The 1,134,565-nt window shown below is 45.1% G+C and overlaps 90 protein-coding genes, 3 long non-coding RNA genes and 1 other non-coding gene across 187 annotated transcripts in view; 49 read left to right on the forward strand and 45 right to left on the reverse strand.

Moving 5' to 3' along the window:
- Positions 1–2,734: 2,734 nt before the first annotated feature.
- Positions 2,735–11,524, reverse strand: LOC120947725 (solute carrier family 35 member C2). The gene is made up of 6 exons (XM_040363333.2): positions 10,836–11,524; positions 9,896–10,756; positions 9,741–9,813; positions 9,416–9,668; positions 9,171–9,346; positions 2,735–4,406 (listed from the first exon to the last, which is right to left on the reverse strand). The coding sequence occupies exons 2-6, from the start codon at positions 10,444–10,446 to the stop codon at positions 3,909–3,911; spliced, it is 1,551 nt and encodes a 516-aa protein (XP_040219267.2). The 5' UTR covers positions 10,447–10,756; positions 10,836–11,524; the 3' UTR covers positions 2,735–3,908.
- Positions 7,542–9,159, forward strand: LOC120947727 (translin). The gene is made up of 4 exons (XM_040363335.2): positions 7,542–8,067; positions 8,152–8,452; positions 8,535–8,614; positions 8,696–9,159. The coding sequence occupies exons 1-4, from the start codon at positions 7,996–7,998 to the stop codon at positions 8,996–8,998; spliced, it is 756 nt and encodes a 251-aa protein (XP_040219269.2). The 5' UTR covers positions 7,542–7,995; the 3' UTR covers positions 8,999–9,159.
- Positions 11,525–11,595: 71 nt separating the features above from the next.
- LOC120947728 (biogenesis of lysosome-related organelles complex 1 subunit 4) lies at positions 11,596–12,670 on the reverse strand. Its single transcript, XM_040363336.2, has 2 exons — positions 12,431–12,670; positions 11,596–12,358 (listed from the first exon to the last, which is right to left on the reverse strand). The coding sequence occupies exons 1-2, from the start codon at positions 12,491–12,493 to the stop codon at positions 11,867–11,869; spliced, it is 555 nt and encodes a 184-aa protein (XP_040219270.1). The 5' UTR covers positions 12,494–12,670; the 3' UTR covers positions 11,596–11,866.
- Positions 12,671–12,822: 152 nt separating this feature from the next.
- LOC120947726 (ubiquitin carboxyl-terminal hydrolase isozyme L5) lies at positions 12,823–14,228 on the reverse strand. Its single transcript, XM_040363334.2, has 3 exons — positions 13,987–14,228; positions 13,823–13,886; positions 12,823–13,729 (listed from the first exon to the last, which is right to left on the reverse strand). The coding sequence occupies exons 1-3, from the start codon at positions 14,060–14,062 to the stop codon at positions 12,901–12,903; spliced, it is 969 nt and encodes a 322-aa protein (XP_040219268.1). The 5' UTR covers positions 14,063–14,228; the 3' UTR covers positions 12,823–12,900.
- A 433-nt stretch (positions 14,229–14,661) lies between these two features.
- LOC120953331 (mucin-19) lies at positions 14,662–25,874 on the forward strand. The gene is made up of 4 exons (XM_049607983.1): positions 14,662–15,876; positions 15,940–22,702; positions 22,769–22,927; positions 23,925–25,874. Exons 1-4 carry the CDS (start codon positions 15,722–15,724, stop codon positions 24,462–24,464), a joined length of 7,617 nt encoding a protein of 2,538 aa, XP_049463940.1. The 5' UTR covers positions 14,662–15,721; the 3' UTR covers positions 24,465–25,874.
- A 1,067-nt stretch (positions 25,875–26,941) lies between these two features.
- On the reverse strand, positions 26,942–28,804 carry LOC120953327 (queuine tRNA-ribosyltransferase accessory subunit 2). The gene is made up of 3 exons (XM_040373158.2): positions 28,532–28,804; positions 27,480–28,438; positions 26,942–27,400 (listed from the first exon to the last, which is right to left on the reverse strand). The coding sequence occupies exons 1-3, from the start codon at positions 28,706–28,708 to the stop codon at positions 27,178–27,180; spliced, it is 1,359 nt and encodes a 452-aa protein (XP_040229092.2). The 5' UTR covers positions 28,709–28,804; the 3' UTR covers positions 26,942–27,177.
- Positions 28,805–29,966: 1,162 nt separating this feature from the next.
- On the forward strand, positions 29,967–30,258 carry LOC125906922 (uncharacterized). Its single transcript, XR_007452256.1, has 2 exons — positions 29,967–30,033; positions 30,106–30,258. It is a non-coding gene; the product is annotated as an uncharacterized LOC125906922 (long non-coding RNA).
- Positions 30,259–30,605: 347 nt separating this feature from the next.
- Positions 30,606–33,328, reverse strand: LOC120953330 (syntaxin-7). Its single transcript, XM_040373160.2, has 6 exons — positions 32,808–33,328; positions 32,438–32,555; positions 32,301–32,370; positions 31,629–32,046; positions 31,405–31,560; positions 30,606–31,311 (listed from the first exon to the last, which is right to left on the reverse strand). The coding sequence occupies exons 2-6, from the start codon at positions 32,553–32,555 to the stop codon at positions 31,222–31,224; spliced, it is 852 nt and encodes a 283-aa protein (XP_040229094.1). The 5' UTR covers positions 32,808–33,328; the 3' UTR covers positions 30,606–31,221.
- Positions 33,329–33,475: 147 nt separating this feature from the next.
- Positions 33,476–35,523, reverse strand: LOC120953329 (nedd8-activating enzyme E1 regulatory subunit). The gene is made up of 3 exons (XM_040373159.2): positions 35,298–35,523; positions 34,403–35,207; positions 33,476–34,328 (listed from the first exon to the last, which is right to left on the reverse strand). Exons 1-3 carry the CDS (start codon positions 35,363–35,365, stop codon positions 33,630–33,632), a joined length of 1,572 nt encoding a protein of 523 aa, XP_040229093.2. The 5' UTR covers positions 35,366–35,523; the 3' UTR covers positions 33,476–33,629.
- Positions 35,524–37,743: 2,220 nt separating this feature from the next.
- LOC125906413 (uncharacterized) lies at positions 37,744–39,970 on the forward strand. Of its 2 annotated transcripts, XM_049605090.1 has the most exons (3): positions 37,744–38,336; positions 38,401–38,472; positions 38,543–39,970. In XM_049605090.1, exon 3 carries the CDS (start codon positions 38,562–38,564, stop codon positions 39,594–39,596), a length of 1,035 nt encoding a protein of 344 aa, XP_049461047.1. In that variant the 5' UTR covers positions 37,744–38,336; positions 38,401–38,472; positions 38,543–38,561; the 3' UTR covers positions 39,597–39,970. The 2 variants fall into 2 exon arrangements, with proteins under 2 accessions (XP_049461047.1, XP_049461046.1); XM_049605089.1 differs by having other exon boundaries at positions 37,744–38,472.
- Positions 39,971–40,897: 927 nt separating this feature from the next.
- On the reverse strand, positions 40,898–43,256 carry LOC125906414 (uncharacterized). The gene is made up of 3 exons (XM_049605091.1): positions 42,532–43,256; positions 42,396–42,467; positions 40,898–42,325 (listed from the first exon to the last, which is right to left on the reverse strand). The coding sequence occupies exon 3, from the start codon at positions 42,304–42,306 to the stop codon at positions 41,272–41,274; it is 1,035 nt and encodes a 344-aa protein (XP_049461048.1). The 5' UTR covers positions 42,307–42,325; positions 42,396–42,467; positions 42,532–43,256; the 3' UTR covers positions 40,898–41,271.
- Positions 43,257–43,420: 164 nt separating this feature from the next.
- On the forward strand, positions 43,421–48,310 carry LOC120949121 (transcription factor 25). The gene is made up of 5 exons (XM_040366157.2): positions 43,421–44,307; positions 44,530–45,002; positions 45,341–46,390; positions 46,464–46,616; positions 46,698–48,310. Exons 1-5 carry the CDS (start codon positions 44,143–44,145, stop codon positions 47,107–47,109), a joined length of 2,253 nt encoding a protein of 750 aa, XP_040222091.1. The 5' UTR covers positions 43,421–44,142; the 3' UTR covers positions 47,110–48,310.
- Positions 48,311–68,897: 20,587 nt separating this feature from the next.
- Positions 68,898–94,805, forward strand: LOC125906695 (homeobox protein 5-like). Its single transcript, XM_049606579.1, has 3 exons — positions 68,898–69,096; positions 86,948–87,699; positions 94,555–94,805. The coding sequence occupies exons 1-3, from the start codon at positions 69,020–69,022 to the stop codon at positions 94,803–94,805; spliced, it is 1,080 nt and encodes a 359-aa protein (XP_049462536.1). The 5' UTR covers positions 68,898–69,019.
- Positions 94,806–101,580: 6,775 nt separating this feature from the next.
- Positions 101,581–113,719, forward strand: LOC120948472 (uncharacterized). The gene is given in 8 exon segments (XM_049611158.1): positions 101,581–101,657; positions 102,990–103,320; positions 103,403–104,323; positions 104,393–105,449; positions 105,524–105,942; positions 105,944–107,450; positions 108,705–108,945; positions 109,019–113,719. Coding segments are annotated over 8 exon segments (4,746 nt in total). The 3' UTR covers positions 109,212–113,719.
- A 353-nt stretch (positions 113,720–114,072) lies between these two features.
- Positions 114,073–114,966, forward strand: LOC120948475 (protein lethal(2)essential for life-like). Its single transcript, XM_040364843.2, has one exon. The coding sequence runs from the start codon at positions 114,253–114,255 to the stop codon at positions 114,871–114,873; it is 621 nt and encodes a 206-aa protein (XP_040220777.2). The 5' UTR covers positions 114,073–114,252; the 3' UTR covers positions 114,874–114,966.
- Positions 114,967–117,186: 2,220 nt separating this feature from the next.
- LOC120948476 (protein lethal(2)essential for life-like) lies at positions 117,187–118,062 on the reverse strand. Its single transcript, XM_040364844.2, has one exon. The coding sequence runs from the start codon at positions 117,890–117,892 to the stop codon at positions 117,272–117,274; it is 621 nt and encodes a 206-aa protein (XP_040220778.2). The 5' UTR covers positions 117,893–118,062; the 3' UTR covers positions 117,187–117,271.
- Positions 118,063–119,880: 1,818 nt separating this feature from the next.
- On the forward strand, positions 119,881–128,637 carry LOC120948473 (splicing factor 3B subunit 3). Of its 3 annotated transcripts, XM_040364839.2 has the most exons (15): positions 119,883–120,027; positions 120,189–120,522; positions 120,933–122,108; positions 122,841–123,148; positions 123,344–125,392; positions 125,589–125,638; positions 125,852–125,976; positions 126,200–126,284; positions 126,529–126,578; positions 127,013–127,075; positions 127,324–127,388; positions 127,602–127,656; positions 127,929–127,983; positions 128,214–128,281; positions 128,502–128,637. In XM_040364839.2, the coding sequence occupies exons 2-5, from the start codon at positions 120,297–120,299 to the stop codon at positions 125,285–125,287; spliced, it is 3,654 nt and encodes a 1,217-aa protein (XP_040220773.1). In that variant the 5' UTR covers positions 119,883–120,027; positions 120,189–120,296; the 3' UTR covers positions 125,288–125,392; positions 125,589–125,638; positions 125,852–125,976; positions 126,200–126,284; positions 126,529–126,578; positions 127,013–127,075; positions 127,324–127,388; positions 127,602–127,656; positions 127,929–127,983; positions 128,214–128,281; positions 128,502–128,637. The 3 variants fall into 3 exon arrangements, with proteins under 3 accessions (XP_040220775.1, XP_040220773.1, XP_040220774.1); XM_040364840.2 differs by lacking the exon at positions 120,189–120,522; XM_040364841.2 differs by lacking the exons at positions 123,344–125,392; positions 125,589–125,638; positions 125,852–125,976; ... (6 more) ...; positions 128,214–128,281; positions 128,502–128,637 and adding an exon at positions 122,534–122,619 and having other exon boundaries at positions 119,881–120,027; positions 122,841–122,953.
- An 810-nt stretch (positions 128,638–129,447) lies between these two features.
- Positions 129,448–133,460, reverse strand: LOC120948477 (transmembrane protein 11 homolog, mitochondrial). Of its 3 annotated transcripts, none has more exons than XM_040364846.2 (5): positions 133,264–133,457; positions 131,728–132,178; positions 131,315–131,535; positions 131,121–131,236; positions 129,448–131,057 (listed from the first exon to the last, which is right to left on the reverse strand). In XM_040364846.2, exons 2-5 carry the CDS (start codon positions 131,769–131,771, stop codon positions 130,890–130,892), a joined length of 549 nt encoding a protein of 182 aa, XP_040220780.1. In that variant the 5' UTR covers positions 131,772–132,178; positions 133,264–133,457; the 3' UTR covers positions 129,448–130,889. The 3 variants fall into 3 exon arrangements, with proteins under 3 accessions (XP_040220780.1, XP_040220781.1, XP_040220783.1); XM_040364847.2 differs by lacking the exon at positions 133,264–133,457 and adding an exon at positions 132,987–133,235; XM_040364849.2 differs by lacking the exon at positions 131,728–132,178 and having other exon boundaries at positions 133,264–133,460.
- Positions 133,461–135,030: 1,570 nt separating this feature from the next.
- Positions 135,031–138,572, forward strand: LOC120948474 (rab5 GDP/GTP exchange factor). The gene is made up of 5 exons (XM_040364842.2): positions 135,031–135,663; positions 135,889–136,113; positions 136,191–136,924; positions 137,000–137,242; positions 137,317–138,572. Exons 1-5 carry the CDS (start codon positions 135,504–135,506, stop codon positions 138,379–138,381), a joined length of 2,427 nt encoding a protein of 808 aa, XP_040220776.2. The 5' UTR covers positions 135,031–135,503; the 3' UTR covers positions 138,382–138,572.
- Positions 138,573–138,899: 327 nt separating this feature from the next.
- LOC120948479 (peptidoglycan-recognition protein SB2) lies at positions 138,900–144,664 on the forward strand. Of its 4 annotated transcripts, none has more exons than XM_040364855.2 (4): positions 138,900–139,141; positions 143,334–143,609; positions 143,672–144,010; positions 144,089–144,664. In XM_040364855.2, exons 1-4 carry the CDS (start codon positions 139,129–139,131, stop codon positions 144,301–144,303), a joined length of 843 nt encoding a protein of 280 aa, XP_040220789.2. In that variant the 5' UTR covers positions 138,900–139,128; the 3' UTR covers positions 144,304–144,664. The 4 variants fall into 4 exon arrangements, with proteins under 4 accessions (XP_040220789.2, XP_040220787.2, XP_040220786.2 ...); XM_040364853.2 differs by lacking the exon at positions 138,900–139,141 and adding an exon at positions 139,245–140,705; XM_040364852.2 differs by lacking the exon at positions 138,900–139,141 and adding an exon at positions 140,723–141,137.
- Positions 144,353–156,189, reverse strand: LOC120948478 (clavesin-1). The gene is made up of 4 exons (XM_040364850.2): positions 155,673–156,189; positions 145,830–146,319; positions 145,445–145,755; positions 144,353–145,364 (listed from the first exon to the last, which is right to left on the reverse strand). Exons 2-4 carry the CDS (start codon positions 146,257–146,259, stop codon positions 145,092–145,094), a joined length of 1,014 nt encoding a protein of 337 aa, XP_040220784.1. The 5' UTR covers positions 146,260–146,319; positions 155,673–156,189; the 3' UTR covers positions 144,353–145,091.
- Positions 156,190–160,204: 4,015 nt separating this feature from the next.
- On the forward strand, positions 160,205–160,276 carry Trnae-uuc (transfer RNA glutamic acid (anticodon UUC)). The gene has a single exon. It is a non-coding gene; the product is annotated as a tRNA-Glu (tRNA).
- Positions 160,277–162,527: 2,251 nt separating this feature from the next.
- LOC120950496 (transcriptional repressor CTCFL-like) lies at positions 162,528–168,923 on the reverse strand. Of its 3 annotated transcripts, none has more exons than XM_040368578.2 (5): positions 168,818–168,923; positions 164,922–165,938; positions 163,813–164,853; positions 163,621–163,742; positions 162,528–163,546 (listed from the first exon to the last, which is right to left on the reverse strand). In XM_040368578.2, exons 2-5 carry the CDS (start codon positions 165,898–165,900, stop codon positions 163,493–163,495), a joined length of 2,196 nt encoding a protein of 731 aa, XP_040224512.2. In that variant the 5' UTR covers positions 165,901–165,938; positions 168,818–168,923; the 3' UTR covers positions 162,528–163,492. The 3 variants fall into 3 exon arrangements, with proteins under 3 accessions (XP_040224512.2, XP_040224514.2, XP_040224515.2); XM_040368580.2 differs by lacking the exon at positions 168,818–168,923 and adding an exon at positions 166,032–166,075; XM_040368581.2 differs by lacking the exon at positions 168,818–168,923 and having other exon boundaries at positions 163,621–163,739; positions 164,922–166,096.
- A 329-nt stretch (positions 168,924–169,252) lies between these two features.
- Positions 169,253–187,072, reverse strand: LOC120949020 (motile sperm domain-containing protein 2-like). 10 transcript variants are annotated; one of them, XM_040365951.2, is made up of 9 exons: positions 186,952–187,072; positions 181,736–181,983; positions 179,591–179,740; positions 179,138–179,479; positions 178,846–179,066; positions 171,147–171,228; positions 170,433–170,545; positions 170,153–170,353; positions 169,253–170,077 (listed from the first exon to the last, which is right to left on the reverse strand). In XM_040365951.2, the coding sequence occupies exons 2-9, from the start codon at positions 181,833–181,835 to the stop codon at positions 169,685–169,687; spliced, it is 1,602 nt and encodes a 533-aa protein (XP_040221885.1). In that variant the 5' UTR covers positions 181,836–181,983; positions 186,952–187,072; the 3' UTR covers positions 169,253–169,684. The 10 variants fall into 10 exon arrangements, with proteins under 10 accessions (XP_040221885.1, XP_040221884.1, XP_040221883.1 ...); XM_040365950.2 differs by having other exon boundaries at positions 181,736–182,184; XM_040365949.2 differs by having other exon boundaries at positions 186,915–187,072.
- Positions 187,073–187,428: 356 nt separating this feature from the next.
- Positions 187,429–192,194, forward strand: LOC120953226 (xenotropic and polytropic retrovirus receptor 1). 2 transcript variants are annotated; one of them, XM_040372993.2, is made up of 6 exons: positions 187,429–187,831; positions 188,647–188,800; positions 188,883–190,294; positions 190,604–190,846; positions 190,931–191,064; positions 191,222–192,194. In XM_040372993.2, the coding sequence occupies exons 1-6, from the start codon at positions 187,763–187,765 to the stop codon at positions 191,238–191,240; spliced, it is 2,031 nt and encodes a 676-aa protein (XP_040228927.1). In that variant the 5' UTR covers positions 187,429–187,762; the 3' UTR covers positions 191,241–192,194. The 2 variants fall into 2 exon arrangements, with proteins under 2 accessions (XP_040228927.1, XP_040228926.2); XM_040372992.2 differs by having other exon boundaries at positions 187,430–187,831; positions 191,881–192,194.
- A 318-nt stretch (positions 192,195–192,512) lies between these two features.
- On the forward strand, positions 192,513–194,173 carry LOC120953228 (mitochondrial-processing peptidase subunit beta-like). The gene has a single exon (XM_040372996.2). It carries the CDS (start codon positions 192,640–192,642, stop codon positions 194,056–194,058), a length of 1,419 nt encoding a protein of 472 aa, XP_040228930.2. The 5' UTR covers positions 192,513–192,639; the 3' UTR covers positions 194,059–194,173.
- Positions 194,174–194,347: 174 nt separating this feature from the next.
- On the forward strand, positions 194,348–196,196 carry LOC120953230 (26S proteasome non-ATPase regulatory subunit 4). 2 transcript variants are annotated; one of them, XM_040372999.2, is made up of 2 exons: positions 194,348–194,501; positions 194,565–196,196. In XM_040372999.2, exon 2 carries the CDS (start codon positions 194,661–194,663, stop codon positions 195,903–195,905), a length of 1,245 nt encoding a protein of 414 aa, XP_040228933.1. In that variant the 5' UTR covers positions 194,348–194,501; positions 194,565–194,660; the 3' UTR covers positions 195,906–196,196. The 2 variants fall into 2 exon arrangements, with proteins under 2 accessions (XP_040228933.1, XP_040228932.1); XM_040372998.2 differs by having other exon boundaries at positions 194,348–194,496.
- An 80-nt stretch (positions 196,197–196,276) lies between these two features.
- LOC120953227 (microspherule protein 1) lies at positions 196,277–198,303 on the reverse strand. Its single transcript, XM_040372995.2, has 3 exons — positions 198,100–198,303; positions 196,605–197,985; positions 196,277–196,520 (listed from the first exon to the last, which is right to left on the reverse strand). The coding sequence occupies exons 1-3, from the start codon at positions 198,192–198,194 to the stop codon at positions 196,428–196,430; spliced, it is 1,569 nt and encodes a 522-aa protein (XP_040228929.1). The 5' UTR covers positions 198,195–198,303; the 3' UTR covers positions 196,277–196,427.
- A 1,674-nt stretch (positions 198,304–199,977) lies between these two features.
- On the forward strand, positions 199,978–201,787 carry LOC120953229 (probable trafficking protein particle complex subunit 13 homolog). Its single transcript, XM_040372997.2, has 4 exons — positions 199,978–200,150; positions 200,228–200,615; positions 200,687–201,128; positions 201,205–201,787. The coding sequence occupies exons 1-4, from the start codon at positions 200,114–200,116 to the stop codon at positions 201,625–201,627; spliced, it is 1,290 nt and encodes a 429-aa protein (XP_040228931.1). The 5' UTR covers positions 199,978–200,113; the 3' UTR covers positions 201,628–201,787.
- On the reverse strand, positions 201,709–237,514 carry LOC120953232 (RING-box protein 2). Its single transcript, XM_040373000.2, has 2 exons — positions 237,266–237,514; positions 201,709–202,101 (listed from the first exon to the last, which is right to left on the reverse strand). Exons 1-2 carry the CDS (start codon positions 237,411–237,413, stop codon positions 201,920–201,922), a joined length of 330 nt encoding a protein of 109 aa, XP_040228934.1. The 5' UTR covers positions 237,414–237,514; the 3' UTR covers positions 201,709–201,919.
- On the forward strand, positions 220,830–236,367 carry LOC120953225 (facilitated trehalose transporter Tret1). Of its 3 annotated transcripts, XM_040372989.2 has the most exons (8): positions 220,830–221,613; positions 225,376–225,762; positions 225,830–226,135; positions 226,213–226,446; positions 232,354–232,479; positions 233,295–233,466; positions 233,535–234,434; positions 234,524–236,367. In XM_040372989.2, the coding sequence occupies exons 1-8, from the start codon at positions 221,503–221,505 to the stop codon at positions 234,709–234,711; spliced, it is 2,424 nt and encodes an 807-aa protein (XP_040228923.2). In that variant the 5' UTR covers positions 220,830–221,502; the 3' UTR covers positions 234,712–236,367. The 3 variants fall into 3 exon arrangements, with proteins under 3 accessions (XP_040228923.2, XP_040228925.2, XP_040228924.2); XM_040372991.2 differs by lacking the exons at positions 220,830–221,613; positions 225,376–225,762; positions 225,830–226,135; positions 226,213–226,446 and adding exons at positions 228,658–228,825; positions 231,867–232,122; XM_040372990.2 differs by lacking the exons at positions 220,830–221,613; positions 225,376–225,762; positions 225,830–226,135; positions 226,213–226,446 and adding exons at positions 228,658–228,825; positions 231,907–232,122.
- Positions 237,515–238,783: 1,269 nt separating the features above from the next.
- Positions 238,784–424,838, reverse strand: LOC120953224 (protein grainyhead). Of its 6 annotated transcripts, XM_049607580.1 has the most exons (20): positions 424,318–424,835; positions 423,735–424,186; positions 423,241–423,671; positions 390,089–390,540; positions 387,262–389,021; positions 303,754–303,799; positions 303,208–303,306; positions 289,153–289,257; positions 287,298–287,410; positions 286,422–286,952; positions 281,198–281,360; positions 275,166–275,277; positions 273,132–273,226; positions 264,898–264,954; positions 260,210–260,308; positions 245,960–246,139; positions 245,717–245,868; positions 245,324–245,525; positions 243,698–243,762; positions 238,784–243,021 (listed from the first exon to the last, which is right to left on the reverse strand). In XM_049607580.1, the coding sequence occupies exons 5-20, from the start codon at positions 388,839–388,841 to the stop codon at positions 242,895–242,897; spliced, it is 3,726 nt and encodes a 1,241-aa protein (XP_049463537.1). In that variant the 5' UTR covers positions 388,842–389,021; positions 390,089–390,540; positions 423,241–423,671; positions 423,735–424,186; positions 424,318–424,835; the 3' UTR covers positions 238,784–242,894. The 6 variants fall into 6 exon arrangements, with proteins under 6 accessions (XP_049463537.1, XP_049463539.1, XP_049463538.1 ...); XM_049607582.1 differs by having other exon boundaries at positions 245,324–245,522; positions 423,735–424,838; XM_049607581.1 differs by lacking the exon at positions 423,735–424,186.
- On the forward strand, positions 306,181–570,645 carry LOC125906856 (uncharacterized). 2 transcript variants are annotated; one of them, XR_007452176.1, is made up of 2 exons: positions 306,181–306,190; positions 565,385–570,645. It is a non-coding gene; the product is annotated as an uncharacterized LOC125906856 (long non-coding RNA). The 2 variants fall into 2 exon arrangements; XR_007452175.1 differs by lacking the exon at positions 306,181–306,190 and adding an exon at positions 329,106–329,116.
- LOC120950076 (protein prune homolog 2) lies at positions 443,043–448,817 on the reverse strand. The gene is made up of 4 exons (XM_040367822.2): positions 448,078–448,817; positions 445,979–447,598; positions 445,791–445,901; positions 443,043–445,726 (listed from the first exon to the last, which is right to left on the reverse strand). The coding sequence occupies exons 1-4, from the start codon at positions 448,080–448,082 to the stop codon at positions 445,612–445,614; spliced, it is 1,851 nt and encodes a 616-aa protein (XP_040223756.2). The 5' UTR covers positions 448,083–448,817; the 3' UTR covers positions 443,043–445,611.
- Positions 449,206–451,102, reverse strand: LOC120950077 (uncharacterized). Its single transcript, XM_040367823.2, has 2 exons — positions 450,989–451,102; positions 449,206–450,875 (listed from the first exon to the last, which is right to left on the reverse strand). The coding sequence occupies exon 2, from the start codon at positions 450,823–450,825 to the stop codon at positions 449,611–449,613; it is 1,215 nt and encodes a 404-aa protein (XP_040223757.2). The 5' UTR covers positions 450,826–450,875; positions 450,989–451,102; the 3' UTR covers positions 449,206–449,610.
- LOC120950074 (uncharacterized) lies at positions 451,556–460,691 on the forward strand. Of its 3 annotated transcripts, none has more exons than XM_040367817.2 (7): positions 451,556–451,872; positions 453,279–453,686; positions 456,015–456,163; positions 456,234–456,327; positions 456,414–456,828; positions 456,933–457,078; positions 457,152–460,691. In XM_040367817.2, exons 2-7 carry the CDS (start codon positions 453,539–453,541, stop codon positions 459,155–459,157), a joined length of 2,958 nt encoding a protein of 985 aa, XP_040223751.2. In that variant the 5' UTR covers positions 451,556–451,872; positions 453,279–453,538; the 3' UTR covers positions 459,158–460,691. The 3 variants fall into 3 exon arrangements, with proteins under 3 accessions (XP_040223751.2, XP_040223752.2, XP_040223754.2); XM_040367818.2 differs by lacking the exon at positions 451,556–451,872 and adding an exon at positions 451,989–452,155; XM_040367820.2 differs by lacking the exon at positions 451,556–451,872 and adding an exon at positions 452,172–452,627.
- LOC120950075 (telomere zinc finger-associated protein-like) lies at positions 460,763–463,119 on the reverse strand. Its single transcript, XM_040367821.2, has 3 exons — positions 461,519–463,119; positions 461,098–461,451; positions 460,763–461,027 (listed from the first exon to the last, which is right to left on the reverse strand). The coding sequence occupies exons 1-3, from the start codon at positions 462,929–462,931 to the stop codon at positions 460,890–460,892; spliced, it is 1,905 nt and encodes a 634-aa protein (XP_040223755.2). The 5' UTR covers positions 462,932–463,119; the 3' UTR covers positions 460,763–460,889.
- LOC120950078 (casein kinase II subunit alpha) lies at positions 463,545–466,125 on the forward strand. Its single transcript, XM_049607592.1, has one exon. The coding sequence runs from the start codon at positions 463,754–463,756 to the stop codon at positions 464,783–464,785; it is 1,032 nt and encodes a 343-aa protein (XP_049463549.1). The 5' UTR covers positions 463,545–463,753; the 3' UTR covers positions 464,786–466,125.
- On the reverse strand, positions 468,465–471,305 carry LOC120950079 (zinc finger protein 865-like). Its single transcript, XM_040367825.2, has 3 exons — positions 471,188–471,305; positions 469,908–470,757; positions 468,465–469,818 (listed from the first exon to the last, which is right to left on the reverse strand). The coding sequence occupies exons 2-3, from the start codon at positions 470,514–470,516 to the stop codon at positions 469,480–469,482; spliced, it is 948 nt and encodes a 315-aa protein (XP_040223759.1). The 5' UTR covers positions 470,517–470,757; positions 471,188–471,305; the 3' UTR covers positions 468,465–469,479.
- LOC120951427 (uncharacterized) lies at positions 471,532–473,796 on the reverse strand. Its single transcript, XM_040370133.2, has 6 exons — positions 473,675–473,796; positions 473,144–473,604; positions 472,884–473,069; positions 472,089–472,807; positions 471,850–472,024; positions 471,532–471,774 (listed from the first exon to the last, which is right to left on the reverse strand). The coding sequence occupies exons 2-6, from the start codon at positions 473,582–473,584 to the stop codon at positions 471,652–471,654; spliced, it is 1,644 nt and encodes a 547-aa protein (XP_040226067.2). The 5' UTR covers positions 473,585–473,604; positions 473,675–473,796; the 3' UTR covers positions 471,532–471,651.
- On the reverse strand, positions 474,062–476,355 carry LOC120951428 (uncharacterized). The gene is made up of 7 exons (XM_049607591.1): positions 476,287–476,355; positions 476,065–476,216; positions 475,728–476,004; positions 475,497–475,648; positions 475,258–475,434; positions 474,434–475,182; positions 474,062–474,367 (listed from the first exon to the last, which is right to left on the reverse strand). Exons 3-7 carry the CDS (start codon positions 475,987–475,989, stop codon positions 474,130–474,132), a joined length of 1,578 nt encoding a protein of 525 aa, XP_049463548.1. The 5' UTR covers positions 475,990–476,004; positions 476,065–476,216; positions 476,287–476,355; the 3' UTR covers positions 474,062–474,129.
- On the reverse strand, positions 477,024–479,637 carry LOC120951788 (uncharacterized). 2 transcript variants are annotated; one of them, XM_049607590.1, is made up of 8 exons: positions 479,471–479,637; positions 479,108–479,376; positions 478,884–479,032; positions 478,613–478,807; positions 478,075–478,539; positions 477,590–477,936; positions 477,337–477,526; positions 477,024–477,253 (listed from the first exon to the last, which is right to left on the reverse strand). In XM_049607590.1, exons 2-8 carry the CDS (start codon positions 479,370–479,372, stop codon positions 477,113–477,115), a joined length of 1,752 nt encoding a protein of 583 aa, XP_049463547.1. In that variant the 5' UTR covers positions 479,373–479,376; positions 479,471–479,637; the 3' UTR covers positions 477,024–477,112. The 2 variants fall into 2 exon arrangements, with proteins under 2 accessions (XP_049463547.1, XP_040226645.2); XM_040370711.2 differs by having other exon boundaries at positions 477,590–478,539.
- Positions 480,099–482,546, reverse strand: LOC120950390 (uncharacterized). Its single transcript, XM_040368377.2, has 7 exons — positions 482,434–482,546; positions 482,075–482,362; positions 481,829–481,998; positions 481,574–481,759; positions 480,755–481,512; positions 480,499–480,691; positions 480,099–480,419 (listed from the first exon to the last, which is right to left on the reverse strand). The coding sequence occupies exons 2-7, from the start codon at positions 482,340–482,342 to the stop codon at positions 480,252–480,254; spliced, it is 1,743 nt and encodes a 580-aa protein (XP_040224311.2). The 5' UTR covers positions 482,343–482,362; positions 482,434–482,546; the 3' UTR covers positions 480,099–480,251.
- Positions 482,682–487,051, reverse strand: LOC120950389 (gamma-tubulin complex component 2 homolog). Of its 2 annotated transcripts, XM_040368376.2 has the most exons (7): positions 486,713–487,051; positions 486,420–486,569; positions 484,238–486,350; positions 484,023–484,166; positions 483,518–483,610; positions 482,986–483,137; positions 482,682–482,901 (listed from the first exon to the last, which is right to left on the reverse strand). In XM_040368376.2, exons 1-7 carry the CDS (start codon positions 486,766–486,768, stop codon positions 482,859–482,861), a joined length of 2,751 nt encoding a protein of 916 aa, XP_040224310.2. In that variant the 5' UTR covers positions 486,769–487,051; the 3' UTR covers positions 482,682–482,858. The 2 variants fall into 2 exon arrangements, with proteins under 2 accessions (XP_040224310.2, XP_049463545.1); XM_049607588.1 differs by lacking the exon at positions 483,518–483,610 and having other exon boundaries at positions 486,713–487,047.
- On the forward strand, positions 492,785–495,714 carry LOC120948026 (aspartate--tRNA ligase, cytoplasmic). The gene is made up of 5 exons (XM_040363996.2): positions 492,785–492,956; positions 493,403–493,528; positions 493,766–494,510; positions 494,595–494,829; positions 494,912–495,714. The coding sequence occupies exons 2-5, from the start codon at positions 493,424–493,426 to the stop codon at positions 495,456–495,458; spliced, it is 1,632 nt and encodes a 543-aa protein (XP_040219930.2). The 5' UTR covers positions 492,785–492,956; positions 493,403–493,423; the 3' UTR covers positions 495,459–495,714.
- Positions 496,191–511,898, forward strand: LOC120948028 (WD repeat, SAM and U-box domain-containing protein 1-like). Its single transcript, XM_040363998.2, has 8 exons — positions 496,191–496,700; positions 498,054–498,168; positions 510,106–510,305; positions 510,373–510,494; positions 510,558–510,647; positions 510,731–510,968; positions 511,065–511,396; positions 511,503–511,898. Exons 1-8 carry the CDS (start codon positions 496,597–496,599, stop codon positions 511,685–511,687), a joined length of 1,386 nt encoding a protein of 461 aa, XP_040219932.2. The 5' UTR covers positions 496,191–496,596; the 3' UTR covers positions 511,688–511,898.
- LOC120948027 (anaphase-promoting complex subunit 5) lies at positions 498,175–500,991 on the reverse strand. Its single transcript, XM_040363997.2, has one exon. The coding sequence runs from the start codon at positions 500,496–500,498 to the stop codon at positions 498,201–498,203; it is 2,298 nt and encodes a 765-aa protein (XP_040219931.2). The 5' UTR covers positions 500,499–500,991; the 3' UTR covers positions 498,175–498,200.
- LOC120948029 (uncharacterized) lies at positions 511,926–513,750 on the reverse strand. Its single transcript, XR_005750907.2, has 2 exons — positions 513,490–513,750; positions 511,926–513,329 (listed from the first exon to the last, which is right to left on the reverse strand). It is a non-coding gene; the product is annotated as an uncharacterized LOC120948029 (long non-coding RNA).
- LOC120953550 (coiled-coil-helix-coiled-coil-helix domain-containing protein 2-like) lies at positions 518,498–519,165 on the forward strand. Its single transcript, XM_040373604.2, has one exon. It carries the CDS (start codon positions 518,610–518,612, stop codon positions 519,102–519,104), a length of 495 nt encoding a protein of 164 aa, XP_040229538.2. The 5' UTR covers positions 518,498–518,609; the 3' UTR covers positions 519,105–519,165.
- On the forward strand, positions 519,803–522,174 carry LOC120949917 (probable 3-hydroxyisobutyrate dehydrogenase, mitochondrial). Its single transcript, XM_040367521.2, has 3 exons — positions 519,803–520,184; positions 521,109–521,348; positions 521,429–522,174. The coding sequence occupies exons 1-3, from the start codon at positions 520,017–520,019 to the stop codon at positions 522,011–522,013; spliced, it is 993 nt and encodes a 330-aa protein (XP_040223455.1). The 5' UTR covers positions 519,803–520,016; the 3' UTR covers positions 522,014–522,174.
- Positions 522,328–523,758, reverse strand: LOC120949918 (programmed cell death protein 2). The gene is made up of 5 exons (XM_040367522.2): positions 523,511–523,758; positions 523,344–523,447; positions 523,197–523,278; positions 522,881–523,111; positions 522,328–522,814 (listed from the first exon to the last, which is right to left on the reverse strand). Exons 1-5 carry the CDS (start codon positions 523,688–523,690, stop codon positions 522,356–522,358), a joined length of 1,056 nt encoding a protein of 351 aa, XP_040223456.2. The 5' UTR covers positions 523,691–523,758; the 3' UTR covers positions 522,328–522,355.
- LOC120953852 (uncharacterized) lies at positions 525,453–570,645 on the forward strand. 4 transcript variants are annotated; one of them, XM_040374166.2, is made up of 11 exons: positions 525,453–528,408; positions 530,126–530,166; positions 550,214–552,354; positions 552,610–552,936; positions 556,402–556,491; positions 557,521–557,568; positions 557,670–557,779; positions 557,872–558,006; positions 558,079–558,880; positions 558,955–559,159; positions 559,258–570,645. In XM_040374166.2, the coding sequence occupies exons 3-11, from the start codon at positions 552,036–552,038 to the stop codon at positions 560,903–560,905; spliced, it is 3,684 nt and encodes a 1,227-aa protein (XP_040230100.2). In that variant the 5' UTR covers positions 525,453–528,408; positions 530,126–530,166; positions 550,214–552,035; the 3' UTR covers positions 560,906–570,645. The 4 variants fall into 4 exon arrangements, with proteins under 4 accessions (XP_040230100.2, XP_049463543.1, XP_049463544.1 ...); XM_049607586.1 differs by lacking the exon at positions 530,126–530,166; XM_049607587.1 differs by lacking the exon at positions 556,402–556,491 and having other exon boundaries at positions 525,454–528,408.
- LOC120948389 (vacuolar protein sorting-associated protein 51 homolog) lies at positions 570,634–573,333 on the reverse strand. Its single transcript, XM_040364653.2, has 3 exons — positions 573,178–573,333; positions 570,986–573,090; positions 570,634–570,899 (listed from the first exon to the last, which is right to left on the reverse strand). Exons 1-3 carry the CDS (start codon positions 573,256–573,258, stop codon positions 570,791–570,793), a joined length of 2,295 nt encoding a protein of 764 aa, XP_040220587.2. The 5' UTR covers positions 573,259–573,333; the 3' UTR covers positions 570,634–570,790.
- A 1,399-nt stretch (positions 573,334–574,732) lies between these two features.
- LOC120949798 (uncharacterized) lies at positions 574,733–590,663 on the forward strand. Of its 6 annotated transcripts, XM_049607595.1 has the most exons (6): positions 578,419–578,561; positions 578,640–578,773; positions 585,419–585,823; positions 589,427–589,501; positions 589,588–589,841; positions 589,918–590,663. In XM_049607595.1, exons 3-6 carry the CDS (start codon positions 585,671–585,673, stop codon positions 590,111–590,113), a joined length of 678 nt encoding a protein of 225 aa, XP_049463552.1. In that variant the 5' UTR covers positions 578,419–578,561; positions 578,640–578,773; positions 585,419–585,670; the 3' UTR covers positions 590,114–590,663. The 6 variants fall into 6 exon arrangements, with proteins under 6 accessions (XP_040223252.2, XP_049463554.1, XP_049463553.1 ...); XM_040367318.2 differs by lacking the exons at positions 578,419–578,561; positions 578,640–578,773 and adding an exon at positions 574,733–574,896; XM_049607597.1 differs by lacking the exons at positions 578,419–578,561; positions 578,640–578,773 and adding an exon at positions 574,733–574,831.
- Positions 590,664–592,225: 1,562 nt separating this feature from the next.
- On the reverse strand, positions 592,226–698,760 carry LOC120952542 (cell surface glycoprotein 1). Its single transcript, XM_040371929.2, has 4 exons — positions 698,756–698,760; positions 595,452–595,547; positions 594,192–594,323; positions 592,226–593,982 (listed from the first exon to the last, which is right to left on the reverse strand). The coding sequence occupies exons 2-4, from the start codon at positions 595,524–595,526 to the stop codon at positions 592,504–592,506; spliced, it is 1,686 nt and encodes a 561-aa protein (XP_040227863.2). The 5' UTR covers positions 595,527–595,547; positions 698,756–698,760; the 3' UTR covers positions 592,226–592,503.
- LOC120961374 (chymotrypsin BII-like) lies at positions 599,204–602,756 on the forward strand. The gene is made up of 2 exons (XM_040385085.2): positions 599,204–599,897; positions 602,698–602,756. The coding sequence occupies exons 1-2, from the start codon at positions 599,204–599,206 to the stop codon at positions 602,754–602,756; spliced, it is 753 nt and encodes a 250-aa protein (XP_040241019.2).
- Positions 612,940–625,499, reverse strand: LOC120952029 (uncharacterized). Of its 3 annotated transcripts, none has more exons than XM_040371096.2 (7): positions 625,387–625,499; positions 623,827–624,087; positions 620,673–620,813; positions 616,885–617,032; positions 616,587–616,813; positions 613,938–614,137; positions 612,940–613,872 (listed from the first exon to the last, which is right to left on the reverse strand). In XM_040371096.2, the coding sequence occupies exons 2-7, from the start codon at positions 623,948–623,950 to the stop codon at positions 613,612–613,614; spliced, it is 1,101 nt and encodes a 366-aa protein (XP_040227030.2). In that variant the 5' UTR covers positions 623,951–624,087; positions 625,387–625,499; the 3' UTR covers positions 612,940–613,611. The 3 variants fall into 3 exon arrangements, with proteins under 3 accessions (XP_040227030.2, XP_040227029.2, XP_040227031.2); XM_040371095.2 differs by having other exon boundaries at positions 616,518–616,813; XM_040371097.2 differs by having other exon boundaries at positions 616,737–616,813; positions 625,387–625,497.
- On the reverse strand, positions 632,444–637,698 carry LOC120953003 (uncharacterized). Its single transcript, XM_040372648.2, has 3 exons — positions 636,921–637,698; positions 633,717–634,054; positions 632,444–633,644 (listed from the first exon to the last, which is right to left on the reverse strand). The coding sequence occupies exons 2-3, from the start codon at positions 633,853–633,855 to the stop codon at positions 633,088–633,090; spliced, it is 696 nt and encodes a 231-aa protein (XP_040228582.2). The 5' UTR covers positions 633,856–634,054; positions 636,921–637,698; the 3' UTR covers positions 632,444–633,087.
- LOC125908416 (brachyurin-like) lies at positions 650,365–651,186 on the reverse strand. The gene has a single exon (XM_049611159.1). It carries the CDS (start codon positions 651,184–651,186, stop codon positions 650,365–650,367), a length of 822 nt encoding a protein of 273 aa, XP_049467116.1.
- Positions 652,319–653,218, reverse strand: LOC125908417 (brachyurin-like). The gene has a single exon (XM_049611160.1). It carries the CDS (start codon positions 653,216–653,218, stop codon positions 652,319–652,321), a length of 900 nt encoding a protein of 299 aa, XP_049467117.1.
- On the reverse strand, positions 653,660–654,523 carry LOC120961376 (brachyurin-like). The gene has a single exon (XM_040385086.2). The coding sequence runs from the start codon at positions 654,521–654,523 to the stop codon at positions 653,660–653,662; it is 864 nt and encodes a 287-aa protein (XP_040241020.2).
- Positions 677,368–744,882, forward strand: LOC120953553 (protein encore). Of its 7 annotated transcripts, none has more exons than XM_040373607.2 (13): positions 677,368–678,197; positions 718,123–718,883; positions 732,097–733,974; positions 734,303–734,464; positions 734,636–734,838; positions 736,279–736,500; positions 736,581–736,972; positions 737,044–737,171; positions 737,239–737,796; positions 737,872–738,256; positions 739,155–741,382; positions 741,480–741,573; positions 742,596–744,882. In XM_040373607.2, the coding sequence occupies exons 2-13, from the start codon at positions 718,407–718,409 to the stop codon at positions 742,670–742,672; spliced, it is 6,804 nt and encodes a 2,267-aa protein (XP_040229541.2). In that variant the 5' UTR covers positions 677,368–678,197; positions 718,123–718,406; the 3' UTR covers positions 742,673–744,882. The 7 variants fall into 7 exon arrangements, with proteins under 7 accessions (XP_040229541.2, XP_049463536.1, XP_049463535.1 ...); XM_049607578.1 differs by having other exon boundaries at positions 677,369–678,197; positions 736,297–736,500; XM_049607577.1 differs by having other exon boundaries at positions 677,371–678,197; positions 734,312–734,464.
- On the forward strand, positions 700,853–747,605 carry LOC125906855 (uncharacterized). The gene is made up of 2 exons (XM_049607593.1): positions 700,853–700,865; positions 745,961–747,605. Exon 2 carries the CDS (start codon positions 746,832–746,834, stop codon positions 747,531–747,533), a length of 702 nt encoding a protein of 233 aa, XP_049463550.1. The 5' UTR covers positions 700,853–700,865; positions 745,961–746,831; the 3' UTR covers positions 747,534–747,605.
- Positions 747,606–775,385: 27,780 nt separating this feature from the next.
- On the forward strand, positions 775,386–892,119 carry LOC120961697 (glutamate-gated chloride channel). Of its 18 annotated transcripts, none has more exons than XM_040385652.2 (18): positions 775,386–775,584; positions 777,174–778,753; positions 821,926–821,948; positions 853,860–854,729; positions 855,652–855,666; positions 856,074–856,162; positions 857,435–857,521; positions 858,539–858,603; positions 858,738–858,958; positions 859,034–859,116; positions 859,224–859,364; positions 861,492–861,566; positions 862,879–863,031; positions 867,261–867,475; positions 873,568–873,618; positions 876,580–876,903; positions 883,035–883,145; positions 883,797–892,119. In XM_040385652.2, the coding sequence occupies exons 4-18, from the start codon at positions 853,870–853,872 to the stop codon at positions 883,941–883,943; spliced, it is 2,637 nt and encodes an 878-aa protein (XP_040241586.2). In that variant the 5' UTR covers positions 775,386–775,584; positions 777,174–778,753; positions 821,926–821,948; positions 853,860–853,869; the 3' UTR covers positions 883,944–892,119. The 18 variants fall into 18 exon arrangements, with proteins under 18 accessions (XP_040241586.2, XP_040241589.2, XP_040241584.2 ...); XM_040385655.2 differs by lacking the exon at positions 775,386–775,584 and adding an exon at positions 775,608–776,018; XM_040385650.2 differs by lacking the exon at positions 775,386–775,584 and adding an exon at positions 775,608–776,014.
- LOC120961700 (collagenase-like) lies at positions 848,614–849,556 on the reverse strand. Its single transcript, XM_040385681.2, has one exon. The coding sequence runs from the start codon at positions 849,498–849,500 to the stop codon at positions 848,694–848,696; it is 807 nt and encodes a 268-aa protein (XP_040241615.2). The 5' UTR covers positions 849,501–849,556; the 3' UTR covers positions 848,614–848,693.
- An 885-nt stretch (positions 892,120–893,004) lies between the features above and the next one.
- LOC120951054 (facilitated trehalose transporter Tret1-like) lies at positions 893,005–900,029 on the reverse strand. The gene is made up of 3 exons (XM_040369560.2): positions 899,109–900,029; positions 897,214–897,372; positions 893,005–894,752 (listed from the first exon to the last, which is right to left on the reverse strand). Exons 2-3 carry the CDS (start codon positions 897,295–897,297, stop codon positions 893,319–893,321), a joined length of 1,518 nt encoding a protein of 505 aa, XP_040225494.2. The 5' UTR covers positions 897,298–897,372; positions 899,109–900,029; the 3' UTR covers positions 893,005–893,318.
- A 22,633-nt stretch (positions 900,030–922,662) lies between these two features.
- LOC120950986 (uncharacterized) lies at positions 922,663–942,046 on the forward strand. The gene is made up of 7 exons (XM_040369439.2): positions 922,663–923,806; positions 936,743–937,330; positions 938,856–939,201; positions 939,383–939,510; positions 939,816–939,875; positions 940,020–940,126; positions 940,204–942,046. Exons 2-7 carry the CDS (start codon positions 936,782–936,784, stop codon positions 941,651–941,653), a joined length of 2,640 nt encoding a protein of 879 aa, XP_040225373.2. The 5' UTR covers positions 922,663–923,806; positions 936,743–936,781; the 3' UTR covers positions 941,654–942,046.
- A 3,228-nt stretch (positions 942,047–945,274) lies between these two features.
- On the forward strand, positions 945,275–946,324 carry LOC120951062 (zinc finger protein 706-like). The gene is made up of 2 exons (XM_040369572.2): positions 945,275–945,408; positions 945,718–946,324. The coding sequence occupies exon 2, from the start codon at positions 945,721–945,723 to the stop codon at positions 945,955–945,957; it is 237 nt and encodes a 78-aa protein (XP_040225506.1). The 5' UTR covers positions 945,275–945,408; positions 945,718–945,720; the 3' UTR covers positions 945,958–946,324.
- Positions 946,325–946,378: 54 nt separating this feature from the next.
- LOC120951063 (zinc finger protein 706-like) lies at positions 946,379–947,207 on the reverse strand. The gene is made up of 2 exons (XM_040369573.2): positions 947,093–947,207; positions 946,379–947,011 (listed from the first exon to the last, which is right to left on the reverse strand). Exon 2 carries the CDS (start codon positions 947,003–947,005, stop codon positions 946,772–946,774), a length of 234 nt encoding a protein of 77 aa, XP_040225507.1. The 5' UTR covers positions 947,006–947,011; positions 947,093–947,207; the 3' UTR covers positions 946,379–946,771.
- A 422-nt stretch (positions 947,208–947,629) lies between these two features.
- On the forward strand, positions 947,630–948,487 carry LOC120951867 (mediator of RNA polymerase II transcription subunit 20). The gene has a single exon (XM_040370847.2). It carries the CDS (start codon positions 947,766–947,768, stop codon positions 948,420–948,422), a length of 657 nt encoding a protein of 218 aa, XP_040226781.2. The 5' UTR covers positions 947,630–947,765; the 3' UTR covers positions 948,423–948,487.
- Positions 948,452–949,611, reverse strand: LOC120951866 (CDAN1-interacting nuclease 1). Its single transcript, XM_040370846.2, has 2 exons — positions 949,253–949,611; positions 948,452–949,171 (listed from the first exon to the last, which is right to left on the reverse strand). Exons 1-2 carry the CDS (start codon positions 949,462–949,464, stop codon positions 948,490–948,492), a joined length of 894 nt encoding a protein of 297 aa, XP_040226780.2. The 5' UTR covers positions 949,465–949,611; the 3' UTR covers positions 948,452–948,489.
- A 485-nt stretch (positions 949,612–950,096) lies between these two features.
- LOC120952245 (serine-rich adhesin for platelets) lies at positions 950,097–974,156 on the forward strand. Of its 4 annotated transcripts, none has more exons than XM_040371474.2 (9): positions 950,097–950,266; positions 958,461–958,909; positions 962,234–962,445; positions 966,035–966,142; positions 966,504–966,622; positions 966,690–969,707; positions 970,472–970,729; positions 971,295–971,432; positions 971,920–974,156. In XM_040371474.2, the coding sequence occupies exons 2-9, from the start codon at positions 958,863–958,865 to the stop codon at positions 972,334–972,336; spliced, it is 4,317 nt and encodes a 1,438-aa protein (XP_040227408.2). In that variant the 5' UTR covers positions 950,097–950,266; positions 958,461–958,862; the 3' UTR covers positions 972,337–974,156. The 4 variants fall into 4 exon arrangements, with proteins under 4 accessions (XP_040227408.2, XP_040227411.2, XP_040227410.2 ...); XM_040371475.2 differs by lacking the exon at positions 950,097–950,266 and adding an exon at positions 950,324–950,593; XM_040371477.2 differs by lacking the exon at positions 970,472–970,729.
- A 101-nt stretch (positions 974,157–974,257) lies between these two features.
- Positions 974,258–977,473, reverse strand: LOC120952246 (nucleobindin-2). 3 transcript variants are annotated; one of them, XM_040371479.2, is made up of 5 exons: positions 977,369–977,473; positions 976,828–977,066; positions 976,644–976,748; positions 975,658–976,542; positions 974,258–975,593 (listed from the first exon to the last, which is right to left on the reverse strand). In XM_040371479.2, the coding sequence occupies exons 2-5, from the start codon at positions 976,969–976,971 to the stop codon at positions 974,862–974,864; spliced, it is 1,866 nt and encodes a 621-aa protein (XP_040227413.2). In that variant the 5' UTR covers positions 976,972–977,066; positions 977,369–977,473; the 3' UTR covers positions 974,258–974,861. The 3 variants fall into 3 exon arrangements, with proteins under 3 accessions (XP_040227413.2, XP_040227415.2, XP_040227414.2); XM_040371481.2 differs by having other exon boundaries at positions 976,828–977,053; positions 977,369–977,453; XM_040371480.2 differs by having other exon boundaries at positions 977,373–977,446.
- Positions 977,474–977,540: 67 nt separating this feature from the next.
- LOC120952247 (ADP-ribosylation factor GTPase-activating protein 3) lies at positions 977,541–981,121 on the forward strand. The gene is made up of 7 exons (XM_040371482.2): positions 977,541–978,047; positions 978,230–978,421; positions 978,517–978,648; positions 979,020–979,178; positions 979,365–980,148; positions 980,228–980,548; positions 980,637–981,121. Exons 1-7 carry the CDS (start codon positions 977,970–977,972, stop codon positions 980,798–980,800), a joined length of 1,830 nt encoding a protein of 609 aa, XP_040227416.2. The 5' UTR covers positions 977,541–977,969; the 3' UTR covers positions 980,801–981,121.
- A 1,639-nt stretch (positions 981,122–982,760) lies between these two features.
- On the forward strand, positions 982,761–985,260 carry LOC120952248 (WAG22 antigen). Of its 2 annotated transcripts, none has more exons than XM_040371485.2 (3): positions 982,761–982,988; positions 984,393–984,455; positions 984,538–985,260. In XM_040371485.2, the coding sequence occupies exons 1-3, from the start codon at positions 982,870–982,872 to the stop codon at positions 984,869–984,871; spliced, it is 516 nt and encodes a 171-aa protein (XP_040227419.2). In that variant the 5' UTR covers positions 982,761–982,869; the 3' UTR covers positions 984,872–985,260. The 2 variants fall into 2 exon arrangements, with proteins under 2 accessions (XP_040227419.2, XP_040227418.2); XM_040371484.2 differs by lacking the exon at positions 982,761–982,988 and adding an exon at positions 983,463–983,981.
- Positions 985,261–987,082: 1,822 nt separating this feature from the next.
- LOC120951176 (uncharacterized) lies at positions 987,083–988,187 on the forward strand. The gene is made up of 2 exons (XM_040369727.2): positions 987,083–987,512; positions 987,617–988,187. Exons 1-2 carry the CDS (start codon positions 987,280–987,282, stop codon positions 987,783–987,785), a joined length of 402 nt encoding a protein of 133 aa, XP_040225661.2. The 5' UTR covers positions 987,083–987,279; the 3' UTR covers positions 987,786–988,187.
- Positions 988,188–989,303: 1,116 nt separating this feature from the next.
- LOC120951175 (pupal cuticle protein 36-like) lies at positions 989,304–991,981 on the forward strand. The gene is made up of 4 exons (XM_040369726.2): positions 989,304–989,530; positions 990,752–990,914; positions 991,424–991,616; positions 991,694–991,981. The coding sequence occupies exons 1-4, from the start codon at positions 989,458–989,460 to the stop codon at positions 991,835–991,837; spliced, it is 573 nt and encodes a 190-aa protein (XP_040225660.2). The 5' UTR covers positions 989,304–989,457; the 3' UTR covers positions 991,838–991,981.
- A 3,502-nt stretch (positions 991,982–995,483) lies between these two features.
- Positions 995,484–996,933, forward strand: LOC120952620 (uncharacterized). 2 transcript variants are annotated; one of them, XM_040372039.2, is made up of 3 exons: positions 995,484–995,818; positions 995,907–996,092; positions 996,179–996,933. In XM_040372039.2, exons 1-3 carry the CDS (start codon positions 995,734–995,736, stop codon positions 996,781–996,783), a joined length of 876 nt encoding a protein of 291 aa, XP_040227973.2. In that variant the 5' UTR covers positions 995,484–995,733; the 3' UTR covers positions 996,784–996,933. The 2 variants fall into 2 exon arrangements, with proteins under 2 accessions (XP_040227973.2, XP_040227974.2); XM_040372040.2 differs by having other exon boundaries at positions 996,197–996,933.
- Positions 996,934–998,563: 1,630 nt separating this feature from the next.
- Positions 998,564–1,000,921, forward strand: LOC120949444 (bromodomain-containing protein DDB_G0280777-like). Of its 2 annotated transcripts, XM_049611239.1 has the most exons (4): positions 998,564–998,788; positions 998,860–998,946; positions 999,202–999,584; positions 999,654–1,000,921. In XM_049611239.1, exons 1-4 carry the CDS (start codon positions 998,707–998,709, stop codon positions 1,000,077–1,000,079), a joined length of 978 nt encoding a protein of 325 aa, XP_049467196.1. In that variant the 5' UTR covers positions 998,564–998,706; the 3' UTR covers positions 1,000,080–1,000,921. The 2 variants fall into 2 exon arrangements, with proteins under 2 accessions (XP_049467196.1, XP_040222685.2); XM_040366751.2 differs by having other exon boundaries at positions 998,567–998,788; positions 999,202–1,000,921.
- Positions 1,000,922–1,004,440: 3,519 nt separating this feature from the next.
- On the forward strand, positions 1,004,441–1,007,219 carry LOC120961377 (adenylate cyclase, terminal-differentiation specific-like). The gene is made up of 4 exons (XM_040385087.2): positions 1,004,441–1,004,853; positions 1,004,931–1,005,014; positions 1,005,223–1,006,455; positions 1,006,518–1,007,219. Exons 1-4 carry the CDS (start codon positions 1,004,775–1,004,777, stop codon positions 1,006,562–1,006,564), a joined length of 1,443 nt encoding a protein of 480 aa, XP_040241021.2. The 5' UTR covers positions 1,004,441–1,004,774; the 3' UTR covers positions 1,006,565–1,007,219.
- An 842-nt stretch (positions 1,007,220–1,008,061) lies between these two features.
- LOC120952356 (uncharacterized) lies at positions 1,008,062–1,011,019 on the reverse strand. 4 transcript variants are annotated; one of them, XM_040371636.2, is made up of 6 exons: positions 1,010,694–1,011,019; positions 1,010,297–1,010,314; positions 1,009,975–1,009,986; positions 1,008,908–1,009,003; positions 1,008,362–1,008,671; positions 1,008,062–1,008,270 (listed from the first exon to the last, which is right to left on the reverse strand). In XM_040371636.2, exons 1-6 carry the CDS (start codon positions 1,010,785–1,010,787, stop codon positions 1,008,261–1,008,263), a joined length of 540 nt encoding a protein of 179 aa, XP_040227570.1. In that variant the 5' UTR covers positions 1,010,788–1,011,019; the 3' UTR covers positions 1,008,062–1,008,260. The 4 variants fall into 4 exon arrangements, with proteins under 4 accessions (XP_040227570.1, XP_049462054.1, XP_049462055.1 ...); XM_049606097.1 differs by lacking the exon at positions 1,009,975–1,009,986 and having other exon boundaries at positions 1,010,694–1,011,018; XM_049606098.1 differs by lacking the exons at positions 1,009,975–1,009,986; positions 1,010,297–1,010,314 and having other exon boundaries at positions 1,010,694–1,011,017.
- A 4,475-nt stretch (positions 1,011,020–1,015,494) lies between these two features.
- Positions 1,015,495–1,016,717, forward strand: LOC120950418 (28S ribosomal protein S15, mitochondrial). Its single transcript, XM_040368416.2, has 3 exons — positions 1,015,495–1,015,944; positions 1,016,020–1,016,215; positions 1,016,292–1,016,717. Exons 1-3 carry the CDS (start codon positions 1,015,599–1,015,601, stop codon positions 1,016,584–1,016,586), a joined length of 837 nt encoding a protein of 278 aa, XP_040224350.2. The 5' UTR covers positions 1,015,495–1,015,598; the 3' UTR covers positions 1,016,587–1,016,717.
- On the reverse strand, positions 1,016,648–1,019,086 carry LOC120950417 (SH3 domain-containing protein Dlish). 2 transcript variants are annotated; one of them, XM_049605631.1, is made up of 4 exons: positions 1,018,988–1,019,086; positions 1,018,607–1,018,823; positions 1,017,282–1,018,399; positions 1,016,648–1,017,212 (listed from the first exon to the last, which is right to left on the reverse strand). In XM_049605631.1, exons 2-4 carry the CDS (start codon positions 1,018,653–1,018,655, stop codon positions 1,017,048–1,017,050), a joined length of 1,332 nt encoding a protein of 443 aa, XP_049461588.1. In that variant the 5' UTR covers positions 1,018,656–1,018,823; positions 1,018,988–1,019,086; the 3' UTR covers positions 1,016,648–1,017,047. The 2 variants fall into 2 exon arrangements, with proteins under 2 accessions (XP_049461588.1, XP_040224349.2); XM_040368415.2 differs by lacking the exon at positions 1,018,988–1,019,086 and having other exon boundaries at positions 1,018,607–1,018,977.
- A 3,104-nt stretch (positions 1,019,087–1,022,190) lies between these two features.
- LOC120950670 (protein FAM13A) lies at positions 1,022,191–1,059,799 on the forward strand. Of its 4 annotated transcripts, none has more exons than XM_040368897.2 (4): positions 1,022,191–1,022,601; positions 1,041,588–1,044,275; positions 1,053,753–1,055,894; positions 1,057,933–1,059,799. In XM_040368897.2, the coding sequence occupies exons 3-4, from the start codon at positions 1,053,759–1,053,761 to the stop codon at positions 1,058,668–1,058,670; spliced, it is 2,874 nt and encodes a 957-aa protein (XP_040224831.2). In that variant the 5' UTR covers positions 1,022,191–1,022,601; positions 1,041,588–1,044,275; positions 1,053,753–1,053,758; the 3' UTR covers positions 1,058,671–1,059,799. The 4 variants fall into 4 exon arrangements, with proteins under 4 accessions (XP_040224831.2, XP_040224830.2, XP_040224829.2 ...); XM_040368896.2 differs by lacking the exon at positions 1,022,191–1,022,601 and adding an exon at positions 1,032,153–1,032,516; XM_040368895.2 differs by lacking the exons at positions 1,022,191–1,022,601; positions 1,041,588–1,044,275 and adding an exon at positions 1,050,009–1,050,424.
- Positions 1,059,800–1,060,734: 935 nt separating this feature from the next.
- LOC120950674 (acireductone dioxygenase) lies at positions 1,060,735–1,063,007 on the reverse strand. The gene is made up of 4 exons (XM_040368912.2): positions 1,062,426–1,063,007; positions 1,062,151–1,062,356; positions 1,061,969–1,062,065; positions 1,060,735–1,061,905 (listed from the first exon to the last, which is right to left on the reverse strand). Exons 1-4 carry the CDS (start codon positions 1,062,546–1,062,548, stop codon positions 1,061,780–1,061,782), a joined length of 552 nt encoding a protein of 183 aa, XP_040224846.2. The 5' UTR covers positions 1,062,549–1,063,007; the 3' UTR covers positions 1,060,735–1,061,779.
- A 980-nt stretch (positions 1,063,008–1,063,987) lies between these two features.
- On the forward strand, positions 1,063,988–1,074,980 carry LOC120950671 (mastermind-like protein 2). Of its 11 annotated transcripts, none has more exons than XM_040368903.2 (9): positions 1,063,988–1,064,088; positions 1,065,990–1,066,991; positions 1,067,081–1,067,291; positions 1,067,466–1,067,567; positions 1,068,551–1,068,655; positions 1,068,738–1,068,972; positions 1,069,174–1,070,058; positions 1,070,137–1,070,253; positions 1,070,338–1,074,980. In XM_040368903.2, the coding sequence occupies exons 2-9, from the start codon at positions 1,066,147–1,066,149 to the stop codon at positions 1,070,475–1,070,477; spliced, it is 2,640 nt and encodes an 879-aa protein (XP_040224837.2). In that variant the 5' UTR covers positions 1,063,988–1,064,088; positions 1,065,990–1,066,146; the 3' UTR covers positions 1,070,478–1,074,980. The 11 variants fall into 11 exon arrangements, with proteins under 11 accessions (XP_040224837.2, XP_040224833.2, XP_049462613.1 ...); XM_040368899.2 differs by lacking the exon at positions 1,063,988–1,064,088 and adding an exon at positions 1,064,102–1,064,247; XM_049606656.1 differs by lacking the exon at positions 1,063,988–1,064,088 and adding an exon at positions 1,064,103–1,064,292.
- Positions 1,074,981–1,075,064: 84 nt separating this feature from the next.
- LOC120950677 (uncharacterized) lies at positions 1,075,065–1,076,006 on the forward strand. 2 transcript variants are annotated; one of them, XM_040368916.2, is made up of 3 exons: positions 1,075,065–1,075,478; positions 1,075,559–1,075,736; positions 1,075,818–1,076,006. In XM_040368916.2, the coding sequence occupies exons 1-3, from the start codon at positions 1,075,371–1,075,373 to the stop codon at positions 1,075,859–1,075,861; spliced, it is 330 nt and encodes a 109-aa protein (XP_040224850.2). In that variant the 5' UTR covers positions 1,075,065–1,075,370; the 3' UTR covers positions 1,075,862–1,076,006. The 2 variants fall into 2 exon arrangements, with proteins under 2 accessions (XP_040224850.2, XP_040224849.2); XM_040368915.2 differs by having other exon boundaries at positions 1,075,559–1,076,006.
- On the reverse strand, positions 1,075,992–1,076,932 carry LOC120950675 (NADH dehydrogenase [ubiquinone] 1 alpha subcomplex subunit 5). The gene is made up of 4 exons (XM_040368913.2): positions 1,076,843–1,076,932; positions 1,076,725–1,076,767; positions 1,076,426–1,076,587; positions 1,075,992–1,076,344 (listed from the first exon to the last, which is right to left on the reverse strand). Exons 2-4 carry the CDS (start codon positions 1,076,743–1,076,745, stop codon positions 1,076,156–1,076,158), a joined length of 372 nt encoding a protein of 123 aa, XP_040224847.1. The 5' UTR covers positions 1,076,746–1,076,767; positions 1,076,843–1,076,932; the 3' UTR covers positions 1,075,992–1,076,155.
- An 83-nt stretch (positions 1,076,933–1,077,015) lies between these two features.
- Positions 1,077,016–1,087,025, forward strand: LOC120950672 (F-box only protein 33). The gene is made up of 8 exons (XM_040368908.2): positions 1,077,016–1,078,348; positions 1,078,509–1,078,664; positions 1,078,741–1,078,848; positions 1,078,924–1,079,035; positions 1,079,125–1,079,517; positions 1,079,597–1,079,674; positions 1,079,745–1,079,978; positions 1,080,061–1,087,025. The coding sequence occupies exons 1-8, from the start codon at positions 1,077,930–1,077,932 to the stop codon at positions 1,080,199–1,080,201; spliced, it is 1,641 nt and encodes a 546-aa protein (XP_040224842.1). The 5' UTR covers positions 1,077,016–1,077,929; the 3' UTR covers positions 1,080,202–1,087,025.
- Positions 1,087,026–1,087,075: 50 nt separating this feature from the next.
- On the reverse strand, positions 1,087,076–1,089,239 carry LOC120950676 (tax1-binding protein 3 homolog). Its single transcript, XM_040368914.2, has 3 exons — positions 1,088,997–1,089,239; positions 1,088,502–1,088,630; positions 1,087,076–1,088,429 (listed from the first exon to the last, which is right to left on the reverse strand). Exons 1-3 carry the CDS (start codon positions 1,089,048–1,089,050, stop codon positions 1,088,241–1,088,243), a joined length of 372 nt encoding a protein of 123 aa, XP_040224848.1. The 5' UTR covers positions 1,089,051–1,089,239; the 3' UTR covers positions 1,087,076–1,088,240.
- Positions 1,089,240–1,089,448: 209 nt separating this feature from the next.
- On the forward strand, positions 1,089,449–1,091,370 carry LOC120950673 (cytochrome c oxidase assembly protein COX18, mitochondrial). Its single transcript, XM_040368910.2, has 5 exons — positions 1,089,449–1,089,559; positions 1,090,055–1,090,511; positions 1,090,576–1,090,851; positions 1,090,919–1,091,029; positions 1,091,103–1,091,370. Exons 2-5 carry the CDS (start codon positions 1,090,065–1,090,067, stop codon positions 1,091,322–1,091,324), a joined length of 1,056 nt encoding a protein of 351 aa, XP_040224844.2. The 5' UTR covers positions 1,089,449–1,089,559; positions 1,090,055–1,090,064; the 3' UTR covers positions 1,091,325–1,091,370.
- A 4-nt stretch (positions 1,091,371–1,091,374) lies between these two features.
- LOC120950669 (uncharacterized) lies at positions 1,091,375–1,097,330 on the reverse strand. Its single transcript, XM_040368894.2, has 5 exons — positions 1,096,993–1,097,330; positions 1,092,180–1,095,738; positions 1,091,928–1,092,107; positions 1,091,694–1,091,857; positions 1,091,375–1,091,627 (listed from the first exon to the last, which is right to left on the reverse strand). The coding sequence occupies exons 1-4, from the start codon at positions 1,097,080–1,097,082 to the stop codon at positions 1,091,715–1,091,717; spliced, it is 3,972 nt and encodes a 1,323-aa protein (XP_040224828.2). The 5' UTR covers positions 1,097,083–1,097,330; the 3' UTR covers positions 1,091,375–1,091,627; positions 1,091,694–1,091,714.
- A 4,050-nt stretch (positions 1,097,331–1,101,380) lies between these two features.
- Positions 1,101,381–1,112,705, forward strand: LOC120952972 (uncharacterized). The gene is made up of 3 exons (XM_040372583.2): positions 1,101,381–1,101,918; positions 1,103,724–1,103,813; positions 1,111,545–1,112,705. Exons 2-3 carry the CDS (start codon positions 1,103,770–1,103,772, stop codon positions 1,112,371–1,112,373), a joined length of 873 nt encoding a protein of 290 aa, XP_040228517.2. The 5' UTR covers positions 1,101,381–1,101,918; positions 1,103,724–1,103,769; the 3' UTR covers positions 1,112,374–1,112,705.
- Positions 1,112,706–1,134,458: 21,753 nt separating this feature from the next.
- The window catches only part of LOC120952971 (arginine kinase), an 8,542-nt gene continuing 8,435 nt past the window's right edge, over positions 1,134,459–1,134,565 (forward strand). Inside the window, exon 1 of one of the 2 annotated variants that reach the window (XM_040372582.2) lies at positions 1,134,459–1,134,565. This exon is cut by the window's right edge and continues 4 nt beyond it. The gene's annotated coding sequence lies outside the window, so the exon portion shown is untranslated. The other variant, XM_040372581.2, reaches the window with a different exon arrangement.

Below are 1,134,565 nucleotides of genomic sequence, written 5' to 3' on the forward strand. Positions count from 1 at the left end.
GCTCGAACAGCTGTCACTTTACCAAAACCTTCCATTCGAACGACTGAACATTGCAAAACATCTTAAACATTCAATATATCTTGATCAATTTCACAACATTTGTTAAAGATGATTTTAGTGTTGTCGCCATTTTGTTTGCAACGAAGAGGAACAAGACTCTCGCAAACTAAATCAAAATCGATGGAAAATATATGCACTAGTTGTGTAGGCATCAAATCGACAGTTTTCCAACCCCATCCGATATTGTGTCGTAGAAAATTTTCATATTTTTTTTAAATCAACTATATATTATTCTTTCCAGCACTAACTTGTGCTCTTTAATTTTGTTTTTTTTTGTTGGAATCATATTCAATAAACAAATCATTACATTAAACAAAAACACATTCAATATATCAGCTAAGATCCAGGATCGGAGAAATGTGTCCGATAGGACGATATTAGTGCGAAACGAGCGAAACAAATCGAATATGAACACAGACAGGTTTACGACAAAAAAAAACAAAACAAAAAACTTTACAATAAGTGGTAATTAAATGGATAAGCATTAGCAGAAGAAAACAAAACTGAAAGCAAAAGAGTCTAATCAAATTCGCCGCAAAAGAAGAAGAAGAAGAAGAAGAAGAAGAAGAAAAAAAGAAGAAGAAGAAGAAGAAGAAGAAGAAGAAGAAGAAGAAAAGAAGAAGAAGAAGAAGAAGAAGAAGAAGAAGAAGAAGAAGAAGAAGAAGAAGAAGAAGAAGAAGAAGAAGAAGAAGAAGAAGAAGAAAAAGCAACAAAACTACTTGTGTAGCAAAATATCCCGGGTGTGTATGTATGTGTGTGTTTTATGTAATTTACACATTAAGCAAAGGAAACGAATTTCCCTTCTTACTGTGTGCATTCGAATATAATGCAAAACAGAGAGAGAAAAAAATACAATGACATAAAATAGAACAAGCAAATGAAAGAGAAAGGTCACAACTTAAGAGAAAAAAGCTGTGCATTAAATCACATTGATCGTACGTCTTTCCACGATACAAAACCAAAAAAAAAAAAAAAACAACAAATCCTTCGATGTGTTAAAAGCTAATTAGAAAATGAAAAAAAAACCAACAACAAAACATTAGCAGCATGAAAAAGGTAAGAAGAACGTGGCGATAATTTATGAACAAAAGGACTGAAACACAAACATATTTGCAGCACACTAAAACAGGCTAGAAAAAAGGGGAAACGAAATCACGAATTTTGCGCTGTTTGCTTGGATCGGTTTTCAAATCTTCTCACCATGCTTCTTCTTCTTCTTGTGTCACGAGCTACTCATACGAGCTCTCAAACTAAACTAAAGCCAGCCGGTCTGGCTAGAGAATGATAATCGCACTATGGCTGTCCTTTTGTCATTTTTTGCACCCTTTTTTTCATCAACTCCATACGTTTTGTTTTTTTTTCACCTAAATAAGGACGATTGAAGTCTATAATGAGGTGGAAAATTGGAGAGGGAAACGTTGAACTACTTTCCCTCCGTCCATGGTTAGAACAAATGTTACCACACCAATAAGAAGACAGTTGCTGTGTCAGAAGGGGAAAATGGCAAAAATAAAAACCCACTCCACCACTCGGGGTTGGAATCTAATAGTCGTTGAACTCCCATTTGCATGCCAGATAAGTGTTGTAGTCATAAGCGTAGAAGAAATTAAAAAAAAAACACACACACACACAAATTAATACGATGTGAGGAAAAAAAGCGAAAACATTATCGAATCGACTGTACCAATGAAAAGGAAAGAGAAAGAAAACAAAGCATTAGAAACGATCGGCAAACATGAAACGAATCACACAAGAAAAAAGTTGTAATAAGAATAGAAAAATAAAAAAAAAACATCACACAAAAATATGAAAATGGAAAGGAACAAAAAACTTTGGCAAGAATCGTCTTGTTACGACAAAAGCATGCAAAGACTAGGGGAAAAGCGAAACCTAGCTTTAAAGAGTAGTAGTTTGAGCTGGAGCAACGTGTGTATCTGTTACCATTGGTAGGTTATATATCGCCCATATGTGGTATGTTGTGTGTAAGAGGTGTGTGAAATGAGTGTTTATCGCGCCTTCCCTGCCCCCCTCCCCCTGGCCAGTTCGTTCCCATTCCCTTCCACTTTCCCCCCAACCAATATACGACGGATAGCAAAAATGTTAATGTCACACCCCGAAAACAGAAAGGTAATAAAAGGTGAAACAGAAAGTGAAAATGAAACAACAAACCAATTCAGACTGTTGGCAAGAGGATCAAACGCTTCTAACACAAATGAAGCGCAATGAAAAGAATGGAGAAAACCATACAAGTGTTGGAATGGAATAAAAAACATGAGAAGAAGCAAAATCAAACAGATGGTGAGGTGGTAAACAGATGTGAAGTGATGAAGAAGGTAGCAGTGATTAGAGGGGGGGGGGGGGAAACACTGAATCAAGCTAAATGAATATCATCATAAATATGAAACGCGGTGAAAAGAAACTTTCATGAAGTAACGGAGTAAATGGAAATACTGGGGAAAAACTAGACATACACATATATAGGTATATAAATCCAAGTAAGAGCAAAACAAAACAAAACAAAACCAATCCGGATGAGTGTTATGCAAAAAGCGAAAAACAAAACCAAAAAAAAAAGAAAGAAAGAAAGAAAATGGAATAAAACAGAAAAACAAATGAATCTAACTCCGAACAAATGGATGTATCGGACGCAATAAAAGTATAACAAAAAAAACCGTTATTGTTGTGAATGATTTTTTTTTATTATTTTTCTTTTCACTTCACATTGGTGTAGATACACACACACACACACACACAGACACAAGGATATAAGTTTTATGATTTGCTCTACTGGTGGTAAATTAGATTAGCTCTTTCTCGACCACCTCTGTGTGGCGTGTGGTTATAATTCCTTGTATTTAGTATTCGTTTAAAACAAAAATCAACAAATGCAATAAGCTCTGATAAAACCGTTTTTTTTTTTTGGAAAATGTTCCCCCATTTCGTTGAGTTCCCTCCTATTGATTGCTTGTTAAGTGTTTAATTATCTTTGTGTTTTTTCAGTTTCGACCACCAGTAGGAGGTAAGTGGTGTACGTAAAAAATTAAGGTACGTTTTATTTTTCGTACCGGCAAACTTAATTCCTTCTCTACAGTAATAAAAATCCGGCGGGGGATTGACTGCGTTGACCGCTGACTATGTTCCACTCACTCAGGTGCCCTCACTGGAGGTTCTCGGTACTTCTGGTAAAAGGTTGAAAGGGAATTGATAACTGGCTTGGAATAGTGTTTGAATTTGCTAGTCGATCGTCTCACACAGACATCACGTAGGTATCAGAGTGTAAAGGGGTAAGTAGTAGTAGTAGTAGTAGTACACAAACTATACCGTAAGCGGCAAACCCCTTCCCCCACAATGCGCATCAGTCATTCGGTAAGCCGCTTATGTGCTAACTCACACACTCCTTATACTAACTAAGCTTTGCTAATTTTAAATTCAGTCTAATTTAAACACAAACAAAGAAAAGGACAAAAAAAACATACATCACATACATTTGCTTAATCCACAAAATAGTGCCCACGCCCCGCTTAAGCGTTGATAATAAAACAAACCCCCAATAATAATAAAAAACAACCTGTTTAAAATCGGCTTCTTACACACATCGACATGTATATGGCATGGAAATGTGAATACTTGTTTTTGCGGAAATGCATGGTAGCTTCAAAATTAAGTAATAATGGTACACTATACAATTCAAGTGACTGGAATAATGTCTGCTACACGGAAAGCAGCAGAGCGCCCTGAAGCAGCATTACGCTTACGCAAAACTACAACAAATAACAACTTAAAAATGCTCTATCCAACAACCAATACCCTTACACCCCCAATCCCTTCTTTTCCCTTCCTTGGAATGACTATCGCTCGCGGCGCTTAAGTATGTCGAACAGCACGTCCTGCGTACCGTTCTCCTCCTGCTCGCTGTCGTCCGACAGGTAGTTCCGGTTCTCCACCACCAGATGGTCCGAGTCGTCCGCGTCGCGTGCCTCGTTCACCAGCAGCGGTCGGTACTGGCCACCCTTGAACCGTACTCCAGCTGCACTACCACCACCACCACCACCACCAACACTGCCCCCGGTGCCACCATTGCCGAACTTGAGGCTACCGTTTTTGCCTACCAATCCACCACCGGATGGGCGCATGTCATCGTCCTCGTCGTCGTGGTCCTCGAGGTAGCCACCGGTGGATTTGTCTAGCGAGGAGAGCGCCGATTTGGTCGTTTCATCCCGGTAGGTTAGGAATTTGTGCACCACGTGGCAGCAGATACCGCCCAGACACATGACCAGCCCGAGTACATTGACCGTGCTGAGATGTTCGTCGTTCAACTCCACCGCGAGTATCAGTTGGCAAATTTCCTTGGAATTAAAAAAAATGCAAAAAAAAAACAATTTAATTATTTGCTTTGGCTTTACTAACAGGACCTCCTTTCATTCCAATTGTGGACCAGATTCTAAACCACCATAAATTGCCTATTATGCTACGAATGAGATTGGCATTTTAGAAAAACGCGACATTTTGAAGTTTTAATTTGAAATAGGGTAATTGTACCTGTTTTCGGCAAGGTAACTAAAAACGTGTAATGCAAAAACGCGTTGAAAATTGTCCCAACACATATTTTTTAAATAGAGATATACTCGCCGGTCTGGTGGTACAGTCGTCAACTCGTACGACGTAACAACATGCCCGTCATGGGTTCAAGCCCCGAATAGATCGTGCCCCCATACGTAGGACTGACTATCCTGCTATGGTAACAATAAGTCACTGAAAGCCAAGCTCACTCCACTAGTGGGTACTGGCAGGCCTTGACCGACAGCGGTTGTTGTGCCAAAGAAGAAGAAGATACTCACTTGGTATTCATATGCGAGGTTTGAAATAATTTCCTTGCACATTTTTCAAAATATTAAACAAAATGTGCAGAGTTTGACATTTTCGGTTGATTTGTTATCGGCCAATTTCGGCTGTTTTCGATATTAAGAGAACCAGAAAAGTAAACCAATTAAAGTGTGGTTTTTATGAGAGATTCTATGGTTGCAGAATTTATTCTAGCCCGTTTAGAATTTAAAAATCATGAAAAACAAGTAATTATTCACTTTAAATGCTGCCGAAAATAGGTACACGATAAATGTTGATTTTTGACAGATGAATGCTTTGGGCTCCTGCCGAAACTTGGAATAATAACACACTTTTGATTTTGCTGAATATTGATTTAAATCGTCGACACATAAAACAACATTTCTTGTATCAAATAACACTAATTTAACTATAAACAATCCAATAACTTTAGAGAAAAATAATAATTTGTAAGTCAGTGGTAGCCGTACTCCATAGCCATCAGACTGTCTCTTTTCTTCAATGCCTACTACAGTCAGTCCAAAAAGTATTCGTCTAGCTGAATATTTCACAGAAAAAGGCGAATTATGGCCGCAATACGTATGGGGCGATAAAAGTAATGATGAGATTTGATAAAGGGACCATTCAATACACACGTTTTGCTAAAAAAATAAGCAAATAGCAATCAAAGTACATAAAAAACTAAAAAAAAGTCGTTTGATGGGCGCGCAAAAAGTATTCGTCCATCTAGCTTTTTAATTATCTACACTGGACAAACACTACGTAGACGTGAATTAAATTTATTATTATCAATCTGCTGGTGACTTCCTTCTAAATTAATGCATTTTTAGTTGTTTCAATTGCACTTTCAGCGGTCAGAGAGGTACTAAAGGCGGGGGAGTTAAATGATTGAAGCTTGATGACGAAAATCGTATCTTTAACTTATGCATAACCTATCCTACCCATTTTTAAAGGTTACAAAATATGTGGTAGGCCTCGTTCCTTCATTTGATAAGAGTTTGGCCATTTTTCTGACACTAATTGTGTGACAAACTGCCATGTAAGCAGCCATATTTGGCGGTTAATCTAACGATAGAAGCGGTTTAATGTCCAAAAAATCAAACTTTACCCAGGAATAAGTGCATTTTGTGATGGCCAATAAGATCAGGAAAAGAGATGGGTCACATTTAGTTGACGGGTCATGCTGCATTTCATCGTAGCTGGTCATGTAATAGCTTGAATGAGTGAGTTGTTACAATCATGTTTTGTTTGAATAATACCATACACAAAAAGGTACCAAATCTGTTAAGGTGCATCAAATAATTCAGGAATTTATTTCAAATTAGGCTCTACTAACATATTAAAACATGTTTAAATCGCCAAGGTCATACGGCCGACGTCTACCATAGCGAAAACAGTCTACTAAGATGCAACATCAAAATCTCGTGTAACGGTAGCATCATGAAGTCATGATACTAGGGCTCAGTGAGGTAAGGTGAGCTAGAAAAATTATTCAAAATGATAAGAGACGAGATGGTGAAACATATTAATGCAGTTTTTAAGTACTTTGAGTCCCAGTTCTGAGAAATTTTACTTAAAATGTATCACATGTTTCAAGAACAGTCGAGCTGGAGAACATACAGGGCATTGTCATTTGCCCGAAACTCCAAACCAGCTGAAACCAAACTGATGAAAATGATTTAATAGACTCTCAATATGATATCAGATGCCTTTTTTTCAATGGAACTTGCCCACGCAGTCCGGAAATGCAATATTTCTACCAGAGAATAATGGGAACAAGTCTTGTAGGATGAGTGTATCAAAAATACGCCTTTTTAAAGGTTCAAATGAGTTCTTGCGTTGTGCAAGTAGTCACCAATAGTCATAAATGCAATAAGAAACAAGATCAGGACATTTTTTGATTCCATAACGTTTGTTTTCATACGCATATTACGCCAAAAGCCTGATAGACGAATACTTTTTACGCACCAATCAAATAACTTTTTTTAATTTTTCAATAATTTAGTTGCTATTGCACTATTTTAATGCTTATTTTTAGCAGTACGTGTGTATTGATAGTCCCTTTATCAAACCCCATGATTACTTTTACCTCCCCTTGCCTATTACGGCCATAATTCGCCTGTTCCTGTAAAATATTCAGCTAGACGAATACTTTTTGGACTGATTGTATGTTTGCAACTCACATCAAAGAGACTGTAAAAACTGCCAGCAAAATTACCAACATGGGCAACATAAAATCAATAATTTAAGTGCTTTTCAACACCAATCTTACGATAGTGAGAGTTTAGAACTGTTTTAAACAGTTTTGTCTACCTATTTCCATTGATTAAAGCATTTTCCGACCCGTATTCGCGTTGCCGAAAATAGGAGAACAGCCTGCCGTAAATAGGAACAAAAACAGTGTTTGAATTTTCAGGAATATCTCCCAAAAAATACAATTAAATCGGCAAATAAAACATAGCACAACATGAAACGATGGTTTATCGTCCAAAATAATGTCACTATCATGAACAATAATAAAAATTGTAAGTTTACCAGCATTTTTTTGTGAAACTGCTGCACTAACCTGCCCAATACGAATACAGTTACGCTAAAGGAATTTTAAAGATTAAATCAAATTTTAATAAGGGCAAAATAAGGGCAGGCAAAAGCGAACGGTTTCCAACGTATGTCGTCGCGTAAAAAGAGAGAGACGAGCGATTCAGGCAAGATTAGGGAAACTTTACTCCGGAAAATCGGGTTTGCAAAGAAAGCAAAATAGAATAGAAGAACAAATAATAAGATGGTTGGACACCAAATATGCTAGTTCCGGCAATTAAACAAAAAAAATATAAATTATACCCCAATATTTGGCAATTGCTAGAATGCAGTGCACACTTTTGTGAGACTCACTGTAAATACCGCTTCGCTCACACCTTGTGTCAAGTCACCTTGGGTTTGTAGCGCACTGTCAAAATAACAACGCTGCACCGGCGTACGAACATACACACGCAAAACACACCGCCAACCAACAAAACACGTCTGTTTTGCGCTCAAACGCAGTTTACAACGCATTGTTTTCCTTGCAAACAAAAAGAAAACCCACCCAACACAATGCAGAACAACGTAAAGAACATATTCGACAGCTTCAACGATTATCTCGTGAAGGAGCAGGAGCTGCGTACGGTAAGTGTGGAGTGCGGGGGGAAACAGCTGCCAACAACCGGCCAGTCAGCAGACAACTCTTAACCCTCCCTCTTCAAATGCCAGGAAATACGTGACATCGTCCGGGACATAGATCAGGCAGCGAAGGAAGCGGCCATCGCGCTGCAAGTCATCCACAGCAGCATCGCCGACGTGTCGGCGGCCTGCGCGAAGGCGCGCACCTTCTTCGATACCTGTCGCGAAGGGTACGCAAAGCTGGCCGCACTCATCCCAGCCGGACAGTACTACCGGTACCATGACCACTGGCACTACATGACGCAGCGCATTGTGTTTCTGATCGCACTGACGATTTATCTCGAGAAAGGATTCCTCGTCACGCGCGATACGGCGGCAGACATTTTGGGCTGTAAGTGTGGTCTAACCAATCTTTTAGAAGCAAATTTAGACACTGTTGTTAAATCGGTTATGTATGTGCTCTCTTGTTCCAGTGTCCGTCAGTCAGCAGCAAGGATTCCATCTGGACATCGAAGACTATCTGGTTGGCATTTTGCAGCTCGCCTCGGAGTTGGTAAGTAATCCTATAAAAAACCGTTTTCGTACCCTAGATTGGCTTTACAAGTACAACGAACGAACTTCTATCCGCTTTCAGAGCCGCTATGCCGTCAACTCGGTTATACTGGGTGACTACGAAAAGCCGCTGACGATTTCCAAGTTTGTCGCCGATCTCAACTCGGGCTTCCGGCTGCTGAATCTCAAGAACGATTCGCTGCGCAAACGCTTCGACGCACTGAAGTACGATGTGAAGAAGATAGAGGAAATCGTGTACGACATCAGCATACGGGGTTTGCGGACCGAAGCGACTGGTGCTGCTGCTGTTGGTGGTGCAGCAGCCGCAGAAGCACCATCCGCTCCCACAGCCGAACCAGCGGCAGCGGAGGAAAAACAAGCATAAAGTGACACAATTAGCGCGCGTTTCCTTTTGGAGGCAACGCGATGAATTATTTCATCATTTCCAACAGTTCTTTTGCATTTGAGTTTTTGTTGGCACTGTACTAACCGGATTTACCTTATGAAATAAATGGATTTTTCTACAATAATATAATAGAACAGATTTGGGTACCTACCTTAAATATGCCCGCAACGGACAGGGTCAGACTAGAGGTGTTGGTGAGGACCATAAACTCGCTCACCTCCATCGCGAACGCTATGAACGCTCCGATGGAAATTTTCGCCCACATATCGACCACCACGGCCGACGGTAGCTGCTGCACCAGGTCGTAACCTTCGAGAAGCTTTCGTCCTGCGAAAAAAAAGGACGGGAAAATTCAAAAGCCCTGCTAAGCCACTCTAAAGCCCGGTTGAGCCATACCTTCAAATCCGATGGTAAACGGCAGTACGGACAGTATCATCCATGGCTGCATGTGGAATATCATATCGATCGGGTTGTGCAGACCGAGCTTCGACTTTTGCATGATCAGCTGCGCAAACGTCCAACGGATGCCACTCGATAGGGAGGCAAACAGCAGGAAGGAAAAGCCGAGCGCATCGAACTGGGTCGATTTGTAGGTGAACATGAACAGTCCGCCGGAGATCATGACGACAATGGCCCCAAGCGACCAGCTCTGTTTGATAATGTGCAAAAATTCAATCGATTAGTATATCAAGGGGAAGGGAGTATCTATTTTTTGTCTTACCTTCTTCTCCAACTTCAGCAGTATGGCAAATATCAATATGAAGACGATCGTTGTGGATTTGGTCATTGTGTACCTTGAAAGGGAATGAAAAAAACCAAATTAATCTCTTGCCTTCATGACTCATTGCCCCTTCTATCCCAGCCCCCCAAACTTACAGTGATATTTTGACCAGCTCGAGACCCCAGTTCGAGAAGCTAATATCGATCCCGCTGGCCAATCCGGTGGGCAGTATCTTGCGCACCGACGTCCGCCAGTCGAGCAGGATGCGCGGTTTGCGCGTCACACAACGCAGCACGGCGCGCACGGCCGCCGCCAGCAGCAGCTTGATTACCAGATGGTACAGTACCACGAACAGCGGTAGCTTAAAGTGCTGCAGCAGATGCCGCTGGTAAAAGGTGAGCCCGATCGAGAGGGAAAAGTAGCAAACGATCAGCACGAGCGTTACGACGATCCGGTTCGTGAAGGCGTGCTTCTTGCGCGTATCGCCCCCGCCACCGTCCGCGTAACTTTTACTGCCCCCGGCGGTCGTGGTGACGATGTACTGGTTGTGGTGGCCATAGCTGGCGTGCAGACTGTTGTTGCTTTGGTGGTACTGACCGTGGTCCGATCGTCTGTTGGTTTCGAGCTCTATTTCTTCCTCCAGCCCGCCGCCGGCTCCTTCCTGATCCGTCGTTTGCTTCACTCGTTCATACTTGATGTTGACCATCTTTCTTTGCTATGGTTCTAGTACGCCTGGTACTGGGACCCGTTTACTAACTTTTAAGGGCAGAATGTGACTCGTCCGATGGCACAGAAAATACTCCAAACTGGATTTTGCTGCTGAAAGCTGTACTAACCCTATAGGAATCTACCTGGAATCTGCACGCGCCTCGGGCGTAGAAGGTAAATCCAATTCACTGGCATTAAATGCATTCGAAAGCTTGCAGAAAGCTATCACATAAGTCTGCGCGAGGGGTAAGATGATTGTGCCGTGTTCCAAAGCGTACTGTGCGTGTGTTGTTCTTGTTTGAACGTTCCTATGGAAACGAAGGAAAAAGGTCAACTCGGTTAGCATTCGTCCCCACACACGCAGCCTCGCGCAATCGGGGTACGTACGTAATACTTGCCACGTTTGCCTCAACGTTCACCGGGCAGCATGCAGCGGTCTTTTCACCCCCCGGTATCTATCGGCAATTTGCAACATATGGTAGCGCTTGGGCAAGTGTGCTGGATGTTGTTGACCAGTTGTTCATACCGGAAGCACGGCGACGATATATACACGATAGCGAACCGCGCGCGCACCACTCGCTGGTTGTGTGTTGAATTCTAATCCCGTTCCGTCCAACCTGTCTTATCACGGTCTTATCGCGCCTATCGCATGCACCGCTCACACCCCTGCACACTAATTACCCATCTGGATTGCCACCACCTCACTCCACTCGCTCACAGGTTCGACGACGACGCATTCGCTAGTGTACGGGTTTTCGGGGTACGGAACACACCACCAGCCTGCGCAACAATTTGTACCACCACAACACCACTACTGCTGCTGCTGCTGGAATGTGTGGTAAATACAGCTTCGTTGCTTCGTCGTTTCTTTACTGCGACTTTACAGTAACAAACGATTTTCAACTGGTGTTTGCACTGCTCGGAATGTTGTTGTGTTGTGTTGTGCGTGGATGAACGACTGTGCATGTGTCGTTGTCGTCGGTGTGTGATAGCAATTTTCCCACCGCTCTTCCCTCACGGCCTACGACGGCGCACGGTTAGAAAATAGCAACCTCCAGCAGAGCGTGCTGACGTTTGACAATCTGTCAAACGCGAAAACCAAAAGGAGAGAGGGAGAGAGAAAATAAAAAAAAATCGACGCAACAAATTAGATTTCCAGTGATCCAGTAAAGAACATTTTATTGTAGTATTATGGCCCCAAATATAAATACGAGTATATATTGCTGCTTTTTCTAAAAAGGGCACAGATCATTATTATATCGTTCCTTTGCTTCACAATCATTCCATTGCGGATTTAAATATTTTGTAATATAATTTCTGAACATCATTCTGTTCGCACACTTAAACCAGGCTTATTGCAATCCATTCATTGTCTTCTTTGCATGATTTTCAGTCCGTACAGTGGAAATCCATTCCATTCACTTTTCCGGCGTACCAGTATCACAGTCTTCACCGGAGGATACCGGTTCCTCTTTGCTTCCCTCCTTCTCCGCCATCGGCTTCTGTTCTGGCCCGTTTGGTCGAAAGTACTGTTCCGTCTTAAACACGGCGACCGGTTCGTACAGTCCGTTCGCATTCCGGTTCGTCAACCGTTCGGTGGGCTTCGGTTTGCCGAAAATGTTGAGCGACTTGAGCAGCACGTTGATCGTTTTGTCCGGAATGTCTAGCTCTTCCTCCGCAATCTGCACCTGCTTCTCGACCGCGTCCAGGTTCCGACCGACCATTCCGACGAACTGCTCGAGCTTGTCGATCCGATCGCACAGCACGTCCAGCTCTGGCCGGAGGGCCAACAGCTGCGGCACGTTCTGCGTGAGCGCCACGCTCGATTCGGCCTTTACCAGCTCGAGCAGATTTTCAAACTCCTCCAGCCGCAGCATCATCCGGTCGATGCCGACAGAGATTGGCTTAAGCTGAAAAGAAAACGGGTCGAGAGTGTTTATTGCGTTTCGCTTGGAAATTCTGGAAGTGGTCATGCTAGCTACCTCCTGATCCAGATTGGAAGCTTTAAAGTAGCCGGAGTAATCCTGGGCCAGTTCTTCGGCCATCTTCGGTTTACTGTTTAGTGGTTCTCCCTGCCACTTGGTTTAATGTTCATATTTCCGAAAAGAAACGATTATTATCAACGCTTCCCAACGCGCTGCAGGACACGTTATCAGTATCAGTTGTGTTTTTGTGGTGGATTTGTTTTCACGAAAGGTTTTTTTTTGCGTTTGTTTTGCCTTTTTGACAGCCGTTTTGTGGTTACAGCGGGGAGTTGACGACTTTTAGCTTCGATCAACTGCAAAAAGACAGAAAAGCAACGGATCCGCACAACACCGGAATGAGTCGTCGAATATTTCGCTTCAGAAATGAAACAAAAAAGGAAACACTTGCCTTGCTTTATAACAACCGTTTGTAGCAAATCGTTTATTACGAAATGAAAATGCATTACGAAGGAAAGAATGGAACCATTTTATGATTGCTTCGATTTGGCCGCCTCCCGCTCCAGTGCCCGCTGCTTCGCCTTCTCGTACAGCGGCATCAGCTGCCCGTTCTCGGCCAGCGCCTTCAGCAGCTCCACGATGAACGGCAGATAGTTGTGCTTGCGGCGAACGTTTTCCGTCCTGTATTGCTTCCGTTTCGCCGCCTCGTCCTCGATCAGCACGCGCAGATGATTGATCTTGTCCTGCTTCGCGTCCGTCTCCATCTCCGACTCGTCGCCCTGCAGCAGCTGATCGATCTGCTGCTGGTAGATCAGCTGCCGGTCCGACACGATGGCCATCAGGTTGAAATGGATCTCGCCCTTGCTGTACTTCAGCATTCGCTTCTCGATGATGGGTCGCACCACCTGCAGCCAATCCTGTCCCGGCCCGACCGCACCGTGGTCGATCGGACCCTCCTTCAGCCCGTCCAGCTCGTACAGCCGACCGTCCACCGGCACGTACCCGACGAAGTGGAACACGTCCTCCTTGCCCGAGCTCTTGTTGTCCAGCTCGAACAGCGTTTGCCGGGCGAACGAGTTGTGCACCGTGCGGATCTGGCTGGCATTGCTCAGCGCCAGGCCCTTGTTGTACGCGTCGAAGGTGCAGGCAAACTCCTTAAAATCTGTCAGCGTGCTACCGAGCTTTATGTCCGGATGGGTTGCGTTCAGCAGAATGCTCAGGATGGCCTGTGTAGCGCACGCGTTGTTGATGACCTGCTTCGCGAAGAAGATCTTCTCCAGCCGGCTGTCCTGCACGATCGATCCGGCCGGTTCGTCGTCCTTTACCCACTTGAAGAGAAACACCAGCCCGTGCACTGGTCTGCAAATAAGCGAGAAAGTGTACGAAAAGAGAAATTATCAATGAATTTCAACGAAGCCGAAACAGAGCCGGAATTAGGGGTCGGGCGCTTACTCGAGATCCTTGAAACTGTTCTCATCCAAACTCCACAGCTCTTCCACCTGAACACCGTCCACGCCTGCGGGGTGTTGGGAACGAAATGTTTCATTAAAATTCAAATACCATCTTGCCAATGTTTTTTTTTTCAGCCGGATTTTGTTTGACCACTAATTACCTACCGAACTCTTTGATAAGCTCTGTGAATACGCCGGGATCACTCTCGATCAGGCACCATTCTCCCGCACTGTCTGCCATCGGAAATTGCTAGCTGTGTGGAGTGTTTAAGCAGCTTAAAACGAGTGCCGGTGTTGCCGGATCGAAACAGAAGATAATGCTGGACTTGCGAATTTATTTGAGATCAGAAATAAAACCGTACCAAGGACGCTTTTGCTACGCAATCTGATTTGCCATTTTTTGACACATGACAATCCCTGCGCACCATGGTCGACCGCTGGAATTCATCGCCGAGGTGGACATCCGGCAGCGCATTTTAGGAAAAAAATCAAAGTGGGTATAAGGACTAGGTGGGCTTATAGGTTTGGCGGGAAGGCCATATTGGACGAACGAATGACAGGAGGGGATTCGATTGTGATACGTAGTTTTTCACCCACACTACGACACTTCATCCAAAATAGCCATTGCAATTCACACGCATACATCAACAAATGATCGAATCCCCTCCTGTCATTTCGTTTTCATTTTTCTACAGTACGGCTGTCAATTTGTTCGGGATAAGCCCACCTGTATAATAAACCCACTTTGAAAAAAATCATGAAAAGTAAAACCACAACCGTACAATCTTCGAATAAATATAATTTTAATTTATGCAAGTGCTCAAACTTAATGGATTTTAGTATCATTTTATCAATTTTTATACAAAAATAAACATTCCTTCCTCTGTGCTGGCAACACTGGCCAACAATGGCGTCGCTGACAGTTCGTTTCAGATGTCAAAGTTCTGCGCGTCGGGAATGTGTCCCGCTTCAGCAGCGTCTACACTCCTCCGCAAGAGCTGACGCGAGCACAACGCGAGAATCTGTGCAACTTCTCGGCTGGAAGCAGTCGCTACCGCTGCCTCGCACCGTGCGCTAGAACGGGACACAACATCCACTGCATCTTCTCACCATTTACCCCCCTCGTACGGCAGCGGTGTAAACGCTCCCTAAGCCTCGCATGCCAAATTCGATAGCGAATTTCCCCTTCGGGTATCATTTTTGTGATGCTTCCTCTCTTCCGAGGTTCTAGACAATTTGCTAATAATACCCGTGAACGCAAAAGTTTCCTTGTTCGTGCTATTTGCCTCCTGCCAAGTGATATTCTGCCGCGAAGTGAAGCCCCGAGTGTGAGGCGAAAATAAGGAAACCGGGCCCCGGGTGTGCTACCGTGTGCGTGCGTGCGTGCGAAAGGGAAGTAGGGTGATGAAAATCGAACCCACTCGCAACACCGTGCCGCAGCAGCGTTGATGATGCGTTGGTCTGGCGTTGGTTGTTGGTTTTGAGGTTTCTTGTTCTTTTTCCTCTCCGCTCCATCCACCCTGTGTACTGCTGTTGTGTGTGTGTGTGTGCGCGCGCTGTGAAAAGTGCGATTTTCAATGGTGGAAGTCGCGGCGGCAGTCGCTGACGACGGTATCAAAGAGTGCGCTGCGAAGTGGCAATTGTTCGGTGCGCGTTCGCTGCTGTGACGCCTACATGCCGCAAAACGGCCAGCATCGCATCGTTCCGGTCGCGCTTCGCATTGGGCAGCTAGGCGCGGGCTGCTACTGTTGGTGCCACTGCTGCCGTTGCTGTCAGTTGGGGATTTGGTAAGGAAAGCACACGGCACAACACCGGCCGCATATTTTCCGCAGCAGCAGCAGCACCGGGGACCGTTTGTAGGATTGTAAGCGGAAGGGGGAATTGCGACCCCTGCGGGAGGATGGTCGTTTCGAAGGAAGGCAAGCGCCGGCGTAAGGTGACCGCCATCGCACAAGCAGCCGGTGGGGGCAGCTCCAATCCATCCTCCGGCAGTGGCACCAATGGGCCGAATGTAGCGCCCGAGCGGGATCTTTCGCCACCGGAAATCCCGAAACGGTGGGTGCAATTGTGCTTCATTCGCCATGCCAGTTGTTAATGTTTTTCGTTCTCCTGTTTCAGTCCGAAGGTACATGCACAGCGAAAGTTTGCCCAGGGCCAAGGTACGGCCTCCTCGTCCTATCTTAGCTACTCGTCTGCCCCACCAACAACGCCCGGCAAAGACGGGCCGAATCGGGCAACGCACTCCGGCGCCGGCAATGGCACCACGCCGACCGGTCCCGGCAGCGGTACCGGAGGGGACGCCACTGCACAGGTTCCGGAACTGCTGCCCAACATGCGCCCCAGCACGGACGATTTTCTTACGTTCCTGTGCTTCCGCGGCACGCCGGTACTGCCGCCGGAGTTGGACTTTTTCAACAAATCAAGCACCACTGCCGCCGGAAACAGTGGCACAACCAGTGGCGCAAGATCATCAGCCACAGCGGGTGGCTCCGGCAGCTCCAAACTAAAGGGCTCTCCCCAACCGAAACCGGCCGTAGCGTCCACGAACGAAACGGCCGCATCCGCCAGCAATCCTGCTACGAGCTCTTCCAAGCCGGCCCAAGGCGCCAAACAAACGCCAGCAACGCAAGTGAAAGCCACTACACAGGAATCAACCGGCCAGGACAAGGCAACTGTAGCACCCGCTGCTACATCGTACATGCCGTTTGCGGTGCGCAAAAGGGCCGAGCAACATCCGGCCCCGGCCGAGTCACGAACCGATCGAAAGCGTACGCAGGATAAGATGCAAGCGCTGCGCAAAAAGTACCACGATCAGCGCGTTGCTAAGCTGCGTGCGACGGGCCAGGGCCAGAGGCAGAGTGGCCGCGGGACGGTGGCAATATCGACACGCTCTTCGGCCGTTCCTTCGAAAGCTGGACCGAAAGAGGAAGAGGAAGATGTGGTAGAGGAGGAGGAGGAGGAGGAGGAAGAGGAAGGCGATGAAGACGAAGACGAGGCAAGTTCGGACAATGAAGAAAAGGAGGACGAGCAAGAAGGCAAGCCGGGCAAAAAGGGCGAAAAGGAAGAGCCAAACGTTGGCAGACGGAAAAGTGGGCTCCGGAGCGGGGCGGCATCGCATGCATCCAGTCCGGCGGTCGAGAGCGGGAAAGGATCGCCGGCCAAAATTCCGCGCAATACGAAGCGTGATTCATCGAAAGGTGGCCCAGATCCGGAGACAGGCAAAGATTCACCGGCAAAATCGATTGAAAGTAAAGCTGGTGGTAAGGGGACGAAGACAGCAACTACTCCACCTGCTACGCCTACTGAGGACGCTTCTAGGCAGAGTGTAACGCGTACAGCCGCAGCAGCAGCCGCCGCTAATTCGAAGAAAACGGCCAAAGAAACGCCGAAAAGTTCACCCACACAGCAGCCCGCGGCGACGGTCGCTCCCGATACGGAGGGAAAAGAGATGCGTACGACACGGCTGTCCGCTCTGCGCAATCCACCCCCTGTGGCAACTAAAGCAACGCCCGAAAAGTCGCCTGCTGCGACGAAACCGGCAAAGGAGAAGCAGCAGCAGCAGAAGCAGCCGGATCGTGTGGACTTTTCTTCCGACGATGACGAGCCGCTGTCGCGGACCACTCGCACCGAGAAACGTGCGTCGGACAGGGCGGTTAGGACTTCCCCCGAGGCGGGCAAAACGACGCGTTCCGGTAGGAGCCGCAAGTCGGAACCGGCCGCCACACTGGACAAGGATCCGGACGAAATGCCGGACAAGAAGACGCGCCGTTCGGAGTCGGTCGTCAGCCGGCGGTCGGATATAAGCTCCCGCAAGTCCGAGATGCGTGAAGTGCTGCCGAAAAAGGCGGAAGAAGCTACAAAACCGCAACCGGCCCAGCGAGGACGGAAGCGGAAGGAACCGGTCGCCCAAACGCAGCAACCCGCCGTCAAGTCGACCAAAGAGGAAGAGGCCCCGCACAGCGAACCGAAGGTGGAAGGTGCGACGGATGCGACGGAGCGAAAGCAGCCGGCGACGGTCGGGCGAAAGAAGCGCGAAACGCCAGCGCCGGATGCAGCCGGACGCGACGGTACGCTTTCCCCGGAAGTGGAGGAGAAAAAACCGAAAACGGCCTCCTCGACGCCGGTCGAATCGCTCAGCACGTCGCGCCCGTCGCGCAAAACGAAGGAAGCGGCCACGCTGTACATGGAGCTGATCGGGCGAAAGCTCAACCACGACGACAAATCAGACGACGATGCGTCCTCGCTGGACAGTCTCGAGCTGCCGAACGTACGTAAGATGGAGCGGATGGAGAACGAGCTGAAGGCGAATGCGGGCAAGACGCGGGACGCTAGACAGTCGGCGGCTAAGGCGAAAAGGAAAGCGGGAGCCGCAGCCGCCCGGTCGGTGGACGAGGACGAGGTGGAAAAGGAAACGGGCGGCGATGAGACGAAGGTAATCGAAAAAAGCTTTAGCGATTCGGACGAAGAGCCGTTGGCGAGCAAGTTTCAGCGCAAGCAGCAGCAGGCGCGCCGACAGACGGCCAAAGCAAAAGCGGGAGCACCGGCCAAACAAACCGCCGGGCGCAAGAATGCGAAGAAAGCGAACGTATCGGATGAGGGTAAATCCACCGAGGAGGTTTGCTCGCCCGACAAAAAGGACGGCGGAGAAAGGAAGTCGGCCAAGGTCGAGGAACCGCCGGTGCAGCGGCAACAAGCGGCCACAAAAAAGGGTTCGCTGGTCGGAGCGGCAGCGGCAGCCGCCAGCATAAACTCCCCGACTGGGACAATGAAACAAAACGGTACTACGGTAGCGAATGTTGCCCCGGGCACCGGGGGGAGTAGTACCGTTGCACGCACTCCCACCAAGCTGAATGCGAAAGGTGGTGGGACCACCAGCAGTCCACTCGAATCGCCGGCCCTGTCGTCAGATCATCTGAAAAGTCCCACCACCTCGGAGGGACAGAATTTGTCGCGGCTGAACAAATCGATGGACAATACGCAGCTGTCGACCACGGTCGAGCCGGCCGAAAGCCCCATCAAGATCCCGCAGATGCTCAACATACCGACCGTCGTGCCGAGCAGCTACCAAACGTCGTCCTTTCTGCACCACGCGTCGCCGGTGACGTCACCGACGCAAGCACTCCACCAACAGCAAACTCCCTTTACCCGTGCCATAAAGCCGTCGCTTGGGACGGCGACGAACGCTGCCGGGCCGGGGGCGAACAATGCTTCTTCCACCGATGCTTACCACCACCCTTTAGCGAACGCGTCCAGCCAACCGACCGACCACGGTAGCATGCCTTTCAACCGCTCTGGCACGACGAATGCGGCGGCAAACGCAGCCACCGCCGGTCAATCCACCTCCGCCACCCCCAAGGCAGACTTTACCCTTCCGCTGGACGATGCGGACTTTCTGAAAGCGTTCGAGAAGTGCGCCTCGGGCGAGCCGATCGGGGCGGATAAGCCGCCCGCCCACTCGTCCCTGCTCGGCAACCTGCTGCCGAGCAAGGAGGAGTCGGAAAAGATTTTCGGCATCGCTAGCGTCAGCCTGGCGCAGAGTTCCGGCCCGCTCGACACCAAGTGCACGCTGGGGAAGTGTGGCTCGGTACACAAACCGCCGCTGGGGCCGCCCGTGCTGACGGAGTCGCTGCTCGGTGGCAATCTGTCGCCGCGCGATCGCCGCAAGGCGAAGGTGAACATGACGCACGAGCAGATACAGAAGTGGATCTACGAATCGTCCTGGTCGCCGATCGAGGACGACCTGAAGGATGACGAGCTGGAGCTGCTGGAGCCGGGCGCCCGTACACCGCCGCCCCCGGTGACGGGTGCTGCGGCGGCTTCTACTGCTTCCGCACCGGCCGGGACCACCGCGCAAGCGTCCACTACGACGACGTCCGGCTCGGGTTGGGCAGGAATGATGGCTTCCACGTCAACGCCGATCAGCACGCCCGCCCACGGCAACGGTCGGGGCAAGGAAGAGCAGAATCGTACCCCTACGAGCGCTCCAGTTGTTTCTCCTCTCGCCGCAACTACTGTGGTGGGGGAGAAAAAGGACACGACACCGTTCCAGGGACAGAAGCAATCGGCCGCCCCATCCGCTCAGGAGGTAAAACCGGCCGGCAACGATAAAGAAAGCACTCCGGCAAAGACGCAAAGCAGTGAGGCACAATCGGGCAAGGAAGGGGGAGGACCATCGGCGTCCACTCCAACCGTCAAGCCGAAGGAACCGAGAAAATCCAAAGCAGAAACACCCGCAACACCGACGACAACGCAGACTGCACCGCGTGCCACCGCCACCACACCAACCACGACGACGTCGGGCGAACGGAAGCCAATCTACCGGAATGCAACGGGACGAACGCCCGTCTACAAGCAGGACGCAATGGCCGCCAAGCAATCACCGGCGGCACAGACGACCACCAGCCCAGCAGCTGGCCAAAGCGTACCGACAACATCGCCTTCCACGAAGCCAGCGGCCGGTCAAGGTCCCTCCGGTGGTGCCCCGGGAGCAGCAGCATCCGCACAGAGCGGCAGCAACAAGTTCGGCGCCTTCTCGCCCGTCAACGAAACGAGTGTGTACTCGTTCGACAAGGAGGAAGACTTTATGCCGGTGGCGACACCGTTCCGCCGGCAGCACGGACCAGCTACCGGGGCAGGCGGTCGGCGGGAGTCGTGCAATTCGTCCGCCCGCGATGAACCAACTACCAAGCGTGATGCAACGCCCGTGGCGGACGAGAAAGCGGCTTTTCAGAAACCACCCGCCATAGCGAGCAAAGCAAACAACGCGGGAGGATCCAGTTCAGCTCCCGCCACTGCCGAGGAGAAAGCGAAAGCAACCGAAGAGGACGCAGATCGGAAAGACGAGGACAAACCATTGACGGTGAAGCAGGAAGCGAGCGATACCGAGGCGGACGGTGGTGCTGGTGGTAGTGGTGCCGGTGGACAGACGTTTTACATTCCACTACAGGGTCCGACCGCGGGTGGCAGTACGGCAGGCGGCAGTACCGGTGGAAAATCATCCGATCAGCTCATCCAGGGCGTCGCGGTCAAGCTCGGAACGGAGGGGCCCGATGGGCCGAACCAGCGCGTTATAATGCACGCCAAGCTGGTGACGAAGGCTGAGATGGGCTCCAATCCCACCACGCTGCCCGACTCGATGAACGTGCAGGAGCTGGTCAAGAGCCTAACGGCGCAGGGTGGTGCGGCAGCAGCCCTCGGCAAGGAGGGGCTGGCGAAGCTGCTCCCCATGGGGCTGCTCCAGTCGCGGCTCAAGTCACCGACGGCAGATGCCCCAGCGCCCTCAACCGATGCACGCACACCGACGCTCGAGGATCGGGCCAGTGCCGAACCGATGTCCCGCGGTTTGTCGCGCATCGCCTCCAACTCGTCCCTCTCGTCCCAGCGCTCGAAGCCGACGGGCGGCAAAAGCAACGCCAAGGGCGGAACCGGCGCTGGCCGGGGCAGTGTGGAAACGGTACCGCCACCCCAGCCAGACAACAACACGGTGTTCCCGCGCCGGGACGATCCAGCCCAGATGGTGGAGGCGCCGGTGTTCAAGCCGACCGAAAAGGAGTTCCACGATCCAATGGAGTACATCGAGCGAATCGCACCGATCGCGTCCCGGTTCGGCATCTGCCGCATCGTGCCGCCGGCCAGCTTCAAGCCGGAGTGCCGCATCGCGGATGATATGCGCTTCATGGCGTACAACCAGTACGTGCACAAGATGCTGCACCGGTGGGGCCCGAGCGCGAAGGAGTACGCCGCCATCAAGAAGTATCTGGCGACGCAGAGCATCAATCTGCAGGCGCCGCCGGTGATCGGCGGCATGGAGGTGGACCTGCCCCGGCTGTACCACACCGTGCAGGAGCTCGGCGGGCTGAAGGAGGTGATCGAGAAGAAGAAGTGGGCCCGCGTGTCGGAGGACATGTGCATCCCGAAGGCGGCGCACGATCGCGTCTCGAAGCTGGACGACATCTACTGCAAGTATCTGCTGCCGTACGATACGCTGTCGCCGGCCGAGCGCCAGAAGCTGTTCGACGAGGTGGAGGCGGACTGGGCCAAGCGGGAGGCGAAGGCGCGCCGCAACGCGGACAAGGGCGTCGGGTCGGAGATCCGCAACAGCGGCGACTCGGACGAAGACGACTCGAACGACGACGAGGAGGAGGAGGACGAGGACGAGTGCTCGATGGAGTGCATCGTGAAGGGGCGCAGCATGCCGCTGAACCAGTTCTTTCGCATCGCGCGCAACACCATGTCGCTGTGGTTCCGGAACAGCGAACCGACGGTGGCGGAAATCGAGGCCGAGTACTGGCGCCACGTGGCGGTGCGCGACAGCCACGTGTGCGTGCACTCGGGCTCGATCGACTCGAGCGCGTTCGGGTACGGGTTCCCCAGCCCGAAGGTGAAGGGTTCGTCGTGCGCCAAGCACCCGTGGAACCTGAAGGTGCTGACGAACAACAGCGGCTCGATACTGCGCTCGCTCGGCCCGGTGATGGGCATCACGATACCGACGCTGCACGTCGGCATGCTGTTCAGTGCGTGCTGCTGGTATCGCGATCCGCACGGCCTGCCCTGGATCGAATATCTGCACACGGGCGCGAACAAGATCTGGTACGGCGTGCCGGACGATCAAAACGCCAACTTCCGCGCAGCACTGACCGTGCTGGTGCCGACGCACTGCCAGAACAAGACGATCTGGCTGCCGTGCGATACGGCGATGGTGCCGCCGCACATGCTGACGGACCGGAGCGTGTCGCTGTGCCGCACGGAGCAGCAGCCGGGCCAGTTTGTGGTGGTGTTTCCGCGCGCGTACACCTCGAGCCTTTGCACCGGGTACGCGGTGTCGGAGAGCGTGTACTTCGCTACGAACAGTTGGCTCGACACGGCCAAGGAAGATTTTAGGGTAGGTAGAGGATAGACACATGTGGGTTTGAAGTGTAATAAATGATTAATTTTATGTTTTTAATAGGACATACAGGAAAGTTGCGAACCGACCATGTTCTCGGTGGAGCAGCTGCTATTTGCAATCGCGAACGATCAGCGCAGCAACCATGATACGCTTGTGCAGGCGTACCCAATGATAGTCGATATCTACGAAAAGGAGAAACTACATCGACAAACGCTAAAGGTAAGGTTTCAGACGTATTCAGTGGGCATAGGGCGATTCAGGAGTAAGGAGAGAAGTCTCTGAAGTCAGTTTTGTGATTTCATGTCAATAACGAATCGTGTTGGGTAAATCTGATTCAGATTCATGAATCTGAATGAATCTTTCAAATAATTCAATGAATCTGAATCTCGGTTGGAAAGATTCATGAATCTCAAAGCTTCATGAATCTTCAAAAATTCATAATTCTTGAAAAAATCATGTTTCTCGAAAAATTCATGAATCTCGAAAGATTCATGAGTCATGTGAGATTCCTTGGAATATTAATTTTTTTTTTAATATTTAGAGATTCATTGAACTGATTCAGATTCATGAATCAGAAAGAATATTTCAAATAATTCAATGAATCTGAATCTCGGTTGGAAAGATTCATGAATATCAAAGATTAACGAATCTCGAAAGATTTATGATTCTCGAAAGATTCATGATTCTCGAAAGATTCATGATTCTAAAAAGATTCATGATTCTCGAAAGATTCATTAATCTCAAAAGATTCATGAGTCATGCGAGATTCCTTGTACATTCTTGAATATTTAGAGATTCATTAGGTAAATCTGATTCAGATTCATGAATCAGAAAGAATATTTCAAATAATTCAATGAATCTGAATCTCGGTTGGAAAGATCCATGAATCTCAAAGATTCATGATTCTCAAAAGATACAGATACATAATTCTCAAAAGATTCATGATTCTTGAAAAATTCATGAATCTCGAAAGATTAATGATTCTCGAAAGATTCATGATTCTCGGAAAATTGATGAATCATAGGAAAATGATGATCTCTTCTATAAAGATGAAATGTCGTGAATTATTGAAAATTCGTGAATCTTTATATATTAATGAATCTTTGAAGATTCGATTTGAAATACGAATCACTCATCACTTAACCAACGCATTTATACTAACCACATCCTCTCTCTCTCTCTCCAAACACTCTAACTCATCACCTTCCCCCTCCAGGAGCAAGGCGTAACCAAATCGGAACGCATCGAGTCGAAGAAGAAGAGCGCCTCGCTCGATGAGTTGGAGTGCGAGCGGTGCCGGGCGAACCTCTACCTTTCGCTGGTGAAGGTAAAGGTGACCCGGTCGGACGACGACGACGAGGAAGGGGACGAAGACAATACGACGGTGGACGAGGAGGAGCGCATCTACTGTCTGAAGCACGCGGTAAAGCATCTAGCCGATGGTGGCCTGCAGACCAAGCACTGTCGGCTGGCGTACACCTACTCGCTGGATGACATCGAGGAGCTGCTGAAGAAGCTGCAGGACCGGATCGCCAACAAAAAGTCCACGAAATCAAGTGCCGGTAGCAGTGCTGGTGGTGGTGGCGGAGGAGCAGGAAGTGGAAGTGGTGGAGGAGGTGGTGGAGGTGGTGGGGGCGGTGGTAGTGGTCGTGGGAAGTCTTCCCTGCATCTAGCGTCCACCTCGTCCCAGTCGTCATCGTCCTATCAAGCGCCCAGTCACAGCAAGTACGCTGGCATGGCAACGATGCTAAAGTAAGAGAGTGCAGACCACTGCTTAGAGCAGTGGTGACTAGATTTAAAACGTTTCCAGAACCGTGCGTGGTAAGTTTAAGGGGCCCTAACAAGCACCCAAAAACACTAACCCTTATTGTATTTACAAAATATTTTGATGAAAGTGTGGACGCCATTTTATGGAAGGCATGATGGCGTATGCGAGGAAAGAGGTTTCTACTTTAGGGCTTTTATTTTATGCAATTTAACCATAGATCGGGGCATATCAAGGCTCGCCTCCGTTCGTGTAGGATAGCGGTACTAGCGCACGATGGGAAATCACGATGTAAAGAGAACGGTGAGCAAGAATCAAGCTCAATACGCTTGGCCAGTTTGCATCCCACATTTAATTTAGGTACAGTATTTTACAGACAGTTTGTTGCCGCCTACTGTCGCCGTCCCTATTCCTTTTTTATTCCTTTTTAAGGGCTTCACTTTAACGCGACAGTATTACCACGTTCTTATCCATATTGTATCCGCATGGGCGCTCACATGAATAAGGTAGAGTGTGTGCCCCGGACAGCTAGCGGCAATAGAAATGCAATCTCAAATCTTTCCCGTACCTTGTACGATAGGGGGACGAAAATCATGCAATCATGAATTACCACGGGCATTGTTTGTGCATTAGTTTACACCGCGTGCAGTAATAGTAGTTAGTTTAAGCTTTTCGAATTATAAGGAACACATCCCTTGCTTTACAACACACTCGCCTAGAGAACAGATTACATGCATAGATAGTGCATCGTTTTGCGCGTCTCCCGAGAGCAGACTAGGAGCAACAGGATGTGCGACTTTCTTCCTTCGCTGTGCCGCTGTTGTAGTGTTTTAGTGTACCCACAATCCGGCTACTAGTAGGTGTGCAATATGCCTACATTCCTTTTGGAGATGCTTGATCCTTCCCGCCACCATTACTCTGTCCACAGCGCTTAGAATAGTTATTGTTAAGAGAAGACAAATAATCGCAACCATTCAACACCTAATGCCAAATGTGCGCTCCGATATGATTGGAGGCATAACACGCGATGTATGTGTGTTTGTGGGTGTGTGTGTGTGTGTGGGGAATGCTAATAATGTGTGAAGGAGGAAGGTAGTTCCTAGCGTGGACGATAATTAGTTAAGACAGGGAACTTATCGCCCACGATCAATCGCCCGATCGCATGCTAATGCAAACCCCTCGTATATATCCCCATTGATGGCTGTTGAGAGAAGATAGAAAGAGGAAATGAAAATCAGTGTTAAAGATGTGTATTTCCACCCTGCCGCTGGTGGGTGCACGTACGGTATGTGAGTGTGTATTAGATGCACCTGTGCACATTTTCCTTCTTCAGCAATTTAATCCATATCGCGCTTCAGCAAGAATCGAACAGGACATTGTGGAACATGTGGAAGCCATCAATTAACGCGCCATTATTGCTTTTGTACGTACGATGCAGAAGAAAACATTTGCTCTAGCCTAGCCATGTATCATCATCTGTTGCGTGTTTAAAGTTAAGTTTTTCTAACCGATAACCACGCTCTACGCCCCGCCACTCCACAACAATATAATTCTTTCTAAGTGTAATTTATGTGTAGATGTGCATATATTCGTGTACATGTGTGTGTGTGTGTGTGTGTGTGTATGTATGTATATAATTGTACTTGTAGTGTATATGTACGCATCCTTGCATGTGCGTGAAGGAAGCGGGGGAAGTAATGCAATCGTGTGAGTATGAGAAAACGGCGCAATACCAGACTAGTCGGAATAGATTAACAATTATTGGAACGGAACAGAGAAAAAGAGGCAACATCACCATGGGGCAACTAGGGTGTAGTTAGGCAGGTAATTTATAACGGAAAGATGCGTTAAATACGAAGCGACAAAGCAGCAGAAATAAGAAGGAAAAGAGAAAAAAATAATTGCGCAACATAAAAGAAAAGATGGAAACGCATGTGAGGTTGAATGGTGCAAACTGCTTTAGAAAACAAACAACAATATGGATAATGTAACACAGTGAGAATGAGCGAATTAGTGATACATTTATACACACACAGCATGCATACATAAATACATACATATACAACTACCACCAGCGGAAAATAGTGGACAAAAAAAACGGAAATCCTTTAATCATCGGTACGGCGAACGAAAGATGTTGTAGCAATGAGAAAAGAAAACCAGTCGCGGGGATAAAAATTAACGCATTAAGACAGAATTTAGAGTTTATCAATGGGAAACAAGCGAAACAAAGCAAGAGAGAAGAATAGGGCAACCGGGAGAGAGGGAGAGTGTAAGTTAAAAGAGGATTTATTTACTACTAACGACTTCCCGCACCTCTCCTTCGTGTGAGCTGAAATCCGCTTATCTGTTAGGAGGTCGTCGATTCGAGTCGATGCAAATCGTTTAGGGTTTAACCTGCAGGCGGCATACATTACATAGTGGATGCTATCGAGGAGACTACACACACACAGACACGTATAAAAGAGTTCAATATATGTTTAGAGATAGATATTCCCTAAAAGAAATGTGTGGTTTTGTTTATTTGTTGTTAATTTACTTTCTCCTAATCGAAAGAAAAGGATTGGATACGCAAAATGTGGCGAGAAGGAGCTATTTTTCTCCCTCTCTCACTGTGAAGTTTATGCTTACTCATTGCCCTTCATACGGTACGGTTAATGTATCCACTATCAACGAGAGCAATACAGTAGGCATTGGAGTGTTTCTAAGCACGCTGTTTCTTGTTCTGTTTTTCTCCCAAATCCTCCATCGGTTCCATCAGTTCTGCCTTTTGCGCTGCCGGCATTGGCAGTTTTTCTTCCTTCGGCGGTTCGTACGGTGGCAGCGACTTCTGGCCGGCGAGATGGTTCCTCAACGCAGGTAAGCTGTCGTTAGCAACGTGGTGCCGTATCGCTTTGAAATACTCCACGTAGTGGTGTAGATTGTGCCTGAAACGAGTGATAAAAAGAGCTCGCGGTAAGTTCGTTCCTTTTCTTTAAGTAAAACGCGACTTCGATAGCGCCATACATCATAAGCAGAATCGGGCCCAGCATTTCGCGCGTATTGTGCAGATGGTGCACGTAGGCGCGGGAATGTTTCTGACACGTGTAGCACTTGCAGCCGGGCAGTAGCGGTCCAAAATCTTCCGCCCATCGCGCATCGGTCGTATCCAGCTCGGTCACGTGCTCCTGCTCCGTCGAGGTAACGTCGAACGAAAACACCAACGCACGATGCTCCTGGGCAGCTTTCAGGTAAACGTAGCTCGTGTCAAACACGTCCACACCGGCGGCAACCATCTCCAGCACCAGGGCTGGATCGTACGAACCGAAGCAGAGGCGGACCTTCGCCTCCGGCAGCTGCTTGCAAACGTTGGCCACGATGCCCAGCGCCGCTGACCCATCCATCCGTGCCACCGACGGGCCGTGCATGTGCAATCCCTCGATTAAGTATCCTGCAAACGCGTCATCGGATTGGCGCAGAAATGCAACCGACTGTTCGCGCAGCTTCTCGTTGTAGCCACCGACGACGGGACCGATCAGGCAGGATGATTGCAGTGCGTCCGACTTCCTGTGCCATTCTAAGCACTGCTCGACAAACTTTTCCGTTCGGTCGAGTGACTTTTGGTCGCGCTTTTTCGAACTGCTCGCGTCTGTATCGCCATCGTACAGCGGGACGTACGCGTCGGGCCGGAACGTTTCCACCAGCGTCATGTACTGCTCTAGGGTAATGTTTCTCCTACCGTTGCGCGTGTAGATAGGCAACGAGTCCTTCTCTGGCAGTCCCGGTATGGGCGGTTCGCTTGGATCGCGCACGAACAGCAGCGTGGCACAGTTGCTTTGCGCGATAAATTCGGCGATCGTTATGCGGCTTGCTTTGATCGCTTCCTGCATGTGCAGCGTGTTGGAGATGCTCAGATGCAGAAAGCAGGACGGGTCACCGGAAACGTGCTGCATGGCCTCCTTGCTTAGGTGAGGAATGCTGCCACCCTGCCAAAGGAAAACACAACACGCGCGTACGCACACACGCACACGAGAGCATGAACGAAAATTGGCTTTGCGTTTTGCGCTTCTTTCACTTACCTTGGTGTGGAAAATAAAGGCCGGCGTTTGCAGGGACAGATTCGGCAGGCGGTCCAGGCCCCCGAGGACACCCAACCGGCCGGAGCATTTCGTAACGGTGCTTAGCGTAAATTTCATCCTGTAAACGTAAACAACGTGCGTGCGAGTTTTGTTTTCCTCCCGGCTTTGGTTGTGCATGGGGTCAGGCGCGAGCTTTGACAGCCAACCGAATTAACCCTTGAAGTGGCATGGCAATGCGTTTGAATGAATCCGTTTGTTCAAATCAATTTTCGTGCATCATTTGCAGAGCTGTTTCTCTTTTATGAAGAAACGTATTAAAGAATTACTCAAGACAAATTGTGTGAGAAGAACATGTACCATTTATTGATTAGCTTTGCATCATCTCTCCCTAAAGAGTTACAAATGTATGGCTTTAAAAATAATTATAAAAGCTCTGAAAGAAACAAAAGAGACATACTCGTCCCGCACACGCCTGGTATCTGCTATTTGCTTTGGATTTTATGTTCCTATATGCTGTCGGTTTCTTACATACGTTTCTTTTCGGTTAACGTACCCCGTCTTCTTGCTCCGTTCTTCAATCGAATGGTATCACAGTCGAAAATGTACGTTACTTTCAACTTGTGGGCTAAATATTCGTTCACATTGCTTAATGTATTCTCTCGCCCGTCAGCATGGGTAGGAGTATAGGATGGATAGGAAACGATTTCACTTTAACGTAGTTTGTATTCATTCTTCCTTCCTTTTTCTATTCGCCATTTCTCCAAATTCTATCATTTTTTTATTGTGTGATTAAAAAAGGCTAATTAAAACTCCCAAAACTACGAAATACACGGTGTAATACTACTAAAATACATCTGCCTAGAACAGTAGTAGCAGTAGTCAATGGATCGCGGTTTGATGCCGGCTGGCCGAAGAGTAATAGCGGCGGATTTAAGTGTTATAATAGCAGGCAGCAAACTAGGCATGGGCAAAACGATTCTTTTCACCGAACGCGAACGAACTAGTTCGCTCACCAAAAAGAACCGAACGTGAACGACGATTCTTTCGTTCTTTTTTTCATGGGGTTTTTATTCACAAAGAACATTCGTTATTTTTTTCATTTACCCACCATAGACGCATACTGTAGCCAAAGAAGTACTCATTCTGCGGTTGAAACCAATCATTTAAAAACATTAAATAAATCAGCCCATCTGCTGTCTGGTCAACACAATCTATCGCAAAACCGACCAAAAACTAGCATGTAAAAAACTAATACGAGCAAAAATGTCTCCAGCATATATTGTACCCTATGTCTTATACACACTCAAGGATTCTATAAAAAAAAACTACTTAAACATGGATAAACATGATGAGCGCAATCAATTCAGTTCAGTTCATTCGCGAACAATGACTAATGCGTTTGAACGGGCTCGATCTATTGAATTGTATAGGTATAATTTACACACCAACAGAACACAGATCGAACACCAGTTCGAACGCGTTCGATGAATTCAGTTGTGTAGGTACGATTTCCACACCAACAGAACACAGATCGAACACCAGTTCGAACGCGTTCGGTGAATTCAGTTGTGTAGGTACGATTTATACACCAACAGAACACAGATCGAACACCAGTTCGAACGCGTTCGATGAATTCAGTTGTGTAGGTACGATTTACACACCAACAGAACACAGATCGAACACCAGTTCGAACGCGTTCGATAAATTCAGTCGTATAGATACGATTTCCACACCAACAGCACACGTATCGAACACTGCTGGACAAATTCGACGGCGTTCGAGGAATTGAGTTGTATGGGTACGATTTCAACACCAACAGGGTACATTTTGATCTCTGACGACCCGTTCGCACGGTGCGAGAAAGAGCGAGAAAGCAATATGATTTTGCACGTTTCATTACCACATTTATGTGTGCCGTCAAACACTGACGGAACGTTCGAACGCGTTCGGTGTAGTCAGTTTCTTCCAAAAGTCCTGGTCGTTCTTTTTGTTAAGAATCTCGTTCGTTCGTTCACTTTACCGAACTGTTCGAACGGTGCGATTCTCGTTCATTTTACACATGCCTACAGCAAACTAAAGATACACTAGAACTATATATATATTTCAAATAAAGCATCCAATACAACGGAAAGTTCTCGCACATCATAGAGAGAGAACCACAGCATAATATCATTATCATTAATTCGCGGCCAGCGTGTGTTTGTAAGCCACGTTCACATTCACCGTGTATCTTATTGTTGGTATTTGAATTATCAGCCTGATTCACAATGTAATCCAAATCGTACCCTTGCCCTATCCGTCAAATGGAATGCATTTTTTGTTGTTGTTGTGTGTGGATGGATTGCGCCTCTCTAACCAAGATTCTATTACGGGTGCTAGTCGTACACAAATCAGTGGGAGCTAACCGGCAACCAGTGCTAGGTGCGCGTGTGCTACTGCCAATGGATGCACAATGCACCACGTGGTTTTGTAAAGCACAAAAGATAATTTAAATAATTTAAACACAAACGCGTAAACGCATTGCACATTGCACTCTTCTTCTACTGGCTTTGGATTGTGTGACGTCCTTCGTATCGATTTTTGTTTTCCTTCCGGTCCGGTGTAAACATTTCTGTTCTAGATATTTATATAACATAGATTCTCTCGCCTTTTCAACTTATTTTTCCTTTTTTTCTTTTTACTGCAGCGCACTAGTGCTTCAGAACGATGATGAGAATGATGAATGCTAATATTGCGGCTGCTATCAGCGCAAGAATCAGCTTCTTCTTGCGAGCTTTGTTCTGTAAATGATGGAAGAGAGAGAGAGAGAGACAGAGAAAGCAAGAAAGTGATGTGAGACCTTTTTGTGTATCTTTCACGACAAAGCTACTTGCCTGATAATGGCTGGCCTGTTTAAGCTGCTGTACACCTTCCGATACGAACACGCTCGTCTGCTCGACGGACGCTTCGATCGAGTCCACCTGGTGGCTCTGTTCGTACACGAGTGCACCGAGCTTCTTGTAAATTTCATTTACACTAACAATATTCTCCTGCAAAAAGACAAGACGAGTTAACTAACGCTATTCGGATCGAATTGCTCTTTCCCTCCACTGATTACCTCCAGCTCGCGGATGGTCCGTTCCTGGTCTTCCAGCGCTTGCAGATCGATTTCTTCCTGCATTTGCTCCTGCGTCTGTCCCCGGGACCCGGTAATGAAGTTATCCTCAAACATCGACGAACCGCCGCCACTGTTCGAGGTGTTGTTGTAGTTCGAGCCCATGCTCGAGTGGTGCGAGCCGGGCGGTTTGTTGATCGCCATCGCGGCCCCGCTCGCCTGCCGCGCCTGCCGGACGGCATTCTTCTCCAGATCGACCGTTTTCCGCTGGACCGCTTGGAACGCGTTCAGGGCGGTGGAAAACTCGTCCACCAGCCGGTCCCGCTGGATCTTTAGGTGACGTTCCTTGCAGTTTACCAGATCGTTCAGCTGGTTGGTCGTGTCGTTTATCAGCTGCTGTGTGTAGGATCGTATCTGATGGCTAAAACGAGAGGACAGCAATGGATGAAACAAAAATCAATTGTTAGGCATTTCAAAACAAAGTCGAAAAAAGGTTTTAAAAAATCGCATGCAAATTGGAAGTGGAATTGCGTATCAAAATCTCGTGTAAACGAGTAAAACACGACTATTCAAAGCCTGTTTTTGAAATTTCTCGCTTTGTTTGTCGACCTTTAGATAAGATACGGCAAAAGGCGAGATGCCGCAATGACTTTACAACTAAACTAACACACTTACAGCTGTTGTTTAAGCTCGGGCGAATCCTGTGCCGTGCCGAACTGGTTGACCATACGCTGCATAGACGACACTACAAAGAAAAAAGCAGAAGGATTAGTTACCGAACTGCCAACAAGACCTTTTTCACGCGTACGTACCATTTTGCAGGATCTTCTGGATGCTGGCCACCACAATTTGGGCCGTTTTCTGAAAGTCCGCCTCGTTGGTGATGTTCGAATTGCCCGTGGCATTATTGTCGAATGAAGCGTAACTCATCTGGAAGCAGTTAAATCGCGTTAAGGTTGGCACCTAGCAGTCTGCGGCAATGGGTTTCTTCCTACTGAAGCAAACACCACCAAGGTACGGAGGCCTTAGGCGAATGTCAATAATGTTGTTACATTCGCCGCAGACATAGCCGCGATAATTCGATTATGGCAAGGGAACGCGCGTCACCAGGGGAAGGTCGTGTACGTGAATCACGCCCGATAAGCTTCCCCCCACAGCCAGCGAAGTACTCGCTTTGCTTACCTTTTCCACCTGTCGTTGTGTTGCTATTTTCGGTGTCTATTGCTACAACGTTGACGGGATTCCGGGAGCTGCTTTCGGGAGTTGGTAACAATCTGCTCCCGCAATCTCTGGATGGATTTTCAATATCTGGCGATTGCTTCTCAGTAAGTTGGATTGTTGAACGCAAAATATGCTGGCACCGAGTCGCTACACTGCTGGGATCGAATTTCATGCACCAGCCACACACTGAGTCATTCTGTTGGTTCTGTGCCCAAGTGAAAGCTGCAGCTGGTTTTGCTGAGCCACTGCGGGAAGAAGGTCTATTCTTTTGCACAACGTCAACAATGCCCCTGCTTGTTGTTCGTTTTGGGAAAACAATTATGGAGTGCTTTTCTCTCTTATCAGTTGGCTGATTATGCGTATCGAACCCTTTATGGGATGAAAAATTCACGATTGCGACGAAATAACAACACAAAAATTCCTTCCGCCTACTTTTGGGTCGATTCGATTTCGTGGGGGGGCAGCGCAACTTTCTGCAAATACATCCACGATGACAGTAGGAAATGTCAAACCGAACGCGTTTAGGTCGGATCGTCGAGGACTTCCATTTTGAATTTGCCGTTCTTGCATTGCTGTTCCGCTTTTCTATTTCAGCTTGAGAAAACTGTAATTTATCATTCAAACGCGTGTCAGATTCTACAAAATAAGGATATTATTTCAGTGTTTCAGTATTCTAATATTAAAAGGGACCATCCGCCGCGCACATACATGCTGCCTGCGTGGTGGTTGTGTGGGTGTTTGTTGAGTTTTGAAATTAATCACGAAAACTAGCGCTAACAGCAATTATAACTTATAGGTTTCCGTCTGCGACGTCGAGCCGTCGTAGATGAACGTATTGTCGAACGGTCGGTACTGTCTGGTGACGAGCTTGATCAGCTCGTGCGCAATGCAGCCGCCCAGGTACGCCGAAATGCTGTGTATTTCCGCCCCACCGTACCGGCAGATCTCGTACGCCAGATCATCGCTCAGCGGCGTACCGATGCCCCAATCGCTGAGCATCTTCGCCGCGATGCTTTTCATGCCGGTCGTGTCCGACTCGGGGTCGCTCTCGCCCGGCAGACAGCCATAGTCCGCCTGAAACCGGTCCAGCGCGCGCAGCACGATGTAGTGGCCCATCAGCGAGTTGGGCTGCTCCAGCACGCTCGCAATGTGCGAGCTCCGATGGTAGCCCTTGTCGAACTCGTCCGTTATCTTCGTCCCGCGCACGACGGCAATGTTGGCCGCCTCGCGACAGAACAGCCGCACATCCTTGTCGGTGATGAGATCGTTCGGTTTGTTCAGCTCTTTCAGCAGCTGGCGGGCACGCCGGAACACAATCTCGGCATCGTGCGCCGCCTGATTGCGGTACACCGTTTGCAGGCTGATGTACGAGTTCGTGTCGGCCGTCATATCGGGCAGCACGCCCGGCACCGGCAGCAGCCCGTTCCCTTCGTTATCCACAAAGTCTTTCAGCGCACGTGCCATGATCCAAAATGCATTGCTCTGGACGAACAGAAGGAAGGATGAACATTATTTTCCAATTTCTGCTTCAAACCGTCCACCCTACAAATGCTTACCTCGGTGTTGACGTTGACGCAGCGATCGTCTTGCAGTATCTCCCGCACGGCGGCCGACGGTTTGCCACCGCCAAAGCTGGAGTTGACCGCTTTAATCGCCTCCTCAAAGTTCTCCTGCTCACCGTCCATCTTCGAGCGGATCAGCTCCCGCACCTCCGACTTTTCGCGATAGCTGGCCGGATACTGGCCGTCGTGCGCGTCGACCCACTCCTGCAGCACCTTGTACAGCACCACCAGCCACGGCACCTTGTTCGTGATCTGCGCCTCCGCCATGTGCTTCTTCAGCTCCTCGAACGGGTGCTCCAGCCGCAGATCCGTCTGCTTGTTGTCCGGGTGCGTTTCGACGATGCAATGTTCGCGCAGCTGCAGCCTAGCAACGCCATAGAACCCTACCGACCGGGCCACGATCAGCGGTATGTTTTGGTCCCACAGCACGTTGGACAGGCGCATGATCGTACGCTCGCTGATCGAGGTCGCGACCACCACGTCGAAGCTGCGGAAGAAATCCGGCTGCCCGTCGATCAGCTGTTCCACGTGCTCGTCCACGTAGTCGCCGTTCACGTCCGGGTTCAACTCCTGCAGCAGCTGCATGCACCGTTTCGCCCTCGGCTGGCCGACCGAGTCGAGATCGAGGAAAAAGTTACACCCAACGTCTTCCTCCGTGACGGGCCGATGGTCCACAATGGTAAAGCCGCCGATGCCGGGCAGCACGATGCCCTTCAGTATCTCGGTGCCGAGCGCTGTAGCGTTGATCAGGCAGATCTGCGCATTTTCTAGCACCGTTTGACCATGCTCGCCCCAAAGCCTGGAAAGGACTCGCAGCAACAGTACGCTCAGAATCAGTCGTCGCGTAGGAACGGGAAAGGCAAACCGCGGAGCCGTTCGGAATGCTTACCTGATTTGCCGATCATATTTGCGGCTTTTGTCCGACAGTTCGGGAGATTTCGGTGCCGGCGAAGACATGGTAATGTTGGTTTGTAATGCTTTTCTCCCCGAAAAAAGAACGACGCAGCGGCGGTCTGAGAAAGATTGGAGGAATTCTGAAGAATTTTGCAAACAGAACCGGTATTTGCTTTTCTTCTTTTGCAAAATTCTGCTTTTCGCAGAGGGGCGCTTTGACAGTTCTGTCACAATAAACAAACCTGGTGAAAAGGCTATGCAAATGGTGATGTTTGACGAACGCCGATTTTCAATGGGAAACGTGCAGAAAATGAACAAAATTGTGATATAAAAAAGAAAAAAAAAGCCTTCAAAAGCTTGATTCATTTGACCTGTCTTAAATTCCACCTAAAATTCGCCTTTAAATTTTCCTGTTTGAGCTTGCGCGAGAAGAAAAGCTCCACACAATTTGACAGCCCGAGCCCGAGCTTTTGGGCCCCTATCGGCAGTGTGGCCAGATTATTTTGGCGGTTTTCGGTAAGCGCCTCAAAATTTTATCGGTAGTTTTCGGTAGGTTAAAACTGGAAACTTAAAAGAAGTAAAAGCGAAAGAAGTTTTAAGCGGGATGGGGGGGGGGGGGGGATGCTAATGCACAAAATGAAAGTTCCATCTCACGAGGATACACGACCCAAGCGCCACAGATTAAGCTTAAACGACTGGAAAATTGAATATCCATAGGAAAAAAATTAAAGCTCCACAGCTTCATTGGTTTGATCAATAGATGGCGTATTAAAACTGATTATTATATTGCTATCCTTTTCTTGTAATGTGTTTCGACAAGTTTCATCTTATCATGACCTATATAGTCTTCTAACTTTCTGAGCAAAAATCTATATGAATGGTCGTGTGGTCAGATACGTGGGTATTGTTATGGGCCAACCTGATGATCCCGTAGATCGCTACCGAGGACACTCATCGGGCGTAGATCGAAGTGTGTGTGCGATCTATCGGGAGGTCAGCGAACGCGCGCTCGGCACGATGCGTGAGTGCCGATCGAGGAGAAAGATATGGCGCGCGCTTGAGAAAAGTCGTGGAACAAAGTGGTAGCAAATCGTTTACGAGTTATTAATAATAAACAAGGACTTTCCAATCCCATCGTTTTGAAGGAAGTAACGCGTTAACGTTTCTTAGCGTTCTTTCGAAAGAAAACGAAAATATAACAGGTATCAACACCAACGGCCATTACTCAAATCTCACTTGCTTCAGTGCTGGTGGTTTCCATTGGAGTTTAGTATTTAAACAATCGTATCGCCGTTCTAGTTCTAGCGATGCATACCCTACCAGCATTAAACGGCTTTGAAGGCATTCAGAAGGCATTTAAGGCCTTAGTCGCCTTAGAAGGCGAATAAAGATTTCAACCGAAACTTTCACGGCTGTAACGGGTTCTCTTCGAAATCTTTCAACTTTTTGATTCAAGGAGAACAGATAGCTTGCCGTCATCTTAGCTTGTTTATATACTGAATTTGCACCTGTACTAATGTAGCTGCCAAATAGAGCAGTGACAACGCTTTTGGTTCCGAACCGAGAAAGCGTGTGTTCAAATCCTGATTTTTATGATCTTTTTTCTGCGTTTATTTCTTTTTACATTAATTTTTTCTTACTATAATTACTTTAAACAAAATTTATGTGAAGCGAAATTAAAATAATACCTTTTTAAAAAACATAATAATTACACTATGTTCACCGTTCATTATCAGGATGGGAGAAATATGTATCTCATTTTTCCTTTTATTAGAGTTATCGAAATGAGTTTGATATATTAACACCTTTCAATGAGTTGGTCTTTAACAACCGAATAATGTAGACCATCTTTAATAAAGTGAAATAGCTCAGAGCTTAACGCATGAGAACATAACACGTAAATCGTGCTATCGAATCTCACGTTCATATCTGGGAACACTACAACAGTGCAGTGCTGAAGACGCTTGTAAGGTTTTCTTTTGACAGTTGCAATTTCAAATTTCAAATTAAAAGCGAAATTTTTCATTGACATATTTCAAAGGCATTTAATTACTGCTAAATGCACTGCTGATCGCCTTCAATTCGCCGGCGAATACAAGGCGATTAGAAGGCATTTAACGGAAATTTGCGGGTAGGGTAACTTCAATGCGAAACCATACAACAGTACAGAGGAAATGATAAAGCTCTCCTCCAAGCGATGAAGCTCAACTGGTTGGGGTATCCCACCAACAGAGAGCACCACCAGCTTTTTCGCCATTTTTAGAATGCTTGAGTCGTTTGCCGTCTGCTAAATGAAGTCTTTCTATATTCCGTTTAGGTAGAGAACTTGAGTCGTTTAGAAGCCGTTTAGTGGTCGTTTAGTGGATTTGTGGCACTTGGGAACCGCAGACAGCGAGCTTCAAATTCAAATTTAAATGATTTTCTTTGATGAGCAATTCTCGGAATCCACGCAACTGACATTTTCTACTTACAGGGTTTTCCAGTGGTTCTGATAACTTTGAGATGCTTAACGGACTCTATCGCACGGGAAGTGATACTTTTGGCGCGTTAGCGATAAATCTGTAACTTTACTGAACTCTATGTGACGGGAAGTAGATTCTTTGGCACCTTTTTTGGACAAGTCATTTGGGTGCCGTTTGCCAGCTGGGTTTTCGTATACATGAGGTGGTTGAAGTATTGCTATTTTCAATAATACACATCAATATAAAATTTGCACTATATATGGCTATACACATTTATTAAAATTATGATCAAAGCATGATATGTTTTGTAAATTATCGAGTGATGTTATTTTACTTCAATTTATGTTGCTTTGTTATGGAAGAGTAATAACATTCAAGTCAACTAGCGTTTATAAACATTCGCGAGTGAAATCATCTGCTGTCAATTCGAATGGGTGGGAAACAACTACAACAACAATTTTCCACAACCAAACGCATTCCGAAAATATCGCTTCAAAAAAGGTTTCATGCTGTCGTGGCTGTGCTGTGCACCAAAACATAATAGTGCTAATTCGTGAATCTTATTGCACACAGTATGTATTTAAGCCCATAACACTTGAAGTAGTTGTAATTATTTACGTGTTCCGAATGTTACAGGTGTTTCAATATAACCGAAATCATTGGATGCTGTTTGTGAAGATCGATTGTGTCATCATTTTACAAGCAAAAGTAAGTCATTGCATATCCAATGCCTAAGAGCGCTTTGTCCTCTAATGACTTTCTTATATATACTATACAGCTCAAATATTATAACAGACATGGAGCCCAATACAAGTGCAGCTACACGACGTGTTGTAAAAACCACATCCGATAGCGACAGGAAGCGGGTCATAACGGCGTATGAAAATGGCTCAGCTCCATCAGCAATAAGCCAAATGCTTAATATAAAGAGACCAACGGTGTATGGAATCATAAATAAATACAATGCAACTTGGCAAATCGCTGCAGCTAAGCGTGGTGGCACATGTAAAAAAAAGTTGTCGCAGGATGCGGTAGAAAGCATTCGAGCCTGGATCGACGAAGATTGTGCGATCACGCTGAAGTCACTGGCACAGAAAGTATTTGAACGACACGGTGTACACGTTAGCATCTCAACTATAGCCAGGGAAGTAAAGGGCTTCAACTACTCCTTTAAAATGCTGCAAAAAATACCTGAAAGGCGCAACACAACTGCTACGATCGAGGAACGTACCACATACGCCAGAAACTTCTACCAAATAACAAGGGCATTTCCTGTAAGCGGATTAATATATTTGGACGAAGTGGGATTCAACGTGAGCATGCGGACAAGCAAGGGCAGATCTCAGAAAGGAACGCCAGCAGTAACCGTGGTTCCTCAAATTAGAACTAGAAATATATCGATAGTATGTGCAATGAATTCGAATGGGATCGTACATTACGTCACCCACAACCAACCTGTAAACAGAGAGCTATTTACCAATTTTATTTATGAGCTTAAAGATATATTGCGATCCAAAAACATTAATAGAAGCTATTTAATAATGGACAACGTTGCTTTCCACAAGAGCCAGTCCGTGCAGGAAGCTATAGGAACCGTTATAGACAAACCTCTCTATCTACCCCCATATTCTCCCTTTTTAAACCCCATAGAGAATATGTTTAGCAAGTGGAAGAATTATGTAAAAAGATCTAACTGCACTAATCACGACCAACTAATGGAAGCTATATGCAACGGAGCAAATTATGTTACCGCAGAAGATTGCGAAGGGTTTATAAACAACATGTGGAACTACATGTCACGCTGTTTAAGCGGTGAAGAAATATTAGATTAGATGTATCTTTATTCTTTGATAGCTCCTTTGATAGAATTCAATAGTTTTATTCAATAGTTTAGATAGATGAGATTAATTAGTAGTAGTTAAGTCGATTAACACTTCAATGGAAAACCGTACTCCAAGAATTTTTCCTCAAAATGTGCTGTGCAGTTTCCTCAACAGTTATTACGTTTTTTTTTTTCATTAGTTAAGTTCTTCATCTTTAGATGGAAAAACGATACTCAAAGAGTTCCTTGAAAACGTGCTGTGCAGTTTTCTCATCATTAATTACTTTTTTTAGTCAGTAGTAAATATCTTGATTGTTAGATGGAAAACAATACTCAAAGAGTTCCTTGAATAAAATACAATGCAATTTTCGAACGTTTCTTAAATCAGTTTGTTTTAGTTCTGAAAGAAAAACTAAGCTGTTTGCTTTCTTAAACCAGCTTTTATTTACGGCAAAACCCTGCCAGTATATGCCATCGTCAAGAGGCCCGGATCGCCATACAACACATCATGCTCCCGATTCATTCTTCTACTCAACACTTTCTGTTCAAACATACCGCTAAAGATGACCCTAAGTAGCACTCGTGTCCGTAGTAGTGATGGGAGAATTCTATAAAAGCCTGGTTCAATTCCGAATGACTTCGCCAGAGACGAAAGCGCCTTAGAAAAGTTGGTGCAAAACTCCAGACTATGAATCAACCGAAGCCGCTTTTTCGGGATTAGCAAGACGAAAATCATGACGATATCGAATACTAAGACAGCGTGCTTTGAAGTGCTTTTAAATCGTCAGAGCCATTCGGAGTAAAGACAGCACCAGCTTGTGCGCGAAAGTTGAATGTGTTAAAAAATATAATAAAGAATAATAAAAAATTATACTGAAGAATATCATAAAACGTAGTTCGACCGAAGAAAATAGGCAAATCCACTTGTACGGCACGCTGTCTTAGTATTCGATATCGTCATGATTTTCGTCTTGCTAATCCCGAAAAAGCGGCTTCGGTTGATTCATAGTCTGGAGTTTTGCACCAACTTTTCTAAGGCGCTTTCGTCTCTGGCGAAGTCATTCGGAATTGAACCAGGCTTTTATAGAATTCTCCCATCACTACTACGGACACGAGTGCTACTTAGGGTCATCTTTAGCGGTATGTTTGAACAGAAAGTGTTGAGTAGAAGAATGAATCGGGAGCATGATGTGTTGTATGGCGATCCGGGCCTCTTGACGATGGCATATACTGGCAGGGTTTTGCCGTAAATAAAAGCTGGTTTAAGAAAGCAAACAGCTTAGTTTTTCTTTCAGAACTAAAACAAACTGATTTAAGAAACGTTCGAAAATTGCATTGTATTTTATTCAAGGAACTCTTTGAGTATTGTTTTCCATCTAACAATCAAGATATTTACTACTGACTAAAAAAAGTAATTAATGATGAGAAAACTGCACAGCACGTTTTCAAGGAACTCTTTGAGTATCGTTTTTCCATCTAAAGATGAAGAACTTAACTAATGAAAAAAAAAAACGTAATAACTGTTGAGGAAACTGCACAGCACATTTTGAGGAAAAATTCTTGGAGTACGGTTTTCCATTGAAGTGTTAATCGACTTAACTACTACTAATTAATCTCATCTATCTAAACTATTGAATAAAACTATTGAATTCTATCAAAGGAGCTATCAAAGAATAAAGATACATCTAATCTAATATTTCTTCACCGCTTAAACAGCGTGACATGTAGTTCCACATGTTGTTTATAAACCCTTCGCAATCTTCTGCGGTAACATAATTTGCTCCGTTGCATATAGCTTCCATTAGTTGGTCGTGATTAGTGCAGTTAGATCTTTTTACATAATTCTTCCACTTGCTAAACATATTCTCTATGGGGTTTAAAAAGGGAGAATATGGGGGTAGATAGAGAGGTTTGTCTATAACGGTTCCTATAGCTTCCTGCACGGACTGGCTCTTGTGGAAAGCAACGTTGTCCATTATTAAATAGCTTCTATTAATGTTTTTGGATCGCAATATATCTTTAAGCTCATAAATAAAATTGGTAAATAGCTCTCTGTTTACAGGTTGGTTGTGGGTGACGTAATGTACGATCCCATTCGAATTCATTGCACATACTATCGATATATTTCTAGTTCTAATTTGAGGAACCACGGTTACTGCTGGCGTTCCTTTCTGAGATCTGCCCTTGCTTGTCCGCATGCTCACGTTGAATCCCACTTCGTCCAAATATATTAATCCGCTTACAGGAAATGCCCTTGTTATTTGGTAGAAGTTTCTGGCGTATGTGGTACGTTCCTCGATCGTAGCAGTTGTGTTGCGCCTTTCAGGTATTTTTTGCAGCATTTTAAAGGAGTAGTTGAAGCCCTTTACTTCCCTGGCTATAGTTGAGATGCTAACGTGTACACCGTGTCGTTCAAATACTTTCTGTGCCAGTGACTTCAGCGTGATCGCACAATCTTCGTCGATCCAGGCTCGAATGCTTTCTACCGCATCCTGCGACAACTTTTTTTTACATGTGCCACCACGCTTAGCTGCAGCGATTTGCCAAGTTGCATTGTATTTATTTATGATTCCATACACCGTTGGTCTCTTTATATTAAGCATTTGGCTTATTGCTGATGGAGCTGAGCCATTTTCATACGCCGTTATGACCCGCTTCCTGTCGCTATCGGATGTGGTTTTTACAACACGTCGTGTAGCTGCACTTGTATTGGGCTCCATGTCTGTTATAATATTTGAGCTGTATAGTATATATAAGAAAGTCATTAGAGGACAAAGCGCTCTTAGGCATTGGATATGCAATGACTTACTTTTGCTTGTAAAATGATGACACAATCGATCTTCACAAACAGCATCCAATGATTTCGGTTATATTGAAACACCTGTAACATTCGGAACACGTAAATAATTACAACTACTTCAAGTGTTATGGGCTTAAATACATACTGTGTGCAATAAGATTCACGAATTAGCACTATTATGTTTTGGTGCACAGCACAGCCACGACAGCATGAAACCTTTTTTGAAGCGATATTTTCGGAATGCGTTTGGTTGTGGAAAATTGTTGTTGTAGTTGTTTCCCACCCATTCGAATTGACAGCAGATGATTTCACTCGCGAATGTTTATAAACGCTAGTTGACTTGAATGTTATTACTCTTCCATAACAAAGCAACATAAATTGAAGTAAAATAACATCACTCGATAATTTACAAAACATATCATGCTTTGATCATAATTTTAATAAATGTGTATAGCCATATATAGTGCAAATTTTATATTGATGTGTATTATTGAAAATAGCAATACTTCAACCACCTCATGTATACGAAAACCCAGCTGGCAAACGGCACCCAAATGACTTGTCCAAAAAAGGTGCCAAAGAATCTACTTCCCGTCACATAGAGTTCAGTAAAGTTACAGATTTATCGCTAACGCGCCAAAAGTATCACTTCCCGTGCGATAGAGTCCGTTAAGCATCTCAAAGTTATCAGAACCACTGGAAAACCCTGTATTATGAACATTAAATTTTAACGGATAAAAATAAAAAGTGCCTGGCAAACAAACGTGCATCAGCGCGATAAGTAACAAATGAGGTTAGCAATCCTTGAAACAGCATCCCAAGCTTAAACGACTGAAAAATCAAATATCTGTCATTTTCGGTAGGATAAATGGAAAATCGGTAGTTTTAGGGCGGTCATCTGTGAACCGGTAGGCATATAAAAAATCGGTAGGAATACAGTTAAATCGGTATTTCTGGTCACTCTGCCTATCGGGACGGAAACAATCACAGACACAGTTCCCAGACTGCGCAGTCAAATTTCGGGAAGTGGAAAGGATTGTGCAAAAAAAAAAAGAAGTCATCTCCGAGCCTCTCCCGACCGCTAGTGCGCCTGTTTTCCGCCACACATCGATCGCAAAGACGCATTATTTGTTGGTGCGTATTTGCGTTCACGGCAGCGACAGGTTTTTTTTATTATTGTCGGTTCGAATAAACCCACATACTCGCCCTTCGGTGTTGGTCAGCTTCCCTTTGCCAATGCTCTAGCAGAAGAAGTTAGTGTGCGTGTGCGTGCGTGCGTGTATGGTGGCGGATGCAAAACAAATCGCCCAGCAGAGCGGCGCCGTGTTGTGATACGAACACGCGTAATTATTGAATCGTACATTTGTAATCGTAATCGCGGCCCTTGTTCGTCGTATGTGTTTGTTGTTGGTGGTGCTCTAGTGTGTACGTGTGGTACCCAAACAGCCGCTGACGTCGGCATCATCTGGGCAGGCGAGTGAAAGCGCAACAAAGCGCCACCGTGTGTTTGGTTTCCTACGGGAGCTGCGCTTCCGAACCAATCGAAAGCAATTTCCGGATTTAGGGCAACTTTCCTCGCCCATTCCCCCTCCCCGTAGTGAGTGCAAAAAGTGTGCAGCGTGTCAGTCCGTGCTGCATCCCCGTCAGCATCGTAGTGTGCATTGCGTATCGTGGGCCCATCATCTCCCATCCCCCACGTTTCCACACATTTTTCGCTGTATTGTGCGACCGCGTGTTGCATGTTGACGACGGCAACATGTCCTACCGAATACTGCGCAAGCTGCAGGGGAACGAGCTGGAGATAAAGGAACAGATCGATGAGGTGTCGGACGGTGGCGATGCCGATTACGACACCAACAGCACCAGCAGCCAGAACCGCAATAACAGCAAGAAGCAGCTCAACATCAATCGATACGATCTGGTACGAGAGTGGGGGGGGGGATGGCTCCGCAAACATCGGAAAAAGGGCTTTGCCCTGATGGCTGCGTCGTTTGGGCACGTTACGTGAATGGTATTTTAATCGCAATTTTCCCGTTTTCATGCAAACCTCCGAAATGCATCTTTAATTGACGCACCTTCCACGGCAACATCATCCCGCCCTCCTCTGCCAACATTGCTCGTTCGTCACACACGCACGCACCAGCTGAACCAGCAACAGTCGCTGTCCGAGAGCGAGGTAAAGGAGGACGACAACGATGAGACGGAAAAGGATGCGGCCGACGGCCCGGTAAGCGTACATCTGGCCGAGGCGAAGAAGCGCAAGAAGAAGAAGAAGAAGAAGACGGGCAAGTACATCTCCAGCTCGGCGCGCCGCAGCAGCGAGGACAATGCCGACATCGAGGACGATTTTACGCGCACGGTCAAGGAGGTGGACAAGCTGTTCGGCAACTTTCCGCGCGACTCGACCGCCGATCACCCTCACCACCACCACCATCATCATCCGCCGCATCACCATCACCATCATCAGGATGGTGGCGGTGGTGGGCCGGGTGAAGGTAAGGCGGGCGGAGCCGGTGCTGTTACCGCAAAATCGTTGCTGAACGTGCAGCATAAAAATCTGAACCCGCAGTACGAGATGAAGCGCATGTTCGGCAGCAAGGTCGTCGGCGATCAACAGTGAGTATGCTTGGGAGCGGAGAAAGGGGGTAGTGGCAGTGTAGTAGGCGATGTTGCGATGTTTGTTTGAAAGGTGCTTGGCAACACTGCTACAGCTGGGGGGCTCCGCCGGTGCAACAGGCTGTTGTTTTGTTGCTATTTTAACCCTTCGCTGTCGGGAAGGGGGTCGATTGCACAACCGATGGCAACAGCTGTTGGTTTGTTTGTTTTTTTTTTTTGTTTTGTAACGATTTTTTTTTGGAATATGTTTTGGATGAGTGAATTGCATAGGAATGAAAAAATACCATCTGTTGGTTTGCAATTTCTAATAAAGATGCTCTTCATCCCGCTCGTTGCAGAAACAAGCGACGCAATGCACGTGGTGCGTCCCGGCTGCAAAAGTCGACCTACCTGGTCAACCCGAAGGAATCGTGGCCCCCGGTCGGCAAGTCGGGCATCTACATGAACCTGGTGCAGGCGCCGGAACCGGGCACGTCGACGTCCGCCGCCGGGCCGAAGGCCATCTTCGACAAGAACGTCATCTACTTTGCGTTCGAGCACAGCCCCTCGTACCGGCAGGTGCAGCAGAAGTTCCTCGACGCGGTCGAGAGCATGGACTCGGAGAACATCATACGCATCATCAACCAGTACCCGTACCACGTGGACTCGCTCATACAGCTGAGCGAGCTGTGCAAGATGACGGACGATCACGCGATGGCGTCGGAGCTGATCGAGCACGCGCTGCTCGCCCTCGAGTCGTCCTTTCACACGATGTTCAGCCTGACGCAGGGCAACTGCCGGCTGGACTACCGGCGGCAGGAGAATCGGGCCCTCTTCATCGCGCTCTTCAAGCACGGGCAGCATCTGGAGTCGCGGGCCTGCTCGCGGACCGCGCTCGAGGTCGCCAAGCTGATACTGTCGTTCGATCCGGTGAACGACCCGCTGGCCATGATCCTGATCGTCGACTACTACGCGATCCGGGCGAAGCAGTACGAGTGGCTGGTGACGCTGTACGAGGAGTGGGACGCAACGAACAATCTGTCCCAGCTGCCGAACATGGCCTACTCGTACGCGATGGCGCTGTTCCATCTGAAGCGCACCGAGGCGGCCGATAAGGCACTGCAGTACGCGCTGCTCATGTTCCCGGGCGTGCTGCGCCCGCTGATGGATGAGCTGTCGATACAGGCGGACAGCCGGGTGGCCGGGCACAACTACTTCGGGCCGGGCGCGTACAACAAAGCGCTGGTGGCGCTGCAGCAGCTGATGTCGCTGTACGTGTGCCGCTCGAAGCTGGTGTGGCGCGATGCGGAACTGTTGCCGTGGCTGGAGCGGAACGTGAACGCGGTGCTGGATCGGGTCGATGCCAAAGAGGACGTGGTGGCCGAGTACGCTACCAAGCGGAGTCAAAGGTACGAGGGGAACGGCGGTTGAACGGTGTTCTTTATCAGTATTACAATAAATGTATAAATTCTCGTTTCAAAGGTATTCCAATCCGCCCCGGCAAGTGCTGCGTCATATTGTGCTGTCGGATTTCAAGGAAAAGGTACCGCTGGCACAGTTTATCAAAAAGGAAACCGACCCGATGCTGATGTACGATCCGCTGCCACCGCTCGACTCCATCAACATCTACTCCCGGTTCGTGCGGAATGGGCTGCTGTGTTACTACTCAGCAGAAGATACTGAAATACGCTCCTTTTGTCCATTTTGCTTTTCCAGACCCACGCTGACAACAAACGCGCAGCGACTTCCGAATGACCCGCTCCATCTTTTCTTTCAATCGTTGCTTCCTAATTTTAACGCTCAAGCCCAACCTGCTGCTCCACCGGCTGCTGCCGCCGCCGCCGCTGCTGTTGCTGCTGCTCCGCCTCAGCAGGCAAATGTTGCTGCTGCTGCAGCGGCCGCCGCCGCTGCCGCTGCTGCTGCTGCCGGTGGCGAGGGTGCGGGTGGCGCTGCCGGTGCCGACCGGGACAATGGAAGCATGGCGACGTACAGCAGCACGCTGGTCACGATCGTGGAAGCGATGCGCGAGTTCCTTTCCGGCATCCGTGCGCTCGAGCGACCGAACGACGCAGACGTGGACGAAGCAGAGAGCACCGAGGAGGACGAACCGAACGACTTTCTGATGTAAATCGACACGCCTGGAGAACAGCCAACTTTCTACTACTGCTACTACCAGTCCTCCTACTTCGCTGCTGCCCCCAATAACCGCCTCCCTCCCCCAATGTTGGAGCGCTTGGAAAAGAACTGCTGAAATGCTAAAATCTACTACTTATCCATATATCTACACAATACACATACAATATGGCGCTGTGGAAATGGCAACGGCCGATAAAGTTAGTCATTAGTGAATAGTTTCATACACTGCTGCCCTCTTTCGGTTTAGGTGTGCGCCGCGTGCCTGTGAGTGTTTGTTTGTTTGTTAATTTGTTTTGTGTCGGAGATGATCCCTGTTCGATTGTGTTTTTTGAAGGAATCGAAAACCCCACATCATTATATACACAAACACACCCACCAACAGCCGGTACCGATAGGATCGCGTTTATCATGTGTGTATGGTCTAGTTTTGTAAGTGCTTACAGCATAGTACAGTGCGCGTACTTTACACTTTACTTTTCCGAATCGACATTATTAGCATGCCTTGCATCAGAGCTCATGTAATACGACGTTAATGGACGGATAATATGTATGTATTTGCTATCGCTATCGTTTGTTGTTGTTTCGAGCGTGAGCGTAATTATCGATGTCGCCGTTGTCGGAAGATTCATTTTAAAAAGTAAGCAAAGGATTCGCTTTTCGACAACTTCTAAAGTAAAGTAAGGCCCATTTCGGTGAAGGGAATTAAAATTACGTCTCAAACCCGTTTCTTTGTTAAGCAGTGCCACTTAAATATCTATAAATTGGCCGATGTCGATGTCACTACTTTGTTATGAAGATTCAGCCTTTTATTGTCTGAATTATCGTTATTAGAATACTATTTTTTTGGTCGTGCACTACTAGCAACAAGTTCAGATGTTGTTTGTTGCATTTAACCTTTAACCTTTTTGGAGCGATTGATTAGAACAACAACCAAAACAAAACAGAACTTGCAAAAAAAAAAGTACTAACGGCTGCGAGAAAATGAATACGCCCATCTTTTTGTACGCTTAACGCTTATTATCCTAACGAAAGTGGAATTATTTCCAAAAAAGAAGAAAGAAAGAATATAATTCAAGTGTCACCGAAGACGAATGTTTTGCGCCAGAAGAAAGAGGGTTCAAGTTCAAGGTGCGTATGTTAACCACCGGAAAATGAACTATTGAAAAATAAATCGTATTTTCTTCAAGCAAGAAGTGTGTATGTGTGTGTGTGTGTGTTTAAAATTTTGATTAACAACAATTCGCCTGTGAGAAGTTTAGAAATATATTCAAATTGAGTCTGCTCGTCAAACGTGTAAAAGAAAGAAGAAGAAAAAGAACTATATTTATATAAAAGCTTCATTCAACGTAATTATTATACATAAATGCAATTGCAGTATAAAACAAAGAAACATTTGTACTTCGTTGTACTTATGGTGTGTTATTAAAATCAAACCAATAAAAATGGTAAAAATTGACTAACAAAAAAAATGCAGAACATTCACGAGAATAGCTAAACCTGTATCAACCACCACATTAGCAGTGGAATTTGACAACAAACTTTTTCTTAACAAAAAAAAAACAGCAAGGACTGCATGAGTGAAGAGAAGAGAAAAATAAAGAGATTAATAGAACGCAGCAACAACAACAAATATATCGAAGGAGAAGAAATTATGCATTAACCAAATGAGAAAAAGAGAGCTGTTTACCAAACAAGCAGCATGAATCACACAAGCCAGTGTGTACGAATGGTGATAGTAGCAGTACGGTGATAACGGTTCGGGCTCGTGCTCCATTTTTATTCACATCATTTTAATAAAGCAAATAAAGTTAGGATTGAACAACAAACAACAGAGCGAAAGTGTTTTTCATTATTTTCTTTCCATCGGTGAATTTCTTTCTACATGTTTTTGTATTAGGAAAAATGGTTATTGCAAGCGAACTATACATGTTAAATAATATATTTAAATTCTCTCTATTCACTTTCTTTCTATTGTTTCTATTATATTATCTTATAAAATACATCTACATGGCTATATAACATACAATCTAGAAAAATCGACTTCCAAAATCGAGTTCAAATCGTCTAACTTCTCAATAGAGGTCTGCATGGAAAAAAATAAATGAAAAGTCAACGATAAATTCAATATGGATCAGCAACTATTTTAAATTATCTCTCCAGCAGAGGGAAACCAAACCATAAATGACATAAAAATAAAACAAACTCGAATACATTTGCAGCACCGATTGAAAGTGCAAACGTTCAATTATGCAGAAAAATGTTGCATTAAAGTGATGCATCAATGAGCTTTCCACGCCATAATTAACTCACCTTCAATGATGGGGCTCAGCAACGCAAACGGAGTACGTGTGCATGTGTGGTTTGTGTGTGTGTGTGCGCGGTATGCAGGGAGGACACGAATAAAAGCACGAAAATAAAACTTCACGTGAGATAATCTGTGAAAACATAATTACATATTCATGGGAAGCGAAAGTTGCCGACTAAAAGACGCAAGCAAGGGGCAACATTATTATCATCATCATCATCATCATCATGCCGCGCAGTCCCGTGTTGCCCGCGATTGATTGAATGCCCCGAGGGTACCCGACGGTTTGTCCCTGCAGTTCTTTCGCCACCATCGTCACCGTTAACATCACCATCATCATCATCATCAGCTTGATTGCGGATGGCAGTGGTGGTGGCATCATCGTTCGGGATCATGATTAAACAAACATTCCATTAATTCGCTTCCCTCCCTCTCGTATCTCATTAGCCCTGCTGGGGGTTACGGTACGGGGCCACCACGAGCTGCAGCCACGAACTGACCCCCGCCACGTGAGGAAACAGCTAGGGGTAGGAGAGAGCTTATGGAACGATTAAATGTTTGTCAAACGCTTACACTCTAAAGTGAGCAAATGTTGCTTTCCGTACCAACCAAAGGATAACCGTGGGAAAACAGCGAACGAACGAAACGTCGTCACCCAAACGAAGGAAAAGCTCGTAGTAATGGTATAATCCAAGCAGGCGGGCGGTGAGCTGGTGAGGCCAGCGTGTGCCAAAGTGTTGCGAGGTCGGTGGTGGTTGGAGCATTTGTTTGACAGTAATGATGGCACTTAATTTAAAGCACCAGCGGGAGGGATGGTATGGGCGGTATATGTGTGTGTGTGTGTGTATAGTGGGCGAGAATTAAGTGTTAACGTGGGGGGGGGGGGGGGAATGGAGGTGCATATAGAATGAGCTACAAAGCGGCAACAATTATGTTACAACAAGCGAGAAAACAAGCACGAAAAACGAGAGCGACAAAAGAATGAAGCGTTTAATACGTAAGTAAATCTCGTATGAATAGCTAAGCAGTGGAAATGATACAATCATTTGAAAATGCGAGCCCGGTGGTAAGCAAAGGCTTATGAGTATCTTTTATTAAGCTGTTTAAGTTCACCGAAAGCTTTGAAAGGTTAAAGAACAATTTAGAGGAAGGACAATAGCTAACCAACTCGCTCGCCACCCTCGCATGAACGTGGAAAAATTCAAATGAAGAGAACAAGTTTCCTTTTCTTCCTTCTTGTGATACTTTTCCACTACGAACCGTTCGTTGCCGTAGGCAACATTAGGCGCTGTATGTGTGGCTGAGTGTGTGTGTGCATGTTAGTAGAGCATGAAGCTGGCGGATGTGTAAAGGAAACCCCGTTTGCTAGTCGTCCTTGACATTATGCAAACGAGCGCCATCCTGTCGGGTGTTGAAAATGCATCCATAATCTGACTATTACCTTGGTGCATCGGCAGCGGCGTGCTCGTGCAAGCAAAGTTTGTTTGTTTTGCCTTACTCTTCCTCCCTCTCGAGCTACGGAAAGGCCAAAGGTGGTAATGGTGCGTCGTTAGCAACAGACGCGTTCAATTAAATGTCTCTCTATGCAAATCGTTTTACCGCGCAAAAGTATCTTTACTTCCCTGTGAATGCATTGCACGATGATGGATGGAAGATGGAAAAATAATAATACAGATCTGTTTTTAATCAGTGATGAGATTAGCAGTTGAATGTACTTTCTCTTCACGATTGCTATCTTGCATTGAACTTATCTTCTATAAAAAGTTTGAAATCAAGATCTTGATGGAATTACAATTAATCAAACGAATTAGAGTAGAATTTCAAAGATTAGAAACGCAGAATACTTTTTCACAGGCCAACGAAACGTAAGTAGCCTCAATTGATTTAGTTTTTAATTTGTAAAGCCCTAAAACAGCGATGTCAAACTCATTTGACCACGCGGGCCAAAAAGGCTACTGTAAATAGTAGCACGGGCCGCAGCCTAGTTTTTGTATGATATTACAGGCGGTCCCCGAGATACACGGTACCTCTTATACGCGGATTCGGAGATACGCGGTTTTCAAAATTTGACAGTTCTTTGAGCAAATTGTACTGATTTGACACATCCATTGTGAAATACCAAATAATTTCCGTATTGATCGAATGTAAAATACCATTTACAAAGGTTTAAAACTGTTTAATTCATTAGAAACATATCAAATAATTCATTTGGTGGCTAAAACCACCCCCTACTTGCAAAATTGCACGAAAATTAGTGATATTTTGGCTGGAAATCACGAGATTCGACTTACGCGGAAATTCGAGATACGCGGTATTTTGCGGCCGTTTTCGGTCCCCATTAACCGTGTATCTCGGGGACCGCCTGTAATTGATACAAGAGGGGCGGTCCCATTGTACAGTCGTCAACTCGAACGACTCAATAACATGCCCGTCATGGGTTCAAGTCTAGAATGAACCGTCTCCCCGTAACAAGGATTGACTTTATTTATCCGGCTCCGAGGTAATGAATTAAGTCTTGAGAAAGCCTGTAAAGGCCGGCATATCCTCGTAAGACGTTACGCCAAATAGGAGAAGAAGAATTGATACAAGAATCAAATCGTTACCTGTTATTATCATTTTATTATTGGATAACAGCTACGTTAGAATAGTTTAAACTTTGATGTGAATAAAGAAAAAAAAGTGTAGCATATTATTTTCAATTGGCCATAGCCCTCTAATACTTCCAAAACTTGCATAGCTCGGTGTCTACTAACAAGATTTAATACGCAAAAATAATGGCAAAAACAGCCCATGACGAGCTTTGCTGACTTGATCCAATATGGAACTGTAAATTTTGTGTTGATATTGGTGTCATTTTGGTTATCAATACTTTTGAGCTGGAATTGATTGTAAACAGCATTTACGTACGTTAGAAACAGTGAATTCTTAGTTTTGATGTTATCTAAGACTCATTAATTACTAAATATAAGTTTGTCCAGTCCAGTCCGGACTTCCGGACAAATCTTCATTTGACAGCCGGGGAGTGCAAGGTGTCACACAAGTAATAACCTTAGTAACCGTTACTCCCTTCATACCAATCTCAAAAGAAATCCTGATTCATTATGGCGACAAAAATCAGAGTCATTAGCCCACCTGTCTAGTGAGTATCTACTTACTTACTTACTTATTCGGCGCTACAACCACTTTGCGATCTTGGCCTGCCTCAGGACCGCTCACGGTCTCGCGCCTTCGTCTGCCAGTCCGTTATCCCGGCCTTAATGGCGGACGCCTCCACGCCATCTTGCCACCTCAATTTGGGCCTATCACGACTCCACTGTCCTTGTGCACGGCCTAAAAAGACTTTACGGGCTGGGTCGTCCGTTTCCATATGAGCAACATGTCCAGCCCACCGGAACCTGGCGAGCTTTACACGCTGTACGACAGTGAGGTCGCCGTACATGTCGTATAGCTCGTCATTATAGCGGCTCCTCCATTGTCCTTCCACACATACGGGGCCAATTATCCTTCTGAGCATCTTCCTCTCGAACGCGGCTAAGAGGGTTTCGTCAGATTTGGACAGTGTCCATGTCTCAGAGGCGTATGTGAGTACTGGTACTATATAGGTACTATATAGTCCCATAGGTACTTCGTCCGTCGCGACAGGTTCTTTGAGCTGGACTGCTTTTTCAGGCTGTAGAATGACCGGTTGGCAGCCAGCATCCTTGCGCGCAACTCAGCTTCCATGCTGTTGTCGTTGCTGACCTTTGACCCAAGATAGGTGAATTCTGGGACGACTTCAAACGTACGTTCACCTATCTGTACATCACGCCTACGTAAATTCTGATTATTTATTGGTAGGCCCGCTGATGTTGCCACCATCAGTTTGGTCTTTGCCTCGTTTATCTGCAATCCGAGGTTCTCTGCCGCCTGCTCGATCCCTTGGTAGGCTTCTGCTACCTTGCTAGTGAGTATCTAGTCTCCTCATAAAAAGCTTGAAATTGTTTCTAACATTCTATCAAAAGTATCACGTGTTTTTGCTGGCTGACACCTGATTATAGCTGATTTCCAAACGTTTTGCAGAAGTACAATGTTCTAAGCTGCACTCATAACTCTAAACAGGGGTTTGACCTTTCCCAAAAAGTGTAAGAGTTTGCGTATTTGATTCCTGTTGGTCGATCGATTTGGTTAGGATGTCTTACCAAGTATTTTACAAACAGAAATTGCTCGTTTGAATTACCAAATATCTTGATTGATTGCTTAAAAAAAAAACAAAAAAGGTAAGGGTAATATACTTTCGAACATTCACGATTCTGTATGAGTTTGAAGCTAAAATTCGAGTTGTTTCTTTAAAGAATTGTTCATCAAATATTTGTTGCTTTTTTTACAATTTTTTTCACCATTCTACTTAAATTGGCCACAATTTAATACTCATTTTCATAAAATTAAATATTTTTGGTTATTCTTCTATAACTCAAACAGTTTTTGTAATTCTAATCCTTTTTATGCATACAATTTACCTTGACAATTAGTAGAAAACCCTGTGAAGTTGAACATCTCTTCATATTTCAGGTATCCGGAATGGACTGACATGTACTGTAGAAGTCGGAATGGTTCTTCAAATAAATTCTGGCTCAAGCGGTCGTGGGCCACACCCAAAGACCTGGCAGGCCACCAGTTTGACGTCTCTACTCTAAAGGGTCAATCACGTGTCTAGAAAGTCATTCGCCAAACAAACTAAGGTATACTTTTGCATATCAAGTATAATGCACAGGGACTTTGTCTTAGTACTCTCTACATACAGTCAGTCCAAAAAGTATTCGTCTAGCTGAATATTTTGCAGGAAAAGGCGAATTATGGCCGCAATAGGCAAGGGGTGGTAAAAGTAATCATGGGGTTTGATGAAGGGACTATCAATGCACACGTACTGCTAAAAATACGCATTAAAATAGTGCAATAGCAACTAAATTATTTGAAAAACTAAAAAAAGTTATTTGATTGGTGTGCAAAAAGTATTCGTCTATCAGGCTTTTGGCGTAATATGCGTATGAAAACAAACGTTATGGAATCAAAAAATGTCCTGATCTTGTTTCTTATTGCATTTATGACTATTGGTGACTACTTGCACAACGCAAGAACTCATTTGAACCTTTAAAAAGGCGTATTTTTGATACACTCATCCTACAAGACTTGTTCCCATTATTCTCTGGTAGAAATATTGCATTTCCGGACTGCGTGGCCAAGTTCCATTGAAAAAAAGGCATCTGATATCATATTGAGAGTCTACTAAATCATTTTCATCAGTATGGTTTCAGCTGGTTTGGAGTTTCGGGCAAATGACAATGCCCTGTATGTTCTCCAGCTCGACTGTTCTTGAAACATGTGATACATTTTAAGTAAAATTTCTCAGAACTGGGACTCAAAGTACTTAAAAACTGCATTAATATGTTTCACCATCTCGTCTCTTATCATTTTGAATAATTTTTCTAGCTCACCTTACCTCACTGAGCCCTAGTATCATGACTTCATGATGCTACCGTTACACGAGATTTTGATGTTGCATCTTAGTAGACTGTTTTCGCTATGGTAGACGTCGGCCGTATGACCTTGGCGATTTAAACATGTTTTAATATGTTAGTAGAGCCTAATTTGAAATAAATTCCTGAATTATTTGATGCACCTTAACAGATTTGGTCCCTTTTTGTGTATGGTATTATTCAAACAAAACATGATTGTAACAACTCACTCATTCAAGCTATTACATGACCAGCTACGATGAAATGCAGCATGACCCGTCAACTAAATGTGACCCATCTCTTTTCCTGATCTTATTGGCCATCATAAAATGCACTTATTCCTGGGTAAGGTTTGATTTTTTGGACATTAAACCGCTTCTATCGTTAGATTAACCAAATATGGCTGCTTACATGGCAGTTTGTCACACAATTAGTATCAGAAAAATGGCCAAACTCTGATCAAATGAAGGAACGAGGCCTACCACATATTTTGTAACCTTCAAAAATGGGTAGGATAGGTTATGCATAAGTTAAAGATACGATTTTCGTCATCATGCTTCAATCATTTAACTCCCCCGCCTTTAGTGCCTCTCTGACCGCTTGAAGTGCAATTGAAACAACAGAAATGCATTAATTTAGAAGGAAGTCACCAGCAGATTGATAATAATAAATTTAATTCACGTCTACGTAGTGTTTGTCCAGTGTAGATAATTAAAAAGCTAGATGGACGAATACTTTTTGCGCGCCCATCAAACGACTTTTTTTAGTTTTTTATGTACTTTGGTTGCTATTGCACTATTTAAATGCTTATTTTTTTAGCAAAACGTGTGTATTGATTGTCCCTTTATCAAACCTCATCATTACTTTCATCGCCCCATACGTAATGCGGCCATAATTCGCCTTTTTCTGTGAAATATTCAGCTAGACGAATACTTTTTGGACTGACTGTATATTTAAGCCGACAATACCTATTTGCTAAAATATATTTGATCACTAGTTCTTAAATCGAGCTTAGTAAGAAGCCTAATGAAATAAAGCTCACGCCCGGATATGACATTGGCTGGCGATAATTTCAATTATCATCCACTTTCTACCGTTGTTTTTTTTTGCCATGAAGAAAGGCTCAGTGTAAATGAACTCCTCCTTAATACTCAATTGACTGTGCGATATTACAAACAATATCATCAAAAGCGCATCAAAGCGGCCCTTTATTTGTCTTCTACTTTCGCTCCAACTCCAAGACAACCATTGGAGCGTGGTGGTGGCTGGCACCCGATACGCCAGCGCTCATCACAAAGCTCATCAAATGTCGACCGGCGCTCGGTTCTCGGCGTACGCCCATTTTCGTACGCGTAGCGCCGGGAAAAGTAACCCCGCCACGGGTTCGCCGAAAATGTAACTGCCGAAAATGAGCTGAACGTTGCCTCCGGGTGGGGCCTGTGTTTGGGGACGTGTCTTTCACGCGCCTCCAAACATTGCGTCGCCCGCACCTTGGATGGCCACGGTGCTGGCTGTCGTAAAAATCATCGCTCGATTGGAAGCCCGTTAAACCGAGGAGGGGTGCTCAACCAACTGGACACGACGGTATGGCAGTGGGCGCAAGCAAAATCGCCCCATCGCCCCCGTGTTTCACCCCCTTTTCCAGTTGCGCCGGACACCACCCGGCGGGTATGAAGATGAGAGAAGAATCGCTCGAAATTGGTTTTATTTGATCAATTTAAATTTGAAATTAATTTCAACTTACTTACCCGCGCGCGTTCGTTCGGAAAGAAAGCCGTGTCTGCTGTCGGTCGCGGTGCGTCTCATGCCCGTTGTCCGGATCCTCCCCAGTTGCCGGTCCACCACTGACTGAGCTCCACGGTGCTTCCGGGTGGGTTGGTTGGACTACCGGAGATTAGATTTTTTTTCATCATTCCCTCCTACCGTTTTCATAATTTACGTTGCGTTTGAGTATGGCGCGTATTTATGCAAAAGAAAAGACAGCCCATCCCAGCGCGAACGGGCCCGCCCGGAAAGGTCGTTCGTCCGGCTACTGCGATAGGAATCGCAGAAAGGAAGGAAAGTTAGACCAACACGTAAACGGAGAGAGCGCGTATGCAGACTGCGCGGGAGCGACAGACGCGGTGCAAGTGAACCCAAATCAAAGCATACTACGATGATTCACATTACACCTTAGATACACCTAGAGATTGGCTGGCAGGAGGGGATATAAATTATTTTTCGTTTTTTCCTTTTAAACCACCTCCTGCTCTTCCTCCTCCCCTTCTCACATTGCTTTGAAGAAAAACGTGAAATTGTTCCCCAAAATGGATTCCCGGCAGTGCGAGGAGAACACTCCGTCCGCGCCACGCCACGCGTCTCCGTTTGGTACCGCCGGACGTGGTTTGAATTCAATTAATTTTCTATTTTAAGCCGCTTCTGCCGGCTTGCGTGACAGGGTCAGGGTGATGGGCGTGCGCGGTGTGGCAGGCGAACGAAACGAGAACGCCCCGCGGTTGCGTTTATCGTTATGAGGTACGCATCATTCAACATCAGCGCGAGACGCACGACCATCAACATTATTATCATCAGAAATGTGTGCCGAGAATCGAGCTGGTTCTTCTGCCTTCCCGCCGTTGTTGCTCATTTTTTACCCTCTCTCGTCAAATGACAAGTGTTTTCGAATGTAACTTAAAATGGGACAGCAGCAAGGTACTAAGTAAGGGGGTGGCACATTTACGAGGGAAATGAAATCGTGCGAATAACATCGTGAGAGAAAGGGGCACGAACAGGCGGGAAGGATATCAACCTGATGGTGATGCGCTGGTTTTAGTAAGCATCGGTAAGGGTGGTCATTATGTTGGCCTTATTTATGGGATTCTAAAGACACGCGTAGGAATGTAAATTGGTTTTACGAGTTGAAGCGTTTAATTGATCGGAGGGAGCGATTTTTTTATAGCCGGTCGATGAGTGAAACGTGCATGCATTTCATTTTTCTTTTTTATACTTAAAGTTGTTTGATTGTACTGCGTAATTACGTTTGAGTCTTGTAAACTAAAAACAGAAAGAATTGACATAAATGTAGTTCACATAAAATGTGTTAATTTGTTACTAGAAGTATCGTTTGCTATAATACAAACTTTACCTCCTTTGAAAATTCTCCAGTCAAGTATTTATAAGGGAAACTAACCTCTTAGTGGTACACAATTAGTGACATCAAAAATGCTCACAGAGGGCGCTTTAATCAGCAAAACGATAACTAGTGAACTGTTTGGCTGTGGTTGTTTAAATTATGAACTCTGCATTGAAAAAATATGTATTATTCACTTAGGAATCAGTAACATTAAATCTGTAAAACAACAAACCTATCTCACTCAAAGTTTGCATGCTTCCATCGAAAGTTAAAGACGCATGTATCCTTCTCAGATAAAAAAAGGCAAAATTCCCCCCACCCCCTACCCCATTGTTTACACCCGACAAAAACCCCCAAAACACCAACCCAAACTTGTTATCGTTCATTCTTCATCACAGCCGCCAGCATGCCGCGCAAAAGGAACGAAAACGAATCGATCAAAGCGCTCCAACTTTCATCGACGAAAACACGCTCCCGGACCGCAGACAGCAACCACCCACCGCTCCCAGCTCGAACCTGCCTCTCCCCCTCCCCCCCTGAGCCAACTAGGCAACCGCACAGCACAATGACAGTTGGGCGATGAGAGGACCACCTCAACAGCTCATCAATTAACTGACAGGCAAGCCAAGAACGAAAACAACAGCGGACAGCCCTTTACGGAACCGGCTACAGCTCACGCACCTTCACCTTGCTCATTTCTCATTCTCTGCTGAGCGAGTTGAGCGGATGAGAAGCGTTTCAATACACTCTCTCTCTCACACACTCACACACATGCAACTCTCTCACGCTTGCTGCGTTGTTTGGCATTGGAAGAGCAAAATGAAGGGGAAGTTGTTAGTGTTGTTCTACACCCTCCTCACCAAGCTCCTGCTCTCTGTTTCGTACGCCCACCTTCGGAGCGGTGAGTTAGTAGTTCGATGCCTGGACTCAATCAGGCTGTCCGGGAGCATTGCACTACGTCCGATGCGAAAGAGAGCGTAATAGAGAGAGAGAGTGAGCGAGAGAGCGTTCTCAGCACATCCTCGCGATTCGGGATCATGCGGTCGGTCGCTCGGCTCGTGCTAGTGTGTCTCAGACAGCGAGTAACCTTCCGTCGTTGCGGTACACTGCAACCGTGCTGCTGTGCTAGGGTCTGTTTTTTGCTCGAGTGTTGGCGATTTTTTGCTGCCCCCCTTTTTATCCCACAACCACACCGTCGTATCCCTGTCTCTCGCTCCTTCTCTCGTTGTTAGAGGGAAAGTTTGACAAGATTTTTCACCGCACGCCACCTTACGCAGCGGCTGCTGCGTGTACGCTCGAGGTGGGTGCAAAGATGTGTAGGGAAAATCCATGTTTCGTGCTGTGGTTAACAGGCTTATTCGTTTTTTTTGTTGCTTTGATTTTGTGCGTGAAAACAGTGCAGTGCCGTGAGTGAAAACGGTGAAACCACTAATCCTTCAGTGAACGCCTTTCGTCTCCATCCGTGGGCTAACGAACCCCATCAACGGGCAAATGAATGTGTCTCGTTCCAACGGCGCTGCTAAGGATGGGCAGCATTGTAAAGTGTGCAACTGTGTACGTGTGCGTGTGTGTGTGTGCGACTTTTATACACAGTGCGTTCGGGTCCGTTGACAGTTTGATAATAAAGTGATAAAATATTGTCCGTTGCCCCACCTTCGGGCGGAAAGGCGCAGAAGACAAGCATAGACGGACCGTCTGCGGTTGTTGCGTTCTAAAGTTGCGTGCGTGCTGGTTGGCAAAATAAAAGGAAGCAAAACACAAACCAGTGAAAAAAGGGTGAGGCACCACGGGCAAACAACAACAACAACACAGCAGCTGAAAAAAATCCACACGCAGCTCAACAAACTTTGCAACGAGCGACCACTCCGTGTGAAGCTTTTTATCCCCGTGTGTACGCATGTACTGGTGCTGCGGTGTGTGTGTGTGTGTGTATGTGTGTGTCTGTACGTGGATAAGTGCAGAGCGGAGTGTAGTCTTTTTTCGATTTCAAGGTGTGCCTGGGCACGGTTTTTAGACCGAGCAGCAATAAAGCAGCAATAATTATGGGCTGTTTCCAGTGACACGAAAAAATATTATGTTTAGTAAAATGTATCATAACGTTACTATCTCGAAGGATTTATTACTTATTTCTTTTCATAAGAAATTATGAAAACACTGCGTACACACGTTCAAACGTTACTGAATCTGTAAAACTCACAACACATTGGAAGTGATATTTTGTTGGTAGCCGATTTGACCGAAGAAGTCGACACTGCCCGAATCGGAGTTGCTGGAAAATACCAAAGGTGAACGCCACTCGCGCGCTCAGTGAGCAGGCGAGCAGTAAAATGGCTTAATAAATTATACACTTCCTCCTCCCAGCCAGGGAAAAACGGGCTTCGAAACAGCACTTTTGCGGGGCAATGGAGACGCCTGGTGTCTGCTTTGTACCGCGCTGCGAATGGGAAGTGGTGTACCAGACCACGCTGGTGCTGTACTTTGGGGGTGAAAATCTTATCATACCTTTAGCTCTTTGTACAATTGAAATAGTGTTACAAATGAAAAATATCATTCGCTTCCCGACGACACACAATCATTACAAATGCTTGCCAGGTAATGGGACGATAAACGGTGGCTCATATTTGAACGCCCACTTGGCATTGGTTTTGGTGGGGGTTTTGTTTCACAAAGTTACTGAACGCCCTTGTCTAGGGAGAAGAGCAGGGCAGCGTGTGTAAGGGCAAGCCCTTTCGGCCATCCAACCTTCCAAATCCACCGAGTCCACGCGCACTAGGGAGCAAAAATCCATCAAAAAGCAGTTGATTTACCGCCGATTTATCGTTTCACTCTAATGAAAGAGAGAGAGAGCAAGCGAGAGAGATAAACCGAAAGGAAGATTGAGAGAGTCAGTACGGGAGAGTTCTTTGCCTGTAAAACTCTCATCACTCTCATCTCACCGTTCGGCTGTGCTCAATCTTTCGGGACCGGTTTTTTTGCGCGACACGATGAGAAAAAGTCCGACTCCTTCAGACTCGTAAATTCAATACACTGCGAGAAATTGAGGAGTGGATGAGTATGGCGAAGTTTTGGGTGTGCGATATCGCTTTTCGCTTTTTCGACCGTTTTTCTCTTCTAGTTTAAGTGACAGCTTAGATAGATACTTTTGCTCTCTCCAGCAGAAGCAAGCCGATATGTGTTCCTTGTGCGGCTGTGTGTGTGTGTGTGTGCGTGTGTCTCTATGTGTGGGTGCGAGAGGCTTACAAGACAGCTGATGGGCTTCGGAGACAAACAGCGCCATCGTTTCGCACACCCAGGGAAAACCAGCCAAACGGTACGGATTATTTATTGCCCCCAGCTTGATACGGCTACTCCCGCTGGCTCGGGAGGTGTTCGGTTCCCCGTTTGCTTTACCCCTTCGTTTGTGTACGAGAATATTGTACGGTTTTGTTGTTCGGTTTTGGTGGTAGTGTAATGAGAGTTGAATGAATTTCGCCAACCGCCCTCTTATCCCACGCGATTCTCTCGGCTCCCTTTCCCTCTGGGGTTGTTGCTGCAGCACTACGACTCGCTTGCCGGTATCGACAAAAGAGCAAAAGGTCGACTGTAGGTGGCGTGATAGGAGGGACGGAGGACGACGAATGACGAGGGATGTTTGATGGAGCGGTATAATTGGATATGATAATGCAATGCAGAAACTATCGTATGGCTCAAAGTTTGTTTGCTGCTCAAGTTTCGAGACTGTGATATTAATTAGATCACCCAGTTTCGGCAAGGAGTAGAAAATTGAGTGGCTACAGTTTGGAGTAACTTTCGAACGTACTGCACGAATTGAACGATGATAGTTGGGTTTATGAAAATGGATTCTTTTGTAAAATGTTTTGACAACATGAGCATACTGAGTAACTTGATTGCTATGAACTTTATTTATGTAATACAAGTCTCATAGTCGTTTAAACAGATTTCGATGGGGACGCCTAGTACTTTGTAGAGAGGGGAGACGTCTCCATGTTTTATGTGCTTCTATCGCATAAATAATAGACCCTTTTTAATTTTATTCGAATGGTATGTTAACAGCATATACATGTTACCAATTGGAATTGTGATTGTGCTTTGGTTAGGTTTAAAAAATGCCAAAATTCCAAATGCCTCAATCAAATTATTTCAATTCATGGAGGCGCCCAGTATTCGGTAACAAAATGTACTGATAGCACACTTTGGAATTAATTTGGTATTAGTATATTTAATAATTATAATTTTGTGTATGATACTTTGAAAATATCATGATATTATATATATGCATAAAAAATGTTGTTTTACAACTTTTTATTAATATAAAAACATGAAAAGGACTTTACAACACTTAAAGACCAATATAATCCTATTTTATCTTGTTTATTAATATCATTCATTAAATCATTTCAATAAAAATGCAATTGTCGAATTGAAATAATATAATTTTCTTTGGTAATACCATTTATATCATAATAGTAGTAAAGATAGGCCAAGCTTGCAATTTTTAATCAATCAATCAACCACTGCATAGTGATCAGAATTTTATCATAAAAGTACGTGCTACGAAAAAAATTGAGACAATCGATACAATAATTATTTTGCAAATTTGTTCCCGATTGAACCCGTATCGCTTCACACTCAGGAAATTTCACACAGTCCCGCACAAATTGGCAGCTAACTAGCGCTTGTTTTTTCTCTTCAATCTACTTCCCACCACCCAAGGAATGGACTTATATCGTGAGCAATAAGCAAAACCATACACCGGTAAACCCCGGTGCTACCGCCTAGCTCTAGTTGATTGGCTTTCATCTGCTGTGCCGATCCGTTCGATTTAGTACGAATATGAAATGTTTGCCTGCGCTTGCCATTGTACCATGTTTTTGTTGGCCAGCTTATCAATGAAATCACCAGAGCTTCGTTCGGTTTTAACTTTGCAGGTTGGCACGATGCAACGCTTCACATGCTTTTGTTGTGACTTTGTATTGGCTTGGCCGCCGTGTGTTCTGCCTGTTTTATTTGGCACATCAGCTCAGAAGGTGAATATTGCTGTTGTTGTTGTTGTTGTTTTTTTTTCATTCGTTTGCACACTTTTTCCACGTGCTGGTATAGGAGTTTACCATCCAATTCCCCACTATTGAGACACAAACGACCGAAAAATCCAATCTCCATTGCCAAAACGAACCAAAATAGTCGACAAAAAAACCAAACCACCCAACAACCAACCCACTATCTCCGTGAAGTAAGAGTTGCAGTTGCTGACAAAAAGTGCGCGAAACAGATAACAAAAAAAGAAAAACAAACGCACAAAAATGAAAAACAGCAAACTCAGCTACAAACATTGCCGTGTCGGTGTGGAAAACAACGGCGCGTAAGCGTAGCGCTGGGCCGGGCGTACGGCTAAAATTAGAAACGGCGTGCACGCTGGGCTTGTTTGCCTATTAATACGAATCCGCAAAAACCCAGCGAAACAATGAACTATTGCAATGATCGAGGAAACGAGTGATGGAAAGGAGGGGGGGGGGTGAACTCCCGCTGCCAAAAAAAAAATCGGCCGCTTGTACTATTACGGTACAATGAATGAAAAGAGTTGGAAATGGTACAAGAGGCCAAAAGACACATGATGATGCGAGAAAGAGTTATTATGATGTGCGCAACGTTTCATGCGAAGTGGAACGATAAAATCGCACCTTTAATGTACCCATGTGTGTATATGTGTTTGTGTGTTTGTGCTAGGTAAATATTTGTATGAAACTCTAACCGGCATGGTGACAGACACTAGCGTAATTGGTTTAATGCACCGGACAGATGTTTGCAAAACGTTTGATGAATTTTTGGTGTTTTTCTTCACTTAAACGATTAAAAATCGATCGAATGGTTGAATGACGAATGGCAAATCAAATATTTTATTTCACAATGTAAAGAAATGTCTCGTATAGTTATAAAATTCAGTCTCTTTTAATATCAAAAGTATAACTTAATTTTTCTAGCAACATTCTTTTGTGCAAAAACGAACATTTCTTTCACTCTCTCTCTCTCCAAATTTCCAAATCCAAATTTAACGCATTGAATTGCATTTTAAGCCCAACCCACCCAGCCTCGGCACCCTGCAGGCATAGCACATCCACTGCATTGTTAGGGATGCGTCTTCGCAATGCATAAATTGAGCTAAATTATGCACCTGAATCGGGCTCCAGGAGTTCTAGGACGATCGGTCCTATTGCGAAACGGTGCACCAGCTCAAACATTTGTCCTCTGTGTGGCTTCCAATTTTACCTGCACCTGCACAACCCTTTTCCCCTACTTTCCCCTTTCCCCATTCAAGAATGCGGGAGTCCAAGCCCTACTGCGCGGGAAGAAAACTTTCCACAGAAAGGGAAGAGGAGGGTCTCATAATTGAGCCCTGGGCGAGCTGCTAGAAACTTTTCATCGATTTGTGCTGCAAAGAAGCGAGTGCATATTGTGTTAAAGGGAGGAGCGCGGTGGTTCACAGGAATCATGGGATCATGAATATGTATTACGCTGCCTGTTAACGATAATTGAATTCATTTTCTCGTTGGAACGGCGTGCCCACCGTTGCCTTCTCTACGAAGAGAGAGGGGTAGAGTATGTTTGAAGAGGGATTTAAGTTCCCCGGAAACGAAACGAACGAAGGGTGGTACACTCCCGAAAGGAATGGAAAGAAAAAGTGTGGCCATTTAAATCGACTCATCGTGCAACCTTTTATCACCTGACCATCAAGCGTACCATGAAGCGGGGTGCGATTAAATGCGGTTTCCTCCATATGGTGGGCAGCGATATTGTATCATTATTCATAACGACTCCATCGTCTTGTTTTTTTTTAGTGTTGTTTGCTAGGGCAAACAGGTACCCGTCCACGGCTTTTGGGCCGATTATCTCCCCGGGTTTGATAAGCACACATTCGGGGGTGGTTTATTACGGTCACACACAGGGACACACACGCACACTCACACATGCATATATGCATATAAATTTCCCATAATGCTAGAAGCTGCTCTTGTCGCTTTCTTATCTACGCTGAGCTGTATTTATATGAACACACACACACATATGATACTGTCCCGCCTAAATCGAAAGGTCACGCGGTCGGTTCATGCAAGAGCGAAGGTTTATAAACCCTTCGGGGCGTTCGATCTACCCCTTTTTCCGACCCCTCACTCTGAATCCGTGAACGCATGGTGCACACGATCGATGAAGCGAACGATGAAGCGTGTCCGTTAATGGTCCGCACGGTCCCAGTGGGATCCGATGCCCGCGGTGGAATTGATGGATGAAATTTTCGGTTGAATTTTCATGCGGAAAGAGACCAAAAAAGGAGGGCAGGGATGGGATTGATGGGAAAGACGCGTGGCGGAGGACACAAAGCATATTTGCGTACAGGATATATTGCCATTTATTGAACTCTTAGCGTTCAAGACAGGGTACAGTGGGCGAGGGTAAATGGGACGAGCTCGTGCAAGCTTTTCTTGAGATTTATCTTTCCATTCCCGTACCGGTACCGATTTGTGAGGGATGAGGACGACCAAGGGGAGGGCGGGCTAGGGAGTGCGAAACGTAATGAAGAGTCGAGACCGAGAAAATCCCATTTTATTGGAGCTATTTCGCAAGTATCAGGGTCGCGAGAGTCGATGGAATGTGACAGGGAGCGAGTGCGGCAAGAAGGGATAGAAATCGAAGCCATGACGTCATTGTTAAACGATGCCTTGCGAATGGAATGGTTTGAATTGCGTCACTGCTTCGGGTGGGAGTTTGGCTCCTAGAAGAATTTAGGGATGGTAACTTAGAATGTTGTTGGAAACTGGCCATTTATATTCATTTTAGTTTTGTTCTACTATATATATTAGTTTTGTCATTTTTTTAACAACTTGCACTTGCCCATAAGCATAGCTTTTTCCTGAAAAGCATTACTGAATTGTTACCGTAACCAGTTTTTCTGACAGTAACTGACAGAGGGTGGCAGTAAAATAAAAATCTTCACCAAACTGCCACTTGAAGTTTTCCTCGACAACTTAAACAGACCACCGCCAGCCACTCATCTTCACTCCCCTTCAATCCAGCAACCACCATCATCAGGTCCGACCCCAGTGCACCATCGGCAATCGGCAATTACTGTCAACACGTCTCCGGCTTAAAGCTGCAGGCGATCGGAACCGAGAGAAAGAGCGAGAAAAAAAACCCACTAGCTCGGCCTTTTGCCCCGCTGCTAGTGCTCCTGCACCCAAAACCGTGCCAATAAATGTCTCAATCACTCTCGCGTCCAACAACGCGCCGGCAGTGTTTGCGGAACGGTTCGCGGAAACTTCAGTTGTCCACCACCGTTTGCCGCCACCTTGGATAGCGTCCTCCTGCTGTCTGTGTGTATGTGTGTGTTTGTGTGTATTACAAAACTTTACCAAAGAAGGAAGGTGATAATTCCTTTCGGCTGCGAAAGTGCCAATAGCACATGTGTCCAAGTCTCACCGCCCAAAACGGACGAAGGAAATAAGGAAGAAAAGAAAAGTGGAAGCCGAAGACTACAAACATGGGGATCGAATGCCCTAGCGCCAACCGGGGGAAAGCAGTAACACAAATAACAGGGAAAACGCTTGGGAATTCAATTCCGGAAAATCCCCTTTTCTTTTGGGAGAGTAGAGAAACGGGAGGGGGGGGGGTGGTAGGGTCGAGCTGCTGTTCCATTCTTTTCTGCCAAGAGAGCGGAAAGACATGATTTGACCGGATAGATAAGACATAAAAAATAAATATTACCTTCTGGTGTTGTTTGCGGGAGGGTGGGTGGTTGTTCGAGGGGATTCAACAGACAGGCAGGAAGTACATCGGAAGCTGAAGAGAAAAGTCCGCGCAGAAAAGATGCGAAAAGGAAGAAGAAGCGTACAATCACGGGAGGATGTACTTCTTGCCTACCACCGGGAAGTCGGGAAGTGGGAGAAGAAAAAAAAACGAAGCAAACCAGCAAACGCTTCGACCGCATAACCGAGGATGCCTCTTTTCTACGACCCTATCAACTTCCGCTCCGGTTCTCTTCAGTCCAGCTTTTCTTTTTTTTTTGTTCGCTCTTACTCGATCGGTCGCTGCAGTTAAGAGCCGGGTGCAGTTTTTGCAAGAAGGGAGGAGATGAAATGCGGAAGCGGAAAAGAAACAACGGTAAGACCGGCTCCAGCTAGAGCTGGACGGGAGTGGGGTGGAGTAATAATTGAAACCGGGAAGTAACCACCGGCAAACACGGGGGAACAGTCGGAAGTTGTTGGTGTGAGGGACGGGGGGTGGTGCCTTCCCATCGTTACATTTTGCTTCCCGTCAATGTCGATATCATCAACAGGAGTGGCGCACTTTCCCCCCCGCAACGTTCGTTTTTACTTTCCCCCGCCGGAAGTGCTTGGAAAGGATGACGATGATGATGGGGAAAGGAAATTTTTATGGCATTTTTACTCTTAGCCTTTTTTTTTTTGGGATGCAGCGAAGCGGGGCAATGAAGCGGGGCAGTATAAAGGACAGGAAAAGAGGTTATGGTTTAAGCTACCGGTGCAGTACCGGTCGGTTACTTCCTGTTGTTGTTGTTGTTGTTGTTCGCGTCATCTAAGCAGTGCACACTGGGGAAGGAGCGAACCAATGCTTTGTGGCTGCTTTGATGTGAGATTTACTGCGATTGTTTAAATCAGCTGCAACTCCGTTTTCATGACCCCGTATGTGTCTGTGTACGTGTGTGAGTGTTGCTGGAGTGTTTCCAAAACCATCCCGCCGCCCAACGTGGAACGTGGATCAAAGCAATCTTGGCGCTGTGCGGTTCCAACAAATCAGCCAGCGCCCCACCGCTGCGGTTGGACATCGAAACGCGGTTTATGGTTTTGTTTTATTACGCTTTTCCTAACCGTAAGTGTTTCTTTCTTCCGTTTTTTTTGTTTTTTTGGGCAGATCAAAAAGTACTCCACTTCATGCTAGAACCGATGAAAAGTGGAAAGTGTTTCGTCTGATCAGAAGCATCCAGTCACAAGCGTGAAGATGCAAATGACACGAATGCATGGTGTTAGTGTGTAGTGTGTAACCTTGTCGCCAACAAAGATCCAAAGCAGTGCAAGTGACCCATTTTCACACCGTTTCATCGAACACTTTCAATCATGCAGTAATGCAGCTCTCCCTTCGAAGCAGAGTAGTCATCGAGGGTGAAAAGATGAACGAAACAATCGTGGTGCCGTGACCAGGATCACATCCAGTGGCAGTATAAAAGAAGGCAAAAGTTTCCAACGATGAGCGCAAACCCTCAGCATACGAAATTGGTGGAAAAGCACAGTGTAAAGCCTGTAGGTTAATGGAAGAGTAAAGCCAAACCCCGTGGCTTTGGAAAAAAAACCAAAAACGGATAGTTGTGAAACGGTCCGCCTTTCATTCGTGGTCGTGTTTAAATTATTATTTTTTCGTTTTATTTTACCATTACTCGCCCACCCCTCCTATGGGGGTGTTTTGTTCTGCCGCTTCGGACCAGAAAAAGTTACTGTGCGCGCATCAAACCCATGAACCATGGAACGGAAACGTATTAAGTGTTGAAAAAAGCGGCCAAACTTTTTTGGGGTGCGGCAAACAGCTGGAAATCCTCTCGTTTTGTGCTGTGTTAGTGTAATTCCCACGGTGTGTGAGTGTGTGGGTATGTGTTTGTACGCGGTGTGCAGTGCTTCATAATGGTGTGTGAGTGCCGTTATACATAAGTGTCCGTGGCTGTGTGTGTGTGTGATTTGGTGCGCATTATTTTATTCATATTTATTCCATCGTATTGTGCCGTATTGCGAGTGTCAATGTACGAGCGTTTCGACGGCCGCCGGTTGTTGGTGCAGTGGGCGGTTGCTGTGTAAAATTTATATCCCCCCCCCACCCAACCCCTTCCGCTCCCCTCTCTCCTGGCTGTCACACGACGGGCACAGCGGTGATAGCGTGCAGCAGTGGCAAGCCGGGTGGAATTGGTTGAAGGAGCTGCGCTACGACTAAGCACGGGATTATGGCCGATCTTCAGGCGACGGTCGAGTTCGCGGTCGAGTTGTACAAGTTCTACAATGTGGATCTGTTTCAGCGCGGGTAAGTCGGACGGAAAATCCGTGTTTTATGCGTACGCTTTTCGCTTAGGATTAGGTGCGAAGGCGTTTATTTATTTTGGTGCACAATTGTGGGGTACCGTTAGTGGAGGAGGGAAGGATATGATTTGTTTCGGTTGACGGTACACATAGAGCAAATGTAGGTCGTCTGTGTTTGCAAACGTTATTGAAATTGGAGAGTGATATTTTAAATTTGTTATTGAGTATTCATGTGGTTCAGGGTGCATTCGAGTTATTTGGTCGTATTTAGAATTATAAAATATCTGATACGATATATGGCATCGCACAGAAGGTGGTGCCGTGACCAGGATCATCACTAGCCGGTTTGGGGTCTGGCCTGATTAAATATTCTATAAAGCTATTTTTGATTGTTTTAAGCCTCTATTCAATACGAAGAAGCAATATGACCTTGTTTTTTTCAATAAATGTAAACCTTGGGATTGCATCAATTTGAATCAACTGAAATTTTGAAATCTTTATCAACCTAATAATGCTCTTTAATATTTAAAATCATTAGAATTATACCAGAGAACCATTTCATATACTATTGGTTGGCGTCAAGGTTGTATGAAAGCTTTTCTTACTAGCACAGCACGCTGTTTCTTACCCAGTTCTCACAACTCATATAGTTTCCCTTGAGATGTTTGATTTTCTTCGCACCGTCACCAATCATCATGCAGGCGGTTCGAGCACGAGATACAGGCGTATTGATTTTCTCACACCAAATTGGAACGCCATTTTGTTAATCCCAGGCTGAAACATTCCCAACCAAAGGCAGCGCTAAAGGACTGCTAACGCCCGACCACTGGCGCTTTGAGAAGCGCAATCAAAGTAGGCAGACGAACACACGCCAGCGGTAAAAGCAAGGGCGCTGTAACTTCGTTTCCAATCGATTGCCATTTCGCCCGACGGCAATATCTAATTACAATTAAATTCCTTTGCCAACAGTGCGATGAGTGATGGGTTTAAGGGCCTCTGGGGAGGAACGCGCCATTGGGGAAGGTGGCATTTTAATGAAGCGAATGCATAATAGATACCAGCAGCAGCAGCAGCAGCTTCTTCCTACCCTGGGTTGTGTTGAGTTGAGGGATCGTTCGGTTGTGCTGCCCTTTTTCTCGTACAAAACGGCGACTACGGTACGGTGTACTTTCCATGCGAGTATAAAACAATACGCCATCGGAAAACACATTATACAAAAAAACCATCACAACATGGAACATGACGTTTCTGTGCGTGCGCGTTTGTGTGTGGCTATTAGGGTACCATGGAGCATCGCATATTCTAAAATGACAGACCATTAGGTTGGCAAATGAATGTCTTCTCGATTCTCGCGCTTCCTGTCTCTCCCTATCTAATGGCTTAAAGCAAGAAGGAAGGAAATTTAAACCCAACAGCATGACATTTCGTCATCCCCTGCAGCGTGAGCTTGCCTTACGTTTCACCCCCTCCACCCTTAAGTAGCCTTAATTCGGCTTTGATTTATCGAGAATCGACGACCATCAATCAGCGTCTGGCCAGGATCGGCCTGTACCGTGGATGCGTGGAGCGGTGTTCAATTGCAAAACAAGCCGAAAGCTGCTTGCGCGAACACTGGTGCGTACTTGGCCGTCTGCCACAAAGCCCCACCGATGGCACTGATATGGAGACGAGCTGGCCAGCTGAACTTTGACATTTTCCGGTCGTTGTACTGTGGCTGGTTGAGCTTGTGAAAGTGTTTGCATGGCATGAGAAATGAAGAGGGGTAGAGTGAGGGAGGGTGATATGGTAAATATTTGATCCAACAGCAAAGATAGACGGAGAGAGCGAATGAAACCATCAACTTGACATTTTCCATTCCTGCCGCTTGCCGGGCAAATCGGTTCGATCTGTTTGATTGCAGTGTGTGTGCGTGATTATGTTTTACTCTCTGGCTGTTGGAGCATATGATGAAAGGGAGGCACATTTTTAAATATGTAAATTTACGCTTATGATAGAATGAACAGACAGAAAAACAGACAGTAAGGGGAAAAAGCATAATTTATGTTATACAAATAGTTCTTTATACTATTTTTACTATTTTATACTATATTCTATTTGTACTATAACAATAGTAGATTTATTGTTATATTTCGCTCAGAGGTCCGTCACTAAGGCCTAACAAATATAAGCTTAAGGCCGGGGTACATTGTCCGTACTCGCTAGTGTAATTTCGATTTTCACTAGCGTATCTGGCGGCGGCTGACCGAAGCATTTTGCCAAACAATTTGGGGATGCTCCAGAAAATACGTAATTTTTCTATGTTTTTTACTTTAACTGGACTGGGAAAGCTTTGTAATTGATACATAAATATGTTGTGCAAGTATTACAGCCGTTTTCGCATCGAAAAACGGCGAAAAAACTAATTAATTTTGAGATCCGGCACGACCATTCCCCCGACGACCAAAAAAAGCTTCCACCAGCCGCCACCAGATGCGCTAGTGAAAATCGAAATTACACCTGCGAGTACGGTCAATGTAGCCCGGCCTTAACAAATATAAGCTTAAGGCCGGGGTACATTGTCCGTACTCGCACGCGTAATTTTGATTTTCACTAGCGCATCTGGCGGCGGCTGACCGAAGCATTTTGCCAATGAATTTAAAGCCGCTTCAGAAAATATGTTATTTTTCCATGTTTGTTACTCAAATCGGACGTGAAAAGTTTTGTAAAAGGTAGATACATTATCTGCACGCATTGCATCCATTTTTGGATGCACGGCACGACCATTCCCTCGATGACCAAAAAAAGCTTCCACCAGCCGCCGCCAGATGCGCTAGTGAATATCGAAATTACACTAGCGAATACGAATCATGTACCCCGGCCTTTATAAACTAATCCATCATACTAAAGGCCGGGCTACATTGATCGTACTCGCAAGCGTAATTTTGATTTTCACTAGCGCATCTGGCGGCGGCTGGTGGAAGCTTTTTTTAGTCATCGAGGGAATGGTCGTGCCGGATCTCAAAATTAAGTAGTTTTTCCATCGTTTTTTGTCATGAAAATGGATGCAATGCGTGCAAGACATGTGCATCTACCTTTTACAAAACTTTTCTCGTCCAAATTAAGTTAAAAACATGGAAAAAATACATATTTTCTGAAGCGGCTCTAAATTGTTTGGAAAAATGCTTCGGTCAGCCGCCGCCAGGTGCGCTAGTGAAAATCAAAATTACACCAGAGAGTACGATCAATGTAGCCCGGCCTTAACACGGGACAGGGCTTACGAACACAGGCGCATTACATGGAGGTGTTACAAATCGAAATATGTGTATGAAGATATATTAGTAAAAAGAATTATAATAGCGATTAAATGATCTCAACGCACGAAAAAATTGATCGTTTTGGCCATACGCAGTAACGTGAGTTGGTATGTGCAGAGGTGGATGGGAACTTAGGCGACGACTAGAGACATAGAAGAAGACATCAATAAAATATAGATTATAGTAAATATGGTATAGAAAAATTTAAATCTAAATATGTAATAAAAATAAAAGACATATATAGCACTAAAATTATAGCATACTGATAAAAGACACACCAAATATCATCCAAAAAAGAAAAAGAAATCTATGTATGCCTATAGAAAAACAGACCATTGGAATTGTAAGATAATTTTTGTAAACGTACCATGTACAACATCATCTAAGATGTATGGGCATAACATATAAGAAGACCGCGCTTTGGGTCCATTTGCTTTGTAACACTTTCGCCCTTTAACGACTCCCTAAACACAAACTGACACATGCATGCACAGCTAAATATCTCTCCCTTGTGTGAACATTGTATTGCACGCACGCCCACAATCCGTCAGAAATCAATAATCATTCCTGCATTTGCAAATGTCAAACACACGGCCCTTGCACGGTTTGTTTGACTGAAAACAAAACTTCCCGTGCTCGTTTGTGTTTGTCCTTGATGACACATCTCCACCGATTGTTTCCGCACGATTCTACGCAACCGTTTTAGCAAGCATCCCGGACACAGAACGCACACACAACTCCTCCGAAAGATTAAACCCAATTTTCAAACCTATTGAACTGAATCAATATCGCGTGCAACCTCCTCTTCCACCTCCCTTTGCCCCACGGATGGAGCGGAACGTGGGTCACGTGAGCCACCAAGTCAACAAAGTCACGAAATTTGTGTGTGCCGACTTTTCCTGTCGAGGACGAGCGGGCCGACGGGGGTTGCGTTTCGTTCAGCGATTTTCCGCCCGCATTTCAAATTGGACATTGGCTGTGGTTGGTTCGCGTGATCGCATAACTTTTTGCGATAAGTGAGGTAGAAACGACGACGACGACGATGCAAACGAAAAAATAAAAATAAAATAAAGGGCTAACCACGTTGCTCATCCTTTTCATCACGGTTTCCTTCCGGCTGACGAAGGGGTAAAGGAAGGACAGAAGGAAGGAAGGAAGGAAGGAGTGTTATCGGATTGGGATGGTCGTTTTTGTTCCTGCCGCGTCCAATGCTCACTTTCCTCGCTATATGAATTGAAATGTTCCACTGCTGGACTGCGTTGCCGTGTGAAAAGTGTCCCATTCTAGGCAGCAATGGTCCTACGGCGCTACTTGCTGGAATGCTAGCAAAGGATTATGTTTTCCGTTGCAAGAGGGGAAGCGTCGGGTTACCCGGGGGGAGTCTCTTTCGAGCTAGCTGCCTTTCAAATGTATAATGAATCACCTGCTTGTCCTACGGTCGGTACTGGATTGTATCGTTCCAGTTTTTCTCTTTTTTTATTTCCTTTCCCCATACCGTTGCTCACACTCCTCCACAGCGACGAGTTACGACATGGCCGCACGGATCGTGCAGGGAAGTGGCGCACCGTCCGGACGCGCTTGCAGGGAAAGTTTTTCTCATTAAAATTTATTTGTTTATGTTCAAGTGTAATCGGGTTGAGAGGTTTGCTGCTGCCCATGGTTTCGGTTTCGATTGCAGGCAAACTAGTTTATTGCGTTGGGTGCGGATGGGCGTGTAAGACAGCCGTGGTGGCGTGCTTTGGTCGTCACTGTAGATAAACTCGAGAAAGTACGCAAACGCAACACAAGTTCGTCTCGATGGCTTGATTAGTGGAATATTTATCTTTCAGGAATTATAACAAGTCATTGTGGGCTGAGAATTGTTAGAGTGTTTAAAATATTTCTTGACAGCAACATGGCCTTGCGCTGCTTTAATGAAAATGTAATATTTCTTCCTAACCAAATTAATCATGGTGGAAGGTTTGCACCTGTCACCCTATCGAAGAAATGAAAAGGAATACTTAAGTGAAAAATATTTGTTAAAAATCTTTTTTTCTCAAGGTTGGTGTGGAAACGAGTTCCCGTAGAACGAATTGACAAGTAGCCAAGTTCGACAAGTTCATTACAGACAGTTTGACTTCTGAAAGCCCTTTTCGATTCAAATTTTGTATGTATTTTGAAACGTATTTAATTTTTGGTCTAGCATTTTTTCTCACATTTTCCTCAACTCTTCCATTAATTTTGCCAGTTGCAATTGATAAAAGCATCTACTTTAGTACATCATTATGGAAATGTGGATGGGAGAACATGTATCTTACACGGGCTTTCTACTGTCAAATGAAATCCAAGATGGCCAAACCGATTTCGGCTAATATTTGATCTCGTTCCTCCTGCATGATCTGTGATGCATTTTTTCATTAGCTTCATTTACAACATCTACATTCCTTATCTACAGGCTCGATCATTGAATCACGATATTTGAAAAAAATCCCAATTTTTGTTTTAAATCATTCTTCAAAAAAATGCTTTTACACATTTAGGGAAAAGGCATGAGAAAAAAATAATTGGGAAATACAGTCAACTCTCTCTCTTATTTGAGAGGCGTCAATTTGAGACGGTGAAATAAGAGGGATTTTCAAATTACAGTGGTTGAAGGTGAATGACAAGTCCATACAAACTAGAAAGAGACAGAAAATTTAGTAAATAGCCTTGACTGCTGCTATAGGAAACTGCGAACACGATTGCAGATTTGAGCATGTATCATTTTGTAGTAAGTTTGGAGATAGTTTCGGTCCCCATGTAGTATATTCGGTTTTAGATACTGTGTAGGATTGCGCCCTACACTAGATTACCTTAAACTCGCGATTCGAGTTTCAAAGGGAGCAAAAATCAGCACGATACCAAATACACCTGAGAGCGCTGACAAGTGTCAAGTAAGAGCTACCCGCCAAGGACTCTGTACAAGATTTGCCAGCTGGGTGATTTGAAGATATAGAACAATAAATTCTGACTCCACAATCTGTGCTGTTAACTGAATTCTGCATGTATTTCTTGGGGTAGTTATGACAAAGTGCTGTGTTCCGTTAGCGATGTTTACCTTTTGGGGTTTGTACGCTGGCTTAATTTCCCCTCTTTCCGTGAACATACAAATGTTTCCTTATGATTAGCCAATACACCACCCTTTGACCCCATAGTTTGCATAATTAACTATGTGGATGGCGCTACTCTGAAGTGTGGAATAGTTGTGTTATTGCTTCGAGATGGCGCTGCTCTTGGTTTTACGGCTTACTTCGCGTATACAACAAATTGCCTACATTTGGCGCATTTAAATCCTAAACAGATACCTAATCTGATGAGTGTGCATACGGTACAACTGATCAACGCTTACCATCGCGGTAGGTCAGTGTTTTGCTGACATGTATCGATTTAGAATAATACTTTGTTCGAAGCAGACTTTTCGACACTAGATCGTCCAGGCGATGTTAGAAATCCGGAAGGGGTTTCTCTTACTGGAAACGTTGGAGCTTAGAAGCCTTACCTTGGGAAGGGGGACATAACTAAACTCTTGAAATAATTTGGAAGGCGAAGTTTTTGGGTAGCGTAACGTCCCATCTTGACAGTCCGAACGAATCTGTTCTGTCGCGATCGGAATTGGTTTTGTTTATACTCAATAGATGTTATGGGTTTGATACATCTGGTTTTTGAATGTGTTTTTGTGCCAATTAAAGGTGCAATTTATACATTGCAGCGAGGTGAGGTGTCTGTCATTATGTGCGTATGCTGTGCTTTTAGCATTTTTACGAAGGTTCTGGAAAGTTTAAACTGTTCCAGCCAAAGAACGGTGCATTCGTCGATCTTTGCCTACACTGCGCTTTTAGCGATAAGTTGCTATGCGTTCTTTGTTATTCCACTTTGCTGCAGTAACGCTTGAATTGCTTATGTTGCGCGTTTCGGTTGTTTTCGATAAGTGTGTCTCACTGGTTTTTTCTATAAGCGGTATGGTCTGGGTATGTTGCTATGGTGTGGATTGATTTGCTGATGTAATATAATGAATGTGTTGCAATAGTGTGGTTTGACTTTCCGAAGTGTGTGTTACAATGTGTGTATAGCTGGTAGTGTGTATTATAATAAGTTCTGCATAGCAGATAGGCTACAATTTAATAACCATGGCATACACAAATAAGAGGGATACAGATTCACAGGATTTCCAAATTAGAGGGACAAAACTGTACTGAAAATGATGGGACTATGAAAAATGTTCAAATAACAGAGGGTTTTCAAATTCAAACAGAGGCCTCAAATAAGAGAGAGTTTACTGTAACATCATTGAAAACCCTGTAAAATTCCTAAGCCATTGTAAATTTAAGTCTATCGCTATTTCAACTTAGCTTTTTTGGCTAGTTGAAAATTAGTCTGGTTCTACAATCCATTCGAGATACTTTTTTCTAATCCATAACTGTACTGTTTAGCCTATCTCTATCCTAAACGGGTTTGATTTTCTTTCCCTAATCTTGTTTTAAGTCAAGATCTAATTTTCTTTGATTTATTTTTTCTTATGCTTGAGCCATGAGCTAACCGAACCTTGACCCTTGGATAGGTATTGCTATTAATTGCAATTTCCTTGCTTTAGCATCAGAAAAGAAGAATCAGAAATAACTTCTACCATTTCGAAGACCATTATTCCACAGACAACATTAAGTAAAAACTGGTGTTTTTGTAACTGGTTTATTTAAAACATTCGCCATAGAAGCTTGTCTATTGTTGTACCGTTTTAATTAACCTTTTGTGTGGTAAACATCACCACTTTAGCTGTCGTTATTCATCGGTTAAAATCAGGAAGCGACTTTAAAACTAGCTTTTCAATCGACTTTCAGCGTATTCACCTTCATTATTCGCCCACCGAACAAAAACCACCACGTTTCAGCGAAACACGACCGGCACGTGATGCAAATGAATGGTTGATGCTTCCCGACAGTTCCCCCCCCCCCCTCCCTTTCTCCCGCCACACGAGCAAGGTGGCGAGGGCACACGCACAAGTAGCAAAAGAATCCCATCTATACGGCTACGTCACTACACGGCGCTCCTGGTGGGCGAAAAGGGGAGGCGACCTGAAGATGGACTGGATGGCGGTGAAACGGCGAAACAATATTGCGCCGTGATGTCCCAATTACCCGTTCAAGCTTTTTCGCGAAAACCGGGAGCTCATTTAAAGTTAATGCAAAGTCACGCTCTACAGGGCCGCTACATTTTTCATTTTCCCCACGAACCACGCTTCCCTCCTTTCCGCCCGGTCTTTTAAACCCCCAACAAGCCCCGCCTGACAAGACTTTCGCTGCCGTAGTCGTAGTGTCACGGTGCTTTTTGTTCCTTTTTTTTGCTTTCCCATTCGCTTATTTCGCGATCCCTTTCAGGCAGGGCGCACGGTGCCATTGTACGCGCCGCTTAAGTTTGCTTGATGCTTGCCTTCCAGTTTTGTTTTTTGTTTTTGGTTTTGTTTCTGATTTTGGTTACTGTTTTCATCGAAGCCATTAGCTATAGCCCGGCCGAGCGAAGGGACCGGCCGTGCCAAAGAAAGGGACGAAGATTACCGGCCTGAAATGTGTGTTCAGGAGTTTGTTCAGCGACAGTCGAGTAAAGAGCAATGTAAGAAAATAATCCGGTACCCGGTGTGTTTCCTTCCCACCCCCCGGGGGGTGGATTTTGGAGCGATTCAGTTTTATTTCTAGCAATCTGTAAGTTTGCTTATTTATCACGGTGTAAATTTGATAGTCGAGAAATAACGCAGTTCCGTCCGAAATGTTTAACAATTTATCATAGAACAGCGCTATTCAACCAGTTCAGCATCAACCCTTTCAGTTGATTTCTGCTTTTCAGCTCCCTTACGTGTCAAGGTGTCTGCAGCGAACGATTTATCATCCAATGTGATGTCTTTGTTTTTTTTGTCAATAAAGTTTTACATCGCTCATTCCCTTCGCTTTTCCCGAATATAGTCATCCTGTGCAACCAACAAAAAAGCATACCAAAAACATTCCAACTTTTCTCTATCGCCTTTCCAATCTTCCCGTTTTTTGCGACTTCCTGCTTGGTGTAAGGGTGTTGCGTGTTACGGGTCCCGCTCTCGACCCCTCGATTCTCGATACAGACGGCCTTGTTTCGGGTCAGTCCGCCTCAACGGCAAACCCTGTTCGCCTAATTTTACTTTTGCACTTTTCATGACACACTTACACACACACACACGTACACGCGCGCACTCCAAAAGGGACCGACGAAATCTTAAGCAACCGACAAAACCCCAACTGAGATTGGATAGGTTTTGTAATCACGCCACTGCCTGGCGAAAGGAATCGGAGGGTAGAAGCCCAAGGCAAGGATATTGAAAGGCTTAAATGGCGTCGCTCGGTTGCGAATGCTGCTGCAAGCGTAGAAAGAAGAAAAAGGGCACGGTTAGGTAGGGTGGAAGCTTTCCCCGTAGGATGTGAAGGCGAATGTAAAGAAGATCGACCTCATTCATGTTTCATATTTGTAACCCATTGTAATGGGATGTTGTCCACGCGTGGTAGGGAAAGTGGGGAGGCAGTGCGGGGATGATTGGAGATACAACTACTACTAATACGGCACAAGCAATCGGTGGATGGAACCGGTGGGATGGCAATGGGAAGTACAGCCCTGGCAGAGCAGCAAGGGCAACGCTTCTGTTGACATGTGCCTTCTTGGCACTCGTTGGCACGCGCGTACTGGCGCTGTGCCTACGGGTTGGTGTGGGTGTAGTGGGAAAGTCTTTGTGGAAAGAATTTGCTTGAGATGTTCATTTTCCAGCTTCATTCTGGAGCATCGAGTTGGATGGAAATGTTTCTAGAAATGAAGGAATACTTTTGCTTTTTGCGTGCCACCAAGCATTTTTCCTTAAAAACTAGGTATACTGAGTCGAATTTCATATAGACCAATCGATATTTCCCATTGTTTTGAATTGTTTCAAAATTGAGCAGAATATTATAATTTTTTAATCCAACCAAATAAGCTCTCAAAAATCATGCGAACAATCAACCGAGAAAATATTTACACCACCGTGTAGCTGAGAAAACGTGAAATTTTTTGTGGGGTTAGTTGAAAAAAACTTTCTTTTTGTCACTGAAAAATTCAATTTCAAAAAAGTTACAACTTTTGGGGCAAAAGAGCCATCTCTATTTGGGGCAAGTGTGCCACCATCTTTCATAGGCTCGAGCTGTCAAAAATGTAAACATTGTTGTAGCGTTCAGCGGTATGGTGCGCTATTGTGAGCGGATTCCACGCCAGAAAAACAGAACAGTAACAAACCATATTGCGATACAGTTTGTAATGAAAAGGGGTTCATTGGTGACTCAAGACATGTAGGAATACATACACTAGTGGTACAAACGTAATAATTTCCAACTATCTAAGAAATACGGTTATTTTAACCAGGTGGCCGTATTGCCCCATACGAGTGGCACTCTTGCCCCATAGCCCAAAAAACAACGTCTTTTTGGGCCCTTTTTAAAACGCTTCAAAAACTGTTTTGTTTGCACTTTTTTCAAGCGAAACTCATTTGTAAGTGAAGAAATAGATGTAAAATGGTTATGAGAATTAAATCAGCTTTTGAAAAACACGTTTTAGTTGAAATGCTTAAGGTGGCACACTTGCCCCAAATTCCGCTACATGTACATTATGTTAAGGCCGGGGGACACTGTCCGTACTCGCTAGTGTAATTTTGATTTTCACTAACGCATCTGGCGGCGGCTGACCGAAGCATTTTGCCAAACAATTCGGAGGCGCTTCAAAAAATATGTTATTTTTGCATGGTTTTTACTTAAACTGGAATGGAAAAGGTTTGAAATAGATAGATAAATATGTTGTGCAAGTATTTCAGCCATTTTCGCCTAAAAAAATTGTAGAAAAACTACTTTAATTTGAGATCCTTGGTCTCGTAGTACAGTCGTCAACTCGTAGGACTTAACAATATGCCCGTCATAGGTTCAATCCTCAAACAGACCGTGCCGCCATACGTAGGACTGACTATCCTGCTATGGGGGGGAATCAATTAGTCACTGAAAGCCAAGCCCACAAGTGGGTAAAGGCAGGCCTTGACCAACATCGGTTGTTGAGCCAAAGAAGAAGAATTTGAGATCCAGCACAACCAATCCCTGGATGACCAAAACAAGCTTCTACCAGCCGCCGCTAGATGCGCTAGTAAAAATCAAAATTACACTAACGAGTACGGACAGTATCCCCCGGCCTTTATGGTATTCTGAGGCATATTGACTTTACAATTGGAAAAGCGAATCTTTGCCGATGTTCTCAATTGTAATTTGTAGCTCTTACAATCATTTTCGTCATGATTTATGATGCCTTGATCCACTCTCAACACTTTTCACCTAACGTCAAGCTTTGCCAACCAATGTTCAACCGCGTCAGCCTAAAAGTAAATATTTCCTACGTGCAAAAATCCACCATCGAGCGCAGGGGCACCATGTCAGTCCGTCACTTTGTCATCAGCGCACCGTGGGCGTGTTGGCGGTGGCCTGTCCCTTTGCCACGGTACGGTTTGTGAAATGAAAATGCTTGTGTGCCGTTCGTCCGTCTGTTCGGTTCGTTCACACACCGTACCACATGGTCGAATTGCAACGGGGTCATACAAGCGCGACCATGCACAAAGCATTCCGTTAGGGGGGGGGGGGGGGGGGGGGGCGTATGCCATTGTGTGTTTGTGTGCCGACCGGAATGTTGACGACATCTTCAAGAATGATGCAGGCAGGCAGCGTACCATCCACACAATCCACCAATGCCGCGCCAGCTGCCTCGCCCTGGAGGATGGATTGTCTCTGGGACGCCTCCCTCCCCTCCATTGCACAGAAGAATTCGTAACAGCAATCGAGTAATTTCGAGGAAAACTATCGCAATGGGTGTGAGTGGGAAAAACATGTCAACAATGCAAAAACCTACATACAATGCAACGCCTTCATTTGGGGGTGGAGGCGGGCAGGCAGGCAGAGAGCAAGGGAAGTTTTCATTTTTCATTGTGCTCGGGCACGGCGGTACGGCGCTTCGGTCAAGACGTGTTGTTTGTTGTTGTTGAGGAGGAGTGTGTGAGGTTAAAAAAAAGGAAATATTTTTGTTATCATTGTTGTTCGAATTCAGCATCCATTCCAGTTCTGCCCCTTTCTCCACCCATTTCTTAATTTTTTCTTCTGCTTACATGAGCACGATTTGAACGAACTGATAACAGGGACATCTCCGGATATGAGAAGCCACCAACAACACACACACACACGCGCGCAGCGCACACTTCGAAGCGAACCAGTTCGAAAGGAATGCTTTTGCGTCCTCCATTTCCGGGGTAACGGAAATGAACGTAGTATTGGAAGTTTTACAATAGCGAATATAAAATCATACCATTGTGTATGGGGTGGGTGCGAACAAAAAAAAAGAAAGTTTCAACAAGAATTGTGACACGTAAGCTATACTTTTATGCCAATTCCCATGCCAACGTTCGAGTTTGACCTAGAAAGTGTTGTTTGGGTGAAAGGATGTTCATTTGTGTTTCTGTCTTTCTTAACGTATTGGTATAATTAATTCGCTGTTAGGTTTGAATATACTTTTCCCGCTTTTGACAGCAAGAATGAACAGTGTTTCTTCCCGGTTTAAAGCAGAAAAACTAGGTCATATGGTTGAAGATCGTCGTACATCGTGCAAAGGAATGAAACAGCACCACCGAATCACGACCAAACCAACCCTATTCCTGCTTTGTTCATATATCATGCCATTGTTTATAACTTTCCCCGTTCTTTTTGTTTCAGTCCGTGCGAACCGTTCTTTACAAGCGCTCTTTTTACGAGTCAATTCACCGAAAGGTGGAGCGTTGCATTACAAAAATTACAATCCCACAACACAACACACAGCTCGTTGCCCTTTCCAAAGCAGGCACACCTACACACATTATTGTGGGGCAGGTCAGGGGTGAGTCATCTAGGCCTTTGGCGTGCCTTCACGTCGACGACCTGTCCCAATGTTGTGGTACGCGTCCGCGACAATCATCCGTCACCGGGAGGACATTAATTTCACAGCACGACCGACCGGGGGAAAACATGTGGAAAAGACACATATCCACCGAGTGTGTGCGTGTGTGTGTGTGTGTGTGTATGTGTGTGTAATGAGAGAAAGGAAGAGGGGGTCTCATTTTCCATTCCACCTTTAATGGTAACTGATTGCTCCAGCCAACAATCGGCACCTTGCTGGGAGCATCCTTCGGCATTTGTGGAGCTGAGGGGATCGTTGGGGGGATGGTTTTTGATGGAGGTTTTCGATAGTGTGAGCCGGCAGGGGTGGAAAATTTACGACCGACAGCTGCCACGGTACAACAAGTGGCAGCACCTGCTGCCCGTGTCTGCTGTTGTTGGTGCGAGTTGCAGTCGGGTGCGTGAGCAGAGCTCATTTATATTACGGTTAGTGGGTGCGGGTAATGCTATGCCCCTGTAAAACCGACGAGCATCGTCTTGGTCGCTGGGTGATGGCGAGACTGGCGAGCGTACAACCCTCCCACAACGGTAAAGTTCATCTTGGCCACTTACACACGACTTCTTGCACGACGCTCGACTTTCTTTTCCGTTGACGGTGGCGTGCCTTGTCGGTCGGCGTGCCCTGGTAAAAACGCTAACCCACAAACCTGTGGGTGGGAAGTTCGAGATTGTGGTGGGGTTGGAAAATCAAATGTAAATTTGTCTACCTGACGCTGGTTTTCTGTACCTCGAGTGGGGCACTCCAAGTGTTGAAGCTAGTAGAAGCTAGGGGGTTCAAAGCACGGATAATGGTATTGTTGCATGTTTGTTAAAGATTCAAACTGATTCTCCAACAGCGACTTGTTGAAGTTTATCTATTGATACAGAGTTTTAGTTAAGTTTTAGGTGGAGTATTTTTTTTTATCCTGTTACCGGATTTTCAGGGTTCTTTTATTGCGTTTCTTTTTTCCACTTTTTTACTATATTTTAAAATTTTTGGAACTCATTCCACGGTTTGAAGGACTTTAAACTGTTTTTTTATTGATTCAGATTGGTCTCAAGATGTGTTGATCGTTTCCCTTATATTTTTGAATGCTTTATTGGCAACGTTCAAGCATCTTTTTAAACAAAAGCTCCAAACATATTTGGGGTCCGCTCAATAATTTGTGAAACGAAACCAAAACCCATGTATTAAAAAAAAGTATCCAAAAAACCTTATGAAAGCAACAAACTGTCCATCAATCGCAGGACAAATTCAAACAATTTTGGAAAAAAAACTCAAAACCTTTGAGAAAGTGTTATAAAGTCACGAAAAACTCTATAGAACTTTAAATTTTATACACCAAACAAAAAGACATTGATATGTTTTAGTATATCAACTTGACAGCCCCGTCTGAAGCTTGCCTCGCGTGACAGGGCAAGTTTTCACACAGTTTATTCTGATTGAATTTTAAATTCGCCGCTCGCCACTGCACACCACCATCTCCGTCGATTGATTCCACCGGCAAACCGTTCCATCAAAAAGTATGTAATAACGATTAGGAAACTTGCACACCGCCGGGTCGATTCCAACGAGCGGAAAATTATCCACACGCTCGAGCAGGAAATGAATTTTTGTCACCCATCCCAATGCCCAATGCCGCCCATTGCCAACATTGCTTTACATTTTCGGAAAACTCAACCCCCTCTCCCCCCAAAAAAATAGAATGAAAAATCCATCCCACTTTGTGACAATTGAGTGCTTTCCTGGCAAGGGTTCATTGGGTGAAGAAGCTAAGGGACTTGGGAAAGGAAAACTTTCGATGCAGGAAAATGGAGAAAAGTCTCATTCCGGGAACCTCCGCATGCTCGTTCCTGCTCTGCGGAAAAGTTGCACCAAAATGCCGAAAATCCGTTCTCACTCTGTGTGTGTGTGTGAGGATCGTTTGAGGTCCATCAGCCCCGATCGGTGGCGGTTGCTCGCTTCTTGAAGGATGCTCGAATGGTTCTAGTGGAATTGAGGTCGTTAAGCTTTTAGCTCACACACACACACACACACACACACACACACACACACACAAGGAAAAAAGCACACATGCACATAGAAACAGAGAAAAGAATTCCTTTAGGTTTTGGGTGCTTCGCAAAAACAGAGGTATGGCGGATTTGCTTTGCTCCTTCCCTAGTGGTGTGTATCCTTTTCGCTGTCACGCGTTCGCTTCACGCTGCATCGGATCTGAGATGACAATTTTCTTTCACCCGCTGGGATGTCTTTCAACTTCTTCTCGAGCTGCTAGTGAAGCGACTGAGCAGCAGCACCATATAAAGCTAGCGATTTAAGCAGACGAGCGAATGACAACGACCGAACGGGAAAATAGTTTCGTACGGTTTGGGCGGTTTTTGCTGTTTTATTCTTTTACAAAGCGGAAAGTGACTAAATCAAGTGGTGGAAGCGAAAACTTTACTATTTACTTTGTGAGGTTTTGAAAGGAAAACGCCCTGGAGAGTCGAAAGGCAAACGTTTGGGCAAAGCGAGTTTAAAATTACTAACGCACACAGGTTTTGGCCGGGCGTCATTTAGCGTTATTTGGACTTTTGGTATCATTTTAGATAGTAAATGATGTATTCTAACAACAAAAATCAGCCTTTGTCATAAAAAGCTTTCAATTTAACACGTCTTCCTATCAAAAGCATTACAGCTCGGAAGCAAATAAAACTCTACCCACATCCGCAACCACGGCCACGTGTACACGCCTTTACCGGCTCCAACGGAATGGACCAACCATTTCCGGGGATTAGTTTCGAAATCGTTCATTTAATTAGATTATGGCACGAACAAGCAAAAAAAAAAAACGAGGGCTCCAGCTAAAGCGATGGAAATGATTTTTACTCCCCCGAGACCAGAGCGACTAACCGGTCCGGCGTGAGCGAAATTCCGGGAACCTTTTTGCGGCGTTGTACGCTCTGCCTCTGCCCAACAAATGGGACCTGGTTGAAACTCCCAGTGCGAGCTTCTTAACGCTGTTCCAGCCGGGCGAATGGGGACGCGTCGTTGTGCTTCGATACGGAAGGTGCACGAATGGTGGTAATCTCGTAGCCACTTTCCCCAGACAGCACCAAATCTCTGCAGCAGGTGGCCAATGTTTAAAATATTGAAATCATTAATTTCAAATCGTTCTCCTGGGCGGCGGGGCTGCTATGAATTGGGTTCGAAATGGTTTTACTGCAATCGGAAGTTGGGTAAACATCGTTCGACTCCTTTTTTTGGGTCGGTAAAGGCATCTTTATGTGCTCCAAAAATGAACTTACACTGTTCTCCTACACTCACAATTAATGCTATTAGGGTACAATTTTACCCTTTTCGTAAATAAAATTGCGCCACATGGTCACCAGTGCAGTGCTGTGCGTCACACATTTATAATCGCTTACGGAAAGCGCTCACCGTTGGAAGCCGAAAGGCAACCAGCTTTTTGAAACCAGACGAACCCACACCGGCACACGCACCAGCACAGCAGTTGGCCGCAAAAGTTCGACCAAGTGACGGCATGGGACTGACAGTTTGAGCCACTTCTGATGCCTTTTAATCCGGATGGTCCGAAAATCTGCATGCACCGGATGGACGATGGTTGGGGGTTCGGCCTGGCAACGAACGAACGAGGTCATAAAACCATTATTTTGTCGCTCGGCCAGCACACATTGTACTATGTGTGTGTGTGCACAGTACGATCTGGTGTTGGGGTGGGAGGTTTTGTTGCTGTTTTTCCTCTCGCTTTTCGAAAAGTCTTTGGCATCCGCTGCACTAACCCAAACTGTCACTCACTAGCACTGGTGTGGTGTTTCTTTCGCTCTGCCACTCCCTTTTCGCCAGCATGCTGTGCTGGTGTGTTGACTGTTGGCAAGGGCAAGTGCTTGTATGGTTTGTTGTGAATTGCCGGATAATACTACACAGCACCGGATGTGCAAATGGGCCACAAATCCATCGTATCGGCTAGTGGATCGATATCAAATGGTCAACAAAAAGGAGACTAATCTGTATGAGTGGCTACTACAACTAGTGTTATGTATTTATTCGGGAGAAACTGTGGCTAAGTAGGCCGTATTGTTTAAACGTGTTTGGTAAATAGTGATATCGATTTGAAAATTCGAATCAATAGCAGTAATTTTCAAGTGGAAGAATATTTAACGCCTAAATGTAGGCTCTTTGCAATGCTAATCGGTTTAAACAAAACCAACTGTAGTTATATTTGACTCTCGTTTACAGCTCTTGAACGAATTACTAAAAAAAATATTCTGGTAGCCTTTACGCTAACGATTTTCATAAAATGCAGCTTGTTAGTGCTTTCTTTGTTCTTTAAGTAATTTTAAAAATACACTATGGGCAACATCGTCAATCCTTCAAGGCAACACCGTCAAATATGGGTTAATCCTTTTCAGAAGCCTTGTAGGAGCTTCTGAAAGTGTTCAAGTTTAACAATTGAGCACAATTTAAACAACGACTTGGAATGGTGAAAAGTCTCCAACAGACAACGACAAATCACGATAACTCAAGATAAGTAACGTTTCCTTTTTGTTTCTTTTTCCCCTTCTGCAACAGATTATATCAAGTGCGATGCTCGCTGCGCGTCTCCCCCCGGCTTCCGGTGCAGGTCGAAACCTGTCTGCCCGATGCGACGACGGCCGGCATTCCCTCGGTGCAGTCGGTGCTGAGCCAGAATGGCTGTGGAAGCAACAGCCACAACTCGAACAACTCCAATAGCAACAACAACAACAACAACAACAGCAACTGCAACACCATCAACAATGGCACCAGCAACGGAAGTGTTGGGGCGGGCTCGAACACCAGTGGCATTGTGAGCGGTGCCGGAACCGCCGGAAGCGGTTCCCTGCCGAGCAGCAACACGGGCAGTGTCGGTGGCGGTCTGGTCGCCATCGGTGCCTCGACTGGCAATGGGAACGCACCGTCGGTCGGGTCGGCTAGCACGACTGGCCGGCCGGATGTGGGACCGTGCCTCTCGTCGACGGCAAGCAGTGGCGTGATCGGCGGTGGCTCGATGTCCTCCATGCCGAGCAGCAGCTCGATGCCGACGCCCAACTCGGCCATCACCACCGGCTCCTCCATTGCACCGGGCAGTGCGCCGGGACCCGGCTGCTCGAATGGATCGAGCGGTGCTGGTGGTGGTGGAGGGGGAGGTGGTAGCAGCGGTAACTCTCCGACGGCCAGCTCGGACAGTCGGTCCGGTGCGACCATCATCGACGACACTGGGGCGTCTCGTGTCTTTCAGATCCTGTACCGGAACGAGGAGGTGTCGTTGCGTGACGTTATCATGTTCCGGGCACATCTGCTAGGTAATTAATGCTTTGGCTAATATTGTCCACCATTGTCCGTGTGCTGCGTCGGTTGTTGTGTGGTACACCCTGACTGCCGGGTTTGTGGAACAACGTGTGCAGGGGAAGAGCAAGGTGCACAGAGTGCTGATATATTATTTACTTTTCAATATCATGTGTCCGTTTCTAATCAGCAAAGTAGACATGGAGAGGCGTCTACAATGGATTACTGAAGTGGGGTTCCCACTAAGAACATAATCGCTTTTAAGCCTTTGAATGTGTTTTACTCTTTGTGAGCAGTGAGTATTCTGGCAATGTGTTTTGAGCGAAATGAATTCGAGGACCTTAGTTTTGTATTCTTGGTGTATAGTTTAGAGACAAGTTTTTGCTTGATTGTGTAAGCAACAGCTACTAGTACATCAGATATTACTTACAGGGTTATGATGCACCTTTAAGGGGTTTGAACTATTTTGAAAATTTATGGAAATACGGTGTAATTTTTATCAAGGCTTAAATAGGCTTTTATTAATGTTTCAAGAGCATTAGTTATAAGAGTTATATTATTTATCCACTCTATAATGAGCGAACGGAAACAGTTTCAGATACGTTCAATTTTGCTGATCGTTTCACAAAGAAGAAATTTGAAAACATTAAAATGCATATAATTTCAAATTTTCAAATCTATTGATATTGCTGGGCAATGGAGTATTTTCCAAGCGCTGTGTATGAGACCCATTTTGAACCAATGTTTTGATGAATCATTTTTTATTTTATGGCTATATTGCCCCGTATTGAACATGATTGAATTACTAATAATTAAAATCCTTAGTCCCTTATGTTAATTTAACCACAAATTCCTATATATCTTACCTTTACTGCGTTGTGAGGACAAATGTGTCAGAATTTATGCTATTCCAAAAGCATCTAAGCGCGTTGTTAGTATCTCCTATTTTCCATTAATAACACGATGAACATTTGCCCCATTATGACTCTATTTGAATTTCTGCTCGAACTCAGCACAGAGTGAGACATTGCTACCGTGCGCGCATCACATAAGAAGTGGCCTGAAACCCTTCTCCGCGTATATAACGCGTGACATTCTAACGGCGCAAACCATTAAGGGAAAGCGCAATGGCGTCGTGAACAAAGCTGCACCGTAATGTTTGGCCCCAGTGCAGAGACGGAATGTCCCGGGAACCGTTCCCCGAAGTGGATTGCCGCTCCACACGTGTGTGTGTGTGTATGGGAGCTTGTGGTGATAACGATGGTACACGGGGATGATGACGAGTAACGACCCGGGTCGCTCCGGAGAGGCTTTTTCCCCCTTTTCTTTTTTCCATCCGTATTCGATGTGCCGTGGAGCCGCCCGGTCGTTAGGTATGCAAACCCCATTAGCTCGTAAATTGTAGTCTCACATTCATTCTACCCGGTCCACACGGCGCTCGTAAATGCCAAATCGCACACACTTACCCACACACAGCCACTCACATGGAGCTTGTTTTCCGGACGGTTCCGCCGGTTCCCGTAACGTGGATATTATCATGCCCCCGACCCTTTGCCACACGGCAAGCGTGCGACCAGCACGAGCATGTCGTGAGGTTGCATGAATGAATGCCCGGAACATGCGCACATTTGATTTCAATTGCTACAACCGTCGGTTGGACGCGGTGTGCCTGCCATCCTTCCCAACAGCTACTCGCTGGCCCTTCAACGGGCGTAAGGGTGACACGCAAGACCGTGTGTGGCAGACGGAGGAATATGTGGCAGACGCTGAGAGCACTGTCTGTGCATAATTTCTGGGCTTTTGGCCAACGCGATGGAACCCGCCCGTAACGCGGCAACATATTTGCTTGCTGGTGTGGGAAAGAAACAAGGCCCAGCTAAACTAAACAAAAAAAAAGGTCGATACTCTTCGCTCCTCTCCGCAGCGTAGTATTGCGGCCCGATTTCGGCGTTGTTTGCGCCATCCTATGCTCAAGCAGCTACCGTACCGAGGTTCTGCTTCAGGGAGTGTCTCGGGCACTCCAGCGGACGGCCCGGATATACCCGGATTTGGATTGCAAGCGATAGCATTAGATAGTTTTCGGGCATCGTCCAATGGCGATGACTTCGACTGGGTGGGATAACAGAAAAACCCAAGAAAAAAAAACGGACAAAGCAAGAAGTAAAACTGGGTCGTCGAGTGTGCGAGTCTCGCTAACATTATTACCCATCACACCACCAAGTCCAGTACAGGGCACCGAGTGGCCAGGGCATTCGTCTCTTGCCGCCTTTTGGGTGGCGTTTCGATCGATCGATAACTGTGCTTACGCCTCGACACGCCATGTGTGGCACGTCATTGTGTGTGTGTGTGTGGATGCCGCCTGCGTTGACTGCACCGGCATTAGTTCGAGCGTGTTCGTGCTCGAACTGCATGGCCAGCCCGGATGGTTTCAGGTTGTTTTTTTTTTTGGGTAAATTTGTGTATGTATGTGTGGAGTGAATCGATTTTGGCAGCGATTCCTTGTTTTTCTTCGACCCGGGTCCCGTTCACGCAGCAATTCCGTTGGACCGTTTGAAAATGAACTGTAAAGTAGCAATTGATGGCACGCAAACGTTTGGGGGGTTTTGGTGCTTTTTGCTTTCCCTATGCACGTATACATTAGCAGGTGGGGCGGTACGACTATGGGAGGAAAAATCGGAAACTCAAGACCCATTTCGATGGCTCCAACGGGACGACGCCATGGTTCGTTTTTTTTCGGTGCCGATACCGTCAGTAACGTTCAGAGCTGGAGCGGGAGTTGCAAATTGCACATGCATGATTTTTCGATATCGATTGCATATTTCATGTTAAACAAATGGTTGATATGTTGTATGGAATTGTGTTTCTTTTCTGGTGGTATTAGTATGACACTATATTCTCATTCAAAGCAGCAACACCGTGTCTTGTCAAGTTGTCTGAAGCAGAGGGTACTTACATGGCAACTTATACATTGCCCTTACTCATAAATCTTGTTGTTTGGCATGGTAAGGTTCTTACTGTTATTATTTTTCGAATTTCACTTACAATGTTACAAAAACTGCCTTCTTTTCATTATCGCCTATTTTCAAACCCGATTCAACCGATGCAAGCAAACGCAAAGATGAAAACAACCCACCATCGCCTACACTGTAATAAATTAGTTAAAAGTGTTCGTAATGAAAACATCGTTAAGCGAAAGGACCTTTCCACCTGTCCTGTGACCGAGTGCCCTACCGGCACACGCTTTTTACCACGCTCAGGTGTCCATTCGCATGAAGCTAAATTGTACGCCAACCCAAACCCCAGCCGGATGCTGCACGTATCGGATGAACTTTCAATAAAAACGGATCAGATTACTGACCGGGGTGAGTGGCGACGGCGGAAGGGAACAGGGCCACCCACCACAGCGACCGTCCACTTGGCACTAAAACAAGTTTCCTCTCGCCGTCGCATCCCAGCGTTCCGAGAAAAAGGGGTGTGGGTAGCGCGTTTTGCAAACTACTCGAATTAAAAGCACACTCATAAAACGTGATAATGTCCACTTGTTTCCTCGGTTGGTTCGTTTACCCTCCACCCCAGCCGTGTAGACACTTACACGTGTGCACGTACAAACAAAAAAAAACGCCAATCCGACCCACGATCAAATACATCCTTTCGTCAGGCAACCGACCAAAGGGGATCCCACCAAAGACAGAAACAAAAATCCTTTCATTTCAGCCTTCCCCCGCTTGATGTGAGGTGCGAGTGTGGGTGCGAGTTTACAGTTCCCATCGCGGTACGTCCCCTTTTTGAACGTCATGCTCAGGAGAGAACGATTTTCTCGGTGATCGGTCGGAAAAATGGCAAATCGATCGTTCACAGGCGACTACACAGCGCCCGAGTGGGCCACCCGAGACTGCCAGTCTCCCATTCTCCCTCTTGGGGAAGGGAACTCGAGCGCCATTAGATGCCAACTGCAGTGCTGCGAGTGCTTTTTAATAGTACTTAATCGCTACTTCAGCCCGGGTCGGGTCGGTCGATGGGTAGACGGTCCTTTGTGGGCCGCCGGTCGAGCTCGCTCGCTTGCTCGCGTACCGGCGTCCGGTATCTTTTACGCTGAAGTACCGCGGCAAGTCCTTACGCTGATCGATTGAAAGCAATACGGCGTGATGTGGAGTAGTGGCGGTATGGCAGCGTACTTTTTTGCTCTATTGTTTTACTCAACTGTTCACACTCTGTAGCCGGCTGGCAGTTTAATATATTTTGTTTTATTGTTCTGTTGAAACGAAGGGTGAGATTTATGGACTAGAATCGGCTGAAGAAGATTGAATTGGGCGTTTAAAATACAAGCTGTGCACATCGTAGAACAGTTCTTTACGTAAAGTGGCAGTAAATATTCGATAGAAGCGCCTGAATGTATGCAAAACACGTGCAAACTGTTCTACGATTTGAAATGAGGAAAATGTTTCTGGAATCAAAATAAATACTATACTAATTTTTTATGCTTTTTCCGAAATTATTTCAATGCATATACTATTCATAATCTATATGCACATATTATTTGTCCAAATAACCAGACCCTGATTTTTTTTAGTACTAACCAATGCTTTCATAGTATTAACAAATACCTGCTTTTAATAAATTCGGTATTCGATCTTCACATACTTCTTAGCCTGTATGGCAAACCATCCTTTGCATAGAACCACACCCGATTCTCGAGGAGAAGCGTCATACAACACTAATTCCCTGAATTTTACCAAACCACACTCATACATACATGCAAATTCCTCCTACTGCTGCCGCCAGCCAAATCCCTCTCTATAGATGTTTGAAACTCAACCACCGACCGCGCGCGCAATCTTAGCAGCTTAGGTGACTCGACCCAGCAGCATAATGGCAAACGTACTAATCGGTGTAGTGGAGGGGGGGCTCTCGAAACGAAGCGAGCTCGTCGTTTGGCAGACAACACGTGACCTAGCAACCCCTTTCTGTTGAAGAGTGGTGTTGTGTTCTGCGATGCCAATGATTTGTTTATGTCCGATGGTTTCTACTTCTGCCGTCTAGAGGTTTGTACGCTCGGGCGCTGTAGGAAGCTTAAACTCTCCGTGCAAGATGTTCGATTGTTTTGCACACCGCACAATACACACTAAATCGTATTTTAATTAACGTACTTCTACAAATGATGTGCAAGGACTAGAAGTATTAAAGCCAAGCTGTAGAAGTTGGGAAATGTTCATGATAAGTGTACCTCTAGAGCGGTCGGTTAGAACAATGCAGCAGAACAATAAATGGCAAAGGAGAGTATAGAGATCGTTAAAGAGTCTAGGAATAATATGTAATTCAAAGGTGTGTTTAGTAAAAGTTTAACAAAACTAAAAAATATCGAATAAATCCTACTAATTGTTAAAACAATTGCATACATCTAGGCGTTGAGGATAACTGTGATACATAAAACCTTCTTATTTTTCAAAGGCTCAATTAATTTATTTTTTATGTATTTATTTAAATCGTCAAAAAGGACACACAATTGACGATTACATTAGGGATAATATCCAAGAAATGTATTGGCAACAAGTGTATAAGCTCTTTAGCAGATATGAGGCAAAACTGAAGGACAACGCTATTGATCGGTCCAGACACTAAGAGGAAAAAATAAACAACACAAACTATCTTATTATTACTGCAACCGGTCTACTAATCGTCGGCTTCCCAAGTCCGCCAATCTCCGTCTATAATGAAATTAGTCGCCCGGCGCTTCGTGTGTCCTTCGATCTATCAGATTAGTTTAATGTGCTATATTAAAACATTACTCCGGCCCTCGTTACGCAGCCCTCGTGTGGCGGCTGGCTTGTGAACCCGAACGTCCCTAATTGACCCGTTCTACCGATTATCATCGAAAAATTATGATGTCTAGGAAAAACACCCGCACCGGAAAATCCCCCCCCCCCCCCTGGTGGACGATATAAAAGGAAAGAGAAGGGCTTTAAGCTGCTTCTTGGGAGAGGCTAGCAACGGCTTTAGACACTTTGCCGGGATGGGAGTGAGCTGGGAGGGCGTATAAATCAGTTTAAAATCTCGTAAGAGTTTTCCTCTCCCCACACTATCATGTGCCATGTGTGCTTGGGTGCTAAATTTCACACAACGACTCTCGCCCAACCACACAGACGTACCTTTTTTCACCCGATTCTTGCCGTGTGCTAGCTGAACGTACTCAGGTCGTCCAACACTTCCAGCCATTTTATGCTAATGTAATTGCCGTGCTGCCTAATTCAGCGTAAAAATGTCAACGAATAAATCACCCGGCACACCGACCAGCGATGGTGTCGGTCGTGTTTCGGTATTACGTTCCACGCGTAAAAGGTTCTACCATTGGCACAGCTACTGCTGCTGCTGCTGGTGCTGGTAGGTGTGAAGTGATGCTTATTGATCGCTAAAGCCTCTAACAACCATGCGGCAGTGGTGATGGTGGCGATGGTGGTGGTCAAAGGGTTTTAACTGAACATTCGTGGCCTCTAACCAATCACGGATGTGGCTTCGATTGTTGTTGAGGTTAGGTTTAAAGATCCGCTGGACCGTACACATGCGTTAGTGGGTTGACCGATTTCGGTCCAATTCAATCACATGCCCACTCGGAAATCGATTGGTTGCTTTGGGAAAGGTTAGAGCCATTCATTTCCGGTGCTGTGGTGGTGCGTTTCCTGAATTATTCCGTACGAGCGCAAACGGCCAACGATGGTGACGTTCGGGCCAAAAGTTGTGCGGATTGTAAATATTTGCTTGTAGTGCGATCACACGACACCGTGTGAGGGCTTCGTTTCAAACGAAGCTTTACAAGAGCTCGTTCCTTAGAGGCAAAGTTTTTACGTACATCTAACGCGTTTGTTGTATATTTGCAGTTGACAGTCGCCACCTGAAGGAGTCGATCGAGCGTGCTGAGTTCTCGCTCAACCTCGAGCTGTGGTTCGGCGAGCAGACGAACGGGAACGTCCTGACGCTGGCCTCGACGCGCACCCTGCAGCTGAACTTTCATCCTGGTCGGGGGCTACACTACCATCTGCCGGTGCTGTTCGACTACTTCCATCTGGCTGCCGTCAGTGTCGGGATTCATGCGAGCCTGGTTGCCCTTCATCAGCCTTACATCAAGTAAGTAGCGAATGGTAGAGGGGAAGCACACGAGTGGCACCGAACGAACAACGAAAGTTGGTGAACTTTTATAATAAAAAGGTCAAATAAGCAGGAGGCGTATGTGTAAAGAAATGCATTGTACCATAAAGTACGACCAGCTTAGCCTTTATCGCTTTTAAATCGTTTTTCATGCTTTAAAAACAAGCTTCGGTATCCTTTTTCAGTAAGTGTAAACATGTTCAGTTTTTCATCGAACCTGATTCATTGATTGAATAAAAGTCATTTTGTTTAGCAAATTGCATACATTTGTTGCGCGAATTGCATACATTCCTGTTAAAATTTGTGTGAGCGCCCAAATGTATGCAATTACCTAACATCTGCGTAAGCTTTTATTTCCTTTCCGATTGTGTACTTCTTTTTGCATATATTCTTTCTGGGAAAAAAAGATAACAGAAATTTAAACAATCTATTGTATTGTATTGTATTGTATTGTAATTCCTCACTGACAAATCCTCGACCTGGTGCTGTGCGAAATGACAAACAGCAATATACAAAATCATCGCAAACCCCCATTTACTCATCTCTTTATTGTGATGCCATAAATCCTACGCTAGCAGTAAATTTAAAGTAAACGCAACACACATCACACGGCCAATTAAAACCAACGAGCTTGTTTCGATTGGATAAACAACCCATCAAATTTATTGCATCAATTCACGCACAATCACACTCACACTCACACATCCATCCATTTGTTGCATTGACTGAGGCTTGCGTGTGTGTGTGTGTGAGGTGACGATTGTTTCCATATAAGTCATAAATCCCGCTGGGCTGGTGATATTTTTACACTTTATTTCTCTTTAAACGAACGCCTCCATTAGCAGCAGAGTTGCAAATTAATTGCTTCCTGCGGTTAAGGCAGGCAAGCAAGCCGGGTTGCAAAAAAAAAGGATTCCTTCGCCGCTTTTACGACCTCCTGAAAGCTATAAAGGAATGGCAATTTTATCGCAATATAAACATTTGATTTCTGGAGTCAATCGGGCTCATCATCATGGATGGGCAAGGACGATGATACTGCTGCTGCTGCTGCTGCCAATAGTTGCACACATGGCTAGCCCTAGCCCGTCAAACAGTGTGAGCGAGAGGCGAACGAAGCCTCACAAACGCTCATCCTCTTTCAGCCAAGCCGTGTCGCCGTGGAAACAATGTATGCCCGCATGTGAAACGAGAAAGACGAATGGTAAATATTTACCCACGGAGGAAACTAGTTTTCCCCGGACGGAGAGTCATGTTGGTTTTAGGTGCCGGCGACGGAGCGATATTGAAGCTGATGGGCTTGAAAATCAATCATCGTGTCAGAAGGCCGGTACCTTTACCGGCGCTGCTCGGATCGAATTTTGGGACAAAAACTAACTCAGCCCCAGCCACTGAGCGTTCTTGCTCTGATGATCCTTCATTTCGTAATCGTTTACCGAACGGTTATCCCGGTATTTGCAATCGTAGTGCCCATTATTAGACCGATATGATTGCCTGTTCTTGGGTACAGTTTTGCGCCCTAGCTGTCGACACGGTGACGACGATCTGGCCTGGTCTGTTTACCTTATCAAACGAGCTCATGTGGATGTTGGTGTGTTTATTTCAAACGGCTCTTGTTTTTTTGCACCCAATTCGCACGTGTCAGAGAAAGCTGCGTCTAAAAATAACGACGTCGTAAAAAAAAATCAGGGCAGAGGCTTTACGTCGTTTGCAGTTTTTCCTCTCTGCCCACTTCTGGCGTGCGACGGTAATGAGTGACGGGTGAGGAGGCGGTGGCATATGTCCACAATTTGCTTGTCCATAGGTTAACCACTTAATGGCGACAGGAAGTCCGTCCCCTTGCGACGGACACACACGAGCCCGGGTCGACCCTTCCCGTTGCTCCCGTTGCCAAACAAATGGCCGCATGGACAGGGCCGTGTGCGTATTTGCTTGTCATTTGCCAAACAAACCGGGCATGCATGCAAACGAGAGCGAGCTGGAACAGTACTCGAAGCCAGACCCTAATCGCTCGTGTGTATGGTCCACCTTATGGAAGGGTGGAAATTGGTGCAAAGTTTACCATCATACACCAAAGACCACCAACACGTACGTGTACCGTACGTAGTCGAAGGAGGGTTTTTTTTTGTTCGTTCAACCCAGAGGCCGATCCATTTTCGTCCTTCCGTGCTAATCAAATCTAATCACACTCAATCTGTGTTTAGGATTCCGGCGCGCTTTATGGCTGATGAGGGCAGAAGCGCCCATACGTATAACGGAAGAGCAAGAACAGCAAGCGAACAAGTCGACGAGGTGAAATTGGTTTATTAGAATGGTTGTTTTTTGTGTGTGTGTGTTTGTCTGTTCTGCCACTCGTTCCCCTTTTTGGGGCATTTATGTTAACGTTAATGTGTTGACTGTACTGTCAGATGCTCAAGAATCGTTGTTTGGAGGCCAACATTACATACCCTTGTTCTCGTTTCTTCCCACCGCTGGATGATTCTTAATGAACTGGAACAGTGTGTAATGAGATTTAGTACTTGCTCTCTGCTTCTCACAGCTCATTAGAGGTTTTTTGTATTTTACGCTTCAGTGACAATGTCACTTTTCTTACTTGTCAAACCGAATCATGGTGGTGCTAGCGATACTTGAAGGGTATTATGTGATTATTATTTATGTCTTGCTTGATACCATCTCGTCGGCTGCCGATAGAGTTGTATCGTAGATTCAAAACGCCTGAAGGTATGCAACAATTATTTTCATTTATTTTTTATTTTTTTGTATTATTAGTATAGCTATATACATTGTAAAAAAAATGTTTCAAGTAGATTTTTTTTTGTGAGAATAAACCATTTTAGAAGTCATTGAAAAATTCATACACGTCATCGAAAAAACATCGAATAATTATATTTGAATACATTTAGGCGCTTTTACTCGTTTTGGGATATACTACGGGATATACTACTGATTGCCATTACATTCACAGTTCCATTATCGATGAGAGTTTAGTATAGGTCCAAGGACCAGTATGTGTTCAGGATCGGTCAAAGAAATGGTATAGGTTCGGGTTCAATTCCATGACCGGTAATGGCTCAGAATTAGTTTCGCTTGATAAGACCTTTGGATTTAAGGGGGACCTGGAAATGACGTTCCATACCCCAATAAACGGACCAAATTAACTCGCTATAGAAAACGATAAAAATTCATTCATTTGATTGCAATGAATTCACTATTATTGCTTACTAATAAAAGCATCTCGTTAAAGCAACAGTGCGTGCAATAATGTAAACCGTGATTTGAACCGTGCCACATTGAATGCCATTGGCAACGCTCGAAAGTTATTTAATGATGAGCATGCAGCGTTAACCCGAGGGACGAGGTTGAAACGTTTCTAATCTAATGTACCAGCTGGGCCCCGGGACGCAATAACAAAAGCGGAAACAACTAGACACCCCGGCTAATGATAACTTTACCCCGGTTACGCTGTGATCCTTCCGCCTGTATGAGCACAACAAACTGCAACTGACGATAATGACAGACTGTATGACATTATCAACATCATCATCATCATCACCACCGCCACCATCATCATCACTAACAGCAGCAATGTAGCGCAGACGGCGACATCCTTTTGAGTGAGCTTTCGTCCCATCATCTTGTCGTCCGGGATAAACAAGGTCAGGCAGGTTCTATTTTTTTTACTTTTTGTCACGTCCAACGAACCGTCCTCTTTACGCTGCCAACCGAACGTTGCCAGTGATGCGTGTCTTTATTGCATTTTTATTACGATTACGCTCTCGTGACCCCGTGCGTTTCCGCGCAACGCTCGGATAGTGACGAGTCGCGAAAGCAGAGAACGAGCGGAAACGCCCAACGTCCTCTATGCCATACTTTCGCTGTACACCGCGACTTTATGGTCGCTTTATCGAGGTAACCATTCGATCGTAGTAGGTGCGAAAAAAGGCGCGAATCAGCAAAGTGCCAGCGCGGAATACCGTCCCAATGCCCGTCACTTCCGCTCTCGGGGCATTATTTTGGACATTAAAATGTAATAAATCTTTCGCTCAACCACGTTTGCTTCTTATGACACACGTGAATATGTGTGTGTTTGTGTGCGTATGAGCACGTGTTTATCCTTGTCTCTACTGTCCAGGCTGAGAAAGATTTCGGTTGTTGTTGGTCAGCTAAGAAATCAGTCACTCGAGGTCTATTTGATAGACGTATCGCGCCTGTTTCCTGTGCTGTTTCCGTGAACCGATTATGGTGAGAATGAATTGGGTAATAAATGACACGATCGTTCGCACGAGGCATATCAACGATACATTCATCATCTAGGCCGAAACATAAGAAAGTGCTTGCGATGTGAGGATTTCAATCAACGAAAATTACCCGCAAACCTATGCAAGGCTGTTGGCTAACTATTTGTCGGTAATTTAGCGAAGCTATAGGATTGTTAGCATTACCATGGGCTGTTTAATCAACATTGATATTTCACGAACTTGCTTAATATGGCTTCAGAGAAATAACTTTAGTAAAGTAATTCAAAGTAAAGTGAGCAATAAAATATAATTTTGTTTAATTGCTAATTTCCCATCCACCAGTCCAATTAAAATCGCTTTATAGTACCGAACAAAACGATTATAGTTCTTCGGCAAGATTGCTAAACACTTACTGGCGCTTGGTTTAAATTATCCTTCCGCATTAAGGCCTCTAAAAGCACTATGAAGTGTGCTTAATGCAGACTTCATTACAGAACGAAAGTGTATTTATGTTCGTGAGGCATCGGGCTGTGCTGGTGCTTGAGACGCACTTTCAACGACAAAAGGGATTCGAAAGCTAGCTGGAAGGATTATGGCAACATCTTTCCTCGCATTTTAATCCCTTTCAAAGCCGAGTGTACAGCTAGGGTACGGCAGGAAGGAACATGGACCACGATTAAATTGTTCTTCTGCAAGGAAGGATGCAAAATCGCTACCATTTGGCTGCGCTGCTGTATTGCTGGCCGAATAGAGTGTGTGTATGCGTTGAATGTAAAGCTCCCGCAGAAGATATGTAAACTAATTTGAAATTACTTAGTTTGTGGAGTACCACTTAAGAACTTATTTCCACATTTATTAAATGATAAACACAATGATTATTAATGATGATAAACACAACGCTTTTACTAAAAGCGATTAAGCGAATGTATTGCCTATTTGTAAGCGCTCATATTCTGCCTTTAATTGTCGTTTTGTAAAAATATCACTCTTTTAAAATGTATTGTTCTGCACTCCAATTGTATGTTTTCGCACAAAAATGCCATTATCAAGCAAACATCAAACAGTGAGCACATTTATGTCTCTTCCTTGTGATTCTCCTCTTGAAACAAATGGGCCTTTTTTCGGCGCAATTGTTTTTTTTTCTCGAGGGATGATCAAATCCCCCAACGGCCAACGTGCTGGCCCATTCAACCAAGCTGCTGACCTACATTTCCTACCCAAACATGAAGCAGCACCGCAAAACGCAAAAATGAATTACCATCGCAGCGAAAGATAAATGTGCATGCCAACCGTACGTACGACAAACGCGACCAACGCGTTGTCGATGCCATTGCGTACGCGTGGAAAATTGCCAACGCACAGAAGCGCACAGAGCGAGACTTGTCCGGCGCTTCTTTGCACCCTCACTCCCCGTCCCCGTTTGCTCATTATTATTGTCCATTAGATACAGACGCTACGATTTGCCTATTGTCCCCAAAAACGAGACTATCACCGAATGTACAATTCCGGCACGCCGTAACGCGCAGCAAGACATGACAAATGATCTTGCCACGGTTCGGTGTTGGGCAAATCGGTCTCCCTGTGTCCCTATTAGACCGTGAGAATAGTGAATACGCATATTCGCTGGTCCCATTATGTGTGCACGGTACACGGTAATGGCGATGCAGTGAACGATCAATTCCATTCGTCGGCCCGAGTCGCTACACTATCGATCGATGGCCGATTCGTGCGTACAGGTTCTCTTTTGGTTTATTGTTCCACCAAACAGATTCATAAATACATTATTGTTTTGTACAATGGATATGGTTGATTCACCGAACACAGAACACAGGGAAAAAAACGAATTGCTGCATAATTGATTGATATTGTTAATAGCGATCTGAGATAATCAACACGATGATGAAAGGCTTGATTTAATCAAACGGCTTGCTGCGTTCGTTCGTGCTGTCAGCACAGTAATGATGCAATGTGATCTCATATATAAATAATCCACGCGAGAGTGAACCATGATCTGTATGCTGGTGCTGTGTTGCTATTTTTTAATGAAATATTATTATTTATCTGATTGGCAGCCTAATGGGAAGCGCCTAAAGTTATGCATAATTTAATTGTTTGTTCTAATTCCTAGTTCAGAAAAACGTAGCCATTTTCAAAAAAATCATTAAAAACAGTGTCATTAAAAACGAAAACAATATTTGCGTTACATTCGTTGGTTTTTCTTCTATAAACAAATACGTTAAATGATCGGCTTTTTTATTAGTTTGTAAGGATGTTGAAGCATCGCTAAAAGAGCCAAACCAAATTTGTACCTGTAGCGTAATCATTTTTGCCAATTCATCTACTTTTCATTTGTTTCTTTTCCTTTCTTCTCTTTCATTCATCGTGCTTGCATCCATCCATGTAAACTATTGGTAAAACATCAAACAAAACACGATCCGGACTAATTTGTTACATGCCGTTGCCCATTGAAATTGTCATACAACAAAACATAAACAAACGCACCATCACATTAAAAATGGTATTATGTTGCTGGATTTGATCCAAACGGTGCATGTCGATGTGTTCCATCCGAATCCTCAACCCAAATCTTACACCATACCGTAAATGATGGGGCATGTGTGTTTGACAAACAGGAAAAGCATTTTCCATTATGTACAAAGCTGGTAAGGTTTCCCTCTGAACTGTGACACCTACCCTTGTTGTTGTTGTTGTTGACGTTGTTTTTTTTTCATACCTATTGTTTGCATTACCCTTCACTTCTTCCTCGTCGATGTTTGACTAACGAGACTGTTGAACCCCTTGTTTCCATTTGCTGCAAATTGTCTATTCCTACAGTGACTTCAGTCTTCCTACCTTTGTTTTGTGTTCAAGGCACTTTCAATTGTGTCCAATTTTTCAACATTTATCACAACTCTCTTGTTCATGTTCTTGTTCTTACACAATTAAGCATATCAACCACTTTTATTCATTGCTAGTTTGTTACAATTTGTTATCCAGTGAACGCCTCCATCTTTCAATTATGAGAATGAAACACATTTGTTAAAATTCCTCAAATGATGCATGAACTACCCCAATGGACTATTGTTTGAAGCTTAAATAATGTATCTAGCTCAACGGCAAAGCTATTATGTTATGCAGATTGCATACCTTTAGGCGCTTTATCTTTCAGACGATCGCATGGCATGCAATCCACGAAACGCCTACAGGTATGCTATTTGCATTACAAATTATGTTTGCATTGTTGGAGTTTAAACCCTTTCCACAACGTTTTGGTAGCTTGCTGAGGAACGTTAGTTATTCCTGTAGTGATTCCGGTAAATTCCTATCGCTCGAATACTCCAATCACAAAAAATAATATTCACAATTGTCCGCTTTAAAATCACCAAACTTAAGATAGGCAGCAAGGAAACAGTATTTTTAGCCTCTTGCTTGTCTGAACACATCTTGCGTAGTTACAAATTTGTCTGATAAAGTTGCAATCCAACGTGACAGCCCATCAAATTGTTGCGCGGAAGACGAAACGGGATCCCTGCCCGTTTTGCAACTTATCTTCGTTCCGTCAAAAGTCTAGCACGCGATGTCCAAAAATGTAATTTCAACGAATTGTGAAGATGGTCTAATAGCACCAGTGCTTCTTAGTATTCCTTAACTTCGCTGCTATCTGTTTGTCTTTAGCTCGATCGATTCGTCCACTCGTTACTATCTACTGCTTCTGTTCGTTTGTTTTCGCTATCTCACTTACCCACTCTTTTGAATCTCTTCTTCGCGTCTTCCGATTTCCCCTTTGTCACCGATTTCGTTTGCTTTTACTACCACCCTGTCCACCCCGTTTTCTTCTCCCAAAATGTTCACTGTATACCCTTCCTTGTGTGTTGTACGCTGTAACGCATTCCCCTTTAAGCCCCATTTTTGTCGTTTGCTTCACCTTCCAGTGCACCCAAAACGACGAAACCGTGGATGAGCAGCTCGAAGCTAAACTGCCGCGGCGGCAACTCGCCCGGCCCGCTGGAGGCCATCTTCTTCGGGCCGCAGGTCGGCAGCGGTGCCAAATGTGGCGGTGGGTCGGCCGGCCGGCTACTGCACGCTCGGAACGTTCACAAAGAAATCTGTGCCTTGCTGCTGGGGGCGCTGGAATCGCTCCGCCTGTCGCTGCAGGAGTTCTGCACCGTACTGCCCCACCAGTGGACAGCGCTGACCGGCTCGACGCCCCTGTCCAATCTCGACACCGAGCAAAGACTGAGGAAGCTGTCCGATTCGGCAAAGGTAGGCAAAGGTCCCGCAGGATCACAAAAACCATATTTTAGAGATCCGTAACCGTCCAATTTTCCGATTGTTTTACTTGCAGCTCCTAGACACTGAGGATGATCTGGCCGCACGGGCCAACTCGGACATTGCGCAGCTTTGCGCCGAGTGTATACTGTACTGGCGGCGGGTACTATCGGCTGCCACGCAGCCGGCCGTACATGGACTGCTGGCAAAGAAGCACCATACGCTGCGTGTGCGACGCTTTGCCGAAGGGTTCTTCGTGATCGATAACCCCAGACATTTGGCCAGTGGATGTTACGATTCGAACTACCAGAACTACGTCTCGATCTGCGAGATGGCTCGACGGTCGCGCTATCTGTCCTCCTTGCCGCCGCTGCCCGTGCACTGTACACCGCTCGACGGGGACGCCAACTCGTTGCCGCTCATCTTTGAGGATCGTTACACCGACGCGAACGAGTACGGCAAGCGCAGATCGGGCAGTGAGCCTCACCTCAACGGGACCGGTGCGCTGGCATCCGCCAGCAGTACCGGAACGCTGGTGAAACCCGCCAAGCAGCATCACCACCCGAACAAGATCGCCCCGATCGTGACCAACACCAGCAAAGAATGCTCCTGTGGCATCGCGACCTGCTACGTCGAGCCAGTGCCCAAGATTTGTGGCAGCTACATGGGCATCATGACGCCCCGGTATGCGCTCGGGGGCGATATTCTGCAGGCGAGCCTTACCATCACACCGGCCGCTGCTGCCTCCCAGAACGGGCTCTGTCCCAAGGCACTGTCGCGCCACTCCGTCTCGACGCTGCTCGATCCTGTCCCGCTGGCGGAGGTGTGCCCGTGGGATCAGCAGTTCAAGGGCATCTACACCGAGCGCGGCCCGTCGAGTGGTCTGGCCGGTGGTACCCTTCCGACGCGTCACAGCAAATCGCTCGATCAGCTAGAAATACAACCGAACGCTAACTCGGCATCGCTACCGCGGCAACATCTACACGGTACGGCAACGGTGACCAACTACAATGGTTACGGGACGCAACAACACCAACAACAACCACCACAGCAACATCTTCAACAGCAGCAGCAACAGGTAGGACCTCCACTTCATCATCAGCCGCAGCAACGGCAACCGATGATGTACCAACATCCCGGACAGCAAACCCAGCAACAGCTGGCTGGCGGCATAGCGCTACTTCAGACACTTCCCAAGTCGAAACCCAAGAACCCGGTCCAGGCGGAAGATCTGCTGAAGAACATCAACGAGTTTCGCGAGAAGTACAAGAACCCGGGCGATCCGCGCAAGATGATCCATGCCGGTGGTACCGCCACCCACAACCCTACCTACGATCTGCAGCAAGACGCACTCGGCATGTCGGCGCTGCTGAACGGGTACGCCAAACCCACCACCACCGGTGACTATCGGCACGAGCTGAAGCAGTCGCAGCAGGGGATGCACAACGCGCCCCACCACAACAACCACCGTGACCAGGGCCATGGGGGTGGTCCGATCGGTTCCACGCCGGCGGGCAGCTACTACAACTCGCTGCCCAAGGGCGCCGGCATGGGAGCGCCCCGGAGTTCCTTCCCGCCGGTACGTAGCAAAAAGCAGCAACAGTCCAGCTCCACCTCGCTACCCACCAAGTCGGCCTCGAACACGATCCCACGCAGCAACTCGTCCCAGCAGCTGCGCCAAAGCACCCAGAACGGTGCCCAATCGGGTGGGGCCGGCGGTACGGTGAACAGTGCCACCCTGCCGCACCGTTCGGTGGAGTTTTCCCGCATTCGTGTGGCCGACTTTAAGCAGCTCGTGCACGGGCAGCAGCAGCGACGGAGCACTTCCAACGGTAGCACGCACAAGATTGGTGGCCCTGGCAGCGGCAGTGCGGGGACGAATGTGGGACGAGATTCGAGCAGCTCGGCTACGAGTCCGGAAATTACCCCGCGCACACGCAACAAGCAGCGCCGGCTGCTTTCGTCCGCCAGCGTCCCGTTTCAGTTGGAAAATCTGGAGCTCGAACCGGTGGGCGATGCGGTGCCGGGTGTCGCCGGCGTTGTGACCGGAGCGGGCGGGTTTAGCGAGAGTCTTCCGAATCTTGCACCTCCGCCGGCCGCTTTCGCTAGCGATTCACCGCCCGGTCCGGTAGGGGGCGCTACCTTCCTGCTTAGAAGGCGCCACTCAAGCAGCGAGTCCACCTCTTCGCTCAGTGAGCAGTCCGGGTGGGTTTCGAGCCGTCGCAGCACGGGACCCTCCAGCCCGGACACGTTGCGCAACGATCAGCGCGTGGTGAACGGGGAGCAGCTGCGCAAGCGCTTGCTGAAGCTGTTGAACGAGCAGCCTCGCTTGGTCGCGAATCGCAAGAACAGCACACCGTCCTCGACGACCGAGTTCTTCGCGCGCAGCAATCAGAGCTCGATGAAGTCCAAGTCGAGCTACGCGCCGGGCGATATGATCCGCGGCGCTTCGGTGCAGACGGAAAACTGGAACAACCTCGAGAAGGAGTGGAACGATACGCGAGCCCGTGCGCTAACCAGCGCGGCAAGCGGTCCGTACGGGATGGTCAGTGGAAAGCGTGCTCCCGAGCCGGCGGAAACGACGGCCCGGGAAGGTATCAGCACGGCCGACATAAAGCCACCGCGGCGCACGAACAAGAAGGAAAAATCCAAATCCGACTTCGATCTTGCCCACATCTCGGACTACGTGTTCGATGATTTGCGACTGCTGCCGCCACAACAGTTCCGGGACGTACCGCCGCCGCCGGATGAGTTCCGCGATCCTCCCTCGTTCGTGGACGACGGTTCGAGCAAGCGCGCTAAGGATGGAGCGAAAAAGCAAGCTGCACCCGTGCTGCCTCCTCCCTCCAACATTCCTTCCCAGCCCGAGCGTCAGAAGATTGCGAAAGAGGAGCAAAAGCAGCAGCCTGTGCCACCGATCCCGCAACAACAGACACAACAGCGCCAACAGATCCAGTATTACGCCACGCTGCCGAAAAGCCATCCGCCGGTACCGATGACTCCGCTGTCCGTCATATTTCAGCCGCAGATCATTACGGCACCTCAGCCCCAGCAACACTATGCCACTCCCCAGGCTCTAATGCAGCAGCAGCAGCAGCAGCAGCAACAGCAGCAGCATCATTACAGCAAACCACTGAACAATCAGGCCTACATGGGACCGGGCTCGACGCAGCCCACACCAAAGCCCAAGTGCGAGGTACAGGCGATCGATAACCCACTCTACCACATCTACGAGGTGGTAAAGACGCCCCGTCCCGTCATGAAATCGCAAAGCTCGAACGAACTGGCCGCCATTGCAAAGTGTGCCGAAACGCTGAACAACGCGAACGCCTCCAACCTGTGCACCGTGGCCGTGGCAACGCAGATGCAGCAGGCCCACCAAGCACCGATCCTACACAACGGCAAGGCACAGTACGGACAGGCGACGATGGCGTCCACGGTCGAGCGGAAAGCGTCGGTACGCGAAACACCGCCAACACAACCGCAACCGACCGTTGAGCCGACCGTCGGGACCGTCGGGTCGGTACGGCGCAAGGTACCCGAGCCCGACGACGACCTGGACGAGGAGAGCCCGGACCGCAAGCGGGTCGATCCGCCGATGCAGCTGCTCGAGTTCGAAAAGTGCCGCGAAGAGTTCCGGAAGCAGATCAACTACTCCGGCTCGATCTATTCCGATTTCCAGAAGATGGCATCGGAGATGCCGTACTTTCACATCGCGGACGAGTTTCGCGCCTTCTCGCCGGCAGGGCTGCATCTGGTGATCTGTGTGCACGGGCTGGACGGTAACTCGGCTGATTTGAGGCTGGTGCGCACCTACCTGGAGCTCGGGCTGCCCGGTACGCATCTGGAGTTTCTGATGTCGGAACGGAACCAGGGCGATACGTTCTCCGACTTCGACACGATGACCGATCGGCTGGTGGCGGAGGTCCTGTACCACATCGAAACATATCAGCTCAACCCGAGCCGCATCTCGTTCGTGGCCCACTCGCTTGGCACTATCATAGTGCGGTCGGCGCTGGCACGCCCCCAGATGCGGCCGCTGCTGTCCCGGCTGCACACGTTCCTGTCACTGTCCGGGCCACATCTCGGCACGCTGTACAACTCGAGCGGGCTGGTCAATATGGGTGAGTGGTGGGAGACGTTCGTTTTATGTATCTGCAGCAGTGACTTGAGGCGAAAGAACTCCGCAGGAGCGAAAGCCTCTCTAAACCATACTAACAACAACATCTGCAGCAGTGATGGGAAAAATGAAGATTTCGTCGGAATCGATTTCGGCTAGCTCCGAAGTTTTCTGGAATCGATTCCGGATTCCGGAGTAGGTCCGAAATCAGTTTCCGGAATCGATTCCGGAATCGGCTCCGGAATTGGTTCCTGAATCAGCTCCGGAATTGGTTCCGGAATCAGCTTCGGAATTGGTTCCGGAATCGGCTCCGGAATTGGTTCCGTAATCGACTCCGGAATCGGCTTCGGAATCGAAATTTGCTTCGGAATCGGAATCGGAATTTGCTTCGGAATCGGAATCGGAATCGGCTCCGGATACAGAAGCAGCTCCGGATACAGAAGCAGCTCCGGAATCAAAATCAGCTCCGGAATCGGAATCGGTTCCGGAATCGGCTCCGGAATCAAAATCGGCTCCGACATGGTAATTGACTCCGAAATCAGAATTTGCTTCGAAACGGAGTCGGTTTCGGCATCTTCATAGGAGTAGGCGTTTGGGTCCAATAATGTTACGTGTTGCTAGCGGCAAAGAATCAAAATTTACTTGTAAATGATCTATTCACATGGAGATTCCCGGACTTATTTCGCTTCCCACGCTTCTTATTTCAATTCAAAAACTAATTCTCATTCCGGGGCTAACTCCATTTCTGGAGTCAAGCCTGATTCCGTTATCGGAGCAAATTGCGATTCCCAGGTCGATTCTGATTTCGGAGACGATTCTGATTCCAGAGCCGATTTCGATCCTGGAATCGATTCCGGAGCCGAATCCGGAATTGATTCCGGAGTCGTCTCCGTAATCGGCTCCGGATTCAACTCCAAAATCGGCTCCGGAACCAACTCCGGAATTGGCTCCGAATTCAACTCCGGAATCGGCTCCACAACTAACTCCGGAATCGGCTCCGGAACTAACTCCGGAATCGGCTTCGGAATCGGCTCCGGAATTGATTCCGAACATGGAATCGGAATCGGGTAGGTTCGATTCCGAGCTCCCACCACTAATCTGCAGCTAGATCACGTATCCATTTCACTAGCGACATCTAGTGGGAAATTTGTGTGCCGCTGTAAAACAACTCGTGCATATTGAGTAGTACATTGTATTGTAGCGTAACTATTCGCAGTTCATGGGCCAAATTTATATTTTATGTTTTCCCTATTCGCAGGTATGTGGTTTATGCAAAAGTGGAAAAAGTCCGGCTCGCTGCTGCAGCTGTGCTTGCGCGATGCAGCCGATCCACGCCAAAGCTTCCTCTATCGGTTGAGCCAGCGAAGCACGCTGCACCACTTCAAGAACGTGCTGCTCTGCGGATCGTCCCAGGATCGGTACGTGCCACCGCATTCGGCCCGTCTAGAGCTATGCAAGGCGGCCGTCCGTGATCAGTCGAACCTTGGGATCGTCTATCGGTAAGAAAAGCACGTTCGCTTGAACGGAACCCATCCGACTAAACTTAACCTACGTGCGTTCGGTACTTTGCAGTGAAATGGTGCACAACATCATTGCACCGATGCTGGCCAGACAGGATCTAACGCTCGCCCGGTTCGATGTGCACCATGCGCTACCACACACGGCCAATGCGCTGATCGGTCGGGCGGCTCACATAGCCGTGCTCGATTCGGAGCTGTTCATCGAGAAGTTCCTGCTGGTGGCGGGTTTGAAGTATTTCAGCTAGCCACTGAACGTAAGCAGCCGATGACGAAACGGAACATCCGTTCGAAGGGGATAAAGGATAGTAGGGGACTTGAAACAAGAGACACAAATTACAATTTTACGACACGAATGGCAGTAACGTACAGTTCATTCGTTGAACTCTGCGAATGACAAAGGAACGAAATCATTTTTACCCAACATAAAACAAAACAAGGTGTTAGGATGTGTAAGAACGTGAAATGGTGTGTGAACATTTAACAAAACTACTTTTTTAATTACTCGGTACTCGGCAGTCAAAATATAGCTTAAGTTAAGTATGTCGTAAGTGAAACGCAAGATACGAAACGACAAAAGGGATTAAGCAGCAAAACTTACGGGCAGCAACACAAAAGCAAAACACACCTGAGAACGATTTAAAAATCAATCAACAGGGTTAGAATAGCGCTGCAACGATGCAACGGGTTAATGTTACACGAAGTAAACTGTTGAACTTGATTACTCAGTACATAAGAAGAGTCTGCAGAAGCGAAAAAAAAACGGATTATAAAATGTTTAAAATGCAGCCAATACAAATCATTCTTTATCACTGCCGCCAAATCGTTTCGAAGGAAAGGGAACACTCATTCCCTGCATTGAGTACAGGCCAAATGATGGTGTGAAGTTTTATATTGCAAAGTGCATTTCTTTTCTTTAAGGTTTATTTTCTGTTATTAAATTTGTGTGTTTTATGAATGGACCAGTGTGAACAAATTGAACAACAGATCAAAACCAATCAACCATACAAATCTACGATTAGAGATAAGTGGTGTCTATCAGTGGCATATACAGTGTGTGTGTTTAGAAACGGAAATCAAATTAAAATAACAAAACAAAAATGAAAGTAAAATCAAACGTAGCACAAAAGGAAGAAGATAGGAACAAAGGCAAAAATCATCTTTCTCCATTACTTATTACCGTCTTTCTCTGTCCTACCAACTGATTCCCTGTTTGCTCTTTCCCTCTTAAACCCCTCTCTCATACAAAAACTCTGACACAACAATGCGGAACACATGCGAAAATTGAGACTGAATTAGTTTCGATACTTAAACGATACTGCTTTCTTTAGCTGATTCCTTCGCATTAAGACAGTTTCAGGATGGCAGGCCGAGCCCTTAGGGAGCGCGATGAACTTTTTACTTTAGATAGATGAACGTAGTAAAGTGTTTTAAAGATATTAAAGTATAGCGCTCTCCTCAAACAATGAATTAAAGCAGGATGGTGCAAAATTGACAAAAAATAACTTGCTATTAGCCATACTTCGGAACGATATTTCAAAACGGAAGATAATGTGTATGTTCAGCAAATAGGCAAGTACGATTGTGGTGGGTAACATTAAGCAAAAAAAAAAACACGTAATCAAACACTTGCACTAGGTTAGATTAATATCATCGAGTACAGGGACATACTGAAAGACACACACTATCTTTACTTTACACGAAAAAAGAGGGAAAGAAATTAAAAGTTGAATGATGGAGAATGGAGCATAGTTATAAGATAGAAATTTGTATGTTTTTTTCGAATATTTTTATATTTGTATGTTTGTTTTTATTTTTCTAAATCAGCGGGTATTGGATCTAGATAACTGCTATAAACATAACAAAGATGGACAACACTACCACAACACTAGTTTGTTAAGCAGTTTGCCTAACTTTGCCACTCCAATCGGCTGCACTATGAACTTCAATCAAAAGCAGCCTGCGAGGTATGCAATGTGCACGACATGAGGATAAGCATTGCTTTGCACATCAAATCTTCAATCAATTTGAGTTGCTGCTTACTTGTCTTTTTGAAACGCAACATCAGACGGTTTTTCTTGCATTGTGTTCATCGTACTGCGTAAACGTAATCGGAGAAATATTAAAAGAAAAGAAAAACGGAAAAGCCCCGAAAGAATCCCAAACATGCTGAGATGGAATACTTTTTAAATAGATGGCTGTAAACTCTCACGTATGTAGGTGTATCGTTTTTAGTTATTGCCAGTTTTGTATATTGTCATGATATAGATGAAATAGTCAATTATACGATAATTAGTGTGCAGAAGGAGTAATGCAAAAAGCCATACCGAACGAAAGACATGATTGATGCAATGAAAGGAAGCGATTTGTGATCTGTATGAAAATGGTAAAGGAAAGTTTAAAGGAAAAGTCTGTTTCTTTTTCTTTCTTTTGTTTAGAACGCTACTGTGTACTACTTTCGTGGTATTTTGTATAAGCGTAGAATACACATAAACACCAATTTCATACCAAAAATAAACCATAAAAGAAAATAATGGCGCAGCAGATATACGAATGAGTAAGGAAAAGGAAAGTTGATAAACGTTGGTTAGCATAAGGGAAAATAATTTGAAAAGAAAATGATTAACCCAAAACAAATTCACAAACGGATTTGGGTTATTGTACGGATGAAACTGAAAGTAGAAAATGTAAGAGTAGCTGAATGGGAAATGGTAAGAATATTAAAAGCTATAGTATAATTGTTTTCGACAGGATTGCAAACCAAAGGAATAGTGACCAAAGATGATAGAATGAACCAACAACAACAAAATATTAACAAACGCACAGAAACACAAACTCCTAACACGAAAAGGTTGCAAGCCATGTTAAACGATGGGTTTCGAGAACGATTGCTGGGAGAGGATGAAGGAGGGAGGAGGTGCGAGGAATGAGGGGGAACTTTTCAATCAAGATAAGATAGCTACCCCCTTCTACCACCCTGTTAAAGGACGTTGATGTGTTGGAAATGATGGAATTGTTATTGTTCGTGTGAAAGACCTGGACAGAAATTGACTCTATTGCTCGGTTCGGCTACCACGCATGTATACCGCATGCGTTTCCCATTTATATTTTCTATCACCTATGTACTGTTGAGCGTTTACAAAAAGAAAACTGTTGGAATCATATAGTGCGTGTTGATTAATAGTGATTTGATAGCGGATTGTTCTTAAGCATTAAAGCAATGCTGGAAGCTATTCTATGCAATACTCCCAATAGGATTGAATTATTTGAAAATCCTGAAATGCAAACCTGCCGAGTGGTAGTCTTGTTAGATGAACCTAATAAGCTAGTTTCGTTAAATAACGCTACATGCCATGCGGTTTGCATATCTTTAGGCGTGAAATAGCGTATAAAGATCTGTACAGCCGTTGGCATGGTTACAACGCTAGCAAGGCTGTACAGCCGTTAGTAAGGCTGTTGTTTCTCTTCTGCCTCAGGCCTACTTACACTTGGCTATGATTGCCCGACTTTCCTGTTTCAGTTCCACTCACAATTTCAGGATCATGCAAGTTATGACCCACTATCCCTTCCATTTTAATTGTGCCGTGACACATCCAAACAAATTGACGGTCAATACATTTCAGGAATGTTACAATGCATGGATCTAGCTGGGGATTTGAAACGCAATAACAGTGATGTGATCTGAACATGGGCGATAAGGGCAATCCAGGTTACGGTTAAGCGGAAGTGATGATTAGTCTATTTGCGGTTGGTATTGAGCATGAGCATTGAGACCAGTTGCGAGCACAAAACGATGGTTGAAAAATAAACAAAAAAGTATAAATATAAATGCAGCGGCAGTGATGGTGGGATATGCAGTATAGTGAAGGAATATTTAACAAAATAAAAGAAAACACAATCCTCCATACACAGTAACGAAGCTAACCATGATATTATAAAATCAAGTTTTATGAAGCTAAACAACCACAATAGATGAGAGAAAAAAGGAAAACCTATAATCAAACAAATAGAGCGTAAAACCAAATAGAACTCACAACCTATTTAACGTAACGGAACTAAACTAAAAGAAATGTGACCCACTAACCACACTCAGTAGCAAAATGGAAAAATATAGTTAACTAGAAGAAAACCAGATGAAGCGAATGAAATAACATTTATAAAACGCGAAAAGACACAAATGAGAAAACGAAAATACACAAACGAAGGGTGGGTTGTACAATTGTTCTTAAGTTGGGAAAGTACATTTAAAGAATCGTAAACACATAAAACCCAAGATAAAACAAACTCATTACACACTAAACAGAAAACAAATGACATAGATAAAAGTTACATTAACCATCGTAGAAAAATGCAGTAAGGTATCGACAAAAATTTGATTGAAAATTATTTAGGTTTTTCAAAATCGTAACGTTATTGAACCTGTTTATTGTTTATTGTTCTACCAAACCTGGAATTAAAAGCTTACATAGGTAAATGGAACACCAAGACAAACAAAACCAAAAACACCCAGGAAAGTCCTTTAGTTCAGCGATAATAAAGAAACAAAAATCGGAGAGCTTGTAACTAATCAAATCAAACAGGACTGCACCAAAAAAAAAGAGCGTGGGAATTGGCAAAGAAAAACGAGCAACAGAATGCAGCGATGGGCGAAGCATGGCAAAAGTATGAAGCTGCTAGATTTCATTTATCATACAGGTAGATGCGAACCTTGTGTTAAGACAAATGAGACAAAAATAAAACTTTATTCAAAAAAGTACCATGTGTCAATGCGTAAAATAGGTTATTTTTGAGAAAAACCGATGACATTAGTGATAGTAACAGTAGAAGCAAAGGCATGATTTTAGAATCTTTTCATTAATTAGTTTTCATCAACACAGTAGCTTCAGAGAAAAAAAGAACATTCTACAATTTACCAGCAATTTCTAGCAATTTCGATTTACAACAAACTCACCACTTTCGACCTCTGAGTCACCCTGTAGCCCATCGCTCAACTCACCATTCATCGCGATGAACTCATCTGCTCACACTCGCTCGCTCTTTCTGGGCAGTTCGAGAACTCTCCGGCCTGTTCGAGAGAGAAACGCTCTCAAGTATATAATCGGCGGCGAGAGCGTGCAGTGTCATCAGTTTGAATACAACAAAGCGCCAAAGCTAATCTAACTGCCAAAGCGAATCACAAAAGCGTATCCTTGCGACTCTCGTCAAAAGAAAAGTCGAACTCTGTCGAACCAAGTGAAAGTGGAATTCATCGTACTGCTGCGTGTTTCTTGTTGAGCGATTCGAGCAAAAATGTCGATCGTACCGATTTTCTTCCGCAACTGGTGGGACGACGAATGGGACCGTCCGCTGTGGAACTCCCGCCTGCTGGACCAACACTTCGGTGGCGGTGTGACCGCGGATGACCTTCTGAACGCTATGGCTTCGGTGGGCGATCGTCGACTGCAGCCGCGCCATCATCATCACCATCTGAACCACCGATACAGCCGTCCATGGCACAGCTCGTGTTTGGCCACGAAAAAGGACAGCGGATCGACGGTGAACGTTACGGGAGACAAGTTCCAGATTAACCTCGATGTGCAGCAGTTCTCGCCGGAGGAGATCTCGGTGAAGTACGTGGACAAATCGATCGTGGTGGAGGGCAAGCACGAGGAGAAGCAGGACGAGCATGGCTACATCTCGCGCCACTTTGTGCGTCGGTACGTGCTTCCCGATGGCCACAATGAGAGCGATATTGTGTCGTCGCTGTCGTCGGATGGCATTCTGACGATTACGTGTCCGCGCAAGGAGCTGGAACAGAAGAAACCGGAGCGTGCCATTCCAATCACCCACACTGGCCAACCGGCGAAGAAGCTGGCGGCCGCTGGGGACGCTGAGCCGGCCAAGAAGAATGGAGAGAAGATGGAATCATAAGCTGATCTCAACATTGCCATTTTATTTTATTTCATCGTTAAGCGTTAAGTTATTCGTCGTGTGATTAATAAAGTATTATGTTCGTTTCTTAAATATGTTTGAGCATTTTTACTGTAGGATTATTCAAAGCATCCGAAATCCGCTATAAGCTGGAACGAACTGCGGCTTGTCAGTTGACGGTATAAACTACATTTAATGATAATCTGTTTTTTTTTATTCTTATTTCGTTATAAAGAAAAACTTCTTGAGATTTCAAGCAATTACATATCAAGCAATAATAGGAAATATATTTTTTTCATCATGTTCATAATACTTTAGCAAAAGTGTAAAAACAGGGTTGTTTAAACAAGCATTTTAAAGAAACTATGTTTTTTAAATTTTTAATCAATGATTCTCAAACTTAGAAAACATAAAATAAATCGTAAAATGCTGGAAATGTTCGTGTTTCCTTAGAACACTTTTTTCCTTTTAGTGTGTATGCCTTGATTAATTATTTGGAGTACTGTCCCGATGTCACCACTTGCTCTTTTTTTCACTTATAACTTTAGATAATGATGATGATGATGATAATGGTTCTACGCTCTCCCCTCACAGGTTCGAGAAGAACAAAATTTCTTTAGAGATTATGATATATTATCATATTTATATAAAAATACAGTTTCTTTTCTACAACTTATCATAAAACATAAACTTGGTTTGCTATATTCTTCACCTATATTAATTAGAAGTGAATAAATGACGATGTATGGCTTTTACAATGCCTTTTTTATTGATGCATTATAAACGATCACTGAAGTATATCGAGCTAGTGATGTGCAGGGCGACTCCGCACCTATATGGTTGGAGCCATCCGTAAGCGACCCACAGTCGTTCGTCGTTAAAAGTAAGTTCAAGGCTTGACCCGAATTCGTAACACCAATGGACAAACGGTGTCGCTTATGCTTTCATGCACCTAGAGATCCTAGAGTTTAACAAATTCGTTACATCCAATGGACAAATTCGGTTCCGACTTAAATCTAACGCACCCGCTGTACCTGCGGGTCGGAATCGATTACAACAGATTCACGTGTAACTGTGAGTCGAGTCGTAAGAAGAAGCGTTTAACCCCCCTCTACATCGTACACCAAATGCATTTCGTTGGGTAAGTGCTGACTCACAATACTGGTCATTGACCTAAGCAAGCGGTGCGAGTAAATTTAACCTGCACTTTCTCGAGCAGTTCGACGGCTGCTTTGTAGTGTAAGACGTGTTCTATTGTATTTCATTTTAGTCTCGACTATTATACATGTGTTAAAAGACCTAAGAAATTGAATGAAAAAAAAAATATTTATTTATTTGAAAGAAATTTAATTCAAGACGGCCCAAAACGTATGCTCAGTCAAACGCAAAAAACTTATTTGGCACTACATAGGGGAAGACAGATAAAGACGGACACGTTAATGAAAATGGTAAAATTTGGGGATATAGAAATACAACGATCATGGAAATGTACATACTTTATCTTAAATTCGTGTTTTATCAGAAAATGTGTTGATACTTTTAATTTTTTATCCACTTTTATGTTTTTTTTCCTGACTGAAAAACATGTTTTTTCGTAAAATTTTACAATCAGGTAAGACGAACACTTGACATAGGAATGATGAGACAGCATGAAGGATAAGATGGACACTTGTAGAAAACGTTGGATATTGAAAAGGTTTATGATATATTAACATATCGCATTGCTTTCCACGTCCTGGTACATACATAAACCAATTCTTAGCCAATGACAACGACGGTTCATTCAGCCGTGAATTTAGGAATTGTAAGCTTGCAACATATCGTTGAATGCAGAATCTAAGACATTTTTTTAAATATCGGGCACTAACAGCAGACAGCTTCTCCAGCTTACAGAACAAAGAACAGTCTAGAACTTCCCTTTAGGAAATTAAACCACGGAAAGTCCGGGAACCCCAGCATTTTTAAGGAACATGTTAATAGGTGAAGTCATTTTTTCCATTCTAGATTGAACTTTTTGATACCTGTAATGTGTTGTTTTACTTTCAGTTTAGATGCTGTAATGTTGAACTATTCGAAAATTGCATTTTTCATGCATTTATGAGAAGTGTCCATCTTTACCTACTTTCTCCTAATTCTAAGAAAAGGATGCTTTAATGGTCGAGAAATTTTATTCTACCAAAGAACAAAAAGAGGTAAATATCAATGAAGTTAAAGTAGTATTTACATTTTTTTTTCAAACCTAATATTTCAACATTTTTATTTATTTTATATATTTTCGGATCCTCTACTTAGCAAACATTAATTCACGTCAAATTGTTTTGGATGTATAACTTAATTTATTATTCTTAACGAGTAATTATGCATAGTACAGGTAATGCTTTCTTTGATAAATGCAGACTTATGATTCCATCTTCTCTCCATTCTTCTTGGCCGGCTCAGCGTCCCCAGCGGCCGCCAGCTTCTTCGCCGGCTGGCCAGTGTGGGTGATTGGAATGGCGCGCTCCGGTTTCTTCTGTTCCAGCTCCTTGCGCGGACACGTAATCGTCAGAATGCCATCCGACGACAGCGACGACACAATATCGCTCTCATTGTGGCCATCGGGAAGCACGTACCGACGCACAAAGTGGCGCGAGATGTAGCCATGCTCGTCCTGCTTCTCCTCGTGCTTGCCCTCCACCACGATCGATTTGTCCACGTACTTCACCGAGATCTCCTCCGGCGAGAACTGCTGCACATCGAGGTTAATCTGAAACTTGTCTCCCGTAACGTTCACCGTCGATCCGCTGTCCTTTTTCGTGGCCAAACAGGAGCTGTGCCATGGACGGCTGTATCGGTGGTTCAGATGGTGATGATGATGGCGCGGCTGCAGTCGACGATCGCCCACCGAAGCCATAGCGTTCAGAAGGTCATCCGCGGTCACACCGCCACCGAAGTGTTGGTCCAGCAGACGGGAGTTCCACAGCGGACGGTCCCATTCGTCGTCCCACCAGTTGCGGAAGAAAATCGGTACGATCGACATTTTTGCTCTAATTGCTCAACAAGGAACACACAGTACGATGAATTTCACTTTCACTTGGTTCGATAGAGTTCGACTTTTCTTTTGACGAAAGTCGCAAGGATACGCTTTTGTGATTCGCTTTGGCAGTTGGATTGGCTTTGGCGCTTTGTTGTATTCAAACTGATGACACTGCACGCTCTCGCCGCCGTTTATATACTTGAGAGCGTTTCTCTCTCGAACAGGCCGGAGAGTTCTCGAACTGCCCAGAAAGAGCGAGCGAGTGTGAGCAGATGAGTTCATCGCGATGAATGGTGAGTTGAGCGATGGGCTACAGGGTGACTCAGAGGTCGAAAGTGGTGAGTTTGTTGTAAGTCGAAATTTCTAGAAGAATCTAGAAAAATGAAGAAAATTCTTGAAAAATCTTGATAATAAATCATTTGCAGTTTTTAATTTAACAAGATGCTTGACAAATTCTGGTGCACCTACAATGTGAGGTCTAAAATTGTTGCTGTGTTTATTTCGATTTGGGAACGGATTATTTAGTTTTGCCATAATTTCGGATTTGTGAAAGGCGAAGATTCGCCAAACATTTTAGGTTATCGAACCATCTCTTTGGAAATACAAATAAAAATCGAATTATTTTTTTAAGATACAGTAGAATGCTGATTGTCCAGCTCATCTCGGGACCGGACGGTAGCCGGTTAATCGATTTACACGAATAATGGTCAAAGAAAATTATTACAAATACAGTGGAGCACCGTTTATCCGTGTACCTTTTATCCGGGTGTCCGTTAATCTGTGCTGTTGAGAAATGAATTGGTAGTCAGCCTAAGGCCGAAAATACACGGACCGAAAATTTGCGGCCGCCTGCTGTCATACCCATGTACAAAGTGTCAACGGCAACTTTTCCGAACTGCCATATCCATACAATTTTCAGCAAGCTGAATTCCACGGCCGTAAAATTCCGGTCCGTGTATTTTCGGCCTAGGGGCCGTGTCTGTGCTTCATCGCATGCGATTTTATCGCCCAGCATGTGCGATAAAAAACGCTTTTTCGTATAATATTGCGATTATGTGGAGGATTTTAATAATATAACGATTATGAAAAATTAAGTTGAGATTGTTCCTACAAAACACCACACATTTAGTTTGACAGATTAAATCGGATTTCGGACAGATTAAATTTGTTTGATTCCGTTGTACGACGAAATCACACGTCCGACGTTATCTGTCAAATCTCAGATAAAGTTTTGAAAGGTTTTCCGATAGAATTGCATCCGATGGAGCACAGACACGGGCTTAAGTGTATTGTATGAACTTATTTTGATGTTGGATGATGCTTGGAAGTCAGCCTAATATGTAATTGGACATATGTGAAGCAATGGGACTTAGGCACTGGTCTAATCTTGTTGCGCGCAACATTGTTGCAGACAAAATGTATGGATTTTGACAGCTAGCGCAACTTTGTTGCATGCCAAATTCAATCCAATTTGATTTTTGTCTGGCAACATTTTCTATTTACCTTGGTCATGGTAATCGGGTGTATGAAATGACACAGCAGCAGCGTGCGTTTTGTTGACATCCGCTAAATTTGGATTTTAAGCATTTATAATACATTTTTTGGTGTATATTTTGTTTTTTCAACACTTCATTCAATAAGTGAATGATGAAAAATAAACTCTGAGCTGTTAATTGGCAATTTTTTTACGCTAAACAATGTCAAAGCGAAATGTTGCCAGCAACATTCATAGACCACCTCAGCGATATGTTGCCGAGCAACAATGTTGCGCGCAACAAGATTAGACCGCTGCCTTAGTATTCAGTTGTTGTTCAATTAATTAAAATTAGCGGAACATAATTAAAAATTTATCATTCTACAGTAACGATGATTTGAAAATATTCAACATAACCGTGGTGAGAAGTTGCTGTGTCAAGTTCAAACGTCAACCGCCGGTCGATTGCGTTACCTGCCCTTTTCTAATTTCAACATTTGATTTTCACCACCTTCTCTCAATTCGGCCATTTTCTCTCCTACTTCCTGCCGACGCGGACGAAAATTTCAGGGCGCTTGCCCTTTTCGGTATCGCTCGCTGTTGGCTAGTTAAAATGTAGTTCAAGTGATTACACTATTCGCACCTGAATAAAACTCTCTGCGTGGTAAGTATTGCTGAATGACCACAAGCGTAATTTTTGTGGGATAAAATGCGCTTTCCGAACCCTCCGAAACTAGAGCCAGATGGTGGTGTGATGCGGGGCACCATAACCTCAAAGTAGTCTCGTATGTAAAAATGCCTTCTTTCGACCCTCCCTTTTTGCAGGAGTTGCCTTCCGTGCTGCGCGCAATAAATATTAACGTAGCGAAGTTTCGCTCAGAGACAGAGAGATAGAAATTGTTGGATAGTTGGAAATAAGGGACCCTCCCGGAGATGTATCTGTACAACTTCATTCTGCAACGTGCTACGGGCATCACGCACGCGGTGCACGGAAGCTTCGCCGGCACCAAGTTGCAGGAAATTTTGCTTGCCAAGGGCAAAGGCCTGGAGCTGGTTCGTCCGGATCCAAACACGGGCAAAGTGCACACGCTGCTGCAGACGGAAGTGTTTGGCGTGGTGCGTTCGCTCATGTCCTTCCGGCTGACGGGCGGGTCGAAAGGTAGGTTAGATTCTTCTTCTCCCTTTTTTTCTCGTTCTGTCGTTCGCTCCGAAGCGCCGACTAGATCACAGACGCACGCATCTTATCGAGACGGTTTCAAAGCTTCGATCGTGCTTTTGGGGTATAAATGTGAGGTTATGTGTGCACCGCTGTAGGAGGTTAGGTATGGCGTATCTTGCTTCGGGTGCACGTTGGAAGGTCGGAACCGGCCTGTAGTAGTGTGCAAGAAAACTTATTTTACGCCTATAGCAAGCTTAAAACGGACGCAAGTCGCTTTTGAGGATTTGTTTCAATCGTACCTTGAATTGAAATTTGCGCTCACACCATCTTGTTGCACTCTCCATTTTTGACACTCCTCCAGATCGATGATTCGCATCTTAACCTTTGTTTCCCTTCGACTCCTCCCCCAGATTATGCCGTAATTGGTTCGGATTCGGGTCGCATCGTGATCCTCGAGTACAACCCGGCAAAGAATCAGCTCGAAAAGGTTCACCAGGAGACTTTCGGCAAATCGGGATGTCGGCGTATCGTGCCCGGCCAATATCTGGCCATCGATCCCAAGGGTCGTGCCGTGATGATCGGAGCGGTCGAGAAGCAAAAGCTGGTCTACATTTTGAACCGCGATTCCGAGGCCCGGCTCACCATCTCCTCGCCGCTGGAAGCGCACAAATCGAACACCCTCACCTACCACATGGTGGGTGTGGACGTTGGCTTCGAGAATCCCATGTTCGCCTGCCTGGAGATCGACTACGAGGAAGCGGACACCGATCCAACCGGTGAGGCGGCCACCAAGACGCAGCAAACGCTCACCTTCTACGAGCTGGATCTGGGTCTGAACCATGTGGTGCGCAAGTACTCGGAACCGCTGGAGGAGCACGCCAACTTCCTCATCTCCGTCCCGGGAGGGAACGATGGGCCGTCGGGCGTGTTGATCTGCTCGGAAAACTATCTGACGTACAAGAATCTGGGCGACCAGCACGACATTCGCTGTCCGATTCCGCGCCGCCGTAACGATCTGGACGATCCGGAGCGTGGCATGATCTTCATCTGCTCCGCCACGCACCGTACCAAGTCGATGTACTTCTTCCTGGTGCAGACGGAGCAGGGCGACATCTTCAAGGTGACGCTCGAAACCGACGATGATGTGGTGTCGGAAATTAAGTTGAAATACTTCGACACGGTTCCGCCTGCGACGGCCATGTGCGTGCTGAAGACGGGCTTTCTGTTCGTGGCGTGCGAATTCGGCAACCATTATCTGTACCAGATCGCACATTTGGGCGATGACGATGATGAGCCCGAGTTCAGTTCGGCCATGCCGCTCGAGGAGGGCGATACGTTCTTCTTCGCCCCGAGACAGCTGAAGAATCTGGTGATGGTGGACGACATTCCGTCGTACGCACCGATCCTTGGCTGTCAGGTGGCGGACTTGGCGAACGAGGACACACCGCAACTGTACCTGGCTTGTGGCCGGGGTCCACGGTCATCGATACGTGTGCTTCGCCACGGGCTGGAAGTGTCGGAGATGGCCGTATCGGAGCTGCCCGGTAACCCGAACGCTGTGTGGACCGTCAAGAAGAGAATTGATGGTAAGTGGCGGTTGCACGTTTGCAATAACATTTGTTCTTCGTACTTTTGTGATGCTTAGTAGGCTGAAAAGAGGGCATGAAGACGTGTGCATCGACGTGTCGATTTCTATAAATCAAATGCAGTTTAATGTTGCTTCACGACACATTCATGCTCTCTTTTCTCGCTCATAGATTTTACCTATTAAGTAAAGTAATATCAGATAATAATTCCAAAAGCTGGTGTTCGTCGATAAGATTCTTACAAGCAACCTAAAGGCGAGGCATCTCCTTCGAATTTTCCTTAGAAATAATTATTCTTTTCAACTGCTATTATTACATTACCATTGGCAGGATGTGTTTGCCAAGCCCTTAGGTTGCCTGTATACATTTTCCAAACCATGAGTAGAAATTGCAATCACAAACACCAGTTTTCCTCTCATTTGCAGGCATTGTGTGAGAGAGAGAGAAGTGTGTGTTGGAAAAGTGATCAAGTGACACAAACACACTCTCTAGAAAGACCGTTGGCCAGTAGGTAAGAAAAGCGATGATTTAATGATAGGAACTATTCTCACGTTACTACAACCGTACCAAATGAAAGTTTGAAGAACAGTTAGGCAACATTTTTACTCCCTAGCACGATTAAAACCCGTGCCCCCCTTCATACATACGCAGTATGTGTGTGTGTGTTCTAGTTTGGATGAATTTGTACTGAAAGATCCGGGTGGATTGTTGTGTGTTTTTGCATTCTTGCAGACGAGTTCGATGCGTACATCATCGTGTCGTTCGTGAATGCTACGCTTGTGCTGAGCATTGGCGACACGGTCGAGGAAGTGACGGACAGTGGCTTCCTCGGCACGACACCGACACTCTGCTGCAGTGCGCTCGGCGATGACGCTCTGGTGCAGGTCTACCCGGACGGCATCCGGCACATCCGGGCGGATAAGCGTGTGAACGAATGGAAGGCGCCGGGCAAGAAGACAATCATGAAGTGTGCGGTCAACCAGCGGCAGGTCGTGATTGCCCTTTCCGGCGGCGAGCTCGTGTACTTCGAAATGGATCCGGTAAGAATCGTTATTTTATATTGGAAAATAATTCACTGGAAATGCTTTTTATGATGATCTAATTGAACCTGAATTGTTTTGAAGAATCAAAATTCAATGTGTCCTGCAGTGCTGATTTATGTTGCAAGCATTATCCAAAACACATGCTTTTGAGTATCTTTCCATCATTAATCAATGGTTTGTTTCTCCTTCCAGACCGGCCAACTGAACGAGTACACGGAGCGTAAGAAAATGCCGAGCGAAGTCATGTGTATGGCGCTCGGATCGGTCCCGAGCGGCGAACAGCGGTCGTGGTTTTTAGCCGTCGGTTTGGCCGATAACACCGTACGCATCATATCGCTCGATCCAACCGATTGTCTGTCGCCCCGCTCCATGCAGGCACTGCCCTCGGCAGCCGAGTCGCTGTGCATTGTGGAAATGGGCACGGTGGAAACATCCTCCGAAGACGACGGAGTCACCATCACGACCGGCTGCATCTATCTGAACATTGGACTGACGAACGGTGTGCTGCTGCGGACCGTGCTCGACCCCGTGTCCGGCGATCTGGCCGACACCCGCACGCGCTACCTCGGTTCCCGGCCGGTCAAGCTGTTCCGCATTCAGATGCAGGGCTCGGAAGCCGTCCTGGCCATGTCGAGCCGGTCCTGGCTGAGCTACTACTACCAGAACCGGTTCCACCTGACGCCGCTGTCGTACGAAACGCTCGAGTACGCGTCCGGCTTTTCCAGCGAGCAGTGCTCGGAAGGTATCGTGGCCATCTCGACGAACACGCTGCGCATTCTGGCCCTCGAAAAGCTCGGCGCCGTGTTCAACCAGATCACCTTCCCGCTGGAGTACACCCCGAAACGGTTCGCCATCCATCAGGAGACGGGCAAGCTGATCATTAGCGAAACCGACCACAACGCGTACACGGAGGAAACGAAAACCGTGCGCAAGAAGCAGATGGCGGACGAGATGCGTGAGGCGGCGGGTGAGGATGAGCAGGAGCTGGCGAACGAGATGGCGGACGCGTTCATCAACGAGGTGCTGCCGGAGGATGTGTTCTCCTCGCCGAAGGCGGGCACGGGCATGTGGGCGTCGCAGATTCGCGTGATGGATCCGATCAACGGCCACACGTACTCGAAGGTACAGCTGGCGCAGAACGAGGCGGTCCTGTCGCTCGCCCTCGTGCGGTTCGCCGTCGACCAGAAGTGGTACGTGGTGGCGGGCGTCGCGAAAGACCTGCAGATAAACCCCAAAATCAGCGGCGGCGGCTTTATCGACGTGTACAAGGTCGACAGCCAGACGCACCAGCTCGAGCACATGCATCGCACGGAGATCGACGACGCGCCGGGAGCGCTGTGCCCGTTCCAGGGCCGGCTGCTGGCCGGCATCGGCAAGGTGCTGCGCATCTACGACCTCGGCAAGAAGAAGCTGCTGCGCAAGTGCGAAAACAAACACATTCCCAACCAGATCGTGAACATACAGGGCATGGGGCAGCGTGTGTACGTGTCGGACGTGCAGGAGTCGGTGTACTGCATCAAGTACAAGCGGGCCGAGAACCAGCTGATCATCTTCGCCGACGACACGCACCCGCGCTGGATCACGTCGGCCAGCCTGCTCGATTACGATACGGTCGCGACCGGCGACAAGTTCGGCAACATTGCGATCCTCCGCCTGCCCCATTCCGTGTCGGACGATGTGGACGAGGATCCGACCGGAAACAAGGCGCTGTGGGACCGTGGTCTGCTGAACGGAGCGTCCCAGAAGGCGGAAAACATCTGCACCTTCCATCTGGGCGAGATCGTGATGTCGCTGCAGAAGGCAACGCTCATTCCGGGCGGCTCGGAATCGCTCATCTATGCCACGATGAGCGGTACGGTCGGGGCGCTGGTGCCGTTCACCAGCCGGGAGGACTATGACTTTTTCCAGCATCTGGAAATGCACATGCGAAACGAAAATCCGCCACTGTGTGGGCGCGACCATCTGAGCTACCGCAGCTACTACTACCCGGTGAAGAACGTGATGGACGGGGATCTGTGCGAACAGTTTACCTCGCTCGATCCGGCCAAGCAGAAAAGCATCGCCTCGGACCTGGGCCGCACGCCCAGCGAGGTGGCGAAGAAGCTGGAGGACATTCGCACACGGTACGCGTTCTAGACCAGCGCAGGGAGAGGGATCGGAGTGGGGCTTCATTGTCACATTTCCGTTTTTGTTCCTCAATTTTCTGTGTTGGCGTGCGATGGTGCAGATTTCTCTATTAAGGTAAGCATCGAAATTTGCCTTTTTAATTAAATGCGATTTTATATGATGAATTTACTAATCATGACCTTTGGACACCAATGAATATGTCTTTGATTATGTCTACGTACCTTACTGAAGCCATACCAAACAAGCCATAATTAATAAATAATCTGTTTATGGCGTTTAGTTAATAGTGTTTTTTTATGTCTGCTTTCAGATCATTCCGGATCGTTTGGCGAGCGTATTTATCTCTAGAAAACTAAGATGGTAAGTGTTGGAATTACTTAGAAATTACCGTGCATGTATCTCGGGTTATCCGGAATGATGATCGGGGAAAAAGACCTTTGGACACATAAGAAACAATTTTGGTTAGAATATTCCTTGTATAGACACTGAGCGCTTCATTCTAACAAGTTATTTAATTCATTGCTTGTTTTGCTTTCGCTAATTTGTATTCATTTCTTGAATCTCTATTTATAGTGAAAGTGTTTCATTTCTCAACTATATTCGCCATAACGTGTTCGGGTGTGTGCGGTTCTGCAGTATTGATCCCACCAACATGGCGTTTTTTGTATAAACCGACTGATCCAATTTTACATTAAGTGGTAAGTTTTTTACAATTTAAATACTGTTCCTTGGTATTATTTGAGTTCAATCATTGAAGAAAATGAAATGATGATCCTACATGATAGCAAGATAGACTAATGAATTACATTGATCGAAACTAATGTACAACTGACTATTTAAAAACAACAGTTGTTACAAATGGCCCGAAAACTTGTGTGTTACTAAAACATGTTCAATTCTTTCTTCCTGGTGTCATTGCAGCTCCCTATATCTATCCGATCCGTTGGTGTCCGCGGTGGTGGTTGGAGCGTCATGTAAACATCACCCCATCTTAACTGCTCTCATGGTATGTATTTTTCATTCTTTTTTTAACATCACTGAACAATTATTGAAACGCTTTGATTCTTTAACGTGATGGTTGAATTTAATATACTCGGACTCCTTAATATGCTCAAAGGAGAGATGAAAATAACTTTTTCTGCTGATAATTCGAAGAAAAACAAACGTTTCAATATGCAATCGATGTGCTCTTTCCCTAATTTATTTGATTGCAAAAGATTTAATTCTCGTTTTAATACCTTTTCTCCTAGGTTTACACTTATCCTCGATGCAAACCGGTTCTCATGCTCTGTACGAAATGGTTAGTATACAGTACTTCAACATAAGACTTGTCTATGCTTCTACAGTAGGTGACGGCTAACTGAAAGGGGTTAAATTTGTGAGAAAAATCCACATTTTCTATGAATTTCTCTTGGTAACATTCCGGATGTTTCATGTTTTGACATTTATATGTTTTTCAACTGTGAATCACTCCAGTTAGCGAACTTTTTGTTTAAAAAAAACTCCAGTAAAACACGTCCAGAGTTAGCGGTCACCTACTGTACTAAGAAGCTTCCACCTAATCCCCAACATAATGATGATTCAGATTAAGTCATGACCTTTGGACACCTCAAAGAACAAATCTTTGGTTACTTCATAAGATCGTACTGACCGCAAAATAAACATATTCCGAACTAATTGTGTTTTTTTCGCATTATAGTCTAATCATGATGTTATTTTTATATCTTTCTGTAGTGCATGTACAACATGAGTCGTGAATCAATAAGGCTGCGCAGCTGCACAGGAGTCCTTCTGAAGGTGTGTATTATCAATGGTTAATGATTAATTCACTACAAGCAATATAAATTAGTTAACCCCACCTGCTCTGCCCCCTTCAACATCAAACATAATGATGATTCAGATGAAATTATGACCTTTGGACACCTCAAAGAATAAATCTTTGGTTACCTCATAAAATCGTACTGAAAAAATACCCCTTAGTCCTTAGTTGGTGCCATATTATAACATAAAAATTAATACCTAAATTCCTTTTGATAATATTTCAGATTGGACGCAATACTTTCCCTGAGCAACGCATAAGTAACAGACGTAAAACATCAACTTTCAATAGGTGAGTTTCATTGGATAAGTAAATAACATTCTGTTGTAAAAACTAGTGTAACTTTTCATATGATGATTTTTACTGCAAGATAGACAATGAATTTTCCATTGATTATTTTAATTCAACTGAACTTTTTCTGTTGAAACTATATTTTGCACTATTATATGCAGCTCTGTGACTAATATACGGTTTATTCTCTTCTATTTTCTATGACGACACAAGAACCAGAATCTTCTACAATTTGAGGCACACAATTTCTTCTCGTAATCAATTAATGGTAAGTGTTTTTTTTTTTTGTACAAAATGTAAAATGAAAACTTTCTGTTGACGTTTCTTCATTTAATGGAATTGTAAACAATTATCAGTCAACGGAAAAGAAATTATTTAACATGATGTTCATTTAATATACGCTAATACAGCCAATTTTATGCTCTGGCGATAGGATGATTATGCATTATTATCTACTGATTCATTCGAAAAATCAACATTGATTGTTGTAATTCGTTAAACTATTACTAAATACAAACTTTCATTTCTCTTATTTCACAGTATTGCATGATGATCTTCTAACATCGTCTCTCCTAGATGAAGCGACCAATTTGAGGTAAGTCTTTTTTTCTATTTCACCTTCATCGTCGATCATAAAACAAAGAACGTTAGGTCAAAGAAACAAATTCATATGATGCTTTGTTTAATATACGCTAATATAGCCATTAAAAAATGGCGAATGATTAAGCAATTTTTAATACTGATGATATACTGTAACTTATGTTTTATGTTAGTTGTAAAGGCATTTCCAATAACAATGTTATTTTTATCTTTTCCATTAAACAGATACACCTTTCCCTCCCCTCGAATGGCAAGAGATCTTGGTTACCTTCCAACAACATCCAGCCAAATTGGTAAGTTTTCCTGATCTTTAAGTGAAATCCAAGTACCCAAACCCCCAAACTCAGCCCTTTTCTCAAATGATGAAAACAATTAAGTTCGGACTAATGAACTCTTGTAATGATATTTCTATTTAAACTGAATTTCTTTGGATAGTTTGGAGCTTGCTCTCAACCACAAATGGAATAGAAGTTACTGATTCTTAATTTTATTTCTTTCATTTTCATGTTGCAGGTCAGTCAGCAATCGAAGCCTGTGAGCCTAACAAATATAGATGGAGTTCAATGTAGTTTTTATCTGTAAACCAATAAATAAAAATAAATAACTTTGCACTGCAGGCGTGATATAATGTCGTGGTGTGACATATTAATGTTATGCGTTGATTTTTCATTTGAATTTGAGTTGAGAAAAAAACAGACACTATGTAATTTTCGTATAAATAAGCAAGAAAAGGATAACAAACTGAGCATTATTCATTTCTTTTTTTTTTATTGAAAACTAAACTTTTGAACCATATTTTTCTGTTTCGATAACTTAGTTATTTCACAGCTGAATAACAGTATGCAACAACATTTCTTATTTCTCGTCTCTCTGTTTTTACACCTTCATTCAGCATTCTGCATATACAGTATTTACTGAGTTGCCGCGTGCACGAAACTAGCCCTCGTCACGTTCTCTGTATTACTTTCTTTGCTTAACGGCTACGTATGTTTCCCTTTTGAAAATATTCTTCACCCCGTTCGTTGTTCTCAGGTGATGAGAAAGATTGCGCTCTTCTGGGGAAGCTAGACAAACTATAATTCTTTTATGATTATCCAATACTTGTTGTCAGACGATCTATGGTGATTGCTTGCAAATTATTTACCTTTGCTAATTAATTTCGCATTTTTTTAATTTTGAGTCGTTGTAAAGTGTAAAGAAGGAGCATAATCTTAACGCGTGATAGAATTTAAAATTCATTCATACAACCAGTGGTTTTGTTCGTCCGTGTTCGACAGAACTTTGTATATCCAGAACATTGTTTGCATCATCTAACAAGCCTTAGAGACTTGACTTAGTTTAAGCATCACCATTTGGCCAGCAAATTGAAGTAAAACACTGCTCCCCCCCAAGCCACATGTCAACTCGTTCTTTACGCTCGATTAACCATACACATGCTTGTAGCTGAAATCAACGACGATTCGTTCCGTTTAGTTTTATTCGCATCAATTCTCTATCCATGAGCAACCTCCATTCAGAGCAAAATATTAGCTCAAAATAAAGAAACTCATGTTATCTTTTTATTTCCCCTTTTCCTCTTTTCACTATCAGCTTTCCGCCAAACACTACACAACATTTCGGTGCACACGACGCAGCCGTCTCACGATGTGCGTGTGGTGTGGGGTAAATTGTCGTTTGAAATACTACTATTTGGCTCCTTATCTTCTTAAATGCAGCTAAAATTGCTTTTCTCGCTTTATAAGTTCTCTTTTCTTATTCATCCTCCTCATCATGCCCCCTCTGCCGCCCTCTGTCTCTATCGTCTCGCACGTGTTAGAGGGTGTGAGCCACCTAATCAGCCTTTTCTATTCGATTTTCTTCACCCCCCCACCTCCACAGTAGCCGTTTCAATAGTCTAAAAAAGCGTCTTTTTTCCTTCTCCAGTCTCGCCCATAGAACGTACTTTTGACCCCATCCCGCCGCCGCCCCATCTCTTACAATAGGATTTACGAAACAGGTTTTAAATAGACACAGTTCGAGATGTAACGAAGAATCCATAGAAAATAAAAGCGCATTAAAACAAAAAGAAAACAGACCTAGAATAAAACGCCAAAATGTGTCTATCTCTGCCCTAACGTGTTGCTTTCCGGCTTGTGTTAATAGAAACAAATGCAAACAATTTCTTCAATCCCATATCTTCGCGCCTTTTCATGATGTCCGTCCTTTTTTCTCCCCCTAGTACAAGTGGTTGTGTAGCATGGATGCGATCTTTGATCATGACATCCTAGGATCCTTTGGCAAGCTATCGTTGATATCGCCTGAGCGTCCCACTATTACACTACTAAACAAAACCCACACACCATGCACACACCCAGACCCCGACCGAAAGCGACATCAAGTGCAGCACGATATACATATAATATCAGTCACAATTAGAGCGCGGAAAATTCATGCTCTTCACCAACAATTTCTACAACAATGTTGCGTTGTGATTTGCGCTTTTGAGCACTCCAACACTTCAACCATCGGCAACAACACAGCGCCTTGCATCTCTTATTACATGTAACATTCCGACGGTTTCGGAAGGTAAGGATATACTAACACCTAATCTAACAGATAAAAAGGTGGTGCTGCACACGTGCGCTTCTCGCTTGGCTGATTACAGTTTGATCGTTTCCGCTTCATCGCCACTCACCCCACCACCCCACCACCGTGTGTGTGTTTTGCAGTTCAGTGGCAGTGTGGTTGTTTTGTTTTGCTCCGCCAGCACACGTTTAACGTTTCTTTTTGCCAACATCTTTTCGATCGGAAGCGGTTAGTAGTGTAACAACGAGCCCAAGGGCAGGGGAATATGCAACGCACGCCACCAACACCACCACTACCACTAACGTTGCGTTCGATTTGAATCCTTCCTTCGCTCTCCTATTTCAATGCTCTATAAATGGTCCAGACGCAGACGGACGCCGCCAGCGTAGTCACTATTCGGTGGCTGTACGTGGCGAGCCGATTGCCCTTGTGCACCAGCACTACCGGCGAGGATGCTCCTTCCGGGACGGGGATTTTCATGAGGTTTCGCTGCTTACGCTCCACCTGTGCGGGACAAAGAGATTTAAAAGATCGTTGCAATGGCAATGTAGCGTCTACTGAACTCACCTGATACTCGACGCACGGATCGCAGGTCCAGCAGATGGCGTACAGGCTTGTGCAGAACATCGATACGGCGCAAAAGGAAGCACTGTAGATTGTGAGCTTTTCCCGCCAGATGAGACCTGAAGCCCAGAACACAAACCAGAACATTGGGTTAACACTGGCCACAAAAGCGCTTCCGAGCTTGAACCACTACTCACTGATTGCTATCGATGCGGTCCCGCTAATCAGGGCGGTTTTGTGCAGACAGTTGCCGACCGCAATCCATCGTTCCGTTTCCTCGCCGAGCCGCGTCGGCTCGATGACGATGAAGCGCACCTTATCGAACAGTGCTTTGTTGAGGTCGGACTGGAACATTTCGTGTGCATTTTCACCTTCGTACACCTCCCGGATCACGCGAACGGTGGGCGATATCAGCTCGCTGCAAAGGGGAAGGTAAGCATTAAATGTTGGAGTGTTAAATTGGATAAAACAAACTGCATAGCAGTTGCTAAATAATACATTTTTAGCATGTAAATAATGGATTAAAATTAACACCAAACCCTTAATGTGTTACTGAAAATGTTGCATTTCCCGTACTACGCTTAGATGGTGAACAATAATAGCCACTCACTCGATGGGACTTAACCGTTTCGGTTCGACCGAAAGCTCGGACATGTTACGCTGGCACTAACACGTCGGCTCGCTGTGGTACTTTACTCTTGTATTGAGCTGAGCGTTTCCTTATTTTCCAACCGGCTAAAGTTACAGGCTTCTGTACACTTTCCGCTCAGCTCCTTCTAATGAACCTGGCAAGGAAGCCACCACTCGACGCTGTTGTAGAAGGATTTTATGAATGAACTGCACACTGTCGGCACGGTTTGCTGTTGCAGCACTGCGCTATGCCACTGGCAAACTCCTCCGCGGATCGGTCACTACTCCGCACACCGTCTGCTGGCCGTCTTCGACCTTCTCCGTGTTTCCGTGTTGAGCTGCAGAGCTGCACGCGCAAGAGGTGGTGGTGGGTGATGTTGGTTTGCGTTTTGCTTTCGGTGGGTTAGTGCACTAACAAATTAGGTCAAGTTCTGAGTAACGGATCCGTGCAGTGTTTTTGTTTTTTGGGGTTGGGGGCATTCCACGTTCAAGGGTGATGAGACGGCGACGAGACACACATACGATGGCCGATGGTTTGGTGTGGTTTGGCATGCAAAAGGTGAGAAAAAGAGGAACAAAACAATTGCGGTTAGTATGGAGTATTTATGAATGAAAGTTAAGCTGGTGGATGGCTTCCCACAATACAATCATAATAAATAGTAAATCGATTTTCGTAAATCAATGACCATTTCGCAACAGCGCGAAATTAGAAACTTATATCGATTAGAATTCACCCTACTTAAGGGACTTAAGGGACTTTTTATCAATTAAAGGAAAAAGGCAAAATGTGAGATTATTTAAATTAAAATAAAGAGAACTTAAGCATAGCACCACTTCTCACAAATTGCATCTCACCAAAATGAAGACATTATTCGCTGGACCGATGCCGGCATGGGCGAAAATAGAGCTTAAAAATAGAACCGCATGCAGGTACGGCGCGTAACAAATGAACCAATAAAAATAGAATCCTTCGGTAATTGACAATAATAGAAATTAAAATTGGTTCGTCCTTTTGGAACCATTCACTTGCGCTTTTTCTCACATCGCCGTGCTAGTTCCACCAACAAATGTAATCGTTATTAAAAACGGGAGAGCCAATGGTTGCATCTCAAGTTCAAGGTCAATCTTCTCATCTGCACAGATGGTTAGGGAGGAGCAGGGGGGGGGGGGAATCAGTGTCCGTATTAACTGGAAACACGGCCTGTGACCCGGAGCTGGTTACGTGTTTTTCTTGCGTACTTTCTTCTGCATTTCCTTCGATAAACGATTTATCTACAAATATGCAGAGTAAATATGAGTACGGGAAGGTGCCACCACTGAGCTCGTCGGAACGGTCTTTCTTCTCCGTAGATCGGTTATGTAAAGGAGGTAGCATTCCCGAGAAAGAAACAGTCCCACACAGGCAAGTCCTCTAGCGGAAGGGAAACGACGGGAAGTAGTGTTGAAACCGGAACGGAACGTTCACCCGGCAAAAGACTCGGTTCGCCCGCGGGCTGGCGATTGCACGCACATTTACCTTTCACTGCCACTGCTGCTCTCGGTTTCACTGGACATTTTCTATGCATGCACTAGCGTTTTGTCGGCCGGATTGCACACGGTGAACGTTGTTTCAGTCGGATTCTGCACGTATTCTTCCCCTCCCCGTGCTTTTCGAGCGACTAGAATAATCCGAGATATTTTTTATCACACTCTTTCTCGCCCGCTGTCAGTTGAAGTCAGCTGTCAGAACCAAGGTGGATTGAAGATACCAGGTGGTGTAAAAGGGCCTTTGGTGGGTCGCCATAGATGAGGGACTTTACGTCATTGTAAAACCGTTAACCATTGGTTTCCGCACACAAAGCATACTAAATAGAACAGATTTATTTGTTATTACATGCTTTTTTATATGATTATTGATGTTGTCGAAAAATGAGATATAGTAACAAAAGAGTAGATGATTTATTTCGTCACGAAATTTAAAATCATATGATCATGAGTTCTATTCTCACTTAAATCGTCCATGTGTCTCGTAGATACAGGGTTTCCCACGATAGATTGGTTGGTTCCCACGATTTATTGGTGCGTTCCCACGATTTTTTGGTCATTTCCCATAATTTTTTGGTAGCAACCCACGATTTATTGGTCGGTTCCCAAATATTATTGGTCGGTTCCCAAATATTATTGGTCGTTTCCCAAATATTATTGGTCGGTTCCCAAATATAATATAATATAATACCGACCAATAATATTTGGGAAACGACCAATAATATTTGGGAACCGACCAATAATATTTGGGAACCGACCAATAAATCGTGGGTTGCTACCAAAAAATTATGGGAAATGACCAAAAAATCGTGGGAACGCACCAATAAATCGTGGGAACCAACCAATCTATCGTGGGAAACCCTGTAATGAGGAATAAATGTTAAAATAGGAAATATAAATGATTTCTTAGTTTTTATCCTCAAACATGTCAAAAACACAATGAATTATACAATAAATTCACGAAATGCTACGCCAAATGCCAAATTTAATGTTAAATAAGAACTCGCAAAGCTCAAAATATATTTTTAAAGTCAATTTAATCGAAAAAAAATGTGGTAAAAAAATTAAATGAGCCAATTAAAAAAATGTAAACAAAGTTTGAATCTTGGGGACCTTACGTCAAGTGACAAATTATCAAAATGCTCTAGATTCCACCACCTGATCTCCTAAATGTACCTTGGTGGCCGCCAAAAAGCTCGCCTTGCCTTGCGGACAGAGTGACCAGAAAAACCGATATAGACACGTAGGGTTTGAAGGAAAAATCTTATTTTTTTATCATTGAACTTAACCTATAAAACTCAGCCAAATAATCTAATCAATCTAAATCATCCAGCGGAAATCTAATGACAGTACATACGATAAAATCGTATCCAATGGAGCACTGCAGCGGCCCTAAGCGGCCCCGAGAAAAATAACTTGCAACCACTGAGAAGAAAATGTGCATCTTAGTCCTTCTTTGGCTTAGAATTCCTAGTACAATTTTCAGATCGACTCTTCAGAAAGACTTTCATTTGTGTAACCGCTGAACCAAATCTAATCCATGTCCTAATCCATATCCTAGATAAAGGATGCATATTCTCGTGAGATGGAACTTTCGTTTTGCGCATTAGCACCCCGCTCCTCCCGGTTAACACTTCTTTTTAACTGAGTTTCGTATTATAAGCTACTGAAAACTAAAGATAAAATGTTGGTGCTCCTACCGAAATCTGCCAAAATAATCTGGCCACACTGGGTGCGGGAATTCCTGCTTGACAGTTTCGCACAACAATAACAAGTCATAGCAAACAGTGGATTGGTACGGGCAGCATTCCAGAAAAGAGCAACCCGACAAAAATCCTCCCATATGGCCTCCCGTGGCCTTCCGTAATTGCTTTGCGGGATGGTGTGTTACGTTTGAGTGCTTCCGGCTCCCCAGTGCAGGAAGTGTGCCCCATTGCCAGACAGTCCCGCGCTCTACCAACCAAACCCCCAGTGCAAACGTACACAGTCCATCATCGTCCCGGGATCAGCACGCCCCTGCCGTAGCGCGGAACCCGTTTCAGCATAATTACATCGTCAATCGGGTGGCATTCCACCGCCGAACGACGACGTGTTGTGCAATCGACTCGAGCCGTTTCCAACCCGCCTAACCGGTGATGTGATGTGGCACCGTTTTTCGGAACACTCCACTTCGTCGCTTTAGTTGTGCACATACACCCCCAGCATCCACAGTACCACAGGGAAGATCGCACGATGGATAAGGTGGAAAAGATATTCTCCATCAAAACGCCCCGCATCAAGCAGAAGGATCTGAAGTGCCGCAACGGGTGCGGATTTTATGGCAACGCGCAATGGAACGGCCTGTGCTCGAAGTGTTATCGCGAGCGGTCCCTCAAGGAACGGCATACGAAGCGTAAGTGTAGGCGGTGGAGGAGGAGAAAAAGGAAGGCGGCTGGAGATTGCAGCCGACCGCGGTTCCACGGAAGGCGGTTATCGGGGGAAAGCGCACATGCAGAAGCTTGTACTACGCTTATACGCGTGTGTGTGTGTGTTTGCATGCTCCGGAAGAGCATGCGATAGAGGGGGAGTTTGACGATGAGTGTATGGCACATTATCTTGTTTTTTTTTCTTTCTGCAGCATTTCGACTGTCCAAGAGTGATCAGCAGCAAAAGTCCGGCGCGGATCAGGCGTCCGCTTCCCATAGTCAGTCGGTGCCACAACAACAACAACAACAACAGCAACACTCCCACCAACAGCAATCGTTGCACTCGAAATTGATCCCGAAGCTATCGGGTGAGCGGGACGAGAAGAAGAAAAAGTTGAATTTGATAGACTTTATTAAAAAATCGACCCCCGGGAGAGGTAATTTATGCGTTACATAAGTCCCAGTTGCATATGCTATTCTAAACGGCCGAATGCCCCCCCCCCCCCCTTTCCAGATTCGGAAAAATCGCGCCATCACAGCAGGCAACCGATCGAGAAGCTCGAGCAGGAGTACGTGGACGCGCTGAAGGCGCTCAAGATCGAGGAGGCGGCCAAACAGGAGCTGAAATACTTCATACACATGCTCGACCAGCAGATACGCAAAAAGTATGCGACGGTCAGCGTGGACGAGCTGTCCGAGCTGGTGCAGAACGGGTACAGCAAGTTCCGCGACTATATGCATATGGAAAACTCTAAGTTTGCCGGCGCGACGGAGGAAATGCGCGAGCAGGTGCTCGACTTTTTCGAGCGCTGCATCATGACGAAGAACCACAAGTATCTGTTCTCGCCGCCGTCCACCGACGATGAGGACAACGATTCGTACATTCACAAGCGCATCCGGCAGCTGAACTGGATCACGGCCGAGCATCTGATGTGCAGCATCGACGAGGTGAACTCGGAGGTGCGGGAGCTCGCGTACACCGCCATCACCGAGCTGGCATCGGTGGATTCGTTCCTGTCGCCGCAGGAAAAGCTCGACTGCATCGTGCGCTGCTGCCGGCACATCTTTAGCTTCCTGAAGAAATCGGTGCAAGGGCCGGCCAGTGCGGATGACTTTCTGCCGGCGCTGATCTTCGTGGTGCTGAAATCGAACCCGGTGCGGCTGCACAGCAATATTAACTTTATTACGCGGTTCAGCAACGCTTCGCGGCTGATGAGCGGCGAGGGCGGTTACTGTTTCACCAATTTGGTACGTTTTCGCTGGGAGGGAAGTGTGGCTTATTGCTCAATGTGTGTCCATTTGTTTGCCATTCCATTCTTGCAGTGTTGTGCAATTTCGTTCATCGAGAACATTTCGGCCGAGTCGCTCTCGTTGACGCAGGCCGAGTTCGATAGTTTCATGTCGGGCGAGCACGAGGGCACGTCGGCGTGGGAAAGTGCACTGATCGCATGCGAAAGCTTGCACCAGATATCGGAAAACATGAAGGTGATGAAAACGATTGCGGCGAAGAAGGAAGTGCTGTATAGCGGAATCATTTCGCTCAACGAAGAGATTGACAGTTTTGGGGTAAGCAACGTTTTAGTATGATTTTCCCTTTCCCACATCCATTTCGTAAACAAACGAATTCTTCCATGTTGTAGCAAGAGATTCGACAAACGGTAGCGGAGGTGCTTGACCGCACGCCGCTCGTGCTATTGCCCTGCAAAACGCCGGCTCGCGTTGTGGCCATGCGACAGCAGTATCTGTCGTCCTCGGTCGGAGCCGGCTACGTTGACCCTGACTCGGTACAGCCCGCGCTCGGTGGCGGCCATTTTACCTCAAACTTGGTAGCAGCCAACAAAACGGTCAACATTGAAGCTGCCAGCAGCAAACCAAAGACGGTGGTGGTCGGTTCCGCATCCAACCATCAGCCTCCGGCGTCCGGTACGTCCGGTAGCAGCGCGGCCGGCGAGGTAGAACAGCTGGTGCAAAGTCTGTCCAACACGCTGACGACGCCGCTGGTGTCGGTCGATGCGGGGCCGCCGGAAACGGTCGCCCCGTCGTCACCGTTCTACGGTACGATGAGTGCGAGCAATTCGGCCGACCTGCTGTCGGCCTCGCCCTCGTTCGACTACAACAACATCTTCGATGCGCAATCGCTGGACGGGCTGGCCACGCCGGACGATCTGGCGACGGATTTCATCCGCGGCATACGCAACATCAACTACGACTTTGACTTTTCCGACCACAGCGGCGAGAACAGCACGGCGGAAGACTTTGACCCACGGGCCACGTTTAAACCGGTCCCGGCCGTACCGACGGAGCCGACGAAACCGCCCATCACACCGTTCGATCTGGAAGAGTTTGATCCGCTGCTGCAAAAGGACGGGGCCGGGTCGACTGGTCAGCGTCCGGCAGAACCATTGCTACCGCTACCGTTACAGCCATCGACGGTAGTGGCGAGTGGGGGTGCCGGTACCGGCGGTGGCAGTCTGCTGGATGATTCTCCCGGCTCACTGATGCTGGAGTCGCCGCTGAAACCGACCGTCGCCGACTTCCACGGGTTATCGCTGCACGGGTGCAACATTCCGACGATAACGTGCGCGACCGGCGTTCTACATCCTCCACCGGCTGGCGGTGGTGGTGGGAGCGGTGGGAGTGGACAGAATGGGCCAAAGGCTACGTCGAGCGGTCGGAACGCTAACAATGACACTAGCTTAATCTAGACCGGTGCAAACGAAAGGGGACGTTGGCGTTGATAGTGACTTGTTATTGTATATTGTTTGCAGCAGTGCGGAAGCACAGTGGACGGTTAAGATAAAAATGGAACAAAAATTGTTTGTTATTTGTTTAGTACAAGAAGAAGAATAAGAAGAAGAAAAAGAAATAAACACACTTATTTGCTAATTCAATCGAACTTTGCCCTAGCATCGGAATTCTTTACGAATGTAATGTCCGTATCGTATAAATGTAAAAAAAAACTTCCCTTAGTCATATAAATACGCCCATCAGTGTTGCACGCGTAACTTAATACCAACTGCGCAAACGTGTGCCGTAATCTCAAGTAGCCGGGAGAGAGTGAGGGAGAGTGAATGCAAAAAAAAAACAGGAAAAAGGTTAAGAAAAATCTAAACAATCGAAACAACAAGCTTGATTCGTTCCGTTCGATGGGTGCAAAACAGCACGATCAGCAAAAACCGCATCAAATGCATTTAAAAAAAGAAAACCAATGCTCAGTTGACTCGGAGAGACCGAACGAGCATCAGACGTCGATTGAGCGATTCTTGAGGTTCCGTTCAACCGTTCGCTCGTGTGATGTGCTGTTAAAATGTTATCATAGTTCTGTAAAACAACTGTTGCGGGTTACACGTAAACCCATAGATTACTATAAATGGAAGTTCCAGCTCTTGGTCTCGCCTGACCAGAGCTAGTGCGATATCGCAACCTTGGAAAAAGGGCAAAAAAACACGAAAATGTCGAGTTCTGGTAATACTTGATAAAATATTTCGATTAGCCGTTATGTTTTTGTAGCGAATAAGAAAATCTTCTGTTATTAAGTAGTAATTAGTGTTTAAAGTAAAATTGCTGCCGGCCAATCCTTTAGCAAGGCAGAGTACCCTCCAGTACATTCATGACCCACATTGTACGGTTTTGGCCATGAATCATGCTTACACGCAAGCTCATTCACCAGCAAAATTCTCCCTCGATCCGCAAAAGGCGCGCGAAAATGCTTATCAGTGGGTGAGGAAAGGTGGCCATCCACGCGACATTGTAGTTCGGATGCGCTTTTTACCTGTTGCAATTTTTTCCCCCGTCCAACCGGTCCTGTACGTGCGTGACGTTGCTAGAACCTTCAAGACACACAGGCTGGGCTCTACACGCGCCACTTACGGGGAGTGTATGTGTGAGTGGAGCAACTGCCCTTATCTTATCAGCCGTGAGTGCATTGAGTGAAAGGGAAGAGCACAGGAGCAAGGTGGGTTTGAAGATGTCCGAATGCATCCGTGATGCAGCCTCGACTCTCTGTTTACCCCCGACGTGATCGCGCCCGTTGATCCGCAGGTACTGGCGGCGGCGGCGGCAGCTGCGGCGGTCTGTGCCTGTTCGTACCTGTTTGAATATTTTGCCCCGTGCTAGCGACTGCTCTCGATCCAGTGTGTAACGATTCGTCTTCCAGCGCGCAGCAAGCGGCCTCGATCACGCCACACCGTTCATCCGTTCAGTTCTATCAGTGAAATACCACCCGCCCTCTCTACTATCTAGCAAGCCCAGGAGTGTTGCCATTAAACTGCCACGCGTACGTGCACCCCGTCACAAAGTGTCTGACCCGTGGCGGAAAGTTCAAAGTGAATCAATAATTAATCGTCAAAACATAAAGGAACGACCAAAAAAAGAACCTTTGCTACCGTGATTAGCACACGATTCTTCTAAGTGAAAACGAATCTCTTCCCTTATCGCTGAAACGCCGACGCGTCTACCCGAAACGGCCGTTTCACCGAAAAAGCCTATGAAGTTGTGCGGCACGTGGCGATCGCGCTCCATCGCACTTTCCATCCAGCAATCGCAGTGTGCAGACGGGTGTGCTGAGGTCTGAGGAGTCGGCTCCGGCGGCGACAGCTAAGTCTGGCTGGTGCATCTCGTCTGTCCCGGCGGGCCACCATCCCCACCCGTGGTAGTCGGTGTCTGGAGCGCATCGCGGCACGAGCATGCGCAAGGAGCAGCTGGCCTACGCAGATGACAATTTTGCACCGCTGGCGTAGGGTGCCAACGCGGGAACCTCCTTAGGTAGGCGGCCTACTGCGCTTCCCTAACACCCGTTCGACGCTGCTTTTCCAACCAACCACCTAGTGCCGACGATTACTAGACCAACGCAAGAGTGTCAATCCATCTCGAACCGAATCGACGCTGCTTTCCCGATTCGAATCTTCAATTTCTCCGCCTCCTCTATGGGCTAAGGGTTTGCGGGCCAGCGAAGGCACCGCTGCAGGCTCCCGACATCCTTATATTGTTGCCAACCTTCCACCCCCCCAGCCAGCAATGTATCAGGCCGGTAAGTATCACGCAGTGTGTTTCCATCCAGCCGGAAGTGTGCGAGTGCATGATCGCTGTTGACATAATGATATGAAGATCGTGCTCGTTTTGGAAGAAAAACAAAAGGAAAGAGAGAAAGGGACACACACACAGTGAGGACAATTCCGTTGAGAGAAATGATAAGATAGCGCCCTAAATACTGCATCCCAGGTCGGGTCGGTGTCCAGCCGCTGCACAAGGTCCACAAGTTCCCGTACAAAACCATTCGAAGTGTGCAGTGCGCAGTGGTGCAAAGTTTGGAAAGACGAACACCCAGAGACTGTTTTGTAGATTGTGAAACGCGTTGTGAAAACTGAAGAAATTGGACACCATAAAACCAGGGACAGTTCTAGTGCAATCGATGGTCACTATGCGGATATGAGTCAAGTTGTTACCTATGTGGTGTCCTACGGTAAGGAGGTGAACTACTGCAACTAGAGGCCGTTACTATGGAGATAGTCGTAGTGAACTAAGGCGGTATCGTATGATGCATGATGAGGGGGCAAATAGTAGAATAGAGCCTGACGATGGGATGTTTGTTTGCCCTTCGTCCAGACTGTTTGGTTGACGTCAGTGGACGATATTGAACGAGAGGATTACCGTCTGTGTTGCTCTCCAAGTTACATTCTTGACATACGGCCTTGAGGGGCAATTGTCTTACTGAAGAATTCGCAGAATACCAAGTACTACTATGTTTCGTTTTTAATGCAAACAGCGCTCATTAGCCGCTCATTAGTATATTTCTTGAGACGTTTTGAAATTTCAGGATGTATTCGGAGGTCTCCTTATTTCATCACCTTGCCTTTCCATCAGTGATCTTGTGTGCCAACTTGTAAGAAGGAACGATCCCAAGTAGGCAAATTTGCTCATTCAACCAAAGTTGGTTAAACAGCATCGAACTTCCGCTAGCCGCTTAAATAGCGCTTAACCAGCCTCCCCATGGCCATATTGAAGGGGATTAATATTCTGCATTTCGTTACAATAAACAACACGACTTGTGTGGTTTATTTGCATATATTAGTGGTGTGGAGCGCACCCACGACTCCAATCCCACTCTGGCCGAATCCGAACCACTAGTTCCGCCCGGAGTTGGAGTCGTCCGAAGTTGGAGTCATTCGGAGTCCACCAGATCGATCGGAGTCAACAGAAGCCGCCGGGTGCAATGGGCTTGTGATCAGACATTTCATTTCGTTGTGTTTTTTTGTCTTTCACTATGCGCGTGCACTTCGTATTTGTTTGGAAGGCCGACTCCGCTGAATTCGGACGACTTAGACTCCAACTGATTCCGGACGACTCCGAACGACCCCAAACGACTCCGAACGACCCCAAACGACTCCGAAAAAGTCCGGGCGACTCCGGACGACTCCGGAAGACTCCGGGCGATTCCGAACGATTCTGGATAATGCTGGGCGGACCTACCTTCCCGAGTCGATTCCAAAATTATAGGAGTCAGATCGGAGTCGACTCCAGTTTTTGCCAACTTTACTCATCACTAGTTTAAATAGTTTGCATTTAAATTCACAATCACTCCACGGAACGTTCTTAACCTTAGCCTTTCCATCATCAATCCAAATTCCATCATCAATCATGATCTTTGTAGTAAACAGCCACGAAGTTCTAAAAATGATAAACGCGAGATTATTAAAAAGCGTCGAACTTCTTAAAAGTACCGTTTTATCTCTTAATCAGCCACAAAATATGATATTGGAACATTGTTTCGTGAAACAGCCCCAAATCAGCCACAGAGTTATGTTGCTGGCAATTTGGCTATGGTTACTGAGGACCGTTTTCTGTATCTCTCTAGCCCGACTGTCTACTGGCTTTTTAGTAATTCGCTACACTCCGTCCCAGGAGGTTGCACGATCGGTACATGGTTCAGTGATCAGCAATAGCGAAGGGAAACAGATTAAGTGAATTTTGCTCCAAAGATTAACCGTGACGGTTTATAAACAATCAATCGATCGACTCGTCAACACTCACGGATCACGGGGGCCACATTAGCTGGGCAACCTGTTACGAACATAACCAGCTAGTGCTAGGCACGCCGATAAGAGCAATCGATCTTTATGCTCCATCTGGCGCACGGGGATGTCTCTAGAACGATTTACAAGCACCTCCCCGTCTCGCAAGCTTACACCCAATGCATTTACTGCACTTCAACACCACTTGGACGCGTGCTGCTGTCAAACACCAGTTGTACCATACAAAGAAAGTAACCAACAAACCTAGAATCCTCTTGCACGGAAGCCTTTCGCGATTGCATTATCATGTTGCCCAGACTCACCCGCTTGTTCGCTCGCTCGCTCGCTGCTTATCGACTGCAGCGATCGATGTTTACAAGCAGCCGATGACTGTGGGGCCTACATTAGCCAGCTCTCTGATACGGGGCCGGCTTTAGCATTTCCGCGGCACTGCTAGCGCGCCCGGTCGGGCTTAATCCGCACCATGCTGATCGTACTGAACAGTCGATTTTTCGCGAGCTTCATCGAGCGACGGTTGCAGACGCTCGTGGAGTCCTTCACCGACGAGCAGGACGCGCAGCCGACCGTACCCGTACCCTTCCTAGAACGAGCCGGCGCTAAGTGTTTCACCCTTATGCTCTCCACAGCGCGCACCGTTGCGGCGTCGAGCTCGAGCCGGCTGCACTCCCCCGTTGCCTGGAGCCGCAAGTCCGTGCAGGAGGGCTACTACGATCTCGAGGCGGGCGAAACGGAACGAACGCCCCTGCTGTACGTGCGCGACAATGGACGCTACCGGGCGAAGAGCCTGCACCGTGCCAACGATCCGAACCGGGTGCATCCGGTCGCGCTGGGGCTGATGGTGGCGCTGCTCGTCTTCCTGCTGATCGGTGTCGTGATCGGCGTCTATCTGCTGCTGCTGACGGGTAAGTGTGCTTCACACCACTGCACAAGCCTTCCGTACCTAAAGCTCCCCCGAATTCCTCAGTTCAACGGCCCTGGCCCGTATCGCATCCGTTCTTTTTGGTCGAGCGACCCGCCTGGTGGCAGTATCCGGTGGCGCTCGAGGCGGCCACTCTCGACCGGCTCGCCGTTACGAACGTGATCGTGCTGCACACCGACTCGGAGGATTGTCTGGATCAGGAGCGCTGTGTGCGCTACCTGCAAAACACCGAGCGGAGCTGCTGGGCGGCACGGCGTGATCACATCCCGTACAACTTCTTGATCGGCGGGGACGGTGTGACGTACGAGGCGCGCGGCTGGAAGAGTCAGCACGGGTTCGTCGATCTGCCCGGCCGCAACACAACGCTTGTGGTGGGCATGATCGGTAAGAGACGGTTTTGCAGAAATGTAAAAAAAAAGAAATTGTCCTAAATTGCTGTTTGTTCTCCAACCCTCTCTCCAGGCAACTTCACCGACCGTCAACCGGCGGAAGTACAGTACGCCGAGCTGAAGGCATTCATCACCGAGTCGATCCGGCGGCTTAGCCTCTCGCCCCAGTACCGCCTGCACGGAGCGGTCAATGCAACGCGACCCTCGCGAGACGGTACAATCGCGCTGTACAGTCAGCTGGAGCGATGGCCACACTGGAAGGGGTTCGTCGCTCGCGACCAACCCTGATCATCGTTTGCGCCATTTTCGAACACCGCGGAAGTACACTGCGCTGCGCTTTCTGTGGGACATATTTTATTAGGCCAAAAAGCTGTGTAGAGGTTTTCCTTGTACCCGATAGGCTCACAAGTACATCTCCGTGTCGTTCTTGCCATATACATATATATTCTGAGCATCTTCCTTTGTTTTGTGAGTGTGTGGTCCCACTAAAATCAACCTAAGTCCGCGGGTATGGGCCCGTTCGGGTAGCTCTAAAAGTATTACACTGTGCCTAATGCTAGACGCCATTCTGTGGCGTGCCTTATACGTTTCGTGGCCAGAAAGCGCACTCGAATACACACTCGAAAAACTTCACTCACTTAAGGAAAAAGTAGGGAAATTAACAAAACATGGGGGCGATAAGAAAAACACTGTGAAAATAGTATAAAAAACCAACGAAACGATAAAAAGAAAAAAAGAGGGAAATACACAAAAAAACGAAGTTTAACAGCTACCAATATATGAAGTACGCGTTTAAAGTCTAAACCCTGTCAGCTTAATTACACAATCATCTTAAACCTGCCGAGAGCGTGGATTCCGCCGATCTGACGGACACTCCTCCCTGCTCCACTTCACGATAGGGGTTAGATGTTATCACACAAACACACCACTCACACATACATACATGCATCCTCTATACACTACGCTTTTAGTACTAGTGCTGTACTAAAAACAAAATCTCTATCTCGCAGGTTCGCCGCCTGCGGTTGTTTCTCTTTCCCTCTCTCTCTCGCTCTATCTCTATCTCTTTTTGGTGACTAATCCACCTCGAGCTTGCGGAAGCTGCCGGTGATCGTTTCCATCCCGAGCGAGCTGTTGCTGTTGTTGTTCCGATCGGTACCGTTCCGCGAGACGATGCCCCGATCGCTGAGGATGCGCATGTTGGCCGAGGACAGCACCAGGTTCCGCTTGGCCGCCAGCTCCATCTTCCACAGCTCGATCATCTCCGCCATCGGCATCGTGCCGCCGAGCTCCTTCGGCAGACAGGCCGGATCGACCTTCCGACACAGGTCCGGCACGGTGACGTGCACCTGTGGGGTTTTTGACGTGACATTGTGACATTAGCAAAGACAAAAGATCGATCCCGTCCGGTTCCCCCGCCTAAACGTACCTGTAGCCGTTCCTTCATCTTTTTGCTAACCATCGATTTGGCGCCCTCGATGATGTACTTCACCGTGGACGGGACGTTCACCAGATGGACCTCCTTGTTGCGCATCGGGATCGACTGTTCGCCCCACTTCATGATGCGCAGGAAGTCGGTCGGGTTCCAGCAGGCCACGTGCGCGGTCGAGATGCCCTTGAAGTCGCCAATGTGCACCAGCCCGCAGATCTGGTTCTCCGGGTCCTCCATCAGCGTTTCGTACGTGATGAAGTGCAACCGCGCCATGTCGGAGCTGTTGTGTTCGGCCGGATTGAAGTGATCTGCAATCATGCGAAAAAGGGGAAGGTTTTCAACGTGTTTCGCAAGCCGAACCCATGCAGGAGCAGGAGCTTACTTGCGAATCCAACAATCACCCGACGGCCGTGCTTGTCCCGGATGGGCGACGGGAAGATGTAGCCACCGTTCAGCAGCTTCAGCACGCTCGGCGACATAAAGTCGAGCGTGTGGATCAGATGCGTGAACACCTTGCGGAAGTTCAGATACTTCAGTATCATCTGCTGCGCCATCGGTACGCTAAACTTTTTCGTGCGCAGAAAGCGCAACAGAAACAGATCGTCCGTGCGCACGCCCTCGACGTCGCCGTTCTTCTGCAGCCAGTCGCGCAGCTGCTCGAGCGACTGCTCGCGGATCGCCTTGTCCTCGCGCAGCTCCTTGCGGGCGATCTTCATGACCGCGTCCGTCACGCCGGTGTCCTGGAAGAAGTCACCCTTCAGCTTCTCGTTGCTGGTCCACGGGAAGTTCAGTATCACGCGTGTGGTCGTCATCGTGTTAGCTTTGGTTTTTGCTCTGGGGGCGGTTGTGGAATTGGGCTACTTGTGGATGATCTGTGGGAGAACGTGGGACAAATGAGGACAAGAATTGAAAGTTGAAATTAGTACAAAGATTCGAACAGAAGGATAATAAAACCACCACCAAAGCAATCACTGGATCGTCAAGGTCACCATTTTGTGACAGCAAGTTCCCGTCCAAAGTTCTCCAAAGCATTGTGCGATCATTCGCATAGTCTCCAATGTATTGTTACACCCAAAATTCTGACTAGTCATTGTCACCTGCCAACTATTTTTTGCGTTCTAAGGTCAAAGTGGTATCTTAAGGGTCGATCACCGATCACCGACAAAACATAAAAAAAAAACCTGAAACCACCTTCCACCGTCGAAGTGCAAACAGGTGAAATCGTTTCGTCACGGCTGACGACAATTTATGCAAATGATCCAACCGCGTAAGGCAGCATTTTTGAGGGCGATTTTTTCATCCTCTTCAATCCCGCACTTAAACGGCTCTCAGAGCGTCCGGGAATGAGGTTCGTTCTAGCCGGTTGATGGATGATGGACTCGTGCCCAACCGGCCCAACCCCATATGGCACAGGAATCGGGCACGATCTGATCTTTTGAACCATCGCTGTGACAGGGAATTGCGTTCATTTGCACAGCACTTTTTAATCGTTGCGCCGAGTAATTGATGCCGCTTGTTGGCGACGTTGGCTCAACGTTGTTTGCTCAGCGCAAGCACAACACGCCCAGCCCGCGGGTCCCATCGGCGAGTGGAAGGGTTGATAATTCACGCCGAATTCAAAAACCGGAAAAGTGGTTTCTTGAACAACCGGGAAGAGCTACGATAATGCATAATGTGTAGACACACATATGTGTGTGTGTGTTTTTGTATGCTTTGGTGATGAAGATCACATCATCATCAGAAGCTCTGTTCGTCATTCTCACGGTAATAAAACAATAAAAGAATGTGCTTGAAACTACAAGATGAATGGAATGCATTGTAAAGGAACTTGAAAGTGTACTACAGATGACATATTGATGTTTTATAACATCATTAAATTGTTCTACAGCTATTAAAATTTAATAAAACCAATACAAGATGATAGAATCCCCCCGAATTACACGGAAGAAATTCCAAAGCATCAGCTGCTCCAAAAATCGGAATTAAAGCTTCCAATGCATCTCCTCTTTGAGTGACAAGCAGAATCAACATTCTCAAACACTTTAAAAAGTAAGGCGTTGTTTTCGTGTGTAGCAGAGATACTAAAAATGCGTCCCTGAAGATCGATCTGATGCTGTCATTTGTATTTCCCATTTGCCATTTTGGTAGAATGTTTGACAATAAAACAAAGTAGCCAAATGAAACAAATACCAGCTCACAAGCACACACACGTTGCTACCGTGTTGTGCTGGTCGCTAATAAGAACCTGCTTTCCGTTCGATAAGGCACCGCTTACTTCGACGCAATGACCTCGCTTTCCCATTAGTGGAAATTCAACAACAACAACAAAAACGAACCCGGATCGTTAGTTTATCCTCTCAGTGAGGCAACACGGCCGGAACCATTCTTTCCGAGTTCGAAAGTTACCGAAAGCTCCACAAAGCTCGCGTCTCGTACGAGTGTTCCAAGTAGCAGCGGTAACCAATAGCAATCCCGCTCACTCACCTCATTTGATAAGCAACGAAGGGGTCGTTAAAGCGCCCTCGTCGGAGGCCCCGGGGCTGGTGTTAAATGGACACAGTTAATGGAATTCCTCATTTGCAGATAATTAAACGAAGAGACAAACCGAACGGGCTGCACATTCTGCGGGGCGATAACGAGTTAGGGGAATGTGTTGGTAGCAGCATTAGCTGGCCATCCCATCGTGTAATGGTTTGATACTTTTCGGTCGTTAGGTTGAACTTCTTCGACCGATACATAATGGTGGCGGTGGGAATATCACACAAGAACTACAACCAATTTCACTGTTTGACTCAATGTCACAAATGAATCCCCCCCTAAAAGGGTCAAGGTTTGTGAACTCTTCAACTCTCCGATAGTGCACAAATCGCAAAACGTTTGTTTCTCATCGGAGTTCCAAAAATGTACACCTCATCTTCACATATTCCAAACACTGACAGCACATGGTTTCTTCCCTCCCCCAGAAAATAAACGTCTAAAAGGCTTGCGTTCCCATTACTCAACCGCGTGCGTACAACGCATGCGCAAGCGTGGGGTTGGTAACAGTCAGTTTAAAATTTGACTTTTGACTTCTCCCTGCGGCGCACTGCTTCCAAGCATGGCACAGACTCCTTCCAGCGCCCACCGTTGAAGGTGTAGATGGGATGCAGGGCACACTCACAAAAAAAAACGATCTTTTCCAAAAACGAAACGGCTACTCAGCCCACCATGAACATTGAAAGGACTCACAAGCGGTAAAAGACGCAAAAAAGGTTCAACTTAGAAATTAACCTTCTTTGATTGCGGGCATGAATGAGTGAGCTTTTTTTAAGCTGTAACGAATTATTCGCTCAACCGCTCAAGGAACAATCCGCGACAAGCGACAAGCGATGCCTTAACATTGCCGCCACCATCGCCGCCGCCATCTGTCAGTTCACAATTTAATGATCATGCCCAGGCGTGGGGTTGAATGGCGCGCCAGGATGACACACTTTCGTCACTTTTCCACATTAATGCTCGAAATGAACTTAACACACATTGCGGTGTGTACAGCTGTGGCTGCTGGGCACGATGTACTGTAGAGTCTGTAGAGAACCAAGTGCTAAGACGCCAGCAGATGTACGCAATCGGGCACACTTTTTGTTGTATTTAATCCTTAGTTTTTTGTTGTTGTTGCTGCTGTTGCTGTCTCGCACCAATTGCAATGAGATGCGTAGATTGTGCCGTACGAGTGCTGCCACGCACAGAAATACGTTACATAATAATCACTTTGGTCGGATCGTGTGCGTCGGTGAAATGGAGACCCCCTTCCCCATCTACAGACTCACGTGCGGCAGACAACGGTTAATCTGCGCAGTGACTGGCTGCTGCGGGAAGATAAAAATGTAGCGAAAGTGTTTCAATGCCAGCTGTGCGCGGGTTGAGGGGAAGATGTGCTGACTCATTAAAGGGATCTGTAGGACAGTGGGTCAGCATGATGGAGCTGCAAGTGTAAGTGTGTAACTGACCTACGCATGCGCGTCCTTTGCATGACCAGTTGCAACAAAATGGGCCGAGTAAATGATGAACTATAATGACGATTGAGGAGTTTGAGTAGGACGGAAACCTTTTTTGAAAAAATAAATAATATTCCATAATTGCTTGAAGATGGTTAAATGAGTGGTATGATGAAAAAGAATACTTATTTTTTCTGTTTGAAATCGATTAACTATGTTGGTTCTTTCTTGAAAACAAATTACCATTTATTCTGTAGACATGGTGGTGATTACAAGTATCTTCTTCTTATTAGCGTGATGCTGTACAGAGTTGTGAAACTTATTAAGTACCATACAGCCGGATAGTTAATCCTTGCTACGGTGGAACATTCCATACGAGACATCATGCCACAACGGACATGTTGTTAAGTATTACGAGTTAACGACTACTGTACCACAGATCTGCCGTCATTATCATTACTAGTATAGTATCGTCAAAAACCTTCACACTGAGTCATCAAGCTGTTCATTATCTGTGATATATTCGGCTGGTAATGGAAAGATTTAACAGAACAATAACAGTTTCAAAGACATTTTTCAATCGCACAACTAATGTAAAACGCATAGCAAACACTAGTAGGTATCACGATGAGGCATTAAAATGTAGGAAGTAAAAAAACAAACAAACAAACAATATAATACAGTTCAAACTAACCAACCAACCAAACAAACAACAAAACAAATCACACATAGATTAAATATCTTAAATAAAAGTTATATCAATTTCCAGATGTTAATAGCCGGTCTCGTAGTACAGTCGTCAACTCGAACGACTTAACAACATGCCCGTCATGTGTTCAAGCCCCGAATGGACCACCCTGCCCCATAGGTAGGAATGACTATCCTGCTATCGTTAAAAACAATAAATAACTGAAAGCCAAAGCAAACACTAGTCGTTCAGGCAGGCGTGTCATGACCGACAACGGTGCCAAAGAAGAAGAAGTTAACAGCAAATGTTTAAACATAATAAACAAATAATTGTAATTAAGAAAATGTTAAGTCAATCAACTGCAAAGCTTTCAAATATTTATGGCACAATGAACGATTTAACTGAAAACTGAAGCGAACAATGAGAAGAGAAATGTAAAAACACAAAAAACGGATTAAAAATCAATTTACACATGGATGTCACATTAATAACACATTGATGACGCAACTCATTAAATTAGCCTTTAAAAAGGAATTAGGCCATAATAAACTAAAACCACACCAACGAAATTGCTCCCAATAAAACCTTACCCAAAAACAATTCATTAACGCCGAACGAGAAAAGTGTGTTAAAGTAATCAAATCATCCAAATTGCCCAATCAGTTTTGCACATACACGGGACGCTTCATCGCTTCCACGCGTGTGTGATTAACGATTAACGCGGCGTTTGACCCCATGTGTTGGGGGCTGTGAGGTTGCATTTTACACTAACGCACTGCCCTGGCTAATGTAACCGTCGAGCCAGGGGTGAAAAATCAGCTGTTCGCTTCATTAATCATATTTACCAATCGCTTACCAATCGCAGCAAGCTAACGTCAACGTTGGCGGAAAGGTAGTACTGCGGGTTGATTGTTGCCAGTGTTTGGGAAGAAGTGTAACGACGCCCGATAAGGGATCAGGGGTGCCGTAGCAGTGTTGCAGTGTTGTGTGGTGTGCCAATTTATGCTGGCTTAAGATCGTCTCTCGACGATCGTCACGGCTAAACGACGGGGTGTGATGGCTTTTGTTGGCATGATTAGGCACCAGCTGAGAGTCAGATATAGTACACGTGCGTCTTAAGAGTGTTGTGCGTGGTGGTGGCGATCAGATCGAACAGGCGAGATAATAACAGGCAGGGTAAAAGGGCCGTCGAAATTATGTATCATGTCATGGTATAATTATTAGTGAAATGGGATCACACGCATGAACCCACAGTTTGGTAGGAAAGGCATCCGGTATTATGACTGATTGGTAGGGTAATGGCAATGATTGGAGGTTTCTTTTGGTGATTATGTTAACAAAATTGAAATATACCGAATGAAATTGAAAGAATGCATTTTAATAAATATTAACTTTGACTAATTCAAACTAAAATTGCTCTCAATCCTCTGTTGAAGACAAAGAAACGTATCAAAATATAAGATCAATTCCCATAAATTATCAACAGCTGGCTAACCAATAATTGAGCAACAGCACTAATCGGAATTGGACAATAAATAATACACGATGGGGTTTAGCTCAAATTCAAAATCCAAAAAAATCATTTGAAATCCTTGACTTTTAAAGCATGATGCTTCATCTGGGCCCTTTTAACAGACGACTAGACACATAAAACTCTCCCCATACGGCTCCTTCACATGTGCATTCTCACCTACGGAGCCCTTACTGCTGACCCTTCCGAACCGGATCATCTTTCGCACCAAGGCTAGTATCAGCTACTAAAAAGCGTTCGTTTCTGTGTACGTGTCTGTGTTTATTGTACCTTGTTCCCATCAATATTCAAGGTTACAATTTCGTCATTCCCAACGAACAACCAAACCAAACCGGAGCGCTATCGATGTGGAACGAAAGATGCATTTCGGTGAGCCCGGATCCACCGGATGATGCAAGGGCCTGATTTCCTTGTCCAACTTGTGGTGGGTGAGGATTAACGAGGCCCAGCATCGATCTGCCATTTGTTTTCGTTCACAAACAGACTGGTGGAGCTTTGAAAGTGTGTTCCAACACACACATACACATACACACACACACACACACACATGCGCGAGTGAGCCTGACGTGTTGATTTGAGGTTTGAATGCAGCATGGACCAGACACAACACACGCACCAGGTGATGGAAACCCGTTCCAGACTCATTAACGATCGAGAGCATTAGTCGTGACGTTTTATTCTTTTGATATCAGTAAAACTTTGGAGCAAGCAATTCGCACGCAAAAGCTTTTCCTTCATGCTTCCCAAACACCCAAATTCTTACGCGATTGCTTTCAGACGAACTTAAAAAGCCGAAAATGTAGAGAAACTAAAGCAAAAATACTAAAACAGCGATCGAAAGTAAATTATGTCCACATTCAACGTTCGAAACGAAAAGAAAAGGAAAATGAAATGCAAAGAAGACGGGAAAACTGCGACACGCAACGAAACTATCCGCGGTCCTCGGGGGACGACAGCATTAACATTGACATTGAAAGTGAAGAGACGCAGCAAAAGCGCCGTCCATGTTAATGACCTCGTGAAGAGAGGAATTTGCGAATAAAAGCGAACTGACAGATTTAAATATGGCCATCTGCTTAAGATTGGCTCAAGATTGACCTGGGACTTTTGGGTGTTTTGTGCGTGTTTTTTTGGCATCGAGGGAAGATCCTTCCTGCTGTTGCTGAAGCTGCGTAGAAGTTCTCGGGTGGAAATCCTTTTGCTAATCAGTTTGGTTTGGTTTATGGATATTTAATTAATGCGCATGAAATAGGACACTCCACTCGGATGGTGTTAATTAGTAGATTCGTTAGCAATGTGTTTGTTGGTATGGCAGAAGGCCTCTTTTTTCCAGTACATTCCATTTTTAACTAAAATGATTGTAAATACTAAACTTTAAGCCATCCATTTAATGAGAAATTGTCTACCTTAGCAGAACGTAAATCATTCAAGCAGCCCACATCGAAAAGAAATTCCTCCTATAAGAGATAGCTATGTCAATAATTGGTCATTTTCTCATGATTTTTACAACACGAAAGGATGTTTAAAAATGCCAAAAATCTCAACACAAAGCCAAGCTACGTATTTAATACGAATTCATTCCAACTAAACCCACACGTGTGCTAACATCCTTTGGTTGCAACTCCGGCAAAATGAATGCTCTGCCGTATCCAATTGGTTCCTCTCGACTGGTTGGACACCTAATGTCTTCATCAATCATGCCCGTGCTTTCCCCGCAGCGGTTACGAGCCGTGTGCAGCGGGTGACACGCAAGCCACCAGCATTCGCTTGCCACGTTTGACGCAATAGAATCAACGGCACATTGCGCATCAGCAACTGAAGCGCATCATTTACGCTTCGGCTCTCGGTTGACGTAAAATGCGACGAGTACGTCGACAGCCGGTTTATCAGCCGGTAGAGTTTGTGCGACATTGGTGACACTGGCAAGGTGACTTGCGAGGATGAAAAGCAAACTTTCGTGTAGTTTGGTGTTTGGCGGGACCGGTTTGATTATTTTTACACCAAACTTCCGATGTGAAGGTGGATGTGCCCGGGGGATGTGTGCGGGGGGGGGAGGAGAATTCATAATTCCGGCAAAGGAACAGAACAGTTCCTGCTTGCCCGAACTAGTTTCGTTCTTTGTAGCTATCGGTGCCATTGAACGCGGTGTGTTTTTGAGGAGATTTCATGTTTTTTTTTCAAGAGGATTAGTGCATTTGTGAGATGCATTTCATTTCTTTGGTTGTATTGCACCTCTTCGGATTGGAACGTTTAGAAAACGATAGAAACTTCCACAAACAAGATCATATTCAAACACAAAGTGACCTTTTATAATCAATCAAACACTTCCAACTAGTATACTCATCCATCCACGAGTGATCTATTACAGGGTAAAACAATTTATCACTAAATGCCAGCTCGCTGCTTTTGCGTCTTACAGCGTACAACGAACGAAACAGCAAAGATTGCACTTTGTTTCAATGCATCTCCCCATGGATTGCACTCCTTTAGCTTGTTGCACTGCGGTTAGACATAAAATGAATCGCTTCCCTTTCTATCGTGCCTAGCAACAGCGACATCAAACGTTGAAAAAATAATAAAAATAATAAACCAGTCCGATCTGGCTTCAGTGTTCGCATTTTAATTTTGAATCTCACGCTTAACACAGCTCGCCTACTACTAGAGCTTCAACTCCTCCAACACCGGAACACGGCCAAAGCGCGCAGCATTCTAACGGCGATGTCACAAAGCGCGGAGTTATCTGTTAAACGGCGATGATTTCCGCATCGCCACGGCGCGTCAAAAAGCTCGGCGTGTTTGTGTATATTTTATTCCGCTACCTGAAGGCTATCCGATCCGATTATACCGGCTCTTACGGGGAGCACGGCTCTTACATGGCGAGCGTAAGTGCGAGTAAGGGGCAGGAAAAGACGTCCCCCCATAGCGCGACTGTTCTATGCGTTTGCGCCACACAGGGCAAGGAAGTTGATGGTCGTTCTAACTGGAAGGACAGTACGGTGCGAAAAGCTCCACACAACGAGGCACGAATTGACCAGTAAAGTGATATCGTCAACAAACGCGTGTGAGAAAACGGTTACGGATTGTTACGATTGTAGCCACGAAGCGTCGCTTTTGCTACAGTTCGAGGCGGAACGCAAATTTTAGAAGCAAACAAAACGAGTTTATTCGTTCATCCGCTTATCTGCCTTATTATCTCGCTGTAGGGAAGCCCTATCGAAAAACGGGGGGGTATTCCTTTAAAAATAGCTCAAAAACTAGTTTTTCTTTAACGCTTCCTTTGTGCCACCCTGCGATTCGTTTCGCTGGGTGAGGTTTGTAGGGAGCCTAATTAATATACGCACATTCCCCAGGCGCACGGATTGCCTAACCCTTCAAGCTAAAGGGTGTAAGTGTGTGTGTGTGTGTGTGAGGAAGGAGGGGGATTATTTATGAACCCTTTACCCTTTACATCGCTCCGTCTCAACACACTCGCGCACAAACGATCCATACATAATTCAGCTTCATCATCAAACGCATCGATCGAAAACCAAACGGCCTGAGCGGCTGTGGCTGCGGAAAGTTAAACCTTCGGCTGGTAAGCGGGAAAGCATTTGTAGCGTTTTTCCCCTTCCAAAGGTGGCGTTAACAGCATCGCGCAGTAGGTCGGTCCATACCGTCCAATCGTACCGTGCTAATGCGGCATGCGGCTCGATTCGATTCGTGCTGGGCAGGCTGGGTTGGGTTGCTGGCGGAATGGGTCTGTGTGTGGAAATTCTTGCAATTGCAGACACCACTGGTGGCGCGTCCTTACATAATCGGGCATTTGGTGTGTGTACAAAAAAAAGAGGGAACAAGAAGGCATATTTGCACATCGAGGGGAGAGATGTAGATTGAAATGTAACACGCCGTCGAGAAGGTTCGTCGCTTGCCGCTTGCTACTGAGCTTCCTTCTACGTAGAAGCGTTGAAGTCTTTCGTTCCCGCATTGGCGCTTATGGTTCCCGATTGCTTATTTTTTCAGCCTCAATTAAACTTTTTTTATCGTTTTGCTTACCTTTGGTGAGTGGGCGTTGTGCGTGTGACCGCTCGGGAAATGTTGGTTAAAATGGCGCTTTTACATTAACACTATAGAAATACTATTTTATTTGTTGTTGTCTCTTAAATCCACCAAACTTTTCTTTTATTTCACGCTGGAAAGACCGTTCTAAGCCTAAGGGTCTTTCTAAATTTCACTTTCACCTTCTCTACACTGCTTCTTTATTTATTTTTTTTTTTACAAAAAGTCCACAAATCCGGGATAGTCCTGTTGATTACTGTAGCAGCAAAATCCGTTACCGCTTCACACTTGGCACCACCAACACACCGCGTACCGAGAACCGCTCGCTACTGGTAGAGACCACCGAGCACACGCGCACACACCGGCTGAAGCTTCGAATCAGACTGACGGTGGGATTCATCCACTTGACGACGGCACACTATCTCTCGATCCAGGTAGGCGCGCGCGCTCGCTGGTTCGGGTCCGACTTGCGCGGTTACTACGTGCGCGTGGGGTGGTGGATTAGTACCGATTGGCCTGGCCTGGTGATGATCATGATGTTGATGATGATGACAACAGTCAGCCTGTCTGCCTTCCCCTACCATCCCCTACCAATCATTACAAGCATCAGTGGGGCCAGCATAACGTTTGGTGGTGCGTTTCTCAACCCTCCCGAGCGTGTTCCCGAGCGTTTACGCGCGAAGAACAACGGTCCGAACGGAGAGTGAGAGTTGTTGAAGCGCGTGGTGGTGGCAACGCGTGGGGCAGAGCAACACGCTAGGAAGTGCGTTCTACTTCTTCTGCAAGCGACGAAACTTAACGCGCCGAAAAATTACAACAGCTGCTGTGCTGGAGCTGTGCAGGGTGATGAAAGTAAACAACGCGTTGCAGGTGATGGGGAGGGTCGAGACGGTCCGAGCCGTGTATCGATGTTGATATGTTGATTTTGGAATGTTTCGGGTTGCGCGGGTGGAAGAAAATGAGGCAAATTAGGAGGGGAGAGGGAGTTTGGGGAAGGTGGAAACAGTTTACAATACACATCAGCAAAGCAGCAACGCTGTTGTGTATAGATCCGAAGATGATAAAATTAGGAGAGGTGTAACATAACGAACAATTTAAAGGTAAATGCTGCAAACTTGCTTTATAAAAAAAACATACACTTTGAGAATTTTGAAGATTTTTCATCCATTGTGAAATTATCTCAATTGCTTTAATTTATATCTATACAAAAAAGTAATTTATAGTTTTCGATATTTCATGACAACAAATACTATTCATGAGTAATTAGCCATCTAATTCAGATTTTTTTTCAATCGAACAGACTTATTTAGACATTCATCCAAGTTGTTAGTAAGCTTAATTAGTTACCCAGGTAACCACTAACAGACTTCGAGGTCGGCTTAAAGTCTGGTAAGGCTATATACAACTACGTACACCAATTTACGTGTTGCCGCGTGAAGTAAACGTTTGATCTGTACGTGAAATGGCCATCGCAATTTGAACCAGAGAGATAAAAAGGAGATGCTAATGCTTCCATGTGTTCCCTTTTTATAATATAACATGTGTCTATAAAAAATAACGAGGTAATTTATCATTTCAGCTCTCAAAACATGGTAGAAAGAAGACGTCCCACATCGGAAAGCCGTACCACTGTGGTCAGAACCGTAAATCAGTGTTTTAATATTGAAGAATAGTGCCATTCCCATAGTGCTCCCCTTGCTTCTCCTGCTAGACGGTACGCTAACGAAAACTGAACTTATTGTTTACGATTGTCCACCTGGCGGTAAACAAAGTTCTAATCCTATACCTAATCGTAAAACACTAATAACAATTGATTAACGCAACGAAGGATGCAAATTAAAATAGTCCTGCTTTCCAAGGATTTCAAGCCAAGCATACGACATCTCACCACATTCGAAGTCATCTGCGAAGGCCAGTTTTAAATTTAATGTTGATAATTTAAATTTAATACTTAATGTTGATATTATTAACGATCAATAAAATAAACTTTTAATAATATTACAGTGGCGCCGTTTATCCGGGTTTCTCGGGACTTGACCTCGCCCGGATATGCGAATAACACGGATAATGAGTCAAATGATATATTTTATCAACAATTCCTGATTAACTTTTGGTAAAATTATCTTATCTTTTGATAAAAATAACCCTGTTTATAATAACTTTATGTTTTTCTCAAAGAATATTTGAAATTTGCCTTGAATCAACGTGTCTTTTGTTATGACAATGTGCACTTTTAATCGCTTTTTCAAATATCCTCCTCATAACGCAATGTCACCTTTGTATGGAACTGTCATTTCTCAACAGCACGAATAAACGGACAGCCGGATAAAAGGTACCCGGATAAACGGCGCTCCATTGTAGTTATAAAAATATATTAAAATCCTTTTCTTCCTATAAAAATTGCTTCTTATAATATTAATATCCTTTGCTTGCTATTAACATATCCCGAAAAGAAAATTTCCCATAAAAAATATCCTAAGCATGCTATAATTATACCCACCATAATTTAACCACAAAGTTTGCTAAGGACTGCTTTACGACTGATATACGTCGAGCTAGCCGACGTCGTATATCTTTCCTTATATCGGTCTGTTGTCCAGTTTTGGTTACCTGGGTAGCTAACTTAACTGTTTAAGTAGACTGGTTTTGAACGAGTTTTATTAGTATTTGTTTTCCGGTGTGCCAATTTACTATTCCGAATATGCCAAATTGAACCAAAATTGAAGAAATGATGGACATAAAACATACATGACATTTGAATTTTATCGTCATTTGAATAATAAGTAAAGGAAGATTCTAGTTCAAAGCTCAATTTACGTAAATGTTTATGTTACCTTCATGCGTCATAGGAAAGTTTCTGATCGACCATCCGAGCTGTCCATGTGCATGTTAAAAAAAACAACACAACTATACCTTTTTAATAAACACGCGAGCTCATCCGGCACCAATTTTAGTGTGACCCACGGGTCAACGCGTGTCCAATCGACGTATCCGTCTCAAATTAAGCTCCAATAATCGATGGTAGTGCATTAAATGCACGTAGCACGCTACCGTGGGGAAGGAATTTTCCTATTCCGTTGAATCAGGTACAATTTTTTAGTGACTTAGTTGACGTCCCCTTCTGCTCAGGATGCACCGAGCACCGAAAGCACCGATGAAGCAATTCTAGGTAGCGCTCCCCGTGGAGAAAATAACCAGTTTCCCCAGCCTCCGCACGCTTGCAGTCATCACGATGCAGTGCTCTGGTGTTGGTTGGTGGTGTTTATTTCTTACAACTTCCATTCCATTCCTCCCGGTGCCTGTTAGCCACACTACCACCATCCATCGGGTTTTCCATCCGTCGACCTGAATGTGGGAAGCTGGCGTATAGCAGCGTGCCAGATCGTTCTACGGATGTTTTGCCCAGGCAACCAGCCAACGTCCCAGCTGACCAGCGAGCGAAAGTTGCATAACGAACGAGTTTTCGATAGTGTCTTTCCCTACTACTCCCGCCGAGTTGTTTTTCATGTGCGATTGCGCCCACCATGCTTTTTCCCGCCATGCGATGCAGATGTTCTACACTGCACTACGGCGTGGCTGTACAACGCGCCATGGGATTGGAAAACGAAACGGAATATATTTCGTGTTTGCTGACGCGTTTATGCGGTTGCTCAACATTGCTTAAGGAACTGCACTCCCCCCCCCCCCCCTTTCGGTGGTGTGTCGACGGCTGTACACTAGTGATTTGAGTGGGTAAATTAAACCAAATTGCGTTGCCCTAAGAAAGGAACCACGGTTTGCGTTTTTTAGATTTTTTCTGTATGCGTTGAACGCAAGTTGGGCGCGATTAACGCTTTCTCTGTGCGCCACAAACGTTGCGTATACTTCAAGTGGTCCAAGAACAGAAACAGCCTGAAGGAAAAAACAAACAAACCCCAACACATCGGGGTGAAGGATTGGAAAATCATTTAAATGTGACCAAATCAACACACTGCCGTACTACACACCCTGAGGAAAGCTCACCAGAGATAGCGGATTGCCGAACTGCCGGCTGAACTGGTGTATGTCGGTCACCTCCCCGTTCGTCCGTTTTGATTTTCCTCACATACATTGGAAACAGTATCGTGTGTTGGGGCAATGCGATGTCGATGTATGCAATTGGCCACAACACCGTATCGAATCACAGCACCCCGAAAACAAAACAATCCAAGCAATCAGGCAACAACGGCTGAACGAATGGTGGAATTGTAGATGGGTGATTTGTAGTAGGGGAGGAAGTTGCTTTGTGTTCGATTGATGTGTAATAATTAGAACATCTTTTCTACCTACAAACGGCGTCATGGTAAGAGGATACACCATGCCCACGGGGTGGGGGTCTGTGATTGCCAAATGGAGTTCATGTTACTTGCTTGTGCGTACTTTATTGGTAAACGATTGGTGAGCGGGTTTGTTGTGCATCATTGTAATGCGCTTCAGAAACAAAGGGTTTAACACGTGTGGTTGGTTTGATGCGAAACACTAAAAGCAATTCAAACACCAAGGAGATGTACTCCCATATGGTCTAGTGGCTAGGATATCTGGCTTTCACCCAGAAGGCCCGGGTTCGATTCCCGGTATGGGAAAGAGGGAGTTTACTTTTATATAAATTAGTAACAAGTGTAACTTTTACATTGATAAGAATAACAAAACTACTAAAAGAAGTTAGTTATAAAATTAGTAGTTTAGAAGTTACTTATAAAATAAATTAAAAAAACTACAACGAGAGTTTTTTAAATGATAATTTTAAATATTTCTAGAAGAATTATCATTTCAGGTCTGTTAGTAAAAATGAGAACCATAGGGCATTAAGTCACTGATTCCAGTTCTCTTATCTAACATCTTTATCCATCTTAGTACTAATTTAATATTACAGGCATTGCCCGATATACGCTATTAATGTGGACCGGAGGCAATAGCGTATTTCGAATATTAGCGTAAGCCGAATTTCGTGGTTCTCAGTCAAATTAAAGCTAGTTTTCGTATAATTTTGCTTGAATTGGTAGGTTTTAGCCACTAAATTAGTTATTTGATCTGATTTCAACTGAACATTAGAATTTTGCACATTTTGAAATGGTTTTTAAATTTCGACAAAAAGGGAATTTATTTTTCATTTGACATTCGTTATGTCAAATTAGTATAATTTTCTCAAAGAATTGTCAAATTTAGAAAATAGCGTACAGCGAAATCGCGTATATAGAGTATGGCGTGTATCGGGGAATACCTGTACAACGTTTATGTGAACTTAAGCTGAAGCCTTTCTTCCCGAATCACAAAAAATAATATAAAACGTGAAAGAGCACATATTTCAAGGCTATTACAGCATGGGAATTAATTTAAAAAACAAGCTTTTAAAAAAAACGAGAGCCTTCCACGCGTCATGCCATAATGTGTGATGATCACAACCGATCCACAAAAGTGTTTTTCGCAAAAGATAAATAATCAATCTAAATTCCACGATAATAAATAAAGCCGAGAGCAGTGAACATCGCACCAAAGAACAAAGAGAGGGAGAAAAAACGTTACTTAATTACTGTGCGAATATTATCTGGTCCAAGAAGCTTCGGTATAGCCTCATGAATTATACAATGAAAGAATACACCCAGACCAAATCCGACATCTCTGGGCTTCTTCTAATGGACATCTCTGGTCGGAGCGCCGTGGCGTGGCTGCTTATTTTGCTTCCGCAAATGCAAAACAACATCACGCCAGCAGACGAGGATAATGGTTTTGCGAAGCGATTGGTCCAAAATTAGACCGCCTCACTTTCGACACATGTAGAAAGCGTTAAGGACAGATTGTCACCAATCTCGTACATCCCAATTCTTAAATGTTAAAAATGCTTGAATGGCTGTGATGAGACCTTTACACCGATAAAAATGGCTTGTTCTTGCCCATTCAACAAACTTGTCATCAAATGTTATTGAAAATGGTAATCTCAGTTTGATGAATAGTTTGTTAGCGTTGAGATCTCATCCTATTGCCCAAGAGAGGCTAATAACCTGTGGTCAAAAGAAGCACACCGATATAAAAGAGCACAATGCTCCACGGACGTTCCAAACGACGTCGCTATCCATATAATGCGTTCAAAGATGCGGGTCAAAGTGAAGGTAATGTTTGACGACCACGACCGACGACCACACGATTGTAGATCGATGTAATCGCCATCATTTGCTTTGTTTGGTCGCTGAGCAGTCTGTAACAGCTCTGATGGTACCTTTTTTTGGGCTGCAACTGGGCTTTCGCTTTCGCGGGGCGCATAAATTGATCGCGTGCGCTGCTTCGAAGCCCCGCCACGATCATCAGTCACGCGATCAATGATCGTCATCGTCAACGTCTTTCAGTGGCTAACCATGTAAAGGGCGTTTAAGTTGGCTTTAAAGCGATATGAGGCATGACTAACGAAAACAACGAATTTCGACGGTGACCGAACATGCATTCGAAGAAGGCAAGGGGTGGGTTTGTTTAATATGTAAAGGCTCGTCATTGTGAGCGTCGGTAAATTAAAAAGTGACACAGAAATTATTGAGCAACAAACAACGGTCAATTGATAACCAATTAGGGGGCTTTTGATTATGTACAACTTTCCGAAACAGGGGTATAATGGATGTAAAAGATTAGTTTTAAAGGAGTTTAAATTGAAATCGCTACCAACGGTTTCAGTTAACACGTTATTGTGTGTGTCCAATTTGGTGCGAATAAGGGTTAATAATGTGTATTTTCTTTCCGCCAACTTCTGCTAGTTGATATTTTCTACAGAATCGTGAAAGAAGAGAGTTAATGGCGAAAGTAACATGTATCAAATCAAATCAAATCAAATCAAATCTAGTCAGTTACTTAGGTGTTGTATGGTAGTTAATATTTTATTTCGCCTTAATGTATACTTACTAAACAATCGCTTTAAACCCTAAAACTCATATACTAGAGGATAGTGATAAGCTACTAGCGGTGAGGACGAAATAGAAACATTACAGCATTCTATCTAGCTTCTCTCGCTTCGATTACAAAGGTGTAAGTTTACCCTTTTCCTATTCCATGGTATTCAGTATGGCGGGTGGATAGTGTCATTGGATGTCTTAAGTTAAAAGTGATACCCTTAAGAAAAACTATCGACACCTATCACTTTGAAATTTGGATTGTTCCAAAAGAGAGTATTGAAATTTTGTGCTGCCTTGATTTTACTGTAACAACGGGCGCCGCTAGTGCATCGTGTTGTTCATAGCATTTACCTAAGTCACGGGTTTCTGCTTAAGAGGGAAACTATACAGTAAGAAGTTCAAGAATAGACAAGTACCGCATGCGTATTCACATTCAAGTGTAAGTAAAAAATCCTTCGCCTTTGCGTTTACATAGACCTTTCTTCGGAGTACCTTACTCCGATTGATAATACAACACAATAACAAAAACATCCCAAAATTGGAACAAAGCTGTGATTGAAGGTGAAAAACAAATTCGAATAAATATGCATATTCGCGCGTACACTAACGGAAAATGGATGCCCTTTCTTGCCTAAGTGCGGAGAGTGGCGCAAAAAAGAAGGGGGAAAAAGAACAGCTCTTCTATCACATAACGTGAGATACAGAATTGGGAAAGCAAACAGCTATTTGATGTACAAAAGATAAAGTAAAACCTTTCTCAAACTTACATACCAAACCGGGGGGCGACATTAGCGTCAACGAAACCGAGAACGTTAATGCGCATACGACTGCAGCTAAGGTGCTTGGAGTTGGATTTGGGTTGCATCATCGCTGCAGAAATGATATCACGGCACCGCTCGGAATCTACGGCAGCCATTCGGAGAATTAATTCAGCAGCGTTATTGTTGCTTTGGTGTCTAAATCTTCGTCATCATCGTCCTGCAAACAAAAGGTAGGTTAGTACTGCAAAGAGAAAAGCAAACAAACAAACACCCATCTCAGCCCACACTCACATCGAATCCGAAGCAGTTGCTCATGTTTTTCTCCAGCTCGGCCTGGCTTATGGTAACATCATAGCGCGATCGCTTTGTATCTTCAAACGTTGACATCATCATTTCCGCTTCCTGCAAATCTACTGAACAAAAGAAAGGAATCGTATTAGATCCCAACTCCACCGAGCGTTGCAACGAATGTACGAAACACACCTTCCGTGGAGAGGATAAACTCATCCCCCGAGTCGGCACCCTGATGCTCGATTGCTATCTCGTGCTTTTCGTCCTCCGGTTCCCCGGTCACCATCACCAGATTTATTCCGTCTATATCGAGCGACTCCGCCGGTTCTTTTTTCGCACTCCGCAGCGCGCGCGTTGTCGTGGTCGCCGTCCTCGTGGCCGTTCTCGCCCTGGAAGTCGACGGAGGTGTAGCGACGGCGGGTGGAGACGTTGCCTTTCGCTTCGGTGCGCCCCGCTTCTTGCGCGACTTCTCCATGCCGGCCGCTTTGCTATCTTTGTCCTGCAGCTGTATCACCTCCAGCACCACGTACTGGCCGTCCCCGTCCTCGACCGTTACGACGTCGCTCGTACCCAACGGTCCCGCTGCCAGCTCGTCGTCCTCGTCCTCTTCATCCTCCTCCGTATCGTCGCCCTCGTATTCATCTTCCTCATCCTCCTCGTCCTCCTCCCCTTCGTAGTCTTCCTCGCCCTTGTAGATCTCCTCCTCGAACGTGATCTGCACCTTCTTCTGCCGGCCCTCGCGCAGCGCCTCCATCTCCTTGCTCACCGTCGACTCGGGATCGTGCATTGCCATGTGCCGGATCAGGTTGCCCTTATGCCGGAACGGGCGCTTGCAGGTGGGACAGATGTGCGTCTTCGCTTTCGGCGTGGGCGCCACGTAGTCCGGATTGTGGTAGTAGTTCATGTGCCGCTTCAGCAGCTGCTTCTGGCGGAACGTTTGGGCGCACTGGTCACACTTGTACGGTTTCTGGTCCGTGTGCAGCAGCAGATGCGATTCCAGATGGCGCATCGAGATCGAAGCGTACGGACAGTACTCGCACCGGTAGCACTTCTCGCCCTCGTGCGTTTTCGCGTGCATCTTGTAGCTGTACCGGTCGGGGAACGTGCTGTCGCACCGCTTGCACTTGATCGGCTTGTCCGCGGTGTGCAGATTCTGCACGTGAATGCGCAGATCCGTCTTGCGGCCACAGGTCGTCGGGCAGAGTTTGCATTGAAAAACGGGCTTGTTGCCAACTGGAAAAGGAACGTTTAAGGAAATGTCAGTAAAAAGAGTCGCCAAAAACCGCTTCACCTCTCCTCACCTTGGTGTATCATCTTGTGAGCCTTCAGCGAGTTGGACTGCGTAAACCGTGCAAAGCAAACGTCACAGGAGTAAGGCTTCTCGCCGGTATGGATACGCATGTGCCGCGTCAGCTTGAACTTGTCCGGCGACGCGTACGTACAGTGCGGACACTGGAACGGTTTCTCGCCCGTGTGCGTGCGGATGTGGCGCTTCAGCTTGCTCAGCTCCACGCTCGCGTAATCGCACTCCGTGCACTTGTGCGGCCGTTCGTGCGTGTGCCGATAGCGGATGTGCCGGATCAGCTCGCCCGAGGTCGTGAAGCAGTTGTCGCAGTGTTTGCACCGGTGCGGTTTCGTGCCCGTGTGCGTGTTGACGTGGTTCTGCAGCGAGGCCAGCGTTTTGAAGCCCCGCTCGCACACCACACACTTGTGCGGCCGGTCCTCGGAGTGCGTTTTGAGGTGGCGCGACAGCAGAAACAGCTTGTTGCTGGTGTAGTTGCAGTAATTGCACATGTACGTCGAGCCCGTGCTCTGCTGGGTGCGCTTACCGCGCGTTTGCGTCTTTTTCGCCGGCTCCTGCTCTTCCTGCACGATGTAGTCCGGATCTTCGAAATCGTAGATCTCGTTATCCTTACTGTCGCCCTGGCTCGGCTCATCATTTAGGACGAGCGTCGACTTGTCCGCATCGTTCATGATCAGTACGTAGCTGACACCTTCCTCCGATTTGTCCGGCTCGTCTGTTAGCCCCTCGAATTCTGTTTGACCTGCATCCACCGCCGTCAGCTCCGCGTCCTCGTTGGCTTGGAAGTAGTAGTTGCCCTTCTGGTCCACGAAATAGCACCCGCCTTCGTCGTCGTCCTCCAGGCCTGCCGATATCAGCTCCACGTCCTCCATGTCTAGCTTTTCCTGCTTCGCTTCCTTTATCGGCGCCGGAACAGAGTCTTGCTGCGCTGCCCTTTTCTTGGTGTTTGGTTCCTGTTTGATGCGTTTCGAACTCATTGTAGTGTTGCGTTATCTGCCTCGCTTGGCCGGATTGACTGTAACGAAACAATGCAAGATGCACCGAGCTGAAGAATACAACACTCACTGTTCCAGCTTTTGAGAAGGAAAATATATAGAAAACAATCTACATTTGCAAGAACGCACAACAAAATTTTCGCCTTTGCGATTCCCAACAAATGTTGACAGAACGTAAACGAATGCTTGTAACCAAGGTGGATTAAACTATCAGGTGGTGGATAAGGGCCTTTGGGGGAGTCGCCATAGTTGAGAACTTTACGTCATTTTAAAACCGTTAACAATTGGTTTCCGCACACAAAGTATAGCAAAAAGAATATATTTTGTAATATCCTGGAGATTTGACCCCTGATAAGACCATAGTGCCCAATATGCCGGATCAGAATATGACCATCACCGTGACAACTGTGCGATAAGAGGAATGTCAAAATAAAGATCATTCGTTTACGGATCGTTGTACTGACAACACCTTCAGCCTTCTGTTAATTCTTCTGCCTTGCTATTTTGTGCCTTTTATAAGTTCAACGTTTAGTTCAAATTAGTACAATTCGAGGTTTTACATCTCAGAAGTGGGATACGTCTTATCGCCTGCACCTGTTTTTCTATCCAATCCAGCACGGCACAAGATTGTGTATCGAAGAGTTTGTTTGTTTGTGTGTGAGATGACGCTACCATCTGCCATTGCAATGCGCAAAAACGAGAAGCTTCTGTGTGTGCTTGCCGGTATAGGCAGCAAATTCGATGTTTAGGCAACGATTTGCCTCATGGCTAGACCAGATTACGCCAGATTCACCAGCCACAACGATATCGATCCCTGCAACCCCAAAGACACCAGCCATCAAGCACTTGCATTTAGTGTGGCCGCCATCTTGTTCATCTTGCACGACAATGACGACACCGCCATTTAGTATGAATACGGCCGCTGGTTATTCTTTCATCATCGCTCATACTTCGAATACTGGAAAAGCTTCGCGCATCACTTCTGTTATTGCATGTGCACCGCACGCCGTGTTGTCATCGCCTCCGATTCATCGTGTGTATTGCCTTCCGCCTTTTTATGGATTGACCCCGCTACCACCCTCTACCGCCGCGTCATGTTCGAGTGCTGTGGCATCGGTTGTAGCCTACTGAGCTGTTGAACAACAATCATTGTGGTGTCGTTCAGTATTCAGGTTCATCCTGATCGACATTGTCCTTATGCTTGGCTGTAACTTCTGTAAACGTCAGCAAGACTTCTGGAGGAGATGCCGATCAGCAGCAGCAGTACTTACACCCACTATGAGATTGATTCAACCGCACGCATCACATGACGACATTATTCAGGATCAGTTCTTTTCGATATCAGCATCGTCCTCATGCTTGGCTGTAACTTCCGTAAACTTCAGCAAGACTTCCGGAGGAGATGTTGGTCAGAAAAGCAGCTGTGATTGAAATTGACACCCACCTTGAAATTGACCCAACTTTACGCATCATATGACGACATCATTCCGGATCAACACCTTTCGATATCATCATCGTCCTTATGCTTGGCTGTAACTTCCGTAAACTTCAGCAAGACTTCCGGAGGAGATGTTGGTCAGAAAAGCAGTTGTGATTGAAAGTATGTGAGTTATTCTCATGCCAGCTCTGTTCAAAAAGTATTGAAGATTTCTACAGTAAAGCCGCTCAAATTGAGGTCAATTTGTTTGTCAGGATAGCCGAGCTGTAATATCCTGGAGATTTGACCCCTGATAAGACCATAGTGCCCAATATGCCGGATCAGAATATGACCATCACCGTGACAACTGTGCGATAAGAGGAATGTCAAAATAAAGATCATTCGTTTACGGATCGTTGTACTGACAACACCTTCAGCCTTCTGTTAATTCTTCTGCCTTGCTATTTTGTGCCTTTTATAAGTTCAACGTTTAGTTCAAATTAGTACAATTCGAGGTTTTACAATTTCTTGATTACTATGTGCATTTTTGTATGTCTATTGATTTTATCGAAAAAATGAAATATATTAACAAAAGATTTGAAGATTTGTTTAGTCCCGAAATTTAAAATTATATAAATAAGAGTTCTAATCTCACTTAAATTGTCTATGTGTATCGTAGATAATGAGGAATAAACGTGAACATTGGAAAAATAAATGATTTCTTAGTTTTTATCTTCAAACATGTCGAAAAACAAAGAATTATACAATAAATTCACGTAATAACACTAAATAACACATTTCGATCGATATTTTAATGTTAAATATGAATTTGCAAAGCACAAAATATACTTTAAAAGTATATTTAAACGAAAAATGTGGTAGATAAGTTATTTGAACAAAACAAATAAATGTAAACAACGTTTGAATCCTGGGGACCTTACGTCAAGTGCTCTAGATCCCACCTCTTGATCTCATTAATGCACCTTGGCTTGTAACGCGTATCGGGTCATCCGTACCAACGACCCGATCCGATTATTCGTGACCGCCCAAAAGTAATCAAATGCTTTTTTCTCTTTTATCTCCCGTCACACGGAAAAAAGCATAACCAAGCAAATTGAATCGCCATTTTGGAAGGAAAAATTAGCTCCCGATGCATCCTGATCGAAATGAGCGCATGGAAAATCGTCCCTTTTGGTCGTTTCCAGCACAGCATCACGATTTTGCCGCACTCGGGGCTTTGTTTACATTCTTCCTTCCGAATTATCACGACTAGATGGAGCTTGGGTTCCCGGAGCAAAATTCCTATTTCTATCACCGTCGGCGCTGCTGCGACGACACCGCGCCGCTTGGCGTCGAAGCTATTTGATCAATATTTTTCCACCAACAGCCAACGTACTGCTCGGTTCTGCCTCGCGCTTTTTTGTGGTTCGTACCACCGCACCTATGTTTCCGTACTTTAACAACATTCAGAATGTGTTTTACCTGTACAAAATGGTTAAAACTCTTAAAAGTTCCGCAAAACAGCGACACTTCGGCCGCTTCACCTTTCGCACTGAGTTCGAGTTGTTGTGGTTGCGGGAAAGACGCTGTTCGAGCAGTTTTTGCTCGCAGCTGCGCTGAATGCCTGTTTACACGAAGCGCCAGGTGCATTTATTTTTAGACAAATAGTGAGAATGATTTATTAATATTAAATTAATACGTAATGCGTTGCTTAAACATTGTGTTTATGAATTATTGAGCGTATTTTATAACGGATTGTTTTTTTTTAAATTTAGTTTGCTCAGATAAACTTGCGGTACAGTGTGGCGAAATAACGTTTCTGAAGGGAAAAATGTCCGTTGAGATTCAAATCAGTTGCAAATTTAACTCAACTTACTTTTATATTCCATATGTTTCGGCAGTTAATAAAAGAACGGGTTTTCTTGCAAATATGTTTATTCTCAACACGACGGTTTTGTACCGTTCATAGCCGTGCGGCAAAGAGATGGCGATTAAACACAACAAATTGGGTATTCTACCATTAACTAACGAATAATTTACTTCATAAAATAACCCTACCGTAGGAGACGCAAGACAACATATTCCACCCGTAGCAAAGAACAAAAGAACCTAACGGTTTACAATTACCAAACTAAAATACAAACGAAACTGAGCGAAGTGAAGGGCTTTAAGGAAGCCCGGTTTTACCCCGAATGAAATGACGTTTTTGCTTTGTTTTTAGTGCACATACTGAACAATACATAAAGAAGAACGCACGAAACACGAAAGCTAACCCGGGAATGAAGGAGCTGATATCGGAGGCTCGAAAACGGTGCTGGGATGGGATTGTGTTGTTACCCCTCCCCCCTTTCAATGGTTTCTTTCGGCCGTGGTGCAATACTCCGAAGCATGACTCTTAATCTCTATCTTCAGTATGTACACGATGGCTAACGCGAGCAGCACGAACAGCACGCAGGTAATCCACTGGAACCGATGATTTCGCTTCACCTGCACCTCCAGCCGGTGCGTAGTTTCGTTCAGGTGCGAAATCGTTTGCTGCAGCAGCGACATCTGCTTGTCTGCACCCATGCCCATCATGCTACTGCCGCCGAACGAGCCGCTCATCACACCGTACTGGTCCGGGCCGGCGATCACGTTGCCGGCGCCGCCGAACATCGATTCGAGACCGCTCTCGTCACAGTTCGCCGGCAGTGCGCACTTCAGACGATGCTGCTCTACCGAGGAGCTCTTGGCCGAGATTTTCTAAAAACCGGGACACAAAAAAGGAACTTATAAGAAACAGTGCCATCAATACACGTGCAATTTAGAGGCGCTCACCTTCCACAGTTCGGTTAAATCCTGCGGGTTGGTGGAAATTTCATCCGTCAGTCCGATACACATCACCAGAAACTTTTCTCTATTGATTGTGTGCATCTGTTGGCCCTGCTGTAGCATTACGTTGATGTTCACGCTTGCTGAGGGCGGCAGAACGCCGGTACTGGGACGTACACGGAACTTTTCCGGCGCGGTCGTTTTCACCTGCAATGAAAATTTGAAGAAAAAAAATCAATGATTTGCTGCTCATTGGGCGACAGAGATAATTCAAATTAGCATTTACCTTGTAGGACACATCTTTCGTGTCGACATTGGTGATTTCGACCGTACCGACCAGATCATTGCCCAATCGCGAGAACGTAATGGTGTTTTGTGGCTTTATCCGTAACATTTCTCCTGCAATCGAAACACAATAACATAACAATCAGCACCTGTATCAGAGCGAAGGGTTGTAGATAAAGCCGACCGGATGAAGCATCTAGCGATAGAAGCATAATCGTGACGCAAAAGTGCCGTTTGAACAGCGTGTTGAAGCAAGTAGGTATATCTCCCGGGAACAATGATAACTTTGAGTTTTAATGCAATTAAAATGGCATATTTTCGTACTAATCAGAGTCCTTGAATAACTTTTAAGAAATGTGCAAAATCTTAAATTGCATTACATTTAACGATTTTTTTTCTACAATTACATAATTCCGGACAGTTGTAGCCTTTAAATAACTTTAAATAATGCATGCGGAGACATGCAGGCGAGTGCGCGCTCGTTGTGTTACCATAGAGATGGAATTTGAGGATGAATTTTAAATTAATAAAATCGATTTTCTGCCAAACTGGACCCTCTTTTTACACCTTGTTGCCACCCTCCGGCCGCCCGTGTGTCACAATAAATTTCCTTTTTGAGCAGAAGCCAAAAAAGCTATTAACCAAGTATGTTAGGCACTAACTCCCCTCTCCTCGTGCGCCGCCCCCTTCCCCATCCTTTCTCACTCAGTCTTACCTTCGCTGGACTCTGGCTGAAAAGTGGTACTTGGTTTGTCCAGCATTGGGGACTCTGGTGGGCTAAGGTTGGCAAAGTGAACCTGTGAGGGTGGAAAATGAAACAGAGAAGAGACAGAAACATTCATTAAAACGGGGGAAGAAGCTGTTAAAGAAGCGATGGTAAAATGTTTAGAAACTGTGTTTGTTTCGCTTTTATACGCGATGACAAATGAACGGAAGTGCTAGGAAATGACCGTACTCAACACAAAATTTGGCTGGCTCTCTGCAGCGCACCCCCGGTCGTCTTTTGTGTTGCTCCAAATCCGGTAAAGTTTGATGCAACTGTACCGGCGTGCTAGCTGGCTGTCCTGGGGAGCTAGCTTTTTCTCTGCTCTTATCCCGGGAATAATGCTCCAAGAAGGGAGGTGTTAAAATTCACTATTACAGTTTTATAAATAGCTTCAATCTACAAGCTACGGTCGCTTCTGCCAGGGATGATTCGACTGTCCGCCAAACGGCTGGGTTTTAGGTGTTAGCGTACAATTGTCGGGAGGGTTGAAATAGAACTTATTAGCTAATAATCATTCGCAACCGCAATTCAGTTGATGGTGGGGCGCTCGACTGCAAACGGAGACCCGCGGGAGCACTTATCGTGAATGGACAAGGTCACAAACAATAAATCACAACTCCGCACAGCGAGCGATTGTACGAGCACTTGTTGCAATACTGCTAATTTCGTCTGTAATTTGAGCAAAAACGTACACACTCCGGTGGTATTCCAGTGGCCACCGCAACGCAGGAAGATAGTTTTTTCTTCTCTCTCACAGCCTACTACTGTGTTCGTTCGTGCGGCATTGAAAACCAGCGCCTCCTCTTTCGCGAAGCTATCGATTGATTTGAACACCGCACAGACAACACACTGGGGTTGCTGCTATGCGGAAAGACAGCGGAAAGCGGCGCAGTAGATGTATAATTGATCCGGCACGCACTGTCCCACTTTGCGGGAAATCCTTTTTCACCTGATCCTTAGCTGGTCGAACGGTTTTGAGCAGTTTCACGCCGCGTTTCACCCCGAGCAAGTGAGCTTCGTTCGTGTGGGCTGTTTGTATCTGTTCCGCAGGAATTCCAACTCAGTTGCAGTTGCGTCCCGAAAGCCGCTCCCGTACAACATTGCGAGGGTTTTTGACGTTCGAATATCGCTGCATCTCGCTCATTTACTCTACCCTTCCTTTACTTGCCGACAGTGCTCGTTTCAGAGTGAGCTTGTGTGCCGCCCTCTTCTCCCCGTCACACTACACATCTAACACTTCGTCCACCTTTGTCCATACGCCTTTTGTTGTGTTGGTGACAATTTACACGCATCACGTATCGAAGTGTGTAGGTTCTCGCTCGTTGTGACATGCCATCTCTTTCGCGCATATCGACGCGTGTAAAAACGTAAACAAGCCAGCCAGCAAGACTAAATTTATCATCCATTTTATCGCAATTTTTTTAAACTATTTACATCGGAATCGATTACAGTTTAGTATTAATTTAATTAAATTGACGTGTAAGGGCCGTAACAAAGCTGCGCAACGCGTAGGATCTCAATTCAAAGAGGCACACGCAACAATCAGCGCGAAGGAAAGGCCTGGATGAAACCAGATAACACATCCGGCAGCTGGTAAGTTTGTTAAGAAATGCTTGATCTTCAGCATTACATCAACAAGGCGTGGTATTTGTCATCTTGCAGATCATCATTTTGCCACAAATGCACGCCCTCATGCACCTAAATGCATATCGATGGACAATTGAATACATCGATAGTATGATTTAATGAACAACCGTAGTATACGCGCCAATATGTTCCGTAAGTACAGTAAGCCTTCGGTCTATGAAGTGTAAAGTGTTATAAAGATATGTGTACTTGTTTGTTTACATGTTTGCCTCATCGTTGGGTGGACTGTTTTCGTACGAACGTTCGAGTACAAACCTTGGTTCCGGAAAGACATACAGAACCTATTACCGCTAACTGGGTGTGTTTTACTGGAGTTTTTTCAAACAAGAAGTTCACTAACTGGAGTGCTTCTCAGTTGAAAAACATATAAATGTCAAAACATGAAACATCCCGAATCTTACGAAGAGAAATTCGCAGCAAATGTGGATTTTTCTCACAAATTTAACCTTTCAGTAAGCGGTCACCTACCTACGGTTTGATATGTATTGAAATATCACATATTACTTTCATACATGAAGTGGAGTATGATCACCGACAAACCGACGTGACACTTCGAACAAAAAGAGCTTCAAAAGTTGTCTCCTTATTTCAAATGAAAATACGTTAAACACTAGCGCCATCTCTATAATGATTCGCTTACTACACTGACACAGAGTAGGAACTGCCAAAGCCCCTTTTTGTTTTTCTCTGCAAATTCCAATGCGCATTGTTTTATTTACTTCTTACATCTTTTGCATTGATTTGGAAACTTATAAAATTATTTTCCTTGGTGTTTTGTCCTATAATTCTCACAAAATTTTGCCTCAAACTTCCTTAGCAATTTGTATTTAGAAAAGTTGTTTACATCGAAGCAGCAGTGAACAGAGCTTACTTTGACAGAAGTGATCGCCTCACTGGTAAATGACAGTACCAAAGTCTATATCAAAGTGTATGAATATCAGGTGGTCCCATACAAATTGACAACTAATTTCGAAATAAAAAAAATCTCATTTTGACAGAATGGGTGAAGTGAATTTCCATAGGAACCGTTCGCTTTGTTCTTAGCAACACATACGTAGTACACATTGGTGTCCTCATCGACGGCATTATTTTGATCCAAAAATGGATTTTAATTAGTTCAGATTTGGTTTAGCTTACAGTAACATATATTTTGAGTGTTTTTTAAGGTATTTCAGTGCAAATAACGAAGATTCTAAGATTGTTTGTGTGTAAGGCAAGTCGTCAGAAAGCTTGTTTGGGGAAATGTTTTCACCCATGCTGTCAAAAAGTGACGTTCAACTTTTGCTATGAAAAACAGGCTATGAGACCACCTGATCTTCATATACTTTGGTCTATATAATACAGAGGTCGAGTCGTCCAGAACATTTGATCAAAAAGCGTGGGAAAGTTTTGACAGCTGGATGAAAAAGCTTCAATAGTTTCATCGTAGCATACATTGAGGTTTTAGTTGTTGTGCATGCAGTGGTCTGAAAGCATTTTCGGCCATTTTTACATCGTTTGTTTGTAATATTGTACTTTTAAAGTTGACATATATCAAGAAAAGATAGAATTATAGTACAATTATTGATTACAACAAGATCAGTGCCCGAAATTACGACGAAATCTTGTGCAGCTCAAGAGGGTCAAAGCTAAGAGGCAAGATTTCTGATTGTGCTCATTTTTAAGTGATGAATTACTGAAAAAACTATTCCATGCCACGTTCATGAGAAGGAAATGTATAGTTACACTAGGTTTTGTGCAGAAAAAGCACAATTAGCCCTAAACAGTGTATGGTTGTTTGGAATCGTTTGTGAGCGCTTTTTCATCTAACTGTCAAAAATGAGCTTTCAAAATGGTGGACAAAAATCGAGCTATGCATCGACCTCTGTATTATATGGACTTTGGACAGTACTTTCGTGTGGGACACCTTTGTAATGCCAGTGTCACGTCGGTTTGTCGGTGGTATGATGATCATGCATGAAACATGTTCAACTTATTTTTACTTTTTGAGTTCCACCTACCCCTACGCTTGTTTAATATAGCTTCGTAACTATCAAACGGCAAGGCACGCAAATGGCCTCGTCAGAACTGGCATGAAATTATTAAATTAGTAAAAGCACCGTTAAAAGTTCAATACATGCTTTCCCCGATTCCCTCAACGCCAAGACCCTCAAATGAAGACTGTACATAAAAAGCCACCAGTGGATCAGCTGATGCGATAGCGGAACATATATGAGCAAGTGAGACGGCGGAGCGTCGATGATAATGCTAATGAGGGGTGGGGGGGTGTATTTATTTTTTTGGCCATTTAATTTTGCCCACCAACACAATCGCACACCAGCGCGAGCTTATTAGCTGCAATCTTGAATTCCCAAAAACCCTCACTCGAAACGTCAAAAACCATCACAAATACTTACAAAAAGCATCGCCAGCGAGGGAAAATCGCACCGATTTGGAGCGTTGGCGAGCTCGTAAAAACCTGTGTTTGGCTTGCCGGTTTTTGACAACGTCCGAAAAGCTCACAGAAAGCATCAATATTTGAATTTACCGTTCACGAATGCATTGAATTTGTGTGCAACCATATTACCCCTATTCTGTAACTAATTTGAATTGAAATTAACATGGGAATGAATTTGCTGCAATTGGCCGATCGATTGGTAACCGTCTAACAATCAACAGAGTCGTAAACCGCAACGTTGCCAAATCGGGCCAACGAACTTTCCTCACTGTTTGTCACAACATGCAATATGGGCGTATAAAAAAAGAACAGACAATAACCACATTCAAAAACAAATGCTAGCGTTTTGCTTCTTTTTCAACAGCCACCACTAACTCCTCGAGGTCGAGAGGAATGCTTTCCCCACTTCGCTTCAAAAACCGGTTTCATTTGTTGGTCACGAAAATATTTGCAGTCCAATGTGCAGCCTTCGGCTTGCAACAAACCAAGCCCTCCCTTCCGCATCTTTTCGCATCATGTACAAGACGGCACACACAACGTGTCTTATTATTGGGTGCGATGTACTTACGATGCGGGTCAACAACAAAACGCGTACGCTGTACGTGCAGAATCTTAACCGTAGAAAGGGAAAGGTGAGCCTCGTCTTGAAGCCTTGCCTTTGTAGCTGAAACCTGAACCTTGCGTAATGTTGCGTACGATCCGTACTGAAGTTGCGTTGGGTCTATAATGATCACCCGGAAAGAAACCGATGCGTGTGATTGTAATTGCAATCGTCTAAATCAACTCTCCGCTTCGCATGGCGTATTAGTAACAGATTTCGAGGTACACGTAGAGTAGGATGATTAATATGTTATTAAATGCATACTATAATGAAGTAATTACCCGAGCCATCGCACGTTGAAACCGTTGGGCGCAGTTTTTCCAAGGAAATGGAGGTAACTTGGAGGTGCTCCTCTGTCGTACTTGCCTTACCGCGAAACACTAAACACCTGTCCCAACAGCACAGCAACTAGTTTTAATTTTACTTTCTGTGCGCTCTTCAGCTCAAACTTTTGAATCTGCCCACGTGCACGCACCACTAAATACAACAAGGTTCCTTCCCTTGTCACAGCTGATTGGAATTGACTCGAACTGGATGTTACGTGAAAGTCGTCAGCTGCTGGTAGGTATGATGATCGATTTGGCTTTGGATGACTGACGACGCTTACACCCGTTGGTTGGCACTTTTTTGGAGGGGTTTTGATTTTTAGAGCGATGAAACCGTTCTATATCGTGTCCTGTGCTGCACCGCCCGACCGTAAAACCAATCAATATTTATTTTGGGAAATTGGAAAATAGTAAAAGATGGCACAGCGGGCACGCTGCTGTCCTTACACCGCTGCACCGTCGGAGCTACTGTCTTATCAAGGCAGGAGAGGGGAACTTAGTTTCGACTATTAGCCTCGAATCGATACGAAGGCTACAAGCCGGGAGTGGGTGAGCTATATATCGTTAAAAAGAGCACACCTTCCCAAAGGGCCCTGGGACACACCACTTTCAAGAACGTTCTACCCTGTGTTTTTTCCTCTTCTTTTAATCGATTCGCGACGCGGCACGTCACACACGCCGGGAACTGGACGGCACGTGGTGAAGATGTTTGGATGATACACCACTGTTCGATAGGAAGGAAGGTACTCCTCCTCAACCGGGCGGAATTGCTTTGCTGCTGGTTCGATTCGTATCTGTGCCCGCGTTGCCCCGGGTGAACTTTGTTTAACGATGCGCACCTACTGTGTGTATGTGTGTACACACTGAAATTGCAACGCCAGGCACAAAAAGCTGAACGCAAGGCAACCGCGATGACGATTTTTAGGTCAGCAGAAGTCTACCGAGAAGGGAGATACACACACACACACGCGCACGCTTACAACAACAACAAGAAGTAAAACGAACAACCGAAATTTCCTTCGCACCCCGGTTAAAACTGCATCCCTTGCAGTCGCGCGTGTCTGTCGCGATCAACGGCCGGTAAATTACTAAACTCCACTCCGCAAGTATCACTTTCAAAGCGAGTGACGCTTCTGTGACTCTCTTTTCAGTTTCTTTTGCTCGCACACACGTACCACTTGACTGCCCCTGCCTTCTTGGCTCGCTGGAGCGTTTTCGCGGTTCAACCCAACTGCCGCCGCGGGGAAGGGTAGCGCGCACAGGGATGGCAGGGAAATATGGGGTGAGCTAGAGGGTTGTTAAATAAATTGTTTTACCGGCTCACGTTGCGGAGTTTGGCGGAGAGCGAGCGCCCGAACGGAATAGCGAGACAGTAGTGGCAAGTTGCGAGAAAGGGGTGGGGATTTGTTTTATATACCTCACCATCTACACATGCTGCCCCACACCGGTACTTAGCTACCGAGGGGAGGGTAGGAGGGTTAAGGTTCGAAGCGCTCTGAGCATAATATGACCGACCCGAGCTGTGGCCGTTCGTGCCAGTGTTTTTCTTCCGTGACGTGAATGCCGCTGCGTCGTGGGTAGAAATTAATGGTAGCAGCGCGCTGTTTAGGACAAGTGTAGTAAATGCACTTGAAAAGGCCATTACATCTAGTTATGTTTTCATTCATACCGTTTGGTCGGAATAGATAATTAACATTAAACTATTGTACATTGAACGTTTATGTTTGTCTGCTACGTTTTAATCGGGTTCCTAAGCTCTCAATAAGTATTTACTAGAGTTTTTTATACTCTACAGATTTAAATCATTTCGCAATTTATCAGCTGGGAGTTATTGGGTTTAAAGTGAAAAATACCTAACATGTAAGTATTAGCTTTTTTAAAATTCTATTATTAATGTAACTGGAATAAACAAACTCCTATCTACACATGGCCGGTGTAGAAGCCGTCACTCATCGTGTTACAGCCGGTAGAATACTGCAAACAGTAGAAGCGTCTACTGAACAAGGGACAAGCTTTGGAGCTGCCGGTGGGAAAATACAAGAATAGAAAGGAATCAATACAGTTGACGCCATCGTTCGATGCAAAGGTTAACTAATAAACTTTCACCATCAATTACACCATATGTCCGCAGGATGACATGCACGGTGGAGGGGGTTTAGTATCCTTTAAAATCGATGTGTAATATTCCTCTTTACATGCACTTTTTTCGAGTTGTTTGCAAAGTTCTGATTACTGTTCAAAACTGTTGATTACATATAATTTATAGCTCCCATCCAGTAAATGGTTCATGCATTTTAGAAATTATGAAACCAGCCCAACGTGGATCGGTCTAGCAGTATTATTTCCTGGGCGCATAACGCTTCTCCCTAGTGCATTAGTAGATTCCCAAAGCTTTCAGCACAAAAGGAGCTTTTAGCGGTTTGATTTATGAAAATATTCCACACCCAAGCGATTACGCTTATATGTGCCTGAACAGTTCTGTACGGAGTTTTGTGTTCAAGCTTTAAACTTTTCTTTTTTTGTTTTTATCTTTAATAAATAATCTTACTCAGTAAACAAAACTTAGTAGTAACAACGAAACTAGATAAGCGGAGGATGATGAACAGTAAAAGCCAAAAGGACCCAGTCCAGCCTTACCTTTTTCGAGAGGATGCCATTCTGAATACCGTTCTGCGTTAACGGTAACTCCATGGATTTCCGCCTTTCCGGCACGAACTGAAACACGTAATCGTCCTTGCCGCCCCAGCTCCGCGGCATGTTGTCGTCATCGATGTACTCGCGAATGTTTTTACTGCTGATGTTCCGTAACCGGTCGACGGCTTTGGCGGGCAGGAGCTTTTTGATGATTTGGAAGGTGGCTGAAAAGGCACCAACAAACAACACGTTAACACATTGTGGCACATTTGAACAATTGAAGCGTTGCAATTACCGTTCAATATCCATGGAAGATCGTAGATGAGAATGTAGTTCAGAGAGCAGGGATAGTAGTTTTTGAACGTGTTGATAATGTACTTCGTGTAGTCCATGTCGACGTTGCTGAGTCCGGCATCGGTCAGATCGAACACGATCGTCACCAGATCGTCGTTCGCTTCGCGAATGATTCGCTCGATCCAGTACAGGAAGCACTTTTTCAGGTCGTCCAGGTTGCGGGTCCCCCGCACGTACAGCTTCGATCTGAAGATGAACACGGTCTTGCCGTCGACGTCGCGTCCTCGGGGATACATTAACCCGTCGTTAATGTATTCCATGCGAATGTTATCTTCACGAATTTCTACAGCAGATGTTGACCAAACAAAAAAAAAACGGAACAACACAATTAGTATCTTTGTTGGCGGCAAGATGTTGCTTGACATTGGAGCACACGACTCCACGCGTAACGTACCATTGATGCCGGAGCTTTTTCTCCACTCCAACGTTTCCCAGAGCTGCTTCAACGATTCCTTCATGTTGAGGTCATTGTTCTCCAGGAACTTGGTCAACCAGCCGTCGCCTTCGAAAACCCACCTCATATCATGCTCGTGGAAGCCACCCGCTGCAGTGGGAAGGAAGAGACGGACAGAGATAAACGGAGAGGTTAGCAACCGTGTGTTACTTAAAAATTCAAATGAGTCAAATAACTATTCAAACTATCGGTGTGAGCAAAAAAAAAGCACACACAAAACCAGTCCGACCTGAGGGCGTTCGTTGGAAGGCATGCGACTTTTATCGGAGGCGGTGGATACGCCTTGAACTAGAGAGGGAGAGATCGTTTGAATTCTTTCAGGGGCCGTTTCAGGGTCTCTGGGGTCGTTGGGAAAAGTTTGAATGAAAGTTTACGATGAATGAGCTGCAGCACAACGTTGAATGAGGAAGTTGCACAATTAAGCTGAACAAAGCTAACAAACTTTGTCAACCATCGAGCTGGTAGAGTCGATGATAAAAGAATATCAAATATCCTCCAATACAATCATCCTTCAAAACATGGTCACACAAAAGAAGCATCGGCAGCCCTTTTGGGAACGCTAAGAGTGAAACCAATGTCATCCAGCCAGCTGGGAGTTGGACGCACATCTTATCTAACGCGTCTCTCTTCGCGCTCGGCAAAAGACCTTGAACGTCATTCCCACGAACAAGATGTCACGACGTCATCGAGAGTGGACTGAGATCTCAGCCAAAGCCAATTTCCCTCGAGCGTGTAATGTGCGCGCGCGGACGGGCACTGTCCGATGTGCGGCCGTGTGTCACAAGACGATGCGGGTAACGCGGTGGGGGGGCGTTCGTCACGGTCCGTTAGAGAGACGCTGGCACAGTCCGGGACTGGGTCTTGGGGCGACCTTGGGCCCAAAAGCGGTATCTTTTCTATTCACGCTGGACCGGTGAAAGGGGAAACGGCGGCACTGTGCCCGCTATGCTGTGATGAGGCATTACAGTGTGGCATTAATTTGCAACACAGCGTGGCTAGTGATGTGCTAATGCCGGCCAGTATGTTTGTGTGTGGCAAGACGCCACTAAGCGAGATGCACTCACCACCAAAGCCAGAGGAAATAAAACGTTTATGATGTTCCTCCAATTACGGTAAAGAGCAAAAGTGGTACTCGGTATGGCCAATGTTTGGGGAAAGGATGGGGTAATGTTGGGAGGTTTTTTTTATGGATCACTTAGTTAACGTAAGCCCTGTAATAATTAAACATGTGGCAATTTAAATGCCATCTAAGTTGAAGGGCTTTTATGCTACCATACGTTAATACAAAATTTAGAATAAAAAGTTTCTTCACGATTATTTTTCTCACAGAAAATACATTTAACCAGAAATTAGGTCGTAAGCTGAGAGCTGAATTAAACATATCGCTTTATTCCTAATTAAAATCTAAGCTTTATTCCTAATTAAATCTAAAATTTAATTAATCTTAAAATTGTTAAATCGAACAATATCTGCAACAGGTGAGGCTCGAGGTTCGACACCCGCTGAGAAAAAAGAGCATAATACATACACATACACACCACCCCGCCAACAAACCGTCTGATGAGTTATTAGCAATTTGATAACGCCACCCGGGAGGGTAAATAGTGCAACAAGTTTGCAGTGTGGTTACCGACAACAGGACGCCTGTCTATGTGTATGCATATATGTAAATGATGAGCGTTTTAATTGAATCCTGGTGGGAATTGTGGCCTTTGTATTTAATGTACAGATACCTGTTGATTAAAAAGTAATTGCCCTTTTTGCTCCTAAAATTAGACTAATAATCAGCTGTCACGAGAGCAGCGCCAAACGTCACAATGACTTTAAAAAAAGCCACCAAGGGACAACCATGAAAACAACCTATCGGCTTCGCCTTTGAGTGATTATTTTCTTGTCTAACCACCGGGAAAGATAACGGCTCTTGGACATTGCTGAGTCACTGGCTATGACCTTGCAGGCTCAATTCCGTGCCCTTTTAGCCAAAGAGTGAAAGATAGATTGGGCGCAAGAAGCACCTACCAGACTGTCCCCCGCATTGTTTTGCGGTATACTTAAGGCCTACTTAGCATCTCCCGGTAACGTTACCTGGAACTTTCGCTGCATCTCTTTCTAGCTTCTCCTTGAACAGCTGCCGCAGTTCGGCCACCTGGGCCGGTGTTGGGTTTAGGAATTCTGGAAGCGGCATTTTCTATCGGACGGTCTTCTGTATCTTTTGTAACACACACACACACTGACACTAATAAAGGCACTAATACGCAAAAGGGCGGATCAGCTGAGGTGTATGTAGAACGGTCGACAAAACTACACTTAAACTAACAACTTTTGGCACCAGACTGAAAGCGTAGGAAGGATGGTGTAAGTACTATCACTGAAACAACACTCGGTTTGCGTTAACTTCGATCTTTCGTAGCCACACTTGCGCTGTCACTGTACACGTTACCACGCGTCCACGTTGATGCCCTTCCACACCACCAAGACGCACTCATCGGGTGTAACGACGATTGCTTCCAGCACCACACGTTACTTGTTGAACACTTCGATTCGGGGCAGGGACAAAAAAACAACACAAAAATGGTTTACTTTCGATTATTGTACACCTTTTCCGGTTTATTCGGGTCTGATTGAGAGCACCACAGTAACCGCACAGTAACGTTAGTAACGGGTTGGAACGCTGGATGCTGGATGGAGGAATGCTGGCTCGGATTTAACATACACACCACACCACAGGTTAGTATCGCTCTGCAGTTACTATTGTATAATTTCACACGAGTTTTCACAATCAACCGAAGGTCGCTTGGGTCGGTGATTTTTACTCCCGATTTTTTTTTTCGATTCTCTCTGCTTCCAAGCTAATAGTGATTTCGTAATCGCCAACGCGCCACTAATGTTCCCTGACGTCGGATCAAATTGGAAATCAATCGCAACCACTATACGCGTGGCCGCCGTCGATCAAACACACATGTACATATGTGTTGTGTGTGTGTTTTTTTTCTTCGTCCGGTTCGGTTCGTTTCTCAGTTCTTCTTTTTTTGCGCCGGTGTGTGTACGTGTTAGCTACTTTGCCTTCAAACGCAGGCAACCGGATGATCGGCTGGATCGCTAATAATGATCACTCGCGCTTGCGTTTTGGTGTGTTATTTCCACAGGAACTGGTTTTACCTTTCGGGATTTGGTTGGCAGCTGGGTACGGGCACGGAAGGCAGCAGAACACACACTTTACGTCGATGGCCGACTAATCTTTGTTTCGTCAATGGCTATCCGATATCGGATGGTCACGAGAGCGAAAGACGGTGTAACACCAGCTGGCGTTACCTTGACGACAGTGAAAAACCACGCAACCGGGCCAGCAGCAGCGTTGACACACAACAACCCTGTCGTACACTCAAGCCTGTTGTTATCAGCACTGTCGTCGTGTACGCGGGTGTGTGTGTGTGGCACGTGCGAATTTTCACACGCCAAACGGTGCTAAACAGCTGCTCCTTCGTGCGCCGCACCGCCGGGATTGCGGAATTTGGGAAGGAACGATCTCGTTCCCTTGCTTTCCGTTGCTGATGGTAGCGCGCACGTGTGGCAACGAACTGCAGCAGCAGCAGCAGCGCGAGAGGCGACCGGCGAATCGACACAAGCAGACAAATGCAGCACCCGAACGCGACCAGACGCGCTCCGAAAACAGACTGGCGTGGCGTGAGATCGCCGTACGAGCTTAGGTCAGCCACCGGCTGCCGTGTGTTGTTCCTTCGTTTCTTTTTTTGGTTTTTGGAGGGAAACCGTTCACCTAAGCCCACCGTGTTGTATCGTTATCTTTCACTCTCACACTCTCACGGCGCTCTCCGCGGTTTGAAGCTTGGGGCGTCGGGGGTCTAATGCAATGCTGTGCGGACGAAAGGGAGAGAGGAGAGGGAGGTCGTTGCGGTTAGCGTAACCGTGTTATTTTTCGGCAACCGCGAGAGCAACAAAATTACCAACAAACCGGACCGAGAAACACAAGACACAGGCAATAAAACCTGAAAAGCAGCACCAGGTTTTCGGTTTACGGAGCGGGAGTAGGAGGGGGGGGGGGGGGAGGAATTTTCTTCTTCCATCCCCAAGGAAATTGAGATTTGGAGATGAGCTGTGTGCGCGTGGCGAGGGAAAACGGCAGAGGCACCCGGGGGAAAATGCGGTTCATCGTTCGAGCGGTTGTGCGTCACCGTCCGGAAAGCAAAAACAAATAAAACCGTCCGGTGTCTTGTTTCTCTGGGTTATTTTGGCAGTCTCTTCAAGCAAGACACATTTGCATAATTAAAGCACCCGTAACAAATTTACGCGACTCCTTCTTTCGCTCGCACGCACTTAATGAAAGTGATTTAGAACTCGGGAATCGGGCAGCATTCGCCACTTTGATTGCTTAGATTGATGAAGAAAGTTCGATTCCGAAGGGAAATTTATAGAAAATTGCGCATTTATATGCACACAGGGGACGGCATAGGGCCCCCCATAACCCCCATCCCATAGCGAATGCGCTCATGGTCACTACTTCAAACATCCGAGGGAAACAAGCGACGGAAAGTGGAAAGAGGCGAACGAAGTAAATAATGATATCACCGGGCAATCACATTGACGCGATGCTATGACATACTCTAGGCGGGCGAAGCCAACCCGGGCTCCAGCTTATCATCAAATAACCACGTGTGTTATCGTCAGTTTTTGAAGCTGAGCGTCGATAACAGGAATTTGGCTGCGTTGAGCGGGGTAAGTATTACGGGGGTTCGGGGGGATATCATTTCCAATGTTCAAAGAACCAGAGACACCTGCAAGCGATTAGAGGGTTGTGATGCGTTTCTTACTTTTTAGCTGATTTGGGGAATGGCGTAAAGTTTATCAGAATGCATGTCGCAAGCAGGACGACAGGAGACAAAGAGCCGAAGTGGGGACAGAGGGCAGCTTTACGTAGACAGGGCAAACAAACGTCGAATCTCGTTTGCAATTACCATGACTGACTGTAAATATTTATGTTTTTTTTTTATTGAGACCCTAGAATTATTCCAGGTTTATCATATCGGGTGGCGTCACCTTCGAACAGAGCTGAAAAGTTTGCGTCAATTGGAAGTGAAGATTTTTTTTAGCTAGGAAGATTGAACATTGAATATTTGTGTAAAATATGCGTCTCCGTAGCAACTAGAGGATCAAATTTGCTGACTAAGGGTCTCGAACAATCGTCAATCCGATGGCTTGGCGCGTAAGTAGTGGATCGCGCAAGTATGTACGCAAATGGCGTCCACTGCAAGCCACGTTTTGTAAACACTCCGGCCATTAGAAACGATGACCATCGATCACGCGCTGCTGTTTGGATGTGGAGGCTTTTCAAATGGCTCACAAACGTACCCGCCGCATTTCCTGGTTAAGAGGCTTCTTCAAGCAGCGAGAGTGCGTCCGTGTGATCTTTGCCATACAACCTTGGCCTCGGACCGGTCGTACACTGGCTGGGCTGCCCTTGGCTTTTCGGGCCGATTCAGCGCGATGAGTGCGCGTTTGCATTCAAGATGAGAACCAGCTTTCGGCAAAACTGGTTATACGTTCGATGCACAGGGTAACGCTACTTGTTAACACATTTTCGGGCAGATATGTCTCGGAGATTGCGATTTATCAATCGAACCACATCGCGTTACTCTGGGCGCCGCTGGCTAGTGTTGTGCAATGGGTTGGCTCTCCGCAAGATAGCGCAATTGAAGGAACAGGCGCATGTGTTCGAGATCGGAGCAACGTTAGTGAAGGTGATACAACCAAAAAAAGAGAAGTACCATTCAAGGGCGGGTTTTTGTAAGATAGCGCGAGGCCGTGTTGCTCATTTGTTGGTTAGTACAGGTTCATTACTCATCAGCCATGATGGTTTTAAAATCGCTCAAGGACACTGAGACGGATCATCCCAAAAAGCGTAGTTTGGGCTCAGTTTTGTTTCCTAATATGTTCCTATACTGTTCCAATATTGATCTCCACTAAGGACCTCATCAGCTTTATACTAGCTTAATAGGGCTTTTTCAGGAAGCGACAAGCTGTTTGCAGTATATGATTGCAAACAAATAAAGTAAAGCAATAAATCAAGAGATGCCGACGATGGTGCATCGTAACAGCATTATGTCATAGGTTCCTATAATCGAGCCGTGTTGCTGCTACTCTCGGATGTTCAGTGAATGTTGCACCAAGTCAACGGCTTCTTATCAATAGTGCCTTGTAATGCAAGTACCCTAGGGAGTTTGCAATAACATTGGCAAGTAAAAAAAAAATTACAATGTGCCAACGATTGCCAATGTCCACAAAAGGGAATGCGTTTTCACAACTTGCATTAGAAAATTTTTTAATAAAAGCTTTACATGATGTTAGAATTGAAATTCCCAATTTCCCAAAAAAAAAAAAATGTCATTCCCACCGAAATGTTCATTCTGTTTATTTTACATCCCTTTTTAGTATGCGACAAATAGGTGCATAAATCATGTATGACAAAAGGACGACCGAAGCTCACATGTCCCATCACCTTTCGGTGCACTTTGTTTGATCTGTGGAAGCTGGTGGATTTTTTTTTTAGTTTCAGTTACAACGTGCTCCTTTACCATTGCGTTTTGTTCCCCTGCGCCATCAAAGGACCCATACGCAATGGCTGGTAGGCAAGGGTAGCGTGTCAAAAATCGATGTTAATATCCACAAAGTTGGCGCTGTTGGCATCAGATTACCTGCCCGGCGACGAAACACGAGCACCCCGAAAAGACGTCGTAGCCCGCCTTATCTCACGTAGGGGGAAAGCGCGAATGCTCTTCCATATCTTGCTTCATGGAACACGATAATCTTGCGACGTTTGCCTGCAACCGTGGGCTGAAAGTTACAGTGTATTATGTATGCATATGTGTTCCATTCCATATCCTTTACTTTTCCATTTCTTTTCTACACACACACACACACGCGCGCACATGTTTGCCATACGCCGGTCCAGAAGAGTTAGATGGCCAAGGTCACCTCTTGAGATTACATTTGCACAGTACATACGTAGTGAGGGGTTGCTTTCCACCGGCGTTTCGATGGCAAGTAACCCTCCTGTACGTATAGTTCTTCTACCCAGTGTTCAATCAGGCAACACACACACCCCCTTTTTTAGCTGTAATAATAATCCCCTCTCATTATTTCCGCAAACTGTTCAAAACGGCTTTAAAATTACACTGCGTTCGGGGGACACTCTGCACCACGTTTACGCCTGAGCGATGAGCACGACCAACACCGGAAAAGACTAACGCACCGAGATAATAATTTCACTAATCTAACGACTTCATTACGCTAACTAACTGCACCAATTTACGGAATCGGAATACGGCGGGCACTGCGGGACCCGAGCGAGAGCACCTTCCGGCCGCGACAGCGTGCGAGATGTAAATAATGTGGAGCGTTCTCGCGAGCGCAAGCTGCTGCTGCTGCTGCGTCTGCTTGCCGTGCCATATGATTCACGCGCTGGGCCCCCGTTTGCGTACGCTTCGCACATTGGGGGCGCCCCAGGGACAACACAATTTGACAGTTGCAGTAATGGGTATTTTTTTGAATTTAGGGAAAATGCGGGCGGGATTAGAAATTCAATTTCGTAGAAATTAAGCATGCTTTTGTGCAAATGTTTGTTTTTCGAAGGTAGGGTTTGAATTAGCAAAACAAGTGTAATACTTTTGAAATAATCGACCCAAATTTCCCTTTTCAAATTTACTGTTTTTCCCGCTCTCAAGCGGACACCGTTGAAAAAGACACTAACCTGTCACCGTGCACGATTTTCCCGCAGGCGAGTGTGTGTGTGTCTGCACGCGCGAGCGCAGTTCGTGCATTTTCCACCCCTACCCCTTTTCCCACCGCACCACAAGCAGCATTAATTGCAAGCGAAAAAGCACGGCCTGCTGCTCCGTGCTCCGTGCTCCGAGTGTGTCCCCACGTTGTTGTATGATGCCATTCTAGTGAAGTACGACGTTCTGTCCGAACAGACAACACACTCTCGCACACTCTCGCGTATGATGTGGACGGTAGTAGCTGCGCCCGTCCGGCAGGTGGTGTAGTAAATCGAATTTCTTACCAGTCAAAACCGTAAACCCGTGTACCGCGCGATTCAACATGAAGTTTGCCGAGCATCTGGCCGCCCACATTACGCCGGAATGGCGCAAACAGTACATCCAGTACGAGGTAAGTGGCGCTCAAAAATGATGCGGACTAATCGGGGTAAAATGGATTCCTCCTCGTTTGACCCATCCTGTGACCCTTCCGATGGTGGGAGTGCTTTGCGGCGGAGAACGACGGCAGGAAAGTGCGAAGGGCAACAGACGTCGGTGGGTTGTACTGCGCAGGCGCTGGGCTGGTACTGTTTATGTTACACTCGGTGCTCCGAGCGACACGGAATCTCCCCGGCTCGGGTTTCGGGCCTGACCCGGACCGCGAACGTGTATGTAAACAATGGGCGTACGTCAGCTGTTTGTTCCCGCCAAGAATTTCGCACGCGAACGGCGACCCCGCTCACGCTCAAGAGATGGCGGATGTTAAACTTGTCCGAGTTGTCCAAAAACGTTTTGCTCCTGTCACCTGTTAAACGTCCGCATTCCGGTGTTGGTAAGGAAAAGCGCTGAAAAACAAACCAAAAACACAATCACGTGCATTTTTGGCCGCTTTTTCCCGTACTGCTTCAAACACATGGTTCGGCGCGCACGTTTCGCGGGCAAACAGCAGCATGACCCGGTTCCACGCCGCTGGTTTGTGTACATTAGGAATCGGTGCGAATGATCTGCTGTTTGTGGCGCCTTCTGCCAGTGAAGTGTACGCTAATTGGAGTTATGCAATTTGGCGGTATGAAAAAGAAGTTGAATTGTGCCGATTGAAATGTCCAAATATATACGATAAATAATACCTGAATTTATATATCATTTTTATAAACCTATGTTTTAATGATTTTGAGGCTGTTTTGTTTTGCTTCCGTTTAACTAATGTATTTCTTGGAACTCTTGCAGGAGATGAAGGCCCAGCTGTACGCGGCCGTGGAACAATCTCCCTCGGCCGAGCTGGTCGATCCGGAGGTACTGACGCGGTACTTTGCCAAATTCGACGAGCAGTTTTTCCACTACTGCGACAGCGAACTGGCCAAAATCAACACCTTCTATTCAGGTAAGAGGTAAAAAGTAGTGGATATATATATTTTTAAAAGATTACAAACAAACCCCCCCCCCCCCCCTTCAATCCAATGCAGAGAAACTTGCCGAAGCGACGCGCAAATTTGCCAACCTCCGGACCGAGCTGAGCGAAACGCTCGAGATGGAGGAGAGCACCAAGATGAAGAAGAAGGACAATCTGCACAAGATGAAGAAGAATCTGCTGCGCAAGAAGAACGTGTCGGTGCGCAAAATCCAGGAGCTGAAGCTTGCATTTAGTGAGTTCTATCTGAGCCTGATCCTGCTGCAGAACTACCAGAACCTCAACTTTACCGGCTTCCGGAAGATACTGAAGAAGCACGACAAGCTGCTGAACGTCGACTTTGGCGCCCGGTGGCGGGCGGAGCACGTCGAGTCGGCCCACTTCTACGTGAACAAGGACATCGACCGGCTGATCCACGAGACGGAGAACATCGTGACGAACGAGATCGAGGGGGGCGACCGGCAGCGGGCCATGAAGCGGCTGCGGGTACCGCCGCTCGGTGAGCAGCAGAGCCCGTGGACCACGTTCAAGGTGGGCCTGTTTTCCGGCTCGCTCATCGTGCTGTGCGTGGCCGTCGTCCTGTCGGCCATGTTCCGGCTGCGGCGGGACGATTGGATCGTCGCTTTCCGGCTGTTCCGCGGCCCGCTGCTGATCGTGGAGTTTATGTTCCTGTGGGGCATCAACGTGTACGGGTGGCGGTCGTCCGGCGTGAACCACGTGCTCATCTTCGAGCTGGACCCGCGCAACCATCTGTCCGAGCAGCACATCATGGAGCTGGCATCGATCTTCGGCGTGATCTGGACGATGAGCGTGCTGGGCTATCTGTATGCGGATGCGTTGGCCATCCCGGCGTACCTGAGCCCGCTTATTCTGTACCTGCTCATGGCAGGGTTTCTGCTGAACCCGACGAAAACGTTCCGCCACGAGGCACGCTTCTGGACGCTGCGCATACTGAGCCGCATCGTGCTGGCGCCGTTCTTCTACGTCAACTTTGCCGACTTCTGGCTGGCGGATCAGCTGAACAGCATCGTGCCGGCCTTTTTGGACCTGCAGTACTTCCTCTGCTTCTTTTCCACGATCAGCAACTGGAGCTATGCGGAGGATCCAAACCAGTGCATCAACAATTCGCTCTGGATCCGGCCGGTCGTGGCCATGCTGCCGGCCTGGTTCCGAATGGCCCAGTGTTTGCGGCGGTTCCGTGATACGCGCGATGCCCATCCGCATCTTGCCAACGCGCTCAAGTACTCGACGTCGTTCTTTGTGGTCATTTTTTCGTCCATTACGCAGGCGACGCGGGATCAGTACGCGAAGAGTTCGGACAATCCGTGGTTTTACCTGTGGATACTGGCATCGATCGTGTCGTCCTGCTACGCGTACACCTGGGACATTAAGATGGATTGGGGCCTGTTCGATTCCAAGTCGAGCGATAACAAGTTTTTGCGCGATGAAGTCGTGTACAGCTCGAATGTGAGTGGACTGCATGGAGCTGTTACAGGGCTTTCCAGGAGTTCTCAGAGCTGCGGGCACTTTATAAACTCTTTCTTACATGAAATGAATATATTGTAATGGGAATCGGACTCTCTAGCACCCTTATTGGACAAATCCAAAAAGAATTTCCGAACCTGTTTAAAAAGGGTGCCATAGAGTTCAATTTCCAACGTATGAACTTCACTTCCAATGGGATAGAGTCTAGGAAGTGTCCCACAACTATGAGAACCCCTGGAAACCCCTGTAAGTGTTTCCAATGCTAATCAGCCATTTATGTTTGAATTTCAGTGGTTCTACTATTTTGCCATCGTTGAGGATCTCATTCTGCGCTTTGGATGGACGCTCTCGATGAGTCTGATCGAGATGGGTTACATTGATCGGGAGATTATCGTCTCAATTCTTAGCCCGCTGGAGGTATTCCGTCGCTTCATCTGGAACTACTTCCGGCTGGAGAACGAACATCTTAACAATTGCGGTAACTTCCGTGCCGTTCGTGACATTTCCGTTGCACCGATGGATTGCTCCGATCAGGTAAGTTGGCACGGAATTGTGAAAAACGTTCGGGAATGTTTGAGACATCAGTAAACAAAAAAAACGAAATATTTCATGAAACAGACTACCATTCTGCGCATGATGGACGAGGAGGATGGTGTACGAAATCGGCGCACGGTAAAGAAGCTGGCCAATAAGAAAAAGTCTGAACAGCGGCTGCTACTGCGGGAGGCGGAATCGACGGAAGATTTGGAAATGTAACGTGGCGCTTTGATTTTATCTTGATTTAATAACTGCGTTTCATGCGAATTTCCACACGGTAGCGCATGTGAGCTGTGTGTTTGTTGTGTGTTGTGCCAAGCTTAGTTGTTGATGGATGTTTTTATTTGTCTGTTTTTATCCTATTTTCGCCAGTCTACATCGTATCCGTTGATCATGCAGCACCAACAGGATCATCACAACCCATTCGGATTCCACGCTTGAGGATGGTTTTTATCATTTCGTATCACTTCATGCTTGAAGAGAACATTTTTGAAGAGTACCTTAAAGGACGCACTGATACTTCAATAGAAGTACTAAGGAATTATTGGTCATTGCATTTTAAAAAAAATTGAAATGGAAGTAGAATCAAACATCATTATTCCATTATTTCATGTTCCCTTACTCATTTATGAACAAGCTTCTTTTTTAAACGTGGCTCATAGAACTCATCCGTAGGTCGATATACGTGTGTGCTTAGTGGATTAGGAGCATAGCATCCTTGTCTTAGGTACAGTGGTAATTAGTTCCAAAAGATGCTATCGCATCCGTAGAATTACATCGAAACCATGCGACCCGTCTGAGGAAGGTCTGATACAGCATTATTTCCAAAGACTTGAACATCATTCGTGCTTCGTCGGAATGTATCGCCAAATCAATGTGTAGTATTATCTCACTTAATCGTTGTTAACGCAATGTGTTTAAAACGTTGGATTATAATATCCAGGTTATTGTATCTCTTTATGATCTTTCCTTTTAATTTTTTTTATGTGTTTATGCTCGTTGTGTTTCATGTGCTCTTTTTCAATCCACAGCAGCGACAGTTCTAAAAGGCAGGTGCAGTGGGAAATTTAACAAATTGGCAAGCAGGTGTGTGAAGGATTCGTACTCCCTGACTGCACCTGAATCCTCAAATCATGTAGATGAATGAAGAACACGGTTAGGTATCATCACCAGGAGGAACCAAACATTGGCTAAGACTATAGAAAACGGGTTAAATTTATTTAAAAAAAATTATACTGTGCAACAGTGAAACGGTAAATTTGTAACTAGTTTTGGTCTAATGATTTTGGAAGGAGGAACTAAACTGACCCGTTGTGATTGGGAAAGAATAAATTGTTTCAATGTAGCGTTTTTCGTTCTTACTAGGTAATATGTTGCACCATCGATGTGATAATTAGAAAGAGACATGAGAAGGTTTATAATGGAACATGTCTGAAAGATTAAAACGAAATTACGCAACATGATGTAGCACGTCTTCTTTTCCCACGACATTGATATTCTAGTTTCAATGTTTTAGTGAATATTTAGAGTTTTTTTGTGTTTCAAACGGGTAATTTCCAACCGTCGAATCAGTAGAAGCATCCCTTACACATGACAGATGGATCCACCAGCAGGGAGCTGTCACCGAACTTATCGTTTGGTCTGACAGCTGAGCGGTAAGAAAAATTTGGCAGCGAAGAAAAGTGCGAACAAGAAGAATTTTCGATAACACGAAAAGTTTGTCGTAACACCAGGTTTTCACCATCGCAGTGCAGAGTGCCCGGGCAAAAAGGGGGAAAAACGTAGCGTAAATGGCCTCGCTGTTGAAACTGTCCACGGCCGTGCGGCGCCAGACGCTGCTGGCCGGAAGCCGTGCCGGATCGTCGTACGCGGCCGCGTTCCGCTCCGCCCTCTCGAACGAGCCCGCAACCGAGGTAACCACACTGGACAGTGGGCTGCGCGTTGCGAGCGAATCCGTGCCGTCGCAGGTGGCCACGGTCGGACTGTTCATCGATGCCGGGTCCCGGTACGAGGACAAGCACAGCAACGGAACGGCAAACTTCTTCGAACACCTAGCGTTTAAGGGAACGACCAAACGATCACAGTCCGCGCTGGAGCAGGAGGTGGAGAGCATGGGCGCACAGCTGGACGCGAGCACGGGCCGGGACCAGACCTCCTTCACCGCTCGCTGCCTGTCGAAGGACGTCCCGAAGCTGGTCGAAATTCTGGCCGACGTCGTGCAGAACCCCCGGCTGGACGATGCGGACGTGAAGCGCGCCCGCGAGGTTATCCTGGGCGAGATCGAACAGGTGGACGCGGGCAACCTGCGGGAGGTCGTGTTCGACCACCTGCACTCGACCGCGTTCCAGGGCACGTCGCTCAGCAACACCGTGTGGGGCCCGAGCAGCAACATCCGCTCGATCAAGGCGGACGACGTGCGCGGTTACGTCAACTCGCACTACAAGGCGCCGCGCATGGTGCTGGCCGCGGCCGGTGACGTGCGCCAGGCCGAGCTGGAGAAGCTGGCCGAGAAGCATCTCGGCAAGATCGAGTCGACGTTCGATGGCAAGGCGCCGCAGCTGTCGCCGGTCCGCTTCACCGGGTCGGAGATGCGTGTGCGCGACGACTCGCTGCCGCTGGCGTACGTCGCGGTGGCGGTGGAGGGATGCGGCGTGTCCGACTCGGATGCGATGGCGCTGTCGGTGGCCAGTGCGCTGATCGGCACGTGGGACCGCACGTTCGGCGGTGGCGTGAACAACGCGTCGAAGCTGGCCGTCGCCTCGGCCCACGACAAGCTGTGCCACAACTTCGAGTCGTTCAACCTGACGTACCGCGACACCGGCCTGTGGGGCATCTACTTCGAGTGCGATCCGCTGATGTGCGAGGACATGCTGTTCAACGTGCAGAACGAGTGGATGCGCCTGTGCACGATGGTGACCGACGGGGAGGTGGAGCGCGCCAAGCGCCAGCTCAAGACCCGCCTGCTGGCCCAGCTGGAGGGACCGCACGCGATCTGCGAGGACATCGGGCGCCAGGTGCTGACGCTCGGCCGCCGCGAGCCGCTGCACGACGTGGAGCGACGCATCGAGAACGTGACGGCGCAGAACGTGCGCGACGTCGCGATGCGATACATCTTCGACCGCTGCCCGGCCGTGGCCGCCGTTGGACCGGTCGAGAACCTGCCCGACTACATGCGCATCCGCTCGTCCATGTACTGGACTCGGCTGTAAAAGCCCCGAAAGGGAAAGTGGTGCATGTGCGGTGGGAGCGCTTCTCTTTCAGCTAATGCGGTGCAGCACGGCGTTGGCATGTAGCAGTTCAATAAAATGTATGTGTTAATCGGTATCAATGGTGTGGACGATTTTTTTTTATTGAGACCGAAGTTTAATGCATTAAATAAGCAAAGGAAAATATAATCAGCAGCTGAGGCAGATCCTTTTCATCCGTCTCCCTTCAGAAACGTCGCTTCTGGATGCTTCGTGATGTCCGCTGTCATTGCTGTCAAACGGCGAGCCGAAACGTCACTTCAGTCATTACGAAGCATTTTGCGTCCGTCCGGAATATTATTGCTATTTTTCGTCCGAACATTTTCGGTTGTGCTCGCGCAAAACATTGTTTTCGTGCAATCTTGCACAAATAGCTGCTAAATTGTTCACTTCCAGCAAAAGGTAAGGTGAGGCCCGGGAGGAACTTGCCGGTTTTGGTACGATTCACATGAATTCTCGCCCTATCGCAGGGGGTATCAACACGACGACGCTGCCCAACAAAGCAACCGTGCCCGAAGCATAACGTAGTGTACCGCCACCACCGCCAAACCACAAAGCACAGCAAGATGGTGCTGGAAAGTACGATGGTTTGCTTCGACAACAGCGATTACCAGCGCAACGGCGACTACTTCCCGACGCGGCTGAACGCCCAGAAGGACGGCGTGAATCTGGTCTGCCTGTCGAAGGTGCGCTCCAACCCGGAGAACAACGTCGGGCTGATGACGCTCTCGAACACAACGGAGGTGCTGGCCACGCTCACCAGCGACGTCGGCCGCATCCTCTCCAAGCTGCACCTGGTCAACCCGAATGGGAACATCAACCTGATGACGGGGCTGCGCATCGCCCATCTGGTGCTGAAGCACCGCCAGGGCAAGAACCACAAGATGCGCATCGTCGTGTTTGTTGGGTCGCCGGTCGAGCACGACGAGGGCGAGCTGGTGAAGCTGGCCAAGAAGCTGAAGAAGGAAAAGGTGAACGTGGACATCGTGAGCTTTGGCGACCACCAGAAGAACAACGACACGTTTACGGCGTTCATCAACGTGCTGAACGGCAAGGACGGTACCGGATCGCATCTGGTGTGCGTGCCGCGCGGGTCCGTCTTTTCCGAGGCGCTCATCTCGTCGCCCATCATTCAGGGCGAGGATGGTAGCGGTGGTGCCGGTCTCGGTGGGGCCGGGTTCGAGTTTGGCGTCGACCCGAACGAGGATCCCGAGCTGGCGCTGGCTCTGCGCGTTTCCATGGAGGAGCAGCGGCTGCGGCAGGAGGAGGAACAGCGCCGGGCGACGGCAAACAGTGCGGCCGACGGTACTGCCGGGGCAGGGGCAGGGGCCGGATCGGACAAGGAAGCTTCGGGAGCGGCGGCCGGCACCGGGGCCGGTGCTTCGGCGAGTGCCGGCGGGTCGGAACCGCACGCCGAGGAGGCGATGCTGGAGCGTGCGCTCGCCCTGTCGACCGGTGAGATCATGCCGACCGACGACTCGATGCCCGACTTTGCCAACATGACGGAGGAGGAGCAGATCGCGTTCGCGATGCAGATGTCGATGCAGGACGCCCAGGAGCCCATCTCGCAGCCGGCCAAGCGGCAGAAGCAGGAGAAGGACACACCGATGGAGGTCGACGTGGAGGACATCGAGATTGCGGGCGTGTCGCCCGAGTACTTGATGAGCGTGCTGGAGAACCTGCCGGGGGTGGATCCACAGTCGGAGGCGGTGCGCAATGCGGTCGGTTCGCTCAACAAGGATAGCAGCAGCAGCGGCAGCAAGAACAAGCCTGACAACAAGGACAGCAAGGATGAGGAGAGCAAAAAGTAGGCCGGTGTGCCCGTTGACGTCCTACGTGATCACCCTCTCAGCAGCTGCATTCGTTCCGGTCCGGTGGTCGTCGCTGTCCATGCAGGGAGATGTGTGTCTGTGTGTGCGTGGACAGGGTGAAGTTAATTGATAAGATTGAACCACAATATAGTGTGTGTCTGCGAACTCACTCCCTTCCCTACTATCCAAATCGCTTTGTAAAATCATGGTTACGGCCGCTACGAGGTCTACTAGATCATGTCATAGAAATACTACTGTACTGAGATAAAAACAGGAATGATCTAAAAACAAGAGCGCCGTTATTTCTTTGGTAATGTATCCCTCTGTGAAAATTCCTTTTCGGATCTGCTCAGTCAACACAAAGAAAGGTATCTTTTTCACATGATGTAGCATTTATTCGTGTTCGCACCGTGTATCTACAGTGCAAAAAGATGTGAGCAGCAGCTTAGAATGTTTAAAGAAAAATAATAAGGATAAAATCTGTGCCGTTTTGCCGCACAGCAACAGCATCAACATTCCAGTTCAGTTGAGCGGAATGTTCATCTTGGCGCTCTCCTGCCGTACCGCGTTGATAAAGTCGTGGTTGATCAGGAAAACGAAGCGCAAGTTTGATATCTGTAACAGAGAGCGAGACATTCAGGTAAGTGGTACAGGATTTACATTCAACCCATCAACCGTTCCACCCCCCTTCCCACTTACCTCAATGACACAATTATCGTTGAGCCGCGTTTTGTGGCCGCAGAGCAGCGGCTTCCCATCGATGTACAGGGGCCGCTTGCCTTCGTTCGTGATGAAAAAATCGCCATTGCTGCGCAGCTTGATCGAGCCCTGCTTGCGCGACACCTTGCAGGCAGGTCCCTCGAGCGACAGGTCCACATCCACCATGCTGTCCTTGGTCGACCGGCCGAGCACAATCTCCTGCGAGCGCATCAAAAACCGCACCATGCGGCCCCGGATCGCGGCCAGCGTCTGCTGATCAAAGTCGGGCGAAAAGCCAATGCCCGTTATCGAATCGACCAGCACGCTCCACCGGGTCAGCTCGTTCTCCAGGTGCCGGATCTCCTTCTTGCTCTTCCGGTCGGCCAGCGCCAGCTCCGTCTCGAGCGACTCGTCCCGCGGCTCGGCCAGCTCGGAATCGTTCATCAGGTCTTCCGCATCGGAGAAGCTCAGTATGTTGTCGTTCTTCGGCAGCGACGGGACCGACTGGTCGGGCAGCAGCGAGTACTGCTTCATCAGCAGCCAGTGGTTGAGCAAGCTTTTGGCGGTCCGCGAGTGGTAAAACACGGACGAGTTTTTGTTCAGCAGCTCCTGGAACGTGTCGAGCGTCGGCTGCTCGTTCGACTTGATCGTCCCGAGCAGCTCCTCCTCCGGCACGGAAAACAGCGCCTTGCTCTGGACGCTTTCCACCAGCTCGGGATGCATGTTGCGCATGGCGGACACGGCGATGCGCGAGATCGGCTCCTCGTACAGCAGCGAGCACCAGCGGATCTGCATCTCCTGTATGGTGAACTTGCAGCTAAACTTGGTCCCGCGGTGCACCGTGCGCAGATCGTTCGTCTGCAGGATGCCCGTAATGAGGGCCAAATCGTCCATCGGCTTCCAGCGGCCCAGATCTTTGGCGGCCACCTGCTGCGAGGCGCTCTTTTTCTTCGTGCGCTTCGTGTTTTTCAGCGCCCGCTTCTTATCGTTGACCGATGCGTTCGAGTTCAGCTGCTGCAGGATGCTGGTTACTGGATTGGGTGTCGGTGGGGGTGGTAGCGTTACGGTAGTGGGAGTCGGCGGTGGAAGCGGTGTTGCGGGTGGAGCTACTGGTGGCAGAGCAGCAGGCGCGACGGATGGGACAGTTTGCATCGGTTCTGCGGTGGCCGTGGGAGAACCGATTGTGGTTGTGACGGGACCGGGTGATGCCACACCAGTCTGTCCCGGAGCAGCAGCAGCAGCAGCGCCGAGTGGCGTCATCGATTGGGAGAGGGTGCGGGATCTTCCGGCTACCGCTTTCATCTGCTGGATCGGTGTGCTGCTCATACTAAACTCAACTATTTCATCATCAAATCGCTTTCTTTTGATCGAACGGGAAGAGCTGAAAGGAGGAAAGTGTGTGCATTATTATTGCTGGAGTTCCTGTGCGTTATTATTGTTGGATCTGTGATTTTTCCGGCGACGGGGACTGTCCCGCTGTCGAAGGAGAACTTACCTCCGGCGCTTCTGATCGTTTGCCAAATCGGCAGCACTTGTCGGGGTGGAACACTCCATCGGTGGTTCCGTGCTAATGGATGTGTTTGCATCCATTTTAACGCGTAATTAGTGCGGGATGAGACAAACAATTCTGGAGCGTCTCGGATAGAAAACAAAGCCAATCACAAAGTGGCGTTGTTATTTTGCCCTTTTCGCGGTTTGACATTTCAATCAGCAGAAGTGCTGAGTTCGTCCGGTTGGCTGTCAAAATCAGTGTGGCCAGATTTTTTGGTTTTCGGTAGGAGAATCAAAAATGTAGGTCTATCGCAAGGTGGATTAAAAATATCAGGTGGTGGATTAGGGCCTTTGGGGGGTCGCCATAGTTGAGGGTCTTTACGTCATTTTAGAACCGTTAACCATTGGTTTCCGCACACAAAGCTTAGCAAATAGAACAGATTTCTTTGTTATTATGTGCATTTGTGTGTGTCTATTGGTTTTATCGAAAAAATGAGATATATTAACAAAAGATTTGATGATTTGTTTATGCACGAAATTTAAAATCATGCTAGCATGAGTTCTAATCTCAAGTAAATTGTCCATGTCCCAAGCGCCACAGATTAAGCTTAAACGACTGGAAAATTGAATATCCATAGAAAAAAATGAAAGCTCCACAGCTTCATTGGTTTGATCAATAGATGGCGTATTACAACTCATCATTATATTGCTATCCTTTTCTTGCAATGTGTTTCGACAAGTTTCATCTTATCATGACCTATATAGCCTTCTAACTTTCTGAGCAAAAAACTATATGAATGGTCGTGTGGTCAGATACGTGGGTATCAAAAACACCAACGACCATTACTCAAATCTCACTTGCTTCAGTGCTGGTGGTTTCCGTTGGAGTTTAGTATTTAAACAATCGTATCGCCGTTCTAGTTCTAGCGATGCATAACTTCAATGCGAAACCATACAACAGTACAGAGGAAATGAGAAAGCTCTCCTCCAAGCGTTGAATCTCAACTGGTTGGGGTATCCCACCAACAGAGAGCGCCACCAGCTTTTTTGCTATTTTTAGAATGCATGAGTCGTTTGCCGTCTGCTAAACGAAGTCTTTCTATATTCCGTTTAGGTAGAGAACTTGAGTCGTTTTGAAGCCGTTTAGTGGTCGTTTAGTGGATTTGTGGCACTTGGGGTGGCTCGTAGATAATGAGGAATTAATGTGAAAATTGAAAAAAATAATGCTTTCTTAATTTTTATCATCAAAAATGTTGAAAACACAATGAATTTTAGAATAAATTCACGGAATAACACAAAATAGCACACTTTAATCCATGTTGTAATGTTAAATAAGAACTCGCGAAGTTTAATAAATGTAAACAAAGTTTGAATCCTGGGGACCTTACGTCAAGTGACGAATTGTCAAAATGCACTAGAGTCCACCACCTGATATTTTTAAATCCACCTTGGTCTATCGGTATCGGGACGGGCGATTCGTCGTCCGACGTTATCTGTCAAATCCCATATAGATTTAATCCGATAAAAGTGGATCAGCGTTGCCACGGCCCTTAGTTATCACTCTTGAACTTCTGATCGCTATTGACTACGCTATTGATATGGATGTTACTGCATTGACTCTTTTGGGAAATGGTTATATGACTTCTCGGTCAATATTATGAGAAAATCTGTTATTTTAAAAAGTAAAAATTGTAATCTTCAGTTGGTCGTCAGGTCAAATAAATAATTGAACGCCTTAAACCTAGGACTTCAAGCGAAATTAAACTAAAATTTACAATAATTTCACTGAAAATTTGCTCCGCTCCGCATTAATAGCGTATAACGGGGAATACCTGTACAGATAAATCGGTATTTCTGGTCACTCTGGTCAAAACGATCCAGCAGTTTTGCGGCAGACGTCAAACGGGCAATGTTTACATTCTGTTGGCAAGATTTTCCCCTTATCTTCACAACCACGGAATTAATCCGCAACAGTAGATTGAATTTGGGGCAAAAAACGAATCGATAATACACACAAGATGGTTGAACCGACAGAGCATCTGCTGGCTCTAAAAGGTAAGCCGTTTTCGCTTCAATAATCGCCACCCTTTACTGCCTACTTACCGCCCTACCGTGTATGTGTTGTCTTGCAGTGATGCGCCTCACACGGCCCACCTTGATCAGCCCCCAGATACTGACGGCCGAACCGAAGGATGTACCGCAGTACTCGTTCCAGAAGATCCTCCACAGCGATGCGACATCGGTGGCGGGCTGTGAGACGATTGCAGCCGGCCAGTTTATGCTGCTGCCGCAAAGCTTCGGCAACATCTATCTCGGCGAAACGTTCTCGAGCTACGTGTGCGTGCACAACTGTCGGGCCCATCCCGTCACGAACGTTTCGGTGAAGGCGGATTTGCAGTCCAACAATAGTCGCGTTAGTCTGCCGATCCACGCGGACAAAACGGGCCCAGTGACGCTGAACCCGGAGGAAACGCTCGATGACGTTATTCACCACGAGGTGAAGGAAATCGGAACGCACATGTAAGGGTGGCGAAGAGTGGGATCGTTTTTCCTTTTCCGCACTTTTTCAATGTTATTTGTTTCTATTCTAGCTTGGTTTGTGAAGTTTCGTACATGACGCCGGCCGGGCTGGAGACGTCCTTTCGCAAGTTTTTCAAATTCCAAGTCGTCAAACCACTGGACGTAAAGACCAAGTTCTACAACGCGGAAACGGACGACGTGTATCTGGAGGCACAGATACAGAACATTACCGTCGGGCCGATCTGTCTCGAGAAGGTCGAGCTGGAAAGCTCGGAACAGTACACGGTCGTGTCGCTCAACACACTCCCGTCCGGCGAGTCGGTGTTCTCGTCCAAAACGATGCTGCAGCCGCAGAACAGCTGCCAGTTTCTGTACTGCATTCGGCCGATACCGGAAATTGCACGCGACCCGAGCGCCCTGAAGGCGGCCAACAATATTGGCAAGCTGGACATTGTGTGGCGCTCGAATTTGGGAGAGCGGGGACGTTTGCAGACCAGCCAGTTGCAACGCTGTGTAAGTCGGAGGTGGAAAGTGGTGTAACGTATCGGTAACGGTGTTGATTGCTCGTTTTCTTCATCTATCCACGCAGGCCCTGGAGTACAGTGACCTTCGGTTGAACGTGATCGAAGCGAACAGTACGGTTCGGATCGGGGAAGGGTTCGACTTCCGCTGTCGGGTGACGAACACCAGCGAACGGTCGATGGATCTGCTGATGAGCCTCAACACGAAGGCCAAACCGGGCTGCGGGTACACGGGCGTGACGGAGTTTGCGCTCGGCCCCTTGGAACCGGGCCAGATGAAGGAGTTCCCGCTGACCGTCTGCCCGGTGCGGTTGGGGTTGATCGTGATTTCCGCGCTGCAGCTGACGGACGTATTTACGAAGCGCAAGTACGAGTTTGACAACTTCCTGCAGGTGTTTGTGGTGGACGAGGACTATCGGGAGGATAGCTTCCAGCTGGACAAGTACGTCCGCTACAGTAGCGGCAGCAAAAACATTCCCCAAACCGTGTAAGCAAAGCCAGGCACCATCGCCAAGCGAATACAGTATAAACACAGCTCTATTTACTCCGATCGACAACGCGTGGAAGTGATGTGAATTTTCGAATGGCTCGCGATGTCACCTATTTATTTAAAAAAAGAAAAATCTAGACAACAACATGCAACCAACGAGATTCGGATGACGTTTCTTTCTCTCCTTTCCACTTTAAATCTCCAATGAATGTTTTTGTCCGAAATGCGTAATAGTAGAACACGTTTGCGTCCATGAATTGGTTGGATGGTTGGTTGATTGGTTGGCCCAGCGCTCACTTGCCCATGCGCTGGATGGACCACTCTTGCTGGCACAGCGGGCACCGATTGTTCTGCTTAATCCACAGCGACATGCAGCAGTGGTGAAAGGAATGGTTGCATTCGCCCCACACGACGACACAGTCCTGGCGGCCTAGCGTGTCCTTTTTGCTCTCCGCCTGGCAGCGTAGGCAAGCGTCTGGAAGGTGTGGGAAATAGAAAAGAAGGAAGAAAAAACATGATAAATGTTTCTGATGCAATGTACCGTTGTAAAGAGGTAGAAAGAGAAGCAAGTTTTCGTCGGAAACGATACCGGCTAGCTCCGAAGTTTTCTGATATCGATTCCGGAATCGGCTCCAGCATTTGTTTTGTAATCGATTCAGAAATCGAAATCAGTTCCGGATTCGAAATCGGTTCCGGGTTCGGTATCGGTTCCGGAATCGGAATCAGATCCGGATTCGAAATCGGTTCCAAATTCGGAATCGGTTCCGGATTTGGAATCGGTTTCGGAATCTAAATCGGCTTCAGAATCGGAATTAGCTCGGAAATCAGAATCTGTTTCGAAACCAGAATCGGTTTCGGCATTTCCATAAGAATAAGGGTTTGGGTCCAATGATACTACGTATTGATATCCACAAAGAATTAAAATTTACTTTACACTAAACTATCCATTCTCATGGAGAATCCCTCACTGGTTTAGCTTCTGAAACTTCTTATTGCAATACAATAACTGATTCTCATTTCAATTCTAATTATGGAATCAAGTCTGATTCCGTTACCGGAGCAAATTGCGATTCCCAGGTCGATTCCGATTCCGTTGTCGATTCTGATTCCGGAGCTAATTCCGATTCCAGTGTCAACTCGGCTCCAGAAACGTCTCCGGAGTCACATCTGGAATTGTAATCGGCTCCGGAATAGAATCCGATCACGGAATCGGATTCGGATAGGTCCGTTTCCTAGACCCCTCCCACTAGGTTTGAATAATTTATGTACTAATCGGTTTGTGATCGATTTTTAGCCCACGGTATTGTTTTATACAGTTTTATTGATTTTTTCGCATGAGTTTTATTGATTGAGTTCGCATATAAATAAATGAAAATGTAATTAGTCAGTTAGAGGATGCTAGTTTTTAATTATAAGTTAATAGAGTTTTTGTTGTTTAAGACAGCAATACAATAAATAAATTGTGGTTCTTTATTTTCTTTTAAAATTTCTTTTAAAAATAAGTTACTCTTTCAGTGACCATACATTTAAAAACAAAAAGAGCCTTGTTTTCTTCCACACAGATCGATTGTCGATTGCTCCCTTCCCTTCTTGCTTCGTGCATGAAAGCCACTATTCCCACACGGCAGGAAAAGAGAAACGGAATGACGCAAGTTTGGAGTGAAATTCAGCAATTTGTTTACATGATGCCCACAGCGGCCCATTTGAAGAGAGATATTTTGCTGTTTGCAGTAATAATGCTGATGATGAAACGAACCAGTCAGCAAAAAAAACGCTCAAGAACAAGATCACATCTTTGACCGCCTGAACCACCGCCCAAATGGATGGTGCAATTTACTGTCACATAATGCAATACAACTAACAAACGAACATAATGAACGGGCGAACCACAACGAAACAACATTCATTCATTGACTCATTTCATTCATCGGAAGTGGCGATTGGTGGGCGGCGTTATTATTACGAGCGGATCGCCGAAACACTTGCAAGTCTGTCTCTGTGTGCGTGTTTGTATCTATCGCTCGGTGCAGTGGCGCACAGTTTTGCATGACGCAAAAGCTTCACCACGTTTCGCAACTAATTAGCATCGGCGGTGGTGAATATGATGGGCGCTAAATTGGGTGTGTATATTGTTGTGTGATTGTTTTGCGATGAAAGGAAGAACAACAAAACTGCGAAGCAATCTGTTCCGATGACATTCCGATGCCGAAGCGAATAACTAGCGGAACTAACAGCAAGAGTGCCTGCATGGCGTGCGTGCATGACGTTAATAGAGGAACTTCCCAGGTGCGAGATCGTGACTGAGGTAAAATTCTACATCCTGCTACAACACGATGATCAATTCTTTGAAGAACAATTTCATCTAGAATTACACGAGTCAGAGTTATTTCTCCAGGATGTGCCTTACAAGCAGAAAGCAGAAAGCATGCATGGTGGAACGATTCATTGAAGTTATATTTAAAGATTCAATTGTAATTTGAAGGGGGTGAATAGCAAAAATCAAGTATGATCAACACACAAAACAAATTTAAGTTTCGAACATGTACAGTATTTACAAAATATATAAATGAGGATCAAAATTATCACACAACACGTGGTTGCTGAGATCCTTTACCTGCTTTTGAAGTGGCGCCATCTATTACACGATAGTGACACTGTCATAATAAATTCCTTTGACATTTCAAATAGGATTTTTTTAATTTTATTAATTTAAAAATCTTTGAAGATTGTAACAAAATTAGAAATAAGACCACTAAATTATATTTAAAACTTTCATGACGCGGAATATATCCTTAAATAATACTAATGGTTGGGATAGCGAATCGATGCCTTGTGATTGGAATCTCGGCATCGTGTACCCCATATACAGGTTGGGCTGCAACAACTACAAGGGTAATACCGCCTATAAAATATTCTTCCTGATCATTCAGGATCGTCTTGTCCCTCACGTTGAAAAGATAGTTCGAAACTATCAAAGAGGATTCCAAAACGGAAAATCAACCACTGATCAGATCTTCACCATGCGGCAGATCTTGGACAAGATGGCAGAATACAGACACGACACGTACCATCTCTTCATTGACTTCAAAGCAGCATATGATAGCATAGCCAGGGTAAAACTATACGACGCTATGAGACGCTCGTTATGAGACGTTAGAATGACTATGACCAACGTCACTTGCCAGGTGAGGGTGGATGGAAAACTCTTAGGACCTTTTGCAACTACCAAAGGTCTGCGCCAGGGGGACGGGCTTGCTTGTCTCCTATTAAACCTGGTGCTAGAGAGCAGGGATGGCCCTCTCTCGGGATGGCCTCTTCACTCGAGGGTGGAGACTTCGGGAACCATCTTCTATAAGTTAACCCAGATCCTGGCATACGCTGATGATACAGGGTTTACCAGCATAATAAACAACTGTCCACTTGTTTATAACAATAATCTCTTTGAATAGACACCGCTGTCTACCACTTGCTCACACGTCAGATGGTGTAAGCTACTCTGTCCAATTCAATAACAGAATTTTCGCCTTCGATTGCACAACGGTCGGATTCGGCACGGTTTCTTGTGTTTGTTGTATAATTAACAATATTAATGTTTTGATTTATTGAAATGTATGGTTAATACTGCATATTGCTTGAATAAACGAAACGTGTTTGAAAATGTATTGTTTTTGCAAAATTTGTCCCAACAAAACAAACGGTACCGAATCATACAGTTGCTAATCGAAGGCGAAAATTGTGTTATTGAATTGGACAGAGTAGCTTACACCATCTGACGTGTGAGCAAGTGGTAGAAAGCGATGTCTATTCAAAACGACAACTGTTATAAACAAGTGGGCTGTTGCTTATTATGCTGGTAAACCCTGTAAAGACATCATTGGTCTGCGGTTCTCCTATATTGTTGAAGCCTACCAAGGGATCCAGCAGGCGGCAGAGAACCTCGGATTGCAGATAAACGAGGCAAAAACCAAACTGATACAGGGTTTTCCATTCCAATTAACAACTGTCCACAGTCAACTAGCAATCCTCGATTTGAAAAACACGATTGTCTACCACTTGACAGTTGTTAATTGGAATGGAAAACCCTGTAATAGCAACATCAGCGACCCTACCAATAACAAAACTAAACTTACGTGGGTGTGACGTACAGATAGGTGAACGTACTTTTCAAGTCGTCCCAGAGTTCACCTATGTCGGTTCAAGGATCAGTTCCGACAATAGCATGGATGAATTGCGAGCAAGGACGCTGGCTACCTGCGATAGCAGATCACCTCAAAGAACCTGTCGCGACGAAGCTGCGAGTATATAGCACGTATATAGTACCGGTACTCACATACGTCACTGAGACATGGGCACAGTCCAACCCTTCTGGCCGCGCTCAAGAGGATGATGCTCAGAAGGATTCTTGGCCCCGTATGTGTGGAAGGACAATAGAGGAGCCGTTATAACGACGAGCTGTAAGAGCTGTACGGCGTCCTCACTGTCGTGCAACGTATCAAGCTCGCCAGGTTCTAGTGAGCTGGTCATGTTGTCACGCATGGGAATGGACGACCCAGCCCGTAAAGTCTTTTTAGACCGTCTACAACAACAGAGGAGACGTGCTAGGCCCAAATTAAGGTGGGCAAGATGTCGTGGAGGCGTGCGCCATTAAAGCCGGGATAACGGACTGACAGCCAAAGGCGCGAGACCGTGAGCGGTTTTGGATATTCGAATGGTATATAAGTACTAATGGGATTAGCAAACTGGTCAAATTGTACAGAAACGATCTTTTTACTTCATGAATATTCTGTAATACCTTCTTTTTCGTTATTTTTAGTCTTTTATTGTTCCTTTCTCCACTCAAACTCTCCATGCAGCACTCAACAATGCCCTCAACAACCCCATCCAACCAGCTGCTGCCTCTTCGTGCGATGTAATGTAGTATTGCAGATTCTTTACGATTGCAGTTAGTATTTTCCTCGGCACGTCGACGAGCCGAGCCTCAATTGCCTCAATCATGGCGAACGGGGGCACGGCTCTCTACTCGAGTTGTTCGGACGGGCCGATGCTCTGATCGCATGCTGGACTGATCAAACCAATCATTGTCGAATCTAACACACACACACGCGCGATTGAACGTGTGGCGCCATACACATGCTTTTTTCGCACCCAAAAGCGCTCCCCGACGTGCCATCCAATTGACAGTGGAATGATTATCAATGTAACGACGTTCTGATCGATATCGATTGATAGAACTGCGTCATAACGACCAGTTGACTAGTGAGAGTGCACACGCACAGAGCCTTCAGTTTTAAAAATAAAAACACCCCAACGACATTGTCACGCTCATCAATACTCATCAAATAACGATCGTCAAGTGTTTCGATTGCGGATCGGTGAACAGATATTTGGCGGCTGGTGGCGTCGGCCGATAGTTTAGTGAATCGTTTGGGTGAACTTTGCACGGCGCTATGGGGCGACCGTAGACGACCGTAAATCATTGCCAATGAGTGAGTGCCCCACAAGGACAAGGTAATATTTATTAATGTTATGAAATACTGGGAGGGTGTCAGTTGTATTGTAGCTAAACATCACAATCTCTTTCTGTAAGATGATATCACCTATTACGCATTGAGGACCAAACAGTTGTTCAAACAGTTCCTTTAATGGCGTCATACCTGTAAGAATTGTTTACATTTTTTGACAGGTAGGGAATACACACAAAAAAATTCAAACAAGGACCAAACAAACAAAATATCACGATCTAAAAGTACGAACAAGAAAAAAAACTCTTACACTCTATTTTTACAACCCTGCGCTACGCCGTGAGCTTCGAAAACAATCTCACGGCCAAATATTTCCGGGTCCAAAAACGCTTTGTCCAACCCCCCCCTCCATATACAGCTTTCCCCTTTTGCAGTTCCTCCCCCCCCCATCACATAGTTGAAGGATTTTTTGCGCTTGTTTATATGTTGTTCCTTCTAGTTTAACGTTTAAAGAAATTACACACTTCATTTTACAACGGCCGGTACAACGGCTCCACGAAACCGGAAAGCAGTTATCCTTGACAGTAGGGTTCACAGTTCCGTTAAAAGCTGTGTACCACGCACAAACACATGTGATCCTGTTTTGAGTTTTTTGTTTTGTCTTTGTTTTGGCGTTTCAAAAGTGAAGAACGATTAAAAACAATCGAAATTCGAAACGAACCAACGAACCTCACAATATTATTCATGGTCATCTGTGCGCGCAATAGAATTTTCCAACAGCAACAGTGAACCCAAAACGACCAGCAACTGAAACGCCAATAAAAGCCCAAGAGTCGCGAGCGCATACCCGGGCCCGTTCACGGATCATTCACCTGCAAAGTGCGCAAATCCCCGGTGCAATTACGATACGATCACTATGTATTTGTATGTGTGTGTGTAAATGAAGACACAAACACACAGAGGTTAAAGTTGAAGAGCATTGAAAACAATTTAATTACCGATCGTGATACGCGGTTTACGGTGATCCATATCGCCATGCTGTTGGTCACTTCCTTCTACCCTGTAACGATCAACAGGCCGGCCCGCTCGCTTAGTACACGCTAATGCGCAAGCTAATTCGCACAAACAAACCGCCAGCCCAACGGGAGGGGCGATCGCGAGCGCACGCGCGTATTTATGCTAAAAGTTGTCGGCAAAAGATCAACGATTGATCATCGCGCCATGGACTAGCGAGAGGAAAAAAAGTGGTTCAATTCGGTGATGCTGTTGGCGGTGAGGGTGGTTCGTCCAAGCGTGGGAAATCTTGGTGTAAATTTTCACAACACAACCTGTACCTGAAACGACCACCGGAATACGGCGGCGGCTGTGGACGCGAGAAGTCTCAAAATAGGCGTTCCGCGTGACAGCTTTCACACCAAACCATTGTTTTCTTCCTCTTCTTTGTTTGCAAGGATGTCGCCGAAAGGCGTCATAAAACCCTGCCAGCCTCCCTGCGAGCATTTCACGGGGTTACAAAAAAAAAACAAACTCTTAAACACGTGTCACGTGTGCGCAGGCAAAAAGCGCGCGCGCGCCCGCGCTGGCGCTCCAACGTCATCAACATGCTTGCTCTGGCCCGCTTGCTATGATCACTCGCAGTCTTTCGCTCTCTCTCTCTCTCGCTTTCTTTCATTCTAGCACTTGTTATCGATTTGACAATCAATGTAACCACCGCCCGCAGGCAAGCAGGAAGGTACCGAGCGGCAACGATGGTCGATTCAAAATGGCCATGGTCACGGCCATTGGCCGCTTTCGTCGCTGCGTCAATGGCAATGGTAGGCGGGTAGTGGTGGGTTCAGCATCCCGGCAGCAGCCGCACTAACACACCACACCGATGATGATAACGCGATTTGCACTAACATCCCGACACACATCTAGGGGCGACACACCTCCAAAGTGAACCACGCTCACGAACACCAGGCGCTGTGTGTGTTTGCGCATGCTGCCGTGTGTACTTGAAAGCTAAAGGGCGGTGTTAGATTGGTGGTGGTGTTGGTGCGAGAGGTATTTTCCACTTTTCATTTACGGTTTTCCAGGTGCTTGGTGCGGTAGGTGTGGCGGTAGGAACTGGTTTGTACGCACGCGGACAGGAAGGTCAAACGCGCCGTCGTCCACTATTAATAGTTTTCGATGATCGCGATCTCTGAAGGAAGCAAGTAGGGAGGATGGGTGGGTTTCAAGCAAAAAGGCAAAGAAAAATCGCACACCAAAATATGCGACGCCGAAAAGTGTCACCAACGAAACAAATAAAACAACAAAATGGAAAGGAATTTACTCAGCTTAGAGAAGAAGAGTCTTCGCCGAGAATTATATAATATTAAATCCCGTGCCAATCCTGTCGGCTGTCGGCGGGGTAACGGGTGGCGGCCTGCGAAAAGAGGCGAATGTTTGTTTGTTACTTTATTTACAACCTTTCGGTTTCACGTTTTAAGCAATGAATGGGTCGGTTGGTTGATGTGTGGATAATATTTTTAGGATTCTGCTGCGACACGTTTTATGGCATGATTTTTTTTGTTTTTCTTCGCAAAAAACGGAAACCATGTGCGTCGTGAATACTTCTAAAATTATAACTTTCACCTTCAAAAATACTCTCAGACGTTTATTACTGGTTTTGCACGACCGGCGGGGCGTAATTGTTGTGCCGTTACACATTGTCACTGATGGATTTGCTAGATCACACCAAATGGCTTTCAAGAATGGACATAAAATGGTGGCGAATGGCGTTTAGCCATTACACCTGACAGACACAACCATGGCAGTGTTGTCCTTTTGTTCTCTTGATTTCATCTTTTTGATTTACCTATTTAGTTGTGTTCAGTTTGATTTTCAGTTTAATTTTCGAACGAAGTGTAATTTTATAGTTCTGTTTGCTCTGACGGAATTACTATCCGGTCTTATTAATCCTTTTCTGTATTGCCTTAGCATTTATACTTATCTTTAATATAGGTTAATCCGTAGTTTTAATCAAATTGGGCGTGTTTGTATCTACTGTTACACCAAAATATGATCATTTTTTTTCTTTTTCATCAGTTTTTATTTATTCAATTGCCATCATTCAAGCAAACCTTGCCCTGTCTAGTCTCCTATTTTGGCATTTTTCTCATTTGTTTACGATCTGCTGCGATCGTCACCGTAAAACAAACACAGACCTTCTCTGGCATACGTACGCTAATCGTCGCGCTGCCTAGAAATTATTCACTTCTCGCGAATTTGCCACCATTCCACTCCCAAACTCTCCCTTACCTTCCCATATCCTCTCCGCTTCCCAATAAAAGCCGAAGGCCATTCAATGTGAAATGAATGTCATCTTGGTGTCATTCTTTTACGAAAGGACCGTCCAACATGACACACCCTTCAAACCCGCATCCCAAAAGCGCGATATATTTTTGATTTGCATTCATATGTACACACAGGGGTGAGAGAGGGTGCCGGAGTAAAAACAAACAGCAACAAAAAACGGATGAAAAAAAGAAATACAATCTTCTTGTAGAAGCAGTTTATCAAATTTCACTACCACAAACGAACCGAAGCCAGGGTATGGGGAACAACATGCCAACATGTGCAAACACAAAAAAAGCAACAACTACAGGCCAAATAGCTCCGGTTGAGTGCGTGTGTGTGGTTCTTCGATTCAGCTCATTTGACCCGCAGGCCACCGAGAGAGGGAGAGAGAACAAAACTGTTTGCATGCAAAGAAAAAATAATAAAATGCCCCAGCAGCAAACGGTCCACTAACGCATTGGCGGAGATGAAAGTAACGTGACGCAATATACAAAACAGCCAAACACACAGTCGATGGACGGTGGAGCTGGACGACTAATTTTGCCAATCAACTGAATCGAAGTCGCCAGCCAAACCCATCCTTCAATTATTGCCATTTCGCTAAGCGTGCGTGACACATTCCACGCGCAACTCCATGCGCAGCAGGTTGCACTGTTGCGTGTGCCGCGAAGCACGTAGCGGATTTTGCGCTCCTTTTTTTCTGCGCGAATCTTTAACGAAACATTAATTAACACATACATGCTATATAAATGGGGAAACCATGTTGTTGTTTGTTTGCAGACTTTCGGGGTCACTTAACTTAATTTCAGCTCTTTAAATTGTCTTACAGCTAATTTTTAATATCTAAATACATGCTTCTTTCCGCAAGGCTTGTTTGTGTTGTGAAAACATGAGCATTCGATACGAAACATGATATGCAGAATAGTGAAACAAAAAAGCAGTCTAATCGAATACAATAGTTTGTTCTGGAAAGTGCTTTGGCAGAGCGTTACGATCGATGCGTCCCAATAACGACGCAAAACCAATGCCAATTAATTCCATCCAGATTGATCGATTTTAATTGCTTTAACCTTGACTACACCCCGAGATTCGTTTCGATCAATTGCAAAAACGGCAGCAAAAAACACACTCAGCACGCACATGGTGCTCGATCGATCTCCATCGGGCAGTAATCGAATATCACTCGCGCAATATCAATGACGTTTGAGGCGTGGTACGTCGTTTAATTTTTTGGAACACACTTTCGCATATTGTTCAACAATTCTTCAACTTTTCCTATCTGAAAACTTCCTCCCTCGCACGTCATCAATAGGTGATTGACGTCATAAGGATACTGACGGCAAAACAGCGTCCACATGCTAGTACTGCGAACGCCACCATTCTCGTGCGCCACAATTGACAGCTAGCTGTCAAATCAATTGAAGCATGCCGCACACTACCGAAATGTGTAATCTCTCTCGCTCTCTGTTTCTTTCAACGATCGAGGAAGCGGTTTATTCGCTTCATCGATTCGAGCTTAAACTTAACATTGACACGATAACCGACGTGCGATCAGTTTGACTCGTGCACCAACGGGCCTCTGGTTTCGCCGTCGATCGGCAATGAATTGATTACCATTCATTAGTGAACCGCTACCAAATTGCTGTCGGCGTTGGTGCAGGGGGCTCGTTAGCTTTTGTGAAATAGTATTTAAAATTATAATAAAAAACAAATTCTTCTTCAAATCAATTTGACAAATGTAATAAAACATGGGCCGGTCTGGTGGTACAGTCGTCAACTCGAGCGACTTAACAACATGCCCGTCATGGGTTCAAGCCCCGAATAGACCGTGCCCCCATACGTAGGATTGACTATCCTGCTGTGGTAACAATTAAGTCACTGAAAGCCAAGCCCACTTCACTAGTGGGTACAGGCAGGCCTTGACCGGCAGCGGTTGTTGTGCCAAAAAGAAGAAGTAGAATAAAACATTGCTCCGTTGGGCACGATCACCGATTAAACTCCCACTTCACACTCCCAGATTAGAAATACGGATGAAGAATCGTATACAACGTTGACTTTTGTACTTATTTCACCACATGCCGCATATCTTGCTTGGTTGGCTCGGTTGGTCGGAGTGACTTGTCGCGACCTTGTCACGGTCTGAGTATGAATCATCGTGTACTTCGGTCATACCAACACCTACACATATGTTTATTTTACCGATTGGAAGACACACCCGCACAAAGATTTTACTTTTTTTTTGGGAAGCAGGCGACTGTGGACCAAAATACATTCACCCTCCTTACATGCGCGCCCCTCTGCACGTAAGACGTCAGGGAGAGCTGAAATGATCATGTGAGATGAACAGTGACGTACAGATTTCCGAGAAGCGGAGAGTGTTTAATGCAAATGAGATGAGCATTAAACGCCGCAACACAAACAAAATCGTCATTCGTGTCCCTTTTTTTGAATTATTCCCGACGCGTTAAACAACACAACACTTGTATTCCTTCCCCCAGTGGGTCGTCGATTCTTATCGTTTACAATTTTTTCCGCTGACACACAGCCCGAAGAATGACTTTTGATTTTTTTTCGGGCTTATACCGTGACATTCCAAACATTTAATTCTTGCGCGTCAAGTAACCAAGCAACTGAGAAGGCACAGTCATGACGGCCAGTTAACGGGAGGCCTGGCTTTGATGGATAAGATTTTAATCTATGTAATAACAGAGCGGTAATGCCGCCGCCGATTAACCAGGGTCATATCGGTTAAGGTCCAACATTGGGTCAGATAAATGTCACAGTATGTTTGGATAAGTCACTCGCTTTTATCGCATATATAGTTGTGCAGAATTGGTACAAAACTGACATTTTATTCGTCTGTAATCTATTTTACATCATCTCAATTAAATGATTTTAATATTCATACGTAACACTACCACATTCCATGCTTTATCTCGTCTGGATGGGAGAAAGCTTAATCGATTGAATAATCTACATTAATGCGATTTAAATCATCGAGCTAGGCGCCCGGTGTTTTATGAATAATGTACTCTTAATAGCCGACCAGTTGACGTTCCGCCAGACGGCAAGTTCCGAAACAAATTGTTGCGATAGGAATAATTCAAACCCACTCGCTCAACACTAGACACTGCGCACGTGCCACACGTCAAGCGCCGTCTACTACTGCCACTGGGCGATGACATGCAATAAAGCAATTTTACATGTTGGAAGTAGTTTAATGGCTACAATTTAAACTAATATTTCAATTTTATTTTAGAGATACAGTCAGATGCAGGCTGCCAGAAAATGGCACGGGAAAGGCATGAATGCAGCACTACCGCTGTGTGTTAGTGTCATCGGCCAGAGACACACCCCCCAAAACACACACACACACCACACGAGTTGGGGGTACGTGCAAGCGTTCAAGCAGCAAAGATACAATCACCCTTTTGCCGTTGCTGTTCGGCCGACTGCAGCAAATTTGACATTGCGCAAAGTCAGTTTAATTAATTACATCACCCCGCCGACGCGTACTTTGAGCTTCGGGTAAGAGAAGCATTGGCCTGGGAGGGACACAGAGAAAGCAAAGTTCAGCAGCACATTTAGGAAGCGTAAGAGGACGCCGCCTCCTTGTGCGAGGATTTTGGCAAGGATGCTAGTGTAACGCTATAGCGTAACGGTTGTAACGGGTAATAAGATGAGCATGAGAGATATCCTAAGGAAAAAAATCATGAGAGCTATGAGCATAAAGGGATTAAAGTTAATTTACTGGACACATGTATATAGTAAATACATTTGAAATAAATAAATAAATAAATAAATCATTCAATCAATCAATCAATAATAACTGACTAGACTTCTCTGGGGTTTTAAACTCATCTCATAAGGCAATAATTTAACCATATACAATACGTTTCAACAGCATCAATGAGGAACCTATATTCGACAATCAATTAACAACGTTAAAATGGGATTTTACGCATGCAGCTTAGGATGTTGATTTGTCTAGGAGAAACCTGAATTGTCGTTTCTACCTTTTCTTCCAATGCTCATCGGACTACTTGTCTGCAGTATGCACTTGCCCCGCAAAAAAAAAAAACAACTGGTTGCAAAAATTTTCCACTACTGTCAATCTCTATCGAATCGGATGATTAACCTGTTCTTCGGAAATGGCATCCAATCCAATCACCTCTACCTTCCGCTTGCCCATGTCGTACGGAATGACAACTGAAAATAAGCACGTGCACAGCGCACCGAAGGGAACTGGACGCCACCGACCGACCGAAAGATCCTGCGGCGATGCTGCGCCGTAGTGCGACAAAGTGGGACGGGACAGATATTACGTCAAAAGTGAGGCGAAGCATATAATCAAGCCTAATGATAATCAGCGGATCGAAGGGCGACTCTAGGACAGGATGCGGACGCAAGCTAAAAGCGCACTATAAATAGGCACTGCGCTCAAATTGCATATTTAATTGTGCGTCTTACAGGTTCATAAGTGAAATTCCAGCCCCTGGGACAGGGACAGGGGCGTTTGGGGTGGCAGCTCGAGCCTCTTCGCGTTCCACCATTATTGCTGGTAATGTAAATCAGGCAGATTTCTGTCTAGACCGCGATCAGCGCTTCGTGTACAATGGCGTGCATTGTGAGACTTGCTAGCGATAGTGACGGCGTTCGATGCATGTGCAGCTTTTGTGCGCCACTCGCAGTCTCGTGCTGACACCGTGAGCTTTGGGTAGAACGGTGCGCGGACTGGTCGTTCGCGCTCGGAAGTGATCGTGTGATCGTTTCGCTCGGCTGCGCGTGAAGGTCGAAGAGCGACTCTAAAACCCTTCCAAATTAACTTTTTCCGCACTTCCAAGCTCGGTGCACTCAATGTACGTTTTGTTGTTGACGATACGCCGGGGCTTTGGCGGGCAAGTGTATATAAATCGGAACGCTTTACACTTGTGCGCTTCACCTATCCGAAAACCGGTAAACGGAGTGGAAGAGAACCACTACCCTATGTAAAACAAAAAACTGGAGCGCGGTGGGGTTGTCACGCGACCTTGAATTTAGAAAGTAAAACACGCACCAAAGCAACAAGGGTTTGTGATACTACAACTACATGAAAAGAACATATAGGTGATACGACGAAGGTGTCTTCGTTGAACCATTAAGACATATAGGAGTCCAACGAAACCTGTAAAGGATGTAAAGGAAATAAAGGAACTACTGAGGATTAATCATGATGATGATGAGTCCTGCCTCTTACCCCGACGATAGATTGAGAGGAACGAATTTATTACTAGAACATTAAATTGTTTATGGAGAATCAGGAAACAGATTCCAAAAGTTTTACAAAATTTCCGAAATATGCAATAAAAACAGAAGATTTATTATTAAATACGCATAATTTTAACTATTTTGAAGTTCAAAACATCCAGAGATGATCTGCTGAACACGAGAAGGTCAATCAATCGCCAAAATTGCACTACTTTATTTGTGCTTGACTGTGTCATTAATTAGCTCTAACTAAGATTGCATCTCACGCCTCGGGTCACGTCACCAAACTGTATTTCTATTGCGTAGTTTTTTTGTCACGTTTTTGGCCAGCCTACGTGAACCCGACATGCATGGTGTCAATGAAATCGATCGCATCAAAACATCGCCACCTTAGTTTGCAAAAAATGACAGCGAAAGGGCTGTGAAAATGAGCGTCCAACAACACACCAAACACAGCGGCGCAAATTCGCCAATCAACGATCTGCGAAGGTTAAGTGTTTTATTTACCAACAAGATGATTCGCCTTATTTGCTCTTACCCTCCCGCCCTCCATCACTGATGATGTTTGACGGTATTGGGGTGGCTGTACAAACTTTGGTAATTTGTGTTTTGGCACTTCCCCATTTTTTGTTGTTATTCCTATGCATCAATTAGCATGTTTTCTAGCAATTCACTGCGAAACAGGTGCTGCCTTTTTGTTGTTTAGCACAACAAAACACAACAAAACGTTAAAGCATATTTTGGACTGTTCTACTATTTAATTAGCCATTAATTCGGCATCGAAACCGCGCACGACTTCGTTCGAAAAAAAAACATTCATCAAAACACCTTGCATAACCTTGACACCGAACTGTGCCTGGAAGGGAGTGGGAAATCTGCAGTACCATGACCTAAGCGACGAACCTACCTCGTCTTCTCGTACACCTCATTCACTTCGCTTTGGTTTAACCTTGACGTCACTTCTCCAAAGTGAGCTCCCGCAGATCACTTCCACCCTCTACACCCGGAACATGAAATGAAGTTCCCAATCAAGTGTGTCCCAAAGTAACCGGTTTGTTTTTTTAGTTTGTTTGCGCGCGCGTCTACACTTTATCTTGGGTGCTCTTTTCACTCGTGGCTGTTAGACACTCACTTTACCTCCATATCCTGTTTGTTCGAGGGTTTCTTCCTCTTTTCCTCGTCACGTTTACAAGTACCCGAAAAAAACGACACCGCTCACAGGTGGCTTTATCTAAAAAAACAACATCTACTACCACTACAACCACCCCCAGCAGCGATCACGAACGATATCGTATGGAGTGAAGTCAGATATGAGTTTTGAATATGGACTTGGAATGATGACATACGGCGCGAATATTACGTCGCCCTCCGACGTCAACAGCTGGGGAAACACAAACACCAGTCGGATGTATGTCACACACCTTTCTTCATATACCTACGGTCATGTTGCTGTAGTGAGATACGCTGGGGGAAACGATATAGGTAAAGAATGCGCTTTAGGGCTGATTTTTTTTGCTACCACCCAATATCGTAATACCGTCAGCAACTGTCGTCAGCAATGATTCGTCAAGTGGACAAACAAACCCCCACCGTCACTGCAGGACTTTGGTATCATGCTTCGATATCCATCCTGCCCCCCACTCGAACGGAAGGAAACGAAACAAGGGCACGGAAATATCGGCATGCCAGTTATCGTGTGACTAGCTCCAATGTTAAGTCAACAACATTTCGCAATCGATACTGCTGCCGGCGTTTGTTATCAGGTCGTGCCCATTTGTCGGTAGGGACTTTGGAACCTGTCTGGTTTTTTTTTTTTGGAGTTCGTTACTAAAACTCCCCGAAAGTTAGCTCCAATTTGACACTTCTGAGGTAAGATGTACAAATTCTTCCGACACGTGTTACATCACGGCCGATCGTGAGAGCCAAACTGCATAACCTAATAGTGCAAGTTGATCTGTTTTGTTTTTACTGTGGACTCGTGCGAAGCATGCATTCCAACATTGAACTGATGACGAGGGGGTGGTGATGAGTGCGTGCGGGTCAAAGTCGTCCACTGACGTGCTCAGCAACATTTGCAACGTGGGATATCTCCGACAGACAGCGGACTAGAGGGGGGTCTGAGACTGGCTGGAACTCGAGGTAGACGGTTACAGCAACGGTGCTGCATTGGGGGGGTTGGGGAGTAAAAAAGCCGTTCATTCGACGAACCGTGCGCGAGGGCTCGTCCACTATGGGGGCTCGTCTCTGGATACCCTTGAAGTACACACACACGCACGGAAATCATGTTTCGCTACGCAGAATGCTTCACGTCCGACCTGAGGTGTCTATGAGTGTGTGTGTCTGCCCACCGTATCGGTAAGCTCCAACACACCTGTTGGAAGGGGGGAAAGGTGTTTGCAATAGGTGAGTTCCCTCTATATAGATATATATATATATACACACACCAACAAACAAGCGCCCTCAAAGCTGCTGAACCAATACCAAGTGTCCATGTGGAAGTTGTTGGTTGCTGTGTAGCGTAGAAAAGCGGCGAACAGTGCACACGTTACTCCGTGTGTCTCAGTATGCTTTGGATCTTCCATATGAGAGGTGCCACTGGATCGTATTTGACACAGCGTTTGAGTTGTAACTTAACATTACTTATGCTGTATGATGTTACGGGGCGCAACTTAACACACAATGACCCAAGCCCAACCCCATTCCTGAGATGTCAAGTCAAGTGAAATACATAAATAATAATCTAAATTGTAGCTTCTAGAAGCTGTGATTCACGATCAACCTTGTCATGATCTCTTCCGCTTGGAGCGTGTGAGCACGAGGCGCGTGCACTAACGATTCGTGCGCGTTCACACTCACTTCCTGTTCCGTTTCTTTTGCACACATATCATCTGTATTAGTAAGGATTAACAGCCACCGCCGTCACCTGTGTAGTACCCTTTGTTTTACGTTTGTTGTCTTAATGATAGAGAGCGAGGACTGCTTCTAGCAAAGTCTTTGGTGGCTGTGTGTACTCCAGAGAAAGAGCAGCGCTTAATCTTCACTCCACCCTTCTCGGTGGGTTCAAGTTCGGCTGGAGGACACTGTGGAGCCCCCGATTCAATTGACACGTGAACGTAGAGTTGGGTGACTTATCTCGGTGTCGGTATCTAGAATAAACCCGGAATGGACGCACTTATCCGGGCGCAGGACAGAGGACCAATTATCGTTACAACCTATTTACACGCCTGTTGAAAAGCACTAGATCACAGATAACAGGGCATTTGGAGACGAAACGGGAATGAGCTGTATCTCTCGTGCACGAATCGGTATTGACACGACAGGCGGTGGTCGATTTATTGCCAATAATCGCTATCTGTAGCCGTATGGCGTACGCCCGCTCACGGTCGCCCTATACCCGTTGACTTTGGGGAATCGTATCAGGTCCGCGCGATCCAAGATAGGTCGTCTTAGCAAGGAAGCGAATATGTTGGCGAAGGTTGCTCCGTTGTAGTTACGTTCGTATGAATCGTCATTGCGGCTTATTTTTTGGGATTGATACATTTTCCGCATCACCTGAACGAACGGGGTCCATAAACCTGAAACGAGTAACCTTAGCCTAATGCTCTTCATTCATCGAGCGCGTGTGAGAGTTCGTTTGCTGGTGGTTTGATGAATAATACAAGCACGCGGCGTTCGGATGGTTGGAATGACATCGTTATCGCAACGCAGAAATCGGAAGAAGCCGGTCGGTAACCCTTTGACAGACAAAATAGCTACACTGAATAGCGAAATATACCGCTGTCCAAATGTGCAGCGTTCACACGTGAGAGATGTTTTTCGTTTCGTCATGTCTCCACACTCACACACGGCTAAAAATGTCAGCGATCTTCGCTTACTTTTTGACTAACGTCCCAAGGGCCGAAAATAGAAGCAGTGATCACAGGGCACAGCCGATCGTCTAGATACCGAAAGTGAAGTGAAGAAACCCCATCTCCACAGTACATTTCTTACTCAAGATCACTAACCACGGAGAGAAAAAGATAGAGAGAAAAAGAGCGACATAGAGAGAGAGAGAGAGAGAGAGAGAGAGAGAGAGAGAGAGATGGAGAAAGAATGTCTCTGTAAAGACTGCACGTGCTGCACTTCACGTTTCTTGTGAGGATATCTTGTTCTCGATTTTGCTCCCTTCTTCTGGAACATGCTTTAATGAAAACTGGCAGTCGGTACGCGGGATGCTCCTTCCCTATGCCGCCAATCCTCCGCGGTGTCACCACTAAAGGGACAGGCACGAAAGTATAAAAAAAGCAGAAACAGAAGAACAGAGCATAGCACTAAAAACATATCGAGAGCATAGGAAATTTCCACTCACTACAAACAAACCGGCATGCATACCAACACACACACATAGATACACATATAGATACATAAGACGATCAAGGGGGGAAAATGCTTGCCATGTTTCGATCATGTTTAACATCAGTAGGATGGTGGTGGGGAGGACTGCGCCACGCACCATGCTTGTGTCCCCAAGCGAATGTCTGCGCGAACAAATGCCGCGTTTGTAGGTTGCAAGGTTCATGCGCTCTTCTGCTTTTCTGCAATTTTACCAAGCCCCCGTATGAGGTTGTGTGCGTGAGTTGGGGAGTTCCCCAACAAATGTGTACTTGTCTTTGCCAATTTCGCGAAACACTTTTAACTTTTAGCACTTTCCGAATCTGGCAGAACCGAAAGAAGACGATGTGAGGATGACGACAAAACAATCTTTCTTTTAGGCGCGTGTCTGAAGAGCATGCAAAGCACTCGATCGATCACGAAGATCTGAACGATCTAATAATCTTTTTCTTACCAATAATATTTATGCAGAAATATAGCTATCAAGAGATCTTTCAACATTATGCTATCTTCAAAATTTAGGAAGATGAAGATCGTTTTGAGACCATCAAAAAGCGTGTACGCGAACACCTCTGCATCAACAGCAAGTGAACGACAACTCCTCGGCGCTCACGGATAGCGCCAATTCAAGAGCTCTCAGCAGCGCACGGAAACCCATCGGATCAGTACGGCGACTTGGCAAGTTTTATTTTCAATGTGTTGAACTCGGATCCCCCGCGACTTGACGAGCGCATGTGTGTGAGTGCTAGCTAGCGAACTCAATTGAGACAGAAAATGATATATAAGCTCGTCGAAGCATTGCGCAGCTTTTCAAACCTTATCGTCTACAGATCGTGCGCGAAACTCGCGGGTTTTGTGTTTCCAATGTAAAGTGCGGCAGACACCGCGAAAAGGTGAACGCAGTCGTTTTTCTTTTAAATATTTTTTTGTTTGCGGAGTTTTTTTTTCGTTCACCAAAACGTGTATCGCATCAGCTGTACACAGACTGTGTAATCGTGAAGCGAACCGAAACAGCACAGAACAGTTTTTGTGTGTGTGCGAGGTTTTTTTAAAGTGTTTCTTCAAACAAAAAATCCCCTCTCGAGTTCACCGAGTTCAGTGTGCATCCTGTGTGAACCTTGACATACGGCAAAAACCGCCAAAGGGAACGAAAATAAGGCGTTGACGGTGTATCCAGTGTTCATATCTTGCCTCCTCCCCCCAGCAGTGGGTTCCGAGGTGGAATTTTGAATTAGCAAACAAGCAGTGGCAAGCGGCAACAGAGTTGGTGTGGCCAACAATTCAAGCCATCGTGCATTTTTGCAAAGTGATCGCACGAGTGAAAGTGTTCACCACATAGTTTGTTGTTGCCGAGTGATTTGACGGTGCAGAGCCGGAGGATTTGTAAAGCGCGCGTGTGAGTGTGCACAGGTGCAGTGTTGTGCAGTTGAACGTCGTGAATAACGCAGCGCAGCTGACTATACACCAGTCCGAAAATGAGTACCGGCGGCGGTGGTAGCGGAGGCGGTGGCGGCGGAGGCAGCGGATCCGGCCCGATGGGGCGCATCGTCGACAAAATCAAGCGCACGATGACCAGCGAAGGAGGAGTAAGTGATGCAGTGGTGGTTGCTGGCGGGGTGATCGAATTTTTGCCACAATTTTCGCGAAACCAATCGAAACAAACTAGAGCAACAAAGCCCCGGTTCATCGGCGATCGGTCGGGCAGCGAGCCAACAGAGCCGTCAAACGTCTGCCTCAGTACCGGTTCAGTGGATCCTTCCAAGGTCCTTCACGAGCGAACACGGGGATGGGACCGGCGTACACAGGTCAACGGCGTGTCGGACGCTGCCCGAGTGCGCGCTAGTTTCGACCATTGTCGCCGAGCGCCCCATTTCCTTGTTGGCGCGAATTCCAACACCATTTTCCCTCCACATGCGAAGATCATTTTCGGGTGATCGGTGCAAAGATCCCGTGGTTAGATGGTCTTGCATGAGTGTCCCATGTGTGTACGTGTGTGTGTGCGCGGGTGTTTGCGCGAAAGTGTTTATGTCACAGGCGAAAAGTAACAGCCAAAACACCGATCGATCGTGGGCGTTAGGAACGAGGAAAAACAAACCTCGGGGCGTTTCTGTGTGTGTGTTCGCAAATTTTGACATTTTTTGTCAACCTGACATTTGTCTGGTTGGCGGCGGTGGGGAGGAGCAGGCGTGTTTTTTTCTTCGCCCACTTTTTTTCTTTGCTTCTGATTTTGCGGAAGAAGGTAGCGAGCGAGTATTGCACGAATTTAGACCGGGTGACAGATACGCTGTGGGAGTGGCGGTGGTAGTGGAGGTGGTGGTCAATGTCAAGCCAAAGGTTATATCTGCACCTCCTCCTACCCTGAAAGGGTGCGACCGTATGGATGGGCGGAGAGGATCATTTCACTATGGCGATACTGGGGATGGGCGTGTTTTGAGCGAAATGACGAATGCGAATTACAAGATGGAGTAGACAACATTTTGACTACTACTTTGCAACGGCACACTAATTGGCGGATTAGTTGCGTTGGGCAGGGGGAAAACACTAATCAAGTGTGTCATTTTTGCACACAAAGAGACCCACAGGCAGCGATTATCGATTTCCTGCTTCAGATTCCTTTGCTTCTAAGATCAATCAAAATGGGGACCGCGGGGGGGTTCTTCTCTAACAATGCAGCTCGTTATTCCGCTGGCCAGTAAGTGATACGTTACATTAGCTTCTACACCGGAACATTCGTGCCGGCCGACATTGCACGCGTTACTTGTACCCTCGCTATAGCAGCTCACGGAAGTATCCCCACCGGTTGCCCTTTTTATGTTTTACCTTGTCACACACATACACACGTGCGATTGGGTGGTCGCATTTAAAGTGTGTACCATTTTTCAAATTGTTTTCCAAACCATCCGGACCACCTTTGTGTCACGCGCTGCGTGCTTCTAAGTGTCTCGGGGTGCACTCGTGTGTTTAATATGTGTGTTTTGCTGACCAGGTGCATCGATGTTAATTGACTACAACCACACGGGCTTGAGGAATGACACCGATCATGTGGCTGTTTTTCCCCACTATTTCCTATTGTGTTTGCCGTTGCAATTCTCTGATAAAATGCATAACAAGTGCAGCAGCATTCGTTACATTTGATACAGTTTGTAGCGGATCAACGCTTCGGTGCGCCATTTTCCTTCCAAGTGGTTGCTGGGTTAAGACCAGCTGATCTTTGGTTTCTGCCATTCAAGTAGATTGTTGTGAATGTGGATCTTTTGTTTGTTTTTCTACAGCCTGTATCACACCAAACCACTCAACCAATTTATAGTGCGACGTTAAAAAACGGGCTCTGTGTAAGCGAATATATCGCACAACGCACGATTTGCCTATCAGCGACGATCGTGTCTCGTGTCTTTCGAGGATGCTAATTGCTGACGCAAATTAGTACACACAACCTGCGCACCTTTGCTTCGCGAGCACAGCCTGCGCTTGCGCAATTAAAGGGGACAGGAGGAGCTTACGGAGAGGAGAGGACGGACAACTTGGGTTGAATTTTGTTGATTGTAAATAAACAGCAATCGTACGACAGACACAAAGATCTAAAAACGAAAAAGCAAGGAACACTTTTTGTGCGCATTCTTACTGCTATCAAGGCGAGAGATCTGCTTTCAGATTTTTTTTTACAAATGAAAAATCTTCAACAGTCTCATAAAGCACAGCACCGCAGCACATCGGGGATGGCTCGCGTGATCGGATGTGATCGTAACGATATTGTCCTCCCTTTTGCTAACCTCTTTTCGCAGCTCTTATATTTGTCCAACGGGTTTGTTTGCCCGCCGGCGGCGCGCACATGGAGCTATTTATATTTGGCCGAATATATCTTCTCAACAAAATCAGTCCGTTTTTTACGGATTCACCAGCACTACACCTTGATACAGGGAAGTGCTTCCCATGCAGCACCAACACTACCTTCATAGAGTGTAACTGTACTCGTTACCGCGACAAATTGTGCCTGCGTCACTGCACGGGCACAAACACTGACTAAAATACTGACAAAATGACGTAGATTAACGTGTGCTCCGGTCGGTGTGTCCGGAGCCAATGCCATTTCTTTTCTGTTTTTGCATGTCAATACAATTTTGCCCTAGCTCAGCACGGGACAAAAAGGTAGCCCGAACATTTTCTTATCTACAAATTGCCCACCGGGAATGCCGCGTTGCAGTCGATAAAAAAGGAATGAAAAATGTAAATAAATCGTTGCACACTGGCTACAGCTCTGGTGGCACAATGAACCGGAAGGTTGGCCCGGTTCTGGAATATTCCCACCGGTTCTCGCGGGTTTTGTGCGCCCTGAGCGTAGGTACTCGGAGCTGAAAGGTAAAAGGATCTGGATTGTTCCATCGATCTACCGAAGTGCCGAAGTGCAAGAGAAGGGCTAAGAGAGCCCGAGAGCATATAAAAATAGCACCCCGAAGAAGAGATGAAATATGGAGAGAGAGATGCCGAGAGAGAAAGATGAAAGGAGAAATGTTGTAAATTTATCCTAGGGCAATAAAAACTCTCATCGCCCTGAGGGATACAATTTCAAAACAAGAACAAAACCAACGTCCGGCTAACACACACTTGCCGGAAAGAGTTGTGATTTAGCATCTCTTTCGCCCTTGCTGAGGTGCACTGAAACTGCAAATGTGCAACAATTGCCGGTTATTTGCATCAGCTTACCGGCGCAACGTGCGCCGGTTGTACGCCACTGTCGTCGTAGACGAGTGTCGCGCGAAAGCGATCCTATGTACAAAATGATATACACAAATTTAATTGCAATAGACACAATGTCGTGGTTTTGTCCACGTGGGAACCAGTTTTGTCTAGTTAAGATTTTTCATGCTGAATTGGCTCTAGTTGAAAATAATTGTGTCGTGCTTTACCGCGTGTTTGCGTGTTCATTTTGCGCGCCGAGATGTTCAGCACAGATGTATATAAGAAAGCTAGCGCCCTCTAGCGATTGGTTGAAATACTACGATTGAAATTGAAACGTTTTCACTGAAATGTTTCAAGCACCGGTTGGGGATGAAATCGAGTTCAAATCAAACGGAACGAAACGACTGTTCATTGGAAACACAATAGAGCTGCACTATCAGTGTCAACAAATTGTGTATCAGGTGAGCAAACAAGCTCAGATCTCTTGTTTGATGATGTCGGTCGATGATTCAACAAAATTCAGTTCACACAAAACCGAGCGCTAGGCTCTCAGTTTCGTTTCAGATTATTCGATGAACGGTGGTAAAGAAAATTGCATTCTAATAGTTCCTTGCGATTAGTTTTACGGTTGAGTGATCAAAATTGTAACAATATCCATCTCTATCACGCAGGATGAAATTCGTGATCCACTGCAGTACGGTTATCAGCGCGTTAACACGGCTGAAGGATCGCTTTCCACCTCGACGACCGCAACCAGCCTGGACACGATCGTGCTCGACACGAACGCGGAGGATTTGGCGAGCGTGCCACCGCGCACCCTCCAGCATCATCAGCCGCAGCGCACCTTCAGCCCGATACTCGAGACGGACGATACGAACCCGTTCCTGGAGCCGGTCGAGAAAGCCAAATCCAAGTCCTCGCTCAAGAGCTCGCGCGTATCGTTCGACCAGGAGGACGACCGGTTCGATGAGGACGAGAACAGCTTCCGCAAGCAGCGGGAACACTTCCAGAAGCACAAAAGTCACAGCACATCCGAGCACAAGTCACAGCTAATCAAGGTAAGTAGTAGCAGTAACAAGAACGACAGAAATCGCTATATTTAACATTGTGTTTCATGTCTCTCAGGAATTACGGCACTTGCTAGCGACCGACAATAGACGGCAGTTCCAGGGCAAGAAACATGTATCGCTCGACGTGAAGAGCGCGAAGGTGCTCGAGCAGCTGTTGAAGGCGTCCTCATCGTCGGACGATTTCGAGGGCCAGCGGAAGGAGTTCCAGGAGCGCAAACACAAGAGCCTCGATGCGCGACACATTTCGTTCAAGTTCGACAAGGAACCGTCGCCGTCGAGCAGCGACGAAGATTTTGAACCCTCCACCAGCCTGCTAAGGATCGATGCGGACATTACCAAGCCGGTCATCATTGACCTGAAGGTACGGCACAGAGAATCAGGCACACTGGCAATGAGCGTACGGATAATGTAATATGCGTTTTACGATTCGGTCCTTAGGATCTAGATTCGAGCGACGAGGAGGACTACATCAGCTCACGCAAACATTTCCAGCAGTCCAAGTCGATGAGTACCGACTCGCGAAAAAGCATTCGGTTTCTGGAGATGGAAATGGGCACGAAGGAGGAGAATATGCGCACCGCCGTCCCGTTCGTGCGACAGATCACCGAGGAAGGCAAACCGAAGCTGGAGGTGTACCGGCCAACGACAAATCCGATCTACATCTGGACACAGGTAGGTGGTTTCCCCCGCTGCTGTGATATGTCATCTCGGATGCACTCTGGGGCATGGCGACTGGGAATCGGTAAACATCATTTTCATCATTAATCATTCAAGATGCGTATCATTGGTTGAAAACGTCATAATCGTATCAGTGTAAGCGCGCGTGTACACTGAGACACACTTCACGTAGGTGATGCGCCACCAAACTAAACCTAGCCGGAATGCTAATTGTGCTTTCCAGCTGAATTGTTTGGTTATACCGATAAGGGTGCAGCGATCAGTAGTGACGATGATGAGCCAGCAAGGTTTGCTAGTACTAGCCAATTGGAATTATTATGGGTAGATGTCTGACACACAATTGGAGGTTATTTTATACTTAAAAAGAACTGCAAATGTAAGGAAAAGCAACCATTTAAATATAGAAGGACGATCCAAAGACTCCATCCAATAAATCAATGTGCACCGCCAAACGGTTTAACCTTTTACCTTGCCGCGCGAGACCACGGGGCAGTTCAATGTACAGGTCGGGCAGCTCCCGGCGCGCTTGCCAACGTGCCTTGAGAAGTTTCACGTACGTTCGCTAGCATACTAGCCCAGAAATATTTGCGTCACTGATAATGACCAGGGTAGATAGATTGACACTTCTTCGCGTTCAGGCCGCCATCCCTCGGCTCGGCTCTTGCGCCGCGAGCAGCGACCTTAAACGACGGTCTAGTAATGAAAGAAAGATGCTCCACCAGCCAAAGATCGGTCCAGCAAATCCCGATCGGTCAGTTGTTGATGGCCGGCACATTGCAAGACTAGCTGGAGCTGAAGCAGCTGTTGCCTACGTGATCTTATCATCAGCTGGTGAGGGTTTTTTTTTCTCGCAGGAGCATTCGTGTCGTGCGAAGTAGAAGCATCATGGAGTATAGAAGCCCATCGTGCTTGTTGTTATTGTCCGTGCCTTTTGCTAACGTACGCGTAGCGCGATCGGGATAATTGCGGTTTCTACTATCGGTATGCCCTCATCATCTGGCCGTACGGCTTGGCGGGGGTTTCTGACGCTGGTCCAGGGTCCGATGAATGGTGTCAGTTGTGCCAATTCCATTTCATTCCAAAGTAATGCATTTCAAGAAGAATTTTAAATGATTTAGCTTCTGAAAGCCATTCCTACCGGACTATTTTTGGCCCCGGCCCTAAAACACGGTTCAAGGCCATCGGCATCGTATTTCATTGAAGCGTACATGGAGAAACGATGTACACATGTGCTCAATATTCATTATCACCTAGAGCAATACGATGTGCAGTTCCATACCCATAAGAAGTCATACCCATTTTCCCATCGAGCAGCTTCGGACAGCTAATTAATCAAAACTATTCATAGCCGGCCACACACTGGAGCAACACCGAAAGGTGTGCATCATCGCAGGTGCATTGCGCATCGGGTAGACCCCCCAACCCTCATCCCTTTCGCCGGCTATAGCAATCTCCTCGATGGTAATGGTTTAGTATTATTAGTTGTGTTTCAATTCTAATGACTTATCGATAACGCAATGCAGCTCAACTCAATGGAGCGATGGATGAGGCGGCTAACTCACATGCCTAACGGCAGACACGTGACGACTGCAGCCGCGCGAATGCCATTTCGATCGATCGATTCCCATTTTAAATCGGCTCATCGCTCGAATCTCTCGCTCTCCCTATCTCTGTCTTTGGAACAAACGCACTCATACACACACAGCTGGTCAGTTTCTACCAGTTCAAAGTAACTGGAGCGCACGTCTAAAACAACAGGAACACCTTTCCCTGTATCCTTGAAGTGTGGTTTGAAGGTGCAACGTACATTTTCCTCGACACGCTTTATCTTTCCACCGCACGCCGATAACAGTTGGGAGCGCCACCCGCGTGTGCCACGATTGTTCACTTGCAGCAATTGTGCAGAGACTGATGAGAGTGTACCGGCACCTGCGACGAGCTGATCGTAGTAGCCAGACGCGGGAGTGTTCGGGGCTTGCAGTAGTCTTTATTTATTGTTATGGGTTTTGCGAAATGGTGCGGATCTACGCAGCAAAGGGCCGGTGCATGCAGCGGTTACACATACATAGAAGCTCTGGCCACATTTCTGGAGAGTTTCCCCTTTCCTGGAAAACCTACCAGTCGTTCGGAGACGAACTATTGCTGCTGCCGCTGCTGCTGCTCCTACAATCATCGGCTGGAATCGAAGCGCTCGTATAAAAAGCTGCTACCGATCGGGGCCATGGTTTAGTCGATGGTGAAGCGCTCGATAGCGTAGAAAATCCGTCGTTTTACTTCCCCGTGCCACCAAGCTCTGCTTGTACGGGTGTGTGCGCGGAGGACAGGACTACTTGCTAGTGAACTGAACGAGCTGGTCAAGGTGATCGTTTTCTGGTGAGAGATAAGATCCTTTTCCTCTGTGTTGGAAGCTGAACATCAGACGTCCGTGTGTGTGTGTGTGTATGTATCTGTATTTGTGTGTTTGTATGATTTGCAAGGATTATTGGCACTGTAGACTTAACTTTGGTCAATAAACAGCGTAAAAAGTGCACGGGCTATGGGACGAAACGATGGCATTACGCGTGTTAAATAAAAACCAAACCCCAGTGCGCCCTCGGGCGGCCGGTGACGGAACTAAGCGTAATCAAATCGCATTACCCACGATCACGTTTTGCCCTTTATCAATCGATCGCTCGCAAAGCGATCAGTCAGCGCCGGTTAAGAGCCAATGTTTACCGAACGGTTTAGCAGGCCACGCAGCCAACCTTTCGCAAATGGTTTGTTTTGATTGTGAGTTGTTTTCATAGACCGCTGCTACTGCTGATAGTGCCGTTATGGACGGAAGACGGCGAGAAAAGTTAAATAGTTTTCACGTGTTTTCAGGCCAACAAGAATGTTTTTATTTAGTATTACAACAAAAGAATACTGAAATGATTCCCTCAACTTTAACAGAGTTGTTGAGAGGCTTTACATGCGAACAGCTCCGTTCGGTGACGCAAATCCAGAACTGTCAGAGACACCCGTGTCAAGTAATTACGCTAACACCGGAGGCCTCTGTTTTACAGTGATTTGGGTCACACACATGAGAAACGGTGTCAAGATTGACCTCTTGTTCATTGATAATGCGCGTTGCGCGCCCGCTTTTGATTAGACGCTGGCCCAAATATGGAGTTTCGGACATTTGTCTGAACCATCATCGGGCGGTTTTTTTTTCTATCTCTCTATTAATAACTGCGTTATAGACCGGAAATAGTCAAACAAGCGTGAACTTGAAGCCCGATTTAAACAACATGCACTTGAAACCGTCCCTATTGTGATGGCACTTTGCGTATGCGTATGAATGCGTATGAAGGCACTGGCTATGTCACCATGTTTCGAAATATATTTCCGGAGTGTGCACAATTAACAAGGAAAAAAAAACGCACTCTTCACTCATGTTATTAGCCAAAAAAACCGGGAGGGCTCATCGTCCCCGATTGCCGGGACATTCGGAGAAGCCACATCACATCCGTCTCCGCCGGCCCCAATTCCCGGTTCTCGTCAGCTGTGCTCTCTGGTGGTTCCCCGGTTTCAATGTCAATGACAACCATACATATTTGTGATTTTTGAAATCGTCAAACGGCGTGGAAAGCCTTCCTCATCCTTTCGCCGAGCACGGGAATTAGAGCAAGCGCCAGATGGACGCACACGGTCAGCAAACTTCCACTTGCGCGCTGTCGTGGTGGTGACTTGAGCAGCATGGATGGATTACGATAACGATGATATCGTACTATGGGGCCGAGAGGGAGGAAACAACTGGGTTGGAGGGTAGGGACGTCGCGCGTTGCCATCCAATGCGTGCAGTCTTTGTAGCAGTGTTCGTGCGATGATGATCCTTGTGTGTTGCTCATGTCCTGTATCCGGGGTTTGGTCGAGAGACCGAACAGTCTCAGTCTCGCCCGTTCGTTACAGCTGTGAGGAGATTGTGGATTGTGTGACAGACGGAACCTTTAGGCTCGTGTCTTGAGAGGGGAGGCCGATATTCGGATAGAAGAATGCTTATCGAGCAGCATAAAGCAACCTGAACCAGTTCTCTCGCGGTGTAGCTTTTCAAACGGATCGGATTGGTTTTTAATCCGGAATATCCTTGCTCTTCCGGTGTTGCATATGTGCGTCCACCCCACCCGCTAGTGCGTTGTCTATCGTGTGCGCGAGTGTGTGCGTGTGTCCGTGTCTTTTCCAATGTTGGAAACGCAAGTACTGTGTGGCAAGCTGGTGATGGAAAATTTGGCTACAATCGACAGGAAAATTCCGACAGTGTCCGACCGGACGACGGCAGTGGCGACAGCGCTCGTCTCAGCACCGGGAGACGACAGGCTGCCGATGGCAACCGTCGGAATGGTGTGTGTTTGTCTACCGGTTGGTTTTGCTTGCTGCATTTACAAATCCTTTTTATTCGGAAGGAGTTTATCGTCTTTTTTGCTAGGGACTTTACACGCAATAATGAGACAAAAAGGACATTTAGTACACACTTAAATTGAAATTAGATAAAGAGTGACCATTCAGTTCAGTTTGCTCCCAATATGCGACACAATCATCAGTTGGGCTAATTTTCCGCATATTGTTCCCCGAGCATGAGCCTGCTCGTAGGAGAAAAAAAAAACAAGATGGAGACATCGCACAGTTCCACAGATCGAAGAAGAAACCAGCTAGAAGCGGCACCGACTCGGCTCAAATCGGGGCCAAAACGAATGGAGTCGCGCTCCGCGGCCAGCACAACAACGGCACTTTCGCCCTCGAACACATGGGAAGGGGCAATGACGTTGATAACGTGGAGGACCATTGATTTGCCTACTTCTGTGTGCGTGTGTTTGTGGGCTGCCGGATAAGTCCAACCCCGGAATGGGTGGGTGGATTTAACCAGCAACATCCCTCCATCAATTGGGAAAAGCATCTGGTCAGGCGGGGGAAGGGCGAGTTTTGGACTGGACGGCTTCCCTGTCTGGAGTCTGGAGCGCCAAGAGAGAGAGAGAGAGAGAGAGAGAGAGAGAGAGAGAGAGAGAGAGAGAGAGAGGGGAGTGTGAGTCCAGCGCGCACTATCAACGAGAGAGCTTGAACTCCCCAAATCGAGTAAGGGAGTGAGGAAGTGGCCGTTACGCGACCATACAGCACACCAACACTCTTTTACACACAAACAGTGACCATGTAGCAACAGTTTTGTAGCAGGATGTTCGCGATTGCAAAAGATTGCTTGTACTTATCGTTCAAAAACAGATGCACACATACATACAGCCGCGGAATCATGCTCCGTAGCCACATGGAACGAACTGGCCAGTGCCGTGCCAGAGCTGTTCCGCGCGCGCACACGGACGTCAGCGAGCAGCAGCAGCAGCTCAGCTTCCCAGTGTTTGGTCCCACCATCGTGTCGTGTTTTCTGTTTTCTTTTTATTGTTTAGTTTTTCTCCTTTATCCGTTATTCTTCCGACCGTCGTCCAGTAATAGGGTGTCCACCGAAAAGTGTCCTGCCCGTCGTGGACGAAAATTACCCCCGCGAGAAGGACCACGCAGTAGTAGTTGGTGTTTGCGTAGTACACGCGGTGGTGACGCGTTTCGAACGGCAGCAAAATGGTGAAGATTTTGATGCGCGCCGACACCCATGTGTCGTTCTCGGTGCCCATCGAGGAGCCGGTCGCAAAGTGCACCTTCTCACAGGTTTCAAAACCAATCTACTTATTACACTTCTTACTAAACCAACGCATCACCATCACTTACACGCAATTGATCCTTTATCATCTAGGGAAAACTTAAGAAATTAGCATAAACATAGTCGCCATGCCAACCAGCAGATCGTTCAAATTGATCATTTTTCCAGGATCATCGTCCATCACGCTCCACGGTGTGTTTGCTGCAATGTTAACGTGCGCTTTTGTTCCATTTTTAAAGGTACTGGCCGCCCTGTCGGTGTCGCTCGGCTCCATGGTCGTGGGATTTTCGTCCGCCTACACCTCACCCGCCCTGGTATCGATGAAGGATCGCAACATTACATCGTTCGAGGTTACGGACCAATCGGTAAGTATGAGGGCTTCGTGGGCATTAATGGGTGTCCTTTGCCAAGTACACGACGGGGTGTAGATGTTGATCAAATTCCAAACTCCGCACTAATCTCTGTTCCGACATCAGTTTGCCGCGTGGTGCAATGGTTGTGCGATAATGTGCTCGAGGCTAGCCTTTGTATACCAGATAGTGAGATAGAAGCAAAAAAATGGTCAACAACGGGGTGGTGAAAAGTGTCCTGCGCGCGTAAGGTGGCGCTATAGTGCGCTCATTAGCTCGAGCCAGCCTCGGTGGCGGAAAAGGCAAACAATCAGCAAATAATCTGTTGATTATTATGCCTTGACTTGGTGCCGGCCGCGACACCGAGCCGGCAATTATGATTGCAAACGCGTGCAAGCAACTTAAAGCCCGTTTGTTTAAAGTTAGCAGAAAGTTAGCGAGGGACACGCGCGCCCGTTTTGTAAGCGAAGGAATAGTAAAGCAAAAAAAAAAAACAACCACTTCAAGGAAGAGTGGAAGCAGACGCCAAGCGCACCAAAACAAGTGGGAGGTGGGATATTTTTGTACATCGGTGCGGTTTCCTTGCTGCTTCCACAGCCACTTCACGCATTTTCCTTTGCTATCCTCGTACACGGACGATAACAAACGATATCGAACCGGTCCAGAGCAAAATAGGAAGACATTTTCGGTACAGCGTGTTCGGGATGGGGCTGAAATTTGCCACCATAATGCATTCACGTCATCTGCTGTCAGTTCAAGGTTAGCGGATTCCGTCCGGCATGCGCTAACTAATTCCGCCTTTCGTTTCGATTTCCCCCCTTTCCACACAGGGCTCGTGGGTCGGTGGTATTATGCCGCTCGCCGGTTTGGCCGGTGGCATTCTCGGCGGGCCAATGATTGAGTATCTCGGGCGCAAGAACACCATCCTGGCGACGGCAACACCGTTCATCATTTCCTGGCTGCTGATCGGTTGCGCCACGCATGTCGCAATGGTTCTGGTTGGTAAGTAGAACGATTTGCCATTTCTTAAAGTTTGTTTTCACTAAATTCCCTTTTTCGCTTTTGCGCAGGTCGTGCACTGTCCGGTTTGTGTGTCGGTATCGCTTCCCTCTCGCTTCCGGTCTATCTCGGCGAAACGGTACAGCCGGAGGTGCGCGGTACGCTCGGCCTGCTTCCGACCGCCTTCGGTAACATCGGCATCCTGCTGTGCTTCGTCGCGGGCAAATATCTGGACTGGTCGGGGCTGGCATTCCTCGGTGCAGCGCTCCCGATACCGTTCCTGTTGCTGATGTTCCTCATTCCCGAGACGCCCCGCTGGTACGTGTCGCGCAACCGGGAGGATCGTGCACGCAAAGCGCTCCAGTGGCTGCGCGGTCGCAAGGCGGATGTGGAGCCGGAGCTGAAGGGCATCTCGAAATCGCACCAGGACGCGGAACGGCACGCCTCTAGCAGCGCCATGCTCGATCTGCTCAACAAGGCCAACCTGAAGCCGCTGCTCATTTCGCTCGGGCTGATGTTCTTCCAGCAGCTGTCCGGTATCAATGCGGTCATCTTCTACACGGTGCAGATCTTCCAGAGCGCCGGCTCGACGATCGACGAGAAGCTGTGCACGATCATCGTCGGTGTGGTGAACTTTATCGCCACCTTCATCGCGACCGTGCTGATCGATCGGCTCGGCCGCAAGATACTGCTGTACATCTCGGACGTGGCCATGATCATTACGCTCATGACGCTCGGCACGTTCTTCTACATGAAGAACAACGGTGACGATGTGTCCGAGATCGGTTGGTTGCCGCTGGCCGCGTTCGTTGTGTTCGTCGTAGGCTTCTCGCTCGGGTTCGGCCCCATTCCGTGGCTGATGATGGGTGAGATTCTGCCGGGCAAGATTCGCGGTTCGGCCGCGTCCGTTGCGACGGCATTCAACTGGAGCTGCACGTTCGTGGTGACGAAGACGTTCGCTGACATTACCGGTAAGTGGGAGGACTGTTTTGGTCTTTTTTGTCCCACCCGAAGAAAATAAACATATTATTAATGTGATGTTTTTTTAACCCCCCAACAGCTTCCATTGGTAATCACGGTGCGTTCTGGATGTTCGGCTCGATCTGTATCGTCGGTCTGCTGTTTGTGATCGTGTACGTGCCGGAGACGCAGGGCAAATCGCTCGAGGACATTGAGCGCAAGATGATGGGTCGCGTGCGGCGCATGAGCTCGGTGGCCAACATCAAGCCGCTGTCGTTCAACATGTAAAAGCGTTCGAAGCGCTTAGGCACTAATTTGACAGAGACGCGCTCTCGAGCGTCGTGCGCCACACATTGCGGATGGTGCGCACACACACACACACACAAAAGTCCACACAGGCCCACACATATGGCGGAGGGGAATGAGGCAAAGCATACAAGTACTAGAATGTGATATGATCCAATAGATTCTGTTTTCGCCGTCAGTGGCTCAGAGGATTTACTCGATTTTGTTTGCGTAGGTTTTTAGGAAGCATCCACATCCGCATCCGCATCCACCTGGACAATGTCTATTGGATTTGGTGTCTCTCTTTCTCACTTTTTGCCTCACGGTGTACACTGTGAGGTTTCAAAATTAACCAAAACCAAAAAGGCGATGTAGGCAATTCGACCAGGCAACGTAGCTTATATTAACAAATGCGATCTATTCCAATGAAATTGGATAAGCTTATAGATGCTAGGAGTGTGTGTGAGCTAGACACAACCCGCAACCCTGCTAAAACCGTGTGATGGCATTGTCTCACAAGGTGCAACAGATGGATGGGGATGCGCGAACCTTCCGTAGTTTAGTAGGGTTGGGGGTCGCGTGGTCGCGTCGGAAACGAACGCGTTGACTCGGCCAAACCGACCAGGATGTAGTGGCGGAAGCAGTAGGTATAGTTGTAGCAGTACCTCATGTAATGCATGTCTCAAGGTTATTTTATAGTATCGATCGATAAGATTAGTTGACGAGGGTTTCACGCGTGAAAAGCAGCAAACAAATGGCAACATATTAGTCTACAGAGAGAGAGAGAGAGAGAGAGTAGAGGGAGAGCTGTGATTGTTTTAAAAAAGGAATGCTAAACCTTTCACTGCGAGCACAGTGAACACACAGTGTAACGAAAGGCAGGGTTATTTTTTCGTCGTTATTGTTGTTTATGTAGCCGTGAAGCGGTGAGCCAGTTTCGGTTTAGTATGAAGAATATTTCTTTTACTTCTGTGTTCGGCAGTAGCAAAGAAGAATCAGCCAACGCACACAAACATCTATTGTCTTATAAATGTTAGCAAAGAGAAGAGTGCTTCATATCTCGGCAATCGGAACCGTACTGGACCTTTCACAGACGCGAATGTGTATATAATATATACGAGGCAACAATTATTGATTAATTAAATGAAATTATAAACCCACACCACGGTCTCCCCTCTTCGAAACATTGCAGCAGCAGCACCAGCAGCAGTAAGTGCGGCGGCAACAGGATACATAATTATACAGCATGACAGCATGACAATTGGATCAGTAGCGATAACGGCGATGCAAAACATCCGTGGAATCTCATCCGTGGAAGAGTTGCATTGTGGTCTGTACGGTTTTAATGATATTTATACAGTCACATCGTCCACACGAAGCCGGCAGCAGCCCATGAGCATGGTTTTGTTTAGTTTGTTTCTATGAGATTAGCCGAGATTAAGGCCCAAACAGGGGCAGAAAAGAATAGCGCCCGATGCCCGATCAATCAAGACTATCTTTAAGGATCGTTTGGGATGTCGCCATTAATGACATACAGGTCTTTGGAGACAGGATTATTAATCCCTTTCTGTAGAAAGATTGTTTTGTAGCAACTTCTTTTTTTTAATTATGCTAAAATATGTATAATAAAATCAATACACGCTATATTTTTGTAACCGAGCTGATCAAAGAGGAAAAATAAAATAAATTATTAAAATAGAAAATAATTAGAATTGGGTTTCATTAAGACACGCAATAAGCATAAATTAGGTGAATCAATACAGTGAAAGGAACTTCTAAATAAAACGGGGTTCCCTTCTCCTTCATTCTAGTGTCCAGTTTCTGAGAGCAATCTCTACTTAACCGATTTTTTTTTGTCTGAGGATCCAGTGTCCAGTAAGCCAAGTTTGTAAGCCAAGCGTCCAGTGTCCAGTGTCCGGTTTCTGAGAGCAATCTCTACTTAACCGACAGCTTGTGTCTGGCATTTCTACCATGGAATTAAGCAATAATTCAAAGACGAAGAATGAGGACACTTGATGGCATAAATACCATTCATGTTAGGGGCGGAACGGAAGAATAGCCGACAGTCGACGGTATAAAATCGCAACACCTCTTGAACACCAGGAAGCGGTATCTTATATTGGGTAGCTATGGCACAGGAATTCTCATAGCTGTGGGACCCTTTATTGACTCTTTTTTGCGTGAAATAAACTAAATGTAACGGGAATTGGACTTTATAGCACCCTTGTTGGACAAATCTAATAGGAATTTCCAAGGAGCCTGTCCGAAAGGGTTGCCATAGAGTCCAACCCTATAAGCTTTGCATCATGCACGCATATCCTTGTTTTCTTCTAAATTATTCTTCTTTAATGGGTGCTATCCTTGGCGGTCGGAAATGACAAAGCATAAAGCTTAGTTCACTTTGGTACGTAGGAACGATGAACCGCTCGATTTGTATGATTTGCACTGCACTTCTTCTTAAGAAAGCACAACTATTGTGCAACAAGTCCATCAAAAAGCGCATTGGCAAACGAATTAAAACGTAAAACCATAGTAAAAAGGCACTAGCTTTACTCACCCATGACCTGCACACGGCAGATAGCGCACGTATCGCACTCCACGTCCCAGCTCCACATCGCGACCGCATTCCACTTCTTCAGCGTAAACATCTTATCCGGCTTCACGTCGTCGAACTTATCGCACGAGTTTTCGTTTTCATCCGCCATTATTCCACCGTTCACGACCAACGCACAAATTGCGGACGATATTCTTTCCGCAGAGATGATGTTGTTTTGGTTTCCGCTTCAACCCCGATGTAAACAAAGAGCTGTCAACGCGCTTGTGCTCCGCTCGCACGAAACTGCTCGACTAATTGGCGAACAAAATTGGTGCTCGATTACTTTGTCGAGTAGTTTGAATGTACCGTTTATTAGTAGTAAATATCAAATCCATTAATTAAAATAAACTTTTTTTCTGAGAAAATCGCCAAATAGCATGTGTAGTTTGATTAACAGGTTGGCTGATAAGTCCCCGGTCTGACACATAGATGGCGCCGCTAGTATTAAATGCATATTATTTTTATATAGTACCAACCTTCAAATGATTCGTGTCAAAATTTGACGTCTGTATGTCAATTAGTTTGTGAGACAGAGCGTCTTTTGTCAAGCAACTTTTGTTATTGTGAAAAAAGTGTTGTTCCACCAAGACAACGCACCGTGCCACAAGTCATTGAGAACGATGGCAAAAATTCATGAATTGGGCTTCGAATTGCTTCCCCACCCACCGTATTCTCCAGATCTGGCCCCCAGCGACTTTTTCTTGTTCTCAGACCTCAAAAGGATGCTCGCAGGGAAAAAAAATTGGCTGCAATGAAGAGGTGGGCGCCAAAACTGAGGCCTATTTTGAGGCAAAACCGAAGGAGTACTACCAAAATGGTATCAAAAAATTGGAAGGTCGTTATAATCGTTGTATATCGCTCTTGAAGGGAACTATGTTGAATAATAAAAACGAATTTTGACAAAAAATTATCGCTCTTGAAGGGAACTATGTTGAATAATAAAAACGAATTTTGACAAAAAATGTGTTTTTCTTTGTTAGACCGGGGACTTATCAGCCAACCTATTACAGGGTTTCCCACGATAGATTGGTTGGTTCCCACGATTTATTGGTGCGTTCCCACGATTTTTTGGTCATTTCCCATAATTTTTTGGTAGCAACCCACGATTTATTGGTCGGTTCCCAAATATTATTGGTCGGTTCCCAAATATTATTGGTCGTTTCCCAAATATTATTGGTCGGTATTATATTATATTATATTTGGGAACCGACCAATAATATTTGGGAAACGACCAATAATATTTGGGAACCGACCAATAATATTTGGGAACCGACCAATAAATCGTGGGTTGCTACCAAAAAATTATGGGAAATGACCAAAAAATCGTGGGAACGCACCAATAAATCGTGGGAACCAACCAATCTATCGTGGGAAACCCTGTATGTTAAATAGATCGTTAATATTCAATTAGTAAGTAAATTTCTTTCAACATAAAAATACATCTCATCATATAGAATTTATAAAAAATAACAACACAAATTCAATGTTCTAAATTCAAATTATATATTTAAACGCTCATTTCCTCTTCGACGACAATAAAATATAACAGTACAGTTTAAAAATTATAACTTAAGCTAATTGTTCGTTTTTTTTGTTTTGTTTTTTTTTATGTTTTTAAGCCAACATAAACATCTTGTACAGGTCGGCCGTCTGTCTGTTTTGTATGTTAAATCCACTCTTTAATTTTGAAATGTTTTTTCTTCTCTTTTTTACCTCATTTTCTTCTTTGCCAAAGGAGTACTTGTGTTATCGTTTTTCCCTTTTCGGTTCACTTACAATAACTAAACTCACTATCAATTAAGTACTTGTTCTTAATATCTTAGATTATAATTATTAAAAAAAAAGAAAACAGAAATCACATACGACCACAAAGACCACACACAGGTGTTGTGTTGTCCCGCCTTTCTAGCGCGTGTATGAGGAGCAAATTGAGAGAGGGGACAGGGACAAAACTAGGCCCTACGAATGGTCGTATATGGGGATGGGCGGCATATTTCTTAAATGGCAAATTCTCATCAAAATAGAGGAGGAATGGAATGGCAAATATGAAGGACGGTTTGTTTTCGTTTTTTTGTGTGAATTGGTTACTCTTATCACTAAATTGAGGCGCACATGTGGGTGCCATCAATTGGGAATGAAATGTGTATGCGTTTGCTGCTTATACTGAGACGTGTCTAACGTGTTCACAAAAGTAAAACGGTTAAAACAGGTAATACTAAGTAAAGAGTGTGTGGTTTGTGATGCGTGCAGAGGTAATACTAGCTTGCCACTACTAACACGAAGCAATTGAAATGTGTTTTTGCTGCTGATAACTGCTAATTATTTGCAAACTTGAAATCTTTCTTACGGTTCTACTATTATGCCTGTTTCTGCTTCTGTTTTGTGCTTTGTGAAAAATGAATCCAGTAGAAAGCTTAGTAAATTGTTCAAGCTAGAGGCTTATCGTATAAGCAGTTTATCTAGTGTAAAGCAATTATACTAGCGTACTTCTTCTAAATTAAGTTTGTAAACACGGACATTGGAGTAACGAAAGGAGAATAAAAATCCCTAAATCCTACATCTTTCTATCAATGATACTTTCTCCGCTTCTCTACCTACTCTATCGTCTTAGCAAAAACAAAATGAAAAAAAAAAAAACTAATGTCATTGTAAAATTAATATTGCATTTTTACGGAAGCCTACACGTGTGTTGCATGCACCTTCCTGTTTATGAAATTACCTAAAAGTACAACGGTGAATACCCTAGACTCTTCCTAATTTCTTAACTTCCTCATAAGCTACTGTTACTGTTCCTTAATGCAGTGCTTGTTCACTTTTCTGATAGATGGCGCTTGAATATGCACCGCTACCGTTTCACTGCCTTCCTGTTCTTCTAAAGTATCAGTATCCTATCACGATCGATCATTCGATCCTCTGCCTGCTCCGTCCTCTCCATCGCACAACGCGTTTGGCCACCCTGGGAGAATACCACAGCGTGTTTTGATATAGTAAGCAAGGTTAAAGAAATACTAACACACGCGCTCATATACCTATTTATAACAAAAATAAAATGCAAATCCTTGCTCCTACGTTATGGCAACTCGATCAATTATGCAAGAATAAAAAGAAGAGACAAAAAAACGTATGCTCACTCCGTTACATGCTTCGGAGGGCTTATTCGATGCTGCTGCTGTTTTATGCTGCTTTTTACAAACCACACATACACACATACACACACACGCGCACGCTCAAACTCTCGCACATACTGTAATGTTTATCTAAAAAAAAATCAACCGTTCCTAAAGAGCAATACATTATCCACCACGAAAAATGATCAACGGTTTTTACGAATAGTACGAGAATAGAACAGTTTTTAAGATTCTTCCAACACTTTCTTCTTTTGTTTGTTTCGTGTTTCTTCGTTTTCTTTTTAAATATCACATGTTTCTTGTTCGCGTGTTTGCAATACACATTTCCTTTCAGGAGTTGCCACCGTTTGTGTTTTGTGTTTCGAGAAAAGTTACAAAAGAGAAGTGACATTAATATAACAAAACATGTAAACTTGGGCATCGTGTGAATGATATACCTTTCTCTCGCGTGTGTTCTCTTAAGCATTGAATTTACGGCACGTTTACATCTCGCAGCGAAGATCGTGCGCCTCAGGTACTTAACAATTAGATAATAAGAAATTCATCGCATTCGTTCATCTATCTCTCTGTCTGTCTCATCGTTTGATCTTTACACGTCAAATTACTAAAAAGTTGTTTGAAGAAATCTTATTCTTTTCCATTTTTGAAAATCCAATCCTTCCTTCCTTACGCTCTATTTGTATTCCGCAATATGGCAGTTCGATAACGTATAAAAAAATGCACGACTCACGCGCCGCGGCAAACAATCCATCGCTTTTTACCGAAAATGAGCGTTCAATTTCATCTCAAACTCGAACAGAACACGATCATTATGCTCAACAAAATACTGTCATGGATCTGTGTTGGAATGATGTTGTCTCGGTGTGAGCATAAGAAATCGTTCTACAATCTAAGCCAGAAGCAACAATGGGCTTCTTCGGCCATCGTGTCGTACTCTCTAAAGATCTAACTGTTAATATTGCATGCTCTCGTGCGGTATAACCGCCGTTTCCCCCCATTTTTTTTGTTGGACGAAAAAAATAATAACCATTAAAACAATATCGTAACGGGGTGTGTTAAAAACGACTACAACTACTATTACATACACAAGTGTTGCTTTCCTTCATAACGGTTCGTTTGAAAATCATTTGTCGCTTCACCTATCAGCTTATGGCAAAAAATGGAGGGATGGGAAAAGAGGTGGCGTGCTTATTAGAATTTCATTTGAGCAATACATCTATCATTAGATTGTTGCGCGCGCACACACACACACACTACCATCCTGCGCCACTCCGCCACTCGTTTCCTTTTGAGATCTTATTAATCGCATGGCCTGTACGGATGGGTGGGAGAGGGAGAGGAGCATTTCCAGCGTCCGATTTTAAAATGCAAACATTTATCCTGTAAACGCGCGCTTGTAAGTACTGTGTGTTACCAAAAGCGAAAGAAAAGGCAAAAGGCATACAACAATGATTATTTAAACAAACAGTTTCAACAGTACGGTTGGAAAAATCTCAATAAAAAAACACCGGACTACGCTTTGTCTTACTGCAGTAGTACACACACTAAGTCTCAAAATAAATAAAAGTTGTTCAACGTTAATTCGCTTACTTAAACACTACCGCGCACGCAAATGCTGCTGAAGAAGGCTTTCCCTATCTTTTTTTTTTAAAACTAATTCCGCTTGTCTCGGCTGTTCGGTGCTCTGCCACACAGACAAAACGCTGCAAATGTTTGTCTTCTATGTACAAGGGGTGGTTTCTGTTCTATTTTGCTTGCAAACGTACAGAGCATTTGTGCTGTGCCTAGTTTTTTTTGTGTATTCTGCTTTGCTGCTAAGGCACAATTACTGTTTCTACCTCTTCGTTTTTCCCAAAGATTTCCATCCATTTTCAAAACCTCCTTAAGATAATCTCAAAACGATTAGCGAAAGTAAAAGAAAACACTTACTATGTAATGGAATGTACTGCGGTTTCGGTACTGATAATTCATTTGTTTATATTCTTCTTACTGAAAGAACTAATAAAATTAATAATAATAATAGTAAAACACCAACTTGTTTTGTGAACTTTGCTCGCTTACACTAACAAAACCATAATCTTGCTATGGCTAAAACTTAACGGATTGTCCTTCCCTAACACTTAATCGTCCTTCTATCGTACATCCTCTCTTCCCTTTTCTCCCGGTGGTCCTAAGTGTGTATTCGCACGTTGTTTGGCACGTTGGCATTGTAGCAGCAGCAGCAGCTTCCGACTGCTCGGTGGCACACGGCGGGCGGGTGTGGCGCCGACTACCTATACGGCGCCGATGGCAAGATTTATGCATTTTCATGACAGTGATTCGTGTTTGTCCCGTATGGTTGCAGGGAGGGCCACTAAGCACAGAATGGCGCACAATAGTATGGCACTGCGGACGACGGGGTAGGAGGAGGAGGAGGAGAAGAAGAAGAACCTAACACGAAGGAAAGGAGAAACGTCACGTGTCTAGTGCGTTGGCAGCTCTGTTAACGTGATGTCGTACAGGTCCTCCTCGTACCGTTGCACTTCCAGTATGAAGATGTCCTCGTTGCAGTAGTGTCTGATCATGTCGTCATCAATTCTCGCCGTAATTCTACAATGGAAAAATGAGATCGAGTGCATCGATTAGTGCGATTGTTTGAGACTTTTGGTCACATATGGCTCTACTACTCGTGCACTAAAAGTGAAGAGGAACAGAAAACTAAACTGGAAGACTAACCACACTAATACATTACTTATTTGTGATAGTAGCCTATAGAGAAGAATTCTCATCTATTATGTTTTAATTGTGTAATTTGTGGGAAAAGAGTTCGTTAGCGGTAGAGGAAGCGTTAGTAAAAAAAAGTACATAAAATGTTTCTTATTGATTAGTAGCTAGTAGCGGTATTAGTTAAAACATTCAGTATTAAAGATATTAGCATTTAAAGCTGGTAGCATCATTAGAAAAATAATCGTAAGCATTCAAAATATATAAAAGTAAAATAAAATATAACACTAATCTATCCCCTTAATATGATGCAAATTATCAAAAGAAGAAAAAAATAGGGAAAAGTTCTAATCTACGTACAAAAACAAATCAAAAGTGTTGTGTACAAAACCAAACCGTCATGTAGAGCACAACAAAGGAAAAACAAATAATAATAAAAACAATTCTAATCCTTTAAAATCAAACAGTACAGTAAGAAGAGGAAAAGTACAGAGGTAGGCAAAACTAAACAAAAGAAATAGAAAACAAAGGTAGCAAAATGGGAAGAAAACTCAAAACTTACCCTTTCTTATTTTTGCGATAAATAGTATTAATTCTCGACGAGGAAATTTTGAATTTATTTTCAATCTGCAATGCAAAAAAGGAGAAGAAGATAGAGACAGTGTGTAAAAAAAACGGGGAAGTGGAAACAACAGCCGTCAAACGGGTATATTGTAATCGCATACGAAGACGCTGTGGTGGTAACGTATTCGTTCATGGGCTTTCAACACTTCTCATTTCTTCTTTCGGGAGGGATAAAACCATAAACTGAACAACAATTTGTGCCAATAAACAATAACCTTTCCCTGACGCGTTCGTTTTCCTTATGCGTTGAAGAATGCTAACTATGCCCCAGAGACTATTCCCCCATGGGCAGTTTTGGAAAATGATCTCCTATTCAGAGGACTTTTTTGCCGTAATCGGTGAACGTGTATAATGAAACAATAATTGCATGCTTGAAACTGGATCATTTAGCTAACGTCTATAAACGTGGCGAAGAAGCACAATTCTTCTCGCAAAGAGGGTGGTGGTTTTGTGTTAGCACATTATAGCAAAGAGGCAGCACCAGCATCTATAACCCCCACTGACCACTGACATATGGCAGTGGCTTTAAACGCTCATTATGATTATGCTTATATTTTAACACCTTATTTCCGTTGGCATTGAGTTGCTGCAGGTGGGTTAGTGGTGGTGGGAAGGATTGTTTTATGGCGGCGGGTTTGTGGTTTGTGTCATACCTAGTCGGCGAACTCACTTGATCCGTCCGTGACATGATCGTGCGTCAGCTTACAAGTGCAAGGGAAAGGGCAGGACAAGCGTGGGGAGGTTTGGGGGGGAATAGGGTAAAAAATATAACAAAAAATCTTGCGCAATGTGCACTCAGCAGGCACACATTGCCGGTAGCGATTCCCATGGTTAGAGCGTAAACACTGTCAACTGCTGCTGCTTTCTAGCACGCAGCAGCTAAAGGGTTGGTTCATTCGTTAAAAAGGGTGCATATATAGATTAATCCCGTTATCACATGTAACAACACACACAAACACACATACAAGTATTGGTTATTGGCGCAGTATTGTGTAGGACGGGGAGGTGTGGGTAGGGTGAAGAGGGGGTTTGTGTATCTGGTTTATCCTTCCGATTGGTAAGAAAGAAATAGAGAGAGTGTGAAACAAAACAATCCGTTTGCCAACGAAATGACAGCTGTCAGTCACGTGACATGGCTGGTGTCGCTTGCTAACTACTAAGTGTCACAGTGATTGGTCCTGGTGTTGGTGGGTGCCACTGTGCACGTCAGCATGACAGCCGTCATCTTACGGGGCAAATTTGGTGTGTGTGATCGTTTAAATTTGGAGAAACTGTTTTGGTGTTTTGGTTATAGAGGCGCAGGTGCGAGAAAACCCAAAAAATAGAAACACAACTAACAATACAATCGGCAGGCAGTTGGGAGAGCTTTGCGACTTAATTATTGTAGTCGCTAGTGTACAGCTTCAACACTATCAATTTCAATTGTATCAAAAACAAAAAACTGCCAGCAGTTTGTACTTTGTTGAGGCTGTTTCTCTTCTTTGTCATGTGTCATAATGCAACATTCTTTAGTTTTCTGCTCAGTGATCTGTAGCAATAGGTGGATCGCAATTGCGACACTTACCGCATTCAGCAGCCCAACCGTACTCGGCGGCACGACGTGCAGGGGCGTATAGACATCCTCATTGTCCTGGCGGACGTACAGCATGACCCGCTCGCTCAGCGGTGGCGTCATCCGCTGGCGCTTGATCTGGGGCGTAAAATCAACCATCGAGTTGGTCACCATCGAACCGTCCATGATGATGCTCGGATCCTTTTTGTCACTGCTGGAGAAGTAGAAGAAAATTGCAAAAACGAGAGAGATAGAGAAAGGAAAAGGAAAGATCGATTAGTATCTCCTTTTTATACGATGAGCATTCGTCGTGGACAATCGACCACGGAAATGCCACTTCAAAAAAACTATGTTCGTAAACATGGAAGTTCTAGCCGACATTTCTTTTCTTCGCGCGCTACTCACGTCGGTACGTCCGGTGGGAAGTGGTTGTGGAACTTCAGCGTTGGCGTTGCCGGTTTGTTCGCGTGCAGCAGGAACGGCGACTTGACGTTGTCCGACGTGCCGGACAGTGAGTCCGCATCGTGCCCGTAGAACTGCATATCCATCGATGTTAGCTGGAGCGAAACGCAATTGGAAAGAAAGGTTGTTAGATAAAGGTTTGCTTGCTTTGGCGTTTAAGACGCATCAGTACACTCTCTTGCTTACCTTATCGATGTCCTCGGAGGGCGAAAACAGGACTGGCGGTTTCATCAGATCGCTCATACCGTAAAACTCCGACCGATCGACCACGGGATGGTACAGCTCGTCCAGCTTTTTCCGCCCGGTGGCGGTCATCTTGCGCTTCGCCGCTCGCCGTTCCTCGTCGCGTGTCTTCCGTTCGGCACCCTGGTTGGTTGGTGGGGGAGAAACAATGTAAAGAAGAGTGTCATGTTAGTTGTGCCATTTGAAACAAACACCATGAGGTTTAGTAGTAAAAATACCCGAGACGACTTGAAAACCCCTTTCGGAGAGATATCATTTAAAAAAAGGCCCATAAAACACAAATTAAATATCCCGCTCCCGCGTCCGGCAGTGATGATGATCTCATTCGCCTGCCCGTACGTGATCTCATCTACCCCGGCAAAACTGTACAGTTTCTTAGCTCTCACAGGCAAATTATAGCTCACGGAGTGCTCATTTCGGTTGCAATTGAACATTAAAGCTTCCCAGAGCACACAACCTAGAAGCAGTCGGGTGTGATGTTTTACATTTGCGAGCAAAATTTAGTAAACCGGTACTAACGCAATCCCCCCCTTTCCTGGCTGTGGGGGTGGTATGGGAGCGAAAAGGGGGAAGATGCTTTCATCCCGACTAACTGTAATCTTTTCGGACCGGACCGAAGATGATGCTGCTGCTGGTGGTTGTAATGCGTTTAGAAGAAGAATTTCCATGCGATTCCATAGAGAGCCTACCCGGACACTGGGCGGAAGGGGCAGTGAGTGTTGTCCGAGAGTCCGCCAGAGACGATTTCGCAAATGCGCAAAGCAATCATCGTGAGCGGTGGTGCAACAAGTGAAGGCTTAACCCTCGGCACCGATACGGGGGCTCGCTCTTCCAGCACCGCACCGTTCGCGCAATGTAGATATTTTTCATTTTTATAGCACAGATTATACGAGGCTTATCTTCATTAAAAATGGCTAAAATATTGTTGCATCTATCCAGCACGGATATGGGGTGTGTGTGCGGGTAGTAATAGGAGGGTGGTACAACGGAGCCGAGAGAAGCTTGTGTTGCGTCGTAGCGTAGCGTTGATGGGATTATTTGCGCGCAGGCCTGCCACATCTGCCTCACCGTTGTTGGCCTGGCTGCTTAGTTACCAAGGGCCAAAGGTATGTGTCATACACCTTTTCCTCCGCCTTGCGTTCGTCCATCGGCTAGCGCAAATGCAATGTAATTTCCACCGCTGTCAGCGACCGTAATGGGTTTTCAAATGATTTTATTAATTCACTTCATTCGTCGCTAAACCGAGAGAGAGAGAGAGAGAGAGAGAGAGAGAGAGAGAGAGAGAGAGAGAGAGGGCAAACGAAATGATGCGTTCAACACTGCGTGGAGTTTGAGGTTTGGCGTCTTCGGACAGCGTGAAGCGCCAAATCCCACCGACTGCACGACAAATGGCACCGTGCCGGTTCGTTTCTAATGGATTTTTTGTTTGCTTTTCGTACGAATGGTGCGTCCTGCACGCGGAGCGATGTGTTTTTTCCGTTACGGGAATTTCTTTCCCAACGGTTCGGCAGATCGAATAACAGGAACATCCATTGCTTACAGTGCCACAAAAAGGGGTCACCGGCCGACAATGTTGTGTGACCGAGGTCTCTCTAGGATGTACCGGAAACGGAGTTGGTGCAAGAATCGCGGGTGGCAGTGTTTTCTCCCTTCCCCAGCATTCATGGACCGATTAATCATTGACCGATCATGCGATCATGCGAACGATCCTTGACACAAACCGTTCTCCATAGACGACAGACACGCACGAGTGTGCCACACACTGTGCTGCGGTTTGTGTGTGTATGTGCGTGTGTGCGTTTGTGGTGATTGCGCTACATTGTCTTTAACGGCAAGCGTGTGGCTGGGGAGAAGCAGGGACATGTAACTTCGATCCGGTTGTTATCTTAACTGCACAGAGAAGGAGCGCGTCTGATGCACTTTCGCCCTCGGAAGGTGTAATTTTAGCTCCACAAACACACACACACACTGACTCCGCAGGTCTTACTACCACCTTGTCGGGAGAGCGCACGCAATAAGAATAGCGCCCATCGGACACATCGGACGGAAGCGTATCGCTTGATCACCATCACACCACCGTCCGTTCAATTCCTCTCCGTACATCAAGCCGTGCATAATTTATGATTATATTAATTTCTACTCTTGCCGGCGTGTGTGCGTGCCCGAACAAATTGATCCTTCTTCCATCTTGCCTTGCCCTCCCCGCGGAATGGCTACCGCTGGGGCACGGAGCACTGCGCTCTGGAATGGGCTCGAAGGTATTCGGCCCCCTCGAGGGAAGACCACCTGTTGCAAAAAGAATGGACTGGATAAGGACCGCTTGAGAGCGCACACACACACACACATGAGATTAGTGCACTAAATATCCATTCCCTGTGTGTGCCCCGGGAGTCATCTCGATCTGCTCTTCTTCTCTTGGTAAGCCCGTTATCCCGACAGGAGCATCAACGTAGCGAACGGGTGTGTGTGTGCATGGGCATCCAACACCAGAGAGGTATTAATTACGCGAGTCCGAGTAAGTGTCCGAGGGATGTATGTGTGTGTGTGCAGCAGACACAACGCAGCTTGCCGTGTGTATTTTGACAGTTCCGTTAGTAAAGCGACAGGCTTCAGCGCTAGCCACCACCAGAGGGCGCGTATCTTCCGGCGCGGCAAACCGCCCAAGGGAGGGATCAACGCGAGGCCGATATTTAAACAAATTTGTCCCGCGTCGGTGTTGGTGAAAATTGCTAGTGCCTCAATCTCTTTCCCTCCTTCTCCTCTTCTTGGACCACTTCGGGCAATTGTGCAGCGGAAACGATTTGCAATGATTGATGCTTGCTCGCTGCGAATGATTGACACAATAAAATGCGCACACATCTCCCTTTTTTCCGCTTTCCCTACGACTGCTCGGTGTGCCCGCGGGAAAGAATTTCCGGCTTAGTAATACTATGACGAAGGACGTTTGTAAGGTTGGGAGGAGGTGCATGAGGAACAGAGGCCCGTTAGTCACATCAGGCACGGTTGATGCGTCCGACTGTTCCCCTTTTTTGTTGTTTTTACGCGTACAAAACGCGGCAAAGCCTTACCGCCGAACGTGCGCGCACTGAGAGAGGATCATCTCATCATCATCCTTGTGCCGAAGGCACCCACCACCACCACCCCCTGTTCTATGGAAGCCGAACGGGAAAAGAACTGTGAAATGTGTTTTTATGATTATGATGATCATTACATTATGGAACATCTTTGTAGCGCTGGTTCGCGCGAGCACGCCCGCTCGCGCACAAGGTCTTGGTGGTAAACGTGCGCGCGTACAGTGTGCACTGTGCAGCCTTATTTTAAAGCCATTTTCCGATGCCGTCGTGCCAGTACTAGCAGCAGCAGGAGCAGCAGGGCCCTTAATGAAAACGGGGTTAAAAATGGACTTATAAAATTTTACTAGCCCGCGTGAATATGCTCTCCACGTGTTGGTGGGACGACGACCGGAACGGAGGGGGGGTTTGGTGTTATTGCACACGCGTTTTGCTGCCTGCCATCACGCGCCTGCTCGAACCGCAAATAAACGTAGTGCAAATAGAGACCATCGGGATGATCGTTCGCGGGCAGTAGCGCATCTTGCCACACGCACCCATCGCAGAGTCGTAAAATGAACGAAACGGTCCCCGCCATCATTGCGCACCAAAGGGAGGGAGGGATAAGAAGAAGAAGAAGAATCTTCCATCTTCCCCCTCGTGCCGTTGACTCTGTACTGCAGAGAGTAAATGGAGTTAAATTGCAAATTACAGCATAAAATATGGGATTGCCCACAGTACCCCCCCAGTGGTTGTAGAGGTGCTCCTGTGCTTGTGTCCAGTGAATTTGCTGCTGCATTGGGTATACAAACAAAAAAACTGGAAGGAAACGATTTTATGCACTTGAACCGTTTGCTGTCGGGAGAGAAAAGGCTGCCATAAATGCATTGAAGTTAGTAGTGCAAGATTTTTACGACCGATTCTCGTGCGTTTCCATTAAGCGCGGCCGACTCCAGCAGGAGGAAGCGGCTAATCACATGAATGGGAAGCGTTATTTTCTTTCATTCGTTTGGGGAAGATGGTTTATTCTGCTTCTTCTTCTTCTTTTTCTTCTTGTACGAATGATCAAAGTTCCTGTCACGAGCAAACGCATGGGCAGCTTTTTCCCGCTTCTTAATGGTCCAAACAGTCCATCACTCATCTGCTCAAGGGTTGTGGATATGAAGTGATGATTATGATGTACCACAGATTCTTTTGTCATTATTAATTTTTTGCATCACGTTTCAAGGAGCGATTTATTTTGCAGAAGCGCTGTAAAATTATTGCCATAAAGCAGACCACACTTGATGTTGCCGGACTTCAAAAGAATTAAAAGTGTTTTAAAGCTTAAGCAAACGCTGTAGAGCTCTTATTATCCTTTATGTTAGAGCTTAATTCCTCTCACATTGATCAGAATCTATTCTGAAGTTTACTAAAGTTATTTGAAGTAAAGCCCCCGTAAAAAAGCTAAAGAATCGTTTAACCAGATAGTATAAAAAAAAACCTTCCGGTGACCTTCCCGTTACTCTCCACACTCGCTCAGAATGCCCTGTAGGGACGTCAGCTAGGAGCAGAGGCGAAACATTAAAACATCATCCCTGGCACTCTCATCTCCCCCCCACAGTGCGACGGAGTGCAGTAGACGCAGCGATAAATTTACACCCCATTTAATGTTGTCCCCTGCAGCAGGATGATGCCCTCCTGTCCGAGGCGTGACGCGCGCTGATGCGCGGTTAGGAATGGGCCATGAAGAGAGAACTATATTGCGAGTGTCCGACCGCCTGTTGCACGGTGTTTGTCGCCTGCGGGGGTACATAGCTCGGTCACACGGCACACGCAAGGTGCCATTTCGCTACTTTACGTGCATGCCGTTGCGGTGGTGTGTAGTGGTTTATGCAACGAGAAGCCAGCGGGAAAGGCTCTTTACATAATGTGATTAGTGAATTTTTCACCTTCGCCCGATCAAGCAGCGATCTTCCAGCTGGATTTGGTTCTAAATGAGCGCTGTCGCACGCTCTTCTTGGCTCATCGATTATTCCCTCGCTTCTCCGCACATAGAGCCAGGTCATTACATTATCTAAGTGGCGAGAAGAGCCTACCGTTTCGCAACGCGCATAAACACTTCCATAAATACGGCGCACAGTCCACTGTGGTATTGCGCCCCCAGGGGGCTCTAGCCGCCGAGCCACGGTAGCCAACCACAGTCAGCCACATACAATGAAGTGCGACCGCGACACCCAACGCCAGGCGATGCAATTGCGCACGGTTAGGGCCTGTGTGGTATTAGGAGGGCCACCACAACAAACGCTGGGGCAATGCAACATGAAAGAATAATGGGATTTTAATAAACATTTACCGAGAAGGACGGATGAACGGTTGGGCTACATTTACGCCCCTACGCCCTGCGGCGTCACTTCGGCGTCAAGCGATGTCCGGAGGGCGGGAGAGACGGTGGAATGCAGATATGTGCAAACACACAAACGCACACACACACCTTCATGCACGCAATTATTCCAGCAACATAAGCATTATGTTGTCTTACATTCATCATAATCAAAAAGACGCTGCGCTTGCGCTGGCCGCTCGATGGATGGATGCATGTGTGTTTACTGCCCGGGAGTTTCCAAATTCCATTTTCATAGCAAAAGTGCAACAAATTTATTATGCTCGGTTGCAAGTTAAAAGCGTTGACGATAAAACTGTAGAATGAAAAACAAAAGCTCAAAGCTCTCCCCAAAAAAAAAAAAACATGAACCAACGGCACGCACTTTCGCTCGTAATAGCCGCGGCCGTAGAAAGCATCGGCAGAATCGTGAGAAACACATTAAGCCGGCAAATAATCCTTTGAAATGAGTGCATTTTTACGAGCGCAAACTATGCAGGCCCGGTACACAATGCACGATGATGCATGTAAACGCACACAAACAGTCGGGCTTAAAATAAAAATTAAAAAGAATACGCCTTAAAAAAAGAACAACTTCTTTCTTTTGCTCTCTTGCACCGGTGGCTTAGTTTGTGCAGAAACATAACATTGAAGAATAATAAAAAAAAAACATTTGGAAAAAGCAATGTGTGTAAAGAGCAATGGTAAAAGCTGAAAGAGCAAAACAGCAAAAAATAACAGCAACCAAAAAACCATTCCGGTTACGGTTTTTAACGTAGAGGTTTTTATGCTTTTTACACCTTACATCTCGCCACACACTTGTTTGTGCACACTTCATCCTGGTTTCCTGCACGGGAACTGCACGGAAGATTATGGACGGTGGTAAATTGTTCCCGTAGTTTTGAAAACATCCTTTCTTCATTTCATTTTTCCTCTTTCGAGTGCACCGGACTCTGCACCGGGTGTGGAAACAGCGCTGCTTCTTTTCACACACACGCAAGAAGTTTGTCATATTTTGACACTTTGCATCCGACACGCGTAATTGGCAATTTTCGGCTCTCCACTAATGGATGTGATGTTCAGAGCGTTTGGTTTGTGAATGGTATTTCAACAAAACGCGTTCGTAATGACTGGCAGTGCAGTGTGGAAAGTGCCCCAACTAACGGCCCATTCTATCCACTTGTCATTTGTCTCGCATTCGTCGCGGGGTTCGTCGCTTACTGTTGAAGTCTTTCGTAGTCGCCTGTCTGTTGGCTGCCTTGCTGGCCGAAGCGACGCATTAATTTCAACCCGAATCGATGGCCGCTGCTTCTTATCATGCAAATGCACACATAAATATTGCACAAAACCCCCCCTAATTCACTGGAAAAAATGCTTCCCTCCTGCAGTGACTTGAGAAGCCCCCTTAGAGTGTTCACTTCAAAAGGAACAACATAGATTGCAACATAGATCTAATCGCGAACACCATATATATATATATATATATATATATATATATATATATATATATATATATATATATATATATATATATATATATATATATATATATATATATATATATATATATATATATATATTTATTTCGTCGTTATACTCGATGTGTGATCGACCCCAAGAGACTGCCGCCTCTAGTAGAGCCTCTCATAATAATCCTATCTCCTCTGGGTCGAAACCGTATTTGAAAGAAGTATAAAATGGCCAACACGCATCGCACGTTTAGTGTTGAGAAGAGGCGCTCGATCTGGTTGCATAGGTGAAGTAGAGATGAATGGCGGCATTGTTGATGAATCGAGCGCGCCCATCTGAACTGGACCGACTAGGGAACGCTACTGCATGCACCAAGGCCGCACCAAGACCTACCATCCTAGAACGTGGAGCCATCCCTGATTTTGCCATAGACATTTTTGCATAAATATTCAATCGCGCTCTCGAAAGCTCGCCGAAGGATGGGTTATCTCGGCTAGATTCCTCTTTCGCGTTATCAGCGTGCCATAAATCACAAAAATGATGCCAATAATTTACATACGAGCGGGGAAGTGCTTTAGTTTGGCAGGCTGGTCGCGTTTGGAAAGCACTTTTGATAGCAACGGCCAAATCAGAGACTAAGCACAAAAGCTGGCCTCTGAAGACCCTCCGCATCACCAACCAGTGGTTGGAGGTTGATATCGGGGAAAAATTAAAATGTTGCAACCATCAGCAATCGGCCGACACATCCATCACTAATCTTGCAGGGATAATGTGTTGATTTTAGCGTTTCTGCTAGCAAAGCCCTAACGATGCTCCAAACGAAACGCATGCGCTCCATTCGCAAGAGAAAAGGAAAGAAAAACTGATCGCAAACCAGGATTAGCGCAGCGATCGTCGATGCCTGTGGAGGGTCAGAAATTTATTAGCCTCACACAAAGATCGATCAAGCTCGGCACAAGAAGCGCACACACGAAGCGACCATTCTCCACCAACACCAAGGTGGATGAGGGTATGCGGAGGATCAGATAGGATATGGCGTCTCCTTTTCGCCCATTCCCTGCAGGGCTTTGTGCAGCAACAAGTGAAACGCGCACACCACCACACCGTCGTATCATATCGCGGACGCTGGGGGTATTTAACAGATTTATTAGAAGAAACAAGGAATCTCCTGGCCGTACCGTACAGGTGAGCAGTACGAAACGCACACTCTCCCGACGGGCCCCGAGTTGTGGTCCGGGGCTTGACTCTTTGGCCCCGTTCATAAATCTTGTGCCGATAGGAAGGAAGAAAAAACAACGCGTCTTGCGCTTCGGGCGGTCAGTTTTATATATTTTATGGGCTGCCGAAACTGAGCGCGCAGATGGATATCTTAATTTAATGCTCCCATAAAGCTTGCCGTGGAGAACGCATGATCAAAGAAAAAGAAAAAAAAACACACACACACAATCAAACGAGAATTAGAGAAAGAAAGCAGAGATGTGAAAAATAAGGATAAAGCTCCCAAAAGGTTCTTACAACAAAATATGTAAAAAAAAACTGTGACAAAACATACTGAATTTACTGCAATAAAAGTTTTGCTGAAAGCATCCGGCCAAGCATATCCATTTGTAAAGGAATAAAAACACACACTTGTAATGATTCTTAATCGTCCGCGCCGTTTCCTTGTTTTGCAATGTTTCTGCCGTTTTTGGATGCCGAGGTGAGCGAACAGCAAAAAAAAAAAAAGGTCGAATTCCTTGCCTGTCCACAATCGAACGGACGAAAGAATAACAAGCGAACGAATATTTAAAAACATTAAGTATAGAAAAAACAAGAAACGGAAGTTCAATCCATACGGCTCATTAGCGACAAACCTGCGACATGGTACAAGAACGATACCAGCCAACAGCAACAACCCAAGAAGTATGACGATCGACCGAGAAGCAAAAAGAAGAAGAAGAAGCAGCAAGCTGGACACACCGGGGTTGTCGGACACTCGGAAATGTCAGAACATTGCTAATATCTGACGATGTGCGAATGTAATGAGGCAAAAAGAGGGACAACCGTTCGCGCAAGAAAATCCAACCCAGAGACCTGTTCGCTGCTCTACGATCCTTCATTTGGCGACACATCTGGGCGGTGGTTGGGGGATGTCGACCCTTTTTGCTCCGCTCTCGTTGTGTTTGCTACACATTGGAACGCGAGCGTGTGCGTGTGTGTGCTGCGAGAGTGCGCACAACGTACACAAAACGGCACACACCATCTATCAATGTAGTCTGCTTCCTTTTCAGAAATCATGACTTGCGGCCATTATCGCTTCAATAAAATTTATTGAAAAATTGTTACCACCGTCGCGAAATCTAGGGGAGCGTGGGGGCAGGCCAGGGGAGCGGGATAACACTCGGTCACGCCATCAGGCCGGGGCGGATGCTGGCGTAGCGACCGGGCCGATTGCGGCTGCTTGTTTATTTTTACGATATCGGCGCTGACAAGCGGTCTCAGGACTCTATACGCGCGCGTGTGTGTCTGTGTGTGTGTATGTGCCTGGGAGCGATATTTACAAGTGTGTCGCGCGATTGTGGCCCAACTGCCATCTCGAGCCTCCGCTCCTCCGCCTTCCCCTCCTGTACGATATAAAGTTTTATGCATTTTAATCCCCGCTTCGCCAACTCACAGCGAAGAAGTTCAATTTACAGAATGCGTACGTCGTGGTACATGTCGAAATATTGTGAATGGAACCACTAGGGAGCCTTTCCCACCTCCCCGCTTTTCCCGGTGATGTCCCGAGCGCCATCTGTTGGGATGTGTCTCGCCCCCTCGATGCGCCATCTCGAGGCGGGCAGTTATCGCATGTACTACATGTGTACTTAGCTTAAGCGATTGGGGTTGAAAAGTGACCATAAAGCGGGTTCTTGCGACTCGCCGGAGTGCTCTCCGGAGTCTGCGTCCGGGGCAACGTATTCCAGACGGAGGAGGAGAGAGAGAGAGAGAGAGAGAGAGAGAGAATAACAAACCGATTGGAAAGATCATTCATTAAGGAGTTGTCCGAATGGTGATAAAAAATAAAACCCACAAACGGCAAACAGCATCCACCAACGGAGCGCGCAATCTTTCCCATGGGGATAGCAGAGACAAGGTTTTCAATTCGTCATTAGCGCCATGTCGCTACCGCTAGAATGCGCAGCATCTGCTGCTGCTGCTGCTGCTGTCGCCGTTGCATCTTGCAATAATGTGCACGGTTGGCATGGCAAACGTTGACTACCGCTGCTACACACCGGCAGCCCAGTAGTGTCTCCTCCCGGCAGTGCGGCGATAAAAATGAATAATTAATATATAAATGGCTCAATTAAATGATTTTATAATGGGACGAGCAGGAGCGGGCAAGAATGTGGCGCTGGCGGTAGTTTTCATTCCTTCCACGAACCTTCCTTTTTTGCGTTATTTGCGCCTTTGGAAATTCAGCCATCACAAGGCTCACGGGGGAGCGTTGAAGGGGAACAGTGTCACTGGACGCTGCTGGTACTGAAAAATGTGCTGTGCCCTCTGTCCCTCACAGGCCGGTGCAATTAAAACTAATCAGTATCGTGAATATGCACTCGTGCCCACTGCCTCTCTGTCGCCTGGTCTGCCGGTCTCGCTCTGGCAGATCTCCGAAGGATGCCTTCGGGGCATCGAGATATTCAGTGACAATGTACACCTTCCGCTACATAGACAGAGCTCGGACGCGGGATTTAAGCCACCCAAACCCTTCGTAGGACCAACCACCATCACCTCCTGGCCCGTTCCTCCCAGTATCGGAAGGTGTCACTCCTCTACAGCTAAACCCTGAGCTGAATCCGCCAGTGCTTTGCTTTCATTTTATCATGTAGACGGCAGAGGGACGCCGTGTGCGATTTTGCATAAACATTTCTTATTAATTTATTCAAATTAGTTCGCACCGTGGTGGTGGTGAGAGGAATGCAGAGCAGGAGGCTTACTAGCTTTGGAGCAAAAAGTCATTATGCATACTCCCCAGCTTTGCTCACATGTGTGCATAACACGCCATCGCGCATTCGTGTGACAACAGGCGCACCGGGAAAGCCTGGCCTGGTGTCCAGTATGGGTGATTTGTTTGCTCCATTAGAGATTTACCTTTCTGGTCGAGCCTAGGATCAAAACGTTGTCAAGGAAGCGATACTACTCGATGCGAGGACCACTCTCCTTAGCAAGTGTCAGCAGCGGATCAGCAGCGCCCGTGGCCAAAACGGTGCTTTTGAACACCCTATTTTTTGACACCTGTCAAACGTCTTAATTGAAGGTCTTACGACATCGTTGGGTCTTACCGCTACGTGGCGCACGGGTCACACACAAAGCGTGCAAACAACACACGCACCGTCATCCGCTAGCTGGTCGGATGACAGCCACAACGCATCCACCGCACAATATTACGCGCGCGGAATGCCCTCGGGGGTGAATTTCCGTGCGAGCCACCGCGGACCCAACGGTATTGTGTTACTGTTTTCGTCCGCCCCAAAAACGGTGAACAAATTCTGGTCGCTTTGCGAAGGTTTCGGTTTCGTAAGCGGTTCGAAGAAAGTGGCGCTGACAAATGACGCCGGTACACACCATTAGGGCGCCGTAATGAGATCGCCGATAAGTCGGTGCGGGCTTCCACAAACAAGCGTCCGAAATATGCGCGTTTCTCTCCTGGTCTATTAGTGTGCGTGTGTGTGTGTGTGTCATTTTGACGTTCCCGATAGCGATCGCGGACGATGGAAACCATACAAAGTATGATATTTATTGTACGATCGAATGACAGTCGCTCGTTCCAAGATATCCATTCAAATCTAAATGGCAGGAAAACAAAACGCAAGTCGCCCCATCGCTTGCTAGCGCCCCCTGCCGGCAAATCTACACAACCAATCAGATCTACTATTCAGAGAGGCGGCAGACGATCTGCTTCTTGCGCACAGTGCGATTAATTTGATTTGTTTTCATCGATGGCCGTTTTTGTGGTTGCACTTGTGTGCACTTGCGTTATTCATTCTCATGCGCTGCTCACACGGTTAACCTTCGGCATCGTTGGGGAAAAGATTGTGATCAAACTAGCAGATAGAATGTACCGAGAGGGGGACCCCTATCTTGACCATCATATGCTGCGGATGTATACCATCGGGTGAACGGTTTGCAACGGCACGACAAGGAAGCTTAGCCATCTGGAATGGGCACATCTAAATTGATGATCCACTTGGGAAGGGTATGCAAACTGCACCCACCGGCAGCAGCAGCAGTAGCAGCAGCAGCTAGAAAGCTCGGCCGGCCGAAGGTTAGTGTGACGCGACCGAGAGTGTGTATTTATGCAAATCGTCTTGTCGGTTTTCTCGGCACCAGTCCTTTGGACATACGGATTTCCTATGAGAACATGACCATTTATATTAAGCTGCAGTTGGGGGAGCTGCAGGGAGGGCAAACTGTCTCAAGTGCTGCGCGCGAGTGACGATAATAATTATTTTTTATCGATCCTTCGTTACGGAGCGGATCGAATGTCCGTAAAGCGGGTGAGTTTAATATTTGCTCCGGCTGCATTATGACTTCATCCGCTAGATGACACTTTGAGCGCGAGCGAGAGAGCGTTTGGTGTGAAACACTTATCCAAAGGTTTTTTTTGTGGGTAAACTAGCAACGCACACTTTGTGAGTGTTTTACACTCCAAAAGTGTCACAAACATGGCGAACTAGGGGGGCGGACGGCTTTGCGCTCGCTGCAATTGCGATCGTTTCTTAATTAGAGCACTACATGACGCAGCACTAGGTTCATCGATCGGGAGGAGGGGCCCCGTTTAATGGTTCGCGATTTGTTGCAGCTTAAGTGACAGCTTGCATTACACATCCGTACCCACTATGGAGATGTCCTTCCAAGTGTCTGTGTTTGTGTGTGTGTGTTAGTTAGAGGACACAGTTTATTGAACCGACGCCACGGTGCCGCAATCTCGAGCACCGTTTGCGGTATCCACTTACCGCGCCAACCGCGAGCAAAAGGAATCGAAGGAATCGATCGATTTAACCTCGAGCGCACGAATGCGGCCGATTTTTGCACTACCGCCGCGGCCATTTTGTGTGTGCCGTGTGTGCGACCGTGCGTGAGTACGTGCGTGGTTTCTGTTTTGTGCCACCGCTTGTGGCCGCAACTTAATCGCTTGCGTGGCCCGACCTCACACGCACGCACCCACCGGATGACAACAATCGAACGTTTCGCAATGCGGGACGACAAAGGCGGCACCCGGTCCCGGGCGATGTCTCTTCCGAAAACACCCGCGCGCCCCGTGGTGCCCTGCAGCGCACAGTAGCCATAGCCTGCCGGACCCCGGGTCGGGCCAATTTCGGTCCAATGTCCCTTTAATGAGCTGTCGTTTCATCAATTATAGAACAAATTGCGTATAATTGCGTAGCGACGATCGGCGAGCGTCGTCGTGATGGCGGTTCGATCGAGCGAAGGCACGCACGCACACAACGTGCCACCGCTGTTTACGAACACACAAAGGGAACACACCTCGCGATTTGCAGTGTCAGGTAGAGGCAGTGGTGGTGGTGGTGGTAGTGTGCAATTTTGATCGAACCGATCGATGCCCATCGCTCCACGGTGACACGGTGCACGGGTTAGGGGCTACAGGCGCTAGTGGCCAGGCGCTTAATCGATTAAGTTAGGCCGATCCCGAAAGGGCATCATCGCTGTGAGGGGCGAAAGCACATACAACAATGTGTCCTTCTCCCCGCTCGACCAAAACAGTTCACACGTGTCCTGCGGCACTGGGAGCCGCGTCACGTCCTGCAGTTTCCTCGCTGTAGAAGGCTTTAATAAATTGAATCAGGAGCGGTCCCGCACGCGGGCAGCGCGTCCGGCACGATCATCATCGATCGATGATGAAGTATCAACATAAAATTATCATTCATTTGCATTTGCGAGAGTCTTTTGTCGCCTGGAGGCTTTTAGAAAGGGGTCTGGCACGGTGGTGGCCGGGTTCACCGGCATCCACGGTGGAGCGGCGTGTAAACTATATCTCGAGAAGTATGTCATATTAAAATACATATTAGATTTTATATCGACTGACCGGCTGCATATAAATCAAACGGACGGACAGCCACAGTTTAGTGTCTTGGGATTATATGGTCAACTTTGCACAATATCAAGTCGTCTCGAAGCGTATGCAAATTGCAGCCTACACGGAAGAGGCAAGACAAATTCTACATGTGCTGACAAATGTCAAAGTAATTGGCTATTGGGATCTACTCTGGAGGTACTCCGTGTGTAGATGTGGCACACAATGTCTCTTCTAATGTTTCCTCTAGGACTTACCTTATCACAAAAGACTTTGATTTGACAGTAACCTCGATGGAAAACACTCGTATCGCGCGGATCTTCGAACGTATCGATTTGGAGGTGTAGCGGTAAACCCTGGAAAGAAAAAATGGAAGAAAGCAAAATAAGTTGATGATACGTTAATCGTTCCAAACACTTTACACGACTTAAAGCTATTAATTTTAAAATCAACTCCAATATCGATGCTAATGAAGGGTCTCCTTTCTTTTTAGGTACTTTAAGGTATCCCGCCAGAAGATCCTAGATAAGGATGGTTTGTTCCGTGTTTTTTTGTTCTGAAACAAATCTCACGTTAACGAACGAACGGGAAGTCGAAATGTTTAATACGAACATGACCCCACGGCTGACCATAGCACTGCACCAAAGGATCAAGACCAGAGAATCCTTTTTTCCCATTTCCATGCGCCGCTTTCCCTTTGATTCGCTCCCTACGCGTCCAACTCCGCGTAAACGGAGGGGGTTTCTTATTTAATTTTACTTTATTTTATCACCAGCCGTCATTGATTTGTCTTCTCACACCGCCTTCGCTTATCCTCGGTTTCTCTTCTTCCGCTTCTTACGACTGCCGACTCTTGTTGTATAATGGATTTCTTCGGTACGCTTTGCCCACTGGTTCTTCCTGCCCTCTGTCTGCTGCGTGTTCCGTGTGTGTCTCTCCCTTGGGACATTGGAGAACACCTGTCGGTTTGTTGCTTCGAAGCCTGCCAGGAGAGGAGAAGCCGAGGGAAGTTCGCAGTTCCCAGCACCAGAGCAAGTTCCCACCAGCGAGGCTGAAATAGGGAAGGATTTTTTCGCCTCCCTACCCCATCATCCCGAGACTCAAGCTGAATCTCTTTTCTCTTATGATTATAGATATTATAATATGTTCATTCATGGATTTATCTCAAATGACAGGCAGATAAAAATTGTTGATTTTTCTCGTCTGACCGTTGACTTCCCGCGCCGATTGGGGAGGCAAGGTAGGCGCACCGATCCGATTTCGGTCGTTGCGCCGGCGGAGGTGCCCGTGTGTTCCCGCGGCCGTTTCGAATCGTCCACTATTTAGTCTCGTCAGCAGCGTTTGTCTGGTTTTGTTTCTATCTGCCCACCGATCCTCCCGCTTCTCCATTCGTTACAAACTACCTCCGCGCGATTGACTCTACAGCTCGCCTAAGGGTTTGCCGTCGCACCTATCAGGGAGCTACTTGCTGCTGCTGCTGCTGCTGCGCTGCTAGGCCCAGGCGCAAAGACGTCCGTACCGAGAATCGGACCTTTAACTATGCGGGTCTTGAAAGCCATCATAATGTAAAATAAATAAACCGTAGGATTCTTGTTGCCCGCTATCTCGATGTTACATCTCTCGCTATCCATCCATCCCGGTTGGGATTGGTGGAATTTCTCCCAATAGAAGTGACCCACCGGAGCAGCAAAAACAAAAGCCAGCTGGAGGACGTAGAGCGACTCCCCACCACCTCCGTCGTGTACTCCCATCGAGATTGTACGATCAAATGTCAAAAGTCTTCAACACCAACCGAACGACATGACGCTCCACCCTCGCATACCTTTCTCGCCGTGTTTGGCTGCCGTGGCTGGGCTTTTGGGGTATTAATCTGTCTACATCTACCTTTTGCATTGCCCAAGCAAGTGGAATTTCGAGCGCATGCGCGCAACTGCGCTAATTGGGTACGCAGGTACCGCAACACAGAGGTAAGGAAAACTCCAGGAGGACGCAGAAATTGGGCATCCCTCCGAAAATCAAATCGCTTTCGATTGACATGCTCCAGATGTGAGCACCGAGATAACGGAGCGGGGACGGTGTGTTCGGAACATCATGTGCAGAAAAAAACAACAACACCAATGGGAAACGATAGCGATCGAGTGGCTGGCGGGGCAACCTCAGGCTACGCGCACGCCTGGTAGCCAAACAGAAGGTATCTCGTCAACTCGTCAGCTCTCCGCGACCTCGATCCACGCGTGATGGCGGACTTCCAAATGTGTGCGAGTGCTCAGACGTTTGATGTCCGATCAGGCGATCTGAGATTCCAGCAGAGGGGTGGTGGAAATTCGAATAGTTATATCATTATTAGCATAACACACGCACAGACAAACTCACACACAGAGCTAATAAACGAGTCACCTCGGACTTGGAGCCCCTACATGACCCCGCGACGCAAACGTCATGGGAACTTAGCGTCAGTGTCCACATATCGTTTCCGCTGCGGCTTTCAGTGTCTAGGAAGTGTCGTGCACGTTAAGCTTTGGGGATTTCGGTTCATATTTGAGTGACTGTGGTGCTGCCCTCTGCCTGCTTCTTCCGCTTAACCAACCGCTCCACAATAAAGTAGGCGCAATGTGTATCTTTCCCACTTCTTCTCGGTGCTTATCGAAATGCAAAAAAACGCGATCGAAACGCAAAACAGTATTGAAAGTTTTAATCTTGTCGTTAATTACTAGAAAAATGTATTGATCAATCAACGACGTATTCTGACATTTTGCTTGCCCCGCACCGTTTCATGGCCACAGCGATGGCTTCATTATACGATTGCCTGCAGCAGCAGCCGTCCGGACAATCGGGACGGAAATGATCGGATTATGATAGTGGAAGATGGTGGATTAAAAGTTTTTTTTGTTTTATGCTTACACTGGCGAATACTGTAGGCGATGTGTTCCAGTGACTGCGAAAAAAAAAGTCGGTTGGGACAATTTGCAAGCAAAAACAGTGAACAAAACCAACAGAATACCATCCCGAACTCGGAACCGTAACGCCAAACATGGTAAGCTTAGGTGGTGGTGGTGTTGGTACTGGTACCGGGGGCCTTAGATTAGCACATTTTATACGGCCATTTTCAAATAGGCTTTGTGGGCTTTGAATAATGACAGACAACTGGGCAGTAAAATGTCAAGTGGAATTGATGGTCGCTTTTAATTCGACGCAATTCATTTGGGGTGGACGCAGTGGTGGTTTAGCTGCAATAAAGCTGTGGCTGTGTGTCACATAGAGTGTGGCGCGGGAACACACATTCTCAATAAGACACTCATTTATTGCCAGCAGATGGCGGCACCGCCGAGTGCGGCGGGAGGATGGATTATTTAAGGTTCATTCAAAAATATATGATCATCATTAGTTATGGCGCATTTTAGGAAAACCCTACACCACGAGAAGCTCTCTACGTCCAAGATTAAGTGACGCTTCGTTATACCATCTCACATTACACGAACACGAATGTATGAGTGCACGCGTAAGTAGGGACCCTCTTGCCCCCACCATTATGGGTCATAAATTATACTCCCTTTTTTGCCTGCACTCTTTCTCTATCTCTCTCTCGGCATTCTTTCCCCTTTTGCCTGGGAGGGATTGCGCGAACCGTGCGCGAGTACTTGCTGCACCTAACACGTAATTGCTCATTATCAATTTCAACGTAATTTGCCGATGATGAACAAATAATCATATAATGATAATGATCCAACCCGCGAGCAGAGAACGAGAGATGGTTCACGATCGTTGCTTCGCTCCATTTTCACGTACGGCTTGAACCTTTGCGAACAGTACGGCAACATGGCAGAGCCTTCGGCAGAGCTTAAGGCTTTAAAGAAGGCAGCACTTACTCCTTGAGGCGCCTAGCCTCGCCGATTCGATGGTCATTGAAACTGGACCTTCACAAAGCATTGGTTGCTGCAAACATACACTCTCACCTTCTCCTTGTGCGCGCGATTCATTTTCTTCAAAACATAGCAAACATCATCTGTGCAAAAGCAGAGGGAAGCAGATGGAGAGAAACCATCTTCTCATGATGACAGCCGGTAACTAACTACCCGCTACTCAATCATTCAAACCTGTCAGCGAAAGCGACCCCGAAGCTGGGGCGTGTGCGTGTGTAGTGTACGGTTTTTTGCTCAACCCAACCCCTGGCTGGCCCGGCTGCGGATCCTAAAACATCTTCGCAATGGGCGCAGACAAAAAATAAAGACTGGGGCATCCCCCCTCCGGTGAAAACGCGTGAAAGTGCACAAACGGCGGCACCTGGCACGCCTTATAGATTGATATAGGCTGGCTGATGAGGTAGATGGGAAAAGATGGAAGTTCCTCTCGTCGGTAGCGGGAAAAAAGGGAAAATAAATAAATAATAATAATACATCGCTTAGCGATAGCTCCACTTGCCACAAGCCGATCGATCTCTCTGGATGCCTGGGTGGATGATGTACGCTTGAAAGGCGTCGCCGGACCCACACCCATTCCGTACCGTCCTACCTAGTGCGCTCGTTCAAATGCGATCGATCCCGAAGATGTCGACAGAGGGAGCTAGCTAGCGAGCGAGCGGTCCCATGACTGGGCTAAGTAATCAATTATGAGCATTATGACGGCACCCGAGGTCTTCCCGAGCAGGGGATGATGGGTGGAGATGAGACGTAAAACAAAAAAAATAAACCCTTTAAAACCAAAGCAAGCAATCGAGGCAGCGAATTAACCTATCACGCCGCAAACGATCGCGAGCGTCTTGAAAGCGGATGATGAAGACGATTGCGTGAGTTAGGGATTCTGGTGCTGCGCGAGAGCGTTTTTTTTGTATTGGTCTGCATTTGATCTTTCCTCTCCATCACGAGGATCGTTGTTTTTACTCTGCGACGCCGAGACAAGCGCAATTATAATTGCAACCCAAACCCGATCGAACAGAGCGATACATTACCTTAACACCCTTTTGACTGCTGAAATCCGTACTCAGGCACTGGACGGCGACGTTGATCTGCGAACGATAGCGAGATAGGGAGAAAGACATATATAAATTAATAAATTAATAAAAGATAGCCGCAACAGGGCACCAGGCGGTGGTGTTATAAAGCGCAACTACGAGCCTGTCGTACAAAGTGTGCACAATGTACGAACTTTAGCGGACGCGGCAGCGGCTAGCGGTAAACGATTGCGTGGTAACGATTAGTGCAAAATGTTGTCCTAGGGTTTAAGCGCAATCCACCACCTTTCGGCCCCCCGTTTCCGCCGGCCACAATCGTGTCGTGTTAAACACGACCGAGCGGACGCCGGCGATGGACATGCCGATGGCATTCCGAGGGTACTTCATCATTACTACAGCCTCCGCTCGCGGGATGCGGAATTCTCTCACGCGCTAGTAGAAGTAGTAGTGGCCGGATCGGCCGGTGGATTGAATGATTGCATTTGCTTAATTTAATCTTTCTTTCCTAACGGCAGGTTCGCTGCTTGTTTTGTAGGCGGTGTTGATTGTGGTGCCATTTCGTACAAAGTAGTAGGGGTGTCTCGTGTGTGTGTGTGTGTGTCTGTTTGTAGGCAAATATTATCCATGGCTTTTGACAGTTGACAGATGATGGGTAAGTCGTTAGATTTGTTTTTACACCCTCTAGCGGGTAAATGAAGTGTCGACTAGTCGTTATTGAAGGAGAAGCGCGTTTTCTTGAATTGATCGGTTTGGTGGGCTATATTTTAAAATTGAATATCTTTGCACACAAAAACGCATGCACAATTACTCATGTAAATTAAAGAGAATGCTCATTCAATCTGCACTGTACATTCTATTGCTTACGGTACATTACACCTGTTATCAACCGCTGACCATCCACGTTCAAAGCATTCTCTCTGCAGTAGAAATGGACATTGCGTTGGCACGAAATTCCAATGCCGTCTGGTATGCTTTCCAAGGAAAATCGCAGCTTTCCAAGAACGCAACGGAACGAATTCTAGCCCCAGCTGTCCACCTACAACGTGAACACGCACGCGATTTTCCGCTAGCGGAATGGGCAGTTAATCATTGGGCGTAGGTGATTTGTTAGCCTGGCGTTTGAGGCTCGCGTACCACCGGAAAAAAGGACGCTTCTCGACGCAGCAGCAACAAGCAACGCGGAGGGATACCACCGTTAGGCGCAATGACGATCTTCGCGACTGCCACGGCGTGAATGTTGATGATGATGATGATGATTATTATTATTTTTATGAAGACAGTTGCGCGGTGTACGGGATAAATGGTTGGCCACTTGTTACCGCTGCGCCCATTCACCTACGGGTGGCCATCAGGTGCACGCTGCTTGCGCATAACATTTCCCAAACGATCTGCACACGCTTGCGCGCACTCGCCCTGCCCGCAACCCTTCTTTCCCCCACGAGGTCGCGAAGGAGATGGATGGTTTGGCGCGCACTTTCCCCCACCGGCAACAGGGCAGCGTAAAGTTTTGCACGTGAGCAAAACCTTCGTTGCAGCACGTCGTCCAGGCACTGTTGCTGTTGGTTTGTTTTATGCACACAATCTATGCACACAAACACGGTGGTGCTGATGGGGGGGTAAACCGCGCCAATAGGACGATTTCCACACGCGGTGTGACGTGCGCCATAGAAGAGTAGCGACACCGATCGCACCAAACTGATGGGCGGTGATAAAAAGAGAAGTGATTGCCCCATGTCTGGGTCACCGCGTGTGCGCTCAAAACCCTCAACCGCCTCGTTCGTTTGCTTATTAAAAGCGTTTAACGATAATTGCATGACACCGAGGACCGAGGCGAGCACTCAGCGGTCTTCGCCAGTCAGTTTATCGGTTCAATCTAGGGAAAAGAATAATCTAATCAGCTTTCCTCCCCCTCGACCGCGCGTACTGGTGGCGCGATCGTAAAAGAAAAGATCAACACGATGGTGGTGGAGATCAGACTTTTGCTGCTGCTGCTGTTGCTGCTGGCATGCGATCGGTCTGACCCCATTTGCCAGGCATCGAGATCAAGCGAATTGATCGTCTCCGATTAGACACGACCCTTGAAGGTTTGCTTTGACACTACTATGTCGCCGAGGTCCGATTCCACCGGAAAAGGGGATTGTACTTTCATCTCGTTAAACGGTTTTACTATCTGCCTCGCTTCGTGTGTGTCGATTTTCCAAATGAGACAACCGAATCACCCTCTCTGTATGTGGTATATGAGGGTCAATATAGTGCTCTTTCTAAATGCTGTACACAAGTGAAGCTTTCAAGTTGTAAATTTATAGCACCATCATGATCTTTCCAACAAACTTTTAATATGCCTTTCCGTTTTGAGAGGCTACAATCCACGTGCCACAACGTCGGAAGGTTCGTCGGCAATCACAGCTAATTATGACATTTCCTTCACAACCTGTCGATGCGTTCGATGGCCCAGTGCACCATAAACTCGACCAGTTAAATGCCAATTGGGTGAAAAATAATCATCGTATGTATGTTTGCTCCTCACCCAAATTAAGAAAGAGACGGCTGGCAAAACCCACAAAGGAATGAAGCCATAAATAAAACCCCCCCAAGAGAGGACAAAACCGGCGACATCGCCCAAGTCTTAATCATCATCGATACCATAACCTAACCTCAACATTCTTGGGTCACGTTTTCCGTCTTGTCTCTTTTGCGAAACCGGTGGAAGTTATCTGATGGTAATGCTGAAGCAAGAACCAAAAGACATTTGCACACAGCACAGTAAAGAAAACGGGAGATGATACAAATATTGTCACTACCAGCGGACAACTGCATACCAAAGCAGAAGGGACGCTATTAAAGCTCAGAATGTATGCCTGCCGGGATTTTGGCCACGAATGTTTTTCACCTTCTTCGGCTGCATTTGCATCGAAAACGGCACCCGATCACTCCGTTCGTGAGTGATGGACGAAGGTGTGTCTCTGCTTTACGATTTTGTCGCATATCACCACTGTGCATCGCAGCAAAAGGGACAAAACCAGCAAAACAGAAGCACAGAATTTGAACACAACAACAACAACAAAAACGAAACAATCAAAACGATTTCGCTGGCGACGGCTGGGACTTCACCGTCAGCGGAGCGCAGACGAACACACAAACAAATTAAATGATTATCGCTTTATTTTCGACACATGATTCTGTGTCCCGTCCGACCGCGCAATGAAAGAAGCGTGCCGGTGCGCGCACTGGTCCACTGGCGTTCCCGAAAACGGACAGAAGCCGTTTTTTACGAGGTTTTATCATCATCATCACCCCGGCACAGTGGCCCAGTAGCAGTGGGAGGGTGCGATGCCACACTTGGACGCGTTTGCCCATTAGCCGAGAGTAGCCTGCGTTGCGCGTAGGTTGTTTGCGTATTTTAGCATGCGTACGAACGTCCAAGCGTCTTCTTCCTCATGTTGAAAAAAAACGGGAGGAGCAGGATAAGAGGAAGGTCGAGTAAAAGTAAAACAAATGTAACACACAAACACGCACCTTCGTGGAATGAAAGACGCCACGCGGCGGTGGAATTGATTTTTCTTCCGCCAGCGCTCCGTTTCAACCCCGTTTTTTATCATTTCTTATCCGCACAAGGCGGAACAGCGTGTTGCATAGATGCAGGCGGTAAACTGCCAACCGGGTTGCCGGTCCTGGCGAAATCGCAACTCCGTTTTAGTAATATTTTAGCAACTTTATTACACTCCGACAGTTTTATTTCGGTTCCGCGCCAGCGTGTGTTTCGGGACGTTGGCAATGCCTCGAGAGGCCTCAACCGGTGTCTTTCCCAATCTCCGCCGACGGATATAGATTAAGACGTTTGCGACAATCGATTCGAGATGTGGTTGTTTTTTTTTGCTTCTCCAACCACTATGTGCCAAACGAGCTACATTTACAAGTTGTTAAATTAAATCCGATGGATATGCGTTCTTGGGGTCATTAATTTATTGAAATTTATGCTTCGTTCGCTGCTGCGTTGCTATTGGTTGTCACAAAATGCGGATAAGGCGCCCTCTACGGGGATTGAATGGAAGCTGTGCGACGCGGAGATTGCTCTGAGTGCAAGGTGTACTAACTGGAACCTTGAGCGTTTTTATTTCCCTTACCGTGTGGCGCTCGCAGTTGCCAAAGCGAACGGAACGGCGAGACTGTACAAGGTAAAGATTACAATTTGATTGTATTAAACGCCCAAACGCAAACATCGTGTATCGCGATGCGGGCATAAGAGCGTACAAGACACTGAAGGACACATCGAATGTGTTCCCTCCTCCCGGAAGAGGCCGGCCGGTGGTGGTCATTGGCACTAATCGAAATATTAATTTTCAACCCTCGCCCGTTCCGAACCCAGCTGCCGATCCGATTTCCGTCTCTTGCAGCTTCCCCCGCCTTACCTTCGCGAGCGTATCGCTAGATGGCGTAACGATAGGAAGGGAGTGAAAAGTCTTCCACGCCGCTGTCTGCCGGATGACATCACCCGAAGCGACACAGCCACTTTCCCATGACGCATCGACAGACGGCGGGCGCGCGAAAAGAAATTAGTGTGCCACATGCCTACGCAACCAAACCAGCCAGCCAGCCAACTAGCCACACAAACACTGTCCGCAACACACTTGCCGCCAACTCTGTCTGTCCCTCCTAGGTTTCTACAGCGCTGCTGCGTAAGCCCACGCGAAACAAACCTAGCCATCGGGCGAACGGTCGCGGGTTCACGGTGCCGGGGTTCGCCCGTTTCGGGATCCGATCGGTCATCCGTATGCCCGCGTGTCGACCGCGTATCGATCGGACGTGCCGCGGTTCGATCGACCAACGCAAACCGCGCACACACCGCGCCTGGTGACACTTTTACACTTCTTTCCGGCACTTGGGTGCGCGCGCGCGCGTGGAGGTTATTGCGCTGGATCGCACATGTCAACTGTGCGCTGATTTATTTCTGTGTGTGTGTGTGTGTCCGAGGGGGCTGACTCGCAGTGTCGCGTTTTTACTATCATTGTTGCTACTGCGCGCGTTGGCCCTCCATCAGCGGAGTTCGTTGGACCGAAATGGTTAATAGCAAACACACATACACACAGGGTTTGCGGTAGACACAATAGTTCAAACTGGAGCCTACCGGAGCCGGGAGTTCGATTAATCATTGCGATATTTATTCCCGACCGGAAAGCGAAATGGCTGTCGTAAGTTGTTTCTCTCTTCCCAAACTTCTAAATCTCCTACTGACATTGGTCCCCGGTTTGGTTGGGAAATGCAGAAGCCAGCAATCAATAGGAGATCGATGATTTCCTTTGCGCAAGGGAAGTCATGCAGAGTGACACGGTTTCTGCTCTCGGGCGGGTAGAGTGTAACATTGTTAGGGTCAGATATCTCCGCTAAGCGTTATAAATTGTTTCAAATATTGTGAAAGCCACATTAGCATTAAGCGCTGGGGGACGAATCTGTAACGCGCAAAACACACGCAACACATTATTCACATGCAGCAGCAGCAGCAGCAGGTCTTTGGCAAGAAGCGAGGACCGGTAGACCTTAACTCACTGCCGCGACCACTGTCGATTAAATAGTGCAGATTAGCCATCACTACTTCTACTTTGTTTCCCGCTAGTCCAAATTCCAGCGCTTTGCTTTGCAAAAATGTTAGCAGCCACAGCAGCAGCAGTGGACAGCTGTTTGATCACCATCGCCAGGTCCCGTCGGGTGATTAGCGGGCGAGCCGGCAGCAACTCGGGAGAAGACTAATTGTCTTTTGGCACGATCTTGACGTACTCCGGGGCAGAGCAGAAAGTTGACGTTTTTGGGGTGTTGTCTTCGGGGCGGTAATTAATCTTGCTCCGAGCGTTCCAAACCCTCTCCCCTATCTACTCCTCCAATATCCCGCGATAGCATCGGAGTGATCTAATTCCGAGCCGCGCCACTACCCAAACCCCTAACATGCCCGCCCCTCCCAAAGCCCAATGTGCAAAGTCTGCGCCACGGACTTAGCGACGACAATTCGCTCAAAACTGCGGACACTGCGGCGAGAAATGAAATGCGCGTATGAGTTTTCGATCATGTGCCGATGTGCCGCTCGCTGCTGTCTATCGACGAATGTTGCGATTCCCTTTTGGCTCTCCCCGGCTCCTATCGTCCCTCCGCGCTCGCCTTAGGCCGCGCGCGTAGGCGTGATCGATTGGGGTCTAGAGAAAATATTTTGTTTCGGAGCTGTGATCGAATGCGCAAACAGCACAAACGACCAGCCAGATCTGACAACCCGCGGGTGACAAAGGGGACACATGTTCGGCCTGTCCCCCCCCCCTCCCTACCCCTTTTGGTGGTGATTGGCAGCGTTTGTGCGTACGCAGACATGCTGAAAGATTTATTTCACTACATCGCGACACACAATCGCGCGGCACACCGTGCGCAACCAACACGAAATGCAACACGAAAAACTAATCAAGGGATCAAACCATTTTCGGCCGTGCGGGCTTTGAGCGACAGGCGACAAGGAAAGCTCAGAACGAACCTTCCCCGCTGGTGGGTGTCCCGAAAGGTTGACGGTTCTGGTGGGTTTGGATTTAGCGCTCGTTGGAGTACTTGGAGTTCTTGGAGAAGGGGAGTGGTTGCACACACACATCGCGCTATGCGTATGTTTTCTTGGTTCCTCCATGTCTGATTCAGAATAAATGCTCTGCTCACGTTTCTGGTGAGTGTCACAGGAGCGAATATTTGATGCCGAAATGACAGAATTCAATTAGAATGTTGTTGGTTTTTGGAGGTAAGCTTTGGCAGTTAGCACCTACGCAAGTCGGGCGTACTAATTTTAATATGCGAAGGATGATGGAGATTCGGAAGAGCTCGAATGTCTTTCTTCTCGTGTCAATATCGCCTGAAACTAACATTGATATCCAGAGCGTATCGTTTCATTCAAAATTAGAGCATGGATGACTAAACTTTGGCAAGGTTTCCATGTATATTTATTGCTGAAAGATGATTCATACGGTCAAATGCTGCTTAAAAGCCCCGATGATCCAACACACCAAGGAGTGACTCACCGTTCATTAGTGCCTCGGAAGACGGAAATTTCCCAAACATCAAATCAAGTTTTGAGCTTCCAAACTTGCCTAATAAATGTACCGTTTGCCGATGGCTCCAACGGATATTTCCAATAATTCACCCAACCTCTATAGAAGCTCACGGAATGGGGCGGTTTACGTTTTTAATATCCCGCCCGCCTGCTGACGCTTTATAACCTCTCACGAGCCGTAACCACGGCTTCTCTTGAACCGATCTGCGCCATCGATAGCTTTTGCAGTAGCGATTTTAATTAGCTTCTGCATCGACACTCCATTTTCAATCCCCTCCCTCATCTCCCCATTCCCGCTCCGGAACCGGAAAGAAAGAGTCACAAAACGCGCAGGGAATCATCTGCGCTTGACTCTGTCCGGTGGCACGAATGCACGAACGAACCCGTACACACCGGAAAGCTAACGAGACCGACGACGCTCAACCACCATCCATGCACCGCGCGGCTCGACGTGGCCAAATCGTCGTCATAAATATTGCAATGAAATAATGTTATTATTTTTACTTCTATGATTTATCATTTCCATTACCCGATCGCACACGGCACTGTGAGTTGCGCAGGAAGGAAATTGGAAGAAGCCGAATCCAAAGCCGGCGGGACGAGCCGAGGTGTGTGTGTGCGCCGAATGGCGGCGACGGGTGATAATAATAATAAAAAAAACCGATTCCCTCCCGCTTTCCCGACCTCGGCCACTACCAACGAAATATATGAACTTCCAGCGCCATTTTAAAAAGGGCCCACCAAGAAGCCCTCGCCATCGAGAGTCACAGGAAATGAGATTATTTTAATTTATGTACACTTAATGGTGAATGTGTTTCGTGCTTTGTTGTTGTTGTTACTGTCGTTCACTGTGGTACAGAGCAAGAAGTTCCCCTTCCGATGACGATACCGATGCGACACGATGGCCTTCGCAGCTCATCGGTGTATCGGTCGTTCCAAGTGGGGTTTTATACTTTTCACATGCGCGATCCATCGCACCGACCTCCTTTTTCGATGAAAAATGCATTTTTCGGTTCTTTTTGCTTCGTTGCACACATTCCGCACACGGCGGTCGAGGCGCGCTCGTGGGAATTGGACGCGTTACCGACTGCAATCGCACCAAACGCACTATGCGCACAACAGGGCCTTTGTCATAAGCTTGGCACTCTGGTGGAAAACTTACCTTGGCGGAGCTCTCGAGAGGATTCCAGTATACGGCAATCGCGTTGTGCGAAACTTCCTCGATGCAACCGGCCAGCCCGACGGAGTTCTTCGTGTCTGTAAAGGAGGGAAAATGGCATGATTAAAGAACAGTACCGTGGAGTGGAGAAGACACTGACATATGTTTCTCTGCAAGGGCGCGACAAAGGGTAGTTTGGCTTGAAGCTAGAAATAACACAGTTTAATTATGCGAAATCTCTTTAGGATCGAAGAGATCTTGACATCATCGTAACCATGTCAGAACCATTGCCTACCAAGCATAAACATCAACCTGACACTCAATACCGGTCATTGCCCATCTGCTATCCCCTGCCGACTAGAGAGGCTTCATTCTACCCCCGCTCGCACAGCTAAACGATTGCAATTATCCCGATACCGAAGAGCCCATGCCAGAAAAGGGATCTTATCTGCATTGCGTTCGGTTTTGTAAAATTTGATCTTTATGTCGCCTGTACATCCTCCTGCACACTGGACTAATTGAGCTACTCGATGCATGACACTGCATGACAAAACATTATAGTTTCACCGGCTGTCAACGGCAATTGACAGACGCAACATTGTCGCAACTGCAGATCCTGAACCCCGGTTGGTTGTTGCCATCGTTCAGGGCAGAACCGGGCGTTTGGTCGTAACCGCACAGCCGCGATTAAATGAATCGATAATAATTGGCACAGCCGGTGGTACGAAGAGCAACGAATACGATCTTTTCCCCCTCCAGAATAGCTCGTCCAATGCGCAAACGCAAGCAGCAAGGTTGTGGAAAATAAAACAAAACGTGACGATGCTGCTCTTTACTCTTGCTCTTCTGGCAAAGGTGTAGCGAAGCGTAAGACGAGCAGGAAAGTTAATGTTGATTGTCCAGCGAGTGAACAACCGTTTGCAGCAAATTACAATCGATAAAATTACGTTTAATTGTTACGGCAGCCAGCTGCTGCTCGGCGGCCGAGATGATGGGAGGTGCAGAGATTCGCGCAGCAAGCCTAGCAGGCCAAGATAGTTTGATGTCCTACGGTGCACATAAATGTGCGCTTAACGCTCACCGATCATCACCATCCAGCAAAGGCTGGATCCGTTCTGCAGCAAAGATGGTAATTCTAATGGATCATCATACACCATCATCATCCCCCTGGGTGTGCGTTACTGGTCTGTGCAAGAACGTTTCCCCGCTCCAAAAGAAGCAGTGCATCAGCAGGAATGCTGTCCGTTGCAATTAGCAATTCGGAGTGTGGTACGCGTTGTCTTACTCGCATGCACTGATGTCGCTCCGGATCACGTCTCCTGCCAAACAACAACCTACCCGCAGATCATGATTAAATCAAACGTACGGTCTGCGTCTCTGCTTCTACACCGAGATCCTTTGTGGCCGGTGGCAGCTGGTGCGTACAAAGAAAAGAGCGCCAGAAACACCGATCGACACCAGACAGCGACGATCTGCGTCAGATTGTCCATCATTAAACCGTACCGAATGCTCGGTTGTATAAACCAGTTCCACACACTCTTCCTCCCCTTCCAATCACACACACACTGGCTGGCCCATACATCAGCGGCCAATAATCGCCAGCAATAAGCAATAAATATAATTAAATAATTGTCCGTTTAGTTGTCGCCGGTAGATTCGCGCCAGGGCCGCGGAGAGCGCCGGGCCGAGAGTGCCGCACCGTGCCGCATGTTTCTCCCGTCGGGACCCTATCGGGAGCTTGTTTTGCATAAAATTATGATTTACTGGAAATTGGTACCCGGGGTTCGAGAGTTCAATGATAATCGATAAATAAAGCACGGTAATTGAATTCCAGGGCCCGGGCAGATTTCTCCTCCAGCTCGGAAAAGGATATGCTTAATGGATGCGCACCTTTCGCTGATGCTCATTCCAGAGAAGGGTCCACGACGCCCTAACCTCCCCACAAGCTCACTCATCACGCGGCTGCAATGATTCCTCCAACGCGCCTACCCAGAACTGCACCTTGCCACTTGGTGGCAGGTGCCTGACGGTACTTACCGGCATCTAATATTCTCTGCTTGACCGAATGCTGCCGACTGTGCCAGAACTGCCAGGCTTTAATTTCATCCTCGGGGCTTTTCTCCTCGCGGAACAGCAGCATGATGACGCTCTGGAAAAAAGGGGAAGAGAGAGAGGTGGAGGAAATGTTATTACTCATACAGTATTGGCTGCCCCGCGCAAAAGCACGCGCAATCGTGTAACCTAGAGAACGGCGTGCAGAAGGTACGGCGTTAAAGCCACTGTCACGATTCTACGCCGACGTCATTTCGAGATCGTGGCTGTTGAATTTAGGCGCCCCCGGTTCGTCAACGCACCGCAAATCGATGGCGGTAAAGGCGAGATCGCTTTTTACCCTTTTGTAGACGAATACAGATCTTTCAGGAGGCAGAGAAGAAAAAAAAAACACTAACACACAGCTCATGCGCCGTTCTTTACGCGCAATGCGTTTCATCGCCCGCGGGGAAGCAAACAACGTGTCAGCGCTAAGATTGATCGAGCATCCGGGCAAACTTCCACACACACACAACCGGAAGAAAAGACGAGAAAGGTACTGAAATTTTCAAAAGCAAAAAAAAGCTAACCCTTTTCTTTCTTTCCCCCCCTTCCCCGGCAGGAGGTTCGACGCTGGATGACAAATTAAGTTCGCGCGATTGGATGCAGTTCTGCGCTTACTGACGGGAAAAGCGGGACACTGCCGCAGTTGAATCGTGAAATTCTCAAGCCCGGCCGCGCGGAAGGGTAAAGCTTTAATTTAAATATTTGCTCAAAGATTAATCATTGCTACTAATTCGATCGTGCCGACGGTATGCTTCAAATCCTTCGCCGTACCCTTCCCGACGCTCGAAGCGAAGGACGGTGCGCGCGTTTGGCGGCGCGTGAAGATAGCGATCTTGGTCCCAGAGAGAGAGCTGGGAACGAGATTCCCCGCTCACCGGAATAAGCAATGCGTGTTCCGAAATCTTTACACACCCCAACTGCACACACGTACGTCAGGGTGACGCACAGGAACGCACAGCCGCGATTAGGCGAATTGTTTAGGCGAACCGTTGGCGTTTGCGGAACGTTGAAAATCTGTGCAATCGGTGTGCGATGGTGGTGATGTACGCGACTAGCACATTCTCACTAGCTTTTTTTTTCTTGCGCGCGGTTCAAAACATTCCCCGTGAGGCAGCGGTGGCAAGCAAACGCACTCCACGCACCAGCCCATAGACAACACGCATGCATTCAAACGGTTCAAAGGAGGCAGCATAAACAGAAAAAAACGCTATAAGCTTCACATTCCAAAACGAAGCTCCTGGCTAGTTGCGGACGGCTGCAGGGAACGGAATAGTGATTGCAAACCGAGGTCTAGAGAGAGCCACAAATCTCTCTACGCAGGCGCATTTCACGCGACATATCAACACGGAACAGTGCTGCTGCAGGAGGCTGCGTAGGCCGTGTGTGCTGGAGGTGGAAAATTGGAAGTGGAAAAGAATCGCACACACAGACACATGATAGAAACGAACGCTGTGGGCTTCCACCGATGTGGTCAGTTGTCCAGTTGTGGCCGTGGGATGGATGCACAAACGCGGAGCAAAAGAAAAAAATGCATACGCTGCACCACCACCACGTGTGTGAGGAGGAAACAAAAGTGTAGAGAAGGCGCAACAGCCGACGACGACGACGACGTCGACGGGAGAATAATTATTATAAATAAGTAAACTGACTAATAGTTAGAAAGATATAGATACATTACAAACAAGGCATTTTTAGATATAAATCTTAATTAAAATTGCACTATGTTTTTCTATGCATTTACAGTTACACCGGGACGACGTTCCGTCCATGGGGGGGTTAGGGAGCACTGCATCGCTGCACACTGATGCGGATGCAGTCTGTTTTCCTTCTTTTCCTCGCTCTTTCCTGTGTGTGTGTGCTTTTTTTCCTCCGTTTTTGTTGCTTTGTGTGGTATTCACTCGCCCGTTGTGTCCGGTGCATCTTGCAGACATGACGCGCGTTGGTAGGTATTATATCTTGCTGCTCTCTCTCTGCCGCCCAACGTCCGCCCAACGCATTTGTGACTTGCAATCCTTCCCTGCCCCAGGAGGAGGCTGCAAAGTGTCTCGCATGTGTCTGCTTGTGTGCATGGGGCTGTGTGCGGACGTGTGTCTTTCTACATTTCCTCCCCCCCCTCCAGTTTTCTATTTCGCCCGATATGCGCCTGTGTGACAGGAGGTAAACGATACCGTACGCTTCGCCGGACAGCCGTTGACTAAGCCGTGCAGCGGAGGCTCCCCGGAAGGAGAGGATGGTGAAAAATGTAGCTCCGGTAATATTTTTATGTTTTATTAGCCTAAAAACTTGTCTCTTCCTTCACCGAGAGCCCAGCGAGGCACAAAGGTACGTCGCTTCGATGCTGGCGGTGGTACGACTGGCTAGTCTGGTGGTGGTAGAAGTACGTCGAGGTAACGTATTGTAGCCAATTAATAACGAACCGAACGGAACGAAACAAATCAAATCAAAATCCCCGTTTTGCACAACGGGAAGGGGACGGCTGTGACGCGAAGGAATTTGCGTTTTGTACCAACGGTTGTGTGACCTTTGCGGGTGTCCGAGTGTTTGCTGACGCTTTGAATGGGGCGTTTTTTCTGCAACGCTTTATTGTTGCATTCTTTTCTAAGTTCTTCTTGTGTGGTTGTTTTTCTATTTTTTTCTTCTTCTGACAGAGGGGTCCATTTGCACTCCATCAGTGAAATAGAAGTTTTCATTTAGAAGTTTCAGTGCACCAATTACGTTGTCTGCCATTTTTTGTTTTCTTTCTTCTAATGAACCAATCCATTTATGCTCGTCATCAGTGCGCTGCTGCACTAAGCGACGAACCTCACCAGAAAGTGCACAAAACCGGACACTAACTAAACCACACGGTCTGTCTATGGTTGCGAACATCTCTTTCCGCCACAGTCCCAATACAGGATCATTAGGAAAACCAGAAAAACCTGGCCTATACTTTTCTTGGGCGGCGTAAGGAGGAGGAGGAGCAGCAGCGTTAGCAGCAAGTTCCATTTTCGTGTCGGTAATTAAAAGCCACTCCCTTCCGCAGTGGTGGTGATGGTGGTGGTGGAGATGCAGGTGGTGTGAATTAAATAAAAATCACAATCAAACGATGCGTTTGCCCGTCACAACGGTACACGGTGTGCAATTGATGTCACTGCTTGCAGAAGAGGTATTTGCTTCTTATCAACCCTCTCTCTCTCTCTCGCTTTTCCTCTAGGTTCATCACAGAACAGTTGCATTATTTTTATAAATGCTTTTTCTGTTACTTTTTCAACAATCGAGTTAGGTTCGTCTTTTGCTACCCAACGAGAAGGCAACATCATTTCGTATGAATGAGTAAGCATAAATAAACAATACCAATGGAAGCAAAGGTAAATGGGGAGGGCACATACACACATACACACAATTCCATGTGACAAAGCAGCGCTGGTTAAGCAAATTTGGGCTGTCCCGAAAAAGATCCAAACCTTCCTCGCAGGAATTATCAGCCACGGAACAATCAAACAAATCAACCCATCATCTCCCGCTCCCGTCTTCGATGACGAGCGTCTTGAACAAACGCCGGCGCTCTGCGCAGGGGCGAGTGCCGCAGGAAATTTAAATATTTTTATTGTAAAAATGAATAATTACCGAACCGTTCTGGTCGGGGAGGGGACAGAATGCTACAAACTGGCTACACAAAAACCCCTAGAAAGGAGAGAGAGAGAGAAAGAGGGCAAGCCTTTTCTTTTCGAGGCTCTACCACGACTTTAAGTTTTTTTCTTTCTTGAAAGGGAAATGTCGGAAGCCGGAAGAAGGGCATCGCAAATCAAAACGTTTTCGTAGCAACACACACACATAAAAGCCCCCGAAGCGAGCCTTGAGACAGAATCGAATTGATGCTATCGTCACCGTGATGGTTGGTTAAACAATTTTCGCACCAAAAGCAACGGCATATGCTTCCCTTTCGAAGGTAAAAGGACACCTGAGTGTGGAAGGAAGACTCTCGAAAACAAAAAAACTGAGCCCCTTCTGTAGAGAAAGCGCGGTACCACATAACGGTAAAGGATAATGATCAGTAACGCTCGTCGGTTGCTGTATTTTTTTCTTCTTCTCCGTACTCTTCCTTACCTTCTACACACACACGCGCGCGCGCTCCGCTTTTCGATTTCATTGCCCTTTCGCTTTTTTTTGCATCTCACCAGCGTGTACATTATCATTATCTTCGACTTTGGCCTCCAGTTACCCTACGGGCGTTATCTGCACGAACGGATCGTTCCACCCAAAAGGGCCAGGGCAGCATGATGCGATCGTGTGTTTGCTCATCTTTTTAGCTCGTCTTCTCGCTCGGTGTGTCTCCTGCTTGGGCCATGTGTGTGAATTTTCCCGATCCTTAGCCGCGGCGTTTGACAGAAGGGTTGCGTGTGCGGGTTTTTTTGTCTTCCCTCTGTTCGTATCCCTTCGGTTTAGTCATTTCAGTGCATCATCGGGTATGCAAATTTTGGGCTGCATCAGAATGCAGTAAAATGACACCCGGGAAGGCAGCAGCACAACAGCTTCGTTCCAAGCAATTGACAAATGAAACGGAAAACTTAAGAGACTTCGAGACCCTTGAGGGTTGCAGGCGCAAGGAAAGAAAATCCTCTTTACCGTACTTGGGGAGCGTCGAGTTACACGCCGGAGCCGAAGGCAGAGGTGCCATAAATTATGCTATAATGCAATCAAACTCATTGGAAGAGATTCTATTTTTTGTGTTTTTGGTTCAAGCCGACGGCGTCAGAGATCATTTATCTTATGCGTTACAGATAGTTTAGTGTTTTTTTTTACTAAAACAAAAAAAAAATACTTCGATAAAGGATCAAGCTGTATGAAGTTTTATACGGTAAACTTTGTGAACCGCTCAGGAACTGTATAAAATATTAGCTTTTATCTTTTTTTTTTCAACAGAAAAAGTTCACTAAAACCGTAAATCGAACAAATGTTCACGACGATGCTAAGCATGCATCAACAGAGCGTAAGCACGACAACAACATGCTGCAGTGTAATGCACCATCGCCTTAGCGAACGCTACGGTGGCGTGGCGGCTTAACCTGTAATCTTCTCGCACGGCAAACGCCAGCAGCACGTGACTCGGGATCTGGATCGGAACTGGTTCGCTTCCGAACGAAACGATCACGATCATCGTATGGGGCGGAAGGTCAAGGTAAACTGGACACCTGTTGGCTCCAGTCTCTCTCTCTGTTGAACCAGAAGAGCGGCACCAGGCACGTGGCTGGGAAAAATAAAACACGAAATTTACCGTGCAACCGTCCCGGATCCCACTGTTTTGGGGGGAGAGAACATCACACCGAGCGTGATTTGGTTAAAGCTCAGAATGCAAACCACGGTGGCCCAACGCACAGGCCGCAGCCCCAAAAAAGCCGGTTCTTTTGCTTGAACCGGTTTACCATCGGGCAAAACGTCGTTTTCAATAGAACGGTTTTGAAGACGTCTTCGCGCGAACCTTCTCCAAAATAGAGAGCAAACATTCGAAAAGTATGTACCATCATCCTGTGCACACCCCTCGCAGGCACACAATAAAGGTACGCAAAGGCAAAGTAAACAGCGCAATCGATCGATTGAGGCGAGCGTTGCTGCAAAGGCAAGCAATCGAATCAATAAAAGCAACAAACAAATGCTTCAAAAGCGGATTGATTCAATGGGAAAACAAACACTCAAAAGGGTATTGCGAAGGGTTATAAGCGCCGTTCGCGCTGATCCGATGCAGGGCTCGATCGGTGCTTCGATTGGAAAATAATCTGTTAGCTTTTTAAACTACTTCGCCGGGTTGTTGGGCCCATCATCTATCATCACCTATCGCGGGCAGACGGTATCGCTTTCAAAGGAGAATCGCAATCGATAGGGTCGCGGTATTTTTGGGAAGGGTGCTGCCGATGAGCGTTCGTTTGCCAATTTACAAAACTGGGGTTATACATTTTGGACGGACGATACGAATTGGGTGGAGGTTAGCAGCTTACCTTGACGGTTTGATTCTTCAGCGGCTTGTCCGGATCGTGCACGTACTCGAGCGTAATGCCGTAGAACTGGCCCTTGTTGATGTACGTTATCCGATCGTCTTCCCGGCGCTGGGACGAGCTGATCGGACTTTCCAGATAGTATTTGAAGCCAACGTCCGTGTATCTAAAATGGTGGAGAGAGAGAGAGAGAAAAAGACGAAATTAACAATCAGCAAATCCGGTACTAATACTAATATGTAGCAGCGATCGGGTAATTCGCCCGTACCCATGCACGGGCAAGGATAATTAGTCGCGCGGGCGCAACATGAACGAGCGGGAGATTTCAATTAGCGCAAGCGCGACCAAAAGGGAAACGATGTATTCGCGCACAAGCTTTCGGTACGCGCAGCCGCACCAAAGTTGGGATGGTAGATTTTCTACTGTGCCACACAACAACATAATTGAAAGTCTTTCCCTTTAGCGTACGGTTTCCCCGAATCGGAGATGCAGCCCGGAGGGCCGATTGTTGCGTCCGCTCTGTCCCATTCATTACATTCCAAATGCTTTCGCCAAATACGTAGCACACACACATACACACCCAGTGGCTTTGCCATCTTTTCAAACCATCGCTTCAGTGCGGGAGAAAAAACAAACAGTGAAAATGCACTATCTGCAATCGTCTGCCGTGATGCGCTCGCGACAGTGTCAGGTGTGCGCTGTCTCCGCTGCAACAGTGTTTGATTTGAAACCGTTCCTTCGCGCGTTGCTTTCCTCCCTTATCTACCCCAAGTGCCTTCGGCTGCTGATGCTGCCAACTAAAAATTGCGCACAAACCAAACAATCCGAGATGGTCAGATGTTTATCGGATTGGATTTTCTCGCGAATGGAGTCCGAAGACGCGGGCACACAATTAGAAATTTCTAAACACAATCAACCACCACCACCACCACGATGCGATGCGTTGGATTGTTTCGTTCCCTTCCTTGCGCGCCTTGCCTCATCGCTGTGGCTGTTTGATAGAAATTATATCGAAAATTCCTTAATCGTCCGCCGCAGCACCAGAGTGCGCCAGTGGGCTGCCCACTAGGGCAACCACCGAGGAGGGCAACCACATGAGTGTCACAATAAATTATCCGGTGCATCCGCTCCTCAGCTGTCGCAACCGTTCCGCGCGCAACCATCCTCTCCTCTCTTCATGTGCGTGTCGATCAAAGGCGCGTCGCGTTGCAGATTGTCTGCCGGGCGCTCCCTTTCGTGGAACGGTGCGTGTCCGTGTGTGTGTGTGGACTGGCCACCGTACAAGTGGAAATGAGTGCCTACCCACTTTTCTCGCACACCGATGCTCGCGATGCATCAACAATGTGCACCAGAAAAATCATAATGGGGCGAATGAAAAACTGTGCGTGGTTTCTGCCTGTGGCCCAAGATGTCAGCAGCTACGTGCGCAGCTCATCTACTTTTCCTCCCTTCCCAACCATTGACACCGTGTGGTTGTCGTGGACTTTCTTCACTTCTTTCTACCGATTAGGGCACGGAGCGACGGGAGGCTTTTAGAGCGACGGGCCCGGCCACCTATCTTGGCCTGTTGCGCTTAAGGAGATAATTGTGGCATCGGCACTGGTGGTGGTGGTGGTGATGGCGGTCCCGGTTAACGGGCCCAGCGACTAATTGATCGATAATCGAAGTTGCGCGAATTGCGCGACTTTGGCGAGCGGCAGTGATTGTTGCACAGGTGGAGTCGGTTCGCTCCATCGTTTTTTTTTTAAATTCAGTTTGTGCGTGTGCATTCAATGCACCTTCCCGGGCTGATGCAGACAGTGGAATGTCTTTTAATGGAGCGCGAGCTTTTTGCTGCTGCGTCAGTAACAGCAGCTGTCAGTATTAATCGGTTTTACAGGATATGGGAGGATCGATTTAATTGTGCCATCTTTGCGCCGTGTGTGTCGTGGAAAACGGGGCGATGGGCAGGAACAGGCCCTTAAACAAATACCTATAAGCAGATCGATTTACGGAATTTACATGCCATCTTTTCACAAATAAATGGCCATCCGGGAGGAAGCAACATTTTTCAATTTTTAACAATCGTGTTTTTTTTTGTTCTTTCTTGCTTATGTAGAAAGTAAAAAGTGGAATAAATCATCTCAATCTGCTTCGCTCGCTGGCCATTAAAAAAAGCTAATCGAAATGACATCCCGACGGCAACACAACTCTTCCCGCTCGTTCCAATGCGCCCGCCAAAAGTTTGTCCATGAAAACACACGGCAAAAGAAGGACAACACAACACAAAATCGCATTGCCGAACACCAGTGCCATCGGCGACCGTGCACGAAAAAACATAAAATAATTGATCTATGATGCCCAATTATCGTCCACCGAAAGACCGAGGGCCGAGCGAGGGATAGAGAGTCTACCCCTTCGTTCAGTGCGATGATTCGCGTACCATTTCATACGTTTATGACACAGAAGGACACCACCTAATGAAGGAAGAAAGCGCAATGTATGGCGAGGAGCAGGAGAAACACAGCCACAGCTTCACCACAACGACACAAGCGCGTGTGCGGCTTGGCCGGTGGCCCGGCGGCAGCTCGCGACCCGAACCGACCCGGGCGGCATAAAAATGCATGTATGCACATACATAAATTCGTCGTTATAATAAAGATTATGATTATCGTTATGTTTATTTTATGCCCACGTTGCGCACCAACCACGCGCTTTGCTGCATCCTTTTTACTTCTTTTTTTTTTTGCAAGAGAGCACGGCCAAACCCACCGTGTCCATCCGTGTCGACCCCTCTCGTTGTGTTCCTCCTGCAAGGCAGGATAATATAATATGATGTTGGGGTCTCCGCGTGGAAAGAAAGTGCGCATTGCAAATTGGATATTTGCGTCGCAGTGTTTGGTGGGACATTCGTCGCACGTTCGATTTGATAACACAGACACACACATACACACACACATACACGCACGCGAGCATCGGAGCATCAGAGTGGATCACCACTGCAAAGGGCAACGCTTTTCGTCGCACAGATGGAAAACAAATAAGCATTTTCTGGGGGCACCATGCGTTCTCTTAGGGGCCGTGGGAATCAACGAAAAACATTCGTTGCACACGCTTGGGGCCGATTAAATGTAGTTTATTTGGGGGGCTGTAGCTTTTAGCTTGCGTTTTTTTATTTTTGCTGCCCTCGAAACCGATCATCCGCATGATGTCGAATATCATTACGGTTGCGCGACTGGTGATGCGAAATGACACAGCGACGACGTGCCCGGGACATGCTCGGGCATGTGGGCGGTCGATCGAATCATGTGTGAGGCAGGATGGGGGGGACAAGTGGATGATTAAAATACGAGACGCCGGCCATGGCGATCGGCCGGCCTCACGATGCAAAGCAAAGCTAAGACGCGCAAGGAAATACATTATTGTCTTTCTTGCCCAACACACTAGGCAAGGAAAAAGTTTCAATTTATTTCCCCAGCACAGGCTACAGCCCTAGAAAACTGTCCCTCCGGGGTGTTAATAGATGATAGGCCATTAAAATGAAATCAAACCGGTGGGGCACTGGTATGCATCGATATGATAACTGAACCATAGCATTTGAACGGGTTGAAGAAATCGACAAACTTCGCTTCGGGTTCACCGTTTCGGACCGATCGGCGTGTGGCAATGGACATTGCTTGGATACAGCAAAACAGAAAAAGACACGAAACGCCAAGTGCTGGGGCGTCGATCGAGGTAATGCAATTAAAATGCAATTAAATTAACCTTTCTGACAGTGGGACCCACAAGGTGGCAGTCCCGCAGGACCGTTCCTGTCAACAGGCAGCGATGCCGTTGGTTTTTCGGGGTGGTGTATTCATGCGGAAAAACAGGTAAAATGTACACGAAATCCTGGCCACACGGGCATTGCCAGCGCTCGAATTGAAACGTTCCGCCGCAACACCGCAACAGACCGGCACGGGAGAGAGAGAGAGATAGATTAGGATGGACGAAGAAGCAGGAGTAAATCAGGATGGAACGACAACGCCCCAAACCTTATTTTCCTCCTCCTCTGCACACCACCATTGACGCCCGGGAGATTAAATTTCAATTAGTACGACTGTGTGTTGCGCCATTCGGGAGAGTTGGACGCGGGCCGATTCGTGCTGGTCGAAGCGTCCGGTAGAAAGTATTTGTGCGGCGCAAACCCGGATGATAATAAGCCCATCCTCCCGGCCTGTGGAAATCCGGCTTTAAAGCAAGCAAGAGCAAAACCAAAACTACAATTCAAGATCCGCACTGGCGTCCAAGGGCGCGAGCGCAGGCAATTGGCAGGCAATAATTCTCACCATTCGTCACTGCGGCGATGGCAACTCCGTGCGCCCAACCCTACTCGAAAAGGGCCACCGATTCAGGTTAATCTATCAGCGCACGGTGCACTTGTGCTTCAATCACGGAATGCGTTCTCGGCAATTCCGTTTGCGTGGAAAAATGAACGAGCATTGCACGAGCGCGCCACTGATGGTGTTTTGATTGAACCGTACCTCTCTCCTCGTGCGAACACATCGCCCTAAAGAGCATCGCATTACGATTGCACGTTCCATTGCACCCAAACCGCTGGCAAGAAGAATGGACTTGGCAAAACTTCGCTCTAATTATGATGAGCATACAACACCGGATCGCCAAATAAAGCGCGTCCGTGCGGGATGAGCCACGGGAAACATCTATACACAAGAACATTACGCAACCTTCATGGGGATGTAGCACTACTTGGGGGCGGAAGAGTGTCTGTAATTGAAAGATGCCCGGTTAATGGGTGAAGCCATTGGTTAGAATCACACCTCATTAGGAGCCTTTCAACGGCTCCTTTATTTGCGTGGCTTGGTCCTGGGGTATGATGCAACATGAATTAACGATATCGTATTAATCATTGCTCAAGGCGCACACAATGCGCCTGCACCACGCCTGGCATCCCGGCGAGTTGGCAGAAAATTGCGATCATTATTAGGCTCGTTTCTCACGAACGATCTTCCCCGCCGGTTGTTTGCCAGACGAGTGGCCGGAACATGACGGCTCTTTCTCACTCGATTGCTCTCGCACGCGGCCGGATCATTGACTTTCTTTACATTTGATTTGTAGCGATAGATTTAAATCGCAGACCATTTCAAATAATCGCTACTAATGGTTAGCTTGCTCGCGGATTTCACAGCAGGGATTACGTTTCACCGTTATATGCTAGAAAAGGAAAGGGCGAAAGGACGGTACTTACATTTTTGGTATCTGAACTTTGTCAGCGTCATTCTGGCGGCCAAAGTCGTGCCAGGGTCGGGAGCGGGGTGCCGCTGCAGCACCAGCCACAGCGACGGCGGCCGCAGTCGACGAACCGCCGAGCGACGTGGTCGGGCTCGGCTGGCTCCCGTTGATGGCCAGATTGCGCTGCAGACTGGCGACGCAGGCCGGTATGTGGCCGGCTGCGTTCGGATCGACCATACCGATCGGTGCCTGGCACGGTTCCGCATAGTCAAACTGTTGCTGGACGTTGTTCTGGTCGCGCGGCGTGATCGCATCGGCACCGATGCCGGAATCGGGACTGGGCAGATCCACCGTCAGACCGGCGGATGTGATGGTCTTGGTGTAGATCGAGCCCGTCTTCGTGAACCGACCCTCGTACGTGGTGGCCGGCTGTGGACCTTCCGAGTCTGCCGCCGTACCGTAGATGGTCCGGGCCGGCGCGTACCCCTGGTTGTCGAAGTACTCGCGGTAGGTGTAGGGCTCTGTGATGAACGTTGTGCCACCCGGGCTGCAGGAGGGCAAGGGAGAAACAAAGAGAACGGGAAAGATGGCCATTAGTATTACAGACGGAAGTTTGGTTGAGTTTTTCAATTGAACGAAACGTGCTTGAGATTCATTTTGGAGGTAAACAGTGCGCGTCCAAAACAAATGCGAATTGTTGTTGGAATGGAGGGAACGCAATGAGTATTGAACTGAGCGCCATAAACGTAAAGATCAAGATCGATGTCATTCTTTGTTTACCTTTTATTGATAAACAATTAATCGCGATTGATAACGCGTTTTCTTAGCGAATTGTTTCCACATTTTAAAGTACAAATGACTAATATTAGTATAAAAAAGTGGAAAAACTAACCCAAGTCTGTTTGGCGGATACATGTCATACTGTGCGTAGGAGCTGGGGCTGGGTGAGTTGGTGTTCACATTGGAGCTGGCCGTGGCTGCTGTGCTGTTCTGATGGGAAGGACCCTGAGAAAGAGAAACGAAAAACCAAATTAAAATCATATCTCAAAATCGCCACGGTAAGTTGACTTTTTGCGGCAATACCATCATTCGTTTCGTTCGTTTGTCACACATTCCATTGTTTTATACTGTTCGCCCCTGGCTCGACCCAACTAATGATAACCTTATCGTGTGGTTTTTAGCTCGCAACGCCCAAACCGTTCAACACCTTTCTAATGACGCCCGATGTCGCTCGCCAGTACATTTGCACGGATTGTGAAAAGTGAAAATCACTAAATCTCCCCGCAGGCCAATCCGGCTCAAAAGCGGGCGTTTGCAGTTTGATAAACCTGTCATCCTACCCGCCCTTGCGAATGGCTCGTAAATTGGACAAAAAAACACACTCACGGAACAACAACCGTTGCGTGACACCCGGGCGGGATCAAGCCAGCCGCTTGAAAAGATTCCACCTGTTGCGCTGTTGGCGGACCGATTGTCCGTTGGCCCGCCGGTGGGAATGATGTGTAGGTTATATACCCAAGCGCGACGAGCGTTTAATTTTTACTTTTTATACGCGCTGTTGCAGCATACTAGAGAGGGTTTCCTGCAGCTCGTTTACGCTGCCCAGACGGGGCCAACACACTGCTTCTCCTCCCATCAAGCCATCCAACCGGCCTGCTCGGCTGCTGCTAGAGACATAGTGGATTGCTGTCAACTCATCAAACAAAACAAAAAAAAAAGAAGGCGAACAAAATATAAACGTCAAATGTCCATGCCGATTCGGTTCGATCGATTGACGGATTTCTAGGTTTTTTTTTCTGCTGAGTGTGTGTCGCCCTCCCCTCTCATCGAATCGGGTGTCTTGTTGAGACCTGTCTGCTCCTCCTTTATCGATCGGACAGTTGTTGATCATGCCCATAACGTTGTTTGAAACTCGCGGCCGGATGGCGGGACAAGGGGATTTGTTTTTATGTAAATATGCTAATTTTCAGCTTCGAGAGCTTGATGGATGAATCGAAAAGGGGATGCGAAGCCGTTGGGCGGTGTGCACACATTTCGTGCCTTTTTTTGGGGGGAGGAGGGTTGCCTGTTTTTAGCTGTTGGGAGTTTGGCAGTTAGGAAAGAATAGGAAAGAGCGGCTGTGTATCCCACGAAGGAGCTACGGAGCAACTAATATAGGTGATATGAGTGATAGTATTTAATTCGTTTCGATCGAACGACTTCGACCACGTTCGTGGAAAAGGGCAAGCGTGGAAGGCTAGGATTACGAGAGTCGGGTGGGCAAAGGTAAAGGCGATTAAGTCCTCACTCATATTCCAAACAACCTGGTGGTGGTTGGAAAGCAGCCAGCAAACGCTTCGGTTGAGATAGATAAAATCCCCCAATCACTCCTTGCTATTAGTCGACCTGGGGTGAGGTGGTGGTGGTGGGGTTGGGGTGCGTTTTGTATCATATCTCTTTGCTTGAAATATTGTTTCTCGCTCTATTTATTCCAGCTCACTTGACGATTCCGAAATCCTTCATCACGTTCGTCATCTCCGGAGCAAACACGGCGCGATTTGAAACAAATGGGACACACATTTTGAAACCCTCCCCAGCTTCCCCACCCCAACACAAAAACAGAACAGGCCCAGCACAATGCATGGAGGACATTCGACAGCTCGAGGCAACCTGTCACGGCGACGATCGGATCGTCCAGACCCTGATCACGCCTCAAAGGCACCTTTCGTTGGCTGAACTTGCTGCGCACTGGATCGAGAAAGGCTTACCTGCAGGTAGATCTGCGTGCTGCCGGGGGCAGCATACATGGTTTCCGTTGAAGGACTTCCAGGGCTGGGTGGAGGTTCTTTAATGTGCAGTGACGGCGACGATACCTAGAGTATATGCGTGTGTGTGTGTGTGTTTGTATGCAGCGAATTTAGGAGGTTTAAGATTGTGTGCAGCGGTGTGCAACCACAACACGATGCAAGGAAAAAGAAGGCAAAACAACGAAACAGTCAAAATAATGGATGAGGAAAGTAGAGTAGGGGATGTAGGTGGGCATGAGAGGGTGGACCGCAAAAGGGTTTAGTAAAATTGGAAAACTATTTCCCCCGCCGCCGCCGCTGCCACAGGCCGACGAGCGAAATAGTTTGGTGAAATAGTTCGACCTCTATTAATCGCCCAGCTCTTCTCACCCTGCACGTGGCAAGCACGAAGACGGCACCGCTTGGTTCGGTTAATTGAATTTTAATTGAACGAGAAACGTCGCCCAAAGGCATCGCGCATGTTCGCTGGGCGACGGGCCGGACGAAAGAACCGAGCGATCGATAAGCGACGAACCCTCCACCGTTTGGGTGTGTTCGGGAAGGGGGTTTGTTAAAAGCTTCATTCAAGAAAAGATAAATCTTGCGACCGATAGGAGCGGGTGATGCTATCCATAACCGGAGCCGTGGGTGGGTAAGCGAAGGGAGCGAGAGGATGGAAGCAAAAAGGGAATGTGTGTACTCCCTGTAACAGACGCGACAGGGCCAGGTCTGCGGGCACACCTGATTTAATGCGTTCGTGCGTGGCGCCAACAAGGATGCGAGGAACCGTCGTCGCAGCACTGTGTCGCACTGTTTGCGCCGTTTCCTGCAATTTGTTAGCGTCACACCAGCCCCGACCGGCCAGGGACTGTACAGGGTGTGTGTGTGCAGTAGGTGGATTATTGAATGAAGCTTTCACACGAGCGATCCGAGTTTTTCGCGCGAGGTGCGTGTAGTAGGGGTGGCAAAACCCGGGCGACATAGAATCGAGGGAGGATTGGGATTGAGCAAAAAAAAGGGATCGATTTCTGCACAGATCGTGAAATGATGGAAACTACAAACTACTACAAACGGTGGTTGTTGTTACGCGGAAATTTATGTACTGCTGCTCGGATGCGCAAGCGAGCCCGGGTGAGAATGGATTAATTAAAACGGCTCATGATCGGGGACGATAATGAAGGGGGAATGCATGTTGATGAAGATGTGCACGGTCGATCGTTGAACGTTTTCATGTTTAGTTTAATTTCGATTGCATCTTACACACGATAAAGCGAGCAGTCGTACATGCATGTTGCGAAATTAATGTAATTGCGGTGGGAAATGTTTCCATCGGCTCGTTACTGGGACACGGTTTCCTCTTTACCCTGTGATTTAACGCGTCGTAGCGTAGCGTTATTTAACAGCATAAGTCAAAATAAAAGCAAAACCCACCTGCCCGTAACGAAATAGTTAGTAGACAGATTGCTCCTCCCTGTGCAAAGAACCAGGGCGCACACACGCACCGTGTTGCATGCGGTACCGCTAATGCCCGTCGGTTATCACCGATCGCCACCGGGCTTGCGATTATGAAACGCTTAACGATGGCTTTTGAGATTGATCGCGAAAAAAAGTGGAATAAAAATTAAAATGATTGATCAGCATCCGTCGCTACCGAAACCGGGCGGCCCATGCGCCTAGCCCGTGCCCATGTGGTACGCGTACGCCCGGCGGGTTCGTTCTGTGTGTCGTAATGGCAAATCGGGGAGGGTGATTATATCAAGCGCTGAGACAAGTGAGACGGGCAACAAAAGAAGGTCTCTAATAACAGAAAACGCTCCAAAGGCACCCAACCCAGTGGGGCGTTTGGGGAAGGTTTTATTGTGCGATTAAACGTTTGCTTCCTCGTCCTGGTCCTAGGCGCGCATGATATTCAATTTTCGTTGAAAGAATTCAACTCAGACTTGAGTCAACACACTCAACACACTGGCTTAGAATTCACGTGCTGACTGCTGAAGGTCAGTATTTGTTTTTTTGTTCCGTAACGAGCCGCTGTTTCGATTGCTCCAGTTCTGACTCGTTGTGGAGTTAATTGAGTTTCTAAATAAATGCAGACAGACAAGCACGCGGAAGGGCTTTATGTGGTTCATCATTTATTTTTTAAAACACTCAAACGAACGGCCACCGCCGTCGAGATGGGGGTGAACCGATAACTGCCCCCGTTTTTGGATGATCATTGATTAAAACGCATGTATCTTGTTCAGTGGGATCTTCTCGCGGCGTGGTGGGAAGCGAACGAAACTAAGAAACCACCGAGCCACCTTTCTCTACACTCTGTGTGGCTTTGGCATCCTTTTTTCCTCCTGAAAGCTTGTCGCTTTATTTTTCTAAACACTTAAACTCCCGGCATTCCCCTCCCACCCCTACAATCGAAAAAGTTAAATGTTTCTGTTTGATTGATTTTTGTCTTTGGGGTGGGTTTCTTGTTACACGGTGCGTCTTATCAGCGCGACCCCGTCTGGCCAGGACGGGACCAAAGAGAAGGAAACAAATCAAACGCAAACGCAACGCAGAATAGATTGAATGGAGAGAAAAAGGGTACAGAAACAAACGAGAAGCAAAATATGTTGTACGAAACCAGACGGTCAAACAACAAAAACACTAACAATCGTCTGATTCTAATCAAAACGACAACTGTCAAAATTCAATTTCCGTTGAGCTTAATGATGGTATTTGTTTGTTTTTTTTTCTGTTAGCTTCTCGCTCCGTGTTTGGTAGAGGATTTAACATGCACGGATGATTGATTTGTTTTCGTACAGCGAGTACCGGGACGATGTTAAAACAATCAATTCAAATACCTTTGATTTTGTGTTCATTAATTTTCGGGTTTGAAACATTAGTTAAATATGCTCAATCTTTTTTTTTTAATTTTTGAAAAATAGTTTCAATCGCAATTCTAATTTTTAACAGCCACGTGGTTGTGCTGGAAATTTGCGAGGCTCAAATAGCAAAACCAAAAAAAAAAAACGGTAATTCGCGCTACACAAAACCGCTGACAAGATCAGCTACCGTTACGCGCACCTCTCAGCTTGTGGGCTGTCGGTCCGGCGGGTTGCCGATTCTTAGCGTCTTAATATCGATTCTTGGCCCTCCAGCATGGAAGAAACTGGTTTTACGGGGCTGGCGCGATGTGTTTGCTCTGGCTGTTTAGGCCAACCGACCGAACAATGCAGAGCAAACAAACAAATGATCCAATAATGAAGTAAGCAAAAAAAACAACGTACACAAATAAGCTTCGACGGAAGAAACGCAAAACCAACGTTCACCAACGCACCGAAAAAGGAAGTCGATCGAGAGAGAGAGAGAGAGAAAAAACTGTCCAATCATTCCGAAACGCGAGGCTAAAGGGCGCTTGTCCGCGGTGAAGGACAGGGCACCGAAATAACCACCGAAGTAGTGCTTCGGTGCAGAGTAACCTTCCGAAACGACTAACTATATACATCGAAGGTAATGACGACGACGAGATACAAGCAGCAGCAGCAGTAACAAATGGAAAACAAAACAAAAAATAATCAAAAATGGATCACATTAGCGCAAACGCGATTGATACGCGCTGTCAGGGAGTGAGTCGTTTGTCGTTAATTTATGAGAGAGGTTCAGTTTCAGCTCAGCTCGGAGGGTAGTGATTGGGGGGCAGTTTGGTGCCCACTGCTCGCAATGAAGCCATGATGAGGTGAATAATAATACCCACTCAAGCGACGCTCAACTGACTAATCCATTTGCTGAGCTCATTAGAAAAAAAAAAAGAAATGGTCAGAATTTGTTCGTAAATTAGCTTCATTTCGGCATACGATAAATTGGAAAGAAGCGTTAAAATGGAAGAAAATCTCCAAAAAAAAAGCGAACATCACTCCATTGGGGAGAAAAACAAAAATGAAGAGATAAAACGAAACAAAACAAATAATAATGCGAAACGAAACAATTAACTGCGAACAGATCGTTGCCGTGGCGAAAGAAAGTGTAAGAATCTGGCTAAAGATGTAATGACGATGATGATGATGATGATGGCGAAAATCACTACCACTCCCCCTTGGCTTGGTCCGGGGGGGGGGGGAGGTTTTGATGATTTATATAATTTAAGCAAACTCTGTGTACAACGTTTATTCCGGTAGCGAAGTGAAACAAGTTTTTGGCAGAGGAAACGACAGATCGATTGATTCCGATTTCGGCGTCCGCGCGTATGGTGCGGTATCGAGTGACAATTTTTTTGTGCGTCTGCTTTGTGGCTTTACCGTGGCTACCAGACGCAGCCGTTGTGCACACTGCACACATTCACTTTGATCGGTTTTGTGGACCCAGTCCCTTCTCGAGCTTATTGCATGTCGGGAAGGAATTTGTTTTTGCTGCTCCTCCAGCATTGATTATTGAAATTTTATTGCCCTCGCGAATCAGATTGCAACAGAAGGATTAAAAGACAATAAAACACGTGATCATCTAGATAAGTGCATTTTTTTGGTTTTGGTTTTGGTTTGGTTTACTACCGAAACCTGTACGTGCCAGAGAGTGGAAAGCAAATTGAAATGCAACACGCCTTTTTGCCTTTTCGCCGTCGTCGATTTAAAAGGATTAGGTCGCAGGAGGTACTGGGCGCAGAGGCGCAGATCAAATAACAAATGAAACCAAATTTATTTCGCGCGGGAGTAGTGAAAGTACCCCTTGTTGCACCACCAGCATCGATCCTTGTAAGACGGATCGGTTTTTTTTGTCGGTGAGCAACTTTCAAATCGCATCGTCGAAGGATTTTATCCTCGTTCATGTCCTTTTTTTTATTATTACTCACAGATGGAGGGTGAGAAAAATGCGCCAAAGTGGCCAGTGTGTGAAAGATGGACGAACAGTTGTTTTTTTTCAAAATATAATTTATCCCCCTCCATCACCACTCTGAAATGTGAAATATATTTTAACCATCCTCATACGCGCAACAATTCCGTTCCAGCCAATCACAGAAATGGTTGGCGTGCACACGCAGTAAGCCGTTAAAGTTAAGTGCATTTTCACATTTAATATTTTTTAATTGCAAACCCCCATTTTACGGCACACACATATATACACACACCACGTATTGCGCTCAATCGAAGGAGAGACGACGCGCAAGACGTCTGTATTTTTTCGATTTTTAACGTTGTTGGAATGTTTTTATTTATTTTTGAGAGGGGAGGGAGGACCATTGACTGCAACGAAAGGATGCACACGTTTGATTCGATTTATTTTACGCCCCGATTTTAATTTCCAGCCCGGCGGTGAAGTTCAAAATTAATTATGAACTCGACAAAAAAACGATTACCCACTCTCACGGGACGTGTGTGCTTAAATGGTGTGCGACGCAAAACGCAAAGATCGATTTTATGATTTTTTTTATTTATTTCAGCAAATTAAAAGCAAAACAAAAAAAGAAAATGACGGAAATGGAGACGATCGTCATCGAAATTGGAGCGATTAGGGTCCCGTTTTGTCATGGCGCATGGCAGCATATCACAGCGTTTGCCCCGCCGTCTTTTTTTATTGGTTTCTCCGCGCGCAAAATGGAGTAAAATCGTTCGCCGTTTTTTTGGCACCGATGGCTTTTCCCGATCATCCAATGCCCCCGTTGGTGGGAAGATTGCGATGGTATTTCAAAATATTTCTGTGAGCAATGAAGCGTAATTCGATATGGAGCGACTCTTACCACGCTCTCGCTTGTGAAGCGAAGCGGAGATCTAATAATTTTTGAAAAAGAATTAATTAACCAACTGTATCTTCCCCGATTTGCCGTCAGGATCACCTGCTGCTGCTGCTGTTTAGCATCACCGAACACCGAAAAGGGATGGTTGTGTTTTTATTTTCTTCCGCCACAGCTTCTTTGCGCCCGTACGCCCGCTCGAAAAACAGTCACCAAACACCACACAACGCACACAAACACATTGCTCTATCTGCATCGAAATTATTACCTTCGATTCTTAATTATACTCAATAAATTTGGATTTTATTTATCGCCCGTTCCGCCGCGATTGGCTGGCTGGTCCGGGAGCGAAGCGTACCCCGAAACGAAAGACTTCACAAAGCGACGAACCTTTCGAGCGAGGCGGGCGACGCAAGCGAAACCGAAAGACAGTCACAAACGATCGAAATTGGAATGAAATGTTCGCCCGTTACCGCGGCCGACTAATACCGAGGATCATCATGATGCTGATGATGATGATGATGATGATGATGATAGTATTGGCCTATTCAGCTAATACCGATCGCGGGGGAATAGTAATATAATGATCGGCAACGAATCCCCTTCGAAATCTAGCGTCTTCGAACGCACGCACACACACATTCGCGGCACCCGGCGCGAGGATTGGTAGCTCATTTAATTTTTAATCAGATTTCACAGACGCAAAGGCTGAGATTTCTGTCGGCTTCGGATTACTCTAGCCGATCGCAATCGAATTGCCGATGCGCTCGGCCCGAGCGGGGTTAGCGGGCTACGCGCATTATGAATATTTATGCGCCAGATTAGGTTATGCGGTGTGGATGGCCCTTCCCCATGTCCCCACCCTAGTGTCCAGCGTGTACAAATCTGCATAATTTTCTAGCACCCTCTCTCCCCCGCCCCGGTCAGGTGTCCTCGATCGAGCAAGCACAGGGCAAGGCCGTACACGTACACGATTTATCTTCTCAATTTTCATCACCACCATCAGCGTGGCTGATTGGAAACGATCAACGGCGTGCTTCCCAGCCATGAGCGGAAGCTGCTGCACCACGTGGGGACAATGCGCACGTTGATTCGGTGTGATATCGGCGGCTAATCAACCCCGTGTGTGTGTGTGTGGGTGACATTATTTTCTCCACACACTTTCATCGGCGCGTTTTTGTTTGATTTCGAGTGTGTCTCTGTTGCTGTCCTCTTGCCCTATGCCACCAAGCCACCGTCCCAAAACGCCACAAAATCGTGTGATTGTTTTCTCACCCGCAGCGCTGTACAAACATTACCTCATTTTTTCTTCGCTAATTAATGATAAATCTACTAATAGGTGGAAACATTCGTTGCGTTGCGGTGAGCCCCTGCCCTGCCCTGTCCAGTTCTTTATTCTCATAAATTAGCACCCAGCTAGGAACCCGCAAGGGGTACAACAGTATGCGCTTGGTAGTGGTAGTGGGGGGTTTAGCTGAATCGAAGAAACACTTTAGCGCATCGTCGTTTCTTACATTCCAATATCTATTTCCCACCGCATAGGAAGAAGTGGCAAATAAAACACAAACACACAAGCATACAGAGAGGTTCGAAACAACACAACAAAAAGACAACATTAAACACATTTTTAGTGATAGGAAACGAACGCAGGGAAAAAAAACACTATCACGACCTCCCGCTATTGGGTCAACCTTCTTCTGCTCGGAAGAGGGGCTGAGCCTGGGGCTGGGGTTGATGCGATACCCGCCCGCCACCCATCCCAGCGGATGAGTAGTTAATTTATGCCGTCCGATAATAGCTCGATAAGTTGTCATTTGTTATGCACGACTGCGCGCTTGTTGTTAAGTACTCCAGCAAACACACACATAAACACACACAGGTAGTCATTTTACCCACACGATTGTGCTATTTTTAGCTATTGTTTCAGTCACTCAAACACTGGGGCTTCATATGGCAACCTAAATTGACACGAAATTGCCGGTGCAAGAACCTCCCGGAAGGCTTCTTTTCCGTTCTTATCAGCAGCACCAGCGCACGGTATGGTATGCCGGCCTGCTGCTCCTCTGTTTCCTTCACCTTTTCCTGCGTGCGATATTTGTTGCTGGCAACCGAAAACGACCTGTCTGATAAGGGACAGTGTGGCGCGTTTACCTTTACTCCGAGGTGATCGGAGGCGTCCCATCACCAGCCCAGGAAATGAAACGACTCTCATTAGGAACGGCTAATGACTCTGGGTGTGTGTGTGTGTGTGCGAAGCGCCGGCAAACGACACGGACAAGCAAATCGTTTTGCCTAATTGAGGCTTTGTTTGCTGTGCCCCTTAATTGTGCCCTCAACCGGGGCGGAAGAATGGGCCGATAGTGGGTTTTTGGGGTGTTATTAAGTAGCACAACCGATTTGTCCGACCGACAGCCGAGTTTATTAAATTCAAATCACTTTCTACGCGTTTCAAACGGCTCAAAACATTGTATCAAAATGTGTTGCAATATTTTCCGCTTTTTTTCAACATACCAGAGCACACAGTTTCGCAACGGCAGTGTTTAATACGCACCAGCACGCACGAACGGAACACGCAACGCGCGACATAACTTAAACGCAGCGCGCATCAAATTGTTTCACGTGAACGTGTACACTTGAAAGCACGCAAAAATGAACTCCTTTCGTCCGAAAATGCCGGCACATCTTGCAAACATTATGTTGCGAACAATTACATACAATGCGAGGAGACGGAAAGGACGCTCGGGAGATCCGTTCCACAGCCGCCAGTAATTCACTGTCCAGCGTGGCAAGACAAAAAGGCCCTCAACAGGACGAAACACTGCCAGCAGGCACGGCAAGCACGTTCGCACACCAAACAAAAAAAACCACACGTAACACGGTAAACTCACGCACCAACCACGCACGCATACGCACTGTTAAATGTGGATAATTTATCGATCGGGCGGCACTACGGAGCCCAGCAAGAAGCAAGAGGTTCGTCGCTTGATGTCGATTTTTTTTGCGTTTTGCTTTGTTTTTAGCTCCTTTCGGTGATCACAAATTTTGCCTTAAACTGTCATATTTAAAATAAATTACTGTCCACTCACAGGCACTGTGGGGCATAATTGCAGTCGTTTCTTCCCCCCCCCCCCCGCTTCTTCGCCTTCCACTTCCACCGTACGCACAACAATGGAATTGCGGAGAAGGTGCGGAGTGTCCTTTTACTTTTGCCACTGCTCGGGGGGGTAGTATGATTCGTGATCGATCCCACTCTTTTTTTCCACACTTTCCGTTTTCCATTTGCTGATCGATCGATGAAGCGAAGAGTTTGGGTCGGAAAATTTGCGTCCAGAAGGGGGTGTATGTGTGTGTGCTTGTGGTGAAGGTATGCCATGAGTGGTGTGGAAATTATGCACCATTTTTTACACTAGCACCGCAGGGAGGAGGAAAATTGAGAACAGAGACAGTGCTTCAATTATTATAATTGTTGCACTTTTTTTTAAAGACATAACTCGAGACAGTAAGCAATACTTTGGTTTCCATCATTTCACGAACTTTGTGTGCAGCAATATACCCTCAGGATCCAGTAGAGTGTGAAGGAAGGACACGGAAAAGTGTTTAAAACTCACCAAGAATGATTAAACTTAAGACACCCTTTTTTATATGATTATTTTGTATAATTCCAATTAGGAAAAAAAATAGTAAATCTGTTGACGGCAAACACTTTTCTTCACAGGTGGCTCAAACAATTGCGCCCTTCCTTTGCCGGTGCGCACAACACAACACAACACAACTGCAATCACGATCGTGTACCGATCACTATTTCTTTCCGTGTTTGCTCACTAAAAATCACTTCCAGCAGCAAATTTCCGCCTCTACGTCCTGCATTAACCTCGAAACACAGAAACGTGCTGTTGTGGCGGGATGGTTAGGGTACGATGGTGGTGGTAGTAGGTTTCTTTCATACAGCCGGACACAAGGACAACGGCCGGTAGTAGCACGACGCGCACGGGACACGGCAAAATTCTCACGCACGCACCGCACCGACGAACCGACGATCAGAAAACTCGAACCAAAACACGCTCGCTCATACACACACGCACACGGAGGAACGCACACGCACCACGATCTCGATTCATCAACGTCTTTTGATAGACTAAATCAAGCAGCCCGGACCCGGGCGTAATCAGAGTGGCTGCTGCTGCTGCTGCCTGTGCGCGCCGATGAAGTTCCCGTCCTCGGACGGTCGGTCGGTCTCGCCGGCAGTGTGTGTGCGGTTGCTCAGGCGCAAGGGAGAAAGGTGGCAAAGGGAACGCACCACTGCACTGCACAGAGGGAAAGGAATACATACACACAGTCCCAGGGAAGCACACACAGGGTGCGTGTATGCTCCGAAGGAAGCGGTCGCGTGTGTAAGAACGGGAAGCAAACATAGACGAAACGAGCAAAGGAAACAGCGGGACAGAGACAGAGCAATTGAAATGATGGTACAAAAGAAACCAAAAAGAAGGAGCAAAAAAGAGAGAGAGAGAACAAAAAAGAGAGATGGAAATGGGACGAAGAAGAGTGGTGCGCAGAGAGATAAGACGAAGACGAAAGGAAAGAAAACCGGCAAGAAGTGCGTAAAGGAATGAGTAAGAAGCTTCCCTCTTCTCTTCCCCCTCCCCACACATCCCCTTGTGTGGAGGGTTTATGGTTTAGGGGATGGTGGATGAGCGGGCACTCAATGTACGCAAGCGGGATGGGCCTATGCGGCACACGGATGCGCAAGTACAAGCGCGAGTGCAAGCGGCTTTGCGCTGCTCGATGGAGTGTCTTCCAGGAGTTTCCAAACACTCGGCAGGACGGCTCACAGTGAGTGATTTTCGTTCTGTGGAGCTTCCAAAAGAACATCAAAAAAGGATATTGGTGTATGGGAGTTCGCAAAGTGTCCAAATATCCTGATGTATTCTGAACGAAGACTTCAAAACATCAAGAAGATCTAAAATTATCTTGAAAATCCATTTTCAAAACCTACCAACAAGCAAAACGTGTTGCAGAGCTTCACTTTTGGGTAAAGTTGACATCACATCAGTTTTCCTTTGCGACCAAGTGTCCTTGGGATTTTAGTTCAACATTAGAACGACCCGAAACGTGCACAGTCCCTTTTGCCATATATGTTTCCTCTTCCCTTGTGCGTTTTTGTCGGTTTTCAAAACCATCTAAACCATCGTAAAACGTCACAAAGCACACCGTAGCATGTCCAAGGCGCAACGACTTCGCAGAACAAACTGTAGCCGCAGCTTCCTTGCGCGGCGTTTCCAGAGGATCCACCACGGTGCCGCGATACGCCGGCAATGGTCATAAAACTGCGCTCTAACAGCCCTTACCATATCGTTCTGGCGGCGGGGTCTGGTGTCGTTTAATGTAGGGTTTTTAGAACCACCAAAAGTTCTTCCCTCCAGCCTTGGCACGAACCGCTCAGACAAGCGCGCGGGGGAAATGCTCCAGTCGAGACCTTTAGTCTTTTTGTTACCTTTTTTGCGTTTTATGTTTCCGCTTTTCAACAGCGCAACGCGAGGTTTGTTCTGCCGCGCAGAATAATTGCAGATCGTTTTCCAACAAACAAACAAAAAACTCATAAACAGTCGGTGAAATCTTCTTCTGGTGCTACTGGTGCGTGGTACGGTATGGCACGATATAGTTGTTGGAAGGGCAGGAAACATTTTAATGACCCATCGCGATTGCACTGGCCCGCTTGAAAGCCAGAACGGAAACGGGCAGATCAGCAGCCATGGCAAGCGAAAGAAATGGGGTTAGGTGGTTTATGTCGCCTCACGGGTAACACTTTCGGCGATTCATTTTTAGTTTCTCGGAAGCGATATTGTTGTGGTTCTGGGCTGTCATTCTTGTCTAGCAGTTGAAGAAGAGCCTTGGTCGCCACATTAAATGCGACACGAGACATCGTCGTCGTTCTAAAAGCCAAAAATTGTCTATTGTTTCAGTGTGACAGCGTCTGCGTCATGTTCCTGCCCTCTTGAATGCACTTGATATGGAGCAAATAAACGGTTTGCCTGCATTGTCCCTTTCAAAAAAAGGCAACAATAACCATTTGGGACAAAATAATCCAACCCGATCGATTACACCTTTCATCATCCTCTAATCGTTCAATTGACAAATGCAATTGCCTACTGCGATGACAATTGGGTTGGTCCCCTCGTTCTAACAAGAAAAAAAGCGGTGCATTCGATTGCACTTTTGCCACGAGTTCCATTCGTCCCGCTGAGCTGCAGCAGTGCCGCCCTGCAGTTTTTCGCTTGCGCAAAAACGGGAAAGCCCGCTGAAAGTGGCAAGCGAAAGGGCCAAAAGGGCTTCGCTGCATGGAGGGCAGGATCCCGTTGCTTTCTTGTTGACGTTGAAGAAAGCATGGCATAAAAAATCGGATCAATATGGAAATATTATTCGCACAACCCTTGGCGCAAAACGCTGCAAACCCGACACACACACGTGTTACGTTGCAGGGTGCTTTCACCTGTGTGTGCTTATACTTTCGTTTTGGAAAGGATATCGTATACACACACAAAAATCGGTCGGCGAGAGGCAAAGGAAAAGGAATTTGATATTCGGTTCGATTGAACAGAAGAAGAAAAAAAGGGGAAATTCGATTGGGTTTTTGTGGGCTTCTAAAATCAACAAACAGGAGTGGTGACACAGAAGTACTTATAATTTGTAAACAAATTGGATCGAGGAAAAGAGATGCACTAGATGGTGAGTTCCGCTATTGTGGGTAAAATTGGGCGCATGTAAAGGTATTATAGAAAGGAAGCGAAAGTTTCGGCAAGCGCGTAAAGGATCGTAATAAATACTGTAACAAAATAAACACCAACCACCAATCCAGTAAGTGCATTGGGGGAGTAAAAGGCATCTTACAATGAAAAGCAAACCCTCACCCCCATGAACACGCACCTTCACAAAGATAACGAGAGAGAGAGAGAGAGCAAGGGAAAGAGAAGGAGAGAAACAATCGCCATAACTCGATCGTACGCGTGAGAGCAACAGAAAATTAAGGAATAAAACCAAAAAAACTTAACCATCGCGAACCATTTTCAGGCGTCAATCGTTCCGGGGGCCACCGAGAGCCACACACAAACGCACGCTTATCGCACACGCTTTACTGATGATAGTGGTGTGTGCCTTTTTGTTTGTGTGTGTGTGCTCGCATTCGATTCTCCTCTCTAAAACTCGGTCACTTAATCGCGCTCGCTGTTTCGCTTTTTTTTAACCAGCCGAGGGGGTGGAGGTGGACCAACACCCCGAAGGGATGCGGGCGAAAGTTGACTACCGATGTTGGCAACATTATTTCACATTGTCACGCATGGCGAGCTGGCAAAAAGGATCCGCTTTTCGTTGCGCATTCGACTGCGCAGAAGGGGGGAAACAAGTAAAAAGGACAACCATAGATTGTTTTGGAGCGATTGATTGCTGAGGTTGGTGTAAAAGATAAAGCTTCCTCGCACCCCCGCGTTCGGTCAACCTCCCCCCCCCCCCCAGGTCTCCCTTTTCTGGCGATAGTGGCCGATCCCTTACACAATTGGTTCCTCTCTCGCGCGTAATCATATGTAAACGGGGATCGTTACGGGTTGGATTTGTTTTCTTCCCTTCTTCCTCCTCTTCTGCTTGGTTCATGTTTCGGGAGCGGTGGCGCTTTCATTTGCGCAGCGCAAAACCACCATATAAGGGAAGCCCCGGGTGGTGCAAGAAAAGGCGAAAATCGCGAGCAAACAAGAAATATGCGGCTTTTGTCAGCTGTCAGGGTAAATTAAATTATCGGCAAATTGAAAGTATCAATCTGTTTCTGTTTTTTTTAGTTCGTGCGTTTGAATGGATGGCTTTGGGGTAGGTGGGAGGGTTGGTGGAAGGAGATTTTGCGATGTTTAATGATTGCTTTCGTCGGCTCGGTGAAGGTTGTCTCCGGTCGAGGGAGGGTGAATAATAAGAAATTGGGTTACATAAAAATGTGTTTATGAGCGGCACGAACCGGATGGGATGAGAGGGTGTGAACGTTTTTCCACTAATTCATGCAGAAGTAAAGTTATCCTTTGTCTTGCAGGATTAGATTAGAAATGATTGTACCCATGTTTAGTATTTCCAAGGAGAAGTATTCGCTGGTAGTACAACATGCTGCTAAAATGTGCCTTCCCTAACGTGCATTGGGAAAGGAGGAGCTCCTGACACCGATAATTAATCATTTCGATTCCCTCTTGGGATGGTTTCTGCGATCGATGCAATATGAGGACATTAAACAACAACCCGAACGAATGATGATACTAACTTTAACCTTATGATTTGTGGAAATGAGTTGTACCATGGGAGGAAAAACGTACCTTTTGGTTGCGCGGATTTTTCGGCTCCTTGCGCAGATCCTCCGGCTCACGCTTCACGTTGATTGCCTGTGATGATGGGTGAGCACCGAGCAGCAGATCCTGTTTGGTGATGAATTTTTCGTTAGAATTTATTCCATTATTTTTGTATTATTGTATTAAAGAATTTCATGGCAAATAATATTAATGTTGAAACAAACGTCTAAGGTCAAAACATAAACAAACAGGTGCGATCGAGCGCGCGAAACGCAGTCATAACGTCTCGTAACGCACTGGTAACGCTTCTACCACGAGCAAGACGAGCAATCTCGGCTTCCCCTACTCCCGCTTTCTACAACGTGGACGCTTAAACACGCCCACTTTTTGTCGGAGCTGTAGAAGCGCAAACTTCGTGAGAGCCCGCGCGTTGTGGTCACTCACGTGCGTGAGCGACTTGTACGGAGACGCTCACAGCTCGAATTTTCATCCAAAGGGTTTTCTGCACGAGGTTTTCTCTTGCGTAAAATACTCCTGATGCGTGGAAATATTAGAAGAAAAGAGTTCACTTACCATTGCTTGCAGCGTTTGTCCATTGAGCTTGGCGCCGGCATTGGTGCTGCACGGGTCGACGGGCATTCATTGACAGCAGGTTAAAGCGGACGATAATGAGCCAAGATCGTGGCACGTCGTGAATTGCGCAGTGGCCATCGCAAGCGTAAAGCGATCATCGTCAGTAGCAGCATAGTCAGGCAGCATTCATCGTTGTCAGCAAGTGCAAGGCACGGCAACGGTAGGATGAAACCGGAAAAGGAAAGAAATAAAACAATTTTTCATTAGAAACGACGAAACTTTTGCCAAGTCATTTACCGCGGAAATGGCACATAAATTGTGTTTAAGATTATTGCGTCGAAATATTCATTTGCTCGCGCTGCTTCTACCTTTAGGACCCTCTATTAGGTGCAATTTTTTTTCGCCGGCAGAATGAAAATGTGTTTCCTGCTACCATTCCACTGGCAGGCACTCGTCGTCAGCTCGTAAAGTGACGCGTAACGCGCTAGCAGTTAAATTGGCGCCTTTTCGCGGCGTTTATCGCGTGGCGGACTTAGTGTGCAGTTTGCTTGCAATTTGCGCCATCGCTAAAGCAACACTTTCAGCCAGACAAACACACCCCTCGGAGATCGGGACGGGGTACAATAAATTCTTGTTCATAAAATCACATAACCGTGTGTAAGCGTTCGCCCATGATTAGCCCATGAATGAAGCAGAATCCGCCCAGCCCTTATCCGCGTTAAAGGCCGGCCAGTGCAAGCACGGCTTTATAAATGCAATTAAAATATTTATCATTTGCTGTGCAGCGGGGGTTGGTGCATCCTGGTGAAAGCCGACACGCAACGACCTCGTTTGGGAAAGGATCATAAACATTTATGCTTTTATAGGACACCGCGAGCTGGTAACGCCTAGGTTTGCTCGCCTCCAGTGTGTCCCACCGAGTCGACACTTGTTGCAGCGAAAGCAGTGGAGATGCACCTAATGCAGCCGTATTTAAATAAAGTTTCGTTAGATGTGGAGCAAATCTGCGTGAAATAGTTTTTCAGTCTCACTTTTTATTACCAAACTCGTCGTCGTCGTCGTCGTCATTGCCGCAAAAGGGAATGAATCTTCCCAAGGCGGCCCTTTCCTTCCACACTTCGATTAAACAACCCTACCCCGGATTGGATGCTCCCCATTCTGTAGCTAATTAAGTTTTGGAGAGTTTCCAGCGTCCCAGCAACGGTGGCGAGGCCCGAGCCCAAACCACCTGACGCAAATCGTGCCCCAAACTCGCGCGCGCAAAGCGGACCAAAGCTGGCAACGCGACGCGACAGTGACCATAAAAAAAATTCGGCAGATTCAATTTACATAAAATCATAATAAATACCTCGCCCCTGCCCAGGGAGGAGTTCCCTTCCCGGTTCCGGGGCACAGTACCGCGAAGGGAGTGAAAAATATGAGAGATTTCAGCTGATTGATCGTAAAAAAACACAGACGACAGAACCGATCGTTTTGCTGTGAACAGCATCTCGCCTCCCCCCCCCCCTTTCTTTTACGGAGGTGTTTTCCGATGGGGTTGTGTGCGGGTTATAATATTTGAGGTGGACTTCTTGCCCTCCCTTCAACCCTTTTGCTGCTGCTGCCTTCTCCTGCGCTGCATTTTTATAGACACCCAACAAACACACAAAATCCATACTACGAAACCAAAAGCACCACAGAAACAATCTTGCGCGATATCTGGAGCGATCGTAAATATTTTTATGTGCTCTCGTGCTGTCAGAAAACAGAACGCGATTTGTGTGATAAAGCTGGAGGAAGAAGCTGAGGGTGAGAAAGCCCCGAGAAGAATATGTATTTATTGGTGTAAACTGTACGGTATTTAAACGCACACCGACGCCGCTAATGGTGACCGAGGGGGTTCGATTGATCGCGCGAGGGAGCGAAAGAAATTCGATTATGATTGGAGCAGAACGGTTATAAAACGGTTTACAACGTACGAACCCGAGCCCATGCCCGGGAATGAGTGAATTAACCTGTCTCCAAGGATATAAAACCCTGCGTATGTGAGTGTGCGTCAAGCCACGAAACGGCTGCAGCAGGGCCAATTTGTTTGGTTTGTTTACGTGCTGTTTTTGGGCTGCGGAGCGCTTTCCCGAGTGCGCATAGTGTTTTGCTCCCATTTTTATGGGGCCGCGGTTGCATTTGTTCGTTTAATTTGGATCCCGGGGAGGGTGGTTTTGGGGGCTGTGATAGTAGGGGTAGTATAAATTATTCATGATTTTGTTTTTCAATGCTAGAAAAATACATCACATTCCGCCATAACATGGCGCGTTTTGAAGAAAAACACAGATTAAGTTATCTAAACTGGGTTACTTCAAAATAATGTTTAAAAAAATAACGACCGATCACTTTAACACCGAAACGTGTTTTACATAAAACGTATTTAAAAATCGAACATTAAATTAGAGCAAAACATGTCTCGAGCCGTTTGCTAGGCTGCTCGTCCTAATGCCCTGTTGAGGGACGGCCCGGAATGGCTTTATGACTACCGTGCCCGAGAGAGCTCGGCCCATTAATTAGCTTTTCCCAGGGTGTGCCCGACCGTACATCAGCTCTCTCGTCTCCTCATCCGTCTTCCCAGCCGTTCCCAGCCCTCTGAAATTTTGCATCCACCGTCGAGCGAGCGATAATGGGTTCTTTATGGCCCCGTAGTGGTCGTGTAATTGTTGCGCCGGGTTTTGGTCTGACGGTGACGACGACTTGTCCGAATCTTTAGCGAGGACACGAGGACGACTGTCGCTGCCATAAATGTGCGTCGTTTTCAGGTGGATTTTTGACTCGGGTTTTTTTCGTTGTTGTGTTATGAAGTGTATTTGTATGTGTGTGTGTGTTTGAGTGGCGCGATAATTTGCACAGGAAATGGATAATAAAGTAACTTCAACGTAGCGACAAAGCGAGACAGTCGTCAGGATGAAAGAGTATTGAAGTGCTTTCAAGGAAATGAGATGACATTTTGAGGAAAGCTTAGCAATTTGAATTTATGTAGAAAATTTTAATTATCCTTTAATTTATTCTTCAACCAAAACAACGATTCTTCATTTAAGACGTTACATTTCATTGGTTCATATCGTTTATTAATTCTTGTGCGTTTGAAAATCGCTTTCAAAATGGTCTATGTTGTCAATTGTTACCACATCAATTAACTCACATTCGACACACGATGGTTAGCACACACTGCAGGCTTCTCTTAGAAAAAGAAAATTCCACCCCAAAAACAACGCTAACGAAATGACACGAAAAAGAAATGTAATTGTTTTGACGTTTAATGTTGTCGCTTGCCTGTTTGGTTTGCATAACGAGTGAAAGAAATTAAAAGAGCGAAGCCATAATGCACACGAAAAAGCGACCAAACGGCAGTCAAGTTGTCAAGCAATGCAACAAAACACGCTACAACTGTGCTACTGGTTGTTGGTCGGTTCTCACAAGGTTTTTCCCTTTGGAATGGCTTTCCTCGTGCGGGCAAATTCCTGCAGGATTAGGCTTCGGGCGGCGCGTTGGTAAATCGTACGATCGAACGCATGCGCGCAGGAGCGAGAGGCAGCAAAAGGCGATAAATCGAGCGCACAGTACGGGTATCGTACATCGTATAATGAAAGGAAATTAATCTGGGATTTGAAAACGATCCGCAGTAGCACAGTAGTCACTGGGCTCGGTACCGGTGAAGGAAATTCATTACAACATTATAGAGAAATCTCCCTCTCATCCTCAGCCTCACCCAAGTCCCCGGTCGCCGCGAATGTCTGGCGCCTCTGGGTGGCTATAAATTATGCCTTCGTGTGCTTTTTTTTGGTCTCTACTGCTCCTGTAATTCCTTGCGCATGATGCATGATCCTTTGCGCAACGGTTGCCGGTTGCAAGGTAGGGCGCAGCAGAAGAATAAATCCTTACACACAGTCGCACTCAAACATACACAGTTGGGCAAAGGGGCGCGAAGGTAAAACATTCAGAAATGTATGTGTGTGTGCACGATGGTAAGATTTGCGTTTTTTCGGGCAAGATTCGTCTGGTCGCTCGTCTAATCATAACAATTCGGAAATAATAAATAATAATGAGGAAAGAAAGTGCTCCGGTTTTTATTCGTCTGCGAGCTGGTGAAAGGGGATTGCGTGCGTTGCTTTAGGGGAATTGCGGAGAAGAAGGCAGTTTGGGATTGTAATTAGATTATTGGAAAGAAGGTTCAAAATGTGAAGAATTTCACTAAACTCGTAAATAAAAGATTTGAACATATTTTACAAACATATTTGATCTTGTTTTTAAGCTCAAATTAATTGGTAAGATACTCGAACAAGATCACAATAAAAAGAGAAAATTAGATATTCTTGGCAGCGAACCAATTCTTCTGAGAATATTTCCCGTCGATTTGCAGCTCCGATTTGTTTAACAAATAGAAATGCCAAATACCCGCTCACACTCGAACGCTCCGTTGCGCTTGTCAGTTTAGATTAGACAGCAGCTCTCAAGCAGCATAAATCCATGAACAGAGCAGAGATTGACTAGCGCACTCCCTCCACATCAAAAGCAGAAGCCCTCGGGGGATGAATTCGGCTTTTACCGAACACAACAGGCACGCTGCTACTGGACAGCAAAGAAGCAAAGCACTGGTAAGGTGTGCCCGACCCGACTTAATCCACAGTAGCCGGTACCACGGTATGGCATTTGTTTTTATCTAGCTTTTAGCTGCGGGAAATTTACAACCAACGCAATCCATCCGCTACCGAGAACTCAGCGGAGTGTCAGGAGCGTTTTTTTTTCGAAGGCATATCATACAGAGACGCCGGGAGAGATGGGGGATCAAATCCCATTTCCTTGCGAGCGCGAGCTCTGATCGGAGATTCCGGGGAAGAATTCCGGGATAATATGATTAGTTGTGGACGTGGCCGGCTTGTCCGACGGGCGGAGGTTAGGCTATCTATCATATTTTCTACCGCATCCGCATTGTCTGCTGTGCTGTTCCCATTTGCTTCTTTCTGCTCCACTTTCCGTATCGCTTGAGTAGAACGACCGAACGAAAAAGGATCGAAAAATGCCGTTGTTGCCACAGGTGACATGGTTGGGGCTTTCGTTTTTTTTTTCTTCCTCTTTTGCTCGGGGAATGTTTAGTCGCAATCATATCGCCGTTTGCTGATATTCCTTCCCATAAGCCGGGATCGAACCTCCCAAAGGCATCGATTTACTGCTCCCGAGAGAGAAGGAGAGTCCGTTAGGCTTTTGAAAAGTTTGAGCTAGGTGAATACGTTTCTATTTTCATTCAAATCATTCAATGCCTTTATTGTTGCAACAGAATGAATTGTCTTTCTTGTTTTGGCTTTTCACCATCTCGCCACTTCACATCTTGGCTTTGACTCCCGCCTTTTTTCCAACACTAAAATGATAATCGTTTAACTTTTCAAGCACTCGAAATGCAAACGGGAGAAGAAAAAGAAAGCATAAGCTAACGAAGAAGAAACTCATCCAAGCGCATACACACACACACGCATAGAAATTCCATTCAACGAGCGATTGTTAGCATTAAAATTTTAATCGACAGTGACAAAAGACACTCGCACTAAACGGGGGCGCATAAGCGACGAACCCCTTCGCATGTGCTACCTGCTTCCCACGAACCCAGCGTTGAGATATTAATCGCGAAAAAAGCGAAGAAAACAAACGAACGATTATCGGTGACCGTGTGCTGCAGCATCTCTTTCCTTCCAAGATCGCCTCTCCGATCCTCAGACTTTTCCCATTTCAGTGCCCGCGCGTGTGGCAAGGGATGAATGTAACGAACCGCAGGGATCGCAACCTCCTCCTACTAGATTACACACGAGCCCACGGCCGACCGTTCCAGTGCACCGGCTCGATAAGCATCGTTTCGATGGTTCGTTCGTTTGGTCCCAGCAAGCGACCCGTTCCGGAAAGGGTTCGATCTTCCGATCCCTAGCAGACGGATTAATCGCTAGTGAATTTAGAGACGAGATCTCACAAGCTGCCTCCTCTTTTTTGCCACTGCAAGCGTGTTGCCCATTGGGTGTGCGAGTGTGTGTTTAGGATGTGGATTATCATTTGCTACCGCATTTGCTGCCCTTAAGGGCAGGACAGTGAAGAATGTCTGCTCATTTTCATGCCCGAGGGAAACGATTCCTTCTCAAGGGCTCAATCGGCATACTATCGGCCGCGGAGCAGAAACGCTTCTTAATTGGAACAAATGTCTCACGCCTGTTTTACAGCCAATCTGGCTTCGTTTGTGTCGGTGGTGCGATTGGGAGGAGAAATTTTTACACAACACACAACAGCACGCAGTGATCCGCAGCTCAGTCATCTTTTCCTCCCCGCTAACGATGTGACCGATGGAAATGTGTGTCAGAGAGGCGCTTTGTTCACAGACGCTTACAGCGTTTCATCGGCAGGTATCGGTGGTATCGTTTTATGATCCTCGCTAACTATACAGACTAGCAACGATTAGTATAGTTTATTTTTTGTTGGATGTTGATGCGATCCACCATCCCGGGGCCGAGGGTTTATTAGTGAAGCTGAGAAAAGCTGAACCTTTCTGTGGTCAATCGTGGAATATTGCACTAAACAAAGGTGCGAGCGTGCTTTTTTTTCTACGATTGCATAACGGTGGTTCAATTATGACGTTGAATTTATGTAGTTAACGAGCTGCTTTTGTCATTTAAAGTTAAAGAAGCTTTCGGCTCATTCTTTCAAAATATTGTCCTGCCTTTTGTTGTGTTGATTTCCCGCTTGAAGTATGACTCAAACAATGCGTCGCTTTATTTAAAATAGAAACCAATTTATTTTGGTTCGCTTTGCGGTGGTCAATAGCTTTCTGATTTGGTATCCATTTTTGTACTGATTCTAAAAGTTTGAATCTATTATGAAACGATTTCAATGTGTTGCTTCAGCAAAGCACACAGATTGTCTTCCTCTAGAACAGTTTACGGCCCAAAACTGCTTCACAAATTCCGAACGCCGAACTTTAATGTTCGCGCTCAACCCTTTTCCAAAGCGAGTGACACTTTTAATCGCTTCCTTTTGAATCGATCGAATAAAACAGCAGCCATGCGATCGTAAAACAGACGCAATATGAATACGCACAATCAACAGCAACACAGCAAGCGGCAGTGTTTCGATTAGAATTTGACTATAAATTTCATCCGCGTTTAAATGAGAACTTAAAGTAAAACATTAAAAATCCGCTCGGAACTCATCCGAACGTACGATTCCAACAATTTCCCATATCGGGAGCGTTTTTTTTTGTTTGAGTCAAGCGTGTCGTTGAGTCCTCAAGCCGCGCGCAGGCGCACCGAATACACGGCCGCACATAAGTTTGTTCGCGCTTGATTATGCCTAATTTCTAATTTATGTCACCTTCCGTTCCCCTTGCGCTCTCTCTCGCGCTCTCTAAACGAATTAAAATATTTTTCTGCCGCTATTGTGGTCGATCGAGCGTCGATTTCCGACGCGGATATGACGACGGCGCGATTTCCAACACACACATACACACACTGTCGGATTACCTGATTTGTCGTGGTTGGTACAATTCGATGTGGTTTTGGCAGGCAGACACATATCGATTCCCAAGCGCAGCCCGCATTGCTTGGTTTTGTTGTCGATTGCTTAATGAATGCTCGCGTTGGTTGAATCTCTTAAAATTAAGCTAGATGAGAGGTTTCTGTTTGCATAAAAGCTGCGCTCTGCAAACAAAGCTCGCCGATAAAATGGGATATGCTTTGACACAAATCCTTAATTACTGCACCTGACACTGGGACGCGGGCGCTTATAGAGACACAAAATCTGTTTTGGAATAAATATTATCACCAAAAACCAAAAAAAAACCGATTTTCATGTAATAACGCCTTGTTTATCAACGGTCGCTTCCCTCACAGTTGCGATCTTCCTGTGTTTCCTTGTTCGCCTTACTGAAAAAATGAATAATGCGTTTTTATAAGTCAAACTTGATTAAACTCTATCGTTTTTTGTTTTCGCTTGAAGGACGCGTAGCATCCCTTTCGATTTATTTTAGGTTTTTTGTTGTGTGTCTTCTCTTTGCACGATCTCCATTTCCATTTTACTTTCTTTTGATACTGTGTTTTTTTCGTCCTTTAAGCGTCGCCTTCTTCCATCTTCACATACCAAAGCCGTTTCGATATCGTTTCGGAATGCCTGTTTCCACCTTTTCTCGCTTGGGTTTCTTGTGGGGAGGTGGATTTTTAATTTATTGGATTAAAAAGTTTGTATGCTTTCAGGCAAAGACGATCGCGATCGCTTCGTGACAGTTTTCCACCGTACCGGAGCAACACACAAATAACACACACGGGTGCACATCATTTGGAATTCATTGCTAGGGGAAGATAGATTCCGTTCGAGCGGGCAACCGTGTCGAAGGTGATTTTTTTTTCAATACCAAAATCAGACCATTCCGCGGAAGGCCAAGTGTGTTGAATCTTCTTGACTCTGTGTGTGTGTGTGTGCTCTAGGAGCAAAGCGCGGGTTTGTCTCTGCGTAGCGATCTCGCACGGTATCTTTACCAATTATTCACACTCTTTCGGGTCGGGAAATCTAGTGACGTCCAACCGCGCCAACCGCACCAACGCCACACACACACTCGCTCCCGTTGCCATTTTCGTTCCGTTTGGCCGGCCGGTGTATAAATCAATATTTTTCATACGCCGACGATATGTTCGGTAATTTATTCATCCACCGCACGTATCGTTTGCAATCGAACGTTTTGGGGCGGCGTTTGGCGGCCAGCGAGCAGAATCGATTCGACGCGGCCACAAACGGGTGTTTGGGTGATTAAGTACTTCGCGGGCTGCTTGGCGGCCCCGAGCACGGGGATGTGTCGTTGCTGGCTGCTGTTATTGATTAAAGAGTTCCTTATTATGAGAGCGGGAAGCTCCCAGCCTCTTATGGAGTGCGCAATAAATTCACTGTCTCTTGACCAAAAAGAAAATGACAAAATTCTAAGCGCGGGTGAGCCAAAGACGAATGAATGGAGTAGAAAAATTGATAAGGTTAAGCCATTTACGGGCTTTGTTGAATGTCTGTATGATGGATGCCGATGGGCATAGAGTTACAAGGGCACAAAGGTATTAAATATTGCCTAAATGTGATCATCATTTGATATTTTTTCGAGCCAATCGTTTTTCATGCATTATCACAAAGGCTGTCACATTTTATTACAAATACTACTGGATGTGGTATATTAAAAGTTAAAGTTACGGAGATAATTTGAGACACATGTTGTGTTATTTTGCATTCCAAATAATTGGAAATTCTACTATGATTGCTGCAGAGAGAGTTGATACCTCTGCCATATTGTTAGAATACTTGTAATATTATGTGATTTAATGTGTTCTTCTACAATTTTATTTGAAAACGATAATCATTCTTCAAAATATTACCTAAAACTTTCGTATGTATGTATCAATCCAAATGATCAAACACAGAAATGTGCTGTATGATGCTAAATTTCCACCCACCGATCCGTAGCACTTGAGATTAGCCTATCTCTCCACATTGGCTTAAGAATTATGTCAATCGCCAAAGGGCACAAAGGCAAGCGAAGGGTGTATTCTAGCTTCCGACTCTTCCCACAAATGGCACGGCCAAACGTTTCCCCGTTTTTTGCAATCATTACTTTTCATCTAAACACAATATTTTCCGAAACGCGTACACTTACGCGCCAGCGGCATAACGGCGCTCCTGTTCGTAACGGAGCAGCAGCAACAGCCCAATGGCAACAATCCCGAGTAGCCGTGGCGGGCGTGGGTGCACAAGGGCAATTTTCGCAATGGGTGGGCGCAACAACGCTAGACCACGACGGTAGGAAATGCATAAATGTAGATATCAGCCGTCATACACTTGACCACCGTTATGTTTGCGAGAACCATGACCAAGGTGACTAGATAAAATCCTCAACAGCAAGCCCCGTGTGTTTGAACGGAGTGGAGCAGAGAAATGCGACAAGCCGATCGAAAGCCGATCGCACCTCTTTGTGTGTACGCGATGGTCTTAAGGGGGTGGTGTGGAGAAAAAAAAAACGACCAAAACCATACCGCGAATAAGAAAGCACTGTTATTGCTGTTGTTAAACCTTCCCGCTCACTTGCTCTTTGCGCCAGGCTACATGCTGTAGCCGCATTTTAACAGCCACAGCTTGGTGTAAGGAGAAATATTTAAATAACAATTCGACATGAGTAAACGCCCAAAGGCACGGACGGACGGCCGGCGAGACGGACTCGCGGTGGAGCAGCAATCTTAGCTTTGTTTGGGGTCCAACCGTTCCGTTATGTTGCCGACGTAAGGTCATCGTTTGCAACGCGTGCGCACCCCTTTTTTGGGGATGCGCTGATGACGACGAGAACATAATGAAGCGCCCCGAGTAGCTGTGCGAGTGTGATCGGGCGGCTTCTTTCGCATCGCACATTGTTTGGCATTGTTTTGGCAGCATTTTTTTGTTGCTTCCTCTCTACTCTGCTTATCTCACACATACCCCCCCTTCTTCCCATATTTGTGTATGTGGGACAGTACACGCATCGGGTCGTAAAGGCGTTGGCGCCCGGAGGCCAAACATGCAAAAGGCACGTTGTGACAGGTGATGGATGAGCATAAAATCTCACCTCTTAGGTCTTAACCCACCTTTTTCGGCCGTTTGGGCCGATTTCGATTAAGATGTGTATGCGTATGTGTGTGTGTGTGTATGTTCGTACACTATCTGCGACAGCGGAGGTGGCTTTAAATGGGATATTGATGATTTATTTGCGTTCGATATTCGTATGCCAGGCAGGGCATACAACACAGCGCATGATAAGTGCGAATCGTGCCGTTAAATATAAACATCGTGTGTATTGTGGCATGTTTGCGGGGGTTTTCGCTGTTTGAGCTATTCATTTTGTGCCTGGTAAAATTGAACATTTGTGAAGGTGTAAATGCAAATGATGGTGAATAAACTTTACACTGCAACGTCACTCTTTACAGATGACCAAAGGAGTTCAATTACCTTGATGGAACTCGCACAAGCATGTCTAAAATTGGAAATAATTCAATTCTGATGATTTAATTTATTGCTTAGTACACAAGTTCCATACTGTTGGACGGAGCATTTAAGCACATCAATGTACAGTTAAACGTGCCACTTTAAAACTATGCCACTGGAAGCCACTCGAGAACTTTTCCTCGCTCATTGTTTACCATCGCTTCTTGTCTACTCAAAACCCGCACACAGAAACAGATGCTACGATAACCTTTTCGTCCCCTCCCGATAGCTTCGGAAATCAGTTTAATTGCACGAAATAAAACAATTACATACACCCGCTTCCACGCGCCACCACCGCAAACTGCCTCCGCAGAAGCGGAAGCTGACCCGGCAGATCTTTCGATCGGCAAATGAATAATGGATCGCAATCGATAAGCAAAGTATAAAGCCATTTAAAGCCCAGGTCTGCTGGGCTGTGATCCTTATCACAGAACGCAACCGCATCCAAACAATGCTGCCTCGATGCCCCACCGCAGCCCCTTTGCATCCCTCTGTTGGTGGCATGGACCTGAAAGTACCTTCTTCAGGGAGGCCCAACCAACCCCAATGGCAACAGTTCGGGGTGGTCCCGGCATTTCCCACCAAGAGAAACAATCGATTCCAAGGTATGGCAAACGGCGCACGCACTCCACCGGGTGTGTGTGTGTGTGTAGCTCGACTGCAACTGGGTCTTTGTGTCTGTAAATGTATCTATACCTCCACTGTAGCGCATCCTTCTCCGGGAGTTTGTAGTACTCGTACACGAAAGTGCCATTGTTATTCTGCAGCTGATGAATTTGCTGATGCTGCTGCTGTTGGTGGTGATGATGATCCTGTTCCTGTTGGTGCTGCTGCTGTTGATGGTGATGCTCATGATGCTCGTGCTGCTGCTGCTGTTGATGGTGCTGCTGGATTAGATTCAGCGAAGGGGAGATCGATGGATCGGTGACGCCCGTATCTTCCACCGGACTAGACGGTACCGGATGGCCACCGGGACCACCGATGATACCGGTACCGAGCGGCGATTGCTGATCGTAGTACCTGGAAAGAAGATTCGTAGCCGAGTTGCCTTGCTGATCTGGTCTAGATGCTGTATCGGACGAAGCACGCTCCGGTGGGATGCTTGGGGGGAGTAGTCTTACCGCGCGTATGTGATCGGCGTGTTGGCAGCACTGCTGGTGGCCAGGTGGATGATGTTGCTGCTGTCGGGACCGGTGTGCACCGGTGATGGATCGCCCGCCATTGGCGAGTCAGTTTGATGCGATGCCGTTTGCATTCGTCGTCTGTAAGCGTCGTTTTAGTTTCGATTCAGTCGCATAGTCGTTAAGTACGGCACAAGATGCACAAAGAAACTCAGATCACAGAAACGAAACCGGTAATGTCTTTAGCAGAAGCTTTGGTTTTAAGGATAAAAATCCTTCAAGAACCTTACGATAATTTAGATTACTTTGCAGTTCATAATTTAAGAGAGATCATTTGAGAACGTTTTTCATACAATTTTCTAAAATTTATTCTTCAAATAAGTATGAAACGGTTTTTTTCACACAACACCAGGCAACTCCCTACGTTCATTTTCTATCAAAGAAATGCGTCTTTCGCGCCCCTGCCGGCACAACACGCCACCAGAGCGGAAGTAGATCGTGCGTATCCTAGCCGGACCAAAACAATGCAACAAACACTTCCCTGTCTCTCACACTCTCAGCGAGAAAATTTACCTCACACACGCACACACACACACACGCCGTAATCTCGAAGACGCGTGAAGGGTAAAGAAAAGCCCCGGCGTTGCTTCTGTTGTCGCTTCATTTGCATATCTATGGATGCGGAACTGTATTTTGATAAAGGAATGAAAGAATAACAAGCCGTAGCAGACGTGGTACGTCCCGGGGCCTCCGGAGCCACCCTGCCATAGTACGTATTCCTTCCGGGGCCTGAAATTCGGAGGGAAACTGCTCTTGTTGGTGATGACGCCTCGTCTGAATTGTCACAATTCGGTTGTTCACTTTTTATCGAGATTTAGTTTTTTTTCTTCTTTTCGTTGCTCCAGAGTAGAATGCAAAGGATGAAAGTTTGTGTACGGTTTTGGGAAGGAAGAGCAAAATCGAAAGAAGGGATAGATGTTTTCTTCCGACAGGCAACTCAACACCATTCCGCCGCATTAGTGAGGTGCGCAGCCTTAAAAGGAGTGTCAAATTTCAAGTGATTTCTGCTTTCATGCGTTTGAATCGCACAAATGTTTCGTCAAGTATGAGTTGATGTTGAAAGAAAAAAACAGGACGATTTTAGCATTAGCTCAAGTGGGTTGTATGTTTTTATAAAAATGTGTTAAAACGATTAAGCAATTGGATGAAAAAAGGTACATTTCAGATTGTTCGTATAAAACCCGATAAAAACGACTATCGGCAATTGACCGTTTTAAAGGCAGATAGAAACATTCAATAAAACATTATAGTAACTCAATAAATAATGAAAGGCGAAAACAGATGCAAAAAAAATATGAACGATAACCTCAAACGAATCATAAACGACACTGGACCTGGGTGGTTGTTTGTTTCTGGTGTTTTCCATCCACAACAAAAAAGGAAAGCGAACACTCAACTTCAAGTGTTCCTTCAAACACACGCCCTGGCCTGCCTAACCCTCTCCTACCTCAACGCCCTCCTCAATTTCCAAAACGATCGTGACAGGGCCTGCTGCAAAATAAAACACGGCCCAAGCTCAAGCTCTAAAGCCGGCACTAAGTATCGCTAATAATATGTAAAACAATTTTTATTTGTATGCTAATTCCTCCCGGGTGCTATTAATTTTTTCACTTCCCTCCCCGTGCTGGACCGTAAATCAGCGCCATGTTTTTGCCCATTTATCCCCGCCCGTACCCGGTCCCGTACACACACCCTTCCACATCTGCCACAACAGCCACGCCCCACCGCTGGGGCATATTGATCGGCGTGCCGCCACGGCGATGGTGTGGCCCGCACCTGACACTTTGCAACGGTGTCCACCACCGGGGGTACATGCGTACATGCTCGCTTGGCCAATTGGTTGTTGGAGAGGGATTGATTCGCTACATTATCTTACAAAACTGGGGGGCTAGAAACAGGAGTGTGATTACGCTCAGTGTTGTAGCTGTAACCCCCCCATGGGTTCGGTTTAAAGGAAGTGTTACACCTTTGACATGTAACAGCGGCTGTTCGATTAGTGACCGATCCGTGAGTGTTTACAGGATATTTGAACCTTGGTTTGTAATATTTTTTAACATAAAATATTTAATTAATTTCCCTAAGACTGATCATTCCACAAAACATAAATAACAGTTCAAAAGAGTCCTAACGATCGATCACTCATTACCACTTTATGGTCCGTTCCAGTTTTTGCGTACATCCACAGGGAACAGGCCCCCGTGTCGCATTAGTGTTTGATGTATCAAGCTCGTGCGCACGACCTTGAACAGAATCATAAATTCCCCAGCATCATCCGGAATGCTTCGAAGCGTATTGTTTGGCATCAGCATTGGTCCGGACTTTGGGCCGGGTGGTATCAAATTTCACCGAGCCTTGTTTTCGCAGTTTCGTGCTGCACAGGTGAGTGTTGTTTTGAATTTTTGACAGCCATAATGGGTACACGCAAAACAAAAAATAAAGGAAATCATTTTGCTTTTGGCTTCTGAAATGTATCTTTTTTGTTTCGCTTCATCTCTTGTTGGTGGATGATTTTAAAATCCCAATAATTCCCTCCTTAAAAAAAGCAACCACCTGATCCTAACAATCGATCGATGATCGGTGGAAAAAAATCGATGGTATTCAAAGCTCGCGGTGAGGACGGTTCGCGTGAGTTATCTTACGATGCGGACGATGGTGGAAGCGATATCCCACAACATAAACAAAGGCTGGTGCTAAAGCAAGGGGAGTAAAACGACATACCAACACACACATACACACACACACTCTCTCACACACATGCTGCCCTGTTCGGGTATAAAGGTGATCGGTAAAATCTATCGCCTCGAAAATGTCATTCGAATGTTAATTTCTTTTTTATTTTCTCCACAGGCAGCAACAGATTGTGAGAGGAAGATCCAGCACGGATACGTTAGAAGAAGCGTTTATGTTTATACGCGCGTGTGTGTGTGTGTAGAAAATTTAAATTTATACGCAACTGCACCGTAAGCGGCCGGTGGTGTGAGGGAAAAATATTTATTACGAAACGATTGCGAACGAATCGCCACTCGGACGAACAATGCAGCTCTCGATCGTTCGATCGTACGGATTGAATTCAGATTTTTTTTTATTTTATTTTATCCTTTCCCGTGGAGGAAAGCTTAGTTGCGCGACACGACGGGAACCACATAAACTCCTTCATTCTCACCTCGTTGCGCGAAAGAACCGTGCGCCGTGTCCAGGCGACTGTCGTAAACGGTGGATCGTCAAACGGAAGCACCTTGCGGTAATGACATGCAATTAATTTGCCCGAACCTACTGCCGCCGGGCCGCTTGCCATCGTATCCTTTTGCGTTCTTTCTAATCAGCATTTCAGAACCGCTGAAGAGGAAGGCCGAGGGGTAGGGGAAGGTAAAGCGTAAAATGCAAATACGAAAGCTGCGTGCAACAAGTGCACACAGTTGCTCACCGCTGCACCGCTGCGAATATGATTTTAATTACTCCCCGACGCTGGCGACGCTGCCGCGTGTTTTAACATCATCATTTCGTCTCCATCATCCTGTCCCCTGGACCTTTTGTCATCTTTACCTGAACCCCTAATTACACCTCGCCGTCGTGGCCCCGGCTCGTGGCCGGTGGAACGGATATATTTCGGTCTCGGAAAATGAGAGTCCCACAGTCGCCGTCCGGTACACACGCTATGGCGCCGGCACCGAATCGTTTCCCGTTCGGTGCGAAATTAATTGACTTGCAATTGCATTTTAATGCAGCTTGGCTGTAGCCGGGGTGCGTTCTTGTGCTGTAAGGCTGGGCAGGCGCAAAAATTGAACGCAAATTATGGAAGCCAATTTTAATGTGTTGGATAATTTTCATCCCGGCTCGATTCCGGACGATTCATCCGGCGTTGAAATTAACCGGAGGAGTGGAATTACAATTTTATAGCGCTGGTTTAATTTGTTCGCAACAAGAGAGGCTAATGATTGCATTTTAATCTTTTTCAACGTTTTAGCGATTGAGTGACTCTATGAGTGGCATAAAACGAACTTGAAAGGAATTGAATTCTGCATCGAACTTAGGAACCCTTCAACTCCTTCAACCGATATGCCACCCAAAAGAAAAACCTTGACTCACAAAACTGCACTGATATCCATTTGCTCTTCTACTTCATGCCACACAACCCCCGCAATGCAGCCAGCTGATTGATAGCATTGCATACAATCCCAAACTCCCTCGTTCTGCCGAATGCCAAAGGGCACTGCGCGTTGTTTATTATTAGTTTTATTTCCCGCCGCCCGCAAACAAAAACATCGATCTTAAGACCTAATAAATAAGGCTCTAGGGGCGGGGGGAGGGGATCTATGGCAAAACCCCAATTCGATCCACATTCCTGCCGGAGAGCAGGGGGTGTCGGGAAATAAATCTTTCCCGTTTCGTGTGCATGGCGCAACCACCCCGATGGTGATCGCAAATCCATTAGCTGTGTTGTGCTTAGCAGCAGCACAAGAAATTAAGTTGCCTCCTGCCACTTTACACTGGTACGGTTGAGGGTGGTTGGGATGTGTGAGTGTGTGCAGTTTTTATTAGTTCTACATAGCACGCTGGAATATGGGAACACGGTGGGTTGTTTATCTCTCGCTCTCTTCTACCGTTGGGCAGGCACAACGGCAACGGCTTATGCAAATGATGTGATCGGTAGTTAAAATGCTGTTAGCAATTGGAGCGACTTGATTGGCGTTTGAAAGGTGTTTATTTGGCGCACCGAACGGTCGAGAGAACGGGGAAGCAAAGGCCGACCCAACCGTGGCGGTGGAGGTGGAGCGATCGTGCAACAAGTGTTTCCGACACACACCGAGATTTGAAACGCATGTGGCAGTTATTAATTAATCGACCGTTCTACCGGATTCCGTACCCCCAACAGGGGGGGGGGGGGCGCCTAAAGCAACGAATACCACCAGACAGGAGCACGGAAAGGTAAATCACCCAAAGCGCCCAACCGTTTTGCAGGTTCGATGGTGCTTTTTTCCTTCTTAATGCTCGCGCACAATTTAATGTGCACCAAAGCTCAATGTCCCGTTGGCGGAATTTGGTTTGCAAATTTCTTAGAAAATAGCAACGTTCTACCCGCCCGCGCAGGGGAAATTTGAAACCAAAAAAACACGCGGAGACACAGGAGCATGGTGCGGAAGCCTTTTGCTAGGGTTTATGGGCTTTGGTAGGGAAGGCTGTTTCTTTCTTCCCATGCACACAGACGCATAAATCACATTTTTCGCTGCTCGCGCGCTATTAGCTAATGGGCCCCGATTCCTTTTGGGCCCCGGAGCGCTGGAATGCTGCACCATAAATAAATGCGCGCGCCACTTCATTTCTGGCTACAATCAATTATTTTTGCATATATGTGTGTTGCACACCGCTGCTGCCGGTGTGTCCTTCAGGTGGCCTACAACAGCGCGTGTAGGCCCGTTTTGTGTTGGCACCATTTAAATATATTTATTTTTTCACCTTACTTCCTCGTGCCTCACTGCAGACGGCGGCTCCCCATTGTGGGTTCTAAGACGGTTGTTTATTGATATATCAAATAGCCAGTGCAAGGCCTGTGCAGTAGCAGCAGCAGCAAAAAAACAAACACATTTCCAACACACTAAAGGCGCATGGGCTGGCGATTGCAATCGGATTGCATTGTCGCTGCAATGGGCAGCAGCAGCCACCAGGATCAATGGAATTCGGTGGGAAATGGTTTGTGTTCGTACTTCCATTGGGATGATCAGATTAGGTGGTGGAGGTGCTGCTCCTCCGCCTAGCCAAAAGTCAAACTGTCAGGTAAATGGTGGCCAATAAAACGCCACACATGCAGGCATGTACCAAAAGGCCGCCGCTGTATATCTCTGTGGATGTCACTGGACGGGTTATTGAGCCGTTTGTTGCATGGGAAATTCGATTGGCGTGCGGTGAGACGAACAGAACCGAGCACAAAGAGTTAGAGAGAGAGAAAGACAGAGGAAAATTGACACAATTCGTGGGCTTCCGATCTGATAATGCCCTTTTGAGCTTTGCATGTTGGCTGCAGTTGGCTTCGGGCGCTTTTGGTGGTGTTTCTTCCAGTGCAGGGGTTTTTTGTTGAAGCCTTGATGGAATCAATTCCAACCAATTTTGTAATAGCAGAGGAAAACTAACTACGGATTGACAAAGCTATATCATAATTTAATAAATGGAAAATTTCTGTTTTATTATTCGCAAGACGTAAACTACTCCAAAACATACAAAATTCAGCAAATGGTACAACATGACACAACTAAAAACAAAACACACGAAAAAGCCCTGCAATCAGAGGCCATTCTTCTTCGCCTAAAGAGCAGCTACAATGAAACACACAAAGCACGAACACGCCGTGTCCCGCGTGTTGTTCTTTTGCTCCTACCTGCTGGCTGCACCTGTCGTGTGCAGCAGCTCGCGGCGCCCCGACTGATTAAAATGCATAATTTTTCATAAACGCTCAACGGCGCTGTTTTGTTCCAGCGCTTTGTTTGAGCCTCCGTTTTCCCTTTTGCCTTCCGCTCTGCTTATCCCCTCTCTTCCTCCACCGAACGTGGGTAACAACGGCGGGCCATTTCGCAATTTCGGTAGCTGTTAATTATTGCGACACCTCGGATGTAAAGGCAGACCGACCGGGCCTGGCATTATTAACCTACTCGGGTCCCGGGATCGAAGGGAACGGTTTCGGTGCCGCCACAGAAGTCTTGTTGCGCCTTCTCGCGCAAAAAGCGTGAAACAATCCTCGTCCTCGTCCCGGCAAAAAAACGTACCGTGCGTACCCCCGCGGGGCGTTGTTGCACAGTGCGAACGAACGAGCGCCGTACAGAGCGAAGGAAACATAAACGCTCCGTTCCACTGATGCAAGCCGGCAGCGGGATTTGGATTGTTGGAGCTATTTCCATTTTTACGCTCTTATTGAAACGTTTTTTTAACTGTTCTTATTTCGTTATACACTTTCAATCCCACGATGGGACGCGACATTACTTGCTCTTATGATTGTTTACACCAGCAGCACTTCCGGTTGCAATCGACGGGAGATTAGCATGGTGAGGTGATTTGCCCTTTTTGGATGTTAGCCGCTGTCTAAGGCTGTCTCCTGCTGACTTATAGGGCTGCTCAGTGGTAGGAGCAATTGCTACTTTCCCATGATTAATTTGTGCCTTCGGGGGTTTCCCCGTATGAAGGTAGGAGGACCTACGATGGTCCACGATTTTTCCTACTTTAAAGTAAATAGGAAATGTGGGAAAATTTAAATATTAAATCAAAGGCGATTTTTAATTATGCTTTGTTGAGACAGTGTCTCTTTCAAATCATTCCAGCTGTTGAAAAAATAAACGGATTTTTGTTCGAAACAGCTGTTAAAATTTAATAAAAATAATGTATTCATAGCAAACCGACAAAGATTGAATGCCGGCGACTAATATGGCAATGTTTTGCTTTAAACATACAACCCCTTGGAAGTTGCTAAACATATTTTCTCTACCGTTCCGACATCTATTTTCCAGCCTCGAACTCATTCCGCACACAATTCATCCATCAACATCGTCCCACTCTCGGTAGCTACAAGGGGTAGAGGTAGAAAAGCAAATTAATTAAATTTGCCCAAATCAAAACCCATCCGAGACGGTTTCTATCCGCACTTTGGTTCGGTTTCTGGAACATGGCAAAAACAAGTCACCCCATACGTGGCCTAATGAATCGAGTCCTGCCGCTAGATCGCTGCAACGATTTGTGGTTGTCAGTCGGTTGTCCCAAAACCATTAGTAATCGAACCGGCACAACTGCTCCACTGGCCTCCCCAGCCTAGCCCCAGCGTCAGGTTCGCACTTGTTGTGCAGTTGCGGGCACAAACACAATACGAACCGTCGTTACACTCGACCGAAGCAAAGAAGAAGAAAAGTTTAATCCCTTAAGCTACTGCTGCTTGCTCCTAGCTTGGCTAGAAAATTGGCCAAACCTGATGCGAGCAGCCCGATAACATGGCCATGGCACATGTACGGCGGCATCCACACATCAGCGTTCGTGGAACTGGCAGCATCCCACGCAGATGGACGGGGCAGGGGGCCAGCGGGAAAGTGTTTGCGAAAAAATGAGATTGATAAATAAATGCTCGAGTTAAAATCGAGCGGAGCTTTCGCTGCTCGCAAATCAAATTAATGACCATAGTCGATCGTGTAGGGTCAAAAAAATGGTCGGATACGAAGCAACGTGGAGCAAGGAGGAGCTTGAATTTCAGTTCGGAGCGGTTCAGGTTTCGTTGGGGGGGTTGTGCGCTGTGAACCGATGATTATTAATTAGATCCAATTATTAATTTGGAGATTACTGGCCATTCGATTTCTCTTTTTCTGCGAATGTGGTCGAGTTTTGGACTGCCGATTGGAGCAAATTATTAATTGGAACAGTTTTTGGGGCGGAGAGGCGTGTGATGCAAATTGCTACTTAAGGCGGTCAACGCGACCAAGTCGATTAGGCTATATTCAATTTAATGTGTTCTGTTTTGCTGAAGCAAACATAGTCAACATGTTTCCGTAGAAACATACGAAGCATAATTCAAATGCAACCTGTTGCAACACTCAATCGGCAACAGATTTCCGGTACATGTACGCATTAAAAGCCAGCACATTTATTCAGCCCGTCGCGGGGCACCCCGGGCTGTGGGCACGGGTCACCCGTAATCAATGAGCACTTGCACTCCTAATGATATAATTGATTGGTACATTCGATTAATCTTATCAGCTCGCTCTCTTTTCTTGCCAATTCATCTCCCCGGAGGGCGAAGGGAAATAAATCCTTAGCGATCGATGCATCAGCCCATCCTCCACCCTCCAGCTCGCTGCTTTATCAGTTACAAACCATCTGCATTGATGATCAGGCGCGATTACAGCCCTTGCGCGAGAAGAGTTGGAATACGCGCTACACGCGCTGCACGGCCCGTATGAAGAATCCTTGCAGCTTTTAACGATAAAAAAGAAAGAAATCCCGTGTAGCGCATTAATGCGCTCGTTCGATCGAGGGAGCAAACGAGAAGCAGCGAGAGAGATGGCGCGAGCGAGAGCAAGCGACGAACCCTCCAGCAAAAGGAATGAGGAAAACACAACCGCGATCGACCAAGGAGTAGCGCTGTGAAGGCAGCACACAGGCAACAGGCTAGTGGCTAGGGCGACTGCTCGTCGAACCACACCATTCGTCACATTCGTCGCTTTACATAATAAATTATTCGATATTAATTATTGGACGCTCGGCTCGGAGGCAGCCACCGCTTGGTCGGAGACAGTGTCTTAGATTTGTTATAATCTGTTTTCCTAAGACGCGATTTTTCTCCGCTTTGTGCCTCGTTGGGGCTCGCGGTGAACCTGCGTCTTTGTAAGCTTTGTCGCCTCACGGTCCAACCAAAGGGGAGCCCATAATTAATTTACCACCAACCAGCGCAACGAAACGGACACGGTATCACGGTGTTAAGGCAGTATTTTATGTCGAAGGGGGAGCAGGGTACAAAACAGAGTGCCATATGTATTGTAGATGTAAAGATTAGAGTGTTTTGCGACATCGGAATAACACAAGGAGCAATTAAACAAAAAAGAGATTTATTTTTTTCATTTTAATAAAACCTTACATTATTATGCACCAGATTTATTTTAATTCATTCATTCTTTACTTTCTTTTTTTTTTTGCAAGCATCAGGTTCGGTTTCAGCGCAAAATTGAGCCACGAAACATTGTATTACAAATTTGCCCCAATCGCACCCAACCCGATGCCGTGGTGCCAGGAAAATGAATGATCCTTTTGCTGCGCGCAAATCGGTCTTGTGGTGCAGCGCTTGTCTCCTGATAAAATATTTGCGAACGCAAAAAAAAAAAACAGATTGCTCCCACAGCGGTGGACGAAGATTAAGCGTCCTCACCCCCGGGAACGGGTGAAAACTGCTCGTCCAAAAGGCAAAACCGGAGGAGATGCGAGGAAGGAAAATCATTGAAACGCGGCTCCGATCGCAAGCGATCGAGCATATCGATACGACGCCAACAAACAAACGTGCGAGAGACGCTTCACTTGCTGCAGCGGACTTATAAAATGCAAATTAGGATAAATTTATATTCAAATTGTAAATCGTGTTCAACACTGCAAGCCAACCCGCACCATCCTCCATTTTGCTTGCTTTGCTCTTCTCCGTGGGCTTATGTTCCGTTTGGCGCGCAAGTGGCTGAGATTGTCGAGTGTTGGTTCGTTTGGTGGAGGATGGAAGATGAAAGAAAGCGATTTTGGACCACAGTAAGGAAGTGGCAAGGTGCACAGGATAGAACGTTTCATGTCCGAATGCAATGCGTTCCGTTCCCAGCGTATTTGTCGAGCTCGAGATGAGTTATGAAGTGCAGGGACGGGATGATGCATGTAAGGACAGCGCTAACGTATTGGAGATTAATTTTTCAGCGCACCCATCGTACGTGTGAGCGTTGCGCTGCTGTTGGCAGTCATTATGAAGGGATTGTAATACATATAAATTAATTCTATTAATTAATAAAGATTGTTTGACTACTAAGCGGGACATCATTACATAATTAGTTTATTTTGCTACAAGTGAGTAAATTTTAATTATTTGTTTCTAATAATAATTTAAAACAAAAACAATTTTTTGTTCTAAAATAAACAGTTCAAACTGTAATTAATGCAATTTTAAAATATTTATTTGTCGAGCTACACTATTTTCAACATCTCTGTCAGCAATGCAACAAACTAGCAACAGCAATGGCACCTGAACATAAAATGGTGAAAAAGATGGCCAAATAGTTTGTACAGCAAACTAGCTCTCCCTCTCCCGTGAACGCCGCCCCCCTTATGTTTGCGCTAATGATTATTTATGTGTTGCAAACACGCGTCACCAACGCTGTCGCCATGTTGCGTCGCGTTTCGAGCGCATTTGCGATCAGCATTGCTGTCAAACGCGTGGACCAAAGATCGATGGCCAAGCCCCGCATTCGGACCCGCGTGCGCACACATACACACGCATTTGGAAGCCGCGCAACCGTGGCCGGGTAGGTGAGGTGACAACACATTCCGACCCGGTGTGGTGGTGATGCTGGTGGTTGAAATTAACGTTAATCGATCGAGATGAACACCGCACGCTAAGTAATGGGAGCCCGGACTGATGTAATGCTTGGTTTCTGGTTTGGATTTTGCTAGGTTTTTACCTTCCTACTCTCCACCGAGCACACCTTACCTAGACCGAGCCGATTCAAGAACGGCAAAAATAAATGTCTCTGCAGGTCATCGAAACCAACTTCTCTAAGACATTGAACAGGGTGGTTTAAGATGGGCTTTAGATAACAGAGCCACGAAAGTATTTCAAACACCAGCATTGAAAGCGGAAAAGAAATCCAACAACAACATACATATCCTCCCACTCAGAACCTCCAGCACTCGACGATCCTCCCCCCCCCAGGCATTAACTTCCCAATCTTCGGTATTATTAATGATGCACGTTTGCCGTCCAGTGTCCAGCGAACTCTTTCGGTACGCTCGCGCTACCATCGAACCCTTTGGAACGGACTGACGATGATGGAGTGGTTTCGATTTTGTCACTCGTGACAGTGTCCGCTCCGAATTGGGGCCTGAGGCGTCTCCAAAAAGGTTTTGGAGGTAATTTTTCTTCCCGCCGTCACCGCTGCCGTTGACATCCTGGGGACTTTTCGCTGCCGGAATGCAAAGTAGAAACGCTCCGTAGCAATAGCCGTGGCATCGCGCCGTTTAGGGAAAAGTTGTCATGTTCGATCGACTCATCGTTCATTATGTAGCTGGGGAAACATGATTCATCCATTAAATGGTGTGTTGCAAGGATAAACCATTGGATGTTAAGGCTAAGGCATTTTTAAAGAAATTGAAAGGTTTTTTAAAATCATTTATATTCAAAATCAATTTCTGTTAAAGATTCTACATAGATACTAACACGAAGAACTCTTGCACTAAACAAACAGCCCAGAATGTTCTATGTCGATCGAGACTCCCCATCGTTAGACATTTATCAACATAATCACAATACACCCGTTGGGAACTTACTAGTCAATCGCCCCATTCCAATAAGGAAAGACATATTAATGGCAATGTTTTCACTAATACTGCTAATAAGTACAAATTGGATTCGTTATCCCAATTAATGAGAAAGCATCAGGCGATTTTCCTTCCCACACTGCTTCTTGCTTCTTGACTCCCGACCATCGGAAAGGATTTTCCTCCTACTCGCCAGCAAAAAGCCCCCCCCCTCAGCGATGCTAGACGTGTTTTAATTACGATGCTGCGCCATTTAAAGCTCTTCTTCCAGACCCGAAAAGACACACAGGTGTCCGAAAACGCTTGCAATCCTGAAGAGGGCCAACCGAACGAGAGCTATTTTTCTCCTCGCTTAATAGCTGCGATATTTCAAAATTATAAAAATGCCACAATCGTCCACCGAAAGACGCGGTTGGCGGTTGGGGGGAGGGAGGGAACCTTAGACCGACCACATACAGAGAAACCTCGATCGTTCGAAGCCGTACTTTCGGCAGGGTCGGCAAAATAGATTAGTCTAATCCCGCTCTGCTTCCTCACGCTCTGTCTCTCGCTCTCTCTCTCTCTCTCTTTCTCTCTCTCGATCGTTCTTTGAGAATACCCGTGGGGGTCTTAATAAGCCCCAATTATGCCGACACTGCCGTCGTTTGGAGATGAACAGCGGAAGGGCTATTATTGTTGGCATAGATTTTTTCGTTTTATGATACGGCAACAGACGAACACAGTCCACTGCGCCGGCAAGGAAGCGCTGGGACGAACATCGAATAAATTGAATCAATCGTATCGACACACCGCACTCCGGGATTGGTGTAACTAGAAATGTAAATCAGCGCCCAGGGCCCCACAATCGATCGGCGCTAATAAAATATTTAGATCGATTGTGGCCCGTTTTGATCGTTCCGTCCCGGTGCCCGTCTATCCGCTAATCAGTTTTATTGCAATATTTTACGGCTGTCAAAATGGCGTCAAAAGTGCTCTTTGTGTGTGTATGTGTGTTGTTTCGCTCGCGATCAGATAAGAATCGATTGCTCCTACAAATACCGCCCAGATTTATGGTACCCCTTCGCTGGTTGATGGCGAATCAAGCATGCGGACACAACAATGCAACAAAAGCAAAACATGTAATCCTTGTCGAAACAAGGATACAAAAGAGCGAAAACACAAACAAAACAAACAAGAGCATAGAAAGGGTAAATACGACATTGACAAAACATTGGCGAAAAGGATCACTCGCCAAATACGCTAGCAAACGATGGCGCCATCACTGTGGCTGCTCTCGTTTCCTTCCGCCGTGGAATGGCACCGGAGGCACCGTTCAAGGACGGTGGCGTTGATTTGATAAATCATTTACATGCAGCTTCACCGTACACGTTGCTCCGTTTGACAGCAGAGTTGAGCGAGCGAGCAAACGAGCGTAATGTCTCGATCGATCGACACACGACAAATGACTTCCTCTCTTGCGGTGCGCTCGGGTGTCGATCGTAACAAGCCCTGCGAACAAGCCTTAATAATGCAGCACCGGTCAACCACTGACAAGAAAAAAGGAACTGCGAAGTGGACGAAGTGTGCAGTGATTCAATTATAAATTCCACAGGTAGAAGGGTGATTAAAATCGATCGGTACAACCCGCTGGTTGGAAGCTGTGCTGCTGGCTGCTGAAGCTGGAAATGGCTTCCTCGTGTTGGATTAGGATCACGCTGCACGGACGGGAGCTTTCGATGCATATTAATATGTAATGTAAGTGCCAGCGCTTTTTACTGCTACATATTCATGAAGAACAGTTTGTTGTATTTTTTAAATGAATTTAATAACCGTTCTAGTAAATGTTGATGCAAGCATCATAATTCTTGAAACATATGCCAACCGAGACACTGCAGCACTTTGCAACTAAGTGCCAAACTGAACGGTGGAATTTGACATTTCCAATCCGTGTCCAACCTCGCATGTTAAGCTCGCTGCCACGAGCACGGTCTTTTCTGCTGCTCAGAGGTTCAGAGCCGCGCGTCCAAATCCATCGATCGACCGTATCGGGAGCGTACCTGTTGTGCCGCGACGCTGGCACAATTAGAACGGGAACGAAATCGTAATCGGATACGATTACGCTCGACTACCTTCGTTTCTGCCTGGTGTCTGTTTTTGTTCCCCCACCCAGCCGTGCACTTTGAGATTATTCATCGACCGAAATGATCTGCTCGAACGGAATGAACCTAAACAGCGACGCGTCGCAGCAAATTGGCCTTCATGGGCTGGTCAGAAGGCATTCGGAGGCTTCAGGGTGGTGAAGAATTAATAACACGCAGTGCGGGTACCCGGGTTCGAGCCATGGAGAGGGGAGCGCGTGAGCGTGAAGTCACGAGAAAAATATTAAATTTCAAAACCATTCCCCCCACCATCACTTTGCGTGAGTAACATGCTGTTCTTTTGAAGCAACACAACGTTATTGTTTGTTATTTTTTTGTGCCTGCATCCCTCCCCACCAAACACACACAGAAAACCTTTTTTTTCCTGTACTAATTTGTGTACCGTGCCTTTCGCGGGCTGGTGTGTGCCCCGCGTGAGTGAAATTCTAATGATCCTGCGATGAATGACAGGCAGGAAGAAGTGTGTGAGCTAATTTTCGGAATTGTTTTAACAGCAGCAGGCAACGTCCGGGCCGGATCATTCGGTCGGTTGGTGTTTTGTGTTGTGTAGCAGTCCGTCCATCCGTCCGTGCCACCTCCCGAGGTGCTAATGAAGGAATAATGCTGGGCTGTGCTCTCCCTGAGGGGTAGCCGTACACAGCGTATCCGATTTCCCGCAGAAGTCGGCGAAAACACACACAAAAAATACACAGCCCAAACAATGGCGCGAGAATTGTGGGGTTCATCTTGAAGGTCTGGGAGTAAACCACACTTTGTTCGTTTGTCGATGAAAATATTAATTGAACGATATTGTAGACCTGTGTGCTGCTTGTTTTTTTTTTATATTTAGATAGGAAAAACAGCTTTACATTGGTGAGAAAAGTTGAGATAGGAGAGGAAATAAATTCACTCATTTTATTCACAAAATTAATTGTGCCGCGCCGAAAGAAGGATCGACTTCTATCAGCTAATAAACATAAAGCTTTAACGTGCGGCCCATTAAGGCAAACGCATTAAGGAAGGCTCCCCTGTCAAGCCGCCCGCAGCCTTAGGTCGCACTTTGCGAATGAAATAATGTAGGATATCATTATTTCAGCATACTTTACGGCGCCAACGGATTTAGTTCGCTGGCGCAAAAGATGTAGATCTCAATCTATACATGCGCAACACACACACGGATTTGACGACATTCTAGCCCTAGAAAACTGATCCGATCGAGCCTGGCGTCGCTCGCACGCTCGCTCGCTCGCTCATCGCTCCGGTCCACCATACAAACACACGCACACTCCCACAGTCGATCGAAACGTGTTTAAGCATCTAATTAACACATAAAATAGAACTTTTTATTTGCACCGATAATTAGCCGCATCGGGGCAGGCAGGCGCAAGAACCGAGCGAGCGATTACGATTTTCCACCCGATGGCCTGTTGCTGCTGCCAGCGAGCTTATCAAGCGGCTGCTTTATTTTATTATTTCGAACGCGGATCGAACCGAAAAACAATTAAATGTGGATTATTTTCTTAGATATGGGTACGATTGCGATGGGTGGGAAAAAATGGCACGCAGTACGACACAGACAAGACCGCTTTTAGGCGCGCGCAAAGAAACAGGTTCGCGGAAGCAGGTTGCTGAAATGCTAAAATGCATCCCGTTACACGTTGAACAGCAAAAAAAAGCATCTTATCGTAAGTAAGAGAGCCTTTTTCTTTAAGTTCTTTTAGAACATAAAATATACGACCGACAGCACTATTCCATTCCAGTAGCCTCTGGCATGGTGTTTTAGTTATTTTGTTTTTTTTTTTTTGGTGATGTTTTAGTCCCGCTGAGTGCCAATATTAATCATATTTAGCTGTGAAGATTGTGGGTTAGAAATATGATGAAGCACAAGATAGGACTTCTCCACCAAACGACACCAAAACGCCGATGAACCAACAAACATTGAGGTGGCGGGGGGAGGGCAGTTTGGACAAAATGAATAAGGAGAGAGCCGCGTGTAAAGCCTGACAGCGACAGCTACGGCGCGGAGAAGCTAAACAACATAAATCATAAGACGCTGTTTGCACTGGGCTGGGGCGATATTTCATTCAGGAAATAAGGCAGCACTCGCTCTCGCTCGCATCAGCCGGTCAATCAGCCGGTGAAAACGTGGCCGGTTTTGTGGCCGAGCGATCAAGAATGAGTGAACAAAAATAGTAATGATAATCGCTCAAAAACCACGGTGCCATGGTTCGTCGCTTTACGCGCGTGCGCCCAACGAGTCTTTCCCGTCTCGGCTGCGCTATGAATGAACTCGCTGCACTGCCAGCCGGCAAGTCGTACGACGATGAGCTACGATGAGCCCCGTGATTGATTAGTTCGGTGGTTTTATCTAACACCCCTACTGCCGCCGCGTTCATCTTTCCTCGCGTAAGTGATTTTTCCAACCATCCCGCTCGGAAACGGACAAGCGCGCATCCATACCATCAAACCTGCGTTTGGTGGAGAAGAACATCCTCGAGCTTTCTGCTTGTCTCTCTCGCTTAGTCCCATAGCAACCGTTTTTCTTCTGCCTTCTTTTTTCAGCTCCATTTTGAGCGTGCTCTCTCTCTTTGCCAGTCCACGAACCGACGGAGTAAAGTGCTTCCAATGCAAATAAAACCTCATTTACCGTAACAAGGACGTAAAAAATTGGTCCAGAGCCCGTTGGAGGTGGCTAAGGTAATTAGCTTGCGCGCGCGCGCGCCCCAGTGAACAACGTACGGCCTCCTCTGTCGTGTACTGCTCTGGTGCGCCAGGGTGTTTTTCGTCTAAACGACAACCGGCGACGAGGCCAGGAAAAAAAAGAAAAGTCTCCATCAGTGCTGCTGACGAGTGGTAAACGATTGATTATATAATATCACTCATTTTGTAACACATGCTTGCATCTGATGCGCGCGTTCGTTAAGCTGTGTTGGCGGGGTGTTTTTTTGCTGTTGTTTCGTTTTGTTTTCTCATGCCCCCCGCTCATGCCGTTCAATAAATGGCAGCAATGTGCAATTTAGCTGCGTGCGCTTGAGCGTAGCTAGAAGATTGGTGGGAGCTAAAGGCATCAGGGCGCCAGCAGCCGCTAACTCTAATGGCAGTGCAAAAAAGGATTGTTTCAATATTTATGTTCCCGATGCATTATGCGCCACTTGCGTGGCGGTGATTGATTGCGCTCGAAGTGTTTGATATGGATTAAAATGCGTTTTTTTTGTGTTTCTGTGTGTGAGTGTGTGTTCAATAGATTTCATATTATCGGTTGTGCTAAATCAATTACACCATTAAATGGTGTTAGACGTAAGGTAAATAAATTTGCATTTATATTGTTGACATAACGAGGATTGATCACGTTTAAATTAATTGTCACGAGGACTAAACGTTTAAATTAATTGTAATATTTTATATTTTACTTTTTATAATTCTAGCACAGTTAAGATTTAATCAACTACAATTATAAAAACAACTTATAAAAACAAACACAATGTCAATCTTCTTCACAAAATGCCCCCGAGTAGCACGTGCATGCTGCACAAACTGGTTTCGCAAAAGAAGGCAACTCCTGTCTTCTAAAATTCCCTGCCTGAGAATGATTTTCACGCGACAGGTTGTTTGTTGTTGCGTTCGTATTCGTTTTTCTTTTCGGAAGGGGTTCCTCCTCATTCCGTAACCGGATTCCGGCGACGGGACGTTCGGTAGGTCAAGTCAAGCGCTGTTTTTGTTGGTCGCGTGCTGCCGACCGTCCGACAAACCCACAAAAACAACTACAATCCCACAAATCAACTTCATCAGCGGCCGCCGAGAACACTGAACGATTCTAATTCCGGTTTTCGGGTTTCGGAATCCCCCAAAAATGTTCGCTCGGAACCCATCATCAACCCGGCGGCAGCAAAAGAACCAGTTCCGGTTTTTCAAAATTTCACTCTTCTACCAGCAGAGCAAGTGCTCCCGTGTGCTAAGCTTTGTTTTGACGCGCATTTGTTTCTGTTCCCTCGCTCTCTCTCTCTTTCACTCCCCTTGTGTGGTGTGGTCGATTTTTGGGCGTCCGTTTCCCGGGTGCCTACCTACTACCCCCGGCAAAACCGGGGTGATCCACCCTCCGCGCACACTGTTGGGACTGTTGACTGTTTTACCCCCTATTTTGCTACCCCGATATCACACGCGCGCGGCCAGGGCACGCGTGTGATTCGGGACCGGCCCAGAAACGGGATTCCGGAACCGGTCGCAGGGTACGCACAGCCTCCGGTTCTCCAGGAACCGGTTCCAGAGAACGCACACCTGACCGTGCTCGGAAGGCTGTTCCGGGGCACTGGAACAGGGCCCGGCACGCGATCTGACTAGTTTTCGGGCCGTCCGGCTGTCTGTGGTGCCGCGACGGCAGTGCGACCGGTTCCACCTTGCGCAAGGTGTTCCCCGTGACCCATCTTCTGACGCTGGCGCTGGTTTTTGGGTAGTCGAAAAATCCGTGCCCGTGGCGAATGATGATGGAATGCTGGAAATGTCGTGATTCTATACAACGCAAAAGATTGCCATTCTTATGCAATCCGTACTGCGAGTGGACGCAAACGCTCGGTAAGCTTGTGAGCAAGTGTGACTTGAAGCGCAAGCGACGAACCCCATGGCGTGCCGGTTGCCTGCGTACAAACCCATACAACCGTTGGCACAAAGGGTAAGCGCAGCATCCCTTCGACACCCCTTTTGAGCTTAATCCCGTGCCTGTCCGCACCTTTACATTGTACAGCTTCCCTCTTCCTTGTGTACCGTGGCGTTTGTGCGCAACGGGCGCACAATTCTACACAGGACAATCGTCCAAGCTCTTCACGGGCTTGTTGAATGGAAACATTCTTCCCGCTGGCCATCGCAACGCACGGTTGGCGCTTCTCTACGCAAGATGAAGTGTTCGTCACGTCCATGCGAAGGTAATAAAGCACCCGCAGGGAGAGTGCGGAAACAAACGGACGAAGCATACATGAGGTAATCAAGCCTGTTGATCCCTTTTTTCCCCCTTCTGCCCTATCTTTAGAGTCCATTTGAAATTCCGTTAAAGCAGTTGTGGTCGCGTCGCAACCCTTTTGGCGTTGGTGAAAAAAAAGGCAAACCCTTTTGGCCGTTGGCCGACGTCCCTTGGCGATAGCCCTTCGCGATGGTCGGCCTCTTGCATTAATGAGAACAAACACATAGAACACGATGCGCACTGGCTCATCTTCGAAGCAGCAAATAGGCAACCCATAAAGAAGGGGTTCTATCTCCCGAAAGCAAAAGGGGTTTATGACCGTCCGAAAAAGGACTTCAGGATGAAACGGATGATTTTGTCTCGCCTCACCCCTAGTCAACAACAGCAAGATTGCCGGTCGAGCAATCGTCCATCGCAGCGTCCAACGAATTAATAAAAACCGGGAAGGGACTGGGTCCGGCTAAGAAATCCGTCCAGGCTGTACAATCCGTGTGAAAGTTTTGTTTGACGACGTTTTTTTTTGCTCTTCCTCTTTTCTTAGATTCCGTTCGTTGTTGCGTGTCTTTCGTGCGTAAATGAAGGTTCGGAGGAAGACTCACACACAAAACATCCAAAACGACGGTTTGCATGTCCTTTTTTCGTCGTGTTCTGCCTTGCTGATGGTGATTTGAATGAACAGATTCATCGTACACGGACGCTTCAGCAAATTGTTCAAGACAGCATAACCAAACAAAAAACGGCCAAAGAACACACGAAAGAATGGACCTCAAGAATGTTAAATTAGAGCAATGGATCATGCGTCAAAGACCCTTTGCAGCGAGGAAGGCCGTTATTTCAAGGACGACAGGACATTCCGTACAAGATTTACCAACAGCTGGTTGGTTTTGAAACGGAAAATGAAACTCTTAGCAGGGAAGGATCTAGATATTTTGGATTAGGATTAGCACAAATGAATCAAGCTAGCGTGCAGAGAAAATGGGATCATACTGTACAGGCAGACGGAATAATTTCGAATATTTCCAAACTGCTTTCATCGTAATAAAGATATACATAAAAATAAACAAAACTGAAATTGATCATTTTTTATGAAAAAAGGTGCATCAGCACAAAATTCCTCACAAATACACCAAAGGTAAAGGGCTAGGATCAGTTTTCACAACATTTGCCGCCTCTGTTTGTCATCCTCCGGCATCGAAAACACTTGCACTTCAGGGTAGACTTCAGAGACTGTTCTTCATGCGTCCCTCGGATCCATTCACGTGAATGTGTTAATTTTGTGCTTCCGCTTACTGATCCCATATAGGCCGTTTGACCGCTTCAAGAAGACATTTTACAATTCAACTTCATGCCTCTGTTCTCGCGCGGCCCTTTTGAAAGGCCCGCATACAGCCGGAAGCGGCGAATAAAGGTAATTTGAAGTGTGCAAGTGCTACCGGGTGGGCTCCCGGGGTGGTTTGTTTAGAACATTTTGGGTTTTTTTTTATAGTGTATGGACGATACAGTAGATGAAACAGACTCATAAACACACATTAACTAAACTGACCCCATGGGATTCGTCGCTTCAAACCAAAACTCTTCTATTGATGAAATGGGGATCACAGCTGGTTTTGTTTAACTATTTTTGTGTAAAAAAACAACTCAAAAGCTACTTCAGCTACGAAATATTCATTAAATTTGTACCCTGCAGACATGATTGGTTTCGTTTCTGTGATTGTTTCTGTCGATGTGCAACATGAACCATTAGAATTGCGATCGCAATCGCCCGATGTTTTACCGATTATCTTCGCTCAGCCAATCCGAGTAGGGCAGGCCGAAAGTGTTTCCGGTATCCAGCTTGACGGCTTTTTTACCCCTAACACATAAATAAGGGGGACTCGGGACCCGTGGAAGACGGGGCAAGACGATGAGCTGCTGAAACGGGACACTCAGTTAGAGTGTGCGCGCGATGTAGGTCGTGTGATATTGTTTTATTCGAATTTTATATACACTCGTGCTCGTGCTCCTTGATCGTCCTCGGTCGATCGGGTGCGGGCACAGGCGGCTTCGCACAGGCGGCCTTAATTTGTTAAGGCAATAATAGCAGCGTGTAGGCGAGCTCGGTGACTTTACGACGTTACGATCGCTTTTGCTGATGGCACAATTTAACGATATGCGCCACAATGGGGGAGATGGACGATTCCACCAATATATTGAAAACGGTTATTTGCGCAACCGCTTATTTTTATTTAACACTTTCTCGTCGATTCACTAGGTTTGGGGTGCGCTTCACTCTAACATAACACACTTTTTGCGAACGAAAACACACGCTCTTCGCAGAAGACAATGAATATTCACACTTTACACGAATCTGATTTGTGTCACTGATGGTGGTGATGGTTTTCTTTATCTTTTCGCATCACCTTTGCCCGTAGTCTTGTAGAATGGGTGTTTGAACGGTAGGATTTACTTATTTGGGAACAAACAAAGGCAAACACAACACGATGCCAAACTATTTCTCATTCTCATTTCCCGCTTTCTCGCCTGTCGCTTCTAGCCACTTCCAAATGCCAACCGTGAAGAAGTTTGTGTGAATATTTAAATTGATCAAATAAAATTATGCAAACTGTACAGCCATCACGGGCCAAACCCACGAAACGCTTCCCGATCGACGTTCGATGCACTTGTTGCGTAACCTTACAAATTTGCCTTCCTTCCCATATCACATGTCGATCGAAACGAAGTCACCAGAAAAGGCGGATGTATCGTTTATTAGTCGGAGCCGCCAAGCCGTTTTTGGTTTAAAATATACGATACTTGGCTCCGGCAAGGTATTCAATTGGATCGTGCTTCCAGATATGGCACCAAAACACACAGAACGTACACCTCTTAACACCTTAAACACGAAACGGGGCATATGTTTCCACTTCGATAAGCTTAATCACATGGTATGGCACAGTAAGGATAGAACTTCACGGTATATTCCACGCGCGAGATTATGGTTTAACTACGTTACAAACGGTAATCGGTTTCCGGCGCCCTAAATCACCAGGCTGATTATACTCGACAGCAAAACGATACAGCACACGGTTTGGATATAACTTCGCGCCAAGAAAACGTCGCGTCTCCGAGTGGACAGCCCGCAAAACGTGCGCAACCGAAAAAAAGGGACGCGATCTTTCCTCCTCTCGTGGTGGCGTGGTGAGCTCGGTGAGTAGCCGATGTAAACTGAGGACCACTTCGGCCAGGTTCGCCGCAATCACCGCGTAGGCAAATGAAGCCCCGCGCGCTCTCACACCAGTTCCCGCTAAAAACGACGCAAACGAGTTAGATAGAGCGAGCGGAGGGGCCGAAGGGGCGGCCAAAATGGACGCGGCGGCAAAGCAAGAGCACAACAAAACCCGCGGGTGCTGCTCCATTCGGCAAACACACCAGAAAGCGCGCCACGCAGCCTCCGAGAGCGTGTGCGCACGCGTGATCACTTTCCGTCCCTGTCCTGTACTGTTTGCTCCACTCCATGTTTGCTTTGGTGCTCGCTCGCACAGCCGCGCGGTGGAAAGAGTACACACGATCGCTTCGGCTGCGATTCAATCGATCGTCGTCCCCAATGTGGTGGGGAAGCTGTTTTTATTCGCATGTTTTGCGGGGAGCCGGTTCGCTCTCTGTTTGCCGCGCTTGGGTAGAGAGAGATGGCACAAGGGTCCCGCAACGGGGTAACGCCTCGACCGGTTGCTCAGGTGTGCACGAGGATATCACGCAAAAAAACGGGACTCAAACGATCGGCTCGAAGCAACTGCTCGAATGGCTGCGACAAGTGCGGCTCCAAGATGCGAGCTCCAGTGCGAAACAGGTGCGTCGTCTCGTGAGTTACCGGCGGCATTGGCGAGTGACTCGCGCGGGTGGTGAGCGACAAACCTGTTCCGGAAAAGCGCGCGCGCTTTCGCCTGCTTAGTTAAGGGTGGAGACCGTTACTTTGTGTCTAAATTCTTTGCGATGTGCTTTTCTGCATTGCTGCGGACTCGTTACAGCAGGTGAAAGGGCAATATTGCAAGGAAAATGTACGGTTGTTTCATGAATAAGTGAATTAGATCATGTTCAAATGTTGAAAATGTGGTTGTAAAACTTGTATAACTATTATTATAAATCAGCCGTACCGGCGAACTCGTTCGTTCCTGGGAACGTTCGCCGCGACGCTCATTTTCACTCATTACATAGCCCTCTAGATCAAAAATTAGAAAACCGTATAGATTTTGTACTGGCCAACCTAGCGGTACAACCCTGTCCACTCATGAGCGACGAATGTTTCTCGTCGAACGAGTTCGCCGGTATAGCTGAATATTATATCGATATTTGTAAGATATTTTCATCACATAAACAACCCTGCAAAGTGTCTAATGAGTGAGTTCCATTAAAAAAACACATAAAAAATCAAATACACTAAGGACACGCTATTTTAACATCCGTCTTCGATTTTGGTCCAACAACCAAATCAAAGATCAACGGAAAATTCTTCGATCACATCAAAAAAATTAAAAGGACATGTCCTCTGCTGCAACATAAATACGCTGCTAGAACATAATTTAGACCACTCCGTTGCCCATCTCTCGCGCATCTCGATCGTGATAAGCTGAAGATGCTTTAAATTTTACCTGCTCTCCCATCCTGTGAACTAATAACGTAAACATGGTTCGTAATTTAAACACACACATACACACACAACAAACCCTACAATTTAAATCCCAAAAAGAGATCCAAAGCAAACCGGCGATAGATTAGACCAGCGGCCGATGGAAAGCACGTCACGCGTTGGGACCGTTCTGATATCTCATAGGCCTGAGGAATGGTAATCCCTTTTCCCGTGGCCAAAGGTCACATGAGTCGCGGTCGCTTTAACGCACGAAACCCCTTTCACATTCATTTAATCCCTTGTCCCTTGCTCTCAATTCTATTGCCCCGCGGTACTTCGCGTCCTATGGTATCTGGAGAGAGAAAAAAAACCAATAGTCCTCGGGAAGAGGAACATAAAAAAACATACACCCAGACTGACCGAGACGGAAAGCTTCATGATTTGTTATGGCACTGGCACTGATGATAATGGGTGCCCTACAATGTTTTTTACCCCGCTTTTCATCTAATTTAGGCATTAAGGATTCCACCTGAAACTGAAGGAAGCTTGCACCGCGAGAGGATGCAATACTTGGGTCCAGTAATCCCTGTTACGGACGACCGAAACGGATCGGCTCGGGACATTCCAAGAGACAAGGTCAACCCTACACTGCGTAAAGAATGTCGCGTTGCTTATCTTTATCCCTATTTTTTCTTCGCCGTACCTTTGTGGGTATCCTATCGCGCGGTCCCCTTGCAAGCGAGCAAATGAATATCCTTCGTACGATGCGATCGTCTGCCGCAGACCGTTGCTATCGTAATGTTGCCTTGTTGTTTGATGCATTTTCATCAGCACTTACCTAGAAAGAAAGAGAGCGGGAAAAGAAGAACGATTAAATTAGATAATTATTTCGTGTTTGAAATTCATCACATTGTTATCTGGGAAAAGTGGAAAGTCCAATAAGATTTTACAGTGAATATAAAATAAAATGAAAAAGATGTGATAGTAAAGAAGAATCACGTCGAAACAGAAAATTAGGTTACATAAAAATAAAATTGAAAAAAACATCAACCGTTTCAATAATTTAATAAAAGAGCAAATCAGACTAATTGACCCCAAGAAATCCATTTAAATAAATAAATAAAAATATCTTAAGTGTTTAATTATTCAAGCCTTACATTTGACACACATTTTATACAATTTAGTTCTCGTTTTTTCCATTTCAATTTGTTCGCTGTCTCCTTCCATATAAACATACAACATACATATACTGATTTCACACTCATGCCTACCATCTACCATCCTGCATGTGCAGCTTCCCCCTGTGCAGCTTGTGTGGTTTTGGCACCATCTACCAGAGGCCTACGGACGCCCTCGTATGCCCGGTACATGCGGCGTACGACGAGGCGGAGTAGCAAAAAAAGCAATGAACAGCACACCAACAACAACGAAAAAAGGTGGCAAAGAATATTTGCGTGTAAGTGTACAATTAATTTCACAATATATGACAAGACAAGAAGCTTTTGAAATAACATGAATTCTGCATCGATCGTTTGGTGGAAAAGTGTGGTAAAACAACGCAGCTGGACAACGCGTGAAGCTGAGGACCCGAATCGAAGGCACACACAAAACAGGCGTCCGTTTCCCACCTAGGCCACCCGTCCGTGCGGTGAGCTGTTATTGCAGTTCGTCCGTACCGACTACGGACAACGTATATACACACACAGACGGCCAGTATCTGCAGTCAACCGCCAGGTTTTAGACATATATTTTGTACGCCTGCCAGTCTACGTCAGCCTTCTTTTTTTTCGTTCATTTCCCTGTGTGTTCGTGGTTGAACCTCTTTTCCTCTTTTCTAACGCTCGTGTGTTTCGATCAGATTTTTTACTTTACAGCGATTGCAGAGGAAGCGAAACCGAACCGCAGCGATTGCAGATGAAGTCCTGTGCATATACACCGTGCATCGGAGAACGGGCTTCGGTTGAGAGCATTGTGCTGCGGCCACAGTGCAAGAGCGGACAGCGAGAAGAAAGGGTTTTATGTTTATCTTTGCCTTTCGGACCTTTCGGGAGGTCAATAAAAGCGTCGTTGGTGGGCGACTTCCAGGTCCGCGTGCCCGGGACGCAGGACGCCATACGAGATGCATCACGGCACAGCCAACAACCTTCACAATATTGCATGCGGAAGTCGATCAAGCGAATGAGCGAAATAAACTTTGCTTTTCCATCCAGTTTGCAACATATTTTTGCGAGCCTACGTTTTCCCGTTTTCCCCACTTCAGAGCACGCCCTTCGTGAGGCGCATGGGTGTCAACAAATTTATGGTGAATTGTTATCATCTTTCCCACCAATCCTCCTTTCCCTTCAACGATACTTCAACGCTTGCAAACTTCAACTCCAATTAGAAGTGCATCCACTCCGCCCTAGGCCCCCTGGTCCTGGTCCGGCACATTTTCGTGCCTGCAGGACATTCATGGTCGGTGTTCGCGTTTGATAAAGTACTGAATTTGTCATACTTTACTGCGGCGGCCCTTAATGAGATGCACACGTATCGTTGATGTTCGCAGCGATCGCTGCATATTCGAGGGCGACGTTCCGTGGCCTGAGACGGGAAGCCCCGTTTGTCGATATGTTTATGCCAATGGGGATCTCTGCCACGATGCCGCCGACCCGATAACGGGGCAGGAAGGAAGGGTAGTTGACAAATTGTCCGCCTCCAATCCGTTCCCTATCGATGATGGTCGAGAATGGCCGGGGCCGAGGGCATTCGATCGAGCCCTCGTGGGGACTTCTGATTAAAGGACCGATTGGGGACGGGAAGGTTCGTTGCGTGCCTGATTTATGCGTCAATTCAATCAGAGCAGTGCGCATCCTGGGAACAAGATTGGGCGATTGGGATCGAATCATTTTTCTTGTGTCATCGTGGTCAATCATGGCAGCATAATCAGCATATCTGGTATATTTTGGTAGCATTATCATTAGAAATGGTTTAATACAAAAGCGTGGTAAAAGCACACTTTTTATCTTGTTTTGAATTTTTAACCAATATTTTGATATTTTTCAACCATTTTACTAATCTTTTCCATAATATTACTAATTTAATCAAACTTGAAACAATGGACGGTAAGGTTTGATTCCACGATCATCTGAATGATCAAGTTATGTATTAGCACTATCAGCGCAAGAGTGATGTCGTAGTGCCATGCCAAGTGCTCCGTCTCGTACTTCGCATACTATGTATTGAAAACTACTTCAGACCAATAAAAAAACCAATTAATGTCCAAACCAATTAAGGCCAACGATTTTTGAAGTCTGTGACTTGACCTGACTGACTGATCTTATTTTTATAGAGACTTTGAGGTCTTGATCATTCACCTGCTTAAATGAGGTCTATTTAGTTTTTTGTACATTTTTGATTTCAGTAGTCTTGTAAAGCTAATAACTTTTAGCGTGAACATAAATACTTATAATAAAATAAATGCCCTACAACCGCACCCTGTCGCATAAAAAAATCATTCACCAACACAAAGGTAAAATGCATCACAGCGCATGCACACGACGCACAATTGCTTTTTCACTCCATCATCAGAAGCTCCGAAAGGTGAAAAACAAAAAGCCAGAAAACAGCGTCATAAGAGTGAGGCAACAACAAAGAGAGGTGGACGATGGTGATGTTGTGTTGTGGTGTGGTGTGGTGTGGCGGTGGCCGCAAAACTTCCGCTGATTATAGTGATTATGCATATGCAACGCGAGCGCTGCACCCCGAACATCGAGATACTATCGATGCATCGATCACTCATCATCGATCGCAACCGCTTCGGTCGCCACCCCAATCCCACTCAATCCCCGCGCATCTGACGCGTACGCAAACATAAAATGGCGACAAAATTATTGCATGCCGCCGGGCTTAACTGCACCGCGCGCCCGTGTCATTGCGCTTGGTTAGGGGTTCACGTCTCAGCCCCGCAGCCACAGCTCCGTCCCAGCTTTTGGGCAATGAACCTTTCGCGTTTCGCGGGGTGCTGGGAGGCTGTGTACGATCGCTTTCAAGATCGCTACCCGGCACGCAACAGAGTCACACGAAGCCGATCGGCAAATGTGTCGTCTGCAGCGGTTGCTGCCCGTGGTGGTGGTTGCTACTTATTAATTATGCTTTGGCTATGCTGTGGCGGCGACCCCCAGTACCCCCATGCACCAAAGGAGACGCTCGAAAGCTCGATCAGTTGCAACAGTTTGCTGCGGTTTGCACCATGCAAAAAGGGTTGTGCTGCTTTTACTTTTACTGCTTATTACTCATTCGAGCCTCGCAAGGAACAAAAGTACCCACACTGTGAAACAATGATGAGGTTTACTTAAGGTTACTTATTATCAGTCGTTCGGCTGTGCGGGGTTTAAAACGCCACCGGAACCATTCTGTCCGCCTGGTTCAATAGTGCACTGTTGCTCCCTAAAACTTCTTCATAATTACTAGACGCGATGTAAAAAGGGGTCACCACAGTCGCCTGTTTGAGGTCAGGTCGCGCTGTAAATGTCAGCTCGGGATCGGGGTTTTGCCATTCGCCCACCATCCCGCGGGCAATGTGTGAGAAAATTATCAGCTCTTAATGAGCCCTTCGGCGAGGTCAAGATTCAATAAAGCCGAATTCGCACCACAGTTTCCACGCGGCGGATTGCAATTAGTGCAACCACACCCGAACGGTCCGAGACCACCCAGTGACTGTACACAAAAAAAACAGTAACAAACAAGAGCAACCAACTGCCAAAGCCATTTTGCTACCGTATTTCCAGCGGGCCGTTTGCATAATAATTCACACCAACCGATGTGGGCCCGATAAGGATCGCGTTCGATGCTGCAAAGCGCTGATTACCCGTGTCTCGATAACAACGTCGTCCGCTTTAAGACGACCCTGATTAAGCCCCACGGCACGGCCCCGGCTCGTTACGGGAAGGAAACAGGGTAATCGAATGGGATCACGGGATGGTGACAAAAGGGTTTTTGCTTTAATTTTATTACCAGCATCAGCTCGATCTTGCCAAAGTTCGCGCGTCGTTCTGGGCGTGCTGCATAATTAGTCAGCAGAACAAAAAAAGAAAGAAGGTAAAACTGCGCCAAGCGCCGCATGAAATGTCAGCTAAGAGAGGAGGCGAGGACAGCTAAATGAATCGGTACATGCAAAACATGCATCACATCACAAGCAAACAAACAAAAATAACAAACATATCGACAGTGAGTTTGTCTAACTTTTATGTTATTTTGTTGCACTCGCTCGCTGTTTTCCATCGACGCGACCAGATGGTCGAAGGCATTATTTTTACAAAACAAATAGCGTTCAAGATTACTAATTGGATATTGGTAGTTTTTGCAAATATCAAGGCCGCACCCGTTCGCGGGAGGCGCTCAGATAAAGGTGGACCGGTTGTCAATTATGGGCGCAGATGCGGGCCGATCTGAGCTTATCAGTTTTATCGTACATAATTTATTTCACCGACGATTAAATAATTGTGACAATGAGCCACCGCTTCTTGGCATTGAAATGGGATTATTTCGATCGGTGCTGTTTCTTTTTTTTTTGTTTGCTTCAAGTGGTAAAACATGGTTGTGTTTTAAATGTCATTAAAATGTGTAGAGCAAAAAATGAGACGATCAATGTTTAATTGTACTTTGCAGTTTAAAAGAAATGCAAGTTTTGAATGTTTCAAATTTATGTTTCGAACTAAAGCTTTCCATGAATTATTCCTTCAATTTTTCTCTATTACGACCAAATATTGTTTTTTTTTCATGCCATCTCATGTTTTTATTTTAATAGTGTCTTCATTACTGTCCTGTTACTTGTAGTTTCGTACACTTCCAAAAAAAACAATACAAAATGAAGCCCAAGATATATTATTGCCAGCAAATAACAGCACGTTAAAGCAAACTAACAACACCCGAGCGCTTCGAGGTTGATATTGAAGCTCCATTGCCAACGCCACAAACGGACAGCACAACCGAGCCGACTCGATCATAAATTGTTGCAATTGCACCTTTTGTGGTGCATTCGTGCCGTTTTTTTTTCTCTCCCCTCTTCACTCTCTCTCTATCCATGGATTCAATTTTTTGCGCTTTCGCCCTCGAAGGCATTATCAAAAAAAAGGCGAACAAGGAAAAAAGGACGCACGCCTCCGAATGCGTGTGTTTGTGTGTGAGCCCGCGCGCACACACTAATTAGTAAGGCTAAAGTGTCTGCGTCGACGGCAGGGGTAACGGCAATGAAAGGCAGAAATAAAATCGCGATCAATTGCGATGGGCCGCAGAGGAAATGGAATGCGCAGTGGCAATAAGACAAAAGAAACACAGCGTACGAAGGATACGGCAAACTTTGCCGGGAGAAAAGAGTTCAAGCCGCAGAAGAAAATACAAAAACACAGCCACAGTCGCAGTACACCGCAGCTGCGAAGATGAAGCTGTGCGATGGCACACACTGGTATCTGGGAGGAAGGAGGGGGGGGGGGGGGGGCAAACGTAACGAGGAATATTAATTCGTGTACAAGAGAAAGAGCAGAAGCAGCATCCGCTGCTGCCGCCGAGGTAGCGATGCCGTGCCGGGACGAATAATTAATATGGAACCGAATAAATAATTAATTCGTTCAGTTCCGAAAAAGGCGATTTGCGCTGGCGATGGCTTGATCGAATCCGAAATGGCATTGATTGAGCGGCCGTAATGAGCAGGGTGAAGGTGCGATGAGGGTGTGCCGTCTGGTTAAGGAAAAGCGCGATAAAACGCAACGGAGTAAGAGAAAGAGCGCACGATCGCTTTGCGTGGTGTGGTTTCTTTTGTTTTCCTGCAACTTGCAAGTCGTGAGATGGTTGTTGATTGTATTGTTTGCAGTGCCCCCGAGCAGTACAGTTAGCGAAAGTGCAGCTTAAGTCCCGACATTCCTGCACCATTGCAGCTTATAGCAAAAACCAACAAATAAACGGCAATTGTATACTTCGTTTTATATAAAACATAAAACAAATAATGCTTTCGTGTAGACAAACTCGGGGAAAATAAATCCATTCCATAACGATAGGAAAAATGATGATAACATCATCAAATCGCATCCACTCCAGAGCGCAGCCGTAATCGCGATATCGAGCCATTTCATCATGCAACACCCTTAAACAGGCATCGATCCTTTACAGGATGACTTGTCGCTTGCCGTTATAATTAATGTTGGTCTATTTTTTTTTTAACAAATTGCTTTACGCCGAGAAAAGCGTGTTACGTGCATGGTGTGGCATTTTTCCGCTCGCGTGCTGTTTGCCACCATGAACGGCAGCGAAGGGTTAGCGAAAACTGAGGCGTATTTTCATTCGCATTAAATATAAGAAGTTAAATTTTATCTGTATGCTTCTTTTCACTTTATTATTTCATAGCTAAAATGAAATTAAAATGTATCAGCTCAATTTCAACTTTTCATGTACATTTCGAATAATTTTGTTTTATTTGTTTGTTGTTTGTACAAAACAGCAATAAATAAAAACGATCGCAAACATTAATCAATCCAATAAGCAAACTGCAAAGTAACAGTTTTATTGATCACATCAACTCCACTCCACGCCACCCCAACGGTGCTACATAGATTGATGGTTTGCCGTATTTAGCTTGCTTTCATTCAAATGCCACCCACTCCTGCACACCCAAACGGCCAGCCAGTGCGCGGTCGGCGCGTTTTGCATCCGGGCACAATCCGGCAACCGGTAAACACTTGCACTTTTTATGCGTTCAATACAGAAATGCTCAATGCTACAACAGCACACAAATGAAGGCAAATTAATATCAGCCCGACCGATCGATCTGTGTACGCGTCGTAGTCGTGTGCGTTGGTTTGAGGTGGATGTAAAAAAATATATATATTGCCAGCCCAAGGACAAATATAGCCAGTCGCTTATTAATTACTCTACCTTCGGGCGATGGGCGTTACGTTTTGATTTTCAAACGTCAATATGCCCCGATCAATGCAGTTCCTATATATAACTATATGCACGGTGGTCGTACCTTTAGGATTTATATTTTATATTAGCTGATGTTAAATAGTTACCTTTTGCGTGCGACTGACCCAACCAAACAAAACCATCTTCAGTTCAAACCACCTCCACTAAATGCACGTGGCACCGCGATCTAATATGTGGCAATTAATGATCGAGCTCGCCACAAAATAAGTGCCTCAAATAATACGCTCACTGCAAGCCACACTTAAATGAAACAAAACTATATTTACAGCACACGCTTGCTAGTCTTGGGGCGGTGTGATAAAAATAAAACCGAGTTTCCCCCATGCTCCACATATACAATCTGGCGGTGCACCGTAATTGCACTCTTTGGTGCTGGCGCGCATCGAATGTGATATTAAAGGTTACGCAAGCCACGCTGTTATAAACACACACTTTGTGCACCGATCCTGGCCACACCGCTGGCCGCCGGGCTTATCCTTCGAGGAAGCGATGCATTAGGGAGCACAGCAGCCGTAGCCAAGATGGCTAATGGTGGACCCGCGAGAGCAAAAGGGTGGCCAACCGCCCGATCCGCCAATCACGGTACGGCGCTAATCAATAAATCTTCGGTGCGGAAGCTTCGAGTTGCAAATGAGACGCCTGGTGGACCTGGTGCCACCCCGAATGCGGTTCAGGGTTGGCTGTGCTTTCCTAGCTGTTATCTTTCGATCACACACACACCCCAAACCTTAAGAAGCGAGCGAGGTTTGGTCCGTATTGTAGGAAAGAAATTGGAAATTGGACGATGGGGAAATGGACAACTGTGCTTGCGTCACTGAAAGAAGATTTATTTGTTTGGAATACATTAGCCAGCGACTTCAACAGTAAAGCAGTGATTTACAGGGTTTTCCAATTCAGTTTCGAATATGCACATAATTATTCACCGCATCCAAGATATTTTTCAACAGCTATCAAATGGTCTATTTGCTCCATAATGAAATTTCAGTTTTTACACGTGATTTTCAACACATCATAAAGAACTGTCAAACTCAAACCAGCTGGAGACAGTGAATAATACAGAGTTTTATTAAGTCAGTTTCGAATGTAAACATTGTTATTCACCGCATGCAAAATGTTGTTCCACATCCATCTGACATTTCATTTCCATCGTCATTATTTTTAATTTCTACAGCATGATTTTCAACACGACTCAAGCTGGATTGAGTTTGACAGTTATTTGTTATGTGTTGAAACTGAAATTTCATTTTGAAACAAATAAAACGTTTGACAGCTGTTGCAAAACATCTTGGATACAGTGAATAACAATGTTTACATTCGAAACTGACTTGGAAAACCCTGAAACGTTTTTATTAGAAACTGACTTGAAAACCCTATGTAATGCTCCAAAACATATGAGACTTTATGAATACTTCTGCATGTTTGTTAATGCCTTACAGAAAGTTTAACTTGGAATATCCTGTGGGCTTTTTTCTTCTGCAAAATACGTGTAAACCACTGTCTAGTAGCAGTAAGCTCCCCTTCTCGCCCACGGTGTGCAGCGCCTAATGCTGATCAGATCTAATTAGACACTTCCACGGAGGTCTGAACTGAAACAGGGCGACTAATTTTATTTTTCTCAGCGCCAAGCTCTAAAGGTAATGCAGGGAGCGAGTTGGAAGTACTCCCTGTATCGTACGATCAAGCCGAAGCAGCAACCAGCCAGAGCAAGAAATAATTTGTTAGCTTAACCGCCCCGCTGCATATGTAACCGAACGCAACCCTACACAGAGCTAGGAAGGGTGGGGCGGAATAAAATAATGAATGAGATAATCAACGTACTCCCCGGGGCCAATTGTTGCAGCGAATCGTTGCAAAATAGTTGGCGGAAGTGGAGCAAATTAGAACAGTCTGCCAAACTGGGCCAGGGTGGGGAGAGGGGGGGGGGGGGTAGGCTAACAGATTGAAATCGGGTCGTTGGTAGAACGCTTTAAAAAGGGTTTCGTTGGTGAACGACTGCACCGCCCTGGAACCAGGACCATTAATTGGCATCCGTTTCGCGCATTTGCGGGCGAGATTTCGCCTCGGGACGAAAACCGAAAACCCACACAGCGCGTTGCAGCTGTGGCCCGCCGATGCACAAGATTAAGTGCTCGTGAGCGCACCGAAAAGTCCGCACCGAAACTGACCTTGCGGGTGAAAAATTATCAACCTCCCATGATCGATCGAGGATAAATATCCTTGCAATAATAGCAACAACAACAACAAAAAACCCTTCGATCAATTGGCTGCACTCGGCCAAACAGTGGAGTATCAAGGGCAGCACACCGCACTGTGCAAGCGCAGTGCGCAGCGGAAATGGTCACAGATCCGGTTGAACGTCAATATAAATCATACACGTGGCGGTGGCAACGACGGCAACCACTACCAAGGTAATGCGATCCGAGCGTGCGCGCGCGCGCAAGCATTCGATCAAATTCGCCCGAAACGCTCGTACACTTTTCGCCCGCGTCGCCAGAGTCGGCCGTGTTTTCTCTCTCTTGTGTGCGCTCCGCTCCGATAGAAATCGACTGATAAGGCATGCGACGGTCCGAACGGGGGGGTGTAGTAAGGCAGCGGTGTAGTGCCAGTGCGCAGATATTCCCTTTTTGCCCGTATCATAAATCTGCCCTTGTCAGCTTTTTCTACACGTCGATCGGCCGGCCCCGATTGGGAGCAACATTTTGTGTCCCCGAGTGCGAGAGATCGATGTTTCCCCGTTTTTCGCCAACCCCCCTGCTGTTGCCGTTGCTATGCTCCTGTCGCGTTTCACACGTAACCCCACACGCCAGAAGGAGGCAGAGAGGGGAAGGGGGAATGCAGCGGACGGATAGCCTGAAGCCGCCAGCGCTGAAGATGTTTATAAATTGTTTAACAGTGCAAACTGCAAGGTGCGATTAATTCACCTGTCCGGCGAGGGAAATCCGCTCAGGTTGAGACACAGCGAACATAAGGGAAAGCCTCATCTGTATCATTGAATCGAAGTGAAGCTATGTGGTAAAGGGTAGATTTTGTGGTTTTCTGCTTGGAAAAAGTCTAGTCCATGTTCACATTAATTGAAAATTTATAGAAATAATGCAAATGAATTAATGATGCAAACACGCAAAAATGATGAACTTGTAATAATTTCGACCTATTGAAACGATTTCATTCAATGAGTTTCAATAACGTTTTTCTATAGTTTTAATGATCCATTTTTTGTAGAAAAAAGTACTGTAAAATGTCACAGTCAATATCATATAAAAATCTGACTGAAACAAAATCCATGTCAGCGTCACGTACTCAATTGTGATGACCAGAGGTGATACTCAAAACGATTGGTGTGATAAAACATGCTTCGTGACATTGTTGTTACCATCGCTTGATCATTCACTAAGTAATGACTTTTTTTAACATTGACATTGTGTGCAACCACCTCTTGGTCAGTCACTTGGTCGCGACATTTTCAGTCGGTGATCATCGCGATGGTCATGGGAGATATACGGTGCGTGCGAGTGGTTTCAAGAAACATTATGAGCATGTTTTCTCGCTCTGTTTGACCCAATAGATAATCAAAGCAGACAGAGCGAGAAAGCATGCTCATTTTGCTGCTTGGGACCACACGCTAAGTATGTTCCAGGAATATCGTGATTATCACCGACAGAAAATGTTGTGACCATATGAGTGATCAAGAGTTGAGTGCTAATCAAAATGTTACCAAGCATGTGATTGATACACCAACTGTTTGCGCCTCACCTCTGATCATCTCAGTTGTGTACGTGAGCCGATTTGAGCTTCGTTTCAGTCATGAGCGTTGGTGGCTGAAACAGTGGCATTTGGCAGCACTGTTCACAGCCAGAAAAAAACACATGATTATGCTGGCTGGCAGCTCAGCTTATCAGTCAGAGTTTCGCGTGTGACTCAAGCACTCGTACAACGCGTTTGGCATGTCATGATGCACTTTCATTGAGTACCAGCAATGAACATCAAGCTACCACAGACATGTTCATTATTTTCGTTGGTCAACATTTCATGATGCTCATGACATTTTGCAGCACCGTAGTAGACCGTAATAAAGAGCAAGAAACCCTGCTTGAAATGGAATTTCTACCACCTTATAAAGACACGAGCGTTTCGTGATTCCCCCTTCTAGATTAGAGCCCAACCAAAGCTTTCCCCGGTTCAAGGAATAAGTGTCATATTATCTGGAGCACCTCCAATCCTATCTCCAGCCGGCCAAAGGGGAATTTTTGCTCCGTGATGATTTATACACCATCGGAATCGTGCATGAGCACACACACACGTGCTGCCTAATACCCTGCGGGATAGGACAGGGATTCATCCGTGCTAAAAGAAAGGTCACTACCACCAGGCTCCTGCCGCTCGATGTCGAAAGGTTTAGCAAACAGTTTTTGCACGTACCACGTACCCAAAATCAATGGCTGCCGACACTGGGTAGGTCATGTTTGCGGCACCTAGCCTATGCCTATTTGATCACGAGCGAATGGTGAGTGGGAAGACGGGACCCGGTTCGCTTCGACAAGTGTTCATATTAGCGCTCAATTATGCCCCCGCCCGCACCCGGGAAAAGTGTGGGGGTTTCCCTCCCGTTTAGCTACACCGGAATCACCACCACCAGCCTGACAGTGATTTATCGACCAAAAAGTCGAGTGGGGCGCTGCATTCCGCCGGGTGCAGCACGATTGGGTTGGCGATCGAGCAACAGTACTCACACACTCGTGTCCCCCATTTCGCACGCATATCCCGGTGTGCCGCGGGTTGCGGAATTAGCCTACGAGCGGGGGCGGGTGGGTGAGTTTGTTTTTGCATAGGTGCAAATCGTCCTATCGACCGGGGCGCTATCCGGACAGTTCCCGGTACCGTCGCACCCTGACTGACAGGAGCTATTAAGCTGTTACGCGAGGCGCTGCGTTTACGTGGCGCGTCGTCCGCATGCGTACCGAGTGGGCGGCCGCCGAAGGGTGCCATCGATGCCCGATGATCAATTAATCATAATCAAATGGTCTCGTGTGGTGGCCCCTTGTCGGTTCAGCAATGGGGGGATGACTTTGAGCGATCAACGCGTACGGCATGAGCTAATCTGTGGCAGGCGTGAGCTCGAAAAAGTGAGCTCGAGCTAAGCAACGTGTGCTGCAACAACGTGACTGCGTTCTTCCTGCCTTCAATTGGCAGGGCATTCATGGGAAGGTGGCGATCGTTAGCCACGGACCGATCGATCCCGGGAGCACCTGATGAATTATTAAATTATCGATTGTTTAATGAATGAACGGTTCGATTGGGATCGATTAGATGTAAATATTGAAATAGGGGAATTGGATGTATTCAAATTATTCTCAAATCTTTATTTTAGTACTTAATATTGCATGCTTTTCCATGTTTCATAAGATTGTATTGTTATTGGCACTAAATATTCATTCAAGAGTGTTAAGAGTGTAAATGTAAAATACAGTTCGAACGCTCCACGACTCCTTAACTTAAAAGCAAAAAATGAGTATGAAAATCCCACTTCCTCCGCAGTACGTTTGTAAAAGTTATGAGCAGGGCAACAAAAACATTGAAAAAAAACGGTGAGAAAATAATCAACACAACCCACAAGCGAACGAAAGCAATAAGTAACACATTTCACTGCATTCTCTGCGCCCTCGTGCTGTCGGCGAATCAAAAGTAGAACCATTGCAATACGATTGGCAAAATTATCGCACCACAGCTATGCTACCGATCGGAACCCGCCACAAAATCCACCCATATAAAAGGCGGTAAAAAATGGGCATCGTTTGGGCCACACAGTTACGCTCCAGAATCGGTCCCTGCCACCCTTTTGCCATTCGACCGTTTGCGCCCGAAGGCACAGGCACAGCGAGCAACAGAACCGTTTGGTTGCGGGCGGGTGCAAAACTCCGGCAGCGACCGCGCAAGCAGTTGATAATTGCAGCAGATTACGGGAGCATATTTTATTGTCGGGGAAAATTTGCATGAATATTTTAATGAAATCAACCGCCAGGGCAGTGGGAAGCACAGAGTTTGTCTATTCTATTGACCCGGCCGCGAACGGTGAATGAAACCCGCAGCGCAGGTGTTGCCTAGCTACCCCATTTCATTTCGAATTTGTGTAAAATTCGATGCAATAATGCAATAATGCAAAATGCAGTACCATTCCGTAGTCACAAGAAAGAATAAGAACGGAAATGAATGGTGGAGATCGGCAACCAGGCAACAAACTGCACCCGCAGCACTTTCCTCGAACGACCCACTGCCTGCAGCGGTCGTTTCAACACGGCCTTACACGATTCTCACCGCAAACGAAGAGCCGGCAAGCGGGTAGCAGGGTAGCAGAAGAAGCGGAAAAATCACAATTTTTACTACATTGATTGGATTCCGGTTGCGAGCGTCGCGCGACGATCGGCGGACGATTTCATTCATGAGTTCCCTTTTTCTCACCGCGCTTTATTAAACTCCCGATGTGGCTCGTATCTCTCGGGGTGCCCCGGGGATTAAAGAGTCTCGCGAAACGAAGACGCGAAAAGCTAATTCACTGCCACTGCAAACCTGCCCTGTATGCAAAGCGAGCATTCGCGGAGCTGTGTGGCGGCTGTTTGCCCCAAGGAAGCAATTACTTTAAGGCAATCATGGTCAATCATAGGTGAATCTTTATCCTTTGGGGCGCTTTCAATGTGCTGTTCGCTTGACTCGCAGCATTTGGATAGCAACGTGTCTGTGCTCGGGCAATTTGCCTCACCATCGTGACGACGGGAGGACTGGAAGTTTTACCACGTCGATTTGTATCATGATTGCAAAAATGTTTCAATTGCCTTGTAAATATTGTTGCTCGGTTTTGAAATCAAAATTAAAACTCTTGAAAAAATAAACTTAAAGAGTTCGTAGAGCTCCTAACCCAAGGGATAATTATTTGAACACTATTGCAAATAAAAAAGAGTAGCAAATTAATCCAAAAAAAGGTATAAAAGTATTGAACAATAAAATAAGGATTAATTTAACGTTTCAAAACTAATGAGAAAACAACACGGGAAAAAATATGAAAGAACATCGAAAGATATAAAAAATTCAAAAAGTATAACAAAAACAATGGCACTACCGAATTTTTTCACAATAAATACAAAAATACCCTGTATAAACCATGAAAACGAAACTAATTAAAACAAGACTCAAAACAACAATAAAACATTGAAATAAGTAATCCAATAAGGAGTTCTTAAGTATTCTTTACTGAAGAGATAAGTATGTGAACATTGTTGGTAAAAATACAGCAGTTTCAAACTAGCATAACATTAGTAATAAAAAAAGGAAATATTAAGGTTTAATAACTACACCGAAATCAAAAGCAAAGAGCAACATAATAAGATAACAGTAGAATAAAAAATATCGAAAGTTATAAACATATCAAAAAAGTTTTACTAAAACATAAACATGTCCAAATTTCGAAACAAAAAAAATGAAAATGATATAAAACATGAAAATAAAACTAACTAAAACATGGCTCAAAACATCATAAAATACAACTTTTTTTTTTCAAGAGAACAACAAGAAGCAAAATAAAAACTCTTCTTTGTTGCATTAAATTAGAACTGCAACTTTGCAATTGGCTCGGAAATTAAGCTTCCTATTTTCCTATACATGATCATTTCACAGCAGCACAAACGTCACTTTACGTTTGCGTTTCATTAGTAGCTTCCCCTGGCTCGCCCAGATATAATCCTACCATTTGCATTAAAATCCATTTCATAGTATTACAAACCCCACCTCACAGACCCAGAGGACAGCTACGTTCCATTAAAAACAAATCCCACTGCAAAATGTCACTCTTATCTGTCACCCTGCAACTGCAGCGGCTGGCAGGCGGAAGATGTGGTGAGGAGGAGGCTCTATTATTCCCCAGCTGCTGCCCATTTTATTCCGTTTTCCTTCTTATCCACGATGCCCCGCTCGCCCCAGGGGGGATTACTCTAATTGTACTTATTAGTTATTGAGTGTTCCGCGGTATGCCGCGTCCGTTCCCCACAGCCACAGTTATATTGCCCTTAATCCCATCGCTGTCACACGGGCGGCAGGTGCTGGTGGGCTCTGAGAGAACGGGGCGAGGGGTGGAGGTCGTCTAAAGTTCCGTTCACTGTCACCGTAATCGCGACCCAAAGGGTGGACGAACGACGGACTCATGATAAGGGTGTCGTTTTCCCATTTACGCCAAGGCCCCAATCATCAAACGTCGTGGCCCAACGGAGCGCCCGGCGCGGCCCGCCAAGGCCTTCCTGCCCTCACATTTTCCAACGCACCGCCAGGCACGGACTTGCGGTCACTATCGGTGTGCTTTAAATTTTATCACTTTGTTGTCTCAGACTAGCGGTATCCCGGAAATCGGAAAGGGAAGTGAGACAGCGAGAGAGAGAGACAGGGAGCGGGAAAAATCATCTGACGACCCTTCGCTTAACTGTTTCCCTCCTTATAACGAGCGTTAGCGTTGCGACGCTCGATCCGGCTACAAGCTTTATCGACGAGTCGCTGTGCAAAATGTATTTCAATGAAACAAGAAATATCACGATACCTAATCACCACAGGCGGATCTTTTTCTAATAACCCTTTCCAGCCGAACCCAAACCACTTCCAACCTCGCTTCTCCTCGCTCGGATATGTCAAAGGTTAGCAATTACCGGGAATCGCTCTTCGCACACCATTCCCCACCAAGTGGAAACATGGGGTTAGTGGTCGTTGCGGCTCTATCGCGGTAGATTAAGCAAAACCCCCATCCGCTAGCTCAAACCACTACACCAGGCCCCAAGGGCCATTCGCACTCAGGTGGCCGCCCGCCGAACATTATGGGAATGTTTTAATAAAGCGAATCTCCCTGCCACCATTACCATCTTCAAGCAAATCTTCATTCGCGAACGCATCGATAAATGAAAAATCGCAATATTAATAATCTGCCTACCATCAATTCTAGCTCTTCGCTTCTCGGTCTGCCGCAAAACCATCCTCCTGGGCCAAGCGATCGTTCGATCGACACCAGGCATGCGAAATGTGCAACCGGTGCACACACACACACGCAGGCCCCATAGCGGCATCCGCGCGTTAATACGCCCATAAACGTCCGGTGCAATCGAAGTGCGTAAAAGTTTTATGTCCCCGCGGTGGTGACCGGACGAAGGAAAATGCTTTCTGGGCAACGGGGGGGGGGGGGGGGGGGTTTACAGGTTAGAGTGGCTTGTGGGTGGGGTGGTGGTATACACGAGGGAAAACATCTTGCACGCTGTCCCGAACGCGGCAAACAGTAATTTTCTCATCAACGCTTTCGCGACGATTGAGCTGCGGCCGCCGCTTGGGGCCGTACGATGAGGGTTGAAAGTTATCAGTTGCTTCGTTCGCTTTTTTAATACGCTGTGCAATTCCGATTGTGCGATTCCTCGATCAAACCAGCGTAGGTTTTGCGCAATATGTGCTTAAGGGAAGAGTGCGTAGCAAGCAATTAAAATCATACACAATTTTATTGTATCGATTGCAAGGAATTTCTGAAAAAAATAATGTTTTTTTTTAACTACAACCGAATGTTTCACGTATAATATATTATATATATTCAAGTATACCAAATTTATTCTTCATCCAATGACATCGCGATTAAGGCATAGTGCTTCCACCAATCCATCCGCTTTTACTAAGCTTCGCTCCCTTTGGCACCGTCAGACTCGTTGTAAATTATAGACAACCCTTCCCCGCTTATTGAAAAGTCTATTACGGATAATAATCGTTTAGCCCCAAAAGCAGCACCGATAGCAGCAGTCTTCAACGGCCACCATCGGCTTTGCGAAGAAAATTGCAGAAATGCCCATGCCCATGTTGGTCAGCGGGAGGTGCATGTTGTTGGGAGGTTCGATTTCCCTCCCTATCTTTGCTGTTATTTTTTTTTTCTATGTACTTCTACACTGCTACGAGCTATGGTCTAGTCAAGGTGTGTCCTCGTTTGGTGTATCGTCCTGCCATCGATCGTCCACACAACAAACCACGTATACCGTACAATTAGCTTTCATCAACTGGCACGGCCGTATCAGCCGGGAAGCTCGCAACACTCAGTAGCGTGATGACTGAATGTTTGCCGTCCACGGCACGGCTGGACACTTCGATGACAGCGTACAAAGGTAGTTTCGCTTTTTCGGTTTTATGTACGCGCGTCTCGTCTCGTCTGCTGCACTATGCTCCTATAGATTTATTTGTAATGTGAAGAAGACCGTTGCTTTTCTTTTCTCGCTGCTCGCCGTTTGCAGTGTTCTGTTTGCCGTTTTTTTTTGCCCTCCCCAGAAACTCTCCTGTCTGTAAACGGGCAACGGAATTCGGACGTGGTATTTTTATCTCCGGCTTCTCCGGGCCCATCGATCCGGCGCGCGTTCTTGGCTTCCCCCGTAGCCCAAACACGGTCTTCCAGCGAAAACCCACGTTTTTGCACCTGCAAACGCGAAGAAACGCATTGCGCGAGTGTTGCAATGGGAAAATGCTTCACCGGGCAGAGACCACAGGCCCACAGACGAACCGAACCGAAACGGAGCGAGCCAAAAGATTGACAAATGTATTTCAATTCCTGCCGAACAGCACAACAACGAACGCGTCACAGCGTTCGCAAGGTTGGTAGCAATGTGTCCATTGATTTTCATTCTAGCGCGTAATTTGCTCCTTCCCTTCGCTTTGCTATCTCTCTGTGTTTCAGTTTTGGCACGACCTACGTCAAAACAAGAGAACGATATTGAAGAAAAGTAGAGAGAAAAAAAAACACAAACATTCAGTGCGTTTCGTCGTTTCCACGCTCGTTGAAGTCTTTCGTACGCGAGGCAAATATTATATTGAAGTGTTACAAAAAAAAACGGCACAGACAGCAACGACACCGGAAAGCAAAAAAACCAACGACAAGTAAAGATGTAAGCCACTCGTGACGTGCGGGCAGGAAAAATGTTACTGTACATATTTCGATACTCCTAAAGCCAGCGCCTGTTCGCCTATCGCTGTCTCATTCTGGCCGCTTCTCCCATGCCGTGCCACGGGATCGCCCACGGGATCGCAGCTATGCTGCTGGTGGAAAGCGTTTGCCACTTGTGTCTACCGTGTCTGCCTGCCGCCGCCTCTCCAGCCCACGTGCACTTGACCTCGCTTCATCATCCACCGGGTTGCGGTGATAAAGGTACAGCAACAGCCGCAGCATCAGCAACACAGCTAACCTTACTCCCCGCGTACGTTCCGGCCTGGCCGGTTCCGTTTCGCCCTGCCTCCCGCGTGCGTGATAATGAGCGAAATCTCGCCAAACTACAACCGATCGCACGGCGAAGGACATAAAATATTATTTAAGCGTTCGCCTTATAAGTGATTAATTAATGCAGCCTGCATGTTCGCAGCCATACCTTGTGCCGGAGGTGCTCGTTTTGTCCGTTTTCGAACCCGAGTGCACACACACACACACACAAACACACACTGCAGGGAAGCGCACGATCGAGAACGTCTCTGTCCGTTTTCGCCAAATAGAACACCAACGTGTAGGGGGGATCGACAATCGACGTCGACTTAATTAGCACTAAGCAGCGGCCCGGGGAAGGCGATCCCGCGAGAATCGATATTGTTATGCACGTCTGGCTGGCTTGGTCTCTGGCTTGGTTGTGGCTTGGTCCCCAAGCTTACCTTCCCCGATTCCCCGAGCTTACCTTCCATTCATTCAAATACTGTAAAGGGGGCTCCATTTTCGGGAGCGCAGCGTACGGTTTTGGGTTAATTTGGGCGCAGCACCAAATGACTCGGGGTCATTTTGTCTCATTATGCTTTCTTTTTAGCCTGAACTTTTCTGTAAGCGTTCGATCGATTGAATGAAAATTAATTCATTCTCGGCCGATATAGGTGTGCTAACGGTCGGACGACAGTGTGTGCACGATGAATATTCATGCCAAGGTTGTGGCGATACGGTGCAACGGGAACTGTGGGTTTATGAAAAGACAAGACGGCACAAGCACCTTATAAAAGGATAAAGGAATGCAAGTTATCAAAATTGTACGCAAAAACTACGAAAGGATTCTTGAAGATGTATCCAACTGAAAAACAATCTTTTTGCTGCCAAGTAGTGTTGGGTAAATCTGATTCAAATTCATGAATCCTAATGAATCTTTGAAATGATTAGTGAATCTAAATCTCGGTTGAAAGATTCATGAATTTGAAAAGTTTCATATATCTCGGAAGATCTCATGCCAGCCTATACATACTTTCGAGACTTCTTGTCAAATACCACGCGGTCGTATAGTTTGTTTTGCTACGAGGAGACGGTTGGCTTGAATCCACGACAGGCATGCTGGTAGGTGGGATAGCGTAAATACAATATTTTGAACATCATACATCTCTAAAAATGTATGGATCCCTGAAGATATATGAATTTTAATGATTAATCTATCTTTATCAGGAATCCTTGGAGATTCATGATTTGTTTTTAGATTCATGAACCCTGGGAGATTCACGAACCTTTGAAGAGTCGATTCGAGATTCGAATCATTCGTCACTCAAGATTCATATGAATGAATCTCTGCAAAAGATTCATGAAACCCAACACTGCTACCAAGTCCGCGGGTGTGCGATAATCAATCACGTTTCATCTTCTGATATTCCTTAACTGACAAAGCGATCCACCAACCTACTTTTCTGACATGACATTTGAAGGATTTTTACAAAAGGCAAAATGCATTCATTTTTCCTACAAGCAGCCACAAAAGTGCAGCCGTTTATGTCAAGAAGATATGACAGAATGGTCAAGGCTGAGTTTAAAATGGTACTATCATTTAAGAAGCAGTCCTCTTTTCAGTACAAACTTTACAACAACTTCTTTGTATTAAATTCATACAGCAACAGTGTAAATTTACCAAATTGCATCACCCTCACAAACAATGAGAGAGTGTTAATTGGATCAACGATACGCACAATTTAAAGGTGGACCGATCGGGCGGTGAAGGTAAACTATCCCAGCCGTACCGATACAGTTCCTTTCGTAAGAACTTTCCAAAGTGAACGTGTGGTGCGTTCCGTTGCCTGTCTGTCTTTCTCGCGGACGCTTCTTTGCCCACAGTGTGCGGCGCTGCCACAATCACTTCGCTTCGCGGGACCTTTCCAATCGCGGGACTGCAAGGCAAAGGGATGACTTAGGCTTCACAAGCTTGCGCCCTCCAAAAAGTGAGCGTCGTCCGCAGTGGTTACACAACCGGGAACCTATAGGACATGGCCAGGACATGGCGCGGCTGCTTTCCGAAACTGTCAGAAGGATAAACACACCGGCAATCTCTCCCTGCCTTCCACGGCAGTACAAGTTGTCCTCCCCCGAGCCCTAACCGGATCTCGGGCACGTCCGAAAGTGCTTTCTGAATGATTTATCTCGTAGCGCCAGCGCTATATTTTTGAACACACCCCCTCCCCCCCAGCCCCTTTCACGGTTCGTGTTTGCATGAATCTCGTTAAAATTGCCTATCAAACCGAACCACTGTAAAAGGCAGCGAGAAAAGGGTAAGTGCAGCAGCAGCAACATCAACCACAACATATTAAAAATGTCTTCAGTTTCGCCTATTCGGCTGCTTCAGAAACAATCGGGCCGGCCAAAATTTCGAATCCCTTCCAGCCGGGCGGCCATTACCACTGGCTGGCTGGATGGCAGCACTGGCACTCGAAATGTAAGACGGGAATAATTGCCCCCATCGGGGGCCCATGTTCTCGCATCCTCTGCCGCCGGGGCCCTGTGCCGATCGGTTATTAATGAGGTTCGAATGGGTTTTTAATTAAACGTAATTCCAGGGTGCGTCTGGAGCTGGCCGAGCTCGTGCTGAGCTGAGGGAAATGAAGAATCGCGTTTCAGAGAGAAAAAAAGAGAGATAGAGTGAGAGAGAGAGAGATGGAAAGAAAAAGAGAGAGATAGGTTTGCAACCAAATCCTTGGACAGCTCGAAACGATCGACGATCAGAACGTGGCACAATATTCGAGATATATTTTATCTTTTTTCCATTACTTTTCTACCTTCACTACCGGCCCGAAATGTGCCTCTTTCGCTTGCGAGCTAATGATTAACCCCCCTGGAGGGGTTTTAGGGACGCTTTTTCGAATTCGCGTCGACATTTTGTCGTTATACATATCACTTTGCTTTTTAACGAAACGTAGGCTCACGATCGCATGAGATTGCCTCGGCCGTGTGCCGAGAATCATTAAAACCCAAAGCACCCAGAGCAGCGAGAACTTGGGAGGATCGATATTTTAGGGTACAAGGAAGCAGCATCCTGTACCCCGCCCCAGTCCTTTTCCCATTGCGTGGGGAAGGGAAAGGCAAATTATCCCCCAGAAACCGTTCCCTTCATTTCCGTTTCGTGGCTGCCTTTGAAGTATCGTGTTTGCAAATTGCCGATTTGCATGGATTATTGTAATTAGCCACTGGGATGAGATGTCGGCAGTTAGTGTAATGCTGTTTCGCGTAGCATGGCTTCGAAAACAAATGAACAACATAATTTTAACAGGTGTTTATTTGGTTCACATAACGCTGGGTTATTATTTATTACATGTGAAGGGTAAAAAATCATATTAAAAAACATATAAACATTACAATATTTTCTCAATGCTTTTTTTCATCAAATTGGAGTCATTAGTTCTTGTTCAAAGTTCACTTAAACGTACCAGAGGCATTACGATGCAATATGCGAAACAAAACATTGTCTTTCAGACACAGATTAGATTTTTTGTATCCAAATCAAACCATTAAAAGCAAGCAAGCAAATGTCCCGGGTGATCGTAAAAAAGCTTTAAAAACAACGATAAATTGATACCACTTTCAACAAGAACAAAACACTCCCTTAACAACAACGCCGGGTGGAGCTATTTCTATGTTATAACTCAGCGCGCATACAGCGGCACGTGCGACTCCCGATGAATGGGAAACGGCTAAGTGGAGCTACACACTCGAGCTACAAATAACAGCTAGCAAACAACACAAAACAATACACCCGCTAATCATGATTTATTGCCGCTTAATCCAAAACCCATCGAGAAGGAAGCAGGCCCGTACAGACCGGGCCGGGTTGAGGTGATGGGCACGTTGAATGGAAAGCCGCATGTGCCTACATGCGCAAGGCGGTTCCCGTTGCGGTGACGGACCGTTAGTCATGTCGCATACCAGCGACCCCAGTTGAAAGATAAGGCAATAAGTGATCCTGTTTATTCAGCAACTCCGGGCTAGAAGATTAGTTGATCAATCACTTAAAGAAGGAGTGCTGCACTTTTTGCTGCCGTGCTGTGCGATTATTTCTTTATCGCTTTCAACGGATCACAGGATCATAAATGGTGCAGTGGCGCAGTGGTTGAAAGAATGGCTTAAAGAAAAACGCTTCCATTGAAAGTTTAATTGTATTCTTCGGAGAAAAGTGGGAAGGTTTTAAGTAAACGGGAAGCAAACAAAAGGGAAGGAAAGCAACTCTCGCGTCTCTACTAATCATGCACGCGGAGCTCTTGTCGAAAACTACGCAACACAAACGTTAGTTATCTTGGGCAGAATGGATACAACAACAAAGAGAGACAACGAACAGCCTTACCCGCCCTAAAAGGAGCCAGATCGTTATTTGAGCCGTTATTATATAGCCGCAGAAGGCATAGTTTTCTCTTTGAAGCGTTACAACACTCCGGCATGCCGTCAGCGGGACGTTCGGATTGATGAGAAAATTACCGCATGCCGCAGAGAAACATGTATGGAATTCAATTATGGGAAAACAACTGGAATCTGTCTAAAATGCACAGGAAAGATTTAGCTTTGACGCTTAAAAACATAACGTATTCGCCATAAGGCTTTAAATCCAACTTTAAGAAAATTGTTCATTATATTTAAACCATCTTATACAACCACGCAATATGTACTAATATTATCTATTTTATTTACTTTCGCCCACCAATAAATATTCTTTACTCCTACCTATCCTCTACTGTTGATTCACCCCAAGCTTATAGTTGAGCTTGCAATGGTAGGATAGACAAAAAAACACTGTTACTAACGACAGTAGACAAACACAGCACTGCACTGACTGGTTGATTGAATGATAATCTGTATTGCTACGTCCAGGACGCCACTGTCACAGTGAGGCTGCCAAGAACAAAGCGCACAAATTACCGTCTGAGTCAATCACAAACAACAGCTACGAACGACGAAACGGCAGACAGGTCTGCCCATTTCAGTCTCCAAAGCACATTACACACACACACTTTGCAAGTGTGGTTGCCAATAGGAGAGGATGTGATTGAGATGACGAGTGAAAATATGTTTATGGTAAACATTTATCAAACATTTTAATTGTCTGCGTAGGGTGCACGATTTGTCGCCCGTCCGCGTCCACCGACTGTGGTGATTTGTGACAATGTTGCTCCGCACTTTTTGTTGTTTCGTCCGATATTGTTTGCTTGTTTATTTGCCAACCTCTTTTCCAAACCCTTGCCGATGCAAATGAAACGCAAATGCATTTTGATGAAGACAGACACGCGTGTGTTAGTGTGTATGTTTGTTGCTAATAATCCTCTTTGCTAAACAGTTCGTATCGATGACGGGGTGGAGCTGAAGAAGATGTTGATGATGTGATTTGTAGCTAATTTTCATAGAATATCTACCCGTGCGCAGAATTGACCAGCGCGGATGAGGGGAAATGAAATGAGATATTTGCAAAGCGTCTCGCACACCGAGCGCCATCGGAAAGGTCAATGCTATTTACCAGCATGTCTCCCGGTGGTGATAGTAACCGATCGCCCGCTTGTCATGGTGCTGGGGCTCGAATACTGACAACCGTAGCCCAACAGGTGCTGACTAATTACTGACCAACAAACCGAGAAAGAGAGAGCAAGAAAGAGAGAGCAAGAAAGAGAGAGAGAGAAGAAGAGAGAGAGACCAGCCAGGGCGGGGGGTATGTGCTAAAACACCTGCGTGAACAGTGCATGGGAAAAAGAGGATCATCCGATTTGCCAGCTTGGAACGGTTTCTGGCCTGCACCGGCATTGAAATCTTTCGTACAGATTTGCTCCCTAGCGCTAACCGGGCGCGCCGTGAACTAACGCATTTTTCATTTATTGTACCATCTCGTGATGTGACGTGGTATAAAGTATGATGGCAATGTCATAAATTTCGAAGCAAATCAGTCGGAGCGAAATAAATATGGAAATGTATTCCCAAACGACGACCACGACGACGATGATGCTGGTGAAGCATCACTGAGGCCGAGCCAAAAACTTATAAAATGCAAATAGGATCGTAAAAAAAGAATCGGCGAGCATGATGAGCCTGGCCGAGCGTTCGTTCTCATGATCGCCAACAGTTAAAAGCATAGCGCTTATAGCCTTGAGAATGACCTTTGGGATGATGGCGATGCGCGCATCGGCTTTTTTTCTTAATTTGAGCACGGCTTCGTCTAACGCTGGCATAAAGGTGAAATTTAAATCTAACCCAGCGATTAGGCTCACTCACTTGGCAAACTTGACGATGTATCGCTCGCATCATGATGATTGAACACAGTTAAAATGCGTGTCTCTTACCTGTAAAGAAAGAAATAAACAGCAAACGATTAGCAACGAGTCGAGATGATAACTATCCGTAGATATAAATTTACTTTTACAACTACTTTCCCGTTTCCCCTGTTACACGCTTTAGCTCAACACTAGATCATTTAAAAAAGCCACATACGCTCACCAATTTACCCATCGACAGCTCGACACCGTACTGTAGCATCCTCAAGCGCAAGTCAATCTGCCAGTAGCTAACGCAAACTGTCGCCGAATGCAATAATCGTTATAATTTATATCAATTTGATTGCCCATAAGCTCGCTCGGGGTAGGGAATCGTTCGGATTGACTTTACCGGCAGAAGAAAAAAACAACGCCAAAGAAAACCGCGCGCAAACATTCCCGCGGAAGAGGTACCAAACCATTCCCGCTCCTGCGTTCGTGCAGCGTAGCGCGGCAAAGTTCAAATAACATTTGCATTTCCTTGCGAATGCCGCTGGCCAATCGGCAACACCACTGTGCACCGACGTGTGCATCGGCCGGAGGACCGGATGAATAGAATCGTTTGCTGATCAGTTAGATTAAAGCTGCCCGATGCCGCTCGCTCCACTCGGTGGGCTCCCCGCAACCCGGATGAAACGGTTCTCCATAAACGTTTTATAACCATAAATAAAAATCGCCGTAATGAAAGCCAGCGAGTGTGTGCGGCTGCCCTCAATTTTGTTCTTATCCTTGCGCATCGCTCGATCGCTATCCACTAATCGCAATCGCATCGCGATCGTAACGATGTTAAGAAATTCGTTTCACCTACGATTCGTTTCCCATTCGCACAAACACGCCCTGGGGTGAAGGAAAAGGGAAGCGTTTTATGGTGGAAAATGAGCCGTAACCCAATTTCCACCTGTGCCGTCCTGTGTTCACATGTGCTGAGTGTCATCCTGACGTCGACGATCATGCATTATTTTCTCCCACTACCCCCCGGAGGGAGTCGTTTTGGGGGGGTCGAAAACGGTGCGTAATAACCGAGATAATCCAATGGTTTACTCATGCTTTTGATAGGTGGGTGATTAAAAATTCACCCCATTCGCCGGTGGTCACCGTTAGGAAACGGAAACGCATTGGTAGACCAGGCTCGACAACACCACACCACGCGTTGCGCTGTGCTATGACAACTGGCAACGGAATGCAACTTCGTTTCTAGCGCCCCTGTCGCATTCGTCATGTGTTTGTGTGTGTGTGTGTGTGCGTCAAAAGGTGTGTGCACATGGGAAGCTTTCTTTTCAATCGCCCGATCGATAGCGAAAGAGAAAGAGATTTATTTCGACGAGCGGATTCGTGCTGGGTCTGAAAGATGAATGACGGCCATAAATCCATTCGTCCCGATAAGACTAAGCCATACTTTTTTGTTTGTTTCCTTTTTGCTTGTTCCAAACAGCGTTGCGCAGCGCATTCGTAGGATATGGTGGAATGTTGCAAGGAAGAGGATATACATTTTTCTACTTTACATTTGATGCGTTTATTGATTTATTTGCTCTTTGTATGGATGTGTGCGCGCCGTTATAAATATGTCTCAGTTCCTCAGTGGTTCGATAGTGTCCGAGGTATGCAGTATTAGAATTTGTATTTCTTTTAGTTTAACATTGAATTGTACAAGCATGACTCTGGTATTGTAATCTAAATTTAACCAAACTTTCATGAAAGTTTCAAAAATCGCAAAGTTAAATGAAGCGCTTCTCTCTGCAAAGCAAATGAAGTAACAAAAACTATCAATTTTGAATATTTCTCCACTGTTCGGCATGTTCAGATGAATCTATCCTCAACCCATAACTAATCGTGTGAAAAGTTCAAACAGGGTGTACCGTTACCTCCTCCTGTTGTGTTAACGTTTTACATTTGTTAACAAAACACACATATACACACATCAGCTTCGCTTTCCATCATCCGTGCCCGCGATGCTCCACAACCAAACATCAACCAACGGTAGTGCATTGGATTAGCAGCCTCAGCAGAGCGTGATCGGGGCGTGAACACACATACACATATTTTTATGATCTTGCACACCTTTCGATTGTGATCTGATTTATTCATAAGTGGATCGTAAAATGAAACGTTCGATCGAAGGGATCGAGCAGCCCGATAGACAGCCCCCTGACAGTGCATCCAATATAAAGCCGTAAGCTGTAAAACAGATTTAGGAGATGGATTTAGTGTGCACCCGTAAGACGCAGAATCAGGGTGGCAGGGATAAGAGGGGAAAGGAGCGGCAAAGAAGTAAACTCGTTTCGTATCATTTCCATAACATCTTAATATTGTACCGATAGTATCGTTGCGCCACTAGGACCAACACACACACGCACACAAAACGGATCAATCCTAGTGCAATCGTAAACAAATTCCAGCGGGGAAAAGAAATTGCATCGCCGCCAGCAACCGGTTCCAGCCGCCGTTTCGGTTGCAACCGTTTGGTGCGTTTATGTGCGGGGTTTGTATTTTGTTATCGAGCGGCAAATAAAAATCCGTTACCCCGAAAGGCTCGCCACTGATCGGTTGAACAAGGTCGAATTCCATTCGTGCTGGTGGTGGTAGCGCATTTGCTTAAAGAGCTTAATTCTGTAACTACATTTTTAGTGTGTCGGCCAATGCTGTGTTGTGCGAATTATGAAGTTGTTCTACATAGTGTTTTCAGCGTACCGCATTTTTGCTTCAACTGTTTTGAACCCCTGCCAAGCGGGGGAGGAGCGCAGTGAAACGAATCCCGATAACCTTCATCATTGCCGATCGGATTAAGTGCGGTGTTTATTCATCATTCGCACCAGCACGCAGCAGCAGGCGCTACACGGCAGTTTGTGCCGTGTTCCGGTAGGAAGGTTTTTTTTTGTAGCAATTGTACACTGTACGGGTACAATAAAAATATGTAGACCAGAAGAGGTCGAGTTATTTGCCACATTTGCATTAGCGCTTATCAGATTATTTTACCGCGCTTGTCGAATGCATAATGTGTAGTTGCGGCTGCAACGATTGGTGTAAGGCGTCTGATTCAATCAGTGCGGGATTTTTCAACACGGCTTCAATTATCCGGTATAGGGCACATAAGCAGTGCGATACATTGTAAGAGAGTTCGTTTTTTTGCCTGTATTTGAAGGTAAAATTGATAAAATTAATAGGAGCTTGATCTAGATAAGAGTTGAAGAAAGCTGTGCAGAGTATGAGTAATTTAATTTATTTTTCATTTGATACGGTTGAACTATTTTCAACGGTTCTGTTAAATAAATTAGCTTTATTCAAATTCAAAATTAACATGTGGAAAGTTATTTTCACAATGTTAACATACCGTATGTTAGCGTGTGTAACGACCCCCCGTATATAGCACGACTCCCCTGATGAATTTTTCAATATTTGAGGAAAGAAAAGGTTTTTTTTCAAATTAAAAAAATTAAATACAACTTAATCCTTGTTTCCGATTTGTTTCAGACCATTTTTTTCGAGCTTCTTGTACATATAAGCGAAATCATTGCCATCAGATTACCTTCGGATTCTTTTGGTACTTTATGAGCTTTAGTATTTGATCTCATGCTTTTAAGCGGTTTCTTTTTAAGAACTAGAATTAGCAATTTAAGGAACCTGTGAGATCAGTTGTTTCTTCAGTTTCCTCAGTGTCCAAACCTCTTTCCTTTTTTCCTTTTTTCATTACGTATTTTCTAGGGCATACTCTTTACTTTTTCTTGTATGTTCTTTGTGGATACCCATGTACCAGACTATCTTTATTAGTAATCGTATGTAATGTCTGTGGTGTAGTCGGTAAAGGTACTACCCGTGTACAACGACCCCTTACCCTTAAATTTGATTTTGATAATTTCCAATCTAAAAGGCGTTTTACACTCTAAAATATGATAAATCAACTCATCAAAATCGATCAAAATCGATGGTGGGTTCGTTGTCTATACATCAATAGTTTGTGTTGACTAACCCTGAATAGCTTAAACGCCTAAAGTTAGGCAATTGTTAGCGAAAAAGATGCTGGTTTGGTATAATTATAAATTGATGTTTATTTCATCTTTAATCTTTAGCCAATTTAATCTTTACTCTCCTTTAATTATAACCTGTTTACTAAACAAAAATAATGGAAGTAGGACGATCTCATACTGAAAATATATGTAGTTCTCACAACATTTTCACCGTCCTGTAGTTTGTAACACACATCATAAGTGCATACCAATCTCGCTTAACCTACATTCGCGCACACACACTCACACGGGCGATGCAAGTGATTTATCAAAATGGGTTGTTGACGACGGTACGATTTACGGAACACTGTCGGGAACGCAGCGGGTCGACATGACCAGCGCAACTGACATCATCACCACCTCCACCAACACTGGCCCCCCCGTGGGGTTTCGCAGTCTCTCTAGTCGTCTAGTAAATGCAGCAGCGCGGGAGCATCGGGACGGTTCGCACTTACGCCAACAATCTTCATGGTGCGTCTTCGCCAAATGCCTACCTCCTCCCTCTACCACTGTCCCAAACCCTCCGTTTCATCCAACCCAAAAGGGAACTGTCTTAACCAGCATCTCCTTCGGCGCAACTCACTTCCTTTAACCCAGACTCGCGCATTCGCATGCATGCATATGCCCCCGTGGCTCGTTGCATGTCAGGCAAGCATGAGTGCAACGGGGTTTTTCCCTCCTGCCCTTGATTCCACCTCGCAGGAGCCATCCTTGCACGGGCACACACGGGGAAGGTGCGGGCACAACGCGCAGGAAACGAGATACTATTTGTTTTCGAATGGTTTATTACATTAGCTCACGACACGGCACAGCGATCATCTTCGCCGCGGCGCTGCACCGGACAGCACCGAGGCCCACGGGAAGCCCACAGAAGCGTGCGTGCCAGCGGACGGCTTGCGCATTGTTCATCGGTTCGGCCACGGGAGGAACAGTTTACGCCCGCTGTTTAGAGGATAGTAGGTGTTTCTTTACTCCTTGATTGTATTTAGCGGGAGGACGAGATGCGAGATCGTGATCACATTAGCATCGGAGCTACAGTTTAGCCTGATTCGTTTGGGGATGAAATTCGTTTTCGCGCTAGAATGTAGCATCCCAAGAAGGTTCTACACGGTATTAAACTCCCATCCCTTCGATGGTCGTAACCGTGAAAGGTCAACGGGACGTGTGAAAAGGCAGCAGCACACAGGTTTATTGGATTAGAATGTATCATTTTGACGATCGTATGTTCGAAAAGGGGTTTGGATATAACGCAAAGGCGAGTTTATTTTAAAATATTCTTCGGTTTTATGGAACCTTCTGCCAGCAGGACGTAGCAGAGTCAATAACAGAGTCTAATAAACCATGACTACATCAGGAAGACAAGAAGATGCACAACAAAATAAACTATAATATCATAACCTGCGTGTATCCTTCAACCGTATGTCATTTCAGAAACGCCCAAACGCTTCCAAAAAACGACAACGTCCGACAACTGCTGCCAACGCTATCCCCCCCACCCAGCAAGTGCATCAAGGTTGATGCATTTTGTCCTTTCCCACCTCCAATCTCAACCGTCCTCGCCAACCGGAACACAACCAATCCGGAAGTACAATAACCTGCATCTCACGCTGTGGTAACACAACACGCGCACAGTCGCCGGGTGTCTCCGGTCGCACCGCGTCAACCTTGGCGTTACCTTGCACACATCGTTTCCACACCTTTTGTGTGGAATCGCAAGAAGAAGGTAATCCAACAACAAAAAAGGTATCTCCGTATGCAAAGCGCAAAACACGGCGGTAAACCAAACAGACGGCCCTCCTGCAGGAGCCAGAAACGGAGCGCAGGGGGAAAATCGCAACAAAAAAGGCATCAGCCACCATCAAACAACAAAAACAAAAGTTGGCGCAGAGGCGGCAGCAGCAGCACTACCAGCAGCAGCAGCAGCAGCAAAAAACACCGTCCCTGCTTCGTCACAAAAAGCCGAAAGCCACCATAAACGACGATAATAATGCAATCCATTCACCCGACAATTGCACACCGGAGCTTTGGCGAAGCGGAGAGGGCGTTATATGGGGCCGGCTGTTCGGGAAGCGGGAAGTGAGGATGAGTAAGTGGACCTCCGATGTGCGACAAAATGGCCTTCTTTTTTATTGCGCTCACAATGCCCGCATGTACCACGGACCGCTGGCGATATTATAATGCCGACAACCCGATAATAACGCGACAAGCGTCTGTTTTTTTTTATTTCAAGTTTCGTTTGTGTCTTTTTGCAAATAAAGGTTTCATGCGTCCATAAGGTCGTGTGTTTAATTAAGTGAGATACTTTTTTTACTTCTTTCAACTTATATAAGTGTTTATTTTTTTTCGGATAGCTCTTTCAACCTTCAGCCACAATAAAACATCCTTGGCCAGCCCGTTGAATATCAATATCTATCATCAAACTGTTTATGACTTGCAAGAAGAAACGATCCCGTTGGCACTAAATGCGCTCGATAGCACAGGCACAACAAAACGCGCGCGTCAATCGCATAAATCCACCATTTGGCAAGATTTATGCTCCGCATTAACTGCAATTGCTCGTTGGGACCTGTGCGGCACACATTCTTCCAATATCAACCGAGCGGGCTATGGAGCTATGGTGAAAAGTTTGTGCCATCATCTCAACTTCGAATGGGCGAATGGGAGATGAGAATGAATGTCACAAGAGAAAGGTGTAAACATACGACCCCCATCCCCCACTCTTTTGCCACAAAGAATGCTGCCATTCGATGCTAAACGATGCTGGACGGTTCCGTTAGATGCCCCATTCGATCGGACAGGCTCCACTTCCTCCACCCCCAGGGGAGAAGTTTACATTGGTGTAAAGATCGTTTGCCTGGGCGAATAAATCCTACGAAATGGTTGCGATCGTTCTAACGCGCAGATGTGTTTGCCATTTCCATTCGGTACTTATCGTAAACACACAGGCACAGACAAGTGATAAATTTGAACAATACATTGAACCAATACAAGCATGAAGATGCATTGTCATTTGCTAAACGACATTTAAATTCACCTGCAATAAACTAAATACGGAGAGGGATCTTCCTTTTGCGGTGTGTGTTTTGTCTCGAAGGAAATTTATAACATCGATTCCTTTTCCTTCTAACCCGCTAAAGCAACAAGCCACCCATAAAGAGTGTGCAGCACTTCCTGTCCATCTTCAAAATCAATCTCTTCTTGTCCATATCGCACCAGCATCGACCCTTTCCAGCAACCCTATCGTGCGAATCGAGACGAATAATTAATTTTCTTCAGCGCCTAGCGTACGAACTCGTAGCGGACATCATACGGGGTGGAGGTGTCAGTTGGGTGTTTGAGGTCACTCGGAAGATCGCGATGCCCCAATGGCAGCACTCCCACGACCCCTGACGGACGGCCAATCGTGTGGCGTGTGTGTTCGCACCCGCAAACGTTTTGTTGGTGGATACGTCTGACCAAACGGGCGCTATTTCTCCCGCGCTCGAGAGCAAAAGGTTACAGGGGTCGTCCGAGAGGAAGCTGCCGTGTGTGGGTGCGAACCGTGAAACAAAGATGTCAAGAGCTTATCGCGGCTCATATTGTGCGGAAATCGCGAGTGAAAGAGGATATGACGTTTGCAAGAAGGCTGTATTATTTGTGATTAAAGCAGATAGAAAGTTATATGATGCCTGGAACAATGCAATAAAATAAAAAGAACATGTTTGCATTTATTGCACTATTTATAACTGAAAAAGTAAGAAACAACCTTATTCGTCTTATTCAAAAAGATAAATAAATCAAGCAGTTTCTCTCAGTAAAATAAATCTACTGCATAAATCCAATTGCTTTGCAAAACATTCCCAATGAACCTTATCAAACAACCGCGCTATCTCGAACTATCTGTTTGTGTGCACTGCTAATTCAAAAATGTAACACGAAGGCGAGACATATCGGTGTGTATGCTGGTGACAAATGTCGTCTCCGGACGTTTGACATTCTCCACTCTTCATTACATGATAATCTTCGATGTTATCTAATTTATCACAGGTTATTTTTCGCTTTCTTTTTCCTTCCTCCTCCTTTCCCATCCTCGCACATGAACACATGAACACACTTCCTATCCTTCTCTAACCCCCCCCCCCCCCCCCTTTGTTTGTCGTTCCTTCGTTAAGCCATCGCCATAAGCCGTGAAGCACGGCCCGGTGGTGCACGACGCTCGTTAAATATTCAAATTAGTATATCACATATCCAATTGGTGACACTTGCTCGCCTCTCCCTGCCTTCCCTTGCACAAAACCCCCAGTAGTAGCACCCTCCACCAACACTTTCTAATGCACCAGCAGCAAAGACAAACGAGAGATGCACACCACCATCACCCTCGCGAAAAGCCCCTCCAACTGACCTGGCCAGCGTTCGGGCTGTGTTATCGGTTGCACTCAAAATTTATGGCCTCGCCGGAGGCCAATGAATTTGCATCGGGCGTCCTCGGGAGCGTACCCGTGGCGCGTATAAGCTCCGAGAGAAAACGGGGCAAAAGCTTACCTCTCCACCTCTCCCTTCACCACACCATCGAGAAGGTTTCGAATTTCATTTCGCCCGCGGGGTTGTACGCGAAGACCACAACGACCCGTCCCCGGTATGGACACAGTCGGTTGCCATTGCTGCTGGTCGGTTACATCGCATGGTTGATGTGGTCACCGAGATGCGAAATAAAGGCAAGTGTGTCCGCCCTTCCCCCCTCTTCTCAACCTTCATTCTCAACCATACGTTCTGCGAGTTTCGTGCAGAATCGGATGAACACAAACTCTAGTTTTGCTTAATTTATGGTCCCGCCCCCACCCAAAGCGCGTCACAGTGGTGTTTGTGGAATGTCCGCACGCCAACACGTTTCGTTGACGGAATAGGTTTCCTCAAAAATCATGTGAACTTCCCCCTTCCCTTGCGTTTCTTGCTTGCTTCCCTTTTGCATTTGCCGCGCTCGCGCACTGACCCCGATTCACCGATAATCGGACACATTTATGGCTTCTGACACAATTTATTAACTTTCATCATCAGATTACGATATTCATCTCCGTTTTACGAGGGATTTTGCTGTTGTTATTGGTGTTGCAAAAAGCGAAAAAGTGGAATCGATACGAGAAGGTCGAAGCCATCAATGCCGGCCGTGAAGCAGGTGGTGCTTCACTTTTATTGCCATTCCCTCTGAGCTGGTGAAGACAGCTAATCCTTGCTTATGAAAAGGAAGTTTAATAGCAAATATCAAATCAAAGTATCGAATTTTAAAATGAAACATTCGTCCTTCAACCAAAGGGGCTTTAAAATTACCTTTCGTGTCGTTTAGTCGGCCCCCAACGTTTCAGTGTTGATGATAATCAAAACAACTGTAAAGCCCCATCCCCTATCGCAGGTACCAGGACCGCGCATCAACGATTAGATTAACCTAGCCTATAATTCAATACAAACTACACGTCAAACGATTCCAACCCATCCGGGCAGTGTTTTGAGAAAACCCTCTCACCCCGTTTCATAATCTCATTCCGCAACCATTGAGCATTCGCCCGCTTCTGCGGGGCGTTAAATGGCCTACCGCCGGTGGCCATAGCCCCCGACCAACGGACCGTTTGCCACCCCGTAATGTGAAGTTCGTGCCCCCTCCCTCGTGGCTTCTCGATACGAATGCCCTCCCATCCCGTTTTCAATTAAACGGAACGTAGCCTTTAAGAAAACCTTGACCGTCAAAAGGTGGAGGTTTAAGCGCTTGGCTAGCAATTATTTTACCCAACCCCCTTTCCCCAGCCCTTTAAGGCGACCTCCAGTGCGCGGACGCCTGCTGTCGAGGTTGAAATTTGCCCCGTCCTGGTCCAAGGGTGGAGCGCATTTATCTTGGGAATCTTTTTCGCCAAATGAGCCTGGAGTTTCCCGGTGTCGGGATCGGTGACGGCAAACGGGTGTGCTGCCCCTGTGTGTGTAGCTTGAATGGCTTACATTCGCCATCATGAGCATCATCATTCATTTGTCGAGAGGATGCTTCGCTCCCGCTCCTTTCGGGAAGATTGAAACATTGACCTCTTGCGGAGAAAACATTCTTCATTTGTTAAACCATTTTTGTGTGGTGTGCAAATATTATTTCACTCAATGGATCGGTTGATTTATGTTTTAGTTCGCAGAATGCTGTGAGATCATCATATTGACGAACCCATCAGCTTGATAAAGTAAAAATAAAGTTGAAAAATTGCAGAGGATTTAAATAGTAGAAGGGTAGTCTGATATCAGTTGCTGCTGAAAACAATGGTCGCAACATTATTTTTTCGGAAGAAAAATTTAAAAATTTGGTAACATCGAACAAGCAAAATTATCGTTTGTTATTATAGCATTTCTCCGTAATATACCCGCTGTTAAAAATACGATATTCATTGACCAAGGTGTACTACTTGCACACGTTATCAAAAGGCCTTTGAGGCCTTGCAGGCATTTGAGGCCTTGTGCTAAAATTCTTTTGTGAAAAGACAGTTTTGCTTTCAGTTTGCCTTGAATCGTAAAAAGAATTTGCCTTATTTCATCAGCTCACCTGAATAGCCTGCAGCTTCTCCAAATTTGAAGCCATTTACTCGAGTTTTTGGGGATATATGCTAAGAAAGCTTGACAAAATTAAGCATTTAAGGTAGGGCGAACTCGAGCATCGTTTGGTGAACGATTTGAGACGAAATTCCGAATGAAGTTGTGCGTGCGACTTGCAATGACTTTGAAAAGCGTTAACGGGCCATTTTCAAAAACAGGGGAAAATAGATGAACTCAGCCAAGTGCAATGTAATTTTACTACTTAAAGATGCTTTAGACATCGATTTCGCAGATAAATAAAATCTAAACGAAGAGCATGTTTCTAAGTCGTGCGAGGTGATAAGCTCTCAATAAAATCTGAAATAGTTTCAATATTATCCCTTAGCCCTTAAAAGGCTTTAATGTTCTTCCACTCTTTGATTAGCAGCCAGCGACTCTTTTTGCATAAGTAATTACCCCATAAACGTTAAATGCTTTATACAGCCCAAAGCTTTCTTCCATACAATTAAAATCGACTATAAACAATGCGCCGGTACAAAAAATAACCAATCAATAGATATCGTATCGCAAACAATTAAAAAAAAAAAATCAGAGATCGTATGCGTGTCAGCAAGTAGCTACAAGCATCTACACCCCATCCACGCAGTGAAAAAGATGAAACGCACTGTCCGAGTTCATTTTTCCCTCCCAGCATGGTCTCATAACCCCCACCACCACAGCCATAGAAAAATCACAACCATTTATCCCGCATTAAAGCCCTTTTTTGCTTGATTTATGCCGGCCATAAACGCCGTCCCCTCTAAGTAAGCTTTCATAAATAATGTCTAAATTATTCAACCGCGTAAATGCTGACACAAAAACGGCATCGGCAAGTTACAGACAAAACAACAAAAAAAAACAACAACTGCTGCGTCTCTGTGCGCCCGCGAATAATCGAGGTAACGACAGAATATCACCACACTACACCGACGAATCAGCAACTGTAAGTACCGATTGAGTGGCGAGTGGTTGTTTCTTCCAGTGCCCTCCCCCTTGCCCCCCCCCCCGCGTTTGTGCCGCGAGAGTATTCAAAGTGTGGTGGCAAAATAATGTTTTCCCTTTTGCTGACAGCCCTGTAGCGAAGAAATAATCTGCACTTGCCGGGCCATAGCCGACCGATTCTGTCATTCGAAACGGTTCGGGCTTGGTGCGGTTCGTGTCCTACCGGCAGTTGCAGTCTTTTGTTCGATGAAGATCTGCGCATCAAACGCGATACAGAGCGTTCGATACAGAGAGAGAGCAAGAGAGAAAGAGAGGAGACACGGCCCAAAATTGGTTGGCGAACGAGACGTCCCAAACTGGCAAACTGACGATTATGTTTGCCGTTGCACCCGCCGATGGTCAATTACCATTTTCGCGCATTGAACACACACAGACACACTCCGAAACGAACGCGAACCGCAGCGTTGTGCCTGCGTGCGTAGTATAAAAGGTAAATTCACCCATCGTGATTCCCGGAATGTACCGCAAAAGAGGAGCTGCTGCCCTACGCGGGGAACTTCCCGGGAAGTCCCTTAACACAGCCTCTTCCATGGTGAATCTTTCGCCAGTGCGGGATCGGACGTGAACCGTTGGCCGTACGGTGGCATGCAACGAGCACAACCATAATCGAAGCCCGAGAGAATGTCCACATTTTGCATTCACGCATTTTGCGGTGTAGTCCGTTTTTCCCGCCGTGCCCGCGGTTGCCAGGATCGTACACATGCCCTTAGTTTTGGATGTGCAGCTCCCGGGACGGACGGACGGACAATTGCTCGGATGGATGCTGATGCGGATGCTCATGAATTATTCAAAGCGCGCGCGGATGGCGAATTACTCCTCTCAAAGGTGCAAAAGCTATTCTTTTTTTTTGTTTTGTACGGAGCCCAGGCTGTGGGGGAAAATTCTCCCAAACCAAAAGCGAACGGTTTTCCTTTCCCAACGTAAAGAGAGTGCTTAAACAGTTATGAATTGGAAAGATACGATACGCCCATTTAAGCAAACATTCTTTCCAACGAACCGCTCATAAAACGCTCGCACATCAAAATAGCTTAATTTATTTTCAGACATAAAAGTTTTTTTGTTGTTGTGTGATTCCAATAAAATACTTTCTCACTTATTGCAGTTCGAAGTTTTCCACTGTAACAGTATAAATCAACATTCTACTAAAATCCACCACTCCCTCCCTCATAAAACATTTATTGCACTTTCTTCAGCTCAACCTTGCCGCGATCGGATCGATTTCTTTAATGAGTAACGGGTTTTAAGGCATCATAAATTCTGCTCCACAAACTTCAATGTGTTCCACATTCTTTAGTGCAACATCGAGATCCAAAAAATTACCTTGCAGGACACAAAAAAAAGCAGCAAGCTCCCGAACCATATCTTTAGCTGTTCACCAATTTTACAGTCCTGCTGGAAGCTTTTACTTCGCTGCACTTGTGATCCATATGGCGGCTTTTGGGCCCAAAACTGTATCACTCCCGGTACCCACCAAACCGGAGATCGCAATCCGATTGGCCCCAAAATCCTTTCCACCTTGCCGCTCCTTTTTCCGGCTCCCCGCTTATTCCCCTCCGAATTCCCCATTTTCAACCGTAGCAATGTCTTTATAGCTTGCCGTTCTCCGTCTTCTCCTGCCCGCTGGCGACAGTTATCGATTGGTAATTAACTTTTAACAACATATTTCCACCGTCCGATTTGGTTATCGGTGCGCGGGACCGCGGACGATGATGATGACGACGGCCGATGGTCACGGGAGTGTTTGATCGACTTTAGCCGGTGGTGTGTTGTGCGAGCAAAGGAGTGAGGCAAAAAACCGTCCGACCGCTTGCGTGTATGCAAAAGCGGCAAGAATGGACAATACGCCTGTTTTTATTTGCCTTACGAGGAGGGTTTTTTGTCCCCCTCTCCTCTCCGATACTGTTCGCCTGTTTTGGTTCGCTTTCCTTTTGCTTTGCGCACATAAAACGCTACCAGATCGATCGAAGGCAAAGTGTCGTTAAGAGCCGAAACGATAAATGATAATCGCAAGGCTCATGTTCAAAAGGGGATCTCCTTTTACTCCATTTAAGGAGATTTCGTTCGCCGGCCATCAATGCGGGCACCAATGGTTGATGATTTTGTTCGTTTGCTTGGTTGGTTGGTTGAATGGTAGGGTTTTTTCAACAGCTCGCTACTATTTGTCTTACTTTGGCATTTTTGCTTTTCTTGTTTCTGTTTTGCTGCTTTATTCGCAGGTTTTCAATACATTTTATCATGCTTCTTGTTCAGTTCATGAATTATATAATACCATTTCATATTAATGATTAACATCAATTTATTAAAAGCAAGCATGTGAGAACAAATTGACACACACAAGACAAACCGAACTCAAATTCAACCATGGAAAAAGGAATGTGATAAAAAAGTATTATATTCCACACAATCGACTGCATCTAAATTCCATGTGTTCTAAAACACGTATGTATGTATGTATGTATGCATATACCATCCAGGTCAATCACTCGATTGAAGTCTTTGTGGTCAACCGCGAATTAGCGAGACGGCTTCGAAATCTTCAGCCGAACGGCCCTCAACCACCATAAAATAACAAAAATCCACCGAAAAAGTAAAAAGCAAAAGGATCCAAAAGGATAATAAAATCCTCGCCGATTCAATCTCACGTTTCACCGAAGTCAATTGTGTAATTATGACTCTGGCCAATGTTGATGATGATGCGGCTGATGCCTTCCTCCCCCCCTCCCCCTCGACTTCCACCGCCATTGATGGTGATGGGGTTTTGTGGTTAATTTGAGCCCGCTCTCGTATGGCATCTTTTGCTGTTGCACTTTGCTGGGTACAATTTAAAAACGATACGTCGACCAATTGCTGACGATTTTGGGCCTAAAGGAGGCTGTGGTTGTACAAAAAAAAACAGCAGAGATAATAGTCTCGGTTCGTTATCTTTTAATCAGTTGATCGTAGAGCGCGAGATACGACCGGCTCGGAAATGCAAATGATGAGAAATGAAGGCGGTGAATGAGATGCAATTCACGAAATGGTGCAATTCACAGATGCAATTCACGAAATGATGCAGTGGTTTCATGCAGTTGTTTGGAAGTTGGGAAACGTAGCTATTCTGCTGTTTTTTTATTATAAGAAAACACTTAAGGTTTGCATAATTTATTAAATTCAAACAGTAATTTCTGTAACTGTCATTCTAAACCCTTAATAGACTCCTACTGCAGATGAATTATGATCATGTTGCACTTTTTTAACATTGTTAACCCTATCGCAGCACGCATCGGTGGGAAAGCTAAAATGCACTCGTTGTGATTAAACTGCATCGGCGTAATAGATTTACATTATCCATTTATCTAAAACTCCCCTCCAAACTCTTGCCTCACACACCGCACACCGGGCGAAAGCGTTAAACACTGTGTAATCCTTTCACTTTGACCTTTCCGGGAGACCTTTCGAGCTGTCGGGGAGGTTGTTTTTTTGCTGCTTCTTCTTCCTGTTCTTTCTAATATATTAACCGCACTTCAGCTCAGCCCAAACGGCTACCCACCCCACCAGCCCATGGAAAGATGAATCGAACGCATCGATCAACACAATTTAATGTACATCTGAGGCTGCACTTCGCTGTACACCCAGCAGACCCCGCTGTCCGATAACTCGCTGTTCTGTGGAGCAAACACACTCTCACACACACACACACAAACTGCCACACATCAAGTTCATTCACTGTGCAATTGCATTCGGAGATAAATGATCGTCCTTACCCCCGGGGCCACTAGCTGCAGCCCGCGAGCCAAACTCTGCCGGGAGGCATCCTAAGGGCGGCCAATGCATTACAGTACCGCACGAGGACGAGGGCAAGAGCGGCGCCGGAGGGTGAGAAAAACAAAGCCAAACTACTAGACACGAGTCCCGGCTGTGGAAGGGTTTGGGAAAAGCACAGGGTGGAAAATTACTTACCCCCTTTGCCGTTAAACGAAATCATTACATGTAATGTTTTTTTTGGTTTGTTGGTTTCTTCCTTTTCTGCCTCTATTGCCACCCTACTTGCACGGCTGTGATTTGCACTCTCGACTAGAGACGGCTCTAGTCCTCTCCCCTTCTCCATCGAGTGAAGGTACCACACTAATCGGAAGTAACAAATGTGCATCGATTTATCTTGCTGCTCGTTAAGAATGCATGATTATTTCTATTTGATACTTCCTTTGGAGCGCTGCTTGCTGTGGGATTGCTGCAAAAGGGTCATGTTTGTTTTATTCTACACTTGGTAGGTGCATTTGAAGAGGATTGCTGGATTGTTGTAAAGTTCTTTATCGTTTTCCAGCTCTATTCAACATCTATTCAACCCCAGCCAGTAAACAGCTCTTTATTAAGCTATCAGTCTATTAAGTATTCAATGTTCCAACAGTTTTACACCACAATAACAATAAAACAATAATTGTAATGTTCAAAAAGTACAAAATTTAACATTGAAGCTTACTCTTATTTAAGTCAGTTTTTTTAAAGTAGCATAAAACATAAAATCATACGACCCGTGATGCATGAAGACAGACCCATTGTGATGGATCAACCTTCTTAGCGTTAACTTTAATATTCCTTAATAAATCAAGAATGACACATCGAACTCAATCAAATACGAGTTTATATGTACAGTAGATAGATGAAAAGCATTGTTGATTCATAGAGTTTAATCTTTTTACGAGCTTCATAATCTAATATTTCAAACGTTTTCTCTTCCCAAAAAGTTAGAAAAATAAAAGAACACGCAAAACAGCTTACACCTTACCGACTGCAATATAACCCAACCTTCAGTTCAGTTTCTCCTTAGCCCTCGCTGTATCATCTAAAAACCCCAACCGGATACATAAAACCACCATTCACGTAAGAAACCCATCAAGACCGGCGGGGACGGCGCCCAAGCCCCACAAGCGCTTGGTAAAATTTAATTTATTTTTCATGTCCTAAATGGGAATTTAGCGTCGCGTACGAACATTATTGTCCAGCCGCGCGTTTGCACAGTTTGCACGCCGTCCAAACGGTGTAACGAAAGCACTCTTACGCTCTCCCTCGCTCTGTTGCTCCTCATAAAACAGTCCTGCTGGTGCCATTTCCCAACCGTTTCACAGTCCACGGCACGAAACCGCGTGCACCGTTGCCGTTTCAGTTCGGCACAACCGACAAGTGACCGCGCAATAAATTATCTACCAGTGTGCACAGTTTGGGAGCGATTCGTGCTAAAACGCTCTAGCCACCACCTAAAGGATGGGGTGCAACGTGCGGCACAGGGTGTGGACAGTACTGGTGCTCCTTTGCTGCACGGTGCATACACACACACACTCACATTTTTACAAGCCACCTTACATGCATTCCTGCATGTGGTGGCCGCACCACAGTTTAATAGTTTAATGAACCGTGTAAAACAAGACCAATCAACGCCGTTCATATTAAGCTCGTTTAAGGATTTGAAGCAGCCCGGTGCGCACAGAACACTGCACAGTTTCCCAATCGAACGTCAGCTGCTCGATCTCGGCAGCGGCCATGACATCATCGATCGAGCTTTCGATCGATTGCGAGGGTACCATCGTCCAAACGGTACACGAGAGTCGTTGAGCGGGCTGGAGCAAATGTCTAATTAAAATAATCATAAAAACTAATAACAATAAATTTTTCAGCTCGGCTCGCCAAGAGGCAAGGATGTAATTATTAGGTGTAATCGGTGCGGCTCTGGTCGATGTTTATTGAAAACCCCCCCGTCGTCTTGTGTTACATGGTTTATGTAACGTCCCGATGTGTATCTAAATCAAAATCTCCAAACTGTTTGCGGCTGAAGCGAACACATTTTGCAACCAATCGCACACAAATTTATTACACTGTGTTTTGTAAATAAAAGCACATCCCTTATTGATCATTAAAATGGATTCTACATAATATTGCCAGTGACTGAAGGAATTATCCATAAATTTAGTATGCACCATTACTTAATGGACGTAACCTTGCACACGATTGACATTGGCAAAACGGTAACCAATAAGTACCTTCATAACCCGGGGCGATCGTTAGTTGGCAAACGTTACCATACGTAAATGGACAGCTTCCGATCCTCCCACCCTGTCCGCACTCTCGACCTCGAGGCCAACCGCGAAACGTAAAAAGGACACCACTCCAACTAGGTTCTCCGGAAACGACTAAGAACACCAGAAGAAAAAAATGACACAAACCACACACACACACTTTACTAAATGGAAAACTGCCATAGCAATTTAGATACCAAACGTGCCAGCAAGATGGATCTACTTCTAGTGCTACTAGTGCAACACTAATAACAAAATAAAAGTCCACTCAACAAGGCCACAGCCGTTTTGTCACCGCGGCAGTGTTAGCCCTCGGCAAAAGGTTTGGCCCTCCGCGGTCGAATGCGCTATTTTGGAGTCCATTTCGCTCACCCATAATCGCTTACCGGCTATGACTACTGGCTCGTAATGGGTACGCGGTTTTTATGGTAAATCTAATTTATGTTTCCTCAGCACATAAATAACGTTTCGTGTTTTTTTTTTCTTCTTCCTCCTTCCTTTACTAAACAAGCGCCCTCGCAGGAGCTTTGTTTCTCTGTCCATGGGCTAGAAAACGCGGGTGGCTTCGCGCAAGCTCGGTGATTTATTAAGCAAAACGCTCCCTCCTAGTCCACGGTTGCAGCCCTTTGAACCAGCGTTGAGCAAAGGGTGTGTGGGGCGCCCCCAGGCGAGGAACTCCAGAAGCTGCAGCTCAGGACAGTGGAAACCAATTTGCTTCGCGCGTTAGTTCACTGTATCGCTGGCGCAAGGGAACGAGCAAACGCAAACGAACATTAAATGCATTGGTCTTTCTTCTATAGTGCACGCTTTAGTTACGCCCCCGCGTCCAGTGTGTGTGTGTCAAATGGAGCCGAAACAAAACGGACAAACCCAACACTCCCACGCTCTCTAGGAGTCTAACCAAATCGTTCGGAGTGATTTGGCGTTTGCGAAGAAATGGTGTTTCTACGCCACGTGGGGTGAACCCCGTGCGCTCATAATTCATCCCGAAATGTCACCTTAACAATGGGGAATACATGATCATTTTGGGTGCAGAGCGAAGGTGTTGTTCAGAGGCGGAAAATGATGGATTAGCAGTGTTTTGTGAGTTTATAAAATTCATCACATTTTCAGCATCCAGACATCAATATTAACTTTATTTTGAAGCTTCAAAGCAATATCCAAAATCAATAAATAATTACAATTATTGTTCTTTTCCACCTCCCTTTGCTTTCAACCCTCTTCGAACACTCACTGATCATATTTTCAACAGACAAAAAACATGAATGAACGAATCAAAATCACTGTTTGTACTCTTGCCCTTACATTTCTTGTTACCAGCATTGAGAATCAAAAAGAAAAACCGGTCATTTGGGCTTGGATTGTTAATTTTTTCGATTCCTACACACATATTTTCACAATTCTACCAACTTCCCCATCTCTCGTTTGCTACCTGTTGTACGTTCTTAAACGACACTTGAGACAAAGAGCAAACATCACCTACCAGAAATAGCAAATACGTTTCGAATTGTACATTTTGTAATGATTCCTTGGTTCGCTCCTGAGAAAATAACACGCAAACACACAAAAAATACCTCTTTTACCATTCGAATGCGATTGCAGCAACAATTCCATCATCGACAAAATGCATCAACACACATTTCTCCCCCACGTGATTGTGGTGTTCGGGTTGTCATCCCTGTCACTTCCTCAAGCGCACTGCAACAAAAATGAGCAACCCGTGCGAGAGAAGTAACAAAAAAGAAAACAACCAAACGACAGGCGCATTACAATGCAATGCACACATTCATGATTTCACAATGACGTACACAAAACACAACACGCCCATTGACGAGCGCGAGGGCTACACGATCCAATGCACGCGCGCTTTGCCGTGGCACTTTCGCAATGGAGCTCATCAAACTCGCGGCTGTCGGTAGAGTTTGACAGACGGGAGAACTGTCATTCCACGCTCATTCCCGCTCCCACCGGTGGCTTGGGAAAAGGGCGCGAGGTTCGCAAAAATGTACCCGGCCAACTGCGCACCATCTGTCCGCTGGTTCAGCGCAGATTCAGCGTTCGCCGTGAAAGACCTGGAACCATCCTTCGGATCATAAATTAAATCACCAGCAGCCGTGGCCGGGCTGCTTCCGCGCGAAAACGTCCAAGGAATGCTGCAGCATCGGCAGCAGCAAAAAGGCAGAAAGACTTCAACGTCCGATCAAGCGAGGAAACAATAATTCAGCTCACAGCAATCGGGCCGCGGGGGCCAAAGGGAGGGGCCTCACCGAGCGAGGGCATATAAATTAAGGCACTCGAACAAATCAACGAAAAGCAGAAGAAGAAGAAACATAAAAAAAATGACAAAAGGTAAAACAAGATGCACATCCACCACACAAAGTGAATCAATTTGATGATTCGATGAAAAATATCACGTGCAAAAAGCGGAAGCACTGTCTCGCACGCAATCACACACACACACACACACACACACACACACACACACACACACACAGACATGGGCACAAAAAATGCACCACAAATGCAGCGTGTATTGCAAATGGTGCTTGGGAAGTGTAGTAGTAGCAGCAGCAGCAGCATCACTACCGCCAGCCACAGGCCAACTTCAACGACGCGGAATCGCTATCGAAATTTATTCGAAATTAAATTACCATCGAATTAGTATTCACAAGCGCACGGTTATTATGAGAACGTTGACGATTGTAAATGCGAGAAACGTTGCATGAATTTGTAATGAGAGCACCGCCCTTGCACATACCCGCAAGCTCATGCCGATGCCCCAGCATTGTGTACCGATGCGGGAATTTATGTATGTATAACATCGTTAACGATTGTCTTGCGATTGTGTCATTATCATTATCTCGTTGTCAATGCTTGCCCGATGCGCGCAGCTGTGGTTGGATGTGCTTGGGAGTTTCCCTCCCATTGCCGCATCACTCCCCCTCGTTCTGCACAGGCACACACACACACAAACTCACACAAACAACATTGGCGAGGCGAGACACAAAAAAACACTCGAATCCCTTCCCAGTGCAACCGTTGCAAGAGATCCCCCGAAGCCACAATTGGCCGCGTAAGGATGCTCGTTCCCGAGGGCGCATCGATACCGGGGCAGGGGGATGGGAGTTGGCTTTCACACCGGGGACGGTTGGGTCGGTGGAAGAGCGAAGGAATCCTTGGAGAGGCTGCCAACCGATGCTGCCTTGTACGGCCGCACCCGAGGCCGACTGAAAATGGTGAATTGTGGTTTCGGTAGCGCGGCATCCCGCCCATTCTGCACGCCACCCGATGGTGTCATTTTATTGCCACAGACCTTCACCAGCCTTCGTCTGTGCCTCAAAGCACAATTCCCTCATTTTTTTGTTTTTTTTTTTGCACTTTTGCTGTATACACAGACACTCTTCTTCCCATTCTTTGGATATACCATTGCAACAAGAGCAACTAACAGGGGAAAGAGGGGAAAAAATCTGCTCCCAGTGCGTCTGGGTTTTGTTCTTGAGAAATTGATCATGAATTCACAATCAATCAAATGGACCAGATAAGAAATAGGGCCAGGGAAGGTTTTTTTTTGCTCGTTCGTATTTCCTAGCTCTGCAAGTGATCCGCACAAGTGCTCCCGTTTTTAGTCTGGTGGCGCGGTTGTACATTTCCAATTAACTCTTAATGACATAAATATCGAATCGATGGGTAAAGTTTTATCGGCAACGAGATCGTTGGAAAATATGCTGCACTCTGTGTACTCTGTTTTTTGTCTTCTTCTTCCTTAAGCGCCTTCACTGTGTCTTTACGATTGATACAAACAAACAGACGCAACAGATGTTCATTAAAATGTGTAATTGATGGTTGTTACAATCGCGTCGGTAAATGGGAGATGGTTAGGTATACATATTCAGTCAATTAAGACACACAGGCTACAAGTGGACTTACAGTTGACTTATATGGGTGCGGCATTGTGTGGGAAGAACTACAACATCGTAACACAACAAGCTCAAATGTTTAAGGAAATAGTAATGACTTATTTGTCTTTTAGTTGTATCACTATTTGCAATGGATCTTCAAAAAAATGTGTTTGTATGCACCATCAAATCCAAATGTAGGTAAGCATACATGATTTTATATACCTGAGTATTGAATACTGAACATTCAGATGCATCCTTTGACGATTTAGCTCGAACGCTTAACGAACTACATGATAATAATGATGACAGAATAGTACGTCAAACCGTAACTAAAAGTGATTAAATCAATGTTGCTTTTCTTATACACCTTTTGAATCTAATTATTGAACCAACATGAGTTATGTAGAAATAGTCAAACAAGTCCCCAAGCTGGTGTTGACTAAACGCCTGAAGGTATGCAATTGTATTTACATTTTTAGGTTATTCAATGCAATCATGACAAAGCTTGAAATGTATTGTAGTCAACCAATTAGATACCAATTTGATAAATTTTGAATGGCCACTCACCTTTGCTGCAGTCCATTGATGTCCTCCGGGTTCATGTCCGACGACACAACGTACACCGTCGTACCGTCCGGGCCTTGCTGCTGCGTGTACAGATTGCTCTGCACCACGATCTGCGTACCGTCCATCAGGCCGAGCTCGTTGTTCGCGTACAAGCTTTCCAGCCCCTTCTGGTCGGTATAGATGACCGTTTTGTTACCCTCGTTGTACACGTAGTCGATCTGGGGCTTCTCTTCCTCAACCGAACCGGGCCCACCGCTGCCGGCACCGCTACCGGCTCCCGACACCGCTTCAAAGTGTGGCATTGCCGCCTTGGGATCACCGTAGATCACGTTCTTGGGCTCTCCTCCGCCGAGCGCATACACGATCTGCTTCGTTTGCCCGGTTTGATCCGGTGCAGCGCCAGCCGTTGCGTAGATTGTCTGCGGCTGATGGGCGGCGTGCGCATGACCATGGTGCTGCTGCTGCTGCTGCTGCTGGGGCTGATGTTTGTCCTCCACGTCCTTCTCGTACTGCAGCACCGTGGTGGGAAGCTGTTCCTGCGGTCCAGCACCAATCACGCCGGTCGAACCCCCGGTCGTCGTGTAGATGATGCCATTGTCCATTCGGTTTAGCAGCTGGTCAGCGGTGGAGATGGCAATGCGAGTCAGGATTGTCTCACCGTTTTCGTTGCGCGTGATGATGTGATGCTCCCCGTTGATGATGTCGCGGCTGATTATTTCCTGATTGCCCAGCAGCCGCTGAATGTGGCTGTCCTCGAGCAGTCTAACACCACCCTGCTGATGCGCTTGCTGCTGTTGCTGATCCTCGGGCGATAGTCTACCGAGATGATGGTGCTGCTGCTGCTGATGCTGCTGCGGATCGCTCGCATCGGTACCGTTGATAGTTGCCGGCAGCAAACGATGCCCATCGATGATGCCGCTATCGTCCGGGTGGACTTGCGAATGCTGCTGGTGATGTTGCTGATGCGGATCACCCGGAGACATTCGCTGCAAGTGCTGTTGTTGCTGCTGCTGCTGCTGCTGCTGCTGCTGTTGCTCTTCAACTGCCTGTTGCTGGATCAACCGAGCGTGGAGCAGATTCTGCTCGGCAACTGCATGATGTTCGCTTGTGTGCAGTTGATCAGGAGAAGCCATTTGTTGCTGCTGCTGCTGCTGCTGCTGTTGTTGCTGCTGCTGCTGCCCACCGTGTACGATCGTGGTGAGCTGATGATGATGTGGATTCACCACCAGCTTATGCCCGGCAACACCGGCAGCAGTGGTGTACACGTAGACAGTGTTCGTATCCTTATCGTACACCTTCTCCGTTGTGCCATCGTCCGGCAGGCTCATATCGGTGGCACCTTCGTGGACGATGTGTGGTGACGTGACGGCACCAGCCGTAGCTCCACTTTCAGCAGTACCACCACCACCACCTCCACCACCATTATAATCTTTGTGCAGATCCAGCACACTCACGGTCGTCATCGTGGCCAGCTCGGGTGGAGGCGTTCCTTCCGCACTGTTCGATTTCATCTCCAGCGGTGCGTTCGCTTCCTGCTGCAGCTGCTGGTGCTGATGGTGCATTTCGGGCGATGCAGACATGATGTTTCACACTTTCTTTCCTCTTTTTCTATTGCACTTCTTTAGCGTGAGTGCTCGTTTTTTTGGCACTCCCGTTCTCGTTCTCTTACAAAATATCTTGAATTTGCACTGCCGACGTTCGTATTGGCACAGAGTTCGTTGTCACGCACACTGGCGAATCACCAGCAGGTCATGTTCACACTACAAAAAGATCGAATACAAACGAAAGAAAGTATAAATTAGTCAGCGTCTAGGTACTGCTGTGTCGTGTTAGATGGGTTCATTTGCACGTTCCGTGCACGGTGAGCCACCGCCGTCATTGGATATTTTGTTCTGATCTTATCATACAAACGGCACCAGTCGAATGGGGCGGAAGATTTATTGCTTCACACTCTCCAAGCGTACCCATAACGATACACACAAACACACCACCACCACCATCTCAAACAAGGGGAAGGGTTTTTCATTTTCGCATATGAAAAATTAATTGCTCAAGCGACGAACCTAGGGAAAAAACGGATTATAGGATTTGAAGGTGGTTAAAAAGATACGACTGTAGACATGCTGCCAGCTGCTTCCCTCTCTCTTTTTTTCTCGATCTTACCCTTCTGACCTCATTCCACAAGTCTGTGTCCCCTCCCCCGAATTGTGTCCACGCTATGCAGAACCAATAAATTTTGTTATCATTCTCAACGCTACCTGGTACGCGCTGTGGAAGTTTCCGTGCATGTAACGGAGCTTTAATCGCGATTTGCAAATCAACGACTGTGGAGCGGAAACGGCACCGCAGGAGCCGCGCTGGGCTACCGCGAGCGGCGGAAGGTTAGACTGAGAAATAAATATCTCACTTTGCCCTCGGCTCATGCAAACCGTCTCTATCGGTTCAGGCATATGATTTACGAGCTTGGTCCGATCCAGTGTCATTTGGATTGCTGGACGCGCGTTCGGCCCTTTCGGAATGCACGGGGAGACCCTTCTGGGCAATCGATCCTAACCCGTGAGCACAGGTCGAAAGGATTACGGGCACACCTTCGACGCGGTGCGCAATAAATAATGGTGATTGTTCGGATATTTCCACCATTGTTAAGACTATTTGCACGGATGGGTGTGCGATATAAAGCGAATCAAACCGGGGCGGGGACTCCACTTCATTTGGACACTTACATTCCGATCAATTTGTAGCAAAACATTCATCGAACGATAAGGAGGCGGAATAAGTTGTTAGTTTTTGGGATGGAAATATTTAAGCAACTGCTTGCGATACTTACGGCAATGGAAGTGATCCTCGTTTCCTTTACTTTTCATCAGTTTAACATTAAAAATGAGACACAGTTGCAAATTTGTATGATGACGCTTGGAAGCCGTGTTTCACTCCAGCTTCAGCTAATTTACGTCACGATATCGATGTCGCTATGGCACAATGCTTGAGTGTGTTTGAACTGATCTGTGCTACATAGAGGTGGGTTCGCTGGTTGCTACTTGCTGTGCTTGGACGGAAGACAGAGATTCGATGTGGTACGGGAAAATTCTACGCTCGTTTCACGATAATTCACAGAATTTTAATCACTGACGCACTGGACGGAAGACGTTGCGTGATTGGTGTTTGTGTAAGATACTGTCGATCACATGGTTCTGATTGTCTTTGCACTTAACCGCTCCGTTGATGCTTCATCGGTTGCTGAAGCTTCAATTGTTATGGCATTTCGTTGTGTAGTTGAATCTGAAACGAGAAAAAAGAACTTCACATTAATGGTACTGCTCGCTTAATTGATCGAAGGGTTCCGTTAGCTGATAAAAGTTAAAAAAATGGAAATAAAATATAAAGGATTACCAAAACCTTTTCTGTAAGGCAGTATAGAGATGCGTGTAGTATTTTTAATGATAAAGTGCCCTAAATCTTACAGTCAACCTACAGAGTGAATCTATCCATCGCATGTCTACTACACTATGTCTGAAATTCACAACCTGTGCGGCTATGTTTTCGCATTAAAAAAAATATCGCAGGAAACTGTAATAACAATCATTAAAACAACATACTTCCACGAATCCTCAATAATACACTTTAACACCAAAATAAAACTCTAAAATGTATACCCCCGGCGATAATGTGCATTGTTGCCACAAGGATCGTTATGGAGACAAAGCAGCCACCACCCTTTGCCTTCGGATGAACTCTAACGGCCACCAAGCGAGCCGAACGTTCGCTGGGAGGAGGACGCCCCCAAATGGCTTGACCCCATTAGGCGGCCGCCCGCCGTACCCGCCGGAACCTATTCGGCACATGATTCGGCCAACCAACACGACCAACACAACGGCCACAATAGGGACCACTCCAATCGACTGGAATGGCCCGAGGGCAGACGGCCCAACCGACGGCGCGACGGTGCGTTGTCGCGATCGAAAACGATCGCCGAGAAGAGATCAGCGAGTGAAAAGAGAAAATTTACGCTTCTTTCCACGCGGCCTGTCACAGGTGCCAATCAATACACTTATCTTCGACTTCACCTCGATTTGCCGGGGGTTGAAACACTTGTCCGCTGTGCGAAAGGGAAGCGAGCGCGTCGGATGGGCGAATCCGTACCGGCGAGAAAGAGAAGCAACTGCCCGCAACGGTCACCTCTTAAAGAAAGAAAATGTTGGAAAACAGACCCTAGCTCAGCGAGCCGAACCGAGGTACGAAAAAGACAAAACCAATCGTTTGCAAACGATGCCATGAGGTCGTGGAAGAAAAAAATACTGTCCAATTTCGGCCCAAATAGATTCGTTCCTCCCCGTGTTGTACCCACGAAAGACTTCAACGAAATGACATGAAACGAACGCACCGGTCCGTCCTGGGCGCGTCGGCTCCGTCAAGAAGACAATAATCTTAATGAGAGACATTAATATGACCTCAGCACGAACACACACACTCGGGTTCGCCAACCCGGAGCCCTCAGGGCGTGAAGAGATTTCGGAGGGCACATGGCTTTCGTTCGGCAGGTTGCACGCAGCGCAACCGGCAAAAGGTCGGGCACGATGATCAGGGCGATGCTGAACATCGGACCCAACCAAATTGTGCCCCTACTTATTGCACAACGTTTCACTCATGCAATAATCTTCGGCCAGCGTCTGCGACCCGTAAAAAGCGCGTCACGATCACGACCGTTCGAATGTGATGTGAACGGTTTTGACAGGTGAAAAATCGTTTCCGATCGTTGTTGATGACCCTCCTAAGGGTGACATTAGTGCTCGCAAAAAGGAAGTAATTAACAATTATACTTTTAGGTAACACATAATTTCGGCAAAGGTAACACGACACCGGCAGAACGCAGAAAGTAGTGAATTGGCAGCTTACACGCTAAAAACACCTCTCGTGGACCTTTTGGGGAATGTGATTTTTTTCTGAAACGAAATCCGCTAAAAAATGATCTATAAACAAGCGCACGATCACGTTCGCGCTGGTAAGCTCGAGACGCGCAAAAGGTTAATGCAACCGAAATGCTATGTTTGCCATAAATTCTGCCCCGTATTGCCCCGTCCTCTTCCCAATAAGCAGCTTAAACAACCCTCCTATCCGTGTGCATAATATGTGCACCAGCTAAGCGTCGTACACCATCGATCAGCGTCATACCAAAATACCAAAATACCTCGTACTGCAGGATCGGCACGCAAAACTGCGAGGAAGAATGTTTGAAAATGGAAATCGAACGCTGGTATCTAACAGCGCCGTGCCAACACACACGGACGCGCACAAAACACCTGCTAAAGGAGATCATCGATCAAAGCGGTAATTAATTTTACTTAAACTAAATCTCTTCCCTTTTGCGACCCAAACGCGTGAAGCATCTCTCATGCTAAAGATACCTTTCCCCAAACCACAACACCAAACAGGGTCAGGGGTCGAAAAATAATCCTTTCGTCGTTTGCGGTTAGTCCTGGAAGGTTCGTGGTGTGCACAAAACAAGCACATGCTGCCCTGCGCGTCGGCAAATACGTGTCACCCAACATGGGCACTAACGACGCATCGATACCCACCTGCAGGGCCGGCAGGAAAGTGGTACGTCTGCGCGAAAGCTAACATTGCTTCAAACACGGTACATGGTCGTGGTTTGTAACGTGATACTCGTGTAGCGAACGTACGGATGGCGTTCGTTAAAAGGAGTAAAGCAGACCAAAGGTGGAGAAAGAATTCAACGGCTAACGACAAATTTGATTGTTGCCCACAGCAGGCAAACATTTGATGGAGAAGGTGGAAGTAACAGAAAAGAAATGTTCAAGATAACAAAACACAGTAGAAACTGTCTGGAAGTTTAAAAAACTTTATAAAAATAACATGAAACAAATTGATGTCTACAAAAACTGTACAACGTTACAACACATCACAATGGCTTTCGTTGAAAAGATAAAACAACACATAAAAAGAACATTATTAATGTATCAAATAACAAAGAAATCCCCAAAAATTGTTCGTTTCTATTTGATATAAAAATTAAAGGCAATTAATATTAAAAATCTTTAAGCAATACGGCCTTTTTGGACCGTTACTCCTGAATAAAAAAATAAAAAAAATATTAAAAATCTTTTTTTTTGTAGTAATCCATATGGAACATATCAAGTGTTTGAATAGTAAAATTTGTGTTGAGTATTTCAGTGCACAATTAAATCAACAAATTCCATCATCACATGCAACTAAACGTCTCGCGCCCCATAAACTCTCGTACATAATTATCATTTATAACATTTTTTTTTAAATCGGTCAACTGTTTGCAACGCAAATGTCCCGCGCACATGCTACAGTGCAGCAACACGAAAGAAACGCACGCCACCGCCAACAATTTATTGACTTTCTGCCAGCACCACACTTCACCGGGCGCTGCCGGTGCGCCGGGGTGACAGCAGCACGCGCGAGAATGGCGCAGCTCATTTCCGCGCAAAACGTCCGCGACGGTGCGCGACATGCGACAAAAATTGGCTGAATTTGATTGCGCACCACGCGTGGAGCGTTTGGCAGCTGGCGGAAATGGGTACGATTTAATGGGTACGCCATTTGCGCCGTAAATTCCCCCCAAACGCTGCTCCTTTTACCCGCTCCATTCCCACCACCACACACACACATGAGTGTGTTTCTTTGTCGTCCATTTTGGGATGCTGTGAGCCCATAAATTTATCGAACGAAACAACCTTGCATGGGACTCCCCGTGACTCCCCGACAACGGTCGAACGCCGCCGGGTGACCCCAAACGCGCCATAGTAAGGTACCCCTCCCTGAGTGTACCATGCTGTACAGAGAGTTCAACAAGGCGTTCGTCCTGATTGACGAAAACCAGAGAGAGAGAAAGACAGAGAGCGACAAGCCGCTGCCCCCACCTTCCCTTGTCATCCACCCACCCTGCCGGCACCCTTTTGCCAATCATCCGAAATGACAATAATCACCTTCCGTCCCGTTTCGTGCCGGCGATCGTAAAGGGTAGTAATTTTTCAATCCACCCACGCGCGCAAAGACATTTAAGCGCGAGATCGCGATCACGATCGGTGCAAATCGCTGATCGCTATCCGCCTTCGTCCCAAATTGGTCCCAATTTTTCCCACCTCCACCCCGTTGTCGCCCCGTTTCTTCTTTGTGCTAAGGGGAAGCCGTTCCACCGGCTTATTTTTGCGCCGTGTGACATTTGAGGCACCGTTTATAAGCCTACGCACGCTACTAGACTGCGACTGGACAAGGAAGGACTGGGTGGGCACGCAAAGGAGAAGGGTTTGTTAAATTATTTTTTATCTCCCACAGTACGTACCGTACCGTATTGTGGCGTAAATTTTTTAACAAAAGTTTTACACTTCTTGCCCTCCTAACGAACCTCGCTGTTTGCTGTTCTTGGGCTGAATCGTTGCCACTTTTACCCGAGAGAAATTATCGTCCTCCACATATCGTACAGGTTTCGTTGGTGCACGCGGGATCGTAATGAGCATGTGTTGTTGGTTGGGCGTTCTCCTAAATCTCTGCTCGTGCGCGCGCATACACATACACACACGCCGACGATAATCCACCAAATGAAGCTGTCAAATTGATTTTTATGCTGCACTCGCGTGGTAAGGCGCAAGCGACATGCCCGTCGATCGGATCGCCGTACCGGTCGCGTTAATTAAAATTAATTCGCAAACAAGCCCCCGCAGAGCCTGTGTGTGTGTGTGTCGTCGTTTGGTTATGAAACAGTTAAAAAGTAGTGTAAAAAAAACATACAATGAAGGATCATGAATGAAAATGGAAGAAAAATAAAGTTAATGTAAAAATTGTACACATCGTTTCATAACCGGTTAGTTGTTTTTCCCATTTTTTTAAACAATAGTTGAAAAATATTGTTTAAATGAAACCACCAATACAATGCTTTCGAAACACACTCCTCCTCCCGCTCTTCGGGTGCAACAAAGTATGAGCGGGATCCCGCTGGGACATATTTATGATCGGTTCGGGATTTTTTGCATTGCCGCTTACTAGATCGATGTCAATCGCGGGCGTGTTACGAGCAAAGTTATGGACTCGTGCGAATTATCGCAAACGCCTTTTTTGTCGCAATATTGTCTATCTCACTCTGTGTTTTAATTTAAGAAAATGGATGCATTTCAGCACGACGTACAGCAGGCACGGAAACCTGATCGCCATATTGCAATCATATTGCGGTAAATTGAATTTGAAGGTGCTACAAGTAGTACAAAATCACGATTTTAACAATCGTAATTTGTCTCATGATGTACATTTGATGTATCAAAAGGTTTCAACATAACAAAATACAATCATAAGTATCTATTGTAATACATATTTACAGAAACAAATGTCGATTAATAAACATGTGTTAAATCTGGCTATTTTAGGCTCTAGCTATGTTGATAGAACGATTCTTATTTTTCACCTAAACCCAACTCCAATATTCTCAACACATCTCTTTATCGTGTAAACTATTAAAAAAGTACTTCTTTGTGTTTCTTGGTTGGTTCTTTCAACTTCAACATTCCGACTTGTTGTATTTGTACCAAACGATGGCAACGAGCGCTGTCTGTTTACCTTGCAAACCATTGGAAATTGTTTTATCTTGTTACGGCTTGACTGCACCATACGCCATACCGACACTCCGCATCACGCCACACATGACTCCCATCACGCACCCCCCCTTCCCTGACACATGCTCCATCCCGCTGCTACGAAAACGAATGCATTTTTGGTATGCAATGGGAAATAAATCAAGCAAGTTTGTAGCCCTCTAATCCCGCATAATCCCGCACCCGGATAACGATGTTGCCTTGCCCCGGGCTATGAGTTTGTCAAGCCTGTACGCCTGTACGGGCCTGTTTGTGCCGCTTTGCGATATTTCCAAACCTCCGCAAAAACGTTTCGGGGGCTAGACCAGCTGCCAGGTGGGGTGAGGTGGAGGTTTGCGCTCGCTGCAGCTGTCATGCAGGCGATGCAACCTAACAGTACCGCTACCCAGTGCCAGCCAGCGCAATCGCAAAGTGAACGAACCACTCGATGATCCCCGCAAACATTACTATCCGCGCCTCCGCCGCCGCCACCACCGCCCCATGTATCAAACAAGTTGCCAAAGACGATTGCGAAAGCTCTTAACTCAATCAAACTACTTCGGCGGAGCTATAAAGTGAACAACCATGTTTCGCCTTCGCCTTCACCCGGCGCGACCTCGGTGACCCATCATCTCAACACCCTGGTGCGCTGTACGCGGTGTACAGTGAAGCCCTTTCCCCGGCCCAGGGCTTTATCTTCCTGCAACAATTAGAGATGCTACAACAACGGGAGTGTACGATCAAACACATACACACACACACACACTGTTTTGTATCGAAAGTGTCTGTTACGTACGGCATGATACTCGTGCTCCACGATTCGATCGTGGTTGGGTGTTTCTTTTTTCATAATTTTATCAAAAACATATACAGCATTATCCCCACCACTTTGGATCGCTTAAATTGAGGTTCCTTGCAGGTTACAAGGTGCAATGGTGAACGAGCTGGTGGAACACCGTTTGCAAGCGCTATCTTCCAGCGGTAATCTTTCAATTACAAATACAACCTACACCACACCACACTACACGTCTCTTACAGCCGCGGCCGGTGCACCGTGTATGGAATATGTTTGTGTTTTTCGGTCAAACGATCATACGATTTCACACAGAAAAGTCTGTCAATGCGTACATGGTAAAGAATTCGAACACGAACAAAGTGTTGTTTTTCATCATTGCTTCTTCTTAGCGCAAGAATTATATACACATACAACATTGAATTATTTTCAATGCTTTGCTGGTTCTCGATTGCCTTATAGATTGTTCATTCGTAATCGCTGGGATTAATGCACTAAATATTGCACTACAACTTTAATTCTCATTTTCCCATATAGGCATGTATTGATCAATATTTAAATTTGAAATTCAGTTCTTTCCTACAAGAAATTTGCAAAACAAAGAGAAGAACAAACAAACATCACAGAAGAAAGATTTAGAGCACAGTGGAAAGACAAAACGCGAAAGCTAATCAATCAAATACCAAAAATCTATTCAAAATACAAAAATAATGTTTTAAGGTTGTAACTGTGAAAAGATATATACATTAAGGAAGACCTTAAGAAGACATTAATCTGGAAGAGACGTAAAATGAATGGAATATGACGGGATCGTCAAAATGTCTACCTTAAAGAAACAATTCACCTTGAAGAGACTACATCTAAGAGAGATTTCACTGTAATAGGCATATGACTCTAGAAGCCGAAACCACACATAGAGAATCCAGTGCTGGTTAAGATGAACCTGAACTAAACAAGATCGCTAACATGCATTACTGACTGTTATCAAGGAGGGACAACATAGATCACTTAAAAAAGACAACAAAAAGGTCTTGCAAATTTCAGAAGCCAAAATGGTTTTACACGAAGTTAATATGCGCTTTAGAAATATGATAAAAATGTGAAAATTCTTTCTACTAAACAAGCACGGAGCTTACCGAACATTGAAACTTTAACTTGTTTAATTACTAAGGAGGAGCTAAACAGTAAAACCTGTACTAAAGCTCATTCAATTGGCCATCAGTACGACAAATTCCCTCTATCCGCTTTATGAATTTATGAAGTCAAAAATGAATATCAAACACAAGAATCTCATTCCTGTCATAAAACTCGCCACTTTGCCAACCAATACGGTTGGTTGCCATGCTATCAATTAACTAAAATGTATACACCAACACAGGAAATCAGCATACCTTTAACCTGATGCATAAATCAACTCCGATTAAATTAACCCTTCCGTCCAAACGAACGAATGATTTCCGCCGTAGCTCGGTAGCAAAAACACATTTACCCCGTGTTCTCAACAGAGAGAAAGAGAGAGAGAAACGACGCCGCATGCACTGATAACTAATGGCGAATCGGTTGGGCGAGGGGGTTCCTTGTCACTACCTGCCACCATGCCATGCGTTTACTTTTACACCGCGTCAGGGAATTAGAACGCGCAAACTGTCGCCACTCCCATCAGAAATCCCCCACCGCCCGTACATTACAACAACGGGCGCAATTATAATTCCACGTATTCTGTATGATTTTCAGACATTCCGCTCCCTCATAAAGTACACAGCGCGGGACACGATAAACCGCCGCGGTTGGGAACTGTGTAATTAGCGATGTAAAACAATTACCCGCACCACTTGCCAGCCCCTGAGTTTCAATTAGTTTGCAATACAAAGCCAATATAAGCTGGCTGGTACACTGGGAGGTTATGTAAAAGATCGCACCACACCATCACCACATCTCACTTTCATGCCGGCGGCGGTGATGGAGCAGGATTCGTGCAAAATCTCCGCTCATAGCGGTTCATATCACTGGCACGAACAACAAAGCGGGCCAATATTAATTGGTCGAGCGCTTAGATGCACCAGCTTGGACGGTGATCGTGCCCCATCTCAGCGCAAGCCATAGGACATGCATCAATTGAGCAATCTATCATCAGCTGCCAATACGAAAAAAATGATTAATGTAGTCATCGGACAGCACTGCCGGTGCTTTTGTGTCCATTTGCGTACCGTTTTTGTGCTGAGCGATGCAAATGGGGTAAATTAATAACGCTATGTTTATCGATCATGACTAGGACAGGTTAAGTAGGGAGTGCTGTGCCTAACACCATTCCCTTTTTTTTTGCTGATGAGGACAAAAGCATGATAAGTGTCCAATAAATGTCCAGAATGGTAAATCAATTTTAATTTACTATTATTTTTTATTGATTTAAAAGCAACATAACCAAGCAAACAGGCATTCCACCCACAATATGAGAATTGCCACAAAAAATGATCTACCAAATAAGAACAAAACACAATGCCACCCACCCTTCCCATGACAACTGGCAACGAACCGATCGGCACCAAAACCGCAACATGTCCTCCACCGAAACGATCGCGTTTCCAAGGAAACAATGATCCTTTCTCGATCTCAAGGGGGTGCATTTATTTTTCTTTTCTTTTTTTTTCTTATTCCTACTCCCCGACGCTACCAGCAAGAGCAGCAGCAGCAGCTCAACGACTTCCACGGCTAATTAGCTCGCCACCGATCGATGCCGATGAACGTCCTCGCCCTCGCCGTACGACCACACACAGGGGGCAGCAGGGGGTTAAAGCCACCTCCGGGCTGACGCGGTTTGCAGCAGAATCCTCGAAATACACCTTCGGCGATCGAATTGCACTGCTGCCACTGGCCGCGACCGTTGGGGCTGCACTTCGAAGCGGGTAATCGATAGCATCGGCGGCGGGACTGCGGTTCACCGATGCATCGCAACCTGTTGGGCTTCCGAAGTGTGCGGTCGTGCCGCTTTCTGCAACGGTCGGGAGAACCAGGGCGCATTGGGTCTCGATTTCAGATTAGTTTTCAATTATTATTCTTTTTTTGCTGCTGCTGCTGCTGCTGCTGCTGCTTGCGTCTTTGTTACGTTGGAGCTTTCGTTCTCCGAGTTTGGGGATCGGTTTTTATGAGTCGAGAAATTTATGATCACTTTTAAAACTCAATTCAAGAAACGGTAGAAAGGCAGGGATTTTAACGAATGCAATCTCCGATCTGACAGCCACACTGTGCAATATATTATCATTGTGGCTTGTGAAGGATGATAAAGTTTGGCAAAGTCCAATCGAGATACAAATCGGTATGGGTTTGTCATAATATCGTAAAAAAGTACAATGTTGGTATGGCAAAAAATACAAAAACGATGAATGGAAGTATTGAATTAAGAAAATTTATATTTTAATGATGAATGAAGTTTTTAAACTTTAACATTAAATCTGAAAAGTAGTAATAATTATTTTTATAAAGATCAAATCAAACAAGACTCTAGGTGTAGCATTTACGAATTAACCCACACTCTCATTAATAGCTCCTACCTAAGTGACATTGCCAAGTGACTTCTGATGTCACTTCGGACTTCTGACACTTAACCTTCGCACCGCCAGCAAGCTCACGTTTAGCGCACGCCTGTAACAGTAAAACAAACGTAAGTCACCGTCTGGCAATTCCGGACACCAAACCGGAACAACTCACCAACTAGACACTGCACACAAACACACTCAGCGGCATGCGCGGTGAAAACAATCAAACGGTTTTCTTTACAAACCCGATCAGCGCCACTTGGCGCACTGTAACGCCCAAACTAAACCACCCCTACCATCCCCCCCCCCCCTCCTCTTATTCGCCACCATGACCAGACAAAACAAACCCGCCACCCGCCAATCCGTTGTCCATCTCATCTACCAAACACGGCCTGTAAGGATGGGGCGGAATAAAACAGGTTTCCGACGGAGGGCACACCGCTCCGCCTGAACCATACACCAACACACACTCACACGGGCGGTGTGAACTTCGTGGGACCGGTCGACATCCAATGGGGCCAGCCAGTTCAAGGGCCCCGGTTCAAATTGACTCCAACATCCCCGCCACGTACGGGTTAGCCGAGGTAAAGAAAGTAAAGTCGCGCCCCAAACAAAAGCCGGTTCATCGCGGTCGACCGGATCCGGTCAGTACGCACCGTGGTCGGACGCATCCCGGCGCGCGACCACTCGACCGGATCGACCGTTTGCCACATGCCCGTTTGGCAGGTTTTGTACCAAAACAATCGCATCCAAACCGGTGAAACGGACTGGATTGTTGGTTCAGGTGGTCAGCTGCTTCACCGTCAAGAGAATCCCACTAGATGGCGGCACCGGTTAGTAGTGTATGCGCACAAACACCAAACGTCACCCTGCGTCCCAAACAGGCAAGAACGTCAACCTGTTCCCATCTAACAAGCGCAACAGCGACAAAAACCCGTTCGCCGGGTTCTGCTTAAAAACTGCAACCAAACTGCGCGTCGTACGCAAGAGGGCGCGCGCGCTCGCTCGCTCGCTTGCTCGTACGCAAAAGCTTAGCAACCACGTGGTTGGCGCGCAAAACCGACAACAAACAAAACGTCAACAAACCGGACCTAACTAACACATGCGCACGTATAAGAAAGGAAACAAACAAAACCCCCACCCCCTGGAGGGCGGGAAAAACTTGTCTAACTTGAAATGATAATTTCAAAACAAATTCTTCATTCTTCCACCGAGCGCACGTGGCCAGCCAGCGGTGCGCTAGCGGCGTACGACACTAGGAAACGGTCAAAGCACGGAAGGAAACGGCGCTTCGGCAGTGCCATTTTATGCGCCGTTCACTGAGTGCCGTTTCGGACCGATTCTGAACGATGGCATTAGCGTCCAACGCTCGCCGGTTAACAATCCGCCGGGCTACCAATTAATGCGCCAACGTTTCCAATTATTTAGCCTCACTCCACCGGTCCATTCATAGCCCATTCTCTTTTCATTCTTCCGTGCGCGATTATTTGCGCGCGCGTTCGGCTTTAATTATTCTTTTTATGTGGTGTGATGCGGTTTCGAAGCGTGTTTCCTACGCATCAAACAAACACAGATTCAGCACAGCAAGCTGCGCGTTGTTTGCCATTTTCTCGTAGGAACATTATTTCGATTTGGATATTAAGTTAACAAGAGGCTAATCACCGTAACAATTGAACATTAGGATATTGTAAAAAACTTGCAACGAAGAAGAAAAAACACAAAAAGCAACCGCTGCGCTAGAAGCAGATTTAACCGCAACGTGCCCACTGCCTCACGTGCCAATCATCGTCTGCCACGGGGTCCAGGGCCAGGGCTGGTGTATTTGAATTGCTTCCGAGCGAAATCGGACGATTAAAGCGTGTGGCATGGTAGGTAGCGATCATTACAATAATTCGCCTAATTAGGATAACGCTTTCCTTTTCTCACTCCGCTTCGAGGAGCGTAGCATTGCGGCCGAATAAAGAGTTTTCGATAAACAACCGGCCAATCAGAATATCCCCGCTTGCCTGCCTATTATTATGGATTTGCCTAGGGAATGTTTTTCCATTCTCGCATCGCTAATGTGTTGGATCGGGAACGTTCAGTACATTGTATAGAGCAATATCGCTGTATGACTCATTCCGATGAGTTGATGGAAATTTTGCGGTTTTTTATATATTCATCGTTATCTTTACACTGTATTCTGGGTCAGTTTCTAATGTGAACGGCATTATTCGACAATCGCGCGAGGTTTTTTTTTTTACAGCCCAGCTGTCACAAATAATGACAGCTGTGGAAAAACATCTAGCTAGTTTTGAATAATGCTGTTCACATTGAAAACTGAGCCGGAAAACAGTGTATCGATAGACCTAATTGGGAATAAACTTAGAAAAATTTAATTTCTTTTTCCAACGCAAAGTTCTTATAACACACAGATAAGAATGGGAAACTGTGAAATTTTAGCATATACTTTTTATAATTGATATTGGTATTTTTTAAACAGACACCTGATTGAACATTACATTCTTATATATAAATTTAAAATTATTCTCAATTCGCCAGATTAGTCAATGATAATAAAATTTTGTCGCTAAATATCGAAGTGCTGAAGTGATAATCGTAAAAGAAGCTGAACTTATAAAACATTTGCCCAAAAACGCTGTTCGAGTAGGCAAGACGTTATGTGTCCCGAGCACAAAGGGCTCTTTCAGGTGCATAGATATGTAAATTTTCAAGAAGATAAGGAGTGTCAATCTCATTAGCAAGGATTTTAGCTACAAATATACCCTATGCAACTTGCCGTCGAAAAGCCAGTGGTTGTAAACTCAACAAGGAGCAGCGCTGGTGGTAACTAGGCGAATAATTAAGGTCCAACCATGGTAGGTTACTGACAGCTGATCTAGTAAACTTACGCTGGATCGACTCTAGTCGATTTTTTGTAGAGTAATATCGACTCTATTACTTATGTTATGTTAATATTCAGCAAGTAATACTAAATTTTTGAATAAAATATAGCTCTATCTGAAAGTTGATAGCACATCCCTGTTAGGAAACGTATCTTTTAATCGTGCATACAGTGATTGTTATTAAAAAAATCTTCTTTAAATTATTTCATATTTCCTATACAGAAGCATTTTTTCCAGAAATGGTTCTTCTTATCCGCTCAAAAGCCTTCCAGTAACTAAACTCACGTAAAGTAAAGTAACCATCATCATCATCATCATTATCATCATCATCAGGAACAGCAGCCAAATGGCTTTAACCATACAATGAAAGCTGCCGGCGTGATGTAATCATTGCGTTCTCCCTTTTTTATCCTTCTCTCGTGCGGGTGTGTGCTTCGAAACAATAACGACTGGGGGAAAAAAACGACGGCACCACAGTTTCACCCTTTTGTATCCCATCCCGCGGCAATTTTTGCATTTTACATCCTTTACAGCTGCAGGCGAGGACTGCAGTCGGACACCGAAACAGAAAAAAAACTTCACCAACAAAAAAATCACCACACGCGGGACAGCATGAAAGAGAGGACGTGGACGGGATAGCAAACACGACACGTTCGCTGAGACTGAGAGCACCGTTTTCGGAGCTACTCCCGAAAGGGTAAATGGCCGCGCTCCGGATGCATCGTTCTGCGCGAAATTGCACTCGCCAGCGAAAATGCATTGTCTTCGCCGCAGTTTAAGGGTGGCATCCTGTGCACCGGCGATCTCACCTATCTCTCGACTCCTGCTCCCCCCCCCCCCCCCCCCTTCAACTGTATAACCCGACTTGACCGGCGGGTCCTCGAACGCTTCGGATGGTAACGATTTAATGATCCTCCGCTTCGCGAGGACTCGTTGCGAGTTATCTTGCTGTTGCTGTTAACTCTCCCGCTTCTCCTCCCCTTCTGCTCACTAAAAGGTGGCTGCAAAAACCGAGGCGAAATGAGGTCACCAAACGGTCCTTTGTCTTGGATGGAAAGATTGCTTCTTCATCTTAACGGTTCGGTCTTGCTTTCTTACGTAAGCGATCCCGACGGAAAGAGGGTCCATCCAACGGAAGGTGCTTTAATTCAGTTCGACAGCAAAGCTGTATGCTTTTGAATTTCACGGTAAAGTAAGCTTTGAAATGAAATCAAGTGAAATTTGATTCTTTTCACCACATGTGTGATATTGATTGGCTTTGAATCGTTACCACATTAGAGTCAGCTACTACTATGTTCAGCAAACTCCCAGGCTAATGTTGAAGCATGATCATAAAGATCTTCGATTATCAGAACAGCGCCATCGCACATAAGAAACGCGCAACAACAAGCAGACAAGGGTGCTTAAGTAAAATATTGATTTAATCAATTATGTCGCAACGGTGAAATCTTCGTCACCCAACGTTGCACCTCTTATTTTCTTCGCCTCCTTTTAATAGCCTACACACCCCATCCCACACCTGCACCTCCTGCCCAGAGAAAAAAAACACGAAACTTTCCCTCCAGTGTTTAACTAGCTCTTGACGGTTGTTTGTCCGTTGTTTAACCTCCCCATCTGAACACCCCCCCCCCCCCCCCCCTCTAGTTCTGAAGCAGCATCCATTGTGTGAGAATATTTCTTCAAGCCATTTGGCGATGAATCACCCCACCCTCACCGCCACTCCAACAAACAAAAAAAGCACGCAGATACCGGGCAACAATCGATGCGTGCCAACGATAGTGTGTTCCATGTCCATTCTTTAACATCTTTCACCCCTTTCCTCTCCTCGGTCGCATTATATTGTTTTTTTTTGCGTCCATTGCACTCCTCCTCGATTGTCCTGATCAATCGAGTACTCGCGATCGGCCCTTTTGGACGGGAGAGGGGATGGAATATAGCTTCACTGACACCGTCGTCAAGTACTGGGCCGCGTTCTACGATGCCCCAAAAGCGGCCAGCAAACGCACGCAAGGTAACAAAAACCCATTGAACTGGCCCCGCATTACCTCACCCGGTGTGTGTCCCACTCCGGCACGTTTGCTCAACCAAAGCGCTTCAAAAACGCAGCCCAAACAACAATAAAAAGGGCAACTCCATCCAGCCTGCCGCCGATGGAAGATTAATGGGATAACGAAAACGCGATGTACTCAATGCGCACGATCGGCGTTGTTATCGAATTTCTTACCCTCCAGTTTCACCATCCATCCATTTACCAACACTCCACCCTACAGAGCTAAAGCTTTCCGAGGGACCGAATTTCGGTTGTGATGTGATATGTGTGCGTGTGAGCTGTCTTAAAATTTCCTGCTCGCAGCCCAGCAAAGAGGCTCGGCCGCGATCGGAAAGGATGCGGGAGAAACAATTTATTAAAATTACATGCCCACTTCAAAATCAAAAAGAGCAATCAAAAAGAAGTGCCAGCGGGCAAAGATCACCGCGCACCGGCGCGCAAGATTCTTAATGTTTCGCTTTTCACTCTCTGCGTGCTTCGCTGCTTTCGCTGTTTCGCCGCTGCATCGTTGATGCGAGAGGGGCTACCCTTTTTTTGCAGGGTCATTATGATGCAACATTTTGGTCTGCATGGTAGTTATTCTCTTGTCCCGTCTGCCTTCCACTCTGGGAAGCTGCAGCGCTTCCAGCAGGCCAGGTTCTTTTGGCCAGAGTTCAAATGCAGCTGTAAGAATATCTGTCAATAATTGCAGAAAAAGTATTTTCTTCAACGCTTCCGAGACTGATTCGGAGGGGCGTCTTTTGAAAATAATGAGGTAAGCTTAGGTAAAAGGGCAAAAGTTGGCTGAATTTTGAGTTATATTCTTCTTTCATAACATATGATATGTTTGAGACAAAAAAAGTATATTCTTGTTGAGTATTTTGAAGAAACATTCACTTTCGAACAGACGAGACCAATTATAACAGCGACGAAATCCACGACAATGTCCACACGCATACATACTGCATCACAAATGAACAAATAAACTATATTTTTTATATTTTGTAACGCTACACATAATCATCTTCCTTTACTGATCTGCTGTCCACTCTTGTATTTTGAAATGTACGCACTAAGATGCCTTTTCTACATCTGACGCCAAATCTCACCAATCCCAGGAAACAGAAAAATGAAAGTAGAAGAAACCAACACGAGAGATGAAATCCTCTCTCGCACACCATCACACATAAGCAGCTGCAGCTTGCTTTTGAAGCTTAATTTGAAATTTATTCAAATTTTGAACCACCACCTACTACTACTGCTAACGAGCGACGCGATTGAATGACACACATCTTGATGCTGCCTTTATGCCTTTCTTTTGCGTTTTTAATTTAACAAGACCCGCACGTCTGCAAAGGCACAATAAGTTCGCGCCGAGCTACAAGCTTTTGAGAATACTTGTGGTAAAAATATACGCAATTTCAGTACAAACATCTTACCGAAAATATTTAATTTGATTCGATCCCTCGATTAGTTTTTATTTACAAAAGTTGCAACGTTTTCTCTTAATGTTCAGATTCTAGTAGTTTTTTTTTATATTCCATCATACAAATTATAAAATTCAACAAAACACGCTTTCAACGTCCGGAGTTAAGCCGAGGCCACGTGATGAAGGAGCATGTGCAAGAGGGAAGAAACTAATTAACGTGCAGGCAATATTTACACAGTCCGTCTAATTGATCTAATCAAACTGAAAGCCTTCACAGTGTGCATTGTTCCAGGCCTTTCCCCCAAAAACTTCCCCGAGATGTTTGCTTCGTTTCCCTTCCGAATCGAAGAAGCGCAATAGTGCTGGATTCTTCGAACATTTTTTCAAACCATGTCTCTAAGCCTGTCTGCCTGGGCCATCACCGTACGCTCCGTTGACATTTCTATGGGTGAAACGTCGATGTTCAATGTTGACAACGGAGCAACACAAAAACGTTCCCGTGAAGAAAGCAAAGAAGACTCACACTAACGATCAACGGATTGCGTCATGCAGTTTTGTTTACGAGAATTTATGCCTTTCTCGCAAGCACTGTGTCATTAATGTGCAAAATCCATTAAATCGAATCATGGCGAGCATATATTTTCGAGAGCTGTCTTATGCAATTTTGTTGCCACTTTGCAGAACAAAACACATTCTTGTACATTTTCCAACTTTAATAAATATATTAAATTGTTACCAATATTTATTGTTGCGTTACTGACTGAAGCTGAGTTTTAGGTCTTTAAAAAAATTCATAATAATATCTTACATAGCAACATGTACATCTTTTAAAGGTAATATTCACCCTGAAGGGGTAAATCGTACCGGCCACACATTTTCTGGCCGCACTCTACCACCGAAATCCGGACTACCTTTCTAAGCGCACAGACAATATTTACCCATAGGTAATTGAACCCAACCCAATCTCTGCTTTTCGAAATTACAAACAAGCTCACTCTTCAGCACGCACACAGCATCCCACGGCGATCCGTGTTTACTTACGCGCGTGATCGTGAATGAATCTACGGTAGGGAGTACGGTGTGCAAATAGTCTACCGGATGCCGATGCCGGAACGATGATGATTTATCATACATCGCACACAAAACAGCACCAGCAGTAGAATTCATCATCACCGTGACGGGTTTGCTCATTGTTTACCCAAAATATATCTAATCGTAAGCAAGTATGAGTAAGATCCCCTCTTTGGTTGGACAGAAAGACTTCTACGCTAGCTCTGGTGACGAACCTTTGGAAACGATGTCCCAATGTTACGCAACCGATACTTACCTAATTTGCAACCAAAATCTTAACCTATTATTTATTCCATCCAGCATTATTAAATTATGCATAAAAATTAACGCACAATACTACAACTTTTATCTAAAATTAGAAACAACCCAAACCATGTTCGGGAAACAAACTTGTCCCAAAATCGCTTTGCAAACCTCGTGGCCTACTCCAAACAGAAAAATCTGCGGCCTCTACAGTGTTACGCTGATCATTTAGCATCACAATGCTTCCCCCCCCCCCCACCCCACATATCCCACACCTCACAGGCAGCTTCATTTGATAAGAAATAAACTCCACCTTCTGCTCGCCTGATGAGGCGCACCATCTCACACAGGGAGCTTGATAAAATTTACGACCAGCTTGGGTTTAATTTTACGAATCTTCTCCTCTTTTTCTTTTTTTTTTTCGTCGTCCTCCACCACCTCCATCACATCCATTAATTCCCTTAAGAAGGCCCCTCTCTCCCTTCCACCCCCCCCCCCTTTCCCGCAATACAAAGGCGTCTGTTTTATTTTACACATGCAAGAAAAAGAATACATTTCAAATAAAAGTATCGACGCTCCAAAGCCACGAACACAGCCACGGCGACAGTGCCAGATTGTCGAGGCAGCCGCGAAGCTCTTCGATTAGCAATTTAAATTTACCACCATTCGCCATCAAACCAAACCAAGCATAATCTCCGAGCGGCCGAACGCGGAGCTTGAAGGAAGCGAACTCGGAATGGATTTGATTATTTTATTGGAAGGAGGGGATTTTTTTTGTTTTCGTCGTCACCATCGAAGAGATGCTTAAAGATGGCGTTTTATTCATCTTCCGCCCACCTGTGGCCTTCCCAAACAAGCCGACCATTTTCCATCGGTTTCCCCACGTTACGGTGCCGCCCGCTTCCTTCCTGACGCAACCGTGGTGCGTAATATATGCTCGACCGTGCCTTTTGCAAACAGCGTCACGGAGGTCACATACTAAGCAGCGCGGCAACGGCGATGCTTGACCGGCTCGAGGGTTATATACGCGCATTTGTGTGTGTGTGAGTGTGTATTAATTTATGTTTCATTTTTATCAACACCAAAAAGGTCAAACGGCAATCAAGAAGCTAAAACTTTGTGAAACAGTATTCCATCCGCACTGCCTGCACGATCGGTGTCACCTTGAACCGTCCATTTTAGCGTCGAATCTGTGTTCCAATATAACATCAAAATTATTCTCTGACACTATCCGGCACCTTGGCGTCAGCCAGCCAGCTTGTGCAGCATCGCCTGTGCGTGCGTTAATGAATTTCCATACAACACACCAGCACCCAGTGGGACCGACAACGAGAGGCCACCGTTCGTGAACGGCACACAGTAGCCCGCCGGGAGCAACATGTCAAATTTGACAGTCCGCAGTAGCAGCACATTCGCAATTGGAGCGTCACGATCGTGCACCGATCGTACAACCTTCAGCGCGAATTTCAGTGCGCAAAGCCTTGTCCCGCGCTTGGGGACGATCGAAGGTATCGCTTCCAGGCAGCTTATCTTGCAAGCGTCGTCACTCACTGCTGATGATTCGCCCCCATACATAAGCGATCCCATTATCGAACCTCAACCAGTATTTCCACCGAGCCGAAAAGCATTCACCATTCGAGGACGGACAAGGCAGTTTAGATCACCTTGGCTGATGGTGGTGTGGTGGTGGTTGGTGATGATGCGCCCATGCGCACGTACCACGCGCTGATGCGTCAAAAACAGGTCCAACCGGATCCCCAAAACGCTCCGAGCGGTGCCGGGCCCGAAAAACCCCGCTGGCGAGTGCGAAAACCGGGTCCCCAAAATGGACGGACAGGTTGCTGCTGCAAATGCTCCGTAGGGTTAGGGCCTCCGGAGTCGTCCAGCACGCGGCCAAGCGCATCGGGTCATCGGCAGGCGCGACGCGTCGGCAACACCACTGGACAATCCAGTTTCACAGGTTCAAACCAACGTACCGCGCTCTCGTACTAATACCCACAAACACACACACACATAGAAACGCTCGTACTCCAAAGACCTGTTTGCCTACCTGTGCCCTACCTTGTTGCCTCCGCCCGTGCCGCTCCGAAACAAACAGCCCTCGTGTGCGCGTGTGCACTAGGGGAATCCTGTTATTTCGGTACACTTTTGCTTTCATTGAAGAACCTCTCTCCCGCCAGCAAAACCAGTCCGGTTCGGGTGAAGGCTACCGGGCTTTTTTGTGTTACTGTTGTTGTTGTTTTGGACCGGAAATTAGTTCACTGGGCCAGCAGTGGCCGGTGACGGTCAAACAGTGAATCAAACATCAAATCTGACAGGTACTGGGTAGGAGTGCCCCCTACACCACACTATTCGTGCTGCTCGAAATGAAGGTGTAAACAAGAGGTGTTTGTTGGGCCGTTTGTTTTGCGACGGAGTAAGTTTCATTTTACGTATTTTGTATAGGAAATGAATTACATATTCATTAGTATATTCTCTCAAAAAACATGATGTATCGAAGTAAAAAAGAATAATTAAAAGTAGTCATCTACCATACTAAGGCTCTTACAATTTTACGTTGATCAAAGAATGGTAACACAAAAACGATCACAATCCGTGTTTTTTTTTAGAGTTTACCGATTTTTTAGAAGTTCTTAGTAAATTCACATTTTAGCTCAATATCTGTACAAGTAATAAGAGTTTTTAGTTATTCAATTCTCAAAACAGCATATAAATTGCAGAAACACATTACAATTAGCAAAGCAGTTATTTTCCCTGAACATTCTTATTTTGTCCAGTATACTGAGATTAGTTATTGTATTTTACGGTAGAGGGCACCGAAAAGCTGTTGTAACAAATTTATCATTGAACCCTTCTTTATTTTAAGCCAGAAAGCTGCAATTTCAGCCTGTCAGTGGAACGATATTCATCATACATTATACTTATCCAATATTTATGCCCCAGCGAATAAAAATCATTTATTCATGGTCTAACCTGATCGAGCTTGAAACGAACAGGCGTTTCTTTACATATTTTTCAGGCTGATATAGTCTAGGCTTAAAATCTGTTGAAGTGCCAAACTCCATATGAAACAGATGACTAGAATCGTAAAACTCCCATTAATTGAGTTTACTCCATAAAATATGCCATTTGAAGTGCAGTAACATTATCAGTATGCTTATACATCCTTACTTAACTGCTAGAACTAAGTTGTTAACCTTGTCAGTTATGATTTTAACACAAATATCAAATAAATTCCCCAGTCTTGCTAGCAAATGAACGTACAAAGAAAAATTCGTAACACACCGTACCTAATAGCCATGGGTACCTTTTGCCATTCTAATGGCGACCCGTAGGCTTGTCCGCTTTGTTTACTAACATCGTTCCGCGACCACTACACACAACACGATCATGTTCAGCGTGCTCATCGTACAGTTACACTGAAACCAAAATCCCCACGCGAAGAGTGTCATAACATGTACGAGCGGTGGTACAGGGCAATAAAACAAACCGCCCGTGAGATGAATCGACGAGTAAGACACGAGTGCTGACGAGGAGGTGATTTCTCAGTCCAAAGAACCAAGCATGGCCGATACTTAGAAGGCCCGTATGTGCCATCTCTGCAACCTTCCTTCCCCACATCTGCAGCAGCTCCCTCTACCGTAGAACCCGTGGTGAGGCGCTTGCGTGCGTATTTTACCAATGTTTAAGCGCACGCGCTCGGTCACAGATTCTAGTGTGAATACATACTGGGCACCGTGTGCCGTCTCGAATGGCCGTTAGGTTAGTGTCGATCAAATTGGAACCAACGCCATATCGGGCGCCCGAGGAGGGCAGTAAAATTGCTTCGCACCGGGCCGGTTCAAGGTGAAACACTAATGAACAATATTACAGCAAAGATCATTCCGCGTGACAGCTGGGGCAGAAAAGCATACAGAGAAAGAGAGAGAGAGAGAGAGATTGAAAGAAACCTTCACACAACACATCGTACAGTAATCGCGGTGCGTTTTCGTTAGCCAGCACCAAAAAACATCGTCCGCGCGATCTGCACTTCGATCGGTTGCATATCGGTTGCGAAGTGACCATCGATTGGTTTCGCCGATTGTTTTGCCGATTATGCTGGTCGGACCATCGGTGAGTAAATGTCAAAGCCGCTGCCGGCATTTGGCCAATAATTCGCATCGTAGATTGGCAGCCTAATGCGCAGCATTAGTGTAGCGTGACAGTTTTTTATGCTTCTTTGGCTATGCAGGTCGATTTGAGTCAAATTCAAACCTTCCCGGCAAGGCCTTGGATTGAGCACACTGGGGTTCCCCGTCGTTTGCATTGAAACTTGTGAAAAGATTCACGCCGTGTTGCGAAATGGGTTCGAGTTTCGTCAAAATTTTGTTATCTAATTAAAATTTCAATTCTCTCATTGTGAAAAACCATTCTTTGGGTATTTTCTAATTATCTTTTTCGTTAAATTTTCTCCACTTTTTATAACCCTTACGAGGATACAGAACGTTCCAGAACATAAACCAATGACCAATCAATAACATTTTTCTCCCATAAAAAGCTGATGCAATGCCTTCAGCAAAGTCTGATTGGAATTCCAGCGCACCATAAACGGTACTAAAATGTGTTCCAAGGATAATAGCCCATCAACACAAGCATCCAATTCTTACAGCACCATACAACAACAACAAAAAAGTTCGTTACAATCTTTTCCAAACTAACAAAAATCTCCTTTTGCCACCTGAAGAGCTCTGCGTAAATTTATTTCACCATTCGTCTGGTTTCGCTTCCAGCCAACCATATATTTTTTTATTTATTTTTATACACACGTTGCGCCTACTGGCCTCCTCCAGCCAACATCGATCATACAAACGGATGATCCTTTTTTATTACCACGCATCATCATACCATCGCCTCCTACCCCGGCGTGAGCAACATGCTTCCATGCTTACTTCGTGTTTGCCTAGCTGCAAGGCTTTGCTGCGGCGTAAAAGACCCATCAATAGGTTGACTTTGTTGATTATCTTTTCCAGTCCGTTTTTATTTTCCCCCATTCTTGGCCGTTTGCACAGGTAGTAGCGTCCTAGAATTGTGAGGATTTTTCAAAACAAAATCAGCAGGGCGGCTGAGCCCGGGACGCCCGAATAACCCATTTCCCTTTCCTTTTGCCTTCGAGCGGAATGGGTGAAGGAAGCAAAAAGGGAGAATATTAAAAATAAACCCTGCTGCTGCTGGGTGCTGCTGCACCGGCTTCCCTTTTGGCTGGTGTGTGCATTAAGCCAGTGCGAGACAGGTTCACAAAAACCTACCAGACACTGAATGATGACTGTTTCAAAAGCGCGCTGGCGTGTGTAGACCGATCTGGCGCAGACCGGAAAAAGGGAACACCCCTCCGAGACGCAGCACCCTGCAGCCATGCTGCTGCCTTTCAATCGATAATTACCACCATAAACAAGTTCATCCCGAACTGTTTTTGTTGTGTAGTTTGGGCCCTTTTTCCCTACTCCCTTTTTTGCTAGCCACACTTGCTGGCCGCGGTTGCCCGTCGGAGACGCTTCGATTGTACGAATGTACGAAATATTGCTTCCTTCTTAAGCAAAATCGCTGCATAATGGTGAGCGAGTCAAGTAGTAAAATTATGGCACAAGGGGGCATTAGGATGTGAAAATTATAAACCGCTAAAACCGCTAAATAACACACCGTAGTACTGCGGCGCGACTGAAACACCGACACGATGAAAGGTTACAAAGGCAAGATGCCCTTGCTCTTGGTGGGTTTGAAACATACAACGATGTTATTAACAATTAGCATTGCAATGAGCAATCGTCGGGTAAAGAACAACAATGCTGGTAAATTTGCTTTGCACTCGTAATAATTAAATAGTCATTGAGTAAAGTTAACTAAAATCCCATTAGGAGAAACAGAGTTGAAAAATGAGATCATAATGCAGCAAAGATACATTAGCTTTTAAAATCAAAATCTCATCAGATTATACAACAAACACTCTTTCAAAAATGGCGCTTCGTGTTATTTCGCAAAAAAGCTTCCTCAAAACATGCAATAAACAAAGCTAAAATTGTACACCCTTCATACTCAATGCAGTAGGAGATACTTACTGAAACAGAAAAGAAAATAAACTAGCTCAACACGTCAACCGGGCGAACGGACCGAATGAACGTACCCTACCTTGCTCCCGTGCCTGTCTGCCCTTCATTAGCCCGCTATGTGTTCACCTGCGGCTGCGTACGTATCAGCGCTCCGGGCATTATTTTCCCATCCCGGGCGATCTCACTTCACCTCCAAATCTGTCAAATGTGTTTCACTTATCTACCGTTTCCCTCCCTCACCTCAACCCAGCCATCACCCTCCCACACACAAATACTGCTTCGTTAAAAACCAGCCACACCAAGTGTACGTTTGATCGATCGTCGCCGTTTTATTGCTTTCTAAAAAGCAGCGATCTCTTCCATTTCTTTTCAGTTCAGCTCAATAAATGGTTCGACCGATACGTGTGGCCCCTTTGTAGATAGCAACCCCCCCCCCCCACACCCGTCCCGTGGCGGGACATTCAATGAACGATCCGTTTCGAATCGGTCTTCGACAGACACCACAGTGAGTTCGGTTCGCGAAATCAAGCAGAGTTATTTTCTTCTTGCTGCTGTTGCTGCTGCTGCTGAGTCGAACCATCTCGCAACCTCGCTGACTCACACGCGTGTGATCCGATGTGGACTGTGCGTTCCATTACCCCTGCGCAGTGGAAACGGGGATTGCGAAGAAAGGAAGGGATGTTTTCTTCCGCAGCAAAACACATCCCCCAAAGGGTCGTTGTAACGGAAGCAAGGGAAAGAAAAACATCGAGCAACGATAACACAGTGCGAGCGGGAGAGAGCGACTACGAACCAATCGGGCCTAGGTAGGGCGGCCTACAAGCAGCCCAGCCTTCCACTGCAGCCTCCGATGGTCCGACCGGCCATGTTCGGTTCGTTTGCGAGACACGCACAGGACAGGACAACTGATACATAATATTGCCAACCTCCCCATGCACGCGCATGGAGCCCCATATGGGGCTGGTCGGAAAAACGGAAAAAAGGTATGTGCCATTCTCCAGGGTGGAACAAGATGTCCCGCCCGAAGTGATGTACCCGCACGGTGGTGGAGCGTGAGGAGAGGCGAACCATTTCCATCGATAACCCGTTAGCAGCGCGTATCCCGTTCGTCGCCGTCGGATTATTGCGCGTACACACATTTATCGTCGTCGTTTGCGAACAAGTTGGTGGCAATCAGCTCCAGCTCCTGCATCCCCCCCCCCCCCCCCCCACACACACACACACACTCTTGCATTCCTTTCTGGAGCAAATCGCTTCTTTGCAGGTTCTGCTGCTCTCGAAGGTCTATAAAGGTCTGGTGTAAAGGTTGTGCTGCGCTGGGGCACATTGGTGTGTTACCTTTTTCTGCCTTAAACGAGGCCACATACCTAACCACACCAGGGCTTCGCCAGCATCCCGAACAATAATTCGTTCGTTCATTATTTTTATTCTTGCACCCTCTCCCCCCTTTCCTCCCATTTTCTACAGTGGTTGCTGATTTTGTTAACGAAAACGAGCACATTCTACACCTGGTTCAGCAACAAAAAAAAACCCGCCCGAAGGGTTCGATTCATTGGCTTCTTAAACCAATTGAACACAGTTTTTTTGCTTTCTTTTTGCAAACCCCATTCGGTTCGAGGCAGGAAAGGGAGGCGTTAACAGCATAAACGCTCATCGACGACACGAAGAACTACGGGTTGCGGAAAGGGTACGAGAGGGTGCAATTGATGCATATACATACACTTTTTCCCTTCCCTCAAACGATTTGCGAAGGCGTTAAGAAAGTAGTGGCATGGGGAGTTGGCCGCTGACGGTGGGAGTCCCGGTGGAACGGCATTGTGATGGCGTGTGCATAGGGCAGGAATGCGAATTGGGAATGAAATTTATGTAATGAAAACACATTCCCTGCCAGTTGCAGTTCGTACAAGCGTAGTGCAGCATAGCGAACATGCGATCATAACACGTGTTTTGGCTGGGGCGCAAAGGAAAGAGTTTTCGTGCCCAGGGAAGCTAAATCATTTCAACTCTTAAGAGAATCAAAAACATATAAATCACGTAATATAATTAAAATAATATTAAGCTCTATATAACTCTATTCGAATTCAAAATAATAATAAATAAAGTTTACAACAACTACTAAACGTAATTCAAATCGCAAAAGAGCAGAACTCAATAAAATAAACAAACTAAAAGAAACCAATAAAGGTAAAAAATGTTCAGAAATAATCGGACTGAAAACAGATAAGGGAAATAAAACATCAATGGATAACAACAAAAAAGTCATAAACAATGTCACAACAATAATGAGAGATCGTAAAAGACAAAAAAATCTTTTTTTACAAAACACATGCAAACTAAAACATGTGAATTGTGTAATGTTAAAATACAAAAAAAAAACATTTTGTTTTTTGATGCTGCAAAGTAAATCATACCTAAATGAAACCATTACAAAATTATTCCAATGTCAGTTATCCTGCTGTACAGAGCATCGACCACAGCAATCTCATTTAACTATTTCTCTAACTCCCTCAAAAGCCCTGCGGCCTGCGCGGAGCAATGACACGCATCTTAATGAAATGCCACGCCGGGGCAGGAAAAAAAACAAAATTCCCACTCCCTCTCTCCAATCCCTTGATTAGCGCGAGGAAGGCAGAAAAACTATATCACATTACGTTATCCTCCAGCTTGCTCCCACCCAACCGTTCGTTCTTCTAACGCGAATTGTAGCGGAAGCGATCCGCGAAAAGGCACCCCCCCCCCCCCACCCGCAGTGCCCCTTTCCCCTCAGCGGGTTTGCAGCGATCCCTTTTTTTCCTGGCCCAATTCTAAAGCATACCATTCCCGAAGGATGAATTCCGTTAGCTTGCCTTCACACACGGCCCCGTACAGATACAGTTAGATGTCGAGCCGGGAACGGTTGCGTGCGTGCAGTGTTCCGCACCGCCACCGTCTGGTCTGTGGTGCGCAAAGCAAACCGGGACCGGCGCTGCCTACAACAAGGAATCGCTCAAACTGGAGCATGCTGGGTCGCAAATCGCATCACATCTGTCTGCGGCCGGGTTTCGAAAAGGGAGCGTTCCTTTCGTTCTATGGCAGGCACACGTCGACGAAGAGAGCCTGGAAACCGGAGGCCTAGGCATGGTACGCCTTAAATAGACGGCGTAAAAACAAACCCACAGCCCACTCCCACTTCCACTCTCTGCATCTCTTCCTCCTTTTTGTTGCGAAAAACGAAACAGTTACCATAAATCTTCGGTAATGAGAAATTGTTCGCTTGATGGTTCGGCCTCCCCCCATCCCGCGTTCTTGGAGCGCTGTTTGTGCTCTGCTGCTCTAATCCAATGTCAGCGTGTGCCACGGACAGGACGGCAAAAAAACAACGGAACGGACGGATCGCAGGGGCAGAAGTAATTAGAAGTCATAAACAAACCGGCGAGTTGATGGAGCCTACATATCTGGCAGTCGCAGTGAATCGGACGCGCGGTAAAGCGTGCCCATTTGTTAGTCCACTATTCTACCGTTGGAATGGCTCGATGTGTGGTGCCATTGAAACTGAATCTACTGGAGTCCTAATCTGCTGAAGGGATCGAAAGGTGACGCTTACAACGGACCGCGTGCATGTGGGCGAGAGAGTTTGGAGCAGCTCAAGTTACTCCGATCGTTAGAGCTGGGTAAGTGATTGCCGCGTTTAGATCGACGGTGAGTGGAAGCATAAACGTTGGCCATTTTAATAGGATCTATTTTTGACAAAAAGACAGTTTAGCAGTATTTTCAACAAAGTTAGGAACAAATTTTAATTGAAAACAAAAAAATTGTTTAATTAAAAACAATAAAAACACGTCTTCAGTGTCATCAAAACCGCTTTTTTATGTTTGTATATGATCATTTGTGACCAAGCATCTCTGTTTCTCCAACTCTCCACTGCGACCAATTGGAAATTAATAATGTTCAATAAATCATACAAAGCTGAATGCACATACGGGTCAAAACGACACCTAACCATCCGTTTGTACCAGAGACGTTTCGCAAATATCATCGGGGCCACACAACCTTCATCGTGGTGCTGCACCGTGACAGCGTGAATAACGATCGTGCGGATTCCGTGCATTTGAAATCATCACCCCGAAGCGATACAGCCCCGTCGTGTCAGCAGCCGCAGCAGCAGCAGCGTGGTCGTGCCAGGTGGCGCAGCATTTGCATCCCGAGGACCCGTGCGATTGCCGATTGCTTACCGGCTTTAGCAAAAATCGCATCATCATTTTCTCTCTGTATGTGTGTGTCTGTTGCCTATCCGGACCGAAACACACACGATCGAGCCAGAAAAAAGAGGGTCACAAAAAGCCGTCACCCCGCGATCATTTCCGTTCGTAAATATGGACGCTTTTACTGCTCCGGTAGCGATCACGAAATGTCCAAACGCTCGATCGCAGCAAGCTTCACTCACATGTTGCCTTAGTTTCGTTGCTGTATTTAAATTTAAAACATATCCCTCCAACGTGTGCTGTGTTCGTATGTCGCTCGTAGCGAAACGCCATTAATCTCTCGCATTCGTTTTACATCTCCCGCTGCCTGCCCTGGGCCCCCCCCCCCCCCCCCGCACGGGATCCGGATGTCCTTCAACTCGCAGCCGTTGGCCGTTGGCCGATCGATCCGGCCAGTCGAACTGAAGCAGCGCGGGCATGATTTATCTTTGCATCCCTCAGCACAGACCTCCGAGACTGTCATGAGCGGAAGATTGCATACCCCCGATATCGATATCGATCGGAGGGCAGCACACTGCGACTGGCGTTCGGGGCTTCATTAATTGTTTCGTGGCCGGTAGAAGCAAACACACGCACACACGTTCGCTTGCATGCTTGGTTGCTCCATTAAACTGCCCGGGCACGGCAGAAAAACTGCTCCATCATGCTGCAAGCAAAATGGTTGCATTACATTCGTTTATTAAATTTTATATTTTATTCTTTTTATGTTACTTATTTATCTACTGTATATAATAACTTGTTATTGAACAACGTTTAACGCGAAAAAACGTGATTGATTATTTTTTGTACATTCAATCATTTAAATACAGCCATTGTTTACACACAGCCAAAATCAATAACATACGCCACCGACATCGAAAAGATTTCAACGCAACGTCAAGCGGGATAACCTATAGACACACAAAAGACTTCAACGCCACGGCAAGCTGTTACAAGCGTCACATCTTGCTAATTGAACAAACACACCAACTGGCACAAGAAACAAAACAAAAAGAAACCCCTTCGGAAATGCCAAAACCTAATCGCCGAAAAATGCAATCTCGGGCGCGTAAAGTTCCCGTCAAGCGTTTCATAATCCACACCACGCTAAAATAGCACGCTTTAGCGTAAAGTGCTGTGGAATTATGAACGATGTGTGAAACAAACACCTTCGTACACCTTCGCCGCCACCCTGCTCCTGCCCATTCGTAGGATACGCGTATTTGTTTGCGAACATGACCTCACCCTCCGAAGCGTGCCGCACGACCGTGCCACCCTCCCTTCTGCAAAACCAGTCCGGCAAGACCCGATCGGGCTAATCATCTGATCGGGTCGAAACAACGGCCGCGTGAAGAAATAAGAAAAAAAGGGCAAACCATTTTCACCCGGTTCTTCCGGATTCTGTGCTGGCGGCTTAGGGCGATGACGAGCGAGTCGTCGAGCCCGTTCTCGAAAACCCCGGGCTTGCTTGTTGTCGATCGATCATGCCACCCCATTCCATCAAAGTCACGTGCACGTTAGACCGGCTTTTGGTGCAGAACCGGGTCTTCTGCTGCGGATGCCCCGCGCACGTCACAAGCACGCTTTGCCGGACACGTTTGACGGATGACAGTTCTGGCGGAGCGCGTTCGATCAGCGTTTTCAGTCGGTCGATCAAGTAAAAAGGCGCGCATGTACACACAGATACACACAAGCACGCACCCGTTCAGGACTGGTTCGTGACGCGCGGCCAGCAACAGTTCCTTCAACCTGATCCTCGACACATTACTTTGTGGTGCGAGTTTGCTCTCTTTCGCTCTCGCAGCTTCGCACCGCTTGCATTTTGCTGTTTGTGAGCCTGCAAGAAGCGTTTGCAGCAGCGCAATCTCTCTGTGTGTCTTCCGGTACTGCCAAAGCTGTGTGCAATGGCGAGCAATTGTCCTCGGTGCGGCTCTCTCGGCCACCGTCTCTGCAATTAAGTCGCCAATAATAGCAATAATAATAAACATCATGGCCCTACATGGGCTGCCGGCGGTCTTCAGGAAGCGGCTCGCGCGATTCGATCGCGGGCCAGCTACGGTCCCGTCCACCGCGGGTAGTTATTAACAGCCCGGGCACACGTAAGTACACACTGTGCATCGTGTACGCTTTTTTCTTCCTTTCGCCTCGTTAATCGTTAAACAACTCCCTTTCTAAACTCTAGCCCGAGCTACCGAGCGGCGAAGGGATGGAAGTTGATTGTAGAAGATAAAGTATTTTTAGTTTCCATGGAAAATGATTCATCTCAGTTTATGCCCAGAAACCAAAAATGAACCAAGAAAGTGATGCTTTCTTAAAATATCCTCGCGTATACGGCCATTTTCCACTTCGCTGAAAAAGGAAGTGCAATCGTACCGAGTGCTTGCAGTTCGCACTGTATCTCCAAAAATATCAGCTTCCTGAAAACTGCACTGGAATGTTACGAACATTGCCACAAAACAGTCCTTCGTGATTAACTTTCCCCGTACTCGATCTACCACTTACACCCGAGTCGTGTGGCTCCGTGTTTTGTCCAACCGAACATGCAACCCCCACTATCATTCACATCCTCGTCCTATCGCGTATCAGATCTTCAGGATGTGCAGGAAATAATTTAACAGAAAAATGGGCCAAAAGCTGCAAAGAAAGAAAGCATGCAGCAGGAGTTGGCACCGAGGAAAAAAACAGAACGCCAGAAACGAACCACCATAGCACGCAGGATATACCCGGCGAGACTTGCTGACTGTTGCTAGCTTTTTGACTTTTCCCTTTGCTGGGCTCCGTGTTTGGGCTCCATTTCTTCACCACTCAACGTGTCTTTCGGTTTTTTGAGTTGCTTTTCATTCTTTATGTTTTATGGCTAAAGGCATGAATTCTCTTTTTTCCGCCTTTGCGGAGCATGCGGGCAGGCGCAGAGATTTCTGATTCCTTTTTTTCAACACAGTTCGCTCCTGCTCTCCCTGCAACCGTTTTCAGCTGCTTGTTTTCTTTCATTTTACTATTATTATTATTATTTTTGCTTTCTGTTTCTCTCCCTACACTTTATCACACGTTATCTTGTCCAAATGGGAAACCCAAAATGTTTATGGTAGAAATGTCATGACATTTTATAGGGAGGCTGCGTCTGTGTGTGTTTGTGTGTTATTTTTATTTAATATCATTATTGTTGTTATTTTCATCGCGTCGTTCCTTCGCGTTATTGCCGTCCCAACCCCACAGGCAGGGTAGTGTGCGTTGGTTTTAACGCGCTTTGTTTTGGTATGCGTGTGGTGTTGTTACGTGTAGCGCGTAAAAACACATCCCGAACACCGCACCTCGCTCCCCGCACCAACCACAAACATCTTCAAGCCACCACGCATGATCGCGTCCGAAAGCTTTGTGTGGAGCTTTGTATTGGTGGCCTCTGCCCTCCCCCCTCCCCCCATCCTCCTGCCTGCTGCGGTGAATCAACACACAAGCACCATCAACAAACGATTCCAAACGATGATGGCTTTCGTTGCTCATGGCGCGATGTTTCTCTTCGCCAGCCTCAAAAGCCAACAGCAATCGCTTGGTTCTTGGGTTGCGCATTTTTTCATGTGTTTTTGTTGTTTTTATGTGCTGCTCAGTTCTCGGTTCGTTCTTGGTTCGATCCCTCCGTCCCGTTCGCTTGCACACCCCTGTACAGGTTGGTTTATTCTCTCTCTCTAGCTTTGATTTTGCTTACAGCGTGAGCGTTGGCAGCGCTGGTACACCTTGGCGTTGTGTGAGTGAAGACTTACACATATGGTTATTTTTATCCCAACTACCATGATTTTTCTCTCCTTCTCTTTCCTTTTCATCATTTTATTTCACAACTTATTCCATTTATTCTCTCTGCGTCTCCCTTTGGCTTCCAGATATCTTGGTACGCTCCCCCTGGACCCTTAATGGTACATTCCACCAGCGATACTCCCTTCCCGCATCATTGGCATGGCAACACATATTATATGACGGAGTGGATCGAACGATCAAGAGCGATATGGAGAGGGAACGAGAGCGAGAGAGCGAACAACACGATCGGCGCCTCCATCCAGCACAACCCCTTACCAAAAGGGTGGACCGATTCCGCTGAAACGACTATAAATACAAAACCCATTTAAAAGTCATGAAGTCACCACAAGAGTGCGGCCGAAAAAAAGCTCATATCATTCGCCGCATACCCACACACACACACGAAACAAAGTTATTCATCAACATCCTTCCCAATGTGTGCAAATTGTTGCAAACTATGGTTGTGTGGCTGTGTAGTGCCAAAGTCCTCCCAGAGAGACGCTTATGCCTTATGTCGGTGTCTCTTACACGGCAAATGGACGCGGCAGTGGGGACAATATTTCTGCACGACGCCTCCCGCAAAGGGTGGTAGCAAACTCCCCCGGGAGCACACGGCTGCATCTCGCGTCACGAAAGCGCGCGGATTATTTTCAAGAAAAGATAAGCTCAAGAAAGCACCACCAGCATGACACACAGCCCGACGATCGGACAGTTAAAAAGGTCTGAATAATAAAAAAAGCTTTTACTTAAAGGAAGGAGGTGATATGTGTCTCTCTCTTCCCCCCGGAAGAATCTCGGAGAAAGGAAAGGGGTAGGTGACATGTATACCCTCTCTCGTTTCACATTACCATTTCCTTTCCTACCGACCCGTGAAAGCAGCATCATGACAGCAGCGCGCTAAAGCCTGCGGGCGGATATTTCTCCAAGCACGGACACAAGGGGGTGGGTTCGTCGCTTGCCGTTGCGCTCAGAAGTCTTTCGAGCTTACGGTGAAGACACACCACTCGTCCGCTTGCAGACTCCAGCCGCGACAAGTAGGAATTGGCAGAGAGGAAGTAGTAGTGGTTGGGCTTTCCACAAACGATACATAATGGCATGCAAAGGCGAGGGCAACACGTTCTTTCGCGGTCGCGGTGTTGACTCCGGACGGATTGACAAAGAAACAAATGGAAATGGAATATTCTAGTTCTGCTGCTTCGGAAAGGGTTTACGGTTACCGGGAAGCGCATGCGCAGGAGCTCTTCTCGCCAGCAGGAAGGGGAAACCAGTGGTAGGGAAAACCTTTCCATTCCGCTTACCTTTTTGTCTGCTCCGGTTCCGGAACTGAGCGTTTATCCCCGACAGCGATGACTGCGGAGAGACACGATTTGCTGCTGATTTAATTTACTCTTTTCCCGCCCGTGCAACGACTCGGATGGTGGCTTAGTAGCTACAAACAAAACCGCCCTTCGTTACATACCAATCGAACTCTTACACACACATATACACACATACAAACACATTCACTACACTGCACTGCTGCTGCCGGAAGGCGCACGCGAATATTGGCTGGCGCTATTTTTGCCTTTTAATACTTCTGCTCCTTCACTTTGATTGCACTTTTCTTTCCGCGCTGCAGCGCCGGTTCCACTTACTCCGTTCGATATCACACGCTTAACGCCTTTACATCCGCGTTTTTTGTGTTGTTTTATGCTTTTTGACTAAGCAACACTACATCTGCATGCTCCCACTGGAAGATATTTAGCAATATTCACTATTTTAGGTGCTCCTTTTAATTTTAAGAAACACTCACTGAATTCACTTCAAACGAACAGTAAACGCACACGCACGCATCACTGCAGGGCACCTGGCTGGTTGCGATTGCACTTGGGCAACGGGAAAGACTTCAATGCAATGTATGGACCAAACAAGCGACGAACCCGGGACACTTTAAGCCGACGAACGATTCCTTGTCATTCAAAAGGCTAATGGCACTTGGCTACCTTGCCCTACCGTTAAGAACACACTCACGGCAGCCCACGCAAAGCTTCGCACCGTATTCTATACTACACGGCAGCACAACCACACGCAGAACACACGCACCCCGTGTAAGCGCACAGTTTGGGCGCGATTGTGGTGCTGATTTCAGGGAGGACGCTGGGCCTACAGCACGCTACTGTATGTATCACACTTCACTATTCCTCGCACGTTACCCGCAGCCCCGCCAAACCAGCGGAAGATTCAGCACGTTTCACTACTGCCGTGCTGCTTTGAAAGACAGAGAAAGAGATAGAGAGGGTCGTCCTTTCGGCTCTAGCGGACGCCTCAAGTCCTTCCGGACCTGTTTCACGCAATGTTTGCACTGTTCACATCTAACACAAACCACAAATCTGAACCTTTTGCACAAATTCGCCGTGTTTAAAGCAGGTGGCAGCGTAGTCTGCCACTAACGAGAAGCGCTACGAAACGTTCAACCGCGGGACGCACGTACGAAACGTTTTCCGTTGCGTTTCTTAGCAACTGCGCAGCAACGGGGCAGCAGAGCAGTAACGATCTGAGACATACGACACGACCCTGCGAGCCAACAACCGAAGCTTACGGAGCGCTTCAGCGTCGACGGCAACAGCACCAACAACCCGGCAGCGCGTTCCACTACCGCGATCCGCCTCCCTCACCCACTGTGCAGCTGTATGTGTGTGTGAGTGTGGCATCGATATTACAACTCTCCCACCAACACACCTGCACAAGCAATGCAATGCGCCGATCCGTTTAGCGCCGAACTTGCCAGGAGCGAGAGAAAGGGAATCCCAGAGTCCAGGGCAACCGATCAGCGAACCAATGAAGCGGATGGAAAACGATCGACTTCACACGCACACCATCATCCAGAAGCAGGCTGAGCAACTCTCTCTTCCTTTTTCTCACTCTCTATCTCTCTCTCTCTTTCTCTCTTCGTCGTACATGTACCTGTCCTATGATGCCTCTCGTTCTGGCACGGTGCTGCCCACTCACTTACGCAAACCAGCGAGCTCCGCTCCGTAAATGTCAACGATAGTGTACGGTTGGTGGTTGGAGGGGCGTGAGAGGTAAAAGGTAAGATGGGACCTGCCACTTCTGTCGAGGGAGAAGTAAAGATTTATGAAAGAGATCGACAGTGCGAGAGAATAATATCTGCGGGCAGCTAATACGCACTCGGATCGAAAGACTTCAACGCTGCCGCAGGAATGGTGCTGCAATCTTAGTTATTTAATTTTTACTCGAGTTTAGGAATATATAGCTAAGCTACGATCTACAGTAAAAGTATACAGCAACATATCAACCTCGAATAATACTGTTCATTTCCCTCATATAAACTTGCATTAAAATAAGACAAAATGGTTCTTGCAGTCTCACAACAAAGACAGAAAAATCATAATCATGTCTAAAACATTTTCGTACAATTATATCATAAAAACTTGCCATAACACTCCGTGAAATAGATTCAAAAATAATAATATTTAACATTAACTCTCAGCTCGACACGTGCTCTAGGGTGATACGCACATATCCTTGCGCGTGTGTTGGTAACGATCACCCCCGAAGCGCTGCTTGCGCATGACTCAAGCGCAAAGCTCACAAACGCTCGAACGCCAGGACGGTGCTTGGCCCTAAAGCAACAACACACATCCACACACAACGACGACTGCCTCGATCGAGGTCTGCTCTCAATCGCGGTCACCTCGAAGGCTGCCGGGCTGTCATTCCGTCATACTAGCGCGCGCCCGTTGTCAGGTGGGCTGCAGCGGTGTGCACGTGTGTGTGTGTATATGTGGTACCTTCGCTTACAGCGGCGAGGCACGACGGTGATGGACCCACACACTCCACGACCAACAACGTGCGGCCCGGCAAAAGCTTAACTTTCAAGAAGTCAGAGACAGCGCGCATTTTATTACGGCAAGGGGTATTTTGACCGTAGACAAGACGTACGGCACAAAGGCAAAGGCCGAATAATCTTCGTCTTCCCCGTTGGACCATCGCGTTTGGGATGCTGCAGGGAGTTTCGGGATTGGGATTGGTGCAGCTGCCAGCGGGGGATGCGAAGCTGCCTTTCAAGTGCTGCCAAAATTGCGTGGGAGACAAGCCGCGGAAGAAGCTATGGCAACAGCAACACACAACCAGGAAGAAGCTTTAATCGGCGAATCGCGCCACAAAATCAAGGTGGAAGTAAGAGCGGATTATTATTCTTTTTTTTGTGCTCAGTATTTCTTTACGCTTCGCATTCTACTTTTTTTGCTATTGGTCAGAGTGTTTTTTGCCGACAATTGCACCAAGATACTGTGGTTAAACAGGCACGTGCGCACAAAGAAACCGGCTCGGAGAAGAGTTCTTAGGCATCATCTCCAGGGAACGTTCACATTTGAACGTTACACACTGAGTTTAGCGGGAAGTTACACCTAACATAAATCTTTATCGACACAGTCGAATACCAAAATACATTAGTGAGCGACGGCAGATGTAACAAACGAAAGATTTCATCTTAAACGCCCAGAGACAGCAAACAGACGACGAACCTTTTCATCACCAAATGCCCAACGCGCTCGCCGGCAATTGGGAGATTTTTTATGATTTTGATTGATTTCACTGTTTCACAAAAAGTGTTTTCTCTTCTTCTGCTTGGTAAAGAATAAAATGCTAAACGAGAAAACTACAGTCACCGGAGATACCGTACCATGCTAAACTCACTGTGCGCGATCGTTGATCGTTTCCATGACAATAAAATTCAAATGCCTTCTGGCAACGGAATTAATCCGATTCGATTCGATACGGAAACTATTTCTCTTTCGCACCATCTTCTTTTGCACGAAGGGGGGAATAACGCTTGCGTCAAAATTAATATCGCGCCCACCATACTACGGAAGGGGACACCCTAGTACGGGAAACTCACCATCACTGGTGATAGTATTTATCAGGGGCTGCGGACCGAAATCTACCTGCGGCAACTATGTCATTGGGGAAAACCCACATTTCCCCGGCAGGCGTTTAAGAGAAGGGTTTTGATGACGCACGTCATCGAAAGATAGTCTTTCTGGCATAATCGGCCGCATTGGTATTTCACAAAATTGGGTTTTATTACTGAAAGTGTGTTAGAGATGAAACAGATTCACTATTATTAGAATAGACAACAACGTAAAATAAGCTCTTCGATTGTAGGTTGTGCGGAAGTTCAAACCCCAAATGTTGCTACCTGGAATGAAGCACTGTTCAATGCACGCAACTCCTGCTCGAGAGCTCTTCTGGGACCTCTCGAAGCGGTACCCCTTAGCGCACTCTAGAAGAGGCTCCAGCAACCACAGCTCACCAACGGAGTGATGTTAGTTATTCGTGCCGTTTGGTTCTCCTTTTCCAAACGATCCGCTCAAATCGATCGACCCGCGGTGCGTGCGCGTTCGTCCATCAAAACACTTCGATGCGTTTATGCGCGTGCATGGCGACGAACCCCTTCCGTACAGATGCGCGAACGAAACCACACGAGAGGTTCCGTGGCGAGCGGGGATGGCCACTAAAGGAGAGACTTATCATCATCAAACTCGGTCCACCATCCACCGATCGCCGGACGCCGGTGGAACGATCTTAATAACGATCGTTTTTCTCTCTCTATCTCTCTGTCGTCCCCGTACGGTCCAAAAATGGGAAACGCAGCGCGTTGCGCACAGACGCCGAACTGCGCCGTCTCCGCGTGGCTCTCCCGCGCACTGAAATCACGATCCACACGATAGGCAAGTGTTGACTCTGGCACGCACTCCGGTTACACGCCCGGATCGCACCAATACTGCTGTGCCGGCCGCTGCGCCAGGGGATGCTGCGAATCCAACATGGCTTCCGCGGACGTTCGCCGATCCCGATCGTAGTGGGGCTTGAGTGCGCCGGTGTGTTTGTGTGCTGCGCTCGTGTGTACGTACGCGATCGCGTTGTTATACTCCCCCCCCCCCTCTTCTCCCCTCCCTTTCCTTCCCTATCACCTCATCTCCTGCCGCTTGTTTTGCCTTAATTATATGTATATGAACGATCATTTGTTGTTTTCCTTTTTTTATGGAGGTGTAATAAATAAATGTATGTATGCTTCCTCCATTGGGAATGATGCATGGAATGGGCAGCAAGAATACGGCCGCTTCCATCCAGTAGCTAGTCAGCGAGGGGGGTGGAGGGAGGGGCAAACAAAAAGGGAGAAGTTCCATAAGAAGGGAGATCGGTACTTCCTTGTGCAGAGATACAGCAGCAGCAGCAGCAGCAACAGCACATCGAGATAATGTACTTTTAAATATCAGATCAAGATTTCTGAACAAGCCAAAAACAAATATCTACGCTGGTGGACATGTAGTTGCAGGAATTTCGATAACAACTATAAATTATTGTACCATGTTATAGGTAACTACACTATTTAAATTAAAAGAAAATTATAACAGCTAACTAAGCATCTTTATTCAGGTAAAATTGAAAAAACGGTGATCATACTTATATAGCTCCCAAATATATTATGAGATAAATTTAAGTTAAGCAATGTTGAGTAAAATATCAATTAAACCACTAAGAAAACTGTAGTCCAGGCAAAAGGAGTTTAAACTTGTTCGTTGCTCTATAAATACTTCTATTTTATGTTAATTTTACACACTTTCATTTCTCATCAACATCTCTGTCCAAAATTCGTGACCTGTCATTGTGCAACATCGACAAAGTAAACGAACCAAAAGATATGCGACATTCGTCCGCACTTACGCTTGCGAGTGCGAACCACCAGGACTATCGCCTGGCCCTTTGCTCTGGCCCACACACTTACCAAAACCTTACCGTATCGTCCACCCAAATGGGACAAGAAAACAAACAAAGAACGAGATAAAGTGAAACATTAACGAACAAAAAAACGAACGCTCAAAAACAAACAACAAAATCTGTCCGAGGTGCTCTGCGGTTAACAAAAACCCAAAATCACAAACGACAAACCCCCGCCGTCAACACAAACTAGGAACTGCACGGAACTGCCGACCAGGCCAAGCGATAGCGTCCTGTGTGTGTGTGCTGGTTTGCAGGCATGAAAATGGTTCGTGCATTTGGCTCGCAATCAGCATCAGTAAATGGAAAGTGAAGGAAAGCTCCCCCCCACCACCCTGAAAACACCGTGCGCAGAGCAAGAAAAAATGACATTCCGACTTTGCTACTCCCCAAAAGTGGAGATGATAAAATAAAAAGAAGCATCGAAGGCAAAACTTCAAAAACAAAAAACTGCGGCAACTCCAAAAACGTTGACCGAAAGAATGATCACGTGCACGTGAGTGAGTGAGTGAGCCAACGAGCCCAAACAGGACGACGTTTTAAACATTTTCTTATTTATTTATTTTTTTTACTGTTTTGCTCTTGTACAATTTTCGTTTCGCTCAACTCCTTTTTGGAAAGTGCTGCTGCTGGTGCTGCTGTCTGCAGCTGAACCCCTTACAAATTTTACTACGTGTACCTCCCTTGGGAAACGGAACGCCCGCAAAGGCCCGAAGACGAAGTTATCAAAAAAACATCATTCACATCCAATAGCAACAAACAATCGTGCGGGCTCCCAAGCGGAAAGCGGACCCAAAACAAAGCCCAAGAGAACATTTCATTTCGTGAATGATTAAAGACAAAAGATAATGAGTTATCTGTTCGAGCCGGGGATGGGCACTGCGCTGCGGTTGGCGCTGTCTCATGTCCCTGTTCAGCTTCCCATCGCATCCTACACCGGGGCTGGTGGTGGTGGTACTTCGTTCGTAGCTAAGGATTTTACACTGCGAACGGATGCGCATGGGGCTCGCAGCGAAGCGGGGGAAACGCAGTCAGGGGAAAAACAAGCTAAAACGTTTACGAAACGGCCACGAGCGCATGGGAAGGACTTGTAAGGAGTTGTTGGGGCTCGGAGTTTCGTGCAGAAACTCGAGGAGAATGTAAAACTCGTCTCACTTCCACGCCGCACCGATTACAGCCGTGCACCGTCACGGCCAGGACATGTGCCAGTTGCGAGTATGGAGGGCAGAAAACATTATCGAAGGTTTTTTTTGTTGCTTATTGGGAAGGGAATGCATTGCTTTTAAATAAATGGAAAGGCAATGGAAAAACGTTCCAAAACAATTCAAGCGAGGAGCTTTGCAATGTTGAATCGGTTTTGGTTGAAACACTTTCTCTCTGGAAATTTGAATCGTTTTTTTTTTGCCGTTTTGAAACGTTGCAAGGTTCTTGATCGATCTGGATCTGGTTTGCTGTACAGTTTGTAGCGAAAAACACTTACACAAATGGAAGCAGTATTAATCAGTACTTAATAAGAGTGGTCCTTTACTCGATTGGTTCGAAGAAGTTATTTAGTATCGCTATCGCTATGTAAGTCATTACTTCAAATTATGAACGGAAAACAATAAAATCGGCATATGATTTACAAAATTCGTAAAAGAGGAAACCCAAGCATAGCTTGTCATGACGCACTGTACACAAAAAATACAAAAGTACACGGACGACAATCAACCGGACAGGACACCAACATAAACCGAAAGTTTGCGTAGGCGAGAGTACCTTTCGGTATCGCAGCCGCTCCAGTTTTTGGACTGTGCTTTTGCGTTTCGGATGTTAAGTTATTCACTTTATTCTGCACTTTTTACGCAGTAATGCACCAGCAACCAACGAGCAACAGGATACGCTTCACATTCATTCGCATGCACAAACTTTCCACCGATTGCAACACCATGGCGAATCCGGGATCCTCGATTAATGGAGGTCGCGGCGATACGGGCGGCACGGCATCCTTTCTACATTTTATTGCATCCATCACTTTCGTTAACCGTTGATGTGTTTTCTTGAAATCTTCGTTTCTTCTTTTATTACACTTTCATTCGCCATCACAACCACGATCACAGTATTACTCATCGCACCCAGAGGTGAGTGAGTGAGTGAATGAGCGAGAGGAATAATCACTGTACCGCACTAAAGCGCCATCTGCCAGCCCGGGCAACCGTCATCGTCATCAATCGGCATAAATTGGCGATGAGTGGTGCAGTGGCTTGATGAAGAAAAAAAAAGAGTCTAAAACTACCCTCAGCGTGATATTAATTCGTTAATTAAGCGAAAAAACGATAAATCTCGGCAATGCATTGGGCGCAGCCCGGCCTCGTCGTCCCGAATATTCCCCCCGAGTTAAGGTGACGGATGAATCATAAAACAATATTACTGACTGTAATGTAATAAAACCCCATTACCACATTTTGTGCACTACATGGATTGATGCGTTTTAAAAATTACGTACCGAAAGATTATAAAGATTCCGTACAAAGAAGCTTCATAAACGCATAAAGGTAATTATTTGGGTAAAACGCAAAGCATCCTCCAGCCCTCGGTTCGCGGTTTATAGCCCCAACCGGCCTGGTTGTAAAGCCACATTTGCACATTTTATAAACGGTGTACAAACAAACCCGTACGCAAAGGGTTTCGCTAATTGGCTCCCTTTTTCTCATAACGCGGGCCGCCATCGAACAGGTTCTCCGAACGTTTCGCTGGCGGCGCCCACCGATCAACACGTTCTGGTTACGCAGCTAAGCTTTACGCAACCGCATTTTCTCTCCCATTTCACCCGATCAATGATACCGTGATTCATGTGGCCACCACAGGTCGTCGTAATCGCTGGACGATCGCGACGAAAGGTGCGTTGACATCAAAACGACCGCCTTTACGGCGGGTTTGTTGTTCTGGTGTGCAGCGCAAACGTTGCAATAGATTGACCGTTTTTTTCTCCTGAATTTATGTACCCACTGTTGGTTGCATTTAGTTGAAAACATAATCGGAAATGGTTTCCGGTGCAATATGTGTGCCGTTTTGAGAGCGAGCGAATTGAGTAGATAAATAATCATTAAACCGGGACAGGGTGACATGGTGGTTCATGTTTCAGCTCTAAATACGCACTAAATGGAAATGGCGCCATAAAGTTTAGGCGAAGGATTTAACAATTCATATTTCATCTAGATGGAATAGTTACTAGAACGAGCAGTATGCTAGATTTCATTCATTTTATACACGTTATGATGAAAAATAAAACAAATTACAGAATTGCACCAACAAAAACAAAAGACCTCATAAAACTTTAGATAAATTTTTAAAAATGTCCAAAATAAACAATATTCTTCGATAAAAAGGTTTAACTACGATACATTCACAAAACTCATTTTGCTTAATTTGATGTAACCAAACGACCGTTTCACATAACCTCCAAGACTACTAACCTTTCAGAGAGGCAACTCAACGCCTGCTAACAGCGAGAGCCAATGGACGATTATGGTTCGTTAGTAGTAACATCATCATCCTTATCTAGAGGCGGCCATTATCACGATTTCCATTAAGCGCCGGTTTCATTCATGCACTCCATTCATCGCTAGCAACCCTACTTCTTGTTGTTTCCCTCTTGCAGTTTCTCCACTCTTAATTCCAACACATAGTAAAAATGTTCAATAAATTCGAAGCTGCGCGACCCAGCTCCAACCGGATCTGGACCAATACGAATGCAACAAGCGCTTCCTGCCCTCGCCTTCCTGGCAAACGCACGCGAATTGCAAATGACAAGCGCACGAGCACGATGAATTAGTGCACAATCGGGACGCAAGTTGGATCGCTGCTTTCCAATAGGGTGGCTGTATTTTTTTTTTTTTTACTGGCCATTCCAATCGCAATGGGTCGGGTGGGCAGGAAATAAATCTCCTTTTCTAGGATGCAGCTTTCATTTATCTAGCGAAGCGCTGATAGCTTGTGAAAGGTTGCAGTTTTTTATGTTCGTTTTTGGCACGAGACACAAACACACACACGCACACAAACAGCATTCAGCAGTAGTTTGGCCAGCCCAAAGAGCTCGCTGATTGGTACATGCCAGGATTTTTTTTGCGCACGCGGGAAAGACGCTGATAACACTGTAAAAGGCAGAAAGGATAGTTGACCGTAGAAGGTCTGGGGTCCAGCCATCCCACACAAGGAACGCAACGCGTTTCGTTGTAATGTTGATTAGTGTCATTATGGTGGTCCATATCTCGTGATGGCCACGATGGACACGATCGAAAGCATGATGAAGTTTTCGAATCGTTCAAACTTAGGTAAAGCTATTAGTGGGATTGCTTTAACATTGTTGCATTCATAGCAGCAGCATAACAAAGTCGCATTGTAACTTTGTGGTATAAAATGTGTATATTGTAGCATTGGCATTCTGGAGCGGTCCTGTGGTACAGTCGTCAACTCGAACGATTTAATAACATGCCAGTTATGGGTTTAAGCCTAGAATGGACCGTCTCCCCGTAGCAAGGATTGACTATCCGGATTCTCGTGGTAATGAATTAGGGTAAACGTACCTATAGTGGTGCTAGTACCAATAGTGGTATTGCAGTAAAATGCGTCTCATACGATAAATTAAAAGTAGTTAAGTTATTTATGATAGTGTGAAATGTTCTCTAGCCTTTTACAAAGGATTTAAAAATGAAATGGGGCCATTCCGTTTCTTAGTGACCGAAAAATCCATTATTTTGTGAAAGGCATCAACATTTTTCCAAAATCCTTAGGACTCATTAACGATACTCATATTCTTGTTAACGTTCTAAATAACCACATAACAACACAACTATTAGTTTTTTAGCATAATTGTTATCAAATGATATTGTTTTATTCAAATTCATTGGCTTTTGACCATATTTACGTATTTTTAAATGTTTTTTACGATAGTGCCATTATAGGTACACCAAACAGGCATGTTCCTATAGTGGTCCTAGTTCTAAAATCAATAAAAACAGCTAATTTTAGATTTTTTTCAACGACATTTTTGACATGTCGTACTGTTTTCATTAAAATAAGCAACAAAAATTAGTTTTCTGTAAGTAATTTGTGAAACAAAGGCCAAAATTCGCTTATCTGGCTGAGTGAAAAATCGACTTCAAATCGAGCAAACTCTTCTGAGTATGGGTTGACGACAGGTGTTATTCAGTACTTCAGTCAATATTTTCATCAACCAAATTCATACATTTTTTACGATCAAATTACGAAAGATATCATTATTATGTCAGTAATCCATGCTATTCATACGAAAACAGCCTCAAAACTAAGTTATATTGATATTATACACTGTTTTGAGGCATCTTTATTTACCACCACTATAGGAACACAATACGACGACTATAGGAACCATACCACCATTATAGGTACAACGAAGCAATCACAAAAATATGTATTTTTTCGTAGATTCGATGTGTTTTATGGTAAAAATGGTTTTGATTGCGAAGATAAAACATATTCCAACTGTTATGTGTTGAAATATTCAGAAATCGTTTCTGACACATTAAATCCATTAAAATACATCTGTACCACCACAAATTGCACCACTATTGGTACATTTACCCTAAGTGTTGAAAGCCTGTGTAGGTCGGCATGTCCACGTAGGACGTTGCGTCAAATAGAAGAAGAAGTTGTGGCATTCAATTGTTTTCAAAACAGTGTAAGTAGGAAAATACTTTCAATTAAAATAAATCAGTGTTAAGAATGGGACATGAATTCATCTAATGCTCACTCATTCGAGTCTTTTGGAGCCTCGATGATAAATGAGTTATATTGAAGGCATCTGTTACCACGAGCTTGCTGAGCTGTACGGCGAACCGAGCATCGTGACGGTGGCAAAGGCTGGCTAGGGCATGTTATGAGGATACCGGACTCATAGTCCACCAAGAAGGTGTTCGACAGCGATCCCTACTTCGGCACAAGGCGCTGGGGAGCACAGCGAACTCGATGGCTGGATCAGGTGAAGCGAGACCTGTCGGAGATCAGGTGGGATGCATGGGAGGCTTCAGCCAGAGACCGAGCATCCTGGAGCATAATTGTTGACCAGGCCATGTCACATCGACGTGCTCTATCGTGAGCAGGCCAACAAGAGAGAGTGAAGGCATATGTTGAAAATGCTTCCTTTTATCCTTCGGAAAGCCTTTTTTGCAAGCCTAAATTAATGGTTAATTCCACTCGGGTTATCCTCGATGGTCTGTCGCTAGAAATAGGAAACAAATTATTTGAAATCAAACAGTAGCATCTATCATTACAAGAAGTACGTTATTTTAACTAAATTTTCGAAACAAATCTAATACATAAAAAGTATTTTCATCATTTGAGAACTCTCCGCAAATACGGGAAATAAGTCATTTTGTTAGTAATCAATCAACTCATGCCCTTTGCTGGTTGTTTTTCGTAACAAAATGGTCGCAGAGGCGTGAAACTATGCTTTTTTGGTCGTAATCATTTTCTAACGGACAATTTTACCTTCCCCATGACCATTAACTTCAAATCTTTTTTTTTTAATTAGTTTCATAAGGATCTAACCAAAAAAAAACATCCAAAAATTAATCAGTCTACGTCTTTGCCCCATCTCACATCTTATTCTGCAGCCCTTTACACAAACTCGTCCGTTGAAAATCCGATATCTTCCGATGGCCACTGTCCACCCTGATGGCCAGCTGCCGAGTCTAAAGAAAAAAACGTACCACATTTAGCCGTTAGCCGTTAGAAAGCAACTTAGGAAGTGAAGATTTTTCGCCCGACCCAAAAGCCCGCACAGAACGACTTTCCCACGAATTAGACGAAGGACCATTAGCATCAAAATTTTAAATTCTATAGCTCAGAAACATAAGAGCAGCCCAAAACAAAACGAAAAAAAATATACCCAACACTAGCCGGTAGCATCCCGCGGAAAGACACAAACCGTCACAATCCTCGCCTAAGGATAACCCGTTTGACCGGTACATTCCCATGGATGCGTCCTGCCTTGCTTGTCCATTCGCACCGGTCAAGCGTTGCCGATCGGCAAACACACGCACACACACAGCTGCTTGGCCGTTTCTCAGCAGCCTAATCTGAAGGAAGAAGCGTCCACATCGTGCCGCAACCCCCTTTGCTACAGCTCTGAGGGTCATCTTACGCAAGCAGGACGCAACTGTGTGGCGAAGCGGACGAGCGCGGAAGACGAGAAGAAAAAAACTGTCTTTGAAACGGCGAAACGTGTCTGAATGGTGAAGATTACCCGGCCACTGTTCACGAGCTGACCAGTGTCCAGCGGCGGGGTTAACCCCTTCGAGACAGGATTCTGTCATCCGTCTACCGGCGCTTCCTTTTCTTTCCCTTTCGGCATTTCGCTGCACGGCAGGACAGTAGGGCAGTGGCCATTACCAACACTGCCGTGAGGCTGAAGGGACGAAAGTTGCAAAAAAAAACCTTCATTCCCCTCCATTCTAAATACATTCATGCAAAGCAGGAGCAGCAGCAGCAGCAGCAGTGCAGGGAAGGCGTTGTCCACTGCGTAACGAAGTGGACAATTAAAGGATGGGTTGCTTTGGGTTGAGCGTGTCAGTTTCTATGATAGAGCAGAGGTTTTTTTTTCTTACATTTTGTCCTCATAACTCTCCCTCGTGGTCATATCTGCTGGACATTTGGTTAAGATTGATATCCTCAGCTACCGTACCGTACTGGATATGGAAGAGCAACATTCTAAGAAGGGGTTGACGATGATCAGGATACCATTTGAACGGGAAATAGCACACAGAGAACGTCCTGGAATGAGCCTGTACACCAAGCAAAAATGAAAATGTGTAATGGATTGTAACACAAGGACGAATGGGCCATTTATTCTCTCGATCGCTACCTTACGGACCCATTTATGATGGAACCAAACCTTCGCTCAATAGCGCTGCTAGCAGCACCTTTCGGAACTCGTTTGTCACTTTTTCCCCCTTTTTCTTTGGCCCGCTTCTTTTTTTTTTGTCAAGAAGGATTCGTTAGGCGGAAGGAAACACATTTTCCTTACTATCCCTGCTATCCGAAACGCACAAACGCGCTACACCCTTTCACATCGGAGAAACATTCTTTTTTTATTGTGCAAATAAATCTCTCCTGTGTCCATGGACTTTCGTCGATCGTATTCGACCATACCCCCATGCCACTCAGAACTATAAGCCAGCAATTTTCTCGCAAAACAGTAAACACAGGGAGGATCGGTTTAGTGCGTGTGTACACGCGAAGACAGCAGTCGTATTGTACCACCATAGCCTGAAGGTGTTGTAATTAAGCGGACAGAATACTGGAAAATGTTCGAGCCACACACCGACGGCGGAATGCTTTATGTGCGTCCCCTTCGCTGGAAGGGTCGCGCAATGAGCAGTGCTTTGTACGCATTGAGGATGGGTTTTTTTGGTATTTCTTTGCGGATGTAATTAAAATCATTCTTATAGTCCATTGGCCATTTGGCCATTCATGCGTGATCAGCAAAAGCGATGCGGCCAAATGAAGCTATTAAAGGACGGTTGTGCTGAAAAAAATTGAAAAAAAATAACGCGAGAGCTTTGGTTTCGTGCTGGGAGTGGAATTTTGTTCCTCTGCAAAGGATAATTTAACGTTGCGTTACAATTAAATTTTTAATTAAAGTACATTTAATTACAGAACAACACACACAAGGCACATACTTGTTTTCGAAAGAAAGATTACTTCACAGCAGGTACGAATGAGAAGAAAACGATAAGACTGTCCATCATTAAACGGTTGTTAAATCGTTATAATTGCAGTTACACTATGTGGACTTCATATGACGAGAGTGCTATTCATACAAAAAGGTTAGGTAGGTTAGGCAAAAGCGATATTACTTTTGCAATTAACATCGTTAGATGTTTAAAATTGTTTAAAAAACTTAAAATATGTTTTCATATCTATACAAAATGAATTGTTTTATTTTTTGTTCGCAACATAATCAGATCCTAAGATCAAATCAGATAATTATGTGACTAACAATAATTAAGAGAAGTGCAGTGCATGTATAGCTTAAGCCATATTGTAAAAATCACGATAAAGTCCGTTTATCCGTTTGAGTGACTCATTTGTTATGCGAAAACTCTTTTCAATGTAATATTTACGACATAAATGACATAAGTGATCCCAGGTCCACAAATATCCTAGTATAAATGCACAAATGCATCAGAAAAAAAAATGAAAAATGTCGTCACATTACTAAAATAATGGAAGATATTTGTAGTTCACTATTTTTCTGTCACTATTATTCATTAGTTTTATTCATCAATAATTGAGTCAACAGTTTCAAATTACTGTTTGCATTGCTCATACAACTGTTGAACGATCTATTATCGGTTTATGTTTAGTAAGACTTGATTTGTCAAATTATATACATTTCTAGCTAGTATTTATTATCGATTTCTTCGATCACGATTGAAAATCTGATGAAAATATTCTTCAGTACGAACTATTTTTTCAAAGATTACTATAAATGAATTGGCATTAAATCTGCAGCACTAGTCAATATGTCATGTTACACACTTGTACATCATAAAGCATTACGATACAAGCTGACACTTGATATGGGTAAGATGAACACATTTATAAAACATTGGGATTTCCAGATGTTCAGTATATTTTTACAGTAGCTATTGCTTTATGTTTCATGCTAAATAAACATCTTGGTTTTCACTTCTAGTTCCTCTTATATATGTTAATGTGCTAACATCAGTTACTTAATAATTGAAACCAGATGTCAACTATACCATTTTTTTCGTTCATCTCTTCGTGAGATCACTCTCTCTCTCTTGCCCTCCAAAATAAATAAATGTTTATTGAGTCTCCCAGTCACCCATGCCATTCTTTAAAATTATTACAGCTGATTCATCTAGGCACTCTGCCGAAAATACAAAAAATGTAAATTATTTAATTACACTCACAAACGTGCGCACGATCAAACACATATTTTGTTTCAAAATTTGAAAAAGATGAAACATATTTTGCAAAAATAATGGTTCTCAAATATGTTTTCACTCATTCACATTGAATGCTGCAAAGTTGAAATATATCATAATTACATTTATCTATTTATTATAAAAATCTTTCTCGCATTTAGTTATGTTCTGGAATATTAAAAAAAATTAAATTGTTTTTTAATTGAATTGAATGTTGTTTAATATTCAAATATTAATAAAAACTTGAACGAAATTGATCTAATACTTTTAACATGAAACGCAAGAATTGATAAATATCGACGGAACTATTTGAAATAGTCCATACTATAATTTAACCTGAACAATGTCGTGACAGGACCATATTTATCACAATCACAATTTCCCTGGACTCATTTGCCACTTTTTTAAACAAAACCCTTTTAAAAACTAACCTTTTCCTCGCTAATCCGTCCACGAACCTCACTTGAGAACAACAAAATTCTTATCCTGTGTAACACTGCCTCTAAAAGATGCATTCCCCCATAGCACACCTCCCCGCACACACCTCGCTTGATGCATTCCTCTGCACACGCAAACAGCGAGTGCAATTCAATTTGCAGTTAACCTCATCGTCACCTTTTCATTCCTTTTCATTCTACACGCATTCGAAGCTGTCCACAAGACAACACACATTCGGCTGGTTGTGTCATTTCTGCCTCCGGATGAATTGTGGACGGCTGTAAACAACAATTATCGATGATTTGAAGGCAAAGACAGCCTGCCTGAGTGCACCGCCCCCTTCCTGTGCCACCTGAAGCTGGATGACGATATTGCATCGGATAAAAACCGTCCCATCATTTCTGCGCGTCGCATCGGCGCACTGCTGGCAGCGCGCATCGATCATATGGGCAGGAAGGCAGCGTAATCGCGCCCAGCACAATCCCGATGCACACCACTCGCGACTTGCGATGATGATTCGTCGTCGTGCTGTGAGCGCGTGAGAACCATCATACCGTAAAGCTTGGTGTGTGCGCGCGCGCACATCAGCATCATCCGCGTGCACGCACATCCCGGCACCGTGGCATCGATCGCAAAAATGATCGCCCAACAACATGGTGAACTGCGCCGTCATGGGGTCCACCACAAACGAGCGTCCAATTTATCAATGTCCAACCATTTGCTGACAGTGGCGAAACGGTACGAACAAGAATGGTACCAACGGCCCAGCTGCATCTTGCTCGTCCCGTCCGTCGCGAGGACACGGCAGAGGGATGTGAGATACCAAACTCGCCACTACTTACACGCCAAAACTCTTGACACTATAACGATCAATCGTTCTATTTTAATGCAAACAACCATTAACAACCATAACAGTAAAATATGCTGTTGAAAGGTGATCGTATTTTTATTAGACTCTTTAGACTGAATAGACATTAGAGCGTCTTCGAATTCAAATATCAAATTGTTAATAAAAATTTAACTGTTTCTTCAAGTTCTGCCAACGCTAATAAATTAAAAGTGCATCAACATTATACAACAATGAAGTGTAATTAAATTTTGATTATAAATGCCGTCCTGTTGAGAGAAACGCGACGCAAAAAAAACCTACATTGGGCTTGATTGAGAAGCGTCCGATGAAAAGTCTGCAATTAAGAGATAATTACACTCTGTGCGGCCAATCTCACACGAACCGAGGCGTGCGTAATTTTCCTTCCATACACGCTGCTGTTGTGTAGCAGTAGTCTCCGCTCATGTTCCTGTTATGAACTGTCATTCAAGAGCGTGCAACAAGCATCTTCAGCTCTTTGAAGATCGCCTTAAGGAAGTTTTTAATCGTGTTTATGGCAAAACGTTTTACGTGAAGTTGTGCAGAATGTTGGACAACGGAATGGATTTTCCATGTTGCGAGAAAAACAAAGTATAGAAAACACCACAAAATAGCTTCCAGAAGACGTTTATCTGTTACTATTAGCCAAATCGTTGCACCTTGCAGGCAAAAAAAACGAAACAAATGCTCCTCGACTTCATCTAGCCAATCAAATATTGCCCTATCCCCTTTTTCCTAGTGAGATGCTCATGCGAATGTGCATACGAATGCTTGGACCGTAAAATTATCTTTCATTAGAGATAAGAAGACCTCCCCCGTGAGCATGATTGCATCTCCGACTGGTCCCAGGACCCAACTCCCGAGAGATCGTACAATACTTTGTAATGCGTGCCATCGTACGGGGTGTGGTACGGTGTACGATCGGAGCTTCAATCGGTCGTAAAATTAGTTCTGCGCTGTTAAAATTCGAAACGCACCATAAAAATCAATTTGCGCGTACCGGCATATCACATCGCATCGCTTATTTAATCGGTGCGGATAAGCGAAACCTCCACCGCACCTCTTTGAACACCGAAAAACGGGTGAGGATTCACCCTTCTGTTTACCTTCTGCTGGCGGAAGAGCGGCAGGGGCATCTCGTCGGGTTGAAATTCTTCATTTATCAAAGCGTCCCCATCGAACCCTGCTGTGCGCCACGCTTTCGCGCCGTAATCAATCTTTAATGGATAGTAAGAGTACCACCATCGCTTGGTAAGCGTTCGCTCATTCCGAGCGCAAAGCGCTAGAGATCGCCGATCGAGGATTACTTTTAATAGAGATGAAGTAAGGAAAGCAGCCTCTCTATGGGTGCTAATAAAATGCACCTTTTATGGGATGCATTAATGGAGTGAAACAAAATACGGTTTGGGCAGAAATGCAAAGATAGCGGTTACCTATTATGTGTTTTTTTTAATTAAAGCATTCCCTTTAAACTTTAAAAGTCAATATGAAATTAATCATCAACAGCAACATAATGGATAACAATACTTCTCATGGATATCCTTACACAGGACTTCTCATCTCTTCAGCATAACCAACGCTATAATCATCTTCAGCATAACCAACGGACACAAAACTGACCGTTGCTGACCCGTTCCCCTGAGACTTACTTTATACATATTCGGATGCATTATTTGCATAATCTAAGGAAGAGTGAAGTTTTCTTCAATCCCTTCTATTTGCTGACCAGATTCTGTACGAGCAGTAGATTTATTTACAATGACCCATCAGTGGAACGAAATTCTAACGTCCCCTAACATCAGCTGGGATATCTGATTATTCTAAATAATCAACAGCTGTCCATCTGATTGAAGTAAAGGACACTGTCCGTTCACACCGTGCTGTTGTTTTAAGAAACAAAAATAATAGACTTTGCAATTTTGGGTATATTAAAAAATAGTAATGTAAAAACAATGTCATTTACTATCAATGTTAATAGCAAGAATAGCATTGTGTTGAAACATGGACAACCATTCACGAGAAACATAGTCTACTGGTTATTCTATTTTCAAAGTGACAGATATACTATTTCAATCATCAATACAGTAGATGACCGCTGGGGGCGGTCCCGTGGTACAGTCGTCAACTCGAACGACTCAATAACGTGCCGTCATGGGTTCAAGCCTAGAATGGGACCGTCCGTTCGTAGTAAGGATTTGACTATCCTATCCGGCTGTGTGGTAATGAATAAAGTCTCGAAAGCCTGTGTGTATAGGCCGGCATGTCCGCGTAGGACGTTACGCCAAGTAGAAGAAGAAGAAGATGACTACTAAGTGGAGAGGTAAACAAGCTCCAACGATGTTCGTTAACTGGATTGACGTTTCTATGTATTGATTGTTTTGATTGGCGTGGACTGGAATAAACATACCAAACTTTTTTTCATTTATGTTCATATAAAGTATAATAATTCGTGTGATGCCATAAATTAATAGCAAACGTAGGCAAAAGACCCTAAATTTGTGTGTAAAATGCACATTTGCGACAAATGTCTCTTCATGAGATTCCGGATATTTCATGTTTTGAAGTTTAAGTGTTCTTTAACTGAGAATCACTCCAGTTAGCGAACCTCCAATTAAAAAGCACTCCAATTAAAACACATCCAGTTAGCGGTCACCTACTGTATATCTTTCGAATTGATAAATCATCAAAATCATCATTAGTATAACAAATGATAAAAAATACACAGATAACTCCAACCCATAACCACAGAAATTAAAGATTGTCTATAGAAGTGAAGAGTCATCATGCAGATGCAAATTTAATAGAAAATGTTAATCTTAGTCGTTTAGTTAGCTCTTGCTTTTAGTTATTTTTCCTAATCAACAAAACAAACATTAAATATTGAGACAATCAAACATGGATTATACATGCAATTTAAGAATAGATTAATATAAATTATAACACAGAAGTCTTTCGGATTAACGACCCAATAGGTCGCTTTTACTAAGTAAACGAAAAGCGAACGCACCGAAGATAAATAAAAAACACAGTCGATAAGTCTGCGTGAACACTACAATTATGGAGGTTTATTTTCACGATTCAATACATAGTCTTGCTCCCATTGAGATCGTACCATGCATTAGGAGGTAAACTGTGATCGGTGGCTTCTTATTAAACTTCACGCAAAGCAAAGTTCAATCGATAAAATCCAAACAAACCAAACAAAGGTTTGCGTATGTATGCTTGAAACTCGTTACATTATCGAAATAAATTCAATGAGCTGTACATTTCCAATGGTGCCGTAAAAATAAAGATCGATTCAGCACCAATTAGACAAAAACAAACAAACAAGCAGTGCACAAAGTAACTATTTGCTCAGAAAGAGTACAACGGAAGGATAAAATAGAACCCAAACTAGTTACTGACCAAAACATATCTCTGAGGCAAATGAAGCCAATTGGCTGAAAGTCTCTATGAAAAAAAAAGAAAAAAAAACAGAAAAGATAACAGAAAATCTTCAGAAAACAGTAGATCAACACAAATTTACCTCCTAACATCATGCTTTTGCTTACAACACCGTTTTGGTTTCCCAAATGTTTCACTACTTTTCACAATACACGCACATTTAGAATAAATGTAAATGCTGCTTTTCATCGTTCTATAGCTACAACTCGCACGATTCGCCTAACCCGTATACCGGACTAACGGAAAACTTTTGCATACTGCGCTGGTATACAAACCAGGATTCCCATTTTGCTTTGCGAAGAAGATTGGTATGAGTATTGGTTTTTGCAATAGAGGGTGTGGCTGGCTTAAGTAGTCGTATCGTTTTGTTTTGTACTGGAGTTTATAGATACCGGATAATTTCAAGTGCGTTTTTGCACACACACACACACAAACAAACCATTGCCATTTAGCCAAACCATACATTTCCAATTAGCTTCGGTCTCTGACGCAAAGGTCTAAATATTGGTCTTTTGTTTAACAATTTAACAACAACTTTTCCAACCTCTTCCAGCAGTCTGGGTTATACTGTTTGTTTTTTTTTTATCTTTAGGAAAATATTCCATACATCTCTAATATTTCTTATGGAAATGATATTCTATCTGTTCGACGGATTATCCGCTGTATTAGTTTCAATTGTTGTTTCTGGTTTAATAAGCTAACACAGCTGAAATCATTACTGACGCGCGTGTCGGAAATCTTTCTCGTACAAAATTAGATACTTACAAAACACATACTTTTACAACAGCGTCAACAAGTTTATGTCCCAGCTCTGGTACATAGTTTTTGTTCTGTTTTGCCGGAATGATTGATTTCCCTGGCGTCCGGTATTCTTGTTTTAACATTATTGTTTCTGCATTGCTTTATGTTGTGTTCTTACAAAAAATAGTTATTATCAGTATTTATCTTCCAGCGTGCACTCGTGCTCGTGCCAGGCTTCGCCCCGATAACACGTGTCAGTGCGCTTCGCCAATATGGAGAAAGATATCAGCTCCTACGTTGCTAATACAATCAGGCAGTTCCTTCCCGTTTAGGGAAATTCGATTTTGTTTTGTTCTTTCTTTTTTGGTAATGTGTCATATTGTATTCCTTGTATTTGCGAGTTTGTCTTAGATGGATAGTACTCTTTATCACGAAACAAAGCTTTGAAAAATTGAATCAAACAAGCTTACTCGGTGTAATCTAAGAATCATTATATTCGTAAACCTAATTCGAGTCCCAGTGTGGCTAGATTTTTCATTTCCGCAAACTAATCTCATCGGTTCTTCAGTTCGCACACGGCAACAGTCGACCGAGCTACGCGTGGCTTAGGACTTTGCACAATCTATCTTCCAAAAAGCCTTCACTACACACACACACACACACACTAACCGAGATCAGATTATGTATCCCATTCTTTAGGCAGTTCGATATGCGTTCACAATTCTACTCTCAATACTAATACTCTCCACCGATTCATCTCTCCAGCCACGATTTAACTAGCAACGGGGTTCCTGGAACCAACGTTTCGATTCGTTTCAGTAGTGTCGTATTTATCTACCCGAAAGGACAAAAGAAAACAACGAGCGGCACCAAATTGCACCGGATCCCGTTCTTTCGAATTCTATTCTACCATTTCGTTTGATTGATAGTGACGCCCATGGCACTAGCGGCCAGCTGGGCTGAGATGAGAAGTGCATTGCGATAACTACCGCTACGTTCTACGCAGATTTCGCACTAGCTTGCTACCTCTTGCTCATATTATATGTCGATTTCATCTACTTCTTAAAGATATCATTGCTTGTTTTCATCGATTACAGTGCAAAGTCTTTGCAGACACGCCGCACAGGGATGCTTACGTTCACTTTTGCATGTTTCTTCATTGCTACCTTCTTTCCCTTCCCATTACCGTTGGAATCGAAATCTTTTCGAACACACAAGAGACAAACACATAAGGAGATCAGTACTTCCGCGTCCTCCCAGACACAAACACACATACACAAACACAAGAATGCAAGGATAGGCCCTTCATCATTAAATAGGGGAAAAAACATGACAAATAAACGTACAAACGATTGAGGAAAAATATTGCACCCCGTCTTCCCTAACACCATTATGAATCGCGTACTGAGTAGTGAATTACTTTACCGAGCGTTGTAGTTCTTCACCTTATCCGGAACGGCTGCCTTCTCCACCGGCACAAGCTTGTACAGCTCCTCGAGCGAAGTCACGTACACGAGTTTTCGCCAGAATTTAGAACTAAAATTAGAAAGACAACCTGTGTTAACTGCATCTACAGAGAGAACGCTGACCGCCAACTCACCTTATGAACGGCCGCGCCATCCAGACGACGCTCTTTAGCCAAAACGTCGGATGCACCATGTAAAGATTGCGCAAGCTTTTTCTCAGTCTACGATCCAGCAACTGATAACATCTAGCGGGAACAGAGAGCGAAAGGAAAACATGTTAGTCTTTAATATCTATTTTGAAGCGTAATTCTTGTTTGCTTACTTTTTCAACCACGGAAAGGGAGGAACGTTGCCACGGCTCGAGCCACCGTGCAGATACACCAGCACGTAGTCCTCGGTGACCAGCTGCTCGAGCGTTTTCACCACGTACAAGAACAAGTTGTTCATCACGTAGTGGTAGTCCGCCCGCGATCGATCCGGCAGATGGCACGCACTGAACACCACGATCGCGTTGTGGCCACCGGACTGCAGGTAGCCACCGTGCGACAGCACACACTTGTACGGTTCGATCACCTTCATATCGATCTCGCGCGTTTTCCCATCCGGCAGCGTGATCTTCTGCCAGTTCCGTATGTCGCGCGCTTCCTCGCGGGCCGAATACTGGGGCAGGGTGGAAGACCGTCCCAGCACGGCATCGTGGCCCGCGTCCGCCGACGATCCCGTCGCTTTCGGTGTGCCCGGCAGGTCGAGGAAATCCTCATCGATATCGACGTTGAAGCCATTGTCATCCAAAATCGAGGACGAGGGGCTCAGCGACACCAGGTTCTGCTGCAGCTCGTCCACGCTCTGGTTCGACAGCGTGTCCTCCATCGAGCTGACGTCGTCCACGAGCAGATCGCTCGGCAGTGGAACTTTGCGGCGCTGGTGCAACCGGGGCGAGATCGATTTCGAAGGATGTTTCTGCTTCCGCTGCTGCCCACCACCGGTCGGCGACGGTCCATCGGACTGGGGCGGCGAAGCGTGCAGGGCCACCGACTGAAAGGTCGGCGTCACGGAAGCATGAAACAGCGACACATCTTCCTCATCGAACGGTTCGCCCCCTTCCGAGTCGGTGCTGAAGAAATCCGATCCCATGTCCTCCGTAGCTAGTTGACGCGGCACGGCAGGCAATCCACCTCCACCACCACCACCACCTCCACTTTCGTCATCCCTGTGGATGACGTTGTTAATAACGTCAAGCGTCGAGGTGGCGGCCGGTACCGTCGCTCTGCCTTTCGAGCCGTCCGCTGCCGGCTGCCTCTTAGCTGGCGAACTTTTACCACGCCTGGCTGGCGTCACCATGGCTACGTGAGAACGCTTCTCGTCGGCTGCTATCGATCCGTTCGCCGCGCGCGTTTCCGTGCGCGCTCCCCGATTGGCGTACGGGCTGGCCAGCCGCAGTGGCTGCTCGCTCGCCGGCACCACGTCCGGGTAGTGGTAGTAGTTGCGCACGGGTGTCACCTCGCGGCAGCCGGCCGGCTGCTGCTGCTGTGCCGTTTCGGCCAGAAACTCCGACACGTCCGATTCGCTGCCCGTCGGTGACATCATCAGCGGATGGCTGCTGACGGGCGTGAGACCGGCCGTGATGGTCGTCGTGAGCCGCGGGGATACGACCGCCGGCGCACTGTTTATCGTCAGCTTGTGTATTGCTATCGATTCCGTCGTGGCGCCAGTCGTTGCGCTCGTAGCATCGTGCGAACGTTCTACGCCGTTGCCAAGTGCCGTATCGGAGGGACAGTGGGACAGCAGCGGTTGCTGCCCCACCGACACACCGCCCGAGTCGTGCACTGGAGAGTAGTCCGGCGACCCTTCCACCGGCAGTGGAGGCGACGAGCCGTGCGAGGTCGTGTTCTCCGATATGTCCATCCTATTGTCCGACAGTGGACTATCTTCCAAGCTTTCACTGATAAATGGGAAACATGTGGAAGAGAAAGAGAGAGAGAGAGAGAAAAAAGGGAGAACGGTTTAGAATGGGGAAGGTCAGGAATGTTGTACCGTTACGTGATGGAATTGCAATGAAAGACAGTACGGGAATGTTTAACATTCCAATTACAATTCCAATAAGAATTCCAATTACTCTCTCCAGAATTGCAATATGTGCAAACACTTCCAATACGAAATTTAATTGGACACAGAAGTGTTTTGGCTGCAATATTCATTCTAAGCACCAAAAACCATCGACACAACTTCTACATATTCATGTCGATAATTTGTGACGCGATTATGTTCCCTCTTTCGACACACGCACGGTTGGGGCTTTTGATTTCCCAACGTAGGGCGGAAAATCGAACACTAACAACATAGCCACAGCAGCCCTTCTGGTCAGGGAAAAAATGAACCTAATTTTTTTTCCAACACCTCACCACCAGCGAGTGGACTCACCTCATCGACACAGTCCGTCCGTGTCCTCCTACGTATCAATAAGAGAAGTGTTTGCGTACGGCAATAAGAAAGGACGATCCGGGGGTGCTACCGTCACAACCCACGGGGACAATAACAAGAAACACTTCAAAGGATCAGCCCACACATACGCACGTACGCACTCACACAGACGTCACACTACACGATGCCCACACACGCACACACCGTCGTCTCTCGTGACACCCAGCGAGAAATGGTCTCTTGTGGGCTGGCTGGCTGGCTGGCTGGTGTCCTTCTGGCTCAATTGCGCGTACACTGAGCCGTACGCGGTATAGATTTTCGAATCTTTTCCACTTTCTTCAAGTTGGAGCGAGTTGTACTGCAGCCACCGCTTAATCAGCACCACCGATGGAAAGCCCTGAAAATGCCCCGTTTTCCAGCACCGTCAACACCACCACCACAACAACACTGTGGTGCGTTGCTGCTAGCGCACAGCGATGAATCATTATTGACCTGTCGCACCACACGCTGCTTACGCTGCCGTCGCCGACATCGATTGGCCCCGAAAGCTTACTCACGGCCGTCTCTCTTTGTGCGGACAACTGATTCTTAATTGATTACACATCGCGCTGCTGCACGGCGTAACATGCGAGGGAATGCGGGACGAACGGAGTGCACTTGCATCTTTGATTGTGTGTGGGGAGGACTTTTGTTCTGTTGAGGAATTTCTTTTCCTATTCTTCGCTGCTTCTCCCTCGACCTGTCAAAACGGAAGCAAAACAAAGTGCGCTTCGCGCTGGCAGTGTTGCCAGAACGGGCAACGGTTTTGGGGAACGATTTTTTAAATTTGTTTTTCTGTTTCGGATTTTATCATAGCTCTTATCAATTGAAGTTTTCTTATTGTTAAGGTTTGAAGCGGATATTACAGTTGGTTTAAAAGGATTAAGTAGGTTTAATTGAATGTTATAATAAAACTGTAACTAGTTGTTTTTTTTAAGTTCAATTTTAAGATTCAATAGCAGGTTCTTCGGTGTTAAATTTATAAAATAATCATCACTCCCTCGAACATCGGCTATTCTCCTATTTTATCGGATATTCTAAACAATCAAAATGATCATAATTTCCTAAAATCATAAAAAAGCAATTCAATTCTACAGCTTTGCTATTTCTTATTTGTTTATTAAGAAAATACATCTCTTCAACAGAAAATATCAACCAGCATTAATGGAATCTCAACTGAATTCATTTCATGAACATCAATCCAAACAAAAACAAAAAAATAGTACAACTAACCTCACAATCCGACTATTCCTTTGGACATATTCATTGGCTATGCAATTAGTTCTATTCAAAGAAATCAATCACCTTGTCTAAAAGACACTCTTCTCCTCATTGTTGGAAAACCATAATCAACTCGGCCGCTGCTAATCTCCAATCGATAAGGCTCCACACGCATCTGTACACGTACTGAATTCATCATCGGTAACGAACTCACTACCTAACCTAACCGAACCGGTCCGGTGATCGGGCAGCCACGGCAGCCTTCTCCTACACTCATCTATAATGCGAACTGTGAAGTCCTGCGTGAACGCTGTAATTGTGCAGGTAGTAACTATCCGCCTGGTTGAACGATATGCTACACAAATCACAGAAAAAGGGCATCTTCGCACACTGGTTGCTAGAATCGACGACCGACAGACAGGGCCAAGCGTATCCGGCGCTCGCACCGGCCACTTCCGGCGCAGCGTACGCCGCCCGCGGTATTGACGTCACTACCGGCAACGATTCGTCGATCAACCGATGATTCAGCTCCATGTGCTCCTGGAGACATTCGTTCGTGGGGAAAAATTTTTCACACTCCACACAGTAGTAACTAAAATCAGGCACCATGGTAGCGGCGTTCGTTGGCGTTGGCGGTTCCGGGGAGCAAAACGACAAGTTCGCTTCCAACGGTGACATCATACCAGGGGTGGCACTGCACCAGCAAACATCACCGTGCGTCATTCGGCTCTCGCTCGCCCTCGCCGGCTTATGGCAATCTTTGCAGCGTTCGGTCTCCACCCGAGCGGTGCCGCTGGAGCGTCTGGTAACATGATCGGCGATCGGGACTGGCTGTTGTAGCTTTTGCTGATTCAGCAACGGCAGCTCGTCATAGTTGATCCAGTCGCGAGCCGTCACTTCTGCGCTGTGTTCGTCCGCCAACGAAGGGTGCCCGCCGTCGGCAAGCGCAGCACTATCGTCCAGCAGCATGGACAGCTCGTTCGCGATCGAAGGCAGACTTTCGGAGAACTCTTCGCCGTTGCTTCGCACAACCGGTACGTCCTCTGCCGGTACCGGTACCTCTGGTTCGTCGACGTAGCGGATGTAGAAAATGCAACCATCTTTCACTACCACCTGCTCGGACGGGTCGTGTGGAAGGGGCTGCTGTATGGGGGCAGGTGGTCCCACCGATGGAGAAATGGAAGCTGCCAGTGGAGGTGGTGGTGGTGGTGTGAAGTAGCTTCCTGCCGGCTGTTCATTGGACGTTAATAAACTCAACAAACTCCCGTCCGCCGGCGGATTGGCACGAAACGTTGTCGCGCCGTTGTAGCACATGGTTTCGGGCGTCCCCGGTGCGGAAGGAACAGTCGTATCCGGCACCCGGTTACATGACGGTGGTTCGTTTGGTCGCATCGGCCGATGGTGCTGCTGTCTTTCGTACGGTACACTGTCCGACCGGTCGTACGGTGGTCGCCCATGAAACGGACTCATCCTGCAGTTCGAATGCATGTTCCCGCGCTAAACAAAACGCATCTTAATCCGGAACCTTTCGATCGGCACTGCCAAAAGAAACAAACCAAGTTTTTATTCGTACAGCTGAGCAACAAATACGTTTCGTGCAACATTTCCGCATTCACAGTTCGGGACCATTTCGAGGATAAAAAGGACTTACCTCAGCAGTTCTGCGACTTGTGTGACTTCTGTCCAGCACCCATGCCCTCCTACGTTTGCTTTGTGTTTTTGCACTTGAAAAGCGAATCTACAGCAAAACAACACCAGTGCTGCCTGACAGGGTAGCCGCGCGGCACCGTGGCTTAGTGTATGTTTACACGTAACACCACATTCCGAGGTAAAACGCGGGAAGTGCCTGAATGTGCAAAAAATACACGTTTTTAAGGGTTATAATTGATTATACATGGCTAAATATATATTTTGCACAGCATTATACGTGGCTTTGAATTGAAATTCAGATTTCTTTTCATTTTACAACTGTCTCTTTCTGTCGCTAATAATTATCCGTCACTGTAGTGTACAAAATATGACACAGAAGAAATCACACACATTTGTGGTGCCGTACTGTGTGGTGCTGTGGACAGGAGACAAAACAATAAACCCTTTCTCTCTCTCTCTCTCTCTCTCTCTCTCTCTCTCTCTCTCCCTTTCTCTCTCTCTCTCACTCTCTATATCTCTCTCTCTTTCTCTGTCTCTCTCTTTCTATTTATCTCTCATTTGCTCACCGCTGTGTGGTACGGAGCTTGCACGCGAGAAGAACGAAGATCTCGAAACTGCGCAAGTGTGCAACACGCTGTCCCTTCGCGGATACGCAGAGCGAAAAACACACAAAAAAATACATACAGATGTCTGCCCCAATAGTACAGATTCGCGTTTCGTCGGTTTCGGTACGGTGTTGTGCAGAGTCGTAAAATCGTTCCGTTCGAAGTGTTTGTACGCCGCAAAGGAGAGCAGCAAAAAAAACAAACAAAAATGCAATTCTGTAACTAAAATACGTTGCACAAGCAGTGTGCAGTTTGCCGTAGCGAAAAAAAAACATACAGGGTAAGGGTTGCGCTTTGATTTCAGCGAGATTGAAGCACATTGATAGACGACGCCTTTTTTGGCCATCCGAGCGAGAGAGAGAGAGAGAGAGGTCCCCCCCCCCCCCCCCAACTAGTGTGTTTTGCGGTGAAAAAATCAATATCCTTGAAGGGATGACGAACAGAGGGTTGCAACAGAGACGCCCTTAAATACGCAGTAGCCTTTGCCAGAGGGGGGCGATTGTCTGACATTTTGGTGCATTGAATTTCTCAAGTGCCAGAGTCCGGCTGTGTTTCAGTGTATCGTAAGTAAATTGTTAAAAAAAACACGGATTGTGATGGGCTCCAACCGATAATGACACCCAGACGCACCACCCCAAATTGGAAGATGGGCCATTTTCAGTCGCAGGAAGACACGCGTGGTGGGGTGGAAGAGACTGTGGTGCACCGGCCAGGAAGGGACTGCTGTCGTGATGTGAACTCTGTCGACAACTTGTCTCTCTGTCGTTATCTTGCTCTCTCTCTCTCTCTACCATCTGTAGTTGGCGATGTCGCTTCGCGTTTTCAGCCGCGAAGCAAGCACCAAACCGCGAGCATGTGTGTGTGTGTAGGGGCGCGCGCGCGCGTTTGCCGCTCACGGTCAATGAAACGGGCGGATAATGTTTTGATGGTTTTGCTGTTTGTCCCGATTGTGTACCGTGAAATATAGATTTTTCTAAAGTTTGCCGAAAAAAAGCAAGCATAAACGCAGCCATACGCCCATAGTGTCCAACTCACGTGAGTAGTGTTGCGTTTTCCTTCAAGGGTCTGTCCCTCTGTTTGTGTTGCCGACAAGAACCAGTAAACTATTTAACGCACAATGATTTGTGACGAAAAAAAACAACCAGCATGGAGCACCAAACACGATAACAAGTGTGATTTGTGTTTATGTGTTTGTGCCCCTCGAACACCTCGTGATTAAATGTGCGCCCTCCCTCCCCAACTACGCGACAGTGGTACGCGGATTTGGTTGCGGATAAGGGCTCGCGCACCAAAACATGATAAGGATGCATAGTGAGAATGTTTTCCAGTGTGTACAACTACCCATCCAAAACGAGCGTAAACGATCTTGCAAAGCTTCTAAAACCCCCAGAACGATACAGAACCATAGAAACCACATTCCGGCGACATTCCTCCATCGATGACGCCATCAAGAACGGTTGTCCTAATCGTGTGCCGCCGACGCCGACGATGAGAAATTATAAACAAACACGAGAAAACGCCCCCTCTCGGTCTAGTGCAAACCAAGCCTGGAATTGTGACCGGATTGGAATTTGAACTATTGCATTTAAACCATGCTCAACCATCCATCTTCCAGTGTTGTTTCTAACATTTTTTTTTTAATTTTAATTGTCTAAATCGATAAGTATGTTTGCCTTTCTTTTGCAGACAACTGACCCAAACACCCCGAACATGACCTATTACACTAGCGGTAAACATTGTAAACCCACCTAAAGCAAACAACGATATAGAATGTTGCCCCACGGCAGCAGCAAGAACGATTAAAGGGCGCTCGTGCAAGTGCGTGGAGCTGTGAACACATCACAGCAGAAATCAATTCTAGTCCTCGTCATATTGCAAATCCAGTATTTGAAGTTGGTGTTTCCGATCTAGTGAACAGCAGTAGCCAGCGTTGGCAAACAAGAAGAATGCATCGTCAGCGCCATCTGAGTGTCGAACACTCAAATAGCAGCTTCAAAGCTGCAAGGAGCTGCGAAGCAGCTTTCAAGATGCAAAGACACGTGATGTGTTTGGGATTGTTGGTGGTATTGGCATGTTCAATTCCCGGAGGGCAAGGTAAGTGCTGATTAACTATTGTATTCTTTAAGCTTAGGGGTGGTCCCGTGGTACAGTCGTCAACGACTCAATAACAGATCCGTCATGGGTTCAAGCCTCGAAATGAGCGTCCTCCTGTAGCAAGCATTGACTATCCGGTTGCGTGGTACTAAAACAAATCTCGAACAGACTAGGACTCGAATAGGTTGGCCATCATCTTGGATGCCATTTGACTGCAAAAAGCCCTGGAAAACTCATCAAACTCTTAAACCATTATTATTAAAAGAGTCTTAAACCATTTGTATTAACATCAATACATTTGGTGAAACATTCAATAACCAATTTACAATTGTCTTGTGATGACCATAACGATTTATCATTTTTATCACAGTTAAAATTTGAATCGAACAGGACTCTTAGATGTCAAACTACCTGTAACGAACTTTTGGTTACTGTGTGCTAACGAACTTGGGGTGTGCCCCAAGGACCAGAACCGTACGATAATTCATTCAGTTCAATCTAAAGAACGTCCTACATTCATCATGTTCACCGGTTCTTTATACAGAGTTTCGAGTCATATAATCGAATAATTCAACCGGTTAAGGGAATGTTTGAACCGGGTAGTACAATCGTGCAAGCATTCTGTGGAGGTTTGCAATCATATAATGGAGTGTTGCTACCGGTGTAAAAAGTTTCGGTGTTAATACCGATGATGGTTTCTAAAAAACATTATTTTGAGTTGTTTTCGTATAGCATTCAGCATTCAGTACACATGATAAACTAAGTAAATCCTGGCATAATTAAACATGAAAAATAAATAAAATTAACGAAAATGTTTTGAGATATCTACAGCGGCACCCACAGTCTGACAACCGCTCCACAGTATGCTCGCAAAATTCCACAATTCGGTTGCAACAATCCATTATATCAGGGGTCTCCAAACTACGGCCCGCGGGCCCTCAAGAGCCTTTAATGCGGCCCGCGATGACTGGGTAATGGTTGAATTAAATAGCTGTCTTTTCTCACTAATTAATCAAAATAATTTTGTTTACTTCTGAAAGGCGAAAATCAAGATTCAATGACATAAAGCAGCAGAAATTTGATATATTTTGTTAGTATTTTCTTATTAAAACGAGATTTGAAATTCCACTCATTCTAAAGGAAGCGTCAAAATGGCCCTCAACAACGTTGATTGTGAAGCAATGCGGCCCGCGAACTGAAAAGTTTGGAGACCCCTGCATTATATGATTGCAAACCTCCACAGAATGCTTGATTGAACTATTCCATTATATGATTCGAAAATCTGTAATGTACTGAGTTGTTGATGTGAACGTGAACCGTAATACCAGGACGTTCATGAAAAGAATGTCCTGCCCGTCGTTGTAAAGATCATCCTGGTCTGCCAAATAATTTTCAAGATGTAATAATCTGATATTCTTCTTGCAAAATGAAACAATTTTCCATATTTTCTTCAACTGAAATTAACGAATGAATCGCGATTCACGTTCAGTTCATCTTAAAGAACTAGTATGTTCACGTTCAACAAAATGAACCGAATTGCCCAAGCCTAGTCTAGAAAGCCTGTAGCCTAGTATAGAAACCGGCATGTCCACGTAGGACGTTACGCCAAATAGAAGCAGAAGAAGATTCTTTAAGCTCAATAGAACCTTTCGAGATTCAAAATAGATGAAATTGAAAAGAAAGGATGGAAACTTTTGAAATTCAACTAAATTAATTGAATTGTGTAATGAATTGTGAAATTCAAATATGAATTACGTTTTCCATCACGTGTACCTCAACATGAATTGATAAATGCCTGTTTCATCGGGTTTTCCCCAAAACTGCTTCCTCTTTGTACTTCCATTCAGCACGCCCGTCATGCCATGTCTGAAATTGAACCTTCCTCGTCCTTTTGTGCGGAAAATATTGCTGAAAATCAATAAATAAATGTAGGATACTGATACAAAGAAATGTAGGTCCATTATCCTAATTATAACTTTCCAACTGCGTCATAAAACGGTATAAAAAAGCCTTACGGCTAGTCTAAATCAAACAGGAAGCAAACACCTTTTTTTAGAGTCGATTTCACGTCAACTAGCAAAAGGTACTGATCGATCGGGGTTTGGTTATTTATGGCATGGTTGGTAGTGATAGTCCTCACGTGCTCTGGATTCATTTTTGTGCCGATATGAAGACTATTGGAGCATAAAAATAGAAGAAAACAACTATTTCAAATTCCAAAAATAAGTTCCAATCAATCCTACTTTGGCCTAATTCCCCAATATCCTTTAGTGAACATAACATAATTGATTTCATTGATCTTCGTTTCCTTCGACGATGCAATCGTAGCAAATCCACTGAAAAACCGCTGTCTACAGTTTGGGACGACGTCCACTACCAACACGCAGCAGCAGAACGGGCAGGAGTTTGTCGACGATTACGACAGCTACGACGATCAGCCGGAACCATCGGATGAGCCCGTGTTCGAAAAGAACGTTGTAAGTAGACGATAAAGCTATCGAATGTTCGACATCAAGCACTTACATGCTATCTCGATTACGTTTGCAGTCCACCGTCGCCACCTGTTCCCGCACGGCACCGTTTTGCTACACGCTGTGGACGTTCGATATCGTGAAGAACGTAACGCGAGTGGTTGTGCAAGGTAAGAGGAGGCTACGAATTTGTTTTGCAACTGATTTGAACCTTCTAACCGCTTGACCCTAATTGACACACTCCCCGCCCAAACAGGATGCTGGGGATCGAACGACGATCAGGAATCGTGCAGCAGCAACGAGTGCATCAGCACGACGGAAACACCCACCCGGCACTTCTTTTGCTGCTGCAGCGGCGATAATTGCAACGGCAACTTTAGCTACCTGCCGCCACCAACCGCCGCGGATGGGCTGAGCATGCGGGACGAGAACGAAAGCATTACGCCGTTCGCACCGTACACCTCGATCTGGAGCTCGCCGACGGTGTACATCTGCTTTGCGCTGGTCGCCATCATGACGCTCGGCATCGGTGGGTTCCTCAGCTGCCGCCAGCTACCGAAGAAGGGCACCGGTGAGCTGCTGGAGCACATGGAACCGTCCGGCCCGGGCTACAGCTCGAATCTCTACAACGTCGACAATCTGAAGCTTGTGTCGATGATCGGGCAGGGCAAGTGAGTGGTAGCTGTGTGGCAGGTTTGGAAAGTGGATTGAATGTTTTTTTTTGCTAAAAACTACTTCTTTTTCTATTGGTGCTCTGCACACACACACACACAAGGTACGGGACCGTTTGGAAGGGTATCGTAAACGAGAAGCCAGTGGCGGTGAAGATCTTTTCCGCCCAGCATCGGCAGTACTTCCTCAACGAGCGTGACATCTACACGGTGCCACTGATGGAATCTCCTTCCCTATTGGCATATTTCGGTAGGAGCTTTGCTTTCTCTTTGCCCCAATGCTTACTAATACCCCGTCTTTCCCATCGCACTCCCACCATTAGGATCGGACGAGCGCCGCACGCTGGACGATCGTATCGAGTACATGCTAGTGCTGTCCCTGGCCCCGCTCGGCTGTCTGCAGGACTGGCTGACCGACAACAGTGTGCCGTTCAGCACCTTCTGCCGGATGGGCAAATCGATCGCCAACGGGTTGGCCCACCTGCACACCGAGATCCGGAAGGGCGAGCTGGTGAAGCCGTGCATCTGCCACCGGGACCTGAACTCGCGCAACATTCTCGTCAAATCGGACCTGTCCTGCTGCATCGGCGATCTGGGCTTTGCGCTGAAAACGTTCGGCGCGCGGTACGAGTACCGGGGCGAGATAACGCTCGCCGAGACGAAGAGCATCAACGAGGTCGGCACGGTGCGCTACATGGCGCCGGAGGTGCTGGAGGGCGCAGTGAACCTGCGCGACTGCGAGTCCGCCCTCAAGCAGATCGACGTGTACACGCTCGCGCTGGTGCTGTGGGAGCTGGCGAACCGGTGCGAAGATTTCTACCCCGAGGGCACCGCCGTCCCGGAGTACCGGGCACCGTACGAGGAGTACGTCGGCTCGAACCCAAACTTTGAGCAGATGCAGGTGCTGGTATCGCGCAACAAGGCGCGGCCCACCTTCCCGGCCCACTTCGGTACCGGGCTGGTGACGCAAATCGTGCGCGACACGTGCGAGGACTGCTGGGACCACGATGCGGAAGCTCGCCTGACGGCCATGTGCGTGCAGGAGCGGCTGCAGGAGGTGGCGCAGATCAACCCGCGGGCCCGCACCATGCCGCCGAAGGGCTGCAGCCACGACGATGGCCCGGCGCTGGAGAAGGCCCAGCTGTATCAGCTGGAGAGCGACGGCACGGCCATCGCCGCGATGATGGGCCACCAGCGCTACAGTCCGGACGGCACGATCGCGTTCATGACACCGCCAAACCAGCAGATCATCCCGCAGGTACCGCCGGCCGGGTACCGGGAGGACACGACCGGCTCGTACAAGTACGGTAAGCTGTCGTCGTCGGGCGGTGCCAGCTCGACCACGCACAGTGGTGCACCGTCCCGCTCGCAGTCGGACGAGGACGAACAGCATTCGGTCGGGCGGAAAGGGCTCGCGCCGCTAATACAGCGGGGGGAAGGCTCGTTCGAGGGAAAGGCAATGCCGCCCGGCAAAGGGCTGGGCGGGAGCGTGAAGGTAATGCTGCAGAAAACATTCCACAAGAATCATCTCGCGGGCGTAACCGCACCGTCGCTAGTGCGCCACGCGTACGATGTGCAACAGAACTGTGACGATGCGGACGGTGATCGGTCCAACCTGGTCGTGGTGGTCGAAACCAGTGACACGTGCTCGCCGCGCAATGCATTGCTCTCAGAGGAAGAGATCCTGATGAATCATCACAACAACCAGCAGCAGCAGCAGCAGCATGTGCAACAGCAGCACGTTCAACAGTCTGGCGGTGTGGAACGTCCCACGAATCTGGACCTCGGTACGGGCAAGTACGAGAGCAACCTACTGCTGCACGAACCACATTCCGTCGGCAATGTTACCGCCACCGAAGGTGCCGTTAGTGCGCGCGGCCGAGCCAAAGCGCTTGCCGATGCAGATTTCACCAGACAGTCGTTCGCCATACTGGACGAGATGGCGGTGGACGACGACGGCGCTACCGTGGATGAACATCACGACCCGCAGAAGCTACGCATCGTCGTTTCCAAATCGGCCAATGCCATGCATCCGCCCAGAGGGTCGAGACACATCCGGCAGGGATCTGAAGCATCGTCGCCACCGCCCTTTCTGGACGATCGGTCCCTGAAGCGGCAGCGTTCGCTGGAAGTGTTTCAGGAAGTGTTCGGCCCGAAGGGTAGCATCGAGCGGCTGCGCAATCCTAGCCAGCGCGTCAAGACACCGGGCGATGTACCGCCCTCGGTGCGGAAGGTGCGTGCATCGAAGACGCTGTCGCTCTATGACGACCGGATGATGACGGCGACGGTGGCACCCGGGAGCGGAACTCGTTTAGCAAACTCCGTATAGCACGAGGAGGTGCTGCTGCTGGAGCTGTAAGCGATTCCGTAAGCGCGATGCGCGGCTTTGGGAAGTGTTGGGGAGAACCTTTTGCCTCCACTCTGGTGCAACTAGTCCCACAGATTGCCCAATCAAAGTCATTAGGCTTATTTTACTCACTAGTCGATTGATCAGACCCCCTCCTGCCTATGGAGCCGATATGACTCTGTCTTTGGTGGGTTCCAGGTTTGAAGAAAGCTTTTTTTTCATTGTGCCGAAATGCCGTTGGCCACGTTAAAGTGTGTCTGGAGATAGAGGGCGTTTCTTTCAAAAAGACAAGCTCTGGTGGCCTTTCTCTTATTTATTACCTGCCTGCCATCAGTTTGCTTCCAGCGGATGCCTTTTATATGAACTTATTTATCTCACTGTGCACTCAGCGGCTCTTCAGCAAAACTCGGCGGCCAATGGCCTTCCAAGGTTTTAGTGGAACAATTGTGCTTATCAAGAAGACATGATAGGAAAAGCTCAATATTGGAATTATTAAAAAGATGCAGAACGTGTCTAATTAGTCATGTTTGGACTGGACCTGAATAAATTCCTTTCAGTAGCATAATCCTTTATGGCCAGTATACATCTGCAGAGGATTCTAATGGAAAGAAGCATTTTCATTATTTCCTTTCATAAATAATGAAGCTATAGAATTTTAATAGTATTTGATATACTCCAAATGATACTCTTCGATATGCGCAATGCCTTGGAGAAAGGATTGCAAAGACCATCCTAGACCTGTTCAGGTGGGCGCTCCAATAAAGAATGCCGGGAAGCTGTTGCACACTCTAAGCAGCAATACTGCGCCCCTAACTGTAATGGACTGATGTGTAATGCCACAGCACATTACACACAACAAGGTGTGAGGTTTTTGTTCCACACCAACACGACAGTGGTGGAAGTAGTAAAACAAACACCCGTAAAACAAGGGTAATTCTTACTCACTTTATAGAAGTTTGGATCTCTTCGATCCTTCATTAAAGGACATTACGTAGAGAATGTAGTCAAAAGTCCGAGTAGAGAGAGAGAGAGAAAGTAAGAGAGCTAACCAAAGGGCTGACAAAAGACGAGGTCTGGTATGCCAGCTAAAAGCAAAACAAAACCTCGGCAAATAGAAGTAGGTGTACTAAGTAAGTGTCTCTAATTACGATGCATGGGTTTCATGTAACCTGGTGTCGATGCTATATTGCCATTGCACGTGCTACCACCCACTGCACAACTACGAGTTGTTTCAACTTTGAGTGTTTTTTTAGTACTTTCCGTTGAAACTAGTGATAACGATATTATATATATATATATATGAACTACGCATGAATGATGAACAGTATTCCCTGCGCAAAGGAGGGGTGGCATTAACAGACAGGGCACTATATTCGTTCAATACCACAACCACACCAAAACGATAATGAAAAATCAACAGAATTACACAAAATACAGACCGTGGTCATACAACACTTGAGAATAAAACGGTTAGCAAAAACAAACAAGTATTACTAGTAATGCATTACACAACCTAGACCAAATGGTGTTAGCGTACCCTTCTTCTTTAGTCGGCATCCGTTTGCACAAAATGAAGCGAATCCGAAATTATCGTAACTATGTTTTACGTACCCGTTACAGTTTTATTCACTTTTGTCTCTTGTTTGGAATGTTGGAGGGATAGAGAGCTGTCCTTACGGGTCAAGCTAAATCAATTTAAGCCACTACAGCCAATTCAATCCATACGGTGCTGCTGTGCGTCGTTTGGGAAAAGCTCCTCTTCCTTGATTTCTATTATTTCTACACTGTTTTCGCCTTCCTGGACATGTTTTTGGCCACGTTGCTGCGTGCTAGTTTGCTTGGAAGATTTCATCTACAATGAAACGACGCAAGATGGACCGTTAAATTAACCGTTTTTAACTCTCGCAACACATTCCGCTTACCTTATTTATCTTCCGCTGATAACTCTGCTTAGACAATTGTGCCGCTCGCATAGCCCTTTCCTGTCCCAGCAGCAGATTCGTCTTCGGTTTTACCCTAGCGTTCACCTTAATGCCGTGGCTCATCATGTGCTTGTTGTACAGCATGTGGTACTTAAAATCGCGCCCACAGCAAACATAATCCTCCTGGTACGTGATGCACGTGTGCCGGTCGAAGCTTTCCTGTGTGAGGCAAACGATCAGACACGTGCCACATTCCAGCTTTTTCGGATGCTCGTGACGATGGCGGTGCTCCTGCAGTGCTTCACTAGTGTCGAACGATCGGACACAAATGTCGCACACGAAGTATGTTTGTATCTGCAATGAAAATGGAACATTAATTCAAACTGCAATTGAAATTCAAACGCGTCTCGCGTTCCCATACCCCATGAAAGCTCTCCACGTGCATTCGCCACTTGTCCCGCCGGCTGTACGACGCATCGCAGTGCTCACACTGGAACCGTGTGGACCGTGTGGTGTGGACCGCTTTCACGTGTCGATTCAAATGGTGCTGCGTCTTGAACGGTCGTCCACACACCGCACAGCCAAATTTGCGCACCAGGGTGTGCGATTCCAGGTGCTGCTTCAGCAGCTTCTTGCTCGTAAACACCGCCCCACACTGCACGCACTCGGCCCGATCCTCGCTGATGTGAATGGCGGCCAGATGGTTGGTCAGCTCGGTGCGCGTGTGAAACGACGCCGAACAGTACTGGCACTCATAGCGCGTGATGCCGACGTGGCGCTCCATGTGCACCTCGAGCGAGACGCGATGCTTCAGCTCGTTGCCGCAAATTTCGCACCTGTACCGGCTGTGCGGGTTGCTGGCCTTGTGCTGCTCTAGCTCGTCCACCGTACCAAACAGCTGCAAGCAGAACGGATTGTTGCACACGTACCCGACCTTTCCCTCGTTCAGCTGGTGCTTTTTCGTGTGCATAGTGAACGCAACGGTGTGGTACGATTTGTAAGGGCATTTTTCGCACTGATAGCGTTCCCGATCGAGATTGCTTTTCTCCTTCTCGCCCTCGCTATCATCCGTCGCGGTTGCATCCTTTTCCACATCCACTTCGAGCTCTATTTTCAATCGACCGCGTTTGCTTGTTTGGATAACTTTCCGTTTCTTCTTTTCATTATGCTTTGCCGGAATCGACTCTTCTTCTACTTCGTCTTCCACTATCGAGTTATCATCCGGAGTGACCTCTTCTTCGGATATATCATCCAATGGCACCAGCTGTTCCAATATCACAGGCTCGTCCACCATGGCCGATTCCTCGAACGGGACCAACTCTTCCAACTGCACCGACTCTGCTAGTGCAATCTGGTCCTCCAAGCTGTCCCCCTGCTCGTTGCTATCACCATCATCTTGCTTCATGGAAGCAATCATGTACTGATCGTACTCCTGCAAGAGATCCTCCACGCCAGCCTCCGTCGCGTTGCACAGGTCGAGATCGCGAAACAATAGTTCCAGCTGTTCCGTTCGGCTCTCGAACAGCTCCCTGAGCGGCATTTCATCGCCCAGCTTCACACGCACCAGCGCGACAAGGAACTCGTGCAGATGATGCATCTTTCGGCGATATTTGCTGAAAAATTCCATCACCTCCAAACAGGCTATGCACACGGAGCCAGGCAGGTAGGGCAGGACATTCGCGGGCAGTCGAAACGTGATGTCCTGCAGGAAGGTTCCAATCGTTCCGTCCAGCAGTGGACGATGCGTGTCCAGCGTCTCCATCTGATCGGGGTGTACCGACTGCAAACAGGCACGGCAAACGTTCGATAACGTTAGTAAATTAAAAACGGTCATTTTAGCGACACCAGCATGTGGGGAAATTTAAAAAATTAAATCACAAAATAGTTTCACACAACATAAACACTGCGGCCGGTTGTTCACCCTGTGTGGAAAGTTTTGTTGTTTTCGTTGGACGCCGCTCTCGGTCGTTGCGTTTACACTGCCGACGCTGTGTACTTGGTCCGCATCGATGTCTTTTCTTGTTTTCTTGTGCTTTGCACGCCTTTTTGCAAGGCAGAAAAAACATTTTCCTCTCGCTCTTTTGATGGCTTGCTGCATTGCTTTACTAATTATAGCTACATTAGTACAAAACTATTGCCAAACATGAGTAAAGCTTAGTAATAAGGCCAAAATTCACCAATCCAGAGGCCAGCTGCACCCTGGAATGCCAAGATACCTTTGCATGAAATGAATCACTGTAAAAATGGTTCAAAATCGAATGAAAGCCTCCCAAAAATGTGGTTTCAGCTTTTCTCAGCGCATTTCACACAATTGCTGCAATTTTTGACACCCAAAAGAGCGTTTTCCATTGCGATCGAGCAGCTGCAGCCGGCTTGAAGTACGCAACGGTGCACCGTAAACGGGCGACCTCGAGCCGTTGTCAAAACCGCTTGTCATGTCAACGTTTGCGACGTTTGTCTTTTGGCAGCCCTTTTCGGATAGGGAAGAAAAGTTGCCGTAGGAAAAAAAGGAAAGACCAACAGCAGCAACAGCAGCGCGCAGCAAACGGGGACGGCGAAGTAGCAAAAGGTCGGTCGAAAAGATAGCAAAACGGCGAGCAGAAGGTGAACAGAAACGCCACCAGTCCCTACGTTTGCAACGACGGCAACCAGCAGAATGACGCTGCCGAGCAGTGCGCGGGTGTACGCGGATGTAAATTCGCATAAACCACGTGAATATTGGGACTACGAGAACTACATCGTCGACTGGGTGAACCAGGATGACTACCAGCTAGTGCGGAAGCTGGGCCGGGGCAAGTACAGCGAGGTGTTCGAGGCGATCAAAATGACGAGCAACGAGAAGTGCGTGGTGAAGATTCTGAAGCCGGTCAAGAAGAAAAAGATCAAGCGCGAGATCAAGATCCTGGAGAATCTGCGGGGCGGCACCAACATCATCACGCTGCTGGCGGTGGTGAAGGATCCGGTCTCCCGCACGCCGGCCCTCATCTTCGAGCATGTGAACAACACGGACTTCAAGCAGCTGTACCAAACGCTCAGCGATTACGACATCCGGTACTATCTGTACGAGCTGCTGAAGGCGCTCGACTACTGCCACAGCCTGGGCATCATGCACCGTGACGTGAAGCCACACAACGTGATGATCGATCACGAGAACCGCAAGCTGCGCCTGATCGACTGGGGCCTGGCCGAGTTCTACCATCCGGGGCAGGAGTACAACGTGCGGGTCGCGAGCCGCTACTTCAAGGGGCCGGAGCTGCTGGTCGACTACCAGATGTACGACTACTCGCTCGATATGTGGTCGCTGGGGTGCATGCTCGCGTCGATGATCTTCCGCAAGGAGCCGTTCTTCCACGGCCACGACAACTACGACCAGCTCGTGCGCATCGCGAAGGTGCTCGGCACCGAGGACCTGTTCGCCTATCTGGACAAATACAACATCGAGCTCGATCCGCGCTTCAACGACATCCTGTCGCGCCACTCGCGCAAGCGATGGGAGCGCTTCGTCCACTCGGAGAACCAGCACCTGGTGTCGCCCGAGGGGCTCGACTTTCTCGACAAGCTGCTGCGCTACGACCACTTCGAGCGCCTGACCGCGCGGGAGGCCATGGAGCATCCGTACTTTGCCATCATCGTCAACGGGCAGATGCCGCCACCGCCGACCTCCTCCGCCAAGGGCGGCACCAACTAAACATGCGCCCTGCCCTCCTCCGTCATGCCCGTCCACACCACCACCACCACCTTGTCTGCCGCCGCCCTGTCCTTGCGCACCAACGTACCGCAGCGAGGAGGGAGCAAGCATTTCCACCTTGGACAGCAGTGGAGTAGCAGCAGCAGCAACGGGTGGATAAGATGCAGCCGACGCCACCCCACTCCGTTCGGTGTGCCCGTCTCCCTTCCTTTCGCCGCCCTCGGTGGAGGATCGCGCCTGGCACGGATGCTGCTGGGAGGATGTGGTGCGTACGCGGCGCTGCTAACCATTCACACCTGGGACGGAACGAGAACGACGACGATGGTGCGTGCTTGTCGGCCGGACATGACCGAGCGCCGGGGAGGTGTCGAGCGAAAATGAAGAGTAAGTAGCGCGCTTAAAACGAGTAAGGTTTTGACGGAACGGGCGTGAGAGCGGGAACGCGGGAGCTTTGGATGCCGTTCTTTCCCATTCCGGATTGAGTGCGTGTTCATTGCCGTGCGCTTTCGCAGAGAGAGAAGAAGAAAAACGAATAATCGGCATATTGATAAACACAGAAAAAGAAACGTATAACAAAACATGAAGAAAACAGCTAGTAGGGGAAGAAAAAGTTTAGCCCGAATATTTGAAACAAACAACAAACAGCAAAACAAAACAAAAAAAGCGGGGATTATTTTAGAATAGGTTCACATATGCTAAATGAGAGAATTTAAAACGTAGCAGAAAACGCATTGAACAACTGAGGGAAAGTGGCAAGTACGAAGCGAGAGCGATTAAATGAAGGATCGAGAGAGAGAGATAGCGAACAGAGAAAGTACGAGTGCGAGTTTGAGGAGAAGATGCTAAGAACATCAAATAAGTAACCTTTCATGTAAAATGCGCTTTATCTCCATCCCCATCTTCTCAGCAGGGAGAAAAGCATAAAAGGGAAATGGAGGAAAACAAAAGCAAACAAACATCGGTAAATCTAGTAAAACAAGGAATAATGCAAGGCACGAACATCAAACCACTAACCTTACGAAGGATAGGAGTCGTATAACCGGGGCACACGGCAGCCAGAAAGGACATGAACATGTTTTGCCCGCTTCGCCTGTCGTGCCGTGACCGAAGCATTTGTAGCAAATCCCATTCAAACCCCGCAGCAGAAAGCCCCGGTTAGTGGAACGGGTACTAGAAAGCGAAGGCTAGGAATCACAAGATAGCCCCTTCACGCCCCACCACCTCACCCGTAAAAACACTCATTTATTAGGCAGGATAATGAACATTTCTTAGCACCACATATAATGATCATGCTTCAATGACATATAAATATAAACCCAGGATGAATTCGACAACCGTAACTCCCTTTTTCAAAAAAACCCGGCGTTGCTGAGGTGCAACAGAAGCTTCATGGCGGTGTATCCTTTTTGCAAAAGCAGGAAGCAGCATAGTAGGCTTACGCATTTACACCACGCAGGATAGCAAGCGAACAGAAGAAGAACTCCTAACACACCACACCCCATGGTCATTTGAATTTCGATGTGCACTAAGCTCATAGTGCATACCTTCCTATCTCACTCTCTCTCTCTCTCTCTCTCTCTATTTTGCTACGTGGTTCAGTTTGTGAGTGCGTGAGCGTATCGCGACACTAATTATTGGGTATCGATCGTGCAGCCGCTGTGTACCCGTGTGTGAACATGAAAAATATTGCGACAAAAAAAGAAGCGCGCGCAACACAGAAAAAGCGCGGAAGCAAACCCCCGGGGCTTGTGTTTGGTGAAGGTTCTTTCGGTACGTAACACTTGAAGGTCGGACGCGTTTTTGCAAACAACCAACTACCACCATCCCCCATAGAAATGCAAGATGGAGTTGCAGTAAAATGTCTCACGGTGAAAGTTCTGCGCTAGCTAATTCCTTCAGTTCTTTGCACTTGCTCGTGAAAATGGGTTTCGCTTTGTAATTTGGAAAGGGGGGAAAAACGCCACCAATTCCCACAAGCGTACTCGTAAAGTAGTGGTGCCCTTGATGTTTGATTGTATCGCTCCTCCCCCCAGTAGGATTGTTTGATTATGATGAGAAGAATTGATGTGTTTATGCTTTCCCTCTTCTTGCTATTTCATTTCTTTTGTATCCTTTTAAAACCATCTGTTCTCGTTTCTCTATGTCTCTCTCTCTAAGGTTCTCTCATTTTCATTAAACTCTCCGCTAGTATCCAACGTTTCCATCGTTTTGTGTTTTTAAATGTATCTCAACTATTTCTTTTCTTCACCGACTTATGCTAGACTTTCTCTCGTTTTACACTTAGCTTTGTGCGGTTCTTCCCACAAGCACACACACACCCTCTTAGTCTGTGCGAACCACCATGCTTTGTTTTTCGCTCGTGTCTACTACTTTCCGTTTCCTCCCCATCTTTTTTTTCTCATTGTAAGCAAAACAGCAGTTTATATAGAAACAGATTTAAACAAACAACAAAATGAAACAAAAAAAAGAACGCTAGGATTATTACAAAACAGGTATTTTGTTCTGCTCTTTTCTTTTGTAATTAAAGTGAAATCAAATATTAATAAAAAAAAACAATACCCTCAAAATGGCCGCCTCTGAAATCCCCTTTCCCACCACCCCCTTCTACCAATCGAACCCATTGGTTAACACGGGGCGAGGGAGGTCGGGGGGTGATTATGATCAACAGGAAGAGGAAAGAATAAGAAAAAAAACTTACCCGCTCCCTCAACGGTAGTCTCACATCCCCAGCCCACATCTGCTCAGAGGGAGGAGGGACGCTCATCGATCAATTCACGCTCGCTGCTAGCTAGTAGTAGTAGGCTGTTTGTTGGCAGGATATGCATTTCGTTTGTTTTACATATTTGTTGTTACTGTCGTAGAGTAGTCGCTGTTCGTTATTTAAACCAATCACCCCACAACATTGCCCCTCCACAGGGGGTTAATTTAGAAAACCGTTCACAACTCCCCGCTAACCGTGACGGATCGGAGAGAAGAAAACTGCAACGCGACAGACAGACCGGAAGTGGTGAAGCAGGGAAGGCAGACAGAGCTGAGCCGAGATCTCCCGCAGTGAATTGATGTCGAGCGTGGACACAAGCGACCCCCCGTAGTGGAGCATAATAATTAGTGGATGTATGTGGTGGAAGCTTGTGTTGTATGTTAAGGGCAAAAGCGCTTTCCCTTCCCTGCGTATCTGTTTTGTCACTCCTTTTCCACTTCCGCCAGTCGTTGATGCAATCACGTGGTCCTCCTGTTAAGCATGGCGTGGATATCTTTAGCATATTATGTTTTACCCTGTGTCTTTTTTTATGATTATTGTTTTAACAAACACACACCTAAAACCCCCCAATTCGTGGTTCTCTCTCCCGGGCTGGAAAGGCGTACGACGTTGAGGAGGGTTTTTTTTTCAAATGAATCAACCCAAGTCGTTAGGTGATCGTGAAATAAATGCATCTATAAAATAACCGTTAGAGTATATATGTTTGAATTAACTATTTCAATTTCTTCCTTCCTTAAAATTTGGGTATGTCGATGCTTATCCCCCCCTAATTGCCCCATCCCAATCTCTTCCCATTACAAAAACAATATGGATAAACAATAAAGATGAATCTTTGGAAGGAGAATCCAACAACCCGTGGTTCACTTCATTCGTTCGGATGACATCCTACAAAACATTAACTCTACCACACTCACATGCTTCTTTACTCTTTGCGATTTGCGGGTTTTATTCGTCCATTAAATTGTGTATTGTTTTCCACACTCCCACTGCCACCCTGTTCCGGGTGGATACACTTGAAAAACAAAAAGAAGGACGAACTATATACAAATTCAAAGGGTTTCTGTGTGTGTTTTAGCGCTATGTGAAATGGTACTGCCTAAACGTAGTTCCGACCCCTACCTACACACAGCAACGTGCGTAGGGCTGGACCATGTAGAAGAGTGTTTAATTTTTAATAATCAATTATTCTAACGTCTCACACACCACACGATTCGACGGGTTTAAAATGTGTGATTGTTACTTTCTTTCGTTTTTTTTTATTGTTGCTGCTGCTGCTGAGGTGTAATACTTCCAAACGCGGTACGAAACGGGCTCAATGCGGGATGGTGGAAGAATAGTGGTCGCCTGACTGACTGACTGGCTCTGTACTGTGCTGTCCATGTAAGAGTTGTTGCATAAATTCAATCCCAATTTCGTTTAGAAGACTTTATAGAAAATATCTACTCGCAATGCTCGCTTGTGAACAGGGTACAGCGTGTTTGACCTTTTGTTATGAATTATTCACGATTCTCTGTGCCTCTCTTTCTGTCCTTCCTTCGATCAGACTATTTAAAAATCAGTAAAACAGACACAATCATCTGAAGAATTGAAGTACTACTAATCGCACACAACTCAATTCCAGATTGCACGTTAAACTAACAGCATTTAAATGAAAGTTACTTTAACTGATATAAGCTGAGGACACAAAATATGTTCTTCCATTAAATCTAGTAAAAAGGTTTTCCCATCCCTTGACCAGTGTTGAGATTTATCCTCTTGTTTTGCTGTTAAATTATTGTTTAAAAAAAGAAGAAGAACGTTCTCCACCTTCCGTAGTCACCGGGACAAACAAGACCTGCTGCCACCGCACTCAGCCCAGCACCAGTACACAACTTGCTGCTATATACTAAAATAATCCTGGGAGGGGGACAACACGAACACACACACACCCATTTCACGATCCTCGCGAGGAGCGCATTGCGCGAAACTGGCTCAGCAGCGTGCCCTTCGGTATCTTGACCCGCGCATTCGTCTTAATGTTGTGCACCGTCAGCATGTGCCGGTTGTAGTAGTAATGGTACCCGAAATCCTTCCCACAACACTCGTAGCTGTTCTGGTACGTGATGCAGATATGGTTGCCGCTGTAGTTCCCGTCGGACGTGCGCGCGTTCGGCGTGAGACACGTGGCGCACTCGAGCGGCTTCGGGTGCTCGTGGCGGTACACGTGCCGCTGCAGCAGATCCTCGCTTTCGTACGAAACCAGACAGATTTCGCACACGAAGTAGCTTTGAATCTGAATCGAAGCGGGGGAATTAGTTTGAGCGATGCTTTTCAATCTTGTTCCCCTATCTTCTCCCCCAAACCTCCCATTGGCATCCTTACCTTGTGTATGAGCTCCATGTGCGCACGAAGCTTCTCGCGCCGCCCGTACGACGTGTGGCACACCGTGCAGGGGAACCGCTGGTCCTGATGGATCGTCGCATGGTGGCGCTTCAGGTGGTACCCCGTCTTGAACGACAGGGGACACTCCGGACAGGGGAACTTGCGCAGCGCCAGCTCGGCCGGTGACTCCTCCTTCGGAAGCTTTGGCTTGCGCTTGCCGGTACTTTGCCGTTTTCGAGGTTGTTTGGTTTTTTGGGCCGCCCCGCCACCAGTGACCGATGCAGCCGCAGCTGCTGCTGCCGCTGCCGCCGCCGCAGCCAGATGCATCCCGTTGGCAGCCTCCGGTGATCCATCTTCGTCGCTTTCCGTGTTGTAAGGGTTTTTGAAGTACATATCCGGCTGGCCTAACCGCTTGCCGAGATCTAGCCCGGCGAGCGACGCAAAGTGTAGCGGTATCGAGGAGCCTTCCGCTACATTCGGCGGCACATTCGCCATTGCACCGGGTGGGTAATACTTTTTCATATCGGCTGGCGTGAATTGGTCGTAGTTCGGCATCGGTTGTGATCTGCCCACGGCGCCAGCGTTTGGATGCATGCGTGCTTCGTCCATGGAGAGGGGTAGTGGGGCTTAGTGTTCCTGCGAGCGGCTAGAGGCGTAAGGCATGGGTATACGCTTGGATGTGTGTGTGTGCTGTTTTCGGTATGCCCGATCCCGGTATTTGCACCTGAAGCGAAGCTTTAGCGGTAGTAGGGAGCTTTCACCATGAAGTTTACGTATTACTCTATCCACGCATCAGGTCGAGGAAAAGCGTCCAATGTATTCAAATGTCTTCAACAGTCCCTTTCAATCGCTGTAATTAAACAGGAAAATGAATGAAAAAAGGATTGCTTCGAGACGTCTTTCCGCATCATTTGCTCGCTTCCTCTACTTCTACGCACAGCAGGACATCGTGTGTACGTCACTGCACCACACACTCAGCGGGGCGTCATTGTGCCAGCCGTGTAGCAAAATCAACCTCAAAAGCAAAACACACTCTCCCACACACATTCGGGGGACGAAACTTGTTCTAACCGGAAAGATGATGATGCTGATAGTTTTGCCCCCAAACAAACTATTTACTTAAGAGCTTCGGTCCGTCTTGCTTCACCTTCCACAATGGACGCACGGTGGCTTGGTAGCTTGCGGTAGCAGGAGGCATCCCCTTGGCATTTGCCGAAGTTTTGCCCAGAGTTGCCCCGCGCAATGGCGAGCGTAGGGAGAGGGAAACGTTTTTGGCTTACCATTTACCACGACGGTCGGCGGTTTCAGTGATCGCAGGATGGCGGAAAATATGTTACGCTGTGGTCGTCGCTCTTTGGTTTTTAGGGGGCACAAGCGAGATTGTTGTTTTCCAAATTGTTTACCATCAAGACGAGCGTGACGTTTACACGCAGCAGACGCAATCGATCGTTTTGCGCGCATCGCAACGGGTCGCGTGGATGACAGATTTAGTTCGATGTTTTGTGGTGACCGTTGGTTGCGCTGTACATTTCTTTCAATTTATAGGGAGTATTTCTTTTTTGGCAAAACATGAAATAAAATAATAGGATTGTTATGCAAAAAAATGTAAAATCGTATTTAATTTTTGAAAAAAATATCGCCGATTTCAAAATTACACTTTTTAATCACAATCGATTAATCATTCATCCAGCAGGAGCTCAACATTTGTACAAATGCCTTCCTCTAAACGAGAAAAACAAAGATTTTACTGTAGAATCTCGATACTAAGCAGTTCAACATTCCTATGGTGCCTAGAGTCTGCAAATTGACCAGTTTCGTCCGATTGTTGGGATAATAATTCGTCCTCTATATCTGACTCACAATCATACTGCAAATAAGTCATAAAGAAATGGATTATTTTTCTTATTTCACAACATTTATGAAAATGGCTAAATTTACTTACTTGTGCTGTTGCACCCATAGCTTCAAACTGTCCCAAACCGGTGGCCTCATGCACTCTCCTACTGCACCGATGATTGTTGTACTTATGCTCACTGGCGTACACACCGAGACACCTACCGCACACATAGTTCCCGGAATGTGCATGAGTCTCTCTATGGCGCCGTAACTGTTCGTCACTGTAAATGATACAAAAGATCGATTGTTGGTACTTTTTAGCAATACACACCAGCATTAAAATACCTTTGGAACTGCTTCCCGCACGTTTCACATTTCCCTTCCGTTGGTGTGTCTTTTTTGTTGTGCGACAGCAATAGCGCCCGGGCGATATCATGGCTTTCGACGTGCTTTTTGAAAAGATCGTAGAATTTTATCCTATACCCACAGGTACGGCACTTGAAAACCTTATGATCATCATGGATATGCTTCTGCAACGAGGCTTGATCCAGGAACCACTCGCGACAAATTTCCTCATAAGGACAGATCCATTTTTTCGCTCTACCCGTACCGTCCGCTTCTTGGGTGGACTGGGATCGATGCCGTTGTTCTGCCTCTCTGGGGGAAGTGGCACTGCAATCGATTTGAAAACAGCTTGCAGGAATTGTTTCCTCGCATCGATTCGCCACCGCGCTGGTGTCAGGTCGGGGAAGATCTTGCTCAAACGTTGTGTACTTTTTCACCCGTCCGTATGTTGCCACTTCCGCCTCCAGCCGCTGCAGGGTAATGTTTTCCTCTGCTACTTGGCATATGTTGAGATTCTTAAGAACGTTCGCCAAGTAGTCTCCCTGGGCGGCGTAAAGCTCCGCCAGTGGTTGCCTGTTGCCCTTGAGCAGCTGTGCCATTCCGGTGCTAAACCTTTTCAAGCACTGCAACTGTCTTTGGTAGTGGTGGAATTGTATCAGCACCTCCAAACACTCCGCACACACCTTATCCGGCAGTAGATGGTGGATGCCGGTACGTTCCTGTACCCGAGGGGAAGAATAAAGAACGAACGTTCAGAGGATGGTTCCCTATTTGCTACCTCACCCTCATTATTACCTTCGAATCGATTACTTCTCCCGTTATTTCATCAAACTTTTGCTCGATCGTACTTTCCAGCGCCTCGCTGTAGGAAGCGAACGGTGTGAACAGCTTCTCATCATCGATCGCCCGAAGACAGAGCGCACAAAGGTTGGGAAATTTCTGCAACCGATAGACAATCTTCTCCAGCATGGGCGATTCATCCTGCAGGAAAAGATTAAACTTTTTAACTTCATTCTCATCCCATTTTCCACTCCACTGTGAGCGAAAAATTGTACCTTCAGTTCGTCCGCTACCGTCACCCCACTGTACGTGTGATCGAAATCTGTCGACGGTTCCGCGGACGGATTGTTTTGCCGGTACAGCTCTTCCAAACGCTGCTGGCGCACAAGCTCCTCGAGCTTCTGCTTTTTGGAAATGGTAACAACCATCCCCTCCCGCACCGAAGGAACCGCATCCACACGCAAACGGCGCAGATTTTTGCTCAACTTTAGCAACGGCGAGTGAGCCATCTGATAGTCCTCGTGGCGAAAGTGGGCCGAACAGACGGCGTCGGTCTTGAAGGGCGTCCAATCGACGCCCCGACGGCAAAACGCCATCCATCGGCTGCGCAGCGCCTCGTCCGCCGGGAAGGCGTGAAAGATTAGGGCCAGCTTGCGCTTCCTGACATCCACCCGGCGGTTGTTGCAGAATGCAGCCGCACATTTGGAATTGGGCATTTCGGGGGCCGTGGGTTATGCTGGAAACGGGATGGGGATATACATTTAACAATGGTGTCTCACGTGTTATTATCATCGCCAGGAGCTTACCAAAAGTATGCAAGAGCTGGCACAAGATTCGATTTAGAGGGTGAAAAGGACTGTTCACTTTTGAAACGAAATAAACAAACAATCAAACAGAAACACGCAGACACCTGGTCCAAGCAGGTATTTTCATCCACTTCCTATGGCGGCCATTTTGATTAGCACAGTTTGACAGATATCAACCACACGTTGGGTTTCACGAATCTTTCGTTGTGATTCATTCATATGAATCTTACAGTAATGAGTGATTCAAATCTCGAATCAACTCTTCAAAGATTCATAAATCTCTAAGGATTAATGTATAGGCTGGCATGACCACGTAGGTTGCTACGCCAACGCAGGTTACTACGCAGAAATGGCTAAACTTGTTCAGATAAATTCGAAGCCATTCCGTTGAGTTCTGAAAACATGTGTTCATTTATTCTGTTCTGCCATTTCATGTTCGTCGCTTCCAACCTTACCTACATGTAGTCATGATCTAAATAAGACAGTAATGCCCCCTTTGTGGGCACCTCTTCCGAGCCTAGCGGATCGACACTCCACGCATCATTTTCCGAATCATCGATACATGTTGAATCACTCGTTTGGTGGCCACCTTTTTTTGTACTGAATCTGTTGCTGCCAGACTGGGGCAAACTAATAAACACACCGGTCCCAGCCGAAGAATGACTTTGCATGTGATGCTCTAGAACTGCGGCACTGAAATCGCGAAAGAATACGAATGAAAAGAATGTCCCATATGTCCCGTTGCCGTGTGTCCCTTACCTTTGAAATACCTTCAAGCAGATGTCACATTTCACTCCCGCGCTCTTACTTTTACTATTATGGTCCAACAGCAGCGCACGTGCGACGGCGTGACTTTCGAGGTGCTTTTTAAACACGTCATAAAACTTCACCTTCAACCCACAGGTGTCGCATTTGAAGTACTTATGCCGGGTGGCCATGTGTAGCTTCAGGGAGGCTTGGTCCGCGAACCACCTGTTGCAAACGTTCACGAACGGACAGCACCAGGTCTCCTTCCAGCTGCCGTCCGGCTCACGTTTCCGCGGTCTGCCGCGTTTTAGTTTCTGCGCCAGAAGGCCGCTGGCAGAAGCAGAGATGCTAGGAGCCGCATCTACCGTAGCCTGCTCGACAACCATTTCCACCGCGGGTGCCTCATTTACCTTTATCTTTGTGTGCTGCTGTACGGGTGGGAAGGCAACCGCCACCTCCGGTTTCTGTTCCTGCACGTACATATCCAGCGTAACGCCCTGTGCCGTCTCGGGATACAGGTTAAACACTTTCTCCGTCTCCGGACAAATGTTGAGATTCTTCAGCACGTTCGTCAAGTAGTCGCCTTCCACTGCGTACAGGGTTTGTAGCGGTTTGCGGTTCCCTTTGCGCAGCTGTGCCATCCCGGTGCTAAACATGCGCAGGCATTTCAGCTGTCTTTGGTACTGGTGGTACGATACGAGTGCGTCCAAACACGCCTTACACACTTTCTCTGGCAGCATGTGCTGCAGGGCGGCACGTTCCTGTTGGAGCCAAAGAAACAATTCTCAATATGTCGGTACCATGCCAACACACACCAAGCCACGAAGCTCACGTACCTCTTTATCCGTCGCTGTTGCTGCAATTTCGTCAAACTTTTCACCAATCGTGCAACGCAGCTCGTTATGGTATTGAGTGAGCGGAAAGAACTGTTTGTTGTCCGCGCAAGCTGTAAAGCAGAAGGCGCACAGGTTCGGGAATTGGTGCAGGCGGTAAACGTAGCTCGGTAAGCGGTTCTACAACGACAGAAAGCAATCGTTACGAACAATCCAGCGACACTACATGGTCAGTTTAGTACCTTGTGGCCTTGCAGCAGCTCCTCGACCGCGTCTATGCCGTGGGCAGTGCCGTTGTTGTACAGCTGTTCGTACAGCTGTTTGCGTGTCGCCTCTTCAATCACTCTGCTCGTCGCTATGGGAATGGGCACACCATTCCGGATGGATGGTACCGCTGGAATCGGGAAGGGATCGAAACAACGATTTAATTACCACTCCCTAAACAAAGCAACCTAAACTCCGCCCAACCGTACCATTGATTTTAAGCATTCGATACAGCCGGTTCGCTTGCAGCAGCGGGGACCGGGTCATTTGATAATCATCCTTTGTGAAGTGATTCGAACACACCAAACCGTTCTTGGGTGGCTTCCAGTTAGGGCCCTGTTTGCAGAACTCGTGCCATTTCTGCTTCAGCAGCGGGTCAGTGGGAAACTTGTGGAAGATGATGTCCAGCTGAAGGGATTTCACCCGCTCCCGGTTGAAGGTACAGGACGCTACCGAACAGCCTTCGGGCATTTTGTGGTAAATGTGCTGGAAATAAGAGGTACCATCACTATAAAACGTTCAATTGGTCATATCCAAATTACGTACCAAGGATCGTTATTGCTTTGTGGAGTAATTTACACTGAAATATGCTTTCTAAAGTCGTCGCCTGCTTAGTGCCTTTGCTTCACTAGCCCATTCACATACAAAGGTAAACAAACCAAGTTGTTGTTCCCCAGAGCATCCGGAGTAAAGTAACACTGCGGTGCGGAAGAAAACTGATAAATACCTCGCAAAAAGAGTGTATTTGATGTTAGAAATTAGATTTACGATATGTTCAACACACGAATGAAACCAATCAACTCGGAAGGCGCTAAAAAGATAAACAACACCAACAAGACTGTCAAACGATTTGTTTGTCCTCCAACATGAAGTACCCTATACACGATGAAATATATTCGGATACGTAGCATGTCGACTAGTGATGGATAAAGTTTGCCAAAATCCGGTGTCAACTCCGATAATTTCGGAACCGACTCCGGAAGAAAGGTCCGCCCAGCATTATCCAGAGTCGTTCGGAATCGTTCGGAGTCATCCGATGTCGTCCGGAATCGGTTGGAGTCGTCGGAGTTATCCGGAATTATCCGGAGTCTGCCTTCGATTCAAAGATCTGTATACGAAGTGCACGCACAAAGTGAAGGAAACACAAACACAACGAAATGAAATGCCTGATCACAAGCAAATTGCAGCGGACGGAAATCTCTGAGCGGAAATAGTGGTTCAGATTTTGCCGGAGCAGGAATCGGACTAACAATAGCCGGAATCGGATCGGAGTTGTGGTTACGCTCCAAAGAGCACATCTTTAATGTCAACTGTCTTTTTAACTTTTAAAAATCAATTTCTAAATCAATTAACCAATTTTTTAAATATTAAATTTAGCAAGAAAACAAGCTCGAGCTAGAGACTTAAAGGATGGAAAGTCATTTATCGAACGCTCCAAAGAATGAAACCTCCGGCCACCAGGTAACAGCTAAAGAGAGTTTAAATTGCTTAACACTTTTGATCGCTTGAATAGAGTTCAATTATAAAGTGTCATTTTATTGGAACCATCCAGTTCGGTAGAGTTGTTATGGTCATCAAGTTTAAGCTCTTATGCTCAATCTTCTATCTCCTTTTCGTCGGTATCGTCCTCCAGGATTTCCTCCAAATATTCTTCCTCCGTTATCATCTCCTCAGTACTACTGTACTCTTGCATAGCACGCGTTGATACAACTTGAATGTCCGGTTTATAGTCGGGCTATGAAGAACGGATGAAGGAAATTGATACAAAAAAAGAGATTAATGAGTGTACCCAAACCCAAAGACGGTCTTTTCGTGTACCCTTTTAAGCGCCGGTTCGACTCGAACATTATCCGAAAACGGATCCTCGGCCGTTTCCACCCTCATTTCTACGGTGGGACATTTGTGTTTGCCAAACTCCTCGCTCGTTAAAAACACCCCCAAACAGGTGCCACACACGTAGTTGCGCTCTCCGGCATGGGTTGTTTCGTGGCGTCGAAGAATCTGCTCGCTGCGTAAATAATGTGATTATATACCGCATGGCACTTGCAATTGCTATGTTGTATTCGCTTACCTTTGGAACGTCTTGCCACAGTTTTTACACTCCAGCTCCTGGTTCGTCGCTTTCTTGTTATGCGACAGCAGCAAAGCACGTGCGATAGCGTGACTCTCAATATGCTTTGTGTACAGCTCGTAGAACTTTATCTTAACACCACAGGCGTTGCAGTGGAAAAATTTGTGCCGATTCGCAATGTGCTCCTGCAGCGACTGTTCATCCGCAAACCTCTCCTTACAGATGGCCGCGTACGGGCAGAGCCTAGCGTGATTCGCCTCGTTCTCCGCTTTCCGCGGTCTGCTGCGTGCTTTCTTCTCGGGCGGTGAACCTTGTCCATCGTCTCTGTGCGCGGGTGCGGCTGCCACCTGGCTGGTGGAAGCAGTAGTCTTCCTCCAGAGCCTCGCGTGATTCGCCTCGTTCTCCGCTTTCCGCTGTCCGCTGCGTGCATTCTTCTCGGGCGGTGAACCTTGTGCATCGTCTCTGTGTGCGGGCGCGGCTGCCACCTGGCTGGTTGAAGCAGTAGTAACTGGTGGCTTTTCCACGATGTTTACCTCGTGAAGCATTTGTACTCCCTGCTCGTTACTGTTTTTGTTGACTGGGTCCGTCCGTTGAATTGCCGCTGCATATTGGTGCAGGAGGCTGCACATCGACATGGGTTTCGGTACGAACAGCGTGTACTTCTTGATGCGCCCGTACGTTGCCACCTCCGCCTCTAGCCGTTCGAGTGTCACCTTCTCTTCCGGCCCGGGGCAAATGTTTAGGTTCTTTAGCACGCGGGCCAGGTAGCTGCCCTGCTCCTGGTACAGTGTTTCCAGCGGCTTTCGGCTGCCCTTGAGCAGCCGTGCCAGCCCGTAGCTGAATTTGCGCAAACACTGCAGCTGTCTTTGGTACTGGTGAAATTTTACCATAACGTCCAGACACTCCGTGCACACCTTGTCCGGCAGCAGATGATTCAGCGTGATTCGTTCCTAGTTTTGGAGTGCCGGGAAGCAGGATGTTAAGTTACTCCGGTGTTTTAACGAACCTTTACAATACACCTACCGTTCGGTCCATCGTTTCGCCCGTTATTTCGTCAAACTTCTGGCCGATCGTACATTGCAGTTCCTCGTTTTGCGAATCGAACGGCACGAACACGCTCTCGTCCGTGATGGTTTTGTAACAGAATGCACAAATGTTGGGGAATTTGTTCAACCGGTACACAACTTTGCTCAGCACAGAGGAGCTGTTGCCGCTGCGCTGTTGAAGAAATTCGTTCAAAAATAATGCTTTCGAATGAGCTGTTCTGTTTACAGCGCTACAGTACCCCACCAACCTTGTATTTCGTTTTACATATTTCGTCAATGTCTACATCCTGATCGTCTTTGCTGTACAGCTCCTGCTCGAGCTTCTGCCGGGCTTCCCGGGCAAGCTTATTTCGCGCTGCTACTGGAATAGCACGGCCCTTCCGGATGGTGGGAATCACTGGAAAGATACCGGGAAGCGCAAGTCAGAAAAAAGGCCCCAAGAAAGGCGGTAAGACACTCGGTGCCACCATACCATCCGGCTTGAGCCTTCTCAAATTCGTTGCCAATCGTATCAACGGCGAGTGGGACATTTGATAATCGGTATCTTTGAAATGGACCGAACACATCGAATCGCAGGACTTTGGCTGCCAGGATGGTTCGCGCTGGCAAAACTTGACCCATCGCTGCCTCTGCACCGGATCACTCGGGAACGTGTGGAAACCAATGTCGAGCATGCGTTTTCTCACATTCCGCCTGTTGTTGTTGCAGTCCGCTACGGCACACGAACAATTGGTCATATTGCTGGAAAAAAGGCAGATGGGAAAACGGGAAACATTACTCATGGTCACCACCACACGCTTGTACCGTCGATCGGCTTTAATACACTATTACGCACCGACGCGCTGTTGCGTTTGATAACTGTAACAAGTAAAAAATTTATTTAAAGAGTAAAAAATCGATCAGAGCGGATAAATTCACATAAATAACGAATTTGTGTTTGATTCTGTACGCCAACTTCTTTGCACGAACCACTAACAACAAACTTTGTAAACAAAGAAAAAAAGGAAAGATTTTTTTGACAGCTCCAACCAAAGGTAAAGAGACGTTTAGTTGTGTGCGTCGCAATTGTTCTATACAGCTTGATGCGTCATTGTATTGGTGTGCGTTTGTTTTAAACCCAAACAAACCGTTGAGATTGCCTCTTCGATGCGTAATTGTCGCGCAAATGGTTGCGTTTCGCGAAATGCATAAAATATTCAACAAACATTAATGGAAGTCATTAAAATATCAAAAACTAAGCAATTGATGTCCGATATTGTTCTGTCCGTCGAATAGAAGTATACATTTAATAGAAACTTTGAGCACAATGGCGTTCACGCGTTAAACATGGAAGCGCGCACGTGTTTGAATCAATTCTAAATACTAAGCAGTAGCAGTTTTGTAAATATTTTCCTTTTTTTATTTTAATATTTACAAAAATATTATATATTTCACAATCAGAATTATTAATGGCGCTAATAAAAAAAAAGTAATAATGCATGGAATCCTAATCTTAATTCAGCGTTTTTACACTTCAAATTGTTGCAATTCTTGTGGCCCTTTTTCCTAGCCGATTTTTGATTTTATTATCAATCACAGGACAGGACAACCCATCGTGACGCGAGCATCCGTTCAGTTCAATCGTTCTCTTCCGATTCTGCTGCCGAATGCTCTTGATGGAGAATTTCGATGTCAAGTAGCTTGACGCTGTTGTCGTTACTGTGGTTTGCAGTACCAACGGGTGGGAAGAAAGTTTTACTCGCTATACATTTCGATCCAGCAGTAGCACTTACAGCATGTTCAGGCTGAAACAGAGAAGAATCAGATCACAATTAATATGGCGGGCAGTAGTAAAGTTTCTGCTACCGTGGGTAGGCCCCTTACCGTGATTGTAAAGTTTCTGTTTCGTTTGGACAGCAAAATATCCTGGGGCGTTGCAAGCTTTGTGCTGGATGCTAAGGAACACCGATGGCTGCTGAAATCTTGATCGTCCACAAACACGCCAAGGCAAGTTCCGCACACATAATTGCCGGTCGGTTTGGGTCGCTTCTTCTGCTCCAGCTGGGACGATTCATCACTGTGGACAGAGGGAGAAGCCATCACATTAATAATTGTTTGCTTTAAAACACCCTCCCATTACCTTATTACACTGCTAATCGATTCCGACAGCGCTCTCGTTCGATTGTGAGACCTCAGCAGGGCGCGCGCAATGGTGTGACTCTCCATGTGCTTCTGGTACAGATCGTAGAACGCTATCTTACTGCCGCAAATGTGACAATCGAACGATTTGTGCTCCTCCTTGATGTGCTGCTGCACGGCCTCTTCCGTGAGGAACCACTTTTGGCAGATCGTAGAGTACGGGCAGGTGTGCAGCTTTTGGGTCTCATTCTTTTCAGCCAACCGCTTGCGTGAATTCCCGTGCGGCACTTCATAGATTTCTAGCGTCCGTTCGCCGGACCGTGCCGTACCGGAAGACTTGTACACTGCTGGCCCGGTTGTACCGCTTTCGTCGCATGTGTCCATACTCTCCGACAGTGCATCGTCCGTGCTAGAGCTCTGGTCGAACGATCGCGGATCCGCTGGACCTTCCGCGTATATGGGTAGGTTCTGCTTATCCTGCCCGTACGATGTCACCTCTTCCAGCACCTGCTCCAGCGATTGGTTTATCCGCTTGCCTTGAGCAATATCCAGATTGCGCAGTATGTTCACCAGATAAGGACCCTGGTCTTGGTACAGATTTTCCAACGGGTTCGGATTGCCGTGCAGCAGGTGTGCAATACTGGTGCTGAATTTCTTCATGCAATCCAGCTGTCTTTGGTACTGGTGGAATTTTATCAGCGTTTCTAGACATTCTTCACACACCTTGTCGGGGAGCAGGTTTTGTACATCGCTTCGATCCTAAAACGAGCATGAATGTTTTTAACTAACGCCAATCGGAATGAGCTTTGTCACACCATACCTCTTGATCCATCGGATCGCCAGTTATTTCATCCAGCTTTTGCTCGATGGTACACTCCAGCGAGTCGTGAAAGTGCCCCAGCGGCAGGAACACCGAATCGTCTTCCATTAGTCTCAAGCAGAATGCGCACACGTTGGGATATCGTTGCAAAAAGTAGATACTCTTCTTACACCCATTCAAAGGATCCTGTCGACGCAAAACGAAACACGTTGTGATAAAACCATCCGTTACATCCCGTTCCCTCACTTCCCATACCCTCTGTTCCGGCTCGTCCGTCTTCGCCTCGCTGTACGTGTGATCATTTTCCGATCCTGTATTGTGCTCGTCCTTGTTGTAAAGATTGGCCAGCAGCTTTATACGCACCTCGTCAAGCTTTTGGCGCTTGGACAGTGTAATCGGCGGACGGCTCATGACGGAAGGAACGGCTGAAACGGGAACGAAATGACAAAAACGCTTGTAAAACCACATAAAAAGTTGCACTGCACAACTCATCCCACATACCATAACCCTTGAGATGTCTCAACCGTTTGCCCTGCTTGATGATCGGACAGTTGTTCATCTGAAAATCATCGTCCCTGAAGTGTGCCGAGCACAGTACCGAGTGTTTGTTCGGCAGCCAATCTTCCTCGCGCTGGCAAAACTCGATCCACTGCCTTACGTTGTGATAGTTCAGCGGTGGAAACGTGTGGAACGTAATGTCTAGGCCGCGTCTGTTTACGTTGTACCGATTGTTTTTGCAGAACGACGCGGAGCAGCACGAAAACGGCATCTTGTCGGCTTGTTCGTTCGCTGCAGCGGGCAGAGGAAAGGTTAGTTAATGAAATTACAAAAAAAAAGTACGTACAAACCCTTAATCTTACCGTCTTACTGGCTTCAGAAAGTGGCTCTTAGCAGGAAAAACAAACAGCCAGCCAATATCACGGCCAACCACAGCGAACCAAGCGAACTTGCGGGAGATTTTACGCTCGAAACCAAAACAAGCCCAAACTATGTGTCAGATTTCTTATTTCTTTCTTTCTGTTTTCAATTCCACTCAAATGTCAGCGTGCCTGTGCACTTGTGTCACATCGCGTACGATAGCGTGGAGGACAGAATTTGAATGCAACGGCTTTTTAACAAAAAATATTAATTTTATGCATACTCTAACGGAAATAAGGAAAGGTGCTTTACACGGGCGGCTGTGTTGGGTGCTGGACAGAGTTTGGCAAGCGGAGATGCTTTTTTTTAAGAGTTGTACTTTTTTTCCTCCTTCCTTCTTGTTCACAGATGGTGGGTTACCTTTCCTCTAGTTTTCGTTCGTCTCACTGTAGTACGAGTTGAAGTTGATTCTGTTGGTGAATGGGGTTAACATAGAGTGTTAAAAAAACAGGTCCAAATTCTTCATCTCACATTCGCTGATGGTTTCTACTTGCCGGTAAATGAGGTTGATAAAACGTTCTGAGGTGCTTAACGTCGCAACGTCGGCAATCTTGCGCAGCAGCGTCATGAGCTGGTCGGTAAAATCGTGGCGAAATTGTTCCACCCGCTCCGAGAACGTTTCCGTCGGTGCCATGGTAGTTGCGGTCTGCGAGAAGATGCAAAAGTTTATATTAGTATAATAAAATGCACGGTTAAGATGAAGCGCCAGTATGATCCACATCAAGTGAAGGGTGAGCTGCTGGGCTGAAGTATCTACATTTTTTTAGCTTTTTGTTGCCAAAACATCCTCAAAAACCAAACATATGTTCAGAGGACAGTGATGATTTGTTTGGAAAAATTCAAAAAAATCTCATTTCCTTCAGTTTGCGTGTCGGCGACTATTATTTCGCGTGAAAGAGAGGGTTAGCAACTGTATGAGGCGCGGCGATGCGTTCATGCGTTGGTTAGTATTTTGTCGTTTGTGGGATGGAGAGTTTTCGCTACGATTGCGCTACACGTATCGGTTAACACCATTTCTTTCTGTACCTGTTCGTAATCGGATTCGGAAGACAGTGAGCAGTCGTCACCGGACGCGAGCATGCATGTTAGTTCTGCATCGACAAAATGGCGCTGTGATTCCTGTTTAATTTAGTATTAATTTGTTGCACAAGTTTTGCGCAAGCAAACCAGGGCGAAACATAAATGCCACAAAAAAACCAACAACAAAACATAACTCATACGCCAATGCACCGTAGGGAGCATAAATTAAGTAGCAGAAAAAACGGAAGCAAAAACATTATCACGGAAAAGTTCATTTTAAATTGAAAAACAAATGCATTCCAATCAAATGCAAAACAAACAAAATGCCGAAAAAGAAAGAGCCATAAGGATGAAGGAGAAAAAGAGAACAAGAGGGAGAAAGAGAGAAGATTGAGAAAACATTTAGAATCATTCCATCCTCGAACACTGATCGTGAAGAAGAAAAAAAAAAACGTAATAATCCGCTCTGTGTACGAGTAACAATTAGTAAAATGGAACCGGTTCTACTTACCGCTAGAAAGTCACAAAATTTGATGCATATATTGCATAGATTGATGATCGGTTTAAGCAAATCGGGCTCGGTAAGCATGCAATTCTTCAAACATTGATCCAGAAAGTCCTGATGATAGTTTAGCACATCATCAATGTTTTTGACCTACAAACGGTTAGAATAGATAACGATTAAATATGACCCTTTAATTTAATGCAAATCTATCTCCATCATACCTGTTTCATGTTTTGGTAAAAAATGTGCCAGTTCGGTTCGATCACCTCGATCATCATGTACGACTCGAAGCTCTGGATGGCGATCAGCATCTTCTGGCGCAGGGTAAACGCGGACCGGTACAGCTTGGCCGGGTTCGGCGCAAACTGGCGCGTCTCGTTGTTGGCGATCCACACCCGGCAAAGGATGCGCTCGACGTACTTCAGGTAGAAGAGCTGCCGGAAGATCATCTGGTACTTCGAGATGGTCCACAGGTTCAGCACGATCGATACCGGCCACTGCGCCTTGTAGGTGAAGGTAAAGCACTCGACACCCTTCAGCTGGGACGTGTCGCTCAGCGTGTCCACGAACGCGTCCTCGTTGTTGACGATTTTCGAGATCTGCGTCACGATGCCGTACGGTAGCAGCATCGTTTTTAGATCGTCATGATACTCGTCGTACTTGGCGGACGACAGCCCCAGCGTCACGTCCAGCAGGTTGGCCAGCCGGATCGGGTGCAGCGTGTCCACGCTCTTGCGCAGATCCTCCTCGACCGCGTCCATGAACTCGGTAATGAAGTCACCCTGCTGCAGCAGAAAGTAGCGCTTGACGGACAGCAGCCGGCCCATCAGATCGTACTTGTTCATGATGAGATTCAGCAGCGAGGAGGAGGCGAAATTGTACGCCTCCTCAATCTCGTCCAGGTACGACTGGTCGAAATGTGCGTACTGCAGCCGTTTGACCGCGGTCGTGGTCCGGGCCGTCGCGCTCGACGCGTTGAGCAGATCAGTCGTCGTTGCGCCGCCGCCGCCGCCGCCGCCGCCGCCGTTCGCATTGCCTGGTTGAAACTCGGCCCCGCCGCACACGCGCACCACGTTCAGGTACTTGCCGGTGCGCAGTATGATGTCCGCATGTTTGGCCAAAAAGCACGGCACCTTCTCGTTCCGGATGGTGTACTGCTTCTCCCAGTAGTCGACCAGCTCGTTCTCGGTCAGCTCCATCGAGCTGTGGTCGATGAAAAACTCCTGCTGCGGATCGTTAATGACGCCCCGGTAGATCCACAGCTCCAGCATCTCCATGAACGGCGCCGCGGCCGACTCGACCAGATGCACCAGCACCTTCTGCGCGTGGTTCGTCCCGCTCTTGGCCGTGATGCGGTCGTGCAGCAGCGACAGCACCTGACCGCCCCGGGCATTGCTGCGCCGGATCTCGGACACCGTCGCCGCCAGCTCCTCCATCGTCGGGTAGACGGGCTTCAGGAACTGGATCAGCCGCTGCAGGCTGAGCCCCCGGCGGCACCGCAAATCGTCCAGCTGCGCGATCGACAGGTAGTAGTCGGTCATGATCGTTTTCAGCACGGAGCGGAGGGCCTGCAGCACGACGCCACCCTCGGTCACGCTCGCGCCCTCGATGAACGACTGCACGGCGGAGTAGTTGGCGGCCAGCGGCAACACCTCCACCACCATATCGCGGCACGATTCGGTCAGCTGGTTGGAGAGCTGAAACTCCACCGCCAGCGCACCGTCCGGGTCGAGCGTGGTGGCTCCCTTGCGGGGCGTAATCAGCGTACCCTTGATGCCGATCAGACAGTTCAGCACCTCCTTCAGCACGATCGGTTCCTGGGACGCGACCGGGATGGCGGCCACGTTCGCTTTGCTCTGCAGCGGGTACAGCTCGTCGTAGTTGAAGTTCCACGACACGATCGGTGCCCTGCGGTTCGAAAACTCAAACCCTGCCGGACGGCTCAGCGACGGATAGTTGTGGTGATGATGCGCCGCCATCATACTGCCCGGCGGGAGCGACGTCGAGGACGATAGCCGGTTGCTCGCCGGATTGGACGTGGCCTGTACGAGCTTTTCCTTTATTTCCTGCACATTTTCCGGCGTTACCTGGTCGGGGATGATGCGGGTGGAGGAGAGGGGCGGACTTTCGAACAGCGATACGCGTTTGTGCACCGGTTCCGAGCTGACGGTCGGCACGGCCGTGCCCGACGTGTCCGACTTTATCGACTGTTCCTGCGCCGCGACGGTGGCAGCGGCGGAGGCGACAGTGGCGGCAGCCTTTTCCGCGTGAGCCGTTTTTAAATCGTTCGCAAATCGGTTCAGCACCATCACCAGGGCGGGATATGACTCTTTCCTGCAAGGTTAACCAAGCGGCGGGTTAGTTGGGACCATCCACGCACTGGCGGCGGCTCGGCATACGTACGTATTAGCAGGTGCGTACATGTCCACGTACTTGCTCCCGTTGGGGAAGGGTTTGAAGAGTTGCGCCAAAAGTGTGGCCAGCCGCTTGTTGCTGTATTTGCCATCGCGATTGAGGAATATGGTCACTATGTTGTCCGTAGTGTAGGTGAGGCTGTAAAGAAACCGGTACGAACGTGAAAAGCGCCAGCTGGTCTATTGTTTGTTCCTCCATCCGCGCGTGTTGTTTATCCACTGTCTTCACTTGAGCATCACCACGGAACGGGGGGGTCGTCGCGTTCGGAGAAATCAACTTACCCCGATTTTTTGACTAGTTCAGCAAGCAGCTTCTTGGCCACGATTTCTGTAGACATCACAGTGCATATGCCAACGCTCGGCAAGCTCCAGAGTGTGAGGAGTTTTCGTGAAAATTAAGTACCGCGACGATGAAATCGCGGAGCGTTCGCAGGAAAATTTACCAACAACAACAGGACTGGCGCACTGACAACATAGAACGCCGTTGGCCGTTTACCATCGGAATGTCAAACGGGTTTACTTTATTTTGAGAAGGGAATTTGAGGTATAAATGCTAGTTTTGAAGTGATGCGTTGAATTATACGGGGGGAAAGGCAGCTTTTTGTAGTTTTTCCTCTTTTTCCAGAGAGTGTTTTACTCGGCAAAGAGTTTAATTCAAAATTTGGCCTGCTGCTTTGAAGCATTTGCATCAGCCCTGACACTGACAGGACGGTAACAATTCCCAATGAACAAAAATTCTCCCAAATGACAAAAATGCGGTGGGTCGTACACTCTTAAAAAATTTTGCCGAATCTCGGTTAATTTTTGCCGAGATCTGCACAACTGAGATCTCGGCAAAGATCTCGGTTAAATTTCTGTTGCCGACATATCGGTTAATGTCATTTTGTTTTGACGTTTACGTTTAACCGAGATTTTCGGTTAGAGCAAATCGAGATTTCGGCTAAATATAAAAACATTTTATTTTTATTTTAGTGATTTTATTTGCGTATCAAATGGGTTTTTTTGATGTGATGGAAAGCGTTGGGACAGGCGCCGATTCAACCGCCGGATGGGGCACAGCGTTTGGATCAAGGTGTTATAAATGACAAGGTGAAGTTGTTCAGAGCAAAATGACATTTCTCGACTTGACATTTCTCTTCCGGGGGCTACGGTATAAAAAACGGGGAGGGCTGGTGCGGGGTAATGAAATTTGTATGCAGAGAGTGACAGATGTCCCCCACAATGTCGCCCAGCAAAAGCGATAAAAATCAACCTTCTAAATACATTATCCTTGGTTTGGATGTGGTACCGGTACAGGAAAATGAGCCTGGCAAGGAGCGGGCACTGGTACAGGCACGGTTCTGTAAAGCGGGCAGAGTAAACAAGTCTGAGTGAACCCTTTTTAGATTTCATGTGATCGAGTGTTGATACTTACTTACTCGTGTAGGTGACTGGAAATGAATCCTGGAAGTCTGAACGGTCTGGCAAAGGTTGAACCAACCGGATTAGCTTCCACATCTGATCCTTGAATAGGGACTGCTCCGAGCGATGCTCTGAAGAGCACCGGTTGCGTGCGCTGATGGAGTTTCCTAGCCCCAACCCCGCTCCATACCTGTGCTCGATCGCACGCTACTGATTCTCTTTTTTTCACGCTGAGAGACTCATTTTCACTTTTTTTACATTTTTTATTTTACATCACAACATCACTCCGAAAGGTTTTCGTTTCATTAGCACGAGATTAACAAAATGGCGAATGACAGATAGAATACCGAGCCTCGGCTAATCCAAGTAGTAAAGCTGAAATCTCGGTTATTTTGACGGATTATCTCGGTGACAGCAGTGTTAACGTATGTGCTCGGCATGTTGTGTTGCCGAGTTTCGGTTCAAATATTTATTTAACTGATATTTCAGTTTTAAATGGTACTGATTTTCGGCTACTGGGTTTTTTCAACTGACATCCCAAGCGCCACAGATTAAGCTTAAACGACTGGAAAATTGAATATCCATAGTAAAAAAATGAAAGCTCCACAGCTTCATTGGTTTGATCAATAGATGGCGTATTACAACTCATCATTATATTGCTATCCTTTTCTTGCAATGTGTTTCGACAAGTTTCATCTTATCATGACCTACACACTTAAAAATATTTCACGACCTCGGTTAAAAATACTGCCGAAATTTGTCGGCTCTTTCGATTCTTGCTGATATGTTAGTTGAAAAATCCCAGTAGCCGAAAATCAGTACCATTTAAAACTGAAATATCAGTTAAATAAAAATTTCAACCGAAACTCGGCAACACAACATGCCGAGAACATACGTTAACACAGCTGTCACCGAGCTTGTCCGTCAAAATAACCGAGATTTCAGCTTTACTGTTTGGATTAGCCGAGGCTCGGTATTTTATCTGTCATTCGCCATTCTGTTAATCTCGTGTTAATGAAACGAAAACCTTTCGGAGTGATGTTGTGATGTAAAAGTAAAAGTGTAAAAATATAAGTGAAAATGAGTCTGTCAGCGTGAAAAAAAACCGAGTATCAGTAGCGTGCGATCGAGCACGGGTATGGAACGGGGTTGGGGTTAGGAAACTCCATCAGCGCACGCAATCGGTGCTCTTCAGAGCGTCGCTCGGAGCAGTCCCTATTGAAGGATCAGATGTGGAAGTTAATCCGATTGGTTCAACCTTAGCCAGGCCGTTCAGACTTCCAGGATTCATTTCCGGTCACCTACACGAGTAAGTAAGTATCAACACTCGACCACGTAAAATCTAAACAGGGTTCACTCAGACTTGTTTCACTCTACCCGCTTTACAGAACCGTGCCTGTACCAGTGCCCGCTCCTTGCCCGGCTCATTTTCCTGTACATATACCACATCCAAACGCTGTGCCCCATCCGGCGGGTGTACCAATGCCTGTCCCTACGCTTCACACCAGAAATCTCATAAGAATAGGGTGACTTTCTGCCGTCCTGCTACACTAAGGGGCACGATGGTGACATCATGCTGCAGAAGGTGTACACCGGCCATCATCATAGGCTCAGACTGCTATGACTATTTCTCCCAGTAAATAATATTGTTTATTTATGTTACCTAAATAAACCCACTTGATACGCAAATAAAACCACTAAAATAAAGATAAAATGTTTTTATATTTAGCCGAAATCTCGATTTGCTCTAACCGAAAATCTCGGTTAAACGTAAACGTCAAAACAAAATGTCATTAACCGAGATGTCGGCAACAGAAATTTAACCGAGATTTTGCCGAGATCTCAGTTGTGCAGATCTCGGCAAAAATTAACCGAGATTCGGCAAAATTTTTTAAGAGTGTACACTCTTAAAAAAATTTTCCGAATCTCGGTTAATTTTTGCCGAGATCTGCACAACTGAGATCTCGGCAAAGATCTCGGTTAAATTTCTGTTGCCGACATCTCGGTTAATGACATTTTGTTTTGACGTTTACGTTTAACCGAGATTTTCGGTTAGAGCAAATCAAGATTTCGGCTAAATATAAAAACATTTTATCTTTATTTTAGTGGTTTTATTTGCGTATCAAGTGGGTTTACTTAGGTAACAAAAAAAACAATATTATTTACTGCGAGAAATAGTCATAGCAGTCTGAGCCCATGATGATGGCCGGTGTACACCTTCTGCAGCATGATGTCACCATCGTGCCCCTTACTGTAGCAGGACGGCAGAAAGTCACATTATTCTTATGAGATTTCTGGTGTGATGGAAAGCGTAGGGACAGGCGTCGGTTCAACCGCCGGATGGGGCACAGCGTTTGGATGTGGTATATGTACTGGAAAATGAGCCGGGCAAGGAGCGGGCACTGGTACAGGCACGGTTCTGTAAAGTGGGCAGAGTGAAACAAGTCTGAGTGAACCCTGTTTAGATTTTACGTGGTCGAGTGTTGATACTTACTTACTCGTGTAGGTGACCGGAAATGAATCCTGGAAGTCTGAACGGCCTGGCTAAGGTTGAACCAATCGGATTAGCTTCCACATATGATCCTTCAATAGGGACTGCTCCGAGCGACGCTCTGAAGAGCACCGGTTGCGTGCGCTGATGGAGTTTCCTAACCCAACCCCGTTCCATACCCGTGCTAGATCGCACGCTACTGATACTCGGTTTTTTTCACGCTGAGAGACTCATTTTCACTTATATTTTTAGGCCGCAAATACACGACGCGCGTTTTCGCGGGCGCGTTCAAACGCGTATAACAGTTCCGCAGAGATATCCAGCTGAGCATCTCTGCGTTTCCGCGGTAGCGCGTTCGAATGACATTTCATTTCTATGGCTGGATTGTTATACGCGCGTCATGTATTTGCGGCCTTACACTTTTAATTTTACATCACAACATCACTCCGAAAGGTTTTTGTTTCATTAGCACGAGATTAACAGAATGGCGAATGACATATAAAATACCGAGCCTCGGCTAATCCAAACAGTAAAGCTGAAATCTCGGTTATTTTGACGGACGATCTCGGTGACAGCTGTGTTAACGTATGTTCTCGGCAAGTTGTGTTGCCGAGTTTCGGTTCAAATATTTATTTAACTGATATTTCAGTTTTAAATGGTACTGATTTTCGGCTACTGGGATTTTTCAACTGACATATCAGCAAGAATCGAAAGAGCCGACGGATTTCGGCAGTATTTTTAACCGAGGTCGTGAAATATTTTTAAGTGTGTATATAGCCCTCTAACTTTCTGAGCAAAAATCTATATCAATGGTCGTGTGGTCAGATACGTGGGTATCAACACCAACGACCATTATTCGAATCTCACTTGCTTCAGTACTGGTGGTTTCTGTTGGAGTTTAGTATTTAAACAAGCGTATCGCCGTTCTAGTTCTAGCGATGCATAATTTCAATGCGACACCATACAACAGTACAGAGGAAATGAGAAAACTCTCCTCCAAGCGATGAAGCTCAACTGGTTGGGGTATCCCACCAACAGAGTGCGCCACCATCTTTTTCGCTATTTTTAGAATGCATGAGTCGTTTGCCGTCTGCTAAACGAAGTCTTTCTATATTCCGTTTAGGTAGAGAACTTGAGTCGTTTAGAAGCCGTTTAGTGGTCGTTTAGTGGATTTGTGGCACTTGGGATATCAGCAAGAATCGAAAGAGCCGTCGGATTTCGGCAGTTTTTTTAACCGAGGTCGTGAAATATTTTTAAGTGTGTAGATAAAAAATGACCACCAGCTAGCCTACAACGTTGTTTCGCAAATTGTTTGGAAGTATCTGAACACGCAATACTGTTCGGAGTGTTTTAGTCGATGCACTATCCACAAATTTGTCGAATTACGAAACCTCGAATTATGCCCTGCGATTTTTTTTTTATTTGTCGAAACCTGAAAATTTTATAATTTTTACATGATTATGAGGCCAAAAATTTCGCGGCCACGGAATTCCGCATGCTGAAAATGTATGGATACGACAGTTCGGGAAAGTTGCCGTTGACACTTTGTACATAGGTTTGACAGCAGACGGGATTCCGTGGCAGCGAAATTCCGGTCCGTGTATTTTCGTGACATTTATTGGACCATTATCCGTGGAAATCGATTAACCGGCATCCGCCCGGTCCCGAGCTGCCCGGATAATCGACGTTCTACTGTATCTTAATATCCCTTTTAGACTTGTAGCGACCAGAGCGCCATCTAGTGCGTACACCTAGAATAACCGACCAAAAATGTTTAACGGGCTAGTTAGGCAGGGACTGCACACAAAGCTAGTGTAGGACAAACAGTGGCAGCATGCTTCATCGCAGCTATAAAAACGGTGGCCTGCTCCATACACTTTCTCTCTCGTCCTAAACGTTTCAAAACCGACACGCGCATATTCGTCCGGCTTAACCAATACACTCTCTTCTCCAACAACACTCAACCGAGTAACAACTGTTTTCACGTCTCTCCCGAATTCACCGTTCCGCGGCTTAGCGCTAGAAAAATTACGAATAAATCGAACTCTTGTGAAACGTAGTTCGCAAAGCGTGTTGCGTATTATTTAAAAAAGTAGAGACCACATTTGTGGCGCCCCTAAAGACTGAAAGCTTGAGATCTCGTTACACCCCATTTAGGAGTCGTTTAGTGGATCTGTGGTGCTTGGGAAAACATCACTTAGAAAAAAAAATGAATTTCGAATCAAGCCATTCGTCGTATAAAACAATTTCCAGCCGATTACGACACCGAGGAGCTTCGGCTTCGGCTTCAGAGACTAGACGATTCCGAATCCTGCCGACGATTCCGAAATGTTCGGAGTCTTGCCTTCTGCACTCATCACTACTCCGAACGATAGAAAATAAATGTCGGCTCTGCGCCATATAGTCGAATTTTGTCCATTGGGAATTGCCTCACACTTCTCCCACTCGCACCTAAACACTTCCACGAATGAGCCGAAACGTCAAACGACGTGGTGTGCTAGCCTCCCTTGAACTTGATGCAATTTTTCGTCCTCCTGCGCTCACCATTGGAAATGCGAGAGCATTGCGGACGATTGTAATCAAAAAGTGTGTTTTTATAAGTTGTGTTTCGCTATAAAGTGTTGTGTTTTGCAGGTGAGTTAATAGAGTAGAACAATACTTATTAGTATACCCTGTGCACAACGATTGCAAATGTCCACGAGGTTAAGTTTTGCGTAGGAAGCCGGGTGTTTTTTTTGTCTAGCTCTTCTAGTCTACAGCTTTCGAGTATCTCCCCAAAAAGCGATAAGCATGGGTGCACTCGTGGCCGCATGAAAGCGATAAGCGAGAAGAGAGGTTTTCTTAGCAAGAACATTCTTAAGCAGAATACGCAGAGAAGGCGTGCGTGTATCACATTATGCAAGCTAGATTTAGGAGAGCCGTTCCGTGCCACTTCCTCATCAGACGGCAGAGTGACACACCGCATGACGACACACGAATTCTATTCGCGTACTTCCTCTAATTGAGTGTACTTGATCGTTTTTTCCTCTCTCTTTTTTTTGGCAACCATCGGTATATTTATGAATCTTCGCGCAAGCTAGACAGTACTGTGAGCAGAGACGATGGTGACCGAGACGATCAAGGAAGAGCCGGTTGGTGCCGGTGCGGAAGCGACATCGAAGAAGGCCGCGAAAAAGGCAGCCAAAGATGCGGAGAAGGCGGCAAAGGTAGGCAATGGTTGGCGGTGTTGGCTCACCTTGCTGGAAATGTTGCTCCAGCATTGCATCATTGCCGGTTGATAGCGAGTGCGCATGTAATAACATCAAACTCATTCCCCTCCCCCTCTCTCTCTCTCTCTCTCTCTCTCTCTCTCTCTCTCTCTCTCTCTCTCTCTCTCTCTATCTCTCTCTCTCTCTATCTCTCTCTCTCTCTCTCTCTCTCGCTCTCGCTCTCTTCAATCACAGAAAGCGGAACATAAGGCAGCGGCAGCAGCTGCGGCCGGTACGGGGGGAGCTGGCGCTGACGACACCGGTGCCGACGGTGTCGACCAATCGGCAGGCCGGTATGGTACGATGCCGATGATACAGAGTGCCGAAAAGCGTGCCGAGCGAGTGTTTGTCAACGTGTTCGATCTGTCCCACTGCCAGAAGGATGCGCTGGTGTGGGTACGGGGCCGGGTGCACACGTCCCGCTGCAAGGGCAAACAGTGCTTCCTGGTGCTGCGCCAGCAGAGCAGCACCGTGCAGTGCCTGCTGGCCGTGAACGAGCAGGTGTCGAAGCAGATGGTCAAGTTCTCCGGCAGCATACCGCGCGAAAGCATCATCGATCTGAAGGCGAAGGTGGTGCCGGTGGAGCAGCGGATCGAATCGTGCACCGAGCAGACGCTCGAGCTGCACGTGCTGGAGCTGTTCCTGCTGTCGGCGGCCAAGGCGCAGCTGCCGCTACAGATCGAGGACGCGTCGCGGCCGGAAAAGTCGGACGATCCGGAAGCGCTCAAGATTCGCGTCAACCAGGACACGCGGCTGGACAATCGCGTGCTGGATCTGCGCACACCGGCCAACCAGGCCATCTTCCGGCTGGAGGCGGGCGTCTGCAAGCTGTTCCGCGACGTGCTGACGGCGAAGGGCTTCACCGAAATACACACGCCGAAGATCATTTCGGCGGCCAGCGAAGGAGGCGCGAACGTGTTTACGGTTAGCTATTTTAAAGGTACGTGTGTGCGTGCGCACCGTTTGTTTGTACGACTGTTTATAAAGTTCTTAATGAGTTTATTTTGTGTGGTAAATTTCACAGATTCCGCTTACTTGGCCCAGTCGCCACAGCTATACAAACAGATGGCGATCGCTGCCGACTTCGACAAGGTGTTTACGGTGGGGGCCGTGTTCCGGGCGGAAGATTCCAACACTCACCGGCACTTGACCGAGTTTGTCGGGCTGGATCTGGAGATGGCGTTCAAGTACCACTACCACGAAGTGCTCGACACGATCGGCAACACGTTCACGGAAATGTTTAAAGGATTACGCGACCAGTACGTGTAGCAAGCGCGCGCCTAATGTTCCAACTGGCAGACCTGTTGACGCGTTAATCCGTTCTTTTCTTTTCTTTTACAGCTACGCGAAAGAGATTGCCGCCGTCGGGCAGCAGTACAATGTGGAACCGTTCAAGTTCCTGGAGCCGCCGCTGAAGCTCGAGTTCGCGCAGGCCGTCGCGATGCTGCGCGAGGCGGGCGTGCAGATGGACGACGAGGAGGACCTGTCCACGCCGAGCGAGAAGCTGCTCGGCCGGCTGGTGAAGGCCAAGTACGACACCGACTTCTACATCCTGGACAAGTTCCCGCTGGCGGTGCGCCCGTTCTACACGATGCCGGATCCGGCGAACGCGAAGTACTCCAACTCGTACGACATGTTTATGCGCGGGGAGGAAATACTGTCCGGCGCGCAGCGAATACACGATCCCGAGTATCTGATCGAGCGGGCCAAGCTGCACGGTATCGATCTGTCGAAGATTGCCGCGTACATCGACGCATTCCGGTACGGGTGTCCGCCGCACGCCGGCGGCGGCATCGGCATGGAGCGGGTCGTGATGCTCTACCTCGGGCTGGACAACATCCGTAAAACGTCCATGTTCCCGCGCGACCCGAAACGATTAACACCCTAAGGTGGTGGTGGTTAGTCGTCGTCGTCGTCGACAAAAGCGCACACATTCGGCAGTGCAAAGAGAATTGGAAAACCCCCGTTTGCTGTTACTTAAAAGACAGACACAAAAAAACGCGCCCGAGGGTGGATTGGCTTGGATAAGAATATCGAAAACGACTGATTGGCAAAACAGGCAAACAATGCAACCACGAATGCTAAGGAATAAAAAAAGGAACAGGAGGCAATAAACCTGCACCAATAACTTACACAGCCTTAAATGAAGAAGTTGGTTCACTGAAGTAAGTGCCTCCCCCTAGAAGGGATGAAAGTTCGAAAACAACAACAATCCGAAAGCACAGCAGCGCATGCTTTGTTTTGAAAGTAATCAGCCACTGGGTTACTAACATCAACATAGTCCGCATGGCTGTGTTGGTGGGCAGTAGTGCAGTACAGCTAGCCATGTACGTACATGCGCCGTCCGCATGCTTATGTACCCCGCATGATGCATTAAAGGACGCCAAACAACAGGTGCTCATTACCCCCCCCCCCCCCTCCCTTACACACCCAAGTTCGGCAAGGGGGCCATGGGAATTCTGTAGTTTAGTATTAGTCCATAGGCATGCGTATGTGTGTGTAGCTACACATAGAATGACAAGCATCAACCCGCACACTAATGCAAACTCCAGCTAACACCAATCAAATGTGTGTTTGTGTGTTGGGGGTTTTGGGGTGTAGCGCGATAAGGTTTTGGATGGGGAGTGGTGAAGCTTAATCAAAACAAAAACCCTTCTGGGAGAAAGGATGTACCATATCGTCGTCCTCACGGCATAACCGGTCGCGTGCTCATGCGAACCGGATGTTTCACTCAGTTATTAGGAGATTGTGTCAATCGTGAGCCAAGAGTGCATATATTACGACAAGGTGTCACTGTTACTTATGACTGTGGGTGTTTGGCTGTGTTTTTTGTGCTGCTAGTGTGCCCTTTTTTTCTTCTAGTGATGTGATAAGATAGGCGAGAGCATAGCAAGTGCAGAGCAACAACACTCCAATTAGCAACAGCTCTCTTACAGCTCGACAAGCAGTAGATAGAAGAAATTTCGTGTGCCAATAAGTGTGTAATAATCTATCGTACTATTTTATCTACACTTCTTGCCTGTGCGATGAGTGCGGCCAAGACGACCATTCTTCAAAAATTAACTGCTCACACGAGCGACGTGACGTCGCTCGATTTCTACGGTAATGCGCTGCTGGTGACAGGGTCAAGGTAAGACGCCGCCGGATCGATCATTATGCATTAGGGTGCAATTATTTTTACCATTTCCCCCTGTTCCTAACCTGACCCCTATGCCCTTCCAACGTCTCCCATGACTCCCATGCTAATGAATGCTCGAAAAATATGGCACCGCTCGCTCACACACTCATATGCCATTCGTGTATCAATGATGCACCGAGGATCGATCGGCTGTTCTCATCGACTTCGGGGTTTAATTATTCATCATTTGCTTTCAAACCGTTAGAATCGATATTTTTGCCATTTTTCCCGCCAATCCATGCCAAACCACCACCCGGGAAGATGGTGCAGGTGGTAATGAGGTAAGGTGTGCACTGGACACCTGGCCGCCTTTGTTTCGACTGTTTGCTTAACACAGTAGGCTGGGAATGCTTTCTGCAAAATAATGTAGAAGAAAGATGTCACAAATGAAAACAAATCAAGGAAAAAATGGATTTAATAATTTCTTTTAGCTTAATTGCTGTGTAAAAAGTTTAAAATAACATTATCGAGCGAATCAACTTCAATGTGTTTCCAATTGTCATGCACACACCCGATAACCATCTCGAAAGGTCCGAGCTTTTACCGGTGATGATGAGTTATGGCATCGGTTGGCACACATTAGGTTCATTACCGTCACCACCATGCTGTCCTCCTTCCCACTGTGTCGTCTGTATTAGTGATGTGCTCTTTGGAGCCCACCCAGGACTCCGATCTGACTCTGGCTATTATTAGTCCGATTTCGACTTCATCAAAATCTGAACCACTAGTTCCACCCCGAGTTCCACCCCGGAGTCGTTCGGAGTCGCCCGGAGTCGCCTGGAGTCGTTCGGAGTCGTCTGGAGTCGTTCGGAGTTGGCCGGAGTCGTCTGCAGTCGTCTGGAGTCGGCCGTAGTCGACCAGAGTCGGGGTCATTCGGAGTCGTCCAAAGTCGTTCAGAGTCGGCCTGAGTCAACAGGAGCCGTCCGGTGAAATGTGATTGTGATCAGGCATTTTGTTTTTTGTCTTTCAATTTGCGCGTGCACTTCGTATACAGGCCTTTGTTTGGAAGGCCGACTCCGGACGATTTCGACTCCAACTGATTCCGGATGACTCCGAACGACTCCGAACGACTCAGGGCAACTTCGGGAGATTCCGCACGACTCCGGATAATGCTGGGCGGACCTACCTTCCGGTGTCCATTTCCGAAATTATCGAAGTCGACTCCGGATTTTTGCCAACTTTACCCAATACTAGTCTGTATGTGCTTGTGAGCTTTTCTGAGAAATAAGTGCCTTGGGACGACGCAATTGCTCGTGACTAATGCATTTTCGTTTATTTAACTCTCTCTCTCTCCCCCCGATACAGTGACAAAACGGTGCGTGTGTGGCGTTGGGTGGCGGGTAGCGGCTACCGGGAAGAACCATTCTCGCCCCTGCTCGGCCACCGGTACGGAGTGACGAGTGTACGTGTGTCGCCGAAGGTAAGTAGCAACAAAATGCACGTGGCGGCGGTTCACAGGAACACATTTAGGTACTGGCGCTCCGTTGGGTACTGCTCCTCGAGCAGCCGGTACCGGTACGAGTACCGGTTGCGCTTCTCGACCTCACCGAGCTCGTGGTACGTCCGCGCCAGGTACACGTACACATCCTTTGCCTTGCTGTAGCATTCGAGCTTTTCGAACATTTCGACCGCTTCCTCGAACGTTGGCAGCATGGTCGTGAGTTGCTGCAGTTGTGCCGTGGCGGCGGCCTCCTCCCAAGCCTCCTCCCCATCTGTCGCCCCGTGTCGCTCCATCTCGACGAGCGTACGGGCAAACAGGAACAGTGCACGGGCCCGATCGTACAGCGGCCCGTTGGCAAGGATAGTCTCCAGGCCGGCTTTCAGCGCAGCGAACGCTTGCTTCGGTGCGTGCAGGTGCGTCAGCAGCAGGTACGCCTGGTGCAGATTCACCAGCGCCTCCTCGTACTGTAGGTGATACTTTTGGGCGTACATTTGGGCGGCGTTCAGCTGGTTGAACGCTTTCGCCTGCCCGTTGTGGATGTGCACGTTGGCGGACAGTAGCAGCGCGCGGATGCGCATCAGCGGGGCCAGCGCTTCGTCCGCCAGCAGCTGGGCGAGGAATGTTTCCGCCGTGCCAAAGTCCTGCCTGCCCAGCGCGACGTGCGCGAACTGGAGCAGGGCCAGGTGCGGGTCGTACGAGTGCAGGTGCTGACATTCGGCGTTCGCTTCGGCAAACCGACCACGGTAGAGGGCACGCAGCACGCTGACGTAATGGTCGGTTAGGTGCCAGTCGCGGGACTGCGGGTACCGCGGGAACCGTTGCTTGGCGTGCTGGAGCACTACGAGCGCGTGCCCAAACTCGCCCAGATGTGCCAGCCGTACGACCAGCGCACAGAGCACCTGGCAGATGCCGTTCCCGTTGTACGTTTTGTCGAGCGATTTCAGCTCGACGTTAAGCAGCAGCTGGGCGCAGAGCGATGCCTGCTCGTGCTTGCCGTACACCGTCCAGAGTGCGGTCCGTTCCGCAATGCCGGTCGCGACCAGGTCCATCATCGAGCGCTGACAGTTGAGCAGATCGTTTACCATCAGCAGCCCGAACAGCTCCGATGGGCGGCGGCCCGCAATCGACCCTTGCCGCAGGTGGGACAGGATGTGCAGCGAGGTGGCATGGAATAGACTGCCGCTGGTGGTTTTGTCCGGCAGCGGCATACAGTGGCCCTCCAGGTGGGACAGCCAGGCGTGGGCCAGCTGCAAACAGGTCGGGTCGCCATTTTCCTGCGCCAGCATGACGCACTCGCGCAAACAGGCCCGGGCCAGCCGCGGGTGCCCGAACTCGGCGTGCAGGATGGCCAGGTTCAGGCTGGAGTACTGGTAGTCCTTCCCTTCCGATGCGCCCGCCGAGGTGGCCGGCGGTGGTGCACCGGCCGACGGGGTGCGATCGAACACGCGCTGCAGCGCATGCACCGCACCGAAGAACTCGCGCACCCGCACGTTGTTCATGTAGCTGAGAAAGTAGGCCTGCGAACAGTGCGGCCGGTCGTGGATGATTTCGTTCAGCCGCTTCTGCAGCTCCTTCGGCGGCAGTGCCTTCGCTTCGTTCTCCTTCAGCAGGGCGCTCTGCTGGGCGATGAACAGCTCCGACTGTTTGACCGACCACTTGGCCGAGTGCGATCCATGGTCGGAGGGTTCGATCGGGGTGTACTGGTTTGGCGGCGGCTGCCGGAAACTATCGCTGTCGGTGTAGTTCGCATCCGACCCCGGCTCGAGCCGGATCGTGTGCATGCCCTTGTCGTAGTACGCAATCGTGGCCAGGTACAGGTCCTTCATCTCGTGAAAGCTCATCCGGTCCATCGTGACGAACACTTTGCGCAGGTACAGGCCCACGATGCCGATCTGAAAGCTGGCCGTATTGTCCATGATGAGCTTGTCGATTTCATTGTACAGATCGAACATCACATCGATGCCGACCGTTTTTAGCAGCTTCATCAGCTTCTTAAACTCCTCCAGATGCACCGGATGGACACCGTACTCCGGGGAGAGCAACAGCGCGTACAGCTCCTTGTACGGCAGATCGGGGTACTGGATCAGCTTCAGCAGCAGCATGCAGAACCGCTTCCGGTCGCCCGCACTCACCTCGATCTGGTGCGGCTGCTCGGCGTGCGCCTGCCCGTCCGTGACCGTTTTCTTTAGCCGCAGGTACTCCTGGATCAGAAACACGACGATCATTTTGTGCGGCGTCAGTACGTCCATCTTGCCGGCGGTCTGGTTCGGCAGCCAGAAGCACACATTTTCCGAGTCTTTTTTGCTCATGTTGACACGGTGGAGGAGATGTGGTGTTTTTGGCGTGATACAAAGGGGTGCTGTGGAGCTTCGGTACTTTCTGGTGTGTTGATAATGGTTTCACTGAAACAGTTTACGGGGTAGAAGGTGTGCCCATCGGGTTAGAGCCATCGGGGACACGCCAATAAGCACGAAAAAAAAACCATAACAAAAGCCCCACGGGCGGGTTGGAATGCGTACCGTTGCGTTGGAAACCGGCGTTTGTTTTGTGTTGTGACGTTTGGCGCGATTGCGCTTGACGGCAATGACAGCTGGTAAAGGGCTTCTTGCAATACAGTCAGGTTAGGTCAGGCAAATTTGAATTTTGAAAGAATGGATTGGAAAAACTGATTTTGTTTATTCTTCTTTTAAATTTCTTTTATGCATTCACGATTATTTCAGCAAACGATTGCTCAAATATTGAAATCAAGCGGCGCTATTTGAATGGAGGCAAACAAGCAATAACGTTGCCTTAATCCAAATTCCCAAATAGCCAGAATTGCTTAAGCAGCTCATTTTGGCACGCTAAAGATCGCTGCTCTAATTCGCCTTTTGCAGTAGATAAACAGCAACAAAGTTCTATGTGGGTCTTTCAAACAGCGCCTAAGCAGCTTCCTTATGCCACGATGCCAGGGATTATTTTTCTTTGTGTTTTATTTTCAAGCAAGCGTCATCGATGAAATAAACAACAAGATTTGTTTCGTTTAAACACATATGTATATTTTTAAATCCTTTGTATTGATGATTACACAAATTTTTACACAATTTACTGATAATTCACAATCACTTCACTCAATATTCATTCTTCAATTAACGAATCTAACTTGTGCAGCAGCAATGAGATTATTGGCGGCGTCCGTCTTTGACACTTTGACAAGAGCTACCTTGTACCGATGTCATGCATTAAAAAGCTATAAAGTTCACCCAAGTTTAGTACCCTTTCTTAACAAGCCTTCAAGTTCCATCATGAACCCTACGCATAGTGCTAATCAGCCGCAAAGTTCCAAAGAGTACCATGTGCCTATTACGAACCGAGCTTCTCCGGCAGGCCACGCGAAGGTTTGGCCCTCAGCAAGAGTTGCAGGGTTGTAACGGAGGAGAAACAAACAGCAGCAGAGTGGACAGAGTATTTGATACTTTGCCTACTAACCAGTCCTTCCCGCTAGTTGCTTCTGATCCAAGGTTGGGAAGCCTATGCAGACGGAAGGGGGTGTTTGGCTCGGAAATCCAGGGTCTCTGTCCTATTTCGGATGTTTAGAATTAAACCTCTTTACTCCAAGAGCTTCTGCGTTTGAATCCTGCTTTATTCAAAATATGGCCTACTTTTATACTAAAATTATCCTCCCAAGTTTACCCGAATATCCGTTCGGACGGGATAATTCGTGTTTCCAGAAACATCTTATTTTGACTTGGAAGGATAAACAATGGTTACTACGATTAGATTGGTAAAAAAAGAAATTTAGAATCGCGTGCGTAACATTCTCCCCACCATAATTCATCCCAATGGATTATGCTATATTGGCCGCGATTCATACATGCTGGTAAGGAATCTACACCTCTACCAATTAAGAAATGGAATGGTGTAAGAACCTCTTCTTCTTCTGACGTTAGCGGCAAATGTGTTAAAGGTCGCGAATTTAAAATGGATTCGATCTGAATTAAAGTCGCTCTTAAAGTTTCTGGTGTTGGGTGCCGCGTCTTCCATTCAGTAACCATATGTCGCAATGCTTTCTTTATGTTTTGAATCAGACGTTCCCAGGAACCTCCGAAGTGCGGTGCTGCAGGCGGGTTGAACTTCCATTCTATTTTATATTTTAGTGCAGCCTCACGTCCCATTCTTAGATCGATATCTTCGACAATTTTCTTTAATTCTTTTTCTGCGCCAACAAAATTTGTACCGTTGTCACTGTACAGATGTGTTATCTTTCCGCGGCGATGAAGGAAGTTATTCAAACACACCATGAAACTATCGGTGTCCAGTTTCTCTGCTAATTCCAGGTGTACAGCTCTTGTGCTCATACAGGTAAATATCGCTCCCCACCGTTTCTCAGTAGAGCGCTTAACGGTCACATCTAGAGGACCAAAGTAATCTACTCCTGTATGTAGAAATGGAGGATTGTATGGATGCGTTCTATATGTTGGAAGCGGTGCCATGAGAGGTGCTTTAGGAGTAGCGGTGTTCAAAATACATCTTTGGCAGCAACTTTTCACATTTTTTAAGACTGTTCGTAGATTGATAATCCAGTAATTTTGTCTTAAAACTCCTATTACAACATTATCTGCCTGGTGCATATATTTCTCGTGGTAGTCTCGAACGAGAAGTTTCACAACACGTGACCTTTGGGGTAAGATAATTGGCAAACGCGCGCTGTATGGCAAGCATGATGCATTTTCTAGACGGCCTCTTGATCTTAATATTCCTTTTTCATCTAGAAACGGTACTAGTGTTCGAATGCTGCTTTTGTTCGAAATCTCCTTTCCTTTTTCGAGAGATTCCATCTCTTCAGGAAAACCTTCCCACTGAGCTTTTCGCAGTAATGAGAGTTTAGCCGTTTCCATGTCCCTGTACGATATGGTTCGTGAAAAATTGCTCCGGTTCTTCAAGAAATCGACGTATTTTTTCATAACTGTTTGGTGCTTCAGCAATTTGTCCCACGATGAAAAATAGTATTCTGGAGCAATTGTTTCTTTGTGCACGGTAACGAGGTGCTGTTCCACAGCTACTTCATGTACTCCAGGCCAGTCGCGTTCATGCTCTTGTAAAAACTGTGGGCCATTGTACCATGTCCACGAATTGCTGGTGATTTTCGTGGCAATATCGGCTGGATTATCCTTTGTGGATACCCATCTCCACTGGTTGGCACTGGTTGTGTCCAATATTTCACTTACACGATGCGATACGAAAACTTCATACTTTCTATGTTCGCTGTTAATCCACGCAAGAACAGTTTTCGAATCACTCCAGAATATTGTACGACTAATCTTTAATCGAAGCTCTTTAATTACACTAGCAGTCAATCTGGCTCCTAAAACTGCTGCTTGTAGCTCGAGTTTTGGTATTGACAAAGCCTTCGTTGGAGCCACTCTAGACTTTGCTGCAACTAGTCGTACGACAAAGCAACCATTGAAATTGCTTCTTGCATATACGGCTGCAGCAAATGCTTCCTGTGAAGCGTCTACAAATGTGTGGATTTCAACTGGATTCATAATTGAAGCAACAATTGGTCTTGGGATGGCTAAATCTTTAACGCTGGTGATCATTTTAAGCCATTCGATCCATTTTCCATGCAAACTATCAGGAATCTGCGTATCCCAATCATTTGTTGCGGCGTTGATAGATTGCATTAGAATACGTCCCTGGATGGTTATGTGACTAATGAGGCCAAGTGGATCATATGCACTCATTACGAAGCTCAAAGCTTCTCTTTTGGTTGGCTTCTTTTCCAGATTTATCCGTCCAACATCTACCTTGTACCCGAAGCAATCTAATTGTGTGTTCCACTGGACACCCAGGATCTTCTCGACACACGAATCTTTTTCCTTTATATCGACGATAGCCTTCACCTGATGTCGTTCTTGAGGAATAGCTTCCATCAACTCTCGCTTATTCGAGATGAAGTTTCTTATATGGAATCCACCATTTTCGTGAACCTGAATCACCTCAGTCACCGTTTTGATCGCCTTTTCCATGGAAAAGAAACTATCGAGGTAATCATCCACGTAATGCTGGTTTCGAATTGGTTCAAGTGCTAACGGGTACATTTCACTATTCGCTTCCGCATTGCGATTTTTCACTACCTGCGCACATGCCGGTGAGCAAGTTGCTCCGAACGTCATAACCTGCATGACGTAAGTATCTGGTGTTCTGGTACTATCGCCGTCACGCCATAAAATTCGCTGCGCATCTTGATCTTCCTTCCGAATTTTCACTTGGTGAAACATCTCCTTGATGTCACCACACACACAGATGGGTCCTTCACGGAATCGAAGAAGCACTCCAAATAAAGATGCCATCTCGTCTGGACCAGTTAATAATAGTGAATTTAGTGAAACGCCGTTGACTTTTGCTGCTGCGTCAAATACTAACCTCGGCTTTGGTATCGGCTTATTTTTGTTTACTACCACAAAGTGAGGAATGTAAAATATTTTTGGTGATTGCCGTTTAAGGTCTTCTTTCGTTAGCTTGCGTATGTATCCTTTCTGCTGGTACTCTTCAAATGTTTTGCACAGCCAATTTTTCAAACCAGGGTCCTTTGCTAGCTGTTTCTCTTGCGTTGCTAGGCGACGGAGCGCGTTGCTATAGCTGTTCGGCAATATGACGTCATCGTCTCTCCATAGCAAGCCTACTTCGTATCTACCATCCGTTTTCTTCAGTGTTTTCTCGATGATGGTCTCCGCTCTCTCTAATGCTTGAGATTTTACTGTTTTCACCGGTTTAACGCCAAACTCTTCGGTGGAAAAATATCGTCGCATCATTTCAGTCATCAAATCCTCGCTCTTGTGAATCATTAAGTGATTTGTTTCTGATAGACATATTTTGTCGATGCCAAAAATCAACCATCCAAGTTTGGTTTTAATCGCCATTGGTTCTTCCGGTCGTCCCATCTTTCGACCAAGCGGCATTAAAAGATGACTGTGGTTTAATCCAATCAGCACAGTTGGACGAGCTTTCTGGTAGTCGGATAGCTTGATGCCTTTAAGATGCGGATAACGTGCTGCTAATATGCTGCCAGATAGCGTTTGACTTGGCAGTTGTAGATTTTTCACAGTCCGTATACCATTAAGTAAATGTTCTTTTTTCTCGTTCACTCCTTTGATCATGCAGCTCACTCTTCTGCTACAGTTTTCCTGCACCGATAGGTTTTGTGTCCATGTTAGGGTTAATGGATCGGTTACACCGTTTAAGTGCAATTTATTTGCCGTATTCTCTTCGATGAGTGTTAAAGATGACCCGGCATCTAAAAATGCGTACGTTTCTAACGTATGATTATTGTTTCGCAACACCACTGGAACAATCTGGTAGTAGACATTTTGAATTGTTTGATGGTAATTCATCCGAACTGTGTCTCCAGTGTGCAGTAACTGATGATGGGTTTCTCTGCATCCTTGAATACCGCATTCTCTAGCCGCATTGCAATTGTTCTGGCTATGATTATTCGATGTCAAACATGCTTGACACTGCTGGCTGTTTACCACTATTTCTAGCCTTTCATGTACCGGAATATTCTTAAAACGTTCACATCGATATAGTGCGTGAGAACCCTGACAACATGGACATGGCTGGAAAAATCGTTGAACGTTCCGCACACGTGTATTGAATGGTCTTGTTTGTGTGTTCATCGGGTGAGAATTATGAGGTTGTGGTGGACGATTCATCGGACGATTGTTGTTTATTTCCGCTGGACGTTGTTGATTTGGCGAAAATTGAGGACGATGAAAGTTTAAAGGTTGTCGAAATCTTTCATTCCTTTTCGGCAATTTTCTGATATTTTCTGCTATCGGATAAAGCCATTCACTAAAATGTTCAAGTGTTGGTATTTTGTTCTTTTTCTCAAGGCTAGACTTAAATTCGATCCATTTCAATTGTTTATCGGTCGAAAATTTAAAAATTAATTCATCCACTAAACGATGGTCTTGAAGGTATCCCTCTTTTTTAATGGCTTTGAGGTTGATGATCATGTCTTCCAAAGCATCTGACAGATCCGGTATCTTCATCTGGTTCTCGACTCTAACCTTCAATACTTCTCCAAGTAAATCTTGATACACTTGTTCTGGTCTCCCGAACTGTTCTTCTAATTTCTTCATAATGATTGGAACGTTGTCTGGTTCGAGAAACAATCGACGAACACATCTTTCTGCTTCTCCTTTCAAAGCATGTTGTAAACGATTTAAGTTTTCTACATTGCTGAAACTTCCTTCCTCGGTGGTTTCTTCAAAGGCACGTTTGAACTTCGGCCAATCTTTTGAAGTACCATTAAAATTTGGCAAACTATTGAGGGTCATGCGCTTGATATGAGTTGATGAGGTCAAACCACTCATTTTCAACGCTTCAATTAGTGCCTTTAGGGTTGTATCCTGATTTGTTGATTGCGAAATTTCCATATACTCCGCCCTATCGTTTCTGCATTTCACGCAAACAAATTCTTCATCTTCATCGGGCAATCGTATCACCTTTACGCATGAAGCGTGAAACCAACGGTCGCATTCATCGCAGCGTACCATATCATCAATGTCATCTGGCTTGGTGCACAAGCGACAAGCACCTTGCTCATTTTCAACAAAATATAATCTTCTGCTCGCCATTGTTGAAAGTTAGTATATCTGTGCAGCAAAGAATACACAGATCCCTTTCGACAAGCAGAAAAATTATGTCTCCGACACAACAGACTTCTAGATCGAATGCTTCGTAGAGAAAATTCTCACAGGAACCGATAGCTTCGAAAAAGAAATTTTCTGTTAAATCTTCTTCCGTCTTTCAAGAACCGATAGTTTCGAAATCGTAATTTTCCGCGAAATCTTCTTCCTCTCTGGAGCCACCAAATATTACGAACCGAGCTTCTCCGGCAGGCCACGCGAAGGTTTGGCCCTCAGCAAGAGTTGCAGGGTTGTAACGGAGGAGAAACAAACAGCAGCAGAGTGGACAGAGTATTTGATACTTTGCCTACTAACCAGTCCTTCCCGCTAGTTGCTTCTGATCCAAGGTTGGGAAGCCTATGCAGACGGAAGGGGGTGTTTGGCTCGGAAATCCAGGGTCTCTGTCCTATTTCGGATGTTTAGAATTAAACCTCTTTACTCCAAGAGCTTCTGCGTTTGAATCCTGCTTTATTCAAAATATGGCCTACTTTTATACTAAAATTATCCTCCCAAGTTTACCCGAATATCCGTTCGGACGGGATAATTCGTGTTTCCAGAAACATCTTATTTTGACTTGGAAGGATAAACAATGGTTACTACGATTAGATTGGTAAAAAAAGAAATTTAGAATCGCGTGCGTAACAGTGCCTGTTAAAAAGCTCCATAGTTCCGTAAAGTACCGTCTATCTCTTAATCAGCCACAAAGTACGACATAGGAACGATTTTTCGTTAAACAGCCCTAAATCAGCTATAAAGTACGAGCTGGCTGTTTGGGTTGCATCTCACGGAGTTAAATTCACGCATAAATTAATAAATTTTAGTTGTGTACTAAACAAACTACAGTGGAGCGCCGTTTATCCGGGCTTCTCGGGACTTGACCTCGCCCGGATAAGCAAATAACACGGATAATGAGTAAATTGATATATTTTATCACCAATTCCTGGTTATGTTTTGGAATTTTTTCTTATTTTTTGATAAAAATAACCCAGTTTTTACTTACTTCATGTTTTACCAAACAGAATATTTAAAATTTGCCATGCATTATAGTGTTTTTGTAATGACAATGTGCTCTTATAACCGCTTTTTCAAATATCCTCCTCATAACGCAATGTCACTTTTGTATTGAACTGTCATTTCTCAACAGCACGGATAAACGGAAAGCCGGATAAAAGGTACCCGTATAAACGGCGCTCCACTGTACTATCCAAGTGCCACAACTCCACTAAACGACCACTAAACGGGTTCTAAACGGCTCAAGCTCTCAACCCCTACCAACATTAAACGGCTTTGAAGGCATTCAGAAGGCATTTAAGGCCTTAGTCGCCTTAGAAGGGGAATAAAGATTTCAACCGAAACTTTCAAGGCTGTAACGGGTTGTCTTCGAAATATTTCAACTTTTTGATTCAACGAGAACAGATAGCTTGCCGCCATCTTCGCTTGTTTATATACTGGTTTTGCACCCTTACTAAAGTAACTGCCAAATAGAGCAGTGACAACGCTTTTGGTTCCGAACCGAGAAAGCGTGTGTTCAAATCCTGATTTTTATGATCTTTTTTCTGTGCTTATTTCTTTTTTTATTAATATTTTCTTGCTATAATTAATATAAACAAAATTTTTGTGAAGCAAAATTAAAATAATACCTTTTTAAAAATCATAATGATTACACTATGTTCACCCTTCATTATTAGGATGGGAGAAATATGTATTTAATTTCTCCTTTTATTAGAGTTATCGAAATGAGTTTGATATATTAACACCTTTCAACGGGTTGGTCTTTAACAACCGAATAATGCAGACCATCTTTAATAAAGTGAAATAGCTCAGAGCTTAACGCAAGAGAACATAACACGTAAATCGTGCTATCGAATCTCACGCTCATATCTGGGAACACTACAACAGTGCAGTGCTGAAGACGCTTGTAAGGTTTTCTTTTGACAGTTGCAATTTCAAATGAAAAGCGAAATTTTTCATTGACATATTTCAAAGGCATTTAATTACTGCTAAATGCACTGCTGATCGCCTTCAATTCGCCGGCGATTACAAGGCGATTAGAAGGCATTTAACCGAAATTTGCGGGTAGGGACCTAAAAGGAATCTAAAAAGGCTTCGTTTAGCAGACGGAAAACAACTGATGCATTCTAAAAACAGCAAAAAAAAGCTGGTGGCGCCATCTGTTGGTTTCTTTGCGGAGCTTTCTTCGCTTTGAGAGCTTTTTCATTAGATTAGATATTAAGTTAGGCGAAATATATTGTAAGAAAAAGGACAGCTAAATACTAACTTATCTGGCGCCACAACCGCATTGCGGTCTTGGCATGTCTCAGGAGTGTCAGAAACCGATAAATGCTGGGGTACATTGTCCGTACTCGCTAGATTAATTTCAATTTTCACTAGCGCATCTGGCGGCTGACCGAAGCATTTTGCCAAACAATTTGGAGCCGCTTCAGAAAATATGTTATTTTTCGATGTTTTGTACTTAAACTGGACACACTGCAGCAGGGCTCTTTCTTTCGCCAGTTGGTAATTCTTTTTTAAGTTAAAACAAGTTTTTTTTATGCTGTCTTATTAATTATTTTTTCGTTAGTAACGCTAAAAAATCCTTGTTACTTGTCGTGGGCTTTGACGAAAGAGTGACCTTGCATCTTTCGCTTAGCCTAGATCGAGATCCTTCGAGAATGCTTTACCCGATCAGTGGTAGACGTTGACCACACTAAACACTGTCTGTGTCGCCCTCTTTCGGGAATCATAAGAAATAACACATCGCCAGCGAATCGACCGTTAATAATAATTAACAGGACTGGAAAAGCTTTGTAATTGATAGGTAAATATGTTGTGAAAGTATTTCAGCCATTTTCGCATAAAAACGGTGAAGAAACTACTTAAATTTGAGATGACCATTCCCTCGATGACCAAAAAAAGCTTCCCCCAGCCGCCGCCAGATGTCCTAATGGAAATACAAATTACATTAGCGAGTACGGACAATGCACCCCGGCCTTAACGGCCTCGCGTCTTCGTCTGCCAATCCGTTATCCCGACCATTAAGGCGGATGCCTCCACGCCATCCTACCACCTCAATTTGGGCCTACCACGCTTCCTTTGTGCTTGTGGACGGCATATAAAGACTTTTCTTAGAAAGACTCGTTTTTACTATAGATATTTAATTTTCTAATCCTTTAACCTTAATCTGTGGCGCTTGGGTATTTACTAAATATAACGGTTTTTTTTTTGCGCGTCACTTTCTTCACAGGGAGCCGTGCTTGCATCCGCTTCTGTCGACGGTACAGTGATACTGTGGAATCTGAGCAATGGCCAAATTTCAAATGTGATCAATCAGGAGGGCGGCGAAGCGATCCGGGCCTGCATCTTCAGCCCGAACGGATCGACGATCGTAAGCTCGGACGACAGTGGTTCGATTTGCATCTGGGGGCAGGATAAAAGCCTGAAGGGGTACGGTTTTCTATTGGCGATTATTTTGGTCGTGCTTTTCTAACTAACATTCTCTCTCGTTTTCCAGCCATGTAAAGGTACACGATGAGGCCGTTCATACGATGGCGTTTTCAAGCGACTCGGACATCCTGCTGACCGCATGCACGTTGGGCAATGTGAGACTGTATGCTGTTGAGAATGATTTTGCTGGTACGTTCACTGCAGGTCATGGCGTTGTGCATTTATCAATAGATTGTGTCTCTTTCTTCGCAGGCGATCTCTCGTCGGCAGACTGTTCGATCGATGCCGCACATGATATGGGAGTGCTGTCGGCGGATTTTTGCAAAATTGTCCACACGGATCGTAAGTGCCCTTGCTAAAGCCATAGTTTTGAGGTCACAATTTCAATGTACCTCTTCTTCTCTCCCCTCGACACCACCGATCAGCAACCGACAAATGTTCGCTAATTTACACGGTCGCTACGTGCGGCACGGACCATTACATCAAAATCTGGAGAATCTATTTTATGCCAAACAACATCGACCGAAGCCGCCGATCGCGGCTCATTCCCACCAGCCCCCAGGAACACTTTGCCGGCCAGTCGACCATCTACAGTACCGAGGTGATGAATGCTAGCTGCGTGCAAACCATATCGGCCCACGGTAGCTCCGTCACCTGCGTACGGTAAGACCCGTTCGAGCGGTTAGGCACTGAAAGGATTTTCCTACAATGGGGGCGCTGTTTCTTTTTTTTTTTGCTACGGGTTTTGGGTTGCTGTAGGTTCAATCCAACCGGGACGCTGCTATTTTCCTGCAGCCTGGACAAGACGATCAAAATCTGGAACCAGCAGGGCACGTGCCTCAAGACCCTGTCGGAGCACCTGCGGTACGTCAACTGTTTGGCAATCAATAGCGATTCGACGGTGATCGCTTCCGGGTCGAACGATCGCACGATCGTGGTGTGGGATTTGTCCAGCCGGCTAAGCGTCGGCTCGCACATAACCGGCATACGCTCGCTGCTGTTCTCGTTGGCGGTGAAGACGTCCGAGATACCGCTCGAGTTTATCTGTCCGATCACGCACGAGCTGATGAAGGATCCGGTCTACGCGGAAGGTAGAGTTTTGGGGGGAGTTTTCTTTAAAAGGGCATTTTATCGCTATCGCTAATATTGGAATATTAATATAAAGTTTCTTTATTGTTCACTTTCCCCACATCTCAGACGGTTTCACGTACGAACGGTCCGCAATTAGGGAATGGTTTTCCCGCGAGAAAGCCGTCTCGCCAATGACCAACCTGGAACTGTCAACAGACGAGCTGTTGGAAAATGGCAAACTGAAGCAGCAGATCGAGGACTACATGCGGTCGCTCGACGTCGAATCGGGAGCCGGGATGAACAATTCCTAAATCATCGTACCAACACCAACCAACAGTCATACCAACACCAGCATTTTAGCATTTGTGCCTTAGCTATATAATCATTTCCAGTTTTGCTAAACAAAGAGAGGTTGTAAAAACACGTGACCCACACACGTTTGCTGTTGTAATGTAATTTTTATTGTAAAATTTCTCGTTTTTTGCTACATAAAAATGTTACCATCATCGATTGCACACTGCAGCACATTGTGTGTTGTTTTTTTCAAGCAAGGCAGCAATCGATAAAGCACCTGCAGTACAGTTGTCCTCCCGCTTTCTCTCTGTGTGCCCCTCGTAAGGGGGCGATCCAGTGCCGGTGTTGTGCGATAAGATGTGCGATAGTGCGACTACTCTCGATACCTATTGCGCCACGTTAACACATCTAGCGATCCAGCAAACGCACGTATGCCGCTCCTGTTCTGATCACCTCGGAACACCTGATGGGTTCCCCGCTCTCTCTTTCTCTCTCCCTCTCTCTCTCCCGCCATGTTCCAACTGCTACGACGTGCTAAATCATTGTACTTTCGTGCCGGTATTAGAGGCAAACAACTGCAACCACACACACCTGATAAGAGACTTTCTGCCGCCCCTGCATCCCCCATCTCACCGTTCCATCCTATTTTGTAGTCTCTCTCTCTCTCTTTTTTTGCCATACAATCAACTCACATTGTAATACCTCTCCCCAGGGGTACCCTCACGTCGTAACGAGAGTGTGTGTGGTTGAAATAAATGATATTTTAAGTGCCTACAAACTTGTTGAACTAAACGAGTCAGGGAAAAATATGAATTTATTGTTGTTTGCTGTGTTTTTTTTTTCTTTTCTTTTTCTTCTTGCTGCCCGGTACACGTGGGAAGGAAAGTCACAGTAATGGCCGATCGTATACCTACACAATAATTGGAGAGCACGAGAGCACGTGTGTTTTCATTTTAAGAGAAATAAAATTAAGGTCATCATTAAGCTGCATTATCATTTGTCCACCCTGCTATTTAGGAAATAGATTTTTATCGAATTTGAGGTGCAATAAATGCGGCATTCTTCTTCTGCGTCATATGGCGGTCACATGGCATGGTCCATCAATGCGAGAGATGAAGACGACCCCCCCCCCTTTAATGACGCAACGTTGACACCTCCGGCACGTTGCACGTTGAATATCGAATTGTACATAAAGAGAGCAATTCCATGACAGTGAATTATATCCCTACTGTCGACGGATAGCTCTCTTTATTTTCATATTCGATTGCGATCCTGGTACGATCGAACTGGGCAACCATCATCACCACCGAGAAGAGAGCTACTGCGTACAGGTGTCTGCACTATGCGTACAATGAGCTATTGATCGCTTACATCATCGCACGTTTGGGATGTGAATCCCGTAGCCCTTTCCTGTACCGTACTCTGTACTCTTTTCAACCCCGCAGAAAACGTGGCCGCCCCCAGGTTATTCTTAATGGCAACCTATCCGAACGATCGATGCGCAAACCGTACTGTTAATACACAAACAAGATCGGTCACGGACCCTCTTCTCAGTCCACTCAGTTGCGCGCACGTGAAGCTGATGCGTTGCGGGTCCGTCCGCCCGTCCGTGTGCCCGGATCGATGAGCAAAAGATGGGCTTGCTGGGCTAATATTTACCTAAAAAAACAAAACAGAACCCCCTTTGCCACGGCAGCCACAAACTGTACACACATACGGGTGCACGCACACAGTCACACAAGCACACACGCACACATACAGTCACTTTGGTGTCACAACGAAACCAGCTTGCTCCCGACGCCAAACGATCGCTACTGACCGGTTGGTTGGCTGGTTGGATGTGGTGACATGACCACCGCTGCTTCCCTTGCACGGACAGATCCAACGACGACGACGTAGGCACTCTAGGTGACATCGTCCCACCCCGCAGAGCAATGTGACTTCGACCACGTTTCGACACGAAATGAGCTGACGTGCCGGTGCGATAGCTTCCTATAGCCTTCCGAAAGCGGGACCCTGCTGCTCTGCACACAAAACCACCCCGTTCGTGTACGGTACAGTGGAACCACTTGTACCTCCCTCCCCCCCCTCCCCCGTGTACCTTTTTGTATCAAAAAAAACCCCCACCCCGTCGTCTGCCACCGAAAGGAAGGAGCTAATGGTTCACGTCATCATGGCCGTCTCCCTGTCTTCCTTTCCTGTGCCTCGTGGCCTATGGCCAAGGGTAAAGAGGTGCTTCTGCAACGCTAGAGTGTATGTGTGTGTGTGTGTGTGCGAAAAGAACAAATATGTGATAATTGATAAGATATCGCTCCATGCCGGCACACTACGCTCGTACGTACTGCTGCTGCTGCTGTCTGTGTCTGGGGTCTGGTATGGTGAGGCTCTTTGCTAACACCTTGCACAGGGCAACACCGTCTGTGTACTAATAGCGGGCGATCTTCTTACCTGACGCGATCGTCGTGCTGCTGCTGCTGCTGGTGCTGTCTCGCTTCCTACTAGACGAGCGAAACTTGTGCGGCACACGACACTACACAACACTGCACAACTACTCTACCCGTAGAGCAAGCACTAACACACACTCAGGGTACTACTAAATCGCGCCAACTGGGTAGTGTAGATGCTGGAGCTGGAAAATGGTGTTATCTATGCAAATACATGCACCCTCTATTCGTATTGGATTGTTTTATTGTTGGCTTTACGGTGCGAAGCGTCTGCGCATCTCTTTGCGCTCCCGGGAGCGAGGGGGAAGCAGTGGAGGATTACATTCGAGGTGCTGTCGAGATAAAAAAAAAACAGCTAAGCCGTTGCAACAAATTGTACATTTGGTGTTTTACAAAGAAGAAGCTTAAAGAGATGGAAATTTCCAAACAAATTTGTAGCAAGAGCGATTGGAGGAAGTGGCTACTGATCGTAGAGTAATGATATGATCCTTCCTATATGATCCTGTTTACGCAAATGCAAACAGGTGTTGATTTAAATTGGAAATGTTATTAGATGATTTCCTTCGATGATCAACTTCAACTTCCTAATGTTGGAATTGAATATTGAACGATCGTTCCAACGAAATGATCAATTATGTATGATCAATTTGAGTAAGGGAATGATATGTTAGATGGAATGATTATTGAACGATCGTTCCAACGAGATGATCAATTATGTATGATCAATATGAGCAAGGGAATGATAAGTCAGATTAAATTTGGAGATTTATTGTTTGAGGTTACTAACAATAAGTCAGATTAAATTTGGAGATGTATTGTTTGAGGTTACTAATAAAACGATCTTTTTTACATGATCAACTCCATCAGTTGCTTATAAAGTGGAGTTTTATCAACTGTACTCTATGGTCTTCCCTAACGATCACCTTCACAATACGTTATGGTTATACAGTGGAATGTTGTTGATAATTGAAGTTACATTACAATTAATAAAAGCCAATGGTGATGGTGCGTGTATGTGTGTTGTGGTCGCTATATACATAATGTTTCCCCCAACAGCATCTTCACACCTTCAATCTCGGGACATTTCCTTTGTTCTTCGTGCGCCCATTATGTTAGGTGGGATCTTTACAGAAGTACATTTGACAATTTTAAGCCACGAAAAAAAACGCTCCCTCCTCTCTTCCTTCCCTTCCTCGTTTCGATCAGAAAGGCAAAGAAGGACAAGCCAGAAAAAACGGAACAAACCGAAAGCGAAATATTGATTTTATTTCGACAAAACAAACAGCGATCTTCAGGCGCAATATACTCGACGCTCGTGTGCAGGACATTTCGGGAGGGAGGGGGGGGAGGGGAGCTACACAGAAAGGGTTACCAGAGGGTTACACGAACAAGAAGCACAATACACCCGGGAGGATGACACTGTATTCCGTGTCCCTCTATATCGCTGCGCTAATGCGCTGGCAGGAGGGGAGAGATATAGCAGGGACACCAGGTCACAGTATTCGGCCACACTCTCCAACACAGACCAGTGTGTGTGTGTGTGTGTGTGTGTAAGAGTGACCGGCCGAGGGCGCGCGCGCACACTGTGTTTGTTCAATATGTTAACACGGTTTGCTTAATGTGTGTCCACGGAGAGTCATCTCTCCTTTGGCGTGTAGATATCGGATGGGTGAGAGGTATATCAGCAGCCCTGTCACCTGTCACCGAGGCCACGATGGAGATTTTGTAAGAGACAAAAAAAAACCCCCCACTGACGAAAGGCTTCCGTCGCGTCGAGCATCCGCACTGCAATATAAGCCAGCAGGTTGATGGTTTTTGTTTAACTTTATTTAGGGCCTTGTTTTTGATATACGGTGTTGGGCGTTGGCGTGTGATTGCAGGATGTTGTCGCTGATAAATCATACACCTTTGGACGGAGGTAATAATGGGGCTATGAGGGAAAGCAGATCTTCTGCTTTACTTCTGCTGCGCTTGCTGACACACACATTACCACAGGCGCTGTCGTAGGCGCACATGATCGCACCATTATCACCGGAACGGGTACGCCGCCTGCCGCGGTCGCATTCGGTCGTAGCCTGTTTGCTGTTCTACTTTGCCGGAGCAATCTAATTTTGAATCACACACATACACACGCGCACACAGACACGCACTCGTTCTGATAGCTTCCGGTGCACCAAGGGGAACAACGAACACCCAAACGGTCTGTGCCTTGGGTGGCGCTCTGTGATCAACTTGGACTTGGAGGAGCCACCGATCGATCATTGCACGACCGGTAATTGAAGGAAAGCGACAACGTCTTCCAATGACTGCTGTTGCAACACCCAGTCGACCAACATTGGTGGTCGTGGTGGGGGTGCTCAAACACTAAAATCCAATTAAAGATGGGAATTTGATTAAAGGCAACCGTTGAAGGCATTTGAAGCATGGAAATGCGTTTACATGATTTCAGAAACAGGCGCAGAAACATTGCGCTAAGCTGTTATCTTTAATGGTCTACGAGTAGATAGCAATATAAGGAATGATTTAGTTTCAGAAATTGCCTCTTATGAGCTTCTTGAAGGTTGACAAAATCAACTAACAAGAACCTATGGTAGATGTACCACCAGCTGCTGATTGTTAACTACATTTGAGGATCTTTTTTGGCAGACGATCATTTAAAGTTGCTGGTAATTCCAACTCCAATATTCTACTGTTCTACGTAAAGCTATCTATTCTTACACTCTTTCATGGTACTTTATAAATTCATAACAAAAAATTGCCTTATGCTGACAGAAAAAAAACGCTCCATCGAAAGCTATGACCTAACAAAATCAATTTTATGATTGCTGAAAGATAAACTGATAACGGTGGTGTCATGCACACGGCGCAAAGAAAGTAGTGTTTATTGTTGCAACCTTTGGCGGGATAATTTCTAGTGAAATAACTTACTCATTTCACACGGTGACTCATAAATATTGCAACGATCTTGATCGAGCATTAGTTTGAAGAATGTGAAAATATCTTCGAAACAAGCAATGTAAAATGGAGTAAAATGAGAGTAAGAATAATGTTTCCCCACTTTTTACACCACATGTCGTTCGGTGCAGAAGTTGGATAAAACGCTTTTCTTATATGACGTGGATCTCTGTAGAACAACAGGCGTTATTCATACCATAGGCATCTCTGGCCGGTAAATAGTATCGTCCGTGCCACAGGTTGCCGGCCCTGCCGCACACCCAGAGCTCATCGAAATCGAAACACACACACACACACACACACACATTCCAACCAGGATGGGAGATAAGATAATGGCGAGAGCACAATTTTAGTATCACATCCAGCCATAGCGCCCAGATAGCAGCCGTAGCAGCAACAGCAGCTGCGGTGTGCGCTGTACACGTTGTTGAAAAGAGTATCGCCCGCCCAGATGGGGGAACCTTCAAAGAAGGCAATTAGATTGCTCAAGTCAAGACGTCGGTGGCTGGTGCTTCTTCACATTCACTGCAATATTCCTGCACCCCAGCGCCTTGAAGCCCTACTTCTTCTTCTTCTTCTACTCCCTTTCCTTTAGTATTGTTTTAATTTGTGTTGTTGTTCCCTGGTGTCCTCTACCACTTTCCTTCTATATCACCGCCCCAACAAGTACCCCGCACAGGGACAGGGACTTGGAGATTGCAGAGATTTCTATGTTCCCGCGCACTGTTTGCTCCAATATGGCGCCAGAGTGCCAACAAAGATATAGCGTCAAGGGATATAGACCATTCGGGACACACACATCTTATGAGCCCGGATGCTCCGGGACAGGTAAATACTCGGAGATACCGCATCAAACAAACACAACGTGACAAAAAGGAAAGAAAAAAAACAGAATGATGATGATGATGATGATAAAGAATCGTCTCGAATCGGATTTAAACATTGTACTTCACATCTAGGCGCTTCTACATTTTGCTCGTCGCAAAGGTTACATTTCATTTGCGATCAACTCTTTCTTATCTTGCTCGTAGCTTATTGATTGATCTCATTTTTGTGAGCGTGAACAATAACAAACGAAATCATTCCCCCATACAACTGTGGGCTGTGGTATAAAACGGGGTTAAGGAAAGGCTAAATATGCGAGTTTCACCTGAAGCACCGGTTTGAGGTTGCAGTTCGTGATGGAGCTAATTAGCACTCACTTACTATATTGGGGCTGGGCGATCGTCATGGTACACATCGTCTATCATTTGCTATATACCACACGCATATGCCAAACAACCTTTGGTTTTTGGAGTGGCGCCATTAGAAAATTGTATGTGCATTAATGTTTTAATGTTTTAAAATTTGTTTAAGCTTTTACTATGACAATTGTAGACACATAGAATGATCATTTCATACACGATCAAGGACATGGCTGGAAGAAAACCAACCAAACTTCCCCGCGCAACCGTCAAATGCAGTAGGCTTTGATTGATTGAATGTCACGTCGCGAAGAGTACACGCTGTAAATAAAGCACACACACAGCAAAATCTAAACATGCCGCGTCGTGATACACGGGCAAGAACGGTTCCACCGTCCCGTAAAACTACCGATACCAAATCCCATCATGGTGGTACTGGCAAAAGTGCCAGTCCACCGTCCAGCGGCAGCAGCGCTGCCGAACCAACGAAACCGGCCCCGTCGGCCATACCAGCAACACCCGCGGCACCAGGACTGTTCTCCCAAATGGCAGCAACGGCCGGCGGAGTTGCGCTAGGATCTGTGTTGGGCCGTGCACTGGGAGGGCTGTTTGAACGAACGGAGCCGAAGGATCCGCAAAGTGCGGATGCACTAGAAAAGGAAAAACAATCCGCCGTGGAGCAGGGGGCTGCTGTTACGGAGAAGAGTGCTCCCCCGGACGTATGCAACCTGGAGATTAAGCAATTTCTTACGTGCGTCGACAGGGAGGCGGATGTTAAAATTTGCGAAGGTTTCAAGGAAGCGATGCAGCAGTGCAAGAACCGAGCTTCGACGAAAAATTTGACTCTTTAGTCTTTGCTGATAGAGGATGAAAATCAAAATGATTGATAATATATATGAGCAGAATTTTAAATCTGTGAGTATGTGCAGAGTAGAATCTTGAAAACAATAAGAGTAACAAAATTCATTAAATAATTGATTTAAAATTCAATTGGCTCATTGTGTCATTTTACCGCCAGACGGTAGTACCAAAATTTCCCAAGAGGTGGCGCTTATCGGAATATGTTGCATACAACCTGCATGCAAGCGGTTCCCTTCGGTATGGTTTGATGATCGACGACGATTTTAGATAAAAAATTCTCAAATTGTTGTGAAATTTTGAATCACAAAAAAAAATATTAATAAATATGAGCATATTCAGGTAATTTGTGAACATTTAACAATAAAAGTAAAATTTGCCTAATTGTTAAGTGCTACTGCTTATTACAACATTTTTACATTCTCTTTCAAATAAAAAACCAACACAAGTGCAAGCAAATGATTATTTAAAGTTAAATGCATGTGCTCCGGCTTATTCACCGACGAAATGTGTTCGGCAACTTCCAACCTCGGTACCGCTAGTGTGTATCGCTTGTGCGTATTATTTTGGGTTACAAAAAAACAGCAACGTCGCCGCAACAATGTAAAGCCGGTTTGCTGGGTTCCCCACGCGTGCATCGGTGTGCGTATGTTTTGCGCCACACTAGCTGATATTAGCGACACGTCTGTATTGGGGCACAGGCCAACCGGGCACTCGCTGCACAACACCAGGCTGCTCCACCACAGTACCGAGCAAATAAACGACCGTAGCGGAGCGTTTCTAGCGGCTGAACACAGCTCTCGCCAACTTCACAGTTGCCCGTGCCAGATCCACCCGGTGTGCCGATCGGATTGCGTTGTGTGGTAGCAGCCCCAGAACAGTAAAGCAAAAAAAACCCCATCGAAATGGCCTACCGTGTACTGACGCGTACCGCCGGCAGCAGCCAGCAGCAGCAGCAGCTCAAGTTGCTGTCCGACCTGTTGATCCGTTCGTTCAGCAGCGGCCCCAAGAATGTTGGGTTCATCGGGCTCGGCAACATGGGCGGTCCGATGGCAAGCAACCTGATGGCGAAGGTAAGTGGGGGGCTCACATTTCCGATCCGCCGCATACACACCGCCGGATCGCGTTACGTAAAGGGCGTTTTGATTTCGTTTTTTTCTTCTTTTTTGTGGTCCAAAATTGCACACAAACACTCACGTGTGCCGGTAGGGGAAGAAACTTCCTTACACCGCAGCACCCCACCGCATATGGGGTGATTTCTTCGCTTTTTTCTTTATCGAAAGCCAGCCCCGCGTATGATAAGCTCAATGTCAAATTGATAAAAATTGTCTCGCCATCAGTGGTCGTTATCCCGGTGTTGGTGGTGATCGTCAAACGCGTGGAGGCTTGGCGGTACACACATCTCACGCCTACTTTGATAACGTATACGTGTGTGTTACGTACGCACGGACAAACAGAAAGACACACACACACAGACATACGCAACGTTCCGTTGGGCATTAGAAACTGCGAGCATGTCAATGCGCAATGTTGCTAATTACTGATAACTCGTGCCCCGCCAAGGAAATGTGCGAAACACAAAGTTCCTTCACGTTACATTTTAGAGATCACCTTGCGTTCCGGTTTAGTGTGTTCACGTTGCGCACGGAACTGCTATTCTTAGCTGACCTTGAAAATCAATCATATACAGTGATCGCGAAAAAGGGCCCACGAAAAGGAGGGGGACGGGGGGCAGGAGGATGGCGGGGGGCAAGAGGAGGACAGTTCATTTACACGCGGCAGCGGTTAGAATGAAAGTGAAACGGCTACGTATGCATAGAATGTTGCCGTGGTTACCCGTTTTGCGTTCGATGGATACTGCGCAATATCTGTGAGAGTGCGTCATGTTCCTATTGTAAAAAATCATATTTACGGACAACCGTAATTGAAAAATTCAATTAAATGCCTTTAAATTGGAATGAAATGCTTCTATATCATTAACGTTTTTTCCCCCACAGGGCCACAAGCTGCACGTGTTCGACATCTCGAAGGACGCGAAGGAATCGCTGAAGGCGAAGGGTGCCGTGCCGTACGACAATGTGGCCGAACTGGCCAAAGCGTCCGACTTTGTGGTGACGATGCTGCCGAACAACGACATCGTGGCGGACACGTACGACACCATCATCGGTGGCGGCGGCATCAAGAACCAGACCATCTTCATCGACTCCAGCACGATCGATCCGAACGTGGCGAAGGCGGTACGCATACGAACGCGCATGCAATACGAATTGTCCTTATTGTACTGAGCGGGAAACGGCTTTTACTATCCCACTTGCAGGTCCAGAAGAAGGTTAAGGCGGCCGGAGCAACGTTCGTCGATGCGCCCGTGTCCGGCGGTGTGCCCGGTGCGAAGAACGCGACGCTCACGTTCATGGTCGGCGGCACGAGCGAGGAGTACCAGGCGGTGAAGGAGCTGCTCGAGGGCATGGGCAAGAAGATTACGCACTGCGGCGGCTACGGCATGGGCCAGGCGGCCAAGGTGTGCAACAACATGATGCTGGGCATCTCGATGTGCGGGCTGGCCGAGTGCATGAATCTGGCCATCCGGCTCGGGCTCGATCCGAAAGTGTTCGCCGACATCGTGAACGCGTCGACCGGCCGTAGCTGGGCGTCGGAGGTGAACAACCCGGTGCCGGGCATCATTCCGACCGCACCGGCTGCCAGCGGCTATGCGGGCGGTTTCGCCACCGGGCTGATCACGAAGGATCTCGGCATTGCGTCGGCCGTCGCCACCAGCTCGAACTCGCCGATCCCGCTCGGTGCGCTCACGCACCAGATCTACCGGACGCTGATGGCGAAGGGTTTGGCCAACAAGGACTTTTCCGTGGTGTACGATTTCCTCAAGAACACGGAGGGCAAGTGAGCGACGAGCGAGAAGCGACGGGGGTTTGGTGGGTAAACGGTCTGACCAGGCGCGGCGCTTACCGGAAAAAAACGCACCCAGGTAGCGCATACAGTCTTCCAGAGCATGCATTTATGAAACGCCAATAAACGGTCGTTTAGATTTTATTTTTCAAATTTCAATCAACACGTGGTGTGTGCATTTACTACGAGAAATGGGATTAGTAGAGTTAGATAATCATGCTCATGTTTCGGAATCATGGTGTTGGTTAATTTAACTCATTAGGATTATTACACCCGATTACCCTATCCCATTCATCCCAATAATAACCATCGTTTCCATACTTACAGTCGTTCGCTTTATTCAGTGCTTCGCCGTATCGGTATTGAGCACGTCCTGCCGGAAGATGTACTCTTCCGCGTACCCTTGCACATCACAGCTTGCCTCGCAGGTGTAGCACACGAGGGTGCCCCAGTCAAGCTGCTCGCTGTTCAGGCTGTTCAGCAGCTGGGGCATAATTTGAAATTCAAACACCCGCCGTCCGGCACACCGTCCGCAGGGCGGAATGGCCTGCGGGAGCTTGGGCGACAGCCAGAGCGGTTTGCCGCCCCGCTCGTACCGCAGCACCTGCTCTGGGTCGGCCGAGATGCGCTCCTTGAACTTGTCGAACGTTTTATCCTCCACCTGGTCGGACGAATACTGGTCCAGCTCCGCCTCGGACAGCTCGTCCAGGGCGCCCGCTTTGCCCTCCTGCTTCAGACGCTCCAGCTCGGCCAGCTGCCGCTTTGCGTTCTCTTCCTCCGAAAGCTTTGCCTTTGGCTCCTAAAACGCCCCAGTAAATGCCGTATTAGAGTGTTTTCGATTGTGTTTTTGCGATTGCGAACTTACATATTCTTCCTCTTCGGTAATGATTTCAAATTCCGGAAATTGAATGCTGCTTGTAGCGCTCGCCGGGACGGTGGACCCTTCCTCGCTGCAGCACACACTTTTGTGGACCGCTTTCCAATCGAGCCGCTGGTGGGCCGCACTGCAGTAGTTGACCGCTTTGCAGCGCGAGCAAAGCTTGGGCCCACGGCAACCACATACGACGCAAAGCGGTACGGGAGACTTGATCGCCGGCTGTGGAAGGGGAAGGAGAAGGGGACACTGGAGCGTAATTTTCCCGCTAGAAGAGCGTCACAGGTGTCAATCAGAAGACATTTACCGATTCTTTCGTCTCATCCGGTGGATCATATTCGTAGTACTCGTTCCGCCGTGGCAGCTGGCTGCGTAGTACTTTGATGGTGCTGTAATAGTAACAATAAATTGATTTATCCGTCTTGTTTTTCATCCTCTACGCTGCTGCTTTTACCCTGCTTCCGGTTCGGGTGATTGATTACAGGCCGCCGTTAAGCAGACAAACACGTACAGCGTTCGGTGGAAGCTGTTTTCGTTTGCCTCTACCGGCGCATAAACCTAAAAATGAGACAATACAATTGAAAATGTATCGAGTTCGCCCGCCCGTTCTTACCCGCTTACCTGACACAGAAATCCAAGCGGCTCATTGCACTGGCCACACAGCAGATCGTCCGGTTTTGGCAGGTGTTTCAATTCTAGCCATGCCGGTTTACCGCCAACCTTGCTGCGGAAGAATTTGTTCGTCAGCAGCCACGGTTCACACGGTTCCAGAAAACCTAAATCTACCGAAGTAACCTCCATCTCGCGGAATAGCCACTCCTCACTGCTTTCCGAGCTGTTGAACTGTTCGGTTCAACTGGACCGCTATTCTGGAGAGGAATGTAAACAAGAAAACGTGCGTTTGACAGTTCGCAGTAGGACATGTGCAATCACATTTCCAACGGATGCAGGAAGTTTTCTGCGAGCAGAAACGGCTTAGTGCAAAGAGAAACGACTTACAAACGTTCGAGCAGTGTATTTTCAACAGGTTAGGCAGTAAGAAAACATTGGTTTTAGTCCTTTTTCATGTAAATTATCAAGATTTCAGCAAAAGCTAATCGTTCTCATCTGGTTGGAAACGGCGTACCCAAGGAACAAAATCGATGCTGGCCCAAAGAGCAAATTGCACGGATTCTGAAACATTGAAATTCACATGATTGTGCATTGATCCACGATGATCATTGCATGCTTGTAAAATGCTTATTGGTAGACTTTGAATTCTTTCTTTAACTTTTGTATAATTGTTTTACAGTCTGGCCTCACTGACTGAACTTCGATTGCATGCCAACTATGTATTTAATTTGTGCTTTTTAGGTGGCACGTTTTTCCATACAAAAAATTCTCAACAGGTCATGAGATTTTTGTGATTTTCTCAAACATGTTTTTTTTTTATACAACCCTTTTTTTCATACAAACCGGTAGGCCTTCATCGAATAAACGGTGCGTTGCAATGAACAATGTGTAGCTTCTGCTAAATCCAAATGTAGCTGAAACCGATTCGAACGTAGTTATCGTAGCTATCCATAGCAACCGGATAAAGATTTGAAGGATAGTGAGAACAGGTGTAATATAGTTTAACCTCACTGTTTGTGTCTTTTTTAGTTGGGTTGTTCATTAGTTGGCAGCTCAATAGTTGGGTTGTCAGCTAACCAACGAGGTAGCTTTGGCAGAAAGATACACCGGTATGGTCGTCATCGAGTTAAGAAGCATAGCCCTTGCAATGAATTTAAGTTTGGTTAACAAAAGGTTTATGTACAAAACTGTTCGGTGGCGATTTGATTCATCACATTGTCTGCCAAGCAACTCAGCTATCGTGTGCGACCTCACTAGTTGGCACGCAATTGTATCCGAAACCGCTGAGCTCATACTGTAATAACATGTTCATATTCCACGTATATTGAAAGAACGTTGTATAGGAAACGCTCGAGTCATATTGAATTTGATCGTAGCTCTGCATACTAGAGCTGAAATAGGTTTGCCAGATAGTTGTACGTCTTTAGTAGACAACCAGACTTATGTACATATTAAGTTATGTTTTGTTAGTTATGTTTTTGATGATATCTATTTTACGATTTATTAATCACAATCAACTCGTTTTTTCACATTCTATTAGCCGCGTTCTCACACGGCATATTCTGCTAGAAAATATCAGTCAAACACAATTGTTCAAAAATTATTACTAGATGCATACGTACTCTTCCTGTAAAATGTATGAACTAATTCACTATTTTCTTGCTATTACCAGCCCGATTCATTATTAAAATCATAATTCAAATTTGAATCGAAAAGCGCTGTCAGATGTCAAACTGTTGTAACGAACTTTTGGAACGAACAGTCCTTGACCAGAACCCGTGTTTTAAGAATTATTTTGTTAAATTACTATAATTTTATCAATCGTGGTGGGTGAACGCATTTTTTTTACACTTGTTGCTGGTGGAAGGGGAAAAGTTTGAAGAAAGATATGACTTGTGAGAACGTACCTATTCACATCGCTTCCCACATTCTCTTATCCGACGACAAACTGACGCTACCATCAAGACCCGTCAACTTTCGTTGCCTGGGTGTTGGGAAGCAATTTTTTTTTCTAACCATCTCCATCCCCGTTGCTAACCACTTTCTCGTGCACAGAACGCAAATGCAAATCATTTCGGACAGCTCGGTGGCTTGAAAAACTACCCTAAAGCTAAGTGCAAACCATTGTTTAGCCATTGCTTCGCCATTTGGTCGAGCAAAACCCGTACAAAGTAAGCGAACCCGGTTGTCGGGCCCCGGCACAAGGACGTTCCTACGATCAGCTGTGGGTGTGTGTGTGTGCGGGCGCGTGCCATGGAACCCGTGCGCATGCATCGCAGTGTGCGTGCGCTGGCGTGTACGTACGGTGCTGGGCAGGTTGGTAGTGTTTGTGCCGGCCCGTCCACTTGTAAGTGGTCCATCGGTCGACGGAAGCAGCAGCTTCGGCAGTGGCTGTCAGCAGCAGCGAAAAAGCAGCAGCAGCAGTAGTCAGTAGCAGGGTAGGCGAGCAGCAGCACGGTGCAGCCAGCAGAATCCAAGAGACGGCCTCCCCCCACCACCGTGCGTTCGTGTCGACGGTGTGAAAAGAAAGGACAAAGAAAGTTGTAACACTAATCGCTCTCTGCGGTCGGTTACTACTGTGCTTGGAAGCAGTATTTCCAATCGGAACTCGGATTCGAATCGAATTCTAACGCGAGGTGACAGAGCTGTGTGATAAAAAAGGATGAAAGTGTGAGAAGAAGAAAAGGAAAGGAAAACGAACACCCAACTTGCGGGCCCGGCTGTGAACGTGAAGAAGGAGATTTTTTTTCTTCTCAATTCCATTCCACACCGCACTCGTTTTTCTTGCCCCCCTCCCCCTATTTAACTGGTCGGATTTCCTCCCGCTACGCGGTAGTGTATGTGCCGTGTGAGCGCGTGTGAGTGTGTGTTCGCTCCCATTGATTGTGTCGCGTGCGGACGTGCATGCGTGTGTGTGTGCGTGCGTGCACACGGGGTGGGGGTGTGAATGATCACGGAAGAGACGTGAAAAGTAACGTGAAGTGACGTGCGGCAGAAGGGTGGCTTTTTTTTTAGATCGTGTATGTGTGTGTATGGTGGCGTTGCTCCCTCCCCGCGATCAGCCGTTGTGCAGTGTGAAGTGTGTGGTGTGCGGTGCCGATTAAAAACGCACAGCAGCGGTCTCTCGACGTGGTTTCCTTCGATTTTTTTTTTCGGCCGTTGAAGGAAGACCAGAGTGTGAGTGAGAGAGAGAGAGAGAGAGAGCTGCGGCGGCGACACTGGGATCAATTTTTCGGTCGGTCGGTCGAAGCCAGCGGTGTCACGAAACGTGTTTGGTGTTGGTTGCCGGGCAGCAGCAGCAGCAGCAAGGAGGTGTCGTACTCCCCACATCCTCCCCCGTACATCTACCGGAAGGATTGTCCCGTTCGCTGTTAAAGCTGCTTGCCAGCGGTAGCAACAGCAGCGCTTTTACACCCATCAGAAGAAGATAAAGTGATCGTGCATGTGTGTTGCGGTGTGTGTGCGTGTGTTTTGTGCAGGGGTGGAATAAGGCAACCCGCTTGCGTCCCGTCCCCCTTTTGCTAATGCAACACATTAATACACACACTCCAAGCACACATACAAAAACCTCCAAACACACACACAGTGTGTGCAGTGTGAGGTGAAAAGCGGTGCCGCTATAGGAAGATTGCACGGGTGCAACGAAAACGAGGTTGAAAAGTGAGAAGAAGCGAAAAGATTCCGTAACCACCCATAGCAGCAGCAGCAAAAGTGGAAAGAAATTGCGAGTGGCTGTGTGTGTGTGTGTGCTTTTGTGCGCGCGTGCCTGTCAGTGTGGTGAGGTTTCTGCTTTTTCGGGTTTTTGTTAACTCGCACGCTTGCGGGTGAACGAGTGTGAGAGAGAGAGAGAGCGCGCAAGGGAACTGTGCAACCCAGCACAGTGTGTCGTCTATCCTTGCGGAGCGCAAGCTAGAGGGAAGCGAAAGCGCACTAGAGAAGCAACGCGCTAGAGACCGGTTCCGCTATCTCTGTCGTGTGCACGCTCGCTCGCTCACACCGGGTCCCGAATGTCGGGCGACGGGATGTGTGTGTGTGTGTGGTGTGGTGTCGCGCAACGTGAATAGAGAAAAGCAGTAGTAGTTGGCCGTGGAACGACGTCGCCGTGTGCGCGAAATGATGTGTCCGTCCGCTCGGGCGTGTGCGTGCTAGTGTGGGTCAAAGTGGAAGTGAGGGGGGAAAAAAGTGGTAGCAACTCGTCGATCGCGCCCCGCGTGTCTCTGTCGATCTCGCTCCCCACTCCCCACGGTTCGGTCACAGAAACGTCACGACGAGCGCTCATACAAAGAGAAGCTCACCCGTGTTGGTGTGTGTGTGTGTGCGCGTGAAATTGATGAATTAGGAAGCTAGTTAGTGGCTGTCGCAAGAGGGACGGTGTGCGCGGGTGACCATTTAGTGTGCGCTGGTTTCGGTGTGTGCAACACGAGCCAAGGAAGGGCAAAAGAGACAGACATCGTCTTCGCTCTCTTGCGTGCGTGCGCGCGCGGGCTCGTGTGTGTGCGGGGCTGCTTCTCATTCATTTCGGAAAACGCGTACATATCCAACCAACAAACACACAAACACAGCGAAAGAAACCCGTACGCACACACTGGGAACATTGCGGGTCGCACACAGCTATACAAGTCAGTCACACATACAACCCCCTCTCCCCCCTCATACACCAGCAGCAGCGCGGAAGAGATGAGCCGATGAGAAGAGATGCTGTCGGTGGTTATGTATGCTGCTGGCTCGGCCGCTGCTGGCCTGTGAGCGAGAGCGAGACGGGTGCGCCGCACACATCATCGTCGGTGGGTTCAGCTGGCAACAAAGTGTGTTGACCACCACCCCACCATCGATTGGAGGCGAGTGTAGTTGACCGACTAAAGGGCGAAAACGGCAACCATCATTGGCTCAAACCAACCAAAAAAAAGGTAATTAAAATAGGATGAATGGTCCTTTTTTAAGTGTTTTTCTATGTACTATTGTAATGAGGATGGGGGGGGGGAGTATTCAGTGTGCGGTAATGAGCGAATGTGCACGCATTTTTGAAGAGGTAAGCTGCAAGAAGTCAGTCCGCAGAGGTTACTTTGATTCCGTACATTGCAGCTAGACCACGATAAACTACTTAATTGTGTGCTGCCACACGGATACATACAGCCCCACACACACACACATAGACGTAGCACTTTGTAGTAGCAAGGTTGTGTGTGCGGACGGACACGTACGACTGATGGTTTATTACAATGTGTGAAGTTATGATTTAACGAATCAAAAAGTTATTAACGTGATAAAAGCTTAACATTCGCCGCATTTATGCTTCCTACAGTGATGGGGAGAGTGAGAGAGCAAGAAAGAGAGAGAGAGAGAGAGAGTGGGAGAGAGAGAGGGTGTATTTTACTAACTTAACTTGTATAGAGCATTAGGTATGGCCAACCACACCACGTACAACCAAACCAGCAGTGAGAGGGCAAGATGATGGTCTAGAGATCACATGTTTGGAGAGGCGAGACCGAAGACCGAGCGAAGAGATCATTTTAATTTGTCTCTAGATCGGACGATTCTCCACCTCTTCCTCCACCGCTGCTGGTCCCGTGAAACTGCGGGAGTGTGGGAGGTAATGTGAATAAATTTGGAAGCCAACCATCCACCCCTCTCTTTTGCACTGGCTCACCACCCCATCGCACCATCGTTTTGGACTTGAATAAAGACCAAAAAAAAAAAAAACGCTCAAAACGGAGCTGGAGAAAGAAAACTTACATGAATGGGGTTTGAGCTGCTGGCTGGTGCTGGCGGTGCTGGGTTGGGTTGGTGGTTGTGTTGAGTGAGCTCGCACATATGTGTGTTCAGCGAAGAAGATCTTTTCGTGTCGCTTTTTTTTTGTTGCCCTCTTCCTTCGACTGTGTGTGAATATATTCAGGTTTGTTGCGAAAGCCGAACATGAAATTGAGAGTTGGCGCTGCTGCTGCTGCTGCTGCTTGCTGCTCCTTTCCATTCGAAATTGGGCGAACCACCACCACAGTTGGCGTTGCGCGATTTCCTTACCGGCGGGCCCCTCCGGTGTTGCGGCCAGCTCGCTCTACTGGTGTGTGTGTATGTGTGCCATGTTGGCCGCAAAAAAAGTGATGGTCCGTGGTCCGTCCGAGGGAAATAAACGGAGAGATAGAGAGCTGTATAGAGAGAGAGAGAGCTAGAGAGAGGGAGCGAAAGAAAAGCCATTGTGTGTATCGTGTTAGAGCACAAGCGCTGAACAGACCTTTTTCACGTACGCACATGCATGCATTGCTCTCTCCCACCATCCCCCCGCGTGGTCGTCGGTGTGCGGTGAACTACTTACACACCCCATCATCGCCCCATCCCCACTCCCTCCCGAGGGCTAGTGCAAACGCTACCAAAAGTCATTGTACCATTGTCGATTTTTACATATGAAATTAAATATCTTGCCAAGACGTTTCCCTCCCCTGGTGGGGTGCAGTGTGGGGCGGGAGAGAAGAGAGTTCGAACCCTCTCACACAGGGGTCACCCAGTTTGGCAATGGTTTCGATGTAAATTATATTGTTAATTTGTTTCGCCTAACTCTTAAAACTTGCCCTAACAGTTAGAAATGTATTAATATTGTCTTTTTTTCTCTTTCTCCCTCTCCTTTTGCAGTTATGGATAGAAGGGACGCATCGGCATCTGCGTGAGGAAAAGTAAGCATGATACGATGATACGATAAGCTTATAGTTGGTCAAATTTACAATCAACCTGTTAGAAAATGACATCCCGATCCAATAGTCTGCTTAAAACCATCGTTTTAATTCTGTTGGATTTGCTCGATGCTCCAAATGCCACGAGTTGATGAATTTTGCCATGCCAAACTCCACCTTAGCTTCCAGTTTGAGTGGGCCCTCACCTAGAAGGAATCCACAGCAAACAAAAATGTGTATGAATATGAATATGAATATGAATATTATCGACAAAGCATATCGGCTGTGTGGTTTATTTTATCAGCCAGACGTCTGATTTCAATGACCCTTTCTGTTTAAAACAATTGTTTGTCACCAAAGTCCGGTCCATACTAGAGTTCAATGTTGTATCAATGGTTATGGTCTATCCATAACATGCTGGTGTCCGCATGGTCCGCACTTATTGAGCGTATTGAGACGAAATTCACTAGAGTAGCTATTCAAACTGTTACGATCCGAGCTTCTTCGGCAGGCCACGCAAAGGATTTTGGGCAGAGTCTTTGACACATTGCCCATTTACCAGTTCTTCCCACTAGTTGCAGTATTTGCTGTCGGAAGGGATAGTTTAGCTTGGAAATCCAGGGGCTCTGTCCTATTTCGGAGATTGGAATGAAAGGTTCAGTTCTGCGTTAGAACACTGTTCGCGCGCGTAACAGGAACCTTAATGTGGAATGTGGAACAGATTAAAACATATGAGACTCATAGATGGCTTCTGCTGGGTCTGCAGTCCTGGGATCGGTGTAGAGAGGTAGGGCAAGCAATCAATAAGAGATTTTGGATCTTTGAATACTATTTTTGGTGAAGTGATGGGTAAAGTTGTCAAAAAACCGGAGTCGACTCCGACCATTTCAGAACCATTTCCGGAAGGAGGTCTACCCAGCATTATCCGGAGTCATCTGATCCGACCAGAATCGCGCGGAGTCGTCCAGTGTCTCCCGGAGTCATCCGGAATCGGAATCGTCCGTAGTCGTCCGTAGTCGGCCTTCGAAACTAAGGCCTGTATACGAAGTGTACGCACAAAGTGGAAGATAAAAAATACAACAAAATGAAATGTCTGATCACAAGCACTTTGCTCAAACGGCTCCGTTAACTCCGGTCTTCTCCGATTAGCTCTGGACGACTGCTAATGAATCCGACTCTGATCAATTCCAGCCGACTCCGGACGACTCAGATTCCGGACAACTCCGAACGAATCCGGACGACTCTGGACGACTAGGAATCGGACTAACAATAGTAAAAGTCGGAACGGAGTCGTGGGTGCGCTCCAGAGAGGACATCACTAGTATGTATCTCTGGACCGGTTGCGTGTTATAGTGGTCAAGTCGTACGACCTAACAACAAAAGTCCATGTTCCGTGTATACCGAACCTCTCATACCGACTATCCCGCTATGGGTAAATCGAACAAGTCACTGGTAGCCATGCTCATTAGCGTCTAGGACTATGATTGTTGCATCAAATAAAAACGTCATGAGATGCGGTGCGGTCATGCGCGTCATACGAGACTTATTCTATCACACAACCGACTAATGAGACCATACTGCCCCGGCATGTAGAAACCTTCAGGCCATATCGAAAGCCTCAACTTTTTGGATAAGTCCTGCTTTTTGGTGTAACAACTTACGCGATCATGCCGTGATAGACAGGCTTCGGAGGCTTCCTCCCTCTAGGTAACACTTCCTACTAATAATTTCGCTAAAATCAGGTGATCGAGAACCTTTTTTGTTAGCTTTTGAATCGATTTTATTTCCTTACTTTGGAGTGCCGGAAATATGCCCATATGGATGTCCTAAAAGTCCTTTGAGGGTGGTTCGATAACATTACCAATCCAATACAAGAGGCCTGTGTCAAACATCACACCCCTCATAATTCTGGAGATATCAAACGATCTTCAATTGCTCCAATGGTATAATTGGTACGATCTAAAGACCAATTGCGATTGCATAGAATTACATTGAATCAGGAAGGAGAGAGCTACTTTGAAATAGAATTACAAAGAATTAGACACCAAGTTTTTCAACAATAGCAAGTGCGAGTGTTACATAGGCTTGTGGATTCAATTCAAACACGAAATCGAATTAATCTCTTTTACCTTTATCGTGGGACAGCTCCGGCTGAAACTGGTATACTACACTGTTGTGGAATGCTGTCTTTGATACCATGTTGGTACCACCCGGTTGATACTGTAAACTACAGTTTACATGACAATTATAAAGCTCTTTGTGGTGTAAATGATCAATTGAGGCTCAGTGCTTTAATTTACATCACGAAATCCCAGAACGGTTCAAAGTTGAGTTTTGCATGCTCCTCCAATCCTCTAAGTAGCATCGTAAAAGCTCCTCTCAACCATGTGCTCTTGGGGTGCAGGGTAGGATACGAGCTCTCTAAAACACCACCCTCACCCAGCATATATGATCGTGTCTGTGTGTGTGTGTATGTGTCTCGCAAGCGTCTCGTGTTACTCGTGTCCATCCACCGCTCGATATCCCTCCCAATTTCTAGTGGTGGGTGGTGGGTAAGAGGGCGAATGATGAAGGGTGGTGGCGCACAGAAGGGTGATATAAATTTGAATATTTTCTACATTGCCGTGCGCTTTGCCGTACGCTGTTTCCTGCCGTGTGTGTGTGTGTGTGTGCGCGGTCTGGTATACGTGAGCTTGAATGGGACGGTGTACGGCGATTATATTTCTAGCCGACCACCACCATCATGGCGGCAGCGCCAACACAGGGGGCAGACCACTGCCGCTGCGGAAGTTACCTTCGGCGACGATCAGATCGTCGATTCTACACACGCACATAGCGAACGGGGCGCTCCTTTGCCTGTTTCCTATGCCAAGGTGGTAGTGGAGGGGATGGGGGGGGGCCTACTTAGTAGCGGACAACACCGATCGTGTGGTAGTCTGCAGGGCAGGGGCGCTTAGTAAGGAAAGAGGTATGCGCGCTCGGGTTGGGAGCAAAGGGGGATGAGTAGCTAGGATTTACATTTTGTCTTGCTGATCGAGTCGAACTGGGCGAGGCTGGGGGGGGGGGGGGGGGGAGGTGAATGGAGGGAGATTGTTCCGTTTTTGAGCATGTGTGCGTGTGTAGTTCTTCCGGAATTCCATCATCAAAGTCGTCGATCCAGGACAGGAGGAAAGGACGAATGGATTAGGGGTTTGTATAGGGTAAGGTGTACGCATTGAATTAGTGTGTTAATCATACCGAAACACAGACACACACACACCTTTGTATGATCCATACAGGCACAGCAAAATGTGTGCACGACGAAACCTATTCGGCCGAGCGCGCGTCTACGGACAGTCTAACCGTGTGTCGCTGCTTGTTACGCGCTGTGTTGCCTGTCCCACATGTAAGCATATGGGTCCCCCCGAAAAAAAAACGCGCACACACACACACGATGAACGCACACAACACCGATCCGTGGACCGATAGATGGGGTGGGGATGATGGTGGTGGTGGTGGGGTGTGCGGTGTGCGCTGCTGTGTCGTCGCGTCATGCTTTTCTGGTGTGGCGATGCTGCTGCTGGCTGCGATTGTGGTTTGGTGGTTGGTGGTAGAAGTGAAGGAACGGGGAAGGTGCAGAGAGGCGCCAATGAGAGGGAAGAACGGGCGAGGGAAGGGAGGAGGAGGGGATAGCGAATGACGGCGGCAGCGGCGGCGGCGAGGCGAAAGTCAATCGAAAAGTCGAATCTAATACACATATGCAAAGCAAGCAAGCAAGCAGGAGAGCCAAGCCCTGACCGTCATCATCATCATCATCATCAGGTCGTGAAGCAGAAGCTGCTGCTGCTTGGATGAGTTTTTTTTTGTTACCCTCTTTTTAGGGGTTGACAGAGCGAACGATAGAGAGAAGCAGAGGGGGAGAGTGAGTGGTGGCAGGGGGCACAGGGTGGTGCGCTTCGTCGAAGCTTGTAGAAAACGTCAGAACGCTCACTGCTTTGAATGAGTGTAAAAGGAGTGTGTGTGTGTGTGTGCGGCGGCTGCGAAAGCGAAACAGACACGGCATGCTGCTGCTGTGGTGCCCAAGCGAGAGAGCGAAACAGAGCAGCAGTTGGAGCGAAAAAAAAGGTGTGCCGCGGGTGTGTGCGTGAGCGAGTCGCGGGTGTGCGCGTGTGTATGAGTATCGGTGTGTGTGTGTGTTTGTGTGCGCGCTCGCAAAAGGGGGAGCGATTTGTCCTTGAGAAAGGAACCACAGCGGTTCTTGCTGGCTATTGCTGCTGCTGCTGCTGTTGCTGCTCTGTTGCGCTTTACATTTTTGCTGCTGGCTGGTTGGCTTCTTTTTTTTGCTTTTGCCCAACGATTGCTGCCGGCACGCTTATGTGCGCGCGTGTGTGCTGCGGGCCGCTGGGTTTAGGTTCGCTAGTTGACTGCTTGCTCTGGGGTTCAGTTTTTGACCGAGAGCCGGTTTTTCTTTTTTAATTCGGTCATCGCTTAGGAGGGGGATGATGAAGATTGAAGCAAAGGGGTGGTGGTAGGATTTTTATTTTAGCCAAGACAGCATATGTGTGTGTGTGTAAAAATTTCGTAATGTCGATCCGAATAGAGACTCCAAAAAAGAATTGTCGACGGGGAGAAGAAGGGGTGGGGAAGCTCAAATCTGTGCCTTTCCCCAGGCACCTTGTTTCGGCCACTTCTAATGGGTTTTAGCAGTGCACCCCTCGACCATCATCATCCCCCCTCCCTCCTATTGTTGGGGATCTCTCAAACTGTGTTATTTTGTGACCGAAATGTAACAGCGGCTACTAAATGCTGTCTAAACTATAAATGAACAAAAAAGGACTGGTCTGTGTGTGTGTTTACATTTTTTGGACGCAGCATATTAGTTGCATGTAAAACACGCACTAAGCACACACACACATACACACACACACATACATCAACACAGCACAGCAAGCACATTTGCAAAGAATTAGCGGAAGTGTCTAACGCCGAGCAGAGCATGGTTGTCACGGCTTGCTTGAATGTTTTTTTTTGGTGTGTGCTTGCGTGCATGCGTGTGTGTGTGTGCCATTCTAATACACACAATTTTTAGAAACGCCATTTGGTCGCCGGTCCCCCCGGTGTCGTGTCCCGTGTGTTGTGCCCTGCAGCCGCCTGTGTCCGTTTACTGTGTGCGCGAGATGATGCCGCTTCGTCGTTGAATGTGTGTGAGGCTGCTTCCTCTCTCTTTCTCTCTCTCTCTTTCTTGCTCCCTTCGTTCTTCCTCCACTCCCCTCACCCCCTCCCCCTCCCTCGTCGTTCCCCGTTGGTTCTCATCCGCGGAAATTAACCGTGTGCCGCGCCGGCAGTGTGTGTAGCGGTCGGGTCTCCACATCCATCTTCCCATTGCATAATTTGCGCGAGCGGGGAACGCGCCTCCTCTTCCTCCATGATGGGTTATGTGTGTGCGTGTGTGCGTGTGTGTACAGTACAACGGTTCCATGGAGTGCTCCCATCGCCGCACGGCTCCTGCTCTTCTTGTTGCTGGTGTTTCATTTTATGTTCCGTTTGTTCGCTCTATTTGCTTTCTTGTGCCCATTGTCTCTGCACACACTAGAAGCACACTTTTGTGTCAATCAGTTGGCGTGTTCTTTTGTCGAAATTGTTCGTGTGTTTGTGTGTGCATGTTGCTCTGAAAGGTTGAAAGAGGGAATTCTTCATGCACAGCGGAAGAGAAAAGCCGGCCAGTTGTCACTGGGCTGGAGTTTGCGGGGGTCAAAACAGAGGGAGTGAAGAGAGGTCTATAAATGCATAGAAACCGATTGTTGATCGAATCTCCATTCCGTGGTGTCCCTCTATCGAACTCTCTCTCTCTCTCTTTCTCTCTCTGTCCCACTGATCGCCAACTCTATCGGCTCATAAAAATCTGCACACACACACACATACGCTTCCGTCCGCCCAATATCGTTTCGTCAATGATTCTTTGTCCGGATTGAACTGGTTCTTTTTTCGTTGGGGGTGGTGGGAGTGGGAGAAGGGTGGTGTAGCAAATTTCTTCTCCACAAGTGTGTTACCTACCCCCCTCCTTCCCACCCATTGCAAGGGGTTTGAGTGATTGAAAAGAGAGAAATAGAGGAAATAAAAGAGAGAGAGAGAGAGAGAGAACCTCAGGAATAAAAGCAAGTCATTATCGAGCAAAGAGAGGAGAGGGACTCTTAAATTGTTGTGCAAGCTCGGAAGAAAGGGAACGCTAGTTTGCCTCCCACCCAACCCCCCTCCCCCTTCCTCCTCAACACCTTTGTTTCCTTATACACAAAAAATATCCTTTTTTGTTCGCTCCGAAGCACGCGATTTCACTTTCACACGCGCGTCGTCGTGCCCCTGCTGCTGCTGCTGCTGTGTGTCCGAGGTTGGTGAGGTTTTGTGCTGCAATAGGAGGAGGAGAAGGGAAGCGAAGAGAGAGAAGAAACAACCCAATCCATCCTTTTCAATCCGTGCTCCAACCGGCTTAGCCGCTGCCCCTCTACACTTCATGAACTCTTCCCCCTGCTAAATCGGCATTACAATGCCATTCACTATAGTGCTCGCGTGGCCTCTTCTTTCTCTTCTTCTTTTTCTTCTTCCTCCTCTTCCTCTTCTTCTTTTTCTTCTTCCTCCTCTTCCTCTTCCTCTTCTTCTTCTTCTTCTTGTTGCACATCCTGTTGAAGGGAGACGGAAAAGGGAATGGTTTGCACGCGCTTATATAGCTCAAGGTCGTTAGCGACACCTGCTAGAGCGAGAGAGCGAGAGTGAGAGAGAATGGGGAGGAACCAGCATACTGCTGTCCCCCCACTTGTGCTTCATTTCCCCCCCTCTTCCCGTGTGGTTTTTGTGTGGTGTGTTTGCTTTCTAATAAAATTTTCCCTACCCCCTTTTCTAGTGTTGGTGGTGTGTTGCTATGTGTGCGAGGGTTCCTTTGTTCTGTTGGGCTGTTTTGGGGTGATTTTTTTTATGGGATGGGATGGATGGGAAGGGGGATGAAAATGTATAATTGCAGGAAAATGCTGGTGCGTGTGTGTAATTGTCACCTTCTTATATCATTACGTGTGCGTGTGTGTGTGTGTGTGTGTGGCAGCATACTTTTAGTGCCGTTTTGGGCGATTTGTTACGGGAATTATGCTTCCCTGGGAGTTGAGCCTCTGTTTTTCCCTGTTGATATGCACGATTTTCATCCTATCTGTCTTTTTGTTACCCTAAAATTGTACCTGTAATGTGTATGTGTGTGTGTTTCAATGTAATAATCTTTGCTCAATAATTAAATGCATTCCTTAAACATTAACACACATGTTGACAGCACAGGTTCTTCTATAATAATCAAAAAAATAGGAAATGTCTTTGTTTCCCTTTCTACTAACACAAACACACACATACACTCGGTCATGCATGCTCTCTTCCTCCATATCGTGAAGGTTGTTCTGCGTGTGTTGAGCATGAAATTGAATAATGCCGGTTAAAATCGGGTCAACGCCATCCGGAATTTTCTCCACTTGTGGTGCGCTCTTGCCAAAATTACTGTTTCACTCGGCAGGCCGGCTCTCTCTCTCTCTCTCTCTCTCTTTCTCTCTCTCTCTCTTTCGCTTTTTTCTCCCTCTGTGGAGAGAAAACTCACTGTTTTTCCTACACTCAAATCGTGCCTGGCCGCCTTCCATCCATGGAAATTGGGTGAGAAGCGTGCCGCGCGTTGTGTATTACAATGCTCAATCTACGCTTTCGGCAGGGAGCAGCAGCAGCAGCTCTCCCATCCCAAGCGAGAAATGGTTGTGACTGTGCGCGCATGCGTGTCTGTCTCCCCGGTAAGGCGGAAGCGGCGCGGTACAAGATGGGTTGTCTCTTTCTCTGCTACTTCCATTCTTGGCTGACGACTTCCTCCGACCCGACAAAACCTGTCCCTGCGCTTTGTGTGTGTTTCCATGGGTCAAAGTGTGGTGTGTCTTGTGAAAATAATAATTCAAACATCCAATATACTACTTCAATCTGAAACTGGTGTTAATGTAACGGTGCCGGTGAGGCCGATCTCTTCGGGACGAGCCGCAATGGCCGCAGGCAAACCTGACAACCGGCCACTGACACGACGCTTCCGGCTGTCCACGCGCACACACCGAAGGGCACACACGTGCACAGCTGGCAGCGATGAAGCGCAGGTGAGCGCCCCGACACATCCGATTCTCGTGGAAAGTTTGGCATTTGGCTCATTTCTCACCTTGAAAATGGAGTTTTCACGAAGGAAAAGCTCCGGCCGACAGAGCGCGGGCGCGCGCACACATACACACATTTTCCCTCTGTGTGATTGTGTGTGTATGTGCCCGTCGGAGCTTTGTGTTGGTAACAGAGTATGGCGAGTTTTCCACCACCTGTCAAATTGGCACTTTGGTTGGTTCACCTTCTCCCGGCTTCCGGTTTCTCTCTCTCTCTCTCTCTCTCTCTCTCTCTCTCTCTCTCTCTTTCTCTCTCTCTTGCTTTTTGTATAATATACCCCGTTGTGATGTTGCATGGAAACACACATGGAAACGCACACTGTTCGTTGTTTCCACGTGCCACAATGTGACTCAATCCCTCTGTCTCTCTCGGGGTCCGGGTTTTGCGGAATATGCCCCCGAGCGGAATGGAATGGGGGTTACGCTTCTGCTCCGCTCTGACTTTGCGATGATCGGCCGTTGCTTTAGTGGCGGGATGGGGTCTCGCATAACTTGCCCCGCGAGTGGTCATCGTAACAACCGACATGGCGTACCTTTTTTCTTACCAAATGACTAATACAACCGGGGCCTCTGACAACGGGTCCTCCTCTGCTGATATAGGTCTCTTATCATGTGCAATTCATCCACAGATTTCCGCGCGTGTGTGTGTGTGTGTGTGTGGACGTAAAACAAGCAAAAAAGCAGAAAAAGAAACGACACTAATAACCTTCAGATGTGTTTTCTCGGTGCAGTGGCCTTTCTTGTGAGAAGCAGATTCGCGCTGCTGTGTGTAAGGTGGACGAACGCGGGTCGGCATTATATTGCTTAGGATAATAATGACCGATTGTGTATTAGATAGCAGGGGAGAGCGGTGAAAGAAAGGCTGAGAAGAAGGTGATAAAACTCCGAAACCTATCAAACCTCTGTGATAGTACAAAGGATGCATTAAAGAAAGGAATATACTTGTCACTTGTACAGTCAACAGACGATTTGTTTTCAAGGACTTTCATTTTCAAGGAGAGCAAAGGAATCGGCCTGGCTCAGAGACAACTCTCATCGTCGCTCGCAGAGTTCTGTCCCTTTGTGTTCTGGTACTCTCTTGGCGTTGTGTGTTGGTGTGTGTTTTTAAACAAAATATTCCAAAATTCCTAATCCATCATAAAATGCAAATAGACCGTGCAAAATTTCGTGTTCGGAATCAATTCCAGAGCTGATTTCGAAGCTGTAATTGATTTCGTTTCCGGAGCCGATTCCGGAGTTGACTTTATCCGCTTTTTCCGGAGGTGACACCGGAGCCGATTCCGGATTGTAATCCGTAGCAGATTCCGGTGTTGGGTCCGGATTCGGATCCAGAATCGGACTCGAAATCGGCTCCGGAATCGGAATCGGAAGTGAGTCCGGAATCGGAATTAGAATTGGCTTCGGAATCAGAATCGTCTCCGGAATCGGAATCGGCTCCGGAATCGAAATCGGCTCCGGAATCGGAATCGGCTCCGGAATCGAAATCGGCTCCGGAATCGGAATCGGCTCCGGAATCGGAATCGGATTCGGAATCGGATCCGGAATCGGAATCGGAATCGGAATCGGAATCGGAATCGGATCCGGAATCGGAATCGTATTCGGAATCGGCTCAGGTATCAGAATCTGCCCTGGAATCGGAATCGGCCTGGGAATCACAATTTGTTCCGGTAACGGAATCAGAATTGACTCCTGAATCGGAATTAGCTTCGGAATGAGAATCCGTTCTTGAATTAAAAGAAGAAGCTTCACTAGCAAAATCAGTCCGGGTATCTCCATGAGAATGGATCGTTTACTAGTAAATTTTGATTCTTTGCGGCTATCAATACGTAGCATCATTGGATCCAAACGTCTATTATATGGAGATGTCGAAACTAAGTCCGATTTCGAAGCCGATTCTGATTTCGGAGCCAATTCCGAATACGGAGCCGATATCGAATCCGGAACTGATTAAGATTCCGGAACCAATTCCGGTTCTAATTCCGGAGTCGATTCCAGAAATTGATTCCGGACCTGCTATTCGAAATCGATTCCAGACAACTTCGGAGCTAGCTGGAATCGATTCCGTCGAAAACTTCATTCTCCCCATCACTAGACCTTTGACAGCGCCGAATTGATAATGCTCCGCTGGTCCTGAAGTGTGTCCACGTGCGTGCCGCAGCTTGTGAGAGCAGATGAGGTTATTCATCAGCTTCTCTTTCAAGGTGTTAACCTCGAACTATCTCCCACACAACCTCTGTCCCCCCATTATTGAAGCCCTTTTCACACACGTGTGCCGTGCACACCAGCGCAAATCAAACAAAACAAAATGAAAAAAAAACTCCTCCACCATAACCTCACTGGACCGTGAATGCGAGAACGAGAGGTGGTGTCCGCACCACCTACTAAAGTAATGTGTTTGCTTTGTTTGATGGAAGGGAAGAGGGAGGGTGGTTGTCTTTGGGGTTGGTTCCAACACGAATTTTACACACCGCGGTTGTTTGCACAGCTCGTCCGTCTAGCGATCGTCTCGTCTAGATCGATGGGTTTTAGGGGTGTGATCGCGCACAGTGTATGGTGGTGATGCGGGTGAGGAGGTCGAGTTGTTAAGGAGGTGGTGGTCCAGTAAGGGGGGGGGGGGGGTTAACGCGTTCGGAACAAAACTTGCACCACACAGCACACATGGAATCTTGGGAAGCAACTCATTAACTCATTCCTTAAGGAATGCCCACACACACACACATACTTTCCCATGTGGAAACGACGTGACACCGACGACCGACACTGCTGGCGGTGTGGTCCATTGCTTGAGGTTTATATTTCATCGTGCCCGAGACAATAAATAAAACTATATTTAGATAGCTGTTGCGGATTCCGATCGTGCGCGACCTTGTTTCTTCCCCCCCGCCCCCTTCGGACACGGGGCTCGTCCACTTTTTACAGTACCGCCCTCCTTTCTCCCATCCCAACGTGTGTAATGTCGGTTTTTATTCCCTTCTGTATCGTGATGGGTTGGGTTGGGCTCGCTGGTAAATTGAGGAAGAGCAAGAGAGAGAGAGAGAGAGACTTTGTGTTGGAAAATCTTGCTCGCCCACCACAACATATGGATGTCGATTAGAGGCTTGGTGCAAATTATGGGCGGGTGATGTGTTGTGCTGATAATCGATTGATTGTGGTGACCACTGGTGTGTCCGGCAGGTGACACAGAACGCACTCAGTCTCCTTGAAGAAAGAGAGGGAGAGAAAAGGAGCCCCCTAAAAGAGCTGAAAGCAATAAAATTGATGGAAAGATCATTAATCAGATCGACAATTCGTTGCTCTTGCTGATCGATCCGGTTCGAAGGACCAAAGTTGAAAAGAGTCGATGTTACACCATGCCATTAAACCCTGAATAGCTTCGACCTTTTTGCGCAATGGCGTTGTCTCTCCGTTGCCAAATTGCGAGAGAGGGTGTGTGAGTCTAAAAGAAGCGGGTGGGTTGGGAGAAGAGGAAAAGAGAGAGGAAGGGACAGAGAGAGAAGGAGAAGGAACCAAGCAGTCTGCTTTCCCGTTCCATTATCGCACCCTCTATTTGCGATGGGTGTGAAAAGCCAATTTTTTGATAGCGATAATCAATAAAGTAAAATCTATTAACATTCGAGGCAACCATCGCCCCCTCTCCCCCCACCCCACACCGATCAGGTGGCCAAATGGAGTGGCAAGTGTGAAGGGGTGTGTCAGGAGTGTTGTATGCATGCGATCCCGTGTTCCTGTTTTATATTACCCCGTGAGCTCACTTCAGGGCAGCCACACGCAGCCACTTTTGCCCCGAAATAGCCCCGGCTGGCCGGCCGCAGTGGTATATTGATTGCTAATTTTGTCGTGCTGGTGTTATGTACACACCCGCGGTGAAGGCGGAGGGGCAATAGTCGGATGATTTGTACGCAAAAAAGGGTGTGAAGTACCTGGGGGAGGAAAAAAAATAAACGAAGACGTCTGTGCAAATCCTTTCCCTGTTCGTTTTTTTTCTGGCGTCTGACCGGAGAGAGGACGGGAAGGCATTATCGGATGAGGATGATGATGATTCCATTGTAAATGAGACACGGTTCCGTTTTTAGCGTGTGCAACCGGCGATGCTAAATGGCTCCGACGGTTGGTGGGAATAAAAATTAGGTCGATTAGGTCGACCTTTTCCCCGGTGCATGAATGCTTTGTTTAAAGCTTGATTTGTGTATTTATTCTATTATGGCAAGTTATTATAGCCTCTCCCGCGGTTCTTGATAAGATCGTGTGCGCTTTTTTTTTCTAGAGCGACAGCGTCTATTGCGTCGTTTAGACGTGTTTATTCTAATGGCAGAGATTTGAAGGAACTGCGTGCGAGAGGAGTGCGATGGGTATTAAATATTTACGTTTAATAATATTTGAAAGTGAAGCAATCGTTCGAGACACGCGATATGCTTTGGCTATGCTAAGAGGCTTAGACATTCCAATACAATGTCTAAAGAACTAATCGGTTGCATACACCTTGCGATAAGATACACAAAGGGTTGACCGAAATAGCTTATCATTGGATTAAGGGGTTTTTGTATTTTTCCATCTAACCTTGAACATATTATTGACATGCAAAAAAAAAAAACATGCTCAGTTCAGTGCTGGCGGTTGGTAAGTTTTGATAGTATGGGATTCTTGTAATCTCTAGTTAATTTGGCCTTGTAACTTAATACAAGTTATATCAATCCCTGGAATCGTAGGGTCACACTACGAGAAATTAATGTTTAATGCTTATTAGTATTCGAACTGAATACGAAACTCTGGATCTGTATTTAAACCTGTTCCGTATATGAAAACGATACTGAATCCTTAACGGTACTGGAAGTGATACTGAACTCCAATCGCTCCTATACCGGTCCTGGAACTCATGCTTAATGAATATCAGGATCTGGAAATGATTTTGAATCCATTCCGATTTTGGAATTGATACTTAACCTATACCGACCCAAGAACAGATCCTGAACCCATACTGGTCCTGGAACTAACACTGAACATATACCGATCCTTTGATAGGTTAGTGATACTGAAACTTATGTTGGTACTGGAACTAATATTGAATCCAAACTGGATCTGGAATTGTATCTGTTATCATAAAGGATCTAGATCTGATATCGAACCCATACCGGTTCAAGAACTGATATCGAATCCATACCTGATCTCGATCTGATACTGATGCCATACCATTCCTGGAACTCATATTGATCCCGTTCCGGTCCTGGAAGTGATATTGAAACCGGTTTCGGCCCTGGAACTGATACAGAACCTATACTAGTTCTGAGAGTGATTGTGAACCTAATACCAGTGCTGGAATTGATATGCCTCATCTACAGTCCTCACATAGATGTCCTCAACATTGCCTGGAACCGATACAGTTTCCTATTCTGATCCAACAGTTGACAAATACTGCTCCACGACACATAAATTCCCGTCAGTTTTTGGAAATGTTGCGCACAATTTGTGTAGGAATTGGTTCCAAAATAACAAAAAATATACTGCACCACTTGATGATCGTATCATCACGCGTACGTACCTGCTCAACCTCAACCCACCCGGATGTTAGTGAACATACGATCCTCTTCTATCGTTTCTGTGTATGTGTGGTTGTGTGCGCGCGTGTGTGTGTTCTTATGTAGGGGACTTTGCCGAATCCACTTGATATGCAGGGCCGGGTGGTGTGCCACTGCTAATCGCGCGATAGGATTTGATTCGCGTTTTCGACATTTTGCAAATTCATCACAATCGTGTGGTGATGGTTTTTGTTTTTTCCCCCCTGTCCTACACAGACACACACACACCCCGGTTGCAGCAGCACAATTAGCTGCGCCGCGAAGTGTCCGATAATCAGTTTGCAAATACACACACACACACACACACACACACACAAAAAAGGAAATTGGAAGAAACTGTTCGGTTGGGTTAATGAAACGTGTGGGGACAGTCGAGCGTTGAGTGCGTCAGGGTTTTCGTGCACGAACGTCGTCGTCGTCGTCGTCGTCTTCGTCGTGCGTTGATAAGGACTTAAGACCGTCGTTTCAATTGCACTGAGGAAGAAGAACCAGCCGGCCGGCAGCAGTGGGGCTCCTTCTCAGCTCCATTAATCTTTCTCTTGCGCCCGCTCGGTCGCTTGCTCTCTCCCTTCCTTTGGTGGCCCGGTTTTCTTTGGCGGCCAAAAAGTCTCGTGTGTCGTAAAACGGAATTACGCGAATATAATCGCAATCGCGCACAACACCGCGCGAAGAAGAACGCGCGCGAGCAAGAAAGTTGTGATTCCATTCCCCTCCGATGTGTCAAATGTCAAGGTAAAAGGTGTTTGCGGTAGAAGATTAATGCTGTATTAGAGTGAAGCCCGTCCGTCCGTTCGCCACCCCTCTCTCGGCAGTGTGCTGTGTGCTAAAGTGCTGTGCGTGTTTTTTCTTCTCTTCAAATGCTGATTGTTTGTGCCAACTATGCGTAAATCACAACGTGCGAGCAAAGTTGTGTGTTTTTTTTTAAATAGAATTCCCCAACGTGTGTACATTAGCCGCAGTGCATCGAACATTAAGTAATCTAAAGTAGCGAACACAGGCTCCCACTGGTTACGGATAGGTGATTAGGAGCTTTTGTGGCTTAGATTAGGATCAGTGCATAATTTTACTGCCTCTGCCCGCTTTTGAATAGTTCGATTGTGTTGATTAGCGGTGGAAAACAACAACAAAATCCCTGCCGACAAAACAATATGCAAGTAGAGTGTGTGGGGGTCGGTTAATGATCGACGATCATCGTGCATTTCGTAAGATCCTTTCGAGATGAGAGTATGTTTATGGAACATTTCTCATCTCCATCATTTTGATAATAATGCCTTAATTTCCGTTCTAAATGTGAACCAAATCAATCTTGAAAAGATCCGTTTTGACCCATGTTTTTTTTAAATGAATTCTGCTACTGCATATGCGCGAACTTGAACGATCCTGCTTGTTGTCGTCGCCCGGCGGTTCGAATAGAAGTCTCCCGGTAGTCTGCTGCATCGGCAAAACGATTGGGTTGGGGAGTCGCCGGTCTGTGATAAAGACCAAACCCATTCAACAAGTCTGCCAAGCGACACAAAAAAGGGAAAGGGTTTTTTGATAAGAGACGAAGATATGTGGGGGGGACGAAAGAAGGGAGTTGTTGTGGGAGGGAATGTGAAGCTGTTTGAAGTTTGATGATACGAAAGATAAGCATTAGTCGACGCGAACTTATCAGCTTCATGTGTGTGTGTATGTGTGTCTTCAAATGGTGGTATAGGGAGGTGATAGGACCACCACAGACAGTTAGGTGGGTTGAGGGGTAAGCGAGAGAAGATTTTTTACCGCAGAGCAGCAGCCGTGGTTTTGTCCACTCTGTGCGCGGCTCTGCTCCGCTCTGTGTCCTTATCGTGTTGGTATCAGGGTTCGTCACTCGCTGTCTATCGTTCGTACGCGCTTGATGGGCTTTGGGGGGGCTGGACGTATGTAGATATCGAGTAGAAACACTGCTGCCCAGGTAGTGTCGGTGTGTGTGTGTGGCTGTGTCACAGCAAAGTCTACTACCTAGAACGTACAGTGCTGCGCGAAATTGTAGAACAGCTGTTGCTGTGGGGAATTCTTTCTGCACAGACACTTTGTTTTATCAGGTGCGGCAGAGTAGTGCGATGATGATGATGCACCGTGCTGGAAATATGGCAGGAAAACGCAGCAACGACATCCGCCTGCAGAGTCGTGCAAAAACGAGGGCAAGGACCTTTCGAGGTTATTCGAGGTGGCGAAGCTGCATAGCTTGTTTGTGACAAGAGAAAGTGTGTCTTTTTGGAGAGTTATTTTGGGGAGTTCCAGTTGTTCAATTTGAACACAATTTTAGCCACTGCTGTTGTGTTGCATTGTTCTAGAAGATCTTTAAGCGTTTGGCCTCGAAAGGACAGAACAAAATTCCAGAATTCAAGCGATCTTCTGGAAGAGATATTCCAGAATTGTTTGGAACTACAGCTGTGGACTGGAATAGGGTCCTACTGAATTGATTTTGCTTCAGCTATACTAACCTCATCTGACTCATCCTCCAATGGCCAAATGTACCTGTGCCTGGTGGCGAGTATTTCGTAAATAGCTCAAAATATATTCATTAATTAAAAATTCATAGCGCTGACGGAGATAGAGATACCTACATACTCGTCAACCCTACCGGCAGGACGACGATACGCACACACACACACACACACACACACACTCCCCTATGAGCATAGTTTCACAATATTCAGCAATTATGCAGCAGCACCGTTCGTCGTCGTTGTCGTCTCCACATCGGTCGTCAAATGCCTATGCCAAATGCGTTGTTCAACGAAGACGGACGACCACGACGGCGGCGGCGCTTGGGGGAAAAGCATTGGCGTGTTGCGTTTAAAGCACCCATTCAGGCACGAACCAAAACCAGGCAAAAAAAGGGATAAATAGTCGCAATTTTCTTGTACACCACCACCACCAGAGCGCCAGGGTGGTGGGGTGCCAGATTGAGGGGAAGGCGATGCCACGGAGCCGGGGGTATATTGCGTCGTTCTTTTTTACAATACACACTCAACGAACAAAAAAAAGCCAAACTCCGCGTGCTACGAGAATATATCACTGCTGCTGCTGCCGCCGGCCGGCTGGTTGGTCGGTCGGGTCTCCCCTCCCCCCCTCTCGGTATATGTGTGACTGTGTGCGCGAGCCGGAATTGCGCGTCTTTCGGTTCTCGCTCACTTCCTTCCTTGGCGCGGCTCTCTAGAGCAGGGCGCGATGGACGGGTTGGGTGGGTTCTAGAGTTGGAGTTTTGACCATTTGAAAATGATTTGATCCCAAAAGGGAGTCGAAGGGGAGCATAGTGCAGGGAGAGAAGAAGTGTGTTTTAGTATGTGTGTGTGTGTATGGAGTGAGAATACGATTGCAGCCCAGATGCGCGCGCGTTAGCTCTCTGGTCTGTGAGGCACACGGTTCCTCATATTCGTCGCCGCCGCCGAAATGTTTGTCATACGGGTTGTAGTAGGACCTTTCTAGAAGACTGACAGATGTTTTGGGGATTGTGCTGTGCCAGCCCCTCCCTCCTCAATGGAAAAGCGTGTGAAAATGTTGTTATGATGTTTCTGCTTCTAACAGGCGTTTTTGTCTGTGTGAAGGCGATGATCACTTTATTGCGATTTATTTAATGTTTGGAATGTAAAATGGCCTCTATTTTATTTTGAACAGTTTGCTATCATTGTGAAATGGGCTTATTTAAAAAAAAAAACGTGTTTTATTTCAAATTATATTTGCTTATATATAAAAGTGTGCACCTTCTGCATACAATTGTGAAGCGCACTGTAATCGATGTTGTCCTATTACTTCTCCTACACACGCCGCTCATTCCTACTACACAGAGGTGTGGTGTGTGTTGATAAGCTGCAAAAGCCGCAGAGAGGAATCGCAAAAACAAAGCAAAAGAAAAACTGCCTGATTTTGTAGTTCTCTTTGTTTGTAGTAGTGCTCTTTGGAGTGCACCCACGACTCCGATCGGACTCCGGATATTGTTAATCTGACTCCGACTCCGAAAAAATCCGCACCAGTATTTCCACCCGGAGTCGTCCGGAGACGCCCGGAGTCGTTCGGAGTCTTCTGGAGTCGTCCGGAGTCATCCGGAGTCGTTTGGAGTCGGAGTCGTCCGTAGTTGTTCTGAGTTGTCTGGAGTCCTCCGGAGTCATTCGGAGTCACCCGGAGTTATTTGGAGTCGGAGCCTTCTGGAATCGTTTGGAGTCCTCCTGAGTCCTCCGGAGTCGTTCGGAGTCGCCCGGAGTCGCCCGGAGTCGTTTGGAATCGTTTGGAGTCGGAGTCTGAGTTGGAGTTGTCAGATTCCGGGTGACTCCAAACGATTCCGAGTGACTCCGAACGACTCTGGGTGACTCCAAACGACTCCAGACGACTCCGACTCCAAACGACTCCGGACGACTCCGGATAACTTGTGGCGATTCCGGACGATTCCGAACGACTCCGGATAATGCTGGGTGGACCTACCTTGCGGAGTCGGTTCCGAAATTATCGGAGTCGGATCGAAGTCGACTCCGGATTTTTGCCAACTTTTCCCATCACTAGTTGGAAGGCATTTTAGTACCAAACCACCCCCCAGAGTCGGTAAACTGAGGACTACCGAATCTTAACTGAGCGCCTGAAAGCAGCACACCCAACAGACCTCCCCAATCATCTGTTGAGGTGGTCAAAGTGATAGTTGTTTTAAAGCATACAAAAAAGTTGAAAAAAGTTGTAAATAAAATTAAAATAAAAGCCTCGCTTTATTCCGTGAGGTCTCTGCAATATCACCCTTTGGTTAAATCTCGACGCGTTGTGGGTTGAGATATTCCTGTCGCGGGTTGCATTTGCTTGTTCCACCGGCCCGTTCCGAAAATGCGATCAAGTGTGCAATGAATAATTATTACGTGCGCGTGTGCGTGGTTGCTGTGATTGTGGTGCATCGCCATGCATCGGCAGCAGTTGTGTTGCGTTGCTGCACTACCAAGTGGTCGGCATGGAATGGATAGAAGAAGGGAAAGAATAAGAGAGAGAGATAGCGAGAGAAAAGGAAGGATCATCTTTATAACGGCAATTGGCCCGGTGTACAAGGTATGAAGAAGAAACAGGGGACACAGGGGACAATAAAGCCTGCTACACATATGATAATGATGGTGATGCTCTCGAGTTTTGATTGTACACGGCGTTTGTCGCGTAGCTCTTGGCAAGCGCCGCCCACCATCCCCCGTTGAAAGCGTTCTCGTTGTGCGTGGGCTGATAAAGGAGGTGAGGTTGGTGAGAAGGACGGGGGGCAGTGTTGGGCTTTTGTTTCTGTTGTCAATTAAAGCGGGCAAGACGGACCGATCCGAGCCGATGACGTACGTTTGGCGCGCGGAATCGGTTCCGTGATGCGCGAAGCGCGAACTCAGAATGTCAATCTGGACAACATCTTCCATCCCTCTCCCCCTCCTCTCCCAAATGACGATCGACGATGGTGATGATGGACCGAAATTGTGGGGTGAAACAATCAGCAGCGGGTGGGTGGGTGGTGGTTGTGTAGTAAAACCCGCGTGTGCGTTCTTTTTTCTGTTCTGTTTCGAAGTTTCGATCAATGCAACAACGGAGGGGGAAGGGGAGGGAAGGGTCTCCTGATGAATGTTTACTGATCGTCTCCATGATTTGCCTGCGTGTGTGTGTGTGGCTGTGTGCTGCGTATAATTTATCGGTTCCAGTTCGGTGCGACTCGTATGCGTGTGTGTGTATGTGGAATAAATAACGTTTCCAGCCATGCTCGCGCTTCCCAGGCCGGGCAGGAGAATGTGTACCATTATTCAACCGTGCAAAGCTCCCCCCGCTTGTGTTGTGTTGCGTCTAACACAGCTTGGTGGGGAGAAGTTGTGAGGAAGTAGGTGGGGTGGAGGCAATGATACACGGGGCTTTTGTTGCTGTTGAGAAGGAAGATAATAGCAATTGTTTTGATAAACAACAAATTAAGCAAATCTAGCTGAAGCCGGGATTATAATTTGCAAGAAAATAAGCAACGATTTATGGTAGAATGAATATGAAACGTTCGTTTTTATTTATTTTTTTTTGCTAGGAATGTGTACCGTGCACTATGATTCACTTTGTGTTTGCTGTCTATGGACAAATTTATAAACTGTCTCGTTTTGTTTGTGTAAATAAAAAAAAAGTGAGTTGATTATATATTTTGGAAGAGTTGTACAAATAAACATTTGATTGTTTATTTATTTTACGGCGACAGCCGTTCTTTTTTTTCTACTCAAAGCAATGCCTCAATTGAATGCCTTTTTTCTAATGTCTCTTCTTTTCCGTCTTTCCATTGATCTGCTGTAGCAATGCATCGGTCGGGCTGGATGCAGCCTACACACCACGGCAACCCTGTCACCAGTGTAAACGGTAAACGGTTTGCGAAGCAGCGGAACGCTGGTAGTGCCATCAACACCACCACCACCACTATCCTCGGTAGCAGCTACTACGAGGCGGCCACAGCAATCACCAACACCACTATCTGTCCAACGGCCGCCACTGTCGCCGTCAACGCAGCCGCCATCAACGACGATGATGCATCGCAAGAAGCGAAAGTGTAAACTTTCCTCGTGAACAACTTATATGTGTGCCTTATCTCATTGCTAAAAAAAACACACACCCTCAAACTCACACAAGCTATAACTAAACGTCCTGAGTGTCCTGTTAATCCTGGGACGAGTTAAAAAACCGAACGCGCACAACATACACCCATACTTACCCTATCGTCAGGCGCAGCAACATCCGCAACATTGAACCAGTCTGCAAACAAAACTACAGAAGAAAAAACCATCCAGTTTTCATCAACAACCAACTACTACTACTCCTTGCTACAGTCCTTCCAGAACTGTGGATAGTTGTAAAACCCAACTCCAGAGCCAAGGCGAAGAGAGAGAGAGAGAGGGAGAGCGAGAGGAAGAAAGGCAGAAACAATCAACCACAACCACCAGCCAGTCAATCAATCACCGCAAGCGCATCCTAGCGGGACGAATCAGGATCGGATCGGTCGGGGGTTAACAGGAAGGATAAAGAAAGGAAAGTACGACGAAACGCGCGTATTCTTTCCCCCCCCATTATACTCCAACGAAACTGCACACCTTTCCGCTCGGTGTGCATCATCATCGCCCTGGTGTCCTGTTGCGGTGTGTCCTGGACTCTCCGGATTTATATACAAATTTACATTTGTAGTTTTATATTTTAAACAACATCTAAACCTTAACACACACACACACGACGCCACTCGACGCTTCTCGAGCCCAGTGCAAATCTTGCTGTGAACGCGTGTCTGCGTGTGCTGCGTGCGTATCCTTTCACGCGCACCGGAAGGAAGCAATCAATTAGGCGGTGGGGACAGGTTTCGGCTGCTCCAGGCTACTTGTGCAGTGTGTTTGTGTCTATACAGAAGTACAACGAATTTCGAATTTGGACGTGTGAAGCGCAGCACAACACACAAGAAGGAAGAGCAAGAAATACGGCGGAGATAGCGAGAGATAGAAGGAGAAGAGAGCGCATACAAATAATAATAATAATAATAATATTAACCCGGTAGTACAACAAACGCTTGTCGTAGACAGGTGTGATTAGTTTGTAAAACGTAAAAAAAAAGCAACTCATGCAGATTATATTCACATCGCCATACGATTAAGAACGAGAGACAGAGAGGGGGATCGAATCCTCGAAGGAAAAATATACAAAGATAAGGAACGCACGAAGAAGAAGAAGAATAAGAAGGAGAAGAGGATCACAGCCTTCCGGTCCGTTTGCTGTAAGACAGTAAGCAAGTGGAAGAGAACGAAGAGAACCGAAGAGAGAGAGAGAGAGAGCAAGAGGATCCTAATACACTTCCACCGTGGTTTTAACCGCCGTTAGCCCGTCTTTTTTGTTACGTACTTCCTGTGCTTCCTTCTGCCGTCGTTGCCCGAGGGTCGTTCATTGTACATGTGTGCATGAACGGTGCATCAAGCGACGAGTACTCTGGTGCTGCTGCATGCAACGTCGAGGGTCGTACTCACTGGCCCCAGTAGCAGCGGCGGAAGTGTTTGCATAGCAGAGGAAACGAACGGGAAACGACCGTAGGAGGGGACATCACGAGAGACACCATACACACGACGGGGTGCGGTGGAGAGTAGTAATGGAGGAATCGCAACAGACGACAGCATCGCAGGCGGAACAGCAGCAGAAGGAACAGCAGCAGCAGCAGCCGTCGCAGCCGGCACCACCGCCCCAGCAACAGCAGCAGGGCTTTGGGACGTACATTGCGCTGGAGGACAGTACCGGGCCGCCGACGCTGGTGGACGAGCTAGCCTTCGAGAAGGATGACATCGTGCACGTGTGGATGCCGACGGTGACCAAACCGCCGACCAGTACGGCGGCCGAAGGTGAAGGTGGACCGCGCGTCGCCTGGTACAAGGCCACCAACGCGCGCACCAAACAGACCGGCTACGTGCAGTGTAAGTTGAAGATCATTTCCGGTGGTGTGGTTGAAGGGAAGGGAAGGACTGAATTAGATTCTAACGCCTGAGGGGTGTTCAGGTCCGTGACAGGCAAAAGAGGCTTGAGTCGTAGGGTCTTTGCGTTACTCGAGCGTTACTGTTTCATTGTAAAAAGTTTAGGATAGCAGAATATATCTACCGATTATCGATTTGTTTTTTACATCAAAACCCGCTGTACTAAAATGTTCTAAATTTACTTTCTTTTTTTTTTAGTGAGCAAACTCTCGCCGCTGGAAAACATTGACCCCGTTGTGTACAGCGGGGGCACAGCGCGCCAGTACATCGGTACCGTTCCCGCCGGTACCTGCGTGTCCATCGGTTGCGCTTGCGTTGCCGGTGGTCTGCAGCAACAACAGCATCAGCACCAACAGCAGCAGCAGCAACAACAACAGTCACAACAAACCGCGATCTCTGACGCTTTCGGTGGGCTGCGGCTAGCCAGCAGCGGCACCACACCGGGCACCACCGATACGACCGGGTCCAATGCGGAAGAGCTCTACGTGAAGTGCGTAACGCCCGCCACGGTGCTAAAAGATCCAGGTAAGATTATAGCACCACCACCACCACCACCTCCACTCAGGTGGGAGGAGTAGCAGTAGTAGTAGTAGCAGTAGAGGATGAAAAAGACCCCCTAGGCTACATGCTCTAACATGCGTGCAATGGATGGGTGATGTTTGTGCAGAGAGAAGCTTCTCTTCTTTTGGTTTGTTCGTTTGCTAGGAAGGCTGTTGTTGGGTTTGCCAAGCTTTTTTTGTGTTTGCTGCCCGCCTGGCTGCGTGCCTTGTTCGGAAGTGGCTGTGGTTTGTTCCTTGGCGAAGAAAGATGGCTGCTGTTGGTTTTGTTTGTGTTTTTTTGTGGTTCTGTTGTAGATCCAAACATCTCAGACATGCCTCTTAGCACTCGAAACACCCCCTTTATGAAGAAAGGTTAAATCTAACTTAGTACCTAATGTTTCTTGATAATCACACAACCGATCACACACGGACGGACAAACGCCATCATCAGCTTCAGTTTGAGATTTTGTTGAAAAATCTATCAACAACTCCCCCTCACACACTCACACTCAGTTAGTTACATTTTTATTATACTCATCATCAACCACCATCATCCATCATCATCTCATTTTTTCATATTCTGTGCACAATCATACTCTCACCATCCCCCCCTCCAATCTAACAATGTGATAGCAAAATAATCCAAATTCCAAAACTCTGCTAACTGCAAAATACACTGCAAATATACTCACTCCTCACTCTTGTCAGCTTTTAGTAACATTTGTTTAAACAAAAAAAAAAAACGGAAGCGTGAGCATATTCTGTTTGCTGTGTATGGTGTGCCCCCTCGCCGGAAAATGCATTTCCCCTTCCACCCCTCCCTTGTGTGCTTTGAAATGTGTCCGTGTTGTCACACACACATGCGACGAACTGTAATATCTACTTATTCGGCAGATTGTTTCATGTATATTCTCCCGCTTGTTTTATCCGTTTTGCGTTTCGTTATGATTTGGCTGTTATTTAAACGGGTAAAGATAGTTTTTATTTTATTTGAAAGGTTTACATACGGTAATATTGCATTGTACGAATGTAGTTGCAAACACGAAGCGGGAAGCGCTTGGTAGTAGGGATGGTCTTTTCTCTTGCTGCATAAACGATCTTTGTTGTTTGTTGTTTGGTCCAATGTTTGGTAAACCGTTTTTTCAAACATTTTCAAGCGTTTTGTTCCCTTATATTTGCTCTTTGTTTTTATGAGATAAAATTTAATATACTTCTGTTGTTTATTTTAATATCTTTTGTCCACTAATTTTTAGTTTTTACGAGTTGCTGCTAGTGATGGGTAAATACAATTTTTTTCCGGAGTCGGATTGATCCGACTCCGGCACCCCTTGGAGTCGGACTCGGAGTTGCTCCGGACTGTTTAGGGGGGGGGTGCGTACGGGAAAACCCTCGGACTCATCGACTCCGAGTCCGGATCACTCCGGATCACTCAGGATCACTCCGGATCACTCCGGATCACTCCGGATCACTCCGGATCCGGAATGACTGTCCATTATCGTTTAGACAATTCTTGACGAGTTCATTGACTTTCAAGTCGTACATCTAATATGTACGAAAACTGATCCGGACTGATCCGGAGTGATCCGGAGTGATCTGGAGTGATCCGGAGTGATCCAGAGTGTTCCGGAGTGATCCGGAGTAATCCGGAGTGATCCGGAGTAATCCGGAGTGATCCGGAGTAATCCGGACTGATCCGGACTGATCCGGACTGATCCGGAGTAGTCCGGAGTGATCCGGAGTAATCCGGAGTGATCCGGAGTAATCCGGGGTGATCCGGACTGATCCGGACTGATCCGGAGTCGAATCCAGTTATGATCCGGAGCCGGAGTCATATTTTGCGCACCGGAGTCGGAGTTGATCCATGACTCCGCTCCGGATTACCCATCACTAGTTGCTGCGTGCTTGGAAGCAATTTTATTTCCTTCCGTTTATCTTCCCCCAAACAATTATGCACGTTTTGTGTTTAGTATCATGTGCAATGATGGGGTTTCCATTGGTTTTTTCTCCCCCCCCCCCCTCCTTCCCCTCTTAAAACGCATCTATAGTAGCGTCGTCGTACCCGGGTCGTACTATGTATGGTAAATGATAAAATTTACACCCCAAAGAGAGAGAGAGAGCAGCGGCGCAGTCCAATTTTGAATTCGAAAATGTCATTTCTACATTGTTGAGTATTGAGTGTGTTGTGTGTGTGTGTGGTTGCGATCGATGAAAGTGAGAGAGCAATGATTTTAGAGACATTTGCTAACACTACTGAATGGTTCTTAAGTGTCAGTTTCTTGCTTGACATTTCGCATTTTTAACTATAAAGTTGAAAGTGAAACTGAATTAGATACACATTGGATCCACACCACCAACACCACCATGCCAGTTTAGTTTAGGAACGGATTATTTTCAATTAAAATGAAACAGTGAGTTGTGTGCATTTGTATCTTGCGTATACTTTCTATTTCAAAATATTTATGTAAACCTTCAAAAACAGTACCGAAATGCGCCGTATGTAGACTTTGTTTTACACGTAGATAGGTCGATAGATTTTTCTTCTTCATTTGGATGATTTGGAAAGCAGGCAAAAAGAAGGAGCCCACGGCCAGGAGAGCAACGACGACACCCTGATATCACCCACCACCTGTGTGTAGACTTTGATCACGTGGTGTGGCCACAAATCCCGATTTTCGCAACAAATCAAACTTGAAGAACGATGCTTTCTGCTGTTGTTGTTGTTGTTGGGTGAAGCACACACAGACATACGCACACACATCTTTTGCTTCTCGTTGTTTGTATAGGTACGCATACAACCATGTATGTGCCGGCAATTGTGCGCTTTTGTTTTGCAAATAAAATTGCAGTATTTTTCGTTCTCGTGTTCGTTCGTTCTGTTAATGTGTTTTTGAGCTGTGTGTGACAACGAAACAATGATGTTTAAACAATAAATTGTATCCCAACTCTCTCTCGAGCCGATAATCTTCTACTCGATTCAAAGTTGATTTATACTTTTTTCTCTTTTTATCTCTCTCTCTCTTTCTCTCTTTTTCTATCTCTCTCTCTTTCTCTTTCTTTTTCTCTTTTCTATCTGAAACCAAAAAAACAACAACCAACAACACCCACCCACATGTTTCTACCTCTAATTGCCGCTTTCCTGTATATATTTCATTTTGTTATGTTTTTGTATTGTTTCTTTGTTTTTTTGTTTTGTTTTTAAATGTTTTTTTTTTAACTCCTGTTTTTTGCTACCGACGTCTACAAATTATTGTGCCATAAAAACCATTACAACCTCTTTCCCTTCCCTCCTTCCATCCTTCCTCCGTCCGTCTTACCGCTTCCTATCCCCCCTCCCCCGCATCAACATCAACTCACTCGATCTTTTCTTCTGCTCTCTCTCTCTCTCTCACTGTCTTTCTCTCTCTCACACACACACACACTATCTCTCCTGTAACTGTGACCGTTTCCGTAGCACTAAAAGATGAAATGGCTAGTAGAACCAGTAACAGAGCTCACGCGACCGAGTTTGTTTATTTTGTAACACCCATTATATGTTTGTTTTGTAAGTATAGTTGAAACAGATAAAAAAGAGACAAGAACAAAGACAAAAAAACAACCACCACCACCACCACCACCCCTAATCAATCAAACTAAACCACCCACACCAACCGCCCCTAACGAAACAACAAAACTTGTTGCCAAGAGGAGTTGAAAAGCGAATGGACGAAGGAATGAAAACGTGTGTGTTAGAATGGCATTGTGTGTGTGTGTGTGTGTGTGTGTGTGTGTGTGTGCATTTTTGTGCATTTGTGTGTGCGATTTGGGATGAATGTTAATTCCGAATGGAACGAGTGAACGAGCAAGCCCGAAGAAGAAGAAGAAGTAGAAGAGCTATTGCAATCAATTACAATTAGAGCATTATCCTCGCGTTTGGTGCTGCTTCATTTTTTTCCGCTAAACTTGCCTAAAATTTGAACCTCGGAAACAAATTAACCTTTTTTTTTTGGAACTAAAAATGCAACATTTTTCTGGTTTTGGTTGGCTATTGTTTTGTTTTTTTTTATTACACACTCTTTTCTAATTCGATCCATTTGCACGCACAAATGTACACACATACACACATACATACATACATACATGAGTGCGGGTGTGCGTGAGTGAAAGATAAGACGATAAGAGAGGAGAACAGCAAGATTTGAACTAACTCTATTGTTTGTTTGTTTGTTTGTTTTCCTTTTCTTTATTCTCTCTTCCTTTTTCTCGTTCTCTTCTTATATCTCCTTCTTCTTACCCACTCCTTCTTACATCCACCCCCCCCCCCCCTACCCCCGTACGTCTCTTTCATCTTGGTTCCATTGTTCTTCCAATCCTCTTTCCTTCCGTGTTTCCATTTGCTCTGTTCCTTTACTTCTCTTACCCTTTCCTCTCATATATTTGCGGCATATATCCTTTCCTTCCGAACATCGATTTTCCGAACTTTCCCCTTTTTCCCCCTTCTGACGGGATTTTCCTTCTACACAAAATGTGTGCTGTGTGCTGTGTCCATCCGCTGCTCCATCGGGCGTCATCGAATCGCGGGGAAACACCGTAGGCCGGGACTACATCTGGGGGCTTGGAAGGCAAGGTGGACAGTGTAGAAGTAAGTATCGTGGCGCGATAAACGCTTCTTTCCAGGAAACAATACTCATGTCTAACGTTCCTTTTTCTCTATTTTTTCTATCTGTCTTCGCGGAAAACCAGACTGCTCTGCATGTTTCCATCTCAACTGTCTGCCGTACACCTGCTACAGGCCGTGCCAAAGAAATCCGGACATGTACCAGAACATACCGAGTACTTTCAGAACGGAAAAGGTAAGGAGGGAGGGGAGGGGGGGGGGAGAGTTAATTTTTTCAACCTGACTTAACGGTAACGAAACGAACGCCACTCTTCCTTTTTTTTGCAGTCAATTAACGAATGGACGACGGAAAATGTGCTGGAATGGATGACCGCTGTTAATATGTATGACCATGTGGAGGTATTCAAAACGAAAGCTATAAAAGGCTGTGATTTACCGAAATTGGATCGTGATAAGCTTGAAGTAAGTTTGCTAGCTCGAACCGCAACTCGATTTTTGCTAAAATTGTAACTATGTTCCTACTGTTCGTTACAGCAAATGGGTATTAAGAATGATTTCCATCAGCAAAGCATCCTGACGACGATCACGCAACTTCTGATGAGCGCAGAGATGACTGCGGCGGCGGCGGCCGAACTGCCGATCGTGCCGGCACCGGTCAACCTGCCGGTCGGCACCGACCAGCAGCAGCAGCAGCAGCAGCAGCAGTACAACGGACACAACCTGGTGAACGGTTCGTTTTCGAAACAGCAAAAATGTGATATGTGCAAGAACTACCTGCTAGGACTGGTCCACCAGGGACTGTTCTGCACCCAGTGCAATATGGTCGTACACCGGCAGTGCTCGGTGATGGGCCTAAGGCCATGCAGTGCCGCTGGCACCCAACAGCAGCAGCAGTCGCAACAGCAGTCGCAACAGCAGTCGCAACAACAGCAGCAGCAACAGCAACCAACACAGCAGGTGGGGTCCACGACGGGCGGGTACATGCTGGGCGGCGCTTACCGGCAGGAGCACCAGCACATGTTTGGCAAGAGCCTCTGCCTGCTGTTCGACGTCCAGCAGCAGGCGGCGCCTCAGATCGTGGTCGACCTTTGCACCAGCCTGGAGAAGAAGGCGGTGATGGACAAGGGGCTGGACCTGTACGTGGTGTATCGCACCACCCCGCTACGGTACGACGAGGTGAACAAGCTGCGCGACGCGCTCAACGAGAATCTGCTCAACATCGATCTGAACGGCTACACGCCGGAGTGCGTCGCGACGGTGCTGAAGAAGTTTTTCCACGAGCTGCCCGATCCGCTCATACCGGTTGCGTGGTATCAGTCGTTCATTGACGCTTCGTGTAAGTATTTGCGGGGGCCCGGTCAGGATTACAATGCTCTAATGAGGGTTTTCTCTACTCGATCTTACCAACAGTGCTCGACGATCAGCAGGCTGTCGAGCGCATGAAGGGAATCATACAAGAGATGGCGCCACATCACAACAAGACGCTGCAGTACTTCATGCGGCACCTGATCCGAATCTGCCGGTTGCAGTTTATGCGCGGCAACAAGCAGCAGCCGACGATGCTGCTGCAAAACTGGTGCCATATTTTGATGCGCCCAGCGTGGGAAAGGATCGTGTAAGTGTATCAGTTGCGCTAGCACTCGTCGCGGAGTTTCAATGGTTGCAGCTTGCTAATTATGTCCTTTCTTTCCTTTCCCCCTCTCCCAACGGCAGGCACTTCGTAGCGAACATAAAGAACCATCTGCGAGTGCTGGAGCTGCTGATGTACAAGATTGACTGGAACGAGGCGCTGCCCGAGTTTCTCTCCATACCGGCCGTGCCGCCGCGTAAGACGTCCCGCACGGGTAGCGGTGCCGGTACCGGTCCCGGGTCGACGAAAAAGTCCATCATAGCCTCGCCGGAGGGCGGATCGATCGGTGGTCCGCTGCTCGAAAGCGATTACAGCACCACAACCACCGGCAGTGGCAGCAGCGGCAACACGCTTGGGCGAAGCGCGGCACAGCAGTACCCTAATGGCGGCGGTATGCTAATGTCGCTGATAACCGATCCGAACACGCCGCAGGAGCTGCGCGACGCGGAATGGTACTGGGGCAAGATATCGCGCGACGTGGCGAAGGAAAAGATGATGGACGCGCCGGACGGGTCGTTTCTGGTGCGCGACGCCATCAACGATGCGGGCGAGTTCACGCTGGTGCTGAAGAAGGACGGTACCGATCGGCCGATCAAGATCTACCACAAGAACGGCAAGTACGGCTTCACGCAGGAGTGCACGTTCGAGAGCCTGGTCGGCATGATCAACGAGTTCCGGACGACCACGCTGAAGGAGTACAACACGATCCTGGACATCAGCCTGCTCTACCCGATCTCGCGGTTCGAGGACGAAAGCCTGTACCCGGCGGCTGGCGACATACACCAGCTGGCGGCCAGCTTCTACGAGACGGTGCAGAAGCTGACCGACCTGCAGAACATGCGCGAGTCGACGCTGGAAGCGTTCAACGTCTGCCAGTCGCACATGGAGCTGCGGCGCCAGGCGCAGGAAGCGTTCATCGAGGCGGACAAGCTGTTCAACGACCAGCTGCTGACGCAGGCCCGCTACGAGAAGGAGGCGCAGCCGCACGAGCAGCGCAGCCTGGCGCAGAACCGCACGCTCATCGAGAGCCGGCTGGAGGAGCTGCGCAAGTGCAAGAAAAACCTGGACGAGGATATGGAGCGCGAGCGGGAGCGTATGCGCGAGCTGCAGCGGGAGGCGATGAAGCTGAAGCCGGAAATCATGAACCTCAGCAAGCAGAAGGACCAGTACCTGGAGGCGCTCAAGCGCCAGTCGATCACGGACGCCCAGATCAAGCAGATCCTGAAGGACGGCTACCTGTCGACGGCGAACCCGGACGGCACGCAGGAGCTGCCCCACCTGGACGAGACGACCTGGCTGCGGGAGCGGTACTCGCGCCAGGACGCGGAGAAGAAGCTGGCGAACAAGCCGACCGGCACGTTCCTGATACGGGCGCGCAACGCCGGCCACTACGCGCTGTCGATTGCGTGCGACGGGCGCGTCAACCACTGCATCATCCACCAGACGGAGCGGGGGTACGGTTTTGCGGAGCCGTACTACATCTACGATTCGCTCAAATCGCTCGTCGTGCACTACGCGACCAACTCGCTCGAGGAGCACAACGATCTGCTGCAGACGACGCTCAAGTATCCGGCGTTCGCGCCGAACATGCCGAGCGGCAGCGGCAGCGGCAGTGGCAGTGGCAGCGGCAGTGGCAGCGGGCAAACCAGCGGAGGTGGTGGTGGTGGTGGTGGTTCATCTTCTTCCCGGCAGCAAGGATCGGCCCCATGGTCGACTTCGTTTGCTGCCTAAAGGGGAGCTGCGTCGTCGCCACCATCAGCTCACCATTTTGCAGTTCGTCGGTATTGTTTTGTTTTGTTGTTCTCTCGCTCGCAGGTGGTACTGCTGTGTGTGCGTGTGTGTGTGTGTGATGTTCGGTAATTTAAAAATGTACGTAAAACATACTGCTGTTGTAGCTGCAAGCACGATTTAAGGTAGGCTAAGTAACTGGACCCGATGAATGCAGGGAATGGACCTTCGAACCGGGCTCTCTCCGGTTCTTCCCGCTAGAGTGGGAAACCATCTATTTTTTTTTGTTGTCTCTTCCCTTTTAAATTGTTCGTATTTCGGTGTAGAACATGGCAATCGCTTCCAAAATTGGGAATTTGAAGTGCGTTTGGTAGATGTGTATTTTTTTTTAATTTTTATAAATACGTATACACACGTGCGCGCTGTGCTCGTTTGGTTGCGTTACACGAAATGCGCGCGCGCAAAGGAGGTAGGGGAGTTGATATTAATGGCGCGGCAATTTCATTCTTTTATAAACGAAAAACACACACACACATATACACACACATACAATATTGTCATCAGCACCACAGCCCCACAATCCCACAAAATGATCGTGTGTACGCAAGGATCGCGCGAACGAAGGATAGTTTTAAGACAAACTTTCATGCTAAGTCTACATTTATGTATGAAGGCGTTAACGTATGCGACGTACGTTCTACGACAGCCCATTACATAACACACGCAGTCCACTCCAGCAGTGTTTCGGAGTGATCTACGCGCTGCGGCTCTCCCGGACGACGGATACGGCACGGAACGCCCCACTAAACTCCAGTTTCGATGCATTTGGGTTTTACTTTTACTTTCGAGGGTGGGGATGTGTGTTTCCGTGATTAAAGAAATTGGATAATGAATACAGTAAGCTTTGGTTTGGTGGGCGGCACTCACCTTTGCCGCCGCCAACGTCAAATTAGCGGTTCGGGGTTAGGGGTTTACGTATTAATGCGCTCGGCGGCCGCTGTAGGTATAGGATGTGTATATCGTGTTTTTTTTTTGTTGTTTATTTTTTGAAAAGGGTATTATTTTTATTCTAACACGTGTGTAGCACCCATTCGCATTGAAGCGCGGCGTAGCAGAGCATTAAAGCAGCATGTATCGCGTGCAAGTTTTGCCAAGACCATCCTCTGCGTGCTCTTTGGCGCTGGTTTGCTAGCTATAGCCGGGGCGGTTGGAGAACAAAACGAGATTTTAGCTATTCCTTGTTGTCCCCCCCCCCATTGGAAGCAACACAAAGGAAAATTGGGAAATAATAATAAAATGCAAAGCTTGAGGGGAAGGACAGTGTCGATGTGTTGGGCTTTTACGTGCATCAAATATTATAAACTCCATGAGTTAATTGATTCGGACGAGCACAACGGATGGGGAACGGAGGACAGTACAGAACAAAACCAGGGAAGCTGCGACAAAGCTTAGTGGACACGGGTGATACAAAACAAAACAAAAAACGCCGGCATGACGAGGCCGCGAGGTGTGTGTTGTTGTTAGCTGCCAAGGTAGTAGAGACAGACGCAAGGACGCAAGTGTGTGTGTGTGTTGTTGTGTAGTAAGGAAAAGCGTTGGGGTGATAAGACGAGCAGGGCCGCCGTGTATGGTAGGGAGGGAGGAAGGTGATCCTCAGTAAAGGGCGATCGTGTTGTGTGGGCGTGTGTGTGTGTGTATGTGGGGGTTTTAAGCTGCAATATAGATCGCAGCATTTTGTACCCACACAAAACCCCTCCCCACGCTGACGCCACACGCGTTCGGTAGAGAAGAAAATCGCGAAACGGTTGCTAACATACATCGACGTAAAACGGTTGAGAAGAAAAGAAGAGAAAGAAGAGGGAGGGGAGAGTTACGTTCGCTCGTTCATTTGTATATGCTGTAATCGTTAAGGACACATTTACATTATCCTAATTTTAGTGTGACACCATCTCGCTCGGAAGATGGACAAGCAAAGAAAGAGCAGGCAAAATGCGATCGCGTAGGGTCGCGTTTTTTCTTTTGGTGTCTTTTGCACATTTTGATCAGTTTGCTGAAATGTTTTTAATGCAAAGGAAGCGGGAAACGTTTGTTTTCTTTTTTTCTTCGATTTGTTTGATATGTTCCCTTGCTGCACATCATGCCCAGATGCACCTGGAAAAGGTCAGATCTGTAAAGGAAGCAACGGAGGGAAGGGCTATAGAGAGGATATAGTGGTTGAAGTAAGGTTAAAAACGCGGCCAAATACTGAACACACACACACACATACGGGAAGGAATGGAAGGGAGCGATCGCGCGTCCCGTTGTGCTCCGTTGTACTGGCTTGCCCAATCGCTGCACGCGCACAACTGTTGTAGGTGTAACTCCCCCCCTTTTTAAGGGCGACAGCGCACTCAACGAGAACCGAGTCTCTGGTTGAACATAAAAATCTGTGGATTATTTGTAAAGTGTGTTGTGTGTATATTATATGAATGTGGTTTCTGGACGGGAGCGTGAGTGTCTGAGCGAGTGTTTGTGTGTGTGTGTGTGCGGGATACAAACTGTGAAGAGAGAGTGTAAAAGGATGTTTTAGAGTTTTGTCTGAATGTTTAGGAATCAAACAAATATTGCGTAACTGTGTTAAACTACCATGTAAGCGTTCAGTAAAGATAGATATATATTATATATTATACATTCTATATTATATATGTATATGTATAGACATATGTGTGTATACATAGATGCATGTGTGCCACGTTGTACATGCTGCATGTATGTATAGATAGATATATATAAGATATGTATGTAGAAGGTACCGATAATACCTAACCATTATGTGCGCCCGTGTAGGTATGTGTGTGATGAAAAACATAACTTTGTGAAACAAACAACAAAGCAACGCGTAGAATCGTTCAAAAACAACCCTTACCCGATACAAGACCAAGCAAGGATTGGAGAGAACAAACAAACATACAAACAAACAAATGAAACAATCGATAACGGTGATTTGCCGCGTGTACAGAGGATAGCAGCAAAGCAGAGGCGAAGAAGAAGAAGATGGTGGTGGTGGTCCCCTAGTCTGACTAGGTTTGGGAAGTGTTGGTACTGAAAATCAAAATCAAACAAAGTTTATACCCCCCCCCCCCGTCTAAACGGTGTTTTCCCGCATCGAGCAGCGAACCTAACGCTAACGGATAAGCATACACAACACAACAAGTATGAGTAGTTTACATATGTGTGTGCAGATAATATATAATCAAATTGAGGAAGAAACAAACAAAATAGGGGCAGCAAGTTAACCAAACCTACTTCTGGCATTCAAACGCTGTTGCTGCACGTTAAAGCTTTCTGTCTAATGTTGCATACAATTGCAATACACACAAACACATTACCTACCCTTTACAACGATGATCGATCATAAAACACCAAAATTGACCGACAGTTGTGCATGATCCTCGTGCGCATAAACAAAAACGTGTGAGATATGCTCTTAGGTATGTTTTGATCCCCTTCGTTCTGTTTCATCCAAATAATAGTGCGGCCACTTGCATATTGGACGCTGGACGCTATTATTATTGGCAAATAGTAACCGGAATTACAAAACGTGACGCGTATATATATATATATCCATTACAAAATATTGTTGTGCATGTGTGTGTGTGTGTCTGTGTCTGTTGTATAGGTTGAAAACAAATTGAAATAATTATACACAAACGACGGGGAAGATGCAAACGACAAGAAGACAAGGTGTAGGAGGATTAATCCCTGTAGAGATGAAGGGACAAAACAGACCAGGGAATAACGGCATGATAGAAGGTGATGGGGAGGGAGCAAAGGGGCTAAGTGCTGCCTAGCTTCGCTCCCCTGATCCGGATGATATATGTATATGTATAAATTCAGCAAAATATAGAACAACAAATATGAAAACACACTATAGATTCACACACACACACACACACTCATCAAGTACTATACACCCGTGCAAACAAAAACAAATGGTAGAGCTTTCGTGCAGGGCGATAGAGCGATTCACAACACAATTATTATTCTTTCGCTTGTCCGTACGCTTGCACGCGCGGTGGTGATGTGAAAAACAAATTTGCACAACAAACAAATGTGCGTGCTCGTCTAGTCGTTTAGAATTGGAAACCAATCATCATCCCACTTCCATTATCGAGCACCACATTTTTCCATCGGGCAACCGTAACGATCACCACTCAGCTGCGCGCGCGTGCGTTAGCTTATGTGTAGTAGACTTTAAAAGGAAGGCGAAGAACAACCAACCAACCCACACGTTAGCTAAATAATCCTTTCAGTGTGCAGGGGAAACATTTGGAACCAATAGTGCAAAGCGTGTTCCGATTGCATCGCGCTCTGTAATGCGTGTGTGTGTGTGTTTCTGTTCAATAGGGGCTTATCCGTCAACATACAACGTACAAAAATTATACACAAAAATACAAGGAGATTGCAAAAAAAAAACAAAACATTATCAGTTAAGCAAAACAGTGTTAAGCAGACGGCGTGTCAAAAGGGCAAGAGATTCAAGCAAACAAGCAAAACAAAACAAAAAAACGCTTTTTATGTGCTCTCGTATATTGATAGGTGCAAACGATGCTCTTTTACGATGCACGATTGTTACTAAAATGTGTAGATGCGTGATTAGGGGACGTTTAGTAAACGGAGCACCGAGAACGTATGACTATGTCCTTCTTTGTTTTCTGATGCAACAGACACGCGCACCAACAATGGCTGCAAACAATGTAAGCAAAACAGTGCTAAGAACAGTGCTCTTCCCCAGCGCTTACGCCACAGAAACGGACACTATTACTTCCTTGGACGTGTGTGCACCCCTTTGTCATGTTGTGTAAGAGAGTAACAGTGGACGGAAGCTAGTAACAACAATCTTTAAAAACAAAAAAAAACCAACCCGTTCCCCCCTCAACCAAACAACTCTAGAACGCCAATCTTTTTTAAATGTACGCGGGCAGTGCAAAAAATGAAGATGGAAAAATTATAAGAAGAGAAAAGGATGAAAGTAATGAAAAGAAAGAGAGAGAGTAAGAGAGTAGCAAGTAAAGGAAAACAAACAAACAAAACAAACAAATCAACAATCTCTGGAAAAAGGGAGGAGTGTGTGTGTAAGAGAGATAAAAAACAAAAATACAAAAAACAAAAACATCTAATAACAAAATCCAATCGGTCAATGTGAAAGCGTAGCATGTGAAACATGTACAAATTTACTATTAATAATAATAATAATAATATTAACACTAAAAAACCTATGATAACGAAGTAATGCTAATAATTAACTAAGCGTAACTACTGCTGCAGTAACAAACACAAGTGAAGGTGGTGGCGGTAGCTGCTGCAGGGGAACAGCGTTTGATGCACAGCGTCGCGAGAGGAGAGGGGGGTCGTTTTTTCAGAGTGGTTTTGTTGCTTAGCAATATTGTATAAAGCACTTACAGGGTTTTCCAGTAGTACTTATAGCTGTGCGACACTTGATTGATTTCTTCTTGCGTGAAATGAACTTAATGTAATGGGAATTGGACTCTACAGCACCGTTGTTAGAAAAAAAAAATCTAATAGGAAGGAGGCTGTCCAAAAAGTCCAATTTCCATCATATGAAGTTCATTTCCTATAAGAAAGTGTCAAGGAAGTGTACCACAACTATGGGAACCTCTGGAGACACCCTGTAAACATGTTAACACACCGTACACAAACAAAGCATGCTGTTTTCGAGATGTTGGCAACATCCTTTTTGACTATCATTCTATGGGGTGTGGCATGAAGGTAAGGTTCGGAGTGTATTGTTATGATAGAGACACGATAACTCTTCCTACTTCATGTCCCCCATTCGTTGTGCTGTGCTGTGTGTGTGTGTGTGTTAAATTGCATTCTCAATATTTCTACCACTACTCTGCGGAACACGATCCTCTTTAACTCTTGTCTGGTGAATCTTCGCTGTGCAGCCTTCGCAGCACCGCCCCTCCACTCAAGGATAACAACAATAACGAATGATGAAAGCGAATGTGGTGATCTTTAGCCAGTTAGTTGGACAGAGTTGTAAAATGCATGTGATGAAGCGACAGTGAGGAAGGAAAGCAAGTGAAAGCAAACCCCCCGCCCATCTACAGTAAATCGAAGCAAAAGGCGTGTGAAAAACGACGGGATTATTGTGTGGTGCGAGTGATCATAAGCGAGCGCGGAGTCGGTGAGCAAGACCAAAGGCTTAGGAATGTTTCGATTTATGGCGTTTTTTTTTTCTTTTCAATTTTCCACCGGCAAAGCACAATAGTTAAAGGCGCGTGTCAGAACGGGCCACATGGAGGATATGTTAAGAAACATTTTGGAGGTGAAAATGAAACAATTTGTCGAAGCAGCAGCAGCAGCAGCAGTAGCAGAAGCGTCCAACGTTAGTGTTAGAAGCGAGAAGTGCATATATCGAAGCGTTAGTGGATAATCTATTTTATAATTGCGTGCGTCTGTCGGCCAGCGGGTGGTGCTGTAAGAAAGAGAGAAGGAGAGATTGTGTGAAGGCGGAGGGAAAAGGGTTAAAACTTAATTTTCCCATTTTGTCAAATACCTCTATACAAGAAATGCGCATTTGTTGGTTCTCAGTTTCGTTTGTAAGAGTTTTGCTGCTGTTTTTTTGTGTTTTGCTCCCTAGTAGCAGTAGTAGTAGTAGTAGTTGTGTACGTGTACCACCTATTCCGCTACTTTTTACCGTAAAACGGGGAGTCGACAGAAAATAAGGATAATAGGCACACTCAACACATTTAAAATAAACACACACACACAAAACAAATATTACTCGTGTAATCTAAGTTGCAGTTTAGGGATAAGTTTATTTGTTTTTTTTCTTCTGCGAAATGTATGTGATTGAAGAGCGGGAGGTGTGGATAGCAGGATGATGATAAACAGTACAAGCTATACATGGGGGGAGGAAGCAAAACATTTATGCAGAAAAGCAGCAGCAGCAACAGCACACCACACGGAGTGGTCTATAGTTAGCGCTAGGCATCTGTTTTAGGCGATGAATTATGTTACAAATGAATTTAACCACACACACACATACACATACACTTACATAACAAACAGAAGCATAAGATTTATACATAGCCACATTTAAAGGAACTAACATAGTACATGCATGCATATAGAATACTTGAGAGAAAAACGGAATTCTCGTTTCATATTGTTTGGGCCGATCAGTTTATATACATTAACAGCAGCAGCCTGAGTTTGGATATGATTGGTTGTTTTTCCTAAAATTCCCTCGATGTAGGAGTAAAATTTGCAAAAAAACGACAGTCGGAAACAAGATCACCCAAAATAAAAATGGCTTGTTTAAGGGAAAAAGAAATTGTTAAGAAAAACAAAAACACACGTACACACTAGGGTAACAAATATAAAAAAAAACAAACAAACAAAGAAAAAGGACAAACTCACATAAAATACACTAACAAAGCAAAACAAACAAACAAATAGGACAGAGACACATAAACAAGTACATTAACAAAGTAAAACAAACCAGACAGGACAACCACATAAACAAAATACACTAAACAAAACAAACAAATTGCAATTAATTGTGATGCACTTGTGGTGGGAAATTGTGGGAGGGGAAGAATTGTTGTAAACACGGGTAGAGAGAGAGAGTGGTGAAGTGTTGTAGTAGGGAGGATAGGGAAGAAACTGGTTAAAGCTGTGCGGTTTAGAATGATGCTAGACAGTTTCTGCTCGTAGGGTAATGAGTAAGGACCATTCCCCCAAACTCATAAGTTTATGTATAATGCACACTTACACTCACACACACGAGCACGCCTGAAACTACTCGTAATGGTCGAAAGTGCATCTGTCGAATTTTATCTTTAACAACCTGTATGTGTATGTTGCTGCACAGATAATTGTATGTCTCTCTCACTCATTCTTTTTCACGCCAGCTTAGATCTTTTATTTGGGGAGTGGTAGTGCATTTGGAGGACGGCGGAGAACAGTGAAGCCACACACTTTTTGAAAGTTTCAACTTTTGCAGTCAATTTTGTGCATATATAGGAAGAGTAGTAGAATAGTACGTTAACACATGGTGTTAACACTTTGTAATACTCTCAATCTTTGGAATGTATGCAACACACGGGTGTCTGTGTGTGTGTGCTTTTGTGTAGCATGTTCTATTAAGGGGTTTGGAAAGTAGAGAAGAGTATGCACTTGTAAAGCCGAAGGTTCTTGCAACGAAAGAAGCTTTCCTTTTTAAATCTTAATACAGCCAAGCGACGTGTGATAATACGCGAAGGGTTTGTTCTACTTTGCTTTTGGGCATTGTTTTATAACGATGAAAATCCATAAAAAATAGGCACTGTTTGTTGTCTTTTATCCTTCCTCTATATTGAGTGACACACAGAAGGAGAGAGTGGCACTTTCCTTTCGTGCAGTACTTTTAACCGCTTCCTTTGATTGCACAGCAGCAACATGCCAAACCGAATGTTCTTCGTCTCTGTGGTTACTGTTTTTTTTTGTCAACCACCGAAAGGATGTTGTTCTCGTATCTTTGTACAATGGGAGCTACTACTGCGGCTGGTTCATACAAATGATTGTTGTGATAAAATAAGAAGATAAAAACACAAACACTTACAGACACAAATACACACAAAAACAAAACGAGAAAAAAAAAATCAGGAAAAGAAGCAACATTTTGCAAACACATACATCCCTAGCATGGATAATGAAGAAGAAGCGTACGGCACTGATAGAGAAAAAAAATCGGGCGAAAAAAAAAACAAAGAAAAGAACGTAAGAGTAATCAAAAACGTAACGTAAACCAATTCCTTCCGGATGCGCCAAATGAAACCGCTCAATGCGGAACAAATTACTACTACTACTACTACAACTACAAGTACTAACTAACTAACTAACTATATCCCCCGGAAAGAGCACCACACCACAGTCCTGGAGCAATTAAAGCAAAACAGAAGAAGAAAAGAGAAGAAAACACAACACTTAAAATAGTAATGCTAAACACAGCTTAATATGGACAAACACAGGAGAAAAAAATTGTGCACATGTGGTCTAATAGAGAGTAGTAGTTGTAGAAAGCAGAAAAGCATAAAACAAATCATCAATATTGATATACTCACCCAGGAAACAAAAACATACATACAAAAGGAGAACAGAGATGAAGAAGCGCAAGACCAGTTTATAGAGGAGAACCGTTGTGAATCGTACCGAAAATGAGATTCGTTGCTGGTTATGTGCTTTTTTTATTAAAAGGAAACAATGGGTAATTTGTTGTATCACAACTCTAATTCATAGTTGTCCCACCACACACACGCGCGAATTGCAGACAAACAAACAAATGGTGGGATATAAAATTGAAGAAAAACAAACAAACAGCAGCACACGTGAGAAAGGCGTGAAAAGTTACTCTTTTTTTTGTCGATGAATGGAAATACAAAAAGAAGAAGAAAAAGAAAAGAAAATAGCACATGTGAAAATGCATGATGAAAATACAAAAAATACACAAAAGAGCAGGAAAATTGCCGAGAATAGAACCACAACAGTAGAGATATGTGAAGCAAAAGAAGGAAAGGAAGGAAGTGAGAAAATAAATAGTAGGCAAGAATGGAATGGAATGGAAGCAGTTGAGTAAAACAACAAATTAAACAACAAATTAAAGATTAATGTGATTGTATTGTACATAAATTTGTATTATATAAAGCGAATAAGAAAATGTGAAATAAGAAAATCCAACAAAATTAATGAGCGTACACCGCTGGTGTTATGGTTTTTCTTCTTTTATTTCTGTCCGATCGATATCCGAAAAGCGATAACAATTGCAACCTTACTTTCTCTTTAGTTTAAATATTTAAATACGAATGTCTAATACGTTGGAATGTTGGTTCAATTGCAACTTTAGTTTCGTTCGCAGATAATTTCCACCGCGTTTGGTTCCATCAGGATGGGTTCCAGGCAGCGCAGCACGGCCGAGCCAAGGATTTCATCGAGCAGGACATGAATCAGACTGAAAGTAGTGTGCAAAAACAAAGAAAGATTGTAGTAAGGATGTAATACTGCAATTAAACTAATCATTCCCTATTGCATACTAACTTTTCGTCGCTCACGAACCGCCACAGGTTCATCTGCAGGTAGTGCGCATCGACCTGTATCTGCTGCAGCCCGTACCGGCTGAACGTGCGCAACCGCACGCACTCGAGCAGCGTCTTCAGACAGATCTTGATGATGCCGGTAATGATGGACACCTTCGAGAACTCGACCGGGGCAAAGATTTCGATCTTTTCCGAAAACAGCCGCTGCATGTTCGACACGAAGCTGCTGTCCAGCTGCGACTGCGGCGTGTACGTCGACCAGGTCGACCGGAACTGGGACTGCTTCGAGGCGGCAATGCTGAAGTGCGTCTTGCGGCTCGAATCGCTGCTCGCCGTCGTACGCGATCCGCCGTGCTGCGTCACGCTGCTATCGTACAGCTCGCCGAGCACGGCCTCGATGGCGGATATTTCCTCCACCACGCGCTTCATGACGGCCCGCACCGAGCGCGGCTCGAGACAGTTGAGCCAGTCGCGCGTTTCCACACTTTTGCGCAGCATCTGCGACAGGTGCAGACCCTGCAGACGTACGTACGAGTCGAGCAGCAGCTGGGCGGAATCACGCATCTCCGTGCAGAGTTCCGACTCGTGCACGAGTGTGCCGCTACGCTCCGCGTCCAGGTTGTACAGCTCGTCCACCAGCGAGGTAAGCGCGTGCACACCGGCCCGATCCATCTCGAGGCAAACCTTCGACAGCACGAGCAGCAGGGTCGGTGGAGCGGTGGAACTAACGGTCCCGTACCCATTGACCGTGGTGCAAAAGTGGCGCAGGAACGCGACGAGCAGATTCTCCCGGATGCCCTCAATGCACTGCACGCCCTTGGGGTCGCCTTTCAGGTTGAAGGACCATTCGGGCTGTAGGAAGATGAGCAAGTCCTGCATCAGTCCCTTCACCTTCTCGATGGTGGAGATGTACAGGTTCGAGATGAGCTCGCGCAACGGTGTGGTCGTGTGGCCACTGGCGCTACCCTGTCCACCGGCTGCCCCTGACTGGGAGGAGGAGGAGGTAGCGGCAGTACCTGCTGGGGCTGTATTGGCCGAGCTCACCAGCGCCAACCGTACCGAGCTGAGACTGTCCGCGAAATGGTCCTTCAGCGAGCGCATGTGCGTTTGGCAGAGCTGTTGCGCCGCGTTCACGATGATGTCAATGCCCGACTTGCTCATGTCCACCGCACGGCAGAGCGTTCGCATGGCGGTCATTCGGCGATGCAGTCGGTCCAGCCCGCGCAGTATGATCTGCGAATCGCCGTGGCCAATCTCCAGCTCGGCCCGGTCCTGCACCAGCGCCAGATACTCGTCCACGTTGCGGTTCACGAACGCGTTCAGATCGATCCGGGCCGTCTGCTCAAAGTCGTCCGCCTCCTGCTCGAGATGCTTGGTGAGAAACATGTCACTGTACGAGCTAATTACCAGCGTCAGATCCTTCAGGAATCCCTCGATGCCCAGGTCAATGAACTCGATCATATCGCGATCGGTTTGATCCTGCAGCACGACAATCTGCTCGTGCAGTCGCTTCGAGGCACACTCGAGCATCTCCTTCGCGAGGGACGATGGGCGTTCGCCGAGCTGCAGCAACAGTTCACCGATTTCCGTGAGCGATTGGGCCGATTTGCCCGTCTGGCGGAACTCGCCCTTCAACCGCTCCTTCAGCTCGTCCAGTATCTTTATGCAGTCCTCCTGTATGCCCTGGAACGACGGCTGCTGGCCGTACTGTTGCAGCACTTTCTGGGCGTGCGAGTACTCCTGTACCGCCTGCTGGTAATTCTCCTCCTCGATCAGCGTCTTCAGCTTCGCCGGCAGGGAGGAAAGAAACTGTAGCTTCTTCAGCAGCTGGTGCTTGCCGGACAGGCGCGTCAGCTGGGAGCGCGTTTCCTGCAGCGTGTCCGTAATGCGCTCGCTAAACTCGGTGATCGAGTTCATGTTTGCCATCAGCAGGTTCATTTCCGTTTCCATCGACTTGAAGTCGGTTTTCATCTTGCGGATGGTGTCGGTGGCCGAGATGAATTTGTTGTAGTTTTCGTACACGAGCGTTTGCATGTCGCTGTGGAGTGTTTGCGTTTGGCGCACGATCGTTGCCTCGGTGTCCATGATTTGCTTCAGCGAACATTCCTGCGAACATTGTCGGAAGGGGTGATGTGTAAGTGGCTAATGAGCTAATGGAATGTGGCGGTACGCTAGCAGCGACCAGCTGTTTACCTTGAGGAGCTTCTGCAGATAACGATCCGCATCGAAGGACGAACCGTCCATATCGTACGGATTGCTTGTTTTGTCCCCCATCGTGGGAATGGGGCAGGATTTAATTTATATTTTGTGCAATAAATACAATGAGCTGATTTTTTATGACCAAAATAGGGGAATGGCTCACAAGCAACTGACAGGTCGTACGTGGACAAACGTCAACCATTGTTTACATCTGAAATGAAAACATTCGCCACAGGGTGTCTCCGACCAATAACCGGGTTGAGTATAGATGTAGAGCAAAGGTTTAAAGAAAAATATATTTATTACAATTATTACAGAATTTTAAAAATCAAACAAATAAATTCTGGACAGAAATAGGCTAGTAAAAATATTTCAAAATTATTTTCATCTTTGAAAAAATCAATCTCAATAAGAGTTGCTCAATAAAATGAGCAACAAAGAAAGGAGCTGTACTATCTAGGAAAAGTCGTTATGTTATACACATTATCAAATGTGTCGTTATTTTGTTCCTAAATTATTTAGTTAACGAAAGTTTTGATGTATATATGAATAATATTAGGTTGTTGAAATTGATGCATTGATTAAATTGTAGCATATTCATCCATCATTTTTATTCCTCTTTTTACATAATTTATCTATACGAAAATCCACAAACAGGTACGGTTCGTTACTGCAAAGTTTAAATGATGTAAATTGTGCAGTTTGTGCACTTTGTCACCAAAACGTGTCTCGTGGCTGTGCAGTAACGGCTTTCTCTAGCAGCATGCGTAACAGCATGCGTATATAATATTTATCTTTTCCCTTGGCCTTGAAAAAATAACGTTTTTACGCGGGGGTTAGGGCTACAAATTACACAAAAGCTTAAAACATTGTCTGCTAGTGCTCCTACCGAGTAGCAGCCAGCAACCACAACTAGTGATGGGAAAAATGAAGTTTTCGCCGCAATTGATTCCGACTAGCTCCGCAGTGTTCAGGAATCGATCTCGGATAGTAGGTCCAGAATCAGTTTCCGGAATCGATTCCGGAATCGGCTCCGAAATTGGCTCCGGAATTGGCTCCGGAATTGGCTCCGAAATCCACTCCCGGAATCGGCTCCGGAATCGACTCCGGAATCGGCTACGAAATTGATTCCGAACACGAAATCCGATTTCGAGTAGGTCCGATTCCGAGCTCCCACCACTAACCACAACAGCGTTATTTTCAAATCGAACAATTGCGCAAATGCTGATCAAAACATTCGCTTGCGCGCGTCTAAGCGCATACACAGTCAGCATGCTTTGCGATGAAATGCACTCCCCACTCCCTCCTTCTCCCTCCAATCAGCCCCGGGCACAAACATCGGCCCGACAGTTAGCGATGTGCTCTTTCTATCTATCTTTTCCACCATTATTTCAACCCCTTTTTCCACAACATTGCGCAGGTGAGCTGGGGTGTAGAATTGTGTGTGTGTGTGTGTACGTGTGAGTAAGAGGGAAGAGCCGAGAGTGTGTTGGGTTGGGTCGGTGCGAAGGTCCGAAGCGCTACAGACTGTAACGCGTGCACAAGTCATCCGCGAACCATTGTCCGGTGTAGACACACGGCGTGCTTTCTGTGGGGCCGGTTCGCGCCAGCGTCTAAACAAAGTTAAACACCGGCCGTCGTCCGTTGGGTGAGGGAGTTTTTTCGGGCGTTTGAAGTGGTTAATGTTACGTTCCGAATGATCGGAAGTGAAATGTGAGTGTCTTCTGTGTGGTGTGAATTTTATTTTCGTTTCTCAATGTTGGCTTTTTGATTATGGTATGTGAAGTGAAGACCTTACCTCTGGGTACACCGGTCGGCAAAAAGCAAATGGAAAAAAGGAAATTTTATACCACGTGAAACCGACAAAGTGCTAGATCCGGAACAGCCCGAAAACAGGAAAGAAAGCAGGGTTCAATGGTTCTGCAAAGCAAAGTGTACATTTAATAACATAAAACCCTAGAGAAGCTCCAGCTCGGTAATGGATCGCTTTATCAGTTGTGCCGGTATGTGAGAAGTTGTGGCCGCTTATCAAGGCAAATAAAACAAAAAAAAACCCGTATGCAAAAAGGTGAAGTTAAGTGCGCAGAACCTTCCCTTACCGTGAAGAAAACCATACACCGCACTGATAAGGATTCGCTCTCGTGTTCGTGTGGAGCAACGCGACGGTGAAACGAGAACACGTGCAACGACGGTTATGCCCGCGGCCGGGCCCCATCGGTTTGTGGATCAAAGCATAAAAGCATAAAAGTGTTTGCACGTGTGTGTGTGCGTTCATGTGTATCTCCGTATACAGGTTGATGTGCGTTTGTACCCGAACAAGGGGGACAATGATCGAACCCCTATTTTGCTGTTGTTGAAAACTGACAATCACTCGACCGAACAAGTGCCTTCCATTCAACGTTCTAGCGGACGGTTGCATTTTAAACTATGAGGGCAAAACAAAGCACACACACACAGGTACAATTTCAACCCCTCAACAAACGCCAACGTCAGCGGAAGAGGGCAAAATAAGGGAGCGAAAAAGAGCGAGGGAGAGAGCGATCGGCCGAAGTGAAGCTTTCTCAAATCGGATGTACGCGATCGCGGAGTGGGGTTACCGATCGGGGAAACTGTGCCAAAATAATGGATCGGTTGTACAAAAAAAAAAGATCTATCTTGCTTGTGGTGGTTTCCTTCACTTTCCCGGGGCTTTTTTTTTGGTGCAATTTCCCATCGACGCAATGTGTGCAATTTCGCAAACCTCCTTGTTTGGACCAAAGTTTAGGATGATCCGTAATTGAATGCCTCAGTTTAGTGGTAGAGAAATAGAGAGAGAGAGAGAGAGAGAGAGAGAGAGAGAGAGAGAGAGAGAGAGAGAGAGAGAGAGAGAGAGAGAGAGAGAAAGAGGAAGATTTTATGATTTCGCGGAAATGTCTTTCACAAATTTCACAAACAACCCCTTTTCCCAGTAGCATCGTTAGTGAGGGATCGCCAGTTGAGTTGAGTTTGGAGGCGATTAAACGGTCTAACTATTCACCTTCAACCTTCCACGTACCACACGTGTTTGTTTATTTCGGTGCAAGAACCAGCAACCAGATCGTTGTGTACATCCTTCCCCCTTCGGTCATTACACACGCAGCGCAAGTAGCGCAAATACTGCAAATGATCATTATGCGCCGCTCTTGTGTATCGTGCGTGTATTTGGAACGGTTTTGTTCCGGGGTTTTAGGCTATTTTTAAATACGCAAAACGTTTCGTCGTTACGGGAGTGCAAACTTGTGAGTTGAGTTGGGTTTTAATTGGGTTATAATTTTAACAAATTGATGCAATATGGTGCCATAAGCGTAACACAGAACAGTTTCGACAAGCGATCGTGCCTTGCGCAAGTTTCAAGGTACAAGATCGTAAAACCCAAGCCTACTCAGATCGATGATCGCATTAGTATAAGAAAAAGATTAAGGTTTGTTGAACAGATGAGAGCAGAAATTCTAAAAAACCTATTTTTTTAATGATTGTGCCGAAAAGTCTGCAAAAAAATATAAACAATTAAAATTACCTGAAGTGCTCAAAATTACGCGACTTCCTATGCATAATCTTCCAACACATTTGGCCTCTTTAGGAAGCTGTCCGTGCGAACATTGTCTTATCAAATGAGCTATCGTTTCCATCAAACAAACGTTCGCATTATTTCAATTGTGCCGCTACCTTGCCCCTTTCTACGCCAGACGAAGCGCAATACGCAAAGCGGAGAGACTCTCCGTTGAACGGGCGCAAAACGGATATAAGTGATGATGAGAACAATTTGCATATAATACACCTCATTTCGCTTCATATGGGCAGAACAGCTGTTCCTCGGGCGGGGTTTGCTTTCGACCCGTACCCGTTTGAACGAAGTTGATTCATTCGAGTCGAGTTTATACTCCTTTAGATGACCTTGCATTAGAAGAGGGTTCGTTTGTTTTGGAATTCTTTTTTTTTAGAAATAAAGCTTCAATTTTAAAATTAGAATGCTGTTCTAATTTGAATAGCGTAATAAACCTTCGCATGCTAAGTATGCCACACTTGGCAAGCAGTGAGTAATTAGTACCGATAGAGAATGGAAATGTAAACCCCTCGCTCAACAAACCGTTCCTTTCCATTAGCTTTCCAAGTGCAAACCCACCACCACACCTCTCCTGTTTTCATCTTCCGGTGTGAATGTGTGTGTGTGTGGCTCCCCCATAATTCCGTTTTGTTTTACCATGATTCGATGCATTGTTTCGTAGCCACAGTCAAAATATGGCACGGGCGTATCAATCCGGCGCTGGCCCGAAAAGTGCCGATTGCGCCGTTAGCTTCCGATAGCTTAAATGGGTTTCATGGTGAGTGGGTGGTGGGCAGGTGGGTAAATAATAGGCCAACTACTAGCATCCGGTTGGAAGTATTTTGGGGCTCGGTTCTTGCTGGAATGTGGGCTACGAGATACGTTTGATTGAGTGCTGAATATCGCTTGTTACAATCGGGATTTCTATTGGCTCAGCAGGAACCGATGGTCCATAAGATAAGAATTGATTGTAGAGTTGTGAGTAAGATTGAACGAGATGATTGAATGCATCAGAAATTAAGACAAGAAGCAGTTTTTGATGTTTCTGAAGACATTTGTGCGGTCAATATTCCCAAAATAGTGCCTCAAAGATACCTGTTAAGGTCAAAATATATCCTCCAGCTCACTATGTACTAAACACACTGCACTCTTTGTGCTTCATTACGCCAGGTCATTCGCTAGTTCATTCCGCGGCAACATCAGCAACGTTCCCCCATTGAAAAAGATACAACTCAACACAACATTTTATGTATTTTGCTACCATGGCTTATCAGTGAGCTGCAAAAAAGGGCTACGCTCGTTATCGTTGTACCGCCGCCCTGTTATTTGTTGGACGGAGGACTGTGGAAGGCAATTGAATTGAATCTGATAAGCGGTCCACGTACGCAATACTGCACATACAAAAACAGGGGAGGTAACAGATGGTTCTGTGTGGTTGGTTTGGTTGATTTTGGCAGGGGTTTTGGCAGTGCGGATTTGCAATGGAATGGTTCATTGAGTGTGTTCTGAAGCAGCTGCTAACCGCATCTCGATGCAGCTCTTTATGAAGATCAGTATTTTTTTAGAAGTAAGAACTGTGGAACAACTACTGCCTGTTATCTTAGCAGGCGACGAACCCTGTAGATAAGATACACATTAGTCAGTGGTTTGTAGCTGTACCTCAGACAACAGCAGTCAGTCAGTCGAACGGTGGACAGGTGGTATGATTCACCGCGTGCAAGAAGCTATATTGCTCTCCACCGTCCCGGTAGAGTTACTTTCGGACCTTAAATCTGTGAGAACTGTTTAACGATCTTCGGCAAAGGTGCCACAAAATGTGAGTGAGAGTTTTTGGGGGTGTTTTGTGAGACGGCCGTACGAAACGAACCAAAACCACCAACCTTCCCCCTTTTAGTGAGCGTGCGGCATGAGTCAGCATTAGAGGATCACTTTCTTTCGGTGTCTGACGGCCAAAAAAAAAAAGGTGTTTGGACAAAACATCGGTGATCTTGACTGATCTTCGAGGAGTAAATCGAACGCGGATGGAGAGTAAGCTTGTGAAGCCCCCACCCCATTTTAATGCCCTGTAAAGTTATCGTCGTTAGTTGGGGGAACCCACGATCGCTCAAAATCAACGTGAAACAACACAAACGGCCATCAAGGCAAGTGACCCACATTCTCGCGGATGTACCCGGTGCGGATGGGTACGGTCAGACTTCTTTTTTTTTTTGGGAGGTGAAATAAAACCGAGAAAGAGAGACCGGCGTGAACAATGAACTATATCTTTGAAGGGAAGTGAGGCATTGAAAATGCGAAGAAAGATAGAAGAAAATTGGTAACACATTTTAAACGCGTAAAGAAAAGTGAAATGGAACGTGTTGGGCCTTTCGCAAAAACCCCGGGCGATCGGTCACGGTTCGTAGCCGGAAGTGTGTGAAATGGTGGGTTCCATCTTTCAAAACAATGTTGGACACGGGCTTTCGACACTGTTCGGGACCTGGTGTAGTGGCCGGCCAGTGCCACGATGGTTACAAGTCGATCATTATCGATGGTGTTTTGTTCCAAGTGCTGTGTGTTTGAGTGTGTGTTTGTGCTGTGTCCGGTACATCGAAAGTACATCCAGCTACGATCGAGTACCTCTTCAAGATAACAAAGAACCATTTCTTATCAATTTCGAACCGATTGCACGTCTGTAAATGGTATGATTGATAAAGCAAACCGATTGGCTCCAAGCTATGATTTAGCCTTTTTTCGTTCGCACAAAAGAAAACGTTTTCCACCATTTGCTAATATACACAAAACCGGTCTGGGAATGTGTTTGCTTGCTCGTCGCGCCCTCCCATAGGGTTGAATTATTCAATTTTGCAACCGGACACAAGGCGAGGAGGAGCGGGTCGGTTTGGCGGAATAATTAATTCATAAACCGGCGAGGCCGTGTGTACATTTTCCACGTAAAAAAGCGATAAAGTGAAAATATTTCACTTGTTCTCCATTCATACTTTTTCGTGCGCTCGTACAGTATGGTTTGTGCTGTTTAATTTTCTTCTCTATTCTGCCATTGTACCTTTTTACCCTTTTGTGTATCCTTTTGTTCATGTTTCAATCATTTCTTGCGTTGTTTTTTTTTGTATCTCTTTGTTTCCCTTTATCTCTTTTTGTTCAGTTTTATCTTTCTTTCTTATTTTCTGCTTTTCATTACACTTGCTTGCCCGTTCATTGCAAGTGAATAAAGCAATAGAAGCAATATTATGCCAAAAAGTGGGGAGGACGCCTCTCCTTTTCTCGTGTGGGCTTCCACATTGCCTCTAACGTTTACATCGTTTTCGTGTGCAAAACTGTTGTAGTCCCCTCTTCAAAGGATGGAATTGAAGAAAGCATCTATCGTTTGTCCCAAAAATGGCAATGAACAGGGTAGTGCCTTTCTGCACGTGGTTTTTGCCGGTTCGAGCCTGCCCAAAACAAAACCTTCCTATGGGCATTTTTGAGCTAGCGAAATTGCGAGAGCAAATTTTGAGGATGGAGAAGCAGCGGTTACGGCCGCTTGGGTTTTTGGGGCCCTCCCCTGTTCAGTGTGCCCGAAATGCTGAAGCTATACTTTTGCTTTATTTTCGATTTTTAATGGATCGATAATGGGGCACCCTCTGCTCCCTCCTCAAAACGGTGTATAATTGATAAGAAAGTGTTTCGACAACTTTTGAAGCGTTTCGGACGCGTACCTTACTTGAAGGGAGGAATGTGTGTGCGTATGAAATGTGTCAAAATTATATTGATGATGAACGATCGGTTATTTCGAATGATTAGTGTGGGGGTTTTTACTCAGGTTGTATTGTAGGTTAAGGTGTAAAATGCTTTCGTAGCGTTTTGTGTAACTTTCCCTCTTACTTTCTCGTGCGGTAAGAAACCACATTAATAAATGTAACAGATGGTAATCGTAATTTTGCAGAGTTAAGTTAAAACAAGAAAAAAAGGAAAAAGTAAATGAAACAAAATCAGAAAGAGAAAAAATAAAATAAAGTAGAATACAATAACGTAATAAATCAAGTAAGAAAAACAGGAACAAAAGAATAAGCAAAACTTGTTGTTAATTGTTTAAACAAACGTTACCTTGACAAGCACAAACGAATGAAACAACAGAAGAGTTAAAATGATGAAAATCTAGAATAACCTAAACAAAATTTTAAGTATAATAAAATATCAGAAAAAAACTTTGGACAATTCAAAGTTTTCTTGTACGTATCTTGTTTTTTGTTACAGTTTGTTCTTTTTTGTTTAGTTACTTGATCAGTTTTAGATATTTTTAAATAATTTTTAGATCTTGTTTTCTAGATTGTGTTCTTTAGATTGTGTTTTCTATCTACTTGGAAGACCATCTTTCCTTTCTCTCTTGGATTGTTTCTTATTGTGCCATTCTTTTCTTTTATATGTTTTGTTTCCATGTTTAAAACTATCAAACACTATCAATCTTTTACAATGGCAACTATCGCCTACGCATCGTGAGTAATTAAGATTGTAAAGTGTGCTCGTTTTGTATGCTTTTACGAGTGCACATTATTGATTGTGCCTGATGCCTATTGTGCTGCGGAATGATAAAACTCTTGGCCATGTACCTCTTGTATGGGTGTAAAAAGATAAGATAGGTATAGACTTGCAATAAAACCATTGCTTGCCGTTCGCTGTGCACATCTCTTCCAAGGGGCAAACCTGCTCAGTCGACGCAAAAGTTTGCTGACGTATAAATTGCCCCTAGTTTGAAAATAGATACCCAGGCACGAAGAACGAAAAGAGAGCATTAGTGTACGCTGTCGTCTTTCCCGGACTCTGATGTTCCGACTGATCATGTCCATCCATTTCATGTTCTCCGAGCCCCGAGACAGCCTAATGAGCACGGGGTAAAAGTAAACCTAAATCGATGCAATTAATTCCATTGGCCTCGGTACGCCGGGCGAAGAAATTAGCCAACGCACTAGATTAAATTACAATTAATCGGCACCTCCGCGAAATGGTGAGATAATGCACCTCAGCCGGTTGCTGCGGACAGGAACAGGTGCGCAATCGTTTGTGTGCGTGTGTGTGTGGTTCCCCCTGAGCACGTGTGCAGTGAGGCAAGAAAAGAACTCTCATTCTCAAGCTGACGCATCACGCTTGGTACGATCATTCTGTACAGGAAGTGTAAATCACGGGAGGGAAATGGTTCCGGTTCGGTTCGGATGCCAGCGTTCGTTTTGCCACCATCAGCCAGCCCGGTCCGTTGCACTCGTCCATCCTTTTGCTGCATCTTGTTTGTGGTGCATAATTTGGTCTCAAAACCCAAGGGGGAGCGTGTTGCGTTTGTTGCCGCAGATGCAGATGATGTGTTTGTTCGCTTTGTGTTGGCACACAGCCAAGCTGTGCTGGGAACGTGCCTGCTGTATTACAAACTGCCCGCGAAGTGTTGTGCAGTTTGCCAAACCGGAGACGTCTAGCATGGTTGTGGTTAAGTGTGAAAAATGGCGTGTTCTAAGAATAGAGCAACTATTAATGAGAATGTGCACAGTGAGGAGGGATGGAATTAGTTGGGGATGGGTTGGAATTGTTTTGGCACAAGCAGATTTGCTAGCTAATTTTTTCCTAAAGCAAAATGCTTTTATTAATATTAAAAGTGATGTTTTGTTTACTCAAAACACATTCTATTTAGTGTCCTTGCGTTGTTGGTTTTCTTGCTTCTCCATTCCCACCCTGAGCGTTGCCACAAATTCAATGCACAATGTCGGTGTGCATTTTCCCAAACGACTCTTCTCTCTCTCTCTCTCTCTCTCTCTCTCTCTCTCTCTCTCTCTCTCTCTTTCTCTTTCTCGCTCTGTTTACCCTTATGCCATATGCCACCATGGGTGCATCGGGTTGCAACCGCCTTGAATCATTTGCATTGCCGCGTGGAGGTGGTGTTTGCTATTTGTTCCCCCTGGCCGCGACTATGGCCACGAAAGGAAGTGGCATATGCGCGACAAAAGAACAATAACTACTTGCGCACTACAAATCACACTCACCTACACACCGCTACCGCTTGACTGCCTGAATGCAGCACAAAAAGCACATGTGCTCTTTGCTGTTCTCGCATGTGTTACATGGCGATTTTTAGCACATGGCAGTGGTGAGTAAACACAATCGAATGGAAAATTCCTTTTTTGTGGGACCTTTGGGTTGTAGCTTTTATTTTCGGTCGGTCGGTTACGGTTTGGCTTGTCAGTGATGTCATGGTGAAGATTGGTGTAATTTTTGTTTGTGGTGTTTTTGTGACTTAATTTTAGATGCTCCTTTCTTTGTGTATTTTATACAAAAAAAACTATTGTAAAAATTTGCCTCAGAAAGGCAAATATCTACTCAAAATAGAGTAATATTTTACAAGAAAATGAATTGAAAAAATATGCAAATGATTTTTTGAAAAGGGGGCTCCTTAAATAGTTTTTTTTCCTTTACTGCGGGAGTTTGTTTAACATAGATTCGAACTCAAATAACCTATTATGTTTGAATTAGTGATCTGATCTCCGGAGCGCACCCACGACTCCGATCCGACTCCGACTATTATTAGTCAGATTCCGACTGTGGCAAAATGGAACCACTAGATACTCCCGGATTCGGCCTGAGCTGCCTGGAGTCGTTCCGAGTCGTCCGGAGGTACTTCGTATATAAGCCTTTAGACTCCAAACGACTCCGAACGACTCCGGATGACTCCGGACGACTCCGACTCCGAATGACTCTGGGTGACTCCGGACGACTCCAGACGGCTCCGAATGACTCCGGACGACTCGCGACGAATCCGATTCCGAAGATTCTGGGCAACTCCGGACGACTCCGGATGACTCCGGACGACTCCGGACGACTCCGGACGAATCCGACTCCGAACGACACCGGATGACTCCGGACGACTCCCGATGACTCCGGACGACTCCGACTCCGAATGACTCCGGGCAAATCCGGACAACTCCAGACGAAACCGAACGACTCCGGACGAATCCGATTCCGAAGATGCCGGGCAACTCCGGACGACACCGAACGACTCCGGACGACACCGGACGAATCCGATTCCGAAGATTCCGGGCAACTCCGGACGACTCCGAACGACTCCGGATAAATCCGGACGACTCTGAACGACTCCGACTCCCAACGACTCCGGACGACACCGGGCTACTGCAGGCGATTCCGGACGCTTCCGAACAACTCCGGATAATGCAGGGGGGAACTATCTTCCGGAGTCGATTCCGAATTTATCGGAGTCGGATTGTAGTCGACTCCGGATTTTTGATAATTTTACCCATTTACTCCCTAGTCTGAATCTAATCACTTGACATGACGCCATGAAACACTTCCATAAAAGTGTAGCTTAAACTTAAATAATAGAGCACTACATCAAGTTTGGTATCAAATTGTAAGTTCTCGACATTTTGTTATTCATTCAATGTATGGTTTAAAACCCATATTTTTCATATTTATTGGTTAATATTTTTGTAAAAATGTCAGTAGATGCAGTACTTCCACACAAATATTACCTTCCCTTCGATAGCGATGCATAATTAGAAGGAATCGTAAATGAAAACCTCCTCGTCACTCTCTCACTCTCTCTCCACTTTCTAATTCATCATCCAACAAAGTTATACAATGATGATATGGTCAGCAGTGGCAAGAGAGGGCACCCTTCCCCCCACGCTCCTAGCAATTGTTACCGGACGTACATACATTTATTGAAGCTCGTTTGGAACATTTTAATGACTCCAAAATTGACGCCCGTACCTTTATTTCGAACAGTAACAAAATCAAGATGCTCCTCTCTCGAAATAGTAAACGCATGAAAAAAATGCGCAAGCACAAAAAAGTACACAAAACACTACCCAGCACGTACCTGCGCACACATACGGGGGCTTAAAACGGAAGTAAATTAAAACAAGATGAGCAATGCCAAAGGGGCTGGGGCTAACTCTCCAAAGGGAAAGCGGGGCGGGAAAAAAGGGAAACGAAACGCGATGACGATAGTGACGATGATGATGATGATGAAAATAAATAACAACCAACGAGACAACGCGTTACAGCTCACTGGCCCGCGAACGCGTCCACCGGCACAGGTGGACCCAGCATTTTTGTTTTCATCACAGTTTTCCACCAAAAGCCGCGCACCTGACACAACACATTGGGCCGGACCGCCGGACCGGGTACAGAGGTTGAACAGATTTCGTGACATTGCTGGTCGGCGGGACAGTTGCTCCATCAGTTGGTTTCGGGTCGGACGTGCCGAGCTTTTGCTTTCGTTGAGTGGGCGGCTACCAACAACAGTGAGATGAAAGAGAGCGAGAAAGACACGTAATTTAAATAATAGCAGTTTTCCAACCCAACCTCGCTTGCCAGTGAGTGAGCTTTGGCAAGGTGTTCTGTTGTAGGTTTTGGAAATGCGAAACCTTCGTGCCAAGCCGGGTAGCCAGCCAGATTGCGCCATAATTACATCGCCAGTCACCACCTTTCATAACTGCCACAACGGTGCGCGTTGTGTTTTAATTCGTTAAAAAATCGAGTGTATTTGTGTGAGCATTTTCGTTGCTGTTTCGATTGTAATTAATTAAGGTGCAAGATTTCATCCGGAGCTATCTGATCACGTGTCTCGTGCGTTTTGGAGTGTTGGTGATGTGCATAATTGAATTTATTTTTCTGAACCTTTTTCTATTACATTAGCGTCCTGCATCGTGCAAAGCAGAGCTTCCCGGGAACTGAACAGTGTGTTTGGTGTGATTTCAGTGAACTGTGAACTTGTGCATTTCTTTTCTATATGTGATGTAGAGTGAAATTTTGCGTACAATAGCCCTTGCCACAGTTATCTAACCGCATTGGGTGTGTGTGTTGTGAATAGAAAATTGAAAAATAATTGACGATCGCATTAAAAAGCAATTAAACGGCCGCCTGTGCATGTAAACGACCGTGTAAAAGATGTCGACCAAAATCAGCAACGGCAGCAGCGGAGGTGGGATCAACACTGCACCCAACACGACCTCAATCACTACCAATAACAATAACAACAACAACAACAACGACTCGCCGGATGTACAGGTCACCGTTAAGGATCTTCCTATCTCGTTTAAGGTGAGTGGTGACGATAAACTGAACTGAGCGGGGTAGAACTCTGCCATCTCTGCCCTTCATCTCCATGCCCGCCAGACCGGAAATGGTGATGGTGCTGGTTGGATGAAACCATGTGAGTGAGATGTCGTTCCGGTTCCGTGCGCCTTCTGCCGGTGCTCCCTTGCGTTCAAGGGTGAAATGGTTCTAAATGTGTGGAAGGTTCGCGTTTTGAAAGTGCGCTCAGTGCTAGGCCGCATTTTACTACGTTTTTTTTCGTTTTTTTACGAGCGCACGATCCTCTACGGTCCGGTGGTGTATTGTCGATCGTTCGTCAACCGTAAACTTCCGCCCGAGCGGATGATGCGTACCTTTAAACACGGCCGGAAGTGGGAGCATGAGGTAGTTTTTTTTTATTTCTCTGTTTCGTAATTACATGCAAAGTGCGTGGTTGAATTTTGGAGAGCATTTTGTGGAATTTACTTTTTTCCAGAACTTGCTTGCCTATTTAATACATAGTTCAAGAATAATGAGGGGAAATGTTTAAGGGCGCAGACACGTTGGAGCAAACCATAGATAACTTGTTAGGCGTGCTTTGTTACAACAGTTGCATAGTTTTAGGCGTTTTAATCGCACGCGTTTATTACCTTTGGTGTAAAAATGCATTGATTAATGTAATTGGTTTGAAAAATGTTATTTAAGTGAAGCTACGTAGTCAAAAACTTTCCGCAAGTATTTGCGGAATACTTTTAGGTTTTTTAACATCATCATCATTAACGAAAATAAAGCGCATTTGAAAAATTCGTTCATTTTAAGCAACTGGAGATAAATGTTGCGTCAGTTCGATGTGCGATCGTAAAGGATTTTCTTAATGCTAATCGAATAATAAGTAAATAATATATTTTATAAAGCATCTCGTGAGCGTTATTAGAAAGGCTGATATCGTGTCGCTAACCGTGTGAATGACATTTTCCAAAAATTGCTGATTTGATTGGAGAGAAATACAATATGATTTGCCTCACAGAAAGATTTACGCTTATGAATACAGACATCAGAATATGGGACATAGAGATGAAAAGAGTGAACTATCTCAATATGTGCCTTAGCTAAATTTATATGAATGAAATGTATTGATAAATTTAAAAAAGTTTACTTTATTTGCCCCCTACTAATCTGGATACACTGTCCGAGAAACACATTTTTAAAATCACACACCAATCACACGTGAAGATCACCTTTATTGCCCTGGCCCTATCGCACTATTTAAGTATCATTTAATGACTAATAGCAGCAGCACCAACTGCTGTCCCGTTTCATTAAGCTCCCACACTTCCCTCCCTCCTCACTTCCCATAATTGCACCTCTTAATTCATATTCGGAACAAAGCTTTTTTCCGAACATCACGTGTGCCCCAATGAAAAGATCACTTTCGACAAGCATTGAACGAGCAGCGAGCCCGTTGAAAATGTTTCCCGTTGGATGTAAAACCGTTGGAGACGAGCGAAGCGGTCTACATCCGACAAGGGTCCGGGGAAACGGGTTGCAATATAATTTCATGCAGCTTTTGTAAGCTATTGTTCCACGCCGGCGTCTTTTGATGAAAGAAGGGAAGGGTACGGAGGAAAAGATGTCATAAGGGCTCTAACTGGCTGGAACGTTGGCAAGATGCCTATTCAAACAACGCGCACTTTTGTCGGTCGGCGGTTTAATAGAACCGTTTAGAGTAGGCGCTCAGGGCGAGATCGCGTTGCTGTACATGTAGATCGTGCAATCTACAGGGTGGATTTGATATGCGTACGGTTATTCGTGTAAAAACTGGAAATGCATTGCGTTAAATTGCAATTTCTTTGAAAGCAAAAACAACCCTTTATCACAGGTATGTCAAACTGGCGGCCCGCATAGATAATGTATGCGGCCCGCGAGAATATTTTGAGAAGTGCTGAAAGCACTGCAAATCAAAAATCTGTTATTACTATTTGTCGAAGTGTATTCAATTTTCCAGAGAAGAACAATCATTGTGTAGCTATATTTTTCAAAATTAACATTAATGTTCCCATAAAATCTAACAAGCCTATTCTACACGTACGTACAGAACAACAGAGACCCTTAAGAAACATTAAATCGAATCCAAACTCATTCGTTTTATGTGTCGATTAAATTCTGAATATTGGCATAATTTTGTGCAGACTCGATTGCAAATTGTATATGGAAAAACAGATTTGCGTCTGTCTAGAATGACTTGCGAAATAGGAATGAAAATAACAAGATACACACACTTGGAAACTTTGCAACAACTAGTGATGGATTGTCAAACCAACAGTTTCGCTCGTTGCCGCCTATAGAGCCTATAGAGCCGTCTAGAGTCATTCGGAACCGTTGGAGTCATCGGTTATCGCACGGAGCGGCTAGTCTGCAGTCAGAAATGGTTCCGGTTGGTCCTACCGATCTTAATGCCTCTGACTGCCGAGTAAAGGCTTCAGTCGGCTCCGAATTGCTCGGATCTGCACGGCTGCCATCATAAAAAATCAGTTAATATCCAATATGGACGACTTATCGAAAGCGTTTGTAGCCAAGTTGAATTTATTTGCATCTCGCATTCTACAAGACAAATTGTACTTTGCAACCTCCCCAAAAATCAAAACCAAAATGAAATGATTATGCTTAAGATAAAAGGATTTACATTAAGGATTAAAATAAACGAAATGCCGAAGTCCTGCAATACATAGCTAATTAATAGGTTAGCTCACACAGTCCATTTCTTAATTCGCGAATCATTTCCCTTCAAGTGTAAAAAAAAAATTGCCAATCTTTTTGGGTTCACACACCACGAATCTGTGTCGGATAAAAATATCGTAATTTAACAAAAAATTTCATAAACAACGGGTTCTTGTTATAAGAAATGAATATACCACCAGAACATTTGAGACTTGTAAATTAGCGAAAACTAATGTTTAAACACAATTTTTTTACAATTTTTCTCTTGAACTATAAAAAAATTGCAGGCAAATATTTGTGTTATTCATCCAGCGATGGATAGCTCGGATTGCTTATAAAAAAAATCGCAACAGGCAGCTAGCTTTCCCCTACCTCAGTGAAAAAGTGGGGTTGAGCGATATTTTCTAACAGAACTGCCGTGTGAGAACGCGACAAATGAAAAATATCCTATTTTAATAATAAGGATAAAAGAGATTGCATGTGACTTTAAAAGTATATTAAAGATTTTTTTAATTAAAAAGTACACAATAAAACATAACATCGAAATTTTTTAAATAAGAAACGATTCTAGATTTGAGGCGAGGAGTACAAAAAGTCAATTTGTTTAACAATAATGATTGGAAACAGCATTTTGTATAAATATTGAGGTATATTTTTTATTCTCAACTTTGCGGCCCGCGAATCACTGAAAATCTGTACTTGCGGCCCTCTGATGAAATGAGTTTGACACATCTGCTTTATCACGTTTGTTTTTCTTGATAAGAGAAAACAGCACTCTTAGGAGCTTGTTAAAGGGTATTTTTCCAACTATGGCTATTATTTTGTAATGATTCATTGATGTTTGCTTACTAGCCTTTGTAAATTTTATTCCGATTCTCATGCTAAATTGTTTTCTAATTCTTCTTTTTGAAGGTAAAATATCTCGGAAGTCAACCCGCCACTGGACTTTGGGGAATCAAACACACGAGGCTACCAGTAGATCATTTAGTAAGTTTCAATCGATCTTTTGATAGTTTCAGTCCTTCAAAATGTTAATATTATTCCTTCTAATCACATTGTCTTCCCTTTTACAGGTCAGCGTTGCCAAAAACTTACCACCAAATCGGATTCTTCCCTTCTGTAACCTTACCGTCTCGCTGGACGGTGTTAAGATCGAGTCCATCACCTCCAAACTGACATCGGTATCGAACTTTACGATCGATACGATCTCGTACGGCGTGCAGGATCTCGTCTACACGCGAGTATTTGCAATGATCGTCGTCAAGGAGAACTATAACCTGAAGGAGAAAAATCCATTCGATGTGCACGCATTCGTGTGTGACAGTAGGTAAGCATAGTGCAGCGACATATTAGCTTTTAACGCTGGTATTCATCATGCATTGTTATTCCTATTTTGTCCACAGAGCAATGGCACGGAAGCTTACATTCGCCCTAGCCGCCTCCTTTCAGGATTACTCCAAGCGGGTGAAGGAAGCGGAAGAAAAGAACGGTGGCAGTGGGTGCGATACGGAGAAATCACTGCGAAAGAAGTTTGCCATCGATCTGCGGACGCCGGAAGAGATGCAGCAGGACATTACGGAGCAGGAGACGGAAGCGTGATTGAAAGTGGAAGTGGCTCCACACAGCAACAACAACAACAACAACCAACAGAACATTCACACGGGACCAACCTGAGTGCAAATCCTAGTCCTAGTATGCTAACCTGAACCGCTGAAACCTGGGGGGGGGGGGGACTGTTCAGTTTTGCTCGTGTCTCCAGGCGCCGGGCGGTCGCTGGACATGCGTACCAACAGAACGCACGCACTGTACCAAAATGTTTAATTTGTGTTTGCCTTTTTGAGTTTGCTTTTCATAGCGCGTGTTTTTTTTCCATTGTTGGTACCGCTTGCATGGTTTTATACTAGTTGTATAATTTTAAAACTGAAACAATCACACGAACCAGGCTTCCTAAATCGATCGTAGTTTGTCGATAGTAGTAGGTACGGTGCGATCTGCGCAATTTCAGTAAGGGATGCGCAGAAATCTAAGAGGTTATTGAAGGAAACATACGTTGAATAGATCGATAAGTAACATGGGGAAGGCTGGCAGGCTGCCCTCCTTAAGCTAACAGAGGCGAGTGATTTTATTTCAATAAACATTTGTGAGTGCATTTTGCCATTGTTGTTCAATTGTTTTATGGTTGAGAAAGACATGAATCTATTTTAAATGTTTTTTTTCCTTTAAATTCACATAATAAATACGAGATAACCTTACGCGAAGCTTAAATTATACCAGAAGTTTCAATCCGCCTAAAAGTATGCAATTGCATCACATGCAAAGGTACAGTGCATAGTATAATTTTAGCGCATTGGAATTATGTTTTAGCATGTTGATGCATATCGTGTATTTACTTTTAGTTTAATTTGTTTTGTGTTGATTGATATTTTTACTATAACAGAAAATAATTTGAGTTATTTAGGAGATGTTTATTTCAAAGTCCTTTTTTCCACGTTTTTAAATCTTTTTTCTAAGATTAAAGATTCTTAATTATTGATTATTTATTTACACTGTTTTCGAGCTCCAGTAAACAATGTTAAGCTGCTTTTGAACATTTTTCAACTGGAAATAAACGTTTGACGAACAACTGAAATTCCGATGCTTTTCTGAACATCGTTCAATCGTAACTAAACTTTTGCTATCCCAAATATTAACGTAAGTTTATATTTCCAATGTTCATTTTTTCATGATCATTCAGTAGCAATCAAATTGTTTGAGCTTCATTTTAATTAGTTTAGTAGTTATTTAATGGTTAATTATTAATTTTGAACATTTCAGGATAAATTACTGGAAAATAAATTAAAACTATTTTTGTAAATGACCGATCAACTTAGTTCACTTGTTTAGTCGAATGTTTAGTTATAGTTGAACAATGTTCAAAAGCAGTTTAATATTGTTTAAAGGCCGGGGTACATTGTCCGTAATCGCTAGTGTAGTTCTAATTTTCACTAGCGCATCTGGCGGCAACTGGTGGAAGCTTTATTTGATCATCTAGGGAATGGTCGTGCTGGATCTTAAATTTTAGTAATTTTTCACCATTTTTTATATGAAAATGGCTGAAATACTTGCACAACTTATTTATCTACCCATTACAAAACTTTTCCAGTGCAGTTTAAGTAAATACCATGGGAAAATAACATATTTTCTGAAGCGGCTCCAAATTATTTGGCCAAATGCTTCGCTCAGCCAGATGCACTAGTAAAAATCGAATTTACACTAGCGAGTACGAACAATTTTTCCCGGCTTTTGATGATGAATTTCCGAAAAGTAAAAATTGAAAGAAATCAAGGGTATTTTTCGTATTTCACTTCAAAATTTAAATTACGCCAAATTGACGGATTCCGTGAACCTAGTGAAGCCACTAAATTTATAATTTGAAATGATTCTGACTGAAGATTTCAGTGTTGTAGCTTCTAGAAATGATTTTAAAATATTAACCGAAAGGGAATTTATTAAGAATTTGACAATATATGTGTCAAATCAGAACATTTTGTTAAAAACACAATGAAATTTAGAAAACTGATTTTTTCCGTATCCGCGTATAAGAAGTTCCACGTATCTTGGGGACTACCTGTGTACGCATAGTCTTATATTAATAGGGATTGTCATTTTACTATTGGTTTCTCAATACCTTTTTATACATACAATCAATACACACATTACAAAATCGATAAATTTCGTTTTTAAAGATTTTATTTCGGAGTCGTTTAATTGGATTCAATTCGACAGTGGCTTTCTGCACAACAAACCACGCGGAAAGTGTTGTTTTGTGGGTTGATTGGTTCGTTTAAAATCCTGCTCAATAAATTAACTTACTTCCTAGCGCGGTCGAACACGGGCCGGAAACCCGTGCATCCTTGTGTGCATCGTTCAAACTGCGATGGACGTGGGGAACCTACCTAAAATCATCTAAACCTATATAGCATGCTTCGCATGTCGCCTCCCGGTGTCGCTCAGTGTCGCGAGTTCCGGATAGCATCGGCCCGGAAGAGGAACGTTTTCCGCCGCCGAATCGGTGGTCCCTGGGTGATGGCGTCCAGGTGGAACTCGGTCGACACGATCAGCTCCGGCAGCTCGGCACTATCGTTCGGTCGCACCGGTGCCATCTCCTCCACGATCGCGGGGCTTTCCATTGGTCGTTCCGGTGCGTCGGGTGTGGCTGCTTCACCTTCCGTCTGCTGGACGTCATCGACCGTTTCCGGTGCGGCGGCGGGCTGTGCCGTTTCGTCCGCCTCCACACTGACCGTATCGATCGTGTTCGATGAATCATCAGCCGGTACGGCCGAGCTCAACACCATCTCGGGCGATAGTTCGTTCACCGCATCGCTTTCCATCGTCGCTGCTTCGCTGGTCGGTTCACTATCGCTGGATGACGCATCCGATGCCGCTTGTGGCGCTTCCATATCGGTTGTTGCGCTGGTGTCCGATTCGGGTGCAAGCAGTTCGTTGTCTTCTTGGCTAGGAGCTGGAACAGCGGGATCTTGCACTAGCTCGGCAACGAGCGGTTTCAGTTCTTCCGTCTCTGCAGCGAGCTCGTGTACGATAGGTTCTAGCTCTTCCACCGCCTGCACGGCATTGATTAGCGAGTCGGCTTGGTGCTGTGTTTCGTTTTCCAGCTCCACAGTAGCGGACGGTTCCGGATCGGTCGGGGTACTTTCAGCTTCCGTTTCGGTGTTTACAGGTTGTTCCGCTTCGACAACTTCATCCTGAGGTGTGGCATCGGAGAACTCAACGGAAGGGGCAGGTTCTGAGGACACTGTTTGTTCCTGTTCCGACTGTTGCTGTTCTTCCTGTTGGGTTGTGGCATCATCCATAACTTCAACCTCGTTCGACTCCTCTTCCTGAGTGTTGGCCGGATCCGAGCTGGTAGCTTCCGACGGCACAGCAGATGACGAAGAAGGTTCAGCCTCATCCATAACTTCCTGCGCTGAGTTCTCCGACGGTACCTCACTCTCCTCCTCAATTGGATCAAACAGATCAGCATTTACCTGATGATGGATTTCCTCCTCCTCTTGATGCTCTTGGTGCTGTTGCTCTGGTTCGTCGTTCACTTCCACGGCCGATTGTTCCGCTTGTTCCGATGGTTGCTGTACACTATCCTGGGAGCTCTGCTCCGAACTTGCCGCAGTGTCCTGTTCACTAGGCGCCACAGTTTCGACTGCTTTGGCAGGAGCTTGCGGTGCTTCTAGCTCCTCTGCTGGGACTGCCTGCTGTTCGGGCTGCATTTCCTCCACCTGTGGAGCTTCTTCGGCGGCCTCCGCCCCCGGAGCGGACGGCTCATATCCCTCACCTTCGGGGTAATACTGTGCGGACTCCTCGCACGGATAGCCAAGCTGTCCGTCGTGCACGCACGTTTGATACATCTGGCTGAAGACGGTACGCTCGGCACAGATGAAGCTGAACCGGGCATGATCTTGGCAACGGTGGAAAATCTATCGTGGGAGAAAAGTTTGATTCTTAGTACAGTACAGATACATTTGGTCCACGACACACCTCAAGGTGATCGAACACATCCTACTCCACCTTTCACCGGTGGAGGGATTACTTCCGGACCCTTTTCCCCCTCTCCATATCGAATGGCTTGAGACCTTCCTGCTATCAATCGATCGCTATTGTACCCTCTACCAAACCTGCTGCTTACCTGACAATCGTTGTCGATATCGACGTAGAACCCATCGGTACGGTTGGCGCACGCAAACGAGTGGTTAATATCGTCACGTATCTCCTCCGCCCCGGCCGGCAGCACGTAGCTGTACACTTTCACTTGTTTGCTCTGGGAAAGGGAGGTGAACGGGGAAAATAGGGTTTGCGATGATCAATTAAAACTCAACTCTTACATTTTTCGAATGCACCCGGCGTAAGGGGCACACGGGGGGTGATGGGGCAGTTATCAAATAATGAAGATAATAAATGCGATATGGGAATGGATCGGCGCCAGGCCGAAACTGCGTACGTGCGTTGGAAAAGAGTGTGGTTTTTGTTTGTTTTTGGGTTCGTTGAACGTTTCTGCTTAAAACAGGCATGAAAGTGTGACGTGTCTTATCGCAATCGATCGAGAGAAGAAATGTAAGGAAAAGTTTTGATTGCGTGGTAAGTAAAATAGCGGTTAGAAGCTCATGAAACCGTTCTTTAGGCAACATATTCAAATTATGTGACATAACTCGAACTGTTTGTTGATGACGATTCTTGACAAAATAATCCCTCAAACTCCTTGTTCTTTTACAGTTTGTTGCAGGACCTATAGTGTTTAACAGAAGCAAAACCACCCTCATAATTCGTAGAAATGAAATGGAATATTTCAAAACAAGACATTTCTTTACTTCCTTTCAATGATTTGTTAAGATACGTGGATAGCAAATTTGAACTTAAAAGAGGATTTTTGCTAAAAAAATAGTATCCTCATGTTGTACTTGTTCTAAATTCTCATAATAATGATAAAAATCATGCTTTTCTAAAAGTTATCTGGTATCTTTTTCTTGAAATAAAACTATGACTGATTTATACAAGACTTAGTTTAAGAGAAATTTGCCTAAATATGCTCAGCTTTCTTAATAAAAACTTGATAGAAATTCATCCAGTTTGCTGTTTTGTACAGATCGGTCTAATTAAATGAATGTTCTCAATTTGCAAAGGCCTATAACAATTAAGGCTATTCTCTTTAAAATCCACTAGCTTCAAAACTTTTCTGGAACACAAAAAAACACACATTTACCAAAGCATTCACGAAAAGCGCACCAACTCTTCCATTCACCTAACACATTCTGATAAATAAAAAGGCAAAAGACTCCAGCACTCCAGACAACGGCAAAACGGTAGACAACAGGATGCGATTGGAATGTCCGGTTGTTGCTGCGCCCTTTCCTTCTTATCTACCAAATCGCGCCCGGCGTGAGTCACTTACTCGGTTCGGTAGCGTTCTGGCATTGGTAAGCGTGGCCAGAACGAGCAGTACTGCTAACGGAAGTAATCGCACCATCTTGAACTTAGCACAGACCAGTATAGACCGTGTAGATGTGGGTTGACCGATTCTTCTTTTCTTTCCAAATGCACTGTATCCAACGGAAGTATCCTTTGGTTTTTGGTTTGAATAAGCTCCAACACACTGTTTGGCCACTGTTAAATTATCTGAACATGCTACACTTTTCCTATGCACAAACACGTTTGAATGCGATCACTTAACACTAACATTAAATTCTGTGTAAAGTTCGTTTTCCACCACTATTCTTATGTTAAAGCGCGTACACGGGAATACGGTGGCTTGTGTGGACACTCACACACACATACACTCTCTCGTAGCAGCGCAGGTTTCAGCGGTACTCCAGTCCGGTCCCTGGTCAGGTGCAGTATGTGCGGAAAATTTGTCAAACACCACCAATTTATAGTGAAAAGCTGTTACTAATCGAAGCCGCCGCCCGCCGGTCGCGTGCATGGGCCCGGGGCAGCTCAAAATTTCGACGCCGATGGCTCGCCCGAAGGTGGCCGATCGTCCATGCCAACCGGGCGGCAGCAGCGATGAGGACGTGAGACCGCACGACCACGAGCGAACGCGGCATATCGGCGGAAGGTGCCATTCGTCGTCATCATCATCATCATTCGTCGCCGTCGTCGGTATTCTGACATCGTCGTCCGACCGAAGTTCAGTTTTCACCTCACCTAAATATGTGCCTCGCTAGGGGGTAAGACACGGCTCAAACACCACGACCGGTAAGAAAACGAACACATGCGAACAGGGGGTAGGTGAATCCACCCGCACATCGAGGCACCAAGGAATGGGAGTGGGAGTGGTGGTAGAAGTTCGAAAAGAAATGTGCGAAGGAAAGAGATTTTTATGCATGCAGGCGGCATAGCGCACGGTTTGGCCGGTGGTTAGTTGACGCTAGAGCTGCCCTCGCCACGGATGCAACCATGCACCCGAGAGGGAAGGAAGGGTGTCCGGATGCGGCGCGGGTTGCCGGGCTCTGCAATATGCCGTAGGTCTGGCTGGTCTGGCTGGATGTATGACCTTTGGATGTATTTTTGGTCCACTCTTCCGGCGCGTTCGCGTTCGGGTGAGAAAATTAGAAGGCTAGAATTAGATCAGTGCGCGGTGAAGGTTCTAGGGCAGGGTGCAGTTCCAAGGGGCAGGAATCGATGAACTTGGCTTTGGTACCAGTCGGCCAGGGTCAATACGTTACTGGGTGGAGCGTGGTTTATGGAGTAGCCCTGCAGAGTAACTGCAGTAGTTGCCGGTTCGGTTGACTGGGGGCTCAAACTGCCGGCGGCTTTAAAATAGATTCATTGAGGAGCTTTGTGGGGTAAAACTCCATATGTGGTATTTGTAGATATGGTGTATATGATAGACAGTTACTAATTCTACTCGTTCGCTACTATTCCCATGCACAGCGGTTCTATAAAGGCACTAAAAAACTAGACCTGAATGTGTTTTTGCCTAATATCAAAATTTCAAACAGTAGAGAATTATTATAGAATAGAGAAAAAAATCTATCTTACCCACAAATTAGTTTTTACCCTCGTCAGTCTCTTAAACTGCTTCTAGACAAGCTGATGTTTAAAAAAAAAGTCCACGTTTTAGAACAGTAGATTTTAGAGAATGTCACATCAGAAGACTTTAAGAATGTCGTGCAAAAGAAGTGACTCATTAGTTTGACAATTTACGGCTACGTAACAATTTTCGGCTGCATTTTTATAACCGTACTCGGTACTACTTAATCTTGGAAAACTAAGGAGATTTCTTCTTCTTCTTTGGCACAACAACCACTGTCGGTCAAGGCCTGCCTGTACCCACTAGTGAAGTGAGCTTGGCTTTCAGTGACTTATTGTTACCATAGCAGGATAGTCAGTCCTACGTATGGGGTCACGGTCTATTCGGGGTTTGAACCCATGATGGACATGTTGTTAAGTCGTACGAGTTGATGACTGTACCACCAGACCGGCCCAATTTACTTAAAGGAGATTTACTTTAATAAATTTACAGGATTTTCCTGGAGTTTTCATAGCTCCCAAATGACATTTGTTCTAAATTTTTAACCATAATCTGCTCGAATGGTACTCGAAATACAAAAAAAAAGTGGATTTGTGTGTGATAAACCGTGTAGAAAGCGTCAAATTTTCGTTTGTGCGTGTGTATGACCTTCTTCTATCGGATGATGATAACGTTCAATTCGTTTTAGATTCATTTGCTTTAATATTTGACGATAAATAAAGGCACATTTCACGCGTCGTTATTTTGTGAAAATTCGGTGTTTTTGGTGTAAAATGACTTAACGACCAGTAAGAATAATTGGAATCGTTATTTTCTTAAGGATAGAGATGAAAGCAACGAAAAAGTCACATCACAGTCGATTTTAAAGGGCTTGTTCTAAAATTCCGTTAAACTGGTGCAGTTTAAGGGAAGTTTAAGGCGCCAGTTTAAGGGAAATAGCTTATAACCCAATTGACATTTTCGAGCACGAATAATCGAGAATTCGAGCAAATTCCCTTAAACTGGAGCCTTAAACTTCCCTTAAACTGCACCACTTTAAGGGAATTTAGAAAAAGGCCTTTAAAATCAACTGTGATGCGGCTTTTTCGTTGTTTTTTTCTAGATTCGCTCGAAAATGATGTTTCCTATCGTTATAGTTGGTCAGGTAGCCATTTTATACTTAAATAATATTGATTTTTTATAAAATAACGTCACGCAAATTTAGCTTTTGTTTTTCATCAACAATCAAAGCTATGTGTGTAAAATGAGCTCGTCGGCATCGTCAATCGATAGAAGCTAATAGAAGTCTAATTTTCGAACTCATCAAATTTTAGCGCTTTCAACACACTTGATCACACACAAATCCACAATTTCAGGCGTATCGAGTACTAATCGAGCAGATATGGGAAAACAATTTCGAGCAAATGTCACTTGGGAAGCCAGCTCATTTTTAAACTCGAAAATGTCATATGGGCTGCGCGACACTTCATTGTCTCTTTCATACGTGAAATTAACTTAATGTAATGAGAATTCGATTCTATACCAACATTGTTGGACAAATCTAATAGGAAATTCCAAGAAACCTGTCCAAAAAGCGTGCCATTGAGTCCAATTTTCAACATATGAAGTTCACTTCCAATAGAAAAGAGTCAAGAAAGAGTCCGACAACTATGAGAACTCCTGGAAAACCCTGTAAATACTACCGTATGCTTCTGGAGATATCTTACAGACTGCAATTAATCGATCGTTCAACAAGTATTAATTATCCATTGTTTCTATAGAACTTAAAATTCATCTACGAAAATTTTTTGGCGAGGTCGTTGGAAGCTAGTTTTTAAGATCTAATAGTGAATTAAATGTGTCAAGTGATACATTTTATTTAGTTTGAACCTTTGCTGTGGCAGAAAATGCATAGTGCTGCTCTAAATAATGAAAGAAACTTTGATTATTCAGGCCATTTTTATCTACCCCTTTTGATCGTGTTTGAGATATTTTTACTACTGTGTCACTTGTAGGAAGATACCAATAAAATCTGTGTCCCTGTGATTCCCAGTGCTGTAAAATGTCCCATCTTATCACACAATGGCGAACATATTTTTGCCATCAGTTCTGATCAGATGTATATAAGGCAGTGGCAATAGAGGGGCAGCTATCAGTTCTATTTCCAAAACGGTGCAAGTGCAAGCCTAGCGATGCAAATCTACAAAGCGGTTGTCATCATGTTCTTGTGCGAAATAGGTATCGTTTTATCAAATGGCGAGGAGAGTCAGTTGCCGCTCGGTATTGAAGAAGAGTTCAATCAAGAACTGCATCGTCCAAATGAATTGAATTCGAATCAAGTGCGTTTAATAAGCGAATCAAACAACCTTTCCACGGACGGATATGAGGTTTATCCTGGCCAGTTTCCGTACCATGCAGTAGTCAACATTAAAAATGACCGTGAAGCATCAACCACGGTTACAAGCGGATCGCTGATTACACCCAATTATATCCTTACGTGTGCGCTAGGTTTACACAAACATGAAAACACATACGGATTCGTAGAGCTGGGCTACCGATACCGAGCTGACCGGGAACGGCAGCAAGTAATCGACTTCACGAGAAGTGGCATAACCATACACCCTCAGTTCACCGGTGGATCGTTGAACAATATTGCCACAATACGCTTGGAGCATCCGGTGACGCTGAACCGATATGTGCAATCGATTCGTCTGCCACGATTGTCCGACACTCGCACCTTCGAGATGATGGAGGGAACAGCACCTGGACGCCAATACAATGGAACGATGCGCTATTTGCGCAATCAGATAATGTCGAACGATGACTGTCTCATGAATACGCAGTTTATTTGCACGAATGCTTACATCGGAGGAGCGTTCTGCAATCGTATGTATGGGGCAGGATTGGTGGTAGAGGACGAAAGTGGGCCCATACTGATCGGTCTAACAAATTTGATCTACTCGTGCTCTCTAAACAATTCCATTTTGTACATGCGTTTGTCACTTTTACGTGACTGGATAGCGAACAGTTCCAATTATGTGTTTGATTTTTAGCAAATAAATGAATAAATAATAAAACATATAAGACTCGACCGTGCAATAAGTATCAACGTTTGGTCTGTTAACATTTTCCTTGTGTCATACTGATTTTTTACAGAACTTAAAATTTATCCACGACCATTTTTTGCGAGGGTCTATTAAAGTATTTCAGAGAGATCAATGCGGTCAGTGTGTTGCAACGTCAAGAGGAGTGTTTAGATGTGTTCTGTTCTATGCTTTTCTATATTATAGGTTTTTTCAACACTTCAGTTTGTTCAATTTCTTAAGGTCCCATTTTCACCTGAAGTGTTTCTTCCCTATTATTTAAAAAAAAATTGAAAAAAATCCCTCCCCGGTGGCCTGCGGTGGAATGTGTCTGACTCACAGTCGCCATTTAAAAGCAAACATAAATAATAAAATCGCTACCACACCTTGCATGAATGTTAATGAAGAAAGTATGTCTAGCCCTTCACACACAGCTTCAAAAGGCACCAGTTCTGTTTCTTTTGCAGCTAGAACATGCAATGCAATTACCTCCCAACCACAACCATCTCTCACATGATGCACCATGCACATTAATCAATCAATTTGCACACAATGTTGGATAGAGGGCGTCGAGGGCTTAATGGAAACCAATCGCGGTGTGTGATTAAAACTAGAACTGTCCACCTGTGGTGCATTGGAGGTGAAAAGATGGATCCTTTCACCATTGCTCGCTGGAAGTAGGAAAGAGATGGCACTTGGGCAGCCCCTGTAAGCAATGCAACTGTAAGAAAGTTGTCCTAAAAGGGCACCCATGAGCTTTTTTTGCTTGTGGATGGATGCATTCGCTTGCATCGGAAGTGACCTACCCTTTTGTGGGAGGAAGCAGAACCAGAAGGACTTTACCGTACCGTGTGCGAGGGAGTTTCGTACAAGTGGCCTCCGTTTAGCTGCTTCTTTCCCCCGTTTTATGTCGTTCTGTTTCATTTCGTCTCGTTCCGTTCGTCGTCTGTCTCGGCAGCACATCTAGGCGCATAGAATGAAGAATGTAGTTTTAGCACTCATAAATTATTCACCCGACGCGGTTTCGATCGCCTGCCTTAGGAAATGGTACGCGAACTCAAAAGTGACGGGTTTGGTGGTTTCGGTCGACGCCAGCCGGTCGGCAGGCCGCCCTGGAAGCCCCCTTTTTGCCCTACCCCGTAAGTAAAGTGTGTGCGAGGAGGGGGCGCTAGAACGCACACTCCCCTTGAGGACGAGCCATTTGCTGCGCGTCACATTTTGATGGCAATAATTTCATTAACGGAACATTTGCAAACCAAGCTGCGTTTGCAGTTACCCGTCGTGTTGTAGAATGGTGGTGCTTTTATTTAGTTTTTTTGTTGTTTTGTTTTGGTTGATCGAGCTATCGCCTCAACCGCCCCCCTTTGGGTAGAGAATAACCATTAGGTGCTGCTCGAAGCCTGAGGGCCGTTGGAGAGCAGTGAGGGAGGGAATGATTTCCCCTCGCTCAGCGCCGGAACGGTCAACGGTTTTTGCATTGCAAAGAAGGCTTCCTCCCATCCGCGGGACAGGTGGAGAATATTTTATTGAGCCCGCTAGTTTTCAATATAGGTTACGGTTGCTGGCACTACTACGCCCCGGTATGTAGAGCAGTTTGGGGTTGGTTTTATTCCTGGCACCTGCAGTACAACAAAACACAAAACAAAACCCAAACGAATCATCAGACTTCTGTTATACTTTTGCTGTTCTGCTCCGGTTTTTTCTTCTGTCTTCCTCTTGGTGCTTTGGGTGCGCATTCTTGTCAAATTCCAAAACCGTACTCACAGGGTGCATTTGCCAGTAGCTGGCGTGTGTTTGGTTGGGCTTTTTTTGGGGCCAAAGAACACCTCCTTTTTTGCGGATCCCGTTCAAAATGGATGAGCTTCAGGACATGACGTCAACACTTGTTGAGTGGTGATGTGTTTACGATGGTTCATTTGCGTTTACAGCTTGATGTATGGAGTTGTTAATGTCCAAATTGAACATTTGTACCGAATTTAAGATTGGTTACCCAAAATGACATCTATTGAATAAAAGTTTAATTCGATATGTAATTACCTAAATATTATGATAGTTCTTTAAACGAAGCATTAAGAAGATATTCGTAACACTTATATGCACGACTTGACCAGAGATGTATGTCTGTTGATATTATATGAAGGTTTGAAAGAACACAAAGAAAGTTAATTTGATACATATACTCTTTTCAAAAATAAATAAAAGTTTTAAACAACAATAATAAACCGTAATAAACAAAATAGAGAATATAAGGTGATTTCGTTATGCCAAATGCATACCTTCAGGCGCTGTTTTGAACTAAATATTAGATTGACTGTTGGATTTCCATTATTTATACTTATCATGTAATTTCAAAGTTAGTTTTTAAGATCTATTAGTAGATGAAATGTGTCAAGTGATGTATTCGATATGGTTTGTGCTATTTCTGAGACAGAACAAATTATTATTGTGCTCTAGATAATGACACAAGCTATGATTATTTTGGCCATTTTGATTGACTTCTTTTGATCGTGTTTAAGATATTTTATTGCTGTGTAATGTGTAGGAAGACACCAATAAAGGCTGTGTTTCTGTGATTCCCAATACTGATTTTTTCCATCTTGTAGATAATGGGGAAGGTAACTTTGCCATCAGCTCTAAGTTGTATATAAGGAACTGGCAATAGAAGGACAGCTATCACTTTTATTCCCAAATTGGTGCCAGTGCAAGTAAAGCCTAGAGATGCAGATCTACAAAGCGGTCGTCATCGTGTTCCTGTGCGAAATAGGTATCATTTTATCAAACGGCGAGGAACTGCAGTTGCCGCTTGATATCGAAGAAGAGTCCAATGAAGAACTGCATCGTCCAAAGAAGAACTGCACGAATCAAGTGCGTTTGATAAGCGAATCAAACAACCTTTCAACGGAAGGATATGAGGTTTACCCCGGCCAGTTTCCGTACCATGCAGTAGTCAACATTAAAAATGACCGTGAAGCATCAACCACGCTTACAAGTGGATCGCTGATTACACCCAATTACATCCTTACTTGTGCGCAAGGTTTGCACATGAATATTGAAAAGCATGAAAACACATACGGATTCGTAGAGCTGGGCTACCGATACCGAGCTGACCAGGAACGGCAGCAAGTAATCGACTTCACGAGAAGTGGCATAAACATACACCCTCAGTTCACCGGTGGATTGTTGAACAATATTGCCACAATACGCTTGGAGCATCCGGTGACGCTGAACCGATATGTGCAATCGATTCGTCTGCCACGATTGTCCGACACTCGCACCTTCGAGATGATGGAGGGAACATCACTTGGGCTTGAGTATAATGGAACGATGCGCTATTTGCGCAATCAGATAATGTCTACAAATGACTGCCACACGAATACGCAAATAATTTGTACGAATGCTTACATCGGAGGTGCGTTCTGCAATCGTTTGTATGGGGCAGGATTGGTGGTAGAGGACGAAAGTGGGCCCATACTGATCGGTGTTACGAGTTCGATCTCCTGGTGCTCTGTAAATAATCCAATTTGGTACATGCGTTTGTCACATTTCCGCGATTGGATAGAGAACAGTTCCAATTATGTGTTTGATTTTTAGCCTACGAAATTACGATTAATAAAAGTTATGAGCATTAAGGCCGGGCTACATTGATCGTACTCGCACGCGTAATTTTGATTTTCACTAGCGCATCTGGCGGCGGCTGACCGAAGCATTTTGCCAAACAATTTGGAGCCGCTCCAGAAAATACGTTAATTTTCCATGTTTTTTACTTAAATCGGAGGAGAAAAGTTTTTTAAAACGTTGATACACATGTTTTGCACGCATTGCATCCACTTTTGCAATGGAAAACGATGGAAAAACTACTTAATTTTGAGATCCAGCAGGTCCATTCCCTCGATTACCAAAAAAAGCTTCCACCAGCCGCCGCCAGATGCGCTAGTGAAAATCAAAATTAGACTCAGGAGTACGATCAATGTAGCCCGGCCTTTAGATTGTTTCTCTCTTATTGGTCTGCTCACGATAGAGCACGTCGGTGTGACATGGCCCGGTCAACAATCATTCTTCAGGATGCTCGGTCCCTGGCTATAGCCTCCCTTGTAGACACTCGATTCTTGGTGGGGATGATCCTCATAACATGGCCTAGCTATCTTATTCAGCCAGCTTTCGCCGTTTTTCCGGAATTTTCCCGGGAAAATTGTGTTTTTTCAATGGCGCAACAACTGTTTTTGACTGTTGGATGTAATTGGTATCTATAACATGGCTATAATCGAACGGTATCCAAATACCCGTGGATTTTTTCGCGAAATTTCCACATTTGGTAAATGTCTGTCCCTGCACAATGCGTCTCCGGATTCCCTGCTGGTGTCGTTGTCCGAAGTAGCGATCGTCCCAAGATAGCGGAACTCATTAAATACCACGAGATTGTCGCCGTCAACTAATACACTGCTTCCCAGATAGTCTGAGTCTCCGGCAAGCAGGTACTTCGTCTTTGTCACATTGATTCTCAATCCAATACTTGTTGTCTCGCGTTTGAGATAATGTCGATGACATCCGCGAAGCCAAGAAATTGAAAAGACCGGTAGAGGATCGTGTCACGGATGTCGTTGTCTAGCCCCGCGCTTTGAATGACACCTTCCAGGGCGATGTTGAAGAGCAGACAGGAGAGTCCGTCACCTTGCCTCAGACTCTTGTGAAATTCGAACGATTCCGACGTCAAGTTCGGTACTATCACCTTGCACTGCACTTCCGTTCATGGTGGCCTCTAACAGCCGGATCATCTTCCCTGGGAAGTGGTACCCCTGCATGATGTTCCATAGCTCCTTCCGGTCTATGGTGTCGTTGGCCACCTTGAAGTTGATGAACAGTGTGTGCGTAGCGATCTGGCGCTTTTGACACTTCTGGCGTAGAGGATCTGGCGTAGAGTGAAAATTTGGTCGGTGGTGGATTTGCCTCCAACAAAACCAGCTTGCTAGTAACCGACGATATTTGTAGCAAGGGGCGCAAGTCTGCAGAACAGTATCTGGGACAGCATCTTTTAGGCGGCATTGAGGACTGTGATGACACGAAAATTCGAGCATTCCAGCTTGTCGCCCTTTTTGTAGACTTGGAGAATGACGCCCAGCTTCCACTACTCCGGTAGCTCTTCCCGCTCCCAGATTTTTACGATCAGCTGATTTCGACGGTAAGCCTCCGGCCCCATCTAGCTCGGCCTCCAGTTCATCACTGCCAGGAGACTTATTGCTCTTAAGCTGCTTGATGGCGCTTGAGCACTTCCACCTTTCGATCAGCTCGCACTCGTCTGTCAGGATATTTCCTTCCGCTCGATTTGGGACTTTGAATCGCCATTAGGGTGTCTCCAGGTGTAACTAAGGCGGCGTGCATTCTGGAACAAGAAGCTGCGGATGCTCATGTGCTTGGAGGAGGCAAAGTTTATGAGCTTGAGGCCGTTGTCGTTAGTCAGCTGGAGGACGCTGAAACTTCCAATCGTTGGTTTATATGTCTCCTCCTTTTCGACCTGGACATTAGGGTCTCCGATGACGATCTTCACGTCATGTTTTGGGCAGCGGACGTACTTCCTCTAAAGCTGCGTATAAAAAAGCTCCTTTTTGTCATAGGTGCTCCCAAGGTGCGGACTGTGCACATTAATAATGCTTAGGTTGAATAATCTGCCACAAATCCCAACCTGCACCGTGCTTTGACCGGCCATCACCCTATCACCTTCTGTTACACAGCACCTAGCACCATGAACGCAGTACCGAGCTCGTGCGTATCTCTACCGTTCTCGTAGATCGTACATTTCCTACCGTACTGGCGCACCATCATGCCTTTCCTGCTATTATCTCAAAGCCGCGAGCCCAAACCTCATCATGCGCCATTCGGGTCTTTACTTCTGATGAGAGGGTTTTGCAGTCCTCTGTCCTGAGCTTCCAATCGTAAGTGCTTTTTCCTAGCAAGGGTCACGTCGTAGGGCTTACGCTTGATAGCTTTTTAGAGTCCTGCAGCGTACCAAGACGGGAGAAACCAGCGCAACCCTTTGGGAAGAGATACGAAGTATTACTACAACACTGTCACCAGAACAGCCTTTGTACATACATTTAGGCGTGAATTGTTACATTCATGTTGATTTTGGCCACTCTCGACGAGAAATTGTCTCGATATGTCTGGTTGTACGGTAAGAAGCATTGATTGTTTTTATCGTTGCCTGTTGATCGTGTTTGAGATAGTTTTATTAATGTGTCACTTGTAGAAAGACCCAAAAATCTGTGTCCCAGTGATTCCCAGTGATGGAAACTGTTTCGTACGGTTTCGTACGGTACGGTTTCGTAGACCTTATCAGATAATGGAGAACGTATCTTTATCATCAGCTTTGATCAGAGGTATATAAGGCAGCGGTAATTACATGGTAGCTATCAGTTGTGTTCCCAAAACGGAGAAAGTGGAAGGAAAGTCAAACAATGCAGATCTTCAAAGTGGTTGCTATTTTTGGCATCGTTTGCCTGTGTGAAATAGGAATTGTTTTATCACACACCGACGAGCTGCAGTTGTCGTTAGGTACTGGAGAAGAATCCAATCAACAGCTTCGCCGCCCAAATGTAGTAGACACGAATCAAGTGCGTATAGTAAGCGAAACAAACAGACTTTCCAGCGATGGATATGAGATTTACGCTGGTCAGTTTCCGTACCATGCATTGGTTTACATTAATAACGAGAATCCAAAACCATGGGAATCAAGCATTGTGCAAACAGCTGGATCACTGATTACACCCAACTATATCCTAACGAGTGCCGAAGTTTTGCGTAAAAATATTCTTGGGAATGGTAAAACATACGGTTTCGTAGAGCTGGGCTATCGGAACGGAGCTGACCGGGAACGGCAACAAGTAATCGACTTCACGAACAGTAGCATCAGCATACACCCTAGGTTCAGCGGTGGATTGTTCTACAATATAGCCACAATACGCTTGGAGCATCCAGCGACGCTGAACCGATATGTGCAACCGATTCGTCTGCCACGATTGTCCGACAATCGCACCTTCGAGATGATGGAGGGAACATCACTTGGACACCATTACAATGGAACGATGCGCTATATGCGCAATCAGGTATTGCCGCATGATAACTGCTTGCTTCAGGAGTATGTTTGCACGAACAGTTTCATCGGAGGTGCTTTCTGCAATCGTGTGGATGGAGCAGGATTGACGGTGGAGGATGAAGATGGACCAATACTGATCGGTTTTACGATGATGGTCTACAGGTGCAATTTGAACGAACGCGATATAAACACGCGTGTATCAGTTTATCGCGACTGGATAGTGGACCATTCGGACTATGTGTTTGATTTTTAGCCAAGCGATAGATGTATTGTAATTGAAATAACAAAATTCCTGAGCATACCTTAATTTTAAATTGTTTGCATTCATACAACAAAAAATATCCGACTGGTCGTTTATGTCATTGCTAAATCATGCTAAATCAAACGAGCAATTGTGCCGAGCACTGAACAAAAGTAATGTTTAAAGAATCTTACAACAAAAAGCAACCAAATGTTGAATTTCTTGTTCACACAGCCCCACTGAATGTTAAAACACTCTCGATGAAAAGTGAAATGACCTTTTCGAAAAGAAATCAGCAGCAAGATCGTTAAACCCCCTGGGGACGTGATACACTCCACGATTAGCCGCACGAGGGCGTTGGTAATTACCCTAAACGTGTATTTGATATGAGTTCGTGGCTGAGCGGCGTGTACAATTTGGGCCCCGAAATTTGGCTTCGAAATGTGGTTAACGTTCTTCGCCGTTGGGAATAATTTCACACCCAGCAAGTGTCCATTTTCACTCGTTAAAATTAAAGCTTTGCCTGTAGTCGCTCTTTCCACGCGTTCCTTGCAACCAGCTTTAAGCCCTTTTTTAGGTGCATTCAATCGCTTCAAGTGTGTGACACTGACCGAACGTTTCCGACCGAACGACCAAATCGAACGACGTGCCGCTCCCGGGCACAATGAAAGTGTGTGTACCATCCTCCAGTAAAAATTAATATTCTACATCGCTTCTATTTCCTGACCTAGAGAAGGAGCGCCCTGGGCGGGGGAAATGACACTGCTCGAAGCAGTCGATTTCGTTCATAAAATGAAAATTTAAATCACACCAAAGTGCTGGGAGAAGGGAGTAGCTGGCGATTGAACTCATAAAAACAGATCACCAAATTGCTACCATATCGATCAGTTATTAATGTCACGTGTGGAATTGTGGTTTTGCCGCTGCTCGTGATCGATGGTGTGGAAAGTAATGCGGTTGCGAACATGCTGCGGCACTCTACTGCCTGTGTCCTGACCGTGTACCGTGCCCTCTTATGGAAAGTTTAATGCACGGTTAGAAGCGAAGCGTTTCGGAATGGTGTTCAGGTTCACGTTCAGTGAGTGCATTTGTAACTGCAATCGGAAGTCTCGGGAAAGCTGTATCGAGCGTACAACCAGGAACTGGCGCTAGCCTTGTAAGTACATACCATCTCTATTGAAATGGTGTTGGAAATATTAAAAATGGCAAAGTAAAATCCTTTTCTACCATACGATGATGTGACTAATAGAAGCATTTAATATTGCTTATTGTTTTAAAATTTATAAACATTTCTTAAACTTGTTTCTGTACACTAAATTGATAAAAGCTACCATAAAATAAAGCTACAATTGTTACTCGAATCTGACCTCAAAAACCCTTGTTTTCTGTGTAAGAAATTTCCTAAACCTGGCCCAATTTAAATTCTAAATAGTTTCACCAGCGCTCCCATTAACCAGCCGCCCGCTCGACCGACTGCTCTTGACCGCACTGAATTCACCCGGTGTATCACCCCGCTCAACATCACGTATGTGCTCACGAGAATAAACGTACTGTGTCAGCCGTAGCAGGCAGCTCTCCCCGGTAGCTTCCCAATTGACCGTGTGAATTATTCATGTAATCAAAAGAAAATCAGCCAAAAGGCACAGTTTCGTCGCGTACGCCTGCATTGCTGTCCTTTGAATGGTTCGGTTGGGGGTTTTCGACTACGCAGTCGTTTCACGCAGAGTGCTTCTTCGCGATGCACATTGCACATTCTCGGCCAGTAATTTCGTAGCTCTCGGCTCCCAACTCGAGGGGGGGGGGGGGGGGGGGGATATGGCCAATGAAGCGTGTGGTGCGTTAGGTTTCAATTAAAAACGCATAACGGCTAGTTCGAGCCACAGGTGGGTTTATTTTTATCACGCCGTTCAGTCGGTCGGGGGTTTGGTTTGGGTTTGGAGACAACGATCGAACGGGTCACGTACGATAGGCGTTGCAGCGGTGGCAGGCATGAGCCACCCGGGGTGAAGTTTAATGTCTTCATCGGTTGACGGGTGGACGTGTGTGTCGCTTGATCGTGAAATGTTTCCTGGGACATAGGATTGTTGCGACCGAGTGGTGAGAGAACAGTGGGATCTTTGCGCCAGTTGGAATAATTGGCAATCAATAAATAAGGTGTGTAATTGTAATCGTTGCTATTGAGCCACAATTTAATGGAGTTGATTTTCAAAACAGTTCAAGGTTAGATTAAATTATTTTAATTGCAAAACGCATTCAATGAGGATTGTTTTCGGTTTAGCACAGAAATAGTGCTAGTTTACATATTTTTTTTTAAATAAAACATATTAAAAATAAAAAATTGAAATATGAAATAATATTTGATGATAATTCATACAAAAAAAAAACTCTCACCGTTCCAGCATACATCATACCAATGTAAAACCATGGTAGCTGAGAACATCTTCATTCACAGACTTTCCTACACAGTCCATTGCTGCGTTCCCCAAACAACAGACACAGTGCTGGAGGTGACAGACCTGCCATGCATGGCAAACAGAGCATTCATGACCGAATGACAAAGTGCCTCTGTATGAAATAGTTTCATCCTACCTTCCCACTGCTCCTGTCCCGAACATACATTGTATCGGTCAGCCGCTAGCAAGATCTGCGTGCGTGATGTTCTACGATCGTACCATAACTGCAGAATAAATATGTTTTGCGCGAAGAAACTAAGATAGGGCCGGGAGCTACCGGAGCTGCAAAACCTGTGATTGGAATAAACGCTACAATAAATGGGCGCGCGTGAGTGCGCTTGCGTTTTTGCTGTTTTTTTTTCGTTTCGCACAGGACAAAGTATCGCAGTCGGACAAAGAGCGGCAAATATGACGTGCGGGTTTGGTTGTGGTAGGCATATTTTCGGCGTGCGATTGCTTTTAAAAATGAAACCATGAATGAAAGTGCAAATGTATGTAAGTGTACCGTGAGATACAGTCGATAGGTCAGTTGTCTTGTTGTATTTATGTTCGTTGTGATTTGTTGGAAATTTATTATTGCTGTTGGTTGCTGCATGGTTTGCGTAGAAAATCGGTAAAAGCGTTTTTGTAGAGCATTGACTAGGGTTATATGATGGATAAATTTGATTACATTATTTTATTATTATTTTTGAGATTTTGAGATTAAATGAAAATGTTATCATAAGTAAATCGACAACTATTAAATTACAAAACATGTGTGTTTTTTAAGCTATTTCGCGCCATTATATGTAATTCCTATAGGCTTGGGTGCCTAGAATAAGAAAAGAGATAGCTACGTTGATAATGATGATGTTCCACCTTTTTCCCTGCATCTCCTGAAAGAATAAATTTTAAACAAAAAGCAAAAAAAAAAGCGAGTAGATGCCTGGGGACTTCATTCTGACCAGTATCTTATGCTGGATATAAACTCTTGCCGACCTGTACGTCAGTTATCCGTTACACCTTGAGTTTATGTACTGCGCGCGAGTCTTGAGACTATGCAGACTCTTTCATTTTATTATATTTATTTATTTATATTTTTTTTAACTTGAAAAATAATAAAATGAAAATCATCACTATCACCAACGTTGGTGAAGGTGTTGATCAACGGAGATTTTTCACAAACACATATAACACTATCATCTGATCTGAATAGTTTTTAGCATACATCAAGCTAATAATAAAAGACACACACACACACACCCACACACACACACACACACACACACACACACAAACAGATATCAAAATAACTACACAATTTACAAAATAAGTCATCAAATATAACAATTCTTAATGTGGCCCACACATGATCGCTGTTCGAGATTTGTACTGAGGACATACAATGTGTAAACTAGTCCATTGATCAAGATCAAGACGAATATTAAGACCATATTAAGACCATAATAACGAACAGGACAACATTCCTACTGGCGCACAGGGCACAGAAAAGGAAAGAAAAATATGTATACGCATTCCCTGAGAACGTTTTGAGTCTTGTAACAGTGCTAGTGTTACTTTTTCATCGCCGAGTTACTGTTTCATAGAGTGTTACGAGGTCTTCACGGGCAATAGAGGATTTAACGATACTAGCCCGATGTTTTATAGTTTGTGACTTGATGGCTGGAATCATGTCCATACTCCAAATCAAACCACACGAAAAATTAGCCTCAGACTTTCAACCTAGATTATTTCAGCCTTAAATGTATGCAAACAAATGCCGATTCGATGCGGGCGTTAGCTCATGAAATATTGTCTTTTGTCAAGAAGCATTAAAAAAGTCGATCAAAACAGTTTTTAGTTTAATAAAAGTATCATAACTCATTCCAAAGAGACAAAAGAAAAGAAAACAATTTTAAAATGCTTCTATTTTTCTGTACACCGTTGTTAAAATTCAATGGTGATCCTGATCTACCAATCTGGACGCTTCTACGCCAGGGCATGGGGCTACCACGTTCTCTTTTTCCTTCTGGAAAGCCTACAAGGACTTTAAGGGTTGAGTTGTGCAGTTCCATGCCCACCAGGGTCTGGCGAGTTCGATGGGCTGTACCAAGAAGGTTGCGACTAGGGATCGCAAAGACCCAACAAAATCCTGAATAAGAATTTTGTGACCGAAAAATTTTCGACACAAAGTTTGCAACAAAATATAGCGACTAAATTTTGCGAAAAACAAGAAAAAAATAGCGTCACAGGATTCTCCGACAAAATCTTGCGATAAAATATGGTGACCTAGTTTTTCCTGTGGGGCCGGTCTCGTGGTACAGCCGTCAACTCGTACGACTTAACAATATGATCTCGTCATGGGTTCAAGCCTTGAATGGACCGTGCCCCCATACGTAGGACAGACTGTTTCAGCCTACGAACTTAAAACGGAAAGGACCCCAATAGTAAATTTTAGATCAACCACAATCGCAAATTTTGGATTTTGTGACAATCAATTGTCAAAATTGCGATCAAGTTTTTCGCGACAAAGATTATTGCGTCCAAAACTTTTGTGACCAAGAATTTTGCGACCCAGACTTTTGCGACCGAGACTTTTGCGACCAAGAAGTTTGCGACCAAGAGTTTTGCGACCAAGACTTTTGCGACTAAGGCTTTTGCGACCAAGGCTTTTGAGACCAAGACATTTGCGACCAAGAGTTTGCCACCAAGACTCTTTATAGCAAAAGTCTTGTTCTTGACTTTCGCGACCAAGAAGTTTGCCACCAAGACTTTTGCGACCAAGACTGTGACCAAGATTTTTACGACCAATACTTTGGCGACCAAGACTTTTGCGACCAAGCTTTATGCGAGCAAGCAGATCATTGCTGGTAATTAAACTCCATGAAAGTTTTCCAATGGAATGCATAAAAGTACTGGAATTTTCATGGCTTTATAACAGCTAACACGGTGCACAAGCAAATGAAAAGTCAACAACATGAATCAGTCGTCAAATCAAGCTTGCTATTTAATTTCAACCAATTTAGCTTCTATTTCATTAGTCTCCAACTCTAAAAGCTGCTTGCGCCTAAAGCGTTTGGGTGTATTTTCGTTTCATAAGGGCTTTATTTGTAACCTACAACATTAACATTAATTCACTTCAAACCAGGGGTGGAAAAACTGGGAAACCATTCGAACAGAAACGTTCGATTGCTGCCGCTAGGCTTAGCCTAAACGGTCGAGTTGGTGAGCAAATAAATAACTTCAATAAATTAACAGTTTTAATAAATTAACGGCCCACCATTCAACGCCCATTCAGCTGTGGGGTTAGCCAGATGGTCGTAGGTGAGCTACACGAGTATTCCAGAATCCGTTAAGTGTTTTCTCTCTCTCTCCCTTCTCTTCCGTACAATCGCGGCAAAAGGCAAGCGGTAAGAGAAATGCACAACCTTCTCTCCAATATCCTTTAGCTCTAGGTGTTTGGAATTTTGAGTGCTTTATAATGAAAGCAAATGCCTTACTTCCTGGCAGCATCCTGGAAGGGTTAGACATTGGAGGGTGTTGTACGTTTCCCTTTCGAAATTTGTACAAATCGATGAAAAAAATGACAGTATGATAATGAGTGATGATAAAACATGCTGCCTGCCTCTCGCTCCGCGAAGCGTCTCTCAACCTAACGCAAACTGGACCAAAGATGGAATGGATTCTCGAGTGGGATACGTAACCCCAGTGCTAGGAAAATGCGGTTCGCGTTCGTACGCGCATCGCGCCTGCATTATTAGTATGGCCGCTGCTGTTGGTACGCCATCGCGTGCGGATCGGCAAGCTGTGGTGCGTAATGGTTGGTGGACGGGGTGTACTTCGGGTTGCGGTACAGGTAGGGTTCGTCGTAACGCTCCGCACGATCGTGTCCACCCGGGTAGCTGGGACCTTCGTCGTCATGGACATTGTGCAGCGATCGCTTCCAGTAGCCACCGAAATCACCGTCACCGTGATCGTCGTAGTGATGCTGATGCTGCGCATGTTCGTAGTAGATCACCTGCAAGTGGAAGGGAGTGGTGCGTTAGAAACGATGAGCCTGCTTGATGAAAACGCTTGATGAACCTTTTGTGGAGAAGGTTGCTTCTTGAAATCGATCCAGAATCGGGCAATGTTGATCAGCAGACCGATCAGTGCAACGGCGAAGAACTTCAGCTGCAGCTTGAACGACAGGATCTTGAGCAGCAGTTCGATTTTGGCCTTCAGTGCCGCGCCCAGAATGAACAGCTTCATGAACGTCTTCTTCTTCTTGCCCTTACGCTTGCCTAATGATTGTGTGTATTAATGTGGGAATTGGGGGAAATAATAGCACCAGTTTGTGTTGCGCCATTCGGAGTGAATGTGAACAGAAACGGGTTCGATATTCGGTTGTAAGGGATGAAAGGAAGGAAGGTAAAAAGTAGAAACAATGGTTAATAAAATTATTTTGCGCTTGCCAAACCAGGGTGTATGTTTTGCGTTAGTACGGAACTACGGATATCTACTGCGGATACGGTTAGCAAAACGAAAGCAACAAATTGCTACTACTAAGCACACGCTTCACAATCATGCGTTAGCTTGTTTTTTTTTTAGCTACATTCACACTCACACGCAAAAGCACACACTGGATACATGCACACAAACACACATGAAAGCAATTGAGCTAGATTTTTTTCTAGGGGGATGGTTTTGGGTAATTTCTATCTGTTAGACAATTATGAGGTTTCTACTACAACATGTTAATAATGGATTAAGTTTAAATAGCTACAAAAAAGCGTTTCAAAGCATCTTTCTTGTTGTATTGGATGATGTTGATGAGGATGATGATTTCAATGCGGTTGTTTTAGATTTGTTTTAGTTTCGTTCCGTTTGAATGTTTTTTTTTCGTGTGAATTGTAATATATCACAATAATTTTGTGGAATTGATTATCTTGTTTAATAGGTTGAATGCAAAGTTAAGTAAAACTAGAAAACATTAAATTCAACACAATAGAGAACTGCTGATATCGAAAAAAATAACTGAAATAATAATAGTTTCATGAAAACGTTTTTGATAATCGTAATCTAATTGATAATATCTCATTTAAATGAAAAAAAAAACACAAAAAGAGAATGAAAAATAAAAAAAACTTCTTGATAAATACAAACACATTACAAAAAAGTAAAAAACCTAAAACAAAAACACACACAAAAAAACTCATACGCAAAGATTGCTGTACAAGGAGAAACAAAAACAAAACAAAAAATAGGAGAAAAGCAAACGGAACAACAGATGGCGAAACAAAACAAAACAAACAAACAAAACAAATCAAGCATGAAACTACGAAATGGCACAAAAACGATGGTAACGTGATGGGAACACGGGTTGCCGATGCATGCAGGCGATAATGGCGAGAGCTTTGCAAAGCTGCTGCATCTCGCCCTGACAGGTATGATCAATCGAATGATAAAGCGGATAATGAGTATATGATGAACTGCTTGCAGCGTGCTGCGGTGTAATAATGTGTGACGGATGAAGTGGTGGTAGGTGTAAACATGCTGATGAGCTGTGTGTATGTCTGGGTAAATGTATATGATTGTATGATAGAGTTTTTGTTGTTGTTGTTGCTGCATAAGCGATAAATGTACGTGCAAGCGTGCAGTTGGCCGAAACATAAAACACTCTTTTGTCATGCCAAATTAGTGGATGATGATCCCTGTTACTAGCCACGTTCCGAAACCATTCATGCACATGCACATGCCGTCCCAGAAGGTGACCAATGGATTTTGCTGGTATTTTTTTTGTTTTGCTTTGGGTTGAAATAATTTTTGGTAGATTTATGCGACAGTGAGATCGTAAACAAAAAGTTTTGGAAAAATGGTGTAGTTGGTGGCTGGAGTATTTGGTGGAAAGTGTTGTTGGAGCTGGTGTCGTTTCATCCTTACGTGTGTAAACGGGTGTTTCTGATCCTGTGTTACGCGTGTGACGGGGATGTGTTCTGTCTGTAAATTGTTTCATCATATCGGATTGATCTGTTTGGATTGATTTCAAGAAATCAAGGAACAACTAAAGGGAACAATGGCACAATTCACACTCCTCTCTTAGTCCTGTTTCGAGATTTGGAAGTGAAATAGTGTACCCTCAAACTACAAGGATATTCAAGAAAAAGGTGTACTACTTGGGTGGCTTTCAATGCCTTTGCACAAGGAGAAGGAACTCTGGAGCGTAGCTCCATATGGAGCCAAAGGTCAAAAAACACCGGGACCACTACCCTTTCCCCATACAATAGTCTCAACGAACGGGTGGTTGGGGTCGTAGGGAGTTTTGCTGGGATTTCTGTGGTGTTTTGGTGTTTTAGCTCAAAATTGGACCCAATGTACTCAAAGCATAGAAAGGCAAGAAAAGGTCTCGCCCGTTGGTGTGCGTACGTCGTCTTCGCAGGCCACCGACGTCATCGTCTACGAAGCGCACGGCCGGTGCGGCGGTCGGTGCCGGCTTCGAAGTGGCAACCAAACGGCGCCCCTCTGCTACCTCACCCTGGACTCGCTCGCTACCCGTCACCATCTCCCGCCTGATCTCCTGCTCCCGTGCCGCCGATGCCGATTGCTGTACCGCACTGTCGTAGCCAGTCGTAGCCGTCCTATCGCCTTCGCCGCTGTCGCCGCCAATGGCGCTACGAGACCCACCTCCATGACCACCAGCACTAGGTTCGCCACTACCAAACCCATAATCCAGTTGGTCACCCTCTTGCTTGCCTCTACCAAGTGCTTTATCCGGGCTGCCCGCCAAGCCAGCATAATCCACCAAACCATCCTCCACAGCAGCGAGCTGATCGCGGTAGTCCTCGTCGTCGGCGTCCGCGCGCCCGACGGGGGCACCGTCCCGGGCCGGACCGGCTGCGTTACCTAGCTTCAGCAGATGGTGGATGTGCGTCTTCGATGAGGCTTCCTCCTCCTTGCCCTCCTCCTTGTCGGATACATATCTGGTTGGGATGGGTGAACATGCATTTAAAATTGCGTATTGGATGCAGTTAGAAGGAAGCGCTAAACTCACTCATCGACACCTTCCGAAACGAATTCCGAAAGAGCACCGAGACCCGTCTCGATCTGTTGCATCAGGGTGGATGGTTTGCCTCGTGCAATCTCAGCATCACTGAGACCTCGGCTTTGCTGTCGCGCCGTGACCTCCTTGTCTGCTTCGGCTGGGAAAAAAGAAAATTAAAGAGGAAAAATATCGATTAGTTATTCGTAATTCGGTACAGCAGAGAGACACCAATAAAACAAAATTAATGGTTTTATGCAATTATTTGAAATTATGGCTAAATTAAATAGTTTAATTTCTTTTTATTGCATGTTTGATAGTGTAAAAGTCGCACAGTTACGATTGAACAGTTTCAAACCTTTTCAGTGCTAAAAAAAGCACAAACTAAGATTAACTAGAGCATTCAGACTGTACTCAAGCCAGAAACCCTCAAAGGAAGTGATCCTCATTTCCCCCAGCAATGTTCACTCTCCATTCCTTACAACCGTTCCACAAATTGAACATTCCAGCACACTCATAAAGCTGGCTCTCAACACGCCGATGAAAGTGAATTTGCACAATCTTAATCAACGCAAATCACTTTAACCTCATATCTCCGGATGATGAAACACTTTCCGAACGGGTTCAACCGTACGAGCAGGTTCGTTCGCGCCTTGCCACGCTAGAAACACGTTTGGCAAAGTCTGCGGCGATGCGCTGAAAGTGGATCCGTTGCTATTCCTGTTTTTACAGTTTGCTCCAATTACCGATAAGATTTGCCCGGATCGGGCACAGGCCTACGCCAATCGTTTCTTCGATCTAGATTCTATTCCGTGCCGAACGGGTCAGATGGATGGTGTGGCTGTTCATTTCGGGGAAAAACCTTTGACGGCGGGATGCTCTCGAAAGGCTAGATAGGAAGTGTGGCAGTGGATGGTCGGAAAAAAGCAAATGAATGCGAGATGGCACCGAAGGCTGAATAGGCTTGACAAACCGGTTAGTGTCCGGTTGTGGGTCATTGTGGTGAATCTATGAAAGTGGCTTCATCTTGAACTGTCATCAGTATATCATGCTCGGAAGTAATAATGTTCCTCGATATTAGAAAGGAGGTTCGTTGTTTGCAATAACGTTAAAGTTTTTCGTTATGAGTTTTATAAATGCTAGAATGCAGTAGATTTTTTCCTAATACTTTTAATTTGCCTAAACAGTCTAAATAAAATCATACTTTTTCAAGTCGAAATGTTTCCTATTTCATAGTTCAAGAATGTTTCAGTACCTTATATCCTAACAGGTTTTGATTGAATACTCCAACGAAAGACATTCACTTGGTGTGCATATTTCAATTCCTGTGTCCTCGATCAAGCTTTCCCAAGCTCTTCAAGTTCGGTATGAAAATTCCCTACCCACATTCTAACCCAGATAGCACGACAGAAGATATCTGTTAGCATGCGTTTTATCCACCCTCAATTCCCCACACATGTCCACATAGTCAACATTCCGCAGGAGCGTCGCTGTCGGATTAACACGTCGTTTCGCAGGGAAAGACATCAGTTTCTAAACCTTCGCTTGCACGGAATGCAGTACATGCATCCCGATTTCCTAGCTTCTTTTATCCGCAGGCTCTCCAGATAAACGCATGTACCAAACATGCCAAATCGGAAAGGCCACCCTGTTTGGGGATGTGCAAACTGAAACGATAGAAAAAGCTGTCGCCAAACGAACATCAACACAAAAGGGAAAGCACACATACGGGGTGCCATCTTCCGGGTATGTTGCATCTTTCGTTTCGAGAATCACTTCTAGTGCCGCAACGGTGTCGGTGGGCGGCGAAAGTGATCACGCTCTGCCTAGTTCAAACTATTTCGTCCAGTAAACTTTCATTGCACACCACCCGAGGGAGAAGATCATCATGGTCTGTGGATGGTGCATTCGGCAGCAGCATAATTGAACACAATGGCGATAGTTTGGCGGACTACCGGTATTGGCAAGCCCGGCAATCGGCTGCGGAAGATGCGGTAGACGCCGTGAGAAGGTCTGTGACTTTCCATTTCCAGGCACGATCATGATCGATGCTGCAAACGCCGAACGAAGATGACCTTTTCCTGTGCTGGTGGAATGAAAATGTGGCATGGTGGAACCGTACCGGTAAGGCTACCGGAATCCCGCTGTTTTCTTTAGCAAGAAGCCCTTTATCGGAGTACAATTATCGTATGCGCAGGGGTGCTTTTTTCCCAGTGGCACGATTATTGAAATCGTTCGTCGGTTGTTGTTGAAATAAATCTTGCTGCAAACAAGGAGATGGAGAATGAAGGATGCTTGCAAGTGATGAAAAAAGGAAGCATTTGTCGCTTTTTTATACGGAATGACATTAGAGTTCGTGGGGAATGTACAGAGACACGCTGTTCGGTAACAAGAAAAAAAGGGAAATTCACTCTAATGCCCAGGGTCAAAGAAAATGAAAAATGAAGATACGCGGAAGCTTTTGTAGCGAAAGTTGTTTTTAATTGAATATTCGACATCATTATCTTCTACAGTGGCTCGATGTCAGACAAATAGACACCGATTGATCACTTCAAACATTCGAAACATGAGGTTCCAAACTTACCAAAAAAGGTCTTTACAAACGCACCAAAACTACACCAAGCGAGAAAGCTCATTTTGTGCAAATGAAATACGACATGATTTCTAAATAATTATCTTTCTGTTTGAAATGCTACACCAGTGCAATCACTTCACTTGGGTCATTTGCAAAAATTGGGGCCTAACAATTAGTGCTTTATTGAGGGTTTGGGAGTTTCCCCCGAAATGAGTCCCATTGTAGATTATTATTTCGCTGCAAAGCATGATCAAATTTGGGTGTGTTTTTACTGGCTAATTGTAACATTGCAAATTGTTTTATTAAGTAGGCAAAGTGGGTGGAAAGTTAAGTGATAGAAAGTGTAAGATATATTGTGTGATTTTGTCCATAAAAAGAGGAAAGGTTAAATGAAAATTGTTTGAGAAGATGTTTGAAGGTGAGTCTGTTCATTAATTAACACTAACGATCGTTATTAAAATTGAAATATGCAGTAATAATTCAAAGCAGGAATTGTTTGTATGAGAGTTTTGTACATGAAAGTAATACGTGTTTCCTCCTGAATAAAAAAAAAACAAGTAATAAATTTAAGTAAAAAACTCATACAATAATCGCGTGAAATATGTTTTTGTTGCTATTTTTCAGAAGATTTTCCGCTTGATTTATGTCACATTACAAGTATGAAGTGTATCTCACTCAACCTTACAAAGGCCAGTAGGTCATCCCTTAACTTAACCGATCAGTTGAACAGTTAACGCCGATCGAACGGTAAAACCTATTCATCAACACACCCAAACGATGGTGATGATGATGGCGATGATGATGATGATGATGGGCAAGCAAAACACCACTAATGAAGTCGTTATCGCCGCTTCGTGCGGGAGGTTTGGAGGAAAATCAATCAACCCCCTTTTCCGTTAGGAACTAACGATCACTTCCACGAGAAGTAGCTCATTATCCCTTTGCCAGCAGGCTTTAGCATCAAATCGTGAGCTGGATGGTGAGAACGTTCTGAGTTGATCGCCGATTTTGCTTATTGCATAAAGCAAAATAAGCGAAAGCGAAACAAAAAACAAATTCATAAACCGATTGCCGTTAGATTGGCCTTTTAGGAGCTGTGCAATATAGAGGGTCTTTAATAAATTCTTTGCTTTTAGTTTTACAGTGGCGGTGAGAATGAGAGGGTTCTAAAGGGCAATAGATTTGAATGTGAAGTAGGCAGTCCAATTCTGCCCAGAACACTTACCGAGCATTTCCATCTTCTTGGCGTTTAGAATGTCTTCCCAGTTGCCCAGCACACGGGCGGCCTGTTGCCGTACGCACTGGCCCGGGTTGGGTTTGACCGCACAGAGCGCCGCCTCGAGCAGGGCTGAAGAATCGACTGTAGCTGTGAGGAGAGAGATAAATAGAAGGAAAATAATCGTAAATAATAGCCAGTTAACGCGACAGGGGGGGAGGGGGAGAGCATGCAATAAAGCACAGCTCTTTAGACCTAAGCGCAAGCGATAAATTACACCTTCGTTTAGGGAAGGAAGTAATGGGACCTTATTAAAAGGGACCGTTTTGATGTCTCGGTGGTGGTTCTTGTGGTTTTCCGATCTTCCCGTTTTAGTAAACCGCATTCTGGAGCAGATAGGCCGCGTTGCTCGGCGTGCTGGAGCAAGTTTGTCAGCCTGCCGCAAGGGGAAATAAAATGTAGTACGGTGTACGGTTTTGCAGTAGTTGCAGCCCCATTTTCTCGGTTTGTTCCAATTATTCACACGCATTTGCTGGAGCGTTTTTTGTCACGTTCCCTGTCCGTGTCTTCATTGGACGCGGAAAAACAAAGATGATGAGCGATGTGTGAGTGAGTGCCTTAGAAAGGATCTCAAAAGCTATGCAGCCGATTAGCAATAATTAGACGTAGAGCGCAAAACAGAAACAGATCAAACCACGAGGCGACCACGGATATGGACTATGACAACTTCTGTGCCGGGCCGAGTGTGCGAGCGTGTATGTCAACGAATGGGTCCGGTTTTGCTTGCTTGCAGCACCGTTAGACAACAACGGGTACGGGAAGCCTTTGCAATCGGTACGGCGGAATGATGTAAGGCACACACCCATTTGCGCCATAGGAAGGTGTATCGTTATCAAGGGCTTGCAAGCGTGTCAAGCCCGTTTATCCCGTATGTAGGCCACAGCCTTGCCTGGAGGAACAGGATTCGCGCGCGAACCAATCGAAATAGGTCACGCGCTGCGAGGAACGCTCGTTTCCTCCAGGCAAGATGGCATGCAAAGGTATAGGGAGATTTAAACTCTTTCTCGATGATTCAGCACACGCAGCACGGTTTAGGCGGGCAGGAAAGTGAAAGCGTTTTTTTAGTGTGTACCTGTGCGCGGGAGTGGATTCTTTTTGAGGCCGTTGCGTGTGTGTGTGTGTGGGTGGTATAAGCGGAAGTGTAGTTTAATTGATGGCCTTTTATATGGGCGCAATAACGCAAACCAATATGGATTATCTAGCCGTTTTGGTTTTGCAGTAACACGAGAAAAGCAAATGAGATGAAATTAATTCACAACACCGATGTGTGACATCCGCATTCTATTGCAACATTTAAATGAGTCCTCTCCCGCGTTGTTCCGGTTCACTTTCTACACGCATTGTCAAATCGATGGGATCATCATACATTGAAGTCACTGCTCGTCGCACAAAGGTTCGTCGCTTCTTGGTGAGTTGAAATCTTTCGATTGATTCGATTGAGTGCGTAAAATACAGAAACAATAAGCTGCATTTACAGTAACATTGTGCTGTAAAAATCAACTAAAGCACATAATTTCATTCAAATTCCTTTCATTCCACCTTTCATTGAAGATTTTCCCGCCTTTCGTATTTGGCAAGCTTCTTTTTTTTCAACAAGCAGCTGAGCGTAAAGCCAAACGGTAGCATTTCTATTGATTTACGATTCACTTTCGTGCCGGCATTAAATGTAGGACTCCGATGGTCGAGGTGCGTAAAATGTAGCCAAGCGGTGAAAATGAAGCTTTTCTTTTGCAATTGTCATTCAGGTCAAATCGGGCCTGTAGCTGTAGGTGTTTTGTAGCGTAAAATAGAGGTGAAATTCTTCTTTTGAAAGTGTATGTATGAATGAAATGAAGGTTGAATGTTAACAAAATTCATTACTGAGAACATAAAAACTGCAAGAAAAGTTAGATAATGGTCTACACTGCTTCTGGAAGGTTCCTAGAGCCAATACATTACTTCTGTTTCCTAACCTTAGCTATCATCGTACTATCAAACGGAGAAACAAATGTTGTACCCCTATTAGCAAGATCAAATCTAAGTCTGATGGAATACGACCTTGAACTCTCCTGTCATCAGCTAGCTTGAATAAGCGAGAGCATCCCATGATTACGGTTCACGCGCTTTCTTAGCGCGGAATCCACCACTGCCCAGGCCTACAAGCCTCCGTCATTTGTAGTATACTTTCTCCCAGCGCCCAATTTCGTCCCACAGCACAAAGCACTGCCTAAGCGAGGGATGGGGCCGGACGATACAAAACAAACATCGATTTGTATTTCACCGCCCGTCTCCAAAACGAGCCAGTAGAAAGTAAAACCACTCTCGCGCCGGGTTAGGGTAGTGTGAATAATGTTTTGGTCACAAGTTTTGAACCCCCTCGCTACCAAAGGCCCGTAAGGGGTACGGTACGGTTGATTTGTTTGCCCGTGAAACGTTTCGAGGTACAGTGGGTCTTAGCGTGTGCTTAAGTAGGAAGGAAGAAAATTAGAAGCATGTAATGCATCGGACGGTTTTTTTTAAAGATTTGCGTGCCTGCAGCGGGCATGCAAGAGCTCCATTAATAGGGACCGTAAAAGGGCCTGTGTGTGCTTCTCCTTCGTGCTGGTGGTGGTGAAGAAATTAAGATGATCTCCAGCTGGAAGCGCCCGTACCATGGTGAAGTTTATGGCTTTAAGTTAGCTTAATGGCTCATCATCACCGCGTGGAAGGGAAATGATCGTGAATCGGTAGCTCGCTGATGGGTGTGCTGCAGGCGAGCGGCACCGGTTATGATGGTAGTGAGTGTGATTAGGTATTTGTTTACCAGCGCTGCGGTCGCCGTTCGCATCAGCGCTGGTTCAATATTTGTGATCGTGAATGGCAGGCGATTGGTACTTTACTTAATTCAATTCGCGCAAATTGTTTCTGAAGAAATGTTGAATGTGATTTTAATTTTAATTGATTTTTTACCTTTTGAGTACGGTAAGTGCTAATAAAAAGCATAATATCAATTTGTTTTTATGCGCAGCTTTATTATTGTTCATTAGTTTAGTGTTTGAAATTATGCGACAGATTCTTCTAGGCTCTATTTCCTCTAAAACGTTCAATATAATTCTAAGAAACATTCGATCACGCTCGCACTTACCTGACTTTTCCACTTTCACATTGGCACCTTGCTCCTGCGCCGCAACGGCCACTCCGATGAGGACGATCCACACCAACCCGACCGCCATTGGCCGCCGCTCGTTCCGCCTGCCTATGCTAATCATCGCTGGTCAGCTGGTTCTCCGTATACACACACGCACACACACACACACCACACCTCACAGGTGTACACTTCCGGCTTCGTATTTGGCAAGAGAAGATTCCGGTACGGCGTTTCGGCGCGACGTTTCCGATCGCGACGCTGTGTGGTCGAAAATTCCACAATTCCATTGTGGAGCGATTTGAAAAGAGAGAAAAATAATGCAAGAAAAAATAATCAGGCAAATGACGTACATTGAGCGATATGAGAGACCAGAGAAAAAACACCAGGAGAAATACGCTTGTAAAGGGAAAGAAGATTGCTATTATTGGCGGGCGGACGGGTGTTCGAAAATTTCACTGCGCCTGTGCGACCGACGAAAAGCGGGTCAGCTTAGTTATCTTCAAAGCTTAGTTTCCGCGCTGGTGCCCAGCGTCCGTGAAGTGCGTGTAATTGAGGGCCGGCAGATCGGGCGTCGATCAGATAAATCATCACGCTACGGGTGCGACACGATCCGTTAGCGCTGGAGAGCGTTTTGATAAGGCAGACAGGCAGCCACCCCTTTTGGACAGTAGCGTAACTGGACATGGTAAAAAGGAAAGCCCCAGCAGCGATAATGATCGTGTGAGGTTATGGGATCACTGTTAGAATTTAATGAAAGGTCGAAATGTTTCGTTTGATCAATCAACACACAAGCACAGGGTAGCAATTACAAGACAATTAATGTAGAGTGAAGGAATGCCTTTCTACATCTACATCTTCGTGCAACCGAGTCCAGCATTAAGTGTTTCAGGGGCATTGGGTCAAACCCCCAAAAAGGGGGGAAAACAGTTTCAAATTAATCCATCCGGCGGGACGAAATGCAACCGAACCGTGGAACGAAGCGTTCAAAAAATGCATAAACATTATGCCACCGCAGGCAGTCCACACCAACACCAAAAACTTTTTGTTTGGCTTCAGTGCGTTTGGTACACCAGCAGGAAAAGGGCAACGAAAGGAAAGCGAGAGAGAAAAAAACGCATTGTTTTGTTAATTTTTTGACACCGATTTCGGTCGAATTCCTGTTTTCGAATGTTCGAAATTTCGCTTGTGTTCGTGCTTGTACTCCACTGTCCACTGTGTATATATAAACACACACACACACGCGATCTCGAGCTGCAGCATCCAATTCCCTTTAGGAAGGGAGAGTCTCATCACGTTTACACGACGCACATGCACACATACACAGTTTTACAACGAATAATTGCACGCGAACGAAACTGCTCAAACTTGCTTGCACTTGTATGTACTTTTTCACCCAAAATATTTGAATTATTTGTCCAACTATTCACTATTTTGTTTGAAATCACGAGAAAGAAAACTGCATCCTTTTAAGAATCACATTTTCGTCTGCTTTTTTTTCCTGTACCAATCCCATCCACCATGCAATGATGAACGGTCCAGCTCGCCCATGATACGTACCGGTTCAAGATCAACGTAATATTAAGCGTGCGCTGCTTCCGGACGATCGGTTTTATAGTGTGGGGCCGTGTCAGAAAAAATAAACCTGGCCGCGCAAAGTGACGGCGGATACGCGAGTGAAAGACACGATAGGAAGTGGGCGCTCTCACTCGGGGCCCGCTTGATGCGAAGAAAAGAGCGTGAGTGAAAGAGCGCCCGAAGAAGGTTTCCGTTTTCTTTGGCACAGCTGAGCAGCGAGCGTTGGGGAATCGGTTCGACGCTTGTGTTCGGTGACGCTAGGTGTGTGCATATGTTTGCTCTTTTTCTCGCTTGCTTTCTTTCGAGCGATGGTTTGAGCCCTTTCGTTGAGGAAGGTTCGAGGAGGGTTTCGCGAGAGCAAACCTTGACCAAGGCCCTTGTTTTGGCGTTAACGGTTATGCTGTGCGTTGTCAATCGGATTTAAATGTACGATTGTGGTGAGGTTTGTCGAAAAACTTGATTTAATCCTATGTTAAACAGGATATAATTAAACTATTATGACCTGAAATTTAGTTAACAATAATACTGAAAAAACAGGAATACATAGTGAAGCACAATTGCATTGCAAATTTGATTGTTCATACTCATTCTTAAATTTAGCCCTAAAGCTTATATATATGCAATTTGTGTGTCAAAACTATATTTAAATCATTTTAAATTAATATCAATCGGTAAGTAATAATATTTAATCATTTAAACATATAAAATTTAACATTTAAAGCAAGACTTTATCATACTATTTACAAGCTCAATATTTAAAATTTGTTCATTTGCAACAAACGCCAAAATGTATGCAATTAGTATGTCAAAATTTTGTTTTTAAGGATCATTTTGCTGCATTCTTCACAAATATCGTATTAATAGCTATTTTGTTTATTCATATGTAAAAAAATATGAATAATTATTGAATGTTCTTGAATGTTTGTGTCATGGTAGTCATGGTGTTTAAAATTGGCTTAATATTTGTCCCTTTAAAACTATTCACTGCTTTAGTATCATCAATTGAGATCAATAGGGGTAAATGTGCAAACAAAAACTCAGCAAGCGTTGCATTTTGTCTGTTAGCTACTGTGGCGCAGTTTTGTTCATGAAGCATAATGATGTTCATCACCGCTTCATTTTGATCTGCTACCGGCCTCGTGAAAAAGCGGCCGATGAGAGATACCTTAGCCGTACGTGTGAGCGCTACACTTCACTCACTGGCGTCTCCTTTCTCCATAGTTCACTGATCACAGCCAACAACAACAATAAGACGATCCACCCTTATTTTTCATTGCCGAAGCATCGCAAATACAGATCGCTAATAATGTTGCTTTCGTTTAGCAACAATCGATCGCGCACGGTTTGCGTCCCCGCTGCGTCTTTTCCGGAATGGGCATTTACCTGTTTGTCGGTCGGTGATGGACCGCTCCACGCACAACATGTTCCCGTCTCGCGCGTATGTGTTGTAGGTTACAAGCCCTAGATAGGATGCGGTGCAAACAAAATAGGGAGAAAAGGGTTTGGTACGTGCTGTGTTAACAATCGTAGACGGAGGCTCGCGCATCGGTTCAGAAGAAAGGAAGCATGATCTGGTCACGCATTATCTAATGAAAACCGGTAGGGACATGAGGGGTTTGGTTTTGTGCAAAACAAGGAAGGCAGCAAGTTCCGTTTTGTAGGTCAGTCTGGTTTGTGGCGATAGACTTTTGCGTTTTTTTTTCGAGGCCAAACGAGTTTGATCGAGGGAAATGGGATTGGCGAAACTATTGTAACTGTGGCTGATGGTGCACATTTAATTGAATGATGAGACTATACATAGTTTCTTATGTCAATGTGATTTTTTATTTCCAACGGAATTTAGATGTGAATTTAGACAGAGATTTAGTTTCGTCTCGCTAAAATAAACACTATCTATCATCAAAACACTTCCCCAATTGGCATAAAAGAGAGCATGAAATTTACGTGACGATTTCAAATACCAATAGGATAAGGAAATCCTGCCCTCGTACGGAGCAACACTACTGGCAGAATTTAAATTAGGCGCATAATCATCACAACCAACCTGCGGTATCGAAAGCAAACAGTCACCCCAAAAAACACATCAGAAAACCTGATCGAGCGGTAGTGCATTCGTATGGCTGAGTGAGAGACGTTGGAAATGGACTGTTGGATTAAATTAATCTGTCTAGTCGATCGTGCAGTGCTGAAGTAATCGAATGAAAATGCTCCCGCCCCGAAAAGAGGCAAGACGATCGCTCATGATTAGGAAGTTGAAAACATGTTGAGCTTGCTGGTTGAAAGTGAAAGTTTCGGCTATCGGGTACCCACCGATTATGTTGCAGGAAGGGTTTAGCGTGAAACGGCGAGTGAATTTGGGAAGAGGATCGCAAACATTTAGGTTGTGCCGATCGTTGGGCAAGATTAAGACAGTTTGGGGAATTTTAAAGCGTTGCGTTGTTCATCGTCATTCATTGTGCTTTTTGACTATTTTTTTAACAAAAATATGTGAAATATGTAGATACAATGGTGTTTCGGATTATTTGGTTGTTTAAACACGTTATTATTAATTTTGTTTTTCCATTAAATGAAATTATATAAAGGAATAAAAAACTAATGACAACATTGTAACTCATCCCTGTAGGGTGAAATGCAAAATGATCGTTAGCATCAATCGATGTGGCTTTTTGTTTGTTTTAGCTACCCCCCAGCTGCGCAAGCAATTACAAATACCCACACGAAGATGTATCCCATTAGCCTCCGAGAGAAACGGGGGGCCACCGAAAGGCTAATGAAAATGAATTTCGAAGGACAAAGAAAATTGCAGAAAAGCGAACCCTAATCGAAAGGGCAAAAAGAAAGCCAACCCGAATGCTTACAGTTTTAGTGGCTAACGGTGGCACAGTGTGAGGGTCCCATTAGCGAGCTAGGTGCATCACGTACACTCCGTTTATCAGACGGGCGTTCGTGCTGTGGTCGATTGCATTTGAAGGCATTTGCAAAAAAATGCCTCACTGCAACGATTGCGCTGGTCAGCTGTTGTATTTATGGGCTAAGTTTTTTTCACTTCTTCTCTTAAATTCCATGGAACATTGAAACTGAAGGTGGGCGATATTCGTGCGTCGTTGTGCAACAAGTCTAAATCGAGCGTAATTTTTTAATCACATCCATTTGCAACACCATTTGCTGTGTGGCGCGTGCGCCCAAAGGGAGGGTTTGAATGCAGTTTTGTTGGGTGGAAAAAGCTGATGAAGTATTCGGATGGTCCGTGGATCATAAGCCGTTTGCAGTCGTTGTCTAGCACGGTAATGCGATAATGCGATTTTAATTGCGAATGGAAAGGGAAAGCTCGACTATCGGGTGATAACGATAGGGAAAATAATGATTGCATTGAGTATCCAGCGGTGTAAGTGAATATATGGAATACATATTTGTTCAAAGAATAAAAAGAATAAACAACGCACAGTTGTTGATCATGATATTTAAATTATTAGTGAAGTTTATTAAAAAAACTTAATTTTTAATAAAAACTAGACAAGCTATTCTTTGACAACATAACATCGAGGTATGAAGGTCATAGAGGGTACTCTTCTTATGGAAATATCACACAGTCCTTTCCCTAAGCTCTCAAAAGCTTTGAATGTGTCCCTCAAGCGATTGGATATGCTGTCTTGAAGGTTCCCATGCATCTCCTTTGCTGTCACCGTACCCGTTACGCCAAATTAAGCAAAACCTACAAAAGCCTTCCTGAGTGTTCCTTACTGATGGTATAAATTTCAAATAAAAAAAAGAAATAACCCTACTTGCTAAGAAGAAAAGGTAAGCAAAAATCTAATCGACCGTTAATCTTCCCAAAGCCCCATAGATTGGTGACTATGGGAGTCGTCGGAATGTGTTCAGGCTTCCCGAGTTTCCCTACGGAAAGTGTCCATTTCGCGGTACGTATCAGGTTGGAGCCGGTTTCGGCAGGTTGTACCTCTTGTTTTGCTGCTGCGCGAACAGCACACGACAACGGTACCCCGGTGGAAAGATTTGAAAGTGGGATCTCGGAAAACAAGACACGATTTTCCACCAGTGTGAGTGTGTCATCGGGCGTGTGCGGGAAGGCGCGGGAAGATTCATTCGATGCCCATCTTCTGTCGCTTCGGAGTCAGCGGAAGGTCAGGGACAGAAACCCCTTTCAGCATAAGAGCTTGGTAGCATCCAGCTGTGGATTCTTCTTGGCAATGGGATGAAAAATCGTGTCTCCCTCCTACGGAGCTGTCGGGTGTAGGGCCGCTCTTTTTTGGCGTCCCTTTTGGAATCCCATAAGGCTTGGTAGGTAGCAGAAAGGCTTTCCGTTGCAAGACGCTATGCGTCCCAGTGGTGGATCAGCTACTGATGGGTTGTATTGGCTTTGAGCAGTCGCTTAGACTAGTAGAAAGCGAAATTATTGCCAGCTTTGGGGAGGTCCAACACCAGAGAGACGCTTGCTATCGCGAAACCCTTTTGGAGTGTGTCCCCTTCCGACTACCCCCTCCCCACCACCTCGGGGAGTGTTCATTAATATTCAATGGGTGATGTGCAGATGACGACCATTTCCGTTAGTGCAGACGTCCCATAGCCGCTCGTTAATGTGTGTTTCTTTTGTGTGTTTCGGCAACGATTTTGCATTTTGTCATATCGATCGAGCCGTGCTGTTTTCCCTTGCCCTGCTTAGGCTTGTGGTTGTTGTTGTTTTCCATCCAACATTCCTTTGCCAACATCGCTTCGGTGAAGGTATGGCAGGAATCGAATCGTATGCCTTTTTTTTCTTCTTCGATTGTAAGACATTTACGTTTGCGCGATTTGTGTAAGGAATTTTCTGCGCACCCAGCCGCCCATCGACACAGCTCAATCAGTGCGCGGGGAGAAATCCCTTCGACATTGCTGCACGAAGATGCACCGGGCCCGAAGTGGGGGGAAACTATTGTCCGGTGTTTAATGGTAATCACCGCCGCTGCATTGATATGATTTGCTGGCTGGGCTGAGCAGAGTGCCGTGGCTTAAGCATCGATAACGAGCTAAGCGGTCGGTTGAGTTATGCTCGACGGGATGGGGAATGTTGATGGGGTATGCTAAAGGGGAAGGTCCCTTTCTTTTGCACAGTGACAGTGCGTCAAGCGGTTTTCAATGGAAGGTTAATGAAATCTTGTTTCATTGGTTGGGAAGTTGGGAAGCTGAGAATGGGGAGTAGGGTGCCATTGTTGCAGGTGAATTATTGATCGATGCAACAAGGGTCGTGGTCCTTGTTTTACAACAGGTGCGATCAGGCACAATGTGTTAGAAATAAGATGCTCACAAGTATGATGTGTTAAATTTGATGCAAATTGCAACTAAGTGAAAAGTTTGATCACATCGAGGACTGATACAAACTTATAAAATTCTATTCACTCTGGAATTCAAAGAGCCTTGATAGTTTTATTTAATTAAATAAAAGTTAAGCAGGCTCCTTTTTTAATTTTTGATTCCATTTGAATCTTGAAAATGAACTGTTTAGTGATCAACCTAAAGAGTTTACAAAAAAAAAAGAGTATAATTTATGTATTCCTGTGGCATCAACAAGGGTTACTTACTAATTTGGCGCTTGACCAACCGCTTGACCTGCTGCAGATGTGTTCATAATCGCTTACAGTCTGGCGCCTTCATCTGCGAATGTTGCAGCCATTAAAATAATTGATCCATGCTTTATGATACAAGAGTATAGTCAACAACTTAAAAATTTACCAGCGATGAATCAATAATTTTATGTCATTAGCCATCAACCCATAGTCTAGACTAGTCACAGATATACAGAAATTATGTTATTATTATGTTATTAGGATACACAACAAATTCAAAAATGTTCGCTCAAACATACATTTATGGTTTTAAGTTTTGAGTGATCTTAGGCAGTTTTCCATAAAGACAAAGTAAACTAAGAAGGAGCTTTAGTTAGTAAGCTAAATAATTTATTTAATTTTATGAAAATAAAGCGCCAAAACAATAAAAAAATCAGCGAACATGAGTAAGCACACGATGAAAGAGTATCAGCTGCTGCTTGAAGGGTTTACCAAGCATTAGACGATTTATTTTGCGCCTATAGGGTATGCAATGTTGCGTATCGTAATGGGTAGCGCCAGTGGGGTATGCAATCCAAAATATAAAACAAGCAAGGCTACGGTAACTGGAATGAAGCGAATGTATTAGATTTACTTAGAGCTTCCATAAATCGGAATTATTATTAGTACAATATTAATTAAATTACAGTTATGTTTGCCATAAGTTGATCGTTAGTATTATCATTAAATGTACATGTTTAGCTGTATTGCTGTGTTATTTGTATTGCTTCAAACTATTCCATTAATTATAATTAAAATAAACCTTTCCAAAGTATACCGTCGCAGAAAATTTTGCTTTACAAAGATCTTGTACTACGGATACAGTTTTTACGTCCGGATATCGATTCACTGGTTGTGAATTTCTTCCCCACTGCCCTATTTGCATAACTAAGCGTTCTGCCCACCGGCATCTCTGTTTCCGTTATTGCTTTGCCTAGTAATACCGCTGTAAACCCCTCCGAAATGGAACATCTGATTCACACCCATAACTGATTAGTTCCACCGAAAAGCTGGCAATAAACTCAGCGTGCATCAGCATCATACAGAGAACAGGTATAAGGCTCTCCCCTTTCCCCCCTGTTTTCTCCAGAAAGATGATGTGCAAAATGGCACATAACCTCAAACGGCATGTTGGAAACCTTTCCGAAAACCAGCCGAATCACGGAATCACCACAGCGGACAGCATTAATTAGGCGAAATTAGGCGAATTTCAGTATAGCTCGTGGCTAAGCAAAAACAGCCTTGCCATAAATACACACCTCAGGGGACGTCCCGCAGGGGCTTTCGTGGCTGTTTGCATACCTCCCATTGCCCGCATGTTAGTGCGGCCGATAAATCATTCGCAGAATGTGATTACACTTTTTCTTTCGCGGGAGAAATGCGTACCTTAAGCTACAATTGCTAGCGCGTCTCCCCAAGGCGCAATGAACGTCTCACAGTGGGCAAACGCTCTTCATTCACGGGATGCCATCCATAATGACTCGCATGACTGGTGCCTACATATTTAGACCGCCACTGTGTGGCTATAGAGGTACATTAAGTATCATTGTATGTTTTTTATTAGATTTTTTATACATTATTTTCAACCTCTAAAACGCTTTGAACGCGTTAGCACGGCTTCGTTGGGTTTGTTTTAGAAGATGGCTGATGCAAAGCCCGGCACGTGTCTTGTATTTTGTTCCCCTTGATTTCCCTTCGGTTTCGCTCGAGTAAGGATGGCCTTGAAATCTTTCTATCTCACCCGCTCAGCTTAAAGTTTAATCAGATCCTAAGTAAGCAGTACCTCGAGCTAATTGAGACCAGCTCTCCCGCACTTAAAAAAAAAACAATGGAATTAAATACTATAGTACAGAGCGTTTGGAAGGAAGGCAAATGCGTAGGGCCGAGTTTCACTGGGCTGGTTTCAATAAAACACAGAAAATAGCCCTATTTTTGCACCCCCTTCGTAACGTGGAATAAATGGGCCAGTAAGGTCGACGGCCCCAGGGTTGGTGTAGGATTTTTTGGCATCGCTAGATCCATGAGTGGCAGATTTGTGTGGTTGGAAGGAGTAAGTGTTGCCTCCTTCTCGGCTTACCCCCTTTCCCTATCGTCCATTTCGATTCAGCTGACGCCACTGTGCATAGATCTGGTCCAGCTTGTCCCGATCGGAGATGAGTACTTTCGGGTAGAGCTGCTCGTTCTTATCGACCGTAGACGTCGCCGCTTGGACGTAGATTGGATCCGCCACAGTGTCACCGCGCGAGCGGTGGTAGCTGTTGAGAACTGTCGGTGGTCCATAGCTTGGGAAAACACTCGGCGCAGTGTGATGCAGTGCCGACGGTGGTGCATGCTCGTACTCTAGCGGAACACTGCCGTGCTGAATGAGACCACCGTCGTTGTGGATGTGCACGTGGATATTCTTGTCGGACCAGCCGGCACCGTATCCACCGTGCTGGTCGTACGTGTGTTTGGATTTGAAGAACGCGATCACCTTCGCCATCGCCAGCCCAATGTTGATCATCAGGATGGACACGCCGACGAACAGTGTTTTGAGGCTGATCGCGACCAGGAAGGCGAGCAGTGTCTTCATCACGCCCAGGAAAAACATCACCGGAACGATCATTGCCTGCAGTCGTCTGATACGCCCGAATGTCCGAGACTCTGAAAACACATGAAGCACACGTTCAGAGATGGCTGAAGAGTTGTTTTGATTGGGCTGCTCCGAGTACTTACCAGCGATTTCAGTTCCAGAGTGACGTTCTTCCGTCGAAAGACTAGCGGCTTCGGCAGTGATCGTTAGGGTGATCATTAGTAGTAGAAAGGTCGTGGTGGACCATCTTCGAGTTATCGTGTGAGTCATTCTTTTCTGCATAGTGGATTGCTTATTACGTTGCTCGATAACCTCTTCAGGATGGTCGGGATGTTGGTTAAACTCCTAAGGGACTCACAATCTTCCCGCCCAATCAAATCAAGTCAATGATCTTGCTACCGTCACTATCAACCGCCGACTGATCTGCCTGTCGATCAGCTACCAACGTTGACGGCTGTCCCGCGTGCAGCTTCTGGGCGTGCTGCAAAAGGAAACAAAATGAAAGTATTGTGATGTGAGAAAGGAATCGACAGCGTCTACTGTTCAAACCACAACCACGTTAACGGGCCAAAGAAAGTGCGCTAGAATCAAGAGCAATGTCGGATCGATCGATTGTGGCGTTGTTTTTCATTGATGATCCAGTTGTAAATTTGCTGTCTACTGTGCACAGTGTAGATCGGGGGGGAAGCGCTGTGAGTGTGGTTTTTTGTTTTGCGTGTGGCGTCTCGTTTTGCTCGAAAGTTCTCTTCGCCGCTGCCATCCCCATGGTGAATGTGAATGATGCATTTTGGCGAGGGAGAGATTTCGGTCGGTTCGTGTTCGGATTGCAATATGAGTGAAAGTAACCATGCCGGGCTGAACTGAATTCAGGTGTGGCTGTGTGTTGTTGTTGTGGTGTTTTACATGCTTTTAGCCATGCCAGCAAGTTGCAGTTGGTTGCAGACAATTACCAGTCTCGTGATGCATTCTTTTACCCGGCATATATCAAATGGTTGATGTTTGATGGCCGGTGAAAGATTTTACGGCTCATGTGCGTTGGAGTATGCGAGTATGCGTGGGCAATACAAAGCGTTGAAGAAGGTGTAAATATGGCTGTCGGTTAGGTACTAATTTTGGAGACAGTTTTGCCGTTTATATCTGAATTTAATGGATGTATCTAAGAGTCCTGATGAAGTCGAATTGTTAGCTATTGACGTATTTAGTTTCTTAAGCGAAGCTTAAATATATTTACAGTAAGAGAGCAGTGGTTTATTCTCCTTTCCTTACGAATCCTACTCTGCAAGTCCTTTTTGATTACCTTTCACTTTATAATTTCGGGTGAAATCGAAAGCAAATTACTAGCTTTACTTTTACTGAACTCGAAGAGATAATTTAGAAACAAATTCTGAAAATACGGCCACGCATATTCCACAGCAAATAAATTGTTTCAACCAATCTTGTTCCGTTTAAAGTGTTTCCAAACAGTGACCTTTCCTTCGCTCGCTATCTTAAACAGAAACATTTCACCGGTGACCACTTAAGCCATTAAGCCATAATGCCCTCCAGTTTGAGGGTGCTCCAGTTAAGACAGTCCCCAGAAGGCCCAAAAAACAAACGGAAAAATGTAAACACCTGTCCACATTTCCGGGTATTGGGGGGAAGTGGCAAATGGCAGTAAAATTATGTGCACCATCCGGTTGACCGGCGACCGGCCATTCATCCACATAAACATACCACTGTTCGATAAATAGCTCAACCAGTACGTGGGGGCATTTGAAAGTGAAAAGAAATCGTTCACGCGGGCAAATGTTGGCTCACACCGTCACTCGCTTTGAGGCCACCGCACCGCTAGGGCTAGTGACAAAGGTCGAAACATTACTCCGGACACCTCACTCCGTGTGGACGGTGTCAGCTGAGCGGCGGGAGAAATGAATGGGTTTTTTTTTACCTCTGCTTCTTTCTCCCGGTTAAACGGTTTAGAGCCGTATCGCCGAGCAGAATGTAAATCGTTGTGAAATCGAACATTGAATCATGTCGATTGCAATGTTGATGTTTGATGTGTGTATTTTCTTCGCTCGCTTGTTTGATTAATGCGGGTGTGGTTCAAACAGGCAATTCAGAGTGTCCAATGTGTGACGTGGACTCAAAGGGTATCGAATTGAAGGAAGGAATAGAGCTGCTTTTTTGCTTTCGTCCAGCTGATCGATGTAAGTAATGTGTACAATCACATGAGATGACTATAGATGAGATGATGATGTCTTTTTCAGTGAAAATAATTGGTAACCATGGTTTAGAAAATAATCATAAAATGCGGCACTAAGATGTACGATCATGTCAGATCCTTATCTATGGATGTAATATATTTTTCATCAAACTTTTTGTTGTTCAAACAACATTAGCTCCATTTATCTGTCATTTCTACATGAATAAGGTTCATAGTCATAAAATTTTAACTCCATGCTTCATTCATTCATTCTATGTTTTACAACACAGTCCTTCTATTACTGAAAAGGTCAATTTCCCTGTTCCCTTTAAACGATATTAACGGTTAAACGCCTCCCGAAATTCGATATTCAACAGCCAAATCCAAGCTGATTTATGCTTCCGGAGCTTCCAAATCGATGAATCGTACCAGATTACGGCTCCCCTCAAACGATTTTCCCATCAAATCGATATCGACATCCAAAAGGGAACCCCAATTTGATCGGTTCCATCACAACCCGGGGAACGAAACGGTACAAAGGTTTATGGGCTGATCGATACCCTTTGGGTGTGTTATGCAATTTAATCGGTCGACCGTTATCTAATAATGAAGAGGGGGCTTGAGATTCTTGAGCATTGGTTTTATTATCGTTCGATCGATTGACCGATTTACGATTAGAAGGGATTGTTCTGTCGCTGTTCGTCTTGGTTCTTAATTAACGGTGGAACTGAATACTTAATCACTTCTTGTGGGTCAACATGGTGAGATGGCACTGTATATTGCTTAGCTTTTGTTTAGTGGTGCTTTGTGGCATAAAATTATCATTTGTAAATTAACATTTTAACACTGGTATTCGCACGTTTTAGCTAATCGTGTTTATACTAATTTAACTTCGTGTTCCATTTTGGGAGTGTTTTTTTTAAGATTTAAGATTTAAGTACATTACAAAATAATTCTTATGAGTTCACTAATTCACTTCTTCAAAATCCTATACACAGAGACGGCATTACGGAAATCACAAACTTGTGTTAGCTTGTTTTTTACTTTTTGCAATTCAACACCGTTCTATGTGATCTTTCTTTGTGTCCGATGTGTCATCAGCATGTTGCAGTAAACGACGCGATCGCGAACGAACGTTGAATTGACAATGGTAACTTTTACTCACCGAACCTGGTGTGCCAATTCCACCGGAATCAGGAAGAAACGTATGCTTTTCGGGAACGGGAGCGATCGTTTCTCCTCACGTTTGTAAGCCAACCGCTAATACTGAGCAATCACGCTGATAACCAGTTTCTTCATCTCAACGCGTCGTGCGTGTCGAAAACAAACATTCAAGAACCACTACCAACGGTGACGCCGAATAGCACGATTTTGGGGACAAACTGCACCAGACCCGGACGTCGTCGCGAAACCAAACCGCCCGAATACTGAACACTTACTGAGCGAACGCGAACTTCGTCTCGAACATGGTCCGATCTTCGCCGGCGCCTTTTCTTTACACCTTTTACACCACCGCACCACCGGCAGTCACCATTTCTCTCCAGCCTATGATACTGCGCGCCTTCTATTGGTTTCGGTGAGTGCCTGTGGTTGGTTTACTTTCTTTGAGAACCACAGCAGGTCCGCGTTGAGTTCCGTGAGGGAAGCTGGACTCGTGAAAGCATTTCCAGTTGGTGGCACGTGCGCCGGGAGTTGAGTTGTCTTGATGCAAGCGCGGAACGTTTTGGTACGTGCTTTGTGTTCCGATGGTGAGTGTGTTGAGGTTTGGCTTGAGTTACCACCTTCAAGGTGGTGCGCTGTGGACGAATGAGGGAGTTGACTTTCTCCAAAGATGCGTTATATGCACGATCCACCTAGAGTAGATTGAGAGTTAAAAGAGATCCACTTGAGATTTAAATCTTGGTTGAGAATTAATTCAAGAAAAAGGAAGAAAAAACTATATTTAAAGCTGATGGTGATGATGATAGGGGCGGTCCCGTGGTACAGTCGTCAACTCGTACGACTCAATAACATGCCCGTCATGGGTTCAAGCCTATAATGGACCTTCTCCCTGCAGCAAGGATTGACTATCCGGCTGCGTGGTAATGAATTATGTCTAGAAAGCCTGAATAGGCCGGCATGTCCGCGTAGGACGTTACGCCAAATAAAAGAAGAAGAAGAAAGCTGGTGTTCAGGTATATTCGAGCTTCAGATATATCTTGCAACCTTCGTTTATTTCTTAGAAATAATTATGAAAAAAATGTATGAGTAGGATTGTGGATCCTATTCGTTAATACAATTTTAAATTAGATCTTGGACTGTGCTGATGCATTACACATCATTCTTGATATCTTCAACCGGATGTCACTCTGTAACTCTTACATAGACTATTAGTGTCTAAAATTAGATGAGTTCAAAAAAAAAATACTCCTCTTAACTAATGTTCATTATTAGATGAGTTGGAGTTGATCCATTGATTTGAATACTTGAATCAAATGAACTGTCAAAAATCACATTTAGCTGTGATCAAAGATGTTGACGCATCTTTGATAACAATACTTTTCTTCCATTTCAGTCATTAATTTTTTATCGTCAGCTGAGCTAATTTAAAAAAATATTCAGCTGAGCTAGTTGCTTGCGTTGCTTGAGTTTTTCCAACTGAGAAAATCTTCTCAACTATGCTTTGATCTACTCTCGGTGAGCCGCCACGGCGCTCACTCTCACTCTCACGACAAGCAAAACATTATCGGAAAGATGAGATTCATGTTTGCAATATTTATATGTTTTTTTCATCCTCAATCCTACGACAGATTTTCACCTTGTCTTCCCTTCCCTCGTAACCTACATACGAAGTTATACTGTTCCATTATCGGACGGTGTATAATTTAAGATGATCGCACCGAAGCGGACCCGAAGCGTGAGAGAAATCTGCTCCGCTGCTTGAGCAAAAACGGAATCCCTCGATGCAGTTAACACAACCCTCTAGGGCTCTCGTTCTCTCTCGTTCAGATGTGTATCTAGTTTGCTCAGAATTACGTCAAAGTGTGAGTCTATTGCAGAGGTCGGATTACAGCACGATTTTCCTACGATGGCCGTTGAAACGGTTCCATTCCCACCGGAAACGGTCCCTCAAGGAAGGTAGACGCTTTCTGCCATTGCTTAAGCGAGTAATACTTTAGTGGGCAACGAGTTGGAACTGTTGGGGACCGAGGCAATAGCGTTACATCGTATAACAGTTTAGTCGTTTGCTAATAGTTTAATCGGTGAAGTAATCGGCAACAAATCAACGACCGAAAATCTCGATACATCGACCTATGATGAAACGCCGTCAAATGACGATCAAACACTTAATCTTGTCACAAAAAGTGACTCGTGACGAATGTGAATGTAGCAAAATAGAAGGAATCCGAATGCCTTCCGTTTGTTGCCGGATGTCGGAAGTGGATCGTGGATCGAACAGTGAATGAAACGTGCACGATCGATCACTTTCCCTTCGGTTTGGCACTTTTACTTCAACCGCGCTCGATCGAGATCGAAACCGGTGAAGTGCAGGGGATGAGATAATCGGTTGTTAATTTTGTTGGCAAGGCAAGTACGCTAATTGCGAGAAAAGGTAGGTTCAAAGGTTTCACTTTCAGCCGGCTGGTTCGGTGTCGATTCGCTAATAGACGCGCGGTGGGTATTTAGGTTAGACCGTTGTTTTGTCTGCCAAATGTGTGTTATTATTGCCCGGTGGCTCTTTGCTCGTCTCTCGTGCGCTTGAAATGAGTTCGCCACACGCGTGTCGAACGATCCGATCGCTCACGCTAGCCGCGGACGGAACGAAAGTACATTATTCGGTGGTTCCTATTTCCCTTGCTTTATTGTTGTTTTCTATGCTTTGTTTTTTTCTGTTTTAGTGTCTTGCCTCCTTTCGTACAGACAATGACGCGTCGAGAGCATGTTTTAAAGATGAGTAGCTACCGGCAGGCGATTAAAAAGTTTAACAACAAGTGCACACGAAACATGTAAGTAAGATGAATGAATGAATGTGATTAACCAATTAGATCACTGAACCACCCATTTGAGGTAAGATGATGTTAGAGTACGTTTCGGAAGAAGGTGGAGAAGCGTTTGGGCTAACATAAATGAAACAGCATAACACTTTGGTGCAATAATCGCGAGCGCCCTGAATAAGGGTGGGTAAGAAATTAAGCTACGAGGTCAAACAAAGTGTTGTCTGTGGGTCACCCGGATGAAACTGGTTAATATGCAAAAGCGTTGTAATGAATTATGCTACAAACAATGCGGTGCTGCTGGGAAAGTTATACATTTAGTTTCGCCATGACTTCTGCCGACACAGTTTAGGAGTAAGTTTTAGTTTAGTTTGGACGTAAAAAATCGTGTGTTTTCGCATGCATTAAGGCGAAAACTAGGAATCTATTATTTTTATATTGAGCAAATAACGAAAACTGCTTGCATAGAATGCAGTCAATTTGATAAGTTAAAAATAAAAAATAAATATTTAAAAAATCCATCATTTTAATTAATATTTTAATATAAAACAATAACTCAAACCTGATAAAACGTGACCTAGATATCAAAAAACTCATTTCAAGCTCGTCACTTTTACCATTTATACTAATTAACGCACCCCGCATCGATGTTTTTACCGTATCGTTCATGAATCTAGTTTATTCAATATCAATCTCGCAGTAACTGGAACGTAAACTTTCCGTGCTACCCTTAGCATCGCTTTTTTGGTCAACACCGAGCACCGGCTTGCCCGCCGGCTTCATCATAAACCAAAGCGTCTAATCATGACGCGCGTACACTCACGCATCTAAAGCGATGTTGTGTTCCAATCTGCGTTTAGCACACCACACTGTATACGCACATATACGCACCGGTTCAGCGATAAGTGTTAGTGTGTGTTTGGTTTTTATGGCGTAGCGTCTTGGCCCCAAAAATTGCTCTAATGAGCGGTTGGCCAAAGTTTCAAGTTCACGTTCAAGTTCTTTACCACATGACGGTCGGAGGATTTTGAGTGCTAACAATCTTTACGATGGGTAGGTTCGGTCATGCTGAACAGCTGTCAGTTTAAACAGGAATTGGAATATCATACGCAATGTTATAATAATAGTAAATTTACTTTTTATTGTATTTTGTTTTTGGGTGAAATTGATAAGAAAATATAAGACTAAAGAAATACTTAATAGAAAAGAAAATATATTGGTAGAAACATATATGCGATCGATGACGTCAGTTCGGTGCGACCGAAGAAAAGTAAGCGTGTGTGAACCGGTTGCTCAGTTTCGGTGGTGCGTCTCACAAAACTCGAATTTTGTGGGAATTCCCAACCACGAGAGATTGAATTTTAAAGAAAGAACAGGTTTTTGTTAACAGCATATCAGATCATTTTAGCATAAAGTTGAACATTTCTTCGAAGCAGGTATACATTTTAGGTCACCAGGAGGCACGTGCTTGTCATCTGCGTTTAATGAGGATAATTTTTAACACCGAATTACAATGAGTTTCTAACAAAACGAACTAAATAAGGTAATTTAATGTCGTTAAGGGAGTTTAAAAATAATTTTGCAAAGCAATAAAATAACTCTAAAATCTGAACGAATTTGCGCGAGCCTTAATTAAGTTATATGCATCTTAAAACCACCAAAATTAAATCGTTAGAAAACCAAACCCACTATCGGCTATTTTCAACCATTATTCAACACCATAAGTATCAAAGGTCCGCGGTATCGGTATCGTTCACTCGACGATCACCACAGTCAGCTGACGGGTCCGAACTGGTTGACCTTCGCCGGAAAACATTCGGTGACATTGGCTGGCATCGTGAAACGGGCTTATCACGCGTGAACCAAACTGGACGGTATACAATTTTTCGCCCTTCCATTGTGAACGATCGCTAAATGGTTAGGTGAACTAAGAAACTGCGGCGAGCGATCGTGATTGTAGGCGGTGCATCTTGTCGCTGTTATATCCGGTGGAAGTAAGGGTGGCCTTTGTTATGTTTTAATTAAATCGGGCAGGGTTTGAGGAAACCGTTTGTGAGTAAACTGGACCATAAAACCAGTGTTTTAGTTTGCAATTAAAGTTGGAATTTTCAATTCGAACGGTTTGGTAAAATGTGAAGGGAGTTGGTTCATAAGCATGTCGTAAAAGGTTGAAGGGAATTTTGAGCGTGAGCAAGGGCGTTTACAGATAACTCATAAATATTCACAGGAGATGGTGACTTATAACAAATGCATCAATCACAGTTCATATATGGCAATATTGGAAACAAAGACAAAAAAAAATTCAGGAAAAAATTAAACACTATTGGAACGATACTTAAACTACATAACAAACAAATTTTTGTTCCCGATAAGAAATCGTGATCATTTCAAGAATGTCAATACTAAGAATCGTTAAATATCAAGCAATTTCCAAAAGAGCCAGGCATAAGTGTGGAAGAAAAATATAAGAAAGGTGACATATTAACTTCCACTGCCAGCCTAAAACTCAAGAAGTCATACAAAAATAAAAAAAATAGAATCTGGGCAGACCGTGTGCGCGTTCACTCCACGTCCAGATAACTCTTTTCAGATCAGATAGCGGAGCTGAGAATTTTGCTGCGCTTTTCGACAAGTGGAGTAAGTAAGGTAGTGTCTTCAGTTTAATTACTCCATTTCTTTCCTTCTTATTTGATAATATTGGAAGCTCTCTTCGGCTTCGAACTTGGAAGTGGAAAGGTCGTGGATTTTGGTATACCTCCATAAGAAGCGTGTATTTCACAAGTGTGACGTGTATTGATGAGTGTGTTATTGCATGCATTCTTGATCTACTTGCTGATGAAGGCAAAAAATTTGATACTAAGAATTGATCAATCGATTTATGTTACCACTTGGAGGTGTTCTGTATGGTTGTGATGCATATAAGCCCTATATACCTGCACTTTTCTTGACCTGAAACGAATTATTTCACTTTTCATACAAAATGTACGAAAAAGATCCCCTCGCATAACGAGTGAGTTGTTGGAACGGATTAAACTCGTTATGAGGAGTTCCACTGCATTTTTATTATAAAATTACTTATCTTGTTCAATTTTGCTAGTTTAGAAATTTGTGGAAATACTTAGGATTAAGATCCTTAGGAATCAAGGTTCCACTAGGATTGCATAGGAGTTAGTCATTTTAATGAACATTTGTTAAACCTACTTAGTAGATAATTATATTGAAAACATAAAATACTTTGAACATGAAAATGTGTTGTAATAGGAAAGACTCACAAATATTTAATAAATTGATTGATTTCAATTTGTTTTAAATAATCAACCGAAAAAAAACCTAAATAAATGAAGTAATTTAGTAGATACCTTAAAAAGACCATTGATTAAACCAGGGGCCTCCAAACTTTTCAGCCCGCGGGCCGCATTGCTTCAAAAATCACTATGTTGAGGGCCATTTGATGTTACCTATAATTGATGAGTGAACGTTTAAATCTCATTTTTATAACAAAATACTAACGATACTTGAACAGATTCGTGTTACTAAAGCTTGATTTTTGTCTAAGAAATGTAAAAAAAAATACAATTTCTTTTGAAAAAGTCAAAATAACCTAATATTTATTCTAAATCTGGCAAAGTCATCGGGGCCGCATTTTAAGCTCTTGAGGGCCGCATGCGGCCCGCGGGCCGTAGTTTGGAGACCCCTGGATTAAACTATTAAAATGTGTACACAGATGAATTTGAATTTTAATCAATACGGAAAAGCCGTCCCTCCTTAATTAGAAACTGAATTTGTACACACTAGAATCCTTGATAAGAAAATATTATTTTCAGAAAGCTTAAATTTTAAGCCTGTCAGTGGAACGATATTAATCATCCGGGTTGTATCAATTTAACAATAGCGATCAGTCATATTGATCTTCATCATGTATGTAAAAACAAAGGTGCATTTTAAAATCGTTTTGTTTTCTTTGAAATGGGTTAATAATACTTTTAATAAATTTAAAATATCGAATAAAAATCAACAATTTTTAACACTTCTTCACCAAATATTTAAGGTTCATCAACATAAAAATAAATAAAAAATGCCATGCCATGAGCCAACCTGGTCGATCCTGCCATGAATCGGCGTTTGTTTAAATATGTTTCAGGCTAAAATAATCTAAACTGAAATACTGAGGCAAGTTTGGCTTGTAGTTTTGTATAGAGTGATGATATGATTTAGGACGACGATTTAGGATATAAAAAAGCCGGATAGAATCGAAAAACAGCCCATTAATTGAATTTTATAAAAAAATGGATATAAAAAATGTAAAAATGTAAATGTAAATATTTAGTATTTAATAAATTAATCGATAGCTGAAGGATTGAACAAAGTTGTAGAATTATGATATAAAATAAAAAAAGTGCTCAAATTTCCAACCATAAGAGGATGTAATGATACACTCGGTGTGAACTATTCCTTGATATTCGTTTATGTCCAGACTTACCTTTACCTTTAGTCGGAAATACCTTCGTCCTGAGTCATCGCAGCGTCATGCGGCTTAGCTTCCGTTTGCATGACGAAGCGTTCAGTTCAACCGTACTCCACACTACACTTGCAGCTGGAAAATCATTGGGCAAACAGTCACACCACACCGTTGTGCTAGCAGATTTCACCTAACCTCTGACAGGCTATGTCTGGTTTGCAGAAACTGTACAGACAAAGCCTAGAAGAGGCTAGATTAGCTCTGTTACTGGTGTGTTAGCCATCTTCAAAGGCGTTACAGAACCGTTACTCACAAGCAGTGTTTGCAAACACTTTCCAAGACCGAGCATTATTTCCATTTGGGGTTTTTGTTCTATGTGCGCGACTTGAAAATTAAGACAAATTCACCGCCGGAATAAAAAGAAATGTTACTTTTGGAATATTCAAAAAGAAAAGCAAGTGGGACAGCAAGCAAATACAAATAATCAAGAAAGAAACGAAGAAAACATTCATCCCGTAGATGTTACAGCGTCAAACCCCATTCGGGGAAGGGGAATTGGCGCATTCACGACGTCGGTACGCCTTCGCCTTTTGGTTGCGTGGAACCCGGCGCGGGCACGTATCGCTGTATCGTATGGCAGCAGAATTTTGTGTGGTCTGTGACTTTTCTTTTTGCTCCCCAGCATTGAAGACGTCGCTTTCGAAACCGTCGCCCGGCGGTGGCCGTCATGGCCATTTGGTTTTTTGGTTAGTATTCCTGCCGCGCGCGTCAAGTTCGCGCCGGGCCGTTTGCGTCGTGGGATGACGACAACGACAAATACGAACGGTTTGATAGCAAACGTCGCGTATGGTGGGGACACAGTTAGCTAGCCACATATACATGTATGAGATACTAACCAGCTTGATAAACCTTTTTTTTTGTAAAATTTGAAACGATTTCAGATTTTTGTTCAAAAAGTATCTTTCTTATTTTATGATTGATGAGTTTATCAGCTATTCGTTTTACTGTCTGTCCTCAACGATCCACACCTTATACAACACTTGCTTGCTGAGCTGACGGTAACACTGTATCACCCGACCTAGACCTAGTCGGACTCAGGGTCAACTGAACCGACCGAACGACCGACGGACTCGTCTTCAACTATTCACCCTGCTGCTTGTTTACCGGTGTGTTTATTTCGAACGATAATGAAATGCGTCTTCTTGCTTACGAGCCGCTTTGGTGAAGGAAGTGTACAACTGTGTGCCGAAACGAAACGGTCTTCTTTCACACGCACCACCGAAAATTTCTGTTCGTAATTGTTTGTTAGCAGGTGACGATAGTGGCCACACCATTACCGAAGGGTGAAAAACACCTGTGTCAATAGTAGCTCCACCGTTGGCCGGAAGGCCGTTGCGGTAGTAGAATGAACCGCACACAATGTCACATAATATGTTACTGATCCTTAACAGTTTTTTTTGGGTTGATTTTTTACACTTTTAACGATCACTTCTGCAATGTTCAACAAGTTCCTGTACTTTGAACACTTGAGCTGAACTTTGAATGGAAGCAGTCTCACATGGACACAACGCACACCGCACAACACTCGCACAAGAACCGTACCACGCAAGAAATGCGTCCGCGCGCGACGAAAACTGACGTTAGAGTGGAATTTTGCAGTGTTTGAAAGCCGGTCTTATTGAAAAATTTCGACCTTGTCCGGGCGCTTAAGCAAAACCCGGCACAGTGTGTAGGACTGGATTGGGTGAAGGGGAAAGCGTGGAGGGGACAGCTCACGATCGCAGCTCGCGACTCGCGATCGGCTTTACTTTTTTTTGCTGCTGCTGCTTGCCCCTGCCAACCAATGCGTACGATTCGGATCCAAGATCTTTCTTCCTTCGTGTGCCCCGTTTATGATTCGACTTCGGGTCGGAATTGACAAGTGTATGCATGTGTATGGGTGTGTGTGTTAGTGCATCATCCAGAACGAGAAATAGCAACAAGCAAGCAACGAAAAAAGTACAAAAAAAGGTTAGAAGTGATGGAGAGACTTTCGTCCCTATCCAAGTCCCCCCCCCCCCCCCCCCAAATTTCTTCCTCCTCTGGGATCTTTTCTCCAAAAAAAGAAACGGGGATTGACTTCAAACAACGAAGGTACGGGGGCGCGGTCTTTGCCGCTTCGGTGCGATAGGGGGTTTGCGTTTCTTCATTCGTTTCTATTCCGTACATGCTGCTCGGTCGGCACCAATCTTTGGCAACCAGAACGCTACGGGGTGGTTGTGCGGTTCTGCTTTTTTTTTACTTCAGTTTCGGTTTGCTGTGCACCCGGCCGTTCTCTTCTTTTTGACACTCGACTCACTCGTTTTGGGGCTCATGCTGGCAGGGAGGGACGCATTTTTTTGTTGGCCCCGAACGTACACCAGTGTGAGTGAGTGTGTCTGAGTCTTAAGTTTGGCAAATTTAAACCGTTTTTTTTGCTCAACCGCTTTCAGCGCATTCTACTCAACTGCGGGCCGGGGTTTGGGGAGACTTCTGCGCGCCCTCGGCTTTCGTGTTGTCTATTATTTGCTTTTCGGGTCGTGGTTCGTTTGGCGTTTTGGTGGCTGCTGAAGTGCAGTGCAGAAAGAGGAAGATAGAGCGATGGGGCTAGAAACTGGGTGGGGAGAGTATGCCGCCTTTTTTTTGTTGATCGTGTTGCACTTTTTAAATGAGCCGGTCGGGCAACCTCCGCCACCCACTTGAATGCTGCGCTTGCGACTGGAAAAGGTACAGGCGGTGCTGGTGGAGTAGGTGCAGAGTAAAATGTTAAGCGCACCGGAAGGTCATATATGTGGAAGAATTCTATAGCTTAACAACACAGATTTTTGTTGAATATTGTATTAGGACACTTCTGAATCTTTTAAATAAATTATAAGAATAGTTAAAAAAGGGTTTGATATAGGTTTAAATAGGATTGATAGTTACAGCTTTTAAAAAAAATATTTTTTTTAAATATTTTTATAGGACTTTTATTGAACTCATTATAAAAACACATGTCAAACTAATCTCATATCTGTAATCTAGAAGTATGAAAATAACATAACTCATTCTTTTCGTACTTGAGAAGGTTAGCTGATTGATGTTTGAATTTTTAGTGCTAAAGCTCTAATACTTTGTGATAAAAGCTTTAAAATAATATGAAAAACTACGTTTCACATTGGAATAAAAGAATGATAAGGCTGAAACCCCCGAAAAAACATAACAATTTTGTAACGCATGATTGTTTACAAAAAATTCCAAAATCCAATACTTTGGAACGGTAAAAGGCTTGAAAATATATCTTGATAGATTATAAAAAATCAAATTTATCTTGAAATTTCAGAAATTTACAAATCTCTAAATTCTTACTCTTTCCTACAAGACAATTCAAAAGTGATCGATTTGAAGCAAGTTAGTGTAATAGTTGCTATAAATTTATTTATTTGATGAATGAATCAGATGGAAAGAAACACTATCCATCGTGTCACTCATTATTATTACACGATTTCATTGCATTTTCAGCCACCACTGTAGCCCTGGGCTGGCATCACTGTCGACCAGTTGCTCAACGCCAATTCCAGTATCGGCAAAAGCGGTCGGGTGACGATTCTTTGGCTTGGTGGTTTTTTGTTGTATACTCCCTGTTTTATTATTGCTTGTCTTTGCTTAAATTTGACCATTTGCCGGCGTACCGCTCGGAGCGGGATGACGTGAGCCTTTCCACTGGAGGGACGTTGCATTGGCAATGATTGGCCATTGCCTTTTTTTGCGCCCCGTTCTTGCAGCGGATTTTGTGTGAAGCCATCCCCATGAACGGTATGGTGATCGAAGGATTGAATGCTGCAATAAAATACATCCATAAATGTTGCAAAGAAACCCGAACGAGACTGGATGCCGGTCTAGCCAGGGCACAGCATGCGCAACCTGACTAGCAGTTTTATTATAGTTGTGGTATGGTTTTTTGTTTAGAAAATTTAGCAAAGGACAGAGATGATCGTTAAATTAGTTAAACCGGAGTTTGCGTGATATATTTCAGCCGAACTGGAAATAAGAGAAAAAGGGTTCAAGCATTTCGCCGAAGACGTAAATCATAGAACAGCCAAATGTCTAGAGATGGGACATTTGCGACCCACGACGATCATGACAGAACACGATCGCCTGCACGGTGTTTGTGTGCTACATTGTGCTCCCTTCCCCATCTATGCCGCATGCCAATTGCATTTTGAGGGGGGTGAGTTTTGGGAAGGGTGCACACAACCCGGGCTCACACCAATACCAGGAAAAGCAATTTCGACTGTGCAAAAACGATGGGCAAAAACAACAAGCGGAGTAGCAGATTTTATTTTTATTTTCGCAACCAGCGAATACTCATGGATGGGTGGATGGGGAACCGGAGCAAAGCATGAAGCTCAATGGAGGTGGGAGGTGTGTCTGGAGTGTTTCGAGTTATTAAAAATGTATGCTAATGTGAGAGGAAGGTTTTTGAAAGAGATTTTGGTTGTATGTGTTGAGAATTCTTGGTGTTTTTTTTTCATTCGAACGATAATTGTTCGTTTTAAGACGGTAATGAAAGAGACGGTCCCCTATTGGGGAGTGCATCGCTTATGGGTGTATGTGTGTGTGTTGGGGATGACAGCAAGGCGTTGAAGTGAATAGAAAAAAAGGTAAAAAAAACCTTGCGATAAACCACACCAAATTTACGCTGGTGTGACGGCCTCTTGTGGCCTGTGCATGGTAGCAAGTGTTGCAAAGGTTGAAGCGCATGGGAGAGTCGTTATAAGTCATGTTGTGAGCAGATTTGCAACCTTAAGCTCATTCTCATTTGAAGTTTTATATACAAAAGAGAAGTAACAACTTGTACGGACTTTTTCATCAGTTCTATGCTATTTTCATAAAATACTTTCTCAAGAGTAACAGCGTTTAGCACAAAAATGCAAGTAATACCACAAACAATGTGTGATAAAAATCATGTAATGTGTGTTAAAATTAAATGCGCTATCATTTCTAGGGAATTATTAACATATTTTATGATTAATTTGTTATAGGAATTCAAATATCAATGGTAAATTATCATGTTATCGAGCATTACATGATGTTTTTAAAAAGCTCCCATCTCCTTTGCACTCTCCACTTAAGCAAAACGTATGGTTATGATTTTCGATTATGCTTTATAACGATCGGTATCTGACCAATACAAATACACAACCCTTGAAGCCTTCTTCAACCAAGAGCTGAGCTGAGCTCAACCATTTAGGCCCTCCCTCCTTCCGGATTGCTTTTGCAAGCGCCCGATACGGAGGCTTTTACTAATTGCAATTTAATGCCGCATGATACAGCCGATCGGCGACTGGAAACCTGGAAGAGCAGGCACCAACTCCTTTCCCTCGTCACATCACCGTCTTCTCCTTTCGCTCGGCAACAAACTCGACACCATCCCATAATCAAACGGCAGCGGTGCAGCATCGTCCACGTCGAATGGCACGCACCCATCTTCCTGTGGTGATCGGATGGCTAAAGTAAAATTCTTCCTCCCTCTCTCTGTCTCTCTCTCTCTCTTTCTCACTCTCTTTCTCCGTGGTTCAAAGGATTGCAAACCCCGGAGCTGGAAAGGAATTCGAAGGTGGTACACCCTTCATTCGGGATGCAACATAATGGTTAAGGATTTTCATGTTATTTATCTCTCTCTCCACCCCGAGCAGCGGTCAGCATCGTGTTCCAGCGTTCGAATCGAGACACCGTGAAAAATGGTTTTTCGAAATCACATTAATCGACTTTTAAAAAGTGCAACGTTTTCAAACCACTGGAAGAAGTGGACGTAGAAGAAGGTGATAAAGAAGAAGGATGAGCTTAAATAGGAGACTTTTTTAGCGAAGGGCAAACATGAATGCACAACATTGTTTAGCTTTAGCTTTAGTTTGTAAAAGTAAGGTGATTAAAAAAAACTGAAAAATTCGATAGAGTTTCTATGTTTGATGTGAGCCAAGAGTACGACCATTGAATACTCTTGTTTCACATTCTTTCTCACTGTTTATGGAAGCTTTTATTACTAATTATTATGTCATTACTCAACACTTTGTTGATTTCGCTTTTCTAACTGATGACAAATACCTTTCTGTTTTTATGTCTTTTCTTTTTACAGTTATCTTTTTAAGGAAATATATTCACTTTCAGTGCCTTTTCTAAGGCTCAAATTTGTAATCCGAGTTTAGCTCAATCCATTCACGGAAGTACAAAACACGAATATGCCGAATAGGATAGTGCAAATCGCACAAAAAGACAATATTTCCAACACCAACCAACATCTGCCCGTTCTCGTCTTCAACCGTCAATGCTGATCCACTGTTCCGGCCGCATAACGAACCACCTATGTATGTATCCGTACAGATGTGCTGGGCCGAAATGTTGTACAGCGGTTGTATTGCTTCGTGACAGTCCGCGTTCGACATCACTTGATTGCGCAGATATCGCAAGCCCTCGCCATCTAATGCACTGGTCGCAGTACCTTCCATCATCTCGTAGGTGCGCGTGTCGGACAAACGCGGCAAACGGATAGGCTGCACATATTCGTTTAACGTCGCCGGATGATCCATATGAATTGTAGCGATATCGTTATGACCATACATCGGTGATGGCGGATGAATTCGGACTCCGTTCATCGAGATGTTAATGTGCTGCTCCCACTCGGTGTTGCCATTGAACAGTGAGCCCAAGATTGCGAAAGCATACTCGACGGAGTTATGATTTACACAGGCTGCCGTTGTTAGGATGTAAACGGGTGTGATTAACGATCCGGCACATCCATATACTCTGGTGGACGATTTGGTTTTGAATCGTAGTGCTGCATGGTGCAGAAATTGTCCGGGGTACGCCAAATAGCCATCGGTAGCAAGTGGACTGGGAGCGATTTTGGCTGATGGGCGTTCAACGGGATCTAGAACAACTCCGCCAATCACAGAAACACACAGGGCACTGAGCAGAATGGCTGCAACGGACACTTTCATATTGATACTGTACATCCTCAACATCACCTTTCGCTTGTTGGAATACTGGTTGGCGTCCGTCTTTCGACCTATTTATTAGTACCTTACATTCGATAGTTAAGAGACACAATCGATTAATAACGCTTGTATTGCTGAGTCAAAGCGCTATCTGTATTTATCTGATAGATTGAATAAAAAGTTTACCCCAAGGAAATCTACAATAAAGATAATTAAAGGGCCTTTATCTCTCTCTTACTCTCGCTGGCATATTTGCGATTAAATCTACGTCGTCGTGACAAGCCCTGGTCAACAATTATTCTTGAGGATGCTCGGTCCTTGGCGGCAACTGCCCATCTATATAAACTTCCGATCTTCAACAGGTTACGCTTCACCTGATACAGCCAACGAACTCAATCTTCCAGCTTCTTGGTGGGATATGACTCCGGCATCCTCATAACATGCCCCAGCCATCGTATTCTGACGGTAAAAACGATACCCTTCACAACTCCTTCTGATGAAAAACTTCTAACATTATACTATTCATAACTGTTTTTATAACTTTTTTTTTATTTCAATAATATTATCGTTATATACCATCTAGAACACAAATAGTTCCATTAACAACCCTGTCTGATAAGTTCAACAACATTGTTCGAAGCTCGATTAAACATGATAGATACTGAAGCATCATTTCAAGTCAAATTTCTTTAAAAAACGCTACACTAAATAGATGGCCGGGAAGTTGCCAAACAATGTCATAAAAAAAAGTTCTTTCCATCGTAAATTTTTGGACTACGTTCCTTTTTGAAACAAATAAAACATGTTAGAATTATTATATTTTTTCAGTTCTCAAGTCTTTGAGTCGCAATAGTAGAGGACAGTGTGTTTTAAATGAATTTGAAAACAGATGTTCAGTTCAGGGATGAAAGTATTGTATTACACTGTTTAGGATTTTTTTAGTTTCTTTGTGATGAGTCTCATCATACACTTTACTTACATACACAATACTGGTTACTACAAAGTGAATGAATCAAATATTTGTGAAATCTAGCTTTTATTTATTTTTTCTCTGGATGGTGCAATTGCAAATGATTGATTTCTCATACTTGACGCAGTACTATAACTTCATAGCTCATAGCTTGGAAAACTTTTTCTACAAGTCAAATATGTAATCTGAATTCATCTGAATCCAGTCGCGGAAATAAGAAACTCGCATATGACGCGTAGGATAGTTAGAAGAGCACAGAAACAAATGATCGGCAAAGCCAACCAACACGCGGCCGTTCTGATCCTCCACCGTCAACGATGATCCATATTCTCGATTGCAGAACACTCCACCGATTAAAGAATTCGTACAGATGTGCTGTGCAGTAATGGTGTAAGCAGGTAGTATGTCTCGCTGGCAGTCTTCATTCGACATCACCTGATTGCGCAGATATTTTAAACCACCGACAAATTGGGCTCCCGATGCAGTGCCCTCCATCATCTCGTAGGTGCGCATGTCGGTTAGACGCGGCAAACGGATCGGTTGAACATAACGGTTCAGCGTCGCTGGACAATCCAAATGTATCGTTGCAATATTGTTGAACTCATAGTTCGAATAGTGATATAACGGGTGTGTATGGATTCCATCATCAGTGAAGTTGATGCGCTGCTCCCATTGCGTGTCACCGTTGAACAGTGATCCCAAGGTCACAAAGGCGTACTCGATGTCGTTTTCGTTTACCCAACGATATAGACATGCAGCCGTTGTTAGAACGTACTTGAGTGTAATCAGCGATCCAGCGCAGGAGTGCAAATAGCTGAGAGATTTGGGTTTAATGAGCACTTTTGCGTGGTACGGAAACTGCCCAGGGAACGCCAAATATCCGTACGTAGAAAGTCTGTTTTCTTCTTCCTCGTTCCGAGACTGGTTCTTTGCAGTTTCTGTGACAGGTGAAATGTGATTTATGGGAATCTTCACTGGCGATCGTTCAACGTCATCTAAGATAACTCCACCGATCACTGAAACACATAGTACACAGAGCACAACTGCTGCAACAAACGATTTCATGTTGAAGATGTACACCCTGTTTATCACCTTTCGCTTGATGGACTAATGGTTTGTCAACGTTTTTGATCGATTTATTAGTACACGGCTTGGGTCACTCCTATTGATAATGTTTGTTTTACTATATCAAAGCGCTATCTCTGTTCATCTGATAAGCTCAATCAATAAAGATTATTTCGTAGGAAATCCGTAATAAAGCTAAATAAAGACCATCAATACGATTTTGTATCTGTACGTCACAGGAAACAGTAATTATAATTTTCTTTCCATAAAACGTCGATTGTCCTCTGTATTTATTGTTATCAATTTTAAAGAAATTCTCGTGCTTAGATTTCAAATCTCAAATTTGATTTTGTTAGTTTACTTTCTTTATTAATCATTATTATTATCAAATCATTATTAGTCATTTAAATTCATTTTTTCTACCTTCATCTCCAAGTTTTTCTACAAATCCAATATATAATCGGAGTTCGTCTGAATCCAGTCGACGAAGTACGATACTCGAACATGGCGCGTAGGATACTTAGAAGAGCACCAAAACACATGATCGGCAATTCCAATCAAAAAGCGACCGTTCTCATCCTCCACCGTCAACGATGATCCATATTCTCTGAAGCAGAATACACCACCGATAAAGGAATTCGTACAAAGGTGCTGTACTGTAATTACGACGCCCGGTAGTATGTCTCGCTGGCAGTCTTTATTCGACATCACCTGATTACGCAGATATTTCAGGCCACGGACAAAACTGTCGCCGGTAGCAGTGCCCTCCATCATCTCGTAGGTGCGTATGTCGGTTAAGCGCGGCAAACGGATCGGTTGAACAAAACGGTTCAGCGTCGCTGGACAATCCAAACGTATCGTTGCAATATTGTACAACTCATAGCTCGGATAGCGATATAGCGGGTGCGTATGGATTCCATCAGCTGTGAAGTTGATGCGCTGCTCCCATTGCGTGTCACCGTTGAACAGTGATCCCAAGGTCACAAAGGAGTACTCGATGCCAAATTCATTAACCCAGCGATACAGACATGCAGCCGTTGTTAGAACGTATTTGAGTGTAATTAGTGATCCAGCGCAGGTATGAACATAGCTAAGAGATATGGGCTTAATTCGCACTTCTGCGTGGTACGGAAACTGTCCCTCGAATGCTGAATATCCATAGGTATCAAGCCAATTGCCATCTTCTTGGATAGGTGAAATGTGATGTTCGGGATTTGTTACTGGCGATCGTTCAAAGTCATGATCTTTAACTCCACCGATCACTGATACACATAGTACACAGAGCACTGTTGCCGAAAAATACATTCTCATAGTGAAGCTGTATATCTTCAATAACGGGTTACGCTTGCGACTTCAGGTTTGTTACTGTTTTTGACTTATTTATCGGTACACAATTTAGATCGCCCTCAATTCATTGATGGTGCATCATTAAAAAAGTTAAGCGCCGTGTGTGTTTGTTTGATCAATTCAATAAAAAAGATTATCCCCACGGTAATGAAGCCAGACAAACTTTTTTATCGCTTTTGTCGAGAGTGACAATCAAAACCAGACCGTTCACGTCCTGTTCTTATCGTCGGGCCTAGTTAAATTGGTTCCTGTTCTTATCGGGATTGGTTCCGGTTCTTATCTTTGTCTTGTATTTATATTTAGCTTATACTGTATTTGTTTTTTAATGCATTTTATTTAAATGCTAAGCCGTTGGAACTTTAGAACATTAGTTTCCAATAAATTATTGCAATGTAAGAAAATTAAATCTTATTTTATTATACCTTTATTTGGTGTGATACTCCTACAGTGGTATCGATCGATGATACAGCAAAACGAAAACTAACTTAAAAAGCCACGCAACTCACTCTCCGTTGACCACCTTACTAACAAGTGTCTTCGTTTTTTTTTTGGTAAAGCTCAATCCCGATGATATTCATACCGGTTTTTGGATGCGTAATATTTTACGTCTTTGGCAAGAGCACTGGCAAGAGCACTGACAAGATCTTGTGTGATGCAGCAGTGGATGGAGAAAACAGACGCGAGTTTGTGAGGTGGATTTGAAAATTTAAATATTAAAACGAGAAAGAGAATATCTTTCCGCAGTGCCCATGTACAACGAGGTGATGAGTCGATGATAAATCTTGATTTCTTTTGCGGGTTTTGGTGAGATGATTTGGGTCGGGCATCGTTTTTCTCGCCTTGCAAGGGAATTGAGACTAGTACGCAAGAAGAGAAAACATTTTTTTATTTAACTAACATACTAAGAGTTTCACTAAATGAAATGTCAAAGTTTAAATTGAAAATGGAAAAAATGAACTACAATGAAAGACACATTAACCGAAAATTAGAAAAAATAAATAAATTTCTAATTGATGATATTTAAATTTAAAAGATACAAAAAATGGTTCTAAAAATTCAACTATAAATTAGCAAAAACAAAAACACAAGCACTAAGATAATCATTCCAAAACAGAAAAGCTTAAAGTATATTCCTTTCGTCCTTTATTTCCCTTTTCTTGCACAACCTGTGCCTGCAAAGCTTGGCTAAATATAACATAATTACAAATCACTAATCATTTCCATCTCCGTGGCCCGTATGGGCCATCGCACCCATCCACGCTTAACGACCACATTCGCATTTACGCCACGCTTGGTGGAAGGTCACCGCAGAGGAAGATGCGAAACAAATCCAGCCAAACGCAGCAGAACGCGGCAGAAAGATGGGAAAGCGGGCGTGATTTTGCATCGACGACTAATTTGCATGCAAACTTCATTTCGGTGTGCCTGAGTGTGTGTGTGTGTGTGCGAGCGCCAATGTTGCACTTCGCGGAGGTCAACCACTTCTCACGCACTGACGAGATGATGGACACAGCCGTGGTGCTGTTGGTGAGGGTAGAATATTTCTTTTTCGGTGTTGGGTTAACCTGTTGGCAATTGATGCACACGCCGAAGGGTAGGGTGGGAGAAGTGCATCGGTCCTGGGATGGGTGCTATGTGCTGAAGGATTATTTTTTTGCTATGTCGTGAGCATCGAGAGTGATAGACCTACCGGGGTAGATTTTATCACAGTTTGGTTCGCGTCCAGCTGGAGACGATTGCTGAAGATCGCTAATTAACAGCTAATTTGTAAGGCAGTCGATGCAGAACCGAGCGCCAGTGGTAATGGGCTCCGAAGGAGACGAGAATTTGTCCTGATGTCATTGAAAAATAAGTATCGTTAAAAGCAATTAAAATACCAATATTACTTGAAATAAACACAGTAAAAGAACATGAGAGGAATGGTTGTATTTTACAAGTGTAATACCAGTACACAACAACTCAACATCGATAAGCATCAGCACAAGTACGGTGACACCTTAAGACACTGCTGCTGCTGCTACACCGGAGCTTTATCTCGCTTCCAAAATCAACGCCGTCCATTGCGCAGCGTCCTTAAGCGTAATACTCTGCGCACTCGGGACTTTAAAATAACGAACCTCGAAAACTCGTTTACGATAATCTGAACTGCCGGTTGCGAAAGGTGACGAAGTCGAACAAAAGGAGACGAAATCGCGATCGCGACACGTTGACGCGTAGGCGTTCATGCCCTATACCGCGCAGCGTACGACACACGAAAGACGCTTCGTAGCGGACTTCATCACACATTTCTGGCCGATGGTTGCGATGGTCATATTTGGATCAGACAAGACTCAAGAAACGTTGTAAGCATCCGCGGATGAAGAATTAGCGGTGAAGTTGTAGTCGCTACAACAACCAACACAAGGGTGAATTGAATTTATCAATCTACAGGACCCACTCACCTTCTGCGCGAGCTCCATGTGAGCTTGGTTTGTGGTGATCGTACCACGCGTTGGTGGGTGATAACATGAGCTTATGTTGTTGCGATGGAGTGTTGTTTTTATCCTTCTCTGTTTCTCTCTCTCTCTCTCTCTCTCTCTCTCTCTCTTCATCGTCTTTTTTCTGGAGGTTATTAGTGGCAAGGTTTTGTGACACCTTGGCAAAAGTAACTCCATTTGCCACAGGCTTGTACCATGTCAATGACCTACCGGTGAGTGATCCCGAATATCTCTCAGGTGTTTCACGGGGTGTAAGGGGATTTATGTTCCTTTTTTAGCCCGTTTAGTGCACGTGAGAAGAACGGGATAATTGTGTTGTCTTTTTCTTTCGTTTTTTTTGTTCTGTGTCCAGGTGTTTTAAGTACGCGATGACATTCGATCCAACTGAGTGATGGATCAATGCAGGTGCACGAGGTGTAGGACGCAGTGGTGCAGCGTAACGGAGATGTAATTAAATCTTTTAATGACAATTCTTGTTATATCCGTTTTTAATAATAATCATCATCGTTAAAATGTCTTTATTCTGCTTGATAAAATGTAAATATTATTACAATGTAGGCAATAGATGCCAATTATAGATTGTTTATTTAACACGTTTAAAGTCGCTTTTCATGAGTTTTAACTTACAATTTTATCTTTATGATTTACTTGTTGTGTAGCCATTCTGATTTCTTTATTCGATTCATTTACTCTCTTGTGTACTTATGATCAGCTTCTTATCATTGTCTCAAGAATTCAAGATTGATTAATTTACTATTTGTTTGGTATCATGATAGGTTTTAGCAAAAAGCTGGTAGGTTGATAATAGCTTTTCGATTACTTTCTAGTCTATAACAACATTACTGTTTTCTATAAAAAGCACACAATATTAACAAAATAAATGAAAATCAAAGTTGTAGAATAACTGGTAACACGATATCAAAACTTCAATTCCAGTGAAGAAATATATATTGTTAATAGTTATTTCAAGCAACTATAAACATAAAAAAATAGTTAATGTTATAAGTAGTCCGAAATTGCTCTAAATAAAGATCTTACTTGATCTTATACTTCTTAAATAACGGAAGACATCGTTCCGGAGCTATTTTCTTTATCTCGCTTTACTGCAATGTTCGCTGTTGCACTTGCTACCACCACGGCCCAGTCGAAGTGCGCCTTAAGATGTCAAAGATATAACCAAATGTGCTGGAATATCTGTCATTCGCTTTCGTCCTTCACTTTCATCCTCCACCTCATCCCTGCACAAACCCCAATGGTATCGCTCCAATGTATGAGATCATAAATGTCGAAATAAAAATAAATCACCTTTACCCGCTGGCCGTCGAACGAATGCTCTTGCGCTTTTACGTGCATCTGACACTGCATTTCGGGTACGGTGACATCGAGCACCAACACTTTGCAGCCAATCCGCACCGTGGCCTTTGTGCAGTCACCATCTCACACACGCCCGTCGATCTATCTGCGTATGGTCGTATGTTTTTTGTCGTTTTACGTAAAAAAAAGCGCAACAAAAACGCCCCAAATGCATCCATTGAAAGCATTTGTGGCGGCAAACCGTGTCGCCGGCAGGATGTGCGATATACTTGTACGGTGTGTCTTCTCGTGTACACACACGCATACATCCAGCGATCAAGTCATTGACCTACGGTCACCCACATTCCTTCCCTGACGGTGTGTCCCATTTTGGGATTGTGCCGAGCTACCCGGTTTAGGTACGCCAAGAACACAACCACGCTGTAACAATCAATCGTACACAGCGCGGGATTGTTTACTACTATAAAAATGAAGCCATGTGGGTTTGTTGCAGCTCATTAACGCGAATGTGGTAATCGCATCGTAAAACTGGCACACACACAAACAAACGTATCGTAGCGTAGCGTAATCTTGGGGCATTTGCAGTATTTGCAGTTCGCATTAACTGCATCGCTTGCCATCGGGTGGACAAAATCGAACCCGATGGAGCAAACGGACGGTGAATATAATTAAAATAAAAGCCCAAAGCCCAGTCTGCAGGGAGCACCGGAGGGAAGGGCCGATGTGGAAACAGAGTGAGGGGTTGGGAGTAGCTTCTTGAGGCGAAAATAAAACTCCACTCCAAGGATGGTCATCAAACTTTGTCAGAAGGTGCGCGGGCCCAAAGTGCAGTAGATATTGGACGGGCAGGCTGGCAGGTATGCCGGCGCTTCGTTGTCGCTGTCGTGAAATTGTTGCGCGAATAGAATACTTTAACCGGACGGACGCACTGCTCGTAAAGTGTTCGAGCTCATAATGCACCTTGGGAATAAAAAGTCTTTTGCATTACTGCGAAGGTCATTGCACCGTGGGCGTGGGATGGGTCAGGATAAAAACAAAGGATTAATGTGTTGTGAATAATGCAATCAATTTGTATAGTTTAATGTGTTTGTTTGGGTTGTTTACATTGTACGTTATGTATATAACTTGATCTTTTGTCCCTGAAGATCGTTGCAATGTGAAGTTTACAGTTATGGAGTGAAAACTGATACAACCGTTAGGGCATGGTAACATTCCAATTTTAATTCCAATCCTAAGAACTATGAAAATGATTTCGAAACCCTAACCTAACGGCAAAAGCTAGCCTAACCTAGCGGTACCGTTATGAGCGTTCCCTTTGAGCTACAATCATTTAGGTATCTATTTCTAGGAAGGTTGTTCTAGGATCATTAGCTCTAGCCTAGGCAGATACGAAATTGATGCTTGCATTATGGTTTTTATAATTACTTTCGGATGAGTTTTGTTTTGTAGTCAATAAAACCTTCTCTCTCCAGGAATTGGATATCAAACCGTACGAGCTAGAGGTTTGACTTTGGAAGAGCAAAAGAAGAAAGGTAATAAAAACAGTAGAATAGGCACTTAGGAACCTTTCTGAGTAATGGTGAAATATCGCATAAAAAATGGTGTTGAATTTTGGGCGATTGTTAGTTTCTCTTATTTGAATAACAGACTTCGAACATGGAGGAAACTGGAAACACTGAAAGGAAGTTTACTCTTAACCAGATTTTAGACTCAAGTATAAACAACCGCAATCTGAGTAATATCAGCAATCGGCCTACCGCAGTGTAAATTTTAAATTTCTGAAGCAAAAATCAGCCGTCTTTACATCGTGATAGACCGTTATATTCTCCCCTAGTGATGAAATTGTCGCGATGCATGTGAAATATCATTTTCATACAATGCTCTACTCTCAACTCTGAGGACTCAGTGGAGGATTAACACGAGTGGAGGCCCTAAGCTGTCACACGAATGTAGGCCTTTCTCAAGCGTCGAGCAAGAAGTTGTATGAGGAATTCTAAACTAGAGAGAAGAATGCTTCTCAATTCTTCTAGCTGTGAGTAGGGGGTGCGACCCTTTTTTCGGAACTTACTTTTGCGTAGTGCCCAATCCATCTCTGCTGAGGATCGTACAGAAATGGTGTCTTCCCGGATGATCATTTCCTCCAATGTGTGGCACGTTACTCTGGAGTCTACCAGAGGATCGAACAGTGTTCACCATGAAGATTTTAGAAGGAAATGTTAAATGTCAATCTTCTCTTTAATCTGTAAAAATAACAAAAAGAGTAAGAATACAAAGCATAACCACTAAAACGGCTGACGCATATACGATGCAGTCGGCAGCCACGGGAAAACAATGCCACCACAAATCCGTGCAATTCCCTTCGCTACCGGAAATCATTGCCAGTCTGCAGCCAGATTCGTTTTGATTGCCGGCTTCATTTCCTAGCTGGTGGCCCGAGTGCAACACAAAACAATGTTTTAGAGAAGCAAATGTGAGAGGCAGAGCAAAAAAGCAAAAAAGCCATCACCTCGCCGCCACGATTGTGGTCAATGCCAAAGTCACAGGCAACGATGCGATGGTGATCAACTAACGAAATTCACACACACAAAAAAAACGGTGACATTGCACCATGCACCATGAGATGGAGTTGTTGTAGAGAGGGTAGGGTGGTAGAGTTGCAATAAAATTTGGCGTTCCACGCACACAACAGCACACGGGAGAAGTAGTGGTATTTGCGCTGGCAACCTTCAACCTTGCGTCGGCTAGGCTGGTGCAGTGTTTTGCAGGCGGAAAGATGGTTGCATAGATTCCGCAAGACAAAAGTTTTTAACATCAGTTTGTAAATGACGACGGTGAAGGTCACCTTATCACTTTATCTTCTGGTTTAATATTATTTTTGTTTGTAAATGGCAAATTCGCATCACATTTTAAGGAAAATTCTCATTCGTAAAAGCATATAAAATTATAATACATCTAATACTTTACATTACGTTAAAACTGTTATTCAACCTGAACTAAAAATGACCGAAAATAAATTTTCACAAATCGTAAACGATCGCTGCCACAAATTCAACTTTCAACACCAAATTTATTCATTAACTCGATCTCGGTGTGTCGGTGTGATTTAGCATTTTGATCTTTGCTAAAGATTGCATCTCATGCTGGTTTTGGGCTCTTTTTACCTTAGCTCTATGTTGGTATTTTTGATTATTCCTTCCTTCTACCTCTCTCTCTCTCTCTCTATCTGTGTTGTATTTATATTCTCACTATTTTCCTGCTCTTCCACACGACAATGTAGCGTGCGATGAGAAATCGATGCACTTCACCCTCGCTTCCTCACAGTCCCGCTCGAGTGCAAAAAATCATTCCCCTCAACAAAAAAACCTTGACGTTCGTTTCCTTCTCATCGACACTTCCTTCGTGTGGTCAAGGGGGAGGAAGAGATTTTTCGTTGTAATCCTTTTGTGCTAAAATATTTCCCCCAAACGTCTTCCACCCGTCCGCCACGATCGTTCGCTCCCGGTTGGGGTTTTCTATCGCTGTAAACTAACAGACAAGCGGGCCCACGTCTTTGCCTTCTTCGGATTGGAACCCCATCCCTCCCCACCCCAAAGCAGCCCAAAATGCGCGCTGCATGCACAAAGCGCAGCGAACGCAAACCTTGAGCCACGAGAGCGCGCACCGGTGTAACCTTGACCGATGCACGATCAAACCAAAAAATGTTTTAAATTAAACGCTCCAGCACGAGGATCGCAGGAAGAAGAAGAAGAAGCAGGAGAAGCAGCAGTAGCAAACCATTCCAAACGCAACACAAACGGACCCGGACCCGCGAGTTGCATGCGCATACGCAAACGGGAAGTGGATCGAGTGGCATAAAGCTGCAGAAAAACTGCAGAACGAATTCACTGGCGCGGCGCGCGTCCGATGGGGCAAGCCGAAGCTTAGGGATTAGGTTTTTGGTGAGGGGAATGGGTTGGTTGGGTGCAACCAGAGTGACGCAAGATCCAGACGTTTGGAGGACGTTTGGCAGTGTGTTTTTTGTTTGGGTGTATGTGTGTTTGGTTGGTTGTGGAAGAGAGATCTTAACAGTCATAAAGTTTATGGGCATAAAACGATCGCAGCAAGCGGGGTTGCAATGTCAGTAGAGACCAATTTTTCAAAGACAAAAATAAGGCCCGAGATAGCGAGAGCGGGACAGGGACTCGAGAACAAACTGCGCGCGAAAGAGTAAACCTATTTTGCTTAGAGTCTTAGAGGAATGACGAGACTGTGTAAGAGTGGGGAGGAGTTGGGGACGGAAGTGGTATCCAAAAAAAAAAAGATTGCTACGAATTGCCGAAAGAAAGGAAAGAATAGAAATCTATTCACGAACGACTGAGGACTTGGGGTGTGGGACTGTGCCAGCGGACCGTTTTGACTTTAAGTGGGCGAAGTTGATGCAACGTTTCGCTGCACCGTCCCGTCCCGTTTGGTTTGGAGTTGGCTGGTTGGTTGGATACCCAGACACACACAAACACACAGACAGATACGTTGCCCTGCCAAAATTTAAACCGATCGTGGTTTGTTTTCTTTTTTTGGGGAATTCGGATCGTCGGGCACACACAAACACTGAAGCGGCAAACGGTGTGCGTTTGTGAGCTGGATGTAGATATGTAATTGGGAAATTTGGCAAGACGAGGGTGAAGCAGAATGCAAAGGGCTGCAGGTTTGGAGTGGAAACCAACGACAAGCTAAAAATAGAATGAGTTTTAATGTGTTGCTATCGCATTCTTTATAATAAATTGCTTTTAGTTTTTAACGTGATACCTTATTTACTACACAAATCAAATAAACATAAACATTATTCATGTTTTATGCAAGTTATTAAAACAATTTTCCTTACATTATTTGCTATGCTTTGATCCACAATTGAATCATAAATTTCGTTATATCAACAAGAAAGTTGGCACGTTGTAAGATGGAGTCGCCTGGTTTGTCACTTATTGATCATTGCCTTTCGATCATTCCCGATTTTTCAAACCACCATTCCCGGAGGTGTTTGGTGATCTTGTATTTTGTGATCTTGTGTTCATTGATCAAGCTTCACGAGTGTATCGTTTTTCAATTGTATTAATACATAATTAACTTGATAGATTTTATTCGGGCCATTAATGTTCCATATTAATGTTGGGAGATTCGGGCTTCGGAAGATTCGAAGATTCAATCCCTAGAACGATTCAATCGGTTTGGATCCCGTTTGTAGGATTTGAATCCCTAAAAGATTCCTTTGCGATTGGGATTTGACTGCGATTCGATTGGGATTGGGATTCGTTTGCGATTTGATTGGGATTAGGATTCGTTTGGGATTCGATTGGGATCCTGATTGGGATTTTGGATTGCGATTCGATTGGGAATCGGATTGCGATTCGATTGGGATTCGATTGAGATTCTGATTGCGATTGCGATTGTAATAAGAGGCTCTCTCCGAGATACGCTATTAATGGGGGTCGAGAGAAACTACGTATCTCTAATTTCGGAAGTCGAATCACGCAGTTTTAAGTCCAAATATAGCAAATGTTCGTGTGATGTAGCATTTAATGGGAAGCATTTATAGTCACTAAATTAATTATTTGATTGGATATTGAATAAAGGTCCGCATATCTCGGGGACCTGTACTAATCATGATGTAAGTACTGCAAAGTTAAAAGAATTGGAGTAAAACAGAATGACCTCTTATTCCAATTTTGATGATGAGTTGTAATACGCCGTCTATTGGACGAACCAATGAAGCTATGGAGCTATCGTTTTTTTTCTATGGATATTTAATTTTCCAGTCGTTTAAGCTTAATTTGTGGCGCTTGGGACGCTATATGACTTTGAGATTGGGATTGGGATTCAAAGATTCGAATCTCTTCTTAGATTCATTTTTACCTTCACTATTCCATATAAAGTATTTTTTAACTTAATTGTTGGTTAGGTTTAGATTATAAAGTTGATTTACAAAAGTTTAACATATTATTCACAAAAAAGTGTCCAATACTTCAGAAACAACAAACAACATAAAATCATAACTAGAATAATGATTTTACTAGAAGATTGAACAATTTATGTGAGATTAGAATTAAGTTCCCAATGCAATTGATTCAGATTTTAAAACAGTTTTATTTTTGTACTATTTAAACAAACCGTTTAGATACTTTTTTAGTGAAGGTATATGAAAAGGTAGCGATGAGTTTAAGAGATCACGAAGTCTTTACAAACCAAAAACTATTATTTCTTAATAAATAAGAATAATAAGCACTCAAAATTGGGGAATTTACTAATTTATAACGACAGCTATTAAAAAATAACTTGTCTCATTAAGAAACCTCATCAAGAAAGAAGGATTTGCTTTATCTAGAAAGCATAAAAACATGTTATTAAAAACCAAGCATACATAAAACAAACGCCGAAGGCTCGATGTGAACATTTCTAAACACACAATTAAAACCGGCCTAGGGCGAGCTAATAAAATACCTCATTATTTTGCTAATCAACCAATGGTTATTAAAACGTGCCTCTTCTTAAAAATCATAATCGAAAATCGAACAAAATAATTGACCAGTACCGAAAACCGATGAACAGCAGCGGAAGCAGCAGCAGCAGCAGCAGCATCAGCAAACGGTCCAAAAGGGGTCTTTGCGGTTTCCGTTTTTATTGCACAAAATTATTGCCCTCAGTCTCCGTGGCGTCGGGGCTCAAAACTGCACCGACCGCAGTTCGCCTAAGCGAAAAGCGAAACCGAAGGCAGTCTTCAAAGACACAACTGTGGCTTGTGATTAGCCCGGTTGGAAGCAACGAATTCGTCTACAATGCTGGCATCTTCGTGGTAGCAGTGTATAGGAGCGTTTTCGTTTTGTTTTGTTGTTCGTTCTCTCCCGTTTGGTCGATTTTTTTTTGTTTGATCTCCACTAAACCCACTCATAACTGCAAGCTTTGTGTTTGGGAGATCTTAAAAAGTCGCGGAGCAACGCCAAACGAACGTGTGCCGACAGTGTGCCGGTGTCGGCTGGGTTGCTCCTATTGGGGTGTAGGCAAAAAGGCAAAAACAAAAACTAGCAAAGATACAAACGCAACGAAAGAGAAGCCTCTGCCACACATGCAACGTGCGTCCAACCGTCCAATGGTTCACCAAATGTTTCGCGAGCCCCAAAACTGGCGGAACGATCATCGATCAGGGTGCGCAACAAGGGCCATAAAGTGTGGAGCGAAGGAGGACGTCCTCCAGACTTCCTGGAGAATGCTGGAGCATGCATGGTAGGAGTGAATCGCGTGCTAGACGACCGAACCACGGGAGATGGCAGTTGACTCTATCCGCTGTTTCGCGTTCATTTTTGAAAGGGTCACCTTTCCTGGAGAATAATGGGGCTTTAGAAGATTTCATAGACACCGCACCGTCCCCCCAGTGTGCGTGTCTGGGAATGTCTGAGAACTTTAGATAATAGGATACAGTGATATAATAGGTGATCGAGACGCAAGGGCATTTGAAGTGCATGTCTGAAGTTCAACGGCTGGTTTGACCAGTCTGCAGGAAGTGGGACAGCCGAAAAGAGAGTCCTATACCTATTCGTTTGGGGGTGCTAGGTAGAACGGGGAGCACCGAGCAGAACAAAGCAGAGATAAAGAAGATCTGCGGTCTAGACGACTTTAATGGTTCTTAGTGTTTGGTACTTGAGGTGTCTCCTTTGTCCGTTCACTTTTGACCGACTGCGTGGGCATAGAATAGGTAACAAGCAGAAAGAAAAAAAAACTTGATCTTTGATGCATCGCTACAGCTAATGATCGCCATGCGTAGAGCGACTAGAAATTCAGGTGAGAAATGATATTGCTTTTTCTGCGTATTCTTTGCAGTTATTTTTAGCCGTCTGTAGTCATATTTCAGCAGACAGACAGACGGCAAAACTATAAAAAAAACCCCAAACTAGAAGCGGGAATTAACGAACATGGGACGGGTTTAATGAAGTTGCGTCTGGAATCGGTAACACCCGGCCCGGGAAAGGCGTGGAAAGTCGTAAAAGGATTGATCGCCCGAAATTCCCAGACAGGATCGCGACTTGAACAAGTTCAGTGATAATATATTATGACTGGTGGCTAGACAGTGGAACGATCGTGTAGAAGCTGCTAGTATTGAGTTTTTGGTTTAATTATACCGCTCCAGATGAGAAACCAAAAAGGAGCAATAGAAATGGGAAGATCAAAGGGCAATTCAACGAATCGATCATTTATAGCACAAACATTTGAGCCTTTGTTGGAGAGCTCATCATGAATAAGTAAATTGAAAATGAAAAGACTTTGAATAAAGATGGATTTATATGAAAACCATCAACCGAACCAATTATCGATTTTTTGCAATAGCCAATCTTCAGTGGAAAATTCATAGAACTCGTGTCAATTGTATACACTACGAAGGTTCCGATAGATCAATCATCCATAACTTGCACTTGAACAAAGAAAACACCACTGAAAGTTAAATAGTAAATTATAAAAAATGCTATATTCTAGTTTTACCCTGTAGCAAAACATCTTTACATGCATTTTTTTTAGAGCAGCTATGCTGCGAGTAACTTTTTATGCAGTAAGAATTGATAAGTTATTTAATTCGAATGAAATTTACTTTTTTTTCTTCGTTTACATCATGTAACGGTTAATTTAAAATGATTTGATGCATTTTTATCGAGGGGTAGGGTAGCTGTCATCGTACTGAGGCGCGTTTACACCAGAGTTGAGTACTTCAAATGTCACGGTGTATCAGAGTGGCCAGATTATTTTTGCGGTTTTCGGTAGGCGCATCAAAATTTTATCGGTAGTTTTCGGTAGGATAAATTTCGATTTAACCTCGGCTTAACTAAGTTAAAAGAATTGAAAGCGACAGAAGTGTTAAGAGAGGTGGGGGGGGGGGGGGGGGGGTGGGGGGTTGGTAATGCGCAAAATGAAGTTCCATCTCACGAGAATATGCATACTTTATCTAGGATATGGATTAGATTTGGTTCAACGGTTACACAAATGAAGATTTTTCTGAAGTGCTGATCTGAAAATTGGAATTCTAAGCCAAAGAAGGACTAAGATGCACATTTTTTTCTCAGTGGTGACAAGTTCTTTTCGTTCTGAAACGTTCTTTAAGGGAACTTGAAACAAACTATAAAGGCTGTAACTGAGATACGCTATGAACGCAAATCGTGAAGAAGAGGTTTTCAGCCATTATATACAGGCGTACCCCGAGTTACGACCCTCTCGAGTTACGACGATTCGCAGATACGACGATTTTGATTTTGACAGTTAAAAATTGTTATTGAGACGAAATTGATACATATTTTTGAATTTCTGTGCAGATAACCGATACAAACATATTTCCTCAAATTCCACAACTCCCCCATCTTGAGTATCTATATTGTGTAAACGGCTTTTGGAGGAAAAATAATACACTATCGTATATTGTTTTAAATAAAATATACGAAATCATAGATTCCGACTCTTCAATTTCGATTATAAACTTTATATTCATAGATATTCGACATACGACTATTTCGATTTACGCCTTGCTTTGGGACATTTTTTCGGTCCCAGTCGTATCTCGGGGGACACCTGTATTTAAGTTTCTTTTGCTTGCAGTGGGTGGTTTTTATTCAATCATATTGCTATTAACTGATGTTGTATCAAATCAATAAAATTTGTGCAAAGAACTGTCAAATTCAGAAACCCACGATTGTGTAGATTTGCATATACCAGGATCCACGTATCTCGTTCACTACCTGTGCGTGGAGAGTCTTAAAACTTGTTAATCTCCACAAGTGCTTACTAAAGCTATGTGCTGTTTAAAACTATCTTAGACACACATACAGCCCTACATATCGACTGAACTTGAGATCAAGAAAGTCCTCTTGATCTTAAGCCAATGGAATCCATTTTAATGCATCAGATTGTTGATTTGTGTATCCAAAATGTGTCAGCCATGTTGATGTGCAGATAAACCAATTCATAAAATTCATTTTTAAAAAAATTTATTTTTATTCTAAAAAGTAGCTTACTATGAAGGCACTTTGATATTTTTTTTAAATTTTTACATGGTATTTCAACAGTGAAATTTTCTTGGCATGGATTTCTGCTCATACGCGAGCGATTTCAGAATCAGAAAAAAATGAAGACAACATCATAATTCTCGAATAATTATCAACCATTATTATGATTTCATATTCAATGCTTCATTGCCATCTCAAGAACATATCCATAGCAAAAAGCTGTAATTTTGATAATTTATTTACGCCTCACATCTTAAAGGTCAAGAAATGGTTTTAACACGTAGTCTTAACAGAGTTCTGTAGATGGGCCTTATCAGTCTTAAGAGAGTTTTATTATATTCTTATTAGGTCATACAAAACATTCAAATGAAAAAAGGAGGCTTAATGGACTAACCGTAACAACAATGTTAAAACTATGATAAGATTTAAAATGTTACTTGGGTATACAATATCGTTGTCTTTGAATTGCGCTTGGATGTATGAAATCCACTCATAATTAGTCTTTTCAATGTCCCTAGAAGTGATTTCTGGAGTGATGCTGCTAAAACTACGTTTTGAACTATTATCGCTTCGCCTTCTGCTTCGATCCACAGTATCTAATCCACTAGTGATTGATAGTCTCAAATATTTACAAGAGGCAGGTTCTAATTTCAAAATCATGAAGATATATCAGGATTTTGTATCGTTACAGGCTAACCCTAGTGGTAACCCTTTCGGTAACTGATTCCTCTTTGCAAGAGGTAACAAAGAACATACTAAATGATTTTCGCTGGAGGACAGTTCCCAGCATTTTTGTGAACAAGTATGGCCATCCCAACAAGAAACAATACCAAACAAGCCTTCATCAAATTGAGACATCCATGCGCAATATTTGTCGCAGAGTTGGCTGCCATATGTTACGCGTTGCTTCTAACAAACGCGAGTCCTCCGGATCAATATTATATATTCACTGATAATCTCAGTGCTGTCGAAACTTTGAAATCCGTTTAGGCGATAATGAGCTCTGATTATTGTAAAAAAATCTACAAACACTAAGCTCTTTGTTCAATAAAGAGTTTCAAATATCGCTTGTCTGGCTACCTGCTCATTGCGGAATCCCTGGCAATGAGATGGCAGATCTCTTTGCCAAAGAAGGCGCTTCTGAGAGCGATTCCTTCGAACGATCGATTCAGCCTCACGAATTCCTCCACATCCCATAGCAATTATGTATGGCTCGTTGGCAGAGCATGTGGGATGCCGATGATCTCGGGGGATTTCTTTACTCCATCTCTCCTAGGGTGACACAACGTCCATGGTTTCAAAGCCTATAGGTAGTTCGTGGATTCCTTCACATGACATCAAGACTCATGTCCAGTGGCGGATAAAGGGTATTGGGGGCCCTAGGCAGTAAAATGAGTTGAGGCCCCCTGTAGATGGTAAATGGAGTTTTAAGGGGAGAGGGGGGTTGGTAGTGGCACTGAACTTGCAGTAGGGAGATGGAACAGGCTCTAATTTGGGGGGGGGGGGGGGGTGCAAACGATTTGCTAGCTTCGGGGCCCCAACGTCCATCCTTCCTGGGACCCTTGTCGCTAGTACTGTGTCCATAGGCATACAAGTAATACATACGGCATACTATAAACTAGCGATCTACGGGGCCCCTTAATCGGCGGGGCCCCAGGCGACCGCCTAGTCCGCCTACCGTTAGATCCGCCACTGCTCATGTCAAACCACTATGCGATGAATGCACATCTACAACGCGTAGGGATCGTCGACTCAAATGTATGTAGCTATGGTAACGGATTCCATGACATCGACCACGTCATATTGCCATTTCTGGAGTTTGAAACAACAAGACCCGCACTACTATCGACGGTTCAAGCAATAGGGAGGAGCCCTGAGGTCCCAATGAACTTATGACAAAATTAATCATCGGGGATTGTTTTTTGAGAAATAGTAGCTTACCATGTAAGGGGAAGGTAGGTAAAGACGGACACTGTGGGTAAGATGGACACTTCTCATAAATGCATGGAAAAGGTAATTTTCGAGTAAATCAACTATGTAGAATCCAAACTGAAGGTAAAACAACACATTTGAGAACATTTTTCGTGTAATATATGCGACATTGGTTAAATCCACGAACAAAACAAATTTTCAATCTTGCGCACCCTTGTGGATCTAATTTGACTACTGCGGATCTTAAGCTCTGTAACTTGTATTGTGTATATTTTCGGAAATTTTATTACATGAATGAGTTGTCGTGATCATTAATGAAAAAACTGGCGAAAGAACGAGAGTGAAAGCAATACAAAATATTGTTTTCTGGTGGATTAAACATTCTGACACCAAAGCGGGAAAGACGGACACTTTGTTGTAGGGAAAGATGGACACCGAATTTATTGATTTATTTTACTTCTTACTTCAATTGGTGATGAATACATTTCTTCAAATACCTAAAATAAGGGTATTCCGAAGCTATAAACCAATCAGCTACTAGAAAAAGTATTGAAATAAGCGAGAAATGAAACACCGGTCAAAATAGTAGCTATTCGTTATGCTATTACTCGCTCGACTCTGGTGAAGCACATCACGAGAACCAATAGCTTGCCACAACTTGAACAACTTTAATTAACAAAAAGAAGAAACAATGGTATGAAATCGTTCAGAAATAGATGAGAAATTCTATGGGATTACAAATATCAAATGTTGAATTTTGACATGGTGGAAAATGGATTAAACTATTAACAAGTCCCTCAAAAACATACTGGGGTCGTGGTATTTTCGCGGAGTAATTTCCATAAAGGAAGTTCTAGACTGTTGTTTTGTAAGCTGGAGCAACTTCAGCTTTAAGTGTGCGATATTTCAATAATGCTTTAAATGCTGCATTCTACGATCTATTAGAAGTGGTGCTTACAATTCCTAAAACCACGGCTGAATGAATCGTTGTTGCAAAAGGCCAAGAATTGGTTTATAAACGTACCAGGACATGGAAAGCAATAGAATTTGTTGAAATACTGTAAAACTCTTCACTTTTCAACGTTTTCTACAGGTGTCCATCTTACCCTTCATTGTGTCCATCTTTCCCGTATCAGGTGTCCGTCTTACCCGAACATTTAAAAAATGCACGAAAAAAATCATGTTTTTCATTCATGAAAAAAAACGCAAAAATCGATGAAAACTTAAAACTTTCAACACATTTTCTGATAAAACATGAGTGTAAGATAATGTGTGCACATTTTCATGGTCGTTGCACTTACATGTCCCTAGATTTTTACCATTTCCCTTAACGTGTCCGTCTTTACCTACCTTCCCTTATTTTATTTATTTTATTCAAAATATCCGGCCTCGGTTTTTTTCGAAAGTTCTTCATTTTGTTTTTTAAGATTGGCAATTTCTTTGTCTCTGTGAAAGGGGCAACGTTAGTTTGTGGATTGGGAGACACAACTTGACCAAGAGATAGAGAGCAGTTATGAGGCAATGTTTATATAGTTGAGAATCTATGTATTTTCGTGCTTCAGAGAAAGACACGTTGTAATCAATTTTATATTTAATGACTTCCTGTTCTTTGCGATAAAATGGGCAGGATTTGTCAAAAGAATTGTGGTTGCCTTTGCAATTAACACATTTTAGTGGAGCTGTGCATTCACCATGGGCAGGAATACCACAATCGTGGCAAACTTGTGAGGTTTTGCATCTCATGACCATAGTGAGCACAATTAAGACAAAGCATGGGTTTGGGATAATATGTACGGGGAATCACTTGGAATGGGCCAAGGCGGATAACAGAGGGGACTCGTGTTGCAGCAATACGGAGGAGGAGAGAATTGGCAGGTATTATTTCACTATTAACTTTACAAGTAAAACGACGCACTTGAGTAACTTTTGGATCTTTTAAATTGTCAAGAACTTCTTCATCCTTCATGTGTTTAAGATCAGAAGAGAAAATTACACATTGGACGGTATTAAGAATAGTGTGGGGTGTGATGGTGATAAGTGTTTCATTGATGAGTTTTGTGAGTGTAGTTTTTTATAGTGAGACAATGATCAGGTTTTCAATAGGTACTTAGAATTATTATTAATTAGGTTACCTTCTACCGATGCCCCACAGTATGTTCCGCCGGATTCACTGATGCAGAACCTGGGTCGTTGGTACCACACGGAACGATTGGCCATACCCAAGCGCCACAGATTAAGCTTAAACGACTGGAAAATTGAATATCCATAGAAAAAAATGAAAGCTCCACAGCTTCATTGGTTTGATCAATAGATGGCGTATTACAGCTCATCATTATATTGCTATCCTTTTCTTGCAATGTGTTTCGACAAGTTTCATCTTATCATGACCTATATAGCCTTATAACTTTCTGAGCAAAAATCTAAATGAATGGTCGTGTGGTCAGATACGTGGGTATCGACACCAACGACCATTACTCAAATCTCACTTGCTTCAGTGCTGAAGGTTTCCGTTGGAGTTTAGTATTTAAACAATCGTATCGCCGTTCTAGTTCTAGCGATGCATAACTTCAATGCGAAACCATACAACAGTACAGAGGAAATGAGAAAGCTCTCCTCAAAGCGATGAAGCTCAACTGGTTGGGGTATCCCACCAACAGAGAGCGCCACCAGCTTTTTCGCTATTTTTAGAATGCATGAGTCGTTTGCCGTCTGCTAAACGAAGTCTTTCTATATTCCGTTTAGGTAGAGAACTTGAGTCGTTTAGAAGCCGTTTAGTGGTCGTTTAGTGGATTTGTGGCACTTGGGTATCTATCGGAATCCGCCACGTAGCAGCAGCACCACGTTTTCCCATAATTTCCTGCAGGGCGCGATAGAGGACGCGAGCTGCTAGATACCGGCTCGTGAAACCCTCCTCCTTTCTCCCCCATATCAGGATAGTCAGTGCTACACGTATGGCGGCATGGTCCATTTGGGGCTTGAACCCATGACGGGTATGTTGCCGCGAGTTGTCGCGACTGTACCAGGAGACTGGTACCAATTCAAAACATAATTTAATATTTTCTTACTATGATTCGACCCTTTTAGAATATAACGGAAGGCAAAGTTATTGTTAACAGCATGTTTTATTTTTTCGCCGGTATGAGGTATGTATGTGGTAAAGGCACGAACACATATTCTCCCTGAGTATTGGTTCCGACAGCAGCAACCTTGCACATTATACTGGTGCTGGGAACATAACACATTTCATTTGTATTCATGTGAATCAGATTTGCAGCGTGTATGTTTAGCTCGTAGGACGAATACGGCTTCACAAAAAAGGGATACTGCTGTGTAAACCGATGCCCGTGAATCATCACTTCACACCCTTCTATGGAGGCTGATTCGTACCTCAGAACAGTTCCGTCGTGCAACATACACCATTGATCCCGGAAATTGATTCTAAGAAACAACCCGAGACGTATGGTGCATTCGGTATATCTACCGACTGATTTACTGGCCGGTCCTGAAGTCGAAGATAAATACATTCTTTTGAAAAATTGATACGTTGCAGCTCGGCAAAACGCTGCACCGCCTGCGCCAAACTGTGTCGTTTGCTATGCAACACCGTTTGCCTAAAATTGCGGAGATATTCTTCGCACTCTTCGGAAGACATAGTGCCCAGTTCACCGAATCTAAACACCTCCTCGTAAACATGCAACAGTTTGTGTACGTTGCTGTTTACGAATTCTGGGCCATAAAGACTACTGTATTCTGCCACAAACTGGTGCAGCAATTTATCTGCATCCATCCAACGGTCTTTATGATATGCAGTGGATAAAAATGTTGTCGCAACATACAGCAACATGAAGTGCTGGTATACAGCGTCGCTCAAATTGTCTTTGAGAACAACGAATCCCACAAACTGCAGAAATGATTTCAGTTTAATGCCCTTCCTATCTTGAATCAGATTCAGGCTTCGTAACTGCCGTCTGAAATCAGAAGGCAGATGGATTTGGAGCAGATGTTCCGACACAATTTTCAGCTGCAATTTGGACAGCCTAAACTTCTGCCTGGGGAATACGCTGGTCCAAAGAAATATTAATCTACCCAAAACGCCTTCATCTATGAGGTGCAGGCGATCTGACACTATAATATCTAAAATCATATTTAATCCATACAGACGGAATAGTGCCGTTAAAAACTTTTGATGCAGCGGATATTGTTCGTTGCAAAAAGAATTATGGTCTCTTGGCTGGGAAAACGCCGCATATGGATAGAACCCGTGTGAAGAATGATCACTTTTTTTGGTTGTAATTGTGCACTTTAAGCACCCGCTTACAGAGATGCGCGATTTAACACCTACAATTTCGAAATAATAAACATCAACATCAATGCTGAACTTTGAATGTTATAGATTAATAACTCACCCTTTATATAAGCACGAGCCGGTGTATCGGCAATGATGCATCGAATTTTCACCGAGTAGGAGCCGACCATGCATCATCAAACCGTTCTTTTGTAGCTCGTTCATTTCTTGAACGAAATCTTCGAGATACTGGTCGACTGATGCAGGTTTTGATAGTCCGAAAAATAATGCAACCGGCATCACGGGCATATTCGATATGTTGAATACTTTCATAAGTATTGGCCAGAGCTGTTTACTGTCGTTCAGGTACAGCGGTAAGCCATCGAAGCAAAAATCGATAACAAATCCATCGTCAATAGGAGGCAAGTTTCTAGAATATTAACAAAAATTAGATACCGCAGCACAAGTTCACAGAATACTTAGTTTTGTAGCCACTAAGTCTTTACCGGAAATAATTTTTCAAACAAGTTCCTACACCCTGGTACCAGAACTCTCCACCATCAATCTGCGTTATCGTTGTTTATATAACTGCATCTTCCAGTGGCTTCAGGAAAGTGCGCGCATCGTTCGGCAACGACTCAAACTCCGGCTTTTTTCTAAGGTGGCGCAACAGCCGATTCATCGCCTCGTGGGTTTGCCCTGTTTCGAGGGCCCACAGTCGCAGACCATCCTCCTACGAAACATCCGCTAACGATTCATCAAAAACCCGGCGCTCTAGCACCAATCGAACACGACATCGAACATGAAAAATGTATGGGATTTGACATGTTTGTCTTGTTTGTTTGTTTGTGTCTGAGAGTGCACCCCCATTTGATTATATGGGGTTGTTCGAGTCGGATGTCGTGTTCGATTGGTGCCAGAGCGCAGCCAAAGGTCGTTCTTCCGTCGTATTTTGTCGGTCGTTCTTCCTCTTCGCTGCAGTCTTCGAAATCTTCCAAAACCGGTGCACAGGTGTCTGAAAGTAACGAACATAAATTAGCACATAACCACTAAGCATATAATGGCTGCCACATACCCATCGGTTCGGAATGTTCCGTAGCTGCCGGGAGGATTAATTCAGGCGCAACGTCACTGGCACGACTTCCTGCAATGGTAAAAATCATCAAGCATGTTAGAACGATGCTTGTAATCATTTTTTTTAACTTACCCGATGCCACTGGCTCAGCTACCATTTGAGCGACGCGTTCTTGCTCCAACTCCTTGCAGTATTTTAACAAAAGGTGTTTGCTTGCTCTGGACACCTTTCCGGGCTTTCTGTCGCAAGTTGAAGCCATCGTTTCTGCACGGAATATATTCTTCTCACTACTTTTAAATTTCTACTGACGTTACTGGCGTGCGTTTGAATTAGCAAAATTTAAAGCACAGCGTTTTCACGTACACACGAACACCTCCATTGATGACTTGGCAAAATATAAGGCTGCGCTCTGGCACCAATCGAACACGACAACCGACTCGAACAAACCCATATAATCATATGGAGGTGCACTGTCAGACACAAACAAACAAATAAGACAAACATGTCAAATCCCATACATTTTTCACCGTATTAATACACGATGCGCAATCTCAGATTGCGCATATATTCGTTTTATCAAAACATATGTCATTTCGCGTAACCAACCCTGAGCTATAAACGTCATTTCCGTACAATTTCAGATTGCGCCAAGATTGCGCATAAATTTTCAAGATTATATGTCCGAGATATATAAATATTTTTTGACAGATAAATATTTCAAACCGATCCGTTTGACAGATAAATATATGCGCAATCTGAGATTGCGCATCGTCTATTGCTACGGTCATGTTCGATGTCGTGTTCGATTGGTGCTAGAGCGCCGGGTAACTCACACATCCACAATTCAGGCAGCGCTCTAGCAGCAATCGAACACGACATCGAACATGAAAAATAAATGGGATTTGACATGTTCGATTTGATAACCAACAAATCGAACATGTTAAATCCCATATATTTTTCATGTTCGATGTCGTGTTCGATTGGTGCTAGAGCGCCGGGTCACACAAGCAAGTGGAAAAGACAGGGTTCGTTGTAGTGATATGAAAAATGAAGTTTTTGTCGGAAACGATTCCGGCTAGCTAAGCATTTTTCTGGAATCGAACCATAGTTTACTTGTAAAAGATAATTTCTCATGGAGCTTCCCGGACTGATTTCACTTCTAAAACTTTTTGTTTCAATTCAAGATGTAATTCAAATTCCGGAGCAAATTCTAATGTTGTAGTAAATTTTGGGGCAAATTGCGATTCCCAGTTCAATTCCGATTCTGGAGCCGATTCTGACCGCGGAATCGATTCCGGAGCCGACTCGGTAATCGGCTCCGCAGTCAGCTCCGGAATCGGCTCCGGAGTCAACTCTGGGATCGTATCTGGAGTCAGCTCTGGAATCGGCTCTAGAATCGGCTCCGGAATTGACTCCGGAATCGACCCCGGAGTCAACTCCGGAATCGGCTACAGAATCGATCCTGGAATCGAAATCGTTTCGATCATCGGAATTGGCTTCGGAATTAATTCCGAACATGGAATCAGAATCGGGTAGGTCCGATTCCGAGCTCTCACCACTACTTGTTTGATCAGAGGAAGCCAGGAAGGAGGGCTCACTTCGAAGCGAGCACTGTAATGCGAGTAAAGGACGGGTAGAGAAAATGAGGGAAATGCAGCGACATTCTAACGTCAAAAACAGTGTGGCCAGATTATTTTTTTGGTTTTCGGCAGGAGTAATGTTGAGAACGCGTACCAAAGTGGGTAACAAATGTTAATAGCGATCCTTGAAACAGCATCCCAAGCGTCATAGATTAAGCTTACACGACTGAAAAATCAAATATCTGTGATATTCGGTAAGCATATAAAAAATCGGTAGGAATACAGATAAATCGGTATTTCTGGTCACTCTGGGCCCCAGAGCAATCCGTGCTGTCAAAGCAGCAGCTGGCTGTCAAACCCTGCCCGACCAGCGGGGAACTGGATCAATCGCCAGTTATCTATGTATCTTGGTGCAAGTGAAGAAAAACACAGCGAGCAGCTCTTTGCTTCTAGGATAAAATATCCCGCGTCAAAGTTTGCGATAGCCAAAAACCCAACTCTCCCGTGCACGATAAACGCACGATTTCGTAATCGTGATTCCGCGGCCAGGTCAGCTAGCAGCGTGCGGCTATCGTGTGCGTTTTGTGCAAAAGTGTTCCCGCTGCTCGTTCGCTCGCCCTCTCTCTCTCTCTCTCGCTCTTGCCTCCTGCGCTCCGGTGTGTTCCCCGGTGTTGCGTTTGTTTTTCTTCTCCCCCGTGCACCGTGCTTCTTCGCGTGGTGCATTTTTCTACCACTCTGTTGCTTTCCAACAACACCCCTGCAGCACTGGTCCCAAATGGTGTGCTTGTGGTGGGTGCACGGGTGGTAAAGTCCGGGGAGTAGCAACGGAAGCAACGGATCAGAAAAAATCGGAACCTTTCGCGTGCGTGAGTGTGTGTTTGATGCTGATTCGCGTCCTGTTTTCTGTGTGATCCGCCGTGGATGCACCGGGCACCATCGTCACTGCTCCTATGAAGGTAAGCGGGGAGGGGGGGAGTTTGAGGGAATGTATATTTTCTAGGTGCATACGCACAAAAATGTGCAACAAATTGCGTGCTGATTATGTCCCTTGTCAAGCAGGCAGCACACAGAAATAGAAAGAGCGCGCAGGTGGTGTTAGTTGCTCTTTTTTGAGGCACTAAATATCTCCAAATTTGATAACATTTAATTTCATTACGCCTACAATTGCCTCCTTGAACAATTAAATACATCGTTATCGCTCACGCATCAAACGTAAGCTGTTGGTATTGACCGCATTATAGTTTCTAATCCGTTCTCTAACACGCACGCACGCATGTATCCATCCACTTGCCTGCACCTCTCGTACACTAAGGGAAAAGGGAAGACACACCACCGCGCCGGACGGAGAAGATAGCAAACAAAGCGTGTGTGTATGGTTTTTTTCCGTTTGTCGCTGGTTGCTGTGTGTGTCCCCGTCGCCCTGTGCTCTCTCTCAAGGCTGTGTTGGATCTCTGTGTCGCTGTGTATTGAAAAATGCGTGTCGTTGTTTGTAGCGCGGTCCGTTATCTGAAGCGTGAGGAGTTTTTACCAATCGACGATCGGCAGCGTGTGCTGTTGTGTGCGGGTTTCGTTCTTGCTTGGCTCTGATGCTGTAGGGCTGGTTGAAGCGTGTGTTCAAAACCAGGCAGGCAAGGTGCGTTGGAAAGTAAAACAAAATTAGTGTAGCAACGCAGCGCAGCGGCACAGGGTGGTGGCTTTTGATGGTTGAGCTTGAGGGCTTGGTTGGGTTCGTGGTAGTAAATTTCAATCCTGAGTATTAAAAGTTTGCTTTTAAAACATACCACGCACGCATGTTGTTGGGTTGTGTTGGGTACTTTTCTGGGCCCTTTTTTACTGCAGTTGTAATTCACTTTTTATGAAAGTGGTGCTTTTTGATGATGGTATACGTTTAATCTGTAAGCTGCTTTTTATTATGTTAGTTTTCCGTTTTAGTATCTTTTAATCTTTTTTTACTTCTGTGCTTTCTCTTAATGATTGGTAATGGTTTTCTTATTTTAGTTTAAAGAGTTAAAAAATCAGGATATTATTGCTTTGTTTATCTTCTTCTTCTTCTTCTTTGGCTCAACAACCGATGTCGGTTAAGGCCTGCCTGCCTGTACCCACTTGTGGGCTTGGCTTTCAGTGACTAATTGATTCCCCCCCATAGCAGGATAGTCAGTCCTACGTATGGCGGCGCGGTCTGTTTGGGGATTGAACCCATGACGGGCATGTTGTTAAGTCGTACGAGTTGACGACTGTACTACGAGACCGGCTTTTTTGCTTTGTTTATAAATTAGGCTAATTAGGCTATAAGGAGCAACTTAGGTGTAAAGAATGATCAATTCATCCATTTTTAACTGTGCTTTTTGCAGTTTCGAATTTACTTCTTAATTTTACTGATGAACGATTTGTATCAAAACTCGTAAAAAAATCTTTAATATAAGAGAAAGTGATTAATATACTACGATCATCTAAGGAGTCTTCTAATATCGAATATATTCTCAGGCATAAACAATGCCGTATTTTTTAATTGGTGTTAGTTATTTTCTGTCAAAAAATTAACAACTGATTTTACAACCAAACAAAAATATAACAAAATAAAACAATAAAAATAATAACAAAAATAAAACAATAACAATAGTAAAAATGATGAATAATACATGGTAAATAATAAATAATAAAAAAAATATAACAAAAATGATCATAATTTGTACTGAAGCCTAAACCTGATTGCCATAGATGCAGTTTACACCCAATTTAATGTAATTTGGCTGGAATAGGTACCTCACATTCTAAATGTAGTGCAAATGATTGTAAAAATAGTTTGTATTTTTTTGTGTAAAATGTGTTTAAGCAGGTAAAGGATCTTGGTTGGGCAAAATTTTATTTTTTATATCTTAGTTTTTCAATACGTATCTCTGGTCTTTAAATGCTCAAATGTTTCAAGGTTGGTCAGAATATTCAAGGTTGGGTCATATTTGTATATGACTTACAGAACTCATAATATCTTATAGCAATCATAATTTAGCATCACTAAGAATAATAATTAAATAATAGTTAAAACCCTTAAAACTGAATGACCTCCATTTCTGAATCAAAATTTGATTTTTAAAACTTGATTACTACATGTGAAAACTCCTCTCAAACAGTCGTACAATAATGGCCAATGATTTTTTTAGTATTCCATAAATTAGCATCGTGAAGAAATTTAACCCACATTATAATTGTATTTTTTCCTTAAATTCTGTTATTTGTTGCCTGTTATTACAAAACTGCTTGTTGCATTGTTGTCCTCGATATTGAACCCACAAACATACAGATGTATGTGCATCTGATACTAAAAGAAAAAAAAATAATAAAAAACGCTTGTTACAATTCGGCAGACCTACGAACCTCAAACTCATAGCCCTGGCCGTGGTAAGTCTCAAGCCTAGCAAAGGATTCGTTCGCTTGAACGTTTGTTGTTCCCCAGTGCAGCGCACTGGATGGCCGTGTAGTCATCGCTCGTGACAAGCAACACCTGGGCGCTATCGATTCATTTTCCCGTTGCCGGGGCAATGCAGCTGGTGTGTACTTCCTTTCTCCGTCGATCGTTGTATTTCTTAGCTTCGATTTTCGTTTAGTTTTGCTGCACAACACAACACACCTCTCGTTCGTTCCGTTTTTGTCTCGATGTCTGTCAAACAATAGACCCATCGTTGGGTTTTTCGTGAATACCGCTCCTAGTGGTGGACCTCCTAGGTTTTTTTTTGTTTGCGTGAGTAAATCAAATGTCGACCTGCATAAATATTGAATGTATTAAAGCATTTATAATTGATCGGCTGATGGTGACGCGGCGGAGTACACTGTTAATGTCGAGCGCGAACCATCAGACGACCAAGAGGGAAGGAGAACGTTTATTAAATGTTGCTCCATACCGGTTGCATAGCTTGTTAGAAGCCTGGAGAGGTGCCAGACTGGAGAGAGGAAGCAATCAGGACAGTTATTCGGTATTTGGTTCATGAAAAATTTGAAATGCCCACAAACGCTCCTCAACTCATTTGGGCTGTGTGAGCGTGTCGGTGTCTGACGGTGCCCTTTTTGTTGGTGTGTCGAGCTTTCGTTAGTCGCTGAGGAATGTGTAGCTTTTCGTTTGTTTTGTTTGTTATGTTCTTTTAGAAGGCTTTTTTGATTTTCTTTTTTGGAGTCATTTGCTTGACAACTAGACAATTAAATACTGATTATACTGGTGCTGTTGGAGTGTTCATATCAGTAAGCAGTGTGTTGGTTTTGTTTTGTTCGTGAAAGGGAAGCTAGTTATTTTGTAGAATAATTAAGAATAGGTTATAACGTTCTACAAGTTATTGATCAAATACATAGAGTTTGAACTTTTTTTTATGATTTTTTGAGCAGTTATTTGAAATTAATGGTTTTAATAAATTCTACCTATTGCTTACATAAAATTGTATCTTTTAATGCCATTTTGCACTTGCTCAGATACCAAAACTAGACCCAATTTGGTTTGTTGTAGCCTGTTTTCAACGCTTTATGTATATTTCTTAATATTTCAATGATTTAATCATTAGCCGTTTTGCCTTTCCAGCAGGTATTTATTTTATTTGATTTAAATTATTTGTTTATTACTATCATGTTTTTATTTATGTTTGATTTACGTTATTGCGATTAACTGAATTGAATCGCTATTTGCTAGATTATACGTTTTATGACCTGTAAACAAACCCCAATGCAAGGAAGTCAATCAGTGCAGTGCAACATGTTATCCATCGATCATTATCTTCCCACAGTGCCGCCCGGGTGGATTTCTTATCAGTGTTGACAGAGTGTTGTCGTGTGCCGCCTAATGATATAATTGTATCACATAAATGCCGCACTGATAACAGGTCTGTTTGACTTGATAAGTAGCTCTGTGTGTAAGTAGGTTATTGCACCCTGTAATAACAATTTAATCTTTCTCTTCGTTATTACGGGTGTGTGATTATTTTCGCTTATCAAAGCAGACGTGTAAAACTTTTCTCGTTATCAGAGATAAACGCCCCTTGCTACTGTGACTTTTAACATACTTTAATCGTTTTAAATGACTTTTATCAGTTTGACGAACCGGGATCAACAGTTTCGAACGCTTCTGACTTTTGACAAACACAAACACGAAACAAACCCAATGAAATGTAAAGAATCGATAACACTTTACAAATTCCACTGCAATGCGCGAGTGAGACCACCGAAACATGTTAAGGCCCTGTACGACTGTGGCAAGCACTTACAGCGTTTGGAATTGAAACATTGCTCTTGGCCCATCGTCGTCGATTGCGTGTCGGTCGGTATCAAGATTAACCCTCCCCCCACACCATCCAACATCGATCCTTAATCGGAGTTACCACGGAGTGCCGCACCGTACGGAGTCAGGATCAATCTCACCTTTTTACCTGCCGTTGGATGAACATGCCGTAGCGTATGGGGGGGTGTATGACGTAGCTGGTCCGCTTTTACTTACCCACGTTAGTGTAAATGTGTCGTTTCAGTACGTTCTTGGTAATGGGATTCAAAAAATCACTTTTACCTTTACACACACTCTCTGCCGTAAGCACCGGGTTTGATTGTACCATTTCCTTTACGACTGTGTTGCATCTCTATTTGTTGACCTTGCGCCCTTGCAATGTTCGCCCTTACACTGTCCTCGGATTACCTTTATCCGCGTGGAGAGAGAGAGGGTGAAAAAAGTACACACATTCACACTGAAATGGTAGGTTTGGCAGGGGTTTATATGTTTGTTGAACTCCTCCCGGGTGTCATCATTCCCATGGAGAATGGGTTACAGGCTAGAGACAAAACGCCGGTCGCCCTGCCTGCGTGCCAAGAAGTATGGGACGAGCACTCATTCCCTTTCAACGATTGCTCCGGTAAATGTAACAGGTTAATGAATAATGTAAATCGGTGGCATGCTTTTATCCGACCGAAAGGATTGGGAATGTTATTGGGCCAGTGCGCGCCATCGAGGCGAAGCGGTCAAATTGAAACAGTATAAAGGTGAAAACGGAAATGCGTATGTTGTAATGCTAGGTTTTAGCTTTCTAGCGCGTGAGTACAGCCTCGAGCTCTGCGTGTCGTCATATAAACTGTGGTCGGATTTGTAGAGTGGTTCGATACCTACTGGAATGCTCCTCAATTGATTCCAGCCAGTGGTGCTGGTGGGGTTGAGTAGGTAGCAATAGTTATACATCACTTTAAACACTTCACCATTTCATTAGGTCATCGTTTTAATATTCCCACCCGTGGATGGATAAAAATCTTTCCAGCTATTTTAATTCGTAATTAATGACGGCTATGTGTCCTTGGGTCTGAACATTTTCAACACTTTTTACTCGCCATTTTCTTTTGCATTGCTTCACATTTCTTAACTAGGCGGAGAAGGAGTAAAAAAATAAAACGAAACGCTCTATCCTCACAGTTTAGCACGTTGCTCCCTCCCGTAGTGCACAGCGAAATGTGATTCGTCATCGGGGCATAATTATCGGGCTAGCGAAAGAAAGTTGCAGCTTTTGCAACAAGCTAACGAAGTGGAAAGAGACGCCAAATGAGGCAAGAAGATGAAAGCTGCAAATCCCCGTCACTAACTACGGTTCTTCATTAGACGATAAGTGAATATTGAACGTGCTGGCTTCGTTTCGGGCAAGGCATATAGAGTACGCAACGGGGGGTATTTGCACCCCCACAGCATTTTGATGGATGATAGTTTTTGAAATGAAATGTAATTTTTCAAAAGAGAAACACCAGTTCTACTACAGTTTCCGCCCTGTTTCTTTTGCGTTCATAGGTTTGTTTTACTATTTATGAGAGTTGAGTCTTGCAACTGTGTGTATGAATACAGATTGCAAGCAAAGCATTCTCGGGTTCCTAATCTGTGCGAAAGGACCGGCGACAAAGAGAGGACCGGTGGGCAAAGTTTCTTGTTAGTTTGAACGATGTCATGCAGAAAACAACTTCTGCCTCGACGGTTGTTTGCAGCATTTTGTGGACCAAAAGTTTGCTGATGTTTATGCTGCTGCACGTTCCAGGAATTGGTTTGGTTTGGTGTAGAGGTTTGAATAATTCATACACCCTTGCGCAGGTTTAATGTGGATGAGCTTGTTTGAAAGGATTTGTATTTCTTTTTAAAAATAGCGTATGATTGTACGAGAAAATCAAACATCTTTTGGGAAAATTATTCACATGATATTGTAAAGGTATAATAGGTTTAAGGTATCAGTAGTCCCAATAAGCTCGTTGTGTTTTATGTCAGATATCGATATTTGTTTGTTACATCTTTGTTTGTCCTACTTGTTCACTTCACTTCTTTGGCTTCAGTTGATACAACACTGTCTTTGTAAATCCCTAACAAGGCATCTTTTGAAACGAATATTGTGTTTTTGCGAGGTGTTCTGATTTGCTACAGGTAACATGGTGAACAAGACTGCCGAAAGTCATCGTGTTTTAGTAGCAGTTTATGGTAAACAGGTACAGCATCCTGAAATAACTTGTCTTAAGAGAGTTTCCGGGGTTTACAAGTGTTAGTTTTAATTTCGAATGCTCAAAACGCTCCAGGGCGCAGATGAAGAACGTTTCTGAGCACCACAATGGACATCGATGCTATATGAACATCCTAGATAAATATGTCAAGATCTTTTAGAGACATTTAAAGAAAGTATCTCTGAAATTCATGTCTAATTGATTAAAAGCAATGGGAATTCAGATTCGAAAGATGGAGGTTTGGGTATCATATTAACTGAAGCAAGGAGGCACCGAATGCCGTTTGGATGCTTGTGTGCTACTGCCCCTCCGATAACAGTGAAAACGTACCAAGCTGAAAAAGCTGAAATGGGAAGTTGTATTTCATCGGCTGTTAAACCTATGAATAGTAGCAACGTGGAAGTGATACAGGTACTCCAGTGATCCTTTATTGTGTTTTTTGACACTGCGACTCAAAAATTTTGAGCATATTTTGATTCTCAAAAATTGATTACTCTGGAAGTATCTTTGAACAAGCAAAATTATCATATTTATTGAGCAGCTGCACCAGCCGTTCAAATTACATTCGAACAATATCTAAAGGCATCACCTGAGTTGGTTTGGGGTCCTTTGTCGACAAACATGTTATTCCTTGACATCAAAAGTTATTTAAATGCTTGTGCATAAATACTTGTTTGAAAAGACTATTGTAGCTTTCAACAGCATTCTGCTACAGCCCACAAGACAACCATCGTACAGGAATAGCGAAACGAGAATTTGCCTTATTTCATCAGCTCATCTGGATAACCTGCTGCTTTTCCAGATTTTTAGCCATTGCTTTACATTATTTTGGAATATGTTTTGGAAGGAAATAGCTAGGAAGGTTCGATGTCGCTAAGCATTTGAGCATTTGGGACGAATTCAAGAATCGTTTGGTGAAGATTTGGGACAAAATATCGAACTAAGTTGTGCGTACGGCTTGCAATGGTTTCGAAAAGCGTTAAGATCCGTTTTCAATTACAAGAGAGAGAAATAGTTGATTGAAATGAATTAGATACAATCTAGTTTTACTACTTAAAGACATCGATTCCGCAGATATATATATATATATATATATATATATATATATATATATATATATATATATATATATATATATATATATATATATATATATATATATATATATATATATATATAATCTGGTTTATATTTTATGACATAAATAAAATGCATCACTTTTTCGTTGCCTCCCTGTACATTGCTTCTTAGGATTATTATTTATTCTGTTTTATAGAGCATGATCTGGCTGACCAATACTTCTCTAACTACGATCAGGTAAATAAAAACATTTTGATTTGAAGGAAGCGTCAAAGTTTGAATAAAAACGCTGCAAACTTGTTGGTACTTCTATCACATTCCATTGTGTAACCACGCAATGAGAACCACTTTACCAAATGAAACCACAACAGAGGCATTTAATATTTGAAACATAGTATCGTGATGTGTATGAAGTTCGTTTGTTAGAATCGCTTCAAAGTGTGTAGTGTTAGAAAGTTTGTAAATTGTATTTGTGCACCTCACTTTTGTGTTACCATCTGAACTGTTCAACTTTGAATTTGATTGCATTAGCCAGTCTGCAGAAGTCGGAATCGATCTAACCGTGTGCACCCAATTGCTTCATTTGGTGAAATCGTGAAAACCCACCGAACGTGGAAAAACGTGCGTAGCGAACGGAGTAGTAGTGACACATTCCGATCATCCTACCCTTTCTAACCCCCCTCTTTCGATGTGACCTTGACAGTGTGTACTGCAAGGAAAGTAGCGGCCCCCGATACCTTTGCTTGGGCGTATCAAACTACCCACGAAGGTAATCAAAATTAAACAAATCACCGGTTATGGGTAGAGTGAACGAATGAGGCAGACGAGCGTTTATTATGACGACCATAGGACTACTACTTTGGTTGTGGTGGTGGCGCAGACTGGCAAGAGCTTGCATGGGATGGATTCCTGGAAGTAGCTGTGCTCGTTGCTACCACCCATTCGCTTTACAATGCGCGACTCGGCTAAGGTATCGGGAAAAAGGTGGCCGCAGGGAGGGTGCAATTTGTTGGTCATGATTTTCCACACGATACACGACGGACGCTTGTGCTTGTGCTGTAATGGTGGGGATGCGTTTTGTTGGAGTTTAATTGACTTTTGGGTGGACGAGGAGTAGGAAGTTACTCGAAGAAATGCGCGGTTGGAAAGGAAATACTTACCCACTGAGGAGGATGGGGTAAGATTACGGGAACGGTTGAAGCGAAGCAGTTAGGTAAACGGTGGGAAAACCCTTTTGTGTGTGTCCTGTGTCGATGGGATGCGAAACTCATCGCTTGTGCACAAGGCAAAATGTCCGCAGCGAAGTTGCGTGAAATGGAACCATAACGTGTGTGTGATCATCGTGTGAAACTGCTAGGCGCCGGTGGGGTGTTGCGTTCGAGATACAGTGGTTGGAATATGACTAGGCGCAGAGTAATGTTTTTCATGTTACGTGTAACGATTTAGCATTTGATGTTGTTTAGTTTAGTTTAGTTTATTAATCGATGGACTATGAAGCCCCCTCTTGTTCATGGAAGTATTTTCTATTTGCACAGTTTTTCATTAAATTATTGATTTATTTTACTTTAATGCTATAGCAGTATTCCAGGGATCATGGAACGCTTTGGGCGCTGCTGCTTAGCTGCCGCATTTTATAGTCAATCATTTGCTTGTCGCTCAAGAGCCACGGGGAAGAATAAACCCCATCTTAACTACATGTAGAGCATATTATACTGCTTTCCTCGCATCAGTGTACGTACAAGCAATTGTTCCGTCGACGAGGAGATCGTCCTGCTTCGTCAACATCGTCCTTCCCTTGCGTTCCTATCGCTTGCGCCCCAGTGTCCCTTTGGGTGCCGATGGTGTAGCGAACGGATCAAGGTGCCCCGTTCACGGTCACGGACGACCCTCACTCTCCTTCTCTCTTTCTCTCTCTCTCAATTTCATGGTAAATGGTGAAATCATGACACTGTCACAAACACACAGGCACACACAGCGTAGAAAACGGAGCATGAAGAAAAACTTCGTCACCGGATGATAGTATCGGTCATCGCATATTTCCGTGCGTCGCGTGGGAGTTTTGCTTCCGTGCCTGCCCGGGTGTTTCGTTGCGTCCATTTTTCAACCGGCATACCGCGGACTGATACACCGATTTCGATTCCGATAGTAGTAGCGCTCTTAGCACGGCCGGCTGTCGGTTCGTAACCGTTTGTGTGTGCTAGGAACGGATGGATCCGCGGGACCGGCAGGAAAGAGTGTGCTGGAATGAGGCAATATAAATTGCGATTCCTTCTGATTTGATGGCCGTCGCCCACTCTTGTGTGTGTGTATGTGTGCCGGGCAAAGGTTTCGTTAGGGACTCATTTCTCAGCGCAATGTCATGCCCAATGTGTTATGTTGATTGTATGTTACAGGAACCTTGAAAATGAGCAAAAAATGACTTATAATTTGACAGGAGCTGGATGACGTTTATATAAACACTAGAGTAATTAAAACAGTTCATACCTTACCAGCCGAAGGGCATCACATCTTCTAATAACTGTTTAATGGATGAACGACTGAACTGAACCATTCTTAACTTTACGGAACGGGAATGTACCAGTTGGGGTGTTTTATTTGATTGCTTTAGTAAACAACTTTTCGCAGATGAGGCTGCTGTTTGTTTAACACTAACGAAGCCTTTATATACGACGTCGGACATTTGTTACACGAGTGTTCAACAATCAAACCCAGAATGCCACAGCTCCTCCGCCTAAGGGAAGAAACCCGTGGAGAAATGGTAGTGGAGAACAAATATCATCAATCGTTGATTTTCTTGCCCACTTCCTGTGCCGCCTGCTTGTGCTCGCAGTGGCCCATTTAGCTACTACCGATATAACCGATTCGTTTGTGACCTACGAATCGGCCCCCCAAAAAGCGCAGGAATGTAGGGATTTTATTCACAGGAATTGACGCTAGATTCGTGGAAAGCACGGCATTCCGCGTTCCTTCTCCAGTGGAAAGAGGGCTTAGAGTACAAACGCCTCCGGTGGGAAGGTGTTTGGGTGGTCATTTTCCATGCTTTTACGAATGAAATTATGCAGAAACGATGATGATGATCGTTCTGTAGCAGAATGCCAAAGTTAAAAACGGGCATCTCATTAATTTGCTGCGCTGCCCTTGGTTGGTGGTGGTTGGGTTCCCTGGAAATGCGAGAATTGGCAGAGCTTGATACACAGGAATTTGAGGCGGAAGGTTGGGCTGATAAGTAAGCATAATATGCGTATACAAATTGATCGGTTTATGCTATTGATTGGTAGTGTTTATTGGTACGGTGTTATTCGGTTTAAAACTGTAATACGGCGGTTCTTTTGTGTAAAAAAAGCATTTGTATGAAAAGAGCCGTTGCCGCCAAATTTTGGCTCTTAAGTATCCAATGTGTTTGAATCCATTTTTGTCTTTAAAGCATCTTTTTAAGTTCGTAAATCAACAATGTTGCTTCTTGTAGAAATCATATAAATTTTCAAAGTATTTAACAGACTTGTGATACATTAGGAGAGCAATTTTATTGTTTTTCCTCTAAAAAAACTTAAGAATATTTTTATCATATTGAGCCACATGCTAAATTAGAAAACTTAATTGAAAGATTGAAAACCTGCGTAGCAATCATAATAGTTTTATAATTATTCATTGCATTAGAGTTTATGTGGCGTAAATTGACGAAATTTGGGACACTCACTTTTAGAAAGTAAGTAAAACATTTTGATCAAATAGGATCCGCTGATGCTTATATAGTCAAAAATGGCTTAGAACCCTAATCTGGCAATTTTCTGATGGCTGATGGCGACTTACATCTGGTGACTGATGGATACAATTTAGCAACAACGCCTGTAACCAGTGCTGCAAAATGTCATGACCATCACGTGACGATCACCACCGAAAACAATGAACATATTCGTGTGCTAGCTTGATGTTCATTGCTGATACTCAATGAAATTGCGTCATGCTATGCCAAAAGCGACATGGGAATGCTTGAGTTCTACTCTATTCTAATGCCGTCGCAAGTATAATTATGTCACTTTTTGGATGTAAACAGTGCTACCAAATGCCACTGAAACGAAGTTCATGTCAGCTCACGTACACAACTGTAATGATCAGGGGTGAGACTCAAACAGTTGGCGGACCTATCACATGCTTGGTGACATGTTTTTTCTACCATACAAATCTTGGTCACACACTTGGTCACCGCGTTTTTGTCGGCGATAATCACGACATTCTTAGCGAGAAAGCATACTCATTTTGTTTCTTGGAACCACTCGCAAGCACCGCACACCCATGACCATCGTGATGATCATCGGCACAAAATGTCACGACCAAGTGACTGACTAAGAGTTGGTCACAAAAAATGTCACCAAGCATGTGATGGACGCACCAACTGTTTGAGTCTCACCTCTGATCATCACTGTAGAGCCCGTGACGCTAACATGATTCTGTTTCGGAATTTGTCGACATCATGACATCATGCAATAACATTTTGCAGAATTGACCACAATAAAAAAAAGTCATCACATAGTGACTGACCAAGCGATGGTCACAAACATGTCATGAAGCATGTATTGGTCACTCTAACTGTTTGAACATCATCTCTGATACTACAATAGAGTACATGACGCTGACATGGATTTTGTTTCAGTCAGAATTTTTTTTATCATATTGACTGTGACATTTTGCAGCACTAGTTTTATTATTATTCATCGAATTAAAGTTATTGTGACGTAAATTGACAAATTTTTTTGACTCAAATTTTTGATCAAATTGATGCTTTAAAACAAAATTTGTGACGTACTCAAATCAATAGATGGAAAATTGAACATTTCCTTGATCTAATTGCTATTTTCTTCGATTCACATTAACAAATGTGTTTTTTATACATAAACATACAGGTCTAAAATAGGTATAAACTAACAGACGTTACGAAATTAAGCTGAATTTATTGCTGCGTCGTACTATAACTTTACTTACTTTAATTAAGATAAAAGAAGTCCATGTAATGTGTATTTCTGTGTGTACTTTCTACCATCCAGCCGCAGTAATAAACACGTTTCTATCGTTCACACTATTGTTACAAGCCGATATTAAAAACAATCACCCAAACACGTGCGACCGTATTTTAATTTTCGGAGATATTATTCGCACCAAGCGAAAATAAACAAAAAATACACGCTACTTTCCTATCTATTTTACCAACCTCAGCAGAGAGTAATTGAATGTTACGGTTATTGCGAAACTTTCGCTTTACAAATGTTGGCCCTAGAAATGTGCTCGTGTCGTTGTCGCAAGCAATCACTTCCCTTCATTTGTCCCGTGAGTGTGTACATGTGGTGTGTGTGTTCGTGTTTATTTCATGGTTTTATGATGGCCAAAGAAGAAGCGCTCCGGCGAACGAACATGTGATGAAAGTGTGCAAAATTATATCTTTTTTTACGAGGCCCCTCAGGAGATTGGTGAAGCGAATGTGAAGAAAGCTCCACAGATAGATGCTTCTTGTTCTAACTGTGTCTCGATCGATAGAAGACGCGATTGATGAAAAGAACCCGGAACGACGATGCTTCTCGGGTAAATGCAAATTGTTGTTGTCAGCTTTCCGTGGGTGGTTTTGTTTTTGCTGCTGACAAAAGACACTGAAAATGCCACGGCAGCGTCCGATGGTTTCTGTTTGATTGCAATTTTTGCGTTTAACGTTGCTGCTTTCGTTCCAGAAAGCGAGAGCGAGAGAGGCTTAATTTCCATTTCGTTCGTGCTGATTCGCTTCCGTCTACTGAAAGTGTAGCGTAAATGGATATCATGAATAGCTAATTTGCTTTCCAGGAAGTGTGTAAGCCATCTGCTCACGATCTACTTCACCGCTCTACGAATGCACCGTGCAAGGGAAGGGGCCGCAAGTCTTGTCTGGTTAGGTATACCCAACACCAGACTGATATCCAAACGCTTTCAGCGCTGTATGATGTTGACCGAAACGGTGACCGAGTGACCGACAGGCCGACACGCTTTGCTCCCCGTACGGAGCGGCGCCGTACGGTGACCGTGGACAGGGTTTTCCTTTTCCGCTTCGGATGTCGTCTTCCAAACTGCTGACACATTAATCGTGCACACTCTCTCGACCTTGTGGCAGGTGTTTTAATATGCAAATGTGTGTGTTACCAGTCTGTGCCACTTTCCTGCGAGCGTTTCAAGGCGTTTCAAGGAGGTGAGGCCGACTTTAAACATTCTTTTACTGCTGAAACACATCCCCGTTGTTGCGGCGTAGCCATGCAAGGACAACTGAAGCCGTGCGCGGGCACTGTAGGAGTAAATTAAGGATAGACGAAAAAAAAAAATACTTCAACTAAAAAGACGTTTGAAGGGAGTATAATATGGCCACTTTCACGCGCAAAACCTTGGTACGCCTTTGGGTGGAAATTGTGTTCACTATCTCGATTGCGCTTCGGTGCTTTGGTGGTGAAGAAACTCGGCGGGCGGCGTTGGTTTGAAGCTAGGCATATCCGCAAGCATCACCTTCGCGACGAGAGCCGTGTATTCCCGATGTAGCGCGATAAGTTGTAATTGAAAATGTAACACAAAACCGGATAGATCGACGTCGGAGGGAAACAAGGTGAAATGTTTCCTCCCCACCGTTATTTGACTGCTTAATTTCATTTGCCCCGTATGTCTCGGGACATGCACGTCCTTGTATCGCTCACCCTTTGCGAGATACGTTTGTGTTTGTGTATTAGGGTGCTTTTTACTACTACACCCGCCGCTGTCTCTGTCGTCTAGGCAACCTGATGGTGCAAGGAATTTAAATGGTCCGATATTTATCGCACAAAGAATACGGGCTTGTCGGAGCACTACCAGCTTGCCAAGTTTGGTTCGTAGAATGCGATGGCTTCTTCGAGTGGTTCTAGGAAGAGCAAGTTTTCTCTTATCACAGTTTACCATTTTTTTTTTCTGTTGCAGCATAAATTGAAGAGCTTTTTTGCTGACAAACAAAACCGTCTACAACCAATAGCGCTTACTGTCCACTGCAAAGCAGCTACGTGTGTGTTTTGTTGCAAAATACGAGACAAAAAGACAATATTTGCCCCAAGGGCGGCACACCACCACCGGACCGGGTAGAGTCAATTTAGAGCTTTGTTGTTTTGTTTTACCCGGCTACGTTGTCGTACCATTCTTAGAAATGGTAAAGCATGAAACGTTAAGTAGGGTTGATTGTAACGAGATGCTGTTTCCTCCCCCCAAGCTGGCCCGAAAGAGTTGTGCTATGGCTTGTAGTAGTAGCCTTCCAAGAGGCTTGGAGTGCAGTTTTTGCTCTAGCGTTTGTCGTTGTTCGGACTTTGTTTGTTGCCTTTTTGCTGGCTTAAGTAGGAAAGGTAATTTTTCCTCTTTGCGTTTGCTGTTTGTCTCATTTAATTTTCTAATTATTCTATAATAATCCAGTCTGCTAGATGCTCTAATTGATGTTTTCTTCGTTTCACGCTTTCTTTTCAGGTAAGGACAGGATTTTATCATGCATTCTCATTAACGTTAAAGTAAGGTAATCTGCAGTAGATGCTGGAATGATTTTTAAAAGGCAAGAGTTAGCTTAAGCTCTTTTAAGTGCTAAATATAACTGGAAATAATCATTTGAAGCAGCGAAGAGCTTTGTTAGTCGCTTTGTTTGCCGTCAATAGTCAATTAGTAAACGACAACATTATAATTATAGACTATGAAAGTTTCGTAACACCAGAACTACCAAGCGTTTCAACCGTTCATGAGAGAATTGGTAGTAATTGTTTAATGAAACATTTTAACACTAGAACCACCGGACTTTTCCACCTTACTAGAAGAACCGCCATATAGGACAATTTCGTCCCATTGGTTATGTGTACATATTTAGACATGTTTAATATTACTTAAGGGTCTTAATGGTGTCTAGTCGTTAAAGAATTAATAAACATCATAATTAGGTATAATGAAGCTTTATTAGCAACTCAATCAATGAAAACATAATCGAATTGAGATCATATCAACCGCGCATACCAAAGATATCAAGATTAATTTTCTTAACATTAATATACAGGTGTCCCCCGAGATACGACTGTATTTGGGACCGAAAAAATGTCCTAAAGCAAGGCGTAAGTTGAAATAGTCGTATGTCGAAAATCTGTGAAAATAAAGTTTATAACCGATATTGAAGAGCCGGAATCTATGAAATCGTATATTGTATTAAAAATAATGTACGATAATGTATAAATTTCCCTCCAAAAGCCGTTTACACGACATAGATATTCAAGATCGGGGTGTTGTGGAATCTGAGGAAATATGTTTGTAACGGTTATCTGCACAGAAATTCAAAAAAATATATCAATTTCGTCTCAATGACATCTTTCAACCGTCAAAATCGAAATCGTCGTATCTGCGAATCGTCGTAACTCGAGGGGGTCGTAACTCGGGGGACGCCTGTATCATTACAGAGCTTCTAGTGATTCACGCTTATAATTATTCCTTACAGGGTTGAACGACAGTAAATCTAGGCTTATAACTATAAATTATTTAAACAATCTAGTGATCTAGTCATGGGTTTAAGCTCCAAATTAACCGTACTGCCATATGTAGGACTGACTATCCTGCTATGAGGTCCATAAGTCCATCCATAAGTCTCTGAAAGTCAACCCCACAAGTGGTAAAGGCAGACTTTCACCGACAACGGTTGTTGAGCCAAAAGAAGAAGAAGAAGAAGAAGAAGAGTGATAAGTAGGTTTTTTTTTATGATATTAAAACAAGTCTTTTTTTTAAAGTTGTTTGGGTATAGCCAAACGTCTGTGACTCCCTTTCTAAACATTACGAAAATTCGATGTCAATACAGCTCTAAATGGCCAAAAGAAGATGGCTTTTTTCGAAAGCAAAAGGAACACCTAGATTAAATATTTCAAGTATCTATAACAAATATTTGCTTCATCAGGACCTGGCTCACATGAAACGCATTCGTACGAAACTCTTTTAGTACATTTTTTACATACTAGTACATACTTTTACATACTATTGCATGTGAAGCATTCGTTAGCCCTGACGAGAGCCTCCAGCACCTGACACAGGCAAGTTTTAAACGTATTCTTCGGCAAGTTCTTCGGCTAGCTTGAAAAGAAAATCACGTCTAGGTATATTTTCTTTTGTAAACTCTTTGATAAAGACCCAAGCATTGATTCCCGCCCAATCCAGTATATGAACAAATGTATGAACAGACCAGCTTCTACTGGCACATTTCATGGAGTACTTTCTACGCCTGCTGCTAAACTTGCAGAACCACATCCTTTCACTCATTGACACCAGGGACACCAGCCATCACAACGTATTTTGCCTATGGGACAAAATGTCCCATATGGCGATTCTATTTTAAGAATGATTTTTTCAAAGAACCATGTAGGATACACAATATTTTATGGGCGTACTGGAAAGAGCTTTAAAAATAAATAAAAGTCAAGAAATTTCAATGGGTTGTCACGACGGCAAGCGGAATAACACACCTTTTCCAAGTGCGATGGGACCCATCGGCGGTTGTAGTGTTAATATGCTGAGTTTTGGTGTAATATATTTGGTATGAAAAATAAATCTAAATTAAAATAATTTAATTTCATGTCATACTATTACTTGTGATTAATAATTACTTACTTATCCGATGCTACAAGCAGACAAGCTTTGCGGTTTTAGCTATTATAACCAATAGCTAGAATTTAAGCGTTACCATTAAAAATGGCTGTTCGGGTAGTCTAGTGGTAATTGAACACATTGAAACAGTAATTGATAAAGAAAACAGCAACAGAATAGAAGAGTAATTACTTAGAAGAGTAATTACAACAATCGACTTATCGCTTTAAAGCATTTTTCGAGTATTTCTCGAGCAGATGTACTTATCATGTAACTTGCCGCATTTACCATTTTTTGTAATATATTTCAAATCAAAGAATCCTGTTGGCAAAACTGAATTTAGAATTACAACATACTGCCCAGTAGTTTGAAGGTGACAATACGTAGTGCGATTTCACGAAAGACTCATCAAAAAGCGAACCTCAAACGATTGAAGCACTATCCATCGAATGCTTTGCTATTTTACATTCCAATCCACTTCCAGTCATACATCCTCATTCGAGGCCTTTAAAGCACACCAATCCGAGCACTTAAGCTGTACCTAACCACTTTCCAACGCACCAACACAAAAAGAAAAACGCTACAGACTGTCTGCTGAAGCGTAGAATTACACCCACACGTGCGCGCAACCCGTAGTACATCTTTTATTTTAAGCATTCCGAAAAGCTATGTCGAACCGGGTTGGAGAATCACATTTCCAACCGTCGTGCGGAGGCGATGGTGCATTTTATTACAGTAGCGTGTAGCGGTGCGTGCGGGTGCGGGTTCTTGTGTGTTTGTATTCGCTTTCACACCGAAACCGTGTAGCTCTCGTGTGGCGCGTGTACGTTATTTCACGACGTGTGTATCGTTTATTTTGTCGCTGCGGCGTGTTCCCCCTTCTCGCCTTTAGCACATCACTCGCTCTCACCGCTCTCTAGATCACATAATCAAAATTCTGGTCGAGTATGTTTGCAAAATTTGTATCCAGTAATCCTAATCAGAAACGTTTGTACCGAGAACAATCACCACCGGAACCGCCACATTGCCACTGCGCGGGGGATCCGCGGCGTTGTGACGTTGGCTGAACCCTGGCGAATGGAGGATATCCGCTGCTTTCTTCTTTCCCAGGATGGGAATAAGGTTTTTGGATGAATTTAATTTTCGCCGCTTTCGTTATTGCTCGCTGGCGTTAATGCGTTTTCGCTGCTGATTCAGCCTTTGTTCAACGGGTGGTGTGGCCTTCCCACCCCGAGAGAGCGAGAGAGAGAGAGAGGATCGACCCGCTGATGTGAATGGAGCAGCCCGGTACTTTATACTTTATTCGGGAAATAAGGGCAAAAAGTAGTGTGAAAGAAAGAAAACGCTGTACAAATATTGCCAACTGAACGTGGTGCATTGTGCAGCGAGAGGGCAGTTGTGGAGTGTGCCAATGTTTGTTGTGCTGCCAGCTTCCATCTGGCTTATGACGGGGCTTCCCAGTGCCAAAGTTTCGTTCGACCTGCCGAAGCGAACGGTAGAATGACGGTACAGTTTTCTGTTTCGTGATCATTTTTCATCTTCTGGCCTGTATGTGATGCGTTTGGCGGATGCTTTCTTGTTAAACATTTCGGTGGGATTGAAAACCGTTTTTCGTTCGAATTGTTACGCTGTGGCGCGGTGTGTTCGAGGAAATTTAATTAATTATGTGTGATACAATAAGACTTGTATGACAGCGTGCAGTGCTTAGCTGAGATTTTCTTCGAGATACGTTACAAAGCACCGGCTTTAATGCCAATGTGTGTACAACCACTTTCATCGATTTTGGTAAAAGTAAATCTTTAATGCTTCGGAAAGTAACTGCAAACACCGGAAATCCTTCCATCGGATGGCAATATCATTGGGTTGGCGCTTGTGTACTACGTTCGTTTTCTCGATCGATTATTTTTGATGAAGGGTGAAAGAAACTGCTAGTTCCTTTAGTGCACAAGAAAGGCGCGCGCTCTACGCTTTTCTCGCTTGGGATTTTCTGCTTGCTGCTGCTGCTGTGCGCCGACCCCAAAGCCTAAAGGTCGCTGAGTCATGAGTGTTTCGTTCCGCTGCCCATGAAAAGGACCCCGGCCATTTGTTTGCCTTCCTTTCCCGTTGGCTCTCGTTAGCGAAGGAAGGGCGAAACGCATGTTTTTCGTGTGCTCTGTTGTTGTCATGTTAAAGGAAGGAAAAAGGGTTTCACTATGGTCACCACCGTTCGATCGGAGCGAAGGCGGCATCGTTATCGTTTTACTATCAGTGCTGTAGTTTGCTGTCCGGGGATTTGTGTGTGGTTTTTGTGTGTGGGTTGATCGATTTAGCATTTGTTTTTTTTCCATTTTTTCGGGCGATTGAATCTGTACTTTTGCTAGTGGTTGTCCGTTCGTGATGACCGGATTAACTGGATTTGTTTTAAAGTTGCTTTAGAGTTTTCTTTCATCGTTATCTGTGATAGAAAGAAACGTACAATTGTTCATTGTTTCTTCTGAAGCGTTAATATGCTTTAGCTCAATCTGTTTTTTTTACCTTAAAGTGTGCGATGTAGGTATCATGAAGATGGGATCCATTTTCTTGAAGGATAAGCCTCTACAAGAATGCACGCAAAAAAGAGTAAAAGCTTTTTCACTCGATTGTTGAAACCGTAAATCTTGGAAGGGCCGAAAAAAGCCCCCGTCTGCATAAGGAGCGCTTTGCCTTAGGTGGTGTCCTTGGTGATGGCTTCGGGGCGCATATGTTGATTTCTTCTTAGCAAAATGGCAACACACATACAAAGAAGGTAGAAAAAGACTCCGTATCGATGCGACAATGATGATGGAACGTCGTTGCCGAACGAACCAACGCACGCACCCACCGTTTCGCACCGTAGCCCGCACCCGTGATCGTCTGGTAAATTTAATTTCCTGGAACTCGTTCGACCAGTCAGCATTAACTCGCTTCTCTTGCCGTGCGAGATTTATCAGGGTGAGCTGAAGGGTGGGCTCGTTGCCCTGTTTCCCTAGTGTCGATCCTTATTGCCGCAAGGATTGTTCGCGGTGGGCACCAAGTTCGCTTCCTTACGTGTGCTGCTTGGTAGAATGACTATCTTTGGTGGGGGAAATGGATGTTGAAGTAGTAGTTGATAGCAGTCAGCACGATGCAAACGGTACAGAAGAAGCGTGCTGGAGGGGTTTTGTAAGTGATATGCAAAAGTGTTACGTGGCACGTGGAAATTCCGTTGTGGCGCTAATCGGTTCGGGGAAATATGTTGAAATATGAAACACAGCAAGTATGGGATGAGGTGGTATGGGCTTGCAATATCCGTTGATGTCACAAAAGTATCATAATGTGTCGTAAATATCATAAAACCAGTATAGAAATGGGTTGTAAATTGTGGCATTCTTTATTACACCATTTTTGTTATACAGTTCGTTGCAGTTATCATATCATATGATGTTTTTGTGATAATTGTATTATGTTGCTTTATAAAAAATTAAGCAATAAATTCATTCTTTTGATTTTTTTTGTCAGGACAGTCAGGAACATAAACGATTGTCTATACTTTAAAATATTCGAATTAAACCCTTTCTGTATGATGATGCAGATTAAATTGCATTGAAAGCAAGCGGAATCTTCTCCACAGCGTCGGCGTACGAAGCCCGAGCTCTGTTGGTCGGGGTGCAAAACCCATGCACCAGTGACCTATTTAAACCCCGACGGAACGGAAGCTGAGAGCGACCGCCTTGCAGCAGCAGCAAGCCAACTACACTGCAAGGTACATCAGCAGCTCGGACGCTCAATCGTATACTGACGAGAGTATTGGTTAGTGCTGCCGGGCTGCACACGATACGGTTGTGTTAGTGTGCCACGGCTGGTATGACGCCGTGTGTGTTTTTTTTTGTTTCTTCGCAAACACTTTGGTGTGGTACTGGGTGAAATTGCGTAGTCTGTTGTTTTTTTGTTGCTCCCTAGGTCGTCTTTTTCAATGCTTCTAACTGACAACGAACCAACACGGTGGCGAGAGCGGGAAGCTCCAGCATCCTCTTCGCCTTTTCGGGACGTATGTTCGAAAGGAATTGGTTTTATTAGGTTTTCGGATATGACAATATTGAAAGAGGTGGTACGCTGTGGAGATTTTGAACCAGCAGCAGGAGAATAGGGTTTTGCTTCATAATTTGGTGTTTTGCTGATGTCGTTTTTAGTGTTAATAAAGGAGAAATGTCTTTAGGTGGGTTTTGAAACACACAAAAAAAACTGCTTAATTTGTGTAATTATTTCCAACCATTGCTGCCTTTATACTGTTTTTACTTCCTTTTATTACTAAAATAAGGAACAGAGGTGGGTTCACTTCCCAGTGCTTATATGCGCCTGCAACCACTAATCATCAGCACGTGTGTACACGGAACGCATGCTTTTGCGGTAATAGGCCTTTCACTACCACTGCCATACAGCTTGCTAGGCTAGGTCTGGATCGCCCCTGGCACAGTGGCGAGAATAGCAAGAAAGAATGGGCAAAATGAAAAACAAAATAGCAATATAGTGCTCAGGGAAACTATCGCCTTGGCCGCCGCTGCCACCATCAAACTGTCGATGTGTTGGTGTCTGTTTCTTTACACTATTTCTATATGGACGATCACACACACACACGTACATCGTCATCGATGAGCGTGGTGAGCCTTGTTGTGTGTGTGTGTGAGTACCCAGACCTCCGTAGCAGCATAGTGTCGTGGTGACGCGCACCCACTTCACAAGCCGTCCATCCATCCCGCCACGGCCGGTGTGCAAAGCGCTAGAATAGAGAAAATCGATTTTTCCCTCCTACCCATTTGCACCACCGGTTGAGTACGACGTTCTGACGGCGCTAGCGAGAACAGCACGAACGAACTGGGAGTGTCGGTGTGGTTGTGTACGAACTTTGCTCGCTAGCTTTTTAGCGAAGGCTTGCTACTAGCACTTTAAATTCTGGTCCAATTCCTGAGGAGAGTTTTGGACGATATGGGAACTGCAGGAGGGATCTGTCTTAGAAGGGTGTGATTGAGTTTTTAGAGTTTTAGCTTTTTGTTCGTGGATATGGAATGGAAATTTGAGTTTTTATGGAACTAAAATAAATTTTAGAAAGGCATAAAATATACCGTAAATTGAAAGGGAATGAATCTTTAAGCAAGCCGTATCTGAAGGAAAACATGCGCGAAGTTTGCTTTTTTCTTGCATGTGCATTCATTTCCTTAAATATTCCAGTGTACCTTTGTTCGTCACATAAAAGCAAGATATATAGCGAGAACGAGAGAGAGAGAGAGAGAGCGGTCGTGAGAGTTGTATCATTATTGCGCTGGTCGGGATGCGATTAAGGGCTTTAGTTGTCTGGAGCGTGGGACAAATTATGAACAATTAAATAAGTGAGTTTATTTGTAGCGAAACAAGTGAGTGAAGAAACAAATGACATTTGTAGCGTGGTAAATGTACAAAATGTTTGAAATGTTCGCTTCGACGCAGTAACGTTAGTGTACCTAACCGGTGGGTAAATGTTGTTGCCATTATCAGTCATTATGGTTTGAAGAATGCTTGAGGTACTGGGCGTCTCCATCTCATGAATGTTTGAGTGTAGCGCGGTTATAGCTATTTTAAAATATGTAAAATATTTGAATTAAACCAAAAAGTCCGACTACACCCGGGATAAGGTGCCCTTCCATGCCTCTGAGAAGGAAAAGTCTCCCAAGCCAATATGGATTGTAGCGCCATGAACTATACTTGTATAATCTAGTTTTAAGCAATACGGCCTTTTTGGACCGTTCCTACTGAATAAAAACAAGTAAAATATGTTTAAAACATAAACGATTGTTTGCGGGTTGTTTGTCCATTTTTGTTCTACTTTACAGCGTTAAGTATGTACATGTTAATCGTGGTTCCCTGTTTAGTATAACACATAGGAAGGGGAAGGTAGGTAAAGACGGACACTGCGGGTAAGATGGACACTTCTCATAAATACATGAAAGTGGTAATTTTCGAAAAAATGAACAATACAGCATCCTAACTTAAAGTTAGACAACACATTTGAGAACATTTTTGGCATAATATATGCAAAATTGGTTAAATCCACGAACAAAACAAATTTTCAATCGTGTGCACCCTTGTGGATCTAATTTGAATACTGCGGATCTTAAGCTCTACAACTTGTATTGTTTACATTTCCGGAAGTTTTATTTCATGAATGAGTTGTTGTGATCATTAATGAAAAAACTGACGAAAGAACGAGGATGAAAGCAACACAAATTATTGTTTTCTGGTAGTTTGAACATCCTTACACCAAAGCGCGAAAGACGGACACTTTGTTTGTAGGGAAAGAAAGACACCGAATTTATTGATTTATTTTACTTCTTATATCAATTGGTGATGAATAGATTTCTTGAAATACCTTAAATAAGGGTATTCCGAAGCTATAAACCAATCAGCATCTAGAACAAGTATTGAAATAAGCGAGAAATGAAACGCCGGTCAAAATAGTTGCCATTTGTTATGCTATTACTCGCGCGACGCTGATAAGGCGCTTCACGAAATCCAATATCTTGTCACGACTTGGACAACTTTAAGCAATAAAAATATGCGGCATTGATACGACATCGTTCAGGAATAGATGAGAAATGTATCTACGGGATTACAAATATCAAACTTTGAATTTTGACCTGGTGAAAAATGGATTAAACTATTAACAAGTCTCTTAAAAATACTGGGGTCGTGGACCTTTCGCAGAGTAATTTCCTAAAAGGAAGTTCTAGAGTGTTGTTCTGTAAGTTGGACAACGTCAGTTGTTAGTACGCGATTTTTCAATAATGCTTTAGATGCTGCATTCTACGATATATTACAAGCGCTGCTTACAATTTCTAAATTCATGGCTGAATGAACCGTCGTTGCAATTGGCCTAGAATTGGTTTATGTATGTACCATGATGTGAAAAGCAATAGGATATGTTAAAATACTATAAACTTCTTCAATTTCCAACATTTTTATAGGTGTCTGTCTTACCCTTCATTGGTGTCCATCTTTCCCATATCAGGTGTCCGTCTTACCCGAACATTTCAGAACTGCACGAAAAAAACATGTTTTTCATTCATAAAAAAATGCAAAAATCGATGAAAACATAAAAGTTTCAACATATTTTCTGATAAAACATGAGTGTAAGATAGCGTATGCACATTTTTATGGTCGTTGCACTTATATATCCCTAGATTTTTACCATTTGCCTTAAGGTGTCCGTCTTTACCTACCTTCCCCTGCTTTTATTCATTTATCTTGCGTGATATCATGTGCAAATGTTGGCTAGCGATTGCGTTGAACCTACCGTTATCAAATTTGCACAACAGTGTTATGCGTGACATTACATTAAAGCTGTGATTACATTGAAATAAAGCTACGCACTGATATGAAGCTTTTTTCGCACAATTTATTATCAGCAGCTTTGTCCGGTTTGCAAGTAAACACGATTGTTGTTTTAGCCAGTCAAGGGCAAATATGCTTTTGGGTTATATGCCTGTCTGCCTCGTTATATATTTGCTGTAAGCAGTTCTATCACGATAAGCCACGTTAGTATAAAAACTCTGCGTTAGGATAGAACTCTCGAGCAGTGATCTGTAGCACAGCAGGGATGCAGAAACGTTACAGCATGGGAAGTGCAGCCATAGTGTGCTTTGTGATCGGTGTAGTGGGTGTGTTCGCAAACACCAGTGCTGCGTTGGATGTCATCAAGGCCAAGCCGATGAGCGATGAGACACCGGAAGGATTCAAAACCATGTCAGCCGGTACAGTCGTCCCTTATACCTATTCGGCCACTTATTGGTATGGATACGATGCCTACGCTGGCCAGTTTCCCTACCATGCTGAAATCAATTTCTACACAAACAACTATTTATACAAGCGTGCCGGTGCGCTCATCACACTGAATTACGTGATTACGCCGGCCAGTTCCTTTCATCATTACTTTATCCACGGTGACATGCTGTACGGTTACATTACCTTGGGGACTGTGTTTAACAGCACTACACAGTGGGAGCAGACCATCAACTACACCGAGAGTAGTATTGTAATGCATCCATTCTTTCACTATACGAACGAAGATTATTACAATATTGCGATGATACGATTGGATCGTCCGGCCATCCAAACCAGATACGTGAAACCGATTTGTTTGCCGAAACTGTCCGATACTCGCACCTACCTGGCGATGGAAGGCACTTCCTGCGGTACAACCAAAGCAGAAGGCTTATCATATCTGCGTAATCCATTGCTGTCCTTGTCGATCTGTAGGCAACAACTAACTAGCTATACATTCCACGATCAGCACTATTGTACGGATGTATATCGAGGAGGTTCATTCTGTAACCGGCAGTGTGGCTCGTCGCTGACAGTAGAGGATGAAAACGGGCCGGTGTTGATTGGAGTTGTTGATCTTCTGTTCCAATGCTCTTACAGCTATCCTGTTCGTTACGTTCGCTTGTCCGCGTTCCGTGAATGGATACAATTGAGCTCGGATTACCGGTTTGACTACTAGAATGATCGTCCAAGCAGGAAGTGACTTATCAAGATATAGAACCACAAAGCTTTTATTTTAAATAAATGTCCTAACAGATACGATTCACTCGATCTTCTACAGATAGTACAAATAGTACGCAATATGAAGAATTGTGTTTATTTTTTTAGTGAAATAATAGAAAACATTTATGCAGGTATTTCCTGACATACGCTATTAATGTGAACCGCAGGCAATAGCGTATCTCAAATATTAACTGGAATTTAGAGGTTTACAGTCAAATTACAGCTAATATTCGTATAATTTTGCTTGAAGTGGTAAGTTCTAGCCACTAAATTGATTGATTGATCTGATTTTCTTTTAAAATAGTTTTTAAAACTCGACCAAAAGGAAATTTATTTTGCATTTGACATTTGATGTGCCAAATCAGTATAATTTGCTCAAAGAATTATTAAATTTAAAAAAAAATCGCGTCTTTCGCGTATATCACGTATATCGTGGAATACATGTTGTTGCGAAATGAAAACCAACGCGATGTAAATTCTTTGCCGAAACGATTTATTTTTCTACGTTTGCCAAAAAATTAGTCTTCGATTCCCGCTTTTGGTTTAGAGGCCTTCTTCGTGTCCTGTCGCCCCTTTTTATGCTTTCCTTGCGAACCGAACGCGATCGGTTGAAACCCGAACCGATATCTCACATATTTTAAAACGCGCGTTTACGACAGGTCGTTGGGTACCTTGCGAAAAGGTTCCAACACATGTACTATTTCATTTCTCAAGAACTGTGTTTGTGACATTTGTTAGTATTCTAGTGTATGTGAGAAGATGGCTTACAGGCATTTACAGTGAACAACAGTGTTGTTTTCTTCTTGCTTCGCCCATTAAATAATTACTTTGAGCTTATTTTATCTAATCTTGTACTGATTTAACTTCTCAGAACATTAAGAATGTTTGGAAAAGATTAGGTGTGATCTAGCATGAATAATAAAGGATAGATTTGCCATGAAGAAATTTGTTTAAAGATGTTGCTAAATTGCTGCTCTCATTAGTGGTGATAAACATGGTGATAAACTTGAACACTTTTAGTGTCAAACCATTTTTGTTTATGTTTCCCTCGGAGCCAAGCACTTTTTGTTTACATTCTTGATGGCTATCATATATGACAGCCATGGCCCCCAGGGAAGTGATACTGAATATAAACAAACTAAAAGATGATGAAAATAATGATTATTTTAATACAATTTCGGTTGATTTCTTGTTGTGTTATGATTATATTGCTTGGTTTTGATCATTAAATAGTGAAAACAACAGCTTAATGTTATGTATAGATTTTTTTTTCAATAAGATGCTTTATTGAAAAGCGATCATGTAAACAACGTGTATGTTGACATTCAGATAATATTTTAAGTAATATCTGCTGTACATTATCTTCTTATTCTTCTTTCTGTACCACTTGTGGGGTTGGCATTCATCGGGACTTATGGATTAAATTATGGATAGCAGTATAGTCAAGTCCTACGCATGGCAGCACGGACTACTTTGGGGCTTGAACCCATGATGGGCATGTTGTTAAGTCGTACGAGATGACGATTGTTCCACGAGACCGGCTGTACATTATACGGTTTGAAAACTCACAAACTCACAAAATATATGTGGCTGCTCTGTATTGATCGAAGGAATTGTTATTTTGCATTTATTTTCTCGATTTGCGACCACTTATAGGAATCAATGAATTATTCTAGGAAAAAAAAGGAAAAAAAAACTGTAAAATCCGGCAAATTTGACCTCTGACATGACCATAGTATCAAATTATTCGAACGGACTATGACCATAATAATATCAACTGTGCCATCGTATGGAATGTCACAATAAAGAACCATTCTGCGTTGTATCATTGCTTAGGCAACATCTTCAGCGTTTCACCTTAAGTCTTCAGCCTTCAGTTCTTCCGCCTTCAATTCTTCCGCCTTCAGTTCTTCCGCCTTCAGTTATTCAGTGTCCTGTCAATTAATTGTTGTAAAATCAGTGATCATTATAAAAACAAACATTTGCCAAAACTGCATACATTATAAATATATTCAGTATAATGTTGATATTTTTGCAAAATTTCATAATATTGCGCCCTATCTGTTACAAGATATTAAGATTTAAAGTCAATTATTCCTGACTATCCAAATCAGATATACCCCAGGAAACATAACTGGCTATCATATATGATAGCCATGGCACTCAAAGTGTTAATTGGTTATACATTTACAACCTTTTCACGCTCGTGAGCTATGAAGCCCAAGATAAGAGTCAAAATCTTGAAATCTGAATCGCAAAGGAACCTAATTTTGACGACTTTTTTGACGATAGTGGAAACCTTGTTTTGTTAAAGGAATGTCACATATGAGCTGCATTGATCAATTGCGATCGAGTTGGTTGTCGTAATGTATTGATTAATTGCCCGATTGGCCAATGTATATGATTGCAATGTACAGATCTGGGTATTAAAATATGATAAAATATTGTTGAAAGTATAGAGAATATGTATCACACCTTCACCGTTTATCATACAATTGTAAAAAGATCCTGCCTTTTTTGCTTTCCATGAGTATGATATGGCAACGAGCAAAGATAACAAGATATCAACACTGCATAATCAACAGTTTCACAACAGTGTTGTGTTGAAAGAAACTTCACGCTTGGTTCAGTTTGATGATAGCACGAACAGTATTTGCGTAGCGAAATATTGTTTCACCTCTTACTGGCAGGATCAGCATTAATAATTTAACGTGTACGCCCAGAAGGAACCGTTGATGGTCACTCCAATCACCATACAAAATGCGTGATCGACGTTAACCGGATATGGTGCCTGTCCTTACTATTCGACCCCGTGACAAGAAACAAACAATTGCAACGGACCTAAAAACGAAACAAGAAAACCGTTCGCAAAAAACGAAGTAAACGAACGGTACGCGCACGAGCTACCGATTGCTGATGATGATGAGGATGTTGATGATGATGGAATGTTTTAGCACTCTCGAACGTGTGGTGCGGCGGCAAGATTGTGCACAAGGCGCGCTGTGCGTTTGTTGTGTGTCTGTCATGGTTCGGAATTTCCCGTCCGAAGAAACCATTCCATTCTGTACCGCCGGTCCTGTGTTCCCGTTCCCTGTCCTCGTATCTGGGGTCTGGTAGCCATCATCGGCGCGAACTTTCCGATGTGTTTGTACCGCTGGTGCCGTGTAGCAACGCATTTTGGCGGCGTGTGTTTGTTGTTGTCGTTGTTGTTTTTTTTTGCTGCAAACAAACGCAGAGTTGTCAAACGTGCTGCGAGGGCTATAGGGAAAGGTGTAGTAGATAGCAACATGCCAGCATGCGAGAAAAGGTACACTGAGCACAGACAGAAAGGGTGGGAAGAAAGTAAAAGATTTTTTTCCGTTCGGGCATTTTTCTACTCTCTGTGTGAGAGAGTAGAGAGCGATGCGCTGCAAGTGAGAGAGAGAGAGAGAAAGAAAGGGAAAGAAAGAGAAAACGCGTAAGCGTTCATCAGCATAAAGGAGAGTTTTTCTTTTGCCTCAAAAAAGGGGGAATGGAATCTCATTATTCAACAGCTGCGATGAGAAACGGTTGACGAGATTTGCAGGTTGCAGCGGTTACAGTGCATGGAATAATTATACACCAGATAAAAGGTGCCATAATTTTATTGTAACCATAAAATGACTTTATTTAAATTTATTTAAATAGTTTGCTTCCAACAGTTTAAAAAAGCTTTTTATTTCTTTTTTAAAGACTCCTTTGACTCCATTTGATGACCTAAAATATGAGTTCCATTGACGCTACTTTTTAGCCGTATACGCATTTTTTTGACAAATACTACTTAGTTTATCGGAATGTTGGCATGCATTATTGCTAAGTATTTTTTAAATTAGTGTTCGATTTTCGTTTCGTATGTTTGAGAGCGTGCCATTTACGAAAGGGAGAGAGAGGGAGAGCGAGAGAGCATAAGAGCGGATGATTTTGTGAGGGGAAAATTCAGTCTCACAGACAAAATGCGTTTCTATTTACCTTCACAAGGTGGGCCATCCAGCCACAATCAGGAAGAAGAGCGTGCTCGTTTTGCGTGTGGCTGGTGAGGAAGGGACCGAACACAAACAAGAGAAAATACGCGCGCCCGCGCGCAAGAGAGAGAGAGAGAGAGAGAAAGAAGAGCTCGCGGAAAATCGGATCACGCGGAAAATGCATACCATTGCCGTGCTCATTCTCTCTCGCTCGCGATTGTTTGCCTCGGTTCGTTTCCGTGTTCGGGGCCGATGGAGAAAAACCCCCACCACCCGGGGTGAGGCGCACAGGAGGACGTTCGGCTCGTCGTACCCGGGACGATGGCCCGGCCATGACCGGGATTCCGGCGGTTCGGTCACCACCAGTTCGGTTCTGAGCCTTCGCGAAGCCCCACACGCGTTCGCCCGTCTGTGCAAGCGACCGAGTTCGTCTGCGTGTGCGTGACTGTGTGCGCTGCGCGTGTGCGTGTGTGCGCGCGACTGTGTGTATGTGAGTGTGTGTGTGTATTTTGCAGCACACCCCGTGAGTAGTGTTGTGTTCCTCCGTTTGGTGCTGTTTGCTCACTGCTAGCACTTGCATATTTCCGTGCGCATAGAAAATTGTGTGTGTGTGTTTTTTTAGGGGTTGCTGGTTTGGTTGTTGTTGGAGGTCGCCAGCCATAATATATTAGCCAGTGGTGAAATCGAACCTGTGAACCTGACACAAAACGTAGCCCTTTTTTATGGACGCATGTGTGTGTGTGGTATTGGGGTGTTTGTGAATTTCCATCTCTAATTTTCCTTGGTCGCATTATCTCATCGTGGATGCTGCTTGTATATGTGTGTGTATGTGTGTGTGTGCGTGTCAGTTATTGCGCTTCGAGAACATCGTCTTCGAAACGCGTTTCCATGGGGAGAGGAGCATGAGTTGGGCTGTTGGCTGTGTGGCTGTGGCTGTGACAGAGGGACAGAGGGACGACGGTCCTGGTGCGCAATGTGATTTACCTTCGGGAGGGTTCGGGGTGGTGTTCGCCTCAAGTGGCGCACAGTTTCGATAGAATTTTTGCTATCAGATAGATGTGTTTCCGTGCTGGTGCTTGAACAACTCCGCGCTGCAGTGCAGTGTATAGGTGTGTTGAACTGTTTGAAGTAAAGCAAACAATTTATCATAAATCTGGGAAAAACTAGCTTGGTTTCGATGAGGATCGAATGTTTTACATTTTCGTTAAGCTGGCCAGAACTCTTTGTCCCCTTTGCTGTGCCTTTTTCCGTCTATGCCTTCCGACATCTTTACCAAAACCCCGTCGTGTGCCCCGTATCAGCGAAATTGATAAATAATCAAAAAATGAATTAATAAATGAACTATTGTTCAGCATGTTGCCCCATTGCTTCCCCGTTCGCCGGAATGCTGGTGACCCAAAAATGCTGATGCAAGGGAAAAGCTAGCTGTGCTTCCCTCCCTTCCTTGCAGCCCTCCCACCGGGCCACAAATATTGATGAAGCGATTGAATAATGAATAGCCATTACCTCCGACTGTGTGCTGCAAAAAAAAGGTAAAAACCCCACACCTGCCCCATCGCCACTGAATACAGGAGAGGCTGTGAAACCATTGGACAATCGATTTGTGCCTCCCTATCCCACCAACTCAACAAACCACACAAAAAGGAAGGGAAAATAGAGAGAGTGGGAGACAGATAGAGAGGAAAATGGGATGGAATAAGCTTTTCCGTGATTTCGATCCTTTGTGTATCGCTAGCTCGTAGATGTGCGTGTGTGTGTGTGAGTGCATTCAAAAATATGTTTATGTATGCATTTCCCCACAGGTCCCGCACATGCTGTCATGTTTCCTTGGACAACGTTTAAATTATGATCACAGTGTGGAACGTTCGATGGTGTGTCGGCAACGCACGGTCAGTTTTGGTGAAGGGGATGGTGAATTTCGGTAAGGAGGAAGTAGACAGAGCGGGAGAAAGGTGTGGGAGAAAAATCGATGAATGGATGCTGTGCTATGCTATACTGCTGCTGCTGCTGTTGATGGTAGCGCGCTTGTTGTGGGTTGACATGGCGCAAAGTCTTGTAGCCTATGTTGCTTCCCGTTTTTTCCGCGATAACAATGGCTGTGCTCGCTCTGAAAAGTGGAGAAAAATCAATCGAAAAATAGCAAACATTTCCTTTCACTTGTTCGGTTGATTGGTTGGAGAGTTGGAAAACTGATCAGCAAAAATGAAAAGCAAGCAGTGTAGTGTGTATGTTTGGTGCACTTTACCACTTTGCCAAACAAGCAAGATCAAAGCGTAGTAAGAGGCATATAGCGACCACCAGTGTTGTTATGCACACCGGGAACCAGCATGTTTCGTAACATACGTATCAAAGGCCCAATCCTCCCCTCTCCCAGACTCCGCCAAAAATCAAAGAAAAATCATTTTCTACGGTCGAAGCAGGGGAACGAAGCAGGAAACACGGCTCGCCGTCCGCGCCAATGTTCTCGGATGTTTCGGATGTCTTGGAAGTTCTCTTTCTCTCTCTTATACACAAAAAATCTCACAGTCTCTCTCTTTCTCTCTCTCTCTCTCTCTCTCTCTCTCTCTCTCTCTCTCTCTCTCTCTCTCTCGATATCTTGTTGCTATCGGTACATTATCTCAAGTACCACGGCACACTCAATATGCAGCACAAAAGCAGCGTTGAATATGCAAATTGTGCTGCGATTGTTTGGCACTGGACAGAGGCACACTTTTGCGCTTTGATAGCGTTGAAATTGAAATTGAATAGCAATGGTGGACGATTTTTTTAAAACACACAAACACAAGGAGAACGGTGAATGCATCAACAAAAAAAAAGGACGAGAATAAAGTAAAAGAAATAGAACAGCAAAGGAAAAAGGAAAGACACAATATTGTTGTTCGGTTGCTGTGTGTTTAAAAAGGTCTCGTTTGCAGTAAGTTTTAAGTCATTTTGGTCCGCGTTTTTGTTGTTGATGACGATGATGATGCCCGCACGGTGTATGTGTTGCGTGTGTGTGTGTGTGTGTATGGGCAAAGTCAAAAATAGTTTTGTCAAAGTGAGTTTGCCAACGGAAAAACCAGCCGGCAGAGCGGGATCCCAGTTTCGGAGCCTCTGTCTGTCTGCACATCGAATCGGCGCGGACAGGAACCTTGTGTTCAGAACAGTGTGTGTGTGCGCGCGGCCGGGATGGGAGTGCTAGTTCAAGTGCTCGTGTAAAAACGACCAGAAAAGACGCGTTGAGTGATGAACTAATGATGCCCGAGGCCTGCTTAGTGTTGCTGCTTTGTGTTGTTGATGCAAATTTTATTTTCGTGATGGTACCATTCTGTCATTGCAAGAAGAAGTAAAAAAAAACTCATTCCATCTCGAGCTTGCTTCGCGAATGGAAATTCGCTTGCCTGGATGGGTCACGGAGCATAAACAGTTATGCTTTTTTGAAGTGTAATTATTTTTGCATCAAAACTAACAGGTGTTGTGTGTGTTGGACGGAGACGAGGGACACGAAGGGAAAGGGCAGTTAAAGCAGCAGTAGCAGCAGCAGCCAGCGCATCATTTGCCGCCCCTTGGCTTGGGTGGGAGGAGGGAAGATTTTCACTTTGGCGTCCGTCAAACAGTGATTACGTAACGCGAGCGCACCAACCGACCGACCGTACGCTTCTGTTTTGACGCGGCGGGTTGCGTTTCGGACTGGTTTGGTGTGTGGAGCGGTGCGTAAGAGGTTGCGCAGCGTAGTGTGGTGTGTAGAGAGGTTGTGTGTGTGTGTGTGTGTGTTCAAGAAAAATCACGTTGAAAAGAGGAAAATTTGTGAAACCATGAAGGCGGCAGGGATGACGTGGGCAGTTGTTTTTATTGGCGATTTTGCGAGAGGAAAAATACGTCGTTCACCATTTTGTGTGTATTTTTTTTTATTAACATTATAGAATTCATTGAAGGTGAACAGGTTTTGGACCTTTTGTTTCAAGCACTGCTCACAATGTGAGCACTAACACTATCAACTAACAGTATTGTTGTTTTGTTTCTAAACTAACAATCTATTTTATTCACCCAATTCAAGCAAGTTCGGTCAAGCTACGGAAGGAAAATAATGAAACATATTAACAAATAAAATCGAAATAGTGCAATCAACCCAAAGATGTCCCAGTGCAGTTAAACCACGCTTATTACGCAGTGTAAAAGTGCAATCCTTACAACCCCCCCTACAACAGAAAACAAACACACACAAAGATACACGTGGTAGTGGTGGTGGCATTCGTGTTTCATTTCCGTGTTTGTGTTTGAAGGGCCAATTCTCCGTTGCGAATAAATCTTCTTCCAAACCCCTTCTTGTGGTGTATGTGTGTGCGCGTGTGTCCTTGTTAGTGCGGTTTCTAGAGTTAGATGTGTTTACAACGCGTCAACAGGGCAATGCCGGAAGTGCGCTAAAAAACAAAACAAAACCCATCCTTGCAACTACCATCAAAGCAGCGCGAGTGTCATTGTCGTCGATCCGGTTTGTCCGGGTGGCCCCGCCCGTAACAGAGACGCACGCGACGCCCCGCTCGGCCCCGTGGGTTTCACCTATTTTGCTGGCTTGGGCGCGGAACACGTGAGGGCCGGCAAAATTTTCCTCACACACTTCTTCCGCTGGACCGGAAAGCTACTGCTCGGAGCAAGCTGGCTGCTCTCGCTGATTATTTCGGAGGTACAGCTATCGCGACGCCAGCCGCGGCGTTGCGTGTGTGTCTATCTTTGTTTGCTTTCGTTGTGGGGTTGGTGTTGGTGCTGGTACGACCAGCGGAGGGGCAGGAAGTCCGGACAGTGTTTCGCGGACGCGCGACACGACAGAGGGAATAAATGCTAGCTGATGTTGTGTCCTACGCTGTAGATTTTCGTTTTAATCCGTACAAGGGAAAGGTTACGAATTGGGCGTACAACTACGTTAGATCAAATTTTACTCAATCTTTTTCTTATAATTTTGAAAGGAAATAATTTTTATCAGTTTTCTAAAAAGGTCCTATTAATTTTAACGTTCGCAGTAGAAATAATGAAAGTGTTTCGTTTTTTTAGTAGAAAAATTGGGGATGAATTACGAGGCCGCAAGTAAAATAATTGTCTTCACAAACCTGTGCTATTATCTCTCACTCTCCCTCTTCGTCACGTTGTGTTAGTTGCAGTATTTTGGAGATAGGGAATATTTTGTAACAGTTTGTTTGTTTGTTTGTTTTTATCCCCACTGAGTGATCCTTCAGGTTTTCCACAATGCTAACACTTGATTGATTAGTTTGTAGTGCTACTAATCCTGGTGAATTGTAGGCAATGTTTGTCCACAGCACATGTTTGTTTTGATGCCGAGTGAAACGTCTCTTAGTTATCGTTGGTTGCAGCACAGAGCAGTTGAGTTCGATTATAATGTTTTAATAAAACGGTATCTTTGTGTAGCAAAAAGACGATTGCTTTCCTAAGAAAAACCTCCGGAAAAAGCTTAAATCACCATAATAATATTTCCTTCTTGATGCTAAGAACGGGACACGAATCGTGGGAAAGGAATTCTTCGGATTGATGCATTTATCGATAGAGGTCCTTTTCTCGTACGGCTGAGTCAGAGTTTTCTCTCTATTATTCTCTCACGCGTGTGTGTGTGGGTTTTCTCATTGCTTCAAAACAAATGAAACTCTCCCCTAAAAGTTGCACACAAAAAACGAAAAAAAAAAAAACACACAAAAAGTGACTGGTGATTAAGCTCTCTTCTCTCCTTCCAGTTTTGTGTGTTTTCACCGTATTCTCTCCTGCACACTTTTGTTTTATTTGCCTGCCTTTCTTGCTCTGCCTACAATTGCATTCCGAAAGTAGGTCAAATTTCGTCCTTTGGATGCGAAAAAAACCCGATTCGCACGAAATCCAAAAACTTCTACCGAAACCGAAGGGAAAACCCAAATCAAACCAAAATTGTTTTTTTTTTGTTGGTCGGTGCAACCTTCCTCTGGCATTGATGCTCTGTTGGAGGTAGAGTGTTACCAGAACAATGAAAAAAAAAGGCGTACCAATTGCTACTGCAGCACATTGTCCTAGGTTTTGTTTTTGCGTGTGTTTCGGACGGGTCTCTCGGTACGTTGGGTGATTTTCAACTCTGCTGTTTAGGAGTGAAAATGTGTCCTTGCGGGAGAGAACATTTTATTTGTGTTCTTGTGCGTCTTGCGGATGGAAAAGTTTTCGTCGAAAGACGATGGTACTTGGGCTGCCTGGGAAAGTGGGAAAAGTTTAGTCCTCCAAGAAGGAAGCCACTCGGACGTGTATAATCTCAAGAAATATGAAGCACTACAGTGGTTTTGAGTTTTATACTACAGTGTTTGAGTCAGGTTTAGTGTTCGGAAGAGATTATCACACCATTTGAAGTCTTATTTGTCGCTAAAAAAGAGAACTGCGACAAGAAGAAATAAAACCACGGTTTTAAACCACTGGCCATTTGCATGTTCCGTTTTCGAATTCCTAGAACTTGATCATCCAATTGGTTCCCACTTCCCGGGCACACAACACAATCGATACGGTTTCCTTGAGCCAAGCTTACTTACAAACCGCATCGAAAAACCCGCCGCACGAGGTCGCTGCAGGTTCGCTGGTGGCTTCACCTACTTGCCTTTCCGGCTTCACCGACAGATTCTCAAGAACGGCGAACGAGGCCAAACATACACGGCCATTTGAATTGGACATATTTATGGTTCACCGCAGCAATGTGTGTTTGTTGGTGGCAAGGGGTTTGTGCTCAGGCTTCATCATAATCTCGTGCGAGCGCCCCTCGTTCCCGGACGGATCGAACTGCATTTTCTGGTGTACGCCCCCTGCACTCACACATTCTCGAGTGATTTTGCGGCAGAAATTCACTCTCTTCACCGTTTGCGTTTCACTGGCTAATAAATAGTTCACCGGGAACGGAGTTTGCCTGGCTCGGTCCGACCCGCCGCCGCCGCCGCGGTCCGTGGGAAATCCTTGAAGGCGAAACTTTGTGCTCGAGCGCAGGGTAAAGTTGGGATATTGGGTGTCGAAACGGAGCCGAGGGAGTAGTAGCTGCATGGCGGGACATTCTGCCTCATCGCATCCAACCGTCGCGCGCTGCCTCGCTCCGAGTGGCTCGTGTGTCGACCGTGTCTTAACCTTGGCAAGGCCAGCAGAGCGAAATTTATGCACGCTAGTTTCGTATCCTCCGTCGCTGTGCTGCTCATTTGCGGAACAGTACTGACACACGCTCGCTCCTTTTTACGGCTCAGTAAACAAACCGGAAGCAGTGTGTGCGCCTGTGTGTGTGTGTGTCGATTGCTTTGAGTATATGGCATGTACGGAGTAAGAAAAACTAGTTAGAAAAGTTGATGTGCCATGCGGTGGGCAGGGAAGTAGCGGCAGGCTCTGTTTGTTCAGCATACTTTCCGGAGCCTGTAGTGCAAGCAAGGGAGGAGAGAACTGTGGCACCAAAAACCCACAAAATCATTTTCTCTCCATCCATCTGGCGGGGGGGGGGGGGGGGGGGATGATAGGACCAAAGCGGCAAGGCAAACTCTAGCATTTGCTAAGCGCCTGGATCAACGATTACGCAGGCACTGGGGCATCGTTTTGAAAAGACACTCAGAGCTGCTACTACATCCGGTCGTTTCTAGTTTCGCTCGCTCTCGGATGAGGCTTCCCTTTTCCATACCGTACCGCAGGGCCGAAAAATCGAGAATCGAGAGACAAGCCTCTCCTAACACCACCACCTGTATTAGCACGAACGAAGCGAACGCAGACGTGTGGATGGAAGAAAGCTTCAGCGAGGCGATACTGGCGCATAAAATCGTTTTAGCAACAGCAGCAGCAGCAGCAGTCTCAAGATGCAAAGCGTGTTGTGAGGGGGTGGAATGGTGGATGGGTGCTTACGGAAGTTATAATCCTTCTTATCCTCTCTTTTCCTTTATAGCCCGCCAAGCGCGCTTCGTCTTACACTCTAAGGTATCGCACTCAATCTCTTTGCCGAATGGGATACCATAAAGCAGGCAGTCCTGGTGGGAGGGGACAGAAGCTTCGAATAAAGCTACCACCTTCGAAGAAGTCGACGAAGAGACATACAGGCCCAGCATAAGCACACAGCGAGCCGGAAGTGTGGTTGCTTAGCGCAGTTGATAACGTATTCTAACCGAGTTTCCGTGCCATCCGTGTGCATGGGTAGGAAGTGGAAATGGATATAAAGCACAGAGAGGTGAAAGGTGAAAAGGGAGAAGCGAATAAGACCCATAGATCTACTACATTTGAATCGGGGATGGCAGAAATGAGTGAATGCTTCCTGTTTAACTATATGGTTCCTTGGAACCGGCGTGGAGTCGGGAATGGAAGCTGAGGATATCAATTTACGATCTATTTATCGATACTCAATTAGCTCGAGAAACCGTAGATTGTTCCTCTCGAATGACCCAATTTGTTCCAAGAAGAGCTTATGGTAATTATCGGAAAAAATATTGACAGAGATATCATTTATACTAAAAAATACGGGGATAGTTTATTTCGCATTGTTACATGTTTAGTTTCTTCTTCCTAACACTGTTTTTTTGGTAAGATACTAAGACACGAACGTTCTATCGAAAGCGGATGCAATATACAGGTGGAATTCTAGCTCTTCTCATAAGGCTTGAACTGGCAATTGAATTGTATGTTTTGCGTTGTTTTAGCACTTGAAATAAGTTCTGAACAGTTATAGAACACGATTTTCGATAATAGGACTATGCATCGAAACAAATCGAAGGAGATTGCATGATTTGTAACAACATTCGAAAACATACACAACACTCCAATTATCAAACCACTTTTCCACTTGGGTTCTATCGCTAGGCATCGGTTCATATGAGATGTATGACCCTGTCCGGTCCTGTAGGAATCATCACATATGCTCGTTCGGCTACAGAGATGTTCACTGCCGCTATAAGTTAAAACTTGGTTTTACTTTTCATCTGTCCCTAATCGAAGCATCTTGTAGCTCGACAAAATAGTTTTATGTGTGTTTCACGAAGATTTTTCCAAGGCACTAAACTACTATAATGTAACGTTATGTGAAACGAAGATATTATAGAACGTCTGAATGATTTTTTTTGGTTGTATTATTAAATATTAATCATAATTCTCCAACATAATGGATCAAACTACTGTAGATAAGGCTCAATGAAAGTAATTTATCTTCGTAGAATATCTCTCTAAACATTAATTACTCAAATATTGACACGTTACTAATATGACATGTACCAAACATCACTAAACACAGATTACTGCACATTTTGGGCATAATGTAACGTATTATTCCGCTGCACCTCGGTGTTTTGTTTGCATAAATTTGAAGTTGTATCGTAAATGGCTGAGAACTAACACACGTATATTAACCTACGCATTTGTAAGCTGCACTGAAGCACTATATACCGCTGCACCAAAATCCGTATCACCGCCAATGCTGCTTTCGCTAACGTCCGCGCCCTATAGTAACGGAGCGTACATCGTAAACGTAACTGCACGCCTGCAACTATGCACCATGGTTTGAATTGCGACTTAGCAAACTGAATAGAGAGAGAGACTTTAGCACATGGCAAAATCGAACGAGAAATTCAACCGTTTTCTTGCTTTCCTGTTTTCTCACAATGCTCATTAATTTTATTTTAGTATATCAAAAGGGAGGGACAGTCTAGTTACGTTTGGGGAAGGTCCTCACACCGCTAGACTGCATTGCCAATTGACCTTTTTTCGTTCTTGTTTTCCGACATCCGGTTCCGGTGGGCGATGGGATGCGTCGTGTACGTGTGGATGTGTGTGTGCGTGTTTGATTTAGATGTTTTCTTTTAATTTATTCGCCATTCTCATTCTGCGGTCTAAATTTGCTCGTTTTTCTCTTTCTTTCTTTTCTCTCTCTCTTTTTCTCCCTCTCTTTCTCTCTCTCTCCATTATTTTCATATTCTGGCGCATCGTCGGGCGGGGGAACGTACCCATGCTTCGTGTTATGTTTCTTGCTTCACATCCACTTGCACCTCGTATAAATATATACATATATGTGTGTGTGTGTAAATATATTTCGATGTGCCGCTGTTGAATACTGTACCCATGTGTGTTTCCATATATCCGCTCTGTGTATGTCTGTGTCGATGTGTGCTATCCGGATATTCACTTTCGCGCACCACCCGATAACGCGCACGGGCGCACGCGTTCGCAGACATTTTTCTTTCATTAACCAGTAAGAAAAGTTCGTCCAAGGGCGGCAAGCACAAGAAGAGCCGCAAGGGCAAGAAACCGGGCCTGGCGGTTGCACAGCCATTGCCGGCACCACCGTCCGTCACTGCAGCTGTTCCACCTTCACCACCCGCAGCACTTTCCTCTGCACCTTTCGCACGCGCATCGGCATCGCCGCCAAACGCGTCATTAGCCGCCACTTCGACACCGACGCCTCGGACGTCACCAGCGCCTGCAGCGGCAAGTGTCACGTCTCCGGGGCGGACGATGAGTACAGTGGCCGTTGCTGCCCAGCAGCATACCACTGAAAGCCGCACGCACAGCCTCGCCAACCTAGCCGAGCAGCAGCAGCAGCAGCAGCAGCAACAGTCCACCATTGGAAGCGCGTTTTCGGCAGAAAACGGACACTCTCCCGCTATGCCATGTGCGCCCTGCCCGAGCAGCCAAGCAGCAGGCGTGCGGTCAGCAGTTTCACCGGAATCGTCAGTTCCTTCAGGCTGTGACGGCGGGGGTGGAGCGGACACTGGCAGCAACAGCAACAGCAGTAGTAGTAGCAGTAGTAGTAGTGGAAACGCCATGGCAAACGGCCAAACAGACACAAGCGCTCCATCGGGGGGCGGAGGAGGAGCTGATGGACAGCAGCAGCAGCAGATGCAGCAACAGCAAGGCGACTCCTCACAGCAGCAGCAGGATCAACCACCCATTTCCGGCCCCCGCCCGGCATCCGGCGGTCGACAGCAACGGGTATGTGTTACAGGGACAAGGGAGAAGCACTCATACTGCTTCACATCTCGTTCTCAGCGTTCGGTAGTGTTGCTTGCTTATCTGCTTTTGTGTAGAACGCTTTTTGTTTTACTTCTTTTGTTTCTTACATTCAACACTCATAAAAAAAACAAACGCCCCCTCTAGCGAACCCTCTCCGTGGCGTGTAGGGGGTAATGAAACTTCTGCCGCCGAAAATACTGCTCGTGAAGAAAACCCATGATGCCCCGAACACGACAACGCTTCACATTTGAAAAGGGTTAATGATACGAGGGGAACCATCTGGCCGTGAGAGCTAGATCGTTCCGAAATGTTGTTCGAGCAGCAATAGCAGCAGCAGCAGCAGTAGCAGCAGCAGTAGTAGTAGACAGGATAAGGATATTTTCCATTTTCATTTGTGTTTGTTTAGCCCTTTTTTAATTATTCCATTCTCTCGACTGTATTCGTGCCGTAGCTTTGTCGATGACGAGAGGCGGTTTTGTGGTGTGGAGGTTATTTTCGTTTTTTTTTTAATGTTAGAACCCAATATTATCTTGCGGATCGTAATAAATTATAAAATACTTTTTTATATGTTTTTAAAATATTTTCGTAATTTGATATGCGAAATTAGTCAACTATTGCTAAATTACATTATTGCTGCATACAATAGAATGTAAATAGTGTTGCATTATTGATGCTAGTAATTAGAGTTGGCTTGCTAAAACACATTGCTTTCAAGCACTTTCATCAACCGTATACGAAGCAAGTATTTACTTTAATTTCGTTAAATTAGATTATTTCCTTGTAGCCCTGTAGCCTGGTAAGAATATAATTAATTGTAAAAAAAATACCTTAAAGTTACTTTAGATTTTTTCTGTGTAGCCCTGTAGCCTGGTAAAAATATAATTAATTGTAAAACAAATACCCTAAAGTATTCAGTACATTACAACCATGTTATACAAAAAATTTGCTATTTATCTGCACATGACCATGAAACTGTTTACGTTACCCTTCCTATTCAAATTGCTAATCGCGATAGCTCACCCCCGGGATTAGGCTAATGAGATAATAATATTCTATTTAATGTGGTTCGTAAAACTGTTCCAGAATCGCGGCTCGCTGTTAATCGTTGCAAAATCGTTGCTAACACGCTACAAATATACTGCCCCGAGGCCGTACAATCCGCGTCACGTGCATAACTGATACTTGAGAGATCAGAGTGTATTATATCCCTGCCCAGCTGCTGCAGCATCGATGAGTAATGGAGAATAGTGCGGCTTGTGTCTTCGTGCACCCGTCCGCCCTGCTGGCAACTGGCCAATTATGGCATTATAATTTAAGATCAAAGAAATTTTAGGGTTTTAAGAGATCGTTTGCATCTGTTGCTAAAAATGTGTTGCTCCATAAGCTTGCGGTGAGGCTGTTATGGAGGTAGGACATATTAATTGCTGTTTGGTTGTTTCCTTTTGAATGGCAATTGATGTTAGGACTGCAAAGCTGGAATGAATTTATAATCACTTAAAAGTGAGGGTTTGTTTTATGCTGATATGTTTTAAATGAGTTTCACACGATTTAAAGTGTGACAGGTGGACTGAAAAACCAAAAGTTTTCTTATCGGACACGCTGCATTGTTGAGAAGCTGGTACCACGCACCACAGACGTTAATCAGCAGTTAGTAATTAAATTATGCTCTAATCTCATTTAGATAATTATTCAACTGCATACTAAACGTCCTCAAGCTCTAAAATATGGCTTACGGTTGGCAAAAAAAAACGGACACAACACCGACAGCCTCCGCAAGACACAGTTTGGAAAACTCCTCCCTGTCAGCTTTTTAATGCCGTTCCTTCGTCATGCGAATCTTATTACCATAATGAAGTGAGACAATAAGTTGCGTCAAAGTATGGGTCCCATACCACGCAAAGTCTTTGGCTTGGAAACGGAGAGCTTTTTTCTCCATTGATTCCAGCTTCTCCTCTCCCAATAAAAAAGGAAGCACCATAACGGTCAAAGCAGAATTGTTTGTGAAGCGTAACAAATTAGCTTCGCACCAAGCGAGCGTACACACGCACACTGGGCAGAGGCAAGCTTATTAACTTTATAGGCCACGAAACACCTTTTAGAAACATTCTGGCGCCTCCTTGTCGTGCGTTTCCTCGTTACGATGGCGATCGGGTCAGTGCAAAAGGCGGATTGTGTACAGCTCAAGCGAGAAAGGATGACGAGATGGGTTCGTGGGTTTCCCGGTAACATTGTTTTGATTGGACAAACGCTTAGTGAAAGGGCAGGGTGGTTGAAAAACTCCATTTCGCGAGAGGTGACTTCTGTCCGGTGGGTGAGGCGTGAGGGCAAAATAACGATCAACTTCCCATTACCATGGGTTTTGCAAAACGGTGTGAAAGTGAGTGAGAGATAGAGAGAGAGAGTTAGATCAAACGATAGAAACAAAAAAAAAAAAGAAATGGAGGGAAAAGGTGAAACATTTTAACTAGATATTGGACCGTTAAAATTGAATTATACGATTTAAAAGTTCAACAAGGTTACCGTTCCGGGTCTGTTTCTGCAGCAGCCTAAACGCTTTTACACGCCAACTGGTTGTCCCTTCGTGGTTGTTGGCGCATGGGTGGGTATCGCTTTCAATCTTTTCAATCAAAGTTGAAATTATCTCACCCGTAAAATTCGATTCTCACAAAGCCAAATTGTGCCGCGTGTTCGGTGAAAGTTTTTAGGGTTATGATTGGTTAACCGCACGGTTTTTCTGGCGAAGGTGCAAATTGCAGTGAGGGGTTTCAGAACATTGCATAAAAGCTTTCTAATTTAGTTTTATTCGATCTGATGAGTATTGGTGTTTCAAATTTGCAGATTTGCTGGTTTGTTTAACCAAAACATTAGTGGCAAATTTCGATTTCTAAGGCACTGTTGCTGTAATCTATTTTGTTATGTTATCTAAAGTTCTACTGATTGATGAATTGCTGAAATTTTAATCTTCCAGTGGTTGTTGGATTTTAAAAACTCAGTAAATCTTTCATATGAATAAGTTGTAATGACGTTTGCATTAAACAAATAGACTTTTTCGGTTGGATGGAGGAACTAAATTAAGAGATAATTTCTTTCCCTGAACGTACTTTGAGTGGCAATTATTCAAGTTTACTTGCACAGGTAAATCTACGAAGTTGCGAGCTGCTTTTCGTCAGTTGTCCCGAATTTTCGTCATTGCAGACGATTTACATGCGTGAGAGCGTACTTTTAAGATTGTCCTGCGATTTTATCAACTCATCCTCAGTTTTCGCTAACAAAACTGTTGGAGTAGAGCTTTTGCATCATGTTAGTCCAGAAAATTTGGATGTGACAAGGCTTCAAGATGTTGGATTGCTTTGCGGACAAGGGTGTCATATCATATTCAGCCGAAATTCACCGAAAATAGTCGCATTGAGTTTTTGCGTTATTGCTTGCCACTGCGAAGCCAGTGGACGCGATACTTGCTTCCTGATATGTATGCACATGTTTCCCAGGTACTATTTGGCTAGTTGGATCGACCTCCCGGCTAAGCGAACGCAGCGAAGTGGTGTCATTCCCCTCAGTCTTCAACTCCAAGTCTTCAAGTCGCTCAGGGACGTCGGCCATTTGTAATAGGGCTTTCTTTCGATGCTCTAATTGTTGTGTAATAATAATGTCAAGATGTTGTAGATGCCGACGTGCACGAACTGCCACAAGGTGTCGGATTTAGACGCTACGAGGTGCCGTTCTTTAATTGAGCACGCTTCTGAATGAAGTTGCTGCACTTTTTTGGCCATCGCGGTTAGAGGTCGACTGATGGAAGTGTAAAATTTTGTCTGCTGACTCATGGGATATTCTTATTAAAAGAGCAATGAACATTTCTTTAGTGTGAGTGAAGATAAACCCATGAAACATGTTTGTCCATATTTTTGAATGCAAACGTTATCATAGAATTATTTAAACAAATGCGTCTTGCTGGTTATTTGAATGTCTTCAATGTATTTATTTATTTTACAAACGATTAAGCAGATACTGGGAAATACTAAACTAGCTGAATATTTACTCGATTCACGTGAAAAGTGTGTACCAATTGCATCAGGATCTTCGTCTTTATTTGTATGTTGTTTGTGTCGCTCAACTTGATGTAAACCATATCGAAGTTCAAGTTCACACAAACGCTGGTGCTACCGAGAGATCTGAAATTGTGTACGACTGGATATCCAATCAAAATAAACGACCCAAGCGTAGGCATAATGTTAGACTTGGCATTGGAGAATTGTAAATGTGCCCGGTTGGTTTGGAAGATATTTCTCTAGACATATACAATTCCTGCACTATTTGTTGTCCCGTCATGTAAAACAAACCGGACTATTAAGCTTGTGAGACCTAACAGCGCTGTAAACTGGTGCATACGGAAATATCCTAGGGATTGATGAAAAGAGTTCCATTAACAGATTTGTCCCTGTATTAAAAGCACCCTTTTTCTTCATGCCTGGAAGGAAATCCCTAAGCTTGTTTTCCTTTTTTATGACCATATGCATTCGCTGTACACCAAAAAAGGACAATATTTTCTTTCCACGTTATCAATATGACGAACGAAGATTAAAGATGGTGAAGTCAACGCCTTCTCCCTGCAGCGAACGAAGGAAAAAATCCCCAAAAAACGATGAAAATGTGTGAAACGATACACTCGCGCACACTCCCACATAAAACGCACATGTTTTTAAGTCTTTTTTTTTGGCAAACAAAGAAACGGTGCGTTCGTTTGTGCGGGGTACGGGGTGGGTCGGCAATGCATAATGGAGCATTTATTTATAGGTCGAATGATTCTAAATTTATGATGAATTTACTTTACTGCTGGGGGAGAGCCCGTATCGTCCCTCGGGGGTGTTTAGAAAAGCGCACACTGCTGCCACCCAAACCTCTCTTCTCTTGGTCATGTACGAAACAAGAAGGAGAAAGTCAGGGCGAAAGCGTGTATTTCTTCGTGCTGAGCCCTGTTCGGAGGGGGGTGATGGAAGCTTTGTTTGGTTTCGCCATTTCGACTTGTTTACGTTTGTGGAGTTCAAATTTGCGGAGCCTCTAGGGCTTGCCGGGCGGGCAGGTGCGAGATAGCACATTCACACGCGGTGCACAAAAACACAAACCGCCCCCCCCCCCCCTCTGCACGCCAGGTTGTTACCCGATGGCTAAGCTAAGCGTCGTTTTCATTGTGGTAAATATAGACCCGAAGCGTGTTAAGTACCGCTGCCGCTTGGGAAAGTATGAGCAAGAAAGATACGAACGGCTTTTGGGAGCTGGGGTAAGGGGATGAAACGTATTGTTTGGAAGGTAAATCCTTATAACATTTATTACAATTTGTCTGAGTCTTTCATAAGCAAGGCGGGAACAGCATGCTACGAACAGTCGGAAGGTAATAATTGATTTAGCTGTAGAGTTTTGTACTCTGGCAGCGTTGAGCAGGATTTATACATCGCTTTCAGGAAAATTGGATCACTTTATACTTTGTCTACCTTTGCTCCGGAAAAATGTCCCGTCTAATGCTTCATTTAATATTTTTTAGACCATTCAAACCGTGAGACCTTTATAGTAGAATACATCAGAAAAAAGTACCATAAATAAGAGAACAGAGTTCTAACTTCTGACGAACACATTATCCCATTTTTTCAACAGAAAAACGTAGGGATTTGGCTGTGTTTTGTTCGGCAGGAAAGGTTGAAATGGTTTGTTGTTTTTTTTCGCCCATTTTTCTCATCAGCTTTTCCCACTCGTTTGTCCTCTGTATCGCTCTCTCTTTCTCTCTACCACGCACACAAACACACACTGACGCGGATACTTACGTTTACCTTTCCGTGCGCTTGTTTGTACGCCTTTGTACGCCATTTAGGCTAAAGATAGATTGCAATTTCGCCGCTGCCAAAAACTTGCCAAACGATCTTGAAACGGTGACAACGGACGGACGGCATGGGGTTCCGCGCATCGGTCCGGCCAGCATCATATGCCCGTGTCAGCAAGCGTCGCCGCAAGTTTTCTTAATGTGATTACTCGCCATTTCACAACGGACAGTGGGAGGCAAGATGGGGCTGGGGAGCAAAGAAACTGGGTCGGGATGGGAAGGGTCGGGACGTGGCGATCCCGTTCTCGATATGCTCTTACCATTGCTGGCTTAGCGTCCCGGCAGATAAAGACCGTATCGAATGAGTAATGAGTACGGGAAAGGCAGGGTAAACATGGGCTGGCGGATGGCGGATGGCGGATGGTGAGAGTGAACAAAAAATGAAACAAAAACAAAAAAACACACACTCACACAATCTTGGACAAACGAGAGGAAACGCAACGGGAGCGCAGGGAGGGGGTTTTTTGGCTTAATGTCGGTGACAACTGGTGCAGATGACGTCGCTCTGGTGGCGTAGTTTAGCCAAGCTACTTGGGCGGTGGGATGTGTTTCTTTTTTACTCTCGCTTGAACGTCACGTTGGTTTTTGTGCTTTTTTGTTTATTTGTTCTAGCGTTTTGAAGGCCGAAACGGTTGTTTGTTGAAAGTAGAAAAAAGAGAGTTTGTCGTCTGTCGTTTTTTGCATATAGCAATTCAAATGTAGCTTCAGATTGAACAAACTACGAAATCAATGGACGATGTTTTGTAGAAAGATTGAACTTTAATTGTTTATTTCTACAATGCCAATACAAGGAAATGCAGGATTTGTCTCTATCTTAACTCCTATAACTAATAAACTTATGTATAGTTTTGTTAAGCAATAAAATTACCTGCTTGATTCCCGATAACCTTTCCTTTTTTTTTAAATTTTGAAATGAACACGGTCGGAACCAAACGCACATATTAATGTCTAAAATTGGATATTAATAAACTATATGCAGAATTTATTAAAAAGAATCTCTAAAATAATTCTATAAAAACAATCAATAACTACACAAGATTACCTGCTTAAAGCCGGAATATCAACATATCAACTTTTTGGAATTAAGTTAACTGGTCGTTTAAAACTATTTTAGCATTAAATAACTCGCCCATCCCCTTTTAATTAATTGTTGAGAAGAGCTGTAAAGGCCGGGGAACATTGCCCGTACTCGCTAGTGTAATTTCAATTTTTTTTGGCGGCGGCTGACCGACGCATTTTCCAAATAATTTGGAGCCACTTCAGAAAATATGTAATTTTTTCATGTTTTTTTACTTACTTTGGACAAGAAAAGTTTTGTAAAAGGTAGAAGTACATGTCTTGCACGCATTGCATCCATTGTCATGACAAAAAACGATGGAAAAACTACTTAATTTTGAGATCTGGCATGACCATTCCCTCGATGATCAAAAAAAGCTTCCACCAGCCGCCGCCAGATGCGCTATCGAAAATCGAAATTACATTAGCGAGTACGGAAAGTGTCCACCGCCCTTACGATTTCCCAATTTTGCCCAATATTTAATCCATTTCATCTTTTATTTGGCGTAACGTCGCGTAACGGACATGCCGGCCTATACAAGCTTTTCGAGACTTAGTTCATTACTACGCAGCCGGATTAGTCAAGTCAATACTTGCTACGGGGGGACGGTCCGTTTGACGCTTGAACCCATGGCGGGCATGTTATTGAGTCGTTCGAGTTGACGACTGTACCACGGGACCGCTCTCAATCCATTTCAATCCAGATCAACTAGGGTCAATAATTACAGCTAGCTGTAAGCATACGCTTTTAGGCCATAGATTGTGTGCCATATTATTAAAAAAAATCAACAACAAAAACATGCCTACAAAAATTAAATGAAAACAAACACAAATTACATTTCTGCCATGCGATGCGTGCTTAAATTGGCTTCCGGGCATTATAGGTTACTCTCATATGCACATTCAGCACACCGCTGGGGTACGTTCCCAATCCTACTCCAAACCAAACAGACCGTTATTGATGAACGGTCCGTGTTTCGTGATGAGTAACTAATTAAAATTTAAATTGCATCACCAGCGCATACATATGGCCCCAAGGATCTGGTGCGGGGAGTACAATTACCCGTATCGAGCGGATGATGATTGTAGTTATGCGATGTTTGTTTTTTGTTCATTCTCCATGCTGTAAAAGTGTACAGAATATATTGATTACCCATTTCTCTTTTTGTCGATGATTGTCCCATCGTCCGTAGGGTAATAGTGTTGAGTTTTCCCACTTTTTCTTTGGAGCACCGGCATCGTTGCACTCTTTTACGAGTCATCGTTAAAAAACGTATCAAAGACGAACGGGATTGGAGTAAAAAAACCGGAGATAACCGTGACAGTACTAACAATGGAAAACTCATCACCATCCAACACTGTTTTTTGCGGCCGTGTCGTGTGTCTCGTTGTGTGTGTGTTGCTGTGTTTAGATTAGTGTAGGCACGAAAGCAGGACATTTCTTTTGTTTCGAAGCGCCTCGCTTAAAGCGTTGCTCTTTATTGGTGGGTAATTACATTCCGCTGGCTGGCCCGGCTCCGGGGAAAACCATTTGACGCTCGCTCGTAATGCCTGCGTATCTTACTGTGATACCACCGCTGGGCGGATAATGAAAGCGATACATGTGCAGTGTGTTTTTACCTCTTATTGGCACAACGATAAAGTCAGAGATGGGAATGAACACAATGCATCAAAGTGTATGCGGAAATGATGTTGTAGTAGTGTATTCATGTTGGACCTAATTTGTGACAACGGCTACTGTTGAGAGTTTTACACGTATTATTGTAATGTAAATGGTGAATGAATACTTGCTAGTAGGCCGGCCCCGTGGTACAGTCGTCAACTCATCCCACTTAACAACATGCCCGTCATGGGTTCAAGCCCCAAATGGATCATGTCCTCATACGTAGGACTTGACTATATTGCTAAGGGCAGATCAATAAGTCACTGAAAGCCAAGCCCACTAGTGGTACAGGCAAGCCTTGACCGACCATGGTTGTTGTGCCATAGAAGAAGAAGATACTTTCTAGTTTGAATTAGGGAAGTGTAATTTGGAGTGGAGTCGCTAATCCACTTTGACTTTGGGTTTATATCCGACTCCGAATCAAAACTAGATTTGAATCTGCAATCGTGGTAGAATCCTAACAAATCTCCTCTAATCGGTACGATTTCAGAAGTTTTCAGATGAATCTGGACAACTTCAGATGGCTTCGTATCAATGCATACTCCTAATGCATACTCCTCTAATGCATACTGCGGATAAGCGTGAACTACTCAGGATGAATGAAAACTGTGGATGACTCTGGATGACTCTGGAAGACTCTGGATGACTCTGGATGACTCTGGATGACTCTGGATGACACTGGATGACTCTCGATGACACCGGATGATTTCACATGACTCTGAATGGCTACGGATGACTCTAGATGGCTCGGGATGGCTCTGGATGATTTGGAATTATTTCGGATGACTTCTGGACGATTCTGGACGACTCCGCATGACTTCGGACGACTCCTCATGACTCCGGACGAACCCTAATGAATCCGTATGACTCCAGATGACTCAGGGCGATACCGGATGACTCTGGTTGGTGGGTTGGTTGAGTACGAGCGATTACTGATAAGCCCGGACAGTTCCGATCAGCGGTCGGCAAAGTTTTCGACCGAAAGAGCCAAATACTACAAAAAAGATTGTAGAGTTTGTGCGTGAAGAGCCAAATAGATAAACCAAGAGTAAAATTTGTAATAGTTCTATATGAAATGAAATGAATGAAATAAGACCCGCTATGAATGATTAAGGTTATAAATGATCTTAAAAGCACGGAGCCGCATGTGGCTCGCGAGCCTTACATTGTCGTTCAAACAAGTTAAAGTTGATGTTAAACGTATTTTTAATGTTTCTCTACCATTCGGAATCTAATCATAAAAAAAATCTTATTATACACCGTGTAGCTGTCGGGAGACATCTGGACTCAAACTTTTCCGTCTTTTAAGGTTATCCGGAATCGCCCAGAATCGCTAGGAAACATCCAGAGATGAGAAATCAGATTCAAAACATTCCGATTTCGCCAAATTTTCAATTGAGCCATTGCTAGTCTGAACATGAGTAGAATGTAGGGCCCCAGTATGCCAAAAGTATGCAATTCTGCAACACCGAGCTCACTTCGAAGCTATACCAGAGCTTGTTTATGTTTTCAAACAGCAAATGACTGCAAAACACTGGCAACGGGACATGATAATTGAATGCTTAGATACTACTGGAAGGCACCAAGAGAAAAACGATACTTTTCGTCGATCCTGGGAAGGGTGAAAACCCACCAAACATGTAAACTTTTTCAACCTCGATACTTTCCGCGGTGTTTGAAGGCTATCCAATTGCCTCCCTTCCAAAAAGGAGGAGCGAACGGAAAGGAAAAACAAGCAATCATACACAGGTACACACATACTGTACTCTGGCATTGACATTTTCCTAAAGTTCACGGTCTTGGCTGTTTAGTTGTGTGATTTATTTCACCCCCCTATTTGATTGCCTAGGCAAGGGTTTTGGGGCGGGAGGTGAAAGTTGAGTTTGGGTAAAATAATAATCAAAGCAAAACCGCCGCGACTCCTCAGTCCGTGTTGGCCCTACCGGTGTGCAAAATTTCTTTTGCAAAGCAAATGGTGGTACTGTACCGTGTGCAATCATCGCGAAGGAAATGAAGGGGGAATTTCGAAAGCCTTCGATATTACCCCATGAACTGCGGTGCCATTGGCTGTGGTGGCTTTTGTAAGTATGGCGCCCGCTAGAAGGTCAACACTCTGTCGGGGAGATGGGAATGCGCGTTCCTCTTCCCTGCCGGTTGGGAGGTTGGAATTTATTGATTTAGTGGCGTGTGATTTGCCATGCCACGGCGGCATTCATGACACTCCCCGGGCAGGTCGCGTTTTCCGCCCGACGGGGTTTGACCTTTCCGGACCTTTTTAATAACCTTTTAGTTTTGGTACCACCAGAAGGGGGAAATCGGTGACTGTGCTGGGCCGCCAGTTGTCCATTGTACCTTGATGTTGACTTCGCGAAAGCTTTCCGAATTATTGACGCCCGCTCTTTCTCTCTCTCTCTCTCCCTCTGCTTCTCGCTGCTAATGGCTTCCACCGCAAACGTTTGGTGTGAAATTGTGGCATTAACTTTTAGGAAGTGAAGTCAAAAGTAGCGCGCGACCCTTCTGCGCGGTTTGTTTCCGACAGGAAAACGCGTAGGACGCGGTTTCGTGTAGCAATGCTCATTTGAATATGAGTCGGTATCATTTTCTCCAGGTGTCAGTTTGAAGGTCAGCACTCTCTGAGGGCTTTTGCGTTTGAATTATGATTAATAATTAATGGATAACCAAGACAAATATCTATTCATCGGGTGAAGGCGTGAAGCTTTGTAAGTTGGCGAAAGACGTTTTCCAGCCAGCCCAGCACGATTTTCTTCTGTGTACAGCGAGCGGGGGGAGGGGGGGACATTCATTAGCATTGGGGCAGGTTTGGGTGCAAAGCAAAGTTCGAATCACATTTTCACGCTATCGACCTTTCACGGCCGTGCACACTACCATCCTTGTGCGGCGTTAATCTATCGTGAAAGGAGAGCCCCGGAAGCGGTCGGTGCTATCGGGACCGGAACCGCTTTCCACGCTTGGCTGATAGCGTTCTCGCTTGTTTTTGGGCTAGGTCGGCGCGTTGGTTAATCGGATAAGTTTTGCTTTTCCCGGTACTGGGGTAGGTAGGGTCCAGCCGGCTACAAAGTAAGGAGTTCGTCCACTCCCTGACTTTTTTTTTGTTGGCAGGAAGGAACAGAAACCCGAAAAATAGGTGGGAGTAAAATATGTTCTGTCTAATCTGTTTTCCACGCTCTCCACGTGGGCCATAATTTTTGGCCCTGACTGGTCGGTCACTACCACCACCGGTCACCTCCTGCCATGCCATGAAACGGGCAGCTTAGCACTAATCAATGTGAATGCTGCTCTCCTTCCGGTTAGAAAAGTGATTCGGAAACTAATCCGATAGTAAAGTTGCTTCCGCTTTTGTCGTCGTCGAAAGCCACGTCGGGGTTGGACCACAATGTCCAAGAAGTTTGGGAAAAGACACTATCAGTAGCGCCTTTCGTTGTCCTGTGAATAATCTATGCGGTGATAAATTTGACAAACGTGACACCCAATAGTGTTCTCGAGCAAAAGTGAGTAATTGGTTAAGAGTATATTCTTGTAAGAAAATTAGGTGCGTTTAGCATTGTGCTGATGACACACATTTGTGCTTTTAAGTTAATATGTCCAACTAATTAAATTTTTCACTTGAATTTGCGTGCTCCCCATGATGAAAATAGAACTCAATTTGTCGCGGCGGTTTCATGTGATCGGAGCTAAAATTTCATGTGTAGCCTTAAAATTAAATATTAAGGCTACACAGCAAGGATCAAACGGTCGCGCTCCGCTCCGCTCGAGGATCCCGCGTATAACGCCCACACTGTACATTATCATGTTTCGTCGGGCTAACCGTCGAGGCTAACCGCCGGATAATAGTGACAATTAAGCACACGGTAACGGTAACATCCCACGTCGACAGGGAAAGCGGGTTTTGCATTTTCTTTTTGCCTTTTCAAAAGGAAAACATTTTGCATACTCTCCCTACCACCCTGCGTTGCCAGCGTCCGTCTGGGTGGAAGTGAGATAGCTAGATCGTTTTACCCTGACCCAATCCAAAGCAGTTCCAGAGCTAAACCAAGGGTTGTGGGGAAAACCGGGGCAGAAGTGGGAGGGTAGAAAATGTAAGGTGGAAGAGTGGCGAATGCGTAGCAATTAGGTGGCGGTCGGTCGGTCGGTCCGGATGGTCTAGGTTGAGGGCTTACTAATTAACCTTCAATGTTGCCTTCGGGATGTCACGCTACAAGTGGCGCTTTGGCCGGATGGAGCGTTTTGGTTGGGTTGGAAAAAGTGGAAGGCGGATGTCGGGTTTTTTTTCCTGCGCAAAAGAAAGGTGTGACCGATGGGTTGGGTGCAAAGTGTGATAAATCTTACCCCTGCTGCTTGACAGGCGTTTACGAGATTTAAAGCAATTAAGTTAGGAGCGATAAGCGAGGTGGTCGTATGGAAATCTGTCTTTCGGCAAAGGTTGAAATGATTTATTTGTATAGATTTAGTCGTTTTGCTTTTAATCACTATACAATTTTCAAAAGAATCTTTGACCATTTTTAAATGATCAACAAAATGAAAACCAATCCTCACAAAATGCTAACGGCTCAATCTTTTCTTTTCCTTCTCGTCCCGATCGCTAGATTGCTGGTGGAAAAGGCAAGCATTTAACCCGCAGTCACGCGATGCGTGAGTCAACCTCGCCGCCCCGAACACCGACGCCGCGATCACCATCCGATACGCACACCAGCAGCAGCAGCAGCAGCAATCCAATCAGCGGTGGCGGCGGCGGCGGCGGCAGTACGGGTGGTACGATCAACACGACCACTGTCAGCCCTACCACCACAACCACCAACGCAGTTGCGACCAGTAGCAGCAGTACCAGCGGCAACAACAACAACAACAACATTGGCACCCTCTGCAATGGTCCCCAGAGTCAGCCCGAGCGAGGAAACGGCGCTTCAGCATCGGCATCCACCATGATGAGCGACACCGATTCGCTCGCCAAACACAACAGCTCCGGACCGGGTGGAGGTGGTGGAGGAGTAGGAGGTGGAGGAGGCAGCAGTGGCAACGGTTCGCCGAACATTGTCCTGTTTACCGGTGGGGAGGAGCAGCGCAGCACCAGTGGCAAAAGTCAGCTGGACCTAGACTTCCCGAAGCTGACACCGCCGAAGACGTCCTTTAACCCGAACGCCGGCAGCAACGGTAGCAATCAGCATCACCCGAAAAGCAATGGCAGCGTGAAAAACAATGGCGGCGGCAAAGCGAACGGTGCCGCTGCGGTGTGCGAGACGGACAAATCGACGGCAACTAGCACCGGCACTACGAAGCAGCAGTCTGCGGCGCCGACTGTCGTCAGCACGGTAGGTTCACCGACGCAGCCCGGTGGCAGTAGCATAGACACACCGGACGGTGGGGGAGCGGGCCGTGGCGGAGGTATGCCGGTGGGTCCGACCAATCCGTCCAACCACAACCATCTCGTGTCTGGCGAGCAGGCGATGGGCGGCGAACCGACGACGGCGTCCTCGGACAGGCAGCAACACTCGCCGGCAACGTCACCGGCAAACAGCAGCAGCAACTATTGTGATAGCGATGGCCGCCACGGTCCGTACCAGCACCAGCAGCAGCGGGAGGTGAACTTCAGCAGCAGCCAGGACGGTGCCGCCACCGACGGTCCGATCAATATACAGTTTTCGCACGAAACGGAAACGCGCTACATACAGTGCGACAGTCCGACCGATGGCCTTATGCGAAGTGGCGGTGTGGTGGCGGGCACTGGCCCAACGGCGACGCCGCCGAGCGGTGGCAAGAAACGCAGCGGCGCCTCCGGCAAGGGTGGCAATAAGGCGGCCCGGCTGAAGAACCTAAGCGGTGGCTCCTCGTCCAGCGTCGATGGCGGTGGCGGTGGCCTCGGCGGCGGCGGCGGCATGGCCTCGTTCATGTCGCGCGACAGCCTGTGCGACCCGTTCACCGACCAGAGCGGCGTGAATTTGCTGCAGTTCTTCAAGGAAACGCTGAACAAAAACTTCAAGGATCGCAACATGCTGATGAAGATCGAGAAGGAGCTGCTGTCGCTCGCGATGGACCGGAGCCGCAGCCAGATGAAGTTTCCGCCCATGTCTTCCTACAACCGGATGCTGATCCACCGGGTCGCGGCGTACTTCGGCATGGAGCACAACGTGGACGCGACGCAGCAGTGCGTGATTGCGGAGGTGACGCCGGCCACCCGCATCCCGGACATACGGTTCAAGAATCTCATCTCGGACAGCTTCTCGGAGGAGCCGCGCAAGTCGATCCTGAAGCGGGACACGCACAGCTTCGACGAGTACCACCGGTTTGGCGGTGGCGGCGGGGGAGATGGAGGAGGAGGCGGCGGAGGAGGCGGGGGTGGCAGGGGTGGTGGTAGCGGGTTGCTGCACTGTCCCGACCGGGGCATGCTCGACCGGAAGGCGAAAAGCTTCGAGGAGCGGGACGAAGAGTACGACAAGTCGAAGCGGAGGCTGTTCAAAAACCGTGAGGTAAGACCGTCGGGTGAGGGTGCGGGCAGACTGTTCCCTTTCCCTTTATTGTGCTGCTGTACGTGTGTCCCTGTGTGAATGTGTGAGCGTTTGTGTGTGTGCTTAGGATAAGGCGCTGTGTGTGTAATCAATGTACGGTGTATTGTAGTTTCGTTTCCTTTTTTTCCATTCTCTCTCTCTTCTCTCTTCTTTCTTGTTTCTTTTTCTATGGTTCCCGTGGTTTATGCTTCCAAATCAACCCTCCTCCCCATCCCATCATCCCCATCCGCATTCCAATTTCCCCGTTTTCTGTTCACAACCTCCCATTGCCGTGCTCTATTGGGTGGAGGACTTTCAGCATGATTCCGAGTCCGATCAGTGGCAGTGGATATCGACCGATGGTGTTGGTGTTGCTGGTGGTGGCGGCGGCGGCCCGACGCTGATTGACGTCCATGCTGTCCGGCACCAGCAGAAACTGCAGAACAATCGCTTGCTGAAAGTACAATCCGTGGTACGGGATGCCGACGGGTGTGTGCTGGTAGACGGCTTGCACAGGCCGCATACTCTACCGCATCACCTTGCGCGCTCAGTCGAGCTGAACGTGTAGCTTGCCGCTGTTGCTGTTGGTGCAATCCGTGTTAACAATTTCACTCCCTTTTTCCTCCCCCCCTCCTGCTTTTAGTCAATTGAGGGACGATCGGACGAGCGGCCTTGCGTTTCGAAATCGCACAGCTTCGGTGGTTATGGCGGATCGTCGCAGAATGCATCGCTGCTGCGGGGCGATTCGATAACGTCGACCAAAAGTGCCGGTGCCCGGCTGTTCACGAAGCAGGACTCTAACGCCAGCACCAACACGCCCTGGAGGCTGTCGCCGTCGAGCAGTGGGTGAGTGTTTGTGTCGATGGATGGAGATTCGGCAGAGGAGGGGGTGTTCTGTGGAAGGTACTAACCGGAAATCTGCCTAAGGATGAAACGATGTGATGTGTGGTCGGTCGCAGGATTCAATCTTGAAGAATCAGTGGCTTTAAAGCTATTGAAAGGCGTAATTAACATTAAAATCTCAGTTGGGGCACCTAGTGATTAGTGATTAGAGTGATTTTACTCAGAGTTGATGAGTTGGAATGGTGAGTTAACATTGCTGGTGGATTCACTCTTCAAGAGTTCAATCTCCGTGCCGACTAACAACTCACTTACTGCGCTTAAAATCATTCGTGAGCATAGCAACTTATTGAAGAGTTAAATCAGCATGTATGTTTTAAATCTTTCAGTTGGCTAGCTTTTTTGAGCTTTGATGATTTTTTTTTGTATTGAATAGGAGGCACACGCCTGCAGTGCGGAAAAATATCGCTGTCAATATCATAAAAAATTGAATGAAACAAATTCCATACCACTTACTCTGTTGAGATAATCAGAGGTGATACTCAAAACGATTGGTGTGATCAATGCATGCTTTGTGACATTTTTGCGACCAACGCTTGGTCAATCACTATGTCATGACTTTTTATTGTGATCAGTTCTGCAAAATGTCATTGTCATAGTCATGACATAGTGCAGCTGAAACAACAACAAAATGTCAGCGTCACGAGATGATACTGTAATGATCAGAGGTGAGACTCATCAGAGGTGAGACTCAGGTGGTGTTGCGACCATCACATGCTTGGTGACATTGTGTGCAACAATCTCAGTCACTTGGTCTCGACATTTTCAGTCGGTGATCCACACGATCCTCAAGTATATTTCAATAATGTTCGTGATTATCACCGACAGAAAATGTCATGACCAAGTGAGTGACCAAGAGTGGGGTGCCTAACAAAATGTCATCAAGCATGTGATTGGTCTACCAACTGTTTGAGTCTCACCTTTGATCATCTCAGTTGTGTACGTGAGCTGATTTGAGCTTCGTTTCAGTCATGAGTGTTGGTGACTGAAACAGTGTCATTTGGCAGCACTGCGACTCTCGGCAGCACTGCGACAGAACAACATCACGGTGCGAGAGTAAATAAAAAAAAACATCTTTTTAGTATGGCTAGCCACTGCAAATATTTAAAACATTCATGCTATTTAAACTCTCCAATGAGTTAATAAACTCACGAATGAGTAAAATTGCAGTGAGTGAGCTGCTAGTCGGCACGGAGAGTTAAATTACAAATTAGGTGAAACAAATCATTCTGGTGAGTTAGTTCACTCATTCGCTCCAAATATTGAACTCATTCACTCGGTCTGAGTCATTCGGCCCATCAACGCACTCACACATTCGTTCCATCCCGAAGCGTCCGGTAGAGGCTTCCCGATCGACCGATGAGTAACGATTGCCTTCAAACGCAGGTCGTACCTTACTTCCAGTTACAAAACGCAATCGATCCGCTCGGACTCGGTAACACCGTCCCCGACCGGCTACGGCAGCGGCGACCACACACCGGAACCGTGCGTACCATCCCCGTCGGCCACGTGCGGCGTGATGTGGGCCGTAACCGATATGGCAAGCGTGCCCAAGGGCAGCGTACTGATTGATCCGCAAACGTTCCAGCCAATCGTAAACCAGGACGGGTAAGAGATGGCCACCTTGCGCCATGGCATGACATTGAGTTTAACGTTCATCCTTTATTGTGTTTCGTCATCCTATCCAGCTCGCTGTACCATTTCGATCCCTCCAATCTGCCTCCGACGGCGACGGGTGGTGGTCCCTGGCCAGCTGCGGGCGGCGGCAAAGTGTCGAAGCGAAAGTTTGAGAAGCAGAAATCATTCAACAGTAAGAACAATCTCAACAGCAGCAGCTCGCTTGAAAGCTCGATCGACGGGCCGGTGCTCGGTAAGTCGGTCGACTGCGGGCTGCAGACGGCGATCCCTGCCGACAATGGGTCGGGGGCCGTCACGACCATTATGACGATGACGGCGTCACCACCGACCACCATCGCGGAGGAGGTGGTCAACGAGCTCGGTTGCTACGATGCGGTTGGTGGTGGCACCGGTGGCGGCGGCCTAAAGTTGCTGAGCGTTAAGGATAATCCCGATATGGATGGTGCGTGTTGCTTTCTTGTGCTGTCCTGCCCGGAGCTCGTTTTAAATGTGTTCTTTTTTGGTCGTTTGCAGAAAATTCAAGCCTCTGCGAAGAGATCTCACAAACCACAAACGAGCTTGGCGCGCTGAAGTTGCAGAAACATCAAGCCACCAGTCCCATGCTGCAGGCCAGCGAACTGCAGCCAATCGATATGAACGAAGTGCGTGCAGGTTGGAGCTGAAAATACAAAGATTTTTCACTAACATGTTCCTTTCTCCACTCGCCAGATTCAGTACGGTACTAACCCGAGTGACAGTGGAAGCCTGGTGCATACTGCCAACACTACAACGCTGCTGGACGAGGACCGATCGCTGATCGACGAGGTGGCGGAAACGACCGGCGACGAACCGGATGATCTCGGCGACACGCTGGACGCGCTCGGTAAAACCGACCCGACCGGCCACAACAACAACAACAATAATCCGGCTCTGGGTGCTGCTGTACAATTGTTGCACGTACACGATCCTGTCAGTAGTAGCAGCACGCTAGACGCCGCCGACGATGACGATGACGAGGACGACGACGAGGATCGCAGCGAAACGCCAACCGACGGTGGGCAGGAGGAGGTGGACAAGAAGAACGACATGGTGAAGGTGGCGAACGTGGTCCAAACGGTGGTGCCGCTAACGAGCTACGCCAGTGCCAGCGCTACACCGAACGGCGGTGGGAGTGCGGGTGTCAGTGCGTACACCGTCACGTACGACGGTGGTGGTAGTGGCCATCCGGGTACTACCGTGTATGCGACCGGCACACCGGGCCTGTCAACGACGACATATCAGACTGCGGTAGGTAGTAGTGAGGATTAAGTTGCACGAGAGTCACTGCTAAACACGCGCTTTTATGTTGTTGCTTCTATTCAGCCGGACGGTGCCATCTACGCGGTACCATCGTCGCTGGTCTACACATATCCCACGGCAATGGATCCGGCCGAAATGTCCGGCGGGTACTTTGTGCCGGTGTACGATCCGCAGCAGCAGCAGCGCGAAGCAAGCCTCTGTTCGACGCCGGGCGCGTCGATCTATTCGGCCCCGGCCGGTGCCGCCTCGACCGTGCTGCATCCGATCGCGTACACGCAGAGTGCGGCAGCGGCCGCAGCGTACACCGGTGCGCCACTGTACCAGAACCCGGTCATGTACTCGTCCGACCAGTTCCCGGCGGCCCAGGCCGCGGCAGCGGCCGCAGCAGCCGGCCAGCTTTCGCAGTATCCCATTAGCTATCCGATCGGTATAGGATACCCGTTCAATGGTAAGGCAGGGCAGGAAGTTGGTTTTTGTTATTCATCGCTTCATCAACAACACAGTTTACTACACTAGTGATGGGAAAAATGAAGTTTTCGTCGGAATCGATTCCGGATAGTAGGTCTGGAATCAGTTTCCGGAAATGATTCCGGAATCGGCCCCGGAATCTGCTTCGGAATCGGCTCCAGAATCGGCTCTGGAATCGGAATTGGCTCCGGAATCAGCTCCAGAATCTGCTCCAGAATCTGCTCTGAAATCGGAATCGGCTCCTGAATCAGACTCGGTTCTGAAATCGGAATTGACTTCGAAATCAGAATCAGCTTCGAAACTGTAGTCAGTTTCGCCATCTCCATAGAAATAGAAGTTTGGGTCCAATGATGTTACGTATTGATAGTCGCAAAGTATCCAAATTTACTTGTAAACGATCCATTCTCATGAAGATTTCCGGATTGATTTCGCTCCTGAAACTTCTTATTTAAATTCAATTAAACCGGTTCTCTTTCCGGAGCTAATTCCAAATCTGGGGTCAATTCTGATTCCGTTTCTGGAGCAAATTGCGATTCCTAGGTCGAAATCGATTCCGGAGCCGATTCTGATTTCAGAACAGATTTTGATTCCGGAGCCGATTCCGATTCCAGAATCGATTCTGGATTCGGATTCGACTCCGGAATTGGCTCCGGGATCTACTCCGGAATCGACTCAGAAATCGGCACCAGAGTCTACTTCGGAATCGGTTCCGGAATCGTTTTCCGAATCGGCTCCGAAATTGGAATCGATTCCATCAACGGAATCGGCTCTAAAATTGATTACGAACACGGAACTTACCCGATTCCGAGCTCCTACCACTATACAACTAAACAACTAACATTGACTTCCTTTGTTCCTTCTTCTCCTCCTCCCCGCAGGTGCTACGTACCAAAACTACTGGAATCAGCCAATCACTTACTACGTTCCTCAGACGCCCGTCCCGTCGACGGTTGGTGGTGCGTCCATACTCATGCCGCCGCCGATGCCGCAAACGCCCGGCACCGGGGGCATCATCACGACCACGGCCACCGTACCGACGAACACGCCCGGCCCGTCCGGGGCACCGATGGCGGGCAAGCGCAACACGACACCGCCCCAGAACGGTGGGCACGGCCAGTCGCAGGGCGGCGCCACGCACAGTGCCTCGGTAACGCCCGTGCCGATCTCACCGTTCGCCACGAATATTCCCGTACCACTGCCCGACACCACGTCGGCGGCGGCGACCGGAGCCCCGATGTACGCCGCCTTCCCGCAGCCCCTGTACCCGAACATGCTTCCATTCGCCAGCCCGATGGCGACCCATCCCCATCCGGCTGCGGCCCCCGCCGGCACACTGGTACCCACTGCCGCATCATTCCATCCGCACCCGGTACCGACCGGTGCACCGCAGCACCATCCCAGCGCTCACCATCCGGCGGCCGCCGCTTCCGGCCCGCACGCCGACTCGTCCGCCAGCAGCGGAGGGCAGCACCATCCAGCAGCACACTACCACCATCATCACCAGCAGCAGCAGCAGGGGCAGCAGGGAGGCAGTGGCCACTATTCCAGCACGAACGGACCGTCGAATGGAGGCGGTGGCGGCAACAGCAGTAGCAGTAGCAGCAGTAGCAACAGCAGTCACAGCGGTGGCAACCACAGCAACAACAGTGCCACAAACGCACCCACACCCCAGTCGACGCCGAGCACACCGCTCTCGCTGCCCCTGTCGATGCCGCCCCATCACGGCGGTGTGCCGGCCGGTGCAACGCCCAAAGGTATGCCGCTCTTTCCAACGCCCCCGATCATGCCGAATGTAGCGGGCGGCGGAGGATACGCGGGGCATCACCATTACGCGTCGTCGGACGACCGGAAGCCGGGCAACGGGGGAGGCTACAAGCCGAGAGGCCAGGCGGCGGCGGCGGCGGCGGCCGGTTCCAACGGGGGGCCAACCGGTGGCAGCTACTTCAACTACAACGCATCGTCCAACGGACGGCAGATGACACCGAACAGCACGGGCGGCGGAGGCAACTATCAGCCGCAGGGAGGCATGAAGGGTGGCTACGCACAGAACAATACAGGGAACAATAACCAGAACCAGAACGGGCCGCTAATCCTGGGGCCGCCGCCGTCGGGCAAACTGAACCGCCACGATGGCTCGGGCCAGCCGAACGCCGTGCCACCGGCGAACGGCAACTCCTCGAACAACAACAAACCGCCGCTGATACCGACGCTACCGAGCATGGTGGTGCCGGGGGCGACCGCACCGAACGCCGCCGGTCTGGCGGGCGATAAAGCACGCCTCAATCGCTCCTCGAAACCGCCCAACCTGGACCTGAAGCGGAGCTACAACAGCAACAGCTACGGTGGGGTGAACAGCCGCAACACGCCCAGCACGAACTCGAACGAGAGCAACGGCTCACCGAACAGTATTACGTCTTCTTCCGTGCACGAGCACGGTGCGGCCCAGTCGCACCATCCGATGGTGCCGCACCACGCGCACCATCACGCCGGCGGACACGGCGGAGCCGGCAACCATCCGACGACACCGACGTCTCACCATCACGCGGGCAGCCATCCGGTGGTGTCGGCGGGCGGCGGGCAGCAGCAACCTGCCCAGCAGCACGGTGGACTGCACCACCACCATCATCCGGGACATCCGGCGGGGCCGCACGGGCAGCATCATCCGCATCACGGTGGTGGTGGCGGCCAGTCGATGGCACACGGTGTGCCGCAACAAGCGCAGCACGGTGGTCCGGGCGGTGGAGGGGGCGCAACACACTATTACCACGCGGGTGGAGGACAGTCGATGGCACAGGCTGGTGGTGGTGGGCAGGTGGGCCACTCTGGCCAATCGTCCTACTACGCGAGCAACGGTCCGTCGCACCGAGGTGGCAGCGTGGGAAGCAACGGGGGCGGTAATGGAGCGGCCGGTTCTGGGTCGGGCGGAAATGGAGGTGGCCACGGAGCGGGACATCCGCACGCGATGCCGGCCGCCGCCGTAATGCACAACTCAGCGGTTGCGGCGGCGGCGGCGGCTGCAGCCGCTGTCGAACCGTACCATCAGCAGCTGATCCCGATCAATGCGGCGACCGGAATGTCGTACGTCAAAATCGGACAGGCGTATTATGTAAGTGAGATGGAAGGGGAGGAGGAGAAGGGGGAAGGGTAAATAGTTCTTGTGGGGCTTCCGGTACTAATGAAACGCTTTTCTTCCAACCATTTAGCCATCGCTAACATTGCCACAAAGCCGCCGATCGCCTCCTAATGAAATACGTCCAATTGCCGGGGTCTATCCGACGATGAATATGGTGATGCCGGGTAAGTAGAGCCACTAATGCATGACATCCAGTGCTGCAAAATGTCATAAGTGTCACGAGATAATCACCAACGAAAAGAATAAACATATCCGTGGTAGCTTGATGCTCATTGCTGATACTCAATGAAAGTGCGTCATTACATGCCGAACACGACATGCGAGTGCTTGAGTCAACCGCGAAACTCTGACTCACAAGCTGAGCTTAATGTCGTCACAAGCACAATCATGACTTTTTCTGGTTGTCAAATGCCACTGTTTCGGTCACCAACACTCATGACTGAAACAAAGCTCAAATCAACTTACGTACACAACTGAGATGATCGGAGGTGAGGCTAACTGTTTGAGTCAATGGACATGCTGAATGACATTTTGTTTCGCACTCAACTCTTGATCACTCACATGGACACGGCATTTTCTGTCGGTGATAATCACGAACGTTTTTGGAATATACTTGGCGTGCGGTCGTCCCAAGCAGCAAAATGAGCATGTTTTCTCGCTCTGTCTGGTTTGATGGTCTGTCGGGTCAAACAGAGCAAGAAACGATTTTGTTTCTTGGAACCAGTTGCACGCACCTTATATCTTCCATGACTATGGTGAGGATCGCCGACAGAAAATGTCGCGACCAAGTGACTGAGTTGGTTGCACACAATGTCACCAAGCATGTGATGGTCGCAACAACTGTTTGAGTCTCACCTCCGATCATCACAGTATCATCTCGTGACGCTGACATTTTGTTGTTGTTTCAGCCGGACTATGTCATGACTATGCCAGTGACATTTTTAAGAACTTATCACAGTAAAAAAAAGTCATGACGTAGTGATTGACCAAGCGTTGGTCGCAAAATGTCACAAAGCATGCATTGATCACACCAATCGTTTTGAGTATCACCTCTGATTATCACAATTGAGTACGTGACATGGATTTTGTTTCAGTCAGATTTTTGTATGACATTGACAGTGACATTATGCAGTACTGATGACATCTGTTGCTTGAGTAACGTTTACACCGTCCCTCTTCTTTTTAGCATCTCGACAATTCACACCACGACCACAGCACAGCAGCAGCTACAGCAATGCCAAGGTGAATAAATCGCTTCGATAAGAGGAAGGAAAAGAACAAACACACACACACACGCAATGCATCGGGAAGCAGAAATTGGTGCGTATTCATATACATTACTATAAATCCGACACGTCGTAGTAAACAGCAGAGTACGGCGCAGTGTGTGTGCGTGTGCAGTAGGACAAATACGCAAGCTTAGAAACCAACCATACCAGAAGGTAAAGCATATACTTTTAGAAAGAAAGAGAGAAAGGTAGAGAGAGGGGGTATAATGTGATCAGTGCTGATCTGAGATCGGCTACGAAAATGCAACAACTATAGTTACTTCACCGGCTAGCATACCTACTAACCTCGCACCCACCCTCCCAGGCAGAGAGCTATCGTGTTTCGTGTTCTTGGAGTGTGGGGTGAGGTACGTGAGGTTGTTATAACGAATTGGAGGCAGCAAACGACTAATAGAAGAGAACATTAGAAAGACACAAACAAACAAACAGACAAACAAACAAACAAGTTAATCACTAAGAGCGGAAGCGTGACAATGTATATGAATGAGACATTTATTTAGGAAAGGAAACATATTAAGGAATACGCACCACTTCCCGCAACCTAACCCTCTCTTATCCTTTTCAAGACATGTTACTTTACGAGACGGAAAGTAGAGCAAGCCTGAGAGAGAGGCGAGAGAAAGTGTTAATGATGATGGTACGTTTTAGAACGTAACAGGCTCGGATGAGCTACAGTTTGCAACAGTATAAATATCTTAGTTTGCTGATCTTTAACACAATCAATCGTGTGTATCGGACAGGCTCGTTAACTATCAGAAGAAGTGCAAGAAGAAGGAAAAGAAAGCGCGAAATCGAAACTACAGGCAGGACCAACAAAACTGTTCAAAAGGTGCAAACAAAAGTGGGAACGGAACGTCATAGTGACTAAAGGTATCACAGCAGGATGTGATAAGTATGCAAACAGCGTGCAAAGTGTTGCGATAAAAAAGCGCAAACAAGCTATAGGTATCGATCTAATCAGTTGGAAGAGTAATCCAATAACGAGAGCATCACTCTTTAGTAATAGGATGAGAGGAAACGCGCTATGTTAACTATAAAGAAGTGTTTAAAGAAGATAGCGGGAAGCATCGATGGCTATGAATAAGAATCGCGGACAGAACGAGTGTGAATAATGAGTGCAAACGATCGAATAGTGTTTGAACAATAAAGAAAGAGTATGATCAGCATGAACAAGGAATGAATGTATGCATGTTAAGGAGTGAGCGTGTGTGTGTGGCGTGTGGTTGGTATGCGCATGGATAAACAGTCGTTACGTTGAAATAAGTTCTAGTGGAGGCGCAAACTGTAGTACGAACAGAGCAGCAAAAAAAAAAAAAAGAAATACAACATAACAGCAATAAAAAGCTACACATAGGACCACCCATTTTATGCTGAAGATGAAGGGAAGGATAAAAAAACAGAGAGATATATTCCATGTGAAAAGATTTCAACAAAAATGCTATACAGTGAAAAGCAAAAAGGGAAAAATGCCACGCACACACAGACTCACACACTAACTACTCTGCAACACCGAGAAACTAACCAAATTTGCGCCAAAGCTGTTGTTGTGTGATGAAACCCAGAATTCAGTTACTGCTTCTTAGAAATGTGTGATCGATAACCAAAAACAAAACAAAATACATACTAATACTAATAATGTTAAATACAAAGGCATACCGGAACTCCGAAGAGCGGTGCTGTGGTGCGACGAGGTGAAAGAATGTAGAGAGAACGAATACCCGTGTTGCCGGATTATCAGTTGCCATGAAGTAGTAAGTGCAAAACTTATATAAAATTAGCGGAACGTAAACAAACGTAAAGCGTAAAGTTAGATGGAAACGGAAATGCATTATTTACTTGCCAACGAACTTATCACGAACTGTAACAAAGAAGGAAAACAACAACAACAACAAAACACAAACAGACAGCAGACGACAGCATTCTTAATAGCAAACAATCAGTAAAGTCGATCAATTATATTTAAACAAAAACTCAACCACAGCAAACACACATACTAATCTAAACCGCGCAATGGTTCAATAGCATAGACCGTGCATTAGAAACGATTAAAACCCCTATGTAGAACGAACGAGAGAGAGAGAGAGAGAGAGAGAGAGAGAGAGAGAGAGAGAGAGAGAGAGAGAGAGAGAGAGAGAGAGAGAGAGAGAGAGAGAGAGAGAGAGAGAGAGAGAGAGAGAGAGTGCATATCTCTGCATGCAGCAGCATCCATTCAAACAATCCAAACAGTCATTAGTTAAACTTGACTTGCAACTAGCTATTTAATTTCCCTGTTAATTCAAACCTTACGCGCAAACTGAGAGATGATACAGCACGGGCAGCAAAGCAAATGCAACACGGCTTCAATGCACGTGTAGTGCGGCGGTTCAAGCTGCTATTTGTTGTGTTTACGTTTGCTGGTTGTGCTTTTGTACGTTATGTTCGCCATGCACTAGGATCCCCTTTAAAGGCTGTTTATTTTTTTTTAATTTAAATGAAGATTTCGATACAAAGTTAATGTTACCATGCGGTATCAAACGGAATATGGCGGGAGGTTTCATCACCCGTTTCCTCGATTAAAGCTTGTATAATGTGCATGATGCTAGTGAATTTACGTTATCGATCTGAACGCTCACATCAACTATCGTTCGAAGCTTGTCATGATTGTTGTTGCGTACGGAGTAATGATTCGTCCAAAGCATTCGCAAAATTCTGTCACTGTAAAGTGTTAAGCACAACACGTGACGCATGCCAAACAACGCGCGGATTGTAGCGAGAGTGTCAAAAAAAAAAAACCATTACTAGTCACAGAAAACTTAACTCTCTTGGTGATATTGTTCTGTACATCGGCATCATTTAAAATGAGTGTTTGGTGGTGTTAGGTGGGCTAGCATTACCGACAGCCATGCAGAGCCATCTTCAGCCGTCGGACGACAGCTACTGTTCTTGTGTTACATCGATATCTTATTCTTAGTCCTGCTGTCCCCTACGGAATATTATACCGTAAACTCTTCAGCAAATCAGTGTGCTATAGTAGATCGAGCCGTCTGTCTAGAACATGCTAAACCGTACGGAAAGTCATACCAAAATACCATTCGCAAACAATAAAAACAAACATTAAGTTACAATTAACAAAAGAAAAGAAAACAATACTAACTAACAAAACACTAAAAATACATTCACCAAAATGACAGTGAAGCAGCAAATCGCATGAAAATGGAACAAAAACTAAAACCGACATCAGTTTATTATGTGGAGTTTTCAATGGAAAGGAAATGTTTGAAAGAACATAAAGAAAGAACATCTAAAAACGCTACGGTAGTGAAAAGAATATAAAATAGTGCGAGAAGTGCAACACTTAAACGAGATAAGTTAAAAACAAAAGCGAAACGAGAATTGAGTGAACGAGTTAAACTAGCAAGCACACATACACAAACAAAAAAACACAGACCCACAAATGGAACAGTTGATTAAATGTGTTATTATATATATGAAAGAATGTATTTATTTTAATTTATATACACGAAGAAGAGCAGTCAAGCAAGAAAAACACAAAAGTAAACGGAAGAAAATGTATGAAAAAGCACGAGCAAAAGTGTGTGTAGTGGTTGCGTGTCGGCTAGAAAAGTATAGCAAAACCGAAGAAGCAGTAGGAAAGAAAAGGAAATGATGGAACAGAGCAAACTGGACAGAGAACAAAAATTGAGTGAAAAAGTAACAAGAAAAAACACAAGAAGAGAGAGAGAAGAAAAAACAAACAAACAAGTACTTATATTAAGACAAAACAAGTGAAACTGCTGCAGCGACAAAGGTGAAGGAAATTATTTCCAAGCGAAAAGAAAAATGAAGCAAACCTAAAAAAAAGTAAAGTAGAAAAATCTGGAGCGTCTTTAGTGTTTGGCCGTTTCGTTGAAAAGATATTGAGAAATCAAAAAGCAATTTCGTGGAAATACTGAATGCTTTCGTGGAGCAGGGAATGCTTATTGATTTGAAGCAATTGTTGTTTACGAGACATTCATAAGTAGATACATTGTACAGTTGATGCATGGCGTGATTCATTATGACAACTTTTTGTATGAAGTAACTTGTTGTAAGTTTCTTCTCATCCGGAGTCTATAAAAGGCGTTGTACTAAATCCAGCTCGCTTAGTAACGGGCATGGTATTCACCCAGATGGTTACGATACAGCTTGTTACGGGCAGCGGTTTGCTTCTGCTGCTTGTAAGTATTAATTTGTCGTACGTCGAACCATCCTGTACACTGCTGGACTTTCGTGGCCGGCCGATCAAGCGTGCTGGATACGTTCACAGTGCATTAAACTACCTGCGATACGACAGCTCGTTCTACACACCGTACAGCTTTTTCAACTCCACGCTAGGATTAGACTGCGTGAATAGCAACATCACGTACAAAAATCGTCGCTTGAGCATCATTTTGTACTGCCCGATAGCGCCGGGTCCCGCTGACCAACAGTACATCGATGTCTTTCCGACCGACCCAAAGTTGATTCGTTTAGCGCACAGGTGGAACGATTGCCACAGTACCACGTACCGTTTGCATTATGACGATGCGTCCCGCTCATTTTACCTGAAGGCAACCATGAATACAGAGGACGGCAATCGAACCAGCATGTTTCTAGCCCAGAAGCAGTGGGCCGATGCGGAGATTGAGAAAATGGATAGTAAGTTCGATGCACAGTACTCGTTTCATCCCGGAGGTAATTGCAGCTGTCGGTATCGGCTGGAGATGTTGGTTGCGTTTGACCGGTTGAAAAATTGCAATGGTTTGTTCGGCAAGACAAACCATCCTGTTCTTCTTTCACTTATTGCGATGTTGATAATGCAACAGTGGACTAAATAAAATAAATTGTGCTACTCATGGAGAGTGTTAGACCGATTTTAGTACAATTTTAGTACATATTTAGTACAGCCTACGGGGTTTGGTTTCAGATACAGTCTGAACTCATTGGTTGATCTTGGATTGTCTACCAACTTTTTTTTGAAATTCTGCTTTATAGTTGTCACGTTTTTCCATACAATTTAGTCATGTCTTATTTTATTACTAAAATTGTTCCTTGTGTTCTAATTTATAAAACTTACCTAAATTATAAACCTGAGGTTTTATTATTAAAATTGTTCCTTGTGTTCTAAATTATAAAACTTTTTTTATTTATTTTTAAACTTGTATTCTAATTATGCATTCATTACACAGTTTGCATTCATACCTGAGGTAAAATAGTGTCAATAATTCATTACGACAGAGCTCATAAACCTTGGCTATTCGAAAAGTTATGCCAAGGTATTAGGATAATTCAGTGGCTTGCCACCTTTTTGCAGCTTTTTCCCCCATGTGGGGTGCATGTAGGATTTAATTCCTCCCTCACAAGTTCATGAGCGGAGGGAAAGTGTTTTGCAACCCATTATATTTAGCGAAATTTTGATGAAAATTTCCCCCCAAAGCAATTAAATTTCCCACCCTGGGGGTGGTAAACCGCTGGAATTATTGATTTTGCTTGTAACGAAACTCTCACAAACAATGCAAGTGATCGTTAAATCGGTCTGAAAGTAAAGTTTTGATTACAGAAAAACTTCCTTAAGCTTTCCCATGCATACATAGAGACGTTCTCAACTAGTGTATTCAGTACATTGCTGACAGTTGGTCTATGACAAAAGACCAGCTAGAAATGATACCGTTATTGCAGTGTTGGATCCTATTTACGCTCATCACGTTTTCGTGCATCGTATCTGGCAACACGATAATAGAGAATGAACTTTGCTCTCTATTCTACGGCCAAAAACCTCCCAGCTCAAAGCAGTCCCGCGTGTTAGAATCTGTGCATCTGCAGGGCGGCTCTTACCCTTCCTACATCGCAGTAAACAACGCAGCAAGTCGGTTGGAAATTTTAAGAGCACTGTACACATACGGCGACGATGGTCTCACTGTGACGGTGTTCTGCTGGAAGTTTTTAGCCAATACTGATCAGCTTAAGGTGTTTGCTCCTTCCGACGCACGGCAAGCACAAGCGCGGGATAGTTGTATGGAGGACCGACTGCTCTATAACATCGATTATGCTGACATGTCAGAAACGATATACCTTGTGGTAAGGATTCAGCAGGCCAATGGCACCGAGCTGGGGGATGTGGTAGTTGAGATGGGTCACTGGGACATTTGCACTGTAAAGCTGCTGAACACTTCTATCAGTCTGGCGGCGTATGATGACCGTAAAGATCGGCCGGTTTGTTCATTTCTATTTAAAGTGTCGTTTCGAATAAAAGTTAATGAGCGAAAAGTCGGAAAAAGCTGCTCAAGAAGTTTGGTGTCAGAATTTGCATCATTTGTTACGTTTCTGGCGCTGCTCATGCAAATGGTTTCATCTGAGTAAGACATGTGCATAATAAATAAAAATATCACGCATTTAATGCACACTGTTAGTGTTTTTACTGAAAAATCGATGTTATGTAACTTACAGAATATGAAACATAAAAAAATACTCACAGCAACAAAGTCTTTTCTCGAGTTACGCGGTGAACGCGTTCACAAGACACCGGCGTAACCGGAATCTACGCGTAAGTCAAAATGCAGGTTACTATTACAGTGGAGCGCCGTTTATCCGGGCTTCTCGGGACTTGACCTCGCCCGGATAAGCGAAAAACACGGATAATGAGTCAAATGATATATTTTATCACCAATTCCTGGTTGTTTTTTGGAAATTTTTCCGATTTTTTGATAAAAATAATACAGTTTTTATTAACTTCATGTTTTTCGAAAGAGAATTTTTAAAATTTGCCATGAATTATAGTGTTTTTGTTATGACAATGTGCTCTTATAACCGCTTTTTCAAATATCCTCCTCATAACGCAATGTCACTTTTGTATTGAACTGTCATTTCTCAACAGCACGGATAAACAGAAAGCCGGATAAAAGGTACCCGGATAAACGGCGCTCCACTGTATTATAAAAGTATGATTTTGATAAATAGATAAAAAAAATAATTTTTGTTTGTTATAAAAAGAAAATTTTGATTTGATATAGTATTTTTTACAGTAATACGATTAAAGTCCAAAAAATGTGTTTTTAAAATTTTAAAGAGTTTGAAAATTTTAACCAAAGGACAATTTATTCTGCACTCGAGAACTGCGTAACTCTGGCACAGACTGTATAAAATTAATGAGAATAAATACAAGCGTTTTTGAGCAATGATATTTTATTTGTTTTTCAAGTGTTTCCCTTACCTTCGATCGTTTGCCTTTGAGAATGATCGGCTCGATCAGTGATAGTCGCTGACCACACTACTATTTACGGTAGCGCCCTCTGCAGGGATTAACTTGAAACTGCTTTCTATTCCCCTCCCGATTTGCATCATTCCGCTAAGTGATTGAACTATTCCCTTATATGATTGGAAACCCTGTATGATCGCTTAAATACTCATGCTTTTACTTCAAAATATAGTTAAAACAGCTGTTAATTGACTATGCCAGAGATTCACACAGGAAGGAATAGTTTTGAGAACAACGATCCATCGATACACGATGGGTTGCAAAAACGACCCAGGGTTCAATAAAGATCAGCTCTAGGATCGGTATGAGTTCTTAGTTATTTTGAGTTGGTGTGAGTTTCAGATCAGTTTCAGGACCGGTATGAGTAATTTCAGAACTGGTGTGGATTAAGGATATATTCTTTTGGATTTGTTATTGGTTTGTGTTCATTTTCAGTACCGGAGTAGGTTTAGGACCAATTCTAAAACATTGGGTTTGGATCAGTCTCAGAACCTGTATGGGGCCTATGAACAGTTTCTTTTGTATGCCCCGCGGATTGGAGGCGCACATGAGGATGACTTTTTCAATACATTTGTCCATGTTCTGGATACATTATACACTACTGAAATCATTTGGCGTAGCTCTTCAACTGGGCCGAACTAATTGCTAAACATAAATGTTATCTAAGTTCTTGTTCTCTTACATTAAGAAATCTAATGTTCTGTTTTTTTTACTATGCGTACTGTTATTAAATCAATTCCGCCTGGGCAACCTACAATTACGCTATATGGAAAGTTACACCAAGACATTAGTAACATTGATTAGAAAAAGGTATCTAACGATGCAAGTGCTCGTTAAATCTGTCTGGAAGTAAAGTTTTGTCTATCGAGTAAATTCATTGGGGTGTCCCATACTTACATATAGACGTCCCACGCCCAACCAGTGCATTCAGTGCATCTGCTGATACTTTGCCTGTGACAAAAGGCCCCAAAAGGAGAGATGGTATCGATTCGCGCGTTATTGCAGTGTTGGATCCTGTGTTCTCTCACCACATATTTGTACACCGTATCCGGCAGCACGATAATAGAGAATGAACTTTGCTCTCTATTCTTCGGCCAAAAACCTTCCATCTTAAAACAGTCCCGTGTGTTAGAAACCGTGCATCTGCGGGGCGGCCTTTATCCTTCCTATATGGCAGTAAACAATGCAACCAAACGGTTGACAATTGTGCGTGGAATGGGACAATACGGCAACGATATGCTCTCTGTGACGGTGTTCTGCTGGAAGTTTTTAGCCAATACCGATCAGCTTAAGGAGTTTGCTGTTTCCGATCCACGGCAAGCACAAGCGTGGGATAACTGTAAGGAAAATCGTTTTCTCTATAAAATCGATTATGCGCACGTATCGGAAACGATGTACCTTGTGGTAAGGATTCAACAGGCCAATGGCACCGAGCTGGGTGATGTGGTAGTTGAGATGGATCACTGGGACATTTGCACTGTAAAGCTGCTGAACAGCTCTACCAGTCCGGCGGCTTTTGACAACCGTAAAGATCGGCTGGTTTGTTCATTTCTATTTAAAGTGTCGTTTCGAATAAAAGTGGATGAGCGAAAAGTCGGAAAAAGCTGCTCAAGAAGTTTGGTGTCAGAATTTGCATCATTTGTTACGTTTCTGGCGCTGCTCATGCAAATGGTTTCATCTGAGTAAAACATGTGAACAATAAATTAGAAAATCAGGCATTTCTCGGACTTCGATTTTCTCAGCAATTTTGATTGGGCATTACATTTATTTTACTTACTGTATTTGAAACATTAATAAAGTGTGCTCACACTAACCAGGAGGATTCTTTCTTTTAATCAAAATATGAAATTATTGAAAATAATTACAAGCGTTTTTTTGAGCAACGACATTTTGTTTGGCCAAGGGTTTCCCTTGTGCTTTTGAGAATACTCGGTTCGATTACTGGTAGTTATTGCGCACACTACTATACACGGTGTCGGCCCCTGCCAGGACTCACAGGAAACTACTTTCTATTGGAGATATGCTAAATAAATTTATTTTTATCAAACCGTAAATCTCGACTAGAAAAATTTAATGATTTTTTCATATATTTTTCTTTAGTTCTCTAACAATTGACTAACGCAGAAATATTATAAATGATTTCATTAATTGCATTTTTCCAAACTATTTGGTGGCCTTCACCGTTTAATAAAGTAAAATATATATTTTTTCAAACGTATATTTTACTTTGTGAAAAGTTGGTCTATTGTGTTTTTTTGTGTTGTTGTGACCTGCCCATACGTGAGAAATAAATTTTCGGCCCAACTTATGTCTGTCTGATGCGTTAAAAGTTTCCGCTCGGTGGCAATTAACCACATAAAAGCGACACGCCGTTAGTATCGTAAAGTCCAGTTGTAGCACGAATCCCGAACGATGATCTGGAAGACATTTAAGTACGTAGTACTGATGCTTTCGGTACGTTGTCTCCTCTGTGATGGTGCAATTCAGCGCCAACCACCATGTGAACTGCTCAGCTGGAAGGGCACAGACGTGCAGAAACCTTTTAACATTAGTGGCAAGTTGACGTACCTTCGGTACGATAGTGCGACGTACTACAGCCCGTTCAGCGTGTACAACGCTACCTACCTCGGAGCCTTCTGTATTCATGCTCACGTGTCCTATAGCAAATCACGTCTTCATATCGATCTGCTCTGTACAAATGGTACGCAATACCATGATGAATTATTTCCTCCGACTGATACTCATCGAGTGGAGGTTGCGAACGTTTGGAAGGATTGTCGAAAAATAACGTATAGAGTGAATCTGCAAAGCAAGCACAATGTTCTGTACCTGACAGCGAGTAATAGATCCAGCGGAGACATTCGTACCTATGGCAATATGTTTTTAGCCGTAAATGAATTCACCGATGCCAACCTTCGAATGGCGGATGAAAACTACAATCGAAAGTATTCATTTTATCCATCGGATACTTGTCACTGTGACCATCGTACAGATCTGTCCATTGTGTTCAAGATACCGCCAAATGGTGCTAGACGTTTGTGTTCGATGTCATGCTGGACGATCATGCTGATGTTTGTTGGTTTCGTATTATTAGTCTAATAAAAATAAAGTATGTTAGTTTTGTTGGAACAAGTGATTAAGCCTAGGCATGAAAAAATAATTAATTTATGTAATTATTTATAATTATGTCTAATTTTGTTTCTTCTAAAACATAAACTAAACGCAAGATTTTTGATAGAGAGAAAAAATATACCAATAAGATGTCATCCATGAATTACGTAACATAAGCGTTACTTTGTTGTGGTACAGTTATATTTTTAGAATTGACTTGAATTTCGTCTTGATTTGAATTATTTTAACACATCAATAATTCAAAGATGTTCCCAAGCGCAATCAAATTTTAAAAAGATTCTGATAATCGGATCCTCAGCGCTGTTCGCAATGTTCATTCATCACCATCATGAGAAACGTCCAGATTTGTTTTTTTTTGGTATTCTTTGGCTTTAGATATTGTTGCATCATGCATATGGCTATTCTATTTCTCATAACATAACATAATATTAAAATATTTTATACACGTCTTACAAATTACGAACAAAATTGGTACTGTTTGCAGGAGTTCAGTCTTCCAATTGCAAACTACGACCAATTGTCAGCTCTCGCGATGAAAGACATAACTGCTTTAAGTTCATCCTCAGTTTGTTTGAAGCGAAAAGGAATTTAAAGGAATTGAATTTGTAAAGTCTTTTTAGGCCGTCCACAAGGTCAGAGGAGGCGTGGTAGGCCCAAATTGAGGTGGCAAGATGGCGTGGAGGCGTCCACCATTAAGGCCGGGATAACGGACTGGCAGACGAAGGCGCGAGACCGTGAGCGGTTTCGGACACTCCTGAGTCAGGCCAAGACCGCAAAGCGGTTGTAGTGCCGGATAAGTAAGTAAGTAAGAATTTGTATTAGAGCTCTTTCACACCGGACTAATATGACAATTCGCGTGTTCGACGAACCTAGCTCAGTCCGGCCTGAGCTCAATATAACGAAATAGGAACGAACGCTAGACGAAAAAAATGTTAAAATGTGTTGAATACAATTGTTTACTAGCATTGAAACCATTTTTATTAACCAAAACAGTTTATACATACCTTTTTCACAAAGTTTTTGATGTTTGGTTTGAACGCGTAACAGACAAATTTCGTGTTACGAAGCCCACTAAGACCAAATGCTTACCATTAAAACCGAATGCGTGGTTGAATTGCATTCCGCTACTGCGGCGTTCCTGTGATAAGTAGTCAACGTGCACGACTTAACAACGGACCCATCGTGGGTTCAAACTTCATATGAACCGTCCCCCTACCAATCTGTTCGGCTGCGTAGTACTTTATAAGTAGCTAAAACCTGTTCAGGCCGACATAATTGCGTATGTTGTTAGGTACAGCAGAACAATACACGTTTAGTATTCTTTTCCTATTAAAAAATGTTTTGCAAACATTTTATTTTAGCGTTGCATGGTACAAATTTACCCCCCCCCCCCCTCTTACCCTTCCCCATTTTACAAATCGTAGCGTTTGATGACACCAAATCATGAATCAATCGATATAGTGTATATTGATATTGTTCTTTTTCATACTAACGTTCATAACCTTACATACATCTTGTGAAATGTGACAGACATACAAGTGCTCGTCGGTCATTAAACCCAGATGGCAACAGTTTGTTTGAAAGGCGGGAAACTTTATCAAATTTACGCAATTAAACCCAGACACATTACGTTTTACGATGTAGGTCAACCAAAAGCATGCAACAGAACGACAAAACATTAGCTAAGATGGTAAATCGATCGTTCAAAATCAAAATCGATCAAGTGAAAATCAATCTTACGTCTAACTCTGCGGTAAAATTGATGTATTTATTATACAATTAGAAAATGGAAGACAAGTGGTTTCATGTAACGTTCATACTTTGTTTAATCTGATCAGTATCCACTGCAGATCATTACATAATTCAATCAATGTAAGCAAAACATCATCAACCGTTGGAAGATGCATTCATTTTAAACATGTTTCATTGCATCAAATGAAACGCATAAATACCTTGTAATGTCCCCCTTTTTCGTGCAACAATCTCCGCTTAAAGATCTGTTGATTTAAGCTACTTTGCCATGCAGTATGTTTATATATATGACATGACATATATATATATATATATATATATATATATATATATATATATATATATATATATATATATATATATATATATATATATATATATATATATATATATATATATATATATATATATATATAAATATATATGTATAACAATGAGTCCAGGTAGAGAGAACCTGTTTATTCTAACTCCAAATTACAACTACCGGTAAACACGCTTCAAGCCCAGGTGGCCTGCGGGAGCCGCTGACTTGCAACTGGAGACCGCTGTCGTCTGGTCCCACGGTCGATTGTCACTGGAGACCGCTGTCGTCTGGTCCCACGGTCGCTTGTCACTGGAGACCGCTGTCGTCTGGTGCATTAAGCGATGGACTGTGACTATATATATATATATTTTTTTTTTTAATAGTATATTTTAGTTTGTGAAAAGTTGGTATTTTGGGTTTTTTGTGTTGTTGTGACCTGCCCTTAAGTGAGAAACACATCTTCGTCCCTACTTATGCCTCTCTGATGCGTTAAAAGTTTCCGCTCGGTGGCAATTAACCACATAAAAGCGACACGCCGTTAGTATCGCGCAGTCCAGTTGTTGAACGACTCCCGAACGATGGTCTGGAAGACGTTTAAGTACGTAGTACTGATGCTTTCGGTACGTTGTCTCCTCTGTGATGGTGCATTGCAGCGCCGACCACCGTGTGCACTGCTCAGCTGGAAGGGTACAGATGTGCAGAAACCTTTTAACATTAGTGGCAAGTTGACGTACCTTCGGTACGATAGTGCGACGTACTACAGTCCGTTCAGCGTGTACAACGCTACCTACCTCGGAGCCTTCTGTATTCATGCTCACGTGTCCTATAGCAAATCACGTCTTCATATCGATCTGCTCTGTACAAATGGTACGCAATACCATGGTGAAATATTTCCTCCGACTGATACTCATCGAGTGGAGGTTGCGAACGTTTGGAAGGATTGTCGAAAAATAACGTACAGAGTGAAGCTGCAAAACAAGTACAATGTTCTGTACCTGAGAGCGAGTAATAGATCCAGCTGAGATATTCGTACCTATGGCAATATGTTTTTAGCCGTAAATGAATTCACCGATGCAAACCTTCGAATGATGGATCGAAACTTCGATCAAAAGTATGCATTACATCAATCGATTGCTTGTGACTGTAGCCATCGAACAGAGCTATCTGTTGTGTTCAAGATACCGCCAAATGGTGCTAGACGTTTGTGTTCGATGTCATGCTGGACGATCATGCTGATGTTTGTTGGTTTCGTATTGTTAGTCTAATGAAAATAAAGTATGTTATTTATGTTGGAGCAAGTGATTGAGCATAGGCATGAACATAGAGTTAATTTAAGTAATTATTTATAAATATGTCTGATTTTTTTTCAACTTAAACATAAACTAAACGTAACATTTTTGATAGTGAGAAGAAACATACCAATAAGGCGTCATCCATCAATTACGTAATGTAAAAATTGCTTTGTTGTGTTACACTCACAGTTTTGGAATTGGCTTGATTTGAACTTTTTCAAAATTTCAATAATTCAAAGATGTTCTATATAGCAACCAAATGAGCTGTTCGGAATGTTCATTCAACGCCATTTGTTTTTTTTTTTGTATACTTTGGCTTTAGATATTGTATCATCATGCATATGGCTATTCTATTTCTCATAACATGTGATGCACAAGATATTACGCACGTCATACAAATTACGAACAAAATCGGTACTTTTTACAGGAGTAGCGACTGCAGTTTCGATATATCCATCAAAGTACGACCAATTGTCAGCTCTCTCGATTAAAAAAGGGATAACACCTGTAAGTCCATCCTCAGTTTGTTTGAAACGAAAGGGGATTTCAAGGAATTGGATTTGTATTACATTTGTTTCTACCTTTATATAAATTAGTCTCCTGCGATGCGAAACGCATCCCACTAAGATCAAATGCTTACCTTAACAACCGAAGGCGTGTTAATGCGGTTGAATTAGAATCCGCTGCTGCGGCGATCCTGTGATAAGTAGTCAAGGGGCGCGACTTGACAAAAGATCCATCGTGGGTCCAATCCACGCGTGAACCGTCCCTCTACCAACGACTGACTATTCGTCTACGTGGTAATTTATAAGTGACTAAAACTTGTTCCGCCCGGCATAATTGCGTCTGTTGTTAAGTACAGAAGCACAATAGTGCGTAATTGTGTGAAAGGCGGGAAACTTTATCAAATTTACGCAATTAAACCCAGACACATTACGCTGTGTGATGTAGGTCAACCAAAAGCATGCAATAAAACGACAATCGTTCAAAATAAAAATCGATCAAGTGTCGATCAATCCTACGTTTAACTCATACAATTAGAAAATGGAACAAGATAAGTGGTTTCATGTAACGTTCATACTTTGTTTAATCTGATCAGTATCCCCTGCAGATCATTACATTATTAAATCAATGTAAGCAGAACATCATCAACCGTTGGAAGATGCATACATTTTAAACATGTTTCATTCCATCAAACAAAACGCATAAATACCTTGTAACGTCCCCCTTTTTCGTGCAACCAACCCCGCTTAAAGATCTGTTGATTTACGTCACCTACCGTGGTCCATGCAGTATGTTTTGTTTCATGGCAAAATAAATCCCGCTCTCTCAATACGTGTGTAGGTGGAAAATTTGAAATGATTGTTACTGTTGCATCTCGGTCTTCATATTCAGTACGAGCCGGATGCAAAATTGATCGTAACTAAATATTTAGTCCACAGCAGCACTTTCAGCGAGCACTTTATTTACATTCTCTCCCTTTTATTATTGATGCTTGATTCGATTGTGAGAAGCGGCGTGCAACGAGAAGAAGATTTAACTCCGGGGAAGGATTCATTAGTTTGTTGATTGACCATTTTCTTTTTCTCGCTATGATGAATGTGCGTATGGTGTGTATTTTATCTTAGAAAAAGAACATTTTACCTCATAGTGAAGGTGCTTCGGCCTTCCAAATCTCAATGCATTAACAGTTTGATGAAGCTATTAATTAGTTTCAGCAAATGAATTCGCCCATAAACGATCGAAAGGAGATGCAAAACGTTCGATTCTACAGTAAAACAACTCCTCCATACTCCTCCGCGATTGAACATCTCAACCATCTCAACAGTGACGAAATGCACTGCTAGCGCCCTGAAATGCGTAAACCGACACAACTGCTGGCACCAGATAATTCCGAGCAATGTTAACACGCACCCATACCCCTAGAGCGGGTACCGCCAAAACATTAGGAAAATGGTTTGTTTGTTTTTCGGTGGCCATTCGGGGAGGGTAAATAAAAATCTACTGACCCACCTGACGCGGCATCTAAAAGAGCCTGCAAGCGCGTTTTTTGTTTTTTGTTGTTGTTTTGTGTTGATAGATTTTTTCGGAGGGCGGGCGCTAAAAATAATCTAGGTCGATTGCCGCCGAACCTTAACCCACGATTACTTGCTGCGTAGCTCGACAGGGTGCGGTGGGTTCGGTCTGCAGATGTGTGAGGGGGAACGTACGTACGTGGAACGGTTGGATGTTCCGGTTGAGATTTATTTCCTTCCCGCAAAGGCCACGTTTCTGTGCCGTTGGAAAGGAAAACTCATCCCACGTGTGGTTGGTGCTCGTGGTGGTCATCTTCGTACACGAATTTCTCACCAAATTGTTTATTTTGCAGCAGGGTGGTGGAGGCGCAAGAGAAAGGAAGCAGCAGCAGGTGGAAGTGTGCGGTAGGTCAGGTTGTGGGAAGGCGTTCTTAAAATAGAGACGGCTCCATTCAACTCAACCGAATCTACACGGCACGGCACGAATTACTGCAGCGTGTCCATTACGAAAACTGCACATTCGATTGTTTTGCCCGTTTCGTTTGCTTCCGTGAACGCAGAAGCTGCTGTGTGCTTTTTGTAATGTGATTTTCCCCCTCCTGCTAATGACAGGTTGATGTCATGCAGTTGAGTTTTCCATAGGCTGGCCCGCCAATGCCGGCATGCAGAACACGGTCGCGCTGTGATGGGTTTTTGGACGCGTCACGATACAGTACAATATCGGTTCGTATCGATGATTGTGTTGGAACTTGAAGAAAAGAAGCAAAAAAAAAAAAACTTCGCATTATCGATAAAACATGGTCCATTTAGCGAGGGAAGACTGGGCACGTGATGTGGACGGGGAGGCGGTGTGGTGTGCTCGTTGAAGTGGGATGCGCAGGTGTGACAAGAAGGTTAGTACATGTCACAAGCGTTTGGCATTGATTTTTTTGCACGTCTTCTACGTTGAGTGTTGGAGTTTTTTTTACCTTATGCGGCAGGTTTTGACGATTGAATATGTAACTCCGCTTTTTATCGTTACAAATCGTCAAATTTTCAATAAATTGTTTGATGAATATAACATTGGATTTGGAACATTTTGTCTTTTTTAGATCTTCTTTTCAAGTAAAACTCCCGAATTCATCAAATTTTCCAATCCAATTGCAAATTACACTCTTTTGAATTTGGTTTTATTTATTCGTGTCTTGTAATAAATTCATCATGTTTGTTTGCATTCAAAATGATTCTATGACTTGATTTAATATTTATATTTTCTTCTTTAACCGCAATTGTTTCTTTTATGTGTATATTTTTAACTTAGTTATATTTGTAAGAATGTTTTTTTTATGGTAATTTTCATGCTCTTTTTTGTTTTTCCATAATTCTTTTCTTTCATTTAATTTTTGTTTCCTTATCTCTATTTAGTTTCTTTTTCATGAATTTAGTATCCTATAATTTTTCTTATTATGTTGTATTTTACCATGTTGATGCTCTTTTTTTTCAATTTTCGTCTCCTTTGTGCCTTTGTATCAGCCACAAAGTTCGTGACCTACCGTCCCGGTGACCAGTTCGCACTCTCTGGGAAAATGAGCTTGGTTCGTTTCCCAGCAAGAAATTGATTAAATATACAGTTTATGTGTGTTTTGGTTCCGTTTCACTGGCGGTCCAAAAAAGGAGTACTAAAAAGAAAACAAAACAACGAAAAGGACCCTTTAACTCGTCAGAGCAGCACGTTGAAAGGAGAGAGCCTCTGCTACCTTTTTTCCATCGGGCTCTTTCCTTTCGGTTTTGAGTAAAAGAACGCACAAAGAGCAAAACTAAAGCCAAATCATCGAACTTTATGACTCTCGTCGTCGGTGTCGGATGTCGATCAGCCAAGAGTCGTGAAGCTTTCTGCTACACCCGAAAGAAGCAGCTCACCCATAAGCCGTATGAATTTATTTCAATTTTGATTTCCTTCTCCATGCTTTGGTTCGCCAAAGTGTATGTGTGTGTGTTGTGCATTTGTGCGAATGAGTGAGTTCTTTATGTTTTACTGCTTTTTGAGTAAAAAAATAGGATTTTCTTGTTCTTTTGACATCCGTGCAACCGTGACTGCAATCGTCTTGTTTGCCACTATGCGATGAAGTTGCTGCGTACACTTTCCAGCTAATTTTGTTATTGTTCATCCCGAGTGAAACCATTCCACTATTGCAGTGATGGGAAAATATGTTCCAAGCTTGCCGCGCAACGTAGCAGCCGCGAGAATATCATTTTTATTGAGCAAAGCCATAAAACGTACACTTTCTTCGATTTGTTTCGGTTTCGGTGTTCGTAGGGTCGAACATAATTCATTGTTATTTTACAACAAAAAGTATGGATTTTACAGCGGAAGGAAACGAACGCTGTAAAGAACAGGGGAAGCGGAAAGAATATAATGGAAGTTACGCTTTCGCGATGGCAGGACGTGATTGAAATTTGCAATAGATTTAATGCTACGGGTTTGACTGAAGCCGAACAAACCGAGAACGAAGAGTTTCGTTTGCGGTTTTGGTGCAAAAATATATGCACGATTCGGTGTCTTGGCGGTGCACTTTCCAGCATTCCGCTTTCGGCAATCGGCGGTGATGATGATGGCGATGATTGACCTGATTCGGACAGCGAGTTGAGTTTTTCACCAGCCCAATATCTATTTATGTTTTATTCCACGGGAAAATCGTGGCCAATCGCTTAATGGAAACTGCAATTATGTTCAATAATGTAGCAGGCTATACATGCGGCATTTGTCACATAAATTGAAGCTTTGCTGTATTGCATCCAAAAAATCTTATTTTTTAAATGTTTAAATTCAATATAAAGTTTAAAGTAAATAACTTAACTTGTCGACATATTTAAATTTATCTTTTTCTATTCTTGATCCAATATTATTTTATGGAATTTTAAGCTCCCCTTTTAACCCCATCTCTATTTGCTTCGTGTTTTGTCACTTAAACATTCCAACGCGCCTTTAAACTTAAACTGACTCCCTCGCTATGCAAACAATCTAATTTTCATGCTATTAAGCTAATTGCCAGCCCGATTGCTTGGCTGAACGGTTCTCAATGGCAAACTCCAAATTACCGCCAAATTCCCCTGACTGCTGCTGACACTGGCACCGATGGCACCTTCTGCTTCGCTCGCCCTTTTTTGGGGGACGAGCTCTCGTTTTTGCAACGGCTCCAATCGGCAACGCGGTGCTATAACGATCGACTGGTGCCGCCTTATCGGGCTCTGGTGCCTTTTGCCCGGCTGCAGCCAAAGCCCGTGAACTTAATCGTTGACACAAATGACAAATGCACAAAGAGAGAGAGAGAGAGAGAGAGAGAGAGAGAGAGAGAGAGAGAGAGAGACCAACGGTGACGGTGGCGGTAGCGTTGGCCTTACCGTTTTGCTGCAAAGGCCAATATAGGGCCCCGGGACTGGGCGTTTTAATTGTACCCGCGGAAGTACGTACCCCCCACCGTTCGTTAAGTGTGGTGGGCGCATTAACGCTTCTCCTTGGTGCAATAGTTTCGAATTGCAATTGCACATTTGTGGATTTGTCGATTTGTGCGCTGTTCGGTGGTCCCATCCCGCTCCCGCATAGATTCCTCAAGGACGCTGCCGCGCGGCAATCAAATCTAGTCGGAAGGTTGTTATTTCATTTGCACTGCTAGCAACATTCGGAGAACTTCTGGGCAATTGGACATGGTGCTAGTAGCGATCTCTGAGGAGGAATTGCAATACTGTGCGTAGGAGCGTGTACCCTTTGCTTATCAAATTGTATAATCATTGTACCATCATGCATTGGATGGAGGTTTGCATTTTTCCCGTTTATTGCCTGCAGACCTTTGATAGCAACATACGCAATTTGTATGTAGGAACGTGCCCCGCATATTTCTGTAATGGGTTATGATGTGGTTTATGAGCTGCTGTAACTGCAGCATTTTTGACGACTCGATTGGCATGTGCACTTGACTGCTGTTCAGGGTCAGTATTGCGCTTCAAAACAATTCCAATCATCCACCCGTATGATGATTGTTTGCTTCATTCCGGGAAATATCTCTTACCTAGTCCACTTTTTACAACACATGTTTTGGAGAGCTTTGGTTAGGTTTAATTATTGCCATTTTAGGCCCCATGTACTGGTTTATGTATTCCTTAGCCTTGACGTATCAAAGGGGTTTCGGTTTGATACGTTGACGGATATGGAGTTTATGTTGTTTATGGAGTTTAAATAGAGTCTATTTTGGAAATGCTTCGCCTTTATACCAATGTGAGAAAAACTTCTTAGTGTGCAAAGTTCACCATCCAGGAAGGGCGATGAAAATAGTTTTGCTCAAATGTTGTTTTTCTTTCCGGTTCACGAAATGTCCATCATTGCCGGCGGCCGATAGTCGAAAGCCGGTTTATTTCGGGTAAGAACATTTCGTCGCTTCTTGAAGCTTGAAGCAAAAAAAAAAATCAACAGAAAAAGAAAGCAAATATGAGTCTCGAAAGGGGGGGGGGGCAAAGCATAAAGCATGCTGGTTCGATTATGTAACCGAATCCGTGGCGCGCTGTGATTGAGTTTCGCTTCCGTTTCGGTTCCGTTCGATCGATTGATTCCGGGTTGCCCTGCGGATTCGGACGCACCCCACTAGCGAGGTTGCAGGTTTGATTGCCAACTAGTATGTGTGTGTATGAGTGAGAGTGTGTGAATGGAGAATGTACTGCCCAGAAGAAAAAAAAGAGATATCGATTATCGACTTGCCCTTTTTTCTTGCCTCACTTTGTTTGGCCACGGTTAAGTGATGTGGGCTCCAAGGAACGGGTAAGAGCTGCCTCAACGTTATTCCCATTCAATCTTGTTGACCACGGAGAGGGAGAGCGAAGGAGGAGGTACTTAAACCGCCAACCTTTGCCCCACCGGGAGCAAAGTGGGAGTCCAAAGGGTGACGATATATAACATTCCGATGGTAAATTGGAGTTCATATCGAGCGTTACGGTGCCGGTTGGAATGGTGTGACGGGAGAAGAAGGAAGAAAGGATGAGCGGTTTCCTCTAGTACGCGCTTGAGGCATTTCTAGAGAGAGAGAGAGAGAAAGAGAGAGAGAGAGAGAGAGAGAGAGAGAGAGAAAGCAACAAAAAAAAATGCGAACATGGAAATCTGTTGGTTTGGTGAACCATCATGGATGGATCGCGGCGAGGATGTGATTGTTGATTTTATTCCCACTTGTCCCGTGGTGGCATTGAGCTTATTTATTTTGATTCTGCGGCAGTACGCGGATAAACAAATAAGAGTTTTATTGATGTGAATGGGCGACCTTTGTTGGTCATATCGTTTTGTATTGTCTATCTTTTATACTTTATAGCTGTGTCTACAATTATCGAAGAGTATTGTTGAACATTTAATGCCTGTTTTGATTGCATATCAAATTGGGTTAAATAGCACATTAAATTAATAACTAGAAAAATTATTTACATTAAAAAGCTTTCTTTAAGGTATAATCCTTCAAAAAACTTTTATTACCAAACGATATGTTGTAGCATCATTTTTACCTTTTTTGTAGTTTGCGTGAGTATTTAAAGCTTGCAGTTAATGTTTTAGAAAGAATTTTACCATAAAATAATATTAAATTAGTGTTTAATTTACAATTAAAATTAAATCATTGGAACACATTTATTGAACATGTTCTTATTTTATAAACAATTATTTAATCCTAATTATTATTTAATACTAATTATTTAATTATATCCCAATTTTTGCACACTGAAGGCAACAGCAAATTCATTTCACATGTTTGAGATGAATAAAATCATAATATTTTTGCTATGTGTGTCTAGAATACATCATTATTATGTAAAAAATAGTATATTTATTTCTTAATTTTTTATGATGAAAAATATTGATTTTTGAACCTATAATAAAATTATTGCACTCTAACAAAAGCTTAACATTCTATTATTGCACACTTTTTACTCAATTATTGCACACTTTCCCACACACTGAAACTGACAAAAGACTTTAAATTGATGTTTTTCTAATGAAAAGTGTTAAGGATAACACGAAACACTATTGCATTACACTTCTTGGTTCTTGATTTAAGCCGGAATTGCGCAAAATAAGAAGAAAAGTAGAAATCCAATGATAAACAAAAAACTGTAAATTTTAATGGTATGGTGAAAAAAGAAGGCAGAATCGTGAGAATTTACTGAATAAGCTGAAATATCAGCCTATTTGTGGAACAGTAATCGTCATCCGGGTTGTATCCATTTGAATGTTACGGTCCACCACATTTGATGTCTGCGCTTGTGTACAAACAAAGATACATTTAAAAATTGTTTTGTTTTTCCTTTTTTCTTATAAGTTATATTATTTTTATTAAACCTAAAACACCAATTCAAACAATCTTTAACCTTTCTTGACATAATATTTATCCTTCAGAGACGTTGGAGTGGTGACATGATTTCAACCTCCAATTGTCAAAATCCAAATAATAAAGCTGACTAGTATCGTAAAAATGGCGAGCGTGGTGAAATATACCTTTTTTCATCTGATAAATCCATTCGTTTTGATCAGAATCAATCTACAAAAAAAATTATGTTTAATTCAATCGATTATTAAATAAAATATAATAGTGAAACATGCAACAGAACTGCTTAATATTGATGGAAAATGTAAACTTTCATCAACATTTTATAAATATTTGGAAATCTAGCTATTCGTACGCAGTATGCAATAATTGGCAAATTACCCTACATCGGCTTTACTTATTATCCCCAAAACTCGAAATTCTAACTATGCAAGCTTGAACTTGCAAAACAGTACCTTAAAAAATAGTTTACTATGTGATAACCGGAAATTGAAATCCAAAACCTTTACCGGGACGTAATAAAAAAAAAAAACAAATCATGTTCAAAATCGGGAAAACATGATACCGAACGGTATTTCGGGATAAATTATAATCACATTTCGCTACCTGTAACGGCTTCCCCCATCCTATATCACCGCCATACCGAAAGAGTGAAAAGGATAGCCCAAACAAAACACTAAACGCACAAAACGCCCAAACTCACGACCATAAATGGCCTCGTTTCTTCGGAATGAAAATTCACGACCTCGATTCCTTCGCTTTATGATAGGTCTTTTGGTTGTGTATGTGTTTGTGTATGTGTGAGTCTTACTGTTCCTTGCCACCGAAAGGGTCAAGGTTTCCAGTGGTATCCACGTCCCTGGCAGCGATTCGTCATCGCACGACGCACAGCAACAAGGAACGAACGTCGGGAAGAAAAATTATACTCTACCCCGACATGCGAACGAATCGTGTTGTAACGAGCCTAACGCACGCCAGCGCTCGCTGCGTTCTGGTCGGCCGGAAAATCGGTGCTTAAAAGGGAAGGGATATAACAAGGATGGGGGTGAGTGAAGGAGCAGCTTCGGTAGCAAATAGGCGCCAAATGGCCCGCAAAAGGTGTGGATGACAAGCGTTGGACACGGCGGACTTTCGGTGGGTCGGGAGGGCGATCCCTTTTGCTTTATTGGGACATGGCCTTGGCATGGGGGAGGAGGGAAGCGATAGGAGAAGGAGAGAAAATTGTTGTTGCACTTTTGCCACTGTTCCGGTTGCAACAATAACTTTTTAAAAATAAAAAGGAAATAAATAATCGGTCATGCATGGTAAAAAGGTGTTTTACCCGCAAGACCACGCTCGCTAGTGATACGAACCCTTTTTGGAGCAGGCTTGAACAAAAACCAAACAAAAAATAGAAAGAAAACATATCAACCAGCCCATTCGGTGGAAACACAAACAGCTGACGCGTTTATTTTATACCAATTTTCCGTCCCCGTGCGCCATTCGGTCGCCTGGTGAAATCCATCAACTGAGTCAGCCTCGACGGTCGGAAAGCACACACACACACACAGGAGCTAGACGGGTAGCGATTTTCCTTGCCAGTTCGAAGCGCTGGATGAGGTTATAAGAGAGCAGCGAAAAAGGAAAAAGTTTCATAATTTACCATTGAAACAGTGCAACAATGGGGGAGTGCATTTGTTGCCATTTTCACTGAGAGCGGAAGGGTTTGCCGCCGGTGGTGGGTTGTCTGTTTGTTTTTATATTGACAGTTTTCAATTTTTGCTCACAACTTTTCCAGCGTAAATTCTTTTGAATACTTGTGTCATGGCAATCATAACATTCATAACTGTTTCTTCATCAGTGTAGCAGTAGCTGTGCAGTACAGTTTTGTTTCAAAGTTTTTTTTCTCTTCCTTTTTGTATAAGGTTGCAACTATTATTTTAAAGCAGCACATGCAACAGCTTACCTTGCACTGGATGGCTCACGAAAGAATTCGTTTGCGAGGTTAAGGGATGGACCGTTTTAAATTTACAGCTTTTCAATTTGCGTCCGTATTGCTGCTGTCGTACAAATTGGTTGGGAATTAAATTTGACTACCTGCCAATCAGAAGGCTAATCGGTGTGGTTCTCGTGCAAATGGTTACGGCAAACGGTGGACCTAGACCGACCGGAGCGGTTGTGAATATTGAATTGCAGCTGCAAACCGTTGCATGCGGGAGGAGTATGGCGGTGTGCAGTGAAACGGTGCCGCTTATAAATCAATCAGACCAAAATAAACAAATTCTAGCACCGAACAGTGATTGCGTGAGGGTGCAATACAACATGCAGCAAGTGAAGAAGAGCAGGAAAATTGGAATGCGGTATAGATGCATGTACATAATTAAGCGGTTGATTGCATCAGTAGCTGTTATTACTTACATGGTTGAGCTAGAATTTAGTGCTTTTTTATTGCTGGTTTTCTTTAAAAAATGTTTTATTTTCAATTTGTTAGAAATAGCTGAATTTTTATTATGTGTTAAGTTTTTGTTTTACGTTATCCTATTTTTTTACGTGTTTTATATCAAAATAAATCATTTTAATTTCAATTTTGAAGCTTTCTTTACATTTTCTTCTTTTTAAGTTCATTAGTCTTACATGTATCATGTTTTGTTAGTTAATAACTAATGGTATTAGAAAGCTTTTATTTACTTTTTATTTTATAATTTTAGATGTTTTATGATTACATTTATCACATTATTTTTTATTAAGTTTTTATTTGCAATGTTTAATTGAGATTGTTGGCACGATATAGACCACATGCGTTCTAGACAGAAGTAATGTTTGTAAACATCGATCTGTCAACAGCAGATCGACCTAACTCCCAATTTACCCGTCAGATGGCGTACTAAATACATAGAAAGGGACGACAGGGTTAGCTTGTGCGACAACTAGTTCTCCCAGAATAGGACCAATCAGGAAGCGGTTCAATTAGGGTCAAGTTCGCACAGCTGATCGAGAACAGGGCGCCATCGCTAAACGCAAAATTAGTCACAAATTAGAAAACGGATAGGCAACACCAATTTTAAAACTACGCTGCGAACATCACCAAAAGCTAGTTTGTGAATTTTGTCATCCTTTCTTTTTTAAACTCAAATATAGATTGCTACACACGTAGCAACATTTTAAAATTGCTCAGTTCTATTCCGTGTGAATATTTGAGATACGATGAGTAAACGCGGGTTTGATTGTGGTGGCTGCGAGCGGCATAATACCGTAGACGACATGGTGCTGTGTGATAGTTGTGAAAAGTGGTACCACTACGGATGTGCTGGCGTCACCGCGGAAATCAAATTCCAGGAGTGGCGATGTGAATCGTGCGTGAAAGTGGCAAAGAGCGAAGCGAGGGGAACGGGCCAGCCTAAGCCTGCGAAGGAAGCCATCGCGAAACCGGGGAAGCCTGCTGGAAGCTGCAAAGGCAACGAGACCAAGAACGCAGCACCAAGCGAGGGCGAGACCTCGGGGCGTACAGCATCCGCGGAAACGCTGCAGCCTACGACGTCCCAAGCTGCTAGACCACCCAGCGCGAAATCGTCAAAAGCGCATTCGCGCAATTCAAGCGCGGCGTTAGAACGTCTTGTAAAAGTGCAAGAATTAGAAAGAGAGATGGCCGTCAAGGAGTTTGAGCTCAAAATGGCGAGCCTGAAACTCGAGCAGGAGAAACTCCGTCTCCAGTTCGAGGAGGAAACAGAACGCGGATCCCACCGATCATTCGCGAGTAATTCGTTGAAAACGGAGGAGTGGGTACGCGAACAACAGCAGCTGCATCAGCAGCAGCATGAGCAGCATCAGTTGCATCAGCAGCAACAGCAGAAACAGCAGCATGAGCCGCTGCATCAGCAGCAACTGCATCTGCTGCAACAGCAGCAACAGCAGTATAACCCCGCTGCACGTACCCGTGAAGTGGCTGTACCCGCGTTAGTGGAAACAGTGACCGTCAACCCTACGACAGTGGCAGCCGTTGCGGAAACAAGAAGAAGAGGCCTTACAGAGGACCAGGTGGTGGCGAGGCAGATCTACCCCAAAAAACTGCCCACCTTTAGAGGATCGACGAAGGAGTGGCTCGTATTCATAAGCTGCTACAACGACTCGACGTAAGCCTGCGGATTCACGGATCGAGAAAATATAATCCGTCTCGAAGAGTGTCTGCAAGGTCCCGCACGTGACGCAGTTTTGTCAAAGCTGAACACTCCCAAAGCAGCGCCTCTAGTCATCAAAACCCTCGAGCGCTTGTACGGTCGACCGGCGCTGGTTGTGAAGGAGCTGCTGGACCAAGCGCGACGGACAGAAGCTCCCAAACCAGAGCACCTGGAGTCGCTCATCACTTATGGGATGGCAGTGCAGCAGTTGTGTGACCAACTAGTGACGGCGGATCAGGAAGATCACCTGAACAACCCCATGCTGCTGGAAGAGTTAGCAGAAAAGCTGCCGGCGTCAAGGAGACTAGAGTGGGTACGCTACAAGAGCCGGGTTACACGACCAAATCTAAGGGACTTTGGTGAGTTTATCGATCGGCTTTTAGATGAGGCTTGTGAGGCCTGCAAATACGTTCCCCCAGACAAATCCCAGCAGAGACACAACTCCGGGCGACCTCCTCACACCTTCGGCCGCTATCCGGTTAACGTACACTCACAACCAAGAGTAACAGTAATGGGTAGCAGGTGCCCAATATGTAGCGACCAGCACCATGTACGATTTTGCGAAACCTTCAGGACAATGACTGTGCAATAAATCCTACAAAAGCCAGTTCTAAGAAAGTCTACCCAGCTACTCATTTACTGTTACACACGTAACAACATTTAAAAATTAGTCTGTTCTTTCTGCCTTATATTTTGCTACTTTCACGCACGATAGTACAATAGTACGCATCACAACAGCCGCGATCGAGGTGAAATGTGTCGAATCTCGTACATAAACGAACACACATAACTAGAGAGCAATGAGGGTTTGCATATCGTGCAGTATTAATTTAGTTAATCCTGCTACGCTAAGGATTCACGGGGTGGGGTGTTGGCACGATATAGACCACATGCGTTCTAGACAGAAGTAATGTTTGTAAACATCGATCTGTCAACAGCAGATCGACCTAACTCCCAATTTACCCGTCAGATGGCGTACTAAATACATAGAAAGGGACGACAGGGTTAGCTTGTGCGACAACTAGTTTTCCCAGAATAGGACCAATCAGGAAGCGGTTCAATTAGGGTCAAGTTCGCACAGCTGATCGAGAACAGGGCGCCATCGCTAAACGCAAAATTAGTCACAAATTAGAAAACGGATAGGCAACACCAATTTTAAAACTACGCTGCGAACATCACCAAAAGCTAGTTTGTGAATTTTGTCATCCTTTCTTTTTTAAACTCAAATATAGATTGCTACACACGTAGCAACAGAGATTGAAATCATTTCATTTATTGTGAACAATATTTTTGAAACATTATTATTATTATTATTGCTATTATTGTTATTATTATTATTATTATTATTATTATTATTATTTTTCTTATTATTATTATTATTGTTATTATTATTATTATTATTATTATTATTATTATTGTTATTTTTATTTTTATTATTATTATTATTATAGTTATTATTATTTTTATTTTTATTATTTTTATAATAATAATAATAATTATAATAATAATAATAATGATAATAATAATAATAATTATTATTATTATACTTATTATTATTATTATTGTTATTATTATTATTATTATTATTATTATTATTATTATTATTATTATTATTATTATTATTATTTTTCTTATTTTTCGTATTTTTCTTATTATTATTTTTATTATTATTATTATTATTATTTTTATTATTATTATTATTTATTTTTATTTTTTTATGATTATTATTATTGTAATAATAATAATAATTATTATTATTGTTATTATTTGTGTGTTTTATTTTAAGGAACTACTTATTGGAAGCTTTTTTACCTTCTATAAACCAATGATGGAAACTGATGTTGATAATATACATATCATAATTGCACAATTTTAGTGATAGAGTATTTTTCAAAGTGATTATTTGTATGGCATTCATCTTTTACTCTGCTAATATTGTTCATATTTGCTTTCGAAAATCGTTCGCGATGTGTTCAAAAATTTTTTTTCTTTTTTTCCAATAATTTTTACATTTCAAAGGTTCAACTTTTCCAATTTCCACATAAAATTTAACTTCCGCAGCGTATCGTCCATGCATCAAACCCTTCCAAGCGGGATAGAAAAGAGCAGCAATAACAGCAATTACCTTAATCGTTAGTGTTAACCATTTACAATAACACCGAGCGGATAACAATACCTTCGCCAACTCCGAGCGCTGACGATGGCGCGACACACTTTATCATCCGGAAGCGTGTGTCGCTGCTTTACGCTGCCACCCCGCGGTACGTGCCCGATCGGTGGGCGCCCATCACATAGCTGTCTCGCGCTACTGTCGCAGCAATGTGTAGCAAAGTTTTTGCGTTAGTTTAACTCCATCGTTGAATGTTATCGTTTTCTATGTTCGTTTCCGTGCATTTTTTTATGTTTTTTTTTTTTGCGTGCTCTGCCTCCCACAAAACCCGTACCGGACGTAAAGGATGTGACAATCGTAGCGAACCAGCGCTACCATTCCGGTTTGTTTCCGATCGGAGAAACTTAATTTAATAACACACGTTAACATTCATTCTGCATCATCCCGCCCGGGTGGACGGTTGAGAACGCTCGAAAGCAATTAAAAGTCCCAGCAACGTCAAAATCGATATTTATTTCGGGAACAACGTTTCCCACCCGAGTGCGAAAGCTCCCGGCAGGGCTTGGAGATTGGAATTAGAATGAGTGGGGTTTTTTTCTGTTCAACACACTATTGCTCAAAATCACATTGGTTCGTCGCAGGAACTAGAAGGAGCTGATCGGGTTGTATCCCGTTCCTTTTGCTGCCTTGTAACATACGTCCGTCTCCTTTATTCAACGGGACGCAAATATCAGATTCAGCTACGTGCAAAAACTACTCTCCAAGCTTTTTGAAGCTTTGTAGGGAAGTGGAAAAAGGGGCAACGCAAGACGCAGTGGGCTAACACTATTTAATCAATCACTTTGTACCGAAGCGAACGTACAGTGGCGGTGGCAAAAAGGCGGTGGCAAACGTAGTGCGGCCCGAGGGCTTTGATTCGTGTGACGCTCTGGGGTGTAAATTATTGCTTGTAGCAACGAATACTTTCATTTCACTGCTTACAGCTGAAGCATAACGTTTGTTGGTCGCTCTTTAAGGTGGGCTGGTAAATGAGGCAACTTTTGGAGGGGTGATGGGGTGAGGGGAAATATTATACCAGCCAAAAAGAATATTGAATTCTTCATGAACCAGAGAGTTGTGCATGGTGACGGCGGGGGAAGTGGTTAATTAATATGGATAAGGATAAATATAATGGATCATATTTAGCGCTATTCGGTTGGGTGTATCGCAAGGCTTGGTATAGAACACAATTCATTAGCATTATGTTTGTGTTGAATGAATTGTAATGAAAGACGTGGGCACTGGCCATTCGATACGACACATGATATTAATTAATCGTCACAAACATTTTGTTTGTGATGTTATTGCAGCGATCAGAATAAAAATGTAGTTGGTTCAACAAAATAACGATTTGTTTAAAATAACGAAATAACGAATATATTCTATTACAATATCAACGCCAAGGGTAAAAAATATTATAACAGTTTTCTTTTTGCAAACCAAAAAAGGTTGTTTCTAGATTACATAAAATAAAATTAGATTTTTTAGAGTGCCTTGTGAAACATGTGGACATATTATACATATTAAATAGATACCGTACTGCTTCGAATTACAGACACTTAAGGCATTTTTGGCATTTAAGATACCCAATAAATTTACTTGAAACACTGCAAAAACTCAGGAAACTGCAATGATAATTTGATTTATATTCCGGACATTTTCGGGCTCATGTTTCAAATTACCGGCGTTTTGATTCAAATTCCGGACAGCCTCGAAATTTAATTTAATATTTTCATATCAACACACATACTATACCTTTTTTTTGTTTTTAACCTATATTTGCGCTCGGACAACAAATTCTGAGGGTCATTGTCCTCCTGAGTCGACAGGACGACGGTCTCACTGACAACGGGGTTTGCGTGCGGTTTCCCTCTTGCATTAAACCGAAGTATCGATCTCTTGGGCATTGGGCACATCTATCTTCAAAAATCATTGTTTTAATACAACCGAATCTTTCTTCTTGTTATTATCACTGTCTTAAAACGTATTTTTATGCAATTAATCACAAATTACTTCGGCTGTCCGGAATTTAAATCAAGATAAAGAATATTGCTCCGAATTCAGGACAGTATTCAATACGTGTTTTATTGAGATTCAGACCACAATATGATAAAACACTATTGTTTTTACGCTGACAACTACTTTCACAATGGATTTCGATGTATTTCAATGCACGTGGATGCGATAAATAATTTATCGAAGAACTGTGTGTTGGTTTGAAGCAAAACTGCTGAGAAAGCCTCTGGTGGTGAACTGACCGACAGAAAATATTTATTTACTGTGGCATCAAAGCCCACTAGGGGTCAGACACATTTTTAATATATTCTAGGACATTATTGGCATTCTATAAAATTAAAAAGCGGTATGGCCAGGAACTAGATATGAATCAATTCAATAAAACCATGCCAAATGTTCGGAATTTGAAGGTGTCCGTAATTTGAAGCATAACGGTATATTTTATCCTTTTTGCTATTAATTCTAAGTCTAGCTCCTGTCAAGTTTCAAAAGAATAATAAATTTTCCATTAATCAAAATTGATTTTCATCATCCTTTACCTTCCACAACATCGATACACGTCTCATAGAAGTCTCATTTGGAAAGCTTTCCCTGACAAATGCGATGGAATAAACTTTACAAAACCATCAGAACCACACAAAAAGAAAACGATGTAAAACTGACAAGTTGGTAGCATACACACTCACACATACAATGCACCACAAAGCACAAAAAAGCTCGATTGAGTTTCAAAGTGAAGCGCATTTAACAGATCGGAAGCAGTAACAGAACGCTAAAGTCGTTCGACTACTTCTGTTCGAGTTTTATCCATTTGGCACCATCGAAAAGAAACAATGAAACCGTTTCCATTCGGGCGCGTTTGAGTGGATGTGTGTGTATGTGTGTGTGTGTGTGTGCAGATCGTACGATAACAATGAACCCCCGGGTACCCTTTTCGGTTCGCCCAGTCCAAAACCCGGGCGTTGATAGTTTGTGTTACTTTTCAATAGTTTTTACACCAGTCCGTCCATCTGGCGTGTCCCGTACCGTGGCGTGGGTACCGTTTCCGGTTTTATGTGCCGCTCGTTTCAGCGTGAGTGCTTTTTTGCTCGCTCCTCGTATCCTCCTCGAATGTATGGGAAAAAAGCAAATCCACCCACTTGTATGTATATGTGTGTGTATGTTTTTATCGAATCGATTGTCGAGAGAAGATGCAGCCCACGAGGGGCCACGGAATGCACAGGATCCTTGTTTTCCTAAGATTGTGTTTGCTTGCCTTTTTATGTACGCTCACTCGCTCTGTCTCACTCGCTATCAATCGTTAATATTTTATCGCCTCCTCTATGGGAAAGACAAATAAAACGCCGGTAAAAAAAGAAACGGGAAAAAAGCAATCATACAACTCGCCTTTTGCCCCAACAGCGCTGCGAAGGCAAAAGCTTCACCCGAGCAGGCAAAAAGCTTCCGTTTTAAGTTTCCATCCCGCGAAAGTCACCTTCCTTCGCGGGCCACGGACCCACACGAACAACAATCAACAAGCCCGCGCTACCGCCCACTTCCCCATTTATTCACCCCCCACTGCCGGCGCTTTCGTTTCGTGCGAGAGTGCACCGGAATGCCGGTATTCGTGCATGTGTGTATCGGCACGGTCGGAAAATCATATGCGGCAGATGGTGGTGGCGGTCTCACTTAACCCTTCACCTGCTCGCAGAGCAGGGCCAAGCCGAATGGTAAGGCAAGGGAATAGAAAAGAAGGAGTAGAAGGTGAAAATGGGAAAACAGGGACATCACACGCCAGGGGTGCATGCGCCATGTTGTCGCAATTCGCATTTTTCCGACGACGCGTGCTGTAATGTCAATAGTGAGTGATTTTCCCCGCCATGGGGTAGGGGAACGATTCGTGCCGACTTCCCCTGCGTAACGCCGTCACTCACTCGCCTTTTTTCCTGCTCCGGTGAGTTACTCTTTGTTTCGATTTTACCTCACCAGTTTTCCACCTCAGCCGATCGAAATCGGTGAAAAGCGTTGTGATGGTGCCACGAGCCGCAAAGAAATGTTTCTCTCAATCGATTGCAGCGCCCTCTGTACGGTCTTTCCGGTAAGCTTCAAAAACCAAAAATAAAACCGATTTGAAAAGGGGTTTTTGTGTGACAGTTTTTATTTCTTCTTCTTCTTATTTTCTGTCTGCCATCCATTCGTTTGCTCGCCCGTAGCTCACCACGTGGCACTCAGTGCGCGCGTGCTCATCTCGATCGAGAGTGCCTGCATAACGCGGGCGCTCGCTTTAATGATCTCGCCAGCGGTGTTGAAGGGGAGATTTTTTTTGCAGCAGCAGTAGAAGTCTACTCGCTAGCGCATTCGACGTTACGCTCAGTGCGTTGCGGATTTTCACCGGAAAAACATCCCCGTCTCCGTGTCTGGTGGTTCGCGGAAACTGTACGCGTGTGTCTGTTTGTGTCGGGCCTGTGTCGTTCGATCGAGTAATCGAGGCTGCTGTGTGCGGTGTGCGGTACGACCTTAAACACAATTGTTTGCAACTCGATTTGTGTAGTTAACCAGTAAAACATTTCATAAAAACAAAACCACAAACATATCCGTCTTCTAAAAAGACAAAATCCAGCTAATTCTAGTGTGCCGTAGTGTGTTGCATCGTTATTTTCCCCTGCGTTTCCTTTGCCCAAGCACGCCGACCAGTGTGCCGTGTGGGTTACGGTCGGTCGGCAACCGCTCGGGAAACAGTGGCCGACGGGACACGAACGCCGATACCACGGCAGCCTTCCTTCAAGCTGGACGTTACTGGCTCGTTACTGACCTGGCACTCGCTCAGTCGGCCGAAGGAACTCGTTGCAGGCGTTTGTAGTATGCGCAACAAACGGTAGGCAACGCGTGTCCTACCACCGCCGGAGGGAAAGAACGTGTACGTGTGCGCCTGTGCGTGTGTATGTGTGTATTGTTTTTGCATGTGTGACTGTGTGAGCTAGGCACGAGCAGCTAGGCAGAGTGGGAGACGGACACGGACAGAGATCTGCCGATCCCAGAACGTTACACTCCCGGTTGTTGTGGTTGCTCGAGTTGTTCGGGAAAGCTTTGTTTGGTTAGAAGTTCGGGGTCGGGGATTCCATTGCATCGGCCAAAAGCAAAAAAAGGACTGTTAAATTAAAGGCATGAAAAACTGATCGCTAGTTTGTGCATGTGAGGTTTTAGAAAAGTATGAGTTAAAGAGAAAAAAAAACAACTATCCACTGTGCTGATGATCGAGTTGGAATCGACGTCGAGTCGACAGACCGTCAGACGGAGCTTCGCGTATGAAATTACATAATTTGCTGCAAGATGTGCGAACGAGACACAAGCAACTGCAACATCGGACACTCGGGGAACTCGCCTTTTAGGGGGAGGGGGGGGGTCTAAGTGATCTAATAGCGTGAATATTCAAGGGAACATTGTTTTTCATTTATTCTTCATTTACTTTCATTGCGCGAAAGATTGAAATGGCAGTAAAAAGCAGTAAATTTGTTTTTGTTGCTGGTTGTCTAACAATTGCTTTTTTATTGTTGCTTAAAGTGTTGTTGTTGTTTTTTGTCTTATTTTCTGACGTTTGTTTGATGAAATAAGAATTAAAAATCAATTGGATTAATTGTTCAAAATTTTCATTTCAAGTTGAGCTACTTGCTAATCAACAGTGACAGTAATTATACTATGGATATTAGTGGATATTAGTCGATATTCTCAAATTTGCCCTTAAGATGACAATACTTATTCAAACTTTAATTCTAATATTTAATAGATTATTAACTCATTTTTAAATTATTTTTTACATATGACACGAATATTAAAATTATTCAAATAAGAATAAACTGTTGAGATATTTCCATTTGTCGAAAGCTTAGATTGAAGTCAGATTTGGTGAATAAATAAATGGGAACTGAAAATTAAGGAAATAAGTCACATTTATTGAGAGCATAGTATTGTACGAAAATAAACATATTGAAGCAATGATCTGGCAGAAGTTTCCAATTTTCTATGCCCTCAAATATCATGTAAAATGTGCAGAAAAATGTCTAAATCTTGCATCTTTGAAATTGACTCACACTTTCACAGCTAACCAGAACAGAAAAGTCGAAAACCACCCGTTCCTCGACAAGCTACGGCAACGGCGAGAAGGAAGTGGTGAGTGGTACAACTTTCAACAAAAACAAACAACGGCAAACCAGTTAGACATTTTGTCTGTGCGTGAAGCTCCGAAAATTAAAATCTCGAAAATCCTCGAACTCCGAACGGGGGTGGGAAACGCACTGCAAGTGAAGCTCCGCCAGAAAGAAAACACCGTGTCGACCGTGAGCGTGTGTGTATGTGTGAGTGTGTGTGTGTGCATGCCGGGGAAATTTTGAAAAAGCCGCAACCGCAGCAGTGTGTGCAGAAGTTTTCCCGTGCAGTGGAAGTGAAATTTCCGAAAACCTCCTTAGCGGTGTGACCGTAGTGTGCTTTCCTTTGTCACTGCAATAGTGTGTGTGTGTGTGGCTGTGTGTATGTGGCTGTATGCATACGTGTCAGTATCCGTGTGCTTGGTGCATTTGTGAGCGTGTGTATGTGTGAGGCAAAAAACAGCAGCCGAATTGTTGTTTTTTTTTTCTTCTTTGTTTAATGCATGACCAACAGTTTATGTGTCCGTGTGCGCGTCTCCCTTTTCGCGTGGAAGCAATTGTTGTGTAAGGCTTCGGCGTCGTTTGGTGAATTTTTGGTCGACGGTTAAGCATCGGAAGCCGAAAAAGTTCGCAACAGCGGACGGTCGTGTGAGACATCTTAGCTTGTTGTGCGCTGCGGGCCTAAGGGCAAAACGTGTCGGAATTTTGTCTGGGAATGGCCGGCTGAGTGGTGTTTGGTGAGTGCTGTTTTTTCACGCTCATTTGGTAAACGTTTGTGCGAGTGTTTTTCTTTTACAACCCCGCCTCCCCCTTTCCCACCAACGATCACAAACGAAAGAAGCGTTAAAATTTCTCGCCAACCTCCTGACGATCGTGGCAAGCGTGAGCGAGAGAGAGAGAGAGAGCGAAGCATTCTAAGTAAAACGCACTTAGAACGAAGCAGGCGAGAACGTCCTGGTGGAAATCGATTCGCCACGAAAGTGAGTCTGTGTGCGTGCGTGAACGAGAAAGCACGAGCAAGTTTTGAAAGTTTTCCCAACGCCACGCTGTGTCGTCCCATGTGTGAGTGTGAACGAAAGTGTGAGCGTGAAGGCAACATAACAGCAGTCGAGAGAAAAAGAAAGCAACTGCCCCCCCAACACTAGCGCTGCAGTTTATTCCATTCGGTGTGTGCAATCGTCGGAGTGTGCAGCTTGATGAAAGAATAGTTTTGTTTGGTTTTCTTTTTGTTTTTACCTCTTTCCGGCAAAGGCAAAGTGTCCTTGTTGCTGCTGCTGCTGCTGTTGGGAGTGTGTTTTTGGTGTGGTGTTAGTTTGGCGATTGTGGACCCGGCAGAAGGGCAGGATTCACTTCTGGGTTATCCTGTATTTGTGGGTGTGTATGTGCTTTAATCCAGTGTGACCAAGTGTGATTGAGGGGACGTGTGCGGTTTAGTGAAAGGAGGCAGGATCGGCTGGGCCAGCTAAGGAACTGTGACGCCCGTGTGACACGACCAAAAGGGACCAAAGTTCGGGTGCCCGTTCGTATGCAGAACACGTAAGTAGCAGTACGCGGGGTCGGTTGCTTGCGAAATGGTATTTCGTTTATTTCTTTCTTCGTTTGCGCCTAATGCTGCAACTTGCACGGGATGAAAATAGTTTCAGGCAGGGTTGTATGTGTGCGCGTGCTTTCTTATCAGATTGAATCAGATTTGTTCGTGTGTGAAGGAGTGGTGGAGGTTTGCCCCGGCGCTCTTGCATGAAGGAATTTGAAAATGACTGTGCAAGAAATTAGAGATGAAAAAAAACTGGGAGGAATATATAAGGGGAAACGGTGTCTCTTAGACATGTTTACAGTTTCTTCAAGCTAGCATGTTAAGCTTATTTGTGTAGTATAAATGCGAAAGATTTGAGTTATGGCGTCCTGTAAGTTACGTTTTATTGAATAATTAGTAAAATCATAGTTTTCCGAGGCAAAAGCAGTACACAACCAATGACACAAATGACTGAAGTTGTTGTTATCAATTACTCTTAAGTTTTTATGACAAAAATATTTGAGTCGAGCTTTTGCATCATGTAGGTCCAGAACATTTCGATGGAACGATGCTGGGGGATGTTGGTCCAGTTGGAATAGAGCTAGGGTGTTTTATCTAAAATCTTCCGAAATTCACCTAAAATAGTCGCATTGAATTTTGGCATCATTGCATGCCACTGCGAAGTCAGTTGACGCGATTTCTGCTTCTTGATATGTTTGTTCATGTTTCCCAGGTACTATTTCACTGTTCACTGGGCCGGTCTGGTGATGTAGTCGTCAACTCGTACGACTCAATAACATGTCCGTCATGGGTTCAAACCTAGAATGGACCGTCTCCCCGTGGCAAGGATTTGACTATCCGGCTGTGTGGTAATGAAAGCCTGTATAGGCCGGCATGTCTGCATAGGACGTTATGCCAAATAGAAGAAGACATTGAAAGAAACAGGAAAAAATGGGCTATTTTACCTAAAAAATTGAGAAATATTGAACAAAATTAAAACTCATTTTAACTTATTGAACTTATTGAAACTTCAAACGAAACTTTGCTTTTCGTTTGGTTCTTTAATTGGTTTGCAGAGTCGCTGTTATGAATTCGAGCTTTGCAAAATTACGACTGAATGATCATATGAATGAAATTTGAATTCTTGTGTACCAATTAATTCCTGGATTGATCCTTTCAGCTAAATATAGTCCTTAAAAGCTTGATTCCGTTCAATTGGAGTTTATTCAAGTGTCAACTTCACAGTTTAACAATTTCTAAACAACAATAACAATTTCTAAGGTTAAGACCTCATATAATGAGTTGAGGGTATGAATGTTGGTTTCCCAAAAGGTACTAAAGCATTGCTAGGCCTCACATCTGTCATGATGATTCCTATACGCGTACACATTTTCAATGAAATTTGCAAGAAATTCGTACCAATACATTCATCTCCGGCTATGTGTGTGCATTTCACCCAAGATGCTGCAGTATTACCCCTTGAACACCACACACCTCTTGCTGCTAAACCAGGTATTTAAACATCACAATAAAATAAGAATGGGTGACATTTAGATGCGGCCCTCCGCCCTGTCTGCCCGTCCGCCACCCTTTTGCACCCCTGCTGGGGGTGTGAATTCATATTCAAATTCGCATACACACGACCGTAATGAAACCTCGCACCGACCGATGTGTGTTTTGCGCCGGTGTTGCGAAGCCGTACGTCGTTAAAATGTCGCATCGCCGCTGCTGCTGCGCGTGTGGCACACATGTGAATGTCAATAATTAAAATAACGAAACGTACAACAGCAAAAACAAAAATGCAAACAAAAATAACATACAACCAGTGAAATTGTGCTTCCCCGGCGTGCTTCCCACCGACTGCCATGTGCCCTCCCCGCCCTTGCTGCTGCGAATTTTCCCGTTAAGCCTTGGAAAACAAAGCAAAATTGTTGCTTTGGCCGGGAGGAACATAAATAAAATCAAATTAACTCATACACACTCTTAATCCGATTTGTCGAGTTTGGAAGTTCTTGGGATTCGCTTTTTCCTGTGTGCCTGGGTGTGGTGTGGGATCGATAACTGTGTGTGTGTGTGTGTGTGCGTTGAGTGCACTACATCAAACACACAGTCATTCAAAACATCCACCAGTGAGCATTGAATTGAAGTAATAATGTTCTCTTCCGGCAGCGATATGAATGAGTGATGTTGTTGTTTTTGAGTCAAATTAGATAGAGAGAGAGAGAGAGGAAGTAACACACGACACAAAAAGGCTTGAAAAGATTCATACAAAACGGTTGCAAGCAATCAAAGTACGCGACAATTGGAAGGCCAGCTTAGTGTAAACACCTGAGCGCTACGAGCAGTGCTAAATCCCTAGGAAACGATTGAAGCGTGGAAAATCCTCCCCCTTCTCGTTGCGCACAATTTTACTCTTCCTGAAATGCACAGCAGTAGCACGGAGCAGCAGCGCACCAATGTAGGGCAGTTGTTTTGGGAGGCGGAGGCGCTGTTGTCCCTTTAGGGGATTAAACGGTGTATCGATTCAAACTGCATTTAGTTGTCAGTCGCACCTGCTAAGTGCAGCAGTGCCGGGGCAGTCGCTCCCTGTTTGCCCTCTCTTTTCTAGCCGGCTGCGTGTGGCCCAAAGGGATTAGGGGAAGCAGGTTAAGGGTGAGTTGCAGGGGCACACGCTTTCACCTTCAGCAAATCGGATTAGTTCCAGGTGATTTATGAAAGAGTCTTACACGCTTCTTATCTTACGGATCAGGTCGGATTGGATGCAATTGAATTAAATCGTTCGAGTGTGCACTTTAGCTTCTAAAAGGGTGGGCACAGAGATAGTGGCACTGGAAGTCGATATCCCTACATTGATCATCACCGCAAGGGATTGTACCATTTATTTATCAGCTCCCCGGTGTGTGTGTGTGTGCATTCTGAGAAGGATTTAGCTAATGTAATGGAAAAAGGGCTTTCTCTAGCGTTGGTTCTATTCTCTACATTTAATCTCTTCCCGTTTCGAGGGCACTTCCCAAAGGGTAATAAGAGATAGGGGGTGAGAGGGGGGGGGGGATGTTTTGGCAGTGGTTTGGCAGCAACAGTTGCCGCTGGCGTTGGGCGTTGGGCGACCACGCAACGCAACAGTTATTTATGTTTATTTTAACCACGCAACCTAACGCCGGCCCTGGCACGGCACTTTTGTATTGTTATCCCCTTCCTCCACTACCCCACGTTTTTCCCTCCCCCCCCCCCCTTCCCCCCCGCTTGCCCGAACAATGGTTTGTGTTGGTGGTGTGTGCGCTTTTGCATCAATGCACACTATTTTTGTAGCTTGCATGCATGCATGGTTCGGGTGGGGGAATAACACACACACACACACACACACACAAAACAGCCGAAACAGACCCGTGTCGAAACTATCAAGGGCAAGCTACCGTCGGGTGCCTGTTCGGTGGGTGTATGGGTGAAGAATGTAGAGGATTTCACGGCCAACCCTCGCTGTGGCTGTGTGCAGTGCAGCGTACGGCACGCCAATAGGGTAGCATTGGAAAGAAAGTACGTTTCGAAACAGTTGACTGTTTGTCGTCTGCTTGCGACGGGGAAGAAGGGAAATGGATTACAACATATTATACATGAACGCTTTTTTGTTTTCTTCTTTTGTTTTGTTTGAGCAATGGCTGCTGTGTTTCGATGCCAAGGATAAAGATTTGAGACGCCAGGTAGACGGATTCGTGTCTGAGTGGTTTTTTTAAGAAGGAAAAGGGAGATTTGTGATGATGAGATAAAGGGATTATGTTTAGTTTAAATAATGTATGATGGCAAACGAGTGTTTTGTAATATTCCGCTTTTATTTTTTTATGTTCAAATTCTGTATAAATAGTTTTCTTAATACACAATAGAGTGGGACGACGTTTTTACGGGTACCTTTCATCCGGCTGTCAATTTATCCGTGCTGTTTAGGAATGAAAGTTCAATACAAAGTTGACATTGCGTGCTGAGGAGAATGTTTGAAAAAAAAAATTATCAGAGCACATTGTTATTAGAAAAAATTCTAATATTCATGGCAAATTTCAAATAATCTTATTGAAAAAACAAGCAAGTTCATAAAAATTTCCTAGGTTTTACCAAAAAATAATATAAATTTCAAAAAAGACTTGAAAAATGTGTGATAAAATAAATACTTTTACCCATTATCCTTGTTATTCGAGGATCCTGACGAGGTCGTGTCCCGATGAGTCCGGGTAAACGGCGACCCACTGTTACACAAAATGAAACATCAAACATAACGCACTGTTATTATGTTTGTTGTTGTGAGGTATAAAAATACACTTTTAATATCTTCGAGCAAAAGTTAAAAGATAGCTTTTAGCTTCTTGCATCATCTAAAGCCCAGGTTACAGCCCCAGTTAAATTGATCGTGAAATGTAGGGGTTTTCGGCTATATTTTATAAAATATTAGTCAGAATATGGATAATATCGTACACAAAAAAAAAATATTCTTCAACTATTTGGACTATAAAAAATATTGAATAATTAAATTAAATGCATTTTCTTGTGATTCTCCGTTTTGCTTACGGTGAAAAAATAATGTTCAGGAAATTCAAGTAATTCAAGAAAATGCATGTAATTCAATGGTTGGGAATGTAATTAGAAATAAAACGGAATACCCAAAATTTCACTTTCACTCTTACGTGCAAAAGTCTAAACGACGTCAAAATGGACACTCGACAGAACAACACACTGACGTGACCATCCTTGTTGAGTTTTGATACGCAAGTGTATCTACACTAAGATTTTCTTTTTTTGTACTATTGCCTGAACGTTCTATCGGAGGAAGAATACTGTTCCTCATTTTCACGCACTTGATCCGATCGTAGACTCTTTCCTTTTGATGTGCCTACGCTATATTTTCCTAGGAATGTATCTGTGTAATGTAAAGTACGAAAGACTTGACCCCTTTTTTATACAACCTTTCTCAGATAATGGTGAATTGGTTGCATTGCTGCGGGTTTTTATTTTGAGCTGAACTATGCCTTACCTTGTATAGTTCTTCTGGTACATGTTTCGAATGTACCACTGCATCGTCATAAACTGCATATGCATAAAATCATTCCGTTGCTCTTGGGTTTGATCTGTTTATTACTGCGTTCTCGCATTTTATCACCCGTTTGATATTTTTGAACAAGTCTGTCTTTAAATCATTTTTTTAATTAAAATTTTATCATCCTGAGAAACATGGATGCGAAAAAAATGAAGAATGAAAAGGTCGAACAGGACGCCCCCTTGTAGGTTAAATATGCATGCTATAATCAAATGCGCTGACAAAAGAAATGCTTCACGCAACAAACAATCCAACCTCAACAAAAGGGATCCTTTCTATTTACCGCATTTTGTAGTAAATGAAAAGAGTGGAACGGGTACACTATTTTTCAAACACTTTATTTTCCTATCCCGCACGCAAATAATCCCACCAGCGAGCGAGTTTGATAGTTTATGGTAGCGCGTGATTGTATTCGCCGTACGCAGTTCAACCATCCGATGAGCGAGTCAAAATAACATCGGTCTCAAATTTCACAACCCTCAAAACGGGCAATAAAAGCGTACCCGTCGCTGGCGTTTGGCATTCGTTTTGCTGCGTGGAAAATCGGCCTCTTTTCGAAGACATGAAGCGAGCAAAAGAGCATAAAGGGATCACTTCTTCGAGTGGAAAAGAAGCTTTTCAATGCATGCTGGTGCTTTTCGATATGTACCGCTTGCTGATGCAAAGGGGAACGATGGTTGGGAGGACACTGGCACGCATAGAAGCTGGTTTTTTGTGCTACAGCTCGCAACCGTATGAAATATTCAAAGACGACGCCAAGACGATGTCTGTGCGTTGCCGCTTGAGTGTCGCAGAATGTTTACACCATTAAGCCGATTTTCTTCCAGCTGCGGCAAAACGCCTTCCCTTCCACTGGCTGGACGGTTAACATCGAGGTTAGCAGCCGAAAAAGAGGGCGGTTAAAGCAACACACACACACACACACAGACAGGAGGCTGGATAAAATAGTCCTTTGTCGCTCACCGGGATCGCCTGCACAGACGTCATCTGAAACGGTACGCCGATACGACGGGAATGGCACAGATGGGAAATCTCAGCAGCCGTTTCTGATTCCCAAACACAACACTAGGCAGGAGCTTTTTTTACTTTCGGTGAATTTAAATGGGCTCGTGGTAAAATTCGGCCAAAGCTAGATTCCGTTCGTCGCACCATCTCAAGTGTTTAGAGGCGAGTGTTGCGGTTACTCTGAACTACATAATGACCCTTCGGAGGGGAATTTTTTGAATGAAAAGAGTATGAATATTTGTACGATCCTTGTAGCGTTATCTATTCATACGCGTTTCGGGCAATTGAATCGGCTCGGTATGTTGTGGTCTTAAGTAAATGAGTGGTGTTGTAATTGAAACCATAATTATTTTATTAAGTTTTTAATCTGCAAAGCAACAATTTCCTTCATCCGGGACTGGTTGTGGAGCAAATAGATATTCAAATCAAAGTAAATCTACGTTCACAAACGATTTGGCATGAATTGCTCTTGCTGAGCTGGTGGTTTAGCCGCTCTAAACACCCCCACACTCTCAGCTGACCGAAGCGATGCAAATAATTTCGCTGCTATATAGATACGCATCACCATCATCTTCCCGGCCGGCTGCTGGGGTATGCAAAGGGGAAAAATGCGTGAAAATATTCCGCGCTTCCGAAACCGACCGCACGGTTATCTTCATCCGTATCAACACGGGCGGTTTCCCGGTGTACGTGCAAGCGAACGAAATGGCAAATTGCGCCTACGGGAGAGGAAGGAGGCAAATATGCCTGGTGGAAGTGGCAATCGAAATCGGCCTGATGTTGACATATTTCCGTTTGTTTGACCATTTTGCCTAAGCTATTTGATCTCGTCTGTGGTGGTGGTGGTGGTGGTGATGGTGGTTGCCAGACGACTGTAACGGCCACCACGGTCAGTTTCTTTGCCTCCCACCGTGGTCCGCAGTCGTTCGCCATTTCGGACACTGACACCGCCGGACCGGCCGAAACAAGGCTTAGATTTATTTTTATATACACTTCGTTACGTTTCATTTCGCGCCTGACTGTGAGTGTGTTTTTTTCGTATAAGCATGAGTTTGTTTCTCTCTTTCATTCACGCACCCGCATGCCCGTGGAAAGGGAAGAATAGTAGAAAGAAGTGAGTCAATTTGCGCTAAACCTGCGAACTGTGCCAGTCCCGTAGCCGGGCAAGAATAGGGGGAACTACAACCGGCTGAAACATTCATTCTAATGGAGACGCCTGGTGGTTCATGGTTGCGTGGCGATGGAAGCGCCTGGTGGTTCACCCGTAAACGCAATGGTGCGCTCGCTGGGAAAGGGGTTAGCAGAAACGTTCGCTTGACTCCCATTTCGGGGCAGCAATGGAAAGACCCGGTGTAATCATAATTCATCGATAATGATACTTATTTTCGGTGCAGTTCACCGCCGTCTACAGTGTACACGAGCAGGGGAGGAGGGACAAACTGCCAACGCAAAACTAATGATTTCGAGACAGTAACGTAAAATACAACGACCCGCTGTCCCAGCGTGTACGACGATGTTGCCAAGCGGTTGATGCACGCGAAAAAAAACGGTATGATGTTGGCAATGTATGTGTGTGTTTATATTTTTTGGGTGCTTTTCTTGATCGTTTGTGATGGTCTGTAAGAAGCGAAGGACGGGATAAAGTTATTCGTATACACATTTTCTTTGGTTACCATCATTATGGGTTTTTTTTCATACTTACTACATGGTTTAATTGACTTTATGGCCATTATTTCATGGAAGATTGCTGGTTTTCGTTCCTACACAGCAAGCAAATATAATAGAATGCCTTGAAATAGGTCCTAAAAATACATTTTTCAGTTCATCCATCAGCTAGAAACTATTACGATAAGAACCATAGTCAAAAGGAGAAACAGCAGTGGGGAGAGGCCTCACCGCTAAGCACATTTGCATAATTTGCATAATTGACATTTTATACGAATGTCGTAAAATAATACACAGAAAACAGGGAAATGCTTTTTTCTCGATTCCTTTTTGCGCGACCCGAAACAACAATCCACAAATAGATCACATTTCACAAGGAAACTAGGCAGTCGGGCAGGGGGTCGTTTTCACCCCCCTTCGCAAAAGACGATTGACTGACAGACGCTGCGTGTATCCTTAGGATCAAATTTACAAACCAAGAGATTTCTTTTCTTTTTCGATTTTTTCTCGCTATCTTGCATCGTTTGGAGCGCTTTTTATGCATTTGAATAAAAACGAGCTAAAACATTAGTTTGCATGTTTATGTTCCGATACTGCTTCTTGCCTCTTATGTGCTTACAAACCATCCCAGTCACACACACACACACACTCACACCCACACACACATGGGATTTTGGATGTACCGTGTTCCTGGTTTTCTCTTCTGATTCGTTCGATCGAGTTACAACCCAATACTCCGGACGGCGCACCAAAAACGAGCCCCCGAGAATTTCGTTCCGGTAGTTTGCATTCCAAAACCGAGCACGGGAACAAAGGAATCGTGCGCAAGTGTCTGTCTGTCCTGCTTGCGGAGGAAACGCTTGCGTAACAGTGTTGTGAACCGTGCCGTAGTGCCATCGAGTGGCCCATTCTCGGGAACTACCGAGCGACTCAGTCACGCGGCAGGAGGACGCAAAGACCACACTATGGTTTTTGGGACATTTTTTGGGCGGCGGGAGTGCACCATCACGATGCTCTTCGGACCCCTCTGCTGTGAGGAGTGTTGTGTAAGACTCAGTGTTATGCGCTAAGGCACACCAAGCCTGTCCAGATTGTACGGACCAGAAATGAAGGACTATTTTGGAAGGACGAGATCACTGTGTGTAACGTGCAAGAGAGTGTGATTCTATGTGAGTGTATGTGTGTAAAACCACTAAGCAGAGGCAGAGTAGAGTGGGTGCGACTCTATAAAATTCCATCACCAAGTTCGGAGATTGAGTTGCCAACGCTTTTCCATCCGTCGGTGACGGTGAAAACTGGTGTGGCCCCCTGTGTGCTAGTAGAACAAAGAGGGCATAAAAGCGTTGGGTTCTGGATGGGGCGGAACTTCTGGGCCCACAGTGGGTGACTCATGGCTGACGGGTGTATGTGTGTGTGTGTGTGCGTGCTGCCGTTTCGTGTACAGCACTATCTGTACACACACAACTTCATCAGCCGTTGGTGGTGTCCGTTTCGGGTGGGAATTTTTGGACCAAATACTTTCGGACCACCACGCTTGTTGCTTCCACTGACGCTGGTCGCCCGGTTGTATCCGTTTCCGAGTTTGGTCGAGTATGTGAAAATGCTTCAGGGTGGGCCATGGTCGGGGATGCAGCCGAAATGGCGAATGTAACGAGTGGCGGGGGAGCAAATATTTGAACAAAAGAGAGGTTTTTAGCTTTGCTCGGTGCATTTATCAGTCAACGCATCAGCAGCAGCCAATCAGGCAGTAGTGGCGCGCTGCCCCCCGGAACCAATCTGCCAAAGCGAAACAAAGCGAGCGAGAAAGTTTTCCTTTGTGTGGGGAAGCTTAGTTCACTTAACCTTAACTGATTATGATAGAATTAAGCTTTCGCTTTGTTTTGAGCCGAACGGTATATGGTTTGTTGCTCTGTTTTCTGGAAAAAAACCATCGCGCTCATAAAGATTCAAATGGGTGATACCACGCAGAAAATGATAATGGTATATTCATTGGACGTTGGTTGGAGCTATTCGGATAAAAAGAGTCCCACTTGGATATGTCCGAACTACTCGGACTATTACACACAGGTTCAAGTTAAAGTTTTGGATTTGAAAATCAACTTCAGAGTAAGAGCGGTGATGAGCTATCGGCTCCTTTTATACCGCATGGTTGCTATGCTTTCTAAGTGTTGCTATGTGTTCCATTATCCCAGTGGTAACTGGGATCCAACATTTCCCCCCTTAAGGTTTGAACATCCAATAGGGCTTGAAGCGAGCAGGAAGTTGGATTGTTCGTCGCGGTCTGTCCATTGTGGATGTTGCCTGTTCGCTTAGTTCTACTGGTATAGGAGTTTGTTCGTTGTCTACTGGTTCGACCATTGAACTGTCGCTGTTTTCGTGTTCATCTTCTGAAATATCTTCTGTTAAGAAGGAGCTGCTCTGGCTGACGGCTACTGCTTCTTCATCCTCTGAATAAACATCTGCATAAATTTCGGTTGATGGTACTTCAACAGGAAATTGTAGGCCGAAATTGTCGAAAAAGATAGATAGTGGAGTAGACTGATCGGTATGTTGGCTGGTTTCGGTGAAGCGCGACTTGAGCTGGTTGGCATGCGATCTTATCAGTCGTTGTTGATCCTCAAGGAAAATGTTGTAGTTGACAGAACCGATCTTTTCAATTATGGTGCCAGGTTTCCATTGCCAAGAATTTGCTTGATGAACCTTTACGTAAACCGATTCTCCGTGCTGAAAACTTCTCTTGACAGCCCCGTGCTTGCGGTTGAACGCATCGTTCTGCAATGTTCTATCTCTTCGCACTGTGTGACCATCTTCACTTGTGGTTGGCCGTAGCAATGCGGAAACAGTACGAAGAGGTCTGTTGAACATCAATTCAGCCGGGGATTTTCCACCCAGATCACTGGAAGGAGTGGAGCGGTACACTTGTAAGAAAGTGACTAGAGCTTCTTCGAGCGTCTCTCCCCCCGAACGAATTTTTCGAAGGCTTCTTTTCAACGTGTCCACAAATCTTTCACACTTGGTAACTAACACATCACAGATGTTTGTTACGCGTATTAGAGAGAATTCGAGTCAAAAGTTTAATTTAAATTAAACAATGCAAAATTTCGATTCATTTTTAACAAGGCGTCATCCATCAATTACGTAACGCAAAAATGCAAATTTTCGATAAAATTGGTACTGTTTCCAGGAGTTTCGGCTACATTTTCGATAAATGTATTCATAAAATTACGACCTATGATCAACTCTGGCGAATAAAAGGGGACTCACTGCATTCACTCCATTTCCTGTTTGGTTAAAACAAATTGAGTTCGAAAGGAATTGGAGTGGCATTACACCTGCTTCCAGCTGAATCTCGTGTCATTTTGACTCTCTTTTTTATTTTTTTCCTAATTTCTTTTTTATTTTCTTCTTATCCACTGCTTATTTTCCTTTCAGTATGGATTTCCATTCTGTTACATCTTTTTCTATTTCCCCTTAGTTTAGTTAAGTTCCAATTAGTTTAGTACCAATAGGGCCAACTAGGTGTTAATCAATTGTATGTTCAACCCCAGAAGCAGACATATTGGAAGTAATAAATGAAATGAAATAAAATTTGCTTCGAATCGCGTTTCGTCACCTGTCGTGAATGCATGCTACTATCATGAAATGTGTGCATTTAAAATCGAATACGTGCCACTGTGGTCGTCGCCGTGCGACGATCCTTTGGTAAGTTTTTCCGTCCGTTTGTCATTCTCAGCGTTACGTAATTCATGGATGACGTTATTGATGGAGATTATTCAAATTCTAAGTAAACGAGTTTTTCCGAAAAATAAACTCCTGTATCGTATATAGTTAAGTTTTCATTAGCATTTTAAAGATATTTCATCCGATTTAAAGGATCTACTTTGATGCAGGCCAGAAATTGTATTGATTTGTCGCTCCAAATTGACCCAGGATTTGCTATATTAATTGCTTGGGTGATTCATTTACCTTCGAAATGCATTTTGTAAATATCTTTAGCTCTTGTCTTTACTTTAAACGCTTTTTACTGTGAATTAAATTTAGACATAAAATCCAGATTGAAATGTCAAGGGGCTAATGTAATGTCACCTTAAATTTGTATGATAAAACCCAATCATTTGACTATCTGTTCTAAAATCTGTTAAAAAAACACAAAACCTTACGATACCAACATGGACTAAGGACTCAGTATTTTACATAACTCCCCGTTTCAAGAAATGCGTTAAACTTGGCACTAGCACACACCAAATTCAGCATTAATATGCTTTCAAACTCTGCTACCCTCCCCAGGTGCCATCGAGCATTGTGGATCCAGTTGGATGTAATTTTAATTTCTCCTTTACGGCCTCGTTACGTGCCGCTATCGCTCGTGTAAGCTTATAATGTGAATGAGCGTGTATGTGTATGTGTGTGCAGCGCAGTAGTTTGACGCAGCTAAACGACTTGCGACATGCGTTTTATACTACCGTGTCGTGTGGTCGTGTGCGCGCAGTTTATTAGCGCGCTTTCAACACTTGCACGTACACGAATACACGAATCGTACATTTGCCCTTACAAACTGCCCCTCTCACTCTGACTCACTGCTTCTTCGCAACAAAAAGCACACAATGCAGCAACGTTTTGCAGAGCCGTCGAAACGGGCCGGCGCCGGCATAAGGGGTTTCGTCGTCTGGGTGGGCCGCCAGAAACGAGTCGCCGGAAAATTGCTATTGAAAATTTAATAGCTGCATTAGTTTTTATGCGTTATTGATTAGCGATTAAGGGTGTGAAGCTTCCCTTTGCCAGTATGGATTCGGGCGAAAAGTGGCCTCATATGTTGGTGTGTGTGTGTGTGTGTATTTGCGTATGTGTGTAAAACGCGTTTCCGCAATGCATAACGCGTTTCCAGCGAGATATTCGTCCCGCGTTTGAGAAATCGATATTGGGAATCATGAATCTCGTAGCCCACAGGAAATTGCATCAGCGCGCGTTGATGATGGCGTACCAGTGCACGTGCAGTGTAGCAGGAAACAATATTTTTTTTCTAGCAACAAAAAAGTGTGATATATCTCAACCGGATGACATCATCGAGCTAGATCACGAAGCACGAAGAAATCAATTTCGATTATCTTTTCTCGTTTCACGGATTGGTAATTGCAGAGATGCATCCGGATAGGGCGGTTTATTTTTTATCTTTTTTGCTTTCCCATTGGATGCAACAGATTGCTTTGCAACATGGTAGTGATGGGAGTTTGGGTTCTGATTAGATTTGATCGAATTGAAATCTTGCTGTGCATGTCCACAACCCGTTTCCCATTGGGGACGTGATCGTTCCGAGATGGCTGGATATAATTTCGGAGAATGAGGTTAAGTTCCATCTACAACGTTATTTTAAAGCACTTTGCATAGAATTGCACAACAATTTCCCCAAACGGGAGTTGTTGTGCGACTCTTCAATGGTTATCTTCTTCCAATTTCCGAGCAACGATTTATCAGCCGAGCTTTTGCATTTATCGAGCACACATTTAGATGCGGTCCCTCCGATAACCTCTTCTCCCCCCCATTGGGCTGCTTATTCAAATGTTTGATAAAGTCGTTATGCGTACCGAAGATAAACCTTCCCGCCGATAGAAGTGGTTCGTCGTTTGCCCGCGACTGCTCAATTCGCTTATCAAAGCAGCATCATCGCAGCCCAACGAATCGTCTGGTTTGCTTCGTTTTCTTCTTTTTCTGTTCTGCCCTCCTCCCAAGAGCGCGGCCGTTCGGCGTAAAATAAACACCCATATACCCACGCCCACCGTTCGACGGTCTGTCGGTCTGGAGATAATTCCAATCTTGCTTACCTCACCGCCACCAAACGCTGGCTGCCGCCGGTTCACGGAACAGTCCAAAACGCCGGCTTCTGAAGTCTGAATGTTGATTAAAAGGCCCACCGAGCGGAACGGCATAAATGGAGTTTATGCTCTCCCGGTAGATACCTTTTTTCCATAAATTATCTTTTCCCACCGAACGGAAGGGCGGCCAGACGGGGGTGCCAGGTGAAGATGGCCAAGGCGGATGCGATGCTTCGCTCGTTTGTGTGCGCGCGATGCGTGCAAATTGGATGGATTGTGGTGGTTCTGTTTTTCACGCCACACGCGTGCGTGCATGCGCAGGAGGAAGAGGAGGAGGAGGAAACGGATGCGATGTTCTTTTTTTAAAGGATGCTTCGGATTATGTACAAATTATGTTGCGTTTTACGTTTTTACGGGTTGCCTTCAACGACGGTTGTTTGGCAACTTTTTTATTTGTGTGAGCCGGATCGAATGGAACACTGCGGGGTGAATTACTGCCCGTGAAACGAATGAAACACCCCCTCCACGGTGGTGGGAAAACGTTGCACAAATAAAGAAATTGTAACAGTATTGCAAAAATGTTTTGAACATTTCAAAATGAAGTATGGTGCTTTGTTTTGCATTTTGAGAGTGTAACCAATTTTTGGGCAAGTTTTGTTTGACAAAAGATTTGTTTGACAAATAAATGCTTATAAAACTAGGGATGATGATGATGACATTTGATAGGCTTGCTTCTGATTGTGAATATTTAATTGGACATGATTGAAGTAGATTTTATTGTAATACCAAGCCACATAATCAATGAATATTATTAACACGTGATTCATATGGTCAGATCATGAGCGAAGATAGTTGTATGACGTAAGAACACCCTGTATTTTTACGATTTTGAATTCAGATGTATACTTCAGGCGTACTTCAAACGTTATGGCTACAATTTTTCGGTATGGTTTATATTTACCCTCCCTGTTAAGGCCTGTTTTGCTTCGGTTATTTTTCTTGTGCTTCGAGCAGCCCGATCTCATTGGAATTGTATGAACCACCAGGCGCATCCATTAGTACTTGCTTCACTTACCGTTTTGTTGTTTATTTACTTTGTATGCTGTCCCTCGACGAGTGGCTCATTTTTTTTGTTGTTGCCTCCCGAGATGGTCAGTTCATACGCGCCACAGTCCAAAGAAAACAGTGCCACATGGTCGCAACAAAATGTTCCAAACTGCTACAATGTTGTTTTTATTTCGTACCGCTGTGGACGTTTTTCGGTTGGTGGTAGAGTTTTACTTTTTGCTTGTTTTGTGTTTTTTGAGAGTTTGGTGAAACAGCGGTTGGTTTATGGTTTTTTTTTTAATCAGCAGGAATGATTTTTGCTGTTTTGTTTATACTGCTGTTGTTTGAGTTCGATACTGTTCTGAAATAACTCAGGTGATACGGCCAACTAGCCTGTTCTTACAAGAAATTTAAAAAAAAAATCAAGTCAAGGAAAAAGGATGTTGTACATTGTTCCACTGTACATTCTTTAGTGAATCCGTATTTTATCAGGCCAGCGCTAATAATTTCAAATTTTCCCGACATTAAAAAAAAGAAAAATAATTACATAAAATGATGCTTCAAAAAACACGTGTACCTTTACCCACAGTTCCATGATGACCAGTTGTACGATGCCACAAAAAACACATAAAACAACCATTTCTCAACGTTATTTGACGCCTTGCTCATGTTTATCTGGAAAACAAATCGCACCAAACATCGATTTAATAACTGCTGTACATCTTGGCAGTCGCAATAACACAAGCCCCGTCTTTCCAGCCTGCCAAATTGCTGTTTTCTATCCATTTCACTGAATCCATTTCGACTTAAAATAACTCTTGAAGGACACCGAAGCCGAAACGTGAAGGTGCCACCTATTGCTGCTACCGGCACTTCCAATGAACCAAGCAAAAAACAAGAGACGACAACCGATTCCTCCAAACACTCCCGGTGACAGAAAATTGATTCGCTCAATCAATCATAGGCGACCTCCAACATGGAACGGGGCTGTAATTGAGTGTGTATGTGAGTGTGTATATTTTGGGTATGTGTGCGATACCTCCCCACCACTTGTCTATTTTGGAGCCAAACCCGTCGAAACTAGCTTGTTGACATGTGTTTTTCTTCAGCAACCCGTCATCCACTTTCTTTGGCAGCTTGGCCTTTCTCTCCCACTCTCATTTCCTTCCTTCTGCCGTTGTCCCACCGGTACCGATTGGCCCCACCGAATGCAGGAGCTTAGTTTGCGAAGGTTTCGCTTCTTCATTTATGGATGAGCCGGATTGGAGGATGGTGGGAGCGGAAGAACCTTCGTCAGGTTTTTGATGATGATGTCCACGCGAACGATCATATCGTTCCGGCACGAGCATCGGCGCCTGCCACACCATACACTTCATGAGCCGTGAATGGGCGGTGTTTGTATGTGTGAGTGTGTGTGTGTGATCGTTAGCTGTTATTTTTTGGATAACACATGCAAGTAGATACATGTGTGGAAAAAAAGGGCATTTGCTTTTAGTGGCACTTTGGAGGCACAGGTTTAATTTCGTTTTCTTTTTGTCGTGGCAATAAAATACGCTTCGCTATAAATCCATCCTTTTACGCCTAAACTACAGGCCCTAACAGGCCTCCCCCCGCACGTTACATTTACACAGTAGCGCAAATAAATACATCAAATAAAACATCGCCGCCGCCGGCTGGTCAGGTGACGTCGAACGGTTGAAAAAGTGAAAATATTTTAGAAACCAACACAAACTCCTCCTCCCCTCCCTCTCCTTCCCGTAGGTCATGCGCAACTGGGTTAAAGCGTTGCGCTCAGCCGCGCAACGCACGGGTGGCGACGATATCAGCGCGGGCAGCCCGCGCGGTGGCGGTGAAGTGTCGCAAAAATTTATATTTAAATTTCATCCGTCCACGGCCGCCACCGCAACGTGTCGCACCGCACCGACCATGTACATGTGTGTATGTGTGCATTTTTTGGTATTTATTTTACTCGGGTTTATATTAAAGCAGTCGATCGGGGATCGGTCGGAGTATTCGGTACTCGCGTTGTACCTACATGCGGCCTTCTATAAGCTGCCCGCTCGTTTGATACACCTTCTCCACCTGCCAGCTGGGAACAAACCTCTCGAGCAAACACGGCTCCAACTGCACATGTCGGCTCGTGGTGACATGCCGTTCGCTTGCGCCCGATTGTGTGTGCACGGTAGCATGTGAAATATTTAAAATCACCGGCTCGGCCTGGTCCTGCCTGGTGCTGCCGAAAGTGGCCAACACGGAGTGACGAAACGGGAGGAAAAAATCGCACAAGTATGATTGCAAAAAAAACACACACACAAACGGCACACGAGGGAAACCGGGCCAATGCTAATGAAAATGCTGTACCGAGCCGACACCGAGCAGGAACAAACACTGAGCGCAAAAAAAAAACTATCATTACACGCCGAAATACGGAGGCATATTTGAGAGACAGCAAGTGAGGCAGAGTACATACACGTACAGGAAGAGGGAAAGGAGTAGTTAGGGAAAAAATATGATTGCCTGCCAAAAAAAAGCCGACCGCACCCCGATGCAAACGAAATCCCATCGCAGCTGCAGGTCGCGTTCCCGTGCTCATTAATGAATGCCTTTCGGATGCATTGGCAAATATGGGTTAGCGGTATTTTTGTTCTTCTTCTTCGCTTGCATTTGTATGCTCTGCTGTTGCATGTGCATGTGTGCCTTTATTCAAGGGTCAGGCTTTTTTTCTTTCTGTCTTGTTTTTTAGTGAATGCAACCTGATGACGGTGCAATAATAGTCTTTTTAACTCTTTTCTCCTGCAACCGGTGTTCCGCTGTGTGCAATCGGGTTTTTCCTTTCTTGTTTTGCTTGTTTGCTTGCCTGTTTGCTTTGCTGCATGAATCGTAATTATCTCTTTGAGTGGAAAATTTATATCAATTACGGGGAAAGTGCACACGACAAATGCACGGGATAACATTGTTCGGCTTTAATCGACTTTTTTCCGATGTTTGTTGCGCCCATGCTTGGTTGTGTGCTGTTTTTAAGGTACGTTAAAGTTAACCTAAAAATTACCGGGAAACTGGCACCTTAACTAAAAAGATATGAGACATAAATTATGTATCAATTAATTAAAAAGATTCCATTGAAATTATTTGGTATCTGAGTTTTTAAAACGTGTCTTAGCGTAATTGTTCTCAATTAGTGAGGTAGCTTCCTTATAGAGTGTTCAGGTCAACATCAAATACCAAAAAATATATTTGCTGACTTAAAATATTCCTTTTTTGGTCAAATGCTGAAAGTTGTGGGATTTGTGCACCAAATAATGTTTTTGATATAGCTTCTTTTACATTTATATTATGCCAAAATCAACATGGTTTAGTAGACTATCGGTAAATTTATGATTTTGATTTTGGTCGACATTATGTATAGATAGTTCTATGAAGATTAACCTATAAATTAATATATTTAAATACAGCAATTATCCGCAGTACGCGATACTCGATATACGCGAATTCGCAGTACACGATTGATCTAAATTTGACAGCTCCATGTGTTTTTTTGCAAATATTTTAATACTTTGAAATATTTTATGCTCTTTTTGAATTTCCTTAATGTTCTTTTTGCATTTTGCATTAAATTTGTGCAAAAGATACCTGTTTTACAACAAAAAACTTTAATGCAAAACTCTGTGGCGATATTTTTCAACCCTCGAACTGGTCGTGTAAACTATTTTTCCATACAAATCCGCTATACGCGAAAACTCGAGATACGCTATTGCTCTCGGTCCCGTACGATAGCGTAAATTGGATAATGACTGTATCTATACGTTTCGACAGAAGGAAGGCGTTCAGGCAGGAGGAAAGATATTATTGCAGAGAATTTTGAATGAAACTTTATTCTCTCCAACTATCAAGACATGAAATGAACCGATCGGTAATAACATCGGCTGTTTAAGGATTTTGGCCTAAATAAACAAATTTTCTTAAATCCATTGCTGTCTGCTAGATTTTGTCTAAATCGCCTTTATTCGTGATCGAGGTGTACTACTCGATGACAAATTATCATTGCGTGACCACTACTATAATATAAAAAGTAGAGCCAATAGAAATTTTGTGTTGGTACGTAAAATGACGAGTGAATTTATTGGTCCTATGTGTATGTGCATGATATTTGTCAATCACGTTCGTTCTATATTAGAATTCTCTTCTGCAATGTGGTGTCCTTATGCAGATCGCTGGATAAAACGAATTGAAAAAGCTCAAAACAATATGACTAATCATGCTCCTAAGATGGCCAAACAGTTCGGAGATTCCCTATATATCGATGCTTTTAGGTTTAAAAAACATAGAAAATCGTCGGAAAAAGGCAAAAGTTTCTAGAGCATTTTTTTTAATCGGGAAATAGATGTGCCAAGACTTCGTAATAAAATAAATCAAGTTTCAAGATCTAGATCAAGACACAACAGTTTTGTATAATGAACCAATATCTGCAATGGCACGCAGTTTCGATTTTAACTACTATAATTTTGATTTTAACTTTTCATCTAAAAGTCTCTATTAGGTCCTTCGTAGTTCCTTCTAGTAGCAATAGGTTAGATATTATTGTATTGTATTATTGTTAGATATTACTATATTTTATATCGATCTCAAACATTTACAAATAAATAAATAAATAAATAAATATCAGAGTGTATGCAAAAAAAACTTAAACTTATAATTCACTTATTAACCAAATAGACTTGAATATGACTATGAACCAGGTCAGAAATTATTTAAGATACACTCTCCGTTAGCAAAGCACTTATTTTTCGTACAAATTTTTTTTTTTTCTCATTTATTTTTCATTTGTACGGTAAATTGTTGGTTTGTTCCGAGCTTTAATGTGTCAAAGATATGTTCGAGGTCGATTTAGATGATTAATTGTAAAATTGTATTTGTTATATAGACAGTAATTTGCCAGATAACGTAAACCTAAATAAATAAATAAATAAATAAATAAATAAAAACAAGCTTTCAAGCTTCTGCAACCAATCTTGAAGATGTAAAAAATCGTTGAGTTGAGCTAGTTTAATTGATGCATTTGATACTGACTTCTAATTCTGAATGATCGTGATTTTGTAATGTGACTAGTGCCTCTGAATGTCCAACCTTACGTATTTCTAGCTTGTGATCTATCTACAAAATCAAACTTTTTTCCCATTCATGTACACCTTTCGGGCTCCAAAGCAACCAAAAAAGGGCTAACATTGCTGTACATCCTTGCGCACAGCCCAGACTTGTTGATGGCAATCAATCTTTTGTACGTATCGACAGAAAAAAGCTATCCCCTTACGTCCTTTATGGAGAGCCCAAAAGAAGCCATCACAATAAAATGCTGAAAACGAAAAAACAAAAAAATAAACATAATTCGAAACACCCACCATCGTTAGGGCCAAATTGCAGCACCACCGTCGCCTTCGCCGGCTCGTATGTTTGACAAGTCTCTACATTATACTCCCCCCCCGCTCCCGCCAGCATTCGGTCGGTATTGTTCCAACCCGTCCACTCGCCACAGCGCACGGTAGAAGGGTGTTATGTTTTCAATCATTCTTCATGAATAAAACATATCCCTCGTCCCTTCTGGGCGGCGGAAAAGGTGTGTCCGTTCGGTGTCCCGATGGAATCCACCGAGCCCCGAGCATACAGCAACACACGTGAAGGGAATGACCCCTCGAGGAATGACACCAACAGGCGATGATGCCCTTTTAGTGCGACGGTGCAAACGGAAACGAAAAACCCTCCCGAAACCGGAAGGCGAAAGACATTCCGCTCTGGACAGGATGGACAGGCGTAACTCGTCCCGTATCTGCTGTCAGCTGTCCCAGCACTTTGACGCAGCATAAATCACACCAGCGTGGCACAAAAACGCGCCGGTGTGGTATGGTGTGTGGGAGAACGGAACGTGTCTTCCAGAAAAATATGACCTCATACGTGCAACCTATCCAGGCCGAAAATTTGTCAGCGGGGAAGAGCTCGCTTAATGAGGACAAGGATGGAAAAATGTTCTCCCCCTGCTCCTGCTTAAAGCAAACCATGTACACACACACTCATACAAAGAACCGAATGACCGTACATGAATCACTTCCATGTTCGAGGCTGGAAGTTTCAAGGGGAAAGTTTCCGAAGTTGCGAAGCGGGCGTGTTGGGAGACGATGAGAAAAAATGATGCGATTAAATGAGTCTTGCATAGCGGTGGCACAGAACATGAACGGGAAGCAGCGACAAAAACTGGCGACGGAAATAAAACAAAAAATCCACCGGCCAGCAGGGCTGATGGACGAGAATGAGCAGCGTAAGGAAGTGCGCTCGAATAGGTACAGCGTCTATATTACGTTGTTCATTATCTCTCGTGATAGGTGGTGGGAGCGCTAAATTGAACGAGAATCGCTCCGAAAAGCGAAAGGAGTAAGACAATAATGGCCAGCGCTTTTGTTCCGTTCCGTGGTTCCGAAGCATTCCGGTAAAAGTTAATTTCACAACCATTTTGTTTCGCTTGAAGAATGCCGGCAGGCTAACTTTGATGTAGCACGCTGTTGCTTTAAGCTATGTCCAAGCTTTTATTGGAGAAAATGACATGAATTTACGCTCTCTTTCTCTTTGTAAACTTCTTGCTGCATTTCAAGCTGATTTAGCCTATTATTCAGTGGGAAATAGTTCATGAAACTAAATTCTTGTAGAAGCATCTGTTCGGAAACAGTCCAGCTGGTAGAATACATTGCACTTGCATTCCTATAAGAATTGTGATACGCTGTTCATCAATTTTATCTGTGAGATACGGTAGTTCCAAGACATTTCACTATAAATAAAATTCTTTTCTTGATTAAAAAGACCGATTCAAAAGGCCAACATGTGTGCGATGCAAGTACGCTGCTCTCTTTTTCCTGATTCCCAGTTGCTCTGCAGCTGCACCATATCATAAAACAGGGATAACATAAATTGTTTCTACATTGTTCCGTTCTCCCTCGGCCCATAAATGTCAACTCGGGCAGGCTCTGCATACAAGATAACAAGTAGCGTGCCTTACTCAAGCATAGAAAAGCAAACGGGTGGCGGAAAGCACGAAGAAAAAAAAACAATGCAAGAAAACGAGACAATTACCATAAAAGTTCTACGTGTTCTCCTCTTCCCATTAGATGGTGGACGCCACCAAGCAAGCTGGACAATGTTTAGTCCAATTAAATTAAATGCATATCATATCGTGCTGGTAATAATTTTGCTAGGACATATTTTGTTTGTTGCTGCTGTCAGTTGACAGTGCAGGACACTGGCACACGGCGTACGTCTATCGTTTGCTGCAATACACTCACACACACACACTCCCAAACACATTGTTTATCCGCAAGGTCGGCTACAATTATGGGGCCGTTCAAAATTCAAGGCTAGCAGATAGTGGCGTATTATTTTTATCCCTTTCCCGAAAAGGTCACAGCGAGTTCGCGGCGGCACCAAACTCCCATTTGTAGCGTTGTGGGCCTGCCCTGTCCTTCCGATCGCTAGCCAAACGCACCCGGACGAACTCCATTATTATGGTGGTGAGCGAATGAAAGCTTCTCGTTTCGATATTTATTATTAATTACACCCCGTTGCCATGTGTTGCGGTGCATTTCTGTGATTGGATTACGGTCCGAAGCGCTGCTTTGCTGCACACAGGTGTTCCCGGCGCTCTCTCTCTCTATGTTGTATGTGTGTGTGTTCTGTTGTTAATTTGCATTTATGGCCACCTGCAGCGATGCATGTTGGCCTCGGACCACTCTCCATATCTCGCCCCAGATCCGGGCGTTTATGGATGGAGGCTTTCTAACATTCCACAGCCCCGCTGTGCTCTCCGTGCCCAGGTTTCTTGCTCTCGAGTGCGCATAATAATCAGCATGTAGAGCTTACTATGCAACCCTACGATTAAGCACACGCATGCATAGCTTCACATGCAAGGAGGGAAAAAATTGAATTATTTCGATCCAGCTCCTTCGCCTTTGCAGCCAACATGTTTCCTTTCCCTTGCTACACAAACCCCGTTCCCCGTGCTGTGGACGACCGCTGGTACAGCGAGTCTGAAATCGAAAGAACAAGGTACTGAACAACAGGATATTGTGCCTTCTTCAGCGTCTGGCTTTTCATTCGTACGCTTTCATTTTCCGTTGCAAAACTGCCGGCTACACGGGGTCGTGTGTGTATTATTTCGCCTCGTTCATTCGTTTTTGTGCCCTCCCCCCCTCCCTTCACTGTTATGGTACGATAACACGAACTAATCGTAAATTGTAGCTGCACCGGTTTGTACAGCAGCAAGAACAACCCCCGGCTATGCTAAGCTTTCGCTTCGTAGCACACCGAAGCTTGTGCTAGCAGAAAACAAAAAAGAATCTCAACCCCCCAACTCCATACCTAAATTAGAACAGAAGCCCCGGTTAGGACAAGAAATCCTTAGCGTTTTTTTCTTCGCCCTGATCTATGCTCCAACACCATCTCCTTCTTTTACTCATGACACAGTTCAAAGTTCGTGGAGCGGGGTGGAAAAGTCACCAAGTAATAATAATTCCTTACCCCGTCTGTTGTTCTCCCTAGTTTTTACTCGTTTTTGCGAGCAAAAAAGGTAAGCCTCGATGCAGTTTAGCCACTGAATCCTGTTGAGGTTGAGCGTTAGGCTGGATTACGCGTCGACCACATTGCATGCAACCCCGACGGGTCGGATTCACTAACGACCTAACCTTGCCCAAGTCACCACGGTAGGCAGAAAGGGACCATCCATTCTGATTCGGTTCGGTTTTGATGCACTGGAGAGCGGCTGGGGACAAGCAACGAAAAGGGTCCCGTAAGGGAACAATCGTGGACTCGATGGAGCCAACCACTGCAGCAGTCCTGGTGCTGTGTGTCTGGTGGTTTTCTTTTTCCTTACGGTTTAGTTTTTTGGCTGCTCTAAGTGCGGTCCCCAAAAATCAATACTGCCTACAACGACGCTGGCGCCTTGAAAAGGAGCCACTGTTTCGAAACGTGCCCTTAGTATATTTGCAAACCAATGCGGTTGACCTGAGCTTGAGAAAGGGCAGCAGATTGGAATTGGTTTGGCTAGGTTTCTATGTTTGCGTTTGTAAAAAAAATAGTATTATGAAACTAGTATGGCGGTAAATAATACACCTATAAGTATTTAACATTTTGAGACTTAACAGTTGAGAGACTTGCTTTGATAAAAGTTTCCTCTAAAACCGTTTAACCTTCTACGCATTCTAAACTGAGAATCATACCGTAGCACAAACCCATTATTAGCTGGTGACATTGACATACTCACCACTGCAGGATTTATGCGAGCAAAGGCTATAACTATTACTTTCATTTCACATGCAATTGTTTCGGCTCGTTTTTACCCCCGCGCCGCTCTCAAGCAGGGTTGAGGTTATTTAAAGCGCCCGCAGGTAACACAACTACCCCGTGTTGTTTGAGGGCTGTTTGTACGCGGTGCAGTTTGCGTGTTTGCCTTGACCTTGTCCCAAATAGTTGCAGAAAAAGAAGAAAAAAAAAACACTCACACCAGCGGGAACATTAAACGAAGCCAAAACTGCGCGACGTAAAAGAAAGTGTAGGCGCCTTGAACGCGGTGACAAGTACGGTAGTTTGATTTAAATGCGATCCTATCACGCTTGTTAGGGCTGTAGTTTCGCAATTTGACGCATTAGATGCTATGTCGCATCTAATTGTTTGATAATATTAATACAAATTGTTAGTACTAAGGATCCTATTGTGATTTTTATATACCTCCTTGAATCCTCTTGAATCTCTTGAGCTATTGTGTTAGAATATTCTGCGTATTTCATAATTTTATGTGAACAGAATCATTCTTAATCATCTTTTTGCCTGCTGAAGGGTGCTTAAAACAGAGGAAAATGTCTTTGCCAGTTCATTCGTTAAATATTTCACGCAAATAGCTTGCAAGCAATATTCTTTTTAAATTAAAAGAGCTAAATCCCAAAACAAAAGAGTCAAACATAAAAGCTTCCATGTAATAATCTGCTCAAAAATTCCCCTGCCGAGTATAACTTACAGCAAGCAGGGAAACGAAGAAACAAAAAAAGCTCCTTACAAAAGTGCAATATAACGAGCGCTGCTCTGGCTCGACAATCCATCATTTAGAGCACCGAAATGGGACCGGTTGCGCCCTTTCCTCCCCTTCCCAATTTTGGTGCGAGCTAGAAATTACATTCCTACTGGGAGCTGGATTTAAGATGGAAGTATGTCCGCGTTTGCGTTTTTAGAATTATGATTATGATCCCTTCCCACTGTACGTGGCCTTGCTGCCTCTGCTACCCACACCGCTCGGGGTTCGTTGCTTTTCGTTTTTAATGCGCTACATTGCTTTACATCCTTTTTTGGTGCGGTCCGTCGAGGGTTGTTAAAATTTTACACCCCACCAGTATGGCGGGACGTGCCGGTGGATTTGTTTCAGCCCGTAAGACGCTTTACTATCTTTCCAAAAAGTGTATGGTACAGAAAGCAGATTGAGTGTTAGAAGACATTGTTTAAAAAATAGAATGTTTAGGAAGATCTTACATCAACTTCAAAGTCATTAAATTTGCCTTAAACATTATTTCCCTGCCAATTCAAACATTTTAAATTGCACCTCTAAACGGTGTCCAAGTGTTGTCCTCTTCCTCACCACCAATTCAATTAAACTTTCGCCAAATGATTTATTTACACGCCCGCTTAATGGTTGTCCGTTTTTGCTGCTTCCACGATCTTAAATCTTTATCAATGCTCATCCGTCCCGTAGTTTGAAGTCACATCTTTAAGCGTGATTTATAAACTTTTCAAATTTACCACCACCACCACCAGGCGCTTTTTTGCGGTCGTGCAAAAAGTTTGCGGTTGTCCTAATCAAAAACCGTCCCTTGCTTCTGCTGCAGGAGGGGAAAACTTTCCTCCCAGATGTCTTTAAAACTGTGCAAAGAAAAGCTTCAAGAGCTTCAAAATCAAGCTCGTTAGCTGGGTTTGCGCTAATTCCGTGCTTGAGACTGGCATGAACGTGTCCATTAACGAAAAAAAAATACATGGAAAAAGCCTGACAATTCAATGAAAAACTCAAGGAAGGATGGGACATAAAATGGAAAACATGGTGCAAAATTCTACGAAAATTAAGAGGCAAACCAAAAGGGTCCCAGTGAAATACAAAGAAAAAAAACACAAAAAAATCAAGCACACATCTTTCACCGAGGATACCAAGGGTTTGGGTCATCAAACGCTGCTTTTTGCTTAGATTTTATTTTCCATTATGATTTTCCTACAAACTCACTCTCTCACTCTCTCTCTCTAAAAGTGTTAGTAGTGGCTATTACAAACACTCAACCGGCAGCCGGACGAGCACTTTCAGGCGCAGCGCATGAAATAATAAGACAAACCAACAGAACACCGTCGGTATGGGGCGAAAGTGCTCTAGGGCTGAGTGGCGCTACATAAAAGTCCTTTCTTGCACCGGGGGTATTAGATTTGGTCGCTCCCCTCCCTTCCCGGTTGGGAGTGATGAACAGGAACCGGATCAACAACCCTCCAGGATCGCTGCTTCCCAGTTCCATTGCTGTGCAACACGGTAAAATCCCCCGCTGTCAATATGGGCAGACACTGGCACTCTCCCGCTACAACGGGCATAACGGTATAATGAAATATATACAAAAGCTTCCTCATTCATATTTTAACCATTGCCTGTGGATCCCTTCCCGCCCGCGGGCGGTTCTTGTTATGTTTTGCTCGGTGGGTCGGTGCTAAAAACCTTCGAACGAAAACTTCGTTTGTTCTAGAAGGCAACTACAACACTCCCAAGCCGCTCCCTGGCAGACAGGCAGGCAGTCGGAAGATATCATAGCTGAGAGATTGAAAGGGGGTGGCGGGGCTTGAAAGATGATTTGCCAACATCCCCCTCCGGAAGGATGAAGAAGCGCATTGCCTGCGCTACTCTTGTAAGGGACGCGCATCGCTTCCTTTTTTTGCATTCCTTTCAATTGCGTTAAGAAAGACGTGAGCTAGCGTACACGCTCGCCCGGCCTAGTGAGTATTGCACATTACCTCGACCCAGACGACACCGACACACGACAAGCGGACATGCTTGCCGATCCCCCAGTTCACAAACGCAAACGTGGGCTCACGTTTCGGGCGGCCCAAAAAGTGGCGGCCTGTTCTTTGTTTCTACCAGGCGACACCATTGCCTAACGCTGCGTGGAGCGATGTTCGGCAGAGATACGCCCGAAATATGTGACACCGATGTGCCGGACACGAAAACCATCTCAGCCCGGCAACCACGGGGCACGAGGCGGCACCATAGGCGGAGTAAAGTTAAATGTGCAAACATTATTATCTTTCCCATCGTCCCTTTTGGCAGGGGGACGGGTTGTTGCGAGACTTTCTGGGGAGCTGAACCGAGGTGAGGTTCTTTTCAAAGCACCGTTCCCAACTCCTCCAGAATACGCCTGGATGTTCCGAGCCGAAGCCGCTTCCTCCTTCAAGTGTTCACACCTTGGCCAGCGGACCGGAACCCAAGATCGGACCGGTGGAAGATCGCTCGCTTTTTAATGATGAATTGTTAGACAACACGTCGAAGGCCCACATTCCTGGGTTTCTGGGAAGGGTCCCGAACGTTGGGCAAATAATTATGGGCACCGTACCACATTTTCATCCCCGGTCCATTCCGGCGACGGTGCGCTGCGACGGTGTCTGTTCTCTGTCCGTTTTGCACGTCCGATCTGTCGGACAATCACTTCCAATTTGAAGCGTTCGCTCCACTGGCGCACGGTTGCGATGCACCATCTTCTTCGCCGTAATTACGAGCCTACTCGTGTGGTGAACACACTGGTGGAAAGGACGGTAGATGAGCAACAGGGAAGTTCGAACGAGAGGCGGGCAGTTATGAAGAACCTCGCTCGCTCGTGAAGAACTTTTGAGAGTAATTACCGGGGCAGTGTTTACATAGGGCCGGATCCCTGCTGGATCCTGGATAACGGCGTCGTTTTACTCTTGTCTGCAAAGGGAAAAAAAGTTGTTCTAAATATACTTTTTTCTCTTTTCCTTGATCGTCCTTTAAGCATGGAACCTTGCTCCTTCGACTCTGGCTCTGTGTGTCTCGTGTATCTGATTTATTCGACCCCGCACGCGCTTCACTGTACCGCATGGATCCATTAACGAAGGCTTTTTTGTCTGTTTGCTCCATTTCTGTTTTGTGTATTTTATTTTTCATTCCCAGATGCACAACACCGCACCGCAGCTGCAGAGCATTTGTTTCGGTAAGATAGCCAAGCGTGACACTTTCCGCGCGTTGCTTTATGTGCGGTTTTCATTCTCTTACGGCTGGCGAAGGTTTTTGCTTTCGAATCGGTTTTTTTTTTTGAGCGAGCGTAATCACACTGTGTTGCGTGTAATTGCAAAACTTTGGTAAATTATTATCTCCTATGCCCGGGGAGATAGTTTGCATAAAAAGCATACCACTGTTTTGCATACTGTACGGCGGTGGTTAGCTTTCTTTTGTATTGTAATGAATTTTGGCAAAGTCCTTTATTTGACTTGGTTTATAATGAGCAAAATGGACTCGTTTAGATTTGAATCCGTCCTCTACAGACTAATGTGGTTTTAAATGTCTCCTTCTTGGATGATGGATGTAAGGAAACAAAAATATTATAAAAACGAAGTAAATGTTTCCTTGTTTTCGGTACGCTTTCAGCTTGTGCATGAGTTAGGATGGTTATCAAATCCAGGTTCTACGTACGTTTCTGATACATTTACCAATCTTGATCTTGTTTGAAAGGGAATTTTACGTGTGAAAAATAATAGCTCACAATAATGTCGAACTATATAAGCTGGACATTGACACTAGAGCAATGCACTGTCTTACATTTGTACGGTTTCAGTGAGCTGATGGCATTGAACTTCCAAGTTCATCCATCAGTGGGCTTGTCTCAAGGACAAAGTTCGCTTCCTTTAGTTCCACAGCTCTCATCGTGAAGCAACACAACCACAGCTGAACATTTTGGCCTAAAACTATAATTTGGTGCCTAAATTATCATATTAACCAACTATCTCTAACCACAAATTCTCCATCCAACGAAAGCCAGCAGCACCAAAAAAGCCTCCGTACATCCTGCCGTACACCTGTTGCTATCAAAACCGCACGTCCAAACTTTCAACACATGACACGCGTGATAAGTGATGGCCAAAGCAAACACACGGCAGCAACAAAAATGCTAATGCCTCATAGAAATGTTCAAACAAAGCGTACCCTATTTTCTATAGCGCATATTTCGATAGACACGGCCACACACTTTCAACCTGATGTCTGCCATGCGTCTCGACACATGATTGATGGTAAGGAAGCAATAAGTCAGGCATGACACTGCTATGCCTACATGTGTGGATGGACCTCGAGCTCCGAGACGAGTAGTGAGCATTTTCTTGGAACTTGCTTCCCAAACCCGAACTGGAAAGCTGCACGTGTTCCCTCCGGTGTCGCCTGGTCTCAATTTTCCCTCCTGTCAATTTCATCTTCACGCATGACAAGACCAAAAGTGACAAATGTTGTGGCCAGCGTTGGGGGCTGGGTAACCCCGACCGATCAGCATCGGGTGAGGGCGAATGATGAATAGGTCGTTCGGGAGGTCGGGTGGCTGGTGCCATTTATCATCTTTGCTTTATTGTTTGGCTAAATAATTGCGCAATTGGAAGAAGAAGTGGTCGAACGCTTTGGGTGACAAATTGATATTGAAAGCTTTGAAACAATTTTTAATTTAAATTGTTCTGTTTTTTTCTGTATCGATCTTTTAGTGAGAATAATTAAAACTGAGAAATCCGTCATTTGTACATCATACACCATTATGCCCGATACGATTACCGTCATGAAAATAATCTTCCAATTTCCGTACCGTACAAAGTAATCCTAATTGCCAAAGAAACGAAACGAAACGTGCTCATCGGTGTCTCATCGGCTCTGGATATTCAATTATTGAGCATTCTTAATACCTGTCCATCGTTTCGGTGTGGCTCGTCCACTGACGATGGACGGAGCCATCACATTCTTGCCCTAGATTATTCATGGACATCGATAATTCTCTTTCGAACTGCGTCAGTTCCAGATAAAATCGTTCCATCGTTCCGTGTAACGAACGGTCAACTTCGGTGGCGTAACTTCGGGCGAAATTTAAATTCCGTACGAAACTTTAGCTCCGTAGGCTAAATATGGCTCCCGGTATGCTTCGGGCACTCGGTGTGCGTTACAGGACGTTGCACAGGAACGCTTTAAGTTGTCGTTCGCAGGGCGTCATGATGGCTACCAACGCCTTCAACGCTTCGCCGGAGTCAACTTTTATCGTATCGTTTGAAGCGTCTGTAGCGGATGGCAATTAAGTTTTATGGATAGCTTAAATTATTAAACCGTACAGGTACAGGGTTTTACCGTGCCTGGGGGAAGAAATCTGGTTGTGTAGTGTTATGAGTGGTTCCTTGCAAGAAATCGATTAAATCTCTTAACACGAGGCTCGTGTGCAAGATGACAATGGAAAAGATGGTTTCTCCATTATGTGCTACAAGAAGCATAAAACTGAGATTACTTTCTGTTAAGCTTATATCCTGAGCAATCCCATGGTACAGTCGTCAACTCGCACGTCTTAATAACATGTCCGTTATGAGTTCAAGCCCCGTGTGGACCGTTTCCCCCAATATGTAGGACTGGCTATCAATTAAGTCACTGAGAGTCAATTCCGTTCGTTTACACGTTCGTTCGTGGTAGAGCCAGGCCTTTACCGGGAACGGTTGTTACGCCAAAGAAGAAGAAGCTTATACTCTGGTCATAAATTTAGTAATCTGATGTTCAAACAAAAAATCAATTTCTTTAAAAGAACAACTTTTCGATTTTGTTCGTTTTTTATCACTTTCAATCGACTATTTTGGTCAAAACTCCCTAAAAAAAACAGAATAGAAGCAATTTCCGAAACTGTTACCATGCTCACGTAACGTCCAAATGCCGCATACATGGCCACATACGCTGCTTGCTTCTGCCGGACGACCATGGGAGTACATCCATTCGCATGACGCTGCAGGCTGCCACCTGGATGGAGCCTTTATTTTTCATTTCCATTCGTCAGTCGTTTGACTCCGATTTGGCCCGGGTCTGCTGCCGTTGCGCCAGCCAGCCCCTCGATGTCAACTGTCTGACTGGAGGCCCATTTTGTTTTCGGAGGGCCACGGTACCAGGCAGAAAGGAAGCCTTTGCTTCATCTTGCCACAGGCCTGGCTTGTTGGTCGGTATTGAAACGTAAACTCAACTACAGTACACGATGGAAAGGGAGCAGTAGAAGCCTCGAACCGAACGACCACGCTGCTCCATCGTACGACAATCGTGACAGCCACTTCATCATTGTGGAGCAGCGTTCCGTTTCGCGCTAGCTCCGTGGTGCTGTGTCTGACTCTGTACGTCTGCACATTTTTACAAACTGTCTGCCACACAAATGGCCACGGTCACCGACCATTTTGCCGGCAGCAAATCGACCATTTTACCACCATCGCTCGGTTCGTTCCGATGCGAGAGGATGTACGGCACGCAAAATGTGTATGTGTGTGTGTTACTTACGGGAGGTTTTCGGTCCGGAAGTTTGCGAAGAAGTAGCGGATTTTTGCCTCATATTTTCTTGTGTTTCTTTGTGTGTTTTTGAGCCGTAGTTCCTTCGCGAAACCGAAAGGAATGGTGAACTAGATACAGAGAGCAAAAGAAATGTAGAAATGTTTGCCTCACTTACGCCGGTATGACAGTGAGTGATGGAATGGAATTTTGACAATGCAAAAAGAAGAGAAAACACAGAACCTGCATCGCCGTTAGCAGCCGCTGGACGCATGACCGATGAAAGGGTTGGGAAAGGGTTGTTGGATGTTATTGGATGGGTAAGATAGTTTTGTGGGATTTTCAAACGCACGTCAGTTCTGCTAAACAAGGCGTAATGTAACGAAGAAAAAACCGAGTTGTGTTGAACTGCTTCACGCATGAAAAAAATTCAAAAAAGTTGTTTCATGCTGCTGTAACGCAACTTCCCACTTTCTTCCCTTCTTAAAGCTCTCAATTTACGTTTAATCTCTCGCCGAAATACTTCAACTAAACCTTTCAAAAATATGCTGTTCCAACAATTTCTTCGATCGTAATTAACAATACACCTATTGGCATTCCTATTCAATGTACCAAAGTCCTGCAGCCATCTTGTAGCTTCGCGGAATGAAATAATTCAACTTGATTTACAAGAAACACTGCCCCGGCGCCATCCTCACGGATTTTTGATTGATTTGTGCCCGTTCCGTGCTTCGTCCGCGCGAGACAGAGCTAGCACAGCGCACGAAAAGTGGCGCGCTCGCGTCGTATCGAGTTTCTTTAAAAGACGAAAAAACGGCCAAAACAAAACAAACTCACTCACCGAAACCCTCCCCCCCCCCCCACCCTTTTACACGGAACACTCAACACACCTTGGCGTAGGAAGGAAAGCAGCGGCAAAGGAAAGCTGGTCGCATAATGTCAAACTTCTCGCTCGATATCGCACGCAAATATGTCATCAAAGACGAGGGGAGATCCCTTTTCCTGGAAGGGGGTAAGTGAGGGAGGAGGTCAGGAATTTTGCTCTGAAATAAGAGACGATGAAACGAATCAGCTTGCCGGGTAGAAAGAAAAGGTGAGACAGCGGGCAAAGCAGAGAAAGAGACAGCTTGAGTGGGAAACGCTTTTTCTCCGAGACATAACGGCCACCGACGTTGGCAGGTGAATTTCAATCGATCGAAACTACTACCTCGGAAAATGTGATACCTTTACATGCACTCACACTCACCCGCACACACATACACACCCATACGGATCCTCCACGTTTGTAGCTGTAGCGGAAAAATGTGTTCCACGCCGTTGTGCTCGCCGTAAAGTATGCGAAAAGGTGCGTTTCTTTTCCGCTTCGCTCTTGGTTTTTTTTCTTACACGCTTTCCACCCTAATATCCCATCGTGGAGTTGGTGGCGGTTAAAGCGGCTTCCGTCAGCAGCCGCGGCAAACGGTCGCTCGCGCGTGTGTGTCTAAATTCTTCAAATTCTTTGCCGCTTACCTGGCCGCTTTCTATTCCTTTCAAGAACGATGCCCCACAAAACAGCGGCACAGGAGGTTGCCCACAGTCAATAGTTTTCCACTGAACTTGTAGCCCCGATGAGCGGGCGCGGCCGAAGGTCACTCGTGTGAGGCTTCTCGTCAGCGCTGACTCACACGCAGTGTCTCATGTGTGTGTGTGGATTTGTTGCTGAAGGTACCTCAAGCTAAACTCAAGCAGTGCACAGGGAGACGGTGATACTGCCTCTTCGCTTTCCAGTAGTAGCATGACGACAGCTCGGTGGCGACTTTGCGATGGCGAATTGCTTTCGGTAAAAGCCAAAGGGTACCGGGACCGGACCACCAGTGGACGTGGTTCCGGACGCCTGACGTACGTGTGTACCAACATGTAAGCTGGCTATTAATACATTCGCCTCTTTTTTGCTTCACACACACACACACACACACACACACATTGGCAAATAACACCCAAAAGGGGTAAAGGTCGTGCGAGGGGCACATAAGGATATTCTCGCACGACAGCGCACAGTCCGTTAATATTTCTGTCACTTGGTCTGCGTACACTCTTGGGCCGGGGTGTACCGGGGAACCGGTTTGGTGTCATATTGGATTATGATGTTCGTCGCTTATTGCGCGCCGCACCGTTAGAGAGGGAGGGGCGCATTGGGGCGAGGTGATTGATCGGATCAATAACATCTTTTGCCCTTGCACTTGGGGTTTCTCACTTGCTCTCTTTTGCGCTCGTGTTGAAATGGTTAAACGAAATCCTATTATTGCTCAACATGGCACTATTTTTGCTGTCCGATTTTGTTTGCTTCTTTCACCTCAACCACTCACATACACACACACCAAGTAGTACCACCACCAAGCTCCATTACACATTCCAAACACTCTTTATTCGAGCTGTTTCCGTTGTACGTCGTTGTGTTTTATCGTTGTTGTTGCTTTTGCTTTTTTATGCTTTTTTTGGAAAGTAATTACTTCTGTTGCGTGTACAACATGCAATTCCCCCGGGGGTGGGAAGAGTAGGCGCTGCCAGCAGGAAACCGTTGCTCCTAATTTTTCCTCCCCTGCCCAGTTCGTCACTTTCATCAATCTCCTGGGCTATGGCTGCTCAGGTCGTTCCTCCTTGCTCTCTCTCTCTCTCTCACTCTCTCTCTCTCTCTCTTTGTCTCTCCTTCTTACCGCATTAAACCTACCTAGCCTAGATGAATGATTTATGAGCACTAACGCCGAACGAGCTTTGGTTGCATCTAGAAGCTATCGGTAGCTGGAAGGGGTGAAAAAGCAGTTCGTTGTGAAGCAGTGGCCAATTTCTGGTCCACGAACGAAACGAAACGGTGAATGAACCGTAGGATTAAGTGGAAATGCTTTCTACTCGTGTCTTGGCGCTCCGGCGCTAGTAAGATATTGGTACGATTTTGTTGCGAAGCAGCGAAAAAAAAAGAAAGAAATTCTAAATTAAAGGTTTATTGATTGTTATAAAACAAGTGTTATCCTTTAAAGTGTGTTACAGCAAGCGCTCTTCAACTGCAATACCAAATTAAGTTGATGGAGTTTGCTCTTACAGAAGTTTACCAGTTCTAGGTAGCCGTGGCAGAAGGTGCTTGAACAATACTCGACATGAGTTTGATAATGTTTATTTATTTTATTTATTTTATTTATTTTCATACACAACCGACGGACCATCGTGTCTAATCGGCAACCTTATAATTAAATTAAGATATATATGACAATGATCATTTATAACATATAAATAGACCTCTAGCTAACATTAAATGTGACGTAGACGCAATTTCTCCTTGAACGTAGAAGTAGACATACTAAAATCGAACAAATCTAACACTTCATTGAACTCGAGGGACATACGTATAATGGGGTGTCCCTGGCTATGGTTGTTGCGGGTACGCGGTACACGGAGATGGAAATTGGATCTAAGAATCCGACAGGGAGCGAACAAATTGATGCTGGCTAGTAATGCCGGGGAATCGATCTCTCCGTTAAGGAGCCGGAATATGAAAAGGCATTGGGCGTTTTTACGTCGAGAGCAGAGTGGTTCAAGTCCGAGAAGCAGACACCGCTGATGGTAGGTGGGCCGAGCGTGGTGGGATTGCCATGGAAGGAGTCGAACCGCGTACCTGGTGAGTCTCCGTTGAATGGCTTCGAGGCGAATGATGTCACCAACACCAAGCGGGCACCAGATCGGACAGCAGTACTCCAGGCACGACCTTACGATGGCACAGAAGATAGACTTGACGCACATGGGATCGGTAAACTCGCTACAGGTCCGCGTAATTAAACCAAGTAGCTGATTTCCCTTCGCAACAACGCTATCAATGTGAGGGCGAAATGACATCTTCTGATCGAGTAGCACCCCCAGATCACGGATACATGTCGTGCGAGCCAAAGCCGTGTTGAGCATAGTGTATGTAAACGTGATGGGGTGACGGGCTCTGCTGAATGATATACACTGGCATTTATCAGCACACACTTGGAGGGCGTTTCTGCTGCACCAGCTATCCAGATTCTCAAGGATCGTTTGAAGGCGTACACAGTCACTGTCGTTTCTAACTGGAGCGAATATTTTTACATCGTCGGCGTACATTAGGTGTTGGCCTGGCGGTAAAACGAAAGATAGATCATTTATATAGATGAGGAAGAGTAGCGGTCCCAAATTACTCCCTTGAGGCACACCGGAGGAGCTGGTGAAGGAGTGAGAACGATGAGATCCTATGCTTATGTAGTACGAACGACCAGTTAAATAAGAACGCAGCCAGGTGATGTGCCAGTCGAGGAAACCGAGTTTTTTTAGCTTCGAGAGTAGAATATCATGAGAGATACTATCGAACGCAGCCCTGAAGTCGATATATACTGCATCAACTTGAGTACCACGATCCATGTTGTCGAAGCAGTAACTAACACTGTGGGATTTTATTGATTAAAAATTAAGCTTACGATGTTGAGTTGATTAGAGAACCAATGTTCAAATAAGCATCAGCAGTTCAGAACTGAATTGAATTGAACACTGTTTAAATGCTTCCAACAATTAATTACTTGGACTCGAAAACGGTGCAAGGCTCTTTGTGAGGTACAGCGAAAGCTTCTACGTTATTATGCACGGTTCATTTGCGTCCGATATCATAACGTACCTCTGTTCGAAAATGGCAGTAATTGCTTGCATGTGGGGCAGACACTCAAAGGCATTAGAATCATTTTAGAACGTTACAAATTGAACAGTATTTCATATTTATAACGGCACGACGAAAGCCCACCAGCCCTCGGCTAAACCCGGCGAGCTTTTAAATTATGAACAAAGCGACCGTCCCGCGTTCACTGGGTCCGGCATTCATAAAAAAACACTTGAGTGCAGCCATCATTCGGGCGTTGGCTCCATTCCCATCGATCATCACAGATCGTTCGACGTGTGTCAGTGTGTGTGTGTGTGTGTGTGGGAAATGTGTTCGGAAAAGTTTATGAAGGCATCCGGCAAGCCCGAAACACCCCGCCGTGGCACATCATGTGTGGAAAGGCAGCAGAATCGGGGAAACAGATCGGTATGACATATCCTTTCAGTTTTGCCGTTCACCTTTTTCGGGGGCATGAATAAATTACTTCGCTATTTATGACGATTCCATTCCACGCGTAATACCTGATGCGCGCCCCGCACAGTGGGGTGGTTGGGGGGTGGGAGGTTTGAAATTTCACTCACACAAAGGGATAATGGCGCGTACTCATCGGGGTCAGTGCATCAAAACTCAAAGCACTGGAGAGCGGCAACCTGTTCAATAAATCGTTACGTCCTTTTTGGGATTGCGTTTTTTTGGCTTTTTTACGCTTTTGCGCTATCTCATGGGGCGAAATGCGGAATGTTGATGTTCGAAGCTGAAAAGCGAATTTTTAGGTGCGTCTCGCAACGGCCTATATCACATTCTTCCCTAGAAAGGACTGATGTAGAAAGGAGTGGAAATGGTGAAATCTAAAATATCATCACCGAAGGAGCGCGTCACCTTGTGCGCTGTGTGCCGCATGTCCGCTGGCCTGGCCGGCACCATAAAAATAGACACAGGTTTGTGCGCCCGAGCTCCGAAATGTCCTTTTTCCTCGCCGTCTCAAAATCCGAAACCGTCATTTTCAATTCATTCCACCGGTGTTTGTGTGTGGAGCTCCTCCCACGGTGCCACAACGGAGCGATCGTAAAATCGTCCGCTCACTATCAACAACAACAACCACCAAGAGTTGTTGCGTTTTGTGGATGTGTGTGTGTGTATGTGTGACTGCTTCCAGAACGTTGCGGCACAAACTGTGCACACTGGAAATAGCCTTGCCTGCGATTGGTTATATAGGTCGATAAATATAACGGCCAGTGCGGTCGGCCAATCGATAAATGACATAAAATATTCAACCCCACATGTGTCGGGGTTGCTGTTCGGTTTCAAACTCCCGAAGGAGTTAGGTTCTCGGACGGTTTTTTGTTGTCGTTGTTTTGTTTTTTTTTTTTCTCTTTTCGATTAAATCCACCAGTGAGTCCTGCGGTTGAAGAACAAAACCGCCCCGCAGCAGGAAGTCTACATGTTCGCAAATGGGGACCTCGAAACACGGGGCAGGTGGGGAATGTAGGGATTTGGGAAATCGTTGAATCAGCTAATTCATCTGTCCGGTGTGGTTTTAAACCAATCAGTCGTATAGAAAACAAGGCAAGAACAGGTTGATTGGCTTGATCGAATTTCAGAAAAAAGCAATTAACTTATGCTGATGATGCATGCTTCTGTCTTCCCTTTTTCAACGTTAAAATAAAGTATGATTACATTTTTCATGCTGTGGATTACGATGATAAACGTAAAAAGACATATTTAATTCAAAGACCCAAGCAAAGTTGAAACAGGATTTGCTGCTCCCTTACCGAGGATGAACCCAGCATTTTTCAATCAATGCCCCTATGCCATCAAAGTGATGCTTTTTTCCCTCATTTTTTTTAAATCACAACAAGCCCTAAACGAATTCTACCCTCCAATCCCGTACCGTAAACCATTAAAGTTTATTATTCGATAATTGATTGCATTTTTCATGGGTGGTACGGCCAGCGCCCTAAACAAACCTGGAGCTCAGGCCCGGGGCGGACGCAGCAGACGTTGATTGATGGACGTAATTTGTCTTCCTTGCCGATGAGTTATGGCAAGCTAATTATTTGTTGGATTGCTTCCGGAATCGAATGCTTCCCCGCACGTTTCGCACCGAGCTGCACAAAAAGGGCAACCTTTTCCGGGTTCATTTTTCACACTCGTTCGATGCGGATTACCGAACTCCGGAACGCTGAAGCGCAATCAAAATTCAACTCATACACAATTTATTTCAATAAAAAAACCTCTCGATTCCAAATCAAGGAGCACTGGGGAGGGGTTGGATATGTAGGTGTGTGTATTTCTATACGTTGCAACCTGGATCGAGCAAATCCACCACTGGACCGGCGCAGTTGATTGCGAAGTACTAAATAAAATTGAACAAACAAAACATAGCGTACTACCTCATCCCCATGCACTACTTCTCGATGCTTCTTATCTCCGATCGGTTGGTCCCTTCTCTAGAGAGGGAGAGCTTCGGCGTGGATCGGGAAAGCAGCCACTTCCTTGTCGATGCGAATCCGTCCGCGTGCACGTGGCAAGCGAAACGGTGGAATAATAAACTTGTAACGATTCATGAATATTAATTAAGTCACATCGAATGGAAATGAAGCGTAACTGAATCAGTGCGCCCGGGGTGGCGCTCTCTAACGTCCTGGAATGGTGCCATCTTTTTTTTTTTTGCTTTTCAATTCGTTTTTTTCTTCTTTCCTTTCAAAGCCATCCTTTGGCATCGGTTCAAGATTAAATATGAAGCAGAGAAGAGGGAGACGGAGTAATAACGCACGGAGCGATCGTGGCTCCGGGTGGCGGCACTAGGCGACAGCGAGCAGTATTTATTTTGCCCGGCGCGCGAGCGCGGAGTGAAAGCATTAAAATACATGACCCGCGGTGGACGTTGTTGTAGAAACATTACTAACGGCTCATGAATATTGTCACGATCGGGTGGCAAATGGGAAACCGATAATCAATTAATTTGAAATGCCCAAGCAACACAGCACAACATTAAGGAGAGCGGGTTTTAATCGTTGCGAAGGTTATACGCAAGCGATCGAATTGTTAATGTACAATCTACAAGTCGCTTGTTCGACTGAAAGGAAAACATTAAAAAGTATACGATGTATTGAATATTGTTTGCCCTCTTGGCCATATTTGCAATAGGAGGTCGTAAGGAGGTATGTTAAGACAATAAATTCTGCATTTATGAAAATTTCTATCTGTGCACGATGTAGGGGTTTTCAGGAGTTCTCGTAAATTAACTTTTTGTGATCGAAATAAGACTCAAAAGCACCCTTTTCGGACAGTCATATGGGGAATTCCTAAAGGATTTGTCAAACAGGGTGCAATAGAGTCCAATTTTCGTCACATAAAGCTCAATTCTCTAGAAATAGTCAAGAAAGTGCCCCAAAAATATGAAAATCCCTGAAAAACTCTATGATGGAACTCAAATTTCAATTCAAGTATAATGATCCTTTTAATTGGCAATTCCACTAAAAGAAAAGAGACTTCCATAACCAAACAACAACAAACAAATAAATCTCTCACGAAAATAATGCATCGAATTACACGCTTCCATCCATGTTCACCCAATCCATGTGAAAAAATAGCTAAAGTAAACAAAAAGAATAACATATTGAGCAAAACGAAAATGCTCAGCGAAGAAAAATTTCATTACTGAACTGGTTTCAACAAACGATGCTTTAGACGTGGCTTTCCTTTTTCCGCTGGATGCCATGTAATTTCTTCCCAGAAATGAAACTTTTGCCTCACATACACACACACAATCTTGCAACATCCAAAGATCGAAAACCAAAGCATCAAACCAAAAAGTCTCCCCGTCCGGCAGGGGAAAAGATTCCCCGAAGCTTCGTTTAATCTACTGTACGACAAATTAAGTCTCGCTTCGACCCGGTATTGATCCAGTCTTCAGCGGGCTATGCAAACGCTACATAACCACACGCTTACCAGAGCGCCCTTCAAAGCCGAACTGGTTCTTGGTTGCCATGTGTGTGTGTGTTTGTGTACGGTTTGGATGGCTAGTTTTTGTGTTTCTTACCCGACCGATCCTGTCGAGCGAGAAGTTCGAACCTTTTCCGAACGCCGCTACAGACTCCGAGCCTTGTGGAGCTACAAATTTAGCGTAATGCTACAAATTCCCCAGCAAAAGACGTCTTATAAATTAAAGAATCAGCCGAACTCTCTCGATACCAGTTCGAGATAGCTTTTCGCTCCCTCCATACTGCAGCTCTTATTTGCTTGTAATAAATCGGAACGGGACGAGTTTTCCTCCTAGCCAGCCTTCGGTGACTTGACGGTGTGGCGGAGGGATTTCAAATATGAAATCCTGTTTGAAAGTTCGCACGGCCAAGTTTTGGTGTCGTTTGGATCGGACGCGTCGGAACGGGGCGAAGAAACTTTTTCACTCCATCCTACCGCTCTCTCGATCACCACCCGTGTGTGTGAGTGTGTGTGTGTGTATGTCGGAGTGTTGGCCATCGAACTTGATGCAAAGTTTTACCGCATCGAAGATTAAAACTTTTTATTATGCTCCGGACGAGACTTCCAGCGGCGGCGCGATTAACGCTCGTTTCCATGTGCGTCCAGCCGGAAAGCCGGGAAGTTGGGCTTGCAGAAATTACAACTGTGTCTCATTGACAAACCCCCGCAGTTCTTGCTGTGGGGCATTACGAACATGCAGGCTGCAAAATTGTGACAAGCAAATTGGGTGGTGGTGGATAAGTTGGTCGATTGCAGATAATAAGCATAATGTCAGTTCGTTAACAAGCTGATTGCAGTGCGCTTTCCCCGAATGGGGGTGTGATAGACTTGGCAGGAAAGTTTTAATAGAGGTTTTCCTAGCGGGAGAGCACAATTAAAAATTAAATTTTGCAGTTTTTAGGGTTTAAATATCCCAACAAGAACTCAACGTATAGATTGCTGTAAAATCACAAAACCATCTACCTGCAATGCCCGTTCCGGTAGGATCTTTAAACGTTAACTGCTATAGTGTCCTTGTTTCCTCCAAGCCTCATGTCATTCTTAGCTGTCACACCTTCAGAAACATTTCATTATTCATAATTCTGTTCCGCCCTTTACTTTCCGCATAATCTTCCTTTTCTGCGCACAAGCTTATGCGTGCGTGTGTGATTGATGAAAAAGGCAAAACCCCCGGCTCGCTTTACGCTGCAGCCGCAGCAGCGCTAAGCCATCGACTTGACAGTAATCGTTGAAAAGTACCGTCGCCAGACAGCTGCCTTTTATAGTAGCAAAACTGTTGAAGACTGCATTGCTCCGTCCGCAGCACCACTGGACACACCGACGATTCTTGAGTTGCTGGAAAAGATTAACCAAAGTAAGCGCTTTTGAGCGGGCTATCATTGCTTGCTGCTCCTCCCGTACGTGCGTGTGTGGATTGTGGGCCGCCGTGTGCTAAAGCTTCCCAGCAAAGAAGCGGAGCTTAGTGTGTCACGCGTGATGCAGGCTTACTGTGCTGTGGGCACGATCTCTTACGGCAGGTTGGCTGGCTTTAGCTAAATTACGAGGTAGACAGTTTAATTGTTTTTCTCCGGCGTACCGAGAAATTCATTAGCGAAAGCAATACGTGTTATTGAAAAGCTTCTTTTTAAAAGGTCTAATTAATTCTATCGAAACATTGTTATACGGAAATGCTAGAAAACAGTGTTTAAAGTTTGTATGAACAAATTAAATTGTGAAATGTTAAAAATCTTTTTCTATGCTATTCAATTACGCTCATGTGAATTATAGAAACGCTCAAAAGCTTTTAAAAACCACAGCAAAACTGCTCCAATTGCACCTTCTCTAAATGGGTTTGAAACTTACTTTTTCAACTGTCTCCGTTGTGAGTTTAAAATCATTACCAAGTACCAAAACCACTCAGTGCTTGACCCGAATTTCTCTAACTCTTCGCCCTCCGATGAAAGGGGGAAACGTACCCCGAAATCCCTTTGGGAACCACTCAAGGGAAAAGAACGGATGTTCAATATTCTCTAACCCACCGGTTCGTCTATGGATGGAAAAGTACAAAAATACTGTTCATGTCCTTGACTCTGTCGCTGCTAAACTCCGATACAAAACAAAGACTTTGACAAAAGCGTGCACCACGCCTGTAAGACTGTTTCGGAACTGATATGATTGATAAAGATGGAATATCTTTTCGGCTTAGAAAACAACAACAGCCCGATGACTTCGCAAGAAATCCCACCGTGCATTAATCCCCACAAACCGGTAAAAAGGCGAAACATACAGGTGAATATGTGTGTATATGTGTGTGTATGTGTCTGCTATGCTCTGTTCGGTTTGGAAAACATGTTTTCTTTCCGCCCGTGTCACGCACGGTGGCGCATAGAGCGGAAGAGTGTAACAGAGGAAAAGCACAAGGGATAAACAACCACTCACTGTCAACTGAAGAGCTCCGGTCGGTTGGTCGGTTGGCTTGCCGTTGTCCCAGGCTGTCCCAGGCTGTTCCTCTGCCAGCCGCTGACGCTTCTAGTTGGTCGAGAGGGGGTTTATATCTTATCCCACTCGATCTTTCGAGCTGAGCTTTCAAGATTTAAACGAAGAGCCTCGTTAAATAGCTGGTAAAAAGTGAAAAGCTCTTCGCTGTGCAGAAAGAAGAGAAAGAGTGTGTGTGTGTGCGGGAAGTGTTCAACAAACACACCCGCTGGTGCCGCAAAGGCGGGGGTACACAAGATTAGAGTCTGGCGGGTGAGTTCAAGTGCGGCTCGGAAGTGAGAATTTGCGTGAAGATGTATTTGTTTGCTACAATGGCGCAAGGGATAGGGACGCAGATGGTGGAAGGAAGCTGCCAGAGCGTATAAGGCGAAAGGATTTGCAGTTTTTTTTTCAACAAGATTTATGGTACGTTCTGACGCCTTTCCACCCCCCATTTTATCAAAGCATTTTTATTTTGTTTTTCGTTTCATGATAGCATCGTTTCACTAAAATGGATCGAAAAGGGTTAAACTTTCCGATTGCCAATCTACCGGCGAGAAACAGTACGTTATGGCTTTGTTAGGGCGTGTGTTTTTTTAGGAGATATTTGTTATTTTTTGTGCTCGGAGCGGACTGTTTGACAGACCAATGGCCAATTTATAACGCCTTTGGGAGATATCAGTGGATTTTACTAGCGCATCCCGACAAATAGCAATGACTCTTTTTTATGATGTTTGTCAACGCGGTTTAATTACGGGACTCCGTGCGGTAGTTTATCAACGGATCCGCTCGGCTAGTTTTAAATGATGAATCTTGTTTTAATGTCATGATTTCCCGAAGGGGGGCACTTTTTATTGCCGTTGTGTATCAAACAAAACCATTGCTAACTATGCCACTAAAAGCTCTTTGTTGTTTCTTTCCAGGTTTCATTAACCGTATAAATAAGGTGAGTTTTTATGTTGTTTATTTACAAATCCTTATAATGTGTTTACTTCATGCTTTGGGGACGCAATTTGGATATTATATCACTAGCGTGAAAGCATAGCAAAGCTAAAAAGTAATACATTTTTTCGCTTGGTGAGTCCGTCTAACTGATAGGGTCAGTGCTGTTCCATATTTTCTTCACTCCAAACTGCTGTCTCTCTCTCTCGCTCTTTTCGGCGCAGTTTCATCCCTAACGCCAATTCTATTGGGTGCTTTTAAAAATTAATAATAGGATCCATTTTATCAACAGCCGGGCGTGTGCAGTCACGATATTTATCACTGCCACACCGTCTGGCAAACGTCTTTCTAATATTACGATTTGTATGTGTGTGTGTGCTCTTTTTTGTGGCATCCTTCGCTCTCTTTTTCTCGTTTGTAACCGCGTCCATCGGACACACCCCGGCACACAAAACGACCTTAACAAAGAAAAAGCATGCACCCGGGGCCCCGAGTCTGGGTGTTATAGGTCGCCATTCTTTTCACCAGTTTTGCACACAAAAACACACACACACACACACACACACACACACACACATATAAGCATCAGCAACCAGCCACCCGTTATTAGAAGCGCCCAGGTTTCAGAACCGTGAGCCGGATCGTATTGTGGCGGGCTTAAGGGTGGGTCAAGCATCGTCGTCCTCGTCGTCGCAAAAAGAATGTGAAAACCCAAAAAGTTTTCCCACAACAGTGGGCTGTGGATAGGGGAAGGTAGGAGCGAGGAAGTCGATGCATGTCGACAGCGCCCGCTCAACATCCGTCTGTGGGGGGGATGGATGGGTGTGAACAAAAGCATAAATTTGATAGCCAACAGTCATAAAACATCATTACGGCTGCGGCAGCGTGGCGGCGACCCGCTGTGGGACACTGGGTTCGTGCGTGAACATCATACAAATTTAAAAAGTTTCGAACGAAGCACAAAAGCACCGCACACACAGTGGGGCGGAGAAATGAGCAGGGAAAATAGTTGAACCATAGCATAACAATAAGAGAGAATTTGAAGAAAAAAAACTGTGCAAGGGAAATGGTGATGGGAAATATTGGAAATTATGTTGAACAAAGCATGGTTTATTGGCATGGCAAAGGATGGCACAATATTGCTGTCTCCGAATTATGCTTCTGTTTGTGCAGCAGTTGTGTGGCTTATCGATTGTTGTTTAATCGACGGCTCAGTGTCTGAACACTAATGTTCAGTTATGTAACTCAAGCTTGATAATACACTCATTTGTGTCGAGTTTCTTATCACTTTCATTGCACTTTTAATTGATGTTGCGTAAAACAATCAAAATCCGGTTATTTTCGATTCAGTGACCAGTTTCTTATCACTGAACAAGGGCGGCTTTCGTGAAGATAATTCTCGAAATCCTATGCGGAGCGCATTCTATTGCTCAAATAATGCAAACGATCGAGATAAGCTTTACCCTCGGTTGCAGTACTGATATCAAAGGTAATTCAGAATACGAAGCTTATCTTTTGAGCATACACATTACCGCACGAACTGATTTATGTAATCTGCTATCAACTCAATTAAGATACTAACATTAGGCACCGCAGTAATGCCGGCTGGAGTCTTCAGGCTACAAATCTTTCAGTTTCAATCATAACTGAATCGACTCATTTGCATTATAGCAATGAATATAAATTATTATTATGAGATGAAACATAACTTTATCCTCGTAAAGTTTTCGTCTTACATCCTTAATCAATTACCAACGCTGCTGGAAGCTGCTGTCTGTAGTGGGTATCATTTCTCGAATAATTGGCCTCGTAAAAAAACATGAACTAACTAGTGTACTAATTCATTATCTTCAGCTGTCTCGCCAGCCGCAAAACATAATAGTCACCGGTAACATATTGTAACGCTCTATCGCACATCGTTCCCCCCCCCCCCCCCCTACCGTAACGACCTTGCACCGTCACCGCAGTGGAAGCCCCACCGTCTGTTGTTGCAGCAAGATGACTTGCCGAACCGGACACGGGTACAATTAATTCGGCCTCATTTAGCACACTTTGTGACAGCTCATCTCAGCTTACCCCGGCCGGGCTACACTTTCCGCCACCTTGGTTAAGGGAAAGCTGCGTGCACAGCGCAGCGCGGATTTTCCTGTCATCGGCACGGGGCAGAGGTGAAGTAGTAGGCCAAGAAACAGCAATTACAATTTCACTGACCATTACCCTTGAAAGTTGGCTACCGGGAGAGGGCACAGCAACACTGTTGCCGATATACCAGGCCGTCGGTGCGCTTTACCACCGCTTGCACAGTCGATGGCGGCCGCCGAGTGGGCTAATAAATTACGATAACGATACCGGAAAGATGTATGCCTTGCTGGCGATGGCTTAATCGGGAAGTTAGGGCCCGGAAAGGAGTTGCTGGTCGTAAAACAATTCCTATAAAATGGCTCCATGCTGTGTGTGTGTGTGCCGTGCACAAAGCAGAAGGTCCCGAAGGCAAGCTTGAGTGAAATTGAAGCAAGTGTGTAAGATTAGCTTAGAGGAAAAACAACGAGAACGAACCGGCGACCCTAACCTTAATACACAAAAAAATACACGACCATTTCGTGGCTGCACTCGGGACGTTGCCGGGACGACATATTGACCCAAATGGAGGTCGCACTGCCATTTAGAAAGATAAATTGCCCCATCGATTGTCAGTCGGCAGCGAGTGCCTCACGCACCTTTCCAACGATCTCTCCAAACTCCTTTGTTCCCGTTTCTTCTCACGCTTCTTACACATTTTGGAAGCGGTCCCGTGCTTTGCCTGCGATTCAATCGAATCCTCCGCGCCAATCGTCCGCATCGAAAGGCCAACGTGTGAGCGAAGCATACCGATACCCCCTGCCAGAACCTTTTCCCCAGCTCATCAGCATTGCTAGCATTGCTTCCGGAGGTCGGATAAAGTAAGCTTCCCATTTTCCGTCCCGGAAGAAATCCGAAAGACATTAAACAAAGCAACCAAGGGAAAGCGAATGCTAGAAAGAGAAGAGCGCAAAGGGAATGGTGAATCGTATCCTATTTCTGGCGCCGCGTGCTGCACCCGGTGTGACATTCCCGGAAGGACACGAGACATCCGACGACATTACTATGGAACGGTGCGGCATCCATCTCGTGCGGCCGTCCGCAAGCCGCCGGAGACGATTCGGACGTGATTTCCGTGGCGAAATGTGTGTGTGAGACTCAGCATCCGTTCGTCGATGATCGACTATCTTCAAACTCGTGTATGTGTGTGTGTATGAGTGAGAGAGAGGATGGGGGTGATTTGCGGTTAGGGAAATGGTGTCTTCCATATTTGCCATCCTTTCTTTTTCTTTTTCTTTTTCCGCATTTTTTCCCCATTGGTAGGAGACACTCGTTTCCCGTTCATTTTGATTTGATGGTCTCGTAGCTTCGTATCAAAAGTGAACGCAAGGAAGTGAGATGTACACCCTACCCTCCTACCCTTCTTAGCCCGTCTTTTTGATCTGATGTCTGCGTGACTTCCCTCGCTGTCCCGTTGCTCCACTCATCCCATCCTCCCGTTCATCCACTTTCCCACTCGAACGGTATCGAACGGCACGTCAATATTCGCTATATTGCCCATTAACATAATCGAATGTGGTTTTCGAGATTATGTTTCACCGTGTACGTGTCGCGCCGCGGTCGCCCACTTGTCCCACGACGTGACAGTTCGCACCGTGGCCATACGATGATAAAGAAGATATAATTATTGCTCGGTGCCATTTGCTACACGGTGCCGTCCCGCAGCATCACGGACGCACAATTGCCTCGTAAACAGGCTATTGGGCCGAAGAAGTTTGTTTAAATTATTCGTTCGTTTGGGATCGTTGTACGGTCGAGCACCGGTACACGATCATTAGCCGCCTGTGCATTAACGCCCGTGCGTAATAGCGTGGAAAATGGTGCAGAAAAACGATCAGTAGTCAACTTCAAGCTGTGAGACATTTTTATGAGGTTTGTTTTATTACGCTTTTTTCATTTCGCTCTATGCGTTTGCTGAAAATTGTTGTTTGATAATGTTTACCTTGGCTGGAACATAATAGACAGCTTTCATAATTGGTTGCTGTTTGCTAGCATAAGTGGTAGGTTTTTGTTCGCTTGAAGCAGACCGGCGAACCTAAATGACATTTATTTGAATTCGATTAAATCTCCAGATTGGCAAAAATATTTTTTTTTTATTGGAAAACTGGATATCAAAATGATGCTACCAATGATGCTGTAAAATAAATATTGTGTTTCGAAAAGTTTGGGCTTAAGAATTGTTTACCAGCATGATAAATGAATTCAGACGTAGGGGAAAGCGGGGCAAAATGGGCATGTGGGGCGAAATGAGCACCCTCTATTTAAGCATTATTTCACTACAAAGATACTTCCCAATGCTCAAAATGTTTTCATTAGAGAGTTCTATAAACACCATGTAAGTTTCATAACCTTTACATAACAAATAACCAAGAAAAATGCAAAATAAGATTTAGTAGCATATTGATGTAATTTTTGCCCCTTCGAAAGTAAGCTTAAACTAGGGTCACAGGGATGCTTGGAAGTTTTACATAATATATTTTTAAAGATATGATATTTCTATACAATTTGTCTGAAGAAAGCAAGGCGTATTTTTACTCATATAACAAAAAATACAAAAATGCTTCACGTGGGGCAAAATGGGCAGATGCTTTTGACATATGGCGCTTAGTGAAGCTATGGTGTTGTATTTGTCGCCACAATAATGGTAACAGGCACAGCTTCAAAAGACACGATTTTGTAGATTAAAACGTGTAAAAACTGTTTTGATTTCAATAACATAATTTTCGAAGATTTTTAAGGGAAAGCCCAAAATGCACAGCAAAAATACATTTGACGAAACGTGAGCAAAGACATAGACCATTACCTAAGCGCAGTTGTTGTGGCTCATATTGCCCCAGTGGTTTGACGTTTCAAAGTTTGTTTACATATGCCCATTTTGCCCCAGGGCTATGCCCATTTTAACCCGCATGTCAAAAAAGCTTCTCGTAAAACACCTACTTTTATTTTACATTATTTTCATGTTTTTAATTTGTTTTCATTCTTTGTGGCAATTTTAATCCATAGAAAAATGGTGGAGGCATACAATAATGAAAGAAAAATTGTGTTTTGTGGCAAAGGAATATTCAGTAAACTGCTTAACATGCCCATTTTGCCCCGCTTTCCCCTTAGCTCTATACCTAACATACAGCTGGGTGTGAAATAGTGCTTTCATGCAATTGTGAGTTTCAAGCCTTAAAGATATGTGTTCTTAACACGGAAATCGAATAAAGCTAATTTATAAAAAAAAACATTCTTCCAAAAATAGCCAAAAAAACAAATATTCTCACGTTGTAAAAGTCTTCAGACCTTGATGAAACGATACTCTCAAGCAGTCATTCATTCAAATAATTTAAAGTACAGTCCTAACATAAAACTATTTTATTTACTCTACTCTCAATAAACTAATTTTATAAACATGTATATTGTAAGCCTGTATGCAAATTGAATATGTTACTAGAATCCGCTGTGTGCCTGATTTGGTATACTGATTAAATTGTTAAAAAAAAACAGTATAAATCAATCACTTTTGCTTAAATTAACATTAAAATGATTTTATACACATTCTATTTGGCATATACGAGCTACGCGGACATGCCGACCTATACAGTCTTTCAAGACTTTATTCAATACCACGTAGCCGGATAGTCAGCCCTTACTACGGGGGGACGGTCCAATCTGGGTCTGAACCTATTACGGGCGTGTGAGTCGTTCGAGTAGACGAATGTACTACGGGACCGCCTCATACTCGTAATCTTCCTCAATTGAATATTAATGCACGAAAAATCTTAATCCACTTTTCTGAAGCATTTGGTTTTTCGCCGCCACAAGGTCAACTCTAGCACCTCCATACTATCACGCTCTTAATTTAGCAAGCCATTTTAAGCAACAGAATTAAATTATTGCAAATATTAACTGCCACTCCCATTGGGCAGTGATTTCACCCTATCAGTAGCACGCCCCCCACCCCCGTCTGCCAGAAATGCTAATGCTGCTTTGTTTCCACTAATTAGCACAAGCGAAATATCGTTAATTACTGAGAAGCAAGCGTACACCGGTGCCCCCCGAAAAACAAAAAAAAAACCTCGAAACCGTTAATGATTCTGGAACGGTACCAAGATTTAGGACACTTTTTGTCGGGCACCGGCTCGGGTAAGCTGTTCGGGGTGCTTCCCCAGCGGGATCACGCAAAGGTGCTGCTGAATATTAATTATTTCTCTCACCTTCCCTCGCACACAATTTCCACGCCCGAGGGTGTGTTGTGGCGCTCTGTTTTGCCATCAATCAGCGGGTTGCGGGTTAGGTTGGTAATCCATTTCCGTCGTTGAAAAAGAGTAGCAAAAGCTCACCTATGCCTCCTTCCCTTTTTAATGCTTGTTTTTGCTTTTCACTCCAAACAACGACCTATCGAGACACCCCGTCGAGGTCGAGGTCGTTAAGCTGGTATATCGGAGTTCTCCGGGAAATACAACCCAAAGCCCATCATTATCAAACACGAACCGCGCCGCCGGTTGCTCGTGCGATTTGAAAAGTAAATGTAGTTAGAGCGGATTAATGGCTTCGGAGCGGATCGGAACGTCACGTGAAATGGGGCTTTTCTTATCATGCTGTGTTCTTACTTTCTTCCACTTTCGCTAGCTATCTTTTGTCCACTCTCGACTGGTTTTCGTCGCTTGCTGTTGTGCACAATTTCGACAGTTTACGAATCCGCAATGCGTACAGGTGCGAGCCCGGGGAAAGGGAATTAATTCACTCTTGCGTTTCAAGCCATTCACGGTCGCTCAGAATGCTATGAAAAATGGAAATAAATTAGCTCAGATAAGATTGATTAAAGGTTTACTTCCCTTTACGTGACTCGAGCGCGCTACCGTTCTTACCTTATTTTCCGCTGCTGTGAACCGCTCGGCCGGCAGGCAGTGCTGTGTGCCCGTCCCAGAGAGCACATAAAGAAAAACGCCTGAAAAACGGCTGAATCATAATGATTTTAACCATCAGCATCACGCAGTCTGAACAACGGTGCACGCACACGGTGCGAATCCTTTCGACACACGATCAGGCCGAACACGGAAGGCATGTTAGCGTCTTCACTTTTCAACAAAGCACATAGCGGTGCGCCTTGCCGTGCGCGGGACCGACGGTCCCCCGACGGTCTTAAAAGGCGAAATCCTTTCAGCGAAACTAACATCAACATTATCGCTGCTCGTGCCGTGTGTGTCCTTGATTCCACGCATCCCTTCCCATTGCTATGGGACGGACGCATGTTCCGCAAGCAGCGTTTGAGGGTGGGCGTTGTGAACCTTCAAATTTTGAACCGGGCCGCTGCCACTGGGGCTCGGGTGCCGCTGGGATATGAACTTTGCTCGGATCTGATTTGATGCTTTCAGTGAGCTTTCCATTTTTTTGCTTTTTTAAAGCCTTGCACGATGCTTCGCAGTGGTGTCAGTGTCTTGTCAGGTGGGTGAGGAAAAGAAAATTGTTTTTTTCTTTAACCTGTACGAGGGACAACAGCTATGATGCGTTCGTTGATTTGTTTTCCATGTTTCGCTGTCGCTTACAGATGAGCTTGAACAAAAATTGAACTGAAAACAGGTTTTTGCTTTGGAAATTGGGACAGCACAGATGATTTGTGGCTGGTAATTTGTGCAAGCAATCTGAACCGTTCATTCAATTTAATGAGATCGAATAACTCTGCCGACATAAAACGATTTACTTCGTGCTCGATCGCTTCCAATATTTATAATCACGTCGTAAAACGTAACAACCAATCCCGGAAGCCCGATGGCTACGTGAACTTCCGCAGTAACCATATCGTGGAAGTAACATAACGAACACATTTACCAACACATGAAACACACAGCCGTGGAATGATCATTTACATCGTTGTTCATTAATAATAGTGTATGGATTTTATGAAATTTACGCAATCCTATTCCGGGACCTTTGGAAATGATTTGTGTTTATAGTTTACGTGTTGACTATAGGGTTTCCCCGAGAATTTATTTTGTTTCCTGATTCCAAAAAAAACAGAGTTTTCTAACGCATAAGATTCGAGATTCTTGCTGTTGTAAATGCAATTAAAATTTGTGATTTTTTTTACTTTTGTTTCTAGTGGAGAGGGAAAGATTCGCTAACAATGATATGGCCACAATAGTTGTACGATATAAATATATGTGAGAAATCGGACTGTTCCTAAAATATGTAGAATCAATAATTAATTGTTAGTGAAATAAAAAAAAATGATAGATGTCCAAAGACCTTTTGTAAAATTTTTGGATGACTGTCAAAAGATCATAACACGTTATTGCTGTATCAAAGCGCTTTCCTATTCTTCAATGTTATAGTACAGCTTATTTTTGCAGTTTATGCTAACCTTACAAAATCCGCTCGACATTGCAATGGCCGACATGTCGTTGTTTCTCGATTCACTACAGAACCGGCCCTCCATTTCGGAAAGGCCATCTGTTGCAGCTGACTGTCAAAAGCAGCCCATCCGCTGTTCGGTCGACCATCCACTGCAAAGGCAAGCAGAGTTTCAAACCGGTTGTCGAAACGTCCACACAAGCACATACCATATCCACACGGATAACAAGTACGGTACCACCAGCGTGATGGTACGGTTGATTCGGTCATCTCGTATGGGGACAATAAGGGCTGCCGCGAGTATGTTTAGCGAAAATGCACGAGTTGCACTTACTGTGCACCGAGTCACCGACGATGTGAGAAACGGTGGCCAGTGCATCTGGGACACTGTAACGAACATGGGTTTGATTATTTCTTTCCCACTGCCGATGATGCTACACACGAGTGGCTCTTGCAGAAGCGCATAATTGAACATAAATAATACGAGAACAACTGCTGCGTTGGACACTGGAAACAAGTTACAGTTCGGGAAATGAATTTGTTGTTTGTTGGAAACAAAGACCAGGGAAATAAGACAAGTCATGTTTATAATATTTTCCCTCTTCAAAGGAACAAAATTCCAGACTTTTGTTAAGAATTTTAAACAAATTTCTGACATACAGTGGAGATTGTTAAGCATTCTTAAACAACTGTTCCACACTGGAGCCTCGTGAAAGTATGTTTCGTTCTTCTGCTGCATTGCTTAATCATAGCCGACATATTTAAATCTCTTTCAACCTGTGCTCGGAACTACCGAAACCCATGAATCATACACCGATCTACTTCATCAACTCTGCGCGACCGTCAATTACACCGCAGCCGTTGCTATCTGCTGCCAGTGAATGCTGCTACGAATCTAAGATTTATTGCATCGTCACACAGCAGCTGCCATACGGGCAGGGGTTCTGCACTTCAAGCCACACCACCGTGCTGTTGTGTCGCTGTTTGTTGACTTTACCCATCCGCAAGTATGTCAGCGCAGTTGACAACACGAGCACGAACTCATCTCTTTGGCGTGCACTTGGCGCGGCTGCAGCATCACTCCAGCCGTGCCGTACCAGTGGGAGTGGTTAAACTATTAATGAGACCGTTAAAGCGAGAAACTTATGCTCACCGACCAAAAAGTACACGACTCTTGGGCCACAGCACAAACACACACACACACACATACACCCATTCAACCGGCAGGAAGATGACAGCATGCTCTCTCCCCCGTACCGTACCACGCTCAAGATGTCTTGCTGCCCGGTGTGCGCCAAGCGACGAGCCAAAGAGTAGCGAGTGAATTTGAAATGCTTAACATGTCAATCTTGAGGTAAGGAATATTTTACCTCCGAGATGTGCAGCGCACTGGAACGTCTTGCGGTGGATACCCCGACACCATGATGAATTGAGGAGTTTCGCACATGGCAGCAAAATTTTATGCTACGCTCATCAGTGCAGTGCACTGGATGTGGGCGAAACCCAGCGGTAGCATATGGCACGCGCACGCCCGCCTGTGTGAGTCTGCAAGGATGGTGCAAATTCCGTTTCCAATGCTAATTATTCTACCGTAGTCGATGTGTGTGCTCGTATGCTGGCACAAGCTTGCTCTGCTGTATAATGAGTTGGGATGGAAGATTGCCGGAATTATCACACGAGTACCAGAAGTTCCTGGGCAGAATGTAGCTTTGATTATGATTTCAAATATTTCACTCATGATGTTTAACTTTCAGTAGAGGCACTCTCTGACGTGAGCAACATACTTTGCGAAAGATATGCTTTCGAGTAAGCAGCTTGCAAAGAACAAGAAGCTAATTTCTGTAATACACTTCCAAACAACTATGGGTTATTTTTGCCCTTAAGCACAAACCTTGACTACTAGCCCTGTGTTATGTGCATTGTGTGCGTTTGTGAATTGATAATCATGCTCATCATTTCACCGTTCAAGCAATCGCGTTTGAACAAAACAAACAATTGCCAGCGCTTAAGGATTATAGCCGAACAGTGTGCTGGCAAGGAACACCAATTCAAGCGCTCCACAGCAATCATGGAAGTCGTTTGCCTTTAGTAAAGCACAAAGCGAGTTTAATCATGGAAAGTGGTGGCACATACACAAATGAGCAACATAAAAGCAGCTTTTCACAGCACACGTACACATACACAAACACTCTCAGAATCAACAATCTTACACCCCGCAGGCTCGATCAAGGAAAATGAGCGTTATGAATGGTTCCGCTTGTTGCTGCCATTTGCCGCCCCTCAATCCCTCCGTCTTTGTGTGCTGTTGAAAAAGAAATAGTACGATTTATCATCAAAATCCCTTTCCTCGGCCGAAAAAAAAAATGAAGCAAAAGAGAGTCCCTGTGGCGACCGATTGTCGGCCCGAATGGATTTTTGTTTTCCCTTTTTGCTGCTCTTCAGCCGAACCGTTTCCTGGTCTCCCGCATCGTTCAGAAACGTTTCCTGAAAAACTCATAAATTGACGCACTGCTGCAAGCGTACGAACGTTAGCAGTCGGTCGGCAAGTGAAGCAGCAATCCAAACCCCTCCAAAAAGATGCTCCTGTTTTCCTACCGTACTGAACCTTTTTTATACTTATTTTCGTTCCTCCTTCTTATTACTGGTGAAGCAAAATTTCGGCCTCGGAGGCCCGAAAGCAAATGACTCGATTTTTCGTACGATTGAGCTGAAGAGAAACATTAATTCAACAACAGTTCGTTTGATGTTCGATTGGAAGCCGGTCGCCCCGAGAGGCAAAAGACCGCGTCTTGAGCGTTGCCGAGACCAGCGTTTGCACAAGAAGGAATGCTAAACAATAAGCCAAGCCAAAGGGCGAATGAGGATCAAAGGATGCGAAAGCTCGGCTAAAGCTACATGCCTTTCGGGGCTTTTGTGGCATTGATTGGAAAATTAAAATTTCACATATTGGCAGAGAGGAATTTCTGAATTCGTTTACTCGATTTTTTAAAGCTGTCCCTAGGCTTGGTTTCAATTAAACATCCGCCATGTGGTGTTTAACGAGAAGAAACTTAAAGTTTTGGAGAATGAAAATTTTGGAAGCATTATTAAACATTTAGTTTTATTCTTTATTTGATGCCGTGACCAGGAATCTACTATCAATCCACATAAATCATATTTTGTCGTTATAAATAGCTCCTAGTACACGTCACCAACTTACTTATCTGTGCACTAAACAAGTCTCTCAGAAATCGGACCCCCCCCCCCCTTTACCCGTGGCATGTGTCGAGATGTTTATGTTCGAACGATAATCCATATTGATGGAGCTCGATTCCCCCTAAGGGTTAGGGAGACTCACCACCAGCGTCCATAATTTACCCTCTTTCATAAATCCGTCCGATCCCAATCATCGAGAATTCCCCTCCAGCACCTCTCCCTTGGCAACCCGCCAACGAGCGCATCAATGCGAAGCATTAGAGGAAACAATAAATCATCAACCAGTGCGCTTGTCATGCATCCCGACAAACGGGTGCAGCGATGCACAGCAACCGGGCACAACTATCGAGAGCAAACGGGTCTGTGGCACGAGGCAAGTGACAAATTGCTACTTTCCGGAACGGGCCTGTCGGGTCGCATTTGCATTTTGGGCTGTGGTATGGCCCAGCAGGCTCGCCACGTCCGGTTCGCTACGGGGCAAAGATGTTCGCCGGCAACCGTTTGCCTCCAGATGCCGACACAGATGCAACAAAGCGGAAGGGTTTCGAATGCAATCGAATAGAATGGCAAAACGGTGGAGTGCTTCAATGCAGCCTACGAAGGTATTAGCAGAGGTTCGATTACGAGCGCTTTTGGAATGTTGCAAGTCGCCGTAGGACGGACTTCTGGTGCTGTTTTATTTTTCTGTAATCCTGCCTGGTCTTCAAGATGTCTTCATTCCATTCAGACAGAGCACCGTCGGACCAAACTGGAACTTTGATCACATCGACGCGAGCTTCTGAGCAGAAAAGTATCCTTAGTCCAAACATTTCATAAACAACGGCAAAGCTCTAGGCAAAGCAGACTCAAGCACCGTTCTCAATGTCGAGGTGCTGCATCGAGTTGAACCTAATCACCTATTCACCATTCAGTATTGTCAGCTCGAAATTGGACTTCATTGCTCTTCCTCTTCTCAGCCGCAATGGTTGTGCAAATATTTACCACCTATGAACTAAATTAAATTTCATCTCTTGATACACACACACAAACATACACACATAAAGAGGAGGCTTTGGTTCATTGGAGCTCTCCGTGCTTTGTATAGCGAGGGCGGCTTTATTTGTCCAGGCTCCGATCGTATCATCTCGGTCGTCCGATTGCTTATTTGTGTGTTTGTATGTCCGTGCGATTGACTTCGTTATTGGCTTTGCTGTACGGTTGTCCGTTTGGAAGGGCAATCGACTGGCGGCATCGGTCACTCCGATGTCGTGGCGACGCTGTGGTTGACCTTTTTTTCTTGTTCATTTACCAATTTAATGGTTAACGAAAATATCCTTTTCGTGCTGTTTCGAAATCCTTAAAGACGAAAAAGCTTAACCGCTCAGAAGTAAAAATTCCATTTGAATAACGTAAGCAAACTCTCACCCTGTGCTTCGGAAAGCTTCCTCAATTCCCAGCTAGACACTTACAACCTCTTACAAACCTTTACTCCCGAGTCCTATTAGTCTGTATGTGTGCTTTCAAGCCTCAACATGTGATAGCTCTTACCGAAGCTCCGGAGCTGTGTGCTGTTTACGCTTTTGCTATATTTTCAGCTTCCCTTTTTAAGGGCGCATCATGCCAAGCGACCAACATGCCCGCTTTTCCCGAAAGCAATTTGAATGGTTCCTGAAAAGTAATGAAAGGTAATTCAATTACGCGGCGCCCTTTTTTTGTCCTCTTCCTCCCGATACCCACAAACCGAACAGCAGGCCACCGACCTTTTAGCGAGGAGCAGCGGGACATAATGGTATAGATTGCCCGAAAAGAATGGTCTGCTGTCAACTCCCCCTGACACTTGCCCGATTGGACACCATCTGGGTCGGATGTCCGCCTCGGAAGTGTCCCATTTCAGCGTCGGGCACAATTTGCCGTTGCTGCTAATTTTTCTCCATCCGCTTTCATTGTCTCACAAATGGGTGACAGTTTTCTGCATCGATTTCTTGCAGTGTGTTTCCTGCCCTATTCTGTTATGCTCGTGAAACGATACCGTGCGACGGGTTGGAAGGTTTGTTTGCATGTTTTTTTCTCTATTGTTTGCTCGCTGGAAGAAAGTTGTAAAAGCATCGGAAGGGGGTCTCGTACTCCCAGGAGGAGGGTTCGTTAAAGAACACCGAAAAGGGCGCGGGAGGGGAAGAGGAGGAGGGATTTAGCACCGGTGCTAGACCCTCCGATGGCCGGGTTCATGCCCCCCTTGTAACCGTATCTATGAATTAATAATGCTGATTAAGGAAAACGTGCAATAATTACGACATGATACGGGAACGACCCGGAGCGGTGGTTGTGTTATTATCCTTCTCCCCCTCCTCTACCACCCTTTCTGCTGTGTAACACCTCTAACAGGAGGAAAGAGATGGTTGAGGAAATAATCATAACATCCAGCGGGACAACACACCAAAGATTGACCCAAACAGAAGCAAGAGGAGGCAGCTTCACGCCGGTGAAAGAAACACGGGGTCGCATCCCTTTTTTTGTTCTTTTTTCGCCCCAATCCTTTTTCTCACTTTCTCTCTCTCTCTTTCCCTCTCCCTCTCTCCCTGTCTCGGCTTGAGATAATCCTTCCGGTACTAATTACCGAGCGACCGAACCGGGTCGTTGTATGGCAGTGTCCCCTCACAACAAGAATGAATGTCGTTCGTGTTCGGTGTTACCGCACAAAAGCAATGCAGGCGGGAGGGGATTCGGAATAGGTAGCAAAATGGTAGGAATGGGGGTTTGCCGCTTCGTGTCCTTTTTAGCATCTGGCATCCGTGAGAATGTAGCGTCATCTTCTGCTGTTCTCCACAACGCCATTCCGCTTTCGTCTGCCTTCAGGCATCTGCAGTAGCGCACGGTTTGTTGCATCCTCTGCCAGGTTGGTTTGGACTCCGTTTGGGCCCGTCGAAGCCGGCACATGTTGCTCCAAACTGCCAGGTTGGCACGGTGCGGCCAGGGAGAGGACCCTTTTGCATACAAGTTTCATCAATGCGCGATGCTCTCTCGCCATCTCTGTGTGGTCCTTGCGAACGTCCTGAGGCGGCGCCCGTATACGAACCGGAGTGCTAGCGAGATAAGAGTTTCCGAGGTGGAGAAGGCAATTCTTTTCACCCGCCTCCAGGGCACCGTGCTTAATGCACGAATGGTTCTAATGGTTTGATACCGGCAGGGGGACAAGTTGTCTCCAGTTGGGTGGTGCAGTGGTTTTGCTTACCGAAAGCGTACGAAAACCATTTCGCCCTCCTGTCTTTGCGGTGTACTGTCTGTCTATGTGTGTATGTTGTTTGTGTGTGTGTATGTGTGTGCAGGTAGCAGGAAAAACGGAGCAGCTTTGCAGTTTGGATAAAGCAGCCGATGTAAGACTAATTCGATTTGGAGGAAGAAATTTACATACCTGGTACAAGCATGGCAGTATGGCAACATATTACTCATTTAATTTTCCCTGTTTGCACCGGAGTGTGTCAGTTGTGGTAAACAATTTAATTAATAACAGCACACATTCAGCACCTAGCGCTGACCGAAGCGCAAACAAACAGCTCAACATTTTGACCCGCGATAGTAAAAGCATACTGTAATGGAAAGAAATTAAGTCACAATCACTTCACAGCGCTCAACTGCTCGTACTCAATTTTAAACTTCAACGGTGACGGGGGGAGAAAAAAGCACTACATGATTAATGTTGTAGAGCTTTTGCCATTTGCCGTACACGCTTGTCGCGGTAAGCGCCCGAGTTCACCCCGCCCATTTCCCTGACTGTTGCAGCTCGTACGCTACAGCAGCACCGACTGACGTTGAACATTAATTTGCTCTCAAACTATAACGATCAACTTGCATCGTTTCGTACGTTTCGTGCGCTATTCCGGTTCGACCTTACATTTCCCGTACGCTGTGAAGCATGGCTAGCGGGCAGCAGTGTACAGCAACTTGTGACATGAAGTCAATCAATTTGAGAGTTTGCTTCGGGGAGCAGAGTTTAAGAGCCAAAAAAGAGAACTCTAATTTATTTACCCTACGTTCCAATGATTAATCATTGTTTTAATCGAATCTGGTATGTATGGAGGTGTTTTATATACAGCAAAAGTTTGTTGAAAATACATTCATGTTCAACTGTTACAATCACTCCTTAATCCTATCAAATCTTGTAATTGTCAAATGCAGCTTTTTAGTCACTATGAAAAATCGATCTAAACTTTTCATTGTTACATCACTCCGAGGGACTCGCCACAGCGCTCTATCTTCAGCGGTTTCACCTGCCACAACGAACCGTCCAAACTTTGCGCCCGTGTCGCTTGCTCCTGTCCAACTTTGGACCACAACGCGCTCCGTGACAAAGCCGAGCGAAAGCGAAAGCATAAATTACAAATCTCGCTGCTTTCCGGTACACCACGGGGTATTCTCCTTTTGCCAACCCCAAACCTTCCGACCCTACGTGGTGCGCGCTACCACCCACAACTAACCGAAAATGATAATATTTGTTCGTTGCTAGCATTCGCTTCGTTTCCTTCCGCCGTCACTTTTTCGCGCACCATTCGTTACGCTGATTTAAGCGCTTAGACAAACATCGGTACACACAGACACGCCCAAGCACACACACATACACACACCCACACGTGCTGTCGGGTCAGTGTGTTAAGTCCGTATCGTTGGGATGGGAACGTGGATGTGCTCATTCGAGTATGTGATTTTGCAGCGTCCTTACGCGGAAGACATTTCGTTATGAATTGCCATTTGCCAGTCACACATTTCCCTTCGCAGAAAGCATCTTTCGCTGCCGGTTGATGGGTTTTCATGCATTTTTGCTTTGTTTGGGAATAAAACTTTTTCTTCCAACCGTTTGTCTTACCACACAGTGATGCTAGCGGATGCCTTTAAGCTTCGAAGCTTCGATTTCGATGTGTCGTTTCCGGCAAAAGTGGAACTTGACATTCAGGATGGGAATTGGTTTTTGCTTTTTGTGTTTGCGCCCAGCTGCTGTGCAAAGAGCGATTTTGAGAGCTTTGGCGCCAGGAAGCCGTTTGTATGCATCAATGAATCGAATTTGGAGCTTTTTCGTCCAAAACATATTACACATCAAAGCCACACAAATATAAATTTCGAAGAAAGGCAGCAGTCGTTACACTATGATGGTGGTACATTGAATTATTGAATTAATATAAAAGGAATTTATGGTTCTTTAAGCTTTGCGAGATGCTGCTGATTATTTTTTTCTTTTCAAGGTGGAGTTCAAGAGTTTTATTCTAAGAGAAATCAAATCTAACAGAGCTAAAGGCTTCACTGGTCTGAATAAGTTCAGTTGAAAGAGTAAACAGCAAAGGATCTAGCTACTATTAAGCCAATTTTAATGTTTCGGTTCCGATTGCGTGCGCCATCTTTCATGTCTTTGTCATTTTCATTTTTAACTTTTTCCAGCGAAAGCCGGATTTTCCTCCATTTCCAATTCGAGTATCATCTCAATGGTGTAAAGCCCCACGCACAGTGCGTACAGTTTTCCAAAAACAACCTCCAAATTCACGCACAAACCAGAGGTACGTTATCGATCGTGCCGAAAGTCGCCCATTAACCTTTGGCTAATTTAATCATGGATCATGGCTGCCGCTTCCGAAAGACGAAATACAAACGAGCAGAGTGTTGTTTTAACAGGACATAGCTCTCCACCGCCACGCTTTCCGATGCTTGATTTACGGTGCGTAAACATTTATGCCTAACTCGGCGACTCTGCGTAACGAGCGATTTCGTGCAATTCCCTTTTGTTGGCTTGTTGGAAGTATAGCCTTCCTGGGACTATACCGAGGGAAAGCAGAAGAGACATCAACCGTGAAAAGGAAATTCATTTTCTAACGTCAACATAAGGGGGAAAAGTTGCTTCTTCATCAAGAATGTTGCGGTTGTCTTTCGCAATTATCATTTCTGTAATACTGTGAAGCTTGTTTTTTTGACACATTTTTTAATTCAAACCAACTTTGTGATACAAAACTAGCTATTGGCTATGGCTAGCTACATCATTTTCATAAATTTCTCTCGTTTTTTTGGCTTTTCTTTTTCATTTTTTATATGTTCTGACACACCACAAATAACTAATACAATTGTCTAAAACGATTCTTCCGAAGGGCTTTTTACCCTCTTAATGATGTTGTCAATGAGTTCTTCCCGTACCACACGCACAGATGCTTTATTTCTCTTGTTTTTCACCATCATCGCCACATGATTGTTATGCTTGAGCTTTATTTATTTGCCAACGAAAGTCCACTTGCCATCGACAGCACATCCTCCCTGTGCTACGTTCGTCTTCCGCACAGGGCGTGGAAACCGGAAGAATGATCTCAAATTTAAAGAATGCTTCAACTTTCCGTTCCCTGCGCTTCTGTTCTGTTCGGCTTTTTTCCCCATCCCCGTGCTCTGCGTTTGCTTCAATTTCTCAAGAACACATCTTCTGCCCCAAAACACCGCTAACAAGCGCGTTCGATGGCCCCGGTGGTCGCGTCTGAGCCGCCGTGTTTGTAAGGCACGGAAATTTATTGCCTCGTCGAGATAATGCTAAATTTATGATGCTCCAGCATTTGCCAGCAACGCCAAACCACCAGCAGCAGCAGCAGCAGAAAATTCGTTACCATAATCATCATTAAAGTGAAAGGTTTTTTTGTGTGCCTTTTGTGTGTGTGTACACTCGTGTGTTTGCTGTTGTTACAGCTTTGCCATGCTCTATTTGCTCCACCGCTCGTTGACTCGTCGGTATTGTTGATTGTGAAAACTACGACAAGTCGCTGCTGGGTGGTGGCGCTTTGGCGCTCGCGCGCGCGTTCTCTTCAGATAGTAGCTTTTCCGTTTTCTTTTCAAATATTTTTCTTCTCCAGTCGTGTTGTTTGTACTGTTGGTAGCAGCATTTTTCTTTCTTTCTTTTCTAGTTCAGCAGTTCAAAATATAGTGCAAACCTTTGCACTACGAGCGATCGAGTTCTTTCTCGAGTTTGTTGAGCGTGTTCAATTTCATCTCCTCCACGCACGACGACCTCCTTTTTTGTTCCGATTTTACGTTAAGCCAAATGGCATGGCAGTTGGCAAACTCTGTGTATGAACGGTGCCCGAGATTGTTTTTTCCTCTTTCTGTAAAATTGAATTACCCCATTGCGAGTAATTAGATAATTTACTTGCAAACGATAGCAAACTTAGTTGCAACGAGCGCCCCTTCGTTTGTGTTGCAATGGCTTAGGCAATAGGAAAGGAAAGAGATGTTTCCTTCACGCAAACAGGGCTTTAACGTTTGCCTCGTCCGGCACACGCAAGCTTTAATCTTGCCTCACGGGGTGGATTTAGTGACCAAGTGGGGCAGTGATTAAAGAAATTCCTAATAAGCCTAGTACCGATTAGTACAAGGCAATTCGATACAGACAATTAATGCCGCTTAACTCTACGCCTAATCACAACTTGCTCGAGATGATCCAAACCGTCGCTGCTGGCCCTTGGTTCCGATGACGGATTAGTTTGTCTGACTCGGTGCTTACCTACCACCACAACACTGTTTCTCGTTCAGCCTGTAAGAACGGACAGTGTGACTGATGGATATTCGATACCGACGGATAAAAGGATAATTGCCACGGTCGTAATGTCTTTTGCCGGCCATTCCATTACAGACAAACGATGGTTGGGTTTCTATCTTTGCTTCCTTTTTTTTCTTTCTTAACCCAGTGAGTGATGTATTACGTGACCGGAATTCGATACTGACCCAGTCCAAAATTCTGGTTAGCTTTACCTTTCCCTAAAGTAGAAGTCTTCAACTTATCTGTTCTCGGAAGCGTCGCGAGGATGTACATGGTATAGATAGCAAAATGGAAGGGGGAGTAAGAGCACGGTAAGCATTTTCATTCCATGTAAAAGTATATTAATTTTAAACTCTTTTTTTTCATTTTGGCTCGGTATTGATTGCGTAAGATGTGGAAATACATTGTAGAATCCTCTTTTGATACTTCAGCTTGTCTTAACAGTTTGCAATAAAAACATAATGAAATCTTTTAAGTACTTTAAAAATGAAAAAAATGCAATTATTTAATTGATTTATTTTGATTATTTGCTTTACGGTTAACTGTGTAATGCATACACTTTTCAATACCTCTAAAACTTCCTTCCCTTTGCAAAAGTTTACCTATATTTACAGTGACAATTGCAAAACGATGGTAATACAAAGCAGCAAAAAATGATATCATCGTTACAATGGAGCATTTTGATTCATTTTCACCAGAATACAGCAACAAAAAAATGCACAAAAAAGCAACCACCTTCGGATGCAAAACTTTATTTTCAATTGACGCTACCACACCTTTACTGACGGTGGCGCTAAAAACTTACCCGGGCACGGAAATATCCATCGTTAAAAATAAACACAAAAACAACCAAACAACTCGAAAGGACATTTCCATTCCCAACGCACAGTCTGTAACAAGCACACCAACACACGCTGCCCGCCTTGGGTAGAAATATTTACGGTACAGAACTTTCTCGCCGTTGGTTTGAATTTGACTTGGTAAGTAGATGGGGGGAAAAAACGGCAAATACACACCGGTCAAGTTGAGGCAGACTTTTTCCCCGAGCTGGCAGCTGTCCTGGACGGTTCTCTCTTTTTTATCCTTTTTTACCGCTAAAGCTTTTGCTCAATTGCTACCGTAGAGCACGCTTTACTGAGCAAGGTTTATTTCATAACGGAGCGTTTCTGTGTCTAGTTCGTCTCGGAAATCTTACCGACGGGGGCAGATGGTTCCATTTGGTTCGTGAACGCCCGGGAAGCTTTGAAAGCGATCCGAAGCTCGGAAGCAGCCACTAATAAAGCAAATCGCTGTCACAGCCAGCCAGTGGGTTTCGACAAATTCATAATAAACAAAGCAGTGTCGGGACAGATTTTGGTTAATTCGAGCGAGTTCGCTTCGGTGGAGTGTAAGAGTGATTTCATTCCGGCAATTTCATACCATGTTTGGGAATTCTTTCATGCGCTTGTTTGCGTAGTTTTCAGATCTCCAAATCGTAACTGTCAAAATGTATCCTTTAATGTTTAAACAACATTGTGGGGAGTTGTAGCTACATGTGTAGCTATCTGTTTTTTTAGTTGTTTTTCGTAAGATTTTTTTATCCGTTCCGCTCAGCTAAAAAAATCATAAAAAGTAAGATACATGGGTCAAAATGTTCCAACTTCATACAATTTTTCCCATTTTCTTCTGGTCTGAACAATATTGTATTTTTTTGTAAATGATCCTGTCTTGGTAAACAGTCTTACACAAATAAAAACAATTGTTTTCTTTTCTAAATTTATTCCTCTCAAAGAGTTGCACGATTCCTGTTTAACACGTACAGTGTTCAAATTTGTAGTCTGAGTTGTTATGAATCCAGTCCCGGAATGGTGAGATGCGGGCGTAGCCAGTAGGATAATTATTATCGCATGAAGAAATCCAATTCGCCAATCCAATCAATATCACACCATTTTCATCTTCAATCGTCAATGGAGACCCAAGAAAGAATGAGCAAAACGCACCTCCTTTGTAACGATCCGTACAAATATCGACATTGGTAGCGTTGAAGTTAGGATGTTCCTTGGTACACTCTGCATTGGACATCACCCGGTTGCGCACATATCGGTTCGTTGCGACAGTAGTACCCTCCATATCTACATAGCTGCGTGAGTCTGACAACTTTGGTAATCTAATCGGCTGCACATGTTTGTTTAAGGTGGCCGGATAATCCAACCGTGCCAATGCGATATCTTCGTACGGATGCAGGTTGATTGCACTCGCCGAGAAGTTAATGCGCTGCTCCCACATATTTTTGTTGAATGCCAATATCGCAGTGCCATACTGTGCAGTTTTTATCGTGCTTCTATTTAAGCAACCGCGAGCTACTGACACGATGTAGTTTGGTGTTATCAGCGCACCATTACACACTACACCATTATTTTCTATAAATGTTAAGTACGGAAACTGTCCTGGAAATGGTGCGTATCCGTAGGTTGCAAGCCTATTTTCGGTAGACAGCGCTTCAATAGCAAAAGTGCTCTCTTGCAATGGTACGACATCACTAGCAACCACTCTTCCAACAAACGTCGTAACGATCGCACTGTACACGACTACTGCCACAGAAACTTTCATTGTGAAGCTGTTCTTCCAACACGGTGTCTCAGACTCGACTTAAGGATGGAGAGCGTTCTCGGTCGGTTTTTATTTGCTTGGAATCACGGTAAGCCATTCACTGATCATCGAATAATGCATCCGGGATCATAATCCATTTGATTTTATTCTGATACGCTACGGTACAATGATTGATACGACACAATCTCATTGCAGCATGCTGCTTTATCGCTTGTTTAATTAGAGCAAAGGCCTTTTCTTCACTGTTCAAATTGATTGCTATGAAAGAACGTCATAGCTACCAAAATAAACCGTTTGCTGGGGGTACTTTTGCTATGTCAGGTGTGTTGCAAAAATTTGCTCGCATTCTGCGCATTTCTTACGCATTCCTTACGGAATCAATCAGATAAGCCCGATTAGGCCGATTGTACATTTACTTGATAACAATGTAGCATAAACACTCAGGAATTTGTACCGCTTTGGGACTTTGGTAAAAAAAATATTATCAGCTCGTTTAAAAGCAAATAACCGCAGCGCTTTTTTGCACAGCATAATATCCTACCCCACCGGACCATATTTCCAGAGTGGGCCAGTCTAGTGGTACATTTGTTAGCTCGTATGACTTAACTATATGCCCATCTTGGGTTCAAGCCTCGTATGGACAGTGCCCCCATACGTAGCACTGACTATCCTGCTATGTGTGATCAGTAAGTCACTGAAAACCAAGCCAACTAGCAATACAGACTGTCCTTGACTGACAACGGTTGTTGTGCCAAAGAAGAAGAAATATTTGTAGAATAGTTCCTTCACAATTGAAAATTTGGATAACACACTCTTTCACACCACATTGACGGTACATGCACGATAAATTTGACACTTACGGTTTGTCTCATAGTAAGTGATTGCCTTGAAAGCTCACGTTGTATACTAACAGGTGATTTTTTTTTTTAATTCAATGAAATATGTTTGACCGGCTTGTTTTGTGGAAACGGATCACATGCATGTCATGATGATACGCGCCGAAATCGGGAGATCGTTGAGTGTACTATGTGTTCCCTGAAAACCACGAAAACGATTCGTAATGAAAAATAAAAGTGCATTGGAGGTTTTGTGACAGTTCCAAGAAGCCAATCAGACGATCGAAATGTGCTCGTATCGACGCTTTCCTAGCCAATCTGCAGGAAAAGTGCTGCAAAATTTGTGCGAATAAAGTGCGTTTTATCCAAATGGAACGTGATTTCACCGTATTTTTGCTACCAGGGCCTCAAACTCTGTTCAGATAGCTACCGAAAGCCTCTGTAATCTGTATTATAGCCATAGATAAGAAAAGAAACCAATGGTAGATTGTATATGTAGGACACCATGCTCTACCACGCGGCTGCAAAATGCTAAACTACTACGAAATTCACCACATTTGATCTCCCAACTTCCCAGAACTTAAACCTTTTGTCTATTTTGTTTTTGGCGAAGTTAAAGGAGATATTAAAACAATTTTTTTTTTCGTCGGTAACTGTCAAATTTATCGTACACACCGTGTATGTAATTACACGAAACTCCTCCATATGGCAATAATTGTCATGGAAATCTCTCCCATTCATGAGTAAAATGTTATTGTAGAAAAGCGCACAAGAAACCCTCGTTAAATAATCAATCATACGTGAGTAAAATAAAACGACACTTCTTCTTCTGGCAATAGTTTTTCATCAAAGGATTCATAACTAGTATCAAAACTCTCATTTGCCTGAGCGGTAAATTAAATTAAAGAAATTCTCAATGTTAACCGATCAATTCAACAAATGTATCTGGCATACAACTAATATTGCTCGTGATACGAAATTTGACTCGTAAAGAGAGAAATTTGTAGAGCATTTTGATTTACTCGTTATGCGAAAAACTCGTAATAAGGGGTACTCTTAATGATGGGTTGCACTGTATCATATTGAGCTAGTATTGCATATAGGTGTTAAGATCAACAGTAAGACAGTTTAGACAGTTTAACATCGATAAAGATCTTTTTCTAAATTTATTTCATCCTTTTTGATTTCTACTGCTTAACACGTACAATGTTCAAATTTGTAGTCTGAGTTGTTATGAATCCAGTCCCGGAATGATGAGACGCGAGCGTAAACGGTAGGATAATTATAATCACAATAATAAATCCGATACGCCAATCCAATCAATATCACACCATTTTCATCTTCAATCGTCAATGGAGATCCAAGACTAGTGCTGCAAAACGCGCCTCCTATGTAGCGATCCGTACAAATATCCATATCAGTGGCGTTGAAATTCGGACTTTCCTGGCTGCAATGTGCATTGGACATCACCCGATTGCGCACGTAGGAGCGGTACTCATTGGAGGTAGTTCCCTCCATACCTTCATAGCTGCGTGAGTCTGTCAGCTTTGGTAATCGAATCAACTGCACATGTTTGTTTAAGGTGGCTGAGTAATCCAACCGAACCAATCCAATAGATTCGTACTGATGAAGATTGATTGCGCTGCCCGAAAAAGTTATCCGCTGTTCCCAATTATTTTTGTTGAATGCCAAAATTGCAGTGCCGTTCCGTATAGTCTGCATGTTGCCGACTTTTAAGCAACCTTGAGTTACTGATAAGATGTAATTTGATGTGATCAACGCACCGTCACATAACCTTGTGTAGTTACTTAATTCGCTTTCTATTCTTATGCGCATATAAGCATGATACAGAAACTGTCCTGGCAACGATTTGTATCCATTGGTAGCCAGTCTGTTTGTGGAAGACAATGCTTGAATGACTGAAGTATTCTCTTTCAATGGTTCGACATCACTAGCAACCACTCTTCCAACAAACGTCATAACGATCGCACTGTACACGACTACTGCCACAGAAACTTTCATTGTGAAGCTGTTCTTCCAACACGGTGTCTCAGGCTCGACTTATGGATGGACAGCGTTTTCGGTCGGTTTTTATTTGGCTGGAATCACGGTAAGCCATTCACTGATCATCGAAAAATGCATCCGGGATCATAATCCATTTGATTTTATTCTGATACGATACGGTACAATGATTGATACGACACAATCTCATTGCGGTTTGATGAGCTATCGCAGTTTTTATCAATGCAAAGGCCTTTTCTTCATTGTTCGTATCGTTTGATTTGAAAGTGCATAAGCTCACCAACATTTAGTCACCACAATCGATCCTTATACGGGGTGTAGTTTCGCTATTCTGTACATTTACACGTTATTCAGTCAAATATGTGACGGTTTTACTACTTTTATAAAACTAAACTTCCACCGAATCAAAATTGTATTTTATTACTTTCATCAGATCATCGTATGATCGCAATACATAAATTTACATGTATAATCTATCATCAACTGTTATCCATGGAATAATTTTACTCCCATGACTGTTCGATGTCATGTCGATGAGAAAAAAACACCATTACCCAGTGATTTATTCGACAACGTTTGCATTAAAATAGTGACTAAAAATAGTTTATTTTTCATGATTTCACCATAACTTATTTTTACAAACTTTCCTGCGCATTACCAATCTTTGTAACCTATGAGTTCCTGGACAACATTTTACACCTCTATCAATCTAACTCTAACCGCGACAGCTAAAAAAGTGAAACAACTTTGACTAAAAGCCTGCGCGAAAAGTGCATCCTGAAGCGTCTAAAACAGACTTTTTGGGTCAGTGTGTAGACGGCGTATAAGTCTGTTTCGGCATGTACAACATCTTGGCAATATTAGACAGCAATTATAACTCCGAAAGAAGGCCCGGTACCGAATGGCCGACAACCCTGAGTGACTTGATTCGATAAGTCTAAATGATTCGATAGACTCGTTCCGTCTCTTTGCCTTTTCAAATTAACTTAGTTCCGTTCCGATCCTTAGTGTGCAATATGTTCTTTATACTAATACAACGACGTATACCAATCCTTTAAGTAAATGGTCTTTCTTTACTATCGATTTGTAACATGATAATTTTGTTAACCTTGTGTTTTTCTTTACAAATGTTACCAATAATTACCGTTTAAGGTTCCCCTTACGAGAGTTATGTAATTGGTGGATCTATTGATTGTTTATAACATCTATAGCTATTATATGGCCCGTACCAAGCAATACCGCCTTTTCGGACCGTTCCTCCTGAATAAAAAAAATATGGTCGGTCCCGTGATACAGTTGTCAACTCGCACGATTTAAGATCAAATCTTCCATGTCTCCACACGTAAGATTTACAATCATGTTATGAGTGGCTGTTATGAGATCTTGTTGGTGTACAGACACAGATAGTTATGCTCATAGGCCTTTACCATGAATGGTAGTTGTGCCAAGTATGAAAAAGTATTATGATTCATACATTTTTATTTTATTTTATCATTTTATTATGAATTGAACAAGATTCTACGTAGTACATTGTTGGATGCAAATAACAAACAATGGGTCCTTTACGTTTTAAGTAGGCAGGCTGAAATTTCAGGCTGTCAGCTGTTTGCATTGTATATCAGTTTTCGACCAGCTATCTAAGTGAGTATAATTTACAGGTGGGCTTATCCCAAGAAGATTGTAAGAGTGGTTTGTGTATTCGTTAAGCCTCTAGAAAGCTTGTTTGAACAAAAATTTTCACCCATCCTGCCAAAAAGTGATATTCCAATTTGGTTTTAAAAAACATTCTATGAGACCACCTGGACTACATACACTTTGATTCTATATTCCATCACCAGATCTCTTTAATGCACCTTGGGATAAATGTAAACACCACCTAATTTGCCATTTTTCGGGCAGGTACTCGAATCTAATTCTAGCTTTGAGGCTAGAATAATCTAGACTGAAAATCGCAGGCTAGTTTTGTGTGTGGTTTTGTATGGAGTGTTTACATGATTTCAGCTTCCAACTGTCAAACTCCATACAAAAAACGGACTAGAATCGAGAAGGGCCCCAATATTGTTTTTTCTTTACAAAATTTATTCCTTTTAAAACTCGCACAATTTGAACTGCTTAAAGCGCATTTCTAGTAGTCAAAATAGTAATCTGAGTTACTTTGAATCCAGTCGCGGAATGATGAGATGCGAGCATAACCAGTAGGATAATTATACTCGCAATAATAAATTCGAGTCGCCAGTCCAACCATAATCACACCATTTCCATCTTCAATCGTCAATGGAGATCCAAGTCCAGCTCCGCAAAACGCGCCTCCTATGTAACGATCCGTACATATATGCACATCCGTGGCGTTGAAGTTAGGTTGTTCTTCGGTACACTGTGCATTGGACATCACCCGATTGCGCAAATATCTATACGAACCGACGGTAGTACCCTCCATATTTACATAAGAACGCGAATCAGACAGTTTTGGTAACCGAATTGGCTGCACATATTTGTTTAGGGTGACCGGGTAATCCAAACGAGTTAATGCAATATTTTCAGTCGGATGAAGACGGATTGCGCTCGCCGAGAAGTTAATGCGCTGCTCCCAAGGATAGTTTCTGTAGGCCAATGCTGCAGTGCCGTAACGTATAATTTGTGAATCACTGACTTTTAAGCAACCGTTAGCTACTGCCAGAATGTAATTTGGAGTAATCAGTCCTCCTGAACACACGATTGGAGAGAAATTTACTATTGAAACTTCTAAATATGCATAGTACGGAAACTGTCCCGAAAACGGTAGGTATCCATCGGTAGCAAGTCTGTTTCCGACCGGTGCTCTGGGATTGGCAGAACTATCCTCTACCAATTGTTCGACATCACTAGCAATAACTCTTCCAATAATGGCCGCAACAACCACACTGCACAGGACTACTGCCGCGGAAATTTTCATTATGAAGCTGTACTTCCAACACAGTGTCTTAAGCTCGACTTATGGGTGGACAATGTTATTCGGTGGTTTATATTAGAGTTGAATTACGATAAGCCATTTGCCAACTATCCATCCGTTAACCTTATCAAGATCTGACACATTACAGTGCAAAAACTGTAAACCTATAAATAACTATAGGCTTTACTATAAGCTGTAAACCTATCAACCCGCACATGCTTCCCAAATTTACGCAGAGAATAAATAAAGTTGTAAATCAGATTTGTACCGGGGTATAAATGTGATTATTCAATCATTTGATAGCAAGATAGCACGAACAATGAAGCATTCCTCTTCCTATTCGATTGACGGATTTCATTATGAGATTACAAACATCCGCTAAATGCTTGCAATATTTCACTATTGATTTGAACCATTTCAAGCAATATAATGTTCCCTTAGTTGGTTGGCTATCTGAGACTGATTGGTCAGTCCTACGTGCGGGAAGTTTGAAACTATTACGCAGTTGTTGCCAAGTAGTGCGAGTTGACGATTGTATCACGAAACCAGCTGTAGATCAAGTTTGATTAGTTAAACTGCTGGAACGAGTAGAATCATGTTAAAAGGTTTGATTGCAATCGATGATTAATTTGTAAAAAATAAGAAAAATGCAGTAAAACCCTACACTTCTCTCTCTCTCTCTCTCTCTCTCTCTCTCTCTCTTTCTCTTTCTGTATCTCACTTCAACTCTCTCACTCTATCTCTCTCTTTATCTTTCTCTCTCCTTTTCTCTCTCTTTGGGTTTGGTGTGCGGCTTTGTAAAATGTGAAGTGGATCTATTCATACCAATCCACTTATATTTATATACAAGCCGAGAGAGCAACTTAACGAATGAACTTCGTGTTTCGTTAAATACAATCTACCTTCACGGCTTTGTATATACAATGATTATTATGTTTTTATCTTGAATGGTATTTGATAACACAGTTTCATAACAGAGCCACCGTGCTGATACGCTGCTATCTAATCGACTGTTTGCTTGTCTGACGTCACTGTTAAAACATCAATTTCAAGTGACATTACTTGCAGGTACATTTTCATACATTTTGGCAAAACTAATTTTATTCGATAACGGAACCGCAGTGGAAACACAACTTTGGAAATTCACAATGTTTACAAAAAGTTATTAAAATCATAGAAAGAGGTTTTATGATGTTTTTTTAATTATTTTTATTATTTATTTTTATTTTGTGCCATTATATATTTTGCAAATTCTCAGCTTTACTGGTGGTAGTTCAATAATACGTATTTATAAAAAAAATCCAGTTTTACCTTCCACGCTTCCTTAATTTTATGAAAACACAGCATAACAAGATGTATCGATTATGAATGTTAATTAACTCTGTTACTATTGAAATTTAATAATTGAATTTACTCCCAAACATAAGACACATCTACCACCACCTTTAAAAGGTCCATCGACAACCCTCTTGAAACTCTCTCCCTTACCACCATGCAGCGTCAAGTGTAATCAGTGTCAAACGTGTAAGACGAAAATTCAAACACAGACCGCAGACGCGTCTTACTACTGTCACCTTCAGAGCAGCATTACACGTTTGTGCATAGCTCAGACACGTTCTGTACCACGTCAAACCACGTCAGCGCCAGGCACAATTTGCACATCTACCCTTCAAGCACCGAATACACGGCACTTGACGGTGACGATTTGCTGCACCCCGCGAACCGTGCATTATTCATCCATTGCAATATGGTAATGATATAATTATAATTGAATAACATCATCACATATTTGCCAGTTTTGTTGATCGTTGGTATTTGATAACAGTGGAAACGGTGTGCAAATTATACAGAACGCTATCACTGGGTACGTGGTGCATCGATAACTCCGTTCAGCGCAGGGGAGCGAGATAATTCATAAAATTAGAGATCGGGTTATGAATTCATTATTTTCGTAGTGCCCTCAATTGCTCCCATTTTTTAAGGCAGCTTGAGTAAATAAATCACATGCTAAGCGGTAAATACCACGGGTTTGTGTGCGGGTAGAAGGTCGTTTTCATTTCAACACCTTGCCGACAGGGAGAAAGGGCACGCCCAGGTGTGCATATTTGACTGGTTTTAAAACAAATGGCCATTCTATATTCAAACTGCAGCATAATCAACGTGTGGCTTTCGATTATGCTAAACAATATTTTGCCATGCGCTCGAAAATTGCACTTTCCAAAATAAGTTCGCCCAAAGCCCCCAATACCCCTGCGTGTCCTGGTTCGGTATCGGTCTAGGCGATAATTAATTTTACCACTAATTTCATTACGCTAACACCACTATGAATACACACACACGGAGAGAGAACTGTCCGGCAGAAACTAGCCGTGTGTGGCTGCAATGTGGCCGGCACATCTTCACAGGAGCATATTACAAATTAATCGTTTGATTAATGGATCTGTATTTGCTGGCGGCGTCTGTAATTTCAGCTCCTATCCTTCGTCGCCACCTAACACACTCCCCTGCACGATGACGGTGCGAACTTTGCACGAACTATGCGTATCGTTTAATTTTCTGAAATTTACAAACGATTCACTCGTGCCGCTCGTCCTCGTCTGCATCATACGCTCTGACTTCACTGACAAATGGCTGTTTCTATCGCGGGAGGACGAACGTCGGCGGCCACTCTCGATCGGCACACTATCATGCAGATCAATCTTGGGCGGGCAAGCGTCCAGCACGGGCCGGCAAAAAAATCCCGGGACCTGTGGTGCAGTCCGACAATCTTCATCATAAATCTTTGGTCCCCGAGCCCCGGCACCGGCACGACGTCTGACATCCGACACCGATTTGCCGGATCGGATCGCCTGGACGATAAAATTAATTAGATCGAAATTGTCCCATATCCCTCGCCCACGCTCGCTCTTTCAGTGTGGTTTGGTTTGGGCATGAGTAAAGTGTGTGTATGTGTAAAAGACAGCTCAATTTTTGTCGACTGGTTTTTTGCGTCACTGTGTGTCTCATTGTGTGTCTGTTTTCGATTAAACCAGTGCCAGCGTCGAATTGGTCTTCTGGTGCTTGTCATTTCACCGACTCGTTGCGGATGCTTCCGGCCGATTACCCAAGCGAGGCATCATAAGAGCCTATGATCGTCATAAAAATTGTAATTACAGTGTAATTACTGTTCTGGGCTGTTCTGTGCCTCCTGATACCCTCCTGGCTTCTGATGAATGTGCCGCAAGGGGCATCATCGATGAAGAAAATGATCAGATTAGAAAAGTAAAATCTGAGCGACCATCGGTACGGGCGAGTCACAGTAATGAGAAAAGGAGCGAGAGAGCGCAGGAGTCATTGGTTGTGCTTTAAAGCAACAAATTAAAGATATTATCGCTGTAATCGCTTAAACTAGAAGCAAGTGTTAGGGTGCTCTTGAGAGTAGATGCTACTCGAGAATGTGTTTGAATCACTTTTCCCGCTTAGCACGATAGACAAGTGCTCGGCACATGCAAAGACATCTTACTACACAAACAATCAACAAATAGGGAAAATTTTATTGTTTCTTCGATCAAACAGCACCAACCGGGAGCAACAACCACCCACTCTGATCGATCATGAAGCGCGCACAGCGGCGAAAGACAAACCGGTGAATCGTTCAAACGGTCGTCAGTAAATGGCTATGATGCACGGTTTTGGCTTCTAAACAACAACTTCCACTCGTTGAAATCGCAGCGTTGGCACTTTTTTTCATTGCAGACACAAGGGAAAGTGTAAGAAGGCGATATCGATCGATCGCTACCGTTGTGGAGACGAAACATAGTTAAGAACACAGTTAAATATTTCATTCCAATTCAGTGCTGTAGTACCAAGCATCGTTGAAAAAGTATGGAAGATTTACATTTCTTCTTAATGTTTCATCTCGTTTTTCCCCCCTTTGCGGAAAGATTATCGTGCTTGGGTTGTTTCCAAGGGGTATTATAATCGGTAATGAACATCATTTTAACTCATTGCTCCACTTGTACGTCTGCGCCTTATTCGCAGGGCCGTACTCACCGCAGACGGAGCAAACGAATGGCATTACAAAATCCGACCGTAATTGTGCGAATCGTTCGCCGCTAGCGAGTGTAATCGAATCGGCATTAATTTGGAATTAATGATATCGATTCCTTTGCTTCTCGGTTGCAAATTGTTAACCCTCCCCGAAACAAGTATGCGGCGCCCTGTAGGAACAGACTTAGGTGGAGCTTTGCGGGTATTTTTTGACGATTTGTGTGTGAATATTTAATGTTTTTGAGACCTTCACTGAGCTTTTCTTTTTGTTTTCTTTTTCTCTCTTTTTCATGCCCCGTTCGTCGTCAACGGCCATAACACGTACTGCTGCAGATGTCATAATATGGGTTACTCGTGCGAAAGTGCGCATCTACAGTATCGACCAGTACGATCGGACCGCAACCAGCGAAGTTGGTCAACCGAGCCACTGCAGCTGCTGGACAGCCATCAACCGCAGGCCACAACCGCAACCGACCGCAGCTGTACCAGCGACAGCACCACCACTACCATCACGAACCACTCACCAGCACCAAATCAACCGCCCTGGGCGACAACAACGGACAGTAGCTCCACCAGCCCGACCCGGTGGAACCTGCGCACGGAACCAACGCCGGAAGGGACCGTGGCGGCCCCGGTTACGAAACGGCGTACCTCCCCCACCGAGCCCATCGCCGTCACCAGCTCCCGGTGGCATTCGTCCTTCAACCTGCTGCGTGCGCCAACGGCCGTGTTCGACGGTTACTCGACGATCGTGCTCGAAAAGCTGTCCCGCTTCATCAGCCGCCATGTAGCCGCTCCCCAACATGCCACCCCGCCATCCGTTCCTGCCATCCCGACGACGAGGGCGACGACGAAGACGACGTCCAGAAGTGCTGCGCGTCCAATGGCGCACACCGTCACACCGTCCAGCAGGCCCGCGCACGGCAGCAGCACTAGCAGCAGCACCGTTCGGCGGCACGATGCCGAACCCTGCCGTAGCGATGGGCCGCCAGTCCCGCTCGGGCATCGAGCACACCGCCAACCAACGCAATTCTACGCGCCGAGCGTGCAGCGGGACGTAGCGGCGTCGCCTACGACCAGCAGGCCCGCCAGTAGCCACCATCTTGTAAGACATTCACTTTGTTTATACGCAGCCTCTAGTGTACTACTAGCGTTATGTTATCTAACGATACCAACAGTTGCCTCAGACACAGCGCACCCCATGTAAGTACTGTTCGGCGCTGGCCAGGACCCTCTTTGCTTAGCTGCAACAGCTGTCCGCATCTTGATGCTCATCTGTTCATCCCGTTCATCTATCGTTCATTGCCCGTTTTCTATGCTCATACGTCCTTAAACTTTAGTCTATGTCGTTGTTTTACAGGGGGTTTCTTTATCAAAGACAAATGCGCTGCATATCTTAAGGCCCTTATCTTATCCTTAAAATGAAAGTTTAATTAATTAATTAATAATTAATCTTAAAGTTTAATATATTGGAAGTTTAATTAAGATAAGATGCAATCCTCTCTGTATATTAAACAATGCTTTAGGCAACCACTTCACACACTTATCCAAAAAATCAAGTTCAAATGAATCATAGAATCTGTATTTTGTGGTGCCGTGACCAGGATAATCTCTTCAAAATAATGTTTTTCTCGAATGAATGAACCTTAAAAAAGGTTATAACCCGGTAAAGCAACCCCCTGTAAATATTATTTAAAAAAAATTATATTGTTTTTATTCGTGCCTCGTGTTGTTCAATCATCATTCATACCGCGTCTTGATTTGGATATAACCTGTAAAGCTATATGTACTATCTCTATGCCAGCTTTCATTGCCAACAAAAATTGATGCTCATTTACTAAAGCTCCACGAACTATACACTTTGAGAGTCCAAAGTAGTTGCCAAATTTCTTTTAAAAAAAAAACATCATTTTCGCGCTCTCCCATGCAGCTCCGCTATATTCCAAAAACAACGATACTTCTAGAGTACGCTAGGCTCGCCAGTTTGCAAACGCGCAAGAAATATAACATATAACATTACTGTAGGCAATACTGTTAAACAATGCTCAACCACCGTGTTCTAACGCATCACATTCTATTTCTCCCCCCACCCGGTCAACTCCCCCATTGTGTCTTAACCTAGCAGAAGAGGAAGAGTTCGGTAAATACCATACAGTCTAGACTAACCATCCACATGCAAACAGGCCCGTTCCTTGTTTTTCTCTAACATTACAGCCCAAAACCATTATGCAATGATTCCATTACGCAACGATTTATCTACCCTAGTACACACCATAACTGTTAAAGGTTGTCACACTTTTACGTACACAAGGACAATTACTTAAATGTCCCACAACAGAGCAAGCAGTCTACCGTGACCGCGAACGAATGAAAGTTGGTTCTCCTGTGACCATCATGTGTGCTCTTTTCTCTATCATTTCTGATCGTTTTTTCGTTTTGCATGTGTTTTCTGTGAACTGTTAGATAAATTTATAGGATACATAGAAACGCACGAAACGTGGCAAAGCGGCAGACAAACTAATGCAACCATTTTTCTCTTCGCCCCAGATTCGCGGAAGGAAAGTCGGATAAGGAAATTTTAGATCATCTGTTAAAAAACTCCCGTTACGATAAGCGTTTGCTACCACCAGTGGACGGTAAGTGGAAGGTTTTGAGCTGTTTATTTATTTTTCCTTTCATTTTACTCTTCAACCCATGGCGAACTTTTATCTCATGCCATGTGTATTTTAATAGGCAGTAGTTACTTTTGACCTATCCATTTTTGTTGTTTATTTCATCAAGTAATGTTTTTGAATAGTTTTTCTTTGAATTGAGCAGTAGTTTTCTGAAACAATCATCCCGAACTAATTTTAATGACATTTCTTTTGTTTTAGTTTTTTTTTAGACATTTTAGATTGTCCAGTATCTCTCCGCCATTTGTTCACGTCTCTTTAAATGTCATCATTCTTATCAGAAACGTTATTCTTACACAATGTACTCTATGTTTCGTAATCAATTATTTTGCTTTATTATTAATCAGTGGGTTTCTGTTGTATCATTCCATCATAACATTAGCAAATGTTTAGTCTTTTTTCATTTTTTCCCAATAACATTACTTCTGTTTACATTTAGCACTGGCATGACTTTCAGCAGAAGGAAAAAATAGTGATTAGTGAAAGCAATGCTCTGAGTAGAAACATCAGTCACTATTTTTCCACTGAAATCTTCGCTTTCGTAAGCTTGTTATCTTCCGTTTTCTTCACGCCGGCTTACCTGAAACTCATGTTCCGTTTGCACACTCCACTGCAATGTCATAATGCATCGTTTCTCCTCCTAATGCAATGTTTCCCCTCTAAAGCGCTTCTCTTCATTAAACTCCTAGTAGTTTTGCAGCAAAACAATTTTTTCCAACCACTGTTCAGCCGTTTCGCCACATCTACAATCTCACACCGAGGACGGTGACAATGTTCAAAGCTTTTCCGGAAAAAAACTGGAATCGAACGATCGAACACACACTATCGGAAGCACCGAATAATCGTCTTCCAACTAATTATGTCTTCCAATCTCACACTTTCTCCCTCTTTCTTTCTCTGTCTGTCTACACGTATACGCGAAGCAATACTTAAAGCTGCCAAGAGTACAAAACAGACTACAATAAACGGAATATGTGAAACAATCCTTTGAAAGATCTTTCACAAAAAAACAACCACATAGACTCACTTACAACACGCACACATGTCCACCGTGTCCTGGTGGAAAGGGAACAAACAGTCGACAGAAGATCAACTCTCCCACCCCTCAACCCCTCCACACTTATCTTAAATTCACTCTCAGGCCACTACAGTCCCCCCAACAACCTCCCCCGAACATTCCAAGGCTAGTGTCGTGTTGTTTTTGCTTCTTCTTCTTATCTCTCTTCCTCTTTGCAGATGCGGATTTTTGCTGTGGCATGCACACGCCGGAAATGGCTAAACACATACCGGATATGCGTGTTCCAGGACGACCCCAGAATCGTGGTCCGTTTGCTTTCCCTTGTGCCCTTAATTTTGTCTGCTACCAGTTTTACGTCCGCTACTACCTACCTCTCTTGCTCTCTTTGTTCCATTATATTGCCTTCCGTCACCCGTTTCGGTTTTTTTTCCATTTTCTATGTGTGTGTGTGTGTTTTATTTTAGTGTTTTTTTTCTTCCTGATGCGCATCCCCTTATGGTTTGATTTCAATGTAAGCCTTGGTTTGGTTTTTATTTGTTTCTATCTCATCGTTTGGCGCGTATGTATGATAGCGTTTCCGTATTACCGGTGTAACTAGGTGTACCGAGAAGCTCCCCTTCCCTACTGAATGTGCTTCATTGGTGTATCAGTGTGGTGTATTGCTGTGTTGCTATATATTTTTCTTTGTTTTCTATTGTTCCTATTTGCTTTCTCTTTAGTTCTCCTATTCACGCATGAAACATAAGCTTCATCACATAGAACATAATTTAATGCATTAAATGGCACTCGTTGCAAAATTTGTATTTCAGCACATTGCGACTATTCAATTGTTCTAACTGAGTTTTTCTTAGTTTTTTTACGGATTAAATTGGTATTTGAGATCCAAAACTACAACCAATCATTTAACGATTTTTTTAAATTTTATTCTCAATTTTTTACTCAAACGATTAAAACATGTTTTCCATACATGATGCACTTTTTTCTGAACGAGTTATGTTGCACAATTTTTCCTTTTTTTTAGATACACTTTTACGTTCAACATGTCAAGTGTCTAATTTATATGAAGTATTTTCTTGTGACGATCGTTTGATTTTAATTTCGTGCATTGTTTTGTACTTTATGCCGCAACATAGCAGTAGAACCTGTGCAATGTTCATGCTGATTGCACGCGGACGAGGCAGCAGTGAACTTGTTTGATTTGTTTTTGAAGTCCCGAAAACATGACCGATTCGTTGACCGCGTCATGTCATAGTCACACGAAAACACCGTTGTCCTACACACCAAATGCATTGTACATCCCCTTATGCTTCGTCTCGTTGCAGGTACATTGACTGTGAACGTTAGCGTTTTACTATTAAGCTTAGCGTCACCCGACGAATCTAGTTTGGTAGGTGTGATACTTGGGCGTGAATTGTTCATTGTTGCATCAAGCACAAATTCCTGCTCATCGTGTCTGTTTTCCATCCTTGTTCTATTTTTTTTTCTCTCTCTCTCCATCGTCCCTCTCCAATCACCGCACAGAAATACGAGGTCGAGTTTCTGCTGCAGCAGCAGTGGTTCGATCCGCGGCTCCGGTACGCCAACCAGTCCCAGTACGAGTATCTCAACGCGATACACCACCACGAAGACATTTGGTTACCGGATACGTACTTCATCATGCACGGCGACTTTAAGGATCCGATCATACCGATGCACTTCGCGCTGCGGATATACCGCAACGGGACGATTAATTATTTAATGAGGTACGGGCGTGCTCCGTTCGTGGCGGTTTCCAACAGAAAACGGGATTTAATGGAATTTTCCAATTCAATTTGCAGGCGGCATCTGATACTGTCATGCCAGGGCCGGTTGAACATATTTCCCTTCGACGATCCGCTGTGTTCGTTTGCTTTAGAAAGCAGTAAGTAGAGACCGATCTTGCCGATGCTTTATTTATTTAACGTCTTTCAGTAGTAGTCTACAACCTCTCTTCTGCTTTATTCCATCGCCTTTTCTCGCTTTCCACAGTATCGTACGAACAATCGGCAATAACGTACGTCTGGAAGAACGACGAGGACACTCTCCGCAAGAGCCCTTCGCTCACGACCCTAAATGCGTACTTGATACAGAACCAAACCATTGCCTGCCCCATCAAAGCCAGCTGGAGAGGTAAGTGAATGGACTTGCTTTGCGCCGCGGGCCGTAGGCCGCTCGGTACCGCGCCGCAAAGAACTGGAACTCTATTCTGCTCTGCAGTGTGGGGCAGAGAAATGGGAAGGGAGATGGAAAAAAAAACCAACCATAACAATGCTGGACATTTAGCTCCAGTGTTTTACGACCGGTTTTTTGTTAAGTCTTGTTTTGTGATCATTATTTCGTTCGTTCTTCCTCTCCGCCGGTTCCGTTTCTTTTCTTTGGAGCTGTAAGCGTTTGCTGATAATGATTGTGGTTTTGAAATGGAACTTTATTGCATATTGTTTTGATTTATAAGAAATATTGTCCTATTAAGCACTTGCAATATTTTCGTTTTGCATTTTCTTAATTTACCTATCCGGGGTTTAATAGTGTGTTGTATCGAATTATGTAAATTATAATAATTACAACATTGTGTAAAAATGCAAAACTATTTCGTTCTGTTAGCATAAGACAATTAAAAAAAATGTTACATTATTATCCTATATCCTTCATTCCTGTTGAAAATTGCACAGTTTTTTTTCCAATTGATTCAATTATGAGTTCATATTATTCCTACATTTTGCGTTGTAATTTTTCTTCTTCCAAGTTCCAAGTTCCTATTCATTTCAATTGCCTTAAATTTGTGTGGTAATAACTCGTTTCGTTCGACTTGCTTTTCCGGTTATGAGTTGGCATGTACCATCCTACTGCGGCCACCTGCGGGTGGCCCAGCCGCTGGAAGGAGCTTACGCGTAAGCATCCTTCAGATGTCTTAAGATCGCCAGTGCCCACGCTTGCATTAGCAACTCGTTGACCTTAGGATAACACGCCTGCGCCCATTAGTGCGCCCATTAGAGTAATCGGGCGAAAATTGCAAATTATTGCAGCCCCGTTCGTCGCGTGACGGACGCGTGCCATTTCTATTCCAGTCACAATTAAAACAGTGTGCAACTCCCACGGTCCCCGCAAGAGCGATGTAAATCAAATGTCCCGTTTGGCCTCTTGCTACTCCCAATCGTCTACGCTCACCAAACTCCCGACGGCTATACAAGAGCGCTCGATGAAACCAGCCACGCATTGGTAAAGCGAAGAAAAGCAGCGCATTCATTTATCTGTGTTTTTTGTGTCTTATGGGCTTCGTTATTTTCTTTGGCCCTCTTTTGTTGGCCAGTAAGATAGAGACTCACGACGACATTATCATAGTTATATTTTTTTTTTGCTTTCTCTCGTTTACCCTCTTTCGAGCGATTAAATTATCCACCCCACTGTACGGGCAGTCCTCTTCATTAATTAATGAATGTGATTAAGCAGAGTTGTTCCTGTGCTGTGTAAGTGACAAACGCAAGGTCAACAGGAAATTGAAACATTGTGTGGGCAGACTTTATGCACCGGAAGGCATCTAGGGAATTGCAATTTGCTTGCATTAATTATGAAGAAAAAACTTGGACCATTGGACATACACATTTTTGTTTGGTTCAGAGTTGGTAGTGTCACTGAAAAATCATGATTACTGAATAGGTTGGCTAATTTTGTGTTTGCCAAGTTTCGTTTGCAACATGTTATACCTGTTACATTGAAATAGTTTTTTTTTTACGTAAAGGGATATGATTGGATTTTTTAGTTTGCTAAAATAAAGTTGGTTTTTATTAGTTTGGGACATTCTTAGATGGAATTGTTTCGTCCTATCATTTTAACTTTTTTTTACAATCTGCACTTTAACCTTTTTTGCACACATTTTTTTTTACTTACTTCTGCTTCTGCTCACGAAGTACGGTGGTACATTGAACATAAAACATTACGTTAAGAATTAAATTTAAAAGTATATAACGTTTTTCTTACTCTGTTCATTGGTTTATTTGTTTAAGAAAATTTCATAATTCAGTCCTTTCTTCCTCTCCTCAAAAACACGACCGAAGATAAAATGCGTTACGCATGCTGAAAACACAAAAAACAGCAAATAAACTCTTGTTACCCGTCCCCAAAACCTTCACCACCACAGTCCCGATGCATTTCCCGATGCCTCCCACCTCCTCTCCTCTCAGTATATGAACAACGTAATCAAATTATCAAGCAAACAACCCACAATGACATAATGCACGTGCAAAACATTTTCTTCATCAGCCGAAGGACAAACGTTGTCGGTAGAAGACGAAGAGTTTCTTTGTAATTTATGTCAGAGACGATTTGAGGAGCAAGGTACATACAAGCATTCAAAACTATTTCTTTTCCTTCCACCCTTCCCTGTTTGTTTGCCGAAACCCCTTCCCCTCGCTCCCCAGAACCAGAAAGCAAACTACACTCCTGCCGTTTATGTTTTTGGCGTCTCTTCGCTTCGCTAGCCGTAGCATTTTGGTTTCGAGTGTTTACACCGTCTCTTTTAGGCTTTTTTTGTTGGTTTAGTGGGTTTGTGTTGAACTATCGTTTTTGTTTTTTACTCTATCTATCTCTATCGAGCTTCGTTTTAATCACTCTCGTTTGGAAACTAGCCTGGATTTGGAATCGTTGCACCTACTGCACTTGGTTTTTTTAAGTAATCTTGTAGCACTTTTCGGATCGACTATGGATGGTTAGCTTCAACGATCATGAATTTCAAACAAGTTTTTCAAAAATGGTATCCCTAACTTGCTTCGTTGCGTAGGTATAGATTTTAATTATCTCTTTTGTCATATCTTTGGCATTTAAAGATAAAAACCAGCTCACAGAAGTTGTTGATGACGCTAATTAGTGTGGCATTCCAAATTTGAAATGATTTTGAAAACAGTTTTTAGAATATATTCAATACTATCAATCAAATGGCACGTGTAAGCTCCTTCCATCATATTCTCGGTCAGTCAATTTTCTGTCAGTCGTCAATGGATGTAAAAAAAATAGAAGCATGAAAATTAATGCCTTTTATGTTATATTTTTATTCCTTTCTTAGTAGTATGCACCTGTACACAACAATTTAATCCGATAATATAGTTTAAGCTTGCTGTTTTCTTTTCAGTTTAAGTAGTGGTTGTTGAGTAAAACATGTTATAATTTGTGATTTTCACAGTTCCAAAGTAATTTGTCTTTTGTTACACATTTTGTTCATTTACTTGGATGCGTGTTGCTGTTCGTTACAAAAAGCGTTTTCCCTCTGTTATAGACAGCTTCATCTTGTATGTCCCGATTGTCTTACCGATTCCCAATGGCTCACTTTACATTCCGCTCGTTTATGTGCTGTTAGTTGTACTTTCCTCTCTCTCTCTCTCTCTAGTACTCAATCCCGGTAGTGCGAAATCAAAGCGAAAATAACGTTTGCAAAACAATTGCGTATTGCTATAAAAAAATATTTCATCAATGTTAACCTTACAATACAGCCGTAGTGAACCGCAAAAAGCCAAACTCGTTGACCGTATGAAACCTTCTCTCTGTTTCTTTTTCTCTCTCTCTCTCTCTCTTTTTCCCTGTTCCCTTTTACCCAATACCTCCAATGCCTATCTATGGCCGTATGTTTGTGTATAATTTGTGTGAGTGTGCGTAGGAAATTACAGTTGTCTGAAGGTGGATTTAATATTTACGAGAGATCGAGCGTTCTATTTCACGACCGTCTTTATACCGGGCATCATACTGGTGACGTCATCGTTCATCACGTTCTGGCTGGAATGGAACGCCGTCCCGGCACGCTCGATGATAGGTAAATGATCAAGCGACAGAGAAGCAACAAAACAAAAACATTTACGCACACAAACATACACATACAGATGTGAATCATGCTCTCGTACCAGTGGCAGCGCCACAAACGGTGCCAGCCGGTCGGTCTGGCCTGCTGCCCACCGAAGCCCACCGAGACGCACATGAACACACCAACCGGACGCACAATTCCATCCCGAACTGAACGGATCGATAGGCCTGACAAATACACTAAACTAGTTTGCTAACAAGCAAACAATCCCTCCCGGACGAGCAACCCCCTCACTGCTTCAAGCCCTGGAACAGTGGCCCTGTTGGTGGCTGGTAGCGAGCGCAACACACACGCTCAACTACTCCACTCATCGATAGCGAACAAGTGCAAACAGTTGAGAATGCCAGCCCTTTTTATCGACACATTCATCTCAATCATTGACGTTTGCGGGGCTGTGTGCGTGAGCAGCAAACACGCTTGTAACTACTTGCATTCATCAAACTGCATGAATCGATTTCGAATTTCAGTGTTTCCGTTACCTGCTAATGTAACCATCAATCATGCAATGTTTCCTATTTTTAATTGCGCTACTGGGAAACTGTTTGCCATGAAATGAGACACTCTTTTTACGATATTTTCTTAAATGATCATTCCTGTTACATTTCCACACTCAACAATTCACACACATTTCTCTACATACCCACACGATAAGCTCAATACATAGTACTGCATGATTATTCGCCATATTTTACCAAACCAAGTACCGGGCGTCTCCATTCGGCCACTCTTTGTCGCACAGATATTCCTTTTTCGTTATCCTCCCTGCGTTCTTGTCGCCGTGTTTAGATTAAAAACACACACACAATGATCAACATAAACCACTCAGCCAATTAATGCATTAAACGGTCTGCTCAGTGACGCCTTTCAGATTACGGTAAGAGTGTTCCTCCTAGCTAGATGTACAAATGCCTTCGGTTGTTGTGTTTGTTACCTTTACTCCCGCCCCCCGAATGCTTGCCTTTTGGTCGATAATTCCGCCCCGGGTCGGTAAGGATTCTAAATAGCAGCTCCTGCTAGTGGGTGTTGTGTGCCATTATCATTGTTTTCTGGTTTGCTACAGTATCGGCACTGATTCGGATTAGTTTGTTTTAGTTTTTGATAGTTCCTTTCCAATTTCCAGCTCGAGCAACGAAAGCAAAACATTATTAAATATTAGTTTATGTTATTTTTTATCACATATTGGAGTAATGAATACAATTGGTTTAGAGGGATTTTAATAATTTCTACATGAAAATGAAAAATTAATTCTAATCAAATGCATTGCTTAATCCTTTCGTTTTCATCCCCATTTTCTTCTCTTTCTCTTTTTCTCTCTCTCTCTCTCTTTCTCTCTCTTCTTCTTCCATTTCTGCATTCCTTCTCATTACCCCTTGATGATTTAATTGCTTAAATTGTGTTTAACCTGGGGTGTTAAACTCATTTGTTTCTTACAACAACAAAAACATAAATCGAAAAATGTCCAATCTTTTCATAAATTCAAATATTTACATTTAAATTCCCGTTTGTTTGCCCACAACTACCAACACGCAAACATCTTTCCTTCATTGTTCAACTCTCGGCATACGTTTCATAACCTTTCGACCCGCCCTATATCCTCGGGGCATTACACCCAACGCCACCACGTCGACTTCCGGCGAACGTTTCACGCGCTCAACAACAACAACAACAACAACAACCCACTAGGTAATTACAGTTGCCTGAAAGTAGATCTTATGTTTACGCGGGATCGAGCCTTCTATTTCACGACCGTCTTTATACCGGGCATCATACTGGTGACCTCATCGTTTATCACGTTCTGGCTCGAGTGGAATGCGGTCCCGGCACGGGTCATGATAGGTAAGCGAACAACATCCAAACCTGCCACAAACTGCCCAAACTCCCATTGTGCGTCACCTCTAGCCACTGGCACACGTGCTGCAACGCGCTCTGTCTTTCTCTATCTCTATCTCTAGCTCGTTTGCTGGGGAAGAATGGAGTTGAAATGTGTGCATCTTCAAACTATTATTGTTGTTGTTATCATGTGAACCTTTCCCTGTTTGTTTTTTTCTGTCCGCTACGCACCTTTTCCGCCTACAATATGTACTTCTGTGTTGTCCGAGTGTGTTGTTTCACTGTCGGTGTGTTGCTCTTTGTTCGCTTTCACTCATCACTCTGAAGGGACGTAGAATATCGTCGCCGTTGCGTGGTTAGTTATTTTTTGACTCTTCTTTTTTCGGCATTATCTTCGAAAAGCGTACTGAGCAGGTATTTTAAAGCAACTTATATTACCCAGCATATTATCTGAAGATATTGATACAACATAATAACGTAAATTTTTAGATGTATAATGAAAGATCCATAAATCAAAAATGGATTTCATACAATTAAACATCTAAATCAATAACAGGGCTTCAAAATATAAATCGACATTGTGCACATTTAAAACAAAATCATATAAATTCTACTCTTCCAAGATCACTAACAACTGTAGCGTAAGCTTTATGGACCTGGCCCACCCCTACATGTACTGCACATTTTATTGACTGTAAAGAACATCTGATGCCGCTTTAGTATTGACTCACCTCATTGAACACCAAACGTTTAGTCTCAAGCACGTCATTTGGCTTTAATTCTGTGATTCATTCATTTAGCTGATCATACCCGAAAGCATAAAATAGCCTTTACACCAAACGCCTCGTCCCCTGACCTATTAAACCTTGCACTAACCTAACAGACAACCAGTCATTCTAGGAGTGCCGTTCGGTGACCTTCACCATCGGCTATTTCCCGCACACCGACGAGGAAAAGTCAAACATACAGTGACTACGTTGTACCGATCAAAACCGCTGTGTGTAATGCAGAAACCGGTGGTAAGGGTGCAGCCGTATCCGGTTGTTTGGCTTTCGTTCGGGTTCTGCTGCAACGAACTGTGTCAAGGATGCTTGGGCTACTGGAACGATGTATACCGAGCGATAGTAAAATGGCCATCATCGTTTTGTAGTAAATGTGCCGATGTGTTTGCTTTAATTGGATGTGGTTAAGTGGTAGAAACAATTTAGATCTTCCCGTTTGGATATGATACATTACCTATTAAGAATTTTTGGTCGTCAGCACTTTGCATATCTATTACGCCTTCATCAGTAGCAACGTAAATTACAATTTTAATTAAAATTTTAAATTCCAAAAACCTTCACTTAAAGTTGTGTAGCGAAAGTAAATAAAAATTATACAAACAAGCATACAAATAGATTAACAAACTTATCTTAAAGCTTATACTCTACAGATGCCCATTCGTCTTTAACCTTTCCTGCACATTTAGCTTATTCATTCTCCGGAATATTGCCACCGAAAAGCTTAATCACACATTAATAACAACCATACGCTATCGATGAGAATATGGCAAGCGGTAGCAAAAAACACGCACCTCGTGCTTAATCGACTGCATCATTTCCCGCAAATCACTCCTCACCTCACCCAAGTCACCACCACTTCCACCGTAATGCATCGAGCAATGATTCATGCCATTTCCGTGCAGTGATGCATTAATGGTTTGCGCTATAATTTGTGTTGTTTTCTCCTTCATTCTTGCCATCTCATCGTGCCATGTTTTTATCGCTGGCCTTAAACAAAATCTACAACATAAATGCATATCACCCTGCCCAAACCACTGTGTGCGTGTGTGTACGTGTAAAGGTGTGTTGTGTGTTTGCTCGTATTGGAAACAATGCGACGGTACTGCAAACACGATCGCTGCGCCAGCTTCATCCGTTATGCACACATTATTTGTACAAACAACGACGTAAACCAACACCATCTCTCTCACACACACACACTTACGTACATACACACGCAGTCACTACACGCACACGACATTAGGACGCCTGCAGTGAAGCGAAACGGGGTACTGTACACCCCACTGCCTTGAGACACCGAGAGACCGAGAGGGACTGGACGCGGAATTCATTAAAAATGCGACGTGCTCATTAAAAATGCATCACACGATGACCGCTTCAGGTTTTTCGCTTTTAAATGCATTCACTCATACCATATTCTTTCTCTTCCTCTCTTCTTCCCCCACGTTCTATTCCGGCCGTATGTGCGGCATGGCTATTCAACCGTGCAACAAACGACCGGGCGCCTCCACCCGCGGGCACGAACGACCGGGCGTCCCCATCGGCACTGCCCCTTGACCCCTGATGCAGGTGTAACGACCATGTTGAATTTTTTCACCACCTCAAACGGTTTCCGCAGTACACTTCCGGTCGTGTCGAACCTGACGGCGATGAACGTGTGGGACGGCGTGTGCATGTGCTTCATCTACGCCTCGCTGCTGGAGTTCGTCTGCGTCAACTATGTCGGCCGGAAGCGGCCGTTGCACAACGTTGTATATAGACCTGGAGAGAATCCAGTTACTCAGGTAATGTACCGCCGGTTGCAAACTAAACACAAAACATTTCCTCCCCACCCCCCTTGTAAATGAAACAAACTCTCCCCCTCCACAATGGCCCCCTGTTAGGGCAAAAAAGAAAAGGGAAGGGGTTACCATACAGCAAGAAGAAGAAGATGACAAAAACTATCCTTCCCTTCACCCCCTCAAAATACCACTCGCTCTTCGGAACATTCTGCCCAAAGCGAAAATTTCGCTTTGGCAAAAAAATGTACATGTCAAAGCTAAACACACGTAACATATCTGTGTCTGTGTGACGATGCGTTTTCAGTTTCCCGATAGCGGAAACGAAACACACGTAAACAGTATCAGATTACAAAATGGAGCGCAAACGACTTGCATCCCTAGTGATTAGAAAACACTACACCCCTTTCAAGCACTGTCCTCCTCTCCGGTTGAAAATCCACCAACCACCACCTCTCTACTCCTGGTTTTTCCGCACAATCGCTCACCTGATAGCTTGCTTTACCTATCATCCGTACCCCTTACGGATGGGTCGAAAATACCAAATTCGATACTGTCCTGTCAAAGAACACTGCATTGCACACGTTATTTTGTTTTGTTTTTTTATTTCAGTTTCTAAGCTTTTGTTTGTTTTGTTCATTTCTTATTTGACTTATTCTTTGCTCTTATCCCTCTTCTTGTTTTATTTTTCCTTTTTTTTGTACTTTCTTTTGCATATTTTGACTCTTGCTTCTACTTATTCTTTGTTTAATTTTTGTTTTTGGTGGCTCTTTCATATAAATTATCTATTTCCTATTAGTTTTCAAGTGTCTTTAGTTTTCCTGTCATGTGTTTGACCTATTTATAAGATGAACCAACATCGCGCAAGTATTTTCAACTGAATATATTTCTTGAATCAATTAAAACTGATAAACACTTTAATGGAATAAACCAAATTGGCGCTAGAATATGAAAAATAAGCATCCAAACCAATGACAAAAATCTCTCAAACTGAATAATCAAAACAAAACCTACCGTAAACCTTCTTATCTAAATCAATCATGAAAACTATTACTCACACATGAGCCACCGTTCACTAGTTTCACCAAAATTTTATCTCACTAACGTCTCCATTCATTACTTCAAAATCTTTTAATCCGTCTCGCTGTTTCGATTTTATCTTTCTTCCTTTCGTACGCTTTACTCGTTGCACAACTCTTCTTCACTACCTTCTGCTAACCTCTGTTGTCTTGTTTCGTGTGCAACAGGTTGACTCGCTGCTTGCCATTTCTTTCCGTATCTTTCGCTTACGATTGTGTTTTCGTGCACCTCCGTTCTGTACTGCTTGGTAGTTCTGTATGAATGAGTTTCTTTGTGCTACGGTTTTGTTAGTTTAAGTACATTCATACCACCATTTTATGTGTTGTGCAGTATAGCATACATGGCCAATTGCCGGTGATACGTTTTCGTGCAACTATTTCACACACTCTCCGCCATCTAGCTACCCTCTCTACTGTGCGAAAGCAACGAATGTTTGCCGTGATGTCTGTGATTCGGCGCAACAAATTCACCTTACCAATGAGAGCGAATCATTTCCAACCAATCGATCTATCAGCGAAACGCTCCATGCATATTAAATGCCCATTTCCTTTTCCGGCAGTATCGTTCGGTGTTTCACAATTCTCGCACTCACACAAACAAACACACAGCACCATATCGATCCATATGCATACACACAATTCACACAGTTCACTGAACTCTCACGCTCCCTCTTCCCCAGTGGTCGTGGGACGGAGAAGTGGTGCTGAAAAAGCGAGAAAAGCGGTAGCAATTCACCACTCCCGGGCCCGAAGCAGTTTCCTTCCGCATGATTACAAAAATGAAATCCATTTTAATAATTAATCCATCCCGTATCGACCGGCTTCGGCAGGTTGGCCGTGGTCGCAACCATATACATGAATAAACACACACACACACACACACACACACACATTTCATTACAACGACGAGTTTGAAGCCGACCTATATTCCCATTCGTGCAGTGACAGCTAAATTCAATTTTCGTTCAGCTTAATGCCAACTGACTACCGTTGAATTAAAATTACACACCGACACACCCGGAGTGCTGTGTTCGTGCTTGACAAACATTAGCATTATCTAGTTCAAAGAGCAATATGGTTTTCGAAACACAAACAGATCGGGGTGGTGGAAAAAATTAAGTCAATTTATTGGGGAAATTGGGAATTAAAAACCACTTGCTCAAAGCTTCCAGAAGGGTATTAATTAAACGTCACCTGTATGGGTATTTGCTGCAGCGCTGCCTGTTAAATATGTATCACCGGCAGACAGTCATATTGCGTACACGAACAACAATTTATGCCAATGGCTTCAAACGTTTGCTTTGTGTACAAACCACAAACATGCTTTTCCCCCCGGGAGGGGTATTATTGTGTCGATTTGCATGAGCCCTATTTATGAATTCTTGATGCAACATGTGCTCCGCACAACATGCTAAGCTTTACTGAAAAATTCATCACTCCCAGGAAATGCATTCCACAGAAAATTACTTCATGAAGGGAGCTTTATCAACTTTACCTTAATCTGAACAGATGGCACGATACTATATCTACCACTACATCTTTCAACTCTCGTTCGATTCGCTTGTCGATCTTTCCCGCACCAAGCAAAATGCCATCGACAACCTAACGAGAAAACCCGTTCGCATGAATTTAATCTTTTACCTTTCAAACGTCATGCCGATGCATCGTAGCGTACCTTCAGATATGTCGCACCGGCTCATGTCAGCACATATCAACTTGAGGGACAGGGCAAGGAAGAAGAAAAAAAGCCACTTCGCTCTCGTACCGCTTTCACCATGGAACGGCGATCCTTCCGGTGGTGGAATGACCTCAAGCAGAAAGGCACATCATCTTCACTCTTTCGATACGGCACTGTGTGATGTGACAGTTCGAAGCCGGGATTGCACTAAAAGTGCACCGTGGCCTGTGGTGTGGTGCATGATCCGGGCCGTTGACCACATTTCCGCATGGTTTTTGCTCAACCACAATCGGTTTTGAGTTTAATTGGGTTGTGAAGAGAAAAGTGCGGATAAAACTCGTTTATGGATCCATTTTTTTTTTTTTTTTGGTGTAACTTTTAGCTTTGCAACTTTGTGACCTAAATGTCTATATTTAAATAACTTCGTCTTTCTTGAAGTGATAGGAAGTGATATTAAATTAACAAAGTCACTAATTCAATTGGGTAGAATATTGTAACAGCATATTATTAAACTATAATTTTGGAACTTATTTAAAGAACATGAAATATTCTTTACTTTACACGTTTGATTGGTCGTACATAAAATTATCGTTTTTATAATGATCAACATAAAATTGTCGTTTCTTTTCTCAAAGAACTTTACAATAAATCAAACTGTCTGAGCAGTTTTTTAAAATTATTTTTCATTTTGTTTCCCAAACACCCTTCAGAAACATTTTTATGTCACGATCGTGTGCCAAACATGCTTGGCACACCTTGCGAAGAAGAGCAAAAGCTGCATTACTATCACCTTTTACTACCAACAGCTACTATCAGCCGTTTGCCCACCTAACTCCGCCACCAAACTCACGGTTGGCTGAATCGATATTTATTATGTTTTATTGATGTCAGCTGCTCACAGCCGCACAGGGTGCCATAAGCCCCTTTGTTGCCCAACGGACGCGGGTCGATTTGGTCGGATTGTAGCAACAGCAGCAGCAGCAGCATCAGCCAATGCTCCGTGGCCTTTGGCACTATTAACCGTCGTTTTTTGCCCTTCCCTTTGCCACTTCCAAAAAAGCCAATAAACGACGTTTCTCGTCATCGAAGGTTCACCTTGCAAGGAAGATGAAGCGGCAGCGCAACGACGGAACAAAATAAAACACAAACACATCGATCCACACAAAGGGTACCCGCGTTGTGCACGTTGGACCACCGAAGACATCGTGCAACAAATCTGCACCAAACCCATTGCAGCATTGTAAAGGGAGTAAAGGGCAGGGGGGGCTGCTGAATGCTCCGAAGGGAATCGCGTGTAATGTAATGCGGCACCACCAACTTGGCACCAACTCACAATCGCAACCAGAACTTCAGCGTCATTCTTATCAATTTCCTTCGCCGGGAGCGTTGCTTTCCGTTCGCCGTTCTGACGGGACGGGGTTGGAGGGCCAGGTGTGTAATGAAGCTTTTCGAGGTGGATTTTCTTTTTTGTTCGGACGCTTTTGTTGTGGTTTGTGAGCGTCAGCGTACAATGGCGCAAAGAATGTTACGTGAAATAGGTGGGACAAACGATCGATGGACGCTACAAAAGACAGATAGTGCCATCTGCCAAATAAACAAAAAAAAACTTACTACCACCGCCGATGACAAACAAAACCAATCAAAGCGAACCCCGAACACAGGTGACACAGCGATCCTTGGGCGGTTTAATATGTTTCCACGGTTGGCAGGGCAAAGCAAGTAAACTTGACGCTACAAACAAATATGCTAGCTCCTCCCGCCCACTGCGCCGTTTTTCGGTACAATATTTGAAGCAAATCGTTAAATATATGCTAAATCGAACCAGTTGCCAGTGCTGTGTTTGTGTTTCCTTTGTAGCTGTGCTGTTGATTGTTTCTTTGTGTTGCGCCGTGTTTCGACCCGCCGAGGGAAAAGCTTTTATGGGTGTGATTTTGATCCGATTCGCCTGGAGCACAGAAGGTGCATGCATGCTGCACGATATGCGGCTTACTGCAAGGCACATGCATTATGGAGTGCAGCTGGCACCGTTCGTGACGCTCGTGGATGCATTGTTTAACGGGCACTTGCGTTGGAACATGCAAATAGGAGTAAACATGAACCGTGGTTTTATTGTTGCACGATGTCGCTAATGCGCTTTGAACCCGCGATTGACTGGGGAATCGATTCTAATGCGCCAATCTTTATTGTTGCAGTAACGATACATGTTGGAGAGTGATTAAAAAAATCGTTACTGTCAAAATAATCAATTGCTGCATTAAAAAAATAAACAAACAAAAATAAAAAAAGTATCAAATAATGAAACACATTTTAAGTGGAAATGAATCAAAGTGTTCTACATTGATAAAAAAGCAATTCTATTACTTGGTTTTTACTTTTTTTCATTTCTAGTATTGTGTGCTTAGCCACATATCTTCATTCCTTCATTATGTTTTAAGTTCTATCCTCAACTCAATCGTTGTTTTTTTTTCTTCACTTTCAACATTTCTGCTTTTTCACGTTACCAAGCTTACTTTCAATCCGCCTTTTTAATGTTGTGCTTGTTTTCTTCAATGACTTTCTTCACTTTAGAAACGTTTCCGTTTTAGTTTACAGTTCAAGCAATTGATAAAACAAAACGCTTTTACAAACACACACGCACACATTTTCTTCCTCCTTTTCTGCTAGAAATAAGAAACTTTTGAAACCGCATTCGTTTCCTCTAGCCGTAATGCTAAGCCAAACATAGATGAATAGAAAGAAGAAGAAAACACATTCCTCAGCTTTTATATACCTTCCATCGGCTGCCAAATTGTCTCGATAGTAGCGTTTGTCCGAAAAAAACCCGTGCCAAAATACGCAACCAAAACCGCACTCGATTAGCGACACACACATACACACACAATTGACGGTTAATCGCCCGAGTGATCGAAACAAATCGCCAATCAATATGCACACACACACACAAACACCAACTCCGCTTGCTTCCACTATCATTTGACCGCGTTAAACAGCCCTCCGCTCCCCCGCTCTCCCCATGTTGCAACCAGTAGCGAAACAAAGTTATCGTTCCGTTACCAAACTTTGGTTGCTTCTCCCTACTCTTGTGCCGCTAACTGTGCGGCACTCATCCATATAACTCCCCCGTTCCCATGTCGTTTTTTCCGTTCTTATTTTCGCTCTTTTCCCTGCCAACTTATTCCTTACTCCCCAAAAATAGGAAAACAAAAACCATCTTCTCCTCTGCCTCCCCCCCCCCCTATCGCCATCAAAACAACCGACCCCGTTACGGCGAACCGTGTTGTACCGTGTTGTATTGTGTATTGTTTTTAGTATCAACCAATTTGTGTAATGTCATTTTCCAGCGTCTTCCAGCTGTCCTAAGCAGGATCGGAATAATTCTCGCTAGTCCCCTGGTAAGCTATCTTATTTATTCAACCAAATCATCTACTTAACCGAAACCCTCTCCCCTCCCCCCGCCACCCTCGAAAATCGCCTCTTTCCCTTCTCCCAAAACGCCCGCCGACCCTCCACCATTGTTTATCCATCCAAAGCCAAAGCCTGACCAGAGCCGTCAGGCTCAACATTTGAATCCTTCATTCTGTTTTGTGTTTTGGTTTGAGTTTTGAGTTCTTTCCTCCCTTTTTTCCCCCTTCTATCTAAGCCTCCTTAGGGTCTGTCCCTTTGCTCTCTGTCTCTCTTTCTTATCACGACTATAAGCTAGTGCAAATGAAAGAGCAAAGCTAACCCCGAGTGCATTCGCTGCTCCCCTCCATTGCAGCCTAGTGGCTGGCGCTTTTTACTATGAAACCCCTCCATGCTTCAACTGAGCCACGCTGCTCGAAACCTTCTGCTCTGTACTAAATGCTGACGTTTTTTGGTGCTCTTGATGTGTGCTAAGCGCTGTCCTGCTACTGCTGCCTGATGCTGCTGATGGTGCTGATAGAGCGACCAAATCTGTCTGGCCTCCTTCTTCCACCTGTGCTCCCTTTTCTCGATTCCAGCTGTACAGTCTTGTTTCTGCTGCTACTGTTTGAGTTTCAATGGATTTAGGCGGCTTTGTTCCACTCCACGATAAATGGGAATGTGCTCTATCTCTAGTCGGCTGTTCAATTTCCCCGCCAATATTGACCACCACTTTACTTAGCGTTTTGTTTAATGCTTCAACTTTTGTTAGAAACATAGAAAAAATCGACCCACAATACACCGAATGGTGTTGTGCAGGCTTTTGCAACAGGAACATGGAACAGTAATTAGGAGGAATTTAAGGGCCACGTTGTACACGTTGTACTGCAGATTTTTTATCACTTACTATAAAGTAGCTCATGTAGAGTTCTGTCGATAAATTGATTTTTTTACTATCACCTTTGCTTTAGTAAGAAATACTTGTACTATTACACCACAGAAGCATACACTATTAAAAAGGCGTTAAATTTTTTGAATCCATTTCAATTCTTCTATTGTATTTCCCGAGTTTGAAAATACACTCGTTTTTCTCATTTTTCTCTCTCTTACTTCTCTTTCTTTTTTCTCTTCTTCTTCTTCTCTTCCTTCTGTCTGCTATAATTAACGTCATTTAATTTAAAAAAAAATTACCAAATTTTAAATTGATAAATAATTGCTAAAAACAAATGTTTAAATTAACGTAAATCTTCCTAACGGCACGATTCTAACAAAAATGCTGAAACCACACCAAAACCAACCCTTTAAACTTTAACCTTGATGAACCTTTAATTGAATGATGCATTGGAACAAAATGCCAATATCATGCCACGTGCCGTGTTTTCAATCTCTTGCTGCCCGCGTCCAGTCATCGAGACTGCTTCCGGTAATTTCAGTAAACCGTTTTACAGTAGTCAAATCCAGCTAGCTGTTTTTCGTATCACTGTTTCCTTTTTCTGTTGCTCTCTTTACGCAACGGCCGTTTGAGGGAAGAAATGCTGTCATGTTGAGTTAAGCCAGTGCCAGAAAGTGGCACCATCACGCGCCTATTGCTATCGCTGCCGTTCTATATTTTTCATTTCCTTTTGCTATACCCTTCGTTGCGCTCTCTTTCTGGCTCTCTATTTCTCTCCCTCTTTATCTATTTCCTCCTTTCTTTATCTCTTGTGCTCTTACTGTCCCTGTCGGGACATTCGTTTGATTGTGTTGTTTGTTTTCTGTTGTTGGTTGATGCTTCTCTGTGTCTTCGTTCGTTCATGTGGTCCTCGCGCGTAGATTGCGTTTTCGTGTTGGCCTTGTGTTGTAGTGTGCAACTTTTGTCTGTCATTAGTTATGTTACAACGTACAACACATATGTTAAAGCAAACCATTAATTAAAAAAAGACCTTAAAGCATTAAAAGCATTTAAAATATAAGGAAAACATTATTTTTAACAAATCGTTTCCATGTGCGTATAACAACCAAGCATTAGACATACAAATATTTGTCAATATTTTGACTTTGTTTCCTAGTGGGTTTGTTGACTGAAAATAATAACATGCTATCAGTATGATAACTATGTAGTATGTAGTGGCTTTGTTCGATTCAAACGCTTCTCAGTTAGTAACAATTAGCTGTTAGTTGCTATTTTAGAAGGAATAGCCTTCACTGCAAGTGGAATATAGTGTTCGCTCATCAACCTTGTTAGTCGAGTTGATACTGGTTTTAGATACATTTTTACTTGAAATGCTGTTTTTGTCCTAGAATAGACTTACTTTTTACATACATCAATATTGGGTACATCTGTATTTCATCGAAATCACCTTATAAAATCATTCCCAACATCCATGTTAACCAACACATAAGTACTTATGCAAAACGAGTTTATTGTTTCTGTTTTGAAGCATAACACAAAACATTTCATGGGTTGAAGAATTCGTGACGTTCAGATCATTGTTGCATCTCATTAGTTTTATTGTACATATCAGGTACATTTCGCCTTTTTTCCTCTACGATATGATACAACAGTGTAAACTATAGTGACATTTTTAACAACTCACATTAACGCACGTCCTGTATCACACTTTTATGCCGACGATCGATACCCTCTTCGAGTACAATGTTCAGCACAAAACGGCGGTTTTGTTTGCTGTTTGTCTGCCCTTTAACCCACACAACATAACGCTAGTTCCAATCTAACTTCCAATCGAACAACCACTTACCAACGCGGTGTAATATTCATCACACCTCGGGGCAAGTGTGCCTCGAATCATCCAACCAACCACCGACCACCGAAACCCGGGTGCACCACACCATACTGCCGGAGGCGTACACTAACGAGCTAGCCACACACTAACCCGCCTGCCCCGCCTCCGTACCTCTGTCGCGTAACTCTGTCAGTGTAAAGTGTGTAAAGTTTTAACCTCGAACTTCGAAACCTTGTCTAAACCGAGCAGGAAACAATTGACCGCGAGTTTCACACCGCCATTGCCGCGGAGAAGACAACTCCGGCCACCGCTGCCAGTGTTGCCGCTGCCACCGCCGGTCGGCTCGCTCAAACGCCACCGCATCGCACTGTAGCGCCAGCAGCCACGGTCCCCCCGCTAGCCACAGCGCCCATCGCCGCGCCCATCGCTTCGGCCGCGCCGGCCGCCGCTGTGCTGCTGTGCGAGGAAGGACTTGCCACCGATGCGTCGTCCGCCATCGGGCCCGGTCTGACCCGGCGCCGTCCCACGGTCGAGACGAAGCTTAACGAGGCCGGGCTCATGGAAACGAGCTTTGTAAGTTGAACCGACAGGGGAGGGAAGAGTGGAAGGTTTTTTTTCCGATGCCGCAATCTCTGAGTGTCTCCCGCGCAAGCCACGAACCAGACTCGCAAAAGCGGGAGCCACCGGTCCGGGAACACCCGTGGCCTTTTTTGTGTTTGTTTGTTTCGCTAAGCTGCATTCTGCCGTGGTGTGTGTGTGTGTGTATGTGTGGTGTGTCGTGCTGTGTGACTAACTCTGGTGCTGGGGTTTTATGCTAATCCATTTATGCTGTGCTCTGCCCGGTTACTGCTCACGGGATGCCGTTACTGCTGATGAAAAATTCATAGCCATGTTGTTATATGTGTGTGTTTGTGTGTATGTTTCAAATGGGCTTCACATCGTCTGTGTTTGTGCGTGTTTATGTGTTAGTTGAATGGTTTTGCACTCGCCAAATCACTAACCAATGATGCTCGCCTGCAGGAAAAAAAGGGATTCGCTTGTGCCACGGGGCTGTACCGATTGCAGCGAATGGATTCTTTCTACATCGATGCACTTCGATCGATCGACTGATACGGTGATTGGGGTCTAACTTTGTGAGGCCAAAAACAACGCCATGCTGGTTTTGCATTATGCATTGGGTTTTGTGGTTTTTAGTGCTGTATGCGGCTAGCATCCATCACAGCAGTGGGAAATGGAATTTAAATGTAAATTATGTATTGCTCAACTGGTTTGGCTTGAACAATGTACAAACAAACCGTTTTTTTTTTATAATGAAATTTTACTAAAGCAGGAAATTCTTTGAATTAAAATGTTATACAGCTATTGAAAAATCGTCAACGAGTGTTTTGCAGTGTGCGCCTAAATGTAGGCAATTTTCAAACACGATCTGTATGTAATGCATTCAACCAACCAACCAGCACATAGATTATTTTACACATATATTTTTAATTCTTTGTTCGATTGTTATTTATAATGTGAGCTGTGATATTTCATCTACACATAGCAATTCAATGAATGTGCAAATTTGGAATTTTGAACAGAAACATACCCTATTATATTCAACGCGTAAATTTCAACGCTCTTTTTCAAAACGAATTCTACCCTCCAATAATGAAATAACTTCGCAAATAAATTCTTCAAATAATTGCAAAGGTACATTCAACTTCTGATTTTCCCAGGAATAGTAGTAATTTCTACCAAGAATCGTTCCAAGGTATTTGCTGGAAGCATTTTCCCATAATCGAACTCCACTTTATCTTTGTTGTAACAGCTACGCATTGCAATGTCATCCCATTTGCAATGCAATACAGGCTCCCTCTCGTGCAAATCCCAACCCCAGATGCAATTTGCATTCGAGCCTGCTCCGCAACAACCATTCACAATTATCTTTAGCATTGCGAGTAGTGCAGTACTGCACCGGAAGCCACCGTGTTACCGTGAATGCCACCAAGCCCCCGAAACAAGCGCACCCGAATGCAACAGCTCGCCTTAAATCAGCCCAGCCCAGCCTTATATGCTTTGGCGTCCTGCCACAAACCCCAGGCCCAGTGCCGGTTCATTTACTAACAACTGCTGGTTGTTGATGATACTGGTCTATCGGGTTTGCTGCACTGCCTCGTGGTACACTGACGAGCCTAACCACGAGTGCGCCCGTTCGCTGAAAGCCTCTTGCAATCAACGCCCTTTCAAAGGGGTGAAATTATCGGCCCAGACCCCGAAGCCCGGAAGTGAGCTTGTTCAGCTCACCTTTGCAAATGATTTGCCCGTGCCACCGGTAGCCCATGTGTTTGCCTGTTTATGCTCATCCTAGTTTATGTTTCAGGCTTGCCGGCACAGGCCAAGCAGGCCCAAGCACAAGGATATTGAATGGGCGCCGGGTTTTGGAAAATATGATCGGATCGAGTTGATTATAGAATTTTCGGCTTGCGCCCATTGTTTCTTGTTTCTATTGTAGCTTTCAACAAGGCTACGGAAAAGCAGTACCGAATGGTTCGGGAAATTGAGGGAAGTTTTCTGTTGCGGAACCGTTTTCGGTACATTCGGTCAATCTAACGCTTCCTTCTATTTTCCACGTTCCAACCAAAACAATCGTTCATCATCTTTATTGGTGCTGGCAGTGGAGTTTTCCTTCTGCGCTACCTTTCCCCATACATTTCTTACCCTTACTCCCAGCTAACGACATTGCTTACAAACTTTGATGATTACCGCTTTTCGTAACGACGAGCGGCATTCGAGCCAGCACAGCTCCGCGGGGCAACAATCTTGTACGGACCGGATTTGGTGACAAGGTTACGGCGCTCGGGCCAAAGCACATTAATCATATGCTGTGAGCGGTGAGCGAATGGAAGGCTTTTGGAAGGTGGCATTAAATTAAATTCTTTAAAGCACAATAAACCTAATCAGAAACCGTTCAAGGTTGCTTCGAAGAGGGTACGTACAGTGAAGGACTTGCGTTATTTATCAACTAGATTTTTTCCTAACAGTTACTTTTTAAACGGGATGAAGGTTTTCTTTTTGCTTCAAACAGTAATTACCCAAACTTGGTTTTACGCAAACTTTTGAAGTATATTTTTCGAAACATTATTCTTTTTTAATATCCAATCAAGTGCCACGTACCCGCTTTGTACATACATTGTAGCTTGTATCTAATTTTATCAGCATTACGTGTAAGCTTTCGAAAGCTCTCGGCGCCTGTGGCGTGAAGGACGATAAGCTTTCTTCCATTTTACACCCATCGCAATCTCGCAGAAAGTGAAGCGTTTGGTGCAATTTCCCACTCCCATTTTTTCCTCCTTCCTTGCGTTGTTTTTGGTTCTTCCTGCTTTATTAGCCGGACCAGTAAACCGTACCATCGCTTTCCAGGGATTTGTCCCGCTTGCTGGTCCGAACACCGAACGCTGTACGCTTATGGCTTCGTGCGTTGCATACAACGTACCTGTGTCTTTTTTTCTTGTTTTTTTGAGTACGATGGTTGATGGATAGTTAGCTAATTGCATTTCGGTAATGAGTGGACTGAACCGGTCCATTGTTTTCTCCTTCAACGGTGTGCAAAATTGCGAGGAACAAAATCATTCTTCATCGCTTTTTTCCATTCCTTGTACTCGTTCCTCGTCACCTCGTTCTCCCCTGTTCCCGTCCCCACTCATTTCCACGGTGTGTTCTTTTCCTGCAGTCGTTTTACCATGTGCACCCATACACCCATAATCTAGCCAAAGGTAGAAGAGCGTTCTTGCACGTCACTTACCGCTGGTAAAACAGTATGACCGGCGAGGATACATCGAGCGGTTGAGCTTTTGTACTAAAGTGTGCTGGCGACGCCTAGATGTATGCAATCGCGATACACCGCAAGCGCTGCTGAAGGATTTAGAACTTTAGAGTATTTTATGGAAATCGATTGATTAAATTACGTGCTCTCCCTTGTTTTTTTTCGAAAATTTCCCAACACATAAAGGTGTCACAGCATAACAAGGCAACATGTATCCTCGCCCTCGTATGCCGCCCCTGTCACTAGTGTTGTCACCCGTGTGGCCTTTACATGTGTCCCATCTCTGTCGAGCGCTGCCTCTGTCCGCGTCCTAGCACTACTGAGCCTGTGTAATAATTAGTTTCATGTTTTATTCTCTTCCTGCTACCCCTCCCCGAACTAACAACTCCAACACCTTTCGACGTGTACGTGTACGTGTGTATGTACCTATTCTGGCTGTCGTTTCTTTTTCAATGTTGAAAATTAAACCAACACCGCAAAAAAAAACTACAACACCTTTCGTCTTCCACACACACACACACACACACATACACACAATCTTCCACGCCATCGCTCTCGTCCCTGTCTGGCCGAAACTGTCAACTTATTCACCCTTCACGCGTCCCCGTAAACTCCGGGCTGTACGATCGCACCACGATCACCTTGTGTGGACAAACTAACCTCCAAACCTCACCCTTGCCGCTCTATCTCTTCTCATCTCCGTCATCATTTCGCGTGGAAATGCCTTACTCCTATCGTAGCCGGTAAGTGTGTCCTGTTATCCACCCGAAACGCAAACCTACAGCCCAATTGCAGAATTAAAGACTTTACCTTATCCCCACAAACTCACACACACAAACACACACACCAGCACGACCTGACATGTTGCTACGTTCACTGACAACGACCACCGTTTTCCGACCACCTTCCGTACTTTCGGTACAAGAGATGCCGATAAAGCAACGAACCACTCCTACGAGAACGAGATAACACACGAAACGAAGCGAGAATGAACATTAAGATAACATTTGCCAATCCATTTAAAGATGAGAGCGGGAGGGTGGAGGAGGTTGTAGACAAGGGGTTTGTACTACCAATCGCTTCACACTCCACCGTGTCCTCTCGAGGCATGGTTCTTTTGCCCCAAACTGGAACATGCTGCTGCTGGTTCTGCTGCTGCATGTTGCTAGCATAATTGAAATACCGTCAACGAATGAATGATTACCCAGCTCTCTCTCGCTCAACGGCCTTTCGCCCTCCCTGAGGGTGGTGAATGGTGGCAATTTTATATTCCATGTGCACCTTACCTCAGCAAGGAGTGCATTGTACCTAACATTGGAAACGGTTCACACCTCCCAAGAGAAATGGCGAGCGAATGGATGGTCGAACAGAAGGAGGAGGTCATGCACCATCCAACCGTACTTCGCCCCAATCAAAATGGGTGACAATTTTAGCATGCCACTAGAATATGTAATTTATGGACGGGCCGGGGGGCGAGCTTTTATATCTTCTCATCCTTCGTCCGATGAGACACAACGCAAGCAACTTACTAATGGTCCGTCGCTCTTCGGTCGGTTCGTTAGCTGTTGTCGTGGTAAGCGGTTGAACTCTTGCACCAGACGATGGTGATAATCAAATCGTTCGTAAAGTGCTTCAGGAAGATGCTAAGATGGTATTGTTTATGTTTTACTTTTCATATTAAACTAACCTCTCGAGCCCAGAATGAGATTTTAAGTGCGCCCTGTGAGCTTAACAAGGAAATAACTGTGAATATACTAACACCTCAAACTTAATACACAGGACACGCTTACCCTAGACTGAATTTCTACATTTTCTTTATGTTTGTGTGTACTGTTTATGTTATGTTATTCAGTTTTCAGTTTGCAAAATTTAAACCTAGACCGTCGATAATAATTAGAACATAGTGCGCACCCTTGCTCCAAGAATGTACTCCGTGCACGTGCTCCACGATTAATGTTATCCTCTAGTAAATCGTTCCCTCCTATTCTTTCTCTCTATCTGTATCTCTCTGTCCCCTTGACAATGTTGTGTTGCCTACTTCTAGCATTCTATATACCATTTGTCAACTGGGAAACTAGTTTCCAGTTCGCTGTTTCTATACACACTTGATGAGACCTTCGACTTTCTAGAACTGTACTATAATTCGCATTTTTCTAGAACTCTGCTTCTCCCGAACGCTTTGCCGAGACACGTGTGAATAATTTGCTTCAACCAAAGGCAACAACTAGTGTTGTATGTGTGCCGACCATTTGTATCTAGCGTCCTAGAGTTTGTGAATATCTGTGCGTGCGTGTATGATTTGTAGTGTTTTCTTTTGAAGAGCCTTCCGATTACTTGGCATTTTCTTAACTCAAAAACCCCTTTTTGTGTCACAGAGTGAAGCTGTTTTGTGTGCAAACACCTTAAATGGTTAACTGAACCTTTCCTTGTGATTTGTAACATGCAAAACACAATCCCCACACGATCCATCCGATTTTCTGCAAATGTTGCTTCCCTCTCTATCTATCTTTCCTTTCGTGTGCATTTCGCACTGTGCACGATCGTCCCGCGTGCCGGTTATACCCTTCTTGCTCTTTGATAAACGCACAGTCACAAGCCCACCAGCCGACTTTTGGATCAATCCCACTGAAAAAAATACTATCTACCCCGGTGACTTATTGAAATCATCTTATCGTTTTATGTTCCGTTCTTTTTACAATCTTTTCGTTTGACTGTTTGATGCCCTAATCCGTTTGAACTTTATGCACTTTTGTTGGATCTGTTTCTTGTTTCTTGTATTGGTTCTCTACTACGCTGCCAAACTTATATTACTCGCATTCGAACGTGCAGTTTACTCTTTACTTCTCCTGCTGCATCAATCCCTGCCCGTGCAACCCACTAATGATGTTCCCTTTGACAGGGTGTGAAGAAGCGGGAATCCGGTGGACCGAACGAGATCGTCGCGTGTACCAGTTGTGCGGGCGGTACCAGCCCCTGCACACACTCCGCGAACAATGGCTGTGCAACAGAGGTGAGCAGTAGTGTGATGTTGACACGATTTCCACGGTTTTAAAGATTCAGGGTTATCCAGGTGTTCTGATAGCTGCGGGACACTTTCTCTGGCTTTTTCTTATTTTGAAATTAGCTCAATGTAAAGGAAATTGGACTTTATAGCACGCTTGTTGGACAAATCTAATAGGAATTTCCAAGAAGCCTTTCTAAAAGGAGTGCTATAGAGTCAATTTTCCATCATATGATCATATGAGTTCACTTCCCATAAAAAAGGGTCAAGGAAGTGTTCCACAACTATGACAATCCCTGAAAACCCTGTCATCGTATTTAATTTACCAGTATTTTATTAGTACAAATAGCAAGCGCCTAAAAGTATGCAATGCGCTTCACACAAAATTAAAGCTATTGAAAAATTATCATATATGGTTGAAAAAACAATATTATTTCTGTCTACATTACTATTTTAATTAATATTTTTAAAAAATAGTACAAAAATAAGGATTTTTATTACTCTTATTTATACACATATAATTGATTTTATCAATCGGTCAATCTAATATTAGAATTATTTCCTTATGGACACACTTGGATAATCCACCTCAATTCTCATCCAACTCTTTCGCGTTTTCTTTCTTTTAATCCCTGCAAACCCCTACTCCGCGCGGAACAGACGTGCTTCGTGCAAGTGCGCAAAAAGGAACCGCCGCATCCAATACGCGTCGCGAAGACGATCGACGTGATCGCGCGCATCACCTTCCCGTCGGCGTACGCCGTCTTTCTGATATTTTTCTTCATCCACTACAAGGGATTCTCCTAGAATACGATCCAGAAGTCACTCATCCACAAGATCTACACCAACAACCTGCTGTAACGGTGGGCGGTCCGATGTGCGAAAGGTGCGCGGTTCCGGGGATTGTCGCATTGTTTCTACCGCGGGTCGTTTGTTGGCAACGAAGAGTATGTGCGATGTGTGAGCGAAGTTCGCAACCAGGTTTTGCGAATCCCGATCAACGATACAGGGTTGACCAGCCCAACAAAGAACTGGCCACGTGTATTATAATAATCATCATCTTTGCCCATTCGAAGAGATGATTGTTACAATTATGTGGCCAGTTGTTTATTGAGTGGGTACACGCTGTACAATTACACACTGACATAAACACAAACATGCACACACACAGACAGCATCACACACACGCATTCACACGTATCATAAGATATATACATTACACGCAGTCGGACTCGCTCTCTGCTTTGCGCCTCTACACACACACACACATCTCACTTCGGGCTTGCGTAAAACCGAGCCGAGGGCTAGTGTACGGAAAATGCTGAACCGAATGCATCGATCGTTCCTACAGAAACCAAAACTCGAATGCCTCGAAACTCTCGCATGTTTTAACCAAACAGACAGAAGGCTCTCGCTTCTCATGAGTTTTTATTTGCTTCGGAGCCATTCAAAGAGCGCTAAACCGATAACCCCCCTTTTCATCTGTACCCATCTCGCCACATCAAGGCTCACGAATAGTACACACACACACAAAACAAAGGATGGCTAAATCAAACCTACAGATACTGCCTTTTTTCACATAATGATAACGTAAATGCATAGCCCAGTGGCATCGAGATGCTCGAGAGACGAGGTTCCATTGATTTGTGATACGAGTAAAAAATGGGACAATTTCAATTAGAACCGCAAAGAGAACAAAAACACCCAAACCCCTTAAATCGCAACCACAACAGATGTGGCATCTCTCACACGCGGCTGCAAAAGCCATAAGCGTTTTAATTAAACGCAAACTGTACAGAGCGTTTATTCCAGCTGCAACTCATTTCCTTTCGTTTACACTAGCTAACGTAAAGGAAGTAAACCGTCACATTAAACGACCACCCCTTGATCCAACGAAGAAACATAGCAGTAGAAGAGATACTATTTTGGTGAAAGTTTGCGAACAAAAACCCACAAAATAGAAGCGAAATAGAGTCAAAGTTTAATATAATACACGAGCACAAATAATGGTGATGGCACTGGTTTGCTTGCGCAGAATGGTTGCGTACGAACAGCAAGACAGCTCAGCCGTAGAACGTTTCAAAGCGAAATCATCTATAAAGTAAGAAGAGAACACACACACACACATTTTGCAATGGGAAATAAAATTGCGCGATACGCTTCCGGTGGTGTGCAAGCAGGTGGAAGCTTGCCGCAGTGCGAATGAAGAAATGCCAATAGCAATATCAATGGAAGTACCAACTAAAGAAAGCAAACCAATTATTACCAACACAGATGAACATCCTCAAACACACACACACACACACACACACACTCCAACACACAAAACAATCACACTAAATCAATAGCGTAACAGAACGGAGAAGCTGTGTAATTCAATTCATTCAATTTATGCCTAGAAAAACAGAGAAATACAGACGAGAGAGCGACAAGATTAGACAAGTAAGGGTTGGCTTATAATGTAGCAGTACCACATTTTACTACGTTTCTATCGAGAAGGTGCTTATTAACTGAAAATACAAATCTAAACTCACAGACACTACTCACACACGACTAAAGCGTACCCAAAGTTCCTTGCTGAAAGCTTACGACCAACCACCCAGAAACAAGAGAAGGAGGAAAAACACCTACTACACCGACTCATACTCACTTACTTAAAGGGTTTCCTTTTTGAATGTGGCTTTAAAAAAACAAGAGAAGGAAAGAGAAATAGGGCTGCGATTTAAATTGTCGGTTTCTTCTGTTCAATTCTGCTAGAGAAGAAAGATCTTAAAAGCGAAGAACTGTAATAAATAGCCTTGCCCCCCACGCCGAATGCCACAATGCATGAAGGGCAGTTCTGTGATCTCGCTGACCAGATGGATACGTTTTTTTGCTAGTGTTTTCATTTTGATACGATGCAAAAACCAGCCCACATTTTGCTAGTTTGTGCTATACTTTCTGCCAACAAAAGCTTGTTCTGTTTTTGCTGTGATAAGGAAGACCAATCAGCACCTTGCCGGCGAGCCTTTCAATTAGAAGGAAGCCCCGTTCTCTGAGCTCCTCTTCTAGTCGTGCTTAGCACAGCACACAACAAACGGAAAGCTTGCCTTGGATGTGCAAGCTACACAATTTGGACCAACGCTAGTTTAAGTCGCTCGTTTCCGCGCACCCGAGAAAGCCAACACACCATTAGATAGCACGAATTTCTTCAGCCTACGTTTGGGTTAGCTTTATAAATTATGCATAAATTGCGTATTGAAAATAAATCACTTTGGCCTTAACGAATGTAGCAAACACATCCATGCTTTATGATTTGTATTTTTGGATTGGCATAAAGTCGTAACGTTACACACAGTTTCGATGTCACTACTACTAGTAGCTAGCAAGAATAGTGGGGGGAAAGAAATCGTTCGTAAAGTACCAAAAAAAATCACTTACAAACATACACGTTAGCGAGCAATTTAGTCCGGTTTCGATTTGTACAGTGCGGCCACAGAAAGGACAAGCAATAAATGCTTATTGGCATTGGTCCCTTTCCACTTTTTTTCTCCGCAGAGCGGCTGGGAAGAGAAGAGAGCACAACACACGTTTGCCTACCAATTATCTACTTAATTGCATTGCACCTACACCACTGCTGATCCGTACTGTCGCCCAAACATCGATTAGAAAGTCTGATAGTAAATGACGAAGGTGGAATTGCAAAATTCCATTCAAACAGAAATGGAAACATGGCATGGTCACTCTTTAGCCACCGTTGTTAGCCTGTTCTTTTCTAGAAGGTACTAACTGAAAGCGCAAATAGAAAACTCACACAACACAACACTATTCCAGTTTGAAATGCCAATCTCAACCGCGACAGTCGTCCGGAAGGGATGTAGAGAAGGCAGAGAATAGGACAAACGAAACACAGATACAAAAAAACGAGACGCAGTCAAAGCGATTGAATCTATCTAATGAGGAAGACAGAAGAAAGTAACACACGCTGAAACCAAGTGCTTATTTTGCATCATTTGACATATCAAAACGTAGTGAAAGTGGATGAAGTCTAATGAGGAAAGCTAGTGAATTGGGAAGCAAAAAAGAAAAGGAGAGGATCAATCGGAAAACAAAACTCGAGAAACATAAACAAACGCATCTGATGCTGAGAAAGGTTAATATAATTAGCTAGCCAGGGAGGAGAATTAAAACTGTGAAAGTATATCACAAAACCAAGAAAAGAGAAGAGGGGAAGGAAAAAAAAACAACACACTAAACTACTACTACTGAACGCCACTCTAAAACAATCTATCGCTTGAATGCCTTTAAAAACTATCGTAAATAAATAGGAAAGTGGGTTACAACGTTACGAGATACGAAGGAATACGAAATGTCCCGTTAGTTGATGACTTTTGTTCAGTTTACCTAAGCTGTTAAGGGATAAGAGAGAAGGTACTGAAAGTACTTGCGCGATGATGTCTCATTTTCATTTCCAACTGCTCAACGAGAGTTTGTTAATCGTCCTGTTTTTTTTTTGTTTTCTTATACCTACCAATCTCCATCAATAACTGCTAGTGAACGTAACTATTCTAAACTAATTCTAAACACGCAGACGAAAACTCATACCATATAGTTTAGCAAAAAAAGGAAAAAGAGGGGCTGAGCACAGAGGGTAGGCAATCGTTTATATTCACCATTATGAATCGAGCCGCTTGCGCTCTCTGCGCTGGCTAACAAATTAGATGAAGCTTAAGTTAAGAAGCACCTCATCATGTTATAACTGCATCCAAACCAACCTTACTTTCCAGAAGCTAAGAACAGCCGAAAAGACATTAACGAATAGAGATGCTTAGTTAAAGTGAGGAAGAGCAGCGGAGAAGATTAAATAAAGAAGGAGACACGTAGACATAGAAGCTATTACATGCAATGCTGAAACTTTGCAGCTGAAAGTAAATAAAACAAAAAAAGCGAAAAAGAAAACCGAAAAGAAAACACTTACACACTCGAAAACCAATGTTTTGCAAAACAAACCAATTACTGTACGTATGTAAAAAGTATTTAAAGCGAACAGTGTTAGCTACAGTTTAAGCGCAGCCGTTTCGTGCCCGATGGCATACATTCATAGGTGGCATACTTATACAGACACACACACACACAAACATATAGAGTGTATTTTGTAAAGTTAATCATAAGTATGTAACACTCCTCTTCACACTACGCCACGTTACAGTCGCACAATATGACGTTCACATACACACTCCTTCACTCAACACCAACTACAGGTAACAACCTACACCATACTACTACCATCACTACACTACGAGATGAATTGTTGCTTTTTGGGGGATCGAATTAGTCTTAGTGTTAATTAATAATTGCCTAGAATTGTAATTGTTATTTTATTCAAAAACATATGTTTCCTCTTCTAAAGCAACTTTACTACATGTACGTGTGTGTATATGATCGTTTCATCTTGTCTCTTCTTTGCCACGTATCATACAAAACTGATCCAACGCTACCTTCTTTTGCCTTTTTCTCTCCATTTCGCTCTTTGAACACAAAGGACACACCATTCTCAGACACAACCCACTACACGTGCACTCACCTACTCAACACACAACCCACGTACACACTACTCCAAAAACTAAGTGACAAAACAAAACAAAACTACTACAAAAAATGAATCATGAAAACATCTGTACAAGCATACAAGGTTTAAATAATGAATATAATAAACGAAAAAAAAACTACAGCTCAGCTAAGATTGTGATTTACCAAAGACGATGACGCCGAGACGCCGCGAAGAATTGTAGCGTGTAAGCCCAATTTGTGCGTAGTGTGCGTAATGCTTCGTGCCGGTAAAGCCGTACGATGCATGCAATGCTCCCAAACAACAGCAACAGCAACCACAGCAGCAAAGAAAGTAAAACAAAACAAACTTAAAAACAAAAAAAAACAAAAACAAATGCGCTTTCAAACGAAAAGCAATTGACAAAGTGGCAAATTTTGTAGTGTGAAGCAGCTAAAAAGCTCGAACAACATTGCCCAGCCTCAAAGTTAAGTGAAATAGTTAAATTAATTGACGATCGAAATTAGAGAACGAAGGCAAAACATTGCCAAAATTCCGGAAACGTTTGCCGCTGCCTGCAATATTCGTTACAATTGGATTGGAATTAATAGTAATAGTAGTAACAATTGTGTAAAAGTGAACGATCGCGTTGCAAAAGGCTAATCAGAATGGCAAAAAACAGTACATAGAATCTCTTTTACTCTTTGTCCTTTTTTTTGAAGAGATAAAAAAGGTACACAACGCAAGCTAAAACGTAATTAAAAGCAAATTCTTCCGTCGTGTGGTGTACAATTTGCAAGCTTTACAATAGAAAGCTTGCGGTAAAGCAGTAAAAAGAATTGAAAACTTTTCCTCAGTGTTGTTGGCCCGGTTTGGTTTTTTATGTGTTTTGTTGCATGTTTCTTATGTTTCCCTTTTTCAACCTAGGAACAATGCAACACTCCCAACACACAATAAGCTGCTAACAAGTTTAAAGTTTATAAACGCAACGTAATTGCAGTACGATGGTAGAAAACACAAAAAAGCGCACGCGACATTGAGAGGCGGCTAAAGAATTAAGCAATTCAGGGTAAAGGTTTTATACGAAATTTAAACAAGCAACACAGAAAAAAAATCGTAAATGATTCACTTTGACAAGCAAAACAAAAAAATAAACAAACAAAACAAGCAAATTGTGCACATACTACAGCCATTTGTAAAAATTAAACACACTAAACTGACCCCGCTCAAGCTACGCAAAGTAATGGAAGCTAGCATGGAGAGATTTGTTCAGATAAACGTAGCGAAGTAGGCGCCGATCATCACGTTACGCTCCTTTAAGCCAGCGATCGAGTAAGCAGACAAAGGCGTAACGTAACAAAGCTAATGGAAATATGGGTCTTAAGTGTGCGAGGAATCACCTCCTTTCACACCATTCGATACGGCTCCACAGTGGAACGTGTATTTTTGTTTTTGTTCTTGTACATGAAACATTTCCAATTCCAACACACACATACACACACACATACACAAACAGCTCACTTTTTAATAGTTTAGTGCACAATTTAGTGCCCGTCAAACCAAAGCCACGATCGAAGGCAAAACGAAGAATTTCTTCAAAAAGGGGTGTTAAATAATTTACATTTAATTAAAAGAAAAACAAAAAAACACTCAAGCACACACCGGCACACACACACAAAAACAAAAATGAATATGTACTAACTACTAATAACGTTCGAACAATATGGGTAATAAGTAAGTGGCGTAGATGTGCGAAGCCGAAAGCGAAGCGCGCATCATCCAAAACGCTTGAACTGTTAGAGGGAACGGATGCGGGACGAAAGCAATCGAGGGCAGCAGAAAAGTAGCAGATCAGTTTATAATATACACACATACACACACATACTACAAAATAAGGGGAAAAGTTGCAATAGAGGAATACAGCTCGCTTCTAGGAAGAATAGTAAAAAAAAAAAATGGAAAGTGCAAAGGGCATCAAACAACGTGCTTCGTAAGAAATATAAAGCGTTAACGCATAATAAGAAGCAAGCAAAACGAACAAAAAAGAAACGGCTATGCTTGAAGTAAGAACACGTTACGAAACGAAAACGAAGAAAATCAACAAAAAAAACAAACAAAATGCAAATGCCAATAGTACAGCTTGGAAGTGCATGGTATCTTGCAAAGTGCACAAAGCCATACAATTGTAATTGTAACATAGAGCAAGACATAAAAAGAAAGGAACAAACTGCAAAAAGAAGGTCAACAAAAAGCATACAAAAGAAAACAACAAAACTGGCTATAAAGCGTACCGCGTGTACTAGCAAACGCAATTAGCGAGCAAAAGAAAGGACAAAAGAGTGCACCAGCACCACTAAACTTACACAAAAACTTATGGTTTTTTTGAGAGAAAAAAAGGAAAGAAAAGGAAACCGAAAACCGTCAGAATACCTACTATACTAGCGCCGCGCTATGATTGTGCTATAATTTTTTTATACATAAAACCTATACATACATATACATACACCTACTTATATCATAGTGCGAAATATGAGCTGTTGAAAGCAACAACCCAAACCCGTTCAGGCTGTCGAGTGGTTCAGTGTGAAGGAAGACAGACAGTGGAAGAGAATTGCAATTACACAGAAGTAAACCGATCCTAGAAGAGGGTAGAAGACCCCAAAAAGGGATAGAAAAGGATAAATGACTACAACACTAAACACAACCACACATAACACACACAGCCAGACAAAGGATACACACCAACAAACAAGTATGCAAATAATGGGTTTTGTACCGATTATGATGATCCGTTTGAACCGTTCAAGTAATTTCTGCACATAAAATCCAACAAACTGTTTTTATTCTAATTCTTACACTTCATCCCGTTTCTTACATTCTTATTACATGTCTGATGCACATGAGTTGTGCTTTTCTAACTACTTTTAATCGCTTGGTGCCGTAAACCCTCAAACTGCGTACTTTTTGTATAAGATTTAATAACACCACTGCTAACCCACAGCAACACGAACACACAAACAACCTGCAAGCAGACAACACAAAAATGAAACCAAAACAAGAAGAACAAAAAAAAACTACCCCAAAACCGACCATAAAACTATTTAACAGAACAACAACTACTACAAAACGTTACCACAATCAGTTTTCAATCGTCCGCAGCCGAACTACTGTTGATTATTTGATAAGTTTTAGCAGCTTGAACTTGTACTGCAACTTTTACTATATTTATCACAAAAAGAAACAGCAAAAAGGAGAATAAATGAAGAAAAACAGTGGAACACTGTCAAGTGAAAGAGGAAAAATAGAAGAAAGTTAAGAAAAAAAATGCATAAAACCGTGTAAAGATAGCAAATAAGAACGCATTGCGTGCGTGAGTGTGTGTGTGAGTGTGAAAGAAAAAGTGAATGGTGTGGAAAGGGGGAAGAATTTGTAACAAAACAAAGAAAATGAGAAAACGGTATCGATAGCAATTGCAAAGCAGTTAAAAACTAATGCAAAAGCGACTTAAATATAGTTCAGTCGTAGTTTAGGCACTGTAGGGCGAGCAGCAGGAAACCAATGCACAGAAAATGCAAATCGCTCGTCGAATAACAGCAAAACAAACACACATACAAACAAACAAAACTGGACAACCTAAGTAAGAAAGATCCGAAGACGTTTCAATGCAATTTAACTTCGCACGGTGCATTGGCAGGGCAAATAAAATGAGTAAAGCAAGAACACTAGGGAAAATAGAGAAACAAGTAAGACAAACAAACAAAAAACATTTAATGTTTACCGGACGGGGTGCGTTTTGTTTGAAGTGAAACACACAAACATAAACTGAAAACAATGCAAAGAAAGCGAGGAATAAGAATGGATGAGAAAGCAAAAGAAGCTAAGTGGAAGAAAATTAAAATTATATATATACACACAAACTATACATATACCTAAACGTATATATATATAAAGAAAGCAGGAAAAAAAGCAAACAAAAAGTAACAATTGAGGACAAACCAAAAAACCAAAAAAGAGGAAAACCCAAAACTGTTGTACGTCACGTTATGTTTTTAATTTTATGATCCTAAATAAACGATTTTTTGATTGAAATAATAAACTGTGGCTGTGTGGTGAATGACTATTTTTATATAACTTTGGTATAATCAACGCTTAAAGAATCAACGTGTAAAGAAAAATGATAAAAAACGGAGAAGAAGAAGAAAAAGAGTAAAAAGAACAAAGAGAAAACCCAACGAAAATGGTGAAAAACATATTCTAAAAATGAAAAAGAAACAATTTGTGGAAAAAACAACTCAACAAACAAACGTAAGTAAATAAAGAAAGAAACGTACACCATTACTATAAAATATTTAACATCTTTTATTTAGATGCTTGAACATTAAAACCATCAACAATTAAAGTACAAAATGGCAAACAGTCGAAATAATGACTAATAACTAATATTACTTTTATCGACTTATGTACTACGATTTATTGTTCATTTAACTATTTAGTTTTCTTTTATAAAAAGTTAACATAAAAACATGAAACAACGTAACAAACTATTGAACAACATTAAAACACAACCATAAACAAGAAGCAATGAAATATGCACTTTATATTATCTAAATTCTAGCTAGCACTGCTTATCAAACGAGTAAAGATTCTTTCAGCACTCAAGCAATGGTGGCAATTCCGTTCGGCGGACCAGCTGCCTGTCCACCCGAAGCTTCCGCGTCCTTTGCTTTCCTTCGCCCCCGGCGGAACTGTTCCTCAATCTCCTGCAACGTGCGATTCTTCGTCTCGGGCAGGATCACGTACAGCAGCAGCGTCCCGAGCAGCGAAATGACACCATACACCAGGAACGTCCCATTGATGCCAACCGTCGCAAACAGCGTCGGGCCCGTTTTAATCACCGCAAAGAAGCACACGAAATTAAACGACGACGTCAGGCCCGACCCGAGCCCACGCATTGCGACGGGGAACACCTCGCCAGTCATGCACCAGGGCAGCGGGAACAGCCCAATGCCAACGAACACGATATAGCTGATGAGAAAGACGAGCGACAGCCAGGAGTAGTTGCGGTACAGCGGGATGCTCGTTTGGAAGTAGAGGAAGATGGACAGCCCGATAAGCGAGACGGTCGTGCCGGCACCGCTCGCCATTGCCAGCGGACGCCGACCGACGGAGCGTAACAGGATGCAGGCCACGAGCGACGTTACTACGCGCACCAGATCGACGATCAGCATTGCCAAATACTCGTTCAAGCTGTCGCTCCCGATCGTGGTCTTCATGAGAGCGATCGAGTAGAACGCCACAATGTTGACGCCCGAAAACTGCATCGTCGCGAAAAACACTAGCAGCGTGGCCAGTGGCATAAGAAACTCGCGCCTTCGATACGGCGAGCTACTTTCAGCGGACGAATCCACCTGCGCTGCATTGGCTTTCTTATCGTCGCTCTCCGTCCTTGCCACCATTGCATCAAACTCTTGCCGGCTGGCCGGATCGTAGCCTCGCAGCCAGCGGAACGATGACTCCGCCTCGGCCCGGGCGCCGCGTGCAAGCAACCAGGCGGGACTTTCCGGTGATACCAGCATCAGCAGATAGGCGACGATCATGAACAGCGAGCAGAGCAGGGCGGCCGTCTGCCACCGGAAGAAGGTGCCGAACAGGTGGGCCAACAGTATGCCGCCCGATACGGCGAACGTTACACCGGCCAGCAAGATGCCCCGGTAGCGTGGATCACTCGTTTCCGCAATGTACACCGAGGCCGGCGGTCCTACCAGCCCGCAGCTTAGCCCGGTGATGAACCGGCCGGCAAGGATCTGTGGATAGCTGCCAGCCATCGACAGCACACACCAACCGACGGCAAACGATACGTTTAGTATGAGGTGAGCGGATTTGCGGCCGCAGCGTTCCATCAGCAAGCCGCCCAGAATGCAGCCGACTGCCATCGGGAGTGGGGCCATCGAGGCGATCCACGATGCTTGATCCTCGCTGATGGACAGTTTGCTGCCCGGTTGCTGCAGCTGCGGGAGTAGAATGGCCGAGAAGCCGTTCGTCATGCCGGCCGCGGCACTGCTGATGATGGGACCGGAAGCTGCCAGCACCTGCAGAGAAAAGGGCAGTCAAGGTTGATTATTCAGCACAATTCAGCAAATAAAGTGCTGTGAAAAGTTTGTTTGGTTTCTTTAGAGTAGGTGTTACAGTTGATGTGTCACAAACGTAGCAGAAACACCATCTCTGGCCCGGTCTACAGCTCCAGTGAAATTGAATGTGATTTTTTGTGTTTTTTACTATATTTCAGTAAATATTAATCATAATATGGCTTATCGTACACCAAAAGAAAGGGAACTAAATTCTCCAACCATTCCGAAATAATGCAAAACTTTAACATGTATTGGTATAATAAATTAAATGCATTTTCTTGTGATTCCCCGCTTTATTCACGGTAATAAAAAAGATCTGTGGGGAATGACAAGGAAATGCATTTAATTTACAGGGTTTTCCTAGTCACTTTCAAACGTAAACATTGTTATTCACCGCGTGCAACATGTTAATCCACATCCATCGGATATTTCATTTCCATCATTATTATTTGTTAATTTCTTCAGCATGATTTTCAACACATCTCAGGCTGGATTGAGTTTAACAGTTCTTTGTTATGTCTTGAAAATATTGTGTTGAAACTAAAATTTCATTTTGAAACAAATAAACCCTTTGACAGCTGTTGAAAAACATCTTGGATTGCGGTGAATAATGTTGTGCACATTCGAAAGTGGCTTGGAAAACTCTTTATTACATATTTCAATATGTTTTACAGGCTAAATAGTTGAAGAATTGAATATACTTTCTTTTGGTGTACGATAAGCTATATTCTGATAATTATTAAATGATATATAGCTAAAAATTACAAAATTTCACGTTTTTTTCTCGCTAGGTCTAATTCGACCCTTAAATGCACTGTGGGCCATTACACTCACTAAATTGATACTACTCAACTTTCTCGCCGTTTCTAGGTAATACATTGAACAGTTCTCAAGCTCAACATATCATTTAAACGACATTTGATGGATATTTTTATTGCGTTGATTACAGTGTTTTTAATCATTCAAATGGATTAGTTCAATCACTTAGGAGAGTGTTGCAAATTGGTAGGATGATGTTGCAAGCAAGCTGTGAAAATTTGCAATCATATAGAGGAGTGTTGCAATCGACCAGGGGAATTTTGCAAGCGTACTGTGGAGCTGTGAGTCAGATCAGACTGTGAGTACCGCTGTAAGCACCCCAAAACATTTTCGGTAATTTTGTTTACTTATCATGTTTCATTATGACTTCGCGGCAACATTTATTTAGTGTATCATGTGTACAAAAGAATGCCACACAAAAACAACTCAACATTATGTTTTTTTTGGAAAACATTATCGGTATCAATTCGAAGGTTGCAAACTGTCACAGCATGCTTGTAACACTCCCTTCAGTGATTAAACTATTCTCTTATATGATTCGAAACGCAGTAAGTTTTGATAAAATTAAGCCTATGATACTTTGTCTGTTAAATTTGTACAAAAATACTATTGCCTACAATTTGTTCGTATTTTACAGTGAGGCCAAAGGGAAAGACATTTTTATAACTGATGGTAATGGTTTTTTCATAAATTCGAGTCGACTCTTAGTATAGTAAGGTTCACAGAACTCATATTAGCTAAGCGTATTTACTTTTGAACATTTTTGCTTAAATATCACAGAGAAAGTAAGATTCCATACTTGAAATTTATTTATTTTTTTCCTTTTTCCAAACTTAATCGATACTCAGAATTATTATCTATAGAATGGCATCAATTCCAGTCAGCCAGCTTTGGGGCCGGTCTGGTGGTACAGTCATCAACTCGTACGACGTAACAACATGCCCGTCATGGGTTCAAGTCCCGAATAGACCGTACCTCCATACGTAGGACTGACTATCCTGCTATGGTAACAATAAGTCACTGAAAGTCAAGCTCACTTTCGCTAATGGGTACAGGCAGGCCTTGACCGACAACGGTTGTTGTGCCAAAGAAGAAGAAGAAAAATGGCATCAAAATTGGGTTCTCAATTTAGCGTTAGGATAGCCCTAGATAGTTGCAAAAAACTGCAAAAATGTTAAGTGTTATTATCAACTTAGTAACCAACTTTATTTATACAATTCTTTCCGTCAATAACGTCAGAAAAATCTAATTAATTTATCCACAAAAGGTAATTTTTGCCAAACTACTGCTTGAGGCTAAATCTAAATATCCTTAAACATACAATTTTCAACACCCTTCAAAGCTCATTTCTTGCGATATGTGAATACACCTAACCTAACTATTACACAATCTCAACGCGATTCAGTTCAAGCTCCTCCACAACAGCTGCGCCACAATTGAGTATCCTAAACCATTCCTACCAACTGCGCCGAGCAGTTGTTGACTCATATCATACCATCCAAACAACTGCTGCTCATCTCACTGTCCATCTTTTTACGACTATTTTGCCGGCTCCGGTGCCCGGTCTGGCACCATAAATAACACTCTATTTGCACACACTCACCTGACGGGCCAGCGGAGAAAAGCGTTTAACAACATTGCTCTCGATGAAAGCGTCGTCCGTCGCCGGAGGCTTCTTGATAATCATGATGATGACTGGCGACTGGCCAAGCGCGCACGGCCCCAAGCCCCAAGCGAAGCGAAGACAATGAAGTGCCTAATTCTGGAGACAAAAGAAGGAACGAAAGGAAAGGTACACAAATGCCCCTAAGTAAGTGGCAAACAGGAGGTACATGAGTACATTAAAGTACCCCATAAGCGGCTGCTCATCACGTGGATTAGCTCGAGGGTGGGGTGGGGGATGAAATATAATGCCCAGAAATAATGTTTTGACCCACATTGATAAGGTTGTTGGCATGCTTTTTAAAAAAAAAAAAAAAGCACGGTGCGCTACTAACGGAGTCAATGCACTCGAATGCGCGTCAGCGATAAGACGACTCTGGGTCAAGAGGGACGGTGCAGTGTATGTGAGTGTGTGTGTGTGTGTGCGCGAGTGCGTGATTGCATTTAGATGACTGATCTGGAGAGGTCAATCATGTAGTGGACGAGTCAATCTAATCAAAATATATTATCATCAAATTAACTGTCGATTGAAAGGAATTGAAATTTAAGTCAAATTTAACGTTTTTTTCTGCAAACTATTTAAATATCACATGGAGTTATTTTAAAATAAATCTTATCATCTGCTTGGCATCAAATTCAACAAGACGGGGCCTGTCATGCACAAAAAATGTCATTGAGCACATAAATAAATGGCTCTTCTCTTTCCTTTCATTCCTAATAGCAACACATTTGGTTAACAAATGCTCGGTGCTTAGGAGCTCCAAAAAGCTTCTGCTCGTTGCGCCATTAAAACAAGTTACTATAATTAGAATGCACCACATGCCCAGCAAGCAAATGACACGCAAGACAACCCCGCTAAAGCTTTAAATGTCAAAACTGATTTGCCTAATATTCATTTCACGGACAGTATTTCCGGCATAATGCAATGGTTCGGGGGCAATCACGGCTGCTGCTGCTGCTGCTGCCACTTTCCACGAGTCGAACCATTAGTCAAACCACTTACGAAACCAGCCGCGGTACAGATAATTGGTACTGTGCATTAGCATGAATTTCGTTTAACAATTCAAATTTAAAGATATGAAAATCACTTTCAGCTAAGCGAGCCGTTTAGAACGATTTGATATGTTTTATTTCTTTTCGGAAACGTTCTACAGCGTCATCTGCATGGTAAAGCCCGCAGGTTCATAAATATATATACCTGTTAAGAGGTCGTTCAACACAATAGGTTTTTTGTATAAAATATATTTTTTTGTTAACCAATTTCTAAACTTTTTTTATATTTTTTTGCAATTAAAAAATTTGCTTTCTTTTTTAGCACTAAACTGTTAAATAAAGCTGGATTAAAGAGTTCACATGTTGGCAAAAAATATCACATAAATCTAACGAACCGTGCACCTATGCGCCAGTTGCAATAAATCCCCCAAATGTGTCTGCAATATCCCGCCTGAAGCACACGACAAGGCAACAACAACAACAACAACAACACACTCCAAAACAACAATAACCGCACAACCGCTGCTCTATCACGTAGCCCACAGACGATCTTCCATCATCGATCGAAAAGTCCGGTTCGTCGCCCAACGTAACATCGAAATCGTTGTCCCCTCGTCAAGAGTAAAAAAACGCACCCAAAATGAGGTCACGCGAAGAAGCCCGGTGCGCCGAAAACGAAAACTGAGCACCAAAAGCACACACACACACACACACATTTCGGGAACGAAACTAAAAGTTGCTTTCTCTCTTTCTCCTCTCCAAAACTGTTGTAAATGTCAAATCACTCGGGCCGCGTCAAACCGTGTCGTTACCAGGGCAACTCATATTTTGGATGATGCTTACCGGTAGCTTTTCCCCCAGAAAAAGGTAACTAGATTCTTCGCTCGTAAGTCTGGCTAGACGCTGATCCGCAACAACACCCCAACAACAGCACCGCTCGTTCACGCACAACCACCGTTGCGCATCAAAATCATGCGCGATTGCATGCGCGAACTCATGAAGGTTAATCGCCGAATCTTCACACACGACCACAGCTGCAGCTTAATTGTTTTAATGCTGTTTGCGATCTGGTGCTGACCGCCACTTCCTACCCGAGGTCACCCCGTTTTGCCCGCGCTGCCGGATGGCCGACCCAAACACATGAGCACACTCCGCACACACTCAACGCACCCACGACGGCTTGCCGCAAGAAACGCGCATCAGCATTCCGCAACCAAGCGCTCTTGAGGGCACCCCACCGTACTGTTTTTGTTGGCGTTATTACTATTATGTTACTGTTTACACCAACAATGGCGGATGTTTGTTAAGTAACGCGGCTGTGCGTCCACACTCCACAGTGTGGCCCACCTTCGGCGCAACGAGCGTCGATCCGCTTGTACACGCGCCCGCACTTGTGGTCACTGCTCAAGCACTGTACCGAAGCGCACTGTTTTATGCACACGTCGTTTTGCTCGTAAAATACTTGTTTAAAAAAAAAACTCCGTGTAAATCACGATGTTGATATTATTTCCGTTTTCACGTGATTTGCTATTGATTCTGCAGGCTTAATAAACTGCACCACAGCTCACTTGAATCACCACGGCGACAGTTGCGTACACCCAGTAAACGAGTATCGAACCACCACCGATCACCTTTCACGATCGCTCAACAATGAACTGACCATTCGCCGTGCGCCACCATCATATACCGTGAGCAAGGGAGCACGTTTCAGGCCGCGTTATCACTGCAACGCGCTCTCCGCGTAGCATAACAACCGCGTGCTGAGGGTTCGCGCTCTCCACACCAAATCTCCGCACGAAACGCACTCGGGAATGCTTTCTTAGCCTCTCGCATTGTTCGCATTGCGCTTTATGCTCTCTAGCTCGCGCGCTCTTCACGATCGTTTTCGTCGGTTTTATTTAAATGGGACTAAAAAGAGAGCCTAATTTTCGTGAGGAATCGGGAGTTGTTGTCAAACTTTTTATTGGAATTGTTAGACAATTTCACTGAAAATGCAATCGTTGCCAGCTGGTCGTGCATGAAAGTAAAAGGAGCTGCTTGAAGGCAGTTTGATTGATTACTTAATCTTTTTACTGAGTCACCGGATGCATACAAAGGGCGCGTGTGAAGCGACCTCGTTTGTGCCTTATAATTAACTTAATAGGATTGTTGATTTCTTGTATCAGTTGTGTGTATGTTTTTTTATCTAAAAAAGATTTGAATGTAATGCAATAACACTTTCAATCAAAAATTCAACACAATTTAATTCAAAAAATAATTGAGAGTACAATGTTTTAACTCCAACTTATAGACGACAGGTTGAGGTAAAATCTTTTCCGGTTTCTAAACCAGTACTCAGTAGCACGTTTTACGACCCCGATTGTACAAGCTGTGCTAATCAAAAGGACAAACTTTCATTATTGATTTACTAGTACTGGATTTGAATTAACCACACACGCTGCTGGACCATCAAGCGTCCCTTGGCCATGCTGCCTCCTTTCCTTTACACACAAAAAAGGAAGTGTTAATGCTTGGTAAATACATAAATAAATTCGGTTTCTTTTGCTTGCGCGCCCACATTGCTCAACCGGCATTCCCGGCGCGTGTAATCAGGAACCATTCGACGAATCGATGCATGCCCTCAGCTGGGCTGGTGGCTGGGGCTCGTATACAACGGCGTGACAACTGGCTTTCGCAAATCTTATTATTTATTCTTCAACAAACAGCACTCCCGCCTTCATAACGACAGATTTATTGCTAATCGATTTTACGCCGTTCCGGACCGAACTCGCATCGCATAACGATGATAGCAGTAACAATTAGCATCCCGGGTCTCGTATGCGAAGCTTGTGGGGTTTTATTTTTTGCACTTACACTTACACTTGTATGTTCATACAGTGAGGAACTGTGTGAGTTTATTTCTGAGCACTGTTGGTGTCGTTTGATTTTAAATTGATCTTGATAGATCTTCACATTTAGCTTTTAAACAATCTTCATCTTAATTTAAAGTTAGTTTTACACCAATACTTTTAGCAAACATTATTAAACTATAATTAATCATTTCATACGTTCTAATTCTATTTGGCGTAACGTTCCACGCGGACATGCCTACATGGCCTATACACTGGGCTTTCGAAACTTATTCACAGTACTAAGCAGCCGGATAGTTAGTCCTTGCAACGGTAGGATGGTCCAATCTGGACATGAACCAACGATGGGCATGTTATTAAGTCATATGAGCTTGCCAAATTCAATTTGTCGTATTCATGCATTCGTAGTTTTGTCCGTATCAACCGTTCTGCCCATAGTGGCAGACAACACGTGCAAACGGCAACATTTCAAACGTTCCAAATGAAACATTTCATACATAACATAACATTTTCCAAATGAAGCATATTTCATGAAATATTTCAAACGGTCAGTTTATTCAGTTGTATGCAATAAAGCTGCCCTCGAAGGATACACTGTGGCCTAAAATTATTCAAAATGATGATTTTTGTTTGTAGTTTTGGTATAATTTGATACAGAAAAATAATAAAAAGGAGAAGATAATAAAGAAGAAAATCTAACACTATTTTCCATAGTAATCATAAACAACTGAGTTTGTGTTAAGAAGAGTGAACAACAGCTGAATGACGTTTGATGGACTTTGATCCTTTTAGAAACAATATATTCAAGACAAAAAGGGGTAAAAATTACATAAAAAAGTGGTCCTTGCAATCCATTTGCTGTTCAAAATTAATTTCCTTTTGTTTTTTTTTATAATAAACCACCCTTTTCCAACTATTCCACCCTTGCCGTACACAGATTAGTGCACAATAATCAGTGCACTAATACCCCATGCAGGTGCCAGTCCTCCTCTACGTCACATAGATTAATAGGAAAATAGCATTAGCAAGCTGACCACTCCCAGCTTCTCCCAGTCATTCTTTCACTCCTCTCCTTTATTAAATCACACTACCACGGAAGTATTTCCTTACATTTTCACCTGTCGATGAAATACCAGGGTAAATCTAAACCGAACGAAACATCCAGCACTAAAAACACCCACCAACACAACCACCATCACCACCGCCAGTAGCGATTGCAGTAGAAAGTATGATTATTTTATTAAATCAATACCATTATGCGGTTATGTGTGCGGGGCTGGATCAGTGTATCGTGCCATGATTCGACCAACCACGCCGGACCTACCACGAACAACAACAAAACGCCCCGGAAAGAAACAAGGCTCGGCCCATTCTCGGGCGCAGGTTTTTTCCCCCCCTTCCCTTTGTCGCTGCTGATATGAGCAAACGTACCCTTTCTTTAGACCACACTGAGCATTGGTTAGCTTTTCTGGCAGCTTTCTAATTGCCAGTAATGTTGCCTAATGATGTACTCGATGGAAAGAGGCCGCGAGGAGGAGGCCAATGGTAAAAAACAGAACACATTCTATATCGAACGCAATTCGGTTTGGTTCGGGATAGTCAGCGACCGTACTGAGGGGTGAGAAAGAAATGGAAAAGGGCTTTACCCATGTGCGGTGAATGAAGTATCTATGACGTGACAGAAATTACTTCACTTATATTTCACACATAATTTACATAATTATGCTGTGCGTTCTGGTCGTGTTTATGGCAAGCGACGAGCACTCCATCAAGGACGATCGATCGATAAACAGTATGTAAGCAGTAGGAATAATGTAAAAAATAGTATGAAGTAGTTTCTATTTCCTTAACTCACAATCAAAGAGTTAGCCAACTTTATCTTTAAAAAAACATTTATAGTTGTTTTTTTTTATTTTCATTAAGTTGAAGGTCATTAATATGGTTTAGTTTACTATTTTTGTACTTACTTTGTACTTTTCAACACCATAGTATTATTTTGTTACCTTTATAAGAATCATATTGATTGATTGTTTCTTTCTTCAAATTCTAATTGGTTTTTCGTCTTATTTGAATTTTTTATTTTTTCCATCTCTATCCAGTCATGTACAACTTTGCTTAGTTATGAACCAAATTTCAAATAAAAAATATCAAATCTTATCATAACTTCAATCTTTACTGTACAACGACAACAAATCTTATCACCTTTGCTTTACAAAACTAGAACTAATCTCCCTCCCTTTCTACAACCCCATTTGTACAACCCCACCGACCGCACTGCCCACACAAACTAGGCTGTTACTTACCGCAAGTAGCACCCACCAGTCCCTCATTACGGGAGAAACAAGGTACTGTGGGGCCTATTGCCTATTGGGGTGGCCAACCAACGTTCCTGAATATAAAATGGCTAATGAACTTTGAATCGTTATTTCACGTGCAGTGGGCTGTACCGAGCAAAAACTCTGCCCACACCACGGCGGCGAGGCAAGGTCCTGCAAGGAGGCGGCCATTCCATCCACCTTGCTGCGGGGGCCAGTCACACTCTGATCGATAGCTGGCGTTTCCTTTTTTCTTCCTTCCTTCCTTTCTACACCATAATATGGCTAAACTACTACAGCAACGGCAACGACAACATATGCTAGCAAATCATTTGCCCTGGTCTGATGTTTTGGCGTATTTGGAACCGCTAGCCGAACCTCTTGCCCATCCCTCTGGTGAGTCTCGTAGCAACACACCACGCAAATCGCCATGAAATTACATTGCAGTAGAACCTGTGTATGTGTCTGTATGCGTATCCTTATCATCGGTACAGGGATACCGCCCGCGTGGGGTGGCAAATTACACGACTCACGCGTGGCAGCGTGATTCGGGCAACAAACAGGATGCCTTCCCATGGCGCCAATCGTGTTGAACGACCCGGGTCGTGATCTAGGCACACCAAACATTACGCTTTCGAGTATCTTCCATGTGTGTGTGTGTGTGGTTGTTAGTAAAGTGTTATGTAAAGTTTTCATCGACTGCACACGTCCACCAGCCCTTGTTTCTGCGTTTCTGATGTGTGGATTTTTCCAAAGGCTCAAATTAGTGGGCCCATATCTATCCTTCCACCCCACCCCTTCCCATTTTCCGCTTTGTCCGTGGCCAACACGAACGATCCAATTTAAAAGCAATCGGTGTATCGCATGCTGAAAAGCGTAATGGTCGCTCTGACCGCTTGATCGTGGGGCGGGTATGAGGCAGAATTTGAATTAAAAAAAGCCCCTACTGCTAGCTTAGAAGTGGCAGGATAGTTTATCAGAAAATTATGCTTACTGTTTGAGGTGCCTTTGGCTAGACCGGGCAGTAAAATAAACAGTGATAAAGATAACACGAAGATTGGACAAAGCATTTCACTGTCTAATCTCTTAGGCATCGTACGATTTCTTACTCAATTTGTATGCTGCACAAATCATAGTCATCTCAATAGTTTAAATCTGGTTATAATTACTTTGCAAATATAAACCAAACCAGGGGAGGGCGGTCTGGTGGTATAGTCGTTCACTCGTACGACTCAATAGCGTGCCCATCATGGGTTTAAGTCTAGAATGGACCGTCTCCCGTAGCAATGACTGGCTATCCGGTACTAAAAAGGCTTCGAAAGCCTGTAATTGCCGACATGGCCGCGTAGGACGTTACGCCAAACAGAAGATACAAATCCGAGAGACTTGAAAGAATAAAAAAATGTTGGACTCAACCACTGATAGCTATGGAACAAAGCATTGTAATGCCCCGTCCACAAGCATGATACTAATTCTGATGATGAACTTAATAATGTCCTTGTATGTAAATGTTCACAGTTCCAAATACCTGTTCCTGCTGATCTCGTTGTGACATTCGATACAAATTATGATCGTTATAATCAATCCTGTAAAGTAGTAATGCTCTCTAGCTTGCGACCAACGTCACTTGCCATATAAAGACGAATGGAAAGCTCTAAGGGCGTTTATAAGGGGCTTTCCTATCTCGTATTCAATTTGGCGCTAAAGAGGGTCATCCGAGACTCGACAGTGAAAATTTGGCGGGTATTTACTATTTAAGTCAACTAAGATCCTGCCTTACGCTGTTAATATTAAGATCATTCACCTGAGCCTCTCCTATGTAGTAGAGGAGGGCATTTTAGGTTCTTTTAAGTGAACGTGAGCGAACTGAGCCGTTCATTGCTGTGAACGTGATTTCGGTGCATTCGTTATTTTGCAAACAGCAATACCTTTAAAGTCTGTGAATCGGTACAATATTAGAACATCGGTAGAACTACAGAATAATATTTTGGTATGCCGATAATGACAATCTATTATTTGACCCTAGCAAACGATTCACACAAACTGTTTTACCATTTCTTCTTTTTTCCCTAAATTTGCGAATGTTGCAAGGTTTTTCAGTTCATTATTTCAAAATGATCATGAATATTTGCACTCATTTTCATTTTTTTGTAAATTTTGATGTAATAAATGAACCATAGCGTTCTTTTCTCGTGAATCGATTCATTCTTTTTTTCACGTGAACTGAATGAACCGTATGATTCTAGTTCATTTGGCACACCTCTACTATGTAGCTGAAGTATTCCAAAAGATCGAGCAGGCTAGACGCCAGACAATCTCAAATTGCAGATAAACGAGGCAGATCAAATCCCGACTTACGTATGGGTAACGTACGAATATGTTGGGTCACCTATCTCGGGTCAAAGGTCAGCAATAACAACAGTTTAGTTGTGCGCAAGGGTGTTGGCGGCCAACCGATCATTCTACAGCCTGAGAAAACAGTTCCCCTCAAAGGATATGATATCTTTATAGTATCGTTATACACATAAGCCATACTGTGACATAGACACCTGCGCAAGGATAGCCACGTTGCAGAGGAAGATGCTCAGAAAGACAATGGAGGTGTCGATACAACGACCTGCTACGAGTACCAGATGTACAGTGATCTTACTGTCGTGCTGCATATCAAGATTGTCAAACTCCGGTGATCTGGCTATATTATACGCACCGACAAACCAGCCTCACAAGGACAGTGGATAATGGTAACATCGCTCTGCATGAGCCATAACCACCAAAACCGAATCCATTGTACAATAATCACGCTTTACGTACCTGTCTAAACACACCCTATACAAAGCCATTATAAAAATGGCTATTATACCTTCCTAATCATAGTAATAAATACTGAATCAGGAATTACACATTTACAGCACTAAATATAGCAACACCTGTACTTATCGCAAACAATCGCCTACGGCCTACGGCCAAGCACTGGTACATAAACAATCATTAGCATCTCAAGCAATCAAAGGCTCTGTACATCGATGTAGCATAACAATTTGCGCCCCTTTTCTCAATACAAAACCACCAATAACAAGTTGACTGCTACAAAGGCCCTTCACACTGGGGTTCAAACACATTTCATTGCGTTCCTTGCCTTACAAAAACTCCTCCGAGCCCGAGTTCGTTCACATCTCGTTGACCGTTCCTTATCCTAGGCTTATGTACAGTGAGCCACTTTAAGCAAACGATCGCCCCTCTTTGGCGTAAGCGCGTTCCTCAACTTCCTTCCTTTGGCTACATAACGCTCGCTTTGGCGTTTAGGCTTCAAACGGAGGTCCTTACCGCTATTTCTAGAAAATGTAGCTCCTTTTCCAAAATGAAAGAAAAAATACACTTTACGTACTTTACCGCCTGCGTTCTCCCTTCTAAGGAATGTCTCGTTCGTGGGTCGTTCGTTCTATATGCTAATCCATCGTCTCGGGGTACAAAAAAGTCACAAAACGAAGGGGGGGGGGGGGGGAGAAGAATCCTGCCACAGAAACAAAAGCCAGTTGCCAACATGCCGTGATTGGGATTCATAAAATTTTTGGTCAACCAATGACCGGACGGCCTCCAGCTCCCTTTCCCCCAAAAACAAGACCGGAAGGTGAGGACGTACGTAAAAAAGCAGACCCAGCAGCACACATACACACACAAAAGGGCTCTTACCAGCTTTTGCGGTCTATGTGGTCTGTGTTAGCAACATAAATTCGCCATATTTATGCCCGCAAATAAATCACATCAGCCCCAACATTGCTTCAGTCTGTGGTTGTTTTTCGTTTAGTAAACGATAACATTGTCTTGTTCGAATGACGTTTTACATATATATATTTTTTGTTATAAAATGCTTTAATATTTTTTAAACAAAAAACTCAATTTAAAGACTTTCATTTGAATACTTCACCTTGATTTAGTTCCTCATAAATCACCACCTTTCGAATAATAGAAAATCAGTTCACCCAAAACCAATGAACACACTTTGGGTCAAACCTGAATTAATGGCCATTTTCATGAAACAGGCTTGCCACTGGGGCTCATTATTCAACGCCAGCGTGCGTTCTTTGGGGCGGTCCATGTTGGCTCCACACCACCCGTAAGCTTTACTGCGTTGGAAAAAGCGCACAAGCATTCGGACACGGACGGAAAAACTACCCACACAACCCAACACCTCGTGCCGTCATCGTTTTGATTAATTTGTTCGCTTACAGTCACGTCATGTCACAGTCAGTACTGTGCAGCGTCCTTCTGCCAACGATTCCTTCTGTGCTGGACAATTCTAGAAACTTGGTGGAGCGTGAGCGGGAACAGCACACCAAAAAACGGAACACTCCCTTCAACCATCACAAACGTTAGCTGTGAGTGCTTTCTTCTTGCTCCTCTATTCGCATAGTTTGACGCTTTTTTGATAGCTAGGATTTTTGTCTCTTTCATTCACTTTCTATCGTTTTCTTCCATCCCTGGCTCCCATGAAGCCCCCATCTCGATCGATTCTGCTGTTGAGTTGACCGGCAATAAAACAAACATTAAACCAAACACGAACGAATGGCTTCATTAATTCCGAATTTACATAACGAAGGAAAAAGCTCTCCGCTTCCCGCTCACTTTCCTCTTCCTACTCTTCCTAATGTTATGAAATTATTATAGGACCTCGATGACCTCTCTATGACGATTCAACTGTATTTTGCTCGAATGATTCGATGTGGATGTGAATTAAATCGAATCTTGTCAGAACAGTAAAAGCAGTCGATAGTTTACAGTAGCAAATTATGTTCAACGATTATGTTTGTTTATTTTTTAATTAATTTTAGAAAAATTCAACATTATTTATTAGAACAGAACTTCATCGTCAAACACGTTGCACTTCGGGAGTTCAAATTTTCCTATCGTCGTTCAAATGTCGATGCTGTTTGATCATAGCGCCCTCTGTTGGTTGGTAGCGCTACTATGCAGTCTTGCGTTCTCTTGAGCTGCTTGTATTTGTATCGTAAATCGATTTATGTGTACTTAATAACATTTAACCAATGTTAGTTTCAAATTATGTTATCAAAAGTTTTCAATTCATTTCTTGTATATTTTCATCATATATTTAACATTCCTCTACACCAGCGATGTCAAACTCATTTGACCAAAATGCTACTGAAAATAGTAGCACGGGCTGCAGCCTAGTTTTTATATGATGTTATATGATACAATCAGATCATTGGCAGTTCTTTTTATTTCATATTGGGAAAACAGTTACGCTGCAATAGAAATGTAAAACTATTAAAGCCTTTGGATACTGTTTACACAAATAGTAAAAGCCGAATTGCATATAATACCAACATTTCATGAAGTCTTCAAACAAGAAATGAATAATATGAACAAAGAAAAAATAACTAAAATTATGCCATTGTTTATCAATTTTTTTTTATTTTATAAAGAGGATTCAACCAATGGTGTAGACCAGGGGTCTCCAAACTACGGCCCGCGGGCCGCATGCGGCCCTCAAGTGCTTAAAATGCGGCCCCGATGACTTTGCCAGATTTAGAATAAATATTAGGTTATTTTGACTTTTTCAAAAGAAATTGTATTTTTTTTACATTTCTTAGACAAAAATCAAGCTTTAGTAACACGAATCTGTTCAAGTATCGTTAGTATTTTGTTATAAAAATGAGATTTAAACGTTCACTCATCAATTATAGGTAACATCAAATGGCCCTCAACATGGTGATTTTTGAAGCAATGCGGCCCGCGGGCTGAAAAGTTTGGAGGCCCCTGGTGTAGACAAAAATAAGTTAAAAAGCGTAATATATTTAACATGAAATAAAATATATTTAAGCCAGTAAATAAGATATCAAGAGAATAAGATAAATAAGATATTTGTGCCATAGAAGAAGAAATAAGATATCTTTCTTATAAGTGTCCCTAAATTGTTCTTTGTTTTACAATTTAAAAAATAGTTAAAACTTTGATGTAAAATAAAGTAGAAAAATTAACGATATCAGATTATTTTCCTACATAGAAATCCTCATTCTTATTATGGCGACAAAACACAGAATCATAAGACCACCTGTAATTTATCTAACCACATTCTTGTTGTCCTCTTGGAAAGCTTGAGATCATATGTAACATCCTATCAAAAGTAACAAGTGTTTGTGCTGACACCTGATGTCTGTTCTGTTTTCTACACATTTTGTAGAATTGTTATTTTCTAAACTGCAACCATACCTAAAGAGAATTTTGACCTTTCCCAAAACAATACGCCATGAAATGTGAGGTCTTGCACTTTTAATACCTGTAGGATTTTGTTAATTTTTCCTAATATTTTCCTTATAGAAATTGCTTATTTGGTAACTAAATACCTTGATATAAAATAAAAAAATAATGATCCAAAGCCACATACAGAAGGATAAGATACGAGAAATATTTGTTGCTAAAAAATGTATTCATCGGAAAGGGTATAACAATAATTTTATTAATTTTAAAAACCTTTGTACTAAAATTCTCCGGAATTGAAGACTTATTTTCAACAAAATAAACATGTTTCATTTTTTTCTATAACTGGAAGAGTTTTTGGAATTCTTGTATTTTTTGTGCATACGTACTTAGAGAGAAATTACGATAAAAACCGACAAGGTTTTATGGCGTTGCATGGTCCAACAATTAGCAGAGAAACCTGCGAAGAAGAAAATCTCTTCATCTTTCAGGTGTTTGGAATTGACTGACATGTACTGTAGAAGCATAAATGCTTCTATTAATAAATTTTGGTTCAAGCGGCCGTGAGTCACACCAAAAATCCTCGCGGGCCACCAATTCGATATCTCTGCTCTACACTTTCTAGTAGATCACTTCCTCCAATAATGTTCACATTTCTCACAACCTCACCACTACGCACAATCTAGCATAAATCATGAGCCTTATGTTTCACCCCTTAAACCTCCCAATTGTTATCTACCGTTGCGTAACCGCAGGTTCGCAAAAAGTGCAATCAGTTGTGCCATTTCACTGCTTATCATACGCCAAAATGAGAGACATAACCGAAAAAAACCCAAAAAAAACCGCGTGACAACGCCTTGTAAGCGTCATATCAATTGGTCTCACCACAAGCTCTAGGCGCTTTTACTTTTCACCGCCCGAAAACGACCCCTAAAAGAAGGCCGTTGGGGCAAGATTTATTTATGCTAATATGTATGACGTCAATGAACTACACCTTACTCCGGCAGAAACCCGCTCAAGCTCAAGTGTAATATTCCTTAACTGTTCCATTGTACTGCTGGTCGTGGTGGCAAAAGTTGGATGGAAAACAAGAGAAAAAAACACTGCATCACACTGCATTTATGAGTGACCAACTGCCAGCACAAACACTTCTTTGCGTGTTGAGAAAAACATTTAAATAGAAAATGATTTGAAGTATGTTTAAGAGAGAGAGAAAAAACAGATTGAAACCACAACATAACAATCAACCTTAACTAACCGGAAATGTAACACACAAAAAAAACAGCTCCCCAAAAAGACATTAAAAATCATTTCCCTTTTTACGCTGCAACTACACCAGCATTTCAACACACCTTCGCCACCAACGGTCAAAACTTTTCAAACATTCTTATGCTCTGCGGACGAACGAATGCACCCGAAGAAAATGCACCCAAGCGCGAAGTAAATTAAATATTCCATCTCTTTTTTTTGTGCTTTTTCTTCCGTTCTCTTCCCGGTAGAAAAAAGTGTTCACGATCTTTCGGTAGTTAGTTCTATGCACTTGAGCGTACGTCAAGGGAATGGTTTTAACCGTTGAAATTAATTATCCTTCAAACCCCTGGCTGAAAATGACCAGTAAAGGTGTTTCTGTTCAGGAAAAAAACTGAAAGTAGCTAAGCTCCAAAGTGTGCTGTTTGGATGTCTTGAATTAACTTCATTTATTTGCTCCAGTTTCAGCTATGAGTCCGAATTAAATGTAAGAACAGGAAGAGCTACCTTGCAAATAATACGTATTTCGTTTATTGTATCCCTTTCTAAATCCACTTACCTGCTGAGCGACACACTCACAGCTGCAAATGCAATCTTCATCTTCCTTCAAACCTTGCGCACCTTGCGCACAGGCGATAGGCAACGGTTTGCAAATGCACCTGACGCCCGGCGAGCCTGCCACAATGTGCCTTTGCGCACAGCAGGCGAAGGCGCCCGTTTTGCACAAAGACGCATCGCTTACGCAACCAAGCGGAACGAAGACGAGACAAAAAGCGCAACCAACAGAAAAAAAACAAAGACAGTAGTCTCCAGCCAAGGACAGGTTGACGGCGGGCAAAAGGAAGCGTATCCGGCTGCAACTCAGCAACAGCAAGGCAGCAGCAGAAAGGACGTTCAAAGCGAAGAACAGATTGACCGTTGAACGGCACGCGCCTGATCGCGCCACCAGCTGATCGAGGCGGGTGTGGTTTGTAAGCTTGTTTTTTAAGCTTATCCTTTTATCGATCCTGTTTTTTGTTTGCTGCAGGTTTTATTATACACCGCATGGCAGATGTTTTGTTCAGCAGGAAATTTGTTCCGAATTAAGAGCAACCTGTTCGCTTTGCTTAAAATGTAATTTAAATGTAGTTGGACTAGCAATCCCCCGTTTTTTTGCTTCTTTATGTTTCATGCTTGTAGTTTTTATTAGAACATAGAAGAATTTGTTTAAATTTTACTTTACTTTATATCAACTTATCATTAGAAAACATTCAAAAACCATTAAGTAACATCATTTACGTTGTAACGGCTTTCATACCTTCCCAAAACATATTTAACAGCCTGTGCTTAAGGACCTTTAATAATTTAAAAGCCCCTAGCTTCATGTCGTTCCATTCCTATCTACGTAAAAATATCCTTTTAAATTTGTGTGTTTGTGTTTTGGTCACTTCCTATCATTCTCCCTTTGAAACTATTTTTAATTTCCTCTTTAATCAACAGGTTACAAACAGCTACAATCCCTCTTTTCCCGCACAAAACAGTCCACGGTTAACACAACACGATCACGAGACAAGAAAGAACCTGCTACAGCAGCAACGTGCAACCAGCAAAACAGAAAATGAACGATCAACGGTCAACGGCGGCCACACTGCCAACGGTCAACAGCGGGGTTCAACATGCCACCACACAAGGGTCGTGTTCCGCATGACGGATCCGCTAGCCGCACAGGTTGTTTGTTACTGTGCGCACGCGCAAACGAACAACACTCGCGGTGCGGAAGTGACCTCGTGCGTGGATTAAGGATACGAAACCGGGATACGAACCCCCCGGCACCGAAGGCAAAAGTCACTTGTTACGCATCACACGAGCAGCTGGTAGAATAATTATCTCCCATGTTCATTCCCTACCACATTCCGGTCCTTTTGCGTAGTAAGACTTTGGCGGGACAAAATTCTTTCACATTAACCACACTTACTGAGGACCTTCCCCTTCCCCAGACACTTTAACTGCAAACCAGTGCGTCATGTGGGCACCCTTTGTAACCCTCACATCCCAGTCTTTTGGGTTTTTTTTTTCCTCTCAAATAGTGTCACTAGCAGGGCGATATTATAGGGGTGACCTTAACTTGGTACGCTTCAAGGAGTACTTCGGTAGGAAGTGCAGTGGTGCAGCTACTGTGGCGCGACACATGACACTGTGCGAATGGTTGAAACGGTGAGAAAAAAACGTTGATTTTGGAGGGGGGCTTTTGAGGCTGTTCCTTCGCAATCCTGGGAACCTCAGGAGTCAGTTGATATTCTGTTTGAACAACATATTGTTATCCTTTAACATACGTTAAGAAGGTAAAGGTATTTAATTTGCGTGTGAAACTTTTGATCTTTCGGGCATGCCATATGGTTGTGGTTATTATCACTGTGGTCAAAAATTATTTATTCATTTTGTTGTACGCTCATAAGAGCCTTTAAAATTGGTAAAGTTGTATATTATTTTAATTAACATTGAAGAATTCTGATTTATTATTATTAATTATTTTATTTATTATTTATTAGTGAGTACAAACGGCCTTTTCGTATTGTTGTATATAAGTTATTCTTTCCTCTATAACCCTTTACTACAAAAATGTTCTAAACAATTTGCAATTTACTTTGATTATTAAATATTAAGTTATTTATACTCTATGGTAATTAATATATAGTCACACTTTTCTTCCGGATGAGCTTATTTTTACTTCACTTTTACGAGCATTTCGGTAGCATTTCTATCAATTGAATTCTGTTTTTATTTACTATAAGCCAATTTTTGCTCCAATCTCGGTCGAAGAACTATTGCAGCCGATGCCTTAATACAGCAATTATTTTAATTTATTTGAGTAATGTACTGTTCAATTATGTATTAAATTTGTCGAATTGCTTAAAACAGAGAGAAGGCTTCTTTTTCACTTATGTTTTACAATCGGTTGTTCCCATTTTTGATGTAGTTGTGAAATGGACTGCATGTTTATTGTCTAATGCTCCTTCATATTATTGTGTCCAGTTGAACTGTGTGTTCTTTGAATCAGTCTTTTCGAATCAATTCGATAATTAAATCTATCGAAATGTATCGAAACCTTAAAAAAATGGAATAAATTTTCGAATGACAGATTGATGTGTGTTTTAAAACATCCAATTTTTACCACGATTCATTAGTTGATTATTATACTTCACACATGCTCACGTTTTGCAGAGAAAGCCAATGCCATTAAATATAGAGAAATATTTTTTATTTTAAAGAAATTTGAATATTTTTGACCACACATTGTTTAAATAAATTTATGGTCTCTTTTTGTCGTAATAAAAATCCTTTACGGTATGATTATTATCTTGCTAATGTTATGCTCAATTGCACTTCGCTTGTTTGCGACCACGGTGTGTCGATAGACAACAAACTAACATTTCATAAACATCTTTAAAATACCCAAATAGCCAGCTCGAACTCCATAGCTGATTTGGGGCTGTTTAATGAAAAATCGTTCCGATGTCTGGGTGACGTACTTTGTGGGTGATTAAGATATAGACGGTACTTTGCGGAACTATGGAGTTTTTTAACAAGCAATTGTTACTCTCTGGAACCTTGCAGCTGGTTAGCCTGATGTGCATGGTACACGATGGATCTTGAAGGCTTGTTAAGATGGTGTGCTGAACTTGGTGGAACTGCATAGCTTTTTAATGCATGACATCGGTACGAGGTGGCTCTTGTAAAAGTGTCAAAGACTGGTGCCGTCAATCATCTTGTCGCTGCTGCCCAAGCTAGAGAAGTTAAATGAAGAAGGAATATTGAGTGAAGTGATTGTGATTTGTTTAGTGAACTTTGTGAAATTATGTGAAATTCAAGAGCTTTAGATTTTTATAATTAACATTCACATAACAAAACACATCGTGTTGGTTATTTCATTGATAACGTCGTGCTTGAAAATAAAACGCAAAGAAAAATAATCCCTAGCACCGTGGCATAAGCAAACTGCTTAGGCGCTATTTTAAAGACTCACCTGGAACATTAACGCTGTTTATCTACTGCAAAAGGCGAATTCAAGCAACGATCTTTAGCATACCAAAATTGGCTGCTTAAGCAATTTTGGCTATTTGGGTATAGTCGATAGAGCTACCAATACTCTTGGTTTCCTAAACCGTGTGACTGCTAGATTCTCGAACCCATTTTGCATCAAGGCATTGTATTGTTCCCTAGTTCGTTGCACTCTTGAGTTCGCGATCATCGTTGTTGATCCCTTAGGATCCGGTTGTACGATAAGACTGGAAAAAGTGCAAAAGCGAGATCTTTCACGAGAATTGCTTTTCGTCGGCTTGCATGTCCAAATCTCCCAATGCCTGAATATGATACTCGATGGCACATTTTAGGCCTTGATTCGGATCTGGAAAATCGAATCGGTATACAGCACATGCTCGCTTCAGCTACAAAATTCTTGATGGCAGCATTGACGCACCGACACTCCTTGGATCATTGGAATTGTATGCACCTTCACGTCAGTTAAGAGTGCGTAATACTTTGAATGTAGTTTATTGTCGTACTGTATGTTTTTATCCAACGACCCTTTCCTTACTTGTATTTGTGCATTTAATCAAGCATCTTACCCTTCCATCCCGTAAATTTCCTACTTTCCTTCCTCTACTCTCCCCTCCCTCTATCTTAGCGTTCGTATCAGCACTCGTCATAAGGATTATTGTTACTTTTTGTTACTACCTCAAAATACATACTACTTTTTACTTGTTCAGTATTATTCACTTTCTAGTTTACATTGAATATCCGATTAGGTAATAATAGGTTAAGGCATTTTTAACCTCTCTAGGTTAGCAATCAAATAAACTGAAATTGAAATTGAATCATCCAGCATGTAGATTCACATCTTTTCGCTCATCTTTTCAACATACTTTAGTATCCTTTACCGAGGAATACTGAACAAAAAGGACTTTAAGAAAATATGACAAGTATCAATTAACGTTTCTTGTTCATCTAAAATGTTAAAGGTATAATCCGTTGCTTTTTTTTCGTAAAATCGAGTTATCAAAGTGCTCTTATGTAACCAGCTCTGTTACACATTGGCTATTTGCATTTGCATTTGAGATTCTTTCAAATGAGTTTCTGCTACCAAAGTCGGCCATATATGTACTCAGCCCACCGTGGTGGCGTATTTAGTTATGTGAATGTGAATTACAGCTAAAAATTGCCTCAGTCTTAAACAAGCACCCATAGGCACACACACATATACACCGAAAATTTAACTCTTGATACCTTCATTTCGCTTCCCAACACGGTAGTCACAAAACGCCCCTGCCGCCAGTTATCGATCGACATCGAACAGCGTCGAAAAAAGTGCCTTACCATACTTTTGCTAGTTGTAATCCATAGTAAAGAAAAGCATAAAAAAAACCAACGGCAATCCACTGCACTACCCACAAGCAACCGAAAACCGTTCTAGTCGCGGTGGTCCAAACATGCTACCGGATGTCCGCCCTTGCCTTGCACCACATGTTCCATCTCTTCCCAGTCCACATTTCCACCAAATAAAACAGTGCTGTGGATCGAAGTTTCCTTCCATCGAACCAACGGAGCTCGCAAAACTGAAGGAAATGTTACCCGCTCCATACCTATGCCATTCCCATACCGCTTTCGTCCTTTTGGAGCCCCGCAAAAGGTCGAAGCTTTCACTCTAATTTGCCACCACACGAGCGGCAAATGGACTGAAACCACTGTAGACCCGCGAGGCTCTAATCTGGCAGGACAATCAAAGTGTTACCAACTTCTTCCTCTCTCTCTCTCTCTTTGCACTTCCTTAACTTTTTCTTCAAACTTTCGCCCACAGTTCCAAACCCTTCGGAAGAGTGTGGCGGAGCTTAGGGAGTGAGGAAAGGTGACGGTGGAAGTAAGATGTGTAAAACAACCGCTAGAACCCAGTCGGTCTTCGAAAAAAGGAAAAAAGGAGTTCCCTAAATATGCACGCGAATAGTTCATCGTCTAATGAAAAGTTGGTTTTGGACTGCTGAAAGCTTCCATATGGTGATCGTGAACGGGGTGATGGGTTATGTACATAGAACTATGCCTATCTTAGGGAAAGGTTGTAATAACCTGTGGTATTAGTGAACAATATTTTACTAATTAAACCTTAGATAAAATTAAATATTCAAATATTGATTGACTTTAAATGAGTTCAATTTGCAAAAGCCTTTGAAGGCGTTTAATTTACACATAAAGCTCTTCTTTATACGGGACTTTTTGTGTCTAATTTCAAAATATTAGTTTGTTAATGTTAATTAATTAAATCAAAAGAAAACACCTTAACTGTATCAATAACAATATTATTTAACCGAATTCAATTTTATCGAAAAACTCCTTAAATCTTACCCTAAATACCACCCTAGTGTACTATTCGGTCAATAACTTTCGCGCTTTGGCCACATGCTCAGACAAGGGCTCCGTTTTTGTTCCCTTCATCCCTTCACAACGATACACCTCTCAGCTGGCAGATTACGATCTAAATCGCCCTGTGGGAAATGGAGGAGGCGAACGTACAAAAAAAAACACTGTAAAACCCCTACTACTATCAACAGCAGAAGTAACAACAGAAACAGCACCAACAATTTCCCTCCACCCAAGCACGATAACGTGATACGCACAAGATGTATTGCTTCCGTGCAAACTACTTTCGCCAAACTGTGTTTCTCGCAAATGGCAAATTCTAGAGCTGGCATCTAAAGGGAGTTTACCTTTGGCACACACGCAACAACACACACAGACATGCACGCACAGTTACAAGAAGTTTCCCTCGTTTTATGCAAATGGTTCGGCGAACGAAAGGAAACTTTACCAATGGACGGGAGCGTTTGTAGAATGATTAAAGAAAACATACGTTTCAATGCACGAATATGTAGGAGAGTGCGCTGGTGGAATGAAATCGTTTAATCGAGCGATAATTGCACGTACAATGTGTTTGAAGTTTGTAAACAGCCGATCATTCGTCCTATTTTTTGGGGTGTTTTTGAGGAGATAAGATAAGAAGCGGAAAATAAAATTCAACTGTTATTATCTATCTTTTTTATGCTTATCTTGAGCTTATATGCCTTTGAAAATGATTTTGTTTTTAATAACCAGAGAAAAATAAATTAATTTAGTTGCATAAATGCTATTTTAATCGTGAATATAAATCTAAAATAATTAAAAGTAGAAGTAATAGTAAGGATTCAAAAAAGAATGGAAAAGGTTAAATTTGGTTTAGCAATTTTCTTAATGTTTCTTTGGTAGTTGTTTTACATTATGCAGTGTAAGTGGTCGAAATAAAAAAAATGAAAAAAAAGTATTGTTTAACCCTTTGAGTGCCAGAACCTTTTTTGTTAATGTTTCCCTAGGTGCAAAGCACTTTTTTACATTTTTTTATGGCTATCATATATGATAACCGTGGTCCCTAGGGAAGTGTAATTGAATATAAACAAACTAAACGATGATAAAACGATGATGATTTTTAATACAATTTAGGTTAATATCTTGTTGTATTTTTATTGTTTTGCTTTTTTTTACCATTTAATTGCGAAAACAACAGTTTAATGTTATGTATAGAATTGTTCTCAATAAGATGCTTCATTGCCTGCGCCTAAACGTATGGTCCAAAACAGCCGAAGTCATACAAAATCATGAAAATGTCTGCACCCTTGTGTTCCGGCGTCCTCGTGAAGTTTACCGAGCCGAACCGAACAGTTGTGTTCGATAAATATGTGTGCGTATCAGGTAGCAGCATTTGTACTGCTTACCTGCCGTATGCCGCTGTGATACCGAGCGAGACGCATAGACAACGCATCAAAAGGACATGTGTAGCCGTGAGGAAATTTTTCTGTGTCTCTTTTGCCTTGTCCTTGCCTTTAGATCCTAGGATCATCAGCTGATGAGTGAAGCATGCATACCTTTCGGGTACGTTCGGGGTATTAGCTCTGTCCCTCTCATGTTAATGGGTAAGATAGAATTGTATGCCATCGGCTCTGCATTCGGGCGTGGGCAGGCCCGTGGACGCTGTCTGTTCGCACACATTGAGTTGACATTAATATAATATTTTGTATTTATATCTGCTATATATTATAGGGTTTGCAATTTCACATTATAACTAAAATATATGTGGCTGCACTATATTCATCGAAGCAATTGTTAGTTTCCTTTTATATTCTTGATATTTGACCATTTATGGGTATCAATGAATTATTCTATGAAAACAAAAAATAAACAAAGATTCGCAAAAACCATACACATTCAAAAGCTATTTACCATTTTGTTGGTCTTTTTGCAAAATTTCATGGTAATACGAGTTATTAGGATTTAATGTCAATTATCCCTGGCTATCATATGCGATAGCCATGGCACCCAAAGAGTTAACACAATAATGATTACTATATATACTTATACTAAACTTTTCTCTTATGGACTAACCCGTCTTCAAGAGCGTAAAATCAAGCATCGTAAAATAGACACACCAACATAAATCAACTCCCCATGTGTGTCAATCTATATTTTCTAAAATATTCTCAAATTTTACATAACATTAAATTAAATTTTAAAATATTCTTTTACTCCTAAAGCAAAGCTAAATGGCTAAATACCCCTTCAAACTCTCCCTAGCAAACACATCAACGAGTGCAGTACGAAAATGAGCCAATTATTTGACCCTTAATATACCAATTACACAACGACAGTTTTATGTACTAGCGTGATAACAGCACTAGCCGGAATCGCTTGCGAATTCTTAACTTTATTACAACAGCTAACTCATGGAGCGCGTGTATGTGTGTTGATTGCCATGCACTCGATCATATAAACTAGTACAAACACTTTGCGGGAGAGAAAGAGGATTGAGGTAAGGGGTGAAAAATACACCCCTCAGAAGGGAAACCGCCCTCCTTCACGCCCTCAGAAGAAACCGAAAGCACACACATACACGTACCGGTGTGACGTGTTGGCTATAAAATACTACGAAGGAAACCCATATCACCCCGTTTCGATGTCCCCCTGCCTCTTTGTCTTGGTAGGGGCTGCCTTAGCTTCCGTCTTATCTTCCGGCTCGATCACAGGCAATGAAAAGCAGGCAACAAAAATGGCACCCTACGGTTGGTGCCAGCCTGGCGGCCCCTGGGGGTCGTAAAGGTGGGTCTTACACTGTACGACAATTTCCTTGTCGGCACACGGGAACCCCGATTACGGCCGGCGTGTCCTGCGAGAGTTTCGATTTAACAAACTCTTGGTACGCCGTACGTTGCTCGTCACCTGCACCCGAGAATCGCCTCCCTTGTTGGGAAGGTTCTATAAGTGAAGTATACAACACCAAATCAAATATGTAACGCTTTGCTAGCTGAGCTGCTTTCTAATTTGGATTTTTTAATGTTTTTATAAAGTGCTTCATACGATTAACATTTAAAAATGATGGGGAAAAACGGGTTGTCTTTCTTAAGATTGCTCTTCAATCACTCCCCAGTGCATCGTTAGCGGCAGTAAATTTGGACAATCGCTACTCTCTCTCTCTCTCTCTCTCTCTCTCTCTCTCTCTCTCTCTGTCTCTCTCTCTCTCTCTCTCTCTCTCTCCCTCTTGACATTCGCTACTACGTCATCGAAAAATCTGCGCACGACCATCACCCACCACCAATAAATTAAGCTGCGTTTATATTTTCCAACACCGCAATCCGGCGGTAATTATAACCACTTCGTCCTTCCGTTCTTGGCGCGCGCGCGCCCAAACCTTACCCGTAAAGCATGCTTGCCGGAAGCACGGCTCCACCTTACCTTTGCGGCACTCTGCTAAAAACCACGCCAAATGTCATTAAATTACTGGTTTGACAGGGAAGGGAGGGTAAGGTGGAACAGACTGGCCGGGAGCACCGATATGGCATCAACACTGCCCCTACCCGTTTCTTCCGCCACTAAGTTCGACGTTTGATCTGAGCAACTCGATTGGCGCATTCTGCGTCCGTGTAGTAATTCGTCCGCAGTGAACGGGCTCGAACGGGCACGGAATTTGGCCCTTCCATTTTGCGCCAGGATCCTTTCCACCTCCTTCCAGTGTGTTTGCGTTTTTGCCCCCCTCTGCCTACCCAGTCCCTTACTAAAAGCCTTACCGCCATCGATAGGGAATGAATTTCCTTCTTCTGCTGCTTCTTCGTCTTGTTTGGTAAATTCTTTCGAAAAAACACAAAATTCTAGTTCGACACGCGAAAGGAAACTTCCTACCCCCTGCAGCCCGCCGACATCGGTAGCGATGTCAAGGTATGGTAGCTACGCGCAAACGGGGTGAGTCACCCCGAAGCGAAGACGCGACTTTTAGACTAGAACCGAATTGCATGCACCGGTCGGAACAGCCGTTGCCGGCAAGGGGAGAATGGTTGGGGCGGCTCTACTTTGCTTCGGTTGATTCGGTTCACTGGAATTGGTTTAAAGTCTTGCGCTATTCGCTTTGGTTGCTTCGTGATGACATTCATAAATTGACGAGCAGGTGCATTTTTTCCGAATCCGATGCTCCTTCAATGACGACGACGATGGCACGGGGACACATCATCCTAATTCATGTCCCGGCGATGTGAGCATTGCAAACCGTGACAAGGATTTATAGGTACAGTTGCTGGTACAAGAGCAATGTTCAATTTGTTTTTGGTACTTTATTTTCGCTTATTGGAAGTTTAAAGTTAAGCAAAGGGATGTTGTTTTATGTGAAAGTAACGATCGTGTTTCGTTATTTACAATTTATTAGCATAATTGTTTAGTTTATTGCAATACTTATCAATTACCAATAGTTGTATGTAGAAGCTTTTTTGTAGTATTTCACATGTCATTTGTAAGATAATTATGTTTACGATTTTCGTCCATACATCCAACAAAAATGAGCGTATTTTATAATTGTTTAACAATAAATTAATAAAATAGGGCATTTTCGTACACCTTAATTCGTTTCACAACCCCCCGTTTATGATTTAACTACAAAACCAAACAATTTGCTTCAAAAATCATCGCTTTTAATTGGAGTGTAAGTGGTTCGAACAGCCTGCTCCAGTATTTGTACTATTTAGGCCGCTTTAAGCAGAGCAATAGAGAGAAAAGGATTAAACGGTTGTTTGCTGTTCTCTGTTTCTGTTTTCGGCTATTTGATCTCGTTCCTACTTTTTTTTAATCACACATTAAAACCTTCCCTTTCATTGCCTTAAAAACAAAGCCGAAGAAACGCTGCACCTGCTGTGATCAGTGCCACATGTGGAGAAGAAAACCCAAACCCAAACCTCTGCCTCGAAGATGATCTTTTCGCTGCTCTTCTCTGCTTTTACTCAAAGATCACCTTTGCAGATCACCATCGTTCTCTCTCATTAGTCTCTCAATATAGACTTCAACGCCGTAGCTCAACTGTTTGGGAGAGTTTTCGATCGCTCTCGACTCCCGCAAGCTCTCACTCTTGTCCGACGTCACCACGGAAAATGGGATGGAAAACGTGTACTGCGAGAGTGAAACATCCAACAAAAGGGAGAGAAAGAGAGCGCGAATTAAAGTCACCTGTATTTTTCTTTTCCTCTTTCGCTTTCTCGGTCTCGTTCTCACACCACCGTAAGGCCCCTACTCGTGCAAGGGAAACAGCACATCAGCAACGGTGCGAAGAGCGCACCTGAATTGGGGAGCGCCCAGCATGGACAAACGCGGCCGCACGCCGGCCTTTGGCAAGAAAAGCCAATGTTTAGTTGTTCGCCTGTTGTCAAGGATACCGGTCGGGCTTAGTCGAAACAATCGTCGTCGTCGTCGTCATCGTTGCGGACCCCGGTTGCTCCGGTAACGGAAAACTGCAAACAGACTCGAGGATTTGCGCCAGCCCTAGCAGCAATAGCAGCAGTGTGGGTTGTGTTCTGTTTTTTCCCCTGTTTTTTGGGACGGAAAATCGTATTCAAAACTTCCTCACCTGGGGAGAGGGCAGTATATCGTGCACTTTTATTACAGTTCCGCGTGTTTGTGCGTGTGTGTGTGTGATCCTTCGTGTGGTACAAAAACAGTGGTGGTGTGTGCTCCAACCTAATAGTCCCTGTAGGTACAGGAGACAGGAGACAGGCTAGAGGTTGCGATAGTGTTGTCCCTGTTTCGCCCCCTCCCCCGCAAATTGCCGGGGTCTAGTGCCGTTCATTTCGGAAGGACCCTTTGGTTTCCCCTCGGGCGAACCTGTGGCCGAAAGTATTAAACACCGATACACGCCCGAACGGAGTGGAGGAGCCATTCGGCCGTGCGGTAAAGTGTTAGGGATTTAGAGTAGGCGCTGGATTGCTGTAACCCACCACCCAGCGGTGTAGGTGCCGGTGGAAGGGACCTGTGGTGTTGGTGCTGGTGTTGGTCCTAAGAGCTGGACTCAGAACCCTGCGACGGGTTTGATCCGCAGTCAAGCAATCAGTCGGTGACCGAAGGTCTACCAGTGCCTACACGGGCCAGTGCGTGTACAGTTCCAGCCCTTCCAGCCGTACGGGAACACTTACACACATCAACCAGCAGAGCGCTAGAACCCAACAGTTCACGGACAGTACAGGTTGTGCAATGAGTTGTTGTGTCGTCCGGTGTGAGATCTGAAGAACATCTTCACCATACCCGTTTATTGTCAAGTGTGTATGTGTATGTGACATTACCTGTGGCTTGCTAGCTACGAACAAGATCTTCCAGTTTTTTTTACCGTCAACAAGATCGCCAGCAAGACAGAGAGTGCGTGTTTGCGAGCCCGTGTCGTAGCTCAACGTCGGGTAACGGAAGTTAAGCCAGTTTTGGTGCTAAGCCAGCTGTGTTGCGGTTCAAAGAGAAACAGTTGTGAACGCAGAAACAGTTCTAGCGCAGTGCCCAGAAGCAGAAGACCAGCGACCGTGGTGTCTACCGTTAGGTCCATGTCACGGTGATGTGATTACTGGTAAGTTTATACCCCCAGCGTCAAACGACCCGAAAACGAAAAAAAAAGAAACCATAGAACCTTCTAGAATTTGGCAGGAAAAGATTGCCACGAAACTTTATTGCCATATATTGCCGCTTGTTAGCTCGGATGGCCCCCCTGCCCGATGCCAAACTCCAAGTGAAGGGCAATCCCATCGCAACAAATCGCAAGTTGCCTGTTTTTCTGAGACTCATTCTTTATTGAACCTTCCCGGGTGTCCGAGTGGCACCGGAGGAACCTTGGGCTTTGCCCACCAAATCTTCCTCGTGACGCGTGAGGTTCAGGTTCAAGGAGGCACCGATGGGAGCCACCGGACCGATTAAAGCCGATCTGGGCTACCGGTTACAATTGGTTGACTTGGAAAGTATTATCCGAAACCACGCAAAACCTAAAGCCTCGACCTCTACCACCGACTGCCGTCGCGTTTGGGCATGGCGCGCTGCTCGGAGAAGACGGGTACACTTTTATGTCCAAGTGGAAGGTTTTTTGGAAAGCCCATATGACCAGCACACACCGACGCCGCGTTGGTCACGGTTCGCCAAACCCAGTGGGGCAGTGTATGTTCGCACACCAAAATCCGGCCATATAAACCCCTCTCCACCATCTTCATCCGGTCCAGTTCAGCGAACGTGCGGTGCACGGTGGACGGCTGTGCCACGGTTTGTTTTCCGTGATTCACGCGCAAACCCTTGTCCGATGCCGTCACCGATTCACTCCATTAAGCTAACGAGTCAATTTAAAAGTCCACTCTCCCTCCCGCCCCTGCTCCAGGTCCAGGTAGCTCATCATCATCATCATCCTCATCGTCAGGCGCCTCCCCTGGTTGTTTTGCGTTTGCTAGCCGACGCATGACGTGACGCATCTAGACACAAAACTAGAGACTCCCCAAACACAGAACCACATCGGATATCGAAATTGATATTTAAAAATTAAAACCGTACATCAACCTGTCAATTCCTCATCGGCGTGCTGTCAATTCCGTTCCGGTGGACGGGTGGACAGCTCGATAAGATATGCCCATCATGAACTTCAAGCACACAAGGGGGCAGCAAGGTTAAGGCTCGAAGCATATTTATCGACTGCAGGTGCCTAATCTTTTCTATTTAGGATGTCTTGGAGGTCGTCTTGCTGACCTCTGCTAACCGGAACTTCCCGTAAAGACCCGTCCACTGTACTCCTCCAAACGTACGATCAATTTCGAAGAACATTTCCACGGACCACGTGGTTGAGCACATTTTCGAAGCACATCTACTGCTGCTTTCGCCATGCGGCTCGGGTTCGGCTGCGCAACTTTGCATTTCGAACCTGTGGATAATCACCCACATTGCCATTTGCAACCGATCGATTCGGACTGAGGGAACGTTGCTCAACCCAAATTACTCCAACGCACACGCAGCCAAATAGCTTCGCTTTCTGTCTTACCAGTGTTTTGACGCGCAACCCCCGCCCCGGGGGGCGCACGAGAGGTTCATCTCGTTGTTGCTGCAGTCGGTGGCGGCGGCGGCGGCGGCGTCTTTGGCCGTTGTTCACCGATCTTCATTAGCACCGTAGAGCCGGCCCGGTGTGTGTGTGTGCTGTTCGCGTGCCGCACTCGCTTTTGCCGCTTTTGTTTCGCCCATTTCCATTCACTCTCGATTGTGCTTTTTCCTTCTTCTTTGCCAGATTCTTCTCCAAATAGATCGAGGTGTATGTGTGTGTGTTCACTTTGCAAAGGTGCTGCTGCTGATGGGTTCAATCAATTTACCATCTGTGTGCAGACTGTGGCATTTCCCAACTTCCAAATCGATCGTGCACACGGGGTTTTGATTGTTTTTTAATTCTCTTTTGTACTGCAGTTGGCAACAGAAAATCTTGTCTAACAAAAAAATAAGGGAGATCGGGGCATGATGCATATTGTGGTTCAACGCGCAACCACCCACACAAAAATCTGTGCCGGCTTAAAGAGGGCGTTCGAGACGATCCAAAGACACGAAGAGAGCGAACAAATAGACAGAGCGATGCAAATAATGTCTTGTTGCTTCATCGGCCAGACGGCCACCGGACCCGGCCAGCCAACTCCCACAACCCTGCTTTCCCCTCTTTTTGTCTGCTTTTTAGCTTTTTCTCTTTGCTCTATCCATTTCATTGCACACTCCTTTACTGGATGGCGTAATTGTCAATCAAACCTGCTTCGAATCAAGATGCGCGATCAAAGTGCCCGTGCTCACCAGCAACGCCTCGGACCGACAACCGGATTATTTTCTGACTGGCCCCGCAAGTTTGTTGCAGAGGCTCGCGATGCAGATAACACCGGGTAGGAAACAAATGGAAACATGTTTATCTCATCATCGAAGCAGCCGGAAGACGGAAATGCTTGATCTGTCCAGGGTAGGCGGGTTGACCGGAGGCTCGATGCACAATGGGGCGGTACGGTATGGCATAGCAGTTGTAGGTGATGCCATTTGACCGATTGTGTTTCCAAAAGCTGGAAATGTAAGAAAGTACATTAAGTAGCCGGTTGAGCCTTTCTGGACGCGATTGTGTGACTTTATCTCGCGGGCGGCGTTATGAGACAAAAGAAACATGAAAGTGAATATTGAACATGTTCCCATGTCACAACTATTGTATGGTCTCGTCCAAAAATGTTAAACAGTGATTAAGAGCACGTAGCGTGAAAGTGAAAATATTTTTTTTTATTTTTGAGTTATTTTTGTTACAAAACAAGCTGAATATAAATAAATTCTTCCCAATAAATAAACAAGATTTCAGTCGTATTACACTATTTTTAATTATCTTACATTATTATACCTACAATTAAGGTAATTACCACTCATTTGTAGGTAAAAATATAATATTTCAGTATAATTTTAGAGAAATACAATCAATAAAACAACCATTTTTGTTTTAAAGCGACCTCTGGTCACACCTTTCGTCAGTAAAATACAAATTAAAAAGAATATTTCAATTTGTATGATACAATATTTGCTTTTTGTAATTCATTCATCCCTTATTCCTACTTTCCATTGATATTTGATATACTTTCTCCAATTATTTTTAATTTATTTTGTTTATAACTCCTTACATCCTTTTTTATAATTATCGGTCTCTTAGTGCTATCTCATGAGTTGTAATCTTATTCTGGAACATTTCTTTCGGAAACAAATATTAATACAATAGCTATTACAAGAATAATTAAGGATAATAATTTAGAGCATACTATCGTTTACAGTCTTTTCAAATTGACCTTTTAGGTAATTAATTTAAACACTTTTACATTTTCGTTTTTGTTTTGTTTATATATCCTTCAGCCAATTGTTATTGTCTACATCAAAAAGATTGCACCATGCAGCTCGAATCGTACTAATTTTCCTCATTAAATTATCAATCAGCTGTCAATCTGTAATAAAGCCCTAGAATGCAATGGCCCTTGGCCCAATCAACCCTTCTGCTCAGAACCCCATTAGCGAACGAACGCACTTGACGTCATGGACGGCAGTGCCGCAGCCAGCGATACTTCAACCAATTTCACCCCGATCGAATCGATATTCCGAAATAAAAACACCTGCCCTGATAGAAACACCGTTCGCTGCGAGGACATTTCAAGGCTAGCGTGCTTTGGGGCGGGCGGAACAAAATACAAGGATCCTTTCGATCGATAGACAGGTGCGAGGTTGTGTGGTGTCGAGTTTCCCATTCCTTCGCCTCTCTTCCACTGTCCCTAACATATGGTCTCATCGCCCTATACTACCGCTATCCTTCCGTTGTCTCTCGCTCATCTTCCATTCATGACATTTGAATGTCGTACAAAGGGAAGGGACGCCACTACTACCGATAGTCCTGCGTCCTGCAGGACTACTTTCCACCTTCAGTGCCACTACACTGCGTCGGTGTGTATGTGTGCCGCTCCTCAAACATGTCCTGGAAATACGGGGGGGGGGAACCATCGCCACCACCGTGTGCCATTAACGCAATCAATATCGCTCACCCAGCGGCCATTCACCCGTTCGGTGTGGCCAACTTCTGCTGGAAGGTGACCGTGTGCGACATTAGAGCTGAAAGACATACATAAAAACAAAGCTAAAGAACGTCACTTTCTCGCTTTTTCTCTGTTCTCTCACCCTCTACACCGTCTATATAGTGTGCGCCAGCACGCCAACCATTCGTCTAATCGAACCGTAAAGGACACAAACACGCCACCACACAGGGAAGCGTCCTGGAAGAGGTAAAAAAAACCGCGCCCTAGTTGTTCTTCAACTTCTCCTCCTCTTTTTTCCGTGTAGTCTTCCACACGCGAGTAGTCCTGTTGGCTCCCTCTTCCCTTTTTTCCCGCGCGATAGTAGTGCGCGGCCACACCCCATCACCCTTTGGACCTTCATTTATTTTTATGACACATTTCACCTTTTGCTGCTCGTCATTTTCTCTCTAAATCAACCATCACATCAACACTCCTGAAGGGGTTTTCCCCTTTTTTGTTGTGTGTGCGTGCTGCTTCTACTGCCTACTTCCCAACTCAACGTTGATGATGATAGTGTTGGTGGTGTTAATAATGACGAGGCTGATTCTAGCCGACCTGAAAGCCTGAAACACGCATTGTTGGGTGTATAGGTTGTGCTGAGCCACCTTTTATAATATTATGGTTTAATAATCAAAGTGTGACTCATTTGACTGTCTCTGTTTATTTAACTAATTTAGCTTAAAATAATAAAAACGGCTGTAAAAAAACATAACACTATGAGAGTAACATTATCGTTCCAATAATTGGCCTGATTACACGTACCGCAGGGTTGTATTATCATAATGCTGTGCAAACCCGTCGCAAACCATCATCTCCTCGTTCGTACAATAAACGAACGTACATTAAATTGGGCAAAGAATTGTGAACGAGCTCGGACCGGGCAGGCAAATGTAATAATAATAAACTCGTACGTACCCGATAGTGGGAGGAAATAAACCCTGCGAAACCTAACTAACTACACCCATCCACGGGACGCATCAGCAGCCGGTTGAACCGTGAACGGGTGTACACTACCGTGACCAATTATGGACCTTGGCACTGGGAGAATTCACAGTGGATCGTACCATATCGTTTCTGTGGATCTTTTCGTGCCATCGTTCAGATTTGGTGCCACCATCGTCAACCATCGCAACCGTAGCGTCATCCAGAACAAGGGGTAGAACAGGTAGGCAGCAAGGATTAGGAGTGAGCTGGGTTTTTTTTTTGATAGAGTGTTTGAGCCTACTGACTACATTTACTGGCCTCTACAGCGATCTATACTGCTCAACAGAGCGTATCGAAATGGTCGAGCTGAGGTTATAACTTCATTCTTTCGCTGTCATCAACGCGTAGAATCCGACGGGGAAGTCGCCATCAAAATCATGTGAATGTGTAAAAGTGAATGTAAACTAGGCGTCAATGGACGTTCAGAAGAACTAGAATCATATATATTTAAAGTACTTATTATTATTTTTTTACCAATATATGTGTCTTGCACTCTTGAGGCTGAGACAAATTAAGTACTTAAAACCTATCCTACACCTTAACCCTAACTTATTCCCCTAACATCTCCCTTGATCCGGTGTCGCCAAAATTGAAAATTAATAAAAAGTTCTCTTTAAATGTGTTGGTCGTTAAATTAAAATCAAAGTGATGGGACCATGTATTAATATATTTGTGTATGTGGAGCCATTTCGAATTTGTTGCAGAACAGTTTTATCATTAATTATAATCAAAAGGTATCAATCCGAAGAAACATTTTCCATTTCATTGCAGCAATTGATTAATTACACATACGAGATCCAAACACCTTTGCTTTGTGATTGAGATCAATTTACGATCGTCTCGTTCCCAACACTTAAAACAAGCGCAATAAAAAAAGAAACAATCGCTCTCTCTGTTCCTCTTTCTTTCTTTTCGCAAACAATTTACAATGCTAATGTTCTCCGCAAGCCATCTGTTTTTCTTCATCATTGCTGCACAAAAATTTGTGCCCCATATATCTACCACTCTTGCCGATTAGCAGCCCACCGTGTGTGTGTGTTGATAGGGGCCCCGAGACCCAGATGGGGCTACGTTTCGATATCACCCGCCCCCCATAATTATCGCGCGCCAGATTGTTGCACGCTCGTGCACGGGAAAGCTGCAAAACCACCATCCACGGGCTCCATCTACGGGCGGACGGGTGAAAATGCAGAAAATGAAGGCTGTGAGGGGCCAAAAGCGAAAAGATGAAGCGAGCGCATTTTCCCGCATTTGCGCACGGGACAAATGATAATGTGGCCGCGGAGCGAATCACGATCAAGCGGCGACCCAACTCCAATATCAAATGTAAGAAATCACACATCAAGAAAAACAGACACGGTAAGCCTCCGCCTTTGCGCATGGTGAAAACAATGATGAAAAGATGCTGTTGGGAGGGATGGCCGACGGCTGCAACAAATTCCCCGGAGACACAACAGCTACACCGTGTGCGCTGATACGCACAACCGAGTGACAAAACAATACAAATTCCTGCGCCGGTTCGGACTGGTGGTTTACATTTGCAATCCTTTCCTCCCGCAGGCATGTGGTCTTTTTAGCTGTCCGCAAGGCCACCGCGTTACCGCGGAAAACAATGGACAACAAGTGCGTCTGTCAGACTCGCGCAACGCGCTACCGTTTTGCGGGCCTAATGATGGGAAGGGACGGGAAGATGCCACGCCTAGAGGCAGAGAAAGGCCTCCACCGTTCCTTTTCAACACGAGAGCCACACCGTGAGCCGTAGTGGAGAGTAAAACATGAACAAAACAAAAAAAAAGATCAAACCAATTTGTGATCTGATTACGATGAGCAATGCGCACAAACAGTTACCTCCCTCCGCCCGGTGTGCCTCTCCTGGACACGAAAACAATGGTGGCCTGATTACGTGCGCCACGTGGCTTTAGGCTTGCAGGTGTGGAACATGGAGTGCAGTGGTGAAAAGCAAAGGGCCACAGTTAAGAAAAACGATGGTGAAACCGAAATGATGATTGGTAGAATTTCACATTTATCTTTACACCTCTGCCCCCGCTTTGGGGAGGTGGGGAGGGAGCGGGAAAAACGCTCCAACTTCTTGCGGTGGTGTTGATGTTGGTGGCCAATTTTCTCGCTGCACAAAGTAAGCACAAGGTGTAAAGTGCACGCAAACATCCACACGAACCCTCCACGCCACGTATTCGCGATCGTGTGGACCGATTATCAGAAGACGATCGAGTAGACGGGAGTGCTGTTTGCTTCTTTGTATCTGCCAATTCTGCTTGCTTGTGCAATGGCGCACCTTTCCCTTTCAATTTTTCGCGCGGAGAACACTCTTTGGCAAATGGCGATAAACACGCATGATATAATCCACCCGTTGCCCGGGTCCTTCATCCACACTATTGACCCCTTAGCTTTGAGGTTTGAACGCTTTGTGCAACAAGTTTGAAAGATGTGCCCTTTTTTTCTCTCTGTCCATTTAATTTACTAGCTTTCGAACGTTCGGGCTCGTTACGTGCATAATGCGAAGCAGGTGGAACGATTTGTTGTGAGACACAACGTGGCGTTTTTTTTCTTAATTTTTTGTTTGTTGTTCTGGTTTTTTATGTATGCTCCCCTATTAGAAGAAGCAACAAAAAAGGCATTACAGCAAGTGAAACCGAAACGCTGAGAAACGCCGATTCTCCGACATTTCAAAAGGGGAAAGGCTTAACGGGGTGCGTTTCACGAATAAAAAAGGGCCGCCGTGTAATTAAGGTGAATCGAAGATGAAAGTGGATCGCCAGTGAATTTTACTCCCAACCTCCCAACGCGGCTTGGGTGGCCGAACAATTTTCCTCGATCTCCAAAAAAAACAGACGGGCAGCAAAAAAATGAAGCCGTGTGCCACCGTGTCTAAGGGCAGATGGTTCCATTGCATTTTACGATCCATCACCCCGAACTCGATCGTAATGATCATTAAAAGCTGGCCAGCCTTTGGCCCTTGGTAATTTGGCGGTTTTGCTGCCACCGTGCGCATTTTTTTGGAGCGTTTGTCGCCTACTGCCGCATTGCTCGACATCATCGGCACACGCGTTCGACGCAACCCAGGTCGAACTGACCCATGATGGGAGATGGATGGATGTGACGCAAAGGCTCCTCTTCTAATTAGACATGATTTATGGTGAAGAGGCAGCCCTTTCGAAGGGTCAGCTGCAATCAAATATTAGCTCTTGCTCAACGGCGCGCTTACGTGCAGGGGCGATATAATTTTAATACCATTAGCATTCGCTCGGTTGGGCTGCGAAATCACGCTACACGATGGCAATTACCCGTTGAAGGAATGTGTTTTTTTTCTAAACGCCCTTCTTCACAAATATCTCGAACACACGTTTATCCTAGATAAAAACAACTTATAACATAAAACAATATTTTCCTACCCCTTTGTCTTGGGTAAATAGTTGCGAAACGACGCAAACACGCACACGGTAATCTAAGCGTAGCCAGAAGGAGTCGTTTTTTAACTCCTCCGTTGATTACAGGGCGGGTGTGGATTTAATGGTGGATTTATATGTTTATAAATTTTTATCACCTGCCCGTGCCCAACGCAACGCCCAGCCGCGGCCAGCGGAGGCTTCAATTGCATAAGCCCTGTGTCAGGGAGAGTGTGTGGCGGAGGGACCGGATAGTAATTGAGAGAAATGTTTCAACTCTTTGTACACTATGTAATCGTGTGCGAAGAAGATGTACACCGTTTTGTTGCCATTATTTTATGCGTTAAAATGATTTCCGAGGTTCGTCGCTTGCTTTTGACGTGACGTGGCGATTGAAGTCTTTTGTATTTCGTTGGCAAAAAACATGGATTTTCAACTCGTTTTCAATTTTAAACGTGCTAATACAATGTTGAGTGTCTAATTTTCGCTTACAATAACCACTTTTTTGTGCCAAACGTTGAAACTCAGTCATTAAAATCGAACCAACCTTCGGCCACAGTGCAAGCACAGATTCATATAATCTCGCTAACCTCCACCGAGCTCATCATCATGTAAGCGATTCCAATGTATTAAATTACATTCTATTTAACACCGTGTTAAGCCGGCGGGGACTATAAATGGCTGCCAAATAATACCATCAAACAACAAAACAGCTCATCAGCACCATCCTCCTCATCTCATCGCCGCCCACCGATCAGATGAGCCGAGCCCTTGCAATGCGTTCGCTCGTTTGACGAATCGATTTCCGCACGCCTCCCAAATACCGGCTGGCCAATACTTGCACAACTCTTGCCTCCTTTTAATGTGAGAAAGACAGTGAGCGTGTGGCGTTGAGCGCTAAGCATGATCATGTGAATGAAATTGAATTCGACTCAGCCTCCCGCTTACCATTGGAGCCGGTTTTCCACGAGAAAACTCTTGCTGACCAACAGACAATTGTATGATGTTTATGTGTGTGTATGTGTATATGAGCTAACACCATCACTCAGTCTGCCCGTTCGATCACTGTGTCAAATTAAATCTTACACACAGCATTCCCTCCACCCAGTTCTCGTGTCTTCACCGCCCAGCAGCTTTAATTTAGTGTTTTCGTTTTTCGCTACCATCCTTCCTTAAAAAAAAGAAGAAAAAACCCACACACATGATGATTTATTTAGTAAGAAATGTGCATCGTCACCTAACGTGCCGCAGTGCTTCATCTTGATCACACCATCAAATCGAATCAAACGCCGAAAAACAGCTGCATCAGCGTCAGGCAAAAGGTCGGCACTCGTTACTTAAAGCTTCTTTCTTTTATTGGCTTGATTGATAGTTTATACACACACACACACCCCTGTTCCTCCTCTGCGTTCCCCCGGCTCACGGTGCTGCGGATAATAGCTGGAAAATGGAAGGAAACTATCACTTTACTCGGTCGCCGGTGCCGTTCTGTTGTTTTATCTCTGTGTACGGACGGCATCAACGTCCAATACGAATGATTCAACGCTTCAACCAGAGCGGAACCATATGTTTTATAGAGCCGCTCACGCACCATTGTGGCCATTTCTTTTCCGGGGCGGCTCCACCGATCCCCCCAATCCCCTCGCGTCTGCGTCGTTAGTCGGTTGCGCTTTGTTTGGGGGAAGCTTTTCACGGCCAGCCACTGCCACTGCCTACCACCTCACTGCGTCAGTGTAATCAAGCACGTACGTAGGCCTAAACTTTCCATTCGATTTGCAATGCAAACTGATCGGTCGGCTGTGCGCAAGATCGAGTAAGATCCTTTTGATTGAAGTAAAATTAAAAACAGGAAAAATGGTTACAAAATAATCGGAGCCATCTGAAATTGGTAAAAAATGCTTTTCTTCCTCGTTTGAAACACATTTAAATTAAACTATGCCAACAAATTCAAACCAGTTTTGTGCGCGTAACTGCACTTTATTAGCCTAGTTTTGTGGGTGGGATTTTCCTCTCTGAAATGTACCTTCTAGTTAAAAGCTTTTAAGCGTTGTGTAGTTTTTTTGTGTTCCTCGCAAAACCCATCTTTAACGTACCATTTGGGGGAGATTAACTACAACCACAACAAACAACAACAACACTGCTCTGGAAAGCAATCAAAATTAACGAAAACGCGCTCCCGGGAGCACGGAAGCCGAAGACCACACAAGGGAAATGCTCTCACACAGCCACATAAACTCACAAGCATTTGCACACCCCGGGTCTTGGCCCCTTCTCATTGGTTCGGTTCGCAATTGTTTGACTAATGGGTTTCTGTGTCAGCGGAAGCGAGCGGGATTCGAGACGATTAATCGCACTAAATGGAGTTACGAGCGTACGAACACGACGCATGGGAAGCTCTCGGGAAGCCGAAGGTGGAAAATCTAATGCCCAAGACTTTAGTACCCAGGGCCAGTTGAGGATTCTATTTCCTCCGTCTGATTGGTGTAACTGTTTACAGATGTTCACTGTAACGAGCTTAAGGCTCGTCTGTTTCTAATGTTGTTGATTTTATTGAGCATTGTAATGGTTTTATTTGTGGAAATTGTAACAAAGTATTTCAATTATAAAATGCTCTTTGAATTGAATGCCATTTGCAAAGCTTATTGTAGTTAAAAATACAGGTTCTACTCAGTTTCAATTTTTTCTAATGGGAATTGAATGGCGATATTTTCTAACAGTGATTCATACACACAAAATACGAACAAAAATTTCAGCTCGTGCCGGTTGCCTGCCAGCTAACAATCGCAACATAAGCACAAAGGAATACAGCAACACGAACAAAGCTTCATTCTGTGTTTGTTAGTTATGTTTTTGCAAACAACATTTGCATTACACAGAACGAAACAAAAACCACGAAAAGCAAATCACTGCAACAATACAAATGCACCCCTTCCCGCTTCGTAAAGCTGTACGCCGGCACTATGCTACACTGACTGCGTACATAAATTGTTAGAATCGCGCTCCCTCACTTCATCCCATTCTTCACATTCCGGGCGGTTTTTGCTTTCCCTGTTTGTCTTTATGTGTTTGTGTGGCTTTTGCCATAAAATGAAACTGATTTTACGCCTTTGCTGTCATGCTAGTCTGCACCTCGATAACGCTTAAGTGGTGCGAACTCCCCCTTCACCACGGCGATGATCGTTCCGAGTCAGAAGGTTATGTAAATCATAATTGTGCAAATAAACTTTTTTATTTAATTTTCTCAAAAATCAATTCCGCACCGGCCAGCTTGCGATAAAAGCTCTCATTTATTACGGAAGTGCAAAATATTGGCGGAATTACATTACGAAGCTAAAAAAACCCCAATTTATGCCACTTCCTTCCTATACCAAACGCCGGGAGATGAAGAAAATAAATGCGAGATCGGAAAACTTATCAGCCGAGAGCCGCCCGATTCGTCGGTTGGGTTAGGTCAATTAAAACAACGCAAAGCGCTTTCGCGAGAGAGAAAAAGGACGGTGTGAAAAGGGGCTGGTGGATGTGTTGCATGGGTGCCCAGATTTGCAGCCAAACCATTAATCAAACAAATTAGCTAAACAAAACTGCCTACACTCGTCCGTTTCCTCCTCTGCCGCACGATTGCCGATGCCAAACAAAGCGCCGATGATGGACGATAAAGCGCACCGATTCAATCGCGCACCGCCTAATGTGTGTACGGCGGCAACGGTTCCCGCTAATCGCCCTCTTAACGAAAACTCGCAACGCAAAAGATGGTTTTCTCCTCCTATCGAATCTGGGAAATCGGAAAAAAAATCTCGGGGAAACTTTCGCTCGGGGAAAACTTAGTGATAAATCATCGTTTGGCTGACCCGACTCGAAGGGATTGAAGGGAGGACGATGGGATGCAAATCAGGCATTACGGCTGACGGTGGTTGATGGTACTTCTTCTCACCATTTAGATTAATCTTAAAAAGCCTAGTAATGATCGTTGAGGAGAAAGTAATCTAAGTTCTCATCGTTGGTTGAATTAGGTCATATTTATCGCTGTCTACTAATTTTATTAAGGAACATCTTCAAAATCAACTCGTAAAACTCTTTTAGTGAAACAAGAGGTCACTGTCAGACACAATCAAAGCAGCACCATCTGTTGGAAAATCTTGCTAATACTTTTTGCTCTGGAAAAAAACCCATATTAGACACTTAATGGTATGATTTGATATGAAATATCATTTTTAATGCAAAAAGTTAACGTCCTGGAATGAGAATACACTTAGACACACCCTTATCAAAGTTATGTAACTCTTCAGAAAACAATGTCTAGACTTAATGCTGCAAATCCCAACCCACCTCTATCCACAAGCAATCAACTACTGACGCATGTACCCGTACGATTACGTATAACCAATTACATTCCCATGTTTACCCTCCAAAACATATTCCTACCCACCGTCCACTACTTATCGATCAAATATTCATTCTCTTTTCCCCTTCCATTTTCTTTCTTTCTCGCTCTCGTTCACGCTCGCACCCACCAAACCTTCAACCCAAAAACAGCAAGGACGGAGTGCGATCAGTGCAACCCGAAACGGAACCATGGCACCCCAAAACTCGACCCTGATTCACAACGACTCGACGGCCGGATCGGCCTCGGCGGTGGCCACCTCGGCGGAAGAGCTGAGCAACTTTAGCCCTATCCTACCGCCCCGCAACCATCATCACCATCACCGGCACCACCATCATCATCACCACCATCACCACCATCATCGTTCGAGCAGCCAGCGCCAAAATGAACCATCCACCCAGCTGGAGGATAGTGAAGCCGGTCTCCCGTTTGCCAGCAGCACTCTGGACGGTGACGACGGTACGGGAGGAGAGGCACAGCCGGCACGTGGCACGAAATCAACCACCAACACTAGCGACGACGCAGCTGGGGCCAAATGCACAAACACCAACACAATCGCCAAACCATCGTCCTCGTCGGGAAACGTTGCATCCACTTCGCGGGGTGGTAGCTTCCGAGCGGACGTTGTGACGGCGGACCGGGAGCTGCAATCGCTGCCGGTTGGATGGGCAGGATGCGGCACGACGCTACCGGAACCCCGTGCCTGCGGCACCGGCCGTGGTACGGTGAAGCGAGAACTGGTAAGTAGTGCTAGGGTTGCGTGACTCCTTATATTCCTCGCGTTACATTATTAGCTTGAAACAGTGGGCTATGGTATCTAGCCTGCCCATACCTGCTGTGCTTTTTGCCCGAACAGGGGAGAGGTCCTTGCGCAAGTGCGCAGTGAAAGTTGAAAGCTGAAAAGGGGTGACGCGATGAAACTGTTCTCAGCGCGGGGGGGGGAGGAAATAACATTACCTTGTTTGATCAATACAATCCAATAAAAAGGGCAAACTTGCTAGCGTAACACAACACGAATCACCAATCTCTGTCTCTCTCTCACTCTGATACAAACACATAAACACTAGTCTAGTGTAGCAGTCCAACAAAGTCCCCGACTACCACTTCACGGTATCCATTGGAGATGGTATTGACAAACAGACACAAGGAGGAGTCTTTGATAGTCTTTGGTGGTCTTTCCCTTACCAAAACTACTCTCAATTTCATGCCTTGATAGTAATTATTTTAATAACGACCTTAAACAACAAGACTATATTAAGAATATCTGCAAGATTTTTCCAAGAATAATTCCTGAGATGGACAGTTCCAAAGACACTACACTCTGGTAACTCTATATTCAGTAAATTCAGTAAAGGTTAGTCTACAATAGCTCGAACTCTTTTTTCGAATATGAGCTACTCAAAACCCGCAAGAGTTGGAAAACAAATCCATCAAATCGGTCGAACTTGAACTCCATACAATTTTGACATGAGCTTTACGTTTTCGCTATTGAAGCTCAGACAGTTTAGCCAATTTGGAGTCTAGAACCTCGCACGGCCCAACAGCTCATAGAGATATTCTTCTTGAGAAGTCTTATTATTTATGTTGGTGGTCTTAGAGGTGTGTTGGACTCGTGAGTTCTTTTGAGCCTTTACACCAACCTTAAGAATATCGTAAAGATACTTCCATCCTTCTCAAACCTATTGGGGTATTGGGGTAAGAGTTGGATCTTATCACCATCATTATAATGTTGCGTAAACATATGTCTTTGAACTGACTAGCTCAGAGTAAATCGTGTGGTAGAGTCATCCTGGGTTCAAATCTTGGACGAACAAGTCCTGTAGTCTCCATGAGGAGACTGACTATGGCAAGCTGCTATGGGTAAACCGAATAAGTCACAAATAACCTGGTAGTCCATCAGTTGCTTATGACATTCCTAGATGGTCGTTGCAGACCATGAAGTAGAAGAATCGACCTTCAACGATTGTTACAAGATAAAATGTATTTGAAATAAAGAGACTGTCTAAATCTTCCCATTATAGACAAAAATATCTGAAGCTTAAAGAGACTTCAATGTCCTAAGATAAACCTTAATTTTATACTTAATATTAAGTTAGCATGATTGTTGCGCTCATTTTTGTAGTCCTCTCAATATCCCAATTATTCCTTTAGTCCTAGCAACATGAAAATCCTTCTACCTTCTAATTTGTCACTCGTTGAAAATCAAGCCCCAACAATATCTTATCTCACCATCTCAACTTCCCCATTCTCTTTACTTTTCTCCAGCTCAACTCCATACCCTACCACAGCCATACACACGTCCCCAACCCAATCCACACCGAAAGCCCCGACTCGGACGGCAACGGAACGGACGATACGGACGATGCGTACGACGCCATCACACCGGAACCACCGAGGCCGGCCACCAGCACTACTCCTGCACCATCGACCGAGCCGGAATCCGAACCTACCACCGCCACCACCACCACCCCGTCCGCCGACATCGAAATACCGATCTGGATCCGGGGCGAGGCACGGTTCGTGTCCGGCATCAACGCTACGACCACGTGCAGCAACATTATCCGGGCACTGATCGACGACGAAATCCAGAACGGAAACTACGGACCGGAAGGTAGGCCGAGGGTTGTGGCTTTATTCACTTCCTCCACCATCACCCGGCACATACAAACATGATTCATTAGAATTTTAATTACCTTACTTTTCTTTCTGCTTTTTTTCTCTCTCTCTTTTTCCCGGATGGGCTTTCCGTGAATGTTGCTCTGGTGCGCACCACGCCGCTCGAACGCGCGCAGATGTCGCAGTGTCGCGTGACGTGAGCGATTACGTGATAATAGAACGATGGCGTGAGGTCGAGCAGGTCCTGACCGGCGACACACGCATCCTTTCGATCTGGAACGCGTGGGGCGACGCCAAAAACGAGGTAAGCAATGGTCGTTCCGCATTTCCCCCTCGTTTAATGACTCTCCACCGAGCCGTCGTTGGCGCCATTGGCGCCCGCTCAGCTCCAGCAGGCAAATTAGCAGCAGGCGAAAGTTGGCGTGACCTGTGCAGTGCAGGCGTGCAGGCTGCTTTAGCTCATTCGGTATTCATAAAATTCGTGTCTCACTTTATTCGAATCACACAAAAACACCACCAAATCCTGCCCGATAGCGCGATAGTTGCTGTAGTACAATGTTTTTTATAGTTTGCTTTTGCTTTTTTCCCCTTTTCCTTTTGCCTTCACAGGTGCAGTTCCGTTTGAAGATAAACAAAACTAACCTGGAAAAGGGCGCTGCCGGTGGCAAGGTAAGGCAGCAAGCGGCTTGCTAGCTTGCTTGGGCAAGATATAAAGCATGTTTTGCGGTGTGGTGTGGGCTTGAAACAGCTTGAAGCATTCAGTAAGGCATTTGATTCACGCGAATTATTCCATTCTTTTCCCTCCACCTGCAGGAGAACAAATCGAAAAAGCAGAAGGAAAAGATCGGACTGATCAATCGCATGATGCGCAAGGTACTGAAGCAGGGCGAAGCCATCCAGAACCATCTGTCCCAGATCAGGTAAGCGTTGGTCGGTGGTCTCGTCCCGTTGCTCCCATTTTCTAACATCCCGCAACATCCTTCTTCTTCCCGCCCAGCCAAAAGTCGACGGAGAAGCGACAGCAGGAAAAGTTCCGCAAGTATGTGCGCAAAAACTGTGGCAAGCATCTGATTATGGAGAACTTCCTGCACGATGCGGCCACCAACAATCTGTCCGACCTGTCGGTGGACGGGGAGCCGCTGGTTGTGAGCGAGCGGGAAGTGAAAGATGCCAAAGTGCGCCGCAGTACGTTCCCGGGCAAGTTGCTGTTTTCCGCCCGGAAATCATCGTCAGCTGGAGCTGCTGCCGGTGGTGGTAAGGAAAGGCCAGGGGCCCGAGTGCTGAAGAACGTGCTGTTTGAGTCGTCCGACCAGCTGGCCGATGGTGGGAAAGCAAACGAAGACGAGCTGCTGCTGGTGATTGATCACACTTCCGACAGCGACAGTGGCATCTTCACCAACAACCACGCGCTGAGTCGCCGGGACACGCTGCCCAAGCGGCCCAACTTTGGCTCGATGGTGGAGATCGATCGGTACGCAAAGGACTCGGACGAGCTTGCTACCGAGCTGGGTGGAAAGGAGGAGCACGAGCTGCTGGAGGGTTCGGGCGACAGTGCGAAACGACAGCAGAAGTACCACCGGTCGAAGCGTCGGTACGACTCGCTGCGCTGTCACCATCAGCACAGAAAACCATCATCGGCCGAGCTGGAGTACACACTGTCGGAGGACGACGGAGTGGCGTCTACCAGCGGTGGCCGACGATCGGCCGATCGGGACCAGGAGCTGGTGGAGCTGGTAGGCGAGCAGGACGAAGAGGACGATGTGGTGGAAGAGGAGGACTTTACGCCGCCGGTCGATGACTTCGAGTCGGACGACCAGTGCGAGCTGCGCAAGGGCACGTTCAATAGGACCTCGTTCCGGTTCGATCTGATCCGGCAGGAGATCGCGACCAAGATGGCGGAGATGCAGCATCTGCTCGAGCAGGAGGAGGAGCTGCTCCGCCGGCTGAAGCTGAAGAGTGCCAAATTCCATGCCGAGAATCAAATCTACCGCTCGCACATCGGGCTGGACTTCCACGTCGAGCGGCTGCAGCAGTCGATCGACCGGTGTGCCAAGGAGATTATCGAAATCGAGCAGCAGCTGCTCGAAACGAAGATGGAGATCGAGGAGAAGTCACCGCTGATCGATAATCTGCGCGCCCTGCTGGAGGCACAGGAAGCGGGCCAGTGCTATCGGCGGCCGGCCGGCAAACAGAGCGGCGCAGGGCAGGAGCAGCAGCAGCAGCAACAGCAGCGATACGGCATGACGAAACACTTCCGAACTGGATCGGTCGAGGAGGGTGAAGCGCTCAGTGCGGACACCTGCTTTACCCATGCACCGTCGGCCGGATCGCGCCACAGTTTGGCACCGAGGCGCAAATCATCGAACCCTCCGTCCGCCAACGAGTCGGTCGAGTTTGTGGACAATATTTACGAGTTTTGTGATAATAATCAGAGCTTTGTCGTGTGAGAAGCGAACGGCAAACGAACTGGGCCAACTTGTTACTAGGTTTAGTACACGATCGACGATAGTGCGCGTAGTAAGCTTCTTCGACTGCTACTAGATAAAGGGCGAAAGACGTGAGCAGAAGGCTCTCTTCTGGAGGATACACCCGCAAATAATTGCACTAAAGAGAAACGCTTACGGGGAGGGAGAAACGAACGAAAAACACGCGAGACCTTATTTAAACAACGAAACGTTACGAATATACATACATATATTTTTATCTGTTATAGGATGCCCGTACCAATGCCTCCGTCCCACTGTGAAAGCGTGCGTTATATTAAATAAAAATATATATATTTACCCCCATGCAAGTAACCAGAACTAGGTGCTGGGATATGTAAGCATGCAACTGTTTGATTTATTTTTAATATGAATATTTATTTTTGATCTCATCCGAATAATACAATTCATCTATTGAAGATATTTGGGGTGGTCCCGTGGTACCGTCGTCAACTCGAACGACTCAATAACATGTCCGTGATGGGTTCAAGCCTACTCTGGGTCGGTTAGGGTTTAGAATCCGTTCTGTTGGATCCCAATTGCCACAGGATAATGACAAAACACAGCAACCTTTGGCTGGGTATTAAAGCAGCTTATTTATCACCTCGCTGGTTACTCTTAAGATGACTTGGCAGTGTTGCGAGCTCTCTGAATTGAACAAGAAGAATAGCAGGATAACATGAAAAAACATTCAGGAACCTTATTACGGAAAGAAATAAGGGCTGTTAATAGATTTAGTAGGATGTGTATTTTTTTTTTTTTTTTTTGAATTCCAGGTCCGGTATGAAATCAAAATTCGATATGGATTCAAATACACTTCCAGTACTGGTATGGGTTCGTTTTCAGTTCCATGATCGGTATGAGTTCAGTGTCAATTGTAGGACTAGTTTAGTTTCAGTATGAGTGCTAGGATCGGTAGGGGTTCGGTTCAGTTACAAGAGCTATGGGTTCAGGATCAGTTACAGAACTGGTTCACGTTCGGAAATAGCTCTAGGAGGACCGTTAGGGGTTCAGAACCAGGTTAAGGTTCATTATAGGTTATAGGTTCATTTTTCAGGGCCAGTTCGGATTCAGGATCCGTTGCGGAACCGATACAGGTTCAGGACTTCTTTCGAATTTGGTATCGATTCAGTATCAGTTTCAGGACCGGTATAACTTCAGTATAAACTTCAAGACAGGTATGGGATTGACGTGACGTACAGTGATGGAACTCGTGCATCACATGAGCACATGAGAATATGGTTATTTTAAATTAGCATAAATTTGCTCATATCCTAGCATTACTAAATTACCCCTGTATACATTTTGTTCTGCCGACACAAATAATATCTTATATGAAATTTAAAAAAAATAATAATAATATCGTGCGTGATGTAGCTCAAAACATCCTCTTCTATTTAAACGGTCCAGGAACTCCAAATGAAACTTGTTTCGTTTCTTCGACTGCAGCCTTGTCGCGGAGTTTGACGCCCTTGGTACAGAGCTCGTCAACGCTCCAAATCGGTGCAATTTTGCCTCTCCCTGGCGAGCGTTTTTGAAAGGCGTTGTTAAGGTTTTTGAAGGCTCAAGATGGCCGCCAAAAAGCTTGCGCTGGTATGCGATTGTGTTGGTAGACAAAATTAAATGTTCAAATTAATAAATACACTTCACCTCTCCCACACTGACCCCACGGGGTCCTAAATTTCATGTGTATGCCATATTAGCATCTGCGCTCTGCCGTCTCACTTACTCATACATGTTCCACTATCGCATCAGCTGATCCGGCTGGAGGCTTTCGGGTAAAGCCAATATTGGTGCTTTTAACGGTGCTTTTATTAATGTATTTATTTTGTGCCGGCTCTGGGCATGTTTGAGCGACGCATCCTACGGACCATCTTTGGCGGAGTGTGAAGAACCATGACCCAAGCATCACAGATTAAGCTTAAACGACTGGAAAATCTAATATCCATAAAAAAAAACAAAAGCTCCATAGCTTCATTTGTTTACTCAATAGATGGCGTATTACAACTCATCATTATATTGCTGTCCTTTTCTTGCAATGTGCTTTGACAAGTTTAATCTTATCATGACCCAAGTGCCACAAATCCACTAAACGACCACTAAACGGCTTCTAAACGACTCAAGTTCTCTACCTAAACGGAATATAGAAAGACTTCGTTTAGCAGACGGCAAACGACTCATGCAATCTAAAAATAGCGAAAAAGCTGGTGGCGCTCTCTGTTGGTGGCATACCCCAACCAGTTGAGCTTCATCGCTTGGAGGAGAGCTTTCTCATATCCTTTGTACTGTTGTATGGTTTCGCATTGAAGTTATGCATCGCTAGAACTAGAACGACGATACGATTGTTTAAATACTAAACTCCAACCGAAACCACCAGTACTGAAGCAAGTGAGATTTGAGTAATGATCGTTGGTGTTGATACCCACGTATCTGACCACACGACCATTCATATAGATTTTTGCTCAGAAAGTTAGAAGACTATATAGGTCATGATAAGATGAAACTTGTCGAAACACATTACAAGAAAAGGATAGCAATATAATGATGATGTAATACGCCATCTATTGATCAAACCAATGAAGCTGTAGAGCTTTCATTTTTTTCTATGGATATTCAATTTTCCAGTCGTTTGAGCTTAATCTGTGGCGCTTGGGGACCTATATAGTCTTCTAACTTTCCGAGCAAAAATCTATATGAATGGTCGTGTGGTCAAGATACATGGGTATCAACACCATCGTCCATTACAGTCTGTTCCCGAGTTACGCGGTTTCTGCGTTTCCAGCGAATCCGCGTAACTCGAATATCCGCGTATGTCGAATTTCTCATTTTTTTAATAAAAATACTATTCAATACTCAGAGTTTTTTATTTAGTTTAGTACTTTTATACACTTTATCATTTATTTGATATGATTTATGTGAAAAATTCTAATATTTCTGGCTTTTAAGCGGTTTCAATTTGTAAGCAAAAATGAAATTTTTACCGAACTTGATGCAAATTGTACTGATTTGACATATAGTCTGTCAAATTTAGAAAACCGCGTAACTCCGAATCCGCGTAAGTCGAGAACCGCGTAACTCGGGAACAGACTGTACTCAAATCTCATTTGCTTCAGTGCTGGTGATGTCCATTGGAGTTTAGTATTTCAACAATCATATCGCCGTTCTAGTTCTAGCGATACATAACTTCAATGCGAAACCATACAACAGTACAGAGGGAATGAGAAAGCTCTCCTGCAAGCGAGGAAGCTCCACTGTGTCGCTATCCCACCAATAGATGGCGCCACCAGCTTTTTTCTATTTTTAGAATACATGAGTCGTTTGCCGTCTGCTAAACGAAGTCTTTTTATATTCAGTTAAGGTTGAGAGCTTGAGTCGTTTCGAACCCGTTTAGTGGTCGTTTAGTGGATTTGTGGCACTTGGGATATGGACAAACGAGGACGAAGCGTTCGAAATGGGAGAAGGGGGCACAAAAGCTCACCTTGAAACGAGCACTGGAGGCAAGTAAAGGGAGGGTAGAGAAAACGAGCGAGATGCAGCGATATTCGAACGTCAAAAACACTCGCCATGCTGTACGGGACAACAAAAGCTGTCAAAATAAGCCTCGGCCGCTGTCAAACGAAATCCAGAGAGAAAATTTTGCATGCCAAGCACACGACTTTGTACATATTCCGTTGATTTCCCCCAAAACCTTTAACTAAAACGCACTTCCCGTACAAATTGTAAGTATTTCGTGCCCAGCAACTACAAACTGGCGGTGTTGCGACGCAATGGTAGGAAAGGCGTTCCGCAAGCGGCCAGGAGAAAGTCACAACCACTTCCCACTCCATGGAGCGCTTGGGAAAACCATGACACACACATCGCTCCATGCACAGTGCCTGCGAGATATGTTCTCGAAACAACGACTCCCACCACCATGCGTGCGCGCCCGTACCAACTGTTCAGCAATGCGAAACGCGTGCATTCACTCGCTAACGGCATAGGCGCTTACATTCACCATCCCCTTCCACCCGTTTTCTTCTCGCTCGCAGACGATGGCCCGTGGACACCAGAAGATCCAGTCGCAGCAGAAGGCGCAGGAAAAGGCTGCCAAGATGAAGAAGCAGCAGGGGCACGGGCTGAGCGACCAGATGAAGGCGGCCCAGAAAGCGCTCGTGTTCTCCTGCGCGGTGTGCAAATCACAGATGCCCGACCCGAAAACGTACAAGCAGCACTTTGAAAACAAACATCCCAAAAATGATCTCCCGGCAGAGCTGAAGGACGTCGTCTAAAGGCGAGCGGATGCGCAAGGGTGCACCACGCCGACCGACCACACACACTAACCAGCCAAAGGGGGTGATGCAGCAGACCGCTTTGGTTTGGGTGTACTTTTTTCCCTCCAGTTCTTTTAACAACCAGCAACCGGACACACACACACACAGAGACGATTGTGGTCTTCGATTAATTTAATTTCGTATCGCGAAATTAAGTAGAGAATTTAGCGCACGCAACGTTAGGCCATGATGAGCATTGCTTCTGTTCGGTTTTCCTAGGACTACAGGCAGGCTACCAATCCCTTTATTATTCTGAGCAGCAAACTCTTTGATAATGTGTAACGATAAAGTAAACTAAATAAAGCCGTTGACATTTTTTGAATAATTTACATGCGTTCGGGGGTTATTCGTAGTGATTGAGGCAAACTCAAACCCCATCTCAAGATATACACAATTTATCTTTATTTAATACTTGTCGTGTTGTGAGGTGGTCAGGTAGTGTGGAAAGCGCTTAGGGAAAGTTATATCTCACAAACAAATGCACGATCGCTTTAAAACCGTTTTCTTTTTCTATCTATTTACATTGAACGTGTGGGTAGGAAACATGCAAACTCTGGGTGCTCTCTTGCACTGAATTAACTAAAACGCGCTCTAACGGTTGATTTGCAAGCATACGGCGGAAGCAGAAGGAAATAATCTCAATGTAAACGTAAGCGACTTTAACCGGCGGCATACACTAACCATCGTTGAAGCAATTCACGGAATCGAACCTCTCGGATAAGCGGGCATCCCCAATCTGTATCACGCCAGCGTGCGTGCACCCGTCCGATTGTTAAACGTCCTTCAGCTCGGCCGGGAGTTCGTTCTTGGGATGTTTGTTTTCAAAGTGCTGCTTGTACGTTTTCGGGTCGGGCATCTGTGATTTGCACACCGCGCAGGAGAACACGAGCGCTTTCTGGGCCGCCTTCATCTGGTCGCTCAGCCCGTGCCCCTGCTGCTTCTTTAGCTTGGCAGCCTTTTCCTGCGCCTTCTGCTGCGACTGGATCTTCTGGTGACCGCGAGCCATTGTATGCTGGAATAAAGCCAATCCAAATACGGATGTTAGTTAGTCCATCCCTTCATTATTTGCAAGGCATTTGCAGAGCTATCTTACCGATTTATAAACAGATTTTACACCTTAACTCGGTTGAAACGTACCACGCACCACGATTAGCCTCACCAGATGCAATCTGAACGCTTCCGAAATGGCTGTCAATCGCATCATCCCTTGTCGTCGCACAGAGGGTGGTTGATCCACTCAAAGCTGTGATGGGATTGGTAACTAAAAATGCAATTACTTACAAAATCCCACTTTTTATACAAATCAAATAATTAAACATTGAACAATAGACGTTTCAGATCGATAGTTTTGGGTACATTTGATAAAACATCGTCCAAAATGCACTTTGCTATGCTGTCAGATATGCAGTTGAAAAGTGTGATACATTTACTATTTTCTACTTTTTCACTTGAACCACAACATTTTCATAAAATTTTAAAACTGTTCTATAACAAGAACAGCGATTTTGTAAATCGAATTACTGATCACTTTTTTATTAAATAAACTTTATTCGTTTACATTCGGTACAGGGTGGTGTATTAACCAAAACTGACAGCATTCAAGCATGTTGTATCTATTTACCTTGACTAGTTTGACGATGTCATCTTTCGGCTTCGGTAAATAATAAACAACTTTGCGGCGACAACAACACTAAACCGGGCTCCCGTTGCTTTTTCTCATCAAATATTAAAGAAAGCGCTGCCTTTTCTGTTAGCACTCCCTGGAAATGGGCGTAACTGTGCTGCAACCGTACCCGTTGGATAAATCCGGCGCCCAAACGATCGATTTTCTGCTTAAGCGTGTGGTAGCGCTGGGCGCCGTACCCGCCGGCCAGTTTCTGGTGGATTGTGAAACGTACAGCTCGAACCCGCAGCTGGGCCCGCCGAAAACCGTACACATACTGCACAACTCCGAGCAGCCAGCGTCCGTCTTTTCCATCCTGGACACCGGCACCAAGCAGATACCGCTCGTGACCGATGGGCTGTTCGATCTGCTGATGACCCGAATCGCACCGGCCTACACCTCCAAGAAGCAGACGAAAATCGAATCCAAAGGGCAGCGCTTCGAGTTCGGCGACTTTGTGATCAAGCTGGGCAGCGTGACGATGAGCCAAAACTTTAAGGGCGTGCTGGTGGAGGTGGAATATCGGCCATGTCTCGTGCCGGGCAGTTGCTGGGAGTTGATGCGAGAGTTTCTGCAAGGATTTCTCGGCTCGAACGTGTCCAACTCGATGCCCGCCTACTTTACGCAACGCTCCAGCATCAACCCGAACCACTCGAAGGCGAACGAAATCTATCAGCCAATCGATACGATTAACCAGTACTTGGAGCATTTTACCAACTACCGGAAGCAAACAATGGCACCCGTTGGGGTACGGCCTTAACCTTAGCTTCGAGAAAACGCACGTACACGTTAAGGTTTACAATAAAATATCTATTAAATATCTAACATTATTTGGTTATCCTATTGTCTTCGCTGCCCGTGTCGTCGTCCTCCACGATGGCAGGCAAATTAAAGGTAAGAAATTCCATCTCGTCTTTTGCCGGAAATCCATCCGTCACTATCACATAGTTCCCATTTTCCGGACAATCGGCAATGGTCTCCAGGTAGCCGAACCAGTAAATCACGATCCCGGGGCCGAACCGATTGCCATAGCTGGACAGCTGATCCTTCACGTACCGCTTGTGCGATTCCATGTCCCCGAACGACGCCTTGCTCTCTATCCAGTTGATCACCTGGCCGCGGTACATGAACGGGACGGCCATCTTCAGGTCGGGCGTTTTGTCGTACCCCGTGCGCCGTAGATCGCCTTCGTCGTAGAAAACCATACCCGCATCACGGGCCATCTTCTTCAGCCGTACCTCGTACTCTTCGCCGATGAACCGACGCACCAGATCGGTGATGGGTCCGTCCATTGTTTCGCTGTACAGACAGTAGCTTACATTTACGGCCAGCAACGAGTCGGGGATGAGATCCGGCATGCGAAGCATTTCGTTTACCTCCGATTTCGCCATGTCGCTGTAGATTTTGGCCAGCAGGATGCGGCACAACACTACCGATGGGATTTGTAGTTCGATGGCCATTTTCTGCAACACATCGTGGGCCAACGTTTGCCGAGCGGTTGTTTGATATCTAGAGCAGCGTAAAAAGTGGGACCATTAATGTGTGTTTTCGACAATAATGACATGCATTATTTTCCCTATCGGTACTTACTCTTTCACTAGGGAAGCAGCTTTGGCACTGATTTTGGAATGATTCGATTTGACGCGCTGCACTACCTCCTTCGCCGTAATGCTGCCGAGCGTGTCGGAAGAGTACTCCGGGAACTTGGCCTCCAGCTCCATGTTGCAGTTCACGAACAGGCCATGGTAGTTGCGGATAAAGTTCTGTATTTCGGTAAACCGTTTCACGCTTATAACCACCATCCTGATCCTTCGACGGGTCGCTGCATACAGATACGGTAGCTGGACTGGATAGAAAAGATCGTTTGCTTTTCAGCTGCGTGTGCGTTTTTTTCCTCACAAAAAGGTAAACAAACAACCTTGGTACCCCGATGCAGTTGACAGCAGGTAAAGAAAAAGACAACAAATGCCAAGATGCTCGGGGAGATGCGTCATCTATTTGTCGGTGAAGGAATTGGAGTGAATAAAATGAAGTGATTTCAGATGAAAAACATAATTATCCCGTAGCAGTTCTACTTTTACGACACATTACATCCTTATTTTAAGCAAAAATCTTAAATTTGATTCTCCTTTTTGCGTACCAGCATGATTTGTCCGTTGCATTTTGATTCAAATAAAAACAGGTTAGATCAAACATGCTTATTGTGTGACAACAGCAACCGAAGGTTTATTTTTGCAAGAAATTGAATAAACATTGCAAATAATCTTCTAAAAAATTTAAGTAAATACTTATTTTTATAATGATAATAGTCCATTTTTGAAAAAAATCGTTCAATTTCCCCCCTAACCATTTATTCTCGCTGAATGATTGTCACTTTTCAGTTCCGTTGACAGCTGTCATTTGACGTACATTGGCCCAACCGCTCGCTATGCCTGCTGCTGCGTTAACTTTCCGTTCCTGTGCTATTGGTTCTGTTCACCGCACCACAGTTTTTCATTGTTGTCGAGCTCGTGCAGTGCAGTGCGTACGCTCGAGCCGTACTTTACTCCTTTTTTTGTATTTTGCACAATTGCATGCACGTGTGTGTGTGTGTGAATCACAGAGGTTTGTAAATGTTCTGTCTCCAAGCGAGTGCTGTGCTCCATATTCCGCAACAGTGCAGACGAAAATGTGTGGTGCGTCGACATTTTGAGTCGGCCTTCCCGAATTCCGTCACCATCGCGGAAGGCAGCGCGACCAGCTTCCTCCTGAAATAGTTTCCGTTTTGCCTCGGCTGTCGCGGGCACAGTGAAAAGTTACCGATCGAAGTGGCATGTGTGTGTGTGTGTCTTTGTGGAAAGCCATTTTCTATTGGAAAATCAGAAAAATTCCTGCTCGCGAATCTACTACTGCACGCCGTGTGTTCGTCAACCTCCGTTTGCTCCAATAACGGTGTGTGTGTGTGTGTGTGTTTCATGTGTGCGTGCGTGCCCATTTACAGTTGCGTGGCTTGGTGCAGTGATAACATTCTTGGGGAGAAAACAAAATTAGTAAACCTCTTCAGCTTAACCGCACCCTGAAAAGCATTAAGTTGCAGTTAAGATCTATGTTCGAAGTAGTGATTGTTCGCTCGCTATGTGTGTGTGTTTGTTTGTGTCGCGGAGACGAACGGTCTGGGGGAGTGGGGGCATAAATGGCCGAATGCAGTAATGGCCGTGGAGTGGTCGTTTGTGGCTGCGTGTGCGTCTGTGCCACAAGAAAGAGGAGTTAAGAGTTAAGAATTTGGCAGCAACTTCGAAAAGAAACTAGCACAATGGTTGCACAATTTAAAGCAGTTTTTTCCCCAATATTACGATGTTTGCAGTAATCAACATAGCTTCCAAAACAATAGGAGATCTTAATTAGCATATGTCAAAACGGTCCCATTGAAGATGACTCACCGTTTCCCTTTCGCTTTTGTTTGCATATCGAAGCACCAGTGCACGTGAGTGTGTTTCAGGAATGTCTCTGATGTTACTGCAACTGCACAACTGGTGGAGGAGCTATACGACAAATTAGCCAAAGGCGCAGTAACAACCGTGTTTCCTTCTGCTAGCTAGATCATAGACGAGAACGAGAAACAAAAACACAACCACCATTTGGCAATGGCAATATCGTCATCAAGCTTCAAGGTTCATTTGTTCGCGAAAGGCACGCGGGAATGTCGCAAGCAAGTTCAAAAATGCACTGAGAACGAGGAAGTTCTTCTTTTTGCAGCATTCCCAAAATTTACCCCCCAAAAAAAGGATCAAAACCGTCGTACCGAAACGAAGAAGCCTCGCCAATGCTTGAGAAAATGTCAGAACGTTCTTAGATGGATCGTCGCAACTTCAGCAACCGAGCCCAAGGCCAACCCTCCCAACTTTACCTTCCAACGATCGGCCCATAGTAGGCGCGATTCTACAGCACACGACAACGGCAGTCATTCCAACGGAGGGGCAGGCGTGCAAAGAAGGCGACACATCCCTTTTCCGGGAGGTTGCCTTCAAAGACAAATGATTTTACAACGCGTCTTGCCACAGCTGCATTAGTCTCTCTCTCTGTAAGCCTCTTGCCGTCATTATTGGGACTGGGAGCTAAAAACAGCGACATAGGACCCCGGAACACGCGGCTGTTACCGTCGTCGCAAACGTTTCGCCTTGAACGCGCACGGCCGAGAGAAAGCCAACGAAATGTGTACGATGGTGAAGAGAAGATGCTGTTGGTAGGACAGGGGGGGGGGGGGGGGTATATCTATCGCTTGGTGTGTTGTTGCATCGCGTCACAAGACGACGGCATAGAGCTGAACCGAGCCGAGAAAACCATTCGCCTTCCAACACCACCACCACCACCAGCAGCAAGAGGAAGATGAGGTCATCACCGTGCACGAGACACGGTGACTGGTTGGTTGGTTGGTGGTTGGTTCAACGAATGGCGGCCGGTGTGGTTATGGCCAACCAAGTTCAGGGTGCAACCTGTGCATGGCACAAAGTCGCGCAGAAATGGCTGCAGTGGCTGCCGGTTTGCTGCTAATCGATAACGATGCTTCCCTGGGGGCCTTCTGTGCGCTAAAACAGCTCGCAATGAAGCCTGACTTCATCATGGAGTACATTTATTGCACCTTAAAATTACCTCAAAATAACTTTCCATCATGCGACGATAGGTTCTCTATGGATGTATATTCCCACCATCCTCTCATTCCAGTAAATCATTGCCTCTCCCTGGCCCCACAATCGTGACCCATATGGCGTCTACATTTGGGCAATTTTATCTGCTAATGGATAGAAATAGATAAAATTACTTGGCGTGTATGGGTGTGAGGTGAGGCGCAGGACAGAGAGAGAGAGAGAGTCATCCGGATGTAATGTCATCGGTACGAAAATAGTCGTCCCCTCGCGCGTCCTGAACCGCTGACTACGAAGACACCAGACGTCACAGGCCAGTGCAACTGGCGCATTTCGGTGGATTAGGATTTAATGCTCCGTGTTTCGTCACTCACAGTGCCTGCCCATAGAACGGAGAGAGATAACGTGAATTGTTTTCGCTGGAATGAAAAATGGTTTCTTCCTTCCTTTGCAAAAAACTTTTTGCCATCGTCGTCTCGTTTAGCGTTTAACGCTCTATATCAGCTTGGCATTTATTGTAAAATGAGACAGTTTGCCATCTATTTTTAAGTTGCTTTGGAGCATTTTATGTATATGCAACTCACGCTTTTCATTGAATTTTAAACATAGCTCCACATGGCGTTATCTAAACCGCTGGCCAACGTCCAAATGGGGCATTGCACTTTTGTGTATGTGTGTGTTTGTGTGCGCTGGCGTACATATTTTCCGGCGGTTTCGCTATTGAACCGGAACCTGCGAAAAATGGCACTTTGCCGATCGTTCGTTTCGCCTCTTTTTTTTTTAAACAGACCGGTTTTAATATGCGTCACTTTTTGCTTATTTTGAACAACAAGAACGCATCGAATTTGGTGCTTTTTGGTTTTTTTTTTGTAAAAAGGAGCAGGAGACGGTTTGGATGAGGTCCAACATGTTAAAATGGAATTCTCCAATGGATTTGGTGCATATAAACGTGATTTGCAACATCAATTCTATTCGATGGCATATTGCATATTATGTTGAAATGAAAATAGCAGTTGAAAACGGGTTAAAAATCCCGAAAGCACATTATACTTAACTCGATGATCGTTTTCCAAAAGGTAACCCGCTCGACCATTCTTGCTTGTCTTCTAAACATCCGCCAAACCATTATCGTCATTTATTTACGTTTGCTTTCCTTTCTTGTAGCAAAACAATCCCGAAACTTCCCGACCCGAAATCAGGCACAAAAGTTGTGAACTTTCTTCTACAGACATGAACATAAAGCATTAGAAGGGCCCCGGGAAAACTCCAAAAAACACACTCCACATCGCAAGCGTACCGGGGAAAATGTTTCGTTCGGACTAGCAGCAGTGTGTTTTAAAAATAGCCGGTTGCTGCTGGTTCGATCTAGAACGCTCTTACGAAGCACTCCACCACCGCGAACGACCACGGCTCCAAGTTCTGCAGTACAGTTTGGTCGACTGTTTTGAGAGAAGACTCGTCTCCAACTCAGCGTGAATGCGTCGTCGGGTCCCATCCCGCCCTAAGGGGGCGGCACACACACACACGAGACGCGAGGTTTATTACGCTACCTGGCAAAACATAACATTTTATTCCATCTCTACTGCGGCTACGTTTGGAATAACAAGCCGAGGCACCGGCGGCCAGCAACCGAGCCATGTTTGTTGTTCCGTCATGTACTGTGCCGTCCTTCGGCCTTTCGGCTGGGTTGGTGTGTTTTTATTTTCCTTCATGAAAAGGCCTCGTTATGTTTTTCCACTTCTTTTTTTTGCCCGACACGCTGCTTCGTACACGACGGTTTGAGCCGCTCCAGGTGTGCAAGCGCGCTTACGAATGGGCGGTTAAGCGACTCACCGTAATCCACCGTTGATGCCGCCGATATCGATTAAAAGCCAAGGAAAGAAATATGTGGTGTCGACTGCTTTTCCCCGTCGCCAACCGCGGGATGACCGTGCGCATGGTTAGGACCCGGCCATCTCTCCGTCCGAGGCTTTGCTGTGTAATCGTTCAGTCGAACGGACGGCGAAATTGCCTCCCCCTTGGGCGCCATTTTCCGGCACCGATGCGAGACACACGGCAATTGAATGTGTGTTTGGCATTTATGTTTTTCCTTTTTCACTGTGTCGCGCACTTTTGCACGTCTTGTGCGCGTCCAAAGATCGCGCGACCTCTGTCGCGATGGTGTCCCTCTGACGATGTTCCCAGCCTTGATGAGGCCGTATTGTCGGTGAGCTACCGATGCAGTGTCACGCAAGCTTCTCTCCTCAAATTTGTTTCCCTTTTCGACGGTGAGCTTTCTGTCTTTGCTTTGTCGGATAACCGTGGCTATGTTGCAAAACTGTCGACGGTGTGAATTGGTTGACGGATGCGTTTCCCATGACAGACTGACACCGCAACGAGATGAAGGTGCATAAAAGCGGTTTTAATCGGTTTTGCTCGTCGCTGTGTAACGTTTGCTTGTTGCTAGCCTGTTGCTGAAACTCCCATTTGTACCACACGGGATGGCTTTCGCAAAGGCAGAGCAGCTGATCGTATTGGTCTCGGTACGCGGGGCAGCAGATGGCAGACCACACCTTACAAACAAATTCGGCCTGTTTGGAGGGTAAAAGTTTGAAAAATTGGATGCCAAACCTTTCGAGCAGAAATGTCGGCGACCGAACCAACCATGCCCAAAAATCACTGGTTGTGGTTTGTTTTTTGTTATTTTTTTCATGTGTTTTTTACCGATCCGCATAGAAAAAGAACCAACACATACATACACTGCACATTACAAAGCAAAGAGAGAGAGACCCGCCCGGAAGTAAGGTTAGTCACCGGCGATTTGTTGTTTCGAATTGCACCTGTCATCAGGGCTCAATTCCAGAGCGGGCAGGGTTGGGGTAAGGAACCGATCAACAATGTCCGGGTGTTTGCGGTGGCGCATACTACCCCTCATTCCAGTATTTTTGTTCATTTGGAATGGCTTTTATAGGGGCTACTTTTAGTTTGAGCCTCTTACCGCCAACATTTTCCCCACTGCCGAAGGCTTTCCACCGGACTTCCGTGGCAGCGCTCCGCGATAGGCGTATCCGCAAATGAATGAAGCGAAATGGAAAGAACAGTCAAAACCGAAAGCATGTTATGTGTTTTTTTCTGTTTCTGTTTTCCTTTTTTTTCTATAGTTGGATGTTGTTATTACTTTTTCCTTTAAAATGAAGATGTTTCTTTCACATCGATCGAGAGATTATCACACCTGAGAGTAAGGGCTTAAATAGAAAATCCGCTCGGAGAGAAACAAAAATGGTTTGAATCTCGTCTAGACCACCGTCTTTTGTTGGACATTTGGATGGATTTCATCTGGCTTAACATCCCGTTTACACAAAGCCATTGCCCCCAAAATATCAATAAGCTGAAATGTTGTGTTACGTCGTTTACAAAAGTAAAATATTATTACACATTTATGCATTAATTTGAAGAATTGATGTAGAAGTATTTACAATTTGTTCTAGAAATTGTTAATTTGAATTCAGCAACGTTTTTAACATGTAATGATGAACTTCAGCAACACAATTGTAACTTAAAACTGCGCCATACTTTCGCCCGGTTTGATCCCGCCTAGCTGACGGGTAATGCGTTAATTTTAATTAATTAAGACCATCTCTTCCATCCTAAGCCCGGCTTTGTGCCGTTTACACACACGATAAGAGTTAATTAAACTTGGAGAAGCGTAAAGCGAGAATGCCCCGTGCCATGCCATTCTCGTTGGATTAGGCGATCGTTTGCCGTGGAACGGCTGGTGCGGGTTGCCTAATTGCTATGGTTTGGCATCGATGTGGGCGTTGCTTTGAGACTTTGACAACATGTCCAACTTGTTTTATCGCTTTCAATTAATGTTTCACTGCTTGCTTTTGCTGCCTGCTGGTGCCGCTGGTTGTTGGAGCTTTTCCGTTCGACGGACACAATATATCAAGAATTTAGAGAAGACATGTCTTCTTTTTTTTACTATAATCCTTTCTTGCACAACACTGACCGTTTGTCACACGGCGATCGATAATGCACCGTAGTTAAATGATGATTCAGCCAAAGCTTTATCCATTTCCATTGCCGTTAGTCACCAATCGGCAAAGCAAACAGGCAAGCGCATTAGCAACCAATAGCGTTCAGATGCGTTCAAACAGCACAAACGCACACAAACACAGTACCGGCCACTCCCGTAAGCTTCCCAACCCAACCAGCCAACCGAATAAGACGTGTTTTTCTCACACTCAGCTGCATTCAGGTTCGTGTTGGATCGTTGTAGTGCGCTTCCTTAGCTGTGGCAATAATGTATCCGCAAAAATAACGCGGTATATTACGCGGTACAAATCTTTCATATACATTTTCCGTGTTTTGTTGCCGCTCCTGGCGTGCTGTGTGTGGAATAGTGATGGGAAAACTGAAATTACCGTCGGAATCGATTCCGCCTAGCTCCGAAGTTTTCTGGAATCAGTTTACGGAATCGATTCCGAAATCGGTATTGCCTTCAGAATCGGAATCAGTTCCGCAATCAGAATCGGTTCCAGAATCGGAATCGGTTCCAACATCGGAATCGGTTCCGGAATTGGAATCGGTTCCGGAATTGGAATCGGTCTCGGAATCGGAATCGGTTTCAGAATCGGAATCGGTTCCAGAATCGGAATCGGTCCCGGAATTGGAATCAATTTCAGAATTGGCTCCGGAATTAGAATCTTTTTCGGAATCGTAGTCGGTTCCGGAATCGAAATCGAATCCAGAATCGGCTTCGAAATCGGAGTCGGTTTCGACATAAGTCGGTTCCATAAGTCTATACAATTGGGTCCAATGATGCTACTACGTATTGATAATCGCAAAAAATCAAAATTTACTTGTAAGCGATACATTCTCATGGAGATTCTCGGAATGAAACATATTATTTCAATTCCAGAACTGATTCTCATTCCAGATACAATTCCAATACTGGAGTCAATTCTAATTCCGTTACCAGAGCAATTAGCTATTTCATGACCGATTCCGACTCCGGAATCGGCTCCAGAGTCAACTCCGGAATCGGCTCCGGAATTGATTCCGAACACGGAATCGGAATCGGGTAGCTCCGATTCTGAGCTCCCAACACTAGTATGCACGGCTTACAATGTGTGGGTCAGTTTGTGGAGCATGTTAACATGTACCGCATGGGTGTAAATGCGCCCCCCACAGCTGCAACTGGGCCAACTGGGGTGTGCAGTTCGATAAGAAAAGTGGAGCGCGCAAATAGGAGAGAACACAGACAACCCAGTGCGTAATGATTGTATTAATTTCATACGTTTAAAGATGTTTTTTTTTACTCTAGTTCAATATAACTTATTTTTGAAAATGAATAATACCTCCTTCATTTAACGTCACACATTAATGCTTTATGCTTCTGTACATCCACTCTTCCAAGCAGTCGCCCAAAGGGCTAGCCCACCATTAAAATGTACGCCCCATTGACACGTGCTTCTTGCATGTCGTGATGCATTTCGTAACTCTTGGTTGGCACTTTCTTTTGATGCCCCTTTTTACACGCTCATCACAAAATGCATACCATTATTGTGGAATCCATCCACATCCAAAAAGGTGCTCGATTGCTCGTTTATGCTTAATTTCGCACAAATTTGGTAGTGGAGTGAGGGTGAAACACATACCCAGCGGCAAAGGGAGAGAGAGACAAAGAGAGAGCAAACCAGAGAGTAAATTAAAAACCATTTCACCACCTTCGTGCCGCTGAATGTGTTGCTAAAGTGCTTTTACTTTTCACTTCCCTAAAATATCACGGTCAACCGATCGACATTTACGCTGGCGCGGAAGCAATAGAAAACTCAATGGGGGGATGGGGGTGGTGGGAGAAAATAGTCATACCAAAAACAACAACACACACACACAAAAAGCGAAAACACTTCCACCCGGCTTTTACACATTAGTTCGACGAGTAATAAATCAATCGACAGGTTTCCATCACGCCCTTCCTTCGAGGCAGGCAAAGGGAGTGTGCACAGTGTGGCTGGTACTGGTCGTATTCGGCGTCAAATTGAAAGTAGCCTATCACACAACACTAATTTCATCTCAATACCATATCAATGAACATAAAATCAATTTCGTTAGACAAAAAAGATAACAACTGAATTCAGTTCGCCTTTTGTAACGCTTTTCATTAATCCATTTGGCGGCGTTTGCTTTTTTAGGTAAACCATTTTTAGTGTAGTCTAAACCCAGTGCAATCACACACGGAACGAATGCTCAACGTGTTTCTTTCTCCACCAAACACCGAACCAGTGTTGTGCAGTGTGAAGGAAAAATCATCAACCAGTTGGCAAAAATTTGCATAACACGGCTCAATTTTGAAGTTTTGTGATTGTGAACAAAAGCAATAGAGAGTGGGAAAGAACTGTGCGCGTGTGTGTGTGTGTGGGTACTGATTTAGCTGTTTCGTACCACCGGTCTGTGTGTATGCATCGAGAAGTAAAAGTGAAACCACCCCGCCGCTCTACCGGAAGTGCTGCCGGCGGAAGATCAGGGTGATCTGCGCGAACCAGGCGGCGATCCCATTTTTCCCCTCCCCAGCGGCAGCCAACGGTCGGGAAAACATGGACGTGTCCGAGAGCTACAGCGGAGATGAGCTCATACCAGAAAGGTAAGTTTTCCGTAAGCGTACGAACAAGCGTACGTAGAAAATCTAGAAAGAATTGTATAGAGAGAGGTTGTGCGAGCGATTGGGAAAACCAAGCAATTCAAAAGGTTCATTGTATGTATACTTAAATCAGCTTTTTTGTGTGGAATATTTCATTTGAGGAGGTTTTTGATGGCTGAGCTTAGTAAGTCATCTAACACGCATCTTTGTTCTACCTTAAAAACGATTATTCGTGACGAGTTTGATTGATTCTATTTTCCTATTTGAAACGTGAATTTTCCTATTTGATCTCGCAACTCAACTATAGACTGATATGAGTGAAGCGTTGATGGGCTTTGAAGATTTTTGAATTCCGCTTTCCTACCGTTTTGATACAATTTTTTCATTTTTTCGTTTGTTTTTTATATCCTAAATTTAACTATATCGCTTATTAATTTTAGAACATTGCCATAATATAGTAGAATCAGTCAAAAATTGTAATCTCATAGGTCCTGAATTTCCTAAAAATAAGTATTACATGTTACAGCCTCTAAAAAGCTTTGCTTCCATCTGATGCCACTGTAATTTCATCGTTAATTTTCATTAATCTGGGCCAAACCCATTTTCTTTACATTGGAGTCCATTGTTAAGGTAATTGTCAATGTGCAATCATCTAATGTGTTATTTCATACCCTGCTATTAGCGACACAAAAATTCTAATTTAATTCATTTCGAAAATCAACACATTTTTTACCTTGTTGAAGTTCTGGACAAAATGTTATTTTATTGGATAAAGATAATATATTTGCTAATGTGATGAATGCCTCGATGACAGTGCAGCGAGAATTATCGACACGTATACGGGTCAATATATCCAGCACTACATTGAATCCAAGAGGAAACATAGTATTCAAACCCTGCTGTCGGTAGTGGCCCGCCCGATCCACGAGAAACCCAACTTTAATGATTGGGTGTTTGGTCCTCAGAACAAGTTAACACTTAATAGAAACATAAACTAAAAAATACGAATTTTGTGAACCTTATTGAGATCAAAATGCCCACAATATCAAACAGTGGCTCAACAAAGATCGAAATTCTGTTTTTAATGTAATTAGTGTAATACTCTTGGAAATTTGAATTCTCATATCCTAAAAATCCTCAAAAAGACGTTGCTCGATAGATGCGGGTTATGCAAAAGTTTATTCAAAATATTTTTTAAACAAAATGCTATTTGGAAAATACCCTAACGGGTCTGCAATTGAATAAAAAGGGGTTCCTTAATGCACCAGGTTTGAAAACACTTTGGAAAATATTGAATTGGAAAGACTACAACTTCACACAGCAATATAATAAAATGGCTCTTAGACTATTGGTAAGTTCAGCTTGAAGAATTCAACATGTGAAGTGAATGCATGTTCTTCCTACAAAAAGAATGCAATTTTTCTGATTTTAAGACATTTATATATTTTTTTTTTTTTGTAATTTTCTCTGCTTCAGACGGCTTAAAGATTTACTTTAAAATGTTCTTTGCTTAGTGCAATACGTATTTTTCACATGAAGATAAAGCTGGAAAACCATTCGCCAGAAACTAAACCTAATTTCCTCTTTTCTGTTGTCTTGCTGCACTTTGAGAGCTCTGTGTCGTTTGGTCCCGTTCCCATACCCATTTACCCGCCGGATATCTTTCATCTCATCTAACATCCCATACACAGACCGAGGGAGTAGGGAAAATTGTGAATGTGTTTTCGTCTCTTCCTTGGAACACACTTTCCGGATGTGTGTGTGTGTGTGTGTTTTTTTTTTTGTGTCACTTGCGTGTCCAACTCACCTTCCCAACATTGATCAGATCTTTCAATTGATTGGCCGTCAGTGATGCTTGAAATTGACAATGCTTCTTCGTTGCGCCAGAAATGCAGTAAGGGAAGGGTGCATTCCGGCGGGTGGTAAAGATTTGCTCCCATAATGAAGAAATATGTGGAAACGGGAACAACAACAATGGGTGTGTATGGGGGATAATCCCCAGCGTAATATGTTCTTCCCGTTTACGATGCGACAAAACATCGATCGATAACAGTTTGACGATGGCCAAATCGACTTGGACTGAGCAATAGCGTGAGAAAGAGAGAGATGAGCGTGAACATGAAAAATAATTGGATTTTTTTAAATATTAAATCTTTATTCAATTATTATTAATTTCCCAATCTAATGGGTAATAAAATGAAAAATGAAAATATAAGTATTAAATCCAGTACGGAATACAATTACGGAATAACATACAGAAGTCTTGTGATTGTAATTTTGGTAGTTTTGTGTATAACAACATTTTTATAAAATTGGCAGAAAAATAATTAAATTATATAGTTTCCACGCCCTATGTACTTGTACTTTAAATTATCGCAAAATTAACTCTATTTGTTGTCACACCTTTTTGTGTCCAATAACTTTAATTACATTGCGCTCCACTTCCTCTCGCCAATGAACTCGTTATTAACTTGTTAAAAAGGTGTTTTAATTGCCTGTTGAACTTTTCCCAATGGTGCAACAAATCATTACCCATTGAAGTAATCGAAATCTTAAAAACAACTTACAGCAATGAAGGGGGTGAAATGGGTAAAATTATCATTTCCAATTATGCTTCACCTGTTTCGGTTTGTTATCATCGTTACCACCCACCGACCACCAATCGAAAGTAGCGTGTTGTCGAAAGAAATTGTTGATGATGGAGTTTGGCATCATCGGAGCCCATGTGTATGGGGCGAGAAAAGGGATAAACGACCATCTCTTGTTTTGATTCATCATTTTACTTTGATCTAATTACGCTATCGTATATGGAAGTGAGCTGATTAGCACCTTTTCGGATTGTTAAAAGTGTATTTTCTCTCGCTGGCGCACGATCTTCTTTGGAGCTCTGCGCGTTGGCCAACGGACTCGCTGTGGAAAACGCGTTCGCTTTAAAATAGAACAACGTTGTGCGTGTAAATATGAAGCACCACGGACGCTATGATTTCGTCCATCCTCCTGCCACAAGATGCATTACATCTTGCAATAGTGCGCCACTGCGCTAGACGCTCGCTCATTGCTATGAATTGGGGTTAAAGCGTTCCCCCGCGCCGGTTTGCAACATAACAAACATCACCCAACCCCAACCCGAAGCCCAAGAAAGCTTCACACTTCGTTTAATTCGCGTACGTCCGGTGAGGGACAACAGGGGTGGGCTTTGTTTTTGGAACATAGAGACGTACCTCTTGCCTGCGTGTGTCTTTTACTCATCCTTCTCTATTTTTTTTTCTTCTTTTTCTTCTCTTCTTTGTCCAATTACTAAAAAAAATACACACAAACACACTCTAGCTGCCTCGAGTCGGAATGGATTGATGAAGATGAAGTGTTTGCAATTCTAAAACAATGGGAAACACGCGGTGGCGGCGGTGTGCGCGGCAACAGCAAAGCAGCAGCAGCCGCCGGTTATGGCAACACTGCTGGTAGCGGTCACATCCTGCTGAATCAGAGCTTTGGCAATGAGAACAACACTAGCGTCAGCAGCAGCATCCCCGGAAAACTAGGTAAGTTTCATCTTTCCCTTTTGCTGGGAGAGGAGCTAATAAGGTGAATAAATGATCACCGAATGTGATGTGTGTGTTGAAGGGAACAGTTTAGTTTTAGCACACGCAAGGGTTATGCGAAGTGTGCCAGGCATGATGATGGGGTCTCTAAGGTGTGGTTAAGGGTAATTTAAATTGTTTCAAAAGCGGTTGGATAGCGTCTTTCATTTCATTTCATTTCATTTCATTTATTTCATATAATATCCGCCATCAAGGCTAAATATAATAGACTTAAAACTAATTTAATACTAACAAATAAACAAAATAATTCATGAAAAACTAAGCCTAACTAACCTAGTCTTGACCTAGCAAAAAAGAAAAGAAAAAAAACAAGAATAGAGCGTAGAGACTATTTGAGAGTCTTTGATACTGATACTACATTAGGCCAGAAATTATTTCTCAACCAATCTATGGCTACGATTAGTTAATTTGGCAAAGACAGCCGACTGCGGGTTACTGCATAAATCACAAAAGCCTGTATAGGCCGGTATGTCCGCGTGGGACGTTACGCCAAATAGAAGAAAAAGAAGAAGTAGTTAATGGTACTGGCACTGTTAGTTAATTTTGGGGGCATGTAGGAACTCCAGGGAACATGCAATGTTTTTTTTAAGATAGCCCAATTCCACGGCTGTATCTTCTAACTGCACGTCAAGAGAAACTGTTTCCTAACCATTACTAGTCATGGAACTGCTACCGAATGAGGGAATTGTTCCAGAACCTACACCTACCCCTGTGGTTTTGAAATTGATTCTGAACCCACACTTGTCCTCTAGTAGACCACTAATCCATATTCTGGACCATGCTCCTGAAACAGAGCCAGTCTTAGAACTGATATTGAAAACATCCTTGAACTGATTCTGAGGCCATACCGATGCTGGAACTTAAATAGAATACTTATCGGAACTGGACCTGATACTGAACCAAAGCTTGTTCTGGTACTTATTCTAGACCAGCGATCGGCAAAGTGCGGCTTTTTGCTGTCTAGATGGCGGCTCTTTGACGTTCGTATGTTTCATATAACTTAAAAATAATACTGTTGAGTTGTCTATTTGGCTCATCGCGTAGAACTCTACGAAAATGTTGTAAAATTTGGCTCTTTTGGTCCAAAAGTTTGCCGGCGCCTGTTCTAGACCCATAGCAGTTCATGAACTGCTAATGCTTAACCTATAAAGGTCCTTTAATCGGCCCTGAATTCTTATCGATTCTGGAAATGATCCTATCAAAAAAGGGATCAGTTTTGATGCGGTCCAAAAACTGTACCTGAATCTCTTTCAATCAAGAAACGGATCATGATCTTGTCACGGGTCAGGAACCGCTTCAGTAGCTCATTATCACGCTATCACGGATATTGATGCGGCTATTATATTTGAGGGGCGGTCCCGTGGTACAGTTATCAACTCGAACGACTCAATAATACGCCCGTCATGGGTTCAGGCCTAGAATGTACCGTCCCCCCCGTAGCAAGGATTGACTATCCGGCTGCGTGGTAATGAATTAAGTCTCGAAAGCCTGTATAGGCCGGCATGTCCGCGTAGGACGCCAAATAGAACAAGAAGATTATATTTGTTAATGAGCCATTGCCGGCAGCAGTTTTTTTTTATTTTATTCGGCGTAGACATTCAACGTAGAAATTTAAGAAATCCCTAGCGAAGAAGATTTGTTAGGGATCTATACGAAATATTGTTTATAATAGTTTTTATTTTGACTCCTAAAATGAGTCCGAATGTAAATTGTTTCGAATTAGTCGATATGAATCTTCACAGTTAAATTACGTTTTTCTTTAACACACAGTGGAGATTCACTAATGAACGAATCAGTTGACACTCGTTAGTTCTATCATTCAAAAGAGTCAGCTGAGTCGCGAACTTTTTAAGACGAGACGATACCACGCCGATGGATAGTGAAGTCTTTGCTACGGAGAACGGTCCATTCTAAGCTTGAGCCCACGATTGGCATGTTGTTAAGTCATGCGAGCTAACGACTATGCCATGGGACCTTACATACAAACTGCACTGTCGTCACATATGATCTAACTCCTAAAAAAATGTAAATTGAAAATGAACTCCTAAAGTCTTGAAGAAAGTGAGTCTTTTAAGAGTACACTCTAATTTTGAGCACAGGTTTGCAAACATTCAGTTTCAGTTATGCTTTTTTTTAATATAAAATAATTGATTTGGAGGAATGTATCAAGGGTTTGATTTATCTACCCACTTATTACTCACGATTTCAATATGTTAAGAAGGGGTACCAATTGCAACCAGTTGACAGGTTTGCAACATATACCAACCTTCCAAGATAACAACCCTTTCCAATGGTGGTGGGCTCGTCCAAATTAAAACGCCCATTCAGTACACGACAGCCGAATCCCAACACCTATGCGGTTGTATGCCTCGTATACACCTTCATTCTGGCGAACGGTGAAGTCTTGTCTTCTTGGCGTTATTCATGCTCTGCCCACTGTCTCCGTCGAAGGACAACCACTTGATTGTCGCTCCATCCACGAACCGGTGTCGATTTCATGCTTTCCGTTTCAATTTCAATCCAAATCGAATGGGGGGAGAGGACAGTTTGATTTTTGGTGTAAAGCAAATTTAAGTCAAAAGTATGATCAATGAAATGAAATTTGTCAAACTGGAAAATGCTATGAAATCAACATGAAAGTATAGATGTGGCAAATCAACATGAAAGTATAGATGTGGCGAGAGTGTAAAAAAGGTGTGTAGAGCTTTTGTTTAAATCGCCCAGCTGCGCGACACCGTCCAACAGTGACGTGACGTGGTGGTGGTGGTGCAGAGGCCCCGTATATGGTGAGGTCACTTCCTCCACTCGTTTTGACGCGCGCTGGCCTAAGCGCCCGTTTCTTTATTATTGCGCGGTTTTTTTTTATCGTTTTGCGTACTCATTCACGCTTTTATGGTGTGTGCTGGGTTAATTCTTTGTCCCTGGACGTTGTGTGTACGTAACTGAAAATGGAAACTAAACCCCCTCACGTGCGACGAGCAGCTTGGCAGGAGGAGGGTGTGTAACGGTGCCACAACTATCTCCGATGTGCGGCCAGCATGTGCATGTACCGAGGAGCGAGCGATGCAATTAATCGGTCCTCCGCTACGTTTTGCTGTCAATCGATTTGGCGAAGTGCGTTTTAGGCGACAAATGCCACAGTTGTTGTGCGGTCAGGCCTTTGTGTGTCCTGGTATAGAGCTACAGCACAGCTGGTTGACGGAAGTATCCGTTTTAAAAATGCCTTCTAGACAGTTTCGGAAATGGAATGGAATGTGGTTTCTGCCGGTACCAGTAGACAAACTTCCTGAGAACGAGAATGAACCGCGAGAACGGGCAAGGTTCTGTTGCATCAATCTTGACATCTTAGTTTAAGGCATGAAGCGGAAAAGAGAGCCGTTTAAGTAAAACGATCGCAATTACGTCTTATAAAAAGGGAAAACAACTAACAGCACTTGGACAAAGGGAATTTGAAACTAATTTATTATAATATTAAAGAAGATATTTGAATCGTTTCCTGCTTTTTTACCGTTACTCGTTAAACGTCTAGAAACACTATCCGAATGTGTGACGGACCGCATCAAGAACGAGCTTCTTCTGCTCGATGATATCGATAGTATAGAGTGTGACAAGCGGCTGCTGAATCCAAACAGTAGCAGTAAGTATTCGCCGTGCGTTCCTTTCGCGTGTCACCCATTGGTTTTTGTTTTAAATCCATCCCAAATTGGCCTTATAACAGCTAACAAGTTCCAATAGGATTCGCAATTGATTGGCGCTCGACGGAATTGATTGCAATAAATTGAACGAAAATTCGAATCATCTCGCCGACCATCATGTGCGATCAACCATTTGAATGTATCAAACAGCAGCAACAGCATAATCCATTAATGTTGTTTGTGTTTTTTTTTCCTCCCATACTGCCATAACACTTTAACATTCTCATGCGTTTGTGATGCTCATAGCCTTTAAGTTGTACAATAAACACTAATTTATAATTGTCTTTTACCCATCCATTGTAGGTCAAAGATTCGTCGACACGGGAACGTTCACAAGGCCGAAGAAGAGAATAGAGACTGGCATACCGAACAGTCCACTCGCTGTAGATAATAACAACACCTTGTCCTCTTCACACACTGAGGTAAGTCTGACGCAGCTCATCTTTTCTTCCGATTATAAATCAATTCGCCTTCTCACCCTCTTTCCAGTTCCCAAGCGGAGGATCACCGCTGCTGAACGTACAAATCGGTGGCCCGGTAACGCCATCCTCCCTAGCTACCCCGTCCGCTCTCGCCAGCTCGACCACCGGCAACCGGCTGCTGATGCAGCGCAGCTGGCTGCAGGATGTGTCGCCGCCCTGCTCGATCATGAACTCGATGGAGTACTCGGCGAACGAGAAGATTACCAGCAGCCTGATCACGAGCGGCGACTTTAGCAGCGTCGGCTGTCTGCTGAACGCCGGCGATGACAACGCGAACGGGAGCATGCCGAACGTGGGCAACGCCAGCTACAACGGCTACAATCTGTACAGCGTGATCGAGGACCGGCAGCGGCTGGAGAACCTTTGCCTGGACGAGGAAAGCACGCTGACGAAGGATTGCAACATCTCGCGCACGGACCTGAACGCGATCGAGAGCGTGTCGGGCGTGAGTACGATGCAAAACTCGTACGAAAGCAGTGGCCGAACGGGGGCGCTGGTGGGGGGCAAGTCTTCGTTCGAGGAGGAAAGCTCACCGCCGCCGCCGCCAACATCGACGGGTGCACCAACGGAAGAGGAACGGGACGCTGGAAAGGAACTGATCAACACGACCATCACTACCGGCGTGACCGCTCCCAACGACACGTTCGAGCTGCCGGAAGCGGAAGCGGAGCGGCTGCTCGCCGGCAAGCTGCTGCTGAACGGTGGCGGTACGTACGATGCGCGGCGGCCGCGCAACTTCAACACGTACCGCAAGCCGCGCTCGTCGTTGAACCAAACGTTCGAGGAAGTGCCGCACGTCGATACGGACACAACGGTCGTGCTGCCGGCGGCGGGGCAAACGTTCGTCGCACCGAAACCGGTCCTCGACAAGCATGCGGTCATGAACAGCACCTTCGGCATCGTGGGCGACGAGCAGATCGGTGGCGCGGCCAATGGGCACGGAACGTTCGTCAGAAACCGTACGCTCAACAACGAGGAAAGGGACGACGTGCGGTTAATCAATCTGACGCTCGACACGGTCGAACCCTCGATCACGCCGCCGCCTGCCGTTCCGTTCGATCGCACCTTCAAGCGGCGTCCGCGCAACGGCACGTTTATCGGCGGCGAGGACGAGGTACGCCATCTGCCATTCGATAGCCCGCTGCGGCCGACGGTGGTAGGCGGTGGCGGGGCAGGACCGGCAGCTGAACCACAGCTGGAAGATGAAGCGGAACCGCACGGGCAGCGCACACCAAACGGAACGTACAATCAGCCGCAGCAGCTCCCGGCCAACTCGATGCTGGTACAGTCGACGCCCTTCCACGGACCGTCGGCTCGGGCGAAGGTGGCGCCGGAGCTAGAGGACCTGTCACCGATCGGTCCCGAGACGCAGAAAACCACCCCTACCAGCGGGCTGGGGCGTACGATGGTGCGACGCAGCCGCAACCTGGAGCAGGACCTGCGGAACATTACCCACGAGGTGGTTGGCACCGCCGAACCGGCCGCTGACATGCTGCTCGAGCTGGAGACGGACGATTTCGACGTCCAGATACGGCGGCTACCGTCAGCGACGGCCACCACGGGCACGGGCACCGGCACGGACATATCGAATTTCCTCGACGCGGAGAAGCGCATCTCGCTGCAGCACTTTGAGGAGTTTGAGAAATCGATACTGGAAAGCGAACACAGCGGGATCGATTTCGACGAAATGCTCAACTCGCTGACGGCGGACGTGCGCCGGTCGGACGAGGCGAGCGACAAGCTGCGCCAGTCGCTGGACAACATCAAGAAGCGCCACTCGCGCATCAACCTGGAGAAGCAGCAGCAGGACGAGATGAAGCGGAAGCTGCACCAGCAGCAACAGCAACCGGGGGAGGCACAGTGCGACAATAAGCTGGCGGACTCGCTGCTCTCGAAAAGTGGTGGCGGCAGCAGCAGCATGTGCTCGTCGAGTGGAAGCGAAAGACTGTTAAATCGTAGAAGTAGATATAATGAGGACGTACACCTGAACCTATCGCCGCAGCAGCAGCAGCAACAGTCGCCAGCGATGAACGCGACGGTCATCATGGCGAACGGGGGAAGCGAAGAAGGGCCCGCTGAATCAGCTGATCCCGTCCCTACCAACAGCGAGGTAGAGACGTACGATCGCAAGAACCGGGACCGCTTCAAAACGATACGGCTGGGCAGGCGGCGAGACGATTCGCTCGGTGCCGTCCTGCCGGACGTGGACCAGGAGCTGGCCGGACCGCAGCCACTGTTGAACGGATCCGGGGAAGATAGCGGCCTCAGCAGCAGCAGTGCCTTTAGCAGGGTAGATCATAACGCGGCAAAGATGGCTGGCGGTCCGCCATCGCTCGCGAACGGTGGTAGCAGGATGGCGGCAGGTAACGGCAGCAATCTGCCCACGATGAAGACTGAACCCTCCGGGGATGACGATGAGGCCGTGTTTAAGAAACCGCAAGCAATCCAGCCCAGCACGATGATGCAGCAACCGTCCGGACTGGCACGTCCCGGTGAAAGCCGGTTGCGCAGTACCCTCTCCAAGCCGCGCTACTATGGCGCCGCCGGCCCGCTGCAGGGCACAGTTGGGGGAATACAGCGCAAAGACCTCACGCTTCCGCTCGGCAACAAGTCCAGCTCGGCTGATTGCTTGGAACAGCGGGAAGAGGACGATCAGTATCTGCTGCAGCAACCGCGGCTGTCCGGGGATAAATCGCTCCAGCAGCAGCAGCCCACCTCGCGGCTAGCGACCATGTCCAAGCTGGGTGGCGGTAGTGGCGGTCTGCTCGGCACCGGAAGGTACTCACAGTTTGGCCTAGCGAACAAGCAGCTGCAGCTGCAGCAGAACCAAACCGTTGCCGGCCAGCCGATGGGTGCTCCGGCGCTCAAGTCCCCGATGGGCACAAAATCCAAGTCCTACCATAGTCTTACGTTTGCGCAGGCAAACAATAGCAGCGGGTACGGTGGCTCCAGTGGCAATCTCTCCAAGCTACACGGATCGTCCGCGCTGCAGCTGAAACTGAAGCACAATTCCAGCAACACAGAGGTATTTTTTCGTCGACTTTTCCATTGCTTTTGTCATCCATTTTCATGCATTTCTCACCAAAGAATCATTTTTCGTGTCATATTTTTCACACTGATCGATTAGTGACCGTTATTTTGCAATTTCCGTTGTATCTGTTTGTTTGAAATGTTTGTTTGCATTACCCATTTATTGTTTGTGAGGTCATGAAATAGTTACAACCTTAAACCATAGATACTATTGGTTGGAAATAGTATTGTAGCTGTGTGTTATTTAGCTTATGTTCAATAGATCCAATCATGAGTAGAGAAGACAAAACGGTACGGATAAAAGTTACAGTGTCATGTATCGATCATTTTCTTTCCCATGTCCCACATTTAAAAGGACAACACTATCATTTGGCAATCCACGCACTAAGCCCATCTTCTTCGTATCATGCGCATACCCACGGTTACACACATCCCCATCAATCCCATTGCTCATTTATCGCACATGCACTATATTGGTGTGAGATTCTTCTTTTTTCCCTCGGGTGAGAGTTTCTTTCTGTCCGACACTCCCAATCCTTGCACAACACTTGCTCCACCACCATCGTGCAACAGGAGGATGCGCACAGTCACATCCACCCGGTGTAAACGTAATCTAGATTTTATGCAACCGTCTCATAGATGCGTGCGTGTGTTTCTTTCTATTTGTTTGTATCTCTATGTATGTGTGTGTGTGTGTTTCTTCCGTGTGCACTAACGCTAATTCGATGATCCCCGGTCCGTCCGACCTGTGTTTTGTAGCTGAAAAGTAACACATCCAAGCGGTTCTCGCTGCAGCAGCAGGCAGCTACCAACTTGCGGCTAGCGTCCAGTAGCGCCAACCAGCATCAGAGTGCCCAAGGAGGAGGAGAAGGAGGAAGAGGAGCAGTGGTGGGCCGTGCCAGCTTGCCGCTGGGGCGATCACCCGCCGCCGCTCAGCCAAATGCAGCTCGTACCGGCCTGAACAACAGCTCCACCGCTGCTGCAATGGCTAACAAAAACGCTCTGAATACTACCCCTGTACGTGTTTGTTTTTGTAATTATAATGTTTTACCTTTCGTTGTTAAGTTTTGGCTCACGGGGTCTGGTTGAGGAGAGAATGAGAGACATGGTAGAGGATAACACAAAAATAGGATATTAAATTGAGGCTATTATTAATTATTGTTTCGTTTACTAAAACAAATATGTTCATTGTTTAGTGTGGTTGCTTGTTTTATCTGTTAAACGTTTGGTTGGCTAAAAGGAACAGTACTCAAACGCGGATTTTTGTGTACATATTAACCACAGTCTCTTTTCAAAAACATTCCTATAGCTTTATAGCTGCCTTTTTTATCTTCAGATCCTATTTGGTGCAAAATTCGTGTGTAAGCTTCTTGGTTAAACTTACGGTGTTTGTTTACCCAACACACGCTCTGCTATCTTTGGCTGTCACACATATATTTTACAAAAATAAAAAGCTCCAAATGATCCCTTTATGCAAAAGAATTTATATAAAATGTATTGCCCTCTGATCGCTTGTACAGATATTGTTGCATTTTAATGTCATGTCCCCTGTTTATTTGTCCTTGCCTCCTTTCTCCGCTAGCTCTCCGGTGGTGTACAGATGCGCACAGCCAGCGGGTTGGCGAAAACGTCCCGCCTTGGGCTGATTCGCCCCTCGTCCGGATACTTTAGCTACAGCACGCACCGCAAGCACCCGGACTCTGATAACGAGTCCGTCAATGTAAGTAAAACCAATGGTCAATAGAAGGACCAAAGCACTGAGTTGTATGTATAGAGTAGAAAATAGAATAGGCTAGATATATTTACCAGTTCAAAATTATTCCTTTTATCTTATTCACCACTTACTCTGGTGAGTGATATATATATATACATTTTTGAAATTAATTTTCTTTAGCTGATCCATAGAAAGCCCCACGTTTTTGAAAATTATAGAGTATATTAGTAGAAACAGGTATAGTAGTGTGTTTTACCCGACAGCGACTATCTGAGCTGGAAGGGTCATACTTTCTCCCATACTTCACAGATCGTTAAAACCTTTCACACGATAAAGTTTTTGAAATTTTGTACTTATTTCCCAATTTTTCTCTCCCTGTTTTCTTCCCTTTTGACGTTTTTTATAATGTTTTTTTGTGTGTGTACGTTTTTTTGTTTGTGTTGTTTCATCCGATCCCCTGTGTGTGCGCCCTGTGATGATCATCATACCGTAGAGCCTATCATCCTCATCCGCTAGCTCACGGGGCAGCCTTTATCGTGTAGATAGTCAAAGCATAGCGAACGGTGCGCAACCGCCACAGTTCGCGAGCGCTACGCGAACCAATAGCGTCGAGGACGTTAGTGGCACCAGTAGTAGTGGTAACGGTTTGCTAACGAAACTTAATGGCACCGGTGCAGGAATGGGCCCGGGAGTGCTGAGCGCGTACGCGTCCATCGAGCCGCCGCTACCGAAGAATAACCCTCCAGTGTCCTCCTCCATGCCGGCGGCGCCTACAACGGGGACCGGACTGAAGCAACCGACGGCAGCGACCGGTGGAGCGAAACCTTCCGGGCTGAGGCCACCGTCCGCCATACGACCACCGACGGTGCGCAGTGGTCTTCCGCGTCCCACGAGCTACATAAGACGATAGATTGTGCGTGATTTTTCGTGTAGAATGATTAGCTAATAAGGGCCCAGCTCCCAACACAACACACGGGCAGGTAAACGAGCCATAGAAAACCCCTGTCGTGTGTGTGTGTGTGCCCGTGTAATACGGGCAGAGCGCAGCGCAGACAACTAGATCGTTGTAATATTAAGCCGTCGTCTGCAATGTGTCACGTGTCGGCTTTTGGCAACCCTTTTTCCCCACATTGTATTTATCTATCGATAGTGTGTAACAACTGTGTTCTGCCGAAAGTATTCCCATCCGGTCATGTTTTGTTTTACTGCTGTGTGTATTTACTACGCGAACAGCTTCGTCCCTCGAACCTTCCGATAATCACTTTACTTGTTAACGTTTGTTTTAGGAATCTTACTCTTTTTTTTATTTCTTTGTACAATACCGTTTGTCCATTTACCGTGTTTTGTTGGGCAGTCTATGTAATACTTCTCTCATTGTGAGCATTGAAGTAAATCATTTGCTATTTAATGTTCTATTTAATTAACAGAACAGGAAGACGAACGATACCATCGGGGGTTGTTTGTTCTTTCATGCAGCAAACGCTTTATGAATTGAAATCGAGCGAGCTCTTAGAACATTGCGCGTTAATCGCTGCGTTAAATGCGGATTAGTTTGTTAAAACCCATCCTTTTTATACAACCTATTGAACTATGAAAACTCTAATGCTGCTTTCTGATCCTCACAGGCGATTAATTGAAGAATTTGTGATATCCTAATTGTTTCTTTAAAAATACTGTTCTTCTGCTTCCCCGTCTCTGTTGCTAATTCTAATATACGTACATTTGTTATGCGACGATCCCCGAGACACCCCTGCCCCCATTGCTGACTGTTAGTAATCTTTGATTTTGGAGGAACGTTTTGTCAGACTTTGTCATGTGCGAGTGTCGAAGTGTGCTCTAGGGTCGTGCAGCAGCATCAAAATACAAGGAAAGAGCCTTCAACAAATGTGTAGCTGTTCTAGGCACAGGAAAATGTATGTTACTTTAACTAATTTACCTATAAGCTTGCTAATGTGTAAGTGTGTAAGCAAACAAAAAACAGAAACGTAACAATATTAAACTCACACACTTGGAGTACCCACATGGAGCGCGAGCTTGTTGTTATACGGTCAGTGGGTACGCTACATAGTTGCTGTAATGTTATCCCATCTGGTAAAATCCGTTAAAGGTAAAGCAGCTAACGAATTGGGTGAGGGTTAAGACTAAAAAGGAAGACAGTCTTACGGTGCAGTAGACGTTACGTTAGCGCTCGAACAAATCGAAAGAAGACTATTGGGTTAGACATAGTATAGTTTGTCAGGTTTTTACAAGTAAAATGTCCTCGTAAGAGCAATAAACTGGGAAGCGATTATGATTTACGTATTATGGGAGAATCAATCCGCTTGACTTTTCTTCTTATTCGTTACATCGTCCAGCAGACAGGAAATTGACTTTTAAATCAACATCCGGTTCGAACAACTCAATTCACTCATTATTCACGCTGCTCCTCGTAAACTCCTTCGTACTTGAGTTAAAATGATCGTGAACCTGACAAACGTTTTAGTTCAAAGATCTAAGCATAAGAAGAAGAAGTATCGCTTTGAATTGAGCTATTGCGAAAAAAAAGAAAGGAATATAGACCTTAAGACGAGATGAACAAATCACGCGGAAATGGACAGGAATTGTTATGTTTCTGAAAGCCTGAAACTGTAAACGTTAACTCTATAGTAGCTCCGTTTGAACTGTGTAAAGCAAAACGATATACAACATATTTATACATTAAAACAGAACCTTCCATCCTGGAACACAATATTAGCGAGCTGGTTGAATGTTTTCCTTTCTTTCACCAAGTGTATGATAATATCACCTTACATGTACTCAAAGGAGAGCACAAGACAGCAGGCGTAGAACACTTTAAATTTTATCACGTGTCAAATACAGTTTTATTGGCAAATTGTTTTCTTCTTGCTAGACTACTTCATATATATATTTGACAAAAAAGAGTAATAAAAAAACGAACATTACACGGGTAATTCGCTACACGCTACAGTAATTTCATCACAAAGTAGTATTCAAGATAATTGCGTTAATCTGCTGATAAATGGTAATGTTAGTTTTACGACAATACGAACATGGCCCCCCTTTCGCCCACCGACCGACCGACCAAGTCTCTTCTCTGTCCAAAGTCCCAACGGAGAAGGGGTCAGGTCAAATTGGGAACGTGGGGCATGTGTTTTTTTTACGGAATCAGCACGGTTGGTTGTAATACCTTAGACATTTCGTTCAGCCCCCGTTACCTATCTACATTTTGAGTCGTGTGTAATCGTTTGCTTCGCAAACGGAGTGTTCTCGCTGTTTGGTTATGTGTGGAAGCTTCGGAACGCTAAAACGAGAATGTTGTTTCATCATTGGCGCGTCATTGTGTGTGTTGTTGATTCAGTTTGATTCGGCTGTTTCATGCTTTCGTTTGGCTGTAGTTTATCCATCCATCGCTTGTCGCTTCAAGGAGGAATCGTTCTAGTGTTTCACCTGTACAACGGATGGCTGTGCCGGTGCTGCAGGTGGTTGCTGTTGCTGTGGCTGTGGCTGCTGTTGTGGGGAAGATGCAATGTTTCCGGTATGTTGTTGCTGTTGGGGTTGCTGCTGTTGTGCTGGGGCTGGGGCTGCCTGTTGCTGATGGGAAGGAGGCTTCTGGTTGGGCTGTACATTATTGTTAGCGTGCTGTTGCTGATATTGTGGGTTTTGTGGGATCTGATTCGACTGATACTGTTGTTGCTGTTGCGGCTGTTGTTGTTGTTGGTATGGCTGCTGTTGCTGTTGCGGCTGCTGAGGATATTGGGCCTGTTGTTGCTGTTGATGTGCCTGCTGTCCAGGATGTTGTTGTTGTTGAGGCTGTTGCTGGTACTGTTGCTGTTGTGCAGGATGTTGTTGAACAGGGGCAGGTTGTGCCTGTTGGTGCTGTGGTGCCGCCTGTTGTCCTGTGTATACAGTAGACTGCTGACCGGTGTAGGTAGGATTAGGATGGACCTGATGCGGTTGCACATTGTCGTAGATCTGGTTGGGATGAACGTTTATCTGCTGGCCATAATTATTGTATCCTGGTGGAGGAGGTCCCTGCTGATGGTGCTGCTGTTGTTGCTGATAATGCTGCTGCTGCTGGTGGTATTGCTGTTGTTGATGCTGCTGTTGTTGCTGGTAGTGCGGGACCTGGTGCTGCGGAATAGCGTTCGGATGCACCTGATAGGCTCCCTAAAAATCATACAAAAACACAAAATTACTTAAAAGTCTTAAAATCATTCGACCAAACACTTACATTCGCGTCCGGATGGTAACCCTGCGGCATATTGGGATGCGGCGGCAGCTTGCCCTCCGCAACGAGCCGCTGAATCTCCTCCTGCCGTTGACGCTCAAACTCCAGATACTCTTCGTGCGTAAATTGTGGCTCATGGTCGACCGTGTCCCAGCCCGGATCCTTCTGGAATTCGTCGCGCTTCGTCTGCTCGATAAACTCCTCGTAGCTGATCAGCCCGTCCTTGTTCGTGTCCGCCTCCTTGAACACGTGCTCCCGCATACGCTCCATCTCCTCCGCCCGCTCCTTCATGTCGTCCTCGGGCGCCCCGGCCTGGTACATCTTGTTCAGCTCGTTAATGAACAGCACCTTCACCTCGTTCTCGTCCCACATGTTGTTGCCGTCCAGATCGTGCAGCATGAAGAACGTTTTCGGATCGAAATCCTGCCCATCCATGTGGTCCTGCTTTTCCCACACCTCTTCCAGCTGGGCCTTGTTGCCGGGATGGTGTATCTTCTCGTGGTTGTCGTGCTTGGCCTGCTGGCGCTTCAGCTCCTCCTCGTACTCCTTCCGGTGCTGCTCGTCTAGTGCGCGCAGCTTCTCCTGCTTCTCGAACTCCTTCTGCAGCTCGTACTGCTTGAACTCTTCCCGCCGGCGGCGATCGTTCTCCTGCAGGTCCTGCGACGTCTTCAGGATCAGCTTCTTCAGATCGTCTATCTCGAACGTGTGCGGGTTCGAGTGGTCCACGTGCTCGCTAATCTTCAGATGGTCCCGATCGATCTCGTTCGTCAGCTCGAACTGCTTCGTCGCTAGCTCCTTCAGCCGCTGCAGCTCCATGCGCTTCAGCTCGTCCAGCCGCGACCGCACGTGGTGCCCAACGTACTCGAGCTCTTGCGCGATCACACCGGACTGTTGCAGAAAACAACAACAAAGAAAGAAGTTAACAGTGAAAGGGAGCTTTTTTCATGTGGTACATTCCGTGTGCTTATTCACCCAGAAACAAAACATACCCGAATGTCGGACTCTGCCGCCTTCTGCAGTTTTTCAGCAAACACAGGATCGCTTTCCAACACGTTTACAACCTCCTGGAGATACTTATTGTACTCGATAATGTTCTGAAAAAGGTAAACAAACATTCCAACATGAAGACACAGACTTCGCCAGACTCTCCTCCTTCTCCGCCCGAACGTATACCTCCATGCGTTCCACGTTGCTGTCCTCGTGCTTTTCCTCCTTTTCGGCAGGCTTTGGTGGCTGTGTCACTACCGGAAGTCCCAGCATCGTTGGCAGCATCCCGGCTACCAACAGCAGCACCAGTATGCTGCCATTGCCCTTCATCGTGAACGAAGAGCTGGTTTCACTTCCGCGTTGGATGGTAAAAGCAGGAATTGCCTTGACTGAGATTTCAACGTCGTTGCCACTGCAAATCGATTCTGAGATTGTAAACTACACGTAAGATAAGGAACCGATAACCGAGCCTGTGTCAAAGTTTACTGCCAATCAAAATAACAATAAAATCGAACTAGAAGAGTAGCGCAAAGCAATCTCCCACACGTCAAGGCCACTGGAGCTGGAAGAACTTCCAGTTCGTGTTAAAAGGGGTGCTACTGCTACGCCTGCCAGAAAAGATCTTTCACTGTTTGTTTAACGCCAGACACATTAAATACATTCACGCAGGCGAATGGTAATGGGCTGACGAAATGTTGCGACAGAAACCGCACGAAAGAACACGTACCTACCCAGCTGCTCACCCGAACAGCAAGTCAATTGTGATTGTTGTTTGATGTCATGTTTTCTGGGGAGACGGGGGTCTGTCACCGTGCATTCTTCGTGGCACCCTGCCCACCAAGGTAGCTGGTGCGATGTCGTGACGTTACCCTCTACTCACCTTGGGTCGAGTGCCGTCCTGGAGCTGTCAAACACGTTGCAACGTCAGAGCGTGTCACGTCAAACTGTGTGTGAAAAACGAGAAAAAAAGCAAGAGAAAACTAAAGTGCTGATTGTATTGCTTCATCAAAAGCTCCCCTTTTGGGCTGGAATAGTTGGGCCTTTTCTCCCCATTCAAAAGCGGACGGAACAGTGCAATAGTGGAAAACCAGTGCCGTATGTTTGCCCCACAGTAACGCCACAACAACAGTCCTTGTTTTTCCACGTATTGGTCGCGTTGTGATTACGCTGGAATTTCCCCATCGGTAGCGCGGACTGTCCTTCCCACACCCAACCCATCCCTCCTTCCAAAAGGTGATACGTGTTTGCTGCCATTGATCGACCCCCGGGGGAGGAAAGATTAGTTGGCCTCAACCCGTAACGACACACACACACACACACCCCCGAACATGGCTGGTGGAAGTTCGCCCTCGAAGGAGGACATCGATGCCATTTTCCATCGGTTACGATCGCAGGCAACGAACAAGGTAGGGTGCGATATACACAGTGGTACAGCGGGAGAGGGTGGGGTTAATGGTTCTGGTCAATGTCACCGTTCACCTTCACCGTTCCCGTGCACCATGACGTGGTCGCGCGCGCGTCCTTCACGCGGGAGTGTGTAACGAGAATTTGCTTTCCTCTTTCCATTTGATGCAATTTCCCCTGGCAGACCTGTTTCGACTGTGGAGCGAAAAATCCCACCTGGTCCACGGTGACGTACGGCGTGTTCATCTGCATCGATTGCTCGGCCGTGCATCGGAATTTGGGCGTGCATCTGACGTTCGTCCGGTCCACCAACCTGGACACGAACTGGACCTGGCTGCAAATTCGTCAAATGCAGGTCGGCGGCAATGCCAATGCGGTATGTATTTCGTGTCTGTGTCATGAAAGAGACACATTTGCACTAAAGTCATAATTAAATTATGTCCCCTGGGGGTTTCCTTTTTTTTGTTGTAGGCACAATTCTTCCGCCAGCATAACTGCAACACCACCGATGCGCAACAGAAGTACAACTCACGTGCTGCCCAGCTGTACAAGGATAAGCTGCTAAACAAAGCCCAACAGTCGCTGCAGCTATACGGAACGACGGTGAGTGTCGAGGTGGAAGGAGCGGAATGACCGTTAACCCTTTCCCTGCGTGTGTTTGCAGCGATAGAGTACCGCTTTGTTTTGGCATTCCCTTTTAGTGGTTCTTAATTCGACACCTGTGTGATTGTGTGCATTGTTATTTTTTTAATTAATTTTTAATTTTCCATGTTAATGCAACCTTACCTGTTGCTCCTCACTCATGCCTTTAGTTTCACAAAAATTAAAACAATTACTGTCACTGATTAAAATCACAACCAACAGTAAGGACACCACCGAGACTTGTCTTGCAACATACTAGCTGGCTAAATTTGGCATTTTTCATTTTCGCTTTTCCTTCCGCGTGCGTGCCCACCACGTGGCTCCAACAACAGCTGCACATTGACAATGCACACGACCTGAACACGACCGCCAGCGAGAAGAAGGAGATGGACTTTTTTGCGGATTGCGACAACTTCGACAACGACACGGCGACGGTCGAACGGAACAACAATCCCAGCAGTGGGCCGAAGGTCGATGCGGAGCTGGAAAACGTAAGTAAACATTCTCGACACCTTCGAAACGGGCAGCAAGCAGCATGGTATCGTTTTTTTGTTGCATTTCATTTGCCTGTTTTGTTGTTTAGTTTGCTGTGTGAATTCTGTGCTGATCTTATTCGCCCGATCTTCCTCCGAAAAGCTTCCCTTTTCAAACACTTTCTCCTGTCGTTCTTTCCGCAGATTCCAAAGCTGGCTTCGCTGAGCGCCACGGTTGACCCCACCGCCGGTCCGCGGGTCGATTTCCTCACCTCCGAGGTGCCGGTCGAGCCGGTCAAGTCAACGATCGGGGTGCGCAAAATACAACCCAAAAAGGGTGGGCTCGGTGCGAAGAAGGGCGGCCTCGGTGCAACCCGCGTCAAGACCAACTTTGCCGAAATCGAAGAGCGCGCCAACATGGCGGACAAGCTGAAGCTGGCGCCGGCCCCGGAGAAACCCATCACCGAGGAGGAAAAGGCAGAAACGCTCGCCAGCGTTCGGCTAGCCTACCAGGACCTATCGATCAAGCAGCACAGGGAGGAGGAAAAGCTGAAAGCGATCGATCCGAACAAGGCGAAACAAATCGAGCGGCTAGGAATGGGGTTCGGGCGGGCGGCCGGTGTTTCCCACTCCGCCCTGACCGACATGAAGACGCTCACGCCCGAGGAAGCGACCCGGAGCAGTGCGGCGTCCCTTAGCAAGGCGCTGTACGATCGCGACGATTCGTCCAGTGGCGGCGGTGGTGGCGGCAGTGGTGGTGGTGGTGGAGGAAGTGGAAGTGGCGGCAGCGGCAGTGGTGGGAACGATTTTTTCGATGACTATTCCATAATCTACGGGTTTTCGGGCAGTGGCAAGGGGGCGGATATGAGCGAAGCGACACAGATGGGGTTCGATACGCTCGAGCCGATCGACAGCAAGCGTCCCACGGTGAAGACGATGTTCTCGCCGGCAGGCGGTAGCCTGAAGGGTGGATCGAGCAGTATTAGCGGTAAGTGTCCGTTAGCTTTCCTTCTGCCTGCGAACGTTTTTGTTCATGTTTTTGTCTATTTTTGTTTTTCACTTTTTAGATCAACCCACATACAGCCGCGGAGGTGGCAGTAGCAGCGGAAGCAACTACAACAACATCAATAACAACAGTAGCAGCAGCAGCAGCAACAACAGTAGCAGTCGAAGGAACGGTCAACCGCAACCAGTCGATAGCAGTGACGTTGCGCAGAAAAAGTTCGGCTCTGCCAAGGGCATCTCGTCCGACCAGTTCTTCGGCGACGAACAGTCGAGCTACGAACGGTCGGCCAATCTTTCCAAATTCCAGGGCTCTACCAGCATCTCTTCCGCCGACTACTTTGGGCACGGCTCGTCATCGATGGGATCGGGCGGTTCTAGATCCGGTAGGTGATCGGCGTCACGGGTGGACTCGCCCCACCTTTGGAGCTTTTCGTTTACAATAATTCCATTCCATTATTTTTCTTTCCCCAGGAGGAGGAGGAGGCGGACCGCGCGGACCGGCACTGCAGTACAATGGGCCCGATTTGGAGGACGTAAGGGAAAGCGTCCGGCAGGGCGTTACGAAGGTGGCCGGACGTCTCAGTTCGCTTGCCAGCGATGTGATGAACTCGATTCAGGATAAATATGGCTACTGAAGCGCCCGCGTGTGTGTACAGCAGCATCCCGAATGCTGTGGAAGCCGTGCACGGACGTGTCTCATCTTCCAGCATGGATCACAATCACAACACACTATTGTTAAAAAAAGAAGAAGGCTAACAGCAGCAGCAAACTAAGAGAAAAACAGGACCATTCGCGGTTATATACTTTGATTTAGAGACGGTTCATGGGAAGCACCAGACGGGGTGGGCTTCCGTTGGTTTCCGTTGGTTGTTTAGCGTATGTTTAGTTTATCTATGATGTGTATTATAAAGTTGTGCTTATTGAAATACAAGGCCTGTGCATCTCTCTCTCGCTCATTCTGTTCGACGGTCCGCTGCCATTTCCATAGTGCAGGGTAGTGCAGTGCAGGTTTTGGAAGCAAGCAGCCCGTTTGCCGATATCATTTACTGCTGGTTGTTTCTTATTGTATCCATGCATTCGATCCGTTTAGGGTAGAAAAGAGTATGTTTTACGTTTTTTAGATATTTTTATGTTGCTTGTATATTTTTGTATCTTCTACTGCCTCCGTTGCTCTAAAGAATTAGGGTTTTTAGTGTGCCTTGGCTTTGTTTTTTTTTTTTACTTTCAATTGTTTACCCATATATTCCACGTTCGCGTTAAGGGAAGGATCGTCAAACCATCCCACGATGGCGCCTTATAGCAAGCAGCGCAGTAATTATATTATTAGACCCATTAGCAAACGTTACAACATTTAGCAAACAATTAGAAATGTACCACTAGGCTCCAGCTAGGTAAAGAAAGGAACAAAACAAAAAAGCGTTAATTGATCCTGTACTGCTTCAATCTCAGAAACGATTTTCTACATTAGACTCTCCCCCCTCAATAGATAGTGAAAGCGTAGCACTGGGGAAAACCCTCGAGACAAAAGAGAACCCCTTTGAATTAGGCGCCACTCTTTATTCCATATTCTTCCTTCCCTCCTTCCCATCTTCTCCAGAATTCTGTAAACCAAGCGAAGAATGTTCTGCGATCACGTTTCATCAAGCCGGTTTGCCATTTTAGGGATGCTTAAAAATGAGAGAGTAAAGAAATGTCGTTGCGTTGTTTGTACATTTTTTTTTTGTAAAACCGTAGCATCTATCCTTAAAACTCCGAGTACGAGATAGAAACAAAAAAAAAAAAACGGTTATAAGCTGGAAAACCCAACCACTTAAAAAGCGATACGTGGGAGGAAAAAACGGAAGATGATGCGTACGACTTGTTGAAATACACACAATAAAGCCTCTACTGTACACTGTAAACAGGTTATGGAATGTAAGGAAATTCGTATTCCATTTCGTGCGTTAAACATCGCCCAGTTTGGCGATAGTCGATAGTCGAAATTATCAGAACCGACTGGCTGAGCGCTCTAAAAATGCGATTTCTCACCGGTGGAGAACCGGTCGCTGCTGAAAGAAACCACGTCACAAATTAGGTGTATTTTTAATAATTTCTTAAAACCACTGTCGGAAAAATGCGAATTGATTATCATCTCATTAGTAAAAGAGTGTTGGGTTACGAGGAGGAATGGATGGAATTTACATGTCTTTATCAACTTCTTCTTCTTCTTCTTCTTCTATTTTGTCGATGGAAGTAAAACCGCTCCCCCGTCAATAGCGGATTGTGGTGCAAGGATACCTAACGACAAATTGCCGGCATTAAGGTGTTGTGCGCACACAACGTGTACACAAAGGTGCATAAATCACAACCACCGTTGACCATGGGCTTGGGGACTTGGGTGGTACGTGCGTGGTAACGCGTACGAATGATGCCTCCCGCGTGTGTCACGTGTGCTACATTATATCCATCGCTGGATTCAATTCGCCCATCGCCGGATTATTGGCAAGATGGGCTTGAAGGAAGGAAACCGGTATGCGGAAGAGTTTGAAAGCTCTTAATGCGTTTGTGGGGCTGGATTCCTCCAAATGGGTGATAATTCGTTGCCGGAGGGGGGGAGGGGAGGCTTGGGCCAGGGATGGGCGGGGGGTTTGCGAATTAAAGGTGGTAGATATGCCCAATCTTCCGGTCCGGGGACGGTTAGTTGGTGTTTAGCGTTCGTTCCAGAATGGCGCGTGTTTCGAGCAGGAAGGCTTTGATCGTTTTCGTTTTGGGGGTTACCGGTGTGATGGCAGGCGTTTCGCCACTGTTTCAGTTCCCCTTCCAATGGAACCAACCGCGACAATTGTAAGTTTGTAAACGAGGGTTTTTTTTAAAGATTTTTAGACACGTTTAGACCGCTATCAGTAGATTAATCTGTACGCAAAGTTCATTGGTGCAAAAATGTATAAATCAGGAATAAAACTTATCATCGTTCCACAAAAAGGCAAATTTGAAACGTTTTGTAAATGATAAAAATCGTTTCACTCCGTCACGATTGATCAAACAATCAACGGGGAAGCGTCAATCTGGCGTAACATACGCAAACGAAGCACGGCGCCAAAACCTCTGCAAGTGAATCGTGCCCCGAAGCGTCGTTCGACACTCGTGACAAAGTGCTGATGCGTTGCCTGGCAACGTAAATCATAGACGTAGCGTGCAGCCGCCACGTGTTTTTCTTTCCGCATCGTCGGCAACCGAATATGTATCGCGCTAGCACGATGCGCGGCTGTGTAGAACGGTGCGCAAGAACAAAAAAAGTCATCTTTTTTATTAAATGCATTGATTCATCGTGTACCGTGCATAATAAAAAAAATACATACACACAATCACAACCTTTATACAATGGCCAGCGGCACGGGCAAATCTTCGTGTTTTTCAGCACGCGTGTCATTTGCCGCAAGCCATTTGCGCGCCAACACAAACAAGAATTACCGCACTGTTGTGGTGAAGGCCCAGCAGCAGCAGCAGCAGCAGTTGCAGAAGGCTACGGCTAGGGAAGTACGCGCTTCCTATTTGTGGCAAACTAGATTCTGTTTCCACTTCCCATCGCTGAGGAAGCAGGTGGTGCAGTAGTAGTAGCAGCAGTTGCATCTTTTTGTCAATTGCGGTGCAGTTGCAGTTTAAGTGGCGCAAGATGAGGACGCTTTACACGATCTACTTCTTGCTGGCGGCGTCGTTCTTTGCCGGCATTGTGATAGCGGGAGTGTTGCAGCTCAGCAAAGACCAGCAGCAGGCGAAGCTGGAAGCGGCAGCCGAGGTGGCGGTGCGCAGCAAACGGGAGCTGCTGCGTGTTCTTGGGTATGGGCTTTCGTGGTGGCGTATGCGGTGGCGAATTTTCGTTAATTTTAGTTGAAGTGGATCGTACCGTGCTTCTGTATTTGATTTGTATTGAGTGTTTCTACACGACGGCGTGAAATTCGTGTTCGCGAAATTCGCATGCTAAAATGATTGTTAAAAATTAATCAACGGAAAATCAAGTTTTTTACAGACAAATGGAGACACAAATGATTATGATTTTGCAAAGACGTGATTCTCGCTTTAGTAGTGTGGAAATGTTGTGACACGATTTCAATTAGATTAGCAAATGCAGCGAAAATACTTATACTATATACTATTGGAATTACAACGGCTTTTCTAGTTAGATTTTTTCGAATAGTGATTCCTATCGCTGCGTAAGAAAAACTAATTTGTTCTTGACCATGCTTGCAGTGGCGGTTTTGGTGGAGCTTCCGGCGCGAATGCTGCCTCGAACGCGCTCAGTCAAAACGTGGGGTAAGTGTTGTTTGTAAATACAAATTTTCCCCTCGCTTACATTCAGTGCTGATTGTTTCCCTTCTCTTCCCCTCCCCTGCAGTGGATTTGGCTTTTCCAGCTCGAACGCGAACGCAAACGCCTTCAACCAGCAGTTCGGACTCGGCGGGTTCGGTTCGTCCGCCGCCAACGCACAGGCCCAATCGTTCCAGAGCGACGGACCGTTCGGATCGTTCGGTGCGTCGGCCGCCAATGCCGCCAGCCAGGGCTTCAGTGCCGGGCCGGGTGGGCTGGCCGGTTCGGCCGGTTTCTCTGGCAGCCAGACGTACAATCTGCCCGGCAGCCGCAAGATCTCGATCGCCTATTCGAACGGATTTTCCCTCGCCAACGGGGGGCGGCCTACGGGATCGAATGGGTTCAGTATTGCGCAGAGCTGAGACTAATGTTCCTGTCTGGAGGAGTATTTAAAGCAAAAGGAGCCAGAAAAAAACTAATACTCCCTCATAGCAAAAAGAATCCCGTCCTACGGACGAAAAATATACGTAAATGGCTAGAGAAAGTTATACATAGTTGAGTGGATAGGTGCAGCATAATGTTAACTATTTATTGTACCCTTAAAGCACTACTTACAACGTACCATACTACTAAAAGTTCACAAAAAAACACACTGCAATGCAACAATAGAGAAACATGTATTTACAAAACATGTGTGTGCTTCCCGGGAAGCTCAACGTACACAGTGACTTAGTCATAGAAGTGATCGTACCATTTTGCCTTTATTTAGCAACAAATAAAGTTAAAAAAAAACCCTTTGTCTTATCGCTCAGCTGCTTGAGTTGTTGTCGTTCATTCTACTCCATTCGCTTCACGATCACCAACACAAATGATGGGTTGAGAGTTGAAGTTAATCACAACTACTATACCGTGATGTACCGTTGATAATAAATACTTATGTTGTATTCATTTCCTAACTAAGCGGTTGGATTGTTTCCTAGCATTATTAAACTTTATTAATATTAATTAATCTTTAACTATTTTAACGTATCGTGTTCCCAAGAACGTCAGTGTTTCCCTACGATTTTTGTAAATATTTATGTTTCCATCTAACTTTTTTAGCATTTATTTAAATTTTTAAGCATAAAAATTGAAATCATCGTAAAATGTATTCATAGTTTCTTTTTCTGTTTTTTAAATGTGCTATTAACACTGTGCCAAATTTTTAAAGCAAATTTTGCCAAACAATTTATATTTTTATACTAATTTATGGGACAAATTCTAAAATATTTATTAAACGTTCAACGAAATAAAAAAAAAAGTCCAATAGCCAAGAGAAAGTAAAAACATACGGAAAACCTTTTATAATTGTACCATATTAGAGGTGATAATAGCCGTATCTCTTTACAGTGAATTTAATCAGAGCAGATACGTGTTAAACCGGATTTGAATCTTTTATTCACTGTTTAAAATTACACAACAATCAAATGCACAATTTATTACTGCTCTTTTGCGATTCAACTCACTCACGCTCTGAGTCGAATCATTAGTCGACTCTTTTTTCAGATTCAACTCACAAACTCTCTGAGTCTAATAGTGCCTAATTTTATAAATTGTTATTCTTCTTACTTTAAATCCGTCTGAGTATAAGCCCAACAGTTTGATGGATAAAAAGTAGTAAAAAACATAATAAAAAATTAATTACATTTAAAGATGAGAATGTTTTGCTGTCACTGGTATCTATAACCAGTTACTCTGTTATGAATTAGTACCCAGTAACAAAAAATAGAACGACTAGTTTTTTGTTGTCGTTCTTTTAAACTCACTAAATCACTTCATTCCGACAACCAGTTACTTGTTATTGTTACTTACTTAGTGTTAATAAATCTTGCCTGCTACAGACAAGCAGTTATTGTTAATAGTTACTTTTACCCTTTGCGCTCATTCCACACTGTTATTTTCAGGCTGCAAGGGGGTCGTTATACATGCTAAAATACGGTTCTTGTATCTAGTTCTTCTAACTAGCTACTCTTTCTAGTTACATGTAACTTTTTTCTTATTTCTTACTTTCAATCATTCATTTTTTCCGAAGACCAGTTAGTAGAATCTAATTGCTCTTATTAGCTACTCATCGAAAGGTACCATTCGTTACTTTTTGTATTTTTTAAACGGCCATCTCTAATTCATTTCTAGCATTCAACTCACTCGCCCTCACGCGTAGCGCACATCTCTAGGGCATTAATATTTTATAAATTATTCATAACAAATACACACACACACACACACACACACACACACACACACACACAAATTCCATTGCTATAGGCTACATTAGAAATACTTCAAACAACCTAACCTAACCTTCAGCCAGTAAACACAAACACTGCCCCGACATGAAAAAACCTTTGAGCAATTGGAGATAACGAGCACAGTTGCATTCGCAACCAAAACTCTCACACGATCCGTTCTTGTGAGTGTGTGTGTACTATGCATCTGGCAACATCTTATGCTGCCCGTTAGAGCTATGCGTACTAGCCCCCTTCCCTACCGTTGCTGCTTTCTCCCACCCAAAAGCTCCCCCTTTAAGGGTGAAAAAAAAAACCTAAATGCGCGGCGCAAATCCCTGCCACTCCGGGGGTCACACTCCGGCCACTCCCCGATCGCCATGCAGTTCCACGCAAACGGTTGCGCCGCCGTTCCGTTTTCAGTCGCAACGCAAGTGCCACACTTTGCGGGCTGCAATCGATCGAACTAAGTGCACGTTTGGAGGAGTGTTTCGTTTGTTTGAGTTGTAATTTTAAGTTGGTTTTTTGTGTTGTTTGGAGCTTTTAGTTCCTGTAGCCAAAACACAATGTCCACTTCCGTTCGAGCCAGCGCTTCCTGCTGGTGGGCAGTGATCTGTCTTTTGCTGCTGGTTGTCGGATGCGTCCTATCCATGCCCGCGCAAGAGGATACCCGGGTGGACAAACCGCTCGGCGGAGTGCCGGACGCTGGCAGTGTGCATGAGGAGGTCGTCGTTGCAGCCGCACTGTACGTGCGCAAGAAGGATCCTACCACGCTGCGACGGCAGAAGCGTGAAATACGGTTAGTGCAAAGAAGCGGCCCAAGTAGTAGCCCTTTGCTGGCACTGCTGTGCCCCCATCCATTGCATAATCAACCACACAATGAATCCTTTCTCCTCGCGACAGGAACAATCACGTAACGGTTCAGCACGGCACGTCACACACGAACCGGTTCGATGGGGCAGGCACTGGCAAAAGGGAACCGTTTTTGGGCAAGCAGCACGAAAAGGTGCTGACCAACTGGAAGAACGACAACGGGGCGGCGTCATCAAAAGTGGGCCTCCGCAAGGAGTAGGCAGTGTGTGTGTGTAAGGGGAGAAGAAAGTTGTTAAGTTGGGTTTTACTTGTTATTATTGTTGTTTCTTTTGCCATCAATCATTCCGATCAAGCTCGCACGCAAATCAATCAAGTCATAGATTATTGCAAAACAGTAAACCTTTGACTAGTTTCCCAGGTTTTTGTGAGGTCCGTTACCAGTGGATCAAGCGACGAACAACTCTTTCATGTCGAACCGACACAATGAATTTCCCGTTTATTTGCACGAGACAGAAAGAGAGAGAGATGAAAGATAGTTCGTTGCTGTATGTAAATTAGAACGAACGTAGTGTAATAGAGCGTAAGGTATATGTAGCTACATGGGGTAGAATTATACTTCGCAAAAAAAGGTTTAATAAACTTGAGTTGTACTGAACGATCAGCATGCCGGTGTTGTCTCTCCAACTTATTCATATTAAATTGTAAATTAGGCACTTCTGGTTATGGAAATAAGAACTACTTCTGGTTAAACTAACCAGCACGCCAGCATCATTACACAATCTTGCTTCATTTGTATTAACCGATCGAGAAAGGATCGCTTAAAAGCAAAGTCATAAAACTCTCAAGATAAAAATACATAATTGGATCGAAGTGCTAGTGTTTCGACTGCGTCCACACCGGTCCATACTTCTGTGCGTCGAGCAACAAACACACGTCAGTCCAACTGTTGTTTTGTATGCAAACCAGAAAACCAGTTCTGGTACTGTTGCCGATGCGTCTGCGTGGGATTTCCCCTCTACCAACAACTTGGGAGGCATGTCCATCGATCTTTGTGTGTAGCTGCTTTTTTGTGTAGAGGACTGTATCACTGCTCGACTGCCAGTCCGACTGCTCGAATACGATTTCAATAGTAATCAAACAATCCCACTCACGATTGCGGGCAATTTCCTAGTTCACACCGCAACACCGCTGGGCGATAACCTTTGGATCGGTCGGTTTGCAATGACGATCGTACCGTGATCGGTAGAGCGAGCAGATCTGAAATCAAACAGGTCAACGAATTTTAGCAATTAGCACATTGTACATCTAGTTCCTGTATGGTCAAGAACGTACCAGCAGTCCTGCTGTCCCTTCCGAATAATCTTATTAGATGTCGTCCAAGTAATACGATCATCATGCGTTTCCATCATCTGTCAGCTCAGGGTGAGGGGAGGAATCACCGTCCAAAGGTGCGACAATCACATATAAAAGATCTCTTGATCCCTTCATCGTGCTCGGGGGAAATCCCAATCATAAATCCCCACCCTCTATGGCAAACGCTGTTTCCCGTTTTGCCATTCCTCATTATCAGTTGATCCCCTCCAGTGCTGATCGCACCCAAAGTAAACAAAACAAAACCGGACCAGAGTTTGAGATCGCACTGTCGATCATGATGCTGATGACGATGATGATGATGGTGGTGGTGGGAAGTATAGATTTCGACCTCCCCGCCCAGCCGAAGATCGCGACAATGGCAAAACAAGATCCGAAGGACAGGACGCAGCATCTTCGTGGATTCGTGCTGGTTTGAACTTGTCCGGGGGGGTTTCGAGTGTTCTGCTGCGAGTAGACCAAACCCAGACCCTGATCGGGGAGCCTGTTCAGAGTGTTTTGAGCAACGCGTGTGACCGGTAGTGTTAACAAATAATCCACCCTGTGTGTGTGAGTGAACGATGAACAGATTCGTTGGAGTGATCATACTTTCGGCACTGGTGATCGGTGCCTTAGGCCAGAACGATGGCCGCGGTAAGTGATTAAGGGATTGGAGGCTATATTTTTTAATGCTTTAGGCTTGATAATGGTGTTTTGTTTTTATATAATGGGAATTGTGACCTAGAAAAGTAATGGTTTGGAAATAGTTCGAAGCGATGATCTTGTTCGTAGCTTAGGACCTTGCATTACACTAGCAAACAGTAATGTCCAAATGGTAAGATGTCTAATATCATCATGACTAGTTCTTGTTTGGATCCCAGAAACTCTGTCTAGACCTTGTGTGTAGGATAACAGTCAACCTAAAGCATCGAACTATCTGTCCCAGTTGTTTGTTTCGTGTCAATTGCTGTTATCAACCTTGATGACTGTTTATTGTCTTCCTTCCAAATCTCCTTGAGACAGTGTGTCTCCCCATGATCGGTAGATTACAGCAAAACACCTCCCCAAAAACGGACCCATTAGCTAAGGTCAGCTAGTCAGTCTTGACCTTTTGCGAGGCCACTCGTGCACTTTGGTAGAGCACCATGTTTTTTTTTTTTCTTCTTTTATTTTCGGAGATGTTTTGGACATACAACCTCAGAATCCGTTTTTGAACCGATACCCTCGCAAACCGGAAATACTGGTTTCGCTTTTATTTGTGCGTTTGTGCGCTTCGAATGGCTGGCAAACTAAACACAGTCTAGCCCAGACTGTACAAATTGGGATGGCATTCCGTCCGGTTTCACACTCATTCGCTGGGACAAACGAATTAACAACATCCGTACCCGAAGCTTCGGAGTCTGGTTCGCTACGCAAGAACTGGTTTTTGAGAGCTGTGGTACGCAAATTTGCAGAAAAAAGAAACTGGGGAAGCTCTTCAGCTGTAGAGCACTGCAACACAGGTGGGAAAGCGATGCTATCCAAAGTGAACAGGAGAGGACAGCAAACCTTTTAATTGCTTCCCGTTGCTCTCTATGTAAATGTAATGTAAATGTAAATTAGAGTTACCCAAGTGGATTGAATTTTATTTGATTTTTGCCTTGATTTGGCCTTTTCCGAAGTGTGTGTAAATAAAACAAAACCCAACCAACTTGTTTGCATGTTTGAAGGATGTCGTAAGCAATCCACACCCTACTCTCTGAGCCAACGGGTCAGCGAAGATCATTACCATAACAGTGAAATTGCCTTCCATTTTTTTGTTGGTTTTTGCGACCTTCCTTCTTAAATTTGACTTAATTAAAGCTTAACATCTTCTTAATATCATCCCATTTTCAGATGCTGAGGTGAGAGATCGCGCCGGCAATGGGTACGAGGTCCTGGTCGAGTCTTCCCTGCACGTGCGAAAGGCAAACCCGGCCGTACGACGCAACGTGCGCAGCGTGCTAGATCTGCTGGTGCCACCGGAAGCGGTGCTCGTGCGCCAAAAGCGCCAATTCAAGTAAGCTCCCAAATCCACCCCAATGTGTGCGTTTCTTTCTCCCCAAAAGACCTCCCCATTTTTACGGCTGACCTTGAGAGAGGGTGCTCCATCTGAATGAGCGTTGGTGTCCATTTGTTCATTGTGCATGCTAATCTTGTGCGCCATCTTAACGATCGTTTAGATGCGGCCGGGTTCGATCGGAGCTGCTAGTAGGGGAGTGCAGTGGCGATCGCGAAAAAGATGTGCAGATATTGATTGAGAAAGAAGCAAGTGTTTTTGGTAAAAGAGTTAGCCAAAAACACACACGCAACCCGGAAGATGATCGTACAGAATCTAACGCCCAGACACTGTACTACACTTCCAAGGAGACAAACAAAACGGTCCCAAATTCGATCCACGTACGATGGGTTCTTCTTTTTGTATGACAAGATACACATCCACAGATTAACGATCGCACCCATCGAAACCGCACTAATGTTGACAACACCTCTTCGCCTTTGGCTACTTCCTTCCACGACTCTTTACAGTGGGTTCGGTGCGTCCAGCTCGAATGCTAATGCTAACGCCTTCAACCAGTATTACGGCCCGAACGGATTTGGAGCGAGCGCGGCCAACGCGGGCGCACAGTCCTTCTACAACCAGGGACCGGGTGGTGGTTTCGGTGCATCGGCAGCCAACTCCGCCTCGCAAGGCTTCTCGGCCGGTCCGGGCGGTTTCTCGGTAAGCTCCAACAAACGATCATTTCACACACACACACAGCACTCACCTCAATGTATTTTTTTCGTTGGCGTTTTTAGGGCTCCGCTGGACAGTCCGGTAGCCAGAGCTACAAGCTTCCCGGCAACAAGGACGTGAACCTGTCGTACAGTGGTGGATTTTCCGTCGCCAACGGCCAGCCCAGCGTATCGCAGGGCAGCTCGATCAGCTTCTCGAAGAAGTAGACTAGCAGCACACAACAGTGCTGAACGACGACAACAAACACGGCAACACGAGACGAGCGGACAATGACTCGGGATAGAACTAAGTGCACGCAAGAGGAACCTTAATGTCTTGGCAATGGAAATAAAAGTGTCTCTGCGTAACAACCCGTGACTTAAAGTTTCCTTAAAGGTACACTTCCCAGGGGGAAGATCCTCATTTTTGGGGGCAAGCTGTTCACCTTTGTCTTCAACTGGCCTATTTTGGGGTGGCGTTTTTTTTTCTTTCTTCGCCTCTTTCCTATCTCACTGAGATGCATTTTTTGCTCATTAAGACCACCCTCTGCTCTCCCTTGACGGCGCCATTCATGGTAATGGTTTACGGGACATTCGAATTTTGGGCAAGGCGAAGCAGTCTACACGCCAGATCGTAACCTCTTCGCCAAGAATGAGCTTTATGCGCGCGCTGATTGATATTCACCACGCGTCACACGCAAGCCGGACTTACGCCTGCCTCGGCCGATTGACGTTTGCACGCGGACAATCGGGACCAGCAGCTGGCAGATAGGGCTGGCCCGCATTTGCATAATCGAATTGACCATTGAGTGCTTCAGCTTCGGCCCGTACTGCGCCTTTCGTTCCTCGAATCGTTCTAGCGGTAGGCGCGCACGAGAAGGGCCCCAAAAGGATAGGGTTTTGCGTCGACGGGCAACTCCCTTTCGGGCCGCGTGATTCATGGCGCTGTGATTCATCGCGAGCACAAGTGATCGCGTGAGTGTAAGGGTGTGTGCGTGTGTGTGCTCTTCTCTGTAGCATAATTTATTCGCCTGGCATTCATCAATCAGCGGACACATTTTTATTGCTCACGCTTTTTTTTTTGTGCCGAGATCGGTGGATCGGTTGTCCCGACGCGGAACGAGCTGTGATTGAAATGCTCATACACCCTCGGCAGAAGATCCCGGATGGACGCGAGACTGAGGGCGTTTTTTCTGCATGAAAACTCGTACACAAACCCATGGAGACTGGGGGATATTTATAGTTCTTTTTTATCGGTTTTGAATTTTGCCCCGAATCTGTAACACATCCGTGAGCTCGTACATAGTAGGTATGATCGTTTTTATGACGTTTTATTCTCCCCTTGGTGCAGAAGAGGTCTCAGGGAGGATTGTGAAGGCATATGCTAGGATCCAAAAAAAAACCCAAAACTCTGATGACGAGCTCAAACAACTGGGTCTTGAGCCCGTGATCGGTTGCCGCGATCCATATAAATTGACGCGATTGACGTTGCATGTGCCGAATTCGAGCTTGTTCGCACGTCCCAGATTGGGATGGTAAGTAGTTCTTGGGTAGTTGTTTTGTTTTTAATTTTAGATCGACCTATGCTGCTTTTACGTAGTGAGGAGTTGCGAACTATAACAAGAAATAAAAAAAGGCAATAACAACTGAATGATTTTTTGTTTGTTTTTTTACAATAGAAGGTTTTTAAAGCCTGATCACGTGATCGGGATAGAGTTATTGAATTGATCGATATTATTTTATGAAAATAAGGTGACTACCGTATGACTTTGTTATCACAAACTATCAAACTTCTAAAAGGCTGTTCTCATGATGATAAATAAAATTTCGTATACAGGAAGCAAAACTGTTGTTTGTAACAAATTAATTAAATCATATTTTTAATATTGAATTTAGTTTTCGCTATATTATATTTAAGAATTATGTTAACATCCATTTGATTTTTCATCGGTTTAGCGTTATTTTTTCTCAAAATAATAAGGGTTTTTTTTAATTTAAGTATTGATAATACATTTGTGTAAAAAAAAACATAGAAACTGAATTGCATACATTCAGGCGCTCAGTGCGAATACACTAAAGCTTGCTTGGTTTCCCCGTAGTTTAATGTTTCGTTCATAATTCTTTTTTATTTTTTTGGTTTAAAAAAATCTGATCGTTTTGCTTGTGATTTATCTCAACATCAGGATCATAATAGTCTTTCCCATTAAAAAAATGACACTAAAACTATCATTGCCTAGTAGCTCACATGCTGGTTTCCATTGCTGCTTCCCCCATCTTGCTAACTGTACCTGATCTGCAACATCACGTTCGAATGCTCCGTTTCCTGTTCAGCATGCAAAGAGCCACCGATCCTACCATAATGTTACAGATTTGCGTGCAAAGGTAAGCTTTGTTTCCCATGATTTAGGTGGACCTCCGGCGTACGCGACGATCGCGCGAGGTCGAAGATCGTTCCTCATGCGTTCGATCGTTTTCTTTTTTTCGAGTGTCACTCCAAGAAATCTAGCAAATTGGCAACAGCGACAGCCACGCAGCTGTTCTGTATTCTACACCTTGCCCAAAACGTGCGGCATCGTTTGATGCCGGACCTGTAGTCCCCTGTACTCAGGCAACTGAACTCTCCAACAACTCGTACATTTTGCAGCAAAGTGTCATAAAAACACATAAATTGTTGTAAAAAGTTTTACGATCGTTCTTGCGCGGGAATCAAACCCCATTTACCCAGAGCACGGTTTGCAGATAGCACCCAACAGTTCTTTTGTTTGTTCTTTTTGCTATCCCTGTCCCGTCTTAAAGACATCGTTGTAGTAGGTCATCCTACGCTCGATTTAAAAAACCGTTCAAGCTCAAGCTCCGAGAGCGTTTAGGTCGTATAATTTACGCTTTTTATTTATGTTTTATTACCATCACATCATGAATCTTATTTCAATGAAGCAATTAACTTAATGCTGACAGCTTCGGTGTGTGTGCGCGCACCCAGCAGGCGCACGTGATTTTTCTCAGGTACCGGGGACCTCTCCTCTCACCCCACTCATGGGTCCGCTTTCGTCTGCTAGAATCAATCGGTGGCTAATTTTGCCAAAATTATCATACAATGCTCCCCTCAGTTCGCTGGTGGAATGCGCATCCGGAATCCTATGCGGGCTACTAGTACGGCCGGTCGGCGATACTAGCAAGCGAGCATGATTCTGATCGACCGGTGGCAGCTGGCCGTCCCGGCGACAGATGTCACGAAATGATTGACATCGATTTCGGTTGTCGGCCACTGCGCCGTGCGCGGCCTAGTCCGGTCGCGAATTCAACGAAATATCTTCAATCATATCGATATTAGCGACGAGACATTCATGCACAATTAGTTCTGTCGAATTTCGCGATCAAGTGATCGACGGAATGGACGGGGAAACGGGAGTTTATGAGGGACCAAGAATTAAGGATATTATTAGATGATGCATCAATTTGTTCTTTTAAGTAACCTCAAAGCGTATTTTCTATGTTCCGAAGATCGTTTAAAGATCATCTCCAGTTGTTGTTTGTTTAAAGCTCTCGTTTTTCCCAGTACCCGCACACCCGCCCAACTCCCTCATCGCCTACACGGTCATTACAAAACTGCAACACAACTTTGGGACAGCTTCGTTTGGTTTTAAATTTATTCCTAAATCTAATAAAATCAATAGCCGTACATACGAAATGAAGCGACCGGCAGACATCGGCGACATCTGCACGGTACGCCGTGAGTGACGGTGTGACGGAACGGATGGGAGGAAGACACACATGGGCAATAATACTCTTACCCATGAGCTGCATACCAACGAGGCCGGCCAAAGCACCGATGGGCCGGACGGTTGGCACAAACCATCGGTATAAAAGGCGTTGATCCCGGGCATGATGGTTATCAGTCGGTGCTGGGAGATCAGTCTCGGTGGACACGAGATTCGAGCCACGTGTGTTACTGTTGCCCGGGACTTTCAGGCTAAAGAAAAACAGAAGCCAATCAACGATTTAGAATAAAGTTTTCTCCAAACGTGCTCGCGTAGCTTCGCATTCAAACGTGTTTCAAACGGCAGTGAGTGGTTACCGGTGTGAATTAAGGCGTGTGTAGTGCGTGTGGCATACATTTAGGCGTCATGTCGTTCTCAAGCGTTGCCGTGTTGGCGTTGCTGTGTGGCGTTGGGCTTTGCTTTGCCTATCCGTATCCTTATCCGCAGAATGGTGCGTTTGCGGCGTTGGTGTACCGTGCATTAGCTCCGAACCAGTGACCATTCAACTGTCTTTTCTCTTTTCCCCCTTGGGCTTGCAGCGTTCATGTACTACCGCAATGCACTTCCGGTGATGGCGTACCCTCAGCTGCAGCAAACCGCCATGTATCAGCACGCAATGTACCAGAACCAGCGACTACGGCAGAACTATCAACGTCGATCGGCAACGAGCGGGGTGGCCGCATTTGCCGCTGGAGACAACATCGCCACCGGTACGATTCTCAAGGGTAAGTTTTTGTTGGTGACGCAAGAGAAGAAACTTTTCGCAAACGCGTTTTTGCGGCATTCGTCTTCGTTCGCTACCATTTAACAGCTGACTGCCGACCCGCAGATCCTGCTGTGGAGGGTTACCCTTCGGTGCAGTCGTTTGCCGATGCGTACCCAGCGGACGCGCTGCCCGAGAATGAGATCCCGCTCAGCGACGATGGTGGACAGTTGGAGCAGGATGGAAATGCTGGGGGCGAGCTAGACTTTGCGCTAGACAACGAGGAGCCGCTGGAGGATGTGCCGGCTGTTGCTGCTGCGCCGCTAGTGCCGACAACAACCGACAAGCGCAAGAAGAAGGTTACCGTGCAGCTCGATTCGGCCTCGGCTGAAGACGATCAGGAGGATGAAGAGCAGGTAAGCTTCGGTACGCGTCGTGGCGGTTCGGCCGGTCGTCCCGCCGGAGGATCTGCTGGACCCATGTTCCCCGTTACGTTTGGCAGCACCAATGGCGGTGCGATCGCTATTGCTAACAGCTACAGCACGGGAAAGGGTGGATCGGCTACCAGCCATGCCACCGCTTACGGCAGTCCAGCCTCGGTACCGGAGGAACGTCGGCGGGCTGTTGTGCTGCAGCAACAGAAGCAGCACCAGCAGCAACAGCAACAGCAGCAGCGCAGCATTCGTCCGGCTAAGCTGCGAACGAAGCACTAAGAGTGCGCATACTGTCGAACCAGCAAGATGGTGCTGTCGGTGTGTTGGTTTAATTTATTCCTAGCTGTTCAACGTTTGTCGATCGTCAAGCGATAAACCGAACGCATGTGCATGTGACTGGCCTAATAAATGTTTACTTTATCTAACGAATGACGAGCCCATGTTTTGAGTGTTTATTTCTTCGTAAGCTAGGGTGTAAAAAGGTTCGTTACTTAGTCCATCGCATACTATATTTACGCCTAAATGTAGGCAACGGATGCGTAATTTAAATTCGAAATCCAAATGATCCAATATACGCGTGATTGATGACAACTAGCATAAACTATGACTGCAGCTCGTAAACCAAGACAGAGGCTACTGATGGATCTGTAAGGTTATTCAGACTTTTAGTTAATATACGTGATGTATTATGTCAAATGCAGTCTTTCTTTAAGCATAAGACCTAGACAAACAGAAATTGAAAAAACTCTGATGCACGGTTATATAATATCGCCATGCAAAAACTCACTGTTTTTGATGAATTAAAGCCTAATAATAAATTCATCCAACGCCTCTGTTTTGGGTGAATCAAATTTCTCAATGTTATTATTTGCAACATTAAGGACAAACACAATTAAGTGACTATGCTCAAAGCTTCGAAGCAGTCTACAGTCTAGTCTGTCCAGCATCACCGAATCACCAAAGACAACTGATTCGGATCTAAAATGTGATCGTATATGTGTGACAAAAATTCCAAAACCGATTGAAATTTGTCTGTGTTAGCAAACTTATCAGGCTGCCATCATGACAGATACCGCACTTTCTAGATCTTCCACTGACTTTACGACCACTGAAACTGAAAAACTACACCAAAATCACAGGCAAAAGTTGGAATGCAACATTTTAATATAAGCTGCTTTCACATGTGTATGACTTGTTGATACATTCATTCAAAAGTGCCACACGAGCGCCCCCCGACATTCTACATGTGTATGGATGTTAAGCTAGGCCATACTACTACAAAGAAAATTTCTTTCAAAAGAACTCGTTTTTTACGTTCGTCACCTTTGCCATCCAAGACTTCATCCACGATCGTATACATAGTCCGAGAAGGAAGTAAAACACACACGTTCACAACTCTACATGCAAATTCCAACCTCTCTGTCAACGGCAAAGTGTGTGTGTCTAATATTATCAACCCGTTTTGGATGGGTACCCGGAAAATTTATAGCTTAAACGCATCAACCACCTGTGAGTTCGGATTCGGAAGAGATTTGCCCAAAATTGCACAACGCCAATAGGGGTACCAATAAGTTTGTAGCATTTTCAATCGAAGATTGACGAATTTTGTGAAAAAATTGGGTTATCGCTAAGTTGTTCTGATAAACCTTTAAACACCCCCCCCCCCCTCCAGATACCTAAGATAATTGAGTTTCTTGGTACTTATGTACAAATGTGGTAGAAGTAATTGCTTACAAGTGAACTATCGACGTTCGTCGTCTGTTTGCCAGTACCCATATGTGATGGAATTCACCACTTTTTGGATCAATCCTTTTGTTTTTATTCGATGGAGAATGAGTTGCCGAGATGCTTCAAGTGTATTTTTCATGCATTTTTACACTAGACGAACTAGCATTATCTCTAGTTGCCCATCATAAATGTTTTGTGACAGATAAGAACTTTCGGTTCTATAAACTTGCACGAAAAAGCCACTGTAGCGAAATTACTTATAGTAGGGAAGAAATCCCAAAGCTGACACTTCAAAATAAGAGTGTAACCAGATCCAGCTTAAAAACACTTCGAACTTATTAGTACTCCTCACCACAAACTGGTTTATCCTTCCTACATTCTGAGCTCCGTAGTCGCTAGATTCGTACAACACTCTCGATCGCGCATTAGTTTCCGACCGACGGCCTTGTGTGGCACAGATCCAACTTCATCTGCATGATGAAGCATAGGTATGGCTTTGCCATTGTAGGACTTTGTTTGCTGCTCGAAAGGACGAACTGTGCGTTGCAGAAAGGAGGTAAAGTGAACAACACTGGCAACAGGCAACCGCAGCACCATTGATTTATACTTTATTGATTTTATGTTCAGCTATCGAGCAGAAAAAAACGGCGAATTATTTGGTGAAGGAGAATTCTGTAGCACGTGTAAGCCAAGTGGAAATAAATACTAATTATGGTGAGTTTCAACAAAATGATCTTCAGTGAAGTTGAAGTGTTATAGGATCTGCCGGACGTTCCTAGAAATATTAAATCTTTTTATAACAACTTCCTCTCTTTTAAAGAAAGTACAGGGTTTCGCAATCCAACCATAAGAAAGATCTTAAAATATAAAATTATTTCAACAACTTTATTCGACCAATAATGAACAATACTACAATTACATTTTTAAACATTGTACCCACAAACAATAAAACCTTTTTCTCGATTACAGATCCTAAAAAAGCCACCACGGCGCTTGCCAGAAGACCGACAGTGCAGCAACCTAAAATATTAATTAACGGACAACCAATACAGAATCTCCAGTCACTAGTGCAGCAGATTAAACCCACCGCAGCACAGTCGAGTAAACGAGTTCAGCAAGTGCTAGTCATACAACAGCCACAGCGTGTGGTTCAGCAAACCGTAGCATCAGCTCCAAAGACTCAAATTATTAAGCTGCAGAAAATAGTGCAGCAGGTCCAGCCCAGTAGGACAAGTGCTCCGCGGACTCAAATCATCATACAACAGCCACAACGTGTACAGCAGGTTCAGCGAACCGGGACAAACGCCAAGAGCACCCAAATCATTATACAGCAGCCCCAACGTGTGCAGCAGGTTCTGCGAACCGGTACAAACGCTCAACGCACTCAAATCTACTTACAACAGGCCCAACCTGTGCAGCAGGTTCTGCGAACCGGGACAAACGCTCAACGCACTCAAATCTACTTACAACAGCCCCAACGAGTGCAACAGATTCAGCGAGTCGGGTCAAACACTCCGCGTACTCAAATCATCATACAACAGCCCCAACGTGTGCAGCAGGTTCAGCGGGTCGGTGCTAACCCTCAGCAGACACGAGTCTACATACAACAGCCCCAACGTGTGCAGCAGGTTCAGCGTATCGGTTACCTTACAAGTGCACCACAAACTCAAGTAATAAGGCTGTCGCAACAGGTTCAGCCGGCTTCAACGGCGAAAGTTCAACAAGCATTTGTAATCAGGCAACAACCACAGGTAATACGCCAGCCTCAACAGCGCATCGTAACAGCGCAATATGCGCCTGCTCAGTCGCAGAACAAGCGCGTGCTGGTCCAGTACCGTCAGGGGTGAATCTCAGGTTCAATACTAATCTAGGCATCGGTCAACGACGATTTGTAGAATAGGCCGATGAATTCGTTGATCCTATGTTCCCCAACACGTTTGGTAGCACCAACGTCGATGCGATCGCTATTGCTTACAGGCAAGGCTAGGGAAAGGATGCATCGGCCACCAGCCACACCACCGCTTATGGCAGTTCAGCGTCAGCACAAGGCGACTGTCTAAGGCTATTGATCTGCATTCGTCTGGCTAAGGAATTTCGAACTAACAAGACAAACAGCGTCCCGAACCTGTAAAATTTCATACATTTTTCATGTTCGATGTCTTGTTCGATTGGTGTCAGACCGCTGGGCCAGTTGCGAACGAAATGTTACAGGGTTTTTCGTATCAGTTTGCAAAGTGACAATATCAGCCACTTTCCCAAGCTTGATCGATACGGGGACGATCGAAGTGGTTATCAAAAATGACATAAATAGGTGGTTTTCTTGCAAGATTTTGCCATATTGTAGAGATTACTGAGCAAGATGATCGTAAAATAAATTAAAGCAACCGTTGTACCCAACTAACTACAACTATCGTTCCTCTTATCGATCGACTTTGGGGGAAGTGGCTGTATCATAACGACTGTGACAAATTGCATGACAATATTGTTTAAGTTTTTCTACTTAGTTTTTAATACGCCACAACCTGAATTCAGTTTGACAGCGCTTTGTGACATGTTGAGGAACTGCTTAATCATTGTGATGGAAATAAAATAAGGACGAGTTGCTGAAAAAACACCTTTTTATTATCCTGAAACATGAACATAATAAGGCCAAAATAATCCAAATCTATAAATAAATAAATAAATAAATAATTATATAGGAGATGTTGCTACGTGTGTAGCAATCTATATTTGAGTTTAAAAAAGAAAGGATGACAAAATTCACAAACTAGCTTTTGGTGATGTTCGCAGCGTAGTTTTAAAATTGGTGTTGCCTATCCGTTTTCTAATTTGTGACTAATTTTGCGTTTAGCGATGGCGCCCTGTTCTCGATCAGCTGTGCGAACTTGACCCTAGTTGAACTGCTTCCTGATTGGTCCTATTCTGGGAGAACTAGTTGTCGCACAAGCTAACCCTGTCGTCCTTTTCTATGTATTTAGTACGCCATCTGACGGGTAAAGTGGGAGTTAGGTCGATCTGCTGTTGACAGATCGATGTTTACAAACATTACTTCTGTCTAGAACGCATGTGGTCTATATCGTGCCAACAGGAGATATAGAAGATATTAACAGAATGTGTTTGACAGTAGAATAGAAGCTTTTAATGACCATAGAAGCTTTTAGTTGTTGTTGTCCATGTTTCTACATGAAAATAAGCATTTCTTCGTAATATTTTCTTATAATTCTTTATTAGGAATTACATATAGGCCATTTTTGTAAATAGAACACCCCATACGATTTTCTCTAACACGAGTATTGCTTTGTCGTGTAAAAACACTGTCAAATGCATTCCAAATAATGGTCTGTTCGTGTTGAAAAACTGGAAAATAATTGCAAAAAAAAACCATACTGTTCCACAGCTGTATCATTTTGCGAGTCATTTAAGCCAGTAGGTTCAAAGTCTGCGTAATAAAAATTATTGCAAATGGTGAATAATCCTATTCATAAAGAAAAGTGACTCGGTAAACCCTGTAAGTATACACGATCTGTCGAACCAGTCGGATGGTGCGGTTGGTTTAATGGTTTCGTAGCTGTTCTGAATTTGACGATCGTCAAGCAATCAACCAAACGAATATGCGTGGCTAAACATGGATTACTTCTGTTTGGCGTAACGTCCTACGCGGACATGCCGGCGTATACAGGCTTTCAACGCTTAATTCATTACCACAAATCCGGATAGCCAATCCTTGCAACGAGGGAACGGTCCATTCTAGGCTTGAACCCATGACGGGCATATTATTGAGTCGTTCGAGTTGACGACTGTACCATGCGCCCGCCCCATGGATTGTCATGGATCGAAACATGGATTGGTAAGTGTTTAATGTTAAATGTTCCAAAATATCCCATATAGTGTTATGAACGATAGTGATCGTGCTGGGAGGCGTCTCGGGTTGAGGTGAGTTGTCATCCACTGTGTTGTGGACAGACCGCTGCCTCATCCTGAGGGCTCACTGTTGACAGCAAGGCTGTCATCCTGTGACGTCCTCAGTGAGGATCGCGGCGCGAGAGAGATCAGTCGTCCTCTCCCCGCATTGCGTGCGTTTATTGTATCACACATACCAAAGATTAGTTGTTAAAATACATATTCTGTTTGTGCCGTACACACCGTGTTTACGTTCATTTGTGCGGACACAACAGTGGCGACGAGGATGGGATCCTCCTCGCGTAGGGGGGGATCCTACAAAGGACCGACGCAGCACGGAGGTCACCATCGCGGTTCCACCATCGCGCAACCGCCATCGCGCAGGATGGGCACGCTCGGGGGTTTGCGCGAAGCCCCGAAGGGATCCTCACTCCGCTGCAGCACTATACCGGACAAGGCGAGGGGACATTCCGCTTTGGACCGTTGTCACACGGCATCACCGCCGCCCGCTGCAGCGTCATCGGACACACACTGGTGCAGCATCGTCATCGCGGCACCACAGCCGCCCTTCTGCACCAGCATCATCGCGGAGCCCGATAAGGCACAGTGCTGAGGCATTTCGGCTGCCCCCTGTGCGTCTTCATCGCCGGCGCTCCAGCTGCACAGGTGCGTCTCGACGGCGATACCACTGTCGCCCCTGTGCAGCACCATCACATGTGTCCCGAGTGCACAGTCGTCGTGCGCGGCATCACGGTCGCCCGCTGTGCACTCGCATCGTCATCATCATCACCATCATCCTGCGCGCCCTGCACAGCAGTTCACCGGCAGCGACGTCACGGTCGCCCCTGTGCAGCGGTACCGGCTGAGCAGTCCAAGCGCGCGCGGCACCACGGCCGCCCCCTGCTCAGCCGCACATTGACGCCCCAACGGCAGCAGCATCCGGAGAGCTGCCTCATCAGGATCATCGGCGTCCGGTGCAACGGCCTACAACAACAGCATCATGCTGCAGTTGCACCGACAACAACAACAACAACAATAACACCACAGCGGCTGCAACGGAACGAGCGAGCGCAGCACATCGGCTGCCCCCTGTTGCAGCCCGCAACGCTCATCCCGTCGAGCGTTAGACACGGAGGCCGGTCAACACTCTCCCCTCCCCCCTGTTTTACACAGCACCACTTGAGCCGTACGCTTGCCACTCCGGTTTTAAGTACATTAAAACCGCTGCGTTGGCTTAAGCCGTACCGGCTTAATTAAAACGGGGAGATGTTGTGGACAGACCGCTGCCTCATCCTGAGGGCTCACTGTTGACAGCAAGGCTGTCATCCTGTGACGTCCTCAATGAGGATCGCGGCGCGAGCAGGACCAGTCGTCCTCTCCCCGCATTGCGTGTGTGTGTTGCGTTTATGTTATTGTTATGTTATGTTATTACCCGAGTTTATATTTCCCATACCAAAGAGTAGAATAAATACATATTCTGTTTGTGCCGTACACAACGTTTAATGTTTGTTCTGTGCGGACACAACGCACTGAGAGCTGACTTATCCAATCCATAACATCTAACAAATGACAAGCCTCTTTTGAAATGTAGTCAGCATGTCATCGTGAACTTGCAATGATTCGTTAGTTTGGTCACTTTATCATGTGATTGTTAACGCCTAAATCTATGCTACAATTGTAGCATAATTTAATTTAACGAGGCAATCTACACGTGTTTGTTAACAACTAGCAATTAACACTTTTTTTGCTACTTTCGCACTGTGCTACTTATTAATAGACTCACACATTCTACTGTAATTGTATTGTGTCTAAAAACAAAATTATGACGTGATCAGTTTATTGGCAACATCAAGGACAAAACACAGTCCAGTGACCTTGCTGCGAACCAGCTCGCTGGAATAGCCTACATTGTTATTCTTGGTTCAAATAACCACTTGATGTCCTCTGAATACAAAATTGTGGTCCAATATAAACTCGAGATGAAAGAAATTCCGTTCCAAATTCCAAAAAAATGGTAAGATCGTAGGTACAAGGGAATCTTCTGAGAAGTTAGAAAGCTTTTGAAATTAGAGCCTATCCATCCATTCAAAATTGGCGTATGCTACAGATCGCCCACGATATGCTAATCTTGAGAAAAGATTAGGCTAAGCTCTACGCTTGTAAAGAAATATTCTAGAATAAGAAACTGGTTTTTTACGTTCATAACATTATTATCATATTTATATCACACACACATACATACTATCAGTGTGGGGTAGTATCACCGTCAATCGGCTCTCTGTGAGCATCTTATCATGCCAGCACTTCATCCGGTATCGTACACTGAGTCGGAGAACGAGTTAAAACACATACACACACTGGCCGATTCCGATTTCCCTCCCAGCAGCAAAGTGCCCGTGACTTTATTTTATCTACCCGGTTCGGAAAATGTAAATTCCATAGCTAAACGACATCAACTGCGTGTGAGTTCGGGTGGATGATAGTCGCCAAAAATCGCACCCCGCCATATTTTAGACATAATTTTTCAAGACAAACCGGTTTATTCTTCCAATATTCTGACCTCCGGTGTTGAAGTCGCCTCTCGATTGTGCATTAGTTTGCGACTGACATCTCCGTGCGGCACATCCAACTTCATTCGTACGATGAAGCATTGGTATGCCTTTGCCATTGTAGGACTGTGTTTGCTGCTCGAAAGGACGAACTGTGCACCACAGTTTGGAGGTAACACGGACACGGTACCGATAGCAAGTGCACGTGAGCACGAGTAACTTATACTTTTTGTTCTTTCCTGTGTTTAGCTTTCGCGCAGGCAGGCAGTTCAAAGTACGTGGTGAGGGAGCAATCGGTAGCACGTGTGGCCAAAGTGGAAATAAATAATAACAGTAAGTGGAAATTAATAAGTAGATTTTAACTTAATTTTCACAGAACACTTATGATCTGTAGTCAGTTTGAACTCTTATGTTATTTTATGTGTGTTTTATATACATCCTTGATCCTTGAAATACGAAAAGCTTACTTTTAAATGATCTAAATTAAAATGTGAAAGTAAGTTAGATCCAAATATTAACAGCAAGTTTCAACCGATTACAGATCCCAGCACGGCGAATGCCATCAGTTCGATTACGTCATTGCGTAATCAGTTCAGTGTGCAAACCGTTTTTCAAGCTCCAGACCAACAAATTCAGCGACCTCAAGGAATAAGGAACCCGCTACCAAATCAGAATGCTCAGCCAAACTTGGCACGTGCTCAGCAGACTACGTTCCAACAGATTAGGCCCACCGCTGGCAGAGTTCAGCAGTTTCAACCAGCCAGGATAAACGCTCCCCAGAATCAGGTCATCACGGAACCGCAGATAGTGAAGGAGATTCAACCCTCCAGGACAAATGTTCCCCAGAATCAGCTCATCAGACGGCAGCAGATAGTGCAGCAGTTTCAACCCACAGGGACAAATGCTGCCCAGGCTCAGCTCATCAGACGGCAGCAGATAGTGCAGCAGTTTCAACCCACAGGGACAAATACTCCCCAGACACAAACCATCAGGCGACAGCAGCTAGTGCAGCAGTTTCAACCCACAGGGACAAATACTCCCCAGACACAAACCATCAGGCGACAGCAGATAGGGCAGCAGCTACAGCCCACTGTGACAAGAGTGCAGCCAGTTCAAGTAACAAGGCGAACGGAAATAGTGCAACAGGTACTACCGACCGGGACAAACGCTCCTCAAACACAAACCATCAGGCGACAGCAAGTAGTGCAGCAGGTTCAGCCCACCGTGACAAGAGTGCAGCCAGTTCAAGTAGTAAGACGTAAGCAAGTAGTGCAACAAGTTCAATCTACCAGGACAAACGCTCCCCAGACACAAACCATCAGGCGACAGCAGACCGTGCAGCAGCAGCCCACTGTGTCTAGAGTGCAGCCAGTACAAGTGATAAGGCAGCAACAGCAACCACGTGTAGTGAGCCAGCCGCAACCCATCGCAACAGCACAATACACACCGGCTCAAACGGTGCAAACCGCCCCTGCTCAGTCACAGTACGAGCGTGAGCTGGCCCAGTATCGCCAGGTTCTGGCTGAATACCGAGCACAAACAGGAGGAGCAGCACCTCAAGTCTACCAGACCCAAACAGCAGCGCCGCAAGTTTATCAGGCCCAAACAGCAGCGCCTGTAGTTTACCAGCCCCAACCACAATACGTCCAAACATACGCACAGCCCGTCCAACAGCAGCCGTACTATGTGCAGCCGGCCCAGCAGCAGCCATACTATCAGCCGAGTACCGGTCGATCCAACACTTCCGGCGGCAGGTCTTCAGGTTTGCTATCCAGTACGTATGAATTTGTTAGTGTGTAATGAGTGCAATGAGTAATTTATCCTTATTATTTTCAGCTTTCACGAATGGATTACGAGCGCTTACTGGTGGATTGTTTGGTTAAGTGAATGGAATGGGGCCACCTAGCACCGGTACCATCACCAGCGAAGCAGATCGAACAATCGTGTGCTTATGAGTCAAGCGTGTGGTTCAACAGATGCTAGGCATGCTTTATAGTTCGTGACATTTCATTTGAATTCAAATTAATTCATCACATGTTAAAAACAATAATAGGAAATATAAAAATATGCTCTCAGAATGGTACACCCAACATGAAGCATTATTTATTTGTTGCGCTGTTGGGGATTTTCAAAGCAAGCTTTTAGGAATTTGCTCATGTCTCTCTATGTATAGTTTGGAATAAAAACAATAAAATTTAAATGGAATAATAAATATTTCAAATCACATGATAAATGATTTGGGATTTAAGCTCATTTTTTGGGTTCGTCGCTTGTTCTACACGTTGAAGGTGGTTAAGTCTTTCGTGTAAACTCTAACCTATGTAGGGGAAGGTGAAGGTGATACACGTAAATAATGCGGATCGATAACCTGTTTTAGGGGTTTATATTTTGTAATGTCGCCTAAGGAGGAAGCTTTTAGCGTAAAGGGTAGTAAATAAATCGATTGAACGATTTTTGGTGGTCGAGGTTATCCACAGTTCGAACACTAGAGCCCAAAATATATCCCTTCTAATCACCTCCTGCCTTCTTTTCATTGATTGACAAGTCTAGCACTCAGCGTTGGGCTATTTTAATACTACATGATAAAACAATTACAGAGTGACCTCAAGGCTTTTATGTGTCTCGTTAACAGTTTTGATTGAATATTCTTTAGATTTTGCTCCACGATGTATTGATTGGTTCGGTGAACATTCGGTGGGACCAAAAAAAACAGTAGTAACATCTAAAAGTAGTGTAAAACTTTAAGAAAAAGTCATAAGCTTATGTGAAGCTCTGCATGCTTTAGTGGCAATCTTGTTGAGTGGCAAAAAAAATATTTAGTTGAATGTACCTTATCCACAAATGGCTTGCAAAGAAGAACGTTTGATTTTAAGCTTAGAATTAATCAACCGATTGAAAAAGGTGTATGAGGCCAATCGGCTCAAAGTCTCTACAAAAAATGTACCTTATCATATACGATATCTATGAATAGCAAAATCTAAATTGTTGATCAGCTGATGACAGCTTACATTTCACAACTACCAAGGACACAAGCGACAATAAGAAGGTCGAAACTATTGACGACATTTTAAGTGGACTGCGGCATTTCATCTTCCCAAAATGACTTCAACAAAAATCATTTCTCAAAAAAAAAAAAAATGGACACAAAAGGTTCGTCTCTTGTGACATTCACCAGCGCATTGAAGTCTTTTGATCCGGACAAACCTATGGCCTACATTCGAAGGGCGTAACGCTGTTAACCTGTTTCGTTGTATTTTTCGTGTATGTTTTTTTTCTCTCTCTCTCTCTCTCTCTCTCTCTCTCTCTCTCTCTCTCTTTCTCTCTCTCTCTCCTTCGACACAAAAAAGCTGACGTGTAATAAACTTGCAGCAAAAGGGCGGTTTCAATTTTTCCACGATATTTTATTCATAAATAAACATATAGAAATAGCTTACAACACGAAAATGGCTTCAGCGCAGCCGAGAACGACCGATTCCGTTCACGGCCAATATCTTGACGATGTAAATGAGGGGTTGTGTCATCTATCGCTACCCGTTAGCGACGTTGCTTATTTACAGACTCCAAAACGGGTCGCTTCACTTAGAAGAACCTGCAACAATGCACCACGAATACAAAGATATTAGTTAATATTAGCCAACATTGGAAAGGAAAGTGTTTAAATACTGGCACACGATACTTACAAACCACCGCCGCCTCCACCGAACGAGTTAGCCGACGCTTGGGCATTGGAGGCCGAACCACCGAAACCTCCCAGACCGCCGCCGAACGAGGCAGACTGTGCCGACGCCTGTGCACCGGATCCACCGAAACCACCGCCAGGGCCACCGCCGAACGAGTTAGCGTTCGAGTTACTGAACGAGCCCGAAATGCCGCCTAGACCGATGTTGAAGGAGGCGGACTGTGCGTTAGCCTGGCTGCCGGAGAATCCACCACCACCACCACCGAGCAGACCACCGACCGGACCACCGTAGTGTCCACCATAGTGGGGGCCTGGATATGGGCGATAGTAGCGTGGATGGTGTCGGTATCCTTTTCGGCACGAAACGATCCCACGGAAGGATTTTGTTTTTGATTTGAAAAGGAAGAAACAAACCAATGCACACGAAATGATTAATACTGAGTTTCATTTAAATGGGTGAACGCTCCCCCTCCGTCAGGTATTTGCTATCAGCGCAAAGAGCAAAAAGACTTCAACAGTATCGGGACGACGAACCCAAACCCATTACCTGGATCTACGTATCCGACTGGGGCTAGTACACCGACCGGCGCTACACCGATCGGTGCTACCGCTACTGGAACCGGAACCGCTACCGGAATAAAGCCTAAAAGAACCGAACCGTTACACCGGAGTGATTAGTAGCAAACTACGTTTAGCTAGAATTACGGGAAGAGGAGTTTTGGAAGGGATTTTGAGCTGGAGAAGGGAGGCAGTACGATCTTCACCAATACAGTTTCAGGAATATAGTCGCTAATTGATCTTGACTACTACAAGTTTGTAAAAGAATAAATAAATTTGCACACTGAACAACAAAGCAAACACTTTACATAAAACGGTTTATCCAAAAAGGGATCGAAAGATGCCCGTTATCTCAAACCGACCTTCTTGTGTGCGAAGGTCACTGTCTGCTCGTAACGTATTCTTTCAATGGAATGGTAAACATATTCTCTCGTAAAAATGCGTACAAACGATGGCAAAACGACATGCTAAAGATGTCAAGACGATTGGTAACTCAATCATATAGCACCCTGAAGGAGCGACATGTACATCGTTCATTGCTCCATCACACGCCATAACCATCCACAGGTAGCAAGCATCACTGTCGTATTTAAGATGACGCCAGGTGGGGTGTGAAATGTTGAAGAATTTTTGGGGATCTTTTTACGAAATTTATTCAACGCGTGGGATTTTATCGTTTTCGCCCCGGTGACGATCGGTTGTATGACAACACGAACAAACACAGGTTGTTTGCGGAAGCGTAAAGATCAACAAAGAGAAACAACCAAAAGAGATTCTGCCAAGTGATTCTTGGTCAAGTAGTTTGTTATTTTTAAATGATTGATGAGAGAGCCGAAAGAAGAGATTTTTTTTAAATTCAAACCCAAACGTGGTTGCAAAATAAATTGCTAAAATGGGGGTTTGAAAATAAATATTAAAGAACCATTTGGTTTTGCGAGGAAAACAAAGTTGTTTGAGAACTTTATTATTAAAAATGTCGAAGATTTGTACTGCGTCCGTTTGTTAGCAGGAATGGATTTTAAGGAAAATTACAGTAACCAAAGAACACTATCATACCTCTACGCAGTGCTGATTTGTGTGTGTTTAAATGTGTGAATCCATTTATAGACATGTATGTGTTTGTGTGTGCATGTGTTCGCATGTCGAAGCAACACGACGAAAGCCAGGAAGGTCACAAAATATGCGCGAGATGTATCGATTTCGTGTATCGTGTTCGAGAAGCAGATCGTAGACGATTGAGTAAAGACGGTTGGTTTGAAGCAAACATTAGCACACGCCGCAGCACGCGTCATAATCAGCATCATAATCGTTGGGGATAGAGACAATTTTACAGTGTATTATTTTCTTGACATTTCTCAGATTTTTTTTGTCAGACTACCTTTCCGATAGAATTTTCCTTTGGTGTAGAACAAGCAAACAATTTTCCATTCACACAAATATTACCGACGAATTGATCGACACACCAAATTCACCATTTTTACGAAAGCGGCAACATCGGGCAGAAAAATAAACAAGGAAAATATGTGTTAATTTTCACTAACTCACTACTTATATTAAACTACTTAAACTAGCAGTTAGTGTAGTAAAGCTAAAAGGTTGTTTTCCACACAACTGACTCCCAACTGGCGCTCGGGACTGGAAAAGCTACACCAACAACGATCCTACCGCCTACTGCGATACCAAACTACCAGCCCAGCGGCTTCACTACACACTGCGTTTCGCTACACACTGCGCGCCCTCTTGCGGCAAAAGCAAACCATCTCACGATGTAATACCTCCTCCAAAGCCGGGATATCCGAAGCCAAACTGGGGCGCCGGTGCAGCAACCGCAGCGGCCACCAGGGCCATCAACACTACAAACAGTTTCATGCTGAAACGGGGGGGGTACGGTGGTGACTCTTCACAGATTTCACAATCAAACAGCAACAATCGAACAGCGGGTTACAGTGTGGTACGGTCACTTCACGATCACGCGATTCCGTGCTTTCCGTCCGACGACGCTCGCGCAACTGCTTTCAATCGATAGACAAATAATGGTTTTTATGCTGCGCTGGGCACGGTCGTCCCTAGCGCTGCGAGCTCACTGTTGTCGCAGCATCCCTTCCACGGGTTTTCCCTGCTCCAACAAAACAACAGCTCCTCGCGAACGCCCATGGAACATTAGGGGGGAGAAGTTGTAATGTTTTGCAGTTCGGCCGGCTTGGACGATATTACAAGATCACGCGCGCGGCGGGAAGCGGTGGTCTAGCAAGGTGACTTGATTGAGTCACGTTGATTTTATTTTCGGGCTGTCGCGCTGGCCGGTGGACGCCGTTGAAGATCACACGTTCAAGTTCAAGTTTTACGCACAACTTGCCGATCGGGTTGTGGGTTGTGTTTGTGTGCGCGATGTTCCGAAGTTTTCCGAACGGGTCAGGTCAGGAAGCGAGCATAACATATCCTTGAGAAGCGCCGTTTCTTATTCAAATGTCGTTGACCGTTTGGATGCATGGGTGGGATGGGTGGAACGGACGATGAGTGTCGGTTGAAGATGGCATGGGTCAGCGGTATACAGACGAGATTGGAGGATGTTCTTCGTGCAGGTTTCTAGAAATGGTTAACTGTTTCTAGTGCTAGGCGTTCAAGCTGTCCCATTAAGAGCACAGACGCTGACGCTGCTATGATCGTTTTACAGTTGTCTGTGGCTGGACGGGCCCGTCCAAGAGGTGACACGGAAATGACTACAATGAAAGAGATAGTTGGCTGGGTATTTCCCCAGTGCTATTCCTTTTTTTGTTGCATTGTTCACATAGGTCCCCACCCATCAGTAACGACCCCAGAATGGCTCGGCCACGATTGTCTGCAAAGAGAAAATAATGATCGTGACCTTCGCTCTCCATCACTCGACATGTCTTCTCGTCCGTTTATATGCCCGATACACAACCGAATGTAACAAAATCCTTCAACACTAATCGCACTCTAGTAGTACGGAAAGGGATGGATTGTATAAAAAAAGATCTTCCAAAAGTGTACCCTGCAGCTGGATCGATTCCAGCACAAAGTACAAGGCCTACTGCTTTGGGTGGTGTGTGCCGATCAATCAAGTGTGCGCGGTAAAACGGGTCGTCGGGGGCTTCTAAAAAGCCACCAAAAAGCCGTGACATTGTGCTTACGTGAAAGGTTTCACGGAGACGGCGGCGGCGGCGGCAGTAGTAGCAGAAGCCGGCCGGTGAGTAACCGAAAGCTTCGAGTGTCTTTCCATTATTTTTGCTCTGATTTTGTTGTTATGTTATCCACTCATTCGGTGATCGTTGGTGATATGCTGCTCCGTTGACCTGGAAGTGGTTTTGAAGGAAATCCAGTGAAGGGACTCACCTATATCGAAGCATAATTGGTACATACACTACCCTACCCTAGGTGGGACAGAAACAGGACATTCGAAACCTCAAGGTCAGTTTGTTTGTGGCGTAGAGTTTTCACTTTTGTTTTTATTCACTTTCCATTTCTTTTCTGTTGCCTTATGCTTCGTTTTTAACCCTTTTGGTGTAATCGATTCTGAACCAGGAGATCACTTCCTGGTTGGGGTTTGAGTTAATCTATTCTGAAGATTTCTAGAACTTCATCACACAACAAATGTTTACTTTGCACATCATTTCAACAGCATTCAACAAAAGCGCGGCTAATGAGCTATGATGAGTGCGTAACTAATTGATGATTATGCTTCATCATCTTCTTGGCTCTCTGTTCACGCTTCTCAGCGCTATCAGTTTTATGATAGTCTTGTATTTAAGCTGTTTTGATCTACGTTTTTGTAAAAAAAACACACACCATAAACCTGTTTTACTCCTATTTTACGCACAAACAAACGATGCTCTCCCATTGATCACATCCGGCTGGGAATTAGATTTTTTACATTCTTGTCCTGTTGTGTTTGGTTTTGTCGCGTTCTCGATAGAAGAAAAAAGAAGAATTAAATTATTCTGAATCACAGTGCTTACGCATGTCTGAGACTTTTATCACTGCAAATTCTAATTGTGGAGAGGCGCGGTGGTATGGGTGGTATTGATATCTGTTTTGTGGGAATCCCCACACGGGGCTATCATTTCAAGCACATCCGCAACCGAAAGTAAACAGTGGATCGAACATCTTAAGCGGAGAGTCACGCAGCTCTGGTCAAGGTGCAGTCGATCAGAGCAGGCGTTCGTTTGGCGGAGTGCGCTTAGGGTGTGTTAGAGAGATGGATGCCGCGATGTTTAGTATATGTGAGGGAATGAATGCGACATTCAGAGCTGTAAGCTGCAGAGTAGCGTAGCGAGTTCAGTGGTTAGAACAGATGTAAAACTAATCTTACGGAGATGCTGGAATACGATGTGCTTACTCATAAATAGAACGAAAAAAAAGAGTTTTATTGATAAGTAATACAATAAAGTACAACAGAACTTAGATTTGGAGTGTACTTTAAGGGCTGAAACTGTTAGCCAACTATTGGACAACCAATTTAACAGCGTTCTTCCATTGAATTCTAATTGTAGCTGAATTAAGGTCGAGTTTGCCCGGCCAAGAAAAAACATTAACTGGCAAAGAATTAGTTGGTCCCGTGTAGAGACGGGTTATCCGGAACGCACCCATGGTTCCGCTCTAGTTCTAGCAAGGTTGACACCGATTCCGACTCCAGAGAAATGGAATCGCTAACTTTGCGGAATTGGCGGAATCTGGCTGAATCGAAGTCGACCGATATTAGTGTATGTGCGTACTTTAACGGACTTGAAATAAATGCCCGTTGTAGGTTCGATACCTGAATGGACCGCGCCCACATACCTACTATGGATACAACAATAAGACATAGTCACAACATACAACACATACAACATCACAACATAGTGTTAAGTTAACTGCGCCTTAGTTCGTGTAATTTTAGAATATGGATCAGTTTTTTCTTGTCCAAATTTAGAGCAACGAAAACAACGAAAAACTGCAAAGAAAAATGATCCGATTTAATTTCAGAAACTACTATGGAGTGATCGGAGTTCACCCAACCGATCGGCTCGAAACACTTTAACATTGCAAAACGGGCAAATCCTTTTGTTGCCAGAAGTATACTAAGAGGTTCCATCAACGCTCCAAACATTTTAGGGAGGGTATACTTACTAGAGGTGCGTGCAACGCAATGACGGAGAAAGTGTTAGATGTGTTACATGTGTATTCTCACATTTACTAATATCGCTCAACTACGATTCCGCACGATTCCGACGATTCAGGCGATTCCAGACGATTCCGAAACATTCTGGAGGATTCCGGACGATTTCGAATGATTCCGGATGATTTCGCACGGTTCCGGCGGGAGTGATTAACCTACCCTTCCGAACTAGTTCCGAAATTTGATGGAACCGTTCGGACTAGTGATGGGTAAGGTTGGCATAAATCGGAAGTCGATTCCGATCCGACTCCGATAATTTCGCAATCGACTCCGGAAGGTAGGTTCGCCCTGCATCATTCGGAGTCGTTTGGAATCGCCTGGAGCCTTCCGGAGTCGTTCGGAGTCGTTCGGAGTCGTTCGGAGTCGTTTGGAGTCGTCCGGAGTCGTTCGGAGTCGTTGGGAGTCGGAGTCGTCCGGAGTCATTCGGAGTCGTCGGCGAGTCTCGGATGAATCCAGACGAATCCGAATGACTTTGAAAGATTCTGAACGACTCCGAACGGCTCCGGACGACTCCGACCAACTCCGATTCCGGTCGACTCCGAACGACTCCGGATGACTCCGGACGACTCCGACTCCGATCGACTCCGGACGACTCCGGACGACTCCGGACGACTCCGGACGGCTATGGAAGGTTCCGGACGACTCCGGCGGATTTAGTAGTTCCATTTTGCCGAAGTCGGAATCGGACTAACAATAGTTGGAGTCGGATCGGAGTCGTGGGTGCGCTCCAGAGAGCACATCACTAGTTCGGACCCAGTTCCGTGTTTTTGTTAATTTTGCCAAACTATAGTGTCGTGGTACAGTTGTTGACTCACATGGGCTCTAGGCCTGACTTACTATCCGGCTATCCGGATATATTCTGACTAATAAATCATCAACAATAGTCAATAGCAAACAATAGCATCACATACAACAGTTAATCTCATCAGAGGCTATAGCGTGCCTAGACTGACCATTATTTAGGACCATTACAAATATAGAACTGGACTTACCAAACGTAGTAAGTTTGCTCTACAATAAACATACAGAACCATTTTTACAATAATAATACAATAAAAAAAAACAACAACACACGAACAGGAAACACTAAATAACTTTAGCGACACCCCTGCAACGAGTGCTGTACAGTGGCGAAGCTTCGCAATCTGTCGTCTAGATGGCAGCACTGTATTATGGCAAGATCAAACCCTGTTCGAATTTCCTAATTTAACGCGCTTAAAATTATGCTAATTTTAGGCAAACTGCTATGTAATTTATCATACAAATGGCAATAATGTATTATGTAAAAGTCATCGAGTATTTTGAGTGTAATTTTTAATTTGCCTCCCTCACTCCTGTCACATTATTGTCAGTTTGCGTGAACATGACCGTACCTTCGCCATTCCCATCATCCAGTGACAGTAAGAAACGTAAACAAAAAAGAAAAGGAAAAAAGCCCCCGTCGGGGAAAGAAATCGTGGTGTCGGTCTTTCGTAACAATAATAATATTCAATAATTACCAACCATGAACGCGCTCGCCAAGCTGAAAACGCTCACCCCCAGCGTCAATCAAATCGTACGCACGTACGCATTAAAATCGGACCTCAAAATCAAATGGGTCCGACCGGAGAAGATCCCGTGCTACAAGCCGGAGAAGTCGGGCGATTTGCAGTCCCTGCCGACGTTTGCCGGCACCGAGCTGATGAAGGATTACCGTGATTCGAAGGAGCTGGAGACGGCCAACGAGCATGTGCGCAATCTGTTCACCATACAGCACAATCGGCGCCGGGAGATGGTGGAAAACTTTAAGGAGGACATGGTGCGAAGGGTGTACCGACACGAGCTGGACTACGGTTCCATCGAGGCACAGCGTGAGCATCGAGGGTGAGATGGTTTGTTTAGGTTCTGTTGGTGCTGATACCGCTATTTCCCCTTCCCTTTTCCAGTGGGGCTGATGACGGCCAGGATTCGCAGCTTGCAAGACTACATGGAAAAGTTCCCCCGCCAGTCCGTGGTGAAGGTTCAGCTGAAGGAGTTGATTGACAAACGCAAGCGCTTCCTTCGCTACCTGCGCCGATGGGACTATCGGCGGTTCGAGTACATGCTGGAGAAGCTTGATATCGTGTACAAACCCTATCCAACGTAAGACAGCATATGAAATGTCCTATTTTACGAGAGAAGTTTAATCAAATTTCCCTTTCTGGCATCATATTTCAAGGCACTTCCACTGGATCACACGCAAAGACTCGTTGCGCAAGCTAACCAACATCCACTGCGACCAGATCAAAGAGACGCGACTGGAAGAGTACCGCCGGCAGTTGGAATCGCAACAGCTTGACTTTCTCGAGAACAAGCTGAAAACGCTGGAATTCATCCGCAAGGAGCAGACGGAATGCCAGGTGCCGGTGACAGTAACGAGCGATGAAATCAAAGCCGTCCGCAAGCAATACGAAGAGCTGAAGCAAAAGCGAGCGGCAGCCGCGGAAAGCTTAAAAGAGCCCGAAGATTCGTAAAACTTCCCTCTTGCGGGTGTTTTTGTTGTTTGAGCAAGGAAGAGAATGCGACAACCATGGGTTTATTCTTTTCCGTTCACTTTTATTTGTATAAAAAAATACATTAATACGAATAAAGTTAATAGACTTGAGCTAGAGCGCGTGTATAAAAATATAAAAATAAAATACAAACGTTCACAATTCAAAAAAACGGTTACACTACGGACCATTTCTAAGGGGGAATGAGGAATGTACCGGTGAAACGAATCGACGAACCGTGTGGACGGGACAGGGAAAAGGGGACAGAAAACATATAATGCTTAAACTACAGGATTATTCTCGCAATTATCTCACACTTCGACATGGAAGAAAACGTTTGCCTTATTACATTCTACGTTGCTTGCGCGCGCGGTTTACGAATAAGTTAGAAACTAACCAATACAGGAAAGGGGATTTGAAGCGCGACGAAACACGGAACTCCTCTACAGACTCGTCATGGCAGGTGGGCGGGCGTATGCTTTGGGAATGAAACCGTACTTGCGGGTTTTCGGTGCGTAGGCCCACAACCATCCGTCGACGGTTTGGTTGTTGAGGTCGGCATAGATCCAGTCGCCTCTCCGTACGCTCAAATCGTCTGGTGCTTGTGCCTAAAAACAAGGGAAGAGGTAGAAACCCGTTAGTAAGAACAAATCACGATTTTAATTGATCGTCCTTACCTTGTAGTCATAGAGCATTACCAGCTCCGTGCCATGATACCGTAGATCGTCCGATCCGATGCCAGGTTGTTGCTGATGTTGCTGCTGCTGCTGCTGCTGCTGTGCCTGCTGTTGATGCTGGGCCTGTTGCTGTTGCTGCTGTTGCTGCTGCTGATGTTGACCACCGCCACCTCCGCCGAGCGTCATATTACCTCCACCCATCGCTTGCAGACTGTTCATGTCGTTACCGATCGATCCCATACTATTTACACCGCCCTGCTGCTGCTGCTGCTTCCCCGCATGGCCCTGCAAAATGTTCTCCGCCGGGTAGACGAACCCGGACGGTATGAAGCCCTCCTGCCCGTCGCTCCGCACGATCCAGAACCACTCCGGGTCCTCCCGGTTCAGCACGGTCACAAACTCGCCCCGCTCCACCGACACGTCGTTCTCGTCGCGCGCGATAAACGTGTACAGCACGATGTACCGACCGCTCGGGTCCTTGGCGAATGGCAAGAAATCGGGCTCCGAGCTGAGACTCGCCTGCGAGTGCTTCAGCGCGTTCGTGAGCAGCCCCGGTCCAGTGCTGTCGTCCAGCACGTCCATACTGATGTCGGGCATACCGCCGTCGGTCAGGTCGGCCGCCGTCAGCCCGACACCATTGCCGAGGCCCCCTCCACCGACCACCAGCCCGGTCGTCCCCGGGCCAGTACCACCGCCTCCTCCACTACCTCCACCACCGTTAACACCACCACCACCACCGCCGCCTGGAGCACCCATGGTGGAGAGATCGCGCGGCAGCTTCTTCTTGATGGCCAGATCGGCCAGCTGCGTGTTGAACGGGGCACAGTACGAGTGCGGTATGAAGCCTTCCTGCCGCGTGTCCTGCCCGATCACGTACACCCAGTCGTTCTCGCGGTACAGTATGTTCACTATCTGGCCCCGCTTCACCTCCAGCTCGTCGTCCACGCAGGGTGTAAAGTCGTGCAGCACCACCATCTTGCTGTCGGGGCTGAGACCGTGCTCCTTCTCGATGCCGACCCGCACGAGCGTTTCGATGCTGGCCGATCCAGTGATGCGGCCCATGCCATGATTCAGCCCGAGACTGCTCGACAGATCCTTGTCGATATCGCTTCCGATCGCTGCGATCAAGTAAAGAGAAAACGACCAATTTAACTAGGTTGCAGTGTGCATACGATCACCAAAGGAAAGGAAAAACACATTGATGATCGATCGGATGGATTCCAACCAAATCACCACAGGGCATATGGGTGTGAGCGATCGCGTTCGCCCAACATCATCATCATCACACACACGCACGGAGTGGCTGAGCTCCAAAACATACTTACGTTTCTTCTTTTTCCCCCGTCTTATGCGTACGGGACAGAGGAATGCCATTATGGGAGCAGCTCGCCTAGCAGGCTTTTCGGATGCTCAGGGGGGTCGGTCGAATGGGTAGGAACCTGTGCGAGGCGCCACGGGTCCAAGCAAACGAAACGGGGGGCGCGGGGGAACTGGCCTATTCCGGATTGTGGATCTGCATCGTACCGCGACGATCACTTTTCACTGTCGCAAAATCGTTCACCACCGAGAAGAGAAAAAAAAACAAAAAGGCTGCTGTAGACGACGACAACGATCGACCGTGATTCCCACGGGCCAATGGAATGTTATTTTTATGGTAGAGCGTTCAATCGAAACGTCACGGGCGACCGTATACAGGTTTTTTTTACCTGTGGCGTAGGCTGTCTCGCTCTCCTGTCTGCTCACCGTTTGACTGCTACGATCGCGTAGCACATGTTGACACAACAACAAGTGGCATTCAACTTGCTTGTGTTTTTTTGGCCACCCTTTTTTTGGCCATCAAGTGCTGGTGTGCTTCCCCATAGTGCGTATTTATCGTACGAAACCGGAAACGAAGCGGAATGCCGCAAAAAGGTACACAAATAGCGATGGAAGAATCGGAACAGTGAACCACACTTCGTAAACGCGCCGTCACTTGCATGCAAACCGCAGGCCAAAAATCGGCCAACATTTCAAATCGGTGCGATTTTTCTCTCGCTGGCGATGCTTTTTGTAAGTAATTGTGAGGATTTTTAGGGTTCAAAATGATCGCCAAAAAGCTCGCACTGGTGTGCAATCCTGGTCACATTCTTGCGGTGTTGCGGGCATGCGCTCGCTTTAAACGGCGTTGCGCAGCAATCCTACGGTCTTAACTCATTATGCGTAAGGCCACGGGAGTGACAAAATGCTGACAATTTTTTCAAAATGTGAGCTTTGGTCACTTTTTTGAACTTTCGTAAAAAACTTGTAACCTGGAGCAGCCAGGAAATAATGTTGACAAAAGTTGACAAAAAGTGACTAATTTGACATTCGCCAAAAAGCCGAAACAAACAGTTATTTAGCGCAGTTGTGATCTATTGCTATGATAACCCAAGTGCCACAAATCCACTAAACGACCACTAAACGACTCAAGCACTCTACTTAAACGGAATATAGAAAGACTTCGTTTAGCAGACGGCAAACGACTCATGCATTCTAAAAATAGCAAAAAAAAGCTGGTGGCGCCATCTGTTTGTGGGATTCCCAACCAGCGGAGCTTCCTCGCTTGGAGGAGAACTTTCTCATTTCCTCTGTACTGTTGTATGGTTTCGCATTGAAGTTATGCATCGCTAGAACTAGAACGGCGATATGATTAGTGTTGGGTCAAGAGCGAAAGAGGTACCTCAATCGCTCCGCTCTTCTTATTGTGCGCGCTCCCGCACTGCCCACAGGAAAAACAGGTAGCTCCGCACGGAGCGCTGCACACAGGTGCGATTGTGCGATGCGCTCCCAGGAGGGATTGTGCGATGCGCTCCCAGGAGCGATTGTGCGATGCGCTTCCAGGAGCGATTGTGCGATGCGCTCCCAGGAGCGATTGTGCGATGCGCTCCCAGGAGCGAAATTTCGCACTTTACTAAGCGCTGCACGCAAGAGCGATTGTGCGATGCGCTCCCAGGAGCGAAGTTTCGCACCTCACGGAGCGCTGCACGCAGGAGCTAGAAGATGTGCGCTTGAAAGCTTCGCACAGAAAATGATGGCTTGCATAAATCCAGGCCTTAACTTGCGGAATGTGAGCGGAATGCGCCAATTATTTTTACTCACCTGTTTGAAAGAAAATATTTGCTTATGATTTATGGATTCTAGTGTTGGGTAAAGTAGCACAATGAAGTGTGCGGTGCACATTTCGCACTGTGCGCACTTCGCACTTTTCGCACAGTGCGTGCGCACTCCGCACTTTACTTGCACACTTCGCACAATGCGCGCACTTTTCGTACATTCCGCACAGTGCGAGCACACTATACACTTGAGAGAGAGAGAGAGAGAGAGAGAGATAAAGAGAGAGAGGGGGAGAGAGAGAGAGAGAGAGAGAGAAAGAGAGAGAGCAAGAGAGACAGAGGGAGACAGAGAGAGAGAGAGAGCAAGAGAGAGTGAGAGAGAGAGTGAGAGAGAGAGAGAGATAGAGAGAGAGAGACAGAGAGAGAAAGAGAGAGAGATAGAGAGAGAAAGAGAGAGAGATAGACAGAGAGAGAGGGATAGAGAGTGAGAGAGAGAGAGAGAAACAGAGATAGAGACAGAGAGAGACAGAGAGAGACAGAGAGAGAGAGATAGAGAGAGAAAGAGAGAGAGAAAGAGAGAGAGAAAGAGAGAGAGGAGCGTATCGCACAATCGCTCCTGGGAGCGCATCGCACAATCGCTCCTGTGTGCAGCGCTCATTAAAGTGCGAAATTTCGCTCCTGGGAGCGCATCGCACAATCACTGCTGTGTGCAGCGCTCCGTGAGGTGCGAAAGTTCGCTCCTGGGAGCGCATCGCACAATCGCTCCTGTGTGCAGCGCTCTGTGCGGAGCTACCTCAAGCGCACCGCACACTTTAGAGAGCGAGAGCGGTGCGCTCCGCTCTTGCAAAAGAGCTACTTGACCCAACACTAGATACGATTGTTTAAATACTAAACTCCAATGGAAACCACCAGCACTGAAGCAAGTGAGATTTGAGTAATGGTCGTTGGTGTTGATACCCACGTATCCGACCACACGACCATTCATATAGATTTTTGCTCAAAAGTCATAAGGCTATATAGGTCATGATAAGATGAAACTTGTCGAAAAACATTGCAAGAAAAGGATAGCAATATAATGATGAGTTGTAATACGCCATCTATTTATCAAACCGATGAAGCTGTGGAGCTTTCATTTTTTTCTATGGATGTTCAATTTTCCAGTCGTTTAAGCTTAATCTTGGCGCTTGGGAATGATGCTAAATGCATGTTTCTAATTGATTTATGTACCTATTAAGTACTTGTTAAACAAAATATCTATGATTTTCAGATGTTTGAGCTTGTTGTCGTTCATGTGTAGATTTTTGATGCGGACACGAGAAAAGCTGCAATTTGCAGTTGAAAAGCAATTTTGAAAAAGTTGAAAAAAATCGACTCCTTGGCCTCGTGCCAATTAATTTTAATAACATTTGCACTAAACTTTAGTCAATTTCAATGAAAATTATCAACAAAATGGTGCAGTTCTATTTCATTTCACGAGTTTATTTACGTTTTTCCACGCTTCTGCATGAGCGAAAGAGACGGCACGACACATCAAGCAAGAACAAAGGTGGACGAAGTGCTTGGAGCGAAGTGGGTGAGGAGGGTGGGGGGGCACAAAAACTCACCTCGAAACGTGCACTGTAGGCGAGCAAAGGACGGGTAGAGAAAATGAGGGAAAGCAACTATTTTCGAACGTCAAAAACGCTCGCCTTGCGCTACGGGTGACGTGAGTTCACGCACGTACACACCCCCAAAACCAGGCGAACGCACAATACACACACAGTCAAATCGTACGTATGGAGGCATAGCACACCACCACCCTGCTGTCGTACGCACACTACACACAATTGCAGTGAAAAAGTAGCAATCATTCTGTACGTGTCTGTATGTGTGTATTTGGCAAACAGATTTGCAAAACCCTCTTCTAATCTGCTTGAGCCTGGTCGACGACGTGTTTTGGCCGATTTATTAGCGGCATGATAACGATAAATCTCCGTACAGTTTCGGTAGCGTGGGAGAGATTGTGAAGATTGTGTGTGTGTGTGTGCCCGTTGGGGTATGTGGGAAGCAGTTAGAAGCATTTTATGTGTGTGATTTGATGAAAACGAAAAGTGTTTCCAGCCCGAAGGTTGAATGTTGAATCCGAAACAACAACAAAAAGAAAAGAACCAGCAACGAACCATCGAGACGTGTGTTGAAGGCGACCAGAAGGTAATTCGTTCCATCGTGTGTGGTGGAGTGAAGGCGGAACGAGAATCTTGAAAGGCAAGGTATGTAATGTAGTTAAAAGGGTGAGATATGTGTCCCCCCACCAACAAGGGGAAAGTGCATGGTTGCAGCAAGTGTATGACTGCAGCGCGTCACAATGTAAACAGTGAAGATGAAAGTGTCCCAAAAACACCTTCAAAACACTACTTCTAAATGCATATCAAATTCGTTGAATGAATTCACCCGGGGCTACTTGGATTACTTCCAAATGTGTGACATTTTCGAAGCAACACGCCTACTGTAAACAATGCGCGCCAGCCACAACCAGTCGGTGGTCGGGGTGTTGGAGGGAGAGCTGAACGGAGGGGTGTCGACAAATTATTGCGCAATTATTTTCGACATCAACATTCATCCCCACTCAGCTCTCCTCAGCAACACCTTAAAACTCGCCAAAGGTTAATGAACGTTTTCGGATAGTGTGGTGCGAGCCGGAAAGGGGAAAGAAAGTTGCAGTTGCACACACACACACCCCCCGCTTGGTGTCACCGTGCGCACCGCTACACGGGTTGCAGACCCGATCCAATCATAATCGATGCCGTTCGAGGCCATCATCTAGGCCCGCGGCAGCACAACAAAAGCTACTACACGATCGCTTACCCGCCACCCGGTGGCACGATCGCGATCTGTGCCGGTTGGTACGCAGCAAACAGCCTTTACTTTTACTTCTATTTTTAGCAACAAATCATAGCATGCCGGCCAACCCACCAACCGCCAACTCCCCAAAATAAGCAAACTGAAAAACACAACGAATTGGAGCCAAAACATGCGGCGAAACGAAATGTGCGCAAAAAGAACGACTCGTATGGTCCGAATCGCGATTGAACGAACGGCAAGACGATAAAGATGAAATTTTACAGCTGGAGTTTGATGGACATCTTTTTTGCGACTCATCGAAAGCGAAGGGAACACGTCCCGACGGTTGCACTGTTTAAAAGTGCACGGCTGATCGATGAGATTAGCAAGGTCGCGGGGCTAGACACGACACGTGTGTGTATATGGGAATTAAATACGTAAGCAACGGCGGATTGTCGATGTAATCGATCGCATGACGCGCGTGTCACACCGCACCATGTCTAGAAGTTGTATTGTATTTATTAAGTAATCGAGAGAATCAATGTTCTCCGCTCTCAGTTATGATCCGTTTCAGTGTCGCTGTCTTACAGCATTAGAGGTACATTCAATTGTACACACCAGCACCACTGATAAGCGCCTTCCCCACTGAAGGGGACTTGCTTCATCATGCAGTCGAGGCACTTCACGGAACCACCACACTGTCGCACGCCTATTACCAGCGACACGCTTGCACGGGGGATGATAGCGGTTGTTTGGTTCTATTATTAAACTCATCATTATCACTCCCGCCCCAAAGTGCTTCCCAAAAAAATACGACCCAAGCCCGGAGGCTCGACTCTTCATCGACACGCGTTTTAAGCGTTTGTTTTTGCGCTGCAATCATCTAACGCAGAATGAAGCGAAGCGCACAATCGCGCACAATTTCGTGGCCGAATGGTCCCACTCAAGGACTTTTACTTTCCCTTCCTCATCATCGGTGCCCACCATCCCATGCTCGCTGCTTCTGCGGACTGTCCGAACACGGTAGATAATTAAAGCATGGCCGGTCAGGTCAGGACGGGTTGTTTGTGCGATTTTTTTTTTCGCTCTAGCGTTAGAGGTTTTCTGCAAATCGGAAGTGTGCCCACGCTGCGTATCGTGTAGTTTTGATATTTTTTTTGTACCGAAACTATAAATTTACGCTCCCCAATTGTGAGCTGTATGAAGAACAAAAATGCATTTTAAATGCGATTTATTGATGAATTGTACCGGGTGAATCAAAAAGGCGTAGGGGAAGTCAGGGTTCGTTCGACACTGTGGGTAAGATCGAAACCTTGTCGTTTTAGTAATTATAGAACTTTTTGAAGAAAAAATTAGTACACCTTATTTATATTAACTTTTTCGAATATTTGAGTCACACTTCACTGATCAGAAACATTTCAATTGTAAAAAATAACAAAATAAACACTTCGTGGTTCTGATTGACAGCCGATTTAATTTTTTATTTCTGGGACATAAGGAATTTGTGGCGTTAATTCAACAAAATTATACTTTCCGTGTTAATAGTATTCTTTATAAGCGCTATTGATTAGTTCTGTATCAAAGTGCGTAATTTTTATATTAAACATTATCGTATAAATTATTCCCAAAACATGTGTGGCCAATGGGGGTAAAATCGACACCATACTTATTTGTAGTATGTAAACTTTTTTAAATACCGTAATTTGAAAGTACATATATATTTGTACAGAGCAAACACTCAATTAAAAAATACCTTAAAATATCAAGGATCTTTTAATTATGGATTTAAGCTATCATTCTCTCATAGAACGTCTGAAAACTCGGACCCAAATCATGTACTTAATGTATGGTTTAGACTGATTAATATTAATATTATTATGGCTTCGACCGTATTTTAGGCTTACTTTATGCCAGTTTAGGCTTAACTGAAGAAAACAATAGGCGCTGGTATGGACTTACATTGACCGATGTTCGTCTTTTGATTTTCAAGTTGGTAGAGAAAAATAAAATTGAACACCCTTCGATTTTATGAAAAAAAAAGAAGAAGTAGATTGTTGGATGATATTGGTTGCAAGGTTTTTTAAGGAATCTTAATCATACATTCCATTAACCAGATGCTATCTCCGCAGGTTCCATGCTATTTGTAACGAAATTTGTGTTGTGGCTTGTAACTTCATTTCTTTCGCATGTTTCAATAATGTGTTGTTTTTTATTTAAGTTCAACAAAGTATTTCGTAGCAATTTTAGGAAAAAATAACACAACTGGCCATCAGAGCTTGTTATTTTAAAAGTTATAAATAGTGTGTCTAAATCAGGCCACATGGTGTCGATCTTACCAATGCAGTCTGTCTTGATTCAACAAAAACACACTTTTTTATCAAAACATTTTCAAAATTAATCCAAGAACCGTAGTTTCTCGTAAGATAGTACATAATGAATTAAAAAAGATTTTTTTGATGTTTACTAATAAGTTTATAATGGCAAAAGTATTGCCATCAGGAGAAAACCTTAAGGTGTCGAAACTACCTCCACCTCCCCTAGTTGCTTTTGTTGTGCTCCACGCGTTTGGTACGAGGTGCGAGATCACCTTTGATTGATTTGGCTGGAAATTACGTCGAGAACGGTGTTCAAGGCTTTTTACCCTCGATCGTTAGGCGACGGCGGTTGTTTACGACAGGGAGCTTTAAAAGTTGTTTATTTACTTTTTAGTGTAAAGAGCGGCCCCATTCTCGGTCATGGTCCATGTTGTATCTGCTCGCTTATATAAATCCATTTTGAGTAATGTTTAATCACTAAAAACAGTCACAATTTAGTGCATTTTTTATGAACTTTAATTATTTATTTCAGTTCACGCAAAATGAGGCTAAATATAAAAAAGTATATTACACCATTAATAAACCTCCGACTGTAATTCAAACCCCCCAACAGAGCGAGCCATTTACTGTTTGTTCTAGAAGCTGCTTTTAAGCTACCATCCGCCCTGCTGTCTCCCCGTTTGTTTCTGTATCGCATTTGTCCGCTCCCATGTGCGGGCTTAGCGGGTTAGTTTGCTCAAGCTTATCAATGTCGCACGCAAGGGAGGCGAGCAGTACGGGTGCATTCTCCGGAGGACAGCCGTCAGCTCACACAAACACATACGGCACCAGAATATTTAATGCATCGCACGCACCACCACCCCGGTCGGTCGAATCTGTTCCGTTTTGCGCGATGCGTTTATTTTAAGCTGCACCTCGGTGCGAATGCAAATGCGGTGAAGGTCGCGCGCTGGAGACGGGGCTGGAATTGTGTATTATGCCTTTTTTGCGGCAATGTGTTTTACGCCTCTTTTACGGTTCTGTCCAAAGAATTTTCTGGACCAGACACACTGACTGAAGGAATTTCATTTCACACTTGATGCGTTGGCATTCTAATAATACAGAACCAATTTATTCTTCATTTCGTTTTAGCAGTTTTTAAGCTTGAATCGACGACAGTGTTTGGCGCATCTTTAACTCGGCAACATGTGCCCTTTTTGGGGTTGACTGGGCAAAACAAATCAATTTATCATTCGACCAATATCGCAAAAAGGCTCATTGATCCGTAATCCCATTAGCGAGACCACCAACCATTTAGAAAGCATATGGGGCACGACGAGCGACCGTCCGATCTGTGCCCTGACAGTTTGCCAGCTTTTTTTGATACCTACCCAGTGGCAATTCAATAATTCGCTCTTTCCTTTGCCAACACCAAAGAGACAAGACAAGTTTCGTTTGGCGGCCTGGACATTGGCAAATCAAACCCTCGGTGTCTCGGTCCGGTCATCAAAAATTTGGTATTACGATCAGTAATTAATCGTGCATTTAACGTGTAACGGCGACACATGGTTTGGTTATGTCGTTTTTGGGTTTATTTTTAATTCCCATCCATTCCGTCCCGATCCATTCCGTGTCCCGCCTCGTTCGTGTGTTGTGCCAATCCGTGCGGCGTTGCTGACGCAAAATCTATTTACCGCATTCCGGTTGGAGGGGTTGTGTTTTTTTCTTCCTCTGTTTTTAATTTGCCTTCTTCAATTTGCCCACTCCATAACAAGGGATGGAACGGAACCATTTATTGTAGGTCTATTTCGAGGTGTTGCCTCTCGTTGCCTTACCAAGCAAAGTATGCAATATCGATTAGCTCTCTGTTGCTCTGTCGATATTCATCAGTGCACTTTTGCATAGCGGCGGAAACCGTCATCCGTTTTTTGCTTTTCTGTACTTTTCTCTGCTCCTTGACATTAACATTTCCTTTCACTGAGGGGATTGGTTCATTTCTACGGCGCAAAAAGTCACCGAATACAAACAAAAACAACACCACACCTAAACCGGAAGCAAGAGCGTATCAGGTTTCGACCGGCACCGTCAAGACACGTGCCTAAGACAACAACAACAACAGGAAAAATGTTGCAACACCCAATAGACCGAAGCACATTGCAGGCGAGGTGCCGTCGTAGGTGGTTGTCCTTTTGTTTGCCGTTTGTGTCTTGTAACATACTGTTCCGACTGTCCTAAAGCACAGGTGCGCTCACACACTCGATTGTGCCTTGCTGAGCTTAAGCCCTACATTTGCATGCCAAAAAATGGGAGAAGGAAAAACGAGAGAGAGGAAAATGCAAACACACACGTGGTGGCACCGTTTCGGATGTGCTGCACGAGGAAAGTTTGGTCGTCCGAACTGGACGAACGATTCTACTATGCATTAATCGATACGTTTTTCATCGCTATGGAAACGAATATTGATACGGTATAGGTTTCAATAATCCAATAAAAGTTGCACATTGTGGTCTAATGTGATTACACTGCCTTCCACACGGACTGTAGAAAGGTTGTGCAAATTAATTTCAAAAGCAATTGATAAGTTTGATAGAAGAAAAGTACAGTAAATCCGAATAAGCAAAAGCGCATACAATCATTGCCAAAAATGATAATGACCGATCAAATGAAGAAAGGGTTCCCACTCTTGTTTGCTATCAGCTAATTTCTAATTACAGTCGTTGTCGCTGAATTTCGACTCTAACTCACCTATTTTTGTCACGAAGGCACCCATTTTTGACAGCGTGTCATAACTTTTGCCTCGTAGGCATCAATAGTAGACAGTGCGCATCAATTTATGTCTCTAAGACATCAATTTTTGACTGTGAGTCAATCGGTTTATTGACAAAATTTAACGTAATTTCTGAAACTGCGTGTTCCGAAATCATTGAAATCAAGTTAAGTAGTGAATAAATTCATTGAGAGAATTTAAAATATAAAATTGTTCCTATTTAACCTATTTTAGAAGTTTTCGTGCAGTTATAAAAAATTTGCATGTATTTTCAGGTGTAAACAATGACTTTAGAATTTGTTTGAATTTTTTAAAATTTGTATTGTTAAAAAAACAATCAAATTACACAGTTATTGTATTGTTTATGTGATTTTAAATTACAATTGTCAAAAATCTCCTCAAATACTTTTTAAAATTATCATGAGTCCCATAAGTGTCAAACATTGATGACTTACAGACAAAAATAGGTGCGTTAGAGTCAAAAATTTATGCGCACTGATAAAAATGATGCCTTAGAGTTGGTGGCAACAACTGTATGTTTTAGAGTAAAATTGATTGCATTGTGCTCTGTTGTGCAATTCATGTCAATTGAGATGCATTTCTAACTGTCTGTGACTATTTTTATCAAAACTACGATTTGTGTATAATACTAAAAGTACCATTTATCGTTTCACATTGATATTTGGGGGTTTAAGTTCTTGATCTACTTCCCTCTTTGTGTGTAGTTGTGCGTTTGTAGCAAAATGAGAATTATCTAAGACAGGGGTCTCCAAACTACGGCCCGCGGGCCGCTTGCGGGCCTCAAGAGCCTTTAATGCGGCCCGCGATGACTAAAGGTTAAATTAAATAGCTGTCTTTTCTGACTAATGAATCAAAAATTTTTTTTTTACTGCTGAAAGACGAAAATCAAGATTCAATAAAATAAAGCTGTAGAAATTTGATATATTTTGTTAGTATTTTCTTATTAAAACGAGATTTGAACTTCCACTCATTCTAATGGTGGCGTCGAAATGGCCTTTCACAACGTTGATTGTGAAGCAATGCGGCCCGCGAACTGAAAAGCTTGGAGACCCCTGATCTAAAAGAAAAATATTTAAGATTGTGTCAATTTTTGCTATTTAAATTCCCGTTTTCCCTTTATTTACAACCTCATTTTTACAGCATTTTAATCGCTTTAACCCCTTTTCTCGAAGCTGCTCTGTCGATGACTCGTTCGCTCTGTTTTCTTCATCTCTCTTTGTCGCTTCTCACCCGAGATACACGACTCGTGTTGTTGATAAATAAATTCAGCACGTTCCGTTCTGGATGCATTCTCGATTGCGTCATACTGAGTGTGTGTTCTCTCGTGCACGATCATTGTGGTCATCGTGGTGGTAATGTGATAGTGGGTAATTTGCATATTTCGCAAAGGGGGTAACAGGGGAGTTAGGAGGCAATGTGTCGCCAATGCCGTGGGGGAAGCAATCAAGGGACGCGCACGATGGATTAAATTTCACTTAACTGTTTGCACATTAATCGTGCGTTGATCTGCGTGGAGGAGGGCGGTTGTGCGTGCGTCAACCGCATGTATTAGCATTTTTTTTTGTTTCTCATTTTCTATTATCGATTTAATTGGTGTATAGTTTATTGTTATTATTATTCATTTTAATTTATTATTTTGATTATCATTTAGTCGTGTTGAATGGGTCCAACGTTTTGTATTAAGTTACAATTTGTTAACTCTAATCCTTTTACAGGGTTTTCCATGAGTTCTCATAGATGTGGGACACTTCCTAGACTCTTTCTTACGGGAAGTGAACTTCATATGATGGAAATTGGACTATATGGCACCTTTTTCGAACAGGCTCCTTGAAAAATCTTATTGGATTTGTCCAACAAGGGTGCTATACATTCACATTTGAATAATTTCATTTCAAGTAAGAATGAGGCAACAAAGTGTCCCACAGCTATGAGAACTCCTGGAAAACCGTGTATTTTTGGAATATTTTCTAACATTTCTGCATATTTTTCATTTAATCAATAAATATTTTATCTGATCACCTTTGCTGCAGGCTCTCAACCTTGCTACAAAAGTTGACTGCTGAAATGCTGAATTAAATACAATGATTCAAGCGCCTTTGTGTCCTCCTTTCTAACCTATTTTTCTTCCGAAAAGAAAAGCTCCATTATTCTATTCTCTCCGGATTTCGATTAGTTTCGTCCTTGTGACAATTTTTACAGACAGATGGTGGCTAATACGAGCTTATGTGACGATATGATGTCGCACCGCACCAGACACCAGAGACACGTTACAAAGAGTTTTCCTCTTCCCGCGGACTTTTTTTTTGTTATTGTCCTCCCACAAATTCACTTTTGTTCATACATTTTTCTGTGTCGCCGAGTTTTCGTTTTGTTTCCACGCCATGATTTCCCATGTCCCCTACCCCATCATTTACCCAATGGCGTGATTTGCTACGGATGCCTGTGCCGGAAAAAGGAACCTTGACAATTTCCTTCGCACCTGTGCTGTACCAGAACCAGCGCTTTTTCTCACGCTTTTTTCCCCTTTTCCCTTTGTTTTGGTACACAGAAGAGACGCGACTGGCGTGTATGTGTCTTTGTGTGTGCTGCTTGTGTCGATCCAGTGAAGGACTAACTCCACCACACCATCCCCCCCTCTTTCGACGGGGAATCACTTCATCAATAACCTCCGCAAGGCACGAACGAACGACTTTTCCGCTTTTCCGCCGAGATCGCAATCTCGGAGCGTGTGCAGTGGAGAAAGCACAGAACCAGCATGTGCGCTTACGGCGCATACTCACGTTTATCGATTATGCAACGGTGTTCAGGACATTGTTCAGGCGGTGTCGTCGCCGCAGGACCACCGGGAGGTCCTGCTGACTCTCGGTTCGGAGCGAGTGCTCTCCGTCTGTGCGCGTAACGCACCTGTATGAATGGAACGCAGGAAAAGCTCCGAGCTCCGAGACGGGGGCAAAACAGCACACGAGAGAAAGAGAGAGATATCTATGATCTTCGTTTAGTTTGGGGCTGTTGACTCTCGGGCAAGCTTTTCTGGACACCAATCGGGTCGGGTTTTGTTGTAAATTAAATTTTCCGAAGCAAGAACGAATGAAAAACTCTCTTGTCATTCCGAGTGGGAGAGCGACTATTTACGAACGAGGTGCAGCGAAAATCGACAAAACACATCCCCCGACAGGCAGGCGGCCATGCGCTTTGGCGCGGTAAAAAGGAGGAATTGGGTCCTTGCCGAACGAATGAGATCATGGTCCCGTCGTAAAGGATGGCTGGAAGATTTTTATCTTTCTTTGTTGAATAATGCCACAGCTTTATTGGAAGGACATGCTTTTCCTAGTAGAGAAAAATGCTTCTATTTTAGTTTTTGGGAGTATAAATGAATTCAATCTATATAATAAGGCATAAATTGTTATATCCAAAGTTAAAAATAATATACATAAACCTTGCCAAAATGTAAACATCATTTTCAACGTCTTCCTCTGGAATTTCGTGTCTCGCTATTTGCTGAAAATATTCCGCGTATTGTTGATGTCGGTGGTAGCAGCTCCAAACGGAAAAGCTGGGGGCAGCAAAAGCTTCCAGGATAAGTGGGGCAAATGCTCTCCCGCATTTTTAACATCGCCAAATTTTCGCCGTTTTCTCTCTCATTCTTGTTCTCAGTTCTCTCATGATAAAAAAGGACCCATTCTCATCGTCGTATCATCCCAAGCAAGCCTTGCAATCGAGAATGCTGAAAACAACCAAAAGCCCGCTCTCTCTCTCTCTCTTCGCAGCCGGACACAACAATCGTTCTCAATCGTGCCCGTTTTCGTCCGTGTTAGGTTGAAAAGGAAAAGCCTTTGGGAAGGAAGTAGTAACCGATCGAGAGCTCTAATATTCCTAACTGGAAGTCAGTTCGTACCAGTCACGAAATATATCCGGGTCCGTGTGCGTCCAGAAAGAGTTTGTGTGTGTGTGTAGTATCCCTGCTAGCTGAGGAGGGGAGGGTGTTGATAGAAAGGGTTGCCATCTCTTGCCCATGCAAATTGAAAGAGCATTTAATATGTGGAATAATTTACGCGAAAACCTTCGCCAACGAATGGTTTTGCAGGCAGAGTCTGCTATTATGCTACAGTGAGTGTGGCAACGTACGCGTGTGATTGTGCGTGTTCCTGTGTGTACGTGTGATACGCTTTACTGTGCACAATAAAAATGTGCAAAAATTGTGTCAAACATCAACGACGAGATTAAAGTTATTGCATCAGGCGACGACGACCCTCAAGGTGTATGTGAGTATTCGCGATAGTAAAACAGACAATAACTCATCTTTCTGCTATCTGGTGAAGCAAGAAGGGGGGATGGGAGGGAGGTGGAATTTTGGTGGAATTGATTTTCCCTATTGCTGGATGCTGCTGCAGTGAGGACGTGCTGGAAAAGCCAAGACAAACTCACCCTTATCGAGCGAAGAGGAAAGCGGGCCTTAGAGAATTACTCGAGCGTAAAAGAGACAAAAGAGGTTGCTACGCATACGCGTATGTGTGTGTGTGTGTGTGTGTGTGGGGGGGGGGGGGGGGGGATGGGATGTGGTCTCGAACAGAGACTGGCACTGGGCAAAAAAAGGATGTGTTGTAAAGTGTTGCCCCTTTACTTGTTTTCCTCCCCATACCATTGCTTCCTTAGCCTACTACGACGCATCGGTTACATGCTCTTTGTTTCTTGCTTGTGTGTGTGTCTGTGCATGGAGCTTTTCCTTGTCGTGGGCAATGGAAGCTCTGGTGTTTGTACTTTCGTGTTTGTTGCTGTTTAATTCCACCCACTAAAAATAGTGAACCGGAAAGGCGGCGGGGTGAACGAATTCGTCCAGTTTTCGTCCCTGTCGGGGTGAGACATCGACGACGCAAGGAAGGGGAGGGGGGCATAAACAGTTCTGCTGTGTAGAGGATTATTTCTGAGATTGAACAGGATTCTTGGTACTGAGGGATGTGGAAAGTGGGGTGTAGAAGGATAAATTAAATCCGGGAAGTTTTTTTTTCGTCCGTTGGTGTGTGTATTTCACACCCACACTAGAACTAGGAGATGTTGTAATCTTGGAAAGTGATTACGGAGTTTCACTCTCACTCTTTGTCTCTCTCTCTTTCTTTCTCTCTCACATACAGACACACTCACTCACATACATTCTCTCTAAATTTATAACGAAGGAAAATCTATCGTTAATTTTTCGCAGAATTGTGGTCTTTGCTTTGTTTTTTGGATTGATTAGCAAGAAGGCAGATTTAATTTATGTTCCTTTTTTTATGTGGAAATATAATGAACTAAAAATAATGACAGGCGCAATAGATAAGGTATCGGCTTGAAGCCGTCAGCCTCTCAAGGACGCAGCTTCTTGTATACTCTTTTTTTGTCGATTGTTGTGCGTTGAGAAAGGAGTTTCGTTTACATTTCACAATTATAACTGATTGAAGTTACAAGATTTATTTTATTATTGAGATGATTTTTTTTTTAATTTTGAAGTCCAATGATTCAATTTACTTAAAAACGTTCTCTATTCTTTACATAATTCACATTAATTCTAGCATAAAAGCCTAACCGTATTGTTGTCCCAAAGACGCAAAGATTACATCATACGGAGCGAAACCCCGTTTTATGACATTGATCCTTGCATCAGAATATACTAATTTGCTGCTCGCTCACCCGGCGATTGTTGTTCGCCACGAGGTAAACAAATTAATTAATCTTCAAACTGTGCTTCTCCTATCCGCAGTACCAGCCAGCAACACTGCAGCCGCGCTCCCGTATCACACCCCCCTCAAAGCACGAATTGTTGTTGTGCTGTTACGTTTGCGAGTTAAAATCAAAATCGTCGCCGAACTAATGCCATGCCCGACCTAAGTCACGTAGGCCTAAATAAAACCGCTCATGCTCTGCTCATTCCATCCCCCTTTCTTCGTCCCTCCACTCATGTTGTGTCTCCATGTGACATGTTGTGTCGGATGTCCATTGCTATTATATGCCGCTATGGGCGTCTCGGGCAGAGCGTCGTGACGAGAATTTATGCATCAAATGGAGCTATAGACCGATGCACGAAAAGAGAGAGAGAAGCCCTTCCGTGTGAGCGTTTTTTTGTGATAAAGAGAGCGCCACCACAATGTGTGTGTGTGTTGGTAAACAAATGTCCAACAACAAATATTTATCTCACCATATTAGGGAGAGGGTGGCTAGTAGTACTACTATCTATCAGCAGGGCTGTGTTCGACGACGACCCAAAATGACGACGCCCCCTTCTGGAGGGAGAAAAAAAAACAAAAAAAGGCCAAGAAGCGAAATTGTGCCATCATCGATTCGATGGTGTGATGATACGTTTACCGGATTGTACTAGAAAGAGGGGCCGTTCCGGTGTTTGTGTGTCTGCCAGAAACGTGCCAGAAACGTGTGCGAACGAAAGGCACTCATAGGGAAAAAGCCATGGAAAAGCTTCCTGGGCTGTCTCTTCTGTCAGGTCGTCTTGACGCAGTTTTGTTTGAAAGTTTTCGGTAAAAGTTTCGTCCGTGTGGGGCAAAGCAATGTCGTCGTTATCGAGAGGGAAAGTACACTTTGCCGGCATTCCCTTTTTTTTGCCTCTTGTTTTCTCGGAACAATCAGACGAAATTACACCTGGGATGGGAAACAGAAAGTTGGGAGGATTTTCACAACGGATAATTGCTGTCGACACAATCAATATATCCTCGTCCGCGCCTGCCGTCGTCTGGATTTCGGCTCCCCGAGACACGGTCCTATAGCTCCCTGTAAGGACACGCGGCCAAGCTACGGCGCCATTTCTTGAGAGCCGTTTGTGTTTCGGTAGAAGATGAAGGCGGTCTAATGTCGTTGTCATCCTGAAGCGCAAAAAAGGTTTCAAGGACAGCGAGAAGAATAGTCTCTCGTTTTAGAAAACATTGTTTCGAGCATTGTGTTCGAGTAGGAGATGTTGGAGCGTAAACAAGATACGCTGCGATGTCTGCGGGCAATAACTAATCGTGGGAATACACAATGTTTTTTTAATGCTGTTTATAACCCTCTAAGGCTTCTCTTTTAGGGAAATTATTGTTGGTGCCGTAAACCATGTGCAATCAGTCCCTTTAAACCGGAGCAGGAGCATAAAAATAAATTGATAAAAATTCCACAGCAATCATTACGCGTCGGGAACGACGATCGATTGGTCACCCATATGATATGCCCCCTGTGAAGGAATGTCCGTATCGTATATCAGTTGATTAGCCAGTTGACAGCAGCCAGCCAGTAATTATCGATTACAACATTCGGTTACAATTGAGTCGGTGCCTTATCAGTTAAGAACCGTTGGGGAAAGGTATAGTGTTTTCCCCCTCGTCTGTTGCTGTTTTGCGACAACACTCCTCTCTGATTAGATTGCTGCCAGATTGGTTCTGGTACTTTGTGTGGAGTAAACGATTAGAGGCAAGCTTATCTGTGATCTGCGTGGAAAAAACAGCTGTAAAAGGTACTGCAGAGTGTAAACAACATCGAAACCTTATTGTCTACCTTGCAAACGGAAATCCGTGTGTCGTATGGCGGTGGTGTGTGTGTGTCATACTTTTCCAGCCATCGGGCAATCAAACTGTTTGCTAATACCGTACCAAACGGACTTTCGCTTCGCTCGACTGTCTACTCCACGCAATTGTTTCACTGTGGGGTTTGTGTATGATGCCTTTATTTACAAGTAATTTAATACTGTTTGTTTCAATTGCTCAGAAATCGCTTCAACAGGACGGGCAGGGGGGGAAGACGTACGGTGTCCCGGGGACGATTGGCTCATGCTCTATTTTTAGCACAGCCGAGGGTTGACGATAGAAATGAAGAGTTGGATTAACGAGAGTATCACCTCCCACCGCCCACCAGGGACCGGCAGAATGGAAGCGAACCGATTGCACCATACGACTTGTTGCATCATACAAAAATGACGCCGCCGTCGGCAGTGAAAGAATAATGAAACAATTAGTCATCGCAGTGCCTCGGTGCCTTGAGGCCGCATCCAGCACATTCCAGTACGGCGCTGGCAATCGATACAAATCAATCCATCAATCGTTTGGGGGGGGGGGGGGGGGGGGGGGTATGGATGAATTAATTACGAGCAACAGAACGTTTGTATGATTTCGCCTCCATTTCGCTCCGACGCAATTTTCCAATGCTGCTCCAATGGAAAGCATTTAGTGAGATTCTTTCTTCCAGCAACACGCGTTGGTTGTGTTCACAAGGCTTTTCCGAGGAAGTCTTACGAATATGAGTTGAACCAATCGGGGAAGTATTGATTAGAACCACCCATCACCACCCCACCAAATAGAAAGCAAATCAACCAAAGCTGCTGATAAACTTCATTTTCCAAGGTTGTTTTCTTTCCCTCGCGCTCTCTCTCTCTCTCTCTCTTTCCATGCTCTTTCGATGATTAATATGCCGTTCGATAATGGTTCTCCACTGGGGTAAGGTGTTCGTCTGTTACACACCAAGAAGTCGCAGGCGTCGCTTTCTGCCGCTTTGACGTAATTCTAACGAGTTTCTCTCATTAGCCCCTGGTGGTGGTGTTGTGGTTTTGCGTCAGAACACGCGCACACCCCCCGCTTCTGAGTCGCGAGAGGGCACTAATGCACAGCACAAAATATTCATAAATGCTTTCTACACTGCCCCCAAGACCTATGCTCATACTTCCTTCGCCAGAGTCATCAACAGCTGCCGCACGCGATCGATTGTTTATAAACCCAATTTCCCCGGACTCTACGCGTGCCCAGAGTTCGTTCCAACGGGGAAATTGGTAAAAGTTCGTGCCGATGATGGTGTGATGGTGCACAAGACAAACTCGTCGTTTCCTTCCACCGGATGCATCCATTCTTTCAACGCAGAAAGGTCGAAGGAAGAAGTGTACCTATCCAACTTGAGAAGTGATCCTCTCTGCCAAAACCTTCCTTCTCCACGTACTGCACTACTCATTGGCACCTCTTTTGTGTTGTGGATTTTGCGGCAACCAGAATGCAGAACAAAGGGGAAGGATTCGGAAAAAATAGAAGACACAAACGAAACGATGACGTCGGACGCTTCCGTCGGCTTTACTTGAGTGGTGTTTGAAAGATGAGCATCGATCCTCAAGTTTGCGGCTCAGCAGTATGTATGCATTGTGATGGAGGTTTCATTTTTGCGACGCCTATAAATAGCAAAGAATCCCGCTACTCAGGAGAGGGAAAAAATATTGCCACCAATTGAGGGTAAAGTGAAACATATTGGAAGCGAATTGATGCGAGTCACCCCCAACCATCAGCCGTGCTCCTGCTCTCCGGCTCGTCATGTTCACATGACGCCTGTCGCCGTGCTGTAAATGCAAAGAAGAAGCCAAAATTAATAAACAACGTTTTATGGGAAGTGCAGCTCGTCGTCTGCGACCAGATGGACGTCAACGTGACCGGCAGAGGAGACAGTTGAAACTGAAAGTCACGTAAGGCGTGGGGGTCCCCACCGCAAGAACACTCCTCCCTCCGGTTCTGGTTGCTGCAAATTGGAGCGTCACTGCAAACGTTTTGTGCAAATGTATTTTAAACTTCTTGCTAGGGCTAAGGCTAAACATAAAAATAAGCATTAATTTAACAAGCTCACAAGCCAATTCTTTCGCTCTGAAGTTCTAGAAGTATCGCTAAAAATAACGTCCTTGTGTACAGTGAAATCGTCACTGGAAGGAGATCTTTATCTAAACGTGACAAAAGCCTCTCAGTCACGAACATCATACTTGACCCAGAATGGGGAGAAACACTTCGCAAAAGGATCGATATAATCGGTGTGACGTAGAATTAATGCGTAACAACCTTCCAATCACTGGATAACTCCGAATTTGATGCCTTGAGTGTGTCATGAAAGAGGCACCAAACAACCAAAGAAAACCTAATATTAAAATTAAAAAAAAGACATTTTTGTGAAGAATTAACTGAATTTTCTTCATCCCATAAAATCCCATTTACAAAAAAGTTTGGGGAAATACTGTGAAACTCCAAAAAGGACGCATAAGAAACCCACTTTTGGTGAAAATATCTCCATGGGTATGTGTATGTGTGTCATATATCCACATCCCTGCTGCAACACTGCACACGGCCGGGGGCCACCGGGTGTGGCAACCTCGGTTTTACCGGCCGGCATATTATTTTGTGGGTCGCGGGAACCCGACCGGAGTGAGAGGTTCTCCTCCGAAGGCCGAATGGTGAGGAGAATAAAATCTTCCAACAGTGTGTACAAGCGCACAGATCACACACACACGCACACGCACATCTTGCCGGGCCGGTTATTGCGTTTCCCTTGCAGCCGGCAGAGGGGCCCGGTCGATCGGATCAGGATGAACTGGACAAACCGGTTCGACGGAACCAAGTATCGTCGCGGTTCGTTTGGTGGGGAGTTTGTTTTCGGGAGAAGATAATTTATTTAAATAAATACTGATTCTTCATCTCGCCGGGCTGCTTGTTCCGATGTTTGCCGGTACGCGGGGGTTGCGCGCGTGGGCCGCTGCTCACCGGTGTGTGTTCTATGCTTTAAGGGGTGGTGAGGCCGGTACGCACTCTCGATCTCCTTTCTGTTGTTGTGTGTACTTTGGGTCGCTTTGGCTGGTTTTTTTTGGCGTTGTTGTCGTTTCGAAGAGAGAAAACCGGATTATTACTGAACAACACAGAAATACACTGTAGCGCGTGTTTTTATTGCGCTTGTGGAAAGTTCGAGAGCTTCGGCTTTGGGGGAAGGGGAGCCCAATTGCTCCCTTAAACAGAGCTGCATTACATTCTGTGCAGATTGAACATTTAAACGCAACAAGGTGAACAACAGAATACCGGTGTAATGAAAAAGGGAATTAATCGAGTTGCGTTACGAGTATAATAAGAATGTAAATTTATCTTAAATTGCATGTTTTTAAATAGCTTTTGGTGATGTAATTTTGAACAGAAAATTCATCAAAAATTTACAACACAAAATCCCTTTTTGTTTTCTGCAAATCAAATCTTTTCATATCAATACAGGGTTTTCCAACTCACTTTCGAATGTGCACATTATTCATTCACCACCTGCTAGATGTTTTTCAACAGCTGTCAAATGGTGTATTTGCATCATGTTAAAATTATTTCTGTTCTTACACATGATTTTCAACACATCACAAAGAGCTGTCAAACTCAATTCAACTTAAGATGTGTTGAAAATCATGTGGAAGAACTAAAAATTATTGTGATGCAATTACAACATTTGACAGCTGTTGAAAAACTGCTTGCAATCGTTTGACAGGCCGAGATAAATATCGTGTTTTTTTCGTTTTTTAAACATTACTTTTCGATTGGTCCCATGTCCAATGTGTTCTAACGGCTGTATAGTGTGCATTTCATACAACAAGAACTCGTGTTTTACGAAATATTTTGTTGAATTACGAAAATTGTTTTCATGCGAAGATTCGTGGTGTATGAACGCAAAAATATTGGTGAGTCTCTTTTTGACACTTGTTTCTGGTTTAAGGAGAAAGTACCTAATGAAAAATATTGTATACAATTTAAATTGACTCGGAAAACCCTGTAAGTGCAGTGAATTCCCTTCTTTACAGTTCCGTTTTTATGCTTCTAATGGTATTGATTGATTGTTTTTTTGTCTTTTTTTCTTCTTTCGATTGCTCTATGATTTATATCAATCCGCATCAAATCTACCGATCGTGTCTTGGCCACAGATTTTATTTGCTTACCGTTTTGCCAATAAAACTGTGTTGCATGGTGACACGCGAACCGTTTACCCAAAGGAAAGAGCCAGCACACGCAGCACGACCAGAACGATTGGGGCGAATGGCAACGATAGCTAACGATTTGATGATAATTTTTCCGCTTTTCCCAGCAATGCAAAGAAGAGGGGAGCGTCCGAAGAAGCGGGGTAAATTTATTGCAATCTGATTGTAAAACTTTTTAACGATTGTTATTCGCCGCCGTACCGTACCTTTGCGTTGTGTGAGAGTGGTAGTAGAGGCACTCTGCATGGGAGCTGTCCTTTTGTTCTGTTCTATTGTACGAGACAATGCACATCTGTCCTTGAGAGCCCTGTTGGTAACTATATCCTTCAGGTTCAGTTGCTAAGTGATGTGTGTGTTGTAAAAAAGCGTCCTTCTTGTGTCTTGGTCACGCACCATTTCGTTGGAGTTCTGTTAGAGAAGTAACGTTGCAATAAAGTCGTTCAGTTCAGCAATGATTGCTTTGTTTATAAGAGCATCTATGATTAATTCTAGTTTTTCCCCTTCCCTTCCACTCCCACCGTCAACCTTTTCGAGCGAGTTTGCCAGGTGGAACTGGAGCAATGAACTCGAGGTGCATGAGGGCAGTGTAATAGTGTACGCTGCTCTCCCTTTCTAAACAGCTGCCAATGTCAATGTTCAATCGTTTGCACCTGCTTGGCCTAGAAATCAATATTGAAATGTATTAGCCCAGATATAGAGACCGTATGCAGATGCTGAGGAAAGAGAAGTGGCGGTGTAACTGGACAACATTTTCTGGTTCACCGAACGGACGTGATGAGACCCGGTGGCGGTTTAGAAAAATCCCACTTGTGGCAGTGAATGTGAATGAAAATTAAGGAACACCTCACGACTCTCGCACACGCTTCTCATCTCTTAAAGCAATTTACACTTTTGCTCTCGTTTGCATACGGCAATGGGCAAATGCTGGAGACGTTGACGCTGAGTTTTGCTGGCAGGAAGTTTGCAAGCTCTGCTGCATTCCAATGGGAGTGGGTAGTAGGCGATATAAATGGCTATCTCTCTCTCTCGGTTTCATCTAAACTGCGAAACCCAACAGCGGAATCCCTACAGCGCAAAACTGATGTAAAAGTTGTATAATGTTCCTGTACGCACCGGTTGAAAATGCAGTTCCAACCCTAGCCCGCCTGCGCCACTGTTGCCATAGGTCGTGATGATCCAACACCCTGCCATCTAAGGCGAGACACGGTGTCGATGAGATTAAAAGTCGCACCGTAATTAAAGAACTCCATTAGTAAACGACCTTGAAGACCTTCCCCTTTTGTTCTCAAGCACACGCAACCGGGCAACAGGTTATGCGCGCGGGTGTTGCCAAGCCGCACTGTGCTAAAACACGGTTCCTCCTCATGTTGTATGGCTTCTGCGATGCGTGAAGGTTCCTTCCTGTTGGAACTGGAATTCCTATTGTGACACAATGTTCTACCTCGAGGTCATTAGGAAGGGGCATCGATTTATTGATTGTCTTAATGCTTCTGGAACTATGAAGAAATGCCCTTTACCATGTCATGTACAAGACGCATCCCTCTCAACAGCTCACTAATTCCTGTTTGTTCTTGTTTTGTCTTGCAGATTCATACACTCCCAAAACCGGATGTTTATTCTCTCCGAACGCCAGTTGGTGCGTACTGAAGCCCGCAACCCTCGTAAACAGAGTGATTAAGACGCGGTGAAAAGTCGCGGTCCGGAAATAGGGAACGCGCCCCACCCGCGCGCGCTATACGCCGCTGTGCTGCAGTGCTGAATTGCAGTTTTGCCGAAAGCAAAAAAGAATTGATACGTGCGCGCCACAACGGTCGGTCGAAAGGAATGTGTTGCGTATGCAACACAAGCGGATAGGTGCGCGGACAAAGAAACTCTAGGGGCGGCAAAGAAAGACGCACCGAAACGAAAAACATTAAAAAAAAAACAACAACACGCCACTACACTAATCCACCCTTGGGCGTGTTTGTGTGTGTGTGGCGACGCGATTCCCCACATTCACACCCATCGCGGTGAGCAGCCGATTTCGGCGTCGTGTGTGGACAGTCAGTCAGTGCGCCGAATCGGCCAAGTGCAGCCATTGATGCCAGAGTAGCAGCAGCAGCAGCAGCAGCAGCAGCGGTACCGAAAGTTGCGTTCCGTGACAGTCTTCGGTCGCTCATCATCGCCGTTGAATCGATTTTGGCTTTTGCCCCTACCCGTTCGTATAAGAGGGTAGCAGCAAGCAAGCCTTTTTCGTGGGGCAAGTTTCGCGAAGCGCGAAAGAGAAGTAAGCGTGCTGTGGTCGTGTGCGCTCTTTAGCGCAACGGCGTTCAGTAAGTTCTTACCAGCGTCAGACAGCAGTAGTGTCGCTGTTGTAGGTCCGATCTGGGCACGTTGTAATCGAACGCCGAAGAGACATAGGAAAAAGAAGGTTTCCGAAACGTTATAAGCGAACCATATCGTCGAAGCGGGCAACTGCGTAGTTGCGTTGCGGCGTCGACCAATAATAATCAACAACAGCAACTTCAGCACGAGAAAGCGACACCAACAGAGCGCCGCCCATCGGAACGGTGTGGGGTGTGAAGGCTTTTTTATTAAAGCCAATTGTGAGATCGCGGACGATACAGTAAATTGTGAGCAACAAGTAGGCGCAACGCTTCTTCGCGTGATCTCCGGTCGCCGATAGAATCTGCATCTGTCGGCGGCTAGTGAGCCTGAGTGGGGTGATCGTGATATACTTTCGAGTGTACTAGGAAGGCCGGACGAACTTCTGCGGATTTTTGCATTCAAATAAGAAGTGAAGTGTTCTAAGACGAACTGGTTGTGGGATTAAGCAGATTGAGAATCAACTAAAGCGTGATCGAATCTCTAGAAGATCGTCTCTCTCGTACACTAACGAACAGAGGAAGAAGAATTCCTCTGTAAGCTAAAAGCGGTTCAAAACCCAGCAACAACAAAACCCGAACTCTCGCTCTCTCTCTCATACGTAATCGTCGCGAATTAAGCAGATCCTCTTCCTTCACTCTCCCTACCCCGTCTCGTCCTTCTCCATCTCGGAGCTAGACGCCCCAACCAACCCCAAGCGAGCGCGATCGTAACCGGGAGGGTAAGTGCATTAAATCTGGGGCAGCGCAGGCGGTTCCCATGCTGAACTACCGCCTCGTGTCAACGCACTTCCTGAAGCAGCCATAGATTTCGCGGCCTACCACCGCACAGCCACACAGAGCGAGAAGTAGAGACACCGGCGCATTGGCGGGCAGAGGACGTCCCCTTCCGAGGGCAAAGGTCGTAAAAATGTGCAGAGATCGGGATATGCCACTTCGATGAACGGAACTCTGTCGCGTTGTTATAGTGTGTGAGTGCGTGTGTGTGAGTACACTGTATTGTGTCATCGTTAGTAGCATCGTTACCTAGTGGCCGACCACGACCCAACCCACTGCGTGCGTGCGAGTGTGTGTGTGATTGGGGGAAATATCTAGTTAGTGCATTAGCCAGGCAGCAAGAGTGCCGGGAGCGCCAACGAGCGAGCGTGTGTGTGTGTGTGAGTGCCTGTGAGAGCGAGTGTGAGCGAGAGCGTGTGTAGTGAGAGGAGAGCGCCGCTGCATTAGTACTACTAAGTTAGCTTCATACTACTACTTCGGTTACTTACTACACTACTACCACTGATCACCTTCTACCGCACGACACGCGTCGCGATACCCTTTGCTGGCTTTGCGCGTGTGTGAGTGTGTGTTGATCCAAAGCTTGCCGGCCGCCTGCACCAGAGTGTGTGTGTGCGCGAAGCACACGGGCGATCCTTTCGGAAGCGGCTGAACAGCTCGGTAGTAGCTTGATGTCATCCGAGGACTTCACATCCTTCGCGAGTATCTCTACAGACGTCCCGGGGACAATAACATCGGCGTACCGTGTACGCATCGTGTGATCGGCCTGCTTGTTTGGATAATTAAATCCCACTGTTCGCAAACGGAAACGAGATCAACAACGGGAAGATAGATCAAATTGCTGTCTCTGCTTCTGTTTGTTGTTGGGAAGTGATACACTGCCAGAACAACGAGTTCGAAACACACACGTGCTAGTTTGTGCCGAATTCGCAAGTGTGTACCGCCGCGCATCCGGAAGAACCATCATACACATCCGGAAGCTCGGGCCACCATCAACATCAGCAGTGCAACATCAGCAGCAGCAGCAACAGCGACTCACAACCGCTGTCGCTTTGGTCGTCGTTAAGCCGCGAAGATTCCACCCAAAATTGAAGCATTTGCCAAAAACTGCTGGGAAACGGTAACCGCTTGCGTGGTAAGTGTAAACATATTTTATCGTTAGGGCATAAATATCGTATCGCTCTCTTTCTCTACTCTTACCTGCCGTTTATATTGCTAAAAACGTTCGGAAGTAGTTTCTGTTTGGCTCCAAGTGGCGATGATCTTTGCGAAGGTCCGTTTGGTTTATTGCCCTCCTGCTTGATCGTTATTGACCTTCGAGAAGGTTTGGTGTATTTGGGGCGGAGGTTTCGGTTGGCAGATTGCCATCGGAAGGGTAGAAAACAGTTGATCGTACGTACAAATTGCAATGATATTTCATCCGGCGCAAAAAATTGGAAGTGATGGATAATAGCTGACGACGATACGAAATTGTTGAATGTAGAATTGTTTTGAAACGATACCTAATTAATCAATTAATCTAATCCGGGTATTGGTTGTGAAAGGAGAGCTGGTTTTAGTTTTTTTTTATTTTCTTTCGTTTTATTATTATATACTTTGAGAGAAATAGCGCACCTTTAAGAAAAATCTCTGAAATTGTTCTTCGGTCATGAAGTGATGGTCCAGCGTAGAATCGATCCCATGCATTGTTGTGTAATATACCGATCATTATCACATTACACTATACCATCAATATTCAGTATCAATATTTAAAACACTACAACGAAACAGCAACCAGCACCAATTTGCCGTAGTTAAGCAACCGCGTTAACTCTGTGCCGAATCTTGTACATTTTAATTTAGATAGATGCCACCACATCACACCACTCCCACCCAGAACAATATTCTCAACCCAGAACCAAGAACACGAGCAAAACAAAATCCCACAAAACAACAACCGATTTGTGTTGTTGTCGCTCGAAAATCTCACCATCTTCCGCGCCAGCCGGGGTATTAAACCGCGTTTATATTTTTAGCCAGCCGGTCGCGGCCCCGCAATCATCAATCCCAGAAAGCACAGGGGCCCAACACATGTGTCGGCACTTCTCCCATACAGTGGCATTTTGCAGGCGGTTTTTTTTGTTTTCCTCTTTTTTTTGGTCATGTTATGACCGGCCAGGCTGATGAGGTGTTTGTTTTGTTGCTTCGAAATGCGCCAATTTCGTCGCCAATCTCCGCCGCACAGGCCGGTCTTGCGGCCGCGGTTCACATCGAGCAATGGCAGAGAGCGAAGGGCCGGGCATGTTGTTTGGTTGGCGTGTTCCCTGATGTTACGTCCCATTGCTTATCGTGTTTCCCCGTTCCTGCGACGGTACACCGTTCACCGATAAACGTGTGGCGTCTTGTTTCGGGCTTTTTTTTCGTGGTTGTTGGTTAATAATTGTAAATAAACAACAAAGCAGGGTGGAAGCGTTTGTGTGATGATGCATGGCTCAACGGTTTTCAAATATATTGTAAAAGCAAACCAATGTGTGTGTGTTTTGGTCGATAGGCGGAGGTGAAGATAGCTTTGCATATGATGCGTAATGCAATGGGTCGTTGAATGATGGTAGCTTCACTGACAGCTAAATTAATTTGTCATAATAATCATCATTTGAATGAATATTTGTATGGACTGTTCATGTAATGCTTGTCGAGCTGAAATCCCGCCTACAATCGCCAAGAGACGTTGGGCAGCAGTTTTCATCCACGTGTCTTCAAAAAAGGCAAATAACTAAACGATTAATGTGGAACATTTCTCGCATTAGCTGACCTTCAAAAAAGCCCTCAACCATCGCTCATCGCTAGCAATAAGTTAGGATTATCATTCCCTCCGTCGTTCTTCCAAAGTGCATCCTCATATAAAGCGTAATCTTTCCGCAATGGTGTTCCTTCCCACTTGCCCGACCCGTCTCCGGATGCACTTTGAAATCTGTGCGTAATGTTTGCCACCGACCGCAGATGACGTACTTAAGACGCTCGCCTGTAAAGGTATGACTAGTCAGCAATGGTATTTTTACCAAAAGTGTTGAATCTTAAAAGCGACCAATAAAAATACGATCACACATATCTTTCGTCAGCGTCTCTCCGTCGACTCGGTCGTGGTGTTTTTGCTGCCGTTTTGCTTCTCTCGTTCGCATTGCGCGTGACTCTGGATGTTGGTCCTTAAGAGGATCGCCTCATTTTGACACATATTCACACCAAGAAGCCAAGATCAAGATGTGGAATTTTGCCTTTGGGTTTTGTTTTTTCTTTCCCTTCTCTCACTCCGACGTCATTTATTCTGACGCAAATGTTGTTCGTTTGCTACACGTCCCGCCTGTACGCAGGCAACTCCATTTCATTTGCGCTACTTACACGCTTGCTCCTTTCCCTCGCGATGATGGAAAACTGGCGCACACGGGTAATGATTAATAATGCAGCAGCAGCAGTAGTGTGTGGCAGTGCATTGGGGCGCGCATATAGATTATTTTGGGAAAATGCCCAAACATGGCACTTATTTTGTCAGGTGCCACAGCTCTGGCTGTCCCCGTGCGTTTGTGTGAGTGCGGCCTTCACTTTGTGGTGGGCATACGGTATGAGGAAAGGTGTGGCAGGGTTCCCTCTCGCCGAGCTCACCGACTGTGTATGATACATATTTAAACGTTGGAAAATTGTTTAATGGTAATGAGCGATGGTGTGTTTGTGTTGTCGTTATCGATTGAAAGGATAGAATTATTTGGGGCGTTTTTCCATTGTAAGAATAGTCGCTTAGAATAGATCCAATTAAATTGATTAAATATTGAACTAATTTATTAAAATTTGTATTACAGCAGCAGTTTTATATAAGCGCTGCTTCACTTGCAAGTACATGCAAGATAACAACAATTTTTTTAATTCTTGGCATAACCAAAGGTCGTTACAAAAAAATAATATTATGACAGGTGACTAACCAAAGCTTTTGCAAATGCGGTGTATGATCTATTTTTAAAATACCAAAATAAAAATGCTTGCAGTGGCTATTTATAACCGGTCGTCCCCTCTAATGCAAATACCCAGCTGTAAAGATATTTTGCTCATAATTCGTCCGCACAACAGTTTGGCTGGACAAAACAACAAAGGTTTATTACATTGCGTGGTGTGACTCACGAGCGTCGTCTGTTCGCATTGCTGGTAAATTAAATTCATTACGATAAGATACTACCACTCACTGATGCAAGCCATCTTGGGGCCACTTTACATACTTCACGCTTACGATGCGTGGGAAAAAGAAATTGCAACAGCGTTCCACTGTCTCCAACAACCGATAAGTGATGAGCCCATACCGGTTTTTATCAGTTCAATTAGTGGTTCTTCAATTTGCCTACCGTTGCAGTTCCGTTTAATTAATATTACCATGCGGTGATTGTGCTAGAGGATGTTGGCATTTGCACGTCTGAACGGATTCTCCGCAACAAAACCACACCCGGTATCAATGATCCGATCTTTGACCGTGAATGTTCGATACCCGGCCGAACCAATCGGGAACTCCTGTGGGCCCACAAGATGACAAGCAATCATCAAGAAGCATCGATTTTTGCTAGACCATGCGAAACGAAAAGGCCAAGAGCCGTACACGAATGTAAACAAATTTGATCACTGTTTGTTGGAGGTTGATAAGAAAGCGGCAAGATTGCAAGATGGTTTCCAGTTTTTGCCCGTCCACCTTTCGTGGAGGCGTGAGAAAATGGGTGGAGGAACGCGACGCGAGGTGTGCGAAACGGTACACCGTTGCGGAACCTCCAACAACACTCACACACGGTGCAATTAAAAGTAGCGGCAAGTGAGTGTCGCGCTCAAGATTGAGAGAAGATGTCGCGTACCTACGGGGCCAGCAAACACAACGACCTTGCAGTACTTTGTGCAAAATGGAAAACGGCAGCGCTAGGAGAAGAAGAGGAAGCTGTGACGACATTAGGTGCTAACATTCGCCTCTACCATTTGCCCGTGGCCCGTGAATCAGTTCGGTTCAGATTAAATCGGTGCTGTACCGTTCGTTCCGGATGGTACTGGTGCGCCTGGTGCATTTAAATCTCTGTCTTTGGGAGCGATTTAATGGGAGATGAGGAGGTTGTGTGAGCCAGTTGGAGTGCGAAGTTGTGCGAGAGCCGCGGTGTCTGGTGGGATCCGCTTGACAGGTCTTATCGCGCGTGATCTACGCGAAAGGCTCAAAGATGGCTGTTGACTGTGGAAAGTAGCATTTATTAACACTTCTGTATGTAGCCGGCCAAGAAGTCTCGGGGATGTGAAGAGTGATTTAAAATATTTCATTTCCGGCATTTTAAAAAGAGCCGAGAGCACTTACCTTGTTGCAAAAAGGTTCTAAAAACTCAAACGAAAACATCATTTGTTTGTTATTTTTGACAATCGTTTCGATTCCGTTTCGATCAAGCTTGAAAAAGTGGCTTGCTGTCTTCTGTAGTCAGACTTGGATCTCATTTGGCTTTGATCTCAAAAAATGTTAATCTGTAGCTTTTATATCTCTATGCTGTTGACCTGGCACCATAGTACAATCATCAACTCGATCGACAACTAACAACATGTTGGTCATGGGTTCAAAACTTGTATAGATCCGGGTCCTCTATATATCTTGCTTATGCGGTAAATCTGTAGGCTTGTAGATAACATAACCTAAGTCCATTAGTAACCATTGTTTATACCACTGACTGCAATTGTAGCGTCAAATAAAAGGAAAAACATATAGTCTTGCAAGACAAGACAATAGACTTGGATGGTAGACATGGCTTAGGATTCTTCAAGAATGTAAAGAAGAAGGAAAATCGAACCTTCCAAAGAGATATGCCGACTTCCATCCATTAAATAAATCTAAAACATCTGAATGGATCACTTAGTTAGGATTTAAAAAAAAAGCTCAAAAGCCCAAGCTTTTCCTCTACAAAGCTCGCCATCTTCTGTAAAGAGACTTAACACTGAGATCACCATCATCCTAGCAAGCGTCACCATCCGAGAAATGGCGTTGTTAGCAGGCTGGGGAAAAACAGCTGTTTACTATTCCCCCCACAGCGCTAACCCCTGTGTACTATATTGGAATGTATTGTCCCAGGTAAAAGTAAGCACCCGCCGCACTCCCCAGGAAAGCCATGTTTGAACGATTTCTGTCAATATTTGGCTAACGAGTGAATACACACACGCGAACTGATCGCAATTTTCCCTGCGAGGCCCTTTAATATTAGCATTCCATTATTATAGAAGGTGCTGTGCTGCCTTGTTGTTTTCACGGTAACCCACTAATCCGGTGGAATTGCTCTCCAATCGGACACAAGTAGCTTAGCGCTGTAAAATAATACGGGCTGCGAACACGAACGCGAGAACCAATTAGGGCACGGAAACAGTGAAACAGATTCCAATGGCGGCGCATACGCTACCGGCTCAACTCTAGCGCCAACAGAAACAATGTGTAATGCCTGCAAAGCATTGCAAGCGCGATCGTTGTGTCGTACCACTCTCGTTGGTGTTTTAGTACACTTGAGAGGAAGATAAGCGTGACGACGGCGACGACGACAACAAGCGTGCTCGCAGGTGATAAGCGCAAGACACTCACTAGCGCACAAAATGCTGCCACACAAGACTGGAGAACAGCGAAAACAACCCCTCTCTCTCTCCGGTGACGGGGACGGTGTTTCGCTCTACTATTGTCCCTGTACATGGGAGACATCATCTCACAGTCTCCGGCGCGCGGCTATGCGTAGTCTGCCAGCGCACAATCTGTCTGTTGGAGAGAGTGTCTAGTATGTGTGTGTGTGACGAAGGCACCTCTATTATCACTCGCCTGTGTGTATACGTGTCACTGCCGTGTATAAAACCCATCCCGGGTGACTGGCAAGCTCCCACAAGTTTTGCAACCGGCATCGCAAGCAGATCGTACGCGAAAGTGATCACACTCAAGTGCACTGTGATTCTGTTAGTCGTTTCGTTTCCAAGCAGAGACAACGGGACAGACAATTTCTTGACGTTTATAAGGTGTCTTCCAATGAACAGTGCAAAGCAATCCATGCTTTGAAGTGTGACCAGTACTTCCCAAGCCAGCTGCAGCTGACACACTGGGAAGTCGTTTGTGAAGTGAGGCGATCATAAAGAGAGTGGTTTTACGAGGACACAACAAGGACCTTTGTTAAAGTGGTGCCTGACATCATGCTGTGCGTACAGCCCACCGATCATGTCGCTGGTAGAAAGGGGCTGATCTACAAGCTGGCACACGCCTGCCACATTCGGGAGTGGAAAAATAAAGTAAGTGGTTACGGCTTCCCCGTTTCATCGAAGTACTGCTGGTGGAAGATTCCACATCTCCGGCGAGATGTTGTCGTTATTGGTGTGATTGTTGAAAAATCGTAAGCGCGTTGAAGTGGAAGGTGGAAAGTGTCCACCAATAAGTGGCCCTTGAAAGTGTGAAGAAAGTGACCAACTGCGTGGGGTGGGAGGATTTTATGAGAGAGAAGAAGTCCCCTTACCACCCAGTGAGCTTTGTAGCGGCTTCCGGTTTTAGTTCGATTGGGTGCAATAAAAAGGATAGCATTTTTAGTACCTCTGTGTGTGTGTATTTGTGTGGCTGATCTGAAGTGGCACAGGATGTTTTTTTTATTCTTTCGCGAGAATTGCATGTCACGGGACGCCACTCGCTCTTGCCATACCATGCTGATTCGACACTGTTTGTGTTAGATAATGTGGTTTCGGTATATCTCAAGTACCTGTGCCAGTTTAACGTGCCTTCGTTGAAGTACACGGTGATGTTGTTTTCGCATTCGATTCACCCAAAGGGAATCATTCGTCGATAGAGAATTCGCCCAGATGATCCCTACATTGTTTGTGACGGCACGCCTGCTGGGCCTGCGGGGCCATTGTGTTCAATGTTCGATGAAGTGGCTGCTCCGGCTCTTGTGATGGATTAAGCTCGAGCTCGAATTCTGCTGTAATACCACTTGTTACATTCTCGCTTCGTTTAAATCCCCTTTGCTGACGTTGGCTGGGGCAATGGGTGTAGAACAAGATCTAGAGCCCCTTGGAGACGCTCCGGCCGATCATCGCCAATCATCCATCACCATGCTGCTACTGACCTACTGATTCGGCGCTGGGCGTAGAAACTGGAACACAGCACAGCTATCGGAGCGAAGGGCGCGCGGCACATTATCACAGGCACATTCTAGAAACAGACAAGTCCGTCTTAAGCCAATACGTCACACGCTAAGATGCTATCCTGTAACGTGTTTCGCTATCACCGAACGGGACATTGTTTCGCGCTGGTGTGTCCAGATAAAACTGTGTTTCGAATATCATCCCGGGGATGATTGAATTGCTCCCCAAACCGCCCCGCCTTTCTTTTGTCAACCAATCACTTCTTCTCCGTTTTATGATACGCTCATTAACTGCGCTGGACGTTTTTATTATACAGCACCCAGGGAGAAACTGTACTATCAACAGTCAAACAATTGCGCGTGCCAAAACGCGATTAATGTATCAATCTTGGGGGCAGACACGCAGGCAAAAGAAAAGCGACACGACGACCACTGTTGTTGACGTGACATGCGATAAGCGGCGTGTGTCCAATGTGGGAGATAATTGAGATCTGATAGGCGTAGGGGGCTGGTGACCAAAAATTCGACGTCATTTATTGGAAGATAATGGGGGGGAGGGAGTATAGCAGCGCGTGTAGAAGAAAACAACAGCGCATTTTCCCTATCACTCGTCAATCTCGCAAGAAAGTGTTTGTGTTGTGTGCGCCGCTGTGGATTGACAATTTAATACGATCGCTAGTGGGCAAAGTGTGAATTGGGGGATCGAAAACTCGTGCCACGAGGACGGTATGCATCTCGTTTTGCATCTTGTGCATCTCTGTCAACAAACTTGAGTCGCCCGAAGGCACTAGACGGTGGTGTTGGTGGTGATGCTTGATGTAGTACAAGTGCAAAAGTGCACCGTTTCGTAACGCTTGAGCTTTAGATCAGCGACAGAACTACGATAAAACAAAATCACGTACAACACCCACCACCCGTCCGCGCTCTACACTTCATCACGAGTGGCTAGTAGTTCACGGGTTGGTTCCGGGGCGGTAAACAATTGGAACAATTTAAAACCGCCACTGCGCGTCATCACACCCGTCGAGGGGCCCGTGTTCGCGGTCGTGTTTTTGTGTCCGTGTTCTGTTCTAGCTTAGCGCCATTTTCTATCTATTGATCGTGAAACAATTTGCACCGGCCACCAGCCTGCCTACCTGCCTGCCTGACCCAGTTTAAACCTCTCCCTCTCCTTCCGTATGAGCGCCTCAAGCCAATCGCTAAATGGTTACGAACGAATTACGTGAATATATTTTGAAGGCTGGCTTTAAGCTCTGCCCTGCTCAAGCGCGACCTCCGAGGGAATGAGGAGGGGTGGTGCGGACGAGGGCTAAATTGGACAAATTTTATCACACATCGTGTCTCACATGGCAGGACACACGAGCAAATGTAAAACAATGTGTTAGAATTATAGAGAGAGAGAGAGAACAAGAGGGAGAGAGAGAGCGTGATTGAGCGCGAGAGAAGTGTGAACATGCATGTTATGGCGTTACCCCCGGATTGTGCTGGGGCTGCAATGACGCGTGAACTGCATTTCCGCGGTCGCGGTTAGGGAAAACATTTACGTCACGGTTTTCCTCCCCTTTTTGCGAAGGTCACAAGAGGGGATTGACAGGGAGCAAAATAGAAAAAAGCGAGGAGTAGAGAATTCCCAACCCCACCTCCACTATGACTGAACCCTATCTATTATCACGCTGTTTAGGTGTGGTGCTGCTGCTGGCTGCTGGTAGTGGTTATTATTTATTTTGTTTCGCACTGAAAGCGAATCGTCAGTGAAAGCTTTTCTTTCAATTGTTTTTGTTCCCTCGAGTGCCATTTCAAGCGGTACGGCGGCGAACTGTTTTGTAAACACGCTTGATTGCTGAAGTGTTTGATCAATTCCATTTCGATTCCGGCGCGTGTTTTCTCTCTCTCTCCCTCTCTCTCTCTCTCTCTCTCTCTCTCACTCTCTCTCTCTTTCTCTCTCTCTCTCTTTATCTCCCAGTTTTAGCAGTATACTGACCTTGGATCGATAAAATATTGCATTTGATTGACTGTTTTCCAATGCTGCAAAGGCAAAGAAGACGGTTTGGGGAAAACTTTATCGTGGCGGTTGCTATGGTTATCAAACTTGCTCGAATGTATTGTGTTCGGATTGGAACATCCATGCACACTTTGTTTAATCAATCGACGGTGCGAAGGTGAAAGCTTTTGCACTGCTCCGGTCGTCGATGTTGTAAGCTACAACGGACCAGGCTGCTCCACCGTTGCGCTGGGGTGGGTTGTAGAAAGTGTATTAAAATTATAAAAATAATTGCTAGGAGTATATTAATTGTTTGTTGGTGTTAAGAATTAGCTTGATATTGTATACATAGAAAATGTATTTGATTTCTGTATGTTTAAACCCATTAATTTGGATTTGTTGTGACGAAAGAGGCACTAGGCGTCTCCATCAACCATTTTCATCAATATTAAAAGTGTTTTTTTTTCTAATATGTTCCTCCTTTTTTCTCTACCCCTTTCTTTAGTGCGGCATGCGTCGCCCATCACTGGGACAGAATGAAGACGACCTTAGTCGTCTGACAACGATCATCTCCCCGACCAGTATCAGCCTATCGTCGAACGGTCAGTCCGACCCGGTGGTGGTAGCGGATCATCACGATGTCGTTAGCTGCGGTCGAGCGAAAGCGCACAGCACCAGTAGCAATAGCAGCAGCAGTAGCAGCAGCAGCAGTAGCAGCAGCGGCAGCAACAGCAGCAGCACCAGCATCAGCCATGGCGCAGGCAACACAACTAGCAACAGTAGCAGCAACTGCCCGGCAAGCAACAACAGTGTCAGTGGCCCGGCCGGCCGCGGCAGTGTTGATGGGGGAAGCAGCACGACAAGCAACAGCAGCAATGGCATCAACACCAGCACCAGCACCAGCAGCGATGGGGTGAAAGTGATCGCTACCAGCAAGGGCAAAGACGATGATCGCGGTACGGCGGGTGGTCATGGTGGTGGTCGGGACGAGCTGTCCGAAGCTCTACCACCACCCACGGTGCTCGTGAACCAGTATCTACCGAATCTGATCAATTCGTCGGAGTGGCAAAACTGCCGCAAGCGCAAGGAGCGCCAGGACAGTACGTCCTCCATCAGCCAGGACCGGAAGCTGATCCGCTCGAACAGCGAGGAGCATCTGCCGAACTGTCAGGAGGTGATCAGGCGCGTCTCGTCGCACGAGGACTTTAAGAAGCGGTCGGCGGCAGCCGCCGTCGTGTCGGTGGAGATTTCCATCGACAAGGAGAACGTCATCGCGGAGGAACCGCTCGAGGGCGAGGATGAGCAGCAGCAGCAGGTGTTCGAGAAGAATCTGAAAAACAGTGCGGATGATTTGAAGAAATTCTTCATCGGCAGCGTGGAGAGCGTCGGGGGCAAGGAGCATCATCATCACCACCACCATTCCGGCCATCTCGCGCACAACAACCATCACAACCACCATCACGGTAACCATCTGTACCATCATCTCGGTGGCCATCACCATCATCTGCATCATGGCGGCGGGAAGTCGCAGCCGTCCCACCATCGGCTGTCACCGTGCCGGGATATATTGAAGTCGCGGCGCGATTCGGACAGCGAGCAGGACGGTGAGCACGAGCGGCGGCGGCACTGTGAGCGGTTCTCGAAGACGCGCCCGCCGCCCGGCAGGAAGTCGGTGTCGCCCCGTGCGCGCAACAGCTCCAAGCACTCGAAGCTCGCCGTGAAGGCGGCAAGCGTGGGCTTGGGAGCCGTTTTGCTCGCCGGAAATGAGCATTTCTACTCCAAGCATGACACGCACCCGAGCGGTGGCGGCAAGTCGGAACGGCGCATCCGTTCCAGCAGCAAGCATCGGGAGCAGCAGCAGAAAGTGTTGCAGGACGACACGGTGATGGATGACGGTGTAGTGCCGCTGTCCGACTACAACGACAACAACGTGCTGGAAAAAAATCACGCGGTTGAGGAAGCGACGAAACTCATCGATGATGAGGAGGAGGAGGTGGTGCAGGAGGTCCAACCGGAGGAACCACTTTCGCCGCGCGAAAAGCTCCCGTGGGGACAGACGTACCCGGACGATACGCCGGCCCTCGTCTGTCAGCGCTTTGCGGACGATAACTTTGAGTACGCCAAGCGTATGGATTCGGTATCACACGCCAAGCTGCGGCCAGTCTCTTCCGGCAACTCGCTCAAGCTGTACGGTGCTCATCACCGCAGCGCGGAGAATGCGCCACCCTCGACGATCCACCACCATCACCACCATCACCAGAAGGCAACGCCGGCCGCGAACAATATGTTTGACGAGCGCGTGAAGGCGATCAACCGGAAGCTCGGCGGGCTGAAGAAGAAGCTGTCGCAGTTCGAGGACCGGTTCGAGCTGGAGCACGGCTACCGGCCGACGCACGGCGACAAGTCGGCGGACGCGCCGACCAAAAGCATCCTGGTGGAGATACACAAGCTGCGCAAGGAGAAGAATCAAATCAAAGCCGATCTGGCCGTCTTTTCGGCGAAAGTGGCGGCGGCGGCGGCGACGACGACGGCAACGACCGGCCAAAAGCAACAGGCCGCCACCGGTGACGGTGGGCTGAGCGAGGACGAGACGGCGACGGAGAAGCGGCTGGCCAAGATGAAGGATACGATCGCTGACATTGAAAAGGTAGGGCAAAGGGGGCGGCACACCACAGCTCTTCATCAATCATTCGCTTCAATTGTCCATTGCGTCTTACACGTGCCTCGTTTTGGGTTCTTTTTTGTGTGTGCTGCGAATGACAATGGTACGATGACGCGTCCGTTTTGTTTCAGAAGGGGCTGATAAGCGTGCCACGCTTGAATGCCGCAAATCGGTCGGTTGATAATTATGGGCAATTAGATGATCGTTCACATGATCGAGCGGGTGGCAGTGCTGCCGGCGTGTTGCATTAGCAGCGCGTTTAGCGCCGTTCACTATCGGGGCATGCACGTGGCGCGCACGTTGTTTGAATCATGCGTGGTACAAAGTGATCAATTGGCATTCTAATTTGTTGCTATGGGTTTAAACTGTCTAGGCTCTCGGATATTACTAGTTTATAGGTTATTATTGCGTTTCATTCAAGTAATTTTCTTCCTAATTGTAGCTATATAAATTAATGAGAAGAAGTGATACAAACACCCGGTTATTCAGTCGACTAAAGCAAAATGATTCTTATATTAATATGATTTATTATTTTTTAACTGTTTTCAAGCAGCCATTTTCTCCCGACGGCACAAGCTGTTCAGCTTCAAAGTTGACAAGCTTTATGGAACACCTGACAAGCTTTATGACATCATTCTTATAGGCTTTAGTGCCTATATTCTTTTATTTCTTAATTTTTATTACCCAAATGCTTTATAGTGCTTTTATAATTTCAAACCTTCATGGGAATGCTATATAAATGTCTAATTATTTTTAAATTTATGATCACAAATTGGTTGTGTATTTCCGTTCCGCTACATCGTTTTGCTATTCGATTCCGTCGTCACATGTACACATACCAGTTTCACCTCACCAGCCCATGGTGCAGCGGATGATGGTCCGCCGATCCGTTATCGATTGAAAATCAATCTTGTGTCACTTGCGACAGTTGATCTCTTGACCGAACACAATCAACAATATATGCTGGCGAATGATGGCGGCGGTAGTGATCACCATGCTAGAGCGAAACGAAAGCTCCTCGTGGGCCCGCCACGGCACACTGACGGAAGTGGCCATTCCTCCTCCCCCAACCGTATCTCGGTCCCGGTTGACTGATACCCGTTCGCGGCTGGCACAGTACGTGCCGTCGCCCTCGTGCTGCTGTGCGGTCAACCCAACAAAAGGCGGTTCATTAGAACGTGAACAGCACTCGCAAGAGCGGAAACTGAAACTTGTCTCTCCCCCTCAGCCTTTGTGGTGATGAGTGCGGCAGAATTGAAAATAGAATCTGCGACAGTTTTCTCCCCTGGGATTCGTTCTCCCCTCGGACCTCCCTTTTCCCTTCGTCCAATTCAACTGTGGTGGACGGTTTGGTTAAGAACCTTGAACTTTTTTCCCGCCTCTCTTTGCCGCCTTCCACTCATTGTGTGTTTGAAGGCGGAAGGAGGGAGTGTGTTGTGAATGAATAGATCAATTCAGCCGAGCCAAATGGGGAACCAGGAAGACCATTCGGCTGGTGGAGCGGCTAGTGGACAAATGGAAATATACACACCATCACCACCACCACCCATCCTATCGGAGCAAACTCTTCCTATTTGCCTGCATAAGGGCATGTGCAGTACAGTGCGAGAGCTGGCAAAATGGGCACAGTGGATGGCAAAGCCAAGGGATGAATGATGGCGATGGTTGAACAAGGTTTTATGAGATAACTCGTTTATCGCACTCGAAAGGAGAAGAATTTATGACGCGCGCGCGAGAGGAATTCACTGCGATGACGCGCGGCTCGTCTAATCGTGTACGTGGAAACGAATAAACATGAGCTTTATTGTGGGGTGTTCTTCGTATTTCTTGCTTGCAAAACGATTGCACTAAGCAAACGAAAGACACACCTACCATTGTTTTGTTTTGGCAGGGAGAAGCGTAAGAGATGATTTTGCTGCTTTGGTCATCTTCATGTAGTCAGCTTGAATATTAATAATTATTATATTCCCATTCCACTACTCTCAAATTAACGTGTGTTTTCCCCCGATTTTCCTTTTCTTAGCGCCTCTCGGAGAAACGCGACACGGAGCAACGGAGCGAAAATCTGGAGCTGCTGTCGAACGAGCAGCTGACGGAGGAGAAAGCCTCCGTCCAGCGTGCCCTGCTGTACCTCGAGTCGATGTACGGTCGACCGGCGAGCCGCGAGGAGCGTGACGCGGCCCGACCCCTGTACGACCGCTACCGGCTGATCAAGCGGCTGGTGAACCGTGCCAACTCGATCAGTGGCCCGTGCGGTGTGGCCAACTCGCAGATGCCAACCATACTCGAGCACGAGGCGCTCGCGATCGTCGGCACCACGACACCGTCCACCGATATCTCGCCGCCGTCGGCCACCTCCATGCTGCAGTCGCCCACGGACACGATGACCACGCCGAGCAGCAGCAGCAGCATCTCCGCATCCAACCAGCTGCCGGCGGCAGACGATTCCGAAGAAACGACGGCAACGACGAACACAACCACCAGCACCGCCGGCAACACGACCAGCAGTTCCGCGACGGAAAACATCCACTCGATGACGGCGGACGAGCTGTGGCAGCATTACGACGCGACGCGCGAAGAGAAGAAGGAGCTGCGCCGCACGATCAAGGACTTTGAGCAGCAGTTCGAGGAGACGACCGGGCGCAAGATGCTGAAATCGGACCGCAAATCGATCGAGGACACGTACGCTCTCTACAAGCAGAAGAAGGCCAAGCTGCGGCTGATCGATGCGCTCTTTAAGAAGCAAATGCAAGCCGTCTAGGGGCCGGGAGCGCCTGGGTGCTGCGGTCGTGCGGGATTTGAACGATGCCGGGCCGGTTTTGGTATTATTGTTTTGTAGTTTATGCCGGCAAAAGAGCATGTTGATGTCGTATGTTGATTTTGATGATCATAACACGCTGTTGTCTTGCGCAGCTGCCGATCCTCGCACGAGAAGAAGAACGACCCCTGTCGAAAACAGTCGGCAAACGAGAAAAATAACGAACCGAACGCGTACCCAAAAGTGAAAACTTAATCAAAAACACGAATCTTTTCCTGCAATGCGCCGACGAACGGGCTTTTTAAGGATATATTACATGCACGGTGGTGCGCGGTTGTTACAGCTCGTGCTTTTCGTTTTCGTTTTGCTGATCGTTTCAGTTCTGCGTTCTGCTTCTTCTTCTTTCTGCCTAACACTAGCGGGAGCGGTTGCTACACCAGTAGCTGCACTATTATCACTGTTCATTAATTGTATCGCAAAGCAGATGAGAAGCTAGAATATCGAAGAAGGCATTGAAAATGCGAAATAGGTAGTAGGATTACACAAACACAAAAACACATACACACACACACTGTTGGCAGGAAAGAAACTTTCTAAGCTCAACACACACACATACACTCACATATATACACAAGCAAACCGATGGTTGGCAAACAATTAGACTGCTGCTGTTGTTGGTTTTAAACACAAATATTATGTTATTTTCATCGGTTCGTTAGTTTTTCGTAAGTTTGGAATGAATGTTTTGTTTGCGACTTTATTTTCTTTCTGTTTTCATTTATTTCGTTTCACGTGGTGTCTATTAACTGTTAACTGAACTATTAGAAAGACTATTGCATTGTTTTTAAGTATTTTTACACAAAGCGCGGCGCCCCCTTCTATAATGGGGAGCTAGGCAAGGAAGGTGAGGACGAGTGAATGTGCGCGCGCGCGTGTGTGTATGTATATTTGAGTGTGAGTGCAGGAGAAAGAGAGAGAGAGAGAGAGAGAGAGAGAGAGAGAGAGAGAGAGAGAGAGAGAGAGAGAGAGAGAGAGAGATAGAGTGAATGCAAAAAGGATGGAGCGATACAAGCAAACAACGTTAAAAAACAAACTGTGGTACTGGTTTTGAGTGGCCAAAAGTGGTCAACAGTGCGTGAGGCGAAACAATACAAAAAAACGCTGTTTAGTAAGTAAAGAAAAACCCACACATCCATACTGAAGCAGTACAAACACGCGCTGCAATCTTTCAATAGCATGAATGAGAAGAGCATAAGAATGTTGAGAAAAAATAGATAAAATAAGAAGAAAAAAAGGGGAGGAATAAGGGGACATTAAACACAAAGGATAAGAAAACAAATACAACAAACATACAAAAAGTAAACAAAACAAATGCATACAAATACATTTTATAGCTCAATAAGAGGAAAAGGAAGAAAACAGTTGAGATTGGGAGCAACTGAATGAAAGAAAAGAACACACACAGCCCCCTCAGACACGATACAACAAAATGGAAAATGAACACGTGATGCAAAGAAGAAGTAAGAAGAAGAAGAAAACAATGGAAACAAAGAACAAACAAAATCTATATACACATATTTACAAAATTAAGAATACGAACGCTGTGTGCGTGTGAGCGATCGCGGACGAAGAAGAAGAAAAAGAAGAAGTGGTTCCAAATGTTCTTTTTTTCTTTGGAAAACCTTTGATAGTAGATTAGCAGAAAGATGGGTAAGAGGAAAGCGGGAGAAACATTGTTCGAAATCGTTGTTTAATTCGCTTTTTTTATTTCTTACACAAACACAACTGGTTACTTGTTTTTCCGATCGATCATTCTACCGATTGAGGTTGGAGAACGGAATGTTACGGGAAAAACAACAGTACCATCATCACTTCACAAGTTCACATAAGGTACGATAAGTAAGAACAATAGTTAAAGTACTAATACGTCTATTATCCGCTTCACACATATACAGGGAGCACACTGCTAAGTGCTTCAATAATAGAGAATCCTTTTTTAACTGGTAGGACAACACAGAAACACACACACACACAAATTAGGGCTCCAAAGGGTCTGTATCTTATCTTCCGGCATACGAAACCTAAGTCTACTCCATACATCAACCTTAACCGTTATACAACACTACATCAACACTTATCAGCAAACATAACCATAGGAAGAGATGGTCTGAAGAGAGAGAGAGAGAGAGAGAGAAAGAGAGAAGTAGGGCTAGAGTATAAAAAAACATTAAAGTAAATTACGAAAGGAAGGGGAACGCTTTAAAAGGATCCACGATTCACTCATATACTGAAAATGATGGTACACATTGATGCAATTATGGTTTTTGCTGTTTTGTCGCGCTAGGCATAGGCAGAAGAGAAGCGGAGAGAAACAAAACAAAACAAACAAACAAGCATGAAGACGATTTCGTGTTCTGCATTGGCATTGGCGTTTTTTGTAGCTCTTTAAAAAGCATCCAAGCAGTGTAGTACACACTTATTATGAATTATTATGATTATTATAATTATAACGATTACCTTTAATGTACGATCACTACCAGAGCTCTAGTGTTCGATCGCGGTGGAATGGAAGCATTACTGCTGTGTGATTGATAGTGGCCACGCGGTGGCTCCGGAAACCCGCAAGCGGCCATGTTCGGATGTTCTCTAAGAACGATGATTTATGAAATGTGAATCCCGTGAAGATGGTGGTGGTGATGACCGTTGGCTGGCGTTTTGTGGAGCATGGACGAATACGGAGGTAGTGTGTGTGCGTGTGTGTGTGTGGCCACTCGAAGAAAGAAGCCAAGTAACATGAACGATAATACAAATAGTAAGTAAAGCATTAACATTATTACGATGTAATGGGCATGTAATGGAGAGAAACGCGTGCGCGAAGCGAGAAGAATGGTTCTACAAGAATAAAACCCGATGGTGTGACATAATATTGAAAGGTTAAGTAACGGAGGAGAGCATTCGTTTCAATAGTGCTGGTACGTCCGAATAGCAACAGTGTTGCGGGGAATGGTATAACATTTATTAAACAAATTATTGCATTGAATGCAGTTGGATTTATGGAAGAAGAGGGTGGTTAACAAAATCAGATCGCATCATAAAAACGCACAGGTACGCATTAGGCGGCGAACCCAGCTTCCAACCGCTTCAAATAGTCCTTGCGACAGTCCATCTCGTCTGCTGGACGGTTGTACGGCAGCCAGACCGGTTCGCCAACAAAGTAACGCTTGGCTTTGATGTAGTTCTGTAATGGCAATTGTATTGCGTGTTAATTTTCTGCCCCGTAAGTCCCCTTCTAGGGTATTACCTTCATGTCCAGCGTGAAGCGATGATAGATTCCACTGGGAATAATGATCAAATCACCGGCAACGACCTCGATCCGTACCCATGCATCATCCGGACCACTAAAATAGTGGGAAAGGACAATATTACAATAATAAAAACCCACTTTCAACCAATCCGCCCACCCCACCGGGATTGATCACTCACTTGCGCACGTCGAAGTAACCGGAACCATCCAGCACCAGCCGGATCTCCTCGTCCGTGTGCAGATGCTCGGTGAAGAACGACTTCAGCTTGTTGGCGTAATCGGGCAAGCACGCCTCGGAGCAGGTGATTTCGTCCTCGTAGGAGTAGCCCCGATCGTTGCGGATCTTCCCCAGCACCCCATCCGTATCGTACGTTGGAATGTTAATCTGCGGAAGGCAATCGTTTTGTGAAGGATGGATGTATTGGCTACCGGCTTCGGCTTCGCACTAGCTTACCTTAAAATATTCCACCCCGGTGCTTTTGAACAGCTCGTCCAGCGTCAGGAACTTGGGCGGATCGAGCTGGTGCTCCAGACGCTGATCGGTCGGCTCACTGTCCATAAACCAGGCACGCACCATTGTGTGAGCTAGATTTTACGAGGGAAAACAAACGCAGCTGCTTCACGGGCGATTAAATTGATAACTGGCGAAGGAATGTGGCGCGCAGGTTCAAAAACCCTTTTTTTGTTAGAGCTGGCTTTTGATAAGAAAATTGGCTGTAAAATTGTTCTTTCCAGAATGCTGTCAGTTGAGAGAGGTGTTTGTAAACACATCATCAGACAGCATTCGATCGCTCGATCATGCGGACAATTTCATGCTTTCTTGAGGAATGCATACATTATTGCAATAATATGATAATTGCTCATTTTAAACACTTTTTTTTGCTTAATTGTATCGATCAATAAAATGGAATTTGTTTAAAATCGAATTAAAAACATATGCTCACTGTGCCACCAAGGTATATACTTCTTCTTCTTCTTCTTTGGGTGATGGGGTTTGTCCTCCTATGATGTTGTGGGACATCATAATCAGAGGTTGACCATCTTGATTGTTAGAGAGACCTTGCAGTCTATTTCTCTTTATTTTTTTTTTATTTTTTTTTTCTCTTCTTTCAGTATTTGGTTGTCACATCGTTTATTTCACGGGGTTTGATACTCAGATTGTTTTGTGTTGTCTGTTGGGTGTTGTTTTTGTGTCCGTTTTTTTGAGTTTGGTGTGTATGTGTGTGTGGGTAACTATACTGGGTTTTGAAAACAAAATTCAGTTAGTTTCCATCTGTTTGTGTTGTTCCATTTATTTCTCTAATTAATTATAGTTATCTATGCTATTATTTTTTTTCTCTTGTTTGTTTGTTTGTTTGTTTGTTTGTTTTTTTTTTTGAGGTTTTAGGGAGATTTTTTTTTTCTTTAAATGATCTTCCATTGCAGGAAGAGATAAAAGATGTTTCTCCTTTTCCTCTCATTCTTTTCATATTTCTATGTGATTTTGTTTTATGAAATTTATAATTTGCCTTATTGTTTTTCCAGAGGGTTCTCTCCATGTTTTTCGGAAATCTTCAAATTTTGTTCTATTGTTATTGTTATTGTTATTATTATTGTATTTAGGACAGTCAAAGATCATGTGCCATCCTGTATTTGATTTTCTGCAATTTTCACATTCACCTTTTTGGGTTATTTTCATTTTGGCTAGCCAGTAATCTGAATAGTCATGCCCGGATAATATTCTGTTCATTATATAATATAGGTATATACAGATAATGCGTTGAAGTTTGACATTTACATCAAACCACCCGTTCGAGCAAATCTGCTCGAGTGGCAATCTGAAAAAATCAATCAAAAAATAAATAGAAAATGCTTCATGTTGTGAATGATTCCCCTGTTTTCTCTTACTTTATACAAATTTTTTGTTAAAATAAACTCTTTCCAAACCTTCACCGTGTGCGCGCAACTGCTCGAATGATTGCAATGCATCGTCCCGCCGGGCCCAAACAACAAAATTGCACGCCGCACGCGCCGCTGTCAAACGCGCAACAATGCCCAAGGTGCGCGCACAGAGCTGTCCCGCCCCACAGCGGGAGCACGAAATTGTTTGTTGAGCACGCCGAAATGAAGGAAGAAGAGTGAGTGGCGCTGTGTGTGTGTGTGTGTGGCTGTTTTTTCCCTACGTCGCTCGGGCCTCGCTCATTCCACCGTGCAGTAGAGGTGTATTTTTATTGCGAAGAAAAGCGTACGCGTGTAAACCTAGCGCGCATCGCTATCAGGAGGTGTGCGAAGCGAAGGTGTGTGTGCGTGCGCGTGATAATATCCCTGCCCCCCTAGTGCAAGTGCGTGCAACGGGGCAAATCTTCCCCGTTCTAGGCTGTGTGTTGTGTGCCGAGCAAAAGCAAAAGGGTCGTGCGGCAGCGACGGTGACGGTGGCGGTCCCTGTTGTTGTGGAAACCAAAGCGCACTAAAAGTTGGACCTAGTGCGGCTGCAAAACAAAAAGAAAAAAAAACCCTCCCGAAACGATTGACTTCCGCCACGAAAAGGTCCATTGAACGGGGTGCAGGGAAGGTGCAGAAGTGTGGAACAACCGTGAAGGGGTGGGGGGGGGGAAGGGAAACGGAGGAAAAGGAAGAATCTCCGACGTCTCGTCGATATCTAGAGCACACCGCGCTCGACCCACACACACGCACACACGCACACACGCACACACATCAGCAGCGGAGTGTCAGTTGGGTGCGGGTGCGCGGTAGCCAGCGGTGTTGTGCACAAGGGAAGCGGGAGGGGGTTAGAAAAGTTGACAACCGAAAAGTATCATGGCGTAAGAGAGAAACACACACACATACACACAGTAGGCGAGCAAGCAGCAGCAGCAAACGAGTAAAAAAAGGTTCGGTGCGTTTTAAGGGAAAAGGTTTCCAGAGGCTTTTTGCCGCCGACGGAGTGTCCCTCACTGTGTGTGTCTCTCTCTCTTTCTCGTAAGCTCTCTTCATCCCTCGGTTCCGTGTGATTGTGCGTGTGCGTGTTTACAAATGCTCGATGGATTGTGGATTATTGCATTCGGTCGTTCATTGATAAAAGGCCCATCATCTTCATCGTCGCCCCGAAATCGCGTGTGTGTGTGTGCAGTAGCAGCAGTGTGGCTGCTTTTCCGGTTTGTCGGATTTTTCGGCCACACAGTCCCGTCAAGAGAAAGCCCAACAGCCCCCGACAGTGGTTGCTAGGTACACAGGGGGAGGGGATGCGGACGGGCGCGGAAGATAATATAGAGTGACTATGTAATTGCAGAACACCCCACCGCCCTGCATTCCACCTCCCCCAGTGCTGCCCGCTGCGTGTCTGTTCCACCAACATTGCCTTCCTTCGCTTCCTGGCCCGTGTTTCCTAACCTTTCGGCTGCGGGTGTGATTTGTTGGCAGAATTTCGTGTGATGATAGAGAGATAGAGGGCGCGCGCGCTTGAACCCCGATGGATAAGGTGGTGCTGTGGTGTGTAGTTCTTGGTGTGAACAGTGAAGAGGAATAGGACAAGGGAAGGTTGTGGGAGAGGAACACCAGCGCAGCAGTACCCTTTGCGTCGTGTTGTTGCGTTGGTGCGTTTGTGTGTCGCTGCTGGTGGGGAATGGGTGGCCACGCATTGAAGACACTAGCAAAGAAGAGCAGGCGTTGAAGAGAGGGATGGTGTGGCGGTATGAATGGAAAACTAAATCGACCTGTGTGTGGGACGGGGACGGGAGGCAAACGATAGCCGTGAAATGCAAAATCGAAGAAGAATTTGGTTAATTTTTGGTCTAGCCATTACAAGTGCATGTTGAATAGGGGTGAAGGGGAGTTGGGGAGAAGTGGTGGTGCGGGGCTGCGGGAGGCTTTTCCCGTCACTCAGTTAGTTTTGCAGTGCAGTGCACACACAGCCCGGTGTTCCGTACGCGTACCCCTGTGTGTGTGTGTGTGTGTGTTGATGTCTCTGTTTGTGTAGCTGTGTGGCTGTGTGTAACGGGAAATTCATGTTTTTCATCTTCGTTTTCTTTTTCACCATCAGGTGGCAGTTTGTAAAGTGTTTGTGTGTGAGGAAAAGTTTTAGTGATTAAGAGCGGTTTAGAGGGAAGGGCAGTTAAAGCAAAAAGAAGACACAACACAAAAGCAAAAAGTTAAAAGTGAAAATCCGCTCGGCTCCTTCCGCCCACCTTCCAAACAGAATGGAGCGCATGGAGGTGGACGATTCGGCCGTGGTCGACCTTAGCCTCGGTTCCGGGCGCTCCTCGATCACGATCACACCGTCCACGGCGCGCGATCTGCGTGCGCTGGCGAAAAACTCCGGCCTCACCATCACGCCCGCCCTGCCGCCCGTTTCCGCCTCCCATCATCACGGAAGCAACAGTGGTGGTGGTGGTGGTGGGAACCTAGGCAGTGCTATGAGTCCGGGTGCTGCTGCCGTTGCTGCACCACAACAACAACAACAACAACCCCCACCACCGACAATGAGCAGTGGAGGGGGAGTAGGAGGGGCAGCATTGGGAGGAGGAGAAACGGGCAGCACATCGCCCATCCCGGGGCGGCGCGTTCTGCGACCCCGCACGGAGGTGAAATCGTACGCGGAAGTGCCCGACATCGTGCTGCTGCCGGCAAAGGTGAACGGCCGGTCACAGAACGGTAGTGGTGGCGGTGGTGGTACCGGCAGCGTTACGACCGGGCTGTCCGAATCCGAGGACGAGGAGATGCCGCCGGTCTACCCAATCAAGGAGCTGACGGCGGCCGAAATCTGCGAGCGCGAGCGCGGCCTGCGGAAGCTGCGCGAGGAGCTGCGCAGCGAGGAGACGAAGCTGGTGCTGCTGAAGAAGCTGAAACAGTCGCAGCAGGTCATGATGAAGGAGAACCTGATCGTGACGCCGAGCAACGCGAACCTGTCGAACCCGCTGGCCGCCATCCCGGCCGCCCTGACCAAGGGTTCGCTGAGCGTCACGCCAACGAACGCCGTGCCACTGCCAGCCCACTCGAAGTCATCCTCCTCCTCCTCCAGCAAACCCATCTCCAACCCGGTCAAGTAAGGATGCCTTTCCTTTGTGTGTGTGTGTGTGCGTCCCTGTATGCTGTTAATAACATCCCACCTTCCTCCTTTGCCCACTGTTTCAGCAATCGAGGCTCACCGTTAAACATTACGCCGGTGCCGAAGGTATCGCTCACCCAAAGACCGTCCCTGCCGGGCGGCGCCACGCTAACGCCGAGCAGCCCCGGCCAGCGGTTGCCGATCGGGCTGAGCCGGGGCGCGTCCAATCTCATCATCACGCCGTCGGTGACGATCACGCCGACCAACGCGCCCACCGCCGCCATGAAGCAGCGCAATGTGAGTCGACCGCGAATGTAATGTTTATTCCGGTCCCAGTAGTTTCGTTGGGCTCTATCAAGAACGGTTTCACTGGGCGGGTGTGGCTTGGCGTACGGATAAGGAACAAGCGAATGATCGGTTCTTTTTTTCTTTTTTTTCTCTCTTTTCCTCCCACATGCACTCGACGCTCAGAGCCAGAATCTTGGGCAGCTTAGCAGCTCGGTATCGATCACACCAACGCCACCGATTCCGGCCCAGATCAGCTGCACGACCGTGGAACCGGTCTCGCTGAAGGTGAGTAGACGTGGGAGAGAGATAGTGAGAGGTTCACGAGTTCTGCATTGATAAGTTTTCACAAATTTCGTTAAAAAAAAAATGGTTGATGAGTGCTAAATTGATAATTTTCATTGATTGATTAGGAAACAAAGTGAAATGTTCCATGGTGTGTTTAATTGTTTTTACATCACCACTTTTCAGCGAGCTATTTTTCGACCGTCTGTGTGTCTTTGTATGTTTTTTGGGATTTAAATGACAACACTACACACACACCCATCGGGTGAGGCAAATGAAGCATGCGCGACCTGTTTACACACGGAGAAGGCCCTTATCTACCCGTGTGGCAGACGATCGTGACATTTGGGGTCATCCGGTACCAAACCGTTGTTACCCTATGTAGGGTGCAGTGTGTTTCATTCCGCGCAACATAACACGACCGCTACGCAATCGTTTCACTGAATCGCCCTAATCGCGTTGTCGATCGTGGCTGGAATTTGAGTGTAATGTGGAGAGTCCCTGGAACAAGCGCGGAGTTGATTATCGCTTTGTAGGATTTTTTTGGTAAATCAATCCGGGCGGATCGTGTCGCAAATATTCAATTGCAAATGTAACCAAATGACCCATTGTTTAATGGGTTTGGTCCTCTGTATAATCTATTTGCAGAATAATATGTTTTTTACAGCAATTATGGCAATTTTAAGACATGAAGTAATGTTTGATATATTCACTCAAATATTTACAAAGGAAATACGAAGACAATCACATAATATGATTGTGAATCATTCCTGTTTTTCTACGTAGAGAATTAATTCTACTTCGTCTAGATTTCAATGTCTATGCTGTAGAATTCTGCTTTCGCTTGTAGGCGACGCATAACAACTCACTTACAGCGATAAGACGAAATGAGTCACCGAAAGATAAGCAGTGGTCTGCAGGGAGCCGGCTCCAATGTGGCAAATTCTAATTTTGCCTTATTTTCCCTTTCCACGCCACAATTACAGCGCGATCGCGATCAATCGACCCGCGAAGACCCGCAAAGCCAAGCCCAACGGCAAGCGTCCGCCAAGCTGGCACTCCGGAAGCAGCTAGAGAAAACATTGCTTCAGGTAAGACAAACAACCTACCAACAATGTGATTTTTTGTGCTGCGCAATTCAACCATATCTATCTCTTCTATTATTCCGAACAGATTCCACCACCCAAGCCGCCACCGCCGGAGATGCACTTTGTGCCGAACCCGAGCAACATCGAGTTCGTCTATCTGCTCGGGCTCGAGCACGTGGTGGACTATCTGACGAAGGACAAAAAATCGAACCCACCGCAGCACCCGTACCGGTGCGCGCAGTGCAAGATCGACTTTACGCCCGTCTGGAAATGGGAGAAACAGGGTAAAAGAGGAAATCCCACTTTTCAGAACAGTCCAGGTTTTGTGTTGTTTCCTTTCTTTTTGTCGCCATCAAACACCCTCGCCATTGCCGCCACCCGCGACTAAGCGTGGCGAGCGGGTGCGATGGTTTCTATGTGTCGAAGCGCACGAAAGAGCATACAAATGATTGCTAACGTTTTTCTTTGCTTTGTGTTGTTTCCCCCCTTTTTGCTTTTCTCTCCCCTCATCCGGCACACAGTTGGCAAGGATCCGAAGGTCATCTGCGAGCAGTGCGTGACGAGCAACGTGAAGAAGGCCCTGAAGGCCGAACACACGAACCGTCTCAAGACGGCGTTCGTGAAGGCGCTGCAGCAGGAGCAGGAAATCGAGGCCCGGCTGGCGGCCCAAAGCAGCCCCTCGCCGGTCGACATCCATCCAACGCCCTCGTCTACCCCGGGACTGCGCGAGCAGCGTGAGCTGCGCGAGCTGGAGCAGGCGCAGCAGCAGGCCCAGCAGGCCGCCGCCCTGCAGCATCTCCAGCAGCAGCAGCAGCAGCAACAGCAGCAGGCGGCAGCAGCCGCAGCAGCAGCGGCAGCGGCTGCCGCCCAACAGGAGCGACAGGAGCGCCAGCAGCGCCAGAAGGAGCAGCAGGAACAGCTGCGCCAGCAGCAGGTACAGCTGCAGCAGCTACAGCAGCAGCAACTACAGCAGCAGCAGCAACAACAGCTTCAGCAGCAACTGCAGCAACAGCAGCTGCAACAGCTGCAAGAACAGCAGCAACAGCAGCAGCAACAGCAGCAAAGTCGCCATCACCATCTGCACCAGCTGCATGCGGCCCACCTGCAGTCGCAGGCGCCCTCAAAATCGAAAACTCCCACACCGACCCCGCGCCCAACGCCCACACCACCGAACCAGCATCAAACACCGCCGCCCGCGTCCAGCTCCCGCTCCAGCCGGCACAGTGCGACGGCAAACGCGACGGCAGAGGCGGCCGCCGCCCAGCTTACGGCGCTGGCCGGGCTGGGCGGGCTGGGCCAGCTCGGCGCGCTCGGCAACTTCGGCAGCCTGGGCAATCTGGCCAATCTCAGCAATCCGACGGCAACGGCCGCCGCCGTCCAGGCAATACAGCAGCAGTTCTTTAGAGGTTTGTGCCGCCTGCTAAATGCTAAATGAGGCACCATATCCACTAAAGCCCGCTCTTCTTTGTTTCCACCGTTCACAGGACTGCAGCAAAACCTACAGGCCGGTAACCTAAACATGAACAGTCTGCAGGCGCAAATGATGCAATTTTCGCCCCTACTGTACTCCTATCAGCTGGCAATGGCTCAAGCAGCAGCGGGTAAGTGCGGACAGCGTTTCCAGTCGAGATTTAAACCGTCGGAACAAATTATTAATCATACACTTTCATCCTCGTGCCGTACAGCTTCATTATCGGCCGCCGGTAAGGGTTCCTCGATAGCCGAAATGCAGCGTGCGATAGAGCTGCAGCGTCAGTATCAGGAGATGATGTCCCAATCCAACCCTGGGCCGAGCAACAGTAGACAAAATAATTGGAAATCTTAAGCAAAGCAACCCGCTGGAGAGAATGAGAGAGCGAGAGCGTGCGGAATGGTCCATTTGGGTAAAAAGTGATGTCAACATACAGCAGCAGGCAACTTTAATGACTTTAAGAGCAAAAGTAGGCGCCATGAGCGTACTGTGACTGCGACTTCGAGACGACTTCCGTCCGAATTCGTCGTCTTCGCCGCTTGTATGCCAATGGACAACCGCACGCATACACACACAGACACACAAACACACTAAACCCAAACAAAAAGGACGTAAATTTCATGCAGAGAAGGCTTCTTTGCCGACCGGCCGGCAGACTGACTCTGGCTGGCTTTAAATGCTATGAAGGTCGAACGATGGGAGGCGGCAAACGTAGTGAGTGCTGTTTTAGTGATAAGCGATACTTTCTGTTTATATGTTTTATATCATATTCTTTTCTTTTTTTGTACACTGACGATAACTAAGATCGTACGTATTAGGACGGTAATTTTTAGTTAATTTTGTGGCTAGTTTTTGTTTGAACAAAGGCAGAATTTTGTTCGCTCACGTTTCGAAGAACGCAAGTTCACACTAAGGTACTACTACTACTAAACGACGCACACCTCCACATTACGCACCAGCGACAGAAAACCCCCGTAAGAAATCGAGCTAGAAAGCAACGCGATTATCAACTCGTCCCGATCACGTCGATTCGCGTGTGATAAAGTTAGCTCTAGAGGAAGGTGTGTCGAAATGCACCTTTTAACAGTCACTTTTTGGCAGTTTAGGGAAAGGCACCCGTGGATTGGCCTTTACCCAGTCCATCCCGTCGTTGGTGCTGTCGTGCGTATATATGTGTGTGTGTGTGTGTTTTGTTTTGCGTGTGTAATGCACGTGTTTTGCCTTTTGATAGCGACGATAAGCGTGTGTTTTCGTTTGGCCACATTTAAAGTTTTATTCAGCTGCACACTTGAATAGCAATGTTTGATTTTTCCACTAAACACACACACACATACATATATGGAATTATACACTATTAGGAAGATAATTAGGCACCATGGTTTGCAGTGGCTTTCTTACTACTAGTACTACCACCTAATACTATTGGGGTAAATTGTGTTTTTGCGCTTTAAGCAAAAACACACACACACACACGCAAAAGTGAATGAGGACAGGTCGATGATAGTAGCAAGGCGGGAATATTGAATTTGATTATAAGTTTAAAGTTCAAATCAAAGTTTTTTGTTGTTGTTGTTTTGTCGAATAATGTGAATTGCTGCTAAACCACAGAGTTGCGTATAATTTCCCAATACTGGAGCTCTAGTCTGTATGAAAAGGCTAATTTACAGCAGTTTTAACTTAAATTTAGCACAGCAAGACCAATTTCTAATCACTGACCATTCTCCTAAAAACACTTTGTGCAGGAAAATTATAATTTTGAATCTAACCAAATTGTACAATTGCGAGGCACAACACTTTGGCACTTTTGCTGAATGTTCGTTTGGTTCGTCAATGACAGTATCGAAATACGACCAAGTTAAGCCCCCAATCTGACTGATAATACGTGGTTTAGGTTTATTCACAGCAGGACAACCCAGTTCTGCGTGTGAACGGACTGCAAGAGCCACCGGGGCACTATTTGTTTCACATAATACTTCGTTTTCCTAGCTTCTTAAAGACTCTGTGTTTGTGTTTGAACGTGCATTGGTGACAGGCAGACAGGAAGGTGTAATAGGATTAAACATCCAACTGTGAATTATTCCTAATATCGACCTCTACGATACGAATAGACTATGGGAGACAACGGTCTTCCTACATTCAACACTCTCTCATCTTTATAGAAGAATAGGATGATTTGTCTGTGTCTTTAAATTTGTTACAAAAAAATCAAAAGATTGTTTTGTTTTCCCGTTCCCCCTTTTAATTGATCGAAACCAAGCCTTTTTTGGTTGCTTTTATAGCTTTATAGCCCCTTCCTATTGTACATGCCAGGATACTTCCACAGCTACCTTTTAGTTAAACCATGTGCCTCTGAGTGTGTGTAGAGTGTTTTTGTTAGGTGATAATTTCCCCGCATCCCCCCCCCACAATCTTTTGGGACTTTTTTTTCTGTTCTGTTTCTGCCCCTTAACACCTGAGTTTTTCCCTTTCGTTTCAAGCAATATGTGCTGAATACACATATAATATCAAGAGAGCGTTTCTACGTAAACTTACCTACCAAATATAAAGTAAACCATCGTAACTAAACCTATCCTAACGTAATGGAAGGACATTAACACACAACACTTTTCTGCTGACATGCATCATTATGATGATGATGATGATGATGGGGCTAAGCATATGATGGTTTAGCTGCAACATTCGAAACAATGAGGGGTGAAACAAATTCCCAATCAAATAACAAAACAAATCTTCTTCCCCCCCAGCCGCGCCGCTGTCCCTTCTCGTCAACAGTAGGGAATGTGATCCCGTTTCTCTAAATTGCAAAATTTGTGATAAACTTTTTGCGTTCTTGCCTGGGAATACAATTAGAACCGGCACACACGGTGCGCGCTCTGTGCAGGAATTATCGTTTGCTCAATTATACACAAGAGAGAAACTCGGGACTCGGGAAAAGGGTAGACAACGGCTACGTAAGGGAAGGAGAATCAAACTCTAAGACCTATTGTTTATTTTTATTAAGTATGCAAAGATCTGGGACACTTGAGAACAAGACCAAGGAGTAATAGAAGTAATAGAAGATCGTCTTTTTGAAAAACAAATAACCGATCTTGCACCATGAACACATTGATGCTTTCTTTTTGCACGCTTGTGTGCATCAGCAAAGTTGTTTTGTGCAACTGTACAACACACCATAGTTATGAGTTTAAATAGTTTACGTTAGTTAGACTTTTTTCTGTGTACAAACGTGTTTCGTTCTGTATTGCTTTATCAAATTATAATTTCATCTATATGACGTTTCATAGCCCATTTTGTTGAAATGTGGTTCATTTTTACGATTAGTTGTTTTCCCACTTCTTTTTTTTTTGTTACCCATTTTACAACAATGGTTCATGGTGAAAAACGGCCACACAAAACTTACACCGTGAGAGAGGCATGAGAAGGAGGTAACATCAAAAGTAGAGCAGCTATGCAAGGATAAGCTGTATTATGTTTTAAATTCAACGGTTATATTCTTTTCGAAATGATGCGTCAATACGCTTGCAAAAAGAAAAAAAGAAAGTAAAGCAAAAACAAAAAACAAACCAACAACCACAACAAGAAACAAAACTAAAAACAAGAGAGGAGGTTAAGTTAGCTTAAAGTTTAGACAAAAAGAGAAAATGGTAAGGTGGTAAGCGCGTGTAATGTAAGGATTGGAAGAGGAAAAAGTTTAACAAAAAAAACAAGAAGAAGAAAGTGGGTGAGACATATTTTAGGCAAATAACAATAACGAAAACAAAATTGAATAAGATGCTACAGTAAACATGTAAGGCTCTACTGTTAGGATGGAAGCGGTGTGGTATATGATATGATAAGACAAAAAGGAAAATGTGAGCGTGTGTGCGCGCGCGCTAGAAAGTAAACGCGGAAAAAAGTATAAGGAAAGGATGAAGGCGAAAAATTTACAAAGAAATTCTAAGTAATATTTTTTAAGTCTAGGCTAAAAAACGAATTTTGGTGGTCGTAAGGAAACAAAAACAAACAAGCAAAAAAAAGAAAGGGACGGAGAAAAGCGTGTTTTGCTCGAAAAGCGGTGTGAGTTTTTTTGTTTCTTCTATTTGATGATAGTTTGCTTGAGAAAGGACCGATCGAGGGCGTACGGTAACGAAACCGAAAGGAAGAAAGTGAGAGTAACAAGGACATGGTGTGTGTGAGTGAGGACGGACTAATCAAAACCACAGTAAAGAGAGCAGGCAATTTATTAAAATGCGCGAAATATGAAAAGAAATCTTTCTCTTCTCCTAAAACACACAAAATTAGGCCTTAACTTTACTTGTGTCACACAGTACCAAACACCCAAAGGGGGGAAGTCTTATTCTTCTTTTTATTCGAAAACATAATGGCAATATTTAGAAAAGGTCCTCCTATTTCTACGATTGTTTCGATCTCGCCAAACAATTCTAGACAACAAATGACAAAAACTAAGTACAAACTATGTTTTCGTTTTTTTCGGATCTGATTTATATCCCTCTCATACGATTTGGCCTTTTAAAATACTTCGTTTTTTTATTGTTCTTTTATGTGTTTGTGAAAACACATTCTCTAAATTGTTTAATATATTTTCTGTTAAATTTCACTCCCCCAAGACACACAGTTTGTGTATGGTGTATGGTAGATAGTCCACAGGAACGTTTCCAAGCTAAAAGAAAACCATACGCAGGCAGGCAGGCAGGTGTGTAAGAGCAATACACAAGCAAAAAAGAACGAAACAAAACCGACACACGACTTGACTTCAATTTTGCTATTAATTATCAGTAACACTGGATAATCGATATAAACAACAAAAAAAAGAACACTCGAAAGTAATAAAACTACGTTTTTAGTTGCTTTACTACAGTTGAAGGGCATTGAGAATGTTGAGAAAGAACAAAAGCAGTGACACACATTCTCTTGAGTCGATCAACGATCGAGTTCCCAGCGATCGACACTGTCCGATGGTTTTTAAATGATTGATACGTTTGCACTTCTTTCGCAAACAGAACTCCCGTTTTGAGCTGTTTGCAACAAAAGCACGATGCTGTGTGTACGTGTGTGTATGACGAACTTGTTCCCCCGATCGATGATGAGGATCGTCGTTATCAGTAAAAGAATGTACAACAAACATTCCCACACGCAGTCGCGTCAATCGTGAACGATCGAACGGCGGTTGTGGTTGTGTTCCAGTAGTAATTGCCCTGACAGTTGCATTTAGATCGCCCCCCAAAAAAAACCTACTTCTTGTAAAACATGAAGCTCAATTTTAGTTTACTACTGCTGTACGGTTTGGTGTTGATGCTGGCGCACTCCGCCACTCACGCAAAACCCCTGCGCGAAGGTGACAGTCAGCTGATAGCGGTAAGGCGGTGACCCTTTTGCTGTACTATGAAGGGTTCTCTTCACTAACCCCGAGACCGATTTTGCTCCCCTCCCCTCAGAGACTGCAGCGATACAAGCGACAGTTTTCGCTCAACTTTGGCGCCACGCACGAGGATGGGTACGGGACGGACGTGAACGCGGAAGCGATCGCCAGCCTGTGGAAAAGCCAGAGCGGCAACACCAAGCTGGACGGTTCGGCTAGCTACACGCAGCATTTCGGCGGCCTTTCGGGCGATGGTAAAGCGCGCATTAGCGGAATGTTGACTTTCTCGCACGGTTACTGACACGTGTCGTCCTTTCGCCACTTTCGGGTTGCAGGACGAGATTACCGGCTGAAGCTGAAGGTAGTTTTTACTCGCTAGGTTTACCCTCTTTCGGCTATGACGCTAGGTCACCAGAAGTCATCCGGGGAACGGAAAACAAACCGGTCATCATGATGTTGTACCTAGTAGCTACTAAGAGTATTAAACTCTCACACACGATAACACCGTGTTCCTTATGGCCGCACGTGTTGTTGCCTGTTGTTGTTTTTTTTTATTTACACGCCATATACGACCCTAAACAACCGATTTTGCATTGCCTACAAGTGTGTGTCTCTGTGAGAAGAATATTGGTGTGGTGGAAAAGGGACGAATGAACTCTCCCGGGGGCGAGATTTACTTCAGCTCGGGCAGGTTCGCCGGTGGCCAGGCCCACTGGCTGGCCGGTGCCTGCTTGGCCAACGGTTCCCAGGGTTTCCAGCCGAGCATCTTGCGCGCGAGCGTCAGCTCGTTTTCTGCCTGCACGATCAGCTCCTCCACCTGGCCACAGTTGATCTTTTGCTCGATTTCACGCACATTCGGAGTCTGAGTGGACAACGGCACAAAAATAAATGAGAATTGTAACAAAACAGCGGTTCGTCGGTCCACATCGCTCGGGTTGCTTACCGTGGCGACCACCTTGGCACGCTCGGATACGATCTGCTCGGTGTAGCGTCGGTAGGCCGCATCCTGGGGCATCTTCGAGACGGCACGCAGGATCTTGTTGTACAGCGCCGTCAGCGTGTGGTGCGGATTCTTGGCCACGTGCAATCCGGTCAATCCGGTAGCCTGCAGGGGAGAAGGAATAGGTGTGAGGTCCTTTCCATTCCGTGCCGGTTTATTTGTGACATAATCAGTGCAGCCTCTTTCGTGGGGGGCATACCTATTTCTACTGCCCAAGGCTTTTTTATGCACACTTTACCTACCTTCTTGATAACGCCGGCCATTGCGGAAGCTTTGCGTAAGTGGCTAAAAGTGGAAAAACAAACGTTAATAACAGTGTGGAGGCGAATTTTGTGAATAAAAACCCCGCAGCAATCGTACCGAGAGTGCTCGAGACTGGGAAAATAATATTTTCTTTTTCCTCACGCGACAAACGTCAGCTGTTGACAGCTCTACGCAGCTGAAGCGGCGACTACACGTCGCACGACCTTTGTTGTTTGACGTTTGTGGTGGAAGAAAAAAAAAAGGTAGTAAAATGACGTGATGTTTTTTTGTGCAAAAAAAAAAGATAAATAATCACAGTCTCGCGTTTTGCAGTGGGGCGGTGGGTTGTGTTTGTGTGTCTCTCTCGTAATTTTATACATCACAGCTAAGCAGTTCGGTAAAAGCTTTATTTCAACCAAAATTACGCAAATCGCTTCATTCGCCTTTCCGACTCGAGTGCAGTAGCAACAGCAACGAAGAAGTGGTGTGGCACAAAGAAAACGGGGAAGAAAAACAACAACAAAGATTAGCGCTTCTGGGTAGGGTAGGTGAAGAAGGTCGAAAGGTGCAAAGAAGGGAAACGAAGAAGAGAAAAAACAACAAACACTGGTGTTTGTGTGTGTGTGCTGTATATCCACCCAAGGGGTTCGTAACAATTTGCTGCGCGTTCAATTCGCTTCCTGCACATTCATTGCACGGAAGCAGCGAATCAAATAGCAGAGGGTGAAATCGGGGGTGTGTGTGGTTGAAGAAAGCGAACGATATCAAATACAACCAGCCCGTCGCATTCGTCGAAACACGTAAATAAAACCCACAACGGAAATCGACAGGGTGGGGTGGTGTGCGAAAAAGTGAAAAACCACCCCCCCACACACCAACAAAACAACACACACTCTCTGCCTTTTTTTCACCCGTGCAGTGTGGTAACGGAGTGGTACACACACACAAATACACGGTCGCTCTATTGCTTCAAATGCTGCCAACGATCGGTTACTGTGATGAAATTGTAGAAAGTGTTACCCAGCCAGCCTGTTTCGCGATACAGCAAATTCTGTCGCTCCGAAGGGACAACAACCCTTCCTGAAGGAAACAGTTCTCGTACACCAGTGCATACTGCTGCTGCTGCTGCTGCTAGTGGTGGTAGTGGTGGTGCATCGCGAAAATTGCGTCGTACTACTACGTGCACTGCTGGTGGAAGCGTTTGATGGGGTTGTGGCGGGGCCGAAGGGAACGACGGGCAGATCCTACCACTACGCCACCGGAAGCGAAACAGCAGCAACGTTCACCTATAACGACGACGACAACAACCACAGCAACAACTGCAACAAAGGACGAACGTCATCATCGATCCGAGAAGGGTTGCTGCAGCCCAGCGGCATTGGTGGAACCGTGCGGTGGTGGTGAGGTGAAAGCTGTGACCGTATCGCGTCCCGATCAAGGGCATTTGCAGCGTGCTGGTGTTGTTGCTGCTCCGGGCGGTCCCAGCGTGATGTGTAGCAGCCCAAACTGGGGCCAGCTGCCTGCCCTTGCGATAACGAACGTTTTCCAGCACCTGGACCATCCGGATCGGTTGAACGCGTCGACGGTATGCTGGCACTGGCGGTCTGTGATTTTTCAACCAAGGTAAGTTGCCTACTGGGGAAGGAGAACCGGGAGGGGAGATGAATTGCAAGTCGTTCACTTTCTCCTACACACATATCAATTTTGTCGCATTTTTCTTTCCCTCGCAACATTGCACAAATGATTAAAATGTTTTTTTGTTACTTTCCACCCGTTTTTTTAGATTCTTTAAACGCATTCAGTTCGATGTCGCTCGTGAGCAGAACAAAAAGAATAGCTTCTTTTTGCAAAAGCTGGCTCATATCGTAAGCGAGGCGAAGGTTACGTTCGATTCCTGCAATCTGTACGATGTGGAGCTTACCGCGGAAATTCTATACAAGTAGGCGGAGCGAAAAAACAAAACAAAAATGCCAAAAATGTCAAAATGTTTCAAAAACAACTTGTCTTTCTTCCAGACTTAGCAAAAGTGCTCGCCTGCTGAGCCTTTCCATCCTACCGAAGTACGCGACCCTAGTTACGCCGGGTCGGTTCTATTCCGAGGAAGAATGGAACTACATCCTCAAGTAAGTGTGTCTCGCTCATTGTTTGATGTGTTTTTTTATAAGGCGCTTATACTATGCAAAATGTAATTCTTGCAGGCTCTTTGTTCAACCACTGATAGCACTGCTTAGCCGCAAGAATCCGCCCCTGCGGGCGCTGGATTTGGGTTGTTCCGAAATTCTTGCCCTCCATGCATCGGACTTTCTGACCGTGAGTGGTGTGAAGCCGCCGTCCTTCTTTTCATCCAGTGTGTCTTTATCTTCTTGTGCCTTTTTTTCTTTTATCACTCCTCATTTCAGCTAACCGCAAAACCGCAACATCTTGAGCGGCTCGCCTTTGCCACCGTGAAGCAAGATCCGGGCCACTATCCGTTGGGTTTGATCGAACCGCCGCTGCTGGAAAAATGTACCGCCCTGCGTGTGCTCTCGCTCGACTACGACAGCCTGTGCGATGAGGTGCTGCAGACGCTGCAGCTTCTGCCGCTGCGGCAGCTGATCGTGCACGTGCACGGTATCGACGAGGACCACTTCGGGCTGTCCGAGGAGGCGTGGGCTAGCTTTCGCAGCAAAAATCCCGAAACCGAGCTGCACCTGACGCTGGTGTGCGCGTACGAGGCGGTGGAAATACTGCACACCCACATCCTGCGGCCGTCGATGCCGCTGACCCATCTGAAGGTGTTGTTCTGTGAGAAGGTATGGACGGGTGGAAGGTGACAATAATTTTGAACAGGGCCGGATGTGTTGTTATTTTAAATTTCTTTTCACTTTTTAGATTAATTGCGAAGCTTTGGAATACCTTTCACGCTTTCACAACGAGACCCTACGCAGCTTGATCTGGGTTGATTCAATGGTAAATATTAGAGTATTTGATAATTGTAATGCAATCACTTTAACACATTGTCCCTACCATCCCTTGCCAGCGCATTGAGGAGTATCGCAACATCATGGAGCTGGTGATGCACACGGAGCAGGACCCGCTGGTGATGATGGCATGGCGGTGCAAAAAGCTGCAAGAGCTCATCGTCCACGGGTACGTGCTCGATCCGCACAATGTCGTCGGCGTGGCGCGTTTGCGTGGCCGCGAGCTGCAGGTGCTGGAAGTGTCCGGCATTCATCTTTCCATCCCATCCGTCATGGTGTCACCATTTATCGAGGTATGCGAGCGAGAGAGCGAGAGACCGGGAGAGCGAGAGTTCCCTTGATATTTATTGCTTTGCTGTTGTCCCTCATTTGCAGGAAATTAGTGCACAACTTGGCCGAAAATGGTGCCCACTGGATGCGAAAACACTTCCACCCGCTCTCCGGTTCTATCCCGTGTCGGATGAGGTACGTGATCAGTACATCTTAAAGTATATTCGCAAGGACATTATGGAGTAGCGGGCGCGCGCGCGCCCAGCGTCCCCAAAAGCGTGCCCCCTACGCGAGTTCGAGTGAACAGCAGGGATGGTTTACATTCTATATTATATTTCGGGGGAGTTTTTTTTTTCGCTGGAGTGCGCGACCGCGTGAGAAGGAAAGCGCCGCTTTACAAACCAAACAGTGCTATCAGTGAGCGCGATTCGAAAACACTCTCCTCCACGATACTGAACAATGTGCCACCACCGGAAACCAGGAACGAGGAGGAGGAGGAGTACGCGTTACAGTTCCAATAGTCAAATAACGTGCGTTTGTTTGTGGCTCTCAGGGGGGCCTGTCTGATCAATGACAAAAGCCCCACAGCGCTAGAAGATGTTAGAAGTGCTATTGCATCGAACTCTAACGTGGCGAAGAACGAAATGAAATCCACCATCGAAGCCGATTTCGAAGGAAGTGCGCACACAGGTGCACGAACCGCTACGCAACCGAGTATGGAAGACTGAGAGCTTTAAAAACCACCTAGAGAGAGAGAGAAAAAGAGAGAGAAGAGTTGATGATCGAGTAGTATTCACACTGTCGCTGTGCATAGCGTAAAAAGCAAGCCTACTATTAACAGCAACAGCACCAGCAGCAGCAGCAGCAGAAAAATCCGCTGATACAAAACGGGTGTAGTGTGTTATATCGAGCAGCAAGGATATCATCGGTTTAGAAAACTTTACATCATTTATTATTTTTTTTACAAAAATGCTGTTTTCTCCCGTTTCGTTCAACGCATGGTTATATTTTTTCCCCACAAAATGCGAACGATTTACGTGGAAGCGGCCATTGATCATACACACACACAGACACCCCACATAGAAAGGAAATAGTGAGGATTTATTTATACAAAGTAATATATTTTAGAAAATCAGCTAGAACTAAGGGAAGTACCCCACAGTACGAGCAATGACGTCCACAATGATTGGCAAAACGAAGCCTACTAAGCAAGGTGGAAAAGCATCCAATAACGATCAACGCGTATCCTGCGTGCACGCATCCTCCAGGAGAGGAGGCCATAGGACCGATCGTATCAAAGCAATGAAGATCTCTCCAGTAACATGACGTGAGAATGATGACGAATCTGTGTGAACAGAAACAGAGCGTCTCAACTAGGGCAGTCCACCGAGCACGGAAAGCAGCAAAACCAACGTGTGGTGTTCCGTGATGTGTGTGTGTGTAAAGAGTTTGTTAAGCCTGACACTCTTGGGTAGGGTATAGCCGCAAAAAAAAACACATTTCGGCTGCAAAACTTGCCATCGGAAAGGAAGAAAGGGCGCTAAATAGCCAAACCAAACCACAGGCAACACGCAAACGCAAAACAAGAACACAAACCCGCAACCAATCTGTGATGATAATTACCACTTTTGTGTTACTCTTAGAGCAGACCCCAAGGCCGGACGGATTCTTTTGGTTCCTTTGGTCAGCAACGAAAAACGGGATTTTGCGTGTATTGTTTCGTCTTGTCACACACCGCCTCGTAGCGGTAAAATAGCGGAAGGCAGATTTTGTTTTCATCATCGCAAAACGAACCTTTATTTATTGTAGCGTGTACGTTATTTGTTAAAAAAAAAAATTCGATGTGACGGATTTGTTTGTGTTGCACCCCATAGCCAAAAAGAAACAAAATATGCATTAGTTAGAGACAGTCCACAGGGTACGCGTAAACCGCCGTTTATATAGTTTGATTTGGTCTCGATCGATCGATCCCGTGAGCAAAGATCGTCTGTTGGGCGGTCGGTTTTAAGTAATTATTGTGCAATTTCTTGCGTTCCAGCGCGGAACCACTTCATCACAAACTGTTGTACAAAAATCTAATCGCCCATCTCAATCAATCAAGAAACAAAAGGAAGAGAAAAAAAGGAATATCGTGACGTGCTCCAACTACACTGTGTGCCCAAAAATAATAATGGAGTCAAAGAAACAAAAATGGAGAAAGATCCTAATCGGGTTGAAGAAAAAGCGAACCACTATTGTAACACAAATATACAAATAACACTATGGAACTGAAACACCTCAACATGATGCGAAACTAGACAGTACACGTGTTGGGATGGCGGAGGTCTATTGCGATCATAGAAGTGAGTTATTTACGAAGCTATAGCTGGCTGGCCCACTTACAACGCTGCAGGCAATCTCAATTATTGTATAGAAGAGAGAAGAAATCATGAAACAAAAACCAAAACTAGCAAAAGCTATATGAAAACACCATAAGCCGTCCTATAGTGAAGAAGAATGGGAAAATGTGCGCGTATATTAACGATTTGCGTAAACAATATGCAAACAGTTGCTCGACCAGCTAACAAGATGCGCATAATATCTAAAAGATGGAAAGCAGATACAGATTGGAACAAGCTAGAAGAACGACGAGAAAGGAAAAATATAATAAAACTAGCTAAACAAACGATTAAAGAACTGATGAAAAATCCAACAAAACAAAAACAGAACAGAAGAGAAACATTTTAAAACAGAAGAAGGGAACAAAACAATGTCGGTTACAACAAAGTGTGCCTAAAAGTAAAAAAAAGGACAAGCATAGTGAAATTACAGTATAGTAAACTAGAAGAGCACAGATGTGTATAACGGTAACAAACGCCCAAAGTGTTGGAAAACACCAGCGCTGCTCAAGAAGAGGAAGTCGGAACACACAGTTATTCCGCTCAGGCTCAGAACAACTGAAGATAGTACACACACTTTAGGGAGGCCGGATGCGAAACGGCGCAACATCAAACAAATAACCTCTACGACACGAAACTTACTTTTACAACAAATAGTTTAAACCCGGTTTTGTTTTAAAAGACAAACCAAACAAAGACAAAAGCAAAACACTACTCTCAATCAGAGCGAGCGAGAGAGGAAGCCCAACAGTGCAACCACATGTAATGAAACTGAAGTAAAGAAAAAAAACGACAACAAATTCCTTTTACATAAACAAAAAAGAAACCTACATCTGTGATACTATCGAACATGGGGGAAAGGGTTGAGAGTAATAATCGAGAAATAGAGAGAGAGAGAAAGCAACAACAAACAACAACAAAAAAGACGAGAAATGAAGATAAATAAATATATAGCACGAGAAAAGAAGGTTTTATGCCAGATAACAGCTAACACAATATGACCAAGGAAAGGAGAGTGGAAAACAAAGGACGCATAAAGATTGCAGCAAAACAAACACAAAAATTACAAGCAATTGCTGTTGAAGAAACCAGACAGACAACTCGACTGCAAAGTCAGCCAGCGCCATCCCAAAAAAGGCGGCGGAAAGCTTTCTCGTAAAAAAACACGAAATAACCACAACACCTCAAACGAGACGGATAATAAATGCTCCTGGCGAACGACCAAAAAGTAGGCAAGCATAACAGCCGAACTCTAGGCATAATAATGGTTGGATTAGTTCTTACGATCAGGCAGGAGGGAGCAGCGGGGGTGAATTTCATAGAAACACAATTTAGTAGAAAGGTTTTGGTTTAAACAGAGAAAAGAAAATAGCAAAAAAATGCAAACATTTGCAAAAAGAACGGACAGATACAGATTATTTTCTATTAAGCGTAAGCGTATATATTTTGAAACATGTTTGTTGTCTATGTATGTGTGCTGTGTGTGGCATTGTAAAACTGATAACACTGCTGCGTCATTGATTTGGTACGAAATATGGGCCCAACGGGGTTTTTATTCAACACACAATAATGGAATTATTTCTTTTGCCCTATTATTCCCACAACACAACATTAGAGATAAATTTCAAAAGATGAGATATATTTATTAAAAATCGTTCCGTACGAGAAGAAAACAAAGAACTACTACAGTAAAAGGAGGAGCAAATAAAAAAACAATAGTAATGAAGACACCAAACAATTACTACAATAAATATAGTGAAATGAGGTAATACAACATAAAATAAAACAACTCGACGCAATGAATGTGCGTAAGCCTTAAGCACCACAAGAAGAAGAAGAAGAAGAAGAAGAAAAAGAAAAAGAAAAAGAAGAAGAAAAACATACAAGTAACAAGTGAGATTAGCAAACGAAAACAACTCGAAACAATTCAAAACAAAAGGCAAAAGGTGTTCCAGCAAACAGACTAACATCGAACACTTGAGGCGGAAGGTGGAAAAGTGGTAGTGTGGTAGAGTGTGTAACTTGATAGAAGGCATACAAAATACAACCACAAACCAATGGATGGATCGAAATACGATGCTTACCATACTTCAAACCATTGCTAGGTGAAGAGTTCTACCCATTTTAAAGCGGAGACGATAAAAAAGACGAGAAGATTTTTTCATTTTATTCCAAGGGTGTATTAAAGATAGTGTGTGCACAAAGCAGGAAGCAAAACAGGAAGCAAACAAACACAACAAAATATATGCATTGTGAGATCTTGATAGTGTGAATTAAGGAAATTAGAAAACAAACAGAACAAACAGAACAAAACACTCGATAAATCTTTCGGAACGAGTGTGTAGAAGAAAGCAACGAAATCAACCTAACTAACGACAAGAAAGCTCCACACGAGTGAAAAATGCTGCCAAAGAAAACACTGCACGATATAACACGTTTTCCACTCGAACGGGGAAAAGTGCGATAAGAGATGGCATGCTTAAACACACACATAGAATTGGAAAGTTACAGCCAATTTCCGTTGAGCTGAAAGAAAGATGTCGCGTGTCGCGTGTGACGCAGAACTGTGCCAGAGAAACCGTACATTCCAGCAAGGAGAGCAAGCAAGAATAACTGTACTTGAAAAGCAGAGAGCAAATGAAAGGAGCAATTTCAGTGGATCGTTTTGTGATCGTGCGAAAACCAATCGAAAGGGCAGAAAAGTCTATAAACATGCGTAGAATATTTTGAAAAGTATCTGAGATAGATCCAGGTAAAGGAGAAAAAGAGATACAGAAAGAGATACATATAGCAAAATGTAATACATTTTCTGCGATAAACCAACAGCCAAAGTATTAATTAGCGCACGAAAATCCCTTATCGTACTACTTGTGGGTGTACTAAAACTCCTAGGTGGGAAGCTCAATAAATGCGAACGAAAATAAAAAAAAGCAAAAGAATTGCAAAAACAGATCGTAGATAAAAGCAAAAAGTGATGCAACGCGGCGTAGGAGAATGTGAAAACATAGGGAAACCAAAAATCTTAAAGCGAAGATAGCAAAAAAGTTGTAAACCAAGCGCGCAAAATAAAATTCATCGTAACGCGGGGAAGGACGAGAAAACAAACGAAACAAGTGAAAAACAAACAAACTTACAAAAACAAAGCAAGATTGAAATCAACACCATCTGTGATACTAAAAAAGGGAGTTACGAGTAATGAAGCGAAGAAAACAACAAACAAACAAACAAACAAACGTAACGTTAACGTATAACATCAAAATGGTCAAAAAACAGAAAAAATCGAATGCTTAATGGTGACTTAAAGCCAAGCCAACGCCGCCCAACCGACAGTGGCAAGCAAAAAACCGTGGCAGCGGCCAGATTAAAAAAAAAAATGGTGGTTAACAACACAAACTAAGCGCTCAATATAAAACGTAACCGCACCATAAAAAGAAAAAAAACAAACAAAAAACGAAAGTACTGCAGAGAAGTGATAAAACGTACTGTTTAAATTAATATATCAATCGACCCACTCGCCCACCACCTTCTCGGTCGGTCGCGGATCGGAAGTAATTGGAAGCAAATTTAATTTAAATAATAATGGTTTGAAATTTGTTTTTGGTTTTGACGTGTTTGTTTTATGTTGTAGATGTTGTGTTATAAAAGAATGAAGAGCAAGCGCATTGTATACATTGTGAGCAAGTAAAGTCGGTAACAACAGCAAAAGCGACGAAAAATCGAAGCTTCGAAGAAGAGTAACTTAAACGAGCGATAAGCTACGAACAACCGCCTACTGTTCTATGAGGAAGAGAAACAGATAGCAAAGAGAAGGAGAGAAGATAAATGTGCTATTTTGTGAAGTGAAGTCCGTGTGATATGGTGTGTATCACAACTCGATTCACGACGTACCGTTCTTTTGAATCGTTTTACAGAGGGCAAACGCTGGAATAATGCGAGGATTATTTTAACAACACACAATCTTCACACATAATCTACAAAACACTGTTGCGATCCTTGATGTGGACATTTAAAATAGCACGTCGCTTGTACCGGAGAAAACAGCTATAAAGTGTGCTTCTTCCTTTTTAATGACACGCGTGTCCTCCTGGTACACTGAGTGAAGCAATATTTTCCTTGCTTTTTTGGATGTTTCAACCAAAACCCCTTGAAAAACGAAAATCCTACAATGGAATAGTGAAAAGGAATATTTTGAGTGTGTTTTAAGTGTTGAAGTTTTCTTTTCTTTTTCTTAAATGCTTTGCTAAGCTGACAGGACATTAACTTTGTCTACCAAAATGCAAACGCAAATTAGCAAATTTTCCCTACAATTAACCCCGCCGTGCACAGTAAAAGTGTGTGTGCATATGTGGTGCTTGTGTAAGTATGTATGTTGTATGTATGTTTGCCCTTTCTTGTAATGACATAGTACGCGTACTACATGAATTCGCTGTGTGAACTCTATTATTCAGTCGTCAAACGCGGCAGTGCGCGTGATGCTATTAATCTCTATCGATTGAACAGCAAATGTAATGCAAAAAACCCCGGTCACTGTTGTGCAACTGTGTGTACACAGCTGTACGGTAATCTACATAAATGAACCTTCTCTTCTGTCTCTCTTGTCCGCCTGTCTGGACGAGGAATTTGGCTTTGAGGAAATAAATTAATGGATTAATAAAGCATATAACATAGAGGAAATATGTGTACTCAAAACAACTCGAACGGTGTACTTTCTTTCACGCATATTAATAACACCGTGGGAACGGTTTGTGCACTTTTACATAGGTTTAATCTTACTTTGGCATACATTTTTAATAGCTAAAATATGAAAGTGATGACCCGGCATATTTAAAACTACGAGAACACATCCCGTACGAAGGTCGCTACAGTGTACGTGTATCTCTCTCTGTCTATCTGTCTGGCTGTCTGTCTGCCCTTGTTATGTTGGATGTTGCCGTTGGATGAAGGAAAAGAACAACTTTATTTTCACTCAACCACCCTCCAACCCTAAACATATTTAACGACGTTCTATCAAATTTTCCCTTCAATTTCACGCTTCTTTCACACAGCACACTTTTCCAACTCCGCGTTGTTGTCATGCAGAGCTCGTCACGCTGTAGTGTGTTCCCTATTGTTGTGTTTTGAATCTGTTTTTTTTCTTTTCCTTTTATTTAACCATAACAAATGCTCATTCTCTTTTGACCTCTAAAAATGCACTAAAATCTCACAAAAAGAGGAAAATCTCCTAATAAGCAACGAGTACCAATGCGCGGCAGTTTGAGCCCTGGAAAGTGTGGGCGCCTGCTTCGGGAAAGCGGCGTTTAACACTCTCTAACACGTTCATACTATCATTATACCTAGAAACACTTTGCTTACAAATAATCAATAGAAATATGCAATAAAAAACGATTTCCCTTTTTGTTCCGTACCACTGTTGTTTTGCAAAAATGCGTGTAAAATCGAGCTGCCGCCGTGTGCCGTCGGAAAATGTTACGTTACGTTCAGTGGTAGTAGTAGTAGCAGTACGCTAAGTAGAGTAAGACTGTGTGTCGAGAGGATGTCGTAGTTAGACCAAAGATGAGCTACTGCTATGAAACAACTTGATAACGATACAACTCTTCTCCTCTTAGCAAAGACTGTTGTTGCCATGGAATGCTTTGTAGTATAATGCGAGAACCAAAGGGGCATGGTTTGATGTCCCCAGACTGCTGAGTTTCTCTATGAAGGGTTACTACTTACTGATGGAATGTTTCCTGTGGGTTTCGCCTGTTTCCGCCAGGGGGCAGCAGGGAGTATTTCTCGCTCTTTGTTTTCGTTTCTTATCCGCCATTCGCATGCAGATAACGCACGGTGTGTGTGTATGTGTAGAGAGAGAAGTTTGTGCTTTTGTGGACGCGTTCGTTTGCGTTTTGCTTGATGGACGCGGTAGGCTTAGGTCGAGGTAACGCCCTTCCTTGCGACCAGCAGGTTTAGGACAGGGTTTTTCCGTATGTAGCTAACCGCCTTCTTGTGCGTAACCATGGTGAAATCGTACCCGTTGCACTGCAAAATTTTGTCATGCATCCGGAGTCCCGATTTCGCCGCTGGACTACCTTCGTGTACTTCCGTTACGTAGATACCCTAGGGATTACCGTAGGACAGGAATTATTAACACCGATTTGCCGCGGTGCTTTGCTTTAACTCCATACTCACATAATCCGTGTAACCCTGAGGGCTTTTGCGGAAATCTTGATCAATTCCTCCACCGATTTTAAACCCACACTTTAGCACCTCCCGTCCCTCCTCGTCAATGTCCTTCTCTTTGTGTAACGTTATGGGAATCTGAAACAGGGAGAGAGATAGAGGGATTAAAACAAAAATATTGATATTTGTTAGCAGAACTGTGCTAATGTTCGAAGTTTGCGGAACGAAAAACGTGTAGGGTTCACACACAAATACGATTTCACGGCCATTTGGAAGGCGTTGGAACGAGCATTGTTTACACTGCAATTGACACTGTCCCGATCGAACCTTGGAGAAGGTCAATCGGAACAGCGCCCTACCCCAATGGGACACCCCCCTTCCCATCCATCATCAGGTGGCTTTAGGTTATCGCTGTCGCATGTGCGTTTGCCCCGAGGGTACGAAGCCGTAAGCCGTTAGTGCCCATCATCTACACAGATTAGTCATCCGGAAAGGGTCACTTACGCTTAAACACTCCATGGCCGTGCCTGCCTGGTGCTGGAACGCTTTCTTTGCCATTCTGCCAAGCTGCCTGAGGTAGTTGATGGAACGTCGCACAACACACACACGCACACGCGCTCAGCTGGGACTTCGATGGGGAATTGGTGCTCCAAATCAAGGCGGGCAAACAGCTCCACAAGCCAAACAGCGAAACTCGGTTCCTTTTGCTCTTTGCTTTCGATACGCCTAGGTGTTTGATTTTTTTTTTTGTTGCGGATTTCCAAAACAACAGAACGCCCGAACGACAGCTGTCAGGCGGGGTGCTGCCCAGTTTGACAGCGCGCTGTCAAAAGCATAGAGCGATTGTGGACACATTTTCACCGGGCTGCAATGTAAATCAAAACAAATGATTTTATATCACCCGATTTTATTCGTTTTACTCTTCATCTGCTAATTAATGCTGTAAGTTTTAATGATGAAAATTATTCGCTAAGCGTTTAAAGAAACTCTACCAAACGACCTTTTTGCTGTAATACGCAAAACCAAGCATCCGTCTCCACACATTGACAGTCACTTATCAAAACACGGTGAGTTTCGAGATCATCCTGCTGAATTGCTGTTTTTTTGATGCACCGTACACACAAAAACGCTTCGTCCTCGCTTTAGCTGATAACAAATTGTCGAGTCTTTGTAAAAACCAGTCCTCCACCATCTCCACGCCAGTGTGTTCGTGTGTTTCTTTCCGTGAGAGTGATCATGATTCGTCAGCTTACCTCCCTTTTGTTAATTATCCTTGTGCTAAGCGTAGACCAGGCAGCGGCCTCCGGAATGGATTTCGGCGACGCATCCGCGCTGGTTATTGGCATCTTTATCAGTGTTATCGGCATTCTGGCCTGCCTTGGGCATCATGCGCGAAAGCTGCAAGCAAATCAGTTCTAACCCTAATCACTCACATTCTCTTCGTATCCACACGTTGTACACATCAACAAACATCAGCTGTTCTAAATTTTCCCTCCGTTTATCGACCACCCCATCATCATTCCTGGCATCGCTCATTCCCCTTCGTTTTTCGTTATAAGCAGTAGCGCAACGATGAGCTACTTACGTACCATTAGAACGATTGGCCACACGAGCGCCTTTGCGCGCCATCCACACCGAACGGTGGTGGCACGCAGCACCATCACACCCGGCCACTTCCAGATCGTCAGCCAGCGACACTTTTCCTACGAGGCCACCGTCACCGGCTTCTGGCAGACGCTCTCCCAGAGTGCCCCGGTTGCGTACGTCCAGCAGGGGATGATCAATCTGCACGACCTCACCGGACTACCCTGGTGGGCGACGGTCATCCTCACGACAGTGGGTCTCCGTACGCTCGTCACCCTACCGCTGGCTGTGTACCAGAACAAAATACTGGCCCGGCTCGAGCAAATCTCGCTCGAAATGCCGGAGCTGATCAAAGAGCTAAAGGCCGAAACGGCATACGCGATGAAAAAGTTCAACTGGACGGAGAAGGAAGCCCGCATCATGTACAATCACTCGGTAAGGAGGGTACATTTTGGTGGACATTCGGACGCTTTTACTAACTTCGAATTGATACTTTCAGCTAAAGAAGCAGTGGAACAACCTCATAGTGAGGGAAAACTGTCATCCGGCCAAAACGATGGTGCTGCTGTGGGGTCAGATTCCGCTGTGGATTGTGCAGTCGGTCGCGATACGCAATCTCGTCTCGATGCTGCCCGATCCGACCGCCATCGAGGCACAGATCGCGTACACCGAGCTTACGCTGGGCGGCTTTGGCTGGATACCGAACCTTACCGAGCTGGACCATTCGCTGATTTTCCCCGTTGCGCTGGGCGTCATCAATTTGAGCATTATTGAGGTAAAAGGTAGCAGCAAATGAAAGCACCGGAATGTCTATAAATACATTATTCTTCCATTTCACTCAGATTCAAGCCGCCTCCCGGACGAAGCTGCCCTCCAAGCTACAAACCATCTTCACTAACCTCTTCCGAGGGTTAAGCATCCTAATGGTACCGATTGCTGCATCCGTTCCATCGGTAAGAGGCATTCGCTCAGTGCCATTTCGCGACGTGAATTTTACACCTTTCTTTCCCATTTCCTTTCCAACAGTGTCTTTGCCTCTACTGGGTTACCTCGAGTGCGTACGGATTGGGGCAAAACCTGCTGCTCTTATCGCCCCGGGTGCGTCGCGCCGTGGGCATTCCCGCCGTCCCTTCCGAGCTGACTCATCCTTATCAGCACATACGCAGCACGTTTGCGGCAAAGCTGGGCGCACTATCTGGCCGCCTCGGTCCCAACAATCAGCATCCTCCTCCGAGCACGAAAGCGTAAGCGAACCGTTCGTTCGGACAATAAAGTTAGTCAGTAGTGCAGGGTAGCAATTTGTTTAAAATGGTTGTATACATAAGCATTTAAACTAGCCTCGCTATTACTAAACAACAAGTAATGGAGCAATAATATCACTAAAAGCTAGGTAAGAGAATTTGGTCGGTGAAAATGAAATCGAGCTAAAACAAAAAGCGGCGTTTAAGGTACATATCGTCGTCACCGGACGCGGGTCCGGGTGTTGGAATGGGAAGGTCACTTTGTTGCTGCTACTGTCATTACTATCTCATTACAACTATTGCGTTACTTCTGTAAAAATAGATCGTTTTGTTTGAGAAAAAAAGGAATATAAGTTTGAAGAAACAGAGCCCTTACCTTTTAACTGCAAAATAACGCTCAAACACCGTGCTGATGAAGTGATTGATTCAGCTTCTGCTCAATCCAATCCCGGTAGTGTGCCACCTTCAGGTAGACTCCCGGTTTATTCGCATAGCCACAGTGCTTGCCCCACGACACAATGCCGGTCAGTGTGTGTAGTCCTGTAGAAGAATACAGAATTCAGTTAGAAAAGGCTCCTCACTCACTGCTCTAATCCTCAAGACCGGCTACCTTCACTATTGGGACACACCAACGGTCCACCGGAATCACCATCGCACGAATCGACACCTGGCTCGAGCGTTCCAGCACAGAACATGCCATCGATCAGCGAGTCACCGTACACTTCCGGCCTTCGGCATACGCTGTCCGGGAGTAGGGGAACCGTTCCCGCTCGCAAGTCGTACGATGAGTCTACAATTTAATGAAGAAAACATCCGTAACATCTACTTCCACAAATGAATCCCCCTCTAGCTTCAATCTTACCCTTCGAACCGGCCTCGGTCGCTCCCCAGCCCGAGATGGTACAGTTCTGTCCCGGCAGGTACGGTGCGTCGCGCGCCGGCAGACAGATCGGCTGCACATAGTCATTGAACCGGACGGGCGTCTTCAGCACCACCACCGCAATGTCGTTGCTCATGTGGTGGCCCTCGCGGAACTGCTCGTGAATGTACGTGTTCTCGATGAAGATGTCCAGTTCCGCGTTGTCGTACGCCGCCGTATGATAGTCGCCGATCCGCACCCGATACGTGCTCTTCGGATAGCCGATCAGACAGTGCGCGGCCGTCAGCACGTGGTAGCGCGTAATCAGCACCGCCCCACACCAGTGCATCGTCTTCACGCGCAGCGACGCCTGCCACGGATGATGGCCGTACACCGTCTCCGAGCCATGCACCACCCGCGCGCCGTACGTCGGTTTGCGTAGCGTTGGATCGATCAGTACGCGCCCGCACGTGTCGGGATGGATTTTGCGCGATCGTTCCACAAAATCGAACCGTGGATTGGGGCGTGTCGCCCGCAGCCGCGCGGCCCGTGCCTTCGTCGGTACGTACACGCCGCACCGCACACCGACGTCCTCCGTGTGGCCGCAGTTATGCTCGCCCCAGTGCCAGTGCACACAGTCCTCGATCGATGGTTCCGTACCGTTGCACGCGACCTGATCGAGCCAGATCTGCCCCACACCCGGCGGGTACACGCTCTTGCGCACCTCGGCCGTCCCGTTAAAGCCCAGCTGCCGGCAGATGACGCGTGCCTCCCGCACACCGAAATCATCGTCACACACCGTGCCCCACGTGCCGTGGTAGTTGATCTCCACGCGTCCCTCCCGATCGGTCGGACCCGCGACGAGCCGAACGGCCAGTGGCGCCTTGCAATGGTCCGGCGATTCGTCCGACCCGTCCGCACAGTCGCGCACATTGTCGCACAGGAACTGCACCGGGATGCACTCTTCCGAGGCGTGGCAGAGCCAGTAGTCTTGCGGGCAGGACATGATGGGTGTGCGGCAAACGACACCCACCACCTCCTCGCGATTGCAATCACTCACACCCCAACCGTTGAAGCTACATTCGCGCAGCGAGCTTTCATTGCCCTGGCACCGCACGGCATCCATCATGAAGAACGGACCGTACTGCTGCTCCGGCTCGTCCGGATCGGTTCCGTTCGGCGGGAAGTACGAGTGCGATTTGATCTCGATTGCACCGCCCGCAAAGCCAAGCTCGCGGCACACTACGTTGCCCGCCTCGAGCGTAAACCCATCGTCACACACGTAACCCCAGCGATCGTACACACGCACCTCCACACTACCCTGCGCCTTCTTGGACAGCTTCAGCTCGTACCCGATGTGGTCACACACCTGCTCGTCGGCCCGATTGCCGCACCCATCGCGCCCGTCGCAAACTTCCGCCTCGTCAATGCAAACGCCATTGCCGCAGTTGAACTTGCCGTAGCACGGGTCTCGCGGTGTCGTCGAGGTGGTTGTTGCAGGTGGCGTAGTGGTCGGCGTTTTGGTGGTCGTCGCATGCGGTACGATCAGCGGGCGCCAGCTGGGACGATTGTCACCGAACCGACTGCGTATAGCCGGCGCAGGAGCCAGACTTGCCGTGGTTGTGGTGGTTGTCGTCGGTGTCGTCCTACGGTAGATCGGGTAAACGACGGATTCAGGCTCCTTTTTGGCGGGCCCTTCCACCGGCTCGGTAATGTACGGTGGCGGCAATGGCCACGAAGCGAGCGGAACCGGCTCAGACGCACCGTAGAAAAAGTCATTCACTTCGCTCGCTCGCGGCAGCACGTAAGGAGCGGCGGCAGCTGAGGATGGCTTGTAGTTGTTGCGTGGCGTAGGCGCCGGAAGTCCAATCACTTGCACGATCGGCGGTGGCTCTGTCGTGGTCGTCGTGGTCGTCATCATCGTGCTCAGCTTCGTTGTGTTCAGTGCGACCGTGTCCTTGTGCTCCTTCATGTACGGCGTTAGCATTAGCTTGAGCGCATCCAGATGCTGCTGAATTTCGATGTCCTCCTTGCGTACGGTAGGGAACGGCGTTCTCAACGGACGACTGGTGGTACTGGTGGGGACAGGAGTCGTTTGCTCTAGTGGCAAAGCAACGTACACCGGTCGCTGAACACTTTGGACCACATCCGGGTCACGGTGCAGCGACTCGGGCTGTCTGCTCGGTGGCCGGATGTACACCGGGTACGGCTTTGCAGTCGTTGTTGCTTGCGCTCGAGATGCTTTCGGCCGGCGACGATCCACTTGCTCCGGTGCTCCAAAGTTAGAGCGCAAATCAAACCCATCGTAGACGGGCTCCTCCCCGTCGGCATCAGGCTGCTCTCCGTAGTCTTCATCAAAGTTGGATTCCGTTGGTTGATGATCCGGGTCGATCTGCTCCACATCGGGATGGGCTGGCGCACGATCTCCCGTGGCAGGAGGCTGTCTTGGTGGAGTTTGTTGCTGGGTTGCGGGAATAGTCGGACGACTCTGTTGGTGCGGGTTGACTACTGCCGGCACTGGCTGTGAACCGGCCGGGATGTGTGAGGGATAGTAGTGAGAGGTGGGACCGGATGCAACAGGCCTACTAGTTGGACGATCATAATCCACGATGACATTCTCCGACTTGTCACAGTCCACATTGCGCAGATGGTCGCAGGTAAGGATGAGCGGATTGAAAGCAGTTCCAGGCCCACAGTCCTGCACGAACCGGGCCCCGTTGTTGCAGTTCAGGAACTTCCTGCAATCGGTCGGATGGGGCCGCAATCCAATCACTCCCGGCGGACAGGTTAGTTCTTCCTGCTGGCGCTGCGCTTGCTGTGGCTGCAGGTACTGAGGTTGTCGTTGTTGCTGCTGGAACTGCTGGGGTTGTCTCTGATCGGTATAGGAGGCCAGTTTCGGTGGAGCACGATTAGCCGGTTCGTTAACGCTGTTTAACGAAGGCACAGGGAGACATGACACCTTCGACGGATGATCACACTCCCGCGTGTTCGGATTGAACAGTGTCCCGGGGGCACAGTTCAAAATGAAACCCCGTCCCTTCCAGCAGCTCAGAAACTGGCGACAATCCATCACGTACGGAAAGTGGCCCGTTCTACCCTCCGGACATTCGAGCCCATTAAAGTCCTTCAACAGCGTGTGCACCGGTTGGCGGATCAGCTTCGCAGCGGGGGCCGTTTCTCCGATCAGACGATCCTCCTCGCCGTAGCCAAAGCGGGGAGCCAGAGGGACGGGAGCGGGTTGCTGGGTGTAGGCCTGCGATCGTCCATAGGCCGGAGCGCGTTGGGTTTCGGTTGGGTAGGGCGCGAGTGGCACTCCCGGTTGGTACTGTGGCCCGGAAGGACCATGTTGTTGCTGCTGTTGCTGATGCTGCTGCTGTTGAGGGCCTACCAGCGAGGGGTGTTGTCTTTGGGGCTGTGCATACTGGTACTGATCCGTCTGGATGTACTGCTGGGGCGTTGGGTCCTGTGCCCGATGGTGATGGACCTGGCTGTAGGCGCCGTGCATCTCCGGCATCATGTGGACGTGATGTCGGCTGTGGGGTGCCGTTCTAGGGTCGTAAATCTGCGGGAGTATTTCGTGGAATTGAGAGCGAGATAGAACACACATGAAACGCGGGTTTCGGTGAGGGGGGGGGGGGGGTTGTTGTTTATGTGAAGTGAGCAGTTTGCGTTCGTCAAACGATCGCTTATCAATTGAAACGATCGCAAACGCGGGGATTGATTGGTTGGAATGAACTACTGAGGCGATTGAGCTGAGCTGGAGCTGGGAGATGCAAAGGGAGATCGAGCGGACATGACCAGTAAACATGATCATTGGGGTTTACTTGCGATCGTTAAGGGTCTTCAATAAGAGCACTTTAAAACCTTTGTTTTGAGAGTTATTTTTCGCAAGAATTACAAAAGACATGATAAAGATCTTGATGCCAGAACATCAGAATTAACTGTAGAGTGCAACTACAGCACTTCAAACGGGAGCTTCAAAATCATTTGATGAAGAAGCATCACATATCAGAGCTACAGTTTTGCGCATCAGAATTTCGCTCCAGAACTGCTGGCTTCCGACGGCATCGTAACGCTTGATAACGTACAAACACGATGGGAAGGCCATCAGCATGGGTGACGCTGGTGGTTAGAACTTCCTTTCCCGTCTTTCGTCTACGTGTGTCCCTACGACGAGATGACATTGTCTTCGCCACTATCTTGTACCGGAAGGAATGGGATCGAGGTTATTACGAGTCGTGTTGGTACGCGTTTGTGCATGAGAGGACTGGAGTGACTGTTGTTCGCAATTTCTGTTTTGCCCTGCCTTATCTTTTTATAATCAACACTGCGTCCAGCTATCCACTCCAAACATGTGTGATCGTTCATTAGAATATTTGAAAACGAAGTTCTCAGAAATGATCATAAGACGACAAAATGATGATCTCATGTCTTTCGAACCACATATAAGAACACATCTTGAATCACAAATTGCACATTAATAGGTCAATGCTAAAGTCTCATCTCCCGTGGGCGATGTGTCATTTCTTGCCAGCTGATCTGGCTTCGAACGAAGGCTGTGCCGTATACCAGCCGTAAGGTGCACAGGGTTTTACAAAACATGATAGCGCAGCAAACGAAAACATGCCCCACAATCACGCTGGCGATGAGTAAAAACACGTCTCTCAAACCCTCGATGAAATCCCCTGCACAGACAATGGCGTAAGTCCTCCTTCATTCCTGATAAGACTGGCATAAGCATTCTGGAAACACGCACAACATTCTGGATTCGCTAGAAACACGCGGATACATGCATTATCAAATCGATCGAACTTACACCAACAACCACCATATTGCACCATCCACCGATCAGGACGGCCAGTGCCAGCAGCACCAACCGCGGTCGATTCCAAATGCGTTGCCGCATTGTCGCGCAAATCTTCGCTTGCGCCAATCTCCCAAGTGTAGATCGTTTGGAGCTGGTTCCTTCGTGTCTTATCTTTTAATCCCGTCACTGTTAATCTTTGTCTGGAGATACACAACACCACAGACACGAACTGATGCGGCTGTGATGGCACAATATTCACACACAAAAAAAAAAACAACAAGATCACTAAACGAAGAGCTACTGATACTGGACGTCCTGCTTGGTCCAGTTGCGAGCGTACAATGAGCAGTAGCAGTCGTGTGACCGCGACCCTCGTTTCAGACTTGGGCTAGCGATCATCAGTTGGTGCAGATTAGGAGAGATGCTTCCACCCTCGGGAAGGGAAGAGCGAAAGGTCAGTCGCTTCGGTTCGGCCGAGCTCACAACAACAGGAAGCGACGATCGCGAAGGAATTGGAAGAAGGCGCGAAGAACCAACGGAATTGGTTCGGCTTGAATGAAGAGTCACTCGTGTAGTGAACGGACGCATCAACACTAATCGTGCCAAGTGGTCATTTGGTGCGGGAAAGCCATAACCAATGTCATATGCATTTTAAGATTCATTATTTCATTTTCATTTCATGCTCAACTACTCAAAGTTGCTCTAAAATTAAACACCATGGTGCTATTCAATGACCTGAGCGAGAACACGAGCGAGCGTAACACCTTCACCAAGTGTCGCGGGTTTGAATAACGATCCATAAAGGTTCGCACACCATTTGGTAGGTGTTTGAAATTACACCACCGTTCTCGCAAAAAATCACGTCCCTCCTATTACCGATATGTTGATACCGGCATGACCGAGCCAGTGAATATCGGGCAGTTTTAGTGTCAGTCGGACGCGCTTCGTGTTTAATTTCCAGCTCAGCTCGTCATCGCTCGCATCGGCTAGATGCGTCTCTCGCTCTCTCTCTTCATTCTTATCAGCATCTTTGCGTTGATTACTTACGACGGCTCTGTGTCGTCGTTAAGAACTCTTCACTACCCAGTTGAGACAATGTTTTTCTTTCACACTAACACGCACGGTGGTAAATCCCCCAAAACAAACCCGAACCAAAATGGGATGAATCATGGCCATCGTGCGTACGGAATAGAAGATGCGCAAGATGATAGCGCGAGCGCGCGCCCGCGTAGACGAATAAATTGACGCTATTTAATGCATCAATTAAATGGCCACAAATCGGTCGCACTTTCCCCGCTGAAGGGTACTTCACTACGCGGTTCCAGTGAAACACATTCGATGATGCGGTGAAATGCCCCGATTCATTGAAGAAGGGGTAGCACCGTCGGGCACGCTTCTGGAATGGGTTCAATTAATGCTCAATTGACTGGTTGGTGCGCAAGATCGTTAAGATGGGAGGCAAGTAGCGATGACGATGGTTCGTTTCCATTTTGCGTGTGTGTGTGTATGCCATTGTGGCATGTTGTGCGTGTAGGGAAGGGTTCTGAGTGCTAATCGCGTTGTTGATGATCTGAGAAACCGTAAGAAGCGGAAACATGTGGTACGATGCTCTACATGCTTGTGTATGCAAACAACATTGCAGCGATCAGCTGCTTCCTTACGCACAACTATGTAATGGTCTGTTTGTTATATGTACGCTGTTGTCCAATTAAAGGATATTGAACTTTGTCTAAAATGGTGCATGATGTGCTGCTGTGGAATGTGTATTCTAAAAAGAACTCATTTATGTGGGATTTCCCCGTGTCTGCATAACGATCGTCAGAGGCGGATTAGCACGACTGGAGGCCCTAAGCGGTTACACAAATGTAGACCTTTCTGAAGTGTCAAGCGAGAAGATGTATTTGTAGTTGTAGTTGCTTAATTCTCTCCTGACGATCGTACGATGGATTTCCCCGTGTGTGTTATTGGATACAGAGTGCAGTTCATAGAACTTACGAAACAATGGGGTTTCGACGAAATATTCTCAGAGTTATACCTTACGAATACTATTGTGGTCCAACCAGACTACGCAGTTCTGTCTACCAGGGCGCACCACTCACCAACAGCAGTCGACGGCTATCGTATGTTGTGTGTAAGGATATGCGTAGGGTTGTGCGTGTAAGGATATGCGTGAGTTCCCGGGTCGCTGACCAGAGGAGCGAAGGGAGAGGGCAAACACATTCGTGCGGTAGAGCTAGGCTAGAATAAACGGGTCCGTTATAGTATTAGGAATAGGAAATAAAGATTTTATGAGTCTTGGCTATTGTTTGAATTGTTTTAATCCCCGTGCATCTGACACAAAAAATTCCTTACGAAATTATCTTAAAATAAATCTTAATATTACCACGATAAAAAAACTATAAGATACAATTTTACATCGTTAGTCACTCTGTTCGAGGACCATCTCCCTAAGATTGCTCTGTAATCACTTAAACTTGCTCCGAATTAGAGTTGAAATAATATGTCCAACAACATCACATAATTACAGTTTCTACTTATTTTTGTTTTCATATTTCAGAAATACCTCACCGGTTAGATCTGTTTTAGTTGGGTTATTTATTAGTGAATAATATATTGTAGTTTCCGGCAACTGTTGTTGGTTGCTGAATAGATTAGTCAGGAAACATCATTTTAATGATTTTCCTTTTCGATAAGTTTTGTTTTTGGCATTGGCTTAGTTGGCTTATCAGTAATTGGTATGTATTGGTATTGGCCAAGCAAAACAGTATCTCTTATTGTAATAAAACTCCAGATAAAAAATGCTCTGTATCATTTTAATAAATCATTTTCAATCTCGTTAAAACCCTACACAGCTATACCTTAACCAATGAGTTTCGCCTGTATCTCAATGCTGTACAGATTGTTAATCCTAAAGTCAACATTCGCTACTGATTGCAATGTAAACTGTTGCTGCTTATCACTATTAACCAGGCGTCTCCATAACAGTTTGAACCACGTGCTCTCACGTTCGAAACATGCCTGTGGTGAGTAACTTTCCGGAGAGCTTTACTCCTATAAAACCCGTGGTGAATTACACCATCCCGTAGTTGCCATGGTGAGAAGCAGTACAACATGCTCACATTCTCACTTCGCTCCCACAATGTGCGATGGAACAGTAGGCAAAATGCCACGGTAGAGACAAAATGCGGACAAAAACTAATAAATTCATTTCGGCAAAGCAGTTTATCAATTACGAGAAACAGTTTTTCTCGTATCTGATCTATGACAAAATGACGCAATTAACAAATAAAGAGAAGCAAGACAAATTTGTCAGAAAATCTGTATAAAGGTACAGATACAGAAAACCTGTATATATTTTATAAAGATAGATTTTTTCTTTTAAAAACCCTAAATAGTTGCAAAACAACTGACGACGAACGACCCATTATAACTATTCGGAGAAACTATTTTATCGCTATTTCAGGCTATGAAAAAACATCAAAAGCTCACAAGTTTCTCAAATTCTTGTCGCTATCGTCGCTGTTTGCCTTTTCAACTCCCGTGAACATTTTAGAGCGTCTCACGTGTGTGCTATCTTTCAAGCGCAGTAAACGATGCGTATCGCGGCTTCCCCTTATCTCACCCGTAACCACGCAATCACTCTCTTTCTCTCACACACAACCAAACTTTGTTGTTTTTGCTTCGGTCTCTCGTTGGGCACGTTGAAGAGCATCTCAATCTAACGAGATCAGAGATGCCGTGAGTGGACAATGGTACGCCGCAAGCGGTTTGCAAAACTGAGCACAGTGCGAAGAACAAAACACGCCAGTCTGCAGTATCGTAAATTAGTCACGTACCTGTATAAAGTGCCATCGGAAAGGGTAGAGAGAGTGTAAAGAGATAATTGAAGCATTTAAATAAAGAGCAAAAATGATAAATTATCTCCTCATTATCTCACTCCAAATGGACTTTGATCAGAATTGTTTCGACAATTAGAATTCAAATATCTTATCGTTGAGGGTTGACAAAATAAAAACGAATTGCACACTGTGCGGGATATCACACACATACAAACAGATAGAGGACAGATAGAAAAAGCTCTCAAATTATTTTCGTTGAGAGAATGAGTCAACAAACCACTGCCAAACGGAGTTTGTTGACAACTGTATGTTTGTGTGGTTTTGACTGCTTTCTGTTACACTTTAGTCAGAAAATGTATGATAAAATAAGGCAATTTTATATTTTTATAATATTATTAATCGATTTTAACTTATTTAATAAATTTCTCATTTAAAATAAATCAATTGTTTTACACCGAAGATTGCTCATCCACAACTCACCACACTGCTTCTTCGATTCGCAAATCTCTCCCACCGCGCTGCTTTGCTCTCACATGACCCAGTCGCTCTCCCGATATCGCTGTTTCCCCTTCTTCGTTACTTGCTTGTCTCACACACCAGCCAACAGCTACTAAACCACGGTCCCGTGTCGCACAAACCCAGGTATAAACAATCTCAACACATAGTCACCATCGTCAGCGTTGTTGTGCACCGTGCAGTTCAGTCGTGCCAATTGTAGTGGAATTAGAATTAAATTCCATTTTTTTCTCTGCGCCCTCCGTGACAAACGCGCGCTGTGACTAACCGGCAGCAGACCAAAGACCCGATATTTCACACGACAGTAAAAAAACAACCCATCTGACATCTTCACCGGAGCGGCTACGTCGTGAGAGCGGTTCTACGGTTGACAGCGATAGCAAAACACCACCACCATCGCACAGTCGTTTTCGACATTGCTGTTGGTGCTATTGTTGTCGTTGCTGTGGCCTGCTTTGTGACCGTGCGACCGTCAGTTGTGCTCGCCTTTACAACGGATCGTCGTCCTACTCAGTGCTTACTACGTGCGTTTTGCGTACCCAGGGAAGAAAAGTGCAGCCAAGATTCTTGTGAAGCGAATGTAAGTAACTAGGCCACGCGGGCCGGGATCTCTGTGTGTGCAAAAAGTGCAACTCGAATCGCTTGCAACCGGACCGGAAATATGGTTTCTTTTTGTAGTGAATTTTGTTGAGTTGAGGCATAAAGCTTGAATGTTGATGATTGAGTGGTGAAGGTGATTCAATTATCTCCCCCATTTGCCCATCCCGGTGTGTGAACATCCTTTCTCCATGAGCACATATCCACAACCCCTCCCGAAGTGTTACGTCATCGAGTCCGTTGTGCTGTGTGCTGAGCAAGAGAGAGAGAGAATGGAAGTGAGCTGAATAGTAACTCCAAAATCAGCAACAACTTGGATTTTATAATTTTTAACCAATTAAAATGACCTGGTCCCCGTATGCTCCGGGAACTGTGTGTTGGTGCTGGTGTTGGTGTGTTGTGTTTTGTATGAAAATTAATTTTAAACCCAACCTGCACCACACTACTGACCCGAATTTCATTTTTTCTTCCGCTTTTCGCGCTCATCGTTGCGTCCAAAAAGTGTCATTTTTTCCTCCTCCTCCTTCTCCGGGGTTTGGTCGTCACGTTCGTTCGTGACTGCATTTCGGGGGCACTCTGCCTCGGGTGTGTGTGTGTGAGTATGGCCCTCTGAAAATAGATCATGACAACACACGTACACAGCACGGGCAAAAAATGATATTTGTGCCGTTTCCGAACCAATAACTGTAAGGTTCGAATCGCCTCAGCAGCAAGCTCGAAGAAACACGGAAACTGCCGCCCGCCCGTTGGATGGAGCAACTGATATCTCAAGCGTAACCGACACGGCGGAAGGCCACGCTTGCCGAAGATTCGGAGGCACACCGCAAGACAAATTAAAACACTCGAAAACAGAACAAAACCAGCTTCAGTTTTCACCCCATACACAGTGTCTTATGCAACAACAGCAAGACGGAAGGGCCTCCGTTCCTGTTCGGAAGCAATTTTAAATTAAAAAAAAAGGTCACGCAGGACAAAATCGATACTTCGAGCGGTTTTGCAACAGTGTTGGTGCGCGTTCCAGCAGTATCAGTAAGGACGAATGTATAAACACTTTTACTATGCCCCCTCGCCGTAAGACAGGAAGGCGCCCACTACTGCTGTTGCACACGGGGTACGGGTGAAGCCGGCTATTTGGCGTTGTGCAGGGAATTAAATGCATTGGCAAATAAGCACTTTGGATGCGCAAACATCGGGGGGCAGAGCAGTAGACCAAGCGTCGCCGGCCAGTTTGTTTTTGTGTAATATGCTTTTAGTTGATTTCAATTGTGTAAACAAAGCAGAAATAACTGAACTTTGTTTTGAAATTAAATTTTGTGTTTTTTTAAATGTTATAATGAGTAAAATAAATCATTATTAGAATTATAGAGTTGAATAATTCAACGCAACTTTAGTTTTAAAGCTTTGTTATTGAAAAATCCGGTTCGAAGGACCAAATTATAGTAATTGAATTTACCTAAGATAAAGCGTCTTTTTGGAAGCTGTATTTGTACAACATACACACATCGATGTAATACCATACCACACCTAATATATCAAACCGTAAGCAGGAACGTATCACGTGCGCCACTGACTCAACGACGGTCACTCGTTCAAACGGCACACCAGTGTCGTAGTGACATTTTTGTCACCTCACGTCACCATTGCCTGCAGTGCAATTAGCGACTACTGGCGACTGATTCACCAGCATCCACCAGCAATACCAATAGGGGGAAACCAACAACCAACACAAGCACGACCCTCGAGCTCTAATCTAACGCTCCTCCGTCTTTCCATGTCTTCCTATTTCAGCAAATCGTTCCTCTTACAGTACGCGCTCATACCCTTAACAGCAACCATGTTCGCCCTTTGGTACTTTTCGCTCGCGATGGACGAGCTGAGGTGAGTACGCACGCCCAAAACCTTCTAAATCTAAATAATGCTTAGGATGTTAAGGCCGGTGTGTTATGCAAAATGGAAATTAGAATATGCTGCGTTACTGCTAAAACAAAACGAAAAAAAAAAAACAAAGCTGCATGCGCTCCAAACGCAAGAGCACGCGGTCACGCAAAACAAGCTGAAGCGCATATTGACTGAACATGGCAACACAATGTCACACTACTGCTGCTGCTGTAAATAGAAATCATTAGCGATCGATTTCGCTTCGACCCCGTGGCGGAATCGATTCATGGGACGCATCCATTTGTGGGACTCCGATACAATCTCCGAAGGTGGCGCTACGATGGGGTGAAGAAAACCTTCGGCTCCGTCTAGCCGGCGTGTTTGACTCATCGAAAGCGTTTGTCATCGACCGGATTAATGTGCATCTCAGCGCATTACTGCGCATGTCCAGATGTATAAGGAAATGCGAGCAGAGAGTGTACTCACCAAGATAACATTCTCTCTCATGCGCACGGCTGAGCTTTATTGCCGTGGTACGGAAGCTCGTCTTCGTGTTTTAATCGAAGCTTGCGCTGTTGGCTTTGTGGAAAACGCCGTAAAGTATGCTAGCGGCAATGCATGATACAGTCAAGGGTTACTTGTTCTTTGAATTGTTTGTAGTGGGAAAGGTTAGTAATTAGAAAATGTAAACACAACTTTAAACAAATGATATTTTATGGAAAACTGGAAACTCTAACGTTGAAAACACAAGAACATAAATTGGACATTGGACAAGAACATTAATGAATAATAAACCTTCCGCTCCCATGTTAGGCGATTATTGTGTTCCGAGTAGAGATGGGTAACTCTGATAATTCAATCGATTTTTTAAATCTAAATCAAAGTGAATCTTTGAATCTGAAACTCAAATTCAAAAATGTATGGATCTTCAAAGATACATGAATGATCCAATGTTTAATGAAATTTTAAATATTCATAAATATCCAAGGATGCATTAAACTTTAAAGATTTCAAAGTTTAATGAATATCTCATGATGTATGAGTCTGAGATGTAGATGCATGAATCTCTATCAAATGTTTTTCTCTTTTTTAGCCTCTTCATTGCACAAGCGTTTGGAATAGATTTTGAAATATTTCGTATAGCAGTTATTTTTTACTTTGGTTCTTAGCACGTTTCACTCGGATTTTGTGCATTGAGTGTACATTCGATCTCTTTTTGTGTCTCTTCGAAACGATTCCTAAGTGCTACATTAAGGCTGACTTGTCGTGTGCGTGGTCCAAGTCGTCGTGACTCTTTGGAGATGCATGAATCTTAATAAAAATGAATCATTGAGATCCATATGAATCTTTAATGTTTTATAAGTCTCCATAGACCATTCATGATTCATGAATATTTGGAGAATCGAATTCATTACTCATTAATTCATTACTGAAGATCCATACGAATGAATCTTTACGAAAGATTAATAAACCACAATACTAAATTCCGAAGACATCCGCCTTACTTAACACTTAACAGACAACGGTTGTTGTTCCAAAGAAGAAGAAAAAATCCACAAAAATTTAGTACGATTCTTGAAAAAAGTCATTGTTTGGACTTTTACCAGATTTTTTTTTATAGGAAAAAATGTCGAACGAAAAGACAATTTCAAACTACCAAATCAGTAAAATTTGTTCAAAGAATTGTCAATGGGATTCTTCACGATTCTAGTCAGCTTTTTGTATGGAGTTTTTACAGTTGGAGACTGAAATCATGTAAACACTCCATACAAATCCACACACAAAACTAGCCTGCAATTTTCAGTCTAGATTATTCTAGCCTCAATGCTAGAATTAGATTCGAGTACTTGCGCGAAAAAATGGCAAAACAAGGTGGTGTTTACAGTTCCCAAGTGACATTTGCTCCAAATTGTTTTCCCATATCTGCTCGATTAGCACTCGATACGCTTGAAAGTGTGGATTTGTGTGTGATCAAGTGTGTTGAAAGCGCCAAGATTTTGTGTGTTCGTAAATTAGACGTTCCTCTATCGATGGACCATGCCGTCGTGCTCATTTTTCATTCATAGCTATGGTTTTTTGATGAAAAACAAAAGCTAATTTTGTGTGACGTTATTTTACAAAAAATGGATATTATTTATGTATAAAATGGGAACATGGCAGACTATGACGATAGGAAACATCATTTCCGAGGGAATCTAGAAGAAAGTAACGTAAAAGCCGCTTCACAGTTAATTTTAAAGGACTTTTTCTAAATTCCCTTAAACTGGTGCAGTTTAAGGGAAGTTTAAGGCTCCAGTTTAAGGGAATTTGCTCGAATTCCCGATTATTCGTGCTCTAAAATGTCAATTGGGTTATCCCAAGGTGCATTAAAGATATCAGGTGATGGAATGTAGAATCAAAGTGTATGTAGTCCAAGTGGTCGCATAGCATGTTTTTTATAACCAAATTTGAACATCATTTTTTGACAGAACGGTTGAGAACTTTTGCTCAAACAAGCTTTCTAGAGGCTTGACGAATACGCAAAACACTTTTAAAATCTTCATTCAGAAGCAGAAGCGATAAAAATCAGCATTCTAAATTCATACACCTTGGGATAAGCCCACCTGTATATTAAACCCACTTAGATAGCTACTCGAAAACTGCTATACAATGCAAACAGCTGACAGGCTGAAATTTCAGCATGCGAACTTAAAACGGAAAGGGTCCCAATATTAGAAAACCGAGTATCAAATTTGACACGAAAATATTCAAAGATGAACACGCATATAGCGTACACAACCATAGGACAAAGTTTATCCATAACTTTCACCTATCCAAATTGTTCATTAACCCATTTACATCGTTTGCACAGTTCAACTACGAACGGCAAACATTCGATTCGTCTGATGCGATTGTTGTTGCAGAAATTCCCATCTTTGATAATTAATTAGCTTAATCTAAGTTGCCGCTCCTCTTTCCTGGTTGCGTGTGGAAAACCTCCCCAAACGCCGGCAAAGGGGGAGAAAAAAACACATTTGCAACGACATCGAACGCCAGTCGACAAAGGAAGAAAAATCGAATACCAAACAAACCGGCCCCATTATATAACACGCACCGGATGTAGCGCGTAAACCGCCGTCCGATCCGGGTGTGTCTGACGTCTGAGTTCACATTCGTGTGCTGTGAAACCCTTGCCGGTCTGCACAAAAAGTGTGGTTTGTTATTTATAAACGTCTTCGAAAGAATTTTGCCTCTGGACGGTTCTTCGGTGGTTGTTGTGGGAAGTAGGAAAAGCTGCAAAGACGGGACACAAACGCAGCATGTACTATCACTTTTCAGAAAGCAAAGAAGACGCGCTGACCGTGTTGTGTGTGGCAGTTGGAAGACACGGATGTTTGTAGGAACATGTCCTTCCCTCGGCAAGGCGAATGTCAAGGTAACTTTTGCACCGCGCAGAGCCGTTTTGCGTGCTACTTGAGGTGAAAAATGGCATACCGTTGAGTGATCGGTCAAGTGTATGTTGTCTGACACGGTCAGCTGTTTGGCTTCTCGCTTCTTTTCTAACCCGGGCTCGCGCTGTCCGCACAGTCCGCGGGAGAAGTATTATTCTTTCAAATAACATCTGCTTACAAACAACCAATTTTGGGGGACAATAAAGTGGAAGAAAAATCATTCCACACGGTACGAAAAAAACATCCCTCACGCCACAAATCTTGCAGCAAAAGCCTTCCATTATCTCACCATGGTACCAACAAACCATTTGTTTTCACAAATTACAAACGTAAACAAACGGCAACCAACACACGCCCGGCAAAGGCAATGAAATATTTTTGCCTGAAAATTATTTGCTACCCTGTTTAGTATCCATAAACTTTCGATGACCGCCCTGCCTTTCTCTCTCTCTCTCTCTTTATCGCTTCTCCCTGGGCGTGCCGGGGTTGATTTTTCAACAAATTTAGATTACGACAAAACGAAGGAAAGAGATGCAACACACTGCCACCCCGTTTGGCATTTTGCATTTCGAAAGTGGAAAACAAACACCGAAAGCAGCAGCAAACACGCTCAACCGATTCGCCCATTATTTTAACACCCATTTCTCAAGTTCAATGTCATAGAGGGGAGCCGAGAAAAAAGGGCATTTTAAGTAGAGGCCGGATCAAGTGTTGCGAAAGATATACACCGTTCTCGCTTAGTTTGTCTGTCTCGCTGACGCTGGGTTTGGTTTGCTTTTCTGTTGCTTTAATTCCGCTTGACAATTCGCAAGGAAAGTCAAGACATAAAGATGTCCGGTTGAAAATGCAAATTTATGTGCAGCTTAGTAAGAGGGCTAGTTAGATTTACTCTTGAAATAGTTATAACAAAAAAAAGAGTATTTTTCCAAGATAGTTTGGCAAGCGTTCTGAAGTAGTGATGTGCTGTATGGAGCGCACCCACGGCTCCGATCCGACTCCGACTATTGTTAGTTCGATTCCGACTCCGGCAAAATGGAACCACTAGATCCACCCGGAGTCGGAGTCGTTCGGAGTCGTCCGGAGTCGACCGGAGTCATCGGAGTCGACGACTCCGAACGACTCCGAACGACTCCTAACGACTCCGACTCCGAACGACTCCGGACGACTCCGGACGACTCCGAACGACTCCGAACGACTCCGAACTACTCCGAACGACTCCGAACGACTCCGAACGACTCCGAACGACTCCGACTCCGGGCGACTCCGACGACTCCGAACGACTCCGAACGACTCCGGGCGACTCCGGGCGACTCCGGACGACTCCAAATGACTCCGAACGATTCCGACTCCGGGCGACTCCGGACGACTCCGACGACTCCGAACGACTCTGAACGACTCTGGATGACTCCGACTCCGCGCGACTCCGGGCGACTCCGTACGACTCCGGACGATTCTGAACGACTCCGGATATTGCAGCGCGGACCTACCTTCCGGAGTCGATTCCGAATTTGTCGGAGTCGGATCGGAGTCGACTCCGGGTTTTTGCTAACTTTACCCATCACTATTCTGAAGCTAGGTCAGTCATCAGGAAAGATGCAAAAGAGAAATGCAATTTGATTCATTCATTGAGTAAAAAATAAACTTTAATTGAATATGTCCAGCCTCGTGATACATACGAATTAAGAGCATATCCATCATAGTTTGACTGATAAACTGTAAATTACAAATTCGCGTAGCTCGAGTGTCACGTAACTCGGGGATAGACAGTATTCTTCTTCTTGGCACAACAACCGTTGTCGGTCAAGGCCTACACCTCTGTACCCTGGATGGAGCGCTCCCCCATTCGTAGGAATGACTATCCTGCTTATCACTGAAAGCCGCCAAACCCATTAGTGGTACAGCATAGAGGTGTGCCAAATGAACCAGAACCGTACGGTTCATTCAGTTCACGGGAAAATATGAATGAACTGGTTCACATGAATAGAACGCTACTTTTGATAAATTAAAATAATCAAAAAAATTGCTTGCATTCAATCATGATCATGTTGAAAAAAACAAACTTTAGAAAAAACTTTCAACATCGGCACATTTACATGCAAACCAAGAAACGGCCGATTTTAAACTGTACAGGTGGGTGACCAGACCTACCGATTATTCTGTAGTTCTACCAATTTTCGAATAGTGTACCGATTTACAGCTATTGCTATTTGTAAATGAACGAATGAACCAAGATCACGTTCACGTTCATTATGATGAACGACTCGGTTCATCTACGTTCACTTAAAAGAACCGAAATGCTCACCTGTAGTAGAGAGGTGTAGGCTTTGACCGACACAACGGTTGTTGTGCCAAAGAAGAAAAAGAAGAATTATTTTTCCCCATGCAACATATGTCAGCAGAAAAGAACCAAAGGAATCAGTTCATGAATTAATTATTTTACACAACAAACGATCGTTCGTGATCGATCGATCATCAAAACACCTACGTTACACTTGAAAAGATTTTAATTATTTTAAAGTTGTTGTCAGTTATATATTTCTTAGCTAACAAACAAAATTATTTTGAACATTTTGTCAGTCAGACGGCAAAACCAGCCAATGTCAACTTCACGATCTCTTTCATGGACTAAAGAGATCATTTCCAAAGCAAAGCTGAGACTATTTTCGGTTCATCAATTGAATGCTCTCGAACAATGTATTGTACGTGTTTGGACATGAGTGTATGTGTTTGAAAATCAACTCTTAAATGCTCAAATCTCAGTTAATCCTATCAAGATAAGATAGAATGACATTGTCCGATGTACGATGGCGCACTTGAAACCTGAAGCAAATTTTAACACAGCAATTAAAAGCCATCTGTTTAACACATTATTTCCGTGTAATCGTAAAAATTGTACGATCAGATATCGAACACACTTTTACTTTCACATTTTGGGTTGCTTGGCTAATGAAATTCTATACCGGCAGCTATATAGCAATAAAGTTCCATCTGGTATTCCACCCTGCCTGTATGAGTAATGGTAGACGTTGTAAGTCGCGTCAAGTACAACAGAGTTGCTGCTATCAGTGCACTGCGGGCCATAATTAAAGCCAGGTATGTGTGCAGTTTGCACCTATCGCCCGTTACACACTACCGGAGACGAAAATAATCAACGCTGTTGATATAGATAAAGCGTTGCAACCGGTCCAACCCGAAAAAAAGGCAACTTTCAACCAAAAAAAGCTACATTCGAGGCACAAACTGTGACTTGCCGTGGTTCATTTTCGATTGGCAAAGCTGTGTGCCAGGGGTGCCCTGTTGCCAAAGGGGTTGCTCTGTTCTGGCGTTCTGGAAGCATCTACTTGGCAAATTGGCACGTACACCTCACGCCTCATACAGACACACATACACTAGGTCGTGCTATATCTTATCGGTCGATGAACGAAGGTGGGCCTCGTGAAAACGGAACAAAACTGCATAGAAAAGAGCAGAGCAAATCTCTGTGCAATGTCCGGGAACAGTCATTCGTGTTCGTAGGTTTCCTTTTTGGTTGTTTGTACACAACTATCGGACGCGACTTTTGATGCGATTATCACTTAAGATTCTGCTGGGAGGAGCATGGGCATGAGGACGAAAGAAACTGCAAAACGCGATTTTTGCCAACACTTTCCACGGCCACCATCGCACCCGTCGCACGATTGCCAAACGAATCGTCAATACACGAGACACGACAATTGAATTAACACGTACACGTCGGGGAGAACAATTTTGATCTCTATACCGTGCCGTGCCGTGAGCACGTCCCCACTCCCAGTAAAGACAGAAAAAAACGATAATTGCAGCAAGGCGCTGGCAAGCACAACACAGGTTGTCAAGCGAAATGATTTTTTGGGACAGGAAAATCGAATTCTTGTGCTCGCAAAACACGCCAAACGCGTCGTGCTTCAAGCCAAATTGGATTCTGCTACAGTGCAATGCTTCGCACCGCTTGAATGGAATTGATTGTTGGGCGTTTCGCAATTGTTTATGCTAGGTTAGCTTGTTTTGTTTACTGTTTCATTGTTTTTAGATAGTTTTTTAGTTTTGTTATATGTTTTACTCTAGTATGAACCGTTTTTTGTTTGTTTGTTTATCTGTTTTATATTGTTTTGTTTGATGTTTGAATTCTATTATTCATTGTTTTGTTTGATGTTTTCTTGCTTTTATTCATTGTTTTGTGTTGCTGTTTGTTTTCCGTTTCTTCTATTGTCCTTTTCTTATTATGTTTTTTTTTTCGTTTTCTTTTCTTTCTTTTTTATAATTTCCCCCGCATTCATTACAGAAAGCGCATTCCATTGTTGGATAGAATTTTTGCGTTTTTCACCGGTAAACATCGAACCGTACAAGCGCTGCCGGAATCGACACCCACTGACGACACGAAACCCTCGAAGGCTCCCGCCGAACCAGTGGCGGTCAAGCCTGCCCCGGTAGTGGAACCGGCCAAGCCTACCACCACCCCTGAACAGAAGCCCGTCCAGCCTGTCCGGCCACCACCGGTAGTGGAGCCCGTCGTCAAGCCGACCGTTCCGAAACCGGAACCACCGAAAGTTCCCGTAACGCCGGCACCAGAAACTCCCTCCACGCCGGTGTCAGTGAACAAACCGGCACCGGTTCCGGTTGTACCCGCTCCTGCTGTCGTGAAACCTGCACCCGTCGAACCACCGAAAGTGCCGGAACCCGCCAAGCCCGCCCCAACCCTTCCCAGCAAACCAGCTCCACCGGCCGAGGAAGCTCCTAAACCGAAGGATCTTCCCAAACCGGAACCAGCGCCCAAAGAACCTCCCACCTCCGTTCCAACTCCAGCGCCCGCTCCAGCACCGGCTCCAGCACCCGCCCCAGCACCCGCTCCGGCAAAGCTCGTGAAGGAAAAGAAGGAACTGCCGGCACCGACACCGAAGGCAGCCCCAGTAGCGAGCGAACCGGCCCTGCCGAGCAACAACGAGGACAGCTTCATCATCGTCGAGCAGCAGAAACCGGCCACCAAGCCGGGCCAGAAGCCGAAGGTGGACGTGAAAAGTTCCACCATGGACTTTCTGCAGGGCGAGGCGGGCGGGCGCAGTGCTGGGCCGGCGACCGGTGCCCCAACGTCGACCGTTTCTGCCGACAGGTAACCACCGCAACCGCTAGCGAATGTCGGCTGATTGTGGCCGGTGGCTTTAGTCGACCCATACAGTGCCTGGGGAAGGGGGACGCGATTGGGAGACTTTAAGAGATGCTTGGGAAACGAAGGGAGAAGGGTGGGGGTGGGGGGGAGGAGGTTATGCTTGCGTTCAGGCGCAAAATGCTGATGAGCTGCTAAATTATTTCACCTGTTCGTCTGTCGGATGGTTTTTGGCCCGCGTTCGTTTCGTTCATCTCGTTTAGATCAACCTGGGAAAGAGAAAAAGTGTGTGTGAGAGAGAGGGATGCGAAATATAATGCCTGTGGCAGTTGGACTGCTTTATTGTTTGCTTTTGAGTTTGTTTTTTGTTTAATATTTTGTTTAATTAATAATCCACGACAGTTAAACACTTAATCATTCGTTGCATTTATTAGAAGTACCACATGTTCAAAGCAATTTTCGAATTTTGAAAAAGGATTATTTATTCATGGTTCCTCTAATTCTCCGTCATTTTCCATTACTTTTGTCCATCCTTATGATGTATTTTAGACCCCGTGTCGAGAAAAAAAGGAGATTGTTTGGCCCCTATCGATTCGTCGATTAATGTTTTGACTTTATCGTAATTGGTGAAGTTGGTTCTTGGCCAGGTACACGTAAAGGATGCTAGGGAATAGCATTGTATACGATGGAGTAAGGCCCGTGTTTTCCTCGATGAACCTATTTTGGACGTCTTGGGTTGTTCCTCTGAGGATTTTCCGATGCCACAACTTGCTTGTACAATTTATTTCATTACACCAAATAGAGTAAAATTGCCTTAAAGATATTTCCATCCTTCTCAAACCTTTGTTGGTCTATCTATAAAAAAAAACTTTATCGTAATTGGAGAAGTGCTTGTAAGCCAGATAATCCTAAATCTCCATCAACCGGAACAGATATTAATCCGAAGGAGTAATATCCAGCCGATTGGGTTGAACATCCTATCATCCACAAGTGAACAATCCGTGTTCGTCATCTCTTGACCAATTCTCATATGGAACCCAATTCCCCATCTTGCATATCATCCTTCTCGCTTCAAATCAATGGACAATTAATTGCTGAGATACTCTTTGTGTCATCTCGAGTTCTTGATGTGTTTCTACATGATCTCAAGCTCCTATAACCTCTAGTTGTTCAACTTCAATATTTCGTGATGCCCGAAAAACACCAATGTTTTTCAACTTTTTAATCAAAATTAGCATCCTTGAACCTTAAATCCTCTCTGAAAAGGTTACTTCAGCTAGAGAGTGGTTGTCATACGTTTCCACCAAAATACGATTGTTATTAATTCTGAAGAATTCTGAAGAAGAACTCCCTAAAAACATACTATTCGTTAAAAAAGTTTTCAGGTTGTTTGTAGCTTACAGCAACAATGCTGTGTCTGCAGTAGCGATATGACCAATAGTAGAAAATAAATCTTGAAAATGGCATTGTCAAATAAGAGTAAGGACATATTAGATCAAAACGCTTTGAACTTCTTGATACTGATTGATATTCTCTGAAAATTTGCTTCAGTAAAGGTAGTAAAACATCCAAAACCAAAGAAAATACCGCGTCCTAATACGGCGCCCCCTAGTTACGACCTTCTCGAGTTACGACGATTCGCAGATACGACGCAGTTGATCTTGACAGTTAAAAGTTGTCATTGAGACGAAATTGATGTTTTTTTTTAATTTCTGTGTATTTCTGATAATCGTTACAAACACATTTCCACAACTCCCCGGGCTTGAATTTCTATATCGTGTAAACGGCTTTTGGAGGAATATTAATACATTATCGTACATTATTTTAAATAAAATACACGATTTCATGGATTTCCTTCTTCAATTTCGGTTATAAACTTTATATTCACAGAAATTCGACATACGACAATTTCGACTTACTTTGGGACATTTTTTCGGTCCCAAATACAGTCGTATCTCGGGGGACACCTGTGTATGGATTTGAACATCATTCTTCAGAAAAAGTTGTCCAATTCTTAATAACAATGCCAAAGCCGTTTTCCAATGATGCCTTCCTTTGCAAAAAACAAACAGAATATTTGCATGGCGACGGCCACTGTTTGATCTTTATATATATCCCTGACGCGAAAACTAAAAGCTATAAAGTACACCCGCAATAAAAAAGACCATTTTTGGGTGATGCTTCATTTCCGTTGCCAGATAAAGCACTTTTGCTGCCAAAATTTCTACCATTGGTTTGGAAGCAAGTCCACTTCCGATCCGATCATACCGACAGACGGCAACATTGTTTCGATTTGGCAATCCCTTTTTTGTTCAAGCGAAATCTTTTGCACTTGAAAACTATCCGCCAAGCCAGCAAACAGTTGCTATGACCCGCTTAAAAGCAACGCGCTATCCAACAGCTAAGACGAGAGAGATCATGGCGCGCATGCAGCTTGCACCAGACTGCACCGGTAATCGCGGAGGAAGGAATAATGAGCGCGCGGGCCAGTGAGTCTAGGTACTGAGTAGTGATGCCGCCGCGTTACTGCTCAAACCGTTACTGCCGCTGCTATAAAAAGACCTCGCCCGTTCGACCCGGCAACGCCTTATAAATCACTGATGCCATTGTGGTGCTACAGCAAGCACTATTACCGCACGGCTCTTGGCAAGCGAGTCGCATCAAGCCGGCGTTCGTGTGGCCGGGTGTGGTGCCAGCAACCAAAACCGGACCAGCAACTACTGCACGTCACGGACATCAAGACGTTTATTACGAATGACATGGGTATGGGTTGCCTGCACCCGGCCGACCTGGCCAGACCGACGCGCTTGACTTTCCCGCGATCCGGCGGTTTATATTTAGGCGGTCGCGGACTATCAATCGAATGAAGCCGACTGCACTACAGGCAGGTGGGAGAGGGGAAGGTTGGATGCACCGTCGTCTAGCACAGAACGCGTTACACACATCCCCAGCGGTCTATTGCTGAGCGAAAGGTTCAGCTAGCCGTGATACTGATACTCTCCAAAACCCCTGAACCTGTCCAACGGTGCAGATGATGCACCTAAACCTTTGAGCAGAATTATTCCTTCTATAAAGCCACGCTAAGGAACAGTGGACCAAACGCAAATGTATGTGAACGCGACATTTACGACATCGCAACACGTATACTTTCTTCGCTTTGATGGGAGTTTTTGTTGTTGTTTTTTCTCGGGAAAATAGATTCCTTTTTGCCTCGCGTGGAGCCAACAGAACCGTGAGGATCGATGCTATTTTTAACGCCAACTTCAGGCGACACGCAGCGCACAATCGGGCGAAGAAGGAACGAATCTGATCACGCTCAACTGACGCACTCACAGCGAAACGCATCTTCCTGCAAACTGTCCGCAGTAGCTGGTGCTGTTGAAATGCGGTTTCTCCGAAAGAAAATTTCGCCTAAAATGCATATCAGCCGCGCAAGCAAGCGTGCTAAAGAAAGCAACGTGCGTCCAAAGCCCATACACCTCAAGTGCATTTGGTGGCGGTGGCGGCGGCGGCATTGGGATTTTAATTATTATTTCGTTTATTTTCACCCCGTTCCGCTACATTAAATGGCGGGAGCACGTGCTTGAGCACGAAAGACTCTCTTGCCTTCGCTTTGACCTTTCCGACCTTAGCCGTGTATGATGGTTTTGGATGTGCACGGCGTGAACACACGAACACGCCGCGCACAGATAGCGCCAAACACTCGATGCCAGTGTGGATTTTCCCCGGATGGGTGAAAGGAAAGCGTTCAATTTTCTCAAAGTACATGAAAAATAGCCGCTTTGAGTTCTATTCGGATGGCGCACAAATGGCTCAACCAGTCGCGTCACGGAAGGTGGCGCGCGAATGGATTCCGAGTTTGCTTAAGTTTTTATTTAGTTTTCCACTGGCCCAATTCATTGGTTCGGGGTGCACCAACATGACTTGCGGTGTATTTGAACCGACAACCGGCGTTTGAAATTTTGTAAAAATATTGTTTTAGAACAGAAAAATCAAGCATTGAAAAGCAATAGAACACAAACACTCGAAGTGTGCTGGGTTCATGCATGGCAAAATTGTGTGAAATAGCGATAAAAATCAATTTCGACGTAAATGTAAAATAAACAAACACTATTTGAAGTACTTTTTGAGGTAAATTGAATGATTGTTTCGTTAAAAACGCGCATTTTGCCATCAACTACCAGGCTGCTCCATCGCTCGGGAAGGAAGCACTCAGTATCTGCTTTCAAACACGCCACGATCTGCTATAAAATTGCATCGATCAAATTTGCTGATTGCAGCAGCCAAAGGACATTTAAACACACACACACACACACACACACACACACACACACACACACATATCTGTCATCGAGATACCAAAAAATGCGTTTGACGAACTCGGTGCAATAATAACCTTCCCCTTCGCCTCTTACTACAGAGGAAAACAGCGGCACAGCTTAGATACGCGCCAAAGATTTGTTTGGCTGTTTATTTAATGCTAAATTTAGAAAGTCATCCGAATCGGATTAAGCCGGGGAAGGGGTTTAGGAAAATGGTGACGAGATAAATAAGCGACGAACGGGGGTAAATCTTAAACATAAAGCGAATTAAGCGATGAAGCGTTTCCGAGAAGCGTCCTTTCTTAGAAGCCGTTGGTAGAAGGATGGTGCTAAGAGAGTTTAGAAATCGATCACGCCATCATATGAAGCAATGGTTGCACCTTCACTGTGCCACATTAGCCTAGCTACTGATGTCATTTCTTAGTAGTTTGATGAAATAATCATTAATCCAGCGTCTCTGTTTGCATAGCTTGCGGTCCCTCTACAGTTATGTCAATAAAATTACGGCTCAATTATAAAACCCGTTGCCAACCCGTGATCGGTCCCAGTTTTGGACGATCAGAGTTTGATCGTTCTCGTTTGCATTCAGCACCGCGTAGCATTGCAATCGTAACACAAACACAGAACAACCACAACAGCGCGCCCACTCCGTTCCACTGCCATGGATCATTTATGCCAGCAAATGATGGATTACAGCGTCCGATCGTACGCGGCCAGTACGTGGCGTTGCTGTGTGTTTTTTCCCCTACCTATCCATACGCGCCAGTTTTGCGCACAGAGATTGAGCGGATCCGAACGTAACAGAACCAGATGGGAAATAAATTCTTCTCCGCCCTTCCCATTTCTTCGTTTCACGTAAGAAAAGCTACCTTCAAACACGCGTTCGAATTGATAAATTACCCCCCCACCATGCGGTGTACAATGTTTGGTTCGTGCGTCCCATTCCCCCTGAGTTGGCAGTAAAACGTGCCATAGGGTTGAAACGAGGCGAAGGAACGGCGAAAACAATTTCCATTAAATTTTTCATTCAACTGCTACCGTGCCGTGTGTGTGTGTTGTTGTGTTCCTCCCTTGCAGCCGGAGCGGTGGGGACTACGGTTTTTTTTCTTCTTCTGCTGCCATTTATCGACGCAATTTGCGGGTGTGTTCTGCACTAAAAATATAACCTATCTCACGGTTTTGCGCATCTCTCGACGTCGTCCGATGCGAACGGAAGGGGCGGGGGATATGGAGCGTTGTTATTCGTGTGGGTGGGAAGAGGAACTATTTAGATTACGGCATTGTTTGTAATGCAGGCGTGTGCTCTTTGCCGCACCACGCTGCTGCAATCTCCGCACCATGCTGTTATGCCGACTGTAGTGGATTTGGCAAAGATCGGATTGAAAATCGATCATAAAGAGTCATCAGCAAAGGTTCAATTGAGATCAGATAGATCAATAGCGAATTACAGTGGTTGCAGTAAGCTTAGGTACAAGTTTCATGAGTAGCTAAATATACAGTGGAGCGCCGCTTATCCGGGCTCATCGAGACTCGACCTCGCCCGGATATGCGAATAACACGGATAATGAGTCAAATAATATATTTAATCACAAATTCTTGATTTTTTAAAAATGTATCTTGTGTTTTGATAAAAAAAAAACTACCTAGTTCTTATTACTTTTATGTTTTTCCAATGAGAATATTGAAAATTTGCCATGAATTAGTGTGTTTTTGTAATGCCAATGTGCTCTCTTTGTGTCTTTTCAAATATCCTCCTCAAAACGCAATGTCACCTTTGTATTGACCGGTCATTCTTCAATAGCAAGGATAAACGGACAGCCGGATAAAAGGTACCCGGATAAACGGCGCTCCACTGTAGTTACACACTAAATATGTGGTTAAACTCTTTAAGAGGACATATTTAAGTCAATTCTTATCGCTTTGCTGGATGGAAATATTTTATCACGATCATTTTATTTCAATTTCTAGCATAGTGTGATAGAAAATGATATACGCAAAACCACCAAAAGCCTTAATTTCACATGTACCACTGCAAATGTACGCTTAAAAATGAAAAACTAACCCCTGATCGCCACACGACGCGGGTGCGCGTGGCCGCGTGTGGCTCGCCTTGGCAATGGCCGCCGGTTTCAAGTTGGACGCCAAGTGTGCCAACCGCCAACTGTGCTGCTGCCAACGCACCAGAGACAACGGAAGTGCGCGAAAGGTGGGACGACGATGACTTGGTGCAGCAGCAGCAGTAGCAGCAGCCAAACCAACGCCAAAGATAAACTCGCGTACCGATAGCGGGGTGAAGCAAAACGATGCTCATCACTTCACAACATCAGTATACGTGTGTGTGTGTGTGGTGCGCATCGTGTAGTGTTATTTTTCAGTAACCAAACGCGTTCTAGCGACCAACCGATCGGTCGCCAGATGGTGTGATGGTGGTCGGTTCTATTTGGGCACACGACCGAGCATTAGACGTGATGCTACATACTACACACTGGCACAGAGGCAAAGACAAAGACAGTATGTCTAACGCTGTCGTTGTTTTATAACACCAGCTGAAACCAATTAACGAAACGATGGACAAACTTTAGTATGCACCAGCTTTGCTGGGCGGCAGCAGGCAGTAGTTTGACATGTTCTAAGACTTCCTGTACTTACAGGTACAGCAATAATTGCTAACCATATCCTGCCTCTTTGCTGCACAAGTATACTAATAATAATATATTTTCAAAAACCTGACTGATTTTATCCTACAACGAAAACAACACGAATGAATAGTTGGCGCTCCCTTGCAATGACGCTGGTGACAAAAAGCAAGCAGCAACGTTTCCGTGTGACAACAACAAAAAAAAAAGCATAAACGTGTGACGTTCGTTTTTGATTCCACTCCGATCTCCGTTTCTTTTCTGTGCCGTACCCTTGTGGTTTGTGGATAGCGCTCGGATACCACAACAGCTACGAGAGAGAGCAGCAGTGCGAGGAGCAGATTCCACAGCGATCCGAGGGAATCCGAGACATGTTTGTGGGGCCAAAAATAATACCAGCCCGGACCGGGACCGGGTTGAAAATAACATACGGTCGCGCACACCACACAGCCGTCCGCTTGGCCATCATTTCCACGTCACCAGTTCCCGAACGATCGGCTGCACGGCTCTAGCCAGCTCAGCACGGCAGAGACATTACTGAAACTGCTTGCTACGGATACGGCCGGCCCTTCATGCGCGTCCAGTGTAGCGTTCATTAATTTTCTTTTCTCTAGAGATACTTTCACATTTCTCCCCTCCGGGCTTGCATGTCCTTTGGTTTGTGATGGGTATACAAAAAAAACCACGGAACACCAACCATTTGATTGACGACAGATTGACGCAACAACTGCGGGTGTGTGGGGTGGAAGCTATTTTCAACGATACCTTACCGAAAGGTTACAACAACGCGCGAAAACAAAAGAAGTTGCCGTGCACATGTCGTAGATTATCATCAATTTCCTAACGACACAGAGCCGGTCCCCGGCTGTCATTCAGCATAATTAACCATTATTTCACGTTCCAGTGTAAAGGCAAGGCATTTCAATTCTTTGGAGTAGTGGCAGCGAAATGGAATATTAAAAATACAAAATTTTGACTCTAAAGCTCTTCAAAACTAACAACAGCTCATTTTAACCCATCCAATTTGCAAGGTTAAACCCCGGTAGAGGTTTGACGTGCCATGATGGAACTGATTGCACATGTGTTCGGGGCCAGCAGCACTTAGGATATTAGTTTCAGTGTCTAGTATAAAAATAGACCGTTATTATATCGATATTGAACAGCCACATGGAATCAATTGTCGATAGCAGGAGCAGCAGCAGTGTTTTGGAGAGCGAAACCTGCAAATTGATTGCTTTTTAATTATTTTTTTTGGATAGGAGTTTAGGTAGTTGAGAGATATTCTACTTACAAGATTTACCAGGGGATCTCATAGCTGTGGGGCACTTCCTGGACTCTTTCTTATGGGACGTGAGCTTCATATGTTGGAAATTGGACTCTATGGCAACCTTTTGGACAAGCACTTTGGAAATTCCTATTGGATTTATCCAACAAGGGTGCTGTAGAGTCCAATTCCTATTACATTAAGTTCATTTCGCGTAGGAAAGAGTCAATAAAGTGTCCCACAGCTATGAGACCTCCTGGAACACCCTGTGTTGAATATTCTATTCAAAATTTTGTATCAAATTTATTTTCAACCATCAAGCTGACTATTAATTACTGCTGCAAATAAGTGATTGGATGATTATCGACAAAGCCACAAAGAGCCTATACTGTCCATTTAAAAGCATTTTCGTCCAACGAGCCCCTTTCAATCAATTTGATGATGTGCCATAGAAAAAAAGCGCTTCCAAACAAACTCCATTATCGTTAAGCTGTCTTGCTTTTCCGCCGGGTGATAATGATTGGGTAACCCACTAATCCTCAGCAATCCACTGCAGACTTCCTCCCTAGACTTCTTCCAACCGTTGTTTTCCCCGTTCTCACACTTTCTGTTCGATTTATCGATCATTTAGCATACTGTAGCTGTGTCTTGTCATTAGTATCGGTAGTGTGTTGTGTAATGCATGCACGACTCTACACCGTCAAATGTCTACACTTTCTACAGAATGTTCTAGTAACCCACAGCAGTGCTGGGCTCGTTGTCACCTAGAATGTACCCGCTTAATCCAGCCCCTATCGTGCACTACCCGACGTTCTCTACTAACCTCAATAAGCACCTTACCTTCGATCGATCATACTGGCGGCATGTGCTCTTTGGAAGATGACTCCCTCTCAAACGCGAACGAGCTGCTGAACGGTTTGTCAATTAGCTCACCGATAATCTCAATTAACGTCCTCTCTGCAGTAGTATCTGGTGGCACGGAAACGATGCCTCATGCAGGACGATAACATTAATTGCTGTAATCCACGAAACCCAATCCCTCGTATATCCCCCCTCTTGAAGGTTCACTCGTTCACCGATGAACCGCGCATCGATAATGTGTTATCACGTGTGGTTGGTAAGGAGGGCATGATGATGACGCCAAAAGTGTTTCCCCTTTTTTGCACGAGAGTGTGAGCACAGTGACGGAGCAGGATTTCGATGGGTAGATTGAGCAGGACGCATTGGCCCTAAAACGAGCCTCCACTTGCCGTGGGAGATAGCAGCACCATTGGCGTGGCGTATCTCACACACCCTCCATGATTCACGAGGCAAATCGTAACTGTCACCCCGGGGGGTTAGGGGAGGTGGGGCGAGTTCAAGGTTACGTAATGTGGTCAGATGGTCGGACGCATCGGAAAATGCATCCTTGGGTGTTTCGGGTCATCTCTCGTGTTTCAAACATCGGCACAATTTCCCCTGCGAGTTGTGTGAAAAGTGCGACACCAGTTCTTCCCCAGATGTCCTAGTTTGTGTTTTGAGAAGCTGACACGGGGGGCTATCTTCGTGCTTCGTGCAGCCTCATCGAACAGCTGTTTTTGTATAGCTTTTTATATATTGCCAAACAAAATTGCATAACAGGAAAATTTAATATATTTTTTGCAGAGTTATCAAACAACATTGCGTAAGTGTTTGACAAAAGTTGAGATTTTCCGCTTTTCTCTCAACAACAAACAACAAAAGAAAGTATCATAAAGAATGATTATGCAAAACCACACCATACATTCCTCCATTTCACACACACACACGCAAGCACGTACACTTCACAAACAAGTAATCGATAATTCTAAGCTCCATGCAGTCGAAAAAGCACATCATGTGTGCTGTCAGAAAATTGTATGTTTCATTTGCACGCCCAGCGTCAGCTTCACTGGAGCGTGCTTTTAATTAACTTTAGTCAATTTTCAAAAGTTTTTTTTTCGTCGTAAAAAATGCTCCTTCATCTCTGTACAGAATCATAACGTTCCCCTTAGCGTTATGTGTACGTTCGACGAACGATTCTTGTGCTGCTCTTTCCTTGTTCCGCGCTAATGTTCGGGTTTTGTTTGCGAGGAATGAGCGAGAACGAGCCAACGGTATACACTTTTCTTGGCTTCGGATTGCATCCAACGTGACATTCAAACGGCATACAAACCGCTATACACAACGACGAATTTCGTCGCATAACGTAAACTGGGGGGACGGGGAATTATACGAAGAAGAACATTTGAACGTGAAGTGGGAATTACACGTTTGAGGATTTTTAGCACCCAATGTAGAAAACAAATTGTTAATAGTATGTTTTTTGTATGACGCTATTTCATTTGCATTAAGGTGATATTAAAAAATCTTTGACGATTTAAATGATTGGATAACTAATTTTAATATTTCCTATTTTTTTTAAATAGCCCATCAAATGGAGCGGAAGTCGTACCATAGATCTGTCTGGTTAGGATATTACACATCAAATTTGAACATATTTCAGGAATACGCTTTGATCAGATTTGCCACTTTTATCTTATTGCACCATATGCATCAATCAAAGAGCATTCAGATATTTTTATAGAAAATTTGTAAATAAAAAGGAATAGCTTTTCTGACGATGGATATTTCATCATCGTCTACAAACCACCAAACTGTTTAAAATGAGGGTTAAATTAAGGGTTAAAGTGAATGAAACCTTGCAAAGTTACTACAATGGGACATCGTTTATCCGAATAGCTTTAATTCGGCTGTCTGTTTATCCGTGCAGTTCGAAAATGACAGTCAATATTAAGGATATTAAGGTAGATTAATATGAAACAAAAAAAACATTTATAAGGCAAAAATTACATGATAGCTGCAGCAATTCACTGCAAAATTTGAGATATTTTCTTATACAAATATGCAAAAAACTCATTTGCATAACACCAGTTGGAGCTATTATCCGTGTTATCCGGGCATCCTGGCGAGGTCAAGGCCTGTTGTGACTGGATAAACGTTACTCTAAAGCAGGGGTCTCCAAACTTTTCAGTTCGCGGGCCGCATTGCTTCACAATCAACTTTGTTGAGGACCATTTTGACGCTACCTTTAGAATGGGTGGAAGTTCAAATCTTGTTTTAATAAGAAAATACTAGCAAAATACATAAAATTTCTGGAGCTTTCTTTTGTTGAATCTTGATTTTTGACTTCCAGAATTAAAAAATAAATTTTGATTGGTTAGTCAGAAAGGAAAGCTATTTAATTTAACCTTCACCCAGTGATCGCGGGCCGCATTAAAGGCTATTGAGGGCCGCATGCGGCCCGCGGGCCGTAGTTTGGAGACCCCTGCTCTAAAGTATTTTAAGGCAGGTCTCGTGCTACAGTTGTCAACTCGTACGACTTAACAAAATGCCCGGCATGGGATCAAGCCTCGAATGGACCGTGCCCCCATACGTAGGACTGACTATCCTGCTATGGGTAATCCTTAGATCACTGAAAGCAAAGCCCACTAGTGGTACAGACAGGTCTTGACCGACAGCAGTTGTTGAGCCAAGGAAAAGGAAGAAGAAAGTATTTTTAAGTAAAATATTAGACGTTCTAGAGACAACACATATTACTCCGAAATATTTCGGCAAATTACCCATACTAAACTAAAACCATCCACAAGATAAGATAAACCGTGTACGGGCACCTTAACAACGCGGTCGTCCGGTTTACCTCATCGTATCAGAACGGAAGATACACACAACGGGGGAAACAGGGGGACACAGGCACACACACACACACACACACATACCTGCCCATGGTTTTGTATCTACACGCGCACTGCGCCCGACAAAGACCGTTTTCCCCCCTCTCGCCGACAACTAAACACGTTTGACCCCCGTCAGCGAGAGCGAGACAGTAGTCGCCAGGCCCCTGCGCGCAGTTCGTTTGCTCTCGCTCTGCCAACCAGGAACCGACGAACCGGGCCAAAAAACCCGAAGCGGGAACGATCGCGAACCGCACAGTCCCGAAGCTCGGCCCTAGCGCTGGCCATAAAATCATCTCACCGCGATCACGCACTTGTTCAATTTCGTTTGAAATCTCGTTCAGTTCAGCGGTTGGAAAAAGGTGAGCTCTTCCCCAAAAGGGCCCTTTGGAGCGTTACTGCTGTTCCCTCTGAAGTGTGTGTGTGTGTGTGTTCTTGGGTACCTTCAACGATTGCTGCGGCAGGCGGGAGACAAGTTAAGCAAAGCGGCAAGCGATGGATGACTTTTGCGAGCAATTTCGGTGCAGTTTTGTGTCCCTTGCTGTGTGCTTCTTGACTTGTTCGCCGCACTGCCTCAGCGGTTGTCGTTTGGTTGCCCAAGCATCCAACCAACATCATGAAGCAGCCGCCTGACCAGGCCCCCGGTGTATGGTAACGCGTAAGTAGTAGGATTTGATTATTACATTTTCCGATGATGGCAAGTTTTACTCCGTGTGATGCAAGCGAGAACGCGCGAGCAGAGACCGCAGAGTTCTCACACATCAAATCCTTCGAAGAAGTGTTGCGAAATTCGCGTTAAACCTAAAACAGAAAGAGTGAGCGTATCTTTACCGGTATAAGAAGTTTTTGTTAGATTTACCTTGTGAGCGCAAAGCAGTGGTGGAGTTGTTTGGTGCCGAACCGTAACTGTCACATCAAATCTCGAAGGTGGTTACATAAGCATTCTCTTCTCCTTGCGAAAAGATATTGTGCAAATTGTTAATGGCGTCATGCTGCTGCTGGGGTAGCTTCCTTCAACTTGTGCATCTTCCGCCGCCGTCGCTGTGTGCTGCGTCTTTTCCTAGAACCGGTTTTTTTTCGTTTCTTTGCTTGTTCGGTTTCCTGCCGTTTACGCGTGCCGGCCGGCCGGCGTCTTACTTTAGGGGGCTCATATTGCAAAAGTTGCATAAAACGGCGCGCATTGTCAGTGTGCTGTGTACACAGTTGGCGAGAAAATGTGTATCTGTGTGTGTGCGTTGTGTGGCGTGAGACGGACAGCGCGCTCTGACTCATAAACCTGTTTTATTGAGCTTCATTCCGTTCAATTTAAGGCTAAATTAAAGCCGCACAGCGCTTCACTCGATCGGACGCTTCAATTGGCCCTTTTTTGTCTGTGTGTGTGTGTGTATCGAGTGCACAATGGTGCGGTGTGTGGCTGTGGTTGCCATGATGACGACTGATGAAGGGTTGCTGCGACTTACGGTGCAATGTGTCTGAGTGTGTGTCTCCCAAGTGCGAAAACAAACGAACATTGGTGGCCGGCTTCTTGGAATGACCGCGAAGTTGTGGGGGGTGGTCTTTTCCCCAAAAATAAAGACACCACCCCCTCCTCTTCGTTTAATTATCGAACGGTCGTCATCCGCTTCTTGTCGGGTTCATTGCCCTCTGTCTCTCTCTCCCTGGTATGTGTGTGTATTTTTGGAAAGAAGCGCACCAAAGAAGAGACTGTAGTACACAGTTGAACAGTTGCTGATGCGTTCAATTCGCTTCTCGACTGGCATTGGTGGGTTTTGCTATGGTTCGCAATAACTTATTTTTTTCTTCTTCATAGCCAAAGAAAGGAATTGAAAATTGCAAAAAGAAAGATTTACGCCTCCAAACGTGGAACCGTTGTGGAGAGAGAGAGGGAGAATTCGCTAAAAAGCAGGGAACAGAGAGAAAGCCCCGAAATGGCCAAAAATATCTTTTTTTCATCGCTTAACCCATCATTTTTCGAGTTTGGAGAGGGACACGAGAAGAAAAAGGGAGAGAGAAACACACACACAATTATCCATTTCCTGTTGCAAATTTCTGTTGCAAAATGAAAGTATTCTTTGCTTTTTTGTATCTCCCTTTTCCACTCCGTTTTTTTCATATTCTTGCACCCATTTTGGTGGGAACAAGTTTTTTAAAACGTCAAAAACTAAATATGTATCGCATTTTCATTAGATCAGCTCCGTTGGAGGCCACAGAGCCGCAGAGGGGGATTAATTTTGAATGACGGGAACACACGCTTTTCTTTTTTCCCTCCAAACTCCAAGCCCCAAGCTCCCTTTGTAAGAACCGCGGGAAAATTGCACCCAGCACAACAGACGCACACGCAAACTGAAAGAAGACAATTGGAAGTTGATGATTTGAAGTGAAGGAAAAAAGGGGAAAGGTGAAGGAAAGATGAGAAGAAGCTACTTCCAGGCGCTGCAGGGCCTGCGGCACAAGAGACACTTTGCATACAATAGGCCACTCGTCGTCGAGTCGGTTGCAGCAGTAGTGGTGGGGCGGCGGATATGCATCAGCACACCAACACCAGTAGCAGCAGCAGCAGCAGCAGCACCGGAAGCACTGTTACACCCACCCACGATTTTGCTCCGACGTTCGCTTTCGATTAGGTAACAACCAAGCGCTTAAATTGCTTCTCTCCCTTACCCTTACCCACCTATACTCTATACTTTATTACTTTCGATATTAGTTGCTAAGCGCATCATAAATTAAAATTAACGCGTCATATTTTTAGGAAAAAAAACAAGAAAATCAAAGCTCGAGAATGACGTCACAGTCACGTGAGCAGATGCAAACGCGCGCTGGCTGCAGCACACAGAAATCCCGGGCTTTTTCGCTGGGCGCGCTCTCCATCACATGCTCCCTGAGATACACTCGGATCGATCGCTTTCCCCTGTTGCAGTACCACCACACCACGTGACTCCACCCCCACCTGGAGAAATGGGGTCGTTACGTCGTGCGCTCTTGTGCGCTGGAAAATGTTGCGCGCAGCTTCTGCGGGTGGTTGGATGGAGTAGTGTGTTACCTAACTCTAACACCCAAGCGCGCAATGATCCGAGACGATGCGATGATGGAGAAGAGCGACGGCGGCAGAATTCGAGTTTGCGAATTTCGAGTTCAAGGTCGTCGTTTTTCCGTGGGAACGCGGGCAGAGAAAGGGACGCCCGCCCGCGATGGCGTGTGTAGGGTTTCCCTGCCACTCATTTTCCCATTGCTTGCGCACTCTTCATAGGGGCGCTTTACTCTTCCCTTTTCCCCTTTCCTTCTCCTCCGTGTGGGGGAAGGTGTGTGTGTGTGTGCATTCTTGCGTAACTCTATTTTTACATCAGTTTGTCGGTTGCCGGTGCTGATGGTGTGCTTCGCTAACGAATGGCGCCTGTGATTCCCACTGTGTGGAAGAATCTTATTGTGGGAAGGATTCGAATAAGAATTAAAAATACATCACGCATCCCCTGCGACACCCTTCGCGACACGGCAAATGTAGGTTATGTGAAAAAAGAGGTATTTTTCTCTCGCTCACTGTGTTGTGTTGTGTGGAAAGGATATCATTTATGCAACAACATGAAGAAGCAGAAGAAAAAACACGCTTCTGTTACGCAACTTGCGAATCGATAAAAGAGCCCTTCGAGCAGAGGAGCAGAGGAGAACGGCAGCGCGCTGGAAAGGAGGAAAGCTTTTGATGGAAAACTTTCCACCACCCACCCACCCCTACAGTGGAAAGAGGAAGTCGTTGATGATGGTAGCCTTGATTTTACGTAACGCCAACAGCAGCAACCGAGAATCTAGGACATTCCCGGGGAAGCAGTATTGTATTACACGCGCTTGCCGCATTCTTCTAACACCCATCTCACTATCCTGCTGGCTCACTCTCCACATCAAGCCACAATACCAGCGAGCTGGTAGGTATGACTTATTCGCGTCCACCACATACGGAAATGGGATCATTTGGCTGGTGTATCTGATTTCCGACCGTGTTGTTCTGCAAAAGCGCGGCGGGACTGCTTTGGATGGAAATAGTTTTCATTGATACCTCGTTGGGAGTATAATCACAGTTCTACCAAACCTCGTGAGAACTTCCACCAGCTGACTTCTTTCCAAGCCACGGTTTGCTGGCTTGTTTAATTATTCAGTGGTTTGCTTTGCCTCTGGTGTACGTCACCCGATTGAGATTGTTTATAATTTATTCCCAACAGAGACGGTGGAGATTAGTTTTCCGTTCCGTTCTTAAATAACTCGCTGAAAAAGCTATTCAATATCGATTTGGTCTGAAAGATTAAACCACAAAGCACAAATATGACTTCCAAATGTGAACTAAAACCAATAAATTTGCATGCTCTCCATTTTAACACCTTCTCTCAAGTAATATCAACTCTAACCAGACCACGTGTGTTTGTGTGTGTTCTAATCACTACTGGAGAGCCAGATAGAGGGTAACAGCGGATTATGCCCTCCGCTGCCCTCCGAATATCTCTCCAAGAGCAAACGAACGAAAGCCTTATTATGCTTAACGTTGGCGAAATCGAATCCAAATGTGTTTCGCCAATATACTTGGGTAATGCACAGAGGCCCTTTTATATCCTCCCAAGTCCTCTGCCTGCCTGTTTGAGTGTGTGTGTGTCCCTTTTTGAAAGCTTCTCCCCTATCCCAATAACTTCTCAATGCACGACGTATGTGTGTGTGTGTTTTATTAAACAATAAATGACTTTTGCGACAGCAGCATGCCTGTCCGCCTGCGCTCTCCCAGTCCACCACATCATCCCTCGCCCGTATCTAACGGATATGACCGGATGTGTGTGACGATGATGCAACAAATCGGAGAAGTCGGATAGGGGACATTCAGAAGTTAGCCTGAATTTCTCGCATAATTATCTCCTACAACAAACGCGTTGTTGCAATACACACCGGGCTTCCCGGCGCGCTCTCTGCACCTCGGGGAAGTTTGGTTGCTTGTGTAACAAACAACCGCTTTTTGCAAGCTTTGCAATATGGAATCGAAATATTAACCAACTGCAACCAACAATCCTCCTCCCCCTTAACAACCCTGCAAAAAGCGTCATTTTGAATGCACAACTAATTGCAACCATCATGTGTATTTGCTGTTGTTTATATGTGGATGCATTTTGAAGTCAAACGAGAACAACCGCTGATGGCAAAAGTGCACTTTTCGTTATCACCAAGCGTGCGTAAAAACAGTGGGACTGTTCGTGCGGTGTATTTTTCTTTACCCATACGCCAATGGTTTTTCGAAAACGAGAGGCACTACAATGTACTTCTTCTTCGTTTTTGTTTTTTTGTTGCTTATTTCACAATTGGATCATGGGCGCGTCCCGCAGCAACTCCATCACACGAACCCCGTACCCGTACATATGGCGTGCCAATTCTCATTACATTCTATGTGGCATTAGAATCACCCTTTTAAGGGCACATTCCACAGGTGGATGAGGAGAGGGAGAGCTACTCATTCTACCCACCCTGCCCCAAGTTGGGAGAAGCTAGCACACACAACATGTGTCGTATGATTGACTGTTACATGTTTACACTGTTGGCATAATGTCTCCTCGTGTCTCCCCGAGCCCTCCCAGTGCACACAAATGAACGAGTTGCCATTGTGTGTGTGTCTCTCGTTTGGCCCATTTGTTCAGTCAAGCGTCCAATGTACATACATTTCCCGATTGCATTACGGGGCGGAAAGGAAAAGAGATGGAAAAGGGGAAATGAAAGAATGTTCGCCAGGGTTGCGCGTCTCCGGTGCTAAATAGACGTTTCCTGTCATCTTTGCTTCCATTTTTCCCCCTTTTTTCTTGCGAATATGAAACCATTTCGCAGTTTGCATGTGATTTGCGCCTCCCTGCTCTCTCTCTCTCTCTCTGCACATGGGACATCACGGCTGGGAGGCTCTCGGTGCATTCCGGAGAAAGATCTGGGCAGTTTATCAGTGCAATTAAATCGTATCTGCGCTTGGATGCTGCCTGCGTTAAACGACCGAGGGGAAAAAAACATGCATTAAGATTGGAATTCAGCCCTGTTTTCACCCAGATAAAAAATACCAAGAATGTGTCTTTAAACAACATTCTAAAACGTGTCAAATTCAATATCTTTCTCTGAAGCTTCAGCAGCAGCGAACATTACATAACAATCTTGACTTGCCAAAGGGGGGGAAGGAAATTTATGATCTCGCGGCTATATGAGCGACAAGAATAGAGCGCGATCATACGATCGTCAATTAGCAATAGCCGGCTAGTCCCAGCGAGACAGACAGAGGACAGAAGAATCATTCGTTTGTATCGCTGTCAGAGCTTGGCCGAAAGACGAATGCAGCAGCAGATTATTTATAAATCCCCCTCCCAGAGAGCATGCGAAGAAATCGAGTGCCCGCAGGAGGGCGACAGCTATTCGTGAGCTGTGAAGACATTTATTTTATGGTTTTAGCTTCCCCAACTCCTACTTCTCCGCTCTCCACAACAAAGAGAAGAGAAGTATTTTGGCTACGAATTTAGCAGCGAGCTAGAACCTTCGAGAAAAGCCATGTGCAACACCTTCCTCCTCGAGTCGGAAATGAGCCTCTCTAATTGGGCAACCAATTGTGCTCCAAACGACGACACACTGTGGTATGTGGACAGTGGTCAACTACCACCTCCACCATCTAGAAGGTGCTTCTAGAGATTTGAATATTCTACCACCAACTTGGTTCGGAGTTTTGGTTTCATCATCATCCGCAATGTGTGCAACCAAGAGAACCTTGTCTTTGCATAAACAACGCCGCGAATTGGATGAATACACATTACGCCAGACTGTGTTGTGTGTCTGTTTGCATAATTGAGGAGGGTTGAAGGGGGGTGGGGGGGGGGGGGGGATGGATGGATGAAGGTAGCCTGACAGGCGGCAGGAAAAGAGCGATTTTGCGAAGCTGCGACGACAGCTTAATGTCGAATAGGTTCAATTGTTTCAATTGATGCGCTAGACTGGGATGAATAAAGAGTGGAAAATGGCATCGGACGCGACAAGATGCGGGAAGAATCTATTGGTGCAACATTGAGGATAAGGCATTCCCTTCACACATTGGAAATATATCGTAGAGCATTGCCGATGTTAGTATAATGTTTTCAGGTTGTTGCCTGGGAAACACTGCTGGACGGTCACGAGCTGATTATTGCATAAAAGTACGGTAAACGTTATTATCTACGTTATCTTCTGCGTGGTATCAGTTCGACTTTCATGATACGGCGAACTTCCCCGAAAAGCACGGTGCGTGACTTGTGTGAAACAAAATCACGCCATTTAAATGACTTTATCGATTTGTCTGCTTGTAGGACAACACAGACAACTATAGTTGTTTGTTATTTACTACCACAAATAAACCGGGCACGCTCTGAGGTTATTGCAACGGTTGACCATTAAAACTGATATTAAAAAAAATCTTGGTACTGCTACTAAAACGTAGTCTCTCAACAATATGAGTCAATCGCTAAACGTGCAATTAATCTCCACTTTTACTCAACACTCTCTAATGGGGGATCCACACTAGTCCATTTTTTTTTAATTACGTCAACCCTAACCCGGGCGGATAATGATAACAAAACAATCCGGTAAAAAAAAAAATGCCCACCATAAGCAATTTTAAATAGTAAACAACTCAGCACCACTGGTGGGTCCCACAATAGAACGGGAGGAGTAATGCTCGAAATAAATCAAGCCTCACACGAAGCTTGCTGCTATATTTTTTAAACAACGTGCCACTTGCCTGCCGCCGTGGCCGTTGGCGAATCGATGCTCTCTCTCTCTGGTTGCGCATATTTCTAAAAGCAAACATCACACATGTGGTGTTTTGTGCTTTGATATCGCGTTGCGGGAAGACTCACCAGTTGAAATTTATCGGATGTGCACAAGCCCCGAAGGGAGAAGTCTAATTGTGTAAGAAGAGCAATCGTTTTAAAAATAATTGCTTGTAAAACACGGTGAATTATATAACGGTCTCCCCCGGCACGAAGATCTAATTAGGTTCTAGCTGCAGGGGTTGTGAGCACGATGCGCTTGTCTTTCAATAGCTAGAAGCGATCTTTGTTGATATACAATTTTGCTATAATTAAAAAAAAAAACGCTTACCAAGCAATAAAAATACCAGCATTCAATTAAATAAATCTACCTCAATTCGAATGTGTTTCCATTCTGAACCCGTTTACTCCGCCATTTGCGACCACTTTGAATAGCATTCTCTCTGCCGACTGTGGCGCCATCTGTTGACAAACAGATCAAACCAATCGTTGTGCAGCTGCGGTGTAGTATTCGAACGCAACGGACCCGTTCCACGTGGCCGTTGCCGTCATTTGCTGTGTTTCTGAGCTTCCTGGTTATCAGGTAACATTCAGCTGAATTTAATTCCGCTTAGCGATAAAACGTTATCATTGAACCACAGTGCAAAAAACCTTCCTTATATTATATTGCACCTACTATTGCATGATGCAAAATCAGCTGTTGTGTGCTGTATCGTTCATGCAACAAGCGAGCGCGACCCAGACGGTTTTTATCTTTATGGCCTGTTATCTAACAGTTGTTGCCCGTGTTTTTGATAAAAACTGTGCCGTTTAGTGGGCACAGCATGATACCAGCAGCAAAGTGCATTTCGATACTGTTTATCTGCTCATTGTTGGTACATGGCCGTGACATGCGTTACCTCCTCCTGCACGCGCTCCTCTGTGTGTATGCTGTAACACAGCGCTGAAGGTAAATGTCATGGTGGATGGTTTTTTTCTGATGGTTTCTTTCCATCTTATCACATGATCGCGCCTGGGGATGCAGATAAGCAATTGGTGAGTGGGAGAGGTGGTGAGATATCTTATCACAGCTCCACTTCAGAACACGCTGCATGCAATTCGATGGTCGTATGCACAGACAGGCAATCAATTTAATTGATTAGTCATAAATTTTAATACCTTCTTTTGGCCCCCCGTTCTTATCATCGCGGTGTCACTCTTGCACCGGGACATTGGGTATTGTTCTCCTCTTGCACACCTCTCCAACGGGTGACGAGACGGGTACGATTATCATCCTGATTGATTGGGTAACAGTCACGGACACGTAACGCAACACCCACCGAAGTAGTGGTCCCCTTCAGTGCCAGTAACGAGATAAAGGTGAAGGACAATCAAGTTTTCTTTTTACCGCATCGAACATTTCTTCGATGTGTTGTGTGACTGTTCTTTGACCGTGTGAAAGTGGCTGCCTGGGAATAAGTCAACCATCTTTCCCCAAAAAAACAGTTCTTATCAACATAAGCCAGTACCCTAATGCGATTCAATGACACACAACAATGGGTTTAACACACGCTGAGTGGTGCGGCAACACCCAAGGAGCTAATTTGCTCACCTCGATAGAGTGTACGCAAGAAACGAAACAGAACCCAATCTGATGTCCTCAAGGCGAGTCCCAAAAAAGCCTGATTATTTTAGCGCACTTCTTTATGTCCCCAAATTGGCAACCGGCGGTCACCCTTTCGTGCAATGTGCTATCAATACTTGAAAAGGGTAACGAGGAGGGTTAATAAGCTTCCCCCCATTTCATGCCCGGTTGACGATCTTTGCGTCGGTCGCCGGTTCGTCGCGCTACAGACAATCGATGACAACCCGTTCTCCCGTGTGCTTTACCGCCGATAAGACGTTGTGCGTTGTTCGTGTGTTGTGTATATGTGCTGATAGGCCATTCATGCCATTCAGTTTAGACGGATTTTGGCATTTCTTCTTCTTCTTCTCCCATGCTCAAGACGTCGATGGGTGGGGCACGTTTGTGTTACGTTGATAAGGACTCAGGATCCATGGAGAAAGAGAGAGACAGGAGAACAATCAATAAGACCACCTCAGATGGGGGGAAGGTTAATGTTACAAATCTTCCCAGGAGTGTGTGCCCACCGTCACCCCCCCAAAAAAATACGCCGGCTGGTTGGTTGATTATGACCGGGTTCGTCGCCTACCTCTCTGTCACACCCAGCCGGCTTAATGCTGATGCGCTGAATCTTACTCACAGGGTTGCAGCGTTGGGCTTTCCTTGTCTCGCGCTTGGGGCCCGGCTCTGTGGGTATGTACCGGAATGGAGCCTCCAATCTGTCAGTCCATGTTTCGCTATCCGCGCGTGTACAACTGCCGCGGGCTTCGAGAGGGTCGCGCGTGTGTCGAGTGAAGAGAAGAGTGCGTTGTTTTGTCGTGTGTCCCACTGGACTGCGGGGTGTAGTGGTGGATTTTAT

This window comes from Anopheles coluzzii, chromosome 2, assembly GCF_943734685.1.
Source record: "Anopheles coluzzii chromosome 2, AcolN3, whole genome shotgun sequence".
Lineage (NCBI taxonomy): Eukaryota > Metazoa > Arthropoda > Insecta > Diptera > Culicidae > Anopheles > Anopheles coluzzii.

Coding starts and splice junctions, on each gene's coding strand:
- LOC120947727 (XM_040363335.2), top strand. CDS start 7,996: ATGCAGAACAACGTAAAGAACATATTCGACAGCTTCAACGATTATCTC. Junction 8,453..8,534: donor GGCGGCAGACATTTTGGGCT/GTAAGTGTGGTC, acceptor CTCTTGTTCCAG/TGTCCGTCAGTCAGCAGCAA. Junction 8,615..8,695: donor TGCAGCTCGCCTCGGAGTTG/GTAAGTAATCCT, acceptor ATCCGCTTTCAG/AGCCGCTATGCCGTCAACTC.
- LOC120947725 (XM_040363333.2), bottom strand. CDS start 10,446: ATGGTCAACATCAAGTATGAACGAGTGAAGCAAACGACGGATCAGGAA. Junction 9,669..9,740: donor TGCTGAAGTTGGAGAAGAAG/GTAAGACAAAAA, acceptor ATTATCAAACAG/AGCTGGTCGCTTGGGGCCAT. Junction 9,347..9,415: donor GTTTACCATCGGATTTGAAG/GTATGGCTCAAC, acceptor TTTTTTTCGCAG/GACGAAAGCTTCTCGAAGGT.
- LOC120947728 (XM_040363336.2), bottom strand. CDS start 12,493: ATGGCCGAAGAACTGGCCCAGGATTACTCCGGCTACTTTAAAGCTTCC. Junction 12,359..12,430: donor CTTCCAATCTGGATCAGGAG/GTAGCTAGCATG, acceptor TTTTCTTTTCAG/CTTAAGCCAATCTCTGTCGG.
- LOC120947726 (XM_040363334.2), bottom strand. CDS start 14,062: ATGGCAGACAGTGCGGGAGAATGGTGCCTGATCGAGAGTGATCCCGGC. Junction 13,887..13,986: donor AGAGCTTATCAAAGAGTTCG/GTAGGTAATTAG, acceptor AACACCCCGCAG/GCGTGGACGGTGTTCAGGTG. Junction 13,730..13,822: donor AACAGTTTCAAGGATCTCGA/GTAAGCGCCCGA, acceptor GCTTATTTGCAG/ACCAGTGCACGGGCTGGTGT.
- LOC120953331 (XM_049607983.1), top strand. CDS start 15,722: ATGGTCGTTTCGAAGGAAGGCAAGCGCCGGCGTAAGGTGACCGCCATC. Junction 22,703..22,768: donor CGGCCAAGGAAGATTTTAGG/GTAGGTAGAGGA, acceptor TGTTTTTAATAG/GACATACAGGAAAGTTGCGA. Junction 22,928..23,924: donor TACATCGACAAACGCTAAAG/GTAAGGTTTCAG, acceptor TTCCCCCTCCAG/GAGCAAGGCGTAACCAAATC.
- LOC120953327 (XM_040373158.2), bottom strand. CDS start 28,708: ATGCACAACCAAAGCCGGGAGGAAAACAAAACTCGCACGCACGTTGTT. Junction 28,439..28,531: donor CCTTTATTTTCCACACCAAG/GTAAGTGAAAGA, acceptor TTCCTTTGGCAG/GGTGGCAGCATTCCTCACCT. Junction 27,401..27,479: donor GGCCCGATTCTGCTTATGAT/GTATGGCGCTAT, acceptor CACTCGTTTCAG/GCACAATCTACACCACTACG.
- LOC120953330 (XM_040373160.2), bottom strand. CDS start 32,555: ATGAGTTACGCTTCATTCGACAATAATGCCACGGGCAATTCGAACATC. Junction 32,371..32,437: donor CCAGAAGATCCTGCAAAATG/GTACGTACGCGT, acceptor TTTTCTTTGTAG/TGTCGTCTATGCAGCGTATG. Junction 31,312..31,404: donor AACAGGCCAGCCATTATCAG/GCAAGTAGCTTT, acceptor CATCATTTACAG/AACAAAGCTCGCAAGAAGAA.
- LOC120953329 (XM_040373159.2), bottom strand. CDS start 35,365: ATGTCTTCGCCGGCACCGAAATCTCCCGAACTGTCGGACAAAAGCCGC. Junction 35,208..35,297: donor AAATATGATCGGCAAATCAG/GTAAGCATTCCG, acceptor AGTCCTTTCCAG/GCTTTGGGGCGAGCATGGTC. Junction 34,329..34,402: donor GCGTCAACGTCAACACCGAG/GTAAGCATTTGT, acceptor CTGTTCGTCCAG/AGCAATGCATTTTGGATCAT.
- LOC125906413 (XM_049605089.1), top strand. CDS start 38,562: ATGGAGCCCAATACAAGTGCAGCTACACGACGTGTTGTAAAAACCACA.
- LOC125906414 (XM_049605091.1), bottom strand. CDS start 42,306: ATGGAGCCCAATACAAGTGCAGCTACACGACGTGTTGTAAAAACCACA.
- LOC120949121 (XM_040366157.2), top strand. CDS start 44,143: ATGTCCTACCGAATACTGCGCAAGCTGCAGGGGAACGAGCTGGAGATA. Junction 46,391..46,463: donor GCTACCAAGCGGAGTCAAAG/GTACGAGGGGAA, acceptor CTCGTTTCAAAG/GTATTCCAATCCGCCCCGGC. Junction 46,617..46,697: donor TCCATCAACATCTACTCCCG/GTTCGTGCGGAA, acceptor TTGCTTTTCCAG/ACCCACGCTGACAACAAACG.
- LOC125906695 (XM_049606579.1), top strand. CDS start 69,020: ATGGCCGATCTTCAGGCGACGGTCGAGTTCGCGGTCGAGTTGTACAAG. Junction 69,097..86,947: donor GTGGATCTGTTTCAGCGCGG/GTAAGTCGGACG, acceptor CTTCTGCAACAG/ATTATATCAAGTGCGATGCT. Junction 87,700..94,554: donor GTTCCGGGCACATCTGCTAG/GTAATTAATGCT, acceptor GTATATTTGCAG/TTGACAGTCGCCACCTGAAG.
- LOC120948475 (XM_040364843.2), top strand. CDS start 114,253: ATGTCGATCGTACCGATTTTCTTCCGCAACTGGTGGGACGACGAATGG.
- LOC120948476 (XM_040364844.2), bottom strand. CDS start 117,892: ATGTCGATCGTACCGATTTTCTTCCGCAACTGGTGGGACGACGAATGG.
- LOC120948473 (XM_040364839.2), top strand. CDS start 120,297: ATGTATCTGTACAACTTCATTCTGCAACGTGCTACGGGCATCACGCAC. Junction 120,523..120,932: donor GCTGACGGGCGGGTCGAAAG/GTAGGTTAGATT, acceptor CTCCTCCCCCAG/ATTATGCCGTAATTGGTTCG. Junction 123,149..123,343: donor TGTACTTCGAAATGGATCCG/GTAAGAATCGTT, acceptor TTCTCCTTCCAG/ACCGGCCAACTGAACGAGTA.
- LOC120948477 (XM_040364846.2), bottom strand. CDS start 131,771: ATGTCCGAGCTTTCGGTCGAACCGAAACGGTTAAGTCCCATCGA. Junction 131,536..131,727: donor AAACGGTTAAGTCCCATCGA/GTGAGTGGCTAT, acceptor TCCCCTTTGCAG/CGAGCTGATATCGCCCACCG. Junction 131,058..131,120: donor ATCCGTGCGTCGAGTATCAG/GTGAGTTCAGTA, acceptor TGTCCCGCACAG/GTGGAGCGTAAGCAGCGAAA.
- LOC120948474 (XM_040364842.2), top strand. CDS start 135,504: ATGGATAAGGTGGAAAAGATATTCTCCATCAAAACGCCCCGCATCAAG. Junction 136,925..136,999: donor GTTACTGTTTCACCAATTTG/GTACGTTTTCGC, acceptor CCATTCTTGCAG/TGTTGTGCAATTTCGTTCAT. Junction 137,243..137,316: donor AAGAGATTGACAGTTTTGGG/GTAAGCAACGTT, acceptor TCCATGTTGTAG/CAAGAGATTCGACAAACGGT.
- LOC120948479 (XM_040364851.2), top strand. CDS start 143,171: ATGCTGATCGTACTGAACAGTCGATTTTTCGCGAGCTTCATCGAGCGA. Junction 143,610..143,671: donor CTATCTGCTGCTGCTGACGG/GTAAGTGTGCTT, acceptor CGAATTCCTCAG/TTCAACGGCCCTGGCCCGTA. Junction 144,011..144,088: donor GCTTGTGGTGGGCATGATCG/GTAAGAGACGGT, acceptor CCCTCTCTCCAG/GCAACTTCACCGACCGTCAA.
- LOC120948478 (XM_040364850.2), bottom strand. CDS start 146,259: ATGACGACCACACGCGTGATACTGAACTTCCCGTGGACCAGCAACGAG. Junction 145,756..145,829: donor GGTGATTGTTGGATTCGCAA/GTAAGCTCCTGC, acceptor GCATGATTGCAG/ATCACTTCAATCCGGCCGAA. Junction 145,365..145,444: donor AGATGAAGGAACGGCTACAG/GTACGTTTAGGC, acceptor AAAACCCCACAG/GTGCACGTCACCGTGCCGGA.
- LOC120950496 (XM_040368578.2), bottom strand. CDS start 165,900: ATGAGTTCGAAACGCATCAAACAGGAACCAAACACCAAGAAAAGGGCA. Junction 164,854..164,921: donor TCACAAGATGATACACCAAG/GTGAGGAGAGGT, acceptor TTCCTTTTCCAG/TTGGCAACAAGCCCGTTTTT. Junction 163,547..163,620: donor GCAACTGCTTCGGATTCGAT/GTGAGTGTGGGC, acceptor TTTTGTTTGCAG/GACGATGATGACGAAGATTT.
- LOC120949020 (XM_040365951.2), bottom strand. CDS start 181,835: ATGCCGCTTCCAGAATTCCTAAACCCAACACCGGCCCAGGTGGCCGAA. Junction 179,480..179,590: donor AAAAAGCTCCGGCATCAATG/GTACGTTACGCG, acceptor CATCTGCTGTAG/AAATTCGTGAAGATAACATT. Junction 171,229..178,845: donor ATGGCATCCTCTCGAAAAAG/GTAAGGCTGGAC, acceptor CCACCCTCACAG/GTTCACTTTGCCAACCTTAG.
- LOC120953226 (XM_040372992.2), top strand. CDS start 187,763: ATGAAGTTTGCCGAGCATCTGGCCGCCCACATTACGCCGGAATGGCGC. Junction 187,832..188,646: donor AACAGTACATCCAGTACGAG/GTAAGTGGCGCT, acceptor GAACTCTTGCAG/GAGATGAAGGCCCAGCTGTA. Junction 190,295..190,603: donor AAGTCGTGTACAGCTCGAAT/GTGAGTGGACTG, acceptor TTTGAATTTCAG/TGGTTCTACTATTTTGCCAT.
- LOC120953228 (XM_040372996.2), top strand. CDS start 192,640: ATGGCCTCGCTGTTGAAACTGTCCACGGCCGTGCGGCGCCAGACGCTG.
- LOC120953230 (XM_040372999.2), top strand. CDS start 194,661: ATGGTGCTGGAAAGTACGATGGTTTGCTTCGACAACAGCGATTACCAG.
- LOC120953227 (XM_040372995.2), bottom strand. CDS start 198,194: ATGGATGCAAACACATCCATTAGCACGGAACCACCGATGGAGTGTTCC. Junction 197,986..198,099: donor AACGATCAGAAGCGCCGGAG/GTAAGTTCTCCT, acceptor TCCTCCTTTCAG/CTCTTCCCGTTCGATCAAAA. Junction 196,521..196,604: donor ACGATAATTGTGTCATTGAG/GTAAGTGGGAAG, acceptor TCTCTGTTACAG/ATATCAAACTTGCGCTTCGT.
- LOC120953229 (XM_040372997.2), top strand. CDS start 200,114: ATGGTTGAACCGACAGAGCATCTGCTGGCTCTAAAAG. Junction 200,151..200,227: donor GCATCTGCTGGCTCTAAAAG/GTAAGCCGTTTT, acceptor GTTGTCTTGCAG/TGATGCGCCTCACACGGCCC. Junction 201,129..201,204: donor CCAGCCAGTTGCAACGCTGT/GTAAGTCGGAGG, acceptor CTATCCACGCAG/GCCCTGGAGTACAGTGACCT.
- LOC120953225 (XM_040372989.2), top strand. CDS start 221,503: ATGAGTACCGGCGGCGGTGGTAGCGGAGGCGGTGGCGGCGGAGGCAGC. Junction 221,614..225,375: donor CGATGACCAGCGAAGGAGGA/GTAAGTGATGCA, acceptor TCTATCACGCAG/GATGAAATTCGTGATCCACT. Junction 226,136..226,212: donor CGGTCATCATTGACCTGAAG/GTACGGCACAGA, acceptor TTCGGTCCTTAG/GATCTAGATTCGAGCGACGA.
- LOC120953232 (XM_040373000.2), bottom strand. CDS start 237,413: ATGGCGGATGAAAACGAAAACTCGTGCGATAAGTTCGACGACGTGAAG. Junction 202,102..237,265: donor CTGCCGTGTGCAGGTCATGG/GTGAGTAAAGCT, acceptor CACACCTTCCAG/ACGCTTGCCTACGCTGCCAG.
- LOC120953224 (XM_049607581.1), bottom strand. CDS start 388,841: ATGTCTGCATCGCCCGAAATGCACCATCAGCACCAGCAGCTGCAGCAG. Junction 287,411..289,152: donor GCACGCAGATCTACCTGCAG/GTAAGCCTTTCT, acceptor TCTCTTTCTCAG/GGTCCTTCCCATCAGAACAG. Junction 245,526..245,716: donor TTCCCACCGGACGTACCGAC/GTGAGTAGCGCG, acceptor CTACTTCTCCAG/CAGTGACAAAAAGGATCCGA.
- LOC120950076 (XM_040367822.2), bottom strand. Junction 445,902..445,978: donor CCCTTTCCGTGGTTGAAAAA/GTAAGCAAACAA, acceptor TGTTCCCGCTAG/ATGTTATCAGTTGCTGGATC. Junction 445,727..445,790: donor ATGGCGCGGCCGTTCATAAG/GTGAGTTGGCGG, acceptor TTCTAATTTTAG/TTCTAAATTCTGGCGAAAAC.
- LOC120950077 (XM_040367823.2), bottom strand. CDS start 450,825: ATGCATTCGAACTGCAGGATGAGTCCGTTTCATGGGCGACCACCGTAC.
- LOC120950074 (XM_040367817.2), top strand. CDS start 453,539: ATGCATCGTCAGCGCCATCTGAGTGTCGAACACTCAAATAGCAGCTTC. Junction 456,328..456,413: donor AACGCGAGTGGTTGTGCAAG/GTAAGAGGAGGC, acceptor CCGCCCAAACAG/GATGCTGGGGATCGAACGAC. Junction 456,829..456,932: donor TCGATGATCGGGCAGGGCAA/GTGAGTGGTAGC, acceptor CACACACACAAG/GTACGGGACCGTTTGGAAGG.
- LOC120950075 (XM_040367821.2), bottom strand. CDS start 462,931: ATGACCGTTTTTAATTTACTAACGTTATCGAACGTTTGCCGTGCCTGT. Junction 461,452..461,518: donor ACGTGGAGAGCTTTCATGGG/GTATGGGAACGC, acceptor TTTTCATTGCAG/ATACAAACATACTTCGTGTG. Junction 461,028..461,097: donor ATCAGCGGAAGATAAATAAG/GTAAGCGGAATG, acceptor GTTTCATTGTAG/ATGAAATCTTCCAAGCAAAC.
- LOC120950078 (XM_049607592.1), top strand. CDS start 463,754: ATGACGCTGCCGAGCAGTGCGCGGGTGTACGCGGATGTAAATTCGCAT.
- LOC120950079 (XM_040367825.2), bottom strand. CDS start 470,516: ATGGACGAAGCACGCATGCATCCAAACGCTGGCGCCGTGGGCAGATCA. Junction 469,819..469,907: donor ACATGGAGCTCATACACAAG/GTAAGGATGCCA, acceptor GCTTCGATTCAG/ATTCAAAGCTACTTCGTGTG.
- LOC120951427 (XM_040370133.2), bottom strand. CDS start 473,584: ATGCCCAATTCCAAATGTGCGGCTGCATTCTGCAACAACCGCCGGGTG. Junction 473,070..473,143: donor CGGTAGCGGACGAACTGAAG/GTACAATTTTTC, acceptor CTTTTCCTGCAG/GATGAATCGCCCATGCTGGA. Junction 472,025..472,088: donor TGCGGGAAGCAGTTCCAAAG/GTATTTTAATGC, acceptor TATCATTTACAG/TGACGAACAGTTACGGCGCC.
- LOC120951428 (XM_049607591.1), bottom strand. CDS start 475,989: ATGCCCGAAGGCTGTTCGGTAGCGTCCTGTACCTTCAACCGGGAGCGG. Junction 475,649..475,727: donor TCGAATGCTTAAAATCAATG/GTACGGTTGGGC, acceptor TCCCGATTCCAG/CGGTACCATCCATCCGGAAT. Junction 475,183..475,257: donor CAACAGCGACGGATAAAGAG/GTACGTGAGCTT, acceptor TGGCTCCAACAG/GAACGTGCCGCCCTGCAGCA.
- LOC120951788 (XM_040370711.2), bottom strand. CDS start 479,372: ATGACCAATTGTTCGTGTGCCGTAGCGGACTGCAACAACAACAGGCGG. Junction 479,033..479,107: donor GAGAAGGCTCAAGCCGGATG/GTATGGTGGCAC, acceptor GTATCTTTCCAG/TGATTCCCACCATCCGGAAG. Junction 478,808..478,883: donor TATGTAAAACGAAATACAAG/GTTGGTGGGGTA, acceptor TTTCTTCAACAG/CGCAGCGGCAACAGCTCCTC.
- LOC120950390 (XM_040368377.2), bottom strand. CDS start 482,342: ATGCCGTTTTCGTGCTGCTCCGCGTCGTTCTGCAAAAACAATCGGTAC. Junction 481,513..481,573: donor GCGATCCGATGGATCAAGAG/GTATGGTGTGAC, acceptor TGCTCGTTTTAG/GATCGAAGCGATGTACAAAA. Junction 480,420..480,498: donor ACAGAAACTTTACAATCACG/GTAAGGGGCCTA, acceptor TCTCTGTTTCAG/CCTGAACATGCTGTAAGTGC.
- LOC120950389 (XM_040368376.2), bottom strand. CDS start 486,768: ATGTCTACAGAAATCGTGGCCAAGAAGCTGCTTGCTGAACTAGTCAAA. Junction 483,138..483,517: donor CCGAATCCGATTACGAACAG/GTACAGAAAGAA, acceptor ATCTTCTCGCAG/ACCGCAACTACCATGGCACC. Junction 482,902..482,985: donor TTTATCAACCTCATTTACCG/GCAAGTAGAAAC, acceptor ATTCACCAACAG/AATCAACTTCAACTCGTACT.
- LOC120948026 (XM_040363996.2), top strand. CDS start 493,424: ATGGTGACCGAGACGATCAAGGAAGAGCCGGTTGGTGCCGGTGCGGAA. Junction 494,511..494,594: donor TACGGTTAGCTATTTTAAAG/GTACGTGTGTGC, acceptor TAAATTTCACAG/ATTCCGCTTACTTGGCCCAG. Junction 494,830..494,911: donor TTTAAAGGATTACGCGACCA/GTACGTGTAGCA, acceptor TTTCTTTTACAG/CTACGCGAAAGAGATTGCCG.
- LOC120948028 (XM_040363998.2), top strand. CDS start 496,597: ATGAGTGCGGCCAAGACGACCATTCTTCAAAAATTAACTGCTCACACG. Junction 498,169..510,105: donor GTGTACGTGTGTCGCCGAAG/GTAAGTAGCAAC, acceptor CTTTCTTCACAG/GGAGCCGTGCTTGCATCCGC. Junction 510,495..510,557: donor TGTTGAGAATGATTTTGCTG/GTACGTTCACTG, acceptor CTTTCTTCGCAG/GCGATCTCTCGTCGGCAGAC.
- LOC120948027 (XM_040363997.2), bottom strand. CDS start 500,498: ATGAGCAAAAAAGACTCGGAAAATGTGTGCTTCTGGCTGCCGAACCAG.
- LOC120953550 (XM_040373604.2), top strand. CDS start 518,610: ATGCCGCGTCGTGATACACGGGCAAGAACGGTTCCACCGTCCCGTAAA.
- LOC120949917 (XM_040367521.2), top strand. CDS start 520,017: ATGGCCTACCGTGTACTGACGCGTACCGCCGGCAGCAGCCAGCAGCAG. Junction 520,185..521,108: donor CAAGCAACCTGATGGCGAAG/GTAAGTGGGGGG, acceptor TTTCCCCCACAG/GGCCACAAGCTGCACGTGTT. Junction 521,349..521,428: donor ATCCGAACGTGGCGAAGGCG/GTACGCATACGA, acceptor TCCCACTTGCAG/GTCCAGAAGAAGGTTAAGGC.
- LOC120949918 (XM_040367522.2), bottom strand. CDS start 523,690: ATGGAGGTTACTTCGGTAGATTTAGGTTTTCTGGAACCGTGTGAACCG. Junction 523,448..523,510: donor CGCTTGGATTTCTGTGTCAG/GTAAGCGGGTAA, acceptor TCTCATTTTTAG/GTTTATGCGCCGGTAGAGGC. Junction 523,112..523,196: donor CGGATGAGACGAAAGAATCG/GTAAATGTCTTC, acceptor CCCCTTCCACAG/CCGGCGATCAAGTCTCCCGT.
- LOC120953852 (XM_040374166.2), top strand. CDS start 552,036: ATGGAGGAATCGCAACAGACGACAGCATCGCAGGCGGAACAGCAGCAG. Junction 552,355..552,609: donor ACAGACCGGCTACGTGCAGT/GTAAGTTGAAGA, acceptor TTTTTTTTTTAG/TGAGCAAACTCTCGCCGCTG. Junction 557,780..557,871: donor GTACTTTCAGAACGGAAAAG/GTAAGGAGGGAG, acceptor TTTTTTTTGCAG/TCAATTAACGAATGGACGAC.
- LOC120948389 (XM_040364653.2), bottom strand. CDS start 573,258: ATGGGGGACAAAACAAGCAATCCGTACGATATGGACGGTTCGTCCTTC. Junction 573,091..573,177: donor ATCTGCAGAAGCTCCTCAAG/GTAAACAGCTGG, acceptor CAATGTTCGCAG/GAATGTTCGCTGAAGCAAAT. Junction 570,900..570,985: donor CGGTTCGTGAGCGACGAAAA/GTTAGTATGCAA, acceptor CACTACTTTCAG/TCTGATTCATGTCCTGCTCG.
- LOC120949798 (XM_040367318.2), top strand. CDS start 585,671: ATGTCGACCAAAATCAGCAACGGCAGCAGCGGAGGTGGGATCAACACT. Junction 585,824..589,426: donor ATCTTCCTATCTCGTTTAAG/GTGAGTGGTGAC, acceptor TTCTTTTTGAAG/GTAAAATATCTCGGAAGTCA. Junction 589,502..589,587: donor GGCTACCAGTAGATCATTTA/GTAAGTTTCAAT, acceptor TCCCTTTTACAG/GTCAGCGTTGCCAAAAACTT.
- LOC120952542 (XM_040371929.2), bottom strand. CDS start 595,526: ATGGTGCGATTACTTCCGTTAGCAGTACTGCTCGTTCTGGCCACGCTT. Junction 594,324..595,451: donor CCAGAACGCTACCGAACCGA/GTAAGTGACTCA, acceptor TCCCTTTCCCAG/AGCAAACAAGTGAAAGTGTA. Junction 593,983..594,191: donor ATATCGACAACGATTGTCAG/GTAAGCAGCAGG, acceptor CTCCCACGATAG/ATTTTCCACCGTTGCCAAGA.
- LOC120961374 (XM_040385085.2), top strand. CDS start 599,204: ATGCAAATCTACAAAGCGGTTGTCATCATGTTCTTGTGCGAAATAGGT. Junction 599,898..602,697: donor CGGAGGAGCGTTCTGCAATC/GTATGTATGGGG, acceptor TCCATCTTGTAG/ATAATGGGGAAGGTAACTTT.
- LOC120952029 (XM_040371095.2), bottom strand. CDS start 623,950: ATGATTAGCATAGGCAGGCGGAACGAGCGGCGGCCAATGGCGGTCGGG. Junction 616,814..616,884: donor GTTTCGGAAGGTGTCGATGA/GTGAGTTTAGCG, acceptor CATCCCAACCAG/ATATGTATCCGACAAGGAGG. Junction 613,873..613,937: donor AGCAACCTTCTCCACAAAAG/GTTCATCAAGCG, acceptor TTCCACTTGCAG/GTGATCTACTACGAACATGC.
- LOC120953003 (XM_040372648.2), bottom strand. CDS start 633,855: ATGCAGAAAAGAATGACTCACACGATAACTCGAAGATGGTCCACCACG. Junction 633,645..633,716: donor CTCTGGAACTGAAATCGCTG/GTAAGTACTCGG, acceptor ATGTGTTTTCAG/AGTCTCGGACATTCGGGCGT.
- LOC125908416 (XM_049611159.1), bottom strand. CDS start 651,186: ATGAAAGTGTCCGTTGCAGCCATTCTGCTCAGTGCCCTGTGTGTTTCT.
- LOC125908417 (XM_049611160.1), bottom strand. CDS start 653,218: ATGAAATCGTTTGTTGCAGCAGTTGTGCTCTGTGTACTATGTGTTTCA.
- LOC120961376 (XM_040385086.2), bottom strand. CDS start 654,523: ATGTATTTTTCGGCAACAGTGCTCTGTGTACTATGTGTATCAGTGATC.
- LOC120953553 (XM_040373607.2), top strand. CDS start 718,407: ATGAGTACAGTGGCCGTTGCTGCCCAGCAGCATACCACTGAAAGCCGC. Junction 736,501..736,580: donor CCAATCGTAAACCAGGACGG/GTAAGAGATGGC, acceptor CATCCTATCCAG/CTCGCTGTACCATTTCGATC. Junction 738,257..739,154: donor TATAGGATACCCGTTCAATG/GTAAGGCAGGGC, acceptor TCCTCCCCGCAG/GTGCTACGTACCAAAACTAC.
- LOC125906855 (XM_049607593.1), top strand. CDS start 746,832: ATGGTATTCACCCAGATGGTTACGATACAGCTTGTTACGGGCAGCGGT.
- LOC120961700 (XM_040385681.2), bottom strand. CDS start 849,500: ATGAAAATTTCCGCGGCAGTAGTCCTGTGCAGTGTGGTTGTTGCGGCC.
- LOC120961697 (XM_040385652.2), top strand. CDS start 853,870: ATGGGTTACTCGTGCGAAAGTGCGCATCTACAGTATCGACCAGTACGA. Junction 857,522..858,538: donor AGGACGACCCCAGAATCGTG/GTCCGTTTGCTT, acceptor GTCTCGTTGCAG/GTACATTGACTGTGAACGTT. Junction 858,959..859,033: donor ACGATTAATTATTTAATGAG/GTACGGGCGTGC, acceptor TTCAATTTGCAG/GCGGCATCTGATACTGTCAT.
- LOC120951054 (XM_040369560.2), bottom strand. CDS start 897,297: ATGATTATCAAGAAGCCTCCGGCGACGGACGACGCTTTCATCGAGAGC. Junction 894,753..897,213: donor TTTCTCCGCTGGCCCGTCAG/GTGAGTGTGTGC, acceptor TTTTCTCTGCAG/GTGCTGGCAGCTTCCGGTCC.
- LOC120950986 (XM_040369439.2), top strand. CDS start 936,782: ATGGCACCCCAAAACTCGACCCTGATTCACAACGACTCGACGGCCGGA. Junction 939,202..939,382: donor CGGAAACTACGGACCGGAAG/GTAGGCCGAGGG, acceptor GAACGCGCGCAG/ATGTCGCAGTGTCGCGTGAC. Junction 940,127..940,203: donor AACCATCTGTCCCAGATCAG/GTAAGCGTTGGT, acceptor CTTCCCGCCCAG/CCAAAAGTCGACGGAGAAGC.
- LOC120951062 (XM_040369572.2), top strand. CDS start 945,721: ATGGCCCGTGGACACCAGAAGATCCAGTCGCAGCAGAAGGCGCAGGAA.
- LOC120951063 (XM_040369573.2), bottom strand. CDS start 947,005: ATGGCTCGCGGTCACCAGAAGATCCAGTCGCAGCAGAAGGCGCAGGAA.
- LOC120951867 (XM_040370847.2), top strand. CDS start 947,766: ATGGGCGTAACTGTGCTGCAACCGTACCCGTTGGATAAATCCGGCGCC.
- LOC120951866 (XM_040370846.2), bottom strand. CDS start 949,464: ATGGTGGTTATAAGCGTGAAACGGTTTACCGAAATACAGAACTTTATC. Junction 949,172..949,252: donor GCTGCTTCCCTAGTGAAAGA/GTAAGTACCGAT, acceptor ACGCTGCTCTAG/ATATCAAACAACCGCTCGGC.
- LOC120952245 (XM_040371474.2), top strand. CDS start 958,863: ATGGACGTGTCCGAGAGCTACAGCGGAGATGAGCTCATACCAGAAAG. Junction 962,446..966,034: donor CAGCATCCCCGGAAAACTAG/GTAAGTTTCATC, acceptor TTAAACGTCTAG/AAACACTATCCGAATGTGTG. Junction 966,143..966,503: donor GCTGAATCCAAACAGTAGCA/GTAAGTATTCGC, acceptor CATCCATTGTAG/GTCAAAGATTCGTCGACACG.
- LOC120952246 (XM_040371479.2), bottom strand. CDS start 976,971: ATGAAGGGCAATGGCAGCATACTGGTGCTGCTGTTGGTAGCCGGGATG. Junction 976,543..976,643: donor CGGCAGAGTCCGACATTCGG/GTATGTTTTGTT, acceptor TTTCTGCAACAG/TCCGGTGTGATCGCGCAAGA. Junction 975,594..975,657: donor GTTACCATCCGGACGCGAAT/GTAAGTGTTTGG, acceptor TATGATTTTTAG/GGAGCCTATCAGGTGCATCC.
- LOC120952247 (XM_040371482.2), top strand. CDS start 977,970: ATGGCTGGTGGAAGTTCGCCCTCGAAGGAGGACATCGATGCCATTTTC. Junction 978,048..978,229: donor GATCGCAGGCAACGAACAAG/GTAGGGTGCGAT, acceptor TTCCCCTGGCAG/ACCTGTTTCGACTGTGGAGC. Junction 980,149..980,227: donor TGGATCGAGCAGTATTAGCG/GTAAGTGTCCGT, acceptor TTCACTTTTTAG/ATCAACCCACATACAGCCGC.
- LOC120952248 (XM_040371484.2), top strand. CDS start 983,818: ATGAGGACGCTTTACACGATCTACTTCTTGCTGGCGGCGTCGTTCTTT. Junction 983,982..984,392: donor GAGCTGCTGCGTGTTCTTGG/GTATGGGCTTTC, acceptor CCATGCTTGCAG/TGGCGGTTTTGGTGGAGCTT. Junction 984,456..984,537: donor GCGCTCAGTCAAAACGTGGG/GTAAGTGTTGTT, acceptor CCTCCCCTGCAG/TGGATTTGGCTTTTCCAGCT.
- LOC120951176 (XM_040369727.2), top strand. CDS start 987,280: ATGTCCACTTCCGTTCGAGCCAGCGCTTCCTGCTGGTGGGCAGTGATC. Junction 987,513..987,616: donor CGGCAGAAGCGTGAAATACG/GTTAGTGCAAAG, acceptor TCCTCGCGACAG/GAACAATCACGTAACGGTTC.
- LOC120951175 (XM_040369726.2), top strand. CDS start 989,458: ATGAACAGATTCGTTGGAGTGATCATACTTTCGGCACTGGTGATCGGT. Junction 989,531..990,751: donor AGGCCAGAACGATGGCCGCG/GTAAGTGATTAA, acceptor TCCCATTTTCAG/ATGCTGAGGTGAGAGATCGC. Junction 991,617..991,693: donor CCGGTCCGGGCGGTTTCTCG/GTAAGCTCCAAC, acceptor TGGCGTTTTTAG/GGCTCCGCTGGACAGTCCGG.
- LOC120952620 (XM_040372039.2), top strand. CDS start 995,734: ATGTCGTTCTCAAGCGTTGCCGTGTTGGCGTTGCTGTGTGGCGTTGGG. Junction 995,819..995,906: donor GTATCCTTATCCGCAGAATG/GTGCGTTTGCGG, acceptor TTGGGCTTGCAG/CGTTCATGTACTACCGCAAT. Junction 996,093..996,178: donor CACCGGTACGATTCTCAAGG/GTAAGTTTTTGT, acceptor ACCATTTAACAG/CTGACTGCCGACCCGCAGAT.
- LOC120949444 (XM_040366751.2), top strand. CDS start 998,707: ATGATGAAGCATAGGTATGGCTTTGCCATTGTAGGACTTTGTTTGCTG. Junction 998,789..998,859: donor CTGTGCGTTGCAGAAAGGAG/GTAAAGTGAACA, acceptor TTTTATGTTCAG/CTATCGAGCAGAAAAAAACG. Junction 998,947..999,201: donor GGAAATAAATACTAATTATG/GTGAGTTTCAAC, acceptor TCTCGATTACAG/ATCCTAAAAAAGCCACCACG.
- LOC120961377 (XM_040385087.2), top strand. CDS start 1,004,775: ATGAAGCATTGGTATGCCTTTGCCATTGTAGGACTGTGTTTGCTGCTC. Junction 1,004,854..1,004,930: donor CTGTGCACCACAGTTTGGAG/GTAACACGGACA, acceptor TCCTGTGTTTAG/CTTTCGCGCAGGCAGGCAGT. Junction 1,006,456..1,006,517: donor GTCTTCAGGTTTGCTATCCA/GTACGTATGAAT, acceptor TATTATTTTCAG/CTTTCACGAATGGATTACGA.
- LOC120952356 (XM_040371636.2), bottom strand. CDS start 1,010,787: ATGAAACTGTTTGTAGTGTTGATGGCCCTGGTGGCCGCTGCGGTTGCT. Junction 1,008,672..1,008,907: donor AGTCGGATACGTAGATCCAG/GTAATGGGTTTG, acceptor GCCCATATCCAG/GCCCCCACTATGGTGGACAC.
- LOC120950418 (XM_040368416.2), top strand. CDS start 1,015,599: ATGAACGCGCTCGCCAAGCTGAAAACGCTCACCCCCAGCGTCAATCAA. Junction 1,015,945..1,016,019: donor CGGTTCCATCGAGGCACAGC/GTGAGCATCGAG, acceptor TCCCTTTTCCAG/TGGGGCTGATGACGGCCAGG. Junction 1,016,216..1,016,291: donor GTGTACAAACCCTATCCAAC/GTAAGACAGCAT, acceptor TCATATTTCAAG/GCACTTCCACTGGATCACAC.
- LOC120950417 (XM_049605631.1), bottom strand. CDS start 1,018,655: ATGGCATTCCTCTGTCCCGTACGCATAAGACGGGGGAAAAAGAAGAAA. Junction 1,018,400..1,018,606: donor ACGGGGGAAAAAGAAGAAAC/GTAAGTATGTTT, acceptor ACTTGATCGCAG/CGATCGGAAGCGATATCGAC. Junction 1,017,213..1,017,281: donor TAATGCTCTATGACTACAAG/GTAAGGACGATC, acceptor CCTTGTTTTTAG/GCACAAGCACCAGACGATTT.
- LOC120950670 (XM_040368895.2), top strand. CDS start 1,050,329: ATGCTGTGCGTACAGCCCACCGATCATGTCGCTGGTAGAAAGGGGCTG. Junction 1,050,425..1,053,752: donor TTCGGGAGTGGAAAAATAAA/GTAAGTGGTTAC, acceptor CCCTTTCTTTAG/TGCGGCATGCGTCGCCCATC. Junction 1,055,895..1,057,932: donor CGATCGCTGACATTGAAAAG/GTAGGGCAAAGG, acceptor TCCTTTTCTTAG/CGCCTCTCGGAGAAACGCGA.
- LOC120950674 (XM_040368912.2), bottom strand. CDS start 1,062,548: ATGGTGCGTGCCTGGTTTATGGACAGTGAGCCGACCGATCAGCGTCTG. Junction 1,062,066..1,062,150: donor GGTTACTTCGACGTGCGCAA/GTGAGTGATCAA, acceptor CCACTATTTTAG/TGGTCCGGATGATGCATGGG. Junction 1,061,906..1,061,968: donor GCTTCACGCTGGACATGAAG/GTAATACCCTAG, acceptor TTGCCATTACAG/AACTACATCAAAGCCAAGCG.
- LOC120950671 (XM_040368903.2), top strand. CDS start 1,066,147: ATGGAGCGCATGGAGGTGGACGATTCGGCCGTGGTCGACCTTAGCCTC. Junction 1,066,992..1,067,080: donor CCCATCTCCAACCCGGTCAA/GTAAGGATGCCT, acceptor CCACTGTTTCAG/CAATCGAGGCTCACCGTTAA. Junction 1,070,254..1,070,337: donor AATGGCTCAAGCAGCAGCGG/GTAAGTGCGGAC, acceptor CGTGCCGTACAG/CTTCATTATCGGCCGCCGGT.
- LOC120950677 (XM_040368915.2), top strand. CDS start 1,075,371: ATGAAGCTCAATTTTAGTTTACTACTGCTGTACGGTTTGGTGTTGATG. Junction 1,075,479..1,075,558: donor GTGACAGTCAGCTGATAGCG/GTAAGGCGGTGA, acceptor CCCTCCCCTCAG/AGACTGCAGCGATACAAGCG.
- LOC120950675 (XM_040368913.2), bottom strand. CDS start 1,076,745: ATGGCCGGCGTTATCAAGAAG. Junction 1,076,588..1,076,724: donor TGGCCGGCGTTATCAAGAAG/GTAGGTAAAGTG, acceptor TCTCCCCTGCAG/GCTACCGGATTGACCGGATT. Junction 1,076,345..1,076,425: donor GTGCCAAGGTGGTCGCCACG/GTAAGCAACCCG, acceptor TTGTCCACTCAG/ACTCCGAATGTGCGTGAAAT.
- LOC120950672 (XM_040368908.2), top strand. CDS start 1,077,930: ATGGGGTTGTGGCGGGGCCGAAGGGAACGACGGGCAGATCCTACCACT. Junction 1,079,518..1,079,596: donor AGGTGTTGTTCTGTGAGAAG/GTATGGACGGGT, acceptor TTCACTTTTTAG/ATTAATTGCGAAGCTTTGGA. Junction 1,079,979..1,080,060: donor TGGTGTCACCATTTATCGAG/GTATGCGAGCGA, acceptor CCTCATTTGCAG/GAAATTAGTGCACAACTTGG.
- LOC120950676 (XM_040368914.2), bottom strand. CDS start 1,089,050: ATGGCAAAGAAAGCGTTCCAGCACCAGGCAGGCACGGCCATGGAGTGT. Junction 1,088,631..1,088,996: donor CGGCCATGGAGTGTTTAAGC/GTAAGTGACCCT, acceptor TCCCTGTTTCAG/ATTCCCATAACGTTACACAA. Junction 1,088,430..1,088,501: donor CTCAGGGTTACACGGATTAT/GTGAGTATGGAG, acceptor GGTAATCCCTAG/GGTATCTACGTAACGGAAGT.
- LOC120950673 (XM_040368910.2), top strand. CDS start 1,090,065: ATGAGCTACTTACGTACCATTAGAACGATTGGCCACACGAGCGCCTTT. Junction 1,090,512..1,090,575: donor GCATCATGTACAATCACTCG/GTAAGGAGGGTA, acceptor TGATACTTTCAG/CTAAAGAAGCAGTGGAACAA. Junction 1,091,030..1,091,102: donor TTGCTGCATCCGTTCCATCG/GTAAGAGGCATT, acceptor CCTTTCCAACAG/TGTCTTTGCCTCTACTGGGT.
- LOC120950669 (XM_040368894.2), bottom strand. CDS start 1,097,082: ATGCGGCAACGCATTTGGAATCGACCGCGGTTGGTGCTGCTGGCACTG. Junction 1,095,739..1,096,992: donor GCAATATGGTGGTTGTTGGT/GTAAGTTCGATC, acceptor ATACTCCCGCAG/ATTTACGACCCTAGAACGGC. Junction 1,091,858..1,091,927: donor GGTGTGTCCCAATAGTGAAG/GTAGCCGGTCTT, acceptor ATTCTTCTACAG/GACTACACACACTGACCGGC.
- LOC120952972 (XM_040372583.2), top strand. CDS start 1,103,770: ATGTTCGCCCTTTGGTACTTTTCGCTCGCGATGGACGAGCTGAG. Junction 1,103,814..1,111,544: donor CTCGCGATGGACGAGCTGAG/GTGAGTACGCAC, acceptor CATTCATTACAG/AAAGCGCATTCCATTGTTGG.